The sequence below is a fragment of the Filicampus tigris genome, chromosome 9 (assembly GCF_054856515.1).
Source record: "Filicampus tigris isolate MCC_2025a chromosome 9, RoL_Ftig_1.0, whole genome shotgun sequence".
Lineage (NCBI taxonomy): Eukaryota > Metazoa > Chordata > Actinopteri > Syngnathiformes > Syngnathidae > Filicampus > Filicampus tigris.
Window position 1 is genome coordinate 14,452,496 of NC_141225.1, and position 1,144,855 is coordinate 15,597,350.

General features: G+C 40.8%; 67 protein-coding genes, 9 long non-coding RNA genes and 1 other non-coding gene across 140 annotated transcripts in view; 39 read left to right on the forward strand and 38 right to left on the reverse strand.

Moving 5' to 3' along the window:
* The first annotated feature begins 752 nt into the window (after window positions 1-752).
* On the forward strand, window positions 753-14,309 carry itih3b.2 (inter-alpha-trypsin inhibitor heavy chain 3b, tandem duplicate 2). Of its 3 annotated transcripts, XM_086041610.1 has the most exons (24): window positions 753-919; window positions 1,868-2,028; window positions 2,183-2,287; window positions 2,972-3,134; window positions 3,215-3,325; window positions 4,259-4,387; window positions 4,644-4,760; window positions 4,864-5,032; window positions 5,132-5,242; window positions 5,909-6,090; window positions 7,446-7,625; window positions 7,705-7,814; window positions 8,276-8,526; window positions 8,600-8,620; window positions 9,232-9,249; window positions 9,708-9,716; window positions 9,937-9,954; window positions 10,580-10,642; window positions 11,413-11,493; window positions 11,575-11,682; window positions 11,971-12,142; window positions 13,271-13,419; window positions 13,939-14,020; window positions 14,098-14,309. In XM_086041610.1, exons 1-24 carry the CDS (start codon window positions 851-853, stop codon window positions 14,210-14,212), a joined length of 2,694 nt encoding a protein of 897 aa, XP_085897736.1. In that variant the 5' UTR covers window positions 753-850; the 3' UTR covers window positions 14,213-14,309. The 3 variants fall into 3 exon arrangements, with proteins under 3 accessions (XP_085897736.1, XP_085897737.1, XP_085897738.1); XM_086041611.1 differs by lacking the exon at window positions 9,708-9,716; XM_086041612.1 differs by lacking the exons at window positions 9,232-9,249; window positions 9,708-9,716.
* Window positions 14,310-14,713: 404 nt separating this feature from the next.
* Window positions 14,714-24,131, forward strand: il17rc (interleukin 17 receptor C). Its single transcript, XM_086039938.1, has 15 exons — window positions 14,714-15,824; window positions 16,073-16,336; window positions 17,497-17,734; window positions 18,303-18,406; window positions 18,515-18,629; window positions 18,711-18,752; window positions 18,832-18,938; window positions 19,042-19,098; window positions 19,198-19,252; window positions 19,455-19,678; window positions 20,506-20,559; window positions 20,799-20,850; window positions 20,943-21,038; window positions 21,956-21,994; window positions 22,069-24,131. Exons 2-15 carry the CDS (start codon window positions 16,235-16,237, stop codon window positions 22,704-22,706), a joined length of 1,923 nt encoding a protein of 640 aa, XP_085896064.1. The 5' UTR covers window positions 14,714-15,824; window positions 16,073-16,234; the 3' UTR covers window positions 22,707-24,131.
* A 5,044-nt stretch (window positions 24,132-29,175) lies between these two features.
* Window positions 29,176-70,614, reverse strand: erc2 (ELKS/RAB6-interacting/CAST family member 2). Its single transcript, XM_086039937.1, has 21 exons — window positions 70,521-70,614; window positions 69,680-69,828; window positions 61,642-62,478; window positions 52,734-52,757; window positions 51,048-51,482; window positions 49,104-49,178; window positions 46,286-46,441; window positions 45,542-45,709; window positions 44,021-44,188; window positions 42,857-42,994; window positions 42,132-42,272; window positions 41,915-42,055; window positions 40,353-40,388; window positions 38,092-38,294; window positions 36,256-36,378; window positions 33,761-33,884; window positions 32,474-32,634; window positions 31,259-31,406; window positions 30,568-31,164; window positions 29,441-29,505; window positions 29,176-29,357 (listed from the first exon to the last, which is right to left on the reverse strand). Exons 3-20 carry the CDS (start codon window positions 62,320-62,322, stop codon window positions 29,479-29,481), a joined length of 3,546 nt encoding a protein of 1,181 aa, XP_085896063.1. The 5' UTR covers window positions 62,323-62,478; window positions 69,680-69,828; window positions 70,521-70,614; the 3' UTR covers window positions 29,176-29,357; window positions 29,441-29,478.
* Window positions 70,615-75,596: 4,982 nt separating this feature from the next.
* bsnb (bassoon (presynaptic cytomatrix protein) b) lies at window positions 75,597-137,495 on the reverse strand. 4 transcript variants are annotated; one of them, XM_086040376.1, is made up of 13 exons: window positions 137,183-137,495; window positions 130,576-130,966; window positions 116,086-116,865; window positions 97,724-97,933; window positions 88,827-95,057; window positions 84,840-86,928; window positions 83,640-84,481; window positions 82,641-82,752; window positions 82,410-82,556; window positions 82,219-82,274; window positions 81,594-81,718; window positions 80,816-80,930; window positions 75,597-78,385 (listed from the first exon to the last, which is right to left on the reverse strand). In XM_086040376.1, exons 1-10 carry the CDS (start codon window positions 137,362-137,364, stop codon window positions 82,234-82,236), a joined length of 11,025 nt encoding a protein of 3,674 aa, XP_085896502.1. In that variant the 5' UTR covers window positions 137,365-137,495; the 3' UTR covers window positions 75,597-78,385; window positions 80,816-80,930; window positions 81,594-81,718; window positions 82,219-82,233. The 4 variants fall into 4 exon arrangements, with proteins under 4 accessions (XP_085896502.1, XP_085896499.1, XP_085896498.1 ...); XM_086040373.1 differs by having other exon boundaries at window positions 84,840-86,925; window positions 97,139-97,933; XM_086040372.1 differs by having other exon boundaries at window positions 97,139-97,933.
* Window positions 137,496-138,789: 1,294 nt separating this feature from the next.
* Window positions 138,790-147,371, reverse strand: bap1 (BRCA1 associated deubiquitinase 1). Of its 4 annotated transcripts, XM_086040432.1 has the most exons (18): window positions 147,168-147,371; window positions 146,928-147,077; window positions 146,607-146,636; window positions 146,434-146,488; window positions 146,003-146,135; window positions 145,789-145,908; window positions 145,052-145,113; window positions 144,820-144,962; window positions 144,642-144,720; window positions 144,442-144,565; window positions 143,266-143,407; window positions 143,015-143,184; window positions 142,431-142,561; window positions 141,852-142,315; window positions 140,324-140,559; window positions 140,153-140,245; window positions 139,990-140,062; window positions 138,790-139,684 (listed from the first exon to the last, which is right to left on the reverse strand). In XM_086040432.1, exons 2-18 carry the CDS (start codon window positions 146,962-146,964, stop codon window positions 139,551-139,553), a joined length of 2,226 nt encoding a protein of 741 aa, XP_085896558.1. In that variant the 5' UTR covers window positions 146,965-147,077; window positions 147,168-147,371; the 3' UTR covers window positions 138,790-139,550. The 4 variants fall into 4 exon arrangements, with proteins under 4 accessions (XP_085896558.1, XP_085896561.1, XP_085896560.1 ...); XM_086040435.1 differs by lacking the exon at window positions 147,168-147,371 and having other exon boundaries at window positions 143,015-143,133; window positions 146,928-147,140; XM_086040434.1 differs by lacking the exon at window positions 147,168-147,371 and having other exon boundaries at window positions 140,324-140,556; window positions 146,928-147,140.
* rad54l2 (RAD54 like 2) lies at window positions 147,153-161,493 on the forward strand. Of its 2 annotated transcripts, none has more exons than XM_086040429.1 (22): window positions 147,153-147,500; window positions 148,368-148,593; window positions 148,732-149,041; window positions 149,697-149,833; window positions 149,931-150,071; window positions 150,292-150,527; window positions 150,626-150,808; window positions 151,711-151,844; window positions 151,927-152,123; window positions 152,224-152,566; window positions 152,656-152,833; window positions 152,945-153,142; window positions 153,252-153,370; window positions 154,018-154,133; window positions 154,358-154,457; window positions 154,562-154,767; window positions 154,836-155,008; window positions 155,092-155,288; window positions 155,399-155,583; window positions 156,571-156,660; window positions 156,737-156,829; window positions 158,800-161,493. In XM_086040429.1, exons 2-22 carry the CDS (start codon window positions 148,419-148,421, stop codon window positions 159,774-159,776), a joined length of 4,488 nt encoding a protein of 1,495 aa, XP_085896555.1. In that variant the 5' UTR covers window positions 147,153-147,500; window positions 148,368-148,418; the 3' UTR covers window positions 159,777-161,493. The 2 variants fall into 2 exon arrangements, with proteins under 2 accessions (XP_085896555.1, XP_085896556.1); XM_086040430.1 differs by lacking the exon at window positions 147,153-147,500 and adding an exon at window positions 147,774-147,819.
* On the reverse strand, window positions 161,494-164,801 carry cyb561d2 (cytochrome b561 family, member D2). The gene is made up of 3 exons (XM_086040436.1): window positions 164,439-164,801; window positions 164,329-164,366; window positions 161,494-163,656 (listed from the first exon to the last, which is right to left on the reverse strand). The coding sequence occupies exons 1-3, from the start codon at window positions 164,569-164,571 to the stop codon at window positions 163,153-163,155; spliced, it is 675 nt and encodes a 224-aa protein (XP_085896562.1). The 5' UTR covers window positions 164,572-164,801; the 3' UTR covers window positions 161,494-163,152.
* A 1,770-nt stretch (window positions 164,802-166,571) lies between these two features.
* rassf1 (Ras association domain family member 1) lies at window positions 166,572-172,788 on the forward strand. Its single transcript, XM_086040780.1, has 7 exons — window positions 166,572-166,768; window positions 167,659-168,149; window positions 169,261-169,385; window positions 170,779-170,883; window positions 171,585-171,867; window positions 171,945-172,060; window positions 172,285-172,788. Exons 2-7 carry the CDS (start codon window positions 167,882-167,884, stop codon window positions 172,432-172,434), a joined length of 1,047 nt encoding a protein of 348 aa, XP_085896906.1. The 5' UTR covers window positions 166,572-166,768; window positions 167,659-167,881; the 3' UTR covers window positions 172,435-172,788.
* A 212-nt stretch (window positions 172,789-173,000) lies between these two features.
* tusc2b (tumor suppressor 2, mitochondrial calcium regulator b) lies at window positions 173,001-178,431 on the forward strand. The gene is made up of 4 exons (XM_086041845.1): window positions 173,001-173,164; window positions 173,860-174,088; window positions 176,623-176,743; window positions 177,674-178,431. The coding sequence occupies exons 2-4, from the start codon at window positions 173,940-173,942 to the stop codon at window positions 177,737-177,739; spliced, it is 336 nt and encodes a 111-aa protein (XP_085897971.1). The 5' UTR covers window positions 173,001-173,164; window positions 173,860-173,939; the 3' UTR covers window positions 177,740-178,431.
* Window positions 178,432-179,672: 1,241 nt separating this feature from the next.
* hyal2b (hyaluronidase 2b) lies at window positions 179,673-185,543 on the forward strand. 2 transcript variants are annotated; one of them, XM_086041543.1, is made up of 3 exons: window positions 179,673-179,909; window positions 181,331-182,283; window positions 183,402-185,543. In XM_086041543.1, exons 2-3 carry the CDS (start codon window positions 181,360-181,362, stop codon window positions 183,876-183,878), a joined length of 1,401 nt encoding a protein of 466 aa, XP_085897669.1. In that variant the 5' UTR covers window positions 179,673-179,909; window positions 181,331-181,359; the 3' UTR covers window positions 183,879-185,543. The 2 variants fall into 2 exon arrangements, with proteins under 2 accessions (XP_085897669.1, XP_085897668.1); XM_086041542.1 differs by lacking the exon at window positions 179,673-179,909 and adding an exon at window positions 180,115-180,770.
* A 137-nt stretch (window positions 185,544-185,680) lies between these two features.
* abhd14a (abhydrolase domain containing 14A) lies at window positions 185,681-188,554 on the forward strand. 2 transcript variants are annotated; one of them, XM_086040810.1, is made up of 5 exons: window positions 185,681-186,059; window positions 186,600-186,880; window positions 186,943-187,058; window positions 187,399-187,634; window positions 187,836-188,554. In XM_086040810.1, the coding sequence occupies exons 2-5, from the start codon at window positions 186,618-186,620 to the stop codon at window positions 188,016-188,018; spliced, it is 798 nt and encodes a 265-aa protein (XP_085896936.1). In that variant the 5' UTR covers window positions 185,681-186,059; window positions 186,600-186,617; the 3' UTR covers window positions 188,019-188,554. The 2 variants fall into 2 exon arrangements, with proteins under 2 accessions (XP_085896936.1, XP_085896937.1); XM_086040811.1 differs by having other exon boundaries at window positions 185,681-186,052.
* Window positions 188,555-190,397: 1,843 nt separating this feature from the next.
* On the forward strand, window positions 190,398-198,733 carry LOC147142160 (aminoacylase-1A-like). 2 transcript variants are annotated; one of them, XM_086041777.1, is made up of 15 exons: window positions 190,398-190,560; window positions 190,732-190,878; window positions 192,155-192,219; window positions 192,759-192,863; window positions 193,251-193,345; window positions 193,475-193,551; window positions 194,525-194,614; window positions 195,598-195,654; window positions 195,750-195,823; window positions 195,898-195,947; window positions 196,446-196,590; window positions 196,672-196,740; window positions 196,817-196,896; window positions 197,731-197,791; window positions 197,891-198,733. In XM_086041777.1, exons 2-15 carry the CDS (start codon window positions 190,743-190,745, stop codon window positions 198,053-198,055), a joined length of 1,269 nt encoding a protein of 422 aa, XP_085897903.1. In that variant the 5' UTR covers window positions 190,398-190,560; window positions 190,732-190,742; the 3' UTR covers window positions 198,056-198,733. The 2 variants fall into 2 exon arrangements, with proteins under 2 accessions (XP_085897903.1, XP_085897904.1); XM_086041778.1 differs by lacking the exons at window positions 190,398-190,560; window positions 190,732-190,878 and having other exon boundaries at window positions 193,214-193,345.
* A 923-nt stretch (window positions 198,734-199,656) lies between these two features.
* On the reverse strand, window positions 199,657-203,257 carry LOC147142161 (uncharacterized). 2 transcript variants are annotated; one of them, XR_015088017.1, is made up of 4 exons: window positions 203,002-203,257; window positions 201,783-201,930; window positions 200,399-200,516; window positions 199,657-199,958 (listed from the first exon to the last, which is right to left on the reverse strand). It is a non-coding gene; the product is annotated as an uncharacterized LOC147142161 (long non-coding RNA). The 2 variants fall into 2 exon arrangements; XR_015088018.1 differs by having other exon boundaries at window positions 201,751-201,930.
* On the forward strand, window positions 202,715-232,547 carry cacna2d2b (calcium channel, voltage-dependent, alpha 2/delta subunit 2b). The gene is made up of 38 exons (XM_086039601.1): window positions 202,715-203,205; window positions 209,843-209,924; window positions 212,668-212,784; window positions 212,978-213,037; window positions 214,429-214,473; window positions 214,824-214,959; window positions 215,032-215,163; window positions 215,265-215,322; window positions 215,394-215,444; window positions 218,030-218,129; window positions 218,218-218,379; window positions 218,492-218,602; window positions 218,692-218,770; window positions 218,862-218,911; window positions 219,049-219,138; window positions 220,255-220,320; window positions 220,872-220,946; window positions 221,034-221,108; window positions 221,228-221,299; window positions 222,324-222,395; window positions 223,435-223,496; window positions 223,588-223,664; window positions 223,755-223,815; window positions 223,888-223,985; window positions 224,070-224,160; window positions 224,239-224,301; window positions 224,388-224,491; window positions 225,049-225,147; window positions 225,260-225,351; window positions 225,423-225,470; window positions 225,586-225,657; window positions 226,075-226,227; window positions 226,601-226,653; window positions 227,103-227,158; window positions 228,368-228,491; window positions 228,613-228,722; window positions 228,820-228,902; window positions 229,257-232,547. The coding sequence occupies exons 1-38, from the start codon at window positions 203,087-203,089 to the stop codon at window positions 229,350-229,352; spliced, it is 3,294 nt and encodes a 1,097-aa protein (XP_085895727.1). The 5' UTR covers window positions 202,715-203,086; the 3' UTR covers window positions 229,353-232,547.
* A 2,136-nt stretch (window positions 232,548-234,683) lies between these two features.
* On the forward strand, window positions 234,684-247,506 carry LOC147142163 (uncharacterized). The gene is made up of 3 exons (XR_015088019.1): window positions 234,684-235,088; window positions 243,957-244,034; window positions 245,056-247,506. It is a non-coding gene; the product is annotated as an uncharacterized LOC147142163 (long non-coding RNA).
* On the reverse strand, window positions 234,889-245,843 carry LOC147142164 (myosin heavy chain, fast skeletal muscle-like). 5 transcript variants are annotated; one of them, XM_086039598.1, is made up of 40 exons: window positions 245,823-245,843; window positions 245,071-245,286; window positions 244,514-244,657; window positions 244,282-244,438; window positions 244,149-244,176; window positions 243,916-244,027; window positions 243,663-243,755; window positions 243,524-243,587; window positions 243,359-243,457; window positions 243,176-243,279; window positions 242,945-243,083; window positions 242,716-242,834; window positions 242,487-242,636; window positions 242,207-242,377; window positions 241,828-242,134; window positions 241,690-241,763; window positions 241,198-241,285; window positions 240,943-241,060; window positions 240,742-240,865; window positions 240,521-240,657; window positions 240,191-240,446; window positions 239,863-240,105; window positions 239,606-239,782; window positions 239,387-239,532; window positions 239,212-239,302; window positions 238,744-239,133; window positions 238,540-238,666; window positions 238,244-238,362; window positions 237,951-238,147; window positions 237,702-237,885; window positions 237,438-237,603; window positions 237,226-237,350; window positions 236,791-237,099; window positions 236,522-236,725; window positions 236,310-236,435; window positions 236,069-236,239; window positions 235,882-235,986; window positions 235,702-235,797; window positions 235,421-235,552; window positions 234,889-235,083 (listed from the first exon to the last, which is right to left on the reverse strand). In XM_086039598.1, exons 2-40 carry the CDS (start codon window positions 245,272-245,274, stop codon window positions 235,060-235,062), a joined length of 5,820 nt encoding a protein of 1,939 aa, XP_085895724.1. In that variant the 5' UTR covers window positions 245,275-245,286; window positions 245,823-245,843; the 3' UTR covers window positions 234,889-235,059. The 5 variants fall into 5 exon arrangements, with proteins under 5 accessions (XP_085895724.1, XP_085895723.1, XP_085895720.1 ...); XM_086039599.1 differs by lacking the exon at window positions 234,889-235,083 and adding an exon at window positions 235,191-235,321; XM_086039597.1 differs by having other exon boundaries at window positions 235,702-235,986.
* Window positions 247,507-250,542: 3,036 nt separating the features above from the next.
* Window positions 250,543-265,533, reverse strand: LOC147142165 (myosin heavy chain, fast skeletal muscle-like). The gene is made up of 41 exons (XM_086039600.1): window positions 265,516-265,533; window positions 265,345-265,393; window positions 265,052-265,262; window positions 264,815-264,958; window positions 264,585-264,741; window positions 264,211-264,238; window positions 263,584-263,695; window positions 263,400-263,492; window positions 263,237-263,300; window positions 263,052-263,150; window positions 262,856-262,959; window positions 262,602-262,740; window positions 261,987-262,105; window positions 261,761-261,910; window positions 261,495-261,665; window positions 261,115-261,421; window positions 260,883-260,953; window positions 260,697-260,784; window positions 260,489-260,606; window positions 260,080-260,203; window positions 259,844-259,980; window positions 259,492-259,747; window positions 259,171-259,413; window positions 258,917-259,093; window positions 258,516-258,661; window positions 258,340-258,430; window positions 257,851-258,240; window positions 257,614-257,740; window positions 257,314-257,432; window positions 257,039-257,235; window positions 256,667-256,850; window positions 256,420-256,585; window positions 256,106-256,230; window positions 255,721-256,029; window positions 254,638-254,841; window positions 254,431-254,556; window positions 253,768-253,938; window positions 252,458-252,562; window positions 251,976-252,071; window positions 250,778-250,909; window positions 250,543-250,661 (listed from the first exon to the last, which is right to left on the reverse strand). Exons 3-41 carry the CDS (start codon window positions 265,253-265,255, stop codon window positions 250,641-250,643), a joined length of 5,814 nt encoding a protein of 1,937 aa, XP_085895726.1. The 5' UTR covers window positions 265,256-265,262; window positions 265,345-265,393; window positions 265,516-265,533; the 3' UTR covers window positions 250,543-250,640.
* Window positions 265,534-271,197: 5,664 nt separating this feature from the next.
* On the forward strand, window positions 271,198-281,676 carry LOC147142166 (myosin heavy chain, fast skeletal muscle-like). The gene is made up of 40 exons (XM_086039472.1): window positions 271,198-271,247; window positions 271,474-271,686; window positions 271,880-272,023; window positions 272,110-272,266; window positions 272,544-272,571; window positions 272,665-272,776; window positions 272,879-272,971; window positions 273,067-273,130; window positions 273,219-273,317; window positions 273,406-273,509; window positions 273,593-273,731; window positions 273,840-273,958; window positions 274,050-274,199; window positions 274,291-274,461; window positions 274,535-274,841; window positions 274,975-275,042; window positions 275,127-275,214; window positions 275,287-275,404; window positions 275,481-275,604; window positions 275,688-275,824; window positions 275,922-276,177; window positions 276,261-276,503; window positions 276,587-276,763; window positions 276,874-277,019; window positions 277,250-277,340; window positions 277,429-277,818; window positions 277,932-278,058; window positions 278,142-278,260; window positions 278,365-278,561; window positions 278,641-278,824; window positions 278,894-279,059; window positions 279,412-279,536; window positions 279,628-279,936; window positions 280,033-280,236; window positions 280,334-280,459; window positions 280,676-280,846; window positions 280,933-281,037; window positions 281,147-281,242; window positions 281,327-281,458; window positions 281,561-281,676. The coding sequence occupies exons 2-40, from the start codon at window positions 271,486-271,488 to the stop codon at window positions 281,579-281,581; spliced, it is 5,808 nt and encodes a 1,935-aa protein (XP_085895598.1). The 5' UTR covers window positions 271,198-271,247; window positions 271,474-271,485; the 3' UTR covers window positions 281,582-281,676.
* Window positions 281,677-284,597: 2,921 nt separating this feature from the next.
* p4htmb (prolyl 4-hydroxylase, transmembrane b) lies at window positions 284,598-290,120 on the forward strand. Of its 3 annotated transcripts, none has more exons than XM_086040880.1 (9): window positions 284,600-285,240; window positions 285,360-285,441; window positions 286,356-286,546; window positions 286,652-286,748; window positions 287,690-287,852; window positions 287,994-288,179; window positions 288,353-288,443; window positions 289,217-289,328; window positions 289,408-290,120. In XM_086040880.1, the coding sequence occupies exons 1-9, from the start codon at window positions 284,899-284,901 to the stop codon at window positions 289,608-289,610; spliced, it is 1,467 nt and encodes a 488-aa protein (XP_085897006.1). In that variant the 5' UTR covers window positions 284,600-284,898; the 3' UTR covers window positions 289,611-290,120. The 3 variants fall into 3 exon arrangements, with proteins under 3 accessions (XP_085897007.1, XP_085897006.1, XP_085897005.1); XM_086040879.1 differs by having other exon boundaries at window positions 284,603-285,240; window positions 289,205-289,328; XM_086040881.1 differs by lacking the exon at window positions 289,217-289,328 and having other exon boundaries at window positions 284,598-285,240; window positions 288,353-288,379; window positions 289,633-290,120.
* Window positions 290,121-290,227: 107 nt separating this feature from the next.
* On the reverse strand, window positions 290,228-295,726 carry slc26a6l1 (solute carrier family 26 member 6, like 1). The gene is made up of 17 exons (XM_086040878.1): window positions 295,641-295,726; window positions 295,388-295,563; window positions 295,135-295,299; window positions 294,502-294,654; window positions 294,122-294,204; window positions 293,875-294,022; window positions 293,670-293,783; window positions 293,289-293,366; window positions 293,116-293,211; window positions 292,931-293,037; window positions 292,651-292,720; window positions 292,489-292,581; window positions 292,253-292,363; window positions 291,737-292,132; window positions 290,771-290,825; window positions 290,560-290,687; window positions 290,228-290,464 (listed from the first exon to the last, which is right to left on the reverse strand). The coding sequence occupies exons 2-17, from the start codon at window positions 295,538-295,540 to the stop codon at window positions 290,438-290,440; spliced, it is 1,977 nt and encodes a 658-aa protein (XP_085897004.1). The 5' UTR covers window positions 295,541-295,563; window positions 295,641-295,726; the 3' UTR covers window positions 290,228-290,437.
* Window positions 295,727-297,209: 1,483 nt separating this feature from the next.
* kbtbd12 (kelch repeat and BTB (POZ) domain containing 12) lies at window positions 297,210-300,365 on the forward strand. Its single transcript, XM_086041003.1, has 6 exons — window positions 297,210-297,300; window positions 297,566-298,708; window positions 298,799-299,069; window positions 299,160-299,313; window positions 299,405-299,602; window positions 299,996-300,365. Exons 2-6 carry the CDS (start codon window positions 297,603-297,605, stop codon window positions 300,160-300,162), a joined length of 1,896 nt encoding a protein of 631 aa, XP_085897129.1. The 5' UTR covers window positions 297,210-297,300; window positions 297,566-297,602; the 3' UTR covers window positions 300,163-300,365.
* A 298-nt stretch (window positions 300,366-300,663) lies between these two features.
* Window positions 300,664-303,707, reverse strand: iho1 (interactor of HORMAD1 1). Its single transcript, XM_086040939.1, has 8 exons — window positions 303,560-303,707; window positions 303,323-303,392; window positions 302,971-303,097; window positions 302,307-302,434; window positions 302,164-302,212; window positions 302,013-302,097; window positions 301,722-301,834; window positions 300,664-301,637 (listed from the first exon to the last, which is right to left on the reverse strand). Exons 2-8 carry the CDS (start codon window positions 303,376-303,378, stop codon window positions 300,996-300,998), a joined length of 1,200 nt encoding a protein of 399 aa, XP_085897065.1. The 5' UTR covers window positions 303,379-303,392; window positions 303,560-303,707; the 3' UTR covers window positions 300,664-300,995.
* An 820-nt stretch (window positions 303,708-304,527) lies between these two features.
* c9h1orf159 (chromosome 9 C1orf159 homolog) lies at window positions 304,528-312,079 on the forward strand. 2 transcript variants are annotated; one of them, XM_086041836.1, is made up of 9 exons: window positions 304,533-304,740; window positions 306,116-306,196; window positions 306,276-306,360; window positions 306,933-307,028; window positions 307,123-307,179; window positions 308,553-308,687; window positions 309,861-309,886; window positions 309,978-310,002; window positions 310,123-310,375. In XM_086041836.1, exons 2-9 carry the CDS (start codon window positions 306,125-306,127, stop codon window positions 310,218-310,220), a joined length of 594 nt encoding a protein of 197 aa, XP_085897962.1. In that variant the 5' UTR covers window positions 304,533-304,740; window positions 306,116-306,124; the 3' UTR covers window positions 310,221-310,375. The 2 variants fall into 2 exon arrangements, with proteins under 2 accessions (XP_085897961.1, XP_085897962.1); XM_086041835.1 differs by lacking the exon at window positions 309,978-310,002 and having other exon boundaries at window positions 304,528-304,740; window positions 310,123-312,079.
* Window positions 312,080-313,447: 1,368 nt separating this feature from the next.
* Window positions 313,448-318,773, forward strand: perm1b (PPARGC1 and ESRR induced regulator, muscle 1b). Of its 2 annotated transcripts, XM_086040829.1 has the most exons (4): window positions 313,448-313,536; window positions 314,436-317,112; window positions 317,181-317,297; window positions 318,328-318,773. In XM_086040829.1, exons 2-4 carry the CDS (start codon window positions 314,457-314,459, stop codon window positions 318,384-318,386), a joined length of 2,832 nt encoding a protein of 943 aa, XP_085896955.1. In that variant the 5' UTR covers window positions 313,448-313,536; window positions 314,436-314,456; the 3' UTR covers window positions 318,387-318,773. The 2 variants fall into 2 exon arrangements, with proteins under 2 accessions (XP_085896955.1, XP_085896953.1); XM_086040827.1 differs by lacking the exon at window positions 318,328-318,773 and having other exon boundaries at window positions 317,181-317,422.
* rereb (arginine-glutamic acid dipeptide (RE) repeats b) lies at window positions 318,722-331,739 on the reverse strand. 5 transcript variants are annotated; one of them, XR_015088134.1, is made up of 18 exons: window positions 331,451-331,736; window positions 330,562-330,617; window positions 329,504-329,628; window positions 329,022-329,121; window positions 328,841-328,939; window positions 328,372-328,452; window positions 328,113-328,266; window positions 327,943-328,029; window positions 327,668-327,861; window positions 327,430-327,576; window positions 325,863-325,973; window positions 324,641-325,758; window positions 323,831-324,029; window positions 322,512-323,208; window positions 322,025-322,165; window positions 321,631-321,805; window positions 320,910-320,999; window positions 318,722-318,740 (listed from the first exon to the last, which is right to left on the reverse strand). XR_015088134.1 is itself a non-coding variant. In XM_086040826.1 (18 exons), the coding sequence occupies exons 1-18, from the start codon at window positions 331,476-331,478 to the stop codon at window positions 320,966-320,968; spliced, it is 3,300 nt and encodes a 1,099-aa protein (XP_085896952.1). In that variant the 5' UTR covers window positions 331,479-331,735; the 3' UTR covers window positions 320,054-320,965. The 5 variants fall into 5 exon arrangements, 4 of the variants coding, with proteins under 4 accessions (XP_085896952.1, XP_085896950.1, XP_085896949.1 ...); XM_086040826.1 differs by lacking the exon at window positions 318,722-318,740 and having other exon boundaries at window positions 320,054-320,999; window positions 324,641-325,029; window positions 325,276-325,758; window positions 331,451-331,735; XM_086040824.1 differs by lacking the exon at window positions 318,722-318,740 and having other exon boundaries at window positions 320,054-320,999; window positions 327,430-327,573; window positions 331,451-331,739.
* A 1,585-nt stretch (window positions 331,740-333,324) lies between these two features.
* On the reverse strand, window positions 333,325-343,007 carry eno1b (enolase 1b, (alpha)). Its single transcript, XM_086041584.1, has 12 exons — window positions 341,950-343,007; window positions 340,673-340,766; window positions 340,506-340,601; window positions 338,749-338,807; window positions 338,549-338,618; window positions 337,540-337,673; window positions 336,723-336,945; window positions 336,434-336,631; window positions 335,386-335,587; window positions 335,168-335,276; window positions 335,018-335,076; window positions 333,325-333,536 (listed from the first exon to the last, which is right to left on the reverse strand). The coding sequence occupies exons 2-12, from the start codon at window positions 340,755-340,757 to the stop codon at window positions 333,467-333,469; spliced, it is 1,305 nt and encodes a 434-aa protein (XP_085897710.1). The 5' UTR covers window positions 340,758-340,766; window positions 341,950-343,007; the 3' UTR covers window positions 333,325-333,466.
* Window positions 343,008-343,074: 67 nt separating this feature from the next.
* On the forward strand, window positions 343,075-344,694 carry ppil1 (peptidylprolyl isomerase (cyclophilin)-like 1). Its single transcript, XM_086041585.1, has 4 exons — window positions 343,075-343,245; window positions 343,443-343,597; window positions 343,733-343,801; window positions 344,390-344,694. The coding sequence occupies exons 1-4, from the start codon at window positions 343,190-343,192 to the stop codon at window positions 344,608-344,610; spliced, it is 501 nt and encodes a 166-aa protein (XP_085897711.1). The 5' UTR covers window positions 343,075-343,189; the 3' UTR covers window positions 344,611-344,694.
* A 5,377-nt stretch (window positions 344,695-350,071) lies between these two features.
* Window positions 350,072-363,275, reverse strand: slc6a11a (solute carrier family 6 member 11a). Its single transcript, XM_086041583.1, has 14 exons — window positions 362,972-363,275; window positions 359,888-360,022; window positions 359,668-359,808; window positions 359,462-359,543; window positions 359,010-359,142; window positions 356,469-356,603; window positions 356,288-356,391; window positions 355,084-355,208; window positions 354,892-355,004; window positions 354,657-354,794; window positions 353,164-353,266; window positions 352,376-352,476; window positions 352,126-352,296; window positions 350,072-352,049 (listed from the first exon to the last, which is right to left on the reverse strand). Exons 1-14 carry the CDS (start codon window positions 363,228-363,230, stop codon window positions 351,933-351,935), a joined length of 1,857 nt encoding a protein of 618 aa, XP_085897709.1. The 5' UTR covers window positions 363,231-363,275; the 3' UTR covers window positions 350,072-351,932.
* A 2,342-nt stretch (window positions 363,276-365,617) lies between these two features.
* LOC147142177 (sodium- and chloride-dependent GABA transporter 2-like) lies at window positions 365,618-405,622 on the reverse strand. Of its 2 annotated transcripts, XM_086041155.1 has the most exons (16): window positions 405,545-405,622; window positions 401,803-401,893; window positions 401,282-401,466; window positions 400,971-401,105; window positions 389,697-389,837; window positions 389,446-389,533; window positions 383,310-383,442; window positions 382,881-383,015; window positions 382,599-382,702; window positions 381,963-382,087; window positions 381,611-381,723; window positions 381,407-381,544; window positions 381,153-381,255; window positions 378,301-378,401; window positions 375,336-375,506; window positions 365,618-371,686 (listed from the first exon to the last, which is right to left on the reverse strand). In XM_086041155.1, the coding sequence occupies exons 2-16, from the start codon at window positions 401,808-401,810 to the stop codon at window positions 371,537-371,539; spliced, it is 1,830 nt and encodes a 609-aa protein (XP_085897281.1). In that variant the 5' UTR covers window positions 401,811-401,893; window positions 405,545-405,622; the 3' UTR covers window positions 365,618-371,536. The 2 variants fall into 2 exon arrangements, with proteins under 2 accessions (XP_085897281.1, XP_085897282.1); XM_086041156.1 differs by lacking the exons at window positions 401,803-401,893; window positions 405,545-405,622 and having other exon boundaries at window positions 401,282-401,474.
* LOC147142178 (uncharacterized) lies at window positions 379,649-424,497 on the forward strand. 3 transcript variants are annotated; one of them, XR_015088171.1, is made up of 5 exons: window positions 379,649-379,874; window positions 389,708-389,850; window positions 397,724-397,787; window positions 415,493-415,606; window positions 423,911-424,497. It is a non-coding gene; the product is annotated as an uncharacterized LOC147142178 (long non-coding RNA). The 3 variants fall into 3 exon arrangements; XR_015088173.1 differs by lacking the exon at window positions 415,493-415,606; XR_015088172.1 differs by lacking the exons at window positions 415,493-415,606; window positions 423,911-424,497 and adding an exon at window positions 398,023-398,115.
* On the reverse strand, window positions 409,522-423,890 carry frs3 (fibroblast growth factor receptor substrate 3). Of its 2 annotated transcripts, XM_086041154.1 has the most exons (8): window positions 423,718-423,890; window positions 422,439-422,567; window positions 422,246-422,334; window positions 420,306-420,492; window positions 419,901-420,062; window positions 419,161-419,282; window positions 418,174-419,076; window positions 417,855-418,078 (listed from the first exon to the last, which is right to left on the reverse strand). In XM_086041154.1, exons 3-8 carry the CDS (start codon window positions 422,309-422,311, stop codon window positions 417,995-417,997), a joined length of 1,524 nt encoding a protein of 507 aa, XP_085897280.1. In that variant the 5' UTR covers window positions 422,312-422,334; window positions 422,439-422,567; window positions 423,718-423,890; the 3' UTR covers window positions 417,855-417,994. The 2 variants fall into 2 exon arrangements, with proteins under 2 accessions (XP_085897279.1, XP_085897280.1); XM_086041153.1 differs by having other exon boundaries at window positions 409,522-419,076; window positions 423,718-423,884.
* Window positions 424,498-427,145: 2,648 nt separating the features above from the next.
* On the forward strand, window positions 427,146-430,422 carry tspo (translocator protein). The gene is made up of 4 exons (XM_086040689.1): window positions 427,146-427,457; window positions 428,480-428,653; window positions 429,528-429,666; window positions 429,730-430,422. Exons 2-4 carry the CDS (start codon window positions 428,481-428,483, stop codon window positions 429,901-429,903), a joined length of 486 nt encoding a protein of 161 aa, XP_085896815.1. The 5' UTR covers window positions 427,146-427,457; window position 428,480; the 3' UTR covers window positions 429,904-430,422.
* A 788-nt stretch (window positions 430,423-431,210) lies between these two features.
* On the reverse strand, window positions 431,211-432,970 carry uqcc2 (ubiquinol-cytochrome c reductase complex assembly factor 2). Its single transcript, XM_086040898.1, has 4 exons — window positions 432,719-432,970; window positions 431,978-432,052; window positions 431,478-431,544; window positions 431,211-431,378 (listed from the first exon to the last, which is right to left on the reverse strand). The coding sequence occupies exons 1-4, from the start codon at window positions 432,854-432,856 to the stop codon at window positions 431,266-431,268; spliced, it is 393 nt and encodes a 130-aa protein (XP_085897024.1). The 5' UTR covers window positions 432,857-432,970; the 3' UTR covers window positions 431,211-431,265.
* On the forward strand, window positions 432,663-433,960 carry tomm6 (translocase of outer mitochondrial membrane 6 homolog (yeast)). Its single transcript, XM_086040900.1, has 3 exons — window positions 432,663-433,106; window positions 433,591-433,708; window positions 433,811-433,960. The coding sequence occupies exons 1-2, from the start codon at window positions 433,003-433,005 to the stop codon at window positions 433,685-433,687; spliced, it is 201 nt and encodes a 66-aa protein (XP_085897026.1). The 5' UTR covers window positions 432,663-433,002; the 3' UTR covers window positions 433,688-433,708; window positions 433,811-433,960.
* A 47-nt stretch (window positions 433,961-434,007) lies between these two features.
* On the forward strand, window positions 434,008-434,855 carry c9h1orf74 (chromosome 9 C1orf74 homolog). The gene has a single exon (XM_086040897.1). The coding sequence runs from the start codon at window positions 434,016-434,018 to the stop codon at window positions 434,805-434,807; it is 792 nt and encodes a 263-aa protein (XP_085897023.1). The 5' UTR covers window positions 434,008-434,015; the 3' UTR covers window positions 434,808-434,855.
* Window positions 434,854-438,270, reverse strand: sirt4 (sirtuin 4). Of its 2 annotated transcripts, none has more exons than XM_086040895.1 (4): window positions 438,129-438,270; window positions 437,152-437,630; window positions 436,428-436,722; window positions 434,854-436,203 (listed from the first exon to the last, which is right to left on the reverse strand). In XM_086040895.1, exons 2-4 carry the CDS (start codon window positions 437,628-437,630, stop codon window positions 436,051-436,053), a joined length of 927 nt encoding a protein of 308 aa, XP_085897021.1. In that variant the 5' UTR covers window positions 438,129-438,270; the 3' UTR covers window positions 434,854-436,050. The 2 variants fall into 2 exon arrangements, with proteins under 2 accessions (XP_085897021.1, XP_085897022.1); XM_086040896.1 differs by lacking the exon at window positions 438,129-438,270 and adding an exon at window positions 438,049-438,103.
* A 946-nt stretch (window positions 438,271-439,216) lies between these two features.
* sxph (saxiphilin) lies at window positions 439,217-445,752 on the reverse strand. 2 transcript variants are annotated; one of them, XM_086040894.1, is made up of 17 exons: window positions 445,172-445,752; window positions 444,836-444,999; window positions 444,560-444,659; window positions 444,305-444,481; window positions 443,800-443,962; window positions 443,658-443,722; window positions 443,016-443,173; window positions 442,641-442,812; window positions 442,396-442,544; window positions 441,560-441,656; window positions 441,377-441,418; window positions 441,113-441,298; window positions 440,869-441,016; window positions 440,557-440,639; window positions 440,076-440,260; window positions 439,463-439,649; window positions 439,217-439,362 (listed from the first exon to the last, which is right to left on the reverse strand). In XM_086040894.1, the coding sequence occupies exons 1-17, from the start codon at window positions 445,224-445,226 to the stop codon at window positions 439,316-439,318; spliced, it is 2,178 nt and encodes a 725-aa protein (XP_085897020.1). In that variant the 5' UTR covers window positions 445,227-445,752; the 3' UTR covers window positions 439,217-439,315. The 2 variants fall into 2 exon arrangements, with proteins under 2 accessions (XP_085897020.1, XP_085897019.1); XM_086040893.1 differs by having other exon boundaries at window positions 442,626-442,812; window positions 445,172-445,749.
* Window positions 445,753-445,975: 223 nt separating this feature from the next.
* On the reverse strand, window positions 445,976-456,633 carry sfi1 (SFI1 centrin binding protein). 3 transcript variants are annotated; one of them, XM_086041780.1, is made up of 31 exons: window positions 456,273-456,633; window positions 456,129-456,200; window positions 455,915-456,025; window positions 455,749-455,843; window positions 455,555-455,672; window positions 455,389-455,479; window positions 454,934-455,045; window positions 454,699-454,860; window positions 454,582-454,619; window positions 454,383-454,475; window positions 454,079-454,176; window positions 453,898-453,964; window positions 453,587-453,717; window positions 452,876-452,957; window positions 452,575-452,750; window positions 451,824-451,893; window positions 451,626-451,697; window positions 451,189-451,263; window positions 451,020-451,091; window positions 450,821-450,917; window positions 449,812-449,933; window positions 449,647-449,721; window positions 449,216-449,290; window positions 448,983-449,156; window positions 448,750-448,910; window positions 448,594-448,674; window positions 448,082-448,304; window positions 447,415-447,484; window positions 447,223-447,343; window positions 447,051-447,150; window positions 445,976-446,974 (listed from the first exon to the last, which is right to left on the reverse strand). In XM_086041780.1, exons 1-31 carry the CDS (start codon window positions 456,431-456,433, stop codon window positions 446,831-446,833), a joined length of 3,339 nt encoding a protein of 1,112 aa, XP_085897906.1. In that variant the 5' UTR covers window positions 456,434-456,633; the 3' UTR covers window positions 445,976-446,830. The 3 variants fall into 3 exon arrangements, with proteins under 3 accessions (XP_085897906.1, XP_085897907.1, XP_085897905.1); XM_086041781.1 differs by having other exon boundaries at window positions 451,056-451,091; window positions 454,549-454,619; window positions 456,273-456,632; XM_086041779.1 differs by having other exon boundaries at window positions 454,549-454,619; window positions 456,273-456,631.
* Window positions 456,634-456,891: 258 nt separating this feature from the next.
* Window positions 456,892-469,930, forward strand: eif4enif1 (eukaryotic translation initiation factor 4E nuclear import factor 1). Of its 5 annotated transcripts, none has more exons than XM_086040174.1 (19): window positions 456,892-457,052; window positions 458,160-458,294; window positions 458,377-458,450; window positions 459,050-459,177; window positions 460,088-460,371; window positions 461,415-461,613; window positions 461,704-461,858; window positions 462,433-462,571; window positions 462,668-462,844; window positions 463,142-463,413; window positions 463,943-464,017; window positions 464,175-464,361; window positions 465,063-465,151; window positions 465,714-465,850; window positions 466,976-467,057; window positions 467,139-467,271; window positions 467,344-467,658; window positions 467,782-467,943; window positions 468,972-469,930. In XM_086040174.1, the coding sequence occupies exons 1-19, from the start codon at window positions 456,906-456,908 to the stop codon at window positions 469,154-469,156; spliced, it is 3,075 nt and encodes a 1,024-aa protein (XP_085896300.1). In that variant the 5' UTR covers window positions 456,892-456,905; the 3' UTR covers window positions 469,157-469,930. The 5 variants fall into 5 exon arrangements, with proteins under 5 accessions (XP_085896300.1, XP_085896301.1, XP_085896304.1 ...); XM_086040175.1 differs by having other exon boundaries at window positions 462,737-462,844; XM_086040176.1 differs by having other exon boundaries at window positions 456,970-457,286.
* Window positions 469,931-471,497: 1,567 nt separating this feature from the next.
* On the forward strand, window positions 471,498-485,265 carry patz1 (POZ/BTB and AT hook containing zinc finger 1). 2 transcript variants are annotated; one of them, XM_086040179.1, is made up of 6 exons: window positions 471,498-473,082; window positions 474,514-474,577; window positions 474,664-474,835; window positions 479,236-479,394; window positions 481,431-481,637; window positions 482,655-485,265. In XM_086040179.1, the coding sequence occupies exons 1-6, from the start codon at window positions 471,749-471,751 to the stop codon at window positions 483,116-483,118; spliced, it is 2,400 nt and encodes a 799-aa protein (XP_085896305.1). In that variant the 5' UTR covers window positions 471,498-471,748; the 3' UTR covers window positions 483,119-485,265. The 2 variants fall into 2 exon arrangements, with proteins under 2 accessions (XP_085896305.1, XP_085896306.1); XM_086040180.1 differs by lacking the exons at window positions 479,236-479,394; window positions 481,431-481,637 and having other exon boundaries at window positions 471,499-473,082.
* A 1,181-nt stretch (window positions 485,266-486,446) lies between these two features.
* LOC147142189 (solute carrier family 2, facilitated glucose transporter member 5-like) lies at window positions 486,447-494,093 on the reverse strand. Its single transcript, XM_086040324.1, has 12 exons — window positions 494,073-494,093; window positions 492,921-493,019; window positions 491,128-491,288; window positions 490,912-491,036; window positions 490,704-490,833; window positions 490,230-490,378; window positions 488,860-489,047; window positions 488,675-488,785; window positions 488,197-488,298; window positions 487,483-487,558; window positions 486,717-486,844; window positions 486,447-486,626 (listed from the first exon to the last, which is right to left on the reverse strand). Exons 1-12 carry the CDS (start codon window positions 494,091-494,093, stop codon window positions 486,453-486,455), a joined length of 1,464 nt encoding a protein of 487 aa, XP_085896450.1. The 3' UTR covers window positions 486,447-486,452.
* Window positions 494,094-494,596: 503 nt separating this feature from the next.
* Window positions 494,597-508,158, reverse strand: LOC147142190 (solute carrier family 2, facilitated glucose transporter member 11-like). 2 transcript variants are annotated; one of them, XM_086041351.1, is made up of 13 exons: window positions 508,118-508,150; window positions 503,712-503,872; window positions 503,250-503,348; window positions 502,143-502,303; window positions 500,555-500,679; window positions 500,355-500,484; window positions 500,033-500,181; window positions 499,564-499,751; window positions 498,307-498,417; window positions 498,021-498,122; window positions 497,132-497,207; window positions 496,770-496,897; window positions 494,597-496,289 (listed from the first exon to the last, which is right to left on the reverse strand). In XM_086041351.1, the coding sequence occupies exons 2-13, from the start codon at window positions 503,733-503,735 to the stop codon at window positions 496,077-496,079; spliced, it is 1,506 nt and encodes a 501-aa protein (XP_085897477.1). In that variant the 5' UTR covers window positions 503,736-503,872; window positions 508,118-508,150; the 3' UTR covers window positions 494,597-496,076. The 2 variants fall into 2 exon arrangements, with proteins under 2 accessions (XP_085897477.1, XP_085897478.1); XM_086041352.1 differs by lacking the exon at window positions 503,250-503,348 and having other exon boundaries at window positions 508,118-508,158.
* Window positions 506,224-514,072, forward strand: tgfa (transforming growth factor, alpha). Its single transcript, XM_086041353.1, has 7 exons — window positions 506,224-506,503; window positions 507,428-507,553; window positions 508,816-508,986; window positions 510,331-510,445; window positions 511,489-511,638; window positions 511,739-511,848; window positions 512,780-514,072. Exons 1-7 carry the CDS (start codon window positions 506,464-506,466, stop codon window positions 512,785-512,787), a joined length of 720 nt encoding a protein of 239 aa, XP_085897479.1. The 5' UTR covers window positions 506,224-506,463; the 3' UTR covers window positions 512,788-514,072.
* Window positions 514,073-515,590: 1,518 nt separating this feature from the next.
* On the reverse strand, window positions 515,591-520,915 carry hdhd3 (haloacid dehalogenase-like hydrolase domain containing 3). Of its 4 annotated transcripts, XM_086041523.1 has the most exons (4): window positions 517,944-518,427; window positions 516,823-516,913; window positions 516,380-516,714; window positions 515,591-516,101 (listed from the first exon to the last, which is right to left on the reverse strand). In XM_086041523.1, the coding sequence occupies exons 2-4, from the start codon at window positions 516,878-516,880 to the stop codon at window positions 515,697-515,699; spliced, it is 798 nt and encodes a 265-aa protein (XP_085897649.1). In that variant the 5' UTR covers window positions 516,881-516,913; window positions 517,944-518,427; the 3' UTR covers window positions 515,591-515,696. The 4 variants fall into 4 exon arrangements, with proteins under 4 accessions (XP_085897649.1, XP_085897650.1, XP_085897651.1 ...); XM_086041524.1 differs by lacking the exons at window positions 516,823-516,913; window positions 517,944-518,427 and adding an exon at window positions 518,435-520,915; XM_086041525.1 differs by lacking the exon at window positions 516,823-516,913.
* Window positions 517,896-521,732, forward strand: trub2 (TruB pseudouridine (psi) synthase family member 2). 2 transcript variants are annotated; one of them, XM_086041520.1, is made up of 8 exons: window positions 517,914-518,364; window positions 518,456-518,584; window positions 518,712-518,786; window positions 518,858-518,919; window positions 519,003-519,084; window positions 520,085-520,157; window positions 520,236-520,372; window positions 520,456-521,732. In XM_086041520.1, the coding sequence occupies exons 1-8, from the start codon at window positions 518,247-518,249 to the stop codon at window positions 520,752-520,754; spliced, it is 975 nt and encodes a 324-aa protein (XP_085897646.1). In that variant the 5' UTR covers window positions 517,914-518,246; the 3' UTR covers window positions 520,755-521,732. The 2 variants fall into 2 exon arrangements, with proteins under 2 accessions (XP_085897647.1, XP_085897646.1); XM_086041521.1 differs by lacking the exon at window positions 520,085-520,157 and having other exon boundaries at window positions 517,896-518,364; window positions 518,858-519,084; window positions 520,456-520,773.
* rab44 (RAB44, member RAS oncogene family) lies at window positions 521,032-531,731 on the reverse strand. Of its 2 annotated transcripts, none has more exons than XM_086041514.1 (10): window positions 531,565-531,731; window positions 525,206-528,181; window positions 524,642-524,691; window positions 524,485-524,567; window positions 524,143-524,271; window positions 523,974-524,055; window positions 522,976-523,090; window positions 522,181-522,279; window positions 522,033-522,109; window positions 521,032-521,956 (listed from the first exon to the last, which is right to left on the reverse strand). In XM_086041514.1, exons 1-10 carry the CDS (start codon window positions 531,583-531,585, stop codon window positions 521,872-521,874), a joined length of 3,717 nt encoding a protein of 1,238 aa, XP_085897640.1. In that variant the 5' UTR covers window positions 531,586-531,731; the 3' UTR covers window positions 521,032-521,871. The 2 variants fall into 2 exon arrangements, with proteins under 2 accessions (XP_085897640.1, XP_085897639.1); XM_086041513.1 differs by having other exon boundaries at window positions 525,206-531,414; window positions 531,565-531,640.
* A 43-nt stretch (window positions 531,732-531,774) lies between these two features.
* srsf3a (serine and arginine rich splicing factor 3a) lies at window positions 531,775-554,435 on the reverse strand. Of its 2 annotated transcripts, none has more exons than XM_086041528.1 (7): window positions 554,222-554,435; window positions 536,164-536,203; window positions 534,382-534,592; window positions 534,161-534,295; window positions 532,498-532,536; window positions 532,328-532,414; window positions 531,775-532,241 (listed from the first exon to the last, which is right to left on the reverse strand). In XM_086041528.1, the coding sequence occupies exons 2-7, from the start codon at window positions 536,168-536,170 to the stop codon at window positions 532,214-532,216; spliced, it is 507 nt and encodes a 168-aa protein (XP_085897654.1). In that variant the 5' UTR covers window positions 536,171-536,203; window positions 554,222-554,435; the 3' UTR covers window positions 531,775-532,213. The 2 variants fall into 2 exon arrangements, with proteins under 2 accessions (XP_085897654.1, XP_085897653.1); XM_086041527.1 differs by lacking the exon at window positions 554,222-554,435 and adding an exon at window positions 538,046-538,190.
* fkbp5 (FKBP prolyl isomerase 5) lies at window positions 547,902-563,123 on the forward strand. Of its 2 annotated transcripts, none has more exons than XM_086041519.1 (11): window positions 547,902-548,060; window positions 555,241-555,371; window positions 555,466-555,610; window positions 556,293-556,435; window positions 558,077-558,194; window positions 558,293-558,449; window positions 558,818-558,908; window positions 559,023-559,106; window positions 559,184-559,369; window positions 559,465-559,704; window positions 560,814-563,123. In XM_086041519.1, the coding sequence occupies exons 2-11, from the start codon at window positions 555,267-555,269 to the stop codon at window positions 560,916-560,918; spliced, it is 1,374 nt and encodes a 457-aa protein (XP_085897645.1). In that variant the 5' UTR covers window positions 547,902-548,060; window positions 555,241-555,266; the 3' UTR covers window positions 560,919-563,123. The 2 variants fall into 2 exon arrangements, with proteins under 2 accessions (XP_085897645.1, XP_085897644.1); XM_086041518.1 differs by lacking the exon at window positions 547,902-548,060 and adding an exon at window positions 548,273-548,501.
* A 1,978-nt stretch (window positions 563,124-565,101) lies between these two features.
* On the reverse strand, window positions 565,102-588,954 carry LOC147142197 (sodium- and chloride-dependent GABA transporter 2-like). The gene is made up of 15 exons (XM_086041515.1): window positions 588,753-588,954; window positions 579,372-579,562; window positions 578,778-578,912; window positions 577,190-577,330; window positions 576,226-576,310; window positions 575,461-575,593; window positions 574,966-575,100; window positions 573,772-573,875; window positions 571,400-571,524; window positions 571,191-571,303; window positions 570,024-570,161; window positions 569,837-569,939; window positions 569,661-569,761; window positions 567,707-567,877; window positions 565,102-567,590 (listed from the first exon to the last, which is right to left on the reverse strand). The coding sequence occupies exons 1-15, from the start codon at window positions 588,803-588,805 to the stop codon at window positions 567,483-567,485; spliced, it is 1,836 nt and encodes a 611-aa protein (XP_085897641.1). The 5' UTR covers window positions 588,806-588,954; the 3' UTR covers window positions 565,102-567,482.
* LOC147142198 (uncharacterized) lies at window positions 582,446-599,646 on the forward strand. Of its 2 annotated transcripts, XR_015088204.1 has the most exons (5): window positions 582,446-585,561; window positions 591,335-591,472; window positions 592,066-592,211; window positions 593,997-594,212; window positions 598,022-599,646. It is a non-coding gene; the product is annotated as an uncharacterized LOC147142198 (long non-coding RNA). The 2 variants fall into 2 exon arrangements; XR_015088205.1 differs by lacking the exons at window positions 582,446-585,561; window positions 591,335-591,472; window positions 592,066-592,211; window positions 593,997-594,212 and adding an exon at window positions 595,608-597,333.
* Window positions 597,194-599,526, reverse strand: LOC147142199 (uncharacterized). 2 transcript variants are annotated; one of them, XR_015088207.1, is made up of 4 exons: window positions 599,447-599,508; window positions 599,294-599,370; window positions 598,505-598,573; window positions 597,194-598,247 (listed from the first exon to the last, which is right to left on the reverse strand). It is a non-coding gene; the product is annotated as an uncharacterized LOC147142199 (long non-coding RNA). The 2 variants fall into 2 exon arrangements; XR_015088206.1 differs by having other exon boundaries at window positions 599,294-599,526.
* Window positions 599,647-602,908: 3,262 nt separating the features above from the next.
* On the forward strand, window positions 602,909-610,144 carry LOC147142200 (sodium- and chloride-dependent GABA transporter 2-like). The gene is made up of 14 exons (XM_086041516.1): window positions 602,909-603,086; window positions 603,206-603,340; window positions 603,519-603,659; window positions 604,087-604,165; window positions 604,235-604,367; window positions 605,717-605,851; window positions 605,945-606,048; window positions 607,101-607,225; window positions 607,305-607,417; window positions 607,519-607,656; window positions 607,750-607,852; window positions 607,964-608,064; window positions 608,805-608,975; window positions 609,911-610,144. Exons 1-14 carry the CDS (start codon window positions 602,909-602,911, stop codon window positions 610,013-610,015), a joined length of 1,761 nt encoding a protein of 586 aa, XP_085897642.1. The 3' UTR covers window positions 610,016-610,144.
* Window positions 610,145-613,536: 3,392 nt separating this feature from the next.
* On the reverse strand, window positions 613,537-625,873 carry LOC147142201 (sodium- and chloride-dependent GABA transporter 2-like). Its single transcript, XM_086040423.1, has 15 exons — window positions 625,762-625,873; window positions 622,303-622,493; window positions 621,536-621,670; window positions 620,298-620,438; window positions 620,092-620,176; window positions 619,647-619,779; window positions 618,520-618,654; window positions 618,210-618,313; window positions 617,270-617,394; window positions 617,061-617,173; window positions 616,178-616,315; window positions 615,988-616,090; window positions 615,809-615,909; window positions 615,102-615,272; window positions 613,537-614,991 (listed from the first exon to the last, which is right to left on the reverse strand). The coding sequence occupies exons 1-15, from the start codon at window positions 625,836-625,838 to the stop codon at window positions 614,902-614,904; spliced, it is 1,842 nt and encodes a 613-aa protein (XP_085896549.1). The 5' UTR covers window positions 625,839-625,873; the 3' UTR covers window positions 613,537-614,901.
* Window positions 625,874-636,628: 10,755 nt separating this feature from the next.
* On the forward strand, window positions 636,629-638,907 carry LOC147142202 (green-sensitive opsin-like). The gene is made up of 5 exons (XM_086040830.1): window positions 636,629-637,120; window positions 637,194-637,362; window positions 637,696-637,861; window positions 637,972-638,211; window positions 638,304-638,907. The coding sequence occupies exons 1-5, from the start codon at window positions 636,736-636,738 to the stop codon at window positions 638,400-638,402; spliced, it is 1,059 nt and encodes a 352-aa protein (XP_085896956.1). The 5' UTR covers window positions 636,629-636,735; the 3' UTR covers window positions 638,403-638,907.
* A 3,820-nt stretch (window positions 638,908-642,727) lies between these two features.
* On the reverse strand, window positions 642,728-651,705 carry synprb (synaptoporin b). The gene is made up of 6 exons (XM_086040831.1): window positions 651,626-651,705; window positions 647,880-647,962; window positions 647,246-647,370; window positions 644,973-645,171; window positions 644,692-644,883; window positions 642,728-643,422 (listed from the first exon to the last, which is right to left on the reverse strand). The coding sequence occupies exons 2-6, from the start codon at window positions 647,901-647,903 to the stop codon at window positions 643,084-643,086; spliced, it is 879 nt and encodes a 292-aa protein (XP_085896957.1). The 5' UTR covers window positions 647,904-647,962; window positions 651,626-651,705; the 3' UTR covers window positions 642,728-643,083.
* A 3,093-nt stretch (window positions 651,706-654,798) lies between these two features.
* cadpsb (Ca2+-dependent activator protein for secretion b) lies at window positions 654,799-726,871 on the forward strand. Of its 10 annotated transcripts, none has more exons than XM_086040721.1 (31): window positions 654,801-655,503; window positions 669,372-669,485; window positions 672,063-672,395; window positions 681,135-681,215; window positions 681,390-681,623; window positions 683,913-684,034; window positions 686,064-686,175; window positions 687,755-687,894; window positions 688,196-688,262; window positions 689,057-689,165; window positions 689,246-689,458; window positions 696,773-696,909; window positions 696,979-697,166; window positions 699,021-699,176; window positions 699,797-699,898; window positions 699,984-700,047; window positions 700,495-700,618; window positions 704,634-704,666; window positions 706,498-706,604; window positions 708,437-708,466; window positions 711,036-711,192; window positions 711,570-711,711; window positions 712,385-712,546; window positions 714,992-715,147; window positions 715,994-716,162; window positions 716,732-716,806; window positions 716,884-716,967; window positions 718,271-718,303; window positions 718,410-718,517; window positions 725,366-725,470; window positions 725,572-726,871. In XM_086040721.1, exons 1-31 carry the CDS (start codon window positions 655,171-655,173, stop codon window positions 725,746-725,748), a joined length of 4,167 nt encoding a protein of 1,388 aa, XP_085896847.1. In that variant the 5' UTR covers window positions 654,801-655,170; the 3' UTR covers window positions 725,749-726,871. The 10 variants fall into 10 exon arrangements, with proteins under 10 accessions (XP_085896855.1, XP_085896856.1, XP_085896849.1 ...); XM_086040725.1 differs by lacking the exons at window positions 699,021-699,176; window positions 704,634-704,666 and adding exons at window positions 703,781-703,849; window positions 709,006-709,014; XM_086040723.1 differs by lacking the exon at window positions 704,634-704,666 and having other exon boundaries at window positions 654,800-655,503.
* A 1,700-nt stretch (window positions 726,872-728,571) lies between these two features.
* On the reverse strand, window positions 728,572-833,001 carry LOC147142205 (receptor-type tyrosine-protein phosphatase gamma-like). 2 transcript variants are annotated; one of them, XM_086040719.1, is made up of 29 exons: window positions 832,307-833,001; window positions 798,334-798,438; window positions 775,058-775,237; window positions 770,403-770,551; window positions 764,370-764,465; window positions 761,409-761,475; window positions 758,883-759,040; window positions 757,161-757,353; window positions 752,681-752,865; window positions 749,844-749,952; window positions 749,438-749,487; window positions 748,273-749,011; window positions 747,348-747,486; window positions 744,520-744,611; window positions 742,761-742,852; window positions 739,167-739,263; window positions 738,955-739,037; window positions 738,744-738,878; window positions 737,857-737,991; window positions 737,599-737,771; window positions 737,361-737,496; window positions 736,421-736,567; window positions 734,831-734,924; window positions 734,411-734,487; window positions 734,171-734,299; window positions 733,142-733,288; window positions 732,908-733,050; window positions 732,166-732,301; window positions 728,572-730,102 (listed from the first exon to the last, which is right to left on the reverse strand). In XM_086040719.1, exons 1-29 carry the CDS (start codon window positions 832,392-832,394, stop codon window positions 729,962-729,964), a joined length of 4,215 nt encoding a protein of 1,404 aa, XP_085896845.1. In that variant the 5' UTR covers window positions 832,395-833,001; the 3' UTR covers window positions 728,572-729,961. The 2 variants fall into 2 exon arrangements, with proteins under 2 accessions (XP_085896845.1, XP_085896846.1); XM_086040720.1 differs by lacking the exons at window positions 775,058-775,237; window positions 798,334-798,438; window positions 832,307-833,001 and adding an exon at window positions 772,681-772,786.
* LOC147142206 (uncharacterized) lies at window positions 831,827-836,457 on the forward strand. The gene is made up of 3 exons (XR_015088129.1): window positions 831,827-831,970; window positions 835,436-835,537; window positions 835,630-836,457. It is a non-coding gene; the product is annotated as an uncharacterized LOC147142206 (long non-coding RNA).
* Window positions 836,458-874,058: 37,601 nt separating this feature from the next.
* On the reverse strand, window positions 874,059-921,000 carry LOC147142207 (uncharacterized). The gene is made up of 4 exons (XR_015088128.1): window positions 920,885-921,000; window positions 920,741-920,796; window positions 889,505-889,563; window positions 874,059-874,392 (listed from the first exon to the last, which is right to left on the reverse strand). It is a non-coding gene; the product is annotated as an uncharacterized LOC147142207 (long non-coding RNA).
* On the forward strand, window positions 920,856-947,786 carry cfap20dc (CFAP20 domain containing). Of its 2 annotated transcripts, none has more exons than XM_086040733.1 (17): window positions 920,856-921,201; window positions 921,300-921,389; window positions 921,650-921,743; window positions 922,356-922,428; window positions 923,017-923,131; window positions 923,224-923,377; window positions 924,095-924,241; window positions 927,228-927,400; window positions 927,491-927,575; window positions 929,043-929,162; window positions 929,244-929,375; window positions 931,132-931,457; window positions 936,918-937,277; window positions 938,346-938,582; window positions 940,816-940,877; window positions 945,672-945,783; window positions 947,135-947,786. In XM_086040733.1, exons 1-17 carry the CDS (start codon window positions 921,181-921,183, stop codon window positions 947,180-947,182), a joined length of 2,349 nt encoding a protein of 782 aa, XP_085896859.1. In that variant the 5' UTR covers window positions 920,856-921,180; the 3' UTR covers window positions 947,183-947,786. The 2 variants fall into 2 exon arrangements, with proteins under 2 accessions (XP_085896859.1, XP_085896858.1); XM_086040732.1 differs by having other exon boundaries at window positions 920,857-921,201; window positions 945,672-945,766.
* A 2,198-nt stretch (window positions 947,787-949,984) lies between these two features.
* Window positions 949,985-957,271, forward strand: LOC147142209 (uncharacterized). Its single transcript, XR_015088224.1, has 4 exons — window positions 949,985-950,126; window positions 951,788-951,894; window positions 951,968-952,088; window positions 955,831-957,271. It is a non-coding gene; the product is annotated as an uncharacterized LOC147142209 (long non-coding RNA).
* Window positions 957,272-962,280: 5,009 nt separating this feature from the next.
* On the forward strand, window positions 962,281-965,942 carry LOC147142210 (protein FAM3C). Its single transcript, XM_086041060.1, has 9 exons — window positions 962,281-962,437; window positions 962,519-962,614; window positions 962,892-962,930; window positions 963,453-963,570; window positions 963,653-963,711; window positions 964,873-964,923; window positions 965,010-965,094; window positions 965,190-965,316; window positions 965,408-965,942. The coding sequence occupies exons 1-9, from the start codon at window positions 962,425-962,427 to the stop codon at window positions 965,492-965,494; spliced, it is 675 nt and encodes a 224-aa protein (XP_085897186.1). The 5' UTR covers window positions 962,281-962,424; the 3' UTR covers window positions 965,495-965,942.
* Window positions 965,943-968,900: 2,958 nt separating this feature from the next.
* Window positions 968,901-987,850, reverse strand: camk1a (calcium/calmodulin-dependent protein kinase Ia). The gene is made up of 13 exons (XM_086039847.1): window positions 987,836-987,850; window positions 986,665-986,793; window positions 984,925-985,043; window positions 979,711-979,842; window positions 978,966-979,040; window positions 977,337-977,475; window positions 977,130-977,256; window positions 976,812-976,887; window positions 975,727-975,839; window positions 975,571-975,649; window positions 974,644-974,731; window positions 974,395-974,557; window positions 968,901-972,844 (listed from the first exon to the last, which is right to left on the reverse strand). Exons 3-13 carry the CDS (start codon window positions 985,008-985,010, stop codon window positions 972,741-972,743), a joined length of 1,182 nt encoding a protein of 393 aa, XP_085895973.1. The 5' UTR covers window positions 985,011-985,043; window positions 986,665-986,793; window positions 987,836-987,850; the 3' UTR covers window positions 968,901-972,740.
* Window positions 987,089-1,000,870, forward strand: pbrm1l (polybromo 1, like). Of its 2 annotated transcripts, XM_086039846.1 has the most exons (30): window positions 987,089-987,223; window positions 987,489-987,648; window positions 987,720-987,817; window positions 988,310-988,457; window positions 988,580-988,729; window positions 989,335-989,451; window positions 989,541-989,609; window positions 989,926-990,024; window positions 990,101-990,186; window positions 990,343-990,434; window positions 990,516-990,732; window positions 991,447-991,588; window positions 991,669-991,754; window positions 991,841-992,120; window positions 992,193-992,298; window positions 993,095-993,734; window positions 994,252-994,463; window positions 994,555-994,743; window positions 995,294-995,451; window positions 995,530-995,775; window positions 996,187-996,332; window positions 996,417-996,574; window positions 996,666-996,849; window positions 996,930-997,137; window positions 997,277-997,475; window positions 997,554-997,709; window positions 998,799-998,963; window positions 999,203-999,267; window positions 999,789-999,975; window positions 1,000,461-1,000,870. In XM_086039846.1, exons 2-30 carry the CDS (start codon window positions 987,514-987,516, stop codon window positions 1,000,622-1,000,624), a joined length of 4,902 nt encoding a protein of 1,633 aa, XP_085895972.1. In that variant the 5' UTR covers window positions 987,089-987,223; window positions 987,489-987,513; the 3' UTR covers window positions 1,000,625-1,000,870. The 2 variants fall into 2 exon arrangements, with proteins under 2 accessions (XP_085895972.1, XP_085895971.1); XM_086039845.1 differs by lacking the exons at window positions 987,089-987,223; window positions 987,489-987,648; window positions 987,720-987,817; ... (4 more) ...; window positions 989,926-990,024; window positions 990,101-990,186 and having other exon boundaries at window positions 990,327-990,434; window positions 997,554-997,625.
* An 846-nt stretch (window positions 1,000,871-1,001,716) lies between these two features.
* stau1 (staufen double-stranded RNA binding protein 1) lies at window positions 1,001,717-1,012,806 on the forward strand. 2 transcript variants are annotated; one of them, XM_086041416.1, is made up of 15 exons: window positions 1,001,719-1,001,920; window positions 1,004,921-1,005,190; window positions 1,006,240-1,006,361; window positions 1,006,455-1,006,611; window positions 1,006,733-1,006,883; window positions 1,006,992-1,007,163; window positions 1,007,348-1,007,443; window positions 1,007,527-1,007,739; window positions 1,008,663-1,008,806; window positions 1,009,134-1,009,280; window positions 1,009,370-1,009,445; window positions 1,009,537-1,009,847; window positions 1,009,935-1,010,057; window positions 1,011,926-1,012,005; window positions 1,012,105-1,012,806. In XM_086041416.1, the coding sequence occupies exons 2-15, from the start codon at window positions 1,004,992-1,004,994 to the stop codon at window positions 1,012,190-1,012,192; spliced, it is 2,079 nt and encodes a 692-aa protein (XP_085897542.1). In that variant the 5' UTR covers window positions 1,001,719-1,001,920; window positions 1,004,921-1,004,991; the 3' UTR covers window positions 1,012,193-1,012,806. The 2 variants fall into 2 exon arrangements, with proteins under 2 accessions (XP_085897541.1, XP_085897542.1); XM_086041415.1 differs by having other exon boundaries at window positions 1,001,717-1,001,920; window positions 1,006,240-1,006,611.
* An 819-nt stretch (window positions 1,012,807-1,013,625) lies between these two features.
* On the reverse strand, window positions 1,013,626-1,016,679 carry rdh20 (retinol dehydrogenase 20). The gene is made up of 5 exons (XM_086040652.1): window positions 1,015,962-1,016,679; window positions 1,014,802-1,014,900; window positions 1,014,546-1,014,691; window positions 1,014,087-1,014,218; window positions 1,013,626-1,013,998 (listed from the first exon to the last, which is right to left on the reverse strand). The coding sequence occupies exons 1-5, from the start codon at window positions 1,016,412-1,016,414 to the stop codon at window positions 1,013,878-1,013,880; spliced, it is 951 nt and encodes a 316-aa protein (XP_085896778.1). The 5' UTR covers window positions 1,016,415-1,016,679; the 3' UTR covers window positions 1,013,626-1,013,877.
* A 7,213-nt stretch (window positions 1,016,680-1,023,892) lies between these two features.
* On the forward strand, window positions 1,023,893-1,046,092 carry LOC147142215 (receptor tyrosine-protein kinase erbB-3-like). The gene is made up of 29 exons (XM_086040690.1): window positions 1,023,893-1,024,182; window positions 1,030,968-1,031,125; window positions 1,031,377-1,031,563; window positions 1,034,131-1,034,256; window positions 1,035,266-1,035,331; window positions 1,035,404-1,035,522; window positions 1,036,342-1,036,483; window positions 1,036,596-1,036,709; window positions 1,037,545-1,037,662; window positions 1,037,745-1,037,818; window positions 1,037,913-1,038,003; window positions 1,038,134-1,038,151; window positions 1,038,319-1,038,536; window positions 1,039,029-1,039,161; window positions 1,039,269-1,039,362; window positions 1,040,127-1,040,281; window positions 1,040,355-1,040,408; window positions 1,040,500-1,040,641; window positions 1,041,025-1,041,144; window positions 1,041,231-1,041,329; window positions 1,041,710-1,041,895; window positions 1,041,987-1,042,139; window positions 1,042,457-1,042,532; window positions 1,043,010-1,043,156; window positions 1,043,276-1,043,373; window positions 1,043,472-1,043,672; window positions 1,043,882-1,043,950; window positions 1,044,442-1,044,703; window positions 1,045,024-1,046,092. The coding sequence occupies exons 1-29, from the start codon at window positions 1,024,074-1,024,076 to the stop codon at window positions 1,045,809-1,045,811; spliced, it is 4,317 nt and encodes a 1,438-aa protein (XP_085896816.1). The 5' UTR covers window positions 1,023,893-1,024,073; the 3' UTR covers window positions 1,045,812-1,046,092.
* trnai-aau (transfer RNA isoleucine (anticodon AAU)) lies at window positions 1,033,427-1,033,500 on the reverse strand. The gene has a single exon. It is a non-coding gene; the product is annotated as a tRNA-Ile (tRNA).
* A 1,072-nt stretch (window positions 1,046,093-1,047,164) lies between the features above and the next one.
* stat2 (signal transducer and activator of transcription 2) lies at window positions 1,047,165-1,056,789 on the forward strand. 2 transcript variants are annotated; one of them, XM_086040640.1, is made up of 24 exons: window positions 1,047,165-1,047,364; window positions 1,047,969-1,048,100; window positions 1,048,492-1,048,636; window positions 1,048,833-1,048,928; window positions 1,050,308-1,050,400; window positions 1,050,495-1,050,573; window positions 1,050,691-1,050,770; window positions 1,050,854-1,051,005; window positions 1,051,852-1,052,010; window positions 1,052,108-1,052,197; window positions 1,052,454-1,052,513; window positions 1,052,619-1,052,639; window positions 1,052,741-1,052,834; window positions 1,053,109-1,053,156; window positions 1,053,250-1,053,333; window positions 1,053,454-1,053,552; window positions 1,053,651-1,053,786; window positions 1,054,093-1,054,145; window positions 1,054,352-1,054,437; window positions 1,054,521-1,054,657; window positions 1,054,736-1,054,918; window positions 1,055,018-1,055,072; window positions 1,055,708-1,055,799; window positions 1,056,442-1,056,789. In XM_086040640.1, the coding sequence occupies exons 2-24, from the start codon at window positions 1,047,970-1,047,972 to the stop codon at window positions 1,056,609-1,056,611; spliced, it is 2,343 nt and encodes a 780-aa protein (XP_085896766.1). In that variant the 5' UTR covers window positions 1,047,165-1,047,364; window position 1,047,969; the 3' UTR covers window positions 1,056,612-1,056,789. The 2 variants fall into 2 exon arrangements, with proteins under 2 accessions (XP_085896766.1, XP_085896767.1); XM_086040641.1 differs by lacking the exon at window positions 1,047,165-1,047,364 and having other exon boundaries at window positions 1,047,988-1,048,100; window positions 1,048,538-1,048,636.
* An 861-nt stretch (window positions 1,056,790-1,057,650) lies between these two features.
* LOC147142218 (uncharacterized) lies at window positions 1,057,651-1,109,005 on the forward strand. Of its 2 annotated transcripts, none has more exons than XR_015088230.1 (3): window positions 1,057,651-1,057,756; window positions 1,062,400-1,062,457; window positions 1,108,836-1,109,005. It is a non-coding gene; the product is annotated as an uncharacterized LOC147142218 (long non-coding RNA). The 2 variants fall into 2 exon arrangements; XR_015088231.1 differs by lacking the exon at window positions 1,108,836-1,109,005 and adding an exon at window positions 1,100,412-1,100,462.
* On the reverse strand, window positions 1,058,697-1,062,229 carry gpr84 (G protein-coupled receptor 84). The gene is made up of 2 exons (XM_086040997.1): window positions 1,062,091-1,062,229; window positions 1,058,697-1,060,559 (listed from the first exon to the last, which is right to left on the reverse strand). Exons 1-2 carry the CDS (start codon window positions 1,062,183-1,062,185, stop codon window positions 1,059,350-1,059,352), a joined length of 1,305 nt encoding a protein of 434 aa, XP_085897123.1. The 5' UTR covers window positions 1,062,186-1,062,229; the 3' UTR covers window positions 1,058,697-1,059,349.
* On the reverse strand, window positions 1,063,756-1,086,926 carry LOC147142220 (zinc finger protein 385A-like). Its single transcript, XM_086041541.1, has 8 exons — window positions 1,086,572-1,086,926; window positions 1,075,400-1,075,548; window positions 1,072,761-1,072,871; window positions 1,067,563-1,067,737; window positions 1,067,065-1,067,382; window positions 1,066,647-1,066,834; window positions 1,066,461-1,066,547; window positions 1,063,756-1,065,602 (listed from the first exon to the last, which is right to left on the reverse strand). The coding sequence occupies exons 1-8, from the start codon at window positions 1,086,579-1,086,581 to the stop codon at window positions 1,065,375-1,065,377; spliced, it is 1,266 nt and encodes a 421-aa protein (XP_085897667.1). The 5' UTR covers window positions 1,086,582-1,086,926; the 3' UTR covers window positions 1,063,756-1,065,374.
* Window positions 1,098,143-1,101,082, reverse strand: LOC147142221 (neurogenic differentiation factor 4-like). Its single transcript, XM_086041755.1, has 2 exons — window positions 1,100,921-1,101,082; window positions 1,098,143-1,099,736 (listed from the first exon to the last, which is right to left on the reverse strand). Exon 2 carries the CDS (start codon window positions 1,099,729-1,099,731, stop codon window positions 1,098,760-1,098,762), a length of 972 nt encoding a protein of 323 aa, XP_085897881.1. The 5' UTR covers window positions 1,099,732-1,099,736; window positions 1,100,921-1,101,082; the 3' UTR covers window positions 1,098,143-1,098,759.
* Window positions 1,107,547-1,111,986, reverse strand: endou (endonuclease, polyU-specific). The gene is made up of 9 exons (XM_086041754.1): window positions 1,111,840-1,111,986; window positions 1,111,606-1,111,728; window positions 1,111,120-1,111,242; window positions 1,109,009-1,109,168; window positions 1,108,705-1,108,910; window positions 1,108,514-1,108,627; window positions 1,108,136-1,108,242; window positions 1,107,907-1,108,049; window positions 1,107,547-1,107,830 (listed from the first exon to the last, which is right to left on the reverse strand). The coding sequence occupies exons 1-9, from the start codon at window positions 1,111,895-1,111,897 to the stop codon at window positions 1,107,710-1,107,712; spliced, it is 1,155 nt and encodes a 384-aa protein (XP_085897880.1). The 5' UTR covers window positions 1,111,898-1,111,986; the 3' UTR covers window positions 1,107,547-1,107,709.
* Window positions 1,111,987-1,114,193: 2,207 nt separating this feature from the next.
* tsfm (Ts translation elongation factor, mitochondrial) lies at window positions 1,114,194-1,116,647 on the forward strand. Its single transcript, XM_086040818.1, has 6 exons — window positions 1,114,194-1,114,324; window positions 1,114,561-1,114,704; window positions 1,114,773-1,114,901; window positions 1,115,087-1,115,209; window positions 1,115,494-1,115,575; window positions 1,116,069-1,116,647. Exons 1-6 carry the CDS (start codon window positions 1,114,277-1,114,279, stop codon window positions 1,116,464-1,116,466), a joined length of 924 nt encoding a protein of 307 aa, XP_085896944.1. The 5' UTR covers window positions 1,114,194-1,114,276; the 3' UTR covers window positions 1,116,467-1,116,647.
* A 1,020-nt stretch (window positions 1,116,648-1,117,667) lies between these two features.
* Window positions 1,117,668-1,129,967, reverse strand: smarcc2 (SWI/SNF related BAF chromatin remodeling complex subunit C2). Its single transcript, XM_086041191.1, has 26 exons — window positions 1,129,828-1,129,967; window positions 1,128,585-1,128,704; window positions 1,128,406-1,128,491; window positions 1,127,668-1,127,749; window positions 1,127,374-1,127,466; window positions 1,126,887-1,126,956; window positions 1,125,641-1,125,710; window positions 1,125,449-1,125,524; window positions 1,125,109-1,125,353; window positions 1,124,882-1,125,006; window positions 1,124,686-1,124,739; window positions 1,124,537-1,124,574; window positions 1,124,081-1,124,211; window positions 1,123,906-1,123,977; window positions 1,123,676-1,123,789; window positions 1,122,742-1,122,895; window positions 1,122,558-1,122,674; window positions 1,122,389-1,122,451; window positions 1,122,007-1,122,265; window positions 1,121,351-1,121,512; window positions 1,121,207-1,121,265; window positions 1,121,008-1,121,128; window positions 1,120,374-1,120,534; window positions 1,119,878-1,120,012; window positions 1,119,432-1,119,789; window positions 1,117,668-1,119,275 (listed from the first exon to the last, which is right to left on the reverse strand). Exons 1-26 carry the CDS (start codon window positions 1,129,936-1,129,938, stop codon window positions 1,119,211-1,119,213), a joined length of 3,141 nt encoding a protein of 1,046 aa, XP_085897317.1. The 5' UTR covers window positions 1,129,939-1,129,967; the 3' UTR covers window positions 1,117,668-1,119,210.
* A 3,938-nt stretch (window positions 1,129,968-1,133,905) lies between these two features.
* The window catches only part of c1ql4b (complement component 1, q subcomponent-like 4b), an 18,170-nt gene continuing 7,220 nt past the window's right edge, over window positions 1,133,906-1,144,855 (reverse strand). Inside the window, exon 2 of the mRNA XM_086041693.1 lies at window positions 1,133,906-1,134,744. Coding sequence (XP_085897819.1) covers window positions 1,134,565-1,134,744 — 180 coding nt within the window. The 3' untranslated portion in view covers window positions 1,133,906-1,134,564. The remainder of the gene's footprint in view (window positions 1,134,745-1,144,855) is intronic.

Here is a 1,144,855-nt window from a genome sequence, read left to right on the forward strand (position 1 = left end):
ATTTATCAGAATGTCGTGTTTCAACAAGTGAGCCTGCTGGGAACATATTCTTGAAAAAAATATGTTTGGCTTGATTTCCCCTATACCATTCAATCATCTACTCAAGAACATTAAAAAACAAAACCACTGTAATCCAGTTTTTGCTTGGGAGCAAACTACGTAGTGTTTTATCTTGAACGGCAAATTTCAAGCCTCTCGATAAAAAAAAGTAATTAACTGAGTCATAATTAAATCTATAACAAATAATACATGAATAAAGAATTCACTTTCTATGCCTGTAGCGGCCACGCTTAGTCTTTGGCAGGCTGTCATGTTAACACAGTTCAATTTCTGGTAAACTGTTTCTCTGTCATGCCGGGAATTGCACAATAGGTCAATGATATCTAGTACAAGAGCCGTATAACCATACCTTTATTTACAGAGATCCGCTCAGTTTTGTTTGACCCTGTCAGAGGGATATTAATTTATTTAATTTAACATATTTTCGTTTGTTTGTTTGTTTGTCTTATTGTGTTTGCAGTGCGGTGTTGCAGAGCTGTTTGTATCGGAGCTTTCCCTATATTTTGGTTACTCTATCAAATTTATACACAAATTTCAGTGTCGATCAAAATTGAGCTTTTAACATTTTTATATGTTGTAAAGACTCTTCCTGTGGATCTCATTCAATTTTTCAGTTGTTCATAATGTCGCATCTATTGTATGTGGGGGTGAGAGAGGGTTGTTTAAACAGGACCACGGAGAAAGCGGAGTTTGCCCTTCAGCTCGACATTATGTACACATGTTGCGCCGTGGCTCTGTCTGAGTATAAAAGGCAACTTTTGATGTCCTGGCTTCACTGATTGGCGCCACCATGGAGAGAACTGTGCTGCAAATCAGCATCTTTGGGCTACTTTTGGCTTTTGGCACCACGCAACCCAAGGTAGGATGATTGATGACACAAACCAATGTAAGGACACATACTGTGATTAAACAATTTTATGGGAAAAATTTGGCAGTTGGGTTGCCAGAATATTTTCAGAAAAAATATGGTAGAATTTAGTCATCTTATAGAATGCTAATATTAATAAAATGTTACAAAAAAAATTAGATTTCTGATGAAAATTGTTTTAGGTGGTAAATGAAACATCCATCTTCTGCTGAATTAACATGAGCATGTTGCTTATTAAATTTAATTTGTCAGTAAGATTTACATGTTGCATGCAGCTGTTGCTTCATAAGTGGCACCAGGTAAACATAAGTCGCATATTTCAATGGCGACCTAAAATGCTCTATGGTTTAATTGCCATGCCTGCACGTTTCACAAGCTAGCAGCTGTTGGGTCAACCTTGCAAAAAAAGTGAACATGGCCACAAAGTCATTATTATACCATCCAAATTCAGAGTTTCATGAGTTATCTGTCATTTCAACAGAAATGTGATTCTTTTAACCTATTTCTACCTAAAAGTAGTTAAGTAATTTCCAAAATATGAGTGAAAATTAAACACTGTTTCAAGTGTCTATTTTCAGGTCTTTTTCCCCGTCATGATTTTACAGCATTTCAATGTAAATTTCACCGCCATTTTTCACAGTTGAAGCTTGATCCTGTGTGCCCACTACCCAGTATTACGTGTTTAGCGTTTACAGTGTCTCAAGAACCGCAGACAGGAATCCGCTAAATATCCAACACTCTTTGATGTCTAACGTATTGACATGAAGGCATTGCTTCAGCCTTCACTGAGTTAAAAGTAAAGGAAATTAGGGTGTTTTCCCTTAGACCAATGAGATTTCATGTCCACCATTCCTGTTTTTCCACAACAATTTGATCTTTGCTCAGCTCATGGGCAGACCAATGAGGACTTTTTTTTTCTCTCCCCAACTGTTTGCTCAGGATGACTGGGAGATCTACAGCTTTCACATCAACTCCACGGTGACCAGTCGCTACGCCGCGACCATCATCACCAGCCGTGTGGTCAATCGTAAAGACGAGTCCCAAGAAATAGAGTTCCACGTCCGGATTCCCAAGAATGCCTTCATCAGCAAATTCAGAATGTGGGTGCAGTGAACAACTATTACATCTCAACTCAACTTTATTTATAGATCACTTTAAAAAAAAACATCATTTCATACAAAGTGCTGTACATGGAGTAAAAATTTGACATCCAAAAATAAAGAGGGTTAAAACCTTTTCCCTGATGGTCCCCAGGCTTATGGACAGCCAGGTGTATGATGGTGTCGTGAAGGCTAAAGAAGCAGCTCAGCAGCAGTACGCTGATGCCGTCTCCCGCGGCGAAAGTGCTGGCATCGTCAGGTAGTATACAGGGTTATTATAGAAATGAAAAGTAATATATGTATATGTACCGGTAAGTGGTTGTCTTTCCATCCATGCCCGGCGATTGATTGGTGACCAATTCGGGGTGTTATCTGCCTTTTGCTAAAAGTCAGCAGGGATACACTCTTAAAACTGCTGGGATAAAAGTAATCCAAATTGGTTGACTAACCCAGCGATGGGTCCAATAGGAAAAGAGCCAATGCTGGGTTATTTATACCCAGCATATTGGGTCAATATTTTGATCCAACAAACTGATGAGTAAAAATCATGTTATCTTATCAGTGTACAGTAACAATGCTTAAAAATACTAATTTTATTACCAACATTTTCTAAGAAGAGGAATGTAATGTAACGGATAAAAGTAAAAAGTATTCTAAAAATATATGCGACGTGACTTCCAAAGTACTGGGAAAACTACTCAAGTAATGAAATATTTGTACTTCGTTACTTCCCATCTCTGCCACCCAAATACAATAATCAACCCAATCTGCTGTGTTGAAATAATTAATCCAGTGGATAACGGTAACCCAATCTGCTTCAAATCTACTGCTACCCATTAAGTGGGATGGAAAAACAACCCAGCATTTTTTTTGTGTGGTGGCTCAACATTACAGAAAATAAATGAACGGCTGCCGATGTGTTCATTTTTTACCCCTTTCACAGCTCAGTTGGGAGGACTCTGGAGGAATTTAAGACCTCAGTGACAGTAGCCGCTCTAAAAAAGGTGACCTTTGAACTCACGTACGAGGAGCTGCTCAAACGCACTCTCGGAAAATACGAGCTGCAGATCCACGCTCGCCCCATGCAGCCTGTCAAAGACTTCAAGGTGTGTGTCCCCTATTTGCACCGTCGGCTCAATACTCCGCAATCACTGCGTTGACCCAACTTCTTTATCCCAAATTTAAGGTGGATGTACACATACAAGAAAATGCAGGAATCAGTTTCATCGATGTTAAAGGAGGACTTAGCACTGGCGCTCTGGCCAATGCTATCACCAAAACACATGAGGACAAACAGGTAAAAAGGGGCACATAAATACTGTGTTTTGCAGTTAATGCCATTTCTATCTTATTCTTCTAATATTGTGCAAGCTTCAGATACTTTGCCGAAAATCTAAAGTCATTGTACAGAAATAGCACTTTATAAAGCCTATTTCTTTACATTCTCTTAATTGTTTTTTTGCGTGTTTATTAGGGCTGTGAGTCGATTAAAAATTTTAATCGAAATTAATCGCATGATGTCCATAGTTAATCGCAAATGAATTTTCAAGCTTTTCATACTTTTGTTATGAAAGTGGACAAATATTTATACCTTATGCAAATATTGTTTTTTTTTAGTTCATTGAGACAGTAATTTTGTAGAAATTCCTAAAGTTATTTGAGGTATATCAAAATATACAGTTAAAAAGAATCTAAAATATTGAGTCATGATTTGTATTGAACTAAATATGCATATATTTACTCTGCCACTAGGTGGTTTTAGTGTTTCATGTTTCACTTTAATGAAGCAGGTGGAGGTCACAGGTGGTGATTCCTGTTCCCCTCCACTTATTTGTTGCTGTGTCTTGCTCTGACTGATACGTTCGGTGTGGCGTGATTTTTTAAAATCCTGCTCGATTACTGAAGAAGTGTAGGTACAGCTTTGGAAAAAGAGAGTTTGGAACTTGGAATATGTCTTATTATTATTGTCCACTTTTCTACATACAGTAAATTATCCCAGCCAGTGAACACAAATAATGATAATGACCATTTTACAATTAAATATAGAAAAATATAATGATATCAACTGGGATGGACTCCAGTTCATCTGGATAAGTGGATTATATTATAATAATATTATTATAAGTATTAAAAGAGACAATTATTATTATTTATTATTATATATATATTTTTTTAAAGTCAGTCTTTATCCATTCCTCTAAGCTCACAATTTTGCATTGAACCTTTGCAGGCCTGGGTTTATTTCTACCCGACAGTGGACCAACAAAAAATATGTGACAGCTGTGGAGAAGAGGGTATGAATGGGGATCTGGTTATAGTGTATGACGTCAACCGAGACAGGTCACTGGGGGACATCAAGGTAAAAGGAACCATCAATATACTCTACTGAATAGTCTCTATACACTTCATTAGTTACACCTCTACAACAAGGTGCAAACAAAAAAAAAGTTCAGTTATGACCGATGCTTCAGCGAGGTGCTGAATTGATAATATTTGTACGTCTGTTGTGGTTGCCGTTTTGTTTCTATTCAGCTTTTTCTGTTTTCTGTACTATTATGCAGTACACACTATACGCTGTCACAAAGGATTATGTTTCACTTTTGTTTTTTCACCAGACATCAAGTGGATATTTTGTCCATCACTTTGCGCCGTCACAACTTAACCGCATTCCAAAGAATGTTGTCTTTGTCATTGACAAAAGTGGTTCCATGCATGGCAAGAAAATAGAACAGGTACTGGCATTTGAGTCTTGTATGATGTTTTATTTTTGGTTGAAACTACTTCAGCAAAAGTTGTGATTTCATAATTGTCATAGTCAAAAGTGGTTGTTCTCAGACCCGCACAGCATTAATCCATATCCTGAATGACTTGTCGGAGGAAGACTTCTTTGGTCTCATCACTTTTGATAGCACCGTGTATTCCTGGAAGCAAGAACTTGTTCAGGCCAACTCAGAAAATGTGAAAAGCGCCAAAGAATTTGCAGGGAACATTCGAGAGCGTGGAGGTAGTTTAAACATTTCCTTTCAAATAAATAATACTTTGACTAATGTGACTGTTTGTCATACAAAGTAAAGTTGTGCTGATGTTGTTTTACATCTTTTAGGCACAAATATTAATGACGCCTTGCTGGATGGATCACGTATGCTGAATGAGAACCCAAGGAAAGGTTCAGCTTCTATCCTCATACTCCTCACTGATGGAGACCCAACCTCAGGTTAATGCAACACACACACACCCACACACACGCACATGCACCATACTTTTACATAAATATATGGAATAGATAACATATTATGTAATACAGGCTAATGAATAGCATCTATGTGGCAGTGTTGTAACACTTTAGCTGATATTTAAACACGAACGGTGCTGCACTACATGTAGACAGACACTATAACAATAAAGTGGACCCCAGCTATTCACGGGGGATAGGGACCAGGCTAGACTGCAAATAGTAAAAATCTGTGTATAATTGACATCTATTTTAAATGCACTGCAAAGATAAAAAACAACTGCAAAAATTCTTGAAAAAAACGTGGATAAACCTTCAATAAGCCCAGTCCACAAAATTGGCTTCACCTCTCAAAAAACAACAATTCCCCCTTCAAAAAAGTCTTTATCAATAAACTCCCCAACAAATATTACTGACAGTTGTTGTGAAACTCTTCTTCGTTTGTGTCTGCATAACTGTATTACTATACTGCCGCCTGGTGGCCAACTAGCACCAACCAGAGGGAGCGGCAATGAAGTCATCACGATGAGCAAACTGTTTATTTTGTTTTCTATTGAATTATGTTGTTACTATATGTTTTACGAAGTACAACATTATATAGGGATGATAAAAAAACATGTTTTTTTCACTTGGCTGCCCTTACTGCAGGTGTGACCAATGTCGAAGAAATATACGGAAATGTGATGGAGGCCATTCAAGACAAATTCCCACTCTACTGTCTTGGTTTTGGTTTTGACGTCAAATTTAATTTTCTTGAGAAGCTGTCCTTGCTGAACAACGGTGTGGCGCGACGTATTTATACTGACACTGATGCCGATTTGCAGCTCAAGGTACATTTTTGAAAGCGCATCCTTACTAATCATTTTTCTTCTCTTGCCAAAGCACGTGCAATGCAACATACAGTATGCTGCTTTGTTTTGTCTCTCGCTGTCACAAACCAGCACCAAAACACTTGATATTAGCATGCATACGACGGCTGTCTGTATGAGGGTTTTCGAGATTTATAATTGTTTGGTGAATATGTCGTTGTGTGAGGACACAGTGGTAATGTCAGAGGTCACAAAGCTCAACCACAAATCACCACAAAAACATATGACAAAAGGGACGTATGGATGGCTGTTCTTTTAGTAAGTATATGATAGCAGACAGGTGATATAAGGTGCCATAGTGACCCCAAAGATCAGTTGCATCTCCTACAAAGGTTTTTGGGTGTGTGTGTGTGTGCGTGAGGTTGTTATTTGGTCTGTGTGTGAGTATTGTTTTGTTGTTGTTGCCTTTTTGGAGTCAATGTGAGCGTTTGTGCATGCGTAAGTGTGAGTGCTGAGTGTGAGAGTTTTGTTGGTGTGCGTGAGAATTCCTGAGGTGCGCATGAGAGATTGTTTTTGTGACTGGTTTTGGTGACTGTGAGAATTTGTCTTTTGCGTGTGTGTGTTCAGGAGCGAGTGAATTTTTTTATTCGTGTGATAGTGTTTAGGGGTGAATGTGAGGTTTCTTTTGGTGAGTGTGAGAGTTTTTGTGAAGTGATTGTGACGTTTTGGATGTGTGAGGGCTTTTTTGTGAGTGAGAGAGCTGTAATTTGGGGCATGAGATTTTTTAGTTGTATAAGACAGTTTTGGGGGAGCATGAGAGGTTTATCTGGTGTGTGAGATGTTTTTTACATAAGCATGAGAGCATGTTTTTAGTGTGTGTGTGTGTGTGGGGGGGGGGGGGGTGTTTGTTCCTTTGAGAGTTTTTTGGGGCTGAGAGTGATTATTTTAATGATTGTCATAGGGTTTTTGTCCCTTGTATGAGCGTTTTTTTTGGGTGATCATGACAGATTTATTTGGTGAATGAGAAGTTATTTTATCATGTGTGAGAGTATTTTGTTTTTTTTTTGACGAGTGTGCTAGGTTTTTTAGTTGCACAAGTGAGCGAGCTTTCTGAGCAGGAGAATTTTAGTGCGCGTGAGTGGTTGTTTTTGGTGTCTGCGGAAGTTTTCATGTTGACTGTGAGAGTTTTTTTTTTGGTGAGTGTGAGTTTTTTTTCAATTTGTATTTTAGGAGAGAGCGAGAGTTTGGTATATGTTATTTTGGGCCGATGCGGCGCCTCATACTGTAAGTGCGACACGGCGTGTTGCTATGGGAAGGTACGAGTTGGTTTGATCGGTCACATGATGATGATAGTAAGAGTGTGTCTTTCCCAACAGGGCTTCTATGATGAGGTGGCCAATCCTCTTTTGACAGACGTGGTGATGATCTATAACGGCGGCAGCAATCTGACCCAAACCAACTTCAGTCAGTATTACAACGGTTCTGAGATTGTGGTGGCCGGTCAGATCACCGACAACAACATTGACACCTTCACCCCACGCGTTGTGGCCATTTCGGTGAGCGTCCATCTTCACTGCACATAAGCTGTGGTTTTCTTCAAACTACTTGTACCCTAAATTCATTTTCACTCTGCAGAGGAACGCCAGTATCGTTTTCTCTGAGAAAAACAGCACCACAAAGTCTACGGACAGCAACATCCAGAGGGTCTGGGCCTACCTGACTGTCAAACAACTCCTGCAGAAAGAGTGAGTTTTTTTTTAATAGGGGTGTGTCAAAAAACAACTGGAATCTGAAAATTGATTTTGGTTTAAAAGATGTGAGTGCATCAAATCAAAGCCAACCACAATGAATTGTTGTACTTTAAGATATACCGTCCTTGAATCGTACTGCACCATGTGTGTATATATATGTATGAGGTTTTGACCTGACACCAGTAATATTTACTGCATGTATCGTATATGTATATACTGCACATGTATATGCATATGTGTATACGTATATGTGTGTGTGTGTACATGTAAATGTATAGCATTAAATACAAACTGCATTATAGACAAACTGGTAAATTATTTACATTCCCTTTAATTAGGTTATCGGTTGCTAAACTGCTGGAAAAAGATCCTGCAGGAAATATCGTGCAGCCCTATTCATAGACTTCCTGTTTATAATACCTAGTGTGTTAACATGTTTACAATTTGCATCACAGGTTGCAGTATTCAGGAGAAGAGAAGGAGAAAATGAAGAATGAAACCTTGAGGCTGTCACTCAAGTACAACTTTGTGACCCCGCTCACATCCATGGTGGTCACCAAGCCAACAAAGAAGACGGAGGTGCTTCACAAACCCGTTGAGGAACGGCCACCGTCTCACCACAGGCCCACTCTTGGAATGAGTGTGGCAGAGTCTATGCCGCGGTTCTCTAAACCCAGAAACCAACCACGTGTTGGAGTTTCTTACAGTGAGTATCATTCATGTGAGCAACAGCAAAATACAATGCAACGCGTTCAACGAACTGTCTTCTCTAATTGCAGGGCAACGCAGGCCTACTTCAGGTAAATGACTCAAAATGTTTTAGGAGTGGGGTGTAGAAAGTCCGGGCACAGCGGGTGCCCGGTGCGAGCTCATGAGTATGATGCCCACGAAAAAAAAAATAAAAATAGGGGGGGGGAGTGCGGACGGAAGATTTTCAAATTTACTGTCAACATATATCCACCCCCTGTTAGGCTGGAAAGCTCCTGCTTTAATACGGATGCCCCCCCTCTGGCGTCCCCGCACACCGCTGAAGGGCCATCAGCGGTTCGTTGCCCATATTTGGTTTGCCGCATATTTTAATACAGCGAAGCCTTGAGATTCAAGCAACCCGACTTCCACGTTTTTCAAGATAGGGGCCATCACCCATCTCAGTTTTTGCTTTGACTATATATTGAATATATAAACATGCAGCGCTGGGCATATCGCCTATGTGACGGACCGGTCCGCCTATGATGACGACGCCCGTTTTGTAGGGGATAAACAATGAACGGGAAACTTATAAGAATAGTCGGACTAAGCAATGTCGGAAGCCCATTTTTTTCCGTCTATGTGCTATGTCCTCCACATATGACAATTTTTTTCTTTTAATTAAGCATGAATTAATTGCTTTTGTTTTTTGTTTTTCTCACAGGTCATCCAGTTTTTCATGGTAAGATGTCACAGCAAATGATAATGATAATGATAATAATAATAATAATAACAATAATAATAATAATATTTTGTAGTCGATAAACGATTAACGGGAAACTTATGAAAATGGTCAGACTAAGCATAGTCGGAAGCCCATTTTTTTCCGTCTATGTGCTTTGTCCTTTTCCAAATCATAGCATTAAGTCAATTGCATTTTTTGTTTGTTTATTTTTTTGACAGGGTCACCCCTTCCAAAATGTATGTACTGTTAATAAGAAAGCTACAAGTAAATGCATATTGAATTACAGTGTTTATGCACAAGTCTAATTGGGGTTCTGTTTGTAATGCTCTCAGTGAAAGCATGATTCCAGCAATGTTTTTATTTGTGTGATGCCAAATGACTCAGTTATTTAAAAACAAGCATTTCATTTCATTGAAGGGATGAATTGAATTTTGTTTGTTTCTTTTCTTTGACAGACATACCCGGTATGACATGAACAACAAGAGTTGACAGAACAAATGTTTTGTGACTTATTCAACATTTTCTGTAAAGGCACCAGTATACAAAGAAAGGCCTTAACATATTCTCCATACTTTTCCTCATTTTTTACAAACCTGACTGTAGTTACATTCACGCAACTCATATTACCATTTTTTTTCTTTTAAGCATGAATTAATTGCTTTCTGTTTTTTGTTTTTCTCTTAGGTCATCCAGGTTTTCATGGTAAGATGTCACAGCAAATGATAATAATAATAATAATAATAATAATAATAATAATAATAATAATAATAATAATAAAAATATGCCAATATTTGTTCCCACATTAAATTGAAAAGAAAGTATGACAAAAACGATTTAATTATTTTATGTAATTGTATTTTTAGGGTGACACTGTGTGTATTGTTATATTTTGCAGTGGTTTAAAACTGTATTATAGCTTCCTGACTGAGATGGTCCTAATATTTTGGCTACATTCCTTACATGCCAGGGTAAAATCATTAGATGGGAGCGTAATGTAGTGCAGTCCCACCGCATTTGTGTCACCCCCTCAAAATTTATTTATTTATTTTTTAAAAACCTGATAATTGTCACAACATTACAAGCATGAATTCAATTGTCTTTTGTTTTTTTTTTTGAGTGGAAGCCCATCTTTTCTATGTATGGCATCAATAAAGATGCTCAAATTACATCATTGAAATGATTAGAAAATAACAGTCAATTTAGCTAGAGAATGGTGTGCATCTTACTCCTCCACATGAGAGGGGATGAAATTGTTAATGTGTGCAGGTGATAATTTTATATTCGATTGTGGTTGGCATACATTCTAAATTTGATTGTTGATTTCCAGGTTTCCTTGCCCCAGATTTCATTCCAGAAAGGTCACGCGACATCGCACGTGGATATGGGCCAGGCAAGCAGCATGGGGTCACCTGGTTGAATGATCCATGATGTGATCAAATGCCATCAGTACATTGTGTTCTATTGTTGATACTATTTCCGGGTTGGAGATGATTAAACATACATCATTGTTTTTTTTAACCCATTAAAGCCTGAAGCCCCTCGTGAGACATCTCTCTACACCCTCGAAAACCTGACATTTTCGCCACCTCCAAAATAATTAATATCTCAGCCCCTGCAGCAGATAGAAACATAATTCCAAAAGAATTTGAGAGTTTCGACATGTGGCTTCCACGCAGGCACAAGTTTATTCATCTTTGCTGTTACAATCAAAGATGCAAGCAAGGGGCGTTACCAGGAGGGGGGCAGGGTGGACAGTGCCCACCCACGGACACTCTCGGCCCACCCAAAGAAAACTGGATGTAGTTCTGATGAATGGGAAATAAACGTGTCGTCTATATCACTGCCGTGACTTATATCAGAACTCCCGCGATCGATGGCGTCCGCCATTACTCCTCGAAAAAAATTCCGGATATGCTCAGACAACGCACGACACCGTCACATATATATTCTGATGCATTTCATTGGCTAAGAGATGAGAATTGGATTAAAAAAGGAAAATTATGTATATGCTCTCCGGCTTTAAAGGGAGAAACACGCAACAGCGCTCCCGGCTCTCATGGTAGAAACGCGGTTATGCGCTTCCGTCCTTAATGGGTTAAGTAAGATAAGTTGACCATATCAATTGTGGAATAAGCGCTGAATCACTGTATGTATTTGCAGTTCGTATACCCATGTTTCACGACTACCCTACCATTTCGTCAATCTTACCTTCCATTCCGACACCCTCAACACCTGATATGGGTATTTATTCATTGATTGATGCAATGGAGTCATTTAATGTTATGTTTGCACATCTCATCGTGTCTTTGTCTGCCATGACAGTTGAACCAAAAATACGCTTCTTGCTCCAAGCTGAGAATCAATCTCTTCCACTTTGTTTTGATATCCCTGCAAGAACACTACTTCGACTCCTTCACCTCCCCAACGCAGGTCAGTCCAACGTATGCTCTTCCATTTATTCATTTGGGTCATTCCATGTAAAACCAACCCAAATTTCTTCCCTTTCTTCAAATTTTTGAAGTGTGATAGGAAAAATATATTGGAAACTGCATTACTTAAAGAGGAAGTCAACCCAAACATGTTTTTTTTTTTTTCAAGAATATGTTCTATGCAGGGTCCCTGATGTTCTATGCAATGTCCCATTTCTTTAACATTAACATGCTATGTGTTTTATCATTGTTATGGGGGTTGAGTTGTTTGGCATCTCTTCTGCACTAGGACTCTCTGTGAATGGTGCACTGGATGGAATAGGAGGCTTCGACAGGATAGTTGTCCGCGTCAACCCTAACGTCATTATTACCGTTGACACGAGTGGTGTCTCCACTAATGATGGACAAAAAGGAAGCATGTTATCATGGCAGACGGGACAGGAGATCATAACCGCTGGAAGGTGATTTTGCATTGAGATGGTGGTGGCGTGTAGGTGGCGTCAATGGGCCACTTGTTTCAGCATTAATCAACCCTGACGCTTAAACAGGGTACCCAAATAACCATAATCGGGCCAAATCAAAACGTTGTTCACTTCCTTGTGATTCAATTCAGCAATTCTCAGATATCTCTCAATTGAGCGGTGAGAGGTGTGTGCAGCTCCCAATAGGTCACGATCAATATCTGCAAACAGAAAGCTAGCATACCGTAGAAGGTCAGTGCTCATAGAAGCTCATACTGTTCCCGGATGCAACTAGAGAAGCAAATGGCTGTGTTGAGTGTCGGTATAACATGTCTTCTAAGACATTCACTACAATTAAATGACGTGAAAAATCATTTGCAACCGGCATGTAGTTACCAGATATGAAAAGAGTTAGCCTAGCTTCTTCTATTTCTTCTACTACTACCACTCTTTCTTCTATGTATCTTTTTCAAATCGCACATATCTAACTTTATATTGAGGATTTTTTGCTATATTGTAGGATTTTGCATTGATCATTTCTCGACACGGACAGTTACTGCAGAGTCACGTAGCAATAAGCGCAAGCCAGGAGGATTGATTGCATAAAAGACAATGTCTTAAGTTTGGGATCATTTCGTTCTTACAAAAAAAAAAAAAAAAGGATAAAGTGAAGTGGGACTACTGCAAACCAGAACTGGTTTATGCAACTGAACGTCTACGGTTGTGTAAACAGGACACCGTTAGCTAATTTGAAGTAGCCTACCGCCACTAGTTAGAATGAATTTGAATCTCTCCACACGTGGTCAAGGCAGAGCCAGCCGCTGGTGCAATTTCAATCGTAATTGAACAAACAGTAATTAAATAAATACAAGCACATTCATAGAAGAGTTGTGTGTCTGTATGTACTGTATATGCTGTATGAACGCTATCCGTCCATCCGTCCTTCCATCTGCCCATCTGTCCGTCCATACAACTATTTATTAACTTCACAAAATGGTGTATTAAAAAGGAGCAATATGCGCTTGGATGCTCTTAGGTCACTTAAAGGTGCTAGCTAAAGTTCTTATCATTTCTTGTCACGATTGTATTGGAGTTACTAACTGAAAAAAAAAAAATGCGTTTCTATAGTGTGACAGTGATTAAACGGGACATGGAAGTTGACATCCAAGCTGGAGAAACACGCCTGATCATCTTGCTTCATGGGAACACAGGAGAAAAATTCCTCTGGCCAGTTTTAAGACAGCGATCTTCAGACAATAATGCTGAAGGGATTTTAGGTGAGTTTTTCTTTGGTATATACCGGTACTTTGTTCATCTATACTGCGTGGATACTGTATAAAATGTTTACACACCCCATGTTCAAATGCCAGTTTTTTTGTGATATCAAAACATTAGAACTGGAGAAATCATTTCAAAACTTTTGCCACCCTTAAGGTGACCTATAAAACTTTTCATCCTTCTGCTAGAAAGCAAGGGAAAAGAATAAATTAAAAAAAATGTCAGGAGAGGTCTACTTGAACATCTGAAACTAATTTGGGGGTAATCAGAGGGACTTAAAATGGTGGAAGGTGTGAGCTGACTCCCATTTTACATGAGTTTGAATATGATTGATTATTTTTAACACGGCCACATTCCATTCATAAAGAGAAGTGCTCACCTGTGAAACCACATTCTTACAGTTGTTTACTTTTCTTCCACTCTCATATGGTGAAAAAATATGTATAAAATTGTGTGTTTGATGTTTTAAGTTGTCCTATACCATTGATAGCTTTTATTGTCCCGTCTTCTGTTTTCAGCACAAAAGCCAGCAGTTTATGAAGAAGTGCACCAACATATTTCAAAGCTTAAAATCAAAGACCAGGAAATCATTGTTGCCAGGTACCTTGTTCTTACTATTATTTTTACCACTCCTACAGTCATTATGTAAGCTAGCAATGTTTTTCTTTCTTATTTAGATCCGTGGCTGCTGACAACAGTTTTTCCCCAGCTGTGATTATGTCCTGCTGGCTCGTGCCTGCAAGGTCAGCACTACAATCAGAGCTCAGTGATTTCACTCTCTTTAGTATTTAATGATGAGGCAGGTTTTTAGATATGTTTCACTGGAAGTACGGATGAGTGCAAAACATACATTCCTCATGTCAAAAATAATAAACGGTTGCCAAACAAATATGGGTTCATGTTCTTCTTTGAAATCATTGGGATTTACTTCTTCACTTCTTTGAGTTTCATTTTTGAAAAAAAAAGCTAAATAATCATTTATATGTAATTTTTTTTGGTCACAAAATCTCTGCAGAACCATCTGTTAGCCAAAATCGAATGTTTCCAATGTTTTTTGAGTAAAAAAAAAAAAAAAAGTGTGATTTGCCTAGTGACATTTTCTTACATGGTCATTAATTTGATTAAGATGACTAATTAAGATAAAGTTGATAATAACAATATAAACAAACACAAACAATAATAATAAGATAATAATGATAATGATAACAATAGCAGACCTTCAGTCGAATCAAGTCAAACATTGGTACTTAAAGTTTCAATTAGTGTGAGACATCAGACATGAAAGTGTCTTTGATGGCACACAGTGTGGACACTTTGTTTAATTATGACTCATTAAAAAATGATTACAAATGACATGCAAAGCAGACAGGTGAACAAATAATGCTTTTGGAACGTAGGTGGAACAGGACTACCCGAGACGGGATCAACCCAAGCGTGGGAGCAAGATGCAAATTCTACACAAGAAGGCCAGACTGGGAAGCTTGAACCTCTGAGTGTTGAGTCGGAAATGCTAGCCACATGCACAATCACTAAATGTTAAAAATAAATAAAAAAATAATAATACCAATGAAGTTGTAGTGGTAGACGAAGAAAAAAAAAGAGAATTATACTAGTCACCAGCAAATTTTAATCAGCGATGGCTTTAAGTGACCCCAATTGCATTTTTGACGCTGAGTTAGAAAATGTCTTAACAAAAAAGCAGAACAAAAAAGCAGAACTGTGGATAATTTCTTATACATTTCATATTGGGTCTCAATATATAATCTATTATCCATTCTGGGTCCAAGGTAATCAAGACCAGTGTTGCTCAATCATTTTTTAAGGTGGGGACATGGAGCTCTCTAGGTGATATTCATTCTACTAATTATAATTATTCAAATGGAAATTCAGTTTACACTCTGGTCTATATTCAGTGATGCAAAATCAACAAAATCAAACACATGCACGCATGGACGCTAGTTTCTATCACTATTTTTGTTGTTGTTGTCTGCAACAAGACTCAAACCATTACCCGCCAATTCTCATATTGCCGTCCATGTGAGTTCAACACATGTGCTCCAACAAAAAAAAAAGTGTCTCAGAATTGCTGAACTGGTTTGTCAGCTCCTTTTAACACTCACATGCCATTGCCTAATCAAGACTGTCAACTTGTTGCCAAGAAGTAAGGGAGGTGCTTTATGACTCTTAGTTAAAGGTGTTGTGCTATGCTTCAGAAATGTGGACTTTGAACCACCTCATGCTTACAGTATGTAAAAAAAAAAGAGAGAGAGCGAGAGAGAGAGACAGAGAGGGTGTGATATCATTTGTGTTAACGTTTTTTCCCATGACGAATCCGCCTAATTTGCGAAGTGTAGTAGCTGAATTTACTCCTCAGCCTGGATTATTTGACATGGATCATAAAAGGGTAAAATCACCTTACTTTTTAACTTTCTATATATTTTCAAATGTTGTGTTAGGACTGTATATACAATTCTGATCTCCGGTGTGCTCATCTGCTTTAATGCTTGAATGAAGATTTAAGATTTTTTTTAAGCACTGCAACTTGTTTTGGTTTAGTTTGCCTATTCTTTTTTTTCCTTTTTTTTAAACTGGAGTGCAAAATAGACACCAAATTCCTTTCCCGTGATTTTTGTGTCTGACCCTTTTCCCCAGATTGAAATGAAACCAAGCAGATCACGATTGTTCTGACTCTGCGCCAGCCTGCTGTTAATCTCTAACCTCAAGTCACGCAGTGGAAAACAACTTCTGACACTCCCAGCGCAATCACGCGTGAAGAAACATGCTTGAGAGTTTTCATGCTTACTCGTTGGCAAAATGTTTCTTTTTGGTTGGCCCGTCTGTTGTTTTTTACTAGCTTTTCATGAAACGGCCTGCGGTTGGGTGGGACATGATGTCTCGGAAGTCACATGTTCACAGGTAAGGCACCTTTTTAAACAGCATTTTGATTTCTTGTCACACATCAGGGTTGTTGAGGTCATTTACTATTGCAACGTTTTCCAACCTTTACTGAGCACATATTCTATACTAGAAAACTCACAGAACATCACAAAAGACAAATGATATGCAGTAATCCCCCGCTATATTGTGGTTCACCTACCACTACCCTGATATTGCAGATTTTATTAAATGTGGAATTGTTTCTGAACATAAGTACATCTACAATGTGTTTGAATAAGTTTCAGTGTGATTACAGCATGTGGGAGTGGTATTTTGATGCTTGAACAAATGTTTTTATTTGATTTCTGTTACATATTATCTGCATTTGTAGTATGGTGGTACATGCTGTTGCTTTTCATGCAGAGGATGTGATGTTTGAAATCCTGGTCACTAACCCAGTAGTCAGTACCTTACAAGTCCAAATAAGGAATGGGTGGGTTGCATCAGGAAAGGGCATCTGGAGTCAAAACTGTTTAATAAAATGAACGCACTCAAAAGATTTGACCGTCATACTTCTGTATGTTTGTCCTGCATGTCTTTCAAAATCTCCGACTTAATTGGCTGGCTCACTCAACTGTAAAACACAGCTCAGTATAGGGCAGTAAAGTTGGTTCTCGAGACCTTCCCTTGCCGTCCGTCACAACTTGTCCAATTAAGCCACCATATGCGTTTGTAACTGTAAAGCATTAAATGTAGCCATGATTTTGGAGCACACAAAATGCAGTAACTTCAAACGAACTGTCAACGGTTCTTGTGTACTTTTGAGATCGGTGTTGTAGTGTTGATTTGGGTTGAAACTAGGCAGATAGCTTTGTGGAATTTGCATGTTCTCATCGTACCTACGTGGGTTTTCTCCCGGTACTCCGGTTCTCTCACGCATTTTTTAAAACTTGCACGGTTGGTTAATTGAACACTCTAAATTCTCCATAAGTGTGGTTGCGAGTGTGAATGGTTGTTTGTCTATGTGTGCCTTTCGATTGGCTGGCAACCAGTTCAGGGTGTACCCCGCCTACTGCCTGAAAACAGCTGGGTTAGACTCCAGCATGCCCGTGACCATAATGATATCTATTAAGGTCATATTTTGCAGGCGAAGTCCGCAAGCTAGGGACTTAATATTCTTAACCAATGTATCTATTTAGGGCCTCTCTGAGTGCACAGTGTCGGCTGAGATGCCGCTCGCCATCCGGGAGAGCGATGTCGCAGATGTCCAGTTGGTGACGGCTAAAGTGGAGCTCTGCTGCAAGGACAACACGCCGTGCATGTTATGTCTACTGATAGACGCCGAACTCGCCATCCATGCGGGTGGAGACATGGCCAGAAGCCTTCTGTCAAGACACGGCACTGAGGAGGATGCAGAGGCGGCAAATGTTTCGACAGGTGGGAATCCGTTTCATCCCCTACTACTACAGCAGCTATTATATTTTTATATACGCTAGTTCAGTACCCCTGAGGACCCCCCTCTAGAGCCGCCATCATGTATACCCATATATCAGTATTATACTGCCCCTACACACACCAGAAGAAGCAGCCCAATGTCCATTGGATTGAAGCAAAAAAAACAAAAAACATTGTTTGATTGTATTTAACAATGTCACTCATTACCATAGAGTTTTATGAATTGCAAATCATAGAGAGCTATTTTTCTTTCAAATCCCTTTACAAAGTTTTTTTGTGTGTGCAGTCTGTAACGGATTAATAGCATTTACGTTACAGTAAAAGAAATCTAAAACGTTTTTTAATTATTTTACACTTGTGCTCATTTGAGTGCAAATTCACTCTCATTAGATTAAACGCCTATGTTCATTTTTTGAAGCACCTTGTTCATGTTTATGCCTAGGCTGTTTCATACATGAAACACATTCGACATATTTTTTTATTATTTTTTTAATTTATTCATTTTTTTAAGAGCGATTGCATTCCTTTTGTTGTTCTTGTCGCTGTGCAGCGGCATCTGTGACGTTATGTTACAAAACGCCACCGACTTTTCCAGCGTGCAAGAGAGTGGACTTCACAGTCAATCCTACAGACCTTAAGCAGAAAGTTCCAAAGGTAAAATATGACTCCTGGACTTTTTATTAAAGGAATAATAATATGTCCGATAAGTGCCCATTTGTAGTCATATATATTTGGACTTTTCTGCTATTTATGCCTGTGCAGGTATCCTTGGTGATTAGCAATCCAGCTGGGGTTTCCTTCACCAGCATTGTGTACGTGTATCCTTCAAAAGCACTGCATCTAATTGAGGAAGTAGTGGCTCCTTCTCTCAACGAAGGTATTACTTTGAACTACATGTTGAGCTTGTAGTAATGCCCACGGCAGGCAAAGGACAATAACTCTTCTCGCCTGTCTGCAGTGTGCTCCCATGACCTGCCGAAGCCCTTCAAAGAGTGTCACGGTTAGTGAGCGCACATATTATGTGTCACTTGACATTGTTTGTATCTTAAGGGAAATAAACAATGAACTCCTCCTTCCAGTGCCCACAGTCAATAGTGTAATTAACCACAAAATCAATCAAGTGGAGCTGAAGTTTGCTGGAAGGAACAAAGTGTGCATCCAATACGAAGCAGATGGAAGATGCCAGGTCTGTCTTGCATAGAGGAATGTGTGTTAAACATATTGATACAATTTATGGATGATGGAGCACAAATAAAACTGCTGATTTCTGACGGTATACGTCCCTTTAGAGTTGGGAAAGTAAAACCATCCCGCTGCACTCTGTGACCCCCTGCTTGTGCCTCCAGGTATTTAAATTTCAAACCTGTCCATGAAGCACTTGAATGATGAATTTAATTATTCTGTAGCAATTCACAGCACGTGTGATATAACGGATTTGCTGGCAGGTTTGGGACGATGACAAGCCGAGACGTTCTCAGAGCTGCCCTTTCAAAAACATGGGTATGTGAAAATCCTCTTGGTCTAACTCAACCTCACACTTGAACCATTTGGCGATGCTGCCCGGCCTCCAATGTATTTACATTTCAAAACTATTTTCCCAAAGGAAATAGTGGAAATACAGTAACTACCATCACTTTTTTAATGTCATGCAAGTGTAAAAAGAAGTAAACTTCCGTGTCGTCATTTTGGACCACCTCATCAGGGTTCCTTCAGAAGAACATATGGCAGAATTTGACCGCCTCTGTGGGTCACGGTCGAATGAACGACAAGGGCCAGATGCTGCTGTGGAACCTGACCGCTCCCTGTAGGCTGGAGGGGGAGGTGTGGCCCTGTCGCCGGACTTCGGGTCAAAATTGCACTGAGATTGAGGGCTTTCGGCAACAGCTGGAGAGTACAACATGGGAGCAAAACAGGAATATGCAATGGGTAAGAAAAAAAACAACATCATATTACATTATATTCTTCTTTTCTCATATGGTTTTATGCTGTGTGAATGTCACCGTGAATGGCTGTCTATCCATCTAGATGTACTGTTTATATGCATATTTGATTATTTCAAAAGTTTGATCAAAACCAAATTGTATGAAAACTAAAGAATCATTTTCCACTGGAAATAATGGACATCCAATGGAGTGATTTCAAACTCCCCCAAACAATTAGTAAATACTACATTTTACAGAGAATACCGAGGCAAGGCAAGGCAGATTTACTTATACAGCACATTTCATGCACAAGGCAACTCAATGTGCTTCACACGGGCCAAGGCACAACACCTACAAGCATTTACAAACATAACAGTTAACGACATTCAGAAGCAGAGAAAACAAAAAGTGGCTTAAAAAAATGACTAAAAGAACATACGTTGACAACATTCAAACCCATTAACAGAAAACTTTCAAAACATTTTCTATAATAAAATAATTACAAGAAAAGAAATAGTTTAAAAATGTTTAGAAGAACTTAATCAAAGGTATGTGCAAACAAAAAAAGAATACGTTTTTGACCTGGATTTAAAAGCATTTACACTTCTGTTGGCAGTGCAACAACGTATGGTTAAACATACAGAAAACAATGCGAAATGAATGAATGTGACATCGTTTTTAACTAACCTATGCCATCACAGTCTTAAAGCAGTAATTACAGGAAATATTAGTGTGAAAAATACTTCCTAATCATAAGTATATAAAAAAATAATTAGTACGGTGTAAGATTCACTTAACTGTACTAACATTTGTTTAATTGTGTCTCTGCAGGTGAAAATGGGAGTCTTTGAGGACATGAATCTGCAGCTGTCACCATGTGTGATGGTAAACAACATTCTCAAGCATTTTTTATTTTTAAAATCCATTGTATGCCTATTGAGGTTAAATTAATTTGGGATTTTTCTTCACAGTTAGTTTTTACTTCCCTTTGACATGTTTTTTTAGCTATCTTTTTTGAAGCGCACTCTCATTTTATTTTGTTAATTCATATCTTTTTTAAATTTTAGGATAGTAGTTAGTCGTTAGTTTTTGTTCACTGTAATAACCTTGATATTGATGCGCAGGTGCGTTTAAGGAGGGGGGGCCTGCACCTGGGACCTTTCTGCTATCATCACAGTAAGTTTGCAAAAGTTATGACACAAATGTCAAATTTGCAGCCTTCTTTTTTATGAGGGTGACATTTGTTGTTTTGGTTGTCATCATTTCAGCAGCCAGGTGGCACTGGAATCTGCTGGCTGTGGCAGTTTTGTTGGTGGTCGCCTTGACAGCGTTGATATCATGTATTCTCCATGACTTTGTCAAGAGTAAGTTCAAGCTATCCTAGATCTTTTTTTTTTTTTTTTTTTTAAATTATTACATGAAAGAGTGGGAAGAACTGTAGCTCCTCTGGCTCTGGCTTCCAATCTTAGTTCAGGCTTTCTTGCCTGAAGTTTGTTTGCTATCCCCATGCTCCAGCAATCCAAAAACTTGCATGCTAGGCTTGCCTGAAGGCTCACAATTGTCCATCGGTCTGAATGTGAGCGTGAATAGTTGTTTATACTATCTGTGCTCTGTGATTGACTGGCCAGACTCCGACTTACTTGCGGCCCAAATGGGAACAAGATGGATAGCATTTGCATTTCTTTCTTTTTTCAAAAATATGTTGTCTGTGCCACCACAAATCAAAACCAAGGTTAACATTGCATTCGCGTATTAAGAATTTTAAAGATGTATGGGTGTATGCTGTGGGTTAATAAGGTTATATTTGAACTTGAACTTCCTAAAATATTGCTTATATAATCACGATCGTCAACATGGCATATATCGTGGCCTATATTTGGAGTCTGGTCATTTTTGGGGTTTGGTCATGTGACGTTTGCAATGTTCGTGGGGTTGCCAGCAGAGTGTAATATTGTCCAACATGGCGGCCTCCTGAGATTGATGAAATATTGTATTTAATTTCTATCCCCGAGAATAAAAATATTATCCAGAATGCTGCATTTTGATGATTAATAGTGGCACATATAGTTCCAGAGTTCAGTTCCACTTCATGCTGTCCTCTCAAAGGCCCCGTTCATTTGTTTCAAATCCTGTCTGCTAAGTATGCAAAATTGTAATTCAATAAAATCTTTACTCCCATGCATTTGAAGACAGAAGTTGCAATGTTGACATGTCTTTATATGAGTGTACATTCCTGAAAATCCTGCGATTGTGCGTGATTATTATTCATCTTACTTCACAGAATGGGCAAGCCGATCTTTCCATAGAGGATGTGCAAAGAGTAAGCATTTATATTTTCTTTCATATTTGAAAAAAATGGAAATTTCCATTCAACTTTTTTTTTTCTTTTTTAAGTTGGCAGGAAAGGTCATGTAGTCCTCCTGAGTCCGCCAGATGCTCATAACGTTTCCGAGGTTTGTGGCCTGGGCTCCCTACTCAGGAGTCAGGGCTTCAGTGTGTCTGTGGACCAGTGGAGCAGGATGGAGCAGTGTAACCTGGGGCCCCTGCCGTGGCTTCACTCCCAGCTGCTGCACGTGAAGAACCTGGGAGGCCGCGCAGTGCTCGTCCTGACTCACAAAGCTATGGGACTGGTGCGCGAGTGGAGCCAGCAGCATCGGGAGGCACTCCACGAGGGGAGTGGAGAGAACGTATCTCCGTATTTGGATGTGTTCATGGCCTCGCTGTGCCTCATCTTCGGGGACAAGCAGCAAGGAAGGACTGGAGAACGTTTCCTCCTGGTCACATTTGAACAAGATGTGGCGCAGCCCGTTGGTAGCTTGCCAGAGCTGTTTCAGGGTCTTCATTTGTTCCAGCTTCCCTCCCAGATGAAAACTCTATTGTGTGAGCTCACTGGGGGAGGAAAAGAGAAGGCAGAAGGTGGAAGGACACATGCCGGCTGGAAATGGCCAACCTTGAACGGGTGGAAATTGAAGAAAGATGCAACATGCAGCCAAGGAACAATACACGTACAGTGTAAATATTCTGGAATTTAGAGACAATGCTTGACATTTGTTGCACTGTGCCATGAAGAGACAATGAAGCATATCGTCGCCGTCCTGTGAAAAACACTTATGTCCAATTTTGTAATTAGAAAAAAAAAAAATCACATGAATGCAGAAACCCAATTCACGTAAAAAAAATTTAAAATGGATACATCGGGTAAGTGTTGTTCACAGGACAGCAAGGATAAGTGAAGTAATTGGAATTTGACTGAATTTTTTATTTTATTTTAACAATATTACTAGTATTCGTGGTTCACTTATTATAGTTGAATGCTAAATGAATTGGTATGCTTAAGAAAAACAGCAGTTACCATAACATTGTAACAGTAGTGGACGGTGCATTTTGTTAGCCTAATAGCATAGCTGCCCAAATAATTTAAAACTTTCTGTCACAATACCAATTTTTAAAAAATGGGCCCGCTAAAATGTCTTGTTTTTTCTATTTATCTGTGTAGCTTATTAAAGTCATCTAGGAAAAAAAAACACACACAAAGGTTTATTAGCAACAAATTTTACCCAATACAACATCTAAATCATCTGGCTAAAAAAACAAAACCCTAACCCTGTTTCACGAAGTCAGGCGATCTATACAGGAATCTATATTGTTAGCCAAATAGCATAACTGCCCAAGTCATTTTTAATTTACATTCACCAAATCAAGAACAAAATACTTGATTACCAAACCAATAAAAATAGTATGAGCCCGTTAAAAATTGTTTTTGTTATAGTTTTCCGAAAACAAAGCTATGCTTTGAGGCTATGGACAATTCAGCAAACTCATGTCAAGAGTCAAGATGGCGGTCAAGTCGGTGAAAACAAACACTCCGCTCATTGAAAAGCATTAAACTTTGGGTCGTTGTCATTTGATTTGTGAGGATTATTTGGATTGCTAAAAACAAACACTGGGTTTCTTTTGGTTTTCTGAAAACATTCAGGTATGGCTTTGGTGCATGGCTTTTAGCATGCTGTTAAGCTAATTACATGCTACATTTGTACCATGCCACTCATTAAATTGATAAACAATGAATACTACAAAACAATGATAATTTTGCTTTATTATTATTGTGTGTTCTGTTTAATGAATTTAAATTAGATTAAATTAAATTACTAGATATGTTACTAGTTATGGTTTAAAAATAATGATGTCATGCTAACATTGAGTGATGTTATGTATTTAAAGAGGATACCTGAGTGCGTTGACAGAAAGAAAGTCACTTTTATTTGATGGATATAAACAAGCTGGCCAACACTCAATAGTAATATTCGGTTACAGCACATACAATAGCAAACCGGGGCACAGAGGACAGCCTCCTAGCTTTAAAAACAGGAAACATCACAGAGGATCCATGCGTCTGGCACCACTTTCTCCCCAGTTTTTCTTTATAGGTTCTTCCTTTAATAAATTGTTTTACATCACTTTTACTCTTATGTATTTCATCACACGCACTTACACACACACACATTCATTGCCATACAAATAATAAATGCCCACACACCCACCCACACGCTCTTTTCTGAGTAACATTTACACCAGCAACCCCAAAAACATGCTGCACTCTCACAAAACCGAACAGGCTGTCTACTAAGGAGGGAAGGGGACACAGTGAGACGCACATTACTCTCAAACACCAACATCACACTGCCACGATGCAAGAGTGAGGAATGATGCTCCACGTTCACACAAGAAATCATTCAGCATGCTGGACACTCACATTGAACTTGCTCCTATAGCTCAGCACTGTACAGCTCAGAACATTGACTTTTACAAATAGTACAGCCTCCAATCGGCGTCTGCGACAAGCGGAAACCATAGAAAAAAATAAAGCTAACTTAATGCAAAAATGAATAGAAAAACAATAAAATGTTTCTGGCATCGGTCACAGTGATTTGTTCAATAGAAGTTTTTTGTACAGTAAAAAAAGCAAAGTGAAAATGTTTTTAGGCTCTGTATTTCCCCCCCCCCCCGGCATTAGTCAAAGTTTGACCTTGCTGCGGAGGCATCTGGCTGCATAGAGAACAGCACACCATCCTTTCTTCCATCTCCACTCTCATTGGCACGTAATGTCAAAAATAAATAAATAAATAAACAGCACAAATGGGCACGTTTGAAATGCAAATGATATATTTCATGGTAGGAGAACCCCCTACTTCAAGTATTCAGTGGATAAGGACCTGAAAAGGGAGGGTTCATACTCAGCCCTCCTGATGGTAAAGTCAGAGGATTTCATTTATTGATTGATTTTTCTGTCTTTCTTTCTTCTTTTTTTTCTGCTCCTCTGTCTGTTTGCATTGTCTTCCCCTATAAAACACAACCTTGACATGAGTATTCATCTGATAATTGTAAACACAAACACAATCTGGAGATTCTTGGTCAGTGACAAGCGATGGAAGCTTCACGTTGGAAGCGGATGACGTCTTAAGAGTGGAAGATTGGAAAAATACAATTATATTTATATATTTATATATACACCAACCAACAATTGGCCAATACAGAGGAGACGCCATGTAAGGTGGGGGCGGGGGGAGGAGTTCAGTAACAGTCTAATTCAGTTTCCTATAAACTGTAACAACATGTCATATGTAACCACTTGCGTTTACGAGACCACAACACAAGAAAGTCACGAGAAAGAAAATGCAGATCCTGACAGAATCATTCAAGACATGTGTTCATTGTGACATCCTCACTCAAAAGTGAAAGTCCCAAACGGGCGGCACACATCATTTAATTCCAGCTTTAATGGAAGTTGCTGAAGTTCTGATTTGTTTCCTTGATCTGATTTGTCACCACAGGCCAACTTAGTGCGAACACGCGGTCTGAGATGGAGATTTTCAAAGTGTGGAACAGTGATCCTCCAATAGAACATACAGTAGAGATCTACAGTTGAGGCCAAAAGTATTCCGAGCATTTTTCTAGCTGGAACTGACACAAGGAAGTAATGCAAAACGGTAAGAGGTTGGAAAATATTGGCCATTTTCATTGTTGTTTACATCTTCATATAAACATCTTTTGAAGGAGTTGGCAATTTTCAAATACAAAAACATAAACAAAAACACATATTGCTGTATTTGTTAAAGGAAATGCTAGCAAACAGGCAACATTTCCACAGGTAAGTTTATCACCTCTTCTTTAGTTTTTAATTGTACATTCCAGAAAATAGAACCACCATAACACGTCGTTACGAGGAAGTCATGCTACCAACGTAGCAGCTGTGGCTAACGTCAGCTTGTTTTCAGCACGTCTCATGCATGATGGTGAGGGGCGTGGCTTTGGTCACAGACACAGGGGAACTGGGGGGTTAGAGATGAGAGGCTACAATGAAACTTGCTAGCAGTTTTAAAACTGCAAACTCCCTCTTGAAAGCAACCTCTTACAGTATTTGACTACTTTCTTGTGTCATCTCCAGCTAGGAGAGTCAACCCCAAAAAATCCCTCAAAATGTTGCCACTGTTTGGTAATTTTGGGCTTTACTGTGGATATAGACTCGCAATGTTACATTATTGTTCCATATTGTTTTTGTGGCTGCTATACTGTTTTCTTAGGCATGAAGCAGTCTCAAAAAATTAAAATTAAAATACAGTAAACTCCACATTAATTAATATTATTATTTAAAGGCATATTGTCAAACATCTCTGCTGGACAGAACTAAATTTAAGTATGTGTATCTCAAATTGAAAACACAATGTCTTGCGAGATTTAATAATTTCTTTAAACTTATCACCGTAATTCATCGATGCACATGCCGCATTTTTGGCATCCCAACATTGTAAATCATTTTAATGCCTACCATTATTAAGAAAGTGATTTTACTGGAGAAACTTTAGTTTTACATATATATATATATATAAATATATATATATATATATATATATATATATATATATATATATATATATATATATTTATATATATATATATATATATATCTATCTATCAATTCTCCCTCTAGCTGAAGCTAGATTCACGGGTTTAAAAATAGATTGTTTTTTTCCCCTTCTCAAGCTGTTGTATCTTCCCTGAAGTCCTCCGGCTCACACTTTGAAAACCTCTGTACTAAAACTTTGGAAGGAATGTAAACTAGGTAAAAGGAATGTAAAATTGGTTTCTGCAAAGATTTAGATGAGCATTTCTGCTCTCCTCCTTTTTCTGCTCTACTCCTTTTTTTTTTTTTTTTTTGCACTTTGTCTGTATTTTCAGACAGGGAATGTTCGTCGCCACACTTTTTTTTTTCTCCAGATGTACAAAAAACACTTAACACTCCTCTCAGCCCCCTATCCATTTAGAAAAAAATAAACATAAAGGGAAACCTTTTTTTTTTTAAAAACAATTTTCTGACCACATATAGACACACTCTATAGATTCTCTCTATGTATAATATATGCATATCTATCATATATGTGTACATTTTTTTTTTTTTTTTAAAGGAGGCCACCTTGTTGAGAGGGACTGAAACAGGTCACTATGTTTGGGGATGTGGCGCAGTCTACTTGTGGAAGAGATAAGTTCAGGAGGACTGGCGGCTAAAAAAAAAAAATCGACGACAGGAAGTCTTGGTAATTGTTGTATTCATAGGATTCTTGAGTCTCTTTGAGGGTTCTTCAATTGATCGCAAAGTGCCCCTTGTGACATATGTACAAAGTTATCTACTGCTAATGTTGATGTCGCCTACGCAGCTTTAGAAGAAGCGATAGACTCCCTTGACCCATTGACACCATTTATGTCAAGCACCTGCAGCAGGAGCACCATGAGTTTAAAAAAAGGAGAAAAAAAAAATCATCCCGCAACAAGAGGAGGTGCGTAGGTGCATAGTCTCTTTACATAATCTGTCAGATTCTTGCCACTTTCTTGTCCAGTCTGATTGGATGGGTAATTACACTTTGAATACGGATGGTGAGTTAAATTAATTCATGCAACACTGACGTCTGCATAGATTGATTTTTTTTTTGTTTGTTTTCACTTTGTTGGATTGAAATGAGGTAATATGAAGATGACGGCAGACTCAAGCCAAAACAAGCCGGAGGGCCCTCATGTTCATTTCAAGGCACCTCTTCCAAAAATGACCACACAAGTCTCCACGGGCGGGGACGCTCTATTCGTACGTTTTGGGACACCGCACGTTGAACATCAGCTCCTCTAAGAAGGTGACACCAGTAAAAAGGTACAAAAGAGGTCCGTGTGTGTGTGTGTGTGTGTGTGTGTGTGTGTTTGCTCAGATATTTAGGGCTCACAGTCGCTATGATGTGGATTTGGATGTCAGCGTGGGGGTGCCATCAAGATGAAGACATGGTGGAGGCAGCCAGATCCAAAAGGAGTCAAGTCAGGTTTGGGGGAAGCAGACAGCAAAGGCAGCCATGACCTTGAAGCAATCGTGAGAAGGAAGCTAGGATGGAAGAATTACAGGGCTTTGAGCAGGTGGAGAACAATCTCCTGAGGAGGCCTAGGGTTCATCCGGTGGCAAGTGAGGTGAAGATATATGTGAGGAAGAGGAGGCGGGAGTAGTGGGGTCTTTCCTTAGCTGCTCCTTGCCCTTAATGTAATACAGTATTTCTGTACTGGGGAAGCTGACAAGGTCTGCTCCAAGGTCACCTAGAGGCATAATAGGCATAGTGGCGCAGTTAGCAATGACCTCCAATTCAAAAGCCTAACATTGACAATTTACTCAGAAATGTATTTAGTGTGAAATCTAGGCCTGTTTAGTTGAAAACATAGCTATTATTCTGTATTAATGGCAGTAGCTCGGTCGATTTATCGGGCTAATTTGGGGAAGGGGTCATCCATTTTTTTTTTGTCGCCTAAAAATGCACTACAGTTCAAAATTATTGTAAATAAATATATTAAAAGCTTGAAACTGTCTGAAAAAGTTCATCCAAAGTTTCCTTGATGCTTGGGGGGAGAATAATAGCATGCATAATGGCCATATTAGCGCTTCCTTTTCTTTTTTTTATTTTTACCTCCGTTATGATTAGATGCCATAGATAAGGGCTTTACAAAAAAAACATAAAAATAACAGTGTACTGTAACAAAAATGACGTAAGCGTGGAACTGCCAATGTGGAGTAACTGCCAATGTGGCTGGCAAATAACGTTTGAACGCATTTGCAAGTACGTTCGAACATATTTGCACGTATGTTCAAACATATTTGCAAACACGCACTTTTAGGCTAAATGCTAATAACATAGCATATTGCCCCATAAGTCACATGCAACTGCGCATGCGCAAGTAAAAAAAAAGCTTATTATTAATGTTTATTATTAAGTGTACTGACTTGCACATGCGCATACCCCGTGGCATTATGGGAAAAAAATGTGAACAAAAGTCATGTACTGCAGACAGAATAATATATCACAAAAATTATGGATAATCAATGTTTAGGTACTTTTAGGTCATTTTTGAACGTATTGGTATGATGTAGGACAAACGCTAAAAAAATGACAGTCTTATTTATGGTGTAAACTTACCTGCTCGGCTGTCAGTCTCCCAGTGCCTGACTTGCACACCACAGGGCACCCCCGTTCCTCCAAAAAACAAACAAAAACAAAACAGAAACCCAAAGGTCTCTTTGCTGATTAAGGTAACAAATGTTTGTCAGTGTCCTCGTATTTCAACGTCTTCTGGCTGCTTCCCCTCAGTAGTGGCTGAGTCGTCTGAACAACAAAACGTTTACTTGGTCAACACTGAAACAGCAGCAAACAGTGGAACTATCTAAAAAAATAAAAATAAATCTCACCCCTCAAAACTTTTGAACTTTGGTTGTCATAGCAATGATTATGCCCATATGCCTTCCTCATCATCCTGTTGTTGGAGGCATAGATGGTATGCATTGGGGGGGGGGAAAGACAAAGAAAAGGTAATATTCTCTGGCAAGGCATGCACACAAACAAAAGATAATACTGTAATCATTTCGAGCAAACAAATACGTACAAACTATTTTGTCCTGAAATGATCAAATTATCAGTATAGTGTAACTCCCTGTAAAATGAAAACAAATGTGTTTGAAATTTGGCATAACATAGTGAAGATTGTTGTTAACGCAGGCATTCTCCCACGTTCTCTACGTGAGGTGCACACACTCACTGCCAACAATGAGCCGCTCTAAAGCAGCCACACTAACAGACTATCTGAAGAGAAGATGTATTTTTGGGGACCCAAAAATGTCCCCAAAAAATTGTTGATTTGAACAAAGGTGCTCAAGTTATTATACGGTGGCGGAGGGGCGATTCATGTGTCACTGGATACCCTTTTAACCATGTCCGAAAAATTCTGGAAATCTGAAATGGTTAAAAACAGTTTAACTATATTTTTCCAAAATTGAGTACTACACAGGTCATGTACAGTGTACTGTATTTAGAAACAAATCTCTGAATTGCCTTTAGAGTGACCTTAAGATAGAACATAGTATACAAAGGCAGAATATTTGACAAACAGTACAGCAGGGGTCACACAGCTGCAAATTGCGGTTCACTATTTCCGCATTTTTCTGTGGAACCTATCGTCGGCTATTCACTTAAAAATAAATCAATTTGCAGTTTTCGTGTGCCATAGTGTGCCAAAACATACCACCACAACCCAGTCTAAATCGGGATTGGTGTCAAGGAAGTATGTTAAAGTGGTACAGTACAGACTGAGGGACTAACATCTTTGAAGCTCTAAATTAACCCGGGTTGTTAGGGGAAGTTATGGAATGTTCGCCATTTTTGCAAGTACAGATCCATTTCCAGTACATTTTTTTTTCAAAATCAAATAATCTCGTAAGCTATTTACTTGCAATAATTTTGCTGCTAACTGCAATAATTAAAGTAGGTGAGTATATAAACATAGTCAGACAAGCACCTGATGACGTGAGAGACTTCTAACCTGGTCCGGGGAAGGGCGGTGCCCAGCATGTGGGGGTCCTCGGCCCGGACCACCACGATGGTGAGGCGACGGGTGGCGTGGGTGCTGCCCGTGGTGTTGGGGCTGAGGATGCTGAGGGTGTTGAGGGTGTTGAGGATGCTGAGGATGCTGGGGATGCGGGTGCTGAGGGTGTGGCCCCTGTTGGAGAGGGCCATGCGGGTGCTGGGGGTGCGGGTGCTGTGGTGGGAGATGCCCATGCGGATGCTGCGGGGGATGCTGGAGGTGCTGTTGGTGCGGATGTTGGGGCTGCGGGGGGCGCGGGTGCTGTGAGTGCTGCTGAGGGGGAGGTTGAGGGTGCTGCGGGTGCTGCTGCGGATGTTGAGCGTGAGGGTACTGGAGCTGCGGCTGCTGGGGGTGTGGGTGCTGCGGGGCGGCCTGCGGGTGCTGCATGTGAGGGGCGTGCGCGTACGGGACCTGCTGGGCGTGCGGAGGGTGGGCGTATTGGGGCTGAGGTTGTGGCTGAGGGTGGGGGGCCTGGGGCTGCGGGTGGTGCGGACCGTGCGGATGATATTGTTCGTCTTCGTAGTTGTCAGCAATCAGCTTCATTCTGCTTTGAGTCTACAGCATGAGAAGACAAATCACGAGGGGGGAGGGTTATCATTCAGGGCTATTTATTGGATTAGTCATTCAAGTTGTGTGTTGTGGTACGAACGTGCTGTTTAAGTTGGTGCATCAGTTTGTCCCGCTCCCGCTTCAGGGACATCACCTCCTCTTGGGTCTTCTTCTTGTTGGAGGCAGACAGTTCCAGAAGTGCAATATTAGCGTCCTTCTCACTAATCGCAGCCAGCAGAGCTTGTTGTCTGGAAAAAGTTCATACAACATGATCAGATAAGCACCCATCTTAAGTGGTCTTCGGCTTTCGGGTCAAATGGGGAAGCGCCCGAACAGATCGTCAGATGGCACTCTGATAAAAACAAGAATCAATTTCGAGACATTTTGTGTCATCCGTCCATCTATGTTCTGTATTACTTGTCGGTCACGGGTGAGCTGGAGCCAATCCCAGCTGACGTTCACTGTCCAATCACAGGGCATGTATAGAGGAACAACTATTCATACTCACACTCACACCTATGGACAATTTTGTCTTGAATAAACCTACCAACGAATGAAAACTGTTGTTTGTTGTAAATCAAAATGTACTACGATACTGAACGGATCATTTCATATGTTCTGATGACAAAGTATGGAGAGTCTCTTGTCGCCGGAATGCTCAATTGCAGTCAATGAATGGAGCAATCATTGCCAAGAGCATCTGAAATATCCACATGCTCTCTTCCTTCAGCCCATTTCCTCTTTGTCTTATTAAAACGTAGCTACAGCCGCCAGGCCAATCGGCTCCTTGATTGACAATGGCGCCATGTTTGTGGTTTAGTAAAATGATCATACGTGCTGCCTGAAAATGTTGTTCCCCAATTAGAACACCAGGGGTCACAGTTTTGCCCGTGAGTTGTACGACGTTGTTGCAAACCTGCCAAACGACCTCGCCACTGTGAAGCTGATGTGCCAAACACTCGTATACTGTCGCTGTCGGATTTCAAATCAATCCTCCTAAATAATGAATAATGGAATTCAGATTAATCTGCTCCTATGTAGTGACTTTCTGGCGCCTCTGTTGGTTGCCTGGCAACTAAGTATGTTCTCCGGAAATGTTTCTGCTGGTGAAACGAATGCTGACAGAGCACCGCTGTGAAGATATGAGCGAGATGTGGCACAGCAGTTCTTCTCTGTTTTTCTGTCAAATACGATCTGCATTCCGGGAAGACATTCAGTTGTTCTCAATCCAAACAGTCACGTGAGCAGAGTTCAAATTCACAAAACGCATCCCCCAACAGACGCAACGCAAAGAGTGCAAGGTGATGACGCTCACTTCATCTCTAGAATCTCCTCCAGCTGTTTCCTGCGCTCTTGCCTCATGTTGGTGAGGTGGCTGTCCCGCTCCTGCAGGGACTGCTGCGTGGACGAGAGACGCTGCTTGGTGGAATCCAGTTCTTGTCTTGTCCTCTCAAGTGTGTTCATCAGGTCCTCCAGCTGATTGGCGGACAGAACGAGTTCATCGCTGAGCACTAGACCATTAGTGTGAAGTGTGTGGTTTAAAAACAGGGGTCACGACTCACTAGCAAGGGGAAGGGTTGGGACATTGTCATTTCCTAGGAATGTTGTTTGAGTGATCACTTGAAACTGTAAACACTTGTCGATATTTATAGGAGTACAGTGTTATGTATTGATGTTGATCTTGAATCATTTTTGATTATTATTCCGAGAAATCATTAGCATGAGCCATGTTTTCATTCAAGGGAAGTCAACCCAAATGTATTTTTTTCACGAATATGTCTATGATGCAAGCCCACTGGTTGAAACAAAGCATACTGATAAATATTGCGTTTGTGGAATAAGAGTTAATCCACCTGTTTTTAGCCATCTCTGGGGGCGGCCATTTTGTCACTTCTGTTGACTGAAAATGACATCATAGTTGCTCAGGGCCCAGGTAACGACCAATCACGGCTCAGCTTCAGAAAACAGGTCAGCTGTGATTGGTCGTTACCTGGGCCCTGAGCAACTATGATGTCATTTTCAGTCAACAGAGGAGACAAAATGGCCGCCCCCTGAGATGGTTGAAAAGGGGTGGATTTTGCTGCTTAACTCATATATTTCACGCAACGCAACATTAATCAGAATGCCGTGTTTCAACTAGTGGGACTGCTGGGAACATATTCTTGAAAAAAATATGTTTGGGTTGACTTCCGCTTTAATGATAAATATCATTCATGGCTAATAATAGGATATAATTAATTTCAGAAGTCTGGCTCAAACTTGTTGCCTTTCAGATGATTTGGCACACGTGAAGTAGCTCTCATGTTTACAAAAAGTTGGTGATCCCATGCTATAAACAGCATAAAATGTACAGAAAATACAGTACTGTTCATATTGTAGTGTCTTGTGCTACAACAGATGCCTGTGTCTTTAAGAGGCGTGGCCTGATGGGACTGCGTGTAACGTTGGCAAGTCTATGTGTGAGTGTCTGGGTAAGAGCTGTGGCCAACACACTGTGCTTATTATTATGTTTTATTGTTAAACGTCTGAAAAGTGCATCAGTGACAGGACATTAGAGTAAGTAAGTCTATGTCAAGTAAGCTAATACAAGGAAGAAACTCACCTTGGAGTGGTGGCCGCCCTCCAAGGCGCTGTCCTTACGGGCATCCTGTCCCAAGCCTTTCTTGTCCCCTTGAGGTCCCAGTTTGATGTTTGTGCCTTTCTTGGTCGGGTCTTTGCCTCCTTGTCTGTAAAAGCACTTGTGATTAAGAGCAGCGCCGACAATCGCCGGCAACCAATCCATCCATTTGAATAACTTAAAAATGTATCTGTCCAGAAAAACATTCTTGAGGAGTTTGACAAAAAGGTAAGTAGATGTGGGAGGAGTGCTTGATATACTCACAGAACAAAACCATAGCACACGCCCAAGCAGTGTAGTGGAGGATTAGTTAGATTTGGAATCAAATTATGTTTCTGAATGGTGCCAGTCATGAAAGCACACGTCATACAGGACTTGATGGCTTCATGTTAGCAATGGGAGGAGACTTACAAGTTGGCGCAGCAGAGTTAGAACGGGTTAGGTGGAAGTGGCGGGCAAGAATGTTACCTACCTGGGAGCTAAACTGCAGACGGGGGAGGGAATGGTGGAAGAGAAGGGACGACAGGACAAGTGGAAAACACATTGGAAGCGGTAAAGGAAAATTTTAAAAAACAAAACAAAATGAAAGACAAGACATTAGACCAAGAACAATAATGAACACACTCAAGTCATGTTTCCACCCAGCAGTAACAATCCTCAATTTCACATTGCAACTGGATCTGACGCACTATTGACCAATCGCTGGACGCCAGTGAATCAAGCTCCACCCGTGAGTGCCACCGTTGCTATGGTTACATGAGTACATTTCCCAAGTTTTCACAATGGAAACAAAAATGCGTGAACTAAGCTTGTACTGCTTGGTAGAAAAGTTGCTTAAGTTCATCATCAAACACGGGAGGCCACCACGACGTCCGAGAGCGTCGTATTCGCAAACGGGCGAGGCCATCGCATGATGCACTTTCACTCCGGAACTCTGAACCGTGTGCATCTGCCGCCAAGGTAAGCAGACATGCAATCAGACAGCAAAGATCAGCCCGGTAAAAGAAGAGGGAAAGAGGAATTTGGGTGCAGAGGAACAGAACTCAACAAGAGAAACAGACTGGAGAGAGCTGGCGACAGAACCAGTTAGGGATGCAGGGTTGGGCGGACCCGACCGTTGAGGGACCGGGAGTTGAATCCGAACCGTACCTACAACAGCCCCCCCAATCATGAACGAGCATGTGGAGCTGGTGCACAGCAGCCCCATTGCATGCAGGCCACTGGGCCGAGCGTTTCCCTTAGAATCTGCTAGGGCAAGTTAGGCCGGGTGGGAGGAAGTGGGAAGTTGGACAGCACTTGGTGAACAGAGTGGGTGATGTTATGTTTATGGGGCGACAGAAGGGGGGGGGGGGGGGGGGGATTAGGGAAGCGAGGTGAACAGATGGGTGGCAGGTAATTAAAAGGAGGAGCATGCATAACAAAAGCCAACACACAGACACACTCACACAACACGTGTATAAGTGTGTGCTTGCATGTCAAACAAATGCACGCAAAACACTGAAAAACAGTCTGCTAAAACGCTTAAAAGTTGTACGACTTACTAAATAATATGCACACTAGAAAAATTACAAAATATCGTTGCACTAAACCTGATGTCGTTTGTTTTATTGAGATACTGTATCATAGCACTCCATCTATTCTAAATGTAGACGTAGATGACAATCTGAGCATAAGTAACACTTTACGGACAAAAGTACTGGGACACCTGGCTATTACACCCGCAGGAAGTGGGCTTTGTACCCCCTTTACAGCTCTAATAGTTTCCACTATTTTGGGTAATACTGATGTTGGCCGTGTCTCAAATTCTCTGTTTTAGTTCCAGAGGTGTTTGATGAGGTTAAAGGTCAAGCTCTTTTCCCCAAATCTAAAAATCTTAATCTTGCACCATTTGTTGTATTAGTAAATGTATTAAGATAATTTAATTTTTTATTTTTTACTTTGCTTTCAATTGTCTTTAACTCTTGTGAATGCTTTTAAATGTTGCACTTTTGATAATGCGAAGCACATTGAGTTACCTTGTGTATAAAATGCACTTTATAAATAAAGCTGCTTTGCCTTGCCTTTCACTCCAATCTCATTCGGTTGTGCCTCTGAAGATGTGTCCCAAGACTTTTGCACGTATGATGTATGTTCCTGTATCACAATGTACACAAACTGATTAAATGGTCAAAGTGGACCAATCTTTGGTGATTTGCAGATGCCACATGCAAAAAAAAAAAAAAAAAAAGCACAAAACAAACACGTATCACACATTGACTGGCCAATTTAGGATATGCATTAGATGGGAAACAAATAAATTAGCCTGTCCCAAACAATCAAAAATCAATACAAGGCAGCAAAGCAAGGACAGTATAGAAAAAAAATGAAAGCAAACAATAACGCAGTGATGTTTGCATCATGAGCGTCACTCTGACGCAAGCATCCGTCAACCGTTTCACAGACCGCACCGCCGAGCTCAAGTGCCAGGGCAGAGCACTCACTTTCCCAGGAAGTCCCACACCATGCCCCCTATCTGCTGGGGGGCAGCGGACATCGAGGGGAGCGGGTCAGGGGGGGCTCTGCCAGCGGGACGAAGGGTGGGGCGGGGGGCGGCGTGAGGGGGGCTGTGTTTGAAGGGGGCGGAGGTTTGGTGGCGACACAACACAGCGTTGTAAGGAAGATGGAATTAAAAAGGGAAATTATTGGATGGTGGCAAAGGGTCGAAAAGATGGAGGCCATCAATAGTGGAAGTGGGGTGAAGAAAGGGAGAGGGAAGTGTGGAGATAGAAAAGGGAGCAGGGCAGAAAAGTGGGTAAAGGTGGCAAAGAAGAACACTCAGTTAATCAAATGCCTCTAATAAATGAATGTGACAACTACAACAACAGCAAGTGAATATTCTCTCGCTGTCCGATAAATCACTCTGTTCTCATCAACAAGGCCATTAGAGAGTTGCTTCTCATTATTATGGACCACCAACAATATCCACCAATCAGGTGTATTACTGTAGAGTACAATATATAAAATCAAGATTAGAGTCACTGTGAAATATGCAACCGCGTTACATAATGTGTTATGCAGTCGGTAAGGCAAATGTGGATGAATTATGCAGCACACAGCACTTAACAAAGACTTTGACTGCAGCTCACCCTCCAATGGGAGAACTAGCTGCAACAATACACACACAAAAAACTGCAAGACTGGCGGCAGAAAATGTGGACACCGCCAGTGCAGTATTTACGACAGCAATGGTGGATTACATTTGTGCTGCGGAAGCTCCCGAGCATGATGTTGTGTTTATTGTACAGCTAAATATTCTGCTACTCATCATCAACAACAAATGGAGATGGAGAATAGTACAGTATAGAACAATAGAACAATTGTTCTGAAATCCACCGCATATAAAAAGACAGTTTCTGCATTGGCGTGACTGGGGACACATTTCTTGGAGAGAAACTTGGTTTCCAGGAAACTGCGTAGTTTTCTAAACCCACTTGCGGTGTAGCTGTGGATTTTGGCAGATTGGGTTATTTTGGGTTAATTACTTTGACCCATCTGGTTGGATTGAGGATTGAATTTGAGTGGGCTGAAGAGCTGAAGCAGGTCACCATTTTGTGTACTGAAGTTGAAGTAAATTTAATATAAGATTCTTGGAGCATGCTGGCACCGGCTGAAAAGGCAACTGTGCCAAACATACTGTATAATGCAATGACTTGTTGTGGTGAATCCTGACAGCAGAAGTTGCTACTTCTTTGAAAATGTTTGTGTGAATGTGACAATTAGTATTGCTTTTAACCACAGCCATATCGATTACCCGGTAACCTATTTCTTGGTAGCTTTAACTCATCACTATTGGTAGTTATATTTTTGGCAAATTCATTTATAACGGACAATAGTGTTGTATAGTTGTATAGTACACAACAATAGTATAGTACACAACAATAGTGTACTATACTATAGTTGTATATATTGTATAGTATAGTACATGATAATAGTGTACTATACTATACAATATACAATATATATAACTATACAATACTATTGTCTATTATAAATGAATCAGTCAAAATATACATAATACAGAAGACCAAATGTACTTAATATAACTACTATTGGTAGTTTTTACCCTTTTTTGGATCAAAATCTTCAAATCCTCAACCCAATGCATTGGGTACACTGTAAATAACCCATCTGGATTAGCTATTTCACTCAATTTGGGTTACTTTTGACTGAGCAATTTTAAGTGTGTATATAGAAAATGCAACTCTGTCAAAGATGATATGTTCCTATGTCATTAGCACACAAAACAGGAGGCAAGTGTAAATACGGCCGTATGTTACCTTTCCAACTCCGCGATCTTCTTGTCTTTGTCGTTCTTCTCAGTCTCCACCTCCCGCAGGATGTCCAGGAGCCTCTCCACCTCTGTCTGAGCCTTGCTGGCCTCGTCCTTGTAGTAGCCCACCTCCTTCTCCAGCAGCTTCACTCGGTCAACGTATTCCGGGTTGCCTCTAGAGCCCGACTGATGCTCCACTTCGTGCGCCTTCTGAATTGCACAAAAAACCCACACAGACACAAAAATGGACTCAGTCAACTGTGCGACGTTGACACAAACTCCCAAACATTGTTTACATGATCAAGTCTGCTTATTTCTTCCCTTCTATCTGTCTGCCTGAAAGCAAGTGGCAGAATAAATAACACGAGGGTGTCATTAGCGATGCCGGCTCATTAACTTGAACGGAGCAATCAACTAGAGCAACTTAACGTCCATAAGAGACTCCCAGTCACTTTGCACACACACATAGTATAAACACTGGAGTGGGTTTGTGTATTAATAAGCACACCAATACAAACAAAGCCGCATGACTCCTTACAGTACACGGGACGAGAGCAGCCACACGTCAACACAGCTTACACACGACAACAGCCTCCACCAAACCACTGCAGTGAAGGCCGACCACGCTCGAGGCTTCAGCTAACCACACTGACACAGTCGAGAAGCTTGGCAACACTCAGTGACAACATGCAACAAAGTCGACCGTGTCATGCAAACCCAAGAAAGCTACGCAACCTCTGCAGTGGCCGCTTGAAACAACACACTCCTTGTTTTTGTTAAGCATGAGGAATAAAACAAGATTTTACGGACAGACTGAGCGAATTGGAAAAAATAAAATCAATAAAATATTTAAAAAAAATGTCAAAAAGAACTCTTCAAAAAAACAAGCAGCGCTATTTTATGATCTCTTTTCCATTATTTTGTTCAACCGCTTTCTTTTTGCATCGCTTCAAGTAGGTACTATTATGTTTGTTGTCACCATTATGCTGTGGATATAAAAAGTCTGCACACCCCTGTTCAAGTTTTTGTGATATAAAAAACTTGGATCAATATAAGTATTTTTAAAACTTTTTCCACTTTTCATGTGAACTACAACCAGAGGTGGGAATTTTACTCAAATTTGCCAGTCCGTTTATCGCCATCCGTTTGCAGCCTGGGTTCTCTTCCGCCCTCCGTCTATCCGCCTTTTTGTCAAGCCCGATCAAATAGTAATCACCAATCGGCCGGTCCGTCTATCATTTTGAACGCGCTTCCGTCGACCAACTTCTCCCTCCAACAATGACTTTTTTGGCCATAAATCCCCCAAATATGTTAAGCACAAACACAAAACTGCTCGCCACTAAAGGAACACCTACAGAGAAGCACAGGAAATGTCTTTATGCCATAAAAAACATTTGAACAGGGGTGTGTAGACTTTTTATATACATTATGCATGTTTAAAAAAAAAAAAAAAACATTCTCCACAAACCTGGGGGAAAAGAGTGGCGTTTAAATAAAATGTCCACATGAACTTTTTTGCTGGTTGTCAGATGCAAAGCAACAGGTGGCACTATAATTCCCAACCATATGGCCAGTGGAGAAATTCCATCCATCAAACCATTTTCAAAAGTGCTTGTACTAATTAGCATCACAGCAATACCTGAAGCTTATCCTATCTGATTTCGGGTGAGGGCCGGGGTACACCCTGGACTGGTTGCCAGCCAACTACATTGGCACATCCAGTATAGACAAACAACAATTTACACTCACAGTCACACCGACGGACAATTTAGAATTCCCAATGAAACAAAAACACATATTTGGGGAATGTGACAGGAAGCTGGAGTACCCGGAAAAATCCCACACAAGTACGGTGAGAACATGCAAACTCCACATAGGATTGACCGAGCCTGGGTTTGAACCCACGGCCTCAGGAACTGTGAGTCAAATGTGCTAAGCGGTTCTCCCCTGTGCTGGAAACACCATGATATCAGAACCACACCATAAATCATAAGCAAAACAAAAAACAGTCGCTATACTAAATTCAATAGATTCAGCACAAATGTGACAAGCACAAACACTTGCAGAAGGCCGCCCAATGTAAAGCTCCTTTAATGCAATGTACAGTGCAATGATCGACATGCATCTGGGCGAGGGGGGGGGAAAGGGGGCGGGGTTGAAGCAGAGCCACGTGTGCTGAGAGGGCCAACATGAGCACCATGTGTCATATCCCAAAGTATTTCAGCGTCCTCATGCGTTCCATGTCGTGGCTCAACGAGAGGAACTTACAGGATTGTTCACGTGACTGAAAAGCTGCTCAGCTTGCTACGTTGCAACAGGAGGGAGCGGGGGAGGAGGGGCAATCAGGGATGGGAGAGTACGTGTTAGGAGTCAGTGTGAGACAACGGCAGCACTTAGTTATAGGTGGTTACATCTGAACACAGCGCAGACAAATGCAGACGATCAGACGCGGGGACAGTAGCGGGAGGCGGCGGGAAAGTAGCGATGCTGTCACTTACGGGAGGAGCATCAAGGTCCCAGTGACCTTCATTGTTTCTTTTGAAAGTCTGGTTAGCTTTGCCAAAAGTTGGTGTGGTTTGTGTGCAATTTCCTGTCTAGTTTTTTTTTGTATTATCATCACTGTATGTTCAAGATGCAGTAACATGAATACCAGGATTTGTTTCTAAATGCATTATTCATAATTGAATATAACTGCTGGAAATATGTAAAGGATGCAAACTGTGCAATTGCGGAGTTAGCTAGCTATGGCTACACGCTGAAAAAGAATCTTCTATTCGAATAGTGCGCTGGGGAGGGGTTTATTGTCGGCCATGAGTGTACGCGGCCATGAGTGTACGCGTATTATCCAAAGAAAGCTGGAAACGCAAAGATGGGGCATTTTTTTATTATTTATTTTTTTCACAAGTCCGATGTGAGCCAGCGTGTGCACCAAATCTTCGGGCTAGCGTGGTTACTGTAGAGCAATGTTTTTCAAACTCTGAGCCGCGAGATATTGTCAGGTGTGCCGTGGGAAATTATCTAATTTGTGCGGTCCAGCACCTGGCAGCGTAGTCATGTCTTTACTACGTTATAGTACTCTTCCATACCAGCAGGTGGCAGCAGCAGCAGGTAGCTAATTGTCTTTGTTTAGAGACAGGCGAATAGTGACGCATGTTTATCCAAACAGGCCCATGTTTCACACTAAGTATCAATATGAAACATAAAATACTTTTTTCTTTGTGTTTAATTAATTCCTATTCAAGACGTTATGATATAACGTCATTCTTCAATGTTAAAAAATGCTTATATAAACAATATAACACTTGTATTGTTAAAATAAGCTTTTTTTTTTACAATTTCAGATGGTGGTGTGCCGCGGGATTTTTTCAATGAAATAAATGTGCCTTGACTCCAAAAGGTTTGAAAAACACTGCTTTAGAGTGCCTCGTTGTCGACCGTGAGTGCATGCACATCACCAAGAGAAGGCAGAAGATCGAGGGGAAAAAAGTGACACATGACAGCCAATGTGCGGACAGTGGCTAGTGAAAGTATAGTCGGAACCGATAGGCGCCCGTTTAAAATTCGAGGCGGACCGGCCTATAGTACATACTATTTCTTAACCTCCGGAAAAAAAGCGAATGACGGATGACAAATAAAAGACGCTCAATTTGTAGTGAAATTTCTGTGATGTTTTCATTTATTGAGATGCACTTGTATATCTGAAACTGCCTGGAGCAGCTCAGGCTAGACTACGGAGAAGAAAGGCAATCTACATCACAACAGCTGAGACCTTTCGCAGAAGCCAAATGTGTACAAAGGGAATATTATCCCACTGAGAGAGTCGCACCTACCTTCTGTAATTGCGTCTCCAACTTACTGCACTCCTCTTTTTTCTGCTCGATGGCGATCTCCAGGGACTTGAGCTTCGAGTCCTTTTTAAGGCCAGAAGACGCCAGAGAGGATGCATGCTCCTTGAGATCGATGAGGCTGGACTAAAGGTGCACACACACAGGACAAGTGTTGAGACATAAAGACTCAATAGAAAACGCAAGTATGCGGTTCACAAACCTCTTTTTCGGTTAATTCGATCTGCAGGCTGTTGACTTTCTCCTTGAGATCCTTGTTCTCCTTCTTGTAGGCGTCTACTTCCTCCAGACGTTCTCTGTCTTCCCGCTCCCGTTGGTCCTTCAGACGCTCTATGATTCTCTCCTGATGACGCAAAAAAAGTTAAAGAGAATGAACTTAATAATCAGAGGCAATAGTCAGCAAACTGATTCCTTGTGCCAGTCCTATGACGCGCTTCGCATAAATAAGTAACCAGGTTTGTTGCAATAGTAACTTGGACGTTCATCACATGAATGTACAGTATAATGGTCCACCCAACTGAAAATATCAACATTTCTAGTCTTTTATAATATAATTTGCTTTTTTTATAAGACCTCAGTGATTGTGTGACTACAATAAACCCTCTGTCGCGGCTCAGATTCAGAAAAGAGGTCAGCCGTGATTGGTCGTTGTGAGCAGTTGTGATGTCACTTTCAGTCGACAGAAGACAAAATGGCCGCCACCAGAGATGGCTAAAAACGAGTGCATTTTGCTGCTTAACTTATATTCTACAAATGCAAAATTAATCAGAATGCCGTGTTTCAACTCGTGGGCCTGCTGGGAACATATTTTTCCCAAAAATATGTTTGGGTTGAGTCTTTAAGATCAGTTGTGATCATGTTCCAATCCAAATGATTGCTTATCTGTGTTCTTGTGAAACCGGCGGCCTCACATTGAGAACGCTTTACCTTCTCTGACAGCGCCTCCTCCAGGGTGGCCAGGGCAGTGTCGGTGTTGGTGGAGTCGGTCTGCAGAGACTTGACCCGGTCCTTCAGGTTGCTTAGTTGCTTGTCTTTGTCCCTCAGTTGCTCCTGCAGGTTCTCAATCTGGAGGAGGAGGAGGAGAAACACAAGGCACTCATTATAGGGATATTAAAATTTACAACAAATAATTTCAGCAGGAGGTGCTACTTTTAAAGTCAACACAGTCCAAGAAAAACAACAATAGATGAGAGGATGAGAGCAAGCACAAGAGAAGAAAACAATAGAGGACGCATGAGCAGGTCAGGCTGAGAGAAAGTGTATCACTGGGAGTATTTATAGCACACACACATACACACAATGGAGGCAGTGAGATAGAAATATCTCCTATGATTCTCTTTCTGTGGACATTCCTCCATGCACGAACCCGGGAGTTCTCACTCTGATAAATTGAACGGTTTTATTTTCAGATGTTAAGGCTTCTGTATCCATGATACATAAAACTGAATGGAAAATCAATTCATTTGGATTGAGAATGAACTGAAACTGTAAAGTGGACCAACAGATCCATCCACATCATTGAGCAACGCAATTTACTGCCTGTGGCTATATTTACTATTTGAATACTGTAATACACTTGTGTTAGTCGTGCAGATGTGAACAATCTAATTTATGTGGTTACATTTGCATATTGTCGCTTTCCTGTGGAAAACACTTATGTCCATTTTTAATTTTTTTTAATTTTTACATGAATGGGGGAAAAATAATTTTAAATATTACAAAATTGGACATACGTATTTTTCAGAGGACAGCCACAATATACACTATATGAAATATTTGTTACTATATAGCTTTTAGTCATTTAATTTTCATGTGTTTTCTGCTCCAAATCTCTTCTTTTCACTCTTCCACTCTTTTCTCAAGTTTTCTTTCTTACCTGCCACATGGACTGTAGATGAAAAATAGCTAGAAAGAAATAATCTGGTACATTGCATCTCTACTCTTGAGTTGAACGCCCCTTGACAAATAAATAAATAAAACTATACACAACTCACGAGGCTCTACAAAGAGTCACATATATATAGTTTAACCTGATAGCAATCACACGCGCTAATCTGCTAAACTCTTCACGGGGAATAAAAATATGAATACCTTCTTTTGTAGGACATTGATTTTTCTTTCTTTGACCTCTAGCATGTCCTTCATGTCCCTGATTTCTCCAGCAAGAGTGCCTTTCTCTTCGGTCAGGTCCTGCAGCTGCTTGGTTTTCTTGTTGAGGAAGGACTCTTTCTCCTCCAAACGCAAACGTAGAGCATCTACCTGAAGAATGACACAGCCCCAAAGGGAGGCATGTCAGATGACTCACACAGAAAAGTGCCATGCTCTCTTGAACTTATTCACTGCCAGACATTTTCAGACCCTCTTTTACCCTAATGTTTGAATTTTTTTTTTTATATATGTATATAAATAAATTCCTGGGATTGAATGGCTGGACTGTGAAAAGACAAATAAATATGTCCTTGACAATGAATGAGTTAAAAAGAGGCTTCATTGACGTCAATGACTTCAATTTCCCATTCTACCTCCAAGCCACAACATTAGGCACACTTGTGTAATCTAATGACATCTAATACAGAACTGCATCAATAATTCTGCCTTTACCGACACAGATAATGCAGTACTACTTAGTTTGCTATTAAGAATAGTATAGCTGCATGGGAATTTCTGTTACCACAACCAATAATTTTTTTTGCAAAGGACTTTATATCCACTACAGTGGATATAAAAAGTCTCCATACCACTGTTGCAATAGCTGGGGCTTGTGTGCACTGCGGATTATCAAGGGGCACGATTCTCACAAGAATTCAAATACCCTTCTGATATCAAAACAATGTTTGGGGGGTAATTGATAACAGAGGTTTTTCGTGTTCGTTTTTTAGAACAGTGATGAATTAAAGAAAAAAAAATGCTCGAGGTAAAGGGCACTTTCCTTATCCAGAGTTAGGTGATGGTGCTGGAGCACCACTAGGGCTCTATCTGTGCTAGGTTCCAGCTCTTTGCAACCCTGAACAGCACAAGCTGTCAAGAAAATGCCTTACAGTGGATATAAAAAGTCAACACACCCCAGTACAAATGGCAGGTTTTTGTGGCATAAAAAAGAAGACCAAGGTGAATCATTTCAAAACTTTTTCCGCCGTTAATATGACCTATAGCCTGTACAACTCAGTTGAACTAAAAAAAAAAAAAATCTTAAACATTTCTAGAGGGGAAATAAAAATAAAAAACTGAAATAATGTGGTTGCACAAGTGCACACACCCGCTTCTACTTTCTAGTAGAAGCCTGAAATTGTGTGTGTTAACAATGATTAGTATTTGGAACTGTTCATAATTCCCTCCACCTTGTCTAAGGCCACAACTGAGGAACATCATCCACCAAGCACGATGCAGCCACTACCATGCGTCACCATAGCTAAGGTGCTCTTTTTCTAAGGAACAGTGTTGCGTTTGTGCCAATCATGCCTTTATGGCCAAAACGTTCAACCTTGGTTTCATCAAAATCATAACATATTTTTGGGAGCTTTTGTAACAGTTGCTTACATCATTTTCCTCAGGCCCAAGGCAAGCCCATATATCTATGTTGTTGTTCTACTTCTTCTACAGGTTTCACATTACCTCCGTTTGCAGGATAGCCGCCCGTTGTTCTTTGGCAGTCAGAGACTCTTTAAGCACTTCAATGTGCTGTTTGCAGTCCGAGTTCTGGTTGTTGAGGGTCTCCAACTTCGTCTGCAGAGCCAGCAGCTCGGACTCCTTCTTTGACAACTCCTGCTTGAGTTGGTCAATCTGCACAAACACGCACGCACACACCCCGGAATCACAATGGCCAAGCAATTGAGTAGAGCTTTGATGCTATTTTCATCAACACAAGTTGCTATCATTAAAAATGCATTTGGGACTGACTCCCCACTGCATTCATCATGTATTATACATCATCCCTATTCATGATGGATGAAAAAAAGGTCTAAAAATAGCATAACAAAACTGTCGACTGGTCGGTGGCTAGTCCACCAGCAGAAGACGGAGTGTGTAAACAGAAAGTCAACGCTACAGGGAGACCCTGGAGAGAGACGTGCGCAAGTTGGCGTGATAAGGTGCAGAAGCTTCATACGGTTGAGAGCAGCTGAATTCAAGGAACTTATTTACGTTTATTTTTTTTGCCCGGTTAGTATTCTTATGCATACACATCCCTTAAAAAAAAAAACAGCACAAGTATCTCTAAGATTACATCCAATAAGACAGGTTGCTGATGGTGCTAAATGCTAAACAGTCTTGTTCGGTAGTCACCTCTCTGCATGGCTCAATTCCGTCCCGCTTTGGGGAGAGTGTCGAGCTTTGACAGGACGCAAGCATGCCGCCTACCTTGCTCTTCATAAACTTGGAGTGGTTCTTGTAGACCTCCATCTGCTTGATCTCCTCCTCACGGTCCTCCGTGTTCAGCAAGCCGTTTGCCTTCAACATTTGGATCTCATCCTCCAGGTCGCGAATGTTGCGCTCCAGGGAGGCAATTTTGGTGTCCTGTGCACACATGCAGACGAGTCACACTTCAGAATCCACACTGGCATGGTCACAAGTCGTAGGCAACGAATTAGAACTGAACTGGAGTCCACAAAGGTAGGCTGAAGGAGTGAGGATAACACCAAAAAAAAAACAGAAAAAGGGAGATTGTGGTAATAGGAGGAAAGCAGCAGTTCTTTGGATTGCATCCGAGCGACTGCATCTGTCAGAGATCTGAGAAGCTCGCTCGGCTGCTACAGCGCAGAGGACTAATCACCATTGGGAAATGTTGCACAAACATTCAGCACGGGCAGACTGGAGAGAAACGTGCGGCGGAAAAAGGAGGAAAAGTAACACGTTGCAGATTTTGCTGCTTGCAGATTACAGTCTCAAGACTGCGACTGTGAGTGCACCTCAGCTTTTTTTTCTTTTTTTAAAATAAATAATACAACATCTTAACATTAGTCAAGGTCCGGTCACCCCTCTCACGCAATCTTCTTCCCTTTTGGTCACTTCCGTTTTGCCCGAGGGGCTCTGAACTTATGAACTTGTTGAAAGGGTCATCCCTAAACGACTGAGGAGGAACAGTGGCAATGAACACTCACAGGATGCACCCTGATGAGCGTCGCACATGCACATTACAGCTCACCTCACATGGGCGTCCATCAACTAAGATTGCCGCAAAAGACGCAAGTCGTCGTCCCTTCAAGAGAGAGAGATTTTATTCCGTCCACATGTCATCACCGGCGCATCCATTTGATCACTAAATGTTTTCCCTCATGGCTCCATTTCGCTCTGGCTGCTTGCATGCTGGCTTCTCACTGTCATAAACAACCACACCTGTTTCCATGGCAGCATCGGGCAGGCTATACTCTGTGCACGCTCTCGGCTCGGCGAGGAGGAGAGGGCGTAAGCGAGAAGGGGAGGGAGGGTTACTGGCGCTTCCATCAGCATCACAGCACCGGAGAGGCAGCGGGAGCGGTAAAGAGGAGGGGAGCGGCAGCGGGGTCTTCCTGAACCCGGCGAGAGGAGGCGGGTCTTCCCCTCGCTGGCTGCGCTAATCGACAAGGCTAGCACAATTTGCACACCACGTGACGGCCGCGCCATCCGAGGCGTAGGGGTGGGGCGGGGGTTCGGCCCTGTCTGCTCAGCGATGATGTCATGATTTATTTTGAGGAAGTGATGTCAGGCCTCTGCAGTGAGGCTGCTGGCGTCTACGGAGATTCACTCGCTGCGTGGCCTGAATTTCTCCGCTTGTCACATCTAGTCTTCGGATCAGAGCAGATCTATTTGCTTTCAGATTTGTTTTGAGCACATCTCGCATATTTCGCATATAATGTAGCCACACTGTACTGCAATGATGGATTTATGTCGAGTACATGAAAGTGTGCACAATTTGTGGGCGTGGTCTCTGAGGATGCCTCATGAAAGTATTAAAGCCTGTTTGTCTTTAAATTGCCTTAAATCAGGAATGGGTAACTTAAAAGCGTAAGGGGGCCACAACTTTTCATCAGCGTTACTCACGGGGGCCACATAGAACCACACACTTCCGAACCAGATATATGACAAAAATACCACTTTAAATATGGACAAAATACATTTAAACATGGAAAATACATTAATTCTTAATACATTTAATTTTTGATTATACATTTTCAGTGCATTTATAAAAGACCCACTGTCCTAAACCAAAAACAAAGAGTTTGAAGCCAACAACAAAATAACCACATACTGTATTTTTTTTTTCCAGCGCGATGGGTTCTCTTGCATAAAAATTCGAATTCAAGGATGGCACAAAACTGCTGAACAAGAAACCGGCATTAAGTGCAACAACAAATTTCCTAAATTGTAATATTATTGAGGTGCTATGTTTGTAGCTGCATATCATTCCAAATCCGCCAAAATATATTAGGCCTACTTATGTTGTAATATGGTGCAGTATAAGACCTGGTGTAAGCGCAACTAAGACTTGTCTGCCATCTAGTGGCGATTGGTGATAATACAACTTAAAACTACAGTCAACCCCTGCATATTTGCAGTTTGGCAACCGTGGATTCACATATTTGCAGATTTTTTTGGGGTCTTTTTTTCCCCTCAGTATTTTTTTCATATTTTGTCTTTTTCAGGGATTTTTTTGCCATTTCAATTTTTGTGGAAAACGTATATTGAATGTTTATTCGTGTTTTATGAAGAATTTGGGGGGTTTGCAAAAAAAAAATATTATTATTATCATTATTTTAATCAATAGTCAACTCCAGATGCCCATCCCTGCCCTGGCATGCTTGGCTGCTTTATCCACCTATCCATTCAATACAGCAGTGATACAGGAAATGATGTATATATTAGTGTGGGCAGAACAATAAATTTGGAAAGGTGTTATTGAATTTTGGTGTTGAGACAACTGCTTTTGAAGCGGCCACACACAGACACACACACACGCGTGTACACGCATTCGAATGAATTTATGGACTACAGTCCAAACACAGGCTCACACAGATGTGTCTTCGTGGAAATCTGTTGCTGCTATTGTGATACTCTGCTGAGTCCTTACACTGACAGATTTTACTGTAACTGGTGATAAACAAGCAAATAAGTTCCTTTCTTTGTTTATTCCCTGTATTTATTTGCTCCGGTTGCTGATGTGGCATATGTGACTGACAGTCAGGCTGTCAATTGTACTTACTTTCATCTCTATGATGGTTTGCAGGGCCTTCGTTTTGCTTGGGTCCTGGTGCAGCTGATTTCTTCGGTGCAGCTCCTTTGAGAAGAAAACACGCAACATGTTGTGAAAGTGTATATTACACAAAACACGAACGCTACTATATACCATGTTTAACTTGAAATGACATGACAGCTGCAATGTCGCCCACCGAGCTATTACATGCACCATGAAAGTATGCTGTGCTGTACATGCAATCCAAAAATATATTTTTCAAAATAATGTACATATTTTTCATAGTGCTTTTCCTAATTTGGGTCACAGGTGAGCTACAATTTATCCCAGCTGACCTTTGGCTAGAGGCCGGGTACAGCCTACACTGGTTGCCAGCCAAACAAGACGACCATCCACGCTCACATTTAGAGTTACAATTTATGTAATGTTACATTTTCATGTAAAAAAGCAAAGCTTTAGAATTGCAGTATCTCTCTATGCAAGGGGACAAAAACAAGTAACAGTGTAGTTGCTCTGCCTAGTGGGCAACTTTGTGAATTACATTCTGACATTTCAATGGTAAGGTCCAAGCAAGGGCTGTCAAAACACACTAAACTTTGGTTTCCCTCAGTAGGCCATTATGAAGACCATAGACTGTGAATGTATAATTAGTTCACCATAGTATTAACATAAAACATACAGTGAGTGCCCCTTCACTAGATTGTTATTAGATATTATATAACAAGAAATCGACTTTAGAATTAATAGCAGTACACACATATTTTGTGTAGTATATAATGATTGTCCAGTTTATTCTCGCTGTTAAGTAGAGTCTAAGAGGCATGAGTCATGCAATAAAAAAACAAAAAAGGATGAGCTGACAGACACGGACATAATATAACGTAATAGACGGAAATTAATTGGCATGTAAATTTACCTTTGTGACTCATGCGCTTCCTTCTGCAATGACGCATTACAGCAATCTATTTTAACAAAACAAGCCTACTCAAATGGCAAACTCAAATTAAAAAAAAACATCCAGACTTTCAATCTTGAGGCGACATGATACTGCAAGGCTCCCAGATCAAGAATAGGAGAGACAATACGAAACTTCTCAGACGGTTGAAATGTTCCTAAAGATGGATAGCTAGATATTTTCAGCACTTTAGATTGGTTAACAACACTGGTCAACTGCAAATTTTAATCAGAGATGAATATATGTGTCCCGAAACCTATTTCTAAAGCTGAACTTTTGTTTTAGCACATCAAGTTTTTGAGATTTTTTTTTTTTTTAAGTTTGACCTATAAAAGTTATATAAAGGCCTATAAAATACGGACTTTACGATGCGTTGCAATTTATACAGTAGCTATTATATTTTATTTAAAAAATACATGTTGCCAAACCTCACCCTTAGTTAAAAAATATTATTAAATATATTAATATATTACAAATTATTATTATTATCGTTATTATTATTATTATCATTATTATGAAATCTGATGTGCAAGAGAAAAAAAGGCAGATTCCGAATCAGCACAAAAACTTCAAATAGAAAAGTTAATTTGCATCTCTCCTTACAAATTTAGAAAAAAAATGTTGACCAGTGTAATAGCAAAACAACTGAACGCGTGGGGAAAGACACAAAGTATTGATTCGTGAAAAATATGAAATCGACCATATTTGGACATACGAAGTATCCGCCCAACAGCAACGGTATGGTAAAATATTTGGTGAAAATTGATGCTGGTTAAAACTGGTCAAAGTGAAGAAAAGTTGTATTATGGATTTTCTGTCGGATTGAAAAGAACACAGTGAGCAAGAAACATGACGCACTATTTGATTTAGGGGGCTATATAAAATTCTGTGATGGACCAGATCAGGCCACCCTTCCTTGAGTTTGACGCTCATGGATGATTCTCAATAAAATGATGACAAATATTCTGTGCGTAAAAAAACCTCCAGTGATAGCATACCTCTCTTAGATGTATGTTTTCCTTCTCCTTCTGGTCTAGAATGACCTCCAAGTGTCCCAGCTGGGCCTCCGCCTCAGCAATGCGCCTGTTCCTCTCCTGCTCCTCTTCCTCGGACACCCTGCCGGGCCCTGAAGGCAGCCCTTTACTTTGCAGCATCTCCAGCAGCTTCTTAATGGACTCGTCGCGGGCTCCCAGCGTCTGCTTCTGCGTCTCGATCCTCAGCTCCATCTCCTCCAGGGTTTTCCTCAGCAGGAAGAGCTCCTTGGCCTGCCGGTCGTGCTCGGCCTGCAGCCGGCGGAAGTTCTCCTCGGTCAGCTCGATGGTGGTGAAGTGCTCGGCGCCGGAGCGGTTGCCGCTCTCCTGTTGCAGCAAGTGGTTGAGGTCGCGTTGCGTGCGCAGCTCGTCCTGGAGCGCCTGGATGGTCATCTGGAGATGCTGATGAGGTTCAGACACACACAGGCTCATGTGTTGGAAATAGTGTTTGAAGATGGTACAACGGACAGGAGGGTGACGCAGACTTGTGAAAGGTTGGAGAGAATGCTTTCATCGTGGGACAACCGTGGGTGGACAAACATGAGGAGCAGGTCTTACCTTCTTTACAAGCTAATACTTTCATCAATGATGTCAACATAGAAAGATGACGTACTTTGGAAAACGTGTGACATTATAAGGTGACCTGCTGGAGTCCCCCAAAAAATATGCAGGTAAAGGATCCCATCAAACCAGTATTCATGTGATGAGGTTCCTCTATTTTATCAACGTTAATGCATTTAATTCTATTAATCGGTCATTAAAGCAGGCCGCTACATAATGATGCCTGGCAACAGCCCGTTCACTCTGACAGAATACAAAAAATACTGCATCGTGTTTTAGACTCACTTCACTTATAGTTATAAAAAAAGACTGGGAACAGCAGGATTTAAATTCTAGAAAAATACTGTAGTGTATAGGATGTGATTGTGCATATATATAGAAAGAGGTGTCCAGCGAGAGAATATTACTGAGAGACCTTCTTAAATTCTAAAGAGCAGGATCTGTATGTCCAAAAATGTTGACAAAACACATCTGTGCCATCAATTTGAATTACGAAGACTAAAATTTTCCATCATCGAAAAATTCAGTATAGAATATTGAGTGTCAAAAATCAAAAATTCTGTGTCCAATTCATCTTAAAATTGTTTAAAAACTTACACAGTTGGGTAAAAAATAACCCAAATTGAGTCAAAAAGGGACTGACCAACTTTGCGGGTTATTTTTTTTCAACCCTAAAAGTTGGGTCATATAACTCAATAACTAATTTTGGAAAGAATATTGTTCGCAGATCTTTTTTTTTGATGGTTAAAAAAATGTAAAAAAGAAAAAAGTGGTAGTACTAATATTTCAAACTGATGTCACAGATATACCTGCACAGTAATCAGAGGTTGTGAGTTGTGGTGCCACATGGGGAAGACACATTTGGAGTTAAAGAATTAACAATGTGTAATTTACAGCATCTAGAAGAACATATTTTAGGGCAGCATGTGTCAAATGATATCGGTGGCCGTCACGGGAATCTTTTCAATTTCCTCTCGGGGTCACATAAGGAGAAGAGGTGTAAAGGGATTGCCAGGTTTCTGCAAGTACACATCACACTGAAGGTGACTCTATGTTGTGCACGCCACATTTGGTGCAAACATAGGGACAAACCTTGGTTCTCCTGGCATCCAGCAGCTGCACAGCATGGGCAGAATGAACAGAAAAAAAAAAACACAAATGTATGGTAAAACAGTCAGTGTCAGAGCATGACGTAACAGAGACGGATGAGAAACATAAACCTGACCAATTTTGGAAAAAAGAAGCCACTTGACACTCTGTCCAGCTGTTTATGATATCCACATTTTTAATCGCAAGATTCCTTCAGACGAAATAAAAATGTATTGACCTTTCTGGAGAGAGATGAACGGAAAGTTGCAAACAACATTCTCCCAAAGCTCAATCAAAAAATAACTGAAAATGTAACACTTCTAACATGAAAAATTAGTGCGGCCCGTTTAAAAAAAAAAAGTTGTGACAGTATATCTACATTTTTTGGTATTTTATACCAGATTGTCGATGCCGCTGTTTCTCAATGTGGTTGCGGGTGGAGCCTTTCTCATCTGATCTGGATTGATTGCTACATACAGACATACCAAACCGTTCATTCATAGTTGGAAAAAATTCAAAGTAGGAAATCAACCAGAGGGCCGTCATACACCGAACACGACAATTTTAGGACTACAAAGTACACAATTTACATTGTCACAGTATTCAGAAGCTGTTTGGAAACAGTGTGACTTGTTATGAACTGAGGGGAACTAATGTTCTCAAAAACACAAGACAAGGACTAACATAAAGCAAAGGTGTGTCCTGTTAGAGTTGTAAATTTGTGGAATCATTAGAAAATTATCTGGAAATGTGGTTCAATTACATCTTTTAAAAAACTACTGTACTGAATTCATTTATGAACCAACAATAAAAGAAAGTGTACCAATATTATACATTTTTATTGGCTTGGTCTACATTTTTTGTGCAGTTTCTTATTTATTTATTTTTACACACACTTTTGCACACTCTTAGTACATATTAAATTATAAAAACAGTTAAGTACTTGTGTAAAACACACAATATAAAATACTGACTTGACAACGGTCTGATTTCACTTCATACCATATTTTTTACTGCGAAAGCTCATGATTCGACACAACATTTTTAATTACCGTACATCTGTGATGTGATGACATTCACCCGCCATTCAAAATTCCAAATCGCAGCAAAACTAGTGACTGAAGTAATCATATGGGAGTAAGTAAAAGTGCTCTTAAATCATGAACTGAGGCGTCACTGACACGACTTTGGACTTCCGCTTTCGACTGAAATGTATTTCATCCTGTGTACCTGTCATCTTAGTGTCATCTCTGCCCTTGCCAGTTAAGTCCAGGTTAGCGCAGCGGTAAAGTCAAGTGATGGCCTGGACTCTTTAAGATTTGCCCTCATCAGCTCTTCTATTTAGATATGCAAGCCTTATCATGTCAGAGGGGTTTGTCAAGTCTATTTAGCGACCTCATCAAGTTTCCAACCGCCTGGATGACACATCAGTGCAGTTTCTGTTATGTACTTGTGGCTTTCATTTTCAACATTTTACATAATAAACTCAATAATGATTACGCTGAACATAAATGTCTACCGTTGATAAAAAACAATGCTGGATAAAACACTGCATTCCGGATTCTACTCACCAGTCGGCAAGAGCTGATATTACATTCTGACGGTATGATAAACGTAAGTAAATATATCACAGTATCAAAGTACTAAAATTACAATTATTTCCTTTTAAAAAATATTTGGGTAAATAAAAACAGCATTTTTTCCCCATTGAACACAATCTATTTATACAGTATCTTAAAACAAAACAGAATATTTGGTACATTAAGAAAGGGGTACAACATTAACTTTAAATAAATGTTAACATTCTTCCGTTTTAATTCTTCTCAGTAAGTCACAGTGTCCCATCACTGGTGAGCTATTTTTAGAACAGACCCGTGGGCGACTCTTGTTGTCCTTGTGGCTAACTGGTACCAGATGGCACAAATTTCTTTTGTTTAGGACAACGCACATTAATAAACAGAGCAAAAAGGTATCCATGTTTGCACAGTGTCTTTTTCGCCTTGCTCCCTCACTGCTCCGCCCTGCGTAACTGCTCACCCCTCCTCTCTCTGCTCACCGAGAGAAAAAAATGAGATTGATCTCCAATTAACTTAAAGAGGCGGCTCGTTTACTCAACTCTGAAAGCAGCCAGTCATCTAGTGCCCTGCTTAGAAAAAAAGAAAAGAAGAGCTCATTACTGCTGTCAGCATTAGCAGTAATTGAAACACCCTGACTTTTTAAAACCACAGTGAACTATCGGATTGGTAATCGGCCCATGCCTACTCACCAGTCATCTCATTTGTTATGCCTGCACAATCTAATAAGATCCAATATAAGCTCTTTTTTTTTTAAATTCTGCTTTTGAAAAGTTAACGATGTTCACTTTTGCTTGAGGAATCATTGTGATGGTGTATAATTGAACTGTATCATAGTGAGGGTTGTTCCTAATATTTTTGTGAGCTTCTTCAGAATATCTGCAGAATAGTTTTACACTACACAAACTCAAATCACCAATAATAAATGTATTGATTAATTAGTTGCAACTGGGTAGCTAGCTAGTAACCGTTGTGGAGGCAGAATTTTTAATACAGCTCTTGTATTGGATCTCATTAAATGGTCCAATGAATGTAAACTAAGTTTTTCATCCAACACAGGCTTTTTTTTTAAAATTCATATTTGTGTGTACCCTTTCTATATATTCACATCAACACAACACAGGTATAATCAGTAGAATTATCTTTGCATGACACGTCAGTGAGCAGTTTACCTAATGTCCTGGCTGTGTGTATTTACGACCACTAGACGGCAGTGTTTCTTCTGGCATAATCTGTGAAAGTTCCTGCTGAGTTGAGAGGCTGCAGCCATGTACCACAACTGAAGTCACACTCCGAGTGTGAGTCATTACCAGAATCTATCCTCCGCTCAAAGCCTCCATTTTGTGTCATTTTCCATTCAAGTCTTCTGTCTCAGTCATCATGGCGATTTCAGCAAGTAAAATGTAGCAATGGGGAATAGCAACTCACATGCCTACATGTTAACGTACAAACATATATTCCAATGTTGATTCGTCTATCAATAACGTCAAAAGAATGGTACATCTCCCCTCTCAGCATGTCCGTCTAGTATCTCAGCTTCCTCTTCCTCTCATGTTCTGCCCTGATCAATAGCCGTCCATCTTGGAGCTAAAGTGCTTAGTGCAGTCAATGAGTCCATTTGCATAATTGCACGACGGCTGAAAAAGACTGTGACCCACCCATCAATAGCAGGCGCGTACCACTTCCTGTGAGTCAGTCAAGACTCATCTTGAAACTGTCACGGTCACCGTGCCCGTGAGAAAAACACTTCTCCTCCTCTTTGCTTGTGCACTACACCTCAAAAAGGAGATGTTCCCTTTTTTTAATGCCACCTCTGGGAGGAAATCTGCATACCCGAAGAAACACACAAACACGGTGTGAACATGTTAACTCCACACAGGAAAGCTGGACCTGAGATCCAAACCATGAACTTCATCCAACTTCAACTCGACACACTTGCAATAGAACCTCTCAAATAATGCCCATGAAGTCGTACGATTTAAGCAGACCTCATCGGACCACAGTTCAATAAGTATCGAAAGATTGGCACTATGCATGTCTTTTGCTTATAATCTGGTTTATGGTAACATGCATTCCTAAAAAAGGTCATCCTGAACATCGGGAAATGGACAAAATAAACTGTACTTCTCAAACGTTTTTCATTTCAACACTATAAGAAAATGGGAACTGGAAAATTCCGATCACTAACAAGATTATTCGGATTTTGTTTGTCAGAAGGTGTTATTGGTGTACATACCTAAATATGTTTCGTTGTTGGGTCAAAGGTGGACTCGCAATGTTGTCAGGCTGTAAAGTTGTACAGTCATAACTGTGGCTAACAAAGATGGTCACACTAAGTAGGTTACCCAGGTGGCACGAGGAGTGTGTACGTGTTTGTTAGAGTGGGCGAGTGCAGCGCTGCGCTCATGCGGAGCAAAACAGTTGAATCACTGCTCTCTAAATTCCTCATTTCTATGTTGTAAATCACCTAAAAGAAATCCGAGGCACTATCATTTTGAAGTTCAAAAGAGTTTAATTAATCATTTATTTATCTTTAGGCTTTAGGGACATATGCTCTATTGTATTTGGCTTGATAAGCCATAGCTCAAATCTTGAGAAGTGATTAAAACTCACACATACACTAGTTATGCTGATACAAGATTTCAAAATGTATAATGACACATTCAACAATACAATGCATGAAAACAATGCTCCTTATCTCAAGATTTAACAGCTCAAATGGCGATGTTGACGATGAATCTTAATGCACGAGAGAAGTACATCATTAATTAAAACAATTGTTAGTGCACGCCATCAGATATGTCTGCAGATGGAGCATAATACGCCATTGGCAGTCTTGACCCAAGACCTCGGAGGACACTGTGTGACGGTCTCCAAGGTCCTATTCTTGTCTGGAAGTACATGACAGCAAATCACCTTCGACGGATGAGCCTCGTATTCATTTTGCACCCTCACCAACCACAGGGATTGAATTTATTGGTGGTGATCAAATGCAAATCGACTAGGGCTGCACAATTAATCAAATTGACGTTGCATTTAGCAGAATACAATTTTCAACTGCCAAGATTGCAATTTGGGGGAATACAACAGGTTCATTTTGCTCTGTCAGTAGTCTTAGTAGTATAAGCACTGTTAGTAGTATCGTTAACTTTTTTATTCACTTCCTGTGGCAGCTGACCTCTGCTCACTTTGTAGCCAGCCAAACCTATAGGAGAGTCACTGTGGCAAAGACGGACTTTTACATAGTTTTACTTTAAAAAGTTGCTCGATGACTCATTAGAGGATTCTAAAATAATAAAAAAAAGCTATTAGAACAGTCTTTGAATCAAAATATACATACAAAAAATTCCCACATTAATTCCAAGATTTTACTCAAGTAAATATCTGTTCCAAGCTTCGTAACAAAATACGATTAATTGCGATCAATTATGAAAAATTTTGCGATTCATTAATTAAAAAAATTGTAGTCGCTTTACAGCACTAATAGGGCTGTCAAAGTTCTAGCTTTAACTTAGATTTATTTATATATATATTTTTTTAAATAGCTACTTTTTTATGAGGTGCCTAGACACGTTCAGTGCTTATAGTCCACATGTAGAAATATCATTGTTTCATGAAACATGAACATTTGAAATGATAAAGCCACATATTTATTTGCATTATTGTTGTTATATGACTTATGGACAAAGCAAATTCTGCTTAGATAATATGGTTTCTCGTTAGCCCTTGCATTATAGGCAATGTCTTGCTCCTCATATACTGTACATAGAGTCATTTCATTGCTTGGCTAAAAGAGCACATCTGCAGCATAACACACACACACACGAGCATGCTTAATGCTGTGAAGTATGTAGCTCGGCCACCATTTTGGGGCTTGCGCTGATAAGAGCAGGACGTGTGAGCGTCACTGCTGGTCATGACTCAGTCACACGTAACTGGCTCCAGCTCGCATCTTTGCCGCCAGCAGATTCTGTCCAGCTTTAGCAGCTCAGAAAAATGCGCTGAAGTCAAACAGTCGCGTGTTGTTGGAATTGCCGAACGACTCTCACACAATAGTACTGTTTGGACGTGGTAAACACAGGCCCTTATTCCCTCACCTTATTAACCAGATGAATGATGCTCGATATTTGCTCAAACTCACAGACGCCTGAGGCACCTGATCTGAGATATGCTATAATGCATCTCTATAATGCAATATGCTATACTATGAGAGATGTTAAGCCAGCGCTTGCTTTCTTGTCTTAATCACGTTCTTCAAAGGAATCATTTTGACATAGCAAATCAGCAAATTGCAATAGGTTAGATTCATTAATGTTCCATTTTATTTAGTTTGATAGACGCAGCTTTCTTCAACTTGACATAGTTTTCCCCACTGCATTCTATACAAGTATAATTCCACTGTAAATATGTGAAAAATAAAAGCAGGGGAATGTTTATGATTCTGTTATTTTTTTGATAGAAGAGAGGTGAAATATGTATATCTATATTCTATGCCACTTCCTTTAGGTTTGCAGGTGTGTTGGGCCTATCCCAGCTACCACACTCACATTTGCGCCGATAAATACATCATTCTCATTTATTGTATAATTATACAACATATGGGCATTAAGGCATTAAAAAACAATAAGTTCAAGGGTGGCCCAAGACTCTTGCACAACAGTCTCGATTGTTTAACTACACGGTCGTTCTGTAGACAAGGTCTGACCAAGCGTGTTCATTTATGGAGTCCAGAAATCAAGATAGAAAAGAGCAATTATGGCAGCAAGCCACAACTGCCTGTGAACATAATTGAGTGCAGCATTTGCGATAACGCTGAGTGCAAGAAATGGTCTGCAGCCAGCAAGAAACCCAAAATGTGCACCTTTTTATATTTTGCTCTATGTAGTATAAATGCAACTAAGTTATACGTATGGAAAAGGATGTACATTAAGCAATTAGTAGCGCTGAACAATGGTGGACGTACATAGAATGAACGAATCGGAGTCCCCGTGGCTCTCGTCGAGGGATCTGCAGCAGGTGAAACCATCAAAGTGTGAGCGAGAGAGAAAGCTCCACAGTAACACGACGTCTCTTTAAACTCCAGGGAAGCCGCAGAGGCAGAAGCAACAGACGTTTTGGTTTGAAATTCAATGTGAGGTCTTCACAATCGGGCTTTAACACTAAAGGAAAGAGCTGTGTCTGCTGCTTTGGCTGATCGTAAAATCGACAAGAACAATAAAGGTAACATCTTTTACTTGGCTTGAGCATGTAGCTGCATCATGCCACAGTGTGGAAAACACCGTGGTATTCAAACTAGCAAAAATAACCAACTTAAGTGCAGAAGCTACTACACTTCTTCTGGCTACATTTTTATTAGCAATTTGCATAATGAGATGAAGATGACAAGCTACAAAATGAGCATGACTCAAGGCGGACTGGAAATTGGAACCTACATTATGTTCAGTCCGTAATGACTTTACTTATTTTAGAAACAAGTATATGAGGCTATAACCAAATAAAAGACATCTGCGCTTTGGGGGATTTTACGCATTTAGGAAAAGATCAACTTTTAGCAGTGGAGGCGGACAGATGATCAGAGGAATTAAAAGACGGGAAGCTTTTTAGCGTCGTCTGTCTCTGAGCGAGGTGCCCACTCTTGTCACAAGTTGATTTAACTGGGCCACGTCGACACCCCCGCACTCAGGATAGCCAATGAAGGACCCTACATGGACTTACTTTAATACATATTCTGCTTTAACAAGGAGAAAATGGCTAGCGTTGAAATGTACTGATTGCTATAGAGCGAAACTACGGAATATATGGTTCGACATTTGGCCCCCTGCGTTACTGTATCGTGGATTTATAAATGAACCTTTTTCATGGGTTTTTACCTTCTGCAAGCAAGTCCGAATTTAAAGTTGTAGTACCACATTGGGTCTGCTGGAAGAGATGCATTGTGATTAATCGAAAGAAGATGACGCCCACGTTTTGCTGTCGAATATTTGTTGTTCCGACAGAGCAGGGAAAAGATGTTTATGAGTATTGCTATATGCTCTGTTTGTTTATGAAGAAGCAGTTGTTTGAAGGCTTATGTTTACTGCAGCTGACTTTCATTAGATGCAATGATATGGAAGTTATATTGGAAATATGGTTCTCTTTTGTTTTACGAGTCAGTGAACCTCAACTGGGAGTGACGAACTTTCAGTTGGAAGCAAGCACTTTTTGTCTCTTATTTGGAGGGAGTGAGAACAGGCAGTAAGAAATGAGTGACCGGATTTAGACTTTTTTTGGGGGGGGGGATACGGGCCGTCATTTGACATATTTATTTTATTTTTTGCTTTTAATTGCGAGTAAAAAGGGGCTTTATGTTGGCAGTGAACTCAATTAAATTCACTTCTTAGCAGAGAGTAAAAGAAGGCTTCAAAAAAGAGGCGTCAAGCTGTTTAACTAAATTCCTGCCAGGCATTTTAAAGACCCTCTTTTTCCATAACGTTTGAAAAAAATTGGAAAAAAAGTAGAAATAAATTCCTGGGATTGAATGGCTGGACTGTGAAAAGACAAATACATTTGTCAATGGCAGTGAATGTTAATTCCACTCCCAGTTGAAGTTTACTGTCAAACTAAGCATAACACAAAGAGAATTACACATTGTGTGTTCGAAACACATTTTGCCTAAAGGTCTGCTAGTTTAACGCTCACACATAACAGCTAACGTCATACATGTGTTAATGAATAGCATCCATGCGGCTCATTTTTACACCTTAAACTGATATTTGAACACAAATAGTGCAGCAACACAGGTAGACATAAAATATAACAATACTCATAGTTTACAGGCAGATATTCTTTATCTTTGCAAAAAATGCTTAATATTAAAGCAGCTCATTGAGTCAATTAAAGTTTTTGTGAAACTGATTCATTTGCGTCTGCTTGACTGCCGCACAGTGAGCAAGTTGCACACACCGACCCTAGTTTGAATGAGTTTAAATGTGTTGAAAGTGTGTGTGAGCGGTAACAATTAAAAAAACGTAGTATATTGTGTATCTATATGGCAGATATTTACTGTACTACGTAGACATTTCTTATATTAAGGGTAAGTTTAAAAAATATACCGGTAATAATAACAAAAGAAGGGTGGTGCACACTGTGCAGATATGTTCAAATGAAACATGAAACGTTGTGAATATTGACATATAGGAGCACAGTAACTCTTTCCAGAAAGGTCTCAGAAACGTGGCAGTGGTCTACCGCAGAAAAGAAAGTGAGAAAAATAGCAGCCAGCAAAAGTTGAAGGACGAGAGACCGCCACGGATCCCTCCCTTGCAGTAAACGATGAAAGCCGGGCAGATGTGTCTCACCTGGTTCTCCTCATGAGTGACTCTCATCTGCTCCTTCAGGATGGACGTGCGCGCCGCCTCCTCCTTCCTCATGATGCGCTCCTTCTTCAGCTCGGGGCTCCAGAAGCTCTTGATGCTGTTGGTGGACGAGCCCAGCTTACTGTCCTTCAGGTCCAGCTCCCTGCGCAGCATCTCGTTCTCCCTCTGCATATCCCTGAACTGGGCCTGCATCTCCAGCAGTTCCCCCCCACTGCTCCGCACCGCCTGCCTCAGCAGGGCGGAGGGCACCCCCTGATGGTGGTGGTGGTGGTGGGCGTGCAGCATGGAGATGGAGCCCAGGTCACTGTAAGACAGAAGGTCAGCATGGGGCAGTCCCACCGAAGCAATGTTGGGACTACTGCCCATGGCTGTGACGCGGCCCCCGTACATGGCCCGGCTGGTGGCCCGACCCAGAGTGGTGGTGCCTTTGGGGTACGTGGCCGTGGAGCCCACGCCCTCGTGGTCGCTCAGGTACATGGGCCCTGAAGTGGCGTAGGCAGCGTTGAGAGACTGGATGTTCTCCATGGAGAGCGTCTTGCCCCCCGCGCCGCTCCCGCCCCCGCTGTTGGCTCTCCGATGGCCCAGTCTGGGGGACCGAGGCAGGCGCGGGGAGCGTGCGGGGCTGCTCTCTAAGTGACCTACAGCTCTGGCACTGCCGTACATGTCCCGTGAGTCGGCCGCACGGCCACCAGGGGGGTCCTTAACGGGGGCACGCTGCGATGATACTGCACAGGTTCGCTGAACCGCACATGGGTGACTTTATTGACGGCCTCGGGATGTGGAGCGCGTCAAACTCGGAGGGAACAACAGGGGAGGCGCCTGGAAGACGAAAAACAGTTGGGACTCGTCAGGTGAAAGACACAAATTTAAAAAGACAACCGGAAAGAAAAACAAAACGTTCTTTTGGCTGTGTTAAAAGTACATTGGTCTACCCCAGCAAAATCATTTACAATAAATTATGTGTAATATTTTTTAAAAGTGCATGCCTAAATACAGAAGAAGAAAAACATATTTTAACCAATACAAACGATAGGAGATTTTAAAAATATCCAAAATAAAACTAATATAAGTGCAAAAAAATTTAAGTAGAAGAACAGACGCAAAGCTTTGCTGTATAAAATAACCAACTGCATTTATTCACAACTGAATTCTTAACATTTTTTGTGAGGAGGATCCGAATTGTGACAATTAATTTATGTGGATATTTCATTGGTGATTGGGGTAGATATTTTTCCAGTAGGGATTTTTATGTAATTCTGGATTTTAAAAGTGGGTGTGATTTAATATTCTTAAAGCGGAAGCGAAAATTTTCTTCAGAGTAATTTGTTCTGTGCACCTCAACTAGTCTAATCACGGCCTTCTGATGAATATTGCGTTTGTGTTAATGAGTTAAGCAGCAAAATCCACCAGTTTTAATCCATCTCAGGGGGCAGCCATTTTACCACTTTTTATCAACTGAAAATGACATCATAGTTGCTCAGGGGAAATAATGGCTGGATTTGACTGCAGCTCATATTCCACAAATGCAATATTAATCAGAATACTGTGATTAGACTAGTGAAGGTGAACAGAACATATTATTGAAAAGAAAATGTTGGGGTTGGCTTCACCTTTTTACAAGTTCCTTTGTTAATTCACTCCACAATTTAGTGCATTTTATTGAGTTGTATCAAATATTTTGCCTTTGCGAGGATAATCAGATAATCAGTTTGGTCAAAGTAAAGAAGTGCTCTTCATCACACTTAATTGACATTTTCATTACATTTTCAGCTGAATGAGTACATAATGTCGCCATTTCACAAGTAATAGCTATAATCATTTTAAAATATTCGGCTCCTTCCATGTAGAATGAATAATTTTAAAAAAGCCTCTCAGCGTGATGCAGTGCAATTCTACACAAGTGCACACTACAACCACAATAATAATCAACACACGACCTACACAACCTAATTTTATTTGTATTGTCCGAATGTTTATCTCATTAGATTATGCAGGTGTTGGCAATGAAGCGGCCGGTGACCGTTTACAAAGTAGCTCACAGGCATCATGCCGGATTTACCTCTGGCTGACATTTGTCAAAATCCACTTAAAGCTCCTTGATACAGACAGAAGAGCTTTACAAGCGTCAGTACACCAGATAATTAATAGACAAACTGAAGCCCTGGATGCAGTCGTATCTTTTATCACACAACAGTCTGCGGCGCTCATAGCCACTAAGCGATTAATAAATGCATGAGATGTTTGTTTTGCCTTCCTAATAAGTCATCTGCAAAGTGCGCAATTGACCTATTCAGCAGTTTGCAGGTGAGTGCTTGATCAGGGATCACAGATATTGTGCACATCCAAGGTGGAATCAAACCGTATCGATCGCGTGACTGTGATGGTGAACGTCTTGCTGATCAGCTTCTCTACACATGCTGATTTTGACATCCAGGCTTTATTTAAAAAGTGCTTATCAAAGTGAAAGCCTAGCGCAACATTGTGTGCTTTCGTGGTGGAAGGGACACAAGCACACACACACCGGGCTTTTGGTGATACAATATCCAGATAGCGCAATGAAATTCAATATTGAACGACCGCTAACATATCCGAGACTAGCGCTAAGCAATTCTCTCCATGGGCGGTCCATGCACATGACACTTCATTAGGTACACCTCAAGCACAATTTATAGAGCTGCAACTGAGATGCAATGCATAGACAGTAATGCTTTGCTGTGATTGGAATTAATACCATTTTTATTCATGGGTTGTGGTTCTAATTTGCAGTGGTGCAGAACTACACTGCGTCACAGTGGAGATGTCAACTTTCGAAATGTTAGCAAGAGCGCTCACTGAGTGATCGCAAACTACAACCACAATAATAAATGTATTGTTGAGGGAGTTTGCGATTTAAAAAAAACAGCTGTCTCTGGCCCCATCTTGTACCTCTAATTATTTTTTTAAGGAAGCACCATGGCCAAAGAGAAACAACTTATCGGAGACAGAAGGTGTTTTTGCACGACAGTGTCACACCACTGAAGCTTGGGCTTCAGGAGCTTTTCTGAAACCATGGCGGAAGATCCACCTTTGTAAAATTTTACAATAAAATGTCAACAAGCGCGCATAAGACTAAACAGAAGTAGAGCAAAGGAACCACAGGCAGCTGAGCGGCTTCAGAAGGGACACACAATTTGATACATTTCTGCTAACAGCTGCTGTATGTTTATCACTTTAAATTTTAATTGATTCTTTGTTCCAAAAATTAAAACTTTAAACCGACAAAATTAGGGCTTTGTAATGTAACTCTTGGAGCACTTGGAGACCACCCCCCCGCCCCATAGCTGTGCTGCACGGTGGGATGATTTTAAAAATAGAATCCAAGGATTCAAATGGTTTGATGTCAGCTGTTCACATGTTTGTGAATGAAATAATTCTGACATCACCACACATGTGACCTGAGAATCTGTCTGCCTGTGCCCTGATCAAATTCACCAAAATTGTGTTAGACCAGCTGCGCCACTCTTTAGACATGGTCTGAGCAGGTGTAAGTTTAGACTGACTCATGCCACCACACCGTCATGCCACCAGGTGCATCATCAAGGACACACCTTTGCTGCGCCCAGCTTGCTGGAAACCATGCGGTCAAAGTGTCAAATATGCGCAGTGAGCCCTGCACTTGCACTAAAATGAAGGATACGTCAGCATTCATGTTAAAGTAACACTCCATTACAAATACAAAGTAAGTTAATGCTACTAATGCTAGCTGTGGCTAATGTCAGCTTGTTAACAGTGCTAATATGATCTTATTGTTGCTAGTGATGCTATTTTGTTGAACCTGGATACGTGATCTCTGTGACTATTTGACGATGAAGAATTAAGCGAGGCTGCATTCGAATCTTGCTGGCAGTCTCAACACTGCAAGCTTGCCTGTTAAATGAGTTATCCTTCTGACGGTGTCATTTTTTTCTACTTTATTCCTGTCTTAAAAGTTGATTACATTTTTAAATATTCTGTAAACAAAATCTGGGGTTGATTTCCTTTCCCAATATTCACAAAAAATGTTATCGTCGTATCATTCAATTCTTTGTTTATTGTGGACACTAAATTAAAAAGGTCACAGAGTTCACTACGTTTCATTTTCTGGACCCTAGAATTTGTTGACATATGTATAACTATTGTGGAATTTGTGCTGCTTTGAATCTTGAATTTCCCCATTGTGGAACAAATAAAGGCTAATAAAGGCTAATTCTATTCTAATCCATTCTATTTGATTCGTTTCTATTCTATTCAATTCTGTTGGCTAACAAGAAAAGCTAATATGTGTGATGCGTTTATTTACTATCTTCATGTAATGTCATTGTTAAGTACTAATTATCAATTAGTAACTGAATTATTTTGAAACTCACACTGGTGACCTGCTGGTCATAAGTGAAAGATTAAAATTTTATTTAAATTTTTTTTTTTATTTAATTTACTGCAGAAAACGTCAGGGAGCTATGGAACCGGTATTTGTCGACATTTTCATTTAACTTTATAAGACATGCTGCTTAGCCTGCAAGCTCTCTGCACTTTCTGTTATTGTTACTGTGGATTTTGAAACAGAGATGTCTATTTTCCAGGATTAAAAAAACTTTAACATGTTGCAAAGCTAAATAGCTACTTAATAAACATGTGCTTAAAGGCATTTAAACAAAGTGTCGTGAGTTTATTTTCGACAAAATTTTGGACGCCAATATTTCACCGCAAACGAATATCGACTCCAAATTTCGATTGTCGGCCTCCTTAACTCTAATAATTGGCATTGGCCCTGAAAAAAAAAAAGGAATGAGAAATAGTGGACCAACTGTGAGAAACACACCACAAAAATGGACACAAGGAGCTAAGGAGCTACAAAGGAGCTACGGTACTTTCTCTCCGGTGGCACTTGCTGCGCCGGCCAGTTTCCATGGTGATGACGTCTGGGCTAACAGAGATTAAGCACCTCAGTCGCCGGATGTCGTTTACCAAAGGTGACTGGGGTGGGAAAAGACGACGTGATGAAAGCGTTTTAATTCATGCTTGTCCTTGAGTTGTTGTTGGGTTTTCGGTGGACCGATCCCAAAACATCAGGTCTCAAGTGTTGAAGACATTTGCAAGGTCATTTCTGAGCAGAAGAGGTCAGAGAGGACACGCCTCTCTCCAAAACAAAGTTAGCATGCTGAAGTTAGAGACTCCAACTTCATCTGTCGAAAAACGGTAATTCTTCTGTGCATTCATTGGAGTCCCGCTGAGATGCAGCGGTAAATTAAATTCCAATTTAACACACTTGAGCCTGTACAACAAGCTGTTCTTATCTTCCCTGGTCAGCTTTCAACAGCTCAAGACAAATTGGCAGTGCAGACAAAATTGTCCCCACCTTGAATGAACTACAATAGCTTTGCCAGAAAAAGTGAGACTCATAATGTGCGTTGTCTTCAAGTGTCATTGAAATAAATTGTTTAACAGGCCAGTGAATGTCACTTCCTTGTCTGCTCCTTAAATGTCCTTGTTCGACTATGGGGAAAAAATGAACGATTATTTTGTCTAAAAAATGTTGCATCATGCTTTGTGAGCACTTCTTTCTGAATGTTCTGAACTGCTATTTCAGTGTTGCTCAAAGATCTAGCACAAATTTCCATAGGTGATATGTTCATCTTCAAATCATAAATTACCTTAAAGTCAATAGTAACTGCACTCCATTATGCCTCATTCACTTCAAGACACGAATAATCAATAATCAATTACATAGAATCGACCAAATTCAAGAAGAATCAATTGTTTATTTTGCCCAAACCATCAGGAAACGCTACATTACATTGCTTGAGAGGAAATGTGGAACATCCTCACTATTCTCACTTCAACAGATCACTCTTAATTAAGTATGATTTGCGTCTAAGTGTGCCCTTATTATGCACATTATATTTACAATGAAAGGTCAAATACAATTCTTTATTGTTTTAATAAATCTAATCCACTGTCTTTAGGTCAATCGGAAAATCATGCTTTTTTTTAAACTATTTTCTCTCGTGTGATAAGTCAATCTTCAGTTAACCAAATAAAGAGTTCAAACACAAAAACATTTTGACAAAAATAGAGCTACGCCCACTAGCAGACAGCCTATCACGGCATCGCTGGATGTTGCATTTCCTAACCATGCAAAACCAAACGACCATTGTGTAAAACTTGTCAGAAATAAAGGTCACATTTTAGAAATAACCAAGCACCATTTGGTGCAGTTAGCGATGTCTCCGTTTATGCCAATCACGAGCCCGTACCTATTTACATCATCGCAAACCCGTCACGTATGTCTTCAAACAATGCTTGCGAATATAATGATTGCTTCAAACAGTTCAAGAGAGATGACGAAAATATTTGACTTTGTTTTTTTTTGTTTTTTTTAACTAAATTATTTCCGTGTAGTTGTCTGGTTTTGCAATTAAATGGCCCCCAAAAAACGCCCTTTTTATAATTAGCATCTTAAATGCTTAATACATATTAACCTAGAATACCCTAAAGAAACATTGTCTTTAACCTGGAATATAAATACACATTTAAAAGAAATAAATACATTAATTAATTCATTAATTCATTAATTTACAAAAAATGGAAATGTTTTCTTTTCCTTTTGAACTCATGAAACACTCCATAGACTTGTATAAAAAAATCTGCCTTTATGAAAAAAATAATAAAGCTTGAGAACTACTGACATGTGCTGTATAATGTATTTGTGGTTGTATGTTTCAGTGATGAAAAACTACACTGTCACATCAGAAGACATTTAATAATTACTTGGCTCCCTGTGTAGCTAAAGAAAAAAAGCTCAATCAACACAGGAAATTATTATATTTGTAAAGGCAATTTTTCATACAGCTCTAACATTTAATTGTGCAAGGGCGCCTAATGAAGTGTCCTGGCAGGTGCATACATGCTTTTTCAAACGCAGATTTGAGTACCTTGATCTCTTGCTTCTATTTTGACCTTTACTCCAACATTATACATACCAACATTGCACAGGTACAATCAAGACTATATGATTCTGGTCTCTCTTAAAAAAGAGGTTCCTAATCTCAGTTGAACCAAACCGGTTAAATAAAATAATGATTCAATGATAGATCAGAACACCTCTCGATGAGTCAAGTTAGGGCCATGGGAGGAATCATCTCGGGCAATTTATTGAACATTGGAGCAGAGTGGACACAGATGGCATGCTACAACGATGTTGAGTGTCTGGGACTTTTTCGATAAAGGTGGGCCCCCTCCTCACATTTTGCCACATCCATTGTGTTCACACGAAACAGCAGCAAGGAGGGAGGGGAGACAAGTGGTCGAAAGGAGACGATGGCGCTCTCCTTTTGAGGTCAGAGCCTCAGAGTCTCAGGCAGACAAAGAAGGACATTTTTCTAAAAATAGCCCTCAATATGGGTTGATAAGAGTCATTTCACACGAGAAGGAGCACCAATCCCTTGGAGTGTGCTGCAACATGCAGCCTCCTCATCATGTATTCTACTACTGAGCCTCAACGCCCCAAATGCATCCCATTCAGAAAGGATTTTTTTTTTTTTAATATCAGGGTCAAAGCAACCAAATTAGACAGTTAGAAATGCCTTCATGTTAGAAATCCCACAATGAGGCTTTGACTATTCAAACACTGAGTAAATTCTGTGAATGTTGCACCAAGTGAATTACATGTGATGCAGCATAAGGAGCACGGACCTATACTGACAGCTCACTGGGCCTCCATGTTTGACGTCCCCGGCGTGGTGCGCGTCGAGCACCTGCACGCACCATTGTGGCACCAGAGAGGCGCCAAATAAAAGCTTTATTTTGAAACACTATTGCTGCTGTATTGTTTGAAGACGGCGTTAGGACGTAAATTGTCCGCTATCTAGTGATCAATGACCGGCTGGCCCGCCACCCGCCCGCAAAAAACACTCGAGGGAGAAAAAAAGGGCACTTCACGGACCGTGCGAGTGATTTCGAGACAAACGATGATCTTGGGATTAACGTGCAGAAACACACTCACCTTCTTCGATGTCAATTCCTCTCTTGTGCTGCTATACGGACGGTATCCCGTCGCCTCCATTCAACCAAGCAGCCTCCCTCAGCATCCTGCGCTGTCATTGGTCCTCCTCTGCACGCCAGCATCATCATCGTCACTACCGCAAGTGGCAGCTGCATGCACGGCGGGAGGAGGGAGGTGTGTGAGTGTGTGTATGTGTGTTTACGTACACTTACCTATTTGGGGTCTTAATGAAAGAAGATACATTTCAATAATCACAATGAATAATCACAATTTCGCAAGAAGCAAAATGTCCTGTAATTTTATTTGCCCTGAATTACGTCTCACAGGCAGCATTCCTCTCGTGCTGTGCAATCTACTATGCGCCGCCAACAACATGCCGTTTAAAGATGGCTAATGACATCTCTCTTCATACTACTAAGGCATGGAGGCTGCTAATCCTATAGTGAAGGAGGGATTTTCAAGCGTACTCCGCCTGACACACTAATCTAAATGTAATGGAGTACACTTTATAAAAGATGGTGGTCCTCAAACATTGTTCCACTTTATGCCTCATGGATTAGTACAAGGAAATGGGGAGATCAGACATTACTTGTGGGGCAGGGGATTAAAATTGTGTCCACACGTTTGCACACAATAATAGTTGTCATTAAGTAATGTGCACATACAAATGAATAATATCAATATCATTCTTGGAGTGATGAGTAAGCAAATGCAGCTCGCCATCTCTTCATGGCCACAATTTATTAATTTCGTGAGCACATTATACCGAAATTCATCATGTTTTGGGTTGTTTTTATGTTTGTATGTATGGAGTTGCAAGAGTCCCTAAAAATTACTTAACCTTCATCACCAAACTTTGTCAAGCAATGTGGTAGAGTCTGTTGCAGTCGATTTTGTTGCATGTAAAATCCAAGACGGAAGATGGCGGCCAAAAGCTTCTTGTCCTTTAGCTGTTTGGCAGTTGGCAGTCACATTACAATGTGCATGACTGCCACATAGTGGATTGGAATGCTATCAACAATTTAAGGTCCCTTAAAGTGAAAATAAAAATGCCTTTTATATTTAAAATACCACAGAGAAAACTGTAATTAACTAGACTATTTTAGCCACCGCTAAAAATCTGGGGAAATTAAATGGTCCTAATTATAACAATACATACCAACAATGATAGCATTTGAATGAAACTAGCTAGCTAACTGCTTTTTGTAAATACAGATAAATTTAAAAATAGTATAAGGCAAAGTTGGCATTAGAATGTTGGCTTGGCCCTCTGAAAGGGTTCCAGTTTCTCATGTGTCCTCTTTGCAAAATGAATTGCCCACCCCTGCTATATATGCTCATTAGCATTAGTATGAAGCTAACAGATTGAAAGGGTAAGAAGGATGACCAGACACCCTGGTTTAACCAGCCCCATTGTTTTGTCCCCCATTTACATTTTACATCCCGGGGTGACTTTTTTTTTTTTTTTTTTTTTTGTCCGCTCAGCAAGCCAATTGTTTGCACCATGTGTATGTCAATCACACAGTTGTCATAGTGGTTGATTTATATGATAAACCAATTAAAAGAGGAATTTAATTGTTAATTTCTGTCCTATTTACTTTCACAGCCACGTTTGCATTCTCATTGTCTATTGTGAGGTGAATTGGGTTCACTGCCATAATACACCATTATCTTCACATTTTGCTTGCAAGTCAAAGCAAAAAATCGGCAGAATGATAGCTCGAATCTCGAAAATTCTTAATTCGGGTCGCACGTATCTCAGGACATCACTGCTAACCTTTATTTTTTCGCTATCCATATATCAAAGTCTGAGCTTCCCAGCTTAAGCGGCTGCTCCTGTGACTTGACATCGGGATAAGCAGAAGAAAATTGATGGATTCGCCTATACTGCATATCAACACTATTCATTGTTTATTTGCAGTGAGGCATTTATTTATTCTATTGGACACACCTGGCATTACATTGGGGCACAGCATTAACAGGACCAGAGGCCACGATTGCACAAATCACACACATGAGTTTGAGCATGCCCTTCACAAGTGTTAACTAAAAGGTCCCCGTGGATCCGTGCTTCTCTCCTCCCAAATTACAGAGACTTTGTCCTATGTTGCATCCTATTCGCTGATGCTGAGCGTGCTTGACAGGGCCCAAAGGAGAAGCATCAGCAATTCTGAGTTGGGAGCTGCAAACACACGCACACACACAAACAGTGCGTCTCATGCACGCTTGTGTTATACTTTGTTAAATTCATGCTCAACGTAAGGCACTGAAGCAGCACACTCGTCTCACCACTACGCTTGGCATCGGGGGGCAAAGGTCACACAGAGTACTGTATTAACCTATTTACCTCTATGGTGTGTGGCTTGAGAGCTATTAAACATCCTGATTACTGAAAAGTGTCTGGAATGGTCACTTTTTTGTTATCAGTTCTATGGATGCTAAAAAATATAAAAAGATATAAAAGTCATTGTAGTTGATCAGATGTTTTATTTAAGGAAAATGTAGGAATGTACATTCCGTGACCTGAATGAGCATATTAGCAGTATAGAAAATGAATAGATGGGATTACATTTTAGCTTACTCATTTCCCTGTTGATGTTGCTGTTTAATCATTCAAGGCGTCATCCTTTAAAAAACTGTGTGTTATCATAATTGATTGATTGGAACATCTAAATGACTTACTAGTACAGCCAGTAAACATTTTGCACAGCAGTGTGATGCTTCTGGGAAATTATGTGGGTTGTGATCACTAATGCTCTCTGCTGGCCTCCAGTGGTGGTGTGATTCAACATTCATCTCGGGGAAATGGCTCCCTATTATTAAACTGAAATATTTCAGTGGCTATTTCAATGAGTTCCCAATAAAGGTTTTATTTAAAAATCTTTGTCATCATGATGGTAATCAGGTTCTAAATTGTCACGTTCAAAACGAGTCATTGCATAGTAGGCCGTTCATTGAAAATGCTTTTAGCCTTATCGAAACCGAGTAACAAATAAAGCCGAATAGTCCTCGCTTTCCTCTATGACGTCACATTTCCCATCACTAGTGGATGAGTCACACTTCCTGTGAGGTCATGGCTGTGGAAATGATGGGTTAATAATGTAGGCTCGAGGGGTGGGAGGTATACCTCCACCATGGTTTTCGGGAAACAAATGACTGCAGATTGCTGGTGGTTGCAGTTTATGAGTTGACAGTTTGTCCTTAATGGAAGGACATTCAGGTCAAGAGAGCGGCCCTTCAGACAAGCACTCATAAGAAAAGAGAGCTGATCTCCAAAAGGCGGCGTGCACTGTCATTAGCCATTTGAAATATTATTTGGATGGGTTTTTTGAAGTCTGCTGCTGCACCCATAAATCCATCTCTGATGGCTCGTATCAGTTAATAGGAACATTTTAGAGGCGTTTTAACCTGTGTAACCCTAAGCCATCTTTATTCCACACAAATGTTTCTTGCCTCATTCGAACAATCTTTTACGTGAGTTGGGTCTGTCTAGGGTAGATATCAGTGGCCAAAACGTAGAGGTTTCAAGCATTTCAAGAGATACAAGGCAACCCGTTAAATCTCAGTGGGCTTCTATTAGCAGCAGGCTATAGTGGGTCCATTGAAGAAAATGACTCAACATTGCTCAATTCTTTAACATTAAACTTAAGGTCAAGACACTAGAGGGGCTTTTATCGTATTATATTACAGCCTGAGTTTATTCCAGTAAGAAGAAATCTAATTTTAAGATATTAATATTGAGCCCTGCGATTGGTTGGTGACCAATTCGGGGGGTACCCCGCCCACTGCCCGAAGACTTCCAAAGGATAGGCTCTGGCACACCCGCAACCCTCGTGAGGATAAGTGGATCAGACAATGGATGGATTAATACTGATGTATACATTCTTTCATCAAACAAGGGACTATGCATTTTAAAGATTATTACAAAAAAAAAAAAACTCCACATTTTCCTTCTTTCTCTGCGTAATGTGCATATAATCACAGCCGACAATGAGGCGCTCTAAAGCAGCCACGCCAGAAGACGTGCTTTAGGGAAGATGCATTTTCAGGTTGTAGGGATAGCTAGCGAGCTCCAGTAACTGCATGTTGAGCTGAAGTACGTCAACTGGTACCGATTTAGCAACACCCACACTAAAATTGCAGGAAAACTGAAATGTTGAAAATGTTGATTAAAATATTTCCTGTACTGCTAAAAATAGTTTTATGAGGGCGACAGTTTGAACCGATGGATTCTGCTTAGTATTTCATACGGAATTTTCCCTTGAAATACACATAAATTGACCGTCGATCAGGGTTCTGAAAATCGTGTCTGAATAATAACATTGTAAATGTCACAATGTCGATCACAGTTAGTGGCTCAAATGTTGAATTTCAAGTAGGGTGAAAGGAAATATGGGTTATGAAGTGGGTCTCTAAGGATGATCAAAATGACAGATGCGGACGATGGTGATGCCAGCCTTAAATGGAACTGACTGCTGTGGTGAGGAGCAGGTGCGAACCACAGAGGTGCATTGATATTTAAAGGGCAGCAGGGAGACAGACTGAATGGCTCTCAGAATGATGGCAAGTAGATGATCGGACAAACAGAGGTGCCATCAGAAATATTAATAAAATCTTTTTTTTTTTGGCAGAAATTCCTACTAGGTACAACATCCACCACTTCAAAAAAAATAAAGACTTGAACCTAACAGTTTGTGACATTTTCCCTCCTGAGGCCCATTTCTTCCTTTGAGACACTTTTGGACTGCGAAATGTCTACATGAGCCTGAGGCTGAAGCGGACCAGTGGTAGCGACTCTGTGATAAGTGGGAGTGAAGCCAGATGAGGGCAGCCGACATCTGCAGACTCTTTATACAGAGCCGAGAGAATGTTCACAGTGGTTTGTGGTCTCATGGGAACTTGGAGGGAAATTTTACCTTGACAGTGCAGCTGTTCACTCTGTTGAAAAAAATCACACACTATAGTGACATTCATGAAGTGAGGTTACGTGCAAATAATGATAGCATTTTTAATACAAACCCCGCCTTCAACGTAGTTTTGAGTGAGAGAGGGCAGCAGATGGCACTGTAGTGAAAGGTTAGGTTTTTTTTCCCCCAATACCTAATTTATATTTAATACAGGGTAGTTACATAATTGTAAAATGCATGTACAACTGTCTCTTATAATAATTATAGAAGCATTTGTGAAGTAATTTTCTTGACCCCCCCCCCCCTCTCTTTTCTCTGCTATGTGGCCCAGCATTATTTTGCCCCTCACTGATGTTCTCCCAGCGAACACAATCAGTCAGCCATCCCTTTTCTATAGTTCCTCATTGAGGTTGCGGGTGAGCTTGAGCCCTTCCCAGCTGACTTTGGGCGAGAGCTAGTATTCAGCCTGGATGAACGTGATTGGGCGGCACGGTGGTCGACTGGTTAGCACGTCCGCCTCACAGTTCAGAGGTCGTGAGTTCGATCCCGGCTCCGGCCTCCCTGTGTGGAGTTTGCATGTTCTCCCCGTGCCTGCGTGGGTTTCCTCCGGGTACTCCGGTTTCCTCCCACATTCCAAAAACCATGCATGGTAAGTTGATTGGACTGTCTAAATTGCCCCTAGGTGTGATTGTGAGTGCGGATGTTTGTCTCTGTGTGCCCTGCGATTGGCTGGCAACCAATTCAGGGTGTCCCCCGCCTACTGCCCAAAGTCAGCTGGGATAGGCTCCAGCACGCCCGCGACCCTTGTGAGGATAAGCGGTATGTATAATGAATGAATGAATGAATGAACGTGATTGTTCTGCATTTTAGAAAACTACGTCAGTAAGCATGACCGATATGACTAACCCCCAACCCTGGTGAAAAGAAGAAAATAAAATCATACTGTCAATTAAAAAAAGAAAAGACCTGTAAAATTTTGCTAAGGGAATAAGGTGACTCGGAGGCCCATGTACAAGACAACATTATATTTCTTTAATTTTTATTCTTTTTCTCCGTTTGGAAATTGCAGGGTCAATATTTTCATTGAATCACATTACTGGACATGATGCACCAAAATGTACTAATCAATTTATCAGTTTACAGGAATACACTGAATAGAGAACAAGGTTTCACGATGGATACACGACTGACGTTTTCCCCATTGCACTTACAACAGTGAATGACATTTTCCAGATGTTTTGTTTCTTTCATTTTTTTTCCCCCTGCTTCTTCCGAAAATTCCGATCGCAGTCTAGATCGTAACCACTGAAACCTCCTGATTGTGGGACATTGAAGGCAACTTGTTGCCACGGAGGTTCTAAAATACAACAAGGATAGAATCTCCACAAAGACTGTATATGTTTCTGAGCAAGAATTTGTGTTCCATTTTTGTTCCACTGTTGTAAACAGTCAGTACAAGTTAGCCACATAGACTATGCTTAAGCAATGATCATAATCATCTTCCTTGTTACTGTTAATTAATAAATGTTCTTTTATGCACAAAAGTTGGCAGCAAATACGGCATGGGGAAGCACATGACAGCCGTACTCAAAACAAAAGCTGTACAGTCGAATGAACGTGTATTTACAGTAAGGATGAGGATGGCTGCACTGAAAGCTGCTGAGTCTGACGCGCCTCACATCAAGCAGATCTCCATCTCGCGTTTGGATGTAGATCTCGGAGGCACTGTGACATCACTTCCGCGTGTCTGCTTGTCTTCGAGCATCGACCACTACCAGCCAGGCTTGTGCTTTCAACTTAAAAAGACATGCCCTGATTTGTGAGTAACTGGCGGATTTTTTTTGCTCATCTTCTGCCCACCGGCCAGTTTGCCAACCTTGGTGAAAACATGCCAGGTTGTAGTCATCCAGGTATAACCAAGCATTTAAGCATATAAGATCGAATCATGCACCTTTCCCACCATGAAGGCTTGGCCGCTGAGTGATTCAATCAAAGGTGAATTATATCGAAAAGAAGCATTCCATTCACCCCCGCGGGGTTATAGTGACACCCAAATATGTACACAATTATACTGACACGGATGAAGTGCTGACCATGTGTTGTGTCACAGGTTCATCGCAACACAGACGGTCACTGCAAGCCCGGGGTCAGGCAAAACGCTCGAGGAACTAACAAACAGCCAAGGGAGCAGCCAAGCAAATCCATGCTACGAAGCGACATGATGGTGGACATTCAAAAACGGACAGTAGACACAGTTTACCCTTTGGCAACAAGTCCCTGCGGCGGGGCGGTGACAGCTCAAGAAACATGCGACGGAGAAAACAAAACAACTCTAGTTCAATAGTCAGATTCATAAAACAGTAAAAACATACGTATACCTTAAACTGCTTTACTCGGTAATTGTGTTGTTGTTTCGCTTGCGATGACGTCACTACCAGGTTCAAAATGAGTCTTTGCATAGAACATTTGAATTGCTCATCTACACTTCGTGTGTGCGCGCGTGGGTAATAAAGGCAGTGGGCCCAGCTTGTTCGAGAGATCGTTGATGACTTTATAACAGTAGAGCAGAAAGGAACTCTGGGATGGCAAATATGTGCGTCTGTATGTGTTCCTACCACTCTGCATGCTCGTATGCATCTGCACCTAACACACATGCACATCTGGACATCTGGTACGATGGTTGTAAACCGTTCGACAAACTGTACAACAAGAAGCGTTGGATAATTCCCCATCGCTAACATATACAACATTTATACCATTGTGCTATATACCGTTATCTGCATGCTATTGCTTTTTTTTTGTTTTTTTCAAGTCACCAAGCAAATTATTTTATGCGAGAAAACTGACAGTTAACAAAATAAAAAGCCTCAAATATAAAGTTGTACCAAATAAAACAACAAGGTAAAAATGTTATTCCATAAATACACAAATGACAAATTTACATAATGACATCTTGAAAGATTATGTACATACAGTAGTATACAGCTGCGTAAAAATAAATGCGTCATGATATGGACATTTGAAAACATACGAGGTATATAAGTTAAAAAAAAAAAGCAAAAAGTTCTGAATAAGGCCCGTCCAATCAGTGAATATGAGGCAAATTGAAAAGGAACTAAAAGATGAGACATGAAAGCTCCACACATACAATAACAATGGCTTTGTGATGGCAAGATAAAGAGCCACTGCCACTCTTTCATTTGGTCCTCTCATCTGTGTGAATCTCACACTTGTGGGCACACTGGCAGTAATTTCTTTCCGTAACAAAACAAAACAAAAATTAAGCTCATGACTAGTGGCTGCTGGAAAAGTACAGATATGGATTTCTTTTTCTTTTTTTCCCCCATATATTTGTGCGTGCATGTACACATTTACACAATGCATTCTGTAGAGACGCTGAAAAAAATAATGAGGAGAAGTAAGAACACATTCAAAGACAGGGTTACGTTCCCAACCTGGAATGTAGAAATCGGAGAAAACCGAGCACTCGGGTTTGTTGGTGGAGTCGTCTATGAGCGATATCTTTCTTTTGGTACCAGAAAAACCTATGATATGCTTTCAGAATCAGCATCAAAGTGGAATCAAATATCCTTGCCAGACGTGTAATCCTCAGACATGAACAATGTCCAGTAGAGGGCGCACTGAGGCTTTCCTCGTTTGGAGCACAGCCAGATTGCTCCATCAGTGGGCCTTGAACTTTCTTTTCCATCCCAGAAGGCTTTCTATGGAAGAGGAGAACAAGCAGAACACGAGTCCTCCTTTACCATCCCTCCTGCGCCTCACGCTCATTACTGTCCTCCTGAAATGAAGACAAATATATCTTGAAGATGAGTACATCCATACAAGATCAAATTGACCAGACTAAGAAGACAAACCAAATGAGGGGCTTATGTAAAAGCTAACTCATGCGGCCGGTGCTTTTAGATCCCCTGACATGGACCAAATCAATCCGAATGAAACCAATCGATACGTTTAAATCACATCTCTGCCGGGCAGCTCGCTGTAACTTGCAGCCAATCGCAGTCCTGTTGGTGTCTGCAGTAATCCAGTGGGACGATGAGCTGCTTGGCCTCAAAGATCTTCAATCTTCACATTCTCCTAATGAATCCTCGGACTGGCCACAGACTCACATTGACGGACTTGTCAGCGCAGCACTTGGGGCAGCCGAATGTAGGAGCCTATCAACGGCACTCTGTGAGAGTCCCAGCAGGTGCTTGGACAGAAGCAAAATCAAATGAATTCTAATTCACTTTATTCGCTCCTCAGTGGCTTTGCGCCATTGAGCGGAATTAGTCCATTAGTTCATTGCAGCATGTAATGAGGACTGCTAACCATGAGTCATGAATCTGTGTGCCTGCGTGCGCTCTTGTTCCCGTGCGTCTTTGCGTGTGTGACATTAAATCCAAGCCACAATTAGCTTTCTCAGGCTAATTTTAACCCTGTTTGCCTGGCCCAGATTATTGGAAGTGTGTGTGTGTCACAAAGTAAACTGTCTTAGCACTCAGCTCCTGTGCTCTTAGTTTTGCAGCAGAAAGTTCAAAACCTTAAAGTGGAAATCAACCCAAACATATTTTTTGGAAGAATATGTTCCCGGCACGCATTCTGACTAATATTGTGTTTGTGGAGTTAAGCAGCAAAACCCACCCCTTTTTAGCCATGTCACAGGGCGGCCATTTTGTCACTTCTGTCGACTGAAAATGACGTCACAACTGCTCAGGGCTCAGGTAACGACCAATCACGGCTCAGCTTCAGAAAAAAAGCTGTGATTGGTCGTTACCTGAGCCCTGAGGGTGTGTGATATCATTTTCAGTGGACAGAAGTGACAAAATGGCCGCCCCCAGAGATGGATAAAAACAGGTGGATGAACTCTTATTCCACAAATGCAATATTTATCAGAATGCCTTGTTTGAAAAAAAAAAACATGTTTGGGTTGACTTCTCTTTATTCATTCATTCATTCATTATCCATACCGCTTATCCTCACAAGGGTTGCGGGCGTGCTGGAGCCTATCCCAGCTGTCTTTGGGCAGTAGGCGGGGGACACCCTGAATTGATTGCCAGCCAATCGCAGGGCACACAGAGACAAACATCCGCACTCACAATCACACCTAGGGGCAATTTAGACAGTCCAATCAACTTACCATGCATGTTTTTGGATTGTGGGAGGAAACCGGAGTACCCGGAGGAAACCCACCCAGGCACGGGGAGAACATGCAAACTCCACACAGGGTGGCCGGAGCTGGGATCGAACCCACGACCTCTGAACTGTGAGGCGGACGTGCTAACCAGTCGACCACCGTGCCGCCTGACTTCTCTTTAATGATCTAAAAATGCTTATGAAACTGTGAAGCTTGGAAACTACAAAAATCAATAGACCATTTCATAGTGTTTGTAAACAATAGGGGGGATACTTCCGGGGGGCAGATTGATGACAAAAGGTTGCTGTGTTTGGGGTTGCGCCACCAGGTATACAAGTACCTCACAAGGTTTAATTGTTTTTTTTATTTCATTAAAAAAAAAAAAAAAAAAGATCTGGTTGAGGAGGATAAAGCAAGTCGATGTCATAAAATAGTTCCAGAAGATTTTTGATTCATTTAACTAAAAAAAAATGGCTAGCCTGCTATCTTAAAATCAGGTCTGCAGCAAGCTATCAGTTTAACTGTCAAAAGAGCACACAAAAAGTCAATTAATTAGCCAGTCCTTCAATGATGATGTGTCACCATGTCTGAATTTCCACCACGCCTATTTTCAGTGGTCTATCTCAGTGGTTCCCAACCTTTTTGCGCTTGTGTACTCCGGAACCTTTTTGTCATACACTCATATGTGCAGAGATGGGCACTTGACACTTTTTTGCGGGTCCGTCCTCCTCCCTCCGTCCGCAACCTGGGTACCCTTACACCCCCGTCCCTCCGTCCTTATTTATAAAAATTATCATCCTCCGACCCCGTCCGTCCTCGTCCTTTTAAAGCGCTTCCTTCCTTACATTCCATCGGTCCGCATGGAAAGGGGGGTTGCTGAGTCCACTGTACTACATAATTGTCGGTCTTTTCATGTTTTCAGCAATTACCTTCAAGCATATGTAATGTATTTAGAAACAAATCTCAGAATTTATATTCCAGGGTCTTTTTTTTTAATTGTATAATCCTACAAACACATGAAAATCCAAATCTAAAAATGACCTCCTAGAGGCCTGGATTTGATCCACCTGTATTTTAATGGCTTTTACTTACCTTCATTTCAAGGCATCCACTTGATTTTCAGGTCCCCCTCTCCATTCAGCTCCACTTCAATCACATGCACGTCTGGGGAATTCAGTGCTGACAAGGCTCTCCTTTGATTCTAACTCTGTTCGGTAATTTGAAGTAAAGTAAAGGCACCCGAGATCAGTCTTGAGTATTTCATGAGTCATCATTTATTGAGTCGTCTGCTTGTGCAGACTGTGCTAAACTACACTCACAAGTCACATCATTAGGTACACCTGTCCAAACTATGAGATTAAAAATATGTATCAAACATAATGCTAAGTTTTGATATTATTTTGGCTTTTTTATCATTAATATTTTGGAAGTGGCTTAAAATAGCACTTCATCATACTGAGGTGTTTCTAATTCCCCCATCACCACTCTCATGTGAAACTACATCATATCGCTAAATGAATAGCTTTCTGACACTGACAATCAAAAAGCAAGCCTTAGTATCTTTGTAAAGGCAGATTTTTTTTTTTATGATGCTGTTCTTGTATTGAGTCTCAGAGTATACAGGAAGTACCTGGCGGTAAAGATGTAAAAAGACACTAAATATTCACAATATTATTCTAGCAATGTCTTTGTGGTCATAAAAGAGCCCATGCAAGCGCTCAATAATCTCCTCCATGGTTGTATTTGTTTTTTGTGATGCAAGTGTTACCCAAAGTGGATCACAGTTCTTGACAGTGACTCAATGCTTGATCGAGCAGGTGACAGTGTATTCATCTCCAGAGACAAAGAAGAGTAAAAACAAGCCACTTACTGATGCTCCTAGGATCCCACTCTCTCGCTCAACATCCTCCGTGATGGTAAAATGTCATATATGTAGTTTCATAGGTTTTTCTGGTGCAAATCCTCTCATTTTATATTGTTGTGATTATGCAGACACTGAGGAGAAAGCCACATTTTCTTTGATGAGATAGTCATTAGTACTGGACATTTTCTATACATATGCATGCTATACGCTATATTAACATTACAAAGCATGTAAATTACAATTATTAATCAATTTTAGCAGAGCTGGGCATTTTACTAAAATTTCCCAGTCTGTTTATCGCCTTCCGCCTGCAGCCGGGGTACCCTTCCGCCGTCTGTCCGTCCGCCTTTTTTGTCCGGCCGGACCAAATAGTAATCGCCTATAGGCTGGTCTGCCTAGGATTTTAAACGGTCTTCCGTTAGCGTTTCCGACTACCAACTTTGACCAACTTCCACTAGTGACCGTCTTAGGCATCTGTCATAGGCGGGTAGACGGACCGGTCCATCACATAGGCGGAATGCCCAGCTCTGAATTTTAGTGGCAAGTGTCTTGCCATCTGCTGTCTCACATCCTAAAATAAATGCTATGTCTTGTCCTATGGAAAAAGTGGCTTGTCTAGGTTTTGACTCACCCGTTCCTCTTCAATTCAAAAGAATGAAGTGAATTTCTTCCCAAGGCCAGACAAAGCTGCGAGAATGAGTAAAATAACATTAAAAAAAAAAAAGATCAACACATCACCGCAACTCAATTGTTGTGCAATTTACTCCACGACACACAGAGAAAAACTGAAAACCATCATAATATATTTATCAGCGGCTGTACCATCTCCCAGTTTTCCCGCCTGCTCCGCTGCACCTCCTTGCAGAATTTTGGTCAGAACGTTTTCCCCTTCAGCGGGTGCCTGTCCAGCTGCAGCACTGCCGATACCACCGGCTTTACTACCGATCCCAACAGGGGCAGCTTTCGAGCCTGCAGACAGAAAAAAAATATGACCACCGTATACTATTTGTTTAAACCTGTTGACATTGTGTTGTTCAAAGTTCTGAGACCTACCAATGCCTGTTAGAGGGGGTGGAGTTGTTTTGGTTGTCTGAGGTATGGTTGGGACTGCCATTGTAGACTTCATTCCTATGGAAGTTGCTGACGGTGTGGCATCCGTTTTTACCTGGAAAAAGCAAGGCAATAACACAAACATTTACCCAATTTACAACACAGCTTACTCCACCACCATGGCAAAGTAGTTTAAATTAAATGTTCAAGTTGAGAAGAAATTATGGATCTCTTGATCCTAAGATTGTATCTTCATTGTTGTTTGAGTTGGACAACACTGGTTAAGTATTTTGTGTCTGGTTTTTGAATATGCTGTAATTGATCCTACATTTCTAATTATATAGTTAGCATTGTTTTGTAAGATTTTAAAGTCAGATCTATGTTGATACACTGAAAGAACCCATTGTGCAATTTCAAAAAGGTTTTTCCATTTTTTGTAGCGCATCAGTTTTTTTTTAGATAATTTCATTTTGGGTTTTTAATTTTGACCTAAAAAAGTTTGCGCCATACAGATTTTACCAAGTTAATCTATAGCTATAACATATTAGAAAAAAAAACATCTACCTGTTGCAGAAGCTAACCCTTAATTGATAATAATACTTAATATGTTACTAAATTACATATTATTATTGTTTTGTTAAATTATTATTATGAAAACCTGACGTGTTAGAGAAAGAAGAATGGCATAGTTGGAATCAGCATAAAAACAAAAGAATCCTGAAAAATTTACCTGCTTCGCTGATTAAAATTTTTTGTTGAAATGTGTTGACCAGTGTAATCGGCTGAAAGTGAACTGGCAATTTTGGCTCTCCTTTCCCACATGCGAAGGTATTACAGTTGTTACATTTTTTTTCTCCAATCAACTAGAGTGGCAACATATCCAAAGCATGTTCGTACCTAAAATTGTGTCTCTCTCATAAATTGGGTCAGCACTTATAACACAAGGTACCACTTAAAGTAACTAGAGCATAGTATTGTTGACTTATTTGTGTATTAACTTACTGCTGTAGTTGCTGGCTGCCCAGCTGGAGAGGCTCCTCCTGACGGGCGTCCCTGTGTCTGGCTTGGTTTGGGCAGCTGATGCTGCGGTGGTCCAGTTGCTGCACTAGTTGTTGGTTGGCAGCTAGGAGGGGGTTGCGCGTGCTGCTGCGGCTGCGGCTGCTGCGGCTGCTGCGGTTGATGTTGTTGTTGTTGTTGTTGTTGTTGTGCACTTAGCTGCTGCTGCTGTTGGGCTTGCTGAGTACCATCAAGAGCTTCTGAGCCTGGATGTCTCCCCGGCTGACTTTGACCACTGGAACGCTGTTGCCCAGCATGACCCTGCTGCTGCATTTTAGCGCCTGCAGCAGAGGGATCCTGCCTTCTTGTGCGATCTCCTGGTTGTTTCTGGCCCCTTCCCCCAGTGCCGTGGTGATGACCAGCAGCCGAGTCACGTGAGAAGTCTCCTGAGTTCCGGGGACTTCCTTGGGCAGAACGGGAGTCTGGGCCGCCCCTCCTCTGGGCAGAGGAAGTGCTCCTGCCATCAGATCGTCCTGAGGTGTCTTTCGGGTGTGTCCTAGTAGAACGGGAGGACCTGGGATCTTCTGAGGTGTGTCGAGAAGAGTTATGCCTCCCAGAACTGTTGCCATGATATCGCTGGTCCCGTGATGATGCCGAGGAGGGATGGCGTGGATGGTTGTCATCCTGGGGACCGTATTCCTCTGGCGGCTCATCATAGTCATGGTAGGTGTGCTTTGTGCGCCTACCTGTAGATGACTGACTTCCACCTCTGTGATGTCTTGAACGTTCTGAACGGGCCTCCCGAGGTTTTTCAAACCAGTCAGTCTCCTCTTGGCCCAAATGATAGGCTTTTTTTTAAAACCAGAAGAAACATTATCAGTCAGTGTTTTTTCCTTGCAAAGTTGTTGTGTAGATAGAAGCCATGCGATAAAATAAACTCCACTTCGTACAGCCATGCACATTTTAGGAAGCCAGCGAAAAAAGATAGGACACCAACTTACACAAAACAAAGCATGCAGAACACAAACATATAAAATAACTTATTTTATCAGAGGAGACGTTCCAGAAATCAAAGACAGCAAAAAGGACAACAAAAGCAATGGCATTCTTCTTCTCAACATTCTTCACTTGGCATGCAGTCTCTTTTTAGCACTTTAAAGGTGGAACAAACATGTAAGACAGCACAAATTATTCAGCACCAGTTACCTTCACTGTCAGAAACAGCACAGTGCATGTCGTCTACAAGGTAAGGGTCATCTGGTTTATACACATGACTCCTCGGAAGATCCTTCTTGTGGTGGTCCTGCACATCTGGAAGCGAATGACTTGACCCATACTGGTTCCTCACATCATGGGCATTCGACACAGCAGAGCTCCGTCCAATGCCTACAGGTTTACCGACAGGACTGATTGGACTCTCTTCCTCTGAATTCTGATTGCGTATGGGAGGCCTTCCACTGCGGCTGCTTCTCTGAGAACGTTCCATAGCATCCCTCTCGTAGGATTTACTTCTGTGACCTGAGGCATCTCGGGATGATATCTTATCCATGCCATATCCAGTAGATCTGGACCTACCAGAGCCGTACATGCGATCTTCTTCCTCAAGACCCTCGCGACTGGTACCATAATATTTCTGCTGGTCATAAGCATTCCTCTTCATTCCGTATGCCGTTTCATCCTGCTTCTTGGACCTGGACACCACAGTACAACTGCCTCCCGTCGAGGTTGTCATAGTGTAGGATGCCAAGTCTGCCTCAACATCTCGAGCTTCCTCAATAGGAGAAAACTTTGATATTTTTTGCTCCATTCCCTGTTTTCGGTGCTTACTACGCTTAGAAGAGACTACGGCAGGGGCAAGATTTTTGGGTGAGACTTTGTGGCTAGTGGAGTTGCTCCGTGATGTGTGTTTGTAGTCATCGTAATAATAAGATCCTCCACTAACTGTGGTGCTAGTACGACTGTCCACTGTGCTCTGGTAACCCATTGTACCAGTGGGTCTTCCATATGCATCGACTGCTTCATCTTCAGGTCTACCATAAGTGCTGCCACGTGCAGGGCCATTCTCGCTGCGATACCGCCCTCCTACCGGATGACCGAGGGCATCGGTGGGTTGACTGGTGTTGTCTTTTGTCAATTCGCTGATGTCATCAATCATTACATAGTTCCTTGGAATGTTCTGCTCTAAGTTAGAGGTGTAATGTTCATCTGAAACATAAGCAGATGTTGGGCTGTCACCGGCGTGTGTAAGGCCAGGCTCAGAGGGGCGATATTGTCCGTACGCATTGCTGTAGGCGGAGCCATATGTCGTATCTGGAGCTGATGTGGCTACAGAGACCGCTGGGTTGCTGATGACCTCATAGTTGGTGGGAAGTTTTTGCTCCAGGTCAGCCAAAGAGGTTTGTCTTGGTCTTTGGTGTACTGTGAGGATATCGGCCTGGGTCGGGTAAGACAGTCCAGGTTGGTAAGAGCTGTGGCTGGGATAAGGAAGGCTTTGGCCTGGCATAGACTGGCTTGGTGGATGGAAGGCCTGGTGACTATGCTGGTGCATGCCAAGGTCTGTCTGGTAAGAGGGTTGGCTATACATACGGGAAGAATAGTTTCCCTGGTTCTGATAGCCGGGGCCTGGAGTTGGGTGGGGCTGGAATGTCCCTGGCTGGGGAGCAGTGGATGAAGGGTACTGAGGAGTTTGGAAGCCAATCTGATGGTAAGGGGAGCCTGGCTGCTGTGTCGATGGTTGATTTTGAGGGTAATTATAATAGGCGGAGGTTGAGGAATATTGGGATGATGCATTGAGATCATTAGTAAACTGACTCAGTGGTGCAGTGCTGGGCCTTGTCAGCAAACCATTAGCATCAAAGGTTGCTGTTGCAGCTCCCATCCTGAGGTTATTGAGCTCGCTGTCTGACATGTAGTCTCGAGCGTCACCCATACAGCGCAAGTAAGCCAACTCTCGCCTCTCCCGCTCCTTCACCATGGTCTCCTTACGTTGAGTAATGCCTAATTCCAAGTAACGTAATTTGGCGTCAATCTCTTTCTCTTCTTCCTCCAGCTCGGCTTGCTGCTTCCTGAGCTTTGATGACTCTTGTTCCACAGCTTTCAGTTCACTCAGCAAGCCTGCCTTGGTGACTCCTTGTGCAGGTCTTGGCAAAACCCTCTGAGGCATGCCAGGAGAACTGTACATTTGTGCTGGAGTAACTATGGGGAGTGGAGTCTCTTCTGGAGGGGGGCTGGGAAGAGTCCTCTTTACCTTTCTCATGACAGCATTCTGCTGCTCCCGCTGCAGGGAGGCCATCTGCTAAGAGAGGCAGAGACACATCAGCAAAATGAGCTATAAACAGAATGTGTTTATGTAAATTAGGCTCATTAATGTACCTCAGTATGCACAAAGGGTCTGCGTACCCTAATTTAGGAACTATGTAGATTGATATGTAGTTAAATTAAGTACTTGATTTTAAATGACCTATTTACAGAGCCGGAGTTTTATTTACATCAGAATTTTAAATAAAATATTTAATTTTTGTTATAATGATTACAAATTACATTCTTATATTGGGCATTTGTGAAAAATAAAAGGGATACGTGCACATATAACTTTACAAAATGGACAATCATTGCAGTCAGATTATCAGACCTATACAGAATCACTATATGACAGGTCTATTACATTTTGAGTAGAAGAAAACAGATTAAATTCGGACATAGGTTAACTTACAAATGTCTGCAATAGTGTCATTCGTTAAATTGCAAATGTGTGCAGTGTTCCAATTTTTCATATTTCTCAAATTATTACCGGTAATGGTGGCATGCAGTAAGACGAGGAGAGCATTACTAAAAAAAAAAAAAAAAAACACCTTACAGTATGCCTGTCTATTACTTACAATTTAGTTGTAATGGGTAGATCCATGATGATGATTAAAAAGTAGAGATATAAATAAGATTTATGTTTGTCCCTCATATTAATCTGGATCATTTTCAAAGCAATATAAATATACTTTTCAAGGCTGATAAAAGTAAGAAAGGTAAGCATAACACTGATGTATCCATATTGTGTATCCTCCTGGCAACTCTTAAGCATTTGATAGCCAAAGAGAGCAAGAGAGTGAGAGAGGGAGAGAGAAAAGAGGAAAAGGGGGTGGAGATACCAAGTAGGGAAAAGTAGAGAAAAGGCTGAAGGGAAAAGCATTTCTGCCAAGGCATACATACTCTTTTGGAAACATTCTGCTCTAATGTTAGATTCGCGCGTAGATGCTTTAGATTTGATTAACTTTATTTTACGAGAGACTTTAATTTAGTTTATTTCTTACATGTATAAAACATAGAAACAACTGTTATTAAGTACACTTCTGAGAAAAGAAAACACACAAACATAGAAACAAAACAAAACATTGAATAAAAGCAATTAAAGAGAACTTTGGTAATAATTTACCCGCTTAATATGCGGCACTTATAGTACATGTTTGAAAATGAGTAGAAAGAAGTATAAACCTTTCTGTTCCTACCCCTTAAATCTCTATTACATCATCAATTCATCAAAACTTCTTTACATTGTTCATATAATATAATATCAAATGTACAACTTATTACAGGCAGTACAATTCCATGTCCTCTAACCATATCTAGAAATATGTTGAAAGGCATAGTACAGTATTAGACTGTATCCTATACTATTAGACTTACAGTAAAGTGGAAGTCAACTCAGACATTTTCTTTACAATATGCTTCATGCGCCCCCACTAGTCTAGAGGTAAACATGGTATTCAGATTAATATTGCGTTTGTGGAATAACAATTAAGCAGCAAATCACCCGCTTTTATCCATCTCAGGGGGCGGCCATTTTGCCACTTGCTGTTGGTCAGGGCTCATGAAACAGCTAATCACAAACGGAATATTAATCAGAATACCATGTTTAGATTAGTGGAGGAGCAAAGAACATATCATTGTAAAGACATTTTTTGAGTTGACTTCCCCTTTAACTATAATATAGTTGATATACTAACTATTATTAATAATAATTATCAGCAAAATTATTGTCATTGACCACATTATGTATATCTGTACAATTCAATAGGATCAATTTAAAGTTCAATCCAACATTTATTAAGTTAGTTCAGTTATTAGTGTAGAACAGCATTGTGTTTTTTCCCCCTGATGCAAAAAATGAATAAATAAATAAAATACAATGGTGTTTCCTACCTGACTGTTGGACACAGCTTGCTGATAATATGGAGAGAATCTGTTCTTGGCGGGGTCCTCTGATGTGGGGCTGAGAGGCTTTGGATCAGACATGGAGCGTTGTACACTTTTAATGGGTCTTGGTAGAGACTGGTGGCGTTGCGGTGATTCAGCAGTGAAAGCTTTTTGCTGGGGTGTCACATGGGCTTTATTAAGCTTTTCTTGTGAGGCAAATGTTGTCTCCAACATACGATGAGGAGACAATGGAGACACAGGGGAGTACAAAACTTGAGGGGATTTGGGGGGCTGGCGAGAAGATTCATTTGGTTGCTGCTGATAACCTATTTCCAGAGGGTCGGGTTTCCGTCTCTCAAACTTAGCAACTCCTTGAAGTCGCTGAGAGTTTGGGTCAGATGTATTTGCACCAACTATGTGCAGACTTGTAGAGTATGGACTAATTGTTGTAGGGACACTGAGCTGAGGAGCAACAACACCTTGAGACTGTGTTTCTGGCTCAGTCTGACAAGCCAGACTCTCTCCCGTGTGGGTCCTTTCCGGGGCTGCTATGTAATGTAACAGATCAACCTTCGAGCTCTCTGCCATAGTGATATGAATAGCTGGCGAAACCCTACCTAGTTGGTCAGACTCTGTCTGGCATGAGGAGTCATTTGAGGTTTGAATCGCTATACTTGCAGATACCGCTCTAGATGACCCATCTGATTTAGTCTCACCACTGGATTCAGAGTGCTTTGATGAACGTGAGCGCCGTCGCCTTACTGGCTGCTGGTCCCAGTCTGCCTGGTCCTCTTCATCAGTCTGCACACTGCAGTCTGCAATACGTCTTGTTCTTCTGCGCCGGTTTATGAATCGGTCCTCTCCATCTTCATCATCTGTTTGCACGCAACTGTCTGCTATCTTTTTTACAGAATCATCCTCTGTGCTGTCTCTAAGACGGGGCATAGAATTTTGCTTCTTCATAATCTTGGAATCGGCCTGTTTGTCAGTGATTCTCAAAGACATTTCAGACACAGAACTATGAATAGGTCTAGCAGCCACCACAGCTTGGACCACTTGTCCATCTTGCCAGAATTGAACAGTTTGCCCATCTTGTTGAATAACCCTTCCACTTTGATCACAAATAAGGAAGCCTTGAGGAGGCCCTCCTCCGACCACCACCCCTTGTATGGCACCCTGGGCAGATGTCGCAGCAGCAGCTGCCGATGCCGCGGCTGCTTCCGCTGCTGCAGCAGCTGCTGCTGCCTCCACTGCTGCTGTCTTTTGTCTTTTCTGCTCCTCCAGCTGCAGTTGGAGTTGCTGCTGCAGAGACTGGATTTGTTCAAGCTGCATTCTCTGCTGGGCCAGTTGCTCTCTTTGCATTATAAGTTGAGTCTCCCGCTCTGCTTGCTGTTGTTGTAGGACTTGTTGCTTGATGGTCTGCAATTCTTGAATTTCACGCTGAACAATTAGTTGTTCTTTTTCTCTGTGTCGCTGAAGCTCCATTCGATCTCGCTCAAGCTCCTCATGGAGGCGTAGCTGCCTAAGTTTTTCCAATTCAACACGTTCTCGTTCCAGCTGTAGCATGTGCTCTTGTTGCTGACTAAGCCTCTCATCTTCCTTACCTTTCTGAGTATCAATAGGAGATATTTTTGAAGTTGGGGTAGTGACGCTGGGTGTGATGTTACCATGTGTTAAAACTGGGGGTTGGGGTTGACTGATGGATTGAGCTTGAGGATGGGTTTGGGTTAATGACAAAGGTTCAGTTTGAGCAGGTAGTTGCTTTGGCTGCATCTGAGCTTGTACTGCCTTGACAGTTGGAGGCTGTCCTTGACCTGGAGAGATGGAGATCATCTGTGATGTTTGTTGAGTCTGATTAGCTTGTTGAAATGTAGTGGTTTGCATACCAGCTCCTAATGCACTTTTTGTTGTGCTGGCTACGGTCGGTGGGACGCTTGGAGCTGCAGTTGAAGGCTTTCCAAGATACATGGGAGTTTCATGTTGTGAGGTGCTTAGAGTAGGTATGCTGCCGGAGGTTGTGGCTGGAGCAGAATACTGGTTTGAGGGAGGATAAGCATATGTTCCTTGTGTGGCCAGTGGAGTTCTGGGACTCACTTGAGGCAACCTGGTAAGACTAGCTAATGGTACAGCGGTTACACCTGCAGGGTATGGCCTGTAAATGCCTCTAGGCATGGGGTGCAAAACAGGGCCTGGCTGGGTCGTAATTGGCAAGGTAGAGGCTATTGGAGTGTTTATGGTAGAATATATCATGCCATCACCTCCTCTTAAAGCAGCAGGATACAAGGCTCGTATACTTGCTTGTCTTGCATTTATAAGGTTTGTTAGGGATTGACCATTTGACAAGGCTCTTCCATCTGGGCCATACATCAGACTTGCTCTTATTGATGCTAAACTTTGATGGAGATTTAGCCTACCTAAATGTGTACCTCTTCCAATCCCATAAGGCATTAGTTCAGGATTATTTCCATACCGTGTTGAAAACTGATCTACTGTGTTAAGAGCAGCACACATCTGACTAATTTCCCTTGCAGTGGTTGCACTGAGTTGAGCTAGATTGGAGTCCTGTGGTCCTGTTAACTCCTTTGACCCACAGTAATAGTCAGAATTGATATTTGACATTGAGCCATAACGCCGAATGGGTAATGTGGGGCCTGCAATGTCTCCTTGGTGACGCAAGTCTGTGTATGAGCCATACTGAGCTCCTAAGCCGAGGTATCCACTATCATAAGTCTGATTCGTGTTGCTAAGATCTACTGCCACCCCACCCTTAATATTCCTCTGGTAGTGATCAGCATCAGTCATAGCTGGCAGATTAGTATCAGACATAGAGGGTTGTATTCTTCCTGATGGAACTATTGGAGTTTGGTATGGTTTATGTTCCTCCGTTACGCCTTGTGTCGCCTGAGATTGTTGCTGTTGACTGACATTGTAATGCAGAGGTTGGGGAGGAGGTGGTGGTTTTGAGGTCTCAGTGGTAGGTTTGTTATCTGGTGATACTGCCGTTGGCTTCTGAGTGAATGACCCTGCACATGAACCAGCAAATGGCAAATTGTATACAACATCACAACAAGCAACTTGGTTTTCTGGTTTGATCTGCCCAGTTAAATCCAAGACTTGAGGCACGGGAGGAGGATCTTCTTTCTTGAGTAACTGAGTCACTGCTCCTGCCTGTGACGTTTTACTCTCATCAAGCTGAACCATCATAACATGTGGCTTTCCTGAGGAAAGGTTCATTACTGTTGGCTTATTTTGTAGCTCTAGAGCAACTCCACCATAAATGTCATGCGGGGCATTACTAACAGGTTGGGAAGCCAGTGGAGCTACTCTTGCAGTAACTATAGGCTGGGAACTGGTTGTCTGACTAACTATGAGATCCTTTTTTATCACAAGTGGAGGGATTTGATTAGCTAAATTATAACGAGCAAAAGAAGAATGATGTTGATGCTGCTGGAGCTGCTGTTCCAGAAGTTGTTGCTGCTGCAGAAGCTTTTGTTGTTGTAGTTGCAGTTGTTGCTGTTGTATACCTAAGTTCTCAAGGCAGGCATCAATTTTGGGAATAGATGGATCTGAAACTGGTGTCTTACTCTGGGATAAACACACAGCTGATCCCACTCCCTGCCCCAAATCTACACGGTTATGCAAAGGATCTCCATAGATAATTGGTTGTTTAGGCTGAGAGATGAACATAGAACCTGCAATTGTCACACTTACTGTTGTTGGTGTTGATACGGATACATGTGGTTGCTCTTGCGCATTCAGGTTCATGATAAGTGGTTGCACAGCTGTGTGACGAACAGATGGCTGTTCTGCTCCCAAAGAGTACTTTCTTGAGTCAGAAGCTAAGGATGTTAGATCCATCCCTTGCTCTGTCATTATAATTGGGGCAGATCTCATTGGGGCTCTCAGATCCACAATATTCGCTGGATGGGTTTGGCTTTGGACCATGACCATTGAAGTGCCGGAAATATTTGAGATTTTACATAGAGATATATTCTCCATAGAAAGTGATCCATGACTCTTTGTGCTACTAGCAATATTTGTTTTTTCAACATTTTGAGCCATCTGTGAAGAATGTTTTGAGGGCGGTTGGAACGAATGTGTTTGTGGTGAATTTGGAGAACTTTCTGATGGATGCTGGGAGCTATACAAGGTTTTATAGCAAACCTGTGTTGGTGATGACAAAGGGGAAGTGGATGAATTTACAGTTATGGGTTTGGCAGGGTTAGGTGCTGTTGATCCGAGTGTTATTACCATTGCTGGTGAATCTTGAGAGGACTGTTGTCGTACAAGACGTGGTGAACTAGACCGTTGAGCTCCATGGGAAGCTACAGTTGATGATGGCCCGCCAGGCAGTGTTGGTAACTGCCTGCCACCACTTCCTGTGGGACGCATGGGGGTTGTACGTGTTGGGCTTTGTACAGGAGAAGTGGTGGGTGAGGCTTGTGGGCTAGGCCCTTTGAAAAGGGAGAAAACTTTGTAGCTTAGAGAGGATCCTGTAGAGTCGGGTGATGCCTGTGCTGGCCGTTGGGAGCCTGCACCAGCTGCATTTCGAGTTGTAGCAGTGTGACCTCCTTGCATTCTAGTTGTGGTAACTCCTCCAACAACACCTTCAATTTGGGCACTCTGTGAGACCATCCTATTTTGAGTTTCTTTTGAAAGATGTTGTGCTGCGTGAATTCCTGGAGTTCGTGGGTCATTTCCAGTTGTGGAGAAGGACATCGGTGCAGAAATCTGGGTTGGGCTTGAGCCAGGGGTTAAGGCAGAACCTGTTTGAAGGTTTGTATTGTCGGTAAACGATTGTTTCTGCTGCACAACATTTTTGCCTTGTTTCTGAAGGAGCTGAGCTTTCCTCATCATCTCCTCATAGACTTCCTCTGCACTTTTTAGTGTTTTATCAGCAGAAGACATAGATGGTGCCTTCTCTGTTGGGGAGTATAGAGATGTAAAAGTCGGAAGGTTATATTCATTCCCGGATTTGTAGAGCTTGCCACCTATTATCTCAAAGCCTTCTGCTTCAGAGTCCATTGAGGGTGAGTATTCGGAACATGATGACCTGTGGAGCTCTTCCATCTCTGCAGCCTGTCTCAGCTCCTCAGTTGGTGATGCATCCTCAATGGGAGAGAGATTACTGGGGGGAGTTTTGGACCTTTCCCGGCGTCTCTGTGCTCGTAGTTCCTCCTTATCCCTTTTTGTTTTTCGAGCAGTACTTCGAATCCTCTGCTGCTCAAGATCTCTCATTTGTTCCTGTTCTCTGAGCAACTCCTCTTCCTCTCTGAGCTCATCCTCCTCAGAGGAGTCCTCTATTGTGGGCAGCAATGGCCCATGTGAGCGATGTCTAGCTTTCCTCTGCTGCTTTGCTTCCTCTAGTCTTGCTCTTCGACTAGGGCTGCTGTCACTGTCATCTTCCATGGATGACACTGATGTTGGTGATGTTCCTGAAGTGTAGCTAGGAGTGGTAGCAGGTAGAGTGGATGAATATTCTCCTTTGGACCTCTCCTCTGGAGAACCAGTAAGACTCTCCATCTCTAGCTCTGGTTCTCGTAGGTCATGCTCAGCGCTGATTTCCATGTCTCTGTTATAACTGTTAGTGTTATTCAACTCGATTGTCTTAAAACGGCGAAGACCCCCAGCCATTACAACATCTTCCTCTTCTTCTGCCTTATACACACCTGCTGATTCTTTGGCTGCATCCTCAAAACTACTGGAATGGTGAGGGAGTCGTCGTCTCTCTTTGTTCAAATCTCCACTAATTTTATGCCCTTTTTTAGCCTTCTGTTCTCCGTATTCCTCCAACTCATCTTCATCTGCACTCATCTCCATAATTTGTCTCCTCATAAACTCTTCATCTGTTAAATCTTTATGTGACTTCTTTTGTCTCACTGGTAATGGCGAGAGACCACTTTCACTGCTGTCCTCTACATAATCATGACGAAGCTTACAGCTGAGCTCATCATCAGATTCATCTCTTGCTGCATCGTCATCCGGACTAATGTCCTGTCCCTGTCCAACAGATAATGAATGAGGCCTATGCTTCTGGTCTGATGCAGTTTTTGACTCCAATAGAGGCTTCATCGATGTCTCTAACTTAGTGATTTCAGAGGAAATGGGCACACCCCTCTCATTAAGCTTGATTGCGTCTTCATGAATCTGACCAATAATCTCCCCTGGATAGCTAGAGATTCCATCTGAGGAGTATCCAGTGTCACTTAAACTCTGTGTACTTGATTTGGTGTAATCCTAAAAGAAATAAACAGAGTTGAGTCAGAAGCAATGAAATACAATACGTTTTCTTCAATAAATTGGTTGCAAGGTCCATTACAAGCTTTAGTACAAAGCTTTTATCCCACTATTTCATCAAACTCCTCAGCATTTAAGTTTTGAGCAGTTCTCAATAATAAGGAATAAAATGCACCGTACCAAATACAGACGGTGTTTGTAATCGAACATATTAGAGCATATTACAGTACATGAACAACCACATCCTAGTGGTAACAATTTAGGATCAAATCAACCAAAATGCTATTGCTCATCAAATGTATTTCACGTAGATGTCGCCAGCAATGTTCAATAGGGCTCATGGGTTGGATCAGGTTGTCAAAATAATTTGATTTGTCATAGAATAAAGACTGTCATTTTGGTTGATTTTTCCTTTCAGTGTTGCATACAGACAAATGACAAATTCAAACACAGAGCTCATAAAAAACAGACTTTGAAACAAACATCAACATACACATGTCATTCTGTTACATGCTACCATGGTGCATTCTCGTATGCATTCTTCGAGAAGAATTATGATCATGCATTGAATGCTCAAAATATCACAAATTTCATAAAGTGTTACACTTAACAAAACGCTTCAGGGAACAAAAGAGGGAATATAAACGAAAAATTGTGACATAAACAAAAATTACAATTTAATTTCCAATGAGCATAATGTATATTTTGCTGAACATTAAAGAATGGATATGGTGATTATGATAAACAAATTAAATAAATTAACATTGTTAACCCATGTATAAACACAAAATACATTAAACAAAATGTGTGATAACTATTATTGTATAACAGAGCAACAATAATATGATAGGACGAATAACTTTGGTGGAGTTGTGACAAAAGAGGTTAATCGTGAGGACTGCTCGTTCGATAGACAGATCTATACAGTGTGTACAAAAAGTCTACACACCCCTGTTCAAATGCAAGGTTTCTGTGATGAATAAAAAGATGTGACCAAAATAAATCATTTCAAAACAATTTCCACCATTTAATGTGACCTATTCCCTGTATAAACTCAACAAAAAAATATATATATATATATTCAAGAGGGGAGGTAAAAATAAACAACTGAGATAATGTGGTTGCAAAAGTGTGCACACACTCACACTCTACTAGGGATGTGGCTGTGTTCAGAATTAACCAATTAGCCAGCACACATCTGACACTATTTAAAGTGATCCTAGTGTGCATCCGATTAACCCCAAGTCAAATTCAGATTTTCTTTTATGCTTTTCATGGCATATTTTAGAGACATTTTACAGCACAAGCCATGGTCCAATGAGAGCTTACGCAGCATCCGAGATATCTCATTGTTCAAGTTAGGAGAACGGTACAAAAGAATTTCCAAAGTTTTACACAGTGAATACAGTCATCATCAAGTGGGGAAGAATTACCAAGAACTGGAGGTCCTTGGAGACTCACAAGACAAGAGGCCAACAGAAATATTGAAGGAGCAGCAGAAATTTCCGGCAAATACTGGCCTTTTACTGTAGCGCTGTACATTGTTAGCCCAAAACCTTTGTATCTGGTAAAGCCTATTAGAAGAGCTGAATTTTATTTGGGGTGAATCAGAGACACTTTAAATGATCCCAGGTGTGTCTGTGCCTGGCATTTAAACACAGGTGTGTATAATTTATATCCGCTGTGGATTGGATAGATAGATAGATAGATAGATAGATAGATAGATAGATAGATAGATAGATAGATAGATAGATAGATAGATGGATAGATGGATAGATGGATAGATAGATAGATAGATAGATAGATAGACAGACAGACAGACAGACAGACTGACAGACAGACAGACAGACAGACAGACAGACAGATAGAAGTATAAAATAAGGCAAAAAATGTAAACTAAAGAATATGTACATGACCTACAGAAATTATTCAGTGATGACTGAATAATGATGATTGATAATAACAATATGTTGGTGAAGATGCTGAAAAAAATGGATACAAGCAAACAACCGAAACAAAAAAAGATATTCAAAATGATGAATTTGGAGAGTAAAGAGAAGGTGAAGATTCAAGCAGCTCACTTCTCGGTGTCTTGACTTCTGCACATCTTCTGTTATCTTCGAGTCTTTTGGTGAAGCGACAGTCTCTGACAATGCTTTCTTTGGTGAGGCCTTGACATCCTCCTTTAGAGATTTAGGTGGGACTTTTGTCTTCTCCTGGCTCGGTGTCTGTTTGCGTACCTGAGATGTACCTGTGGGTTTAGACTGGGTGGGTGCTGTTTTGGATGGGGTTGGAGAGGTCTTGGAAGAATTGGGTGCTGCTTTAGGGGTGGATACAACCTTGGCACTAGACAAAGGACCTTTAACCTGAGCGGTGGGCTGAGCAGATCCCTTTGTCAGAGTCTGCCCTTTAGCCTGGCTCTGACCTTTTGTTTGGTTACTAGACTGGGCAGGACCCTTACTTTGAGCAGGGCCTTTATTTTGAGATTGTCCTTTACTCTGGACTGGGGGTTGTGTTGGACCCTTGGTTTGAGAAACTGATTGAGAAGAACCCATGGCTGAAGCAACAGAGTGGGTAGAACCCTTAATTGGAGGGGAGGCTTGACGTATCCCCTTGGTTTGAGCGGAAGGCTCAGCCTGTTTCATAGCAGAGGCAGGGCCACTTACTTGGGTAGCCAGTGGTTTCTGTTGCTGCTGAGGACCTGGGGGCCTTGGCCCTGACCGCTGATCAGCCTCTTTCTGTTGAGGTGGTTGCTGATTAGATGCTGCAGGTGGCACGGTGGGACCCATAGATTGTGTGGCAGGGCCCGGAATATCGCCCAAACTTCCTGACAGAGCCCTCTGTGTCTGGCAGTTCAAACAGAGCCATTCTTTTTTCTAAAATACAAAAGACAACAAGAATCAGGAATATTGTTTAACAAAACAACCCCAAATTACTTTATACTGTAGATGATGATGAGCTTCTTCTATATTGAACCTGTCCAAACGTGGCCTTTGATCTGTTTGAAATGTTTCACTAATTTGACAATATTAAGTAAGCACTTTCAAACTGAGTACACAGATGAAAAGTGCCGCCTGAATACAAATTCAAACATCAGTCATGATAGACTGGCCATTAGAATTTATATGGAGCATACAGCATCTGCTATCAGCAAGACTACAACTTGTCCTCTGTTATTTGTACTGAACATTATCTATATGTAAATATAAATACTGACACAACTGAAAGGCTAGCAGAAAAACCTTCACAGAGAGCAAATTGAACATACACAGATTAGATGTCAGGTCAGTGTGGCAGATCGATGAGGCAGCTCAATGAAATGGGATGGTTATATTACAGGTTATGAAAGATGAAATGAGAGGCGGCAGCACCATGTTTGTAACCCTGCTCTCTGTTTCTAAAAGGATCATCTTTGCCCAAGGTCTGAAGAGGCAGGCTGTCAAGATCTTGCATAACAACACAAAACAAAGCCCTGCAACACATCTAATTAACCAGAAATTAAATTTAAATTTAATTAGGGTAATTGCTTTCTTAAATACAGTACTGTGGCATTTTCCTCACATGGTACCAAACCAGTATCATATATTCTGTGAGCTTTAGATGTTGAAGAAAAGTCTAAATTACAAGCAAGACAAAGAATGAGTCAAGGGTGACATATGGACATTAGCATGTTCATACTGATATGGTCATATTGAAATGGTCAATATGACCATTTCAGTATGGACACGCTAACTGCAACGATTGGCATCATCTTGTGACTCCTGGGACCCACCAGCAATATGGTCTTTTTGGTAATGAAATTTCTCTAAAAATTAAAGTCTGTAACGATGCAAAAACAGACATTGATTCTTCTGGTTGGCTGTTGAACGGAGATCAGAACCCGAAAAACATAATCTACTTTTTTGTAAGACTTTGCTCTGCAGTCATTAGCCTGAGAGTACATGAAGATCAAAGGACTGGTGCATGAACGCTCTATTAAAAGTTCAGAGTGGAGTGTCTGTATCAAACTCTGTTGCACCTAAAAACCGTTGTCTAGCTCACTTACTTTCATATGCATGTTTGATAAAGTTGCTAGTAGTACTTTGTAATAGTTCAAGTCTATATATTCTAATGATATTTGTAATGTGGCATATGTTTAGTTAGTTTAAAGAGTAGCCTATGTGCTGAAATGTCTGTCATGTAGTGTAAGCCACAGGCTGAATGATGCATGCAGCCATGTTAGATAAACGGTAAACTTTCACTTAAGTACCTCTGTTTTGTGGACCCACACACCAACACAACACCAAAGAGGTGACACCACGGATGAACCTGACGCAAGTCTGTCAGCCCAGAGGAGCTTCAGTACCTCTCAAGCTAGCTGGTGGCTAACGTCTGTCCTCACACTGTGGAAAACCCCGCAGCGAACCGGTGGTAAATATTCCAGCCTCATATTTTTGAAGCTCTAACATGTAGGGAAGTGTAGGCCTAGAAATGTGGCTATAGTATTTGATTGACATTTGACATTGACATTTGAGTGGATTATCACTCATCATCACATTAGGCGAACACGTCCACAGAGTTTGAAAGGGGAGCGAACTGCCTGATTTTTCAGCATTCTGAAACCTCATTTTACTCATTTTTAATCGTTCAAACTTGTCAGGGGTATTAGCAAGGCTCTTCTATATAGTGTGCCCAATTTACGAGACATTTATCTTCACTTTAAAGAGACAGGGAAGTCATTTTTTAAAATATTTTTCTTGCATACAAGCAAACACTTTCTTGGCTCTGCCAAATTCCATAGGAATTTGTTGTCTCAGCTAGGACCATAGTGTGATGCTGGAGCAACTGACAGGCCAAACAGATTGCTTTGTTTTCTTCGCTCTCAAGTGCTCTACTGAGAAGCTATATATAAACGTGCACTCTCAGAACCAACCATCTGTGCCAGTACTTTCTCACACGTGAAAAAAAAAAAATGCTGTGTAGAAATGCTGGTAAGTCACTGCTGCTTTGTGACCCACATATGATTAGTGATTTGTAATTAGTGAACATACAGTATGTCTTAATGTTTGATGACACACTCATACCCAAAACCACACCTCTTTCACAACTTTCCCACATTATCAAACCTGCTCTGACTTCTATTTTTTTTTAATTTGGGATGTTCAATACCACTTGGCTTCGGTCCGATAGCATTCCTAACGACATCCTATATGGTGAGAACTGTTGGCTGCCCCCAATTGCGTTTTGAGGATGTCTGCAAGCGCGATATGAAAGCCCTGGACATTAACACAGAGAGCTGGGAAGATGTAGCAGCTGACCGCAACAAATGGTGCAGTGTTCTCGAAGAAATCCAGACCACATTAAAATACTTTGACACAAAAGCATACATCACCTGAGATGCCAAATTTCCCTTTTGCTCCTAAGTCAGTAAAATGTGAAGTGGAGATATGACCATTTCAGTATGGACACGCTAACTGCAACGATTGGCATCATCTTGTGACTCCTGGGACCCACCAGCAATATGGTCTTTTTGGTAATGAAATTTCTCTAAAAATTAAAGTCTGTAACGATGCAAAAACAGACATTGATTCTTCTGGTTGGCTGTTGAACGGAGATCAGAACCCGAAAAACATAATCTACTTTTTTGTAAGACTTTGCTCTGCAGTCATTAGCCTGAGAGTACATGAAGATCAAAGGACTGGTGCATGAACGCTCTATTAAAAGTTCAGAGTGGAGTGTCTGTATCAAACTCTGTTGCACCTAAAAACCGTTGTCTAGCTCACTTACTTTCATATGCATGTTTGATAAAGTTGCTAGTAGTACTTTGTAATAGTTCAAGTCTATATATTCTAATGATAAGTGTAGTTTTACCAAGTCTGGCAGAAGCACTACATGCACATTTCATCGGTAAGAATGCAATTCTAAATGTTCTCCGAGTGCTACTCAAAGAGCCATCTGCATCGAAATGTAAACCTAACCTCTGCAAATTACGATTCAAGATACTGAGACAATATGCTCTGCATGGTGGATGCAAACAGTAAAGTTCCTTTTTTGAGAGGCTCTCATGACTACCATATGAGGCAGATTCTCAAGCTTCATCAAAGATGATAAGGCCCTCATATACTGCAGGGGACTTGATAATACATGATGTAACCGTATCCATCTCTAAAAAAAAATAACTAATTGAAAAAAAAAAAAAGAGGCCGCTATTTTGCCTGTATTTTCAACTCTGGTTAGTTTCGCATTGACCAATACTCTTATATGCTGTAAGTCTATACAAAGATGCAATGTCTTATATACTGCACATCAGTATATTGTCTGGGGTATTGTGAACCTTCTCTTGTATTTTTTCCACAGTCATAAGTCTGTGCTGCCGATAATACACCATATAACCAGAAAATGAGCTTAAACGCTGTAGGCAGACGCGGGCCAAGCTTAATTTATGACTTGAGTTGTGAAAACGAGCAGTATTTATTCTGCGGAGGCATTGTGATGCAATAGCAAATGTAAATTCAGTTGGAGGCTTTATGAAATTCAGTTGACAAAGCAGAACGTGGTTGCTGGCGTGAGAGACAAAAGTAGAAAGTGAACCACCACCAAAGAGGCGATGCTCCATCCAGGCGACTTGCAACCGGAAAAGCTGCCCTTTTATTCTCAAAATAATGAGAGATTGAACACTGCAGGTTACCGCAAGGAAAAGGTCAGAGAGATTGATCCCAGCTCCCAATGGATTCTGCAGAGACACAACAGCCCTGAGAAGTCACACACGCTGGTGTGCATCTGCGTCTGTCTTTGCATATGCGCTCCCATATAATTAGGTGCACAAATGCATTATGAGGTGTCTGCACATGTCAGTTCAGTTACATATTCATTGACATTAGGTAATGCATCACACTTTGACAGCCATGGAGGAAATCTATAACAAGAACTCAGATTGGACCCCCAGAAGGAAGAACAACTCCAAACACAGGTTTGAAAATGAACCATTAAATCTATAAAAATGATGTTTCTTACAAGCTAATCAAGCTAATTGCCTATTGTGTGGTGGCTTATTGTCTCAATATGTTATTGTCTCAACGTACACACATACTGCACATAAAAAAACAACAGTAGCAACATCATGGGTCGTATTGTTCAATGTTTTTTTGGGACTGCAGAAAAGAACACAAATAGCTGAACCACAAAACCTGCTGAGGGAGTGTGGAAAGCGTTTACATTTCCCGCCCATGGAGGGTGCCAGAGAGTGCAGAATGCCATTACGGGAGCACTGTGGGCGCACACACGCCCACACAGTTACATGAAAGCACAGTGCAGAATAACAAACTCATGGGTGCCTGAGCCAGATCTGAGCAACCTGCTAAATATTCCACTTGGGAGAGGGCTTCATTCATTCATACATCTTCCCCTTTTCCATACACAGTGCTTACAGTTATTCTTGCCGGGCCATTTTACAGCTACAGCACACATGGTAGTCGATGTTTTCTTATGTCTTGTGACAAACTGAGGTGGAAGCTGAAAAACCTCCTACTGTCAGTCAAGTCACAGCAGGAGTCAGGCCCCTGCATGGGCTTTCTGCCAGTAACCAGACTACAAAGTGTGAGCAAGAAATGTCAGCTGTCATTTAACATACTTGCGTACCTCAGTAAGAATGAGCATTTTAGCTGTTTACGAGAGCCGGAGAAGAAAACCTCTCAGCACTGGCAGAAACACATTTGCTGGTGTTTTGAAGAAATCTACAAGTGTAGCATCAGTGGAGGGTAAAACGTGACATTTAAAATAAGCACAGGTTCTAAAACTAAATTATAGGTGAAAACAAAAACAGTCATCACTGTAGAAGTGGCAAATGTTGTATGTTAGCAGAGACCATACCAACTATTTTTTGTTTCTTTTACTCTTTTTTTAGAAGCTATGGGAAATATAGGATTCAACTTGATCCTGTGCATTCAATCTCACTTCTATGTGCTTGTGAGAAGCACACAATAGGTTCAACTAGCCTTCAATTTTCTATACTCTTGACCTTGTTAGGGCCATGGATTAGCTGAAGCCTATCCCCGCTGACTTTGGTAAAAAGACAGTATACAGTTTGGTCTGTTTGCCGTCCAATTATAAGGTAAATCTAGACAAATAAGTACACTCACATTCGCACCATATAGGGACTGTACATATCAAGGAAACATGCAAAGTGAGGTATGCTAACGTCTTGAAACACATTTTCCATATTTGAAGACAATTGCTGAAAGTAGTACTCAGTTGTGGAGATATTGCGCTAAAACATCTTCCAACATTTTTCATCATTTCAGTCTTCCGGATTTTTTCTTTGCACGGCTAAAACAGTCCCCAGAGATGCACTTCCACATCGGGCATGAGCCCCCCCTCCCTCACCCAACTATATAAAAACATTGAGCATCTTTGGTGGCATCAGTGGTTATCCGACGCAGCGGCGAATTCCTTATTAGACCCAAGTCTGTTAGCTCCAAGCTAGCTGGTGGCTAGCGCCTCTTGTTGATGCATGGAAAGCCCTGCGACAACCAGGTGGGATGTATTTTATCCAGCGGAGGCTTTGTAGGGATGTGTAGGCATAAGAAAGATGCTAGATAGCATCCATTTTTCAGATCATAGTAGTATTTGATTGACAGTTGAGCGTGTAGTTGTTTGAGTGCATTCAGAAAACACGCCCACAGTGTTTGAGAGTACAGAGAACGGCTTGATTTTTCACAATCTTCAAGCGTCATTTTATATATACCGTACTTGCCGATTTATTGAAACATTTAAATTTGGCAGGGTTGTTAACACCATTCTTCTCTGTGGTGTGTCATATTGACAAGACGTTTATTTCCACTTTACAGTAAAGGCACTTTAAAGATATGATAATGGCACTCAATTAAGGACAGTAACAACATTTATAATAGCTGCAACTCAAAATAATTGTTCACATTTTGTGTACAAGAAAGAATAATGAGCCAATACCCATGCCATACAGGAAATCAGAATGAATTTAAAAAGGGAAGGTCAGGTGAGCAGGAGGTCAGTACTCAGTACAACTACCATATGGACACGGGCACATTTCCCATGGCAGGTGTAGAGAGTGTGAGTTCGGGATGAACTTAGAGTGTGTGTGGAAAGGTGTATGGCTCAGTCAGCACTCATCACATAAGCATTTGATACCACGAGCAGAGCACATACTGTAGTAACCCAGAAACACAACATACAAGAGCGCAGCAGATAAAGTTGCAATCTCGGCAGAAAATCGGAGCCCTTTTAAATCATTTGAGCTGCATGAAGCGCAGTCTGAATCAACAGCGGTTTACGACTAGCAAGTGCACAGTGTGAAGCGTGAGAGAGCACGTCACAGGAGTGTGCCAGGCTGTGCCACGCCACGACCACAGCTGTGACAGGTTGGCCAGAGTCAGCAGGTATATAGGTCAATCCCCCGCGACTCCTTCAATGGGGACACGTGCTCATGCCTGTGGATTAGAGCGGAAATGAAGGCTCATCCACAGAGCAAGCAGCACTCAAGCCCAGTCACAGTCACTTCTAGGCAGCGTGGCCAGGCTCATTAGAGGTGAATATGAAACAACATGCATTAATAAGTTTATAAAAAGCCTTGCTAAGAAAATATTCATTGACATTAACAGGTGCAGATATCTGAGAACCTTGCTGAGTACTAGCAACTGTCCTTGTGTGAATATGAGCATGAAAACAGAATTAATGATGATGTTTCAATAGTTCTAAATAGTGTTGCCGCAGTTTCCTTGAAAGAGTAACTGAGTTACTTTTCTGATTACACACTTTAAAAAGTGTCTTTGTTACTTCATTGATTACTGGTAATTGGCTTCAAAGTAACTAAGTAAGATTACAAGTTACTTTAGTAGTTACATTGAGCTGATACCAACAACCATGCTTTACATAAAAATGACACCCAGTTGTGTCACACATTTTGAAGTGCATTCTTAACAGTGACAACTATGAGTAAAGCTTGTTTTCATTGATAATATGAACAACATTTTTAACTTATCATAATTATTTTTATTTAAAAAAGAAATGAGTCTTTTCTAGATTTCACTTAACATACGTGAGCTACTTGTTTTTAAACATATATTTTGTAATAAAACAGTCTTTCTAGACTTCACTTAACATACAGTAAATGTACATTTTAATAAAATCTAAAATAAAAGCAGTCTTGTTTTACTTGCCATATATTAGTATTCATTTTTTTATAAATACAGATTAAATTTGGGGACCTCTTGTAGTCACACAATCTGGTGGGACTTTCTCTTTAAGCTGTTTTTTATTTTTTGGGGACATAGTGTTGTTGAAGCTTGAAGACACTCAGAGTGTGCGACAAACCTTAATGTTTTTGTTTTTAGCTGACACAAACAAAAAATAGTGACTGTATTTCCAGCTTGAAAACGCAACTCTCTCTCCATCCTACACACTTGTGAAATAACACATTTCCTGTACGGTAGTATTCATAATCAATTATATTGATCTATGGGAAGACACTGATCACGTCTTCTGACTGATCTGACTTCTCGCAATTTGTAGTGTTTACAATTTCAAATGATCACTTCTACAACATTCATAGCAAATCACAACATGTAGCAGGCACCATGTCGGTGAGCCCCGCCTAACAAAAGATACGATGAGATGAGATAAGGTCAGATAAAATGAGTTAAAATAAGATAAACTTTATTATCACTTTTCTGGAATGTCAGTAGGCTTGCTAATTTGCACAACATTTGTACAAGTATAAAAAGCCCTATGGCAACATTGCAGTGAAATGAATTATACATTTTCACCTGAAGTTAGGTTTATACATGAAGACCTATGGCAATAAAGTCTCATTGTATTCTCCTGATTTATTTATAATGACAGATTATACTAACATTAAAGCGCACAATTGTTTACGATGCTTTTTTTTCCTGAAATTGAGAAAATAGGACAAGGGAGTATTGGGGTTATTGTGATCATAAATCCTTTCTGACACAAATTAATTTATTCAGGTTGTCATATTACAATTTAGTAAAACAAAATGTTTCAAGTGCAGTTTCAATCTGCGCATGAGATGACCTTCTGAGACTAGAACTGATCTTTCGAACAGAGTGTGTGTGCGCAAGACAATGAGCAGTCAGTCATCTCTCATTAAGTGTGTGTGTGTGTTTCCTGTCCCTGCAGGGACTGAGCAACACAGGGTCGTGATTTTTTTTTCTAGTCTTTGTTTATTCACATCTATATCAGTTTGCTTCAGGAAGGGGCAACAGGTGCCTCGTTTTTGTATGCCACTCAGTCAGGGTGTTAAGGCTGTGCCACCTCGGCAGGGTGCTTGTATCATCATCACACACTGAGGAAAGTGTTTTTTTTTTTTTTTTTGCTTGTTTGATTTTAAATAAATACCATGCACTGCATATAGACTGAGCATGGCTTCATCTAGAGAAACACAATGTGATCTGGTGACTGTGAAGGTCAAAGTCAAATAATAAACAAATGTGTGCGCGAGTGCGTGCGTGTGTGATTATTCTTCTGCAGTCTATCTTTAAAAAGCAACTAGTACCCCAAGCATAGTATTCCGAATCTTATTGATCACACAGTCACATGTCTCATGAGTCATTCTCTGCTCTCCACCTTTGCAGCTTTAATTAGCATTCAGGCAAAATGGCAGTGTGATAAGAGAATGTGGCTGAATAAATGAGGCCTATGCACCTGTCAATAATTGTGTAGTTTGTCATTAGAGCACGGGTAGCTCTTACTCTCCCATGGCGACGCAATCAGATGAAAGGCTCAAATGTGCCTTTTCTGTATTCACGTAGGTCAAACCTCTATCCGCTTATCTCATTTTGAAAATGTTATTAAAGCTGAAAAACAATCTTATGCTGTGGTGGGCAGATGCATCCAAACGGGCGTGTCTTGGCGCATGTGTGTGTCCCCAGGACACATTCATCAGACTCTCTTGTACCCTTGTGTTATATTAGACGAGCTCCTAAAACTAACTTCCAGCTAACACAAGCCATGTACTATCATTCATATTTGAAGCTTGCAAACTAACAGCGGTGTGTCAGCTGACTCATTCGCTGCAACAACAATTTGGGTACTAATTTGACATGATCAAGCTAGCTTGTTATTGCTGCTGATCGCTGCATGCGTTTGACAACCACTGTAGTCTAGCGTGGTGGTTATTCATTGATCAAATCACTAAGAAAGTTTGAACTCTTCGTGTCTACTGTTGCAGTTCCACAATTGCTCGTGCTTGTTAAAAGCAAATCATTGTAAAGGTTATGCTGCCTATAACACGTTTTTTCTTCTACACATAGGAGACGGATTTCAGCCACTATCGTTTATTGTTTTAAAAACCTGTAGAACTAATGATAGGGTTATGCGAAAAACTCCTCCATAATAAATATTTATTGGATTCGAATATATTTTAGAGTTGCCGGCAACACGTAAAAAAAATGAACATCGGTCGTCACATTTCAAAACAATGCTGCTACTGTGAAATCCACAGTGTCTATCCGAAATAACCACAGTTGTTCTCACTCTGAGATGGAATTACGGGTTTCATAATTACAGGCAGTTTGGGGGTGAAATAGTATTAAAGAGCCTTAAAGGACAACAACCAATACTTGACAGGTGCTATTCCCTCAAGAAAGAGAACAAACAGTCCGACAATTGCCTAATACCCTGCCTACAAATACTCAATGGCCGTCTCAAGCAAGCAAATAAAGCCCAAAATGGCTTTGAGACAGACTCAGTAGCCAACATTCAAACACGCAACTGACAGTGACTCCATTTAAGTACATTGCACTTGCTTGCGGCAGTAAACTTTGCAGACAGTGAAGCTGAAGTGTTTCCGCTACATGGAGGCAGTGGGTTGGCAATCGCTAGCTGGGCAAACTGTCCTCATCTAACTTTTGCCTGCCATGTTATTGTTGTCAGTCCACAGCTCAAAGCGATGGTCGGCCCCTCGCTAACTGATCTGGTCAGATGCCCGACAGCTGCAGCACAGAGAGATTAGCAAGGGGTTAAATGTAATATGTGAGCGATCGGCGAGCTTTATCTCTTTCATTTTGTCTGTCAATCTCCTGACCCTTTCATCAGAGATCTCCCGCTGTCTGGCTATCCGCTGACATACAACCACGCACCTCCATTCCATAATCTCAAATTTGTGTCGCACGCCTTTTAGTGTTTGCCTCCTCCGAGCTAAGAGCACAGAAAACACTCAAAACGAACCCCCACTTCCTCCCTAATGCCCGCATTAGGGAGTAGTTGCTTGCCTGGGGTGCTGCAGAGAGGAGGGAGCGGGTACACCCATCAGGCGGGTGAAATGATGTGTTGAGACAGGAGGACCCAGAAGCAGGGGTGGGAGGAGCGCTCCAGCCCACCTCCGTGGCTCTGACAGCCAGAATAGACGCGGCGCTGCCAGGGGCCCCCGGAGCATCGCTAAAACTCGTTAGCATAGCCACCAGGCCTTGAAGATGATGAGTTTTGAAAAGGTGATTAAGCCAATGCTCAAGTCCCTCGTAGGCCTCACAGAGACACATTCAGTCATAAGGTAAGAGAAGGGTGGCAGAGGCATAAAACACCACTGCAAAAGGATGGGGGAGAGATTGGTAATTTAACTTCTATATGCTTCTTGGATAGCCATTCATCAAAAGAGCTGCTAGTGCAGCCGAAACTGGGAACAGGTGGAGGCTGACTTCAGAGACGTCTCGTGAAAAATGAACCGCGTGCCGCACTGAGGCTGAGCAGGATCAGGCACATAAAAATGCATTTGCTGTGTCAAAATGTGCTATTTGTGCATTTTCCTCTGACTTATCAATTTCCTCTCTCTCTCAAGTTTACAAGAAGGCAAAAACAATAGAGCCGCTAAAAATAGTTACAATTCTATACATTCTATATTCTATTCTATCATTTATATATTAGTATTACACTATCTTACTATTGTTCAGTTTAGTACCAAATGCGATGATTCCAGAAATGAGACTGGCCGTCATCTAAGCCACCAAACCAGCACTGCATCTGCGCTGGGTGCAACATAATCTCAACAGGAAACAGTCACTGCTGGACACCACGTCATGCCACTTCCTGTCTACATCTGAGGCACACAATGAATTCTATCATAGAGTTCTCTGTGGATTTAAGATCCTATGTGTAGACATTTAGAATTGTCCTGTTTAATCTGAAATGCAAGAGTTACACGTAGCATTTGTTTTGCTATTCCATTCTGCTCTCCTCAAAAATATTTACAAGCCTTTGCATTAGTGTAATCACACAACCGGGCACACTATTCTCAAATGGCATTTATTTGTGTAGGTGGAGCATTACAATGTTGTGTAGGGGGGTTAAGCACTGCACTTGAGGGGATCGCTGCGCTCCCGCAACACAGATTAGAAAGACTCGGCTATTAGCTCCTTCATCAAAAATCCCACCCTACTCACGCAACTCACACACGTACACATCCATTATCCTCACTGCCTCTGTTTTTTCTATTACTATATATCCAAATTACCTCCTGGAATGTTATCGTATTATGTGCAGAGGTTTTAAAATGCTCTCCCTGCTGTTGCTGCTGCTAAAAAAAAAATAAAAAAAAAAAAAGTACCGCACACAATAGAACAAGAAGGCTAAGCATCTATGTTGCAATGTCAACAGAGAGCAATCCAACCACAAGTAATTGCCAACTCAATCAATGTCATCTGAAAGTAGTCTTCAAGCAAGGAATGCATTTGGACGGAGAAGAGTGCTGACAAGAAGAGGATGTGAGTGCATGTGTACGTCGACAACTGAGAGAGACAAGGGGGAAAACCAACTAGCATCACAGTGAAAAATACAGTCAAAGGGAACGTTTTTGTCAACGTCTAAGTGGCTGAATGTTAATATAGGAAATTGTCCAAATTAGTGACTAAGCAGCAACTCAAAACAGTATAGAACAATGAAATATTAAATATAATTCTCTCAGCACAGCTATGGTGGATTGTTTTCCTACTTGCTGGGTAGCTGCAGATTTTGAACAGATTGGGTTACTTTTACCCGAGGTTGTGTTAATTATTTTGGCCTAAGAGATGGGTACGAAGATTGTGGTTTGGGTCTGCTGAAGAGCTGAAAATGAAATGATTCCAAATAACTCATTGACTCATTGTGACGACCTCTGCATGGGGAACGTTGCTTCTTCTGGAAATAAAATGTGTATTGTTTTTAACCACAGCTATACTGATACTGATAAATACGAGAATAGGTGTGTGATTTAAATTAATGCATGTAAACCGTTTCCTGCAGATTAACCATTACCATTCAAACACGGGAATAAAAACAGGAATATATTATTACAACGAGACTGATTCAATCATAAACAATGAAATCATGATCATCTTATTTACAGTATTACTGCGGCTACCTTGTTGTACTACTAAAGCGAAAATGAACCGATCGCCATTCTCATGTTGTGCTTCATGCAAACCGCCACTAGAATTTATTCGATTCAGACTGTAGGTATTCTTCAAATGCATGATGCCGCTTGCATAACAAGCAGCACAAAGGGATATCGAAGTATTAAAAGGCGTCAAGCAGCTGACCGAGGACGAATGGCTGTTTGAATCGCTGGTAGTGTACCATCGTCACTTTGGGAGCGGCCAGGCTGTGCACGGCAGGCTTGGATGCGAGATGCCGCCAGCCATCTGGCTTTGGAAGGAACTCCTGAGGGAGCTGCAGGCTGGTGCCAACCTTCAGAAAACACTTCCAGCATGTTTGAGAATTAGAATGACATGTTCATCAATACTTGCGCCTGTGTGAGTGACTGCTGCGTTCCTGCGGTGCTAATGTATTCATAAATATATGCCTTGCCTATACAGCATACAAGGCCACTGACGTCTGTGGATATTTCTAATCATGGATGGAGGAATTGATAAACGGAGAAAAAGATTTGGGTTGCTATGTTATAATATGGGTGTATATTATAGTGTTTGGAACAAACAAATCATCAGCTGAGAAAACAGCACAGATTGTCAGAGAAATGTCAAATCAAATAAATATCGTGTTTGATGGGTACATTTGTTCCACATAATGTTTTATATGCAATTCCTCTTTACATTTCATCACATACTAAACATTTACCGTGTTACTGCCTCCTGTTTTCAAGACACACAAAATGAGCTGAAGCGTAGTTCTTGCAGATGCTGTTGCAAATGATAAAAAGTGCCCTTGTGCAGACTATAATTGCTTTGTCACAGCTGAGCATATTAAAGAATGAGACTCTAAGAGAGCTCTTCAGTGAACTGGACTTACAAGAGAACATGGAAAGACCACAACTGAACGCCGTCACATCCGTATTAGTCAACCATGCTAAAAATGATAAAATGAGCCATTTGTGTGAGCATGCCAGCGAGTACTTAAAAATGATGAAAACATTTTTTTTTGTCAAGTTAGTATCTGTGACTGAATGGAGACCAGTCCAGAATATAGTTTGCCTTTTGCCCAAAGTCAGCTGGGATGGACTCCGGCTCCCAGCGACCTTGAACAGGATAAGCGGTATAGAAAATAGATGGATGTATAAATCCCCAATGTGCTGTCAGGGGAACAAATACGTATTTGAGGCTAACACCTAATAGGACGGAGCAAATATAAGTTATCAAACAGCAAAGAGACTTTTTGTATTATATACTGCTTGTCCTCATTAGGGTCGCGGATGTGCTTGATATGCAATCTCGTTTCTCAATTTTGATGTTTATACATATCAGAAGAGGAAATGATCAGCATCAATTCTCTTCTCATGCACGTGCGCGCACACAAACATATTGACCTTAAGTGGCACGAGAAATCAAACCCAGCTCTCTCGCTGCTCCACATTGCATGAACTATTTATAATATTCTCCCTCATTGAATAATTGATGGGCTATGTTTCTCTACATATTTTCTACTGCTCTGTGAAAAATTCCATATTTTTACCAATGATGTTTTAAGTGCATCAGCCTCCGGGTCTATATCTTAAAAGTTATGACCACATCGTATCTGAGTACAAATATGGACAAACAATACCATAGCGAAACAGTCGGGTCAACTTGAACATGATAAATTATGTCAACAACACATTTCCATGTATTTGACAATCCAGAAAGAAGCAAGGTTTAGAATTCACTTTGCTGCATCTGCTCCCTTTGCTTCCTGCGAGAGATGAAGATGCATGTAGTGCACTATAAACTCAAGGGAAAAGAAAAATGAGACAAGGTTGCTCTTAATCTCCTTGAGAGGCGTAATGGAGGAGGAGAGCGTTCCAATGCAAGGACATCTCATACATGAGCAGCACATGACTTTGGGCATTAATTGATGAGGAATATTTTGCAACACAACAAAGTTGGCGTCCGCGCACTCATTATCCCAGATTTTCACTCTCCTCCTCCATTTATCACCTCGATCGCGTCTCTCCTCCTTCGCTCGTTTTCACACAGACGCTGGCGCTCATTGTCTCATCACAGATTACAGAAGGCTGACAATAGCTATGTTTGAGGATGAATTATTCATGGTGTCACTTGTGAAGTAACTACAGAGGGTACGGAAAGTATTCAGACCCCTTGAAATGTTTCACTTTCTGTCATTGCAGCCATTTGCCCAAATCAAAAAAGTTCATTTTTCTTCTCATTCATGTACACTCAGCACCTCATCTTGACAGAAAAAAAAACTGAAATGTAGAAATGTTTGCAAATTTATGAAAAAAGAAAAACAGAAAATATCATATGGTCATAAGTGTTCAGACCCTGTGCTCAGAATTGAGTAATAAATTGGTGGCGGCACGCGGGCCTCACCTTAAGTGCCCCTTTGATTACTTCCATAACGCCCAACAACCCCCCGCCCCCCTCATATTTTTGGTTCTTCAGAAAGCATGGATAAACATACATTTTATGTTTCCTACGGGGGTAAATGTAGAAAAAAAACTCCCGTAAAATTCGTAAAATACTCAAATTCAATTACTCAGTCAATTATCTGGCCTAGCGCCTGTGGGGGCCAAGCATATACAGTATCAGGGGGGCCAGTGCTCCCAAACTTCGTCAGTGATGCCAGTAGCTGCAAATTTATATCAACTACTTTGGTCAAAACTGTATTCATCAAAAAACGGCCATACCGAATATTACAAACCGTTTATATGGCTGTCTATGCAGCTGTTTATAAAATGTCTTATCATCATACAAACACTGAAAAAAAATACCGATGGTAATCACATTTAGTTATAGTAAGTCTTGTGAAATTCCAATGTTCATCTCACGTTCAAATAATGAATAAACACATCTATGCTGGTGCATGTGCAAATGAATTTTGATGAGGTTTGGAAATATGAACTAGACAAGGTGCCCCTGGTGGAAGGGTGTGGTAATAAAGCACTTTCCAAATCCCTGGTGAGACAGGAAGCTGAATTCTACATGCGCCAAGACACGAAACAGTCAAGTTTGCAGCGTTTGGAAGAGGATGAGGACTGTGTCAAACACACTGTGGAAATCAAGCTGGATTCAAAATTCCAAACCTCATCTTACTCACACACTCCGGAACATCCTACCTGCCAGTTTGCTTGGAGCAGACACAAAACGTGTTCACAGCTCTGTAAAATAATGCACCTTTTGCCGCAATGAGTTTTGGAACGTGGCAAATGGAGCAGAAAAACAACCCACCTAATAACAGAGTGAAAGTCATCTAAAAGTTTGGTAGATTGTTAGCTCCATAAACAGTGAAGCATGAAAGGGACGTCTGGAAAAACAAACCATCTTGCTGTTTCCATAGCAATCTATGTATGGCCTGTACTGGAGCTTGTGACAACCAGACAGAAAGGAAGACAAGTTGTGGCCATGAAGAAAAAAAACAAAAAACAATGCCTTGCAGAATGCCTGTAATTATTTCTGTCATTCAGTTGGATTTCATTTGCATAATTAGACTTGTTGAAGCCCAGCTCTGGAAGTTTATGCACATCTCAGATGTTACCAATTGGACCCCGACCATGGAACTGGACTGGGAAAAAAAAAAACATTATTACTTTGGCAAAATGACGGGGTAACTTGGCTTTGTTTGCTCCCAGGTGCAAATTGTGTGCATTGTGAATAGTCACAACACTTTATAGGCAAAAGCATCGAAATTGGTGATTGGTGATTCTTTGATTAGCGCTAAAAGGCAGACAACTCCTGCCACGCCAACCACCATCTAATCTTGAGGCTAATGTTAAGCAAAGTCATTGCTGTTTTATCTGAAATAAGCCAAGCTGTCAACTATTCTGGGTCATTAAGTGAAACAGTCTCAGTTTTATTCCCGCTTCTCTTCACACACAGTTAGGCAGTGAGAGATGTTGGATTTATGTAGGGATGATCGATGTTTACGACGGCGTCCTCGTGTCGTGTCTATGCTATTGCAGCCAATGTTTCTCTATATTTTGTCAACTTTTTAGGCCTTGCCAAGCACATCTAAGGAAATTGGAACATATATAACCCATGTTCCCTCCAAGCTGTGCGCGTGAGCAATTGCGCACTGCTATCACCCTCTCATGATCTCACAGCGAATGTATGCAGCACATTAAAAAAAAAAAAAAATACAACTGGAGCTGTATTTGCATTTTGTATTTTTGTATTCTCCTCACGTGAAGAAATGGAAAAGTTTCTTTGCCACGTGTGGTTGACAGAGCGGGAAAGATAAATGCGGACATTGCTCTCCGCCGAAGCCACCCCTACGAGCAGACGCGCCGTTGTACGGCGTTCGCACTGTCCACTCGCCACCTCACCTCGCTCCGGTGAACGCTCATAACCGATCCATTTCTGAATGTCTATGCACAATTGAAGCATATTACCGCAACGCACTTTATGAAGCGTCGATGGTCATGTGTTGTGCAATTCACACTAGTTCTGGCTGCCCGAGCTGCCTTCGTCACCGATGCATGAGACGCAAATGATCACACTTTGGTTGACTCAGTCATCCATAGTCAGTGCCCCCTGCTTATCCTATTTCCTTAAAATCTTTCATTAAAAAAATTATTTAAAAATTCCCATTTACTTACATGGATTTCTGGATAAGTCAATTTGGGCCAATTCACAACATAAAAAGTAGCATAAAATACTTCACCTTTAACCAATTCTTACAAACTAGTGCTTAATTTTATTCGAGTCACAAATGTCTACTCAATGATATGCTCTATTTTGATATATATATATATTTCACTTCTTTGTAACATACCTATATCATGTAACGCAGGAGTCTTCAATCCTGTTCCTCGAGGGCCGGTGTCCTGCCTGTTTTCCATTTCTCCCTGTTACAGATATTCACCAAAGGTCTGCAGAAGCTGGATAACGATCGTGATCATTTGAATCAGGTGTGTGTTGCAGCAGGGACAAATGGAAAACAGGTAAGACACCGGCCCTCGGGGAACAGGATTGAAGACCCATGATGTAACGTGTTATAATCTTAGGTTTTGGATAGGTGTGATTCGAGGTGGCAAATCCAGGTCCAGAAAGTAAAAACCCATAGGCCACAGGTGCTTCTACTTAACCGGCAGATAAACAAGCACCAGAGCTCGTTTACCTGCCGGTAGAAGAACCTGTGGCTAAAGCTAAACTGTGGCAAAGTTTTTTTTTTTACATTCTGTAGCTGCATTTGCCACCTCTGGGTGTGATACCGGTTTGGCCGCATGTCTGACGTTGCTCACCGTGGTTCAAGAAATGCTCAAGGAGCTTGTGTGAATGCTCGTGTCGATTCAGACTGAAAAGGTGTGTCGCATCCTGAAACATGAATCAGCAGATTCCACAAAAGACCCCATGATGGAGCACCAAACCAACCGAAGCAAAGGGAGGTGAAAAGAAGCGATTGATGGCATTTTACGGCACCTGAAGCCAAACACTTCATCATCCGCACAGAATTTTGACATTTTCTCACTGACAACAGACAGCCACAAATTCATAACTACATGACCCTCTGAGCAATAATATGGCACAGCATTTCTCACAGAAGCTTATCTATAGATCATGGAATAGCCCAAAAAAAAAAAAAACATCAGCAGTGTGCTTGTCTCACAAACGCTTCCATTTCAGGACCTTACCTCGACTAGGTGCGGGGTGGGGTTGAATCCGCACATGTTGCACACTTTGGAGTGGCACTGTGTACAGGTGTTATAGTTGGGTTGTTCAGTTGTGTTGCCGACGTTAAGGTCAGTCTTGCAAAGAGGACAGCAAGCTTTGGGTTTGGAGGAATCTGGAGGAGGGGGTTGCTGCTGAGGTGGCGCTCGAGACCCTTGTTGTGCAGATGGAGGTCCTGAGTGTTTAGGTGTCCCAGGTCCCGGACCGTGAGGTCCACCTGGTTTGGGGGCCTGTTTTGGGGGCGGTTGTTGGGGTTGAGTGGTCTCAGAGATAAGTGTACTGGCTTGGTTAAGGAGAGAAGCACCAAAGCCAAATAATTTCCCAAATGTCTGTTCGGGAGGTGGAGGCTGTCGTGAAGGAGAGCTGCCTGCGCTGCGTGTCTGGTCCTGGCGGGGGTGTTGGGGTTGGTGGGCAGGGGAGTTTCGGGACAAATCAGGCTGGGATGGGGCTTTGGCCATGCCAGGGAGAGGCACTGCCCCTGGAGGCAACTTTGTCGGTTGCTGACCCGGGCCAAGTGGACCAGTCTGTTTCGAAGGGCCTGAAGCTGGATTTGTCTGTCCTGGCCGTGTCTGAGGAGTTGTCTTTGTCTGAGGGGCAGGCTGAGACGAAGCGTCGGGTTTGGGTTCTGGTTTGGCAGCATGAGAAGGAGAGTTTATCTGTTGTTGACTCTTGGAACGTGGTGTGGTCATATCCATGCCCAACGCTCTCTGCATCTGACAGTTCAGGCATAGCCACTCCTGCACCTGAAATGAACACAAGCCAAACATTTCATTAAATAAATATATATGGTGCGCTTTATTCTGTTGACTGTCCAAAGAAACAACTGGGGAAGTGTTAGACCCGACACGACCACAGGCATCCCCAAAATTTACTGATAGAGGTACTAAACAGCTGTAGTAAATCTCCACCCTGAATAAAAAGGTCAGAAACAGTTTATTGCATTTATAAATTGGATTGTTTTGTTTTTACATTTATATGCACGAATCATCCTCAACATTAGGACCGCAAAAATTCACAAGAGCCAACATAAGAGTAGTATCAATATGGTGCCTTTTAAAAATAATGATATACTGTCATCAATTAACAATAAATGTATGACTGTGGTTGTAGTTTTGCACTTATTATGGTGTAAAACTGTGTTGCATCATACAGAGCGCGGATTAAAAATTTGGGGTTAGACATGCCAGAGTTGAATTTTTTTTTAAATACACAGTAAACTGTATTTTTAAAATACAGAAAATTAAAACAAAAAAAAGGTCATCCTTTTCGAGATCTGTTTATGTGACATACATACAAGGTTTCTTTCCTACCCTTCATCCAATGCATGCAGGGACAGGCTCTAACACTCTCTGAATCGGAAACATTTTGTATGGAAGAGCTCCGACTTAAATAATGAGTGATGTTAAGTATTTAATTGAGTAAGGACTTAAGCTGCCCTTTGCCTCCGGGTGGGAATTTACTGGCAAACAGCATTTAGCTAGAAACAAACATGCAGGACATAAATTCAACAAGCGAAATGATTTCTGAGCCGTCACAATAGAACCCAGGTGGCCCCGGATTTTTTCATCTTCCTTTTCTGTACCTCATGTCTTTGTGCCGCTTTCAACATTACGTCTCACTACGTGTTGCCATCCTCATTAAAATCTTCCCACCCATTCAGTTCTTCTTTTCTTCTGCTGTGGTCATTTCCTTTACATCTTTGCGCAGAAACTTCTTGCTTTTTGCTTGGTTCCATTCAGGCACATAATAAGGTGACAGTCAGTAACAGTCCCTCCTCTGCCTGATGGCACATGGCCACGTAATAATTGAAATCCCGGAGACTTGATAGCTGCCTCACCATTGTAGCTGCCTTGGATTTATGGTCAATACATGTTCTATCCCTTTATCAGATAAGGGACCATATTAGGTAACTTGAGTGTTCAAAATGGACCTACCATAGCTGGACAGTTGAATCACACTTACCGGTATGTCCAGTTGCTTTGTGGTTTGAATTCTGCGTTTCTATATTGTAATGAGTGCCCAATAAAAGGTTAATGCCTCATAAATAGTGAAAGTTTGAGTCAGAGGCTTAAAGGGAAGTCAACCCCAAAATGTTCTTTACAATAATATGGTCTATGCAGCCCAACTAGTCTAAACACAACGTTCTGATTGATATTGTGTTTATGTAATATGAGTGAAGTAGTTGCGGCACGGTGGTTGACTGGTCAGCACGTCCGCCTCACAGTTCAGAGGTCGTGGGTTCAATCGCAGCCCCGGCCTCCCTGTGTGGAGTTTGCATGTTCTCCCCGTGCCTGCGTGGGTTTTCTCCGGGTACTCCAGTTTCTTCTCACATTCCAAAAACATGCATGGTAGGTTGATTGGACACTCTAAATTGCCCCTAGGTGTGATTGTGAGTGCGGATGTTTCTTTGTCTCTGTGTGCCCTGCCTAAAACCCACGCAGGCACGGGGAGAACATGCAAACTCCACACAGGAAGAGCGGGGCCGGGATCGAACCCACGACCTCCGAACTGTGAGGTGGACGTGCTAACCAGTCGACCACCGTGCCGCACTGCATTGAACATATTTTCAAAAAATATATGTTTGGGTTGACTTCCCTTTAAGGACATTTTCCCTCAAATATGCAAACATGCTCAACTCTTGCCCAAACTTTGACCCTCGAATCAAGGACAACTATGGACTCTGATACTTCCTGATGTGAGGACAAGCTGAAGCATCACGGCTCTACCGTCTGGTTCTCTAAATAATGCACCTAGGCTATTTTTGAAGCTAAGTTTGACAGAGCAATCAAGCATGGCAGTGAGTTTCATTAGCTTCTCTAGTATTTTATGTTAGAAGAGCTTTTAATGAAAGACACTCAAATTCTGCTGATGCCAACAAATCAAGCACATTAGAATACCGCTGCTGTTGTATTTTAGACATTTGACTCAGTGTGTCTGTCTATTTTTTAGTCACTAATGCTATTTCCTACTGTTCAGAAATAGTTACCCATTCAGAGTTGTTATCAATTTGGTATTAACAGCTGGTTCTCTTGAACAACAACATAAAATATCAAATGAAAATGGTGGCACTGGCTCTCAATCTGCCATGCTTCTCTAATCCTCATGAAACGCGATCCCTCCCGACTACTCCTAGAAACTCGGAATCGACTAAAATGACATTTGGCGCACTTGGGAGTGGCACTGTGTCAGATGCACTAATCACTTAAGCTACACACATAGTAAGGCTAACAGAATAAAGTCAATTGAAAAGGGAATCAGGCTGAAACAGCCAGGTGAGGAAAGTGGTGCGTCCCAGACAATGAAGTGACATGAGATGAGTGTAATATTTGAAACGCAAATGAGGACTGGCATGTTACAGTCATTCTCGCTCAGACATTCAGTAGGTCAGCACAGACAAAGTAAGTCATACACACAGCAGCATGTGAGCCCCTGTCTGGTCTCCTGCCAATCCTTAAATCAAAGAGTGATGAGGTCATGGTTCTCTCTGTCAGTCAACAAGGAAAACTGTGAAGTCTGGGAAGCAATGCCGACAGAATGTGGAGCAACAAAACATCATCCAATCAGAGATTCCCAAATAGAAAATCCTCTTTCTGTCATTGCCATTGTCTCTAATTTTCCCTTTTCAAATTACAGTTGGGATAATCAAATAAGTTAAGCTCATTGGAGCGGGTGAAAAAAAAACAAAAACAAAAAAACGGAAAAACAAAGAATGCCGCGACAAGGACAGCAAGCAACTATTTATCACTTTCATTGTGGCTCTGCCTTCCTCTCCGCATTTCATTTCTCTCTGCGTCCCCCTTGTTATGAGGCAATCATGTGGATCTTTATGAAATCTGATCTCCATCACAGAAAAAAACGAGCACTCCGCACACAACGGCTCTCTGTCCTCCGTCGCCGTCTCTTCTCTTCTACATTTGTCTGCCTTTTTGCTTCGCCATCGATAATTCTCTACCATATTTACATTTCTCACATAGCTCCTGACTTTCCTCCTGCAGTTTCATCTGCATATCTTTGGTACACGATAGCTCTAATTGTCTAATTGTCAACTCATGTTTGATTGTTGTCTATTACTGAATGAACAAGATTACGAAAAAAATACTAAAATTGTCAATTTCCCCAAAACTCTTCTGTTGTGGTTAATGTTGTTTTTTTGTTGTTGTTTTGTACTTTTTGGGGGGAGGGGGGCGGGATCTGGAAAAGTGTTCCTTAATTCACCATTGAATAGTAATCTAATTTTAATGTCAAAATTCCGCCTTATGTACAATTCGATACTGATCCAAATAAGGATTGTTTGGCCTTGTGGGTCTGGGAAAATAAATTGAATTACTGTGGACCATGAAATAGTGCCGCTATCTCTACTGTAAGTACAGTCAATCCTTTTAATATGTACCCTCTTCTCTGGAGCCCATTTTGTGTCTTTTTGCTTATCCCAGTCTGTGTCCTCTCTTAAAATAGGAACAAAAAATTATATAAATTTTCCTTATGCTGCTGCATCTCCACTGGTGCAGAGGAGGTGTGTCTCAAATCTTAAAAAGTACTGTCAGGCATGTTTTACATTTTTTGGTACAGTATTAATTAAAACATGATATAGTTTTTAAATGTAAAGCATGTCAAAAGCCTTATGTCTTAATTAAAACTTACACAAAAAAAACAACAACATTTTTTTAACTAAATCGGAGCAACATGTGAACACTGTTATCATAGGGTTTCTTGTTAGCAATTTGAGGGTTTGGCATTACTTCTTTCTAATATCTATGTCATAGTTTTATACTTTTAATTGTGTGCTATTACAAGTTTAAGATGTGAAAAACGTGAATAATATAATTCTGCTTAAAGTAGAAGTTAACCCAAAAATATTTGTTTCAATAATATGTTCTATGCAATCCCACTAGTTGGAACGAGGCATTCCGATGAATATTGCGTTTGTGGAATAAGAGTTAATCCACCCGTTTTTGGCCATCTCAGGGAGCAGCTATTTTGTCACTTCTGTCGACTGAAAATGACATCACACGCCCTCAGGGTTCAGGTAACGACCAATCACAGCTTTTTCCTGAAGCTGAGCCGTGATTGGTCGTTACCTGAGCCCTGAGTAGTTGTGATGCAATTTTCAGTCGACAGAAGTGACAAAATGACCAGCCACTGAGATGGCTAAAAAGGGGTGGATTTTGCTGCTTAACTCATATTCCACAAATGCAGTATTAATCAGACTGCCGTGTTTCAACTAGTGAGCCTACTAGGAACATATTCTGAAAAAAAATGTGCTTGGGTTGATTTCCACTTTAAGGAAGCTAGTTGGATAACAAACTGAAACAGACTCAAACCTCAAGAAGTAAAAAGACAAAGTCCCTCTCTGAGTTCACAATGAAATCAGAATACGGTACTTGTGATTCAACAGCCCATTAATCCCCCTCAAATTGGGCCAAAACACATTGCTATTCTTCCTGACGCTTCTTCACTCCCTGTGTGTGTTAATCTCTACTTTTCTGCTTAACTAAACTTGATATATGTGTGAAAATGGCCACCATGATTATGCAATCTGTGTGGTAATGAAATGACTCTGAGGTATGCCGGGGTCCTGATGGGACAGCAGAGGGCCAAGGTTTTACTCAGCATACTGCAGAACAGCACCGCCGTTTGTTTATGAGATTCATTTTGTGCTATATGCACACCTGTGCAATATAGCGTAATGCCTATTTCTGAAAAAGAAAAAAAGAAAAAAACTGCTGGCTCTGTTTACTCAATTCCCCTTGGCTCAATTTAGCATCATAGCACACATAACTTACTTTTAGAAATGAATGCATTTGCAATGCAAAAACAAATTCTATAAGGATAAAAACAAGGGGAAATTTTAATTAACTAGCAACATTGTCAATTCATTGTGTCTATTTGTAATATGGAAGCTAGGTCATTGTCAAAAATGTCAACAAATGTGAACGCTGTAAAAAGAAAAAAAGGAAGGAAATCATCAGATTAAAAACAAGAAATATGACATTTCAAAGATTTCTTGTTTGAGAGCCCCATACAACTTGATTGTACCATGAATGAATCTTTAAATGTAGCGAGTTAGCGGATAATAATTAAACCAGTGTCCCAGATTTACTTTCTGGCAGTTCTCCTTGCAACATATTTCAGTATATGCAAAATTCAGACTGTAGCGTCTCAGATGGATTCTTGACCCAGTTCACACTGTTTGTCCACTTAAAGCTGCAGCTTGACATTATAGGCAAATGTGCTTAACACTGACATTTACTACATAGCGCCGTATAACATGGACGGCTGGCGACAACGTATGAAGATATTCGCATTCAAGTTTCTTTTCTCACTTGCCATGAAATTATTCTCATTAAATTAGGGTGGCAAGTTAAAACATTCAGGACAAATAATCAAACTTGTAATTATGTTTCAATTTTAAATGTATTGTCTTCTGCTTGAACTACCCACAGAAGGAGAAAGAAAAACAGCGACAGTGCATAAACATTTCATTAGATGTAAAACTTAATTAATATGACAGCACACATATTAATCAGTATTCCATCAAGACAGAATGCGACTGGTTCTCATTGTGGACTCGAGACACGTGAACTTCAACATTTTAATGAATTTGAGGAAATGAGGTGCCCAACTACCCTGAGGCGCAATAGACTTAATTAAATAACATTTCTGAAATGCTTCCTGTGGCTTCAGCACAGTAACCAATTCCTTTCAAGTCACACACAGATTCATGTAAATAAAGATCCACCAAGACCACTTATAATAGCTATCGATAAGTATGTTAAAATGCATGGATCCATTCTGTCATCTTCTTATCCGGTCCATGTCACACAATCTTTCATGGAAATCACGAGAGGGGTTTTGAGTAAGGCTGGTAACGTGTCAGCGTACAATAAAAGTAGACGAAAGGTTGACATTGTTAGAAAACTATATGCTTTCATAAAATGCATTCAATGTTAATTATAACCTCATATGCAGATCTGTCCACAGGCGTCAGCCATAAGGGGCGGCACATGAAATGCATTATTAATGGCCCAATTATTATTAATACCCTATAAATAGTAGTTTTCTCCAGATTACTATGCTTTTTTTGTGAGTGGCAGCTCTGCCACTCTCAGTCAATAGTCTTGAATGGCGCCTTTTGTGACAACCGCTGACAAGTATTAGCATACACATTTCCAGTACATATAGTGTATATCAACCCCTACTTGAGTATGTCAACGCCGCAGCCGCATTGGATGTGGCAAAGTGAAGTGATTTGTGAAGATGCCTCGTTCACTTGGGCCTTCAGGATGTATCATCAAGCCGGAACTCATTGGGTTAATACTGAACCATTGCTTTTGATTGTCTATCTGTCACTCTAACTCAATCTTACAAATATCATTTGAGAATTTTATGCCAAATACAATGGCCACATCCGATATGAAGGACACGCTGACATATTGCTCGAAATGGGCCACCAAGCTCAAGGCGGTGTCGGCGGCAGAATTTAAGAGAAAAAAAGGAAAAGAAAATTGATTGTCCTTTTAGGCTGTCCAAAAGGTTTGTGGTTCCCGTACTTTTTATTTATTTATTTATTTTATTTTTATTTTATTTTTTTTATGAAATGGGTTTAAATGGCTCTTTGAGTTGTAATAGGTCCCTCCTCACTCACTGTGATTGTGCGAGGGACAGTTTTGAACGCATAATGTAATGCAACGTCACCTACTGTTCGCAAACTGCAATCTCTCGTCATATGTTGACATCTCTACTTATACTCACTTCAACCTGAAAATATTAGAACGATCGCCTCAATATTTCCGATTTTATGAACAATACATTTTCCTCTCCTTATAGGCACTCACTACATTTATGTCTCTTAATGAGGAAAATGCTTCATCCATAAAATATACATTTTTTTCCAATGGATTTCAATGTGTGTTAAAAAAAAAAGGAAATAAATAACGCCAGGTCCACTGTTGACCTGACCTAATGAGACATAGGCAGACACGTCTTAGAGGCAGCGTGTTGTAATTGAACTGTCACCTTTCAGGCGAGTTTTTGATTGCATCTCTGATTATTTTCAAAATGCTTGTCCTGTCTCTTGTCTCCTAAAGTTTTTTTTCCTTGACAACATACATTGTTGAATAACGCATAGTTATATAAAAACAAACTGCTGAACTGCTGATAAATTCAAAGTGCATTTTATTAGATGCACCAAGTTTGCTTGGGTTGTGCGTGTATAGCCAGTCCACTATGTGACCGCCTACTTGATTATTTTAGTCATAAGGGGAATTCATGCTGATAAAACATAGAGCTCTTCTGCAGTCGTTTTGTGTGGGAGCATTTGTTAAAACTGTTCCACAGCTTGTGGGATTGTTGGTTAAAAGAACTAGAAGAGACTACAAAAGGAGGCAAGTTCCAAGACAACCTTCAAGAAGACGCTTTAAAAAGTCATGACTGGATGACTTGTTCAAAGTATGTTGTGAATCCATTTTACAGAAAGCATGTGAGCTGCTGACACCATCCTCGAGGGAAATAACACCAAACCCCGTGGAGATTTTAGTTTTTAAGGGTGTCCATCAATTATTGCTTTATATGAGTGTTCAGATGAAAGAGCCGCGTCAATGTCGAATTGCATGCAGAGCATGAAGATTCATTCGGTCACCTTTTTCCATCCACGCATTTTTTAACTATGGTTCACTCTGTCTTTCCACTGTGGCACCTTTAAACCTAGCCACCATTGCAAGGTAGGAGCTATTAATAGAAGGTGGACCAATTATGAAGCACATGTTCCCCTGTATTATAGTGGGGAGAACATTGTCATTGGGGACCTCCTGCGCTACTTTATCTCTCTGAGCTTCGGTTTTCGATTGTTTTTTTTGTTTTTTTTTCTCTGTCTCATTTCTTCTCAGCTCCAAATTATGCTACCCGTCTGTAATGATGACCAACTCATTTCTAACCTGAAGGCACAATCTTCCCCATAGCTATGTGTATATATACACAGGCATATACTGTAAATATAGCCATGACTCACACATACACCTTCGTGTTATCTACGTAATACGTGGTCATTATCCACAGTCGAGTCTGCAGCCACATCACGGAAACCGTCACTAACAGACCTAAAACTGTCGGTGGTATACTGTAATCTAAATGTCTCTTGATTGTTTCTTATCAGATGATCTGTCTCCTCCTGCTTGAGCTGGCAATGTGCGCTACAGCGATGTGTTAAATGAAGAGGACATTTTGTTCATAAGCATGAAGAAAGTGGGACTTCAGAGAAAAATGATGGTTCCATGTTATCCTGATTAATGAGAATGTCGTTGTCACGTTTGACATGTTGATGAATATGAAAGAAGCTGCTCTTTTCTTTTTCATCATGAGACGGAAAAAGCCTCTGGGACTAGAACATCCAAATATGGAATGTCCCTTGGTTACCAGTACTGAAATTGGCAGTGCAATATTTCAGTAAATTGAAGGGAAATCCTCTTCAGCACAGATTGTGCACACAGTGTCTCTGTAATCTAAGTTGAAAACGTATCTGTAAATGACAATGGAACCTCTGAGAAAACTTCTGACCCAATATTCCAAGATGCTAATTGACCTCTGTTTTGTTTACATTTCAAGCAATTTTCCATAGGAAATAGTGGAAAATATAAAATTCCATGAAACTGATGCCATCAGAAAAATTCCATGGCAAATGTAGGCAAATTTTAAGCAATGTTATCCAAGTGATTGACCGTCCAGATAGGACTCCACTTCTGGTCCAAAGTTCAATGGGATAACTGTAGATGTAATGTAATATTATTTTAACACCATTGATATTAAAATGTAAAACCAATGAAACTAGTCTCAACTTGACACAATAACCATGTAACGGAAAGGTGATTTGCATTGCAGGTTTGCATCACTAGTTCTACTTTACAATCTTAGTATTACTTACACACAAGTGTAAAAAGATGTTATCTACTGCAAAATTTAAAGGAACGCCACTAACTTTGGCAACATGTGACAATGCACATGATCACACTGGACAAACATTTTTGGAAGGCCACAAGCAGAAAGGAGGTCACTGTAGTCTGACTGCTTTCTAACGTGAGTCTCCTTACTTCTGTTCTTCTTGACTGTACACACCTATTTGTTTTAATACACAGGTATTTGTTTTAGAATAAATGTTGCAAATGTCGAATGAGGTACAGTCTCCAGAAAAATGCAGTTTTACGTGATGCCATTCATTTCGGTGGTTTTTACTGCCAATTTTTCCGCTTTAGAGGCAATTTCTTCCCAAAGATGTTGGTCAACTTTTTAATTGGGCGACTTCATTACTGCGTCAACCCCCCCAGGGAATACACTGAGGGCCGAATTCAGTAGCGTAGCTTTTGCTTAGTGCTAACCGGTAAAAATGGAGAAAACAGACAGTGCCCAATTTACATAGCACGCGCAGGTCGTGAAATGTTTCACTAACTGCCATGGCAAGTAGAATGCATCTCAGTACGGCAGTGCTATTTTTTGGGTGGAGAAATTGCCCACCTCTATGCAAATGAGCCTCACTGATAAACAACGTCCAATTCACTAACACCAGCGCTGATAGCCACACGCATTTTGAGTGAATTAAATAAAATCTATCGAAAGCTGGTGTAAAATTGGCACTCCTTTGTGGAAGCCTGTTCATGGCAGCAGTAGCACGGAGAAGGCATCGTCATGCAAGGCAGTGCCACCTCTCCCTAAACGTAGATCAAGCATTGCGACCTGCGATATCTGACCAATGCGAGGGAACGCCCCGACATGTACGAGACATGTCATATTATAATTATGTATGCAAAAAACTAGGAAACGACATTCAAATGTTATTGGCTAATGGGCATTCCACAGGTACTTTGGGTTCTTTCCACATTGCAAAAATATGTGGTTATTAAAATGAGGAATCTGAATTGTCCATAGGTGTGAATGTGAGAGTGGTTGTTTGTCGAAATGTGCCCCGCAAATGGCTCTTGCCCGAATCACCTCGGATAGGCTCACCTGTGACCCTAATGAGGACAAAGTTGAAGAAAATGGATGGATGGATATGCCAGAAGGATTCATTTTAGTTTGACTTTCAAATGAATCTAATCTACAATGTCGATCTCAGTATTTTCTTCTTTAGAATTGATCAGTGAGAATGTGTCCATAATCAGTTTCATTGACAAATGATAAGGCTACTAAGATATGTTTCTGTGAGGGAAAAGTCAAATCCATTCAAAGTAAGTTAGGGTGGTAACTCTTCAGATCTCCAGAGGCAGGCCGCTTTCACTCTGTGTTGCTCTCTCAGCATCTGACAAGCTCACCGAGGCTGAGCCATAACATCCACCTCCGCAGTCCTCCATGCTGCCACGTTCTCCTCCTCTGCCTGCCATGAGCTATTCTTTACTGTCTCCCTCGGCCGTGCTCCACACTTTTCTGTCCAACTAATGCACACCGCCAACCCCTACACTTACTCGTACTACAAGAGCACACGGAGCGCAATCAACCTCCACTAAGGCTTAGACATTTGTCACCTGCAAAATCAATGCGCGAACAACAATGACACCTTCAGTCCTTGCATACACACATCGAAGTAAAAACTAGGTAATCTGTGGGTGTGGCGCTAGTAGAGATTTGTTCATTTATATGACACCATTAATTAAATGATTTCTACCTAAATCTTTAACTAAACCTAATCTTTACATCTATGGATGGATCCAAACGTATTTTTTCCAAGAATATGTTCTTTGCAAGCCCAGTAGTTGAAACAAGACATTCTGATAAGTATCTCTGGGGGGGGGGGGGGCGGCCATTTTGTCACTTCTGTCGACTGAAAATGACATCACAGTTGGTCAGGTAACGACCAATCACGGCTGACCTGTTTTCTGAAACTGAGCCGTGAGTGGTCGTTACCTGAGCCCTGAGCAGTTGTGATGTCATTTTCAGTCGACAGAAGTGACAAAATGGCCGCCCCCTGAGATAGCTTAAAAGGGGTGGATTTTGCTGCTTAACTCATGTTCCACAAACGCAAAATGTTTCAACTAGTGGGTATGCTGGGAACATATTCTTGAAAAATATTTGTTGGTCTTATTTTCCTCTTTAAACAAGTTAGTACAGTCAGGAGTTAGGGGCCAACCCCCTTTAAAATACTGTAGCTTGGATTTATATAGCGCATTTCAAACGTCCCGAGAATGCTGAACAATAATTAATGGGGTTAATTAAGGTTGGTAAACTCCACTTGATGATGCAGAGAAAGGTCAAGATCACTTTTGGCAATTGTGGAATTGAACAGCTGATCAGATGGTAATAGCTACTCAACGTAAGATTAAGTAAGTGCCGAACTAAAGATAAAGAGTCGTTTGTGATATAATAATGTATTTTCAAAAATGAAAGTATCAATGTATCACTGTGTCAAAAACATAATACAGTAGCTAAGAGGAAAGTAGTAATTACTAGTTGTCGATGTTGTAAAGCAGCAACATGCAGACAAACATCCTCGCACTTGTGGTGCATTTTTCAAATTGTATTTCTATGTTCTGTATTAGCAGTTTGGCTAATGTCTTATCAGTGAACACGCTAAAATAAAATAGTTTTCGGAATATTTTTGCAATCGACAGATGGGTGCGAATAAGTGTGTTTTTCAGGAAATTGTTTTAGTTATGTTCTAGCGGGGGGAAAAATATAAGCCCCGTAAATAATAAGTAAAATCGGTGAGGGTTGACTGTATATCAAAAACTGCACGTAGGAAGTTGCACAAAATGCACATGAATTCCCCCCAAAACAAACCCACTCTGATGTAAATGTGTCCTCAGACTTTTGCAATCACATTCATGCAAAGCTGCACGCTCACATATTAGTCATTACAATCGCATACTGTAAATCTACGGTTCGAAAACTCAACCTTTCACACCTCGCATCAAGTATTCATTCAACCTGCAGCTTCTCTACAAGCCTTCAGGTCAGCTTAAGTGACGGCGCATCTTGGCTGTAATTTTCAGCATGAATCACTGGAGATGATGTGAAACTTTGAGACAGATGACACAGCCAAACTTGACTCAGAGTCACAGTGAAGCATAGCCTAATTCAAATTAGGCGAGTGATTTATTTTCGGATGAAGGCAGAAGTCTTTCTCCTCTACCTGTTGACAGAAATGACGCTTAAGACGCATTTCAATGATGGCGAACTGCTTGGGAGCTGTCCAGCGGGGCTATAAAAAAGCTTTATTTGGGCAAAGCTCAGAATATCATTTGGATGCTCATTAGCGTCTCTCAAGAAGGACAGAGTGTTATATACCGTACATTTTCTTATATTGTAACATCACCTAATAACTAAGACATATGAGCCGATGAATTTGGAGGCTTGGAAGAAAAACAGAAGTCGAAATATATGCCCAATCAGACCTAACAAATGAAGATGCGAGATGCTTCACTACACAGATTACTGTCAATAGACTATACAGTAGGCTATTACATATGGTCAATCAATCTGAGGTGAGGCAATAGCCCTTAGTGCCAACTTAATCTTAATCCTCTTGACATTTTGGATAATGCTATGCTTCTGAGTGGAGAAAAAAAAAACATGTCACGCGCGCACTCTAACGTCTTATATAAAGTCTTTCCCAAAAGAGTAGAATCTGCAAAAAAAGGGGATGACTCCCCATGTTCTTCAGTTTTCTCTTATACAGGTATAATGGCCACATCCTATATATGTATATCTTTTTAAAGGAGCAGGAATGATGTAATTGCTCACATGTGACACAAACTGCCTCTTACACTATATGCTGTGAGTGTAGGGTTGTGATACAACTTGGGAGGAAACGAGCAAACATCTTCAAAAATGAAAGGATGTCTGGATCAACCCAGTGTGACGCATCGGACAGTGTGCTTACAGTATAAAAGGTGACTCATTACCAGTAGAAACAGTAAGTATGAAACACCACTGGGGATATGATATGACGTAAAATAAAGCACAAAGGCATCCTTTAGTATGTTTCATTTATCAGCCTGGCTTGTGACATAACACAGATAACAGACAATGGGATTATTTGAGTATTTCAATGAAAGAATTATGAAGTGCAGCTTTTTTCTTGTATTATGGTCTTTGCGGTAGTATGTGTGTAGGCTGGAAATCCCAGAACTGAGGCAGCCATTTTTACGAGAATTCAAGAAATTAGCTTTATTAGTCACTCAAATTCAGAGTAAAAAAATCAACAATATACCAAGTTGATGTATTTTTTTTTTTCCATTTTATGACTAGCTAGATGGCTGGATATGAAAAAAATAGGTGGCAATAGCGAGGCATGTAATGCAATCACAGTAAATAAATGTGTCAACACAAGGAAATAAGTGTCATTTTTTTTTCTAGGCTATTTTGAATCCGAATGCGCTGTGCTGGCAACGTATTGTATTTCGTAGACTGAGTGTCTATTGTTTCACTCTGTGACAACCTTCTAAACATAGAATGTGATGAGTAGTTCTTACCTCAGTGAGGTGAGGGTTGGGGTTGAAGCCACACTGGTTGCACACCATGGAGCGGCACAGTGTGCAGGTGTTGAAGCTTGGCCTGTCATCACCAGTGCCAGTCAGGTCGGCCGTTTTACAGACGGGGCACAGCTTGCTGCTGGGCATGGGCGCTATTTGAGGCACAGAATAAGGAGAGGTAGGGACGCTGCCTCGGTCCGGCGACACCGAAGGGGACCTCCCTGTCCGGCTGCTACCCACGTCCACATGCAGGTTCTTCCTGGACACGTGACCGTGGCCCTGCTCCCCGTAGGATGGGGCAGACTGTGGGGTGTCATGGGAGGCCAGTCTGTCCCCTGTCCCTTGACTGCTGTGGACTCCTGATTTAGGTCGCTGGTCTGATGCAGGTGGTCTGAAAGAGAACACACATAGAGCAGAGTGGGCTTCAAAACGGATCCATCCACCCATTTTATAGACCTCTTTAGTAGGGTTGCATGTGAGCTGGAGCTTATCCCAGTTGAATTTGGGCAAGAGGCGGGGTAAAATGCCAGCCAATCGCAGGACTTAAAAAGCCATTGTCAATCATTACCATAGCAACCATTTCAAATGATGAGGGAAAAAAGACGAGAGCAAGATGGAGTAATCGGTGGAAAGAATAAATTGTTGCGTTTAGGATAATTACTTTTGACAAATTGCTTCTACACTACTATTCCATTTTAAAATGCACAGCACATAAATTGATGCTGCATACACTGTGGCAAGCCGCATTTCTTGAATACACTTCCAATCAGCAGTTGTTTATGACAACGACGCTGCTTATTTTGACAGCAATTTGCGAAAAAAGAAGTTTCTGGAATGGGCTCACTAGTCTTTATTGATGATGTAACTCATGATGGTTAGAGCAGAATGGATTCTGTAGTCTACGAAACCATGTCAAGCAATTTACAGAAATTGCACCCAAACTAACTGGGAGAAGCCTCATCATGCGACAAGATTTAAACCAAAAACACAATGCCAACACAACAAAGGACTTCATCAGGGCCGGAAAAGGGAAGGTGTTGGACTAGCCAAATCAATCAGCGGACCTTAACCCAATTGAGCCTGCATTTTACCTCCTGGAGAGGAGACTAAATGGAGAAACCCCCCCAGAAACAAGCAAGAATCGAAAGAGGCTGCAGTAAAGGCCTGGAAAAATATTTCAAATGAAGAAAGCAACAGTCTGGTGAAACCAATGAGTCACATGCAGGCTTGATGCAGTTATTGCAAGTAAGGATTATGCCACCAAATATTACATATTATTCACATAAAGTTCATTAAAAATGTCCGTTAAAAATACTTTAGCTCACTTGAAAAGTGTGTTGCTTCAAACAAAAGGTGCTATCCTGAGCTGTTTAATACATCTAGATGTAAATACCATAAAATTCAAGTTGGAACTTTTTGGTCGTCTTTTGATCAGAATCCCAAATGTCTTAAGTTTACAACAAAAACAAAGGAATTGACCTTGCCTGCCAGTACTTTTGGAGGGGTAGCTTTTGCCATAATGTCGTACGCAGACAGGCAAGAGACAAACGCACTGCTTTTCTACGCTACAACGAGTTTTCAACCATATCCATACTCTGTCCTCAAGGGCCGGTGTCCTGCCAGTTTTCCATCTATCCCTGCTGCAACTCACCTGATTCAAAAGATCATGATCGTTATCAATCTTCTTCACAGCTTGCTGATGAGCTCATCATTTGAATCAGGTGAGTTGCCGCTGGGACAGATGGAAAACAGGCAAGAAAGCAGCCCTTGAGGACCGGAGCCGCCGGACGTGCCTGGGTTATATTTCCTCTATATGTTTAGTACATCTTGGGCTCGCTTGAACTCTTTGAACCTGTCCGGCCACGGTAGTGCAACAAAGGTAACATAAAAGGTAACAGTGAATGTTTGTTGACTTTCGCAGTCTGGCCTTCGGGCATTAGCGGAATTCTCAAACAAGGGTGCATTTTGCTTGTCATAACAACTTAGATATGATATTGTCATGGCCGTCATCTTCAAAGACATCCTCCGCATCAGTTCAGCCTCCGTGGTCAGAGTAGAGTGGAGATAAAGGCAGGAATAAAGGAATTAAAATGGAGCGTGTTAGCCACTGTGAGTCACTGTCACTGACTTGGGCCGCTGCACAACTGGAACTCTTTATAAACCATCACTGCTCTGTTACATTTCAAACTGACAGGGTGACCACCACTCTTGTCTGTGCTCTGAGCTAAACTGGACTGCAGAAAAAAAAGCTCCAACTCGTGACCAGGCAAATATTGTGAGAGAAAATGACATCTACATTTTGTATGGTCCCAAAATTGGGTGATTTATGTTTTTCATTAGTAGTTCCTCCTAACACATTTAATGATTTTTTACGTTGGTGCGATGTCTGGAACGCGGAAACACCATTCACGTAAAAATACGAAAATTGAAAAACATGGACATAAGTATTTTTCACAGGACAGCGACGATATGTGTCTGACGATAATCCAGGTTCCTTATCCCTAGGACCACTTCAAAAAAAAGAGAGGGACACTTTTAGTTCGGAAGTTAGCAATCAGACTGGATTGCAAAGGCACTTGACCAATAAAAATGAAAGAAGGGATAAATGGAAGGAAGCGATGAAAATATTTCTTCCATCCATCAGCAAATGGGAATCCACAGAGGAAAACATTCCATTTTATGTCTATAGTTTTATGTCTATGGTTTGACAAATTGCTTCATCACAACGTGCTTACTGAGAGGTTTGTAAAATGCCACTCTTGTAATGGGACTAGTTCGTGAAATGTTCTATTGTCTGGAAGCAGAGAGACATTTCTTTGCACTGTCTGACTAAGGTGACGGTAGGTTTTTGGGTATACAGCATCATACCTGTCAAGACTCATTAAAGCAGAAGTCAACCCAAACATATTATTTTCAAGAATATGTTCCCAGCAGGCCCACTAGTTCAAACATGGCATTCTGATTAATTTTGCGTTTGTGGAATATAGGTTAAGAAGCAAAATGCACTCGTTTTTAGCCATTTCTGGGGGCGGCCATTTTGTCTTCTGTCGACTGAAAATGACATCACAACTGCTCACAACGACCAATCACGGGTGACCTGTTTTCTGAATCTGAGCCGTGATTGGTCGTTATGAGCAATTGTGATGTCAGTTTCAGTCGACAGAACACAAATTAAATGTGACTCAAATGAACTGCATATTGCTATAAATCAGCACCGTATCACACTGGGATTTGTAGTAGGCCTATAAACAGTGCATGTGTTGTCGACCAACTTGCCAGTTGTGATAGACAAGAGGAAATAAAAATACAATACATTATAAATACAGTGCTACTTTTACTATATGTTTTTAAATTAGAGTTGATGTAAAATCCATTTTGAAATACAGTACCTGTCTAGCTTTTTTTACATCAATCCTGGAACATTTCTGACACGGGTTTTATAGGATGTGGTACTGACACAACTTAACATTGAACAGCAACAGTTTAAAACACATTTTCTGGCGTAGGTGGTTTTTAATTACACCATGTGACATGGTCATGTTTGGGTTTTTTTTTATCATGAATGCACTGGCATCGCTGATATGATTGGGAGCATGCTGTCGCGTCTGCTCACACAATTTGTCTCAGCACTGTTTAGTCAAAATTAGTCAAAACATTTGGCAGTGGACAGTTGGGCAAAACTCATCTTTGGCGAGGGCACAGTTTCTGTAACTATATTCGCAGAACCATCTGCAATCTAAAATTACAAAACACCTTTGGAAGAATGTGTTTTAAGCACAAAGTATTACTTTGAAATTTAAACACGGCTTCCACAGGCTTGTTTTGAAGGTATTACGTAATATTCTCGATCTCATTGCCATACAGCTATTCTCCGTCCCTACATTGTCATGAATAATAACTGCTTTTGCATTATTTCTTTGAGTTGTGACTACCATTTGGCTTGAAGACAGCGCTTTCATTCGATGAGTTAAATTAAATATGAGGCTGCACAGTTTGAACATTGTGTCTTGGAATATGACCACATCCATAATTGTCGTGCTTAAACTATAATGTTGCTTTTAATTTGTAATTAAAAATAACATCAGCATATGTTGACTTTGGTCAATGAAATAGTTTACAGTGCTTAAGGGTACCCCAATAATTTTGTGGTTTATTAAGTACTAAGTAGTATATTAGTATACTACTAATATAGCGCCAACAGGAGAGCAGTTAAAAAAAATTAACTTTACAAAGATGATAATGCCCAGTTGTGCTTGACACTGTCACAAAAGTTTTAATAAAACAGCATGTTTAATATTGTGGTTGTTCTTCGCAAAGAACTACCATTTGTCAAGCAAATAAAATTTAAATATTGGAAAGTGATGCCAAACTATAACCAAAACAGCAAACAAGTCGAGAGCACTGATCAGAACTCATGCAGCATTATTCATACTCGTTAAATATATCCATCCATTATCCATATTTATAATTTTAATAGATTTCCTCGAAAAGAGCCGGTGTATCTACGATATATGCGGACCGGTGGCACTGCTTGGCTTCCAATTTGTTCTTATTTCATATAAAGTATAATGTTCACTAAAAATATGTTACATGCTAAAACTGTGCATCAAGAAAACCTTTACCGATCTTATGTGTTACACAGGATTTTAACATTCCCAGTTGTCTGTGACGTTAACCACTGCATAGCCATAGCGTTTGTTCTCATTAGTGTCGCAATCCCAGCTGACTTTGGGTAGGAGGTAGGGTACACACTGGACTGGCCAATCACAGGGCACAACCATTCACACTCATATTGACACCTATGGAGTGCCATTGTATATTGCTGTGGACAATTCAGAGTCCTCTGTGAACCTAACATGAATGTGTGCAGGAAATGCAAGCACACAGAGAACATGCCAACCCCACACAGAAGGGCGTTAGCTGAAATTCGAACCCCAAACTGTGAGGTTTATGTTCTCTAGTTCCATGGTTATCATATCTGATATCTTCTTTATCCAACAGTGGTAAACACAATCTAAGTTATGGTTTTTGAGGCATCATTGACCTTCTACGTTTAAAATTTCTATCCATCCATCCATTATCTGTACCGCTTCTCCTCACAAGGGTCGCGGGGCGTGCTGGAGCCTATCCCAGCTGTCTTTGGGCAGTAGGCGGGGGACACCCTGAACTGGTTGCCGGCCAATCGCAGGGCACACAGAGACAAACATCCGCACTCACAATCACACCTAGGGGCAATTTAGAGTATCCAATCAACTTACCATGCATGTTTTTGGAATGTGGGAGGAAACCGGAGTGCCCGGAGAAAACCCACGCAGGCACGGGGAGAACATGCAAACTCCACACAGGGAGGCCGGAGCCGGGATCGAACCCACGACCTCTGAACTGTGAGGCGGACGTGCTAACCAGTCGACCACCGTGCCGCCTCTTAAAATTTCTAATTGCAGAAAATCTATAGTTGCCGACAGTTGGCCACTCATAAAACGTAAGTGCAGAAACCAGCACACTGTAGCCTAATTCAGTCACGTTCGGTGTCGCCCAGTGCGCGGCGGGCCTTGAACCATTTTTTTTTTTTTTTTGCAAAGCAACACATGTAAGCTGAGCTCCAAACATCATTAAATGTATCTCCCTTTCTCTGCACCTTAACATTATGCTACACCTCACTTTGTGTAATAACACCAATCAAGCCATTAATAGCTATGAAGGGGCAAGGGATTCCAAGCCATCTCAGATGAGATGCAAGTGTGTCGTTGCAGTCCTGTTGATGTGTGTTAGGTAATAGCAGATTGTGTAAGTAATGTTTATCTCTCCTGCACACCCACACAAACTAGGATACCATGCATGATGAAACATGAATAATAATGGATATGCTTAACGACCACTGTGTAGACATATGTGTCCTTATTTCATGAGGGGACATAAAACTATTCTTCCTTATTCATGCGCATTGGTGCTAAACAATTCCCACTGGATGCATAATGATTTGGAGTGTGATCTGATAGATTGGGCAGCCTTGGCATGTGCAAAGCAATGATGCTGTCAGACTTGTACATTTGTCATCTTACACAGCAGTGACACAAGGATCCAGACATTGCCTCACCGGCGAGGTAGAGTTCCCGGAATGACTTTGACGTTTAATGGAAATGATGCCGACGTGTGTTCGGGAAATGAAGGAAATTGAACGCTGGGTTTACTCGCAATTTCTTCACATCGTTGCCGAGGTCACCTGCACAAATGTCGCTCGTTCATTCATGATACTAGCGAAGCCCGAGGACAGGCGACGTGGAAAGGGGCGTACAAATGCCCGTATGACCGCCGTACTGTATTTACGTTGTACTGATGTTCAAATCGAAAGAGCCTGCATGCTAACACGTTAGCGATGGCTAATAAGCGTGTTGCAGAAAGAAAAGACAGCGAATTTGATGTCAGGCTGGCGAGTTGTGTTGACAAGGATATTGAAATAAATAATTAAGCACCCATTCAAGTCTATATCTCCACACGTAGTCGCTCAGTGCCTCATCTACAAGATACGTCTCCAGTCCACGCGAGCCACCCCACGCCACTCCACCTCCTTTGTATCTGGTCACACTTTTCTAGCTCGATCGGCTACCTGTTAATCCCCGAGCCCGGTCCAGTGCCACTTCCTCCGGCAGGCGCTCCATTGCTCGGTTTGATGAGCTGTCCAGAGTCCGCTGGTGCTGAAATGGAAGCCGGAGCACCCGCAGCAGGAACGGCGCATGGGCCGCCTTGTCCCGCTTGTCCCTCCCCTTCCATGCTCGTCTCGTTCCCCATCGTGTTGGGAAAGGTTCGGAGGGAGAGAAACGATGTCCTAGACGGTTCTTCAACCACGGGAAGAACTCGTATAAAAGTCAGTGGTGCTCCCCTTCCGCCATCATCGCCTACAATTCAGCATCCCACACGGAGCACGCGCGCTGGCGGACAGGGCGCGGGGGCGCGCTGACGCAATGGGTGGGAACGTGAGTGCCTCGTACGTGCGCGTTCACGAGACTGGCTTATTTTAGGCCACACGCAAATAGCTCTTGAGCTCTTGGTGGCACATGACCGGAGTCCACCAAGACCTCCGCGAGTCAGATTGCCCCTTTACGCACTATTTGTTCTTTCATGCAAATGCTTTAAATAAAGGATGTAGAACTATTTCGCGGGACACAGTGACTTTGAAACCATATACTTTCAATTTTATATATATATGTATGAATGTGTGTATCTCTCTCTCAACAGTTTCGTCATACTTATACACGGGTCTCTCGTCCTTCTCGCCGTCCACCCACTCCTCACTCGCACACCTCTCCCATACAGCGAGTCGCGTGATGCATTCAGGAACATCGGAAACAACACAACTTAGCAAAACACAAATGTCACCGATAGGCTTGTGCAAAGCCCGAACCCATCGTTCGATTAAGTGTGTTGGAACAGGGTTACATACATATAAACCAGGCTGCATGGGTAGAGGCTCACGAGGACCAGGCTTGGAGACCCCTGCAGTGAAGGGACCTTGAGTTTGACACCTGTGTTTAAATGTTACCATGCAATGTTTGGCAACGTGTGGCCAACCCATATGAGCAACCACAAGAAAAATCTTACCGTTATAATCCACCTATCTCTGCTTACTCTGTTTTATGATGATTATTATCACAAGCAAGTGATGTAACAGTATAACATAACTCTGGTTAGCACACACACATCTGTTCCACTGAAAATATCACACACGAGTTTAACTTTGCATGCAGCTGCCTGAGAGCCATTATGGAAGATTATTGTGTTAGTGCTCAAATTTGCTGGGGGGAATATGTGGAAGGGTTAGCAACAGTAGCATTAGTAAGCAATGAAACACTGTTCAGTCTGCATAAAACCTGGAATTTCAACACAAATTACATTTATGTTACTCAGAAATGTATTAAAAAATAAAACGTTAAGATGATTGTCAGGGATGGCAAATCTATAGTCCACATCCCACACAGTCCACAAGAACATTTGTTCTGGTATGCATCTCTAAAAATGAATAAAACCCCCAGAGGAATGGTTATTTTAAAAAAAGAAATCCCCCAACATGTTTAACAAAAACAATACTGTCAAGATCAACTGTGATCCTACTGAGGATAAGCACTATAGAAAACCTATCGATGGATAACAAAAAAATTAAGTACAATCCTCAGTCAACAGTTTCTGTCAGAGTAAAAAAAAATCTGGAAAAGAACACACTGTTTGAATTGACTTTATTGCAGTATGAAATGGAAAGCACAATGGCAATAATACTTGAGCTCAGGGAGTTCCAGCTGAGCAGAGTAACATATAAATATGTACAAGACACACACATACTGTACACACATGCAAATTAATTATTACTGCACTCTGAGAGCTTTTAGTTAAAAAAAACCCCAAGAGATTATTTAACTTTTCCAGAAGATTGAGGGGAAAAATATAGCGAGTAGAAAAAGTTTCATCAAAAGGTGTTACCTTAAATGATTAAAAATGTCCAAAAGGAATGACATTTTAAATATTGGTGTGTTTGATGGGTGGTATAGCATTTGGTTAGCAGATGTAATTTTATGATATATAGACACTGAATAATTCATAACTGGGGGGGCGAGGGGGGGTCAAACTATGCTGACCATGAGTCTGTGGAAGAAGTATCCAAAAACATCAAACTTTGCGTGACCAAAGAGCATTCAAGTTCACTAAATACATTTCCTTTGTTTCCATATTTACAAATTGTAAATATCAGTATACTATATCACTAAAAAGGTATTGCATTTATACACACATGATAAAAAAAAAAAAAACTGAGCAAACAATTTGGTCAGTTTCATGAAGAGGACGAGGCTGGCACTAAAACGCCACAATGAACCGGCGACATGGTGAAGTTCACGTCATGAACGTGGCGATTTCTGTTGAACCATAATGATTACGATTGATCCTTACAGCCAGACGTTACTTTACTGAGATAAGACTGTTTAAAATTACTGGCGTTTGGCCTTGTAAGGTCGGGAGCGTTTCCTGCGATCAGGCTTCCTCTGTTTGTGCAGGCGGCCGATACTCACTCCCTGCCGACGACGCACCGAAATGTTCTGCTCCACAAGGCTCGCTAGCATCCCTGCAGAGACCAACCAATTTAAAATTAAAATACACAGCACAAGGCCGCAATACAAGTCATGTTGTTTTTAGTATGCAAATTCTTTGCAAATTTAGTGCTGTTATTTTTGGGGATGTAACACTGTAAGACAAGTTAGTGTAGTATGATTCACATGAGAAGCTCTCTTATTTTGGGAGTACTACTGGTCTACATGCGTATTAACTTTGATATTGATCAGTTGCCTGTCAGCTGACAATACAAGGTGTGTCAAAGATTAAGAAAGGCAAGAGAGCGAGGCTAAGGACAAGTGAGAGGACAACATTTACCTTCTTGGGCCAGCATTGATATAAAGGTGCAAATGAACTCATCATAATTATGGGTCCTCCTCTGATCGTCAATCTGCATACAGGAAGACAAACATTTTGATGAGAATCCAATACAAACCGCCTGCCAAATTACACTAAGTGGTTGTGAGTATATTAAACCCACTTTGTATTTCTTTCTCTTTTCGACTTCCTCCTTTAGATACACTTCATAATTGGCAATGTCTGCCTCGACGCACTTGAGCAGTGCAAGCAACTCCTGCAATTGACAGAACAGTGTCTTAATTACGTTACTCTGCTCTACACACACGGCAGAAATTGTCATTTTTGGACTTACTTTGGGTGAGTACTTATCCCCTGGGGGCTTCCTGTCTGTAGCAGGCTCGAGAGCATCGAGCTTTTCCTTGCTCGGTTTCACATCTTCTCCATCTTTGTTCTCCTCCACCTCCTCTTTCTTGACCTCCGCAGATGGTCCCTTGTCCTTTTCGTCTGTCGTTTCCTTTTCCGTTTGATCTTTGTCCTTTACATTCTCAGGACTGCAAGGCGGCTTGACAGCATCTGCAGCCAATTCTGCTGCGAGGAGAAGAGACAGACCAGAGAAAATATATACGACTGTGAGTATTATTTTATGCTCTGTTTGCATGTGTTGCTGCTCCGTGTGTTAAATAGTAGTTGTTTGAAGGATTACAATTACCGTAGCATCAATGATCATTTCCATTATTTTAACAAAGAGTGACAGCCAGCATGAAGCAAGCACACTCTGCTTCTTATTTGGAGAAATGTGCAAGCAAGAGCTAGGAGGAGGGCATAAGTGGAGTCAGTGCACACCTGCCATAATTTAAAGTGCCTCTGATTAACCAGAAATGAAATTGAAGATGTTCTAGTAGGATTTTCCTGACATTTTTCTTCTTTCATGCAGAAGGCATAAGGCTTTCCCCTAACATGGACTACTATTGGGATCTGTTTCAAGTCCAAAAAAGTGATGCTACCACTACCTTGCACCACTGTAGGTATGGTGGTCTTTTGGTGATGAGCAGGGTTGTGTATGCGCCACAAATACGTTTTAGAATTCTGGTCAAAAAGTCAATCAAATTTCAAATTGTTCAAATGTGAGTTCTAATATGTTTTTACAAAATTTTAAACCCACGGTTGAACTTGTTAGCCTTAATTCCAAAAAGTATGATATGATACTCAGAGCAAACACAACAGTGCTCATCTAAAGAGAACACCATAGCTACAGTGAAATTTGGTGGTGGCATCATGCTTTGGGACCGTTTTTGTTCAGTTGCAACTGAGGAGGAAATTATGAACAGAATTAAACACCATTTAGTGTTATTACAAAACCTCTGGGTTTCTGTGAGAAAGGAAAAATAATATTGGGAAAACCATAACAGAACATATCACATTTATTTGGGGTTAATGGTGGCGGCACTGGCGGGTGTGTGCTGAATCTCATTTGACAAGAATTTGATCAGTTAATTCTGAACACAGTTATAAGATGGTGTGCACATTTGTGGAACCTCATTATCCAAGTTCTTTATTTTAATTTCTCCTCTCCAAAAGATTATTTTTTTTACTTCAACCGAACAGGTTATAGGTGACATTAACAGTGGAAAAACTTTTGAAATAATTTCTCCTGGGTCTCATTTTGGATATTACAAAAAAAAAATCGGGCATTTGGACAGGGAAGTGAAGACGTTTTATATCCACTGAAATCATGGATTTCCAGTCATTGCAAATGGGTTTAGAACATATTCACCGCAAGAAACAGACAGGAATGGCCGCATAACCATAAATGCCATTGACATGTATTATATGAGTAAATCTGTAGAACTTAAACCAGAGTGAGCGACTTGGATACTCACCAGATGGTGGAAGGGAATAGATGACTCCATCCTCCAGTAAGTGTAGCAAGGCCACGCTGACAGACGGACCCAGTTCTCTTACAGCACGATTATGTCGGGAGTCTAGTCGAAGCAACTCGTCTTCTCCGAACAGCACGCGCGACAGATGGGATGCTACGGGACTAGACGGACGTGTGGCGGCCTGCGAGCGTGCGGGTGAGCGAAGCGGCGAGTTGAAGGCGCTGCCAATCTCCGAGGCCGTGTCGGTGCTCTCGTTGCTGGGTGTGGGTGAGGGCTGCGAAGCGGAAGTGATGCAAATGCCGCCGGTGCGGCCTTCGGTGCGCACAGAAAGCGGTGTGTTGAGGGCATCTTTTTTTTGGGCCTCCTTCTTTAGTTTCTCAGCCAAGACACTGAGGGCAATCTGGCTCTCCATTCCAGTTACGACCCTTCCTGTTCGTGATCGCAGACTTGCTTTCCGTCTAAACCTAGAAAGAAGAACATTGAAAAAGTGAAATCATGCATCTACCAAGGCTGTAAATCGAGGGTACTCTTTGGTGTGTTCAGGAAGAAGAGGAAAAATAAATCAATCAGGAAACTAACCTCGTTGATGCTCCTGCAGATCCTGTGACTTCCTCCTCATCCTCATAGTCATCTTCATCCTCAGAGTATGCTGGCCGTGCAGGTCCCAGCACTCGAGAACGTCCAACACCGGCAGCAAGATCCTCCTCTTCCTGTCAATCAAAGTATCTTCATTTAGTGAAACGTTTGCAGCATCTGAAGTCCTTTGACTACACAGTATTTCCAAACAGGAGGGCTGAACTTTGTCATGACCTGTAGGTGGCAGTATAACTTAGTTTTTACCATTATCAGTTATCATTTTAAAAATAATTCATCTGCAGACTTACATCAAAATGTAATGATTTCATCACCGATACATTAAGATTGATGAAAAATAGATTGAGCACAGTGTTAGCTTCAAACATACAAACAAAGGCGGGGAATAATATAATCTCCCACTGAGCTTTCTCCTGAAGACGATAAAAGCTTAAAAGTGTTTAAAGTGTTTGCAGGACTACAGACAAAAATTCTTGCCATTTGTTGGTTCTTAATTATGCGTTGTTGTTGTTCCATACTGGATAAAGATGAGTGTGCATTAAAGATTCAAGAGCCTTGACCCCGCTCACCTGCATCGGTGACTTGGCATAGTTGTGATTGTCGAGGAAGGCAGGCAAACGTTGAACGATAGGGTTAGTGACTTGCTGTGAGCCTCCCCCGGGTGCTTTTCCTGTGGACTTAGTGTTTCCTGAAGGAATGGGGGCAGCTTTAGATTTCCCTCCTGACTCATCTACAGAATCTATAAAGGAGACAATATTTTATTTAAAGTGCATCTTTTTAGAATCCACAAAACTATTTGCAAGAATGGAGGAATAAGCACCAGGGGAAGCTTGATCAGCCCCTTGGGATGTTACTAGCTCCCCATCTGCTTCTTTCTTGATTGAATTGGTGCTGCCGTCAAGCGTGGACGAGTCCTGCTGCTTCTTGTCCTGGACAAGCTCAGGTTGGGTGAGTCGGATCATCTGCAGGCACAGCAAATTCATTATTTTCTGAAACAAAACATCAATTTCATAGCAAAGACTAAGAGGAGTGTACAATTTCAGAGTACGAAAAGAACAGCAAGGCCAGTACGTTTGAACAGTTGTAAAATGGGGGCAGGGACATAGTGCAGTGGTTCACATAGCTGACTAATGCAGCTGGGTAGGGTTCATTTCACACCCTTTAAAAATCACCAATGACTGGCAGTGAGTCCAGGGTGTAGTTTGTCTATCACCGTCACCATATGTCAAGTGGGTTAGGCTACAAGCTGCCGTGACCCTGAGTAAGGACATAAGATGGCTGCTACCAAACAAGTGATGGAAGAAAATTCATGTTATCAGTCAGATCAGAGTTTAATAATGATTCACAAAAATTATTCCCATGTTCATTGCATGTATGTGTACTGTGATTTTATACTATTGTTGGGCCTAGGGCAAGGACGATACGTCAATTTGAGTTTGCTTTATAAATAACTATCGTAAATATAACATCTTCATAAATCAATCAATACAATAACATATTATAAATATGTTTATTATGTTAATTTAGAATAATATATTGATTACATGTATAATGTATATAATTTATTAATATATACACTTTGCAGAGTAGACTGTGCCTGTGTTTTCTTCCATTGCCCCACTTAAATTATTTTGGGACGTGTCTTTGAAGCTGAATTAACATGGACGCCGTGACTTGAGGATGTTCTTTGAAGCCCCTTAACGAAATGCTCCCATATTGCTGACATAAATGAGCTCTCGGAGAAGGGGTGGCGGTTAGTGGGTCCTCAGTTTCAGGGCTGTTAGTTGTGCTAGTTACTTGCATGTTTCTTCCTCTCATCTGGTCTACTTCCCTCATGGAGTTCAACAAAACTAGCATTAGTGGTAGCTGCAGTTTTTCTCACTCCAGTCACATGACATTCATATGGAGGAGGATTACTGAGACTATCGCGATTTTCAGTTTTGATCCAGTAATTAGAGCCCAAGCTGGGCCCCAACTGTCTAACGGTATTTCGCACCTTCTGTAGACCTTCCAGAATAGTCTGTCGATTCTTCTTTAAAACCTCCAGTTTGGACTCGTACTTCATCCTACGGTCCGGCACCACTGCCATCAAGTTGAAGCGGATGTCATGATATGGCTCACTGAGAACGAGAGGGGCACAAGCGCTGACAGTGAAGCTAGGGAGACGCCATTAGCAATGACTGGTTCAACACTCACCCAGCAGTGGCCAGTCCAATCCTCTCCATGATGACCCGCCGAGCTTTATCCGTCCATTCCTCCTCCTCTCCCCATGGTCCTAAAAGAGTTCCGAAAACAATATTATTATATGTTCTTATTTACAACGTTCAAAGTACCAAAATTCTGCAAACACAAGTACTGCAGCATCCAATATTACCATGGTCAATAGGGTAGGCCTTGAGGCCATCAAGCTCAAAGAGGCGATCTTTGATAGGGACATAGCTCACAAAGTGGAAGGCCTCCATGGTTCGCACTGCACTAATCCCATTCTGTTTCTCTGGAAGGTGCCGAGGCTCCGGTCTCCATAGAAACAGAGAGGTAGAGGGATCTCAGGAAAAAATTATTCCAACATAGGATGAAATCATTTGCAAAATGTAATGGTAGCCTACCTGGCATGGCTGTTATGAGCTCTGGCCAGCTCAGGGGCATTTCCAATGGCATAACCTTTACTCTGCAAAATAGACGCCATTTTAGACTTGTACGTGACCTTAACGAGAGGAATCACACACATTTATGCTGCCCATTTTGTTCACAAGGTTTTCTGCCATTAGCCTTGGGGCCATGACTGAGGATTAATCGTGCTGTTAGGATTTCCCCAATCCCTTAAAAGTGTCTTATAGGAAAAGGAGACTCACAAAAGGGGGTAGGAGTGAAAAAAAAAGTAATAAACATATTCTACAGTGAAGCTTTAACCGAGAAGTAGTCTCTAATACACTAATCATGCCACTGATTTCATGTGGACCATTTTTAGCTGTTGCACACATGAACTCTTTCAATCACATAATCACATTATATGATGCCACGATAATTTCATGGCTGATGTTGGAAGGGCCGGATATTTGTCTTTTCAAATGCTACAGCAAAATTGGCTTTCAATTTTGACAGTTGTGATGCTGGGACAACATAAGAAATTGTATTCTTTAAAAAAGTAATAAGTGAGGATGTCACATATGGTAGATAAATAAAGCTCTGCCCTTCAACGGTGTCCTCTAAACTTTAAAACAAATCTGATCATTTCCATTCCCCAAGTGAACTGGTTTTACAGTCTCCCAAAACAAATCTAAGGAACTTATTAATTTAGTACAGTACATTTTTCTCAGACATACATATATCAGAAAACCCTTACCTCTGGGCTGAAGCCTTTTGTGAAAGCTTTCATGCGACTCAGGGTGGTGCCAAGCTCAACACCACTGCAATTCAGAAGCACACTCAGCAAGGCATGAGTGGCACACGAATTTGGTATCAGCTAAAGTGAAAAATTACAGCAAGTAAGCATTCAAATGTTATTTCACTAATATCATCTTGAATATTGTGTTTTTGATAGGTCCGTGATCCATTACCTGATGTGCAAAGAACATATCATTAACTATCTCTTCATCGATGACAGAGGTTTCATCCACCAAAGTATTAACTTTCCTCCTGGATCGACGCTCCTCAATCCACTTAAATAGAAAGATGAAGCCATAGACTGGGCTGGAAAAGAAAATTAAGGATTCCTCAATTCGATTTTACAGAATTTTAGGTATGAGTTTGCAGTGTACGAGGTGTGTCAGTGAGGTTCCAGGACTGGTGTCACAAAAGAGATAATTCAAGCCAAAACTAAAAACTATGACTCTTCCCCTGCGATGTGGGCCATATGATTAACCAGCATGTCTACAAAGAGATTCTGCAGCATTTGTTTCCTTCAGTGCGGGAGAAGAGTTGTGGAAGGGCAAATGTTTCACCGTGACAATGCGCCTGCTAAACATTGGTGGGAATACAGAACACGTACCTTTGACATTTGCTTTGAAGGTCATATATTTCCTCGACTTGTACGCCTTTAACACCTACAGGAAATGCAAAAGAACTTCTCATTAAATACATTTTCCAGTAAAGAATGAGATGGTTTTGTTGCAGTATTGTCTTTATTACAATTCAAAATAACATAAAGGTTGAACTACTCACCAAAATCTTCAACCAGCAAAGTGAACAATCCTAATAATGAGAAAAAAATATGCAGTTAACACAGCGTTTCGTAACGTCCATGTCAGGAGGCTAAAAATATCAATCATTTATATTGTGTGCTACAATGATGATGATTGAGCAACAGCAAGCTCGATTGCTCCCCAAATGCATGGTAAATAAACTGCACACAACAAGCTGTATATGGCTGATATATAAGCGTCTCCCTAGCATGATCATACGAATGGAGAGGAGCAACTTGAATGAAAAATTATTTAAAGCTAGCTGTCGTAACGTTACTGTGAATCTGTTGAAATAACTCACCTGGGTCGCTCTCGAGCTCCAGCCACCCTTTGTTCATGTTTGCGTTTGCATTCAGTGCACACTACCATTTAAGCGGTTTTATTGTCCATGTCCATCGGCGAAGAGGTAGTAATCTTGACCGCGCCTATCCATTCACCATACAAGTACGAGCTGAAGATAAACACAAAAGACAAGAATCGGCCGCCTCCAATTTGCGTCATCAACAATCGACGGGCTATCGCACACAAAAACAATACTAACCTCATTTTTATGGATTTGGAAGAGACAGAAACGAATTGTAAATGAAACACCATTGCCTTAAATAGAAGATTGTGTGGTTCCTTCAAGAAATATAGCGAACACATATAACTGAATACTTCAATTTCATTCAAGGGTTTAGGGTCCTGGAGGAACATTGCTTGGTTGGCTGCGACACCCGGAGGAAGGAATACACTGTAACACTGGGGAAAAAATTGGAAATGAGGAGAAACGTTTATCGTTGTATTTTTACAATTAGCCTGCAAATGAATTGATCGGTCGCTTTGTGCATTAACATCGACATTTGCCGAAGCGTGCTACGCATATGCTCCCACGGTATGTTGCTTAAATATAAATGATTGCGATAGTTAGCGCGTCTGGCTATGCGAGAATGTTAGCATGTAAGTAATGTCGACTAACGTTATCAGTCCGAGCGAAACACACAGCACAAATACATTTTCATTATCACAAGGAAAATGAACCCCATTGTTTAAGCAAATGGGTTTTCCTGCAAAATAAGGTTGGATTGTTGTACTGCTTAAATGAACGCGAATAGTCGGGGGCGGGGGTTTGCAATTACGTGTGTTGTTTTATAACTAGCTAGCGTATTGGTAAGGCAGGAAACAATTGTTCTGTAGTTGAATTATAGAAGCAGGTAGGTGCAACAATTGTGGTTGGTCCTCAGCGTTTTGAAAAGCTATAGATGTTGTAGATGTGTCTTTCAGCTAGCTGCTTATGCATCCATTATTCAAATGGATTCGCGAAAAATAGATTCGGTTGTCGTCAGTGACTAGTTCATCCACCTATAATTCTTATTAATTTGACGATCCGTGAGCTACAGTATGTATATATTTAAACATTATGGTATTATAGTTACGTTATGGTTCAGTTGTGTAATTTAACAATAGTTTAAACCAAATGAGTAACTTCTCACGTCAGGTAAAATACTGTAAACTTATATTATTAAATATGAAGCTACACAGATCTATTAACTAAACAATTCTGACTCTGATTCTTGACAGGTTTCTTCTTTTGAAGTTTTGTTGTTTGTGTATTGCGAGCTATGTCCTTTGATACTTTATGGGCAGCTATGTCATTTGAACCTTTAATATCCAATCACTAAGTATACATTCATGTTACATCAACTCTTCTTTAAAACGGTTTGTTTGTTTGTTTGTTTGTTTGTTTGTTTGTTTGTTTTAGGACCCCTGATGAAGGTGTGCAGGTAATAGTTTGAGAGCCCTGTAAGACGCCATGTCTGAAGAGGCCATTTCAGAAAGTGACCTGGAGGCTAGCCTTAACAGTGAAGAGGATTATCAGGAAAATGATGAAGAGGAAGACAATGGCGATACGGAGGAGGAGGATGAGGAGGAGGAGGAGGATGAGGACGAAGATGAAAACTGTGGAGATGATGAGGATCACAGTTTGGGTGAGTGTTTCTATTTCTCGTGACCTCATGGGTAGCATGAATGGAAGCAGATGTTCTCATTAATGAATGCACGTCACACAAAAACAGGTACTGTTTAAATCAGACTCAGTCAATGTAAAACTACTGTTCTCTTCAAAGGAAAACCTGCTAGTGCACAAAGCTGGAATGAAAAATCTCAAGAAAGTCGGGACTCCACCTCAGCTACCTCTGGAGATCCTTCCTCAGAGCCACCATCACGGCCTGAATCCCAGCCGTCCTCCAGGGCGCCCTCCAGACCAACCTCTCGCTCTCAACTTCCGAGCAGCCCTGGCAAATCAAGTCAGACCAAGACACATTCCAGAAAATCAAAGAAAGAAAAAGCTTCTAAACTAACCAAATCTTCCAAGCCTTCAAAACGGTCCAAACCCTCCAAGCCTGCCAAACCTGCACACATGAGGAAAAATATCAGGTGCGTATGTGTTTTACATTTCCTGTCCAATACAGCTTCTTGACATGTTATTGAATGATAATGCATGACACACTACAATAGATGAATCAAAAGATACCTTTGTAAATATAATGAGGATGATGAGATGACTTATACAGAAGTTGAAGCATACAAATATTTACACAAATGCAGTTGTTCGTCACCTTGTTAGCGGTACTGAACACTGAAAGTTTCATACGTTCACCAACCTCGTCGTAATTGGAAAAATCGAATGTCAGTGTACAAATGACCAATGATCAGTTGCACATAAAATCACCAAACCAACAAATCATGAATTTCACTAAAAAATTCAAAACAGAACTTGATGGATATTTAGTGCAAATCAATGTAACTTTTGCTGTTGCCTGACAGAAATACATTCAGGAATGTTTGACTTCACCATGGCAAGTGACACTCTCATATTACATATATACAAACTTAGGTTAAGAACCACTGCACTAACGCAATTAGTAAAATGTCATCTAAAATTAGTATTTTGATCATAGTACTTTTTAAACCAAAATTCCTTTACGTATGGTAGATTGCAGTACTCTGCCCCTTGTTTAAGGTGAACAAAATATTAGAAACTACTCACCATATCAGACTGTTTCCAGACATTATTGTTTGACTCCAACAGAAAGCTGCTGAAGGAGGACCAGCTGGAGGCTGGAACCAAGGCTGCTCAACAGGAGGAGATGGAGAGGCGGAAACGTCTGGAGCAACAGAGGAAAGACTTCCCTACACCAGCTCCAACTTTATTTGAATCCCAACTAGGTTCGTGCTTATTTTCCTGTCATCAAATAACAGTTTATCATTTTTCGGAGAACTAAAAATGAGACTAATTAAGACGATGAATTTTTTATTCCAACAGTGGACCCAACTTCCTTTTTGGGAGAGGTGTCTCACTTGGTCCCCGCTCTTCTCGGCAAGCAGGATGTGATCTGCCTGGACAGCAGCGGTGATGAAGATGAAAACATGGAACCAAAACTCCCTGAGCTAGCTATTAGAGATGGTAATGGAGATAATAGTTCTTGATGACGCTAATGCCCAATTAATCCCTGTGTGTGTTTTCTCAAATACACTAATTGACAAGTCTCTAGAAAAATTATAATACAATTATTTTTATTTTAATGACATTGTCTAAAACTGAATAAAAAAAATGCCCCCGGCCACTACAGGCAGAAATATGGTATGTGCGGCAAGCCCTTACGCTCTGTTTATTGATGGCACAGATATAATTGAACTCAGTTCTGGGGACGAGGACGCCCTGCAGATAAGCAGTGAGTCGGGCGATGAGGAGGACGATGGTAGCCCCGCCGGCACTGAGGAGAGCAGTGGAGCGCACATCAATGATGCTCTGAACTTGCCTGATGCCCAGGGCCGCGTGATGGTTAATATCAACCACCCTGCGGAGGAGAAGGACATTTATCTCGCACCACAGCTGGCCAGGGCTGTCAAACCTCACCAGGTATGTCTACAGTGTGCTTTATTTGTCATCTGCCAGAATGCTTTATACTTTTCCTCTCAGGGTGTCAGTGTGACATTTTCAACTCATCTTTTCCCTAGATTGGTGGTATCAGGTTTCTGTATGATAACCTGATTGAGTCTCTGGAGCGTTACAAGAGCAGCAGTGGTTTTGGTTGCATCCTGGCTCACAGCATGGGGCTTGGCAAGACACTGCAGGTCATTTCCTTCATTGACATCCTGCTGCGGAATACTGAGGCTCACACTGTCTTGGCCATTGTTCCTGTGAGTAATTGGAGTCGATATCATCTGTGCGCAGTTTATTTGTTTTCATTTCAACGTGTCTGCACTCTTTTATTCCTGTATATAGCTATTTATAAGTGCATACAATGCCACTCAAAAGTTTGGAAACAGCTTCAAATTGAAATGGTCTCAAACACATTAAGACAAAATTCAAGATATTAATTCCTGATAATACACAGTTGTGGATTTAAAGTCGTTACAGGTCATAAAGCATCATCCACAACATCATCCACATCATAAAGCTGACGGAAAATATAAAGCTGTGCAAAGCTGTTAGATGGCAAAATGTGTCGACTTTCAAGAATCAAATATATAAAGCATTCTGTTATGATTATCATGTGTTTGTTTGTCAAATAATTCCATCAATAGTTCTTCAAAATGTCGATTAAGGAAGAATCTACTATTCAGGAAATGTTTAAATAATGAAAGGAAAAAAACACTGAGTTAGGGTGTTTCCAAACTTTTGACTTGCACGGTATATAAATGACTTTCCAAATAATGATTTTGGATAAAATGTGAGGAGTAATGGGGCATGAATGGAGTAAAATAACTTGAAATTTTACTTTGAATTGTAACAAAGTACAAATCTAATATTTTCTTTCACTTTTGTCGACCTTACGGAGATTCTCATTCTCAACTGAATTTGCAACCTTATCCAGATCCGCACCAAAATAAAATGGTTTCTTCCTTGACCCGTGCCACAGCGCTCCACAATATGTAGTTGTCTGCATTGGTTAAGTTCTCTCACTTTCTTGCTGTTGCGTAACTCTGCTCTACACACCTCTCCGATCGCATATTTTTCTTACCGTCATCATAGTTAGACATTGCCTTAGTACTTATTTTGCTCCAACTCATCTCTGATCTCTTTGTTGCTCTCATTTTAGGTGAACACACTTCAGAACTGGCTCGCAGAATTTAATCTGTGGCTCCCACCACAGGAAGCGCTTTCCTCTGAGACTGACCCCACTTTGTTTACCGGACGTACATTCAAAGTTCAAATTCTGAATGATGAGCACAAGTACGTTGCACACCACAAAGCACAATTATTGTCCCGTGTCCACTGTTGAAAGTGTTGATCAACCTGGATGTTTGTCCTGCAGAACCACAATAGCCCGGGCCAAGGTTGTGGAGGACTGGAGCCAAAATGGAGGCGTGTTGCTAATGGGCTATGAGATGTACCGCCTCCTAACAATGAAGAAGAGTTTTGTTACGGGCAAAAAGAAAAAATCAAAGAAGCCTCTGGGGCCTGTTATCATTGATCTAGATGAGGAAGATAGACAACAAGAACTCATGAAAGGCGAGCAGAACTCATCAGTATATCATAATAGTACCGTCAATGTGTGATTAATATACAACTGCAAATAAATACACCCTTGTGTCATCATTTTTTTATTTAGGTATTGAAAAGTCCATTCTACGACCTGGTCCGGACGTGGTGATCTGTGATGAGGGCCATCGCATTAAGAACTATCATGCCAGCACGTCACAGGCTCTAAAGAATATCCGTTCGAGGCGCAGAGTGGTTCTGACAGGTTACCCCTTACAGAACAATCTCATTGAGTACTGGTGCATGGTGGATTTTGTTAGGCCGGACTTCTTAGGCACACGGCAGGAGTTCAGCAACATGTTTGAGCGGCCCATTCTGAACGGGCAATGTATGGACAGCACGCCTCAGGACGTTCGCTTGATGCGTTACCGTAGCCATGTGCTGCACAGCCTGTTGGAGGGCTTTGTCCAGAGGTGAGCAGGGTTCCTAAATTGTTTGTTTTTGGAAGAAAAATAGCTACAGCACGCGTTAATTGTGATATATTTTTTTTTCTGCTTTGTAGACGGGGCCATGATGTTCTGCAACACCAGCTTCCCATTAAGATGGAGCATGTAATCTTGGTGCGGCTATCTCCTATACAGAAAGCACTTTACACTGAGTTTATGAATCGCTTCAGAGAGGCGGGAAACAATGGGTGGCTTGGTCTAAACCCTCTGAAGGCCTTCTGTGTATGCTGCAAGGTAAGACTTTCGAATCAGAAGTTTCTCCTAATGTGACATGCAGGATTTCATCGTACACCTTTGGGCAATAAAACTTATTATTATTTTTTTTTTAAATCATCTTCACGCTAGATCTGGAATCACCCAGATGTGCTTTATGAAGCTGTACAAAAAGAGAATCAGGCAAACGAGCAGGATCTGGACCTTGACGACATCGCCGGCGGTCCCAAAGGCAAAGTGTCAGACTCCAGCAACAGCAAAGCCAATAACATTCCGCCGCTGCTCAATCCCTCCCAGGATCGAAGCAATCAAGTCATCACTTATGAATGGGTATGATGTCACCCTCATAACCATTCGCTGTAGAAGTGAGCGCTTTAAAAAAAAATACCCAGTGGTCATTTACAGGCTCTCGACTATATTTATCTTGTTTTTGTCACAGGCAAAGGAAATTATGTCAAACTACCAGATAGGACTTCTGGAACACTCTGCCAAAATGGTGCTGCTTTTTCATTTGATCGACGAGAGCGTCAGAAGAGGAGACAAGATTTTGGTCTTCAGGTAAGACGCTTAAGTGTCTGTTGCATCAAATGCAAATCCACCACTAAGCAGTTTATAGAAGAGTCCCGCTGACTTTACAGTGTTTTTAATTAATTCCCCTTTTGTTCCATTAGATTAGAAATAAATATGTTAATCCTACTACATGCCTTCAATCTTAAAGGGGAAGTCAACCCAAACATACTTTTTTCAAGAATATGTTCTATGCTAGCCCACTGGTTGAAACAAGGCATTCTGGTAAGGTGAATATTGCGTTTGTGGAATAAGAGTTAACCCACCTACTCAGCTTCAGAAAACAGGTTAGGCGTGATTGGTTGTTACCTGAGCCCTGAGCAGGTGTGGTGTCGTTTTCAGTTGACAGAAGTGACAAAATGAAACCCCCCCCCCCCCCCACCCAAGGGGGCTAAAAAGGGATGGATTTTGCTGCTTAACTCATATTCCACAAACATAATATTAATCAGAATGCCGTGTTTCAACTAGTAGGCCTGCATACAACATATTCTTGAAAAAAAAAAATGTTTGAGTAGATTTCAACTTTAAGAAAGCAGAAATTGTACAATAAGTTAACTGTGCTCGTTAGTCATGTATTGTATTCCTCAAATCGTGGCATCGGCACTCACTTCTCTGATAATCTCCTCTTGCATTGCCAGTCAAAGCTTGTCAACCCTGACAGTCATTGAGGACTTCTTAGCAAAGAGACCCATTCCATCGCAAGACGACACCAAGTATCAGAACCCCAACTGGGTTCGCAATCTCAATTATTATCGTAAGTTCTGTGCTCTTAGAATGTATTTTACATCAAATTTGAATTAAAAAATGGTTCTGTGCTCTTAGAATGTATTGTACATAAAATTTGAATAAAAGAAAAAATGTCCTTAAATGAATGTTTGAACACAACCATTTCTAAATGATTAACTGCAAATGTACTTAAATGTTAAATACAACTGAACAGCTCTTAGATTGTAAAAAAAAAAATGTGTCTCTGTGTAGGACTGGATGGGAGTACATCTTCCTCAGAAAGAGAGCGCCTAATCAATCAGTTTAATGACCCAGAGAACACCAAATCGTTGCTCTTCCTGCTGTCTACCAGGTGTGTGTCACAGATTTTCCCGCATCATTTCCTTAAACGTCCATCCACCCACTGACAGGCACTAAAACGTGTATGTTTTTGTATCAATTTTTTTCCTATCTCAGAGCGGGTTGCCTGGGTGTGAATCTAATCGGAGCGAACCGTGTTGTTGTGTTCGATGCCTCCTGGAACCCGTGCCATGACGCCCAGGCGGTGTGCCGGGTCTACCGCTATGGTCAGAAGAAACCCTGCTACATTTACCGCCTGGTTTGTGACTTTACCTTGGAGAAGAAGATCTATGATAGACAGGTCTCCAAACAGGGCATGTCAGGTAAGAAATTGAAATTGCTTTCCATGCTAGCCAAGTAACTTACTTGAAACGCATTGCTGTGATTGCAGACCGCGTAGTGGATGACCTGAACCCGGCGCTGAACTTTACTCGAAAGGAAGTGGAGTCACTGTTGCATTTTGTTGAGGAGGAACCTGAAGCGAGCAAGATCAATCTGAGGGCTTTGGAAAATGAGCCGGTCATATATGCAGCCTGTCAGCTTTACCCACATCTCATCACTAAAGTACAATGACTAATTTATTAATATTGAACTGACATACTACATGATGTTTTTGATGCAGTGAGGTCTGTCCTTTGTGCCTACAGCAACCTTTCCAACATGAATCCCTGTTAGTGGACCGGAAAGAATCCAAACTGACCAAAGCGGAGAAGCGGGCAGCCAAAAAAAGCTACGAGGATGAAAAACGAGCTTCTGTGCCCTACTCTCGACCGTCCTATGCCCCTTATTATCCAACCAGCAACCACGTGCTTGCTAACATACCCGCATTCAGTCAACGTGGTTGGTGAGTTTCAAGTCAGGCGTTCATTGTATTTAATGTGGTCTGACTAGCAGTTCACAAATGTCATCATAGTCAAATGGCCAGCTCATTCATTTATACGATTCTATTTCCAGGCGCCCTATGGTCCGGCCTGACGACAAGCCAGTAGCAAGTGTGAGGCCTATCCAGTCGACCCCGATCCCCATGATGCCTCGCCAGGTTGTCATGGGCATGGCGGGGGCCAGCTCCCCTGGCAGTTTACCTGTCAATTTCCTGCAAAAGGCTGGCGTTTATGTTCAGCGGATTGTCACCACAACTGGTACTTTGTGATGTTAATTATTATTATTATTATTATAATTTCTGATATTTTTACTCATTAAAATTAAGGTTACAGCTTTTGAATTGTTTTAGAATCAATTATTGTACTGATTTCCCCTTTTGATTAATCAAGTGATCACTAAAAAGGTCACGTGAGGCACAGGTATTATTGTGGTCCATCTTTGTCTTTGAGTGTGTGTGGCTTTAACTCATTCACTGCCATTGACAAATGTATGTCTTTTCGCAGTCCAGCCATTCGATCCAATGAACGTATTTATATTTTTTTCAAATTTTTTTCAAACGTTAGGGGATAAGAGGGTCTGAAAATGTCTGGCAGTCAATGAGGTAAAAAGTGATGACTGGCCTGGTGAGTGACGTGGGAGTCAACGAATGAGAGTATGGAGTTTGCTGTTTGCTGTGAGCTCAGGTTAGCAGCCTGCTGTTAAGTGGATAACCAATACCTAGTTTGCGTACTGTTAAGTGCCCGGGCATCACTTGTGGCTGTTGCAGCTTGTGTATGAATGTACTTATTATGTGTTTATTTTGTCCCATATAGCTTGGTCTATCCTTGACAGGGTTGTGGGAGCATTACAATATGTTCTAACTCGCAATAGTAGACTATATTAAATTTAGTTAACATCAATGTAGACATGCTGTTGTGGTGTGTTAATTAGTTCTGCTTTGCAGTGGACACATTTCACTTCATCTTCTTTTTTAAGTGTAAAATGATCCCAAATTTTGGATATTCCCTGTCTTTTACACTTTTGAGTTTCTTGGCTTGCCAGTTGCCACCATCGCGCCAACATAACACACACTGGTGCGTGAGTCTGCAGTAACCTGAATCTATGTGGAAAAATGATCACTGCCATGCTTTGAGGCATCTATTTTTCTTTGACCTTTTTAGTATTCAAAGTATTTGAATTACTCCATTCATTATTTCAGCCCTAATTAATGTGTATTTTCATGTTCTGTGTCTGTAAATCTGTAGACATTTTCATCCCAGGAGCAAACAGCACAACAGATGTCCAAGCTCGAATTCGCGCTGGCGAGAGCATCCATGTTATCAGAGGATCTAAAGGTAGATGCAACAACGTTCATTCTGTATTTCATTGCATGTGTACTGAGTCCATCATCAGGTGTTTTCATGTCCACAGGTACTTACATAAGGACGAATGATGGAAGAATTTTTGCAATTAGATCTGGAAAAATCAGTAGACCATCCGCCGGGGGCGCAACTGTTTCAAGAGGTACAAATGCATCTTGATTTATTATTGTAATTAAACAACGGGTTTCATCTGTCATAATTCTGTGTGGAGGGAGGCGAGTGGAGTTGTTGCGAGTGTTGTGTGCCAGTGGCTGAATAATATAGCGTCATATTATCAGACTGTAGCACATTTTCCTTATGTTTACTGATGGGATTGTTATTTTGCAAAATGTCGCCTTTGTAATGCACCATAGCCACAGTGATGCATGGTGGTGGCAGCATCATGCTTTGGGCATATTTTTTTTTCCTGTGGAATTGAAGCTTTAGCATGGAGGGACTTCCAAATGAACACTTGCAAAGTCATTTTGGCACCCAAACCTTCAGCATGACAATGACCCTCAGCATGCATACCAATCAACACAATATTAACTCATTCACTGCCAGACATTTTTAGACCCTCTTTTACCCTAACGTTTGAAAACAAAATATCAATAAGTTCCTGGGATTGAATGGCTGGATTGTGAAAAGACAAATAAATATGTCAATGGCAGTGAATGAGTTAGCATAAGAAAATAATGTAGGGTGACCGAAAGCGGGCTGTGCACTAAGATGCCCTTGCAACTTGACATTTGGAGCTTCATCACATCCTCATCATCATCATCATATTATTATTATTATTATATCTAATTACTATTGCAATAGATGGTTATAAATATATATTGTTAACAGCAATATTAATTTGAAATCAGAAGTATTGAAAGATTGTTGACAGCGTGAGGCAGCCGGGATGTGCCTGCTGTTAGTGTGCTTGCAAGTGCGCGACAAATGCTTGATGGCGTGTGCCGTGTGTGCGCGCTTTACAGACATACAGATATACTGTATATGGAGGCTGTCTCAGCTCTTCAGTATGGTAGTATTATTAATCGATCTTCGCAGAGGATAAAGCATATAAGCTTGTAAGTATTGTTACATTGGCTACATGTGTTGCACCACTATTTGTCTTCAAATAGCCTTTGGTTTGATCTTTAAAGCAAACCCTTTAAAGTTTAAAGGGCCATAACACTGTGTCACCGATTCTATATGTTATGTTAGGCCAGCTATGCCGTTTCCCATTATGTGTTAGCATTAAGCTAGCAGATCGTTCTTTGCACAGGATAAAGAATAAATGCCTGTACGCACTGTTACATTATCTGTCTACATTATCTGTCTACATTGGAACCCCGCTATTTGTGTATATAATTAAGCCCCAAAATTAAAAAAAAAAAAAATGACATTCAGTAAGTGTTCCGACACCACTTATGTTCAAATGAACATTGCTTAAAGGGTTTAAAACACTATGACACTGGTACTATTCTTTAGCCCGCCAATGCTGTTTCCCATCATGTATTATCATTATGCAAGTGGGGTCTAAGACAGTTATGTGGTTGTTTTTAATTCACATCATGTAATTCTCGTTTTTTTTTTTTTTTTGATAGTAATGTTTAACTGAGAGTAGCAACAAACAGCTTGAAGCCTCCTTTTTAAAGAGTTGTTTACCATCTGCCAAACTGCTGTGAAGCGTGTTGAATCAGGTTCACTGCCACATTACAGCATTTGTACGTAGTCGTTCTCATACCTTTTACACCAAGTACTGAGCACTTCAAGTACCAACATTATAATACAATAGTGTAGCAGGTGTAAATGTTCATGAAAGTAATTTTCTTACAAGTTAGTTACATTACGCAGTTTGAACATTAACACCGCGTCTAAATGTTGGACAATTGCACATAGTTAAATACGACTGAACTGTACTTGGGCAGTAATTCCTTCACGTACCACTAGAGTGTGCCCAAGTACCACACTTTGAGAATTGTTGCATTGCAAGTCAAAAGCAAAATGCAAAAGAACTGTATTAGCGACGGCTAATATCTCAAAAAAACTTGTTGGTTGGGATTACTAGTATCCCAATACTACATTATCTATTTTTAAAAAAAGTTTTATTTTTAATGGTTTGTATGTCCCTCCCCTCTACAGATAGCCAACGTTCTGTGATCCATCCACTCAGCAATGGCTGCGACTCCCCTGGGGAACAACTGCAGCACTCACCTGACATTGACGTGGAGCACCAGTCCTCATCTCCCTTGAGCTCCGAGATTCTCCGCGAGCTCAGCCGCTACACGGCATCCACGAGCGACGGCACCGGCGGCGCGGGAAACGAACTCTCCTCCCCGTTAGATGTGTCCGTCACGGCGGTGGGCGATGGAGGCAATCTGATTCCAGACCTCCGCCCACCACTTGACGACGACCTCTTGAGCTCAGGTTTAGAGGCCCGAGGGTTGAAACGCAAGCATACTGAAAGTCAAGGCGCCACGGCCAAACGGACTCCAGCTACATCACATTTCCCCGGATTGTCCCTGAACTCCAGTGGGCTTAGTTTTCCACCAGTGGGTTTGAACTCTTCCTCGCTATTGGGGAGCCTGGGGCATATGACTCACCCTCTTCTGATGGGTGGAAGCGGTGGATCTTCATTCCTTCAGACACCAGGACAGACTCTGGCAGACCTGCAGACCATGTTCCCTTCGGCCCCGGGCAACGGACAACTCCCTCCCCCCTCCTCATCAGCTCTATCCACCGCCCTCTCTTCGCCCTCCAACACCATCCCCATATCGTCGGCATCATCATCCGCGGCTACTTCCTCACTGGCACCGGGTTCTCTGCCCCCATATTTGATGAGCCCCAATGTGGCCGGCCTGCTTTCGTCAGGCTTCCCAATCAACTACAGTCAGTCCTTGCTCCCCGAACCCCGGATGTTCCCCGGCCCTCTTCTCTCCGGGTCAGCAGGTTTCCCCACAGCAAACTCTTCTTCAAATACGCCTGGCTTCCTCTCCCATTTCAACAATCCCACATCCAGCCTGTTGGGGGCGGCTCTGACCCAGCCGGACAGGTATCAGAGTGTGGAGAATGGAGGCGATAGTTCAGATGATGATGTCATTGAGGTGACGGGACACTGAAGAGTCACACGTGGGCAGTTGGACACAAAGGTTAATCATGGTTAGGCTGATGAGAATGGGATGCGATTTGACGAATAATAGTTTTTCTGCTAAAAACAACCCTGAGTCATTTTGCGTCATATTGTTTCTGATAAACAGTTCCATTTTAAAATTCCAGGATGTTTATTTTTAGCCATTCGGGTATTTAGTTCTTTCTGCATTCACTGTCCCAACAGCAACACAGCGACACATTTACCTGATCAACAAGAGAATCCTCTCGCATCTTTGAAAAAGTAACAAATCTTTATGCTGAATAAAACTGCCTTTTGTGTTGGATTTGCTGTGAAATGGAGCAAGTGTTTGTAGCAGCACTCACCGGACGAATTTCTGCTGATTTTATTGCACACCACCCTAAAATTCATTACACTCACTTTGGCCACAGACTGTTTTCACAGGCCAGACATTTAAACAAAAATAAACAACTAAAAAAAATCCATCCAAAACTGAAATATTTCAGTCTGCAGAAATGTGTAGCATCCGAGTTTGCGACGAGATTGTGGTTCCATGACTCATCACATCAATGTAGATATCTGTACATAGCAGTTATCCTCATTGTTTATATTTCAAGTTAAATACTTTTCAGTGTGTAGGGAGGTGTATAATTACAGCATCTATGAAAAATAACAGTTGCATTGTTTTGTTATGGTTTTCGGGAGGTGTCACTTTCCCCCCCCTGTTAACGCTCAAATGAATGTATCTTAACTTGCCCTCAGTACACACTCTGTGTTCTGTCATATTTAGCCTTAAATAACACAAAGAGGTCTTGAGTGTTCTGATTTTAACTTGATACTTGCTCTTTTTTAATCATTGTGATAACAAATGTGAACATGCTCTTGTTTTCTAAAACAAGAACCAATCAAGTTAAAGCAGCACTCATGTGACATTTGCGGAATGCAAACTTCTCCCATCACGGTCCGAGTGTTTATTCAATGTCAACGTCTGCATCAGAACATTCACACTCACGCCCACCAGTGACTGTGGCCGGCCGGGCCAGGTGGCGCTGTGGGCTTCACCAGCCAACAAGTTGCAAGGGCCTCCCGTGTAAGTAGTGTCTGTCAGTGGTGTGTTTAGGTCTCTGCTGCTCTCTAGCCTTGTCATTTATGTTGTGATGACGCCGGACTGGTGTTTAGATTTAGGAATCTGTTTGTAAACAGGCTGACACAGTGGTTTTATTAGCCTGTAGAAAAAACAAGGAGGGCATGAGACTAAACAGCATTAACATGTAAAGAGAGTTTTTACAGTAGACTGGTGGAGATTTTTCTTTTTTTTTTTTTTTTTCTTGCAATATGATTTTTCTTTAGCCTGTCTTGGAATCTTGTAAAGTTGCTCTAATAGGTGGATTATGGAAAAGATGCAGAGTCAATGTCTATATTTGTACCCTCGTTAGAATTTGAAGTTGGCTATCATCGCTTTATGTTGAAATCTGTTGTTTCATGTCTAGTTGGATCATTTTTATGGATTGGATATTTAATTTTTTAATTACTTTTTATAATTTCATAATGTGTTCTTTTAAAAGTAGATTCTCTCATTTCAGTGTGTTTAATGTCTGAAATGTATTTATTTTTTTTATTACCTTATGTTCCTATGTTAGATGGCTGATCCATGCCACGTAGACAAAAGCAGAAAATAACTGTGTTATCAATGTTATTTTAAAAATAAAACACTTCTATTGCGTGAATACTCAGTGTGCTTTTTAATAAACAACACAGCTTTGGCTGGTCAATAACATTCAGAGGTACAACTCAAGTCAATCTAAAAGCAGGACAGAATGACATCTGACAAAGTCAATTTTGGCCCACACACTTGACACCTCCTATTATGTAAACATTTGACAAAAAAATGATACATTATTGTCAAATTTTGGTCCACAAAGTCATAATCAAGAACCACCAAAAAACTCATTTGAGGTTCTTGTGGAATAAAAACGTAATATGGAAATAAATGACAGAAATGTATTCAGTTGCCATATTTGCTGTGAAAACAAATAGTTACTCATATAAATACTTCTGTGGCCTTTTATGCAAACCATAGTCCCTGCATTAGTGTCAGTAACAACATTATGAATTCATATTGCAGCCTTCATTTGGACTAGATGTGGCAAAAGTACTCACACACTACTTAAGTAAAAGTACTGATGCTTGTGCCAAAAAAAAAAAGACAGTTGAAAGTATAAAAAAACGATTCCTTACATAAAGCGGGAGTCAAGTCAAAAATTGGCGTTGCAATAATAATTGGCCGCAGTGGTCTAATAACATTATGATTAATATTGTGTTTGTGGAATATGAATTACCGGTAACCAAAAGAAATCCATCTGTTTTTATCCATCTCAGGGGGCAGCCATTTTTCCATTTGCTTTCGACTGATCATAGTGCCTAAGGGCTCAGGTAATTACCAAACACAGTGAACCTGTTTTTTGGGGGGGTTATCATGTGACATTCAACAGCAAATGGCAAAATGGCGGCCCCCTGAGATGAATAAAAGGAAGGGTTTTGCTGCAGAATTTTTGACTTGACTTCAACGTTAAGTAAAAGTCAAAAAGCACACTCTGAAACACACAAAATGAATTTTTACTGTCAATTACATACAATACTCGTTTTTGATAACACACAAGAATAAAATGTTTTATTTTCAAATCAAGAGATTGCTAGTGTTGGATTAGGCTTTTATGTTATCATAGTTTTGCTCACATTGTGAATTGACTGAAAAAAAGTCTAAATTAAGTAGTGACAACAACTAAATAAAAACATACCTTAGCTATGTGTTTCTTCAGCTTAGAATTTTTGAACAGCCAAAGTTGGCCGTTTCTAGGCTGGCACAAAAGGCATTTATGGCTCTTGTAGACACCCATGTCAAACAGTTTTCCTAAATAAAACCATAGATGGGTAAGTCCCCAAGAACTCAATCGTGGTTGATTTTACCTCACTCAATTCATGTCTTTTTTTTTTTTACATTGTGTTGTCATCCTCAGAGTTGGGGGGAAAAATGTAGAAAGTCTATTTTGTCAAAGTAAGGAGTTGAAAGTAGTAAAGTACACATATCCATGTTCAAATGGAGGGAGGAAAATGAAAAATGAGAAAAAATGTGAAAAATCAACTGAACACAGCTATGTATTTGGACTTCATTACTTCCCACCACCAGTGAGCAGAGCTGGGCATGGCCACTGCGTTCCGTTTGTATTTTTTCCTTACTCGGCCATGTGTCAGGAGTGTGGCACCTGCGTGTGACGTGGTACAGGCCAAGTCTGTTCTCGACGTCGTTTGGCTGACTCGGACCGACTGGGACCACGAGGGTCGTTGTAATATGCAGGCGGGAAATAGGCTACGCCAAGCTCTGCCAATTAGGCCTGGAAACGTTTCTTTGCCACATAAGCGCTGGTGACTTGATTCATGATGATGAGGGCACTAATAACAGGACAAAGTGCCACCAGGTACCAAATGGAATCACCAACCGACTTGGTGAACCACACAGATGTCAAGCCAAGGAGCAGGCTGGCACTACCAAGCAGGTAGGTGACCAGCCCTGATGTCGCGTGGTACCTCTTGAGTTTAGCCAGTGACCAGCCTTTGGCCAGAGAGTGGTAGATGAGGGGCACGGCAGCCAGCGACTGGACGGACGCCACGCAAACCGTGATCAGGCCCAGCAGGCCATGCCAGGAGGTGAAGTGAGGCTTGCCGTGCAGATGTTTGTTGTAAAAAATGGCTGCCAGGCCGAGCGCGGCACACGTCACGCAGGCACACTGTAGCATCCAGTGCACGCGACCTTTCACCTTGTGGGAAAACCTCCTCATCGGGGAGCCGTGGGGCGAGAAGAGGAGGATGGCTTCTGTCATGAAGAAGGAGAACTGGTGGAAAGGAAAACAATAACCAGCCCTGTATTCATCATTACACTCAGTGGCCACAACATTAGGTACACCTTCCCAATCTAACGAGAGCCAATAAAAGGCTCTAGCACACATTCCTCTGGTTACCTCGACTTAGTCTAGTCTTCCAACTTACAAATCGTTGCTTGGTCGATTATTTGCCTTGCGAGCCAAAATTTTAATTAGAAGCAAACTTCGAATTGGGCGCCACACTAAATAAGATTTCACTCTTGGCATTTATTATAATGACTATACAGGCTGTGCCAGTTCTGACAGGGCATGGCTCAAAACATGGCTCATGGTGGCCCAATAGGGCCACCACCTAAAAATTCTTAATGTAGAAACCTAGAAAGGAAATCATAGTCGAAAATATATGACACAAATATAAAAATATACATATAAATAAAACATGAAAACACTCGCAAGAAGCATATGCTACCCTGGAATTAACCGTGTGGTTAACAGCCAATCTCAGCAAGAATCAGAGCTCCTGACATCTCTGACTTGTTAACACACGAATACTACTCTGTGTGTGTGTGTGTGCGTGTAAAATGCAGTACGGCAGTAAACCTGCTGTATGTTCCGCATTGACCAATCACAGCAATGTAAACGTGTCAGGTGTTTCAAGCTTTATTTTGAAACTATCCAACTTACTGCTAGTGTCATGAGGAAAGGATGCCAGGAAAACCAACCTGTAAAAAGTTACATCAATTGGTCAAGTATAAGACATAAACTTGTGTGAGAATAATAAATAGCTCACTCACTTGTACCAGGTCGGGCTAGAACAGCGACGAAGCCCGTGAGGGTTATGCCGAGAAAGTGTGTCAGCACTGCGGAAACTACTCGGGCGAAAGCGAACAGTCGAGGTTCCGCTTCTGCCTCTTTGCTTTGGGCCATGTTCGACAAATACTAAATGAACAGTATTGACGGCTTTTGGCAATCCACACACGCCAACCGTTTCGAAAGAAACGAAGCGGGAACAAAGGTAACTCCGAAGGAAAACCACCGTAATTAAAAGCATCAAGTAGGTCATTCAAGAAAACCTACATGACCAAACAACGATCATATCACAGCGATATGAGGAATAATGGACATATTTGATGTGGCGTGTTGGCAGTGATATGCCGGGAAAACAATTAACTTCCGGTTACTTCCGGTTACCGTTTCATAATAAAACGATATGTTTTACGGCTTCTACAGGTTAGGTTTTACAGTATTTCAATTTTTTTACAATAGTGTCAGTGTTGATAATGCGCTTTGCTAGTCACCCAAAAAAAACAGTCAGATGTCTAATTTTATTTTTCCAATTCATTCAAAAGTGGCCTAAGGACTAATCTTGTATTTTCTGAACAATCACATCAGTTTGGGTTTTAATTTTATTTTATTTTATTTTATTCATCATAGCAATATTGCTACTACAGTATATGCTCAAAGATCAACATTAGGATGACAATTAGATGTAGGCCTATTGCTCATCATTTGTAATGAATTGCTGAAATCAATGAGTTAGCATTATTTTTTACATAGTTGATCTATCCATCTATCTATCTATCTATCTATCTATCTATCTATCTATCTATCTATCTATCTATCTATCTATCTATCTATCTATCTATCTATCCATCATCCATCCATCCATCCATCCATCCATCCATCCATCCATCCATCCATCTATCTATCTATCTATCTATCTATCTATCTATCTATCTATCTATCTATCTATCTATCTATCTATCTATCTATCTATCTATCTTTTACAGTGGTGACCTGGCCAAGATGAAAACCACTATAGAAAATGGATGGATGGGTAGTTCTATGAATATTCTCCCAATTTTTACTTCTACCAGGAAAGTCATAGCATTGACTATTAACATGTTTAACAACATCCTGTTTCCTATGTGCATGTTATATTAAATTAATTAATTATTAATTTATTGAATTACTTCATGGTAGATGGGCTGCATCCACAAAAAAATATCAATAAAATTCAGCTCCAGTGATTGTAGACAACTGCATGTTAGACTGGATGTACAACATTTTTCAGACTATTAGCACCCATTCCACAACCAACAACCCAATGGACCATCCCTGGTCAGTTGTCCTCTGGTTATTGTGCTCCAATTACTGTCAAATAAACTTGTGACTGTGCACCGCCTGCACACACTTGTAGACAGTCAACAGATTGCAATGTGGTGTGCAACTAGCGTTTTCTTCAACTCCAACGTTATTAATCTTTTGAAAATTTAGTCCAATACAAGCCCTAACTTGATCACAAAGGAATCTTATTATACCGTACATATTATTCCTATTACTGCCCCGTTGAAAAAAAAAATCTTGGTATGTGCTGAAGTATTAGCGGCACTAATTACTAATTGCATTGTATGTATTATTGATATGGTCACTGATTGTGTAGCACACAAATGAGTAAAAATTCTAATTGGCATAATAAATTGAATAAATTCCAAAGTAAATAAAATGAGAACATTACATTTTTTGTGTGCATGAAGTTGCTGAAGTATTAATGTACGTTGCTATAATAGTAGTATCATTAAACTAAAAATAATTTAGATATATTTTTAACTGATTTAAAAAAATAATAATAACATTTTAAAAACAGGCATTGTATTTGTTATACAGATCTGGTTCTCTGCATATAACATATAGTTATCTGATGTCCATATTGGAGCCTTGAGGGTTTTTTTCCTCTCCGAGTGATGTCCAAATGGGGCAAAATGAAATATTTAACAGACTTTTGATCTTTCCCTCCAGAATTTGAATTTTGCGCATTTGTTATTTAAAATATGAGAGCGATTATCATGGGCTGCACTGGTAGCTACAGATGATAAGTAGCAGAAGACAAGATGCTGTGTGTTTTCGACTGGGATTTCCGTCAACGGGGATTCCTCTCTACATTGGATGGTGGACAGACATGCGGGATTAGAAAGTAATCCCACATGCTCGCTTTGTGCATGCGCAAAGTGAGGTGAGTGAGTGTCGGAAGGGGACCATCTGCAGTTAACCCATCGACAAATTGCCTTCAGTCAGTCTCCTCTTCACTTCAATCCTCCAGGGATGAATTGATCATGTAATCAAGGTAACGTGGTTTTATTTAATTTGTCAGAGAATGTGGTTCTTGTGTGTTTCACTGTCTTTATCCTGTTTAAATCTTAATCCGGGTTGTTAAACCATTAATCGTTTGCAATCTATACGCGAAATGACAGCACATTATAAACTTTTTTCGATATGTATCAGGCTTTTAAACTCTCGATTGCATACAAAAAAAATGGAGTAGGACTACAATGTTCTCTTGTTGGTTGGTATAAATGCACCGTGCGGTGACCCACTTGGCACTAATAGATCCCGGGTTGTTCATATGCAACTCACAATGCAGCCCCACTGCAAAACTTTGCCACTAAATTTCACGTGTACAATGAGCAGATAGAGTACATCGAGTCTGGGAATGTAGGCAGTCGTTCAAATGGCGGTTACGTATCGTACAATCAACTTCTCTCTCTCTGTCTCTCCATTTGATGATCGAGTATACCTTAGCAATATGTGAACACTTTTGCATGGGGTCATATGATGACATAGGAGCTAAGTACTGTTTAAAATTTAGTCAATTAAGCCCTATAAATGGTCGCCAAATGTGCGAAGAAATGATTTGTTCTTTGACCTGCTTTTCTGGTGTTTTGTCATTGCACAGGATAGTATCGAGAGTCACGTTTAGAGGATTATCCTCATCATCTTGTCCCACTTTTTGATGTTTTCGTATGAATCCTGATATCAGATAACAGAAATTAATCTCTTGTTTTTGCATGTGTGAATCTTATGTTATAAATGACAAATGTCTCAACTGCATTGTTCTGTCACTGCAGTAAAAGCGTTTCAGTCTGTAAGACTGTGTTGTGGTTCATCCATTTAAGAGTGCACTCTAGCGTGAATTTATGTATGATTTCAAGCAGTTGCTTTGTTTCATCTCCTTAGGGCTGGTAGTGACCTGTGCTTCTCTGCAGTACATGAAGCTGGCAAGGCAGCCAAGACAAACCTTGTATTTTTTCCACCCAATTAAACACATGAACATGACATGCTGAGCTACATTCACAGAGTCCTCAAATACTGATGTGGTCTCAGTGGTGGATATCAAACCACACAAGTTTACGGACAGCAAGAGCCCACCTGAGATGTCCGTGACTGGGTCTCGAGCAGGATGTCTAAATGTGAGCTGATTGAGCTGAAGGACCTCAGTGTACATGATCCCATCGAGCTGGCGGCCCCTGGGCCACGCGCCATTCCTTGTCAAGCCAGTCACTTCCACATCGTCCGTCTGGTTGGGGAGACTGTCAGCATCGAGGCCCCGTCTGGAGAAGTCGGTGTGGGTCACGACTTCCAGCCCTACGGTCACACTCACCTCACCTGGTGTGACCTGTGTGGAGAATTCATCTGGGGTCTTTATAAGCAGGCGTTACGCTGCACTTGTGAGTACTCTCCATACATTATAGTGTAAACATGCTTCAATAGAGAAATTAAAGCTACTAAATTATGTTGAATTTTATTTTAGCATTTTAAATCTGGAGAGGCTCACTAAAGCAGCCTGTTAATGCATAATAGATTATAATAATCCAACCTAGAGATCACAAAAAGCATGCACTATTTTTGCATCACCAGCCTTAGACAGATGGGGTTTTTTTTTTTGTTTTTTCATTAAATATAAATATAAACACTGTTCCTGCCATTTGGTTTATGCATAGTTTCAGTATATGTCCAAGGTGAGGACTAAGGCAAGGATGGATATAATGAGGTGGTGGAACTGTTTCCTCAAGACAATCACTATAGGAAATCAATGCTGATAATGAAAAATGTTGTCTCCCAGGGTGTATCTCCAAAGCCTGGGAATCCATGTACTGATCACTGTTAGAAAGATTTGTGGGTAGAATAGATAACTGAAAATTATATCATAAAATACTGTTGAATTTATGAACGGTATAAAAATAGTCCAAAACAAGCCCAATTTGTTTTGGAGTTAAATTGAGAGCATTTTCAAAGTTTGTGTTTTGGTATGTTAGTGGGATTTTTCTTGATTAAAATAAATAAATAAAATCACCAGTATATGAGGTTGGTGTGTCAATAGTTAGCATGTTGTGCACTGGAGGCGATGACCTATAAAGCACAGAAGCACGAAATCTGCATCAAACTGGGCAGGATGACAGGCCTGTTTGTCAGCCTATGGTGAGTCATCATGTTCCTGCAAATGGGAGCCGTGTTGATGACGATGATGATGCATCATGAGAATACGTGTGAGCTGATTTGGAGCATGTAAAATATGAATTTAACACATTTCTATTATAGTGTAAAATGAAGCATTAGGATTCCACAGCTACAGTTGTGTTATCACTGAAATAGATGACGCGCGTGTTGTCACCAGTCCTCAAACCTGTGTTCGGTCTTGAAATATCCATCCTCTTGATCTGTCTGACATGTCTGTGCTGTGTTAGTCTGGAAACAAATCCACAAGCATTTGATTGAGACCCAGCGTGAGCCAAAATGTGAAAATGTGGAATTTCGTAAAAACATACATTCTCTCTGCAGATTGCAGCTACACTTGTCACCACAAATGCCGACCGCTCATCCAGCTGCACTGCAGCGCAGACAGACGTTTGCCAGCAGGGCAGGTGGATTTCTCAGTCGACTCCATCGAGACGGACACAAATGTGGTGAGGAGCAAAACGTTTTTTTAAATTGCATTTTGTTCAAATCAGATGAATTACACCTCTGTTTCTGTGTATGTCACTATAGATAAAAGTGCTTGTACCAGTGGCTCAGTGCAGCAAGCATGTCCTTTATGGTCCTCTTTTATGTCCTCTCATTCTTATGGCATCTATAGTGAATGTCATTAAGCAGGCTGCCGTTGAGAGGCAATGGCTTGTCTACACACCAATTAAAGCTGCTGTTCTATCGTTGAAAACTTGAAATAGACATGAATCCAGTATTGACATCTGATGGACAACCACACTTTATTATTAAATTAACGTTTGGAGAGCATTTCATGAAAAAAAAAAGTCACAACAACATAATTTGTATTTATTTTTTAAAAACTCAATCAATAAGAAAAAAAAAACAGGCTTCTGCTAGAAAGCAAAAGAAAAATGCCAGGAAAAGCCTACAAGAACCTAAGAATTTTTAGGTCAATCAGAGGCACTTTAAATGGTGGCAAGTCAGTGCTGAGTCCCATTTAGCACATGCTTGATTGTGATCGGTTTATTCTGAACAAAGTCACATTCCAGTTATAAGAGGGTGTGCAACCACATTATTTCCACTTTTTTTTTACTCACTCTCGAAAAGAAATAATTCAGTTGAGTTATACACATGAAGTCACGTTAATATTGGAAAAAGTTTGAGAATTATATTGGTCTGACTTTTTTTTTACATCACAAAAGCCTGACGTTCAAACGGGGGTGTGTAGACTTTTTATTTCCACTGTACAACCAAAGTAGTAACGATAGTGTTAAATGGACAATTTCAGCCAAGTATTATTCTCTTTTTAAAAGCAACATTTTTGATACAGCCATTGTATTTGATCATTAGATCAGATAATCCAGGTGTACCTGCCTAATGATCTGTATGCATACATTATTTGGGTCACAACAAAATGAAGTGCTCCTTTAGAATTAATACATCCATTAGCAGAAGCACGCTATCACTCTCCTCCCACGCAATGGACAATAACATGCTGTTTAACAGGCTGTTTTTACGGTGGCTTTTTATGGTCAGGGTGGAGCAAATGTAAATGTGGTATACAAATAAGACAGAAGAAAAACACTGAGCGCAGACTAGTTAGCGTCATCGCACTGTTGTACGGGAAATTACACATTTGAGATGACTTCGGGAAGCAGGGAAGCGGTCAGTGACTCTCAAGCAGAGCTGTATTTTACCTCATGTGAATCTTTCCATCACAAGATGAAAAGGAAAATGGTGAGATATTTTTTTCCAAACAAAAGTTTCTTTTGTTTTTTATTTACTCAGTTTGGTTGCCTTCTCCTGAACCTAAAAAAAAATCCAGACATGTTTTCTGTTGTCACTAAACTGGAGCTGCTGGTTTCTTGTTAGGATGAGCAGTCGGACTGGCGCAAACAGAAGTTAACTGTTGGCGAAGTTCATCAGAAGGTCAAGGAATACAATGCTCAGATTAACAGCAATCTCTACATGGTGGTGGTGAGATAATTTACCTCTTTTTCTCATGGCATCTCTCATTCTGTTTGGTGGGGTCTTTATATGAAAAAAAAATAAAGTTGGAACCCTTAATCACTAAAGTAGGCTACATACATACAAAAAAACACAGAAGTGTATTTTGCTAATGTGTGTTTTTAGTTTTATATTTACAGACAACAAATAATTCACAATTTATTATAAATCTTAATTTTTCCAGAAAAGATTTCCTGGTTATGTCAGTTTTGCTACCAAGCAGATTTTGTATGGCATATGCTGGGCACACTCACGACACACAACAGAATAACAGAAAATAACAGAATTCACTGTGCTTCATTCAATATTAAGATACACTACTCACAAAAAATTTGGGAAATTCAAATTTCGGGTTGAATCTCAGAATGAACCTTAAATACATTTTAACCGTCACAGGTGAATTTGATGTGGCCTTCTTTAAAATTTTGAATATCCAAGTGTTGAACATTTTAGTACTATCTGACTAGTACATGATGGATGTCCTCTCCTGCACTTTTCTGTGACTCAAATTTCTCTGTTGGAAACTGCATTGCCTCAGTACCTTTTGGACCCTACACTGGGTTACCTATTTCACCCAATTTGGGTTAGTTGTAACTCAGCAGTTTTAAGGGTCTATTGAATAGAAGAAAAATAATCTAAAAATAAATAATATCCATCTGTCCTCCTTTCAGAATAAAGATGGCTCCTACACTGGTTTCATCAAAGTCCACTTTCAGCTAGTCCGTCCCATCACCCTGCCTCCTCCCCGGAGCCCAACACAGGAGGAGCACGAGTACGTCCCGCGGCTGACACGACGGACATCATTCTACCTCCCCAAAGACGCTGCAAAGCACTTGCACATAAGCTCCCAAACACGGGTACGAGAAGTCATCGAGGCCTTGCTCAATAAATTCACAGTGGTGGACAACCCAGCCAAGTTTGCCCTGTTTGAACGCGCCGACAGACAAAACCAAGGTAGGCTCTTTCAATCAGAACAAAGAGCGCTCGACTATATGCTGACAATTTTTGTATGGTGTTGTTTGTTCTACTAGTGTCCATGCGGAAACTGAGCGACGATGAGCATCCCCTCCATTTGCGCTTGTGTGCGGGACCAAGTGAAAACGTCTTCAGTCTGATCCTCAAAGAAAATGAGACCGGCGATGTGAACGTAAGGTCATATGATAAACCTGACAACAGCAATAGGTAAAGGGACATGCATCAGTAGGGTTTTTCCTTCAGTATATCCGTCTGTCTGTCTTGCCCCAGGTGGCCAAGGTGGGCAGAAGCATAATGATGCACTCGCATCTTTTAAATCAAACCCTGTCTTCCAATTGAAATAGTTTGCTACACCCCTACTGTTGAGTATACCTTAATTTGTGTTCTCCTTCACAGTGGCATGCATTCAGTTTTCCTGAGCTGTGCAACTTCCTGCGGATTCTACAGCGTGAGGAAGAGGAACATGTCCGTCAGATAGTGAGGCGCTACGCTCGCACCAGGGACATGATGAAGCAGGCCATGGCGAAGATTACTGCTCCTGCTTGACATTTGGGGGGGGGGGGGGGGGGGGCATTTAGAAACAAAGGGAAATTTATCAGGTTTGGAAATGTAGTTTACTAAAAGGGCAGAGACACTGAATACTAAACAATGTGATCTATTGTTTCTTTGTCACACATGCCAGTGTGAATCGTTTAATTGGATTCCATTTTTTTTCAAAGAATAATGCTGCTTTTTAAAAAAATATGATTTATAGTTAGTTCAAAAGCACAATTAGTCTGTATATTATATTTCATTGTAGTTTTGTTTGGATTCTATACAACACTCCTCATAACTTGGCACTTTAGAGAACCTGTGGAAATGTGTGTTTTGTGTGTGTGTCTAATAAACTTATGATGATAATTAGTCTTCTGGTTATTGATCTTTTAGTTATTCATGATAGCCAGTTGTTTGATGGTTGGTGTGTTATGTCAGATAACTCACTATAAACACATTCATACGCGTTTTACTTTTATGAATTATTTATTAAAGTATGTATCCTTCATTAGTATACTGTATAGTGCATTGAGCAGTTTAGATCCTGTCCTACGGGGGGCGCTACGTTTTAATCAGGCGCCTTCACCAGCGGTCAAAGAGCGAAGAAGCACGTCCAATGGCTTTTCACGCTAGTTACCTCTCTTGCTAGGTCTAGTACAGTACACCCAAATTTAGTGACCTGTTAAGTTGAGTTTGTCAAGAAAAAACTCAATCTTTCAAAAACGACTGAAAGCCACTCTCGGTATGTTGTCGAAAAGGCTGAATTCCACAGCTGTCATCTTTTCTAAAACGTAGCGTTTGACAGTAGCGTCATTCTGTAAACCACCGAAGTGCAATCTGACCCGAGTTAATGTCATACGGTGCACTGGTGCTGTTGTGTAGTCGTGTTAGTGAGTAGAAAATGTGTCGTGTGATTATGTTGTCAATAGCGTTTGTAACATGAGGACAAGTTACTGTCAGTAATTTTAGTCAAGCCGAGCTAGCCTGGTTAGCTGCACCTTTCCTGCTGATAACACGGCTAATGATTTTGAGTTCTCCGCGTTACACCCACATGGATGATGCATTTTAAGCTCTTGTTCCTACAAATGCAAGGGTAGTTTTTTCTGCTGCCGATGGAGGTCCGTTTAGCTACAATGGTGCCTTGCTACTGTATGTAACGGTCCTGCCATATAGATAATATTTGAGAATTTCAGATTGAAGACTATAAGAAAACAGGACTTTACATCAGTCTGGAGTTTATATTTCAATATGTTATCATGCTTACCGTTCCCTTGTTTGTCAGTGTGACACATGGTGTTTCAGACTGTTTACCCTTCAATTTACCACCCTTTGATTTAGGTAATTAAGGATCAGGTGTATCCAGCTCAGTTTTTATGCAGAGAGAGCATCAAATCTACTGTATTACAATGACTAAACCTTCTCACTTTGGTCTGTTAGTTTTCCAGGTATCACATCCAGCGGTGTAACATTCAACTGATAAGAGCAACCTCCAAGTAAATTATGTGCTGTAGCTGAAGATGGGTGGTAGCGGCTCCAAATCCAAAGGATTTTGGCCTTTCTCTGGCTCAGGCAGTGGCGACGACCAAGCCAAAGATGCAAATGAGCAGTCACTGGCAAGAGCGCGAAGTTTCCCAGGCGCAACACCTTTTGTCTTTACCAGGCGGAGGTAAGTGACGTCCTGCGCAGCATTATCTCTCTATCACATGTACTGTACATGCGTTCAACATGTCCTAACCCTGCAAAAATGCACGACTGAGCCTGGATGGGACCATTTTGACAGCTAACGCAAGCTACAGCAATTAATTTCTTGTTCTTATGTTGGTTCAGAGAATATTCACACAAATACTTGGTCAATGTCATCTGATAATGCTTGCAATGGGCAAGTTGGGGTTAGTGTGCGTGTAAGCCTTGACCCTTTTTCAAATTTTCTCACAGTTCCCAAGTGTGAGCAGCTCTTCTTTTAGAAACCAGCGTCCTTAGCTTATTTGGTTCTTCAACGAGGCATTTGTCTTTTTATGTAGGGAAAAATATATAGGGTTGGCAACCATTCAAGTACGTACTAGCAAACAGTAGTTATCACTCATGTTGTTTGCCATACTGTTTACATTTTCAAATTGTCTTTGAAAGGTAAAGTTCTAAATGGCACGGACAACGCACATTATGAGTCATTAAAAGATGCAATAAGGTAGAGAACCAGACCATTCACAATTACACACATGGGCAAATTTGTTGGTACCCCTCTGTTAATGAAAGGGAAATTCACAATGGCCACTAAAATAACTTCAGGATGACAACATATTACTTTAATTTCCGGACTACAAAGTGCACCTGATTAAAAGCCGCAGCAGCTAGATTTGGCCATTAAAACAAATATGTACATATATTGGCCTCTTCACTTAGAGGCAGGTCTCCAAGTTATAACATGGAATGTTTGCAAAGAAAGAGTTCACACAGACAGATTTTTATAAACTTTTGATTACCTTGAAAATAGGTAAACATTATTTTTTTTTCCAAACTTTGAACCCTGCGGCTCCACTGCCAGATATTCTCAGACCCTCTTTTACCCTAACGTTTAAAGAACTGTGAAAAAAATATAAATGAATTCCTGGGATTGAATGGCTGGACTGTGAAAAGACAAATAAGTATATTCCTTGGCAGTGAATGATTAATGTGACGCAGTTTATGTATGGATTTTTACCAATGAGCAGTCAATAGATGCATTCATTCTTGTCTCATATGATCAGTGAAATTACCAAACACGTCACAGTGGATAAATGAAAGTGCCCGAGCCTGCCCTCATACTGAATACTCATCAGCTAGTTGCGGTTGGAACGACATGATTTACCGCTGAGGGAGGAGCGGGCTGGCTGAGAGAGAGAACGAGACAGTGAGACTCGAAGGGAACAAAAACACGGAAGCGGTACATGCGGCTGTGAAGAAGCAATTGAGAGCCAAAATAAAAGCATCTGAAGTTGTGTTTCATTTGAGCAAAGAGATGAAGTGCAATAAATACAGCAATCGCAACCCCAGTCCAAGCTCATCTGTGAATTTGCCTCGTGTGTCAACAAAAGTCTGAGAAAGGTTCCAATATGCTGTATAAAATAGCTGCGTAGAGCATCGCTTGGGGGATGAGGGAGAAAGTCTACCGGCGTTTATAATGTATGTAATACCCCATTTAATAATGTGGAGACCCACGGCGACTGTATGTACAAATTGGTTTTAATGGCTAAATTTAGCTGTTGCAGCTTTTAATCAATCGGCTTTTGTAGTCCGGAAATTACGGTACCCAATTGGGGTAGTTTGCTTTGTGTTTTACAATCACAATGGAGTAGTTCGCTTACAGCAAGTGGGCCAAAACATGTGTCGACAGGTTTAGAAGGCTCATTGACAGTTACAAAAATTGTGTAAGGTTGCATAATAAAATATTGAATGAAGGGTACCATCATTTTAATCCAGTCCTCTTTCCGTATTTAAAAAAAAAAAATCTGTTTCTATTTTCATGATCATTTTCATGTGTTATCCTATTTATCAATTTGAAGTTAATTCAGTGACCATTGTGGGGTTTTCTTCCATTAACAGAGTACCAACAACTTTGGGCATGTGTGTAGTAGCTGAGATGAAAAGGAAGTCACACACACTAATGAAAATTATTCCCAAAACAAACCCAAGAATTATGAGACACATTTATGCATGCAAAAATTTGAATTTGGGTCACTGCTCTTTATTGAATTAAAGAAAGAAAAACAGCATCATCCGACAGATCACAACTCCCCTGTCATTAGTGCTGAGTCACCACAGAATAAAGGTCAGTGTAGTTTGGATGTCTGAGTGAGAAATCAGCCACACTGTTCATTCTAATTCACACAATTTCCCACATTAATGAATGTTGGTAAAAGCAAATGAAGTAGCTAGTAATGACATCTAAAAGCCAAACTTCTCAGAGTCTATGGGTCCTACTCCCACTTTACATGGCAATATATTTTTAATAATAGTAAAGAAAGCTTTGGACCCCCAGCCACCTTGATCTTGGGCTCAAGAGGATCTTCTTCCTTGCTCATGCCGTCCAGGGGTCGAACTACCAAAGCTACTTGGGTCCACCTGCACCCCACACCCAAAGCCTTTAAATCTGCTCAATTTAGCAATGCTCAGAACCTCACGAAAGATTTAGTCCTGCTCTCTTGCTTCCCTCTCTCGCTGCAGCTCTTTGTTCTTGGACGAAGATGGCGACCTGGCCCACGAGTTCTACGAAGAGACTATTGTGACAAAAAATGGCCGGAAAAAAGCCAAACTGAGGAGGATTTACAAAAACTTGACACCTCAGGTGAGGAGGTTGTATGTTGAGATTAGCAATAAGCATTTGCCAAAATTCCCTAGTACGATTATGGGAGGACTTTATAATAACTTAATTGGTCTAAGTCAGCAAAAACGGAATCGGATGTTGATAAGACCCTGTACCCTCGGAAGCTAGTTTAAATTTATCCACAGAAGTTATTAATTACATTTTTATCAGGTCTACACAGAACTGGCATTTTGGAATCCTGAATTATGGCCATTTTTAAAACTGGCTCCCTGAATAAATACATTTGAAAACCTCTCTTGCTCACTTTGAATTTCCCGCTATTGTTCTGTTTACATTGCACATGTTGAGGCAGCCTTACAGCGCCCCTTCAGGCCTGGCATCTAAACTACAGCATTCCAGCTACTGCGTGGACACACATTTCTTGAAACGATTTTGTTTTTATAGAAACATATTTAAATTAAAAAAAAAAAAAAATAGATGGGCTGTGTTTTTTCTCTTGGTGACATGGCCTTATAGATTATCCTGAGCAATTACCCTGTGGTGTGAGATATGTTAAGAGGGATTTTTCTTCCCAATCTGCAGAATCTGTGACACAGATTGTAAATGTTAAACTTTCTCAACCTGTTGTAAGGTGTTTGTAATTTTACGTCATTGTGTTTTTGCATTGAAGATTACTGTGGAAGTAGACTCCATGCTTAATAGCGATGGTGTCTGCCAAAGCTAATGGAGATCCTCATAAATTAAACTAGATAGTTCCGATTGCAAATCCATATGTGTGTGGTCAAAAGAGTTTAGCTAAGCCATCAGTATGAGTGTACCCCACAATAGATGGGCCAGGTCACATAAATTGATAGTGAATCAGTTGATAGTGAATCAGTTGAAACACTGCCAGTTACAGCCAAGTAGTTTGTGCTATGTAAAGATTACACACACACTCTTTATATGTTGCAGGGAATCATAAAGCTGGACCTCCCGTGCATCCATGTAGATTTCCCCGTCGTCCTTTGCGAAGTCTGACGATGTCCAAGAAGCGTCTCTAGACAAACACGCTCGTGTCAGCTCCGTCCCGTGGTTTTCCCCCGCAACCTGGAGACCAGAAACTTTCAGTAACACGCCACACATCTCTTGATATATTTGAAGTGCATCTGTGGTCAAGATGATCTCATGTGAGCCGAGCCTCTGCATGTGATCTGTTGTTAGCGACGCTTTATAGATCACCTATGGGAGAGATGTAGGATGGTGCCAAGTTGGGAAAACATACTCGGTTTACATGGTGTGTATGCATGTAAGTGTGTTGTTGCAGAAATGGGACGTGTTAGACTCCTGAATTGATTGCTGCAGATTATTTTCAGGTATGGTTCACTGAAGTATTTAAGGGGATCATTATCAACTCCTCCCCACATGTCGTATTATCTAGACAAGGAAGGTAGTGGCACACTTAAGCATTGTTTATGCTTTCTTTTTCTTTTTAACTTTGCTCTGCATGGGAGAAGGATCAGATGATTGCTTGTAATTTTGACGGGAGTTGACAATCAGTAGCCCTCCGATTAAAAGTGAATTGCTTCAATGATTTTGGCTTGATGTCACAGAGGCGTTACAACATTAGGAGAGACGTCCGCCGTGAGATCTGTGTGTGCTTTGCTGCTTCCACATATGATATTTCACATTTAATTTATTATAACTTTTTTTTAAATACACTTTAAAATACCTCACTGTGTTTTGGCCTTTTTTCTTATACATTAAGGTTGTTTTACATAGTTTTCAGGACATCCAGTTCAAATGGATATTTATAATATTTTCAATTCCTACTTAGCATATTATGAGGAATATCTGAATTTAGTATTTATTCAATTTACATTCAGCAACATAAAAGGTGAACTTTAATTCTGCGTCATAAATATGTATAATTTACCATAACAAAAATTCCCATGCATCTTACCCAAGTGTCTTAAATGAGCTATTTGACGATAATCCAACCTAAACAGCATCAAATGGAACTGTACCTAACTTGTATGTTGTTGACCTCCACTGATGATTAAAACCTGATCCACCTGCAAAGGAAATTGCAAGGTCAAGCAATTTTCTTGATGACAGGGGTGAGTTTGTGCCAAAAGAGAGGAAGAGATCTGTGAAAGTCATTAATGTTGTTTCCATGGGAAAGTGCTTTCTGCAAAGCTCCTCAATATTGTTATCTTTAAAGGATAAAGAGATGAATAGGTGTACTAAAATCCAATCCCATTTTATTGCTTTTTTTTTTCTTTTCCCCAAAATGATTCTCAATTATTTGTGACTTTAACTTGTGGGCATGTCTGAATAGGTAGAACCACTACAATTACTAGGGATGGGAACAATATCATATCGTGATACTTTTTATGCCGATACCAAGTATCGATACGTTGATGAAGTATCAATACTTTCAATACCTAATGGTTTATGTTATGTTTTGCACATTCTATAACATTCTTTTGGAACATTTGAGGTCCTTAAAGTCGAGCTTTGTGAATGGAGTTTTATTCATTGCACTCCTGTGTATTAGGAACAGTTACTGGAAAAGTGTATGCCCTTTTCAATCGTGACACTTGAATAAATGCAACTTAAGTTAAAACTTTGGAAACACATCCCTTAGTTTTTTTAATCTATTTTTTTTTTAAATAATATTTAAGTATCGCAATACGCATCTGATCGCAACCGAAGTATCGGGATCTGTATCGGGTTGGGACAAAAGTGTATCCCCAGCCCTAACAATTACTGAGTCTTATGTCCACACTACTACAATTAGCAAGTCTCCCCTGTCCCAAATTTCTTATGACGATTATATAATTAATCCTGGCAGTTTTAGTCTACAAAGTGACCAGTTATCACAGTCAACATGTGTACATTCTGACGTTTAGTTCTATATGATGGGGAATAAAATGCTATGGTGAAGTGATGATTAATAAAGCCTTTGGGAATGGTCACTCTCAACTGGTGAGACCTTTCAAATCTGCATAGAAGTAGATACAAGTCAATCAGAGGTGGAGTCTGCTGGCTATTTAAACAAGAGCCAAAGGTGGATTACAATTCAGTCTCATACTCTCATTTCATCTCTTCAGTGAAGACGACTGCGCTTATTATATAAGAAAACCCTCAACTGCACAACAGCTGTATTGCAATTATCCAGATTTTTTTTTTTTTTTTTTACTGGGAGGTAAGATATACTTATCGTAAAATCACAGATTTGGATTTTTCAATTATGACAACGCAGTAATGTTTAATCCATCTGCTTGAGGAGTAATGATCTTACACCATGCATTAGTTTATATGATGTGTTATATACGTATATAGCATACTATGTAATGTTTAACTATTGAAAAAAAATTGATCACGTTTAAATGACGCTATAAAGTGCCTTTGGTGTTGGCATTAGGATCACCGAGCGACTAATGAAACAGAGGTGGCCGAACATTTGCACACGTACCAGAAGTCTCTTCATGTTTTCATTTGATAACTTTTCATTGGATGTACGCGATTTGGGCATGTCTCATACGCTGCTCTGCTAACTTACGCGAGTGTATTAAGTGATTAAACAAAAAAATATAAATCGCTGGTAAAGTCGGTGCATAGTAGGAACCATTCAATAGCTGCAAGTTGTTTCTGCGAGTCACTGTCCAGTCAGTACAGATTGAGGAACCAACGATTGGCTTTATCTTTAGGGGAGCTATTATCATCGTGGTATGAAAAATCGATAAATATTGACTTATCTGAATTGAAAAATATGCTTTAGCAGGAAAAACAACTGCATTAATTAACAAATTAAAGTTTTATCACCCGAAATGGAGATGAAAGTTCGCTTTGTATTTTTTTTTATCTGCCTTGGACACCCCTACAGTTTTTAGATCGAATATTTCGTCTGTTAATGAACAGTGTAGTAGTTCCCGTCATTTCTCCTGCTGCGGTCTACGTCTCCGGGTCCAAAGTGTGATTTTTCTTTTAATGGCCAGCATGCAGTGAAGAATTATGACGGGTGTCTTTCTCATGGCAGGCCCGTGGAAAAGCCATTTAGCGATCGGTGAGTAGAAGGAACTTGAACTGATCTGACGGTAAAAATCGGACGCTTCACGTTGAGCTAACTCAGCACATTTTAAAGATTCCGCTTGAAACTAAACGTAATAACTGTGGTCACTTCATTTAGAAATAATGATGTCAAAAATAATGTACATGTAATAAGGATATGTATCTGAAAGGATATATAGTTGTAAGGCGTTCAACATCCAACTGTTAAACCACAGCTAGTCTTCAAAATGCAAATTATGCGTTCGTGGACTGTTGATGATTAACATACAGAACATTTGGCACTTCCGTGAAATTGCGACAGGTTCTTTAAAATAGGGAAAAAAACATTTTTCCTTTATATTAAATTGATCGAACGGCTTCATAATTAAAATACACATTGTCAAAACAGCTCTTATTAAAAATAAATATTAATAAAATAACTACCCCGCTGTACACCCGAGTCTGCCATATAGCTAAAATCCGGGAATCATTGATTACTTAAAAGTGTCCACTGTACCCCCAATTAGATCTATACAAAAATAGAATTGTTGCATGATTGATATTCTTTTTTGGCAGAGTCACAGGAGAAAAGGTGAGCGTTGGCCATGGAGGCTGTCTGGTTTCACTGCTTCATCTTGACCCTGACGACAACATGGACGGGCGTGTGTGCGACACATGTAAAGCAAACAAGATGGCCTTTATATTCCCAGACACCGGTTCTCCTGGCTTGGAATGCCCCCACACAGGACTGTGCCCCGAGGCATGGTGTCACTTTACCCTTGAATCAGTTTGACATTGTGGCCTCGCCCAACGAGGGCTTTGTCCGACAAAACCTGACCATATTCTACAAGGAGCGCCTCGGCCTTTACCCTTATTACGAGCATGATGGCACTGCAGTTAACGGGGGCCTTCCGCAGCTTGCCAGCCTGGTTGAACACTATGAAAAGATGCCAGAAAATGTTCAGAAATACATACGGGAGCCAGGAGCCAAAGGTTTGGCTGTTATTGACTGGGAAGAATGGCGCCCGCTGTGGATCAGGAATTGGGATTCCAAAGACATCTATCGAAGCAAATCCAGGGAATTGGTCCTCAAAAAGAACCCAACATGGAGCCAGGAGCAAGCTGCAAAAGTGGCCCAGCAGGAGTTTGAGCTGTCCGCTCGTAAATTCATGCTGGAGACGCTGAAACTTGCAAAGCATTTGAGGCCCAATCAAGTGTGGGGCTTCTACTTATTTCCAGATTGCTACAACCACGACTACAGGAACGGCCTGAAGAACTACACGGGTCGCTGCCCCAAGCTGGAGGTGGGCCGTAATGACCAGCTCAACTGGCTGTGGATGGAGTGCACTGCGCTTTTCCCCTCCATATACATGGGATCCGTGCTGCGCTCCACACATTATGGGCGCCTCTTCGTACGCAACAGGGTGAAGGAGGCCATGCGCCTGGCCTCTGTTGGAGACGGCTTGGCGCGCCCGGTATTCGTCTACACCCGACCTACGTACATGAATCAGATGGCTCTCCTCACTGAGGTCAGTTGAGAGTCTGTTATATCACAGTCACGAGTACTAAAGACTTTGGCCATCATAAAATCTTGGTAAACTTGTAACATTTTTAAGCCATACATGGGAAAGTCTTTATCAATGTTTCAAACCTATGTTTTACATTAGAAAAATTTTAGTTATAGTCAAATCGTGTTGCTCTGATCTCAGTTTACCGCAAAAATTCACTTAGAACTGCTGCACAACAAACTGCGACCTGTATCTGTTTTGAGCTCCACAATATCCTGTACTATATTATTTTGCACTGAACCACAAAAACTTAGCATGATTGTCAAAGAAGAAGTAGCTTGCCACAAAGAGGAAATGGGCAACAATAAAAGTGTGTGGAAATTTTGTGAGGGTGTTGGCAGTGATCGGTCACGCCGTTCGCTTACTGCACCACCCACGCACTTATGCAACAGACTCCGGGCTTTGCTTTCTAGCCCCAGGTACCTATGAAATTATAAATGTAGTTATTGTAAAACACAAATTACAGCAAACTGGATTGGTATGGCCATTAGTCATTAAATTGTGTACATATCTTTAACTTAGAAAAGGAGCGAGGTGTGCCTGATTTGGTACTCTCTGTAAGAATTATAGTGGACTTGGCTGGTGGATATTACGTTCATCCTGTGTTGATAATACTTATTGTCACTTTATTGTTTTACCACCTTACATTGCAGTAACTTCCTGTTCTGTGGTTTTAACCATTCTGTGGCAACGTTACAAAAAGTCAATGAGAAAGTATGCTTGTATGCTCATCACAGACGACTGTTTAGCTTCCAAGTTTTTGCGTGACTATTTATTTATTTTTTTAAACCACCATGGTGAACGACTGCTTGGCACGTTTATCTTGACAGGTCTGGGGGTTTGTGTTCGAATCTCGGCTCAGGTCTTCTTGTGCAGAATTTGCATGTTGACCCACATTTCAAAAACATTTTTGAAAAATTACTGTTTTCATTGAGCGGTTTGCTCAAAAACATTCAATTTTTTCCGTTTTGGAATCATTGCATTACTTAAAGGAGTTTGCACTAATGTTCCGCTAGACTAGGTATCAGGTTGATAGTGGCCTTGTTGTTAAATAGCCGATCACTGGCTGCATTTTACAGATGGATCTGGTGTCCACCATCGGTGAGAGCGTTGCACTGGGAGCGGCGGGAGTCATCTTTTGGGGGGACTCGTCCTACTCGAGCGACAGCAGCTGCTCGGCCCTCAAAGACTATCTCAACGGAGCGCTGGGCCACTACCTGATCAACGTGTCCACGGCGGCGGAGCAGTGTAGTCGGGCACGGTGCAACCTGCACGGCCGCTGTCTGCGCAGTCAGCCGGACGACGACGTGTACTTGCACCTCAGCCCGTCCACGCACAGCATCATTCGGCAGGACGGCCGCCTGAAGGTGAGCGGCAAGCCTGGCGAGTCGGAGCTGGCGCTTTTCCGTCAACACTTCCAGTGCCAGTGCTACACTGGCTACCATGGGGAGGCCTGTGCTCTGAGAGCCAAAGGGCAGAATAAAGCCCCCTCTGTTTTCGGAACATGGTCGCTTTGCTTTTTACTCCCACTTGGACTCCTTGCTCTGTTACAGTGAGGAAATGAAGCAACTCAAAATATTCATTGCTTGTGCCAAACAAAAAGAAAACAATAGTTGGCCTGTTTGACATGAAATTGATCCAAGTTCCTGATCAATAATAATACTGCCGAATCACCAGTTGATCATTTGTACACTATAGCTGGATTTTTTTTAAAAATATGGTCCTATTCATTCATCCTCCCCAACATACTTTTAACAGAGTAACCTGAGTGTGAGTCAAGCAGAGCCCCACGAGAAGCTCTCCGAATGCTGGACCACATTCTGCAGCCATTTGTTTTTCTCCTCATAACTTTGTTCAAAATCCATGCATTTCTCTCAGGCTGCATTCTCCATGCTGCCCTTGACCTCCATATGGTGATACTCTTGTCTCGACCACAGTTTGTTTGTGAGGCTGACTTTTTAAGTTTGGGATTTTAATACTGGAAATGTGAGTGGAAACATTGTAAGAAAAAACTTTTTTTTTTTTTAACATGCTGCACAAACACATCGCAATTTATTGCTTAATCACTTTGACTTCATCTAAAATCTGAACATTTCATTATGCCAGAAGGTGCTGAATTATAGAAAGACAGAGAGATTTCTTCAGTATTATAAATATTTTTCAACATTTTTCATACCACATCTGCATTTTCATTTTGTCCTGTATGGAAACAAACACAACCCCCACCCATTTGTTCACCCAGAACTCTCAAACTTATTTTAGTGCTACAGCCAACATATCGAAAAATAATCTGTTTTTAATTCTACCTTTTGTTTGAAGAAAAAAATGATATCTTGACTATGACACGGCTGTATATGGGCTTTTTAATAATTATCCTAAACAATGTGGCTGGACCTGAATTGTTTGATTTTAATGCAGTGTTCATCTCAGCCTTTTATTGGTTTTCAGTGTCTTGTAACATTCCAAATGCCTTTCAGTTTTTCATAGGAAAATTGTACAAGTATTTTGAGGAGGAAAGGAATAGTAAACGTTATGTAGCCTTTTAATGATGAATATTTACTTCCATGTTTACTTGTAAGAATAATGCATCATCTAGTCCTGCCTATTTTGGGGGGGGGGGGACTCAGTATTTTATTTTTTTTAATTGACAAACCTGTTGTATTAACCTTAAATTTCACAGTATAGTTATTATTCGGGCTCGGTTTCAATTTTAAGTGCTTGCATGTTGTTTCCTGTCGGAGTTCCTGCTCATGCACAGCAACTACTGAAGCGACATTATTATACAACATACGGTATATTTGTTTAGTCATTGATAGCTGGCGCTATAATTGGTTCTGTATTTATTCATTGCAATGGGCAAAGAGTATTTAGCCACCTAAATGTGTTGAAAGTAAAAGGAATATCACAAATGCTATAATGCATTAGAATGTTTACATTGCTGCAAACTTTATCGAATACTGCACTTTAACATATTTTCTGTTGAACAAGAGGCTGCTGCATAAAGTTTGTACAGGGACGATGAACAGTGCATTGTTGTATGATCTTTTTCATTTGGTATTTACTTTGTTTTTGGGGAGTGTATGCAAGATTTTTGCTCACATATTTTGCTGTTATAGTTTGAAGAAACCAAACCAGAAAACGATTGTTTTTAATTCAGGATGTGACTATTTAATGTTCTCATTTTATCTTTTTTTTTTACATTAAAAATCATTTGAATGTAACCTTGAACTTGTACAGTATTTCTTTCTCTTAATGTAGAGTATTTTCTAAACAAAACTACATTTTATTAGGAAATCACGTGGATTTGGTGGTATAATTAACAGGAAATGACGTACATCGTTTCGCGTTTTGTTGTGTGCAGCGCAGAATGTCGTCCGCCAAGCAACAAGCGTTTAAAGGCCAGCGTTTTAACATGACGCATAATACAGTTTAGTTACGTTTTGTCAACATACGTGCATGACAGCAGTTGCAACAAATGCTTTTATCATTCATTTATAAACTAAACTCCTGCGCACGACCTAGTTTGGAAAGTTGTGAAGTACACGTTGAGTGTCACCTAGCTGCACTCATTTTCTATTTGTGGTCTAGCATTGAAAATACAAAGCTTTAACAGTGTTAACGTCAAGCATCGAATAAACAGCTTACGTTAACCCGACTAGTTTGAATCAGGAGACATGACGATAAAGAAGACAGTGTCTTTTCGTCAGTGACTGTCCTGCTGTGTCTTCTCGTGAGTGGTATGTTTTACTCAGATGCTACTATTTAATCTTCAGCATCCTATATGCATAGCATACTTAGCTAATATTGTTAGCTTTATTTCACGTTAGGATGGGATGAAGTATTCGTTTGACAATATGATTATTATTATAGTTGTAGTTGGCAGTGTTGTAGAAATGCACAGCATCATACTAGGGACTTGCTTTATTTTGCGTCTTGCTAGTAGTTCATTCAAATGCGGTTGCACACCACTGCAAACTACAACAAAGAGCATTCTTGTTTTTTAAAGGCGGAAGATTTGATGCACCACTTGTATAGAATCTCACCAGATTGTCCAAATAAATGATACCTAATGATACTCAGATGTCCAGTGTGTGTTAACCGCACTGCACCATTTTCATATTGGAAGTGTTCACTAGCTGTGGTCAGAACAAGTATATTCTTGGATGTTAACGTTCATTGAGAACATCATTTATTTCCTTAACAAATCATATATTTTTGGGGAAGTTCAGACATTTAATACAAATTGGTATTAATAAGATCCATATGGACTTTTCCAGGTCGTTCATCTCGTATAAATGAATTTCCTGCGTAATCGTATGGTGGTCCTGGGCATGGTGTTGTTGGCCACCTTACTGCTGTACCTGCTGCTGCCCTCCATACGTCATGGCAGCATGGAGCCATCTCTCAATGTACAAAGACTTGGGCTCTTAGCCACATCCCCGCCTCCACTTCCCAACGTCAATGTGTCAGTTCGCACAGGACACCTGCCCGGGGACCCACCGCTGTTTTTCCGAGAAGCTTTACCCATTGACGGAGCGGGACGACAGATATTGCCCAGGTGAGCTCACGATAATAGGAAGATTCTCAGATGAGAGATGCAATTCCGTTATCTCACTGCAGGTTACAAGTGGTACTTCTGCATGGCCAGGCCTTCACATCGAAAACATGGGAAGAACTTGGTACAATGGCCCTACTTGCGACTAATGGATATCAGGCTTTAGCCATGGACCTGCCAGGTAGAGTACGAATACAATAATTAAGTTTAGAGAAGGTTAATTGTGCTGTACATTCTGATTTTAACTGTGATGGCACACCACTAATTCCAAGAAAAGTGCATTGCAGCAGCCTTTCCAATATGTGTGATCATGACTATTACAGTAAAACCTGAGTAGTATTGTATTAGTGGTATGAGTTGTAATGCCTACATTGGCTCAGGATAGTGCAGTGTGCCCTCTTGTGGTTTAAAATAAGAAATATTTTGTATGACCGATGGGAATGGTCAGGCTCTTACTTCACTTTTCAATTATACTTATACAGTATGTCTGCAATCCCTCAATACTTTTTTCCCCCTTCCAGGATATGGTAAGTCACCCGACTCTGAGGCCCTGAAGACGGATCAGAGTCGAGTGGACCTGCTCTCCAGGTTCATGGAATCATTGGGTGTGAGGGCAGCAGTGCTTGTGAGTCCTTCAATGAGCGGACATTACTCCATCCCATTCCTCATGAAGAACAGCGCACAGCTGCGAGGCTTCGTTCCCATAGCGCCTGTCGGTACACGCAGTTACACGCCACAACAGTATCAGAATATCCAGGTGAGGAAAGGCACCAAAACACAATATAATGGGATCCAATTAGAAATTCTGCTGCAACAAATATAATAACATGCACTTTTGATTGACACTGTCAGGTAGGTATACACTTTTAAATAATTTTGTATTAAAATGTTTGCTATTAATCTTTATGCCAAGCTAACCAACTGCTGTCGTATTTTGACTATGTAATGTACTCTTTAGACACCCACCCTGATTGTGTTTGGTGTCCTTGACACTAATCTGGGCTCCCAGTCCCACAAGAACCTGGCCCAGCTTCCTCATCATGCTGTGCTCAAGCTGGAAGGTGCTCGCCACGCATGCTACATGGACAAACCCGGAGCATTTCACCAAGGGCTGATCGACTTTCTCGGCAAGCTTAAGTGAGATATGCTGCAGCGAAGATGGACAGGAAAAAAATGAGGAGGGACTTGAGGTTGCCTGGTATCAGTTTAGGGAGCTTGCTTTCGGCAAAATAGGATTACAAAAATGTTATTATTGTCATGAACAATAATTACAAACTACATGATATGGATAAAACTGAAGTACAGCAACATCAGTTTTCCGACTATAATTTATTCATCTTTTTCATGAAAAAAAAGTGTGCAATAAGCCCCCATTTGTACAGTCGCGTGACATTTCTCTTTGCATGGAAAAAAAAGTATTGTTTGCATTAGTGTTGCCATTTTTGTAGGTGACATGGGATTTGATTGCTGTAAATTATGCGAAATGTAGCAGCAGCAGGTGCATGTGCTCTGCAAAAAACTAGTAGTCACTATTCATTTCAGCCATTCGAGCGAGCGCAAAAAATGAAAAACTAAGCAAAACAGATGCTCTTTGCAATGGAAAATATGAGGAAGTTCATGTTTAAAAACATGTTTATGTATGTATATGATAATAAAGTATCATCTAATATACAGCAAGTGGACTCTTATTTTCAGGTAAGTACGTATATCAAGTGTGTTTTTTAATGTACACCTAAATACATAAACTTGTAGATGGTGTTTTATGCATGTTATTGAGCATTTGTCTTACATAGAATAAGGTCGAAGCCTTACACCTTACTATGTAGGACCCTTAGGCCCTAAGGAATTGCAACGTTTACGTTAACTCTCTCATGTTAGTCATGCAAAGTCACAAGTCTTGGTGGTGCGTCGTCTGCTATTACTGACTTCATCCAAGGTGTTTTTTTCTTCTTTCTCGAGAAGCAATACTGACATTTATGTTAAGGCGTCGATCACGTCCAAGACCTACTTTGGAGGGCCTGGAGCTTGCGTGGTTGTAAAAGACTGGATGAATAATTGACAGTAATTTTCCACCCAAAGAGCACTTTCTAATTACTCTACTTGTTATTCTGCTGGTGTCAGCCGAGACATTGCACAGCAAACTCTGTAACCATCAACGTATGATATGGGTTAAAGTTTGGTATTCCGTTGTGTAGCTTGTTTAGGGAACCAAAATATTAGAAACAACTCCAATTTACTTGCTGCAATAATCTGTTCTAGAGGTCATTTGCATCACACAGTATAATGGATTTGACTCATGATTTGTCAAATACAGTGTAATGTTATATAAGAGTTTTTACGACAGGCGCTGCTTGCGAAATACAGATTTGATGTCTCTTCTCCAGGAATATAAGGAATAAAGTGCTTTCAAAGATGCAAAGGGCAACATTAATGACCGTGGATTCGCGGGACCTAATATGTGTGAATACATATATAAGTGGGTATAAAAACTTTCGATTTTTCAAAATGTTCACGTCAAACCAATACAGTACTGTATTGTGGTACATTACAATCGGATATTACGGTAAAACGTCTGCGGCAATTTGGGATGGTTTCAAAGTAAAACATTTTATTTACAATCTACCGTCGCTACTGCAGGGGCGTGCAAAGATCTTTTAGGGGCAGGTGCTCACAGTTAAAATGGGGGGCGCATTTAAGTTATTTGTGTGTATATATAAATATAAATATAATGTGTGCACAAAATGCCAATTTGTGGCCATTCCATATAAATGGTTCTCAAACTTGCTTGCTTATCTTTCCAACACCAATATTAAAATACAGTAGTAATGTAATAGATTGCAGGGTTCACCAAAAACGGAGGCAGTGTGACACTGTAAAATTGTGCATAGTGTGAACATTAACACTGCTTTTAAATTTAGGGGGAAATGTACTTAATGATTCAATTAAAATGTGTTGCACATAAAAGTAGAAAAAAATATTGAAAAATGTTTGGATTCAAACAGTTTTTAAAGAATAAATTCATTTTTTTGGACAGTACTTCAAAGTTAATACAACTGAACTGTAATTAAAAAAAATTACAATACAGTGGTTGAAAAATGCACTGTACTTGATAAAAAAGTTTTTAACTGCAAATTTACTTTTAATGTTTGATTGTATTGCATATTTGAAATGTACATTTCATTTGTATTTAATTCAGTGATTCTTTGTGTACCAACGTACCACATTTGCAAATCACTGCTCTATCCAGGACAAACAGAACAATATCCCTAGCAACAAATTCCACTCTAAAAAATACAAATGTCTATTTACATTTGTATGGAATATATAAATTTAGGAAGAAAAAATTGCCTACAAACAATGTTGTGTTTCTGTATACTTATTTGCAGCTGAAATTAGTTAACTAAATCAGTGGGGTTCATTTTGAAATTCCACATCGGAACCACAATGATAAAATGTCTTGGATTTCGGCCAGAATGTAAGATTTTATTTTCTATTTAAATCGGAAATTATCACTAACGTCTGACTAAATTTTAATATTTGTTAGCTTTTATTTTGAAATCAATTTTCCGTCTGCCTTTACCGTACTGCCGAATGAAACGTGAGCCAAATTTTGAGTGCTAGTGTCTACAACTTGTTTTTGCCTGAAAAGCAGCTCGGCGGCTCATTGACAGCGAGGCAGCCCGGTGAGTGGTCGTGTTCACTTTCAAGTAACAATAAAATAAACCTATTTGGGGGTCACCCATGAAGTGCTTTACGAATAAAGTTGAGTTGAGTGTACTCGGCCTGTCAACTAAACGGCTAGCGGGTTTAGCTCGAACCAGGTGGTACCTTCCACATTGTACGTGTGTTATCAGAAGCCATCAGTATGCTGCCTGACAAAGAAGACGGCTCAGCAGGGGGAGCAGGTGAACAAATAATGTCTCCCGAGGGAGAAGACCCTTCTGTCAGTCTGTTCAGAGAGTACCTCCGCCTCAGGACGGTCCACCCAGAGCCAGACTATGGTGAGTTTTCAACTTGTTTAGTCATTTGACACGTGTCTGGAAACGTCATCCAGCAGACATAAGCGTTACACACACTGGCAGGCTGTTGGGTGGTTTAAGGACAGCCATTGCGATGCTTAGTTATGATGACACATTTACAGTATGTTTAATTAAAACTCAGTTTTAAATAAAAACTCAATGGGCTGAAATGTAGAGCAGACGTTTGTCAGCAACCCAAAAATACTGATTAGTACTATTAATGAAAAAAAAAAAAAAATTAACCTGTCACACAGGCACAAGTGGATGCAAAGTTTAGTTTTAGGGGCAGAATGCCACCATTTTTTTTACTAGGAGGACCACAGTGGCCCCTAACCTGAAAATTTTGGGGTGCAAGTAGAAGATTTACTAAATGTAATCGTTCAAGGGTAAATTCACCATATTTTGTTGCACACCACACGCACAACCAAATCTCACACATGCAAAACGACACGTCAGTGAAGGGGACACAAACATGATTGCAACTTCAGAGCTGCATCTCTCCATTTTTTTTTAGAGATGAGCTTCTGCATCCCTAGCCTAATTCATGTTTTATGCCTTCTTTCTTTGTTGTCAGAAGGACTTTGTGTTGTTTTTGGCTAAAGAACACCTGTTACCGTAATCCTTTTGTGATGTGTAAATAGTGAGAACCCTTTCTATCTAAACTTTGGAGACAAACAAAGTTTGTTTACGACTGTACACTGCTAGTGAATGTAGACTTTGTTTGCATGGCTTGTTTGTTTACAACTGTAAACTCTTAGTCGATAAATTTTAGGCATGGTGTTATCTGGTGGCTGATTGTTTCAGTGCAAAGTAATAAAAATATATAAAAATGGTGCCAGTAATTAACACCTCCCCCTTAAAGGTGTGCCCATATTAACACACAAAAATATAGCACTTTGATATCAAAACACTTGAATATTGTTTCAAACTCATCTTACAAAATTACCCTTAAAAATAAATGGCTGCCAACCCTGGCTAAACTTTGCTCCTCACTGACATACAGTACAAAGAACATAGTCTCTGTCATTTTGGATCACTTCAGTTCCTTCAGTCAATCATCAATTACTACTTTATGATGCACCGGGGCTTTGGCGTGAAACATGTCAAGATGTGTTTTTCAGCGAATAACTGAGAATAGGTTTCATACAAAAAACACAAAGTGAATTCAGAAATAGTGAGCAGCATGTGGGTGGGCATTCACTGTATCTTCAAACTTCTGTTTGACATCTTGTTCTCTCTTCTAATGGCTCATTTATAGATAGTGCGCTGAGGTTTCTGGACAGAATTGCAGGGGAACTTGGACTGCCTATCAAGAAGATAGAGGTGTGTTTCTAAGATTATACGTTCTTTCCATCCCCCAATTTCTCTATTTTTCTGTCTATAAGCCACTACATTTCTCCCACGCTTTGAAATGTGGCTTTTAATGTGACACGGTTTCTTTATAAATTTTTACCGATGGGCCGTCAGTCGGCACGCATCTTCCAGTGTTTCAGGTAAATAGAAGTTATTAGAGAATCCATCTTGTGTGCCTCCTCCTTTGCAAATATCCCATGTTATAACGCGGCGATCCGTGGCTATTAATAAAAAGCGGTCAATGTATGTGCAAATGTGTTTTTATGGCTAAATTTAGCTGTTGCCGCTTTTAATCAGGTGCATTTAGTGGTCCGGAAATTACGGGTTTTGTTATACTGATTTGCCATCACAGAATAGAAACAATGCGTAAACCGACTGAGCATGAGATTTTACATATATTTGAAATCAAGCAATGAATAAGTAAATGATTTGTAATTTTCACCAATTGTCAATCGTTTAAATTTTTTCAAATGCTTTTCACAAATTCCTTCGTTTGTTTCTCTTGGCAGGTTTGTCCAGGCAAAGTCGTGTCCATCTTGACCTGGCAAGGGACGAACCCCAACTTGAAATCCGTTTTATTGAATTCCCACACTGATGTTGTTCCAGTTTTCCAGGTACAACATCCCTCGCTGGGAGTTTATTACTGGCTTAGCACGAATGCCGCTCAATTTTTAGCATCACTGTTTGAACCTCGGCTCAGGCGTTCTTGTGGAATGTTCATGTTTTCCCTGTGCCAGGTTCTTTGGAGAGTCTAAATTGACTATACTATACTGTAGGTATGAATGTGAGTGTCAGTGGTTGTTTATCTGTATGACTCCTGTGATTGGCTGGCAAACAGTCCAGGCTCTACCTGGCCTCTTGCTCCAAGTCAGCTGGGATAGCAGCTCACCCGCAATCTTAATGAGAACGAGTTCTGTCGTAAATGGAAGGATGGAAGACCTTTTGCCCATTCCTTTTTTTTTAGACCTATCCAAATACAGATCTGTCATCCTCCTCTCCAGGAACATTGGAAATACGACGCTTTCAGTGCTTTCAAAGATGCAGAAGGCAACATTTATGGCCGTGGCTCGCAGGACATGAAATGTGTGACAATACAGTGGGTATAAAAAGCCTGGACACCTCTTGTACACACTACACAGACATTATACTCTTCTTGTGTTGTTGTAAAACTATGAGAACAATTCATCCTGCAGACTTCCTCTTCAGACTTGTCTTCTCTGTGCAGGTACATTCAGGCCGTGAGACGGCTGAAAGCCGAGGGGCAAAAATGTTTGCGTACTGTGCACTTAATGTTTGTCCCTGGTAAGTGATTCAATTACGGCTTTCCTCGGATTTAGTTTAAACCTCTCATTAAATCTCTTAGAACGTTGTGGGCATGATTGAGTCCACTCAGTTGACACTTTTCTCCCTATTGTGGAAGAGTATTGTCCTTCATGTCGCTCCAACTGAAACCTAAACACAGATAAATGCACATTTTAAATGGTTTGCTGAAGTTTACTTTTTTCTTTTTGTTTGTTTGCTGTTGTAATTGTTTTACCTACATTTTGCCTTTTCTCAAAATGGTTTGCCTCTTGTCAGGCCACAGTTGTAAATAAGAATTTTGTTCCTAATCTGTTTAGCCTGGAATAAAGATTTAAAAAAAATAAAAATAATTTAATGGTTTGAACATAAAAAAAAGTCAAAATGTGTGTCAACAGCTCTACCACAGTCAAATGATAGTTATGTTTTGATTGATACTTAAAACCAAAATATTATAATGTTTAAAACTGTGATAGTAGTTTCGGTACACGTAAGACACATACATTTGTAAAATATACATGAGATAAGAACTACTTTGCAGTAGGATTCAGGCCTTCACTCGAGGATCGTTTCGGTGAATGTAAGAGTTTGTCAAAGTACAAGCTGTGAAATTTGCTTAAAATGGCTGCTTCAAACCAAAATGGTCAACTTTCTTTTAAATTTCAGGCTTAGGAGACGTTTTCATACCCCCTGAGATGATAACCACTCCCACTGTATTTCGTGCCGATCTGTGAAATCGGCGTCTTTTTTTTTTTTTTTCAAATGGCACCACGGAGTAAATTTTAGGGGGTTCTGTTTGGTACCCCCCCAAATTATATATTTCTACCAAGAAAAACAGACCTTTTCTGCCATGTTGAGGCCCCCCAAAAGGCAAATAATTTGTCTAAATAATAAACCACCTGGACTCTGATAATATCCACAGAATATGAATTTTGTCTTTGACTCTTTTGATAGCTATTTTGTTTTTGTCTTGCAGATGAAGAAGTTGGAGGTGAAAAAGGCATGGAAACATTTGTGAGGCACCCTGAGTTCCAGAAATTAAACATTGGCTTTGCCCTGGATGAAGGTAAAAGGATAACACATCAAGTAAATAATCACAAGCTTAAACTCTGCTCAGTGCTCAGTTACTTATTTGAAATAAATTGGTTAATGTGTCACGATGGTATTGCTGGATTTCATCTTGTCAGCTCGTGCTGTCATATTTTCCCTGGTATTACCTTTGATCTTTAAGCATATTTTTATCTATCCTAATTGCAAGTGTAGTATTTGATCCCAATGATATGTTTCTGTTCTAATTGTGAGATCAATGGTTTCAGCACTCCTGCATACTTTGCGCTGTCAGTAGTGGAAAAAGTGAAATATAATGCTCTGCAGTTACAAAGAATATTATGATTATATGATGCAACTCACTGTGACCCAATTTGTAATACCCACTACTTTAGTACCGTTAAAATACTTGATTAAATGCTATATGATGAAGTGTGTATTATAGGAGACAATTGAAGCAACTTGTTTGCCTTAAGATACTGTACATAACCAATTTCAGTCTCCCATGAAGCTGAATGCCTTTATCACAAAAGGATTTAAATGTAAGTGATGTAATAATCATTAAAAAAAAAAAAAAAGAAGCTTCCTCACTATTATCGTTAGTTTCCAACTCATTTCCATTATCTCACTGTTATTGCTTTTCTTCTCAGATTTTTTTGTCAGCTAATTTAAAAATTTGCTGATGGTCTGATTGATGATAACATCCATCCCTATTGTTTTTTTTGTTTTTTGTTTTTTTAAAAACAAAAGTTTAAGAAAAGGAAGCTTTTATTAATCCCAAGTGTGTGTTTTTTTCTATAAGTAATACACATGCAATATTTAAATAGGGCAAAGGGTTGACAATGGACAGGTTCTATTTGTAAGGTAGCTGCACGCAAATGATATAGATGGATTTCAGTCATTAAATGAGTGGTTCTTCAGCCTGAGGAAGTGCTTAGTCCAGTTACGTCTATAGATCATACACTACTGGTTTATAGTTTATACTCCATATCTACTCCATAGGTCTGGCCAACCCTGGTAATGCCTTCACTGTCTTTTATGGAGAAAGGAATCCCTGGTGTGAGTACAAAATTCAACTTTTGGGGGGAAAATTGAACCATTTCAAGGTGTTCTAGTTGATGTTAAATCAAAACAGTTTGTCGTCATCTTTGCAGGGATTACCATCCACTGTCCAGGCAGTCCCGGTCATGGCTCGAGGTTTGTGGAGAACACAGCGGCTGAGAAGCTGGTAAGTTTGAGTTTCGTGTTGTCATTTGTCAAAACAGACGTGCACAATGCTGGTCCTTTGTCTCTCTTTCACAGCGTCACATTATCAACTCTTTCCTGGGTTTTAGAGAGAAGGAGAAACACAGGTAAGTGTGGAAGATTTGAAAAAGAATTATTAGGGTTGTACTTACTCATGGTTGCTCACGCTTCGTTTGTACTGTAAAGTGAACCCCTGTAAATCCGGTTTGATATGATCCAGCCCCACAGCTATCAACATGCAATACAGAGAGATCGCATAAAAACGTTTTTTTTTATTATTATTTATAGGCAGAGCTGGACATTTTACTAAAAATTTGCGGTCCATTTATCGTCTTCCGCCTACAGCCGGGGTACCCTTTTTTGTTTTATGTACCTTCCAGGACCAGCATCAAAAGTCAGGGTGTTCTAATTCTTCAAGCAATGGTTATTTGAACACAAAGAGTGAAGCAACACATGTAGATAGACAATAGCACAATATTAACAGGCCTATATTCTTTATTGTACTGCCCCCTGGTGGCGCACGACACCTAATTCAATGAAAGAAAAAATGAAGTGCGTTTTTGTGCGGTTTAAAATGTATCATCCTCATCATGTATCAATTCCAGGCTGAACACCAGTCAGTGTTTCACGCTCGGTGATGTCACCACAGTAAATATGACCATGGTGAAAGGGGGCGTGGCCTATAATGTCATTCCAGCTGAAATGGACGTCAGCTTTGACCTGAGGATCCCGCCAACAGTAAATCTACAGGTGCGTGTTTTTAGCTATGCTGGTGTGGGTGTGTGAGTCTCCCACTTCAAACTAACACACCTGTTGCCTTTTTCACATCAGGAATTTGAGAAGGTGATCCAGGGGTGGTGTAAAGAAGCAGGCGATGATGTCACGTATGACTTTGCTCAGGTTAGCGCGCTTCCTGCTCGGAATTCATTACTGCTGCTGTTGCTGCTGCTCAATCGGCTGCCGTTGTTGTGTGCAGAAACACATGAACCAGAACATTACATCCACACAAGAGAGTGATCCCTGGTGGAGTGCTTTTCATCAAGCCTGCAGAGCAATGTGAGTTTGATGTTCACCTGCCAGACTCACCTTTTGCACACACACAATATATGTACGACCAGTAGACACTATTATAACGCTTTGAAATTACTCATGTTAATGTCAGGCAAGATCAGCACTTTTAAAGGTCCGCCTAAGGAATTTTAATTACTTGAAAGTTCTCCTTTCCCTGAGACCTTTTATCTAATCGTTAATCTTGCAAAACACACCTGGAAATTCAAATATTTAGCCTCATTTGTCTGGATTAGATGACAATGTTGATAGATTTAACTTCACCTGTGTAATGTTCCTCTGTTTGCAATCTTTTTTTTTTTCCAAATGCATTTTTACATTTCATGTCATCCGTGTGTACTCGGAAATTTTAAGTCTTATCGGCCATACCTGAAATAAAGAACAGTGGAGACTCTAAAATTGAACACAATCTGTTCCCATTTGTTGGAAGTAATTGTTTCCATAAAAAAATGATGGAATTCAAATTTTATTAATCAATTTAATGGAATTGTACCATATTCAAGCATAAATATAATTTTGCCATAAGCAGACATCCATGCAAACTAGGAAGTTCTCCTTGCCTGCATGCGAGAGCATTACAGTGGCTTAATTGCCCCCCCCCCCCGACTTCACATTAGCGCAGATGCATCTTAAGATCACTCCTAAAATAGATACGGTGGATTGATAGATTCATTATTTATCACGAAAGGGAAATGAAATAGCCACACCACTGAAGTTGGTACCAAAAAGTGGTATACAGTAATATTTCGGCATCTCCATGAGATAACAAAAAAATGTTGACCCACGGTATGGTAAGAATATGTTGAAAATGTCGTGCTGCAGGGACGTGACTCTGCAGAAGGAGATATTCCCTGCTGCCACTGACAGCCGTTTCATCCGAGCTGTGAGTATTTATTTACCCTCCGTCTTTGACTGTTCTTCGACCAGTTATTTTTTTTCGTAGGTCACTTTTTGTCGACCCCATGTACTGTATGTCCTTTAGGTGGGGATTCCTGCCATTGGCTTCTCCCCAATGAACCACACGCCCATCCTGCTGCATGACCACAATGAATATCTGAACGAACGCGTCTTCCTGAAAGGCATCGACGTTTACAAGAAGCTCATCCCAGCTCTGGCCAACGTACCCGCCTCGCCAGATGAAGCCTAAACGCTCATTTTTCACAATTGCCAAAGAAAGATAATCACGTATGTATGGCAAGACCACAAATTAAGCCCTGTCAACGTTGATTGTTTTCATAATTCTCAGGTTGTATGTTTAATTAAAAAAAAAAAGAAAGACATTCTCACTGTTAATGTTTGTTTGCGTAAAAGACTTATCTGCAATGGAGATTTGGTTGTCTGACTGTAGTTAAAATCATTTGACACTGATGTAAACTGATATCTATAGATAATGGAAAACCACTTTTTGAATTAACTTTTCACCACTAGAATTTTATTTAATAAATTGCATTTTAATAAATATATAGTATATGATCACTACGATTAAATTTTCATCGTTTATTTTTCACACCGAGATGAACTTTGAGCAAGTTTCTTGATGGCTTGCAGCATAGATGTTTAACCTCCAGCCAGCCATCTGCTTTAAGGACAGGCAATAAATCTGACAGTTAGCAAATGTCATGTACACTACATTGTTTAAAACATCTGAATGCATGCCGGCAATTTTTCATTTGTGTGATCCTCTGTTAGCCAGAGTGTTATATAATTTGTTTCAATGATTTAATTTATTGATTTATTTAGGACATTTATTCCTAAAAAATAATTGAGAAAAAAGAAAATGATTATTTTATGTATGAAAAATATAAAATAAATGTATGAAACTATACATTTAAATGGTATTCATACAATTTCTTAATGTATTTAAAATACACTTTTTTAACAAATTAATACTTACAGTTCATTTGTATTTAACTTTAATACAGTACATTTGCATATAAACTTTAAGAACCATTTTTAAATTGAAGGTACAATTTTAGTTTCACTTATGTGCAAAACATTTTACTGTAATTGAATCATTTTGAGTACAGTTTTATTTTTCTATTATTTAATTGCAATGCTCAGCTCAATCTCATTTTTCAAGAACACTTGGGCCTACTACGCTGCTGTATTTTAATTTTGGTCATGATGGTGGTACTTGAGCAGTGAAGTATTTTTTTAGGCAATACTTGTGAAAAAAGTTTGAGAACAAGTGAACTACTGCATACAGTACGTTGGAATTTGGCCCTTTCCAACAATGACAAAATCAGCTAATCTGAAAAATAAGGTCATGGATAGTACTTCTGGGCTTACATTGCTAATGTTTAGAAATGTCCAAAATGTTTAAGACATTTTATCACCACCATGTTTTGCTAGTGTTTAGAAGGTGCGTTAATTGTAACCATCTCTTTCTTTGTTTCGCAAATTCATATTCATTCCTTCTAATTCATATTCACCCCAGTGGCTTTAAAACAAATGGCACTACACAGCTTTAGCTGCAAAATACGCGCATCCCATACAGCTATTTTATCACATGACCAAAGATAGTGACTGCTATAGCCTTTAAGGTTTTACATGACTGCACGCACCAAACACCAGGTACTTATTTCTAAGTTGGGTTCGAGACTCAGAGAGTGAAATTGAGATGGAATATGCGCATGAGAACTCCACTTATGTTTATTTGCAAGGCTGTTTACATGACATACTGTACATGTTCACATTCACAGTTCAGCTCCCTTTGGAGATCTCGTCCAATTAACGGTGTTTGCCTCTCCACGGGGAACTGGCAGGAAGCCAGCGCAGTCAGTAATTAGTCTTGGCTCTCCCCAGGACATGACAGCTGTATTAGCACATTGGGGGAGCCGCCAGAGACGCGATTTAAAGCTGAACCCACATCTGCCCTCCCCAAGCGAGCAAAAGATAGGTGCAGTTATCGGCTTTGTGATGAATGTATAAAAATAAAGGCACCTTTATTGTAACGCACACGAGCGAAGGACGGGGGGCACCAGTCTTGGAAAGTCAGCTGCTTCTTGGCCACTGATTAATGCCAAGGGCTTCCAGTTTCATACACGCTGCTGAAAAAAAACAAACATGCTCAAATGACCTTTATGTGTTATTAATAGTAATTAATGATATTCTTCTGTGTGAAGATACGGCTCATGTTTACTCATTCAGTGCCAAGGACATATTTATATGGCAAGACATATAAATATGTCTTGACATTCGGATTGAATGATTGAATCAGTATTTATTTAACTCATTCGCTGCCAAGGAGATATTTATTTGTCTTTTCACAGTCCGGCCATTCAATCCCATAACCTATTATATATTTTTAAATAGTTTTCAAACGTTAGGGTAAAATAGGGTCTGAAAATGTCTGGCGCCGTTTAATGATTTCTCACAATTAATAATGATTTAACATGGGGAAACCGAGAACACTATTTCACAGGTGTTCACATTTTCAAATGATCACTTGTAAAAAATTGTTTTTTTTTTCAATAGAGGCTTCACCTACCTCCTCCTCCGCCAGTCATGTCAGGTGAAGCTCAGGGGTCGCGTCAGGTCAACACCTCAGAGCTTTGTACTGGTGAAAATTAAGTAAGGTTCCCTAGTAGGAGTCAGGCAAAGCAATGCTACAAAAATCACAAAAAAATACACATTTTTGTTTAATTTCACCTTCGTTTTTAGTGAGCTAAGATATCTTTATTTTTGCACCTTAAATTGAAACATACTATTATAATAAAAGAGTTACAAAAAGATGCTATAAAACACAAGCGTGTTTTATTATGCTGTATGCATGAATGATTCTCGAATCCGCAGTACAAAAAAAAAAAATGAAGGCAAATGTTTTGGATTGTTTAACGGTGAAATTGCTTACATTTATTGAACATAATTTATAATAAAAGCTGCCTATAATTTCGATAAGCCAGAAGCAGAACTGAGCTACTGTGCATGCATCACTGATAACAACAATGTTACATCACAGCTACTAAGGGGACAAGAAGGAGTATTTCTTTTGTACTGCTAAGAGATTGGAAGACTATTACCAATGGTGCAGAAAATGTTACTATAATCATATTATTCCTGTTCCCTCCCTCGGCTAGAAAGTGTAAGCCCCATGTAAATGTTCTCGCATGGAAGCGTTTTGCATTTGATCATTTATTTCCCTTCATTTCTCTTGCTCATAAAAAAGAAGAAAATGTCAAATGTCTGGCCAATACTCGAAAGTGTTATATGACACTTCGGTGTTACACATACTAACATCATAGTGTTACATCATAGTGAGGTCTTGCAGGCTTATTTCCACGCTCTGTTTGTGCTGATTCTGCATGGTTAGAGAGATCCCAGCCTCTGCACCACAATATTTCACTCGTATACAAGTAATCAGGCAGCCGAACCGCTATCAGGCCAGCGATTGCTGCCGTCTAATCTATATTCATGAACACAGTGGAGACTTATAAATATACTTCTTTCGTTAGAAAATTCATGAATACAAGCAATGTGAAAACAGGCATTTTTCTATATTAGCTTTTTTTTTTTGCCCTTTGGCAGTCAACAAACGTGACAAAGCTGCTTTGAATTATTGAACACACTCATATATTTATATGTAATAGAACAACGATGGTTTGATGGGTAAACTGCCCTCTGTGTGCTTGAGTTCATTGCAACATGAAGACTTAAAAGACTCTCAATAGTAATACTTCAAATAAATTGTTCATTTTGAACAAACTGATGCTAAATATTTAAAGAACATCAAACCCCAGATCGCTAAGTACGAATTGCACAGAGATATTTTCGTCAGCAGTTTTAACACTTTTTTTTTCCACTTTACTAAAATCAATTATTTTTCTATGTGAGAGCACGAACCTTGCTTCTGTTCGATGGCAGCATGCACATACTTTATGATCCAAGAATCTTGATGTAGCCGAGGCCAAAGATCATCCTTGTAGGAGGGTGCCTTTTGTCAGTGCTCTAATGGTTGCAAGTTTTGCACTGATTTGGCTGTTAGTCAGTGTTTACTCCTCTGCCCCAGTCGCTGTGTTTTAACTGTTGAAAGCGAAACAGAAAGCCATTAAGTCAGTGTAGCCATTAAGTGCAGCACAATATACATCTGCGTCATTATGCAAAGTTTATATTGTATAAGACTATTCCACAAAGATAGGCAATGCTCATTTGGATTGACACAGTCAGAGGTATTAATAATTGTTTATTATTACTCTGACAAATTAATCAGGGATCTTAACTTGCCAGAAATGGGCTGACATGGCAACACATCGAGGCTGAAATCTGATTGGACACAAAATGATCAGCAGTGCAGCAAAAAGAAATGCAACAAAATGAGGAGAATATACTTGAAATGAACAATATCATGGATCAAATATTAGAATTTAGTTTATTTATTTTTTTTAGGTTAGTGCTTCTGATAGTGTTTAGGGTACAGTAGGGAACGCCTGGCTGGCCCCTGACAGCCCAGCACTGGAAATCGCTCTCATGATCGTATATGTATTGCTCCGTTTTTACCTGTCTTACAGTTGAGCTTTATTATGCTCTGTAAAGTTTTTTTTTTTTTTTTTACACAGCTCTTACATTGGATCTGATTGTGAACGTGGGAAGCATTGTTTCAGATTCCCCCACTACAGAATTTAATTGTGTTGCGTTAACTGACTTCTGGCACCCAGCTGCTCCTTGCAGTATGGGGAAAAAAAAGCTCAATTTATGCAAACCCCACGTGGCCCTGTAGTTATAAATAAAGCCTCAACTTAATGCTTCGCTGTTGCCTGGTGAACGTGAACGCGCTCTCGTCCGTCCAGTGAAGAGAGAGAGTGTCGTGGACGCGCCGGCCTGTGTGCGCGTGAGTGCGTGTGTGTTGGAGAAAGGAGGAGGAGGAGGTGGTGGAGTGTGTGTGTGTGTGTGTGTGTGTGTGTATGTGGGAGCGGGAGCAAAGACTCTGCAGTGTCTTGGCAGCTGCATTCTACTGTAGTGCATCTCCCACCGCCCGTGATGCCTTCACGGCCAAAGGCTTCCTCCTCCCCCGCGTCCACTCGCGAAGACGCGGAGATGAACTCGCCCGCAAACTGAGCCGGACACCGGTCAGCTCGACAGCTCGGACCTGCTCACCTCCTCTTTCCTTCCTCCCTTGCTTCCTTTTCGTTCTTGCTCGCATCCATTCACCCAGCCGTCGGCCCGCGCATTTGAATGGAAGATGGCGAGGGGTGGGAGGTGTTTCAGCGACGTCCGCTTGGTATCTCTGCAGATCATCTTGATGCTCAGCGGCGCGGCGTGGCCTGGTTCCGAGGGGCTCACTTTCCCACAGCAGTACACGTAAGTGGGTGACGCCGTGGAGCAACTTTGGAGCTCGTCCGCATGACTGACACAAAACATAAGGCTGGCGGTGTAATTAGGATGTTATGTAATGTGTTTTGGTGGTGATTACAGATATGTGTGTGTGTTTGTGAGCATCTTCCATTCGAAACATGGATACATTCAATCAGCCTTTAATTGCATTTCCACCATGTAATAAGCAGTAGTTCAAAGCATTACATTCATTTACATTTCGGGGCATGAAGTTTCACGTGTTATTACTTGACAGGCAAAGTACAAGTCAGGTGTTTTTCATTACTGTGCTTACTGTACTTGTTATTGTGTACCAGTTTTACAATTGAAGTAGAGAACCAGCCCAAGCCTTCATGGGGCAAAATTTCATTCACACACACACAAATGCTGGGTGGTTTTCCTAACCCACTCGCTGTGGCTGTGAATTTTGAGCAGATTGGGTTACTTTTACCCAAGGTTGGGTTGACTATTTTGAGATTATGATGAATGGATTTCGGCACGCTGAAGCTGGTTGCCATTTTGGATAATTTTGTTGTGTACTGAAGTTTAAGTGGTTAAAGGTGACGGCGCCCTTGGCCTCGGGGATCGGGGTTGAAATCCCAGTTAGGGTGGATTTCCCACGCATGAACAATGTGTGGGTTGCATCAGGTGTTTAAAAAAAAAAAAAGGCAGCAAAACTGCTGTGATGCCCCCTGAGAGAGCAAAGTTGCGTCTTAATAATTGTTGGTAGCAAAATCAGTATTATTTTGAACCACAGTTATAATGAAAACCGGATAACCCAGTTCTTGGTAGCTTTAACTAATCAGCGCGGGTGGTTTTTACCCTTTATTGGATCCAAATTTTGATCCTGGGTCAAATCCATACAGTCAGTTTATTTAAACCGAATTCTCTTGTTTTTTACTTTTCAATTACAGTGCATTCTTAGTGTACAGCTTATGGCATCTATTAGCGAGCATGCCGTTTTTTGGAGGCTCTACAGTATTTCTTTCAAAATGGCAAGCTGATCATTTGTTTGCGTAATAGGGAAGTACAATAAGACATCTATTCATCCATTTTCTGTAGCTCTTGTCCTCTTCAGGATGAGCAGGTGTTCATCGCAGATGACTTTGGGCGAGAGTCAAGATGAACCCTGGACTAGTCGCCAACCAATGTCAGATGTTAAGGCAAATCCACATGAATTGTAATTGAAAAAAAAAATCCATTTATCCTCCCTCTGCTTGTCGGTCTATGGCAGGCGTTGCTAACGTGGCCCATGAGGCACCTGGTAGGCCCCATGGACCACATGAGTCACCTGTTCCCAAAATAGCTCCATGAAATGCATCTAAATTTGTTTGTTGCTATTCTAAAAAAAAAAAGTGCCTCTTACCAGTGAACTGCATTTCCTTTTTGTTACAATTATTTTTTGAACCACACTTACAAGTGTGTATCAAACATAATCTGTACCCAAGAAGTAGCTCTCAGTTTCACAAAGTGTGCTGGAACCTGTTGTATGGCATACTACTAACTTGAATGTTCCAAGGTAACATAATGTCTTTTACAGCTGCAAGGTGCTGGAAAAGCACGACATTTCATCTCAAAAGTACTTGAAAAGGCCTTAAATGCGATCTTGGAAAATAGGTGTGTTCCTACACTATGTAAGCAGGATGACTCAAGCGTTAGCATTTTCCTTCACTCTTCACATCGATGCTGTGCTTTGAACTTGTAACCTTTTAACTCTCGCTGGTCCAGTACAGCTGGTCCTGAACTTGAGCATTAATGACCCCCTCCCCCCTCCAGTGGTCTGCAATCAGGCTCTTGTGTATGAGAAAAGCCAGATGGTCCACTCATCTCCTGACCTGTCGCAGTTGGAGAGCAGGGAAACATTTGTAATTCTAGCTTTGGAGCCTGGGGTGTGTGAGTGTGTAGATTTCATGATCAATTGAATTATTTCAAATAGATGCACTTCTTGTTCCTCCCCCTTCCTCATGAGCAATGATTTTTCTGCTGAGTGCTTGGAAAAAGCTCGCAGGGCCCTCTAGCCTTGATCTCTCCTTGCTTGTAAGCTCGATGAAGCAGAGTGGCCACGCTAAAGAACAGCATCCATTTCCAATGAAGAATGGATACTGCAGCATGGAGAATTAATCCTCCTTGTGAAATCCACCTCCTGTTTAGACAGATAGATAGATTGTCTCATAGAGAGAAAGACATCTTTGTAGCTTTTAAATTTGTATTTTAGTTTGGGTGGGGAGGAGGGGGGTGCGTTTCTGGGCAGTGGATATTCTCAGAAAAAAGGAACTTTAAATAGTGATTTCACCGAAACTATTTTCTATTTTTCCCAGTGATTTCTAAAGCTCATAATACTCTCTTAGTCTTAGTTAATAAGCAGGCAGTTGTGGAACAAGTAAAGTCCCTGTAAAATGAAACTGAAAATGTCTTGTGACTGACACACTACGGAGATGAGTGTTGTTAACAACGCTGCCAAATTTGAATGATTTAAAAAATTTGCCAATTCTATAAAATCCTGTTTAAAAATCATGCAAAACCCCAAGCTTTTCTCTCCACTCTCAAACGCTGTAGACGTATTTGACGAAACCCTAAAACCGCGACCCGATCACTTGTCAACTGTCAAATCAAATATCAGAACTTTGACCTGAAAAACGGACTGCTTTTAATGAATTTTTTCCCCTCCTCACTCTTCCACCTTTTTTTGCATGACATGCATGCACTTCGGGCCAATTATCAGGCACTCTAGAGTTGTGGTCCCCAACCTTTTTTCTACCACGAACCGGTTCATACAAGTCCATATCCATACCCTCCCTGTAACTATTCACTGTCCGGGGCGGGGTTCTGGGCGTTCGGGTGTCTGTGTGTGTGGGGGTGGGGGGGACGTTGATGAGTGCAACGCTACAATAATAAACACAGATCCACCGTTTTCTTTTTTTTCCCCACCAATATTGAATGACTTTTTAACCTTAGCAATGGGGTTAGCCATCAAGTATGACGCCCCCAAGGCGCTTACGTTTGTTGATGAATCAGTTTTGAAGTCTGCATTGACTCTGCGCATATTGGGTAGAGCGGGCTTACGTTGTGCGTGGGAATCACTTGTCGCCATGAATCCATATTTCAAGTAGGTCTTCTTGTATTCTCTGTGAAATGTACCTTTCTTTTTCTTCTCGAGCATAGACTGTTTTTGAATACTCAATGGGCCCCATTGCAAAGAAACTTTCCAAATATGTCTTTTTATTTTACTCATTTTACTAGCTTGTACATTTAATGTTAGCATTACACTGCAGACAACTTGATATGCATCAAGAGTCAATCATAGATGGATATAACAGAGAGAATCTGGTCACTTATCAAAATAAAATAGTTGCGGATGATAAATAAACCGGAAGTACTGCCCGCCGTGGCCCGGTCCAAAGTGGCATGTGGTGTGGTAGCAGTCCGCGGCCCAGTGGTTGGGGACCACTGCTCTAGAGCAACCACGCTAGCACGAAGCCCGGAGTCCACATACTGGCTGTCAAATCAGACTTTTTCATTTAAATTCCCCCCATCGGTGTTATTCTGCCTTTCTCTGCATTCGGCGCACTCGGCCGAGGCCAACAACTAGGCACTCTAACATGGCCACAACCAGCCCAAAGCCCCAGGCAACATGCTGGCTGTGAAGTCAAAAAATAAAAATAGAAAGAAATCCCCATGCTCGCTAATTTGCCTTTCTCTGCGTGATGTGTGTGCACTCGAGGCCGACAATGAGGCACTCTAAAGAGGCCACGCCAGTGGACTGTCCAAAAGACATACTGAGTTCTACATACTGTAGTTCTCACCCTTTGCACATGTTTTTCGGCAATTATCTTCAAACATGTATAATGTATTCACTTTACCGGGTTGTTATACATTTCCAGAGTGACTCATACAAACATAAACAACCGTTCTCTATTTCTCTGTTATGGTTACAATGACTGATTCTTCTTTTGTAGGCTGACACATTTACAGTTTGGAGACATAAATGCACCTTGGAAAAACTAGAAGAACTACAAATCGTTGCATTGGAGTCCAATAATTAGCCATAGTGAAAAATTACAGTACCCGAAGGGACGGAAAGGGATCTTTATTTGTTACAGTGCTGAATGGAGGAAGATGCAGCAGGGGATAATGATTTACACGGGACCAGAGCTTCACTTAATTAATGAATCACTGGGCAGTGATTAGTTCATCAATATCTGGCAATCGACTGCCGACTTTGCACTTCATCATTTATTCCTCATTAACGCTGTATCAGCTGCACTGAACAGTAACTAATCTTTTATTTATTTATGATTACATGAATATCAGCCACTCTTTTTGTGACCCCTCCCCACCATGATATTGATTGTTACGATTCTCACTCCACTTTTTAACCTTCGAGCAGAGCGTCCTAATAAACAGTGGTCCACAATTTAAAGTGATGAACCTCAAACAAAGCGAAGCTGTTCTAGTTGGCTTTTCCTGACAATTTTGTTGTTGTATCTCAGCACGAGTCAGAGAGATTGCACGATTGCATCAACGGGTTCTCAGTTTCAAAGGCATAAGTCAGGAGAAGAGTACAAAATAATTTATAAGTCATTAAATATACCAGGGGACACAGTAAAGACAGTCATCAAGTGGAGAAAATATGGCACAACAGTGACACTACCAAGAACTGGATGTCCCTTCCAAAATTAATGAAAAGATGAGAAGAAAGCTGGTCAGGGAGGCTGCCAAAAGGCCCACAGCAACGCTGAAGGATCTGCGGGGATTTTGCTGGCAATTTATGGCTGTTTATTCCACGTAACAAAAATAAAAAGACAAAACTTTATTTGGGGTTAATCAGAGACACTTTAGATGGTGGCAGGTGTGTGCAGACTCCCATTTAACACCGATTTTATTGTGATTAGTTGATTCTAACCACAGCCACATACCCATTTTATAAGAGGGTGTGCACACTTGTGCAACTATCTCAGTTGCAATGTTGTACCTTAAAGGGTTCAATGAACGAAAGTTCATGATGGGGGTTCACAGGAAGTCTCAAGTGTGTGTTTTACGGTAGCCTTAAGACGAACGGGGGGTTTCGTTCGAGTGTGTGTGCCAGCTCATTTCCTATCTCAGCCAACTTCCTACCTTAGATTGTATTTGTGACAACTTCCTGCCAATTTGGGTTCAAACAGCTGTCATTGATCCTGTGATTTGCTTTCCTGTTTTCTTCCTTTTTACCGTTCTAAAAATAAGCAATCAGGCAGAGAACCGACCTTTTTTTTTTTTTTTACTGTGGTGAATGATTCTATTTTGTGATCGGAGGCCCTTTTACTTAATGCACCCTCAGTTGAATTTCAAAAATGCCTTGACACTTGCGGGGGCTTATACATTTTTATGTGAACATTCAAGTAAAGAGATATTTTGATAAGCGTCTCTAATTTTAGAGTGACTGATGCCCTTGGATGCTCATTTGTTAAATAATGCCTTACATAAAGATCTTTCTTTTTTAAATAGTGTTTGTGTTGGCAGCCCTCCATTATCACATACAGAAGACTGGTTGTTCTCTCACAGCCTCTTTTGAGCTTATCACTGTTGTTCTCATAACACGCAGCTCCTGCAAAAATGGCATTTTGAAACCAAAAACAGAGACAAGAAGACAAAGTGAAAAACAAGCAGCTGTCTACTGTTTCTGGGGAATGAGTTTGTATTTCAAATTTGCATTTGTCTGGTCATACATTACAAGTGAAAAGCCACTTTTTCAAGTTTATTGAGGTAAAGCTTCGCAAGCATGTTCAGCAAAACAGCTTGAAATGTGATTGTGAGCAGCAAGCTTCAATGATCGGAAGCTAAACAACTACTCCAGAATGTCCTGCAACAGTAAAGATCTGTAAGATACATTTTAATTTCAATATGATACCAGTGGAGCTTTCCACACTGAGGACTCTATTTTCATGACGACCCAATGTTGGTAATTTTGCAGCTGAGCGCAGGCCGGTGAGAGGGTGGGCTGCGCCACTGTGGAAGTGGCCGTAGCCCACTTCAATCATCGCCAATAAAAGCAGCTCCTTTCATTCCCCTTGAATGCGACGCGCTGGTCGCATACTAGATTCTTGACACGGCGGAAGTACACGTGAACTTGGGGACCAACCACATCGTCAGGTTTGGATCGACTTTCTGCCACCAAATTCCAATTTCAAACTCTGCCACATGCATCTAAAAGAAATTCCTTCTGCTGCGCTGGCCTGCTCATCTTGGCAGAAACCGGTCTGTCAATTTGCAAATAAGCAGAAAGCTTTGCGCTGGTATGAAAATCAGGATCCGGCACTTGCGCCGCGGCGCAGATGCGCTGTCGATGAAAATAGAATCCTCCGAATTATATCGGCCCTCCCATCTGTTCCACATCTTCCATTAACCAGGAAGTAGCCTGCTAACTTACACACTTGGACTACTTAATGGCATTCTACTTTTTATGATCATTATGGCATTGCTAAACAACAAATGTAATGTCGGCCTCAAACTTTTGCACCGTATTACGAGCAATGTGCAAGCCAATTGTAGTGTATGAAAGCACTTTGGCGCATGCACAGGTAATGAAGTTCCAAGCATCGAGCGGAGATTTTGTGCGTTGCAGTCAGGCTGTGATGTTTACCTGCAGGATAATGCACTGGGCGAGGCGCATCGAGCAGGAGATTGACAGAGTCTTTCAGCACATCAGCGGCGCTCAGCAGCTGAAAGGGGTGAGTCTCATACTCTAGCTTTCTTTTCTTTTTATATTCGGCTCTTACTCATTCAGGATGCATTAAGTCCGCAAGACGTGCGCCGAGCAGCGTGCAAAATAAGTGCAAATCACAGGTGCATTTCACATGACAGCAACCTTTTAGTCCTTTTCCTTCAGATGTTCTTAGCAGAGCAATAAACATCCATTAGTATAATAACGTTGCACTTTGCTTGAACAGAAAAACATCCTTTGTAAAATCTGAAAAAGCTTCTGCTGTTTTAAAAATGCAATATTTGATCAATTTTGCATAGATGTTCCACCAAAGGAAAGGGCCGACGCAAGCACTACTGTATCTAATTACATATCGTAAAAAAATGTTTTTGAAGAAGCTTAAACTGTAGAGAATATCACAATTTTGGTTGTAATTGTTGTTTAATTTTCACAGCAAGTTGGACTTGTTGGACAATGCTTTCTGCATTTTCACATTTTAACTGACTTTTTAAATGTGGGAGATCCCACAAAAGTGTAACTACCGCTGAACAATATTTATTGTGTATGCATATTTGTTCCTAATATTTTCATTTCTCTTCTATAAATCCATTACAACAGTGATCCCCGATCTCACTTGGGTCCCCAAAGTTTATGTACTTTATTTTTATTTTATTTCATTTACCTTATTTTAATTTCATAAAGTCTTCCATGCTCTTTATTGTTATTGTTTTGTATTGTTATGTTATTATTTATTTATTTTATGTGTTGTAATTACCCTTTATTATCCAATTCCTTGATACAAATTAATACTTTTATAACATTTTTTGATAATAAATTATTGAATGAAATAAATTCATGAAAAATACATAAATATGAATCAATGTATTTCAAATTAATGTCACAATATTGTAGGACTCTTGACCATGTAAATGCATGAGTAATGAATGGAGCGGACCGCGTCTTGCCCACGGGCCGTAGTTTGCATACTGTTCTTTTAGATAAAATACGGTAATCTAGGCTTTGCTGACTTTGATCGCCGGTCGGGCATCAAGTTCAAATTCAGCCTGACTATCATTATATAAAGTATGTTACCGTTTTGAACAGCCTCCTTTGGGCCTTCTTTTGGAAGACAGTATGTGTCGCAATGAGACCGAAAATGCCAAAGAAAAAGCAAAACAGGCCCTGATGCAATCCATTGATGCCTGCTGATTGCTCATCTCGTGTGGTGGTCCATCTTCTGAAATAAGTGTTGCAGAAAGAAGCGCCAAACACCCAGCTATAAAATTTCAATTTTCAACGCTCACATGATTTCTTTCAGTGATTACAGTGTACGGCTAAGCCCCAAACAATTATTATATTTAGATTAAACGTTGGTGTCAGCCGAGCTGGAAGAGGCTACCGTCCTGGCAACATGGAGCACAGATCATGTGAGTGGGGGCAAGAGAGGCGTGCTCGGGGAAGATGTGTGGGAGCGTGGGCACATGTCCTCTCTGTTTGTGTCACAGCGAGCAGATGGTCAGCCTGCAGCCTGCAGCAAAGCCTGGATGCAAGATGCACTTGGTCATTTGAGCCACATTAATTCCTTCGTGCTCATGCTGCTGCAGACAATGATGAGGAGGAGGAAGTTTACGAAAAATTGCTGTGCCAAATTCCTATATTCTTTTACCCATCCAATGACAAACAAGGCTGTAAATCAGGGGTGTCAGACTTATTTGAGTGGAATTGCACATCCACTGCAGTAGGTGGCAGTGGTGCCCTCATTGTCAGAGTGTGCACAGGGAGCATTAGCACACACAACACAGAGCAGGAAATGTGAAGTGCAGTGAACCAACTGTTAAGAGAGACCATCCATCCATTATCGATACCGCTTATCCTCACAAGGGTCGCGGGCGTGCTGGAGCCTATCCCAGCTGTCTTCGGGCAGTAGGCGGGGGACACCCTGAATTGGTTGCCAGCCAATCGCAGGGCACACAGAGACAAACAAACAACCGCACTCACAATCACACCTAGGGGCAATTTAGAGTGTCCAATCAACTTACAATGCATGTTTTTGGAATGTGGGAGGAAACCGGAGCGCCCGGAGAAAACCCACGCAGGCACGGGGAGAACATGCAAACTCCACACAGGGAGGCCGGAGATCGAACCCACGACCTCTGAACTGTGAGGCGGACGGGCTAACCAGTCGCCCACCGTGCCGCCGATAAGAGAAACCGTGGAAAAATATTTAACAGAGATGAAGAGAAAGATGTAGACAGACTAAAAAACAATGTTATTAAAGTCACAGGTGTGTACTTATAACAAATTCATAGACACATGAGACTATTTGTCTTCTCCCTAGGGGGAGGAACAGAAAATGATTGAGAAGCACTGCCTTACAGAAAGTCCGCTTAGCTTAATGCTAGCAAACAATGCAAAACGCCATAGGCTCTAGTAGTAGAATGCAAAATGTTTACATTCGCAAAGAGTTAGCTTATGTGCTAGCGATACTTTGCTAGCACCAGACATGTAAGTTTTAAAATTCACATTATTTAGAGTTAAATGGTTAATGTAGAAAGAACAATCCTACATCTGACGATTGCCTCAAAGAATGTGTGTGAAGGGACTACATGAAAAGCAGCAACTTTCCCCTGTGCCCATTGAATTAAAAAATATAAAGAGGCTTTGTGATGCCAATCCTCAAGCTTCAATATTCAAGATGATCCATTTATAAAGAATGGAATGTACTATGTGCCAGCGTTGCTCTAATCCTATTCTGTGAAAATGCTTTGTAGATATACAATGAAGAAAGACGGCGCTTTAGTCTGGTGAAGAATCAACCTCGAAAGATCGTGGAGAAGGTGGCTTCAGATATCGAGAAACTTCTGGCTAAGAAGCGTAAAGCTCTTGAAGTAAGTCACTTTCTGACTCCTGCTCACTGACTTTTTGTTTTACCCCCTAAATAAATCATCATGACATATTGTTTGTAAAATAAAGTGGAGGATTTTCTTGCTAGTTTGAACTTCACATTTAATCATATACACTATCTCTATTGGAGATCAAGGTCCTCAACTGGTTCATCGTCATTTTTGTGTGTTTCCACAGAGGTTAGCCAGTGAGGCTGAACGGCTCCAGCAAGAGCATCCCTGGCAGGATGGCATCAAGGTAAACTGGATGTACTGTCTACAGTGTAGTGTGTGTGTGTGTGTGTGTGTGCGCATATTTTTTTTTTTTAACTTTCCCATTAGAGGGCAGAGGCACATTTGACCTTTATACAGTATTAACCTGTTGCCATCGCATCGAATACTATATATTTAAATTAAAAGAGACCACGATTTCACAACAAGTGTACAAATTAGTGAGTAAATTGAGACAAAAGTAATCATCATTTCGTTATTATTATTCATTATTTCATTGTTGTGTTGTAGTATTTTTCTAATGTTATATATTATGTGCTTTAGCACAAAGAAGGTTGGGAAACATTGAAGATGTAAAAGGTCCCTTGACCACAGAACTTGCTCCTTTGACTTGCAATTATTCGCATCCATTTTGGCTCCCGTTGCTTGCAAGCATTACATTCCAGAACTTTCGATGTAGATCATTTTTGCAGAATCAATTCATGTTCAGTATCTTTTATCTGTGACTGACACTTTGCGATGTTTCAGGCACTGCTGCTGCTAAAAGGCTCAGAACAAAAAAAAAAAAATGATCAGAAAAAAATCTTCAGAGCTCCAATGTGTTCTGAAAATAGAAACATATCAGCCTCTGAGAAGATGCCATGCTTATTCTAAAGTATGTTAGGGCTCAGAAATAAATGACACTAACAGATGGCAATGCTCTGCCTGAGCCTGATTTATCATGTGCAGCATTAAGCAGCAAACACTCACTGATTTGAAACACTTTGTTCTGAAGGCTTTTATCACTGCTCACAATGATTTATGTTTATCTGTTGATCTAAATGGAGGGATGAGCAAGTACCGATACAAGGTATCGTTATCGGGCCGATACCAGGCTTATTGCAAGGTATCGGGTACTCATAAAGGATAGCGTTATCATGCCAATACCAGTCACGGATACTAAAGCCAAAATATTTTTGCATTGAGCAAGTCCACCATGTATTTGGTGCTACACTGCGGTCGTTTGACACATTGGTGAATCATCCTTTGTTTTACTTAGTCCTACTTTTTCTCGAATATGTACACTCTAATTTCATTTAACATTTTGCGTGCATGCTAGTTTATTTTTTTTGGTCTGTTTAGTTGTTAATTTTTTTGTTATTTTCACCCATGTTGAAAATAATTCGTTCATCACGTGTGACAAAAAGACAGAAGGGTCTTTGTTCACAGTTATCTGTCATTGTGTTAATTGAAAATGTATTGTTTTTGAAAAGTATACTGGTCGAAAGTATACTGGATTGATGAGTGCTCAAGAGTGAATACTCTATTCACACTGGCATTGATCTGAAAAAAAAAGCGAACATCCCGATTTAAATGTTAGAATGATATTTGTTATATTTCGATTTAAAGTGACCTCCATACATCTTTGCGTGTTCCCAGGAACTGGACATGGCCTATTATGACTCTAAGGCAGAGCTGGATCATGTGAGTAATTGTGCACAAGATACGTGTGTATTGTGCAATATTGTGGTTGTAGTTTGCTGAGTGGTGTTTCTAATTTTTGGTGACCTTAGAGCAGTGGTTCTTGAAATTACATTTTTTTTTTTTTTTGTATTTGTATTTTTAAAGTACAGTTGCGTAGTCAGCCCAAGTGCTCATCATGAACGAGGCAGCGCTTTTATTCTCAAAAAGTATATTTATTATTGTCTTAAGCCACCGTTATTGCATAGTTTGAACACAAAACTTTAGTCTAACAACTTTTCCATTAGTTCGAGCAAATTGAAATTGGCCAGTATGCGGCTTGTAATACATGTTATCTTTTCAAATTGTCACAGTACTCCATGGATGGAGAGAGTGAAGTGGATAATCCTTCCCACATCAAATTGGAGTTTGTGTACGACCCCAATTTCAAAAACAATGTCAACTACTCCTACACGGCTGTTCAGATTCCCACAGACATTTATAAAGGAGGCAAGTGGAGTTCACGCTCCGGCTGTTAGCGTTACGTATCCGTTGTATTCCAAAGTGTGTCCCTCCCATCAGCTCCGGTCATTCTCAACGAGCTCAACTGGACGCAAGCGCTGGAGAAAGTGTTCATGGAGAACAGTCAGGAGGATCCGTCACTACTGTGGCAAGCGTTCGGTAGCGCCACCGGGGTGACGCGCTACTACCCCGGTAGATTTGTAACTAACAGTCAGCTGCACGCTGCCGTGATGTCACGCGTGTGAAATGTAGACAATTATTCAAGCTTTCTGTTTTTATTGTTTGGTTTGCAGCCACCCCATGGAAAGCCCCTGATAAAATTGACCTTTACGATGTCAGGAGGAGACCCTGGTAAATCGACTTAGACATTCAATACATTCGATGGAGCTTGGAGATTTATGCTTTCTTCTCTTCCACAACAGGTACATCCAGGGTGCTTCCTCCCCCAAAGACATGGTCATTCTTGTCGATGTGTAAGTTATGCAATCTATTCTAAAAACGGTAACCTTGAGATACAAGTTTAACTTGTTCCGTGACCATGTTGGTATTGTGTTGCAAATCATCTTTCCCCATTTAAATCAATGGAAATGCCATTAATCCATTCCTAAAAAAAAAAAAAAGTGTAATGTGTTTAAAAAAAAATCCATTTATAAGATTGTAATTTATAAAAACATATAAGTTATAACATAAATTACGTTACTAGCACAATTTTCAAAAATTCTGGAAAAACTATTTACACATAGACTTGACAATTTTATTGTAAAACACAATCTTTTAAGCGAAAACCAGTATGGTTTCAGAAAAAAAGGACCACATCTATGGCAGTAATGGAACTTGTGGAAGAAATCGCAACCAGTATAGATAAAAAAAAGAATTTACTGTTGGTGTTTTCATTGACCTAAAAAAAGCTTTTGATACAATAGATCACAATGTATTAATGGAAAAATTAGAGATGTATGGTATAAGAGGTTTTGCAAATAAATGGGTTCAAAGTTATCTAAATGACAGGACACCGTATGTACAGTTTAACAATTTAAACGAGTTGAAGATAACTCACGGGGTCCCTCAAGGGTCAGTGCTTGGCCCTAAACTATTCATACTCTATCAATAACATCTGCTGTGTTTCTAAAGTTTTTAAAAAACGTTCTAGATGCTGATGATACAACTTTGTACTGCTCCGGAGAAAACTTTGAGCAGCTTCTGGAGACTGTGGAAAAAGAATTAAATGTATTAAAAAACTGGTTTGACACTAATAAATTATCTCTAAATTCAAACAAAACAAAGTATATACCCTTTAGTACCAGACAAATTAAACAACAAGTCAAAATTATCCTCAATTCTATTGAAATAGAAAGAGTATATGAAACTACATTTCCTGGAGTTATTATACATGAAAAATTATGTTGGAAATCACACATAGAAAATGTTAAAATATTTTTTTCAAAAACTATAGGTATCCTTTAGAAAACCAAGGATATCCTAAATAAGGCATCTTTATATATATTATATTTCTCATTATTACTGCCACAATTGACATACGGTGTGGAGATATGGGGTCATACTTACAAAACAAACACTCGGTCTATCTTTAAGCTACAAAAAAAGAGCCACACGAATTACTAACCATTCATCTGATATGGACTCAACAAATCCATTATTATTCAAGTTAAACACTCTCAAATTCTATGACTTAGTTGAATTTAAAACAGCACAAATAATGTACAAATAATGTACCCAGAAGCTGTTCAAAATCAGACAAGGTTGTTATAGTCTAGGACAAGTGTCTTTAAAAAAATCAAGGACAAGAACAAACATAAAGCAAATGTGTGTTTCTTCAAAAGGTGTGAATTTATGGAACAATTATGAAATACAACTGAAAAGGTGTGACTCATTTTCAGTATTTAAAAGCAGGTTTAAAAATAGAGTATTACAAAAATATATAAATCAAGTATAGACGCAGGAAATGAAAGTGAATCTCTTAACTTACTGCCTTTAGTTTTTGGTTTATGAATATGACTATCCATACACGTGTAAAATAGGGGCATGTCCGTTTATATTTATACTTTTGTTTTTTGTTTCTATTTATAGCGTTTACTTTGTATATATATGTAAAAATAAGCGTTGTTTTTAGTTTAGTTTTTATTTGGGTTATGTTCGGGTATATGTGTGTATGTATTTATGAATAACCCACCTTCGTATTAAAGTAGAACATGATTTCTAATACTTTATAGTGAACAAGGTCGACAAGTTTTTTACTTCTTCCTACTCCCCTAGAACATATAAACTTTACTGTATTAAGATAAGTACTGTTGTTTTTTGTTTTTCTTCATGTCTTTCATGTTGTGTGTATATTTTCAATCAATCAATCAATCAATCAATACATAAAATGTAAATAATTAAACAGTTTGTGCATCATGATTAAGTCATGGCGGCTTATTCTGCTGTGCGTAACCTGGCCACCGGTAGGCATGACAAAACAAAGAAAAGTTTTACCACTACTGCAAGTGACTCACTCAGTAAACTGCAGTAATATTATTTGTTTTCTGCAGAGGATAATGAATATAAGCCTGTGACTATTGTTATATTGTCTGTCTACATGTGTTGCTGCATGCTTTGTATTATATATCAGTTGTTTTTTAAAACCTTGCAATAAAATGCTATTTGTTAGCCCATCTATGGTTTATCCCATTATGTGTTACCATTAAGATAGCGTACTTTACATTGAAGTTATGTAATTCTTTTTGTTTTATGTTTAGTTTAACAGTAAATGTTAACTTGGAGTGGCATTAAACAGCTTGAAGCCTTTAGAAAAAAAAAATCACTAAATTGTCCATTGGTGTGAATGAAACTAACAAGCCTATTTTGACAACGTAAGAAGTAAAAAGTACAGATATGTTTTCATGTAGGCACTAAAAGTAAGATGTCTTCAGAAAAGAATATAATCCAGTCAAGTAAAATCCCGCAAAAAAAATCTACAAATCTTTTTTTTTTACTTCTCACCACTGGCGTTTGCATGTATTTGGTCATGTGATCAGCTTTCATGTTCCTCCTCCTCCAGGAGCGGCAGTGTCAGTGGACTCACACTAAAGCTGATCAAGGCATCCGTGATGGAGATGCTGGACACTTTGTCTGATGATGACTACGTCAACGTGGCCCGGGTTGGTGTCTATTCATCATCATCATCGTCATCATTTCAGGTTCTCTCATCTTTTGACCATTTATGTCAACTGTGCTGCTGTGCTTTAGTTCAGTGAGAAGGCAGAGGCAGTGGTTCCTTGCTTCAAACATCTGGTCCAGGCCAACGTGCGCAACAAGAAGATCTTTAAAGAAGCAGTGCAGCAGATGCAAGCCAAGGGCACCACGGACTACAAGTCTGGATTTCATTTTGCCTTTAATCAGCTGTTAAATGCAAGTGACACCCTCTTTACCATCTGTCACCATCTTGCGAGTAGATGTTTCCATTTCATCTTCTAACTGGCTTCTGTAAATTGTCTTTTTTGTGTTCGAAATTGTCCTTCAGAAAACAAACGTGCCACGGGCCAACTGCAATAAAATCATCATGCTTTTCACTGATGGAGGCGAGGACCGAGCTCAGGACGTCTTCATGCAGTACAACTGGCCCAACAAAACGGTTGGTTGCTTCTCGTTATCGTTTCTCTGTCACGCTTCAATTTGAAGAGGTGAAACATCTAAATGAAAACACGTTTCATTTGCGTAAAGGTTCGAGTTTTCACCTTTTCAGTGGGCCAGCACAACTACGATGTCACACCCTTACAGTGGATCGCATGCACGAATAAAGGTGAGTTCACTCTTTTTTTTTTTAATTATTTTGAGTTAAACGTGATTGTCCTCAGCATCTCTTGCACACGTATTCCTTGCTCTGTCATCAGGTTACTATTTTGAGATCCGTTCCCTCTGTGCCATACGGATTAACACGCAGGTGGGTCCCCCGACGTGCCCCCCTCCTCCGCCTTGTGGCGCTCATGCACCTCGCGCGCACACATCTACATCGACTAGGCGTGTGCGTTCCTAAGATGCAGCCACTCACCTGAAAAATATTTGTTTGTGCTCTTTCAGGAATACCTGGATGTGTTGGGACGTCCCATGGTTCTTGCAGGCGATGAGGCCAAGCAGGTCCAGTGGACCAATGTGTACCAGGATGCTTTGGTGAGGCCGCATATAACCCCTCTACCAGAATATGTTGAACACTCACTGGGGTCTTTATTAGGTACAGCTGCATTGGAGATACAATGCAAACGCTGTGTCAAGAATTTAGGTTTTGATTGACATTGATAGTGATACACGAATCCGAAGAGTTCATGTGGATAGGGGCAGAGCCTTAACAGCCAAAAAAGGTTGTAATTGCCTGTAGATGCCAAAAGATGGCATCAAAGAGTTTTATTTCAGAAAAGGCTACAGCCTGACTAATGAGACTCCGCCCCTCACTTCAACATAGTTCTTTGGCTTGAAGATAAAACCAAATTTTGCAAATGGCAAACTACAGATCACTGTAGTGTGGAATTTAACGCAGTAAATGTGTGTTTAGTATTTTTCCCCTTCGGTGTAGCTAAAATGGTTGTTTGCCTGTACTGTATGTGTGCCAATATATGGAAGAATAGATTTAGGTATACCTAATATTATGAATGGTGAGTTTATCATACTGTGTTATATGCTCAAAATTCCACTCAGAAACAGGCCTTTAATCTCAGAAGAACAAAAAGGCAAGCAAACAAGGCAAGTGGAATCAATAAATACTAAATTAACAAAGTCCCCAAAAAACAAGACACAAAGGAGCAAACCAAAACTGTGAATACACTCGCAGATGGGACCATGACAGGGGACATCAACAGAAGCAATGATCCGACAAAGACTGAAAGGAAGCAGGGAACTCAATAAAAACAAACTGACAAGACAATGAGGAACACCTGGACAAGAGCGGGTGAGGGAGCTGATTGGTAGACGGGAGGGACCGGGCTGACGAGAGGGACTAGGTGGACACAAAAACCGAAGGAGACAGACAGTCATTTTCAGTCGACAAAAGTTTCAAAATGGCCGCCCCATGAGATGGCTAAAAAAAGGGGTGGATTTTGCTCCTTAATTTATATTCCACAAACGCACTCTTAATCAGAATGCCTTCTTTCAACTAGAGGGCCTGCTGGGAACATATTCTTGAAAAAAATGTGTTTGGGTTGATTTCTTCCTTAAGTAAATGTGTTTCTTTGTTTGAGTGTGATTCATCAAAATTTAAATACTTTGTGGGCTGTTGTCTTATGGTCTTTGCAGGGTCTTGGGATGGTAGTAACTGGGACTTTGCCTGTATTTAATCTCACCATGGATGGAAAACTGCAGGTAATAACATTGGAACGATGTTCACTCTTTTTATATTCGCACACACTAAAAAAACAAAAAACAAAAAAAAAAGAGAAAGGTGTGTCAACTCATAATTTCATGGCAACAAACTTTGATCATATTTGAAGTTTGGCAATTCAACAAAATATTTTAAGTTTTCCTGTTATGGAAATTGGCTCTTCTGCATTTCACAACAAAGAACTACGAGTTTACGGAAGTAATTGTTCCTTGTGTTGTCCCCCAACTTAAAGACCTAAATAAACACAACTAAGGAAATTGTTTTGGTGCAAACACCTTGCTTGCTTTGTTGTGTTAACAAAAATTGCTGTCATCAATGTCAATAATTTATGTTTTAAAGTTGTTCCAACTTAAATTACTGTTTCATCCCCCAAAAATACAAGTTATGTTTTTTACAGTGCAAAGCAGATTGACTGACTATACAGCACTGATTTAAATACGTTCTATTAAGAGACAATCTGTTGTATTTTTTTATGGCAAGTTATGTGCCATCACAAAAAATGTGGTTGGATTGATCTAACTTTCACTTTCAGAACCAGCTGATTTTAGGCGTCATGGGAGTGGACGTGCATCTAGATGAGATCAAGCGCCTGACGCCACAGTACAGTGTATGACCAGTTTATTTCAATCTTATTCGATTTATTTATTCACGATTCCTCCTTTTACTGGACTTAATGTTCTTGTTTTCCCATCAGCTGGGGGCCAATGGTTACATATTCGCAATTGACCCCAATGGATATCTTCTGCTTCATCCCAATCTGTTGCCCAAGGTGATGTAGAGCCCGCAAAATGTTTTTTACATACTGCATTGAGCAGGATGAGTAAGGCTTGGCAGACACACTATTTAATATTCTACAGTTTGTTAACATGCTATTTTTATGTCTCTCAGCTGGTGCATCTCCCAGAACCTGTGACGTTGGACTTCCTGGATGCAGAAGTGGAGGACAGCAATAAAGAGGAGGTGAGCACTTAGTGCACCCAAAAAAACATTTGTCACGTATCAGAATCAGATTTTTTGGCCAAGTAAAAAAACACACAACGAATTTCAAAGACACACACACAAAAAAAAAGACCCAACAGAGAGAGACAGAGCAGAAGCCTGTTTTTCACTTGAAGGGGAGCATGGCTTGAGCCTGGAAAAAAACCTCAGAACATGCAGCGTACATTTAAAAGACATGCCCAACAGATCTCAAGACTTTACACGTAGTCCATCTGAGCGCTCCGCAGGTCAGGTTTCATCATGGGGGAAATTCGGAATCTAACCAAGGCGGTGATAACAGGGATGTGTGTGTGCGTGATTATCGTGGATCCGTGTCAAAGCGTCTGCAGCTGCTTCGCCAAGCTTATCGTCTCATTTGTGGAGACGCCCTTGGCTTACCAGACTCGGACCCAGGAAGGAGGGGTGAGGGGCTGATCGCGTCCAAGCATATTTTTCTTCCAGGGGAAAGTCCAGATAACAGATTTTTTGAGGGGAGCAGGCCGGCAACAATTTCAGCCAGCCTTGGAAGGCTTTTAGCCTGTGACTCTCAGTGGCGTCCATTATCCGAATCCTCGATCAGTATTTCAAGGGCAGAAAAAACTCCCAAACCGCATCCACTTTGCAAGTGAGTTCGGTCATCGCATGAGTCTGAGTGTTGCCCGCGTCACACCATTAAAAAACACCGTCAGCCTCTTGCTTCCGGCGAAGCTGCTCCCGTCGGCTGAATGTTGCAATAGACCAGGAAACTGCTAACGCCAAACAGGAGGATATGTTATCATACGCCCAATAATATAGATGTCTTCCACATCCTCAATGGACAATATTGACAGGCACAAAATTCTACAAATCAAAACAAAGCAATGTTCTTTGCCCTCATTCAACTTGTGTCTTAAGATGTTACCGTGCAGCGTGGTTTGCCACAAAACGGCCCACTTTATGATGGCCCGGCTACCAAGCTTTTGCTGCACGATTGTGTTTGCAAAAACGTTGTGTTTTTGTGCTGTAGATTCGACGGCAGATGATTGATGGACGACCGGGTGACATGCAGATCAAAACTCTCATCAAGTCAGTTGATGAGGCAAGTAAAGTACCTGTAATGTTTTGTCTTCAAAGAGCAGTTTATTCGAATTATACACCCGTCACACACTGCAGGAGGTACACATGCACAATCTAATGGCAGCTAATACAAAAGTTGTAGTGTAGTTGAAGTTCTCCATTCTGAGTGAATTTAAAAATAGGCTTTTTAGTACCATATTTAGCTGCATAAGACAGACAAAATATTAGGAACACCTCTCAGAATGACTTTAATGTGGTTCTCCATCACTTCTTATACTGAACCTTATCAGGTTGTGCTGGTGTACCTGAAGTTGAGCCGCAAAAGACGATCAGAGAGGACATTTATTCAACTTTTTAACAGCCAGCTTTACTGAATTTTTCAAATTACTATTGTTGGTTATACATTGGTGCCTTGAGAAACCAATGTAATTTGTTCAGTGATCTTGCTCGTAGCGTAAATCAAACTACTCATATGTGAAATTGGCTTTTCCCGCTGAAATGAATGAACATTCATCTGTTCTACTCTCCCCCTAAAAAACAGCAAAAAATATTGTCACGTATATTTTAAGGAGGAAAAAATAGCACTCATAATATTGCACTTCATGAAAACATCCAGGAATGACAATAAAACAGATTTAGAAATAATGAAACCGTTTTTTTTCACACTGCTGCTCCTTCTGCTGTACCCGCCATGGCCACCTGGGGTCAGTATAAGACAGACAGACGATATGGAGGCGTTATAATGACTCAGTACTGCCTGGCTGCAGCAGCCAATCATATTGCAGGAGGGTGTATCCTGCCTAAAATTCAAGTGGGATTCATAATAACTCTTCATTGAGGCATCTCAACTCCACAGTACAGCACTAATATAAGCTGGTCTATGCAGGGGATAAAGAAAAGGACCACGTACCATTATGTCTTTCCACTGTTTTTGCTGCTCTGTTTATATTCAATATGTTGCTTAACAGGTTTTAATAATTCCTCTCGCTTTTACACATATTTCCATACAGTACATTTACCGTACAGGAAATAACAATGACATGCATGTGCTTTTATTGTAGCAATACATTGACGAGGTGTACAGAGGTTACACCTGGACTCCTGTCAATGGTACAGATTACAGGTGAGCTCGTCTAATGTATTTTATGTGATGAACTTCAAATTCAAATAATAAAATTTCGTGCCTGGTGACTCCTCCTCCACACCACCTGCAGTCTGGGGCTGGTACTACCTCCCTACAATGAGTATTACATCCAGGCAGACCTCAGTGACGTGATGCTACAACTTCAATGTACGTACATGAAGGCAACATCTTATATGGTTGCAATTAAAAGAGTTTTAATGCAAATACATTAAAAGTAACACAATTTGTGCGTTGCAGACATGCAGTCATTACTGCCAAGCTCCTTTGAATCTTCAGGACACGTCTTCCTTGCGCCAAGGTGAAATTTTACTTCTCATTTTTGCATTTTGTCTTAAATAAAAGATGCTAACATAGTCTGTCCTCCACACAGGGAATACTGCAAGCGTCTGCAGCTTTCAGACAACAACACGCAGTTTTTGCAGAACTTCCTCTCCCTCATGCTGGAAATTTCTCCTGAATCAGATGAGTGTACGTTGCATAATTTGTCGCAGGAACATCCGTCACTATTAAAGGGACATAGATGTTAAATTGTCGTTTTTTTTCCCCTTCTAGGTGACCAAGGGCTCATACACAACTTGATACTGGATTCTAGAATTATCGGGCAGCTAGCCTCACGCGTGTGGAAGAACAAGGATCTCAATTCGTGAGTGCATGCCAACCAGCGTGTGTGTGTGTGTGTGTGTGTGCGTGTGTTGTTGAGTTATGACATGCTGTGCTACAGGTATGGCTTCCTGGCTGTTTTTGCATCCACTGATGGAGGGATAACACGAGTGTTCCCCAACTTGTGAGTTAAACAGATGAAATTCAGAATAATATAATTTTTAAAAAACTTACATCATTGAATTAAATGAATGCTTTGTTTGTATGAAGAGCTGCTGAGTTATGGGAGGAGGACCCTGAACCCTTCAATTCAAACTACTACCGAAGGAGCCTTGACAACAAAGGTTACATGTTCCGAGCGCCGTCTAGAGACTGTAAGAGCATTTACAAATTCTTTTCATGTAGATGTTTATGACAGAAAACGCATTAATAGTTTGTAAAAGGCCGCATTCTGAGTTGAAGGAGCTGATTTGGTTTTCTTTGTGTCTACTGCCGTCTAGTGGACAAAATGTTAATTTAACTCGGAGTCGATCAAGTCAAGATTGTAAATTGAGCTTTTTGTAAGCGTTTGTGCTCATAAAACGTTAATTTGATGATCATTATGTTTTCCTGCCATAACATGATTCATAATTGTGTTGTTATCTAATCAACTTTTGAGTCATCAGCAATCCTTATTGGGTACTCCTGCAAAATAGAATGAGATTCAATATAAGATTTGTATCAGAATAAAGATAATATTCAGTCAGAGTGGTATGAATTATACATGTTTTTATTTACTATACTCGTGTTAGCTTGTGTAGCAACACAAGGGGGTTGAAATATTGCAAACAGTCCTCAGTATGATGCAGCGCAGTTTTACACCACATCAAACTGACCTAAAGTTATTGGCCTAATAATATATTTTGTGTTGTGTTTTTTGGTTTCTAAACAGCTTTGGATGACATGTTAGGACCAGAAAATGGCACAGTTGGAATACTGGTTAGTTCAGCTGTGGAGGTTAATTTAGGAGGCAAGCTTCTCAAACCTGCAGGTATAAAAAAAAAAAAAAAACAACAACAAGCAACGTTGGTTTCTCAAAAAGCTGTTTTCTGTTGCCCGTTTGTTGTTCCCTTTTGACCTCATTGGCTTGTTGTTGCTGTTAGTGGTGGGAGTGAAGCTGGACCTGGAAGCGTGGGTGGACAAGTTCAAGATCCTGGCCAGCAACGTGTCGGACAGCCGACAAGGCTCCCACAAGGTAAAACAGGTCAAACGTTATATACTTCACCATTACCGTCTGATTTTCTCATCGCACATGTTGTCACACAGTGCGGACCATCAAGGAGCTGTGAGATGGACTGCGAGGTCAACACTGACGTAAGCCACACCAAAACTTGAATGAAGGGTCTGATGAGTTGATATGATCACATAATTGGTCATTAGTTTTCTGACAATAAAGTGTGTCAAATGACAATGTGTCTGTTGTGTACAGGACCTCCTCTGCTACCTCATTGATGATGGTGGCTTTCTGGTTATGTCTAATCAAAGAGATCACTGGAAAAAGGTCAGTATCTCAGTGGCAAAGGTATGAAGAGAAAGTATTGCAAAAGCACCCAAAAAATAGATGAGCGCTCTAAAGGCTTACGTAAGGGTGATCAAATCTCTTTCAACTTACTGTAGGACAGTGATTGTCAAAGTGTGGCACCAGTACCATTTCTCACACGTAGAAGATACACATTGGCACTTACTGCTATATTGCTCTGTATATCCTCTATATTTCTTCTTTGCGGTTCATTTTGTTGTATCGTTATTGTATTTCCGACAATCCTGCTGCAAGCGGGCCTCATTAGGGAACTCTCCGGAATGCAACGTGTCGTTGCCGTGTCCCTTTACAGTTGTGGCGTTGATATGCACTGCTATGGATCCCCCATTGTTCAAATAAAGAGATCATTTTCATGGCCTAGTTTTCCTTTTCTTACAGATCGGACTATTTTTTGGAGATGTGGACCCTCACTTGATGCACGCGCTCTACAACAACTCCATCTTCACCCGCCGACAGACTTTTCACTTCCAGTCAGCATGCGAGCCAGTCAGCAGCAGCCACACCGGGGCAGCACCTCGATGCTTCTTTGTGGTAAGAGGAGGCCTTCTGCTTCTTTTGTAAGGAGCTTCATCCGGAAGGATGAGAAAAAGAAATACAGCATATTTCAGTATTATAATCGGTTTTTTTTCTGTGGAAACCAATCCTAGCTGTTCATGGAACAATTCATCTAGTCACATTTTTTGCGCATATACTGTAAAGGCCTAAAACGCCACAAGATGCCACCAAAGCTCTACCTAAATAGGAAAGTGCCAAGGAAGTGAAGTGAGTTATATATCTTGGCTTTATTTCTATGTAGGGGAGGAGTTAGGTTTAGCCGATAAGATAATGCCCGTGAGCCATTTATGTTTTACAGGTAAAGTGAATTTGAAATGATAAAGCGTTATCGCTTTGATGCTTTTTGCAGCCGTCCGTCGCCGACATCCTGAGCTTGGCTTGGTGGACGTCCACGGTGGCCTGGTGAGCCTTTTTTTTTTTTTAATTATATATTTTTTAATGTCATTGTAATCCATCAAAGGCTAAATTGAACACACACTCAGCTGGGAGGGGCGGCTTGCTCAAGTGCACCTCCAGCGCCGTGCGTTGCCATCTTGTCTGCAGAGCAGGGCAGGATTTCCGAAGCCCAAGTCCTTACAGATGAGCTAGCGCAACTCAATTAACTGCACTTCAAGTTCACATCAACTGACACGTCCTCATGCAGCTTGCCCTTTAAAGCTATCTCAACTCTCTCAAGACTTCAGTGCATGAAACTGCAAAGGCGTCAGCTGCCTCTCTGTGTCTCTGTCTGATTCTTATCTATTTTCAGCTCAACATTATGCTCAATTCTTTATTGAGGGCTTGAAATTCATTCTTTCTTTATGTCTTTATTTTTTACTTTTTAACAAGACGTAATGTGATCTTTTCTTCAGGTCTTTGATCCAGCAGCTATTATATGGATTGGCACACATGAGCTGGCTCCAACAAGGTGCGTGTGTTATTTTTTTTCAGTGGAATCCGATTGGCCACAAGAAAGCCATCCATCCATCCATTATCGATACCGCTTATCCTCACATGGGTCGCTGGAGCCTATCCCAGCTGTCTTCAGGCAGTAGGCGGGGGACACCCTTGAATTGGTCGCCAGCCAATCGCAGGGCACACAGAGACAAACAAACATCCGCACACACAATCACATCTAGGGGCAATTTAGAGTGTCCAATCAACCTACCATGCATGTTTTTGGAATGTGGGAGGAAACCGGAGTACCCGGAGAAAAGCCACGCAGGCACGGGGAGAACATGCAAACTCCACACAGGGAGGCAGGAGCCGGGATCGAACCCACTGTGAGGCGGACGTGCTAACCAGTCGACCACCGTGCCGCCCCACAAGAAAGCTAATAATCTAAAATATATTACTTTTCAAATGTTTGCTTCTAAAAGAACAAATCACAAGACAACACACATTTTCATAATGTATTTCTGTGTTAAATCCTGTTAACACTGAAACACTCTTTGATTCTTCACTCTAAAAACAGTTGGGTTAAATATAACACAATTTTAGGTCAAAAATGGACCGATCCACAACTTGGGTCAATTTGACCCAACTTTCTTGTTGGGTAGTTTTGTGAAAAACAACCCCCCAAAAATGGGCTATTTTGTACAAAACAACGCAAGAAAGTGGGTCAAATTGACCCAATTTGTGTATCCGTCCATTTTTGACCCCAAATTGTGTTATTTTTAACCCAACTGTTTTTAGAGTGTTCCGTCCAAATTGACCCCAAATTGTGTTATTTTTAACCCAACTGTTTTTCGAGTGTTCTGTTCACACCTACGGTGTCCATTTGTGCAACAATTTTTTACTGTGGTTGTAGTTTGCTGCTGTGCCCAACTGTATCATGCTGAGTCGCTGCCAACTGAAAACTGATGCACGTAGCTTAGTTAAAGGACCAACTTTACATTTCCTTTCAAATGAAATGTCATTGAGCAGGATACTGAACCCCCAGTTGCTCCCGACGCTTTGTCATCAGTGCGCTCTACACGCTGCACAATGAGTGGGTCAGGAAAACAACCTTGCACTTTTTAGCGTGCAGGCGAATGAGAAGACCGCTGTAAAGCACTTGGAAGTATCTTGATCGGAGAAAAGCGCTCCACAAATGAAAGGCCGTTGACCATCCTGTTAAGACGTGTTTTCCCTCCAGATGACATCTTCATAGAAGGCTTTGAGATAAAGACCAGCAGCTGTGTGACCATCCAAAGCCAGTTCTTCTTCAGCAACACCACCAACTCGTACAACGTGCTGCAGGATTGTGGCAACTGCTCGCGGTGTGTTTTTCATTTCACCTCACTGCAATGTTTGCTCCCACATCTCATGTACGGGCCACGCGTCGCGTGCAAGTGCCCCTCTCTCTCTCTCTCTCCCTCACTTTCTGTCGGGATGTCTCAGGCTGTTCCACGCCAAGCGGATTGAAAACACCAACCTCCTCTTTGTGGTCGCCGAGACGCTCCCCTGCAGCTCCTGCGAGATAGAGAGGCTGAGCCAAGTCAGGACGGAGTGTATCCTTTCTCACTCACACCGCACCCACACACACACACACACACACACACACACACATTAAGGTTACCATTGGTGTCCTCAACCAACAATGCTCAGTCCAGGAGGAGAATCCTTGCGAGGTACTGAGCAACGCACGATATCGGAGAGGTCCGACAACCTGCCTTGACTTCAGTGCCTTAGTGAGTAGAAACACAATACAAACATTTGAGGTTCACTTGCTCTATGTACCGTTTAGGAACGACCGATGTTTTGTGTAGAATGCGTGATGTCCATTATCAAGGGCTTGGAAGCATTTGGATTTTTGACATAATTGTAACTGATTTGCATTCCGCGCACTGCCATGCAATTCGCTTGCAAAAAGCATGCTCACGGGCCATGTGTAATTTTTTAAGATGATCCATTTCATTGCTGGATAAGGGGGAACAAAGGTTCAAAATGCGTGTGTAAAATATTTACAATCCAATATTTATGTAAACCCTGACTAAAATCAAGAGTGTGTGTACATTATTGGTCATCTATCTTGTTCATTGCAGGAAAATACTTCCGAGTGTGGACGGGCACATTTTGTGCGGCCATATGTGGGGGTCCTTCTTGTCCTTCAACTCATTCTGCCTTTCTTTCACCACTGACACTCGCTGCCATTCACTTACATGTCGACAGAAGGTCAGGTACCCAAAGCAAGTGTCCCGTCTTCTGGATTTTTTTTTTTTTTGGTCTCACTGATCAGTTGAAACGTTCCTTTAACGTGACAGCAACAAAAAAAAAACATGTCAATTTGGGGCCAAATGAGGTGATGTGGAATTCTTTATCATCTCTTCCTTTCTGGAGCGTTGCAGCGTATAACAGACGTGATTTGATGCTGGCTGTGCCCTGGCGCTGTAACAAGTACTCACGCTTCGGTGCAATGAATGCTGATGAGCTCAAATGAGTTCTGATGTTGGAAAAAGAGATTCTACATGAATGAAAATGGATATATCTCAACACGAGATTTTATAGCTCAATTCCGACAAACAACGCACTTTTCGTCGCATAAATGCTCTTTGACCAACCGGAAGTAAAAAATTGATCACTGGTCACATTATGACCTGTTTACAACCTCTCCGTGACCCTTACAATTTACAAAGCAAGCATTTTTTTTTTTTTTTTAGCAAAACAACCGCTTATTATTTTTTATGGGACCACACGTATATGTGACCAAATATTTGTGAAGTTCTTCCATTCAGAAAGTTACTAAAGCACATGACATCTGGCAAAGTCAAGACAATTAAAATTGAATATCGTGGTCATTAATGTAAATTCAAACAAATAGGAAGATGTAATAATACAGTGTTCAGTGCAATAAGGCTGTGATAGTTTGTGATTTTTTTTAATTTTTATTCCCAATACAGTTTGATTTAAGTGCAGTGATTGGTTGACTCTTTAATTTAAGTGTTTTGTAAAGATCCAAATTCATTTATAACAAAGCAACAGGACTTAGAATGAGTTGTTTGTTCAAAATTCCAAATCATGAATTCTTTATGCTATTCCACTCGGGTGAAGTGATGCGTTCATGTTTGCTTCTTGTATGGGGAATGTAGCTTCTGAGCAGCTTTCTGTGTTCTCGGTATATTATTATCAGTATGTGACGGCTTTTCATTTTTGAAAGTGACTCTTCACTGTGGCACAGCGTTTCATTATGACAGCAATATCTATTTTATATACGAGGCACAAGCAAGTTCCATTAAAAAAAAATACTGCAATAAATTACAACGTTGAATTAAACTGTTAGGGCCAATTATCACAGGCGTTTGCAGAACCCTCGTTATAAATTGCAGTATTTCTATTTTAGTCCTCTAGATGTTGCTGATGTACGGATCAGCTTGCACTTGCACACAAACCAAATGCAGCAGAAATATTTTCCTCATGCGCTGCCCGCCCTAGAATCTTCCTATGATGGCCTAACGTAACAGTTAAAGTGGAAAACGGCACAAACATATTTTTTTCAAGAATATGTTCCCAGCAGGCCCACTAGTTGAAACGTGACATTCTGATTAATATTACATTTGTGGAATATGAGATAAGCAGCAAAATCCCTCCGTTTATAGCCATCTCAGGGGGCGGCCATTTTGTCACTTCTGCCGACTGAACATGACATCACAACTGCTCAGGGCTCAGGTAACGACCAATCACGGCTCAGCTTCAGAAAACAGGTAAGCCGTGATTGGTCGTTAGCTGAGCCCTGGGCAGCTGTGATGTCATTTTCAGCCGACAGAGGTGAAAACAAAATGGCCGCCGCCCAGACATGGCTAAAAATGGGTGGATTAACTCTAATTCCCCAAACGCAATATTTAGCAGAATGCCTCGTTTCAAACAGTGGGCTTGCATGGAACATATTCTTGAAAAATGTTTGGGTTGACATCCCCTTTAAAGCAAATTCAAGTGTTTTCTGCGGCAACACTCAGCATGTTGCGTTGTTGAACGTCGCAACTCACCACCCGGTCGACCTTTGAGTGGCGAGATGACATCTTGTCCTCTTAGGTCCATTAAAGTCTTGCCAGTGAGTTGACGGAGTTAAACTTTGTACAAAGCGACCGTGATTCTTGTCCGTCAGCTGAAGTGGAGCCGTGTTATCTGTCTTTTTCCTCTGTCCGCCTGATTTTTCAGCCTGCAGTGCCTTGTGGCACTCACTTTGGATGTTACATTGACGTTCATCCCGCAGGCCGCAGGCCATGCGAAGGACTTCGCAGAACAAATGGTTGTGGGGACGTGACCCTCTGCCGCCGTCTGTGGTCGGGCCTCGAACGGAAGCACAGGCTTTGTCCGTTTTCGTACATTCCTACCACTTTTCTCCCGTTTTGCGTCTTTCCTGCCACGAATGACTGAAACAATTGAATGTTTATGTTTGCCTTGTCAGCCTACTGTTGTTGCATCTTTGCTGTCCCCCAGCATGGTCGGGAGAGATTTGCCAGGAGCATTGCTTTCAAAAGAAATAGAAACTGCTTTTACCCCGCGGCTTTGAACTTAGGTCTTAAAACAACACGGCTGTATATTGAGCAAAAGTGTTGATAAGCCACAACGTATTAATTAAGGTCTGTGTTGTAATTTTGTTTTCAATGACCTGTATTTATTTGCATGATGTTTTAGAACACTCGGAACGAGTTTTGTGTAAATATTTGAGTGGATATGAAACATTCCTCTTGGGTACATCTCGGGGAAATGAATGAGGAACAAAGTTTGACTTCAGTGAAGCCTATAACACTTTTATGTATTTGTTTGTTCAGCTGGAAGTTTTAAGCACAAAAGGTACAGGTGGTAAACAAACGGCCTGATTACACTGACATTTATTTAGAAGAAAAGTAAAGAACAAAACTAAAAAACAAATAAGGCAGGGGCACATATGGGATCTTATTAAAGAATTTCTTAATAAAATTGATGTATTTGCTGCTTACCTAATTTATAATGTGTATTTATTTATTTTACATTATTTGTATTATTTGTTTAAAGCAGAAAGGTGCTGAATGTGTATGATGCTTACGTGCGCACAGCAAGCATTTCACAAAAAGATCCAGAGATAAAAATGGCAATATATTGACAGTTTGAGTCTCGGAAAGAATGTTTCAATGTTTTTGCACTAACTTTGCTCTTTATTTGGCTTACATTGTCGTCGACTGGGGATCGTTGTTCCGCTCTTTGTGCCAGCCTCTCATCATGCCACCTCATTTTTGTATGCAAGGCGGTCTGCACAATACAACTAGCTTAACTTTGTAAACATTTTGTCAGTCACATTACAAATGGATATTTCAATGTTTATATCTTTGGTGATTAAATGCTCTTGATATTTTTCATTTTTCAGCTCTGCGTCATTATTATTCCTTCTATGGGGGGGATGAACTGAGCAAACAGACACACACAACGCACAGCAACTCGAACACCAGCACATGTGGAATTGGGATGGGGGGAGGATCGGGTGGGGAACGTTACAGCCAAGATTCACTGAGCAGTCCTATTTTCAAAAAGTTATCGATCATTTAAAATTTTAGGCATTCACGGTAAAGCCAATCCAATCTCCGCAGCATGATGTGACTTCAGGGCTCCTCTTCGTTCCCTTCGGTGGTCACTGCTGTGTCAGCTGTCAAGGGTTAAAAACAACAAAAATGCGGGCGATGTGGACCAGGCGACAAAACCATCAGTCAAGTGGCTTGTGCATTTGCTCACAGTGTCACTCAGTAAAGACACCAAGGAGAAACATGATTCTGACTCTGAACATTCTGCACACGCTTCTACTGCTAGTTGTGGCCTCTCTGTTGCAATAAAGACGCCCGCTATCATTAATCTGCTTGTGATGACTGATACCATTCATCCACTGGTGCCTTCTTACTCTTAACTGTTCTATAAGTGACTTCCACTGTCTCTGATGTTGAAGTCTGGCATAAGTGACTTCCACTGTCTCTGATGTTGAAGTCTGGCAAACTGGATGGATTTGTACTTTATGACAATCACCATGCAAGAGTTCAGAGGCTCATCTCTCATTTAGAACAGACAAGCACTATTGAGGACCCTTGAACTACAACTTTGCTGCTGAACTTCTTGTCATTTTGGGTAAAACCGTTTTATTTGGCTCTTTTTTTAAATTAAGTGGAGACAACTCATCTGTGGTGCTTAAAACAATTGGCTGACATGGAACCATAATAGAATATAAAAAGCCTTTAAAATCCTGATTTTATAGCTGCAAAGTGTGAAAGAGACTAAGAGCAGTTGTGAATAAAAAAAACACATCAACAATGACAGCTACACATGAATAATTAAGTAGCATATAAACATCTAGGAAATGTGTGAATAGATAAGTTACTTGTGCAGAGAACAAAAAAAAAAATACTAGAGGATTTAATCCAGACGAGACGAGTTCAAAGTTTAGACGCTAGAGCCATGGGAGGGCCTGGGTGTGCTCAGGCCCACCCAGATTGATAGACTGCCCACCCAGTGAGATTCATGAAAAAATATATACTTTTACATTTTTTGTAAATTATTATTAAATTATTTTCGAATTTGTGTTTTTTTATTTCATTGGATATTAAGAATGGCATAACTGTGGTTGTCTAAGGAAGATCTGAACTTCGTATAATTCGGTTTGTCATTTTATTTGCATATATGATGTGTCGGGACGGGAGGATTGTGTTCGATGAGAGAAATATTCAGGACCACCCTGATTTTTCCAGGCGCACCTATTAGCCGCGTTCCGGCTCCGCCCCTGCACTAAAACGGTGCTTCCTGCTCTGTGTGTGACTGTAATTCAGAATGAAGTGGGGTGGGGGCTGTTGTAATCCAAGATACCTCAGTATTCTGCAGTGAACAGGTGCCAAGTGGAGTGCAGGGTGCAGCCCTCATTTGTCACTATGTCAGTTGAACACACTCCCCAAAGAGGACGCGCATAGTGGCGGCCGCTCGCTATGTCTCCTGCTGTCAATCTGAGCATGTGTTGCACCTTCGGAACGACTGCACTCAATCTTGTTTGACAACTTGCCAGTTTGACACTTGTCTTTTACGAGCCTACACGTTTTCCTCCGTTCTACCCGTACAGACTGATGATGTGATTGGCCGGCACACAAAAAGATGTATGGCAAGCAAGCCCTTCAGACTTAACAGACTGCATTTATCTGAAAATCAGTATTGCTACTTGAGTTTGCGATATCTACAACATAATTTTGACTAGTCACAATTCCAATTCAAGATATCGACATGCACTTTTCAGATGTCTTAAATTAAGTTTTAACTAGTTAAAAATGACATTGTATCTCAAACTCGAGTTACATGTAATACGATTCAGATTGCAGATCCGTAATTTCCTAGAGGGTAGAATAACAGATCTCTTGAATAAAAATTCCAAGTATTCAAAATGTAATTATGAAGGCATGAAGACCTTGTTGATATCTACACTCAAAAAACGGTTGGGTTAAAAATACAATTTTGGGTAAATTTGACCCAATTTTCTGGGTTATTTTGCAGAAAACAACCCCAAAAATAGGGAGTTGTGCTTGTTGCACAGTTTCATAATGGATTCCAGTCCTAGATTTGATTACATTTAACAGTTCAATTTAATTAAACAATATTGTCTTATTTTGTGTCTTGGTTGTTTGTGTTAAAGATAGAAGAATTGATGCACACAGGTGGGTGACAGGCAACAGGGCATACAAGTAATACGTATTTATTCATTTCTTATCTTTTTAATATATTTTATCCATAAAAAAATGTAGACTGCTTCTTCAGCTCTCTCTTTCTCTATATATATATTTGCCTCCTAATTTTTCAACCCTTTCTTCAGGGGCAACAGGGACTTGGGTCGCCTTCTGGATTCCAATCTCAGCTTGTTCCAAACGCCTGAGCCTAAAGTAACCACACACACACACACACACACACACACACATACACACCCTTACTTCCTACATCAATCATCACAAACATTGGCATGTGAAAGAAAACGGAAGTCTTCAAACAGGCAAAATAGATTTATTGAACGTACATCTACAGGATATCATGGGAGAGTTTCAATGAAATATCATATTGTATGATTCTCATTTTAATCTCTAACTGAGCTTGCATCTTATTCTTCAGCATCCTTGGCCTATAATGCGAACACAAGAAAGATGTGGTGTTGGTTTGGTGTCACATGACAGCAGAGTGGCGTGACAGCAACTTTGCTTCTTTTGAATGTGGTACTCACCTTTCCAATTTCCCGACTTTTGGCTCTCAGCTTGTTGACTTGAGACTCTGCAATGTCTGCACGCTCCTGAGCCTCCTCCAGCTCGTGTTGAACCTTCCGCAGCCTGGACATGTGCGTGTTGGCCTGTTCCTCCTACGGGGCAGTTCGACAAGTGAGTTAACATCAAGTTAGCAGTTTTGATGTAGTGGCCAGTGAGGGTAGATTTGATTGACGACTACAGTATCAGATTACTACATGGCCTTTTATACAGTATGTGTAAAATAAGCAACTATGAGACTTACAGCCTCTTCTGACTGCCTTTTGTAGGCCTTGACCTTCAGTTGCAGCTTGTCGACCAAATCCTGAAGCCTGTTGACGTTTTTCTTGTCTTCCTCAGTCTGATAGTAGAGATGTGAGTCAATTCTATTATTTTGCACAGCTTTCAGAGAACAGTTGACAAGAGGCAGAGAACTAACACCGACCTGGTAGGAGAGCTCCTTCACTCTTCTTTCATATTTACGGACGCCTTTGACTGCGTCGGATCCTCGCCTCTGCTCCGCTTCTACCTCAGCTTCAAGATCCCGCACCTGAAACAAAATAGAGGTTTACCATGGTCTACAATATGATTGCCTTTCAGTAGTCCGGACCCGGGTGGAAGAAGATCTTTACCCGAGCCTCCAGTTTCTGGAGCTGCTTCTTGCCTCCTTTCATGGCCAGATTCTCAGCCTCGTCCAGGCGGTGCTGCAGGTCTTTGACTGTCACTTCCAGGTTCTTCTTCATCCTCTCCAAATGAGCGCTGGTGTCCTGCTCCTTCTTGAGCTCCTCTGCCATCATGGCAGCCTACAAGGCAACAATCATGAGCTCAACAATAGTTTTTACACCAAAGTGAATGACATGCGTTAAAACTCACATCAGTGATGGCCTTCTTGGCCTTGTCTTCAGCATTTCTTGATTCCTGCACAGCATCCTCCACTTCACTCTGGATCTGGACAAGGTCAGCTTCCAGCTTCTTCTTAGTGTTGATCAGGCTGGTGTTCTATTTTAAATGAAGCAAATGCTTACTTTCAAATTGTTGCAAGAAAGACAACTTGCTTTGCTCTGAAAAGCACATGTGCAGCGTACCTGAGAGTGCAGCAGCCCAACACGCTCACTGGCATCAACCAGCTCAGCTTCAGCCACTTTGCGGGCTCTCTCCGTCTGCTCCAGAGCAGCTCTGAGCTCCTCGATCTCAGCCAGCATCAGGTTGTTCCTGCGCTCCACCATGGCAACCTGCTCCTTCATGTCTTCTTGGCCTCTAATGGCTTCATCAAGATGAAGTTGGGCATCCTGTATGACGAAACATTAACACAAATCAGTGCCTCCTTTCTGTCAAGCTGTTCCAGTGTCTGTACCTTGAGCTGTCCCTGGACATTCCTCAGCTGTTTCTGGGCTTCAGCCGCCTGGCGGTTGGCATGGCTCAGCTGAATCTCCATCTCATTGAGGTCTCCCTCCATCTTCTTCTTGATTCTCAGAGCATCATTCCTGCTTCTGACCTCAGCATCCAAAGTGCTCTGCATGGACTCGATCACACGCTGACTGTTCCTCTTGATCTGCTCCATCTCTTCATCCTTCTCTGCAAGCTTTCTGTCGATCTCACCCTTGACCTGGGTCAGTTCGAGCTGAACACGAAGAATCTTGGACTCCTCGTGCTCCAGAGTAGCCTGTGGACAAGCACGACTTCTATTAACTAAAAAGCACGTGAAAGTCGCTTGACATAAAGTGGAGCCAAAATTCTCTTTACAACCTGCCCGGTCGGTATGATTTAAAATATGATGATTAATTGTTACCTCTGCCTCTTCCAGAGCTGTCTGAATTTCACTCTTCTCACTTTCCACTGCCTTCTTTCCCTTCTCAAGTTCATGGATTGTCTTTCCAGTCTCTCCAATTTGCTCGCTGAGGTCAGAAATCTCCTCTGTAAGGTGTAGGCGAAACAACAGAAGATGACAGTTTTGCTGTTTAAAATAATGGTCTTTGGGTAAAATCGGGGTACGGGTCTTACGTTGCAGGTTCTTGTTCTCCCTCTTCAGGGTCTCCAGGTGGTCCAGAGCTTCTTCATAGGAGTTCTTGAGTTTGAACATCTCAGTACTGAGTGAGCGGGCCTCCTTCAGAGCTCCCTCCAGTTCTGCCTGGCTCTCTTCGTATTTCTGCTTCCACTCAGCAAGAACCTGAACACAGACACAAACATAAGAGCATATTCGGTGATCTTATGTTAAACCTAAAAACTGATGTATGTTCACTTAAAAATAAACAATAAAAAACATACCTTGTCAAAGTTCCTCTGCTTCTTGTCAAGGTTGGCAGCCAGAGCGTTGGCTCGCTCCACATCGATCATCAGGTCTTCCACTTCACCCTGCAGCCTCTGCTTGGTCTTTTCCAGAGAGGCACACTTGGAGTTCACTGCCTCGATGGACTCCTCTGCATCCTGCAGACGCTGGGCAAGCTTTTTCCTGCAAAGGCACATCAGTTGGTTTAATGATGGGCAAGCGCTTTAATCTACATTGCCGTAGCTTACTTTGCCTCCTCGAGCTCCTCAGTACGTTGAATAGCATCCGTCTCGTACTTGGTTCTCCACTGAGCCACCTCTCCGTTGGCCTTGGACATGGCTCTCTGCAGCTCGGCTTTGGCCTCCTGCTCCTCCTCATACTGCTCTCGGAGAAGGTCACAGTCGTGACGGGAGGACTGAACAGCGTGAGCCAGGGCGTTCTTGGCCTGCCACCCAAAAGAAGACGAAGGTGAATACAGTATTCTCCGCTAATCATCAAGTCTTTTTTTTCCTTTTATGAGGCTGATTTTATGGACAGTTACCTTCACTTCCTCCTCAATGTGCCTCTTGAGCTCCTCAATCTGCTGGGTGTAGCCCTGCTTCCCTCTTGTGAGCTGAGACACCAGAGCTTCTTTTTCCTCCAGCTGACGTGTAAATTCACCTATTCAAAGATGGTATACTCAAGCCATTAAAATGAATATATAACCAGGACCAAGCTTAAAGGAAGAAGAATTTTTTTTTGTTCAGGTACCGCACCAACAAGTAGTCTGGTTGCTGTGCGAAGTGAATAAACAATGTGATACTCTTATGGTAGATTGTTTGACAAGGTGATGCCTACCATTCTCAGTGTGAAGTCTTGAGTTTTGAGCGCTTATGTCATTTAGTTGACGGACGTTCTCATCATTCCTGGACTTAAGCTCACTCAGTTGATCTTCTAGTGTCCTGCACATCTTTTCAAGGTTAGCCTGGTGGAAGAACATTTTCTTAAGCACAGAAACACCATTTGGTAATTCTTGGTTGAAAGAAGGTGATATGCTCTCACTTTGGATTTTGCAATTGTTTCCATATTGCAGCTGAGATCATCAATCTCCATCTTGTATTCACTCTTCTCCTTCTCCAGCTTCTGTTTGACCCGCTGAAGGTTATCAATCTGCTCCCCGAGCTCAGCCACGCTGTCAGCTTGCTTCTTGCGGAGAGCGGCGGCGGTGGCCTCGTGCTGCAGGGTGGACTCTTCCAGGTCGCGGCGCAGCTTCTGGAACTCGGCCTCGCGCTTTTTGTTCATCTCGATCTGAGCAGAGGTGGCACCCCCGGCCTCTTCAAGTCGCTCACTGATCTCCTCAAGTTCCCTGGCGAGATCAGACCTCTGCTTCTCCACCTTGGCGCGAGCAGCCCGCTCGGCTTCAATCTCCTCCTCAAGCTCCTCAATACGGGCCTGAAAGAAACAAATTTGAGTTGCTATTTTCTTAAGCTATTTCATTGTATTTATACGATGAATCTTGTCACCAAATACCTGAAGTTCTTTTATCTTTTTCTGTAATTGAACTCCGAGAGTTTGCTCATCTTCAATTTTACTCAGTAATTGGTTGACCTCAAAGTCCTTCCTGTAAGTGGTCATTGGCAGTGTTAAAGCTGTAGGTCCTTTTCAGCATATTAGATGAATACAGAAAATATATCAATATACATACTTCTTTATTTTTTCATCAGACTGCTGCTTGTCATTCTCAAGATCCATTATAGATTCCTGAGCCAGCTTTAGATCTCCCTCCAGCTTCCTTTTAACTCTTTCAAGATCCATACGAAGCTTCTTTTCTTGCTCCAGGGATCCTTCAAGCTGTGAGGAATAAACGTGTCAAACATGAAGTCCCATCTCGTTGGACGTTTGCTTCAACATATGGCTCACTCACATCATCCACTTGCTGCTCCAGCTTGGTCTTGGCCTTTGTCAGAATGTTGACTTTGTCTTCCTCTGCCTGAAGGTCATCCAGGGTCTGCTGATGGGCCTCTTGGAGGGCTTTCTTCTCTTTGGTCAATTTGGCAATGGTCTCGTCTTGAGAAGTCATCTCCTCCGTCAAGTTTTTGACCTGCACAAGTGAACGTACATTTGAGTGAAACAGTGTTCTGGATGAATGCTGATTTATCCCAAAAAAGCTAACTGTCTAACTTTGTTCTCAGTGGCATGTTTCTCCTTTTCTACTTTGGCCAGGGTAAGCTCCAAATCATCAATGTCTTTCTTCAACTCGGAGCACTCGTCCTCCAACTTCCTCTTCTTGGCTGTCAGCTCAGCATTGAGCTCCTCTTCGTCCTCCAACCTTTCAGTTGTCTCTTTGAGTTTGGCCTCAAGCTGGATTTTGGCTTTGATGAGCCCCTCACACCTTTCCTCCGCATCAGTAAGGTTCTCGCTGTCCTAGAAAGCAAATCAAGCAGGTCCATGTCACTTCTTGGTGCAAAATATTTAACAGGAAGGACACGTAAAGTGACATTGAACCTACAGATTGCACTTGCAACATGAGATCATTCTTCTCCTGCAGCAGAGAAACCATCTTCTCCTCCAGTTCCTTCTTCTTGGCCAATGCCTTTACAAGATCCTCCTTGGTTTTTTCAAAGTCCTCTTTCATTTGAGCCATCTCTTTTTCAGTCTCTGCACTTTTCAGCAGAGGCTTTATCTTGAAGTAAAGCTTCATCCATGGCCATGTTTTGACATTCATGAATGAGCGGACGTTGTACTGGATGGTGAAAATGGCTTCCCTGATAAAAATGTAAGCAATGTTGAGTTAAAGGAGTCAAGAGAATTTGCAGAGAAATCTTGACTGACACTGTACCTCCTCGCCATCATCTTGACAAACTCTCGTCTCATTAGGTAACCTCTGCAGAGAGCCTGAGTCATTGTGACCAGCTCAGCCAGTTTCTCATCTCTCATCTCTTCCAGTGTACCCAGTAGGCCGGCTTTGAAGAACACCTGAAAGTCATGACATTTACTGTCTTTTGACTTGTCTTAGACAACTGCTGTTTACCGTCATTAAAAAGTAATGATTTACTCTACCTTGGTATGGCCAAACTTGTACTGTGTGTGATCTACATCGATGGAGCCCAAAAGTTTCTCTGAGGCTTTCTTGTTGTCGATGAACTGACCCTCAGGGATGACGCTGGCGTTTAACACTTTGTATCTGAAAGTAAATGTTTCATTCATTTGGGATGCAATATTTTGAATGACTGAGTCACTGGTAACATTCGACTATGTTACCTTTGCTTGAAGTCACCATAGAGGATTCTACTGGGGAAGCCTTTCCTGCAGATCCTGATGCCCTCCAGCACGCCGTTGCAGCGCAGCTGGTGGATCACCAGATGGTTCTCCATCAGACCTAATATTTTTTGTTATGAATCAGAATTAAACATTTATCAGAATTTAATAAGTTCACAAGCATCATAAGAACATGTTATATTCATAGAGTACATTTTAAAGGAATAATGGGAATAAATAGAGTTAAAAGAATCACACCTGGCGTCTTGGATTCGTTAGGGATTAGGCAGCGCACAAAATGAGGATGCGTGCTCCTCAAGTTTGTCATCAGTTTGCCGAGATTCTCCTGAGGAATTGAAAAGACATCACATTGGCCTAGTTTGATAAATGGAACACAGTACATACATTCAATGAAATATGTACAGTACAGGCGGTATTCGGGTTACGCGGTACTCGACCTATGTTATTTCGACTTTACAACGGCCGAGTCTCATCCGCCATTTTGTCTCCAGCCTTCTCAATATGCTGATCCAGCCAAAAGGAAAGCCATTGCGATGGAAACAAAGCTGGATATCATCAAAAGGTCAGAGAAAGGCGAGACGCCGACGAACATCAGATATTTGTTCAGAGATTTGGGGGTTATCAAAGCGTTAATTCCGATTTACGCGGAAATTCGGTTTAAGTCGCCAGCGTAGGAACGGAACTAGTTCGTAACCAGAGGACCACCTGTATTCTGCTTCTTCAATTTACCCTGAACAAAGCAGACACCGTTTGGAAGGAGCCACCCTTCTTCTTGCCACCTTTCTTTCCACCTGCACCCTCAGCTGTTGGTGCAATCATCATCTTATCAGTAAGACTATGTATGGTTGTCAAATCGATACTTCCTACCTTCTGCTGAGGCGTGGGATGCATACAGGAATGACAACAGCTTGGTAGAGGACTTCTGGTAGAGCTGAACAACTGAGTCATTCAGGGGGTCCTTGTTCTTGTCCAGCCAGCCGAAAATGTTGTAGTCCACAGTCCCAGCGTAGTGCACCAAAGAGAAGTGGGCCTCAGCCTTGCCTTTGGTCGGCTTTGGCTTCTCAAAGGACTTGTTCTTACCAAGATGCTGGTCGTACAGCTTGTTCTTGAAGGTTACGTCCGAAGCCTTGGGGAACATGCACTCCTCTTCAAGGATGGAGAAGATGCCCATTGGCTGAAATGAAATTGCTCTATTACTACTGTATCAACATATATATTCGAACGTAAAGATGGTTTTCTTGTATACCTTCTCAATAAGCTCAATACAAGCAGCCAAGTCCATGCCGAAGTCAATAAACTCCCATTCGATTCCCTCTTTCTTGTACTCCTCTTGCTCCAGAACGAACATGTGGTGGTTGAAAAACTGTTGCAATTTTTCATTGGTAAAGTTGATGCAAAGCTGCTCCAAGCTGTTATACTGAAACACATCAACAAAAGTGAACATTATTGTGACTAATCTTGTGCTATACTGTATGCCCCTTAAACTGTTGTTTCAACATTTGGTACATTGATCAAAGTATACTCACATCAAAAATTTCAAATCCAGCAATGTCCAACACACCAATGAAGAAGCTTCTGGGCTGCTTGGTGTCCAGCATCTCATTGATTCTAACCACCATCCACAAGAACATTTTCTCATAGACTGATTTGCAGAGGGCAGAAACAGAGTTGTTCACCTGTTGACACAAATCAACATTAATTAAAGTTTCAAGAACTCCCATTTAACCAACATGGCTAATGAAGCCCTCGTTGTACCTGGGGCACAGTCTGACCCTTCGTCACAAACTCGTTTCCGACTTTGACCCTCGGGTAGCACAGAGCCTTCAAGAGGTCAGCGGAGTTCAGACCCATGAGGTAGGAGATTTTATCAGCGACTGAAATGCAATTATATTAAACACATGCTTGACTAAAGAATGACGGTTAGATAGATAGAAAAGCAATAGTGGATTCATGTTCGATGAAAGCAAAGCCATCTGCGACGCACCCTCAGTGCCATCAGGCTCGGCTTGCTCTTCACGCTGCTTCTGCTTGAACTTCATGTTTCCGTGTTGCATCACAGCTCCAGTTAGCTTGTACATGCTGACCTTCTCTTCAGCAGTAAAGCCCAGGATGTCAATGGCTGTCTGTAGTGGACATTTAAAGGTAACAAGTATAGCTTTGTGTACAGCACGTGAAACCGACCCGAGAACTGAAGTGGATGTGACGTTCATCGTACATCAGTGGCAATGAACTCCTCAACATCATTGATGCTCTTGACAGTAATTTCACCCTGACTGATCATGGGATAGTCGTACGGATTGGTGGTGATGAGCAGAGCCTCTGCGAAAACAAAATATGGGGTTAATCCTGGCTACCTGCCACAATACACCAAAGTTCAAAGGTCCAAATGTCTTCATACCGAGCAACTCCGGTTTGTGGCCTGTCATGAGCTGATAGAAGATGTGGTAGCTCCTCTCAGCAGACAGCTGGAAGGTCACACGAGACTTCTCAAGCAAGTCTGGAGATCACACGGAACAATGTTAGAAATGTCACAAAAGCAAGCTGTGTCATTTTTTTGGCTTACATGTTTCGATATCGGCAGAAGCCAGCTTTCCCGAGGTGCCAAAGTGGATTCTAATGAATTTACCCTGCATGTCAAACGAGAGGTAGTAAGTATTTTAACACTTTGGACAATCGTTGTGTGAGGAAACAAAGATACTTACAAAGCGGGATGAGTTGTCATTCCTCACAGTTTTGGCATTTCCATAAGCCTCCAGCAGGGGATTTGCTGCAATGATTTGATCCTCCAGTGATCCCTTCATGAAGAAAATAAATCAAAGCAAAAAAACGATTCAACGATTCAAATCAGATTATGTAGTACTGTACGTTAAATTTCAGTGTGTTTAACAAGCAGATTTACATGAGATGAATTAAGTTTAAGATTGCACCAGTGAAATTATTTTTATGCATTTCTACCTTTATTTTGCCTGAACATTGCTCTTGCTTTTTTCCTCCAGGCACTGCGATTGTCGCAAAGTACTGGATGACACGTTTGGTGTTCACAGTCTTTCCTGCACCGGATTCTCCACTGAAAGGCAAGAGAACAAACAAGCAATTAGCAATTACTTTCTTTCGTTTTTTTATTTATTTATTTATTTATTTTCCTATAGATTCAATAGTGCCAGATACAGTATAGGAGGCAAACGTACGTGATGAGAACGGACTGATTTTCCCTGTCTGTAAAAAAAACAACAAACAAACAAAAAACCCTATTATCTGTCAAATCCATATAATATATATATATATATATATATATATATATTCCAAAAGGCTAAATGATACCTTGGAGCATGAACTGATAGGCATTATCGGAGATGGAGAAAATGTGGGGAGGAGCCTCAATTCTCTTTTTGCCTCTGTATCCTGCTACGACCCCTGAGTCATACACCGGTAGCCACTTGTAGGGGTTCACAGTGACGCAGAACAACCCAGAATAGGTCTAAAAAAAGGAGGTCATAAATTCAAAAATGATGAATGTCAAGCTTTTTAATATCTCCTTCTGGAGGGAACTCACGTAGATCATCCATGCTGCATAACGCTCTTTGAGGTTATACAGCACAGAAGGCTCGCTGAGGTGGGTCATCATGGCCATGTCCTCAATCTTATCAAACTTGGGTGGATTCATTGGGAATATTTCATCCTCCTTTACAGTGAGAGTCTGACACAGAAGTACAAAAGTGAAAGAGTGGGCTTTTAAGAAACAATTGTGTGGGCGCACACATTTAAATCAGTCATTCAATCATCAGTGGTAGTCCATGCTTCCAATCATATGTAGAAAGTTTAGTCCTTTTTATTTTCCCATTGTGTAAAGCAAGGTCCACCTTTGCATGCTTGGGTTATATGTAAGAACTTGATCTGGACTCACTTTTAACCCCATCAAACACGAACAAAATGGGAAGTGGTGAATTGGACTAAATTTCAGCAAAACACACTTGTACAAAAGTACATCTCCAAGTACTTTTGTCCATTTACATTTACAAAAGTCAAAGACTTTGCCTTTATGTAACTTCCTCCGATCATTGATAACTTCACAAAGTTTTATTGTTTTCTTTGCAGCGTGGCGGTTCTCACCTTCCCACAAATTGTTTCCACGGTGGCTTTACCGCCATCTTTCTTTAACAATTTGCCCTTGAGGTACATCTCGCTGGCTTCGCTCACAAAGTAAGATGTCTTGGCGTCAAAGGGAGTGTTTTGGGCTTCGATACGTTCTTTTTCTGGCTTGCGGAGGTAAACCGCCGCCGCGCCGAAGCACTCCATTTCTGCGTCCCCACTCATGATGATGCTTGACTGCGAGAGGGAAAAAAAACAAGCCAGCCGACATTTGTTAGGGTCACGTGATAACCCGCTCTGTTCTGATATCTGGTGGAAATACAAATACCGGGAGATGGATAGATGAATAGATAGATAGATGGATGGATGGATGGATGGATGGATGGACGGATGGACGGACGGATGGACGGATGGACGGACGGACGGACGGATAGCTAGATAGCTAGATAGATAGATGGACGGATGATAGATAGATAGATAGATAGATAGATAGATAGATAGATAGATAGATAGATAGATAGATAGATAGATAGATAGATAGATAGATAGATGGATGGACGGATCATAGATAGATAGATAGATAGATAGATAGATAGATAGATAGATAGATAGACAGATAGATAGATAGATAGATAGATAGATAGATAGATAGATAGATAGATAGATAGATAGATAGATAGATAGATAGATAGATAGATAGATAAAGCACTGTCCCACATTCACTGACTGTTAATTAGAATGAATGATGGACATAGACAACAGAGACAACTTACTCTCTTCCCTCCCTCCGCAGAACAGTGAATGATGGTCGAGGATGAGGATTCTGAAAGATGGAGTAAACACAACACAAATAGTTTAAACAAATTCCTAATAAGTGTAATAAATAAAGAAGCCGGCGGTCCTTCCAAATCCTGGCCAAATTGTGTGGAGGCTTTGTGATCTCTGGCAGTGAGTGGCCATGCCCTGCATTGTTTTTTAAGCTGCTGTCTTGCCTTATTCTAATATAAGACTGAGAGCCACTCACCTTGACCAGTCGCCTGTCACTCCTTAAGGGCGTCCGGCCAGCCTTCTTATATAGAGCTGGGCCTTCACCGGACTTTGATGACTTGCTTATTTTGGTCATGTTCATTTACGCCTATTGTCTGGTATCATCTTTCAATGCCGATCGATAGCTGATCACAGACGCCGCTCCTGATCACTAATTTGATCCTTCAGGGGAAATTATGAAAGACACAGATGGGATCAGAGCAAAAACAATGTAGTTTGTATGACAGTAATGATAATTGTTCATTTAGTTCTACAAAGGCACTCCACCCTTGTCAGCAGCAGATTAAATTGGCTTGTGAGTGTTGATAGGATGGTTTTGTTCAGACATTCAAATAATTCCATTTGATGAATTAGTTTTAAATAGAAACTATTAGAACGCGACAAGCCATAGTAAATCGAAAATACATGACACACAGAGGTTGTAAATTTGACTTAAGGAAATAATGCCAGATAGAGGAAAAAAAGACTATACACATAGACGAGAACAAGACTTTAAAAACATTTTTTAACCGCTTGTAAATATTTTCCTGGCAGGCATGCTGTGTTACCAAAGTTCCGACATTGTTTGGGTCTTTACAATAATCTCTCTAATGCACCTTGGCACTGAGGAGCATCCAACTTTAGCTGCAGAGAAGCGCTCATATGTCACTGGTATTTTGTTACAGAAGCCTTGCAAGTCTTTCCTGTGACAAAGGAACAAAATGAAGAACTTGTGAAAACAATGATACCGTGCCATGGCCGCGTCTCGGCCTGATCAAATACCAAAAGTTAATGGGATTTGTAGGAAGACACAAAGAGAATGTAACAATGCTCGTATTAATAGCAGCGTATCCGGTCAATGGATTACAGGGCGGCATTATTAAACAAGGGCATTCTTCCAACACTGCATATGATAACAAAGCCTCCAGAGTTTCATTATATCAAAGTAAAGGGGTGAATCTGGGATTTTTTTTTTTTTTTTTTAGAAATATCTCAAAATGGTTGTACAGGATTTTGAAGGAATCGCACTAAGATGAATGAATAAGATGAAAGACAGACAATTACTCACTGAGGCAGTGTCAGCATGAAACAGCTGATGATTGTACATGTCCTCATTCTATTTTTATTGCTGTGCTGTACTAATTCGATCTAATAGAGCTCACATTTAAAGACTCTTTTGTTCCCGCATTGCTTTGAGCACTTTCACATTTATTCTCTTGTTTCCTGTTTCTGTCATTTTATGTAATAGTTTCTTTATTGACAGTAAAATGCCATGTTTATGTCGTTTGACCTCTAATGTTAGTTTTGAGGACTTCTTGGGAGATGCGTGGAATCGGAGCAGGAACAAGGTTCCATCAGTGGCCTGCTTGATTGAATGACTTCTGACACGCAATCTACAATAAAAAGCATAATGTATTTGTTTGCCCCGAATTCCTGGCTCACGTGTTTTTCTTGTGTTTTGGGCCGATTTGCTAACCTAAGCGCTCAGACACGCGACACCATCTTGAAATGTGTTAGCTGCATCCCAGGGCTGTCTCAGCATTCTTGCCATCATGAATGCTGAATATGTATGAATATATTTGCAACTACACACCGTTTTGATAAATGGGCTTTGCTTTGAAGACGTTTTTCTACCTCCAAGAAACACAAAGTAGATTAACACTGTCACATTGATCACTCAGTCACACAATGCTAAACAGTGAACATGATAGGAAAGGAAAAGCTCACACTGATGCGGGTATGTAAAGTACAAAAAACAAATAAATAAATATGCATTTATTCCAGAATCCAACATGTTTTAATGGCTGTTGATTGAACACTAAGCCTGTCTGGAGCACCGGAAAAATTCCCAGTGGGCTTCGAGTGGGCGCTATTTGAAACCGCAGGTTCGTTTCAAATACAGTAAAAAAAAAACTGCTTTTGGTAGACCGAGCCAGGGGGAATTTTGGTCAGCCTGCTTTATAGATCGTTCAGGCTGCCATTTTGTGCACACTGTCGATGAATCGAGCATTCACAAAGCAACTGTCCCTTTCTCTCTCCCTCTCTCTCTCTCTCTCTCTCTCTCTCTCTCTCTCTCTCTCGCTCTCCCCTCCTCCCCTCGCACCACTGCTCACTCACTGGCCATCAGACAATCTGTACGCTTAGTCGGGACTCGAGCAAAAGTCATCGAGCAAGAGTCATCGTTCTGTACTAAAATGTAAATTGATTAGCTTAGCTTCACACAGCCACGAAGGTGCAGTCAAAAATAAGGATGGATAATAGTAAGAGCAAGGGTAGTGTAAAAAGGCAATAATAAAGAAAAAGGAGAGCTAAAGAAGCTGACGCGGCCAAATATGCCAAACTCAAATGGTTTTTGAACTCATCACAGAGCCTTGCAGCGCATGCGTCCAATGGAAGCTATTTTAGCGAGCTATTTTAGATGGATTTTACACTAATAAGCGTAAAATTTTACATCCTTAAAAAATTCTGTGAGCTAAAGCGGGCTAGTCTGAGCCATGAAACTCTAAGGCTAAAATTGAGTCCCACTCCAGCCCTGGATGTAACCATCATAATGCTTTACGCATACTTTTATTGAGCGTAAACTTCAACCCGGAATGCTATCAAACAAATTGAAGCCTCTTTTTTTGAAGACTTACTCACTATCTGCCAAACTGCTGCTTGTTGTGAAATGAGCAGAGCACCATACAGCACTCTCATCTTAAATATTTGCTCACAAGTCAGAGCAACGAGATCATCCAAAGGCCAGTACATTGTGCCTCCGCATTGTCCGATGCGGAATCTGCAGTGAACAGGTGACTAGTTTCACATCTCTTGGATTTTCAAGAAAGGCACTTGGGTCATCTCTAGGGCACAGGTTTATTTTTAAACTCTTCCTCTAAATGGTCTTGTTGCACTGTGCACGCTGACAGATGAAGTGAAGACAAGGCCACACTCGCAGCTTGACCTTCTTCCAAGTCGAGTGTTTGTTCCCCATATGGGGCAAGGAGGGGATCATGTTATATGACGTTTGGTAGTTTGCATTCTTTCCTTGTTGAAAGATGACACTGAAGTGACAAAGTTGGGCTGAGGGGGCTTTGGGACTGAAGGCTGTGGGCTTCACACCCTACGAAATAGGCCAATATGTTAAATAAAATGTGACACTCGATCTGTTCTGCTGCCCGGGGGTGCTTATATGGAGGAAATACAAATATAGATGTCTCCTCAGCAATGCTCGCAGCCTTGAGCTCTCATCAGTGAGCTCAAACATTTGTTCCCGTCTCCGTCCCGGCTCTTTTTGTGGAAATGGCCTTCGTTATGGGACATCCACTTGGATCTCGTTTCATAAAAGGGCTTATGCTAAGACGGGAGTCCTGCTTCAGAAGTTATATATGTAATAGTAAACATCTCAATTCTTAATGACCTACATGTCCAAATTTCAATGAGGCGATATCAGTTTATAGATGCGGGGAGATACACACAACACTCAAAAGAGAATAAAGTAAAAAAATACGCTTCATTAAGTACAATCTAATGAAATCTAAAACGGGATCCAAAAAGCGCTGTTTAGAAAATGTATTCATTATATACGGTCTTATTTTTGTGGTTGTGGTTTGTACGAGTGTACAAGTGCACTGTTTATAGGATTTTTGAATACATTATTCCTCTGACAGTGTCAATCAAAAGTGAGCCTTCTTTACACATAAAGGCAGACACACCTGTTGTTTTTCACCTCATTAGAATGCGCCGTAAATGGAATGGACGTCAATGGAGGAGTAACCTTGTCATTATAGTAAACTAGATTTCATGAGCATAAGAAGACAATTTGTACACAATTTTACATTTACATTAGTTGCATTGGCCAAATTAAAAATAACTACATTTCTTCTATTATTTGCTGCTAATTATAGAAAGTCTGCCTTCTCCTTTCACTGAAATGAATTATTATCAATTTGACAAGTATATGCTGTTGTTGTTGTTGTTGTTGTTGTTGTTGTTGTTGTTGTTGACTAATGGGTCCATTTTCATCACTGGTCCTTGACGGAGCACACGTATGCACAAAGAAAATCTGTCAGGTCACTCGACTGTCACTAACATTAACACCAGGCGTGCAACATTTGCAGTTGCCTTAACCTGGGCGTCTTTCACGTCAACACTTGTGGGCCAGGTTATTTTGGAGGCTTGATGCATATAGCTGACACCTTGACACAATATTAATCACCTTCCAACTCTGGTGCTCAAATGGACAGAGAGCTCGATCTGTTGCTACACTTACAAATATGATTTAGAATTTTGATTTGAATGTTGATTTGATCACATTATTTAGTCTCACTCACGTAGTTAAATAAAGTAAGTAAAATGTTGTAAATATCTTGTCCATCCGGAGGTTTATTTATTAGTACTTCGTATACTATACGAAGTAGGAAATTGAATTAATCATCCGTATTGAAAGTGTTGTCCCAACAAACACAACAAGCATAACAAAGGTCATCGGATTGCTGACAAATTTATTTAGTTACACACTTAACACATCTGACAAAAAAGATCATATTTTATGATTTCTTGCAGTGTCTTATTGCGACTGATGTTCATTCTTCAGCATCCTTTCCCTTTGAAGCAACACAGAAGAGTTGATGAGAAATGGGCATTTAAGTCACACGTTGATGATGACGACGTAGCAACAGTTTGACGCAAGCTTCAGCTCGATGAAATGAAACAAACATACCCTGGCAAAGTCACGGCTCTTGGCCCTGAGCTTGTTGACCTGCGACTCGGCAATATCGGCGCGTTCCTGAGCCTCCTCCATCTCATGTTGAACCTTCCTGTACCTGGTCAGGTGGGAATTGGCCTGCTCCTCCTAGAGAACACGAAGTTCACAAGTTCAGTGATGTCAAAAGTGTGAGACTTATACACACAAACGGTCCTGTGTCTAAAACAGGGTTGGACAAAGCATGGCCCCACTCAGTTCTTTAATGCAACCCACTGATTTACATTATCAAGAGTCTATCCAGTTGGTTCTTTAAAATGTTTTTTTTTTACTTAGGCCTTCAAACATTTAACTTAATTTTTATTTTGTTTTAATGTATTGCTTTTATTATTTTGTAAATAGAAATATGTAAAATATTTTTTTATGGATACAGTTCACAATTTGTAAGGATTTTCATTGAAGAAATGGTTAATTTATTGCAAATAATACAATTTCTAAAATAAAAAATTTCCATGTACATTCATACATTTTTAAACACATTTTAAAGAATTGGTTAATTCATTTGTGGTAAATACATTTTTTTATAAAAACATTACATTTAACATATCGTCGCTGTCATGTGAAAAACATTTATCTCCATTTTGTTTTCATTTTCCTATTTTTACATGAATCATGTTTCTGCGTTACAGACATCGCAATAAAGTGAACATGCTTCCAAAATTGGAGATAGTTGGAGTTTTTCACAGGACAGCGACGATATATTTTATTATATAGATATATTTTATTATATATTTGGTTAATTATTTACAATTTAATTGATTATAAATACAATTTAAAAATGAGAATTCAAACTCCATCCATTCATCTTCTACTCCACTTGGGGCACTGGTTTGCTGGCGCCTATCCCAGCTGACGCCAGGCGAGATGCGGGTAGATCGCAAACTGGTCGTCACGGAGACCACCGACCAATCACACTCAAATTCACACCTACTATAAGGCCAATTTGGGGTCTTCAATGAAACTACCGTGTATGTTTTTGGAATGTGGGAGGAGTACTCGAAGTCACAGAATGACAAGGGTGTTAGATGCGCAAAAGCCCAGCCTAGACCCGTGAGGTGTGCTTATCCCATATTTCTGTTTTTAAAAAAATCAAATGTGACTCTTGAGAACAAACATTTGCCCACCCCTGCTCCGACATTTCAGCTCCAGCACTTACAGAGTCCTCGCATTGCCTCTTGTAGACCTTGACTTTCAGCTGCAGCTTGTCCACCAGATCCTGAAGTCTTGCAATGTTCTTCTTGTCCTCTTCAGTCTGAAGGTGGTAGACAAGGTGGTATGTTCAAGACGAAATTTAAACCCACGCAGGCTTGCAAGAGACGTTTTGCGAACGACACCTAAGCCACCGATAGAAGAATGTCGACTCAAAAATATTGAATGTATGCCCTGCTGAAGAACGGGACAGACATCCAGCATTATAGCTGGTCACCTAAGCGTTCTCACGGTGTATTTGCGTTTAATGTTTATCTAAATGTTACAAATGTAGCATACTAATAAACAGCATCTAGGCGGTTATTTATAGCGAATTTATTTTTATGTTATGCTTTTACAAGGGCCTTGTGACATGGAGGTGTTTTATGCCCTCTAGAGGTATAAAACATGTTCTACAACTAGCCCGTTGTACAGTTGGTATATCATTACCTGGTAAGTCAGCTCTTTCACTCGCCGTTCGTACTTGCGGACACCCTTGATGGCTTCAGCGCCTCTTTTCTGCTCAGCGTCCACCTCCGATTCCAGCTCCCTCACCTTCAGCACAAAAAGACCCGAATGTGGCAAGACTTTAGCACAACACTTGCTTAAACATTAACTGAGAGGCTATATAACATTTTTGCTTGCTATTACTTCACCCCTCCCACATGCTGAAAGACATTTAGACTTATTCAAACACACTCTTAAAAAACGTTAGCTGAACAACAACAAAAAAATGCAAGCATAAAATGAATCGGAAATACTCTACAATTATGATATCTCTGTTTTAGATATGTGCTTTTAAGAGGTGGGGCCTGGTGGGCTGGCAGATGTCGTTGTTGAGCTGGAGGGAAGTTGGCCAGTTGGCTCAAGCTGTGGGGAGTCTGCATATGAGTGTCTGGGCATAAAGTGCGGCTGACAGTAGCTCCTGCGTGAGTGTGCTTATTTTGGGTATGGGCGTGATTTACTAAAGGTTTACGCAAATTTGATTGTGCATACAAACGAATGTGGAATCTGATCCACTAACTGGGAGGAGTAAATGCAAATGAATTAGAATAGAATTTAGCCTCTCATTCACTGCCATTGACAAATTTGCTTGTCTTTTCACAGTCCAGCCATTCAATCAATCACCATCAATCACATTTTATTTATATAGCACTTTTCATACATAAAAATGCAACTCAAAGTGCTTTAAAACATTCAAAGCAAAACATAGAATTATCTTCAATCAAAAGAAGCCAGGCCCAAGAACCTATTTATATTTTTTTCCATTTTTTTTCAAACGTTAGCGTAAAAGAGGGTCTGAAACTGTCTATCAGTGAATGAGTTAATGTGATTTATCAAACTTGAGATGAATTGCACTAGCTGATTTTTGCTTCTTTAAATAGCGCGTCTGAAAGTGCAAACCAGCATGCAAAGCGGTGCCAGCGCAGCGCAGGCAAATCAGAGCCGGCGGGGAGAACGCTGCTTGGGTAAATATTTTTTGAAATGCTAACGCAAATTATTGCGACATATCATCAATTCAGCGATGCAATTTTGGACTTGTGTATGATTGAAGGGCTGATGTGGAGCCAGTCACAAGAGGGCGTCATGCCATTTTGCTCCTGAGCTGAGATACTGTGGGGATTTCCCTAATCAACGGGTACGCTCCACAAAAAAAACAGAATCTAGAAGGCAGCGGTAATTGAATAATTTACCCTATGGGCATGTTATGATGTCAGTCATTTGAAATTCAAGCTGAATATCAAGAGTACAGAACCTACCCGAGCCTCGAGCTTTTGGAGCTGCTTCTTGCCCCCCTTGAGAGCCAGAGTCTCAGCCTCGTCCAGGCGGTGCTGCAGGTCTTTGACTGTCACTTCCAGGTTCTTCTTCATCCTCTCCAAATGAGAGCTGGTGTCCTGCTCCTTCTTCAACTCCTCTGCCATCATGGCAGCCTACACATGGAATAGTCGTTTCAAGAAGAGTAATATGCAAATGAGCACCAACAAGGATTGGGTGAGGAAATAAAGACTTGATTGGCCATTTATTCAACTTTACTGTAGGTTTAAGGCCATTTAAGCACCAAACATTCACATTTATTTCCATTTTTAATTTCAGATTGGTTTGCGCACTGTATATCTGGTGCCACATTTTATTCAATGCATGGTTATCTTTTGGATGGCAAAAGTAGAAAATGACAAAGTAAGTTTAATTAAATCAGATAGTAATATATATTTTTTTAGCCTCTTACATTGTTTATTTACACTTTGACCATTATTCGTATCATTGCATTGGCATTTTTCAGAAAATCTTTTACACCATTCTAAAAGACAAAAGCTTCTAGCATAATCAAGAACAATGTAATCAACAATGGCAACATTGCAAAAAAATGATGTGCATTGTCATTTTTTATAGCCTTTTGTTTGTTTTGTATAGCCGCTGCTTACATCAGTGATGGCCTTCTTAGCCTTTTCTTCAGCATTCCTTGCTTCCTGTATAGAATCCTCCACTTCACCCTGAACTTGAACAAGGTCCGCTTCCAGCTTCCTTTTAGTGTTTATAAGATTTGTATTCTGGATGGATCGAAGCAAAGCTTGTCAGACTTGTTCGAAACGTATCTATGTGAACAATAAAGATGATGTTGCGCTTGGTACCTGAGAGTGCAGCAGCGTCACACGCTCACTGGCATCCGCCAGCTCCTGTTCGGCCACTTTGCGGCTTCGGTCCGTCTGCTCCAGAGCGGCTCGCAGCTCCTCGATCTCAGCCAGCATCAAGTTGTTCCTGCGCTCCACCATGGCAACCTGCTCCTTCATGTCCGCGTGAGCCCTCAGGGCCTCATCTAGGTGCAACTGAGCATCCTGGATTCAATCAAGACAATAAAGTTTTTGCTGAGGAAACAAAATGTATGGATACAACACTGTCTTTCAATGCGTGTCTTGTAAGTGTAACTCGGCAGTAGCTGTGAAAAAGACGGGGCCTCACTCAGGGAACTTGTTTTTTTTTTTAATAAGGAACGGGTGAACTTCCAGTCCCTGAACCAAGTCCTAACAGATTGAGCTTTATTGTTTCTGTATACAGGTCTCTGTATATACAGTAAATGCATATAACACACTGCATATATATTAGAAAGGCCCAAACAAGATCATTGCAGACATTGGCCTACATTCACAACAGAAATTCTAATACTGTATTTGTTCCATAATGTATTCTCTTCATTTCCTATCATTTCCCTTGGCGACATTGTTTATAGATGTAGATGTTGGATTTTTTTTTTTTTGTCCAATCATATTTCGGCCTCTAAGTGTTGCCATGTCAATTTAATCTGCTCAGGGCCTTCAGAATCAGTCATTCCGGCCCATGTAAATATAACTACTGTATATTAGCAATGGGACTGTTTCTATAGTCAAATTTGAGCTGGCCCTCGATGGCATCGGCATTTTTCTGTCCTCTGATTGTTTGGGCAGTGCAAAACTTGTGACGGCAAACTTCCACTAGCCAAACATATCTGAAGCAGTCTGCACATATGAGTAAATTCAATAATCATGTATTATGTGTTTTGTATACAATGTTTTTACAATTCGATCAATACTGATTCAGAACAGTTGTGAGCTGTTTTTGTATCGTATGGTTTGTATAATGGCGAGGTGAGAGAATGAAGAGGTGGATCAAGCAAGTCCCCACTGAAAGCAAGGTACCAAATGCAGCGCCAAATGCACAACATGTACTTTATGTTGTACCTTGAGTTGTCCCTGGACGTTTCTCAGCTGTTTCTGGGCTTCGGCCGCCTGGCGGTTGGCATGGCTCAGCTGAATCTCCATCTCATTCAGGTCTCCCTCCATCTTCTTCTTGATTCTCAGGGCATCATTCCTGCTGCGGATCTCAGCATCCAAAGTGGTCTGCATGGCTTCGATCACGCGCTGGCTGTTCCTCTTGATCTGCTCCATTTCCTCATCCTTCTCCGCAAGCTTTCTGTCGATCTCGCTCTTGACTTGGGTGAGCTCCAGCTGAATACGAATGATCTTCGATTCTTCGTGCTCCAGTGTGGCCTACGACGGTTTAAGAAATTGTTTACCACAGTCCAAATTTACGAGCATGCTCAAGCTCGCGTGTCATTTTGAGTACCTCTGCTTCCTCGAGAGCGGTTTGGATTTCAGCTCTTTCACTCTCAGCGAGCTTTTTGCCTTTTTCCAGCTCGTGAATTGTCTTTGATGACTCTCCAATTTGCTCGGTCAAATCAGTAATTTCCTCTGTTGGGATAAAGAAAGCAGGATCTGAACAAATTCCTTGCATATGTATTTTGTCAAATGCACTAGCAGTGTTATATACTATAAATAATAAATAAAAAGAAAAACAGCACAAACTCAGTAGCCTCCAAGCCCCCCCCCCCCCCCCCACTAAAAAATGGTCTTTGGGGAAAATCGGGGTACGGGTCTTACGTTGCAGGTTCTTGTTCTCCCTCTTCAGGGTCTCCAGCTGGTCCAGAGATTCTTCATAAGAGTTCTTCAGTTTGAACATCTCAGTACTGAGTGAGCGGGCCTCCTTCAGAGCTCCCTCCAGTTCGGCCTGGCTCTCTTCGTATTTCTGCTTCCACTCAGCAAGAATCTAGAGGCGTCAAAATCAAAGGAGCATCCTCAAGTAAAACATAAAAACTGCCATATGTTCTCTGATGAAATCTAAGCTGACCTTATCAAAGTTCCTCTGCTTCTTGTCAAGGGTGGCGGCAACAGCATTGGCTCTCTCCACATCGATCATCAGATCTTCCACTTCACCCAGCAGCCTCTGCTTGGTCTTTTCCAGAGAGGCACATTTGGAGTTCACAGCCTCGATGGACTCCTCTGCATCCTGCAGACGCTGGGCAAGCTTTTTCCTGACGAGACACGTCATGAGGATGAGGACTTACAAAGACAACTTAGTGTCTTCCGTGAACCTAACATGCATGTTTTGGGAATGTGGAAGGACTCAGAACTGTGGGGAGGAGGTGCCAAGCCACAAATATTTAACAATCCACCAAAATACTTTGAAGTTGTTCTATTAAGCGAAGTCGCCATGGCTTACTTGGCCTCCTCGAGCTCCTCGGTGCGCTGAATAGCATCCGTCTCATATTTGGTTCTCCACTGAGCCACCTCACTGTTGGCCTTGGACAACGCCCTCTGGAGCTCCGCCTTGGCCTCCAGTTCCTCCTCGTACTGCTCTCGCAGCAGGTCGCAGTCGTGACGGGAGGACTGGACAGCGTGGGCCAGGGCGTTCTTGGACTTTAAACAACATAAACCAGAATAGTCATGACCAAGTGGTACGCTACACTTTATGACACGTTCAAGGTAAAAGCTCACCTTTGTTTCTTCTTCGAGTGCCCTTTTAAGCTCTTCGATCTGATGAATGTAGGCCTGTTTGCCCCTCGTAAGCTGGGAAACAAGAGATTCCTTTTCCTCCAACTGACGACCAATTTCCCCTGAATGAAAAAAAAAGTTGGATCATTGAAAAAAAAACTTTGGATGGCTGTGTTTTGATTTTAAACTTCTGGTTGTTGTACTTTTTTTTATAATGATAGGCTGCTGAGCAGAGAGCTGCTAAAGTGCTTTTCATTTTTGCTGCAACACGGACACGGTGTATTTCATTCTATTGCGACTCACCGTTTTCAGTTGTCAGCCTTGCTCTTTGAACATTGATGTCATTAAATTGACGGATGTGCTCTTCATGCTTGCACTTGAATTCGCTTAATTGATCTTCCAGTGAACGGCACATTTTCTCCAGGTTTCCCTGCAAAAGCAAACCGAGCAAGTGAGTTTCAACTACACTGTGGAAATAAATGAATGGACAAGGACTGTTTATTTGATTTAGTTGTACGCTTAGCTATTTGTGAACTTTACTTTGGATTTTGCAATGGCCTCCATGTTGCTACTGAGGTCGTCAATCTCCATCTTGTATTCACTCTTCTCCTTCTCCAGCTTCTGTTTGACCCGCTGAAGGTTATCGATCTGCTCCCCGAGCTCAGCCACGCTGTCGGCCTGCTTCTTGCGGAGAGCGGCGGCGGTGGCCTCGTGCTGCAGGGTGGACTCTTCCAGGTCGCGACGCAGCTTCTGGAACTCGGCCTCGCGCTTTTTGTTCATCTCGATCTGGACCGAGGTGGCGCCGCCGGCCTCTTCCAGTCGCTCACTGATCTCCTCAAGTTCCCTGGCGAGATCAGACCTCTGCTTCTCCACCTTGGCGCGAGCAGCCCGCTCGGCTTCAATCTCCTCTTCCAACTCTTCAATACGGGCCTGTAATTGGATTGAATACATAATTGTGCGCGACAACATCATTAATTACAATGCAAGGCACCAAATCCTCCCCAATACTAATGTTACACTTCACTTTACCTGCAGTTCTTTTATTTTCTTATGAAGCTGAATGCTGACTGATTGTTCATCCTCAATCTTGCCAAGAAGCTGGCTCATCTCAAAGTCCCTCCTTAGGAATCAAAATATTTTAAAATTCGACCAAACACAGTATGAAACATGAGGATGAAGTCAATTCAGCGGTGATTCTCGCATACTTCTTGATTTTCTCATCGGACTGCTGCTTGTCATTCTCCAGATCCATGATGGTCTCATGGGCCAGCTTCAGATCTCCTTCCAGCTTCCTCTTGGATCGCTCAAGATCCATGCGGAGCTTCTTTTCTTGCTCCAGGGATCCTTCAAGCTAGGGAGTTCACATGTTGTGTAAAAAAGGAGCTTGCAGACAGTCTTGACACAACAACTTGAAACATACATTCTAATGCACATTTAACTCATTCGCTGCCATTGACGAATGTATTTGTCTTTTCGCAGTCCAGCAATTCGATACCAGGAACCTATTTCTATTTTTTTTCTATTTTTTTCAACTATTAGGGTAAAAGAGGGCTTGAAAAATGTCTGGCAGTGAATGAGTTAATATGGAAACATTTTCAAGTCTCACATCATCCACTTGCTGCTCCAGCTTGGCCTTGGCCTTCGTCAGAGTGTTGACTTTGTCTTCCTCCGCCTGAAGGTCATCCAGGGTCTGCTGATGGGCCTCTTGGAGGGCTTTCTTCTCTTTGGACAACTTGGCAATGGTCTCGTCTTGAGAAGTCATCTCCTCAACCAGGTTTTTAACCTATAATCACCATGTTTTATTGGGTTTTAGTTATTTGCAAAGAGCAGAGACTCCAGTTAAGATGGATTTACACCAACCTTGTTCTCGGTGGCATGCTTCTCCTTCTCAACTTTAGCCAGGGTAAGCTCCAAGTCATCGATGTCTTTCTTCAACTCGGAGCATTCGTCCTCCAGCTTCCTCTTCTTCGCTGTCAGCTCAGCGTTCACCTCTTCCTCATCCTCCAGCCTCTCAGAAGCCTCTTTGACTTTTGCCTCAAGCTGGATTTTGGCCTTGATGAGCCCCTCACACCTTTCCTCCGCATCGGCAAGGGTTTCACCCTCCTGCAGTCACAATGAAATCAAATGTAAACAATCTTCGTAGTAATACTCTATAAACACATTTCTACCTATTTCACATACAGACTGAATCTGGAGCTGCAAGTCATTCTTCTCCTGCAGGAGAGAAACCATCTTCTCCTCCAGTTCCTTCTTCTTGGCCAAGGCCTTTGCGAGGTCCTCCTTGGTTTTTTCAAAGTCCTCTTTCATTTGGGCCATCTCCTTTTCAGTCTCAGCACTCTTCAGCAGAGGCTTAATCTTGAAGTACAGCTTCATCCATGGCCAGTGTTTGACATTCATAAATGAGCGGATGTTGTACTGGATGGAGTAAATAGACTCCCTGCCATTGAAAAAAAGACGGTTAAATTGGGATTATGGGGGAATTCATGAACATCCATCCATCGAAATATTGATTCCAATCACCACCATCATATACCTCCTCTCCATCATCTTAGCAAATTCACGTCTCATGACGTAGCCTCTGCACAGAGCCTGAGTCATGGTCACCAGTTCAACCAGTTTCTCATCTCTCATCTCCTCCAGTGTACCCAGCAGTCCAGCCTTGAAGAACACCTGTTGAGTGGTGTATAGATTCAGATCTAAATCTTCTCGAGCTACAAAAACACGTCATTATACTACAATGTTCAGCAAATTGAGCATACTGTAGCTCACCTTGGTATGGCCAAACTTGTACTGTGAGTGATCAACATTGATGGAGCTCAAAAGTTTCTCTGAGGCCTTCTTGTTGTCGATGAAGTGTCCCTCTGGGATGACGCTAGCATTCAATACTTTGTATCTGAAAAAATGTAGTTTGGAGGATTTTCAAAACACAGCCAACATGGCCAAAATGTCGACAAAAACAACCCCCCCAAAAAATCAATGAAAAGCTGCGACATTTGAAACAACTATACAATTTAATGAGATCCATTCAGTTGTAGCTCGGGTCTGTAACATTTGACACTCTTAGATAGATAAATAAAGTCATCCATCCGTTAAAGTACCTCCCATAATGATCGAATTAAAGAAAATGAAAAAATGAAATGAGTATTTGAAGTGTTTTTGGTCCACTGAGCTACAGTACCTCTGCTTAAAGTCACCATAGAGGATTCTGCTGGGGAAACCTTTCCTGCAAATCCTGATGCCCTCCAGTACACCGTTACAGCGCAGCTGGTGGATGACCAGGTGATTCTCCATCAGACCTTAAACAGTAAACGTGACCGATATGAAGACCCAAGGACAAGTCAGTGCTGATGTGTTTGAGTTGAGAGATGGCGGAGGTTCCGACCCACCTGGTGTTTTGGTCTCATTTGGAATCAAACAGCGCACAAAATGAGGGTGAGTGCTCCTCAAGTTGGTCATCAACTTTCCTAAGTTTTCCTGAAATTGGGGAAATGATTCATTTCGCAATTTATGAACAATTGGATGAAATGATTTGATCTTTTGCAACAGCAGCATGTTTTTTTAATTGAGCTTACCCTAAAGAGAGCTGACACCGTCTGAAATGAACCTCCCTTCTTTTTGCCACCTTTCTTTGCACCTTTTGCATCTGTAAAGGATAGAAAACCCTGATATCATCATAATGCCGATCACCTTTTTATGATCTCATTGCACATTCGCCACTATAACCTCTTCTGACAAATAGTTCAATCCGACTGACATTTCAATACAAGCATGTGACTTCTGTACTATAGTATGAGAAATCTGTACCGTCTGTGGATGAATGAGACACAAACAGCAAGGCCAACAGTTTCATCGAGGATTTCTGGAAGAGCTGAACAACTGAGTCATTCAGGGGGTCCTTGTTCTTGTCCAGCCAGCCGTTGACATTGTAGTCAACAGTGCCAGCGTAGTGAACAAGGGCAAAGTGGGCCTCGGCTTTGCCTTTGGTTGGCTTTGGCTTCTGGAAGGGGGCACTTTTGCCAAGATGCTGATCATACAGCTTGTTCTTGAAGGTTATGTCCGTAGCCTTGGGGAACATGCACTCCTCTTCAAGGATGGAGAAGATGCCCATTGGCTGAAATCAAATTGGTCTTTTACTACTGGATCGAACATATTTATTCCAAAGTAAAGAGAGTTTTCTTGTATACCTTCTCAATAAGCTCAATGCAGGCAGCCAAGTCCATGCCGAAGTCAATGAACTCCCATTCGATTCCTTCCTTCTTGTACTCCTCTTGCTCCAGGACGAACATGTGGTGGTTGAAAAACTGTTGCAGTTTTTCATTGGTGAAGTTGATGCAAAGCTGCTCCAAGCTGTTGAACTTAAAAGGAGATGCAAGACAATGTTTTTATTTTTCCCCCCGCTTACTTTTTTTCCTGCAGCATGCTCTTCTCTGCTTCTCTGGTGTTAACTTACATCAAAGATTTCAAATCCAGCAATATCCAGCACGCCAATGAAAAAGTTTCGGGGCTGCTTAGTATCGAGCATCTCATTGATTCTGACCACCATCCACAAGAACATTTTCTCATAGACTGCTTTGCTGAGAGCCATAACAGCATTGTGAACCTAGAAGTCAAGAAACGTCATTATAAAGGCCGTTTGGAATCATTTATTGAATGCGTAGCACTCATCTTAAAATTACCTGAGGCACAGTTTGACCTTTAACCACCATTTCATTGCCGACCTTGACTCTTGGGTAACACAATGCCTTCAGCATATCAGCTGAGTTGAGGCCCATGAGGTAGGCGATTTTATCGGCCACTGACGAAAACAGAGAGCACAAAAGATTATCATATCAAGTGCCAAGGATCTGCTGGTAATATTTGGGTGCATGCCACGGGGCTTCAGACTATGCATCTGCTGAGAAAGATATCCCTTGTAATTCCATCAACATCACTTCATACACAATGTAACTGGAGAACATAACAGGAATGGATAAAAGCTCTTAACATACAGTAGCAGCCAAATGTGTGGACACACCCTTCAACACACTTTGCAATGACATGCTGCTCTTTTTAGGGCTCACAAACTACATTTTACCATCATCCGGAGGCAACTATGAAATAATTCCTTTATTGAATTTGTGGGTTTCTTTCTTTAACGTCAATACATGGAAGTGACCGATTAAAAACGCTACACAGTCCTGACAAGGAACCAAATTTTAACATTTGACTTGAGCTACCTAATGTTCCGGATATTCATGTTTTCATTTTTATTTTCATTTCAAGTAGATGTGTGGAAAGGCTCTAAGCTTTACCCTCAGTGCCATCAGGCTCGGCTTGCTCTTCACGCTGCTTCTGCTTGAACTTCATATTTCCGTGATGCATCACAGCTCCAGTTAGCTTGTAAATGCTTACTTTCTCCTCTGCAGTAAAGCCCAGGATATCAATGGCAGTCTGCAGCACAAATGACAAAAACACATGAGGGTTCTCTCTTGTGCATGCTAAAATGCAATTATGTCTCCCTCAAAATGGATGAATGTCAGGATTTTGCAATATTTATAGTACTCACGTCAGTGGCGATAAACTCCTCAACATCGTTGATACTCTTGACAGTAATTTCACCCTGACTGATCATGGGATAGTCGAACGGGTTGGTGGTGATGAGCAGAGCCTCTGAAAAATATTTGTAATTCGGTTGGAATGTGTACATGTTTGGACGGCAAAAGGGAACATGTTCAAAGAGCTAAAGTCCAAGTGCCGCAAACCTAACAACTCGGGTTTATGTCCTGTTGTGAGTTGGTAGAAGATGTGGTAACTCCTCTCAGCAGACAGCTGGAAAGTCACTCGAGACTTCTCCAGTAGGTCTGCGTAACAAGGCAAGAATAAAGTCAGTTCAAAATAGTTTACTCCAGTAATGAAACAATTTGGACGGCGCATCAAAGAACCTTACATGTTTCAATATCTGCAGAAGCCAACTTTCCAGTTGTTCCAAAATGGATTCTGATAAATTTACCCTAGAGCAGAATGACGGTACAATTTGGGAAGAGGACCACTAAAGCTTTTCAAAACAGTGTCTTTTCTGAAGAGGAATGAATTTGCAGAGAAAAACTTACAAAGCGGGATGAGTTGTCATTCCTCACAGTTTTGGCATTACCGTAAGCCTCTAGCAGGGGATTTGCTGCGATGATTTGATCTTCCAGTGAGCCCTGAAAATTGAATTTTATATATTGATATATTTTTCATACTGTACCAAGCATGTGGTATTTTGATTGTGTATGGACACACGCAATGTGTTACCTGCATTTTACTCGCAGTTGTCTCTTGCTTCTTTCCTCCAGCCACTGCAATTGTTGCAAAGTACTGGATGACACGTTTGGTGTTAACAGTCTTTCCTGCACCGGATTCTCCGCTGAAATAAGGGTGATGCGATGATGTTAAGTTATATGAACGGATGCAAGTCCGATACATACATAATGGACAAAAGAATCAAGACGCAATAAATGAATTAATTCGGGGCTTATTCCCCTATTATTGATGGTAACGCTACCATTTCAATTGCATTTTCCATGCGTGTTAGCATTAAGCTAGCAGGCCGCTCGCCACAACAAACTGCGTTTGTTTTAAATGCACACTGTATAATTATCGTTGTTTTATGTTGACAATAAAATTTCAACTGGGAATGGCATTAAAGCTTGAAACCACTTTTTTATGAAATGTTCACTGCCAAACTGCTGCTTATTGTGAAGTGAGTTGAATTGAATTTAGTGCCATCATAAATTGCTCATAACTCAAGTTTGTGCTTGCAAATCAAAGCAAAAAAATCAGCCAAATGACGGCTCATATGTTCAAAAATACTCATAAGTCGGGTCACTCGTATCTCAAGGCCCCACTGTATATCAAAACAATGTAGTAAAAGCCACTTACGTAATCAGAATGGACTGGTTCTCCCGATCTGTCGAGAGAATGGTTTTTCACAGGTTAATTCCTTTTTAATAAAAATGCTTCTGTTACATATTGTTGCTGTTGGGCGGAAACCTTCTATGTGCATCATTTGTCAAGGTCACGTTTTTTCACAAACAGAGACTACCAAATTGCTAACTAATTGTTGAAAATACTGTAGCTAGAGGACTTTAAACATACAATGTTTTAATAGCTCAAAAATATGTTTCTTTTTATATCCTGAAAACTAAATGTTATAGATATAAAAGGATTCTGCCTGACAGAGATGGGAGAGAAAGAGAGAGGGAGGGCAATTGTAGATGGTGGAGTAAATGGTACTAAATGATGCTAAATGATACCTTGGAGCATGAACTGATAGGCGTTGTCTGAGATGGAGAAGATGTGGGGTGGAGCCTCAATCCTCTTTTTGCCTCTGTATCCTGATACGACAACTGTGTCGTACACTGGGAGCCACTTGTAGGGGTTGACAGTTACGCAGAAGAGCCCGGAGTAGGTCTGTTGAAAGAGAAGGGCTTATTACCAACACACATCCTTCAGCAACGGACGGTGTCAAATAGTTCCGACTCACGTAGATCATCCATGCCGCATAGCGCTCTTTGAGGTTATACAGCACAGCGGGCTCGCTGAGGTGGGTCATCATCGCCATGTCCTCAATCTTGTCAAACTTGGGTGGATTCATTGGGAAGATGTCATCGTCTTTGACAGTGAGATTCTGTCACAAAACAAGACAAAAGAAAGCCTGAATGAAATCAACTAGGAGGATATGAAGACTGTACCGTTTTATTCGAGTCAAGCATCTCTTTACCTTCCCGCCCTTGATTTCAACAGTGGCTTTGCCCGCCTCCTTTTTCACCAGTTTTCCCTTCACATACATCTCGGTGGGCTCAGCCACAAAGTAGGCTGTTTTGGCGTCAAAGGGAGTGTTTTGAGCCTCAAGTCTCTCTCGTTCGGGCTTGCGGAGGTAGATGGCCGCCGCCCCAAAACACTCCATTTCTGGGTCCCCACTCATGGTGCCTCTTTGAGAAAGAAATACAAATGGATGAATGGCTTGAATATTTTCTGGTCTATTGCTTTAATAACAAATTGTTGCTAACGCACCTTTATCCTGCTTTGATGCAGCTGCTGTGTACTATAGATAGTAAAGTACCTAACAAAACATTGGATTGGATGAAGTTGCAAGCGTGAAATGAGTTTTTGGTAGTAAATATCCATGAAAATCTTTGCATCATCAGTCAAAATTCATGTGCAACAGAAGAACACAACACTCACCTTGGTTGGCAGCCTATCAGTCCAAACCTTTGGACGAGCCTGAGCGTTGGACTTTTATACTGTTATCTGTGGCCACCAAGGAGGAGCAGCTCTCCTGTTTAGGTCAATGAGCTTGTCTTGGAAGAATGGTATCGGATGGCTTCCCCACCTCATCATCTCAACAGTTGTGATGATGAGGTGGGGAAGCCATCCGAAAGAAAAACAAAACTACAAATTCCTGTCCGGAAAAAAATGCGCAGCAGTACGAACAGACTCTCTGCTCTAATGGTCACATTTTGCCATTTTTTTTTGCATGTTTTTGTCAACCAATTTGAACGATTTTACCTAACTTTGATATTTCAAATATGATGGGATTTAAGCGTAAAAGCAAATAGAATGTGATGGTGTTGCTTGAAATCTTTATGTATATACAGCAGACCATTACCATTGTTCACATTGCATTGTTGATTGTGGCCAACAAATGACAGTGCTATCTCATCAAACAGACATTTGGCAGTGACATTGTTTCAGACATCTCCTGCGCAGAGCAGCCAAGAGCTTGGTTGGGTCTAATTTAAGATCCCATTATGGTACTTTATGCTGTTGTGCTTTCTCTCCAAAAGAAAGATGACACCAAAAAGGCTTCACAAATATTGCCATGTGGTGCGATTAGGTTGCAATAAAATTTGATATTCTATATGTCTGGACTTTCTATACGGTCTTATTGGGATTTAACACAAATAGCGTCCACAAATCACAAATGCCCAAGAGGTTACTCTTCCAATTGTTTATAAATTCATTGAAGGCTTCTGCTAATTACACGCCAGCTGTATTTCAGCACCACAGTCCCCACGGGAAAAGTGTCCAGTCTGTGAAGCTTCCTATTCTAGGTTCAGGTTATCCATTTTGCGTCTCAGTCCTAACATCTTTAGGAGTAGATTTTTAGTAGTGGGAGTAAAAGTAGTCAAATTAGTGATGTTTTCTTCAGATCAGCACAATACCTGCATAGCCTCCTGCAGTTCTTTGGGGAAGATGCGAGACATGAAACAAGGTACGTTTCTGTCGTTTCTGTTATTTATGATCAGTGATTTATGCTTGGATAGACAACAATGTGCAGTTTTGATTGGTAAGAGGTATTCATTTCAAATATGTTGATTATTCTTGGGTGCAGTTTTGTAGAGATTCTTAACTTTTCTGTATCAATCAAGTAGAATGCTCAATAATACCATATTCTTGTGTATAGAATTGTGCATAATAATATTATTCAGGAAATGCTTCCTTGATTAACGCAGAGCAGCCACTATTAAGAAAGTGATGTGAAGTGAAGTAAAATCATTACAATAACCTTAATAACCTTAGAACAGAAAGTTCGGTAAGGTTTTTCCACGCACCCAAAGGATTGAACCAATATCCTGTGGTTTTGTCAAACACAATTGCAATTGCACATTTGCTTTTTCCTGTCTAACCTTTTTTTTTTTTTTTTTCCGTAACAGGGATGGAATTCCCAGCATTTTATGGTAAGAATTCGTGCTTTATTTGTAGTTACACTGACAATACTTGTCAGAATGAAATTTCCGCTGAAAAACAAAAGTCTATCTGTAGAAATTGTTTGGGGATTTTAACTGTTAAAGACCACAGGACAGTTGACTATTGTAGCCTAATTCCTTTAATAATATTACAACAACAAAAAGCTGAACAAAAGAACTATACACTGGACACAATTGGAAAAAAAACATTTTACAGACAAATTTGTTGAACAGTATATGCATGCTTTTCAACTGACTGAGTACAATGAAACACCACGTCCTCATATAGTGAGCTTGGTCCTCTTGAATTTAAAAAAAAAAAAAAAAAAAGAAAAAAGCTGCATCACTTGGAGCTTGTAATTATTTTTACTAGGGTGCTATATCTGACCACCATTTGTCACAGTGGACATCTTTACCACAACGCATAGTGTCTGCACAGCTCACAGGGCATCTGCAAAGTTCACGATGGACTTTACAAGTGCTGCTGTCTGCAGTGGGACGAACTAAAGAACAAAGAGAAGGATTGGAAAGAACAATCTGATCAATCTGGCAGTGCGATGCCAGGGTGTGGGGGGGGGGGCAGTTGGCGGGGCGTGTGAGCAGAGGAACATGCTTTTTTTTTGCCCTACAAGAATAAAAGCAGCTCTCCCATTTATTAATTTTTTGTCAGGCAAATTGATGCACTTAAAATCTTTTCTGTGACAGAAACATGTTTATGAAGTTATTCTTTGCTGTATGGTGGTCTATATATTTTTTTCCTTTTTTTAATGTTTATAAGGCAGTACTTAGAACAATTTTATAGACAAATTATACTATTTATCGTCGCCATGGAGAGTTGGGGGTGGCACAAACTGTTTTCTTCTTGCTTGAGTGGCGGTGCAACAGGAAATAAATGAGAAGCACTGACCTAAACACATAAAGAACATACTGTAATAAGAGAACGAAAACGAATGCAAAGAAAAACAGTTTTTCCTATATTTTTTGCTTCACTTCAATGGACACTGAGCTGCTCCTTCTGGTGTGTGCACCTTGGCCATCTTGGGGCAGTAGAATAGAGAATTTACATTTTCTCTGCGGTAACATTAGTTGCTCTTCACACAGGATATATGCCTGTGAGCATTGTAATATCATCCATCTACATGTGTCACTCCATTTTATGCGTTCAAATAGCCATCTCTTATAAGAGTCATCACGCCACAGCAACGATGCTATTGTTAGTCGATTTCCCATTATGCATTAGCGTTATGCCAGCGGACTTTAAGGCAAAGTTATGTGGTTGTTTTAAATACATGTAATTTTCTTTGTTTTGTGTTTAGTTTGATGGTAAATTAATTGGCAATAAACATCTTAAAGCCTCTTGTCTGAAGAATACTTCTGCCACACTGCTGCTTAATGTGAAGTGTGTTGAGTTGAGTTCATTGTCAACAAACACACAGCGCTCATATCGTAAGTTTTTGCTCGTAAGATAAAGCAAAATAATAAAAAAAGGAAAAACGGCCTACCGGCTTGTAACTCGAAAAATTCAAGTCACTTGTATCTCAAGGCATCACTGTATATAAAGAAATAGCATACATGCAAAATTGAATTTCAATTTAAGATTGCACAGATCCAGCAAGGATAGTCATCAAATGAACATCCACACGTTTGTCAATAATTAGTTAGTTAGTGATGCTCTGTCTCAGTTTGTTCTGAACAAGTTATTGAGGGAGCGACTGCAGCAGCCTTTTACGACCTCACTAAGAACAAACTACAAAATGGAAAGACATGATCCAACAGTCCTTAAAACATTATAGGGTTTGCTTTGGAAAAATTTCCTTACAGTAGCAAGTGTGACTGCCTAATACACAGTCGTACTGAGTGTTAAGGTGCTATGTTATGGCGCCGCAGCATTTTGATAACAGAAGCTGGTAACATTAGATGTGTGTTTGCACTTCTGCCATTTGACGCCCCTCTGATGTCGATAAAGATGCCACTGACCCGCAACTAAAAATCCTACGCACACACATCATTGAGACAGCTCGTCGGTGATTGACAGCAAAGCAAACCATCTGTTAGTATGATCATTAAGAGATGGTTTATTCTCAAGAATGAATTCAATTGACTGACTTGTTTGATCAAACTGTCATATGGGGCAATCTGTGTTATTTTAAACAAGCCAGTCTCACTATGCGGCCAGTTGTCATCTAAATCAAGCAGCAGCCTTCAAAATATCAAGTAAGACCACACCTCCTCACCCCTTAAGCTCCCGTCTTTTCACACACTAATCCCAAGAGAGCCGCCAGAAGATGGACATCTAGCCGGGGTCCATATCCAACAACTAACTTGTTGGACGCATAAGATACCGGTACTCTTAAACAAAATCTGAAGAATTATTAGCCCAAAACATGGATTGTCTGGTATGTTCATTCTTTTGAATAAATATTCTATAGTATCTCAATGATTGCCCAATGAAGACAATAATACAAATTCACCAAAAGGGGGTAACTGAATGACTAAAATGAATTGACAAAAAGGGATGCCCAAACATATTTCATGTAGAATCGACATTCAACATAAGAATATAGCTGGGTCATACAAACTCAACTCAAGAAGCACACCCCCCAAAAAACTTGTGTAGTTGAATTCAAAACTTTCAAATGGATGTCACTGGGTTACTTGTCAATTCAGACGGGAATGTTGCTCACCACTTACCTTGGTTAGTTATCCTTAAAGCAGTTGTTGCTCCTTGACAAATAAAGCAACTGTCAGACGAAGTTCAAAAGGCCATAAAAACACAATAAGCCTCTTGGGCATGTGGCTTTGGCCTGAGCATCAACACTGGCCTGGTGCTATATTTGAGTTTTGCCCTAATAAGACGCAAGATTTCAGAGCGGGTATCGTGTGACACATTTTTATTGGAGACAGAAGCTCAGTATATCTTGTGGGTAACCCCTTTAGAATTTCTTCTTGTTTTTCACTGCTGTAAGTTGATCCGTTTTCCAATGGCAGCAGTCCCTAGTTTGTCTCCACACCGTTTTCAATTGTGCTGGCCGAGTGCCACATTCTTGGCAAAAACCCTTGGCTTACTGAGACCATCTTCGACCGCGTCGCCTATACCTAGGGCATGTTGAAAGAAATGGGACGATAGAACAAAGTCGAACCCAAAACACTCGTCTTCAAGAAAGTGCAACTGGAATGCATCACTCGGCAAGGTACATTTAGGGATTGTCTGTGACCGCCCTGCGCGTCCCTTAAGAGGAAGAAACGAGAATAGCTGCTGGCACTGCTGTGAGAATGAATCCCTTGGCAATCCACCCTTTCTTCAAAGCTCCATGGCACTGATTCATTTTAATAATTTCTGACTTGTATGGACTCTGAAACAGTATATGGGTGAGATTTTATAGCTCCTCCAAAGCATAGCAAGGGACCGCTGCTGCGCCAGGGAGCATTACACAGAGCTATCAGTCACACCTTTGGCCTGTCTGCACCTGCTCACTTAACCTTCAGCAGAATCTACATACACTCCATATTCATGTAGTTGAGTTGCAGATACAGCAATTTTCACCAACAATAGACTATGGTTACACCATTTACATGCATTGCATTTTCAGATCAAAAATGAACAATTTTATACTTTAAATCACTGCCTCCTCTTAGCAAGACACAACTGCAACCAATTCTTGAGCAAGCTATATATTCATTATAGTCGATATAATCGAATTATATCATCTAATTACATCCTTTGGGGTGAACCCAATTGGCGTCATGAATACAACAAGGAAGATGTATAAATATTTCATATGGCAGCAAGACATAGGAACTACTTCTCAAGTAGCATGCCAAGCAACATGACCAAATAGAGCAAGGTACATGTGATGGCATCCTATCCTACAGTATAAAAGGCAGCGGAAGAATCCATCCATGACAGACATCCATCGAAGGTAGGTTGCTCAAAAGCTAAGCTAAAGCTACAGTCATTATGTTACAAGAGGCTGGTAAAACCTCCAGTTAACATTTGTGTCCACTAAATAATTCTGTTAAGTGGAGGAAGAATAAAAATGAGTTTAAGATAAAAGATTTTGAATGAATGATTTTTTTTTTTTTTTCATCCATTTGACTTTGAGTATTGTGAAGGTAAACGGTATATTGTAAAACGGCTCGGTGAGCCTCACTCTATGTCTATTTTTTTTTTCACAGTCTGCTCTGAAGCCTCCCAGAATTTCTTCATACGTGGTGGTGTCCTCAAAGGTAAATTAGCTATACATTTGGAGTATAAGGTAACATAATAATCAACTTACTATGCTTTAAAATGTTATACCGTAGTCATAACATGGAATTCATAGCTGTTATTTCGTGTGTTTAGCTAGAAGAAGATCCCTGCTGTGTTACATGAAAAGTAGAATTCATTGCTGAACATCTGGCCTGTCCAACTTTGTTGACAAAAATGAATGATTATTTGTTTTGTTGCTTGTAGTAAACGGTCATCATGAGCGACCCGGAAATGGAATGCTTCGGACCGGCGTCCGTTTTCCTCCGGAAGCCAGAACGTGAGCGAATTGAAGCTCAGAACACACCCTTTGATGCCAAAACAGCCTACTTTGTGACTGAAGCCACCGAGATGTACCTCAAGGGCAAACTGGTGAAGAAAGAAGGTGGTAAAGCTACCGTGGAGGCGGCCGGAGGGAAGGTGAGAGTCAAAGAAAAGAAAATGTCAACTAACGCTTTGAAAGTAAACTCTGATCTGAGGCAAAAATTGACTCGGTTACCTGCAAGTGAAGAAAACCCTTTCCATCCAAAATGCGTTTCATTCGGTACAATCTCTTTCATTTAGGCACACAGCTTAAGAGTTCATATCTGTGGCACTTGTGTCTCTTTGACAGAGTCTCACTGTAAAGGAGGATGAAATATTCCCAATGAATCCACCCAAGTTTGACAAGATTGAGGACATGGCCATGATGACCCACCTCAGCGAGCCTTCTGTGCTGTATAACCTCAAAGAGCGCTATGCAGCATGGATGATCTACGTGAGTTCCGTTCAAAAGAGACAATGGGCCCAAATTGCCTCATGATTCGACATGAATGATTTTTAACACACCATATGGTTTTCCAGACCTACTCCGGGCTGTTCTGCGTCACTGTCAACCCCTACAAGTGGCTCCCAGTGTACGACGCAGTTGTCGTATCAGGATACAGAGGCAAAAAGAGGATTGAGGCTCCACCCCACATCTTCTCCATCTCAGACAACGCCTATCAGTTCATGCTCCAAGGTAATTTGAAAAGAAAGCTTCTTTTGATGGTTTAGTGATCCAACAGTGTTCATTTCAAGAGACGGTTTTAAAAGCAGACATACATTTGACCATGGCTTGCGCAGTTAACTTAATGCGCTTAATGCAAACACAGTCGATGTGTATTCAACCACACTGCACTTCACAGCAGTAGAGGGAGATTGCTTACCAAAACAAAAAACTCTTACCTCATTATTACTTTAAAAGTCCATAAGAGCAGCCATACAAACTGGTGTAAACCGTTTTTGATGTCTTACAGATAAGGAAAACCAATCAATCCTGATTACGTAAGTGCAAACAAAGTTCTATATTTAGTTGCATTACACCTACTGTTACACTCTTTTTTAATGAACTGCCTTTGAATCCATTTTGTAACCCAGCGGAGAATCTGGTGCAGGAAAGACTGTGAACACCAAACGTGTCATCCAGTACTTTGCGACAATCGCAGTGGCTGGAGGAAAGAAGCAAGAGCAAGCTGCTGGCAAAATGCAGGTGAAGACTGATGACTATATTTCCTTTCAAACATGACACTCGGAATCAAAAGCAGTCACTGCATGTTTTGTGGGTGATTGGCAACTGTGCTGTCTTCTCTAGGGTTCACTGGAAGATCAAATCATTGCAGCTAACCCCTTGCTGGAAGCCTATGGTAATGCCAAGACTGTGAGGAATGACAATTCATCACGATTCGTAAGTTTTTGGAATATTCATTTCATAAAAAAAGATTTCATCAAATCACAATGATAATATTTGACTGAAAAAAATGTGAATTGGTTTCCGCATAGGGTAAATTCATCAGGATTCATTTTGGAACCACTGGCAAGCTGGCTTCAGCTGATATTGAAACATGTAAGCTCCGTTATTGAAAACTCCTTTTGCAGTATCAACTTCATGTGCTGGAGGGTTTAATTTTCTTTTTCAACATGAATCCGTACAGACCTGCTGGAGAAGTCTCGTGTGACTTTCCAACTGTCAGCTGAGAGGAGCTACCATATCTTCTATCAGCTCATGACTGGCCACAAACCCGATCTTATTGGTATGGATAAGTGGATAATATTGATACATTATTACAACTGAGTCTATTCCTGCATACACATATATGCTAATGTACATGATTATTGCAGAGGCACTCCTGATCACCACAAATCCATATGACTACCCAATGGTCAGTCAAGGTGAAATCACTGTCAAGAGTATCAATGACATTGAAGAATTCATCGCAACTGATGTGAGCGTTAACTATTCAGGCATAAGCACATTGTCAAACTAGTGGTTGCATTGGTGTTTTAATTGTATGCGATTTCTTTGCAGACTGCCATTGACATTTTGGGATTCACCGGAGATGAAAAGGCGGCAATGTACAAGCTGACTGGAGCTGTCATGCATCATGGCAACATGAAGTTCAAGCAGAAGCAAAGAGAGGAACAGGCCGAGCCTGACGGCACTGAGGGTAGGAAATATAAGCCGTTCAAAAGAAAATTCTATCAAAAGAAAATTCTATCACTTTTTCTTTCAATGTACGTTTTTTTTTTAAAATATTATTGCTTTTCACTTTCAGTGGCAGATAAAATCGCCTACCTCATGGGTCTGAACTCTGCTGACTTGCTCAAAGCTCTGTGCTATCCCAGAGTGAAGGTCGGGAATGAATATGTGACTAAGGGCCAGACTGTGCCACAGGTATACGGGGGAAAAATTTTCTCACAAATAAAATTGACATAACGCATTCAAATGACATCTTCACATGTGTACCCTTTCCTTGTCACTTAAGGTACATAATTCAGTCTCAGCCCTTAGCAAATCAGTCTATGAGAAAATGTTCTTGTGGATGGTGGTCAGAATCAACGAGATGTTGGACACCAAGCAGCCCAGAAGCTTCTTCATTGGTGTCTTGGACATTGCTGGTTTTGAAATCTTTGATGTAAGTACGCATACAGTATAAAATACATCCGGAACTCAGTCAAAATTTCGTTCACTTTAAAACTGGTGTTGATGTTTTCTTCATGTGTCAGTTCAACAGCTTGGAGCAGCTTTGCATCAACTTCACCAATGAAAAACTGCAACAGTTTTTCAACCACCACATGTTCGTCCTGGAGCAAGAGGAGTACAAGAAAGAGGGAATCGAATGGGAGTTCATTGACTTCGGCATGGACTTGGCTGCCTGCATTGAGCTTATTGAGAAGGTATACAAGAAAACTCTCTTTACTTTGGAATAAATATGTTCGATCCAGTAGTAAAAGACCAATTTGATTTCAGCCAATGGGCATCTTCTCCATCCTTGAAGAGGAGTGCATGTTCCCCAAGGCTTCAGACGTAACCTTCAAGAACAAGCTGTATGATCAGCATCTTGGCAAAAGTGCTCCCTTCCAGAAGCCCAAGCCTGCCAAAGGCAAAGCTGAGGCCCACTTCGCGCTTGTTCACTACGCTGGCACTGTTGACTACAATGTCACCGGCTGGCTGGACAAGAACAAGGACCCCCTGAATGACTCTGTTGTTCAGCTCTACCAGAAGTCCTCTGTGAAGCTTTTGGCTCACCTCTATGCCGCACATGCTGGAGCTGAAGGTAAAGTCATACAGTATGTCATCAAAATGTACATATTACAGTATGTTTCTGGCTTTTTACACTGCACTGGTAAACTTGTATGGGTTTTGAAAAAGGCTGCAACAAAAACATACATGCAATGTTCAATTTACAGCCGAGTCTGGTGGCAAAAAGGGCAAGAAGAAGGGTGGCTCTTTCCAGACTGTGTCTGCTCTTTTCAGAGTAAGCGTCACTCCAAAAAATATGTGCATCAAATACTATGGCCTCCACTAATTATGCATCAAAATTGCTTTTTTCACATTTCAGGAGAATTTGGGCAAGCTGATGACCAACTTAAGAAGCACCCATCCTCATTTCGTGCGTTGTTTGATTCCAAATGAAAGCAAGACCCCAGGTACAGTCTCTAATATTATGATTACAACAGTACAACAACAAAAACTCAACTGAATTTAACTCATTTTTCAAGGTTTGATGGAGAACCACCTGGTCATCCATCAGCTGAGATGTAATGGTGTGCTGGAGGGTATCAGAATTTGCAGAAAGGGTTTCCCTAGCAGAATCCTCTATGGTGACTTCAAGCAGAGGTAACGATTCATATCAGACAGCATTCACGTGAGTTCCTTAGTTACTAGAAATAACCATCAACCTCTCTCCAATCAGATACAAAGTGTTGAACGCCAGTGTGATTCCTGAGGGACAATTCATCGACAACAAAAAGGCTTCAGAGAAACTCTTGAGCTCTATTGACGTCGACCAGTCTCAGTACAAATTTGGACACACAAAGGTAATTTGTTTCTCTGGGATGAACGTGAACCTCTCAACGCAGTACTCCAACACATCCTTCATTGTATGACTGCTGTCTTTCAGGTGTTCTTCAAAGCCGGTCTGCTGGGTACACTTGAGGAGATGCGAGATGAAAAACTCGCAATCCTGGTGACCATGACACAGGCTCTCTGCAGAGGCTACGTCATGAGGAAGGAGTTTGTCAAGATGATGGAGAGGAGGTACGATGTTTAGATATTTTTATGGCATCGATAAGTAATTGACATTATTCCCTATTTTAATTCTAACTGTTGATTTGTGTTTGCTTGCTCTTCTCAGGGAGGCCATCTACTCCATCCAGTACAACATCCGCTCATTCACGAATGTCAAACACTGGCCATGGATGAAGCTGTACTTCAAGATTAAGCCTCTTCTGAAGAGTGCTGAAGCTGAAAAGGAGATGGCCACCATGAAAGAGGACTTTGAAAAAACCAAGGAGGACCTCGCAAAGGCATTGGCCAAGAAGAAGGAACTGGAGGAGAAGATGGTTTCTCTCCTGCAGGAGAAGAATGACTTGCAGCTCCAGATTCAGTCTGTATGTTGAACATGAAGTTATTTATGAATGTATTTACTTTATAAGGAATTATTTGTTAAAATTGTTTGTCATTGTGATACCAGGATGGTGAAACCCTTGCTGATGCAGAGGAAAGGTGTGAGGGTCTCATCAAGGCCAAAATCCAGCTTGAGGCAAAAGTCAAAGAGGCTTCTGAGAGGCTGGAGGATGAGGAAGAGGTGAACGCTGAGCTGACAGCGAAGAAGAGGAAGCTGGAGGACGAATGCTCCGAGTTGAAGAAAGACATCGATGACTTGGAGCTTACCCTGGCTAAGGTTGAGAAGGAGAAGCATGCCACCGAGAACAAGGTTTGCTCTTTGTAATCTTTTGAACTTGACAATTCATTCAGAATACTGTAATCACTTAAATTAACTTGAATTAACTTGTGCAGGTCAAAAACCTGACTGAGGAGATGGCCACTCTGGATGAGTCCATTGCCAAGTTGTCCAAAGAGAAGAAAGCCCTCCAAGAGGCCCATCAACAGACCCTGGATGACCTTCAGGCAGAGGAAGACAAAGTCAACACTCTGACAAAGGCCAAGACTAAGCTGGAGCAACAAGTGGATGATGTGAGTCATTACAGATTTATCCTGCATGAAAGATTACTTATCAATACAACAACAACAACAACAATGTTAATGATAATGACAACAATAACAATACACCATGCTCACAACAGCTTGAAGGTTCCCTGGAGCAAGAAAAGAAGCTCCGCATGGATCTTGAGCGATCCAAGAGGAAGCTGGAAGGAGATCTGAAGCTGGCCCATGAGACCATCATGGATCTGGAGAATGACAAGCAGCAGTCCGATGAGAAAATCAAGAAGTGAGGGAAAACTGACTCTCAGAGCCATAACAATGAATAAGAGTTGTATGTCTTCACTGTGAGTGAACTATAAGGCTTGTCATAGGTCACATCCCAGTGGCGACTAAACAGTATTTTAGATGGTCAGGAAATATCATACTTGTGATTATGACAATGCTCTACAATTGCTTTTGTGCTTCAACTAATTCAGGATTTTAAAAACATACTAATGAAGTTGTATCGTTACACAGGAAGGACTTTGAATCAAGCCAGCTTCTTAGCAAGATTGAGGATGAACAATCCCTCAGTGCTCAGCATCAAAAGAAGATCAAAGAACTTCAGGTTGGTTAACGGATGTTAAACTCCCCATTGTGGTGGCAACCCTGACTTCATTGCACTACTTTTGTCATTTTGTGATTGCAAACAACAGGCCCGTATTGAGGAGCTTGAGGAGGAGATTGAAGCCGAGCGGGCTGCTCGCGCCAAGGTGGAGAAGCAGAGGTCTGATCTCTCCAGGGAACTTGAGGAGATCAGTGAGCGACTGGAAGAGGCCGGTGGAGCCACCGCCGTTCAAATCGAGATGAACAAGAAGCGCGAGTCAGAGTTCCAGAAGCTGCGTCGCGACCTGGAAGAGTCCACCCTGCAGCACGAGGCCACCGCCGCCGCTCTCCGCAAGAAGCAGGCCGACAGCGTGGCTGAGCTCGGGGAACAGATCGATAACCTTCAGCGGGTCAAACAGAAGCTGGAGAAGGAGAAGAGTGAATACAAGATGGAGATTGACGACCTCAGCAGCAACATGGAGAATATCTCCAAGTCAAAGGTTAACCACTACCGTTTAGTTCATGGCAGTCAACACACAAAATACACAACTATTTCTTTTAGTGTGGCAATGGCTCCTCAATGTATAATGTTTCCTATAAAATCTCATTTTAGACTAACCTGGAGAAAATGTGCCGTTCACTTGAGGATCAACTGAGTGAGCTGAAGTCCAAAAATGATGAACATGTGAGACAGCTCAATGATGTTGGTGTCCATAGGGCTAGACTGCAAACAGAACATGGTGAGAGTCAACTACAGTGTCTTTGTCCATACTCATGTTTGCTTCAAGGATGTCAGGTAGGAAAAGCAATCTTTTTCTCTTAGGTGAAATCAGTCGCCAGCTGGAGGAGAAAGAGGCCCTCATCTCTCAGCTGACAAGGAGCAAGCAGGCTAACATTCAGCAGATTGAGGAGCTCAAGAGGCACGTTGAAGAGGAAGTTAAAGTATGTGATCATTTCAACGAAAGGTTTTCTGCTAAACCTCAGTTGAGTGAAACAGCACTTTCTGAGTTTTCTAACATTCCATAAAAATCTCTCCTTTTCAAAAGTCCAAGAACGCCCTGGCCCACGCTGTCCAGTCCTCCCGTCACGACTGCGACCTGCTGCGAGAGCAGTATGAGGAGGAACTAGAGGCCAAGGCAGAGCTCCAGAGGGCATTGTCCAAGGCCAACAGTGAGGTGGCTCAGTGGAGAACCAAATATGAGACTGATGCTATTCAGCGCACTGAGGAGCTGGAGGAGGCCAAGTAAGTCAGGACAACCACACCATTGGTCACACGAGTAATGTTTCATTATCATGATATTTACATAAAACACTTTGATTAGGAAAAAGCTTGCCCAGCGTCTCCAGGATGCAGAGGAGTCCATCGAGGCAGTGAACGCAAAATGCGCTTCTCTTGAAAAGACCAAACAGAGACTTCATTGTGAAGTGGAAGATCTGATGATTGATGTGGAGAGAGCCAATGCTCTGGCTGCCGCCCTCGACAAGAAGCAGAGGAACTTTGACAAGGTTTGTTTAGATTATGCTTGGTGCCATCCAAGCAAACGATTAATGAATGTGCCTTTTAAATGTTTTTAGATTCTTGCTGAGTGGAAGCAGAAATATGAAGAGAGCCAGGCCGAACTGGAGGGAGCTCTAAAGGAGGCCCGCTCTCTCAGCACTGAAATGTTCAAGATGAAGAATTCATATGAAGAAGCTCTGGACCATCTGGAGACCCTCAAGAGGGAGAACAAAAATCTGCAACGTGAGCCAAAATATTGTCCTGAATCATTAAAATACACATTTCTGTATTTTCTATACTTGGTTTTTTCTCATAAAACTGATCAAATTAAAAGAGGGTGTGCCCCCTCTGTAAACGTTACATAGTTAAGGTAATGTAACAGCTGCAGTGAAAACAATTGTATTCGCACATTACTCTGTTTCGCAGTATGCTTTGAAGCGTGACAGAATCTTGAATCACTGCTTTCCAACACTCACAGGGAATAAATGTAATTAATAATTTCGCAAAGTAGTACTATCACCATGGAGCAGGAATCATCATCGAGTAGAATTCAACAAATAAAATAAAAGTCCCCTATTGTGATGCTTTATTACAGAGGAGATCTCAGACCTAACGGAACAAATTGGTCAGACCGGAAAGACCATTCACGAACTGGAGAAAGGCAAAAAGATCGTGGAAACTGAGAAGTGTGAACTGCAGTCCTCTCTTGAAGAGGCAGAGGTATGGTTCAGGGAAAGAAAAACATGTATAGAATTTTCAAGAATGCGGGAACGACAGCAAAAACGTGCTTTGTTTGATTGATTTTGTCAAGGCGACACTTGAGCACGAGGAGTCCAAGATTCTCCGCATTCAGCTCGAACTGACCCAGGTCAAGGGTGAGATCGACAGAAAGCTTGCAGAGAAGGATGAGGAGATGGAGCAGATCAAGAGGAACAGTCAGCGTGTGATCGAGTCCATGCAGACCACTTTGGATGCTGAGGTCAGGAGCAGGAATGATGCTCTGAGGCTGAAGAAGAAGATGGAGGGAGACCTGAATGAGATGGAGATTCAGCTGAGCCATGCCAACCGCCAGGCGGCTGAAGCCCAGAAACAGCTGAGGAATGTCCAGGGACAACTCAAGGTACATCCTATTTTTTACTTTTTTTTAATTCATGGTTAAAGATGGAAGTCTTTGTGTTGCACCTAGTCCGAACCTGCTCTTTCAACCTTCATTTAGGATGCTCAACTGCACCTTGATGAAGCAATTAGAGGTCAGGAAGAAATGAGAGAGCAGGTTGCCATGGTGGAGCGTAGGAACAACCTGATGCTGGCTGAGATCGAGGAGCTGAGAGCTGCTCTGGAGCAGACTGAGAGAAGCCGCAAAGTGGCTGAAGCTGAGCTGGTTGATGCCAGCGAGCGTGTGACGCTGCTGCACTCTCAGGTAAACGCGTAAAACATATAAGCCAACACCGAAACAGTGACGGAGAGTATCAAATAGCTTGATACCGACTCTTACTCAACTGAAACTCTATTTTCAGAATACCAGCCTTATCAACACCAAGAAGAAGCTGGAAGCTGATCTTGTCCAAGTCCAAGGTGAAGTGGAGGATGCTGTGCAGGAATCAAGAAATGCTGAAGACAAGGCCAAGAAGGCCATCACTGATGTGAGTCACCTTGTTGCAATAGAATGAAACTAATCTTGGAATCTTTCAACTTCCATTATCATCGGGGTTGTACTACGACTCACTGTTAAGGTTTTAATTCAGAACACAAGAGAATGAGATAACCTGCCCTAACTATTTTTCAGATAGAGACTGAATGGTAAAATAAGTGAAATGAGTAAAGCCTGATACCCTCTCTCTTATTTCACAATACTTCAGGCTGCCATGATGGCAGAGGAGCTGAAGAAGGAGCAAGACACCAGCGCTCATTTGGAGAGGATGAAGAAGAACCTGGAGGTGACAGTCAAAGACCTGCAGCACCGCCTGGATGAGGCCGAGAGCCTGGCCCTGAAAGGTGGCAAGAAGCAGCTCCAGAAACTGGAGACTCGGGTAGGTTGTCCAGAAGAACAAAACATTTTCTTGTCCTATACTGGGAGATTTGTGGTTTGACAAGATTGAACCACTTTCGCCCAAAGGTTCGTGAACTGGAGAGTGAGGTTGATGCCGAGCAACGTCGTGGTGCTGAGGCAGTCAAGGGTGTACGCAAATATGAGAGAAGAGTTAAGGAGCTGACCTATCAGGTAGGTCGAAACATCATCAACTTATGCAAATGTCTGCACTATTGTGACCAATAGATCACGCCGAGGGGCAAAAGAGTGGTTTTAAGATGAGTATTGTAACTTACAATAGACCGAGGAGGACAAGAAGAATGTCTACAGACTCCAGGACCTGGTAGACAAGCTCCAGATGAAGGTGAAGGTCTACAAGAGGCAGTCAGAGGAGTCTGTAAGTATCCCGGATGATTCCACTATGGTGTTCTCTTTGGAACAATCGAGCAACGTTATAACCGAACTCTTGCCTCTGGTACAGGAGGAGCAGGCCAACTCTCACCTGACCAGGTACAGGAAGGTTCAGCATGAGATGGAGGAGGCTCAGGAGAGAGCCGACATCGCTGAGTCCCAGGTCAACAAGCTGAGGGCAAAAAGCCGAGAAATGGTTAAGGTAATAACAAATGGTCTTGTCAAAGTAAAACTCCCTAACCTGAGCACATCTCCAAATTTTGACCAATGTGGGTTTTTTCTCTCCACACCACTGTCATTGCAGAGCAAGGAAGCTGAAGAGTGAGCGGGGAATCAACGTGATGCAGCAAGAGTCATATAATATGATTTTCTTGTTGTTGAACATGTGACTCTGTCAATAAAGGTAGAGAGCTTGCAGCACTCAGTGTTATGCTCCTTCTTTTTGCTTCCTTACACAAGTTCCGGTGATGAGAGGAATCAGGCAGCGCAACTTAAGACATCACCAAAATACCAAAATTTGTCCATTTTATTCTTATTCTCTCACACATTTGCAAACTGTTTCTTGTGGAGTACAAAGACAAAGTCATTGGCCACAAAGGTACTGCTTGACGCACTTAAAGGGATAACTAAATAGACATATTATTTACCCATATGGGATACATTAATGTGCATTGTGAAAATCTCACTTTGAGCACCACCACTTCAATGCCCCTGTCAGTCATGGGCTCTTAGAATGTCATCACCTTTCTCCCCGTCGCAGAGGTAAAATAATTGATGAAGGCTTTACCCCAACTTCACACAGTGCATCAACAGGTACTGACCCAAACAGTTCAACAAAATAGATTCAGGAATAACTCTAATATGAGACCCCACCTGAGAGAACAGGTGTCTTAGCCAACAAAACCAAACATTAACAGCCACAAAGAAGTGGCCTTGGTATTAAGAAACAGAGGCGGAAGTAAGTGACAATATGTTTCAGTCAAAACTATGTCTCAAGTCTTAACCAAGTCTCAAAAAGTTCCAAATTACTGTGGCAAAAACCGAGCGAGTCAAGTCGAGTCCAAGCCTTTCATATTACCATTCTCTTTTCCCCGATTTTATCAAAAAGTAAATCATTGAATCAAAATACAATCTTCATCGGAGCTCCCTCCATGATACTTACTTCCTGAGGGAGGTTCTACACTTTGCATCATGGCATAGTGGTCAATTGCCATGCACTACACTAGAAACAAAAATCTTTCAAAAACTAAACAAATGCCAAATCAAACTTGTACCTTGAAACTGCTGATTTTCAAATGTGAACAGGCACAACTTGTCAAGTCATCTCATTCAAGTCAAGTCAAGTCTTGTGAATACCAAGTAAAAATCAGTATATCAAAAGTTTTAGCAAAGTAGGTCTAAAAGCTAAAATTAGTCTGACTCGACTCAAGTCATGTGAATTGAGTCCCACACCTTTGGTTAGGATGGCATTTAGTGACTAGTGCCCATTCACTACATAAAATGAACATTCCAGTTATTCATGAAGCATTCCAGGTGGGTAACCATGTTTGATTAGAACTTGCTTCCCGATTTGTGCCATTCACAATAAGTAAATAATTTGCACAGGCGCAGTACAATTCAAATATCAGCAACATAGTTAGAGCATCACCAACATCGTGTACTTTCTTTTTACATGACACATTTTTACAGCAACATTGTATTGCATTGATTTGCGTTTTACTGTTTTAGTTCTTTAAAATACAAACATTGCACAACAAAATGGAGACCTATCTGAGCTTCAAAACCAAATTAGACCAAACTACCATCTTAAAGCCGAACAACTTGGAAATCAAACTAGGCTATAGTGAAGCTCAATTGATGACTGAGCATAACTATTGAATTTTTTTGATGTGTTTCAAAAATTGCCAGAGACCTAACTAATTTCACAAGTTAATAAATTGTGTTGGACTCCAATAACAATAACCAAATACGTTTATTTGAAATGAGAGTTCAGCAGATATAGCTTCTCAATGAAAAAGCACTACAACGCCCAGGGTTTTTTACAACTTTTTTTTTGCAACAACTATTGAACGACAAATCTGGGTGATATATGACAAACAACTCTGCTGGCTACAAGTAGATGACTTTAATTTGTAAATTGGCCATTCCTTGTCAAAATAGCAGGTGATATGGCGGGGTGACATCGTCAAATGCAAAGCATAGCAAGTAGTCAAATGACAGCCTTCTGGGCGTTCTAGTGTGGGATAGTAGCATTTAATAAGGAGATGCTAATTTAGCTAAATATGTTATGCTAAAACATATTTTTCCCACCTACACGTGAATTCAGCCTATCGTTTCCTATTTGCTTCAAAATTCTCCTCCTTTTCACTGTATTTCTGTACTCCTTCTGATAATGCCCCCAAGATTACCACAAGACGGCGCCAAAGCCATATCAAATATAAAAATAATGCATTGGGGCCATCTTGTGGCAAGGCGAAAGCACTATCTACGTGGAGAGTAGTGATTTGGTGCCATCTTGTGGCATCTATATACAATTACTGTATACAACTTTTTGTGGGGTCGGTGGGGGGTAAATTATGCGTCGTTTTTTTGCTTTTGACAGCAGAGGTTTGTATAGCTTTCCTATGACGCAAAAAAATATATATATTGTGGTAATTGAATTATTTATGAATGTTAACGAAACGTACAGCTGAGATTTATGTGACAATTAAATAAAAATAAATTGCTTCCTATAGCCTTACAAACTAAATACGTATTAGTTCATACAGCTCACGCCCTGCACCTATCAACTGTTTAGTGATTGAATCACCTCACACTGATGTTACAAGATGACGCCACTGCAATATTTATCATAATTTAATACTGTTAAAAACTCTGACTGCTTTAAAATCCGAGGTAACACATTCGGACAGTTGAATTTTTCAACACAATTTTGGGACAGCTGTCAAAAATGGTGACCGCTTGGAGAATGCCTTTGAACCATAAACGCTCAGTGGGGACAGGTGAGCTGACGCGAGTAGCTGGGTACGCCCAGGGCTGGTAGTCTGCCACATATAAACGGGAATAATTGCATATATGAGCAATTTAAAGCCTTCGGTGAAGCTACCGATGCATGTTTCTGGTGTACCGGAGAGCAGCCTAAGCACGGGGAGAACATACAAATTCCACACAGGAACGCCGGAGCCCAGATTCGAATCCATGACCTCAAGGACAATGAAGTTCGAGGCGGCTATGAATGAATCTACAAAAAAAAAAAGTGTTTAATTTTCAGTTCACAAGAGGTCAGCATTGCATCGCGGGCAGGCTGTTGCTCTCAACATTGCAATGCAAATGTAAAAACATTCTGTGTTTGTAGTCCTGAAGTATTATTTGACAACTCAGTTGATGCTGGATCTGGTGCGTCGACGAGTTTTATTTGGTGGGGGAGGGATCATCCAACCATCGCAGCGCTGGATGCGCATTAGGCTTGCAGGCAAAGGGAATTGGTGCAGTGTAAACAAACCGACTGCGGTAGAAACTAGTGGCATAACTATGAACACTGGCTTTGAGATTAGTAAATGATTTTTGCCGTGAAAATGTCAATTTAATACGACAGATGGACCTCGCGGCTGACGGCTCGTTAACCACCACTTGAGTCCCGCGATGACCGACAAGAAGGAGGCGGAGGACACCACCACCCGCGCCGCGTCCGGCAGCGGGCCTTCGCGGCTCTGCCGGCCGCCCGGCGAGCGCCTCCCCGGCCCGAAGACCAGTGTGTGCTCCCGCTCATACTTCGTGGTGGTGATGGTGTTCTTCCACGTCTACATCATCAATGTGATCGCCCTCCTCTTCTACGTGCACTACAGCAGCGGACAAGAGGACGCCAGGCCGGGTCCTCCTCGCGATGCTCCGAGTAACGACAAGCAGAATCCACAGTCGCCGCGTCCGCCATCGAAGTCGCCGTTGCCGCGTGATATTTTTCTCCCACGCATCGAGGGCATCCGAGTGAGTACTCAGAGCTGTACTGCCGTGATGCGTCACGAGTATTTATTTACCATTAGCACACCGTTATTCTAACCGCACCACACAAACACGCGCATACATCATCTCCGTTTGTCTGTCAGGTGGGACATGTTCAGAAGGTGTCATTAGTGCCTGGTAAAGTCCACGAAATGAAAACTTTGAGTCTGAAACCCCTGCTCTTTGGTAAGTACTCTTTCAAATCACAAGAGGTGTGCCAAAAAAAAGTCTGCTGTCTTCAGAGACACAACAATGCTTGGCACTTCCATGTATTCATTTTGATTTAACAATATATTTATTATTGCGGTTGTAGTTTGCATTATACTGTGAGCTGTTCTGATGTTTTGGTTACTTTATTCCCAAACTTGAGCCACTGCACATATAAAAATATATATTTTTCTGCCCCCAAAAAATGAAAATGTTCTATTAATGTAAATAAAGCTTCCTATGTGCATGATCTGACCCGATTTAGTCTTAATGCTCCCAGGATGAAGTACAGATGACATAAGTGTATCTGTTGGAGGAACAGAAGCAGCAATGCATGAGCAAATTAAGTGGGTCAATTGTCCTGGAGCAAAGACGGTCCAGTGCATCTTTAGTTAGATAATTCTGTCCAGTGGAACCTTCAAAATGGAATTCCCCGTAATTCAAATTAAATATTCTGGAAAGATATCCTTTTAAGGGCAAGTTGAGTTAAACATTTTCTTTACAATATCTTCTATGCAACCCCACTAGTCTGAACATGATAATCAGATTAATATTGCATTTGTGCAATGTGAATTAAGCAGCAAAATCCCCCCGTTTTTATTCATCTCAGGGGGCGGCCATTTTGCCACTTGCTGTTGACTGAAAATGACATCACAGTGCCTCTCAGGCCTCAGCTTGTGAACGTCACATGATCAAACCAAGAAAACAGGTGAGCCATCATCTGTCATTACCTGAGCCCTGAGCAATTGTGATGTTATTCTAATTTGACAGCAAGTGGCAGTATAAGAAAAAAGAACAGTTGCTGGTGAAATAGATTCATTTTCAGTGTAAGAGCTGATTTTTTTTGGGGGTTGTTTTTTTGTAGCTACAATTACATGTATGTCATTGTGCAGAGATCCCTGGGTTCTTGTCAGAGGATGAGTGTCGTATTGTGATGCAGCTGGCACAGCTAAAGGGTCTAATGGAAAGTCAGTTGATGGTGCAGGACGGCCAGGAGGAGCTGGCCAAGGAGCTCAACCTCAGCCCAGAGGAGATCTTCAACCTTCTCGATATCAACCAGGACGGACAGCTGCAGCTCCATGAGGTGTATGTCACTGTATGGATTGTGAAAGCGACATGCCAAGAAAGTACACTACTGAGTGTCTTCGTACAGGCTTGATGAACTCATCCTTTCTTTTCCCTTTGACAGATACTGACTCATTCGCGAGTGAGGGATGGTATTTGGCTCACGCCAGAGAATTTGCAAGAGATCTATGCCGGGCTCAATGCAGACAAAGATGGGAATGGTACGAAGATATTCAGTAACTTTGAGATTCATTCAGCTAAAGCACGTTAGTTTAATGGAATGGTGTCAATGACCACATATGTGGCTGGAAGTGATGTATTATGAAACAAACCTTGCACTAAAATGCACTAACATTTACAGGCGAACTTCATTTGACCGTTTCTAAACTTTTGAATGCATGCCCAACTGTTCAATGTTTCCGTACTTTTTTGTGCAATTTGTATTGTTCTCTAAAGGTGCTAAACAGCAAAATTCGCAACAGGTGTTTTATTCATTAATCGACCAATACATGTCCACTTCAATGCCTTTCTGTTACTCTTCCAGTTTCTCTGCACCTCAGTTGCAACCCGATGGTGATACCTTCGCAAACTCAGTGGCTACTTCCGACTGACACCAGGAAAAAGAGTCTGGAGTCAGTGCAGTTTTGGTCGCAAACCATTTATTTTTTAAAAGCAGAGGAAGACATTTATAAGCATGTCTCGGGACAGACTGAAGCACATTGGACAAAACATAGACTTATTATAATGTCGTTTGGAACAATCCCTTTCCTCTGATTGGTGAATAATCCTGTCATTTATGTAGAAAAGCAGGTTGTGCGTGCGCCATGTGTCAACGCGCATTCAAAGGTTTATAGAAGGTCAAATTAAGTTCACCTGTAAATATTCAACTGAATTTTAGGTTAATCTTGAAATTTCACCTGGAAGCCGAATATCCTTGACTTTTCATAGTGTAGCGTACTGCCTGTTTAAATGCATTGCTCAATGTGATGTTCTACACCACTACAACCACAATACCAAATATATTGTTAAAGTAAAACTTATGACATGTCAATCAGAACTGAGAACTATCATCATTTTTTAAGCCCTCATATTAGATCTCATTACATTGTGCAAGTGCACCAAATGTAAGTCTTAAATGAGGTGTGTATTTTCTATGCTGAAGGTTTGCTGAGTTTAGAAGAGTTCAGGCTCCTAAGCGCTGATGCCTTCCAGCGCTTTCTGCTGCAACAGGGTGTTAAAAGGAGCCAACTGGTGAGGAACAGTCGGCACACGTGGCTATACCAGGGGAAAGGAGCCCATCAGGTCCTTCAAGATATTAAGACGAGGTGAGGAAGAAATGCGAAATTGCAATGGCGATTGGTCACAAGAGGTCACCGCTTTTGTTACACCCATTCGCATTCACACCTAATTTAGGTGTGTACTCTTTCGATCCAAGTTAGGAAATAAGTTAAATGTCAATGCCCAAGGGTGACTCGTCTCACGCGTCTGCCAACTACACTGGTGGACCTAAGTGAGCCGCTGCAGGTGGTCCGCTATGAGGAGGGCGGGCACTACCATGCCCATCACGACAGCGGGCCCTTCTACCCAGAAACCGCCTGCACTCACACGCGTCTCGCAGCCAACGCCTCCACCCCTTTCGAGACGTCCTGCAGGTGAGGCCGCTGGACTCGTGTCCATCCGTGTGATATCAGAAGTGTGCCTTTTTCTGTTGCATTGTATTGTTGGTTCGTCTCACTTCCCGCGTGTGCTCGCCACTCGTCTGCTAAACGTGTGTTTGGACCATCCGCGTGTGTGTGATTTTAAAACCTGTGTGTTGCGCACTCAGGTACATCACTGTTCTCTTCTACCTGAACTCTGTTGACGGGGGCGGGGAGACCGCATTCCCTGTGGCGGACAACAGGACCTTTGATGAAGTGGTGCGTAATGTCTCGTAGGTCTGCAAATGTGAATGCAGAGTCGTGTAAAATGAAAGCATGTGACTTTCATATTGGTGTTAGCTTGTTTGTTTGTCAGTGAATATATATGTGATGGAGATTTGGGGAAAGTGTCACCATGGCTAATTATGAGAGGCCCGTCATGGACATAATTCAGGGGTACCGCCCATACTCACCACCGAAACACTCTCACACATACACTTACGAAATGCTCTTGCACGCCGGTCAAATGCTGTCTCGCAAATTGTTTCCCACCTCATACCGAAATATGCGCATATACTGCACTCAAATATGCGTTTCGATGGTGCCTGCTTTTTTGGGTATTTTGAATGTTTATCAGCGTTTTGAGGTGAATTGTTAAGGTTTAATTATTATTTTTTCCCCAGTGCATTTGACTGTTCTTCAATTATATGCGAATTTTGGCAATTCATGGGCTGGGCCTGTCCCAATCCTCCGCAAACAGCAGGGCTGACTGTACAGTACTACATAAAGAAATTGTTTAAATAGATTGTTCCTTTTTGTGATCGGATCTGTGATAGGTTATCTTCTTTTTTTTTTTTTAACTCGCTGATCGGATCCAAAATCCTGAACGTGTAAAGCCTAAACACGAGAGCCTTCCTACAGTGTGTATGAGAGCATTTCAGTAGTGCGTGGGAGAGACTTTCAATCGTGTGTTTGAGAGGCAATCCTGAATTCCGTCCCCGATGGCCCCTCATAGTTCAGCATGTTTTGTTTTATTTAAGTCTCTCATTCAGAATGATGTCGATCTCATGGACACCAGGAGGAATTGCGACAAGAGTAACCTTAGGGTGAAACCTACCAAAGGGAAAGCTGTCTTCTGGTACAACTACCTTTCTGACGGAAGAGGTACAGTGCAGTAGTGTAGTGCTGCACTGAAGCATTTGGATATTTATATTTTTTCAGTATTGATATTTTTCCCCCACAGGGTGGGTTGGAGAGCAGGATGAATATGCTCTGCACGGAGGCTGCGTGGTCACCCATGGCACTAAGTGGGTCGCCAATAAATGGATCAATATTGATCCAGATTACCAGCGTCAGGCTCGCTACGAGCAGCTGGTGTCCCATCAGCCAGAGGATGAGGATGATGACGATCTGACATTGAATTCTGATATCCATCAAGAATTGTAGCTCAGAATCCAGCCCCCGCCCCCTCTGTCCTGCACACAACACGTTTGGTGACTGCAAGATGTATTCAGGGAATGAGGTCACGGTGGTTTTATGCAACTTCTAAGGCACTTTTGTCCAATTTTGCTTGTATTGTTATCCTGTTATTTATTGATTGACTGTGTAGGGTTAGACTTCCCTTTTTAGGAACGTTGCACTAAAAAGTCAGCCAAAGGACCTGTCAGATCCCTTTGCATGAAATAGCTATAGCCTACATGTTTTGCTGTTGCTATAAAATTGCACTTGATTGAGATTGCTAAAGAAAACATTTTAGTATAACTTCTTGCTGCCTGGACCAAAAAATATACACACTCAGTGTAACGCATGTTGCCTTGTCTTTTTCCCTTGAATCCTTTATTTTTGATTGTAACACGCAAGGTATTGTTCAGCTCTTCTATTTCAGTCATTATGTTTTTCTTTTTTTTATATAAACTGCGTTATGTACTTCCCATGTGTAATAAAATTAAATCAAGCCTTTGTGTCTTAATTTGTTCTACTGTACTGTAACACCATTATCGCGTGCAGCCATTAGCTGTAACATTGGGAGTCCCGATATTAATCGACCACTAGAGTGAGTGCGTGAGTCACATTAAGTGCCAGAGTTGAAGCATCTGGACCAGTCACAGTGTATGACAACAATGACATCATTTATAAAGACACTCTAAAACATCACACCAACCTAGATTTTGCCTCGAGAATCTAACAGACTAAATATATATGTTCTCTTAGTTGTTACAAGGTCTTTCCCACTTTCTTTGTTTCGAACCAGATGTCCCGATTGGCTCAGGTTGCTAAAGCTTGGTGTTGCTGTTCATAACCTAGAATGAGAGCTCATTTTACTGTTCCTGGAAACTGCAACTGCCCTCAAATGTCACTCTCCACTGAACGAAATCATTGCCCGGATCACACTCACCATTGATGACTCATATCTGTAATGGTCCAGACAGTAGAGCACAGCATCATGGACAGAGGCAAAAAGATGTCTCTTTGTAATCGACTCAGAGAAGAAGTGGCCAAGCTCCAGCTGTTGGACCACAGAAGCTGAAGACAAGAGAAGTTGACAGGTACAGTGGCAGTGCGGTTGATAGTCAAGTGCTATTAGTGACAGCGTGTGTTACACTTACCCTGACAACCTGCCAAGTAAACATCAATATCAATCTCACTGAAGTCTTGGAAAATCTGTCAATGGATATTAGGCTTGAATCAGTGATGAAGGGATTCTGGATAGCTGAAAATACAATGTATGGACAAAAGTATTGGGGCAGCTGGCTAGTTTCCTCAGGGTATAAAAATGGATGAAAAATAATTTGTTAAAATGGAGGCGTACCCGAAAAAAATTCAAGAATATGTTCTGTGCAGCCCCAATAGTCGAAACACAGCATTCCGATTAAAATTGCGTTTGTGAAATATGAGTTAAGCAGCAAAATCCACCTGTTTTTGTACATCTCTAGGGGGCGGCCATTTTGCCACTTGCTGTGGCTGCAAATGACATCACAGATGCTCGAGGCTCTGTTAACGACCAATCATGACTCAGCTTCAGAAAACAGGTGAGCCATGATTGGTCGTTTACCTGGGCCCTGAGTAACTGTGATGTCATTTTCAGTCGACAGCAAGTGACAAAATGGCCGCCCCCTGAGATGTACAAATACTAGTGGATTTTGCTGCACAATATTAATCAGAATGCCATGTTTCGACTAGTGAAGGCACATAGAACTTGTTATTGCAAAAAAAATTTATAAGTTATGCACAACTGTACATAATATAATTGGTAACAGCAGCTTCCACTCTTCTGGGAAGATCTTATGTGTGTCTGTGGGAAGGTTGTTTTTAGACAATGGTCAGCTGGCTAACAATGGCTGTTCTAGTTTTTTCCAAAGGTGTTTGATGGGATTGAGATCACATTCTCCACAAAACTCATAAGCATGCCTTGATGGACTTTTTTTTTTTCCTGCCCTTGGGCACCGTCATGCTGCTAAAGATAGGCTTGTGTATCAAAACATACCATATGTCCATATAGTGTATCAGGACCGCTGTGTGGCCTTTATTTACCATTTCTTAGTATGAGTTTCATTTTTTTTTTTCAAACCTACATTTTTCATGGTCTTCACAGCCACTGTGTCAATGAAGTTAGCCGTGGAGAGGTCAAGAATAATGGAGTGAGTGTCCCAAGTCCATTTGCCAAGAGACCCGAGAGAGATGCGCTCCACGTCTCGACTCGGGGTGTCTTCACCGCTGGAGCCCAGAGTGGTGGCATCGCCATCCATGTGCTCAGACATCCATCCTAAACTGGTGCTGTCTTGATCTCCTCCCTTCAAGTACTCCCATCTACACTGACCATCTGTTGTATTGGGTTTTACAAAGACTGTGCCAGCCTCCCTGCCGGCCCAGTTTTCTTCATCTTTTTCTGAGTCCTTCCTCACCATGCTTGTGTCTTTCCAGGTTTTGGCCTCTTCCTCCACAGAGAACACTACTGTCTGGTCGGCAAGCTTTTAAGGAGTGGGTAGGAAATACATTCTGTTAAATAAACTTTTGCAATGTATTTATTGAGTTCGATAAATCATGTACTGTAACTGTTATGCACAGTAAAGTACATTCAAGGATTTTACCTCTCTCTTAGCTTGTCTTTTAGTCCGTCTCTCTTCTTTCTTTTGTCTACGTTTGTCTTTGGCTTCCTTTCTCTTCTTATAGATGAGCATTTTATTGATGTCAAGTCCACTCTGAAAACACAAGGAAGAAGAAAAAAGAAAAAAAAGAAATGCTAGGAACACTAATGGTATTATATTATTCCGCTAGGTTAGAAGAATTCTGTAGTAAGTCATGAGTAGCAATAAAAAGTGCAAACCTTTTCTTTCAGGGCCTCTAGGTACAGTTCGGCATTCGCAAAATATACTGTAGCAGAAGTGTGGAATATTGTGATACCCGGAATTTCTCTTGCCTACAAAACAGAAACATGAATGACATATTTCGATGCGGGTACAGCGAGGCTTCATTTAGTCTGTTCTACCTCTTTGTGAATCGCTATATCCACATACAGTTCTGAACCTTCAACATTTCCCAGAAGAGAGTATGTTGGTCTAAAAATGGTAAAAAACAGGAATGAGTACTACAATATTTGGGCGCACCAAGAACATACATTCAAAGGTCACAACATTAGCCACACTGGCATAATAAAATGAGAGCCAATACAAGTTTCTGTCAGAGTAGACACAACTAGATCATGCATGTATTGCCTAAGTGTATGTAGTTGTTCACTGCATTGCAAGAAACAATTTCCAGAGTCTTACAGCTGGGTCCTGAAGATAACAGTAAGGAGTGCAAACAAAATGGCAGCTGCAAGGCCCAAATCCAGATTGAAGAGCAGAGTGGACACCCACGTGACCAACCACAACGCCTGAGGGACACGATATACCGTAATAGTTACAGATTCAACATCACAGGCAATTAAGTCCAACTGTTGTTGTCCCCTCACCAAATCTGTCTTGTTGCTCCTCCATAGAATGACGATGTCTGAGTATTGTTTGAACATACCCTTCAAGTTCACAAAGACAACACATGCCAGAACTGCCTAAAAGACAAAAGACAAAAATGTGGTCATAGAATTTTGAAAGGAGTATATTAAAAGCAAATAGTAGTGTAGGAAACCTTGGGTAATTCCTGGAAAAGTGGACCAAGTTTCAGTATTGTCACCAAGACAATGATAGCTGATGCTATTCCAGCCATCTGCGAGAGCACAAGGAAATGTGATTGATATGTGTGTGCAACTTACCGGGAACATACCGTATAACTGCAATCATAAGGAAGAAATATGTTAGCTGAATCTAAGCACTTAAATAATGAAAGCATGACCACGTGACAAAAACTAAATGTGTAAATAACATAAAATCTGTTATATACTTCCATTTTCAGATCTTTTTTCCCCCCAGAGTCTACTAAGGTCAAGCTGGACTGCAGCTTGATTACATGAAAGCCAACAAAAGATTTGATGTCACAACAAAGTTGGTGTTTCTACTCTTCGACACTCACTTGTGTTTTTCCACCAGTGCTCTCCTGAATGAGACTCCGAGACATGGATGCACATACAGCGTAACATTGGAAGAAACCGCCAACTGTATTGCTGAGACCCAGAGCCACCAGCTCCTGTAGCAGCGGCGCATCCACAATCACAATGAGAATGGGTGACGGGCAATACAAAAGAATTCATCGAACAACCGTTAAGAGTCTGTTTCACCTGGTTGCTGTCCACTTTGTAGCCATGTTTCAGCGCAAACGTTTTCCCGAGAGAAATTGATATGGCATAGGCTACAAGAGCCAGTGCAAAAGCATCACCAATAACTTCACTAAAAATGCTCACGTCTGGTACAACTGGGGAACTTAAACTGGGGAGCAGAAAATGACGAGAAAGAAGTGAGTCATCGAGAATCAAAAAGAGATCATGACAAAAAAAAAAAAATGATGATTGAAATAAAGTTGCTTACCCACTCGGGATTTCTCCAACAACTGGAACAATGTAGTTTCTATTTAAGTGACCATAGTTTGATATCAGAGTTGCTGCCAGAATCTGCAAACACACATAAGATTTTGATATTAATATTAACACTCTGGAAAAAATATCAGATTAGTGTGCGCAGCAGAATTCTTACGCATAACTCATTTAAACCCAGTGAATCATATTCTGAAAGAGGAGTTAATTATTAGATGTCCACAGGCTTTTTGCTGTCAAGTGTAGAGGACCTCATCCCTACCGCTGACTCTGCATGTTTCCACCGCCTTTTCAAGGCTGCAAAATCAGAGCTAGCCTAAACCGCTGATGTGCCAACATGAACACCGCAGAAAGTGTGTCCTCGTGTCAACTGACTGTGATGAGCTCCACTGGGATGGGAACTGGCAGCCTTGGGCTCAAGGAGGAGTTGAGCTCCTTTGCCGCAATCAGCAACACCAGGGATACGAGACTGACAATGAGAGTGGGCAGATGCGTCTGTGGCAGCAAGAGGCAAACATCCTTTAGAGTCTGATTATTAAAGAGAGAGAGAGAGAGAGAGAGAGAGAGAGAAAAAAAATGTTACTACACATTAAAAGACAATACGCAGAGTAACACACAAGTCAATTATTATTTTTAATATTAAAATATAATAAAATCCAGAGTACATTTTTATTATGAAAAAATATATATTAAGTCCAAATTAGAGTACAGTACTTCCATTTTTCTTAAAAGGCCTTTAATTTACGCTATTTGAATATATACTGTATTGTCTTCTTAGAGTTTATTTTTGTGTATGGATAATGAACAATATATACACTTCGAACAGCATAACATCGAAAGCACATAACACACTGAATGTGAAGTTCAGTTTAGGAAAACCTAAACTTTTGGCATCAAATGGAGAAGTCTCAAAGGCACCTTAGGGTGATATCAATTCACATAGTTTTCTTCATCATCCTTCATAGTAGTAAGCATTTATAAAGTAGATGCAGAGTACCTCTTACTTACATACACTAGTGACAACGGCCCATTAAAGCGTGCTGGTGACACCCCAAAGATGTATTTCAGTTGTGCGACCACAGCATGGAGTGCAGCAGCTGTTGTGTATGCACGCACCAGAGGTTCAGACAAGTACGTTCCCACAAATCCGAATTTAACCAAACCCAGTACAACCTGAGCACAAAAATACAATAGGTATGTACAGTATATGTATGCGAGTTCAGACCATTACATGGGAAATTGTGCATTCCGTTTTTCACACCTGAATAAGTCCTCCCAGAACAGTGGTAGCAGCAGCCACCTGCACCCTGTACGAATCCCGAGCAGCTATGTCCACCTCTGTTGTGACATTGGTCCCATTCACTTTCAGGAAATCAACATCTGGCGCAAGTCTCTCGGTAACACTGCCCACCATGATGCTAAGCACAGCAAATGTACCTGTATATATACGGTAACAACAAGGTGTTATTTCAAGCAGTACCGACCATTCTAGCATGTTACGTTTTTCGACTCACCTATTGAAATATGGCGTGACGTTCCGAAAAAGAGGTAAATTAATGCTGGATAGAGAGAAGTGTAGAGGCCAAATACCGGAGGAAGCGAGGCCAATAATGCATACGCCATACCTGGGATCAAAAATGTGGTTTTAAAGCATTCAAATGAAGAACAAAGTATGTGTCTAAAATGATCGATATGAACTAATATTCAACCTTGTGGCAGGTGCATTATTCCAACGCTAATGCCAGAGATGAGATCAGGCACGCCATAGTCCCAGACTGAGTATTTGGGCAGCCAATATAACACAGGAAAAGTGCTCAAAACACCCGCTTTAAGTTTGGGAACCGTACACCTGCAAGTTATATTTTTATTTAAGTGTACATTAACGGATGAAGCATCGAAGCATTTTTGATAAACACATGACAATGAAGGGTATACATTACAAAAAAAAAATTTTTAAACGTCATAAAATTGTCTTACCTGATGGAGTCTTTAAGCTGGTTAATTACAGATGTGTCAGCATATGGTTTTCTCTGTGCCAACTCTTCAAGTCTCTGCTCATCCAGTACTTCCCTTTCAATGATATATTTCCTGTATCTGTCTCTTGAGTCCATTTGGCCTCCAATGTGTGAAGCTGTCTTATTGACAACACAATATTCTAAAACAACTCCAAAGCCCCTTTATTACACCTAAACTGTCAGATGTAAATCTGATCCTGCGCTTCATCTTTATTTGTATATGCTCACCCGGTTGACTAATGGTTAACTCTGCCCAGGATGTTGTGGGAAGAACAGCAATTGGTAGACTCGCTTTCACACTGACATAATAAACAAAGGATGTGATTTTGTTTGTTAAGGAGAAAATATTAACTTACGGGAAGTTTTAATGGTTGGGTGCAAATTTTTATCCTGCTCTTTTTCCATTCAGAAGCAAAAGTGAGGCTAATGAACCGTGTAAATGTGATATTCAAGTTTAAACCACAACAATGGTAAACTATTTGTAGAGGACAGTGTTGCAGTTAATTTTCACAACCGGTAGTTTGCTTAACTCTGTAGTCTGCAACCAGGTTTGTATTGCAAATGGGAATCTGTTTTTAATTGCCTTGCGTGGATAAATAAAGATTAAATAAATACATCGTCAACAGGCAACATGTCTTGCCACTATATATTATTCGCTTCTAAAAGTTACAATAATATTGTGAAAGGTTTGTTTTCGTACGGATTCATACATACAATGTCATGGGTCCTTTAATAGAGTGCAACTGTGAAATTTGAGTCCGAGCTATGAGCTTTCCATTGCAGTCATTCCAGAGCTGAGTCCATGCGGCCGAGGCAAACAAACTTGTAATTTGAACGAATGACTCTAAAGAAAAATTAAACGTGTTCAAATTCTATTACAAATACCAGAGCGCATGAAATAACATTTTAAAACGCTAATCTAGACCCAACCAAACAAACTATAACCTTCATAAGATGTAGGCCACCGAAACACTGTCTATTTTGGGGTCAGTAGCTCAGAGGCCCAGGGCAGCGGAGGGGGTACATATCTTTGCCTCCTGCAGTGACTCAGACCCTCTCTCGAATGATAGCAATAACACATGTCGCCCGATTAAAAAAAAAAAAACAAGCTTTTTAATGTTCTTGAGATGGCAGGCAGCAAGGGAAGCTGATGAATTCGGTAAGGCTTTATTTCTTCTCACATGCTAATCGAAGAGTGCATGAAGTGGACGTGCATGTTATCTAAACCCGGTTAAAAAAAATCGTGTGATCTGCCAATTGAAATAATTGAGTATCAAGAGTATTGTCGCTGTAATACTATTGAAATAGTATTATTCTGAATCATGAGAATGCCTCACTCGTAACGTGCTGGTTTAATATGCAGTAATCAAGCTCACAAGCTAAACCGTCCAAAATGATTCTTTTGTTACCACTCTGTGTTTCAGTGAAATCCACCTCGCTAGATACAGTATTTACGCGTATATGAACTCTTCACCCTTCAACCTCGAAGCAAAAATGGATTTCACGGCCAAACATGGACAGGTTCTGCTTGAGCAGTTAAGGAAGATGAGGGAGAGCGAGCACCTGACAGATGTCGTGCTGGTTGCTGAGGGCAGAAGCTTTCCCTGTCACCGCCTTGTCCTGTCTGCCTTCAGCCCCTATTTTCGTGTGATGTTTACCTGCGGCCTCCGGGAGTGCAACAATAGAGAAATATTCCTGCGAGACACCCCTGCAGACAGCCTAGCTCTCCTCCTGAACTACATGTACAGCTCGGATCTTCCTCTCACCAACACCAACGTGCAAGGAATCTCCATTGCAGCTTTTCTCCTGCAAATGGATGATGTCTTCACTCAATGTCAGCAGCACATGACCGAGAACATGGATGCCTCCAACTGCCTCGGCGTCTTTTACTTTGCCCGAGATCTCGGTGTGGAGGAACTCGCTGAACGTGCTCAGCGCTTTCTGAGGCAGCATTTTGTCCGGGTGTGCCAGAATGAAGAGGTTTTAGATCTCGAGGCCCATCAACTAGGGACCTTGATCAGTTCAGATGACCTCAATATTTCAAGAGAAGAAACCATTTTGGATGTGGTTCTTCGCTGGGCCAAACACAGTTTTCTGATGGAAGGAGAGGTACGTAGCAAGCACCTCCCTGAGCTCCTCAGGAAAGTCCGCTTACCCTTGATTAACCCAGACTATTTAAAAGAGACAATGAAGAGGAATACGGCCTTGCTGGCTGACGCTGAATGTCTAGAGATAATGAGGCAAGCTTTGGACATTGCAGAGATGCATCCCGCCGCTGCGCCGCGCAAACTAAAGTTGCGGTATGGGATGGAAACCACGAATTTGCTGCTCTGTGTCGGTAATGACAGCAGTGGGATTAGGTCAAGATACGGCAACTACAGCGAACGCAGCTTTTGCTACGCCCCCGCAACCGGTCGAACTTACTACATCACTTCACCTCGATACGGAGATGCTCTAGGGTATGTATGTGCAGGGGTCGTGACCGAAGACAATAACATTATAGTGTCAGGAGAGGCCGGTGCCCGCAGGATGTCGCGACAAAAGGAAATGGATGTAGAGCTCTACAGGTGAGAGGGAGAATAGCTGTTGTCATACAAGACTGATTGTGACGATACAACGATGATTGGCCTTGACAGTATTGTCATTTGGTTTGCCAGGTACAAAGTCGAAGCCCAAGGCAGCTGGGAACGGCTGACATCGGCAGAGTACCGAGATTCTTACGGGTTAGGCTCCTTGGGTGATAACTTGTACCTGATTGGTGGTCTGATGAAGCTGAAGAACCAGCTTCTCATCACTAACTGTGTGGAGCGATGGTCTCTTCAGGGAGGACCTTGGCGCAGCGCAGCACCTCTACCAATGCCACTGGCCTATCACAGTGTGGTCAGGCTGAAGGATCGCCTGTATGTCATTGGTGGTAGAACTCCACAGGTAAAAAAAAACAACAAAAAAAAACATGAGTACGCATGAAACTCAAACTTGCCAGAAACAATCAAGCCCTCTCTTCTCCTCTCGACAAAGCAGTCATACCGAATGGATGATGAGCCTGACCGCCTTAGCAACCGCCTCCTTGAGTATGATCCAAACATAAATAAGTGGACGGAGCTGGGTCCGATGAAGTATTCAAAATACAGATGTAGTGCTGTTGCGCTCAACGGGGAAATTTTTGTAATGGGTAAGAATTACGAGAGGACAGTGAAGCGGCACAACAAATGAATGGTTCTTTGCCGGGTCAGAAAGACTCAGCTGTGATGTTGCTTGTGTAGGAGGCATTGGCTGTGAAGGTGTGGACCGAGGGCAGTCAAGGCACTGTCTTGATGCTGTGGAGATCTACAACCCAGATGGGGATTATTGGAGGGACGGACCTTCTCTACCATGCTCTCAACTGTCACTGCGCACTAACGCCTCAAATGCTGGCGTGGTGGAAGGAAAAATTTATGTGTGTGGGTACTACAAAGGAGCAGGTGAGATTACTTTCAATGTCCACACTCAAGGTGTGTCGGAAAAAGTTCCAGGACTGGTGTCACGAAACATATAAAACCTTAACGACTAAACTATGAGTTTTCCCCTTCAGTGTGGCCCAGCCAATCAACAAGCGTGCCTACAAAGAGACCTTATGGCGTTTGCTTCATTTAGGGCAATAAAAGAGGCGACAGTTTGGACAGGACAAGCAGTGGCCGCTTCAGCATGGTTGTAGAGTCCGATGACATTTCTTTGAAGTGGGGAAAATTTGCAATTTGGGTTTGAAATATTTCTTTAAGACACCCATCCTGGATCTTTTCTCAAACACTGCATATACTAAAAAGGGTGCACAATGTTTTGACATGACAGATTTTTTTCTGTTTTGTAACTCTCAGATCGTCATGATGATATAACAAAAGATATCTTGGAACTAGACGCCTGGGAGAACCGATGGACGGTCGTTGCTCGGCGCGCTTTGATGCATAACAACTATGATGTTTGCTTAGTGGCAAGTCTGAATCCAAGAGGACTAATATCTCCGCCTGTAGACCTATTGCCGTAAAAACAAGATTGGATTTTGTGACACAACTAGGAAATTATATATAAATAGGCCTGCACGAGATCTATGGAACCTTTCTGCAACACGATGGATACTGAAAATCTTGTCAAAACTATTTAGTTGAAAAGCTTTAAGAAAATTATTTTTGAGAGAAAAAAGTATTTTTTCATATGAATGATATTAATGTTCGCTTTAAGCATCTCTCTCTCTCTCTCTGCAAATTTTAGGCGATTCTTCTCATCCTTTTGTCAAACATCTAGGAATGCAGTGTAGTAAGAAATGTTGGCTATTAAACTATTTTTGTAATAAACATGCACCTTCTCTACATCACCAATTGTGTGTACCGTTTTTACTTATTGCATAAGAACAAAAAGGTACACAGTCTCTGACAAAACATACTGCAATTAATCCCCATGTTGAGTCATTTGAGGGAGTGTTACTGATGAATGAAAACAGTTGTTGAAATTCAGCGCAAACAATAACCTCAAGTATAAATTGCTATCATCACTTTTAGATCACTCATAAATCTGTGAGTGACACTTTATTTTCAACTGACCGGCCAACAGCACAAATACAGAATAACTTCAATTCAAATGTGAGCAGAGAAACTAAATCTTTTACTTGTTTCTTAACAATAGGATATTAATGACAAACTATAATCATGACAAAGCTGTTTGGAAATGTGTCAAGTATGCATTTATCCTCAGGCATTACTTCTCCGACCAACGTTCTTATCCAACCAAATAAATAACCATACCCAAAGGTCTTTGTTTTTGACAAAATAAAAGACAATACACATCAATGACCCATGGTCTGCACAAAACTGCATTTCACATCTAATCCATTTCAAACAGCTGCCAGAGGGCATCAGGAGGACTGGACTCAATCACCACTATCTCCGAGATGGGATTGACATTTATGGGGCTTTCAGGGTTGCTACTCTCGTGAGACCAGCAGCTGAGAGGTGTGATGAAACATCCTGCAGTTTTACTGGATCTGCTCTTTGTGTTCGGCTCTAGCGAACTCTCGGCACCGCGACTGCTTACTTTGCTCGGGCCAGGAGACTCTCCAAGAGGCGATGAAACATTTTGCTGTTTGCTGCAGTCAATTTGAGGTTGACTGTTTTCATCTGCAACAGTGATCTTAGATCTGTGGCGGACCAGGGGTCTCCTTCTGTACCTAATTGTGGGTTTCTTCTTTCTCTTTCTGGCAGCACAGTCCTGAGCAGAAACTTGAAGGTTCGGTGTATACTGTGTCGTTTGGACCCCTTTGTCCTGTCCTGGTGATGTCTGCATGGCTTTGTCGGTTACTTTAACAGGACAGAGCTTACCTGAGTGCTCTGAAACGAAGGAATTAAGCAGCTGCAAGGCCCCCTCAAGCATGCTTTCTTGCTTCAAACGGGCTTTTTCTTGTTCCTGTTTCAGGCACTCCACATCGTGTTGCATATTTGCACCAAGTTTTATGCTGCTGTCTCCATTCTGAAATCAAACAAAGAGCAATATCAGCTCATGTGACGCATACGCATTGACGATTGAAATGTAAACAAACAACATAGGAGTCACCTTTTGCACCCGTTCTCCCAATTCTGTCATTATCTCTTTCTGGGAGTTCACGGTGTTCAGTAATGTTTTAAAGTGCTGTGAAATGTCGCTCTGGGTACTGCTTACATTTTCCACTGAATGGATGAGAAGTATTGCTGAGTTTAGAGGACTGAAATATTTTGATTTTAAGAGTAATGTCAAATCTGTGAGCAGATAGCCCCATCTGTTGGTCAATAAAACACGGCTGCCTGTTGCGGCACACTTAACACACAAATGGTTTTCACTTTCACTCAAAACTCAAAGGCAACATACATGTTGAAGACAAATTGCTTAACTTTTGGAGGAGGGTTTGGCATACAGATGTGTTTTCTTCTGTGTTTGCAACGAGTTGCTGGATCTGAAATATATTGTTTATTTCACAAGAAAATTCAGCCAAATATTGGATCATAAATCATTTACTTACTTTGGTGAGGGTTTCGCGAATTTGAAGGCATTCTTTTGCAAGCATTTCACTGCAAAAAACAACATGCCAAAGGATGAGGATTTGAATCACACCACAATGATCAACTAAAGCCAAGCTCTTTGTTTCTAAAGAGGGGACCCTACCTGTCACGTTTTTCTTTTGCCTTTTTCTTTTCCTCCTCAAATGCATCCAAAAGTGTTTGATTGCCCTTTGGGTCTCCAAACAAAAGAGGTTTGGACTGATAACGGGTTGAAATCTTTGGGTCACTACACTAAAAGGAAAATTACAGTTACATTTAATATCAAGTTGTCAGATAGGTTTTTGTTTTCTTGCTTTGATAAATTCTATTTACATAACATTAACTCATTAACTGCCTTTGACATATCTATTTGTCTTTTCACAGTACAACCATTCAGCTCCCAGGAGTTTATTTCTATTTTTTTCAAATTTCTTCAAATTTTAGGGTAAAAGAGGGTCTGAAAATGTCTGGCAGTGAATGAGTTAACTAATATTGTTTTGTAAAAATGGCAAAATATGATATATTTTTTAATATTTGTTTTTAAATTAAATATTTTGTGTCATATTGTTAAATAATGATTCTGAGCCACTCCAGCTAATGTACACTGCGTAGCACAGTTCCGTAATGTTATACAGAACTGCGTTTAGAATCCCCACTGAAGGTCAGGCACCAAATGCACACTAAATCATCTACTTCTTCAGCAGTCAATCTACTATGGGTGGACCAGCCCAGACACCTCTCAAAGCTGTCTCATTCTGAATTTGTTTATAGTTACTGAATTATCTTACCTCTTGTGAACTTTGCTGGGAGTTCCTGGATGACAAACTCATATCCTGAGAAAGGCTTTGAGAATTTTCACGCCAAAACTGGGATCCAAAGAAAAACTGAGTATCTGTGATGTTGGAGGCTGTGTTTCTGTTGATTATACGATCATATCAAGAGAATAACTACCCAGTGTAGAAATGTTGTTGAAATACTGTACTGGTAATGGCACTTAAGTTCACTTTTAGTCATCTCAAGTGAGTAAGTAAAAGGGTGTTTTCAACATACACTGCATGAAATTAATCAAGTTATTTATATAAAAGAATCAACCAATATCAGGTAGGCAAGCTAGCTTTGGTTGTGTTAGCTTGTTATCACCTGCATCCTATTGACTGTGTGTTCAGCATTTCCTTTATGTTCGCCGTATGATTCATTGCTTCAGGCACTCCTAAGGACAAAATATAAAAAATTTTTAGGTTTAAGCTATTCAATAGAACATTAGTCATTCTGTGATTTAGCTAAGCATGTTGGTAGCATTAGCTTAACAAGCATTAATCAGTCCAGAGACTGTTTACAAGTAACAACCAGTTATGTTAACTTTATTCCCTTACGTACTTGACGAGAAAATGTAAACCAGCGATAAAGATATTCAAATCTGCCGCCCATAGAACGTCACAGACAATGCGAAGCTCAGGAGTATTCAGGTGCCCTCGTCGGCGTGGAAAGTAAAAAAAAAAATAATGTGACCATTCATCCACACGGACGAATACTGAGCCCTGATTAATCAAGTCCGTTTGAGAGCTAAAGGTTTTTATTATTTTTTCTTAATGTTTTAAAACCGTTCTACACAGAGATAATACATAGAATACCACGGTGGCAGTAACATTAAACCAAATTAAAATCTTAATTAATAAAAAGTAGAGTTGGCATAAAATAAAATAAACAAAAAATACAATAAAATAAAAGACTGCTAGTAGAATCAGGCTACTAATTCAACTCCTTCACTTAAGTAAAAGGAAAAAACTTACAAAAAGTACAAAAGTCAACATGAAAAACAATTTCACATCTGCCTCAAATTCTAGGAGTTTGACTCTGGGTTCCAGTGTTTGTGTGGGTTTTCCCATTAAAAAGTCATTTTAGGCTTATTGAAGACAACGCGTTCTTAGATGTGGTTTATTGCAGTATTTTAGTCAGGGAAAACATTTTAGTCGGAAAAATCTATTGACACTCAAATTTTGAAATAATGAGGATCTTGTCAAAATTTACTCACATATGTACTTAATCCGTGTCAAATTTCGGCCTTTTTAATTGAACATAAAGCAGTCGCAGGAAAAATGACTAATTCTGTTAACGACAACGTGTGTACATGGGCTACATTTTATTTATATAGAATTTCTCACAGAGAGTACTCCTTAAAGTTCTTTACACAAATAAAGTAGCTGCACAGCTACTCAAAGATATTGTAACGCATGATTATTTGATTTCTCAGTTTTTACTACTCCATGCTCTCCACTACGGTATGTCATTGATTGTGGCGCTTTTATTATGAAGGTTCTCCACGGGTGTTGACAATCAGTTCAGCAAGTGACTATCAAGCTTTTATTGTGAAAGCTTCTTACGGATGTTGACAAGCTGATTGAAAGCGAACAGCAAGGTGCTGCGTTTAATGGCAGACCTAACTACGGAGGTGTGTCGATGACAAATCTGACAACCTAAATTTTCCTGGACAGATGACGTCTGACGTCGGTTGATTCAAGCCCGTAGTTCGGTGCTGGCCAGATTATTCAGTTTCGCTGGTAAGTGAACTCCCCCTCCTCGAATTTAGCAAGCCACAGCTGATCTGTTTGTGCTTGGTTGCGATACAATACACAGGACATCGATAATAAGAGTTGCCTCACAACCGCAGTTTATTTGCATTAACTTTGCACAGCGACGGTGGCACAGGTTGATAAATTAAAACGCGAGTTTAGACGGGGAGATGATCGACTGAGTTATGCACCCCTAGCCGTTTCCGAACCATAGAGCTATCGGCACATATTTTACAGACGAAAAACCTCATGGCACACAACCAAACGGAAAATGTTGTGTAAAGTATTGTAAAATACTAGAATTACGATGATCTCGTCTAAATGTACTCCGAAATTGCCCCCTCTTAATGTGAAAATTGGGCCTGTTTAATTGCACATCTCGCATGACTTCTGTTGTATGAATGGCAACAGGTGGATACACAGGTTAGTTGGACAGTCTGCCACCTAGTGGAGAGTATTTAATCGTTCTGCTTGTAACTACAGTCGTCCCTCGCCATTTATCGCGGTTCACTTTTTGGCTTCACTGCATCGCAGATTTATTTTTATCGTTCCTGATATCGGAAGTATTCATGTTATCATGTGAGTTTGTGGTGGTTATTTTTGCACACGGGCTGTCATTCGCGTAGCAATAAGCGCAAGCCAGGAGGAAAATGTGCATAAAAGACAATGTCCAAAGTGTGTAATTTCACACTTACTAAAACAAGTTGAAGTGCAGTGTGCGTATTGCACAGTACAACTGGCTAAATTAAAGTTACTCAACCCTACGTCGATGGTAATGTTTTTTTTCACTAATAATGTTGCCTACCACCGAAGTTAGAATGAATTGTTATCCCTCTACATAGAAGGAGGACAGCCATGGATGCAATTAATTGCTTTATTGGAGAAAAGGTAACAAAATACAGTAAACACAAGCACAGCCACAATCTTAGGCTCGTGCTGATGGCCTCAACTGACACCGATACTCAACACACAGAATGGCTAATGTTTAGCCAGTTAACAGGCAGCCAAGTCTACATTCTCAATCGCGGACTTCCACATCTCTCAACAGGCCAGGCCCACTGTTTAAAGCCACACACACACACTAAATGTCACAGATACTACAGAGCAGAATGTCAGGATCATAAGCATGAAGCTTTCAAATATTCTGTATATAACAAAATAAATGGTTGGTCGCTGCTTCACTGATTTCGTCTTTTACGGGGGCGGTCTAAAACGTCTTGAAACAGTGTTGAATTGATGACTACAGAAGCATTTGACTTTTGAGAACCCACTGCATCTTTCGTTATCCATGCGGTTCTCATTATTGTAAGTTAAATAGGTGAATGCGCTAGCCTTGTTTGATTCTTCTTCCTTTTATTTAAAGGGCTCAAGCATGGCTCTGTCATTCCTTTTGGTCTTGGCGGCAACAGTGATTCTTATCAGACCGGAGTCACCCGTAACCAAGGTAGAAAATTAACCAGTCCGGTGTGCTTTGTTCAGCTTTGGCCAAGTTTCTCACAAGCGACCACATTGTCTGTCCACAGGCTCTACATCATAATTCACTTGAATGCTGCAGTGAGAAACAGAGGACAAATAGCTCGTGTTCAAACGACACTCGCTGCGAACCAGGTATCATGTTGTTGTTTGAAGGCGCCCAACATGTGTGTTGACATGTGTTTATGGTTTTATTGTTTTCCGGCCATTTGAAAAAAATGATTAAGGAAGAATTGATTAAAAAAAATAAATAAAATAAAACAAGTGGTGCACTCGTGCGGAAGTGTATAATAATATTGGATTCACATTAGCTTTTATGTATCAGTACATTTTTGGGGGATTTACTTTTAAGCCATTTTGGTTAAAAATAAGTCAAGGTGCAACCAACAAAGATAAGATAAGAAAGCTATAAAAATGCCAAGCCAATGACTGTACACGCAAAACACGAACTTGTGTGATTTTTAGTTTGTTCAAGCTCGGCACGTTATCACAACAGGAAAGGTGTCCTAGCTGGTACACCAATTTAAAAGACCACAAAGTAGGTCATTCAGTGTTGCTATGGCGATGACGGCTAACATGATTCCCCTTGTTAGAAGCCAGTGCATCATCTCAGTGACATTCAACATGTATATTAATGTCAAATGAATCCACATTGTTGTGTTATGTGGCCTTTTGTGGGCAAATGTCACATCATTTGATTTCTATAGGATGCTTCTTTCGTGTCCTCGAGAGCAGCAACACTGTTTGCATATTGTGTGAGCCTGCCGCCGTAGACGCGGAGAACATAACGACCTGCACCTACAGTAAGCAATTGGGGGTATTCATGTAGTTTTTGTAGATCAGTAAAACTATGGAATAGTGTTGTTTCATTTGCTGTACCTTTGTCTTCACCGTTAGACTACACTATGGACAGAAGAAACCATACAACAGTCACAACTGTAATGCCTAAAATTGGTAAGTTATGTATTCTTTTCTTGTACTGCCATTTCGTTTTGCTCAAAGAGGAAGTCAACCCAAACATAATTGTTTCCAGGATATGTTCTATGCAGGCCCAGTAGTTGAAACAAAGTATTCTGATTAATATCGTGTTTGTGTAATATGAGAAATCCATCCGTTTTTAGCTATCTCAGGGAAGCGGCCATTTTGTCTCCTCTGTCGACTGAAAATGACACCGCAGTTGCTCAGGGCTCAGGTAACGACCAATCACGGCTGGCCTGTTTTCTGAAGCTGGGCGATGATTTGTCTTTATCTGAGGCCTAAGCATCTGTTATGTTATTTTCAGTCGACAGAACTGACAAAATGGCCGCCCCATGAGATGGCTAAAAACGTGTGGATTTTGCTGCTTAACTCTTATTCCACAAACACAATATTTGTCAGAATGCCTTGTTTCAACTATTGGGCCTGCATAGAACATACTCTGAAAAAAAATGTTTGGGTTGACTTCCCTTTAAATGTGCAGGAAATACTGCTTATTCTTAATGTATTAAACAATAATTGAAGAATTGTGAAAGATACCAAATGTACTTTGTAATTCTAATCAAGTTGTTTGTCACACAGTCACCTTTAGGTGGCATCATTTCCCCTTTAACACTCTCAGCAGTTGCCAACTCAACAGCAAGCATTTTGTATTGCTTTCAAAAAGTAACCAATTAATTTAATAACGTTCATATATTTCATTTTGGAGGGTCTAAATAAAATGTGCTATTTTGCCAAGATGCTCATGTTAGCCCACCAAGTCAGCGCATTCAAACACACGGCAAAAGACAATAAGTGCCGGGCTTGAGAGTGAGTGACATACCATGAATGAAACTTTATATAAAGCCGTCCTTGAGGGACGTTTAGGACGATTGTGTTGGCAGCAACCAGCTGTGTGACTTTTGCATCCATACAAGCAGCCCAGCTCACAGAAATCACCAAGTACGTCTTAAGCATGTAACGATACAGTATCGAAACTGAGAATCTGCATACTTTAAGACAAATCTGTGTGGCCTTTAAAAAGGCAGAACTGTGACACGCCTCTTCCAACTACAAAAATATGTGCCTCCATTCTAGATGCAGCCATATGAGCTCACAGGGCTAACACATTTAATATAATTAATATTACCGGTATTATAATTATTCTTAAAAAAGGCAACCCTAGATTGAAGAAAATTTTCTTCAGTGAACCTCCTCCGACTGCCTGTCACGTAGTTACTTTAGCTAGCGATGGCCATATGTGGCTGCGAATACAAGTACAGTATTTTTTTTTTTTTTTCAGGCAACAGGCTGCATTGTACGAATTGTCTGCAGCCCGTTTGATTGTGCTTTTGTGTGCTGTCTGTGAGCAGGTGGCGCAGGCGTGGCCGCCTCGCTTCTTCTTGGAACGCTGTTGATCAGCCTGTTCTTGATCCTCTCCGTCGCCTCCTTCTTCTACCTCAAACGCTCTCATCGACTCCCAAATATCTTCTACCGCCGCAATAAGGGTAAGCCCGTCCGCACTACCACAGTCGCTTCCTGCGCACTTTAGCATTCCAGTTTCACAAAGGGTTCAGAATCACTCACTGCAACTGTTTGTCATTTAAAATGAGGGCGCTTTCATTTTTGCCACTGATGCCAAAAACGCTGTGATATGGAGTAGCCACGTACGATACAACACAAGCTCTATGTAGATGGAGAATGGAAAGCTTTTTATAAAAAGTCATCTTTCAATCCAGCATAAAATTACTTGCGCAAAAATACACGTTTGATACAAAGTTTACATTTATATACAACACAAACAACAGTCTTTCTTCTGAGATTCACATCTTAAAAAGGTCAAAATCATTTCTAAAATTGTTTTACAACACATTAAATCATATTTAAAGTGGGAAGTCAACCCAAACATTTTTTTTTCAAGAATATGTTCTACGCAGGCCCACTAGTTGACTGAAAAACGACATCACAGTTGCTCAGGGCTCAAGTAACGACCAATCACAGCTCACCTGTTTTCTGAAGCTGAGCCATGGTTGGTCGTTAATTGAGCCCTGAGCAACTGTGATGTCATTTTCAGTCGACAGAAGTGACAAAATGGCCGCCCCCAGAGATGGCTTGAAACAGGTGGCCTTTGCTATGTTTCTTAAACGCAATATTAATGACAACGCCCTGTTTCAACAAGTGGGCGTGCATAGAACATATTCTTGAAAAAAATATTTAATGGAGAACTAATATTAATCCGAATACAGTGTTTCGACTAGTGGGGGCACATACAACATATTCTTTGCCTTTTTTTTTCTTTTTTTTTCTTAGCCACCCACCTTCCTGGAGGGCTTCCATTGCGCCGTCGACGCAAAACCATCACAAGTGTTGATTTTTAAGCATTTTTTTAAGCAATGTCAAGTGCCACTAAGAGGTCGGGCTTAGTGGGGTAGCGCGTAACGTCATCAGATTCGTTCAATGAACGGCTGAATAGTCATTGGCAACTGTGGCTCTCCTTTCCCACATGCGAGGGCATTATACAGGAAGTATGCTGTGAAAACCCGGAAAAAAAATATTGCTTCAAGTTCTTATCAGCATTCATACCCATTTTAATGAGAATTTCAGCTTTTTTTTTTTTGATGTGACATACAGTAAAAGCAGAAGTTACATATCAATTGATCTTCCTTTCTGTCTTCTTACAGCTTTTATATTCCAACCAAGCGAGACGGTAAGTGTGCTTTTGTTTACGCAAAGCTAATTTAGACATTTTGATTCATATGCACACACAATGTGTCACCATGGCAACATTTTATTCTTAGGCTGTCATGATTCCTTCCTCTACAGGTAAGTTAACCGTTTTCTCAACAACATTGCCAAACAGGTTATACTGCACTGAATAATGACAATCTAGCCTTGTTGCAGCTCGTCGCAAATACTTTGTAATTGTCCTTTTCGTGTTTAAAGCGAGGAAGCAGCGCTACGTCAGACGGGCGCGCCCGTCCGCCGCAGCAAGTAGCAACATCACCCCCACCGCATCCACCACGAGGGTCTACAACGTGTAAGCGGAACGAGCCAAGGAGCCATGTGGGAGTTTGCCATCGAAAGATGTCATGTTTTGACTTCTTGGGAGCCAAATTTGAACTGCAACTGCTTTTATTCCATTTTGCCTCATTTATGAAAGAGTGTCCATTGTCACACTCCATCCGTGAAATGAGACACATACAACATGTAGTAGTAGTAAGTGGTCAGTTTACTGTATATAAGTGCTACTTTTTTTTTTTTATATATATATTTTTTTATCACACTTGAACTGGACATTTTTATTTGTAAACAAGCTCACCTGAAGTAATTGCTGCACTGACAGGTGTATGGGCTAATATTTAAGTATCTCCTTTTTTTGGGGGGGGGGGGGGGGGAGTTTAGTATTTGTATGTCATTAAAATACATGTATAATGCAGTAGTTGAAAAGCAAGACATCTCTATCATACCGAAACAACTGCTATCACGATCATCGTTATATGGGTCGCCTTTTTCATGATCGCAACGACATTGTGACATTGACGTTCGAGTAATCGCTTTCACGTGCCACAAATGAGGCGTCCCCCTCCACACAACCAAGCGACAGATTGGATTTGTGTGTATTCATCAGTTTGAGGGCTCATGTGCAGCGAGCCAGTGACCTAGTTGGCTGACTGTGACAAAGCATCATTATCATCAAAACAGCCCAGTGACATCTGGGCTATTCTTTAGTTGCATGTGTGTGTGTGTGTGTGTGTGTGTGTACACTATAGTTTGCAACGCTGCACTGTACTTTGCTATCTATGACCATACGAGTGACGTTTTTGTATTTATTATTTGTATCCCATCAGCCAAAGTGAATGTATTTCCCTCGTTAAAGCCAGACATCACTGTTGGGTGTGTATGTACAGTGTAGCAAAGAAAATATTTTAACCATGGTCTAATTTTGGACTGAGGGTATCTTTTAGCTGGAAATTAAACAAAGTGGCAAAAGACTGTGAGATAATGAATGAGTTATATGCCTTTTGAATCCAATTTTCTAAATAGTTACTTCAAATGCTTATACTAGGGTCCATTAAAAGGTTGCAAAGATGAGGAATCTTATTTTTAAAATGTAATGTCAATATCTGTTTTGCCGCTTTCTCGTGTTATTGTGCTGTTGAGAAGATAGACATTCAAAAGGTATTCAAAACAAGAATAGCTAACAAAAATAATTAGGCCAAGGTATGAACAATAGTGGGTTTGACTGTATGTGTGTTTAAAAAAAAAAACCTTCCCTTTCACTGAAGAAATTATGTTAACTGAGAGAATTAATCCTCTGTTACCCTAAAAAGAAAAACACCCCTAACGTAGAATGAAGAAACTGCTAAATGTAGATTAACAAGATGTTGGTGCACGTTATAAGCAAATGTCAGGCCAACTTTTTTTTTTTTTTTTTTTACTGAGATGCTTCAGGAGCTGTTGCTAACTTTTTAATGAAATGCTATTGTCGAAGATACTCTTCAATATTAAACACAGAATATATTTGTTTGCCAAAAGTTACCGAACAAGATGAATGTGATGACGACCGTGCCATGAAGAGCTTTAAATGTTGAATTCATAGTTGATGCATAATCCAGTGGCCTTTTAACTGTATGCACCCCTTTCCAAAATAAGGCTGCTCTGCAAGCTTCATTTATATTTTGACTACACTTGAGATTTGAATGAGTACATGTGGCGCGAGCAGAAGTAAATCTCTTTCTAAGCAAGAAGTGGTCACATGACTTTCCATGTTGCCTCCGTGTGTTTGATATTTGTGAGCGCAATACATGCACACGTTGTTTTATACAAATGATCTATTGTTTTGTAACTGTGTACTGATGAGATGAATGTTTGTGGGAAATAAAGAAACTTCCAGAGCGTTGTTTTTGGCCTACTGCTTGTTTACTCTTATTTGTTTACTGGTGGTGCAGAGATGAGTACAAGTTATTTAATTTTTTTGCATACTTTTATTCTCCACTGATTCTAATTGACTTGAGAGAAGTTGAAGTCAAACAGTCCTTATCTTACAAGGGAATCTTAAAAGTTATTTTTACAAATCAATGTGAAAATGCCAACATATTAAATACTTTTGTAGAGACGAGCACAGTTTGCACAATTGCAATAAAATGTTCATACTGATGATGCTGTTGTTGATGTGACAAAACATTGATTTTGTTGCTGCTTAAAATAAGATGGGGACATTTTCGATTGTGTAACTTGATATCATCAGTCCTCATTTTAATCAAGATGCATGTATAAATTTAGGGTTTAGTCTTGTAAAGTTATGCCTTTTCTTTCCAAATTATGTATTCTTAAAATAGTTTGAATTTATTCTCAGATATTGTTGATGGATTTGATGCTTGAAAAAAAAAGCAAACTGTTTTGATAGGGATGTTTGAATCGATACCGCTTATGTTTTCAGACTGATACCAATATGAGTACTCAACTCTTGAGTTCTCACTTACGATACAAGGTAACCGATACCATTAGTACTTTTGATGTATAAAATTTCTATTAATCCGATGACAAATCATTTTAAGGCCTTTCATTTATTGATGACAAAAGACAAAACTACACCACTCTGCCGTACAGAATTTAAGTTCAGAATAAAACTGAGAACTCCCTCTGATTTATTTGTAATAAATTAACAAAAGTGCAAAATAAAATTGACAACGCCCTTTGCTCAAAATAAATGCAAAATAGTACAGGTTAAACATGACACTATGAAGTTGTAAAATAGGGCTTGGCGTAGAGCTGAAAATTTATGGTATTTCATATCAGCCGATGGTGATGAATTTATTTTAATTTTTTTTTACCTATTCAAAATAAGAAAAAATATCAAATGGATTAAAGATTAAATACAACCATCCAGAGGAATAATACCATTCACACCAGCCATGGATGCCATTTACTTCCTGACAGTAGGACGGCCACAAGAGGGTACCAGTAACTGGTATCGGTGACCGTATATCTACAGCCTTCATGGGAACTCGTTACCTGAAAAATAAGTCTAGTATCGGCCTGATACCGATACCTGGTTCTCGACCATCCCTAGTTTTGGGGAAACTACGTAGTCGTGTCTTTGACTCAGCTCGTCATGTAAATAGTGAAGCATAATATTGCCACTCAATGTCATATGATTGAGGGTACTGAAATGTTACACCTCTGGTCGTAGAGGGCAGGACATGTTCACCAGCAGCAGCAGCTCCATGTGACTGAACGTAGTCTATTTATAGAGTAGTACAGGGTACACGTCTGACATACGTGAGGTCGCCAGACAACGGGACATTTTCCTGCAGGAGACTTCAGACTGGAACGTTTGTCCTTGTCTTCTTGCAGGTATGCGGCCTCAAATAGTATTGGTGAATTCAACCAATACAATACAATTTTTTTTTATATAGCGCATTTCATTACAAGCACAATTAGACAGATAGATAACTAACAGAGAAAGTGGTAAATGCTAACTAACTAATGTGCGCCTTAAGAAAATGAGTCACTAGTTGAGTACTTTGATATGATTTACGAACAGTACAACACTGACAAATACGGCTAAATGAAAATGTATATCTACCCAATTGGCTTTGTATCCACATGTGACTTTATTTTGTAAGCTGATATTGTGGAGTCATTTGATCTCACTTCAACAAGCATGACAGTCAAGTGTTTGGTGGTCTGCGAAGAGGGCTTTGATACTCATATGGGACTCCTATTGTCTCCATTTATCACATACATTTAGCCATAGTATGAAGTACATTTTCGATATATATAAGATTTGGTGAAAAAAAGGTGCATCAACAATTAAAACAGTCTAAAAGGTTTCATTGTGGTCCATGCAGTGCCGTAAATGTATCTAATATTATTTCCCTGTTGGTTTGCCTAATGTTGTGACTGGAATAAGCTCCATATCGTCGCTGTCCTGTGAAAACACTTTTGTCCAATTTTGTGGAAATTTTTTTTTTTTTTAAATCACAATGCGATGTCTGTAACGCGGAAACACTATTCACGTAAAAATTTGAAAATTGCAAAAAATGGACATGAGTGTTTTTCACATGACAGTGCCGATATACAAATCTTCACTTGGGACAATATAGCCTCCAAATGACAGCTATACAAGTGCCTTATATTTAGCACAAACATGTTGCTGCCTGGACGGTTCAAAGCTATCAAGGATACAAGAGGACAAATGGGCAACATAAACACTTGCACACTGACCTTAGTGTTGCCATTTCTGCTCCCAGGAAAGCATGTGAGCTGTCAGAATGGATGACTTGGAACACAGCATGCGCATTGCCGAGCGGGACTGGTCCAACTTCTACCAGGAGAGCGAGGAGTGCTGTGTGCCGCAACCTCTGCTCGCCTGCCCCGATGGCCTCCGTTGTCCATGCCGCTTAGTTGCAGCCACTAAGTCCCTGCAGAGCTTAGATGAAAATATTACAGCTTGTGTTAAGGTGGACCTCATTCAGGGTATCATAGGAACACGAGAAGGAGATACAGCTGAGGATGATAAGGCCCAAATATGTAACGATACAGGAATCCCTCTTCTCAGAAAGGAGGTACACGTGACAGAAGAACGCATCCCGGAAGAGACCAAAAAAAGCATCATACGGACACTGGAGGCCGTAGTCAATGACGTCGCTAGGTCACCGCCAACCGAGCGGGAAACAAAGGTGAGGCGTCAGGCTGAGGATGGCAACAAAGTTCCCCCGAGAGAGGAGAAAGAGCGCTGGTTTGTGACACTGTCGCTGAATGACAGACCAGGGCCACGCCGGGCCTGTGCAACTCCAAAGCAGAAGAAAACTCAACTAAGAACAAACTCGTGCAGGCCCAGGTGGGAACCTCAACACGATGAAAGCGAGGCAAATAAAAATATCAATGCGATACCAAATCAAAACAGAAGTAAAGAACAGATCGGGCTTAATTGTAAGAAAACCGGGCATGATGGTGATATAGAACAAAACCATGGACAAAGACCCCGGCGTGGTGAAGATCTAAAGCAAAACTGTGAAGAAGCAACAATGGGTGACGAAGATACAAAGCAAAACAACCAAGAAAGAACCCCGCATGTTGATATAGTGCAAAACGATAGAGGAGGAACCCTGTACGGTGGCGATAGAATGAAAACCCGACGTGATGGTGAAATGCAGCATGACGGGAGAGAAGTAAGACGGCGTGGTGATGATACAGTACTTAGCTATGGAGACGGAATCCTCCAGAACAATAGAGAAGGAACCGTACACGAAGGTGATACCATGTGGCAAGACAAAATAGCAGAAACCCTGAATGGCGATGATATAACGCGAAACAATAGCGAAGCAACCTCATATGAAGATCATACCGCACAAGATAACGTAGAAGAAACCCTAAACGGCGACGATGGAGTGCAAAACAACAGAAAAGGAACCTTACACGATGAGTGTACGATGCAAAACGATACTGAAGGAAACCCGCATATTGGTGATATAACGGAAGACGATAAAGAAGGCACCCAACATGAAATCTTTCACTTGGAGAGGGCGGACTCAGAAGAGTTTGAGGACAGTGTTGAGTCCTTCACACTTCATAGTTCCGGCTCCGAAACGTATCTCTTGGCTTTGGAATCATTGGCTCGGGATGTCTTTGAGGAGGATTCAGTTGAAAACCAACCAATAGAGTGCCCGTCCTACTCATCATCATCATTATCACGCAGCTGTGATCCATTTCAGAGTTCTGGTGATGGGAATTTGCAGGGCAGAGAATCAGATCCCAACTGTGAAGGTTCTGGTAACCAAGCTTTTGTTGAGCCCACGTGGGCATTTCCATCGACTGGCCAAAGAGGTGTCACACCTCCAGTTGTGAGCTCCACCCAGCAGAACGTGGATCTGCCCAGTGTCCAAACAGAACCTCACCTTACAACATGTGGTGTTGACGGTCCTCGGTCGGTTCCTGACGTCATTGTCACCCCAGTGGCCGACAGCCCGGAAGCGTACGCCCGGTCTGCGGGCCGAACGCCGTGCGTTTACGCCATCTCGGCCTTCTGGAATGAAATGGAAAAATTAACCATCAATGACATTTTACAGCTGAGGATGGCAAGAAGTCCACCTCCCGCGGAGATGTCCGACGCCCCGTCACAAAACAGCTCTCAAGTGGACGCAGAGGAGCATCATTTGACAGATGGAGGCCTCACGGATGTCTCTGACGCTGCTGACTCGGACTATTTCACGCAGCCGGACGACTCCAAGGCGGACAGATCCAGCTGGGATTTCTCTGTGAGTGACTTTGAAGAAGACTATTGGCAATTTTTGGGTATTAGTAGGAACCCCAGTCCTGATCTGAACAGCAAAACCCAGCAGGAAGAGGAAGAGGAAACCAGGAGCCAGACCCCGGTACCAGCCGAGGACTCCGTAGGACAAACCCCAATGCCCAGAAGGATGACGAAAAACAAAAGTGTGCAGAATGTACGAGCTCTCAACACGGAGGATTCATCTTTGGAGTCACATTTACACGAGGGCATCTCATCTGCTCCAGAATGTGACGATAACATTTTTACATGTGAACATAAAACATTATTACCAACCCAGAGCCACAAGTGGAAACCCATCCCGATCTTCTCCTGCTCACATCCGACCGTCAGAGAACTCACCCTCCCCGAACGGAATTATCCGTTTTTAAGTGTAGACTTCTTGGAAGAGGACGTCATTTCGCCTATCCGAATTGTCTCGCACGCTCTTCGGGTGGCTGAATCTCAAAGTGGGAAGACCTTACTGCCATTCGGTAAAATCCGCCTCCAAGACAAAAGCAGCATCTGGTGCAGAAGGTCTGATGGGTGGAAGCTCCCGGCCCAAAGTGAGGAGGACGGTATTGTTGTTCGCACGGTGGGAGGAGTCCCTCCTCAAGTACCCGAGCAGCAGAGGATTGTGGAAACGATACCGAGACCAGGTAATCCTAGCAGATGGGGAAATTAATGTGGCAAAATAAACAACATGAATAATAAATGCTTCCTCTAGTGAGAGTGGGCGTCTTGTCTGCGCTGCAGCAGTCTGACATGTGTATGGTCTGCATCGCGTTTGCCTCCTGGGTACTGACATCATCAGATCCAGAGTCTGCTGATGCCTGGAAAGCAGGTAGGAACCGTTCCTTCATTTTCTATTTGACTTCGCTACACCTGCTCAATCGAATGAGAGCTGTACTGTCCAGCTCGTTTTTTTGTGGAATCTGAATTAAGCAGTAAAATCCACTTTGTCGTCTGTTAGCCGTCAACTGAAAAGGACATCACAATTCCAAAGGTCTCACCTTGCGAACGTCACACGACCAAACCCAGAAAACAGATGAGCCGTGATCAGTCGTTACCTGATCTCTTAAACACTATGATGTTCTTTTCAAGTCGACAGCACGTGGCAAAATGGCCGCCCCCTGAGATGGACAAAAACGGGTGGGTTTTTATGCTTAATTGGTCTTCCACAAATGTACTTTTTAATTAGAATGCCGTGTCTCGACTAGTGGGGGTGCAAAGAACGTGTTATTGTAAAGATTTTTGACTTTGACTTCCCTTTTAACTCATTCACTGCCATTGACGAATTTACTTGTCTTTTCACAGTCTAGCCATTCAATCCCAGGAACTGCTTCATATATTTTTTTTTAAATGTTTTTAAACGTTAGTGTAAAAGAGGGTCTGAAAATGTCTGCCAGTGAATGAGTTAATGATTTGGCCCATGGGTGTGCATCTACAGTGCCCCCTTCCTGATTTCATTAAAAACAAAAACAAAAATCACACTAACTGATGCCGTGGCATCACATTGAGTATCACTTAAATAATAGCTGTCAGACAAAGTGAAGGCTCTGAGATCTCAAATAAATGCATCATGCCGCAAACCAAAGAAATTCAAGAACACAAAGTGATTGAAATCAGTTTTTACTGCCAAAGGTGGCACAACCAGTTATTTGGTTCGGGGCAAATTACTTGATCACCTAGGACCAGATCAATTTGGATTTTTTTTTCATTTTATATTTTCTTTGGTTGTCTTTGTGAGATATTGAAATTGGTTTGACGATATGAGACTTTAAGTGTGATTAATATGTAAAAGAAAATAAAAATTGAAATCAGGAAAGGTGCAAGTATTTTCAATATAATCAAATGTACAATCTCTTTTCTAGCTCTGCTTGCCAACGTGAGCGCACTATCAGCGATCCAGTACCTGCGACAGGTCAAGTGAAGATTTAGAATCCTCAACATACCATATGTAATTACAGTAAATGTCATTTCCAGTCAGTTACTCATGGGTCCATTCATAAAATATATTGATTACATTTAATTTACAATCAAAGCAGTGGTGATTTACGATTTGCGGAGTAAGTGCAAAAAATGGACTAATATACAATGTTTTTGTGTGCGTGTTGTTTCATGTGATGAAACCAAGTTTAGCCTGCAATTTGCACAATTCTATCCATTAGCCAAGTAAACTGTTAATACCTGGACCATTATTGAGCAGCTGTAGTTTAGCGATGGCTACGGTAGTTTTCCCGCCAAGCAGGATGGCTCAATCGAAGACGGACCGAACGATGAAAGCCTGAACGTGTGAAAGATACTGGTTAAGTAAGCGTGCAGCATATTTTTGAAAAATAAAAGGAAACTAATGCAACGGGAGTCTGTGTTCAATATTGTGATCACTTACCTTGAAATAGAAAAGGTACATACTGTTCTTAACGCAGCATATTTAAAAAGTTAATTTCTGTCTGTACATCCATTCTTCCAGCTGACTTTTGGCAAGAGGCAAGACTGACATTAACACCCTGCATGGTCACCAGTCAATCGCAATTGCGTAACGAGACAATCAACCATTCACCCAGATTATGGACAATTTTAGATTCTTCAGCATCCCCAAATTAATCTTTGGAACCTGGGAGGAAGCCGGAGTAACTGGAGGAAACACATGCAGGAACGCAGAGAACATGCAACCTGGGTAAATGTCACTCACGACGTCGGGTTTACGGAAGTAAATGTGGTCCAGCGTGGCGGGGCATTTCTACAGTGGTGCGCTTGGGAGGTTGGAGGTAGAAATACAGTATTTGGGGGAAATGATGAGGCAAGGACTTTCGATCTCATTTCATGGAGACGTCACTAAAGATGACATCACGTCATAACCGTGCGTAAAAAATTAACTTGATCTGAACCGTGGCTGAATTACTATCACCATAAATGTCCACTTTATGCTTCATGTTTCAAGTGGGATTAAATTAAAGACAAATATAAAGTCAATACTGTTACTCAAAACAACTTTGCAGATTCAGTCTCCCGCTACCAGCACTTTACCTCCACCCGCGCGTTGCGCATTTTGGGCTGAGGATAACGTCAATATCGGATACCGGTATATGTGACCTAGCGGTTCTGACTGCAGTCGCATTGCAAAAAATCCGATAAGTATCCGATCCAGGACCACATATGAAAGTGGCCCAGGTTGTATTTGAAAAGATTCTGAAATGAGATGCTCAGATTGTCATTAAAAAAATATGGGCAAAATGAAAACCCCCGATCTGGGTCGCGTTTTCCTGCGGTTTTCCTGCTGCCATTTTGTGACATCCAAGGAACTATGAATTGAGTTGACAATGCTCCATCTTGGTGGCAATAAGCAGAGTTATTTAAACTAAAGTGATGCTTTGCCACCAACTTCTAACATGTCGGCGCCAAGGATCCTTGTTGAAAAGAGTTAAAGGGCTTCATTTAGACAAAATGAATGTTTTGCGAGAGAATCTAATCTAATCCCAATGCAGTGGAGGGCTGCCTATGAAAGCATTTCATTGGACACAACTGGAGTTGAGTGATGTGTACTTAATTTGCCACAAGCGGTTCCATTTCCACGTGAAAGCACTTCAGAACGTAAGGTGTCATTGCAGAATATTTATTGAAATAAATATGCAATGAACAGAGTTTATAGGATACACATAAATATTAAATTTCAAGGCTTTTTTTTTTGTTTTTTTTTACTGTCAATATTTAGTTTGTCTCCAATTCTCTTATTTGTATCAAATAGATGTAAATGCATCAATCCACGAAAAACCTGTGGGCACAGATCCAGTTCCAATTAATAATTATATCACTTCTGATATTATATAGTGTTACAGTTTAAGGTTTCCTGTTTAAACAAGGGTTACACATCTACAACTAATGGTACTCATTCATATAGAATATTGTGAACATTCAATATTTACAGGCTCAAAAAGGAGTGAATAAAGCTTAGGTCATATTGTGAAAAGATATCTTGATATATAAAACTTTAGGATTTAGACAAATATTTCGCATAATTAGAGTAAAACCAACCTCTACTATTTGTTTAAAGTCTAAACAAGACAATGCCACTTGCTACTCTAGTTTGAGTCATGCTCGGTCGTTAACACTCATTCAATCACTGGTTTAAATGCAATTCTGTACAAGGAATCATCATCTATACACGATAATATATTTGAAGGTCACGCCAAAGTCTGTTTCCACATCTTCGAAGGGCTGTTTTAGCAAAGTTGCGTTGCATATGAAACTGTTAAACAGTTAAGTTGGTGAAAGTCCATCACTCTTGAAATCTCACGTGAATGTGTGAGATTGTACCGAAAACAAGTATAAAGTCTTGTGAAAAACATAGCCAGACTTTAGCAGGCCTGTGAAGTGCTGAAGAAGGAATGTGCATATTGATACACAAAAATGTTGTCAAATATATGAAAACAAAGACACACAAATACTCTCTTACAGTATTCTACTGGGTGTTAAGTACAGGCTTTTCAGACGAAGGCGCCACATGGGATCTCACGATGGCTTGTCACCTTCTTTCTTCAGACGGCTGTGCAGAAACAGGAAAATAATGTGGATGAATGTGAATCACTTGCTATAGAGTACACCGTGATTTACGGACTGCGACTTTTTTTGTGTGCTTTTATAGTTACGAGTCCTCACTTGCCAACATTTGATGTACAAGTACACTTCGGAAATGCTGCTGTCAAGTGAAGAGAAAAAAAAAAAAGAGCAAATCCGGCACTGTAATGTCATTTTGCTTGTGGGCAAGGAGAGCCACGGTGACCGATGCACGTTAGAACAGCCAAACAGTCACTCACACAAATACTAAATGAACACACTGGCAAAAACTGCCAGATGCTCACAATGAAATGTAAACATTTCAATTCATTTCAATTAATTGATGAAAATTCTAACTTACAGAAAATATTGTTCAGTCCACTCCTGTGCTGGGTGTTTTTAGACCCCCCAAAAAAGTACTTTCCATTTGACTGACAATCGCCTCTAAAGGATCCCCTGCCCCCAATTAGTCAGTTAAATCGAGGTTCCACGGTCCGATGAAATTGAATGACAATCTTGGTCACTGAACGACATTAAAGTCGTAACGTGAGGTACCACTGTATGACAGTTTGTCTTGGATTGACCATCGACAAGAGTTTTTCAGGATTTAAAGTCCTCACCTGTAGTAATCTTCCTGGCTGGGCAGGGGGCCTCCATGCAGGTGATGTCCGTGCAGCCACTGCTGCTCCATGGCCATCCTCTGCAGCTCTGCCGACTGAACATGCATGGCCTGGAGCTGGTGCGCGGCTGACATCTGTGGAATCGGACCTTGGAGCTCTCGGGGATATGCAGCCCCTACGGAGAGCACAAAGACCACATCGTGACCCACGATAAGGCAGCAGTCCAGTGTTTTGAACTTAGATTAGGTCCCAGAACCTCAGAACTGTGAGACAGACACGCTAACCACTATAACAATATGCTGTCCCATATTTAAATATGAATACAGAAACAAAAATGAACATTCGAGGGAATTCGATGCATGGAGCACTAAGACTGGCGATCCAAAAGACATACCGAACAAAGGGTGGCGCAGCATCTCGTGGTCATGTGGAAGGTCAGCCAGCAAAGGGTTAGGGATAGGGCCTCCGGGGAAGGGGAAGCGGGCCAGACGTGGTCCATTTGCCAATGGGTCCACCAGAGGGTGCGGGCCTGTACCTGGTGAATGAACATGAAATGTAAACCCATATCCTTACACCACTTGATGAAAGACTTTCCATCAAGTCTATGGATCTTTTCATAATGTTTGTAAACAATAGACACCAAGGAACTTTCAGGTTGAAGAAAAGGATTGACTACCGCTGCCCTGAACTACTTTGTAAAACCGATGTCAAAAACGTGCTGTTTGGGGTTCTCCCAAAGATTTTTTTTCCCCCCATTTCCTTAAAAAAAAAAAAAAAAGCCCAAATTACGCCGTTTAGCCTGTGAATGAGGAAGATAACATTGAATCTTCTTCCAGCTGGAAGTACGTTTGACATCATGGTGAAATGGTCCAAGCACTCACCTTGACCGAGGGGGTCCTGCTGGTGCAGGTGGAGGTGAGAGTGGATGTGCGAGTGTTGGTGATGATGCGGCGTCACGTTGAGCATCTGCAGCCTGGCTGCCTGATCCGGCGCCACGGACGCCATCCTCTCAGCGTGCAGTCGCTCGGCGGTGAGCCGCTCGGCGTAGCTCAGCTCCGGGCGCAGCTGAGTACCGGCCAGCACCATCCTCTCCCGCTCCAGATGGTTGAGCCCCGGGTGAAAGGGTGCGAAGTGGTGAGGAGGTCCGGGGATGTGGGGCAGAGCCAGGGCCCCGTGCCTGACGTAGTGCTCCATGGGGTTGGCCGAGGGGTGCAAGGTTTCCAGGTCAGGGGGCTTGACCTCGAAGCCCGGCTTCATCCTCTCGCGGAGCTCTCTCTCGCGGAGGTTCCGCAGCTCGCGCTCTCTCAGGCTGGGCTCGGCACTGTACAGGCCGGGCATGTGGTAGGCCAGCATGGGGTCGCCGGGACTCAGAGACACATAGAACGGGTGGTTGCGGTTGGTGGGGGACATGACATGGGGTCGGGCGTATTCGCTCAGGGTGCGGAGGGCTGGCGTATCGGGGCCGATGTAGGGCGGCACTGCAGCGACAGTGGTTGGCGGCTGCTCGTACACGGGGCGCCCGTGAGCGGCCACCTGGGCCTCGTTCATGCGACTGTCGTGCGAGGAGCTGCAGGCTCGCTGTAAACAAAAGATATTGTAAGCTAAATGTAGGGCCCGACTGCTAAGTATTTTTTGAGGCCGATGCCCATTTCGATATTTGTCATACCAAAATTCAGATAATTGCTTAATTGGCCTATTAATCAAATAAATAAATCATTAATGTCATATTTGTTGGGTGTCTATGGCTATGGATTTCAGGCAGAATAGTTAACTTGTTTTTCAATACTTTGCCCTTGGGTGTTAATTCAACTTCACAACAGAGAAAAAAAAATGCAAAAAAAATATATACAATAAACAAATCTGCCCATTTTTGTGGATGACTTAGGAACGTTTGAATGTCATTATCTGTCTTATGTTGCCAATTTTGGAAGCTTTTAATAGAGCTAATATCGGTCGATTAAATCGTCCAGCCAATTAAATCGTACAACTCTCTTAAATAAGGCCAGGGATGTGGAAATCTGTTGCTGTCAAAATCAGTGCTCTCTGGTTTACGTTCTTCCATGTTGCTGTTATCTGTTTTATTGTCTTTTGCTTTCAAATGAAGGGACAAAATGTAAAAATTTGTATTTCTACTTAGGTACTTTTCACCCGTGGTGACAGACAAACAGACGCTGAAGAATGAATGTACCATTTTACTTACAGCGTTTCTGTCTGCTTCCTTTTCTCGTTCCCGCTCCTTCTCCCGTTCGCGCTCTTGCCGAGTGCTGAGCTCCGCCTCTCTCCGAGACTTCTCCAGGGCCTCCTCCCTTTTCTTGGCCAGCTTGGAGGAGGACAGCGGTGTGAAGAACAGGTCTGTCCGAGCGCAGGAGTTGTAACCGCGATCCAGGTGTTTGATGAACCTGTTACCAACGAGAAAGGCGTACTCGTTAGTATTGGCGTGTTTTCTTTTGGTCCTACAGAATTGTATTGTTACTTTAGGCATTCTGGCTCTTGCTGCATTTGGGCAAACTGTGTACGCTCCTTTGGGTAGATCCATCTATCCATCCAAAAGCAAACTACACCCCGGAGCTGTCGCCAGTCAACATTTTCAGACATTTTGAATTGTGCATTCAGTAAGAATCGATCCGATGTCAACTGCATGAAAATGAAACACCCACACTATCAATTGTCCTCGTTTGCTACACAAAATACTGGATCAGAAAGTCGTCTAAGCTGTGTCATGAACTGTTTTAAGGCAGTTTTTGATACAGCACTTGCATTCGAACTCACTAGACTGTGCAAGTGTTCTTGATGCCATGTTGAGAGGATATACAGCATGCTCCCTGTGTAATAAGGCAATTGCTGCAAGCAAGACATTTTGCTTTTGTGTTTGACCTTTTTGTATGTGCGTAACACTCAATTAAAACTGTGTTGAGGTTCTTGAGAAACATTTTACGTATAAACATTCATTCAAAAGAGGAAACACATGTTCAGCCACATTTTACGGACCGTGGAGAAAGTAAAGACACACCGTGCAGACTGGCTGGCGTGGCTCGCCATGTTGATGACGGTGGGCTCTGGCGAAGGGCTGCGAACTGGAGACGGTGGGCTCGCCGCTTCCTCCATCTCATCCAGCGGCTCCTCTTTGATTTGGATTTGAGGCGCTCCCGCTGTGGCGCTGGGCGATGATCTCAGCCCGACAGGAGGGAAGGACGGCTGCAGGCTGGGGACGGGGCCAACTGAGGCTGAAGTGGCGGAGGGGAGAGCCTGCGAGGATGCGCCGGCCGGACGAGGGGAACTGGTACTCTTTCCAGGGTGAGAGTGCGCCTGAGAAATCACCGGAAGCTGGCCGGAAAGCGTCTGCACGGCCAAAGGCTGGGGCATGAGCTGAAGAGGTGGAGGGAGAGCGCCTGGAGGATGCTGATTGGGCAGAGAGTTGAGAGGTTTTAGAGCAGGTGGAGGAGGAAGGTTGGAGGGCATCTGGGGGAAGGGTGGAGCAGGCTGGTGTGGTATCTGTTTGTGGGAAGGTTGAATCGGGGTGGTGGGAGGAGGCTTGATTTGGGGGCCAGAAAGAGGAGGCTGGGGCAGCTGTGACTCCCTAAAGAAGGGTGGGGGTCTCTGGGTTGGTGGCAGCTGGGAGGACACCGAGCTGAGAGCAGGTGGCACCTGAAATGCAGACGCGAGAGGAGAGTCCTGCCCCACTGTGGGTGGAAGTGGCGGTGCACCACAGAGAGAATGCGGGGCAGGCGGTGGGCGGTTGCTCGCGCCCAAATTGGCAGAGGACTCCGCAGCAGCAGGCTGAGGCGGGTCTGGAGACGGAGGGGGCGGGCTAGGAGGTGAGCCAGAAGTGGCAGTGCTTTGCGGTGCAATGACAGCTGGGCCCTGAGAGGGAGGGGCCTGCGGGGCCGCTGCGTCAGCCTGGGCGGCCGGCGGGGCTGCGGGCTCCGGTGGGACAGCGCTCGGTTGGGCAGAAGAGTCGGAGTCGCTCTCGTTGCCCTGCTGAGGGCTGGGAATGCTGGGGGAGGAGCTGCGGTTGTCCTGATCGATGTCTTTGGTGTCACTGCTGCCGTCGTCCTGAGCACTGCGGCTTTCTGAGGAGCTCTCCTCCTCCACCTCGGCCTCCACCTCGGAACGGGAATCCTGCAGCTCCTAGGGCGACCCAAGAAAATGGATGTTTGACACACGTGACACGCAGCTAACAGCTACTACAGAAAGGGTTCAAGGTTTCCACCTGTTTGCTGATTTTTACTTACCTGAGTCTTTGGCCTTTTGGGTTTGACTTTCTCAGGCTCGTTAGGCTCCTGAGGAGGACACTCCCTGACCCGTTTCATTGTTTTTGGTGCGGCTGCCTCTTCTTTCACCTTCTGGAAAATGAATGGAATACTCATATCAGTTGTTTCAAGCTTTCAAATCAGAATCCGATCAAGCTGTGACTGTACAAACGTGCCTGTATTCTCTTCTGTGTATCGCAAAATAGCCACATGCTATTGAACAATGAACATGGAGTTTTGGTCTCATCTTTCATGAGCGAGTTTCATTAATGTAAAAAACCAGTGTGGTGGCATTGTAAACTTAGTAGACATGCTAACTTTGCTACCTGCCTTAAAAGCTTACCCGTATTTTCCGGGCTATAAGCCGCTCCGTTATATAAGCCGCACCCACTCTATTTTTAAAACATTTTGGAAAAAAAAAAAAAAAAAAAAAAAAAATATATATATATATATATATATATATATATACATATATATACATATATATATATATAAATAAATAAATAAAAAAGGGTTAATGGGAAATGTATTGTATTGAATTGTACTGTCGTTCCGGTTAGAGCGCCCAGAGTGGTGGAAGCAAAATCCACAGAATAGCCGCACCTGACTATAAGACGCTTGGCTCAAAATCTAGGAAAAAAGTCACGGCTTATAGTCGGGAAAATACGGTAATTACACCATTGACAATGTCAGAATAAAACACATCTAAAATCAGCACATACATATGAGTTATTTCAATAATGCCTACCAATAAATGAAATGGTAGTTGTGAGTCGCGACTACTTTAAGAGAATGCCCAGAAGCCTGTCATTTGACTTTTCTGCTTTACATTTGACTATGTCACATCGCCATACTCCCTGCTGCTTTGGCAGGTAATGGCCAATTTACAAGTGAAAGTTGCCTAATTTTAGCCAGCAGAGTTGTTTGTCAAATATCACTGAGATTCGTGGTTCAATAGTTGCTGTAAAAAAAAAAACCTGGCCGTTCTAGTGTTAAAAGAAACCTAAAACGAGAAGACAAAATGGATGCCATGGCATATGTATGTGTATTACTCAGGGTGATAATAGTTTTTGATAGTTACTTTTAATTCATTTTTATTTTATTTTAATTCAAATAGTTTTAATTCGTCTTTAGCGTGAGTATGATAGTAGACTTTACACAGTTCATATCGGATTGGCAGATATTCTGCATTGTATGCAAAATAGATGATCGTTGTAATGTCATAATTTTCCAATCAATCAATGATGTCATTGATTGGAAATGTAAAATAAGACAATCTCGTTTACTCCACATATGTTCTGTGCTGCTACTGTTAATAATCCAAGGTTTTTCATTTTTTTTCCCAAAAATATATATACTGTGTATGTATGTATATATATATATATATATATATATATATATATATATATATATATACATATTATTATTATTATTTTTTTTTTTTTTTAATATAAATGAACGAATCAAACTCGTAGCTCAAGGCACCCTCCTATACATTTCAGTGGCATGCTTATTAACTTTGACTGCTTCATTCCCAAGATGTATTTACCTTGTTATTCTTCTTCGTGGAGTCATTCTTATTGTCTATGGTAGATGCTCTAGTCGCAGTCTGGGAATTCTGGGTAGTGGACTGCTGATCCTCGGTAGTGGGTGAGCCAGTGAGTCTCCTGTGGCCGCTTCTTAAAGACGACAACTGCTGTATGTGCAACAAAAAAATTCTCTCAGGTTACGTTACTAAATGAGCAGTTTACTTCCACTGTCACCTGCATGTAAACGTTTATGCTTACAGGTGCTCTGCTTCGCCGTGTCCTCATGCCATGTTTACTGTTCCCCTCCTCTTCCCCTTTCACAGGTTTAAACATGAATGACGTGCCTGAAGACTTCTGTGCCGCGGGCAGAAAGCCGTGCTTGTTTTCATACGTGCGGCAGGTTGTACATAGCAAAGGGTTGTATCTTCCTCCTTGATGCCAATCCTTAGAACCTGTTTGTGGAAAATACACCCTTAACAAAAGTGAAAATGTAAATCAAGACTGCCCTCTTTCCAAACATAAGTCATACGCACGTGTTGTACCGCAATGGCTGCAGCTCTTAACTTCCTGTTCACTATCTTCACTGTCAAGTTCGTCCTCACTGGCTGAACTTGCATCCACTGGAGAAGAAAAGCTACAGTATGAGGCAAACTCCAACTTTTGCATGAATGGAGAAAGAGAGGGGTAACGCACACACGCTCACCAGAGTAATTTCGAGACGGGGCGCTCACGGGAGCAGCAGCAGAGCGAGTCTTTGCCTTTCGAGACGACGGCTGCCTGCGTTGTTGTCGATAAGCTCGCGTTCCTGCAGCCTCGGGAGTTTTCTTCCAGTGGTAATAGAAGGTGATCAGCTCTCCCTGGTGATTCAAATGCCAGATTTATTTTGTTTTTTGAGTAAGGATGCTATCAGCCAGACTGAATTTGTCTTAGAACTTGGGTGTTTTCTTAAAATGTTCACTTACAGTCTTTTTGCTAGGCAAGAAGTCTTTTCGAATCCGGAAAAAATTCTTTCCATACTGTCTGAGGCCTTTAATGAAGCGTTTCTGAAAAGTGAGATAATCATACTTAAATGAGATAACGAATATGATCTGTTTTAAAAAAGATTCTCTGCTACTTCTCCATTGTTGTTTTAAAAAAGTGCTACTTAAAAATTATGACAGCTTTGTAGTAGGTCTCATATGACCTCTTCATATCGTTGATGTCCTGTGGAAAAACAATTATATCCTTTTTTTTTTTTTCTATGTACATGAATAGGGTTTCTGCATTGGAGATATCCCATTAAGGTGAAAATTTAAAAAATTACCAAATTACAACAAGAAAAAAACAAATTTTTCACAAGATGCGACAATATGCGTTTTACCTTAAAGCTTACTTATATAAAAAGACATGACTGTAGCAAAATTATAGCGGTAGTAATCAGCTGTAACCCACCACATCATCTTCAGACCAGCACTTCTCAATAAGCCTTGGCAGAGGCTTCTTCACCAGACGCTGGAGAGCTTTTGCAGCATCATAATGACTTGCATGTAACTGGGAGGAATATGCAGTTCAACAGTAAGTCATCTGTAAGTAGTACATGATGATAACGATAAATACAAGTTGAGCTCTCTACCATGTTGAGAGCGTTGAGTGTTGTATCGTCACGAGAGGCGGCTAAGCATCCGTCCTCTGTGGAGCCTCCATCACACATACCCGCAAAGGCCGCCATGCTCCTTGGAAAACAAATATGATGCAGATGGTTGTCATTTTTGACCCAAGCTACTACAACAAGATTTTGGTTTTTTTACCTGTCCCACCAAGGATAAAATGTATGTTATTTAAAATACAGATGAGTTCCTCCTTGCGCTGGATTGGACTAACTTTCTGTATTACGGGATAACAGTGTGAAATGAGAGGATAAAAAATTCAAACAATTTTGAAATGGACTATTATGTACAGTAAGTGCGCGGTTTCTTTAGTATGAATGCCAGCCGTGGCCTCGCAGCTGAAAAAGATTAAGTATTTACAGGCAGTAAGAACTCTAGCATGAGCCTTGGGATGGCTCAAGTTCACTAAAGTAAGTTCATTATAATCAATAGTGTCGGTGACACTGACCTGGCAGCTCGCAGGTACATGAGAAGGTCGCAGTCATTCACGCCAGGCGTCCACATAAGCTCCTCACTCTCCGTCTGAGAATGGGAAGCTGGCGCAGGCCGAGGCTGCAGCTCAGGAAGCTTTGCCTGCAATACATCAGCAACAAAACAGAATAGAGTAAAAACCTGCTAACAGACCATACACTTGATGAATTGTGATGGACAAATGGACAAAAATGTTAAGGGTTGTAGAAAAATATTAACTATAACTAACATGAACTTGACATGTGCTGTATGTTTCAATAGTGGTATTAAAATCACTTTAACACTGTACTTCATTCGGTATGTGCACAATATAACCAGTGCTCGGTGGTGTGCCGTGAGATTTTTCTATCGCATAACCGCGTTTCTACCACTTGAGCCAGGAACGCTGTTGCGTCTTTCTACCTTTAAAGCCGGGAGAGAGGGCAAGTCTTAGTTAAGTCAATGTGATGTGTCGTCAAGGGGGATCCTTACAAGCAAAGCCAGCGACGCCATTTGTTGTCAACTATGAAAACATCAACTATGGCCAGCAAAGTCTCTTTTGGATGAGAGCACCATGAATCAAAAACAATGTGGATGCTTGTGAATATGGTGGACCTCTGGAATTTTGAACGTTACAAGCAGCCTGTGAGTGATCAAAGAGTTTGTCACGTTAAAAACTACTACAAAGCGTGTCACAAAAGAATGAAAAGATGATGGATATTATTTAACCACCTCGTTGCCTAACAACGTTCATGGTCAATGTGACCCGCTCTAATGTTTAATCATTCAAAAATATTACAGTAACTCAATGAAATGTTTTCAATATTAAACAACAAGCACGAAATACGCAGGCCAGCGCACTAAGTTTAATCCATGTTTTAAATTATAGAGTTTGATATGGACTATTATGTACAGTAAGTGCACAGTCGCTTAAAGCTTTTTTGGGGGGGGGGGGTCGGCAGAATAATACCATTACATTCATTTAAATGGGAAGAATGTATTGTGTCTCAAGGCACCACTGTATGTGGAGTTATTTCCAAAACAGCCATAGTTTACCTGATGACTTGGTCCCACTCTTATCTCGCCTTGAGTGCTGTTCAAGCTCCTAGAAGACATGTAAACAGAATAATAATAATAAATAAATACAATTTTAAAAATTGGGTGTAACTGTTAATCAATACGTTTGCATCACAGTGCCACATCTATTAAGAAGAGCAAGGAGAAATCACGGGAATTAATGTCGCACGGAGCGCGATCGCAGCTCTCAGCTGATTATCTCAGCTTCATCTGCTCGGTGATCTCGTTAAAACGCGGCGCCCCGCCCACACGTCGGTGTCAGCCAATGGTAGCCGCGCCCTGCTGACGTTCCCTGACATTAGGCCAGGCGAAACCTGACGCCAGCTGCCGCGAAGGCCTGTCAATCAATCACGCACACTGGCTGTTAATTCTCGCACTACAACTGGAGTCACCATTACACGAACAGAAGCTTGTTGTGTGCTTCCAAACGCGTCGGCCCTCAGCCCAAGTCAAGCGGGCGCTCAATATTGCTTCTCAACGTTAGCATGCACTTAACATGTCATGAATGTGTATGTGTGTGTGAGGCGACTCGCTTATGTAAATACACACCAACCACAAATTGTGTTTTAACAGCCGCGTCGTATCCGCAATCAACACACAACGCCATACAGCGCGGCTGACGTGAGCTAAATACTCTATGACGCCATTTGTATCGCATTGTAGCATAAAAAACGGTTGGCTAGCTGCTAGGGACCGTGACATTAGCGCCCAGGCTGTTATTTTGGCTAGCTCGTTAGCCACAACTTCGTGACTGCTGACACGCCGAGCGCTCCGTGCAAAGTGGCCGCTCGCCACCACAAAACCCGAAACCAATCCAGTCCACAACAAGGCAAAGAATACAGAGGGGGGTAACAAGAAGCAAGTATTTACCTCCGCGGGTTGAACAGGTCGTCCATGTCGACGGGTGTTTGGCTGTGGCTTGTTGACACTACGCAGCTCAGCGGGGCGACAGCCGCGCACACACACACATGCACTCACACCAACTATGCCAATCCCCTATTACATGGCTATTCAAAATGGAGGCGCTGTAGCGAAGGGAGTCTGTTTTTTTTCCTCCAGTGCAATGACCTCAGCCGCCACACAGCGCAGCCTTCAAACTTGTCGAGTGTATACAAACTGAGCCTGTGCGTGCAGCCTCGCTTGCACATTCGGACTGGATATAATGGCAATGGAAAGCGCTAATGCGATGCAGGCCATTTGCTTTCCAGGGACGCAAATGCATTTCGTTTTATGTGACGTCCATGTACAGAATTGGACATTGATAATAAAAGCTCAATGCAACATATTTTTTTATTTGTGTTATAAATATCAGTGATTCAGTGCAAATTGCACCATCATTTTAGAGAATATTGTATTCTTTCTATTAAAAGTGAACATTATCTTTTTAAATTCGGAATGCTGTGCTGTAACTGTTGGCTCTACTGGACAACAATCTGAATGTAATATATGGCTGGCATCAGGCCAAAACCTCCTAGGTCACAATTTGTTAAAAAAAAAAAATATTGGACTGTCCACGTTTGACAACTTATTGACCAATCTAAATTGTTGAAAATGGCTTGCTCTGTGACGACGCAATTGTCAATGGTCGAACAAACATGCTGTTTTGGGGTTCTCTTAAAAAGTGATGATTTTGGAGGTAGAAGGATTCCGCCCGACGCCTGCAATTTCCAATATGTAATCATTATTTGACTAGATGGGCATCGTCATTCCGTCACTAAGTTTTCGTCTGTATTTTCGGCCAACGCACGTGATCTCAGTCCGTCCCACCTCGGCGATAGCCAATCGTCATCGAGAACCTAATTTTACGTTACTGGCGTGCACCGCACAAGCAGACAGCTGCCAATTAAAGAAAAAATATCAAATAAAAACAGACACAACTGCAGACACAATTATTATTACGTATGTTATTATTTATATTAACCCTTATGTTCACTGAAGATAATATAAATGATGTGTAATGCTACCCTTTATCGTTCATAATGATGTTTTTGCAATAGAATATTAGGCTTTTAAGAAAAATAAGTAACGTGAGTACATTTAATGGCGGGTGATGTGTTTAGGTCACCATAGGAATGAGTTGTACTTCCTTTATGCTTCATAAAAGAATAACCGTCATCTCACAAGTCAGTACATGTTTATCAGGCCTGAGGAAAATTTGTTTGATTAAAGTGTTGCCTGCATTTTTGCTTTATTTACACAATTGCTTTTGGATGAGTTATATCTTTTCCTACATGCACCTACATTGTAGGCCTCGTACCGTTAATGCAGCCACCAACCCGATTTACACACTGTTCTGGGAACCTCAGTTGATGTGTAAATACAAAATAACAATGGGCCACAAAAACTCTTTGGGCCAGGAACTAATGGTAATTTTATCTTAAAATCTTAAATTTGATGTTTTTATGCACATTGCTTATGAAACAAATCTGTGAAATTTTAATTTTTAGTCCAGAATTGCTCAGGGACAAGTTTGCTCTTCAAAATTATTCTTTGTGTCTGGCATCAAATTTTTCTCAGTATTAAGGACACTGTTCACAACAAAATGCCAACAACCATTCTACAAGCAAATCTTATTTGGAATGAAAACACACTATAATTTTATTACCAGACCAGCCATAACAATTAATCCCGTCATTGTTGAAATATTTCATTAATGTAGCACAAATAATAAGTAAGTCGGCATGTGTGACACATGAATGAAAGTCAAATGAGCTCAACAGAGTTTAAGAAACACACAAAACATCTTGTCATTGAGTCTTTTATTGACCAGATTTCCAAGAGCAGTAACTAATTTACTAGTAGCTGTGAAGAAATCTTAATTAACTTCACATTTAATAAAACATACACATCATGATTTTGAGAGTGCGTCATTTTGGGCGTAAATTTACTCTGCCATTGGCTGTCTGAAGTTTTTCCCCGCAAAACAAGCTTCGTCTCCCAGCTCCTCTTCAATTCTATAATAATAACACTTCAAGTTAGTTTCACACACAGATTATTTATGCCCTTGAGCAAGACACAGAACCAGCAAATCTCAGGCATGCAACACCAGTGAGCTGAGACACTACTCTGACATCACTCCCCTTTTGGCATGCATGCCATTTAGTTCTTTGTTGTGTTAACGCATGAATGCATGAGGCGTTATATAACATGCCTTCTCCTCTGAGTGGTGCTCAGGAAAGATATACTGTACAGCAGAGAGATTAAATTTACCCTTGAAGGATTAGATTCAATACATTCAAATACATTTATTAAATCCAATGAAAATAATGTTAAGACCAAAATGATTCATGAATTGGTCAAATTTGCAGATAAAGCATGATTGTATTTGTTGTATGGGTATTTTTTAGCTATCGATGACACAAGAAAATGTCTTAGCTTGAATTACCGGTACAGTACTAAGATAAATTAAAACATGACAAAACGTTCTATGTAAAAAAATAATTCATACTCTTATTAATATATGCTCATTGCCCAATGTTCTAAATCTGTGATTTTGTGTAGTGTGAGTACCACTAGTGGTATGAGGGCTCTCTCTAGTGGTACACAAAATAATCACTGAAATACAAATAATATTTACAAAATTTAAAACATGAAATACAATCAAAAATATTAGAATGATAATGCTCATATATATGCATATAGCCTGTTTTATTTATCTAGTACAGTGAGTGCAGTTAAATTGTACTTAACTTCTAAGTAGAAGACATTTGCATTTAATCTTTAACTGTTTGTTTAAATATATATCTGGAAGTATTTTTTTATTTGTATTTCCTGTGCTATGCATTATTGATTGAGTTGCTCAAGTAGTTTTATTTATTTTCCTATACGAACGTAATGTTAATATTCAAACTGTCACTGGCAGGGGGGGACGCGTCGCCCCCAGATGGTTCAGTAGTTTTTAATACACGTTTTAGGGATAAAACCTCCATCTCGTTTTTTGATGATGAACGCATAAGCTTACTTCATGACTGTATGTTAATGTTAATGTTAATGTTAGTCATTATTGTGGTACTTGGGGAGAGAAGTATTTTTTGAGATGGTGCTTGATGTAAAACGTTTGACAACAATTATGGAAAATAACAGTTGAGTAGAATGCTCTAGATCAAGATTCAACATGGACCACATCAGTAGCCAACGGGCCTGTTTTTAAAATTCCTCACCAGTGATGGGAAATTGTGATTTCTTAGCAATGCTGTAGAAGTAATCATTTGAAAATGGTTAAAATAATGACCTGCAGAGATTTATAGATATAAGTTGTTGCATATTGATTATGTTTCCTACCTTATTAAATAATTGTTGATAATAATTGTGAGAAATCCATAACATGATCAGTGTCTTCACATAATGAATAGCATAATTACAATAATATATTGTTTTAATTTTTAAAAAATGATATAGAATAGGATGGATGGATGGATGTTTGCCTGAGACTCACCTGAGAATCTGATTATATTTGGCCAAACGCTCAGAGCGACAAGGTGCCCCAGTCTTGATCTGAAAGTGTACAAAATGTATGTCGTGTTGGGCGATTGGGTTTGTTCCTTAAGACTGTATTTTGGCTTTTCATTGCTCCCGGTGTCTCTACCTGTCCAGTGCACAGGCCAACCACCAAATCCGCGATGAAGGTGTCCTCGGTCTCTCCAGAGCGATGGCTCACCATCACTCCCCAGCCGCTCTCCTGGGCCATCTTGCACCTGAAGGACCAGGATGAGATCATTTATTCCCGCCAGATGAGACAGCCTATTAGATTGTTACCTTACATTCCCAAACCGGTAAGTTACATACAGGCTGACATCAACTCACGCTTGCATAGATTCTGTTACGGTGCCAATTTGGTTGACTTTAAGCAGCAGACAATTGCAGGCCTTCTCCTCCACTGCCTTGCAGATGCGAGTGGGGTTGGTCACAGTGAGATCGTCTCCGACAACCTGGATGTCGGTGCTGGCGGTAAAGTCACTCCACGCGGCCCAGTCGTCTTGGTCAAATGGGTCCTCGATGGACACCACTGTGAATTAAGAAATGTTCTTCTTTAATTTAAAGGGATCAAATTTGGTAACCTGACCCCATCTGTTTTTTTAATACCGTTTTGCAAGGATATTAATAGAAGTTCAGTCGAGTCTCGTATTTTTTAAACCAGTAGTGGGAAACCGTAACTTAATGGAATAATTATTCATTCTCATTTCATTTCACACTATGGAATAATTATTCATTCTCATTTCATTTCACACTATCATTTTTTTAAAAGATTGCAAAAAGCAACTTATAAAACTAATCGTTTAATGTCTCACTAACAGTACTGTAGTTGTGAAATTCTTCGTTTTTGTCTGCATGACTGTATTATACTGCTCCCCAGTGGCTAATTCATGCATATCTAAATGAGCCACAATGAAATAATCATAATGCATCAAATGTTTCATTCTTTAGATACTATTAAATTGTGTTATTACATATACATATTAGATATGTTTTTATAAAGTACCGGTACAATATTATAGAGTGCTATTATTTTCCTTCTTAAAAAACAGTACACAAACGTTTTGTTGTTTTTGGGGGGGAAGTCCGGAATTGCTTAATCATATTTCCATTCATTTTGGAGCGGGAAAAAAAGAATTTGAGATATTATTGAGATAGTTCAACAAATTTCTGATTCAATTACTCCACATATGAATCACTTTTGCTGAGTTATTATCTATCTAATGATTATCCTTGGTTATTAGCAACGGCACTACTGCTTTCTAACATAGCAATCGACATTTTTTAGACAAGTAACCACCTCTTATTCAGAGTGCTACTCCCAAAAACATGTGTGCTGTTGAATAGTGTCTAAACAAACATCGTGTTAAGAGGTGACCTGGATAATCCTTCACAAAGCTCTTGTAGAGGTCAGCCAGCTCTTCAGGAGTGATGTAGCGAGACGGATCGTCAGGAGACTTGAAATCCAGGTCGTATTTTCCCTCCCGGTAGAATTCAGAGGCTGCCACGTCCATGCCAATCACAACCTCGTCTGTGTATCCTGCTTTGGCAATCGCCTCCTTTATCAACTCCAGCGCTGCAGTGTCAAACATTGTATTCACATATGAAGCAAAAGGACAGGATATGATGTAAGGGGCTGCATGTAACATCGAGTCAAATGCAGTTACCTTCCTGGTTCTCCAGGATGTTTGGAGCAAAGCCTCCTTCATCCCCCACGTTGGTGGCATCCTGGCCGTACTTCTTCTTGATGACATTTTTGAGATTGTGGTAGACCTCGGCTCCAATGCGCATGGCGTCCCGGAAGGTGCTAGCACCGACCGGAAGGATCATGAACTCTTGCATGGCAAGCTTGTTGCCTGCATGGGAGCCGCCGTTGATCACATTGAAGGCCTGGTGGCGGTGAGGAATAAGGGCTGTATAAAGCAATAAATACATAAAAATACACCGTATCTCCTCATTCAGTGGAGAACAGCATGGAGTACCTAGCGTCGCTTAAGGCAGTGATTCTCAACCACTGTGCTGTGGGAAATTACTCAATTTCATTCCATTAGTCCCAGAATTATTCTGTATTTTTTCATCTGTCTAGGTCGGTGATATGGTGACAAGCAGAACAACATCAAAGATCCTCCACTAGTTGGCAGGAGGTACAATTAACATGTGTATCCACAATGTCATTCATTCATTCATTCATTCATCGAAAAAAGCCATGCCTCCTTTGAATTTTATTAGATTTTACACATCTCATTAAAAATTTGACCGAGAATGTTTTTAGACTATGTAATTACATGAAATGTTTCGGCCTTGGACAGCCACCTACACATTAATTGTTTCCGGAGGAGAAAAAAGAGGCATCTATTTGAGGTGCACTGTTGATTTATTCAAATGGAAGACACGCTGCGATTTATTGGGGCATAGTGTCTATTACTGCATGAGCCATTTTTCGGGAAAATACGGTGTGAGCAAATGTGCAGCACAAAGTCTCACCGGCACAGGCAAGATGACCTTAGGGTTTCCTGCAAGGTCAGCAATGTGACGATATAGAGGGACTCCTTTCTCCGCTGCACCTGCCTTGCAAACAGCCAGCGACACACCCAGAATGGCGTTGGCACCGAATTTAGCTGTTGGACGTAAGAATAAACAGTGAAACAAAAAACCAATCACAAACTGTGACAACAAATAAGGAAACAAGACATACATGTGAATTGGAATCCTGCATGTATACAGTACAGTACTGATTTATTCTGCGTAGCTAATTCTATCCATCCATCAATCCATCCATAATGGATATGAAAAAGTCTACACACCCCTGTTGAAAAAAGAACAATATAAATCATTCCCAAACCTATTCCAACATTAAATGTGGCCTATAAGATGTGTAGCACAACTGAAGAAAATAACATTTTTAGAGATGGGAAGTGCAAATAAACAACTGAGTTAATGTGGTTGCAAAAGTGTTTAAACCCTAATAGAACTGGGGATGTGGTTGTGTTCAGAAGTAACCAATCACATTCAAATTCAGTTTAAATGGGAGTCGCCAAACATCTGCCACTATTTACAGTGCCTCAGATTGAGCCAAAATAATTTTCAGCGGTTCGAGGCAATCTATCTATCTATCTATCTATCTATCTATCTAACTATCTGGCTAGCTCGCTAGCTATCTAGCTAGCTAGCTAGTTAGCTAACTAGCTACTAGCTAGCTTTGTTTGAGCTGTGTGAATGCGACTCTAATGCGATAGATAGCTTGCTAGCTAGACAAATAGCTAGCTAGATAGCTGGCTAGATAGCTAGGTATTTAGATAGATATCAAGCTATCGCATTAGAGTGGCATTTAGACAGCTCAAACAAAAGAAACAAGCTCTGTAGTAGACCGGGTCTTCCTTGTGTGACCTAAGTCTAACTTCATGGGTGTTTCAGACCATACTGAACGAAAAATAAAATGTAATTTAAAATAAATAAAAGTTGAGAAGAAACGACAGTAACGATCGCCACCTACATTTGTTCTCTGTGCCGTCCATGTCGATCATCATCTGGTCGATTTTTTCTTGCTCAACCACAGATACATCCTGAAAAGGAGTGAATGAAGAACAGATCAATACCATGCAAGTATGGTGACAATCAAAAGTTACCATGCAAGTATGGTGACAATCAAAAGTTTAGCAACCAAATTAAGTACATGAATGATGAATTTCTTACTTGGTCAATGAGTGCAGGTGCAATAGATGAGTTTATATGGTCGACTGCCTGTGAGACGCCTGTGGTAAGAAAGTGAAAATCAAATCTTAGCAAATAATACAGCCAAATATTCAGCATTACATTCACCTATGATATTTCAAATACACAGAGTTAAGATACTTGCATCATCTTTAATGGTAATTTGCAGTTTTTATTGTGCACAATTTGTACATTACTTCCTCGCACTGGCCTCACCAACTGGAACTTTTGTGCGCTGAGAACATTTACTGTTATAGTATTCAGAAAAGACCGAAAAGCATTAAAATGTCCTGCTTATCAATAATAATTGTTTAACTTTATTAAATATGGCAAGCACAATGTGATTGTGGTTATCACATCTGTCTCAGTCGGGAGAGTGGTTCGAGTCTTTGACAGCTGGAACATCTCTGTGTAGAGTTTCTGTGTTTCTGCATTTTTGCGCCAAATTTTCCAAAAGTGTGAATATGAGTTACAATGGCTATTTATCTATATTTGCCCTGTAATTGACTGGCGAACAGTCCAGGGTCCTCCACGCCTCTCCCTCAAAGTCAACTAGATAAGCTGTAGTACTTGTGTGAACCTAATGAGGACAAGCAGTATAGAAAATACAGTAGATTGGTGGATGTTTTTATTATCCGCTCATCAGACTGTGTCATAGTTCAGATATATAAAAAAAAAATGAAAAGCGTTGACATGGTGATAATGGAGAATGTACACAGTAAAGGCAACATTAAAACAGTATAACATATAATATTTCAAATCCGGAGAAGACTATCATTCAACTAGAAAACAGAGTGGTGCATCCATGCTTGCAGCCAAGATAACATGATTAAAATTGGATTGTCAATATCCTTCTGTCAATACAGTAAGAGGCAAACTAGTGGCGTCAATAATAAATGCTTATTTTTGTTTTATGGAAACTGCCGGTTCATTTGAGCAGCTGTGTAGGAACAATCAATAAAGTTACATCAGGCCGTAATGAAAATTGTGTTATTCATATCACATTGGTTTGAAAACTCATTTCACTGCTTTGCTGTTATTCCATATTATAGATGGTGTTAATCTTTTATATTGAATCGACTTGGTCTTTGTTGTGCTTGTGTTTGGTTCGTGTATGCTGTATGACCTTTGTGTGATCAGTAAGTCTGAAGCCCTTTGCTATGTTCTGTGGTCCATTCCATGTGCATAAATTAACAATGTAAATTTTCTGTTAATGAAAGGGAGATAAGTAGCACTGGTTCTCGAAGTGTGGTGAGTAGTGATACGCGAGCCCCCTTAACACATTTGGATTTAATCTTTAAGCATTGTTCGTTTTTAAATATTTAAAACGAACATTTTGGGAACACTTAGGTCCTGCTGTGTTTTAATGTCGGTCATGATTGTGGTACATGGAGGGGTTTTTTATATGGTGTTTGTTTGGTGTAAAAGGTTTGATTACCACTGCACTCGGAAGCTAAGTACTGAGTTCCTAGGCCTAGCTGATATGAAATAAGGACAACCACGTAGGGAAAATTTCCCTTTATAAGTAGTTAGTAAACAAATACGCATTGATATTTAGCAACACTATAAAACCCGACCCTTGACACATGCTTATTGTCATATGGCTGCATGAGTTATTCTGACCCATTCGCTAAAAGACAACAAATTTGTATAAAAGGTAAGTGATATTTGTTTCATAAATACATTTGGCAGCAGAAAAATGTATTTTTTTTGCCATGGTAGGACTAAAAAGCACAAACCTTTGCCAAGGTAGCGTGACTTGTCATTATCCCGCAGCTCCAACGCTTCATAGATTCCAGTGGATGCACCGCTTGGTACAGCTGCCCTGAACAAGCCTAAGAATGCCACAGACACAAACTATGAAGACGTAACACTCAACAAAAATCCCACCTTTCAGTCCCCTTACCTTTATCAGTATAAAGGTCAACCTCCACTGTGGGGTTCCCACGGGAGTCAAATATCTCTCTGGCATGAATTTTGAGAATGGACATAATGGAGCACTTTGAGATAGAAGAGAAACAGGAATGAGTTAATATATGCCTCGGGGCGCAGATGGCACTGGGGACGGGGAGAACACATCCCCCTTAATTTCATAAAGATCCAAGATCCGAGCCCCGCCGGGTTGATGCCGCGCGCAAACTGCGCTTTTGCCACATAAGGTGCCAAATTTTTCTGGTAAAACAGTATTCCCCTACCATTGGGACGGGCATGGAGGCTGCATAGCGTGTGTATGTTGTGCTACAGTGACTGATGTGGACTGTTGGAATTTATACCTCTAAGTCAGAATTTTTACCCACCCCCTTCCTGAAGTCGAATCTGCAACTCAATCTGCAACTCAGCAAGCCAGATGAATCACATACAAGCTAGACATACAATCGATGCTATCTTATACTCGTGTTAACATAAAGACTTACATTTGTAAGTCTGTGAAGTGCTGTAAACACGCAACTCAGGCATTAGCAGTGTGGCAACCTCTAAATTCCAACTCAGTCGAATTTGAACACACCGTCACGGTCTGTGTGAGTCCTCTCACAGGGTAAAAAAATTCTGTGTTTGCTAAACGTTAAAGCTAGAAGGAAAATTACCAATAGATGTTTGCAACTTATTTCTCCTTAGCTAGATATGTCTACACTACACTAGCTGAATTGAAATATTGTATACTTATAATGAAATGTCTGTGGAAATAGCTACATCTTTGATTTTTTTTTTCCCCCTTTGTTTTTTTTAGCCAACTCAGCGTTTTTTACAGTAGGTGTTTTGCGGCCAAGGTGAGGTCCTAAGTAACAGGAAGCCGTGCAGTGGCTGTTAGAGTGTACAGAAATAAGTAATAAAAAAAAAAATGAGGAAACAAAAAGTAATCACGGCATTTTCTCCCATAACAATGTAAGCAGACTATAATGGAAATCTGCAGAAAGAAAGAGTAAATGACATTTGCCCTTTCCTGAATTAAACTTAATGTAAGATACGTACATTTTCATGCTGTGTGCACTAACAAAATACCAATAACACTACTTATGCTATTGAAAATATACATTTCATGCCACCCCCATATCAAAATCCGAACTGCGCCCCTGTATCTAGTCGTCTCTTAACATGAACATACACACTATGTGATGTGCCAAGCAGAAACACAATAACTTCCTTAAATTCTATTTATTTCATTAGAAATTATGTTAGACTCACCTCTTATTTACTCCTTCCTATACGTGAGGCTTCCTCGAAAAAAATATCTTGACCTTTCTTCAAGCTTAACATGCTGCTCCTCACCTAATTGGATTTGATTTCCTCATCTGATTAGTCACATGACAGTTCAAGTGCACCAGCGCAGTAGCTGCATCTGCCTCAGCAAATGTAGGCAGTGCAGTACTGTAGTTGAAAACCTCAACTGTTTTTGTGGACTAATAAGTAAGTCAATAAGTTAAAGCAAGAGTTTCAGTTAGAACGTAGTGCTGTGAATCGTATTCCCAATAGACAGTCGACCTACAGTACAGTACAGTGTATTAAATATGCTGGTTTGTTGCAATTTTCATTTTCAAGATATTTTTATGTCTTTCTGTCGCTCCTCTTGAGTTTGGTTTAACACGACAGCAAACTACAATGACACATCGTTGAATCGAACGAAATAAAATGAATGTCATCGTTTCTGTTTTAGTTGCTTCATAGATGTAAATGAGTGTGCATTGCTGCCACCTGCAGGTCAAATAAGAAACAACACGTTAACTGAAGTGCTTCGTCCTCGCGGTCGCCTTTCTTTCTTCCTTCCTTTGGAAAAAGTGTTGAACGGTGTGAATTAAAAACGCAGCATTTTTCAAGGCAGTGTTTTGATACTGACTGCTTCAGTCGGATTCATCCCACTCAGATTGTACCAATTGCGACCTCGAAGCATTCCAGGCGAATGTAAACAAAAAACATCTCGATTATTTTTTAGTGTTTTGTTCCTCAAAACACATTATGACCTCCAGTAAATCTGCCTTGTTAATTTATTTATTTCTATAAATAATAGAATATCTTATCTCGTAAGCATTCCATCATGGCGATCGACACAGCGGCTACGCAGTCAGTACAAAACACATTGTGTAACGTCAAACGAAATTAATGTAATAATAAATATAGATACTTTTGGTGAGTGCAGATTGAAGCCGGTACTGGTGGTTTCATATATTATTAATGATGATTCATATAATAATTCATAAGTCGGTGTTTGGAGGTCGTAAAAGTCAGACTTTCCACTTTTAGGCAATGCAGCAAACATCCTATCGTCCAATAGGGGGCGGGACTCCATCCCTAAAGGCGAAATCAGGCGGAAATTACGTAAACACGGAAGCGGAAACACTTAAACCATTTGAATGAGCTCGCGACGCCTGTCGTTCAACCGAGTGTGCTTAAAATTGTGTGTGTGTTTTTAAATAAATTGGATAATATCATGTCAGGGATACCTCCGGACACATGGCAACCTCCCACTGTTATACTGGAGACAACGTATGTGTTTACGATAAATTTACGACAACACGTTATCTTGCAGCAGTCTGTGCTGATATGTTCTGTATTAATACTGCATTATATTTTCCTACATACTATTTATAAACTTTAGGTCTCAAGTGTTTATAACAATTTAGTTTGTCTTTTTGGGGAGGGCTTGCATAAACGTTAATTCATACATGCTCATTGCACTGCAGGATGGGGACAATCGTGTTGGAACTCTACTGGGGACATGCACCCAAGACCTGCAAAAACTTTGCTGAACTAGCTAGAAGAGGATACTACAATAACACAAAGTTCCACAGGATAATACAGAACTTCATGGTGCAGGGTGGTGACCCTACTGGCACAGGTTGGTTCATCTGTCTCGTAACACATACAGTATCTGGTATCTGCCCATTGGCAAACGCTGAAGTCATGAAACATATTGACGATTGCTCAATCAAAGCATATAATAACTAAAGTTGTATTAATATATATTTTCCAGGTCGGGGTGGTGCCTCCATATTTGGGAAACAGTTTGAAGATGAGCTCCACCCAGAGCTTAAATTCACTGGTAAGTAGCATCAGAGCAATCAGAGTGGACATTATTGCATGTTTTTGCCCTATGAAAATTTAACATTTCTAACCAGGCAGGTGATTGGGGCAGAAACTATAATAATAATAGTGCAGATGTCTTTAATGAGCTTCATATTGTTGTTTCTATTACAAGTTGTTGCGCACTTCCGTCATTATTGTGTGATGCTAAAAAGAGCTGAAGCATAGTAATTAGAAATACGTTTTTGTTTCAATTAGAATTTGTTGAGCACATCCGTCACTATTGTGTGATGTTAAAAAGATTTGAAGCATACTAATTAGAAATAGTTTTTTGTGACAAAATGGCATTAATATCAATTCTTGTGTCACAGTATTCACATAGAGATTTATTTTAACACACAATTGCTGCGTCACCAAACGCGCACTTGTTTAGTGTATGTTTAATTGAACACGTGTAAGATGTGGTGAACCGATGCAGTTTCGCTACTCTAACAATGTAAAATCTAAAGAGTGTTGAAATTAACATCCTTAGTTAAGATTGCACAGTATGTGTACTCTGACGCCATTAATTACAACTTTAAATCTTTTTTTTTTTTTTTTCCGTTAGGTGCTGGTATAATAGCTATGGCCAATGCAGGACCAGATTCGAATGGAAGCCAGTTTTTCCTCACGCTCAGACCCACTCAGTGGTTGGATGGGAAGCACAGCATTTTTGGAAGAGTGCACCAGGGGATGGGAGTGCTGAACCGCATTGGGCTGGTGGAAACCAAAGGGCAAGATCGACCTGTTGATGATGTAAAGATAATCTCAGCTTCTGTTCCCAACTAATTGTTTTTTTAATACATACTTTTTAAAGGATGAGGTGTTTTGAGTTATCTTTTCAGTTGCATAAATAAAGTTGACGGATGTAAACATCTTTGAACATTTGTTACTTTAAACTGGGATTAATTTACAAACAAAAACATATTTTGGGTCTTTTTTTGACTTTGAATTTTTAACACTAATAGTGAGGCGGGGGTATCAATTGTAAGTACACTGCTAAAACATAACTACAAAATGAAACCAATGTGTCATCAATAGTCCAAGTCAATCACACTTAAGGGATGTGAACCTGTCCACTAAGTAAGCAGTAATTGTCAATCAATTTCTCAACTGGGGAGCGCTCAAGGGAGGCATGTTCTTGTTCCCTACCTGTTGAGTACAGTACCTCTGAGACATTGTCATATGCTGGTGCAGTGGTCCCAATTGCGTCCTTCTGGTACATGTTAATGGCAACCTTGTGTGGTTGGATTGTGTTGGTAGTTTCTGGATGAAGGAGGCATTGTTGTTTCTGACTCGCCAGTCAATTCCTAACACTTGAATTCAACTGAATGACTCTGTGACATCATGGATTGTTCTGTCCACCAGCCCAACATAGCAACACACTCTGGCCAAGTGGGTCTAAAAAGTCTACGCACCATCTTCAAATGCAAGGTTTTTGTGATGTATTAAAAAAAAAAAAAAAGCAAGATAAATAATTTCAAAACTTTTTCCTCACCATTAATGTGAACTATAACCTGTACAAGTCACTGTATGTATTTATTTTAATCTTTTCTTTCTATAATTGGGATGTGGGTGTGTGTAGAATTCAAAGTCAATTAAAGGGTAGCAGATGTGTGCTGAGACTGACTCCCATTTAACATAAGTTTGAGTGTGATTGGTTAATCTTGAACAGCCACATCCCAACTAAAAGAGATTGTGCAGATTTAAGCAACCGCATTGTCTATTTTTATGTCCCATCTCGAAAAAGATTTTCAAAAAGTTGTATAGGTTATTGGTCACATTAGTGATGGCAAATGTTTTGCAATGATTTATCTGTGTCTCATTTTATACCACAAAACCTGGCATTTGAACAGGGGTGTGTACACTTTTTACATTCACTACAGGAGACCATCCATCGTCTGTCCAGATGTAAGGAGTGCATACAGGTGCTTGGAGACCAACTCGAAAACAAAATGTAATTGAATTAAGATAACAAACTACTCCAAAATGGATTTTACTACACAGATTCAAAGTCACACATAAAGACAAACAGTATACAAAAGAACAATAAATCCATCAATTCAACAATTCCAACAAACCTTTACCGAAATGATTATAGATACTATTCAAATAATAATACATAAATAAAATATATACCGTAGCCAAAACACTTGAGGCAGCCAAGAGTTGCCCCACTTGTTGAAACTTGATATTCTGATTACCGTAATATTTTGTTTGTGGAATACGAATTAAGCAGCAAAATCCACACGTTTTTGTCCCTCTCAGGGGGCGGCCATTTTGCCACTTCTGTCGACTGAAAATGATTTCACAGTTGCTCAGGTAACAACCAATCACGGCTCGTCTTCAGAAAGTAGGTGAGCCGTGACTGCTTTTTACATGAGTCCTGACCAACTGTGATGTCATTTTCAGTCAATAGGAAGTGACAAAATAGCCGCCCTTGAGATGGTTAAAAACAGGTGCATTTTGATGCTTAATTCGCTCAATTTAGGAGCGCCCATGCTCCTGCTTGTAGAATAACCAAATGTTACTAGTGAAGACAAAGAGCATACTAGGACACCTCAAGATGGATATGAAGGATATCGCATAAATGCTGAAACGGGTTTTTAACGTAGTACACTCTACTAGTGAGACAATTCAGCGCACTAGGGAATGAGTTGGACGCACTAGTAGTACAACTGTGTCTTACTAGTGGAACTCAAGGATATTGAATAAATAAACCGCTTCAAGGAAAGCCACTTGAGAATTTATTCATTATCTTTGTATCAACTTAAGGTCAGTGTACTTGTATACTCTTTGTCCCCACTAGTCAGCGCTACTAGCAAGCAGTTACAGACCCCAAGTGCTCGACTGCACGCAACTAGTAGGACATTTCTTTAACAACTTTGGGATTCTAGAGGGTGTAGTTATAAATTAAAAAAACTAGCACAAGGGACAACTGCATGTTACTAGGGACGCAAAACTGGGCACTAGTTGACAACTGCATGCTACTAGTACTACTAGTGACATTATATAATTCTACTAGTTAACGTGCTTCAGTGGTAGTTGTAGTGCGGAAAGAGATTATTAGTAAGACAGCCATTCTACTCGTCCCTTCCTAGTCATTCTACTAATGTTCTGAATTGTCTGACTGGAAAGGACATAGTGTACTAGTACATGAGTATCAACAAATGCCCACAGTTTTCCATTAGTCTGCAGGAACTTCCTGACTTGCACAAGTGAGGCGCTGTTTGTACCAAAGTAAAGGCTGAGCCACCACTCTGACTGCCCCCTGCTGCTCTGTGGATTCTTTTTCGTAGCAACAGCTCCTAAGACCCACGGCTGCATTACGAGTCTTTTGTCACCCCCTAAGTGACAGACCACCACAAACATCACAAAAGTCCATTTCCCTGATACAGAAAAAGTAGAGCTTCCAATACAAAATAAAGGAGAGAATGCTCATTTGATAGGAGACTTCTTTTATAGCAAAGTAGAAAATGTGCATAGGCTTGAACTTAGTAGTTAGTCTGCTTGTTTTGTAATGTGCTTCTGCATGCTTTTTGGCTCGCATTCTACAAAAGTGCAGGCAGCATGGGGAAGGTGCCAAAAGGGAAATGAAGTGGAAATGTCCAAACTGGCACTGTGACACCCAGCAGTGCGCACGTGGTCAAATGAGAGACGGCCTTAACTAACTAGATGGTGCAGGGAACTAAGCCAAGTGTTTGCTTTTAACCCCTATGGGTCCAATAAACAGGGAGCAAGTAGGAAAGAGAGACGCTCTGTTAAGGACAAACTCAGCTCCAAAAATGGCGGAGCTGTAGTGAAAATGCACACAAAAATATTGGACAGTATGCAAAACAACAACACAAGCATACCTTACATTCAAGCCTGCAAAAGATTCACACTGAAACAGAGATGGTGAAATGTAGGGTGGTAACAAACTTTGCTTTGAGGACAAAAATGTAAATTCTTTTTTTTTTTTTTTTTTTTTTTTCACACCACCTTAAGCAGGGTGCAGTACACACATACTGATTTTTAACATCTAAACCCAACACATAAGGAACACAACAGCAAGTGTGTTCTTACTGTCCTTACTGACGAACCGTAATCGTAACACACCTCTCGGTCCAGTGACTTTAACCCACCCATCCATTATCGAACCGCTCATCCACACGAGGGCTTGCTGGAGCCTATCCCAGCTGTCTTCGGGCAGTAGGCGGGGTACCCTAAACTGGTTTCCAGCCAATCACAGGTGACTTTAACCACAGCGGTGAAAGGGATGTCGTTATTGTTTGGTTATTCAACTGGGGCTTTGTTGCATCCCATTTTAAGCAGAAAACAGTTTTCTATGGCACATTTGTCCAAACTACTGTTGCCTTGTCTTTCGGGTTCTCACCTTGCGCCCACCCCCGCCAGTGCCCACGTCCCACATGCCACATGGGTAGCACTCCGCCTCTCAATAAAATAATAATAAGAATTAAAAACACAGACACACACACACCCAAAAGCACTCCGCCTCTCATTTGACGCACAAAACGTCAGTCAATTTAAAGACATGCTTATTGGTGCAGTGAAAGCATTTAAAGCCAGACTTTTTCATGAATTTATAAAAACCCCTTGGACGGCCGGACAGGGTGTAAAAATGTGGATATGTCCGGCCAAAAAAGGTTGTTTGGTCGTGCCGTGAGAGATGTTTGAATTGTGCTGGAATCGTAGTTGTTTATCATTTTGTCAACATGTGTCTTTGCCACTTTGTATAAAACGTCTCTCTACTCTCTCAACATTTTAGCACATGGAAAATGTATACCATGGCTAATGTTAACCAATTAGGGTTATACAGGAAAAATGAACACAAGTTGGTTTACTATTCTTCACGTTTCAAGCCTTGCTTATCCTCCCGATCTTGACCTCCAACATGGCGGACAAATAATACCCATCACATGATCTAAAACTATCCACACAAACACTTAGCACTTACTCCTTCACTTTATGTCCGGCAACATCATGAGCTTCGGGTCACGTCACAATCACGGAGTCCCTGGTTCGTCCAAACTCGTTGTTGACCGCACACATAAGGATTTGCGATCGTAAATATTGAACAGGTTTAACACTTCCAGGAAGAGAAAAAAAACACTCTTCACCATAGGATAACCTTCCAGAGACATCCAACAGTCAGGCCTTTGCTGATTTATGATCGAAAGGACAGAAAATGCTCCATTTAGGTCAGGTTATCGGTATGTGTGTACCCCACTTTACATGACACAAGAGTGTGTCAGTGTCTTTGGCAAAGGTAATTTCATTTGCATTTGTACAGTACAACACAGAGATTAAAAGATCAAAACAACATTTTGCCCCAAAAACAGACGGTCGTACAAAAACATTAAAATTCATAACATTGTTAAAATGAATGAAAATATACTATATTAATATTGTCACCATTAGATATAAATGTCAAAACAATAAAACACTCTTTTACTTGTAAAAACAATGAGGAGCGTGTAAGAGAATCCTCACAATTCTTATTTTTGTAACTGTCACACAGTAGTAAAATGACGCTAAGCACTAATGTAACACATTGTTAATCCTTTGGTATTGTATGAACAGAGACCTAGCAAGGTACAGTACATTGAACCCTTGCACAATATGCATGTGTCTGCAGTTTAACTTTTTTAGTGGGTGACTTCAAAAGCCTATTTTCCCAAGATTTTCAGTCCCTTTCCAAATTGTGCAACCGTAGTGGCTAGTAATGCTCAAACGGCTTTCCATAAAGCCATTTGAGTATTTATTCAATAATCCTAATATCAACCTTAAAGTAATAGCACACTAATTGACCTGACGAGTAAGACAATTCATTGTACGAGTAGAACGACTGTGTGTGCTGGTAACCTTTTTTTTTCCCACTATTGCATAACATTTCTGCACACTAGTATGACAACAATAGCATACTAGTAGGACAATTACATATTACTAGCGAGGCAAAACTGTGCACTAGTTGCCAACTTCCTCCTACTAGTACTACTAGTGACATTCTGTTGAAATCTAGCACTTCACTAGTAGTACTAGTAGCACACAGATGTCAACAGTTTTACCCTGGGCCGGAGTGGGACTCATTTTCAGCCCTGAAATTTCAGGGCTCAGATCAGCCCACTTTAGCTCACAATATTTAAATGAAAGTGAATCATTTTACCCTTATAAGTGTATCAATATAAAATTGATTACCATTCCCTCCAACATTGATATTTATACTGTATTTGATCAAAACGGAATGTGCTTACAAGATCACAATAAGTGTTTATTGAAACAAGTTTGAGAACATTAATAGTTAGAATTGACAAAAGGACAAAAATGGACCAATAGGCAAGTGTACATCACATGGGATAAGACACTTTACACTTAACAAGGCAGATTTATTTTTTAAGTCAGCAACATTTTGGCGGCTAACACAGCACTTCCTATTACATAGCTCTTTTCAATCCATCCATTATCCAAACCGCTTATCCTCACGAGGGTCGCGGGGGTACCGGAACCTATCCCAGCTCTCACAGGCAAGGCACACACAGGCAATTAAACATTCACACTCACAATCCTACCTATTTGAAACCAATCCATACCACTTCCGGTGCAGTATTTAGCCGACTAATGTTAACTTTCCGATGGCCACACAGCAGCAGGTATGTTGAAGAACGTCACACAAAACACTCATAACAAAATATTGTGGTGAAAACACACGATGGCTAATCCTAACAATGTGTTTGCATGCACATGAATTAGATTGCTAACTAGCCAATGACGCACACCGCCAAACGAACAAATGACAACACGCTACCATCAGACTTCTGACTGCGTCACACGTGCCACTATGCATGCGCACATTACATGAATGAACTTCTTACGCAAGAACATTACACAATTGCATGAAAATTAGTTAATGGTTAAGACACTTAATGAAGATTAACATATTTCTCTTAAAGAATAAATCACTGTGGTATTTTCTAGAGGATTAGTAGTTTTTGTGTTTTCGGCACTTCACAATTTGCCATTAGAGATTGCCATTACTAGGGCTACTGAAGGCACTTGCCAACCATGCTGGTTTCAAAACGGACCCAAGGGTGGCCCTACCAGCCTGGCCCACCGGGAATTCCTCCAGCGCTCCAGATTAACCACTCCAAACCTGGTTTTGCCTCACTAAGAACATGTAGTTGTCCTACTAGTGTGCAAACATACAGTAGTGGAAAACCATTAATGCTAAAATACAGAACACTCTCTTACCTTAAATAAGGAATGAGGAGGATGTAGTAGAAACCTCTCAAATATCTCAATCTGTCACATAATTGTAAAACGAAGTTAAGCACTAGTATAACTGAGTTAACGCTTTGGTGGTGTTTGAACTGAGGTCTAGTCATCAAGTACAAAGTACATTGAATTTGTGCGCAATACGCATATTGGCTGATCACTTCGATATGGTCACAAGGGCCGGGGATTGAACCCACAACCTCTGGGTTGGGAGACATTGAGCCATGTTGCCCTTGGCTGGCATTCAAATTGTGAGGTTCCAATAGATCTTTGTTACATATTACAGTGAACTATTTGCGGGCAAAGGGAACGATCCCTGCAGCGAATAGTGAAAACCCGTGAGTAATTGATACCCACACAAAAAGGTTTGTAATTGCGTATAGATGCCACAAGATGACAGCAAAGCGCTTTTCCCCCATTAGACATGGCTATGGCATGACTAAATGAAGCTCCTCCTCTTATTTCAACATAGTCCATTAGCCCAAGATGCCAAAATATGGCACCAATGCAATGTTTTGATATTAGACATGGCTTTGGCATGAGCACAAAACCAAGTAGGTGAGTTTTTCATCGACTACCTAAAGAAATCTGTGAATGTCAAATGCAAATAGGCGGAGGTTCACTGTTTTGTAGCGTAATAAGAACACTTTCGATAGACTGATTAGTAAAAATAAACAATAAAAAACTTTCCTAACGTGGGTCTTCTGTATACCCATATACTGCATAGAATATATTCTAATACTGTAAGTAGCATAATTTAAGTAAACAGCCTGATCTAGTTTCCATATACTGTATGTACAGTATATATGTATCGAGAATGACATTCTACGAATGCTATTTTACCGAATATTACTGTTTTTGCCATCATCGTGAACGTTCAGTGCAATGCGAAGAGTCGCCATTTCCTTTGCCATCATTGGGAGGTCGTCTGCACATTGGGTGCTTGTCTTCAGACGCTAGATTCACACAAGGACGTGACATTTGGTTAAGGACCAACAATGTAAGGTGATAGCGGCTTACTGAGACACAGACCTGCCAGAGAGTCCCCTTTCCTTTGGCCAGCCTGCAGATCATGGCAAAGGGGATCAGAAAGAGGGAAGACAAAGCAAGGAACCAGCCAATCCAATAGGCCCACCAAGGATACACGTATGTGTTGTTGAACTTGAGCGGCGTGTATCTCAGTAACAAAAACACAAGTGTGCCCTGCAAAAGAAAAACAAACAAGCATGAGAGGTGCTGAGATGAACACATACAAATATCATGTGTGCTTTGTTGCACTTACACTGCATATAACAGGCGTGGCATAGAGCCAGCAGTACTTAATCAGCGACAGAGGTTTGTATCCGATCATATCCTCAATGTTGTCACTGAAGCGTTCAGCACCTAAAAAGACAAACGCTTCTAATGAGCTGCCCCCAGCTGATACTACAACATATACTGTATAATCCAGAGGATGGGCTCTATTTTAAAATAGCTATACAAAGTTGAAATAGTGTAATAGATCCTGTGGATATTTTTATCAGACAGCATAGTCATCATCTGCATATAACCTACACCCAGCAAAACTTGTAATAAAATAATAATAATAATAATAATGTATTGGATTGGAAAATGCTATTTTTCACATAGTATTTGAATTTTATTTCAATGTCATTTTATTTTATTCTTAGTAGTAGTAGTATTGATACTTTTTACACAACTTATCACAAGCGCATGGAACTTTTTTTGTTTTGATTCCTGGAACTGTAATAAAGATTATTCCCAGGGTTTTTGGAGTGTTGCAAAAGGTGGAAAAAGTGAAAGGCTGTGAATACCTTCCGGATGGATGGCTTTTCAAAACCACTACTATATTTTTACAACACATGAAACAGTCATATAGTCATAAAGTTTACAGAATGCAGTAACGAGAGCCATTAACTTTAACTCATTCAATCCCAAAGACATATTCATCTGTCTTTTCACAGTCCAGCCATTCAATCCCAAGAATTTATCCATATTATCTTTTTTCCCAAATTTTTCAAACGTTACAGTAAAAGAGGGTCTGAAAATGTCTGGTATTGAGTGTCTGACCATAAATCCATCCAATAACCACTGACTGGAAGACTGCCATCAAAAGAAGAGTGGGACCACTGCAGACATAGTGATCAAAAATCTGCAGAATGTATGAGCCAGCCTACAATGGAAAGAAATAATTTATTATGAACCCATCCAAAAAGGTTGGAAATGATATTTCAGTCAATTTATTTCCCCCCTTTAATAATGCCAAATGATGCTGTTATACAGCTAGAAATCCCTTTCAGAAAAAGGGACGTGGAAGGATTGTGCATTTGAGGAATGACCAACACTGCTAAATGTGTGGGTAGAGCCCACCAAAATGTGCCAAAAATCATCAAGTCGGTATTCACTCTTGTGCCAGCCCGGTCACATGTCGCTGTGGGATGGTATCACATTCCTAAATCAGGAGCTGTCCTGTTGCACAGACCTTAATCGGACTGGTCAAACCTGGCATGTTGCTAGTCAGGCCGCATACAAACTCAGCAAAGTTGCACTACTCATGTACACAAGCGCCAATTGGGCAAATACCTGGCAACACTTGAAGCGCAAAACAAAATGCAATCCCAACAAGAAAATCTTGCTGTGGATTTTGGCAGTGTCTTGAATTACGAGTGACACGACACTCACGTTTTTTTTTTTTTCATATGAGCCGTTGTTCCAGCCAAAATTAGAGATGTGTGTATGGTGGCAGTAAACTCAACTCACTCCATAACAAGCAGTAGTTCGCCTGATAGTGAACAGTTCTTAAAAAAAAAAAAAAAAAATCTTTTCAATGTTAAATTGCCACTGCCAGTTGAAGTTTATTGTCCAACAAAACGAAGAATGAAGAAACTGAGAATGACACGTGTATTTAAAACAACCACATAGCTTCACCTTGCTACAGTCCCTTTAGCCTAATGCTAACAAACAATGCAAAACGTCAGAGCGTCTGTCACTGTGTTATAACACTTTAACGAAAACGGTAGACAGTACAGACAGCACAGCTCGGACTTCCACACAAAATCGCGTTTCACTATTTATGTTGACAGCAGTGAATGACTTTTGAAATTATTTGAAGGGGTTACTCACACACTTTTCTGGGAAAAAGAAAACCACATTCATTCAGTCCTTCCGTGACTCATTCAATCATTCATTCTCCGAACTTCTTATCATCCTATAGGGAAAAAATGAAAAATCCAGTTTGATCAAAATTATAAATGGAGTGCACTTATATAGCACTTTTTATTTTTTATTTTTTTTATATTGTATTTATAAAAAATGTAATTAAAAATTATATTTTCTCAAAATTCCCGATGGCCACCCCACCCGATTCACACTCAAATCCACACCATCAGTCAGTGAGAACAAAACCCAAGATGGCTGCACCCAAATTAGGCGGGTGTACCAAAACACCACTAGTCAATAATTAGGATTTTAAAGGTTCAAAATAATTGATGGAAATGCATTTTAGATCCTCAATATCATCATAGTTTACCATGTAAATAGTCCACTTAAAACTGAATTCTTACCTGTGACACCAACAAGTTGCCAAAGAGAAAGCAAAAAACACTGAGAAACAATAAAATAAGCTCTCTGCGGTATCCTTTTTGGATCTGGGAAGGGTACATATCCGTGATAGAGGTCATGATGCTTTCAAGTCCAGCAAACTGAGGCATGGTAAAAGGAAAAGCAGTCAGCTAACTTGAGAAGGCTCATGTCTGAATATACTTTATCTGCGGCAATATCACAGGGGCTTCAACTGACCTGACCGTCGATTCCCAACAGGATGATCATGGAGAAGAAACACACAGACCACACCTGAGGCCATGGCAGGAGGCTCACTGCTTGTGGGTACACGATGAAGACAAGACCTGGACCTGCGTAGGCAAAACAGCATGGCGTTCAAACAGAGCCTGACACTTTTGCACTTGTCATCCATGTCTGGTGAGGTCATACCCGACTCAGCTACCAAGGCGATGTCCACACCCTGTTTTTGGGACATATAGCCCAGAACTGAGAAAATAGCAAAGCCACTAACGAAGCTGGTCCCACTGTTCAGCAAGCAAAGGAAGTAGGAGTCTCTGGAAATCATAAAAAATGATAATTGAGAACCGCTAGCTATCTTATGACCAGAAAACCATATTTGGGAAAGACAAAATTTGAATCACTGACAAATAATTACATTCTCTAATCAAGTTTAAAACTAAAGTGCTGGACAAAACAATAGTGCCTAACACCATTGATGAAAATGATAACTAGAAACAGCCATGTGACCTTCAAGAAAGGAAACAAATTATTTAAAATGCAAAATCCATTTTTTTTGTGGATTGAGTAAAATGTTGTTGTTTTTTAATTTCAGGTTAAAAATACATATTTTTATTTAGGGTGTTCTGAGTTCATATAAATTAAGTAATTTGGATCTTATTGAAAAAAATCTAACATTTATTGAAAAATTCTTACATTTCATTTCATCCCAAAATCAAACAACTCCAAGAAAATAATTTGGTTAAAAAACTCAACATTTTTCACACTATGACATTACACTGAAATAATAAGTATTAAGATTTGTGAATAAAAACTCAAGTGAGTGTACAAGAACTACAGTCTCTTTTACTAACCCTTACCCTTAATTTAAAATAAGCCTTAAAGTGGTGGTCAAGTCCATACATTTCTTGAAAATAACATTTTTTATGCACCCCCACTAGTCTGAACATGGTACTTTGATTAATATGTGTTTGTGGAATAAGAATTAAGCAGCAAAAGCCACCTGTTTTTATCCATCTCAGGGGCCGGCCATTTTGCCACCTGCTGTCGACTAAAAATGACATACCAATTGTTAGGGCTGAGCTAACAACCAATGGCGGCTCACCTGTTTTCTGGGTTTGGCCATGGGACATTCATTCTTTTGTGTTTAATCAAAATAAGACATTTACAAACATCTCCTTTGACTTTGGAAAACAATGACCAGTAACTTAAATCAGATTAAAAAAAGTTTAGTGAATACAACATCAGTCCCTCTCCTGTGATATTGCGCAATTGTTTTGTTTTCAATCACTCAACATAATACCAAATCAACAACCGTAATTGGTCAAAAAATAATCCCTGGGGGGAAAATAGTTGTAAAATATTAATAGTAAAATAAAAATAGTAAAATGCTCACCTGTAGCAATTGTTGTTGTACTTGTTGTAGCTCCCAAGCGTGGTAAGACATCCCAAGCATATGGCGTAGGAATAGAATATTTGGGTTCCAGCATCCATCCACACCTATCCCATGTTCAGCAGCGTTTGTAAACAAAATGAGCGTATGCATTTTTGGGAGCGTAAACAAATGTATTTAATACCTGTGGGTCAGCGAGCCGTGCGGGATTGGGGTACAAGTAGTACTTGATGCCATGAAGGGCACCGGGAAGACTCATCCCTCTGACAAACAACACCACTAACATGACGAAGGGGAAGGTTGCTGTGAAGTAGGTAGCCTAAAATAGATGAAGGAAGATTATTTAAAAGCAACAACAACAAAAAGAATTGGTGCAAGTTGATAGTTGACTTTCAACAGCGAGGTGTTTTACTACTGTACATACATTATCAAGGACTAACAGGGTGGTGACAGAGCCCTTTTTTCAGATCACGTCTGCCTTTGTTTACCGTGTATGTTGCCGCTGATGTTGATACAGCTCAGGCCAGACAGTGAATGAGCAGCTCTAGTGTCTGCCATTCCTGTTTTGACAAGCAGACCGACGAACAAACTGTTCTCAAAGTACACAGATACTTCATCTAAAACAGACTCTATCCAACAATCCCTTTGGCACACAAAATGTAGCTTTCTGGAGGTGAAGCGTTGCCAATTAGATAATGTGTACGTAGTTGAGGTCGTCTGGTTCTGATCTGCAGTTCAAGTTACGTGGGAGCCGAGCCCCCCGTGGAGCGCAACTCTGGCCCGACAAAACAGCCCATATAAAGATGAAAAAAATCCCTAAATCACATGGGTCATTGTGAGAGGGACTGAAAAAGGTTTATCCATAAGTAACTCTCATTGCACAGTTCATATTTTGCATGATGATGTAGTCGTTCAGGGTCTTTTTTTTCCGCAGCCAAAACAATAGCCACTTTGCCAAAAGCAGACATTTTATGTCCTTGCCAGCTCAAGTGCGCTTATGGCTTCTTTAGGATACCGATACGGTTTGAAAAACGAAGCCACTGCGCATATTATTGTTTCCAAAAGCACAATAATAAAAAATGGGCGGGTGAAAGAAGTCATGCAGCGATGACCCCCAAACGTCTCACTGTTTAAATGAAAATCATGAACAATTGTGTAATGTACATCCAAGACTATTACAGTATATCCCGCCGTGCACATAAGTCATGTGCGACAGAGTCATTGAATTTTGAATATGTAACATCTGGCTTATAGCTACACAATTAATTTGATATTAAAGCTATCGGAGAGTTCTTAAGGCTGCACAGAGGAGCGCCCAGGGTGCCATTAAGCAGCAGGGGACGATTTTGAAATAGGCGGGACGTGCTATACGTACATAACTCCTCCACCACCCGTGGCCAGCATAGATACCTCCCGTCTCTAACCATACAATCATATCATCAAGTTACAACATTTTTTTTTCTTTAAAAAAAAAAGAGAGTGGAGAATTAATCACGGGTGTCAAACGCAAGGCTAGGGGGCCGGATCTGAGCGGCTGCATCACTTTATGTGGCCTGCCGAAGTAAATACAAGTCTTTTTATTTTCACAGAAAATTCAGATTTTTCTTTTTACGTTTTTACTTTTCACCAAGATTAAAAGCCTGTTTTTCACACCGAATCCCTTTTTAAAGACACAGCGCGTTGAATTTAGTGCCACCTAGTGGTGAACTAATAGAATGCAACAATCTAAGCTCGAAGTGTGTGCATTTTGAAGCACTACAGTGCCTCAGGGAGACCACACCCCGCAAAAGTAACACACATTTTTTTCAGCAGATGTACAAGCAAAACGTCATCATGAACTTCTCGTATTCCCTCAAGAGACAAAGGAAGTGCAATGCATTTGTTCTACATGTAGTCGTGATGTCGAAGAACTACGTTCGCTAAGTTCGTCTCCTTTGGCTATCCGTAGTAGAAAGATGGTGGCGAAGCATGGCAGCCTCCTGTAGGGGAAGCGCATCCTATGTAATATCATTAACGATGATTATATAATAATATACACATTGATGTGATAGAACAAATTTTTTTGCATGTTATTGAAATTAATAGTGGGTTTTGAAAATGAATGAACACTGAAAAAAAGTCAGCAATTTTTACACACTGTGTCTTTAACATAAATTGCACAACAGTTGTAAACTTAAATATATCCATGTCACAATTTCCCATGACTTGAAAGTTTGAGTGAAAGTTTAGTCGGAAGCGCCGTCGGAAGCCATTTTTAAAATTAGAGGCGGACCGGCCTATAGACAGGTACTACGATATTTTTTTTCCCCCCGGAAAAAAGGGGCGAATGACAGACGACGGAAGGGTGCCCACACTGCAGACGGATGACGAATAACGGACGCGAGTAAAATGCCCAGCTCTGATGATGACTATACATTTAAAGGGATTACCATCATGACGGCTAGGCCTGTCATGGTATTTACTGTATCTACTTATTGTGGTCCGTACTGAAAAAACAGCCGTTGACTTGTAGCTGCAAACAGTTTATGGCAGGCAGAGAGAATGATGAAAGCCAAATACATCAGCGTCTACTGTGCAAGGAGGAAAAATGTGTTTTGAATTTGGAACTACGTGGAAGTCAACTATCTCACAGAGGAGATTGTGGTCAACTTTGGAGGCTGCACAGTAAAAACACCAAGGGAATGAAAGTCCATCTTCAGTGTTTGTGGTGTTGTGTCTTTCTTACCTTCCCGGTGGATCGTACCCCCTTCCAGACACAAAAGTAGCAGATGATCCAAGCAAGAAGAAGGCACAAAGAAAGCTCCCATTGGATCTTTCCCAAGACCTCAATGCCAGGGGATATGTTTAGCACGCGTCGTCTGTAAGCACCAATGAAGTCTTAGGTAGGAATAGAATAATTTTCATTGGGAATAATACTCTGATAAAACTGCTGCTCTGCTCCCTAACCATGCTAATCTCGCTAATGGGGCCACACCATGATTGCAGCTCCTCCTTTTTCTATTCAATGTCTGTTGACTGGCTGAGTCATATTTTACAATAATAGCACTTTGAAGTTGTGATATGGATTTCCATGAAGGATCCAAGACTCCATGATTTTATTCCTCCAAATCTATCTGCCCTGCACTGTTATGTTATATATTGACGGCCAAAGAATAATATACGTGTTTAGACACTTACCGCCAAAACTCTACAACTGATGACGACATGTTCATATTGGAAGTCCAATTGGCACTATAGTTGCTCAATACGACGCAAGAGTCTGAAATATTAACGTATTGTTAGACACAGACACTCCATTTTTGTCAGCACTATAACGCAATGAAACAATGCAGACATTTGATACCCCTCCATCCACACCGCCTTAAAGAATGCAATTTCAGTACCTGTGTTCCATGTGTTACCACATGTTGCCCATGGCATCTCTCTGGAGAAAGAAGAGAACAGGTAGAGAAACGCCCAGGCTAAAATGACCATGTAGCTGATGCATCCATAGAAAAGGATGAGTTGACTAGCGTATCCAATGCCTGAAAATGACAACTCGTGTTAAAATGATTTCTTTAATGTTTCCTTCTAATGTTCTTTAGAGAGGAAAAAGTTCTTTGCCTTCAAACAAGGGGCAGATCTTCCTCCAGCACATGATTCCGCCCTGACTGGTGTATTGGCCCAGAGCTGTCTCCAGAACAAATAGAGGGATACCACAGGTCCCAAGGAACAGAACATATGGAATGAAGAATGCTCCTGCAAGCCAAGGTACAAGGGAGGCGGAGCCAGGGCACATTTGTTTAATGGTAGAAATAGCATGATTTCAAAATTCCACTGAGTTGCTCTAGGGTCAGGATCCTTGGGCTTGCAAATCTTATGCCTCATTTATATTCGATATATGTTTTTCTCGTGAGGAACGCTGATGTCTCGCCTGACGCATTGTGTTTAATGTTTTCTGCAACTTTTGTCTCGAAGATTTGGGACGATTTCCGAAACTCAGGGGATTACAGATCGAATCACAGAAACCAATCACAGCTCAGCTTCAGAAAACAGGTGAACCATGATTGGATGTTACCTGAGCCCTGAGCAACTGTGTCATTTTCAGCTGACAGCAAGTGACAAAATGGCCGCCTCCTGAGATGGATAAAAATGGGTGGATTTTGCTTCTTAACTCATATTCCACAAACGGAAAATTTTGGGGTTGACTTCCACTTTAAGCACTTTTCCTCTTACACGTGTCAGAGGCTGTATGAAGTCCCCGAGGAATTCATATTTTTTAAATCAATTATTAACCAATTAATCAATCTATTAATTAATCAATCACATTTTCAACCAATTAATACTAAGACAAATACTGACCCCATCAATAGAACAATGCTGAGTCAAAAGCCAATGAATACAAATGTTTCTGGTAACAATGCCAGCGGTCTTTTAGAATTTGAGTTTCATCATTTGTTTTTACCTCTGTATATGCTGGTCCATCAAAATATGTCTACTTTGAACCAGTGCTGTGGCGCTAGAACGGTTGGGGAGTGCTAATCTGCAGCACAGTAGCCACATCACCTTTTTTACTCATTCGCCGCTAAACATGCATTGAGTCACAAGCACAGCATTCTGATTGCATTACATTTATTGGCTCAATTTCATGCAGAGTAAAAAACATGCACTCCATCAAGGTGTAAGTGTAGCCAGAGCGCTCCATAGATCCCGCCTGGCCAACTATACAGCTGCTACATAAAGTATTTCCAAGTTTAAGGTGCGGTTTATATTTTTCACAAATTTAGTGGCAATTACAAGTCTCAGTGATTTCCACAAAGCCTCGGCTGTCAATGAATCGCTATAGTTTCTGTGTTCCTTCCCAACTTAGGCACAGTGGGTGCAGTACACTGTACTGGGTACACTGGATGCCCGGGAGCGGGGGGGGGGTTGAGTGCTTGATTATGATGCTTCCAAAATTAAATTTGTACACAGGGAGTATTTTGCCATTCCATGTTGATATAAATCCGCTAAATGTGTTTATGCCACTTCCTGTTGCAGGGTAGGCGCAGATGGAACATTTTTATGGTTGACATGCATCTATTGCCCTGCCTGGCATTTTGCTGCCCATTGAATTTTTTTTCTGTCATCTGGGGGGTGGGCTGTAGATGCCCCCCCCCCTCACTTGGGTGTCCGGGATCGCTGCCCCATCGGAACCCCACTTTGCGTGCCACCGGGTGAGTCTGGACGGGAAAAAATTTGTAGATGTAAAGTGAGGAACTCAGCCAAGGTGCGTCAAAAAGGATTTATGTCAAAACATAGAAATGAATGAGCTTGTGGGGGGGCAGTGAAATATGATAAATATGATTGGCGCCCCCAGGTGCAAGGCAAGATAATTGATTGGTGGGTAATTTCCAAATTTTGTTCCACATTTCCCCCGATTTCCATAGAGAGCAGATAATGAATGTCTATCAGCATTTTCTTAAGATTTTTAGGAATGTGTAAACATATGTTTTGTTTTGTTTTGCGGACCCCCTGAGATAGCCTTGGCGCCCCTAAGGTTAGTCTAGCACGCCACTGCCCAAACGCAATATTAGTCACAATACCCTGTTTAGACGAGTATTTCACATAGAACATACTATAATAAAGAAAATGTTTTACTTTGATTCCCTTTTAATATTTACATTTCCTCTCAATTTATCATAACTTAGCCACATCAACATGTAACAATTTTACTCGACTTACAATGTTGGCTAGGTCAAATTCATGCAAGGTTTTTTGCCAAATGCAAACTGGCATGTCCAACTTTTTTTCAGCATATCTCATCTTCTGTCTGTGCGATTTATTATCTGTGAAGCAACTGTTTGTAATGAATTCACCGGAAGCAACAACAATAAAAATGGGGTTCCGACATTAATGGCTGTAAATGTGAGGGCGGGGGCAGATTCCTAATCTGACTCCCCCTCCTCAACTCCACCACACAATTTAACAACCTGTTTGCTTCATAGGTAAATAATAACACTATATGATTGATTCCGCACAGGTGTCCATTTAAAATAAATATTTACTGGAAAAGTTTTAACATATAGAATGGCTGGGTGTCACATGACTGTGCTCTACAGTCTAAGAAAAAACAGTAACAGCGCGGTGCTTTTAAAATCCTCACCTCTTGGACATAAACTGAACGGGCTGTCAAGACAAAAAAAAGTTAAAATAGCTCAGTTTCCGTTTGATGGGCAACGTTTTGTGTGCGTGAAAAAACAAACATCTCGCGTTTAAGAAGATGCCAAATTATGGGATAAAAAAACACCAGGGGTGTTCAGCTAAGAATGTGATTTTGACACGTGCTGCACGTTATTTTCTTAGTCTTTTAGAACCTGTCAAATCCATTTGCATCAAATGCGAAACAAAGGGCACACAGGGGAGATTAGTATTGCAGGGGACGGTTTCCACGGACTTGGCAGCGGCTGTAGTTTACTTTTACACATTGGTCGGCTGACAAAAAAGCGATTTTGATTCGTGAACGTGATTCAACTTACCCATTGAGAAAAGCTCACGCCCCGTACGTCACAAGTAAATAAAACAAAGTGAAGTCAAAACAAGTGATGTGATTTTAAATTAGTTTGCATGAAGTGCAATAAGACGCACAGATTGGTTCTTAACGTGTTCTATCGAGGCGTTATAGCCCAGATAAAAACAAACACAAAACAAACAAACAATAAACCTTACCACCGCCGTTCTTGTAGCATAAATAAGGAAATCTCCAAACATTGCCAAGTCCAATAATTGCACCAGCCACTGACAGGATGAACTCGCTTTTGGTGGCCCACTTGCCACGCTCTTTAAGTCTTTGTGGAGACGTCTTTGTAGAGATGTAGCAAAGCCTTCCAAGCGAGTCTGCCATGCCGACTGCTGAGGGTGGGATGCAATTGACTCTTGGTTCTAGGTTGGACTGGATAGGGAACTGCCTCATAACAGAGCTATGCATGCGTGGCGATTTGGCCGCAAGGGGGACCTCTCGAAAGGTGTTCCAAAAAAAAAACAAACATCAGGACTGATATGCGCGCGAATGTGTGCGTGTGTGTGTGTGTGTGTGTGTGTGTGGGTGCGTGTGGGGGGGGGGGGGGGGGGTGCGCGTGCGTGCGTGCGTGCGCGTGTGTGTGGGGGGGGGTGGGATGTGTGTGGGTGTGTGTGTGTGTGTGTGTGTGCGCGTGCGTGTCAAGGTTATTACGAGCGAACGAACTAAAAAGGATCTAGGAAGAACCTAAGATAATCGAACCAACATTTTCTTTTTACAATATTAATTAAAACGAACTATATTAATTGGCATAAAAATATGTCTTTTGTTTTTGATATTGTCAATTAATTTTAGGACTGAACTTGGGAAATAAGCTTTCTAATTCTAAATCCTTGATCGTTTTAATTATTGGCAATTAATGATTCCCTTTGCATATGTTGCTGTACATAGTCATAAAAAAATATTGTTTATAATGATTTTATTTTAATATTGTAATGCTGCTTGGCAAAATCTCCAGAGAAGCGAGTGATGCAATGAGACAGATAAATAATGAATGTGAAAATAATAATAAATATAATAAATATATAATATAATAAATATTTTTTTTAATCTTACATGATTTTTGGGGGATGATTTTGATTTTATTTATTTCAGCCAATTTTACGACAGCTGTGCGGTTGTACGGCACATCGATGTTATAACAGTGGTGGTTTGGTTTGTATAACATCCCACAAACCACTGATATAAACGCCCCAAAGTTACGTCACCTAGCGCCTTTTTATTGGTCGCCGCCTTTTGTCACTCGACTCATTCATACGCTCTTAAAGCTGTAGTGTGTTTGAGACACCTCATTCATTCAACAATGACTTCTATATGTCTTTTTTATGGACATAGGCTATATATTAAAAAAAACTCGAATGTATGTTATAAGTGGCTTTACAGTACGTAACTTGTAAAGTCCATGTGTGGCCTGGATATTAAATACAGGTGCTGTGATGCAACTGGGTCCTGATTCCAGCTGTGGCCATGGGGAAACTGCCAAACTAACCCAGAAGTACATAAATGTGCATTAGAAAAAGAAAATGTGTTCCCTCGCAAAAACAAACGTTGCGTTATCTTGCAATCATTGTGAAGGAAGGTAAAGTCTTTTGCGGGGAAACGTAATTTTTTTTCTTTTAATTCCTGCATGTCACCTTAGGCCAGGGGCTACGTAAGATCCTCTTGGGATACAAGTTGCCATGGTTATTATCGGGTTGTTTTCAACAAAAGTGAATGAACGACACTCCCACAGAGTCACAGTGCACCAACATCAATAATGACATGTACAGTTATACATAAATGTAGACAAAATTGTTGTCAGAGTATAGATTAAACATGGTTGAAGCAAGGTCACTCACTGATAGTGCAGTGGTGTATTGGCCTCACTTTGGTGCAGGCAGCTTGTATTCAGTTCACTGATGGTGTGAATGTCAGTTTGAATGCTTCTCTTTCTCTCTATGTGCCCTACAACACTGGGGGCCAGTCAAGGGTGTGGTCTGCCTTTCGCCCAAAGTCGGCTGGGACAGGCTTCAGCTCACCCGTGACCCTGTTTGTATAGAGTGGACCTCATTTCTTCTAATTGCAACTCCATGCAGAAGTTGTTCTAATACTGCCATATTTAGTGTCTTAACTGTTTTTAATACACATCGAGGTGCAAAGATCAAGCTTCGAGGAGGCTGCACCCATTAGCTAAACTCAAGGATCCACTAATGAAATCTTTTAGCTCCTTGACAGTGATGTAGCCTATAAAAATATGCGTGTAACAGCTGGATTGTAAATGGAGAAAGATTTTAAATTAAAAAGTGAATCTGTTCTTGTATTTCCTTGATTATATTAGTTTGAATGTAGGTATTTTGCTGTGTGACAGTTCTACTTGGGTGAGTATTTAATTAAAAAAAAAAAAAACTCAATTCCTGTACCTGTCAGCCACATTTACAATTTCATACAGTAGGCCTATGTACTCATGGAAGAAATAGTGATGCTTGTGGTAAAAAAAAATAATGAGCGCCCCACACGGGTCGCCGGGTCCACTTGAACGGGAGGTCTCCAGATCTTCAAAAGGAGGGTGAAGCGCATCTCTTGGAACCTTCTGGTGGTCTTAACCCCGACGAAGATTTTCTCCAGCCGAAGCCTGGAGCCTTGGTGGCCGAACAGTGGTGGAACAGGAGTGAGGTTCATTGGTGAATCATTGCACAACGGTTGAAGAATGAAAATGAGTGTTGCTGAAATGATTTGCCCCAAGTCAACTAGCCCATGTGGTGTTCCAGATTACTATGTTGATATGATGAGTGCGATCGGGCAGACAAACAAAGTCAAAGTGTTGCCAACATAAAACCTTTATTAACTGTACAGCCAATGAAGTAACTTTTCAACATTTTTAATTGTCACACAAGGGTACAAAGAAGTTAAATACTGAATAACACAAAAAAAAAAATCTACTCACCCTTTCATGACGTGATGGATGCATAGCAATTAAGGAAGTTGGCAGTTTGTTGAATGCAAGTGAACTTTTCTTTTTTTTTATATGTTCTGTCATACAAGTGTAAAAAGAGGTGAACCACTGTATTGTAAAACTGAAAAGCAATAAATTGTGTACTCACCATTGACTCTGATGAGGCACGCCGGGGTGCATGGCGTTGCGATGAAAATTCTCAGATTGCTGGGAGGTGAGTCTCTTCACATTAAGATGGCAGGTTTCGTTTGTCTTTTATTATTGATGCTTGAGCAACAAGGACAAAGGGTGGAATGCTTTGCTACATGACTGCTTTGCCATGCGTTATGTTTCGGGTTTTATGTTTACCATCACACACTTCTGCGATGACTTCACAAAATACGGAAGACAGAAAAGCCAAAGAAAAAACAAATTCCAAAGGCACATTTTGTTCAGCCTTGGGGCGACCACTATCTAATTTTGAAAAGATGGATGTGTGATATGTAAAACGTCAAAGTAAATGCAGATAAGTCATCAGTGTACCTCAGGACAAAAACATGTTATCTGTGAACATTTTTTGACAAAATGAAGAACAGCAGTCTTTGACTCACACTGGAAGATCAAGCTAAACATCACCTAGGTGTTAAATATGCTCTGCATATATTGTGTGTGGAGATGATTTAATCACCTTCTTCTTGTCCTGCCTTACTGGCTTACTATAGTCACATTTCAAATACAGTAGCAGAAGAGCAGTAAAAATATAGTATTAAAATGAAAGCTGAAAACCTGATATAAATATCTAAGACTTGTTCATATATACTACAAACCCCAATACAGATGAAGTTGGGACATTATGTAACATATGAATAAAAATAGAATACAAAGATTTGCAATTGCTTTTCAACCTATATTCAATTGAATAAATTACAAATCCTAGTTATATAATGTTCCAACTAACAAGCTTCCCCCGATCCCTTCCCTCACTCAATTTGAATTTCATGCCTGCAACACATTAAAAAAAAAAAAAAAAAAAAAAAAAAAAAGCCGTGACAGGGACATGTTTACCAATTTTCTTTAAACAACATTCAAATCAGCATTTGGGAACTTAGGACTCGAATTGTTGAAGCTTAGTAGGTGGAATTTGTTCCTACTCTTATTTGATGCACACTTTCAGTTTCTCAACTGTCCGGGGTCTCCATTGTTATATTTTGAGATTCATAATGTGACATATATTTTCAAAGGGAGACAGGTTACACTGCTGGCAGGCCAGTCTAGTACTCATACTCTTTAACTCCAAAGCCGCGCTGTTGTAACACATGCAGAATCTAGCTTGGCGTTGGTTTGCTGAGATAAGCACGGAGGTCCCTGAAAAAGATGTTGCTTGGATATGCTGCCACAAAATCTGTCTGTACCTCTCAGCATTAATGGTGCCTTCACAAATGTGCAAGTTACCCATGCCATGGGCACTAACTTACCCCTATAACATCAGAGGCGCTGGATATTGAAATTTGCGCTTTTCCTCTTTGGCCCAGAGGACACGATCTGCATGATTTCCCAAAACTAATTTGAAATTTGGACTTGACAGACCACAGATTCCACTACACGTCAGTCCATCTTCGATGAGTTGTTGATACACAATAGCTTTCACTTTGCATGGCAGAGTTTTAACTTGTATATCCAATCACGGCTGACCTGTTTTCTGAATCTAAGCCGTGATTGGTCGTTGTGAGCAGTTGTGATGTCATTTTCAGTCGACAGAAGACAAAATGGCCGCCCCCAGAGATGGCAAAAAATGAGTGCATTTTTGCTGCTTAACTTATATTCCGCAGACGCTAAACTAACCAGAATGCCGTGTTTCAACTAGTGGACCTGCTGGGAAAATATTCTTGAAAAAAATATGTTTGGGTTGACTTCCGCTTTAAGTGTTTTTCACAGGAGAGCGACAATATGTACATTCTCTGAATCTTTTGATGACATTATGGATCATATATGATGAAATCCCTAAATTCCTTACAATTGTAAATGGAGAAACGTTAAATTGTTTGACTATTTGCTCATGCAGTTGTTCACAACTGAGTTGTAGGGGATTTCCTGGGGAGTCCCTGCATCGAGCTTTCAGGCTCCTCGGTATCAGAGATGTGCAGGAGAGGAAGGCCACCAAGGACATCAGTGAGGCTGCTAAGAATGCTTCCAAGTGGTTGTGGATCAAGAGAGGGGGATCCATGGTGTGTAGCATGCTACTTGGTCACAAGCCGGGGATTGATCACGCCCCGGCTGAGTTGGCCAGGCGAGGGTGTCTGAAGGTCAAAGCCCCGAAAGACCTTATGACCTTGGGTTCATCACTGAGGATGTGACCAAGCTACACCATTCACGTGGATGGTGTTTCTTCAAACAAAGTATTGATCATTGCCCGAGCAGTACTTGTGAACAACTTAGTCTTTTCGGGATGCTCCTTTTGTACTCAACCATGGCACCGCAGCAGGGCATGGCGCCTATGCGACGGACCAGTCCGCCTATGACGGACACCCATTTTGTAGGCGATTGACGATAGACAGAAACTTAAAAAAATTGGAAGCCCATTTTTTTCCATCTATGCAATCATCAATCGTCCCATCGGATGGGCGATATCTGAAACGAAAGACTCACCGTGGCATGTAAGTCTCACCTTGGCCAGACTAAATCCATCTCCTTTAAATGCAGTGAGGTTTCCGAGGTCCTGAAAGGTACATAAAAGTCCCAAAAAGGTTATAGAAGGTGCTGAAAGGAGACGCATTTAGTCCGGTTGCGGTGAGACTTCTATGTCACGGCGAGTCTTACGTTTCAAATACGCTAACGGAAGCACAATTAAAATGATCGTCAGAACGACCTATAGGCTATTACTATTTGGGCTGGCAGGACAAAATGGCAGATAGACGGATGGCGGAAGGGTATCCCGGCTGTAGGCGGAAGACGATAAACGGACCACACATTTTGAGTAAAATGCCCAGCTGTGCATGTCACCTCTTTCCAGTTAACCTATGCCGCGGAATGTTCCAAACAGGTGTTTTTTTTTTTGCATACCTCAAGTCTCCTAGCTTTTTTGGAACATATTGCAGTCATCAAATAATAAGTGAATATTTGCAAAAAAAGACAATAATGTTCAGCAGCAGAACATTAGTATATTTTTTCTAATCATTGTATTCGGTTTTTATTTACATTCTACATACACCCCAACTTCACTGGAAATGGGGTGTATACATTACTGTTCTTTATATGGCTTTCTTTCTGTCAAACAATCAGTATCAATACGTAAAATAGCCTACTCACAAAAACTTAGATACACTGTATTTGTCTTTTAGGTGGATTTCAGTTTAAATCTAAAATGCACTATAGCCTTTACAGGTGAACTTAATTGGACCTCCTGTACCTTTCAATGAACACTCAACAGCACATTATTTGATGTTTACACTTGATGTGTTACACTTTTTTTCTCCTCCAAAGCCCACACGTTTTCTAAAAATTTTATTCTTACAATACAGTTCAAAACGTTTTTTGGAGTCACTCTGTAATCTTGCCTTAAACTGTATATGTTTTGCAGCATTTAAGACATTTTTATGGACGAAAGATCAAATGATTGGCCAAAGGGTTTGAACTGCAGACAAGTCAGTGCAACACCCCACAACCTCTAAATCAACAACTTTTCTATTGTGTGCCCAACATTATTTTAATGGTTTTAGTATTCTCAAACTTCGCAGGTGTAAGCAAGTGATACATAAAATGTATTGTATGTATATTAAATGAGTATGTAATTGGACAGAAGCTGTTTCTAACACAATGGTAACCACACATCTACTCAGAGTGGACAGACAAACAATGACAAAACGTGAATGTTAAAATAACAAAATAAAGTTATGTTTAAAAAGAATTCAGTAACATAAGATGTCTTGTATTGCTGAAGGTGGCAATTAAGAGAGACTGACACTAAGTTCAGTCAGTAAACGTGAGTTGAAAGGCACAGAGATGTGGAGAATTAACGGGTTGGATTCATGATTAGAATCAAAAGATGTATATTTCAGTGATTCTTCTGCAACAAGCTATTTTAACATCGTGTTTCAACAATGGACCATATGCACGGTAACAAATTGAGCATTTGCAGGGGAAACACTAAAGCTTCATTCCTCTGCATGCTTCAAGCTACTGGGATGATGTACTGGGTATATTCAATAGTTCAGTGCTTCTGCTTTCAAGGTATAAATGTTATGAAAAGCTGTAACTTTTTAACAGACGAAGGCATTTCTCCTTCAGCCGATATGTTCAGCGATTCAGCTCAGCTTTATATTTGAATGTGTTAACCAGTGAGCCCATATTACAGAGGTGATGAAAAGTGAAAGAAAACCAATCGCCGATGGTTGAAGCTCCATCTTTCTCTGTATCAGGCGGTGCTTGGTGGTGCGAGGCGCTCCCGTCACGAGAAAATCGGAGAAATGGGACATTCTCATCCTGGCTTGCTTGTCACTATTATTATTTCATCATTGGTTGACAATTGTATTTTCTTAATCTCAATTTCATCATCCGCACCATGTAGCGACAAGAAAAACTTTCCATTCTATCCACGTTCACTCTTTATGTACAGCACATTGTTACAGTTCTGGTTGTTTTTGTGGTCTATAAACCAAGTTGAGTTAAGAGTTGAGCGTGTCAAGGATGAAGCCGTGCAAGTCTATGTACACATGGACCTGCATGTACTGTGAAACTACAAATGGCTCATTAAATCAGATATGTGTGCTTTTGTTTTATCCAATACTTGAGATAAGTGGAACAATTACAATGGTAATCCATCATTTACGGTACTTGGCGTCATTCCAGCAGACAACGAGTTGGACGCTGTCATTGTTATTGCTATGCGTTAGCCCTAAGTTAGCAAGGCAACCGTATCCCAAACGACAAAGTAGTATGTGCATAGAGTCCATTCCGCTAACATTTTGGTACCAAAAGACTACATTTGTGTATAAAAACGTATATTAAGAGATGAAAATTCCAACCAGCTGATATAGTCAATGCAAACTGTGCAAATTGCACTCTTACAGAACAAATTGGCAGTGATGACGCGTTGGATAAACAAAACAATCATTAGGGAGTTGAGTCTGTTATCACAAGAATTTTGTTAGTTGTTTTGTAAGGAGCCTGAATATCGCTGGCGTCAGTTTGAAATCTCCTGTCTCAATTTGGTAAATTTCAGATTTTTACACAAATCTATTCTATTGGGCAGTCCACAGGTGTGGATGTTACTTATACATATTATTGACCAATTTTTTTGTGTTGAAAATGGCTTGCTCTCTTTGACAAAGCAGCGTTAATACTAATAGTTGAACAAACATGCCGTTTTTGGATCTCCTGAAAAGTCATGATTTCGTAGGTAGATGGAGTCCCCACAACGCCAGCGATATCTTCTTTTTACGCCACACGCTGCCACAAAGCAGGCAAAATCTAGTTTTTGTTGCCAAATCTGGTGTTCCTCTTGCGCCGGTGCACATAGGCACATACAGTATGTTGCGGGATATAATACAGTGCTTCAATTTTTGGACAATTTCCTGATACATTCTTATGAGAACATTACTGCAGCACCCCTATGCTCACACCTAGCCAAGGAAAATGTTCCTGTCTGTTGGCATAATGACAAAATGAAAATGATTTAAGTGAACCTTGACTATTTAAATGCAATAACCACTAAGTAATAAATGGAGACGTATTAAGAGACGTCTCATCTAGTGGCACAAGAAGGTAAAACCACACAGCTTGCAAAACTTTCTTGAAAATGTTCATGGTCTCATACTTGCACCTCCATTTCAACTCCACCGCTTCCCTTGTACTCATTGGCAGCAGGAGCCAGGGATTTGCTGGGGTTCAGTGGATATTGCTCGGGTTGCTTTGCCGAGTTGTGGGCCTTGTTTTCCGGACGGCAAAGCTGTTTGACATTCTGTGAAGAGAAAGAGTCACAAAAATACACAAGTAGTGTCATAGGCATAGAATCAGTCGGTTATCAAACGCCAATGTGAAAATCAAAACAAGGAGAAGCCGGTGCGCTCCTTTCCCTGCAACCCCTGGTCCTTTTGGATGGGTTAACTATTCAACACAAAGGGGTTGAAAAGAATTCCAAGATCCAGCATTCTGTAGAATAATGTAGATGTAAAAAGCCCTAAAAATACAGATATTTTACATTTACACCATGGGCGGGAAAAAGGCAGTCCGGACTAACTAAATGTTATGTGACGTTTATCATTTCTTACTCTTAAGTTTCCAACTGAAATCAAATTTTAGAGCGACTTTAATTATTTTTCCTAACGACGTGTCACGTTTTACTTGCTTGATTTTGCTCGGCCGAAAGTGTGCCCCAAAACATAGAGGAACCTTTTGCCACTATGCATTTGTAGTTTACTAATGTGTAATCTTTGATAGGCCGCTTCATATTTTGCTGACTAAATAATTACTTGATTTTAGAACAGTATTTCACTAATGCAAAGAACGGTGGTGAGTGTTGGAGGGTTTCGGACAAGCATAAATTATTGGTGGAACACAAGATGTTTTGTGAAGCCACTTGCCTGTAGCCATCAAATAAATTCCAAAGCAGCTCTCACCTGCAACTCCTCACGTTTAAGTGTCATTAGCCAAGTGTCTTCTAGTGCCCTTGTCAGGCATAGTGCCAAATGTCTGCCAGGCTTTTACATTTACACGATATTCCTAGCGGCCATGGTTGGATCATTCCGCCGAAACGTACTGCAGTGTTGGATTTTGGCAATTTTTTCTTGCTATGCTTTCTCAGCTTTGCCTTCTGCAACACTCAAGGTTCCCAAGAGCAGAGTGGTCTCCATAATCCTTAAATGGAAGAAGTATGGGGCGACCACAACTCTTCCTAGACCTGGCCGTCCAGCCAAACCGAGGCAATCGTGGGAAAAGAGCCTCGGTGAGAGAGGTACAGAGGAACCCAAAGATCACTATGGCTGAGCTCCAGAAATGCAATAGGGAGATGGGAGAAAGGTCCACAAAGTCAACTATCACTGCAGCCCTCCACCAATCGGGACTTTATGGCCGAGTGGCCCGACGGAAGCCTCTCCTCAGTGCAAGACACATGAAAACCCACATAGTTTGCCAATAAAACACATGAAGGACTCCCAGACTATGAGAAATAAGATTCTCTGGTCTGATGAGACCAAGATTGAACTTTTTGGTGTTAATTCTAAGCGGTTTGTGTGGAGAAAAACAGGCACTGCTCATCACCTGCTCAATACAAGGTGAATACATGGTGGTGGGAGCATCATCTTGTGGGGGCGCATGCACAAGATTGTTTTTACGCTTGCTTGCATCTTCTCTCCGCTACGCGTACAATACGCTCATTCACGCTTGCGATACAGGCGTTATAATTGTGCCACAATTCTTAAACAATCAGGAGTCGGACAGTAGGGCTAATTCTGATTGGCTGTTAGCTATCCAATCGTATTTTACGGCAGTAAGTATGACATCCGGGAAGCCTCAACCTCAAACACAAACAGTCGATGGAAGGGTCGGTATTCTAACACACTTTGCGTTCTTATTGTTGTCGTAATAATTCAAAAACATATTTTTTCCAAGTATCTTTGTTTTGGTTTAGCGTTATTGTCCCTTGAGATACAGAAGTTAATTTTTTTTCCCTGGGTTCTCCGCACCTCTTTTAGTTACGGTTGGATAGTAAACAGCCAATCAGAATTAGCCCTACTGTCCGACTCCTGATTGGTTAACAATCGTGGCACAATTATCACGCCTGTATCGCATGTGTGAATCAGCGTATTGTGCGCGTAGCAGAGAGAAGACGTAAGTGTAAAAAAAAATCTTGTGCGTGCGAGTGGACGGTTTTGTACACGCGAAACACATTTTGGAACACGCAAAACCTGCCTTTGTCCGCGATATTTCACATTACATACACACGAAACACATTTTTGTACGCGGTATTTCACATTACACTGACGTAATTGTGGCATCAACACACTGCGCTTGCAGAACACCAAACTATACTCACGAAGCATCCAATCTGCTCGCTGCCACTAGGGGCCATACATTAACTTAACTTGTTGTCAATCCTCGATCCACTTATACGTTCTGGGCGGCATTGATTTCAGCTGAGTGAAAGCACTTTAGTGCAGTCATTTGCGATTCTAGGCTTACTCTATATATCTTTCCCTTTTCAAAAGTATCATTAATATATGTGAATGACACAGAAGCTGTCAACAACATCACATCAATCTTGAGAATAATAATTATATGTAGAATTTGCCTGCAGCTGTGAATTGGCTCATCACCATTTTGCAACTCCTGTCAGCACAGCACAATTTTGGCACGCAGCAACTATACTGTCAGCTTTGTCATGCAAATGTCAATTCACACAAGAACTTAATAAATGCTAAATTGGAGTGGAGAGGAGATGATACTTGTAGGTGGCGGGGGGTTTTAGTAGTCTGCTTTTTAAATGATGAAATCGAACAAAAATCATATTTGCTTTTTTTAACAAGTTTCCAATGATAGGAATTAGTACAAGTTGAACAAGTGCATCGGTTTGAACTAACGCAATGGAATTTAGGGTGGGCTATTTTTCTAGTAACCCGTTTGAGTTTTGGTGCTTTGTTTGGTTCCTGGCACTGTTCAGCAGTGGGACCGGAGCATTGCAGGTTCTTTGGTTTAGTCGTCAAGCTGGGCCACAAAAGGCCTGGTGGAGCTTTAATTATTCCTGTGTCACCAGTGGAGGTTGTGCCAAACCAGGGGAGTGTGGGGTCATTTTTGGCCAGCCTGCATGTTGCCAAGGAAACCGCCGCGTGCTGCCCATCCCAGGCTAACATTGGCACTGGCAGGCTTGCTGACAGTTATGACTAGACTAAGGAAGTATGCTGGTTAAGGCTGTGATTTCCAATTAGTGTGCTGAGAGATTATCTGATGTGCCATGGAAAATCCAGTGAATAACCTACACCGTTGTATAATATGCCCCCACAAAATCACACTTTATTTTTTATATGTGTATAATACATTCCATCGATTTGCTGATATCGTTTACTATCAGAGTGAATAATTTGAAGGATCAAAGTTTCAAAACATACCAATAAAATGTGAATGCATTTAAATCCAGGTTAAAAAACCATGCTCTTTTCCCGTACCTACGGTTAAGGACTTGAAAAGTATTTTTTAAATCATGTTTTTGAAAATCTTATACTTGCACTGTATGCTCTTTTAGTAATCTTATTTTGTATTGACTATTTTGTATTTCTTGAGCTTTCTTTTAAATCTATTTAACTCTGTTTGTAACTGCTTTTAAATGTTGTACTTTTAATCACAGTATCTGAAGCATAGTGAGTTACGTTGTGGATGAAATGAGCTATAAATGATTCAATATAATTTTTACAACCCATAGGCACTGCCTAGGTACTGGTAAATGTCTAAACAATGTGAAAAATGTTTATTTCTAATTAAGACCCCTCTATAATACCATACTCAATTTGGGATTAAGAAATATAGTGTTATTCACTGAATTTTAATATAATTCCCCCCTCAAAAAAAACATGATTCAAACACACATTTCTGTTAAGTGCTATATACCAGACACATACCTGCCACGCTGTGCCTTTCATCTGAGTCACTTTAAAGAGGATCCACAGTGGCACCAGCAGAACGCAGAACAGTCCCAGGCACCAGCCCAAAGCGTAGGCCCAGGTTGGGTAGACGTAGGTTTTGTTGAATTTGAGAGGCTTGTACCTCACCAGGGAGAAGACGAAGGTACCCTAGCAAGTAACAAAACAAAACACAGATAAAAATCTTAAGACATTCGGTGTGCTTTCAGCATCATGAAAGTCATGATTAGTAGGACCTCAGTAGAGGGCTGGAAATGTTCCTGTAAATTTCTGGAAACTTCCCAAGAAACTTTCGGGATAATAAGCAACAGAAATGTGAAGATATCTAGTCCGGCTGCATGGGAATCAGTGATGGTGTGTTGTCAATGGTTGGTGTGTTTAATATCACATATCAAATATGTGCAGAAGGCTATCATTTGAATTCAGCATGTTTGGCTTACCGCAATAAAGGACAATGATCAGCACATCATTTTAAAACTATTCATACTGTGTACATACGGTGTCTTGAAAAGTGTTTATTTTCGCTGCTGACACAACTCTATACTGCTCGGGAGAAAACCTCGAACAGCTTCTGACTACTGTGGAAAATGAATTAAATAACTTTAAAAAACAAAAAACAAATGGTGTGATACTATGATATTACACTGGGGAACAATTTGAAAAAAAAAATCTGTTGAGTTAGATTATGATGCTATTAAAACAAAAATTGACATCCTGATCCCAAAATTGCTTTTTGGAATTGCTTTTTTTTCTAGCATGTCAGGTTTTTTCTCCCCAGGTTACCCGATAAGTAAAATTCCATTGATTAGCTGTGGTAACACTTGCCGGCTGATTACATTTTGGACTCATCTAAAGCTACGTGACAACTTGATTTTGTCGTCATAAGTGAGACAGTGCAGTGAGAGGTGTGTGAGGCTCCCAATACGCCAATACTATCAATATCTGCAAACAGAAAGCAAGTTTGGCACTAGGCAAAACACCAAGTTGAAATCACTGTATAGAAAGAGTGAATTAAAATACAGTTCTTGTAGTAAAGTAGGCCTAATTGATGCATAACGTTTTACAAGTCACACAAAAATGTCAAAAGAAAAATGTCAAAACCTATTGGTATTCTCTACAAAACCAAGGATGTCCTAAATCATTTTTCGCATCGTATTGATCATTGTTACTTTACTGCCATACCTCACCTATAGTGTGGGGACATGGATAACACCCACACAACAAATACTGACTCCGTCTGTATTCAAGCTCCAAAAAGAGGAATTCTTCATTATTAATTGATCATATTTGACTATTCATCAAATTATGTACTCTCAAATTCTATGACCTAATTGAATTCAAAGCAGCACGATTAATACACACAAAAACCTATGTGCTTTGCCACAGTACTCAGTAGATGTTTGAAATCGGAGGGAATTAATATGGCCTGAGGGGTACACGTGTCTTTAAAAAATCTAAGACTTGAACAAACTTGAAGCGAATGTCTCTGAGGTGTTAATTTATACAACAGTTATGAAATTGAAATGCAGAGGTGTGAACCACTCATCGCGTCAAAAAGAGGTATTTCATATTTCACATAGAAAAGAATCAATATTATATTATACCGACAAACAGTATTATTATTATTATTATTATTATTATTATTATTATTATTATTATTATTATTATTATTATTATTATTATGAATAAAGGGGTTCTCGGTTTACGACAGTGCTGACATTCAATGTGTCTAAGCAAGAGAGACTGTGGAAAATCTCAATTCTAATAACTTTTGATCTGAAAGAGCTGAACCTTGGAGGCTTTGTCGATACACTTTTCACAATAATTTAAGAATCATTAATATGCTAACTCTTATGTTACCTATTAATTTGTCACAAATTGTCTACATTATAATATATAATAGTTTTATTCATAGTTCGTTTGGAAAAATGCATGCAATGAATAAATGTATCTTTTTTTCTTTTTTGCCTTTTGCAGACTGGTTTACTTAACATTTGATCAGCTTTGCCCTCAAAACCATCTTAATACTGAACTGTACAGTACTGTTATCCTTTTTATCTTCTATTGCTTGTGCATGTTTGCCACATCTCATAAAAGCGTGTAACGACGCGTTAAAAGAAATTTTTGTGTATTCAATGACTGGAAAGGCTATAAGACACATCTCGGCTCCACCATCCTGCTCGGGGCCCTAGGCAAATGCCTGTTTTGTCTGTCCTGTTATGCAGGCACTGGGTTCAATTATTGTGTTAAAATGATGCCAAAATCTCACAAAAACACAAGACATGACTCACACCCAGCAATTCACAAACAAAGTCAGTGTGAGTTGCAATTACAAAACCATTGATAGAGAGCCCTGATAGATAGACTCTGCGTTCTAACGTACACATTTAAGTGATGTTGTCGCCTGTAGGAACAGAACTCTGTCATAATCTGAGGACCCTTGTACAAACATGTTTGGAAATATAATTTTCTGGGATTAGATTTTCATTCCAACATCACACGCTCATATGCTGGGCAGCACATTAAAGACAATTCTTTGTTGGTTAGGATTTACTGTATGTCCAAATGTTCAACAATTACCACAGTCTACCACAAAAAGTGTACAATAAGAGTCACATGAGTCTTACCCACTTACAGTAGAAATGTATGAATATGTTTCTCTGTGTTCTCTTCATCCTAACCCGCCTGACCCTGAAACCAGCACCTTTCTCAAATTCCTCACGTCACAAAGTTTAAATCCTTAATTTCTTCTTATGCACCTCTTCTTTGTTCCTCTTCTCATGTTATTTCAAGCATGTCATTTCAAGCTTGAGAGAAGAACAACAAGATGAAGCTTTGTGAGAAATACATTACGTGAATTGGATTTGTGAGCGTGTCGTTAAGGCATTTGCCATACATTCATTCATTGTCGTTGTCACCGCACCTTCCTCGTGATTTCACTCACCAGACAAACAGCAGGGGTAATGTAAAGCCAGCAAATCTTCATTAGTGGCCATGGACGATACCCTATCATTTCTTCAATGTTGTCATAGAGACGATCTGCACCTGTTAATCAAATACAAAATGAGAAGTCTCTTTTGAAATTGGTACAATTCAAAAGACTTTACATAAAAATACACATAGTATTTCAGACTTTTTAAAATGTAATTTCATGTTGCATCAATGTGTCTCTTAAGTGAGTGGTTACATCTGCTTGAGGGAAATGAGAAATCTACTCGTTTGCATGTGGATTTTTATTATTACGTTTTACATAATGTAACCACAACCCAGGAAAGTAAAGACTGCTAACTTCTAATTACACTACATATCAGACGAGATTCTCACTCGAAAATGAAGTTTGTTTGTTTTTGATACAGCTTTAGCATTGGATCTCATTATGTGTACTCATCTAAGCAGCAGATGAGTGTGTTTGTGTTGTTTTGTATCCAGCTCCAAGCCTTAAACCCCTCTGAGTTTTTAACAAATCCCTGTTAACAAAAGTGTAGAACAAAGTATGCATGCATGTCAAATAAAGAGCGCAAACTCCTCCTTGGAATCTAATGGCCCCTCAGGCTTCGTTAAGCTTAACCAGGAGTGATGGGAAGAACAAAAGAGGAACAAAATATTTGGCAGATGAAGTGCGTAACACCTGCGGGACTGTGATACTTGTCCACGCCAAGATAAATTAAAGCAATGAAGTTGTCTAGGCCAAGATACATTAAAGGAATGTGTGCACTGTAAAGAGTCTTAGTGCCCTCTTCCAGTCACGATTCAACAATTAGTTTTTTTTTTTTTTTTTTTTTTTTTTAGTTAAGAATTATAATAAAGAGTAGTTACATAGATCTTATTTATTAGGTTATTATATTGGGGGTTACCTTACATAGATTAAGGTTAATTTTCTCATATTATACATTTAATAGAATTTTATCTTTTGTACCTTAAATAATATATATTAACTGTGCCATATATTTTATGGCACGTTTAATCAAAGTCACATATTCAGATCATAGGCTAATCTATTTGATAAGATGCATTGTTCAATGTTTTCCAGCAGGGGGCAGCAGGCCCACTCAAACGACAGCAAATCAAGCTCCCTCCTTTTCAATGTAGTTTTCCCACTCCAGAGTCACAAGTTTATACAAAGCCGTAAAGGGGAGATGGATAGAGGTTTAAAAATGCAACTTAATCTGAAAACAAATATTGATACGATTGTGAAACTGAAAATGCGCCCACCAAAACCGACTCCTCACTAACTAATCAGCGCCCTTAAAGAGGTCAACAAAGTACGGGCCAATCAGCATCCATCACGGAAGTAGAACAGGCAGGATTTTTTTTTTTCAGTAGAACAGGCAGGTGGGTCGTAAACAGTGAACACTAGAGTTCTCAAAAGAGAAAAGCACCGATGCTGCCATGGTAACAGTTTCATCATATAGGAACACCCCTTTTCATGAAAAGAAGAACAAAAGTAAAGTTTCTCTCGATGGGAAGGATCTGCGTGGTTTTGTCTCGACACACTGGCTGCTAATTAAGAAGTAAAGGGTATGTAACCTTTTTTTTCGGCAGCAATAAACCCCCCCAACACACACACACCTGTTGCTCCGATTTGCTCGTCGTCGACGTGCTCGTTAAACAGTACTTTTCCTACCCAAACCGATTGGCTATGAGCCCCGTTTTCTGCTTTTCCTTTTATTTGTGCACACACAGACTGTGCCAAAAGTAACAGCTCACACCAAAGTTCCTGTATATCGAATGAAAGAGCTGTAGCAAACTTGCCTGGTGTATTAATTAAATTCCCCTAAGCCAGTATCAAAGTTTTACATCACGTACAACCGTTAAAAAAACAAAACGTAGCTCTCGAGGTACCACCAACATAATGACCAACATAATTATACAGTAACGAAATGAACACGTGAGGCATGGGTTGTATTCCTAAAAGGTATATTTAGTACTACTGTAAGCCAATGTAACATAATGCACTGTTTGAACATTGACACTGGACAACACTGCGGAAAATAAAACGCTACTTAAAATGTGCACACTAGAGTTAGAGTTAAAAATTGTACTGAAATAAATGTTTAAATATCTGAAAAGGGACATGTAGAGGTGAATTAAAGCTATCTTTAACTGGAATTATGACTAGTCAGAATCAATTTGTAGTTATCGCAAACTGCAGTTACAATCAGTTACAATTCTGTTGCAAATATGTGTAATTTACATTGCCACAAATCTGTAATGGAAACCCCATACACATGAATGACAAATGATCATTTGTCCATGGCGAAATGATGTTGCTGATGTCTGAAATTGCTGCTGAGGATAGGAAGAATGTAATAACCATAGCTGGACATTCTGTCGATGTGACGGACTGGTCCGTCTATCCGTTGCTAATGGACGCACGTTTTTCTGACCGTTGACGAATGACGTGAAAATGTTTAAAATAGACGGATTAAGCATAGACGGAAACCCCTTTACTTAGTCGCCATCCGTCTGCAGTCCGTCATTAGTCTATTTTTTGCGGCGAGCGCAGGAGGAAAATACAACACAATAGTGAATTGTTGTTGCTTGGGGAACAGATTTGAGTGAGGGACCAGGCTGTGAAGAGGCTTCCAAAGCGCAATGAGTCACTCTTTCTGTTCAAACATCGTCCAGACGGACGGCCGTTTAAAATTAGAGACGGACCGGCCTATCGACGGGTATTATTTTTTCCCCCCTGGAAAAAAAGGCGAATGAGGGACGACGGAAGGGTGCCCACGCTGCAGACGGATGATGAATAACGGACGCTCAAAACATATGACTGACATGACTGAAAGGACTTACCATATATCCATCCAATTGCGATGGACTGACATACTGAAAGGAGGAGAAGATTGTTGCCACTGCAGACGTAATGGTCGAATAGCTGAAGGAAATACAAGCCCCCCTGAAAGAAGATAGTGTTGACAGATCATGACACAACATACTGTACATTTGAGAGTCATTAAACCAAATCAGTGAACCACAGTACCATCACTTGATAACTTAAATACGCTGCGCACAAAAACAACGCGATAAGAAAAGAGCTGTTCTCTCACCTCGGTGACGAGAAGAAGACCAAGGAAGAAGCAAACGGAGCAGAGACAAAGCAGCAGCAGCTCTCGCCGATAAGCCCTCCGGAAAACAGTCGGGAACATATCTGTCACGGAGGTCATCAGGCACTCCAAGCTCACAAACTACCAGAGGAAAGACACGTTAACACAAACCAGAAACCCAGCAGAAGTTCCACAAGCACAACTGACCTGTGTATCAGCACCCAGTAGGATGACCATGATAAAGAAGCATATGGCCCACAACTGAGGTAAAGGCATCATTGCTACGGCCCTTGGATATGCTATAAAAGCCAGGCCAGGTCCTATATTTAGACACATAAAAGTCAATATTCAAACGAGTCATGCAGGTGCAACCCAAGCAAGACCTCAATCACCACAGAAACATTTAAAGACACTTTACATATTGTCCATATTTATAAGATGCTTCAAACTGCTAGCATTTGTGTAGATTAAAAATATTGACATACATTTGGCATTGTTATCATCGGACACATGTTCTGTATGAATGAGAAGTAACCATGAGTTGTACTTGGATTCTTACCAGATGCAGCCACTTCAGATATTGGCAATCCTTGTTCGTAGGACATGAATCCCAAAACCGAAAAGATAGCAAAGCCTGCCACGAAGCTTGAGCCACCATTCACCAAACATAGAACGAATGTGTCCCTAAGGGAAAAACAAAGGAAGGAATTATTAGAGAGCAGACAAAAACACACTGTCCATAATGATCTATTTATCCATCCATCCATCTTAAACAGAGGCTGTACGTTGTAGTACAGATCTGTCACCACCAGACAGCAGACTCCACTCAGTTAACTTGGGTTGGAACAGCGAGGGGGCGGGGGGGATGAGAATGGCAGTTCCGTGATAAGAGCGATGAACCTTCTTCATACAGTTCATGTACAGCATAAAAGTCAAGTGCGGATCAACCCAAAACGTCCGCAACAAATTTCTCATTGCAGGGTTGTAAAAGGAAAAGAAGAAGTTTGAACAGAGCAGCTGGACTTTGTCTTCAAAGTCAGCATTGACCTTGAAAGGTCACATCCGGTCTTTTTATAAACAATTCGGAGCACAGAACTTCACGTGCTATGAATAAAAATATTGTTGAAGCAGAAAAGGCTAAACAAAAATAAAATGGTGGGCTGAGACAGGAAACCAATGGGGAAAGAGAACTTACTTGTAACAGTTATTATTAAACTCGTTGTAACTGCCAAGAGCTGTCAAACTTCCCTGACAAATCCCAAAAGAGAACAGGACTTGTGCACCTGCATCCATCCAAACCTGAGAGCATATGTCAGAAAATGAAATATTAACTTTCCTTTGGTTAAACAATTGAAACATAATCTGTGAATTTAAAATGCTATACAGGATTTAGCCTATGCAACTGATTGGGCATCCCGTCATGGTACTTAGTTGATTTAGGTATTTATTTATTTTGGCCTGGCGCTTTATTACTTACCTGAGGGTCCACCAACCTTGTCGGGTCAGGATAGAGGTAGAAAATTATGCCATTCATGGCACCGGGTAAGGTGAGTCCACGAGCCAACAGAACAACCAACATCACATAAGGGAAAGTGGCTGTAAAGTAAACTACCTGTCGACAAAAGACACGTGAGGGTTAACACTTGTAAAATACTTTGGAACCGCTATTTCTAATAAAAAAGGATCAGGGCTAAACTGTGCTCAAGGCAAACCCTTGCACAGTAATAATCCTTTTTTTTATACAGAGCATAACTAGGCCACTGTTGATTGCATCCAAATGTTTGAGGATTACCTCTCTGCCTTTACTGTTGTACCCATTTTGGCAGCTTTATTCTCTGAATGTAATCACGTGGCTTCTTCCGAAACTCATATGCGTGCATGTGTATACAAAAATAAAGGGTGTTACCTTTCCAGTGGATCTCACTCCTTTCCAAACACAGAAGTAGCACAGAATCCAAGCCAACAAGAGACACAGGGCCAGCTCCCACCTCAGACTGCCAATCTCTTCTATCCCCGTGGATATACCCAGAACTCGTCTCCTTGAAAGAAAAAACATCACAAACCGACACAGTCAAACATGTGACATGTCATGTTCCGCACCTAAGTCAAGACTTTCTCTCATTTCAGTTTAGACATTTTTTTTTAAAACAGCTTGGGAAATAAGTACTTTGTTCAGGACTACAATATGAGAGTGTTGCCCTCCGGCCAACCTGTCAACAAATGTTGACACACTATTTGAAGTTAGTTGTCCATCTGTTTGTTGACGCTACTAAAGTACAGGAAATTTGAAATGTCTGGCGATTCAAGAAATAAATATGTGGTGTCATGACTGCTTACATTTAAATGATCTTTCCACAGGCTAAACACATACTTGATTGAAAAGATGCAAGTGCATCGAATCCAACCGAATCGATTCATTCCACTATAAAATATATCAAGCTACTTATCGATTCGTCTTTTATTGGAAAGATATATCTTTGAGGGAAATGCCACATTTACCGCACTGACAAGTTCATTCATCGAAGGATAGCTCGATATATATCGTCACAGGCCTGAGGAAGGATCAGTTAAAAATTGATCATTGATTTATCACACACAGTCAATGGATGAAATACAGCCATATACCTAACTTCTAGTCATAGTCTATATCAAGTAGGGGTGTGGCAAAAAATAGATTTGCCAATATCGCGATTTTCGGCCGTCGAATATAATATCGATGATTCAGCTTCTAATATCGATTTAATGATGGCAGTGTGTAACACTCCATTTTCTTTTTTTTTCAGAGAAAATGTGCCAAAACACAAATAATAAATAGGATGTTTTGAAGCAAATAGTTTTGACTCAATCTGTCCTCTGATCTATATCTTCTGATTAACATATACAGCAACTTCATTTCTCATCTCTACATGTAATTTTGATATTATCTGGGTAGAACATCACAATATCGTGATATCGCAATATCGTGATTATATCGTATTGTGACCCAGGTATCGTGATACGTCTTGTATTGCAACATCCTTGCCAATATCAAGGGTGTCAAACTCATTTTTTGTCGGAGGCCACGTTGTAGTTATGGTGTCCCTCGGAGGGACGTTATGACTGTGAACCCATATAAATGTATAATCGCCTTACATGATCACATTTACACAACAAATTGATGGATAGCTAGTTTTGAACTTGGAAGACGGAAGTAATTGTTTGTTCAATTATTTTTCAATTTATTTTAGAGGGGAGGATTGGTACCAAATAACACGTTGCAGTATCTCATATCTCAGTATTGTTAAAAGAGAAAACAATTTTCAAGAAACATGAAGTTGATGCACATAATTTGCCTTCGCGGGTCACAAAAACTGAGGTTGCCGGCCGGATTTGGCCCCGGGGCCTTGACTTTGACATTTGTGGTCTATGATGAAGGGCAACGTCACGCTCACTAAATGTCACAAGGTTCTCAAGGACAATTTTGCCATTCCATTGCCTTTTATTTTACCTTGTCTCACATTCCGCTCAGCACACGCAAAATACTAAAGTGTTGACTGGATGATTGATGATTCATTTCCCAACACCCAAGGCACTCCTGAATAATGTAGTTAACTTAAACACAGCAGGTTTAACAGTGTACCCAAAAACAATTTCTGAACTGTGTTGATAGTTAGACCCAATTTTGGATTGTAAAATGCAAATTTGCTACATTTTCATTGGTGCATTTTTGCATCATTGAATGTAATTGAAAAATATAATTTTGTGTGTGCACAATGACAGTTCTTAATTTGCAATGAGGTTGAACATATGTAGTAGAATTTTGTCAAAGGATATACTAGAAAATATTGATTCTGAAAAGAAGTTTGAGATTTTCTCACAAATCTGTTGGGATTAGTGACGCCGGTAACGCGTTACTTTTAAGTGCTTACTCAATAACGTGTTACTACAAAATGTGCACGTTTTCCACGAATCTAACACATTACTTTTTCCAGTCAAGTAATCAGGCTACAGTTACTCTTCGCATACAGTATCAAAATACATTAAGTACGATATAGTTACTTCGCCTAGATTACATCAGTATTTCAACGAATAGCACCTTTCACTGCTAAAGAGTAAAGACACTTAGTTAACGCCCTCCACCTTGAAGCACTGAGAAAAAATTTACTTAAAGAAGTCGTAAATCTATCATCAGTACATACTTCTCAGCCATGGCGTCTCCCTCACACACGTATTGCGCATTCAACCGAACTAATAGTTAATGAAGAGTAAAATACAGACTGACTCCTGATTCCCTAACACCATAGTACTTCAGGAAAGGCGCTCAAATAACTGTACATTATGGAACATGTAAAAAAGAGAAACTCTAGTATTGACAGCTTGAGCGTTGTGAGGCATTGTGGACGACTTCAACATGACATTCCCATCTGAGGGAGTGACATCATGTGTGCGTCGTGTCACGTTTCCAGCGCGTTGACGACTCGCGGGTCCATACCGTACTACAGAATCAGTGATGTTGGAAGGAGAGAGATTTGCGTTTTCAAGCTGGAAATACAGTCACTATTTTAAATTTGTGTCAGCTAAACACAAAAATATTCAGGGTTGGACACTCTGCTGTCGACAGTGTTTTGTAGCTTAGTATGCATTCAAATTTGAAAGAAAAGATGATGTGACTGCAGGAATTGACCAAATTTGTTCTGTTTACAAACAGTGTACATTATAAATGTTGGATTTTCCCATTACGTTAATAGTTAAATATGTAGAGTAAAAAAAGACTACCTTTATTTTTGATTTTATTAAAAAATATGTAGTTCTGTCATAAATGAAGTCTAGAAAGACTCTTAGAAATATATATTTTGATAACAAGTAGCCCATTTATGATAAGTGAAATCAAGAGAATACTCATTATTTTTTGAAAGTAAAAATAATTACGGTAAGTCAAGAAGGTTGTCTTTATTTTACTTTGAATTAAAAAAAAAAAAAAACATTATTCGTAAATATCACTGTTAAGAATGCACTTCCCGATTAAGTGGCAAAACCGGGTGTCATTTTTATGTTAAGCAGGGTTGTCGCAACTTATCTACTGAATGCAACTATTAGAGTAACTTGTAATCTAACTTAGGTACTTACTTTTTTAAAGCAAGTAAACGCTCAAGTAATCAAGTTACTTTTTCAAGGTAACTGTGGCAACACTGGTTGGTATGATGCAATTTTCTTAATCCAGTGATCTGGGAAAAGTACTGGCATTACTCTTGAGTAAAAGTGCAATTACGTATATAAAAATGACTCTGGCAAAAGAAGTCATTCTAGTCAAGTAAAAGTAAAAAAAGCACAGGCTCTGAAATGTAATTCGTGAGTAAAAGTAAAAAGTATTTTTTCCGGATGTTTCCTCCTCGTGTCATATAACTTGAAGGGTATTGAATTTGAAAGGTCATCACTTAACACACCCTCTAAACTGGCTCGATTGTTTTTTTTACTGTGATGTGATGAATCATGCAGGTAGACCCACCTCTTGAAGTCAAGTTTTTATGAACGAACTGCTGTTTCATTCAAACAGTAACTAACGTCATTAACCAGGGCTAAGCGATAGGGTAATCATTTAGCTTTACCTCGAGATGTTTTCTCAGATTGGGCGGGGAATTCACAATGATTCACCAAGAATTGTTCTTCGAGCCGACAAACATTTCCCGCAGGTAAGGCATGGGTCGGCGTCAGCCGGCTGCTGACTCGCCGGCGCTGGCGTGCTCTGAGTCGAGCCCAGATCGTTGACAGTTTCAACGTCGAAAAACTCCACGTCGCCGATCGTCCAATTAAATTATCTTCTGTAGCGGGTAGCATGGCGGCATCTCGGGTGATGTCATAGCTTGGGATAAAGCTAGGAGCTGGAAAGTCTGGGACCGGGTGTAACCCTTCATATGATTTGCGGAGCCACAGACATTGGTTTGATTTTTTTTTTTTCATCGTCATGTTGTCATGTAAAACAAAAGTCACGACCCTGTTTTGAAAATGTATCGAGTAAAAAGTACAGATACTGGTGTTAAATTGCAACTGATAAAAGCAAAAACTTTTCTAAAAAAATTAATATTGTGTGAATTACAAGGTAAAAACCAATCACGGCTGACCTGTTTTCTGAATCTGAGCCGTGATTGGTCGTTGTGAGCAGTTGTGATGTCATTTTCAGTCGACAGAAGACAAAATGGCCGCCCCCAGAGATGGCTAAAAACGAGTGGATTAACACTTATTCCACAAACGCAATATTTATCAGAATGCCCTGTTTCTACTAGTGGGCTTGCATAGAACATATCCTTGAAAAAAAAATGTTTGCTTTGACTTCCACTTCAAGCAAGATACTAAACTCCTAGTTGCTCCTGATGCTGTATTATCAGTCCAAAGTAAAAACAGGTTATTGGAATTATATTACCAGTAAAATGCTCCAAATTTTTATTGTACTCGTAACAACTGAGGTACTACTACAAAAAATCCTCTTTGAGGTAACGTTTTTTGCAATGAGTGATTCTAACTTGTTTGTTTTTATGATATCCTGTTAGATTTTACATTGCAACAAGTGGACTTGGGATGTTGCAATGTCCAATACAACCAACGTTGCAACACTTTTCCTGACCCTGAATTGCTATTTGCACAAGTGTGTGGTATTTTGTTGTCCAGCACAGAGTGCACAGGTGGGAGGCGAGGTTACATTCAGGAGGGAGATTCTTTTGAAATGAAGCAGCCAAAGCAAGTTCCCGTATTCTGCTCGACAATAATCTTCTTGTGTTCATGATTCTGCATTATGGACACTGATCTCTCAATCAGCCCCTGGCACACTGCACTCGACCTTGCTCAATGTAAGATTGCTTCTCAGACAAAAGGATTTGCCAGCATTAGAGTCATGAGAGGATGCTCCATTTTCCGTCAGAAACAATGCAACACTTGTATTTCAAGTAGTCTTTCCCCAAGATGCTAAAACCACAATAATCAATAATAATTCTATTTTAATCTGTTGCGTTAAAATTGCCTACTGAAACTTTTCGTGGAAATGAACTACCCCGACCTACCATAAATTTCTGTATAGATTGTCATGACGGTGCAAATCTGACATTAAATATTTGGCATTAAATTGTAGCAGTTCATGAGTCTCCAGGATGCAGATTTCCGCAAGGGTTAATTCTTTCATCTAGTCTTTACACTGTCAATGGGGTTTTACTTTTTGCTTGATAGATATTGAATTACTTTTTAAATGTTGCCCTTAATGGGATGGTAGAATCCCTTTCTGAATGCTCTGCACTCCTGTTGTACCTGAAGCAGAATAATCTTGACCAGGGGGGTCATATAGCGTGGCTATATGTCACAGCTGATGACATTTTGCTCTTAAAAAATAGCTGAGGCGAAATCAGTGATGCAACTCAAGTTGCTTCAAGAAAGGATTAACAAGAAATTTTACACAGTCGAGCTAAAATAATCAATTAAAACCATTTTGTTTGTTTTTAAAATTGTGGTTTCTCGCACATGTTGTATTGCTTGGTTGCCAAATACTAACAATCCAATTTAATAGTGAGTACCATTGCTAAGGCATGATTCTGCAAACAGACTTTAATTTTACCCGTCACACTAATTCCGCAACCCATCCAAATCTTTTACCACTTTAAAAATGGCAACTATTGCCATGACCCGTTCACAGGTCTGCAAAGTGTAGCTTTGGCTGCAAGCAGTGTTTAATTTTTCCAGCATCATCGCGTGACATTCTGTTAATGCAAAAGCAATCAAATCTAACAAAGTTAGATCACAATTAAATTATATAAAAATTCATGTTAACATGATAAACAGGATCTAATTAAATTAAATTAAATGTAAGTCCAAGCATTTTTCTTGGAATGACAAATGAACACCTTCAATCTTAGAATACGCTTAAACCTGATGGAAAAGATTGAGTGAGCTTGTCCTGTTGTCCCTATTTTGCATTATTTGAGGTATGTTGTGCTGGAAAATTTGAAGCCGTACTTTTTTTCTTCAGTTCATCTTTTTGTGGCCCATCTTACAAACACCTACATATTTCAAAATGTACTTACTCCCAGAATTCCGTCGCAGGAGTTGTCGCGTTTGCAGCTGCTGTCCAATTGGATGACGCATTCTTTTTGTCAAATTCAACACAATGGTCTAAGGGAAGAATCACATAAACGTGTCAACAATATAACAGACACCAAAAAGCACGTATTCTTAGTTGGTCAGTTAGAGACAGACACTATTTGATACTAGCGCCATTATAGAATTTTGACAAAGTTCTTCACATAGCCTGCATGTGACGACAGGCGTGGTGTACCTGTGTTCCAGGGGTTCCTGCAGCTGGCCCACGGAACCTCAGCACTGAAGGACGAGAAGAGATAGAAAAAAGCCCAGGCCTGGATGACGATGTACGACACGGCAGCGTAGGCAATCACTACCTGGGTTGCATAACCAATCCCTGAGGAGACAAGGTCAGTCAATGTATGGCTGATACAAGCAGGTACATTATCCCCAAGCATGGATTGTGTTCCATGGGTCTTTAAATGCCATGCTGCTTTCTCTGTTGTTGTACCACCTGGTACACACTTGGCCATGTTAACTGAATGCCATAAGGTTAAAGTTCAGGATCTTCCTGGCACATGAGAAAATTCTCTCCAGAGAAAGAAACCATGTAAATACGTCATAGAGGAATATGGTTTCACTTGGCCTTCAGTTGCATGGACCACCTTGCTTTCTTTGTTCATTGGCGTAGTAGTTGTCAACAAATCCCATAGAAAACCCCAAATGGATGTGCATCTCAAATCCATTTTGTACTTCCTAATATACTTCCTTTCTGCCTGACTGTATGCATGATTGCAGAGTGGTCATAAACAGTTAGAAGCCCTGATTTATAGCTGTGTGGCATGTTTCTTTGTCAGAGTGCACATGGACACTGTGCTGTTTGGACACCGTCCATCATACACCATCTTGGAGCTGTAAATAACCTCCCAGAATCACATGTCACAAGCTGAAACCAGCTTCCAACAAGTGCACTATTTATGAGGGTGAACATCTTCTAAAAACGGGGCCAGCTAGTTTAGTTATTTCCATAATCTTGTCAGGTATTAATAGGCCATTAAAACCTTCATGTGTTCAGTTGGAAGGAATGAACTTGGGCGGCATGCCACAGATGGAAAAGTCAAAGGAGTGTTGACAGACTTGCACATTGTCAGCTTGTTAAGAATAGAAAAAAAAAAAACTGCTAATGCACCGCGGCCAAGACCAACAGCCTACTCTTTGCCCACTATTGTTTGATAAGCCACTTCCCATGTGAATTTCAAACAATGGAAAAGTGGATGAACTCTTCACAAAAGGTCACGAGGCCTACTAAATCCATCTACCACTTCAACTTTGTCTACCAATAAATATTAATGCCTAAACAAAATGTCATTATCAGAGTCATGTCAAATTTTACACTCTTTTAAGAACGCAAAACACAAAGACAAACTTTTGCCCCCCAAAATATGTTGATTTAATCACTATAGATATTTTTGTTTTAATCAGGGAACACAATCAGATATGTTAGATAAATTGAGAATTAAATGACCCCCAAAATATATCATGCTGAAGCCTGTGAAGCCACTAGGGCTTGGGACAGGGCAGGACAAGACACGGGCCTGTATTTGACTATAATAAGCAAACGAATGCAAGAAATAAGTATGCAATTCATTTTACCTGTAAAAATGAACAGGCACTGAGGGCTGACTATGGCTGAGAATTTTTTAAACAATAATGTTATTGACTTCTGGAAAGAAGTGAGAGTACCGTACTCAATAACTGTAAAATGACTTTACCTAGTACAGTTGATGGAATATCTGGATCAGATACTATTGTAGCACTCCGGCAAAAGCATTATAGCGACTAGTTTAGTTGCATTCCAAGTGAACCATATAGAGTAGATAATGATGACTATAACGTCCCTTTGTTGATTATGTCTCATGAAGTATGTGAGGCAATTATTAGTCTACTAAATGACAAAGTAAGTGGCATAGATCAGATCTCTGCTAAACATCTTACGTATGCTAGTATGAGGTTAGCTCCTCTCCTGGCTTTATGTTTTACAAGCCTCATGTTTCACGGTCTGCTCCCGGATTCAATGTTGTCTGTACTGTTGGTCCCCCTGTTATCAAGGATAAAGCCGGCGAAGTGGGCAGCTGTGACAATTATGCGGCAATAGCATTAGCTAGTGTACTGTCCAAAGTACTAAAAAGAAAAAATGTTGTTCAGACTAAACGATTTTATAAAGACGACAATCAATTTCGATTTAAAAGTAAACTTAGTACAGATGTGTGTTTATGCCCAGAAGGAAATGGTGAATCAATATAGAATCAAGAATTAATCTGTTTTCCTGTGTTTCATTGATGCTTCATAAGCATTTGATTGCATGAATCATAGGAAACTGTTGAAAAAGTTGATCTCAGAGAGACGTGCCTAAATACTTGATGAGAGTCCTGGTTTAGTGGTACACCCATGAAAAAATGCAAGTCAAATGGGGGGATAGTATCTCAGTCCCGTTTGGTGTTGGCAATGGGGTTACACAAGGAGGAATTTTGCCCCCACTATTATTTAATATATATATATATATATATATATATATAGGGATGAGCTCTCTGAACTGTTGAGAGCCTGTAGGTCTGGTTGCAGGTTGGGAATTATTTAGTGAACCACATCATGTATGCAGATGACCTGGTGATTCTCAGCCCTACTAGTGCAGGCCTCCAACAGATGCTGAACAAATGCTCAGAATACGGCATCCTTCGTGACATTAAATATAATGCTGCTAAGACTGTCATAATGATCTGCAGAACAAAAGAGGATAAATATCTTAATTTCCCGGTCCTTACATTGTTGAATAATAACCGTCCACCTTGTGATAAGGTTAAATACTTTGGTCATTTCATCTGTGATGAAATGATTGATGATGAAGACATTTATAGGCAGCACAATCAAACATGCTTGGACGCAAGTTTAATGCATGACCAATGAGGTAAAGCTGTCTTTGTTTAGAATTTACTGCACTCCACGTTATACAGCACATCTGTGGTTAAATTATAGCAAAACTAGCCTGCGGAAAATTAAGATCTCCTGTAATGATACATTAAGATCATCACTCAATCGGCTTAGATGGACCAGTGCAAGTGAAATTTTTGTGAGTGAAAGGGTCAATCAATACACGGCAAGCCCCTACTCAGAAATATGATGTATAAATTTATCTGCCGACTAAATGATTTAAATAATGACTCACTTATCAAACAGTGGCTTAAGTGCTACACGATACCAGTCTCACTTCTGGAAATATTGGTACTGTTGTCTTGTATATGATGCTTCTTAGTATTTTTATTTTATTTAGTTTTATTTTTTTACCGCGGTCTGTGTGTATATTTTTATATATTTGTTTTGTATTGTGTATCTGATTTGTTTGCGTCTGGACTCCCGAGTCTCTAATAAAGCAATTCAGTTCAATTCAAAAAATAGCGTTAATCTTTGACCCATGTTATACTCCTCCACCAATTTTGGTGACATTTGGCCTTGCAGCTTTTGCATCATCCCATCATCCCTTTGAAACACAAAGGCACACAAACAACCAGCAGTTACATAACCGACACGGGTAATGATTCCTTAGAGAGAAAGGTAGGAGCAATTGAACATCTTTCTAATGTGTCCCTGTTTGCCCACACTGCCCCACTGCACTCAACAGTGGCAGTGTTCTGCTAGTGTGCATCAAGCCAATGAAGGATTTACTTCTTAAGGTTCAAAAAAGGGTTGCTATGAATGCCTGCAGTTTTAATGGCAGTCACTTCGCTGTAACCTTTTCTTGCTGCCCCCAGTCTCCTGGCCATTAGCCACATGCTGAGAAGTAAATGGAGGAGAGGAGACTCATGTTTTCTTCTGACTGATGCGTTCAATCCGGTGTGGTTTTCACAGTCTCCAGCAGTACTATTTTAAAGTGGAAAAGCAACCACGTCTAACCGAGGCCAATAGTGCTGAGTTGAGCCTGCGCGGTGGAAAACAGCCAGAGCTGGGCATTCCACCTACGTGACCGACCGGCCTGTCCGCCTATGACGGAAGCCCATTTGTAGGCGATAAACCATGGACGGGAAATTTAAAAAAAAATAGCCAGATTAAGCAGAGTCGGAAGCCCATTTTTTTCCGTCTATGTAATCGTCTATCGCAGGTCCCAGAAACCGGGTCACTCCATAAGGTAAGTTTGACCAAATGGCATCTCCTAACCACAAAATTATTGGATGAGTTGCATTTTCTCCTCATTACGCTTTTTGGGGTTATGGTCAGGCCTTACACGCCAATAGCGTGGAATAACATTGAATGAACAAGGTTTTTGATAAACACATCAACAGAGGAAATGTTTTTTTTTAAAATTCAGTTATGGCTGTATTATTTTTTGCGATCCAAACACTTAGCAATTTTAAACCACTGAAACCAGGTCACTCTATAAGGTAAGGAAGACCAGATGGCATCTTCTAACCACTAAATTGTTGGACGATTTATTCGTTTATTAATTTAATTACTTGTTTTGTGGAGGTGCTGTCCCTCTCACCAATTGCGATAAACATCTTCTCATTGCTAATATGGAAGCCCATATGTAGGCATATAAGATGAGAACACATCTATAATAGGCCTAAACATTTTATTTAATGATATTATTACTACATATGCTTTTACAAAAGTACAATATTATAGAGGGCTATTTTACTTACTCAAAAAGATTTTTTGGGGGGGTGTGGGATTAATGACATTTCCATTCATTTCAGTGGAGAAGGACGCTTTGTGATTGTGTCGTGTGTTATGAATGTGATCGCGGAACGAATTAAACATGTATCTCAAGGCAACAGTGTATAATGATAGCAGAGATTAAGGGGATTTAAGTTTATATTTTATTTTATCCTTTTTTGAACAGATACATACAGTGGAACCGCTGTCGTCTGTCGTTTTCGTACAATTTGGTTTTCACCGTTTTTGTTTTGTTTTGTTGTTATGACATTTTGTCCCAGTTTTTGTACATCTCTGTTTTCAGTTAAAAGTGGCCCCCTCTGCCCCGTGCCTCGGCCACTCATTTCCTGGACTCTTCCCTCACACAAATCATCCAACGTGCATGTGCAACTGTTTGGAATGTTTTCAGTCAGTTTCACCCCGTGCATTCATCTGAAGCAATTTTCTTTTGGTACTTATAGTTTCAGTGTGACTGTTCAACAAACTACTAAGAAAGTTTGAAGACGATAACTAAGACAAGAAACTGCATAGCATTCAGGAACGAACTCGTGGCAAACTGTGCAAATGGTGGATTACCCTTCCAAACAATAACCGCTCCTCCGCCCTCTCCCCTCTTTCACCATGAAGTCATCAACAGTCTTTAATAAAGCTAAACTTGATGTTTAATGGTCATTTATACATTTCATCATTTACGTCATTTTAAAATCACGTTTTCTGTATGTTATGGATAATAACTCACAAATGTAGTTTTTATTAATGTTTTGAATATCTGGAACTGATTAATTGGATTGACATGATTTGCTATTAGCATTAGTGCCTCAGTTTCTGTACGATTTGGTTTTAATCATGAATACAGTGACCAATATCATTTTTTCGTGCAGTCATAATATACAGTACCTCAAATAAGTGCAAACAAATAAATCACTGATACACACAGCTGTGCATTGGAACAAGTTTTTATTTTAAAAACAGAAGCTACAAAAACAGCTACCGTATGTACAGCGGCAACCAAAATATGTTTTCATGCACCCCATGACAATGGGTATAAAAGTTATTAAGATTGCTGCGATATATTTAAATAACTACTTAAAAGCAAACTTTCATTGGTGTGGAATTTTGGGTGGTGGTCACGGGGATGAATGCCTTGTCATTTAAGACTCTCACTTCCTGGTGGCTGCATTCCCTGCAAGCAGGTCAGGGCATAGAACTATTCACACCACTCCATTTGCAGGCTTGTTGTAATCGAAATATGCCCGCACTTCTTCTTTTGTAAGTGAGAAAATAGTCAGCATCTGTTTTGCCTTCTGCCATGTTTTTGGCACCGTAGGCTTCTAATGTCTGACGTTTCCTTTTTCTTCTGAGTCATGATTAGGGTTGTCCCGATCATGTCTTGTCAGGTCCGAGTGCGAGCCTTTTGATTTCGAGATTTGTGATCTGCCGATACCCCGATCAGATACGTCGGCAATGCATTAAGAAAAAAAGTGTGCATCCGATTTTTCTGAATATAGAAAGATACATACATCGTGTATATGTTATGTGTTGTTGAATATAATTATATATTATGGACCATTCCACCAAATCAGTGCCCCTTTCTTTTTGTAATACTCAAAATAAACTCAAAGTTTGATATTTTTTGCCTCTTTTTTTTCTAAGCACAAAATTTGATAATACACATATTGAACAACTCAATGTGCATTGCTTCATCTCAGAACTTGTTTTATCATGTCAGTTTCTTGTACTGAAACTCTTAGTGGGTTTTAGCCATGACATTAACACTAATTAAATTGTAACTTTAAACACAATACATACCAATGTGCTGGACGCTTTATAAAAATATATTTTCATGTTATTGCCTGGGCATTCAAATGGCACCAATTTGGTTGAATGGCCCATATAAGCATTACCATAGAATGAGGGATTTCTCAGTTCGACACATTGATTTAATGGTAAACAATATGCTTACATCGGTAATCAAAGGCTTGTGCAGGCTAAAATGAATGGCCCACGCAGCTCCGTATGTTAAAGGTCAGGGTGCAAACATTTTTCAGAGTCTGTTAAAATTCATATTCTCATTGGTAATAGGTTTTATGATACAAGTAGGGGTGGGAGATCTGGCAAAAATATCACATCACGATTTTTTTTAAAATAAAATCACTATCACGATTTTATCATGATTCTTTTTTTTAAGACTAATTTGCATATTTTTGACCATTTTCCTCATGTTAAACATATTTAAAATGTGTATGAAACTCTAAAAGAAAAAAAATGCCATTTTAAGTCAGCTAAGGTTTCTGAACAGGTTTTAATTTGAATAGTGACAATTTTTATCAAAATGTGCAGTGAATGTAAACATAAAAGGTAACAATGTAAACATAAAAACACAGCTCGTAACACAGGTCTAGTATTTTGAAGAGTCTTTTAAAGCCCTCGTTTTCCACTGTTTCAATGGGAATCATGTCTTCAGCAAAGTAATAAGTCACTGCCTCAGTTACTTCTTTACGCTGTTTGCTTGTCGTTCATACGGAGTGCTCTTGTTAAATGACTGTTACCGTGGGTTGCGTTAGCTTGGAGCTAGCGGCTACCTCTGGCTACCATGTGTCCGTTTGCGCTTTCTCCTCCGAGGAAAAGCCAAAACAAATCGACACTGTGGATGTGGAGTTTGTTTTCTCTGCTTCGTGGTGACTTTCCGCTATAGCTCCCCGCTATACAAACAAACAAGGAGGCGGGGAGTGTCACGTACGGTGCACTGTGCGTGCTGTGATTGGTTGGCCGGGTATACGCATCAGGGGCTTTGCACCGCCATAGAGCTAAACTGTTTAGAATGTGCGATGTAGACGATCAAACAATCTTTTGGCTTTATGAGATCGTGAACACGTTAAACCACTTAACGATCTAATATCGTCATATCGCCCACCCCTTAGAAAATAGGTTTTACTTACTTATTCCCAGTGTTTCCGAACCTCATGGAAGTTCGAGGAATCCTGGCTGTAGCCACCGGAAGTGACGTACATATAGCTAAACCGCTCGCTACACCATAGACTGTACAATTTCCATGTGCTACAAACACAGCACATTCAATGGTCGAGCGATGTTTTGGAATGAGAGGATTTTGGAACACACGAGCCGACAGAAGGGGGCTTTTTTAGACCGTTCATGATTAGTAGTCACTGAATCCTTGGCTACTGTGACGTCACATCTCCGGAAAAAGCCGAAGATGAGGGGGCGCGAGATTGAAACGGCAGACGACACATTCTGAATTGTATTTAGTGATTAAACTACTAACGACCTAATCACATTTTAATGACAGTTATGCATTGTAAAGGGGGTTCTAGAGGGCTACAGAAAAGTTTTCAATGTTTGCACCCTGACCTTTAAACTTCTATTTGAATTGATTATTTTGATTATTTTGTAGCTTTGTGACCTTTTAAATGTTCAGAAAATAATAAAAACAGATCTTTCTCACCCGATACCGTATCAGCTGAAAATCACGTGATCGGCCCCGATTTCCGATCACGTGATCGGATCGGGACAGTCCTAGTCAGGATCTATTTTCATCTTGGTCTTCTTCTTCTACAGGAACAGTCTTCTTCTTTCTCCATTTCTTTGTTGTTACGGCACGCACCGGATGGCAGAAAAAAAGGTAACTGCACTACTCTCAGAGACGTTCAAATACGGTTGTAGCGATAGTTACAATTTGTAACATGTTTAAAATTTCAAAAAAATCAATGTTAAACTGTTTCAGCCATTTGAGTATTATGAATTTTTGTCCTAACATTAAGTCTAATCTCGTAACATAGTGTCTTATTAATTTACCTGTGTATTATGATTTTATGGTCATGTTTTTCTCATAATTTTATGATCCTTTTTATTTCCAGTATGACCCTAATGTTCCTTCGCACTCAATCATGACTGTGATGTAGGTCAATTAAAAAAAAAAATTAAAAAATCAATGGCCGAAGTTCAATTTTCTTATCGTTTTTACTTTTGATTATAAGGCAAGAAGGGCAAGGGTGGCTGCCCACATTCAGTGCACATATTATACAGTCCAAATCAGTGTATTGCAGGTATGCATTTCATATCCTTAAAAATTGAAAGTAACACGCAGAAATGACATCCATTTGAGTCACGACGCCGTGCGTCGCCGTCACAGTGGGTTATTCAAATGCCGGAGCAACTCTGTCCGCTCGTTCATGTAAACGGGATATTCAAAATGTATCAGAAATCGGAATTTTGACCTTAACCCGAATATTGACTGCATGTAAACGTAGTCACTATGGTGCTGGGGACAAAAGAGGAAGAGGCACGGGCGTAAGCTCGACACGTCGTAGGTCGCGTACGTCGTAGTTCGAAGACTTACTGTAGTTTTGTCCATCCATTTTGTCACCAATCACGGCTCACCTGTTTTCTGAAGCTGAGCCGTGACTGGGTTGTTACCTGAGCCCTGAGCAACTCTGATGTCATTTTCAGTCGACAGAACGTAGCAAAATGGCCGCCCCTTGAGATGGATACAAACAGGTGGATTTTGCTGCTTAACTCATATTCCACAAATCGCTGGCATGTGGCGGAATGATCAGATCTCTAATACCATCACTTTTCAGGAGACCCCCCCCCCCCAAAATGGCAAGTTTGTTCAGCCATTAACATTGCATCGTGAAAGACACCAAGCCATTTTCAACACTTAAGCTTGCTCAATAATTTGTACAAAAATAACACCCACATGTGTGGACTGACCAACAGTAGACATTTGTGAAAAAATATGTAATCCGCAAAAATGGGACTTATGAAGTTTCGGCCCGACGCCAGCAAAATGCAGTATCAATCACAATGCCGTGTTTAGACTAGTGGAGGCGCTTAGAACATATTATTGTAAAGAAAATGTTTGGGTTGACTTCGACTTTAAAATCTGCAAAAATCGGTAGATTTATTTTTCACATATTTTTGCCGACTTTTTTTTTTTTTTTACGCATTATCACATTACAACATAAGACAAAGATAATGACATCTTGACTCTGCCTAAGCTTAATTAATAACTTGTGGGAGAAGTGTGTAACCTTTCAGGTCAGGTGAAAAGCAATCTTGAACTTTTGAGTGAAATGACATACAGCACATCCCTTCAATGATAACTCCCAAGGCCAAGGCAATGTGAGCTTCAATGACTATGACACTTGATAGTGTGTTTCCCATTTGCTTGGGACAAAGTACTAAAACCTCATACTTTAGTCATTGAAAAATGGAGGTCAGCCATGTGAGGTTTACTAGTCTCATGGTCATCAAGGATTCTCTGATAAGTACAACAGCGCATAATAAGGACAGCAAACAAAGTTTAAGTGAAGAATCTGTTCCTATTCCAGTTTGTCTTCTAATGATGATGTCAAAAGCAAATCAAGGAGAGAAACTGTGAAGTACGTGCGGAAGTATGTTTCAATTTAAAGTTTTATGAAAGGAGATTATCTTTGTGAGGTACATGTATATAGAGGGATTTGAGTTTTAGGGAACTATATTATCTCCGCTCTACTTCCCAAGTCTGATGTGAACTCTGATTTCCAGTGTGGCCACCGCTTTGTATTCCTATTTGCCTTTTGTATTGACCATTTGCATGCAGTCTCGTCTCTGTGAAGAACTTAAGCTTCAAGTGGCCCACAGTGCATGTAAAGCGGTATTGTTGTTTGTAACTACCATGACGGTTTGGTGTGACATACACATGACTTTCAAATTTCTCCTTCGTGGGCGACAGAATGCGTGGCTCAAATTTTGGCGATAACAATGCCTCTGCTGTTAAAGCCGAGGTCAACGTATACATGAGTGGAACTTGACACCGGAGAGGCTGGAGTGAATTATAGTATTAAAATGTGCAGTGTGAACGGCACCGGGTGTGGTCAGTCACATGCGTTTCTCAGGTTTGATGTGCATCTGCAAGAACGCACAGGTGTTGGTTATGCGAGGTCATTTTCGCACACAATAGAGCTCTTTGAGTTTTGGAGCAGTTTTTGAAGGGTTCTCAGGCTACTGGACACTTTTAATCCATGACTGGGAGTTTTTTTTTTAATAGTTTGTTTCATTTTTGATTTTAGTCCATTCCATCTGCCCACACTGTTTGTACAAATTAAAGTTCGTTTTTTTTGTTTTTGTTTGTTTTGTTATTTTTTGGTTAATGTGCATTTTTAGTTAGTTTTGTTGCCAGGATCATTTTAAATGGTGGATACAGTTTAAAGAGGAAGTCAACTCCAAAAATGTATTTGCAAAAATATGTTCTCTGTGCCTTCACTAGTCCAAACACAGCATTCTGATTAATATTGTATTTGTGGAATATGAGTTAAGCATCAAAATCCACCCGTTTTTAGCCATCTCAGCGGGCGGACATTTTGTCACTTGCTGTCAATTGAAAATGACATCGCAGTCGCTCAGGTCTCCGGTAACGACCAATCACGGGTCACTTGTTTTCTGAAGCTGAAGAAGTGGCAAATTGGACAAAAATTGATGGATTTTGATGCTTAACTAATATTCCACAAACGCAATATTAATCAGAATGCCGTGTTTTGACTAGTGGGCTTGCATAGTACATATTCTTGTCAGGCATTTTTGGGGTTTGACTTCCACTTTATCTTCAAAATGTAAAATGTGATAAAAACGACTTCTCTAATATCTCTTCACACAACTTCTCCCGGCCACTTCAGTGTGTAATTGCCAGCCAAAAGATACCCATAAGAGGTGCAAATAATTTGGGTAATTGTGGAAATGAACGGGTCGCTATCGGGCTGTGGTGGACACCTGCTAAATTATGTAAGTTTGTGTTTAAAAATTCAGCACGTCTTACAATACTAACCTTCAAACAATGGGCAGAAGTGCCTCCAGCATGTAATGCATCCTTGAGATGTATACTGGCCCATGGCTGTCTCCAGGAGGAACATTGGGATACCACAGGCCAGCAGAAACAGAACATATGGAACCAAAAATGCCCCTGGGGAGGACAAAAACACAAATCTAAGCATATTCTCTACCATCTTGATTGTTTGGTTATTTCCTTTGACCTTGTTGTTCTCTCCTTATCATTCAAATTGATATTAAGACTAACTGCGTTTATTCAATGTGAAGCAGGAAACAGGAAATGAGAACGCGTGACTAGAAAAAGCTCACCTCCCCCATTTTTGTAGCACAAATAGGGAAACCTCCAGAGATTCCCCAAGCCCACCAGGGTCCCTGCCACGGCCAGCAGGAACTCCAATTTGTTTGCCCACTTTCCGCGGTCCAGCAGCTGAGCCTTCTTCACAGGACTGTTGCCTTGACCGGCCACTTCACGGCTGCTTCCTTTCAGGAATTCCCTTGGCATATTCAAAAGGAGATTAATTACAAATGGGGCGCAATCTGATCTCAAACATCCGTCTCTCTCCTTAAGATAAGGATGGACAAATATTTGAAACACGGATGTATGTATTCAAGACCAAATTACTCGGCTGACTAATATTTGGCACCACTGGTGCTCTTTGTTAATTTATTGGTTAAACTTGAGCTTGCCGGATTACCAGCAGTGGAAAGTTTCCACCGGCAACAAGTGTTTCTCTGAAAACCGCGGCAACCGATACAGAATAAGCACGTCCTAGAATTAAAAGTCAAACATGTAGCGGTGCGGAATTCAAGGAAATAGACTGAGTACTTACCCCTCCATCACAAAGCCCCCTCCCCCGAGAGTTGCTTACAGCAACAACAAAGTGATCAGTATTCCTCTCGGATGGATGCACCGCAGGCTCTCTATACAAACAAAAAGTCATGAGCGGAGCCAGAGTGAGAATCAAAGCTGCTATGGTTCCTCTCTCTGAGCTGCCTCGGTGCCAGAGGCTGCGCTCCACACCATGCGGCCGCACTTGAAAAAGTGTTTGGCTCTGACAAAGGTTCAAGGTATACGCCACTTCCCTGCTGTATTTTTCCACTGAGACAGGAGCAGCTCGAGTCACTGAGATTAGCACAGTTGCTAACAACTAAACCAAATCAGCTGAGCCGTCTCTGTTATGTGAGTGGCTGTAAACAGGCGGCATTTATCTGCCAACTGGGAATTTGCCATTTTGAGCCGTAAATTGTGAGAAAAGAAAATAATGGCAATGGCGTGGTCGGTCACTATGCAAACATCCTTTGCAGCAAATAGCAGATCTCTATCATCATTTGATGCATTGCACAGCCCCTTTCAGTCCATGGGATTTGTTCAGACGACATGCTATCTCATTATGAATAATTCAATTGTTTATCTTTTCATTTATCATGAACTATATTATCTTAAAGCTCACAGCCACTTCTTTCTTTTTATAACCTACCACATACTTCCTCTTTTCAGCTTTTATGGTCATGAACTTTTCCCCTCTACTGTGGCGCTGTGTCATTTGGCTCATCTTGTTCTGAACTGCTGATAAACTTGTTTTTAGGTTATAGTGTCATGTATTACTTACTAGCACCTCCAATTTCCTAGTTTAGGAAGTAGAACAGGCAATTTGTCATTGTTCAATAACTTTAAGTACAAAAATACATATGGGTGTATTTTTAGTTTGAATTCTTCTTGAACACTTATTGTGTAACACAACAGAAGTCTTTTGAATGTAATATATGGTGACTGCAAGCAGTTTTAGATCATTTTTAAATGTGAAACTACCAGAATAAAATAAAATTTGACCATTGATTTTTTTCTACAACTAAAAAAAGAATTCCAGAATATTTTTTGCTCTTAACAAAATAAGTTTCATTCATTTTAACTATAGTTTTCTTAAAATATGAATTATATTGCATGCACAACTATTGTTGGTAAACATTAACGTATTAAAACTTGACTATAGATGTATTGCAGTCGTAAATTAGGATTGGTTCCTTTTGAAGACTAGTGTCTTTGTTGGAATAATGATAACTGATCACTTAGTTCCTGTCTTTGTAGTTGAGTGATCATGGTCAATATGTCTGTCCGCCAGCAGAGGAATATGGGGCGGAAGTGCATTCAACTGTTTTCCTTCTTGCCAGAACTGTGCAACAGCTGAGCTTTGAGCATGGCTAAATTAAGAGAAGGCTATTAATTGACTATTTTGGTCCCAATGAGGGCACGTGCACGTTTAAGGCACGGTTGACTTGACATTCCTGCCTCGTTTTTTTCATTTAGTTATGGCGGTTTAAACACAGCACCACCTGTGTACAATATACAGTACATGTTCAGATCAAATTCCCAATAGACATCTACACAAGACAAGCTCCTCCTGTCCGACAGTGTTTATTACACAGGGCTGCGACAAATCTGTTTGGAGTGCAAACTCCACTTACTAACTGGAAATTTCAGATTATGATATTTACCGCAAATTGAGAGTGGCTCAGGTTCCTCACGAAATGGACAATGAATGGACATTTGCAGGTATTGTTCCATTCGGGCAAGACTGAAACGAGGCCAATGGAAGAAGCAGTTTCATCCATTCATCCATTCATCCATCCATCCGTCCATTATCCATTAAAGAAGAAATGGACAAAGCCTTTCTGACTTGACCTGACTTGCTTGAAATATTGACTGAGCAGTCAGTTTGTGGACATGGTACACAGAGGAGAGGGTGGGGCTATGGTGCTAAACATGGAGGTGTCTTGAACCTGACATTCTCAGTGATGGCAAAATCACTCACGCTCTTTACTCTGGTAAAAATAGAAGTGCTAATTCAACTACTTAAGTAAAAATGAAAAATGTATAGACTTTGAAAGTAAAGCGGAAGTCAACCCAAACATATTTTTTTCAAGAATATGTTCCCAGTAGGCCTACTAGTTGAACACGGAATTCTGATTAATTTTGCGTTTGTGGAATATAAGTTAAGCAACAAAATGCACTTGTTTTTAGCCGTCTCTGGGGGTGGCCATTTTGTCTTCTGTGGACTGAAAATGACAACTGCTCACAATGACCAATCACGGCTGACCTGTTTTCTGAATCTGAGCCGTGATTGGTCGTTGTGAGCAGTTGTGATGTCATTTTCAGTCAACAGAAGACAAAATGGTGGCCCCCGTAGGTGGCTAAAAACGAGTGCATTTTGCTGCTTAACTTATATAATTTATATTCCACAAACGCAAAATTAATCCGAATGCCGTGTTTCAACTAGTGGGCCTGCAGGGAACATATTCTTGAAAAAAATATGTTTGGGTTGACTTCCACTTTAAGTACAAATTCTTTAATGGATTTTCACTGTCTGTTTCACATCCTTTAGTCCGCATGCAATTTAAGGTAGTGATTCCCAACCGCTATGGGAAGTGATCCAGTGTCAATTCATCAAAAAAATGGTTAATTCGCGAAAAAAAATGTTTCATTGTTGAACTATCTATGCCGGCAACGTATAGTTACTGGTATTACAATTAAGTGCTCTTCCACGAGGTGTCAGAAGATACATAATTAACCTGTGTATCCACTTTTTGTGACATAGTTGTTTGGTGATGTGCCATCAGAATTTTCCCCCTAATGTATAACGTGCCTTGGCTCAAGAAAGGGTGAGAAACACTAATATAGGGAACCAGTTGACATTCAGGAAAAAAACATTTTATTAAATTTCAGTCAACGATACTGTAGTTGGCTTAGGAATGCGTATATGACTTTCAGTAGTCATATCAAATCAATGCCGGCCAGTCAGAGTGGAAGGTTGCATGCTCAAAGCAGACCAGGGGAAGCTTATCCATGCTTTTATCTTCAGTATATTTGATTATTGTAATGGTCTTCTGACTTGACTCCCTCAGAAGAGCATCAAACAGCTGCAGATCATTCAGAATGCCGCAGCAGGTTTTTGGACTAGAACAAAGGGATCGGAACATATTACTCCGGTTCGAAAGGCTTTACATTGGCTCCCATAGGCTGTTCTGAGACTGCTCTGTTACTGATTGGTTTAAGTACTTCATTACTTTCCACCACTGTCCATCCAACATGACATCCAAGTTCACACGTGCATGACCAGATACTGAAGGCCATCTTGGACTTGTCCATTGTCTGCTGACATACACACCTGTTCAAGTACCCAAATGGTGCTTCCGGTGTTCTGCCAAATTGTCCTACCCCGTCGAAACTTCCTACCGAAGGCTGATTTGAGAGCCTGCTCTGCCGAAATGTCCTACCCTTTGCGAAACTTCTTACCGAAAGCTAATTTGACAGCCAAAATACTACCGTGCGCTTTAAGCTCGTTTTGTTTGGATGCCGACCGGTAGGCGGAACTTTAAAAAATCCCTTAATTAAGAAAATAGTAGTATGTCATAATAATTGAGTGTAGTATACATACACTGCATGATGAATGTGCTCACTATGCTCAAAAGCTACGATGCTTATAAGCTATGACGGAAATCACACGCCAAAAGTATTTTTGAGTCAATGAAAAAGTCAAATAAGACTCAATAAAAACGAAAATAGTAAGTACTCACCGCTTTTAACCGAATGTACGACAGGTAGGATAAAAAATTATAAAATTCCTACGAAAACACTGGCATTGGTAGGACGTCTCGGTGAGCAGGAAGGAATGTCAGAACACCAGTTCTAAAAGGACCCGCGCACACACACACGCATGGATGCGCGGGCACACACACACACACACCCCCCCACACACACACACACGCACACAACCCCCCCCACACACACACACCTAGACTTGGATGATTCAACACATTGTCACAGCTGCGGTAGCATCATGCATCATGTGATAACAAGGAAGGTAATTTTGCAGTCAAACATGCTACCCCAAAGGGAGGAGTCACCGCATCTGGCCATTAGTGAGTTGAGCGAGTGCTGAGAGGAAAACAGCGACACCACCTTGAGATACAACTTTAATTTGTTTCATAACCAAAATCGTAATGCAAAAACATTCGCCTCTCAAATCATCTTTTCCCATTGAAATGTCTGGAAATGCTGTTAATCTGTTCCAGCCGCCCAACACCCACACCCCCCCAAAAAAACTACAAAAATGTGTATAATGTGTTTTTTTATTGAGAAAAATAGCACTCTCTAATATTGTTCTTTCTAAAAACATACAACATTTGCATAATTAAACAGTAATGGCATAATTAAATAGAGTGTAAAGAAATTAAACCATTTTTGCTACATTTTTTTGCTTCAACTCAATGGACATGTGTGGCTTCTTCTGGTATGCGCACCTTGGCCACTTGGGGGCAGTATAATACACACATACAGATATATGGAGATGGTCTCAGCCCCTCAGTAAACCCAGTAATATCAGTCATTCTTTGCAGAGGATAAAGAATGTGTGCATGTGTGATTATTGTTAATAGACAATTATTTTATTCATTTATATACTTAAGATTTTTTTTTCTTGATCAATCAACAAACTGCATTTAAAAGTTTAGAATATTTTAATCCCATTTTTCAAAAACAGGACATTGCTTCACATTGCCAGTTCAGAAAATGCACAAACAAATTAATTACGATTCACGCACTGGTTTGGGCCATAACATGTCAAATGGGAAAAAATGTTGACCATTGAAAAGTTGTACTTATCCTTTCAGCTTTTCCCCTCAGGGGTCGCCACAGCGAATCAAGTGCACGCTCGATTCGCATCATTGATTTGGCAAAGCATTTTTACGCCGGATGCCCTTCCTGACGCAACCCTATTAGCAGGGCACACACTCAGACACCATCAATGAGCGGGAATCGATCCCACGCTGCCCGCACACAACTCGGCCGCGTGTACCACTACACTATCAGTGATTGTGATCATTGCAAAGTAAAAGCAAATATTTTATTTTGATTCAACACAAAGATAATCAGTTAGCTTTCATGGAGGCCAACAAAAATCAGATACTGTTTACTGTTGAAAAGCTGATATTCTGAGCAGTTAGACAATTTTAAATTAAAAAAGGTACTCAAACGATTAATAGAATAAAAATATAATAAATAAAAAATATATTATTGATCAATTTGATCATTGATTAGTTGTTTGTTGTTAATGGTTATATTATCTGTCTACTTGTGTTCAGTTATCCACACAGATGCTATTAGTTAGACTTACCATGGCATTTCCAATTATGTGTTAGCATTCAGCTAGTGTAATTAAAAAGTCATGTGGTTGTTTTAAATAAAGAATGAGTAATTCTGTTTTGTTTTACGTTTAGTTTGACAGTAAACTGCAACTCAGGAGTGGCATCCAACATTCCTGAAGCCTCTTTTCACTTACTGCCAAACTGCTGCTTGTTGTCGAGTTGAGTTCTCTGCCACTGTGGAGTGCTCCTATCTCTCTTTTCTTTCAAGGTCTCGGTGTAGTTCTCTTGATACTGAACGGTAACCATAAGGAATGATGCAAAAATATTAAACAAAAAGTCACTACTACTACACTAGTGGCTCCCCCTTGAAATCACTGACCAAAGCCACATTCCTCATTAACATGCACGAGCGTTATTTTCAAACATGGCCATTCAAACTAGCATGCCGTTACAAAAGTGTGAAGTCATGGTAAAAACATTGTCACCTTAAAATAATGGCATCAGTCATATCTCATGATGCCGGCAACCTCTTAAACTCGGCTACATCCTTAATTGCTTAATAGCTCCAGAGGTGGGCATACAGTATTACTAAATTTTGCTGGTCCGTCATCCGTCAGCGGCCAGAGTACCTGTCCGTCATTCGTCAGTCCGTCATTTCTTGTGACGAACTGAATTGTAATCATCTGTCCGTCAGTCAGTCCCTCAGTTAAGTCCGTCAGAAGTCCGTTGGTCCGTCAGTCGGTCCTCCCCCCCAAAAAAAACGCCAGAAAATGGGCGTACGCGTCAGTCACTGACGGATGAAGACCCCCGTCCGTCATTCGTCAGTCCGTCTTTTTTTTAAAAGGTGTCCCGTCATTGGTCAGCAAAACGGGCGTCCGTCAGTGATGGACTGGTCTCAGTCTGATGGAATGCTCCCCTCTGAATAGCTCATTCTTAAACAGATAATCCAAAATGAAATTGTTAATAAATATAATATACTGAGTATTTCCTTAAGTTATTGGGTTGAAGTTTTATTTTTTAGAACGTACGGTCAAGTAAAAAAATCAAAGAGGCGTTAAATACTTACAGAGCAGTAATATTGCTAATTCATCGTTGTTTTTTCCTCTTCGTTGTGAGTGCCATTTACCTTCCACAAGGCAATTTATGCCCGCTATCTGTCTTATCCCATTCACAAGTCAAGATATCACTGTGCATTCGTGGTTTGAATGCCAAGCAATGAATATAAAGTTAGTTCAACATTTTCTTACATAAAGCAATTTAGAAATCAGATTGTTGCTTACAGCATATACATACCTGTTATCTATTTGATGAAAAGCTTGTACACTTGTTCCAGGCACCATAAAACATGGCACATGTATAAGCAAAAGACCAGATATTCCGGGCATATAAATCCGTAGTATACACAAGGACCAAGCTCTAGTCCAGCGGTCGGCAATTCCGGAGCCGCATGCCGCTTTTTCATCCTTATGTTGCGGCTCTGCGTGGCCTGGGTAAATAAATTATAAGGGTGTCCGATTGAAGTGCATGTTATCTGTCTCAAAAACGTGCATCATGTCTTCTTAGTGAGTCAAAGTTTTTGGCCACTTTCATATGTGGTCCTATATTGGATACTTATAGTCTGAACCTCCAGGCCACATACATCCGACAGTGCTCTTTTTTCGACTGTATTTTTAAATTCAGTCATTGTTGTATGCTAGATGGATCATTTAAGCTCAGGTTTTTAATTCATTTGAAAGAGACCGTCAACTCTGCGCTTTTTTATAAGAGTTCAAAATGTGGTCATTTAATAAAGAAAATGACATTTTCTGAAACATGGATGGACTACATGGATTTCATAAGCAACACACTATTGTACAAGTGTAAAGATAATCGGGTCGAAATGGCTCTTTGAGTGTAAAAGGTTGCCGAACCTGTTCAAGTCTGTACAGGAGCGAATTAAAGTAGTTTCCAGTTGCACTGGCAAACATTAAATGCATGCTTAAATGGATGTTCCGCTTAAAAATGTTGTGCTTTCAGCTACTTGGAAAATAAACACATTGGTTGTTGCTTGTCATTTTGCTTTAAGGGGTGCTCCTTTCACAGAGCCACCATTATTTACCTGCTCCGGACACAGAAAAAAAAACACAGAGCAACTTTTCTCAGCTGCTAGACGGATGGATGATTATCCACATGCGCACGTTGAAACTAGCCCGTCGGTCGGCTGTCCTCGATGTTTCCTCTGAAAACAATAAATAGACCAAAGCAAACGAAGCATTTCATCTCCAACTGTGATCTGGTGTGATTGTACAAACATTAACTTCCAAGACAAAATGTCTGAAACTGGTTAAGTTGCATTTCAGATGAGGAAAAAAAGGGGTTATTTGCCCTTGGAACCGGACAGTAGAGATTCACAGAAAAGGTATGGAAAGCAAAGTTGACACTGTTTAATGCACAATAAGATATTTTCATGGCATCATTTCAATATTGGAATTACATTGACTTGTACATCTTGGACAAATCCACACTCTATAAATAATAATAGTCCCCAAGTATCTGGCTCACTGTGTTCTGAGGAGATGATCAATCGAGAGAGAGCAGACAAGTAAAAGTCATCTGCGTGCGGAATGATTAAAGAGGGCAAAAATCACCCCGATGTCCATTTTGACAGTCCAACAAATGAAGCAAAGGGGCTTCTAATGGCTATATCAGACCGTCACCCATGGATGCACACAGACACATAAAACAAACACTTTTTTTTTTCCTCTTCTTTTCTTTTTTTAATTTGCAAACTTAGACAAAACATAAAGAACCTTTTCCCCAATGCATCGCAATGATTTCATGTCTGTGTTGCATTCGCGTCACCTGCCCCTATCCCAGTTCACCAGTTTTACATGCTCAAGCATATTTGGCACTCTTAAAATGCGGAAAATAAGCCCTCAAGTCGGAAAGCCTTCATGTACACACTCACGCACATGAATGTGTCACCCGTACATGTACATTACGTCACTCCCTGGTGGCGATGATACTCATATAAAAACAAACAAAAGGACAGATAGAGAATATTGATATATACTCTTATCTGATATTTATTTTGTAGCGTGACAATGAGGTTTTTGTGTTTTGCGAGTATGCCATGAAATGGTCAAAATGATGACATTGCCCCGATGAGGATGACATGTCGCTTTTTGGCGCAACCGTGTTGCTCTGCCTTTTTATCTGCTTTTCGTGCATGCTGACTTCACATTTCTACCAGTTCAAGGTAGGAAAAGTGCTTGGAAACAAAAATAACAAAAAGGCAAATCAAAGAAAAACTAGTAGTCACATTCTTCCTAAGTTTAGCTGATGAGGAATCAGGTTGGCACAGTCATCTTAAGACTCAATTTATTTAATGCTACAGTATGCTAATTTTCTTTATTCTGCAATGTAAGGCAGTGTTTCCCAACCAGTGTGCCGAGAGAATTTCACTTAATTGGTCTGAAAATTATTTATTTACCACAAATAATGTACCTTTGTTCAACACAATGCCAGTAACGTATTATGACAGGGAGAACAATTAAATGCTCTTCCACTAGATGGCAGAAGGTACACAATTAAGCACTTTTTGTGATATTTTAAAGAAGAAGTCGAGCCAAAAATGTCCTTTACAAGCATATGTTCTATGCAGTCCCACTAGTCTAAACATGATATTCCCGTTAATAGTGCGTTTGTGGAATATGAATTAAGCAGCAACATCCACACGCTTTTGTCCATCTCAGGACCAATCATAGCTCAGCTTTGGCAAACAAGTGAGTTATGATTGGTCGTTACCTGAGCCCTGAACAACTGTGATGTCATTTTCAGTCTACAGAAAATGACAAAATGGCCGCCCCCTGTGATGGCTAAAAACGGGTGGATTTTGCTGCTTAACACGTATTCCACGAACGCAATATTAATCAGAATGACATGTTTGGACTAGTGAAGGCGCATAGAACATATTATTGAAAATATTTTTTAGAATGTAAAATACTGGCCTTGGCTTAATAAAGGTTAGGAAACATTAATGAAAAGGACCAGTTGTCATTCATGAAAATTTCAAATTTAGACCAAGTCAGTTCGGCTCACAATTGGTTTTGTCAGGTGTTTTAGTAAGCTAATCATGTCAAATACTATCATCTTAGCCAAATATTTGTACATTTACTATTCTTAAATCAACACACAGGCAAACATGCTGATGTCAAATAAACCAAGTATATCCTTTGTGTTTATCTTTTCTTGTTTACACTTTCATAAACACAAGACAACCAGACTAGGATCAGACGAGCTTTTACAGTGCAGACGCGCCCGTTCAGTCTCCAAGCCACTCAATTAATCTGCTTTCAAAATCAACAATACAGGCATGAGGGTGGGATAATAAATGAGTAAATCCCCAAATGTCAGACTGTTACCTTTCCTTTTTTTTTTGACAACAGGCCGACCCCATAAACTGCGGCGGATGTGTTTCCCCTATCATCCATATGAAAGGCACAGTGAGAAAACTCTTGAAATGGATTTCTAGATTATACAATTTCATGTTTAAACGGTAAACAGAGCAAGCCCTTTTGGTTTAACAACCCGCTTGATAAATTGAGTTTGAGAAACTTTGCGAGGAGAGTTGTTATCTTGCCCTTCAGATAACACAGGCAGAAGCCATTGTGACCGCAGGGCCCCCGGGTGTTGGATGCCTGAGGCATAAACACCCAAGACTGAGACTGTGAAATGACACGCTTTGATGGCGTCAGCTGTCATTGGGAGAGCCACTTGGTGCATGCGCTTCAACTATTAATTCACATAGTCACTGGATTATGAGAGATGTAGCTGTGTGGGTGGTGGAGGTTGCTACGTTATGTGCACACTGACATCATGCATAACATTTTGAGAAAACAACTACTTCCTGATATCACTCAAGATTAATTCAGGCAATGGTGACCTAGTGCAGGGTTTCCACAAACATTTTCAGTTATAGCCCCAAATTACCCCAAAAAAAAAAAATGCCAGCATGTACTGTGGTGCCTTGAGATACAATTGAGCCTAGAGATTTTGTTTTGACGTGCGAGAAAAAAAATGAACTCAACGCTCTTCACAACAAGCAGCAGTTAGCAAAACTGACCAAGTCTTCAAAGAAGAAGCTTTTGGCTTTTTATTGCCACTCACAGTTAAAGTTTACTGTCAAAGTAAACATACAACAAAGAGAATTAAATGTGGATTTAAACAACCACATAGCTTAGCTTTAGAGGAGTCTGTAAAGTTTCACGCTAAAAAAAATAATGCAAAACGTCAACGACGGAGTAATGGAGAGCATCAGCATTGTGGTGTTTTATAACCCTTAAAGCCACAGATATCAAACTCAAGGCCTGGGGGCTAGATCTGGCCCGACACATGATTTTATGTGCCCTGCGAAAGCAAATCAAGCATGTCAACAAAATTACTAATTTTCTTGCGTACTAAATAGCGTTGAGATATTGCAAGCGCTTTCTTGTTACTAGGGCTGTTCGATTAAGCCATTTTGAACCGTAACCGAATTTTCGGGATAAAACGATGTTAAAAACGTTCAAATCGGCACGTTCGATTTTATTATTTTTGGTGTGTCTAAGTGTAGCCCAGTTGTACTTTCTGTATTGTGTTCCGTTTGTACATTCTCTTCGTATTTGTAATTTCTGTTATTCTTCTCTTCGTATTAAGATCTCTGTTTTCCGGTGGTTACTTCCGTGTTTGTCATGCACTCACGTGAGTAGCGCGTTGAATCCAATTGCTTAAATGCGGAAGCGATTGTCCGCTGGCCGAGGAGAAAGTGACACATGTGGGGGATTGGCCTGCAGGAGCCGACTATCTGAGCCGACTGCCGAGTGAATGAGGAAGTGAAGTGGAGCGTATGCTCAAATGACGGAATTGGCCAGGTCGATGGTGAGCTAGGAGCCCAGGATTGAAACTTGGAAATTGCCTGGAATAGAACTGAACCAAGTAAAATGCTGTTAATCCCAATGGATTGTTCTGTGTGTATTAAGTTAAATTGACTGCCATTTGAGTTCAAAGAAAGAAAAATTAAGTTTAAATAAAAGACATTCAAAATACTTCATTTTTCATTAATTTTTTATTTTCTAAAGAAATCATAATCGTAAAATCGGGTTTGAGAGAAATTAATCAGGACTTTCTTATTAGGCAAAATCGAACAGCCCTACTTCTTACCAAACCCGTTATTACAGTAACTTGAACAAACTATTATTCCTGGCTTCTTATTTCAAAACTAGTTATGTATTAATTTGTCGTGTACTGTATATGTAATATGAGGAGGTGATTAAACATTGATATGGTTTCACAGTCGTAATGTAATGGCCCTCTGAGGGAAACCGTAACTACAGTGTGACCTGCGACAAAAATGAGTTTGACATCTGCTTGAAGCAATAGACATTTGAACACAAGTAGAGCAACACACGTAGGAAGGTATAACAATGCTCACAGGAATATATTAATTATCCTCTACATGAACGACAAAGATTATAATTGTAATATGACAGTGGCCTAAGTGAAGTTTCAATCGGCTCCGTGTATAGCTATGTTTGTATTATACTGCCCCCAGGTGGCCAAGGTGTGCTTGCCAGAAGGAAAAGCACAATGTCATCTAAATGGAAGCAATACATGTATAAAAAAAAAAAAATGTAATTCCTTCCATTCTATATAATTGTCTTTACTGTGTGTTTTTATATTAAGTACAATATTGTAGATTGCTATTTTTCTTAAGAAAGAAAGAACACAAATTTTACAGTTTTTTGTGGGGAGGGGGCTGTATGCTGGAACTGATAAATGGTGTTTCCATTTTTTCAATCGGAAAAAATTACATGAAATACAAGTGTTCGTGGACGATTCAAACGCTTATCTCAAGACAAGACTGCACTGGACATTAAATGACTAAAAGCGGATTGCTGACCATACATTTGTGAAACCCTGAACTAGTTTATGGCACTGTAAATTACAATCTACATCATACAATCATGACAAATCATAATATGAAGGCTGAAATGTGAAACATAAAAACATCGGACTGAAGATTGACACAACCGGCAGGTCAGTAGATGACCTGGAGCTCACTGCTCTATAGACAATTAGTTCACACACATTGGTCCACTATGACCAAACAAGGACTCACTTATTGCAAATGTAAATATCTTTCCAATGGATCATGTTAAACAGTCCCAACTGAGAAAAGTTGGCTTTTAAAAACAAAAACAGCAATTGTAACTCCTGATTTGTGTTTTTAAGGCTTCTGTGTTGGGAATGTACAGCATGTATCTGAAACTACAATGTTCTCATGAGAATTTAGTAGAATATGTCCAAATAAATACCCATTGTAATTGGTTATGCATGGTTGGTTGGTAATTGGGGTCCTATATCCGTAGCATGCGCTAACTCTTAATCATTGGCATACAGTATATTTAAAAAATAAATAAAATTGAACAAGAATAAATGAATTCTCAACACCACATTATCTGTCTCTGTGTGTTTTCAAAATTCCTTGTAGTTTTCTTTTGAGTCATCTGACCTTGAACAACACAATGCTGACAGTTTGTGTAGTGACATAGCTTCTTTTTTCATTTGGCCTTTTGGGTTCTGCAAACCAGAACAATTGAACATTACCATATTAAAATGAATACAATAAATAAATATGTTTGGATGAGTTGTGTGGGTCACGTCTAAAAATACAGTGGAACCTCCAAAGTCGAACGCCGTGGAGGTGGTAAACTTATGACTCGTCATGTGACATGAAAGAAGTCTCACTCAGCAAATCTCATTGGAACTCAGAGACCATCTTGAGATTTTATTTGATAAAGTGTAATGAAAACAATAGGGCAGGAAATTGATGCAGAATGGGAACGCACTCACATTCCGTGCATGTGCTTGCTGCTTAAAAAAAAGAACTGAAAAGTGAGCTGCGTTTAATCGTTAAGGCAATGCTTTTTTTAAAAAATATAACGAAGCAAACAGGAAGGCAGCACAGTCGACTTGCTGGCTTGAAAAACTAGCCAGTAGCCTCGTACATTTTACCCATCGGTTGGTACGTGCGTCTCAAGCGTTAATTTTGTTATTTTCAGTGAATACCTTTTCGTTGTTGTTTTTTTTTTTTTTTTTTTTACAATTTATGACACTTGTGAACGCTAAAACGCAACTTAAAACATACCTGTACGCTTAATACAAGTTTAATGGTGACAGTTTGACTCAGGATTTTTTTAAATTTTTCAATTATACAGTGGATATCAAAAGTATTCACACCCCTATTCAAATGCATGTGGGAGCCAGCACACAAGTACCGTACCACCATTTAAAGTGTGTCTGATTAATCCAAGCAAAGATGTTCTACTATGCTTTTCCTGACATTTTGTCCCTGCACAGAGCTTCCACTTGATCAGAGGCATCTCAATGGTTAAAGGTGTAAGTAGAAGCAAACCGGTCAGGGAGGCCACCAAGAGGCCGCCAGCAACACTGAAGGAGCTGCAGACATTTCTGGCAAGTACATTTGACAATAATTTCGTGTCGTCTTCATATGTCTTGGTTTACAGGGTAGGGTGGTAAAACGCAAACCTCATGCTAACAAAAAGGAAACATTTCTAATCCTGGCTACATTTGACAAAAACACACTTTTTGGCTATAATTCGAAAAAAAAAATTGGTTCAGCACAGGTCAAATTAATGGTGGAACAAATTTTGAAATTATATAATAGATAGCAAGCATTTAAACAGGGGTGTGTAGACTTGTCATATCCACTGTAAATGTTCTGGTCACAGAACAGATTGTTTTCAACTTTTGAGGTTCCACTGTGTGCCGTTTTGATTTCTCCTGAACCAGCAAAAATGCAACAAGAACCTCATTTAAAAATTTTTTTAAAAAGGGAACATTTGTATTTGTAGAAAGCAAAAAAAGGCATTTCAAGGCTTATGAAGTTGACTCGCAAAGACGTGTCCTCTGTAAGATTTAAAGTTCCGCATCAGTGAGTATTAAATCAATACCGGCCAAAAGGAGATGAAAATACCTTCTCTAAACTGTTACACTTCCACTGTTGAGACACAAGAACATGACAATGCTACTTCGCGTACCAAACAATATATGACCAAAAGATGTACATGTAGCAGCAAACATTCCCATACATCACTCTGATATGGCGGTTGATGGATGGTTGAGGTGAAATGTGCATTTTTTTTTTTGCCCCGTTTGAATTCTTTGAAAAGAGATTCATTTCTCTTTCAACTTTGCTTTTCCTTACCAGTATTTGCTTTATTTCTAGAGCCCTACTTGTTTTCTACAGTTGGCACCTTTGATTTCATTACGTTCTTTTTTTTAAAATATTTTTATTATTTTTTTTTTTAACATTTTTGGCACTTCAAATAAAGTCTCTCTTTTGTTAACATAGAATCCCGCACGGACCTGTCATAAGTAAAACTTTGGTCTCCAGATTAACTGGATTACAGAAAAAAACTGCTGGTTGTCACATGGAACATAACAGTAGTACATTTAATTAAACGAGAAGAACTAATAAATAATGAAATAAATTAATAAATATCTCGCTAAACTCTGGATAACAGTGATTAGCAATACAAAATGAACGCTTTGATTACCTTTTATACCACCATTCATATCTGATGTTGGGCAGAGTGTAGAAACAGCACATTTTAGGCGAGGCTAATATTAATTCCACTGTCAGGTTACAGAGGATAATGTCTTGCAAACACTTGATCTACAAATGCTGGCTATGAAATACAGGATGTAGCCCCCTGTTTTTTTTTTTGTTTTGTTTTTTCGCTGTTGAAAATGAGAAACCTGTGGCTCAGGTGGAGGGGATGTTGAAATAAACAGTTTCCTCACTTGTCTGGGTTCAAAAGTGCATTATAGTACGCCGTGGATGGAGGTGTGATGGAGGGTGATATGCTACTTGGGAGAGGGACCAGGCTCACCAGATTCATTTTGTGCTACTTGTCCCTTCAGCTTTGTTGAATTCTCCAAAAACAACCTCTCAACCTCAGTTGTGAAAACTCTCCCTAAAACCCGAAGAATACAATTCCATCGAATTGTGTGCAAACTGTTCTACTGGCAAATAATAATAGATAACAACCATTTTCCACCGGCCACGAGGTACGGACGACGGCCAGAAACGTCTTCAAAATAAATGTTAGGCTACACCTCAGTATGGGTCTGGCCGCTCACGAGGAAGTGAGTAGCTGTCACGTGGATGTGCTAGCTGGGGAAGTACACGAACGCAATAGAGAGGAAATGGTTTTGGGGATCATAATTACACGATGGAAATGACTGCTTCCACTCCACACTGATGCCTCCGTTCTCATTGCTCAGCATATTGTCAATATGCTTTCTTGTTAGAAACCAAGCAAACAGTATTTGCACTTGAGGGTGAAATTCCGGAGAGAACGTCACGCCACAGCTAATAAATAACAGCATAAAATGGCAACATTCTCCTTAAGAGTTTCCCTTTCATACACACGGATACAGTAGGGTTCTAATCTGGTACCTGTACTGTCTCGGTCAGCGCCGCAGTCGAAATGGACGGATGACAGTGAAGGGTCCAGTGTGCTAAAATGAGGATGAGCCTTCCATCCGTCGTCGTCGTCGTCGTCGTCGTCGTCGTGGTGGTGGTGGTGTCTGCTCCTCATGGTCGACGTGGTTTACAGAGGCAGGTCTGTGCTGTTGTGGCGAGTCTTTCTGGAAGTGCCGTCATCCCTGGGCAGAGCTTTTTGCAGGTTGGACATGGCCGCCGTCTTCTTCAGGTCAATGACTGCGTAGCATTCGCTGCGGCGGGGTGCCTGCGGGCCACACTTTTGGGGCGGGAGGCGCTGGTGTGGCTGTCCGCCCCCGCCGGCGCCAAGAGCTTGGCAGGGAGGTTCTCCCTCAAGGTCCACCTGGATGTAGTTCAGTTGCCGTGACGGCGGCATGTGCCCGTGCTCGCAGACTCCGACCCCTGACCTCGAGCGTCTGCGGAAATCAAAGTTAAATATGCGCCCCCCTCTGTCGGGCTGACATGGTCGTGGATGTGGCGGGCAGCTGTGTCGCATTCTGGGCGGCTGCACCTGTTCAGTGTTGACGTAGTTCTGCAGGGCATCCCTGTGGATGCCCCGCCCGTCCGGGTGGTACCCGTTGTTCGTCTCGGGGCCTTCCGAGAACTCGTACTCGTCGAAGTCTTCCTCCTCCTCTTCGTATTCCTCCTCGTCCGCCTCGTCGTCGTCGTCGTCGTCTTCCTGCTCGTCGTCGCGCTGCAGGGCGCTGTACTCCCAAACGGGGGGAAGCGAGGGCAGGTTCTCGTAGTTGAGCAGGGCCGTCCTGCGGTGACCTCCGCCCACGGGCCTGTCGCAGCCGTAGCCCTGCGGGGGAAGCGAGGACGGGCCGTGCGGGTGCAGCAGGGTGTGGCAGTGACTGTCCCCGGTGCTGCTGCTGCTGCTCGAGCCCACCGACTGGGACACGCTGCTGGGACTCAGCCGCTGCTTCCTGCCGCTCCTCAGGCCGTTGATGTTCTCGTAGGTGAGTTCGGCGCCTCGGCAGCTGTCCGCGTGCTCGTGGCACGGGTGCCGGTGCGGGTGGTGATGGAAATGGTGATAGGAGAGGGGATTGCACAGGTGCACGGAGGGCTCGTCTCCGTCCGTCTCTGAGCCTGTTGCGCCCTCTGATGGTTGGAGGCTGTGGGGGCCGTGCGCGAGCCGCTCCCGCTCCCGCTCTCGCTCCCTTTGCAGTAGATGACGTTGAGCCGGAGTGGGACCCAGCATGAACTTGACCTCCTGCGAGGACGGTTGTAGGAACACCTGGGGATCTTGATGCTCTTCCAGGGGACAGCATCGCAGGTTCGACTGCGCGCTCCCTTGGCCCCCGACTCGTGTCGTTTCGGTGAAAGTGCTGGGCCGCACCTCAGGTAGGGAGTGCACGCAGTGACGCATGGCGAGATCCCCCTCCATGCTAACAGTGTTCACATAAGTGTGGGTCTGGTAAGAAACAAAGCGGGGTTAAAGTCAGCACAGATTAGAGAGCACAGGGCAGTCCGCGGCATGGTTACTTGTACATCTAACCTGGTCTTCCAAAGCCATCAGATTGTGTCCATGATCCTCGGCAAGGGAAGGCTGGGAGGAATCCCCTCTGATTGGATAACCAGGGTATCCATTGGGGAAAGTCGGCACGGGGAATGCTGGAGCTGCAAGCACATTTATGGGACAATTTGTTTTTAAGTGGCAGAAGCGGCTACCATGTGATGTTACACAGTATAAATGGTCTTTCGGGAGATACTCTAGACGAATGAGTCCAAAACACTGTACCACGGCACAGTGTGCTGTGGAGATATCAGGCAGGACAATTAAATGCTCTTCCACTTGATGGTACAGTTAATCTGTGTACATCTTCATACAGGACATACACAAATACATTTGTATTTGACTGCAGACCCAGATTTTACACTGTGTTAGTACTTTAAAAAATATATATATTATAAATCAAGCCAGGACACTCATTATTTAAATGAAGGACTATATATAGTTGTTGTGACAATTTTTGTTCGCTGGAGTAGGGCCCAGCATGAATTTAAGATCCTGAGATGATGGCTGGAATATATAAACACATATCTTTGAATTTTATGCTACATAAGAGGAGACAAGTGCAGCTGTTTTGTGGCCCGGGTGAGCATATAGCGTCCGGCTCATCTGTTGTGGGTTTGATGGTTTTGCTGCCGAGTCTACGAGAAGGCAATGTACTCCTCTACTACTATGGAAAGAGAACGTCGCTCTAACAGCGTGTGCACGGTGGCCGTGCGACTGACTGTTGGGCGTCTGTGGTGCACGAGACATCTCCATCTCTGGTGTGTGGCCGCTGCCGGACATCATCATGGACTCCTCCACCACATTGATGCTGTTGCATTGCATCAGCTCCTGGAGCAGGTTGAAGATCTCCTCAGCCCGAGAGCACTTGAAGGCAAATATTCCTAATCAGGTGAACACAACAACAACACGATTACACAAGATGATTTTGTCTAACCCTTACTGAAAAAAAAAAAAAAAAAAAAACAGCTTCCAATAGATGACGGGACCCGTGTTGGAAAATGGTGAGTGCATTGACTTGTTTACAGCTGTTGAACTGTCAACCAACATAGCATTTAGCATTAGCCAAAGTAATAACACAACCGGTCACCAGATTGACTAGCGATACCCCCCGAAGCATCGCTCACCCTGTCCGGTCTGACAACGACGCCCGCTCTCAAAAGAAAACAGGTTGGAGTCGTAGCCGTAGCGGCGCAGGCAGAGGTACGGCCACCTGATGGCGTCCCTCTTGCGTGTGTGAAGAATGAGCTCGGTCTGGGTGAGCTCCATGATGCCAGAGCCCAGCTCGTTGCCTTCATCGTCCACATTGATGACCTGGGAATCGCATTGTATGGCAAATGATTCAAAGCGTTTGTCAGTACGGGTATTTCGAATGTGAATTCAGAATTGATTATAGTGAACAGTTTGGCCATGGGGGCCAAGCCCTGTTTTGAACAATTTACAAGGTTTTGGTCGTGACTCATGACACCTTTTGGCAGAGAGTATCGGCATACTTGCGAGTGAAGTCATACACGATGTGATTGTGGGATTACAATTACAGAATCCTGCCGCACTCATACTAGTCATTGGAGAGTTCAACCATGTTCCTTTTTCTCATCGACAAAGAAATTCACACATAGAGACTGTGCAACAAGGAAGGGGTGGGGTGGTTTACCTACGCTCTGCCAAATGCCGGAGGGAGTGCTTCTTGCACAATCAATTAGACAATAATATTTTATTTATTTACTCAGTTATTATCATTACCATAATTTCCTGAATATAAGACACCCCCCCACCAAAATAACCCTAAATAAAGCTTTTTGTCCTCTGTACTCGTGTATAATGCGGTTACCAAGTTTGCTGGTATCCTTTATCATCAGAGTGAATAATATGACTGGTTAAAGACTCCAAACATTCCCCAAAAAAATTGTAAATGCTTTTAAATTCAGGTTAAAACTATGGTTTTCCCACTTTTCCCATTCCTATGATTAAGGTCTTTCAAAGCATTTTTAAAATCATATTTTCTCAAATTTGTTCTTCCATTGTAAGCTCCAAAAGTAATTTTAGTAATGTACTTTTTTTTTCTTAACTTTGCTTTTAAATGTCTTTAACGCTTTTGTTTGTAAATGCTTTTAGATGTCGTACTTTTGAGTATGTGAAGCACTTTGTGTATGTGCTGCCCAAAAACGCAAACAAAAGACTGCAATGACACCATCAAGTGGCCATAAGAAATAATTACACATAGTTATAATGCAACTAAGTTCTGATTTATCTCTAACATTAGAGATGAAATATCATTAATGAAAGTACTCCTTTTTAACAACACCTGGGCTCTGGTAAGCAATGTTTATTTTTTTCAACTGGACCCTTGTACAATACTCCTTTTTTCCCAAATTACTTAATTAAATAATTAGTGATTATTAGTCTTTCTTGTAGTTTATGATTTATGCTAAATCTTATGTACAGCACTTTGCTTCAGCTACAGTTGTTGTTAAAGTGCTATACAAAAAAAGTTGAGTTGAGTAATTGACACCCACCTAAAAAAAGTTTGTTAGAGTGATTACTTAGAGTCCACAAGATGGCAGCAAAGCACTTTTTTCAATGAGAAAAGGCTATGGCCTGACCAAATGAAGCTCCTCCCATCACTTCAGCATAGTTGTTGGTAGAAAGACGATGCCACAGTCATATTTCAAAATTAGACATTGCTTTTGCCTGAGCTCAAAAACAATTAATTTGAGTTTGTCCATAAATAATGGCAGATAGGTTCCTAAAATAAATCTGTGAACAGGCTAATCTGCAAATGCCGAACAGTGCATTTGCTAGTGAATCACTGTTCACAATTCGGGATTATGCTAGAAGTTAAAAGATGATCAATATAATGAGGGATATGACTCGTTTTAAAAATGATACAAAACAACACTTGTGAATATATTTCATGAAAATCTACCATTATGGCTTCTAATAGTCTTTTGTCCCTTTCCTCTGTCATTTCCAGCTAAAAGAAACTCATTCCACAAAGAAAAATTGAGTTTAGCGATGTTGGCCTTATCTGTATGTATGATGCAACAATGAGTGACAGAGCTTGAACCTTAAACTTGGTGAGATGGTTGTCTCGGATGGGGTCCCTGTACAGACAGCTCCAACAGCTCCCCATGGCTTCAGCGGGCCAGCTGAAACCTGCCACACATGACCCATGCACGCAACATTAGCGACATAAGTGTGTGTGTGTGTGTGTGTGTGTGTGTGTGCAACAAAGTTTTCACCCAACACGCTCATCTTACTCAGTCCAGGCCATCGGTGTGAAGGGACACGTTCTTCAGTCCCAGGATCTTGTGCTGGGCCTCGTCGTTGTCGCAAGCCACTTGCTTTGTTGGACGAACATCTTCATGAGAAGCTCCATGTTCTTGTTCCTGAAAGTGCAAAGAAAAAAAATGACATTCACTGAGAATCTGGATGCTCCACAATACGGCTTCACCTTAGAAGTTGATTTTATATGTGTTGCCCGTCTTTATTGAAAAATTCAATTTTTGGACAAATTCACTCTTTACACACCTAAGACCACAGAATAATCTTATAACACATAAAATAGTCTGACATTTGTCGTCCTTGGTTTGGAAGGGGCAAAATCAGGACAAAAACAGTTTGACTGACTGTCCTTATACCGAGCCTAACATGCATGAAAAGGAAAAAGAATTCATAGACAGGATTCATCTGACATGTATGTATTCACAGCTAAAATAATACAATAGCATTCCTGTCCAGTATTGTTAGCTGGGCATAGTTGCCATCTATGTCGAAAGGAATAAACTGTGGCTACTGGGATGGTCAGTGTGACTGTAAATGATCCTATATGGCTTACTTGGAACAGGATGTGACAAATGGCATTTGTTATTTCTTTTTGTATCATTAGTCCTTCCACTTAAGAAGGGCTGACTCAGTTCTTGACTCAGCAGCTAAAGTAAATGACTACAAACGTGTTGAGACATCAAGATTAACGGTAAATAGGCGGTCAAATCTCAAAAATCTACACTGTGCAAAACACAAAAAGCAAACTTCATGTGCATTAACAGCAGCTTGTGTATCACTATGTGAGCAGCCCAGCGACACAGTGCTGCACCTCTGAGACAACATCAAGCAAAGCCCACTCACATCTGCCCTGGTGGTCACGCTGCAGACTCCCACCGCCGTATATGTGCTCCTCGGCCCGGCCAGCAAAACACATGCACCCCCGCCGCAGTGTGAGCGCTCCGGGCCGGGCCTCCACATCTGACTGGGGCTGGAATCCACACACACACTCGAACCTCTGCGCGCTAGCCGACGTTACAGACGTGTCATCCAGCCAGAACCTCAATGGGATTTTCTCTCCATCCATCCATCCATCCATCCATGCATGCATCCACGGTAGCACTTCAACCACAGTCAGCTCGCTCCATTAGCCCCCACCGAGCTCCGAAAGCACGCCGCCCGCCCGTGACGCTAAACGGTGCAAATGAGAGTCCGTGCGAGGCTACAATAGCACCTAGCAGCACCGAAGAGGAGAAACGCCGCTCCGCTACTCACATGTCTGCCACCGTCGATTCGCTCTTTCCAAAGACGAGCGCGCGTGGACGCAGCGCGGCAGGTGTCGGCAGCGTCCGGTCGGCGGGGATGTGGAGCTCGGCCCGCTGGGACGTAGAGGCGAAATGCGGTGAAAGCCGTAATAATGTTGTTATTTTTCCTCCCACCCCCCCACCCCCCTACTCTCTCGCTCTAGCTCATTCCCCCCTTATGACGCCCCCCCACTACTGCAGCACGGGCCTCTGGCTGGCTGTGTGACATTTGCCAAGCAGCTGCGGGTCAAAGTTGACAGGCAGACAACGAGGTGGAGGAAACCGTCAAGAAGGTAAAGAGGCTGGAGAACCGCGGAGGTAGGAAAGGTGTGCCCGGCTGGAGGGGCGGGAGGAGGGGCCAAGCAGCCAGCCGCCGTTCCCACTGGAAATAGTCCTCTTTTCTCTTAAAAGTCCAGTCTACGTTTTAAGACACTGGTTCTCGAACTTTTTTGTACTCTCACCCAAGATAAAGTGTTTTTCGTTTAAGATTTCACGAGAAAAAAACAAAATCGATTATGTTACTAATGTCATGACACTGTATTACGAGGGGAGGGAAGATGTGACTGGAATTGTGTTGATGTGGAAAAAACACCCCCAAAGTTTTTCAGGAATAAAGACATGTTACGAGATTATGCAAGCCTATAGTCACACTAGTCCAGGAAAGAAGTACTATTCAAATACTTTATACTAACATTTGTCATTTATGAAAAAAAATATCAGAAAAATGGGTCATTTGTCAAAATTAGTCTAAGCAAATATTATTTTAACAGAACAAAGTTGGAATTTGACTGGAAATAAAACCACAAAATTCCTAGATGATAACGTTGCAATAAGAAAAACTCAGCATAATGTAAAATTTGGGGGGGGGGGGGGGGGGGGGTTGCATTATGAGGAAAAAAAGTGTGGCTAACTTTACAGGACTAAGTCTCTATCAGGGGATCCTAAACCTTTTTAAACCTGAAAGCTACTTCTTGGGTACTGATTAATGCAAAGGGCTACAAGTTTGATATACACTTCTTAAATAACACATTTTCTCACATTACCTTTGATTTGGATAATTAATGATATATATGTATCTGAAGACACTTATCGTGGTAATGATTTCTCACAATAATTAGGAGACATAACTATAAATTTTTCAACACTTTATTTTATTTTTTAATCTATAGCCGGTATTCACAGTGCGGGAGGGTAGGGGGCTGGTCAGTGTAGAATTTAGATTAGATAAATAAAGGAGTAGTCCGAAAACTTTTTACACTAAGTACAACTTCAAAAAAAATACAACACCATCAAAAATAAGTCAACAAAAAAGATATAGTAGACAATAAAGATTAAATTCAAGTATATATTATAAGTGAAGGGAAAAGCCGAAAGGGAAACAACAACTCGACGTTGGCAGCAGGCAGTGATTCTTTCACATACCACTAGAGAGAGCTTGCGTACCACTAGTCATATTCGCACGACACTGAGAATCACCGTTTTAAGCCATTTAGTGCAAAAAGCAACTGTTAAAAATAGTTTTATGAAAAATTTGTTTGTTTGTTTGTTCAAAAATGTCATGCATTAATTCTTATTTAAAGATTCTTTAGTTTTTCAGTGTTTCCCAACTTTTATTGAGCCAATGAAGGCAAGTACATCAGTAATGCCTTGACTTTGGCATTAAGTTTGTTCCGTGACCACGCTCTTTAGTTGTTTGATAAAAATAATGACTACCGTCAGGTCAATAAAAATACAATACAATACATGTACTTGCTAATTTTTTTTTTCTTTTATGTGTGTGTAGATTCTTAGTGATCCAGACCATGGTCAACTGCAAAGGTTAAGGCAACTGGACTATTCTTGTTTGTTGAAGTTGTGTCTTTTTCTTCTTAACCAAAAATGTTTAAAAAATTAGTTGGGCAATCGTGCTTTTGGGCTAACGATACAGTATGTTGCTACCACATACTGTTAAAATATAACACCAGTGTGTTAGCATTAAGCTAGTTGACCTTCGTAAGACAAAGGTCACGTGTTTTTGGTAAAAAAAAAAAAACAATTGTTCAACTTCAGCTGGAGTGTGACAAAAACAGCTTCAATGAAACACTCAACCTCTTAATTGAAGAGTTTTTCATTTTCCGCCAAACTGCTACTTGTGAAGTTTGCTGCCGCCCTAGCTCGCACTTGTAACTCAAAACAAATAAACAAACATTATACTTTGAAAAACTTGTACGTTGGGTCAATCGTAAGTCAAGGTACCACTGAACTTTACGTAAAAATAATGTTATGGCATTCCACCAAACAAAATGTCACAAATAGTCAACATACAGAAATAATGATAGATACACGGGCCCGGTGTAAAAATTACGGCCCGGGGGCCATTTGCTGGCTACCATCTGCTTTTTAGCAGCCTGCTGCTTTTACTAAAATTAACAATTGACACAGCCTGTGGCATTTTCCTGAATTGTACTACTTGCTTTCTACATTGGGTGGCAAGGCAGTAGAAGAGAAGATGAATAAAACATTGTTCTCATCCCTCACTTCCTTGTTTTCCTCCAGTTACACGTCATACGGAAAGAGGCACCTCAGAATGGGGATGGTTTGCCCCACTTTCTGCCTCGTGTCAAGGTCATCTTAGTACAGCTTGCTCTTGTTTTGGTTCTGAATGTGGAGATGGGATTCTTCTGCTGCTCAGTACGAGTTTCTGCTTTATCACCTAGGCGTTTTTGTAATATACATATAAAGAGACATTCTGATTACTGTATACACATTCTGTTATACATACAGAATGTAGTATAATTTGTTGTTTGTGTTATTACACAAAAGCAATATTACGATGTTAATGTCTACTTTCCAGTTAAACTTGAGGTCTTAACATGTTTGTAGTCATTTAGTTTAGCTTCAGAGTCAAGAATTGAGTCAGCCTCTCTCATGTGAAAAAAACAAACAAAACAAATGCCAGATTTGTCATGTACTATAATTTTTCAAACCACATTCCAAAAACGCCCATGTTATGTCCATTGACATTGAAGACTCTAAATTGTCGGGGTTTGACTGTGAGTGAGAATGGCTGCTTAAAACAACTTGTTTGTCTTTATGTGCAAAGTGATTTGGCTCATGTAGGCTGGTTTACCAAGTCATCTGTGATAGGTCAAACTCAATTTAAGTCGTGATCGCCGTAGTCAAGGTCTTATTGGTAAATCAGGACAAATTATAATTAGTACAAACAAGAAGTTATTTATTATTATACCGAAATACAGTTGTATTCTCGTAGAATGAACAAAATATGTGCGTGTGGGGGGGGGGGTGCGGGGGATGCGTGTTTGTGTGTAGGCGTGTGTTCGTGAGTCTGTGCGTGCGTGTGTCTGCAGGTGCGTTTACATTTTTAAAAGATATGTACAGGAAATCGAACTAAACCAGGGTGAACTTTCTTTACCATTTTACTCATCTTTGCTCTCTAAATTGTGAATGGATTAAACGTTAGCCAAACCGGAAGTAAAGACAATTTGACCAAACAGGAAGCACAGAGAGAGTATTCGGCGACCTGAGTGTTCGTCTTTGTACACATGCTAGCTAGGGAGTGACTTGGAGACAGTTGAGATAAAGCTGCCCTGCCCATTTAAGACATTTATATCACAGGACAACAGACTGACGCTTATAAAACTACTGTGCATGTAATTAAGCTACAGGGCTGCAACGTAACGATTTGCAAAAGACCGACAACACAAGCGAGAGGTAAGAGAAGCCTGACAAAAACTTTGCCTATTACCAAATGAATCTTGACTTACAACACGCACAAGGACGGAAGAATGCAGTTTGGGACTTTAAAAAAAGTACAATTTATGTAACACAGTTAGTTTGCATATAAAGTCCAACTCTGCAACAGCGATTTAATTTGAGTTACTCAGCATTGTTTTGCTGAAATACGACAGCTGGATTTGACAATGCACAGGTGCCATTAGAGTCTGTCGTATCAGCAGTAGCTACGCTTTTTTGATCATTAAACGATAAAAATAGAAATAAAAGGCGTGAAGTCAAACACCGTATCCTTTATTTGATCGTTTTTACGCCAAAATGTTGCGAAGCGCGTTCTGTGCTTGGTGCATTATTTCATGCCTAAGTTTTCAATATTAAAGTTTTTAAATAAATGGTGTGGTTGACTAAGACTTTATCTGTAACGTCACTGGAGAACTCTTTTTTCACGGAGTTACCTTACAATGTGTTTAGTCTTATTTTAATATTTTCCTTTTACCTGAAATATAATACAGTATTCATTTCTTATACGTCGTTTTTTGCCTTGTTTGAATGCGTGAGCTCGCTTCATCTTTTCTTCCATTGCCTCACATGCAGGGGCCCCTCTATTACGACATTCGAAGTTCCGAATTTAGCACAAGAAGACAGACTCAGTTAACGCTGTACCAAATTTTTTTTTTCTCTTGTGGGATTGTTTCATATCTTTGTGTTTGTATACAATGATTTAATGCAATCATTACATAAGTCTGTTGGGTTAGTATTATTTAGTTTGTACTTAATTCGGGTAACGTAACCGCTGTCGCGTAGGATTTGAGCAGCGTCGTAATTCGAGGACCACCTGCATGTGTAATCAAGGTAGTTTTCTTGTACTGTCCAGCAGAGGACAGCATTCGCTTCAAGACTCATCGTCCTCTTAAATAGATGGGATGAGGGTACTGGGGGGGAAATACCAATCTATTTACGTATATCCGTACATAATTTTTTTTTCTTTTTTTTTTTTTTAGAATGTGGCTGCCAATGGTTGGATTGACCGCCCTGCCACACCTCGGAGGGCTCTATGGCGGTTACATAACCCGAAACCAGGTGAAAACCTGGTACCCCACCCTGCAGAAACCATCATGGCGGCCCCCGAACGCAGCGTTCCCCGTGGTGTGGACCTGTCTGTATACAGGAATGGGGTGAGGATCACTCGCAAGCATCTCTGTACAGTGGAACCTCCAAAATCGACCACAGAAACGAGCGGAAAACCCACTCAAAACTCGCTTTTAAGAAGCAACACTTGGGTTCTGGCTGAAATGAGCTCGACTAATGCGAGGTGGTGCCTTGCTTGATATGCTGACATCATGCATTATCTTGGCGCTGGACTTTCTCCGAGGAGTTTGCATGTTCCCCCATGTTCCAAAAACATGCATGCTGGGTTAATTTAAGGAGGAAAGCAACCAAACATATTTTTTTCAAGAATATGTTCCCAGCAGGCCCACTAGTTGAAATACGGCATTCTGATTAATATTGTGTTTGTTGAGTATGAGTTTAAGCAGCAAAATCCACCCCTTTTTAACCATTTCAGGAGCAGCCATTTTGTCACTTCTGTCGACTGAAAATGACATCACAACTGCTCAGGGCTCAGGTAACGGCCCCCAAAGATGGCTAAAAACGGGTGGATTAACTCTTATTCAACAAACGCAATATTAATCAGAATGCCTTGTTTCAACTAGCATAGAACATATTATTGAAAAAAAATATGTTTGGGTTGACTTCCTCTTAAGACTCTAAATTGTCCATGGAGTGAATGCTGTACTGCAAATTTTTGTCATATTCCAAAAATGCCATAAGATGGAAGCAAAGCAATACTTTTGTTTAACTGAAGCTCCTCAAATTAACTTCAACGTAGCTCCTTGACCTTGGTACCAAGGTGCTGCCAAAGTAATAGATTGATGTAGTGTTTTAGCGAGAAGTGGAGGATAGGTCCGAAAACAAATCATTGGATCGGTATACACTTTACTGTCAATATTTTGTGTGTCTCATCATCTTAACTGGAATTCCGCAATACAGGTATGGCTCCTATCTGGTGTGGAAAGAACTTGGAGGTTTCACTGAAGACGCGGTGGTGCCACTGGGACTTTACGGGATGCAGCTGGCACTCAACTGGGCCTGGACACCCATCTTCTTCGGTGCACACAAGCTCAAATTGGTAAGCTCGACACACCCACGTGATTATTCTCATTGTTGTCTAACCTCGTACAACTGACGTCAGGCCTTCATGGAGATCGTGCTTTTAACCGGGACGGTCGGCGCCACCATGTGGTCTTGGTATCCCATCAGCCGACCAGCCACTGTGCTGATGGCGCCCTACCTGGCCTGGCTGTGTCTGGCCACCTCCCTCAGCTACTGCATATGGAGAGACAACCCAGAGAAAAAAGAAGAGTAGGGAAAAAAAAAAGGCAGGAGACGTTTACATGAGCCTCGAGCATAAAGCATCAATATTTCATATGTGAGCAATCTGTTAAGGGGCCTTTAAAATTGTATTTTTCTATTTAATACATTTTTATTTGCACTATGATTTTGGGTTCTGAGCCCAAACTGATTGGATTATGTCACTGGACTGGCTTGTTGATGACACGGTCATGAAGACACTTTGGATTTTTTTTTTTTTTTTTTTAAACCGCAGCCTTTTTACAGTTCTCTGCAGCACAGAATTTATCTTAATTTCCCAATGTAATCAGATGAATATTTGATAGTCTTGCATGACAATATTTAGTCAACCATATTTAATGGAGCCTCTCATTAACAGTTCTTCCAAATATTGAGCAAATATCAAAGTCAGTGCTGAAATGCAATATGGGTGAAGACAATGTTTGTTGTGTAAAAAAATGCAACATTTCTGCTTTTGTCTTAACAGTGCCATCTCTGCATAAATGAAGAATAAAATTATTCATGATCAAAAGCATGTCAGTTGGTTGTCCAGACGTCAAGATTTTTCTTTAGTTTACATGTAGTGCAAAGAAATAAGGTGGTAGTAAATGTGTCTGACTAACATACTACATAGCAATGCTCTTTGTTATCACATGAAATGATTTTACCTCTAAATTAAATGCAGCATAGTGGATGTTACTATCTATACACCCCTGTGATATGTGAAATGAGAAATGACACGAAGCTGCATCATTTGAAAACTTTCCACTATTAATGTGATCTATAACCTGTAAAAGAAAAATCTTTGAGAGTCAAAGTCAAAATAAACTGAAATAATGTAGTTTCAAGAGTGCACACCCTTACAACAGGGAGGTGGCTGTCTCGTTCAAATTCTTTTAATTCTCTCAGCACACACCTGCCACCAATTATAGTGCCTGTTTAATCCCAAATAAATGTCAGATGTTTTGGTAGGCTTATCTTTACTTTTTTAAAACTCTGTAGTAGCCAGAAGGTCTTATGCCAATATTGACTGCTACTGCTTGATTTTTCATAAAACCTTTTTTGTCTAATACTGAACTTCCAGCTGAAGAAAACACAGTAAGGTGTTCTGTTGATGAAAAATATTTTTGCACCAAAACATACATTTTGGATTTGTGCCCAAAAGGCTTAACCTTGGTTTAACTGGAACATGACTAAATCTTCTAACATGTGGAAACATATTTCTTTCAATTCTTTTGTAAAACAGTATTGTAAACTCCATGTATAATAATCATGATATTTTCACTTCAAATGTAAATTTAAAAAAATAAACAACAGCAAAGGTAGCAACAATATTTTTTTAATTCCATACAAATGAACAACATAAGTGCATAAAATGTTATTTTTCAGGAGCCTTCTCTGGAACGTCCTCTGGTGACTTGGAGGAAAACCTCTCTGTTAACGTTTTCCACAAACTCTTTTTTTCATCATCTGACTGCTGCTGCCCACTACCTGAACGGGGGGAAGGGGTTGGAGCGGGAATAGAGACAATCAAATGTTAGTGTGAGCGGCTCGCGTGAGAAAGCAATGATGACTGTAACGTGTACTTACCTGACCACATTAATCTACACTCTTCTGCTGTGACTCCAGTGAAGCTTGTGTCTCTCACGCGAGGAAACTGAGAGCAACCAAACCAACACTTTTGATTTTTGTCAATTTGTTGACATCACATTCTAAAGACATTTAATGATGATTTATAGAAAACCTCTGAAGCCGTTCAAGACAGTTCAAAATTAAAACAAAATTTGGAAGGTGATTGAAACAAGTTTGGTTTGCAGATTATGCATCATAAATGTTGCACATTTCAACCTCAGGCATGACAGAATATCCTGTTTTCATTGAGAGGTATTAATTTAACAATATGTTTATTATTTTGGCTGTAATTTGCAGTATGCTACATTACACGGCATTATATAGAGAGCACTTAATGTATGTTCTCCTTCTTCCATACAGCCAAAATTCAAATGAAATGAATATTCAATGTTATGATACAGTGCACTTGGAAACTTGACACGCAACTTAAAGCACACAGTCATCCGATATTTACTTACTCGCTGTTTGTACGTGTTTGCATTAATTCTTGCCAGGCTTTCGTAAGTCTGATCGCACTTCTCTGTGTCCGTAATCTGGAAACAGGCAAACAAACAAAATAACACATGAAGCCACAATATATCTGCAATTTATCTGCAGGAAATCAAAATACCCTTTCATTATCAGGGAACCATATTTATTTCAGACAGTAAAACAACAATTTACAATACAGTTGTTTAAAATGATATATCTAACAGATAAAATTGTCGTCCTGTTTATATAGTGTGTCATATGCTGCATAACTGTGATTTTCTTTAGGGGACAAAGTGGATTCCACTGTTTATTTGACCTTTTTAAGAATGATCATATTTACATCCATTTTTATACTTATAATAAACAGGAATATAAAACAAATAGAGGGAAATTGCACTATTAGAATTAAATCAGTGTTTATGCCTTTTAACAAAAAAAAAATGTTATGCATCGAAAAAAAAACAGTACACTGTAGACTAATACTAATTACGACGCTAATAAGTACAACAGAAACAACCATTACACTAATAATAGTAATGATACATTACTTAAGATATAGCCAATATTAAAACTGATTTTTTTAGCGTCATCGTGAATAAATTGCAACAATTAATAGGTATTACTTTAAGATGAGGGCGAGCAAGGTCGACCGACCGCTCAATGTTTCCAAGTTAGCTTAGCTTCGTGCTATGTAGCAGAGGAGCCGAGTCGCCGGTGTTTTCCCCTACCTGAGTGTTTTCACCCTCGCGGAACGCGGCTGCAACTCGCTGCCGGAGAAACGTTCCCAAATCTCGACCTTTTTTGCTCTCGTGACGTGGCCATTCCTCGCACAGCTTCAGGAAGCGACGGTAGCGTGTGGCAGACATCGTCACGCGTACGCGCGATTGAATAACGACGCAATGGGTGACTTTTGAGTCTCATCGCTCGCCGTAGTGAGCTAGTTAGCATGCTACATCCGGGTGTTCCGCCTCGTTGCTAAACTAGTTTCACCCGGGTGTAGTTGTTTAGCATCATGAGCGGAGTAGGAGGCAAAAAGAGCTCGTCCGGCTCGTCAAGCGTGACGGATTGGATTAGTTCGGCGTGTAAATTTGCAACAGACAGAAATGATTTCAGAAGGTGAGTTAAAATAGCGTGAAGCGAGTTAAAAATCATGTGTCTGTTAGCTTTTTCTTGCTAGCATTAGCATCTCGTCAGCAGATGTTTGTCCTTGGCAGTGGGTCCAACATTGGATATATTTTTTAAAAATGCTTTTGTGTCATCTAAACACTATTATGGTAATTAACAATATAAAGTTAACAGTATCGGATTTTGTTCGAAACTTCCTTCTAGTAGAAGAGCATTTAATTTTCCTGCCTGTCACTGCACACCTCTGACATAGATGAGCTATGATCAATTATGTTCAGACCAATTTAGCGAAATTTGATTACCTCTCACGGTATTGTTACAACACGTATTTTTATTTTTTTTTGGGTGTCTCACAGCCACAGTGAATCACTACAATGCTTAAGTATCATACTAGTGTAGTGTTAAAAGTTATGGATTTTTTTCTTTTTGGTCAGGCAAAACTCATGTGCCATGGTTTTAATTGTTTTGTTTCTAGGAATCTTCTTGTCAACCTGGGGTTGTTTGCAGCCGGTGTTTGGGTTGCAAGAAATCTCTCCGATTTTGACTTGATGGCCCCCCAGCCTGTCACATAACCCTGTCACATCCTGGACATGGTACTCAATTTGACGTTTTCCCAATGAAGTTATGTACACTGTCCAGTATATTGACATTTTGTAAGTATGTATTGTTTTTTTTTTTTTTTTTGTTTTTTTTAGGTGTCTTGGACTACAAAAGAAGAATCAAAGGATGTAAAGAAAAAAAAAATGTTAATCCTAATTTAAAACGTATTCTCTATTTGTTTTTATTTTTTGCTTTTTTTCATTGTCTACAGGCATGAGATCATTGTCTGCTGTTGTCTAGAAAGTACCTTAAAACTGTGCAGAAAGCGTATCATATTTCAATTGTCTGATTTGTCAAGCTATGCACAGTCGGGACCTCTTTGTTGCTGCGGCTCGTAAATGTTTGTCCACTGGAAGGAAATCTCTCTCTGTCCCTCAGAGTCTGGATGTGGCTGCTCAGCTATCAGCTGTTGATTTAGCTTTGAAACCCGCTCTGCTGTACGACGCCAACAGCGCCAGTGCAGAGCAGGTGCATCAGTATTTGCAGTCGTGTCAGTCATCCCAAGTCGTGTCGGACTCCCTTGTCACCTTGGACTTGAACGGTAACAGCCTCATTGTTAACCCAGTTGCGACCCGGTCCAATCTAGAGAGGATGCTTCACAGTAGCGGCCCAGTTGTGATTGACGTCCGCCACTCGCTGGAGAAGCCCACCATCATTGAGTCGGTCAGAGCAGGGCTGAAGAGCATTGCCCAAGATCTCCTTTTTCTTCTAAGAGGGTTCGATGCAGCAAAGAATGTTGACAAAGGCATTTGTGTGGCCGTGGGTTCAGATGAGTGGAACCTGAGCGCCGTTTTCGGACTGTTACTGGGTTATCCCGCCATCTACTGGTTTGACCAGACCGAGAGCTTTGAAAACTGCCTCGCTATGACTCCCTTAACGGTGACCACGGCAACTGCAACATGGCACCTGGGTGGCACCTGCCATAAATGTTGTCTGTACTCATTCAGCATTCCAGCCGTACTACAGAATGAGACGCTGGCCAGTATGGAGGAGTGGAAGCTTGGCCTTCAAGAGAGATTCCAGAAGCAAAATATCCTTAAAGAGCTCACTGTTTGTCAGTCCGCAGTCACTCTACCATCAGTCTGTTTGTGAGTCAACATCACATTGTATTCATGACTCCATTAAACTGTTAACAAAGCATTTTTCTCCTTGTTTATTAATACAGTAGGACTTCGTTTGCAACCATATTTAAAAATGGGATATGATCATCAGGAAACAGTGGGGGAGGACTATTTGATCCCAGTTTAAAGTCAACTTTAAAAGAGGACGTTGAAAATGATTCATACCTTGGGCAAAAGTTTGAGAAAATTAAGTACATTTTGACTGGAAATGAGCAGGGATGCGGAAATTCAGGTCCAGAACGTAAAAACCCTGCCAGTTTTTCCGTGCGTCACAGGTGTTTCTAATCAACTGAGCTCGTTTACCTGCCGGTTGAGTAGAAGCATCTGTGGCTAATGCCATGGCTATGAAACTTTTTAAAATCTAAAAAACAAAATAAAATCACTTACTCCATATTAGGCCAGTCTAGTACAAATTTTGGGCTTAACTGTATCTATACTTGCTGTTGTCTGAGGTACACCTGCAGGTGTGTGAAGATAGATGCTGTGTAGACTTACAAGTCATCAAATTGTCTCATATTACCTCAACAATTCAAATATGAATCATTTGCATTCTTTAAACTGATTACACACGTCACAGCTTGGGACTGCATTTTAATGAGCAGGGTCATTAAAGACAGTTCACTACTATTCATTACTGACAGCAAAAATAACCCATAATCAACAATGAGTCATTTTAGTACAGTTTGTGTGTAGCACAAACTCCCATCCATCTGGGGACATTCTACTGCATCCTGCCATTTGAGGTGAGAGTAGGCATGTGGTATATTAGCAGAAATGTGGATACTCACTGGTCAAAACATGAATCACTGCCATTGTCTTCTCACAGTCCAGCCATTCAATTCCAGGAACTTATTTACATATTATTTTTGAAAATGTCTGGCAGCGAATGACTTAAGTACACCTGCGCAATGAGATCCAAAACACAGGCTGCATCAATAATTCGTCCTTTAATGCTCAATTTTAATTGATCCTGTCAGGGAGGTATTCATTTAAAAATACAGTAGATTGTGTAGCAGCTACAACCACAAAAAGAAACTGATTTATTGCTAAACTGAATGGAAGATTATTGCCTCTGACAGGTAGATTTTTGGATATCACTCTTGAATTGGATCTCATTAAATTAAGTGTGATGTTGCATCCTGGTGACCCAGGTAGTGAAGTTGAGGTAGTTTTTCTCTTTGAAGACTGTGAATCCATGTTTTATAACATTACCGTCAGAGAGGTTGAATGATTGACAGCACTTCAGCACAGCGGCCTCTCACTTTCAGCTCGGCCAAATGGTCCGCCCTCGTAGGCCCAATGTTCAAGATGGCGACCGGTAGTTTTCTATCGCTGGCTGCCAGTAAAAATCTGTATCCCGAGTAGACCTTTGGAAGACCACAGATGAGCACATTTACACACCACACTATTAAACATGGACCAGAGCAGGCGAAGGAGAGATTTGTCTCAGGAGATTAGAAAGAAAATTATGCACAAACATTTGAACGGTAAAGGCTATAAGACAATCTCCAAGCAGATTGACTGGACAATTTTGTCCAAGTGTGTAATCACCAGAGAAACAGTCCTTTCTCTGCACCCGAGTTACACTCACCTGCAGCGATGTCCCGATGACGAGCACGGCGTCCGACTCGGCTAATTTGTTGTGAACAAACTGCACTGTGTCTTTGTTCACCGTGTCGCCAAAGAAGGTCACCTCAGGCTTCAGTATCCCTCCACAGACCACACAGGAGGGAATCCTGAAATGGAGAGCCAGCTCGTCTTCCAGGAAGACGTCCCCGTCTGGAGCCACAGCCCCAGCCTCAGCCCTCCAGTCTGGGTTGAGCTCGACGAAACGCCTCTGGAGCTCCTCCCTCGCCGAGATACTGCCACAGCCTAAGCATACTACCCTGAGGGGTAGAAACACATGTTAAGTTAAATCAATTTTATTTATTTATTTCCAAGCTGCTTGATGCTACTCCCAGCTCAAATTTAATGTTAAAGTAAACAAAGAGAATTTCCCCTTGTGTAGTAACCATGTAACTTTATTTTAGGAATGAACGTTTACTTAATGCTAAAAACATTCTAAAACACCGTAAATGGGCAAACAAATGCCATCGGTGTTGCTTTGTTGTAACCCTTCAAGCAATAAATTTATTCAGATTTCAGATAAGAGTACTTTGAGTTACTTCCATGGTCATGGAACGAGTTAGACTCGTGAGGGGAGGGACAAGAGAACAACGTGCACAATAACATCTGATTTGCTCCTTAATGGCAACTTGAATGGTCTCTCTTGAAAATTTTTAGAAACAAGCATTGTTTCTGAGATGCTTCTTCACCTGTGGGCACATCCGTGGAGTTCAGTGAGTCTTTTCTGTCCTGCCTTTGAATGGAGAGCGTCCACATTTTGGGTGACCAGCCAGTGCAGCTTGCCCCGCCCCTCCCAATGCTGCAGAGCCCTGTGAGCCGCATTGGGCTGATGCGAGGAGAACTGGGGCCACCCCAGAAAGTTTCTCGCCCAGTAACGCTGACGGGACTTGGCGCTGCGGACAAACTCGACATGCTGCATGGGACGTCTGTCAGTGCGGGCGTACAGGCCCACGCCTTCAGAGCGGTAATCTGGGATGCCCGACTCCGTGGAGAGACCAGCGCCGCTGATGGCAAACAGCCGTGTGGCCTGGGAGACAAAGTCCTGGAGCAGCTGCAGGGGCTGTGTTTCTATGGAGCCGCAGTCAGGGACAAACATCCCAGCGGGGGCTGAGGATGACCTCCTGGAAGATGTCATGTGCAGTGTTGTAACTCTGCATGGCAATCTCATCTGCATCACATTGGACATATAAGAAATAGTCACTTCATTGGTCCAAAAATTATATGTAATTACTATGGATAACGTACCGTGGTTCCTTTATCTATATGCCAGAGTTTATTTTCAATATAGGTTGAGATTTTTCTAAAGTATATTGTAATTATTACATTTTTTTGCCTTGCCATTAGAACAGTAGATGATACAACCACACAAAAACTTTTAAAATCTCATTCGTTTGTACAAGTGTCATCAGCGAGTGATACATTAAGTGACACAATGTTATGCAATTTAAGCATATCGTTTCATAAGATAACCATACATTTCATGGCTAGTCATACTCTTTTTTTGTATCTTGAACTACGTCGAAGTATTATTATTTTTACAATTTACGTGTAGTACACACTCGATGTAAGTAAAACTCAATACGTACAGATATGTAAACACAGGCTAGCTAGACTCTTCAGAAAATCAGCTAAACATTAAAGAAGTAGACACAACAAACTACATCACCTTACGACAGCAGTGCCAAGTGTTTTGAACGACTCAAAAGATGCGTGTTTGTAAATTATGTGACTTGTCAGCCGGCTGCAGGCAAAAAATAAATAAACCCGGAAATATTCTCGCATGACATTGAAGACAACCGGAAGTCAATTGAATGCAACAGCAAATAGTCTTCTGGGACATGTAGTCATAGTCGAACGTACAAAAAATGGCCAGATCTGTTTACCTAACTTTAAAAAGACGACAAATTGAACGTTTTACGCCAAACCGTAACCAGAAATATGCAAGTGAAGTAAATAGATCCTTTAGAAGATTGATAAAATGGAGATTAAATAATACGCATAGAATTGTGCATGTGTATCATTCGAAAATTAAAGCTGGCCAAATGACCCTTTGGTTCAAACTCAAAACAATACAATGGCCTGTGAACAGTTTTTAAGAACTGTAGAGTAACAACAACTGAACTGTGCACAACAAAGACGTCGTCTTGGAAAATTCAGAATGATAAAAAATGTTGGCATCGTATTATCCTCTTCTGAATTGTACAAATTGGGTGTAACTTTATTGCCTGACCTGAAATACATCAAAATTACATGAGATATGTCAAGCTACCTTTCAACACTTTTTGGGGTCAAAGATGAGCTATCCCGCCATGCTTGTGAGAAACGTACTGCATGAAAATCATCAGATTGAAACGAGACGATAGAGGGGATTCCACTGTAGTCATATCCAAGAATAGACATGTAAAACCCATTTTTAACCAGCCATAATGCACTTTTCTGAGAGGAGTTCAAACAGACCTGGCGTGATGTGATCACACAAAAATGGGGTCACGGGTAATGGCGGAATTGGGTCCTTTGTTGCATACTGGTACCTAAAAAATATTTTGCAGCGAGCTAGCATGTGCAGCATACATATGTCATATTATTATATGGGATTGGGTAGTCATTGTTTCACTTTTAGCAGCATACCGTCATCAGTCATCCAGATTTCAAAATAAAGTAAAAATCATCTTAAGTAGAGGAAAATACGTTGTATAAAAAATAAGAATGATCAATTTCTATAGCAATTGTTCTCATTAGGATTAGCCAGTGAGCTGGATTGCATCCCATCTGACTTTGGGTGAGAGGCAGAGTACATCCTGGGCTCGAAATATGGTGATTAAAAAAAAAAATTGGGTTGATTCTCAGTGTCCATTAGACTGTACTGCACACGTCCTGACTGCAGAACTGCAAGATGTGTGCTGAAAATAAAATAAAAGCATGTGCTAGTATTTGCATTCAGTCAAGTTGGTAGCATGCATTATAGTTGATAAATAAATATGTGTTTGACTGTAATTCTACCAGATGGGGTGCAGTTGAAAGCAGCTTCCACACGGTTGTAAAACTCCTCTCCCAGGATGGAGCGGCAATCCATGTGGCTTGTGTGGACAAAACACCGTGTCGCATCTTTGAACAGCAGATCACTTTCGCCATAGTGTCGAGACTCAAAGAGCTTAAACTGAGGGCTTGGATTGGCCGTCAGCATTTCCTGGACGTTTGAAACAAGCTTTATGTTAGATGATATTTGACACGGCTCTCAATATGGTCACCTTGTTAAAATAATGGCCAAAATCCTATTTTGACAAAAAATTATTATTTTTTTTCTCATGATGCTGGCCACCTCTATTAATAATGGCTGCATTCTTAGTTAAACAGATCATTCCATTCTACCGCTGGAACGAAATTATTAATGAATATAAAATAAAGAGTGTGTTTGGTTCAGGTTTTTAGTGTTTTCTGAAAAAAAAACGTCATAATTGCGGATTGTTTGATACAGCGCTTGTGCAGGTGTTCCTAATATTGAGGCTGGAGAGGTATGTCAGTACTCTTATCAACAGTCCTACATCTTATTTACCCAGACAGCACATTAGAAAACAATAAAAGAAAAACAGAAAATCGGTGCATGTGTGCTCACTTGAGACTTCATGAGGAAGTCGTGAATTCGTGCCGTGAGCACCGGGCGAGTCATGACTGTGTTAGGCGGGATGACGCCCAGATTACAACTCTCCCACTCAGACAATGAAGCCCGACGGCCATCACCGCACAGCAGCTCGAAATCCGATGCCGTCCGCCCTTCTGCCCAACCAGAGGAAGTTAAACCTGACGTGGAAAATGCCAGAACAGAGTAGAGCTAATGTCTGAAGTAACTTAAATCCCTATATCAAAATACTTATAAAACCATGCATTCTTTACAACTTTTGTGTGAAGGGTGACTATGTAAAATTATGTTTTAACCACAAAAGTTCCTGTTGTAATCAGTTCACGCTGTTGTGGTTCAGGAAGCTGGCAGCAAATTCTGGTAATAAACCTCACATATCAATTTGTTGTAAAGTATTTTAAAATAGGGAGCTACTATTCAATCAACCTGTACTTCATGATGTATTGAAGTATCTCACTAAGAATGTTGTCTTGAAGGTTGTACTGCTCAAGGAAGGCCACGTCGCCATAGCTTTTGCCACTCGGATCCCCAACCAGACACCTATGAACAGGAAACAGTTCATGAGTTCAATCAAGTGACACAAACATTTACAGTCAACTCCTGTAAATTCCCATACAAAGTTGCCACACACAACAAGCTTTTTTTAAAAAAAAAAATTTAAACCATAGTTCCATCTGCTTCCCCGAACGCATGTGGAATGACTAACTTAAAACTCATGCGAATGAATGAAAGGCACCTAATATTTGTCACATTAAGCGACATTGCTTACCTCAAAGCTCCCATGTTGCCATAGTAACGCTCATTGTGGTTGTCGGCGCAGCGTTTGGTTGTAGCCTCCCCCGTGCCTCCCAGACACACTTTACACAGATTCCCCTGCGAGCCAGGAAGACATCCTTTCCAAAACACGTCGCTGTACGCTGCCAAAATGGAAAGGATGGGGTTCAAAGTCGAACGGTTACGCGATAGAAAAACTTACCTTGACAGTGAGTGTCAGCTCATGAATCATACCTCACCTTTGTTTGGATCACAAGTTGCGCCGCTGCTGTTGTGCTCCCGGCTGAGTGTGTGCGCGTGCGGCAGAAGCCACCCTGCCGGGCTGTACATGTGACCGTGACAGGAGCGACGACCTGCAAGGTTGCCCATGGCGACGCTCCTGCTGGACCGCTTCGAGACTGCCACGCCGACAACTGAGGGCAACACTTAAGCACGGACATATGCAAGGGTTTTCCGTAAAATATGCCCAGTCTGCTTCGAGTTGGTCGGACTGTTGGTCTTACCCTGTGCTTTTCTCTCCGTAGATACATCAGTCGCTATGCATTCTTTAGCGAAAGAAAAAACACCCACAATCATTCTGACGTGAAGTGTGAAAGAGTCAGAGGCAACACATTTCTAGGACGCTTTGTAAATTAAAGCGTCGCTTATGGAGTTGAAAGTTATGGGGAAAAGGAATACCAGCATACCTTTAGCATAATATTCAGTTACTACTGGGACAAGGCCACATTTTGCTGCAATGAATACATGGGTAGCGTCGAGAGAGACAGCGTCCACTTCATCCTTCTGCACACAAAAGTAGAAAATATTCAATGGAATTTGCAGACAGAGAGCTCTCAACTGCTGTCACTCTAGGACCTGCGTTTTTCTATTGTCGCTATGTCACGGCCCCTTTTTGCAGAAGCAAAAGAAAATACATTTTTCAAAAAATATATGTGTACTTTTTAAAAACATGCTTGTATTTTAAAAGTGCCTTTCAGAGAACCTTATTAAGGAACAGTGGATGATCAATGACAACTATACGCACAAAAATGAATATATCTGAAATAAATTATTACAATCACACAAAATTTCCCTCAGAGTATCTTCCAAAAGTGGGTCCTGTACACTGCTCACATTCTCGTGAAGGGTTAATTACAGTATATTTCTTCGTGGTACAACATTGAAGAAATGACACTTTTTCCTTCAATGTAGTCAGTTTTCACCTTGTATGACCTTGTAAATTTACTGCCCCTAATTACAACTCAACAACACCATAAATGTCTAAATTGCTGGCAACAAAAGCGAGTAGTCCCCTAAGTGGAAATGTCCAAATTGTGCCAAAAGTGTCAACATTTTGTGTGGCCACAATTATTTTCCAACTATGTGTCCGACTCTCCAGCTGGATTCCTTCAAAGGGCAAAACCTTTCATTTGGATTCGAAATTTGTTTTTGCGACAACCAGTTCTGGAACTTTTTCTGACACACCTTGTATTCTATTACCTTACCTTATTCATTCATTCGTTCTCCGAACCGCTTAACTCACCTTCATTTTCTCCACACAGTCCCGCATGGAGGCCGCTCTGACGCACACCAGCGGGTCTGACTCTATACTCAGGGCCCATTGCTCACATTTTGTCTGTTCTGCGTGGCTGATGCAGCACCAGCGCACGACACTGTCCTCCAGCGAGCTTCCTGAACACAAACGAACGCATACACACAGGGGCAATCGAATCACGCAAATAGTCAACAAAGAACCACATCAACCAAAAGCACCTTCATGTCCAAGACCTTTCAGCAGTGCGATATAACCCAACCCCAAAACTTGGCTCACATCCACGCCATCTGGCAGAGCAGCTAGTTTGGCTGTGGCATCCTTGAAAAGAAGGTCGCTTTCCCCAAAAGAGGATGAGTTGAAGAGTTGGAAGCGATGCCGCTCTCTCCCTCGACGGCCAAACAGCGCCTAAGTAAGGGAGTGCAAAAATAGTGTTATTGTCAAACAAATGTTTGAATACACTTCACAACAATTAAGACTTTTTCCACATTAACACCTTTTGCGTACTGTTAAAAGTATGTAGCCTTTCTGCTATAGACCACTCTGGGGGCTAGCTGCCACATTCCAAAAAACATGTGAGGTTAATTGAAGACTCCAAAAATGTACCGTACCTGCAGCGTAAGTAGAAATTTGCGAGCCACCTTGCGAAAGCTCATTCGGGTGACCACAGCTGCTCCCGGACCGCGGCCCAGATGACATGTGTTGTAGTGGCTGAGTGGAGCTTGGGTGCCATCTGTGCACAGTAATCTCAACTTGTCCCTCTCACTGCCTGACAGACCAAAGAGAATACAAGTAAGCTTTTCTTTAGACAGTAATACGTAGAAGGAAATCAACCCAAACATTTTTTTTTCATGCCTGCTAGTTGAAACACGGCAGTCTGATGAATATTGCGTTTGTGGAATATGAGTTAAGCAGCAAAATCCAGCCCTTTTTAGCCATCTCAGGGGGCGGCCATTTTGTCACTTCTGTCGAGTGAAAAATGACATCACAACTGCTCGGTGCTCAGGTAACGACCAATCACGGCTGACCTGTTTTCTGAAGCTGACCCATGATTGGTCGTTATCCCTGTGTGTCATTTTCAATCGACAGAAGTGACAAAATGGCCGCCGCCTGAGATGGCTGGATTTTGCTGCTTAACTCATATTCCACAAACGCAATATTCATCAGAATGCCATGTTTCAACTAGCGGGCCTGCTGGGAACATATTCTTGAAAAAATATGTTTGGGTTGAGTTCCGCTTTAAGAAGACTTACTTTCAATAGTTTCAAGTGCTAAATGGTCCACAAATGCAACATCCCCTGCACCGCTCTTGAGACATCTATGGCACAGAAAAAAGTGTTACCTGTCTGGCTGCCTATCTCGAGACATCCAGATCTTCGCTGAAGTGATTTTGACCTGAGTGCACCATGGCTGTTGTAGAAGGGTTCACTGTGAGATGTCTCACAGTGGTAGTTCTTTTGTCGCACGTACGATTTCTGGCCTTGGCACAGAGCACACAGACGTGGCGCCATGGCCGCAGATCCGGGAACACAGCTGGCACTGAAAAAACTGCTCACATCTGCCCGTGCGGGGAAAAATAAGTCAAGGCATCAGTTAACAGCTTATCCCCGGTTATAAGCATGAATTGCGCAAATTGTCAAATGTTACAGGGGGCGCTAAGGAGTCAATCAATTAACACATTCACTGCTAGACATTTTCAGACCCTCTTTGACCCTAACGTTTGAAAAAAATAGAAAAAAAATACATAAATAAGTTCCTGGGATTGAATGGCTGGACTGTGAAAAGACAAATAAATACGTCAATGGCAGTGAATGAGTTAAGTGCACATCTGTGATTAAGCTTCAAGTAGCTCTCATCGTCACAAAAGTTGTCGCCCCCAGGTTTAAATCGTGTTCCTCACCCTGTGTTAGCGGCCTCTCCTTTGACCAGCTCAGGTAGTTGCGGGACAGCAGGAACCCAAGTGGAAGACTCCACCCGGCCGTCCATCGGAGCCCACTGTGACAGCTCCTGAGACCCCGCAGGGACCTTACGCCCGAGCTGCTGTTTCTCACCACAGCCACAGACAAAACACAACTTCCTGCAGGCCACGACACATCACGACTGAATCAAATGGTTGTACGATCAGGAAAAGTCACAAAATGTGGCATAAACTTACCATCGCTGTATATCTCCTTGGCGACGGCTGTGAGGCCAAATTGCTTTATCGCAGAGTAAACGTCTCCAGCGTCTAGTGTCACTATGTCTGCACGATTGGCCTGAAAAGACAAGTGGTTTGATTTGTATTTAAAACAGAATGTGGTTGACTTTAGTAGCTCAATTGTACAATGCGCACAACTCCAATTTCTGTAAATGACTTACAAAGACAGAACATTTGACTTCTTTTAAAATAGATACAAGACTCCAATATTTCCATGGTCTCATGGTGGCTCACCGTGACTTTGTTGATGCAGTCAGTCAGGCTGGATGCGCGGATGCAAGAAAGTCTCGCAAAAGCGTTGACGGGGGCTGGAGGCAGCACAGCCACCAAGGCTTTAGCCAACTCCGCACACTTCCTCTGTTCAGGATCCGACACTGTGCACCAGCGCATCTTCTTAGCTGTTACGCAAGGAAGACTTTGAGTCACAAAATATGAAAGTCAGATGTCGACCGACTATTGCGATCGGTTTTCATGACACCTAAATGGCTCTAAAATACGCAGTGTCGCACACTGAATAAACAACAACAGCCATGGTAGCCCCAAAACTATTGGAAAGACTTCAACACTTACTTGAGATGCAGCAGATAAAAATGAAACACAGGAAGAAGACGTAAATCCCTCTCATTGTGTCCTACGGTAGGCTGCTGCGCACAAGACTTCTTCCTAAACCGAAAACCTTGAGATTCCTGCATTGCATGCCCAAAGCATTACAGGCACAAAAGGCACAGGGTGTAACAGAGAAACAGAAACACAACTGTGCAACATCAGCCCCAGAGTAAATCCTTGAAAGGTTTTTTTTTTCGCACAGGTGGAAACATTTAGCAACGGTGGGAAACAAGACAACACCCATTTTGAAGCTTTGAGGGAATGCCATGAAATCGCTTGAAATTAATGTGCCACATTCTCCTTAAGTTGTTATGAGCAAAAATGTGAGTCGAGCTTGTAAACAACATTGTTGCATTCACCAATTTAGCACTGTGAGTTCCAGTAAACACTCAAAAGATTACACACATTGAGTGTGACATGGTTGTGGAACACCGAGATGGGAGCCTGTGAGGAGCATTCTGCTTATCTGCCCCTAAAATCAAGCAAAAATGATGACGTCCGTTGGCATTCAAATTATGACTACACCTTGGCATTTAAAGCAACATGTGATGTAATTTAGTTTCACAAAAATATGTTTTCATTCAACATGACTGTTAAGGAGGTCTGAGCGATGTGAAGCTCACAAGGAGTTAAAAAAATTGACTGATGGTAACGATAATTCTTCAATGAAAAAATAATATTTTTGTGCCCCAAAGAAAATTATTTGGGGATTTATTGATTAAAAAAAAAAATTTCAAAGACTGCAACAGAAGACACACACACACATCATAAGATGGCTGCTACTCAGCACTGTAAATGTGCTTTTATTCACTGTTACACAACAAGAAGACATTTTTAGCAAATCCATATCAATCACAATGGGAAAGAAACCTATTTGAGATATTGAAAGTGGAAGTCAACCCAAAAAAAATCTTGGGGATAATATGTTCTATGTGCTTTCACTAGTCTAAACATGGCATTCTGATTAATATTGTGTTTGTTGGAATATGAGTTAAGCAGCAAAATCCACCCGTTTTTAGCCATCTCCGGGGGCAGCCATTTTGTCACTTCTGTCGACTGAAAATGACATGGCCGTTGCTCAGTGCTCAAGTAACGACCAATCACAACTCACCTGTTTTCTGAAACTGAGCCGTGATTGGTCGTTAGCTGAGTCCTGAGCAACTGTGATGGCATTTTCAGTCAACAGGAGTGACAAAATGAGTTTTCCTGCTTAACTCATATTCCACAAACAAAATATTAATCAGAATGCCGTGTTTAGACTAGTGGGCCTGCAAAGAACACTTGTAAAGATTTTTTGAGGCTTGACTTCCTGTTTAAGAGACCGTTTTCTTTTGATCCTCAAAAAAGTACCGGTATATGCTGAAATGTAACTTTGTTCATGTTAATGATGTCCGGTACTGTATGTGTTGAACTACGTTTCAATTTTCAATGCGCTGATTCTACACGATCTATAGCTGCACATTAAAATGATAAAATCCCTGAGATTCCTGCACTGAGTGACCAAAAAAATCTTATTCACACAGTACACTGCGAAAGAAAGCAAACATAATGAATTGACCTAATGTTAAGAAGGACTGCTTGAGAAAACTAAACTGCTTCCAGCCATTGTGCAAAGTGTTCTGTTTACATCTGCACCTGCCGACAAAGAGAAGAAAATCCTGAGCAATCGAGGACAGCTTGTAAATGTTGGAGCCTTTCTGCATGAAAACGCATCGTCGGCCTTCGTGTCCCCAGCTCACGGGACAGTTTCTCGATGCGCTCCTCCAGCTGTCAACAGGCAAATTATTAACCGGGGAGGAACGTTTGGTAATTGTGTCTGCAATAACCAACAAGTCCTGCTTACCTCCTTCACCTGTTGACAAACTGCATTGTTATCCATTCCCTCATCTTTTCCACTGGTCTGCAGCCAACTCTGCAACACGTCTTTCACTCTCTGCCAGAGCCTGAGCAGCCAAGAAGCCTCCAGTAAACAAGAAAGCAGGAAAGCAAGACAAATGCTGTTCTTGTGCACTCACCTGAGCTTCTTCCTGTCCTGCTGGAAGCTCCTCATGTCCTGCTGGATGCTCATTAGCTCCTTCATCAGTGATGAAGTTGTATCATTTGCCAACTCTCCACTTGGTTCCCTCGGGTGGATGTCTTGAAGAGGCACCACAATATTTTTTCATTATTTATATATACCGGAGAGTGGAAAGTTCATGTAAATGTACCTGAAGGTGTTGATGAAAAATGTTCTGAGCTGGGTCCCGCTAATGGGCTGAAGTTGTTGCCAAGTACCACCTTGGACACAAACAACAAATAGATAAATTTGCGGCGAATTCAAGTATCAAAATTAGAGATGGACCGATATGCTTAGTAGTCAAGGAGGCCGATAGCCGATATTTGGAGACGATATTCATTTTCAGTAAAAAGGAAAATATTGGCATCAAAATCGTAAGAAAAATGTACTCTTAACTTTGTTGCAACGTCTTTAAGCATGTTTATTGAACAATGTTTCAGGTTTGCATAATGTTGATTTTTTTTCAATTATTATTACAATAATCTTTGGACAATATACATCTCTGTTGTAAAATTCTAACAAAAAGTTCAGGGAGCACCCAGGGTTGTCAGCATGTCTTAAAAAGTTAAATGAAAACATCAACGATAACTCCATGTAGTTTTCTACAGCAAATGAAGTCCTCCAAAAACGGCAGACATGTTAAACTTTCACATATCATTGTTTTGATTTCTACAGTTTTTAATTGATTTATTATCAGCCAGCAGTTTTAAAAAAGGCCGATGCCGATATTAGGGTTAGGGGGGATACTATCGGTGCCGATAATCGACTGGGCTGATAATCGGTTTATACCTAATCAAAATCTGCGTGATGATTCTTACCTTCTTTTCTGTGCTCATGAAAGCAGTGGGAGGTAAGAGCAGCGGCTCAACGATGAAGACTGGAGATTTCTGGGGTGACACATGACGCACGTCTCCGCTTGGACGCGCGGTATTGGAAGGGATCGAAGGATGATGGAGGGAGGAGGATGAGAGTGCAAGAGCTGTCTGTGAGGAAGAAATGCGCTGCCAGAGTTGTGCATCTACTCCAGCAGATGTTTGGCAGCTGAACAAAAGAACCAAAAGCATTGACTTGATGATGCCTAGTAAATAATTACATGGATCAAGCTATTTTCAGGATCTTGAGTATGATGGGGTTTTTTTTTCTTGGGGGGGTCATGTTACTGGATAGTTTTGTGACTGGATAAATATGAAATGCTCCAGGTGTACCTTGTTGAGTGCTGTTACATTGCGTTTTTAGGCATATTGGTGATTTCGACATGCACGTATTACTAAACTTGCACTTCAAAACATAAAATATCTGATGAGATAAATCAAAATGAAGTACATCCTACCCATCATATTGCAATGCTTTCAGTGAAGGCGCAAACAGTTCCTCGCAGCGACGAGGCTGGCGTCGCATTAAGGGACGGATTCTTGAGAGGAAAAGGCAACATGCATAAATGTAAAAGAAAAAAAAAATCATAATCACGTTGCTGCTATACACTCACAGCTCGCTGTTGCCTACGTCACGTTCTCCTGAATCAGATGGAGAATCAGGTTTCAAATCAGGATGACGGAAGGTCACCGTCTTTTTTAATGGTTTGCACAGAGCCCGCTGCTTCCACCTCATGGCACAACACGTCACCACCCTCTGAATACGGAGACTTTGCTAAAGAAAAGAAGCAGACTGGTCGAAAGGGGCACATTTGGTTGAAGAAAGCAAACATGAACAGAAACGCACTGGTTCTTCATCGCTCTGCGTTCCAGGCTCAGGCAGGCCACAGATGCTATTCATGCGTTCGCCGCTTGTCACACCCGCACTCTGCGACTCATCTCTGTCCACCCGAGCAGCTTCCAACGCCGCTGGCTCCTTTCGGCGCTGCGCTGTGACCCGCAGCCTCCATGCGTACAGCACCTGCATTAGGGCAAATCGCGTTTTAAAGCAAAAGGGGAAGAAAAAGGCAGAGGTGGTACCTTGGCTTGAAGACTGAGAGCCCAATGCCAGAGTGCCTGCTCTGTCTGCTCCGATGTCTTGACTTTTAACTGGAACTGTTGGCATGAAGGAAAATTAAATGTATGGATTAGATTCATATATGTACATCAGACACAAATTTAGGTACACTTGCGCAATCCAAATTTATGTGCTAACTATTGCAGTCTCAACTTTTTTATTTTTTTATTTTTTATTTTTTTTTCTACAAATCTTGTTCAGGATCAAACTGGAGGTGCAGGCCAAGTTGGTATTATTATTTTTTGTCCCCATAGGAAACAATTTTAAGGACATTTAATTTGGTGGAGTTACTGGTCTTGATTGTAGTGATCATAGTTAAAAAAAAAATACACAAATGTATTGACTATATGTGTAAAATTAATCCGCTACTGATATTAGTGTTTGAAAGGCAGACCTTCCTCCTCCAGAGTAAAAAGTAGGTCTGGTACTTCTTCAGTCTCAGCAACAAGATTCCTTGTCGTTTCATCACCTGTGTCATCGCCATATTGTCATGTGGCGATTTGACAGTGGATGATTTGTATTGTTTACTCGAATGGGCGGAAGTAGCTGGGAAATCTACCTTATATTTGAGGCATGTATGGTGATGCTTGTTCCACGCTCTCAGCGCTTTACACAGCAGTTTGGAATTGTAGTGCTTCCGGGCTTTTTCTGCGCCTATCGGTTCCTTCTGCAGCAGTTCCACTGGTGATAGAACAACAGCATAAGAGTAGTCGTGCATGCACTTTTTTTTTATTGCAATACGTTGGATACATTGTGATTTTTTTTTTTCAAATGGAGTATTTTAGTCGTCATCGGGCTTGAATCAATATTGTGATCGTGCCACTGGAATGGCCCTTTTTGTTGAAACAAATCCATCCAAATGCACACATCCACATTTGTGGACAATTTAGAGCCTGTGATGAATTCAACGTGTACGTTTTTGGAAGGCCAGCTCAGATTTGGAACCCAGGCCTCAGAATGTTGTGGCTCAAACCGTATGTCCCTCTGATGTGCTGACATTGCCCGCTGGTCACCCTTGGAAATTTTGGCATTCAGTTTTTATACATTATATTTATGAAACATTGCGTCTTTAATCTTCTCGCATTTTAAAGGGGAAGTCAACCCAAATATTTTCACAACAAGAATATGTTCTATGCAGGCCCACTAGTGTAAAAATCCACCCGTTTTTAGCCATATGATGGGACCGGCCATTTTGTCACTTCTGTCAACTGAAAATGAACGCGAATGGAAAAAATCACAGTTGCTTATGGCTTAAGTAAGAACCAATCACGGCTCACCTGTTTTCTGAAGCTGAGCCGTGATTGGTTGTTATCTGAGGAACTGTGACGTCATTTTCAGTCAACAGAAGTGACAAAATGGCCGCCCCGCTGAGATGGCTAAAAACGGGTGAATATTGCTGCTTAACTCATATTCCACAAACGCAATATTAATCAGCACGCCATGTTTAGACGATTGAAGGCGCATAGAACATATTCTTGCAAATAGTTTTGGGGGGTTGACTTCACCTTTAACTTTGTTGTTGTAATTTTATTATTTTTTTAATTTCTCCACATGTGCTTTATTCTTGCCTTGATTTAAAGAACTTTGAGCCCCGTTGAACGCTTTTCTCTTCTGATGATGGTCAGACATGGCGCACTTTGTTTCTTCTCTCCATGCCGGGAATACCTGCGTTGGGGCAGAGTAAGCCGACCGAGAGTCTTAGAAAAGTACCCCTGCCAAGCTACAAAGTTATCCTTAAAGAAAATCAAAGGGGTTGGCTTTGTTCACCAGAGCAGCTTCCGACGCCTCCGCCTTCTTCCTGTGCTGCTCTCTGACCCACAGCCTCCAGCCGTGCAGCACCTGCGGCAGGTTCCCGAAAACCACGTTAAGGCGACTGTCCCCCTGCATCCTGCACTCAGGTTTAGTGCAAGAAAGGGATGAAGCGGGTAGGTGATACCTTGGCTTGAAGAGTAAGGGCCCAATGCCAGAGCGCTCGTTCTGTTGGCTCAGCTGTTTGGAGTCTGCACTGGAGCTTTTGACAGGTAATATATACATCGCAGACACAACATTAGGTACACCAGTACACTCAAACTAGATCCGATACAAGAGCTGTATTAGAAATCTGCCCTTTGCAAATGTTATAATGCTCAATTGGCAGTAAGTTAACATTCTGTTCATTCTGCTTGTGTGTGTGTGTACAATTATTATCGTAGGATATGACGATACCGTTAAATGAATAGCTCTTTGTTCACTTTTGATTTAAACGGTGCAGTCTTATCTTTCAAAAGCAGAATTTGCATACCGTTCTTGCATTTGATCTCATTAGTGTACATACTGCCTTGTTGCTCAAATTGATTTATTCTTCTGTTAATATTATTTGTGTAATGCACGTACCTTCCAGGCCACGAAGCTGCGCTCGGCAATTTTTTTTTCATGGCATCGCTGCAATTTCTGTCCCTGGACAAACTGAAACAAAGAATAACAATTTGGACGCGTCATCATTTCACCGCAAGTATATCACACAGCTTGATATGTGCTGTTGAAAAAGAGAAACAGTTCTTTTGACACTATAAAAATGTAAAGGAGAGGCACCTTTTTCCAGCTATCCAATGCCCGTCTCATGCAGTGAAGATCTCCCTGACAAGCCCGCTGCTCATCGGTCCTGATATACAAATAAGAATAATTTGCAATCATTATTTATTTTATGTATTTATGTGATTTATTTAGAACAAGAAATTGTTTGTACAATGCTGATACTTCATTATCAAATGACGTGTGAACACAAATATTGGAACATATACATGTGTAGAATTAAATCAATGAATTTAAAAATGTTGGTTTATTATTGATTAGATATGTGCTCAATCACTCATGAATCCATCTATTCATCATTTGGCCGATATTGCGATTTTTATTTAACCAGGAAATATTCCTTTGAGACTAAACCTCATTTTCAAGGCAGTCCTGGCCAAGAGGCAGCAACAAACATAAAACACATATTGTCGCTGTCATGTGAAAAACACTTATCTCCATTTTTTTTCTCCACATTTTTATTTTTACATGAATGATGTTTCCGCGTTACAGACATCGCATTAATGTGAAAATTTTAAAAAAGTTTCCAAAATTGGAGATAAGTGTTTTTCACAGGACAGCACATTCCATGCATAAGGGAGCAGAATAAAGAAAAGCTCGTTAACTGAACTCCAAACGGGCATAGGGGACTGAAAGAAACAAATATAGGCTAACACCACACCATAAAAAAAAAAGAACAAATACGTAGATAAATGCACTGCAGGTAACAGAATAAAGAGGTCCCCCCTGCTTTTAGTCTACTTTGCCTCACCTGGCCTGTAACCCAGCACTGGTATCTTGTGCCAGCGATGCCTGAGCAAGCCTTTGCTGGTCATGATCTTCTGACGCCCGCTGCTTCTCCTTCTCTTCTCCCTTCTGCTGCTCTGTCCGTTGCCTCCATCGAGCCCAAGCTCTCTGCATGCAGCTTTGCTCTTCGTGAAGAACGGCCTGAGGAAAACATCGCTTGGCATCAGCGGCAACGTTTCACAGTAGCGTTCACATTCGACGACTCGCCGGTTCGTCGGGTCAGCGGCTTGGACTGGTTTATAAAATTAGACAAAGTGACAACATACTATTCGCAGCAAGAGCATCTCATCCTTGTGTTTGTCTGACCTTTCCCGCCAGGTGCGTAACACCCAAGTGCACAGGCGCTGCCTGAAGAAGACAAAGAGGGTGGCAAATCATTGCTGTGCTCTGGACAGGATTTATAATGTGAGAACAGGGCCAGTGAAGAGAGGGGAAACGTACTCACCAGAGCTGGGCAGTCCGTCCCTGGGCCGACCCGGCCGGATGCCCATTTTTGGGGCGGAGGGGTGACAAATTGTATTGTGGTTTGCTGGTACGCTTTTATTTTGAAGGCCGGGAAGGAGGGGAAGTGTGCAAAATAAATAACTAACTTGACTGCGATTTCTGGCTGTCTGTTGGACCCAAATAATTATACAATACGACAAATCCAATCCCGGGGCTCGCAATGCAAGTAAGTACGCAGTTGGGTAAGTACTACTGGCGCATTTGAAGCGTGTCCACAGCGGGTTCGAATAGTAAATTAGCCAGCTAATAATCTTTAAAAAGCCTATGCCGTTAGCGTCTCTCCCGCAGCGACGTCAATCACGGATGCTTTTTTTTTTTTTTTTTTTTTTTTTGGGGGGGTCGGAATGGGGCGGGGGCTGACAATGTTTACGAATATGGCGGGAGGGTCGCGGCCGGAAGGGTACCCAGGTCATGGGTGGAGGGTTGCGGCCGGACCGGCAAAAAATGGTCAAGAGCCGAGCTCTGGTACTCACTTATTATAGACATCTGCCTTGTGTCTCCTGTCTATCTTCACTCTTCTCAGCAGAATATATTCACACCAGGAGTTGAAATAATGAGCCAAACAGTGCTCCGTAAACCACACATCCGCTCGCCACTCCAGCTCCTGCGCAAAAGCACACAAACATCCGATAAACTGCCTCAACTACTCGGCACTACCCAGGAAAAAGACTAGAATTTCTCCAACATTCAGCTCTCTGTGACACTGAACAGGATATGCAGTATAGAAAATTGGTGGATTTGAAAAAGACTATTCTACGATATGTGTATGTTTAACATTAAAGACCTGCATGCGTCTTTGCTGTGCAAGTTTCCGCCTCCAGAGGTCAAAAGTGCGACTCAACAGGTACGTCCTGCAAAAGGTGGCGTTGGGGGTGGAGAGGGGCCAGAAAAAAAAGGAGTTCAGTTCAGGAATTCAGGACATGTTTACAGCAAATACACATGAAAAGGAGAGCAATTAAAAGTACCTGTAGTTTGTCAGCGCCACGTCTGTCAAGGCTTGGTGATGTTTGTCTTCAGCCTCCTCCAGTCTAGCTTTCCACAGTCTCCAATACTTATTTATGACCTATGTAAAAATGCAAATTATTATATCAGATATAATCATTTTTTTGACACTACAGACGTATTAATTCATTAATATTGTATGCTTATTATTGTGGTTTTTCTAATATTCTTAGTCACACATGTCAAATAAGAAGGGAAAATGGTATCTCACTAGGTTGTCCAAATACAGCCTAACTAATGGAGTGTCCGAAAGTGTCAAACACTTACAGTCAGGTTATGATGCTGCACTGCTGTATTTTCGTTCAGCCGTTTAGCTCTGTTCTGGGACACGTTTTGAGAGAGCCCCTGAAGTACAGCCCACTGAAAGTAGATCACAGAGTCATGGGTACAGTACATATATCCGATCACAATGGCCGGATGCTACTAATTTGACCTGCAGGCGATGGTGGTAGTGTTGACTTGCTACCTGGCCTTTGTCTGCTTTTTCTTTGCGCCATGTCACATCTGCTGAAGAGCTCAAGAATCTAAAAGTACCAGTAGGTTGGAGCTGGCATGAATGCAAATGCTAGTTTTCAGAGGATACATGACTTCCAGTGTAGCAGGGCTCTGCCCTGAGAAACCCGACTCGCCAGCTGCCCAGTGGCTTGCAAATGTTCTTCTTTGCTCTGTTTGCGATGCCACTCGCTCCTCCACTCTCTCCAGCTCAGCCTCATCAGGTGAAGACGGGCGACGTGCTCGGCGACAGCTGAATGATCAAGTGAGCGAAAGATGAGTGGGATTTGCTTTACGAAAACTGCACAAGATGTCTTCATGATAACCTTTCAAGGCGTTCTTGTGCTGACGAGAGGAGACAAAACTTTGCCACCCGCGCAATGATTTCTTTTTCAGCTTGTTGTCGAAGTGAAGAGAAGCTTTGGATTCTTTCTCTATCTGTTAGCAAGCAGTAGATTGCATTTTATTCCATTTAAGAAAATACTTGGAGAGAAGATAGTAGAGTTTATGTTACTACACACAAGTGAGTTTTGGTGATTTTTCCCTTTTTATCCAACCACAATGGATCTGAAATAAAATGCATAATTTCTCCACACAATGGTTGTAATTTCTGAATGAAAAAAGACATACTTATGTGAAATATTAAATTAATGCTTGAAGTCTACTCTTCAGTCACATCTTGGCTGTTTCACGTCATATCCATTGTGGTGGTGTTGTATGAAGGCAACATCCTACAAGTCTTTTAAGTGAAGAAATGGTGAATCTTCACCCTGCTTTGTACCTTCACTGCCCCGTGCTTCAAGACTTGGTCCTCCATAGTGCGAATGTTTTGATGCTGTTGAAGCCTTGCCTGCCACAAACACCATGCTGACCTTGAGTGAAAGAATATGTGTTATTAAAAATAAACCACCACATAGTAGTGCATCGGTAGATCAACTTTGACATACTGCAGACTTGTGCGCCTGTGTTGCTCTCGAGCTAACTGAAGTGCTTCACTTTTCAGTCGATGTGTTTGAATTAAAAGCTCCCACTGGTCCCAAATGTGACGCATCCGCCGCCTGTCAGCTGGTGAACACCAACACAGTGGTTACATTTGAGAATGCTCCACATCGAAAGATTCACCCATGTATCAAATAGATACCAAATGCTTGAGCTTTTTGGATTTTGCTCTTCTTTTCCACTTGCAGTGACATAAAGATTTGCCATCTTCGAAATGCCATGTAGAGCAAGTAATACCTTGAAGAAAGATACCATGTTAAAAGATGAGTTTGATTTATACATTTTAAGTAAATGTCTCAACAACCTACCTGTAATGACAGTCAGCACGTACTGAAAGAGTCCACTCCCTCCCAGATGCCCACCATTCCTCTTTCCATCCCTCAAATGTTTTTCTCAGCAGCACACTGTCATAATGACACCTGTAAATTAAAAAAAAACAACACAGTGCACAAATGACATGATTCCAAGAATGCCCATAATTTATTGCAACTGACGTGCATCTTAAATTGATAAAACTGGTACTTGGCTTTATGAGGAGGGATTCGACCAAAGGTGTTCTGCCGCCATATTTTTAGGAACTTCCTTGCCAAATGTCTGCAGACATTACACAAACAAACAATATAATATGAAGAAGTACAGTAAGGTGTTTTTTTTTTTTAAATTCACCTGATTCTGAGCTCGTTAATTCTTCCACTTTTGTCCCAGCTGTATCCAACACTTTTTGGAATATAACTGCTTTGAACTGCACATTCTTTGGTATCGACACTAAATCTGACGTTGTATAATTTGCGCTTTTGTAGTCTGTATTGTTTTTCCATTGTTGCCATGAATCTGATCCACGCGACTGCAAGTCCACGGTACGGCGTTTGAAAGAATAAAATGTAACATAAACACAGGTAGTTATTTAAACTGAGAATTCCATAGCAATTGTATCGAAAACAGTTCACTCCGCTACTTGCTTGTATCGTTTGGTTAACTACCGCGCGTTTGTTTTTCCGTGTCACGTGATAATGACCGAGGGTCCGGGGTTGGTTTAATTATATCCTCTCGGTGGCGGTGGTTCGATTTTGACTGTCTTGAGCAATACCGAAACGCCGAGCGGGGACGCCTGTGAGTGAAGTTAACAAATCGAACACACCCCAAAGCTATGAATGGCTGTCCAAATATTATGCCTTTTCACAAATCAATGGTTTGCATAAATTGTGACAACAGCTTCACAAAATAATTTTGATTTTTTTCCCTACCCAACCGTTGTATACTTATTATAAGTAAATTACTTCTGTAATATTAATTTTATCAATGATAGATAGCAAACCTACCAGTATCAGACTTTCAAATTCTACAAAGGCGCGAGGGGCACTGTGTCAGCTTTCTGAGGACCTTCTTAAAGCGGCGATCAGAGAAAAATTGGTGCTACGACTCAGAAAAGAGAGAACGTGTAGTCAAGTAAGATTACTATTTCAGAATATTCCAACTTTGTAGTTATTTCAAGTGACCCTAGTTCAGTCCGTTGTCATAAATCACTTTAACAAGTCGGCCGCAGTAAAATTTGGTGGGTGGGCATTATCCCATTCCCCCAGCTAGTTAGCTGGCTAGCTAGCTAAAGCGGCTAGATTAGCTAGCTAGCTGACATAACGTGAACTACGGGTCAACCACTTTCACATTCAGACGTCATACCGGGTAAGTCATTTATTTGTGATTGTGGTATATTTTCAGACAGCTGTGAATTGTGCACTTCGCGTTCGTTTTTTATTCAGTTACAGTTAAGAGTGTCGGACTCTTAAAAAAAATCATGCACCGCTCTCAGAGTGTGATATTGATTTGAAGTTTTATTAACTCTGCTTTCTACAAATTCAGGTTACGGTGCAGCTTCTATCAATTTGCCGGATTGCGGTTGTTACTACCCGCTGATGAGTCTTCAGGCTGTAATCAATTAACTCGTTAATTGGATAGCATCGTCAGGTGGATTTCAGTACCTGCAACGATTGGACAAACTTTTATTTTGCGGTCGTCTTGGTCTTTTTTCACCACTTCCTCGTAAATATTTTTTTGCATGTGTTGTTGATTGACTACTGACCACCAGTTTCACGGCTTTAAGGCAAGTTTATTCGTTGAGCACCATTCTCAAGGCGAGGGGGGAAATTAGTCCCAACATTTATATAGTCATGATAAATTAATGCATAGAACACAAGTAAAATGAAGTTTTTTTCCCCCCTCATACCTGTAAAAGCAGTCTAATTTACTGAAAATTAATATTTAAGCTAGCATTTCTGTGCCTATTGACATAAGATCTTTGAATTTTTAACGATACAGGGGGTATTAACTTGGTTAGATCTTTTAGGTGGCTTTCAAAATCCACTTCGACTCACCGACATCAAGATTTCTCAAGATACCTCTACTTATCCTATGTCGATGCCGGGCCAGTCAGTACCGATTATGGCATGGCCACCACAACTTGGCTCATAGTGGCCCCATATTTTATCAGGGTTATTTGATGCAGCCACTTGTGTCTTATTTTCTTTGAAAATAGCAAACCTTTTTCCCCCCCCCCAGCGGAGTTATCGCTTGCATCAAAGCTGTGTTTCTGCCATGGACGGTGACGCTTGTGTTGAAGAGAAGAATGGAGGTGATGCTGCCATAAAGCAGGTTAAAGAACCAGCAGCAACAACTCCACATAGATATACCAAGGTGATGCAGGGGGACAAGTAGTTTCCATTTTTGTTTGATGCATTCAAAAGTGTAGCAATACTTAATGTTTGTCAATATTTAGGAGGAGCTTCTTGATATAAAAGCACTACCTATCTCCAATGAAAGGCCAGACTGTCTGTCAGAGAAATACGACAGGTAAGCATGTATTGCAAGATGCACGTGAATCATGTGTTTTGGAGCGTAAAGCTTTGAGTTTTGGCAATAGAAGGCAACTATAGTGAATGGTGATGAATGTATTTGCTGTCAAAGGTCCTGGGATTTTGGGCTGGGCCCTTCCCTGGAGAATCAGTGTTTTCTCCAGTTAATCCGACTTCCTCCTGCATTCCCAAAACATCACTGTTAGGATTATGGCAGACTTTAATTGCCTGTAGGTGTGAATTGTTGTTGACGAGATGTGCAAGTCTCATCCAGTGATTCCCTGCAAGGGGGCTGTCACACACTAGTATGCCATGCAAGATTGTCAGGGGTGCCTCGAGAATTGATCTCATGTCACTTAATTTGTCTGAAAATGGTTTATTAATTGCAAAAACTGTTCTTTTTTTTATGTTTGCCAGTGGTGTATAGTGATAAGCAAATCAATGAAAAGCTGTGCTCTCCCATCAGGTGGAGGTAGAATAAATCTGTATCCACCTGTTGGCATTTATACAACAGAATAAGTTGTGGGTTCCTGTCATGTCATCTTGGTCTGTCAGTCAAGCATGTCTTTTATTCTCATTTCAAATGTTTTAATGCAGTGACGGCGTCTGGGACCCTGAGAAGTGGCACGCCTCACTGTATCCCACCTCAGGGCGTAATTCTCCGATGGAAGGCTTTAAGAAGGAGCATTTGGAGGATAGAATTCCACTGAAACGAAGAATCCCAGGTACTTTACAGGGGCATCAGTTAAGTAGACTTGACTTGGGTGGAGAAATCGAGAATTTGATTGTATTATTTGGCGATACATGCTTTTGTCTCTGATCTCAGTGAATGAAAATAATACTTTTACTGACAGCACTGTCTGCTCGTGGATACCATTATCTCTCCTGACAAGCCCTTGTTCAACTTAAATGAACAATTTGAAAGTAATATAAAAATTAACCACACCAAATGCATTCTATCAAGCCAAAAGTTGTGATTAAGATCCTTGTAAAATGAATTCGGGTATTTATTTCTAAATACTTTGTACATGTTTCAAGAGTTGCTAATAAGGTGCAAAGACTGAGAACTACGTGAAACTCAATTGCGGAGATAAAATGTTACTGTTAGACAGAAAAAATAAATTGCCATGACCAAAATGGCACCATGTGCCACACTTTAAACATGACTCTCTCCTCTCCCTCACTATACTGTATAAGAAGTCGAGTACCTTCAGTGGTTATCCTGTACAACTGAGACTGCATTTAACTAACTAGCTATGCCTACACCCTGAAAATGATTGTTGGATATTCCACTGGTGGGACTGCTTCAGAGCACACCATTGTTGGCCATGAGTACGCATACATTTTTTGGAGGTTGTTGTTTTCGTTTGATAGTTGTGTTAGGTGTAGTTTCAGTACATTTGGAGGATATGCCTACGCTGCAGTCAAAAGAATAGCTTTATTCCTCCAATCACCCAAATGATTTTGAAGCCTCATTTTATATACTTGGTGATTTTTTTTAATTTATTTATTTTTTTATCTTACTTTATTTATTTTTTCCCCCTGTTTGTTCAAATTTGTCAGGGTTGTTAAGTCCTCTGTGTTGTCAAATTTTCAAAACACTTGGAATAGTGTGTGCGGTTTATTTATATTCAGATCCTCGTGAGAGGTTAAAGGAGGACGACTTGGATGTCATACTGAGCCCACAGCGTCGCAGCTTTGGAGGTGGCTGCCAAGGCAATGCTGCACCTGCACTCCACTCCTCCCGACCAATCAGCCCACTTGAAAATAAGGAGAATGAGACTCTCCGTTTAGGAGGGTCGCGAAGAATTGGAAGTGGTCGCATCATTGCTGCCCGAGCCTTTGAAAGGGAAGCCCGCCTAGAGAAGGAAAGGGAAAGGGAACGGGATGTCAGAGACTTCAAAGACAAAAGATTCAGGGTTGGTTCATCTTGCTTTCATTCTAAATCAGGCTCACATAGGTGTTGATCATAGGTGTCAAAAGTATTCACGTTCATTTACTCAAGTAGAAGAATTGATATTAACATTTAAAAAGACAGCAAATCAATTCCAGCTTTTTACTCAAGTAAAAGTTTAAAATTAATGGTTTTAGAACGTCTTAAAGTAATGCAAGGAGGGAAAAAATGTGTGCAATCTTTGTGTACTATTGAGCATTAGGGTGTGTTTCATGGAGCGGAAGATATGACTACAATTAGTTACCTGAAGTATTGTAATGGGGCAAAAAGTCCAACCAATAGCGTGTCATCACTAACATTTGATAGGTAAATGTGCATCCAAATTTGGGATGTGTGAGGGCCACTGATGTAAGTTGTCAAAACTGGCAAGAAGTAATTAGTATTGCTTACAAATGTCCACTAAAAAGCTTTCAACATCGAATCACAGCCTGTTGCTTGCCAGACCACCATGGCATGTCTCGCTAAGTACTCAGCCATAGGAAATGGGGTATATTTAGCATTAGCTAGCTAGTACATTTATGTACTACATATAGGCTAGCAATGAATTAATAAACTCATGATATTTGAAATCTAATTGTATCACAGCCTCGACATCCCTTGATAAACTTTCATCTTACCTCAATATGCTTTTTCAAGTTTGACGGCAAGTTGGTGAAAGCCACGAGCTAGTGGCACTTCGGTTCGCAAAGTTTGCATCCCTGTCGAAATGAAATTTAGAAAAACTTCAAGTATGACTAGGGTTGTGCGACGGTTGGCTGGCCTTTCTTAGTATTAAATGCGCTGAGGTTAAATTGTAATTTACACAGCAGAAATATCAATTTGCCCTTTCTTGCAGGCCTTCGTACATCTCAGATATTATTTCATCTTGCGTTAGTATGCAGCAGTAACTAAAAATAGCCTTCATTGTCCCACTGCAGCTATCAAGTATCTTTGCCAATGTGGTCCCATCATGTGATTGATCGTTGCTTGCCTTTTTTTTTTTTTTTTTTTTTTTTTGGTCTCTTGCAGAGAGATTTTGGAGACAAACGCGTGTTTAGTGAACGGAGAAGGAATGACTCTTACGCAGAAGAGGAGCCAGAGTGGTTCTCCGCAGGTCCTACGAGCCAGTCAGAGACTATCGAGCTCATCGGATTTGATGATAAGATGTTGGAAGATGATAGACGTAAGTCCAGGCGCTCAAGAAAGAGGACAGAGTCTGTGAAAGAAGGCAAGTTTAAAATGGTTCTCAATTCTAACTTGTGAATGGGCCGCCGCGGTGCTGTTACTTAGGACTTGGTGTAATTATGTGAATCCGTAGAATGTAATGGACAGCCAGAGGAGCAAAACGTAAGTTTGCGGTCTTCAGCTGATCAGGAGGTTCCTCACCCTGATGTGCTGCCAGAGCAGTCCACTGGTGACTTTGACTTCAATGAATTTTTCAATCTGGAGAAGACCATGCCAGGACTGGCGTCTGTAAGTACTGGGTTGCACGGAGGTGTTTTGAAGGCCAAAGGTCAGGTGTGGATTTCACTAATGGGTTGTCACTGTTTAGTCATAGTACTCTTTGATTTAATAACTAAAGATTAAGACGCTTTCATATCACCTCTAAATTACACTTTCTGGTTTTTTTTTTTTTTTTCCCCCCTCTCTGGGGTCGAAGTGTCTATCCATGATAAATGATATGTAATCGTAAACATCCCTAGTAGATAATCTTGACTGTTCAGACTTGATATGAGGTGGTGGTTGCTTCATCACTGAATTGTATTTATTCCAAATTTATGCCCATCATGACAGCTACATCTCATTCATCAAATTGACAAAATGCTTCCAATAGTTTGGGCAAATTTTGGAGGGGTTTAGGACCTTACATTGTGAGTTGTGACTTGATGTATTGGACAATTGTCTTGGTGGTTTCGGGCACATTTTGTGCTAAATAAATGATGATGGAAAACAGCATAAATGTAAGTGCCACTATAGCATTCATATCCTTTGCCTCTGCTCGTGTTTGATGGTTTTCCACTGTCACAGTCTCTGTTTGTCTTTTTAGATGATAGAGGATGTTTTAGGGGAAGGGCCTGTATCAGCAAGCCGCTTCAGTCAGTGGTTCTCCAGCAACTTGAGCCCTTCAGGCAGCCACTCCAGCAGTCTGAGGTCCACTCCGCATGAGGAACTGGAAAAACTAGCAGGTAAATTCTTCCTTTTCCTTCCCCCAGCAACCGCTGACAAAAGTCAACGCTATACAAAATGTTGCAACATCGTCCCCCCACCCCACCTTTCTGTAGGACTTGAAGCCCTTGGCACATCCTCTGGCCAAGGTCCTGCTTCATTTTTCACACCCATTCAATCATCAGAGTCCAAGGAAAAGGTGGACATACTGGAGCTGCTGCACAAGGCCAAAGTAGACCTGAAGCCTCTTCTCTCCACCCTTTCTCTCAACAAGGCTCGCCTACGGGAAAACAGTGAGTGCCACTTCATAGTTCGGCCGTACAGTACGTTGATGCAATAGAAATAGTTTGTTTACACTGTATACTTAATAGAATTGTGGCATCACGTTTCATTTTTTTGTTGTAGTCCAAAAACAAAATTATTTTGTTCCTCTTGGATCCCAAACACAACCTCGTCATTAACTTTATACCAAAGTCTGCATTTTTTCATTTTATTTTTTTATGTACAGTAAAACTCTCCCCAATTATACGAGTTGGCTTATTGTGCATTTGTCAAGCTAAGTGAAGTGACCGGCATCATTCCAATCACAGCTCACTCTGGAGCAGTGCTGTCCCTGGAAGAGGTCGAGGGGGGAATGAAGGGCATGAAACTGGCCTCAGAACCACAAGTGCAAAAGGTAGCACCTCCGCGGAGAGGAAACGGGACGCCCTTCATGGCTGAGCACTTAGAGGAGGCTTTAACAGGTGGTCCCAGTGCTCGTCCACGCTCACGTGACACAGATATGTCAGCCTTTAATAAACTGGTCAGCAGCATGAAGGCAAGTGGAACTCTGCCAACTCATCCTAAAACCAACTCAAGCAATGTAAGTACTTATGTAACTGTTTGTATTAGACTAACAAGTAGCAGCTGAATGAATGGGTCACTGTTAGAGATGACAAAACCATTGTTTGGAAATAATATAAGTGATGGGCATAAATTTGCTTCTCAGCCTGAATTCTCATGGTGTGAACACTGCGCCACTCATTTATGCAAGTGAAGCTTGTGCTGATGTTTCGGACTATGCATGCATTTTTGACAATTGATTATGACTCGAGAATTGGCTTGCCCAAAGTTAAAACCAGATCCATCATAATAGTCTTGCATAAGGAACACTTGGCTTGTAACTGCGTAAACACGCACCTCGATGGGATACAGATTGAGGAAATTGTCAAGTAACTTGATGCCTTTCGGGCTTTTGACAAGACCCTTATTTGTGCTAATATTTGTCTGTCATACTCCAAACCTCTACCGCTCGCTTCACATTGCATGATGCTCATTGGGATTGATGTCTTTGAGAAAGCAAGGGTTCCTTTGCACATTCACAAATTCAATCTCCTTGGGTGTAATTGCAGCAATCTTCAGACCAATCTGTGGTGGCACTGACCGAAGTTCCGATGCCTCCTCAGCAATCGAAAAACATATTCCAGGTATTTGAGATGGAAGTGGGGTGTCAATTTCACAACAACCATCGTTAGATTTGAATTTAAGATTTAAAATTGTCAATTTTTTATGCTGATAAATATTAAGAGCAACACCTCTTTGATTTTGGTGTAATATTTCCTAAAAATGTGTTTTGCAACATAGGAGCTCTTGGGAGGGCCTGCTCGTAGTCGCTCCCCAGTGCTACTTGGCAACCTTTTGGGCAACTCTGAGGTCTCAGCTCCTCCCAGCTCTCTACATGGCCTGCTGCACAAGGGTCCCTCACCACCTCTCTTCCCTCAGAGGTCACCCTCACCCGACTATTTCAATAGTCGCTTGCAACATCCAGCAGGTAATAATAAAAGGTTCCATCATCCTGTTTGATAAAGAATTGTGAAATCATAGAATCACAATGCCTTTAAATCTTGTCCCGCGTCACCGGAGAGGACTTTTAATACTTACCATATTTGTCAGACTATAATTTGCTCCTTAGTATAAATTGGACCAGTCAAAAAATGCATCATTATGAAGAAGAAAAAAAAGTCACAGAGTAGAAATCACTTTTTGGGGGGAAATTTATATTGTTAAAACAAAGATCAAGAATAATAGAGTTCAGACTCGCACCCAAAATCCCTGTTCCCTAATCGTGGGTGCGTTCAAAAATATGCTCCGAGCTTACACTACTTCGAGTTGATAAACTTTGCTCAAGCATGAGCTGCTGATATTCATTATTCAAAGTCTGAGTCCGAGCACTAATTTTCTTATTACAAGTCACACCTAAATACCATAAATCGCGGGACCAGACAAATTATGGAAAAAAAAGTAGCATAGTATGAAAATTACAGTATTTTGACAGGTTTTTTTTTTTTAAACATCCTTTTCTGTGAACATTTGTTTTTAATGTTCCCTCTGGGGGATAATAAATGCATACATTTTACAACTAAGACTTTGAAGGGACAGTTTATGACTTCAGTGTTCCATGTAATTTTTGGGAGGTACCATCAAAACAAAACAGTTGATGGGTACTTTCTGGGTCTTCCTCTCTATCGCAAGGCTTTCCTGTTGGTGCTCAGTCCATCATGCCTGATCAATATGTTGACATGCACAGGTCGATCAGCCCTGCATCTGCAGCCCAGCATCAGGTAGCATGACTTTTTCCTTAGTGGGGGAATTTAATTCTTCGCTTGCATCTGCGCTTTTCTGTAAATTATAGGGCTGCACTGTATATTGAAAAAATATCTATCACGATATTGTCTCAAGCTATATGCATATCGCAAAGACATGCTATCATTTTCATATGGAATTGTATGGTTTTATCTGAATTTGACCAGTCAGACGTAAACTTTAATGTGCTTCGCCACCCAATAGTTGAACAGTATCTAGGATAATTACAATTAGCTCAGAATAAATTGAACTTGTTGAATTTGCTACATGACAAAAATGGATTTCTTTCATTAGGTAATGTTTTTTTTTTTTTTAGGAAAGTGAAATATAGCAATATCGATCGCTGTATTCAACAACCATATGGCATATCACACGTTTTTCCAATATCTTGCAGCCCTAGTAAATTACATTATGTACCATTTGTTAATAGATATACTGTAATCTCTGACCATCTTTTTTCTTTTGAAGTCTTTCTTTTGAGAGGTGGCATGAATCATTCACAATAGATTAGTGATCATTGAACTTTTACTTTTTTGCCAGATGAGGATGCTCTCAATGCCAGTGAATCATGCAGATCTTGAAGCATTAGCATTCCAACAGGATCTTGCACTGCATGCCCATCACCAGTTCCCATCTGGCTACAACAGGCTGCCTCAGGATAAATCTTTTCGGAATCGGTGAGTGATTTCTCATTTATCTTAAACTAAATACAGCGGTACCTCAACTTCCAAATGGCTTAGCTGCAATGAACTTCACGGGCAGCAGTTTGGCAGATATATTACAGTAATAATTCTTGAAAAATTAGGCCAATTTTTTTCCAGCTGTTTATTGCCACTTCAGCTAACGTTTACTAAAATATAATACAAAGAATTACACCCTTTTAACAAAAAAAACTTCATCAAAGGTCCCTAGCTTAATGCTAGCACACAATTAAACAAGCATAAATGCTGCAGTAATTATAAATGTTTAACATTTGAACACAAGCGGTAGCAGCACATGCAGACAAAACATGCGATACCCACAGGAACTGTATTGTGAAAAAAAATAGACTAGCATTATTGCAGCTTAGAGTCTTCTGTTTATCAAATCTTCGCATATGTATTCTGCCCCCTGGTGGCCAACGTGCACACCAGGATTGTGAGAAAAACATCACTTTTCTTCCACTTATCCGGGGTTGGGTCACGGAGGCAGAAGCTAAAGCTGGGCAGGGAAGCCCAGACTTGTCCTGCACTTCCGGGGAGGATCCCTAGGCATTCCTAGGCCAGCTGGGAGTTGGCCTCTCCAGCTTTTCAATCCATGACAAGCACATGAGTCCAATAATGGAACATCACTCGGGTCAGGGGGGTGGGGGGCACGTTCCTCCCAATGACACCCTTCCAGGTGTCACTCTCAAACATCCCTTCCAAGGACTACAAAAAGGGTGGAGTTTCAGAACTGTTGTTCTGTGCAAAAACAACCCACCCACCCGAAGGCGGAGGAAGGCTACCCTCTCATCCAACGGGGTGATCCCACCCCCTCTCTCAAGAGGACGGGTACCAGAGCCCAAGCTATGTGTCCAGACAAGCCTGACTGTCTAGTAGGAACTTCTTGACCTCTCACAACTGCTTGGGCTGCTTTCTCTGCCAGAGAGATGACATTCCACACCCTCAGAGCCAGCTTCAATAGCTGGAGATTGGACCGCTCAGCTCATTGCACTTGACCCCTATAGTCATAACTAAATTGCTGTGTATGGCATTTAACCAACTAAGTGGAAGACTAGGTTGGTTTTACTTGCTTGCTTAGATGTGGTGTGCTTGTTTCAGTCCACAGCGCCTTAACCGCTCCCCTGGTCCAGGCCCCCAGCCCGCTGGAAGAAACTCACCAGGCAGTGCTGTCACCAGTATGGTAAGCATAAGATTTGTCCTCCCTGCCCTGAAATGTTGTCCCATAGAAGCGCAACAGTATTTCTTTTTGCTCTTGCAACAGTTGTCTCCGTCATTTACGCCTACATCAGTTATCCGCAAAATGTATGCGACAAAAGAGAAAAGCAAAGACGAGTCGAATCGATTAGAGACCAAAGAAGGGGCACCACCAACAGCAGCAGCGCACTCTCAAGATGGTACAGAGCCTTCATTAGCCTTAAGTCTGAATTAGAGATGACTGAACTTGGGCATTCCTCTTTTGATTACAGAGAACAATTCCCCCAGTTTACACCTGGAAGCAATTGAAGGGAATGGTGCCCAGCCCGGTGGTGTGAAGTCATTCTCTCAAACATTGCCGAGCAAAGACCAGGAGCGACTCAGGCCACTTTCCTCTGGACATCATACGCCTACCACGGCACCGCCAGGACCACCCTCGACTTTCCCACGTTCCATCTACCCGGTACCGCTGCTGTCCCACGTACCAATGGTGCGCCCACCTCCCCAGCTCCACCCCAGTGTGGTTCAACGAATGCTGGCACAGGGAATCCAACCCCAGCAGCTTGCCCCAGCGCTGGTCCAAGCAGGTAAAGATTTGCCCAGAACATTCTTTTATTCCGTAACATGCTAATAAATAAGCCGTCCTTTTGAATTTGGCGGATTCTGCGCCTCATAATTTGAACAAGTCTGAGTCCTCTTGTCATTCTCAGGTATATACCCACCACATGTTGACCTTGCGCAACTTCAAGGCTTGCCCCCTACAATACTGGGCCAAACCCTGTACCCTCTCAGTGCAACGGGAGGGCATCCGCTTCTACCTCCCAGAGCAAACAGTCAGATGCAGCTGGCAGTGATGCAGCAGCAGAGACAAAGTGAGTCAAATCAAATGTTGTGATGCATTGTGGCCATCTCAATAGACCCATTCACAAGTACATGCTAGTCATTAAGAGAATAAAGGCCACAGTTGCAAGAATTGTAAATAACAGAGCAAGGCTTGTATATTTCGAACATTGTGCCTAGACAAATTTATTTGGGACAATAATTCAATCGACTGACAAACTTAAAATGCAGAATTAAACCACTGAACACGTGTATTTGTGGCTGAAAATGTCAATGTGCACCTGTCTGACAAACCAAGTGGTTTACAATCACCAAAGTCAACTAAGGAAGAGCTGATGCACACCATGTTTTTGAAATCCATGGCTTTATGGATACTTTAAGGTCAATTGTTGCATTTTCTATACTTATTCTCCAAATCCTATCTCAGCAGACTTTTGGCAAAAGGTGAACTATTCATCAATTGCAGGGCACACATAGAGACGGACAAACATTTACTCACATTCAGTCTCTAAGTGGAAACCCACACTGCCTGCCCCCGTAAGTCAGGTGTGTGCACCAGTACAGTCAGTGACATAATAGATCGTTCGGATTCCAAAATAACGCATGTCTGTATTCTCTCGCCACAGCATGCTTGTGCGTGAGCCAATGTGCTGGACACTTGTGTTTTTTTGTTTTTAACTGCATAAAGGAAGCAGGCATGGACACCCATGCTGTATGTATAATGTAACAAGGGGATGCATGGTGTACTTGTGCAATGTGTAGAAAGAGAACACACATGCAGATAATAAAGGGTGCAATTGTCATTTGAAATCCAAAGGCTCTCTTATACATATATAATGTCAGGAGTTGAGTACCGATTTCTGCCTTCTGGGTATTCTGGTAAATTGTGAGGACTGGCAAATCTGCCACTTTGATGTCTGGCAAGACGATCATTATAGTGCATTAGTTTCCCAAAGTAGCAGCACTCACCTCTGTGAGTAGCTCCCTGTTTTGATTTATCCATCATCCATTGTGTTTGAATACTTTGAGGATTTGTTTTAACTTTATTTTCCTCTCGCAGTGCACCAGAGCATCCCAGGACCACAGTCTCAGAGTCAAGGACCCCATCGGACAAATGGCCCCCAGCGACACACAAGTCCCCCTCCAGGCCTGGCCAAGTGGTTTGGATCTGATGTGCTGGATCAGCAACTCCCCTCCATGCCAGCCAAGGTCATAAGTGTAGATGAGTTGGAGTTCCGGCCCTAAGGGTCTTAATTCTGAGGTGGACTATGAAATATATTTTCTCTTTCTCCCACTGATTGATGCATTTAAATGTGAACTTTAATTTGAAGCCACGGCACAAACCTGTACAGTCTTCTTGGCTCTAACCATGAAGTCAAAGCTCATACAGAAAAATGTAAGCCGGGCAATGGAGATGTTACTGCAGCTGAGGGTTTTTTTTCGTTTTTTTTTTTTCAATTGTTTTTTTTTGTTTTTCCACCCCTTTCAGTTTGTTTCATCCCTCTCTTTTTGTATTGGAGTACTAGTAAATTTTGGAGTAAGTTATGTATATTCACGATTGTACAGATGATGGGAACTTATCTTATTCCCCCTGTATATAGCAATGGTTTCTTTTTCTAGGTATAGGGGAGGTGAAACTATGACATTTAAATGCTGTTAGACTGTCACTAAGAGCTCGTAGCACTCCTTGTAGACTTTGGTATTCCTCGTGAACTGCACTGAGAGCTACTGCAAGCGATGGATGGGGAGGTTTGGTGTCTACTCTTCCCTTGCTGGTGGCTCAGTTTGATAGATGTGGCAAGCAGGATCATTTCAAGACTACTCCAAGGGACTGCTGGTTGTGCCTTCTGTGTATTTGTTTTGTTTTCCTTTTTAAACTGTATCCTCTCCCATCCAAACTGCCACAAGAGGAGGCAGTCTCGCAATTTCTGGAGGTGTCTGGATTCAGTTTGTTGTGCTATTAAGTTATAAAGCACAGATAGAATTAATAAAAATTGTGACAAACAGTATGGAATATTACCTTTATGTACAGTTTATTTATTCCACCATTGTCAGTTTATGAAATGTGTATGGGTGGTCTGACAAATGTAAACGTGGCTTGAATGTGAAATTATTTTATCAAGGTCATTGTATTCTCAGGGAAATGAAACTACAAGAAGGCTACATAGGACCACTCAAACCTGAGTGTTGGTGTGGAAAGCAAAGTATTTATCTTAAGTTGGAAGCATGCCCCAATTTGTAATTGTATGACACTTTTGGAATGCAAAGGTTTATTACATGGGACAGGGGCCTCTGCCTGCCAATTAGTAGTTTTATTTGCAACTTCGTTAATTCAGGTAAAACAATGGTTGTGGAGGCACCCCAAAGTCAAAAAAAGCTCTTTGCTTTTTGTCAGAGGCTAAATTGTATTCACATTACAAATTAAGTCTAAAATGGCTACTGTTAGGCTGGATTTATGTAAAATGTTGATGCTAGCTTGGCTAATACTGTGGGACAGTCCTAAAACGTTTAATGTCCGAAAACCTCGATCAATCCACCAAAATTCATGTGCACATCTCTACTCACGCCCACTTCAACCTGTAAAAATATCAACGCTCACCACAATAGTTTGGATTGTGTGGCCATTTAAGCCTTTCCCTCCCCATAGGCACTCAGTACAAATTAATAGCTTCACATTACTGAATGTTTAAAAACTGACCAATTAACAAAATGCATGTGCACATCTGTACTCATGCCACTGCAAATTTAGAAAGATTACCCTAATATTGGTGATTTTATGGACATTAAAGTCTCCTTTCCGTAAGTGCTCACTAAAGCTTAATGGGGAAAACTCTTATCCATAAAATCCAACATACTGATATCGTTCTAATTTCATAGGTTGATGTTGGCATAAGTAAACCTGTCCACATATTGGGTGACGATTGATCAGTTTTCTGATAAGGTAAAGATTTTCTTTGTAGTGGGCGTCTATGGACAGGAAAAAGCTTAATGTGCATAAAATCCAAAATACCTGGGTGATATTTTCAGAGGTTGAAGTGGGCGTAAGTAGAGAAGTCCAGATAAATTCTGGTGACGATTGATCTTAGATTAGCTTTTTTTTTACCCTTGGGTTCAGCATTTTAGATTGCCTGCAAAATTTCCCTCAAAACATTGTGTAAAATATTCTGCCAATTTCCAACAGTAGTTATGTGGTTACTGGAAATGGGTTAATTGACCACGCATATACTGCACTGGTCTTACCTTTTAAATGATTATTTTCAACATAAGACTGGTCAACGTTTTAAGCAATTGCAGAATTATCTCCTTGTGCCCAACATAAACCAGTCTCATTTTGCTCTACATGTCCTTGCATGCTATGGTCTTCGTCTCCCTTACAGGGGATGAAACAATTAGCTTAATCATTGAAGTTTTGTGTCGCCATTGAACGTGATTTTTATTTGTGCTGGCGAACTTGAATAATGCTTTAAACTGACGGGTCACTGGAGATTCGTGACGTCGAATGGCGTCACCGCAACAGGAGCCGAGCGACCACGATGCCACTCAGGGCGACATGTCGATTGTCGAGCGGAAAAGGCTTTGAGGTCGACGTTCTGTGGGGGAGGGGTCTGTCACACAAACAGGAAGAGGAGACCTGCGCATTATCTGCCGACCGCGATTAAAAGAAGACCCCTGGAGCGCTTCGCATTGTCCTTATTGGGCGGCTTAAATGACTAAAAGCATAAACACGCACGTGAAAGCCTTATTTACAAAACAAATAGGAGCGCCCCCCCACCCGTCAAGAAACCCGGGTCAAAGTGCACAGGAAGCTGGGGGGCTGCCATCTTTAGCCTGCTGCTAATGCTAGCGTCCAAACGTTACAGACGCTACAACGACGGGGAGGAGCGGTCGGTTCGGGGGGATTTAATTGCTAGCTGCCCTCCGCGGCTCCACTGCAAAATTGCAAACTCCGTCCTTTCTCCTCCGATCCCGCCGCTGGATGCATTCGGCATGGAGAAGCTAGCGGAGCCGTCTTGGACTTCTTCATACACCTACCAGGTGAGCAAGCACAGCGCGGAGATGCTACACAACCTCGACGTCCAGAGGAAAGATGGAGGCAGGTTCTGCGACGTGATCCTGCGCGTCGGCGAGGAGAGCTTCCCCGCGCACAAGGCGGTGCTGGCGGCGTGCAGCGAGTACTTCGAATCGGTGTTCGAACGCCAGCCGGAAGACGGCGACGCCAGGGAGCTGGAGATGCACACCATCAGCCCCAAAGTTTTCAAAGACATCTTGGACTTCGCGTACACGTCGAGAATCGTCGTGCGGCTCGAGTGCTTTCCTGAGTTGATGACAGCTGCCAAGTTTCTCCTGATGCGTTCGATCATCGAGATCTGCCAGGAGGTCATTAAACAATCCAATGTGCAAATTCTCGTCCCGTCCTCGCGGGGAGGCAACGCCAGCCTTTTCCAGGCCGCCGGGTCGGGCGAGCTGGGCTTCGCGGTGGCCCAGCAGCAGGATTTGGTGAACGGGACGGCGCTGGTAGGCTTTGCTAACAATGGACATCAGGTGGATGGGAGTGAAGCCGCAGCCGCCGCCGCTGTGCTACTGGAGGACGCCGCCGAGGGATCGATGCCGATCCTGCAGCCCGTCGACGGGCTGCCCGTGTCGCCCGAAACAACAACGTTACATCACGACGCCGTTTCCAAGAGGGGCAGGGGGCGACCCAAGAAGGCTGGCGCCTCAGAGGACCCAGTTCACTTCAATCACCACGCGCAGAAAAACATCGTGCTCTTTCCGTGCGGCGCTTGCGGCAAAGCTTTTACGGAAGCCTCCCGTCTAAAGAACCACGAAGCCCAACATGGAGCCAACGTTGGTGGCCGCTCGACGCCGGGCGGACTGGCTCTGATGGGCCAGGAGAACGAGGCGCAGTTCCACGGGGGGATGTTGCTGGACCACGGCCGCAAGCGCGAGAGGACCCGGCGGCACGTCGGCTGTGACATCTGCGGCAAGGTGTTCCGCGACGTGTACCACCTGAATCGACACAAGCTGTCCCACTCCGGGGAGAAGCCGTACGCGTGTCACGTGTGCGGATTGCGCTTCAAACGCAAAGACAGGATGTCCTACCATGTGCGCTCCCACGACGGCTCCGTGGGCAAACCGTACGTCTGCCAAAGTTGTGGCAAAGGCTTTTCCAGGTGAGTTAAACTTCATCGGGTTGTTTAGTGAGTGTGGTGCCAAGACAGAAAACATCATTTCCCGTAGACGTAAATGTCATCTTGTTTTGACACCAGCATGTGATTTCTTGTCCCACAGTACATGTAAACATTTGAGTAGAATGCTGCTTTAGTGTTAATCCTTATTCTCATAGCCAGAGGCGGAGCCATGGGTGGATCTGGGTGTACAGGCCCACCCAAATTGACAGACTGCCCACCCATGAGATTCAGGAAAAGATATATATTTTTACATTTTTAATACATTATTATTAAATTATTTTTTAATTTGTTTTCCGTTGCGTTTTTTGTTTTATTGAATCTTAAGAATGGCCTAATTAGGGTTGTCTAACAAAGATCTGAACTTTATTATTCAGTTTGTCATTTTATTTGAATATACGATTTGTCGGAACAGGAGGACTGTGCTCGGTGAGAGAAATATTCAGGCCCATCCTGATTTTTCCAGGCCCACACATTAGTCAAGTTTGGGCTCCGCCCTCAGCTAATGGCTAAAGTTAGCTGTACCGGTACCGTGTGCAGTGACAGGCTGTGCATTTGCTCTTTTGACCATCGGTGGTCAACAGCAATTTTTAGTTAAAATTTTTTTTTATTTGCTAGTCAAACTTGACTGTTATCAGTTTTGCTCTGACTGACCAATCAGAGGACAAACAAATGCTGACCGTGAGGATGAATTAGAAATCTGATTGGTTCAGACAAAGAGTCCTGCTGGTAATGTACAAAGTAGCTGAAGTTAGACTGGCCAGCACTACTGTAGCTGTCCCTCGGTGCAACAGGTGGGGCGTTTCCTGACGGCTGCTTCACTTTATGTACAGATTTGTATCACCAGACACCAAGTGCCTCTGCCGTTCGAAGGCAATGGCCCACCAGCCTTTTCGAATTGTCTTTGTGTTCATCGTTCCGTTATTCTCCTTTCAATCTTCGAATCTTTCAATGGTAGCTGCAGAAAAAAGAAACAAGATGATATCTTGAATCTTAGATTAGAGCTCGCGGCAAGCAGAACAAAGTCATTTGTTTGTACATCTGTCTGCTTCGCTCTACATCTTGATCTTGGTGCTGATGTTGTGTTGATTTGGCCTCCGTTTTTACTGTGTTAAATGACTGCACTCTGTGTCTGTTGATACCAATCTACAAATAAAGTGAAGCACTCGTCTGGAAATGTCTCGTCTGTTGATACAAACTATACAAAGCATGAAATTCACATACTCACCAGAGATGCTGATTATTAAATGTATTAAATTGCTCAAGATGCATTTTGCTTGTCGAACTTTGCTGTAACAAACCAATCAGAAGACGGAAAAATTCTGGCTTTGGTGATTTATAATCTCAAGGGAGACGAAATGCTTAAATATGGCTCACAAAACACGCAGAATTAACATATATATTTTGACCCTCCAGACCAGACCACCTGAACGGACATATCAAACAAGTCCATACAACAGAGAGACCCCACAAGTGCCAGGTGATATGAAGAATGATTGAACCATTGTTGAATCAGTTGATAGTTTCAAAGCTGTACATTGACACCTTTTGTTTGGTCTGTTGCAGATTTGTAATGCTTCTTTTGCTACAAGAGATCGCCTCAGGTCACACCTCGCATGTCATGAGGACAAAATTCCCTGCAAAGTTTGCGGAAAGTTCCTCCGAGCGGCCTACATGACGGACCACCTCAAGAAACATAGCGAAGGAACACACAACTACTGCGGCATTTGCAACAAAGGTAAGTCATTCTGCCCAGCTGGAAACTCCTGACAAATGTTCAGAGTCATACCTGAATAGTTATTTAAGGAAAACAGGCCCTGACAAAAAGTGAACCCTCTCTATTCATGAAGGTTAGAGACCAAGGCTTGACGTGAAATAAAATAGCCTCATTAGAGCCGTAACAGAAAAAACAAGATTTATCCACTGTAACTTTTTACACAGCACCCAGCAAGGCAGGATATTGCCATAATGTTTTATGCTTTCATTTTGCATGTGGCGTCACATACCGGTACTTAGTTAAGCATATATGCAATGGTGTCAGCATCTGCTTTGTTGTTTAAATGAGTTGTAAGTAGGGCTGGGCAATTAATACAAACGTAATTGTGATTTTGATATTGGCCTCCCACGATTTTAAAAACATAATCAGGTCTCCCATGATTTTAAAAATATAATCAAAGAAAAATGACTAATGTGCTGAACGGCACACTGTATAGCATTTGCAAATTCCCAACTATGTGAAAGCCCCCTCAATGCACCGTGATGCTTGTGCAGCGCATACTGTATGTAATTCTGCTCTCCCCGAGGGTGCTATAAGATCTTTAATCAAACTCCAATTGGAGTTAACTGTTAAACAAAACACACAATAAAAAGAAATACACACTTTGTATATTAAAATACAAGATATGCTTCGTTTTAGAAACATTGGCAGTGCTAATGCTAAAGTCAAAGCAAGATCTAATTGACACGCTAGCATAAAATTAGCATCGCCTGCCAGGACTCCTCAGCTTTCTTCTTCTATTCATCTTGTCATTGTGTTGACTCAGTACATGCATGCATGGCACCACGCTGCCCCTAAGAGGCCAACGTGCACACAGCAGGAAAAGTCGATAATTATATTTTTAACAATTGTTTTTTATTGCTATTGCTGTAATGTATTCTTATGTTACATTATTACTAATTTATTTTCTTGTTTGTTCTGTCAAGTTAGATTTAAAATGGAATTTTCAAGGCTTCAAGAACTTTTTATTGTCGTACCAACACATGATATGGCATGAAATATGATACTCAAAAGACCCAGGTTAGCCCAGTATATCCGAAGACTTGTGAAAATTAAAACAGAACAACAAAATAAGATCAAATAAATGGATAAAGTGATAAGGGAGATGCTTATTCACGGTTTGAATTTGTGCAAAGATGCAGTGCAGCAAATGCGTGGTTGCAGCAGAATGAAAATGCAGGAGGCTTCAATTTCCCTGGATATTTGCAAGGTCATTGACTTGAAAAATAATAGAGTGTTAAACAATAAAGTGTTCAATGTGCAGGAATAAATAGGCATGAGGGTATGATAGTAATTTGGAGTAGTTGAGTTCAAGTTGTGGAATAGATGCGAAGTTTTGAAATCAACAAATACTCGTTTTTATTCATGATTTCTTTTTTAATCCAAAATAATCGTGATTATTATTTTTTTTTCCTGTAATCACCCAGCCCTAGTTGTGAAACAGCGCCAATCACTGTCAGCACAACAGTGTGGGATGCCAACGTTATTCACTCTACAGGTGCTACTGCTTTAGCATATTGATATTTTCAATTATCACGCCAGTGTAAAATGAAGTGAACCACTCTAAAGTGTAAGACAACAGATCAACACAATGTGTATGCTTACGTTGGACTCTAGCTGCTTTGAATGTGTTCTCTTTATATTAATTCTTCTTGTGTAAATTCTTTGCCCATTCATTTCACACCACTTGTTGAGGCTTCGCCTTCTTTCGGAATAAGCTGAAGAAGAAAAGAGTGTCCAATTATTCCTTTTGATGCTTAGCAAACTGAGGTATGCCAAGGTTATGTGCGATATGCAGAAGTCTCACATGACCCTCTCTCTCAGGAATGTATGTGGAGTCCCAAATTGTACAACCTCAGGGGCGTTTGACTTAACAGGTTTCACTTTAAATCATTTGTTTTATTCCTATACTGTTATTTTTATTTAAATGTACCAATAGTACAACACCATTTCCACTTCAACAGCCTGACACGTACCTTGCGGGTGGTAAACATGTCAGCCGTGACCTCGGATGACACCACTTTTAGCCAACTGTATCTTGTGCTCTGCTCGGATGGCGCTGGAGACGGCCATGCGCAGGATGTTGCAGTTGCAGTTGCTGTGGCAGGTCGTCCGGCAAGCACCGAATTTTCAGTTTCATCAGCGCGTCATGTGGAGTGAAGAGAATTACCGTAAGCAGTAGTGCGATAGAGTATCACTTCTGTTTTGCCACAGTTTAATTTTACACGTTGTGGTATTCTCGCAAAGCAGTGTCGCATTTCTTTTTCCTCACTATATTTTGTAGTTAATACACAACGGTAACGTGGCATCCATATTTCTACTTCGTTATATCCACCAGGCTCGTATGTTGTTTTTAATCCTTTTCTACGTACTCCTTTTTACATGGAGCACATAGTGTTCAGACTGAGACGCAATGTAACTGAAATGCCTTGTGTTACGGGAGGCATGTTAAGACTATTAGAAAAATAGGCAGTTGAATGTTAAAATGCCAATAATGAGTAACCATGGCTGGAGTACTGGTTTCATGGTTTACCACGGTTTTAAAAAGTGAAGGTTTCAATAACCGCTAAAAGTGTCTCACTGGAAATTAGCTTTTCTTTTCTTTTCTTTTTTTTTTGAGTGGCACTTAGCACTTCTTTGCACAGCACATTCTGGTGCAATATGATTGGCTAATTGCAGAGATGAGACTTCTCAAACTAAACCTTTTGAAGGTAATGACGAGAGGCCATACACTTTTTTTTTTAACCTTCTTGGCTGAGCAGAGAGGGGAGGGGTGAGCAGTTAGAAACACCCCACACATAGGCTGGAGGGAGACGAGAGAGATTCACTGGACTACTAACTGCTGATATTTTTGATAACTGTGTAATGTCCAAAAGGAAAATAAAAAATTGTCGGTCTTGGATAAAATAGGTAAGATAAGTATCTAAACTAAAAAAAGTTTTTGTATTCAATATTTAAACGGGACATTTTAGAGCTGTAATTTTACTGCCGTGATACCGCCGTAATGACAACTTGTTAGTCTATAACGTATTATCAGAGCTGGGCACTTTTTTGCCGGTCCGGCCGAGACCCCCCGCCCTTATTTATAAAAATCATTAGCTGGCTAATTTACTATTCGAACCCGCTGTGGACACGCTTCAAAATGCGCCACTAAGTACTTTACTACTTACCCAACTGCGTGTGCTTACTTCCATTGCGAGCCCCGGGGTTGGTTTTGTCGTATTGTATAATTATTTGGGTCCAACAGATGGCCAGAAGTCGCATTCAACAAGTTATTTATTTTCCACACTTCCCTTTGCTCACGTCCCTCAAAATAAAAGCATACCAGCAAACCACTATACACAGCAGGTTTGCTACGGCGTATTTTCTGGAAGTAGAAGACGCCAGAAGAAGTGCATGAACTCCACCTTGATGTGGCAGCGTCATACTTGAGTGCTGTGCGCAACTTGATATACTGCTGGACACAAGTTGTTTTGAAACAGTTACGTTCCAAGTCGGGGGTTGGGGGCGATTGTCACTTCAAAAAGACAGCGACACCAATGGATATCGTGCCTGCTACAACCATAAAGGGACCGAGATGACTAGACTGTGCATTTAATTTTATTGCCAAACTAGTTTGCAGCTCGTTGCTGCGTCCTGCATGCTCTCCTCCTCTCCGTGTGGGAAACTGTATGTCATCACAACACGTGACATAATGGACCGATCAGAGCAGCAACAATTCCTGATGGGTGCGTGGCATGTGTCGCAGACCTGTCGCCAACAGCACAATGCGTCGGTCACGTGAATCAGTCGAGTAGGCTGAGATGAAATTTGGCCGCCTCGCGACCACATCAAACGCATGAGGGCCGATTAGTGGGCCGGAGTATAATCCACTTCCGCCCATGCTTAGTCCAGCCATTTTAAAATAATTGTCACCCCACGCTCCCCCGCCCCAAAAATGGGCCCAGGGACGGACTGCTCAGCTCTGCGTATTATATTTGAGTCAGTGAAACATATTCAAGAAGCGTTTGTGTTTTTTAACAATATTTGGTTAAAATAGAACCCATTTTCATCACAATTGAAAGACAATGGCATTTCCAAGTATCGGCATGTGTAACCTGAACTTGTACTCATGCTCTGCCTCAAATTCAATGGCATTGGTGAATTTCTTCCGATTGATGAATGTGTGGTATCGTACAGATGATACATGAATGCCTTACGTTGCAACTTTCCTCAGAACGGTTCTGTCCGATCACTACTGCACTACTACCGCAACGGTCAAACCAATCCAGGTGATCTTGGGCTGGGCATAGCGCGTCGCGTCTCTGTCGAGGGCCCCGGTTTGCAAACGACTTCCTTGTTTGTGCTCTTCCCGGTCGCAGGTTTCTCCACTGCCTCTTACCTTAAGGTGCATACAAAGACACACCATGGCTCCTCACTGCCACCTTCTGCCGCGTTGCACACCTTCCCCGAGCCAAGCGGGGAACTACAGATGCACAACGGCGCTCCTTACCACATGGGACGTCAGTGCTCAGTGGAAGGCAAGCAGTCGCCGGGCCCATCCCGAAAAATCCATGTCTCTGCCTTTCAGCTGGCTGTGTTGCTATCTTTATTATTTTTCGATTATGAGCAAATGTGCTGCTGCATCTTTATGTTTTGCTCAAAACACAAGCGCACATCAGTCTATGCTGCTCCAAGCTTCTCACTCACTGTGTGTGTTGATTGACTATCTGTGCTACATCATTTTGATTTGTCACAGACCTAAACGAGCAGCTTTTTTTTTCTGCAAATAACCAATTCCTGTTGTCACAATCAGCGGTTAATGCAGTTGTGTGCACCTTGTTTTGGACATGGCTTATATAATAACCATGTGGGGAATTTGTGGGTCTGTGTGTGTCCGGCATGGCCATGGCTGCATATGGTTTGTTGCTTGGTTGGTCCATTAGCTTGTCCACAAGGCACGGTGTTGCATGTTTTGTGCGTTCTCCGTTTGCCCTGGTTTCATTGGACAAAACCTTGAAAATATAATGGCACAGACTACTGTACAGATTGTGACCTGGGAGCTAAAATGTGGCAAAAACGACTGTCGGCATATCCATTTGGCATTCAAGACAAATGAGCGACGCAACACAGCAATCCTGAAAGTGTTGCTGCTGGGCACGTTACTAACATAAGTTTATCCTCAAATAGTGGCCTGTCTCAATTAATAGCCCGTGTACTTCATCTGTCCACGTAATCGCCTTACCTCAAATAGACACTTTAGGCAAACATAACAGTTGATGACACAAGTCAGATGTTTTTCTCTCAAGTAGCGTAATTTGGATATGCCGTCATGGCAGCCTAAATAGAGAAAAAAATTATGTGTTTGAATATTTACAGATTGGGGATACAAATCTGATACCTTCCAATGGGAGTGTGGTTTAAACATACATTTTTTTTTTGTCTACATAAAAGTAGTGCTTTGCCTCCATCTTGTGGCCTGTGTAAGCAGTTATAAGCCTTGTCGCTATTTGTACCAGACTCGGTCCATATCCCCCCGAGAATAATGGAAGAACACTGTATACTAAATAAGTAGTACATATGTTAATTATTTACCTTCTGCCATGGAGCGATAAAGCCTTTTATTGTTCAGACTGTCACCGTATGTCGCTGGCATAGATAGATGAACAATGAAATATTATTTGTAGTAAAGGAATAATACTTTGTTGATCAGTTAAGTGAAATTGGATCATTTCCTGCTTCACACCTGATCACTTACGACACACTAATGGGCTGCGGTGCAGCCATTATAAATCACTGCTTTTTCTGGACTATAAGACGCACCTTCATATAAGCCGCACCCACTCTAGTTTTTTGTAAAAAAAAAAAAATAATAATGAAAAACGATATATAAGCCGCACCGGTTTATAAGCTGCACCAATGTTGAAAAATTAGATATTTACTGCATTTACAGAACGATTTTGAACTGTAAATGTACATGTATGTACCAGAACAGATTCTTTCCCAACAGTGCCTTTTAGCATGGCAGCAACTTTTCTGATTAAAACAGAACAGAACCAAGAGAAAATAACCAGCTGCTGGGTTTGAGATGATCTGTTTTGACTGCTGTTCAGGCAGGTGGTTTTTAGCATTTGGGATGATGCGGAAAATTAAGTCGGAAAGGAATTTCTTGCCCCTGGCCACTCTTTGGGAAAACACACTATTTATTTATTGACAGATGATGTGTGGTTGTTTGCTGCTGCTTCATTAAATGAGCATGTCCTCTAGCATGCTCCTGGCATGTGCATGTTCATTATGGGATGCGAATATTGCCACTGTTACATCCCAAGTGTGGCAAGTCGACTGTATTGCAGACTTAGGTTCAATGTTGTTTGATGATCCTAGGAACACGTTGTGTGGAATAGACTTTGGAGCGGTTTAGAGATTTTTTTATTTTCTTTTTTTTTGTGAGGGAAAACCTTTTAAATCCCTGTCAAGCATGTTCTATTTGCAGCACTTCAGAAGGTAATTCTGTCTCTGTGGTGTCTGCTGGCCTGTTACGTCTACTCTTCCTCTTCCTGGATGGGTGGTTTTGTAGACGCCAGTCGGCAGCTGGTACTCTCCTCGCCCGAGGCAGGGGCTCGCTTTCATGGGCTCTCTGGACATCAAGTTCTCCCCCAGCCTGGCCCTCCCGCCTTGGGCCCGCAGCCAGAGCCGCTTGTAGGGAAGCCAGGCGGGACTCCGTATTTCTGGGAGTGTCGCTCTGGTGGGGTGCCCGCTTTCCCAATCCATGGGCCTGCTGCAGGTCAGTAAAGTCCAGCAGGTAGTGAGTGGGGCAGGTGCATGATGCGCGAGTCGGGACTACTATAATCGTTGGCCGGGCGCCGCGAAACTCCCCCTCAAAAACAGACTTTTACATATGACAAGAAAGGAGCCTGGCAAAGGGCAATCGCAGAGTCAATCGTGCTGAACATACATACACACATAATACATACATAAAGTACCAGTCAAAGGTAGGCTATATTTATATTTGCATATGTACCTGTGACTAAAAAGTGAAGCTTGGAGACTTTCAATGGATATAATGGAGAGAATCCGGTCACTTTTCAAAATAAAATGTTTTTCACCCTCGAATAATAGATAAACCGGAAGTACTGTTGTTTTTTTTTAATTATTATTATTATTTTTTTTTTTCCATCGGTACGGCCCGGTCAAAGCGGCCTGCGGCCCGATACCGGTCCGCGGCCCGGTGGTTGGGGACCCCTGCTGTATTTGGTGACCCAAAACGTAATTTCCTAGTGAAAACACGAAGGGGCGGGGGTATTCTTTTGCAGCGAGTTGGTAAGTGTGTGAGGCTCATTCGCCAGGTGTGCGGGTGAGAATCACCGACTGTAATTTGTTTGCACTTGTTCTGTTCACGCGCGTTCGTTCGCATCGCTCGGTGTGCAGCGGCGGGCCTTGATTTCGAAACATATCAATATTTTGGTTTTATGTTTGTCTCCCCAAAGGGAAGCACTTTTCACATTTTCTGTTAACGGAAAAAAACAACAACTATTTCTTATGGGGGGAAAAATGCTATAATTTTTTTTTTAACAGCCAAGGAGGAAAAATCGTTTAAAATCTGAGACTTTATTTGATCATATCCACCAACCAGCCTTAATAAAATAAAAGAAGCCGAACGTTGGGTGGAAACTTCATAGGTTCTACCTGATATTTGATTGATTTCTCAATTAGTCTGTTTTATAAGCCAGTTGTCCTAACGCACTCCTCTCTTTCCCCCCATGGTCCCCCTCCTTCTCATCCTGCTTTCTTTCTACCTTAGACGGGCAGGAAAACGGCGAGAAATGTCCTCATCTGGAGTCGGAAGAATCAGATCCTTCATTTGGGGAACTTTCCAACTGTGAAGAAATGAAATCTCCACACAAATCAGACAGGCCGGAGCTGGAGATTCCCTCGCTGGCCTGCAACGGAACCTCCGCGGGGGCCCTGAGCTCTCCGGAGGGTCCCAAAGCCAAGACGGACCCTGAGAAGAAATTCAACTGCGGCATCTGCGGTCAGGCCTTCCGCACCAAGTCCTACCTCAGGAAGCACCAGCACAGAGTACACAAAACCCCCAGGGCCCAGGCGTGCCCCGGGTCCGGTTTGAGCGAGCTGGCCCCCTTCTCGCCCCAGCAGAGCATGTCCCTGCTGGAGTCGTTCGGCTTCCAGATCGTCCAGTCGGCCTTCGCCTCCTCGCTGGTGGACGCAGACGCAGGTCAGAGCGGGGTGGACTTTGGAGGGAAGTGACACGCACGCTCGGCTTCCCATGCAGGCCCGCCCAAGTTGCTCCGTGTTTGACAATAACTTTGCCTCAAGACTACTTCTCTTGCTTAATGTGTATATTTTTGCCAGACTGCCATATGATTCCTACTTTTTCTACTTTTTCAAGAGTTCGGAAAGCGCATATACGGTGTTGTAATTATCTTTATATCGAGAAGACGTGAAGGTGATCTCTCCTTTGTATCATTGTTTGAGAAACTTTTGGTTGTTTTCATTGTTCATAGAGCTTTCTTAGCTGCGCGCGTTCCCGGATGTGACGAATCAACGGATGCACCCGACTCGCCCCGCTAACTCTTCTGAAACCGACTTGGCCTTCAGAGCAGTGGGCGACGCTTAATTGTGTATTTTATGTTGCTCTGATTTTCCCCGGAGGGGGTTGTTTAATCAATCGCAGATTCGAGAATTGGAATCTGTTCAATGCAAGCTAACACATCATTGTTCACTGTTCACTCTCGCTTTAGTAAAGGAAAAAGAGAAAAAAAAAAAAAAAAAAAAGAAGCAAAGCACCGACAAGACGAAAGTCAAAAGGCACTTTTTAGTTTGCGTTTCACATTTGCGTTTAAATCCGAACGTCTTTTGCTTAAACAAATCAAGAATGAGGTTGTAGAAGAAGAACATTTGTTGTTGTTGTTGTTTTTTTTAAATAGGACAAAGGATCCAATCGATCACAATTTTCTGGCAGAGCACCATCCATGCTTAAGACGGAGAGTGGTCAGTCATCCTCGTGTACAAAAGTGACCAAGTTAAAACCCGAAACATGCCATGAGCCCGTTGGCAATTATGTACCCCCAAACAACGTTCCCAAAATCTTTTGTGTTCCATCCTTTGTGTGTTCACTGAACGGGGACCAAGGTCAGGTAGATTATTGTTTATATATTTTATTAAATGTAGATTCTATTTTATTAACTTATTTAAGCCCTTGCTTTTGGGTGCTGTTTTCTTTCATCGTGTGTGTAAATGTTCTGATTTGTCCATTTTGAAACGCTCGTGTAAGTTATGTTTCAGGAGACGTGCGAGTGTGTGTGTGTGCGCGTAAATCGTATGTGATCGAGCAGCGTCTGGACCAATCACAAACGAGTGAGCTGTCTTTTGTGTCTTTGCGTATAAAACATTCCTCTGAAACTAAAATGAGAGGTTTCTGCTGTATCGTCCGAGGGAATCTTGCTGAAGAAACATGACGGGAAGGAAGAAAATCTCCTCATTTGACAACGCGCATCGTTTCGAGTAATATTTTGGTTTTACGTTTGTCTGCATCGACCGACGTGTTTGTCTCACTAAGTGAAGCGCGCCCGTTCCGTCTCCCTGCTTTTTGTTTTGATTAGAGTGACTGTGTTTCTATATTATTTATGATGATATGGTGAATTGTAACAAGTGTATATACAGTACCATCCATATGCACATTCTATAAATATATATAAATATCCAACCAACCAATGAGGTTTGTTACTGGTGGACCTGTACATAAGCAGATTGTTTTGGTTTTGTCCGTTGTCCTGTTGTGCTAGACGCTTGTTAAGTTATGTTACGTTACACCTTTGGCTGAGTGTCAATCAACTACGTGCGAGCTGCAATGTCAGCCGCATGGCGCTTTTTCTTTGTCATTTTGTTGTGATCCACTCTGCCACGAAGGCATGTGTCGTTATTTGAAGACAAAGTGAATTTGCTTCACTCACATTGGTAATTAATTGTAAAAGATGTTTGTTTTCTCTTTAGCCCTCAGTGTTTGGCTTTCTTCTTGCGGTCTGTTGCAAAGTGCCTTCCACATACTGATTGTGCACAGCAGTGGATTTAAAGGTCGTCTTTCGGGGAATTGTACCGTGACTTGCATTGGAACTTCTTTTTATTTTTTACAAAATACAGAGAAAGTGTACAGTATCTCAACTTGGTATTCCTATATCGTCACACAAAACAAAACACGCGTAGAGAAAAAAAAAAAAAAAAAAAAAGCTTTTAAAACGTGCGCTACATGTTTTGTTATAACGTCTTTGGACATATTTCAGTATAAGCAGCATACTTTTCTACAGTATAAATCTTTGTTTTTGTACTCTGTTATTGAGTCTCTCTTGTTGCCAGAGAGATGAGGATCCAATAAATTGCAATGGAAAAGCCCTCGACATCTACGCTGTTATTGAGTTCTCCTTCTGTAATCCCACAAATACTATTAAAACACTGAATTGTTTGACTGATTGATTAGGAGACATTTAGTTTGTCCACATTTGGTGCAACGAGTCTCACTTGCTGCATACATGAAATAATAAACGGTGACAGACCACAAAACCCACCATGAATATGTTTTTTTTAAAAAGTGAGCTACACACATTTGATACTTTATAGGGTTTTATAATGTTACATGTTTACACACGCACACAAATAAGGGTGCGCTGATCGCAGTTTTCTGGCAGACCACCGATCCACGATCTTTGAAAAGCCTGATCTGCCGATCCCGATTTTTACCAACAGCATACACCTTCAGTGTTCCACTCTTGTTTTATTGTAAAACATTGTACTATACCTGTGGAACAATACAAACGGGTTGTTTAAACTGCATGGTCTCGCAAATGAAACCTCTATTATACACCTCACAGTAGAAGAGGACAAAGGCTGGGTTTTCCAGACCTCTGTGGAGGGTGATAAACTCGGTCAACAGGATTAGGTCACCGATTCCCCCAAATTAACACTCAGGGGCATGGTGGCCATTGGGAAATTTAGGACAGCTCCTGAATAGCTGACCCATTCCAGGCCGTCATAACCCAGCATTTTTTTTCTCAGTAGGCCCTAATTCCTCCTGTATAATTTCTAATACTCACAGCCATCTTTAGACAAAATGTAATTACAGCCTATTGTTCAACAAATAACAAATACAGGGTTAGCGTTCCAATGAAATTGTTAACCCTTTTCAATCAATGATAAAATTAAGTGTACATACAGAGCTGGGCATAGTCTATGCGTCTATAACTTCTAAGAAGTATTTTATAGTATTTTAGAATAATGCTCTCCAAAATCATGTTCCTGCGCTGTACATTCTGTTAGTAATTTTAGTAAACTATTCATATTTCTTTACTTTGCTTTTAAATGTCTGACAATTTTGTTTATAAATGCTTTTAAATGTACTTTTAATTACATGAAGTACATTGGGTTACCTTGTGCATGAAATGCGCTATCTGAAGCTGCCTTGCCTATATCTCAAGGTAAATTAAAACTATGAATAAAACATGTTTTTGTATTTCATATTAATATGTTACATATTAGCAAAACAATACACAGCTCCTACATGCCGCTGTCAATAAATACTTAGTCCACATTAAAACTTGGTGGCAAGTTCAGTGTCCCTATTCTTGTAATTAAGTTTGTTGAAGTCCTCCATAATCTCCAACATGGTCTTTCCTTTGGTCTCCGGCACTAAACAGATCACGAAGGCTCCACTGAAGATGCAATAGACCACAAAAATCAGGAAGCAGTACTGGCCCAGTCCGTTCTGCGTGGACACACATCACACACACACACCAATGTAAGATTGGATCAGTATGGAGACAGTATACGCGGAATGAGGCGTGGCACATCTCACCACTACGTAGCTGAAGCACATGCCCACGAGGAACATGCTGACCCATGTGATGCTCCCACTGATGACATATGAGGAGGGACGCCATGCTTGGAGGAAGAGATCAACGGGTAGGGCCAAAGACACACCACCTAAAAAAAAAAAATTGTTTTTTAAAAAGACAGGACTGTACTAATATACCACCATGCATCAAAGCAGGGAGATGGTGGGTGTTGAGAGGGTGTTTGGAAAATCATTGTACACGTTTGCTTTTTAATTAACGTGACAAGTTTCAATAGATCTTTTAATGGCTGCTAGCCTGCCAGCTAACGGCATGTTGACAGCTTGACACCATTTCCCCGTCAAAGTAGCACCATTCTGCCATTAATCCAAGCAACGGAAAAGACACTTAATTAGGCACTAAACTGTGAATTTTCACCACATCTATTTTTAAAAAAAAGCTCTTGAAAAGTCAATTACAGCCTTAGTTTTGTTTCCCTAAATAGCTATTTACCTCACTAACATCTTGTTTTCGACTGACGCTTCACGATTCAAACAACGGAGAGAAGTAAGGCTTACATCATCATTCAAGACATTTACTATGTTTTCACAATCATGAAATAGAAGGGTTTGTTCCCTACTGGTGCCTTCTGTGTTTCTGCCACCCGAGAGTATACGTCTGACGTTGTGGTGAAAATGTCTACTCTACTCATTGTACCTTAGATAGACCTGTTCAGTTACAAATAAAACTTTCCAAACACCCTGTATGTTTTTTTTAACCAGAACTCACAGGGTCCAAGTCCATAAATGAAGATGACACAAAAAATGAGACCAATGTTCACATATGGGATCCATGAATTCAGATCCTGCAAAAGAAGCGTATAATATAATACTTCAGAGTTTCATGCAAACACTTCACCACCTGCAACTAATACAGTAGAAGCATGTGTGGTGCAGATTTTATTTTAGTCCGGGATCGCTATCCACACATGATACACTTTATGACTGTGAATGTGTGTATGTCTTTAAAAGGTGGGTCTACTTTGTTGAGTGACATGGAAGAGAATGTTCGAGTATATACTGTAGGTGGCCTTTTTCCTGGCCATAGCATTAGCCACTGTGCTGACGATGTCAGTTGAGGCTTCCAGTAGCTGTCCTAAGAATGCTTTTGATAACTGTATTTGGTTGCCGTTTGTTTAATAAAGCAATTAAAGGAGCACCAGCGACTGTTTCCATCCTCCCTCGGTCTATTATGGATTTGTTCTAACTAGCTTAACTGATGAGTACCTGTACTGTGCTGTAGCCACCCGCAATGAGTGAACCACGATATAGTGAGTGGACGACTGTATTTCCATTGTTAAAAAATAACATTTCTGGTAGTATGAGCTGATACAGAATAGAAGTATGCAGGACATTATTATATCAGAATTTTTATGAACGTCAGTGTGTCCTCTGCATGAATGCGTCCCATGTAGTTTTATAATCAAAGCAGAGGAGTGGATACCTTGATGCACAGCATGACAGTGAGGAGAGACATGGTGGCAGCCATCAGTAAATAGCCATAGCCCATCAACTTCTTTCGGCCAGCACGGTCAATTATGAAGGACTGAAACACAAACGAAGAGAGTCTTTTAAAACGTTCTGTACAATACATGCTGTAAATCCCTAAATCATGACATCAATAGGGCTCTTGCTTTAACATAATAATAAAATACTAAAAGGTTGGAGTTATACTGTATAGCCTACATGTAGCCCCAGAAATTCTGTGTCACAACACACAGGAGTGAAACAACTTCACTCATCATTGACTGCATATTATTTATCCTGCTCAATAGATGTACGTATTTTTGGAATATTTTTGTCTTGGTTTGGTTTTGAATGAGATTTTAAAAAATTATAAACGTTTGTTGATCGAGCGAGAGAGATTGTTGAGTGAACATGAAACCTGGTCAAATATAGTTGTGATGTTATGGCTAACTTACACATAGCAAAACAGCGATAAACTCCATTGCTCCAATCCCAATCGTCAAGTACGGCCTCAGCTCATCTGGAATGCCTGACTCATGAAAGATGTCAAAGGCGTAGAAATAGAGCTGAGAGAGAGGATGGCGGATGAAAAGCAGGATTCAACACTATTTAAGGTACAACTGTCCTCAGGTGTTGCTACCGCATTGATGCCAGAGAACTGGATGCCAGCACAGGGGAAAATCAAAGTCAGCAGCTGCCATCGGACACAACGAGAAGTCAAGACGTCCTTCACCGTCTTGGCCTTCTCCCCTTGAGTGCTCTCTTTCTCCTTCTGCATGTCCTCCAAGTCCCTTTTCAAGTCGTCCTCCTGCCACAGCCACTGCATCGCTGTCACATGACAAACATACAACTTGTAACTCGATTACACTGTCAGAAAATGTGTTAAATTTGTACCTTTAAGAGCCCAATGATTTGGCACTGGGGCAGTGCCCTCATGGTACACCTTTCTACCCCTGAAATAGGGTACAGACTGGGACTCTTGCCGTTTTTACCTTTTGTAGGCAAATATGTACCTTTGGGTACCGTCTACGTCAGGAATTAGCCCAAAAAAAAGCTTCCCTTACTACACCTGTTCAAATTTAAGTTGCAATAACACCATTCACACGCTAGATGGCAGACATCACTTAGTAGCACTTCCACCTGTTCCATCAATCCTTCCATCTCCATTAGAAAAGAAGAAAAAGTTATGGACTGCTGAGATGCCAGAAAGTGAACACCTTCGCTTAGCATTTATTGGAACCATTTCGGATGTTCCCATTTGGCTAGCATTCGGTTACCATTTGGTTTCATGTAAACAACGTGTAACTTAAATTTAAAGTGGCAGTTAATAAAGATACACAATGAACAAACTACAGGAAAAATAAACACACTTAAATGATAATGATTAATGACCTTATGCTGGAAAAAGTTCAGCATTATATGCGACGATATATCCTGGGAATCAAAGATTGTCTGAAAAAGTACACAAACAATAGCGATTTTTTTTTCTCTTCTTAAGAACCGTTGACAGTTTGTTTAAATTGCATAAATTGCGTTAGGTTGCCCATCCCTGGTCTAGACACACAATGAACAAGCTATGGATAACATAGACACACCTAAACGATAATGATTAATGACCTGACGGCGGAAAGAGTTCAGCATTGCACGCTACAATAACCTGAAAAACAAAGAGTGGCCGAAAAGTACAAAAGTACACAAACAACAGCATCAAGTTGCCCATCCCTGGTCTAGATTTCTACTGCTACTGTTTATTCCTTTAAAATGCATTCCGTGCAAGTAAGTACATGTGAACAAAATTGTACAAACACGTTCCCTTTGCCAATTTGAACCATTTATGTACCTTTTCTAACCATAAACAGTACTTCTTTGTACTTAATGGTTCATTTGTAATCCCCGCAGTGTACATCAGAAAACGTTGTACCTTGGAGAACAAAAACGGATCTCTCTAGTAGCCTACCCTTTATCCATGACCTTGTGCGACGCCAAAGTCTTTGGGGTCTTTGCACTCACCTTTCTTGCTGCCTTCACTGTCTCCTTTGTCGATGTAAAGGTATCGGGGCGACTCGGGGAAGAAGAACAGCGTCATGAACTGCAGAACGGAGGGAACGCCGCTGATGGCCAGAAGAAAGGGCCACATTTCATCGGTGCCCATCATCTCCCTGGATAGCGTGCAGGATAGTCACTGGTGAGTGTTGTTTTATCGCTATTATTCTAATACTGGAAAAGTCAGCCAACATATTCATTGTTATGAGGAATGATTTAATGGTCAGCAATTCATCTGCAAAAACACATTTTCAACGACGCGCGACATCATCGTTACTCAGTGGAGTTTAACCTAACTAAGAACGAAATACAGTATTCTCAATCCAAGCATTTCCGAATATTTTGAAATGTTTCTAAAAGGGAATCAGCAATCAGGCTGCCGCGCCGCGCTGAGTGGTTAGCACATCTGTGTCATTTCTAGTGTTTGAAAACACTCCCTACTTGATGCCGAAGATTTGACCCGTCACTTTCCCCAAAGCAAGAAAGATGGAGCCGGTGAGGGTCAGGAAGCCTCTGAGTTGTTTTGGAGAACTTTCACCCAAGTACATGAGATGCACGCTCAAGCCGAGACCTGCCAGGAGGACGGAGCCAAAGAAGAGTGAGGGAAGGATGAAAAACATCCCAGCGGATATTTGTCATCAGTACATACCGGCATTATAGCCGAAGATTAACCGGCTGACCAAAATCATCTCAAAAGACTTGGCCATGCGACTGAAAATCATGAACAAAGCCGCCACCATGGACACGGTGCAGTTGAACAACATGGTTTTTTTTCTGCAAGAGAACACCACGCTTATGTTTGCTTTTGTGGTGTGACTTTGTCACTATACGACAGGCCAGTCGCATCGATTTGATGTGTTCCCACCGTCCGTATCTGACGGGGAGATGGCCGCTGTGCATGGCGCCGATCCACGACCCCAAACTCATCACGGAGATGATGAAGGACCAGATGAGTTGGTTGGTAGAGTCGTCCATGGGGGTTTGGTAGCGCCACATCCACGTGTAGTTGACGAATGTCTGAATGTGCTGCACGAACGACAGAAAGATCAGATGTGCTTCTTTTTTTTCTGGTACTAGTAGTAGGTACTAGTACTAGGCCAAATGCGTCCGTCCCATGTTCAAATTTTTACTGGCCCGCAGCCTCTCGCGTGAAATTAATAATGAGTGATAATGGATGGATGGATGGCCTGGCAGTAGTGTTGACCACAGTACAAAATACATGTGGAAAAAAAAGCTGTTTTATATTCAACCACCAGATGGTAGCAGACATGAGGCTCCACTCATTAGTGCTTTTGGAATACTCCGAGCACACGCTGCCTCTCCGAAAACGTCACCCTCAAAGTCATGTTAGGCGTCAGAGTGAACACCTTTTTGTGTGTCCCTTTGTGGTGAAGAAAAAGAAATTTGACCGAGTGGGTCGTTGCTGCCAGGTGGAGTGGAATTTGTCCTATTTTTTCACTAAAATACAAAACAACTGTGTCTGCCCAATTCGCTAAGAGACCGTGGCTGTTTTCAGTTAATTTAATATCAAGAGTCACTACCAGACGGAACGTGCAAACTACGACAAGGTGACTTGTAACAAATGCCATGAACATTTTTAAGCAACTTGAAGCTGAATGGTCGGCCCCCACACATCTTCACCTCACCAAATCTAGCCCTCTTTGCAAAATGTTTGGACACCCTGATCTATGGTCTCTCCATATCTATAAGTATGCGCTCCCTCTACAATGACAAATGTATGCTTTCCATACACAATGGCAGGCTCTCCCTGTAAATACAGTAAATAGTTCTTATAGTAAATAGTTCTTATCCGGTGACACAAGGATGCTCTCACCATCCAGTAATGAAATGTATGCACTTCCTATCTGTATATGCCCTCCCTATCCGACAACATTGTATGCTTGCCCTATACCATGACATACACATGCTCTCCCTGTACAATGACGCATGCAAGCATGTTTTCCTGAATACGCTAATATGCTTCCCCTATCCAATGACATAAGTATGCTCTCCATTTTAAATTATATAGTATGCTCTCTCTATCCAATCACATACTGTAAGTTTGCCCTCCCTATTCAATGACATAAGTATTCTGTCCCTATCTAATGATATCGTATGTTCTTCCTCTCTCCCTATCTGATGGCGCAAGTATGCTCTGCCTTCCCTATGCAGTATGTCCCAATTTGACAACACAAGTATAATCTTCCTGTCCAGTGATGCAAGTATGCACTCCATTTCTGATGACATAAGTCTACTCTCCGTTTGTAATGACGTGTCCAGTTCTTACCCAACGACATAAGCATGTACTCCCTAACCAATGGCATATGCACACACTTCCTAACCAATGACACGGATACGCTCTCTCTGTCCAGCAATATATCTGTATGCGTATCCAGCTTCTGTATTCAACTACCTAAACTAAACTAAACTTAACGAAACAAAACTATGTAACTGAACTCATTTCAGTCAAATATATGTATGGACATTGTATCTGACAATGATGTTACTACTATGAGAGGTTTGTCGATATGGACAGGAAATACATACAGTTGAATCATATTCGTGTGTTGTTTGGGGATGACTGTTTCTTTCCCGAATGATGGTCTCTACAGCATATTAAGAGTTAAATGTGTGTTGTTTAAGGAATGCACATATTACCACGGCTGGAGATGCAATAACGGACACTTGAATCCCATACTGAAAGGAGCCTCCGATTCCAAGCACCGCAGCCAATAGATAAAGTCTCCAGTACTTCAGCTGATGTGAGAAAGGATAAGACCGGTAATCAGCGTTTGGTGTTTACAATAGCTAGATATTGAATGTAATTACGCACCACTTTATCTTGTACTCATCCCTGTGAGGGCTCACTGAAGATTATTGATTATTTTATCTTTTAATCATATTATACACAGATTCTGATTACCAATTCATAGTATTTGTCTTAGGGGCTTTTCAATGAAACTGCATTTCATTTTTATGTGCATTCAACAAATTAACAGTGCTTTCAGGACATTATATACAGTGGTTCCTTGAGATATGAGTAATGTGCTTAATGATTACAATTAAACTTGAACTTTTTCCGTGTTCCATGTTCTACACTGTTCACCACAGTACATTTGATTCACCGGCGCAGTTTAATGAGAACCAATAGAAGAGTTGTATTTGTTATGTTCTATTGTATTTAAAGTTTTCTTACATGATGGTGCACTTCTGTGGTTTACAATAAAAGATTTGAGGATTGAATGATGATCTTGGTGGGCCGGCAGGGCCCCCATGGTCACTCTTGCCTATGGCCCCCAAGGTGACTAGAAACGCCCCTGATTGTCAGAGGGCAAAGTTGCGTGGTTGTTAAAAGTGTAATTTCTCTTTGTTTCATGTTTAGCTTTGAAATTGTACTTCAGCTATGAGTGTCATTACACTTTTGACGTTTCTTTCTTTTTAGAAAAAAAAGTATTCTTCATGGTCTGCCAAACTGCATCTTGTTGTCAAGTGAGTTAATTTTCACTGCCGCAGTATCTCAAATTTCTGCTTGCAAGTCAAAGCAAAAAAGGGCTGAACAACAGCTTGTGTCTCAAGACACCACTGTCCCGGAGAATACATACCGTACATTGTTTAAAGCCCCAAGCAAAAGTATTTGTTTTAATTTTTTATACGTACAGCAGAATGTTCCAAGTGGCTGTAATTAACAATGCAAATGTTGACGTATGCACTGTACATAAAGTCATTTCATAATGGATACTTAACGCAAAATTACAGTTGTATTTGTGTAGACACGTACTGAAAATTACTCAAATATATTTTACAACCCACCTTGTTTGATGTGCCCTCCATGATTTTGGCGATTCTGAGTACAGAACGGGCAGTAGCGCAGAATATATGGAGGATGAAGCCCTGAGTTACACATCAATAGGCTTGAGTTGTCCATTAATGTTGTTAGTGCAAGATTGTTGTGTTTTAATGGAAAGTGCTATATTGAACCAACCACTCTGGATCAAACCTGGTCTGTCTGGTAACAGCAATGCTCCAAGTTCAGCCCACATTTTAGTGGAACATTAGGTTAATCCAGAGGTCATGCGTCTACTCATCACAAAAAGCATTTCAGTCATACAAGCTTGAATTGGAACTTGACTAACAATATTTGAGAGCCCTCCCATGAGAAAGGAATGCGAAAACAAATCTGGAAAATCAGGACTCAAAGCAAAACCTAAACTTGGAGGACAACCCATCGTCATGGGTGACGAGGCTTGAAACCAAAGAGATGAACTTTTTTAAGGTCAGACTTCATATCTGTTGATATGAAAACACTTTTTTCATAGTTTGGCGTGGCAGATCATACCAATTTATTGCATGTCGATGTTTTAATATCCTGGAAAAGACTTGCTACCATAGGCTTCTCGTTCAGCGGCATACAAATACAAGTAGGCCTAAGAATGGCTTTTGTTTAAAACACAAAGCAGAACACTTAATGAAATAAATATATTTTAAAAAATAGGTGCAAACACAAGCTCATGATCTTCAGTCACCACTGTGTGGACATTTACAGTGTCATTTTTGATGGTGCACACAGTCTATCTAATCAGGTGTCCTGGGAAATCATACAATTTCACTCAATTGGTACATTCGGTATGTTATTATCTACAACAATTTATTGTACCGTATTGGCCCGAATATAAGACGGACCAGATTATAAGACGACCCCCTCTTTTTCAAGACTCAAGTTTGAAAAAAGTTTTTTTTGAACACCAAATTATTTTTTTCATACAGAAAATAATTACAGCACATCTGAAACAAATTACTATAACAATATATTTGAGAGAAAAAGCATATTATTTTGCCTCATTCAAATCTTAATATCTGAACATTTAAATATGCAAACTAAAGTGCAATCACATTCGTAAATGAATGGCTTCTGGTTTTTGAAATGTAAATAAACCAACCTATTGTGATCAAACAACAAAATTGCAATAACTGCATTAAGCATCAAAGTGAAGTCTAACTGTAACTGTAGTCTTGAAACAAATCTGAATAAGGAAAAACACTGCAATAAAATAATGCAAACTGATTTAACTTGAGAGTAGCTGAGATCTGTTATGACAGAACATTAGTCCTCACAAACAATTATCTGCCTCTGTGCTCAGTGTCGCTGTCAATCCCATCCTCTGGCTCCTCCCATAGCACGTCATCCTCACGTGACAGGGGTTCGCAGCGGCCTGGGGAGTCAAATTCAGCATTCGCTTCAATGATATCTGGCGCCATCAAGCGTCGTGAATGGGTATAATGTCTAGACCCCGAATATAAAACGACCCCCTCTTATTTCAATGCAAAAAACACCGTCTTATATTCGGGCCAATACAGTATTTTTGTTCATCTATCAATACCAGCGACGTATAGCGACAGGCAGAACAATTAAATGTTCTTCCACTAGATGGCAGAAGGTACGTTTAATAAATCCTCTTGTCATTCACACAACTGAATAAATGTTGTGTTCAACAAAACTGTCCCAGATTCATCATTAATTCAGTATACAGAATATACTTTTTGTGATTTTTTTTGTGTGTGGTTTGCCATGAACATTTTCCCATGTAATATCTGTGCCTTGAATCAACAAATGTTGGGAAACTGTTCTGTATGACAAGACCTGTCCTCCACACCACCATATAATATCATTTGGAGGTCTCAGTTGTACGTTTGCATACACACACAAATATATATTCCTGGAATATTTGTGGTATTTGAATCACGTATCAAAGTGCACATCAGTGAAAATACAAAAACAAGTTCTAGACGAAAGTTGGTTGCAGTGACAGCAGGCTTCTACAAGGTAGTGGATGTGCACACTTCGCCCAGCTGATACTGAATCGGACTGCTGTGCTCTCCCTTCTTGTTTTTGAAGTTGAGTTTGTGGAATTCACTGGTGATGGCTGACAACGACTTGCCCTTGGTCTCCGGCAGGACCAGGCCGACGTAAAGCGCAGAGAGCAGACACACTGTCGCGAAAGGCACAAAACAATACTGGCGCATCGCACTCTGCGAAACAAAACACAAAAGGGAAGATTTGAGTAAGTGTGTCTTTGAGCATACTGTATAATAAATCCAAGTGGGATCATTCCAAATGATTGTGTAATAATTCAGATTTTTTTTTAACTATTCAAACTCTACTAAAGGAACTGAAGTCTGTGCCAGTGGCAGTTGTCATACTTTGACTATGGAATTTAACACTTTAAGCGAATGGGAGCCGCAAATACTTTTTTTTTTTTTTAACTGGGGGAAATGGACTTTCTGCCTGCTAAAATAAAATAAAGAAAATAAAAATACCTCACACATGCTTCTGAATTGTGTGACATTATTAAAGATATTCCACAATATTTATCAGAACGCCTTGTTTCAACTAGTGGGCCTGCATAGAACATATTCTTGAAAAAAAAAAAATGTTTGGATTGACTTCCACTTTAAGGTTCTGGTATTACTACTGTATTGTACAATGAATGGTGAGTCACATGTACCCACCACTAGAAATGGAAAGATCATTCCCACAATGAAGAGGTTAAGCCACATCATAGAGCCGGCGATCATGTAGGCCGCCGGCCGAGCAGTTTGATTGAAGATCTCCGTGGGCAGGACTCCGGTCACACCAGCTATACGTGGACATATATTGTATGTTTACAAGGTACTATAAATATACATTCATACATAACATGAATCAAAAACGGTCATTTCCTCTCCATTACATTTATACCTCACAAAGTCATCCTAATAATTGCCTGGAGTTGAAATACTGAATTTAGTACGTCCAATATGAACTACCAGTATATCTATGAGTGGCCTACTGTAAAAGGCCTTAACATCTCTATTAGTGCATTTCCACTGACCTGGTCCCATGCCGAAGCTGAGGATGTAGGTGAAGATACAGGCCATGCTCAGGTAAGGCATCCAAGATATTAAGTGCTGTTTCAAAGTCACAGGTGTCCAGTCAAATTTCATTAATGCAAAGTAAACATTGCACGAGGACATAAAAACCAGCCTGGCTTGAACTGTTCTATTGAGTATGGTGAACTACGGTGGATAAAAAAACATCTCCACGCCCTTGCTCGAATGCCAGATTATTTTGTGATGTGAAAAATTTGATTAAGCAACTTTGTCTATTACTATTTTGATCTACAACCTGTACAATGCGAGTGAAAAAATATTTTGATCAAGTGGTTCAGTAGAAATAAATAACCAAAATCATGTGGTTGCACAAGTGTGCACACTCTTTTATAACTTCAGATGTGGCTGTGGCCAGAATGAAGCTATTTTCTATGACTATAATGCAGTACATTTTCCCCACATGCATTTGGGAGATTTCAAGTTTTGTTTTTTTTCGGGCAAAATTCTGAAACCAAGATTGTTTTTTTTGTGTTTTTTGACAAAATTGTAAAAGGAATGTTTGGCCCAAACAACACCATACTTATAGAGAGGTGTGGTGGTGGCAGCATCATGGGGCCTAACTGGGGCGTAAGTGGAGGGAATTATGAAAAGTTCCAAATACCAGCCAGTATTAGCACAACGACTTGAAGGGTGTGCACACTTGTGCAACCACATGATCTTAGTTATTTTCACTTCTTTTTGAGTTGACTGAGTTGCACAGGTTATAGGTCACATTTAATTCGAAAAACATTGGCATTTTAACAGGGGTGTGTAGACTTTTTAAATATCCACTGTTCATGTACTGCTACACACACTTGACTGTACAAGCCTTTTAAATGTGAAGATGAGTACCTCAAAAGACAAAGCAATGGTGAAGACAACAGCCCAGACGGTCATGAGGATGAAGCCTCCCATCAGCATGAACCTCCGACCTTTGCGCTCAATCAGCAGGTTCTGAAATCATGTCATATCAGGAGTACAATTTCCCCTCGCCTGCGTCTAAAATACACAACGGTTCTCAGCATGACGCTGTACAGTTCTACACCACCGAAACGCAAGAACAATAGTGAGGCGAATTCTGTATCGGAAAAATGCAGACATACCCCTCTTCTGTGCAGCTCTTATGTAAGCGACTTACACACATGATGCAGGCTGTGAATTCACACGTGCCCGTGCCAATTGTGACATACTGGATTTGGTCGGTCGATATTCCAGCCTCTTTAAAAACATAAGATGCATAAAAGTAGATCTGGTAGGGAGACAAGAACATGGGTTTAAGAAGGGGATGACATCAGCAGACACAAAAGTGTCGCTAATTAACAAAGGTATATACTTACCGTACTGTATACTGTGAAAACACTCACACAAATTAATAGTGTGAGTCTGAAATGCAAACAAAGGGTTCATGCCTTACAAAGTTCATTACATAATTCACTTAATACTCCTTCCTATAAATCCATCAAGCATGCAGTTAAACTGAAGGCAACTTGTGGCCAAGGAATTTAAACTCACTGACCATAACTTTAGCTACACCTCTATAATCTAATGACCCCAACACAAGAGGAGTATCGGAAAACTCAGTCTTGATTGACACTATCAGCAGAGACTTATTCATTTGCATCGTACTGGCAGCTGTTCTCATGTTTTGATTCTGTGATGTAGCTAAGGTAACCAAAATATTAGAAACATTGCAAACTTCACACAACTTTAAGGCCAGGGACCGTTTTTTTTTTTTTTTTCTCACAAGGCCAATTAAACATAACATGCGTGCCTCGTAGGAATTTATCATTTTGTGCATTTTTCAACCTAAATATTCATGACCTGATTAATACAATAGAAAGTAACCAAACTAAATGTTATTTAATAAAATATTCATATCCGTGCTAGCTAAAAATAGTAGCAGAACGATCAATCATGGCTCAGCTTCAGAAAACAGGTAAGCTGTTATTGGTCGTTACCTGAGCCCTGAGGAACTGTGATGTCATTTTCAGTTGACAGAAGTGACAAAATGGCCGCCCTCAGAGATGGGTAAAAACGGGGGTTTAACTTGTTTCAACTAGTGGGCCTGCACAGAACACATTCTTGAAAAAAAATGTTTTGATTGACTTCCTCTTTAATAAATGCAACATGTGATCGTTAATTCCGTCCCTTATTGGAGATCGTGCAAGTTAACCTCGTCAAATGTATTGGACGGCACCAAGCTGCCATTCACATCTTTATGCATCTTCACAAGCATTCATTTTTAATTTGGAAATGCAAAACCCGCCAGTGGATCGTCTCAAATTTCTAATCAACTTGCCACATTGCTTGTAAGGATACTGTGGCCACAACATCTGATCCGGCGTGCCGGTGTCAGTGACACGGCTACCCCAGACTTACAGTACAAAGGTCGTACCGAGTCGTTGCCACACAGCTGCATGGCGCTGCTGATCACCATGACGGAGACGAGCTGCCAGCGCACGGAGCGGTCGCGGAAAAGGTCCCAAGGCCGGCTGGGCCTCGCGCCTTTGATTTCGGCTTGTTCCTGCAGGATCTCAGCCAGTTCGCTGCTCTGGACCTCGCAGCCACGCAGCCGCCGTAGAGCTGAGGAGCAAGACCACCCGATTGCACGTTTTGTAACGGGCAATGTTGAACAGATGTCCGTTAAAAGCTACATGGGAAAGTTCAGTGATTTTCTATCCGCCACAAGCATCATTCATTCATAACATTTGTATTATTCTCTAATTGTCTTCAATTAGTTGGAGCTAGTATATTACCAAAAAGTTAAATAAGTAGGAGCAGAAGTAGAAGGACTGGGCATTTTCCACTATAGCTAAAAAGAATAAAACCGTAGCCTACAATGTTATTTTTGTGAGCGTACTGACCACTGATGCAGGCCTCCTTGTCCCCCCTGTCAATGAGTAAGTATCTGGGGCTTTCCGGGAACCAGGGCAGCGTCAGGAGCTGAATCAAGCCAGGTATGGCATTACTGGCAAGAAGATACTCCCAGCACGACTCACTGCCCAAAATCTCCCTGGAAGTGAAAGATCCAGTATTAGTATCTTGACATGATTCAAGATGTGCGACTGTTTTGTTTACACAAACATTCATTCGCTATCGCGCTTGAGGCAGACGTGCTAACCACTAGGTCATTGTGCTGCGTTTATCGTTATTATTGTTACTATTATTCGTGTTCATGATCCTCACCTGAGTCCCACCACTTGTCCTACCACGACTCCAAAGGATGTAAAAACAGCACAGGACAAGGACACAGCCCCCCTCAGATGCTTTGGTGCGCTTTCTCCAAAATACATAGGTTGCACGTTCATGCTGATTCCTGCAAAACAGACAGACGCCATTTGTGTATAATATTCTCTTCGCTGGAAGCGACTAACTAACTAACAAACCTGAATTTATGCCAATGAGGACACGTGACAGGATGATCATTTCAACAGACGCGGCGGCTCTACTTGTCAAAGCCAAGAGGGCACCGCTTAGGAGGAAAACGTTGTTGAGCAGCAGGCATTTTTTCCTTGCAAAAAGAAACGCAGAATAAATGACATGACAGGAGGCAGTAAGGTGCAGTGCAGTTGTGAACCTCTGCAAACTATAAAGTACAAACACAATCAACTGACAAAAATATTACTAACTATCTCAATCCAAAAAACAAGGGATGGAAATCTCCAAAAATAACCAGCTCCCTGTAATTTGATACCTAGGAATTGTTCGTTTGCTCCCCTGACGATTCCATTTGTCGATTCCTCTTGCGTCGCAAATGACTGATGATGATGACACAAAGATGAAAAAGTGTGTCTTGGTTCTGAACTTTTTCAACATGGGGCTCATTTTTCATGGCCAGTCTAGCACAAAGTGCAATTTAACTGTGCGTGTGGGTTGAGTTTCATTGATTTCAGTATTTTCGTAGACGTGCCCAATTAGAAATGGGCGTTTGCGCCGTCGTGGGAGTGAACACAGCTGACTCGATTCCCGGCCAATGGAAGTGGCTCCCTTCATTCCCTTTCATTCCAGCGCAAGACAGACACGCTGTCTATCTGTGCCAGTTTTTACGCAGAGTGGACATGCGCCTGTCTACGAAAACAAGGCCCATGGTGTCAAGGCATAAACACTTAAAAGTTTGGCTATATGTCACATAAAACGGTAATATCAAAGTTACTTGTAAATCTTTACTTTTATCAAAGGGGAGGTCATACTTCCAACATTTTTTTTCCCCGACCAACCAACCTCATATAAGATTTGCAACATATCTGGGCAAGGTTTATCATGTATATACTATGTTGATATATCATTTTAATATAAATGAATAACCTTTTTTTTTCCAGTTTTTTTTTCACTTGTGTTTCCTAATCATAACAACATACCATGGCTACACAACAGCTTATGAAACCAAAGCAAACTGACTGTTTTCTAAAAATACATCACATATTCATATTTAACACGATGGAGTTCGAAAAATTAATTGGCCACCTCGGACTTGCAGTGTCAGATGAGTGATCAGCTAGCTTAGCACACTTTAGCGGTCCAGTGCCCAATATTTTTTTTCCCCACGGACCGTGAGGAAATGTTTTTCATGGACCGTTGGAGCCGTGGCACAGCGACATGGAGATAACCGTTTCGCCTGTGTCGATCCTACGACCCGTTTGGCCACCGTCTGTCGTCATTATTGTTGTGGTGGCTGACTTGACTTCGAATTGAGGCTGCGTAGCCTGACCGTAGTCAAGATTGAGCTCCATTATGCTAGTGCGCAAAAGCACGGTGACAGACTTGAACCGGAGTGCATTATTCAATTTGCAGTGCTATAATCTTTGAATTTGAATTTTTGAGACTGCTCTCGCATTGCAACTCATTACATGTTTAATTGATTTTATTTTGTGGTCCCAGTGTGAAAGTGGAAGATAGGATTTCTTTATCGAGTGCAACACGTTGGTTAGCACCACTGCATCATAGTTCTGAAGTTCTGGGATCTGTAATTGTTACCTCCCAAAGCGAATGGACATGGGCCCCGCGATGATAGCCCCCACAAGGCCGCCTAACGAGAAGATGGAGACGATGATGGTCCACACCAGAGTCACCTGGAAGTTCTCCAGCTGGATGGCCCAGCGCTCCACGAAGGTCTCGTTGATGAAGGTCTGTATGAACTGCAAGAAGAAGGCGCCACTATCACTCATTTTTTTACCCCAAGACAACACGAGATGATTAAAGCTGACACCGATTAACCATTTGCTCTTCTTTATTTTAAAAAATGAAGACATTTATGAAGTGAGCCTTCAATTTAACCGCCACCAATGAAGTAAAACGGATTTCACATTTGTGTGTGCTTCAGTTGTTGCAGAAATAATAAGGTATAACTGACCGAATTTATGTTATATACATTAAGTATACTGGAGTAAACTGCACCTACATTTTATTATTTTATGTATTGTTTAAATTGAATTTCAAATCAGAAGTCACACAATATAGTGACAGTATTGTTCACTTTAAGAAGGAATTGCGTAAAATAAATAAATAAATAAATAAATACATTTATAAATCAATAAACAATCATAATAATAATAATAATAACAATAATAAATACAGTACAGTACTTATAATAACTATAAAAAATGAAAACGAAGTAGAGAAAGAAGAAAAATTGTAACATTGGCACACTTAATTTGCTTTTGTGGGCCACAGAAAACTTGCTTGACACGTGTAAACTAATGATTGACACTGGAAGCAGCAACAACAAAAAAATGTGAATGACCCATTTGAGTGACACAGTCACTGAGGAATTCATTGAACAGTATGTTTGTTGTGGTTGCTCTTTGTAGTACAGTATTTTAGAACTTGCATTGCATCATAGCACGTAACCAAAATTAGCTTTCATTATGATGCAATGCAAAACCGCAACTACGATACAACTACGTACTACTATATATCAAGCATACTAAAACACATAGGCCTACTTACAGTCAATATTGCAAATAAATGAAAACGCAGCTCTTGCAATGATGTAACTAATGTTGTGGCCAGTGTCTCTAACTACTCATAAATATCTTTGTGCGTTTTTTTCCCCCTTTAACAATCAAGACTTAATAAACTCACAGTAGTGGGTGCATTCATGATGGCCAGGTTGTATCCATACTGAAGAGTTCCTCCAACGGCTGCAGAAGCAACCATTAGCACCAGTGTCAAAGAACTGCTCTGTAATATACACAAACACACTTTCATATATTTTGGGGGGAAGTTGATGCACATTGGTCAAACGGTGTGCCATTAATGAAACAGAATGATCGTATACTTTTGAAATAAAATATTGAACTCGTCAAAAGGTTCTGATTGATTCTTGTGGAAACTAACTCCGCTAAACTAATAATGGAAATGCAAGAGCTGCAATACTGTAGTTGTATGATGACGTAATTCGAGTTTTTCAGACAGTGGTAGCTTGTCTTCGCGCACTTAAAAAATGCTTCACAACGAGACGTTTAACATGTAATTGATGCAGCAACAAACAGAATAATACCATAAATTGTGAAATAGATGACTGATTATTGTTACTTTATTTACCTTTTGCTGCGCATCGTGCGACATCTTGGTCAAGTCAAAAGTGGTCGCCGGTTAGTCGGTTCGGTTCCGGCAGGTCCAACTCCGACCATCAGGTGCCTCGCGAGGCTTTTTCTTCTTTGGGCGGTGACGTCATCATCAGGGCGGTGAACTAGTGAGCTGATCTGTCCGTGACAGAACCACGGATCCAACTCCAATCACTTTGGGCCCATGTGAGCAGGAGCGCTATGTTCTCCTACACATAAGCGCATCTCACTAATTTAGAACTGAAAAGGTGATTTAGTTCACTAGTTCAATTTAAAAACAAAAACAAAAACGTATTCGATTGGAATCGTATAGACTCCTAAAAATACATTTTCATCAGGCTAATTCTACCTGATTTCATGTTAAAAAAAAATGATTGTATCAAAATTCTAATAAATAAATAAAAAAAAATAATAATAATAATAATAAACCCAATCGTGAAATATTTCACTCACACGGTGTTTGTTTTTAGAGTTTCACTTTCTAAATTGACAGACAGCCATTTCCCCACGATTTACTGAGCAACATCATTCTGATGATGAGCATGCTTAGAATCACATCAAACTAAATTTGAAGTTAAGTAATAGTATAGAATATTATAGTATTCATAATATTATATAATTTAATAGGGTTGCACAATATTGAAAAACATGAATCGTGATATCGATATGCGAGGGTTAACATGTACCTTAGGGATGGTCAACTCTATTCCCTGACCACATACTGAGTGGCCCCTAGACTAATCCACCTACCACCAAAAATACATTTTCTTGCTTGTTTTACAAACCCCAAAATTTCTTCAGAAGACGCTGATTAACATCCAGCAGCACTGATTAAAAATTGGCATTCTCCAGCATTTAAGTTGCCTATCTCCGATGTTCATAAACAAATTACATTATCATGATCTAATGGTGTTGTTCATGCAGCAAAATAAACAGTCTCAAAGTATTCTCAGATAATTACTTGTTTAATAATTATTTAATTATGAACTAATGAATCTATCTACCTCTATTTCTACCCTATCTATCTACCTACCTACCTGCATCGATAATTCAATTCTTGCTGTGACAAAATTAATTTATATCGATATAAATGAATAACGTTCTTGATTTGATAGAAGTATAATCCAATAATGTTGAACAATTTGTGGTGTGTTCACAATATTGTCATCTCTAACTCAGGTGGAGGGGAAAAGGACAGGCAAAGTGGAGAGGACAGAACCATGGAAACATAAGCATGGGTAGAATATTCAAACTTCACAGAGGAGGCGGAACCCAAGACTCAAACCAAGGACCTCTTGACCATGAGGGAGACGTGCTAACCGCAAAGACACGTCTCATAAAATGAATTTGTTTTGATTCTGTTAAAATATTTCTTGTCAAAGGTCTTACCAGTACTTCTTTTGTTCCACCACTGTTTTTTGCGTGTTTTTTTTTAATGCAGCCCCATTGGATTTGAATTCAACATAAGAACACATTACAGTATTTCCACATTCATGGAAAAATAAGATATAATTACAAGCAGGCTACAAACTAACGTGACTTCAAATTCATTTACATACGGACTCTATACATTTGCATTTCACACACAATTATTTTGGATTCACTTTAGTGCAGATTATATCTGTAATAGTGGGGTCTGTCTTAAATCAGCAGTGCCATAAAAGATCCAACAGATGTCACTGTTTTCCTTTCTTTCCCTTCACACGTTTATATACTGAGCGATGGTTAAATTTCAAAAGGATTGCACATAGATTAACGTCAAATCTCAATTTCCAAAGTTAGCTGGGATAGGTTCCAACCAACATTTGACTCTAATCAGGACAATTAGCGAGAGAAAATGATTGTTTGTTGAAACAAAATCGGATACGCAGGCTCACTGAAACTACAGGATAATGTATGGAAGAACTGCGTCTGAAAACGTTGATAACAACTGAGTACAGTATATAGAAAAACTCTCATTAACAAATCTCATTTATTGCTTTTGTAAAAAAAAAAAAAATAATGAAAACAACTTAACTTAATTTTTGGAGCGCCCTGTATTATATTAGGCTCTTCATAGACGGATTGATAAATTTGCTTTTATTAATATTTATTTACTGTCGTTTTTTGCGTGTTTACGTGTTTCTTCTCCCGGTGTTATATTTTGTATGTCTTCAACTTTTTGCTTAATATGAAAAAAGACAATGAAAAAGTCCCAAACTAGGCACATGCTAGCAAGCTGAACAACCCCCCGATTATTTTCATGGTAAATTTTACAATTAATTTTTATACTGAATTCCATTGCAGAATCATTTTGTACATAGTCGCTGAAGAATAAATTATAAATTAAATTATACAAAATACCACCAACAATACCGAAGAAGGCGTGGCTTACTTGCACGCATAAGGTACAGCTGACAAAAAGGTGACAAAAAAGGAGTGACCAATGAGGTGCCACTATCTTAATGTCCTCGCCTCTGATTGGCCCGCCTCTGAGGGGCTTCCACTGGTTTCCTTCAATTGAACGCTCTTAGGTAGTAAGGTCCTGCACTAGAAAAGTTCGTGCGTATTTTTCCTCGAAAAACTTCCTCGCGTGATATATTTACTGTAGTGTGTGTCATAGTGTGTACGCACGTCATCGGCGAGTTTAAATGTTGATTTGCGGAAGACAAAGTGCGCCTTCTAAGCACACATTTCGCTCAAACTGGAAGACAAATTGCCTTAGTTGAGACCACAAGTGGTCAGTCACCATGACTTGGATATTATGGGATGCGATTTTCCTCATAAGTGGTGAGTGTGCAATTTTGTCCAATTGGCTTGTTATATTTACCATTGAATGTTTTTAAACCCACTAAATATCAACGTGCCAAATATACGCTCTGCAATTAGTTTAAAGAAATTAACTGTATATTAGTGAGAATATTAATGTGGCATTTTAATGTAAATACCTTAATTGATTGATTATTTGAACACCCACAGGAGATACTCTGGCCACAATAGTACATTTGCACTCTCTGAGATCCAGTACAGAGCTATATAACCAATTCTGCTTTTACTAACATAACGATGATTTGGAGTTTATTAATTTGACAATGTTTATTTTTGTGGTTGTCAAACTATAATATTCTTCCTCTCATGTCGAAAAAAAAGTAACCAAATATAACCAAACACCCCTCATAATAACAGTTAAAATAATACGTCGTGTCAATCAAAAATGAGCTTGATTACTACCTTTGTAAAGACATTGAAAAAAAACATCTTTTGCTGGATCTCATTAAATTATAGTTACGTTTAAGGCAAGAAAAAGACAATTACTGTACGATAATTAAAAATCCCTTTTCTAAATTTTCAGTTGTTTCCATGTGATGGTTTAGCTGAGATGGCGTGTGAGGTGCAAGTGTATTTTTAGTGCTTCAGTCTCATCCTTTTAGTGGATGCTTGACCCCGTTTGTTGTATTGATGGGCTCTGGCTACACCCTCCAAATAAAGTCTTATGTTCTTATGTTAGTTTGTTCTGTGTGGGGATACACACACATGCAATTTAGCTATCCAAACTTGTTATATTGCTTTAGGTACTTTTAGTATGTACATATGGTACTTAATGGTGAGGTTTTAGTGAACTTTCCATGGTACAGTATTGCTGTAGGGATCTGCTGTGATATCTGTCAGGTTTTCATATTATGGACTGTGTGTGTGTGTGTTCTTTCCCCAAAGGTTCGCTGTTTACAATAGGAGCAGTGCAAAGCACCTCGACAACCCTCGGAGGCAACATTGCCGTCAAAGCCAAGGCTGCACTCAACACCTCGGGAAGCGGCCACGCAGTCGCCTCGACGACTGCAAGTAGGTCTGGTTACACGATAGTGTGCTCATTATCCATTTGAGGTCAAATGTTGTCAGAGGTTTCCCTGCAGTGGATATAAAAAGTCTACACTCGCCTGTTCAAATGCCAAGTTTTTGTGACGTAAAAACCATGAGACCAAGATAAATGATTTCAATTTCTGCCAGAAAGAAACAAACTGTCAGGAAAAGCTTGCTAGAACACCTGAACTTTATTTGGTGGTAGTCAGAGGCGCTTTACATGGTGGCAGATATGTGCCGACTTCCATTTAACATGAGTTTGAATGTGATTGGTTAACTCTGAACACAGCCACGTCCACATATATGAGGTGTGCACACTTGTGCAACCACCATTATCTCAGTTTCTTTTTATTTCCCCTCCCGAGGAGGTTTATTGTTTTTCGCATTTGAAATTATTTATCTTGGTCTTATTTTTTTAATATCACTAAAACCTGTCATTTGAACAGGGGTGTGTAGACTTTTTATATCCATTGTAGGTTCCACTCCCAATGTGTGCAAGAATTGTCTCGTGATATTGCACAAAAACAAACAAAATATTTTGCTTACCTTTGTGGATGGATGAAAAAGTTTAGAGAAAACTGTCCAAATCCTCAACATCTCGTCCTCTCGACAGTTAATATTCTCCGATGTCTGTAGTCTTTCATAAAAGCAGATTAACATTGTGTTGAATCAAAATAAGACTTTTGCAAACATCCGCTTTTGCTTTGGGAAACAATGAGCAGCAGTTTTGCCTATTTTCTGACATGTTGCGGACCAAAACTGTGACCGAATCATAAACAAATTGTGTGCATTTTCTGCAACAAAGAAAAAGAAAGAATTTCCAACTTATTTTGCAAACTCACGCTGGGTAAATAAACTGCTGCACGTGATTGGCTTTTTCATATTGGCGTTTCTCTTACATACACTATTGCACTACCACTACCTGTTTGACTTTCTCTGTGGCTTTTTATGTTGCCACCACGTCTGGGTACTGGTGATAGCTATTGTGACTTTAGGTTATGGCATCGTGCAAGAAGGTGGAAAGAAAAAAAAAATCACAATGGGATTGAACTAATGAATTCATCTGTTAAAGAAATAAATTATAAAAAAAAAAAAAAAAAAACATTTATTCCAATGCTAATAAATGGGGTGAATTGTTGTTCAAATTCACAAGGAATATCCGTTACAGATGAGCGTGCTAAGAGATTGACACTTTTTTTTGTGGATGTTTTTCACCCCATCCTTTTCCCCCGCCCTCTCTGCAGGTTCATATTTTTCATTTGGAACAAAGCCGAGTCGGTCGGACACGACCATTTCCATCCCTACAAAGCCAGCGTTGGCTGTGTACGCCACCTCAGCCGGTAGCGTCATTACAAGAGTCTCTACTACAGCAGTGACTACTACCACGACCACCTCTAACATCCTCCCAGTGAAAAGTAAGTTTCAGGGGGCGGGGAGAGCATAGTTTCTAACCTGGATTTTCAAGCATTTATGCTTGGGGCCGATTTCAGTTCTGTTTGGTAACTTATTCCATTTGCATGCAGCATAATAGCCAAATGCTGCCGCACCACGTTTGCTTTGAACTCTGGGCTCCACTAATTGACCCTGAGTCTGCTGACCTCAGAACTCTACTGGGTTTATATTCCATGACCATTTCTTTGATGTATTCTGGACCTGAGCCATTCAAGTGATTTATAGACCAATAGGATCATTTCAAAATCTGTTCTACAGCTGACTAGGAGCCAGCGTAAAGTCTTAACGGTGGAGAAAGTTTCAACCCGATTTATCTTGGTCTCATTTTTCATATCAGAAAATCCTGGCATTTGAACAGGGGTGTGTAATTTCCCCCCCCCCCCCTCCCCCCCCCCCCCCCCCCACTGCAAGCAGACAATGTGTCACACGCTGATAGTTAATTGATCCTCTTAGCCTCATGGTGCATCAGCAATTATGGGGCATTAATATGAGCTGCTTTTTCAACACAAAAGCCGCTGCAAGATGATCCGGGTAACATCTCGCTTGCCCCAGAGGCTGGATGGATCCTGTCCCAGTGTGTCTCTTCTTGCTCTGTGAAAATGGTACGGAAGAGGAGAGGGGTGGGGAGGCCGGCGGCTCCCAGACAACAGAGGGCTTTCACGGAGAGCGACAGCAGAAGACAATGCACGTATGCTGCGCACCAAAAAAAACCCAACAACATTTCGTGTCAGAATGGAATGGAAGTGTGTTAGCAAAACTCAGCCAGAGCCTTAATGTGACACTGCTGCATCTGTTTGGCACCTCGCAGAACACTGATTTCAATCTGAGTCAGCTATGCCGGAATTTGTCTGACTGTACGGCTAACTTGTAAAAAAATAAAAAATAAAAAAAAAGTCAACCTTTCACCATTGCTGGGGCGTTCACGTAAGCGAACGTCTTTGTCCCATTGTTTGGGTGTAAAACTCTCCTGGCCTCACATGCAGTTTTTTTTTTTTTTTGTCGTCTGTGACTTGTCGCTACACTAATTGTTCCTCCCAGGTAGTGTGTTGGACGCAAGCAAATCCACACACAACTGGGGACAAAAGGCTACGGTCCCACAGTGGGTGGCGTGGGTGTCAGCTTTAGGATTTAGAACAGCGAGTACAATGCTTCAGGCCACAACCAACTCAGGCTTATTTGGCTATTTTTACATCGATGATAGTCACCTGGGTCACTGACTGTTGTCCGTCAAGGCACAATTAGACACGCTGATTTGATTTGTATCACAGACATTGTGCGTGTGTGTGTGTTGTTTAATCACCTGACAGAGTTTGTGGCGGCGGCTGTTCGCTCTCATTTCGATGACTGTCCAGACTCCCATCGTCACTTCTGTTTCCACGGAACGTGTCGCTTCCTGATATTGGAGGAGACGCCTGCATGCATGTAAGTAGATTCAAATAAAATGTTGTCAGATGCGAGAAAAAAAAAAAAAAGTCACTTTCAGTCCTACAGAAAGTACTGTCCATCCTTACCTTAATTCTGTTTCAAGTCAATCAAAAGGCTGTTAATAAAGACACATAAATTGGTTAAACCATTAAACCTAGCGAACATTGTTGGAACCCCAAGGACAATTTCTTTGTTTTTGTTGTACAGTATACTGAAGACATTTGGATTTCAGATCAAAAGAAAAGAAAAATGCATTAAACAGCTCCAGACAGAGCACCTTTTGCTTGAAGCCACCCGCTTTTCAAGTGTCTGTTCCAAAACTTTTATGGCTCAGCTCTGCACTTATTTGCAAAATCCAACCTGGCCTTCCGATTATTTTTGCTGATGACTGGTTTGTATCTTGTGGTGTGCCCTGTATATTTGTTCCTTCGAAGTCTTCTTTGAACAATGGATCGTGATACCTTCACTCCTGTTTGTGCATTAGGTGGCTAAAAAGGGGTGGAATTTGTTGCTTAACTCATATTCCACAAATGCAATATTAATTAGTTTCAACTAGTAGGCCCGCTGGGAACATAGTCTTGAAAAAAATGTGTTTGGGTTGATTTCCCGCTATAAGCAGTCAGCCTCAAAAGCAACACCTGAGCAACTGAAACACCCATCAGTCATATGTTCCAATACTTTAACTCACTTAAAACAAAAGCTGCTCTGTCCTGAGTTGTTCAATACATCTAGATGTAAATACCATGAATTAAAATGTGGAATTCTGAACTTTTGTGTCATATATATCTTTTGACCTGAACCCAAATGTCTTCAGTATACAACAAAAACAAAGGAATTCACCTTGCTGTTGGAATACTTTTGGGCCGGACTGTTGCTACACAACCGAGTATTGTAGAGCACTTCTAAGGGTTGTAGAAAATGTGAGCAGAAAACATTTTTGAGTTGAATACATTTGTAAGCCAGACATACCGTGTTGTATTTTATCCAAGTGAGATGAACGGAGATCATTCCAGTTGACGCTTCTTTCCTTCATGTCGCAGATGCCATCCCGGCTTTGTTGGGATGAGGTGCGAGCATGCAGACCTGCTCGCCGTTGTGGCCACCAACCACCGTCCGCAGACCCTCGCCACCGTGCTGGTGTTGTGTGTGATCGGCTGTGTCCTTATCATTGTGGTGTGCACGCTGTTAAAGTAAGCTGTGTGTTGGCTGTTGTCTATAAAACAAAAACAAGCATACAGTACATAGTGGTTGCATAGTGACTGTGCTTGTTTTCTTCGCTTCTTGCTACAGTTGTTGGTGGAGGCAGGAATGCCGTAAGAGGAGACACGCTCATCACTTCATCCCAGAAAAGTCTGTTTACTCACAGAAGCACAGAGCACCATGCTATCCTTCTGAGAGCGGTACCTCACTCCTCTTAGTCAACATCTTCATATTCACAGGATCAGAGAGCGCTGACTAATACTAGCAGTTAAGATGACTGACCACTTCATTACGACAGTCCCCTCTTCAATTCAGCATCAAGAGACTTGTGATATGTTACATTAATTAAACTGGAAGTCAACCCAAACATATTTTTTTTCAAGAATATGTTCTATGAAAGCCAACTCGTTGAAACAAGGCATTCTGATAAATATTGCGTTTCTGGAATAAGAGTTAATCCGCTCGTTTTTAGCCATCTCCGGGGGCGGCCATTTTGTCACTTCTGTCGACTGAAAATGACATCACAACTACTCAGGCGGACCTGTTTTCTGAAGCTGAGCCCACTCTTTCCCTGACTGGGCTCTGAGCGCGCTACCTGCACTCGGCAATGTGCTGCCTTGTTGTGATATGCAATCAGTACCTAGCTTAAACCACTCTACGTAGGACATTTATTTTTGCTGCATTTAATCAGAGCTAACTGTTTATTTTTCCAAGTAGGAGATAGCTGATTTTTTTTTCCTAGCTAGGACATGTTTCAGGTGGTCAAAGACAACAACACTATCCCTCTGTTTGAATTGGAATGAGAGAAGCTAGCTCTTGTGGCACGTGTATGAGTTAATATTAAAACCAGGGTGCTTCTGACAATTTAACTGACTGACTAGACGCAGAGAGAGGGAGGAGCAAAGAGAGAATTGTATTTATTAGTATTTGCAAAAGTCAATTTATATTTGTGTTTCAATTGCATTTCATATAAAAGTCCCCAAAAATAAGTCCTAGGTCTATTTTTGTTATTTTTAATGCTCACTATATGGGGCTGGTTCATCCAATCCATTACTATTTTTGCTGTGGCTCAACATTTAAATCGATTTTATGTCAAATTCATGAAACGGGACATGTTTGTTTGCCTTCCAGTGGTGTGAGAAGACAACAATGTGGACCCTGATCCTGGTGCTTCCAGACTGCCTCCAAAGAGGTACAAGCGAAGAAGCTGTGACTGAGGCAGGACTCAAATGAAACAAGGTAGGATCTTCCTTCACATGGATTTCCATCGACTTTGGACTTTTCTGCAATGCAGCAATATGGGAATTCCCTCTACTCTTGTGTGGATATCAACACTCAACTGTTTGGAGTTATGAGGACAAAGAGGCTGCCAAACTCTGATTACCGTTTCTTCACTAGAAGTCTTCTATGAAGACATGAATCAACCTGTGTGGATTTGGGGAAAAAAACGGAGAGGCCTTTGAGGCTACAAGACCATCCAAATTCATTGACTTAAACCTCCCAATTCCTATTTATGTCTTTTATTAACTTTATGCACTTTTCAGAACTACAAGCACAAAGGATGCTGACGCTTTAAACTACGTTTTTAGTGTCTTTTACTTTTAAAAGAGGAAACACATTTCACTTGACAAAATGGGGAATTGATGAACAGAATGGATGAAGACCCTTGGATGTCTGTCAGGCATAGAATGCATTTCTTCTGATGGGTAAAATTAGTCTGAGGGTAAAATTGGGTCGGTTTTATTTGTGGTTCCTGAGCTGAACTACATTGTGTCCTTTCATCACAAGTTTCACATAGAAAAGTTAAGAGAAAAAAATCCAAAACATACCACTTGTACACATATTAGGTGTTCATTTTATGGTACCTTTAATTCATTGGCACTTATCTGCAGTGCTGCGGATGCTTCCTAAAATTTCCACTTTATTGTTTTGGTGCACTTATTTAATTTAATACTCTACTTGAGTGGTGTGTTTTGGCATTGTCTCTAATTTAAATTTGAATACTTTTAAAGACACCAAAAAAAATCAATATAACCTTCAAAATCGGATAAAGGATTCCAAAATAATGAATGTTAAAATGACACCGATGATATTAAAAAAACAAAACAAACAAAAAAAACATTTCAGATGTGGCAGCTTCTATCGTGAAATGAAAGTTTTGGTCTAGAGAGTAAGGGGATGATACATTTGTTTCTGTTTACAGCGTCTGATGTTTGCAGAGTGTTTTTTGGTGTCTCCTATTGTGCGCAGCATTTATGTGTGAAAACATGTTCATATAAACACACATAATGTTATAGATTCATATGCATTTCCAATATAGAAGAGAGTCCTACTGATGCTTAACGCTTGGTTTGTCACATCTTTGGTGTCTCCGTTGCTTTGTTACCTGCATTTGTTTTCAAATGAATTAAATTTGCAAATGTCTTGACTGGCTTTTTATTTATTTTTTTCCGTAGTTGTTCTGAGCTCCTGTTTTGTGTAGAGCAGAAAAATGCTGCACCTGGAAGAGTTGTGCCATTGTGTATGTAGCTCAGCTTCTCATAGCTGACGTCCTTTAGATTGCAAACTAGTTCTGACTGACTCAACTGCTGATCGCTGCCATGTAGTACACTTTCACGTTGCCTCATTTGCATCAAAGACATGATTAATCGCTTGTCAATTTCTGATGCTCACAGGATCTAAAACTCCTCCTAGTGGGCATCTGATGTCAACTCAACATCGATTGAATGATTTTGATGTCATATTGATGTTGAATTGACATCACATGCGCTTCTTGTTCCCATATTAGTTCACAATACACATGCACGTGTTGTTAAAGTGCATATGCATTGACATGTTCTCTCATAGCAAAGTGGGTCCCTTCTTTCTGCACTCATGCGCTTTCCCCCTCTTTTTACAATCCCATTATTACACAATTGGATTTCTGCGGAGCCTTTTAGAGCCGTCTGGCTGAGCTTCTAAAGCAGCTTTGAAATAAGAAGCTCTTCCCCAGCGAGCTACAATATCCGTTAACATACAAATGTCAAGAGGTGAAATTACAGGTGAAAAAAAATTAACGTGAAGCGCAGACCGCGTCGGTCATCACATTTCAACGCTCGGCATCGAGTGTTGTTGGTAGTGAACCCTGACACAACTCCCTTGACCTCCTTAAATCTGATCTTGCATTTGGCAATCCTGATTCCTCGTAAGAGGCTCTGCTTTGAATCTTGCTGCCATTCTGGTCTTTTCCCTGGGATTCTCTTTGGGTCCCGTTTGATGCTCCCAGTCCGACTCTCGCACTATCTGCCTTGGACCAGATGGTTTAAAATAAGAGTATTTTCGAAGCTATTCGGGTTAAGAAACCGCCTCGCTCTCACTGCTATAGCGTAAAAGCGCGTTAGCTGCTCTGCCATGCGACAATATTTGCAATGCATCATTAAGAAGAAAACTGACAAATTATGACAAGTTTGACATTGGCTTCAGAACAAATGTGTGGATCAAGAAAAAACAAAATAAACAAACAGGCTCGATTCAATCTGTAGATGATCTGGATCACTGAGACTAGTTGTATGGCTGTAAATAAATTTTACCATCAAACATCTTTTCTCAGTCTTGATTTGTTCGAGTCAACGTCATCATTCTGCTCGAGATGGTTCTTGTCACAAAATGCTTGTTGTCCCTTTTTTTTGGGTCAGAAACATGTTTTTTTTTTGTGAAACCAATCTACTGTGTATCATTATTGACTACAGTGCTAAAAAAAGTTGGAAACCAGCTCTTTTTTTCTGGTGGGAGAAGCATCTATTCTTTCTTTTGGTAGGTTTAGTGTTTAAAATTGTCACAGAACAGAATATTAACAACATATTCTGTTGGTTGTGAAAGCTCAGTCAAAAGGTTCTAAAACAGCTGGCTGTGGCTGTGAATGGGTTTCAAATGCACGGTTTCAAAGAAGCATTAAATTGGACGAACTGTATAGTAGGGATTTATTTGTCCAGAATAACTGTCAAAGAACTGTATGACCATTATATGCCGTTGACATATTTACAAGGTAGTAAAACATAATCCAAAATAATCAGGAGCATTCATCCATTTGCTCCTTAAGTCGTGCTGGCAACTCATCCAACGATGAGAGCCTATGCTCTTTTGGAACATCACGTCTCTCAGAGTTATTTGTTCGGTCTAAAAGGAAGCCGTAGATTCCGGCCGAGCGAGACGCCAAGTAATCATTCACATAATGGTCCCCGATGTGAACAACGCTGGCAGGGGGCACGCCGCACTTCCGCAGAGCCTGCTCAAAGATGGCCGCATGGGGTTTCTCGACACCTGCTGCCTCTGACGTCAAGAGAAAATTGAAGTACGAAAGCAGCCCGCAACCTCGTAAAATGGCTTCTAGGCGGTTGTCAAAGTTGGAAACCACTCCCAATTGCAGTCCTAATGAGGAGCAGCTCTCCAGAGCTGACTTTGAGTCTAGGAATACCTAAAATATAAAAACATTATTCCACTTACATTACTTAAAACAAAAAGTTACAGATATTATGATTTGGGATGAAGAGAAATATTAAAAAGAAAATTGTAATTGAAACAGGAAATGTATTGTTCAATTCATGGCTTTTGAAGTTAAGCTCTCTGGAAGAGAACAGCAGTTTAACCCAAAAGGCAAATATCCCCAAGTTTTTCCAAGTAGCGTACATTGCATTTTTGCGCTCTCTAACCTGCTGACACAAAATATCAAAGCCCAAACATCACATCATTTACCTCCCAGTTCTCTGCACTGCGGAAGTTCTGGTAGAGGTTGAATGCCATTGTATTGAGCAGGGCTGGGTCACGCACTCTGCACTGAGAGAAGGTGTCCTTCACTACCGCCGTCCACCACGACTGTCCGTCCAGTCCCTGAGCGATGCCGTAGTTTGGGAATCGGCTGGAATGATGTCGATACGCCTGGCGGAAAGCAGCGTCCACCTCGGCAGGGGTCAGGCTCAGACCCATTCGTTTGGCCTCGGCGCAGTACTGCTCACCCACTGACGAACGCACCCTTAGCAGGGTGTCTTTCACGTCCCACAGCACCCACCGCAGAGGGGCGCGCATCGCACCTGCCGGGGTATGACACAAGACAATTTTAAGTTACAGAAACTGTATGGCCACCAGTCCTGCATCCTGAAACACTTCTCTTGACAATCCGATAGTGGGTAAAAGCTCACATTTTCTGCCATGACGTCTTGAAAAGTCAATATGAAAATAAAGGATGAGGGAGTACATTGTTTCTTGGAAATTCTTTAGTCTAGACAGTGACTAATGGGCAGAGAATGGTGGTATGAAGACTGAATCACGGAACTGGGCAAAGTGGGCAACTATCCGAGGGCCCGAAATTCTGAATGTATCTGTTATCTAGCGACAATTCAATTAAACTTGAGCGTGGGAACATGCAGGGCCAACGCACATCCTGAAGTGACATGATAATTTTGAGTATTTGAATACATTTGTAATGTCATTGAAATAAATCAAATAAATGGTTCGGATAATAGAAGTATAGATGATATAAGAGACCAGAAATTATTCTTAATTTAATACACAATTCTATTTGTACGGTAGGTGTCGCTGAATGCCGCTGCCCCCTCCTGGCCAAACAGCGGCATCACAAATTACCAAAAGAAAACAAAAAATGTTTATGAAACCCAGCAGCGAAAACAGATGCACTAATATCACCGATTAGCAGTACATTTAATTTAAAACACTCGAACCCGGACTATGACGCATACGTTACCAGTGTTATTGTTTAGGCTATAGTAAATTCAATAACCGAATGCCGACCGATACTAGTTTCCCAACTATTCGCATATTCGCCGTATCCTATAAACACGTGTTCTGTGGCTGGTTGTTGGATATAAATTAAGATACATTCCAAATTAATTGTTCATGTTTAAATATAGTCTTAAAACTTTCATGTAATAGCCTTATCAACACTGGTTAACGTTGAGGGTTTTCTTCAGAAGACCGGACGTCAATACGGCACTCGGTAAGTGTCGAATCTGCCAATCCAGTTATGAAGCTTGTCTTGGCTACAAATTGTAGTTCTAAATCCAGACTACAATGCTATGGTTATCGCCCTAAATAACAATATACGTGTACGCCACTGGCATTGATTGTGCATGTACTGTTAAAAAAATACGCGGTGTTGCAAAACGTTATGTCAGTAACAACCCAACGGTAGTGGTGCCTTCTTTCTGGCTAGCGGTCAGAGACTGAGATTGTACCCAAATCGAGACAAGGTCAAACACGTCTCACCGTACTTAGTGTTAAAAAAATTTATACGATATCTTACGTGGGCACGGTGACCTCGTTTCAAGTTGCTGTGTACGTTGTGTAAAAATATAGTTTATGTCCAGCGGACCAAAAACAAATATCGCGAGAAAACACCCGGTACGGAAAACATAAACGTGTTATTTACGTCAGTAGTGTAACATCCAGTACTACAGGGGGCGCTGTGCAAAAAAGCAGCTACGCCGCTCACGCCATACTGTAAACTCACATGCGCAGTCGTTCACCTACCATTCTCCGCTCTCAAGCTTCCGAGGCATGATTAGCCCTCTAAAATAAGAGATACTTCACGAATCTAAGATATACAATGTCAACTCCTGCGGTTCGACTTTTCCGAAGGTTAGAGGGTTTGTTTTGCGTCTACAAACCTCCTGGCGTCCCATGGAAACTCGTGAGGGACGACATCGAGACCAAGCTCCTTAAAGGTCAGATGTCCTCATCAAATCTCGCTTCTCCAAATACACATAATGCGAATACTAAAAAGTATTTACTCACATTTATATGTATACATTGCAGGTTTAGATGCTTTGCCATCGCCGCCTCTTCCTGAGCAGACCCGTTTTTTGGCACCACCAGGCGGTGACACTGAGACTCCGAAGGGGCTGTCAGCAGTCTGCGTCCCGGTCTTGTCCAAACACCCTTTGGGTATGTGGATTTACACCTCTGCCACTCCTAAATCCAATTATGTTTCTTCACAATGCAGTATTAGTACATGCATGTGTTATCACAAGTTTGAGTGGACTAACTCAAATCTATTCATAAAATGTTTCAGTGACTGGCCCTGAATTCCAGCATATTCGAGTTGGTGTTGGACATCGTTTGGATACATTTTCCTCTGGTGTAATGGGTATGGTCTTAATTCTGTTCAAACATTTGATCAAATCCCTGGTTTTATTTTAACTTCTGATTTCACATAAGTCCTTGGTGTTGGGAATGGAAACAAAGCTCTGAATGACCTCTACAACATTAAAGTCACAAGGGTAATTTCTGGTTCCAAGCTCAACAGCACTATGGTGTCATTTGCTCAAAATCCCCATGGACTGAATGGTCCCTGCTTTTTCAGGACTACACGGTGGAGGGTGAATTTGGGACCGCTACAGATGATTTCTCCCATGTGGGACGAGTTGTGGAAAGATCCACTTATGGTATGGCTTGTGCTTCACAGTATCCACTCACCAATGTTTTTTTTGTCATATCTACCTCATTTACACAAGAATAGTACTGTTAGATTAGTGTATTTGAACTATGCCATCCAACCAAATTCACTCAACACTATTGCATTTATATTTGCTCTCTTTGGTTGTTTTTACATTTTTTATTACAGCTCTTTTGATTTACTTTAGCTTTTGTCTGTGCACTGTGGTTCTATCAACAAGCACTTTTTTTCTCTGTATGTTTGGCACAGAGTACCACCCCAAAATATTTTCTTCTCCAAAATACTTCCAAATACAACCATCATGACCAACATCAAAATCTGGTTGCAAGATAGATCTAATTGTTAATCAAAAACGATACATGTTTTATTCCTAAAAGGTATGAATATATAATATTGTTGTAAGCCACCAACATTTTCAATATTAACACTGCCTAAAAGTTAAATGCCACTGATACAGTTCAGACAGTAATCTTTTGCTTACCGCTAGAGGGAGCCCACACACCACTGATGGTGAATGTACCACACTGAAAATAACTGGTTTGATATTGTCAAATAAGGAAAATCCTGCCACTTAAACCTTACTTGCTATGCACTTATGTTTTTGCACAACTACCTAAAATACCAAAATAGCTGCATTTGAATGTTTTCAAGGTTTAAATATTTAAGGGGCTTGAAAATGAAACAACACATTGCTCATTATTAAGTGAGTTTAGAAATTAAATGCAATTTGAAGGGCATGAGACATAACATGATAAAAACATGCTTTTTGTCAATTAATTTGACGTTTAAACGATGCATTTTTACTTTTTATGTATTTATTTTAAATACTGTGGTGTGGTCATTGGGAGGTTTGTTTAAAAACCTTCATAGTTGATGACTTTTTTGACTATTAAAACCAGAGAAAAATATTTGCATAATAATTTGGAACGAAGTGTAAGGCAGACTTGACTCAACCAGTCACCACTAAACATCACTTGTTTGCTCAACAGATCATGTCACGCAAGATAAGCTGGAAAAAGTTTTGGCAATGCTGCAGGGAGCAAATCAAAAAGCCTTGTTAACGTATGTCAATTTTGGCTCTTCTGACATTAACACATATCAAAACTGATTAATGGATGTCATTATGTTTATCCGTCGCAGGTATGCCAACGTAGACATGCGGTCACAGGAAGCCTACGACATGGCCGTGCAAGGTTTACTTGGTCCGGATGGAAAGTCCCCGCCCATTTTGACCGGTCTGCGGTGCATTCGCTTCCAGCCTCCCAACTTCACTCTGGGTAAACTGTCACTCGAAACACCACAGACTTGCCATTTTTAATGTTGTCGCCAACGAGTCTCGCTTGATATGTTCCGTTCTCAGAGGTACAGTGCCTGAACGAAACACAGAAGTACCTGCGCAAAGTGGTGCACGAGATTGGACTGGAGCTGCGCAGCACGGCCGTCTGCAAGGGAGTTCGGCGCACGAGAGACGGCACCTTCACGCTGCAGGATGCCCTCAGCCGCCATCAGTGGACGCCCGCTGAGGTCATGCGTGCCGTCCGACAGTACCACGCTGCTAAGAAAAACAGACTGTCCAGTCGATCAGAGACTTTGAGTGCTAACAACAGAAGCAAACAAGCACACGGCAACAGAGAAGTACATTCACGTGAAGGAACATGAAGCTTTGACCGCCTCAGTCTACCGTGAGCCCAGAAACGAGTTCCGTTGAGTTAAGCTCAGCTCTGAAAGAAACTTGAGTCCCTAAATCAAAATGTCCACTGTTATAGGAGGCAGTGTCAACATTTGCCTGTGACAAAAGTTTCCTTGTGATTAGGCAATCACATTGTTGTCATGCATACCTGCAAGGGACATTTTGTCCAAACTGAGAACAGCGCTGGCTTGTCAGTCAAAAAGAACACCCACACAGACTGAAATGCACTCGAAGGACAAGAAGCCATTTGTTGTCTGAAGCTTTATTACGCGGAGTTTTGCAATACAAATGGTTATTAAAAATAATTTTCTTTGAAAAGTATTCAGGATTGTAATAGATTTACAACCTAATAGACATGTTAAGTCATTATGCTTGTCAATCAAAGCACAGAAAGGCAAGGCAGCTCTATTTATATAGCGCATTTCATACACAAATTCGGTGCGCTTCACATCCTTAAAAAAAAACAAACATGAAAATTAAACAAATTTAAGCTTTTTAAAAAAGCGAAACATTCAAGACATTTAAAACTAAGAAAGTAGTTGACTAGAATTTCTAAAAGAAACAGCGCAAGAGCATGATTTTTGGCAAAATTGATCCCTTTGTCTAAAAAGTTTCCATTTGAGTAGAAAACCAAAATTTGACAATATTTAGGTGGGCCACTGTGTTTCTTAAGCATAATTTTTAACCTGGATTTAAAAGCATTTACACTTGCGGCCAACTTCAGTATTGGATTTATAGTCTTGTCATTATTCTTTGGCATAGTTTTACTCAGAAAACAATCGTTGTTACTAAACAGTATTTGTGATCTTTATTTTTCAACATTTCTTTAAAAAAATTCCCCAAAAAAATTCTTCACTAGGAGCAAATATACTCTTGTCATTTATTTAGCTGTTGCGAGATCCACAAAATGTCAACAGGCCATTGTGATTAAAGCTCTTGTATTTGGATCTTGCAGGTTTGTGCACACGCACTTAATCTTGTGACCAGATAATGCCTTAGATACTGTATATTATTGTTTTTTTTTAAGAGAAATCATTCCTCAGATGCACGATACCAACCAACTGCAATAATGCACCACTTCTCTGCTCAGCAACATCCTGCTTTCTTCTTTGGAGGTGCTTTATGTAACACCAGGTTTTCGTCTCTTCCGTCCTCATTATGACTCAACAATCTGACAACAACAACAACAGGCACCGTGACGCACTCTCTCAATATTACCTACACATACCTACAAGCAGGATAATTACCTGGCAACTGCTTCCAAAGACTGAATCACGTTGTCGCCGGAGACGGCGCTGCATTCCATGAAGTCTGCGTTTAATTTCTATTCAAAGATAAGTTAGCATTGGAGAAATGTGTTTCTTTCCTGGAAGCAGCGATAAGCCAGTTACATACCTGTGCAAGATTCTGACCCTCTTCAGTTGTAACATGACACTCGACGTGATCGCTTTTATTTCCAAGAAGTAAAACGGGAACATTTTCCCTGGCCCCTTCCTGAAAACGATTAGTTGGCACCATGTTTAAATAAGTTCTGATCATCAGAGGCCGATCTTCTGTGAAATTCGAGCTTCAGACTTCTATGAGTACAACGGAATCCATTTTGTTATGCCTATTTTGTTGTCAGATTGTCACGGATGGCTGTTATATTAAACTGCTCCAGGCACAGTAATGTCCATTTCATCTTGTTATGAGCTTTGGAGGGCAAAAAAAAAAGCAGGGGTACCTATTTTTTCTACAAAGGTCCATTTCAGTTTTTATGAAGTCCTCCAGTGCTAAATTAAATATATTACAAAATATGACATGACAACTGGTCAAATTGTTTTTGATCATTATTATATTTTATAAGTGTTAACAGTGGAGTCTAAGGTTTACATGTCCACGTTAACTCATTCACTGCCAATGACATTTATTTCTTTTCACAGTCCAGCCATTTAATCCCAGGAACTTATTTATATATATTTTTTCCATTTTTTTCAAACCTTGGGGTAAAATAAAGGCGGAACATGTCTGGCAGTGAATGAATTAAGCTGCATCAAATAATCTTAACTGATTCTCATAGGGGAAATAAGGTTGATTATTCTGCAAACTTTCCCTAAGAGTCCGGCAACACGACATTCAGCAGCAGATCAGTGGCATGACACACAACCAACTGAACAAAACTTGTTTGTAGTTTTAAAATGCAGAACTCACCTGAATGCATTTTGCCCAGTAGTGAACTGCGGTGAAGCTTTGAGAGGAAGTCATGTCATACATCAGGAGAAACGCATGCGCTCTATGGAATACCTGATTGGTGATACTGCGAAACCTTCGAAGGCCGTAAGAATGGGAAAGGATTAGGTGCGGTTGACACATTTTAAAGAAGCAACGCATTCAATTGCAAATTCCCATCAACTTTCCTCAAAGTCATTTTGTCAGCAAACAGACAAAGTAAACTAGTCCAACCGCCTGGGGAGACGACTGCGGCTTACCAAATTCCCAGAAAAGTCACCAAACATTCTTCCCTGGACAATCTGATCACGCAATCCCTTTGATTACACAAGATGACCACAAATAAGATAATCCTATTCGCAAAGTTACAAAATTGAGACTTGTGTGTGGAATAGTGTTTGAGCCATTGAACTGATCTCAACTTCATCATTTCAAGGTCATTATCAGCGTAGCATGTGCATATTGTCGCTAACATGAAACCTCCTAATGGCAGCTCAGCTCCTCTGCAACCGCAGCTTACACAATGGAGACAATTGTGCAAGTTAAAAGGATGTGTACTGCCAGAACCAAATGACAGATGAAAAGAAATTGGCCCAAATCTGAACTATTGTTTGGGAAGACGACTGTCATATGTAGAGGAATAAAGCAAGCTTCCATCCATCGTCTACCGTATGTACCATTCATCCTCAGTTAGGATTACGGTTGCGTCGGAGCCATCTATCGCAGCTGACTTTGAGCAAGACGTCGCCAGCTCAGTACGGAAACAGACAACCACGGGAGAGACGCTAACGGAAGAGGTTTATTTAAAGACAATTAGCTGGCTAACTGACTATTCTGTGGACACGCTTCAAACGCGCCACTTACTCACGTACTTACCCAGCTGCGTGTACTGTGCTTACTTCCATTGCGAGCCCGCCCTGGGGTTGGTTTTGTCGTATTGTATAATTATTTGGGTATAGAAGTAAATGTCTTACTCTTACCTTTCTTGACCTGCTGTATCCCACAGCTGGAGGACCACAGCTTTGCCATCCACGACCACAGTCCACAAGCACATATCAAGGCCTGCAAAACACGTTTGCTTGACATGATTCTATTTTGACCTTTTTTTTTTTTTTTTTTTTTTGGTGTGAGTAATAATAGGACTTTTACCAGCAGAGGCAGGCAAATCCGGAAAAAATTTCCCATTTTGTGCCCGTTTCATGAAAGAGGTCTTGCCCACGTTGCTGTCTCCAACCATGACCACGTTAAAGGGTTTCGCTTTCAAGTCGGCCGATTGACCTGCCAACATAATGTGGTACGAAATTACATGGCCAAATATTCGGAAAATCCATCAGAATTTTGGAATAAAGTTCCGAACTGCAAACTACAACTGCAACAGTTGATTCATCTTGTATTGATTCCCATTACATTATGCAGGTAGTGTTGTGGCCATTGGTTGTACGGTTCCCATATAAAAATGCCTGACCCAAGTTCGTTATTGTGCATTTATACCAAAAGAATCGCGAGTATCTTGACCCAGGTGGACTCTGTCTTGATGGGCTCGAGATGGAGTCACTTCCTCAGATGACTTGTTTCTGTGATAAATCAGTAGTAAAATCAAATTTTGTCAATATAATTGAATAATAAAAATTGGTGAAAGGACTCTTACCTCTCAGCCTTTGAAATATTGGATGCTGGTTTGGTATCACCTATATCGCTCTGAAAATGAGTCATTCGCAGGATTTATGTGAAGAAAAAGAAGAAATGAGAATTTTCTCTTTGAAAATACAGGGTTGACTTTCCCATTAAATGCACATCGCCAACCAATAGAAGAAGAGTATCTAGGGGTACTATTAACATGAAATAACTTAGAAGTTAGGACAATTAATTAGCCAACAATACATTAAGCGTGCTTATTTTGCCGCATGTTAAAAAAAATAGTTTCATTGGATAAAAAAAATAAATATTTCTTTTGGTACGTTAATATCGCTATATTCAATGCCCATATCGCATATTGAATGTTTTTCCATTATCATGCAGTCCAAATTCCAATAATTTTTTTGTTCTCATGGATGGACGGATGCTTTACACGCAAAACATTTACCAGATTTATCAGACTTGCATTCATGTTTTTATTTGTAATTACAAGTCCCATTTTCTTATTTACAATTTCCAACTGTAGATCAGTTTGAACATGTGAATGTACAATACAATTAAGTGTTTTGTCTCTTACCTGTGATTCTTCAGGTCCTTGAACGGTGTCGTCTGCTCGTTCGCGTGTGGTTGTTTTCAAAGCTCTCCCGGGTTGTTTTTGCATCGTGTTGTCTTCTTCACTTTGATTAACACGAGTTTGTTGTACTCTGGACTTCCGGTGAGATCCCAGCTTGCGCTTTCTCCCACCTAGCTCGAATTCTGAGAGCATATCAAGTTTGGCCGAGGTGGACTGTTTTTCCGTGATGTCAAGTGGAACTGGATGATGCTCCGAGGTTAGATGTTCTTCGCCTGTTTGATGAGCCTGGGCTGCGCTGGGAGGTTCGCCAATGTTGTCTCGGTTGGTTGGTTCAAAGCCCGAGCTCTCAGGCTTCGACTTTTTATCTTCGCTTTGACATGCATACTCTGTCACAACAAGTGTCGTGACCGGTTCCTCATTACTCAAATCCAACTTCAGCTCCAAGTCCCCCTTTGACTTGGTTCCCAGATTTCTGCGTGTAGAGCCCATCTTTCTTTTTTTATTTGTCAAGTTCAAACTGGGACTCTTCAAGGCTTTATCAGGAGCTCCGTCACTCTCTGTCTTTATCGCTTGTACATTTGATTGCTCATCCATGGGCTCATTAGCGGGTAGTTGAGTTACATCTGGGCTTTGCATTACATTTACATCATGTTGTGTGGCCTCACTATCTACATCACTTTTATTTGACAGCGGCTGCTGTTTTTTCTCACTATCACTGTCCACAGGCACAGAGACTGGAACATTATCGGGTACAAGTGTCTCCACGCAAGCAATCATGTCTCTGTCACTTGCGCCCACATCGGCTACCTGGGAAGTACAAAGATTAGCGCCTCTTTCATCATGGGAGGACATCTGCTCTGAAAAGACAGTCATGGGATTATTGGTGGCTGCTATCACGTTGCTTTCTTTGGTAATGTGAAGCTTCGGGTCAGCCTCAACCTTGAATTGCTGCTCGTCACACAATGATTTTGCCTTCTGACTCTGTAACGCTTCAGTCCGTGGTACATCACCCAGCGCGCCCTGATTTTCTAGGGCTCTCGTATCGTGTTCTCTGTTTATCATACGAGACATGCGAGAAGAGCCCATCTTTCTCTGCTTGGTAGGAGTCATAGACACATTTACCAGTCCTATTGGTGCTGAACCATCCGTTATTTCTTCCACAGCCTTTTCCTGGGCAGCTGTCTCAGCTTCTAGAACATTCTCAAGTGACTCGTCCTTTAAAGACACAGCCTCTATGTTTTTTATCTCCACGGTTTCTTCTGACTGTTGTACATTCAAGCTTGATGTAGAGCCCACATTTGTGTGTTGATGGGAGACGCACAGTGGGAATTCCCCATGAGAATTGACAATGTCATCTTTGTCGGAGTTTGGTGAGATGGAGTCTTCCGTTTGAATTATTTGGCTTTTAACAACTTCCACCACCATTTTCTCAGTGGTTTTGTTTATTGGTTTCATGTGATCTTGTGATGCTTGCTGCCCTGCTGTCTCCACCGGCAGTGTTTTACCACAGGAAGACTGTGTTTCTTCCGTCATTAATTCCACATAGGTTTCACAGTCCGCAGAAGCTTCCATGTGCGTGATTCCAGCAGGAGAGCAGATCTCCTTAACTGCGCAGTCAATATGATTTTGCTCATTAACTTCAATGGGATTTACTTTTTGTTTGAGCGTTTTACTGATATTGTTCTCTAAATGTTGGGTACTATAACCTTCCGAAATGCTGAAAAGCTCACCGTGTTCCTCCATTTCCTCTTTTGGTAACGTAATGGTGGCTTTTGTTGGCCCGTACTCAATGTCAGCATCTTCATTATGCCTACTTTTTGGGGTGTTTTCCATCTTACTAGTTTTGATTGTAAACTTCATGTCTTTAGGTACTGGTGGATCCTCTTTATCTCCGTCGCTTCCGGCAGCATCGCCTGTATGGGCAACAAAGTCTTTTACGTGAGTTCCTTTGTTCCGTCGACTAGACCCCAGTTTTCTCCTGTTCCTAGCAGGGCTCAAAATCTCACTGTCTTCATCTCGTTCCATCTCTGATGATTTAAGATCCTTAATGGAAACGAAGTCTGAATACTGAGCGTCTCTGACGTGAGAAAAGCTTAAGTGCTCATGTTGTTCATCTATGGCTGTTTCTGCTTTTGGTGAGGAAATTGTGGCTTTTTCTACGTTGCTCTCCATTTCTGCGTTTTCATTAAGGCTGCTTTTAAACATGCTTATCTCCGGTGTTGCAATAGACACCTCTGCATCTACAAGTGGTTGACTCATCAAATTATCTGCATGTACATTTTCATCCTGTGACGCGGTCTCCTTTTCCTCCTCCGCGTTTGTTTTGGATTGAACAATGGGAGGTTCTCGTTCCTTCTCTAATATCTGCCTAGAACTTGACAGTTGAGTTCGCAGTTGGGGTACAGTGGCGTTTGAATGTGGATTTGAAGCAATCAACTCAGAGAATCCTACATGTGCACTTCCTCTGACTAGATCAGTCATTTGTTCACCTTGAAAAGTGTCTGAATTGCCCATTTCTGATTGTCCTGACTTTTCCATCTCAGCTGTTTCTATTTTAAATATGTCTTTAATTTCTCCGCGGTGATTATCATCATCTCTAGTCTCTCCGACAGAATCATCTTTAAAGTCACTGTACGTTTCAGCAGCAAAGTCCTTGACCTTGCTCCGTTTGTTGCGTCGACTAGACCCCAGTTTTCTCCTGTTAATATCTTGGCTGAAGGAGTCTTTTTGTTCATCTGTGCCGGCAGGGTTGTGCTCACTTTGGGAGTCAAGAACAATCATTTTCTCTGGTTGCACACTTGGTGAAGACAATTTGCCTTCCGCTATTCTACCCAAGATTCCTTCAGCACTCTGCACCACATCAGACGTCCCTTGAACATCCCTGTTGTGTTCCTGACTTTGTGCGGGAAGAAGTGTTTTTTCTGGGTTGGTCCATGTCTCCGTGTTGTTCTCTTCCATACGGTGTTCTTCGGGGTTGTCCTGTGGATTTAAACCTGAATCAAGAAGGCTTTTTATACTTAAATCAGATACATGTGTTTCAAAATTTTCATTCACAAGGCTTTCAATATTTTTATCAACATCACCTGTAGGCCCATCTATCAAGATTTCTGAGTCTTTTGTTTGGTCCGTTTCGATTGACTTAGGCTCCTCAATTAAATCCTTCTCTGGATGTTGAGTGTCTCCGACTTGAGAAAAGCTCAAGTGCTCATGTCCGTCTATGGATGTTTCTGCTTTTGGTAAGGAAATTGTGGATTTTGCTACACTATACTCAATGTCTGCGTCATTATTAAGGCTGCTTTTATGCGTGCTCATCTCTAATGTTGTAATAGACACCTTTGCATCTACAAGTGGTTGACTCACTAAATAATCTGCAATTATATTTTCCTTCTGTGGTAAAGTCTCTTTTTCCTCCTCTTCCTTTGTTTGGGATTTTGCAATGGGAAGGTCTTCATCCTCTGACATCTCCCTGCCACTTGATTGTTCAGTTAGCAGTTGGGGTACAGTTGCGTTTGAATGTGTACTTGGCGTAATCAACTCAGAGAATACTCTGTGTGCACTTCCTCCCACTAGCTCAGTCGTGTCTTCAGCTTGAAAGGTGTCTGAATTGTCCGTTTCTTTTATCTCTGACTTTTCTCTCTCAACTGTTTCTATTTTAAATGTAATGTCTTTAATTTCTCTGGGATTATCATCATCATCATCTGTTGTCGCATCATTTTTAAAGTCACTGTATGTTTCTGCAGCAAAGACCTTTACTTGGCTTTTTTTGTTGCGTCGACTAGACCCCAGTTTTCTCCTGTTCATATCTTGGATGAAGCAGTCTTTTTGTTCATCTGTGCTGGCAGTATTGTCCTCACTTTGAGAGTCCAACACAAAACTTTTCTGTAGTTGCATATTTTGTGAAGATAATTTTCTCTCCGCCATTCCACTTAACATTCCTTCAGCACTTTGCTCCACATCAAATGCACCTTGAGCCTCACTGTCCCGTTCCTGACTTTGTGTGGCGTCCGTTTTTTCTGGGATGATCCATGTCTCCTTGGTGTTGAAGACATGATTATTTTCATCTCTCTGTTCCAAAACCTCATTATTCAATTCCATATTGTTTTCTTCCGGGTTGTCCTGTAGATTTAAACCTGCATCCAACGTGCTTTTTATACTTAATTCAGACAAATGCGTTTCAAAATTTTCATTGGCATGGTTTTTAAATGTATTATCATCACCTGTAGTTCTATCCATGAGTATTTTTGAGTCTTTTGTTTGGTCTGTTACTAACGACTTGTTTAATTGAGGAGGCTCTTTGTCTGGATGTTTAGCTCCTCTGACTTGAGAAAAGCCAAAGTGCTCATGTACATCTATGGATGTTTCTGGTCTAGGTGAAGAATTAGAGGCTATCACTACACTGTAATCTGTTTTTGTGTCTTCATTAGGGCTGCTTTTGGGCATGCTTATCCCCAGGATATTTCCATTCTGTGATAAAGTTTCATATTCCTCCCCTGCTTTTGTTTTGACTTTCTCGACGGGAAGTACCTCCTCAGGCATCTCCTCGCAATTTGATATCCGAGTTAGCAGTTGTGGTATAATTGAGTTTGAATGAGCGTTTCCTCTGACAAGATTATGCACGTCTTCACCGGGAAGCGTGTCTAAATTGTCAATTTCTTTCAGATGCATCTTTTTCTTCTCAGCTGTTTCTATTGTAAATGTCACTTCTTTCATTTTTGAGGGCTCATTACCATCATTATGTATCTTTCCAGCAGCATCATCTTTTGAATCACAGTATGCAGCATTGACTATTTCTTGGCTTTTCGGGCTCCAGCGTGTAGACCCCAGTTTTCTCCTGTTCCTAGCTGGGCTGAAGGATTCTCTCTGTTTGTCTGTGCATGCGTTGTTGTCCTGACTTTGGGAGTCAAAGACAAAACCGCTTTCTGGTTGTAAACTTTGTGACAAGCCACAGTGCATCATTGCACTCAAGGCTCCATCAGTACTTTGTTTGGAGTTCACTTGGTCATTGACATCTGTTTCCTGACAAGGTGTGGTTTCCATTTGTTCGATGTTGATTAATGCCTCGTCAGTATCAGGTTCCTGACAAATGTCTTTCTGGTACAAAACACCCGTTTTCTGTCTCAAAAGCTGCTCCTCTTGTTTGACCTGTGAATATGAACATGATTCTGTCGGACTTTTTCCACTCAGTGGAAGTATATCAAGTGGAGCCATTTCATCTGTCATAGCTTCAAGACATTTACCGATATCTTCTTTATCACCACATGTCACAATTTCTGGGTTGTCCTTTTGGTCAGATTCGGATGACTTGATCTCTTCAATTTTATTTTGATCTGGAAACTGATCACTTCTGACTTGTGAAAAGTCAAAAGGTTCATGTTCCTCATTTGAAGGCAGTTCCTCCATTGCTGGTTGCTCAACACTGTTTTTATTTTCTACATTTTCACAGCAGCTGCTTTTTTCAGGGGGCCTCTCTGGAAAATCTATTTCATTCAATTGGACATTTAAATCATCGCCCTGAAAAGCCACAGCAGGCTGTGGCAGTTCTTCATTTATAGCTTCCATTTCTGCATCAATAAAAGTATGTTGCACTGACATTGCTGTGAATTTTGACTGGTCATGTAGTTTTTTCGTTGCCGACCAATGTTTGCCAGTGTCTACCACTTGATTGGAGTGATCTTGTTTACAGTCACTCTCTGTGACATCTTGATCTAAATGCAATTTTTCACTTATGGTTTGATGTCTCTCCACGTGAGAATAGAGATCGCTGGCGTCCAAGGCATGACCAGGTGCGTAAGCTGAATACAAATGTGTTCCATACATGGAATTACAATCTGCTTCACTTAACTCTCTTTGCCCAAGTGCGTGTCCTGCAGGTGTCATTTCTGCTTGGAGTTTTTCTGCATGCACATTTTGCTCAACTTCCTTTGTAGGTTTGTGGTATGATTCTACAACAAACTTCTCAGAATTGTCTCTTTTGCTTTGTCTGTTTGAGCCAAGCTTTCTCCTGCTTGACTGTTGCTCCGATGAAACCATCCCATAGGTTTCCAAAGGGGTATCACGTTCATTTGGCAATACACGGAAAGTTTCACCACTCTCTTCTGGTTGTGATGACTGATCTGCTACACTCATACTCTCTGGCATTTCAACTTCTCTTGCCACCCTTCGACGAGAGCCAATTCTCTTTTTTCCACTAGGACCAGGCATTATTTGTCCTCCTATGTTGTAATCCAAGTACAGTACAAATACATAAATACATGCAGGCTAGATATGAAATTATGTTAAGCACTTTGTCAATATTCATTTCTGGGGTAAATGACTTCCAAAATATTTCATGGCTTGCACAAATTCACAGTAAATATGCTTACCCTGATGTGCGCCCGTGTCATTAGCTGGTCAGCATAGCAGTCACGACTGTAGGGGAAGTTAAGTCATACATGGGAGGTGTGTCCTTTACAGCAAGTGACTGGAAGTTTCCTGTGTGTGGCTTAAACGTTTAGCAAGATCGTGCTTGGTTTAGTTTTAGTGTTGTACTCTCATACAAGCATATCAAATCTTAAGTAAAGATCAACAATGTCTGACTTAGGAAAAAACATTTATTGATGAAATGTTTCACTATAAGCAAAGTTGTCAGAGCTCAAATAGGAAAAGGGGGTTGATTTGAAAATGTGATAATGAAAAACAGTAGCAGATCGTGCTATGGTTAACACCCCCCGGGCGAGTCTGTTTTCCATCACACACACATGAACAGCAAAATAAAAAACATTGGAATTAATTCGAGAACAGGAAGACAATTAGAACTTAAACCAGATAAAAATCAAAACCTGCAAGATACCAAATCAATCATGCTGAATTAACCAAAATACAGAGGAAAACATGTCCTTTATTGTTAACTGACTGTAATGACTGTTACTTGGACAACCCAAACACCACCTTGAGTTGTAAGTAACATCTAAAAAGAAAGCATGACTATAAAAAATTGGAGTTCCCACACGCATAAGCTATTCTGAGACGTCCTCATTTCCTGTCGTTAGAACGAGATCGGCTGCGGAGGAAAGGGCACAGACAATGGAAGGATAAAGCACCAAGTAGTAGTTCAGATATAACATACATGACAATTATGACACATACCTCCTTGACCGTGAGAATGATCTTGAGCGCTTACGGGTCTTGTCTCTGGAAGTAGACCGATATCTGCGTCTGTCTCGTGAAAGAGACCTGAAGGGAAAAATAAAGTTAATTGTTGCCTTAAAGGTTAAAAAAATAAATAAATAATAAAAAAAAGCTTCATATGCACGCACCTGCTGCGACTGCGGCTCAGGCTCCTCCTCCGAGGGGATCTAGAATGTAGGTGAAATCGGGGAAACATGTTTTTAGCAGGATTAAAGTGTTTAGGTACAATGGAAAACTCGTAGGATCATTTTGATGGAACTCCCCAATAATTGTTCAACATTTTTTTTAGTTAAATGTTTTTTAAACTCAAGGGAAAAAAAAGGGCCAGTTCAGATATCACTGACAAGATCAATCCTCAACCCTGGAACTCACTTGGGGGTGGGGGGGCGGTTGGGGCGGATAGTTCTCATCCTGGTAAGTTGTGCGTAAAAGGTCTATGCATATCTATAACTACACCATGCAATATTCTCTGAGTAAGTTTGTATTGTGTGAAAAAACATTACATACTGTATCCAGCTACACAGTACAAAAATAGGAAACAAAAAAGGGGACGCGTGTCGTTTTAAGCTGTTTGCTGGCTCAATAGAGGCGCTGCAGCAAACCAAATAGGTATTGATGAAATGTTTCGATGTTTGATCTATACAGGAGACAGTTGTACAGGTGAGAATCACTGACAGAGAAGGAAAAACAAGCAAAACTGCAAGGTCACCCTAAACGGCCAGCTGTTGAGCCATGAAACCTCTGAACATCACACAGGCAATTGATTGTAGTAAATGCAAACACCAGACCAGAGGGCCGTTCCAATGTTTTGACGCTCTACTGGGATGCGTTTAAATATTTAAACTAGACAACTGCCAAGTGCAAAATGTGAGTTTTGAAATAGAAAAACTCATACAACTATAAAGAGCATGATAAAAGCAACTTACTATTTTGGGGGGGTTTGGACAAGAAAGAAATGGCGCATGGTAGCCCTGGCGAGGGAGGTGAAATTGCAGAGAGGATCTGCCACATGCTGCAAATGTTGCCGATAAGTTGCTTGTTTGCTGGCTGCAGGGGACGGCTGTAGAGTTTTCCCTGTCTTTAGGGGGGAGGGATGTAAGCCAATGGCCGCTCCCGTTGATACTGTGGCGAATAGTACGAGTAAACACGCCGATTGGTTGATAAAGTGAGGTGGGCCGCTGTTGATTGGTTTAAGGTTGGAGCAGAGGAGGATGCCGTGAACTGCATGCTCAGGAACCAAAAGGTTGGTGGAACCTGACGACTGGCGCTGCGCCTGGGTCATGTGACAAAACCAGCCAAGCAGATCGCTGGTCAGCAGTCACATGATGCTGAAAGAGGGCTAGTTGACTGACTCAGATGTTGAGAAGCGTGGTGGTGACTCTGCAACGGGGTTCAGTTTATTAATAGATGGAAAACTGAACTCAGCAAAACAAAATTTATACCGACAGAACTGTATTCTAAAATAATTATGAATAGGTGTATGATTGATGACGTTTTAATTAAAGCAGTTCTAAGAGTTATGTATTTCAACAAAATGAGAAATTCTCATGTTCGGAGCAGACAAAAGCTGCTTGTGACAGTTGGTCTAATTTGGCACTGCCAAATATACTGTACATAGGAAATGCGTGAGGCAAACAGATCATTGTGAATAATCACAATGCTTTGGTTGGCAACAATTTATCAAGAAGTAATATTTTCAAATCAGTTTGCCGCTCACAGTTTGGGGAAATCAGCCATGTGTACATACCGAAAGTGACACATTAAAAGCACAGCGTGGACCTAGAAACATACCTGCGTCTCGCTGGAGAGCTACGGCGCCTTCCCTCATCCCTCGGGTATCGACTCCAGGACGGAGGAGGACCGCGGCTTCTAGAACGCTTTTCACCAGTGGACAATTCAACACGGACTTGACATCCACACATTGACCTTACAAAAAAGGAACTTTACAGTCAGTATAATTGCAAACAGTCACGACATTTGATGAATAATGAGAAAGAAAGAACAGGCGTTACCTTCCATCCAGTTCTCTCACAGCATCAGAGGCATCTCTTGGATCTTCAAACTCGACAAAGGCAAAGCCTGGTGGGTTCCTGGCAACCCACACACTTCTTAAAGGACCAAAATATCCAAAAGCCGATTCCAACTCTGCCTTATTGCCATTGTTTCCAAGATTCCCAACGTAAACTTTGCAGTCCAGGGGACAGTCTCTGTTGTAAGAAGGGTCTTGACGTGAAGAGAGAGAGAGAGGGAAAACAATGAGCAATATGTTTCCTCACTGGGTTGTGATACATTCTACAGTGGGTACGCAAAGTCTTCAGACCCCTTAAAATGTCGTAAGGCACCGAAGCTTCCGGTGGAGAGTAGACGCTGTAGCAGATCGCGCTGTTCATATGATGCAACTCTAACCCAAGTCCGTGACCGACAGGCACCGCTCCTTTAACACGAGGACCACCTGAATTCTAAAGCTACTTCGATCTCCCAGAGATCTTTTCTTTGATGGGACTGTTCAAAATGTTTAATGTGCGGATAAAAAAAAATTTTTTTTCATTAAGCCACATTAAGCTTTTTTGACGTGAAGTGTTTTAGATTGCCCCATTTTGACGGCTTGTGCTTTGGCAACAACGTAATCGCCTGAAATTATTAATACTCACCGTTTTGAGTAGCTATTAAAAGGTTTTTTTTTTTTTAATACAAGTCTGTTCTGAATATCTGTAAATGTAAATTTACTGAAGCTTCTCTCCTGGGACCACCAGTCCCATCTGTTACAGGTGGGATTGCTTACCACGGTATGGAGGTTGAGTGTCACTGCACTTTGTTATATTGACATTCCCCACGTCGATCGCTGAGCAAGCTTGATACCGTCACAAGTCGCTGCATTAAACTGACAACACGGAAGCTATTCTCATGTCCGTGTATTATTTATCACACTATGAGTTAGGTGGTGGTGCTTCAGGCAGACTGCCGTTGTCCCCTCTATCAGCCAATATTTTACTCTCAAGCTAATAATACCTTTAACTGTGTCACCGTCAGCAGCTCTTCACTGTACGGAGGGCTGCTCTTGCTCGGACTCGCTGTCTCAATCCTTAAGGCCTAGATAGACCAAACCGACGTCGGTGGTCGTGATTAGTGTAGTGACCACCGTCGCAGTGGCGTAACCCGTCAGGAAGCATCCGGTGGGCGTTTACGTATGTTGAATCGGCGTCGCCAGTCGTGACATTTGGTCACTCTGATTGTCTGTTAGCCTGCAAATCAGCTATCGGGAGCACCAACGGAAAGTGACAAATGCGGATAAACAGTGAGCACGCCTTCGCTGCCTTAATCTTCTTACAAGTAGAAGAGCAAGGGTTGACGATTTAAGTATTTCACAATACCGTGTCAAGAACGTGAGGGTTTGCTTCGCGTGGGAGCTCATCGTGAGCGAAGAATACAGCGGAATGCATTGTTTACGTTTTTATAATCCACCCGCGGCCAATAGCTTTCCGGTTGGATTTTTCTAACAACGAGAACTAGTGATTACCGCCGCCGATGGTATGGAATGGGATTTAATCTCACACATGCGCAGATGGTCCTTTAATGGTCAGTGGCGCTGTCTGTCGTTGTGGTATATTTTTCCAGCGTGATACCCACTCCATGCATATAGTCCATAATTTGGTGCATGCAATCTTGTTTCGTATATTAGGTAACATGTTACAACACAGTGTGCTTATGAATGCTTTTATATTTACAGAAAATTGCTATGTGTAATCCAATGGGGACAGTGTTATATCGTATTGCCAAGTAGGAACTCCTCATACCTCCCATTTCAGCAGGTCCAAGTCTACTGATGAAAAAGACCTGGAAAAAAAAAGTTGGGAAATTGTCACATGACCTACTTGTAAACGTAATACATTGCCCAAATATCCCAGTTGTTATAAATGAGCCAAGGAAACAGTGCTTGTCACGCACAGTTGTTATAAGCGAGTATTTTGATTTTAGCTGCAAGTTGTTAGACTGCAACATTTCTAATGGTAAATGTTGCATTTCTTCTATCATGTACATAAAATTAAAGTGGGAGTCAACGCCAAAATTTTCTTTCCAAGAATATGTTGCATGCACTAGTTGAAACATGGCATTCTGATTAATTTTGCATTTGTGGAATATGAGTTAAGCAGTTTAATCCACACATTTTGTACATCTCAGGGGGCGGCCATTTTGCCACTTGCCGTCGACTGAAAATGACACCACAGTTGCTCATGTAAAGACCAATCATGGCTCAGCTTCAGAAAACAGGTGAGCCGTGATTGGTTGTTACTGAGCAACTGTTATGTCATTTTCAGTCGAAAGCAAGTGACAAAATGGCTGCCCCCTGAGACGGATAAAAACGGGTGGATTTGACTACTTAAGTCATATTCCGCAAACGTAATTCTAATCAAAAAGAAGTGTTGGACTAGTGGGGGCATATATATCATTGTAAAGCAAATTGTCGGATTGACTTCCGCTGCCGACAGTCGGCCTGACGCCACAGGGGGTAAGCGTCAGTCACAGTTGGCCAACAAGGTCTATCTAGGCCTTTATGAGCCAACCGATTCATCTGCGGATATAAGCTCTTTTACAATAGGATTTTTTTACGCTGAAGGTCTTTTTTTTAAAAACACATTACAACATGACAAAACAGTCAACCTGCCCCCCCAAAACAGCCCATTTTGCCGATTTCTCCCTGTTGTAAATTTAAACAGATACTAAAGGACTATCCAATATTAAAACAGTCACTTGTTCTGCCTGTAATTCATGTCTTTATTCTTAAAGTACAAGTACAACGCATAATTCATTGAAAAATTCTTATTTTACAAGGGCTAACCCAGTATTCCGAATTTATTTCTGAGGTTCCAAACAATAAATTACCGTGTTTTACTTTGTGAAACACTTATGCTTGTGTTCGTTCGAGTCAGCATTTCTTTTAAAAAAAAAAGCTTTTTCAACTTCAAATTGGCTCCCTCTGTGTTATAGCCCCTTCATATCTCCCTGTGTTAAAGCCCCCTCGTAAGAGTTCCTGATCGCCTTTTGTATGTGCCAGTTTTGAAGAACAATGTGGACTCATTTTGAACTTTAGTCGAATTTTGATACATTCAACTTGTACATTAATAACAATATCAATACAATCGCGCATTAAATTACTTCTAACAAGGACATCTAGGAAATATTTTAAGACTATTGACGTAAATCGATTAAATGAGTCCAGCATTCTAATCAAATTGTTCTTTGAGGCACGGTCTTTGGACGCCACATTTGGAATACGAATGGAACGCGGCAATGCTGTTCGCTGAAAATCGTTGCGCTGACGCACGCTAGCAACATTTAGCACGCCAGTTTCCAAAATCATCTTCAAAGTAAACGTTTGTCGTCAACGATGCCTTTGAAATGCAGCGCTCAGACACCAAGTCACACAACCTCAACACTCTAAATTAACTCAACAAAGAAGACCAAGAGTAAAAATAGAGCAGGCTATGCTCCCCATCCCCCATCGAATCAAACACGCGAGCGCGGACGCTAATGCTAGCGAGCAACACTGGCATCGCGACGGTCGATCCTACACTTTTCCTAGGCCTCATGCATTTCGGCTGACCTAATTCGAAAACACAGTCGGGGCCGAAGAGTGCCGTTTTTAAACTTACAATGTGACTTTTGACTGAATCTTACCAATATTGAGACTGTTGCGCGGCTAAAACGATTCCCGTCGAGCTCAGTCCAACCACACAACTAGCTTAACTTGTTAACGCCGACAGGATACGCCAACGTGAAGGGATGACGTTCTTATTCGTTAAGTACGAGCCCACTTGGAAAACAGCGCCCTCTACTTTAATGGAAGAAACAGTGTCACGTTTCTTGTCATGTTCCCGTTCTGCGTGTCAGAAAAACGACTAAAATATGTTGTTCTCCAGCTTTATGGACATTTCATCAGGTTAAAAAAAAAGTTCATTACGCTACAAAATTATATGGATACCAAAACAGTTCATTATGCAAAATTATATGAATACCAACATTAATTAATTGCTTGCTGCTATTAATATCATAACGCTTGCATTTTAAATGTAATTTGTAAATAATAAGGGACTACACTACATTTGTATTACATTTGATGCAGGTAAATACCTGTACACTAAACAAACAAATTAGTTCATTAAAAAAATAAATATAAATATCAGGTCAAACATTTTTTGTTAATGTAGTTTATTATTATATTTATATTAATTTCTCTGCACATTAGTCATACAAATAATTATTATTATATAGTATCGCTTTATTTGTATATTATATATTATTTTGAAACTACTTATAATCCACGTTCTGAAGTCAGCCGAAATTCAACCACTGAAGGTAACAGTGCAGATGTTTGGTTCCCCTCAATATTTATGAAGCTTTGTTAGGTGTCTAAATAACAGAGGGAACATTCTCTACGTTCTGTGTTGCCAGGAAAGTTGTTAGCATATCTCTCTCTCACAGTTCTCATGTTCTGGGTTCAAATATTGGCTCCAACTTCCCTGTGTGGAATTCACATGTTCTCCCGATGCATGCGTCGGTTCCTCCCATTCCAAAAACACAGTAGACCCATTGAAAATCCTAAATTGACCATTTGTGTGAGCGCTTACTCATCTAAAGGAAGGCTGGATTAATTATTTTGATTAAAGCTCACAGTTAACCAAATCAAAATATACCATCTTAAGAAAAGAGAATGTTACGTAAGAGAACATCGTAATTCATTAAGTTGGAATTCTGCAAAATATTTTTGTGTTTAATGATTCGGTATAATATGAAGTCACTTCACCAAATAAACGAACTTTGCTAGAATATTCAAATTTATTGAGACACACGAGTACATAAATTTTATCTTGTGCGCAGTCGCGCCAAGAAACAAACACAAGCCATGCAGTACAACCTTAAATGCACAAACCATTTGCTGTGGTTTGCTTATTACTCAGCAGGGAATATGACTAAATCAACAAGCTGGTTATTGCTCAACAGGAGATGACTTGCCAAACATGCTCCTTCTACTATATGCTGCATGTACATGCCCAGAGCATAGTTTAGCTTTAAGACCTTGTGTTCACTTAGGGCAAGCTTTGTGTTTGGTGGAAGGATGTGCTGTGCATGGAAAGAAGGGTCCACCTTCAAAGATGAATATTTGTGCATGTTTGTGTTTTATTGAACATGACAGTTAAGTGATTTATTCCATTTTGACGTCCTTTTTTGAATCGCATTATCACTTAATACTGTATCTTGCTTGTGGTGATTGTGGAGTGGCGCCACGCCCGTCTATATTTAGATAAGGCTCCAACTGTCACTGTGAACATTTAACCTTGTTTTGGTGATATAATAACTCACACATCTCAACCAACCACTAATTGGCAAAGCATGATGGATGAAATTTCTTTTTGACAGATTTTCGTGCCTGTGTTTCCAGTTTTGAATACAGCTCACATTTTAGTTTCTGGAAATGATGTGGTCCCTGATGGAAGAAAGTTAATGTTGGATGTTTTGCATTAATTGTATTGATAGCCAAGGCTTTTTCATACATTTACATGATTACATTTGTGCTCCCTCATATTTAGCTGGGTCACAGGTTCTTATTGGTGTAAAAATCTGTTTGCCATAGCACTATGATCAATTACGGCTGTATCATGATGTAAACGGTTTCATTCAACCATTGATACTATAGAACTGATAGCTACTGTGCAGTTTCCATCTCTATTGAGCGGTACATACAATGGATGGGTGGATAGATAATGATATACCTTATCAATCACATGAAAGAATTTAAGGTAGCAGCAATATTGTCATACAACACAAATCAAACCAAAACAAGGCAAAGAAGCATTCCAAGGATTATATAAACAAGGCCTCGGATATTGAAGGTTTTACCCAGTACAGCAGATAGAATATTTGCATGTGTTCATGTAAATTCTGTTTTGTTCAAAGTTTGGCCTTGGCAGAAGTCGGCGCCTTTCCCATAATCCAAAGGGAAAAAAAAAGAAAGAAAGAAAGAAAGAAAGAGAAAGCCTGCATGCCAGGGATGGCTCTAGGATTTTTTTTCTCTCCTGGGGCTAAAGCAGGGCTTGGCCTTCATGGAGGGTTGGGGTATTGGGGGCTGAGAACATTATTTATACATATATTTTAGAATATCAAGTAAAATGCTGGAGGGGCTAAACTGGGGCTACACAGGTTTCTGACAGGGCTATAGCCCCCGCTAGCCCTGATGTAGCGCCATACTGCTGTATGCACACAAAAATGTAATGCTTACTTCCCTAAACCGTACTCTACAACGTCAACAGGTTTCGTGGAAACTGGTTGAGTACTTTTCACGTAATATGCACAGACCCTACATTCCCTGAGTAGATACAACACTAAAGTGGTTCTTGATGTTAGCTTAGTTTTTAAAAAACTTTTTGTCCATCCATCCATTTTAAACGATGCATTCATTAGCCCTATCTATGCTTTTTTGTTAGCATTGAGCTACATGAACATTTATAAAGTAAGGCTAGCTGGTTGGTTCAAATACAAATACTGTATATTCATTTTTGTTTTATCCTTAGTGAGACAGCTAACTTCAACTGTTTGTTAGCATTAAAGCTGATTGGTTAAAATACAATAGTACCAATTATGTTTATTGTGGCAGTGAACCTCAACTGCTTGTTAGCATTAAACTAAATGAATATATACAAAACACAAAGACAAAGTAAGACAAAGTAAAAATAGCTGGTTGGTTAAATACAAGTGCTTTGTATAATTATTTTTGTGCAATGTTTGTTCAGCTAAATTGATTTATCTAAAGTAAAGCTAGCTGCTTGGTTCAAATACAAGAATAATTCTTATTTTAATGTTTAGTGCGACAGTAAACTTCAACTGGGGGAGCATACACAGCTTGAAGTCTTGTTTTTAAAGAATTGTTTACTATCTCCCAAACCGCTGCTTGTTGTGAAGTGAATGGAGTACATGTAGCGTTCAAATAAAAAATGTTGTTCTCTCAAGTCAAAATTGCCCAAACAAATTCACATTTTTTCACTGCATCTTGTGCTACAAATACAAACTGTCTTAACAATTGATTTAAAAGTCAGGATATTTCCTTGATTTCGTGTCACTATGCATCAAAGTTAAACCTCGTGCAGTCAGAAGGCAACAAATTCATGCAAGTTTTTTTTCAATAGTGTTTTCCTGCTTCTGCTCGTGCACAGGGTAAAAGTTCAGAGATCAACAGATGCATACAGGAGATTACGCCATGTACGTAACAAGAGCATTATGTCTCTCTGCTAAGTTATGTCTCAGTATACACTCTTCTAACTTGATCTCCAGCCCCTTGTATTTTCTCTTCGCAAAATGAAGAGTTGAGCACAGTTTTTTTCTATTCTGCAAAGTGCCCAGCAGCCATGAACTGCTGTTGTGAATGAGTTGTCTTTTTTTCATGCATCCACTCAGGGTAGTGTTTTTCAGTACGATTAGTACAGCACATTCTGTTCTGTTTCACTTCCTGATGACTGTGCAGGCTGTATCCCTGAATGAACTCACCCGCGTGCTTCTGGTTACACCGAGACACAAGACAGACGGATTCCCGCAACTGCCTGTCAGTTGTTTTTTTAAAATAGACTTTTACAGCCTCAAAAGATAGGGCTAAGAAAGACACGCTGTTCAAGAAGGATTAAATAGTAGTGTAAGAGATAGCAAAGCAAGGTTACTTAAGATATTTAAGTATATGGCACGCATCAGTAATAAGACAAATCACAAATTACTTTTTAAATTATTGCACCACCATGAATTTTCTCTTTGAGATGTATCTCTTACATTCATTAATATAGAAATACATTTGTGACAGCAAAAAAATAGAAGATATTCTTTTGAGTGTTTTTGTAGAAGGATTTGGCCATAACAAATCCAGGATGGAAGATGGAACAAGCAGTGTGGTCTCACACAGTGCGTCAGTATAAACATTTATTCAAGCATTTCATTTCACATCAGGTCAGATGAGGTCATCGTGACTTCCACGTAAGCATAGCGAGCTGGAGAGCATGCCGCCACAATGCGCACATCAGCCTCTGTGAAAAACAACCTGGTGAGTACGAGATCATCTAAAGCTTTCCTATCAATAGGTGGGAGGCGGCGCACAATGAAAGGCTGTTTGTACTCTTTGATGGCAGTTGTTTGCTTGGTGTATTATCTTTGCTCTATTGAATAAAATGTTCCAACAGCATGCGAGAAACAGTCTTCATGGCGCCTCACTATATTACTCATCCGGGTGACAACCTCCCAGTGGACTTGCAATTCACTTGTGTTATGTCACCTTTGATATAACCAAGATCACCGTGTTCCCTTCCATTGGTGTCTGGCTGTATGCCAACAATGCGGCTAGACAGCGTTCTCAACGTCGATACAATGATGAGATGTAACATTTATGCTGCGGTACGCTCAGAAAACCTTAAATGCAAGCTAATTAAAGACAACAACTTGTGATCGGAGATGTTTTTGGCAAAGCCGCGGAAATAAGATGCAGGATGCAGTCTTTTTTTTTTTTTTACAAAAGAATGCAATCATTAAAAAATTAATTTCAAGGACAAGGCTGAAATTTGAAATGAATGAAGTGCCACATGAAAGTGGAAAAACACTTTAGAGTTCGATTGAGACATTAATAAAATTTTACGCTATTCTCATGGATTTTAAAATGTTGACAATTACTCCCTGATATGACAAATTGAGGAAATTGAATATGTTGTATAATAATTATTTAAAAAATTAATAAGAGCTTGGTGAAGTCTAACATCACAAATTGTAATCAGCAATATATTTAGAACATTGGATATACATTTTTAGGTGCTCATTTGTTTGACACCACATTTTTGTTGTAATTTACATAAAGTAACAAAAGTAGTAAACACAACACTCCAAACACAATGTCTTACAGACATTTTCTGTCAAAAGATATTAGTTGTTTTTTTTTTCTTTTTAATGGAGTCCCTTAATGTTTCCTTGTTAAGACTGACAATTTGTGCAAGGCGTGCATGAGTAGTCACTATCCAAAACAACAATGCTGGACAACATGTTGCAGTTGTGCTTATTATGCAACTGTGTAACACATTACTTGATGAAGTCAAATTCCATTCAAAGGTTGTACTGTACACAAAAGGACAAGCAGTTGGTGTGAAACTATTGGATGCAGTACTATGTTTTGTTTGTTTACAGTCATTGTTTTCAGTCATTTTTGCAGGTTCGGGTTTTTGAGCATGATTTTGACAAAGTTGCTTGTGGAAACATTTTAAAATACCAGTGGCAAAAGAGATTTTACTTCATTTTTTTTTTTTAATGCCGCCTTGACTTCATGTGTGTAAATGTCTCCCATGCTTAAATAGCCACTTAAATACCCACTTAAAGTCCTATTTTCAAATGGTGGAGGCCCACTGAAATACATTTCTTGCATAATAGTAAAGACAAAAGTGCATAATAGTACAGAGATAAAAAGCATAAAAATGGTAATAGTTGCACAATTTACATGTGTAGTCTGTCAAATTCAGCAGATAAAAGTGCATAATTAAATCAGTTACACTCTTGTCTTAGAGGTTTCCTCGTCCAACACACCTGATTCAAACGATCGGGATCAGGATCAGGCTCCTGCAGAACTTGCTTATGAGCTGATCATTTGAAACAGGTGTGTTGCAGCAGGGAGAGATGGAAAACAGGCAGGACAGCAGCCCTCGAGGACCGGAGTTCGACACTCCTGTTTAGACAAACTGATTTATTAAAAGTTGCAACACTCTAACAAATTCATGCATATCTCAGAAATAACACTATTTATTTTGCTCTCTCCTATTGTGTGAATGCAAAATGTCCAGATCACCCAGCGCTACGGCTCACAAATCGCTGTGGTGTACTGCAACAACATAATTAGGCTCTCAACAGTGACAGCTTGGCAGTTTGAGTGAAAAAAAGGTGGACTATTAGTGAAAGAACCCCAAAAAAGGAACTCTGAAGACACTATGATGCAGTTGTGTTAGGTTTTATGGGAAATACTTATTACTTTTAGGCTGATGCCAATTCCGATATTTACTGGAATAAAATTGCAATAACCGATTAATCAGACAGTCAGTTAAAAAAAATCTGTAATGAATAAAACAACTTTTTGGTCTCTTAATGAGTACAACTATAAAAATATTAATTAAAGCCAGAACATTTGACTGTTTTACAATACTTTGTTCTTTAGTTTTGTTTGAACTTTACAACAACAAGGGGAAAAATTTGACAATTTCTCATGATTTTTTTGATGGGGGCAATGTTTGAATGTCATTATATTTTCCTTATGTTGTAATGTGTTAAAAAATCTACAGAAAACAGCAGATTTTAGCAGAATTTAAAATCTTAAATTAAAAAATTAAATTGGCCATCTGAATAATGGGACAGGCCCTATTGATGCTATTAATCTATGTGAGGACACTGATCATATTTGAGTCCATCACTGGTGAGCTATTTTTAGATTCGGCCCGCAGGTTTTTGTTGTTGTTTTTGGTCAAAGCCTAATCGTTTCTTCACAAACATTCTTGTTTATTATGGTTATTAGTCATGGAGTGAAACTTGCATTTGCCAGTAGTCTCAAAGGCGGCATTAAGTCTGTGGTCTTGGCAGATGGCCACCCCACTGAGTCTTGGTCTCTGTTGAAGTTTTTCTATAGTTTGGGGAGTTTTTCTTCCATTCTCTAGCTAGTACTTGGTAATGTGGTGTTAAATTTCTAGTCATGGTCAAGTTTTTCCTTTGCTGATGTGCTAACTACTAATGTATACTAGTGTGCAATGTGGGCTCAAGATTAGACGTTTCATGCACGATTTATTCTTAAGATTCTTTCATTTAGGAGAAAGCAACTTTTGAATAGCTATCCACTGTAGTGACCACATTCCAGGAAACCTGGAGACTTTTTTTGTCCCAGAAAGCCCTAACAGAGGAGAAATTTTTCCAAGGGACAAACGGTCGAACTCACAAATACAAAATGAAAACACTCGCAAGGAGCATGGAATCAAAGCTCCTTGTCTCTCTCACTAGGCCATTGCCTTTAAATAAACAGATCAACATGCAAATACAATAAAACATTGGGTGTACAGTACTGTATATGTGTGTACATGTGAGTGTGTGTGTTGGGGATATTACTGTACAAATAAATTGAGCTATGAGCAAGGTCACGGAATGAATCAAACTTATAAGTCAAGGTACCACTGTGCATTACGATCACATCAGAGTCGGCCAAAAGCTAAGGTTGGGTGAAAGAGCTCGTTTAGTATGGGTTTTTTTTTGTGTTGTGTCAAACTCAAGGCCCCGGGGGGGAGATCCCGACCGCCACATATCTTGTGGCCCAGTAAAGTAACTCAAGTACGTCTTCTTCATATTTCTTGCTAAATGGATTTGTTCTGTTCGTTTTGTAAAATCTGCACAAAAATTGCAAACTTTCTTAATTTTTTACAGATATCACTAGGATTTTAACCAAATCAAGTTTGAATTTAAATTGAACCCTATTTTTTGCCATTATTTTCTGAAACTCAAATTTGTTGTTAGAGAATATAGTAACGATGAAATGGAAAAGCAGGTGCAATTGTGAAGGCTATATGTAATATGGTCATTTATCCATTTAAGGGAATCCAAAACTATTATGTGGCCATTGATGAAAATGAGTGTGACACCCCTGTTGCATTGGTGTGGTGATTTACTTTCAAATGAAAGAGAAAAAAAAACCATCAGAACTTGTTGCAAATCATTTTGTGGACATTAGTCAAATAAAACTTGTACCTAAATAAATGTTTGAAAACACTTCTAATATATTAAACAAATTTACTGTAGTTAAATACAACTGAACTGTACTTAAAAAAATGTACTGTACATTTATACAGTACATAAAAATTTGGTGACATCTACTCAATCATCCATCCATTAGCCAAAATTTGTTTACAAAGCAATTTTTATACAAAAGTAATGCAACTCAACGTGCTTAAATGGTTAAAATCAATCCCCGCTCGCCATGCATCCAGACACACCCGCACTCTCACAGGTTAAAAATGACAAATACCTATGGTGTATGGCTGGCTACCGATGATACAGGTGAGGGTAGTAACAGTACACTGTAAAGAATTCTTCCGAATTCTAACAGAAAATTATTGGCAGCAGTGACACCAGTATTTTACCGTTAATTTACAGTGCCACTACTGTAATGTATTTTAACAGTGTAATACAGTGCTTTGAATTACAGTATATTACCATAGGATAACAGTGACTGGTCTGGTTGTGTGATAATTGTACACCAGATCTACTATTATTTATTTTAACTAAATACTACTGGATTTTGAATTATCATACATATGTTTGTTTTATTGGTGGCATCACAAGCCTTTTTTTTTGTAAACGATAAGACATAATTAATTGCAAATTACACTGGTCAACAGCAAAATTCAATCAGAGAAGGCTTTTCGTGCCCCGTAACATATTTTTGAGTCTCAGTGTTTTTCTTCTAGCACATCAGGTATTTGAGATCGTTTTTTAATTTTTAGGTTTGCCCTATAAAAGCTTGCGCAATATGGACATTTATAGCTAATGACGTTTCAGAAAAAAAAAATCTACCTGTTGCTGAACCTAACCCTTAATTCATAAATATTATTAAATAGCTGGCACCCTGTTCAGGGTATACCCCGCCTATACTGCCTGAAGACATCTGGGATAGATTCCAGCACGCCCACGACCCTCATAAGGATAAGTGGTTCAGATGACGGATGGATGGATAATACTGTATTACATTTTATCTTGTTATGAAAACCTGATGTAGGAATGTAATCCTAATTTTTTGTTGCGGGACACATCGTAGTTATGGTTTCCTTCGTAGGGGCGTTATGACTGTTAACCCAAATGATCTCATGTTACACAACAAATTCATTAATAACTAGTTTTTCAAAATCAGAGACCAGTAAAAACAACTTATTCAAATATTACATTTATTTTAAATGAGGGACTGGTAACAAAAAGCTTTCAATATCAGAAAGTGTTTTAAAAGTGAAGACAATTTGCAATTTTGGCATTTTAGCAAGAAATGCGAAGTAGTTGCACATAATTTGCTTTTGCGGGGCACACAAAACGATGTGGCGGCCGGATCTGGCCCCTGGGCCTTGAGTCTGACACCTGTTTGCTAGAGAAAAAACGAGGGCAGAAAGGGAATCAGCAAAAAAAAAAAAAAAAAAAAAAAATGCTAGAAAAGTTGTTGCATTTCTGATAAAAAAAAAACCCAAAAACGTAACAGTGTGTTTATCAGTGTTATTTTGCTTGTCCCCGAACCCCAGCTCAGCTCATGGGCCCCTGGGGTTCAGCAGACTGCAGTTTGAGAACCACTGCTCTTAGAGGTACAAAACCAGATTCTGCCACCACCTACTTATGAATAATTTAACACCCCCCCAATATAACATTTCGTTGAAATCAGAAAACTAAATCTTCTTAAAAAGGCGCTTAAACTACCAGCGTGTCGTGGAACAACATCAAGCCCCCCCCCCCCCCCCTTCTCGGGCTGCCGAGAGCTTCTCTTGCCGCCATGGTGTCAGTTTGTCTCGGATGTGCTTGCATGGCGTTGTTGACTATCCGAGCTGTCAGCTGACCGTGGGTGGGAGGAGAACAGCCTGTTCCCGGCAGACCAAGTTCGGCACAGAACGGGTTACAGGTCAGTATGTCTATTTGGAACACAGTGTTCTCATCAGCAGCAGTGGCGGCGGTGCAGCCACAGTACAGCCGGAACATTGTGTTACTTTGTGGCTCCTTTCCAAGACCTGCCCTTAATTTCATACTAAACACCCTCCCGCCGCCCCACTCTCTTTCTCTGCTCGTTCCCTCCCCTCTGCGTATTTTCCGCCTTTGTACATCCCCCCCCCCCCCCCCCCCCCGGCTCATTTTGACGTGTGCACTCCATGTGGCCGCTAGGTTTTTTTTGCGTTCAAGCCGAGCACAGGTCGCAAATACGGTGCAAGAAGCTGGCAGCGCGTCGGAACATCTCGTACCCAGGACGTGACGTGCGACGCGCCGTAATCATTTTGCCAGGAACCGGCGCTCTTTAGTTTACTTTCACCCGGTGGATATTTATTTTAAACAAGAAGCAAAAGAAAATGTGAGTCTTATTTATTTTGCTCCCCTGCGACTTAATTGGAGTGTTTGTTAAGATCTTAAGTGATTTGGCTGTTCTCTGCTCATTGACTGATTGAGACCATTTTTATGCATTGTGAAGAATTAGTCCATTTTGAGGACCAAAATGGGGTTTATGTGATTTATACATGTGAATGAGAAGTTGGATGTGTGGAGGATATTACGTGTGGGGGCATTTGGGGTTGCAGGTGTAGCCCACTGTGCTGTGGAAAAAGGGGGATTAAGTGATTCTCTCTTGAGTCAGTGCTTTAAATTACTGTATCATCCTTTTTCATTATTTTTTAACAATATTAGGCACCGGGGCATTAATTCTAATTCTAATGTAAAGCCAGAAGACCCGACTGAGAAATGATTCTGAACATGTATTTACATTGAGATGACGTGATGCGAATGCAAGATTTCATATGAATGTTGCAGGAAAGTCTGACTCATTTTGTGGAATTATCAAAACCTTCCTGATGTACTTCGAAGAAAAAAAAAAACAAGAGGAAGAAGAGCACATGCAGCGACATCTGTTACATGCAAATCATGTACCGTACTGTGTCTGGATAAACATTTGGAAATATTTCATGTTTAAAATGTCTTTTTCCATGTAGACTTTCTGCTAGTACATACAAATTCTCTCAATCCATCATATATGTTTGGATGTATGATAACCGTTCACGTTTGAATTTTTTTCAAGAATGGTCAAGGAAATCAAATAAAAGAACCCCATGGGTGTAACACTTTGCACCAAGTTTTAAGATAATTACTCCAGTATTAATGTGCATGTAATAGAACATTCATGCGAAATCTTGCATTTGCATCACGTCTTATTCTAATCGTAATAGTTAATCAACAACAAAATAAGGTCGATTTATTTCCCCCAGAATTCTACATTTGTGCTATTCAGATGTTCTCACATTCCTGCGTAGGTTTTCTGAGTTTAGGTATAATCTTCACACCACTTCATATAATCGCTTGTTTTCCCCGCAGTTTGATACTTGAAAAGATACATAGTTACTGTCGCAAGGTTAATAGTTGGTTCATTACAATGTGATCAATCAAATGAAGGAGGTACAATATCATGAAAGATGACTCAAATGAAACAGGCTTCATAAGCTTGGGGTCTGAGATTGCTGAACACCATCAGGCTACACCGGTGAGGAACTGTGAATAGAAGGAACATTGTGTTCAGACACACACACGACACGTACACACATGCACGCGTACAGTACATATCAGTTGAGGGCACCGCATTGACTTGCAATTATTTCATGGGGCCTTAGCTCAACTTTAACCATCAGAATTATTCATTATGTAATGTACAAACAGAAGTACTGTACTGTTTGCAATTATACACGCTAAAAACAGTTGGGTTCAAAATAACACAATTTTGGGTCAAAAATGGACCAATCCACAAATTGGGTCAATTTGACCAAACTTTCTGGGTTGTTTTGTACAAAACGACCCATTTTTGCGGTTTTCTGCAAAGACAACCCAGAAAGTTTGGTCAAATTGACCCAAGTAGTGGATGGGTCCTTTTTTGACCCAAAATTGTGTTATTTTTAACCCAACTGTTTTTAGCGTCTAAGGAGTACCTGGAGTTTTGACATTTCCTATAACAATCAACAGACATTGCAATAATCTGAGGCTCGGTCTGAGGCTCCATCGATTGGCAGATCCATTTTGCCTTTGTAATCATGTCTCTCAAAAAGAGATGGGTTTTAAAAAACAGATTGAAATTAAGAAATGGGTTTTAAAAAAACAGATTGACATTAAGAACAAGGGTACACACTTTGGAGACATTTGAACAAAGGTGCCCAGATGGAGTTATGTACCGTAGTTCAACTGTAAAGCTAAATTTCGGTAAATTCTATTTAATTCAGGTGTTTGATCACGTTGTCAGCACTCTGGGCATTATAAAAACTCCTGCGAGAAAAAACAGGAGCACACGCCTTCTCCATCTCGTTTCCTCTGGGGGCTATTTTGTTCCTTCCCTTGGTTGAGCTCATTTTACTGAAGCACACAGTCTTCTTACAGGCTGTCCTGACAAGCTAAGTAGTTGTGAACATATTTTACTACTTCAACTCGTATGACCCTTGAACGTGAGGAGAACAATTTGCTTCCCTTGCTTTTTAAAGCCTGTCCAGTGTGACCTTAAAAGGATGAACACTAGCTTTCCAATTGGAAAGAAATCTGAAATTGAATACTGTGTGAAAACTATGGCCATCTTCTTAACTAACTTAACTTATATAAAATAAATCTACTAGTGTATGAGGAATTGGAGAGAGAAAGGTTTACTGACCAGGCAACTTTATGCGTTATCCCTATTTAACAAGTGTAGAAAAGTGAATTGCCTATGAAACATAAATACGTGCTTCCCCATTTAATGACAGATCTGCCGAGCGAGGATCACTGTTCATGCTCACTTTGCAGTGTACATTTCGTTCTTCATCTTTTATTCCTGACGTTGACGTTCGCTGTGTTGCACATGCTGCGCACGTGGAACTAAGCAGCCAGGATTTACGTTGCTAAGTTCAATTTTCTGTATGGACCACATCTCATCAGACTAGCCCTCTGTCATCTGTGGCACACAAGCAAAAAAGCCAAAGAAAGGCACCTGTGGAGCTCGAGTCCTGACATCATGCATGAGGGCAGTTTAACATTTTTGTGCAGCTTCAATTGTATATTTTCCAGATATTTTTGACAAAGATTCACTGTATGCTATTTCACCTTTCTGAGCCAAAGTCGCTTTTTGGTGTCTGAAGAAAAATAAGAATATCATCTTTTTGATTATGTCTTTCAGTGAACCTTAAATTCTACACTTGAACAAATCCACATCTTGTCAGCCATCACCATGGCAATCTGTAACTTCAGTTAGCTGTTTTTCTGATGCTGTTCCATCTCATTTCTATTAATGTTATTAGCACCATAGTTTCCCAGCCTTTACTGAGCCAAGGCATATATTTTACATTCGAAACATCTTTATAGCACACCACCAAATAAAAATATCACAATATTGAGGTACCACCGGTATAGTGAAATAATGTCTGAGATTACTCACAATTTTGAAATGGTTTAAGACAAAGATGATTTACTGACAGGAATTGTAGAAAAAGACTGACATAGCTCTTAAATACTCATTTCAAACCTAATTAAAGTGAAATTGCATAATTTCCAGTAGCACACCTGATGATCACGCTCTGCACAAAGTGGTTGGAAATCCCAGATTTAGATGATTAATGTAAACATAATGGATGTATGTATATAGCTTTTGGTACTGTGATAATATTTAAGTGATTCTTTATTTATGGCTGAAGATTCAACTCATGTCAGGCGTCACTTCTCTTTTTGGACTTCAATATGACGACTGAGTGAAGACTACGTTTTATATGCAAATGGGTGGCTAAAGGAGTGGAATTCAGGCCTGTGTATGTGTTTAGTTCTAAAAGATGACCTACAATTTGCATGACTTTATGAATATGGCCAAAAGAATGCGCTTGCACATTTCTTTGAAAGTATTCCCATTTTTAGCTCTGACTTTGTTTACACATAGTTTTGCATTTGGCCACTACCATATGCACTCATGTGTGCCTCGCGTGCACACACACATTTGCGCACACGCAGACATGGTTTGTGATTGTGAAGTATTGCGTCAGTGTTTGAAAAATACAAATGCAGCCTCAAAGAGTGATGAGATATGCAAAGCTTCCAACCAGTACCAAACTACATGAGCCATCAGGAATGTATCCCATTGTGCTTATCAATGCTTTTTATCAGCATCGCCACATATTTTGCTGACAGTTTTGCATTATTTCAAACAAACACGTGTTGACACTGCTGGGAACTCTGAAAGGTTTCACTTCACAAAGGAGGAGTGGTTGTTTTAATGGCAGCTTTGGCTGGGACTTAATGCTAAATTGCCTTTCAACGTGGTTCTAAATACAGGATGGAAAAAGGTAAGTATTCCAACCTGTATTCATAGTTTCAAAACTCAAATTTGAAAAACAAGTTGGTATTCATGATCATATTTTAATTATTTTTACATTATTTTTGTATGTCTTTGCATGTGCTTTAAAAGGAAAATCTTAAAATCGAATCTAAAAAGGACTTGAAGCCAATAAAATGATACTAAAATCGGGGTGGTATGTTGTTGCTTTAATGTGAGAAATCTAGCAGCTGTTGTATTCTGCACCATTTGGAGGCGAGAGTGCAATATTTGACTAGTACCAGAGAAGATTGAGTAGCAGTAACCTAACAACTGTCCTGCATATTTAATCGACCATGTGATCCCGGTCCAGCCATCGTCGGCGGCAGCCAATCGGCGTAGAGAACGTAACCTTTACGTCACAAACAGGTGCCACATGTGCAGACACGCCGCCAAACAAAGAAAAAAAAACGACGCACAGCGTGGTTATTGGTGAAATAAAAACAATATGAAGCTCGTGTCATTGCCTCTGTGTGACCACAAGGTACACAACACTGCTTTATTTTTTCCTTACTCGGCCGCGTGTCAGGAGTGCGGCACCTGCGTGTGACGTGGTGCAGGTTAGGTCCGTTCTCGACGTAGTTTGGCTGACTCGGACCAACTGGCGATACCCAGCTCTGGCAGTAGTATTGCGTCCGATTATTCTCAGGTTCAACAAATCGATAATATGTTGCTATATTGACCTCTGTCTCGTCTGACAGTGTGGAAGAAGTGAGAACTTTAATACAAAGTAATAAAAGAATCAAAGGAACATTGTTATGTAACAAACATACATGCAGTACAGTAGCAACACATTGCGAGCACCTATCTTTAACACCCCCACTTGCTCTCACATTATCTTGACCACACAAAACACATTTGGAAAAAATGTGATTTAAACAGTTTGTATATGAACAAACACATTAGCTCCCAAATGCCCTTGGAAAATGTATTCAACTCAATTTTTGTTGATGGTTTCAGAGCTGGGTATTCTGTCCCTCCATTCCGGACGCACACCCATTTTTGAAAAAATTCAGGCAGCCCTTTTAATACCATTGAGATGAGCAATCCGTCGCTCAATGTCTCACTGGCATTTCGAAGTGCTGTGATGGTGGTCCCTGCCCGTATAATATAATCAGTGACTCTCTCACTTCTAAGTCAACACCGTGTAGAGGCTAACAATGCGCGTCTTGCCAGCGCCTGCACAATAGTTCCTCAATATTTGCAGTGCCTTTCGTCCATCTGCTGACTCTTGCATCACCAGTGATAAACTTTTGTCATTCAAATATTGTAACAGCTCTGCATATGCTTCAGCATTTGTTTTGCTTCAATGTCGGCTGTTTCATTATCCTCATCATTTTCAGCAGGATCGTACAGAATCACATCTTTGAGCCCTTGCAGTCTTAAGTGACCCAAAAACTTTTTCGCCCACAGTTTGTAGTTTTTTTCCATCCATCCATTATCTGTACCGCTCATCCTCACAAGGGTCGCGGAGCGTGCTGGAGCCTATCCCAGCTGTCTTCGGGCAGTAGGCGGGGGACACTCTCAATTGGTTGCCAGCCAATCGCAGGGCACATAGAGACAAACATCCGCATTCACAATCACACAGGAGCAATTTAGAGTGTCTAATCATGTAGTTTTTCTCATCCCCGTCAAAATGGAGTCTACTCCAGCGGCTACTCGTATCAGTCGGCCGCCATTGCGCTAGCCATTGGCTTATTTGCAGTTATACTCACCAGATTCGCAGTACGTTGCAGTTTCTTTCTGGTGGTAAAGTCCCGGTATTCCTGTTCGGTCCTGGCTTCAGTCGGATTCTGGGCCCATAACCTGTTGGCAGAGTGGTACCACGCAGCAGTAGTATTGCGTCCGACCCAATTTCAGGATCAACACACCGATAATATATCTCTATATTGGCAGCTACACACAACCTTTCTCGTCTGACAGTGTGGAAGAAGTGAGAAGAGAACTTTTTATACAAAGCAATAAAGATTCAAAGGAACAATGTTATGTAACAAAAATACATGCAATACAGTAGCAACACATTAGCCGGCTTACATGGAGCTTATTTCAAAGTACTCCTAAGATGCTGCTTTAATGAATACTGTGCCAAATAGATGAATGAACTCCCATCTTGATAGATCATGTGATGTTTACATCGATCTCCGCGTGTCACACGGCTGTAACACGGCTGATCTGATTTACAGGGTGGCGCAAGTAAACGGACGATCGGAATAGATCACATCATACGTAAACAGGTGACCAGAGAGCTTCATTTGGAATGATTTCATTCGGAATGATTTCATTCCTAATGACAAAAAAGTCTCCATGTAAACCCACCTATTGAGAGCACATACCTTTAACGGGGCAGCATATAGATAAGAACATAAAATTGGGCCTAGAAGTGATCCCTGCGGTACACCACAGGCTACGGTAGCGGTGGATGAGAAACATAGTTGTTAATTTTTGTCATCACGGTGGTTGTTTCATGTGTATTGAGTAAACACAGTGACATCAGCAATGGTTCACTTGAAAATACTGATGTAATGTAAATATCTAATGTAATATAATGTACATAGAAAAAAATGGCGACTGTTTAGCTTTTGCTGTTGTGTCGTTGAATAGATGTGAGTTATGCCATACAAAGGTGAAAGAAGTACGTATTGGGACGATCTGGTATGGATGAAAGATTTGAAAGCACAGATAGATAAATTTGATTAATCCTTAACACAAGGTTTTTATCTGCACTATTTTCCAGCGTCACTGTGATGCCCACAAGAAGACATGACAACTGACCAGGATCTTTCTATGGACGGGCCCTCGGCACCTGCTGTGTTTGCGGCAAAGGGCACTGATGTAACGCCGAAAAAAGACGAAGGAATAATCAAGGTATCATTGTCATCCTTTTTAGTGTGAGATTGTCTTCAGGCTCACATGGCAATTGCTTTGTCAGCATGGCTTTTGTTTGTCTTCCTGCTTGCAGGTTGTCAAGCGTCACGGGCATGATGGAGAGCGCCCAATGATTGGGGACAGAGTGACAATCCATTACACTGGAAGTCTCCTCACTGGGAAGAAGTTTGACTGTAGTCGAAATCGTAAGGAGTCCTTTTCCTTCAATGTTGGCAAGGGTAGGTGACTCACCCCTCTTTCTTTTATTTCTCCTACGGTATGCAAAAAACACTTGACACAAAACTCTTTTTCTTGCTGTGAGGAGAACGTTGACTTATGCTGGTCTTCGGAGCATACATCTCTGTCGTTACCATGGTGACTAGCAATGGGCATAATGATTTATTATGTAAGAATCCTACCATTTGCGTGCAATTTTATGCCTTAAAGCATCCACAAGGGGTATGCATCTCTCCAAGAAAAGACAATTAGATACATATCTCAACACATGGGGTGCGATCTGATTCAAGGACGGTTTATTTTAAAGTGGAACGATTTGGTTCAATTGAGTGGGATTATGATTCGATTCGACATGGTACGGTTCAGTTCAAGAGGGTATGATGCAATGAATTTCTTCTAGTCATTTTATAATATGATTGAACCAGTCAGTACTAGAAGTGTGACATTTCCCTAGAGAGAAAGTCAACCCAAACATATTTTTTTCAAGAATATGTTCTATGCAAGCCCACTAGTTGAAACAAGGCATTCTGATAAATATTGCATTTGTGGAATACGAGTTAATCCACCCGTTTTTTGTCCTCTCTGGGGGCGGCCATTTTGTCACTTTTGTCGACTGAAAATGACATCGCAACTCAGGGCTTTAAACTGTATATTTTATAACTTATTTTCCTTGCTTACAAACAGGACAAGTCCTCAAAGCGTGGGATATCGGCGTGTTATCGATGCAAAGAGGAGAGGTGTGTACGTTGCTGTGTAAACCGGAGTACGCTTACGGCTCCGCTGGAAATCCAGACAAAATTCCTCCCAACTCATCAGTGCTTTTTGAGGTAGGCATGGCATGTCACCATTGACTTTTGGGCCTTGAATAGAGCGTGTATTCCACTGAGTGACCGTCTCTGGACAGAGCAGCCATAGTCCTCCACATTGCTGAAAATAAAATAAACAGTCAACAAATGAATGGCTTCATCAGGAGCAGATTCATTTTTGAGAATGTTACAGCCACAGCCCAGGCCTGAATCCTCTTTGAACTCAATTACAATTCGAAGTCGGACATGTTTGGAGCACTTTAGTGAGGAAGAGCCCTCAGATCGCATCAAGTCATGATGTGCCATGATGATCTGCTGTAAGTCAAAAAGACTGAATTATGTCATTTAATCAAAAGCTTCCTGGGGATTCTTGAAACATCATGTTTAAACATTTATTATTATTATTATTATTATTATTATTATTACTATTATTATTTTGTGAGCACATTCATGCAACATATAATTCCCAATTTTTTTTATTTTTATTACAGTATTGGTATTTTTTCTAACTTATAGCTTTTCATGATTTTGGTTTGATTTTCATTTATTAGAGCAGCCTGCTATTTTGCTGTGGTTGTGTTCACTTTGGCAAATTTATTTTCAAATTCCAAATATTAGTTGAAATTACAGACATTAAACAGAGTTTGCGGTGTTACAACTGCTAGCAAGATTTGAATGTAGCCTCACTTCACTAATCTCCCCATCATTTCTGACCAAACCTACACCGCTCCTTCACTAACAGACAGAAGTGTGACTTTCAAACACGACCATTCATATTGATGTGCAACTAGTAAAACATGCCGAGTAGTGACATACTGAATAGTCAGATAGAACATTTATCCAGCTTCAACAAAATATGTAGCTATGCTAGCAATATTAAGCTATCATTAGCACAGTAACAAAGCCACAGTTGCTACATTGGTAGCATGACTTGTTTGTAACGGATTTACTATAACACGAAATGGTGTCGGTTTGAAGTTTTACTTTTTGGAATGTACAATCAATTAAAAAAAAAAAAAAAATCAAGAATCCTTTCAGCTGCTTGAGGTCCCTCCACTCTGTTTTCACATCTGGATATTTCATCATAGTTTCAGCAAATTGCCTGAAGCAAAGGGTAACAGGTCAGCGCGAGGCTACAGGGATGCGCCTGCTATGAATGTGCCAGCAATTCCATGGCAAATGATTGACATTTTGTCAGACATGCCTTCTGTCTCTGACTTATTGTTTTTCTTAAGGTGTGTGTTTTTTAAGAATCAAATAGTTAGTAATTAGAGGTACAAGATGGTGTCAGGGACTGGTAATTTTTTTCACAGATCATTTCACTCATGTATCTATTGTCTTGTGCGCAACAGACACTGACAGTTCTAAATATGACAAATCGCAATTATTTTTTGCTAACCGCAAACTCCTTCTTTGATTAAATTTTGAAGAAAAATAAATAAAAATGGTGAATGTCATCTTAGCATTTTCAGGAAAAATCCCTACCTGTGACCAAATGTTGCAACTCCTACATGTTTTTTTGTTATGTATTTTCACCTCCCACACTAAACCTTCCGTTGCACACTGTTGCGTTTTTTGTTTTTGCTCAAATTGTACCTCTCACACCAGTATTTGTTAAAAAAAAAAAACCCCTCTGAAGGTTGTTTGTCTTTATTCAAACAGATAGAACTGCTCAAGTTCGAATTAGGAGAGACGCTCACAGATGATGGCGGCATCATACGAAGGATAAAGGTCAAAGGGGATAGCTACTTGAATCCCAATGATGGCTCAGCCGTGGATGGTAATCCCTTTCATGGATAATTACTCATTTTGCGTCCGTTACTGTTTTGATTATATTACAAAACACTACATGGAAACCTGTGTCATGTCACTCTTCAGTGCATTTGGAGGGGAGCTGTGACGGTCGACTGTTTGACATCAGGGACGTAAGCTTTGTTGTCAGTGAGTCGGAGGATAAATGTGTTCCTCTGGGAGTGGACCGTGCCTTAGACAAGATGCAGAAAGGAGAATGCTGTATACTCTACTTAACATCAAAGTAAGTCATTACTTACTGCTCGTCATGACAGATGAATTTGTTTTTTTCTAGAGTCAAAATGCTGCTCAAAAAACATGAATTCTGGTCTTAAAAACCTATTGCTTTTATTGAAAATTTCTGAAAATTACACTTCAGAAGATGGGGTCTCTCTCCTCTCTCGCTCTACCCCATCTCTCAAAATATTATATATTACATTTCTTTGTGGAGCACTTTTGCCAATCAACGACTTCATCTGAGAAGCAAATTTTGCAACCTGAAGAGTGAACATCAAATTTGCAAATATGTTTCTCCCCAATATGACATTTTACCATGAAGGAAGTGTCATTTTCTCTACGCGTCCACCTGATATGTTCCCCGTTACGTTGCAGGTATGGCTTCGGATGCAAAGGAAAACCAGAATTTAAAATTGGGCCCGACAAAGACATTGTATATGAGGTTACCCTCAAAGATTTTAAAAGGGTAAGCATGAGCCACGGCATCTTTTACTACCAAAATACTGAATGAAAGCAGTATTAGCTTTGATTGAAAGACAATTTTATGCCGATTGTATATGTCTGTGTATGTTCCATTAAGGCGAAAGAGCCCTGGGAAATGGATTTGCATGAAAAGCTGAGACTGGCCTTAGAAATAAAGCATAAAGGGAATCAGTATTATAAGGTAGAACTTTTCTATTGTAATGAATATCGAATATTGTGTTTTTGTCATTTACACAAAAATATTGTTTTGTTGTTTAGGCAGGACACTACTACCATGCTATCATCCAGTACCAGCGCATCGTTTCCTGGCTTGAGATGGAGTTCGGCAAAGTCTTGGAGCAGCAGAAACGAATTAATGACTTTCTGTTGTCAGCCCACCTCAATTTAGCTTTGTGTTTCCTGCGCATTCAAGATTTCTCTCTGGTGGTGGAGAACTGCAACAAGGTGTGCTGCGTTAAGACTGCGTTTGAATTGATGGTCGCAGTTCATATAAGGGTACAGTTAACGCGCGCGTCGTTGTTTTTGTCGTTGTATCCAAGGTGATCGATCTTGACGCTAGCAACGAGAAGGCCTTGTATCGCCGCGGCGAGGCCCGTCTCCTCCGAAACGAGTTCAGCTTGGCCATGGTGGATTTTCAACACGTGCTGCAAGTCAATCCCGCGAATCGAGCTGCTCGCAGTCAGATTTCGAACTGCCAAAGCAAGATGAAGGAACATCACGAGCTGGACAAGAAGACTTACGCCAACATGTTCCAGAAATTTGCAGAACGTGACACCAAGGTCTGTCAATGTATTCTTTTGTCCATATAATAGGAGTAACAATGTTAATTTTAAACCAATTTCAGACACACTTGTACAGTCTAATGAGATCCAGCACAAGAGTTGTATCAAAAATATTCTGCCTTTGTGAAGATGGTATTGCTCAGTTTTGATTGACACTGCCATTATTATAGAAGCAATTATAGCAGCAGTGTCAGCAAACCACAAAATTGAAGTTACCTTTGGCCGCGGTTGGTTGGTGGTTGCTCTCCATGGTTATACTGGCCTCTAGTGTTCGTCTGGTGAACCTTTGACGTTCGTGTTTGAACATGGGGACATTTGTTTCAAGGAGACAATGCATTCCCTCACGCCCCAATTTAAAACAGTTGCTAGTTTTAATAACACGTCTCTGATATGTTTTTTTAATTTGATTATTATTATTTTTTTTTAATAATCCAAGGATCAAGAAATATAGCATGTTTTGGGGGCGGCTCTGTCTCATGCAGCTGAGTGACTCCATACTGCACTCAATATTTTGAAGGCCATGCCGACCTGGGGGGCAAAAAAGCTAGCAGCGATAAAAACAATTAAGAAACATTTACCCGGCACAGCTTGGCCAAACTTTTAGAACTTGACAACTTGATGCTAATGCTAATTTGCGCGTCCAAAAAAGTCATTGTAGCTCTGCTTACCTTGGCTTTGATGTTCAAGCAGCAGGGGTGGAGGGATTATATACGTGGTGGATTTGGTGTTTCTGCATGATAGTGGGTGTCGCTTGGAAGTGGCTGTGGATCTATGGCCAGCTGAGCAGATCATGCCATGAGTGGAGAAACAAAGTGTGGGGTTGGTTAATTTACCCCTTTGCAATTCCACCTGGCATTTTTACCCGAACGCTTTAAAAGGTGCACCCAAAGTAAATTTGAAGCTGTAGTATCAGCATAGTTTGGGTCTCTTTTTGAAGATAGCGCTTCGAATTGTTCCCCTTAACTGTCAGAATCTGTTAAAAGTGCTACTGGCACTGAATTTGGCACGCTGCAATCGGAAAGGGGAACACTCAGCAAAAGCACGCTTTCCATGAAGATGTTTGTGTGAAATCAATAATCAAGCGTTATCTTATCTGACGGTAACAGGATGGGAGGACAAAGAGGAGGCGGGACGAGAGCGCGAGGAGCCGCATGAACGATGAACCGGGCATTAAACGGCGACGGAGTCAGGACCGCCTGACATGCCAGTGATGTCGGTGAAAAAAGACTTCTTCAGACAGGGTGCAGAGGGGCACATCCCAGCCTCCAATGCAAACTCCAATATTCCCATTCCAAAGCAGAGTACACATTTCTCTTTCACGGGAGAGGATAACTGCTAGAACATGCCTGAGAGTGGCTTCAGCACAGCTCATCTTTGCCTGTTTTTCAAGTTCAGACATTAGTTACCTTCATCTTATATGGTTCCTAGGATGAGATGAGATGTGCCTGGGCAGTTTATGTCCACATCTTCAAACATGGCTTTCCAGGGTCTGATTGCACATTGTCACCAATGGCTGTTTTGGACTGAGACTTGAATCCAACGTGAAATTTGTTCTGTGGATAACATCTGTAAGTATTTGTTTGCAAAGATGGCTTTAAACAAAACACAACAATAGTTTTCTTTTCAGCAAAATTCTTTGAAAATTGATGACTTGTGCCTCCTCGAAGCATCCAAAAATGCATCGCCTTGTTTCTAAATCAGTTAATAATAATTGGAAAAAAAAAAGCACAATGAAAGATGCCAAAAAGATATTCAGTAACCTCTCATTCGCAACCCCAGCAAACGTTTTTGGTCACGACTGAGGGTGTAACAAAAAACGATTGAATCGGAAAATTGGTTTCGATTGAAAATCGAACCAAATTGAATGGTTTCACTTTCAAATCGAACCGTCCTTGAATCGTATCGCGCCCCATATATCAAAATACGTATCGAATTACAGTATCTTCTATTGGTGAGATGCACACCCCTAGCCACTACAGTGAACAGTTGAATTAATTCACAAGATAACTAGAGGTGAAAAATGGTAAAACATTTCCATTATAAATGAATTTTCATTGGAAATGTAGGAATTTCTGTTAACACAAACATATGATATCTATTTAAACATGAAAACTTTATGAAAACTACTGAAAAAATACTTGTGAATAGTATGCTAAGTAAAGTTTTTTCATCCCCCCCCCCAAAATATCAGTGTTGAATAAAATAAATATTCCCTACTCAAATTGACTGAGGGAAGAACATGCTGCATAGGGTTGAATTTGCACTGTTTGTTCTAACTATATTTAAGGTCCCGAAAGAACACAGTGTATTCCTTTAATTCACCTCAATATATTTCTCATAACCCCTGTAATATCCCCGACATTTCTAAATAGAATTTTCAACTTCACAAATCCAGCCTGGGTATGATTCATTTAATGTATATATTAATCTAAGCATGGTATTTATGTTCTCCATTTGACACATACAATAGCTGTTGAATGGGAACGCGTTCCATCTGATGAATGACGTTGCACCTTCGAGACTGATAATGAGATCATAATATGACTTTGAAGCAATGACTACATTTTAAACTGGTGGCAGCTTTAACAAATGAGCACTGAACTTTAAACGTGCGTTTCTACGCAAATGTATTAGAATATTCTGAGTGTCCAGAAAACTGGAGTACCTAAACATGCCCATTGGCTACAATTATGAGAGCGTACATGCACACTGGCATGTGCCTTAGACCTAAACGATTTGCCTCATTTCTTTTCCTCCTGTTAAATATTTTATAGCGGTAACATGCCCTCAGCTCATCTTTCTTGAGAATATTTTTACGTTTTATAATGTGAGACTTGCGGCATCATCAAATGGTTGTTGTTTTTTATAACCTTATCAATATCGACAGATTGGCATTAGAAATCCCCTGAAGTCTAATGTCCATTTGTAGTCACTGCATGCTGACTGATTGCACCTTTGACATACAAAAAGAAAGGCTTAAGTGTGGTCTTTTAAAGGAAACATTTCATCATAAACATGGCAAATGTAAGTAGATGGAGGACAGCAATGAAGCCATTTCTGATAATAAGATCAAATCAAAATGGAATCATTGAGTGTAATCTTCATGCAACGAGTGCTCCTTTATGGATCTCTTTTTTTTTTATTGTGTGAATGTTAATAGGAGACAGTGATGCACTTTGGTCAGACGATTTTTTGACTAAATGTCTGGAAAAGTACCAGACAATGATCTTGAAATGTTTTATAAACATTGGCATGTTGATAATTCAAAAGTTTAGCTTTCTTGAATATGTTGCGTATCGCTGTGTGAGTGGTAATATTAATTCATTTCTAAATGTATTGCTATGGCTGTAATCATTTTGTACGGTGAATGTGAGCATGAAGTACTTTTCTATTATAAAGGATCATTCTGACTTTGATTTGATGTATTTTTACACCCCACTCAAACAAAAAAAATAATAATAATTTGAAAAATGAATAAAAACAAATGTTGAAAAAGAAGCACTCTCCCAATTGGGTTAGAACGGAAGCTACGGGTTTTTCCTTCATAGTGTTTACATGTAAACATCACACTTGTGTTTCATGTTTGAACCTGGCATCAAGGCAAAATACTGGCAGAAGTGATGCAAGGTACCATTCATGTGAGTGTTCCATTAACTGTCTATATATATATATATATATATATATATATATATATATATATATATATATATATAGTGTAAATATACGTTTATTTTTTTGCACATCAGCAACAATAAATATTTGCATTCACGACAATGTGTCTTTCTTTAAGGTTCAGCCAGGCATTGCTCTGTAATGTAAGCCATTGCCAAGAATACTTCAATTACGGTGGAAAGTTACAAATAATCTTTTCCGTGATGCAAATGATTGTTCTAATTTTCTAAAACACATTTTGTTCCATTCTATTAAGTGTCACTACTGGAAACCTATCATTGTACGGAAATGTTTTACATTTTAAGTAACATTTTCACATCCTTCACCACACTATAAAAACAGTTGGGTTAAAAATGACACCATTTTGGCTCAAAAAATGGACCGATCCACAACTTTCTTGGGTGTTTTGCAGAAAATAACCCTAAAAATTGGTCGTTCTGTACAAAACAACTCCAAAAATTGGCTGTACAAAACAATGCAGGAAAGTGGGTCAAATTGACCCAATTTGTGTATCAGTCCATTTTTGACCCAAAATTGTGTCATTTTTAACATAACTGTTTTTAGAGTGTATTATGCAACTCTAAAGAGAAGAAAACTACTCACCACTTGAAGATGCCTGACAGACAGGCAATGGAAAATCACAGTACAGACAGTATGCATGCAGTGGAAAAGACTGCTAGAACTTCTGAACTTTATTCAGGATTAATCAGGGCCACTTTAAATGGTGGCAGGTGTGAACTGGCTCTCAATTGAGTTTGAATGCGATTAGTTAATTCTGAACATGGCCACATCTCCAGTTCTAAGAGGGTGTGCACAACTCCATCCATCTTATCCAGGGTTCGGGTCGCGGGGACAGCAGCTTTAAAAGGTAAACCCAGACTACCATCTCCCTAGCCACTTCATTCAACTCTTCCGCAGGGATCCCAAGGCATTCCCAGGCCAGCCAGTAGACATATAGTCTCTCCTGTGTGTCCCGGGTCGGGAAACCTGCCAGTGCGACATGCCCAGAACATCTCACCAGGGAGGCATCCAGCGATACGAAAGCCCGCCTCAGAGTCCCCAGAACACGTGTAGGTGGAATTGAGGAGATTCTCGCAATATTCTCCCCACCCACACAATTTCTTCAGAGCTCTGCTGAAATCACTTTCCGTGGCCTCACCGAACTCTTCCCATGCTTGAGTGTTTGCTTCGGTGACCGCCAAAGCTGCATTCTGCATGGCCAGTACCTATCAGCTGCCTCCAGAGTCACACAAGCCAAAAAGGTCCGATAGGACTCCTTCTTCAGCTTGATGTCATTCTTAACTGTTGGTGATGGGGGCATTTCTCTCAATCACGCCCTTCTAGGTCTCACTGGTATTACCCACGTGAGCATTTAGGTTTCCCAAAAAAAAACGATTAAGTCCCCAGTACTAATAAGCACATTTCGTCTGAAAAGGTGTCAATTGACTCTTTATATTGACCATTTTATTTGAGTTTTTCATAAATGTGTTGAACTTATGGAATGTTAAGTATTATAAATCAAAATAAATTCCTTATTTTCAATTGTAAAAAAAAATCTATATATCGATATCCACGAATCTGAAATACTTATATCTTGATATATTTTCAGCCATATCGTCTAGTCCTGATAAATAAATAAATGCAAATTTTGGTCGAACTGAATTGTACGACTTCCAAAGTTTCACTCGATAATCAAAACAAATAATAAAAGAGACCACGGGATCGCCAACTCATATCAATATTTATTTAAAATTAGTCAAATTAATACAATTTAAGAATTTATTTGCCGTCATACATTGTGAAGATGAGTAACACTGTCAGTTAAATGCATCAATTCATATAATATCTGACACAAATGAAATAAGCTATACTTTGTTCCAGCCCTCTGATATATACATTTTTTATCACAGCACCATAGTGTTATACAAAGATCACACATATCAATTATACGGCATATAAAAATGACAAATTTACAAAATTCCAAGCAAATTAGTAACATCATTTTAACTTTAATAAAAACAAAAACCAGACTGTAACAATACTGTAACAATCAGAGTTGGGAGGGTTACTAGTCCGATAGAGTTAATGTAGCCAGTAATGTAATCCAAGTACCATAATATCAATGTACAATAACTTGATTACTTTCAATTACTTTCGGATAAATCAATACAAAATGTGCTGATGAAAACAAGAGAAATTCAACATCACTGACCCTGTATTTAGATACATTTGTGTGGTCTTTTCTGTCTTATTTTATAGTAAGCATGCTTTAAGAATGCAGGAGGAAGCCGGAGTTAGCGGGGTTCTAACCCCGAACTTCAGAACTGTGAGGCAGATGTGCTAACCACGAGTCCAATGTGGTAACTTCATAGCAGTGCTTTTAAAACATATCCACATGATCCAGTGTGTGTTATAAAGACTGAAAATAAGACCAATCAAGCTTATGAAGGCAGCTTGTGCATTTATCGGTAGCTTAAAGTAATTGAGCAAACGGCAGAAATAATCATCCGATTTGCTCACAACGGCGTGACTACAACAGCGCGAGTGGAGTCACGGTGGCCCATCGAGCAATTTTGTGACAATTCATCCACATGTTGCGTTGTTAACTCTAGAGACGGTTGTTCTGCTCACTTGGAAGTGGCCAAGGTCTCAAGTCAACAACAGGCCTCTCCCTGCATTAAAATTGTAATCCTGTAAAATAACCCCCGCCACCTTTTTTAAAAATGTACCTATAGTCTGATTACATGTATTTTTTCTGTAACTGTAGCAGAATACAGCCGCCTTTTTGGAATACTAATTACGACACGCTGTTACAAGTATTCCGTCACTCCTCAAGCCTGATAACGAAAGAACTTAAAAAAAAAAAAAAATCAGTATAGAATCCATTTAATGGTTACAAATGTATCCTCTCTGACAACCACCAGTACTTCCCCAGTGATGATGGACCATGTGCAATTTGGACAGTTGCTGGAGCCCTTCAGTATTTGGACCTCATATATTTTATAAAAGAGGATACGGCACACATTAGTTGGCAGACTTCCATATGGAAGAGAACGTTGAAATGTTATTTGCCGATCCACCGGATCTTTATTGCCGATCCACCGGATCTTTCTTTTGTATTGTTTGTGGACTTGACTTGAAAAATGTACAAATCAGGCATTTGCAAGAAGGTGTACATTTTAGCGCAGATCCAACAAAGGATTGGCCTTGTGTGCTATTCTACCTGTAGTTATCTCTGGCAAGGAGCCAAAGTTTTTGTGTTTAGTGTGTTAGCGTGATTCTGTTCAAAACAAATACATCCATTTTGATGAGGATTTGTGAAGTCCTAGGTATTTCTTTTGAAATAATAATCCAATAAAATAGAATTCAGCATGGCCCAAAATGTTTTGTCATAGAAATCATAGGTGTCAAATATTGGAACCATTTTCTGGTGATAATTTGGTGCAGTTCCATATTCTACTCGAGAACATCGTTTTGGGTAAAAATTTTAACGGGTTAAGGCACTTTTATAGAATCTGGAAAGGCTGTTGTTGGCTCACTTGGCTGAGGTACACACAAGGTCCATTTGTCAGAACTCAACGCTTCTTTTTTATTCTACTTTCAAGGTTGCACAGAACTGACAAACAGTTCATCTGTACGCCAGTGACACCTACTTTTCCACAAACACTTATTGCAAACAAAGAATCAGCCTCATAAATTTGACCCTTAATAATGCTTTTGATAGAAGAGTAATAAAAATGGATTTGTGATTATTGGACCCTCAGCCGGGTTCTATGTTCTTGTCCTGGGTAACTAAGCAGGAACAAGTATCCTATCAAAGCCCAAAAGTTTAAAAGCACTGCATATCATTTTAATTATAGCAGTTGCTTTTGGCAAAACTTTTTTTTAATTCCCTTTATGTAAACCATCAGTATTGGAGGATAGGAATGGACAAACAATGAGGCACTGACTCTGTGATTGGTTATTTTTCTAACCTGGTATAGCTTGGCTTGAAAGGAGAAAACCAAGTTGTGAATGTCAGCTTTAGTGTTGTAATGTATGTCATGTCTGTATGTCTATATAAGGTTGTGCCTCACAGTGTTCAATGGAAGTGCCCGATGTTTTCACAACATGACATCCGATTTGTGCGTCAAATTTTGCAGGGCAAGTACTTTCTTGTCCGATTTTGGCGACGGAAGATCTTCAGATGGAGTGCAAAGGATGGCCAACCGCTAGCAAGAAAGAATATTGACTGTTTAGTATTATTTTCAAAAACATTTTTGTGGGGACAGAATCCATTAAAGGGCTAAGATAATTACAATCAATACAACTCAAATCCAAATTTTACCTGACGAAGTGTCCCGGGAGTGGTAATCACATTGTACACCATCCATGCAGGAACGTTGAGTGTGGAAGACAGAGTGAACCACCAGCCCAGAGCATAACCCCACCATGGATACTCGATGGTGTTGTTGAACTTCAGAGGTTTGTATTTGACCAAGGAGAAGATAAATGTTCCCTGAAAACAGCCATGAAAAAGTGGCGAGCATAGCACATATTTCATTGAAGATACAGTGACTCTCATGGCTGCTGCTTGAACATGGAAAAAACAAAAACAGAATACTGCACATAAATATTCATCAAAGACTTTGTAACAATTCGTTAATTTTAATCTTCCTCTTGTCTTTCAAACACACAGCTAATCACATGGCTAAACACAGCAACCGCAACTGTTAGCTAGGCTAGCAAGGTCAACAAAAGGATACATTCAAACTTGAAAAATACTTTCGATTTCATTTTTAAAATGAACTCATTCACTGTCATAGACAAATTTACTTGTCTTTTCACAGTCCAGCCATTCAATCCCAGGAATTTATTTTACGTTTTTCATTTTTTTTTTCAAATGTTAGGGTAAAAGAGGGTCTGAAAATGTCTTATAATGAAATGATAAGGATATATAAGGATATTATGTATTTTACATACACAAACAAGTTCCCAACATTTAGTCAGCTATTATCCTCTAGGTGGCGATACAGTCCAGTCCATGCATCCATCCATTATCTATTCCGCTTTATCCCGACGAGAGTCGTGGGGGTGCAGGAGCCTATTCCAGCTATCTACGGGCAGTGGGCGGGGTACACTCTGAACTGGTAACCAGCCAATCGCAGGGCACACAGAGACAAACAAACATTCACACCTAGGGGCAATTTACAGTGTCCGATTAACCTACCGTGCATGCTTTTGGAATGTGGGAGGAAAACGGAGTACCCGGAAAAAACCCGCGCAGGCACGGGGAGAACATGCAAACTCCACAAAGGAACCCACGACCTCTGAACTGTGAGGCGGGCATGCTAACCAGTCGACCACCGTGCCACGCTAGCCCATGCATTCATTGCTATTAATTCATGAACTGGTCAACATGAATTAATATCTTTGTACATAGCAAACACACACATTTCTCCGAATATGAACACATTTGTTTGACAAAAATCATATTTGGAGGTATTGTAACGTACATGCTTTTCATTGAGCAAGGGAAGCTTATTGATCATTGCTTCGTATGCCAAGAACCTGCCTGCTATTAAATTTTATTTATCCAGGTAAGGCTAACCTGATCGAATCTAGTTAGAAATGGGCACAATAATTAAGTGCTGAAATTGGTTGATTGTTGATTCCCCCCATTTTCAAACAACTGAGGCAAAATGGAGCGCACTACAGTACTTGGCTGCAATCAGCCGATGCGCTGTTGATTCAGTCTCACCTACTTGTAATCTAATCTAGTTTCAGATATTCTCCATTCCTTTTCTGTAGTGTTTTTTCTCACTAGGGTTGCGTCTCATCTGATCCAATCTAATCTAAAATAATATAATATAATCTACTCTACTCTAATCTAATCCAATGTTTTAATGTCAATGAATCATGTTGATCAAATTTGTATCTAATGGGAATGTCTACATTTTTAAAAACCTTGTGTTTTTCTTACATTGGAAGTGAAGGAGGATCAACAAAGGTTAGGGTGACTGAATATTACGACCATTTTTTTAAGAGAACAGAAAAAAAAATGTTAAGAAAACACCAACTGGAGACATTCTTTACAACCCGCATAGCTGGTAGAGCTTGCTTCTCAAAACTTGCAAAACCTGCCAGAGGTTGTTGACAGGTTTTGGCTAGACGTGGCCAGGCTATTGTGGACCACTATCTTAAAATCAAGGTCGATGAAATGAGAGTAAAGTTAATCTTCAACAGAGTAAACTATTATATCCTGTTTTAGAACCGGCAAGTCAAAATGAATGTTTACTCACCATGCAGATTACTGGGGTGACATATTTCAAGAGGTGTTTAATCAGTGGTAAAGGTCTGTATCCAATCATGTCCTCAATGTTATCATAGAAACGATCTGCTCCTGTGGTCAAATGGTGAAATGATGGTGAGCACGTTTGAACTGTGCAGGAGCCATTCAAATGTGAAATCTACTGACCATAAACCCATCCAACACATATGGACTGAAGTATGGCAAAGAGAAGTAGAGTCATCCCGCTGCAGCAGTAGTAGTCAAACAACTGAAAGATGTACAATCCTCCCTGTGTGTGCAATAGGAGGCACTTTTAGAATGAACAAATCGAAGGAAAAGTCAACCCCAGAAAGTAAACTTAATTCTGCCTTACTTCAGTGACCATTATGAGGCCGATGAAGAAACACAAAACGCTGATGAGGAGAAGAAGTAGTTTGCGTCTATGGCCAATGTGGAAGAAGGAAGGCTTCAGGTCACAAATACCGGTTGCAAGTGCTTCCAGACCTACAAACTGAAGGAGAGACATTTATATTAGAATACTGTACACATTCACATACGCTTTGCCGATATCAATCTACGGTTATTACTTTTCTAACGTTTCACTTTTTAAACTTTTTAAACATTTTAAACACATTTTTTTCACATTTTTTGGGGTGTGTGGCTAAAACATCGTAATGTGACACGTTTTGGAGTCCAGCATGAATCGCCACTCCCTCACTATTTAAGAACTTGAATGCTTTCTTTCGCACAAGCGACGTGAAGTTAACCAGTTAGCTACCTATAGTATGTCTATTACGGCTGGGTTTAAAAAAGGGATTCAATGATTTCAATCGATTTTTCTTTTCATAGCCCGCCCGATTTCGACTCCTCAAACCATAAATCGATCTGTAACCCACATAAATAAACCTATGTATGCCATTTAGAGGTAATACCTCATTCCTCCAAAAGGTGGCGAATATCTTTAGTACATAGTCAAGAAGACCTCATCTGGTGAGCATCATGACCAAACGAAGCAATCTCCCGGTATGGAGTACAATGTGAAAGTCATATAAAACAATGATTAACTCACTCATATCAGTATCTAATGAGTTGCTTGCTTGTTAGGACAATGAACTGTACGCCTAAATTGACGTGAGGAGCTGTTTTCCATCCAATGAACCCTCATGTTGAGCTCCGGTAAGCAAGGCCTCTGATTGCTAGCTAGGTCTCAAAGCTAATGTACGGATGTGACAACAAAATTAAAATCGTTTTTTTTTTTTTTCCCCAGCAAGACCAATGCCAAGATGGAATAAAGGAACATAACAGGTGGGCATTCCGTCTGACCGACGGACCGGTCCGTCCGTCTATCCAGATCCAACACAAAAGCTGTGCCTTTACAATTATAAACTTACTCAATCTTGATTGTCATCGCCCACGAGCCTGTTACCGGTATTCAATAACAATATGCTTATTGTCGTGGTTTGAATGCACCAAATATGACCTGAGTTTTTTCCTCATTTGACCATTAGCATATGTGACAAGCAATAGAAAAGGGCACAACCTCACTGTCAAGTCCAAGCAGGATGATCATGATGAAAAAGAAAATAGCCCAAATCTGTGGAAACGGCATCATGGCCACGGCTCGAGGGTAAGCGATGAAGGCCAGCCCGGGACCTGGGCAAGAAAACAATCAATTTCTTTGAGTGTGTGGTCACTGGTCATGCATGCTGTGATCACATTACTGCACAGGTACAATGTGTGACATCTTACCTGATTCTGCTACTTTGGATATGTCTATGTTCTGCTCATAAGCCATGAATCCAAGAACCGAGAAGATGGCAAAACCGGCCACAAAACTGGTCCCGCTGTTCAGGAGGCACAAGTAGACGCAGTCTCTAAAAAGAGCAACAACAAAACACATGTTGAACATTGCTACTTATGTAGTGCCCCAAAAACTTGTACTATCATTAAGTGATGATGTTTTTGTGTTTAGGATTTATATCCCAATGGGCCACAGTGGGTTTGTCTCATGTGCGGACTCGTGTAATGTCAGAGTTTATTTTGATTGATAACTACAGTATGGGAACATCAACATGATCCAAAATTAGTATGTTCATCCTAAATTGTGACAAATCTCCATCCATCCATTTTTCTATATTCCTAAGGGTTGCGGTTGATCTCGGAGCAATCTTAGCTGACTTTGGGTGACTTGGGCGGGGTGCACCCTGGACTGGTGGCAGTGGTGGTACAGGGCACATGTAAAACGAACCAAGCTAGGCATTTTACGAAAAATTTGCGGTCTGTTTATCGCCTTCCGCCTACAGCCGTGGTAATTGCGCCGTCCGTTTATCCGCCATTTTGTCCGGACCAAATAGTTATCGCCTATAGGCCGGTCCGACTATCATTTTAAACACGTTTGGCTTCCGTTAGCGTTCTAGCAACTTTGCCCCTCCCCGCCCCCCCAAAAAACAACAAAACAAAACAAAAAACAAAACAAAAAAAATAGCCATTACGCCCCTCCCCCGGTGTGAGATCGACAAATGAGAGCATGGGTGGATTGTATCTCACCAGTCTAGTCCACGCTAATCAAGGAACAGCATTTGAACAACGTTCTGTTCGGAAACCCATCTTAAAAACATGCCGTTAAGTTAATCAGATTCGAGCCTTGTGAATAGACGGCGCTCAGCCACCCAAGCACGACGCATTCAGCACGAGGACGGCCAAACAACAAGCGTTTGTTAAAGTTTGTCGTAAAACAGCTTACCTTAACTAGAATCCCGTGTTGCATTTTATCCAAAGGTCCTTGTTGATGTCGAAATCGAAAGTTAACCTGCCATGATTACTTCCGGCGACAGAGTTTCTTCTTCTTCGTCGTCTTAAAAAAAGACAAGAAGAAGACGACAACGAAGAAGAAGAAAAAGAAGCCGCCGCCAACAACAAAGAAGCAGTCGCCACAAGAGCACAAGTATAGAGCGTTTTTAGGTATGTCCCACAATCACATGCGACCCCATGTGCTCGTCCGCGAAAATAGACGATTACATAAACGGGAAAGAAATGGGCTTCCGCCTATGCTTTAGTCCGAGTATTTTTTTAAGTTTCCCTTTTATCATTTATCGCCTACCAAATGGGCGTCCCGTCATAGGCGGACCGTTCCGTCACATAGGCGGAATGCCCAGCTCTCGTCAACAAAAAGTAGTCACAATCACATTCGCCTACGGACGACATATAGTCTTTAATGAACATGTGGAGTCTATTTTTGGAACTTGGGAAGAAGCCGGGCCACACACCGAAAATTCACAGAAGCTCAAGAAATCATAGAAACTTCACACAGCAAAGTTGGAACCGCGATTCGAACCTTAAACGTTCAAGTAATGCAGAGGTGCTCGCCATTAGCGTACACTTACATGCCGAGCCGTGTCTTATTGCTCCTTTTTGCTCAGAGCTGCTTAGTTTGGTTGATTCTTTTTCGTGGTTGTTTTCTTCTTTCTCATAGAACATCTGTTGCTCTCCTGCCCCCCACCCCCAGAAAAAACAAAAGAGCCATTCAAACTGAACTGCTTTTGATAGGCCATAAAAACAAATCGCGATTGTTTGAATTTCCTTAAATGACTATGTAAAACTGTTGTTACTGGTCTTTTTGTATTGTTTTCTATGGTTTCCTGTCGCTCTGCTGCTTGTTGTTTTTGGCTCTTTTTACCTTCTAAATTGCTATCATTTTCCTATTTCCTCGGTTTCCTCTGTGGCTTTGTGTTGCTTCGGGAGTCAGCCAACTTTGCAAAGTGGGTCACGTTCTGTGTGCAGTGCCCTACTCTTTTTGTTAAGGCTAAACATGTTCCTAAAACCTAACAGTGGCGTGGGGTTGCGCAATGCTGACTTGAACAAGAGAATGTTTATACATAAGGCTTTAAAAAGCCTTTGCGGCAGTAGTATGAGGGATTGACCCTCAAGTAAAATCTGTCACAATTGGCCTTAGAGGCCTTTCAAGAATGAGGAGTTTTCCTAGCAGCACTTTGAAAGAATGAACATAAATGCTACATGAGGCAGGAGATAAAAGGCAGATTGTTTGATGAAGCCCTTGTATTGGATCTCATTCGATTGTTTGGTTGGCATATATTGACACAACGGGTTTTATGTCAACTTACTTGTAGCAGTTATTGCTGTACTTGTTGTAACTGCCAAGCGCCATCAAACAGCCAATGCAAATTGCATAGGAATAAAATATTTGCGTGCCGGCGTCCATCCACACCTGCAAGACAAAGACAACACAAGCAAACACTCAACGATGGTGTCAGTGGAAAGTGATCGTTAGTTTATCTTATAGGTCAGAAGAACGTAAAGTATATTCCATTGTTTGGCTAGTATACAGCCTTGTCGATTTTTTTTTTTTACAACTTCCTCATCAACCTACTGCTCACCAACAGGGACAAAACAAATGCTGTTTGTTCCACAGAAGCTCGGTAAGAGGAAACAAAAGCGAAGTGAATAGAAGTACAGTACTGAAGGTTACAACAACGGTGTAAATTTGAACAAGTGATTCAGAAATCGTTCAGCCATTAGCATTGCGTCGTGAAAGAGAGCAAGCCATTTTCAACACTTTAGATTGGTCATTAAGGTGTAAAAGTAACACCCACACCATGGACCTATGGACCGATAGTATAGATTTTGGGAAAAAAAAAAAATGAAATCCAACAAAATGTGACTTGTGAGGTTTTCGACGCCAGTGATATACAGAACAGACCATTATAAAGTTCATATGGAAGATAGTGTGATCTTGTGTTGGCGTTTGTGAAACTTGTACGAAACTCCAACTCAGGGGTGTCCAAATTGGAGGCGTCAAGGGCCGGCGTCCTGCCTGTTTCCCAGCTATCCCTGATACAAAAGATCATGATCGTTATCAAGATTCTTCGGCGCTTGCTGATGAGCTGATCATTTGGGTCAGGTGTGTTGCAGCAGGGACTGATGGAAAACAGGCAGGAACCAGAGCTAGACATGTCTGCTCTAACTTGACAAGATCCTCAGAAGTCCTCATCTTAACGCAAGTCCATGTTTATGCTTTCATTATGACTACTCTATTCTTGTAAAATTATGTTGTTATTTTTCTCATATTCCCTCACCGCTGTTAGAAAAATGTATAAATTCTTTTATGAGACTCCCCTTGATCCACGGTCTTGCCTCTCTGCTTCCCTGCACGTGGGTCCTCCACACTCCACCATGCAAACCTCGAACCCTTACGCAGGGTCAACCATTTCAAAATTCACTTGTCGCTTGGCCATTTTGGGCTACTGTGTCTTGATGTTTGACGTCACACAAAGTTGAATGGATTCAGAGGCTCATACCTGCGGATCAGCGAGGCGAGATGGTTCCGGGTAGAGGTAAAACTTAATGCCATCTATGGCCCCGGGCAGCGTCAGTCCACGGACAAGCAGCACGGCCAACATCAAGTAAGGAAACGTGGCCGTGAAGTACACAACCTGTCAGAACAAGTGGGAATTCATATTCATTACAGCGCAGTTTTTTTTTTTTTTGGCGCTCAATGTTATCTCAATCAATAAAAACACAAAAACACATTTTCCCCTTTGGCGAATAACTACTGATTCATAGTGACGAGGTTTCAAATGTTTGTACAGCTGCTCCTATGCAGCAATATTTGCCAGTAAGGAAGTAAAACCAGATGATCACATGATAAAAACACATGATGAAATTGAAAGTAATCACAAGATTGAGTTCAGATGCAGTGCACTCCCCTGACTGGTGGCAGGCAGACAGACAGACACATCTGTAGATAGACCATGTGTGCGACAAAGAAGCAAACACATGTTAAAGACATCTACCTTTCCTGTGGACTTGACTCCTTTCCACACGCAAAAGTAACAGATGATCCAAGACAAAAGTAGACACAAAGCCAATTCCCAGCGAACACCGCCGATCTCATTGGGACCTGCTGTTACGTTCAGTATTCTTCTCCTGTAGATTGCATTCCCATTAACACCAGGTACTTTCCCAGCTTCGTCTTGTTCTTTTTAGCGATAGACCGATATGCTTTTTTCAGGGCCGATACCGATTATTAGTAATCAAGGAAGCCGATAACCGATATTTGGAGCCGATATTCATTTTCAGTGAAAAGGACAATTTTGGCATCAAAATCTAAAGAAAAATTCACTCTTAACTTTGTTGTAACGTCTTTAAGCATGTTTATTGAACAATGTTTCAAGTTTGCATAATGGTGATTTTTTAAAAAAAACACTATGACAAAAAAATTGTTGACAGTATACGCTGTTATAAAATTCTAAACAAAAGTTCAGCGAGCACCCAGGGTTGTCAGCAGGTCTTAAAAAGGAAAGAAAAACGTAAACAATAGCTCCATGTAGTTTTCTACAGTAAATGAAAATTAAAAAATTTTAAAATGACAGAAATGTTAAGCTTTCATATATCTTTGTTTTGATTTCCACTGTTTTAAATTGATTTATTATCGGCCATCAGAGTTTTAAAAAAGGCAGATGCCGATGTTCATCAAAAAGCCAAATATCGGTGCCGATAATCGGCCCGCCCGATAATCGGTCTATCCCTAATTCTTTTCATTAAACATTTGAACTTACTCCCAAAACTCCCTCACAGGGGATGTTGCATTTCCTGCCACAGTCCAGTTGAGAACACGTCTTTGATTGAACTCCACACACGTATCTGTTGCAAAGACAGTCAGCATACAACATATAAACTGATTAAACTCAATGTAGAGCAGTGGTCCCACACCACCGGTCCGTGGACCAGTACCGGGCCGCCGCCCATTTGATACCGGGCCGCAAAGAGACACACCAAAATTATTTATTTATTTGCATAGCCAACCTCCCACCCCGTCGATTACCTTCCAAAGGGCAATATAAGTAGGGCTGGATAATTATATGATTGGGAATGGTTATACGTGACCAGCTGCCAGCCGGGAGCATAATTACTCCATCAGATGTGGCGGAAATGTGCACGACCGCAGCCAAACAGAGTCCATCTTTTCCTTCTAACTTTAATTTGAAAGTTCAAGTAAACACAATCAGAAACAGAAAAAAGAAGAGGCAGTATGCAGAAAGTAATCAAAATGATCGAATGTGACGATAAACGCGCAGCTGATGGACAGCCATGACTTGAAAGTTATTTTGACAAGGAATCCTCCCCATCGCTTTTTTGGCGGTACCACCAGAACGACATGTCATTTATTTGAACAAAGTTAAATGACGCTTTCGTTTGACGTGCGTGCGCGTACGTTCATTCGGCGACTTCCTTCAGGGTTGGCGTACGAGCTCTCAGCGACTCGGCTCACGAGAACGGTTCTTGTGCGCTAAAAACACCCTTGTGCTCAAATTTTTTGGTACACAAATCTAACGCCATGTAGTAGCCTTTGCCTTCAGCCCACAGAATGACGCAATCGGGCTTTACTTCCTGATGTTTTTCTATTGGACATTTCATGAACATATTTTATTTTATTTATTTGATATCGATCATGTGTCTATCGCAATACACATTAACATATATCGATTAACTGCCCAGCCCAAATGTGTGCGTATCGCATACCTGAGTTCCAGCTGTTTCTGCAGCTTGCCCACGGAAGCTCAGAGCTGAAGGAAGAGAAGAGGTACAAGAATGCCCACGCCAATATGATGATGTAATAGATGCTGGAGTATAAAACTACCACCTGACTTCCATAACCCATTCCTAAGAGATTGGGGAAAAAAAACACAGAAAATATTGACATTCCAAATTGACAAATCAACTTTTAAAATCACAGTATCATACTGTCGAATGTAGTTGGGTTTGGGCTTTCACTTCTATAGCGCCTTTCCACCTTTAAGGCACTCCAAGCGCTACTGTCTCCTCATTCATCAATCGATGACTCATAATCCAGAGAAAATGGGTGTTCAGTATCTTACTCAAAGAAACTTTGGCATGACAGGGGCTCGCGATTAAACCCAACTTTTGGGTTGGGTGACGACCACACTATCGACTGAGCCATGCCGCCACCCGCTGGGGATAATACAAAAATATGGATGCGTATATTACCGGTATATTCAAAATGATTTGCCATGATGCACCCCCCCCCCCCAAACATACAACTAAACCTAATCCTAACAATAAATAAAAATGTTTTTTAGTGTGCATGACCACGCGCAAAGTCTTACAAGGGGTAGTTTTAGGGCGACCTAACGTCAAAGGTCAAACCGACATGAAAACTGGATTGCATTACTTGTTGATCATAAATGACACATCAGTGAATGTCATTACCAAATAAAATTCAGCTTTAGTGAATTCCTGGGAAAGTCTTGAAAATGAAAATAAACAAACAAACTCACGGAGAGAGACGAGAGAGCATCTTTGTAGATTGCACAGCTTGGGTCTCATTGACTTGCAATATGTAGAGAACAAGTGTGACAATGCTCTACTTCACAGACAACACTTTAGGCACTGGCTCACTTGTGAAATGCTTGTTTTGTACAACAAGAAAACGTGGCAAATAGGTACTGCTCTCGTACAAAAATATTTTTTTTTGCAACTATCTACTATAAATGCAGTGCACTCCCAAATTGAATGTCATGTGGCAAAATTTCAAAGACAGGATGCGACCGCATATCATAGATGACATGAACCTTTAAAGGGGAAGTCAACCCAAACATATTTTTTTCAAGAGTATATAGATAATTATTGCGTTTGTGGAATAAGAGTTAATCCGCCTGTTTTTAGCCATCTCTGGGGACGGCCATTTTGTCACTGCTGTCGACAGAAAATGACATCACAGTTGCTCAGGGCTCAGGTAATGACCAATCACGGCTCACCTCTTTTCTGAAGCTGAGCCATGATTGGTCGTTATCTGAGCCCTGAGCATCTGTGATGTCATTTTCAGTCCACAGATGTGACAAAATGGCTAAAAATGGGTGGATTTTGCTGCTTTAACTCATATTCCACAAACACAATATTAATCAGAATGCCGTGTTTCAACTAGTGGCCGTACAATGCAGTGAAGCAATGGCAACGGCGATAATAAACGCGTTAAATGAATACCTCTCAAAATATATGTCGAATGAAATTGTTTTTCCTCACACCTATTGTACAGGTTATTAGTTTATGCAGTTGTGCAAAACGTTGTGGCTGTCGAGTGAATATTTACCTCCGAAGAGGGGACAGATTTGCTTCCAGCAGGTAATGGCGCCCTGTTTAGTGTACTGGCCAAGTGCCGTCTCCAGCAGAAACAGAGGGATGCCACACGTAAAGAGGAAGAGTACATAAGGGATAAAGAACACCCCTGGTGGGAAAAAGGAGAAGCATAAGTTATTATATATTCAATACAAAAAGAACAACACAAATGGTAACTACACAAGAAACAGAAGCCACCCCTACAATGAAATGTGAAATAACCTGTAAAGTGAACACCTTTCTCACCACTGAGAAGATTGGCGCTAAAAACCCTGACAAATTAGAATGCTAAAGAAAAGATTACTCGTTTATAAAATGAGGCTTTGAAATTGTGAAAAATCAAGTCATTCTCTCTTCCTGAAATTTGCCACAGGAACCTACTGTAAATGTAAGAGTCAGACCAGCTAGTGATGATGACGATGGCCCATTCGGAATGGCTGTGCTTGATGTCCACAGCTGAGCACTCCGAATTAGCACGCAAGCTCATGATATTTAACCGTTGTTGTCATCCAGCTATTTTGGGCTTTGTTTTTTCTTTACTGACGATCAAGTTGTTTTTCCAACTCACCGCCTCCATTTTTGTAGCACAGGTAAGGAAAGCGCCACACGTTTCCAAGTCCGATGATTTGTCCCGCAACTGCAAGGAGGAACTCCATTTTGTTGGACCATTGTCCTCTGGCCACAAGGACGGGTCCAGGCGAGGCGGTTTCCTTGCTCCCCTTGAACTTGACCTCTGGGTCATATGGCTTTTCCATGGCACTGCAACAATAAAAATCTTAAAATTAGCAGAAGCATGGAACTCTTTAAATTGCATCAGGATATTAATGGGAAATATTAAACCCACATATGACAAAATAATCCCAGTGATATTTGGGGGGCTATTTTTAAAATTACGCAGTCATATTTTATGTCCTCTCCATCGAATATGTGGTAGCAGGCAAAAGGCCGACTAATCCAAGTCTGCAAATTGAGCAAACTCGGGTAATCTAAAACACCCAAATGGCCAAAGATGCGGGTAATGCCTAAGAGTGCAAGCAGGAAATAGTTACAGAAGAACAACGACAAACAAACACCGTAAGCAACTGATAGAACTCAACCTGGACGCATGACAGTAGAGCGTTATAAATACACTAGAGTACAGTGAGAGAAGTGGGGCCAGCTGAGCATGAGGACAGGAAACTCGAGGGACTGGGAATGATGGCAAACAGCAGCTGACTAATGGAAGCAAAAAAGTGTCCAGCAGCCAAGAAATTGTCACAGCGAGGCGAAAACGAAACAACAATTACAAAGTTATACTCATGAGAAGTAACGAACTACACCTAGTTAAATGCACTTCAAATACATTGGATGCGAAAAACACGATAAAAAGTTAATACGCTATATAAACCTCATGGAAAATATTTGCTGCGGGTGTTAAAATACTTGGCTGGTTGCTGAGTCCAATGTTTGCCATGTGATGATGTTCCCAGCTTGCATTTTAACAGCTCTGCTCCAGAATGAAAATATCGTCAAAAAAAGCCATCATGGTTTTGTTTTTTTTAGCAGACGGATGAAAGATGAAGGTAGATTTGTGAGGTGGTTTTGATACTTGCTTTTGGAGAAAAGTGATTTCTGTTGGACCATAGAAATGGAACTTTTCACACTGTGAACACAATGAGCGCAGTCTTGCTCGGGTGGGTCGCCAGTGGGTCAAAGCTGCTTGGCAACAGAGGGACTTTCTCCTCAATGTCGCTTTTGTGTAGCTGCTTTGGCGTTAGTGTGGGAGTGTGGCAAATTATCTTGCAAATATGTGCGCGACTACAGGGCACTAAATGATGTATCGGCCACAGTGACCTCATAAACTACAACAGTGAGGTCAGCGACGGCCTAATAAAGAATATGTGACATCGGAACAGACTTTGACCTAACTACACTTGCTGAGGGGTGGGCAGCAGCTTATTACTCTTCATACTCTCATTGTAATGGGGTTTTCATTTGAATCAAATGAGTTCAAACGACACATTAAGGTCAAAGGATCTTTCAGTCAACCCGACTGATGCAGCTTTGTCTTCCACTATCGAGACAAAATTCCACAGATAACAAAATGACAGATTTAAAAGTAAAGCCTTGACAGCGTAATGGCGCAAATATTCCAGTGGCATGCAATCAGGGCCTTCAAGGCCTTCTCTGCTGGCCCAATGTCAGAAGCACAGACGTGAAATGCTAATATTTTATTTCCAACAGTCTTTTGTCTTCATTTCAAAGCGTGTGTCTTGGGAGACTTCCAGTCGTTTCTGTGGGTTTTTTTTTTTTTAGTCCAATCAGATTTCAGCTTCGACGTGTTGCCGTACCATTTTAGATTCATTGCTTATTGCCTTCTGGAAGGCCCCGTGACGAACGAGTTCCTCCGTCCTCTCATTAGTTCAGCTACACATTTAATTGGTTGAGCACGATGTGCATCAAAGCTTGATTTACAATGGAGGACAATGTCACACCATGATTAAAAATTCTCTGCCGAGGCAAACTTTCCAAGAAAAGACTTTATGAGTCCAGCTTAACCAATACTGTTGCTGGCTGGTGTGGTGTATTTTATTTCAAGTTTTTATATTGAGAAACATAGCTGGGCATTCCGCCTATGTGACGGACCGGTCTGTCTATCCGCCTGTGACATTTTGTAGGCGATAAACGATAGACGGGAACCTTAAAAAAAGAAACTGATTAAGCATAGTCGGAAGCCCATTTTTTCTGTTTTATGTCAACGTTTATTGTCGATTTTCGTGGCGAGGTTTCGATCGCCGCAGCGAGGTGTCCGTTTCCCACTGGCCGCGGCCGAGGCTTCTGCGTCCTAGAAAGGGGTCGCAAGCCGACCAACATGTCAATATCTGTCTGTAAGGCTTATTTTAAAACTTCCGTGGCTTGAGGTGGAAACACGCACCTCGCCAAGCAGTTCAACACACACAAGCAACATTACGTTGAGTCATTATCAATTAAATGAACATATTTGGCATGGTGGTGGACTGGTTAGCATGTCCGCCTTACAGTGCAGAGGTCGAGGGTTCGAATCCGGCCCCGGCCTTCTGGTTTCCTCCCACATTCCAAAAACATGCACGGTAGGTTAATCGGACACTGTAAATTGCCCCTAGGTGTGAATGTTTGTTTGTCTCTGTGTGCCCTGCGATTGGCTGGTTACCAGTTACCCCTGGGGGATGTCATTAATACTTGTCAAATGTGGGCTTGTGAAGCATGTGATTAAGGGCTATATTAATACATCTGACTAGAGGTTTTGATGTTGTTGGAAGGTGATGTAGTGGAAGATAAAAGTAACTGTCTTTTTTGCTTTCGTAACAATGGGATCCATCCTCAAATACGTGATATGCCTCAGTCGCTTCTTTAATGCCACACATAGTTATATAGCATTTTTGGTACCTTATTTTGTGATGTGATGGTGTTATTAATTTATCAGACTGCCTTGTTTCAACTGGTGGGCCAGCATAGAACATATACCGGTACTTGAAAAAAATACGTTTGGGTTGACTTCCCCTTTAAGAGCTGGATTAGGTCACTTAAATATTATCCACTCAGGGCTCAGGTCCAAAACTCACCACCCACCACTGACAGACTCAAACATTACATCATCTTTAATACTGAGCAGGGAACTGGGCAGCCTATAGTTGAAAAAAAGTTGGTTTTTAATATCTTAACCCTATTAAATGTGTATGTGTGAGACTCCACACATGACTAGGTGTGTGTGTGTGTGTGTGTGTGTCTATCTTGTTTTCTATCTGTTACACTGGGGAACACATTTTTTGGTGAGTAAGGCATGACAGCCGTTTTTAACTATTTTTGGGGAGTGGAATCCAAAACTGATCTAAATGTTTCTCTTATCACGTCACGTTGTTGAGGAAAGGCAAGGCAAATGTATTTCTATAACACATTTCATGCACAATACAATTCAAAGTGCTTTACATAAAACATTAAAGGCGTTACAGGCAACAAAGGGACTTTCTCCTCGTTGCTTTTGTGTGGCTGCTTTTGCTTTAGTCCGGGAGTGTGGCCAATTTTCATGCAAATATGTGCAAGACGAGAGTGCACTAAATGATGTACAGACCACAGTCATGTTTTAAATTATAGGACCCCTGTACTTAAAAGAAATGTGAAATAAATGTGCATGGATGTATATAAAAGAAACAAGATGGAATATTTACAAACTTTGAAAACTAAAAAAAATTCTCGATTGTGACTGAGTCCAAACGTAATCAGCTTTTCTTACTACAGTCTGATAATTAGTGGAATCTTGCTTACCCTGAGCGTAAACTGTGGCAAAGAAACTTGACATGCCTGAAAAAAAAGATTTTTTTGTTCCTTATTGTTATCAGTATGTGTGTGCAGTGTCCAAAGCACTGCCGCGAATAGTGAAAATCCGAGAATAATTGATACAACTCAAAGGTTTTTAATTGCCAACAGGTGCCACGAGATGGCAGCAAATCACTTTTTTTATTAGACAAGGATATGGCCTAACAAAATGAACCTTTGACCCTAAGATGCCAAAAGATGGCGCCAAGGAAAGATTGTTTTATTAGACATGGCTTTGGCCTTAGCACTTAAAGAGAAAATACGTGAGTTTTTCAGTGAATAACAGAGGATGGTTTCCTTAAAAAAAATGTAATAAAATAAAATAAATCAATGAATAGGCGAATTTGCGAATGTGAGTATATGGTGGTTCATTGTACACTACTGGAGCACATGCTTAGCCCACAAAACCATACATTTCATTTTTTCATTTCATTTTTTCATGCCCTGGCAACCTCATGTTATGTATTGTTGTGATTACAGCCAGGAGTGACAAATATCACTTTGCCAAAATCACATTCTTAGCAGAACCCTCAACTAACTGACAACAATCTGTTGACGGCTGATTTAATAGTCAACATCATCATTACTATTATTTCAGCAGTTTCAGAATCAAAACTGCTAGTCTCCCGCTGTTCTTGCTGGCCATCTGACAGTGACTGTCGTGGTGTGTCACTTTATGGAATGTGAGGAGGGACATATTACATTAGTGTCAGCAACTACAGAACCATTTCATAAAACACTCCACGGGAGCCACAAACTATTTGGACAGCTGTAATTAAGATACATGTTCTTTTGCTTTTTCGGTTTTTAATCAGCAGCAGACGCCCGTAGAACCGGGTGGCCTGGTCGAAACAATAGTCATCACATCTGCCATACCGGATGTGGCTTTTGTAGTAGTCACAAACTGAACAAATAAATAATATTCGTAAAATTGAGTTAGAATGGCATAATGCAATCAAAAGCAATAAGTCAGTATTAATCCAGTGAGTTTGACAAAGTAAGTGCCGTCTGTTGGGTATTAATACTAATCAGGCCCCTCCCATGCATTTCATGGCTGCGCTCTGGTGACAGGTCTGCGGCTATCCCGTGCTAGCAAGAGAGTCTGAAAGTTAGGCCGCAAATTACACATACTAGTGAAGCAAAGCAAAACTTTTGGGATGAATAAAAATTCAATAAAACATAAACCAATACCAAGTGTTTACTTTAGTTTTCTTGAGCACGGCATTTTCCTAATTTTGCACATCTGATTTCACTGTCTTTTACATGAAAAAATTCTGCCTCGCAAGAGTGAAATATGTTTAGTTCTTTTCACAGTTTCATTGTACTCATAGTGCAGCTATGCATAGTGTATAGTTTTTGGTTCCACTTTAAAATGCACTGAACATGTACGGATAAAAGTGTTATCGCCTTCAAATTGAAGCTGCACCATCATTTATAAACATTATTAGGAATGCTGGTACAAGCTGCAAAGTTTCATTAAAGTTGAATGTGCTGTCATCTTCATTGTCTTTATTTTTAATTCGCACATACCTTAAAGGATTCAAACTGTAAGCTAATGCTAGCTACAAGAGTAGCTGCTTGCTGGTGCAATATGCTGCGATTTGCATATGATCTGATTAGTGGACTAGTCCCGATTACTATCAGCGTCTAGTTGTGGCAGCCCTAGCTAGTGTAAAACGTGTTAAAGAGGTCCCATGTGGACACAAATAATATCTGCACCTCTCATGCACGTATTGTATTGTTTGTTGGTGGTGAAGTCTATGCATGAAGCACTAAAATATTTATAAATAATACCATGGACTCTACTTCATGGATTACGTCTAATGCAGGGGTGGACATGAACGTAACCACTGCGATAAACGAGGGATTACTGTAACCCATTTGGTGCCAAAAAAATGGAAAAAAAATAAAAGGACTGAAGAAGAAAAGAATGTAATGAAACATATTAACTATGTACTGTAACTATGTAACTCACTGGCAAATTTTTATCAACTCTGGAATGTTTGTAATTTTGGTAAATCATTAAATGCATAAAGTTAGAATATCAAATGTTACAGTGTGTGGTTAACGTTAGTTTTCCCCTCAACACCACAGTACATTTGTTTATTGTATTTAACATGAGCTGTGGTGGAGTCGTCATTGGAGACAAAGCGCCATTTCTTTGCATTAAGATTTTTTTTCTCAACGGGCGGCACGTTGACCTTGTGGTTAAGCACATCCGCTTCACTGTTCTGACATTGGTGGTTTGAATCTGGCCTTCAACCTTCCTGTGTTAAATGTTCATATTCTCTGTGTGCTTGTGTGGAGTATAATCTCCATGACTTGAGTGAGGATGAAAGCTGATTAGAAGATGGATGAATTTGAAACAATTCCGACAGCAGCTAAAGATAACTCCGCTACTGGAGAAGATTCTGATATTATTGCAGGTAAGTTGACAACTTCTTGACAGTTCTATATGTATGTATGTATATTATAGCGATTTAACATCCATCCATCCATTATCTATACCGCTTAACCTCACAAGGGGATTTTTCCACTATAGGCTGGCCTAGTGGCAATTTAGAGTGGCCAATTAACCTACCAAGCATGTTTTTGGAATGTGGGAGGAAACCGGAGTACGCGGAGAAAACCCACGCAGGCACAGGTAGAACATGCAAACTCCACACAGGAAAGCCGGAGCCAGGACGAACCCACGACCTCTGAACTGTGAGGCGGACGTGCTAACCAGTCGACCACCGTGATATATATATATATATATATATATATATATATATATATATATATATATATATATATATATATATATATATATATATATCATTATGTTTTATTATCATTATATAATATCTCCTACTACAGGCTGCAATTCCAACTCTTTATTGCTGGGTAACCCCAGGGAAAAAAATGAAGTAAGTTCTTTTGGCACCGCTTCTGTCTCTTTTCGTTTTATTGTGCTGCAAAGTATTAACATATGTCCTCCAACCACTACCATGAGGTTTTGATCTGTAGCGCAGCCAGCAAGCTTAGGAATTTGCCTTCAGGCTCAACCAGTGCATGCATGTGAATCAGTAAATCTTTCTCACTTGTAACCATTAAAAACAACACCACCATTCACAGTTTCTCTGACCAAATTCTGTACACTTGCCACTGAGGATGACTACTCTACTCTCAGGAAAAAAAAATGCAACACGCGGTTCAATCCGTACTGTTAACCTGTCACTATTAAAGTAGAATTTCTAGTGTACATTTTCTAAACATTTACCACACTGGTAGGTACAGTCGATTGGTTTTACTTAGAACTAGGGTCTTTAATTCTGAGTAAAAAAAAAAGAAAAATTCAAAATCTGTGCTGTGCCTATGCCTATATATATTAAAGACCACTTTTATCCCCTCCTGACTTGCGATTAACTTCAAATTGTCGAGCTTTGTTGATGTATGCATATTTGTATTTGATTGTTTTACGGTGCATTGTAAAGGACTTTGGAACCCGGTCTCAAAAATGTTACAGAAATAAAGTGAATATTTTTAGACACTGCTGTGTCTTGCTAATGTCCCTCAGATGAACAGTAATCTGCACGGGTGTAGGTCACTATTGAAGGAAAAATTCAGTGAGGCTTTCATTTACTGTGCGTGTGCAAAATCACATACTGTACATTTATTGTGCACTGGTCCATGCAAACGAACATCATTCACTCATCATTGCTCTCTTGAAATAAAAATAGGGGTTTGTTTTTCAATGGAAAAATACAAATACACAACGCTGTCACATCTGGGCAATGCAGATGTTGCGATACCAAAGCGTACGTCACAGCATGTCACAGGGGCGCAGAGGCCACAGGTTGCCGCAGCTGTTATCCGAAAGGGCAGCTTGAAAACAACCTTCTCTGAGCAAGCTTTTTAATCAGCCGCCTATGTTGTTGACACTTGGCGAGAAGGAGGCAACTTCCCACTGTGCAGACCCTAAAAAGGACAGCGCACAACACTTTGAGATGAGAGATGAGTTTCTCCCCTTCCAGCCATCATATCCTTCAGATCACATTCACAGGCATCACATACAAAATCCATTTTTGGTATTGTGCTATCATCTTGGCGTAATCGGTACGACTGCAAGTCTATACTTCAACAAAGTGACTGAAAAGTCTATGATCAATGAACATTAACTTAATCAATTATTATGTAATAGTTTCAGATAAGGTTTGCCCAAGAAAGAAATGTGTCCTTGGCAACTGATAAAGTGTAACAAAAGACAACAACAGGTCAACTTAAAACACTTTATAATGAACATTAATAAACAACAACGCAGGAGTGAGACAAGTATGGTCCGCTGGCCACAGATTCTGCACAGTTCCTTAATCAGTCCCACAAGCAGTAACATTATCAAATGTCCTGTAATATTTATGCATTTAGCTGTTCCCCCTAAAACTGGTTAGTTAAAATCTAAATATTTTGTAATTTCTTCATTGAGTCTGTAAAATAAATGTTTACACATTGAGCGCAAAGGTTTGCCCACCTCCGCTCTAGTGTCTCTACAAGCTTCAGTATGACACTAGCCTTTCATGGTTAAAGATAATTAACTTCACCTTCTGCTAACCGAAACTCTGTTTTCTTCTGTTTACGACACTGACAATTGAATACTATCATTGAAAGGTTTTCTTAATAGCATTCAGTTAGTGGATGAAGGCCAGATACTGAAGAACAAAACTGTTAGGGTTGCATGGTTGCTGATGCTGCCCGTTATTTTCCTCAGAGTCTGTGCATCATCGGTTTACTTACAACAGTTTTGAAAGGCCTTAAAAATATTGTCGCAAATCGTATGCTATGTTTTTAACTGCAAAAACAAAATTCTACTGAATAACCCGAAGGATTAGCAAACCCGGGCGACTCACAATTTCGTACAAATGAGTAGTTAAGTTATGTGTCACTGTCCCTTGGTGATAAATGACACCTTTTTGTGTGGATCAGAAACAAGCCAAACAAGACTCAACACGGGCTTAAGAGTGTCAGTGTGACGTTCCATCAAGCATGTGATTCTGTCATCAGCCTGTGACTATTTCCGTTGACTCACGGACCAAACTTCATAAATTTGGCAGAGTCTTTATATTTTTACAAGCCTGACACAACTGGGAGGCAAAATGATCCCAAATTTCTTTGACTGTCAAATCACACACACTATGCACAACTGAGCAGCTGTTGATCATCTGAGAATAGCATCACTACATCAAATTCAAATTTAGCCTGTATAAAACATTTCCGACCACCAATTATTAGCGTAGCATTTTTAATCAGGACAACTATTTCTACAGAATAACTTTGTTACTTGCTGTTTGGCTACACTACTGTGCAACAGCGACCTAAAATGCATTTTTCCCCCCCAAAAGAATGCTCTGGCTGAGATGTTATTCTAAACAAGAGAAATAACCGCTCCCACTGCTGGGTAGCCTGTAACCTTTGGCCTACATAATGTGGCAACAAGCACCAAGAATAAGTGCACAAGCGCACAAAAGCCCAGCTGCTCTTCAAACGCCTGTGCTCCTAACCAAAAACATGAAAGCAGTGTATACACATCACTCGTAGGGGGAAAATGCATGTGGCTTGATTGAAAAGGCGTAGATCGTACCTGAGAAAGGCGGTCGCAACGTCAGCAGTCTGTAGTTGCGTGTGGCACTTCATTCATCCTGAGGTGACCCTCATCTGAGCCCAAGTAGGTGTAGCTGTGAAGGGCAAGCCCACGGGGCAAGCGTTGCACGTGTGATAAAGAGAGAAAGCACGATGGACTGGTCGGGAGACAAGAGGGGGCGATGGCGAGGTGGGGAGGAGGTGGGGGTTAGAAAGGGGGGACCGAGAGAGGGGCATGGTTATGTTTCAGAGGGTGGAAATGAAGGCGGGATCTATTCAACAAGGTCGCATGGGTACACACACCGGAGATGGTTAACTTGAGACTTTCTAAACAATGTATTTGGCAGAATACACGTATCAATAATTATTTCTATTTTCAATTGGCAGTCAAAAAAGGAAGGTAACTAACTCTCTTCCTGTGATATTGTACTTTATAGAAAAAACAGACAGCTATAACATAATTCAATAAAATGTAAACAGTGCGACTGCATATTTTTGATATCAATCCGATATCAAGTAAATATAGGGCCAGTATCGACATTACTTCCAAAATGTATTATTTTGCATATTACTAGTTTCTTGCATTTGAAGGTAATATGTTTCTGTACATACTTACCGTCTGTGTAATAAAATCATTACTTTTAAGTTACTTTTAAGTTCTCAGATCATTGTAATTCCTCATATAGTGGAGAGGGGGCGCACAAAATGAAAGTTTAATGAAGTCTATACTGTATTTCTATATTTGCAAACAGTGGTTACCATGAATATAACTGAAATACAATAATGTAATGATATAGGATAATTAAACAATCCAAACCTTTACACGACATGACACAAACTCGTTTTCTATGTCTCATCTAATTAACTACTAAGTTACAAAGTGCAGCCACAAAGATTTAACAAAAAAGGCTGTGAAATTGAACATGAACATGTTAACATCTTATACTATTTCAGTTATACAAATAAAAATGTACTCCAAGAATGAGATCTATCAGCAACGGGGCATGTTTTGTAACAAAAACCTTTGGAGTACTTAACTGTATTTTGGAACCAGTGCATATATACTGCCCTGAAATAACAGTAATATTACATTGAGCATTTCAAAATATGGCTTATTTAAGTCCCACAGAGACTGAGTATACCAACAACGTACCTTAATGCCTTCTTTAGCTGACACAAACTCAGAATAGTGACTGGATTTCCATCTTGAAAACGCGAATCTCTCTGCTTCCTCCATCGTTTTTTTTCACGTGGTGACATCGTACACACGTGACGTAATTTACCCCAAGTCCCAGATGTACTATGTAAAATATGTAAATTGGATTGCCTGAGGCGGCACGGTGGTCCACTGGGTAGCACGTCCGCCTCACAGTTCAGAGGTCGTGGATTCGATCCCGGCTCCGGCCTCCATGTGTGGAGTTTGCGTGTTCTTCCGTGCCTGTGTGGGTTTTCTCCGGGTACTCCGGTTTCCTCCCACATTCCAAAAACATGCATGGTAAGTTGATTGGACACTCTAAATTGCCTCTAGGTGTGATTGTGAGTGAGGATGTTTGTCTCTGTGTGCCCTACGATTGGCTGGCAACCAATTCAGGGTGTCCCCCGCCTACTGCCCGAAGACAGCTGGGATAGGCTCCAACACGCCCACGACCCTTGTGAGGATAATGGATGAATGAATGGATTGCCTGATGTTTGCATCATATATTTTGACAATGAAGAAAAAAAGTGAAGTCCCAGAATGCTTCACTTCGAGCTGTAAAAACGGTACACTTTTTTTGTGTATTCTGTAATTACCATTTGTTTGCTGTCTGTCTTTATTCAGAAATGGGGCCTCCTCTTGTATTTTTTATCTGTTAATTATTATTTTTCTTCCTAACATGAACGCATGAGGGACAGAACACCGTGAGTGAGAAATATGTCATTTTTATTCAAGTATTGTGAAATAACATTCACTTCTGCTGAATTAGTCATCCTGTAGTGACACGCAAGTGACCATGACTCAAATTGAAATTTATAACAATTTTCTTTGCAGTGCCGGTATGTATTAGTAGCAAGTTGTGATTTTGGGAAGGAGCTGAAAATTGATCATGGTGATAAATAATATGTTCGATCAGATATCACTGTCGAATATTTATTATTCGGGAAAGTTAGCATCACCGTGATAGCTGGGATGGAAATGGCATTCCTGGGTCCTGTAACTGTAAAATTACAAGAAATATAAAGGGTAACGCATTGTATTACCCGGTTAACACCCACACATAATTTACATTACCCCAACACTGATCAGCGATACAGATACCTTTCAATAATTAAGATAGATACATCATTAAATTGCTAAAGCTCAGTTAATTTTTATGATTTTAAGTGGTTTTGTGATATTAAAAGTCAGGACATAATTAGGACATAGTTAATCAGTGAATAGAAATGATAACTTTCCCATCATTAATTTCACGTCTGGAAATTTTTCTGAGATAAACAAAGTGCAAAATACCTAAAAATATTTTTAGGGACTGTTCAGAAACTACAATACAAAAGTTAGATAAAAATGATCCCTTCATTGCATTTCTTTTCTGGATTTTGTTCTAGATTATCACTCCACAAACACACAAACAAAGAAGAAAGTGTCTCTTCTTCATTGGACTATTCGCATTGTCACATTGTCAATGAGCTGCAATGATATTGGACTTTTTTGCAGAGGATAAAAAATACATCCCTGGGAGAATGGTAATATTGTCTGTCTACATGTGTTGCTTCACCTCTTGTGTTCAAATGTCCACTGCGGTTCTCAAACCGCTAGATAGATGCTAACGTTTAACATGTAAATGAACAGTCTCCTCCCAAAGTATTGGGACTGCAATGTTAATTATTTTGTTTCTGTAGGATTTTTGTATTGTATGATGATATTTTTTGTTTTGTATGATGTATTGTATGTTAACATTAAGCGTGCACTGCCTTTCTGCAGGTAGTTTAAAATACAGTGTGTAATTCTTTGTTTTATGTTTACTTTGACAGTAAATTTAAACTAGTGGCAAACAAACAGCTTGAAGCCTTTATTATATATTTTTAAAGCATTGTTGACTAATTGCCTAAGTGTTGCTTTTTGTGAAGTGAATTGAGTTGAGTTCACTACCACCATACAGTGCTCGTATCCAGAGATTGCACTTACAAGTTCGACCTAAAAATATCTCGAATGACGGCTCGTATAACGTACGTCAGGTCACTCGTATCTGAAGGCACTGTACATTATCTACTATCGACCCAGAAAACATTTTGGGGAGATAACCATAAACTCTGAACCTGTTCATTCTCTTCAACAGCAAATACTTATGCTTGACGTCAACACCAAGCTTGTCGGAGCCAGGGCAAAAACAGAGAAGCAACTGCTTCTGTTGAGTGTTAGTACAGTGTGCCATTCGCCCCAATAAAAATGTCCACTTCAATGCAGTTACCAGATAAGAAAACGGTTAGTCTTCTTTCATTTCCTCTTTCATCTTCCCCTATACAGTATACTAACTCTGCTGCTGCCTTTAACAGACATTAGTTAGAAGAAGAGACTCACAATTATCGGTGGAGGTATTGTTTATGTGTATGGTGTGCTGTGCAGGATTTTTCTCACAATTTAAAAGACAGTAAAAGACACTCAAAACCCTGTTTAAGGAACAGGGGTACTCAAATACAACTCTTAAGGGCAACAAGTTAATGTTTTCAATGAGTCAAAGTTCAATTTTATCATCACTGGTCACATGTGATAATACTGTACTATTAAGAAAATTCAATTTATTAAAAAACAAATTAACTCAAATAAAATGTCATTTCCTGTTTGATTAACAAAAAGAACCACAAGAAGGAAAAAAAATAATTGTATTGGCACTTCACGTTTTGAGTGTGTGCCAGTGTGCTTCAAGACAGGGCATTGGCTATTAGAGAGAGCTTTGCGTCATCTTGTGGAATGTTAGGGCATTTCAGAGAACAGGAAAAACTGCCAACAGGCACGCTTACCAGCACGGAGGTTCGTAATGTCAGCTCCAGGGGCGGAGCCAGAAAGTGGCTAATGGGTGGGCCTGGAAAAATCAGGGTGGGCCTGAATATTTCTCTCACTGAGCACAATCCTCCTGTCCCGACGTATATTCTAATAAAATGACAAATTGAATAATATGAAGTTCAGCTCTTCCTTAGACAACCACAGTTCTTAATATTCACGAAAATAAAAAAACATCAAAACACAAATCGAAAAATAATTCAATAATAATTTACGAAAAAATCACGGGGAGTTGGAGCTTATCCGAGCTGACTTCAGGTTACACCCTGGACTGTTCGCCAGTCAAACACATGGGCACATATACTGCACTTGTACTGTATTGTATACTGCAGAGAACTGACGGAGTTTGCTATAAGGGGTTCCGGGGGGCACTACCCACCTTGAAATATGCTTGAAGCCCCCAGGTGCCATTTCAGATAATTAACTTTTGGGTGTTTTCAGATTTTGATGGGAATTTTCCCCCATATTGTCGCCCTGTTTTCCGTGGATAGCACAATTGTTTTTCTATAGATATTGGGGTGTTTGTTTAAAAAAAATTTTTTTAAAGTGTGTGTGTGTGTGTTTATTAAAGGGAGCTGTTCAAATTACAAATTCTGCAAACAATTATGAACAGTGATAAAAGCACTGACGCTTCATCTTTAATCCTTGTGTTGATACAGAGACGAAAACAACAACACTCTATATACGTGGTTCCCAAACTTTTTTGTCTTGTGTACCCCAGGCCATTTTTTGTCATCATGAGTGCCCCCGAACGCATACGGGTTGATTTGATGCACAGAGACAAACATCCGCACTCACAATCACACCTAGGGTCAATTTAGATAGTCCAATCAACTTACCATGCATGTTTTTGGAATGTGGGAGGAAACCGGAGTACCCGGAGAAAACCCAAGCAGGCACGGGGAGAACATGCAAACTCCACACAGGGAGGTCGGGATCGAACCCACGACCTCTGAACTGTGAGGCGGACGTGCTAACCAGTCACCCACCGTGCCGCCCTGTGATTACATATACACAACAAATTGATGGATAGCTAGTTTTGAAATTACAAGCCGGATGTAATTCTTTGTTCAATTATTTTTCAATTTATTTTGAAGCTGAGGCTTGGTCACAAATAACACATTGCAGTATCTCATATCACAGTGTTGTTAAAAGTGAAAACAATTTTGCAAGAAACGTGAAGTTGACACACATGATTTGCCTTTGCAGGCCACATTAAATGAGGTCGCAGGCCGGATCTGTCTCCCGGGCCTTGACTTTGACACCTGTACTGTACAGAGTCGCGGGGAGGTGATGGAACCTATCTCAGCTGACAATGGGCGAAAGGTAGACTACACTACAAACTGGTCACCAGCCAGTCGCAGGGGATACACAGACACGGTCGCTGAGCGAGAACCGATCCCGCGCTGCCTGCACACAACTCAGGTGTGTGTACCACTACCACTGTAATTTATGTCTGTTGCTCCCTCTTGGCCAGGACTGCCTTGAAAATGAGTTTTTTAATCTCAGTGGCGTACTTACCGGCTAAATAAAGGTTAATTGCAAAAAAAAAAAAAATACTCAGTGGGCGAATTGGGAGGGATCAGTTCAATGGCTAAGACAGGTCAAAACATCTTCAATTGACACAACACAACCGTAGGTTATGTTTGCATTTGTTGAGATCTTAAATAAATACATATTGAAATAACTAAACAAATATTGAAATGTAAATATTAATATAAATAAATACACATTTAAATACCTATAAAATTCAAAATAAATACATATTGAAATAAATTAATAAATATTGAAATGCATAAAAGCGGCACAGTGGGCGACTGGTTAGCACGTCCGCCTCACGGTACAGAGGACGTGGGTTTGAATCTGGCCCCGGTCTTCCTGTGTAGTGTTTGCATGTTCTCCCCGTGTCTGTGTCGATTTTCTCCGGGTACTCCGGTTTCCTCCCACATTCCAAAAACATGCATGGTAGGTTAAATGAGCAATCTAAATTGTCCCTGGGTAGAGTGATTGGGAGTGGGAATGGTTGGTCGTCTGTGTGTGAACTGCGATTGGCTGAAAACCAGTTCAGCGTGTATCAAGCCTACTACCCGAAGATAGCTGCAATAGCCTCCAGCACAACCGCGACCCTCGTGAGGATAAGCGGTTCGGATAATGGATGGATGGGATGGATGAAAGACATAAATATGTATTGAAATAAATATAGAATTAAAATGACATTTTAATTACACTTTTAATTGTTACTTTAATGTTGTGTTCATTTATTTAAGCTTAGTACTCTTGGTCCTCCATATTGTCTAACGCATCTTTTGTCTAGGAGGTCTGCATTGGCTTATGGAGTCATTTCCTGCAAAAATCTGACTGGCAGAAAATTGAGCTCGGCAGTTATTAGTTATTATATGTGACGATATGGAATAAACTCATTTTAAAAACTGCAAAGGAACTCTTAATGGCATTTCACTGCAAGCAATTCAAATGGAGAAGGTTCAAATATCCATGGGGTGTTATTTTAAACATTGCCTAACCCAAATCATATGCATATATACTGTGGCCCAAGAACATGATTCACCTACTTTAAAACATAACACACAGTCAGCTACAGCAGTAAGCAAAAAGAAAATGGTCAAATCACATATTACCCTATTACCCCAAGGACAAACAAAATGGCAGCCTAACATGTCAGAGAAAAACAAAAGTCACATCAGCCTCAAACACTAACTACATCTGAAGGCATCGCATTGTCAAGCAGTATAATGGAAAAATACTGGAATGTCTAGACAAAGCAATGTTTTGAGGCGTTGAGGACGCAATGAACCTTCTGATATGAACTGTTTTAGAGATGTCTTGTAATGATTAGAAGACGTACTGTAAACGGTTCTTTATACAGTAGGTGCTGTTGAACATGGTACTGACTAGAACACAAAACGGACAGGCTTTGCTTTTGGGAGCAGTTCACCATGGGGCAAGCCAAAAAATTTGTTCAGGGCTACGAATGCATGGAGCAGGGGTGGGCAATTATTTTGCCCCGGGGGCCAAATGAGAAGCAGGAAATATTGTGGAGGGCCGGGCCAAAAGTTTGAAATCTACTCTGGTTATCGATGTTATTTCTTCGTTGAAATAATTAAATTACATATGTGTGTGTATGTGTTGGTATGAGATAATGAGAGAGTGCGGTTGTTTTTTTAAAAAAAAAAACATTTATTCAGTGACATTATGAAAAACAATGGTAATTGTGCAACATTTCTAACTCTTTTTCGGTAACAATTCAATGCTTTCTGTTTTTAACTTTCTATTACCCAGAGATGGGCAGTCCGTCCCTTGCAGCCCGGCCGGATGCCCATTTTTGGGGCGGGGGCTGACAAATGTTTAAAAATGACTGGACTAAGAATGGCTGGAAGTGGATTTTAGTCCGGCCCACTAATCGACCCTCATGCGTTTGACGTGGTCGCGCCTTTATGGTTTATAGCAGGCACAATATCCATTGTTGTCGCTGTCTTTTTGAAGCGAATCCCCCCGACTTGGAACTCAACTGTTTCAAAACAACTTGTGTCCGGGAGTATATTAAGCGGCGCGCAACACTCAAAGTATGACGCTGGAACATCAAGGTAGAGTTCATGAACTTCTTCTGGCGTCTTTCCTACTTCCGGAAATACGCCGTAGCAAACCTGCTGTGTATAGTGGTTTGCTGGTATGCTTTTATTTTGAAGGCCGTGAACGAAGGGAAGTATGGAAAATAAATAACTTGTTGAATGCGACTTCTGACCGTCTGTTGGACCCAAATAATTATACAATACGACAAAATCAACCCCGGGGCTCGCAATGGAAGTAAGCACACGCAGTTGGGTAAGTAGTAAAGTATTTAGTGGCGCATTTTGAAGCATGTCCACAGCGGGTTCGAATAGTAAATTATCCAGCTAATGATCCTTAAAAAGCTTCTGCCGTTAGCATCTCTCCCGCGGCGGCCTCAATCACGGACCCTCTTTTTTTGTTTCAGTGTTTTTTGTTTTGTTTTTTTCTTGTTCAATGAGACAAATCTAGCCTCTGTTGAGCTTCAACAAGTGCATCTACGTCAGGCTGAATGTTTTAGGTGGAGATATGAAGCACACATGACAGATGATCATCAGTAAGAGAGGATCTATAATTGGATTTGGTAAACTTCATTACTGAGAATGTTTGCTCACATCTATAGGTAGATCTAGGGGTGGGCGGTATGACGATAACAGATCGTTCAGCGGTTTAACGTGTTCACGATCTCATAAAGCCGAAAGATCGTTTGATCGTCTGCATGGCACATTCCAAACAGTTTAGCTCTATGGCGGCGCAAAGCCCCTGATGCGGATACCCGACCAACCAATCACAGCACACACAGTGAAAAAAACTCTACATCCACAGTGTCAATTTGGTTTGGCTTTTCCTCGGAGGAGAAAGCGCAAACCGGTTATTTGCAATGTTTGCAGGGACTCGGTTCGGACGTCAGCGCCAACAGCCAAAGCAAACGGACACATAATAGCCAGGGGCAGCCGCTAGCTCCAAGCTAACGCAACCCACGGTAACAGAGACATTTAACACGAGCACTCCATATGAAAAAACAAGCAAGCAGTGTAAAGAAGTAACTGAGGTGGTGACTTATAACCTTGCTGAAGACATGATTCCCATTAAAGCAGTGGAAAACGAGGGCTTTAAAAGACTCTTCAAAGTACTAGAACTGTGTTATGAGCTGTGTTTTTATGTTTACATTTTGTTACCTTTTATGTTTACATTCACTGCACATTTTGATAAAAATTGTCACGATTCAAATTAAAACCTGTTCAGAAAGCTTAGCTGTCTTAAAATGTCATTTTTTTTCTTTTAGAGTTTTAAACACATTTGGAATGTGTTTTATATGTTTAACATGAGGAAAATGGTCAGAGATGTGCAAATTAGTCTTAAAAAAACAATGTAAAAAAAGAATTATGATAAAATCGTGATCGTGATTTTATTTTTTTTTTAAATCATGATGTGATATTTTTGCGAAATCGCCCACCCCTAACATAAATACAATTTCACACAAAAAGTATTGCCTGTTCATAGTGTCGAATGATATAGAAAAATAAATGTTATGCCTACAAATAATATACTTGGTGAAATAATTGATGTCTATTATACTCTGATGTGTTGTATATTTATGCAATTTAGTGATTTTGTCAAGTATTTGAATTTCTATGTTGTCATTCTCTCGTGGCTGTTTCAATCCCCAGGTCATCATTGACATCGTCCCCAAAGTCAGGCGGTCCATCTGAGGGCATGTGTTCATCGTCGATCTAGATTGTCATCGGTGTTTGCCTCCATCTCCAACTCTGCTGTTTTGTCAGCCCACTCCGTCTGGATCCCAGCCGTCACCAGTGACTTGCAGTTACACTTCAAGTCAGCATGCAGGGTCAGAGTTGCGACCGTCACCAAAGAGATCATCCCGGACATGACTCTCTACAATTAAATGATAACGTCGCTAAATGTGGCTCTGAATTAAAAATGTATATTGTTAGCTGCATATCGTCGCTGTCATGTGAAAAACACTTATCTCCATTTTGTTCAATTTTCTTATTTTTACGTGAATAGTGGTTCCGCTTTACTGACATCGCATTAACATGATAATTAAACATTTTTAAAAAATTGGACATAAGTGTTTTTCACAGTACAGAGACGATATGCTGTATGTTGAAAAGAAAATGAATTAGTGTTACCCTCGTCTTTTTGATCGAATCAATACTGCTAACTGTTCTTCAGGCATGACATGAGCCATCTTGTTGCTACTACAATAAAAAAAACAAATAATTAAATTGAAACGAATACAGTATTTTCAATTAAAATGTGCACAACTTTGTTGGCTTGTGCATGAAACCTTCAAAATAGATATCCTGACAGTCAATAAGATTTTAGCAGTACAACATTGTAAACTGGGATTTTTGGGGAGTGTAACTCAAAATCCATTAAATACTTGGTTAATGTGTACTGATATATAATGATTTGCTCTTCTTGTTCATAAACAACCAACAAATATATAGATATACAAGTACCCTCACCTACAAGTTTGTACCAGAAAAACAAAAATGACAATCAATAATTTGTTAGAATATAATCGGCCTCAGTGACATGTTTAAAAACTAGTAACAAATTATGGGACATTTTGCTCAAGTATTTTTCTTTTACATTAAACACTACAATGTCCTTGTTTTTTGGAGTCCCGTGAGACTACTTAAATTAATAAAACGGAGCGACCAATTTAACAAGAGCTATTAACAGCATCCATACAAAACATACATTTTTGTTAACGTGCTTAATTGTGGGTACAAGTGACTAAACTACAGTATGGTGACAGATACGTTGAAAACAGAGCTACATTAGCCAAGTACCAATGCTAACAGTGAAACGCATCATTAGATTGCAATCTATCGTCCAAAGCTATTATTTGAGACGGAACGACTTTATGAAATACATATTAATAAATTGGATATACACGTTGCTGACTTTACCTGCTGTGAAGATGCGTCTTCTGAGCAGCTGGAAACGCCATCCGATCCGCTCGCATTCGCCATCTTTGTTTTCTTATCTACGCATGCGCGGGGAGAGGAATCGCGGATCGATTAGCTCCGCTTTAAATTGGATATACACGTTGCTGACTTTACTTGCTGTGAAAATGCGTCTCCTGAGCAGCTGGAAACGCCATCCGATCCGCTCGCATTCGCCATCTTTGTTTTCTTATCTACGCATGCGCGGGGAGAGGAATCGCGGATCGATTAGCTCCCCTTCGGACCTGCCTGTGTTCTGCCTGACGTCATCCTACGGGTCTTCTTTTTATGTTGTGTTTTGAATATTTTACAGCACTTTGAGTTGCATTTTTATGTATGAAAAGTGCTATAAAAATAAAATGTGATTGATTGATTGATTGATTGATTGATTGATCCTAATTTGCATGTTGTGCAGATTCGTCCTCTCACAAAGTGATTGTATCCTCAGCTGGCAATTCGTGCGTAGTGATGATTCGTAGTCGTAGAAGCGAGAGTTGTATTCACAAAACACTGGCACTCACAGTTTTTATTGGTACTCACAAAAAAAAATTAAAACCCTCACAATTTTGATTCGCCCTCTCAGGAAAAGAAGTCAAACCCTCACAATTTTAATTTGTACTCACAATTTATTACTATTACGGATACGAATCGTTAATCACGCATATGCCTTTTTGACAGCGATCTTACTCCACAAACACACGGCGGTTACCCTTGACTTCAGTAAATAAATATTTAGTAGTCCATATTTTTTTGAAACCACGGCATTCAGGATCCACTTTTCATTTTTTGGCACGGGCAAACATTTTGAAGGACTCGGACAGAGTACCTGTACATAAACGACGCACGCACATTATAAACAAGTTTCTAAATAAAAGCACTGCTGTTTTAGTCCACGCACTTTGTGAAATTTTGGAAGTAGGTTTTATTTTCTTATTTCCTATCAACCTTTCACGGGCCAGTAAGGGCCGAGCCGCGGCCAAAACACGTTTTGCAACATTGTAACAGTACTGTAGCTTTTATTTTTTGAATTCCCAGCAACTTTTTGCGGCCAGGTAAGATGCAGGCGGCTCGCGGCCCTTAAAATCCCCGCGTCTGGCATGGAGACTTTACGAGAATTGATGGAGGCCAAAAGGCTGCTACACAAACTTTATGACAATGACTTCCAATTTGCCAAAGACCAGTATGGTCGATGATTACTTTAACATAGGCCTTCCCCTTCAGAAAGAAGACGCTGAGTTCAACCAACCACTGCTGTGTAGAGCAGCAGGTCCTGGGTTAAAAAAGAAGCTAAGAAAGTCTCCTCGGTTTTAGTAGGACTACACTAGGTTGAGGTGTTTCAGTGCAACATCAAAAGGATCTAGTGCATTACAAATCAGGGTGTTTACCTTCCTAAAAACAAAACAAATTGGTGTTACGTTTGACTTGCAGGGTGCATCTTACTAGGATACCTTGTTGAACTCTGCGCTTGTACAAGGTCCAGACCTGTCGTCTGTCTCGTCGGTGTCTTTTCCCGATCTCCCCAAGAACTTGAGGCCTTTATAACAGCAATAAAGGCCGTCTTCTGCCAAGATCCCAGACAAAGATTCAAATCTGATGATTCCTTTGGTGGATAAATGCAAATCTGGATGGAGAGCTAGAAAATCATAAGATACTGGTTCTCATCTTTGGCACCACATTATCTTCAAGTTGTGCTAATTACTGTCTGTTGCGAGTATTGCAAAATGGATTACAGAGATCCACCTGAACAGTGCTTGTTTGAGGTCAAATGTGATCAAAATAATGGTAAAAGATGCATAGCCTTCTTTACTTGCTATAACATACAAGCCGTCTGCATTAGCAATCTGGAAAGACTACAAACCTAGCGATACAAGGTGAAATCAATGGTGACTTTAATTCCGTAGTCTGTATATTGCGTTTCGGGTGTTTAGTAGATGATTGTGTTAATTTCAACGCTACGGTCTACCACATTCCGCACCTCCTTTCACTATATCCTTCCAAGTAATTAACCTGACCAGGTGCTCCCTTCTCCCAGGTATTACCATACCAAATGGTTTTCAGCCACATTCACTGTGGTAGTTTTGTATGTATTGCAGATTGTTCATTGTTACACACCATTTTACATACCGTAGGGCTGTTTCCCCACGTCAGCTCTGATCCTTCTTTATTTGGTTTACACAATAGCTAGTTGGACTGCTTTATAACCTGAGAACGCAAAGTTGAATTGAGTCACAGCTAATCACCTGCCTCTATAATTGTCAAAAGCGTTGTTGGATGACAGCGGACGGACAACGTTTTGGTGCCGAGGGAGAGGTATGTGAAGTCTCTGTCTAATAATCAGAGATGGCTTGATTTGTCCCTCAAAATATTTTTGACTGAGATTTAAAAAAAAAATTCTTATTCCTAGCACATCGTGTTTTGGAATTTCTTTCACATTTTCTATTTAAGATTGGCCTAGCTTGCGCAATACTGATTTGACCATGCGTTGTAATTTACGCTATAACGTTTCAGGAAAAAAAATCCACCGTTACTGACCCGAACCCTTAATTCATACATCTTACGAAATATTGTATACTTCTATATTATATATTTTATTTTATTCTATTATTATGAAACTCCGATGTGCTGGAGAAGAGACCAGGGCAAATGGGGGGATGGGTGGGGGAATAGGCTGCTGGTAATGCTGGCCACTCCTAAATGCAACCCACTGCATACCATTCATAGAGGGAGAAACATTAGTGTCTTTCAGTGGACTCTTCTCAAGTAAATGGACTTGTGCTATTCAAGCGTGCATTCATCATATTTTATGATAATTTGAACTTTTGCTCTTTGATTGTAATGGAATGCCAGAATAACAACTTTACCGTCATTTACTGGGCTTCTCATGGATAAAAATGTAAAGATTTGACATTATAGGTCAACTTCATGTTGTGTTTTCCTAATGAATTTTTTTTTTAATAATGTCTACAATGTAGAATTATTGAAATACTTTACAAACTCAAGATTTCTATGTATTTTTTGAACTTTATAAGTGAAATTTTTAGTAACTAAGAAAAAATCAGCCTAAGAAATTGGTCATAATTATATTTAAAACAAATTAATTCACCTTTTCATATCCTAATCGACTCACTGAGCTTCTCTGAGAAATCAGAAATGAATGAAAGCCTCAAACTAACTAAAAGAAGAATTCAAGTAAATCCAGCAACTATAACTTGACAACTTAATTATAACACAATAAAGTTCTGTACTATTTTATCAGTCCATTTGAAAATTCATGGACAACATATGATATTGATGATGTGATGAAATGAATTAAATAAGAATAAAATTATATTTTAGCATTAGAAAATCATTTTCACAAAATACCTTCTACATACTGGTGATTAAACTCAAATCAACGATTTCTAGGCCTAATGTGTTTAAATTATTTTCATTGCATTGCTTTGTGGATTAGCTCTGAGATATCCCATATTTCTATTGCCTTTAAGTGACCCTTTTATTTAAGTTCCTTGCTCTGTAAAGGACTACCTTATGGTAGCCCCCTGGCTGATATGTCCAGATTGGTCCTAACTAAAGGTCAAAATGGAGCCAATGCAATTGAACACTTGGAACGATGGGACCAAAGCAGAGGATGCACCCAAAGGCCAGCCTAGAGAGCAGTGGTCCAGCAAAATTGAATTCGTCTTGGCAATGGCAGGAGGGATCATTGGCCTGGGAAATATCTGGAGATTCCCACACCTTTGTTACAAAAATGGAGGAGGTAAATACATAGGATCTAAAGTTGTTTTGAATACAAAAGGAAATGAAAAAGTGCTTTTTAAACACTGTCCCTCTTTTCATTGAAGCCCCAAACTTGTAAATGTCATTTTTGTTTTGAAGGAGTCTTCCTCATACCGTATTTGTTGTTCTTCTGCACCTGTGGTGTGCCGCTCTTCTTCCTGGAAACATCGTTGGGCCAGTACACCAGGCTGGGTGGAATGACATGTTGGAGAAAAGTCTGTCCTATTTTTGAAGGTCAATCAATCAATCAATCAATCAATCAATCAATCAATCAATCAATCAATCTGAAATGTGCTATGACATAAGTACGTGAACCCCATCCAGTGACATAAGTAGAGTGTGTGCTCCCTTTCATTGACATTTGCATGCCTACCCCATCCAATAACATCTACTCTTCATATATTGTCCACAGGCTTAGGATATGGAAGCCAGCTGGTTCTTTTCTACATGACGTTGTATTACATCATCATACTGGCTTGGGCCTTTCGCTACTTGTTCTCATCCTTCTCGTCTGAGCTCCCTTGGGCCAACTGTCTCAACAGCTGGAACACAGGTACCAAAACTTGGTTTTCTAAAACAAGTACTGATGTAAATTCAAAATTTCAAAATTATTTTTGCTATTGGTATTTTGCATATATTATTATTAATAGTAATGTTCTAAACTAAATTACTGCATTCATTTCTTTATTCTGTATAATTACATGTTCATATTCATTACGTGACTTTTATTGTGAAAGTTTACAACAGTAACCGGAAGAAGACGCACGAACCAAGTGAAAACCACCGTTTGTCTGTTTAGTTTTGTTTTAGCACCCGCCGAAGCGGCCCAATCTCTTACGGTGCTATTGTAAACGAAAAGGTTTTTTAAATAAAAGCAGAAAACCATCAGTTGAAGACTTGACCATCTATCGGTTGGGATGCTACAACTGATATCTGTTGTCCTAATTTCACTTTCTTATTCATTCACTTCACAAATACAGACACGTGTTTTCAGTACCAACTCAATCAAACACTGCACAAATTTGAAAATGGAACATCTTCAGTTGTAGAGTATTGGGAGTAAGTATAACATTGTATGAGGTCCAAGTGTGTCTTTTGGTGGATGTTTCTGATTGATCTCTGGACCAGGAGGAAAATTTTGGGACTATCAAGTGGAATCGAACATGTAGGACACATTCGATGGGACTTGGCCCTTTGTCTTCTTCTTGCCTGGATAGTGTGTGTCTTCTGTATTTGGAATGGAGTGAAGTCCACTGGGAAGGTACAGTGTAGTAATACAATATGTGTGTGTGTGTGTGTGTCGCATTTTGAAGTTGAATGAAGAAATTTTTGCCCAAGGTTCACAACGAATGTATTTTTTTCGCTAAAAGTAGCTATTGTGCCGCTTGTATAACATGGTAGATTTATAACTCAATACACAACCATTAATGACTAAACCACTGGCAACAAAAGAGAGAACATCCTTGGGTTACAATTTTCCCAATATACCCAAAGTGTGGCCACCATTATTGTTCAGCACTGTCTTGACCTTCTTGGAGCTCACAACAGCTTCAATTGCCACTGCAAGCCTCTTCCACTCCACCATGACAACATCACAGAGCTGGTGGATGTTAGGGACCTTTGATTGAGGATGCCCCACAGATGCTCAACGGAGTTTTGATCTGGAGACATGCTTTGCAAGTTAATCACCTTTGCTTTCCTTAGCAAGGCAGTGGTGGTCTTGCTTGTGTGGTGTGTTTTTCAGTTTGTTATCATACCAGAATACTGCCCTGCAGCTCAGTATCTGACGGGAAGGTATTATGTTCTGTTTCAGTCTGTTACAGTTCATGTTGGCAATCCTTCATGAACTGTAGCTTCCCAGTGCTAGCCTGAACTCATGCAGACCCAGACAATAGACATTTGTCTTTGTACTCCTCATCTGGTTGCCACAACACGATTGATTGACATCATCTGACCCAAACATATTTATTTGGGTCTCATCAGACCACAGGGCATGGTTCCAGCGATCCTTAGACTGCTAAATCTTTTGAAGGGCATTACTTCTGGAATGACAGTCATGCAGACCAAATTGAAGCAGTGCATATCATACGAGCACTGACAGGCGGGGCCCCCGGTGGTTTGGACGTGAATGGCTACGTGTTGAAATATATTGTAGAACAGTAAATGTATGCTGTTGTACATGAAGGCCAGCGCCCGGCATTAATAGGTCTCAACTTTTTTTTATTTTTATTTTTTTCCAGCTGACGACCACAACACTGGTAGATTAACTACATTAAAGTCATTAAGATGACCAACATAAAACTCCACTCTAAAAACATTGATTAGAAGTGTTAAATAATCTGGATAGTTCTTTTTTTTTAATCAATGTAAACTTTTATCTTATCGAGCAACAGGTCAATAGGTGATATTTTGGAATTAGCGCAAATAAAGAATGATGAACATTCATCTAGAACATTGTGACATGTTTCAGATCTGTATGTAAAGATATTAGAAGTTTTGTTTAAAAATGTAGCCGTTAAATATGGCATCTACCTAATTGTTTCTTAGCGGTAACCACAACACCGCACACAAATGATAAACAATGTTATGAGATTCCTTGTTGGTTTCTAGGCAGTCTACTTCACTGCCACATTTCCATATGTCATGCTGTTGGTGTTGCTTGTTCGTGGTCTGACATTACCGGGAGCCAAAGAAGGAATCAAGTTCTACCTCTACCCAGATGTATCTCGGCTCAGCGATCCGATGGTACGCTAAGCGTTGCTTTGTCCAAACTGTTGTCAGTCTATTTCTAAATAGCTAGGTTTGCTCACTTAAAACGTAAAAATACCTCTTTTTCAGGTTTGGCTGGATGCCGGCAGCCAGATCCTGTACTCCTATGCAGTCGCCGTTGGGGTTCTGACATCTTTAAGTAGCTACAACAAGTACTCTAACAACTGCTACAGGTATACATATCCCGTGTCATTAGCAATTTAGTATTATACTGTCACAAGTAGGATTAAAAAGGGAGAAATGTCCGGCTAAACCCCCCATATTTTTGTATACCTTATACCGGATGTTTAGCTGGAAAGTCTATAGAAAATTAACGGTATGGTGAATGACTGTTAGAACAGTTGCCTCACAATTCAGAAGTCGTAGGTTTGTATACGGGCGCTTGCCTTCCTGTGTGGAGTTATGTTCTCCACGTGCTTGCATGGGTTTTGTCCACCCATATTCCAAAAACATACGTTAGGTTAATTGAAGACTCTTATTTGTCCTTACGAATGTGAGTGTGCATGCTCGTTTCTCTATATGTACCCTGCAAATTAAGGATGCTTGATGGTACCACTTTTCTCCATAATTCTAGTATGACTACTCAAATCTTGACTACCATTTCCACTAGTACTTTTGTTACATTTCTATGAAACCACTGACAGATCATTTTAAAGAAAGACCACCGTATCCCAATGTAGCATTTTCCTAAAAAAAAAAATGACATTAACATGACATTAATGGCAAGTTTTATATTTTTTCCATTTGTTCATAAAGTAGTCATAGCGCACACAGTAAAATGAATTCAAATGAATCAAATAAATAAAATGGTACAATCCAAAGGCCAGAATAAAGTCCCAGTCAAAATATGTGGTTGTAGAACTTTTCAAGTTACTTTTCAAGCTCCTTTGCAGTGAAGTGCAGGGTTGAATTTAATACAACGGCACTTCAAGTAACATTTAGAATACCTACCATTTAACCAGAGTTTTAGCAAGACAAGTTTGGCAGTTAATTATTCTAAAGGCAGCATTTAATTCAACTCTGGAGTCTTAGTTTGAATCCTTTGTTGCACCCATGTACAGAGTTGTCAAATCCAGGTCCGGAAAGTAAAAAGCCTGCCACAGTCTGGCTTTAGCTTTAGCTTGATGGTTGAGTAGAAGCACCTGTGCCTGGCGCACATCACACACACACATTACATTTCTACACTCATGACATACTGACTGATTGTGTTGCATTTTCCCAATAGAGACTGTATTTATTTGTGCCTGCTGAACGGGCTGACCAGCTTTGTGGCCGGCTTTGTTATCTTTTCTGTGCTCGGCTTTATGGCCAAGGAGCACGGTGTGGACATATCCAAGGTGGCTGAATCAGGTATGGATGCTTGGCAATTCATTTAGAATGGAAATTTATTAGCTGTCAATTGACAATGACTGACTTTTGATCTTTTCAGGTCCGGGTCTGGCATTCATTGCTTACCCTCGTGCTGTGTCTATGATGCCTTTTCCTCAACTTTGGGCCGTTTTCTTCTTTTCCATGATCATCTTTTTAGGAATAGATTCCGAGGTAAGACACGCTTACACGAGAAGCAATTTGTTCCGTTGAAATCAAATGTACTATTACAATAACACGCGCACAAACAGAAAAAATGTGTCTTCTCACCACAGTTTGCAAATATAGAGGCACTGATCACAAACACAACTGACATGTTCCCTTCCATCTTTGGGAGTAAATGTCGACGTAAGCTCCTTCTTCTCGCAGTTTGTGTTGCAAACTACTTTGTAGGCCTTGTAATGGTTACAGAGGTGAGCAATCAACCTTCATGAAATACAATGGGGAGAAAAAAGGCTAAAATGACAGTATGTGACGGCAACATTGTTGTGTGTCTTCATTTGCAGGGAGGACTCTATGTTTTCCAGTTGTTTGACCATTACGGCTGCAGTGGGATGACTCTTCTCTTTTTTGCCATTCTTGAGTCCGTGTGCATCGGGTGGTTTTATGGTATGCATTCTTGATTTGGTTCAATTCACTGTGAGCATTAGCTGGAGTCAAATGGTTTTCTCCAGCAAATTTGTCAAGACACAATGCTAAAGCATGACATGTTTTCTTAAGGGGCAGATCGTTTTTATGATAACATAAAGGACATGATTGGCTATCATCCGTGGCCTTTTATGAAATATTGCTGGCGGTATCTGACACCAGCTATTTGCACTGTAAGTATTAGCAGGGAAGGTAAGCCTTGTTTGTTCTACTAACAAGTGACCAAGCAGACCTTTTTTGTTTTGTTTTGTTTTGTTTTGTTTTTGCTCTCTGGCTCGCCTGGCTGGTATGAAGTACTAGCAAACAGATTTAGAAAACATTTTCTGGACAATCCGAAACTTTGTGAAAGTGTGACAAGTTGAACCCTGAAAATGTAAACATGCAATTATTTGTTTTCACGTTTTTATTCTATTTTATTCACCGAATCTGTGAATATTTCTTTAATCTTCATGGAAAGGAGTTAGGCATCTCTGAAGGTGTACATTTGGGTACTCGTGCAAATCAAGCAAAATGAGTTTTATTTTTGTCCTGAGGCCAAAAAAAAGCTTTATAGTGGGGTGCCACACAGTGACTCCTCACCAGTGCGATCAGGTCACACTGTTCAACTTTCCTAGGACACAATTTCGACAGACATTCATGTTGTCAGTGGGCTTGATGTCAAGGCTATTACAGAATGGCAAGACCAAACAATCCTTCAAAACAGCTGGGTGGGTATGTGGCCCTTTGAGTCTCCATCTAGACCACACGACAATTACGTGTCCTTAGAAAGTGTGAACCTTGAGGTTGGAACAACGACATAGTGATTAATAAATGCAATCGGGACAATAACATGAGAAATATGCCATAATTACACGCTTAGAAATGTTCCCAGTCATACGTTGTTTCATATCTTTCATCTGCTGGTTTCTTTTAGTGCACTTTGCTATTTGCTATGGTGAAGTACACACCGCTCAAGTTCAACAACACGTACGAATACCCGTGGTGGGGATACACAATTGGAGGAGTCCTCTCTCTGTCGACACCCATCATGGTGTTGTTGAGGATGTTCTATCTTGTCAGTGTCACTCCTGGAACTCTGAGACAGGTAAGGCGCGATCCAGGAAAAAAAAATGGGTGTGATATTCTTGTTGAAGAAGAGAAGGCGGAAGAAGCCAAAAATGAAACCCTTCTTGTGCATTTTGGGGCCAATTGAGCCCAGGAAGAACAAAGTTAATCCGGCTACATGCATTGGCCAACCGATCGATACTCAGACCAGTTCCCCCTTTGTGATCAAAGTCAGCATAGGCCTGATTGTCGGACTACTCTAAAAGATTATCCTGCTGTGGGGTGTGTGAAACGTGTTGGATAACATCTCTCAAAAGTCAATCATCACAATAATAATGACTAGCAGAAGAGTTTGCAAACACAATGTATACTTTCAAGATACATTAATGATAGGTCAGGGTTCGCCATCATAGTGCCCGCCGATTTAAGGACTACATGAGTAACCTGAGTGCCTGTTCCAAAAATAGCTTTTCAGTAATGCGACATTGTGACTTCCTGGGATTGTTGTGGAAGTGATCATTTTCAAACAGATGTGATCATTCATAAACAATCGTGAGAAATGATGAACTGGATCAGTCCCTTTACATAGAGTATTATCATTAATGAAAACATATAATTAAATGTAATTTGAGGAAATTGGTTATTTTAAAAGTATGTATCAAACTGGTAGGCCTTCATGTCACTAAGTACTGACCTGAAGTTAGCTTCTATTTCTTTTGCTTTTGTTATTATTTTGTCTTCTTTGAATTTCTAACAGTCTGAATGCAAAGCGCTTTATGAATAAAGATGTGATGTGATGTGATGTATACTGTGGCACCAAGCTTCTCCTCACGGGACGGTTTTTCGTACTACACCTGAGATTTTATTAAAAAAAAAAAAAAAAGAAAAAAGAAAGAAAAATGACCTTTATTTGTCCAGGAAAGGCAATTGAGAACAGACAGTGAATTAGTACAGATGTTTCTTTTATCCCTGCAGAGACTGAAAGTTCTCTGCACACCAGCAAAAGACTTACCTTGTCCTGCATCGAGGAAAGCGTTGAATCAAGAGGAGGAGGTTCAGACGTTTATGCACGCCAAATGACAGAAAATCATCTTATCACAGGCAGAGCTCAGAGACTTAGTAAAGGCTTAATAAATGCTATAAAGACACTTTGTCCCTCCCGCTCACTCCTCAACGACCTGGCTTGTCGAGACAGGAGCTTTTTTATTCTTTTTTTTTTTTTTTTTTGCCTTTTAGGCTGATTGTATATGGAAATGTAAGTCTAATAAACAGTCATTATAGAAAGCACATACCGGTATATAACTGCCGATGTCACTTTTTGTTTATTGTCACAATGTAACTGAAAACACCCAACGTGCTTGCTACATATATATATATATATATATATATATATATATATATATATATATATATATATATATATATATATATATATATATATATATATATATATATATATATATTATTTTTTTTTTCAATATATGTTGACTTCAGTGACATATCCTGATCTTTTATTGCTGTCTCCAAGAAATGACATTTTCGAGAAATCGCCACAGTTCTCCAAACGTGCATCATTCCTCCTTGCACCTCCGTCTTCCAATCTCTTCGATGGGATCTCGGAGGACTGAAGTTGGTTGCAAATAAAGAAACGAGATTTGTCGATGAGTATTTTTAAAAACATGACACTCAGTTGCCTCTTTAACACGTCCTCCCTGTGCCTTGCTTTCTAGGCACACCTGTTACACTATTGTAAAGTGGTATGCCACATGTGAAGAACCATTGGTGGACACTTTCAAGCCGTGTCTACTGCCCATGTTAAAGAAAGGCCTAGTGTTGTTGCGGCTCCTAGCTCATTCCCTTTAAATTCCGCGCAGAGAAAGGCGCGCGAGATCGACGCCTAGAAGGTGTATGTACATCAAAGGAACTGCGAGATGATCTCCACTTGGAGGTGATGAATGGTTGGCCGTTTGTGGATGGGGCACTTGGAGATCACCTTATGATCGTGCGTCTGTGTGACAACCCTAACCCCGTTTTCAGGGGTTGGTCATGTGACGATCGGAAGCTGAGTCCATAGGCCAACATTTTTACCGTATTACTGTTAAGCGACACATCATCCACGTGGGCACTCATTAATTGCTCCCATCCCTCCCACTCACTTTCCAGCTTCCAGTTGCATGTTTTGACAAAACCCCACTTGCGCATATGGCTTTTTAGCTTGTGCAATGTTCCAAGCAAGTTGATACCAGTGCTTCGTACATTTTTGGGAACAAATGGGTCGACCTTTCTGCTTGAACGTTCAAAGAGAACAACTTGTGCTTTTGTAAAATATACCTCACTTTCAAAGTTCACTCCCCTCTGGAAAATTCCTAGTTGATGTTTGCATGGAGGGAACTGAAGTACCGGGGAAGAGTTGAAGCCTTGAAATGCTCAAATGATGCCGAATATATACGGGAGAATGACCCCGCTGAAGAGGCACGGTTGTCGACTGGTTAGCACGTCCGCCTCACAGTTCGGAGGTCGTGGGTTCGATTCCGGCTCCGGCCTCCCTGTGTGGAGTTTGCGTGTTCTCCCCGTGCCTGCGTGGGTTTTCTCCGGGTACTCCGGTTTCCTCCCACATTCCAAAAACATATACGGTAGGTTAATCGGACACTGTAAATTGCCCCTAGGTGTGAATGTTTGTTTGTCTCTGTGTGCCCTGCGATTGGCTGGCAACCAATTCAGGGTGTCCCCCGCCCACTGCCCAAAGACAGCTGGGATAGGCTCCGGCACGCCCCGCGACCCTTGTGAGGATAAGCGGTATCGATAATGGATGGATGGATGGACCCCGCTGAAAATACCCCAGCATGGACCGGCATATGCGCTCACAGTATATCGTCGCTGTCATGTGAAAAACACTTTTTTTAAATTTTCTTATTTTTACATGAATCATGTGTCCGCGTTACGGACATTGCATTAAAGTGAAAATTACAAAAGTTCCCAAAATTGGAGATGAGTGTTTTGCACAGGGCAGCAACGATGTGCTGGTTTTGTTGTGTTTTTGTGCTGGTCTTGCTGGTCCACTCGAAGAACTGCACAAAATCACAGCTAAAACATTTTTTTCCTTTTTCTTATATTCAGTAGGGTTGCTATCACATTCAACAAATACCGTGTTAAAATGTCCCGTATGCATCTTCATATCGTCGATGTCCTGTGAAAAACACGGATTTGGAATTTATTAATTTCTTGCCCAGTGCCACTTTAATGCAATGTCTGTAACGCGGAAGCACCATTCACGGTGAACGACAAAATTGACATTTTTTTTCACAGGACAGCGATGATATTTTTGCTTTGCTGTCAATTTTTCCTTCTCATTTTGAGAGTGAATTTAGGCAACGCTACGCAACGTTTTTCCCCTTCGTGTGATTTGCGTCAAAGCGCATGCACGTGAGATGCACGTCCCTCGATTGCCGAATGTAATCCGTTCCATCGTCTTGTTCCAACGAGCCCTTTTTCACACGTGCAACAGCGTACCCATATTTGGAAGTGTTGACATATCAGCCGATAAGGAAGAAAAACGTGAGGAATTTTCCACTAGTTTAGATGAGAAGACCGCACCTTGGCAAAACGTGAGGATTTTTCCACTGGTTTATATGAGAAGACCACACTTCTGCAAAACGTGAGGATTTTTCCACTGGTTTAGAAGATAAGACCGCACTTCTGCAAAACGAGGAGGATTTTTCCACTGGTTTATATGAGAAGACCGCACTTCTGTAAAACGTGAGGAGGATTTTTTCACTGGTTTACATGAGAAAACTGCACCTCGGCAAAATGTGTTTTTCATTGTTACAAAAGAAAGCCCAGTCTTTGCTCATTTTAAGAAGAAGAAGGAAGAGGTGATAAGATGTATCTTATCATTGTGAATACAGTAAATGCGCTGTACTTATCAAGGCTTCAATGCTGTTACGTGTCCAACAAAGTAACAGTAAACGTCTTGCCAGCCCCACTCTTATTGGAAATGCTTTATGACTACATGACGGTGATCCTCTGAAATATAATATGTACGAGGTGACACTTCTTTCTGTGGTGGCCTTCCTTCACCACATACACGATGTGGTTGACAAAGGCGCGCTGCAAGTTCAGAGTCCTTTAAGAGTTGCAAAGAGCCACATGCAGGTTGGCCAGGCTTGCCTTAGGCACTATGATGCCATTTTCAGTCAACAGCAAGTGGCAAAATGGCCGACCCCTGAGATGGATAAAAACAGGTGGATTTTATTGCTAAATTCACATTTTCACAAACACCATATTAATGAAAATATGGTGTTTAAACGAGTGGGGCAGCATATAACATATTATTGTAAAGAAAATACTTTTTTTTTCTATTTTTTTTTCCATTGTCTCTTATCCTAGCACAACATTAATGTTCAGAATGTGCGTAATTACAGCAGCTTACAACAATATTAAATATACGGTATATTTAGGAATAAAACCTAGGTCTTGTTTTTGATTAACACTTTGGCCTACGACACTACTGTATAATAATATATGGTGGTACTTGGAAAGCTAACTATATTTTGAGGTTGTTCTTGGTGTCAAAAGTTTGAAAACCAATGAAATAGAACATAAAATGTCCAACAATGTTTTATTGTAGAAATGAAAGGTGTAGATACATTGTGACAATTTGATTCAGATCCACATTCTACTGATGGACTGAAACATGTTTTATGTAATTCATTTAAAAGATTAAAGCACTCTTCTAGAATCTAGACTCAAGATCCATTTGTCAGGACTCAACACAATTGCTTTATTCTACTTTCAAGGTTGTACTAACAGTTTATCTGTATGGCGATGGAACCACATTTCCACAACTACTTCCATCAATGCAAACAAAGAATCACCCCAATAAATCTGACCTTAAATAATGTTTTGAGAGAAGAATAGTGCAAATTGATTTGTGATTAATGAACATTTCCACAAATATTTCCGGCAGTGCAAGCAAAGAATCGCTCTCATAAATTTGACCTTAATTCATGTTTTCATAGAAGAACACTACAAATTAATTTGTGATTAAATAACATTTCCACAAATACTTCCATCAATGCAAACAAAGAATCACCCCCATAAATCTGACCTTAAATAATGTTTTCACAGAAGAATACTACAAATTAATTTGTGATCAAACAACATTTCCACAAATACTTTAATCAATGCAAACAAAGAATCACCCCATAAATCTGACCTTAAATAACGTTTTGAGAGAAGAATAGTGCAAATTGATTTGTGATTAATTAACATTTCCACAAATACTTCTATCAATGCAAACAAAGAATCACCCTCATAAATTTGACCTTGTCTTCAATGTTTTTGATTAATGGACAAGGAGCTCTATGTTCTGTGTTCTTGTCCTTGGTAGCTAAGCAGAAATCAATTTTATACTATCAAAGCCCGAAAGTTTTAAAGCATCGCATGACATTTACCTAATTGAAGTTGCTTTTGGCAACACATTAAAATGCTCCCTTTTTTACTCCCTTTTTTTTAAGACATGTGTGTCGAACTCATTTTTGTTCCAGGCCACATGGTTGACATGATTTCCCTCAAATGGCTGTTATGACTGCATATGAAACAATATCCATGTTTCATTGCCTCATCATAACATGACATACACAAACCAAATTGATGGATACCTAGGGAGGTAGTCAAGGACAGTTGTTGTTTGTACAAGTTACTGTAAAAAGTTTTTTTTTTTTCTCCAAAAAAATGTTTGCAGTAGGGATGTGGCCCCTTAGCCTTGAGTTTGACCCCTGTGATGTAAACCGTCAAATAGTGGAGGATAGGAATGGACTAACAATTAGACATTGACTGTGATAGGTTATTTTCTAACCATGTATAGCCTGTCTTGAAAGGGTGAAAATCAGGTTGTGAATGTCATCTTTGGTGTTAAGATATTTAAAGTTTTTTGTAGTGCCTCACGGTGGAAGAGCCCGATGTTTTCACAGCATGGATTCTGATTGCTCAAGTACTTCATTGTCCGATTTGGGCGACGGAAGATCTTCAGATGGAGTGCAAAGGATGGCGAAACGCTAGCAAGAAAGAATGTTCATTGTTGTATTACTTCAAAAACATTATGTAAGGACAGAATCCATTTTAGGGTTGAGAATTTTAATGAATACAAATCAAATCAAAATGTTACCTGACGAATTGTCCCTGGAGTGGTAATCACGTTGTACACCATCCATACTGGAATGCTGAGTGTGGAAGACAGGATAAACCACCAGCCCAGAGCATAACCCCACCACGGATACTCAATGGTGTTGTTGAACTTCAGAGGTTTGTATTTGACCAAGGAGAAGATCAATGTTCCCTGAAAATCATAGAGATAAATAACCACTAGAGGGAGCCTCGGCCGGTTGATGACTGCAGACCTAGCAACCATTTTGAACCTCGGCTATCTCGACGTCATTTCTTGCATTTACTTGTATTGAAGTGACTTTGTTTGGCTCCAGTAAAGACTCATACCTCGTTGAATTCCTAACCAATTTTGACACCAAGTGGTTCGTTACAAACATCAGACACGCAGTTATGATAAAAGGCGTATGGGTAATTTTAGAAAAAAGTGTTGTATATTATTGCAGATCTGTTTCCTCATTATTGTGAGGACTCATTAACGTGTTCATGTATTCGTATAAGTGAATATCAGTAATTATTAATAATATAATATAGATGATGGATGGATGGATGGATGGATGGATAATATTATTGAAGGTAGTTTGATCAAATTTGCCATTGAAAGAATAATGCATCAAACTGGTAGACCTTCACATTACTCACTACCCAAGCTGCAGCTCTCAGTTTCAAAACGGTTAATACCAAACGGTATTGCCATGAATGTTTACTCACCATGCAGATGACAGGAGTGACATATTTCAAGAGGTTTTTAATCAATGGTAAAGGCCTGTATCCAATCATGTCCTCGATGTTGTCATAGAAACGATCTGCTCCTGTGGTCATGTGGAAAAAAGATGGTGAGGAAGGTAAATGAACAATGCAGGAGACATTACAATGTGAAATCTGCTAACCATAAGCCCATCCAGCACATACAGACTGCAGTATGGCAAAGAGAAGCAGAGTCATCCCACCGCAGGCGTAGTAGTCAAACAACTGAAAGATGTACAATCCTCCCTGGGTGTGTGACAGGAGGCACCTTTAGAATGAACACGTCTAAAAAAAAAAGGTCAGTCACAGAAAGTAACCTTAATCCTGACTTACTTCAGTGACCATTATGAGGCCCACCAAGAAAGAGATAGCCGAGATGAGGAGAAGAAGTAGTTTGCGTCTATGGCCAATGTAGAAGATGGAAGGTTTCAGGTCACAAATACCGGTTGCAAGAGCTTCCAGCAATACAAACTGAAGGAGAGACCTGTGTGTTATAAACTGTACACATTTGCATACACTTTGCTTCTGACAAGGTATTAAGCTATCACAGAAAAGAGTTTCAGATTGAGCAATGAGGCTGAAATTTGAAATCGAGAATGTTATGATTCATGTTTTTAGTGGCTATGCCCCACAGGTAGGATGTGAACTATATACGTTAAGAAAAATCCTCAAGTAGTTCTGATCATCCCAGACGGAGAGAGAGAGTCTTGATTGGTGCAGATTGTAACAATGGACATGTTGGTGAAACAGGGGGGATTAAGCAATGATGGGTACATTTGGTAGCCAGGAAAGGGACTCGAGGGACAGATGGTGATGGACTCGGCTGAAGGATAGTAATGGCTATACCGAACACTTTCTTCCAGATGAGCCTGGAACACAGGGTGAAGCGCGCTGGTGGATTACATCTTGTGCAGATGATGTCATTTAAAGGAGGTTATCGACTGTAAGGTAGTGGTTTAGGGTCCCTAAACCACCGCTTGCCACGGATGTATATCGTGTATTTTCATCCAACACATGAGTTACAACGCCACAGAGTAATGGCATCCAAACAAAGGCTGTGCCTTCGAAAAATTAGAATCAAACCATAAGATGATCGTTATTATCCATGCAATGTTTACTAGGAACAACGTGGTTGTTTAAATGCACCAAATCTGACCTGAGGTTTTTTTCCTCATCTGTCCATTAGCATGTGACAAGAAATAGAAAAGTGTACAACCTCACTGTCCAATCCAAGCAGGATGATCATGATGAAAAAGAAAACAGCCCAAATCTGTGGAAACGGCATCATGGCCACGGCTCGAGGGTAAGCGATGAAGGCCAGCCCGGGACCTGGGCCAGAAAACAATCAATTTCTTTGAGTGTGTGGTCACTGGTCATGCATGCTGTGATCACATAACTGCACAGGTACAATGTGTGACGTCTTACCTGATTCTGCTACTTTGGATATGTCCGTGTTCTGCTCATAAGCCATGAATCCAAGAACTGAGAAGATGGCAAAACCGGCCACAAAACTGGTCACGCTGTTCAGGATGCTCAAATAGATGCAATCTCTAAAAAGAACAACATCAAAATGTTAAACATTGCTACTTAAGTCATATTTAGTGTCCTAAAAACGCATGTGTGTGTTATCATTGTTAAATGATAATGTTTTTGTGTTTAGTATATCCCAGTGGGCCGCAGTGGTTTTGTAGTTGTTTATGTTGTGCCCAGACTATATTGTTTGACACATTTCCGTCCGTCCATTTTTCTACAGCACTTTTCGTCATCAGAGTTGCGGGTGAACTTGAGCCAATTTTAGCTAACTAATTGGATAGAGGCAGGACACCCCCTAGTGGCAGTAGTGGTGCAGGGCACATGTAGACAAACAAGGATTCAGTCACATTCACACTTATCGACATGATGGAGTCATGTTTTTGGAATCTGCGCAGAAGCCAGAACACTTACAGTATCTTATCTGATCTGGTGGGATATAATATGCTAATTTAAAACTACATAAATCTGCAATGTCATGTAACGTTCTACAATGCGCTACTCTTTTTGTAAGCTAAGTATGTTCCTGAAACTGAACAGTGGCATGGGTTTGCACAATGTTTACTTAAACATTTATGTGAATGTACAGGGCTTTAAAAATCGTTTGCAGCAGAAGTATGAGGTAGATTGACCTTCAATTAAAATCTGTTACAACTGGCCTCAGAGGCTTTTCTTAAGAATGGGTTTTCCTAACAGCACTTTGAAAGAGTGAACTTAAACGCTTCATGAGGCAGGCTATAGAGGCTGAATGTTTGATGAAGCCCGTTGCATTGGCTCTCATTAGATTGTTCAGGTTGCATCACATATAGACATAGCAGGTTTTATGTCAACTTACTTGTAGCAGTTGTTGTTGTACTTGTTATAACTGCCAAGCGCCATCAAACAGCCGATGCAAACAGCATAGGAATAAAATATTTGCGTGCCTGCGTCCACCCAGACCTGCAAGTCAAGGACATCATGAGTGTTGTGAGAGGTGTTGAAAAATGTTACGTTTGCTCGGTAATGTTTGACTGCAATGCAATAAATCATTTCAGTAGTGAAACACAACACAGTAAAAATTGAACATAAATAACCCACGAATCTTTGTGGTTTCTCATTGTGTCTTGATGTTTCACATGAAATTAAATGGGTTCAGCCGTTCATACCTGTGGATCAGCGAGGCGAGATGGTTCCGGGTAGAGGTAAAACTTAATCCCATCTATGGCCCCGGGCAGCGTCAGTCCACGAATAAGCAGCACGGCCAACATCACGTAAGGAAATGTGACCGTGAAGTACACAACCTGTCACACCAAGTGGGAATTCATATTCTTTACAGTGCATTTTTTTGTGTTCAATGTTATCCCAATCACAGGGCTCCTGTGGATCCTTAAAGTAGAAGTCAAACCCCCCAAAATCTCTGCAATAATATGTTCTATGCACCTTCACTAATCTAAACATGGCATTCTGATTAATATTGCGTTTGTGGAATATGAGTCAAGCAGCAAAATCCACCCGTTTTTAGCCATCTCTGGGGGTGGCCATTTTGTCACTTCTGTTGACTGAAAATGACATCACAACTGCTCAGGGCTCAGGTAACGACCAATCACGGCTGACCTGTTCTCTGAAGCTAAGATGTGATTGGTCATTACCTGAGCCCTGAGCAGTTGTGATGTCATTTTCAGTCAACAGAAGTGACAAAATGGCCATCCCCAGAGATGGCTAAAAACGGGTGGATTTTGCTGCTTAACTCATATTCCACAAACACAATATTAATCAGAATGCCATGTTTCAACTAATGGGCCTGCATAAAACACACATTTGGGTTGACTTGCCCTTTCAAAAGTCTTCAAAGGCATTGAATACATGAACCCAAAAACGAGGCCTTAATTAAAAATGTCTTAAATGAATCTTTGCAAAGTCTTAAAAATGTTAACATGTGTTAAGTAGGAATTTAGGATAGCCAATCTAGTACTCTCAAATTTCATAAAATATATGAATATTCTTTAAAAACAATTTCCTGAATGGCTGTTGTGGTAACATCGCACAATCACGAATCACAACAAAAAAGACAAATAACTGATTTATAGTGATTAAATTTCAAATATTTGTACGCCCGCTTCTATTTACCAATATTTGCCAGTGAGAAAGGAAAAAGAGATGCACACAAGGTGAAAGTGAAAGTAATCACTGTTCGGACACAATAGATATACAGACAGACAGACGGACAGACAGACAGACGCCTGTCGATAGATTGTGTGCAACGAAGAAGCAAACACATGTTAAAGACATCTACCTTTCCTGTGGACTTGACTCCTTTCCACACGCAAAAGTAACAGATGATCCAAGATAAAAGAAGAAACACAGCCAACTCCCATCGAACACCACCGATCTCATTGGGACTTGCTGTTACATTCAGTACTCTCCTCCTGTGGATCAAATTTCCATTAAAGCGGACTGTCGACTGAAAATGACATCACAGTTGCTCAGTGCTCAGGTAACAACCAATCACGGCTCATCTGTTTTCTGAGTGACAAAATGGCTGCCCACTGAGATGGCTAAAAGCAGGTGGATTTTGCTTTTTAACTCATATTCCACAAACACAATATTTATCAGAATGCCCTATTTAGACTAGTGAAGGCGCATCGAACATATTATTGCAAAGCATCTTTGGGGGGGTTGACTTCCACTTTAACATCAGGCTCTTTCCGAGCTTCTTATTAGTAAAAATTTGAACTTACTCCCAAAACTCCCTCACAGGGAACGTTGCATTTTCTGCCGCAGTCCAGTTGAGAACGCGGGTTTGATTGAACTCCAAACACGTCTCTGTTGCAAAGGCAGTCAGCATACAGTGCATAGATGCAGTACGGTTGTGCTCATGAGTTTACAGACCCAACGGCAGTGGTGCTCAAAATTCTCCAAACGATATATTTTTTACTTTACACACCTGTGTTCCAGCTGTTTCTGCAGCTTGCCCACGGAAGCTCAGAGCTGAAGGAAGAGAAGAGGTAGAAGAACGCCCACACGAATATGATGATGTAATAGATGCCGAAGTAGAAAACTACAATCAGAGATCCATAACCAATCCCTAAGAGATTGGAGAAAAAAAACCCAAAACGAAACAGAAAATATTGACATGTAAAATCGAAAAAGTCACATCATCATACTTTGGAAAGGAGTGCCTTTCCGCCTTTAAGGCTCTCCAAGCACTTCTGCCTCCTCATTCACCTACTGATGACACAGCATCAGGAGCAACTGGAGGTTTCGTGTCTTGCTCAAGGACACTTTGGCATGGTTACAGGGGCTCGGGATGAAACTTGCAACCTTTGGTTTGGGTCCCGACCACTCTACCACCTGAGCCATGCCACCCCCAGTTGGGGATGATACAAAAATGAATGCCTATATTATGTTCATAAAGATGGTATGCCATGATGCTCTCCAGAAAAACTAAAACTAACATACCGCATAAATAAAATGTCAAATCCTGCTGTGGCGCACTCCACAAAGATGACAGATGTATTATGCTGATCTTTTGACATGAAACCCTATACAGTTTATTTTAAAGTGGTTCGGGTTTGAGTGTAAACCCAGATAGGACCATAACATCAGCACAGGAACCCTCCTCTGCAAAACATAATTAGACTGAATATAAACATGATCATACTGAATATAGAATGTTTTTCTGTGTGTACGACCTTAGACAAAGCCACGGCCACATTTTTGGGATGTAACAATGTTGATAGCTCACAGTACAATATTCATTGCGATATTGTGTGAAACCTCACGGTCTATATATATAAATAAAACCAGGCTCAGATTCAGAAAACAGGTCAGCTGAGTCAGTTGTAAAGTCATTTTCAGTCGCCAGAAGACAAAATGGCCGCCCCCTGAGTTGGCTAAAAATGGGTGGATTTTGCTGCTTAACTCATATTTCATATTACTCATACTGCCTTGTTTCAACTAGTGGGCTTGCATAGAACATATTCTTGAAAAAAATAGGATTGGGTTGACTTCGTCTTTAAGAAAAACTGCTGGCTACAAAATGCAGTAAGGCAATGACAACACAAACATGTTAAATGTATTCCTCTCAAAATAGAGTGATATATTTTTCCCCCATATCTTGTATAAGGTGTTATTAGTTCATGCCGTTTCAAAAAATGATGTAGCTGGAGAGTGCATTTTTACCTCCAAACAGGGGACAGATTTGCTTCCAGCAGGTAATGGCGCCCTGTTTAGTGTACTGGCCAAGAGCGATCTCCAGCAGAAACAGAGGGATGCCACATGCAAAGAGGAAGACTACATACGGGATCAAGAACACCCCTGGTAGGAAAAAAAGAGTGCCATACGTTATTCTATACTTACGTTCAGAATGGATGATTATGGAAGAAATAATAACCACAAGTATTTTGATTGAGATTTAAATCACGATTATTAAAACGATTATTCATTGATTTCAAAGCTTATTTTTCTAAAACTCCACTACTCAAAACTATCACAGCCTCATGCAGAAACTTAAAGCATCTGTGTCAAAGTCAAGGCCCGGGGGGCCAGATCCGGCCCGCAACCTCATTTTGTTGAGCGGCAGCCCTCAATTTAATATTTCTTGTAAATTGTTTTCACTTTCAACAACACTGAGATATGAGATACTGCAATGTGTTGTTACCAATCCTCCCCTTCAATATAAATTGAAAAATAATTGAAGAAACAATTGCTTCTGGCTTCTAAATTTCCAAACTAGCTATCCATCAATTTGTTGTGTATATGTGCTCATATAAGGCTTTAAAAAAAACAATCTGGTTCATAAAATAATCATCTGCCCCCTTCTTGCTATATCCCATTTTTTCTGCATGACGTGTGCCGACAACAATCCACTCTAAAATGGCCACGCCAGCCCGAAGAACGGTCCACATGCTTTCTTTCTTCATGATCATCTTGTGTCTTTTCCAACTCACCTCCTCCATTTTTGTAGCACAGGTAAGGGAACCGCCACACATTTCCAAGTCCAATGATTTCTCCGGCAACTGCAAGGACAAACTCTCTTTTGTTGGACCACTGGCCTCTCGCGACAGTGATGGGTCCAGACGAGGCGCTTTCCTTGCTTGCCTTGAGCTTGACCTCTGGGTCATTTGACATTTCCATGGCACTGCAACAATGTCATCCAAGATTGGAAGAAGCATGGAAATCTTTAAAAGGCATCTACACACCACAGGGAAATATAAAACCGAAACCTATGATACAAAACAAAAGTTAAGAGCATTTTCATACACTTTGAGTCATAAAGTCAATTCAGATCCCTACGCTCTCAACCGGAATTAGTAGAGTTTAGCAGTAATTCGCCTGAAAAAAATTGCCTTAAACCACTTTAGTTTTGGCACAAGGTAAAATTTAACATGTTAAGTACCAAAATCAAAATGTACAGTTGAAGATTTTTAATTTACATTCATCAGTTCAGCCCACTGGCTTTTCTCAGAAATACCTTCACAGTACTCAGACTCTGTCTTCACACTTCACTGTCACTTCACCGCAGAAACAATAATCGCTTGCTTTTGTCAAAAATATATTCACAAATAAAGGTAAGTCAACCCCCCAAAAATGTTTACAACAATGTGTTCTATGCACCTTCACTAGTCCAAACGTGGCATTCTGATTATTATTGCGTTTGTGGAATATAAGTTAAGCAGCAAAATCCACCCGTTTATAGCCATCTCAGGGGGGAGCCACTTAGTTACTTTCTGTGTGTATGTGTGTGTCATCTTCCACACCGCTTATCCTGTACAGGGTCACGGTGAGGTGCTGGAGCCTATCCCAGCTGACTATGGGGGCACACATACAGACAAAGTCACTGAGTGGGAAATGATTCCACGCTGCCCGCACACAACTCAGGCAAGTGTACCTCAACACCATCAGCGACCATTGGTCACTTTCTATCGGCTCACCTCTGAAGCTGGGCCATGATGGGTCATTTCCTGAGCCCTGAGCAACTGTGATGTCATTTTCAATTGACAGAAAGTAGCAAAATGGCCGCCCACAGAGATGGACAAAAACGGATGGAACTCATATTCCACAAATGCAATATTAATCAGAATGCCGCGTTGCGACTATTCCTGGCCAAACAAATATTGCATTACATTATTGCATGTTGAAACAATGGACATTTATGAGTTAAGCAAATCCATACATCGATTTACAGAGCGCTTCATCATAGACTAAATCACTTATATTGTGAAATGTAGGCGACATAGACTAAAGTATTACACATCAAAGCATCATCAACAGCAAAAAAAGATCATTTTTCCTCATGGAGTATTTAAAAAAAAAAAATTGTTTTATCCAAATGGCATTTCATCAACAATTTTCCCCCGACCTGTTCGCATACTAACAAACCGGATCAGCAGTAAATTTAAAAAGACATGTTTTAATAAATTGACTTGAGGGGAAAAAACGCAAACCACATAACCATAACAACAAAGCAAATACAAATACCTGTTTAACTACACAAATTAGCTATATAAGTATGAAACCAAACACAAACATCCTTTCCCAGTATCTCTTTGCTCTTGATGGAATCTGGTTCTGAACCAGGAGCGGTGTATTTTCTTCTTCTTCTTCTTCTTGTCCTCGACTCCATTAAAAAAAAAAGCAAACAAACACCACCACTCAGAAAATGCAACATCTCCGATTGGTGGCGCTGGTTGTTGCCATGACCATCTTGCGCTGCAATGGTTTATGGCAGCGTCCCTCAACCTTTATTGAGCCAAGGCACATCTTTCACATCGGAAAAAAATTCATGGCACACCACTTAGGAAAATGATTCACAAAAGTGTATAAAAAGGTCAATTATGTAACTTCGGTCATTTAGCAGAGGAGCATTTCATTGTTTTGCCTGTTACTATACGTGGTTGGCATGGATACATTTAAAAAAAGTTAAGGAAAATATTTTTTTTTTTCAATAAAATAATTGACATTGGGTAATTTTCCGCGGCACACCTGGAGATCTCTCACGGCACACTAATGTGAGAATCACCGGTTTATCGGACAGTAGAATCTGTCAAGTTGGATGCTTTCGGCATAATCTGTATAGGTGGAAACTCCTTTTCAAACATGTACACCGTACATCACAAATATGTATGGCAAATTCTTTCAATTTTATCATGTTTTTTTAATGGAGTTGTACTTCGAACTGGTTGCCAGCCAATCGCAGGGCACACAGAGACAAACATCCGCACTCACAATCACACCTAGGGGCAATTTAGAGAATCCAATCAACCTACCAAGCATGTTTTTGGAATGTAGGAGGAAACCGGAGTTCCCGGAGAAAAGCCACGCAGGCAAGGGGAGAACATGCAAACTCCACACAGGGAGGCCGGAGCCGGGATCGAACCCACGACCTCTGAACTGTGAGGCGGACGTGCTAACCAGTCGGCCACCGTGCCGCCTATTTCTGGCACAATCGTTTAAAAACATTCTCTCACTGGTGATTGTCTTTTGTCTTTATTCCTTTGTTTTTCTTTCCTTCTTAGATTTATGGATTTATATATTGCTAAGTCATTTTAAATGCTAAGAGTAACACACACAATCGGACTGAAATGTGCGCAATAGCGAAACAGATAAACAGCTTTGACACTCTTTTAGAAAAAAAGCGATCTGGTAGGATCAAACTTTGCCAGAATTCAAATGGATCTTCTGGTGGAACTTTAAAACTCATTCACTTGCCAAAGACACATTTATTTGTCTTTCCACAGGCCAGCCATTTTTTTCCACATTTTTGTCAAACGTTAGGGTAAAAGAGGGTTTGAAAATATCTGGCAGTGAATGAGTTAAAATCCCAGCACCTATTCTCCTCCCATGACCCTAAGGGTTTGACAAAATATGTGCTTTGGTTAGTCAAATAATGTGTCTTCTGAAGTATTACGCACTGAAAAAAATTACCGGATTTTCGGTTGCACACGATTAAAATGTATTCAACACTTATCATTTGTATATTTTTCCAGAAAACATGGCAAAATGACATTGGTTTACCACATTTTAATCATGTGCAACTGATGTACATTTTCAAATTCAATAAATACAAAGGGTCTTTTTTTTTCTCTGCGAGTGATAAAAAAAAAATACACACCCTCAGCAAGTTTTATGCATCTGGCATCAATACATTCAAAGTTACTACGAAAAATATGACAGTGCTTGCCTCCTCCCCTCATAGTGATGTTGACAGGCTGAAATGGGGGTGGGGGGTTCCCACATTTATTTAACCCAGTTCACGCCCGTTAAAAAATGAACATCATTAAGATGTGCTTTTATATAAGTGGCAATATTAAACCCAATCAAGTGCCTCTTTAAGGGTGGGAAAGGAAAAGTGGTTTTAAAATGAAGAAACAACTTGGTTAGAAAAAAGAAATAATTCTTTTACTCACCTTTCCATTCGGTGTAGTTGTTGTCTTGATTCGAGCAGCGTGAAGAATAAAAGCTGCCAGAAAGAGAACTGCCTCATCAGATGATCACCTGTGGCAGTGCCCCACCTCTTCTTGCAAAAATATTTCCTATTATCCCTGCTTAACATCATAGTTACAATTAGGGTTGGGATTCGAAAACCAGTTCTTGTTGAGAACTGGTTCCCGGTGCTTCAATTTCTTTGCATCATTTCCCTATCTTTTAATAATGGCATAATAATTTTGCCAAGAGAAAGGAAGTCATCCCCAAGTATCAACGTTTTTAAATGCAGGTTTTTTTTTCCTTCATACCTGTCATTATTTTTATCTTTTTAACCATTTTTAAAATGTCAGGTTTATCAGATAGACATTTATGAAAACCACAGAAAACAAGGGGATGAAGACACTCTTTTTGAATGTTATGCTTGCCAAGAAAACGGAGAAGAACTGTACAATACAATTCTTGAGTACGTTCTAAAACAGTCTCTCCGGCTTCTTTCTTTTTATTCTTTCTGACTTCCCTAGTGACATGGGCGTTCCAACTCGAAAGGATGGGGTGAGCAAAAGGGCAGTTGGAATGTCTTGTATTTGTTTGTCTATGTGGACGCATGTAGGTGGAAAATTACTTTGTACATGTGTGGTAAGACATGAAGAAATCTTTAGTAGAGAAATCAACAACGTGACAGGAAATTTCAGCAATCATCTTCATCTTGGCAACCGACACTGTGGCTCCATCTGGTCTTCTCGCAGTTAGTTGTGCAAAGCATCACTATAGCAGCAAATATATGATTACTATATTTACAATGATTCTTACATTTCCTTCCTGTTTATTCTACATTTGGTCCATAACTTATCATCAAAAAGAACTTCCCCAAAAGGCTTTATTCAGTCGAATTATAAACACGGCAACAAAAGTAAAATCCTTTAGAAATCATGACTCTTTCCATAGACGTGTGGGGGATCACGACGAGATCACCAACGCCATCGGTGCCGTGTTGGCCAACAAGCAAAGGGTATATTTCATGAATTTTATGTGTGACGGGTTTTCCCGTGGATGTTATCATACCTCTATTTTTCCAATATTCCTGGAAATATATGACAATATAAAAAGGCATACTGACTGTCGGTATAATTTATAACAGCCTTTCCTTTCATTACTTTGCACACCTCTGTTAACGCGACTAGCTCAGCTGCCTGAGCTGGATAATGGGAAGGAAGTGGTTAAGCTTTTAACACGGCTGTCTGTGAGACGACCGCAAAGCCTGTCTGTGTTTTGCCGAAATCATTTTTTCTTTGATGAACCATCTACAAAGAGGACAATTCCAGTTTGTGAGGGTTGATCTTTTAAATCTGATCTGCATTTTGTTGTTTGCTCTGCCAATTCTTGACAATCGTGCCTGGTAACCATCCTCAGGAAGTGGCAACAGTGTGGCTGGATATTTTAGCAATCATCTTCATCTTCATCGTCAGTGTGGCTCCATCTGGTCTTCTCGCAGTTAGTTGTGCAAAGCATCATTATAGCAGCAAATGTATGATTACTATGTTTACAATTATTCTTACAAGAATCAACCAATTATATGGTCTTTTAATGCATTTCTTTCCCTTGCTTTTGAATTTCCGTCAATCTTTTGTTTGCAAATTCTGTTTACATGTTGTCAATGTTATGTTCTTTTAAGCAATTTTAATAAGCTATTTTTGTTCACTTTGCTTTGCTAAAATATTCAGCTGCTCTGTTATAAATGCTTTTACGTGCTGTGCTTTTCACTATGTAAAGCGCATTTTGTTGCCCTGTGTATGAAATGTGCTATATACTGTAAACAAAGTTGCCTTGCGCTGCCTTTGTAAACATGGACTTAGTTCTTAGGCCTACACGTAGCTGGGTATTTTGCAAACTGAACCCTGTCATCCTCACGTCCCCAGAGTTTTCCTCATTAAAAACGAAGGCATGAAGTTCTTGAAGTTCATTTGACTCCAGAGCACCATTGCTGCATCAGAATGCGCATCAAATAGCAGAGGGCCTGACAGAGTGATTTCAGAGTGCTAACAGCAATAGGCCAACAAACGGGAAAAGCCTCCCTGTTACTTCCTGGTAGGCTGCTCAGCAAAAACTTTCAAATATGGACAAGCTAGCACTGGCGGCTGTCATCCTTAAAAAAACAAACTTCGTCCTCCGTCCTCCGAATGAGCGTCCGTCTGGGACATACAGGTCACAACCTAAATAACGATGAACGGTAAATCTGAGATGGCTTTATGTGTCACCAAATATATTTTTGATGCTGATTTCAAAAACATCTTTACTTTTTTTTTCCAGCACATCAGGTTTTTGTGATATTTTTAGTTTTTGTTTTTAAGTTTGACCAAAAAAAAGCTTGTGCAGTATAGATTTTAGTGTGTTGTAATTTATAGCTATGTTGTTTCAGAAAAACATTCCAGCTGTTGCTGAACTCAACCCTTAATTCTTTAATATATACATACAGTGCAGTGGTGTATTATTGTTATATTATGAAAACCTGATGTATAAGGGCAGAAAAGAAAAGTTTATTTGCACCTCTGATTAAAAAAAAAAAAGTTTACGAGTGTTATATTTGTTCTATGAAATTTTATTAATTAGTTTCCAACAGGAGGGGCACTTGGTCGACTGGTTAGCATGTCCGCCTCACAGTGCAGAGGTTGTGGGTTTGAATCCGGCCTTGGCCTTCCTGTGTGGAGTTTGCATGTTCTCCCCGTGCCTGCGTGGGTTTTCTCCGGGTACTCTGTTTTCCTCCCACATTATAAAAACATGCATGGTAGGTTAATTGGACACTCTAAATTTCCTCTAGGTGTGATTGTAAGTGTCAATGTTTGTTTGTCTCTGTGTTCCCTGCAATTGGATGAAAACCAGTTCAGGGTGTGCGAGGATAAGTGGTTCAGAAAACGGATGGATGGAATAAAGCAGTAAGATCCACTTGGTTTTTCTTGGGGGGCCATTTTGCCAATTTCTGTCGACTGATGGTGTGTGAAATTACATCACAGTGCCCAAGGGATCCGGTAATGACCAATCACAGCTCACCTGTTTCTGCTGCCTAACTCAGATTCATTCCACAGACGCAATATTAATCAGCACGGTTGTTTATCGCCTGCAAAATGGGTGTCCGTCATAGGCGGATAGACAGACCGGTCTGTCGGTCCGTCGTTGATTAGAAGCACCTGTGGCTCAAGCCAAACTGTGGCAGGGTTTTTACTTTCCTGACCTGAATTTCTCATCTCTGGTAGGAAGGAATTTCAGGAGACCGGTATTGTATCTGCTTGATATTTCAATCTTGGCCCCTTGGAGGTGCTGCAATTCCTTGTCATTCGCCATCCTGCTTGGTCTACTGGACTCAGTAACAAGACACTTCCATCCATCCATTAAAGACAAGGACATAGTTCCTTAACCCTTGAACACTGACGTAATTAGTCAAGCCATCACTATCGGCGGGCACATTTACCCCGATATAAAAGACAGTTTTCATCAATTAATGTAAAAGTACAAATGTGTATGCCAAAATGGAAGCAGTCTTCTTAAATTTCCCAATACTAAATATCACATTAAAAAAAATGAAAATCACAAAATCACAAAAAAGAATCATCCGGCGTTAGTGTTGCCGTTACAAATAACACTTGTGACTGTGGTTTGCCTCTTTAACATGTTATTTTTGTACAGACTGGGTGTAATATAGTTACTGTATTATTGATTACAGTTGTGTATTAAATGTTTGCTATTTTTGGTTTTACAATGTAAATTATTGTGATCTGCGGGCCAGAAGGAATTAACTTGTGGGCTGAAATAGTGGCCAAATAATGCATATTGCAGAGGGTTATCCCTAACTGTAACCCCTTCCCCCTTCCCCTAATCACAGCGCTGACACATACACTAGTGACAGGAGACCATTCACACTTTTTTTGGTTTAGTTTTGTTTTGATTTACCTCACCAAATAATTGGTATATTTCATTATTGCAAAGAATGTAATTTAAAATTGAAATATCATATTTACATTGAACATTTATCGATTTTATTAAGCTGCAATCCAATGTGTGATCTTGAGTATCAATGGGCTGCATGACAGGAGAAGGAGAGGAAGTATTATAGGTGAATTTGTCTGGGCCATTTGGGATTAGAGCACAGATCCTGTCAGGTTTTAAAGAGGATCTGTCAAGACTAGCCAGAGGGAAAGTCTTCACTTATTTAACGTTTACATCAGTGCGACACACTGACATACAAAGCATTTTAATGTGCCATCCTAGCCTTATTAAAAAATGCCTCTTTCCCACTGTTAGTTGTCACAGTTGATCAAGTCGTATGTTCTGGATAAGATGGGAGCAGCTCATGTACACGTCACTGAAAGTCGGAATGTGGATGCAAAAATATTCTAAACTCTGCTTCATGGTGTCTGGATTACTAAAAGAATACATACATTCAGCATCGCCATAAAATTCTCTACAGAACTAGAATAAAAAAGCTTTTCATATGATGGAAATATATCATAGTTAGCATTCAATAGGTATTTCCATTGAAAATTTCCATTGAATTGCCATCAACAAACGCGGTTAATTGTTCATATTTCAGGTCAGTTATATGACACCTCTTCCTGACCTACTGAATACTTATGTCCACTTTCTGTTTGCTGTTGGTACACTACATCCTGCCGCAGTTTACATCCGCCCGAGTGTGCTCACCACTCGCGTTGCTGTTAAGTGGCCAGCTAATCTCATTTAAGTGTTGTAATTTAACGTGTGACTTCTCACCTGCTGCAAGCTTATGAGCAGCTCAAAGCTTGTCTATCAATCTCCTTTACAGCTCAGATACTGTAAATTGATGGCCCACTTACCCAAATCATTAGTATAATGGATGCATGTGTGTAGATATGTACTGTATATCAACATGTATGTATGCATGTATATACTGTATGTATACGTATGTAGCTATGTAGGCCAGGCGTGGGTAATTCCGGTCCTCGAGGGCCGGTGTCCTCCATGTTTCATATGTCACCCTGCTGCAGCCCACTGATTCAAATGGTCAGTATCGCTATCCAGCTTCTGCAGACCTTGCTGATTACATGATCATTTAAATCAGGTGCGTTGCAGCAGGGAGACATAGAAAACATGCTGGCCCTCAAGGACTGGAATTGCCCACCCCTGATGTAGGCCTATGCCTGCCGTATGCATACATGTAGGCACAGTGCTTACCAAATTTATTAAACTACCTGTCAAAGAGACCAGCCAACATCAATGAATTATTTAATAAAGACTCTTTTAATATTTGTGCTGATCTCTTCTAAAATGGGGCATTGATGTGATCTACTGGTGGCTGTGCATCAGTAAAGTTGTTTCCAAGATTTATATTGGAGCAGCATCAGACACTCCCCCACTCATCCCCGTTGAAAAAACATATATGAGCTGCATACTTGTCAATGGCAGTGAATTTAAAGAGGAATAAGGAATTTCATACTGAATTTTAATTTGTATAACTAAATAATGCCATATTGATTATAGTAATTGATTGCAATATGGAAGATGGTTTCGGTATAACAGCCTATAATGTATCCTAATCTACATGTTGTAACAACCTGTTTATCCTCGCCGGTGACGAATAAACAATTTAGCAATTAATTACTTAATAATTCAGTTTCGTTCAAACCTTTTAATGACAGTTTTTGTGTCTCTTGATGATTTCCTGACTGCGGATGCGAATGTGCGGATCCTCTCCTCTGACTGACTAATCCTTGCCCCCGCAACGGTGGATATTCTACACTCGTGACAAGTATCATAATCTCTAAGGGAGGGCAAGTAGTAGCTAAGCGTGCGACACATCGAGCACGAAGACGGAACGGGAGAAACTGGAGAAGCCAGGCTAACTGCTAATGTGAAATGTAGAGAAGTGAAACACCTGAATAAATGATTAGGTGGTGAAGTACTTGTACACTTTAAACGGGGGTCTTCAGGGGAGAGTTATCAACCAGGAAAAGCAAATTAGTAAGGATTTTATTAAATGTCTAAAGAGAAAATAATGTAACAGCTACACAGCAAGCGCACATGCAAAAAAAAAAAAAAAACAACAACCCCATAATGAATCATTATGCTACCACATGCGTCACCCTGGACGGTGACCCAATAAGATCAAAAGTCAAATCAAATCAAATCAAATCATATTTGATTTGAAGATCAAAATTATATGAATACATTAAATATTTATAGCATCGGCAATGTTATTTGTGTTTGTTTTAATACCATAGAGTGCTGAGTTTTAATTTTGAGTTTTCAAAGCTGCACAATAAATGACATATTACTTATCGTATCAATTCAGCTTTGCTAAGGGGCTATATTACCCATTTAGGAATGACTTCCATTTTAATTTTTACAAACTACAATTTACAAGTGTCTTTTCCCATTCTGTTCCCGTCAACGGCCTACAATGGCTTGTCTTTGTAGCTTACCCCCAGCCTAAAATACAAATCAATCATACTACCGCATCCCTCTCCCTTCTCTTTAGCCTCGATGCCCACCTTCACGTGCCCCATTTAACCTTTGACCCTCCAAAGGTCTCTGCACGGCCCTGCTCTTTGTCGTCACAGGCAAGCGGATATCTTTGACCTGTGACCTTCTATGTAGCTGCTGTAATCACATTTGAAGACTATGCCAATTGAGGTGGACAGGAGTCACCTCTAATGTGTGCACAGACGCACAGTAACGCACAGACACCGTACTAAACGCCTCGCAATTGCGTAGAAGGTGTGAATCCAATTTGCGAGGATTGAAGATTAGGAAAGCTTGCTCGTGACAATTTCTGGACACTAAGCAGATAAACGCAAGCTCCTTGCTCTGGAAATCCTGCTTGTGGGTATTGTCATACTTATGGAATCTGGGTGACAGCTGGCTTCCTGTTTGTATGAGTGGCTTCTCAATCTATCATTTATGCAGTGAAATGTGATTTCAGAAGGCTTTGATTTGACCATAATAGCTACCTTGATGCGACACACGTTTGCATCAAAAGTCAAAAGTAATAGCGTGTAGCAGTTGTGTGATCACCAAGGGTATTGTAGTTAACGAACACTAACAAAATAACAAAAACGAGCATTGAAAGGACATTTTCGTAAACTAAATCAAATTGAAAAAATATTTCGGTTAACTAGAGAAAATAAAAAACAAAAATGCCCTTAAAGAACAAAAGCTAACTGAAACTACACTTTACGTACATTAAAACTAATTAAAACAAACTATAATTACAGTGAAAAATAGCCTTCGTTTTCGCCAATTAATATTATCCATGAGGTTTGTGGATACATTTTAAATGTATTTATTTTATTAAAACTGACTACAATGAAAAATCCCAAACTATTATAACCCTACTGATCTCAGATTTAATTCTATAAACGAACATAGTGTATAACAGAAGACTTAAAAATTGTATGCAATGACTTTTGATAATGTGTCAGAGCTTCTTACTGTAGCAACTGTTATTAAGAGTACAAAAGCATAACAGGCCCTTATAAAAGTGTGAGTTATTCAAGAAAAATGTACACTACGTGCAAAAGATGGAATCAAATCACACGCGCAGGTCAAAAGAAAGTCAAGAATCATAACTTTTAAGTCTCTAGCAAGTCATTTATTTTTCAAGTAGAGTCACTGGTTACCTCAAGTTAAGTCAAATCCTGTAATGTCAATTCAAGTCCCAAGCCAAGTCATGAACCTTATTAATACAGGGATACGTGCATTATCTGGTGTGCTAGCAAAAGACCAATAGATAGATTTCGATCACGTGTTTGGCCGCCATTTTGGAGGTTGAGATCGAGGGGATAAGCGAGGCTTGAAATAAAAAAATAGTAGGCCAAATCATGTCCATTGTCACCCATCCATCCATCCATCCATCCATTCTCTACTCCGGTTATCCTGTCCAGGGTCACGGGGTGCTGGAGCTCGTCAAAGCCGATTTCAGGTGAAAGGTGGACTACGAAACTGAAACAAACTGAAATCTCCATAGCAGCGCCTCCAAGGATGCGATCAGCCTCCGATCTTGTAGCAGTCAGTTGCTGTTGGATCGAAACAGCTCTCTATCCATCTATCTATCTATCTATCTATCTATCTATCTATCTATCTATCTATCTATCTATCTATCTATCTATCTATCTATCTATCTATGGGAGTCAATGTATCTTTAATCACGGGATTGGGACAGTACAGGATAAAAAGTTAATGGGAGCAGACGGGAGCGGGAGATTCCATAAGGAAGAAAGAATGATATTTTTTTTTTTCTAATGTACCTGACCTCCAAAATGGGAGCAGCACGGGAGTTGGAGTCATTCTAAATGGCAGTAGGACAGGATAGGAGTCGGGATGGGACAGGATGGGATGGGACAGGATTTTATTTTTTTTACTATAGTCCGGGACGGGACGATACAGGATTTTTTTTCTGTGGTCGTGGGATATGAATGAAAATCCACTCATGCCCTCTAATACAACATAAAAATACATATACAGTACATATGCATTAACTTATACACATCATGCCACCTCCTTTGCACATTGTCATCTTATTGTAAGTGTTTCATTGAGGCGACTCTTGAATGTTGTAGTCCTCATCCAACCATTGCACCATCAAGGCACTGAACTAACATCAGATGTCCATGTCCATGGTATGTCCCTGGTAAAATTGATGTCTTGCGCTTTGTTGTCTATCAGAGAAACAAACGTGTAGCAACTACATTGTTGAATTCTAGTACACATGTGTCTGCAAAATAGAGTTGGCTTGTAATAAACTAAATAAACAATCCAAAGAAAGATCCCGCACTGGTGATGGCTGCGCCATGTTTGACTTGAGACATCATGCAGCAGAGGCTTGTTGTGTGGCGATGTTAAAGTGACAATGACCAGACTAATGTTGAGTATTTGAGGCGTTTCTAGTTATCGTTTTTTCCCAATATCGGTCCGATCGGCATCTGACCGATAGTTATCGTGCATCCCTAATCTGTATATATGCATACGTATATATTTAGCATTTCAATTCATAACTTTGACTATTCTGTGCAGATCCATCAAATACATTTCAGCCAAATTAATCATTTAAATTAGAGGTTGCGATGTAACGGTTATAAGCGTTAGGGGTGAATGTTTGCAAGGCACTGTACATCAGCCTTGTGCTCAATTAAAACAGGCCCAGATTTTACAAAAAGTAAACTGATATGTGACAATCATTATTTCTCTATATATAGTTTCCCTGTGCGAAATACTCCACGTGCCTTGGCTCAATAAAAGTTGGGAAACACAGGCGTAGACCCATAAGTGGATTAACCTGATCACACTTCCTGTTCAAGTCACTGATAGACAGCCAACAGTGTCTTCTGATGCCAAGCTGTGGAAGTGATAAACTGTAATCAATAGGAAGCTCGAGCTTCTCTTTGAGCTTGCTTCAATCCCCTCTATTTTGATTAACATATGTAACATACGAAAAAAACACATATTTGATACAATGCTTGCACTGGCTCAGGTTAGGTTGTGCAACTTTACCTTATGTTGTGCCCTGAATATCCATGAGCTATTCATTGCTTAACAAGTTATATACCTTGGATTTAAATGCGTAAATGAATACAGTGCGTATCACACACAAACATAAGGAAAGCAGAGATTACAGTAGTCCGATTGTGTGAAGTTCCATATGGTGAAAGTGGCATATGGCGTCCATGCTACTGTACAAGTCAGTGGGGGCGAGTGAATAGCGGGGACTAGGACACTGCCCCACCAGGCACAGTGGTCAGTCACCACATTACTTTCCTTGAAGATAAAAAAAAAAAAACCCTAAACACAAACATATACAGTAAAATACGAATATTTGTAAATATATGTATGTATATTCATTTTCAGATGAGTAGGATAAATCAGTGGTCCTCAACCATCGGTCCATGGCCTGGTACCAGTTCATAGGCCGTTTGGCACTGGTCCGTACAGACAGAATGATTCAAAATATATAGGTATCTATGTGTAGCTTTGGACATAAGTCCCAATCGGAATCAGGAAAACCACAATAATTTTAATTAACCTGCATATACATTTATACTAAACATGCATCCCTCTCTACCTTACATTCCTGCGGATGCAATTAAACATTCAATCTGTAAAGGTAAAGCATTTGACATTGAATGTCAAAGCTGAGGAGTTCAGCTATCAGAAAGGTGACTATAGGAAGAGAGAAACATTGGTGTTTAACATTTAGTAGGACAAGTTGCAGTCAATCATTCGCGAGCCTCGCGGTTTGCACTCTGATCTGATCTCTCACATTAAGCTTCCACAAAAGCAAAGCCTTAAACTGGCCGTTAGTGACGGACATTCCCTCATAACTAGCGTACCGGTATTTGATTTTATAGTGATCGTGTAAATTGCATGAAAACTCTTGAAGTAGGATTCATCATAAAAGAAATGAAGAGCCATAAACACTTTCGACTAATACCGTTATTATTGTGGTTGCTGTTTGGTGCACGAGTATCACACTCTCTAATTCAGTATTTGGGTTTCAATTATATGAGCGGGGCAGCATACTGTTAAAAATGATGTGCGCGTAAGAATTATATACGGAATCAATGAAATGGAACGTCAGAGGAGAGTGATGGGTCACTGAGAGCTCGGAGAGGATATGCTGTTGATTTGTTTCCCACATGGGTCACAGTAAATGAAATAATGCCCTCGTTAACTGTAAAAGTGTGTGATGGTTGGTGACCCGCATTGCCTTCATGCTTTGGCAAAGTCAATAATTGGTCAGACTTGAGCTGTACACTGCCTCTCAATCCTCCTGTAATCTAATTTGGCCAATTTGAGGATCACCACAAGGAGGTATAAAACAACACCCAGGGCGCCATAAGCCGCTGGAGTGGGTTTGGCTTTCAACACCAATCGAGACGACAGGCTATCCAAGTTTGGGCGGACTGAAGCTCCCACGAACCAACTTAACGACTATGGGTTGGGATGGACAATTTGAGCCTAATGGCACCGAGGGCAAAAACTTCTACATCCCCATGTCCAACAGGACTGGGATTGTTAGAAGTCCCTTTGAATACCAGCAGTATTACATGGTGGACCCCATCTGGTACAGGCTTCTGGCTTGTTACATGTTCTTCCTGATCTGCACCGGAACCCCCATCAACGGGCTGACATTGTTGGTCACAGCTCAGAACAAGAAGCTTCGGCAACCTCTCAATTACATCCTGGTCAACTTGGCTGTGGCCGGTCTCATCATGTGCGCCTTTGGGTTCACCATCACGATCACATCCGCTATCAACGGCTACTTCATTCTGGGAGCAACCGCCTGTGCGGTCGAGGGATTCATGGCCACGCTCGGAGGTAAGATCCGTTTGGGAGTAAAGTGCTTGAAGTGGTGGTAAAAAGATCCATTTCTAACCACGCTTTCCTGCAGGTGAAGTTGCTCTCTGGTCTCTGGTTGTGTTGGCTGTGGAGAGATACATTGTCGTGTGCAAACCTATGGGAAGCTTCAAGTTCACTGGGACCCATGCTGCAGCTGGAGTTTTCTTCACCTGGGTCATGGCCCTTGCGTGTGCCGCACCCCCACTGGCTGGCTGGTCCCGGTAGGCTTTTTTTTTTTTAATGCAATCCAACCTGTTTCTAACTCAGTTCAAATGCATCTTTGACATATAACTGTCAATGTCACTGAATGGCTGTTGACGGTCAACAGGCTTGGTCCACCCTGGCTTGTTACTTTTGACTCAAAGAGAGCTGCAAACTGAAGAGCGTTTGATAAACCTCGCATGCATGTTTTTGGGCTGTGGAAGCAATATGAGAGCATTAAACACCACACGGATTGTGTCAAAATTGCAATCTTCTTGCATCGCTAACCACTTGGTACAAAAGAAGATGATTACTTCTAAGTAGTCAAAGGCAATATGTTCACTCTTACACAGATACCTCCCTGAGGGCATGCAGTGCTCCTGCGGACCCGACTACTACACTCTGGCTCCAGGCTTCAACAATGAATCCTACGTCATCTACATGTTTGTGGTCCATTTCTTCGTTCCCGTCTTCCTTATTTTCTTCACTTACGGCAGCCTCGTGCTTACAGTCAAAGCTGTAAGTAGTGCAACACATTTAATCTCCCCATCTGTTACTAAAAAAAAACAACAGCCCAACAGCACACTGTTGAATTTGGGTCTTTAACGACATCTCTGGTTCGCTTCAAGGCTGCAGCCCAGCAGCAGGACTCTGCCTCCACCCAAAAAGCTGAGAAGGAAGTGACACGTATGTGCGTCCTGATGGTCTTTGGCTTCCTGATCGCTTGGACCCCATATGCCACCTTCGCCGGCTGGATCTTCATGAACAAGGGAGCTTACTTCTCCGCTCTGACCGCCGCTCTCCCCGCCTTCTTTGCAAAGAGCTCTGCCCTGTACAACCCAGTCATCTATGTGCTGATGAACAAACAGGTCGGTGCGGCATATTGTCTCGGCGTCTTGATTGGTTGTTGGAAATATTGCTACTTCATTTCTGAAATTGCTCCCTTTGCTCTTTTTTCCAGTTCCGTAACTGCATGCTGAGCACTATTGGAATGGGCGGCATGGTGGAGGATGAGACTTCAGTGTCCACCAGCAAGACAGAAGTGTCTTCTGTGTCTTAAATATGATGACACCTCAAAATCCATGGACATTTTCCTTATTGATTGCATCCAGATTTTTAAACGATCCCACGAAAAAAAACAAAAAAAACCCCAACATCTTGGACTTTTGCCAAATGGAATTAAGGAAAATCAATGGACTCTGGACAAAACACAAACGAATATCAACTCAACTGTCAATATGTATATACAAAAAGCAGTGCAAGAGAGATACCAGAATGCTGCAGAAGTCGTGCATTGTGCCGTCCGTCTGTGTGTGCATCAGTGTGCGAGTGTGAATGAACAGTGACTCACTACAGAGTTTGATGGCACTCAAAAACGCTCGATTATCAAGTTTGAACCTGCTGCAGCATGGCAACGCTTGGCCCATGTGCAATCACGTGTGAGGCTATTTTCATATAATTATGTGATTGTTTCACTGGGCTACCAGTGTGATTGTTTTTATGTATTTCACAAAAAAATGAGAAAAAAACATAGGATGGAGTAAATAAATGCATGCATGAAAAGATTTGTGTGCTCCTTTGACTCTTGATTTGTGTGTATTGTTTTTCTTTTTATTCTTACAATGAGCAGAAACGTACCAAACGTGACTCCATTTGGGCTTAGGTTCAAGTTTGAATGTGTGTCTGCGCACATCCTAAAGGCCAGTTTGAAAATTACAAAGACAATGGCACGGTCGGCAGGATGTGACTACTTTTACCCTAACAAGTATACAGTCTCAATGTTAGTCTACTCGTCGTCATGTGTCTTTTACTAATGGTGGTCCAATTTTGAGTATAATAGACAACAGACATAAGGATGTGTTGATAATTACATGATGGATTAGCCTAAAACACTAAAACAATCGATGAGAGTAAACTCTGCAGCCAGAGTACACCTACATAAAATAATTTCTGCAGTGGCTTTATTTTGGAATCTGCTTGACCTTTTTCCCACTGAGCAAAATACATGAATAAATTGTGAAATAACAGCAATGTGGCTGTGACACCACCGTTCTATACTTGTTGCATGTTGTCACAGTCAGGTTTTGTCCGTATAGGCACACTCCCATCATCTGGAATACACTCACAATTCCGTCAAAGGGTTGCCAGGAGATCATACAGTTTTATCACAGATGCACTCCTTAACACCCAATGGTAGTTAAGCTGTGTGCTAATCCGGCAAGTGTGTCAACAGCTGCAAGTGCCTTCAAGCAATCTGTTGGGAATCGTCTAATGTAGCCATAAGGCATTCCAGAAATGGATGCTAAAACAATTTCTTGCCTTGGATTCCATCAGCGGATTATCTTATTTTAGCTTGTCATCTATAATTTAAGTGATCAGCTATAACCATGTTGCTGTTGAATTGTTTTCATTCAAAAAGATTTGCTGTTTGGACAGAACTTACTGTAAATGGCCGAACTGTATAAAGTATTCCACCTTATAAGATAAAATGTTGATTCAAAAATGTTCATTATTATTATTATTATTATTACTATTATTATTGTTATTATGAGGATGATGATAATGATGATGGTTGTAGTTTGCAGTATCGTAGAAGTGTGGCATATTGTTTAATGCTATACTGCTCTCTGGAGGCAATCCTTAGTATCACCTGGACCATGTGAGAGCATTTTTTTTTTACAACCAACAGATAGCGACACTTGGATGAGCTTAACATTGGCACTTAGATAATAAGTTTGCATGTAAAAATGACATCAGTACTAAAATGTCCCCCCAACTGCAAAAAAAAAAAAAAAAACCCTGTAGTGATTTAAGGGCTTTTTTGTGATTACACTTACAACAAATTGGCCCACCCCCTTTTGGAGCTGGCTTGTTATTTTTTCGGTCTCAGCGGTCTACTCACTGGAGGGAGGCAAGGTAAGACCTCATCGAACAAGGATCAATGTTCAGCGAGGTTACGTTCCAAATTTTTGTAGGTCGAAAAACTGGGGCCATTCCTCATCCAAATAAATGTGCACGTCTACTCATTTTCACTTAAGTCTCTGTAAGTATCCTGACTTGTGTTTACTGCCTCGATCGTCCTAAACGTGCTCAGCAAAGAAGCAGTGCTTTTTTTTTTTACTGTTTTGCTTGTTTTTTTTATAGCAAAGAAGCGTCCCATCATAAATCTATGTAGCTCTGCTCACTTCCACATTTCCTCATTCTCATATAAATTAGCCATGGAGAGGTTAATCCTTTTCATACGTTGAAGTGGGTATTAGTAGGGATGTTCACATAAATTTTGGTGCCAATTGATCACCGTTTTTGGATGTTATAAGCAATGAAAGTACAATGATTTCCAATGGAGAGTTTGTAATCAGTCCCCCCAGTTACAACGACCAAACAAGGATAGAACGGTAGGGGCCATTTTCCTCATTAACAAGAGGCGTTATTCATGGGGTCACTTATTTCCTAATTTCTCCCATATTTATTGATAAAATAGAAAATGACAACTCTTTTCATTTTCAGGATCAAAAAATATATCAAATAAACTTGTAAGTGAAAACATGGCCATCCCGGCCCAACCATCCCTTTTTTAGTTTTCGATCCAAATACACCCGTAAAAAATGTGACACACAAGTCTGTAACACATTAGCTCAACTAGGATCATTGTACTATACAAAATACAATGTGACATCTATCCCGTGATGCAACCCTTTATTTCCTTCACGCATACTGATCCTAATTGTCAAGCTGAGAGCACATGCACTGTAATTTACTAGTGCGGGGAGGCGGCTACGGACACCTGCATGCCATTAGCATCTGCGTGAGGGGCAGCACCCGCAGAGAGGAGCCTCACTTCTCCTTGCCATTTACAGTAATTACTTGGACCAGATAGAGGACCGCTGCAAACTGAGGCCTTAATAACAAAGTGCATGTAATTCCAGGCTGATGTGTGTGTGTGTGTGTGTGTGTGTGTGTATATATATATATATATATATATGACAAATGATTTTCTAAGGTCTTTCACACAGTGTCATAGAAAGCATAATAAAACAACCTCCATCCATTTTCTATAGTGCTTGTCCTCTTTAGGCTTGCAGGCAAAATGAAGCTTATCCCCACTGTCTGAGAGGCGGGGTACAGCTGCAGGTTGAAAGCCAATTGCAGGACAAATACAGGCAAATATAAACTTATACTCACAGTCTCACTTTATGGACAATTTTGAGCAGGCACGTCAAACTCATTTTTATCACAGGCCACATCGTAGTAATGGGTACCTTCTGAGGGTCGGCATGATGGTATCGCCTCATCATATTATTCCAAATTCACAATTGCCCCTCCATTTCATTGTTACATTGTTTATAAAAGGTTCTAAAAAAAACATAAAATAAAATAAATCAGAAGTCATGTAAAATATCGACAACCAAATTTGAATAATCTACTAACAATGAATTTATGCTAAGAGATCTGGAGAAAACAATGCATGTAATCTTGTAAAAACTGAAGAAACAAACCTACTCTGAGGTGTTTAACAACAATAATGTAAGCAGTGTTGACTTTATGCAACACATGGACTGTCCAAACAGCAGGATATTGTTAGTTTACTTTATGGATGAGCAATAAGGGCCTTGGGCGTACAATTTAATTGAAACAGAAACGGTTCTTTGTCTTGGCTTTGTCAAAAGAAAGATAATTGACAAGGCATTAGTGGGACTTTTAAGTATGACTAGGTATTACGTTAATTGACTGAAAGGGATGAAACAGCCACCAGGAGGAATTATCTCGCTGGCCTTTGCAATGGAGATAATCCAGGCACGCCGCATGGCGCACACTTTAATGTTCTCTGCAAGAAGCTTTATTCATTTAGCATTCTCTCTTTTACTTTCTACCTGCTGACTTTGAATCACCGCTGACATTTTTTCTTTTTCCATGGACGCAAGGATAAAGGCAATTTAGAGTGTTCAATTAACCTACCATTCATGTTTTTGGAATGTGGGAGGAAACCGCAGTATCCGGTCGAAAACCCACGCAGGCACGGGAAGAACATGCAAACTCCACACAGGCAGGCCGGAGCCCTAATCGAACCCGTGACCTCTGAACTATGAGGCGGACATGCTAACCAGTCGACCACCATGCCACCCTCAGCAAAATATGTATCGCAAAATGGAGTGAAACAGTATTTTGCATCAGGATTCAACATATGGGGTTTCAGATTTTTAATTTTACTTTTAACACAAATCCAATCAAGCCAATATTGCGAAATTAAATTACACGGTACCACTCTTTATTTGAAATGAATAACTTATATGAAGACATTCAAATTTAAAAGCAGTATCAACAAAGTTTTTTGTATTATCTTCAAGTGATCATTTTGCGACGGTTTTGCAGTCACAGCAATAATGTACTTGCACACAATACCGTTTGCTCTGTTATTTATTCTTCCATATGTTTGTTTTACATCTATAGCAATCGATAGATAACACATTTTGATACCAGACATTTATAACAGACCATTCGGACAATTAGTCAACAAAAAGTGAGCTATGTACAGTAGCTGACCCACAGTACCACCACATACATTTCCAACTTATTCAAACCTCTTTTAGTTTTTGGGTGTTCTGTTTAGATTGAAATTATGTGGTCAGTTAGATGACATCAAAAACTTTAGCTGTATGATACACACAATTTTACTGTAATACAAGTGTCACATGTATCCAATAAAATAAACATGGGGCAAAATTACTTGCCATTGATAATGATCACGGGGCCCCTCCTTTACTGTCATAAATGACTGGCTGGCCAAGATAGGTTTGCGGGAGGCCATGGCTCATTTGTGATTGGTTGAAGCTGCCTTGTCGGTACACTTGCATCCCTAAATCCCCTTTCGTCTGGTTGAGGTTGTTGTGTTTGGACGGCTGAGGACCAAAGCTTTCCTCTTGAAGGTCGAAGCTGCTCTCGCTGTAGAGATGCTGGCGCATTTCACGTTTTCCTGAAATGCTCCTGGTGGGATATCTCTGGCCCATCTTATACCAGCCTGTCTCTTTAAAGACAAACCAAATGTTTCCAGCCCAAAGGATGACATTGACGAAACCAAAAACCTGGAGGGGGAAAATAAAATGAATTAGGGCTGCACAAAACATTAAAAAATGTTGATATCGCAATATGGCCCATGCAATATGCACATTGCAAAGACATGCAATCATTTTCTTGTGGAATTGTATGCTTTTATCTGAATTTGCCCAGTCGGATGCACATTTAAATGTGCATAGCCATCCAATAGTTTAACATTATCCAGGGTAATTACAATTAATTAGCTAAGAAGACATTTAGCATACTTATTTTGCTGCATGAAAACATTTTCATTCTTTCATTACATAGTAAAAATGTCATTTCTTCAGGTACATGTTAAATATCGCAATAATGTCGGCATCGCTATATTCAACATCCAGATCACATATCGCATGTTTTTCGAACATTGTGCAGCCCTAAAAAGAATGTATGTTACAGTTGGGTTAATACTGAGAATCCAAAATATGTATGTATGCTGTATCGTGTTAATCCTTATAGTTGTGTTTTGGAGTAATTTCCTTTGTGCGTGTCCGTCTGCACAGGGGCATAGCTTTACCCATCAGTAGTTCGTCATTCAAAAGGCATAGCGGCAGAAGTATTTTTTTTTTCATTGTTATGATTGAAACCCATGAGCTCAGCCTAGTGATAGCCAGCGCAAACATGGCATAGGAAAAAAAAAAAAAAAAAAAGGAATTTTTGTTACTGCTGCTGGACTGTTTATTCATTGCTTCAGAAAAATAAGGTTTGCTTTATCCATTGTAAAGTTGTAGCTATAATGAGCAAAAGTGGAAAAAGAGAGAACACATTAAGTTGATGAGGGCAAACTGGGCAACATTTGCAGCAGCCCACTTTTCTTTGCAGCATTGTTTAAGATCAATCAAACTTTCAGTCAGTACGTTCCCAACAGTGGATACCGGTCACCACTTACTCCTTTCTTGCTTTTTAAACCGGCTGCGTTTGGAGGGCACAACCCGGCCAGTTTCCCCATCATCCCCCAAATGACAGTACATTACGCCTATTAGCTCACAATATCGACCGACTGAGTGGAGTCACTGCAGCTCATTGACCACTTGTAGCGCAGCTAACAAGGTTGGTCCCGCCACTTGAATCCCACACTGGCCCAGCTCAAATAAACAACCAGTTGGTTTTGCTCTGTCCTCAAGGAAATTATAATCCTGCTAACTAATCCCAATTTTTAACAAATGTGCCTGGCATGTGTTTATGTGGGGTTTTTTTGTAACTAAAACAGACTAAATTGCATATATTTAAATTGCTGTAGATGACGTATATGAACCCACCACAGAAGTGTTAAGCCGAGACCAGTGAGGTTCCTGGGCAGCCGCGCATTTGTTCTCCTGGGCCGAGCAGGCAGCGATGAGCATTAGCACCTTGGTAGGCCTCGTAGCCATCTTGATATCAGAGAGAGCCTTGGCCCAACAACAACTACTGATGAGCCACATGAGGGAGAAGACCAACGTAACCACAAAGTCCTGCACGCCAGAAGGAAAAGAACAAAACACGCGTGAGTTAATATAACAAGTCCAAGTCTTGCTACATGAGAGGACGAACAGTCACTGACCACAAGTGGGCCTCTGTTGTTTTTCAAGTATTTGTTCTGGTAAAAGATGTAGACCACAGTTGCCAGTAGGGAGTAGAGGAACGTGATCACGCCCACGGTGACAAAAAACTGAGCAGCGGAGGAAAAGTCGCCATCCAGGAAGAGAATTTCCTCCCTCTTTGTTTCACATAGCGGAGCCCTGAAATGCACTTGTTGTAACCTGCAGAGGAAAATTCTCTGTAATCTCTCAGTTTTTGTTAAGAGAAAATACAGATTGTGAAAGTATGGTCAGTTAATTTTACAGGTGTGACATTATAGTTTGATGACTTAATTTTAACTTTACCCCAACACAGTCTACATGTAGGATGGACTGGGTTTTCTTCGGCTATTCCGGCTTTTTCCCACATTCCGAAAACATGCCTGTTAAGTTATTTAAAGAGGAAATCAACCCAAAATTTTTCAAGAATATGTTCCCAGTAGGCCCACTAGTTGAAACGCAGCATTCTTATTAATATTGTGTCTGTGGAATATGAGTTAAGCAGCAAAATCCCCCCGTTTTTAGCCATCTCAGGGGGCGGCCATTTTGTCACTTCTGTCAAACGAAAATGACATCACAACTGCTCGGGGCTCAAGTAACGACCAATCACGGATTAGCTTCAGAAAACAGGTCACCCGTGAATGGTCGTTATCTGAGCCCTGAGTAGTTGTGATGTCATTTTCAGTCGACAGAAGTGACAAAATGGCCACCCCTAGAGATGGCTAAAAACGAGTGGATTAACTCTTATTCCACAAACGCAATATTTATCAGAATGCCTTGTTTCAACTAATGGGTTTGAATAGAATATTTTCTTGAAAAATATATGTTTGGGTTGACTTTCCACTTTCAGGTTGTTTAAACTGTGAATGATTTTCTGTGCTCACTGAGTGACTAGCAACCATCCTGCCTAATCAGTTGGGATAGGCTCAAGCTCACCCGTGACCCAAATGTGGACAAGCGCTATAGAAAAGGGATGGATGGATGGATGTTTTAACTATACTTAAAGCTCAGCAACCTTTGAATGTCAGAAAGTCACTGACCGAAAAGTGATGGCTTTGCTTTTCCCGCAAGCTGAGCTGTTAATTAGAATCTTGGCTCAAAGTGTCAGTGATCGACAGTGAGATGTTCATTGTCACTACACCACAAAAAAACACCAGCCTCCAATTATATTGCACGTCTGGAGCTGCAATGATGACTGGGCCATGTTCTAAACCTTGTTTAAGTCAATACGTGTGATGTTTTAGATCATTTTAACTTGTTTAACATCTGCTTTTACATCAGTGGATTCCTTGTTGGAAAAAATAAAAATAAAAAGAACGGTTATAGGAAAGATTTCTTCAGATTTTCATAACGGAAATCCAAAAGTATTTGTGTGCTCATGCTCATCATAGACATTGTATTTCACTTTTGTCAAAATGAGCTTACCGTACCTCATTTGTAATGTGGAGGCAGGAAGCCAGTCCAATTTAAAGGGCCCTTTGCCTGAGATCTTTCACTGCATCATTAGACCAAAATGCACTCGGAGCCAGATCAGTCAAGATTGTAACCTTAAGTGGTCCCTTTTGACGCGCCAGAATGTTTCCACTATTGATCTTGTCTAGCGGTAAGCACCCACAATTCCTTGGGCCTGCTTGCTCAGAGACCGCTTCGTTTAGTGACAGGATACACAGATCATCTTTTTTTCATGCCACTTATGCGAGGTGTGTCTTTCTCATGAAAAAAAAAGTATCTCATTGAATCTACTCTTCAAGTTTGAAACATCAAATGAACAAATTGTGTCATTCATATAGCATACTTGAAGCAAATACATGTGCAATGGAGCCACTGATGTTTGCATGGACGTACTTCTTCAATTTATGAATAATGTAACACTTTCCCATCCACAATTCTTTAATGGCAACAAGTTGTTCTGAAACATAAATAGCTCAGCAACCTATTTAAAGGGGTAATCGAGAGAAAGACAAGACACTATGAAATATCGACTTATAGTATATGAAAATGTTGACCTTTGAAAAAACATACTGGCTGTATCCATGATAACACTGTTGACATTGAAGTGGAACTTATTCAAATGCCCTATTTGATAAGAATGAAATATTTATGTGTGCGTGTATCGGTTAACCTTTCGTGTATTTCTTTTTGTCCAATACTCAACTCAAAAAGTACATGCAACACATGCCGATATATGAATTTGTTCATGTGAATATTATTCTTTGGGTCAAAAGTTTGTCGGTCGTAGTACGGAGTTGTGGTGTACCTGAATGGATAGCCAAATTCAATGTTGATGCTCCTGTTACTCTGTCTACTGTCTGCACAGTCCACCTTAATCCGGAGGTGCCCATAGTAGCCGCCGCAGGTTGCAAACGCACAAATGGCAAAAATCTGAGGGAGAGAATATGATCGCAGTCATGTGAGGACAAAAGCGTTCACTGGCATGAGTGAAAGGATTATCAGGGGACATGTCAGAGTGAGTGTGGCTTATTGCAGAATGTATTCCCATCAATAAATCACAGGGACTGATTATTACAATTACTAATTGGTTTGAAAACAAAAGCTGAATAATTTAAAGGTGGGAAGTGCTGCTCACTGCGCACTAGAGGGTGGCCGCAGCAGTGCAGGCTGATTCATTTTCGCATCAAAGGTTTCTACAGCTGTGCCTTCACAATATCGCTCGCTTCTACAAGATTCAAAGCAGCGAATACAACATGCACTCTAAAATGAGTATGTTTGTGTATCCGTACACTGGAAACAAATATTTAAATACATATTCACACTCTTGCTACAGTATTACTTCAATTTTAAGTGCATTGAACCTACTGTAGAGGTCAAATAATACAATTGATTCACTTGCGGAAAAAAAAATGAAAAAAAATAAAGAAGAAGACACTTACCGGGGCAAATATAACCATACACATTTAAGAATCCCAGAGATGTGTGGCCCAAGTCCACTCGGTGTGCAGCGTTTGTCATCAGGCTGAGATGTGGACAATAAGAGGAGAGAATCGAGCAGAGGGGAGGGCTCACATGAGGTACACTAACTTCCCAAAGGAGGAGTCAGATATACAATATTTCGTGTGTGTATTCAGTTTCATTTAAATATAAAGCATTGCACACATTGCCAGCATATTCAACTCAGCAGGATCTTATTCATAAACAGTTGCGAGAGTAAATATTCCAGTTTATTACAGGCAGAGCATTTAGAAGTTGTGTCCTGTTGATGTTTACATTTTCTTATCTCTCAATTGCAAGTTTAGAGGGTGTAGAAGTTTGGAAATTGATCAATTATGGCAGCAAAAATTTGCATTAAGCGGCTTCAGACCGGCATGTAACAGATTTTGTAGACAGGACTGATATTTTTCATACATAACCTCCTTCATGTACGAAAATAAATGAGTGCTGTTTAATGGTTGCAGCAGATCAAAGAATACAATGTACAGTACACTGTTCCAAAAACTGAATTGTTTTGATGACACCTTCTGGTTACAAATGTGCATTACATGTTTGACTTGCTCTTACTGTATGTTTTTTCCGTTTTTTTCCATACTTACAGTATTTTATATCCCTTATCATCGATGCTGCTACTTGCGTAACTTCAGCTACTAATTGGATTTTTAAAAAATAAATTAAAATAAAATAAAATAAAATACACAAATGTATGCTGGAGGCAGTACAATCAAGAGAAATGCTACAAAATGAATAGAATGGACAATTGGGAATAAGTTAATACAATTAGGATTTGAATGTTGTTAAAGTGCTTCTGACAATGTTCATGCCAGCAGTGGAGGACTTGAGGGTCCACCCTTGCTAAAAAGTCATTTCCAAAACAATTTTCCTCCACCAGCCTCCATGACGGGGTAGATCCAAAAGAGGGCAGCACCATATCATACTATATGAGCCCTTCCACAGTTACCATTTTTCCACCCAGAATGCAGGTGACAATTGTGCCCTCATGAAGTAAAACATGCACATTATGCTACATTTTAACTTACTAACTCATGGTTGCACTCAACCACGAGTGTCCAGATGTTGCGTTGCTGCATCAAGAATTGTTGGGGGGTGGGGGGAAGGGGGGGGCGATCCGCCATGGTGAAGTGGCAATGCTTTATCCTCTCGTTGCATTATTAATGAATCTTTTTCTGGCATCATCTTTCTGCTCCAGCTTGAAAATTGTGAGAGGAAAGAGACAAGCATAAATCTGGTGTTTTTTGTGTGGTTTTTTTTTTTGCCAGGCCCCAACGAATCTAAGCTACATTTCCTGCAGACATGTGCCGCCTCTGTAGTTTAAAGCGTCGTCTCCTGAACTTAATCTTAAAAGCATTATGCTATTAAATCGTAGATGGGTAACTGATAGAGTTCAACTCACATTTATTGCTGTTAAATGCAGGAAGTGAGGTCAAAGTTAGAAGGAATAGTGAAAAGGAATCACAGGCACTGAAAGTGCTCTTCTTCAACTAAGATCGGTGGCAAATGTTCAAATCACTTTTTCTATTTTGGGAGCAAAATGTGGAGGACTGTGTTATGTAAAAGGTTTTGTCTGGAAAATGGGCTCCTCCTTGCACCAACAAGCCAATTACTGCTGTTGAAGGCACTGCCTGCAGCCTCATCCTAGCTAAGCCTCAGCCTACATACTTATATATACACGCACACACACGCGCGCACGCACCCCCACGCGAATACGTGTGTTAGTTTTGCAAGTGTGTGGCATCATGTTGCTGTGTGAGAAGTGCAAGGGGCTGCAACACTGACACTGACCTTATTCCATCAATCTCACATTTAAAAAAACTCTCAGCATTTAAATATTTCAAAGAGCTCCTCCTGAGAAGCGCTGAGCCTCTCTGTTTGTCTAAGGGTGTGTGCGTATTTGTATATACTGTATTGCCGAGATGGGCATTCCGTCCTAAGGACGAAACAATCCGTCCGGAATGCGCATGTTGGGGACTGAGGACATGAGGTTTTCAAAAAAGGATGGACTAAGCAAGGATGGAAGTGGGTTTTCGTCTGTCCCTATCTGGTGTGTTGTGTTGGGCTCTTTTAAAAAGAAAGACCACTGTTCACTGCTACTGACGGAAGGGTTCCCGGGCCGCGACGGAGGACGGACAGGCTTCTTAGGCTTTCTATTCTCTTCATTTCATAGAATCTCTCTTGGTTTCACTGCTTCCAATACGTGTATGTGGATGTTCGATTTTTATCCAGATTTGAGATTTGATAAACTATACAGTATCAGCAATATGAATATAATGTTTTTATGTTATCGTGGGATGTTTATTTATGTACCCTGCGCCAGTGTGTGCAGTTGCGTTTGTGTCTGAAAGTGAGTGGGAGCATGTCATGTTTTAATAAAACCGCATGTGTGTGCAAGCGTGGTAATTTGTGTGCGTTTATGTGTGTGCATGTGCTTGTGAGTGCATGTGTGTGGTTGTGAATTTATGTGCATGAAAGTGCGTTTTTTGAGTGTGGACATTTAGTCTCATTCTCACTTCCTCAAACAGCATTTTCGGGGCAGTGTATCAACAATGATCCACTCACACTCTTTCTTGACTCTAAAGACAAAGCATTTCACGTCTCTCTCTCTCTCTCTCTTAGGCTGTCATTCAATAAAAAAATGTTCAATGTCAAAAAAAATGTCGACAGCTGAGGCAAGTCATGAATATATTAATATGCAGTTATTGTGTGATATTTTAGTCCTGCCGCAGTGTCTGCCTTGTCACATATGTATACAGCCTGTGTCAACGCTCCAAGGACGCGAGCACATCAATACACAAAATCCAACCCTGTGCTTGACATAATCCGCCATTGTTGCTTTGATAAATTCCCTATTGTTGTTCATTTATCTCTTTCTGGATAAAATCACTCAGAGATACTGTCATGGAGGAACTCAAGTGAATACTAGGCCAGGCAAGTCTCTGCGACGGTTATTAATAATTGATTTATAGTGTAGGGGTGAAAGAAAGTTCAAACCTTTGATATGGTCTCGGCCCATTAATATTAGCGCAAATCACAAGAAGCAGCCAAATTAGTATCCATCTTAATCTTTGCTGCCACTGCTGTTTTTTTCCATACATTAACATTTATTTGACAGATGTTCTGTATCTAGGAGACGGAACCAGCATCTCTCTGGATTAATTAAATAATTCTCAGATTTGTAAAGTTGAAGCGCTTTCTCAACCTTAAAAGACCTACAACTGCAGAGTTCGATGCAAGCATCACTCACAACTTGGACACAATCAAAATAGCTAATAAATGGATCTCGGCATAATTGTTTAGTGAGACTTTGAGGGCCAGGGAAGTCTAAATGTTCATCTCAGGCAAAATTGTGTGTTGTCCTACCATAAAGGACATCAACATTTAATGTGTACACACACTCTCGTTGACGTATAGGCATTGCATTGAGAACGTCACTTAATTATTCATGTTTAAAAGGTTTGGAGAATGCCAGATCTACCCCTGGGAATTCAATAGTGTGCAGCTGTACAAGACCAAAGGGGATAAGTCCCACCCTGCAGGAAAAGACAACTTATGAAGCTGAAAACCATGGAGCAGGAAAGGAAACAGAAAATCAACCAGAAAGAGCCTGGATGAAGCACAGACAGGCGACTGAATTAAGAACAGCGGAAGCGTTTCTTGAAAGTGGAGTTACCTCCAGGGAATCCACTGGTCAGATGTGCAAAGAACATGTGGAGCAGCAGCCAGCCAATCCAGCTGTCACCTTCACTTGAGTCTCAACGGAGAAGTGCGCTGGTCTTCGGTGCATGCTGAGTTTACACTTGAGTCGTGCGCGTGGGTGTGTGTGTGTGTATGTGTGAGCGTGTATGTTTGCCATCCTGGGCCTAGTGGGGGAGAACACACACAGTGGTCTGAGATCATCATCATCAATACTAATGTTATCATCGTTGTACAAAAGGATGTAAAGTTTTTTATTGTCAGCTACTGTATAGGTTTATTGAATTTACGCGATTTTCTTTTGTCAAGTGGTTACACAAAATATAATCATCTGGAGCAAGATACATATTTGAAAAGTAGAACATCCAAAATATAACTCAATCTGTTCAGTCACACTGATTAATTTGAAAACATTTTTTTTTCTATTTCGTGTCATGTAAATCAATTTGCTCAAGGACCACAAACTGTCACCGACTCAAAACATTTATAGACCCTGTCAAGTCGTTTTCCTGATTTGTTTGTGAATATATTAAATTGTAAAAAGTTGTTGCGCTATAGCATTGAACTCTATTTCAACTTCTCAGGTGACTGAATTTTGGTGCATGGCAGCCTAGAGACGCATTTGCGCAAGTGGGTTAGCTAGCTAGCGGCTGGCCCACTAGCTAGCTAGCCACTATCTCACTGCACGTGGGTCTACAAGACAGACAATTCAGGGAAAGTTAACTGCTTATTAGGCTAGCTGGTGGCTAGTTCACAGGGCTAACAGGCTGGTATTAGAGTTGTCCAATATGTCACGTTTGTGTTGTTGTGTGGATACACTTCAGGGAAAAGTTAACTGTTTATTAAACACAAGGGCACACATTCAGATTGTGAGTCACACTACAGACATACAGTATTCTATGTGATGATAGACATTTGAGCACAAACTGAGAGAACGTGTTAATGTGAGTGTCACGTGAAAGAATTGAGTGGGGAGTGTTTACAATATTTGATATTTTTATTCTTTTAAATTTGACAGGCTTGGTGATGTGTCAATTTTTTTGTCTGTACTTTTTTCACTTTACATGTTCTTTAACAGTACAGGCAGTGGTTTCCATTGTTGTTAACTACAGGTAAATACAATTCAAAGTAAATTTATGCACACTTTGAAAACACTTGACATATGAGGGAATTTAATATTTGCAGAGCAATACTGTTACCTAAATTATATATAAAAAATGTTTTTAAAAAAGCAAAGCACAACTGGGGGTAATCTTCCAGATGCTCATTGAGCTAAGATAAGACATCATTCGTGATGTCAAGCATGATGATGGTTTGAACTACAAGCTTTGTTTGACTAATGTGACATATTCCAGAAAATGTTATTTGAACTCCAAATTGTACCACTTTTGTGGCATTGACTTAGGAGGTTCTTAATGGTCCCCATTCTAGGAGGTTCTTAATGGTCCCCATTCATGCACTCTACACCATAGGGAGACCAGTTGAACACTTCTGTCACTTAGCCCACGCAGGCTGACACGTTGTCACTTTAATCATCTCATCTGGGCCACATGTTGTGTCAGGAAGTGAGACAGCGAAGGTACGACGGGTTTGCTCTATTGAAATAAGATCACCCTTTGTTGGCTCATCTTTAGCTGATTCACAGTGTTTCCGGAGTTGCAATGTGACATCAGCGCACAAGCCCTTTGGTCTGAATATGTACAAATATGTAGGCCTTTTAAAACATTTGACTGAATGCTGGGACACATTTAATGAACTTTGTATCCATCCATCAATTTTCATATATACGTTGATATAGAGCTTCTACTTTTGGCGAAAGCTGGGGTACATGTGAGGAGCAGAATTTGGACCATTTCTTCTTGTGCTTGCGTGGGCTTTCTCAGGGTGCTCTGGCTTCCTCCCACATCCCCAAAAACATGCTTGGGTGATTATTGTAAATCAACCACAGGTGTGAATGCTTGTTTGTCAAACGTGAACTGCAATTGGCTGGCCATACTTCACCTCTCACCAAAAGTCGACTGCCATATATATATATATATATATATATATATATATATATATATAGGTTCCAGCTCCCTACAACTCTGAACAGGAACATGGAACATGGATAGACAGATGCATGGAGATACAATCTACTTATGCACACTAGGGTCTGGGTTGAGCTGCAGCCTATCGTTGTTGACTTTGGACTGGTCAATCACTGCACACATATGGAGTAAGTTGAACTGAAGCCATGCATTCTGCACCAAACTCAGGCAAGTGTACCACTCCAACATCATGGAATATTTCCGTATAAAAATAATTAAAATCTCATTCTGACCGAGTATAACCATAATTAAGACAACACAAGGTTATTTTAGATTGGATCAGTGATTCCCACGGGTGCTGGGGCACCCTACTGCGGCATGAGAAATCATCAGGTGTGTGATGGGAAATTACCCGATTTCACTGAATTGGACCAAAAAATATGATTTGATTACAAAGGTATTTTTGTCTATCTAATGTATGACAGCAACAGATAATGACAGGTGGAACAGTCAAATGTGCATCCTTTAGATGGTATGAGGTGAAATAAATCTGTATCCTTTTATAGAAAGAATAAGTCATGGCTTCCCATGAACATATCAACTTTGTGTTCAATTAAACAGGCCGGGATTTTAGCCAAAGTAAGTACATATGTAAGTAAATTGAGACAAGATCAGCTTTAACTCATACTTCATACTTTTGTGTTTGGTGGTGTAAAATGTCTACGTAAAATAGAGGTTGGAGAACACCGTTTTAGTTTGTACTCAATTCACCTCGGGGACTTTTTTACAGTGACTGATCATGTCATATGTAATGAAAGGAGCAGTTAGGTCTGTGCAGCTTGTGTGGCTGCATTAAGATTCTATCTGTCAGGCGATGTCAGAGGCGCTCAAATAGTTTGCCTTATCTGAGCTTTTTTATGGACACTCTACTGCCCTCTGAATAGGCCTCTGCTGCCGTACATGCGGTACTCTGCTCCGACTGCTTTATAGCCGGCCTCATCATCAAAGCATTTCCTGCACGGCAGCCATTTTAGGTGTACCGCTGCTGCCTCCAGGAAGCCGAGACGAGCATCCTTCTCCACTCTGTTCAGGACCAGGGACAGCTTTGCAATGCGCATGCGCGGAGTAGAAAGCGTGGAGGCACATTGCCTGCTTTCTTTTTCCCCCTCATCACCCTCCTTCCCTCTCGTTTGTGCCCCTCCCCTCCCTCCCCTTGCATCCGCAGCAGGCACTGGCCAATAAAAGAGAGAAAACACGTAAGCATCGACGCGGGCTCGGCGCAAGCGGAGGATGCTCAGTGGGAAGCGGCAATCATCTCTCAGCACCGCTCGCACTGCTCACTTCTTGCCAAGCCACCGAGTGCAACCTGGGCCTCTCCACCGACCCGACCCCGACTCTCATTCACACTGCGGCCGCACTCGAGGTGAGGAGGGAGGGGGGACCTAATTTGGAAGGTCAGGTTCCATAGTAGGAAGGTCATCGCTTCAAGAGCAAGATGTTGGATCCGTCGTCCAGCGAGGAGGAGTCTGACGGGATAGTGGAAGAGGAGAGCAAAGAAGTGATGGCCCCCCAGGCCGGATCCCGCATCTCCCCGAGCAGGACCAGCGAGAGCTCCGGCGGACTGGCGCCCAGCAGCGGCCGCAGCAGCGCCCGGCCGACCAGCCCGAGCCCGTCGGCCGCCAGCGAAGAGAAAGACGACCTGGAGAAGCTGCAGAGGGAGGAAGAGGAGCGCAAGAAGAAGCTGCAGCTCTATGTGTTTGTCATGCGATGCATCGCTTATCCGTTCAACGCCAAGCAGCCCACAGACATGGCGAGGCGACAACAGAAGGTAAGCTCCCCCCACGCCGCCTTCTCGCGCTCCTCGTCTTCCGCCTATTCCCTTTTCCTCGGCGCAAGGGCATCGTTAATAAGCACATGCTGCTGAGACGCCTCCTCTTTCACATCGCAGATGTTGTCATTGATGACCTACATAAGATACAGTACGAACGGGGGGTGACGACGGGAGGGATGGGCCTACCGGGTAGCAGCAGGGAATACAGCACCCCTCCAGGTTGTTTTTGGTGCAAGAAAAAAAAAAAAAATCACGGAGCATGAGTCGGAGCATGATGAAGTACAGACAAAAGTGTTGCACATGCACAAAGCTCCCGTGTGAGATCAATTGTGTAGCCCAGAATGCAAATTCAGTGTGCAAGGCCAAGCAGAAGAAAGCATTTTGGACTGAGACTTGTTGCCCTCAGCAAATGTAGATGAAGAATGCAATGAATGAAGCCCTCCTCTTCATCAGTTTGGCCTCCCAAGGTGACTTTTAGGCTCAGACCTTTTGAGGTAGCCTTAATGAGCTTCCTTGCTCTCAGATGGTGAGTTACTCTACATTCATTTCATTGCAAAATGTTCCACTACCCCTTAATGTGCCTTTTAAAAATCCATATATTTGTACGTATCACTCACGTGGATTCAGGTTGCTGCTGTGCCTGTGATGCTGACTGAAGCCAGAATTAGGTCAGGACGTCCTTACGCTATTATATTAAAGGTCACCACAGATAAACCTATAGTACATAGTTATTTTTTTTTTTTTAATCTTGCGCTGACATTCACACTCAATGTGGAATTTAAACTACTGAATGTGAATGTATCAATCTACAGGAAAAGCATTTACCAGTCCCCAGGTCTTTTCCACACTGTAAACAACATTACAGAAATTATACTTGTGGCTCTTGTTTGTATTTAACCTGTTGTCTTTTTTCAGAAAGTGTATGGTCGACATTTTCTGCTGACTCATGTACAAGTGCGTGTGGGAGGCTAAACCACAGCGTTTCCATTTATTTATTTGTTTGTAGTCCCATTTGGCAGAGGTTACCGACAGTCTAATGCATGCTTAGTAATGCACTTTTATATCTGGCAGTTCAGGCAGCCACAATCCTTTGGACCGTGGGTGAGTGAATACCTGAACAAACAATCCAATGTGCAGCGCAACCAGACCAGAAAGTCTGTCGACAGTAAGGTTGCACAAATTCCTTTGGTCCACATTTCAAGGAATAGATTATTTTTTAGGACTAAATATATATAGCCCTTTTGCAAGAATGAATGGAATAAGGCTTGCAAAGTTTCTGAAAATGTCAAAAATATGAAAGGAGAATAATTGCACGGAGACCAATGCAGGGTATTAAAATATGAGCCAATTATGTGTCATGTCATTGTTAAGCAGTCATTTCAACGCAACTCAGTATTTGTCTAAAAGTATATTCTTAAACGCGCATTCCTCACAGCGCAGTCCATGCAGCATACTACATTAAGGCTATTATGGATTAGTCACAGAAATATGATGAAGCAATTAGTTTGTAATGAAACGACTGAAAGCCAAAGCAAAACATATGGAGCGGCTCTGTGGTAATCTGTTATTAGAGGGTCTGGCACGCAGGCAGGAGTCAGTGATGGACTATCACAGAGGAACAGGCCGGGCTTCAAAGTACGTCAGCCCCACTTGTGCGTCTTCAACATGCCGCCGTAACCTTGTGAAAGGGCGACGCGAAAAGGAGAAATGGGCTTTTGAAGGGCGGCGGAAATATGTTTCCTCCTGGTAACCCAGTGGCGTCTTCTTGTAAACGGCAGCGTGCCACTGCTGCCGTTCAAATGCTCATATTTTATCTGGGAACTCGTGCTTACGTTCAAGCCTAATTGTCTTGGGACGCGCTTAAACTAATTGCACAATTTACATTAAAGGATTTGCTGGGAGCAAAGGATTGAGGTTATACATAGATTGTGTTGGTGATGAATGTGATTGTGTCGCCATTATTTGATTCCTTCCTCCATTTTTCATTAACATTAGGAAGCCCGGTGGAATTGGACAGTGTCTAATAATAAAAAAAGTATTGTTCATGACTGGACACGTGATGCATCTTAATAACTACATCATTACATTAGCGTGCCTTGCAAAGCTTATTGTTTGCGTGCATCATGATGAGTACGGAACCAGCTTTGCTCTTAAAGAACATTGTTGTGATGTCACTATAAATAGAACTTGTAAATCTCTCAATGAACAGCGGGTTAGTAAAGTCGGAATCAAATCGGTCAAGAGCAAGATAAGAAATCATTTTTGGGGACTGCTGAGCAGCGCATAAAACACGGTTTACAATTGAACAATATTTATGAGTGTCGTGGGTGATGGATGACAGTGAGGGTCAAGTGATGAGTCAGGCTACTTCTTTAATCTGAAATACCTCAATATCATATGCATTGAGAATGAATATTATTGAATCATGTTTTTTAGATATTATTACATATATATACATCGACAGACTTCGCCGTGCTTTATTTATTTTTGGGAAGTAGTAGAACATTATGAAAATGTCATATCACTATTGTAGCGATTACAATGATCAGTATTGTTACGATGTTGCAAAGGGAAATTACAGACATGCGCCAAAATGCAGCAAGTTTTATTTGGTAAACAAAGAATATTAAATCAGAAATCCTATAGTAATTTTATAGTTTCATCACCACCGCAGATACTATTTGTTATTGTGTGTTAGCAAAAAATGTAGTGGAAGACAAAGTTGCTGGGTTGTTTTCAATACACAAGGTGTTATACCCTTTTTTTTTTTAACTGGTTTGGTCCAAACTGATGTGATGGCCTCAGACTGATAAGCTTATGACAGTCGAAGATCACAGTGTAAAGCGGGGGTGCCCACACTTTTTCAGCCCGAGAGCTGCTTATGACATGACCGAGTCAAAATGATCTGCCGCCTTCAAAAAAAAATACAAAACACATTATTTATATATATGTATATATATATTGAGAATTATTATGTACCGTACATGCTGGTGTACCTTGCATGACTGCATCACCCTATATAGCACAATACAACAACAAAAAATGTTTTGCAATTACCTTACTCTGATGACTTGCACTGAATGGAATCAGCCAGGGACGCATAGTCCGGACAGTAGCTGCTGATAGCCAGCCTCAAGCAGATTTGCAGCAACAACAATCCGCCCATTCGCTCCCTTCGGCGCGTATAAAACAAGTCAACTTTTTTGCACACTATGCTAATACTACCAATATCGCTGTCTTGGTAAAGTTCAAGAACTGTTTAAAAAAAAAAAAAGCCGCAGAGTGAACAGGACGCTGTGTGGCTGTGCGTGACGCAGTATGCCGGAATGGCAAAAAAGTTGACTTGTTTACGGATTTTACGGTGCTTCGCTCCGCGTCCCTTTCAAATGCATCATTCGCGCCACCCCGCACGCAACGGCGCCCGCCCCCGCGAACTACATTGACTCCAATTGAAACGCACCGCCAGAAACGTTCCCAACGCAGTTGGTGTGAACGTAGCGATACAGTAGTGAGGACGGATGATAGGCTGGTGATCTTCCCACGATGCCTTTGCGATCGACCGGTCGATCGCGATCGACGTAATGGGCACCCCTGGTGTACAGCATGAATAGATCACAAATAAGTTTGGGATTTTCATTCCTCTCCCAAGTATGATTTGTTATTCCCGTAAGTTAGCCTGACCCAATCATCTCCTAATAGAGCGCCTCTTGGCTCAGCACTTTCTAAAAAGCATCCAGCCTCTCTGAGCAAGGGAGACTCTGTGATGTGAATGTGAAGTAGAGTGAATTCAAATCAGTGCTACTTGGATGAAGGTTGCCTCCGCGGTGCTGCGCATGGAGAAAAAAGACTTTGGAACTTCTTTCATGTCAACATTTGTCTTGCTGTCATTAAGGTACAGCACGAGTGGTGCGCTCTCATTTTGTTAATTAAAAAAAAAGAGAGAAGTTTTCACTTGTCTTTGTGAATTTTCGACTATTCTGGAGGAAATATTTCACAAACCTTTTCGGCAATCCTTTTACCGGTAGTCTTGTTAACAACTCAAATCTCATCTGCCACAACATGAGGTATACCTTGACCCTTAAGTAACTCAATATCATGCCATGCACCATTCCCTGACAGTGGCAGCCAAAAATTGATAATCAAGTTATCTTTGCAAAAGTAATTTCATTTCAAATCACCTTTGTTTTACAATCACATTCGTTTGTCAAAGTGGACCTAATATTGTTGTGTAGCTCAAACTGAGCCTTATGGTCCATCTTTTGACCCATCCGATAGAGACGAGACTCTTCAGTGAAAGATCTTGCAGGAGTGTTTCCTTTTAATAAATGCGTCAAAGGGAAATTCACCCGCCGACATAATGGATTCATCTTTGCTGATACATTTATCCCGTTTATGTGATGTGATATATGAATCAAGTTAAGCATGGCATTTCGGCTAATGGATGAACGACAGCTAATATAGTAAAAGATTGGAACTAAGTGAGACGGGAGATAAAATGGCAAAACAGAGAGAGGCAATGTATAATTCAATTCAATTAGCAATGATTGTGTGAGTGAAACTGCTGCAGAAACAAAGATAATTGCATGAAAATGCAATAATGTTCCTTTCTGCCTCGTTTGGATCTTGGCTCAGAACTCCCTGCGCTTGTGAGGATACTCCAGCTTTCTACTACATTCCTAAAACGTAGGTTAACTTAATAGTCTTCGATCTTAATACTGTTGATGTGAGTGATTGCTTGTCTTTTTTGCCCTGCCTGTGATTAGCTGGCAACCAGTCCAGGGTGTATTTGGCCTCCTGCTCACATAATTACAATATCAACTTATCATTCGATAAATAAAATGGACACAAGGCCTGGGGGCCAGATCTGGCCCGCCACATCATTTTACATGGCCCGCAAAAAGAAATCGCGAGTGTCAACTTCGGTGATCCTCGCAAAAAAATTCTAATTGTCATGCATAATAAACTTTCAATTTTTGCAAGAACATTTTGTTACCCATTTTACAGTACTTGAACAAACGATTCTCCTTGATTTCTGATTCCAAAACTAGCAACCCATGAATTGGTTGTGTGTACGTATTAATACAATGAGACGATTTCACCGTCATAATGGCCCTCTGCGGGAAGCCGTAACTGCAAAGTGGCCAGCATCAAAAATTAGTTTGACACCACTGGTTTAGATACTTTATTAACATTCAGTCGTGGTGCTTCTTTCCCTCTCCTGTCAGCCAATTTGATCACTGATGAGGGAGGCGGGACACGCACACTTGAGCCAGAGACAGATGGCACTAAGCACAGTGAGTTAGCGTACTCAAAGCTAGGTTTTCCAACGGCTGGACTTGCACAATCACAGAAAGTTGAGTGGCATAAATGGAATTACTTCCCAAGCCTAACGGTATGGCAATGTGGGAACGTTTTGGATTCAAGCCAGATGAACGCAGAGTGCTTGCTAACATAAATAAGCTGGCATGTCGCATTTGCAATGAAGAAAGTCACAACGCAACAAACCTCAAAGTCCATTTAAAACACTTGTCATCCAGTTTCTCCGGCTGGGAACAAAAAAACTCCATTATATTTATAACTAGCTTATTTGTCAAACGACGTATGTCGTCACCACAATGAGAGCGCAATGCACAACACTCCATTTTGACAAACTGTGAAAAAAAATGTCCATTCCTTTGCAATACTCTGCCACAAGAATGTTCATTTAAATGTAAGCCCCCGCCCCCCTTCCAAAATGGTTACAAATTTGCATTCCCATTGGTCGTAAGTCAGAAATGGACCAAACCTTAGAGACTTTATTTTGAAGTCAGACGTCACGTTAGCATACCACGCAAGACTTCTGCAACTCTTGCGAGCCTGCAGCATACCTTACAAAAGCTCACTTTAGCAAGCATCAACAATCAACACGGCACCAATTTCTAAATAATAATATATAAAATATAATATAATATAATAAAATATCTAACAGACTAATTCAACTCACTAGGTTCAAGTGCAATTACATTGTGTTGCTTTTTGCATAAAAACACACAACACTCTCACAAGTTGTTTCGCACAACATTCTTCATTGTCCAGGCACGTCTATTAGTCTTCCTGAAGAGACGAAAGTGAGCAAGATTACATTGGAACAAGTAGATGGACCTCATAAAGAGTCACATGAGAGACAGTGTCAGTAAACGGGAGCTCATGTGGAATGATTTGCATTATTAGGTAAGAGCTTTAAATTGAGTTCTGCTTACAAAAGGCCATCCGTTGACAATAAAAGAGGCTTTCCAGTCAAGGTCAAAAGTGGGTTTCGTATGATTTAGCATCATTAGCGACACAGATTGTTCATCTGTGCTTCAGATATGGATGTGGTTCAGGAAGACGGTAAGCCTAAAAGCAGCAGAGGTTAATCCTTTACCTCCAGTCTGCGCAGGCGTGTCTCATCTTATCTCGGAAAAATAATATAGGGATTCTACTATTTATTGTGTAACAACATTTCCCCAAATATTTTGCTTCCAATTCTGCCAATGTTAGATGCACTTTTGCCTTCATTATTCAGATGATAAAGCAGCAGTGGCTGATGAATTGAACACACCGGGACACTGTTGTTAGTAGAAAAACAGCAATCGAAATGAAAATGTCGCCCCGAGGAGCTTTTGCAGGACAATTTAGGATTTGCTGTTTCTCTTTTCATCCCTCACACAACGTGCGAGTGCATCTGTGCGCCGGCCGGCTTGAAAGCTGCATCTCACATTCTGACGTTCGCCCCGCACCGGTTGATTTCTATTTCCGTTGCGCACGTGTTAATTAAACCTTTATGTCCCAGCAGAGCCCACGTGATCCCCAATGTTAGATGTCGACTGCAATGTTTTTTTTTTTTTTTTCCTGCCCAACCTTGAAACGCTGACCAGAATAAAACACCGTTTCACGATTGAGTAAATCCATGAATCTTAAAAGGAGCTTAAGGTTAGTTAGTGTGTCCGTCCTGGCTGATAAATCTGCACTCCTCTGTCAATCCTCCTTTAGAAATTGTGACCGTATACAAAATCGAATTGCACATTCTTAGTATATATCATAAACAAAGAGAGGAAACCATGCACCGTGATGAATCAATGATGTCAAGGCAACGTGCTGCTTGAAATGTGTCGCATGTGTTGTACAAGCCCACAAGCATTTCACGCACTCTTTTAAGGCAAATAACAATAACTACATTGTCTTGTGAATTTAGAGGCAGACAGGTTCATAATAAGGCTCGTGGCTTCTGAGTTTCTATTACTGCTGAGAACCATTTGGATGTTGCTGATACAAAATACAGTACCGTGTTGATATAATACTCGCAAATGTTGTCATCAAGTACTTTAATTGATTATAATACATTTTCTTGAATGATTTATGCAAGAGGGCATTTGTTTTCATTGGTGTTTGTTTATTAACAGGATTATGCAATAATTCATTTCTCCGAAATGCTGTGGAAGGCTGGCTCATGGCCAAAGGAGGAGTGTCGTGGATGTTTGATTCAGAATCTGCATAAAGAGGATTGTTCTCTGGATTTCCAATTTATTTCTATTCACTTTTTGGAAACTTTCCTTGAATTCTTTAAATAAGTCCCATACAGAAGTTGGGTATCTGCGAAATAATTAAGTGCTGCTGCTCATTAGGATTGGCCTTGGTTGAAGTCTGCCCTTGACTCGAAGGCCTTCTGGCAATTAGAACGACGTGCAAATGATAAAACATGAAAGTCATCATTAAGATGCAACCTGTCAAAGTACATCCTTTATCAATGCCATCTTTCCTCTTATGATTCTCTGTAAATGTTAAAAATTGACTGCAGTTGGCACACAACTATAAGAGAAAGAAATTGAATTTGTAAACCAGATGTTTGTACTGCTAATTGATCGATGACATAAATGTATAAAATCAATGTGAGATTATGAACAGGGCCAGAGAAGTGGCCATCCTTCCTGCTTGAAATGATTTTTTTGTCTCACTGCAGTAATTGCTTCGATAAGAATAACTTTTTTTTTTCCTTGCGAATGTGTCTGCACAATGCTGAGAGCGTTCTTCATTCTTTTGTGTATTTTGTCTCAAACTGGACTCGTCTTTTCAACTGCTGCCTACTTTTCCTTAGAATCGATGGCATCTCAGAATAAGATGTTTTTGCACTTCTTGATGACGCAAATGGCCATTATCATGAGCGGAGAGATATCCTCTCCCTGTCCCTCCCTGAATCATTTCTATGCTGTCCTGTTGCACGAAACATTGCTTTAGTTGGAAAAAAAAAAAAAAAAACAGGCCATGAAAGGACTTGTGGAGAGATGCCCGAGCTGTGCAGAAATCATTACTGCAGTCCTCGGCTCCCTGGCTCGGGCCTCAAGACGGCAAAGAGCCACCTGGGGGGGCAGCATCAGCCTGCATCTCTGGTACAAACTCCGGTTCACTTTTTTTCCCCTCCTGCTTTGCCAAAAAGTGATCACACACTCCTCTGCAGACTATTTGAACTGAATGCACACAATCATCTTGTTGTAACTGCTGGTGTTTGTTCTGTATGCAGAAAGAAACTTTGATAGTGCTTAGGCGATGCTATATTATCCATTTATCCATCCATCTTAAAGCGCTTACTGCTATCCTATCACAATGGCGTACGTATGAAGTGTCAACGTGTTGTACAATTCACATTGCTTTCTTCGTCAATGCCGCTAATCACACTTTGAGTATGTCAGCCGGCTTGTGACGTCACTGGCTCGGCGTAGGGCCGGAGCTAATCATTTGGGGGCTAAAGTAAATAGAAAAGAAAACGCCCCCTCCCCTCTACTTTGTTCCACTAAAGGTGAGTTATGTAATTTTGTCCACTTTGTCCTGCCTTTGCAATCAGTTATCAGAGCTGGGCATGTCAAGCACAAACCTTGCATTTGAATAAATCCTCTGTATATATTTTTCAAATATGGATCTAAAATATGTCCTTCAATAGGAATAGATGTCAGATGTTAACAAACGCCGCATGAGGGGGTTCTAATTTCCTCTAAATATTTGAAATGACTTCATTTTAGCCAGTTGTATAAACTAATGTGCAACATGTAATTATAAACCTCTTGATCTCCTTCCCCAGACGTCTTTGATAGCTTTGTTTTGCCATGACCTTTTCAGAGAGCCCTGCCGATTTCAGCCTGTAAACCACGGGAAGTTCACATGTCCGTGCCATTTATGTCATAGTTGTGTAAGGGCTCATTTTCTGCTCGGTAACCGCGTGACTGAAGACCGGCGCCGAGCAGGATGGGTGCTGTGAGGGAGTGGGTGGTGTGATGATGGATGTCTGTTACGAGAATCGGTTTAGATGGTGGCGAACGCGGCGATCTCCTGTGAGCTTCGCCAGTGCCGCGACTTGTAGCATGACAGCGCAGCGGAGGATGCAGACACGCGACGCGTTTGCCGTGTGTGTGCAGAACCCACACCTGGCTGTTTGCTGACCCTGACGAGTGCCTTTTACTCACACGATGCTGCCTTTGTGTGCCTTTTGCTGCAAATGAACGTGGCTGTGTCTCCCCGTGGGGAGAAATAGCCCGAGCACCTGCCTTTGCGTTTCTGTAGTTGTGTTGCCACGGTGGTTTCGTGGCATTGGGTTTGCTGTGTTTGACTTTGTGCAGCTGTCGTGTACTCGTGCTGTTTGCTCACGTGATGTATGGATTGTGACTCAGGTGCTTTGTGTTAAAAATCAAGAAAGGAATCAAAAGGCAGCTACCTTGGGAGCAATAATTGTTGTCCTCGTGCATGAAGAAATGTTACCCAAATTGAGCTCCCACAAACGTTATTCTCTTGAAGACTAAAGCAGGAAACACACATACCAACATGTGGGCATAATCTGAGAATTTTTCTCCCCTTTTTTTTCTCCGTCTTTGGACGGTTATGCTGAGTGATTATCCTGTGCTGTGGTTACTTCATAACTGGAGACTTCTCTGACCAAACAAAGCTTTATTGAAGACGCATTTCTTTTCTCTGGCTTTTGATCGGACCTGAATTTTTCGGCTCTTTTCCGGTGTCAATTGTATATAGTGTTTTATGTCAATTTATTGGCTTTATTTATTCATATTTTATTCATATTTTATATATTATTCATGTCTATATTCATTAATACATGTACCACAGCCTTTTATTGTTGTTGTTTTATTTATTGTATTGTAACGTGCTTTGTTACAGCCCTAGCTGTTATGAAATGCGCTATATAAATAAAATTGTATTGTATTGTACAATCCAAACACAGAAAACGCTACTTTTATCTTAACTTTGTTAACCCTGCAAACATTTCAATACAACTCTTGTTTTAAATCTCATTCTGGCAAATTGAATGTTGTGGTGAATGATTAATCTCGTTGTGGATATTGACTTTTATCTTCAGTATATTTTATGTAGCAGTGGTTTTAGATGAAGTTGCTTGGGTATTTTTGTTGAGTTTTCTAGAAAGATTTATGGTTGCATTTCCCGTCTACGGTTCTGCTATCTTGTAGGAAATTAATTCATTTGATTGTTTAATTAAATTTATTCCTACTTCTGTGAAACACCTCACAAATAAATGATAGTTTATGTACAGGCTTAGCCTATACAAACTAAACTGCAGCCTCCTAATTTAGGAAAGCACCATCAAATTTCAATGTGATGTAACTTCAACAGGAAGCTTGCTGTGAGTATGATTCAGCACACTACACCCAGGCTGCGTTATACACTTTACTCATTTAGATAATTTATCCACCCGTCAAAGTGCTGCAAGGACAACCGTGTCACGTAGCCTATAAGCTGTGGGGAGTAAAATTCGAAAGGGATAAATTGATAAGCGCGCAGGGCTGGATTAAGGTGCACGGGAGAGTGCACCATTCAATTTGATTCACTTTTGCCCCTTTCAAAGAATCAGATGCAGATGTTTAACTAGACCAAGCACAACCTTTGGCTGCTTACCCTTCTGCTTAAGGTATGGGCTGAAATAACACGAACGCACGTGATCTGCTGCAGCTGCTTATAATTGAATTAAGATATAACTAAATGTTCGAAATAGGTCATGGTGACTCACCTAATCACAGGAGCATCCGGTTTAAGGCATACAGTCAAGTAGTTCTGAACGGTAATAAAGTTTTCCATGCATAATGCCCTTGCCTGGCTCCCCTATTGATACGCGGGGGTGATTAATGTTTGCTTCACTGCCGCAAATGAATCACTGGGCCCTGCTGCAATCTTGATAACAGCCATAGAGAGAGAATCAATATGCGCCAAGTCGGAAAAATATGTCTCGGGAATGTGGAATCAGATGAAAATGTAGGCACTTTCCCTCGCCCATCAATATGGTCACTAATCAGTACAGTTTCCAATCAGCAGTCTCTCGCTTTTGTACACGCGATGTTTGATCATGTTGATGAAGAGATTAATAGTCTGTCACCGGCCAAGCCACAGAAGGGCCAAACCTAATGATTACATTAAACATTTCCATATTTTAAGGATTTATTTTAATGTCGTTCACACACCCTGGGGAGAAAGTGAAAGCAACTAACCAGTTCAAATGACCGCTGAACGACTCCGTTGACTCACATTAGGTCGCTTTCATAATTGTTTTGCACAAAAAATGTTAATTTGGTAGTTAATAGTTAATAATTAACCAGCGTTCTGCTGCCTCACAAAGATGTCTCCTATTACTAAGACTAAAAGCAACATTTCTCATACATTGAGGCCTTTAAAACAGTGGAGATTGGCATTTATCATGCCGGTTTCAGATCCGAAGTCTTAAGGTAGTTATGGATTAGCCAGATAAGTATGATTTAAAACCCTAACTTTAATCTAATCTTGTTTGTGATTACACTGCGGTGTGTTTAGTTGGGAAACCGTCACCTGCATTATACTTTAATAATGAAGCTGCGGGACACAGTCTGAATTTACAGTACATATTAACTAGGGCCCAACTGTTCAACTCAGCCGATATTAGCTCTTTTATAATGGGCAAAAATCGGTCTACTTTTGTTTATTTGACGATTTTAGCCATTATTGTTTTTTTTTCCATATTAACACATCACAAGATTATACAAGGATAATGACACACACGTATTCCACCCCAGCAAAAACAAATTCTCTGTTATAAAGTTAAACAGGGCGGCACGGTGATCGACTGGTTAGCGCATCTGCCTCACAGTAGCCTTCAGAGGTCGTGGGTTCCAATCCGACCCTGGCCTTCCTGTGTGGAGTTCCCACGTTCTCCCCGTGCCTGCGTGGATTTTCTCCGGGTACTCTGGTTTTCTCCCACATTCCAAAAACATGCACGGCAGGTTGATTGAACACTCTAAATTGTCCCTTGGTATAATGGTGTGCGCGGATGGCTGTTTGTCTTCGCCTGCCCTGCAATAGGCTGGCAATCAGTTCAGAGTGTCCCCCGCCCACTGCCCAAACACAGCTGGGATAGGCTCCAGCATGCCTTGTGAGGCTAATGGATGGATAATGGATTTTATACATTTGTATGATTCAATGTGATTATACAGTTATATGATGTTTTTACAGTCATAGTGCCTTAAGAGTATCCAGCAGTGAGTGACCATCTTGCTTTTGATTAAAGGATTAAAGACTTACCTGTGACTGACTGGCCACCAGTCTAGGGTGCCCCTCTCGCCCAAAAAAATTAGCTGGGCTAGGCTCCAGCTCACCCGTGACAATAATGGCGATAAGCTGTATGGAAAATGAATGAATGGAGAGTTGCTTGTATTATGCACAGCATCTCCCAAAAAAATCAACCCTTTGGTTATCTTTGGCGCTGACAGATTCTAGTTAATTCTCATTTATTTTAACCAGATTGAATGAGTTTGAGGTGTTGGGGCGACGACAGGCACGCAGATGTTATCGAGATTGCCTCACAGGCACATGATCTGAAATACTTTTCCATCTTCCTCCCACACCAAAGTCTGTCACTTGCTAACACATGCACACATATATATACACACACACCCCCACACGCACACACGCACACGCACGCACACACACTCCCGGCTGGTCCTTGTGCTTGTATGATATATAGAACAGCTTGAAGTGTAGACAGCATTTGTCACAGGGAGGTGGCTGCTCTATTGACTTTCAGGTCACTGACTCTGTTAGCATGTGTTAAATCAATTCAAGGACATTTCAACCTGAGTGAGGTGAAACAACGAGAAGAGATCAGAGGCGCATATTATTTTAATTAGGTTCTTTATGTGCATATAAAATATCTCAACATTGAAGCAAATGAGTTAAGAGTTAAGTGGCTGCTTCATTTGACCACCCTTTAAATTATATGGTAGGATTTCAGAAACTAAATTATGTAGCATGGTCCTAAGGTCCAATATGCAAAACTGTTTTTACTGCAAGCAATCCAACATATCGTCGCCGCCGTGTAAAAAAAAACACTTATGTCCATTCGTTTTCATTTTTTAAATGTTTACGTGAATGGCGTTTCCGCGTTAAAGACATCGCAAGAAGGTGAAATAAAAAAAAACATCCCAAATTGGACAATTAGTTTTTCCCAGGACAGCGACGATATTTTGAGTCAAGGCACGTTGTCTTTGGATGGAGAGAGATTTGGGAGCGTGTCATTGAGCCTTTTTCTACTTTAGCTGCCTCTTGGTGTATTTTGAGGGCCCAGAATAGCTCCTGTCTTGAAAGCCGCAGACCGGGAGAACTTGTCAGGCCAAATGAGGATGGTGGACTGCATCTCCCAGATGGCCTGGGAGCGCTTAGCCTCCCTGAGACTAAGTTCTGGACTGACAAGAAGGTTTCAAAAGGGGCTGGAGAGCATTGTTTCAGCTAATGTGCACCCATTTGGACGAGAGTGTTGTCTAATCTCGCTTTAATGCTGCCTTGTCCTTTGTGCGCCCTTGCCCCGACAGATAACAAAGCAGCAGCTTCAGCAGACCAAGGATCGCTTCCAGGCCTTCCTGAACGGAGACACGCAAATTGTGGCAGATGAAGCCTTCATCAACGCTGTGCAGAGCTACCATGAGGTACCAGCGCATCATAATCACAGCAGCACACGCTCAATCACAGCAATTTTTCCACCGAATAGAGGCCGGATGACTTTCTGAATTTATCACTGACTGAAAGCGCGTCCGCGTACATTTCTGCTGATTGTCGAAGTGCAAAAATGTGGCTGGCTGCAGCAATTTCGCCTTTCTACGTGCGGAGTCGAGTCGCGGGGTTTTCGGGCCATAAATCCAAGCCCCCACGCAGAACTGCTCCAGTTTCCATGTCAAAATGCTGAAATCTATGCAGCTGAGTGATAAAATGGTGGCTGAGGCTTCTCACTGTGCAGATTATGAGTCAGACCGTGTGGCTGACACAGCCGTCTTTCCAAGCTCACCCTCTTCAATCCACATAATGAAGCAAGTCATTATTACCGTGCATGCTAGAGACATGACAGATAGCGGATATTAAAGGTCAATTCTTTAATGGAAAAAAAAAAACAAGCAAAGGCATAATGGAAAAACTGCAGATAAATCCTTACACAGTCTGTAGATGGCTATAGAGGTTAATTAGAGCTTCACCTACATGTGAAGGATGGATGTAATATGCGACACTGTATGTTCATGTAAATGAGGGTGAGGGATAGATAGTTATCATATATACATGAAAGGGTGAAAAAATGAGCTGACAGATCAGTGTCTTTCTAAAGTCTCCAATGTCATTCAGCCAATCGTGGTACCGATATAAATACAAAAGGGGAATAATTGTTGCGTTTGGTTAAAGCAGAAGTCAACCCAAACATATTTTTTTCAAAAATATGTTCCCAGCAGGCCCACTAGTTGAAACGCGGAATTCTGATTAATTTTGCGTTTGTGGAATATAACTTAAGTAGCAAAATGCACTTGTTTTTAGCCATGTCTGCGGGTGGCCATTTTTTCGTCTGTTGACTGAAAATGACATCACAACTTCTCACAACGACCAATCACGGCTGACCTGTTTTCTGAATCTGAGCCGTGATTGGTCGTTGTGAGCAGTTGTGATGTCACGTTCAGTCGACAGAAGACAAAATGGCCGCCCTCCAGAGATGGCTAAAAACGAGTGGATTAGCACTTGTTCCACAAACTCAATATTTATCAGAATGCCCTGTTTCAACTAGTGAGCTTGAATCCTCTTTAAGTAGACAACGGTCAGAATAAAATGCAATACTTAATGCTTGGGAAGCTTCTGTGTCCGAGCGTCCTGAGAAGCACCGTTGACAGGAAAATATGCTTCACTGTAAAGAAACAAAATGTCCACCTTTAGGTAGTAAGTAAGTAAATTTACTACAACAATTAACCTGACAATTGGCAACATACCTGACAGTAAATTGCACAATGACCAGTCAAAATGATCCTGGTTGACTTCTTCTTCCTCCTTCCTGTGCCACAAACCAAAGGTTCCCCAAAAAGTATAGTGCCATCAAAATAGCAGTTATTTGTACAATCACGTTTACTCCCACTGAGTTTAGATGAACAAATAGCTGTACATTAGTTTGCTTTGGTCGAGAACTGCAATGCAGTTGAGGTATTTTAAAATGGTGTTAACCTTATTCAGCTACACGAGACTGGCAAAAGATTACAAACACGCTCTCTTTATGATTCAGCATAGTTCGGCACCTTTGCAAAATATTGCCACCGTAAAAGACTGAATTTTTTATGAACTTTTTGCATGGGATCGTAATGGACTGTGCAGGTGCACTTACTCGTGTGCTGTTACTGCGTACAAAAAGGATGTGGGGTACAGTCATATGTTATGTTGCGCAAGACCTTTTTTAATCACAAATTAAATTGCTCCTGGTACTTGACAAAATTATTTAAATGGGTGTTGGTGTTCTTTTTTACCGCCAGAATGAGTGGGAGACACAATAATTAATTAAATCATTGATTTTCCTAAAGACTTCTGTGCTTTTAAAAGCCTCTTTAGGCAGGAATCGATGGTGCCAAAGCTTTGTTGTTTGTATATGTACACTGCTTACCAAATGGCCTGCGCAGTTGCTTTTTTAGCCACATTTGATGCTGAGAACAAAATGTGACTGTCTTAATGACAAAGTCGTGGGCTTCATTGTTTGGTTGATGCTGTCATCTTGTCTGTCACTGTCAGTCTGTCATTAGCAGGCGGTCGTGGTCCCGAAAGTGCCTGCATGCAGTCTATAAAATTGTGGTTCTTGTTAACAGCTAGAATTACCGCTAGACGTGCAATGTAGAGTCAAGGGATGTCAAACTTCTTATTGTCGTGAGCCACGTCGTGGATATGATTTGAAACGTTCCAAATACGTCCTTTTATTTTACTCATTTGCCAGCTCATGCATTTAATATTACCGTTACATGAGGGAGACAACTTGACATGCGTTAAGAGTCAATCATAGTCACTTTTCAAAATGAAATGTTTTCAGCCTCGCATAGTAAATAAAACGAAAGCCTGTTTGATGAGAAAGCCTGACCCTAATGGACAAAAATGATACAGTGGAAAAAAAGAATATATGTCCCAGCTGAGGAGCAACGGAACTGTACACTCCAGTATTCAGCTCGCTGCAGTACCCATTAATCCTGCATCCTTATCTGCTGTCTCTTACAACAAAGGTTTTCTTAAAGAGCGACCGCGTGGCTAAAATGGTCCAGAGCGGCGGCTTCTCGGCGAGTGACTTCAGGGATGTGTTCAAGAGGCACATCGAGAAGCGCGTCCGCAGCCTCCCGGAGATCGACGGCCTGAGCAAGGAGACGGTGCTCAGCTCCTGGATGGCCAAGTTTGACACCATCTACCGCGGCGACGAGGATCCGCGCAAGGCGCAGCAGCGTATGACGGCCAGCGCCGCCTCCGAGCTCATCCTGAGCAAGGACCAGCTGTACGAGATGTTCCAGAATATCCTGGGCATCAAAAAGTTTGAGCACCAGCTGCTTTACCAAGCTTGCCAGGTACGTTTGAGCTCCAATTTTACAAGAAGCTACGTAATTTCACCACAGGGCATTTATAAACCCGTTGTGGAATAACTTGGGAATACTGATCGCAACCCCATCGAACGTCTTTTTGAATAACGGTGAGGCGTCAGGCCTTATTTCAATCACCGGCACACTCCGGTAGTAGAAGCCTACAGAGAATAGTGGAAGTTCTTGTACCGTAGTTGCAAAAGGGGACCAACGCCATAATTGATTCCGTTTTACTCAGCTTCCACATCCATAAAGTACTTATACTTGTTTAAACACAATTTGCTTTTTGCTGTCCTCGCTGTCGACTACGCGCATTTCCCACGGTGAAAAAGGTTGTAACTCATTTGTAGTTTTGATTAAAAAAAAAAAAGGATTTCATTTCATTTTACTTTATTTTCTCTTTTGCTCCTCAAGTCAACTAGTTTGTTTTCCCTGAATCAAGTCTGCACATGTGCAGTAAGATGGAGTAGTTCACTGTATGAAAAAGGAAGCGGGAACAATGTAAAAAAAAGAAAAAAAAAATCATGTTCGATTAGCATTTGAATGTTTATTTAAGCATGTGAATTAAGATTAAAACATTAACAAGGACTTTAAATGGAAGTTTTCATGAGAGGTTTTGGAGGCTCCTGTAAGTCTCGGGGGCCCCAGGCAATTAATTAATTAACTGCCTTTGCGGAAACCTTGGAAAGCCAAATACAGTCAATTTAATTGCTTTTCTCAAATCGATAGTATTGGTCTGTCCCTGCGCTGAATGTTATTTTTACAGGAACCAATATACAGAGTTGAAAATATCTTGAGAACAAATGTATTAACTCTCCTGAACCTAAACTGTTTGAGCTGTGTCATCGAATTAATGTGTCCACTCACGCATTGCCTTTATAGCGCACAATATCTAAAAATGTGTCCTTGCTTCAAACCCAACTAAACTCGTTTGATAATTAGAATAGCAGATGGCAACCATGGCTCACTACAATAAATCTCTCCGAACCACTTTGGTGATCTATAACATTGGTAGACCAACCAGGACAGCTTTCGTGTTGTGTTAGCTTAAGTGCTAACTTAAATAGTGTTTGATGCAATGCTCGTACAAACTTTGCCACACATTAAAAAGGATTGTATTGTTTATTTCAAGACATGATGTTATAACACACTCTTAGCATTTACCACCAACATTTATTAGTTTGGCTTCTTTAGCTTCTGGCCGTGTCTTTGTGACACACACATGCTCGTTTACGACTGTTGATTTGCATTTGCCTGGGTGCATTCAAAGTAGATTACAAATCACTTTCGCGGGAGCCATGAAGCAAATTAAAAAAAAAAAAAAAAATCCCTGACTCTTGCTTTAACTTGTCAGCTATCTGTATCTGGTAATGTCCAATGCTTCACTCGGGGGTAGATATGTTGAGATTACAGACTGGGGGCTTGTGTCATATATAACTCGCTTATCCTTCTGTCGTTCCTGCTTTACTGCTCTCTGTGGGAATGTTAAAAGCAGCACTAATGTATTCCTTTTTCAGCAACACGATTAAAAGTCTTATCACGGCTGTATTTGGAGGAAACCTCTGGCGCTCTTGCACGTGTTTATTTAACACATCAAAACCTACCACTTGATAACACCAGGAGGTCAATGAGGCTTAAAAGTTAATAAATCAATCCGAGTATTCTTCTGTGAATTACGGTGTTGCTTGAAGAAATCAAACAAATGGCTCAGAATTGTCCTCAGAAACGCCTTGTTTGGATTAGATCAATACGGGGCTGCGTTCCTCAGTGGGGTTCATTAACTTGATGTTTCTAATGCTGTGCTCTGAGACATTTTCATAGCCTCCTTTCTAATGCCTTTGATGATGCTTAACCTAGTTTGGAGGAGCTACCAGCAAAGTTGATGGTATGAGGTCGCAAATCTGCATTCAGAACATCCGCAGAGGCTCCGCAGAGTAACACCACAGGGCCAGTCAACAGCAGAAAGTTGAAGTAGTAGGCACAGCTAATCCACACTTGGAAGTCTTGCACATCTCCAATTGTGAATATCGATAAATAGAACAGCATTTGCATAAAAACAATTTGAAATGTCTCTTTCTGGATGCTTACCCCAGCCTTTTTAGGTGCCTATTCTTATTCCATTTGCAGCCGTAATGAATATATTAGACCCGTCTAATGATGACTTTCAGCATCTCCTCAGTAAGCAACCAGTCGCTATCAATTGTCCCCCGCTTGCTAAATGATAAAATCCTCACTCAGAGGCAATTCCGTCAGCGGGGCTCACAGCTGCTGGGATTTAATGGAACGTTTTGGTAAATTGTATGGGATTCAGAGGCCATCAGAGGTTTATTATCACTGGGGATTTACATTTTTTTTGCACCCAAATAGCAGAGAGGAAGGAGCCGTCTGGATTTCTGCAGGATGCTGAAAATCACTGGACTGGTGTGATCACTGACTGTGACACTATGTGTGCCCCGATTTTCTTTTCCTGTGCTGCAATGCCACCAAGGACAACTAAACAGACTGGAATAGACATTATGCTCACTGGACATTCCACACAGTGTGTTTATTATCATGCTGTAGTTTGCAGCGATTTAGAATCTCACTGCATCTATAGGCACCGAGAAACGTTTCTAATATTAGCCCCTTCAAGGCTAAACTCAAATATTACTCACAATAAGAAGCCTCCAATCAAAAATACATCTGACGGTGTCAATTAAAACTGAGTTGATTATAATCTTTATCACGGAAAAAAAAAAAAAGAATGGCAGATGTTTTCTTTTCCATGACATTTTCCAAAATAACGATATTTGCTGATATCACAAATCACACCAATGTTGCTCGACTAAGGCAAATTATGTTGGTGCGTGAATTGCAATACATGAAATAAACCTGGAATAGAAAATCTAATTGTATTGATACAGCTCACGATAATACTGATAATGCTCGTTTTTCCTCTGTTTTGTATATTTTCACATGCAAACTTTCTAATCAGCCTCTTTAAGTGTTTTAATAATCCATATTTATGCCCACCGTTCCATAGCAGAATGTTTCCCCACACTTAGGATGATGATTAAATGAGTCAGACCTGAGAGTCCTCGTGAGGCTCCGGCTCGTTAAAATGAGCCATTTCCCCCTACACAGCTGTATTTCACTTTCCTCTTTAGACTAGTGGAGAAATGTCAGAGAAAGGAATTAGTGGCTTTGAATCCCGCAATGTAACAGCACAGGTAGCATTGATGCTATAATAAAACAAATGAAAACCAACTCAAATGAAGAGAATAGAAATAGCCTCTGATTGTGAAGTGACATTTTTTGGGCACCAATTTCCTCGTCTTTCTTGTCACTTCACAAGAGAAGCTCATTTTTCCATCACAGGCTCACGCACACACAAATTGCAGCGCGCGGGTCTAAATATAGAGCAGATGCTTGAACTCCTCCTGGTGCCATTCAGCTCTCAATCTGCCCGCTCCATCCTTTGTTGTGCACATGAAAACGCCTGTGGCTGTCCTGGCTGTCTGCTGCTAATGTCCATGTATTCATCTGGGGCGGGGTTGTGTGGGTTTGTGGGGGTCGCTAACATCGTTCCAGCCCCTGCTCCCGTGCCTCCGCTTCCTCACCTTTAACCTGCCGTTCGCCGGGCCTGCTACTGCAGCGCCGTCGCCGACTGCCGCCGCTAGCTTGGCTGTCGGCCGACGGACGTACCTTTTGGTGGCTCTGATTTGTCATGAAATTGCCTGTCGGATTACGTTACGCCGGCGAGCGTGCTGACATCAATGACCTTTTAGGAGTTGGCGGTCTGCAAAGATTGGGGTGTTGAGGGGTCAGCAGCGGGTGCTTGTTGCGTCACGCAGGCACTAACCTCCAGCTTGACCTGCTGCTTCACTTTCATCATCTGCCAGGATCGTTTTTCTGCTTTTCACAGTCGCGCTAAAAGAAGTGTCACACTTATTTATTACCTCCACCAAGCAAGATGCATCGTTCTGATGGCTGTTTGTTGGTTTGTTAAGCGGGGTTCAGACATACCAATTAGTGCTGACCGCCCTTTGGCTCGTTACACACCAAGCGACTGTACTGTCTCGCTTATCTTACCCACAGTTGGCCACTGTTCAATGTACATATTGTTTGTTTTATAACACAATATAATACACAATATTTATAATTTCATATGTACCTGTGTCTTGACGAGGGCAGTGTGCAACAATAATAAATGCAAATCCACATTTTTTTTTCACCAATATTGAATGATATTTAGCCTTAGCCATGCGGTTAGCCACCAAGTATCACACTCTCAGGGCACTTCAGTTCAGAATCAGTTTTAAAGTCTGCATTGATTCTGCACATATTGTGCAGAGCGGGCTTTATGCGTGGGAATAATTTGTCGCCGTAAATCCATATCTCAAGTAGGTCTTTTGGAATTATTTTTGTTCTTACTCATTTTGCTGGCTTGTGCGTTGAATATTAGCGTTACGCAACGGAGACAACTAGACATGTGTTCCCACCTGGTTCAAAGTGTGGGCCATGGCCCAGTGGTGGGGGACCACTGTTCTACAGTAATGGAGTATCTGTGGCTACTTGTGACTTACCGGTAATATTTGTGGCTTTAAAAGGTGGGGCCTGGCCTGTTGAGTGGGACTGACTGTCAGTCAGAGGGTAGAGTTGGCTAACTGTTAACTGGCTAATCCGTTAGCCACTCTGCATGTCGGGTGACTCAACGTCAGTTGTGGTAAATAAACGGCAGGTCACGTGTGAAAATTTGCTTGTGTTTATTTTGTTACCCTTGTTCAATAAAGCGATTGAAAGTGCACCTGCGGCTGTGTCCGTCCTTGACCACTTGCGGGGGGATTATAATATGGTCTAACTAATGATTATAGGCTATATTAAATTTGTTAACAGCGTTACCTCGTTTTGCCGATCATTATCCAGCTGTTTGTGGTACACATTGCACTTTAGCTCCTTTTATTAGGTATGAAATTATCCCAAACTTGCAATATTCTCTCTTTTACACTCTCTATACTCCTGGCTCTCGATTGTTGTAAATAATACAGCACACTAGGCTAGATGTGGGGCCTTTAAAACGGAGTCAGTAGATTTCCGGTGTTTGCTTTGTGTACGGAAAAGAGCGGCCTACTGTAAATTTTGCCAAGTTGAGCCTGTTTATCCATATGTGTGCTAACCGTCTGCCTATAGAACTGCAGACAAAGTAATTCATCTTTTTTTTTCTTTTGTCATTCTACATGAACTAGAAATTAGCTTGCTAAATACAACAGGATAAAGTAAAGACAAAGTAAGAAGCAAAAATAGGCCACTCATCCTATATATTTTTACTTTTGGTAGAGAGATTTATTTTCTCTTTTTGTAGTTTGGGTCACAGTAGAAACATTCCCCTCACCCCAGAAGGCAAATGATAGAGTCCCATCCGTGTCTTCTTGGCACCTAAGCCATGCTTCATGAAGCACAAGTAGCATGCGGACAGACTAAAAAAATAAGGTGCTCCATGTTTTGTTCTTTTCTCCAGTTTTTGCTTTCTTTTCTTTCTTTTGACATTTGAATCAAGACGAGACGTTCTTCCCCCCTTGTGGTAGTACTGTATGTTCTTAAGCCGTTCTCCACAAACAGCCTGCCGGTAAAATACTGAAGGGCAGACACAAATAGTTATTTCCTTTTTCTGCATCACATTGTTTCCCCCCCTATTTTTTTAATAGATTATTTCTGTTTTTGCTATTTGAGTCAGGCCATTCTTTCGTGCTCCATAAACAAATGGTTCACAAAAGTCTAATTCTAGCACATACGTCATTCTCCATAAAGAGCAAAGTATCCCGCTCACTCACAATGAGAAAAACAAACAGGCCATTTTTTTGCCCACTATTCTTTTTTTTGCGCTTTGAGTTACAGTAGACCCGTCCCCCCTAAAATCGGTAATGGTTGTTCTTGATGTTCTTGATATCTCACGTCATCCATGTTAAACCAGAAAGTGGACAAAAGAAAACCAATTAACATAATCTGATATTCCACTAAACCCTTGGACATAAGAGCCATCCATTTTCAGATGTAGGGCTTAAAAGAAAAAAGTAATCAGAAAAAGAAATACTCAAGTAAAGCACAGTTACCTGAAATATCGACCTAAGTACAGCAACAAAGTATTTGTACTTTATTACTTTCCACCACTGTCCATATTTTGCTGAAGGATGGTTACCGAATGAACTTTAACATTTTAAGTTAAGCGATGACTCATCATCATGCTGTCCATCCATCCATTCATCCATCCATCCATCCATCCAAAGAATTTAGTTGAAGAGGAATAGCATTCAGACATTTGAGTCAAACTGCAGCGTCAGACCATCCTAGTACACTTTTGCTGTCGCTTTTCCCCATGCGTGGCACGAGCAGTTCATTTGGCAACGCCAGGGTCGGATGTGTGCCGCGCCCCACTCGTGAGAGTGTTTTGACAGGCGATGCAGGATGGCCTGCAGAGAGGAAGGGAGACACTCACTCAGGCAGAAAAGCGGCGGCTCAGGTTGAGTGTGTTTTTTTTTTGTTTTTTTTTGATAACGGACATGACAAAGAAGACACTCCTCGGCAGGATGGTCGGCCTCTTGTCCAACAGCACTCAACGCTGCAAGTGCAGACATTTTCCTGCAGCTGGTGGCAGCGTCTGATTACGTGCTCTACTAAACAACAACTCTGGGTTATGCAGCAGTGTGCTCGGTCGCTGGCCTGCGCTGTCAACACACTCGACAGTTGACACTCACTCTGCTCCGTTGGACATGCCACCTGGCAGACATGATGTCAATATGAGCACATGTGGACAGTCTCTATTTGATGTGCGTCGCGGAGCAGAAAAAAACAGCAACTTAGATGGCACTTAGTGGCTAAACAATCCAAATTGTACAATAGCGCAGCCATATTTGAATTTGATACCTGGAAATTTAATTTTTCATTTTGCTTCAGTAATACGTTAAATACTGGTTTTGGGGATTCAGAATTTGCATCACTGTTGCACAGTATCTAACCTTTGCAGGTTAAAACTAATTAACATAAACAACACCCGTCCTTTTGGGGGCAGTAATGAGCACAATTTATTTGACAAAGGACTGGACAACTGCAAAACAACAGAAGAAGAAAAGGACATGCTTGATGTCTTCTCTGGACCTGGCTCTTGTCTAAGATCAAATTTAAACCACCCTGGTGCCTGGAAGAGTTGGAAAAAACAACAACAACTAAAGTCTAGTGGTCCCCCTGGAAAGGATTGCTGGAGGAATCAAGTCAATGTAGTGAAGCCCGAGAGACAAGTCCAGTTACAATCCAGGATTTTTCAAATGTGGCACCAAGGTAACTGAAGGTGAAGTTGTTGTCTTTTACTTAAAGCCACACTACGCTGGTTCGTAGAAATGTTTTTGCCGCTGCCTTGATGCCGCAAGATTTGTTTCTCTGAGCCTTGTGCCCCCCTGGACGCAATAGTGTCTGCTCACAATCACATTTGGCAAGAGCGACAAGAAGTGAAGCATGAAAACGTACAGATTCAGGCAGTGAGAAAGACATCAAACCTCCCCTCTATTTCCCCGTGTCAGCTAATTCAAGAATCCATTCATTATTGATGAGCGGGAGGCATGAATTTATCTGCTTTTCATTCCTCCAGGGCCAAAACTTGCAGCTTCTCTTAACCTTGTTTAGTCATTGAGTGCCACCGCTCTGTTTTTCATTTGAGTCAAAACATCTTTTTGTTGTCTGAGCTTTACTCTCATGATCGTATTTTATGCCAGCCGCCTCTCAAATCAACAAGAAATATAACAATTCACACAGTGCTGCCTTTCATTGGTCTCTATGGCGATGGGAGCACGGTGCCTGTGAGACAGTGATGGGTTTTCCTTTCATTCTCATCTGTTCAAGTTAAGCTGGCTATCTCAACTTGCTGCTATAACGACAACCTCTTGCAACAATCTAGTCAGATATATAATCAGTCATTACTGTTTCCATGGCCGCATTTGTTCCAATCACTCGCGAGCGTCGTCAATTTGGTAACTGCAGCCCTCGAATGGGTTGTAATAGGACACTTTATCTTGAGTCATCTTGGGGATAAAATTACTTTATGCTTTAACTATATTTGCATACACTCGTGTCACATGCCGTTAGGTAGATTAGTATTTTCTTTTGGAGAATTGTCATCATCGCTTTGGCAACCAAGTTCCTATCAATGTTTACTGTTCTCAGTTGTGGGTAGTGATAGTTTGTGTAAACTTGCCATGCGTAGTGTATGATGATGATGATGTCGTGATGGAACTTTCCACGTGACAGTGAAATTTAATTTAAACGTAGCCATTAAATGTACATTTGGCTGGATATGGTGCTAGCTTGTGTAGAGCGACACCTGTAGACAGATAAATAACTATACTCAGTGGCATATATTCTTTATCCTCTGTGAGAAATGTTACGTCATCTTACTATGTCACATACAGAAGTAGCAGTAGTTTTATTATTCTTGGTTTGTGTCCGCCTGACTGTATTACACTGCCTCCTGGTGGCCGAGGCCGACACAAGAGAAGGAGCAACACCATGAGTTGAAATGCAGCATTACAGCATGATGCTCTAGCTATTTCATTTTCTAAATTCTATTCCATGTAGATACCCTGTATTGTTTTATCAAGTACTATACTATAGAGGTTTTTTTTTCCGAACTGACCTTCTGACCACATGGCATATTTCTCAAATGTGACCTCATGGAGTTTTGCCGTATGTTTGTCTCGATAGCTGGACAACTTGGACGAGCAGGCCGCACAGATTAGAAGAGAGCTGGATGGTCGTCTTCAGATGGCCGACCAGATTGCACGGGTGAGTTTGACGCTGTGGGGGGCTTTGCCTTTGTTACATAGCTACTATATTTGTTGAAAGGGTGTTATCCTACCACCCGCAGAAAGCAGCACTGTACTCTTAAGATAAAAAAATGTATATACAAGCACTTCCTCCACTGTTGCCGGTAATAAGACATTTTCTGACTCTCTACAGGGAGGGAGGTTCCCCAAATTTGTGTCTAAAGACATGGAAGCCATGTACATCGAGGAGCTCAAGTCTTCAGTGAACCAGCTGATGGCCAATCTGGAGAGCATGCCCGTGTCCAAGGGTGGCGAGTTCAAGCTCCAGAAGCTGAAGCGAGGCCACAACACCTCCATCATCGACATGGGGCAGGAGGATGAAAACACGCTGTCCAAGTCCGATGTCGTCCTGTCCTTCACTTTAGAGGTAAAGTCCGTTGAGTCACTCAACTAACATGATCTATGGAGGTGAAGCATTTCATGGCACCTCCAAAAACTGCAATTACAACTTTGAATCGGTAGAACAGTGCTATAGCAGCACTCCATTAAGAATCAGTCACGCTACTAACGTAGCAGCCGTGGCTAAGGTCCGCTTGTATGCAGTGCATATTACATGTAGTGCACGTCTAGTGAGTGGCGTGGCTTTGGTCAGAGACTCTATGGGGGAGTGATTAGTGAAGTTAATCTACATTTGAATCTTGGTAACGATTTAAAACACTGTCAACTCCACATTTCTGAAACTTCTGAGGATTACGATTGAAACACTTGCATTTCAGAAAGAAATATACTGCTGTATATCGAAATATTTTGGTGTGCAAAGAATCTTGGGATATGGATGGCCTCCAAATAATGTAAAAAAAATAAATAAAAGTGCTGAATTTGTGGGCATCGGAAGCAGCCTTCAAACTGGGGGTAGCCTTCAGTGAATGTGTTGTAATGTTATCGGCCTTCAAATGCAGCCTCCGACGGATGCAGCCTTTGAACTGGTCCACACATTTATGTATACATTCTATTCATCCACCTATCAGCCATCCCTGCTGACTCAGGGCGGAAGGCAAGGTCCACCCAGGACGGACCGCCAGTCAATATTAGGTCCAAAAAAATGTGTAAACGTTTTTTTTTGTTTGTTTTTTTTTTTGCATGGAGCAGAAGTGCAGTTGTCTGAATCAGACGCAATGAAGACTCCTTATCTGCTCCAGACTAAGTTTAGAAACAGACAGCAGACTTTTTCAGACAGCTGAACAGACGCCGCGTGAATAACAGGCTGACACTCGACATAAATCCCCCTTTACCTGCTCTTTAACGGCAAGTATGAGTCATCTTGTTATCAGCTTGTCTGAGACCGAGCTACTGACTCGAAACGGGGAGTCGTCACAGCTCAGTCCTCGAGATGCAGAGCTATTTCAGCTCTGAGTGCGCCATGTGCGAGATGCAACACTTTTTTTTTTTTTCTGCAGCTCAATGCCGAAGTCGCCGCATCATTGTGATAAATGCTGCAAGAAATGAAAGCGGATTTGGCAATTTGGACGGTTGCATATGTGTGCGTGTAAACATGCATGTTTGTGTGTGGGAGGGAGGGTGACAGCTCCATAGGGGCCAATTATGCTGCATGTTTACCGTCTAACTGGCTCCACAACCTCCGGAAATCTGCCGAGAACAACTTCAACACATCAATCTGAAATGTGGTTTGATGTCTAGTGATCCCTTTGATATGTGCGTCACAGACTTTTGTATTTGTAGATTTGATTTCATTTCTTCCAAAGTCCTTCAAGAGAAAACAACAAAATGTGGGTGGTAGTCATCTTAATGTTTTTGCAAAAGTATAAAGAGTTATTCAAACGAGTATTTATCTCGGAGGCGTCTTTCACCAGGGATTTTAATAATATTCGTTGCCAAACTTTGCACTGTCGTAGATAACCACCTCCTGCATATGTATGGATTGCTGTACTGTATTGTCATTAAGATTCATTGTTTATTCACTGAAGAGTTGAATAAAATGTAAAAAAAAAAATAAAAAAAAAGGCAGCAAAACTCCTTGTTAGACATAAAATATACTGGTTGGGAACCAAATGTGAATAAGAAAAAAACACTTAGAAGACTTTATGACTCCAGCAGGAGAGGCTAGCAAGTGTCTTTATTTACTCTTTACTTGGTGTATCTTTGTCCCAGATGACCTGTCGCACTCACTTTCTGTCTCTCGCTGCAATAACTCTCTCCTTGGTTTCAGGTATGCCTTAGCTCTGTGCCTGTGCATAATACTGCTCGTAAACAAACAAAGCCAATGATGAAAACCTCCTTTGAGAAGGTCATAAATTCCAAATTTTGGTCATAATCGTATTTCCAGTTAACAGGCCTGCTTAGAATGTGCGCTGCATACAAACAGTGCTTAAAACAAAGAGAATACATTGGTGGCAGGAGGTGGTGTGATTAAAATCTGGAAAGCCTTTTTGGCTCTAATTGTCCCTTTTTAACATAGGCCCTTGCTATTTTTAACAACATAATCTCAGAGCCGTTAAAAAACAGCAATATTTTTAATTCCCTGTATTACTCCTAAAATCTGTTGCGACGTGCTCATGCAATGATATGCGTGTTCGTTTTTAGAGGAATTTCCTGTTCTAATTCTGGCTGGTGTTTTAAGTACAGTCGATTCTCCCTGTCCCATTTGTCTTAATTGACGTTAGTGATGTGAAGTGTCACATGGAGTGTGTGCTTACAGGTGGTGATCATGGAGGTGCAGGGGCTGAAGTCTCTGGCTCCCAACAGGATTGTCTACTGCACTATGGAAGTGGAGGGAGGAGAGAAGCTCCAGACTGACCAAGCGGAAGCATCCAAGCCAACGTAAGACACACGCACACACACACACAGCGCTTATACTCAACAATATAAAGTTGTGTAGTCTCCACAATTGAATAATATCCAACCCCCAAATGACTGAAAGACCGTGTAAAGTGAATTCAGACGTTATGCATGATTGAAGATAATTGCCGAAAACGTGCAAAAGACTGAGAACAATGTAGAGCCGAATTGTGGAGATAGAGTATTTTGTGAAGTGTTCCTGTTATTTGTTTTTTTTTTTTTAGGGGGGGGGTGATGGCGTAGCTAAAACGGCACCGCATGATGTACTTTGGAGAGCTCGCATGAGTCACTTCAAGCGCTTGCGAAGCCAGGAAATGCATTTTGCTTAGCATAGTCAGCTGGCGTGGCCTCTTTAGAGTGCCTTGTTGTCGGCTGTCCGTGCACGCATGTCATGCAGAGAAAGCCGGGGAGAGCAGGGTTGATTTTTTTAAAAATTCTATTTATTTATTTTTTTATTCTGACATGAGAGCCAGCATTGTGTTGGCGTGGCCTCGTTGTCGCGGCGTGGAACAGACCGGCATTGAGGTGTTACGTAGGTATATTAGCAAACATTAATCCAAAAATTATAATCATGTTTAGGCATAAGAACGACTAGACAAAGCAGCATGAATTTTTCCAGGTCGTAGCAGTGGTCTTTGACAGTTGACAGATGAGCGGGGCGTGTTTTCAGCAAATTCAAAAGCTATGAGTTGCAATGCGCTCTTCAAACTGTCAGTTGAACGTGTCCCAAATTGACACTTCAAACATGTTTATGTGAGAAAGTAAAAAAATATGTTCACCTGGCGTCCGATAATGAAAGCCTTTTCTTCCCTCGATTTGGTCTTGAGCGTCTCATGGTTTTTACCTGTCGGGAGAACGAGAGACACTGTGGGAGCGGGTCATCCATTAATGAACCTCAGATTGAGCCACAAGGTCACCTTCACACTACGCGTGGCGCCATTCAAGATCATCGCTGGCTTCTCAGCAGCATCTCTGCTCTCGGACACGAGCCTCAACTATCCATTCTTTGTTGATGTGAAACAACTTAGATGTACAAACGGATACAATTTAGAAAACAAACATAGGGTGCTCTCTGTCCATCTTTCATGGTCGTGAAGGTGCAACCAACCACAATAATATTTTGTTAAATTCATAACTCTCTGACATTGTCAATCAAATCAGTGCATTATTATCTTTGTCAATGCAGATTATTTTCATACAGCTGTTCGATTGGATCTCATTATGCACTTGCGCCTGGTGGTTAGGGTATTATGCGTTTGTGTTATGTGAGGTAATGCGCTGCTGGCAGGTGTTAAAATTCACATTTTCTCAAGTCTGTCTCAAGCTGGTCACACCTGCTGAGAATCAGTTTTTCTGTCAATGATGCATGACAGAATGAGCTTCGCAAAAAAAAAAAAAAAACGATTTGCAGCATCAAGAGCAATAAGATGTTGTCAAAAGTTTGTCCTGCCCACTAAAAAAATGTGCACGGTAAAAACTGCCGTGCGTCCTATCAGCATTGATTCCGAACTGCACCATTGACACTTTAAACCGAAATGGAGATGATCTGATTTGAGCACATCTTTGGCATCTTCCTCTTGTACAGCCACTAAGTCACTTTGTGTGACAAGGTGGGTGTTGATTGTGATCGTCAAATCTTGCCAAGTTCAGCTTTTAAGGTGTCTGGCGTACAAACAGCAGAATACATTTAGCGCACGCATCAGGAAGATGGAGCATTAGGGTTTGTGTGCGTCTATAAACAATGAGCTGTCTGATCTTTTTTTCATTGTGCAATTATGTTGCAGATTGATGGCAACGGTGTCAAAAAATAGAGTGTGCCTTTTTATTATTTTGATTGCCATAAAACTGATTTCCTTTCCTATTTGATTTACACGATAAAAGGTACAGGAAGGAAAAGTGAAACCTTCTCCCATACAGCAGTAAATAACATTCCAAGGTGATGATGTCGCTAGTGTTGTCGTGGGATGTCGTGGAAGCTGACCTCTGGAGTCATCTGCGTTGTGTCTTTCAGCTGGGGGACCCAAGGAGACTTCACCACCACACACCCTCTGCCTGCTGTAAAGGTGAAACTGTTCACTGAGAGCACCGGCGTGCTGGCACTGGAGGACAAAGAGCTGGGCAGGGTAATGCGTTTACCTCTCTTAAAACAAAACATTCCTTCAAATCATGTAGAAAAATGGACCTGTAAATGTCTTTGTTGCTTGCTTTTGTCATCCTTAAAACTGCGAAAAGCTCACTATGCATTCACCAGATACGCATTACAATGCTGTACATATAGAAGAGTTTTCAAACTTTTTGGCATCCAGAGACAACAGATAATTCATTTTTTTCCCCCCCAAGGACACGCGTATAACATCAATTAAACATGACTACCATATGTACCCCTAAATGCCAGAGGAATGAAAAAATTATATTTTCAAGAAAAACTTCATATACCGTCGCTTATGTCCGTTTTTCGTTCATTTGGGGCCTACAGCCACAATAACAAAATTACCGAATTGTAAAATGAAAATATCTAGATAAGATTCACCAACCTTTTTGAAACTGAGAGCTGCTTGTATGTGAAGGAAATTGTTCAAGTAAATGATTTCTCACAATAATTATCTACAGTTTTTTAACAAGGTAGGAACCGGATACATACCAGAAAGTGTTTACATTTTCAAATGGTCACTCCTACAAATGTTCCTATGAAATCACAATGTCCCATCAACGGTGAGCTATTTTTAGAACAGGCTTGCCAGGCGACTCATGTGATGGCCTGGAGGCACCAGGTCGGTGACCCCTGATCCAGGTAAATGTCAATAAAAGCCGAGCAATATTCCCTATGTACCTCTTTCTTTACCTTGTCATATTACGTGGGGGTACATACTCAAGTTCATACTGAGCAAATGGTTGGTAAGCACCTCTTCGGATGAGGTCACTACCTTCTAGCATTAAAATGCTGAACGGTTCAAATCCAAGTCTTATCCCCTCCTCATCTTGAGGAACCTTGCAGACTTCAGAGGTTAGCTTATCACTCACTGACTGTTATGCGAGCAAATTGAGTTTTTTGTGTCATGAAGTGTAATTTACCTTCAAGCCCAAAATACAAATTATCAGTACTAATCATCTTTTTGAAGTCATAGAAGTTCAAGAAGCCACCAAATGTTTGCACTTTTGCAAAATCATACCGGCTTCAAATTGGATCCTTTAAATGTGCGTTACAGTTTATACAAGCCTCCAAAGGTACCGTAAGTGCGATAGACTACTAAAGTAGGTTGTCCAAGGTTGCCCTGGCAATGACACAGATGCTCTTGTGCTTCTTTCAAGCCGCTACAACCTATCTTTGAAGGGTAAATTAGTATGTAGTGGTCCTTTGGGGAAGGTAGAAAAGTGGTGATATATCGCCGATTACTCTACGGTCCCAGAAGTAGAGGTGACCTTGGCTGTAACAAGGCCTTGTGATCGCTCACTGCAGCAGCACTGGCAGGAAGTCAGACTTCCTCAAAGCTTTTTAATGCACCAAAGAGAGATTAGACAGAGGCAGCGGGAAGCATTGGACTGTTTCTCTGCCTCCATTCCTTTTATTCATTCACTTGCAGAACAAGTCATCGCTCACTCTGTTAGAAACTACCGGCAAAAAAAAAAAAAAAAAAAAATCAAAACTAAAAAAAAAACAAAAAAAACATTCACCTCTTGGTTTTTGGTGTGCTTGAAATGCAGGTTGTCCTCCACCCGACTCCCAACAGCCCCAAGCAGTCTGAGCTCCATAAGATGACTTTGACCAAGGCTTGCCCTGACCAAGACCTCAGGATCAAACTGGCCATTCGCATGGACAAACCCCAAAATATGAAACACTGCGGGTAAGTAAGCAGCTGGGTGGCTGTCGGCCTGTGGGTTCGCCATGCCTTTTTGTTAGACTTCTTAGCTCTTTGGCCTCGTTTCTAGTCACGTACTGCGGACAAATACTGGGAAGTACACAACACCCTCTGGTGGACACCAGGATGAACTTTTTTTTTTTTTTTTTTACTTTAATGTTGACACAGTACAACACAAATGTGCCATGTGATGCAAAGCCAGCACCTTAGCGCGATTAAAAAAATAAAAAATAATGAGGCCCTTCTTTTGCTTTTGTGTCTTTGTGTGTGCTGAATAATTTGGCAGGTATCTGTGGGCTTTTGGGAAGAATGTCTGGAAGCGCTGGAAGAAACGTTTCTTTGTTCTTGTGCAAGTGAGTTCTTCCTTTATATTTTTACCATTGGCCACAATAATGATTCAAAAGATTTTTTAAAAATAAAATTCAAACCTTTTATCCCTATCCAAATATTTCGTGGAATACAAAAAAACTTCTGTTTTGTGCATTTTGTGTGTAGTGAATCTGTTTATGAAATTCACTTTTTTAATTTCAAATAGTAAAAGAAATGAAGCCTACCATGATATTGTAATTTATTGAGATGCACCTGATTTTGATTTTCCTTTACAAAGACAGCAAAGATCATTTTAACTTAAATCAGCACGATGCACTTCTAGTTGTCAGAACTGCATCATAGCGAGAGCCGAGTGTTTATTGTATTGTCTCTTCATGGAGGACAATACAGTACCAAATGTTCTCTCAATCCACTTATAAAGCACTTACATTTTACTACTGACTCCAAATCTTAGGTCACAGATAGGTTATTTTAATTACTTCACTTTTTTAATGCAGAGAAATAAATAGGACATAGATAGGTGTTATCATTGGCATTTGAGTTTCATTGATGTATTTACTTAATTCAAATTCAAAAAACGTTCATACTAAATTTAGAACTTAAACTGATAAAAGCGTATATAAAACGTGTTTGATCTTTTTTGTGCACTGCTGGTTATAGTTTAATATTTTACAGTATACGGCCAAGAAAGCGTTGCCGAGGAGAACATTTTAGTAGACTTTTTCACAGAAGAATCACTAAGAATCATTGGTCCATGTGTGAATTCAGCCGCACGCTTGTGTAATTTTGAAGTGACGCCTCGCGCTTTGTTTCATAGGTGAGTCAGTACACGTTTGCCATGTGCAGCTACAGAGAGAAGAAGTCAGAACCTCAAGAGCTTCTCCAGCTGGACGGCTACACTGTGGACTACAGTGACCCGCAGCCGGGTGAGTTGGTACCCGCCCCCAAAAAGCTTCTTTTTTTTTAATTAGGAAGCCAAACGCATGAATTGTTGCTCCTGTGTCAGGCTTGGACGGCGGAAGGGCTTTCTTCAACGCAGTGAAGGAGGGCGACACTGTGATCTTCGCCAGCGATGACGAGCAGGACCGCATCCTGTGGGTCCAGGCCATGTATCGCGCCACCGGCCAGTCCCACAAGCCCGTCCCACCCACTCAGGTCCAGAAACTTAACTCCAAAGGGGGTGCCTCGGCCCAAATGGACGCTCCCATCTCTCAGTTCTGTAAGTAGGCCGAAGCGCGCCACGCTCATGTAGACCGTAGGTAGTTTCCATCCACGACGCAGTCAGTCACGGCTCATGAATGTCTCACACTCATGCGCGCCCACATTTGCGCTCACGGACGTGCTGGTAGAACTAACACACAAGCACGCGCACACACTTACACAAACACATGCTTTGACCTGTCACGGATTGGATCAGCACTCATTCACTCCGCCCACTCCCAAAGGTGCCAACCCAACGGGCTATCGCATCAGCTCACAAGCAACGACCAACTTAGGAAAGATGTGATCATAGTTGTGTGAAACCACAACAGCCATCTCACATGAAATCTGAACATTCAAGCCTGCTGGGGTGGAATTCAAGCTGACGTCGGCGTGTCCTGCTCAGGTTCCGAACCGTAGGCATGTTTTATTCACTGAATGGTGGCCCGATGTGTTTTAGACACCGCACCGCGACACTCTAAGCACCCCACGTCAGGTAGAAAAGTGAAGGTAAGACTGCAGTCGTGTGGCATCTGTCCCTAATTCTGTTTTTACTGTCTCGTTTTCCCCAAACGGCTCTTTTAAAATGAATCCACATTTACTGCAAATTGTATTCATTAAAACAATTACAATCATGTCATTTTCAATTGGCTAAGCAATTATAATAATACTTCATATTCCCCCCTAGTAATAGATCCTGCTATTCAGACTAAAATAACGATTTTCATTGTGCATCTTTTGAGCATATTGTGTAAAAAAAAGAAAAAATCTTCAAAAAAAAAAAAGACAGAAACCTTTCATTCTTTAAACCCAACTGCCAGACAACAACAGAAATTCACAATAAGAAAAACCCCTCTCGTGTATTCTTCTCTTTTAAGCGCATCATTGCCTTCAGATTGCATTCAAATGAACGTAAATTGGCTCAGCTCCTCCGAACCCTATCACATATATTCTCTGTTGTTCCTCCATTGGTTTCTTTGTCCAGTATGTGATCGTTCTTGTGGTTAGTTGACTCCTCTGACGCCAGCTGTCGCCATTCAAAGCTTCGCCGCGGCGACACGACCTCACCAGTCCCTCGACCCCTCCCCTGAAACATTTGTGGCACACTGCGCAAACATGTTTCACCCCCTGGTGGTCTTGAATGGCACTGGGATCATAACGTACATCGCCCTCCTGACTCCGCTGCAGTGCTAAACAACAGTCCCGGGAAGGTCCCGATTGGACTTTGGAAATGAAATTCTGATCCCCTTATCCTTGAGATATGCTGTACGAGCAATGTAAGGAATAGTCACAAATAAACAAGGCCATAGACAATACCGAAAGCGAAAAAAATAAACAGCAAAACCAAACAAGGAAACAGCAGAGCATCAACATAAGAGCAAAAAGTAACCGCAGCAAAAATAGATAAATGGGATCATTTTTACCAGAATATTTTTACATTTAATGGAAAACGCTGTCATTTTAACATTATACTGTATTGCCTATAACGTTACCAATGAACTTATTTCGAGATCTACTGTCAAAGTTGCACATGAGAGATACGGTATATAGTTTTGATTCTAGATTTCTGTGTTAAAAGGACACGTACGGTACAGTGGGTATAAAAAGTCAACACACCCCTGTCTAAATGCCAGGTTTTTATGATATAAAAAATGACAAGAAGATACATTTATTTCAAAACTTTTTCCATCATTCATGTGAAAATTCAATAAAATAGAAAGTAGAGAACGAAAAACTGCAATAATGTGGTTGCACAAGTGTGCACACCCTCGTATGCATATTGCATATAGCCCATATTTTAGAGTTTAACTCATCACAGCAAATGTTCCCATGCTAGCTTGAACCAGATTTATTTTCAAACGGGGAAGTAAGAGAGACTGAAGCAGAAGAGGATGAAGGGGGGTTCTTTAGTTTGAAACCCTTTGCAGCGACTGTCTGCACACATTTCAGATCTATTGATAAGCACGTTAGCAACATTTTATGTAATGTTTTTAAAAGCGTCGGAGGATTCCCTTTAAGGGCTTGTTTACACCTTTATTCTTGCGGCTGTTAATTACTGTGTTTTGCAGCATGAAAAATGTGAAAACAGGTCTCAAAGGGAATTTTCTATACTTTTCACAATTCCTGCTAAAAATGGTCATCTGTGAAAACAGACAGTGCGTGTGTGTGTGTGTGTGTTAAGTTTAACCATGTGTCAGCGTGTCACATCCAAAGCAAACAATGATAGCAGACCACTCGGTGTTATTTCTTTTGTACTTATGACACATGTCCAATACTTCTGCGGCCACTGGAGACACGTTACGTCAGGCTAAATTTCAAAAACACATTCCACACACAATTTCAAATTTTGTGAACAATGAAATGTCCCTTTTTTTTTTTTTTTTTTTTGTAAAGGGAAGCACAAGTGTGTATCTACAAAAACTACATACAAATGTGTTTTTTTCAATGAAGGTAACCATTAAAAAAAGCAACATTTAAAGGTGACTCACAAACGTTTGCACAGCAGTTCTATAGAAATGGTGTGGTTACATGGATAGCACAAAGTGTCTGGGTGACCCCAAACATTTGAACAGAAGCACTCATTAATGATGCACATTCAAAAATATGCTTAGACTAGAAGTTTCTTACAACCACCACCTAGTCACTAGGTCCCAGTGTCTTGGCAAATTTAAAATTCCTATCTTACAAGGTCTTTGTCGTGTAAATGCACCCTAAGATATTATGAAAGGCTCTAATGTGCAATATCTATAAACCAGTGGTGGGTCGCTGTGCATTTGGTATTTAGGCCTTCATTGGATACTGAATTAATCCACCTCTTAATGCTATCACCATCATGTCGTAAATATACTATTCAAAAAGTCAATATAAGAAGACACAACTATGTCACGTCCATCATCTGGAGCAGTTCAGAATCAATATTCTCGTAATAACATGGAAAAACATAAAACATTTCAAGAAAAAAAAACATCATACTCACCACAGATGCTAATTATGGTAAATGTATTACAGTGGGCATATCACGATAGACGTGTTCCGCTCGTCAAACTCGGCTTGCTCTGACCAACCAATCAAAGGAGAGGAAAATGCTGAATCGAAAACAAATTGAAACCGCTAAATAAATAGTCCGATGGCTAATGTTGTTGCAGTTACATCAGACAGCACAGCAGATTAGACTGACCTGCCCCCCCCCCCACCCCCCCCACAAAAAAAAAAGAAAAATCTAACATCCGCTAGGAGCAGTGCAGCCAGAAAGACAGAAAATAGATTGTTGTTTTTGCTCACGTTTAGGCCGGCAGACAATATAAGCATAGTAGCACCTTTTAAACTCCTTGACCTTTCCACGACATTCCTCTTCACAGTTACGTGTTGTGACTTTTGAGGGAAAAAAAAAAAAAATGGGCGGTACCTAATAAGTAGCTCTCTACTCCTTAAGTACTGAACACCAAGACACTACAGTGGAGTGACGGGGATGCTAAACGCTCTCTTCCTCTCTCCTCCTCTATCGCCTCAGCGTCCTTTGTCACACGTCGTCCTCACATGTACTCACAAGCCACGAGGTCTCGTGTCGATATCGGTTGTTGTTTTGTCGTTGTTGTTGTTGTTGTTGTTGTTGTTATTGTTGTTGTTGTTTTCTTCTCAGTTGTGTTTTCTTCTTCATGCTTTGCCTGTCTACCCTTCTTCAGTAATGCCGCTAGCTGCTCGGTCAGTCAGGGTCTCTCGTGATTGCTCTCCTCCAGCCTTGTTGCTAGTCTTTATGTTATTCTGGTTTGTCCCTTCTTACCCTGCTGTCTTCTAGCTGGACTCAAGGGTAAGTGCTTCCCTGTAGCCGGCACAGCTCAGATAATCCCCGCCGATTATCTGACAAATGCAACGCTCTTTCTTTCTGCCCCTCTCTCTCTTCTTCTTCCTGCTCTTTCTCCTCCCTCAGCTCCTTCTCCATGTCTCGCTTCATGTCTTTAGATCTTAGTTGAGAACTTTTTCTCTTTTTGTTTCTCTCCCCTTTTTTGACAACCTCCACTTGAGGATCAAATTATAGAAGCATCCATTCGTGCCAGTGTAGGATGCATGTCTATTCAAAGAACGTTTTTTTTTTTTCTCTTTTATTTGTGTTTTTTTTGGCTTAGTATTTGGTTAAAGTGGATACAATAGTTGTTCCTGCATAATTGCCTTCTCTCTTTGCACACATTGGTAACCCGATCCCTCAAGAGTAAAGCAATTTGAAGACTAGAATGAAGACGGATTGGCCTGAAATATGAAATATCCACATGCATTAATAATGAGATATTAAAGAGATGGAAACAAATCTTTAATATTAGCTGGATGGCACATGTATAATTCATTCGATGTTAGCTAGTGAGTGGAGTCAATGTGTGACATTGCTGACGTGCTTTACTATAGAGGGCTCAATTTGCTCATCGACGTTCATGTTTTGCTTCTTCTTGCCTTGACGAGAGTTGGCAAATATGTATGCGGAGTATTCTGAATGCCAAAGACAAGGAGTAGCTAATGCCGCCCCTTCTTACGATGAAATACTCCGGAACTCCCCCCTTCTCCCCCCCTTCTCCCGCCTCCTCCCGCAGGAGACGGGCCTGTAGACGTCAAGGCAAGTCCAGTGGTCCACCTCCAGAAAGCCGAGATCCCAAATAGCATTTGGTTTGCCTGAATAGGAGGACGCTTCTGTCGTGTGTCCCGTTAGTTTCTGTCAATACAAGGAGGTTCCATTCATTACCCCCCCTCCCCCTCCCCCATCCCCCAGAGAATGATACAGTTCTGCCTATGTTGGCTTCATGCTATTTACCCATACTTGCACCGAACTGCTACCCTGTTCGACTTCTTTGGTAGTGACATGCCTGTTAGTCTGCTCGGTAGATGACCATGAACACACTGCAACACATTCAAGTATTGTCAACTTGCAAATGCGTAGAGAGAGAAAGAGAATTCCAAAAATGAAGGGAACCCATTTCAAAAGATCAAATCTGAACGCAGGACTGCATGACGTTTAAAATGCACACGGTCCGTTCTCCAAGCATGTGCTCGTTTGATGGCGAACGCTTCTATTTTTCCCTGTTACTCTTTGTAAGCTGGAATTGTGCCGTGGTGTTGAGCGAGCCCAGTGACCTTGCTCATTATGGCCTCACTTATTCCAAACAAAGGACGTACGGGCCAGACACCTTCTGCTCACACTTTGGAATGTTGTCTCACTCGCCCAACACCCTGCAGCATTGCCTCTTGGTAACCGGGCCATGAGTCACTCTTTCATTGTGGTCTTCCTTTTTCCTCAGTTTTGTCTTATTGTCCACTTCCTGGTTGTCTTTTCAACCCTAACTTCTGTCCGCCGTCCTCCATCTTCACTTTGTGTTGTCACACTCCACGCGTCCTCTCCTTTCACATTAGCGCACTTGTCCTCACACGCTTACGTCCTCGTGCACATTTTGACTTGTCGCCTCGCAGGTTTTTCCCTCCTCGGGTTAGGGGCCAACTGTAAACCTTCTGTAGTCTCCCTCGTTAGAGAGTGTCCCAGAATGCTAATCGCCCACATCGCACTCTTTCCCCCATCAGCCTTTCCACCCGGAGGTTGACAGATGTCACCTGTGCCCTCTCCAGGCCTGGCCCGGCCCCAAAAATCAGGCCAGCGGCGCATTCCACCCCACGCCCCTCCCGAGCCATCATCACCTTGTCTGTGTGTCACGGACCCGACACCTTTCACTCACACAGAGGACATGACCGCATCGCTTATATGCGCTCACGGCCACTTCATTAAGTACACCTGCACAATCTAATGAGTTAAGATGCGAGAGTTGTATCCGTACAAGATACAAGAATGGCTCTCACAAGAGAAAAATTTATCTATGTGAATTAGCACCAAATTGAAATATTTTTTTTTTTAAAAAAGGATAATGTAAATAAGTACCCTCTTGTAATGCCAACAAAAGAGGAAAAATAAATAATGATGACATGTCATCTGTTCTTTCTTGGCCGATGCCCACAAGATTTGGTGGGAATTGCTGAGGTTCAGGTTATGAATCTCATTCTGTCCCTCCTATGTGGAGTTTGCATGTTTTCGTCCCTCCAGGTACTCCATCTTCCTCAACATGCACATTATTGAAGACTAGAAATATTCCATAGGTGTGCATTGTTGTCTATATGTACCCTGCGACTGGCTGACCACCAGAACGAGGTACGCCCTGGCTCTCGTCCAGAGTCGGCTCGGATAGGCTCCAACTCACCCGCAATCCTAATGACTGGGTGAAGATGAATTTATCCTGAGAAATGATGGCTAACAAAAAAATGCCGCCTCACAATGCTCACAAAAGAGAAACGAGAAGAGTACGTGCCAAAATGTACTGGATTGTCTCGTGGCCCATGCGCAAAAGCGATTTATGGAAATTGCTCACGCATTGTTTTCTTTGTTTTTCCATCCACTTTTTAATTGGCCCGCTACTTCCTCACTCGTAAGGCAAACAACCTTTCCGAGACATTCGTAGTGAATTTAATGACTTTGTCATTGTTTTCATTCTAGAGCGGACTGCTCCTTTAACGACGTAGTGACTCAGATGGAGAAAAGTCTAACTATAGTTCTCGATCCACATCTTTCCATCCCCTCCTGCAAAGACTTGACAAAAGTACTACTGCCGGTACCACTGGTATTTGCTCTACAGACCTTGTATTTGAACTCATTAGATTGTGCAAGTCCACCAAATGTTGCGCTGAGATCTTTCACAGACGTGAGAGCATGAGGAATGTAGCAGGATTCCAATGAAAGATTTAATACTCTGTCATCCGCCGTCTTCATTTCAGTTTTCCTCAAACAATCTTCTCATTGACTTTGACACCGAAGCGATTGCTAGCAAAAGTAAAACCACGCTGCTGCTTCGGCGGCATACAGGGATACCTTTTGATATAGCAAAGTCGGATAGCGCTTGTATAGCGCACGACTGGGTGGGTGGCAAGCAACTAATAGGGATGGCAGAATCTAATGAATACACGGATGGGAAGATGTTTTTTTTCTTTTTTTAGGACAAACCATCAGGGGCGATGACACTGCAAAGACACGTGCATGCACAAACACTGGAAGCGCCTGTCGCTCCTAGCTTAGCTTGAGCTCTCCCACCGATAACGTCAGATCTCTTTACGCTGTCTGACACAATGCAAGTTGACAATGTAAGCTGTTAATGTTTATAATTTGCCCTTAGAAGAACCCCCCCCCTTCACCAGCAAGAAAAATTCAGATATCCCCCTGATGTTTCTGTGTTATGAGCAAGACTTGGCGTGCGGCTCACTGACATCCTCTCCTCTGAACCGTGTGCTTCTTCCTGTGCTGTTGGCCGGATAGATGCTGACAGAGCTCAGAAACATGGCATGGATGAGTTTATCTCGGCCAACCCCTGTAGCTTTGACCACGCCTCGCTTTTTGAGATGGTGCAGCGGCTCACCTTGGACCACAGGCTCAACGACACCTTCTGCTGCTTGGTGAGCTCCTCGCCGAATTGACTCCGGGGCTTGTGTTGCGGCTTACTGACTGCCGTTTGTGTCACGCAGGGATGGTTCAGCCCGGGCCAGGTGTTTGTCTTGGACGAATACTGTGCCAGGAACGGCGTCCGAGGTTGCCACAGGCATCTGTGTTACCTGCGCGACTTGCTGGAGCGGGCGGAGAGTGGTGCCATTATCGACCCCACTCTTCTGCACTACAGCTTTGCGTTTTGTGCCTCCCACGTGCACGGGAACAGGTGTGCACAATCCTCTGTTTTTCATTATTCCACTGCTTTACAAGCACACAGTTTGCTTAAAAAAACAACAACAAAAAACATTAGATGTTCACATGCTGTACCGCTAAAATGGGGAAAGCATTCATTGCATCAGTTGTTTTATGTCTTTACACATCTATTTTTTTTTTTTGTATGTGTTTTTTGATTTTAATGTTGTCCTTCTATTTTGATTTATACATTGGCTATATTGACAACACTGCAATGTGTTTTTTGTGGGTTATTTTGACATTTGTGGTGTGAAAAACGTCCTTTTCGCCAAGCTTCTCTCAATTAGGTCCTTTTCACACTGCACTTAGCGGGGCGCAGCGTGCCATCGACAAAACCCATTCATGTGTATGTGGTGCGATAGGGGAGGGCTGCCACGCCGGCAAGGCGCCTTACGTTAAAAAATGCTTTGAGAGTGGCGACGCCATGACGTCGGGCAAGCGTCTCCGATAGGAGAGGGACTGGCGCAGTGATGTCGTGCTATTTTAGTGGACTTAGAATATTGGCAGGTAACGGCATGAGGACAATTGAGGAAGCCTTCATAACTGCTGTGTCCCAGCATCCCGAGCTTTGGGACACATGAGAAATGACATACAGTGATTTGTTTAAGAATACACTGCTCCCTACTCGGCCTGAAATATACCTCGAAGCGGACTTGGTGGAACTGTCGCTCACGGGCAAGATTAAACTCTCAACGTTTCCACTGAGCCATTAGTAAAGGATGGACCATTCCCCTTTTTTCTTGCTGTTCGTCCTCCTTGAAATGAGCCATTGCTTTGCTTTCAAACAATGTAAGCTTGTCAAATGAGCTCAGAATGGGGTTTTAAGTTTTGCCTTGCGCGGTTGCGGGGTTTAGATCAGCGGATGACTCTTTTGTGATTAAGGGATGTACAAGTTCTCGACATGCACTCCTATTCCTTGTCCGAACCTTCTTGTGGCCAAAGTTTTTACTTCCTGGTAGGCTGCTAGGGCATCACTTCCGGTCAATCCGGCAACTGGGGCGAGTGCCCTGTGAAATCGACTTAAGCTTACCCACCTTATGCTCTCCACCTCCACTGCCCGGGCTTGTCAAATTCATTTTTGTTGTGGGCCAAATTGTAGTTACAATTTCCCTTAGCGGACCATTGTGACTGTGATGAATGTTTAATATTACGTACACGCAGCAAATTGATGAAAAACGACTTTTGAAGTCAGAAGTCAGTAACAATGGTTTGTTCAACTATTCAAGTTACTGTGAAAAGGGTTTTAATAAGAAGAAATGTTTGCAAAATCGTCACTGCGTGTCGGGTCTGTATGTGACGATAAATACGTAGTGTGTATGGGATGGAAAGCAATTCAACCTAATCCTCCATTCCCCCACCCGTTTACTGTATCCGAGCAATGAAGCATATCTTTTTTGAAGTAGCCATTACTACGAAGCAGTCCAGCTGTATGATCAATGAAGAAAGATTACAATACATGTAATCTCTAGTGTAGAATAAGAACAATCATATATTATTATAAAAACACTGCCTAAGGATAATCATTTTTTTTTTAACTCAAGATGTCACAAGAGTACTATAAATGTTCAGGGTTGAAATTTATGCCGTGCTGGTAGTCAGTAAATCAAGCTTCTCTTTTTCCCCCACAGTCCTAACGATAACCCACAGAAAACACATTACAGCTCCATAAATGCAGTCGCTGTATTTGCTTTAAATTTGTGTTGTTAACCATTTGCATATCTCCACGTGTTTCCTTGTTTTTTCTTTGTGTTCTTTTCTTTCTGTCCTCTGCTGCCGTAGTTTCTTACTGTCCATATTATTCATCCTCCTATGCGTCCATTAAAGTCAGAGAGGGCCGCAGTTACTGGGGGCCGCTGGGCTACGAGGCCCTAATGAGCCCAAAGAGCTCCCAAAGGCCAAATCCTGACACTGGCTCTAAACGAGCACACCTCATATTCAAGTTTAGAAAGAGAAAGGATTCCAAAGTCTCTCAAGAATCCAACAGGTGAGACATTGTCCTCAGAGGTGCGTGGAGCCGTACTCCAGTAAGAGTATTATTAGAATCATATGACTCAGGTAAAAGTAAAGAGTGGTCCTCCAAGTAATTATTTGTGTAAGAGTAAGTAGGTATTTAATTAAAAAACACTCAAGTATTTAGTAACTACTGAGCAATATCTGTTAGTCATCCTTTTAATTAGGTCACATGGACAAAAAATATAATACAGGAATGTGCCACTTTAGATATTGCCCTATAAAAAAAAGGCAAATAAGTATAAAAAATAGTAGTGAGCAGAATGTAGCTTAATGTAATTGAGTAAAAGTAGTGTTCCTTCTTTAAAAAGGACTGAAATAAAACTACATTACATTAAAACATTAAAACTACTCAATTTATCCAAGAAGAAGATTTCACTTGTTGTATTATGGCTATTTTGTTGTTTATATGTGAAGTGCTTTGTTACAGCTCGAGCTGTTGTGAAATACAAATAAAATTGTATTGTATTTGTATTGTTTATCATGTTGTTTTACGTGTAAGCTGAAGTGAGCTGGTTCACCCGGGGAAGACCTGAGGGCTTTCATTTATACAGCGCCGCGTGCCCTTCAAATGTGTTTGTGTGATCCTCACAGGCCAGACGGGTTGAGCACCGTCAAAGTGGACGAGAAGGAGCGATTTGAAGACATCAAAGAGCGGTTGCGTGTGATATTGGAAAACCAGATTGTAAATTTCAGGTGACACGCACACTAATACACACACGTCGCACTTAACCCCACTTTCAAATCGATATGAACATCTCTCCTCATCCCCTCCGTGTAGATATTGTTTCCCCTTTGGCCGTCCAGAAGGTGCGCTGAAGGCCACTCTATCTTTGCTGGAGAGGGTTTGTACACATTTGAAATACTCGCTCGTAATTATTTGGTACTTCTTACCGGCTACAACATTAGATACACTTACACAATTTGAATCAGACATCTTGCAGATTAATTCTGTATTAAATCCATTAATTCTCACTGTGAGTATAGTACCAGTAGTGACACACGGATTCCCTCTCGACTTGGTACTGTTTAGTTGCATTCAACTTTTAAGTTCAATACATTGCATTTAATTCGTTGTTGAGGTAAAAAAAAAAAAAAAAAGATATTAACCAATAAGGTATGTATTATTGAGCAGGCCATATGTGACCCCGACGCCATACTTTGCCCACACCTACATTTGATAATGTAAGCGTACCTAATAGAGTGCCCTGTGAGTGTTGACGTGGATATTATACCTACTGAGCAGACATCCACACGCAGGTCACACGCTTCTCGTGAACTGTGACCCTCAGGTGCTGATGAAGGACATTGTGACACCGGTCCCTCCAGAAGAAGTTAAAGGAGTGATCCGCAGATGTTTGGAGCAGGCTGCTAACCTCAACTACCAACGCATTAAAGAGTATGCTAAAATTGAAGGTAACCAAAATAACTTCTCTTTGGGGGAGTATGACAGTAAATGTGTCCAGAATGGCACATTTAATTGACACACTGAATTGAAATGACCTGACAATCCTAGTTTGAATCAGGACCATATTGTTGACTTTCATAGTTACCCATTTCAAATGAGTTATAGGGCTGAATTATGTCATTCAGATTTATGCGTTGTTCATTGAAGATTTGGAAAATAGAAATGCTGACTTGCTATTTTTATGTCATATATCCCACACTAAGTTGATCCAACATTTAATTGTTTTTGTCTCTCATTGAACTCACAGAATATGTATTTTGCAAATTAATCTCAATTAAATGGTATATTTTAAGTAAACAGAGTTATTAAGTTGAATGTGTTGAACAGTGTATTTTTTTTACCTAAAGACAAACTAATTCAACAAATTTGGTTTGTTGTTGATTAACCATTAAACTGACCTATGTTGGATCAACTCAATCTTTCTTTATTATGTTGGTTTGGTAATTGGTTTGTGTTTAATAAAATGAAATTGCATGTGTGGAAATTGATGTGGGGATTCAGAATATGCACTTTTATCCATGTCTGCACCAAAATGTAAAAGCATTTTTCTTTGTGCATTCAGTTTGTTAATATGTACGTAGTTCTTCTAGGGCTCCACCCGATGACCTGGTTGTTTTAATCGGCTGATATTAGCTCTTCTAAAATCGGTAAAAATCGGCTTACTTGTGTCATTTTTAAATACACGTTAACACATTACAACATTAGTCAAATATAATGACATTCAAATATGACCCCTACCCAAAAAAAGAATCCGTCGATTTTTGCCAATTTTCCCTCTGTTGTAAAGTTAAACAAATACTAAAGGACAAAGTATTGAAAAATAGTCAAATGTTCTGCCTGCACTTCATATCTTTATTGTTGTAAGTACAAAGGGACCAAAAATAAGTTATTTTATTCATTGGATATATTTTCTAATTAATCAGCCAATTAATTGGTTATCAGAATTTTATTCAGCAAAATATTGGAATCGAATTCTGTCTCAAAAAAATCCATATTGGTCGGGCCCTAAGTTCTTCTATGTGAAACAAACTGCAATGCAAACAGCCTGCTTGTCCTGGTTAATACGAACACGAAAAGACAGCAAGAGACTCGACTTGTCTTTACGCCCTCTTTTGTCCCAGATGATGTGTCTCTCACTCGCTGTCTCTCAGTGCAATAACTCTCTCCTTTGTTTCAGGCCCGCTTTAACTCTGTGCTGTTCTGTAGCTCAACTTGCCCTTTGTGTAGAGGTGTGTGTGAGTAAAAATGCATTCAACTCCCAAAAAAAAGCCCCGAAATCTGTCCAAGCTGATCTGTCGTTGTGGTGACTCCTCGACAATGTGGACTTGGCGGTCCTCTCTGAGTCACAGCTTCCAAAGGACTCACACTGTTGTGACCTCTACTAACAACTAATGCTGGGCGTCGCCTATTTCCCGTCTGCATATTCCCACGTGGTCCCAATCAGTCCGAGTCAGCCAAACGACGTCGAGAACGGACTTAACGTGTACTACGTCACACGCAGGTGCCGCACGTCTGACACGCGGCCGAGTAAGGAAAAAAAAAAGTAAAATAAAACAGTGTTGTGTACCTTGCAGTCCCACGATGTGTGTGTTTGTTGTTTTTCGTTTGATATTTTTTCTTTGTTTGGCGGCGCCTGCTTGTGACGTGAATATTACGTTCTCGACGCCGATTGGCTGTCGCCGACGTGGGACGGACCGATTAAATGTGGAGGTTAGGCGATTGCCCACCTATGCTAACCACACCCCCGAATTTCCCTCCACCCTCCCTTACCACCCCTTGCCTCGAGATACCAGCAGCTCTCCTGTCACCTCTGTCTCTCGCTAGCCTCCCCTGTCGACTCCTGCTTACTTCTCCTCTCCCACACGATTGCTTTACGCTCTATCGGGTGACGTTTGGTAAAGTGGCTTCCCCAGCAAAGAGATGCTGGGATTGATAGGCTACAAGCCAGCATCCGCCACCTTGCATGTGCTTTGAGACGTCATCTCGATTCACTCGCAGGCACTTTGCGTGGCATAGAATCGCAATGACACCGGCGCAGTGTGTGGCAGCGGGCGTAGTTGCGCGCATGTCAACCGCCCAATGGCTCCATGAACTGTGAGTGAAAATCCAGTCTCCCCACATGTCAAGATATGCTATAGAAAATAAATGAATGAATCTTACATGCAGGCTTTCAATAGAATCAGATAAAGGTAAAAGCCAGTGGCGGGAAGTCATTTTGTGACTGTACGTGTGACTAGATTTTTTAGTTACAGGTGTGTACTTTAATTTAGCATTTAAAAAAAATAATTGCACGACATAAGTAAAGCAATCGGAACATGTGATAGCATAAAAGTTGAGTCAACTTTAGCTGTCAGGGGTTCAATCAAGTTAACTAATTATCAAGCGAAATGTACTACTGTAGATTGATGTTACAACCTTCAAATTAATCGCCAATCACGTCTTTTTGGCACCTCGTCTCCCGGTCAACAAATATACTTTTGGACTCGTACGCCTAATGTGTCGCCGGACTGTAACACGGCGGAGTGGCGAAATGTCCCGCAAACAAGGCGACATAGTCTTCATACATTCGTGCCGGTCTGAGAATATGAAAATAAGGTGGCAGCGAATGAGAGTAGCAGTTAGTCTCGCTGGCTCGGCTATTCCAATGGCTTGAAATATTCATACCAGCGATACCACAGGACCGGTTGGCGAGGCACAAAGTAAAACTTGACGCAGTACGGCAAACGTCCGCACTATGCCACAAGCGAATCGAAACAACGTACAGAGTGTGAGTACTTTTGCCACCTCTTTTTCCCCCAGGAGCCTACTTGTCTTGCCCCACCCGCTATCAGCCCTCGCTACACCACTGCACACTGATGCTGCTTTATGCCTCGAAAAGTACCGCTCAGTGTGCTCAAAAGATATTAAGGAGACAGACAGCCTTAGTATCTTGCTCTGCCATGTCAGTTGACCTCCGGCTGTCCTCGTGAGGCGCCTCTTTTTTTTTGCAATTACCCCGAGAACATTTGACTCCCAGTCTCACCCGGACAGCCATCCTCCCATCAGCTTCCCGCCTCTAGCGTTCCCCCGTCTGACCCCAGCCTCTTGCATGCCACGCTCCTTTTTTGTAGGGAAAAAGAGGGAAATGTTTGAGCACCCTGTCTTCTGCTTGGCGTCTCAAGTGATGGATTTAACCATCCGTGAGTACCTTCATCCAAAACCCTCCTCTCATCTCGCACCCTGCTTGGCCTTTCCTCTTTCTGCCATGCTTATTTTTTTTAATTTATTTTAGTTTTTACTACCTGTGCCTTTATGTGTGAGACTGACTGAGCGTCCAAAAAAAAAAAAAAGCAGTCGGGAGATCCAAGCAGCACCACAGAATCAGCCGGGGTCCATTTTGTTTTGATTAGAACCATCTGCTTGGGGTGGATATGAATGAGCAGTCTGGTCTGTGAGCTTCTTTCTTTTGGTTTCAATGCACATTCCTTTGACTTGAATGCATTTTTACATTGCTTACATTGATATCTCCTCCAGTCATGTGGTCTGATCATGTGTCAGTGATGTGCCATGCCCAACAGGTAGGCTTGGGACAACTAGGGTAGTCCTAATGGTAGGACATGATAAGTTGTTTTCAATGGAAGCGCTTTAAACATTGTTTGTCCTAACTTGACCTTTCGCCAGTCGTTCAGTGTGTCCTGTCTGATCCTGCCCGATGTCTGTGTGTCTTTACTGAGCTTTTGTCTGTTTGTTAACAAGCATCTTACCACTTTTTTTTCATTCACAGGTCACGTTACGTTACAGCGTCTCTGTTTTGATTATGTGTTTGTGACATGTCTGTTGCGTAGAGCCTCACTTGCTGGGGCCGAACGCCTCATTATCAGATGGGGGCCAAGAGCATCGTTTAACAGCTTTGAAAACAAGCTTCAAAAGCGCTCTAATTCTAAACAATTGTTTATCTTCTCTCTCCCCCTTTTCGCGCTCAAGTTGAGAAAGGTCAAAAGGATCAGAAGGATCCAGGTGAACTCATGTTTAGTTTCTGGTTTGGACACGCACATTTAGATATGAACACATTTCCAACACATGTAAATGTTTATACTTAAAACACATATAAAACACATCTTAAGTGCACCCCCGCTATTCGCAGGGGGTTGGGATCGATCTAGCCCACAAATAGCGAAGAGCCACATATAACTATTGAATTGGGGAACAAAAAAAAATAATAACCAAAGTTCCCTGTAAAAAAAAAAAAAATATATATATATATTTATATATATATACATGTACAGCATACACACTAATACATGCACATATAGAGTGTATACACACACAAACCATATACAGTATACTATACATGTATTTAATTACATATACGCACGTTACCTCTCATTCTCTCAAACAGATACTTTATACAGTATACTGAATTTTATATATATATATATATATATATATATATATATATATATATATATATATATATATATATGCATGCATGCCTTGAGTGATTAATATATATGTAGCACATCTTCCATAAAGTATATTATAAAAAGGGATAATATACTATATTATATCGTCGCTGTCCTGTGAAAAACACTTATCTACATTTTTTTCAGTTTTCTTGTTTTTTTCATGAATGGTGTTTCTGCGTTACAGACATCGCATTAATTTTAAAATTTAAAAACATTCCAAAATTGGAGATTTTTCACAGGACAGCGACGATATGCATGTTGTTAAGTAGCATCTTTTTTATGGAATGAACACTCAAACTGGTCCTAAACAATTAACATTTAATGACTTAATATCTCATTTTACTATTACTAATGCATTCTATATAATAATTCTGCTCATAATAATACATATATAATATATATACTATAATAATGCAAAAATAAAGTGAAATAGCGACGTTTAGTGTTAAAGCAGTGAAGTAATCACTAAGTTGTTTTTTTTACAGGATTATTTTCAGTGTAATCACAACAAATATAAATACGTGTATTTCTACTTTATATGATTCATTATTTTTCTGTATTTTAATGCGATGATGATGATTTGAAGTGGAGGCATAGCGAAAATTTGGTTTAGGTACACATTGGATCTAGATATATAATATACTGTAAATGACAATAAATCAGTTCCCCTAAATCAGGTGTTCTTACGGGGCCATTTACAAATATTGTCGAAGTTGTAGTATGTGTGTGTGTTTTCATTTGAGTTACATGTGAGCATTCAAAATAATGTTCAGCATTCCACTGTTTGAGTGTCATGCCATACACCTGTTCAGCAAGGAATAAGCACATGATTTGGGAGCTGTTGGCAACATATGAACCCACTCGGGAAAAAAAAAGCAGAAAAAGCTTCCATGGAGAAGATGTACAAATTTACCTTTTTGGTCTTTATGCTGAAAAATAAATATTGATTTACATGATTACTTATACAATCTAGGTCAAATGATGTCTGTTATGTTTTGTTTTCTGAAATTGACACGGCTAGTTATCTGAAGCAGCTCCAAATACAGATGCTTCTTCGTTGCACCTGCTCCGTGTGCATTTCTTTCTCTGTCACGTTGCACTTCCATCTGCGTGTGGACTTCACATGTGCCTGACTTCCTGTCAACATCACATGTTGCTTGATGTCCTGCGGCCCTACATGCACTGAAAGTGACAACAGCCTGTTATTTGGAATAACTATCACGGTGCAAGCGCTTAGTTTATTGTCCTTAAAAAGTCTGAACAGAAAAAAAAAAAAAAAAAAATCATAGTCACAGAACCCCCATTCCCCCTCCATTTTGCCTTGGTATTCTTTTCTATGCTTGACTAACCACCCTTCCCTCGCCCTCGTCGTTTTGTCTCAGAGAATGTAGGCCGCTTAGTCACCCCTGCAAAAAAGCTGGAGGAAACCATTCGCCTGGCAGAGTTAGTCATTGAGGTCCTTCAACAGAACCAGGAGCACCACGCCGAGGTGGGTGATCAACCGCTCCTTCTCCAAGCACACACGGCTCTAATCTCCCAACGCTTATCTCCCCGAGTGGGGGTCTTAGATGTAGCACTAGTCTGCTGTAGATAAAACTGCTCCCATCTGTGCGGTGCCACAAAAAAAAAAGTCATTCTCTGAGATGAATTAAAGATAAGAAAGTGAAGAAGGATTGCAGCAGAATCCAAGCCAAAGTCTGCCATATGGACCATTTGCAACCACCTGCACGTTTTTGTTGGCCTTCCACACAGGGTTACAATTGATTAGAATTTGTCATTATTGCTATAGTTTTTGTTTCTTTTTGACTTTCTCTGTTTTGTTTTCATTTGGAAAGTTTTCATTTGTTTTTAGAGCAGGTTTGTTGGTTTCTACTTTTTCCAAAATGCTTAGTTTGAGTTGATTTTCTAAACACAATTGAAAAAGACATATATATATATGTGTATATATATATATATATATACATGTATGTATATATATATGTATATATATGTATATATATGTATATATATATATATGTGTATATATATATGTATATATATATGTATATATGTATATATATATATGTGTATATATATAAATATATATATGTATATATATATATATATGTGTATATATATGTATATATGCATATATATATATATATATATATATATATATATGTGTATGTGCGTGTGTGTGTGTATTTTTACAGTGCAAGACAAAAAATACAAAAGGTCACTAAGTACTAAGTACAGTAAACTACAATTCCCAGACGAGTGTTCGACCTTCCTTCTTCCGTACGGACGCGCAGTTACACTTAAATAAATACAATTGAAATTAACCGCCGGAAGCTCATGTCTGAAATGAATTGACAGAGACGAAAATTAAGGACCTTTTCGCTATAATCAGAGTTAGTTTTAGTTAGTTACAATATTTAAATGTGAAATGGAGTTTCCGTTATTTATTTGTTTTTTTAAAAGCACTCTCGTTTTTTTATTTTATTTTGCTAACAATTTTTTATTATTATAGAACAATTTATTTGTAGTTACTTTGACAGTGTTCATTAACGTCCTTGCTCCCACATAATCTCAAAATTTAACCCTACACACATCAAGCGGTTACGAGAAAAAGTTAAAATGGTGACGAAACGAAAATATACACAATTTTGGTGCACAATATAAAAATAAGATTGCAAGACTTATTTTTTTAGGTATTTAAAAGTGTTGCAAACTACCAATAAGATAAGACAAAACTACGGCATTTTTCTTATAAAGGGAAAATGAGATAACAATGTCACATTCATGTTAATAACTTTTTGCTTTGTCACTGATAAAACCAAAGCTGTTTTTTCCCCTCTTTAAAGATCGATAAAGCAGCATCTCAAGAGAACCCGAGGAAATTTCAAATTTAATCAAAGCAGCAGACAGAAATTAAGATGTTGCCTGTTGGCCTGTGGCAAGTAGCAAATAATAAAAGTAATAAATGCAGTCCAATTATTCCGCACGCGGCTAATGCAAACGGAACGTACCGAATGTATTTTTTAGAATCCCTCCGTCCAATTTTTTCTGTACGTGGCACCTAGTGGCAAAAGTTTGGACATCCCACATCCAAACGCAATGACGGCAATGAGATATAGGCTGCGCGATCGTATTTTATCATCCAGAGGGCGGGAAGGAAATTACTGGCATTTACTCATTTTGCGACACTTCCGCAAGCTCTTAAAAAGACGCTTGCTTCCCTGGCAACGGCTGCAACAGGAAAAAGCATGATGATCCAGTGTGATCCTCGAGCACTATGCCGATCTAGCAGATTTATTGTATCTCTCTGAATATGCTTGACAGGCGGCAGTCACGAGCTCTGCGGATCAATCGGTACAGTATTTTGATTTCTTTCCCACCCCTCCCCTTCAGTCCCTGTCACGCACAAACCCAAAACCCGCCAACCCAACCCCGACCCTTCCCCCCCCCCCCTCCCCCCCTTTTGTATGGCATGCGTGCGTGCCCACCATGGCAAGAAAAGCAGCTTCTCTGTAGCTGAGGCTGTAGCGACGCGTGGGCTCGGTAACCAAGCGAATAAGAGGAGCTTGCACAACATGACTGTGATCATAACGCATGTTCATCGGGTCATAAGGAGCTTTTCCTTGCTACCCAACCCCCCACCCCCCCACCCCCAACAGCATGCTGAACCGGTATGAACGAGTCTGCTCCATGTGAACCTCCGACTTTGATGTGTTCCTTCTCCATCCGGCGATTAATGTCCACTCTTGTCCAAGCATTTATTCCCCACTAAGCTCCTCCTCCTCCATCACCCCACTGCTGTCTTAAGTGAACCGCGCACCAGAAACCCCCTCAAAAATACAATCTTTTTCATTTTCCTCTGTTCTCACTGTGATTGATGCCTGTCCGCGCAGGGAAAAGAGGTATGTAACGACACTGAATGAGTCATGTGCATGTCCCCTCTGGACTGATTGCATTGACAGAGCACTGTAGAGAGGCTGGTGCTGCCATAAACCTCGAGGGCCGCTACTCACTCCTGAACCATGTTAGCCAAGGTTTGGTGGGGGCTCTGAACTATTTCCCACTTTCGGAACCTTGAGTCCCCCCTCTTATTTCTCCTTAAAACGTGGTGGAGGAGTACTTTTGTTTGCCGCCTTGTTTCTCCTGCTAGCGCTTGTTTTAGCCCTGGGTGGGGAGTAAGTAGACAGGTAAGTAGGACGGCCACATGGGGACGCCTCAAAGAAGCATTCCAACCCATTTTGGAAAGATTTCAAGGGATCTCGGGGGCCCGAAACGGAAGGTCCGCCTTTGCTAAACGGAAATGCGACGGATCCGAGGATGACGACGTGCATGCGATGAGCGACATTCACATGGAGGGGGCTTCCGGGGTCCCGTTTGTGGCCGATGTGAATGGTCGCACAGCTCGTCTTTTCTTAGCCTGGCAGAAAAGCATGCAGGGAAGTGGCACATCTGCATGAGTGGAAGCGCCAAATCTGCGAGACACTCACAAGGGGAGGAAGGCGCCGACGTGCAGTCCTGCTTATCATTGTGCAACGCAAGCACACGGTGTGACTAAGCATGTTGTTTTCCAAGCATGGAGCATCTCACTAACAATGTCCTACTGAGAGGCGTTCCGATTGTTTTGTCCCATCACTGCTCACTACGTGTATAACACCTCTTAGTATGACCCAATGCTGCAGTTACGCTACTGTAAATTACAAACACGATAAGAGACCACAAATTCACCTATTCAGATTTCATTTCGTTTTTTGGAACTTAGCTTTGGTTATTTGCTTGAAAACTCACCTATTTGGCTGTTTTTATGTTCAGGGCGAAGCCTTGTCTAATGTAAAATGATTGCAGTGGAATATTGTAGTGCTGAGGACCTTGTGGGGGGGGGGGGGTGGGTCGGGATGGAAATATCTTTCTCACTAAAACGAGAAACGTTCTCGTTTGGACGAGAAAAGTTTCTTCTCTTAATTAGAAACTTTCTTGTCCTAACCAGAAACGTTCTCGCTCTAATGGGAACGTTTCTCTTTCGAACGAGAAACATTCCCCTCGACGGGAAAGTTTCTTTTTAGGACGAGAAAGATTGTACGAAAAGGTTTCTCGTAATGACAAACAAATTTTGATTTGTTTCACTTTAGGGCAGGGGTGGCCAAGTCCGGTCCTCAGGAACCACAATCCAGCCTGTTTTAGGTTTATCCCTACGGCAACACACCTGATTCAAATCATCAGGCTCATTGTCCCTGATCGGGCTCATTATCCCTGATGATTTGAATCAGGTGTGTTGCCGTAGGATCAACCTAAAACAGGCTGGATTGTGGCTCCTGAGGACCGGATTTGACCACCCCTACTTTAGGGGCTCCGTATTTAAAAAAAAAAAAAGTGGCATGTACATCAACAACTTCCACTAACAACCCTGGCTAAACTTAGCTCTTAACAAACATGCTGGTCCCTCACTCGAAATGTATCACTTCAGCAAAATTCTTTGACATGATTTTTAATTTTTTAATCTCTGGCGCCATCTTGTGGAGCCCAAGAGTGTGTAGAAAGAACGCAAAATATGAATTGGTGAGTTTTTCAGTGAATTCCTGAAGATAGGTCCCACTGCACAAACAACAAAAATGGTGAGTTTGTGAAGAGCAAACTGTGATTTGGCAGCAGTTTCACTGTACACCAAATGCAAAATGTCCTTTGTATTCATACTTTTTAGCTTTTGTGGGTTCCTTTTGAATTTGCAAATGCATCGCATCAAAAACGACATAAATCTAAGTTGTGAACAGTTGACAGCAGGAAAATGAAATAATATCGAATAATATATTGAATAGGATGCAGGAGTTTTCCTTGTTGACAAGCAGTGCGCCTGATTGCCTCTCTCCCTTGCCCGCCCTCCCTGTTTCCCGTTTCACCTGCTTCCCGTTTCCTCTGGCTCTGCCTGCAGGCGTTCGCATGGTGGACTGACCTCATGGTGGAGCACGCTGAAAACTTCCTGGCCCTCTACGCCATAGACATGGACGCCGCTCTGGAGATCCAGTCGCCCGAGAGCTGGGACAGTTTCCCTCTCTTCCAGCTTCTCAACGATTTCCTCCGAACAGACTGTAAGATTTTGGAGTTGGATAGTCATTGACTAATGTTTGCGTCTATGTGTCTTAGCCATTTCCACCAGGTTGACGCCTAAATATTTCTCTTTTGTTGTGTGTTTTGTGTACGCTATAATCACTTTATGTTTGTGCATTTTCTGCATTGTCAATTTGAAATAATAACCTGTTTTTTAAATACAGGGATGGACATAAGCATTTTTTTTTTTTTGCGATCCAATTAATCAATGAATCGAAAAATAATCGACACATTAAACAATTATTAAAATAATCCTTAGTTGCATCCTGACTAAGGACCAGAGTGAATGAAAATGTTCCCAGGCATCTTTTGGAAATGTATGGCCAATTTTTCTTTTTCCATGTCCTTCACTATGTAGATCATCTGTGCAACGGAAAATTCCACAAGCACCTTCAGGATCTGTATGCTCCTCTGGTGGTGCGATATGTGGATCTGATGGAGTCCTCCATCGCACAGTCAATTCACAAGGGCTTTGAGCGGGAGTCCTGGGAGCCTGTAAAGTAAGGAGCTTCTGTCTTTGTAGCTGCTCTCTAGGAGTACTTTTTTTTTTTTAAATCGGGGACAGACGGCCATTTGGGAGAGCATCTGTAAAGTTCACCCAGGCTTCCTTCGAACTTCACCAACAAGGCATGCGTGGGCTCAAGAAGCTTTTTTTTTTTTTTTTTTTTTTTTTAATATAACAGAGGAACACGTTATTTACTGTGGAAATAGTTTGTCACCTCTGACTAATGTATGTATCTTAGCCATTTCTCTGCAGCAAGTTGGAGCCCGGCTGATGCCTAATATTTCTTTTTTTGGTTTGTTTGTTTTTGTGTACACTAACCTTCATAATTTGTGCTTTTGACATGTTGCCAGAAACAAAAAGGCCTCCAGTCCCGTTGCTCTTGTTTCACATTTGTTGTGGCTTTCACGGTTTCACTCCTGTGTCTTGATTATATAAAAGTAGTATTGCGAAAAGTGATTTTTGTTTTTTGACAGTAAGACGTTTGCTTCTTTTTCTATGTGAGTCCAGCTGTAGCTCTTTTTTTCATACAGCGTGCATTTGTTTACATGTGTTGTTTTCAAATCTTTACGTTGAGTAATGAGTGTCACATGGCTTTCTGCTGCTCCCACACCACTGTTATGTTTTTTTTTTTTGTTCTTGTTGTATCTTTTTGTCTGTCTCTTCTGCAGGAGTTTAACAAGTAATCTGCCCAATGTGAATCTACCAAATGTCAACCTCCAAATTCCCAAAGTACCAAATCTGCCAGTTCCAGTAGCGGGACTGTCAGTTAACCTTCCACAAATGCCTAGCTTTTCAACCCCGTCGTGGATGGCTGCTATATATGACTCTGAGTGTGTATTCAACTAGTTCACTCTAGCTTTCCTGAGCAAAACGGAGAATGCCTTGGTACGAAGATGCACACATTCAGGAATTCATACGGGAATATTATGATTTCCTTTTTATGCAGCACTAAGGACCCATTGCTTTTCAATTTTTATCCGTCCAGGACTCGACATGATGGTGTAAAATGATTTGAAATTGAATTCATATAAATTGACTGCATTTGTTAAGCACGATGACAATCCGGAGATACAGAAGTTATAAATATACATTCTAAAAACTAGCAAAAAATGTCTAGGCAATGTGCATGTCTGATCAGCAGTGCTGCCAGTACCGCATTGCTAAGTAGCTCATTACTTTTAAATATGCACATTTTTGTGTCACGGCCAATCTAATGCATTCATTTTCCCCACACATGTAATCAGATTACAGTTACTCTTCTAACACTACTTATCGTCACTTTTTAAATTATAGTTGCTTCTGGATGCAAGTAACATCACTATTCGAAAGAGTTGCATCTTTTTCTTCCACAGGCAGTTCAATGTTCAATAAAATCAATCAATCAAAAATCATTCAGTTGCCACTATATATTGTAACTATACATTATGGAACATGTAAGAAAGGGCAAACTTTTTCACGGTTTTGAGTTTGTGTCAGCTAAAAACTAAAATATCGTCGCTGTCCTGTGAAAAACTCCAATCTCCAATTTTGGAAACTTTTTTAATCTTCACTTTAATGCGATGTCCATAACATGGAAACATGTTTCATATAAAAATAAGAAAATGAAAAAAAAATGGAGATAAGTGTTTTTCACATGAGAGCAACGATATGCAGGTTTATTGCACACTCTGAGTGTCACTTTTGTAGCTTCAATAACACTATGTCAAAAAACAAAAAAATGTAACGTGAAGTTTATAAATACTACCTTTTTATTATTGTTTTTTAATTAAAAACAAGTAGCAAATTTATGTTAGCTGAAATCGCGAAAAGACTCATTTTTTAAATAATTATGATAAGCCAAAAACTTTATTTTATTTTTGATTCTTTTTTTTTCATGTATTTATTTTTTAATTTTGAATTCGATTTATTCTTAAATGTCACTGTTAAAAATGCACTTCCAATTAAATGGCAAAACCATTTTTTTATCTTAAGCAGGGTTGTCGATATCTGTTGAATGTACCAATTAAAGTAACTTGTAATCGAACTTGGTTACTTTTCAAAGCAAGTCATCATGAAAGTAACTAAGTTACTTTCTCAAGGTAACCGTGGCAACACTGCTGATCCGTAACGTTAGCTACCACGACCGGTGCTACCGCCACCTGCGCGATGTCCTGGCTGGTCGGTCATTTAGGTTTACGAAGGCACCAGAATAGACGCTACTGTATTCTCCTTCCTACAGATTTTGAAGCTGTTGTCGTCAGGTTCAATTCCTACCACCATCTCCGCTTTAATCGTGTCACATGATTTGAATATCTCTCGTCCGACTTGTGTCAAAAACAGTTCATGTTCATGCCAAGGACTCTCTGAGAATAGATGAGGTCATTTGTCTCAACATGCATGTCGTTGAGCTCAAGATGTGATGATGCAGTCGCAGGCCCCGCCCCCTCCCCCCAGAAAGAAGCCATGTATATACTGAACATTTCTACGTGCAGTATATACACGCTGGATGTTTCCCTGAGGCTGTCTAGTGATTTATGAGGCAGAAAACAAAACCAAAAAAAAAAAAAAAACGCATTTGAAATCATTTCCAAGACCAGACATCGCCATGCGGCGTTCGCAGACGTTCGTTTTAGTGGTTTGACGACCTTGACCGCCTCGCCGGGAGTCTGATTGGGTGCTGGGATGGCGGCCCGGGTGGAGGATGGGGTGGGGATGACGGTCAAAAGGGCGATGGCCGGCTGTTTTATCACCGTCCAGCCCGGCAGCACTTGCCCAACAGACTCCGGTGGGGCTGGTTCAAGAAGGTCTGCATGGTGTGTCTGGTCGTTCTTCCGGGGGCCCCAGCAGCTTGGGGGCATGGATGCTGAGAGGGGACGTGACCATTTGGGAGACTCAGAGCACAAACCGCCATCTCAGATGTCCTCTCTCATGCCGCCATTCCCTTTGTGACTCGATGCTGTAGCTGCAGTAATTTGAACCCGCATGTGGCCACCTCACACCCCCGATCAATAATCATACCGGAGAGCATGATTATTGATTTGTTACTGTATAGTACCCGCTCCTCCCCACCCCTGCACTTGACTGTCCACACATGCAACAATTTGGACGGACTTGTCAGTGTATGTCCAAATCGTCAAATGACGTCTCAGGTGGCGAGGAGCAACATCCTTTAACACCTCCCTCCCTCCCTCCCTCCCTCACTCCCTCCCTCCCTCCCTCCCTCCCTCCCTCACCTTTCACCCCTCGTTTCACCCTCTGGCAATGATCTTTGACGTGTGCATTTGGTTCAATGGCAGCAACGGCTCCGGCACATCCGAGGATCTGTTCTGGAAGCTGGACGCCCTGCAAACCTTCATCCGAGACCTCCACTGGCCAGAGGAGGAGTTCGCCAAACACCTGGAAAGTCGCATCAAGCTCATGTCGAGCAACATGATCGAAAACTGCGTCAAGCGGTATGTGGCGTTGCTCCGACACCCATTGAGGTTGTCAATGGTGGCTACACCAGGGTTAAAATAGATTTTTTTATTATAGTTAGTTATATTTCGTTTTGACTTTTTTACCTAAAATTCTCGTGCGGCTAATCCGTTCAAGATAACTCAATCAACGATCAAAAATATGTAAAAAAAACAAAAAAAAAACAAATGTGTATCTGATGGAAATTTGTCACGTTTCCAGCAACATATAACGTGGTTGTATTTATGTAAGGCTTGATGTGGACTAACTATTTTACTGGAATATTTTACTGGACCCTTGTTGGTGTAATAGGACCATTATTGATGGATGACATTGTTTTGATTTTTTTTTTTTGCTGGCACGTTCATGGGCTACATTCAGTTAGTTTTAATTCGTTTTTTAGTTTATATTTTTTTTTTAAATGCGTCATTTTATTTTAGTTTTAGTATCCGTTTTATTTTTGGAATACATGGAATGTTTGTTGAGATTAAGCTCAAGATTAAATAAAAGGTCACAGAGTATTGCGTAATAAAGTATTGCGTAATAAAGTGAACCATAATTCTCAAACGACGGTTTGACCGTCCCCCTTCTGTATGGACAATACTGCAATAAATGCACTTAAAATGAAGCCCGAAAGATCATCTATGGTATTAATGTTTTTCGTACTAGCGGTCAATGGCTCATTCGTTCAAATCAAATCTCAGTAGCACAGCAGATTGTATTATTAAGAGCAATATTCAAGGATGCCATGTTGAAGACTGATCAATGAATAATCTTCTTGAGTCAATATGCAAAGTATGTAATGTTGTGCATTGGCTTCAATGTCCTGCTTGCCTTCCAAACAGCACCAGGATGGCATTCGAGTCCAAATTGGCAAAGAGCAGCAAGTCGACGGATTTCCGTATTTCCCCGACATTGTGCACCATGTTCAATGTGATGGTGGACGCAAAAGACCAGTCGGCCAAACTGTGTGCGATGGAGATGGGTCAGGAGGTGAACAAAGACAAAAACAAAGTAATTCGATATTTTTCCTTCAGCGGGGTACACATTTATTATACTGATTTTGAACATCTTGACCAAGACTTAAGAAGAAATAGAAGGAGCTAGGCTAACTGTTATTTCTTAACTTTTAATATTTATATAGTGATTTGAAAACTAATTTCCTGTTGCAAACTCTTCTCATCAATTTTATTAATGACTTGTGAGACATGTTATACAAACGCTGCTTTATTTGCATCTGGCAACAGCATGGGCTTCGGGTCATTTCCTAATTGACTATTACGCTTTAATGTCGGATTCTCAGAGTCTGTGGCTTGGCCGACGTTGGTGTTGACCACATGAGGATTTGAGATTGTAAATATTTAACACGTTTAATATTTAACATTGCAGGCCCCGAAGGTTTTCCGAGTAGTTCGGGAAGAATAACTCGCTCTTAGCTTGCTAACAAATTGACTAACTTGGAGGGAAAAATGTGCAAATTAGTACTACCGATCATTGGTATGTGTGTACCCCACTTTCATTTCAATATTCTAAATCACAAACTGATAACTTTGACCATGATTGACGGATTTCTCCCTTTGCAGAAACAGTTCCACTCGCAAATAGATGAACTGATTGAGGAAAGTGTGCGGGACATGATTCAGCTCCTGGTTGCAAAGGTGCGAGGTCACATGTTGCATTGCTGCCATTGATACGTTGCATTGATCAAATCATTTCTTTGTCGTCTTTTGCTTAGTTTGTTGCCATTCTGGAGGGAGTGTTGGCAAAGATATCCAGATACGACGAAGGCACGCTGTTCTCCTCGTTCCTGTCATTCACGGTGAGATGAAGCCTCACTGACATTTTTCACCAACAACAAGTAATCAGTCGACAGAAGTGACAAAATGGCCGCCCCCTGAGATGGCTAAAAACGAGTGGATTTTTTTGCTTAACTCATATTCCACAAACACAATATGAATCAGAAAGCTGTGTTTCAACTATAGTGGGCCTGAATATAACATATTGTTGGAAAAAAAAAAACGTTTGGGTTGACTTCCGCTTTAACCCATTAAGGCCTAAAGCGCCTGACTCAACAGCTCCCCAAAACCTAAGGTCGTCTTTGGAATTACCCTTGAAAACCTGACGTTTTCCCAGAAATTCAACACCTACAAAATAATTAATATCTCAGCCCCTGTAGCAGACAGAAACATCGTTCCAAAAGATTTTGAGACCTTAGACATGTGGCTTGCACACAGGCCCGCGTTTATTCATCTTTACTGTTTCAATGTAAAAATAAAGTGTCAGTGTAAGAGAAACACTATTTTTAATTTTAAAAATCGAGTGGTAATTACCATCCTCTATTTTGTTACAAAGACGTCGCTATTGTCATTGTCTACAAACATATATCTTAACCATATATCACGTTCGACTGGTTCTACCGGTTCAAAGTCCACAAGCTCATCGTCTATATCACTGCCGTTACTCATTTGAAAGCTATGACTCGAACGAATTCGAGAACATCCTCTGCGGGCTCACGACACCGTCACTTGTATATTCTGATGCATTTCATTGGTTAAGAGAACAAAAATTGGATTAAAAAAAAAAAAAAAGAAAATGACGTATATGCTCTCCAGGCTTTAAAGCGGAAGTCAACTCAAACATATTTTTTTCAAGAATATGTTTCCAGCAGGCCCACTAGTTGAAACACTGCATTCTGTTTAATTTTGAGTTTATGGAATATAAGTTAAGCAGCAAAATGCGCTCCCGGCTCAGATTCAGAAAACAGGTCAGCCGTGATTGGTCGCTGTGAGCATTTGTGATGTCATTTTCAGTCGACAGAAGACAAAATGGCCGCCCCCAGAGATGGCTAAAAACGAGTGCATTTTGCTGCTTAACTTATATTCCACGAACTCAAAATGAATCGGAATGCCTTTGTTTCAACTAGTGGGCCTGCTGGGAACATATTCTTGAAAAAAAAAATAGGTTTGGGTTGACTTCCGCTTTAAGGGTAGAAAGACGTTTATGCACTCCCATCCTTAATGGCTTAAATGGGACTGAACAAAACTGTCCATTTTCCTTCATGCTTTCAAATCACCCCGCTGTCCTGAAATTAGCCTCTTTGATTTCTTTGCTTGCATTTGCAGGTGAAAGCTGCCTCAAAGTATGTGGACGTACCTGTAAGTGACACCCTCCCTTTACACAATGCCCACACACCGACTTCTTTGCCGACTCGCTCCTCCGCTTTACCACAGTAAGTCAGCCAGCCGTGTGTTTGTGTTGCAGAAACCCGGCATGGACGTGGCCGACGGCTACGTGACCTTTGTCCGCCACTCTCAGGACATGCTGCGTGATAAGGTCAATGAGGAGGTGTATATAGAAAGGTTATTTGATGTAAGTAAGATGCCATCTCCTCCGCTCAAGCAGGGAGGGGGCCCTACAGAATGTGGCAAAACAACGGGGCAGAGGGGGATAAGTCCCATTTTGTTTTCTCTGAGAGCAGGAAAAGTGTTTCTTCCTGTCCTTTCTGTCCTCTTCTCTCTTTTGCCTGTCAAGCTCAGCTGCTGCCCTCTGCATTCCGGTCTGCATTGCCACAGTGCTTTTGGGCCTTTGTCTATTATAAAAAAAAAAAAAACAACAATGACAACAACAAGCTTTTATTTACAAAGAGTCCATAAAAGCATCACTCTACCCCCCCCCTCCCCCTCCCGCCCCACAAAAAAAAAAAAAAAAAAAAAAAAAAAAAGGATTATATGAAGCAGTGCTCTCTGGAAAGAACATAGTGCATGCTTAGTGAACAACACATAAAGCGCTCCTCAGGAAGACACATGAGGAGCCTTTAGCGGAAATGCAAATTTGTAAAGGCGGTGGGCTCACAGGCAGGTTTTCATGTGTTGGAGGGCGAAAGAGAGCACTGACTTAGCCCGACATAATCCTGACGGGATACATTGACAGCAATGTGTCCTCCATGTGTGGTTTCGACGACACATAACGCCGTGTTGTGTGTGCTTCCACGTCATTGCGAAATCTGTCCCCCGCCGCGGCGCGGCGCGGCGGCCCTTGTGAGGAAGTGAGTTGGGTTGACACGCAGACGTTTTGTGCAGGAGCCGCGTGTCAGATGAATCTGTTTGTTTGTGTTTGATTTGTTTATGTTTGTTATTCTTTTTTTTTTTTTTCTTTTGTGTTGTTGTTTGGAGTGGCTCTGCTTTTGTGTGCGAGGAGGCTCACGCTGGGCTCTTTCCTTGTCTGTGTCCTCACTTCCTCCCGGTGTCCTCCGTGTGCCCCCCCCCAAAAGAGTCATGTTCAACTTTCTCTGGTGACTTCTCAAGTCGAAGACGCGTTTTTTTAAGTGACTTTCGGATGTCATTTTTTTTTTTTTTTTGGGGGTTACTTTTACTTTTCGCTTGTCATCGGAATGCATTTCCATCCATCAACTTTTGCATGCATGTCAAAGCCGTCCTTCGATGTTGCGCTGGCTCTTCTCGATCTCTCTTATTTCAACCCTTTTGGTCTCTTCTTATTAACACCATTCCTGCTGCCTCCTCTAGTGGAAAAAAAAAACTGCAGTGGCTTTATTTACGGGATATAAATCTATTTTATTCATGCTATTTTTACAGCAGTTCCAACTTTTTTTTTACGAGCGTGCTTTATGTCCATTCTTACACAAGCGATTTGTATCCTCTGCAATGTCAAAATAGGTGCTGTTTGAAAAAATGAATCAAAACGACCTTTAAAGGCTGCCAAGTGCATGCCAGAGCAACAGGGGGCGCCCACCGTGTAGCTGTAATCACTGGCTCCATTTTAGCTAATCAGAAGCCAGAATAAAGTCATAGGTGGAAAAGTCTCATTAACAACATTGGTTGATGTAAGAAAAAAGGCTGGAACTTCTACGTACCACTCTAAGAATAAGTATTGTATATTGCAAATGTTACGCCCCCCCCCCCCAAAAAAAAAAAAAAAAGAGAGAAAAAAATAAGAGATCATATATATATTGCTGGCATCGGGCCAAAACCTCCTAAGTCACATTTTGGTGAATTTCATATTTCTTCAAAAACACGCGTGGGTGTTAATTTCCACATTGCTGACCCATTTAAAGCGTTGAAAATGGCTTTCTTGCTTTCACGATGCATTGACGATGCTTGAACAAACTTGCTATTTTTGGGGTCATCTGAAAAGTTACTGTTCCGGAGGTACAAGGTTTGGGCCCGACGCCAATGATGCAGTATGCTAATATAGAATGATAGGAAATCATGTGCCTAAAACAGTTTTCGGTGCATAGTAAAACTTCATGAAACTTTGATGATGACAAAAAAAAAAAAAATACAATTAAAGTGTAGACAAAGGCTGTTGATCACTTTCAAGGTCTTTTGTTCTTACCAGGATGCGTCTCATCCCCAATTTTGGCTGTACTTTCTTTTCTCGACATGACTTGACCACTGAATGACTTTCGACTTCCGACGCAGGGTGCGCTTGGCTGTTATTAAAGCTGCTTAATAAAGCCTCAACCATGCCTTTCGCCCTGTTGGTTGTCTGACAACAGATTGACAACTCTCTTGATTAGATATGCAGCAGAGCCTGCCTTTTAAATGTTAATTTGCCAACAATTAGGTTGATTTAATCGCGGAAGCCCAAAATCGCGATAAAATTCTATTAATTGTGCAGCTCTAATCCGACAGTGTACTATGTATGTCTAAAAGTTTGGAAACACCTTCAACTTCAAATGGTCTCCAAAAACATTAAGAGGTCAAGAAATTCCAGCCATGAACTTTTGCTAATGCACAATTAAAAGTCATTCCAGAACTTAAAGAATCATCCACATCATAAAATTGACTGAGAAAGATGCGCAAAGGGACAAAAGGGCCAAAGGGGTTCCTACTTTGAAGAATCGAACATTAACATTGATGAACATTATTCCAATCAATATTTCTTCATCATGTCGATGACTTAAGTATTAATCAACAATTCAGGATATTTTTAAATAATTAAAAAAACACTGTTACAATACAAACACACATATGTATATATGTGTATATATATATATATTTATTCATTGAAGTTGGTCATTTAAGGGGTCACAACATTTAAAAAGAATCATTAAAAAAAAATAAAAAATTAAAGTGTGCAGGCGGAACTGCTGTGAAAATGTCTCAGGGTCACGTCAATACAGCCACTGGGAAAAGTGGCACTTATCTCTAGTGTTGCGTTGTTTTCTCACATTATGTTGGTTGGCATGTTTTTTTTGGAGTCAAATAATCTTCCTGTGTACATCTTCTAGCATGACCCTCTTCCTCAGACTTGTGGCTCGTTTTTGCACACATACGACCGTAGAGCAGTCTCTTCCTCAGCACGCACACACCTGCCAGGTCTGCATGCGCTGCACGCTCGACTCGACTGTCAAGTGGACAGGCATCTGCATAAACCCGGAACACCCCCCCCCCCCCCCCCTCCTCGAGTCCAAAAACCCTCCATCCATTCACCTTAGCAAAATCAGGTGAAAGCTGACCGGCGGACACGACGATCCCTTTTTTGATTTGGACCCAACGAAAGCGTTCAAAGCTCTTGTAGGTCTGATTTCAACTGGCCGCGAGTGCTGTTCTCTTGTAGCCTTCGATGCAAACCGAGTGCGGGACAAAGCAGAGAGAAGGTACACGACAATAGCACTGCTTCAACCACGCCTGCGCGCCATTTGCTCACTCTCATTCCGACTTTTCTTTTGCCAGTAAAAGCTCACCTTGCAGTTGTTTTACCTCCCAACTCAGAGGCCTCATTTCTACCACAACTGACGCAGCGTTTATGTGGCGCAATCAGCACATCCCCCTTATTGCCGCACCCCCACCCCCCGCCGCCCGGCCGCTTGATTTGCAGTTTTTTGTGCACGTCCATCTTCAGCGTCTGGGAAGTGAATCGACCACTTTGCACGATTAATTCTTGAATATGTCCCAAAGTCGGGAATGCCAAGTAAGCATCCTTTTTTTAATTCATCGAAAGGCCCAATTTGCTTATTACGAGTATGACTGCGTGCTGCTCACACCGAGCGATGCAGACTGAATACTCATGCCGGCACACTAAGTGAATGGCCCTCGCACACGTAACTTGGTGCAACTAGAATATTGCTTTCATCGAGAAACGTTTTGAGGTGCCGCATTTAATGAAACACAAACATTATCGTAAATGCTGGAAGGGCCGCAATTTTTCATCGGCATTACTGGCGAGCCGCATAGGACCACGCAATATTTATTTGATTTTTGTGTGTGTGTGTGTGTGTGTGTGTGTGGGGCCAGTTTGCCATCAATTCACAATATTCTATTGATTTAAAGGAGAAAAGAAATGGGTGAGAAAAAGGACGAGAGTGATGATATTTGAGAGGCTTGAATTTTGATTCCAGCCACAGATGCGTATGAAATTCTAAATATGGTTCTGTATTATTGTAAAACACAACATACCGCCCATGGGCCATTTCACTGAAATAGTGCTATTAGCTTGTTGCAACTCTCTCAACTTCAATTTCTTCAATTTCTCCACTCTTAATTAATAGACATGTTGAACTACTCCAAATGTGTATTGGCTCATCTGAGGCCATGATTGTATCATTGCACTAAAGTCCTCCAGAAATGAGGGACTTTCTAGCATAGAATTTGCAAATCCATGAACAATAGCCCCATGGCATTTGTGTAACAGTACGCTGACGCACAACACAAATAATTTAGTGTTCCAAGACTATCAGTCAACTCTCCAGAAAAACACAGAAACGTGTGAACTTAGTTTTGGCCTTCTCATGGCCTACTGATGATCTGAATGATGCAACTTTCTGTGGACCAGTGTGGAATATTCCCCTTTTTTCCGAGTGGGTAAGAGGACTGAGTGAAAACCCAGGGAAACAACCCAAGTGTCTTTTTTTATTTTTATTTATTTTTTTATTATTTTTAAAAGAAAATAGCCTTATTTTATAGTTGTGATAAAAAGTAAGCACAAATTTTGTTGGCGTCAAAATTGGGTAAATACAATTTTTGTATCATAAACGTATACAATTGGTCGGCAGGGCCGTGCAAAATTCAGAATTTCATAATTCACTTCAATTCAATGGATGAATTTGAATTGAGTTCACCCCACAAGATGTTGAATTTAATTTTAATTTGAAATACAGCACGTCGAATTGACTTCAATACAAAATCATTCTCATCACATATCAGGTGTGCACCAAAACAAAATGTACAAAATGTTTAGGCAGCATTTTTGAAACACTTAAGAAAGCAATATGTAAAAAATAAATATATCAATAAATAAACAAAAAAAAATAAGATAAACTTTTTATTTCCCGTGGATGGAAATCGTACCAATCCGGTGGCACACATTTACAGTCTATTCTGGATTTCAACTGGATTTTGCTTCTTACCTGTAAAGATTTTGCTTTTGTTGTGAAAGTTCATAAGAAACAACAACCGTTACATCTGTGACGTTGCTTCACTGTTTACCTGCGATTCAAATGTCGAAAGGCAACAAAAGAGTTGGCGGGCCTCACTCGATTATGGACCGTCAAGCCACTTTTAGAAAGTTGCCTTACAGCATCTCTGGAACGACTCGTTGAGATGTACTCCGGGCAAAATGCGCTCATACATAAAAAAACATGACGTGAATTTCAGTGTTTATGGGCCATAAAAACACTCAATGAAGTCGTTGCCGCATAATAAAACGCAAGCAAAGTGCTTCTTGTTGCAGCTGTTGGGACCCATTGTAGTCCCCGCTAAAACAATCATCCAGCACATTATAATAAGATGGTTATCCTCTTTTGTTTGTGGGATGACACGCTAACCGAGGATGAGGTCAAAGATAAATTGTGTCATGTTTATTCTAAGTTGTTGTTTTTTTTATTTAGATTTAGGGTTATTAGGAGTTTATTGAGGTAGTAATTCTACCCCCCCCCCACAAAAATACAACTTTATTCTTGCAACCTTGCTTTCCTTTTTGTGTGATGATGTAATTGTAGTGCTACAAATTTATTCTCAAGCATTTACATCATTTAACCCTAACCCTAACCCTAACCCCTAACCCTAACCCTAACCCTAACCCTAACCCTAACCCTAACCCTAACCCTAACCCCAACCCCAACCCCAACCCCAACCCCAACCCCAACCCCAACCCCAACCCCAACCCCAACCCCAACCCCAACCCCAACCCCAACCCCAACCCCAACCCCAACCCCAACCCCAACCCCAACCCCAACCCCAACCCCAACCCCAACCCCAACCCCAACCCTAACCCTAACCCCTAACCCCTAACCCTAACCTGAATTAAGATTTTGTTCATGAAATTATGACCATTCTCATTTTAAAATGGCACATGATTCACTACTTTTATAATTGTAATAACAGAACCTCATTTTTTTTGTGTTTCCTGATATGGTTTTATCTTAATGTTCATCCTTTTTTTTTCTTATAAATCAAAACTAAATTTCTTGTCAGTTACTTAGTTCGTATTGTATTTCGAAAATTATCTTAATATTTCATTTTTTTCTTACAAAGAAACGTTATTTCTGTAAAATGATTACTTATCTCTCGTACATTAACAACTTAATCTGCATAATATTTCACCTTTTATTTATGACCTTATTTGTGTAATTCTTGGACTTTTTTCTAGCTACAGCTTTATTTTTGAATAATTATTTATTTTCCTTATATAATGACTTTTTAACCGTGCGATCACAACAGGGTCATTATAATATTTAGACATCATTCTTAAATAATTGGCTAAATATAATTGTAAAAAAATGTTTTTTCAATTTTTTTTAGTTAAAGAACATTTTTTTTATTTTATGACTATTCTGGTAATAATAATAATAATATAAAGTTTGAGTTTTTTTGTCATATAATTACACCGTCATTCTTGTCAACAAATCTTTACAACTTTAGTCTTAGTCTTCTTTTTGCATACTTAATATTACAACTTTGTTTTCTCCTTTTTACTGTCATAATAGATAACCCATAATCTTGTCAAATCAAGACCTTATTGTTGTAAGTTAATATTTTTTCATGTTGTGGTATAATGTCATTATTCTTAACAGTCTGACTTCATTCTCGCAAGTTGCACCTTTCCACGTCGAAATCTGATTGAATCCTCCTCCTCAGTGTGGCTAATAAGACTCCATTGTCAGTGGCGGCTGACTCTTGCTGTTTTTCCTGGCGTCTTGTGCACGTGTGCGATGTGTGTGTGTTCTTGCTGGAGAGTGTTGCGTTTATGTCTTTCAGCAATGGTACACTGCCACCATGAACCTGCTGGGCACTTGGCTCACCGAGCGCATGGACCAGCAGCTGCACGTCTACCAGCTCAAGATCCTCATCAGGATCACCAAGGTGACTGGGGAGAGGGGCCGCGGGCGAAATAGACACCGCCGGCCGATAATGGCGTGCCGTCCTTATACTGACATTTGCCCGCCATGATCCCCCCCTCGCAGAAAAAGTACCGTGACTTCCGCCTGCAGGGCGTCCTGGACTCGACCCTGAACAGCAAGATGTACGACACGGTGCGCAACAGGCTGACTTTGGAGGAGGCCACGGCCTCGGTGAGGGAAGGAGGCATGCAGGGCATCTCCATGAAGGACAGCGACGAAGAGGACGAGGAGGACGACTAGAGGCCACGCACCGGCAAACCCCTCCCTGCCCTCTTAATCACACTTTTGACTTTAGCCTGGTTAACCGATGCATGTACCAACTCAGATAGCCACTCTAGGACCTCTTTGTCAGCTCGAAATGCCTATGAAGGAACTATAAACTAATAATAATGGAAAAAAAAAAATAGTGCTTATACTGAGGAAACACGGTAAAAGTGTTTAAAAAAAAATAACCATTGATTGGCAGTTTAGCTGTGTCATAATAAAGATAGCACCGATTCATTCATTTCGAAATTCATTTCTATGTGTTACTAAGCAATATGGAGAAGCACTTGTTTGAGTGAGATTAAATAGTGTGTGTCCCCCCCCCCCCGCCCCCGTCCAATGCAAACTACGTACGTATATGGCGCTTCTTTGTCGTACTCTCCATTCATTCATGGTACATTGTCGTGACGATGAGTGTGTATGTGCGTGAGTGTGTGTGTGTGGAGCCTTTCTTTATCTGTTTTCAAGTGAACGCCAACTGCTTCGGGAGTGACAAGACCCCCCTCTGTGTTTTGTTGACGGCTCGTCTTAGACACGCTTTTGACCTTCAACCTCCAGCCTCAGCACGAGGGAATTCTAGAGATGCAATACTCTCCGTTCTCGCTCCGTTTTGATAACTCGGGAGATTCTATTTTTATTTCCACATTCAAAGAGAAAAAAAAAAAAAAGATGTCTTGACAACAGGTTTTTAATTGAGTTGCACTTTTACAGAGAAGAAGAGCAAACTTTTTTTTTTTTTATGAATGACAAAAAAAAGTTGGTCCGTCTTTGTTGTGTAACTGTGTGGAATGAGATGTCTGGCTTGGGTCTCACTGTTGTTCTGTATATATGATATAAATATATATATAAATATAAAATGCTGTACATTGCATTCTGAGCCATCGCTGCATGCCTGTGGGTTCCAACCCTTCCCAAACACTTTTTTTCTTCTCTCTCTCTCTCCCTCCCTCCAGTTTTCTGTGTCATTTAGCTGGTGGATTCATTCTTGCTTTTTCGGTTTATTTTTATTTCATTTTTTTTTTTTTTTGCCTTCTGAACGCCAACAGTTGTAATATGCAAGAGCTGTGGCCTCTGAATAAAAATTATTGTACATGTGTCACCTACGCCTGCTTATTTGATGGATTGTGGCTAAATGATAATGGATGGAAGGAAGGATGATCAATGGATGAAAGATAGATGAATAAATGGATGAATATACTCAAATTGCTCAGGAGTAAGCCAATTCGATAGTGGCCAAGGAACTGCAGTGGATATAAAGTCTACACACCCCTTGCCAAATGCCAGCATTTTGTAAGATTAAAAAAAAAAAAAAATGAGACAAAGATAAATCATTAAAATTTTTCATTTTCCACCATTAGTGTGGTCATTAAACGGTATGACTAAAAAATAAATTAAAAAAACATAATTGCTAATATTGTTGCTCAAACGTGCACCCCCTCATAACTATGGATGTGGCTGTTCAAAGATAACCAATCACATTCAAACTCATGTTAAATAGGAGTCAGCACACAGGTGCAAACATTTAAAGTGCACCTGATTTCCCTTCAAGGTTCAACTGGTCTTGTAGGTGGTACTTTTTTTTTTGCATTCTAGCAGAAGCCTGAATCTTTTGAGCCAATTGACTCTTATTTGGAACTGGCCATAATTCACTACAAAGACCATCATGCTTTACTGTATGTATGGTGTTTCATTTTTTTTTTGGTGATGAGCAGTGTTGTCCGTGCCAAATATACATCAGACCATTACATATTTTCCCACATGCTTGGGAGATTTTATGACATTATGATGCAACTTCTACAGTAGTAGAAAATGGATGTTGAAACCTCCCCACATCCGCCCAAATTTGAACATGTATCAATTTTTTTATTAATATTAACGTAAGTTACAGCAATCTTCAAAATATGATGTACTTCAGCAAACAGGTAATTTTAAAGAAATAAAAAAAAGTGAGAATGAGTTAAGTTTTGTCGGTGAGAATGAGTTTAGATTTATCTATATTTTCACCTATGGATGGATTCTACTCAACAAAATATATTGTTAAATGGGAAGTCAGCCCAAACATTTTTTCTTTAGAATCATATGTTCAATGCGCCCATCTGATCAAGGCATTCTGATTAATATTGTGTTTGTGGAATATGAGTTAATATGAGTAACGTCATTAAACCCATTTTTATCCATCTCAGGGGGTGGCCATTTTGTCACTTGCTGTCGACTGAAAGCTACATCACAGTTGCTCAGGTAACAACCAATCACAGCTCACCTCTTTTCTGAAGCTGAGCCATGATTGGTCATTACCTGAGCCCTGAGCTACTGTGATGTCATTTTCAGTCGACAGCAACTGACAAAATGGCCACCTCCTTAGATGGACAAAAAAGGGTGGATTTTACTACTTAACTCAAACACATTATTAATCAGATTGTCGAGTTTAGACTAGCGGGACTGCATATAACATGTTATTGTAAATAAAATTTGGGGGTTGACTTGAAAATCTGGAAAATTAACATGTATGAATTAAAAGCACATCTCTGGTGACTAAATTGCAAAAACTCGAAAGGTTGCAAACCACTATTTTTCAGACTGTTACCAGTATGAGTACTCACCGATACGAATAGATACATAAAATTTCAATTAACACAATGACAGGTGTGTAAACCAAAACCTTTCTGATGCACATTAAGATTCACTGATGTGTCAAACAGCCACAGGATAGCACCAACTACTGACAAGAAGGGCTTACTCAATGTACCGATAATTGGTATCAGTATTCGCCCATGATTGGTAAAAACAAAAAGCCAGAAAGACGCTAAAGCGTGGACCATTTAATGTTGGATATATTTAAGAAGGCTGAGTCACAGTAGACGAGGTGAACCAACAATAGTGATCAACAGAACAAAAAAGTGCCAAAGTGAAGTCATTATCCATCAACACAAATTAAGAACGAACAAACCATCCGTTAAGACATTCAATCGATGTAGAAATAAAAAAAAGAAAACGTTGAGAGATGATGGATAAAAAGACTGCTGAACATCTTCATCAGTCTAAAAATGGTTCAAAGTTGTGAGACAGGAGAGGAGGTCCTTTAAGAAAGAAGAATATAGCCACTGTTGAGGTTACCTGTTGACCGAAGTGGCAAAACAAAGGTTTTATTTCCACTGGAGACAAAACACAATTCACAGGGAAGTAGTTAAAAAACAAACAAACAATCTCTTAAACGGCCAATTTGAGCGCTGACCTCAAACCATTAAAAAGTACAACAGCTTCACAATCCTCATGCATTTCTTAACAACCTTTTATTTTGTATATTCATCTGCATATAGTTGAGGAAATGTATCTGCACTTTGCGACAATTGAAACTTTTTTTTTTTTGAACTTTTTTTTTTTTGTTAGTTTTTGGCTGATCAGCGTCCCTTTGTTTAATGTTTCACAATAATAACATTTGGCAAAGCTGTGCGAACATGATCCAAACCCACAGCACTAAAACAGCCAGTCCACAAATAGGCAAAGAGTGATTGGCTATTAAGGATATAATATATAGAGATATATATTACAAAACAGTATAACAATATAAATCCCTGTAAAAAGCATAAATGTTCACATTGGATGCCGTGACGAGCAAAAGAAGCCATTTTGTTTTGTTTACATGAGCTATTGACGTGGATGGGGGAAGTGTTGCCACACGGGGGGGTCATGTGACCAGCAGCCTCAGAGTTTGCTGACAAACAGGATGCAAAAAAAAAAAAGGACGTCGGGATGTCGAATGGAAGCGGGTCGCCCCGGCCCCACGTCCCCCGTCTTCATGCGTCGCTTCGACATTCCAGCGGTGCGCTCGGGTCCGAGTTGAACGCACGACGTCCTTGGATGGAGTTAGGCAGTAACACTGATAGTTGAGTGCAAATTGGACAAGAGCTGCTTTGTTTTTTTTTGTTGTTTTTTTTTTTTCCCCTTCCTTCCTCACGTTAACGGGGACGCAAACGCTCAGCAGGATTTGAAGACAAGAAATGAATAAAAACAAAAAGGGGGGGGGGGGCGAGGGGGCGAAAACATAAATATCCCAAAATGTTTGTCAGTATAAAAAAGTAATAGTATGTTTTTTTTCTAAATTATTTAATCAATAGTCTGGCAAAAAAAGGCCTCTCGGGGGGGAGAAGAAAGAAGTTCTTGTAGAAACGAATTGCCTGGACGCCGCTCCTCAAACGAGCGACTCCATGCTCTCGGCAGGGTCACACTGGTCCGCCATCACCGCCACCCCGTTAATGTCCGTGTGCATAGGGCCGCACTCTCCGCTAGCCGCCAGGCTCAGCATGGCTTTGTAAAGGTACTGGTACTGATCCTGCGCCGAGCACACACACGCGCACACACACACAGCACACGTGAAACAGGACTTGAAGCAAAAGTACAGTGAACGCACTGAAAGCAATCTGACAAAAAGGTGCTAATATTGCAAATATATTCACATTCAGCACACCTTTTCTAGAGTACAATAAAATGTGTTGCAAATACTAATTTATTCCTTAGAAAAGATGCTTAACCACACAGTTCAGATGACGTCACTGCTAAAAACATCTCTGGTCCCTAAAACAGATTATTTGCTTTCTAAAGATGCTTTCTGATTGGTCAAACGGGTAAATCAAAAGGTTCATGATTTATTTATGTATGTATTTATTGTAGATGTGGATGAGTTATAGTGGATTCTACAATCGTAAATACTAGTCCAGTCCAGTTTGGAGTAGGACAGTCTCTCATTTAGTATAGCACAGTACCAGTACCATATTGTAGAGTGCAGTACAGGAGGGTGAAGAACAGCATTGATTAATACTGCACAAATAAACATTTGATTGCCCTCTGGTGGACAAAACGTGTACTTAATGAGCAGAAATGAAGTGTATCCATTAAAAATAAAAAATCCACATTAATGTTAATTCAGTTTATGTCATGTTGCCTCTAATTTTTCCATGCGTCTGAGCATTCACAGAAAATCCCGGATTATTCCTTGGACCGGGGTGACCAGCATCAGACATGCACAGGCCGGCCAAAACAGTATCACACCTGGCCAAAATCTCAGATCAGAACATGCTACATGATGTAGATATGTTACAGAAAAATGAAAACGCCCTATCCATCAAAATAGAACATATCATTGAATAGAGCTATACGACATGGATAAAATCAGCCCTAGTTTAGTTTTATTTTAGCACACAGGTCATTTTCAGCATAATTAAGTCTCAATAGAATCTGTATGAATGTGGGTCCACTCAGAAAAGTACTCGCGGAAGATAAAGTAGTTGCCATGGAAAGGAATGTTTGACGTATCACTAGTTTTGCATGCAGCTTTCTTATGCCATTTGCATCACCAAAAGGTGAACAAAAAACCCCCCAACCAGGATTCTACTTTTGTCACGAAGAAAACCTTTTCCGTAGTTAGAAGTGGAAGTTTCGCCCAACCGTAACTTGTTTGCTGCTGTCCACAAGTGGTGCGTTTGGAAACTCACTCTTGACGTCCTAACAGAACTCAGAGTGAGCGTGTTCGGCCAGGCAGAGTGTGCTCTGCTCTTTCTCATTTCTGGAAGCAGCCTTGTTATAAAGCAATTGGCAGCTTGTGCTTGAACTGTTTCCATGTGTACTTCCTGACACACTGGGCTCCAGCACTCCTTTTTTTGAAAAACCGAACGACGCATTTAAAAAATGCTGAGTTTCCGAACAGTCAGAGTGAAGCAGCGCATGCTCGGAGTGTATTTCCAAACGCATCCACCATTAGGGAACGAGTATTTTGGGTGTGAGTCTGAACTCTACTGCTCCTGGTCTCGCTTTTTTTTTCTTCCTAAAAATAAATAAATACATAATGAATAAATCCTCCAAAAATGCGATTTATACGCTTTAATCTATACAAGAACGGTGTTCTATTTAATGTTTAACCGTTGTAATAGAGGCTAATTGATGACCACCCTAAACATTGCGTTGCTATCCTTTCAAACTCATTTTACAACCTTACTCTTAACATAAACAGCCAACAGATTTTTTTTTTTTTTTCTTTTAAAAGGCAACTGTGGCGAATATGCTCCTAACTTCCACTTACAACCCAGGCTAAAATTTGCTCCTCGCCAAGCTCATCTCTGTGGAGCTGTACCACCATTTCAATTCAAAACTTTTTTTTCCTATTTAGATTCATCTTATGGCATCGTAGAGCATTAAAGAGCAGAAAAAATAAACATGACGAAGCAAAGCAAAGGGTTTAAAAAAAGAAAAAAAAGAAAAGTGAATTCACAATTAGCCAACTGCGAATAGGCAGGTGATTACTGGAGCAAATGACATTAAAACCTGATTAGCTTCACTAAACAGTCAGTTAAACTCATTAAGATCATTAAAAGTATTATTACAATTTCACGCTCCACTCACAATATCGGTGAAGACTCCCGGCCTCATGAGGTTGATCATCTTGGCCACCTGATAGATGTCGACGACGCCTTCGTTTTCCAGCTGCTGCGACAGCGTGGTGAGAGCGCACAGCATCCCCGCTGACACGGCGCCGTACCTGCGAGGAGCCGGAACAATCAATCACACGCAGCTTCGGGAGACGTATTCACTTGGGAGGAAGGTGATGTTTGAAATGGTGCAGTAAGAAGCAGTCTTGTATGAAGCACCTGAAAGCGATACTTAAAGCGGAAGTCAACCCAAACAAAGTTTTTTCAAGAATATGTTCTATGCAGACCCACTAGTTGAAACACCGCATTCTGATTAATGGAATAAGAGTTAATCCACCCGTTTTTAGCCATCTCCGGGGGCGGCCATTTTGTCACTTCTGTCGACTGAAAATGACATCACAACTGCTCAGGTAACGACCAATCGCGTCTAAACCATTTTCTGTACTTGAGTATCAAAAGTATTTACATACAATTCATTTAAGTACTGGAAGTAAGCATGTTTTTAAAAAGTGACTTGTTTTGTCATAAAGATGGTCAGAGAAAATGCATTAGCGTAAACGTATATTTTTAATCAAGTAAATGCATTGGAATACAAGTTAGCATAAACAAAAATAAAGTAAAAATGTGAACATTCTACTTCAGTACCGCCATGGCTAATGTGAAATCCATCGCATTATAAATTGTTAAAAAGCAAACGCGTATTTTGGGGAACGTACTCGTCGTGCACGATTGTGGGGCCGTCTCGCGTCATGGCCTCCTCCTTGATGACCCTGATGAGCTCGAAGGTGCTGCTGAGCGGCGCGTCCGGGTTGGGCCACTTGGGGCACTGGAAGTGTCTCACCTCCAGAACGTAGTCGTCCTGACGCGCACGAGACGAGAGTTATGCGCACGGCAGGGGGCGGCGGCACATCGCAAGGGAACCTTTGAAAGCAGATGAACGATGCACGTACCTGCGTGGCTTCCAAGATGAAGTCGTGGATGATGATCTGCTCCTCATTGGAGAGGCACAGTCTGTCCTTACTTATGAGCGTGACGGTGAAGGCAATGCAGTTCATGGCCTCTTCGCGACTCGGCCAGTAAACAAACTCATCCTCAGCCTGCGCAGAAAGGAGCGAAAAAATGCCAATAAAGAAAGGACACGGCAAAAGCTAGGCTTGAAAAAATAGTCTGCTAGTCTAAATTGTCCAAAAGTGTGAAAGTAGTTAAGTCAATTATGACCCCTACATGGATGGATGGCTAGTTGCGTTGTCCTCATTTTCATTTTCTTCCTCTTTGTCTTATCAGAGGAAGAAAGTATGGACTGGGAAAATGTTTTAAAAATTATTTTTGAAAACAACAGTGTTGTCATTGCTAGTTTTGTTCAAAGACAAAATACCTGCATAATAATTTATTCAAGAGTCTGTAACTGCAACTCCATGAAAGGGGAAGCCAACCCCTCAAATTTTCTTTACAATATGTTCTATGCAGCCCCACTAGTCTAAACACAGCTTTTTGATTAATATTGCATTTGTGGAATATGAGTTAAGCAGCAAAATCCATGCATTTTTAGCCATCTCAGGGGCGGCCATTTTGTCACTTCTGTCGACTGAAAATGACAACACAGTTGCTCAGGGCTTAGGTAACAACCAATTCTGGCTCAACTTCAAAAACCGGTGAGCTGCGATTGGTTGTTATCTGAGCCCTGAGCATCTGTGTTGTCATTTTCAGTCGACAAAAAGGAACAAAATGGCCGCCCCCTGAGATGGCTAAAAAGGCATGGATTTTACTGCTTAACTCATATTCCACGAATGCAATATCAATCAAAATGCTGTGTTTAGACTAGTGCGGGCGCATACAACATATTACTGTCAAAAAGTTTGGGGGTTGACTTTCACTATAATTTTGTTGTTAAGACATTAGATTCCTGTTTTGACTTGATTGCAATGTCCCTGTAAAACAAGCGACGAGGATGTATTTGATTAGGTTTACAGGCTGCTTACCAGGCTCTGGTTGTCAGGCAACATGACAATAATTTGTGCATTATGGTCCCAAATCATCCGCCAAAAGTCAGTGGTGGTGTGGGGCAAAGGATGCTGGGTAATGATGAACTCATTACTCCTGTAGTAACCCTGAGGAGACAAACGAGCACGCTTTTTAAGGCTCATACGAGTACGGCGCGCATTTGGACAGCCAACGTGCAAATGGCATGGGCGTAGCTGAAAAGGGCTGCGAGGCTGTACCATTATGTAGGACGCATTAATGTAATCGGTTCCTTTCATGCCAGGAAGAGTGGTGAGACCCACCCTCGCTCGCTCGGCTGTAGAGGCAGAAACACACACTTGAGTCAGAACCCGGACCACTATAATCACACTGGCTGATAGCACACGTTCATTACCATTCCTCACTGTTGCTATGGCAACAACAACCTCCATTTTCCCCTGGCCGGGCGCCACGAATGTATTGAGCGATTAACTTATGGGATTATGGAAATAGATTCTAATTTGGGACGATGAATTGTCTTTAATAACGTACAGCCAGGATACATAGACGAGGAAATGCTACAGCGGTGTTTATTCATGCAAGGCGGTCATTTTTTTCCTTTTTTTTTTTTTATGCTTTATGAACAAAACAAGCAGCGCAAGAACGGACGAGACGCTCACATGGAACCACCGAGGAGTTGCGGTTCTTCTCCTTGTTGCAGTCTTTGTGAGCACTGAAACACTCCACAAAGCGAGTGTTGCATTGAGTCAGCAGCTGGTGACAGAGAAGGGAAAAGTCAATCACATGCTGTTAAAAATCAATCAAACACACAGACTGTGAAAGCCACACTGGCCCTTTTTAATTAGTACAATAGACGCGCTCCCTTCGGAGTAAGTGCAGCAACGGACAACAATAGAGAACAGCGCACCCTCGGTCAAAACGCTCCATTACGGGATGCTGCTTAACCTCTGAGTCAATCGAATTTGGAAAGAAGTAATTGTTTTTGTTTAGTTTGGTATTTTCTTTGTTTGTCATGTGTTGGTTGCTATTGTAAAAAGAAAATAACGGAAAAGGTTCTCCCTGTGAAGCATCCAGACCCCTCAGGTCATCTGGGACAGGTCTATTGTGTGTTCCCGGAAGCAGAACATAAAGTGATGCAGCATGCAGTTTTTATGCTTCTCACCTGTCGAACAAGCTCTGCGAATACCTGAGGTCTGCTCAATCTGTCAGTTCACTTCAATCGGGCTGAAAACATTTTTTTTTTTTTTTACAGCAGCATTCTCATGTATCTATATTTTAACCTCTTGTTTGAGTCCCCATTTGCACGCGATTGCTCCATTGATCAAGACTGCTGTTTAGTTGTAATCGTTTAAATCTAATTATTTTAGATGATTTTTATTATGGTTTTTGTAATGTCTTATTAATATTGTGTGCTTTGTTAAAGCGGAAGTCAAAATATTTTTTTCAAGAATATGTACCCAGCAGTTGAAACACGGCATTCTCATTAATTTTGCTTTTGTGGAATATAAATTAAGCAGCAAAATGCATTCGTTTTTAGCCATCTCCAGGGGCGGCCATTTTGTCTACTGTCAACTGAAAATGACATCACAATTGCTCACCGCGAGCAATCACGGCTGACCTGTTTTCTAAATCTGAGCCGTGATTGGTCGTGGCGAGCAGTTGTGAAGTCATTTTCAGTCGACAGAAGACAAAATGGCCGCCCCCAGAGATGGCTAAAAACTAGTGGATTAACACTTATTCCACAAACACATATTTATCAGAATGCCCTGTTTCAACTAGTGGACTGCATAGAATAATATTCTTGAAAAAAAAATGTTTGCATTGACTTCCCCTTTAAGTCACTCATTTTAGCCTGGGTTGTTAAAGGAAGAGGTCAGGACTGTATTTTTTCAAAATCTGTTTTCAGGGGTGTACATTCTAAGATGGCTTTCAAATGATATTAAACTATCATTTTTATTATTATTATTATTATTATTATACTATGTTGAGGGTCATAGTTTTAGGTATATTTACAGTTGAAACTATTAATATAGTCTTTGACAAAACAGGACCATCGACTACTGTACTGTATTCGCAGTTGTTCGCTCTTACGTGGCACGGCTTGGTCTCTATCCCCAGCGAATAAAATGGGATTACTGCTGTTCCCGCACACGGTTTTAGCAAGCTTCCGATCAAGAGACCTCCTCCTTTCCAAAGGATGATGATGTCATTAGGGATCGAGTGACAACACCACAAGGTTGTAAACTCACCCTGAACTGCTTCTCCAGACGGGTGCGGCCCGCCGAGTTGGGTGTGAGGATGCTGTTGACGTAGCTGTGCAGCTGCCAGGCGGGCACCTCTGTCTCTCTGCTGAAAATGGCCTCCATAAGAGCGTCGTGAATGAACACATACTGCTCCTAAAAGATGACAGGAATGTGAACGCGGGAAAAATAATCCGTTGAGCACCTAATACAATTGAAAAATGTTCATGAATTTCAATACATGACAGGGATAGAAAAACAGTGATGCGACAAGAGTTGATGGAAAATGTTCCTCCCCAAAAAAATATCCAACAAGCTAAAATGTTTGATATAGCTTGATGGTGGCGGAGGGCAGACTGGTTGGATCTGGCAGAAAAACATCAGCTTCACCTCAAATAAGTTGATGCTGCATCAAAGGTGAAATTGAGGTTACAGTGTGCACGGGTTTACAAAATTGCACATTTGAAGATTAGAAATACACGCCTACTCCGATGAGTTTGCTTTTGGCTGACATTTTGATGGTAGTGTCACAATTTAGTCTTCATTCTGCCTTGCATCAATATCTATGTATGCTAGTGCTGAAGAAAAAATGCGTGGGGGATCATTTATGAAAAGCCTTTAGGCCACTTAATAGCAAATGAGGCCGCCGTGTCAAAAAAGCTCTAATAATTATTTTCAAACTGACTTCTCAAAACAGACTTGACAGAGTTGCATACTTTGAAACAACATGAACATCTAATCCAATATTACATTGTACAAAGCAACACAGACCAAAATGCAAAATAACTCATCCCTTCCGCTCGCCTAAAATAAGACTCAGCTCAAAGTGTGATGATCTCAGTAAATATTAAGTATTTAAGCTTTCTCTCCGTAAGCATTTCAAACCATGGATGACCTTTGTCATCTAGACATTTTTTTTTTTAGGGGCGCGGGGGTTGGGGGGTCTTACCTCAGTCTGGACCAGGTAGTTGCGCTGTGTGCGAATATGTTTAAGAAAGTCCAGGATGCTGACTGTGCTTTTGTCCTTGATTTGTTGCAGCATGCTGTCAATGACAATGTACGTTCCTGTGCGCCCAACCCCTGCACTGAGGCCAGCACAAAGCAATATGAGCGCGCTGGTCGGCCCGTCAGCACATTTCCAACGTCTAACGGTCATAATTAATGTTCATTTAAGTAATGGATGGTACCTGCAGTGCACCAGGACCGGGCCCATGTCTGCAGTGCGGGCCGCTGATGAGCGGTTGATGAAGGTGAGGACAGGGAGGGTGTACTCTGGCACGCCCATGTCAGGCCACTGAGTGTAGTGGTACTGGATTACGATGCGCTCATTTAGCTTCCCCTTTGGATTGCCCTTCTGACCCTGAAAAAGCAAACACATCTTAAAACACAGCGCAGCGTATTGTATCGTCGATCAGATAATTAACAATATGGCTTGATTTATTGACCTTTTTGACTTTTGTGTTCCGTATGAGAAAACGGCGAAGGGTGTAGCAGGCGTGCACTTTGGTGCTTTTCAGCGTCACAATGACATTTCCGTACTGCTCGCTGTTCTCTGTAGGCCAGTACTGGTCACATTTCCTCTGTAAGACACAGCAATTGATACTTGACCATTCCTGATGTTTCCAACAAAGGCATACGCTGGCTATAAAAAGGTCCTACACTGCAAAAACCGGCCTTTAAAACAAGTCAAAAATAAAAACGTATTACTACTTTAGGAAAAAAATACCTGAAAGAAGTTGAAAATTGTACTTTCTTAAAACAAGTAAACAGATTGGACTAGCCTAGTAGCACAGCGCCAAAGTCTTAAAACTAATGTATGGACCCCTTTAAGATGTTTAACTTAAATTTACTGCGGCTGTAACAAAGTGCACCTAATAAAGATCAAACATAAAAAACAACACACAAAACTTTAGCCTTACTGAAGCTCCTCAGCTAACTTCAACGTAGTGCCCTGGTACCAAGATGTCACAAGATACAGCCAAAGCTACACCTATACCTTTTAAATTAATTATTATTAATTAAAATAAAAAAATCTTTGAAACTTATTTTTAAAATTATTTATTTAAAAAAAAAATATATTTCAACCTTTTTTTTTGTAAATGCTGAACCGCGAATAAAGTTATTCTTACGGGTTTCTTTCTCCCCTTCATGGATCTGATTTATTTCTACCGATACCAAACTCATTTTTAACCCCCCCCAGAATCAACAAAAAAACACATACTCATAAATAGAGGAATAATATAATAAATATCTTGGAAGTCAAACAAGAAGCATGAGGTATTAATGTCGGTTAGACGATCGTTTTCGTTTTTTTGATCGTGCGTTGGCCCACCCGTCCTTTCTCCACGAGATTTGTAATCATGACAATGATTGCGGTGTTCTGCTCCCACACCATCCTCCAAAAGTCTTCAAAGGTGGACTTCAGTGGACCCTGGGCAGCGATGTATGCTCTGGGCCGGTTATATCCCTGACACAAGTCAAATGGGTCATAATTAAGGTGACGCCGAGAAGACATAGGCGTAACATGAAGCGCTTGAACTCACGTCCACATAGTTGGCATTGATGTAATCGGAATGTTTGGCATCTTTCCCAGCCAGCGCTCGTAATTTAACCCGGCTGTGGTCATCTGCGGGGCGAAAACCATCGATATATTTGAGCAAATTATTGTTAAAGGGAAGAAAAGTAGGTTAGGAAAATATAAGAGGATTCCTCCGCAGTAGACATCCTCTCTAATCCCATTTCACAGCAGACTCACAAGCCACAATGTTGATGTATCTGTTTTTGTGCTTGTTGTCAGGATGATTGGAGTGTTCCGCAGTGATTTTCAGGTCGGCCGTGGAGCGTTGGACCTCCTGGGGAGGGAGAGCGAGAAAAACAAAACAAACAACAACAAAAAATGCGATTGAATTATTCTCTATTATTATTATTACTACTATTTAACCAAACTGTATGATTTCATTTACTGCACAATGCGTGTTGGTGTTACTACTGGTCATTAAAGGTACATTTGATCCTCCTATTGATTGAAATACCGAGGTAATTATTTTTAATTGCATGAGAAAACAGGAGACAGGCAAATATGAGCATGTCATTATGTGAAAATATCCAGACAATGTAGCAGCTAAAAAAAATGCTCCAAATGTGTGGGTATGGATTGATGTGGTGATTTTTTTCCATCCTGGAAACCTCATTCTATTCACCTTACAATAGGCTGTATAGTATGGCGCGGTATTATGTACAGCAAACATCCGTTTTAAAATGATCCCGCGGTGAACTTCACTCATTTCCAGTATACTTTATGTTTCAATTTCTAACTAGTTTTCATTAATAGTGCTCTCTGCTGGCCTACAGCAAAGTGCTAAAACCCATCACGCCTCCACAGGTTCGAGACATACACAGCATAAACTCAACTCACTGATAAGAAAAAAAAAAGTCTCAGATCCCCGAATCTCTCCTGTGTTTACAGCAAAGGAAAAAGTGCAAAGTAAAAAAAAAAAAAAATCAAGCAGCGATTTGGTTCATGTATCAGCACAGCCAATGCTATTAGTGCTTCGACTCAAACAACCTTCTTTTCCTCCTTCCCCGTGTCGTATTTACACGACAAATGAGCGTATGAGCTTGACGCCAAACGACCCAATTAAAGAGCACCCTTCAGGAGTGAAGCTTTCGTCTTGTTTCTTAACCTGCTTTCACCCTAATTAACTCTGCGTCTGCCTGTGTCTCTTTCACCCCCAAATATCTATCCAAAAAGAGCAAAGTTGAAGTTAAACATGGCACCATGCTGAATAGTCTGCTTCACTCAGGAAAAAAAAAAAATAAAAAAAGGGGTGGGAGGTTTTGTGGCAATGTTCGGTTCAGGCTGAATGCTCTGATGCAGTAAAGCTTGTTTCGGTTTGTTGGAGCTGCAGTGAAAGCTCCAGTTCGGACACACCCAGACCTTTTAGTGTATTTGTGGAAAACAAAACGAAATCAGCAAACTGCGAGAACAGATACTGGATTTTAATGAAGATAACGTGTTAACATTTTTGGGATAATTGTGTTGGATCGTTTCCCTGTAACCTCACACAATGCTCTGTTGGAGGTCGATGTGTAGTTTTGTTCTGGTGCTTATTGAGTGTTTCAATCGAGAATACTCAACTGCTGACTTGAGCACAGAGGGCAAAGAGATACTGATCATGTGATCATAAACCATCTAAAACAGGGTTCCCCAACCTCCGGGCCGGCGACCGGTACCGGTAATATTTTATTTTGAAAAGTGACCGGATTCTCTCCGTTAAACCCATCTATCGCTGACTCTTGACGCATGTCCAAGTTGTCTCCATCGCGCTCTGCACAACAATACGCGCAGTCAATGCAGACTTCAAAACTGATTTGTCAACAAATGCAAGTGCCTTGAGAGCGTCATACTTGGTGGCTAACAGCTTCGCTAAGGCTAACAAGTCATTTAATATTCTTCTTTTCCTTTTCGGCTTTTCCCTTTCAGGGGTCGCCACAGCGAATCAATTGCCTAAATCTAACCCTGTCCTCTGCATCCTCTTCTCTCACACCAACTACCTTCATGTCCTCCCTCATTACATCCATAAACCTCTTCCTTGGTCTTCCCCTAGGCCTCCTGCCTGGCAAATTCAAAACTATTCAAAACTCAGCATCCTTCTACCAACATATTCACTCTCTCTCCTCTGGACATGTCCAAACCATCTCAGTCTGGCCTCTCCGACCTTATTTCCAAAACCTCTAACAAGTGCTGTCCCTCTGATGTACTCATTCCTGATCCTATCCTCCCTGGTCGCTCCCAGAGAGAACCTCAGCATCTTCATCTCTGCCACCTGTCTTTTCCTCAGTGACACTGTGGAAAAGACCAAACAACATCGCTGGTCTCACCACAGTTTTGTACAAGTTTCATTTTAGCCGAAACTCTTCTATCACACCTGACACTTTTCTCCACACGTTCCAACCTGCCTGTACACGTTTCTTCACCTCTTTTCCACACTCTCCATTGCTCTGGACTGTTCACCCCAAGTACTTACAATCCTCCACCTTCTTGATCTCTTCTCCCCATCACCTCACTCTTCCACTTGGGTCCCTCTCATTCACACACATGTATTGTGTCTTACTGCGGCTAACCTTCGTTCCGGGACAAACCTCCACCTCTCTAGCTTCTCCTCTACCTGTTCCCTGCTCTCACTGCAGATCACAATGTCATCTGCAAACACCATAGTCCACGGAGATTCCTGTCTGACCTCGTCTGTCAGCCTGTCCATCACCATAGCAAACAAGAAGGGGCTCAGAGCTGATCCCTGATGCAGTCCCACCTCCACCTTGAACTCCTCTGTCACACCTCACCACTGTCTTACAGTCCTCATACATGTCCTGCACCGCTCTCACATACTTCTCTGCCACTCCAGAACCTCCTCATGCAATACCACAGCTCCTCTCTGGGCACCCTGTCATAAGCTTTCTCCAGATCTACAAAAACACAATGCAGCTCCGTTTGGCCTTCTCTGTACTTCTCTAATCAACATCCTCAAAGCAAATACTGCATCTGTAGTACTCTTTCTTGGCACGCACTGTATTAATAGGCAAGGTGCTACTTGTGCTTCAATGTCACTTCCAGTCTGCAGCTGAAAATGATTTCGCCCAACATGGTGCTACCTAACATTGATGAATTATTCTGTTGAATTCTTACTCCGCGAATGCAATATTAATCAGAGTATCATGTTGTCTTAGTGCTGGCACACACGCTGTATGGTATTCTTGCTTTCTAAATTTTTTTTGGGGGGGGGTTAGTTCCTCTTTAATCATTGGCATTCGTATGAGCAATTTGCACCCCCTTGTGGAGCTGCTCTCTGTAAGAAAGATGCATGGCGGCGCACTATTTCCCATCACGTGCATGAATTGCAGAATGAATGCGAGTCCGAGAGCTGACACTGAGTCATGCGCAATTCAAATCTTGATGATGAAATGATTCTAGTCAGACAGTAACTGTCATTGCGCACCATACTTGGTGAAAATGACCACCGTGGTCACTCAACAAAATACCAACCATAAAACCTTACAGGCAAATGATAACAACTACTTTAACAATAAACATGTGACTAACCCTATTTACATATGCAGGGATGCCCAGCATGCCTAGCAGCAGTTTGTAAAGGTTCAACTTGATAACGTATTGGTAAACAAAGTAAATAAATAAATAACATCCTCGCAATAAGGTACCTTATGTTTGTTTTGTTTTTAAACACATTAGCATTATGGAATGATTTGTGGGGGGGCGTGGGGGGGGGTCTCACACAGGGTGTCGTTCAAGTTAGGACAGCCACTGAGTGTGCTGTACAGTATGTGAGTTTACCTCAAACTCCTCAGAAAAGCCTTGTAGATTGTTCTTGTAGAGCTCCATGATGTGTTTGACAAACTGCTTGACAGGAATGGCCTCCATGTCATCTGCGGAGCGAAAAACAGTAAGAAATAATTATTTGTTAAACTCAGAAAAAAAAACCCCATACCATTTAAAGTCGCTGTAAAGTGAAATTAAAGATGTCTTGTAAATCTGACACACCACAGAGAAGAGTGTTGTTAACAAGCCTATTAAATTTAATTGGAAAAATAAATAAATATGAGATCAGTCTTCAAAATGGAAAATCAAGACGCACTTAGATTTCAGCGGCTGTGGGCGGAGCTGGAGGCTTAGATTGCTGGTTAACTCCATCCTGCAGAGGTTAAAACGAGCCTAATAGTAAAAATGAATGAACTCAAAAACTGTGCAGGAAAACCACTGATGTGAAAAGGCGTTGAAGTATTTATCTAGTGGGGGAGGGCCGACTCATGCCAGAAGGCCAAAGTGCATCAATGGGCTTTGTATTAGCCACGCCTCAAAAATCCGCCCAACCAAAATGGTGAAAAAGAATTTAATGCTGTATCTTCTCCACAATTCTATCGTTCTCGGTCTCTGCCCATTACTTTCACCAATTTACCTTCAAACAAATCTCGGAATTCACTTTACAAGGTCTTTGCCTTTTAAAAAGAGGCAAGTGACAAAAGAACAGGGAAGAAGTGCTACAAGCGCTGTCACAAATCTCACTTATTTTGAGCATTTATGGTGGGAGCATCTGCCTCAGTGGAGTCCTATCATCTGGAGGTCACACACGAGGGATCTTTGATAAGGCTGGTGGAGCAGCCGCACGGGGACAATAGAGCCGGGGCCCCAGCTGTCATGGCTTCTGATGCTGGCTAATGTTTAAACGAACACACCATTGCACCTGGGACCTAAAGGGACCAACCTGGTCACATTGTAAAAGGCTAATATACCCATTTATCAAACTGTCCTTCAGCCTACAGGATGGCTATGGCCGAAAAGTGTTAAACCACTAGAACCTTGAATGAATTAAGGCTAATTAGGCCTTGAAAGCATTTAAGCGCTTCTTCGTCTGTTTCTTAACATATCGTAAACATTTAAAGATGTTTCTATTACAAGTTTTAAGGGCCCATTTCGGTCACAGCTCTGCGAGTTTCCCTTTCCTTGAATTTAGTTGACTCAATCCCAACGCCTGTTCAGTTATTCTGACAATATATGCTGCGGGAACATTACAATGCAAATAAAAGGAAGAAAGGAGGCGACAAGCAATGAAAGTGGAATTTTAATGCGGAGTCGATGGCGACATCAGCTGCGCTTTGTGACTACGATATCGGCGCCTTCAAATGTCACAGAGCTTTGTGACAGAGAAACTTAAGCCTGATATCAACTAGCAGCCAGCCAGTGCTCGGCTGCCGGGAACATTAAAGGCAAGAAGAAGAAGACGAAAAAGAAAAAAAGCCAGCCAGCCCAAGTGCTCAGCTGCAAAGGGACTCCCAGAGTCATTTCACATGTAAATGAACTTAAATTGTGCAAATATGTACATCAAGGTAACAGAGAGAAAGCCATTTGAGAAATGTTTATGGTGATTTGAGAATACCTCCGGAATTAGCAGTGTTATATTGAATTAGTTTCCTACCTAAATAATGCCATTTAAACATGCTAACTCATCAGAATATATTAACAAAAACACTGAAAAAATAAGAGAAGGCTGGCGGTCTCAAGTGTACTTTTTGCTGCAGAGAACCATGCCGTTTACCTGGTATGGGGATAAAGGGGATGCTCTCATTGGCCACCACCCGAGGAGAACTGCTCTCCTCAACATAGAAGTGAGCTGTCTGGAAAAATCTCCTGCAGAGACAAAAGAGATGTCGAGAGGGGTGCAATCAAAAACGCGAGCATCTAAATATTGTCTCGAATGACGCACAAATGCATCACGTCGGACATGACATGACAATTTTGCCAAACAGACTACAGGTAAACATGTAAAACCGCTACAGACTATCTGGAACACCTTCTCCTCTGGGACAAAAGCATCCACTATGCTTTGAAACCAACATAATAGGAGCGTACTGGAGAATAAAGTGCACGTGTTGAAAACAGCCATGCTGCGAAAAAGTTATTTAATATTCGAGTCTGCAAGCTCATCCATTTAGCTAACATACATCCAATTTTCCAAAGCATCTCGTAAAAAATGATACATGTGTTAATTATATTTGGAGCGTCACCAAATTAATCTCCTACAATGAATTGTGCACGCATTCAAAATGTCCTGCACAATGGATGGAAATGAATGGATGGCGCCGGGGAAAACAATTATAATTTATGGAAGCCCTTAAAAGACATGGAGACAAAGTAGAGTCTTAGAAGTCCTCATCAGCCACAATGGAATCGCTCCCACTGTCACACACAGATTTGACTAATGACTAAACATACTAAGAGCCAATCTCGGTGCCGTTGCCGCTAAAAGGGTGTCCCAGGTGTGATCCTACCTGTACTTGCAGAGAAGGGTGCAGATGCTAGTCATTCTTTAGGATGGACAGACAACCAAAACAAAAAGGCTGGAATGAATGACAAAGGTATGGAAAGAGAGAGGTAGAGCGATGGAATGGTGAGGGGAGGGTGGGCTAACAAATAGTGAGGGTGAGGGTGAGGAGGGCGCCTTCCTGGCTTGCGTCACAGCCTCTAAATTCCAATCAATCTCCCAGTAGGCGCAGATGCGTTGCGGCTAACTAACCAGCGAGGTCCGCGCGTCCTCCACACCTTGTCTCCCAAACAGCTTGCTTTGAGGGAATACAAACGGAGATGAACATGGCTTTTCAGAAAGGATGACAGTTTGGAGGAAAAAAAAAAAAAAAAAAAAAAAAAAAAAAAATGGAGCGAAGCATCAACGCGGACACGCTGAGGTGCCGGCACCGTACGGGATTTGTTCGGGCCTCAAACATCTGTGAGCTTTCAACAAACAGCTCAAGCCTCAAAGGCGTCCAGATGTGTGCTGCAATTAAGCCCATTGGAGTTCTGTTCGTGACCTTAACGTTGACAAGTGAGGAGAAGCAAGCGTCAGACAAATGCTCCCACAGACGTTGATTACATCTTTTTCACTAAAAGGATCATGTATGAATTAAAGGCATCGCAGTATTTTGTTGCTAAAGAGCACGGAAAGCTAACGAGCAGGGATCGGCTCAAACAGAAAGAGTGCGAATGGTTTTATTTCATCTTTCATCATGGCCACTTCCCCCGGGGAGCTGACATTGACTGAACTGTGAGAGTTGTCATAACAACCGCTGGGATGGTCAGACCGGCCGTCTCTTCCTGCTCTGACATCAAAGTCTTCTGCTGCCAAAACCTGTGACCAGTTGATGCACCTCGACGGAAACAAGACTTCAACAGAAATCAATTTAGCTTCAACGTCTCATTTCAACGGATGTCAGGTAAAAGAAACACAACGATTGATTCTAATCAATTAAGAACGTTACACAAACCTAAGAGCTGCCGGTTCTCACAAAGTCTTCATGCCTAATGCCGTACTTCATTCCATAACTTATTTTTACAAAGTTGGTTCGGAGTATAGAGCCATTCCAAACCATCCAATGCATTCATGAAATTGTGAAACTCCAAACTCCACAATGGAAAGCAGACATGGCTTTCCCTTGAACAATATTTGGCATTTGAGTTGTACTACGTGTTACCTTTGTTTTGGCTGTCTACCACACACTAGGGTATTTGCATTTAAATAGTGTTTCATTGTTCTTTAATTAAAGAAGGCTGTCCCATTTGAGATCTCAAGATCTATTATACATACCCCAAAAGCGAACATAAATAAATAAAACCTGTGACCTGTGCACCGCATATCAAAAAAAAGCAGCAGACAAATGTATTCAAATCCACAGAGAACTTTCTCCTCTACATATTCATTACAACTCTTTAATTGGGCAAAAGTCATTTTGATTACCAGATTAATCAATAGAATAATTATGAGAACAGCTAATTAAAATACTACAGATAAAATAATAATGCAAACTCTTTAGGGGAATAAATAAATATGCATGAGACAGCTGAGGAAATAGCCAGTAGTGCTATTTGTAACTCATTAACTATCCCACATGTGCCAGTGGCTTGGCCTGGGTAATTACTGGAACTTCACTTGCGTGGCTGGAAATTAGCCGAGCAGATGAAAACACAGCTGGGGCCGCCGTTGGTACTGCGGGGCCTTCAGGTCTCCTGCCTCAAGCCTTGCACGGTCGGCGATGGCCTTCATTGTGCAGCAAGAAGGCACACAAAGGAAGCATCACATAAATGAAAGCACTAATGATAGATGGGTAGTTTCGAACAAGAAAGGTCAGAATGTGTCTGACTGAGGAGAAAATCAAGAACGACAGGGCGTGTGGTGCTCGGGGGTGGCAGCGTGTGATCATATCCCCCAAAATGGTGAGCGTGAATAAATGGATGACTCCGAAGAGGGCGAAAAGCCTGTTATTCCTGCAGGAGGTGAGGCTGTGCATAATGGCACCTGCATGCAACGCCGTCTTTGTTCAAACTGTCACTGTCACGTCTAAAATCTGGCCCTTCATATTGTACAAGTCTCACCTCCAGTAGACCATTACGATGAGCAGCATGATGAGGCAGAGCAGGGTCAGAGCAGACACTACCACCAATGGGACAATCCACACCATCCTGCCCATGCCGGGGTGAGGCGTTCGAGTCATGTTAGACAAGGTGGTCCTTTCTGGAACAAGGGACAAATACAAATTCAATACTGACAAGTGTGCAGTATGAACCATTTGTTACAGTGTTCCAGTCATTTGGGGAGGAAAATTGAAAGAAAAAAAAAAAAAAAAAAAAAAGATCTACCAAAGGTAGTACGGACTTCAGGAATGAAAAGGTAATTGCTCCAATAGAGAGCGCGGGCGGTGGCATGCATGGTGAGCAGAGAGCATAATTATGAGCGGGGTTTTATACCAGTGAAAAAGATCTGAATATGAATATGAAAAACATCATCCAGTGACAATACACTCATTATTTTGTTGGAACATACTTTTCTTCTTCTTCGCACATCAGGACTTTATTCGCATACTATGACTTCATTTTCCTAACTATACAGTTTTTCCTCTCAATTTGACATTTTTTCTACAGTGCAGAGAGATTCAAGTGACAATACACAAATGCATTTTTAAAGCTAGATATGCTTACCTCTAACGCTGTAAGATAAAAAAAAATATATATATATATATATATAAATAAAAACATCTAAATCAGCTTTCTCTTGAAGGAAACTCTTTAAAAAACAGCCCCACAGGAAAACCTTGAGGCACAACACCTCTCGCAGGCGTCTGCCCTCAGGCTGTTGTTGCTCTGATACAAAAGCCCACAGTACTGTAGAGCTTAGTCGTTGATTGACACGGGCCTTGAATCAAGATTTGTTATGCTAAACCAGTTGGTGAAGCCACCAAGCATGTTCACAATTTGCGATCCGAACAGAAATAGTTGTGTGACGCGCGAAAGGTATCCTCACCAGTATGGATAGAGAACGGCCAAAGGCTCTTCCCATCACTGCTGATCTTTGGTGCGAGTGTGGAGCTCTGTGGAATCTGCATCTCGGCGCTGTCGTTTCGTGGCTCCTGAGTGGTGACTGCACTGATGTCCGTGAGGTTCTCCTGCGGGGGGGTCGGGCGGCCGTCCGCCGTGCCCGCAGGCACTGTGCTGCTGCCTTGGACTGTGGCCTTCTCTTTGGCTGTGGATGGAGGTGTGGGGAGGACGGACTCTTTGGCCACGGTGCTGTTGGCTTGTGTTTCCTCGTAGGTGGGTGCCGTCTTGTTCTTTTTCTTCTTCTCCGCGCCCCTGTCGTCCTGCTCTCCCTCTCCGTCGCCCTCGTCATCTTCCTCCTCCTCACCCTTGGGTGCAGCCTGGCCCTCCTCAGCGGGAGACTCGGTCTCCGCGGCCTGTGGCACCACCTGCTCCGTGCTGGGCTTCGCGGGTGGGGTGGATGAGTGAGGGGGGCTGCGGGTGGCCTGAGGTACCTGCGTTGGCCAAACAGAACTGGGCAAAGAGGAGATGACGCCGCCACTGACACCCAAGCCCGCCAGGAAGGTGCTCGTAACCACTGATGCTACCGTGGCCTGGCTGCCACTAGAGGAGGGGCCCAGTCCTGTTGCCATGGAGACAATGGAGAAGTGGATGCCAGAGGATGTCCATGTTGAGGAGCCTGAGCTTATGGGAGCCATGTCAGCTGATGATACTGGAGATACTGTAGGCTGAGAGAGGCAGAGTATGTGAGGTTACTGTCATGCTGTTAAGACACCTGCACTCAGGGGCGGAGCCATGGGTGGGCTTGGGCGTGCACCGGCCCACCCAGATTGACGACTGCCCACCCAAGTGAAATTCATGAAAAAATATATACTTTTACATTTTTTGTAAATTATGATTTTTTTTTTGGAATTTGTGTTTCGTTGTGTTTTTTATTTCATTGAATATTAAGAATGACAATTATGGTTGTCTCAGGAAGATCTGAACTTCTTATTATTTAGTTTGCCATTTGATTTGAATATGCATTGTGTCGGGACAGGAGGATTGTGCTCGGTGCGAGAAATATTCAGGCCCACCCTGATTTTTCCAGGCCCACCCACTAGCCACGTTCTGGCTCCGCCCCTGCCTGCACTATCATCTACTGGTCAACTTACCATCCCAGTCTTGACGATACGAGAACCTTCAAATATTCTTGTGGTATTTGCTGGAACACAAGGGGGGGCGGGGTGGAAATGCCAAACGTTATCAACAGTATACTGTGATGAAATATAAGTCATGATATACAAATGGTACTAATTAAACACATTATAATAAAAATATTTAAATAATGTACATTTCACAGTTAATGTTGCAAATGGATAAAAAAAACTCAAGTAATTGATTGAATTTGAAAATAAATGGCTAACATGAATTGATTTAGAAAAAAACCCAGACGGAATTACCACTTCAACGATTACTGTACTCCTTTCTTATTTAGCTTTGACAGCGTCTTCTGTCAAATGCAATGCATAAGTGAATTTATGAAATGTGAACTGTGACTATGCAGGGGGATTGTCGTACCTCTGAAGAGTAGCGTTTGGCTGAAGTCGCTGCGCAGGTCATGCTGACATACCGCCTGCACTCTGAACAGGTACAGGACATCTGGGGACACATTAGTGATAACTGCTTTCTGCAAAAAAAAAACAACAACAAAAAAACACATTTAAGGCTGATGATCATATTGGATATCCAATTGACTAAATGTGCATCAATACATTTATCGCTTCACATAGTGTATCTGCTCAATTAGTTTGACTTGCATGCCTGCAACTCGGGAGCTGGAGGCACTTTAAAAAGACAGCTGCTTGTATTTCTCGAAGACAATTCAGATAAAAGGTGTACAGATATAGAAACTGAGACTTGAAATGGATATTAAGAAAGTATAATAAGAAGGACTGACAGCCGAGGGGGAACTTGAGAGACTGCTCTCAGTAAAGTGACAGCATTAATGTATCAGCGGCGTGTGACAACGCTGACAGCCGAATTAAGTGTCTGTGCTATAAATGTACAATCACATGAAATTAATTAAAGCGAATGAAAGCAAAGAGACAATCCACTGAAATCCTTTTTTAAAAAAAAAAAAACAGTCAACAGAAAACTCTGAGGTTGTTCTGCAGGCAAAGTTACAGAGAAAGTTCAATACAAGTTTTGAAAAATAATAAATCACATCAAGAAACTGTGCTCCTCAAAATGAGGACAGCTCCAGTTTATCTAAGTATTCATCACAATCTGTGCTGTATTCTCTCTCTTCCAAGTTCCGGGAAACTAGTGTCCCATGTGTTTTCTCAACATAAAAAAAAAACAGTTTAATTCTGTACATTTCATTCAAGTTATGATATGAACAAAGCTGAGTTGTTTGGTAGTTTCTATAATCCTATTTGCTCAGTGGAAAGAATCCATACCTGCAATATAGTTAATTTACAACAAACTATTTGTCACGAAATGTTTCCTGTGAAAGTTCAAGTTCAGTGTGTTTGCACTTGAAGCTTCCGCGTTTCACTCCATCTGCACTTAGTGTGGCAACAGCCACCGGAGAGCAGATCGGAGGCTTCTAAACTAGTGGGCAAGTCATAAAAAAAAAATCTGTACTGTTCCTGTGTAAAAAAAAAAAAAAAAGCAGTGGTGCACTCTGTGAACATGCTGGGGGGGTGTGGGGTGGGGTGGGGTCAGCGGGCTTTAAAGGAAGGCGCAGCTGGCTGTTGGATTCCCACAAACAGAAGACGGCTTGAGCCGAGAGCGGAATATTTAGTGTGTGGAAGAACATGCCTGTAGGTATAAGCCCTGCAGGATAGATTTCTGGAGAGACGCTGAATGTTGGAAAGACAAAAGAACGATCTGAAGTTAAGAGTGAACATGATGACTGGAGTCTGAAGTTAAGAGTGAACATGATGACTGGAGCCAAAAGCTGTACTGGGGGCTTGGAAATTATAGTCAAAGCAAAAACGCTGCACTTAAGACAGAAACTGAGTGGATGGGTTTTACTAATTTGACACCACTTTTGTCAGATTTTGTTTTTACTTTTCCGTCAAGCTTTTATAATAATTGTAGATGATGTACTGTTCTTTCATTATATTTAAGTACTCTTTCCATCATTACTATTTCCTTCAACCAATGACACGAATAAATCACATGGTTCTTCAGCCTTTTTAATTAGGTCAAGTTGTGCCGTTCCCTCTAAATGGCAGGGTTTTTTTTAATATATAAAAAAAGAGACAAAGAAAAAATTATTTCAAAACTTTTTCCACCATTAGTGTGAACTATAACCTGAACAACTCAATTGAAAAAAATGAAATCTTTGAGCGAGGCAAAGTAGAAATAAACAAACTATCGAGATAATGTGGTTACATAAGTGTACCCATTTCTTTTTTTTTTTTTTTAATAAACGTGGCTGTGGCTGTGTTCACCAGTCACATTCACATGCCTCAAATTAATCCCAGGGTCAGCGTAATCTGATCTAGTCGGCCTTTCCCAACATTTTTGTTTGGCGCAATCACAACACTGCTCATCATCAAATGAACACCACACCTACAGTGAAGCACGGTAGTGGCAGCACAACGCTTTGGGGCTGTTTTACTTCAGATGGAAATGGGTGAAATCTGTGTGCAGGAAATACCCTCCCAATCTGACAGAATTGGAACATTTTTGCAGACAAGTGTGGGCCAATATCACCACATCCAGATGAGCCACAATGACAAACTTCTACCCCAAAAGGCTGAGTGCTGTAATACAAGCCAAAGGTGCTACAACTGAGTATTAGCTTGAGGGTGTGCATTTTTATGCAACCGGGTCATTGTACCTTTTTTCTTATATATATATATATACTTGGGGATCAACTAAAACATAGATTGTGTTAGAACACAGAATACCTTGGATGAGTGGACCAAAACAATCGCACAGGCATTTTCTGCCATCTTGTAGAAAGTCATTCCAGAGTAGAAGTTGACATAAGGGAGAATCCACGGTATCTTCCATTTTTTTCCCTTCATTGGCCAGGTAACTTGTCTGTGTACCAGTCTAAATGTTAAACACGACTGATGGAAATGTAATAGATCATAGTAAAAGGGAGACCCCAGGTGGACATAAGACATGCATTATGGATAACTCTGTCAGCGAATGTGACAGGCCTGTGTGTCTCCTCACCCAAACTTGAGTGACAAGGTGGGAGGCATGGGAGACGGGTGGGTGATGGTCTGGGCTTTGATATCAACCACCAGCTACATCCAGAGTTCTTCATAAGCTGTCACCTCTTACATTCACACTGACTGATCCTGTTAGTAACATCCATGTTGCAAAAATCCATCCAGATGACTTTATTCTCTTGTGGAGATGTCGGTTGTGTGTTATGGAAGGGCGCTCACCATGCTTTGATCCCCCGTCTTGGTGAAGGTCTCTTCATCAGCGACATCGCGCTTCACCCAGCTGTAGGACACCATGTAGCTGGTGATGGGCGGGTGGTACACGGTCAGGGGGCGTTCCCAGCTCACCATCAGGGCTGTCTGGTTCAGCGGTTGGATCTTCATGCTCACTGGGGCACTGCTGCACACTGCATGAGAAAGAAAGCTTTCAGCATTTCAATGCAGAGTAAAGATGAAAGGCAATAATTATGAACCGTGGGCATCCAAATAACAACTGTATCCCCCTTTCATATGCACCAAGAACACAAGAGATGCATTGTTACCATGAAAAATCTCTCACAGGATTCAGGTAGGGGAGGGGCACATGTAGAGCGACCTGAAGGTGGCAGTACAGGCTGCACCGTGGATACTAAGAGAGCGGGCTGCCACTCACAATCTCGAAATTCTCCCCAAGCACAATGGTGCAACAGCAATCAGGAAACAATGTCAACTAATCATGTGCACACACGATTTGTGACAAATTGAGATTGTCACAATCACTTACACAGAGGTAACTGCAAAAAAAGAATACACATGAGGCGTATTTATTCACACACAGAATACACATATATATATACATATATATGTATACATATATATACATACATATATATATATATATATACATACACATATATACATATACATATATGTATATGTATGTATATATGAATATACACATATACATATATATATGCATATATATACACATATGCATATATATACATACATATACATATATACATACACACACATATACATACACACACATATACATATACATATATATACACACACATATATATACACACACATATATATACACACACATATATACACACACACACACACATATACATATATATACACACACACACACACATATACATATATATACACACACACATATACATATATATACACACACACACACCTACATATATATACACACACACACACATATACATATACATATATATATATATATATATATACATATACACACACACACACATTTATATATACATATATATATATACACACACACACACACATTTATATATACATGTATATATATATATATATATATATCTACACACACATTTATATATACATATACATATATATATACACACATTTATATATACATACATACATACATACACATAAATGTGTCCATAAATAGAGAGTGACTGGGGGGGGGGGAACAGGGACAGTGTTGATGAAGTGTGACGGTGTGTGAATTGTTTTTGAACCTGTCAGATGTTGGGTGTCAGAAGCTTAATGTTTAATGAAAGACCTCGCCACGTCTTGAAGTCCTTGGCTCTCTGGAATGATGTTCATTATTTAGCGTATCTGCTGCAGAATGTTTCAAGACACCTGTGTTTTGATTGTAATTTGTTTAAGAGTGTGGGAATACCCATTTTAAATCATTTTAGAATTGTCAGATATGGACTTAATATTAGGCCCTAAATAATACAATCTTGCATAACTCTCAGTGAAATTGTACCTCACGAAAGGCAACTTTAACAGCGTTCTTGGCTTTAAAAGTGGAAGTGATTTAGCCAAGGTGTGCTTTGCCAATCAGCATTGTCAACCACACACGACTGACTCCAGATAAATACACCACAACAACATCCCCCCCGCCAAACACACATACACACACACACACACACATAGAACCTTGACAGCTGTCACAGCTGATGATAAAACATTCACATTGTTGACTCTCAATATGCATTTTTTCCTTGCAGTCAAAAGAAAAAGGAAATCGGGGCAAGCTAACCAGAAAATAAGTCAGCTGGAGCTTCTGGAATGGCAGCAGTGGAGGGTGGGGGCGAAGTTTTGGGTTTTGGTAGAAAATGAAAGGACGCTGGGCCACATTCATTCTGCACACCGACCAAACGCCACAAAAGCAATTTCACAACTTAATTTGTATGCCTCTATTTTAGCTGTGCCACATATTAACGATGAAGGCTGATTGGCCTCGTTAGAGAGCTCCAACTTCATCACGACCATTCCCAATCAATTTTCTCCGACAACACCGCTTTACAGTGTTTCTCATTAATCTCCATCGGTGCTGCTCAAGGCGGCTTCTTCCTATTTTCGGTTAACTCAGATGTAAAAAAAAAAAAAAAAAAAAAATGGTTTACAAATGCCAGACGTACAGTACAGGGAGTTGGAGAAGGGGAGGTGATCGTACAGAAAAAATATATAGTGTGATAAACAAGACTGCCTCAGGGCGTGCATGCTCACAAATAACGGAAAGCCTCCCCCCCCCCCCCCCAAGGCTTTCAGGCGATGGCCAATCGGAAGAAAGTGGGCTTCGGGGATGGAAGCCTTACTGAGACAGAGGCCAAAAGGGTGAACTGGTTGAACTTAAAATGATTTTTAAAGTGACAGCCGAGTCCCTGGATGTAAATCCAGAGCTGGAAGTGAGTACCGTCGTTTTAAGTAGGTACTGCTCAGTGAATACCTACAACGTTGTGCAATAGAAACATGGAGATACACAATGCAACTTCTGAAAGAAATATGGACAATAACACAGTTACCAAGCCTTCCAGTGCTGCGCTTGATATTATTAACGTCTGTGGTATAAAGTACTAGTGATGTATGAGTTCTCCATATGAGACAACATCATTCACATGAAGCCCATATTGATTTGATGTAATAATATATGACACTGTTAATAGTTTTTACTTTAACAAAGAAGTGATATATACTACTGATCGATTTCTCTCCTGACCATACCCTATGGTTAGCTAACAAGCTTTTTAATAACTCAATTTTTAAGTTAAGTTAAGTCCAAAATTATTCATACGCAGGCCTAATTTTGAGTTTTGTGGGTTTTTTTTTTTACTATTTACTTGTTAAATAAGTAGAATTTAGCCGGAAATACAATAATAAAGAAGTGCGTCTTTCTGTGCAAACATTCCCCCTGTTCTAAATGTATTGCTGAGTAGAATATTCTAGATTCTACCAGAAGGATCTGTTAGGAAGGTTACAAAGATTGTCTTTCGCCCCCCACAAAAAAACAAACTTATAACTATAATTGTGACAGTAGCTCATGTGGGTAATCCAAAGGATATTTGAAGGACAACTTGAAAATACGTACTGCAAAACACTTCCAAACCTCAAACGATGTAATTTTGACACGTTCATTCTACATTCACACATGCACGGAGGCACACAGCAGTCATTCTGACACATTAATGCAGCGTACACACACACACACACACGTGTAATTAATGACATTAAATATGGCCTTGTTGTTCCATTTAGGTGGGCCAGGACTGTAATTGTGCATTGGGGAGTGCGCAGAAATGGCAGTGACACATTGAATGGATGAGAACCCTTCTGAATTTGATCAATTACGCCTGTGTTTACCCTGCCATTATACTGCATGTCAAAAATGGGTGTTGAAAAATGGCCTATTAGGATAACCTTTAAGCGTAAATTTGCAGTAATTTATGATAGTCTCGTGATCAGCAGCATCCGTTTTCTAATTTTGTTTAGCTTTTGGATCTTTTTGATTTGCTTATCTTCGTAGGACATATAGAAGCAGCATGAATAACCACAATGCTTGCATGTACTGACAGCAGTCATTATTATAATAATCGATTCAATGAAGAATTCGGTCGATCGTGGGGAAGTGACTGTTGATTAATAGTGGTTACGGTTCATTTATTCTGTACCTGATCAGAATAAAAATGCTCCACACACCCCATTTGGAATATTCTGATCCGATCAAGCCTATTCCGATTTGGATTTTATTCCAAACGAGAGGGGTGGTTTACCGTCTACTGATAATCCGATCGGCGCGCATGAAAAACCACTTATTCCAAAATTCCGGAACAAACCGTCTTTACCGCGCATTCCTGTGACATCAGGACCGTATACGCGATTCTCTTATTCCCGAAAGCTATTAGAAGCAGAGTGAGCGAAAGACATAACTAAACTGGTCTATATCGTCATTAGGAGGTGTTAACTCGTGAGCATTATTTTCAGAGCTTTATTCTTTGTTGGGTTCAAAAACATTTACAATATGTTTAGTGTGTTTTAGTTAAAGGTGAAACAAATGATTTGCAATTTTTGTTTGATAATAGGTTCATCATTTACAGACCTTGTTAAATATAAAACTGTCCTAAAATGATTGATCGTTGCAAGCCTAGTTTTAATTATGTTTAAAGCTTGTGTACGAGGTACAGTAAAAGTGTATCTTCTTCTCATTGGGTTCACTGTGTGGCAATTCGTCTGTGCAGAGAGACTGACCAAGCTCATCAAATATAATCGATGGAAATTAAAGAAAAAAAGTTAAAAATTGCCATTAAGTTTCCCCACAGTTGATCAAGTGGGGCCATCCTTAGTTTAAATCTTAATAAATGACATAGCTAAGGGCAATATAGATACTGCTAATGCTGGTGTACAGTAGATCGTAGCTCACCTCTTGATGCCTCGGTGCCATGACTGCTCCCGTGAATGTCAGTCAAGTCTTTCTGCCAGGCATCTGTCACTGCAGACTTGAACACTTTCCTGTTCTCAAGGTCCTGCAGGGGACGGAAGTTGTTCCTCAGATACTCCACAGACTTGACGTGGTCCTGTTGCTCTGTTGTAAATATGGAGTAGAAGGCCTCCAGCTGCATGGAGGAAAACAATATGAATATTTTTCTCCTGTGTGCCTGCGGAGCACATATGCAACTTGCTCGCCATTAGTTGACTATTCACAACTGGAGCACAATACTAGCCAGAAACATTAACACCCTGAGCAACATCAGGCGCACGCCTTAATTATTATCATCACCACCTATGGAGTTGTAACTTCTCAATAGGCTAAATTTGCAGCCATTGATTGGCATGACGGATCTGTTAGCACATGCAATAATGACTACACCGCAGAGGTAGTGTGGAATCAATGTGCCCGATGCATGCTTGCAGAGGTGAATTACAGGTTCATAAAAAGACTGCGTGTGGCGCCACAAACATTGTAGCCGTGGTCAATACTGCTGCTGGAGAACAAAATTCCACTGAGCCCGGCACATTTCTACAGTGCAGAGGACTCTAGAGGATATTAGGCTGGCTAACACAGGAATTATAGCAAAATGCCCGCACAGGGGATCAGTAAAAAGTGCAAAACATGATTTGGAATGCATTACCTCTCAAAATAAAAACAAGGCAAAAGTAGCCTGAGGTATGTGCAGAAAGAAGAACACTTTATGGGCACCCATAGGATGACAAAAAAATAATACCATTTTAAAAGCACCTTTAATAATACAGTGATATATTTGAACACAAACAGTGCAGCAACACATGTAGGCAGGCAATAAAACCATACTCCGAGGCATATATTTGTTATCCTTTGAGAAAAATAACCAGTATGCCTGCTGCTTGGTTATAACTGTTTTCTGTATGTAACACTATCAAATCTAAGTGTAGTACAGCTATGTCTGTATTATACTGTCCTCTGGTGGCCAAAGTGCACACGTCAAAAGAAGACCCATTGAATGACAACACATGATGCAAAATTGCTTGCTCTTTACATTCCATTTGATTACAACTGGCACAAGACTAGCATTCCAGTTATTACTGTATGTCTTTATGAAGTAAAATACTGTAGAGTGCTATATTTCTTATCAATTAATATGCTACAATTTTCTCTGGGGGTGTTTTGTGAGTGCTGGAATATATTAATGGCACGTCCACACGTTTCAACGGGGAAAGATGCTTTGAGATGAGTGTTATGAGTTACGAGCACGGCCACGGAATGAATTAGACTCTAGAGTCGAGGCACCACTGTATCTATTAAGGTGCGCAAGGAGGTATAATGTGCACATGAGTGCAGCAAAACGGTACACTTTAAAAGGCAGGTAAATGAACTAAATGTTTACCATATAAAGACAACCCTCAGAATGATAAGGGGACTTAAGAGCCATTTCCCAGCATGAGCACAGTTCTAAATTGTGACTAAAGTTGTCCCCCAAGGACCGCGACAGTAAAAGCCTCGGTTTCCTATGCAAAAGACTTGCGGGAGGGACAGACAAAGAGGCGGAAAGATGAGAGGAAGTGCTGCGTGTGCCTTCAACGGCATCCACTGGCAGTGTGCAAATGGGATCTGACCGTGCGTGGAGAATAATCTGTCTGGGCATGCGAGTGTGTGCGCTGAACGAACCTGCGAGTGGGACAAATATACGGGCCTGGAGAAGATGATCCACTCCACCACCTTGCTGCAAGGCGGCATGGTCAGAGAGCCGGTATATCGGTAATAGCTATCCACTGATGACGGCAGCAGGTCCCTCAGGACGAACGACCTGAGGTTGGTCTCCTTTTCTGGGTAGAACACAAGAAGAGCACCGAGTTGTTTAGCAGCCAAAAGACCTTTATCTTTAATACCACGCATGTCTAGAGTTAAACGTATGCCTATTTTCAGCTGATTTCATCTCACTCGCCCTCATTTGAAAGCAGCTCCATCACCAGAGAGCTGTGTGCTCAGATGGCTGAGGGAGATGAGCAGAGGGAGCTCAGTCAGGTAAAATTGTACGCTCTGGCACTGATCTGAGGCTGGGTGCTAGCCTGTTCTGCACCACGGAACAACTGTGGACACGGGGATTAGGAGGGATACGAATGATTTCTAGATGGGCTCTATCTGATCAGAACCAGGCTAGGCAAACCAAACAAACAAGAATCGCTTTGTGACACACGGGGAGATCCCTTTATCTCGCGCAAATACGATGTGCGGGGCTATGCCAGTGGGCTTGTCCTAACCTCTGAAACCATATAAGGAGCGTGTTTATGTCACATCTATTTGCCCATGACCTTATCTTAACAGCAGTTTGGGGTGCGGTGGGTTGCATTTGATAGGAGGTGCTGGAAGCGTGGAATCAAATTCAGTATTTGCCGTTTCCCCCACCACCCCCCCACCCCTGTGTTCTGGCAGCGTACGTGCCCTATCGCTCATGGGCCACTCCGATGCTGATAGACGGATGACTGTGGGATAATGAGCAACTGGAAAGTTGCCTTAGCAGGGGAGCAGGCAAGGAGTGCTCAGTCGCCAGCAGGAAGTAAGCCGAAAAAACGCCACACCCTCACTTTGAGGACAAACACTGCGGAGTAATACACGAACATCCATTGTTGAGCTAAATAAGCTGGCGAAAATTATAACGAGACTTTACCTACAGCCATGCAAGTGTCTCTGTGATGCTCGTATTGAGTTGCATTCTGATTGCAGTATACAGTCAGAAAACAAACATGTTTAGTAAAATCATTTGTTGACATGCAGCAGAACTTTAAAGGAGTACAAAAAAAAAACATTTCAAACCGATTCAATTTTTGTTATGGTAACACTCCATTAAGAAAAAAAAAATCATGCTAGCAGCGTAGCAGCCATGTATAATGTCAGCTTGCCTACAGTGCGCGTTATGTATTGTCTTTGTCTTGTGTATGTTAGTATCTGGTCAGAGAGCAAAAGGTGAGTCAAACTCTAACTTCAAACTTTCATAAACTAGGATAAATAACAAATCAATATCAAAGTTAAAAGAAAAGATTATGTCATCCTTCCTGCCAGGACTATTGCACTACAATTATTAAACATGAAAAAGAAAAAAACCCCACACAAAAAAAACCCAACCTTTTCACAGTGTTATTCTACTCCAACGGTCAATTGTTGTTGTCTGAAATTGTAGTGTCCCAATCATCTAACCATGAAATGGTGCAGCAACTTCACAAGTCTGAATTGATGTATTTTTGCAATCAGGGTTAAAAAGAACAACAAAAACCTGACAAAAATTACAAGTGTGAACGGTAATTGATAGGCATAGCCAAAGCATCCGGGGAGGATGGAGCATCTTCCATCCTTTGTGATTACTTAGAAGGAGTCTTAAGTGCTAAAATTTCATTGGAACAAATGGAACCATTTCTGATTCTGAAGTCAACTCGCTCAAGCTTTTATAAAAGTTATTGCGCGCGCGTTTGGTGTGAGCTTGTTTATTCCAAGAATACAACTCGAGGTGCATTTCGTTGTTAACAACTGCACCCAAAGTCCTTTGGCGAGTGGAAAAATACATTTAGAAGAGACTTAACTACTCTAGCGACAATTAATGTGCGCGTGCTCGTCCGTGTCCATGCCTCCTCGTTGGCGTACGATATACCGACACAGAGACAATCAGCAGCGGGTTGTAGAACAAGTCATATGTGTCAATGTAAACAAATCAGCCGTGCACCCCGCAGCTGCGGTGAAGAACATGCAATGCTAACACATCTGCTCGTCTTCAGAATTCATGCATACAGTAAAGCTGACAGGGAAGCAATAATTTAAGAGTACCTTCAAGGCAACACAAGCCTTGAATCGTTAACTGTGAACATGAGCCTTTACAGGACGCACCGCGTACATGAGAGCCCATTAATTGAAGCCCATACGTAATAAATACTTCCGCCGCTGCATGAGGAGCTCCGAGGAGGACACCATCGGTGGTAGGCACGACAGCCAAGGCAGAGGCGGCATTTTTTTTGCCTCCTTTTGATGTTAATCGCTTGCTCAAATCTTGTCTTCACAGTCTAATTTGGGACTCAAAGTATGTGGGGAAACGTCTGAGCTGCTGGAAATAAGGCCAGCATCCGTTGTTTCTCTGGAGGTGAACGAGTGTTGCGCACAAGGCACAATTTATTTATTTATTTCATTATTTTACTCTTAATTACTTACCATGATGTACTACGCCTTTCAAGCCCTGGATGATAGGCTCTACAGCTGGGTTATCTTTATGCCCGAGCTGCAAGAAACGTTGAGACACAAGAGATTACAAATGATAGCAACACTGGGACAATAACTGATGGTTGGGGTTTCATGACAACATTTGTTAAAAAAAAAAAAAAAAAAAAAAAAAATCACACTTAAGATTATTCAGTATATATTGTTCCCTTGGACGATATCATTAGAAAACAACCCAAAACTTTCATTGTCGTGTCAAAGACAACCAATTTGCTGCCTAACGGTTTATGGATGAGTGACATTTTGCAAATGTCTGATATCGCTGATGATGGGAAAATGCACTACTTGCATCACTCTAAATCATTCGTTTTCAATTGTTGTCACACAGGGACCCAAATTATAGGTTTTTTTTTTTCTGAAAAAACAAAACTACATTGCATTGCCTTTTAGAGTCACGTATTAAGAAAATGAAGATTAACCTCACCACTGCATGTACATAGATTAAAATTAAATAGCACAATTGCGCAAAATTTCACTTGTATCTTGGCACTGATCTCTTCTTTTTATTAAAACACTTTACCGAATAGGTTGCATGTTTGTTTCTTTTCATACTAATGCCTGTTCAAATAATCTTATTTTCCAAATTCAAGGCAAATCCAAGCTTTCAAGTTAAATGTTACATTGCACGCGGGGTCCTTAGTTTACAAAATAGTCCCGCTCGTACACATTGGCACATAGGTTGGAACATGTCAGAGTCTATTATAAGTATCACTATATTACTGACGGTACTTAGACTTACACAGCAGTAAAGGAAGGAACAGTGAGTCGCATGTCAGTACTGTCATCATAAACCTTATGATTTGTTTTTACTGGATGCCCACGACCCAGTTTGGGGTCCAGATTTTTAGTTGAGACTAAAAGTATCCTTAGCAACTTCAGAGTCTTACGCCACTTTCTTATGCCATCAATAAAAATTCAGTTCAACTCAAGGGTATGACCATTTCTGAATTTAGAAATGAATGAATGTATCCTTGGAGACATCTGATTATTTTACGTGTTTTATGAGGCTGCTTTGGTTGCCGTTACTCAATGTGACTTTTGTAATTTAACAACCATGTAGGAATAGAAAATCTCAAGAGGAAAAATATCATTTGTCCTCTCTTTATGGTCACAAAATCTGGCCGTAAGTGCTCGGATTCACTTTGTGCAACATTATCTATGTCCTACATAGGGGGATGAGAACAGACCACAAAAAAAAAAGTATTGTGAAGCAGGGACTGATCTTCCCATGCTTAACATTAATTCAGGTCAGTCTGAAGAGAATAATTACGTGGAAGTGAATGCTGAATGTGGATAATGCACACACCTTAGAGGCCATTAATAGGCCTTTGGGGAGCTCAGGAAGACTCCTCTCATTGATTGGAAATGGTAAATCTGAGCCAATGTGTATGTACGTGCGTGTACATGTACTTCAACCCCTCGCTGTGTAAAATGCTACTCAGCGGATTGTGTATGGGGGTGCTAATTGCAGTAAGCAATAGGGCTGTCAGGGCCCAACAGAGGCATTTAGGTGCTGCTACATAACACGGTCCATCACTGTCTGATGGTAGACCCACATTCAGAACACCTGTGTTCCCGTTAAAGCCCCTTAACCCCCCTCGCCCCATCCCACTCCACTAGATCATTGACCCTTGTCTGTGTGCCATTAAGCAGAACGTTAGTGCACATTGATCACCTACCATCAATTGCACAAATACCGCTAATAGAAATTAGTGTGTAACACCGCTGTAGACCCTGAAGCTGTCAGTCCTTGTGAATGCTTTTCCAAGGTACATAAATCTCGAGGGTGTTCTTACAGTAAGTAGAAATTAGGACCGCTGTTATATATCAAGAGCCGGTGTGCTCAGACCTGGCAGGAACAATTTATAGCGTCTCTGTAAATAAGCAACAAACTGGTGGGAGCGACATTTTTTTTTGGGGGGGGGGGGGGGGGGGGGGGGCACAGTGCAGCATTTTAATTGATGTAACGAGTTTTCTTTTGTCTGTTAATTGATTCCATGTTTACTCACTATCTAAAAAAATATGGACTACCTTGTTTCCACCAATGGGTAAAGTTAAATTAAGCCGCAGTGCAGTTTGGGTGGCAAACCCTGAACATGCATCTACTACAGCAGTGAAATATTATTTATGAATTTCCAATATCTTTTTTCACCTATCAAGGGCAGCGACATATAGTGACAGTCAGAACAACTAAATGCTCTTCCATTAGCTGGCATTCAACAGAATACTCTCAAGTCGTCGCCTCTTGTGAGTATATCAGCTTTGTCTTCAATTAAACAGGCTCAAATGTGACACTAAGGCGACTTGTGAGGAGTAACTTGAGACAAGATCAGCGCTATTTCAGTATTCATACTCAGGGGCATTCTCGTTTGTTGGAACTGTGAGATTGTCTCTCACGTAAAATGGATGCCACGGCTCAATAAAAGTTGGGAAACACTGCACTACAGCCCATGTAGATGTGATGGCGAGAGCTGCGGCAACTAAAATGTGTCACCACCAATAAATTTAACAAAGAAGAATGTGATACCATAAACAGATGCGTGAGGCGATCCCAATTCATGGGATGCAGCCTTCGGAGGACCCAACCAATGCAATTTACGGAGGTACTTCTTAAAGCTATGCCAACCCTTGTTAAATGGGAGTGCCTAATGTATCACATTGGCACACTTACCCTTATGCTACTATGTTACGGAAAAGAAGGGCACATTCGAAGCAGCCTTTGAATTGGGAGAGACTCTGCACTGTGCTGACATCCACCGGCGCTGCGCCGAATGATGCAGTCCCAAAATTGGAACACGGCTTTTTGTGCGCTTTCCTCTCAGCGCAGGGTTGTTTATTACAAGGCGACGACAAGCGCTTTGTGTCGTGCGCGTTGTGGTCTTGTTGGTACTTTACCTCAAAGAAGACCGACATGGCGGCAACGATGCGTCTCTCCTTGATGGCCGCGCTGAGGCTGTCAAAGTCATCGGAATTGTAAAGGTAGATCTGCATCTGGGATGGGAGACAGAGCATACATCGCTTTGAGGAGTGGACAAGGAGAGCTAACTGTCCTCTCATAAATCCCTCCTCACACACACACCGCACACTGCTGGGAAGCTGATGAAAGGCTTTTTTTTTTTTTTTTTTTTTTAAAGGTGTATAAAGGAGGGTGTATTTATCACTCCCATAAATCTCCTATAATGTGTGCCATTCCTTTTTGTGTTCTGCCACCGCTGGAGGATGCTTCAGAAATACCATGTCCCGTTCCTCAGGGCTACAGTGCTTACAGAGACAGGCAAGACTGTAGGAATGTGCTCTTTTCCTGCAGGGAGATCTAAGAGAATAAAAACGCTTCTCATCAGTGCTCCCAATTACCTTAAATCACCCGCAACACTGTTTCTGGTTCCACAACAAAGCTTAAAATGTGTGGCTGTAAATGTGAAAACCATCATAGAAAGAGTACAGAACACCTGTCAAGCCTCCATTTGCTATCAAAAAGAATTTGATTGCTTTCATTTCCAAGCAGACACATAATGACACGTGGTGATGATCAAAATCAGCAAATGATTGTAAAGGTAGTAATTGGACCTATCCATCATCACAGTCTAGAGACTCTTTAATTTGAAGAAGCCTTTCATGTCACTGAACCAAGTTAATTGCCAATAAGAAAAAGGTCCTAGATGTTGATTTAATTTAAGAGCACAGCTTTCAAAGGAAAAACTTTGAGAGCGCTGCAAGTGGCCCTGCTGACAATATGCAAGAAGCAGGAGACTTGAGTATAAAACTAAGTTTGGATCCACGGTTGTGTAAATGAGACAGAATAAGAAGAGAGTAACCAAAATCAGATGATTTACACCAGTTGCTTTAACCACAGCCTTAAAAGTGCAACTAATTTGTTGTCTGGGACCGGCAGCAAGAAGGAGAGCTCGCCATTCTTTGGCTGTCACATGGTATTAACTACATCACACAATTAAATGGGCCCCCCTTGGGTTTTCCATTTAGCCACAGAGATGGGCTTTTGTGACCTGCACTTGTTAACAGTGTACTTTGGAAAACACGGTATTCAATTACAAAACACTTTCATAGCGGGCCCTAAAAGTAAATGTTGCTGAAAGCACGCCACTTGACGTGCACGACTGCATGCTTCATTTCGTCTTCTTCGGATCTGATGCTAATCCCCTGTTCAACTTGTTGATTTTTAAGATGCACAGGTGGTCTAACCAAACTCACGCATTTTCCCATGGTGCTTCCATCAGCGCGTACACAGCGCCCAGCAGTGAGAATAATATGCATCTTTACAAGAGTTATAACAAATTGTAAGTGCAAACTGAAAGGCGAAAAAGAAAAAAAAAAAAAAAAGAGAAAAACATTTGAGCTCAATTATTTACCTCTAGTCCTCCTTTCACTCCATGGAGCACTTCGTGATGTCCACATTTATTAAGTTATTCTTTGGTCTAAATTTGGCCAAAAACACACATCCTTTCCTCAGCTCAAAGTGTGTGCACAGCCAGATTCTACATTCCAATTTAAGTGGGAATGGATGAAAAGCTTCTCATGCTTGGCATCATTTCCCATGATGGCGAGGTGTTGAGGCGCGATAAGAAGACAATAAGAAATAAGTGTGTGGGAGGCAAGGTCTTACATTCTTTGTAACTCCTGCTACCAGAGCTGTTTGTTGGTAAATGTTTTGTCTTAAACACAGTATGATTCTCTCACTTCAATCCCACGCAAGTATCCTACCCCGCGTCCAACTGGCCAGTGCAGTGGCTTCACTTTTCACCAAGAATTGAGTGTCACATATAATCGCTCTACTGTACGTACGGCTACACCAACGTGAAATGATTTTGAGTCGTTTAAAAAAGGCACGCCGGCATTAAAAGAATAAAATGCTCATACGTCTGTATTACGCAGTAGGTATGGGTATAATAAGCAAATGATAATTGGGCCACATTTGACCATCAATTGTGAGACGTTACAAATATAAATACACAAATATAAATATTTGGGACTGTCTTATCGAATGATACGAAATGATAAAAAGTAATCTGGATTGAAAAAAAATATGATTGCAGCTACAGCCTGTTTTGCCAGATGTACAATATGGGTAGAATAAGATGGTACTATATGTCATGTACAAGTACATTTTGGAAATATGCATAGCTTTGCACTTATAAAATGTTAACTATAACCTCATAATCTTTTGCTCTGTGTTCTGTGAAAAAGCCGACTATTCGCTCTAATAGTGTGTTATCACTTTGCTGTGAGACAAAGCAAGATGTCTGTGGTTGGGGGGGGGGGGGGGGGGTTCGGGGTGGTGGGGGGGCAGTTGCAGGAGGCACATGATAACTGCCTATTCATGTGTGTGTTAACCTTGCCTAAGGAGAAATAGACAAAACACTTATTAGGGCAGCCATCAGGTTGTATTTGAACAATCTCCTAGCATGCAAGTTTTTATGAAATTATATCTCTCATTTAATTCCAAGCGCTTGTCCTGTCTCTTGTCTATTGAGGGGTTAATAGTCGGTTAAACAGTGGTGATTTGCGCAATTGTCTGAAAAATATGGGTTACCCAACACTGGCATAGAAACAGGAGTTCAGAACACTGAGAGATTCTTTTACACACCAGGTTTACCCAGCAGTACTAATTAGCGTAAAATAAAATAACTACCATAGTCAATCAATGACATTGTCAAATGTCCATAATATCCTGCATGCAAAATCACCTCAAGTATGAGTAGCACAATAACAATAACAACACAATTCTACTTCACACGTTCGCTTGTGTGTCGACGGAGCTGAATGGCTGTTATAGTTGGGCTACAAGCAACATAATCCAAATGCAAAACATCCTACTCATATAAACATAAGACACGATCAGTCTTGTCCTACAGTGATGAATGTTGATGTAGTGTCAAAGACACAGACTTATTGTAATTCCATTTCCACTCATAATGCATGACTTTCCAAATATATTCACAGTAGTTCACATTACACGTATGATATACAAACAGCATATATGTGCATGCCAGCACATTTCCAAGGTGCAGCTTGCAATGTAAAATTCTTCTAAGCTGCGCGACACGCTAATACAGTATATTATATGAAAAGATCTCCCAATGGAACCCTCCGGGAAAAACAAATCAACCGATTCATTTTTCATCGTGCTGTTTGCGCAAACAGGTGGGCCGCCTATCGATTTGTCCACTCCACTCTCATGTAAGAGCCTGTGTGTTTGTATTAATGTCAAGCTCGGGAGCCACCGACCAAGCAGCCCCTTTGTTTATTTTACTACATGACCATGTTACAAAAGCCAGCAGGGTCCATATAGTACTGTGACACAATTTGTCTTTCCAGCAGAACCCGATGGATAAATGTACATGTGGTCTAATGCTCGAGGCTGGCAGGTGGGAGAAACATCGGAATGCTTTTTACAGTATGAGCTACGCCTCTCGGAGCTGGAGGTGGCTGCGGATTGGAGCGCTGAAACTCAACATCCGAGGTCATATAAGCTGAGAAATACAAAACAAATGCAAGGCGTGATAAAATTAAGCTTGAAGCGGAAGCCAACCCAAACATATTTGGGTTGACTTCCGCTTGGGTTGACCTACTGCCCGAAGACAACTTTACATATGTGTTGGGATGCATGTGGCCCTTTCTGAGAATCCAGGTGTCTATATGGCAGTTTTCCATTTTTCCAATTCTGTGCGGGAGCTAATATGCACCTACGCATGTTAATGTGGTTTTAGGGAGAAATGCACCGAAATGTCTCATCAACTACTTTAAATGGGATATATACTAATGAAACTTTTTGTTCTGTTGCCGTTTGTGTATGTAATTGGATGGTTTTTGGTCACGTTAACTGCCATAACAACATGTCCAGCCAACTACTGTGTTTTATGGACATGAAATACATGTTAACAAAATTAATGAGGTATTTTAAGTACGCACTCATTATGAACCTGATAGAGGATAAAATATGAGCTTCACATTAAACACGCATCATTCTTTCAAGCCCGTCCCTATCAAGCAAAAATGCTCCTCTAAGCGAAACCACCATGTGCCAAAAACTGTATATTTGAAATTAATTATCAAATTTATGATCGTTTTTTAGCTTTTTCTAACAGCTGTGTATCTACTTATTTGGAGGCACATGATCAAAAGAGCTGCGCTGTATACAACCTCAAGACGCTGAATGCAAAATGGCAATGCAAAAACTCATCTAATTATAGAGACATTCAGGATCAAAAGCTGTGTGTGCGGAGACGCCAACGAAAGACGCACACAAGGACTCGAGCAATGCAGCTGCAGACGAAAGGGCCACAGAGTAACCACAGCTTTCACGCCCTCTTATTTATGACCAATTACTGAAGCAATATTTTGGTAAGAACTGTAAAATACTCAATATTTAAAACACAATTGAACACATTTGAGTAGGAAAGAGGTAGTGAATGCAAAAAAAGTACATTTTGTTCATAATCCATCCGAAATAGTTTCAGACTGAAAACATTACTGTTCATTCCACTGCAGTACTTCTTTTGTGTCCTCTCCTTTTGTCCCTTTGTTTCTGTCGTCTTAAGAGTATATTGTGACCTTCAATGAAAAACAACAAAAGACATTTCCAGAGTGGGAATCAATGTCCCTTTCAACCTATTCGGTTTCCGCACAAAACCTCTACCTCCAACAACTCGATGAAATAATAATGAAGTGGAATTTGTGCTATTTAATTAAAATCAGTAGATAGGCTGTAAGGTAGAGTGCAAACCTCCACAAAGGCTAAATGAAGCTTATCAGGATTAACACACTACAATTTTTATAGCCTTTAATAAATAGTCGTATGCCGAGTATATGTTACGTTTGACATCCATATTCATGCATTATTGTAAACAACGCGATGTTTACATCGCTTAAACACGTTCCCAGATTTCCTGGAATTGGCTCTTCCTCAGTACACGCACTCTTTGAAGTTGTATCCAATAGACAAACGACAAAAAGGAGATGTGCTTGGGAGAGGAGATAAGAGCCAGAGAATCTCATTGTAGCTGAGACACTGAGCAATCGCTTACAAGTGAAAATAAAATGTAAACTGATCTGTATAGGAACTGCTTATTTTGATGCCAGTGTTTTGTTGTGCAGAACAATGCTGCCCAGCACTTGTGCTTTAGTGTTGGCCTCCTTGCATGTAGTCTCAGCTGACGCCATATTGAGACACAATCATCAGCACCTTGGCTGGATGCACTCAATTAGTGCACTTCAATTTGCCTAAATGGCAACAAGGCAGGATTAGTCAACAATCAATCGACATAATTTTCAATTAACATAGCCATTAGCAAAAAAAAAGACAACAACAAAAAAAAATGCACCCCCTCACACATAGCTTTTTAGTTTATCATTTTTTTACTTGCCAATATTAATAGTTTGAACCATGAATATACTCCACACTACACTCTAAAAACAGTTGGGTTCAAAATAACACAATTTTGGGTCAAAAATGGACCGATCCCCACTTGGGTCAATCTAACCCAACTATCTTGTTTTTTTTTGTGTTTTTTTTTTTTTTTTTGCAGAAATCAACCCAAAAAACAGGTACTTTTGTACAAAACAATGCAAGAAATTGTCAATTTGACCCAATTTGTGTATCGGTCCATTTTCGACCCAAAATTGTGTTATTTTCAACCCAACTGTTTTAGAGTGTATACTTGCAAAACACTAATATAATTTCAAACTCATCCGACATTACTCTTGAAAATAAAGGGTTTACAGATGACTCCTTGTAAGTTCTACTAACAACCCAGGCTAAAGCCTGAGCACAAAAAACACAAACAGGTGAATTTGGGGGTTACTGTGCGTCGTGTCTATTAGAAGGGTAATTTATTGAGTCTCCTTGTTCACTTGACTCTTCCTCATGGCGTTGTATATTTGTCACGGTAGTATGTTGACAGGATGCTTTACCTCAACGGGAAAGCGTCTGCCGTTGATGCTGTGCTCTGAACCCGCTGATGCATTACTCTGGCCCCAGTGAAATTCGATCTTCTCGGCCTTAAAGCGGCCTGGTAACCCAGCACCTCGCACAAAGTAGTCATCCTTCAGGAGAACAGCAACTAAGGACAACAAAGACACCAGCAAATTGAAAGATTATTAATGAAAAATGAAGCAGTGAAAGGACATATTTTGCCTGGTAAAGTTATTTTGCAAAATCTTGGAAAGATAGAATTAATTTTGGCAGATCCTTATTAATGCTCTACATTTATCGCAAAATACCATCTTAAATGACTAGAGAAATACATAAAGACGCCACAGAAAATACAAAAGAACAAATGACAACAATATTTAAGTTGCTATAGTAGTTGTTTTATTTCAAATCTACAAGCCAAAATGTGTTTTTAGAGCATACTATTAACTATTGAGTGAACATTTTACAATATTGAAAAATTATAACATGCTTGTTTGTCTAGAGCACTGTGTTTGGAAACAAAGTGGGCGGCTGATTATTTAATTGTACTAGCATCATTTATTTTATTGTGTTAAGTGTCAGAACGAAATGCCACTGTGTTGATGTTCTAGCAAACACAAAAACTGTATTTATCGGCAAATTGCTTCAGTACGTTTGTAGAAAATTCATCTTTTTTGTGTACTTTAGCATTAGTACAAACAGAAACTTCAGTGTTGAGTTTAAGAAAAAAAACAACCTTTACTGTAACTAAAAACTGTACAATTTTTGTGAAATCATTCACAAGGAATGAAAGGGGGATTCACTTTGCTTTTAATTCACAATATTGGAGGCGAGCGGAGTTAGCATGACAATTGATCGATGCTGTCTGATTTGAGGGAATAAAATACAAGAATAAAAAAAAAAATCCTTTGTGGTTTTATTGCGACGGTAATAAAAGCATTTCTGTATCTAAAGCCTTTTAGTTTGTCTGCACTTGATATCATTAGCCAGATTAGGCCTTGTGTTGTGTCGGCTGATCCCCCGTTACAGGGGGATTTAGACAGCTTCTCGGCCCACTTGTAATCATATCACAAAGGCACACACAGACCTCAAGTCAATACAGAAGACAGGAAGAACACGCTGCGCACAGAGACTAGGTGAAATCATGATAAATGAAACGGATCACCCTGTGATGGAAAGCAGGGAGGCATTTGAAAAACGGTGACATTCAGGGAAAATAGGAGTGAAGAGCAGAGAAGAGCATCAGGTGATGAAGGATGAGCTGAGCCCCTGTCGCGAGGCTCCAAAGAAATCTGCCGGCAGCATTAACATGCCAGTGCTGCTTAAGATTATGGCACAGCTCGCAAAGAAATAGGGTTTTAGATGTGGGAGATTTTCCAAGAATCAAAGCATGGGGGTCAGGCTGCAAGGGGAGGGGCCGCCAATCACACTGGCGTAATTGTGCAGCTCATTTGCAAAGATGCATAAATATTGACAGAGATGATAAATCCCTTCTACTGTTGCTGTCGAAGCACTGTAATCCTGTGCTCAACACTAGGAAAGTCAAGGAGCGGCAGAGCTAGCTGGCCCTGGGAGTTTCATTAGAAATGCGCTACCGGGTGTATTTGAACCCTCCAACAGCAGAGCGGGAATTAGAAGCTAAGCCAAAAAGACCTTGAATCACAGCCTGCGAAAGGAGGGGAGAGTGTGTGAAAGTAAATCCTTGATCAATGCAAATGTCTCTGGGGCCATCTGATCCGCTGTGAATTTGGTGCAAAGTTGTTTGAAATTTGACTCAGAAATGTTTTTGTTGAGGAGCGCTTCGACTGGCGGCCAATCAGTTTGATCTCAAAGCCGGCACATGGGAGCATCGGGAAATCAATGGCAGGGAACTTTTAAGACTGACTTCTTGATTACTGTATTGACTTTTGAAATTGCATGGCGTCTTAAGGCCTGTATGTGTCGTCTACTTTATAATGAACAGTAGTATTTTTGCAACGGGCCAACCAATATGTAAAATAAAGTAGTTGATATTCAGAGGTGGGCATTTTACTAAAGTTTGCCGGTCCATCATTCGTCATCTGTCGGCAGCCTGGGTACCCGTCCGTCATCTGTCTGTTTTTCAATCCTGACCAAACTAATCGTCTGTCGGTCAGTCCGTCGTGTTATTTTAACTGAGCTTCCGTCAGTAAAGATCAAAGGTCCGCGGGTCTATCATCTATCATTAATCTGGAAAAATGGTCCAACTCTTGATCCATCCATTATCTGAACAGATTTGATTAAAATGGTTTTGCTTACCTTAACTAGAATCCCATATCAACTTGTTGCCAAAGGTACAATCCTGGTGGATTAAAATGTTTGCAAATCAGAATAAAGCAGAAATTACAATTAATGAATGTTTTCTTTCTTTGAATTCTTCTTCTTCATCTTCTTTCATCTTTTGGCAGTTGTCAAACAACTTTTGGTGCATTACTGCCACCTTGTGAAATGGAGTGTGGGCCTGAAAAATACTGTTTCACAACCTCCTAAACCCACTCTTACCAAAAAAATATATATATATAAATGTAAATCTTAACTCACAAGAACTTCTGTGAAATTATGTCTGTATTCAAACCTATCAGTACTTTATTACTTCTTAGATAAGCAGTTGGATAATGGATGGTCAGCCTATCTCTTTGGTGCATACCGCCACCTGCTGTACAAAGAGTCAATGCAGTCTGGGTCGCATTTCCGTCTCTCTTCAGCAAAACGCACCTCTGTCAATAATGCACTGTGAGGTCCATTCGGACTTGTCCAGGTTAGTTATGATTTCACAGACGGAAGAAAATCTACTTCCGTCTATGCTTAGTTCGTCTTTTTTTTCCCTTTAAAATTTCTCGTCAGCAAAACAGGCGTCCCTCAGAGACGGATGACAGACTGGTCCGTCTGTCAGACGGAATGCCCACTTCTGGTGATATTAGGAGTATTTGTTTTTGCCACATCCACAGATCCGCACACTAATTGAGATTGCAAAGTGGCGGCTTTGTAATAAAATGCTGCCTCCTCAATTGAAAATACAATTGATGCATTTACACTCTTTACGGGGCCTCGGGTGCGCTTTACAGGGGCTCAGAACATCTGAAGCTTGAGATGAAGAAGGAACCATCCTCTAACTTCCCAGCTGGTCGCCATGGTAAATGGGCTTTCACTTGAATAGCGCTTTCCTACCTTCGGGGCACTCAAAGTGCTTTAACACTGTCTCCTCACCTACTGATGATGTAGAATTAGGAGCAACTCGGAGTGTCTTGTTAAGCCAAATCATTTCAACCGAAATACTGTATTTTCTCGCAAAACTATTTACAGAATTCACAGTGCAAAGCAGTCTAAAAATCCCTCAGCAAGGCAAGTGTTAAAAAGCTGTTATTTCCATCTGTGTAAATAAGCAGCCCAAAGCATTGCTCAGCTGTCCCAGTGGCCTTGGTTGTCATGGAGGCTAACAACTCTCATTATGATCAAATGCAAAATATGACACCACTTTCAGAGAGACACTGCCAAAAGCACAAGATATCAATTCAGGTCAGGGTTTTCACACCACTGGTCCACGGATTTAGCGAAGCAGAGGGGGGAAAAAATGCGGCGGTGGTGTCTTGAAGTTGTATTGGGGTAAGCTTCAAAATGCGTCTGTACATGACTCGTGGAGGCTGTAAAAGGACGGCGTGAGAGGCTGGACTTGTGTTTATAAAGGGATTTACAAGAATAACAAGGGATTACAGTTGGAGGTGATTGTTTCTCGCTTCACTGAAACAAGTAAATGTTTCAAATTTTGGCGTGAGAGGCTCACAAAAGCAGTCTGGCTATGTTTATAGGACAGACATTTATATGTAATACCTATCCTGATTTTTTTTTTCTTGCATATTGAAATGTAATTGTGTGTCATGTCACTTTGTTGATATATCGTATATCGTACATCTGATGTAGTTAAAACATTTTCTTTACCGCATAATATGAAAGAATGACTCAAAGAAGAATTCAGTCTATGTGTGCAATTGCTCATTAATGAAAAGCATCTTAAAGTAATTAATCAGTGTAGTTATAGCTACAACTATCAAGGGCACTCTTGATCCAGCCTCAACTAGCAGAACTTTAAAAAAAAACGACCACGGCTGGAAAAAAATGCGTACAAAGATTGACATTAGAATCAATAATAAATAATATTAACATAACAAAAGATTTGAAAAAATTAAAAACTTAAAAACCAGTCTTTGACATGTTAACATTCCTGCAGCGCCTCATTTGTCTTTAGACCAAACCATCACACGTTGGCCACCTACTGCTCTGCCAACAGCCTGCTGGTGGTCTCAAGGTGAATGTAGTTTTGGAGGGAGAGAAGAACATTCATACGCAACATTCACTTTGACATACAGAAAATGCAGTTTTTTCCTTGCGTTGGCATCTGCTTCAGGTTGAATTTAAACACCTGCCGTTTTCTAATGTCTGTTGGCCAGTAACAAAACAGACTGGAAAAAGGTAAATATTTAGAAAACCAAAACTAGTTTATGCGCAAATGTCCCCATGGTTGATCAGCGTATCGATTAAAATACCAATCTCTAGAAAGGAATGTTTTTGTTCCCATTCTCTCCTTTTATGATGATGAATTTGAGGTGTAGACTTAAGAAAGCTATTTCAAGGTGCCGACCTGTTTTTCCAGTGTTTTTCATAGTGGTCTGGTTGGAGGATTCCATATTGAATTTGTCAAGCTCCAGCTCCTGGTATTCATCCGAAACCAGAGCTTGTTCATCCGCGATGTCCACAGGCGATTGGTTCTTCGCAGCACATTCCGGGTAGAGAGTCGACCAGCCTCGTGGTCCATGGCTTCCTATGGAAACACAAATATCAAGAGCTTGTGAAAACTGCTGATATAGTCACCACAATCTGTCTTTGTCTAATGATGTTGGATGACACGGCATTTCAAACGACACAGCGATATTCCTGCTAACAGACAGCTGGGGTTTTCAATATGCCCTTAAAATAACCTGCGGAAAGTAGAACAATGCTATTTCATTTATGCAGCTGTAAGGTCCTTCAATGAAAAAACATTAAAGTCATCATCTACAAGGAGCCCTTGTGTTATTTTCCTGTAGGACCGCATCTAGTTGAAGCAAACACAGAACACACAATTGAGCCCATTCACAGCTCTACTAAGAGAAACTAAAAGAAAAGACTCCACTTAAACAATTCAGTGAGTACAGCAAACTAACTTCCTGTAGAATCCCTATCCACTGTCTGCTCTTTTAATCCTCTATCCCCTACAGTGGCACTTTTACAAAGAAATAATCCAAAACCGACAGGGGTCCCCTTGATCTCTTCTCGGATACAATGGGCCAATGCAACAATAAAAGCTGAAGGATCAGGGGAACAAGGAAGCATGCACGGATTGTAACTTTTTCTGGGTTAACACAATATTCATGATCCCATTCCCTACAGATATAGGGCAACTTTGCTGCTGTCTCGTGGAAAAGACATGAGAATCCCTCTCGATCCGGAATGGATTTACTTCTTGCTAAGTATAAACACCTTACAGCCAGAGACCTTGTCCTTGGGTCTCCCAAAACAACAGCATGATCCAGGATTATTTGGGAATTATCAATTGTTTAACCAACCAGAACAATCCCACCCATCTCGATGTCAGTTGTTCTCACGCATAATAGGAACAATTCTTTTCCAATTATCTTGGCTCCAGGTGTGAGAATGAGGAAAGAAAAAACACATGACAACTATTCATTATTTTGATTGAAGCAGGCTTCTCGGACACAGGTTGTGTGTGTGCCGGAACCAGGCTACAAAACCCCTTGCAACGCAAGACAAAAATTAATACAGGCTGAATTTACATTGTTGATTTTTTTTCTAAGCAAATACACACAGTCTAATATTTATATAATTCTAGAAATCAAATTTTTGCTCATTTTATAAATATGCAATCAATATTTTACTAGACATGTTCCCACCGCAGCCAACAAGGGAAGCTCTTCGAGTGGCCTGAATTTTGACAAAAGCGACCAGGAAGGAAATATTCAAGGCCTTAGGTGAATATACTGTATGTTTAGTAAACTTGGCATGTTGTCATCACATTGACTGGCCACCTATCTGGAGTCATCACACGCATGCAGTGGATGTTGAACTTTACTATGACCATATTCTTTCTGGAAAACAGACTGAGGGCTCACATTTACGGCGGGTCAGTGTTTCAATTAATGTAATATATTTACATGACAGTATATAACATTAGGATGAGGTCTGGAGAACCCTTATCTTGGAGGTTTGACATTTACAAACCGTTCAATTTACTCAAAAAGGTTTGGACGTTTTGATTGAAGTGGAGGGAAACTATCATGCAAACCTGGGAAATCCTGGTCAGGACTGCAGCAGACATAAATCATGCCTGCATTAGTGACAAGCATTTGTTATTCATGGATTTATGGAAAATTTTGAGACTGTATCAATACAAGTCAAAGCTCCCACAGGTCATATAACTGCACAGCTCATTTCAATTTCATACTAAAAGTAAGAAAAAGCTGCCCACCAAACATATCTATACACGATGGATTTCTAAAAAAAAAAAAAACGGAGTGATTGTTTATTCAAATATATTTTTTCTAAGGAAAATTTTACTTGGTTGTTCCAACACAATGTAGTAGCAGAAAACCACCGTTTTAAGAGCTGATATTAAACATCTTTATATTTAAAAAAAAAAAAAAAAAAAAAAAAAAAAAGTCAATATCAAGCAGACACAAACATAACATATTGATTTTCTTGTATAAGCAGAAAATGTGCTTTTACATTTTGGACTTCATGTTTCTAGGCCAAGGACCGGGGCAGATCGAACCTCGATGAAGTAGCTTCACAGTTGTTTATAGAAGTAGTTAACATTTAAGGACGTTTGAGTTATGCCATACTTCCATGTGATTTGTGCTTCAAGAACATACGAAAAAGCTCAACAAAAGCCAAAATTCTCTTTGGCTGTCTGACTATAATGCCTCCAGTCGCTTTGAACACGCACCATTCTCTGAACCAACAAAGTGTTCAATGTGGGCTGCAAGAACAAAAAGACTATTCTATTTCTTGTCTATTTTCTCCATTCAACAATGCTAAACTACAATAAATAAATAAATTAGAAGAAGAACGAGAGATAAAGGACCAACTTAGACATTTGAGAAAAGATAGGTCAGGCTAAAATAATACACGAGGTAAAACTGACAAACAAATAGTCTTATATAAAGCAGAAACATGACCGACCAACTTTGTGTCAGAGATTAAAATGTAACAAGATAGAAGAGTAATCATTTGACTAATTTGCTATCCAAACATACATTAGATGCCAATGACTGCTGGAGAGATAATTCTGCCTTCACAATGCAAAAGGGAGGAGCAGCACAACAATCAGATAATAGAGGGCTGCATTGCACTCAATTCATCTCTCTCTTTGCAATCCATCAGCATGGCTAGAATAAAGCCTGTGGACACATCACCCTCTGAGGTTACTGTGAGAAAATTTTACATAATGCAATTTAACATACTGATTTTTCCGTAACACCTCATCTTGGCCGGCATCCTAACACATCAACATGGAGATCAGATGACACATGGGATGATTCAACACTTGTATGAACACACAATATTGATAAAATATGCAAACTCACACTATCATCAAGCTATTTACCCAGATGCTCACAGGTAACACTGCATGGCATTATTTTTTTTAAGAGGATTATGATTTAAAAAGCAGATTAATGATTTGAATCCGAAAGTAGAATTTGTTTATCTGTTAGCCTTTAGAGAGTAAACTAATCCACATTTTGTTGTGCCGCCACAAAGCTACTGAACATGTAACACATCAATAAAACTACAATACAAGAAAAACACCCTGAAATAAATACTGCCTTTGTGTACCGATTTAGTTTCAACTAAATGAAAGTGGAACCTCAAACTATAGTCATCATAAAATTTTAAATGCAACATTTGAACAGTCAAAGAGTTGTGTTAAAAAAAAAGAAAAAAAAAAGGAAACTTTATATTAAGAAATCACAACAGGAGAGAGAAAATCACAACTTTTAATTTAAGAAACAAAACAAAACAAAAAAACAATTGTGTTAAACGTGCGGCATGGCTCAGCTGGTAGAGTGGCCGTCCTACAAGCACGAAGGTTGAGGTTTTAATCCTGAGCCTGTGACCATGTTGAAGTGTCCTTAACCCATTAAAGCCTGAAGCGCCTGGCTCAACAGCTCCCCAAAACCTAAGGTCATCTTTGGAATTACCCTTGAAAACCTGAAGTTCTCCCAGAAATTAAACACTTACAAAATGATTAATATCCGAGCCCCTGTAGCAGATAGAAATATCATTCCAAATATTGAGAATTTAAGACCTTAGACATGTGGCTTGCACACAGGCCCGCTTTTATTCATCTTTACTGTTTCAATCGAAGATGTAAAAATAAAGTGTCAGTGCAAGAGAAGCACTATTTTTATTCTAAAAAAAAATAAAGTGGTAATTACCATCCTCTATTCTGTTACGAAGATCGCTATTGTCATTGTCTACAAACATATATCTTAACCATATATCACGTTCAACTTGTTCTACTGGTTCAAAGTCCACAAGCGCGTGATCTATATCACCTCCGTTACGCATTTTAGAGCTCCGGCGATCGACGCCGGCCGCCATTATGACTCGGAAGAATTCCGGAATATCGTCCGCGGGCTCACGACACCGTCACTTGTATATTCTGATGCATTTCATTGGTTAAGAGACAGGGAATTTGATAAAAAAAAACAAAGAAAATGACGTATATGCTCTCCAGGCTTTAAGGGTAGAAAGATGCAACAGCGCTCCCCGCTCTAGTGGTAGAAACACGGTTATGCCCCGGTCTTAATGGGTTACGCAATATGCTGAACCACCAGTTCCTCCTGATGCTGCATCATCAGTAGTTGAATGAGGAGACAGCGTTAAAGCACTTTAAGCGCTTTAAAGGTAGGAAAGGACTAAACAAGTGAGAGCCATTTATCATTTACGGAAAATACAGGAACTGCAAGTTCCATTTTTACATTTTGGTCATCAAATTGGATTCTCTATAGTGTTTTATATATGCCTAACAAATCAACACTCCAACTTGTCATCACTATCTGGGTTTACATTATCTTGTTCAGTGTAGTAAATCCCTGTCAACATTCAGTTGAGCTGATGGAACTGTTCAGTTCTGGCCACATTTTTCTCCTTGACATGACACAACATTGTTGAACAAGACGCCTGCTGTCAGGTACAAAACGCTGACCCGACAACAGATGGTGGACGCACAGTTTGCAACAATGAGAGGTGTCAAATGCCTGTGTTGGACAAACAATGATGACAACCGCATTTGTCTTCACTCACTCAATGACTTATGGGATGGTCTAATTTTAGAAACAACAGACTGCAATGAAAAAATAGGCTGTTTGTTAGGTCGAAAAAATAAAAATAAAAAAACACATTTGGATTGTTACCACAACATCTAAGTACAACATTCTGTTTACAGTCTGCATCCAGTTTGAAAGCTTTGGTATCATTTTGTAATCCCGAGATTAAATTTGATACTATTTTTTCAGTAAACATCTCCAGTTATGCTACAAACAAACTAATGTGATTCAACACAAGACCACCTGCTTCCCTTACCAACAGTTCTAACTATTTACCGAATACTTGTACACTATTTGTCAATGTATACATAGTTTCTTCGATTGAAACTTCTTCTTCTATACATTCTTGTGGCTACCAGGGATCAATTAATTTGTTGTCACGCACTGGGCGCTCCAAGGGTCAATTTTAGGTCCATTTTGTTTTTTTAATCTATATATGCTTCCACTTGGGGACGCATCAGGAGGCATGGCATCAGCTTCCAAAGTTACATAGATGAAACCTGTCTGCTGATGACAAAGAGACAGTTGATACCCTTCTTAACCGTATTTTAGATATTAAGTCATGGATGGCAGTGAACTTCCTACAGTTCAGCCAGGACAAAAAAACTAGAAGACTTTGAAAAACGCAATGTGAAAAGAACATGGGTGACATTTTCGACTCTGACCTTAATTCTATTCCACACATCAGGAACGTAACCAAATAGGTTGTTAGAATCTTAAGAATATAGCCTGTATCCTCTTAAGGTAACACGGAGGTACTGATTCATGCTTATAGTTCCTGTCATTTAGATTATTGCAATGCCCTGCTCTCTGGTCTTCCTAAAAAGAGAATTTTGAACCTACAAAGACTCCAGAAATCGGCATCTCGTGTGCTGACAAAGACCGGAGGGTGGGAGCACATTACCCTCGTTTTAAGATCACTGCAATGGCTCCCTGTGTGTTTCAGGAACAATAATTTGAGGGTAACGGAGCAAATAAGACATTAGATCTTTTTGCCATTGTAGTCAACAAAATTGTGGTGTAGAGTGTATTTTATTTATCAAGTCTTCCTCCCTTGTCCTCATGCCGTGACTTTATAAGTCCGTCAAAACAGCAGTAAATCAATTGCCAGCCCCTCTCCTATCATGATGACGCTGCCGTAAAGTCGAATATGTTTCAATCCGAGGGGATTTGCTGTCGTGGCGGACGTCCGAGTACGCGCAGCGCTGCCCAGCAACTCTCCATTCCGTTGTGCCGCCCCTCACCACATACACAATGACAACGGCCCGCTGCAAGTTCAGAGCGAAAAGGGCATGAGTGAGATAGATGATACACCCTACCTTTTGTTTTTCTTCAACTCTTTGGGATCAGAAAAGGTGAACCATGAGTGCGAAAGAGACATTTAATTTATTAGCTAATAAGTGTAAATCACGGAAACAAATATACATATTACAAACTTCTTCTTCTAGTGTAACATACAAAAATCAATAAGGAAGGTCTAGTTTGGATGACCTAAACTCAAAGAACAGTGTAGCACACTGAAAGAGATGCAAATCAAACATGTTCACGATGATACCCACTTCATCAAGTATAACACACAACTCTTGAAATTTGCCCGCAGAGTCAACACTGAGATAAACCTACAAAAGTGGGAATCTTTAAAAGAGCAGTGACTAAAGTGGCGTTGCTTCGAATTACAGCTGGCAAACGAATTACAGCTGGTTGACTACCGTTATTGCTTTCCGAGACTGCATTGAAGAAGAATCATAGTGAAGAAAATCACCCTGGCAAAATGGGGACAGACAATTTTGATGAGTGACTGTAACCGAGTCTAAATAGGGTCACGCTGCCAAAACGACACACCGTCATAAAATCAAAGCAGAGTTAAAAATGTGACACCACCACTGCGCCGTCTTTTGAGACAACTGCGCGGCTGCATTACTGACCTAAAATAGCGAACATGCTTGCGAGTCCTTCAAACATTAAAAGGATGTGAAAGTATCGATTGCAACAATATGTCAAGTCAAGTGTGTTTTAATATTCCTATAGAACTTCCAAAAGAGCTTCTTAGCAAATTATTTTTACCAGGCTGCCGGGAATGACATAACACTCCCAGTGGGTGTCAGTGGGCTTCAAAGGCAGTGATGTAATTTTGAAGTACAGTAATCTATAAAGCTTTTAAAGCAACAGAACTGTTACTTTCATGCTTTAGATTTCATTTTTAAACTGTGTAGGATATTTGTGGAAACAGATACACAATATAGCAGGGCCCACCAGTGCGGTCGAAAAAGGTAAACGATTATGCCAGTGTATATCATGTCAGCAATAATGTTGGTACTGACTAACTACTGTAGAAGCCTCCGAAGGAATTAGACTGTCAAAGCAAGATTACACATTTGTTAAATAGCCCAGCTAAATAACTCAAGTAGCCGAGCCAGAAAAATGGTGCCTCTTTTTTTTACTCTTTATATAGCCATCTTAAGAAATTGATATAATCATGAAGCACTTTAACATGGATTGTTTCCATTTCATTTATCACTTTTTTTTTTGTTTTATTACCCAAATTTGCGGCAGTTTATGGGTGTCTTTGAGAACTTAGAAAATTAAACACATTTTTTGGTTCAGGAATGTAAGTAAATTACACCAATTTTACACCTTAATTATCAGTCAACTTTTTTGGGGGGAAACTGTGCACTTGAATATTAATGAATAATAGTGATTACATTTTAGCATGACAGTAAAACCCCATCCATCGGGGGATCCAAGTTTGCAGTCCCAGTATTACGGAGATTATTTCGTGTGTTATTAATTTTGTATTTTTGCTGTTTGTGGTCGGTTTGCAGCATTGTTTTGAGTTTAAATCCCACGCGTCAAGAGAAAATACACATATCGACTGACTCAGCCAATCACAGCGTCGCTGTCATTTTGTCAGTTGCTGATTGGCGGTTGTGTTCTGTCAGTAGACTCAGAGTGCTGGTCGCCTTGCTGATCATTTTTTCCCTTTTCTGTAAGGAATGCAATGTTAGCGGAGAGGCATCCTGACACAGAGAGCGAGCAACTGCCCATAACCATGTTCATAAAACAAAAAAAAATAGTAATAAAGGTCACTGATGTACAACGGCTGAGACCATGTTAATGCGCAGTTTTAATATGTGATCATGCAGGTGGAGCATTATCGACGGTAAGTTTCAATACGTGACAAGTTTGTCCATTTTTTAAAAAGAGCACACCTTTATTCTGGCGTTAAAATGGGAATGTACTGTAATACGACAACTTCCTCATCATCATCATTGCATTGTTTGTGCAATATTGATGTGTTATTCATTGGTCTTGTTCTCAGAATATTATACATGTTTAAAAATGTTTACCTCATTTTAGTAGTGTGTTTAAAGACCTTAAGTGCTGTAAATGCTATAATAATACGACTAGGATCAGTAGGGTGTATTTCTATGTCGCAGATTTCACTTTATGTGGGGGTGTTCTGGAACACAATACCCGTGATTGGGATTTAAACATATTGTTTCAGTTAAAAAGATTCTTCTGTATACGCTGCTTAATCAACCATTACAGAAACTAGTTTAGTGATTGCCAATTATGTGCACTAAGGGACACGTTTATTTGGACAATAAAGATAATTCTAACTCTAAATTGAAACGTTCCAAACTGTACAAGAGAACTCTGGTTACTTATATAGATATAATTAATACCCAAAAATGAGAATAAATGCAGAAGACTAACTACTGTACACATGACCAAAAAAAAAAAAAAACAACTTTCTATGAATTCTCTCAGTATGACATGTTGCTATATAACACTGCAACATGCAAAAACAACGACGAGAAAAGTGTGCACTATACAGTATACCATGCACATTTTGTTGATGTATTTTTTCTTCATCAAATTTTCATGTAAACTAAGTAACTCCTATTGTTTTAATACAAACATTAAAAAGAACATAATTTCCTAAAGATGAATGAAAATACAAAGTTTTGTTCCTGGCCGCATTTGTAGCACAAAAGATACATTCTACAAAGCGAGTAAATTGAGGAAATAGAGGGCTTTGATGGGAAACATGAAATACTAAAATAAAACATCTTTCAAAAGTACAAAGAGATAAGAGACCTGTTTAAAAAAAGTATCTTTATCTTTGGTCTCCTGCACACGAGTTGAGCCTCCCAACACCCACATTTGATCTTCAAATATTCCCAGCCAACATAAAAGCAGCAAGAAGGCAGCGTCTAAAGCGAAAAGCAGTTTAATTTCCAACTGCTGAAGAAAAGAGCGGAACAATGACCACCTCAGAGGACCAAACCATTAAGACAAAGTAATCAAATTCCGTTCAGACATACCAGTTACATAAGCATCTCTTGGAGGCGTTACTTAACCCCGACTTATTCCATTACACAATTTAACACTATGACCTAATAGCACTCACTCGGCCTTTTCAAGATCCGGCCACCACTTCCAGCTAATGTCTCCAGGACGGGGTGGAGCAAAAGATAAACAATCCATTTGTCTAATGTCTCGAAACAATCCTTAAAACAAAAAAGGCCAATGTTTTTTTTTAGCGACTTAACTCTTTACTGCACTGTACACTGGCAAGTGAACTGTCCACTCGTCTCACATTACTTATTGAGTCACTTTTAAAAACTCTAACTCTTAGCTAGTTTGAATTTCTAGACACATTTTGGCATTCATGAGAGAACGATGCAATAAATCACCTTGGGTATGACTGACATTTTCCTCACAAAAATCTAAATATTTTTGCCGCCTGAGCGAACGTTATACCGGATACAACCATTGATTTCAAGTTGCGTTGCTGTGTCCTGAGAAGTAGGCATCTGATAAGAATGGCGCCGAGGCTGTCTCCGAGTGCGAGCTCAATCTTTAATCAGGGGTCATTGTGTTCCACACAGCAGCCCCCGACACATAAAAGCAAGCAGAGGAAGTGCTAAATCATACAGGCCTCAGAGTCTAATTGGCCAGCAGAATGAGCGCTAGCCAAAATATTGTTTTCCCTCTGTGCTATCTGCTTCCATCTCGTGGACTTTCATAGAAACTGTGGCTTCCTGTTCAAGGGTGTTGGCTGCTGCATAAGTACAACATCCCTTGGTCTGTAAAAATAATCTCCAGGACCTTGTGTGAAGAAAGGAGAGGGACAGAAATAAATGCTGTCCCAAAAGGAAGCGCTTCCCTACAACTGAAAAATGTTAACAGTTTCCCCTTGAACATGGCAGCGGGCCAATGTGTCGAAACCAAACAGTAACTCCACTGCTTAGCATGAGTGCATAACCTTGTCAAGTGAACTTCAAGAGGAAAGTTTCTGCTCCAAAGTTGTGCGTCAGTGAGATGAAACGGGACAGTTCGTTGTTATTTAAATATCGTAACACTCGGGCAGAATAATGCAATACCCTCAGGAGCCCTTAGACTTTTTCTGAACTTTGTCTTTCTTTAACCATTTGGATGTTACTCAAGCAACTCGGATGCGCACGCTTTGTGCGCCCTCACCAGCGACATGTCCTGGTTTGTTCCGCTCCACAGCACAGCTGCTGCTGTGCCGCTGACGCGTAATGCAGGTGATCAGAGAAGAAGCGGAGGCAGGTGGACGGCTCGCTCTGTCAGATCCAACGGTAGTAAACTGTACTCTGTCTCAAAAGAAATTATACACAACCCGACATCAACTTGAATGCTCAACAACTAGAATTCTATTTGTCTTAAAAAAAAACATTTTTTTCCTCTAGCCTTTCTTTTTTTTTCCTTTATTGGAAAAAAAGAGCAATTATTTCAGTGGATTTGAGATTCCTCAGCCCACAAATGAAGCAATTATTTATGCATATTAAATGATTTATTTATTTTTTTCTGTGCTTGAAGCAGAATTAAGGAAGACAAAAATGGCCTTTGTTGTCACTGGTTATTTGGAGGTAGCTTCTCATAAGTCCACGATGAATTCCAATCATTGTTGAGAATGCCAGGCAATTTCAAGTTTGTTATGGTAATTGCGGTGTTACGCAGACAAATGCGCTCATTATTTTTGTGCATCCACTGTGCCTAAAGATGGGCCCCACACATCTAGCTAAACATCTCCAAAAGCACACAGTTAAATCAAAGATTCAATTATATAATCACATTATCAAGTGTAGCAGGGTAAAACTGACCTGTAATTGCACTGGGCCAAAAGTAAGATGCATGAATATTGCATGCGTTGTGGGAGAACAACACGGAAAAGTTAACATGGCATTTTTTTTTTTTCTAGTTATGTAAGTCACCTGAATTATCAAAATGACAATGGTAAGCCTGTGTGGAGTTATCTTCTGTTATCTTCTCCGGTTACTCCAGCTTCCGAAAAACACGCATGCTAGTAGGTCAGCCACAAACAAATCTTTTTGAAATCGTTTATGCTATCGATTATTCCATCGATTACTTGGGGAAGGCGCCAGCTCGCCCGCGTCCGTAACGATGCGCTAGAGAAAATGGAAAGATGGACGACAAAGTCAAGCTAGTTTTCAATATCAACTAAAAGCAGCCTTGGGCCTTGATCTGTAAATTCGTCCTGAAGATTTTTTTGTGTGTTTTTTTTAAGTTTCAAAAATCCCTCATAAAATGTACTTTAAAACGTTTAAAAAGAAGAAACATGTCTGATCAGTAATTCAGATCCTCAGGCAAGGTCACTTTCTTAACCTTTTTTCTGCTTTCATGGAAATATTTCAGACTCATGACTATTTTTGTAGCGGCTTAAAGAACATAACTACATAATATACAGAATATATTTATAAACATTTTTCACCTGTACTAAACCTAATCTAATCAAACAATACAACACCGCAATCACTAAAAGAGATCCGTTGCATTTGTCAAATAGACGGTGAAAACAGCATTATTATTTTTTTAAACAACCAATTGCTAAAACAAAGGAATCATAACGGCTGCGAGGCTGGTACTGGGTAGCACAACTTGCGTCCATCAGGAAAGTCATTTCAATAAGACCTTCATTATTCCAGTCTGAAGCAAATGATCATCCAAGAGCCATCCCTTGAGCCACCATGCCAAATTGCTCAAAGTGGCAAAAATATCCCCACCGCGAGAGTGCAGATGTATAAGCCACACATAACCGGTTGGAGAGGTAATGTTGATCACTGGAAGTACTGCAGATTTAACAGAGGGAAATGTACGGCAGAAACTGTCTCTGTGTGCATTAGTCTTTTCATGGTGTCATCATTTTTCTCATACAGCTGATCACTAGAAACGGAGTGCAGCGGTGGATACCTGCAGGGGAGCCCTCATTTCCAAAACGGAGGGAATTCACTGTATCCTAGAGACCGGCAGGAGAGGTATATAGAGAAAGGCTTTCTGCTGTCATCTGGGGGACAGAGGTTGGCACAAGGTTATCTCTTATGGTGCTCCCACAGAAGAAGGTCGCCACTAAGCAGACCATTAGCCACAGCCAGCACGACTGAAAAATGTACTCTTCTTCCATTATCATTATTTGGCATTTTATTTCACTAGCTTCAACATGAGAGTTTGCAAAAACTGATATTTTGGGCAAACTACAACCCAAAAAAAAACAACTGCCACAACATTTCGCCCTAAATGTACGTTCCACAGAGCCCTAAAGGTCTAAAAGCGAATATATCTTGGAACAAATGGTCTCCTCCAGATTTCCTCCAAAAAATAAAATAAAATGATGTGGGGAAAAAAACACTAACTGCATACAAAGAAAATTGACATGAGTTGCCATGTACTGCACAGAAGCAACGTAGCTAGGTGTCAAGTGGGCACGGTTCAAAGTGTGGCATCTGAATTGCTCCGTTAGTCCTAGCAATCTCTTTCATAAACAAAAGCCTCCGGCTATCTTAGGACACTGTCTGAATGGTGCTCACTGCAGAGGGGACAAATAAAACCTTCACCGATGATTTTAAAGGGAAATCTTTTGTCGTGGATTGAAAAAGAGCTCAAAACTCCATATGAAGTGTATGTTATCACTGAATACTTTTCTCGGTGCTCTCATGCACAATGACTTGAGTTTATCAGGCGTACATTTTTTCAGCCTCACCTTACATCACCTGCACTGTCAAAACGCGCTGCAAATCAAAGTCATGTTGTTGTTAGTGTTACAGTTCCCTGTTCAGTTCATTGTGTTGCTGTACCCCAAAAGCCCCACTTAGTCCAGAGCCAGAGGATAATACACGACTCTAGCTCCAGATGAGCAGCGAGCTGAGCGCTTCGAGCGGCCATTTTAAATCAGGTCTTAATGCAATTGGTGTCTTGCCGTCTTCACTACCCCCATAGCGTCCACATCCAATGCTCAGAATTGAGATGCAGCCAGCATTAAGAAAGATAAATGAGGAGGAAACATGGAGAGGGAGAGAGGGAGGGAGGAGGGAGAGGGGAGCTCACACAGAGAAAATGTATTCAAAAGTGAAGTTAATGTCGGTCTGTTAAATTCATATTATAATTAAAGTTGCTGTAGGCCAGTCTCAACGATGCGGGCATAAAATTCAAAATAAAACTTCCATGAAAAACAGAATTGTAAACTCCTCCACTGACTCCCTTGGTCACACGTCTGCACCGCCTACATACAGACACATGCACATCCGCTGTGTAAGTGAACTAAATTAAGCGATTATATGAGCTTGGCGATGTTAACAAGGCAGCAAACTGACTGAAATGGCGGAGGTGTAGCAAGAAAAGAATCATATGGGCTTTATGAAGGAGCACTGACGAATGGCTTTATTGATTTTCCTAGCGATTCGCTAACTATTATCATTTTGAGGTATTTCATGACAAAACCATGCCATATTCTATAGTGGGAAGTGTATATGCAGTAGATAGAAAAAAATCGGTTCAAATGACTGTTTCTTGTGGTATACAAACATGAGACTAAGAGAAAATATTTTGAAACTTTTTTGCACTATCAGTATGCCCCATAACTGACACAACTCAACTGAGTGAAAGAAAAAAACAATAAAACAACAGGTAATGCCGTGACGTGTGGGCACTCTCATAACTCAGCACCTACAGTGTTCAAAATTGTCACATTCAAAACCGTGCCAGATTACAAAAAACAAAACACCCAAATAATCTCACAAATGCATGAGGGACAATGTTTTATGGGCCACTGAAAACAAAGTTGCATTTTTTTGCCAAAATTCCAAAAGGTATGTATGGCACAAATGCGTCACGGTTCATCAAGAAAAGGCCGCGGGTTGATTTTCTGTAAGTGGAACAGGGGGCGAACCACTCCAAATACTAGTCAGTGCTTGCATGACACTTCACACTTCTGCTAGAAAGCAAAATGAACATTTAAAAAGTCTATCACAATAGCTGACCTTTATTTGAGATGAATCAGAGGCACTTTAAATGGTGCCCGTTGTGTGTTGATTCCAATTTAACATGAATTTGAATGTGATTAATTCTGAACACAGACATATTTCCCAGTCTGCACTCTTGAAACCATCTCAGTTGTTTATTTGTTACTTACCCTCGCTAAAAGAATAAATACTTCCCATTTTAGTTGCTCAGGTTATATGTAACATTAATGGAGCAAACAGCTTTGAAATGATTTATCTTGGTCTCATTTTTTAGACCCCCCCGACCGTCCCAAAAACAAAAACAAACAAACAAAAAAAAAAAAATCGAACAGGGATGTGTGGACTTTTTACAACCCACTAAATGTAGTGAGCTACAGCACATTCGCTTGAAAATAATTGTTCGTGCATTTAATAAATGTACATACATTATGAATTACGGTATCTTATTTTGTCATGTGGCTACGGAGAATTTATTTGCTGAAATTTCAGAGAGTACCGGGCATAAGGTGTTGTGTAGTGCAAAGAGCACAAATTAGTTTGATAATTTCTGCCCAATAACGATCCGAGTTTATATTACAATAACCAGTTCATAAAATAAAATCAATATTATAAATTTGACTATGGTTTCTGTCACTCATTGGTAAGGTAAAAATCGACACTTCTAAAAACCTTCACTCAAGGATACTTGCCTCTGAATCAATACTATTGCCCCACTCAGAACTACAGCTTCCACTTTACCCCCCTCCCCCAGCTCAGTTCACCCCTCAGAAGCCATTACTTTTCCGCGTTGTAGTCATTCTGCAAGCTAAGCAGGGACAACAATGGCCAACACCAATGTTTACACAGCAAGTGTCCAAATAATTTAGAATCTAGACAGAAATCGATAGTTAGCAGTGTAATTCAGTAAACTCCAGATAGTAGCGAAGGATAAACGACCTAACAAGCGGGGAATGTGTATGAACTGGAAGTGATGTAGTGCTAAATACATTCAATTGCTTCTAGTTGCACATGTCGAGGCTTTCCAGTTTTCCACTTTTTTTTTTTTGATGTCAACTTGGTCTCATCCATCAAACGCTGCTTTGGAATTAAAGCAAGGCCTCGCCCATCTTCCAACATAGTCACAGTTTGCCACCATCCAAGCCTCGGCCCCTGTAGTTAACACTACCTCTGGGCTGATATGTACTCGTTGCAGACTAAATTATTATGATTATGAGTTTAAAAATTTGCTGAGCCGCTCGCCAGATCATCACCATAACCACATTACTGAGGAAACTGGTGCACTGGCAATCTAACACTTCCTCTATATTACAATCCCAGGAGGCAAAGCTTGTCCACATCTATTAAGATGAACCTGAGCCACCAACGAGGCCTAATATCCCATCCTCAAGGCACAACGGCACCATGTGATACCTGGAATTAAATTATGTTTACATAGCAAACCTGTGCGCCCAACACATCAATCCGGTCTAAATGGGGAAAGCAAAAACATCACGGTGTGCTTTGGGCGCTGGCTTTATGTTTCCTTGAGGCACGAGGGCATGCCAATGTGACAATACAAGCAATCAACTTCAATAAAAACTCACTGATACACTTTCAGCTCAAGGCTCAGTAACCCCTAATTTATTTCCATCCTTAATATATTTACCTCATCGAGAGAAAGGAAACAGATTGCCAGAGGCAGTGGGAAGTAAGATGATTTGGAACTCAATTCTGTTCATTGCTTGCTGCCAGCATGATACATCATGGAGAATTAAGATGCCTCTCCCCCCAATGCTGAACTTCGGTAGCCATATTGGCACATCTGTCAAGGGCCCATCTCCGACAGAGACAAATGGATCCATTCTGGCACACGTAGGCTGAGCCAAACGGGTAGCAATAACCACGATGAATAATGAGTCAACATGGACCCCCGCTAAATTCATTTTTAACAATTAGTGCTGCCACAGCTCTCATTTTTCTTTGGGAATATGTGCTGATACAATTAGTCTGATGAAAAAAACAAAACAAAAAAAAAAAACACTCACATCAGCAAAAGTAGAAGAAATACAGACGCTATGTGTTGCAGCATTTCATCAACAGGTAGAGGTAGGCAAACTGCAAAATAATATACATTTTACATTTGCTACTTTGAAGGAAATATCAGGAGCTGGTTGACAGAGATAAGCAGTATATTGTAGTTTCTGGGTCAAGTTCAAATAAACCGCCGAGTGCTCGATTAAGGGGCTTTGGCTTTGCCTCTATAAACTGCTGCTGGCAATTAAAACCTCCACTTGCTCATAAGAAAATATGCCTCACATTTGTTTCTTCCGTTTTTGTTCATTGTGGTGGTTTTCTGTTTATGTATGGCATAATGTTACTTATTATATTTAATGCAAGGACTCATCATCTGACTGCATGTGTTCATTTCACTTCAACCAAAATTATTTGGAAAACAATGCCTCAAAATATGCAGCAATAGCTTGGAGGTCAAACAGAATCATACCTGAAACTTTAGCTCAGTGACACGCCATCTAACGGAAGCATTTTGCTTTTTTTTTTTAGGGTACAGGTAATGACAAATAGGAAATAGGTGATGATGAACAGAATCAAAAATGAAACTTATTGCTATGTATGAAACCTGTACAAGTGTCTGTCCTGACTGCAGAGCTTTCTCCGGACGATGCGTCATCTGCGTAAATGACAAGGTAGGCGAGCTGTAATTGCCCTTGATGAGCTGGTTGACACCTTGCATGGCAGCAAGAGACATTGATGTATTTCCCCCCCCTTTCTTCCTTGCGGATTCCATAAAAAGTCGCTTTTGTGAAGATGACGTTAATATATACGTTTGACTTTATCTTCCTTGTCAGACATGCTGTGAAAAAAAAAATAAATAAAAAAAAAAAAGAAGAAAAATGGACTCAGAGGATATTTAGACGCTGGATATCCTTATCCCTGAGGAGCATCTCCCAGGTTCCTTGTAAAGAATGCCACACAGTAGGTCACTTTTGCTTTAAAGTCAAGTGCTACTAAATACACAAGGGTCTACCGGGAGCAATTTTTCTCTCAATGCATTCACTTCCAAACGCAGCGATGCCTCTGTCGGGCACCATGGCGACATGGCATTGCTCTTTTGCCTTTGTCGAGGGTATCAAACCACAAGAGGCTAAGTACGTTGGCTTCACATACGGCCAGCCATGTGAAGGTTCAAATTCAAGTGAATGATGTGAAAGGCAGAGACGCAGTTGAAGAAATGAAATGACGCAGTTGAGAATTTAGGGCTGGGTGATTTTTTTTTGTTTTAAAGAAAAACTATATTTTTTCTCCTTAGTGGCTTCTGTGGAGTGATGACACTGGAGACCTGGCAGGCGAATAGAGACGAGCTAGTTTACTCTCAACCGAGGCACCGTTTCGTCAGTTAAATGGAGTTGGTTCGAGTTTGCTACGACAGAAAATGAGCAACAAATAGTCTGCTGGAAAGTCTGTTTGAAAGACTGTTGAAACCAAAATGAGTAGCACGACCACATTATTTCCAAATTTCAAACAGAGACAGGCAGTCGCAAATGTGTCTGACAAGGAAGTGTGAGCAGAATTGTTTTTACATTCTTATACATATGACAAGAAAGGGACTCAGTGGAAGGCAATCACTGAGTCGATTCTGCTCATCATTGTCAAATACATGTCACCTGTTCATACTGTACCTTTCAAAAGCAGTCTTTATCCACATGCTGATTGATACTGATCCACTTCAATGGTGGTTGCAGTTGTTGTAGTAAATAAGACGTATTGCAAGCATTTTTGTTGTCAATCCCTTCTTTCAAATTTATTGAAAAATTGTTGAACATTTACTGGTTTCTGTTTTCAAAATGAGTTGTCCACCAATTTCTTGTATGTATGTGATGATACAAGGCATCAAATAAAAGCCTCGTGTTGTAGATTGGCTTTTTTTCCCCTTGCCAACAAAGTGGCTAGTAAAAGTAGGAAACCTACCTGGCATGTACCTGGAGTGCTCGACATTGGATGCAGGTTGTTGTTTACATTTTCAGGGACAAAGGTCAATTTTGTTTGGAAGTAGCACCTTTTATTCATGTTATATTAAGTTTTGCTACAGTATTACATATTAATGCCAACGGGAATACTTTTGTTTATTGATGCTATATTGTCAAACATTTAAAATGTCTATCTAGCTGGTTTTTTTTTTGAAGGGGGAAAAAAAATGATATTTTGTGGGAGATCATTTGATCAAAATATCCAAATCAGGATGCAAATCTAATAGACTGGCACAGAAAAGCAAAGAAGCAAATGAGATGCAGCCATGAAACGGCAGGTTCATTCAAAGCCAAAACAAACAATCCTGGCAGTGGAGAGCAGCAGGTTAGCTAATCTTGCTTTGTATCCTCTAAAGTACTAATTAAGTTGGATCAACACTGCGATTGATTGAAAATGGCATTCACTTCATTATGTGAGTCATGAGTGTAAAGATTGCGAATGATCATGAGCTACCTGAGTGAAGTGGAATAAAACAGCCAGACCAAGGGAAATAGAATCCACACGTCTCCCACAATTACAGACTCTCAGCAGCCCAAACAGCTTGTCAAAGTGGCTTCAATCCAAACATCTATAAATGATGCTTTGCAAACATACTGACACTTGGAGCGCGGCGGATAAGCAGCTCTGAGCTCACAGTCATTTACAAGTGAGATGAGTGCTTTAATCAATAGTTATTTTATTCATCTCGTTGTGAACACTGAAGGAACACAATCTTACTGAGCATCAATATGCGTGACTTCTATCTGTTATGGATGACATGATTTGGATTTAGGGGACAGTCAAAATGTCATATAATGTAGTCAGTGACTCAACTGCAGGGTTAGGTTTGGACAGATGCGTTAACCAGAAGTGGGAATGGCAGTCCGTCAGTCATTCTTCCGTCATTATTTCAGGCCAATCCAATTCGTTGACGATAGCCAATTGGTGTTACTTACCGGTACTAATTAACACACACGGCAAAAAAAAAACCCCAAAAACAAATATACATGCAGTGCGGTGATTGGGAAAAAAAACAAAATGGGACAATGTCATTGCGGTCTGTGGGACTGAAAGGTATACAACTCAATTTTTTTTTTTTTTTTCCTTGCTTTCTTGACATAGTAAGCTTGTTCTCGACACTGATTGGCTGTCGCTGCCACCGATGTATAGACTGGAGCAGCATGAAATAGTGACTGATGGACTGACATGCCACCTCTGGTGTTAACCACAAAAGCATTGTGCTGCAACAGTAAAACATAATCCAATCCCACAGTTGAATCGAGGCAACTGGAAACTGTGATTGCGAAAGATGCTTAAAAATGAATGTAATTAAACTCAAAAATAATACATAGAGTGGGCCACTGCATATTTGTGGTTGGGCATTGACAGATTCACCTATTTGAGGATTTTATTTATGGAATATAAGTTATGAGCATGTTGTTGTTGCTTTTAACCTGCCCCACTATACTCTGTATATAGCAGCACTTTCCATTATACCACATATCCATTTTACAGATGCTACAGTATGTCTGTTATGCATTGCCCAAAGAAAAGTTAAATAAAGCCAACACATGAGGGGCGGAAAAAGGGCAGAATTTACGTGTTGCATTTTTTTCTTCAAGTAGGACATGGTGTCTATTAGAGGAGGCCACAATTTGACAAAAGAGCAGTAACTGTATACATACAGTGCTATACATTTTGCGGTCAATGCCACAGCATGGGAAATAAGGCACAAGGGCACAGCAAACAATCCATTGTCCTTGTGTAAATAATATAAAACAAATGTGCAGGGTTAAAAATGAAACCATTGCTGAAACATTAAACAAATCAAAGACGGGAGAAATGACTAACAGGGAAGACGTAAAAGCTGCAGAGATAAAAGGAAAAAATGATGCATAGCTTTGTTCCTGTGGGAGTCTTTTGGTGAGTATGATATCATCCCTCTTATGAAAAATGCTTCTATCCCACACTCGCACACACGCGTGCGCACACCCGCACACACAGACATGCCTTAAATAACTTTTAATCAAATTTCATAGTGTGGGTTTTGAGGCTACTTACATCAAGGTTCATAACCAATGCACACAGGAAAGTGACATGTTAGATAAGCGCTCTCATTGCAATCATTGCCTCATTCTCTGAGGGAGGACGGAATCACTTTTAATAACTCGATATTTTTTGCCTCCATGAACATTGTATTTATTTATATAGCTCAGCTTGAATACATGATTGCATTGCAGCGTCCCGGTAGCACCTGCAAACGTGCGCTTGCGGTCGACACTGTTCGCACGCTCGGCTGCAACAACGTGGACATATTTGGATATCGACGAGGATGTCGGGCTGAAAAGACATTTAATAATATCTTGCTGGAAACAACCCTAGATCCTTGAATAGACGCTGTCTTAATTCATTATCACATGCTCAAAGGATGGTGGATGTGAAACCTAGTGGGACCCTCTGCATGTTTGTGTGCACAGCTCAGTGTTGAAGTCTTGTCTTGTCCTCACTACCTTCCAGCTTCAGGCTCAGCCAGCTGTCTGCATTTCTTTTTCCACTCACTTGCACAGAGCAAATGCCCTTAATAACCATTTAGCTGCTGAGGCACGCTTGTCGGTCCTCCATTCACAGCCTTAGCTGCTAATTACCTTTTCAAGGCAATGGGCATTTCTACGCTGCCTCAATGCCTTCCTTTTCTTTGACCGAGCGGTCAAGCCAGCTGACTGGTGGAGGATTAGCGGACTGTACAATTCCACACAAACATGGTCTTTGTTCCTATTGCGCAATTATTTGCATAAAAAACAATTCCGTTATCAGTAAGGTGTCAAGAGGATCATTCCCGATCATGATTTGGTCTTCATTAAGATGGATTGAAATATAAATCAGAGAATCAACCATCCACACACACACAATTGAAATATGCCAAATGGGGTTGCTGCTGCTACAAATATAGAAGTTCCTGCACAGCTGAGGCGGGCTGAAATTATTCTCATCATTAAAAATTAATGACATTTTATTGCATATAACATTAACTTTTATAGAGGAGATGCGTGATTTCACACAGTAATTCCTACAGAGGCGGTCATCCACTAATTAATTTGATGTTACCGCGTCAGTTATATTGAAACAAAGCCTTCTAATCTATGCTCCATAATTGTACGTGTATTTAAAAAGCTTTAAATCATCACGCTTTTTGTTTTCACACCCACCCACCTCACGTCTATACAAAAAGCTAAAGTTGATTTAAAATAATCCTGTGTTTAATGATTTACGCACTCTTAAGGGAGGTGGCTCGGAAAAACAAGGTCATGTTTCAGGCGATTACGGCCCCCTCCAAGGCGTTACATATTGTAAGGAGTGAAGTAGCAGACATGCTTGGATAGTCATTCACTTCCTGTGCTGGTCAATTGGGAGACCAAGACCTGTAACTGAGGAGACATGCATGCATACCGAGCACACGTGCACCGTTGCTCCATTTCCCGCATATGAACCTAGGCTTCTTCTCCAATTGTTTTATCAAATACAAACTGCCACCCCAATCCAATCATACACAGAAATGCATTCGGTTCCGAGAGCAAGTTAGTTATTTTTCCGTAAGCTGTTTTTGGACCTTGGAAGCTGTAAATACAATTTAACAGAGTGCTTCTCGCCTCCTGGGCCCATCTAGTGAGGTGCCCTTTACCAAAGCACATAACCTCTATTTCCCGCTGGACAGCTTTGTTTGCACAAGGCCTCAGGTGTCCGCTGCAAATGTGTATGGCTGAACATGAAGCAGTACTTCGCAGAAAAAGGAAAAAAAAAAAAAGAAAAAAAAAAGCTAAACGTGCTTAGCAGCAGTGTTCTGTGCCATTAAATGTATTCCAAGTATTCCGGGCGTATAAGGGGAAAAAAAAAAAAAAAAAAAGTCCATGGTCTTGCACAAGCATTTGTAAGCTAGTAAACCAGTGAGGTCAATCACTAACTGATGTTCAGTTTCACAGTTTCATGAGGAACCTTAAAAATGTGGGACCGGTGGGTGGATGACTTCTAAATAGTTCACGTCATGAATGGAGCATGTTTCTAATGGTGACACAAATTAAGAACAATAGTTGCTGTGTTTACGCACACACACACAGTTTGCACCGTGACACTTTTTGTTAATATAGTCTCATATCTATGCTGTTGGTGTTTTTCTAAGCCTTTGAACTCAACATCAGTTGTTGTCCTTTAAATTAAAGGATGTGCAGAGTCACATTTCAACTTCGAGCGTTGCCACCTTGAAGCCCGGGTAAAAAAAAAAAGTGCCTTAAATGTCATACACGCGTTGAACTATCCTAAAATGTGAGCGCTCATTTCAGCCGGCATCAAACTGTTAAATCTGTGTGTGGCTGTTTTGGTTTTTCATCCATGCTACAGTGAACTAAGCAGAAACCTTCAAAGCAGAAATACTACTGCAGTGCTCAAGTACTTATGTCCAGCCTCGTGTTTTAGTGTCATGATAGTTGGAGACGAATGCTGGCAGCCATGTGGGTGACTAAGCACGAGCGTTAGTTCCGTTCAGCAATGTTAAGCCTAGTTACTGGCTTGATCTTTGATAAGTTTCCACCCCCTACTTTGGCCTGATAATGTTAATATTGCCTGTAGAGTAAATAAAGGTTGGATTACCATTTTTACAGGTAGTTTGGACTCTGAAATCAATGATTCCAAATGGATAGATCTACAGACATATGGGAAATGGTTTTAAAGGTTGACCGAATCGAAGGCCGACCACTGAACAGATTGTGGTCGACCGTTGTGGTAGCATTGTACAATTTCTACAAAAAACAACTACCTGGACTCAAACGTGCTTCCATCAGTGGTCACTTTGGGCTGCAGTTTTTTTTGTAGTGGCGGGGAAATATGGAGTAGGCAAGTCTTGATTTCCCAAAAGCAGTTTGTTTGGCATTAAAAGCATGTATGCTAACAATAATGAGAAGCAGGAGGGAGGCCAAGAAATACAGCTGTTTTCGCATCTGGGCCAACTGTTGCCGTGCGTGTTTGATGAAAACATTGCCAGGAACGCAGATAAATCTTAAAGAGTTATATCTTAGTGTAGTGGCTTTGACTTCCTGTTAAAAAATAGGGGAGTTCAGGAGGAGATGGAATGCATTAAAAAAAAAAACAAAGCAAAAAAACCACACTCGTACAAATCATGCAATTTCCCTCACAGGGACCAATAAAGTGAGAAAGACAAACAACTGTGATTCTGAAATGAGATTTACCTGAGTAGGACCAGTAGGAGTCCCCAGCTGCCCTCCTCTCCCTCATTAGACCTGTGTTCCCATGATGCCTTGCTCCAGCATGGTGAGGCTGGCCATCTGATGCAACTGTGAGGAGAAGAGAACATTTAGGGAAACTGCCAAAATGAGATTGCCAAATGTTAATGTTGTGCTAGGCCAGTGGGTTGTAAATATGACACATTCATAGAATTTCCACGCTTGGAATTTTATATTACTGCGTAAGTATCTTATAAGATTGAAGTTGCTGCAACTCCCAGCGTGGCGCTACCCCCTCCAGAGGTAGATGATCAAAATACACTCCAGCAGTATCTACCACCCCAATGTCTTATCCTGAGAAGCAATAGCAAGAAACATGTGCCAACAAAAACCTTTCACTTCCAGTCCAATAAGCATCGTTTGACACAAAGCCTGAACGGCTGGCAATGATCATCACCATCAAGACCTGCAGACAACAAGATTTGCCAGCCTGCAGAGCCTGTGATGTGTTGTGCACTCCAACAGTTACCAACAATTACATCCATTTCTGCAGCAGCTGGCCTGGAACTCAACTGCACCACTGATGCGCTTCAGTGTGGCTGCCACAAGCAGTGACACTGTCAACTGCACAGGATTAAATCACACATTTTCTTGTTGTACTTTGACAACCATCAAACGGATTTTGTGGCGCCCCAGACTTCAAAAACCAAACACACTCCTCCATATGGAATATAGTGGAACCTCTACAATTTTTATGCCACTGAATCATACCTTTCAATTAAAAAATAAATAAATCTATAGCTATATAAAACCATATTTTTCCCCCACATACATACAGTACATATATGTGGGAAAAATATGGTCCTAAAGTCGTACAAACCTTCCATGTTCCGACATAGGGTGCCTCAATGTACCCCTCAAGACCACAGTTCAGCAAGCAAAGGACTGCGTGCTTTTTTGTGGCTTTTCTGCATCACATCAACCGCCTCGACAAAGGGCATTAAAAGAACTTGCGACGAGAATATAGACTTAAGTTACACCAAGTGGGCGAACTCTCATTCAAAGCCACAAGACTCCAACTTAAGGATAAAAACTGACTCTCGTTGGATTTTGTCTTTTATTTCTTACAGTGGTTTTTATGCACTTGTGTGACAAGAAATGGCAAAACAAGAAGCAATTCAATATTGCATACACAAATAGATTTCACAAAGCAAATAAATTGCATGTTGCTGAAAAACTTAACAGCAAATGGCTATTAAACGAGAGGCATTCCCATCACAGTTTTTTACAGCTCTAAACTGTATTGTTTTAAAATATTTAGGTAAATAACTTTTCCACTGAACGCACTCTGTAGAAACATTGACAAAAGGGAAAAAGAAAATCAACCCGCCCCAAAAAAAAATCTGCTTTTGTGAAATAAAGGAACATTTGTGAAGTAAGGTCAGAGCGGAAACAAGGTGCCTAGTTTGTAGATATGCTAACTCGTAGATACTTGCAAGCATTTATTTCAAGACGCAGATTTGTTAGTATATCAATGTTACTTTGAATTTGTCAAAGAGCGTTGTGTCATTTTGCCTGCACTGGTGAGTTAAAAACAGCTCATACCGCTGATGGGAAATTTTTGCGGTTATGAAAATGACTTTTTAAAACCACGGTATACCTTGAAATCGGAAAGCAGCCCATTAGAAAACGTATTGTGTTCAATTTAGCAGATAATGTGTGTTTCATCGCACATAATAATAAAAACACATGCCGCAATAATATATGGCGGTAACTTAACCAAGAAGTCAATGAGTGAAAAGTCATTGACTTGTATCTCTTGTGTATCCAAGCACCCATACCCACTCTCTCACCCCTCCAGCCACTTCAAATAATCTTGGCTGTTACTAATAGTTGCATCATTACTGGGGATTAATTAAACAGCGCTGCATCACGCCAAGTTCTCCCTTGCACTTTAAGTCAGCACATTGATGCCTCCAAAAATGGCATTCACTACGACGTGAGTGCATTCCAAATCGAATGCAACGTACTCAAAGGAAGGTCATCGAGGCTACAGTGGAAACGTCATAAATAGCCGCTTTGTGATCACATCTATCAACTCGCGGTGGATTAAAATGATGCGAGAGAAACAGAGAGGGAGGCTGCATCTGCGGCAGGCACTCGGAGCATATTTGAAGGCAGGTTGTGAAACAGGAGGGCCACGCAGGCTTTGATCACAGAGCATAGGAGACAGCTCCATGTCAACAGTTTACTCTCATCCATGTCAGTTGTCCCCCGAGGGCAAAGGATTAAAGCCACAGCATCGCTGATTGAGCCAACCAGAAAATGCATTTTGTGCTGGGCCTGAGACGGAGGAGAGCCATGCTGCGCTTAAAATCTTCCTATATGTTAAATCCAGGACACTCGGGCAAATTACTATTGTATCTAATGTTTTAACACTGAATCGTGGTGCCTTTATTTATTTATTTTTTTTATTTTGGGGGTTTTACCTGCTATTATTTTTAGGAAGAAACAAGTGTTCAAAGGCCCTATGGATCAAGAGCATGTAATGTCTCGGCATACAAACTGCTTTCCCCCTTTTCGTCGCCCTGAGGGCAATCTCCTCTGCTGCACTACTGAGCTATTTGTTCCATAATATCCCACTCAACAACAAGCCAAGAAACCCCAGAGAGCCTTGGAAAAAAAACAACAACAGCCTAACAACCACCACAGGAGCGGTTCACCTGCATTAGACATCCGGGAGTCAAGTTAAAATATCATTGCATCAAGTATGTAGTGGACAAGTGTGTTAGGTTCCTCAGCCGCAAAGGACCAGGACTGCTAGTAAAAAGGGCATTTATTAGCGAGGGGGGGGGGCTTTTTTTGAACAAACAATATTAATAATGTTAATTTATATATCATAATATACCGCTATATCCTATGACAACTCAATGTGGTGTCAAAACAATGAAATGACTAGCATCCCTGAAACATAAAATTAACACTGCGGAGTGTTAATTACTGGAAAAGACATCGTCGCAACATAATGTACATTTACCACGTAGTGTATTGAGTGGCAGCCAGTAAACTCCTATTCATATGAGAGGAAAACATACATGTGTAGTATGTTTGAGGAGAGGAACTTCTTTGTCTCAAGTCAACGACGCACTCCGCAAGTGTTTGCCAAACAAGAAGGTCAGAGGTCATTATTGAATGAAATATGTTATTTGGGGAATGATTACTTACCCCTTAATTGAGCCATCTCCTTGTCGTCGTGGAAAGGTTTGTGTGTCCCAATGAAGCTAAATCGTAAGGGATTTTATACACCTGGTAGGGTAACCCTGGGCAAACAGGTCTTAGTTGAGTGATCGGATTAAGCTCCTTTGAGGAATAACTATTACAGTAGATTACGTTTTCCCTCGCATAGACTGAGGTCACTAAGGTCCCCCTCTGGAGTTTGGCCTTGAGGTGAGTTGATGGCAAGCACTTTGTGGCCGGGGCATACGTAGGGCACAGCTCAAAGAGACAATGTGGGTCCCCTTCCCCATGGGCTCAAGACCTGTAGGCAGCTGAAGGTGCTGACCTTGGCAGTCTGATCCCCAACGACAGAAATTGTTACTTGAACTAGATATAGTCGGGTTTGCCTCGACACACAGCTTGGGCTCTGGTCCCAGAGGGAGCGGTTAGACTCTGTTCCGCTCTGGAGTTGGCCATGGAGAGAGGACACTGATATGGGCTTTTCCGTCCCTGTACAACCGGTGTCAGAATTTGGTCCGCATTGCCAGCAGTAAATCCCATTTGTTTCCGGTGAAGAATCGACTCTGCCAAGGCCTTTGTCTTTTATGGACAGAAATTCTCAGCGCAGCAGAGGCCGGTTCTGATTTGGAGGCCTGAGTATTGCATCCCTGCTTTTAGTAGACAATGAGGTCCCGTTGGCTTCATCAGGTTGAGGCATTTTAACTTTCGCTGGAGCAGCTCACAGCAGAGTGTGACGCAGTTGGGATGAAAATCTGCACCACCAAATCTGAGACCGTGGGCCTCCTCGGCCAGAAGAGGGTGGTTCAAGTATTTATTTATTTTTTTTCCCCACATGTGAGGGAAGAATGGAGAAGGATATTGACAGGCGGATTGGTGCAGCACCTGCAGTCACGCAGGCTCTACATCGGCCGATCGTGGTGAAGAAGGAGCTGAGCCAAAATGTGACATCTTCGATTCGCTGGTCGATCCACGTTCCCACCATTGCCCATGGCCACATGCTGATAGTCATAACCGACAGAACTAGGTCACAGACACAATCGGCTGAAAGGTGTTTCCTCCGCAATGGTGTCTGTCCGGGCTGTCCCTTCCTTAGGCTGCTGACCCTGGAACCTGACCTCAGAATAACCGGAAGAAATTGGACGGACAGCTGCTAAAATATATTCTATTATGCCATTATAGTACACAGCACTCAGGTTGCTTCAGATGTCAGTTCCATATGAGAATACAGTGTCAATGCTAATTCAGGACGCATCTTAGTATGCCATCAGTTTATTCTAAATATGCTTGGAGTGACTTATGTCATACAAAAAGTCAAACTGAGCATCACGTTTGTCACGTACATTATACTGCATCCAGCAACAACAAAAAAAACCCTAATAAAATAAGTGGGCTTGTTTTTGTTGATGCCCTAGCTTTGAATAATAACCAGAGCCACATGCTCATGCGGGCAGTCAAATGCACACAACTTTCGCTTTGCTTTTTCTGCTGCTGCTGCTGCTGCAACGGCATGAAAGTTCACCGCACCCCCCAAGGCTCACCACAGGTCCCAAGAGCAGATAAGTCATTGCAGCTCCAAACACTGTGGACTAACTGATTCAGTAGAGCAAGTAAGATGCCACGTTGGGCAACAAACAGACTTGCTAATATGACTGTTTGAACTAATGTGGGATTTAATAGCAAATGGAAACAAAAAAAAGAACAAAAACAAAAGGAAATTAATATTCCTGTGGCCAGGAGGGATTTTTATCTTTGTTGCTGTAATTTACATTGGGAAATTTTTAAGAGGCACACTGGTACTGACTGAACCCCCGCCGCCCCCCCCCCCCCCCCCCCCCCCCCCACACACACACACAAACTAATGACTACAAATCAATTGCTTGCTAAATAATAGTCGCTCTAAAGAAGAAATGTGTAATTTCCTTGATGTCTCAATGTCCATGTTCCAATTCCAAATTAATGTGACACCTGCCATTTCACAATCCTTTTCATCCAAAGATTGGAGCTTCTCGTCCTTGAGATGATGATGTCATTTGGACCGGCGAAATGCGACCACTAAAAACTTGGCCACACAAACTCAACCTGAACAAGATAGATCAGTCCACTATCACAGTTCACATTAAGACAACATTCATTTTTTGGCCAGTCATCAAGTTGGGGATTCACGTTAATTAGCGGAAGCAGTTTATGAACTCCCACCTTGAAAGCTTCTACCTGAATGCCATTGCCGCTAATTACTATAATAATTAGTAACACAGCAAGGTGAATCTGTGCCAGCATGACTGTTGGAAACAAGAGACGCTCGCCCAAAATCATTTTCACATTAGCTAACTTGAGACCATTTCCAGGCACAAATTGTGTGAGTAATTATAACTGGATGATGATGCGAGAGTGAGATGATGCCAGCCTTGTGGCTTAATGATGCATAATGTGAAATGGCCACAAATTTAAAGTGTCAACTTTTGCAACTTACAGATATTAACTGCATCAAGCAGTTGCTGGTTTCGCTACATTAAAAGGATGTCAACATTCAATGACCTGGCTTTACGTCGCAGCTTCAAAATTAAAAAGCCGCAATGGTCGTACAATTTGTAAACCTCTCTTTCATCGTACAAAATGTTCAGCTCAGTTTAAAACAATGGGCCCCATCCACTGGTCCGCAAAGAGACAGACGCAGGAAAAAAAAAAAAAAAAAATCCCCCTACCCCACGGAGCATATACAGTACATCAGCCCCAAAATACCCCCCACTCGGTCAATTACCTTTCAAAGGGCAATATAAAGATGGCTCATTGATTACATGATATAAGAATTGTGAAATTACGGTGACAAGCTGTGAGCATCATCGCAGCGCAAATGTGCGTGACAGCAGCCAATCAGAGCCCGGCTTTTCACGGACTTGGCATTTTCTTACCAAGATTAAACCATTTGAACAAGATTGTTCTTAACCGTTGCTTGGGTGGTGGCATCTCCACAGCGACGTGGAGTAAATGAAGCCTTCGAGTGAGGAAAAAATCAGTTTCCGGAATAACTCATTCCACAAATACAATATTAATCATAATGCCATGTTTAGACGAATAGAACATATTGGAAAAAAAGGTTTTGCGTTGACTTCCGCTTTACAGATTTCTCCATGATTTTCATTGGTTGTTGCCTTTTTCCTCCCCTAAATAACTCAAAAAGCTAAGCTTGTCTTGTCTTATTTCAGTCGACAGGTACACATAATCTCTATAAATTGCGAGACATTAACGGCAAGTAAAAAAAAACTTGCCATTTTAGAAGAAAATCGCCTCCGTCCAGCTCTCGGTGTGCAAAAGCGTGATGTATGGCGTCTTTCACCTTGGCAGCAGCATGAATGAAATCACTGCAGAAATGCTACAATCATGTCTTACTGCCATTGCTGTATGATGTCACCACCCATTATCTTGAGAGCACTCACAGCATTTCACTTTCCTTTACAGAGCAAAATTTACTTGTGGCAATATAGCATGTGACCCCCCCCCCCGCCACGGCCCCCCACATCATTTCACCTTGTTAGGTGAACACCTTCACTCCCAAATGGTGGAAATTAACACACACTTTTAACAGCCCTGTGTGTGCATTTCATGCAGCACTTGTCCCGCATTTGCCTAAAAAGGGTGATATCAGATGTAGCATCTGGAAGAAATGTAATATTTCCTCGCATGTCAATCAGTCTTTGGCATTTCTGCCCAACAGCCTGCTTTACATTCATCAGCTAGCACACACTTTGGACACTTTGAACCGAATGGGAAGTAAACCTCCGCTTCAAACGATTTCCACATTTTAGGCAGAGAGAAGGCCTACCATTAAACTGACTAATTAAGACCAAAAAAATAAATAAATAAAATAGAAGCAATATTTTGTCTGAATTTTCACCAAACAAAAGTGAGCTCGGGGGTGGTTTCACAGCCATCAGAAGTGTGTAACAGCTCCTGATTTAAATTGCTTTGCATATGAAGCATAAAAAAAAAAAAGAAAAAAAGAAAAAAATGCCCACAGAGACAGCTGCTGTCTGTACAATCTCATCAGCAAAGCATTGAGGCAACTGTCAAATGACATCTGCTTCTCGAACTGTTTTGTAGTGAAGCGCTAAAACACGCAAGTTTTTGACAAATGCTCAACGCAGGCTTTATGGTGATTCTATTCACTTTCAATTAGGAATTTGTGGGCCTCCGTTTTTACATGTGAAAGTGGGCCTACGCTGCGCGAAGGAAGCCAGATTCCAAGTTAAGCGACTTGCTTTTGAGCGAGGGGCAATTTCAAGTCCGGTCGGCCGTCGCACGTCATGGAGTGTTGCGGAGTAATGAGAAATGATTGGCTGCTGCCGAGCAGTCGTACGGCATTTGGATGAATTTCTAGCGCGTCTGAAATTTGGTCGGCTGCAACTGTGATCACGCACGGATGAATCAGAGTGAGATTTACCAATTCTCAAGTCTTGCAAAGTGGATGAAGAGCCAGCTTAGTTGGGATGGATGTTGTTTCATGTGTTGATTGTATGTGCCTGTGTCTTGTTCTATGAGTTCTCAGCGCGGATAAAAAAAAAACCTCACAGTTAGCGAAGGCATATTCATTTGAGGTAGGAATGGATATTTAAACATCATCAGCGAGAGTCCACATACATTGGATATGTCTTCTTGATCAATTTCGACACTTGCCAGTCAAATTTGCACTGTTCTGATGCCTACAAGACTCAAGCATAGCAGCTAGAATCCGATCGCACACAGAGAGCACCTCAACCGTGCGGTATGAGTTGGAATATACGACTTCTAAAATCTAACAGTGTATGCCAAGATGAAGGGAATATGTTTAAAAAAAAAAAAAAAAAAAAAAAGAGGATCTTGGAATGGGAAGCGCATGTGTTTCTCATTCCTGGGTAAGTGGGCGATGTGGCTCGATATCCCCCGAAAGTGTTCAAGTCACTCCAGGGAACCCGCCAACATGAGAAATGCCAAGATCAGCCAAAGATCAGGCACGGGGAGACTTGCCTTTGGGGCTGGAACGTCAAGCTCACAAATACTAAAACAACTATTCAAATCCCAATGAAGAGAATTTGGCCTACACAGCTAAAAGCAAACAAGCCCGTTCAGCAAAGAGTACACAGGCACCCCTAGGCCAGAGAAATGAAGCCATATTCCGTACAATTAAGCTCAGTAGTCTGGCATTAAAACAGATCCTTGGGGGGAAACAATCCAATAGTTAATTTAGAAATTTACCTTAACAGCTTGTTATGTATTTTCCAAGTCTGATGGCCTATTGAGGCCAGTCTGGCTTTTTAGTCATCATGTTAATTGACAGGTGGTGCTACTGCAAAAAGTGGGGGGGATGGGTTTTTTTTTTTTTGTTTTTTTTTTTCAACTCCTTGCTTGGCGCTGGGAACCTCAAACACAACTTCCTGGACAGACACTGAGAAAATAAGTAGAAATAGTGCCAGAATGAGCGGCACCAACTTTGAAATAAGTCCAGAACACGCACACACCCTCTTGGGCATTGTGTGTATTCCGGCCTTGGACTGCCGTCCAAATAGAAAACAATTTAGCTTGAGATTCATCAGGGAACTTGAACAACAAAGCAAGCAAAATGGGAGGAAGGGCAAATAAGGCACACTCATCTTGCTCGTTAGGCTGCACTTAGACTGCAGTCTGTTCGGGTAAGAAGTGGATAAGGTCTTCTAATTAAAATCTCGTCCAAGCGTGTCCTCAACTGACAACCTGACAAAAATCACAATTTCTGGCAAGGTATTATCCATCCATCCATTATCTGAACCGCTTCTCCTCACAAGGGTCGCGGGCATGCTGGAGCCTATCCCAGCTGTCATCGGGGCAGTAGGCGGGGTACACCCTGAACTGGTTGCCAGCCAATCACAGAGACAAACAAAAATTCACAGTCACAATCACACCTAGGGGCAATTTACAACCTACCGTTAGAGGTGGGCGATATATATCGGTATGGATACCATCGTCAATCTTGCTTTCACGATGTGTTATTTGACATTATCGAGTATTAATACTGCCTCTAAAAGCAAAACGACTCGAGTCAGTCGACGGACACAAAGTATGAGGAAATGCTGAAAATCACGGGACGGCTGTTTCAAACATGGAGGAGTGGCGGGCGGGGATTCATACCCAGATAGCAAAATATGGGTGAATCAATGTTGGAATATGGTTCGGCTTAAGTGTTGAATCTACGTTGGAACCTCACAACATCAATGTTGATTCAACCATCATCTAAATGTTAAGCTAAGTTAAATATATTTATTAGACATGTCGGCTGACCAGAGTGAAGTGTCCGCAGGGATGGGCAAAAAGATTCACTCAATGTTTAGAATTTTGTGTGGAGCCGATTGGTGATAAGTCATACACATACATATATATATACATATATATACATATACATATACATATACATATACATATACATATACATATACATATACATATACATATACATATATATATATATATATATATATATATATATATATATATATATATATTCATTCTTTGGATAATTAATTGCTAGTCACAAATCAGTTTTTGTAATAGCATTACTTTACCTTATCTTAAGCACCTTGACTGAGTATGAAAGCTCTCAATTAGTCATAGGAATGGGAAAGCAATTATGTCTAAAAGGAAGCCAAATTATAAAAATGGAGAAGTGGAGGTGTTGGTACTGTGTGTCAAAAGGCACCATGCAGTTTTTTTTTTTTTTTTGTCAGGGAGCACTGAAGGCTGACTCTTGCCAAAAGGCCAATGGCCAAAATTGCCCAGGATGTCACTGCCGTGGGGAGGTGTACGCGGACTGCCAGGGAGCTGAAGCACAAATGGAGAGACCTACGGATCACCGTGAAAAACAAAATCTGCAAGTACCACGGGCACGCAAAAGGGACTCGGAGGTGGCCCACGAGCGCCTCATCTTAATTTAACTGCACTGGAGGAAGAAGTGGCATCCACGCGTTTCGACAGTGGACGTGCTCAGAGAGCAAAGGGGAGTGGTGGAGTAGATACAAAAGAAGGTAAATAACTATGGCGACGATTGCTTTTCAAATTAGAGTAGAAAATGTGTGACAACCTTAATAAAAAATTGAAACAATCTGTTTCAGAAATGTTTACTGTACATTTTCCATTTGAAACAGGAGCACAATGAATACATTTGATAGGTTTCGGGAAGTCTCTTTTTAGAATATTATTAGTACATAATGTGCCAACTAACTGCATCCAAACTTTGAGTGCAAGGATGTCTCATCTTCCTTGAGTGCTTCACTTAATAAAGGGCTTATGTCCATGGGAGAATATGCGAAAGGCCAGATTTGACAGGGAACGCCTTCATTTCAGCATTGCTTACACCATTAAATTGATGGGATTACTGTATTACCGTACAGTATTTAGATGCTCATAATTTAGTGGTAGGTGCAAATAATAGGGCTGCAACTAACAATTATTTTAATATTCAATGAATCTGGTTTCTATCTTTTTTATTTTTTTTTTAATTCAAAACAAAGGTACTCAGTCTCCGTTTATGGGAGTATATACTGTACACTGTTGAGAGGCTGTAATCCTAAATTTTTGGAGAACTTTAAATTAAACAAGGTCGCTATATGATTAATCTATTAACAAAGGGGTTGTATATTTAACCATCGATTAATCGTTGCACCGCTACCAAATAACCTAACAGACAAGATCTACTGGATTTAGAAAATGTGTAACCCATTTTGTGGAAGGTGCATCATATTGTATCAGTAGAAGTTATAGTCTGTCCAACACAAAATATAGACAAAAGGTGATGTCCAAGTGGACACAGACAAAATTCATGTGTGAGACCAGAAAAAAAAAAAAAACAACCGCCTTACTCGATTGCGGCCGCTCATCAGGTTCGCTCGCACCTCCTCTACCTGCCTGCTGGCTTCTAGCTGAAAATCAATTAATCGGAGTGTCAATCGTTCCCAGACAGTCCTGCGCGACTTGCTCATCGACCCACGGGATCTCCGGATTACAGCGACCCATAAACACCATATGATGCTAGGCTAGATATGTGTGTGTCTGTGTTTGAGTGTGCGTGTACAGCTTGCGGGCTAGTTAACATTGTGGAAGCTGAAGTCCCTTATGGATCAAGCATCAAGCATTTACCGTACATCCATTCATTTCACTCTGGACACGGTACCAAATATGTTATCTGGCCACTTCAACACTTCAAGAGTGTTCAAACTCTTCCCTGTGGACTTTGACCAGATAAAGCATGTCAACCATTGGGGTCCTGTCCACGTTGGCAAAGGTATTCTTAGAATCGTGTAACATTTTCATTGTTTGTTTGTTTGCGTTTGTTCATATTCAGAGAGTGTAGGTTAAGTCATGCTTGAAAAGATTTTTCTGAATATTTTTGACCAAGGTGAATATTTTTTTTTTTTTATATATATATATATATATATATATCTCAGATTTTATTATATTTAGGTCAATAGATGAATTGTCTCATTTAATACATATTGTTATTGTGTTAAAAATAAAGCTGACAAAACAGAAAAAGTACATTTCACTATCAGTCCATGCATAGAGTATGATTCCCCTTTTCCTTGATTAGCACTTTCCATTTGGCGTTTTCCTAAAACGCTCTCTCTTAGGGCTTGCGTATGGCTAAACAAAAGAAAAAAAAAATACAGTAAAGGTATATAGCAATACCCTTACAATGTTATTTTTTTAATCAAAACCTTGGTGGGCAGTGCATTTGCTTATATAGCAATAATCATGCTCAATCACACTCGTGCTGTATTTGATTATAGGTGATGAGGCCCGAACAACATCCCATGTGTTGCGCTGCATGAAGTATGTGAGAAGCACAGATCAAAGTCGTTTGTGTACTCAATCACGCTTGAATGTTTAAAAAAAATATTTTAAAAAAAAATGAGGTGGAGGAGGTGGGGCACATCCTGGTATTTAGTCTATATTGATAAGATGTGGATAAAGAACCATTGTTCTATTGTCCGACTCAAACCAAGTCTTATGAATGAAAATGTCCCCACTTCCTGTTAGGAAGGAGAACATTTGCAAAAGTGACTGAATTTCCAGTGTAGGAACACTCCTCAAGAATGGGTGAAATGATTCAGTAAATCTAAATTGTGTCAATCTGCTGTCGACTGCACTTCAAGGGCAACACTCCTACAGTGAATTAAGTGCATTAAATAGCCGCAGTGCCTGCTGATTAAGTGCATCAGGGGCTCTGATGAAAACCATTAACAAGATTAAACAAATTCAAGGGTATCGACCTCTTTAGTAGACCTGTTCCTTTCAGGGAACACAATAAAGAATCTTGAACTTGTCTCAACACACTGGCATATCTAACCATCCGGCCGCAATTTCTATTACCCTTTTCACCATGGAATGGTGATCCGTTGCAAGGACAGTATCAACAACTCTGACTTTACAAAGATGATCATTCTCAGTTGTGATTGACAGCATCAGAGAGGTGTTAATATATTGTAAGTAGGGTGTGGAACTTCACTGTAGCAGACTGGCGGTTTCTCCGGTAGTCATTGGATGACTGAAGTAGCGCACGCCCACAAGGTCATTCCTCTGAACACAATGGTTATTGGATTAAAAGAAATGCACCCATCTGGTAGTCAATTACACCTCCAGATTTTACTTGATAGATAACATATAAATCTTACTCCATCTGACTTAATGCTCATTTGTGCTCTCCATTAGATATGCATTAAGTTAAAGTCCCTGTAAAATGAAAACAAATGTGTGTTCTACGCTTGGCACACCACAGAGAAGAGTGTTGTTTACAACACTGCCTAATTTTAATGTTCCTTTAAAGTGTATAAAATGAGGCTTCAAAACGAAGAAAAATTAAGCCATTCTCGCCGCTCTCAATCACTTTGGCTGTGTTTGCTGATTGTGATGACACCACACCATGCTCACCCGTCAACCAAATACCGCACATCTTATGCTTAAATATACATAAATGTCTGCGCTGTGACAACGTATCCGCTTAAAGCCTCAGATGGCTGGGATATATCCCACCGAGTCATTGCAGGGATTTCTATACCACAACGCTAGCAACCAGCTAGCTCGCAAGCTAACGCCGCCCCGCTTTGTGTTGGTTTGGTGTGTGAGCCCACACATCAGAGACACTTACGGACAATTAACCGGTTATTAAACACGGCAGCACATGTAATTCAGCCACTACATAGCAAACATTCGAGAGCATACTTCCTGCTAGTTTTACGTCTACCCACAATGCTTTGCGTTACAACACATTACAGTAGCCTGAATGACAAAATACATGACGCTTGAGTATTTAAATAACACTGAGTTGCTCTGGTAATTGTAGCATCCAGGCAAGATGCTTTTTCCGGGTGAAGACATAGCTAGCTAGGTAGCTGCTGTAGTGGTAGAAATGGAACTAGAAGTCATTATAAAAAATTTAAAAAAGCAATTCGTAAATGTGTCGGCTAGCTGCTGATGTGAACGAAGGCGCTCAGTTATAATATAGTGGGGGAGGATATAGTTCCACACTGGACTCCAAATTGCACCACCTCACTGTCTTGCCATACCTAAATAGTTTTAAAAACAGGAAAACTCAAATGGTGGAAAACACGTTTAAATGCTACATCTCCACGATTAACTACGTACATAGTTCTCAGTCTTTGCACATTCGCTACTAGATCCTTCCCTCCTGTCCTCTGCTGTCATTCTGTTAGTATTTCTGTGCAAGCAGACCTGGACTACACGTTACCGTAGCACCGCAATCCACTAAGGCCGTGTTGACATACCGAAAGTACTGGAAGTGTTGTTCTCTCAATTTCTCTCATTGGTAATGCCAATTAAAACAATAAATTGTGTTTTTACCATTCAAAACACATTTATTTCGGCGCGCAAGGTGAGCACAAACGAGCCACAGCAGCTGGCACATGACAGACAAGCATACAAATGTTCCATTTATCATTGGAAAGCATCGAAGAAGCTTTCTAACATCAGGTTATAGCCGACTGTGAACACGTTAGGTTTTTAATACTCGCCAAGTTGCTGCGAAAAAATAAAATAAACATGTATAAATATATCTAACCTGAAGCTCACTGGCCAAATGACTCAGCGTTAGCCATAAATAATAATGGGTGCTCTAGGACTTCTTTGCATGCATCACTTCCAAACAGGATCTTCACGCCTGCCTAGGGCCATACAAGCAGTCAGAACTCTTTGCTTCCTCTTTAAGTGCTCTTTGATGCTGCTCTCTGATCAATACTTGAAGGCTGCATTTAGAAATGATAAATAAAACCGGGGCAAGAAATGTGATACTCTAGCCACATAATTGCAACAATTGTACACTGTTCAGTGTTGGGACTGGATTGTACACGCTTTATTTGCTTCGGTTTCATTGACATAAGGACAAAAACATTGTAAACGTCACAAAAGATGTGAGTGGAAAGGAGCCATTAGTATTGACATCTGAGCTTACTGAGTTGACGATCAACAATACAATGCAAAGTTGACATGTCATACCACACATTATGATTCCTTCAGTGTGTTTGTTTGTATTTTTTTGAAGGTCATACCGAGCCTGTGCATGCATTCCTTCCCTTTCTTTTACTGCCACTGCCTGGAAATGTGAAGAATGGAATAAATTCTTTTCTCCAACTGGCAATGCTTTCTAAATAACTGTTTTGCACTCTAAAAACTACTTTCCCCCTTCTTCTTACCATTTAGACAACATTATTATGATGTCCTTTTGTTAGTCTTCATATAGTGGCCAGGGACGTTTATTTACACTTATACACACACTGTACCAAATTTTTGTTACAGATACATTCATGGATGCGAATGCCTTTTTAAAAGTAAAACACGGTATTTTTGCATTTCCACCAGAAATTAAATTTTATGTTGCTTGTCATGTTTGCTGGACAAAGAAAACAAAACAGAAAAAGCACTTTGATGGCTGCTGACCCGTTGACAGTTGCTATTTTTTCTAAGGATTTCGACATTCAAACTCCCAGTTCACGGACCACAGCCAGTTAAGCAATTAGACCTGGCCCGTGGAGCTATTTGTTAAATAGCATGGAAACAACCCGTACAGCAAGCTTGAGTGAATAAAGACCGTCTCTCCTGTTCACAGTGACACCTACTTTTTATCTGTCACTGACACAACACAAACGTGTTTCGCTTAAGCTGCTCGAGACCAGAATGTCATTAATTGGCCTTGCATTGTAAATCGGGTTGTCAGATTCACCACCACCACCACCACCAAACATAGCAATAAATTTAACTGCTACAGGAAATTCAATTTGTTGAAAAAAGTATGACAGGAATAATGCCAGAAACATTGGATGACAGACAGAACAATGAAATGCTCTTCCTTTAGATGGCAGAATGTACTAAATTTTCTTCCTTTTTCCTTCCACCTGTTGATATTCAGACAACAGAAAAGGTCACGGCTCCATGCGAGTATATCAGCTTTGTGTTCAATTAAACAGGCCCCGGGTTTGACACTGACTACCGGTAAGTAATTTTGTGAGTAAACTGAGACAAGGTCATCATTACTTCAGTAGTCATACATTTTTGTTTGGTGTTGTGCCATGACATGTTTATTTTTTTGTGTGAATTCGGTGCTTTGGCTCAATTAATGTTGGAACAAACTTGCACATACAGTTGTTGTTCTCTATGATGAAATTGTACAAAAGAGCACATATGAATCACCTCACTAATGGACTTCTGCAGTCCATCCTGAGAATTTGAGCTGCCAAGTATCCAGCTCTGACAACATAAGAGCAAAGAAAATTTTATGTTTTGATATATTACCACTTTACCTTGTAGTTAAAACCAGCATTTAATTTATATTTGATGTTTTATACAACACATTCATATTTTTAATGTTTATAATTTTTAGATAATTTTCATTTCAAGATGAGTTACTTTGGAATATTATTGCATCATGTTTCAATTCATATTCATGCTTAAAAATGCTTTGTTTTAGTCTGTTCAATAAATGTTTACTTCGAGTTTTGTTGCGCTGCATGAAAATCCGAAATGCGTACGTGCATAAGATTCAATTGAGGGGTGCAAGGGCTGCGTATCGATTCAGATTTTAAAAATTGTTTCGATTTGATTCATAAGGGACCGATTCTATATGATTCACGATTCACTTTGATTTTCAATTCAGTTGAGGGGAAATCAACCCAAACATTTTTTTTTTCCAAGAATATTTTCTATGCAAGCCCACTAGTTGAAACAAGCCATTTATTGCGTTTGTGGAATAAGAGTTAATCCACTTCCTTTTAGCCATTTCTGGGGGCGGCCATTTTGTCACTTCAGTCGACTGAAAATGACATCACAACTACCTAGGGCTAAGGTAACGACCAATCACGGCTCAGCTTTAGAAAACAGATGAGCTGTGATTGGTCGTTCCCTGAGCCCTGGGTAGTTGTGATGTCATTTTCAGTCAACAGAAATGACAAAATGGCCACCCCCAGAGATGGCTAAAAACGACTGGATTAACTCTTATTCCACAAACGCAATATTTATCAGAATGTCGTGTTTCAACAAGTGAGCCTGCTGGGAACATATTCTTGAAAAAAATATGTTTGGGTTGATTCCCGCTTTAAGGATTTCATGCAGTAACAATTTTACTCTCATATGGAAGACATTAGAACCAATGCTGCAATATAGTCAAAACCTCTTGCTCTAACTTGCTGCATCTGTAAAAATATGAATATTTACATTAAGAATTGAACCCAATGCATTTACATTAATACTGTACTGTACGTTATTGAACATGTCCTGATCAAAACATTAATCATTTAAATCATTTCCAACCACAAGGCAGGCAGTGTTAAAAAAAAAAAAAAAAAGTGCCAAAAACACACTGTAAACTCATGACATAAAAGGATCTGTGGCACCCTTAGTGGTACTCAAAACTAATGACACTTATACTCTTCTAGGTTCAGAGAGAGATGGATACACTTAATTATCAATATGACTCACAAGAAGAGCATAATGGGAAGGTAAGCAGTATTGCCTTCACAACACAATGTGGCAAACAAATTATATGAAAAGGAAACTTATTTAGAACTCTTCTTTGAACAGCTAAAAACTGAAAACTGTTGGATAAGTGTGTGTTGTACGCACAGTTCCAAATGTTCTGCTACTTAGTACCCATGTAGTTTTTTGCATTCTTATCTGTGTGACTTTAAAATATCAATTGAAATTATACATCTACATGTGATAAACTTCGTAATAATCGAATATTTACACTTGAAGAGACATTTTTTTTTCAGCACAGGTACAGGAATTCCACCGAATGTCATCAGATTCCCGCTATTATGGTCAAATCCGCAATGAGTTGTGGGTAATATGCTTCGGCTTAGGGCCCATGGATGCGGGCTCAACCGAAGTGCAGAAAAGGGTTCAAAGGGGGCGGGGCGACAGAGCACTTTGTCTATAGCATACACAGGTTTTCCAACCATAGGTTTTATGTGGGTTATATATCGATTCATGGTTTTATGAATATATATCGATTCATGGTTTTATGAATCGATATGGGCTATGAAAAGGAAAATCGATAAATCGCTTTTTTAAAATCAGCTCTAAGGAGTGCTGCTAATTATTTAAGTCATGCAACACCACAACAAAGCAGAACGTCAAAGCGCAAGGTGCTATTAGCAGGTGTCAACAAAAGCTTCTTTACTGTATTTGTACTACCGTATTTTCCGGACTATAAGCCGCACCTTTATATTAGCCGCACCTATCTATGTTGAAAAATTAAATATTTACTGAATTTACAGAACGACTTTGAACTGTGCATGTACGTACTTGAACAGATTCTTTCCTAACAGTGCCTTTTAACACAGCAGCAACTTTGCTTATTAAAACAGAACAGAACCAAGAGAAAATAAAGTACTTATCTTCACTGCCCGCTGCCACTCCAGTTTGTCAGCTCTACTTCCCCATACCACGTAATTCATAACCTAGTGCATAGCGCCCTCGCCTGTTGAACTCTTCCACTGCAGTCACATCCTGTTAATGGCAATTGTATTGTATTTTATTGTAATTACAGTTAGAGCGCCCTTAGCGGTGGAAGAAAAATCCACAGAACAGCCACACCTTTGTATAAGCCTCATGGTTCAAAACCTAGGGAAAAAGTAGCGGTTTATAGTCCGGAAAGTACAATAAATGCAAAAATGTCTGATACTCCTCTGATCAACGCAACCAGTCTTAATATCTAGTTCTACTTCTACGACAAAGGCTCGAAAGGCAGAGGCAGCTGTGACCTTTCAGAGACGCCGTGGACTGTTTTTCAAAAAGGTTCCGCAGTCTAAACAAAAGTTAGCCACGGTGTCTGTTGTGTTTGCCCACCAGCACTCCCACTCAACTCCACCAAAGCTCTTCTTTTGTGTGTGCAAATGTGGAAGCACAGAGCAAAGCAAAAAAATAAAATAAAATAAAAAATCCCCAAAAGATCATTCGAGTAGAGTCATTTTCTGCACAATGCTTGGTAATTATTCACGTTTTATATTCGTGTCGGTTCTTCTTAAGCCTCCACAAGCAGGCTTTACATTTTTTTGTGGTTGGAAATGTTCACCTTGGATATGGGATGAAAAGGGGAAAAATCATTTCATATGACCAGACATTTATAATACCTCATCTATCCTATCACATGAGTCACAGAGATTTAGCCCAAAACTAATTTTATCCTGTTTATTGCTTTCTGTCTTTTTCATTTTCTAGAAATGTATGTACAGTATTTGTTTTAGTATTAGTAGCATCAGCAGGGAATTTACTGTCATTTCCATTTGCTGTAATCTGTTGATCTACAATTCTACTTTGGTCAACATCCACCGTAGACAGCATTCATAAAGTATACACAGAAAAAGCTTAGAGACCAAATATGCAATTGTGCAAGACGTTCTAAGGAAAAAGACAAGCGAAAGGTTGGCCACACGAGCGACAGGCATGAGAAAGAATGGCAGCAATCAAAAGTGAGCAAGTATGGAGTGACGCCATCTCTCAACTTTTAGGTGAGGTGAGATGATTGGCAAGTGATTAAAATGTGTACAAGAGTTTTGACTGTGTGACTCAGAACTGCCAAATAAGAGAAACATGGGTGCTTTGATTGTTAATTTATATACTTCCATTAATAAAGCGATTAACTGATCACAGCTGGAATCCGTAGTCACACTTGAGACAAGACACAGCGAGACTGGCTCCTTTTTGTAGAAATTGTAAATTTATCTCTGGGCATGAGGAATGACATGTCATAGAGTGCCCAGTAGTCTGCACCTGTTGTGCTATTCAAAGCACAATTGCACAAAAATACGCTTTATCTCAAAGTAGCGGATATGCTAAATGATTGTCTCATTTTGTCAGGAATGGCACTATAGTGTCAACAGTGTCATCAAATCAACCAAAACCTTTTAATTGGACCAATCGAGCATAACATTGAGTTGTCTTGAGAGCCGTGTGGCCATTCAGGCAGAGCTGCTGCTTTCTACCGCCTGTTCCATGCCGACTATTAAGCGTGGGACAGATGATGTGTTGAATCCCTGAGTGATTAGCCGTTACCTGGGGATAGGTCTCCTCGCTCTGGTAAACACTTGGGTTGGGGTTTAAATTGGCTGTGACAATAACATGCAGCAGCTGTCACAGCTTCAGTGTGCAATAGTGTTTGACAGATGAGAAAATGCGCAGGTATTGCGATGACATTTGTAAAAAAAAAATAAATAAATAAATAAATAAATAAAAAAAACAGGGATCAGGATTTTTCTTGACAATTAGAAAATTCAACAGTTGAGACTGCGGTCACACTATCTCTTGTCACAGCGGCTTACAAATAGAAGGGTGGTCATTGTTCAGCAAGTGTGAAACTATTTGTTTCTGGAAAATTAAATTGCCAGAGGAAAAGGCCGTGGTATTCAAATCCCTAGATAATTAAGGTTCTCCTACCAGGGGGATTTGGATGTGTGTAAAGGAAGTGAAACATTTGCATTCCCCAAGGGGGAACATGCCAACAGGATCGATAGGGCAGTCTTTAAACTCCCTCCTAAAACCATCCAACTCAGCACATTTCCCTCCACTCTTGAAATCCTCTGAAATTAACTCGCACCAGACTTCCTCTGTAGCCGCACCATTTTGCATCAAGCAATCAGCCCACTCCGCTGCTGTACAACGCTCCACGTCACTTAAAGTTCTTTGATTGCTTCATCAAAGCACCGTTAAAAAAAAAAAAAAAAAAAAAAAAAAAAGAACAATGACCCCCTTGCTATTGCCGCTTTACCCCTTTTCTTTTGTCTGTCAGAGTGCGAAGCATGTGGGAGAAACAAACAAAATGTCAGTCTCTGAGAAAGCTAAGAGAGCATCTGCATATTTGCTTCTGGAAGAAAAAAAACAAACAAAAAAAAAAAACAATACAACATACTTCCACAGTAAATGAATTTAAAGGATTTAGTGCTCAGCGACCACTGAAAACCGCAATCATTTGTCAAGCTGCTTTGAAACAATTAATCAACTTGACTTTTTTTTCTGATTGCTTTTGCCAAGGGAACGACGGTGTATAATTTACCATTTTTCCAGAAAGTCTGAAATAGCTTTTCAACTTTCAATAGCTTTAAAACTTATATCAAACTACCACTGCGGGCATTCCATCAGTACTGACGGAAGGTATGTCAGACAATCACTGATGGATGCATGTTTTGCTGACAAATGATGAGGGGAAAAAAAAAAAAAAAAATGGACGGACTAAGCCCTGACGGAATTGGGTTTCCGTCCGTCAGCCTAATCATCACTACCCGAACCTTGTAAATGGACCTCTGAGTCCGTCACTGACAGACACCCGTTTCACTGACGACTGACGGTAACGCTCCCGCCTTTCTCACGTGCTTGAACTCCAAAAAACTCCAAACTGAAAGAGTGTTTTTTTAAGCACATGCCGTGCCCGTCGCTACATGATCAGTTTGCCACGCAGTTCAAATGAAATCATAGTTGCATTTCAATAACCTGCGCCCGTATAAGTAAACAGACTCATTTTGAAACTTGAGATCCCAGTGGTCCCCGCTCTCTGCGGACCTGTGCCACACCTAACAGCTAGCAACCATACTTTTTTTTTTACCATATGCACAGCCTTCTGTTTGGAGTCTACATAAACTGTATCCGTGGGGTGTTTCGGTTTTATAAAATGAACATATTGGATGCGTTTTAAGCGCAACCACGGTGCACGGGCGTGTTACGTTTCCATCCCTGCCAATCAGTGGTGAAGATGATAAACAGCCAGCTGTGACTACTGCAGAGTGACTTCTCCCCAAAGACAATAGCCAGGTGTTAGCAGTACTTCGCTTCTGTGTTTCTTTGCAGGTTACAGTAAAACGTGAAGGAAAATGTCTCAGCATGAGCACGTTCAACGCGCTTTTTGCCTCAAACTCAGAAACCGCTTTAGAATGTTTTATGTATTTGTTTGTTGCATCTTGGCAGGATGACAGCGAAAGCCAAAAGATCTGAGGATTAACAACTGCGCGGCATCATTTCCAAGTTCATTTTGTATTCCGTAAACACAACAGCTGTCTGTCCTGACGCCGGAGTACCGTTTTTGTTTTGTTTTGCTTTGTTTAATCAAAACAGTGGTAAGAAAATTTGCAACTTGCAGTAAATTAAACTCATAACTCAACTCAAATGAGAGCAAGGGTGCATTTTCGACATTTTCTACAGCTGCTCAAAATAATCTAATGTATGCAAAGGTTAAAATTCAATTCATCAAACGCTACTGAAAGCGTTGTCAACATTTGTTGCCAACAGAGCCGGCCGGCCGACTACATCATGTGTGGCCCACGAAAGCAAGTTAAGTCTACTTTTTATTTCTTGCTAAAGTGATTTGTTCCTTTCATTTTGGCAGAAAAATCTGTACCAATATATAGTTTTTAAATGTCTCTCACCAAATTAATTCCCCCCCAAAAAAGACAAAAATATGGTAGTTGTGTTTAAATACTTTGGATTTGGCTGTCACTATTTTCCAATGACTTCTGATTTCAAATTGAATGGCTCAAAATCTGTCTAAGCCCTCCTTCATCGGTCAACCAATTCCTTTATCTAAGCACATGAGGATCACTGAGATCAAAACGTTTTTATTTTTTTACAAGCTATCAGACTGTGTTGCACTGGCCGAGGAATAAAGATCAAATCAACCAAAATTCAATCGTAATGGGACATTACTTTTATGACTTCTGAGTCGAAATTCAATTTGTTGTTAAAAGTATAAATACTAAAAATCGACCGCCGGGCCACATGTGCGTAACAATACGATGCGGTAATGCGATTTCACACTAATAATACACTAACTACAACGTGGCCCGCCCCAAAAATGACTTTGACACCCGTGACCTAGTCATATGCATTTAGGGACCGTGGTTATAATTCCACAGTCCACGACAGGGGAAATTAGCCTCATGGATGGGGACGTCTACTGTCAGGCCATTGTGAGTGTAGCCCGAAAGAAAGAAAACAACAATGAGCACAAAGCAAACACATGCTCTGTTGATGCACAACAACACAATGCAGGAAGAAGGAGCCTGAAGGTTCCATTGTTTCCACTCTCCATGGGGCAACGCTGACTGACAGCTCCGCTGTAAGCACAGCTGACACAGTATCGCATCACAGCAAGATTGTTTAAGGGGAAAGAGGATGTGGGGACTGAAGGACACAGGACATTTATTGATATGGCCAAGTCCTTGAGTGCAGCAGTATATGTCCTTTAGTGACACTGCCTCACAGCCTGGACATTCATCACATTTGTCAAGAAGCTAAGGAAATAAGTGCATTTGATTCCCCAGCAGTGTTTTCCCTTTGTTTTAGAGCAGCCTTGTCCAATTCAGATCGAGTGTGTGTGTGTGTGTGTGTGTGCGTGTGTGCGGGTGTGTGTGTGTGTCGCTCTGTGTCTTTTGTGGCTAGGGCAGATGAAATGATTTGGAGTGAAGTGGCAGTGAGTCATTTCTAATTGATTAAAAAGCTACTGTGACCAGCAGTCTCTTGGCTAAAACACAGAGTGAGATTCAGCACACAGATTGCCTCGAGTTTTCGGCAAGCTAAACAACGTCAAAAATCACGAGTGATGTACAGCTACTCAAATGACACAAAATTTGCATTTTGTTTTTTAATTAAACTCATCTGATGTGCCACTTTGCCACAGATGGCAAACTCCCCACTTGTGTCCACTGGCCATTTCGGCCATTTGTCACATTAAACCAGAAATAGTGCACTGCCATGCAAGCCAATTTGATTTTGATCAAATCTACTGGCCTCTGGCACATTTCTGTAATGCCTTCTTTTTTTTTTTTTTTTTTTTTTTTTTGATCCATTAAGCCGATGTGCTGTATGGATGGGAATCGAGCAACGCTTCCAATTTGTCCGATCTAACCGGACTTGTGTGCCTCCAAGCTTATCGATTGCTATTATCAACAGCGGCCAGATTTTTCTGACAGTCGCACGGTGAAAAACAGAAACTGGTAAATTTGTATTTGCACTGTAGAAAGATGAAAAACAGAAGCAGCTCGAAGGTGACAATATGAAATACCACATTTTCCTAACATAATAGTTGCTGCATTTACCCGACTGCAGAGAGGACAAGGACATTTCTATAATATTAAATATGATATATACGGTACTTAACACGTTTATTAGACCACCGCTTAATGAAAGGTTTATATCACAGCTGCCCAAAGTTAATAGCTTTGCTAATTACCAAAATCACATAATTTCGGTATGTACAGAAGTATGAAGAAGATGCTGAACCAAAATGATATTTTTATGCTAAAATATATTCGATTGTGAGCCATGATTTTTCAAAATGATTGTTTCACAATCAAACTGAATAAATAGTAAGGCAAATTATATATATTTTTTAATTGCATTAAAAACGTTTTTTTGTTTTTTTTTTAAGCGTGGTTGCATGTGTTTGATTCATTTGAGGATAAAATTCATTTTGGAACTCATTCTTGGTCACAATGGTAAAACAACAAGAGCTCATTGAAAATAGAAGAGTTCGCATTATAGCACTTCATTGTGTTGGATGGACTCTTCTCATTTTCACGACTGCTCTAATAAATGTATTAAACAATGTGCCTGTACAGCACCAGTCAAAAGTCCAGGCACACCATTCATAGCAGGAAGAAACGTGCCCCAATTTTGGACTGGTACTGCAGTGTTTTGTTTTTTGTTTTTTTTTCCCGCAAATGCATAATGACTAGGCTAACCTAGGCGGGCTGGGCAGCGGCAGACGAGGCGAGACTAATCTCAGGGCGTGCGGCTCCCAAGAACATAAACAATACATGTACACAACAACACCAGAGGAGGCGACTGTAATGTTAAATGTAGAAGACACCAACATCCCTGGGGTAGGGAATGTTTATGTGCTTCAGTAGAGGCTGTGTTTTTGGTTAGCAACGGAGGAGCTAAGTCATTAATGCCTATGTTTACGGAGGAAAATCGGAAGGGTCTAATTGGGGAGAGGAGCTAATTTGTTTCAAGTGGATGAAACACCAAGAGATTAATTGAGACACGTCTATTACAGCAGAGGTCACTGAAATCTGGTATACAGTTTTTGTTTTTTTGCAAGCAAAGCAAGCACTAAGAACACTTATAGCTGTTGCACAAAACCTGAAATAATATTCAGGCAGTAGAATTGTCAATTTTGTTTGCATTATTATAGTTTCTACCATGAGAGTCCGGACACATTTTTTTTCCCCCTCCGTCTAATGGACCAGCTATATGGTCATTGCAAGCATATAAGCAAACTAAAAAATGAGTGCAAGTGAAAAGTGCTCAAAGTTGCAATGTTTCTCCCAATTGACCATTTTGCAGCTGGTCGAGAGACACCGCACAAAGTGCTGAGTCTAGATGGAGACTTACAGCATATGGTCCTAATGCCATTTTTATCATCACGAGGCAGCAAGATGTGCTGTCCTACATTATACATATTGGACCAATTATAGAGAGGAATTCCAGAAGGAGCTTTTAACCAAGCAACTGCAAACATCATAAATGTACTATTGACGTCAAATCCAAACCTCACGAATGACATTAGGATTTATTTTATTTTATGTCTTTTTTTGCGCTTAAAACAGGCACCCTCGAACTGAGAGCGCGGTTCACATCCTCCAAACACCCTCAGAGTGGTCAGCGCAATGTACTGACATGGCCTCAACAACCGTCAGCGAGCGGGATAAAAAAATAAATTTAAAAAAATCGCTGCAAGTACGGTTGAATGAAATGAAATGAGGCTTTTTGGCAAAACGCGTGCGGATAAATTATACCATTGATATTGATGACACGCTCACGAGTCCACTGAATGATTTTACTGAGATTCTCTTTGTTCTCCCCCATACCCTGTTGAAACTGAAAAAATGTGTCAAAAAGTGTCTCCGACGGTCGCCAGAACTGTCTTTCAAAACAAGGACTGCTTGCTACTCCACAACACCTCGCCCACTCGCTTTGATGTGAAGAGAAGCGAAGAGTTATTCAATCAAGACTGGAGATTTTGATGGCAAGAACCAATTGCTCATGCTTTCTATTAATAAGCATAATTGATAAGGAACGTACATTTCTGAGCAGACAATACACAATTAAGCTATTGATGTATATTTCAACGTACATAGCGCAATGATGATTGTTTCATCATGCTAGCTATCTTTACAAACTGAGGAGAACATGATCATAAGACTCCAGGCTCATATGTATTCATTCAAAACAAGAAACCGATTACATTTACACATCTAATCCTTGTTCAGACTAGAGGTTGCACGACTTCAGACTAAGTCGACACTAATGTGATGAAAGTCAATTCAATGTCGACTAGTAGCTGATGACATTGATACAAGAGGAGGCAATAATAGATAATAACCCAAAAAATGGAAAGCTCACACACTGAATTTGTGCAAAACATACAAGAGCATCAACATGGGCTAGCAGAAGGCTTTCCTGCAGTTGCATGATTGTATTCTACGGAAGCGTATTGCTGCCATACCAGGAAAAAAAAACACACAAACCTTATCATGTAAAAATGTGAAAATTATCATGTAAAAACGGGAAAATTATCATGTAATAACGTGAAAATTATCATGTAAAAACGTGAAAATTATCATGTAAACACGTGAAAATTATCATGTAAACACGTGAAAATTATCATGTAAACGCGTGAAATGTACATTTGAGCTCAAATGTTAAGTTGGCCTCGAGAGTTTTCCAATTTTCACGTCATGATAATTTTCATGTGATTACATGATAAATTTCACGTTTTTACATGATAATTTTCATGCTTTTACATGATAATTTTCATGCTTTTACATGATAATTTTCGCGTTTTTACAGAAGTATGTTTTTACACCATAAATTTCACATTTTTACAAGATAAGTTTCACGTTTTTACATGATAAGGTTTGTGGGGTTTTTTTTTTTTCCCTGGTGTGGCACCAATACGCTTCCGTAGTATTCCTAGCCTGAAAGAAAAAAAAAAGAAAAGAAAATCTCTGCCAGTATGCTTGCCACTGGGACAGCCAGGTAACATTTGCACAACTTGTCCAAATGGGGGAAACCTGTCGTCATTCGGGGCCTACCAAATGTGAAGTTTTTGCAAATAATCACAGAGTTCTTCGTGTGTGGTGGAATGATACTCTTCTCGCCTTTTTTTTCTTGCTTCCTAAGAAAATCCAAAATGTGTCAACAACATGTTGTATTTGCAAAAGGATATAAATAAGAACAACCCATACACTGAAAAAAATGCTGTGCATTATTTACTCAATTTTATTTCTTCAAGTGCTTGCACAAAGTATAATCATCTGAATCTAGATACCTTATTTAAGTAAAATACACATTTAAAAAAATTAAAAATGTAAAATGTGAATCGGGATTATTTTATTTTGTGCAACCACCTGATGAAATATAATTGAGTCAATTCAACATTTTTTTTCAGTGTACCTGTAGACTATGGATGGGAATTTGACATAATTGAGTTGATCGACTATGGAGTAACAATAACTTTTTCTTTTCTTTTTGATTCTGGCGGTATGATAATCACAAGCAAAATGATCAAAGTTTCATAATATTGCTGGTCCATTTTAGAAATGTACTATATTGAAATGGTTGTGTTAATAACAGCAACTTTCTTCCCTTGCTCACGCAGGTAAATCAGTAAAAAAATAAAAAATAAAAAAAATAGACAATTACATTTTTCTAAATAAAATCCAAAAGCAGCAAAACAGTAAAAGTAGTTATTTGTCGAAAAATGAGCGGCTACTTATTTGCTTTGTGTAACATCAAACAGGAAAAACTGATGTTAGACATGCCAGTTAGCTAGTCTGTGTAGCAAGTCTATGATGTCGTAACATCGGACCCCAATGGGAAGCGCCTGGTACGTTTCAGCATGTCGAATCAGTGTCGTAAGTCGTGACATTTAGTCGCCGTGATTGGCTGTTAGCTAGCGAATCAGCGCATGGGGCAAGAACAGGAAGTGACGAATGCGATGTAACTTTGCTGATGTAATCTTGAAGATGTATTCAGTCAAAAAAGCAAAGAGGACTCGAGCGTGGAGCACAGCAAGTGAGCAAATGTAAATTGACGTAGCAGCTATACCTGCAGGCAAGGTAAGAAGATATAGGATTAATGGGCCCATTAGGATTGATTAAATCTCAATGTTAAATAGCGCAATTTAAGTGGCTACCGGCTAGAGTGAAGAACAGCCATGACTGACAGATAAAACGAAGCGCATACCGTTACCTCGGTGACAAGCGTTCAGTATTTATCAGAGCAACCAAACGACAAAAGACAGAGAGGGGTAGCGAAATGGATTCTCCATTTACTGTATTCCCTTTTCAAAAAAAAAAAAAAAAATGCTGGTAATGAACAGAAAAGCCTCGCTCACCACGCTGGCTGAGCACCATTACGTGAACAGAGTACAGTTCAACTAGATTTTTCGACCAGCGACCTTTCGTTCGTCCGGCAGTCAGCCTTTCTGCTGCGTGTCAGAGGTCCACTGAGGTATGCAATATGAAATAAGTCTGCTGTGTTCACAGCTTGTAAGGCGACGAGTCAATAAAACGGCAGGCTGAGGGCATGGAAGCAGGGAACTTGGGAGCATTGGGGGCAGTGAGGGTTGTGATTAAGACAGAAGCATTCTTCTGTTGCATCACTGCTACTGATATGGAGGATAATTGGTGCCACACGCGAGTAGCAACAACATCAATCTGGGATAGAACTGCATTTAACGTTCTACCAACGCTATCAACAGTGAAGGATGACATTTGAGAATTTTAATTATATGGCTGAATAATAAATTGAGGGGGTGGCACTAATTTCAGGCTATTCCAGTTCACGACAAGTACAATCATTCACTTATATCCTCACTGTGTTGCGAGATGAAACAGAATGTGCATGTTTAGCTCTCTGCTCTTGATGAAGTGGCATTGCACGCAAGGTGATGGATTGTGATGGGGGGGAAAAAAAATAAAATAAAAAAACTGTTCAAAAAATTACATTTAAAAACAATTCTCAGCCAATCCTCAAACTCACAGAGCTTACTGTCCTATTTCTAAGCAATAACCCGATTTGTTTCGAATGATGTCCGGACACCAGATAGTCGGATTTATAAAAGTCACCATTCTTAAATTTTCATTTGCTGAACTTTAATAACAGAAAGATACATAGTCATATTTTCCATTTGAAATTGGTGACATTCCGACTATTGTCCTCCACGTTAGCAGACGGATTACCTTTGAGTTGAAAATAATAACAGCTTTTTTATGATTCATTGATTATGTGACAAAATAATCGAGATATAATCGATTTGTTACATAATCGTTAGTTGCACCAATAGTTCATACTGCAACTCAATTTTTCTTTTTTTCTGCACAATGTGACATGTATTTGACTTTTTCATGTCAATGTGAAGAGTACAATGTGCATCTGATGCGATTGCTGTCTGGATATTCAAGTCACGGCTCATCCGATCTGTATGCCATCAAACGGCGACAAATGTCACAACGGTTCGACAAAACAGACGGTGCAAAAAAACAACAGCAGGCGAAGGAGCACAAAACAGTCAGTTGTGAAAAGAAGATGCTTTAGAACTGACAAATACATTGGGGGAACCGGTTACCTTAAGCACAAAATCCTTGAAAATGCCACAAATGCAGGATTGAAACCTACACGAGGGGCCGTATTCACTTCAGTACGCATAATGTGCCATGTGACCTCATGTTTTGTCCGCATCACTTCACGGACACATTCCGTTCGAATTAGAAGTTGCATTTGGTTTTGTAACTTAAACACCTACACAAACGGTTGAATTCAAAAATTCCAAATTGGGCATAATTCCCTGCAGTGTGAACGAAGCATTTGTGCGACCACCAGAGAAGATGACAACAGAACCAGAAATGTTCTTAGTACAGCACAATAGCTTAAAGCGGAAGTCAACCCAAACATTTTTATTTCAAGAACATGTTCTGCGCAAGCCCACTAGTTGAAACAAGGCATTCTGATAAATATTGCATTTGTGGAATAAGAGTTAATCCACTCGTTTTTAGCCATCTCTGAAGCGGCCATTTTGTCACTCTGTCAACTGAAAACGACATCATCAGGTGGCGACCAATCGCGGCTCAGGAACGGAAAACAGGTCAGCCGTGATTGGTCGACAGAAGTAACAAAATGGCCGCCCCCTGAGAAGGCTAAAAATTTTGTTGCTTAACTCATATTCCACAAACGCAATAGAATGCCGTGTTTCAACCAGTGGGCCTGCTGGGAGCATATTCTTGAAAAAAAAATGTTAGTTTCCCCTTTAAGGGTGGTATCTCACTGAAATTCGAATGAAAATGAATGCCACAAACACATTTTGAACATGTTCAAAATTTGATGGCGACCAGAACAACTGTTTGCAAATTTCTGGCGAACGTCTTTGCAACCTATTGAAACGTTTAAACGAACCCTGACAAAAAAAAGCAACATTCGCTATATTCGCTAACACAAGCAAAGCCTTCCCCGCTCAGTGAGACACAATCATAAGTGACAATAAATCAACACAACTAACATGGACGGACTGTACACCACAAAGAAAGCATAAGCAGTAATCCTTCCACCATTAGTCACAAGTATTTATGTCCGGCAATCAAAGTTAAACTTCTCTTATGATTGTGACGATGGAAAAATGTTACCTTGAAAAAATGACTTTTCAGTAAACAAACATTTTGTGACGGTGACCCTTCCTAATAATAGCAAGATTCTTGAGGTTGCTGAGGTCTAAGGTCATTTTGACAGCACTCTGGTTGCATTTTTTTTTTCTTTTGGGCAACTAATTGTCCTAACCAACTGTTTTCTCCGTTAGTGCCAACAATATGTACATTAATGTACATTACTTAATTGAACTCTAGTTCCCTCGTGTTACGCTTGGCCTGACTGAAAGCAAATTAAATCAATTAGAGAATAACACATTTTCAGCCAGACATAAGAAAATAAAGCCTATTTAAAACACAGTACCGTACATGAATAAATCCAGTGTGAACAGTAACGGATACAAATCAAAGAACAGTATGCACTTTTTTTTTTTTTTTTGGAAGCGAGGACAAGCAACAGCGATTAGAGCCGATAAAGTTGGGAAAAATAAATGAGCGCATCTTAGGCCACACAGTGACAACACCAACAAATAATTATACTCTCTGAATTATGTTCCAACTGGAAAATGTTGTTTGGCTGTTGCAATGCATCACTGCTTTTAACTTTCATATAAATATGGAGATTAGACTATGGGAGAACAAATTTGTCAGTAATGACTGAAAACTACTGCCAGTTGGTTATCTTTTCGATTATTCTTGCTGATTTGATGGTTGTTGTCATCCAATTATATGAAATGTTTTTATAAAAAAAAAAAAAAAAAATGGTAAGGAATATCAGAACAAAAATGAACGCTTTCTAAAAATCTGCCAGATTTCTGACCTCTGATCAAAACTATAGACGAGGCTGCCCATTATAATAATACAACAGTTTACAACGTTGGTCAAATGCTGTTTGGTTTTCCACAAACTGTGCCAACATTAAAATTTCCCTCAGCTATTGAGAACTACATATGAGCAGCTTAGACACCCGTGTGGGGCAGCATTTCACCCGCTAATAAAAATAAAAATTGCACCATCAATAGGACAAAAGGTCGCACCATCAATAGGTCTTAAGTTTTGATTGGAAAATTAGGTTTTGGTTGTCTCGTTCATGTTGACCGCTGCCTGAAATATATGACAAAATGAAATGAAATGAAAGGTTCATTTTCTATACTGCTTATCATGTTCAAGATTGTGGGGAATTGGAGACCAAGGTCGATCCCAGCTGACATTCAGGCAGAAGGTGGGGTACACTTTGGAAGAATCTTGTGCAGTACATACAAAATTGTATTTCCCAAAGTATTATTTTTCCTTACAATAACATAAAACCGATAACTATTTTCTCTTATCTTTTCCTTTTATACATAAAATGTATCATACAGAAAACACAATCAAATGAATAAAAAAAAAAATCATGAAAATGGGTTAAAATAAAATACAAATATCCAGTAGCCAAATGCAATACATTTCAAAATACCTGGTAGTACAACTAGTTTAAAAATAATGTGAAAAAAATGCTAATAATGAAAATAAAATACAGTAAAGTCCTTCAAGTGACATTCAAGTATGTGTGCCATATATAAAAGTAAATGTGAAGTGAGTTTCAAACAAGTTTGTCATTTTGTGCTGCAGAACACTGGATGTTCGATACCACTTTTTATATTCACTCTGAGTACTTACAAATAGTGATACCTTTAGTACTTAAAATATCATTGAACACGACACAAACTTGTGAACAAACACCGTTCTTTCTGACTGCCGCAGTATAGCGGCAAATATTGTCGAGGAGGACTTAGTCAAGGTCAGAATTTTTTTTGTCTTAAGTATCGGTGGTTGGTATCAGCAGCCTCCGCAAGAACCCGCTATCTGAAACTAAGGCTGGTGTCGGTACTTGCCCATCCCTATGAAGAATCTGGTTCAACCCACTTTTGTGTCTCACCCTAAAATATAGAGGCACTATTTAAATGTAGATTAGAGACCTGACATAAGAGACGCTGAAGAAAGTAGTTGTGTCGATATGCAACTACTGTAGCTACTATATACAGATACCATGTTAGTTCTGTGTGCTTAGCTGAAAATCAAACGAACAGAAACGAAACACAAGGCTGCTTCTCGAGAATACCGCACCGACCGGCTCGCGCGGCGGTGAAGAATGCAATGCAGCTAGCTCCGAGCACTAATGTGAATCGCAGGATACATTGATCATCGACACTTCGGACGCAGCTCTACGGCTCTTGGCGGAGGCTTCTCCCCGCTCGGCGTAAGCATATCACTAAGTGGAGGAAAAGAAACTACAGGAAAATCTAAAATAATATCGTACAGTTGACGTTTTTATAATACAGTACTGTAATTTATTTCATTATAATCGCACAGAGAATGGTCGCCACTTAATGCAGGGCACTGTTCCTGAGTGGAAATTGAACCCGCGCTGGCTGCATGGATGTCAGTTGAGTGAACAGCTACATCATCAGTGCGCTCACATAATAAAGTTGCAGACAAAAATCTGTCAAAAAAAAAAAAAAAAATCAGCGAAGACGATGAACACTGTCAGAGGGTTTTTTTTTTTTTTTTTAATGAACAATACTGCTGATTTGGAACATCACCGAATGGGAACTGAACCTACACTGCTTGCATGATCAGCATCTGAATGAACCACTACACAGTCAGTGACCCCATAATCTAATCACATCCAAACAAGATCTGGGAAAAAAAAATCTGCAAAAGACAATACCGCTCAGTTTTGAGTGACACTGTCAGAGAGGTATTTATTCAACAATACTGCAGACTACAACCACAGCTCTTGTACTGCACTCAATGTGTTTTTTGCACAATTAAATATAGATTGAATGTATTTTATAAAATAATACTAAGGACATTTTCACACTCACTATAATGTCAAGTGCATCAAGGAATCTAGATTTCCATATTTTTTGATTGACGCTGTCACAGAACTATTCACCCAACAATGCTTATTTATGTGTCGAACTGACTGATACACATATTTGGTATTCTGTCTTTTTGCAAATGCAGACACAGCTCCTAAGTGTACCTAATAAACTGTCCGGTAGGTGTAAAATGAGTCACAGTCTTACACTGGCTGTCCAGCGTACAGGGGGGGCAGGTGTCGCCCTCATCATGACTAGCAGCCATGCACACACAGACATATTGACACACAAACACGTTAAATTATGTTTAATTTAAACTTTGGCTCCAATTAAAAAGAAAGACGACACGAGAGATGCCATAAAAGTGGCGACTGGAACACAACGCTACATTTCGCATTCACAGTAAGTGAGATCCAAAGGGTGGTAAAAGAGCGTTTTAAAAAGTTACATTTTAAAAAGTGCGAATTTTGTGTTAGTGTGCCGTATATTTTGCGCCATAGTGCAGCTGGATGATAATGACCGTGCACACTAATAAGCAAAGGAGCTTCAAGACGTGTCGTTTTGAACGTCACCTTTTTTAGCACGTTTAATGTCGACATTACAAGAGTCGTGTACTGCGATATGATTAGGGGGGGATAAAACAAGAAAGAGAGCAATTCGAATGCGCAGCTATCCAGAGTCGGGGCTTATAAACATGAAAGCTAGCTGGTGTGCCGCAAAGTAAGCGCCGCTACTTACCAGGATGACAGTCGCCGTGTTCGGGCAAGGTTAGAAGAAGCATTACGGATAAAATCCACCAGCAATTCGGTTCCCGTCTCCTCTGCATGTTAAACTACTCATGGAGAGCAATGAGAAGGCGATGGGTGACAAAGTTTCTGGGTGTTTTTTCAGTCTTTCGGCTTGTTATACGAAAAGAGTGGGGGAGAAAATCCCACGCGTGCGAGCGAAGCCTCCCCCCCCCAAAAAATGAAGTTGACGCCGCGGCCACGCAAGCATCAAAAAGAAAATGTCTTGTATCCCCCCCTTAGAAAATAGTCCGCGTTGGTCCAAGCTGGTGCTCCTTGGGCTTCGAGGAATAACACGCCACGGCTGTGTGGAAACACTTCCAAGCAGGGCTCTTATGACTCCACGACGGGCTTCCGCGGAGCCACATTCCCGGAGAGTGGAAGGGGGTCAGGCGGCGATCAATGGCTGTCTTTAACTACACACGAGAGGGTGGGAGGAAAAGTGGTCCGATAATATCGATTTGAAGTCGCGATCAGATCACTCGGCGTTTATCCGTGACTGGGAGCGACGCGCAATGCGAAGGAAAACTGCTGCTGGAATTGTCCCGTTCTTCCATCCAGGAAGTGGACTAGCGGTCATGCATGCATGGATATCAGGCGGCTGCTGGTCCCATCCTGGCGGACAGGCTGCCTGCGCGCGGGGCGGAGGGAGGGACGGACGGGGAGGCGGTGCTCGGATTTGTTGAATGCAACAAGGAAGAAAAAAAAAAAAAAAAAAAAAGATTTGGAGCTGAGACGCGGGTCTGTTCCTGTGAGCAGTGGCGGTCCGAGCTTGAATGGCATCCTGTGCAGACACCCCGTTTGCGCCCTCCACCCCACCAACTCACACATAGATGGAAACAACGAAATTTTCTTTCAACATTCAATTAAAAATACATGTACCAAAAATGACAAATAACACTGGTCCACAGCAAATTTTAATCAGAGATGGCCTTGTGTTGCCAAGTGTATTATTAACGCTCATATAAAAATGTCCTTACTTACTACCCATTGGGTTTTTAATATATGAAATAATATCCCGTTTTTGTATAAAGAGATAGGAAAAAAAGTTTCTTATTAAATTCATTGATTAATAGGAACTAACCAGATTAGTTGTTCATTGAAATAATCATTAGTTGGGGGCAAGTTACGTGACACATTTGCCACTTTTGTTACCAGGCAGATTTCATTGGGCTAAACGGGAAATGCCCCATATACCTTTTTTAATGTCAGATGCAAGACATACCTACTAGGCTGCTTAAATTACAAACTGGCAGTGAAGAAGAGGAAGTGAGACACACTTAAGTATATTACACTAAATGATAAACCTGTATTTTATTTTCATCCATTGACTAGATGCCGTGCCCCAAATTGGTTGTGTGCAAATCCACTAAAGACAAAAGGACTACTTCAAATAGATGCCTCCTTTTTCCCCCATCAATCAATCACATTTTATTTCTATAGCACTTTTCATACATCAAAATGCAACTCAAAGTGCTGTAAAACATCCAAAACACAACGTAAAAAGAAGATCCGCTCACACCCTCCCTCCCAACAAACCCAAAGACATATATCCACCACTACATCAGCACTCACTCACACACACCCACACAAAGTCCACAACCTGATAAAATGTGTTGAAAAGACATGACAAGGCACAGAGAAACCATATGAGGAAAGGGTACCCAACTGGGGAAACACAGCCCACGGCCACAGGGGTGCCACCACCACAGAGACCCCCGGCCCGGATTAGACAGGCAGACCCCCACACAAAGAGTAGAGGCCGCCGGCCACCCGAATCCAAGGAGTCCCTGCAATGACAGCCCCCGCGGGAAGGGCATAATATCCCCCCCCCCCACTGCGGAGGCCCCCCCATGAGGAAACACTGGCGCTAAAAGCTAACAACAGCAGACAACAACAAAACTAAAAGACAAAACAGTAGTATAGTCTAAGGACTAAAATCAGTAAGATAAGATCAAAATAATCTTCAATCAAAAGAAAAGATAAATTACATAAGATTTGTTAAAAGCCAAACTAAAAAGGTGTGTCTTGAGCTTCCTCTTAAAAATATCAACAGTCTCTGCTGACCTGACGTCCTCTGACAGGCTATTCCAAAGGTGAGGAGCAAAATGGCTGAATGCAGCCTCGCCATGCGTTTTGGTCCTGACCCTAGGAATAATTAAAAGGCCGGCGCCAGAAGACCTCAGGATCCGCGAGGGTTGGTATGATAAACGCAAATCAGATAAATAAGATGGCCCAAGACCATTAACACATCAGAAAAATCAGAAAAAATAACATTTCATAGACAATAGCGCACATGAAATCACTATTTTGCTAACCAAAACAGCAGCACCGACTACTACTACTGCTTTGAAACTACTTCAAAAGACCAACGATGTTCTAGTAGGCTTTTATACATATACATTTTTCATATTTTCTTGCCAGGCAGTTTTCATTGGTCTTATTCATCCTCTCAAAGGCCATTTTCCTATAACAAATACAAGCCACACCCACTCGCCTGTTTTAAGTTCATACAAGAAGTGAGGCGCACACTAAATGAGTCCGAATGATATATCTTAAATAGTGGTTGTTCGTCTAATAGGCAGCCTGCCCCAATTTGTTGCCAGGTGCACCATAAAGGTCTCCCTCAAATAGATTGCCCCCCTTTTTCCCACCATCAGAAAAAAAAAGATGTGATTACATCTGGTATGAATGCATTGTTGTACTGGCAAGACTTAATTTGTTGCACCCAGTCTGCCTGTCTTCTTGCTGCATTTTGCATTGTTTTAGCGTTTGTGTGACAGTTACACAGTTCCGGGTTCAAATCCTAGCCATCCAGTGTGTAGTTTGCTTCCAGACACATGTTATTAAAGACTCCAAATTGTCCAAAGGTGTGAAGGTGCTGTGAATGGTTGTCAGTCCAAAGTGCCCTGGCAACCTGCAGTCATTCCCCTGATGGATCGAGTGGGGCAGTGCAACCTAGTGTCCCTAAAGCAAGAATAGAAATCAAGCCTCCACTGTTTAGTCACTTCCTCTCAGGTCCTATTATGCAAATGAGTCTCCTGTGGCCGCACACCAATGCCCCTTTGCCTCCTGCCGGCAGAACTGTGAATGGAATGCTTTAGCAGTAATCATCACCTACACTCATCACGTGTGAGGGTGGACTGATTGGAGGATTGTGCCCGCACCAGAGTCCGTCCCTCAGGTAAGTGTGTAGTCGCTGGTGTTCTTTGCAAAGCTATCCAGCTGGACATTTAATTTGAGGAATTTGATTAAATTTCTCATTTAATTATCCAGTTCTCTGCAGGGCTATTGAGGACTGTCACAAGGGCCCTTTGCTTTTTAATGCAGGCCATCTGCTTCCTCTCCAAAATGGGCTACCTTTTCCAAAGTGCCCGTCGCCTCCTGGGCATCCTCTCAGGATCCTCCAGCCTTGCAGTGCCTGTGAGCACGCAGCACTACGCCGTGCTTGACAATACTACAGACCTGTATCGGACTGATCAAGTGCAATTAACCTGAACCGCTCTTTCTGAGCTCTTTGAGCCCGACGGGGTGGATGACTGATTCCTAACTTCTAAATGTTTTTTTTTGTTGTTTTTTTTCACCCAGCCAAATTCAGCAACACGTTAAGTGGACGGAATTAGCTGCGAAGCGCTGACCTCAAGCCTATTAAGTCTTACTAGAATCTCGCAAAGTAATGTAAAACCACCGGCCGTAAATGCCATGTGAATCCTAGTGTTAAGTTTTTTGCCTTTTGACCTTTTTTTTTTGTTTTTGTTTTTATTACCGTGATGTGGTATGCTGCGCTGTGTCTCTGTGTCCTTGTTTGACTGGCGACTAACGGCGTCGTCTGCCTTTCACCTGAAGTCAGCTGGAATAGGCTCCAGCATTCCTTGACCCTGAAAGGGATAAGCAGGATAGAAAAAAAAAATGTGGTACGCTTTGGATCATAAGCAGTGCCTTCCCTTCTCTCTACTTTTCTCTTACCATCTTCTTAATACAAGGTGACATTGTTATTGTCCGTCCAAAGTATCTCATTCTAATGACGCTTTCTGAAAAAGTTTCTTCCGAATTTCTTGTTCTTCAATGTCACCCGCTGTTGTCGAGCCTCATGAGCTACTGTCACTGAACATTCGCAGGTTTTGTAAATGACTTTCAAAGGTGATGGTTTGATTTTTACAACCGCTGTCTGGCTGTTGCAATAATTTGTTTGAATTGCCAATATGACTGAGCATGTAAAAAGAATGAATAGTAGATAAAAAGGAAACAACTGAATACAAGACGTGTATGCGTGTTAACTATTTTAAAAAGACACAACAATGCCACATTTCCGCCAACAAAATAAAGAGATGTTTGGCCAGATTACATGTGTGCATCAATTAATAAACACCTCACCCTGAATTGACGCCTCCTTTCCCCTCGCATTTGTGGAAAATAACCGCCGGGCATACCGCTTATGTGATGGACCAGTCTGCCAATGACGGACGCCCATTTTGTAGGCGATAAACGATAGACGGGAAACTTAAATAGTCAGACTAAGCATAGTCGGATGCCCATTTTTTCCCGTCTGTGCAATCGTCTATTTTGGCCCCCGTAGTTTGTAGATTTATTTATTTATTTTTAGTTTATCCAAGTTGGTAGTCGGAAACGCTAACGGAAGCCCATTTAAAATGATAGTCGGACCAGCCTATAGGCGATTATTATTTGGTCCGGCCGGACAAAATGGCGGATAAACAAAAGCACGTTTTATCAGAATGCCTTCTTTCAACTAGTGGGCTTGGAAAAAAATGTTTGCGTTGACTTCCCATTAAATTTTTTAAACACACTAAAATCAAGCAAGCAATAAGACTTAGGCTTCACTTTATTGATCCCTTGGGATGACTCCCTCAGGGACATTAAAAAAATAATATATGGTTTATATTTTTTGTAGTTATTTTTGAAAAACCGCTACATACAGCTTTCTGTTAAAGGTGATAAGGCGAATACTTTTGAATTTTCAATATTTTGCAGCAGCCTCGGCGTGAACGTGAGTATGAATGGATGGTTGTCTATAAGTGCCCTGCGACTTATCGGTGACCAATCCAGGTCGTAGCTCACCTCCAGGCCAAAATCAGCTTGGATAGACTCCATCTCACCGTGGATATCATAAGCACGAGAAATTAGATGAGAGTACAACATTATTGTAAAAGTAAAAGACTTCCACTAATAAGTACCTTGCCCCTAACATCCTATCTTTAGATGTAAAACCTTGATTGTTATGTACGATTCAACTTTATTGTAATTACACAACAAGGTGTACAAGGTGACAAAATGAAGACTGTCTCTAATCAGAAGTGCAAAAGCAGTAATCAAATATATATAGAGTGGACAGCATGTAAGTAATAAGATGCTGTATAAATATATGTCACAATGTATGCACGGGCTATCAAGAGACAGTGATAATAATTGTAATACAGCGATAATCTACATGTGTACTGCAATTGCAATTATTAAAAGAGGAAAAAAAAAAAGATAAAGAAAGGTTTAGACATATCAAAATGAAACATGTAATAAGCATTCAAAATCGAAAATTATGCTTCCCTTCTCTCGACCGCCAAGTAGGTAATGTTTGTTTTTTCTTCCTGGCATCAGTGTGAGTCTGTTTGCAAGATGATGCCAATAGATGCAAAAGGCCAGCGGAGGTGTGTAGCTAGTGTGGGGTCAAGAAGGAGCCCATGAAATAAACATTGCTTCAAAAAAAAAAAAAAAAAAAAAAAAATTAAAAAAAAAAAACAGTTTTTTTTTAAAAACTAATAACTTGGTCTGCCCTGTCACTCAACAAGATGATGGAGATCGCGAGGCAACCGGTTTACTCACTGTGACTGCAGCTGCTTCCCGGCAGGTTCATGAAGCCATTGTAACGTGTGCTGTTGCATTTGACATTCTAATCTTTTTCACCCTTTGGGAGTTGAAGCCCTTAAGGCATCCTAACACTTTCTCTGACAGTTAAATTGTGTTGCTGAGTTGGGAAAAAAATAACAGTAAGTTAAAAAAAAAAAAAAAAAGGTGAAATATGTATGATTCATCTGAGTCCAGCCATGACACTGACATTGTCCCACAGGCATCTCCTTCCTCTTTGCCCTTAAGTGGTTTGAGAATCACACTTGTATTATTTTTTCAAACACATTTCACATGTTGACAGTCGGTGCATAATGTATGACCGCATGCATCAATTATGTAATGCAATTCAGGCTATGACTATATATAATTTATTTGATTCTCAATCTCATACATTATTAATTCAAAAGCTATTTTTGCCATTATTACTCTCCCCAAATAGTTTCATCTTTTGTTGCCTTCTCCTTTGCTGTTGCTCCTCATTATTGTGAGATGCTCTGGCACTGCTTCGACTGCGTTGCTTGTTTGTGGGTCTTGGTGCCTTCACTAATGTCTTGAGTCAGTGAAAGCTTGCTCTATTGAATTGAAATCAGGCCTCCGACTACGCCACTTGATGATATTCCATTGCTTCGCCTTCAAAAAGCGGGCAGGGATGGGCAACTTTGATGACACAAAATGTTTTATCCATACCCCCCGAGGGCCACACTGTGAAAATGCTCCCCTCCCGCCGTCATGCGAGGGTTATGACTATTATCTTTTTATGAAAAGCAAAACCATGTTGGAAATAATTAATAACAGAAATGTATTATGGGCCGCATGGCGGCATAAAGGCAACATGAATGTTAGGTTCATTGATTTTGAATTAGGGCTGGGCAATTAATCAAAATTTAATCGTGATTTCGATTTTGGCTTCTCGCGACCATTAAAAATATTAGAATCGAAGAAAAACAATTACCGTGCCACACGTCGTGGTGGATGTTTCGAAGTTCCTATGTTGTGAAAGCACCCTGAATGCACCTGTGTTGCTTGTGTAGCAAGCGTGTGGCATACAGTATGTACTATATGTTGTGCTTCAAGCTTTTTAATGACACCCCAGTTGGAGTTAAACAAACAATAAAAAGAATTACACACATTGTATATTTAAGCACAAGAAATACTTGTAGTTTTATAAACACCACCAGTGGTAATGCTAGCAATCAATGTAAAAGGCCATTGATAGGCTAATAGAAAATTAGCATCGCGTTACGGGAGTGATATTGCTTCAAATAAGGAAAATTCATACACTGTAGGGACAAATACAGACAGACAGGCAGTATAACAATACTCAAAGGCATATCGTCTTCTGAACATGTGAAAAATGAGTTATATTAATAATGTTCAGTTGCCACTTTTTTCTTCTACTCTCATTATCTCAATGCAAGCATATACTCTACGCATGCACGGCACCACACTGCCCTGTGCACAGCAGGAACAGCCGGTATTTATTTACTATTTTACTTTTTTAAAACATACCCGTTTTTTTTATTGTTGTTCATTCGAGTTATTCATAAAGTGAATTTTTGAAAGTTTAATAAATACTCATTCTTGAAATAACTGAATAATTGAGTTTATTAACTGTAATTTCAATATCTAGCACGGGTCACATGGCAAACAGCCATTCACACTCGCATTCACAACTATTGGCAATTTAAAGTCAGACGGAGAACATGGAGAAAACCCACACAAGCACGGGAATAAGTCCTAACAGAGAGAGAAATCTATTTATTTCTCTGTTTGCTTTTCTCTTCCCATTGTTCTAATCCAAAATAACCCTTGGTTTACTGTTTTCAAAGTATATAAAATCTGCATCCATCCATCCCCTCATCCCTTTGAGCCATATAAAGTTTGAAACTGATGTCTCAAAATACATGTATGAAGTATTTGAGTGTACTTTTTGCAGTACAGTACCACTGTCTGTTTCTCTATAAAACGTTTAAAGTAACATAGCTGTGTCTTTGAATCTTAATCACAAAATGTAGCGATAATTCCAATTCTGACGTGGTGTTTCTTCACCCTCACCCGTGACACGACCCGGTATTATTCCATTTCATTTGGGAGTGAAATGGTGCAAACAGCTATGACGAACAACGTCTCGAATCAAGTTCATTTTAGCGTTGTGGAGAAAGGCATGAAAAATATCTGCGTGTGATACATTCTCGGCGCAATTCTGGAATGCATGTATAATTAATGCTGAAAGAAAACCATGAAATGGTCAATAAGCCTATGGGCAGAAGTTGCAAAGGAGAACTGTGTTGTCAGGCTACTAGCGCTTGTACTGAATATTTGTCTAATTCCTCTGACGGATTTAAGCCTCCGCATATTTCTCGTTTTTTGTTACTTTCTTGAAGTTTGCACGTAAACTTGCATACACCTAAGAATATAAGAAGGCCCACAATAATAAAAGTAACAATGCAAATAATCCCAAACAAGTAAAACAAATAGTAGCTTGAGACAAGAAACTATAACTCCTGCGGCACTATCCTGTCTCTTATTGCATTATTTTTTTTCTCATATGCGTCCCTCACTGCGAACCCGAGTGTTTTTTTACAGTTAAGTCATACTGTTGCGCAAATGATGTCATTCATCAAAGTAATGATGTTGCGCTCACATTGCGAGCGCCTTCACTGCGGTATCGCATGTTGATGCAGCGGTGCTAATGTTCGACGGTGGGTAATAATGTTGTGTGATGCTAAGATCATGAGAGAAACATGGGCGACTTTCCATGTGGGGGGTCCGCAATCGATTAAATAAATGCGAGAAACAAAAAAAAAAAAAAAAAAAAAAAAGAGTAATGACCGGGCTCATGACATTGTTGTATGGCTGCCTCTTGAAGACTGTTGAGGATGTCTGCCGAATTCATGTTGCCATAAATCTCCCAGGCCTTACAGATACATTCATCAGAGCGCAAACAGCATCGATCGATCCTGTGAAAGCAAAGAAATCAAAATTGTCAATATTTCATTTGATGCCACTGTGTTGCTCCATCATCGTAACCACAGAAAACACTGGCGTGTAAAGATAAATAGAGTAGTTAGTGATATTGCCATTAGTGATAGTGAGCTGTTCCTGCTGGCCCCCACACTAAAAAAAACAAACACTTTGTATTTTTTTGGGGGGGCCAAATAGTAATTTAAGTTGGAACAACTCCAAAATATAAATGATTGATATTTATGGACAAAATGTGAGTTAGCACAACAAAGCAAGCAATTTGTTTGCTCCCAAACATGTTTTTTTTTTTACTTTACTATTTACATTTAAACTGAGGGACAATACAAGGGACAATTAGTTCTGTGAACTCTTATTTCTTTGTTGTGAAATGCAAGAAAGCCAATTTTCACAGTAGCAAAACTGAAAATATTTTGTTGAATTGATGAACCTTTTATCAGCTTTTTTTTTACAGTGCAGAAATGACACATGTGATGCCACTTCCATCCATCCATCCATATGAATAAAGTAAATACAGTTGTATTGTGTTGTATTGTATTCTTCTTTTTCTCTTAGTTTATTGACGGATTACAGCTGTGGTGCATGCCGCCACCTGTACAGGAACTGCAAAGGTACTTGCAAACACTTTGATTATTACAGTAAATACATTTTTCTGTAGTTTTCTCAAGTACTTTTACTCCTGCCATTGCATATTGTCAACAAAAAACAAACAAAGAACTTTTCTTACTACTGCTTCCTTTGCTCATTACATTTTTCAACTGACACAGATGATGACTCCCTCAAAAAATATTCAGGTAAATAAGGAGCTGTAAAATCAACCACGGTTGAGGTCTTGATTGATTGTCTGATTCATTGATTTGAATCTTGGAGACTAATCAGGCTGAAAAAGGAGGGACATGAACCAGCGAGCATCAACAACAACGATGCAACAGATTTGAAAAATCGAGACACTGCATTCAACATCCATGACTTTAATAATTTTTTCATTTTGTCGGCTGCAAGAATCATTTGTGGTGTTGTCTTGAGCCAGCCGAAACACTGTGAACTTATGACATCCCAAAATTCTCCATCTAATCTGACAAACGCATACAGGATAGATGTTTTTTTTTTTCCAGTTGTTGTCAGAAGCGAATTGAGCATTTTTTATGTTGTTTTATTTTGCTCGTGCAAGACCTGTCGGCAGTTCGGTCGTGATTATCCTGTCAGAGCTTAGCTTGCAGCAAAGATGTGTCCAGTTATTTTTTATTTTTTTATTCTCACAACAAGAGGTTGCAAAGTTATTGGGGAAATTATTATGTGTGCAGAAATGTTTTTGGGTTTTTTTCAGACTGCCAAGTTATCAAAATGGGTATTGTATATAAATGCCAGTAAAACATGTATTTTACTATTGTACTTAAGTTCTGTTCATTGTTCATTCCAAGCTCAGCACTATTTTACTTTACTAAATGAGATGAATCACCAATTCTACTTTTGGCAGAATGGGTCACACACGAGCAGGAGTTTAACTCAGCTGACTTTGGGCAAGAGATGGGGTACACCCTGGACGAGCCGCCAACCAATCCCAGCGCAATATATGATATGTTTTGGTCTGTTTAGATCCGTTTAGAACCGGAGGAATTTTAGTTCTAATTAGAATCAGGGACAGGAAAAAAAAAAGTGTTGAAAACGCTGCACTACTGTAAGTAAAACTCACATTTTAATGGATCTTTGTTAATTAAATGTGGAATGTATTCAATTTGATGTCTCAGATGTTTCAACTGGTAATATTTTGTAGCTACAAAAGGATGGTTGGAAATTGTGAAGGTTGTTTGAGAAATACTGAGGGAGTGATTGTCAGAGACCTTACGCCAGAGTGATGTGGCAATGGAACCCTTGTTTACTTTTAAGTTGTTTGGTTTTTGGTTTAAGCTGTGCAGCTGCAATAAAAGTGAGGAATTAAAACGAGAGAGAGAGAGAGAGTCATAACATGAATCCCGGTTCTTGAAAATAAATAAAGCAGAACGAGAAGCAAGCCTAAACAGCATCATGAGTGGATTATATGCCTTCCTTTTAGGTAAGAATGTTTTATTTATTCCCTGCTTGAGAGGTGGCGTGACGACTTCTCGGCAGGCTCTTTTGACAGTCGCCCCCAAAACGTCTGCTCCGAGACGTCATCATTTTCTGCATCTGCGCTCACAAAGAGCCAGTCAAGGGTCAGAACAGGTGGCGCTTGATAAAAGACGTGTACGGTGAGCCAAGAGTGGGCCGCGACACTGCCATCTCTTTGCAACCAGGTGGCCGCATTCTGTGCCGCTTGAGGGACTGATGCAAGTCAACATCAGAACAAACTCTGAATGACAGCATCTGGATCACAAACCACCGGGGGGATACGTAATGTGGGATAAGTGCTGGGACACCTGGCCTTTGCACCGACAGGATGTCAAAGTGTAAGTAAAATGCAGGGTTCATTCTCGCTTTTGTGGTGATAACATTTTTCACTCTTCCAGGCAGACTTTGGAATGTCTCTGAGAAGTTTTGTCGGATGAGGTCAGTGTTTGATAAGGTTGAGGTTAAATTCGCCCATCGTGCCTTTCCGGGCCTTGCTTTGTGAACTGGAACAGAAGAAGGAAGGCCTAAACTGTCCCCACAAAGTTGAAAGCACAGAACTGGAAAGTTGGAAGCATAAGCCCCTTACTCTTTTCAAACGGCACCAAAACGAAATTAGGGTAAGAAGGCGACCAAGCAATTTCCTGGCTTTGAAGGGAATGTCAGAACCATTTCAGAGACGACCCTAATATGTCAGAGATACAGTAGTGAGAAGCCAGGACAAAGGTGGTTTGGACAAATTATGAATCTTTGAATTTGAGAGCAGTTATCATATGTATTAAGTGGTCAAAATATCCCAAGGATCAATAATTATGGCGTGGTACACACATTTTTTTGTCTTTCTGAAATTAGGGGCCTGTCTAATGCAAGTGAGCCAGAACAGAGCCCCGTGCGCTACTGTGCTTATCTATCTATCCATCCATCCATCCATCTATCTATCCCCCCCTCGACCCCCCCCTCTCTCTCTCTCTCTCGACTGTCACAAATAAAATAAAGTGACTTGTAATGAAATAAACATATACTTATCGTGACTTTTTTTTTTAAATCTTGTACTCAATAAATACTGTACTTCATATTGAAAAACAAAGTAACACATGTAAAAAATAAAAGTAAAAAATAAAAGTAAAACAAGGTACAACCCCCCCCAACAAACCCACTCTAAAAATCAATTAAAACTAAGTGAGTCACAAAACAAAAGTCAAAACAAAATAAATATTAACAACACAGAAAAATCCCAAACTAAATTGAACCTGGTCCCAATACTTTTGCGTAACTTGTGTTTAATTCACGATTCCTTGCACTTCCATCAGAGCTGCGTGCAGAACTGCAATAGGCACGGATCTGTTGCTCAGCACTACACTCACAGCATCTTTCACACTTGATTTCCCCTTCCCAGATGCTGTCAAATTGCAGGGAGCTCAGAGGGTTGAAATCGAATTTGACCCGATGATGCAGAAATTGCTCTACCATGTCTTGGGTACGGATCCTCCTTAAAAGTTAGCACCGCAGTCCGTTTCGGAGAGGTTTGAGCACGGCTCCTCGCCACAAACTGCCTGAAGCCATAAAGCGAGGAAGTCGGTAGAGGCTTCCATCTCGCTCTCACAGAACAGAATAATATCACCCAGAAGAAATCCTGGGAAGATTCACGTATGAATGTTATTCCTGGTGCTCTTCTGCCTGACTTTTGAACTCCATATTGATCCTCTGGTCATCGCAGAATTGCGGTTGGTTAGAGGAGCAGCATCATTACTGAAATGCTCATGAAAACGCTTTGGCATGGGGTGCCCAAATTAATTGTATGCGTCTAGGTCAACCCTTTTTTAAAAATGATTATGGATAGGTCTTCTTTCAAGGACTTTTTGTTTTTATTTTGGAGAGAATCCATGACACAAAATTATAACATTGCGAAACATTTTAAAATATCAGCAAATACACCCATCCAATTTCTTATTATGATCAAGGGTGAGCGCAGCAACCAATTGCACTTCACACTATTGTATTTTATTATTTATTATTTATATTTATTGTATTCACACCTATGGACAACTTTAAGTCTTCAATTAACCCAAGACGTCCGGACTCAAACCCCCAACCACAAAACTGTTCGTCGAAAGTGCTTTCCACTTGGATCCCATGCCACCCCGTCAAAACGCTGATGATTTAAAAGAGCAAATATTGGAATTTTCGATTAAAAGCTCATGAATGTTTAATCAGTCTTAAGCTACAATGTCAAACCATGTTTGATCTTCCACATTTGGAACCAATAGAATTTTGTAGTAGCGGCTTGTTCACTCGCTTAGATTGCCAAACAGGGTTGCCATTTGTGTTGTTTATGTAGAGATTCCTTGAATTCAGAAGAAATTCTGGATCTGGATAAAGCCTCCTAGATTGCAGTCTTTGACGTGCAGGTGACAAACGTCCGTGCCTTCAGGGTGTCCTTATGAAAAGAGTGCCTCAGACTCCACTACCTCACAAGTCAAAAAGGGGCCACGGAGTGCACCAAGTTGTGGAGTTCACTCCTATTTCCTGGCATGACGAAAGGCTGACTTTTCCAGTCCGGGTTGAAAGGCGCAGCTCTCACTTTAACAACTGACTGATTTTCCTCCCCTCATTTGTCTCAAAGTAAGAAGGAGCTAACGCAGCTACAAACAGCCAAAATGAGTTTTCTCTGTAGCGTGACGGCGCTCGGCAGCTCTTCCCTCCTGTGTTGCAGCCGCTGCGGAGCGACAAGCGCAGGAAGGAGATGCGGGGACATGTTTGGCTCTGTCGTGCCACACTGACTCACGGTGATCTCTTGAGGGCCCAAGTGGTATCACCAGAAGGGACTGGAGTAAGCTTGTTTGGATGTTTGGACAAATTGTGCCTATAAATAAGATGATGCATTCGTGTCCTCAGTCCCACCAAAACCCCTGACAGTCCCCGCAGTCCCCTTTGTATTGGAGTCATTAAAATGGAGACTTTTGTCAATAATTCAGACGTCGCTGTATTCGCCGCCCTCCTGGTAGTAGCTGGTGTCGTTTAAGGCAAAGGGAGTCTCAGATCTGACAGATGTTAGGACACATGGCCACACTGTGCAGCAGAAACGAAAGAAAAGGCAACTTGAAAGCAGCCTGCATCCTTCCTGGGAGCGCATCACATGCATTATTACACCTTAGCTAAGTCACGCACACTGGATCCACTGAAGTGAGACACCTATGAGGTCCTACATTGTAAAATTCAACATATTTTATATTTATAATAGGACTGCTTTTGCTGTATGTCAGAAGAGAAAAAGGCCAACAGCAAGTTCCAGACTTGAAAAGACCACGCAAGACTCCTGTGTCGCCATTCCCATAAAACGTTGTTTTAATATTTTATTATTAAGAGTGCAGAACTTATTTACACTACTGACACTTAAAGACCCAGCAAAGTGAATCCAGAGATTTGTTTCTGACTATGTTCGACGAACCGGTTGTGGGGCGTGGCTAAAACAGCGGCAAGCTAGCTATGCCCGCACCTTGAAAATCTCTCTTCTCTGGATGCCACATTTTCTAGAACAGCATTCAGGTGTCGTTATTTAAAATCTCAAGCAAGGAAGCCATGCAGGGATGACCTGCTGCCCACCTGCCAGCCGTGAGGGACCCCGGAAATCTGTTAACGAGCTATCTGGTGGCTTTAAAATAGTGAAAAAACGTATAACATGTCTCTGTTTTAGTAACGTTTTAGGGCTATAGATAACTAGGACAAACGAGAAACTGAATTGAAATCATGACTCCTGTTTGACCTCATTTTTTTTTTGTTTAGCTCAAGTGTCAGCACCATTCCACGACAGCTAATATTTGTCTCCAATTCAATCTGCATTCAAATAAAAATCCCACCAAAAACCTGGCTGGTGAATGGTGATGCGTATCTGCTTTATGTGCTTCGTGAGTTTAAAGTCAACCCCACTGCGTTCTGCTTGGCGTGTGCGCTCACATCAAGCTACGTTTGATGGCAATCACAGCAGTAACCTACATAGTGGAAGTAGTCACATTACATATCTATCATCGATGACACCTGTATGTAACACCATTGCATGCCATTTAATGAGATGTTCCTTATGCAGCTAGTGAATATTAGACTTTGCGGCTTGCTCAACCTCTATTGTGCTTGTGAAAAATGACTGTAAGGAATAGGAATGCAGCCGAATGCAGGGGAGAGAGCACAAAGCAGCAGTAGCCAAGCAGCGCTGCTGGGCAGGTGCCTGTAGATCCATTTGAGCAAATCTATTATGAAAAATGAAATATGCAGATGGAAAAAACGATTGCTAACAGGAAATCTGTCCCTGTCCTCGTATGCACCGTAATAGAATGTATTATGTTCACACTATTACATTAGTAGCTCAAGTTTAAGGCTTTCACACATGACGTCTTAGATGTCTGTGATAAGTGTTCTCTCGAGAATATTGTAAGAAATAGTACAAAAGTTCAACTTTTAATTAAGTTTACTTCCCACTGACATGCTCCCACAGCAGCGTCTTAAAAATTGAGAGCCCTGTCAGAAAACACGAGTGCCCTCGAAGTGGTTACTGTTGTATGTGTATGTTGTGGTTCGACAAAATCATTGTCATCAATTTATTATTGATAAAGTGAAGCGGAACCGCCAAGGTTAGTAACATTGTATCGTTCTTTATTGCTATAAAAGTGTAAAAAGAAGTTGGCCACAGTAATAATACAAAATTGAACTGTCATTTAACTGGTTAGTTAGCCACAAATGTAACATAAAAATTTCCCTGAGAGGCATTCAAAGTTGAAGGTTGCACTGTAATAATCAAAGTTTTTTTTTTCTTCCTACTAATTAGATTGCATTACTTTTCAGACAAACTCCAATTCCATTTCCATGACAATAGACTTAAGTGTGCTTCGAGGCAGTGTTTAACAGTGCTTGACAATGTTTGGACATTAAATGAACAAGGTAGCAAAGAAAAGTCAAGAGGCTTAAAGGACTGATTTGGCGCAATGAGATTTCTCTTCTCATGTGGAAGGGCTTTCTTAAGTTAAAGAAAACTTTTGAAAGACCCACTTCACCATTCAGCTGGCAAACTAGTACAACATGAAACCAACTACCAGTACTGTAAAAGTAATCCAAGATTATAGATTCTAATTTAATGATTTGCACATGGGCAGCTAGCAAGAGAAGCTAACGAAGCAGCCTAGCAAACAAACGTCTTCATTTAATGGCCCTTGTCAAACAGCACAAACAGAAGAGAATTAAATGCACAACACCAGTCACAATAGTCCCAAGAAGCTACTTTGTTCAGTACCTGGAATGAGAACGAACAGTGTGAAGTATAAACCTACCAAAACAAAGTCAGTAACAGCTAAATGTGACATGACAGAAGCAACACTTGTGCTCAGTCATCCACGTAACAACTGGTGAGCACCTCCGACTACCAGGACACCGAAACACTCAGTAGAATTAGACTAAGGTACTTGCACAGTGACCCACAATGTTAGTCAGTTCACATAAGAAAGCTAGGGGAAAAAAAAGGAAAAAGGACAAGCAGTGTATCCTTCTTAATACCACCTCCATCACATGCACTTAAAGAAACCATCAATAATATGCCAAATTAGCAACATATCAGCACACAATGTGCCAGTTAAATCATCTGGAACAGTTCACAATCCATGTTTGTTTGATAACATAACAGAATTCATTATTATTATTATTACATATTGTAATGTGTGCAGATCGCTTCGGAGGTTTTCTGCTAAAAATACTAATTACTAATCAGAGGACAGGAAAAACTCAGACGTCATCGAGGGCCAGCATTCTGGCCATGTGAGGATGAATTTGAAATCTGATTGGTTAACCTATTATTGTTAAAAGGAACTATGGACGTTGGTCTATTATTCATTCAGAGAATGAGGAAATTACTAAATGGAGTGATTACCATTTTTTCTCACGCAGAACAGTTTTCCTCTCATAATAATAATAATAATAATAGAGATTTATATAGTGCTCTACAAGACATCAGGGATGCTTTAGCGTTGAAAAAAGAAGAAGAAAAAAAACAAAAAACGTCAGGACAGGAGTAGCAGCATTGCCGGTGGCCACAAGAAGCTCCAGCCCGTGGTGAAATGAAGCCAATGAGGTTAGGACCTGGAAGCTAACTGTTGTCTGTGACACGTAGTCTGAGCTCCAGCTGGAAAGAAGCCAGTGTTCGTCCTGTTAGCTTCGGTTACATTAGCAGCTAGTAGTTCACTGCTATCAGCGACGCCGCGCGCCAGCTCCAAAAGTTCAATCTTAGTAGCCTTGCTACAAAGACGACAATGTCCTCACAATGGAGGTTTCCAGTGATAACCAAGATAATGACCAATCATGGCTCAGCTTCAGAAAACAGGTGAGCTGTGATTGGCCGTTGCCTGAGCCCTGAGTCATTTTCAGTCGACAGAAGTAACAAAATGGCCGCCCTCTGAGATGGTGTACAAACGGGTGGATTTTGCTGCCAAACTCTTATTGCACAAATGCAATATCAATCAGAATTCCTTGTTTCAACTAGTGGGCCTGCATAGAACATATTCTTGAAAAAATATGTTTGGGTTGAGCTAAAAAATTAGAGCCAAAGTTTTTATCATTCCTGGCTTCCTGTAAACTACACTGGCTGATAATAATGATTCTGTAGCTTGTGGGCAGATACGATTCACATGGCAGCCTATAGAAGCTGAAACCTGTTTCAATAAAAAAATCTAACATCCACATATAATTGAAGCAGTATAGCTCAGAGAAACACAACAAACTGAAGAGAATCGACAGCTGGGAGTAAATCAAGACTATTTCATGGAACGCAAATATTGGAAAGAAGGATGTAAATATGGGTCAGCGCTTCTGATGGACAAACACAACTATCATGTTCCCTTTATGTTGTTAAATTTCTCCCTTATCACTAACCAACTGAAATCTTTGGTGAACTTAATGCTACATTAAGTTTGTTTTTGTTTTGTATATACTTGAAATAAATATATTTCTTTCCATCCAGTAGGTCTGCCCACAAAAAAGAATACATTTAAACCTCCGCTGCTGTCATTATAATATGTATGTCGCTCGCCTTCAAGACACGCTTTGTGAATTTGTACACAGGACTGTGTTGAAAACATGGGAGTTAAAAAGCGAGATTGCCGCATGATGTTATATTTCTGTATATGTGAAAATTAGACGGTAGATAGAAGACAAAAATCAATTTGACATCAGCATATAAATGACTTCTCTGTGCTCTCAATTGGCTGGGTTTTTCAATGCCTCACTGTACCGTTGACATTATTGCGTTATTGACTTGGAGGATTAAAGACATCTTCGCTCATACAGTAGGCACCTCAGTGCAAATTCAGTCTGAAATATGTGCATCACTATCACACAGTAAAAACGGCTCAAGCATATTCACTGCTCCAATTTGGGCTGCAAACTATCCAGACGTCTGAATCTGCTCTGCAATGAAAACATTTGAGAGGAGCTGCAGCCAGTCTCCCCGGCACCTGAATCACTACTGCATTGATGCTCAGTACGATCATTTTCTGTGCTACTCATCTGTGTAGTGGCTCACGTCCAACTCGCCGCTTTGTTTCACATCCAAGAGAAAAAAAGATGGAAGCACATCAAGAGTAGACAGAAGTGTTCCTTACCTTCAGTATGTGCCAGGATCAAGTCTTGAATCACGTTCAACAACATTTTTGCCCGCGCGCAGTTGAATGAAAATAACCCAATCTATGTTGTTTGGAGGAGGTAGACTGATTCCATGGCAGGAAAGCTAAAACCAAAATTGAGAACCTGGAAATATTACAATCCCAGCAGTAAATAAAACCTTACCCCATGAGTTTGACAAATGTGCCGACAATCATGCAGTGACGTTTCATTAATGAACTTGAATGTGTCTACAATGTCAAAACAACAATTATCTTAAAAGCATAATTTCGATTGAAATGGCCAACCTGTCCACTGCATTAAATTGACATTTTTTGGCGTATGCGTGTGTGTGTGTGCGTGTCGGTTTCCGTCTTTAACCCATTAGGGCTGTTGCGTCTTTCTACCCTTAAAGCCAGGAGAGCGTTTACGTCATTTTATTTTATTTTTTCAATTTTTAATTTTTTAATCCAATTCTCGGTCTAGCCAATGAAATGCACCGTGACATTAATCTAAAAAATATATTTATATTTTAAATAATAACATTATGATTAAATTATAATTAATGCATGAAAGGGTTAAAAACATTTTTTTAAATTTAGATTCATTAATATAGGCGAAAGCAACTTTTGAATAGCTGTCCACTGCAGTGACCACTATGCATGAAAGGGTTAATTGAGTGATTGCGGGGTGCAGTGTGAAAGTGCACACACAGTTGAGTGTAAAAGGCGGACAAATGCTGGGTCCTCTCTTGCGGCTCTCATATGACAACAAGTTGATGAGCTTTGAAAGCATCTACCCCAAAACGCCTGGAACAAAGTATCATTCAAATCCAGCAATGAAGATCCCTTATGATTAGAATGAAGTGAATATACTTTTTGTCAGTACATCTGCAGTCAGATGACACCAAACCTCTTTAGACAAGGCATCACTTTGCAGGGACAAACCCTGGCAAATTCAGTTGAAAAATATGTCAGGCAGAGCGGTGAGGAAAATTGCACTGACTTGACTTTGACCCCTGTCTCACAGCATTGCGGGACTACAATAAAGCAAGCAAATACATGTTGTTTTGTATTATTTGCTCGCTCCTTTCCGAACAGAAAAAGTGGCCATTATGCCTACAGCGGCGCGTCACTATGCAGATCGACCACTACCCCAACCCCCAATGCAGTCCTTGCAGAGTCCATAATAAAAATGCATCAGATGGATCTCCCTGTCCTCAGCAGTACGTCACTCAAGGAGGGAGGGGGAGGGGGAGGGGTGTTGGGGGGGGGGGGGGGCACCATGTAGACCTTTATGAGAGCTAATGACCCACAGCTTTTACAGTCTCTCAACCATCAGCATAATTAGATTCAGATGCTGCTAGCGTCAAGCAGCCATTTACGTGCCCTTGAAAGTAAAACATGAGCGCTACTGTCTGCCTCACAGTTCTGAGGTTCGCGGTTCGTATCTTGGGTCCGGCCTTCCCACAGTATGTGAAGTTTGCATGTTATCCTTGTGCTTGCGTGGGTTTTTTTTCCAGGTACCCTGGCTTCCTCTCACAATCCAAAAGCAAGCATGTTAGGTTAATTGAAGACTTTAAATTGTCTATTAGTGTATGTGAGTGTGTATGGTTGTTTGTGTGTACGTGCCCTACAGTCCAGTGTGTATGCCTCTTCTGGCCCAAAGTCAGTTGGGATCGCTGTGCCTAATGAGAAAAAGTGGAATAGAAAACACCCAAATGTTTTAGCATGAGCTTCCTGTACCATTAATTTTCTTTAGCCTTTAGGCCAATGATTCACTTTAATTCATTTCTTAAGAGCTACCCTCTTCAATTTGTGTTTGTGCACTAATGATCCTCAAGCCTCATTTCCAGAGATCAACTCTCTTTTCAGCTTTTGAATACGGCATTCTTCATTTGTTTGGAAACCAAGCAAATCTTTCAAGGGGAAAGTCAACCCCAACATTTTCTTTGTTTCGTAGTTAAGCCCACCCGTTTTTGTCCATCTCAGAAGGTGGCCATTTTGTCACTCTCACAGTCAACTGCAAATGACATCACAGATGCTCAGATAACGACAAGTTATGGCTCAGCTTCAGAAAACAGGTGAGCCATGATTGCTCGTTATCTGAGCCCTGAGCAACTGTGGTGTTATTTTCGGTCGATAGTGAGTGACAAAATGGCCGCCCCCTGAGGTGAGTGGATTTTGCTGGTTAACTCATATTCTACAAACACAATATCAATCAGAATGTTTAGACTACTTGAGGCGCACAGAACATATTATTGTAAAAAGAATTGGGGGGTTGACCTCCGCTTCAAAAATTGTAGCTCAGGCCTATTGATTTTATGCCTATACTTTAAAAAAATATATTAAGAGTATGATACTGATATTTATCTTATGTAGAGCATAAATAAGGCAGTGTTGGTACTGTAGTGCTCCACTAAGGTAACTGTCAATTCTTACTCAAGCACAATTGTACAGACTGCGCTGCTTTCTATGACTGCGAACAGGATAAGTAGCATAGACACAGCATGGATGAAAAGGAAATTGCTTTAACAAATGCTTTTAGTGTATCAATGCATTGTTTCACTTAACTTGAAAAGTGCAGAAAAGGATTTAAATGAGCGGTGACTTAAAATGTAGCAATGTCATTAAAGTTGCACTTGTGTTTGTTTAATTACAAACTGTTTATCTGTTTATGACTTCTGAGAATTGACATCCCTGCTATCATTAAATTAATCTTAGACCAGTTTACACTTCTTTTAATTTCTCTTGCATCAAAAAGAAATCTCTTTTCAGTTGCTAAGTGTCTCCAAATGAGCCCAGCCCAAATAAGATAAGCCCAACCCCCATAATAACAAATCGGATGGCGCGCATAGCAATGAAACCGCCGCCGAGGGAAGATAATGTGAAAAGCCAGCATTTATGCACAAAAACAGCTTGTGTATATTTTAAGAAATGAATCAAACTTGAAGTCTCCCTCTATCCAGCATGCAAGCGTGAGGCCCAGCGATTGCTAATGCAATGAAAAGCAACATCACGCTAACTGCAGAGGATGGAGATGACTAAGTGTGTGTACACGAGTGTCTATTTCCCAACTCATTAGCGGTGAACTTCTCTCCATCCAGCATTGAGAAAATATTCTCAGTGAAGCTGTCAGTGGTGATAGAACTTGGGCAGAAAGTTCTAAACCGGACACACACGCATGCACACACACACTGACAGTAACTCGAAGTAATAGAGCTTCACGCTGATGAAACCCACTGCCAAAACCAATCTCACACGTTTTTCCTTAAGAGACAATAGCTGCTATCTTTTCTTTCACAGGATATTGTAAACAGTTGTATCACGGTACTATTTATAGCCTACATTTGAGATCATTGTGCAGCGGATTGTCACAGTCGTACATTTAGACATTATCATATTCATTGTGAAGTAACTGACACAGCCTCGCCGAATCTCTCACCGCCAGGATGGGGGCTGATACGAATGGAACTTAAATTCAAATCATCACATTCTGATGGCACAAAACAAATGATAAGAATCTAAAAAGCAGACTGGGGCGCTTGCGTATGGCTATATAAAGTAAGCAAAATACCTCGCATATTAGATGCCATGCAGTTCGAGCTTATGAGGGTCAGTGGAGCCGAGCCTCCGCTCCCTGCACACTGTACACTGGCATGAAATGTTAAAAACATGAAATAAAATGAAATAAACTCAGAGGAGGCCACCTAACTCACTTCCCTTTGGGAAAACCAAAGCTTCACAACCTTCCTAGCATCATAATCAGGGCCCTGGACGCTGCTTTGGATTAGGTCCTCCAAAGGAGTGTTTCCCAACCAGGGTAATGTGCAAAGTAAATTTCGTAGGGTACATTTTACTCTAAAAAGACTATATTTGATCCCAATCTAAACAGAGTAAAAAATACATTTGGAAGAGAATAATATTCAGAGTAAATGTTACACAGAAAAACATTTGGGATGTTATTTACTTAAAAAAAAAATATATATATATATATATATATATATAAACATTTTTTCACTCAGGAATTCAAAGTAAATTCTACAAGGAGAGTTTTTGAGTCAATTTTACTTGCATAGTAAGAGTTGATTTAAAAAAAGTCTCTCAAGGATTGTGGAACAAACCCACAAACTTCAGTTTGGAAGACGGCCACCCTACCACCTGAGACATTGCACTCCTAATGTGACTTTTACTTGTATACTTGAATACTTGTACCTCCAAAAGGAGACAATTTGGGGGGTCTCTTCGAAGACACCAATAATTTACTACCTCACAGTAGTTGTGACATGGCTCATGTGGTAGAGCGGCTGTTTCCCAAACTGAAGGTTGATGGTACGTTGCTCAACGGAAATTCTAACGGAAGCCCATTAAAATGATAGTGGACCGACCTGGAGGCGATTACTATTTGATCCGGCTTGATAAAAAGGTGGATGGACGGACGGCATAAGGGTACCCACGCTGCAGACGGAAGACGATAAGCGGACTAGCAAATTTGAGTAAAATGCCCAGCTCTGGTATTTAACCGCTTGACTTCTGCGCCACCAGGATTGATTCAATTCCCACTCAGTGACAGCGTGGGTGTGAATGTTCGTCTGTCTCTACCTGTTCCCTGTGATTGACTGGCTACCAGTCCAGGGTGTAGTCCGCCAAAGTCAGATGCTACCTGGTGATATCTCACTTTCAGCCCCCTGCGACCTGAATCGGATACTGTATGCGGTATGAAAAAAAGAATAACAATACAATGGTAGGTTAAGGTTATCCATCGGTATCTAATGATTCTCATTATGTTTTCATCTATTTTACCCATTGCAGTTACTTCAGCCAACGGAAATTTCCAATAAATAACATTAGAAACTGACCCAACCAATTAATTTTAGCCAGAACATAACACAGCGTGGCAAACAGTCCAACAATAGCGGCGCACCAATTAGAATCTACAGCACCAAATCCAGACTGATGAGCCTTCTGCTTCACCTCTGACGTCTCATGGAGATTTTGCAGCTACTCGGATCCTGACTGTGCAGGTCTGAAGCCTGCCGGTGTTTTCACACTCACAGCTGCTGCTGATGTGCAAGTGCAGGTGAACATTATTTCCACACTTACACTCTCTGTAGCCAACAGCACTAATGATGCAAAGGTTATTGGATTTTCATCTTGCATAACGTGACATGACTGCACTGAGGTAGTAAGAAGGTCAAACTGTTCCTTCGCACGTTGTTAGTACGAGGTTTTGCCTGCATGTCTCAATGACCATACAGTATCTCTCACGGAGAAGGCTAAGGAAAGCAAAATCTTACAAAAGGGGTGATGCAGTGTGATTTTTACATCACCCCAAAAAAACAACCACAATAATAAACATATTGTTAAATGAGAATTTAACAACATATTGTGGACTGTGGATACTACAATTTGTTTACAATGTTTGGTCTCGGGTTCTGTCCAACTCCTTTTGTTACTTCTTTGCTCTGTTTCCAGTTGTTGGCAGGAATGGGAATTGTGTTATTGTTGGGGGATATTCCGCCAGCAAAGCTTCTAAAGCCCAATATAACAGGTCATAGTGAGGCCACTATGCGTGTGACCGCGAGTGCACGCCAAATGATTGACACCTCGTTGGTCACACCTTTTCTCTCCGATTGGTTGTTGTTTTTTTTTTCCCCCCTCTGGTGCTTTGGTTTCTTGAAAATGTAATTAGAGGTACAAGATGGGCCCATAGAGAGATTTATTTTTTTCACAGATCATGTTACTAAGGTACTGGACTACTGTCAGGTCATACTGACAGTTTCAACAAATATGAACAAAAAGGATTTGTTTTCTTTTAAATTGCAGACGCCCTTTAATAATATTTTTTCTTTGTTTCTTGTAAAGGTGTGTGCTGTCTTTATGTATGTTTGATCTATCTATCTATCTATCTATCTATCTATCTATCTATCTATCTATCTATCTATCTATCTATCTATCTATCTATCTATCTATCTATCTATCTATCTATCTATCTATCTATCTATCTATCCAAGCATGATAACAACAAGGGACATATGAACGGCAAATGGCTTGCAGTAAAATAAAACATTTTTACAGTGCTATTTTTTTTCAACCAACAAATTACAAAATGCACCAACGAAGAAACCACAAAGCTCAAGATGTGTTCTTTTATGCCGCCTGAGCACAGACACATACAAGATGTATCAATTCAACTATGCATACAAAACACCCCGAGATGAGCACGAACCTTCCCTTACGTGTCGGTCAGGCATTTTTAAAGGGTGAGTATTTATACTTTATTTTAGTTTATACGTAAGTTTACTTCTCTTGATACCGTTATGATACGATACGACGCTTCAGGATGCTAAACTGTTACAATAAAACATTGTCGCTACAGTTAATTCAGATTTTATGCTGGCGTCACTTTAAGCCTAGAACAAATTAAGCCACCTTATATTATTTCCTATGGGAAAGCTTTAAGGTCCCACACTGTATTATCTTTTCATTTTAAGTTACAGTAGGAGGAAAAGGCCTAGTCATAAAACCTTTTGATGCAGCTCAGGTACAGGATATGGTAAATAGCGGCTGCAGGTTGACAAAGAAGCATTGCTGAAGTAACAAAAGGTCCTGTCAGTGTATCTTCTTTTTCATGCTATAAGTGAAACATAGCACTAGATGAAACCTCACCAAGGATAATACACATACAGCTTCCTTGGACGCAATTATGTCTGATTTTAGCACATCCACCTATCCCTTTTCTCCACACTTTATCTTCATTATGGTTATGGGTGAGTCGGAGCCAATCCCAACTCACTCTGGATGAGAAGCGTGGTACCCCCCGGGGATGGGTCATCTACGCCAAAGGACAATTTCGAGTCTTTAATGACCCTAACATGAATGTTTTTGGAATGTGCAAGAAAGAAACCCCACGCAAAGCACGGGGAGAAACATGCAAACTCAACCAAGTAAGGCCAGGATTGAAGTTGAACCCTGAACCTCAGAAGGGAAAGAATGATGTGCCGCTGTTACACTGTGCTGCCCAACTTCAATACAATAATGCTAAAAAAATAAAACAATAATTACTGTGTACAGATGTGTCATAAAAGCGAGTGGAAACGCGGATGGGTCTCCTGCTGCCGCGTGATGATCACAAAAGGGCTCAAAGTGTCTTCTTGAGCAGCATTAATGTGGTCGTCACGGCGACTGCGACCTCTGAGTGCGCCTATTAGCATAGCTAATGAGGTTGGTTTGGTATTTACAGGATTCTGATGTATAGCGATGTTTTATTTCATGGTGTTATTCTCTTCAATGAAAATGGTATTGCACAATTTCACACACAGCAATACTTATTATGCAGGGGGTGTATGTGTGTGTGTGTGTGTGTGTGTGTGTGTGTGTGTGTGTGTTGACTATCCCCCAATGAAAGCTGATAATGCTGAAACGAACACAATTTTCAATAGAATTCCTTTAGATGGATGGTCCTTTCTTTTTGGCATATGTTTCATCTCCCTGTTTGCCTCTAACAGCAAAACCTTCATCTCAATGTAATTTCCCTTTTGTGTGAAAGAGGTTTTGCAAGTCAAATTTCTGCCCTTGAATTCAATTAAAAGCCTCTACATACAGCGCGCAGTGTACATTTGCATCCAGATAATCAAATTCGTCAGCGTCAATGCTTGTTTGTCTTGTCCTTTTTTAGGAACAAATTATACATCTTGACTGGAGTTGGACAAGCCAACTGGAAACTGTAGCAAGCATAACATGAAATAACAATATGGAGTGAATTAAAGTGAACTTATGGATGCAAATGTTCAGTGTGGAGTGATGCATTTTGATGTTGCAGGGTACTTCCTGGTTGATGTTATGAATGTATGATTACTGCTTCTACTGTTTCTGAGTTTCACATCTCTTCTACAAAGGGCGGCACCACATAGGGGCGCGCATTTAGCATTAGCCAAAGTAATAACACAACCACTAGCTAGACTAGTGACCGACTCAAATGATCAAGATCGTTTCAGACTTCTACCGAGCATGCTGATGAGCCGATGCATTTGAGTCAGGTGTGAACCGGAGTTCCCTACCCCTGCTTTAAGCAATGGATATTTTAACACAAACAGTACAGCAACACAGATGGACAGACATAACAACATAACAACACTCACAGGCATATACTCTTTATCCTCTGCGAAAAACTAATATTAGCCCTAATATTAGGGTGGGTTACTGAAAACTTACAGTAGTTGTGAAACACTTCTTTGTGTATATTCGTCTCCTTTAAACTCAAACTGGTTGGTTTCAATGGTATACGAAGTTGAGGAGTTTTTACGATTTTGCCAAAGCTACTATAAAAAATGGTCATGGTTGAGATCGATGCTACAATGAGCAAGCAACCGACACTGGCAGTCATACGGAAGCACATCCAATCTCTAAATCATGGGTCTTCAATCCTGTTCCTCGAGGGTCGGTGTCCTACCTGTTTTCCATTTCTCCCTGCTGCCACACACCTGAATCAAATGACCAAATAATCAGCAAGGTCTGCAGAAGCTGGATAATGACCCCGCTCGTTTGAACCAGGTGTGGACCGCAGCAGAGAGGGATGGAAAACAGGCAGGACACCGGCCCTCGAGGAACAGGATTGGAGACCCGTACTCTCTAAATCAATGCCAAGACCAGACGTCTGAAAGTAGACTCAAACGCGTTTGCTCCGTTTAAGATGTACAAACAGTTTAATTTGTTATTTTGTGCTTTACACACGCTATGTGCGGCTGACAAAGCCTGAACCAGCTCATTTAGAACCGCAGCTTGACACCCACATCTTAATTATCTCTGGCAGTATCATCAGCAATTCTGAGTGTTTTTTTTTTTTTTTTTGCTGCATCTTTTTTTATGCTTGATTGAAAGAAACGTTTCTCTGTAATTTACTTGCCTACTAATCTAATCATTGCAATAACTCGGATGTATTTTCTCACTCTGGTGGGAGGTTACATGTGATCTGACGGAATATCTTAAAGCCCTTGCTGTTACCGCATGACACGGAGTGACAAGTATGGCCACTAATTGAGCGTACGAGTAACAAGCAAAAGTCAAATTACATCCTTCACTCAACATGATTGCACAAAACTGTTGTGACAAAAGATTTTTTTTTCCCTCCTTTGCTCTCTTCATAGACAAAGTCTCAGTAGATAAAGTCAATGGTATTATTTGCCTGTTTAAGCCTAATAAATAGCTCCCGCTAATTAAGAACATGCTTTTTTTTTTTAGGGCTCGGAAATCAATGGCATCGTACACACTTCGTTCCTTCGAGCTATTTTAAGTCGTTTTAACTCTGTAACAGTTCCATACATTTTGCAAGACTATAAATGCATAATTTATTGACATGATATATTAATATTCATTCATTATTCATCGCCAGTACCGCTGATCCTGCGCAAGGGTCACAGGAAGCGAGATAGACTGCCAGTCAATCGCCACTGGAACACACTCACTCGACAACCATTCACACTCACGTTGACTCCTACAATTTTAGTAAGTATATATCTGAGGGGGAGTCAAGGGCGTCGGTTAGGATAGGAACTATTATTTTAAAACAGATTTGCTTTTGCAGAAATACTCTATTGTGGAACAGGAAATAATATGCAGAAAGAAATATTACTTTAAGATGAACCGTTGTCTTGTATTGATTTAACTTCCAGCAGATAAATTAGAGCTAGCTTCCAAGCAAAGCTGTACAGTAATGTTGTCACAAAGCAACATGAACATGAATAAGGACTGTATGTAGGATTACAAAATTTTACTACGAGAATTAAGAATAAACTTCCAAAGTAAGACGGAGGCCTCTATTTTCGTAGACAGCAAATGCCAGTGGATCCAGATTTTCGTATCACGTGTTTGGCAGACCAGTCTCAGCAAGCATAAGGAGGCGTGTCTTGGAGAAGCTTCAGGCGGAGTTACAATTTGGTGGGAGAAAGTCAACCTAAATATTTGACCTACTCAGATGACAATACAATACAATTTTGTTCATATAGCACATTTCACAACAGCTACAGCGATAACAAAGCACTTTACATACAACAACAAAATAGCAATATTACAACAAATGAAAGCAATCAATTAACACAAAATACTATAGACAGTAGACATCGGAAAACATCTGAAAACTGGTCTAACGCAATGCACTTCATTCATAGAAATGTGAACAGTGGGCGTCAAACCCTCTGAATCATTGTATTATATTTTTGAATCATTTTTGTACTACCGCCATGTTGAGACTCTGGTGCTCCACTAGTGTGCCATAATCAAAGGAAATGAAAGGCGGCGCTTTAATTGGCCATGACTGAAATCATTTGTGACCACTCCCACAGTGGCGCAGCACTCCCTCAGGCAGATCCACAGGCCTGCACTCATCTGCCGAATTACCAACATCCGCCCAGTTACGCCTTGCACCACACAGGATTTACGCGAGCCACAAAATACAGCCCTGAATAATAACAGAACATTTGAGAAAAAATTTATCATTTTAAATGGATAAGGTTATCAGATTACAGTACTTAGTGTACTGTAGACCTGATGAGGAATGATAATATAAAAATACTGTCTTATCAAAATATAAACACCTTTTAACAATGAAACCACTTTTTTCTCTTAAAATTTTGGCTTTTGTTTTTACTGCTCCTTACTTTTTTAACTGGCCACCTCAACGTTATTTCGAGCACTCCTAACTCAGTTTGAGCCAGAAAAAAATCTTGGTACTATTTATTTTATTTTCAATAGGGCTCCAACAGATCTTCAGGACTGTGATGTGAAAAGTTGAAAAGCTTTTTTTTTTTTCCAATTTCATTTTTACTTGTGCTGGGGTGCTAGTGTCGTGCCGCCGCAAACTCTAAAACCTCTGACATCATGAAGACTTTTTTATCTGACCAACGTTGCACTAGTTGTTTGGTTTTTTTTTAAATTTGCGGTGTTAGTGAATAGTGGCAGTGTGAGTGATGTATGCAAAGGATAAGAATGGTAGCAACCCTGAATCAATTTGAGCCAGGAAAACCCCTGATACTACTTATTTGATTTGATTTTCAGACCTGGCTCAAATAGTCATTTGTAGAACTGTGATGTGAAAAGTTGAAAAGCATAAATATTTTTTTTCCAATTTCATTTCCACATGAACCAGAGCTGGAGCACTAATGTCAAATATTTTTTTTTTTTGAAAAAGATATAAGTCATCATATTTTTCTTCGGATGGCTTGTTTTCTTATTTGAACTTTGCAGACTGAGTTGTGATAAAAGCACGAAGAATGAAACCTATAAAAACTGTCTTCAAGAGAGTAGAGAAGGAATACATTTATGTTCAATATTTTCACAAAATAGTAAATATGAGCTTTCTTCATTTATTCTGTGTGTTGTTTCCTTTGGTTTTAAGTGAGGGAAGGCTCATAAATATTTATGAGGAATGTTTATCTTGACTGCTTTGTACCGCGCTAAATCTTCTTTAGTCTTCGCCGCAGTGTCACAGTCTACCTGTTCCTTTGTAGCATCAGTGGCGGATTTGTTTTAGCTCGTCTATGCTATAGGCTAATAATGCGTCATATTTTTCTCTGCATTTGATTATGCAGACTGGAAACATTCCCAGGCTCATTAGCTGGTTGAGATAAATCCTCCTAAGCATGTTTTGGTATTAATGTGATTCTCATTTCCTTTATCTCACATCAAAGCTGTAGCATTGGCCTGATGATAAAGGTTTCCCTGAAGAAACTTATTCTATTGACTTTTAAAGAGATAATAACTCTCATTCGCTCACAATCTGCTCTAAAGCACAAAAGCATATAGAGAATGTGTGCTTTATCAAAGCAAATTTCAGCCTCCCTCATGCGTCGTGATGAATATGAATGACAGTTGGAATAAGTCGCAAATGTTTTTGCAAAGATGGACACATGGGACGCCCCGCTCCCTGTTGGCATTTTGCTTTTCTTAATCACGGAAAGAAAAGGCGCCATGATAATCTGCTTGCCAGATCACATCACACATGAATACGCTTGCACAAAGAAACACGTCGCACCTTCACATATTCCATTTTTAATTGAAACTCTGGCAAGGCGTCTGCTGTGCGTTCGCTTCAATCACAGTGACGAACTGGGCAGATCAATGCAATTAGCTAGAAAATGAAAAGAAAAAAAGAGATATTAACAACAAGGCCAGAAAAGGAAAATTATGTTTTTCTCTGCTGGAACTGTCATGCTTCTGACACCTTCCTTAACTAATAATCGTCTGCATGTATATTAGGGGTGTAACGGTACACGTGGGAGTATTAATACGTTTCGGTATGGCATGTTCGGTTCGGTCCACTTGCGTTCGGTTTCGGTCCGCTTATTAGCGCGAGTTTACGCACAGGCGCTTCTGACAGCTGCACGCGGGAGAGGAGGGTAGCGGCACAAAAGAGAGAGCCAGAAAAGAGCCAGAGCTGGAAGGTCCCGCCGTACACTGCGGTCTCCTGTTTGGGAACATTCTGGCTTTCCTGTTAAAATCGCCGATGGTGAAAGGTACGTGGAGGAGTCCCAAAGTTGTGTGCCGACATTGCTACATGAGATTGGCGGCTATGTTGCAGATACTGTAGCACGTCCAACACGCACGGCATCATCCGGCTGTGAATGTTTCTTAGACGAGGGAGCAAAAACATTCAACTTAAACAGCGACATTTATCATATTGTAGCGTCTTCCAGGAACACGCCAAAAATAACGTTTTTATTAATCCAAGTACAACTGCTCGCGCTCTTCTTTCTCCGCTGCTCCACTCGCTTGCCGTACGATGCATTCATGAACCTCGGAAACGTGACAACTCAGCAACACACAAATCCGACCATAACACAGATAATATGTATGTATTTTTTTTCATCACAAAAAGTGTATACATGTACTGTAATGACAACTTGTCTTTAACTTGAATACTTAGATGTGTCATAGTCATAGGCTGTTGCTGCTGAGTATTTAAAGATTGGTTCGCTTCAATTTATTTTTTCAAAAAATTGTACCATTTACTTGTCATCTTTTCAAAATAAACATATATAAAAAAAATTTTAAAAATTGTTTTTTCGTATAAAAAATATACCGAACCGAAGTTTCCAAAAAAACGAACCGAAATGTGATTTAGCGTACCGTTACACCCCTACTGTATATTAAGGTATGTAGTTACTGTCACGGCTTAATTGTACTGTAATATGAAGAAGCACAGAAGGGAACTCTCTTTTGAAACTAATTTGGAACAATTAAAATGAGACCTCTTAATCGCACGTTCATTGCCCATTTCTGCATAAAATATCTCACTTAACTGTGACTGTGCTTCGCGCCTTTGGTTGGAAGGACAAGCAGTTCTCCTTTTTTAAAGTTGGTAATACGTGTTATCCCAATACCAAAATAAGAGAATGTTATAAGAGAATGAGTAATTGTCATTATTGTTTAGTCAAGATTTTTGTAATGTGGAAGACAATCCATGATGTAATGGAATAATTACCTCGAAATGTATAATAATAAATGGCCACAATGTATCCAAATGAGCATCTGTACCTTATAGGATGTTGAAAAATATGAACAGATTCTAATAATACGGTCAGCAACAGTTTCAACTTATTTGATTGCATGCATCACTTTCTCATGGTAAACCATCCACATTTGGTACCTCATAATAATAATGCACACTTTTGACTGACACTCAGAGAGGTATGACCCTCTCGTATAAGTAAAAATGGTCAACAAAACAATCTTGCTCAGTATGATGCAACGCAGTCCGACGCCACTGCAAACTACAAGCTCGGATTCAATACACTTTTATGTATTTATATAGCGCCAGAACCTTAAGGCACTTTTTCTATCGAGCAGGCGTAAGGCCACGCTCCTTATACATTAAATATCTCACACAGAAGGAAGGCAAGAGGAAAACTATGGTCTTGAGAGTGATCAAGCAACATGAGAGTTTCAATCAACAGCGATACGAGGAATGAGGAAGGAATCCCCTTAAATTGTCCTACATTAGCCCAAAATCTATAATGGGAGTTTCGTCCCTTTGTTCTACAATATGCTTGCATGCCGGTTTAAATGTCAGCGCTTCAAAATAACCGCAACGTGCACGAGGGGAAGGAAGTTGCAAAACAGCCTGCTTGTTAGACCCTTTAGCCAGCTCATTTAACACCCACAGCTTAATTAGCTCTGTCATCATCATCATCTGCATGTCTCAACATTTCCAGTGCAGCCTGCAAGGATGAGAAACATTTTCTCCACAGTGTCGTCAGGTAATGCCGAACGAACTATTGAAGGCTTTAGATCAAGCCGACCGCCTCTCCACTCAGTCGCTGTTGGCTAGACTTTATCCTGCTACCATACCCCACTTTGGCACGTTTTTCTTTTACCTGAAAAGTGATTATATTACAGTAGAATGAATGTGTTACATGCGGTGAGAAGTCATACAGTGTGGAAGCTTGTCATATGAGAAGTTGGCAGACTCAGCTCAGTAAATGCAAAAAAGATTAACTCAACTGAGTGGGTTTTGCTATTTTTTGGGGCTGTTTTGTATTATTGGTGATGTCAGTGTACCGGTAATTTTTTTTCACCCATCGATACTACTGGCCTGCCGCAATTTCGTCTGTTATTTTCATACTGAATTAACCAATTTAAAGTGCTTTAAATAGCTTGAAAACAAACATTAACTCTCTTTAGAAGGAATAGTGTCAGTCATGAGGGTAAGTGCATGCAGATCAGGGTAATAATTCAGGATTTTTCATGATAGTTTATTTTTTTTTATTTTGTTTTGACTTTTCTTTAATAAATTCTGGTTAGTTTTCATTAACTTTTAGAGCGGGTTTGGTATTAATTTTTTGGGGGAGGGAGCTTTATTTTAGTTTAACTATGTTTTTTATATGGAGTATTTGTTGAGGGGAACATTGAAAAAAAATGGTATACTACAATTCTCAAACGACTGTTCTAACTTCTACACACAGCCAAATAAAGTTTGAAAAATTATGTTCAGTAAAGTTTTTGGTGATACACCTCCTGCGTCGCCTTTTCTTCTATAACCCAAAGGGACAATGTCATTGCGGTTTGTGGGACCGAAAGGTGTATGTACACACAACACTGCCAGATTTCGTTACAGGCCGGGAAACGGAGCAGGCTTGGAGAATGGGAACGGAAATTTAGTTTGCGGCCAACACAACAAAAGAAAGGGGACGAGATTGACTAGAGATATCCAACCTTTTTTTTCTGTCAGAGGACGAGGAGACCCTTCTCCGCTCCACTTGAAGCCCGGTGTATTCACCCTCGCAAATCAACATATGCGAGACATGCGCCACATGTTTCCATTAGTCGTAATCAGCAAAATGGGAGTCTGCTTAGTCATCGTTTTTTTAAAGTTTTCCGTCATTAGTCATTCGCCAGCAAAAAGGTCGTCCGTCAGTGACGGACTGACGGACCTTCTATCAGTACTGACGGAATGCCCATCTCTTATAATAACATTGGCGCAGATACAGTTCTGCCTGATACATTACTGAGTCAGCTCATAGTTAATTAATTGCATCACCTAAGTCCTTTAAAAAAAAAGAGCGTGGGAAGATGATGCAGCCACAGCCGAAAAACATCAAACTCAGCCAGCCTTGATAAATAAATTGTTTCCCAAGGCAAATGACAACAAATGCATCAATAATACAACCTGTATCAGGTAATGTTTGCAGGTACAAATATGTCAGAGTTGCCTCATGCGGTTCAGTGTGTCGACAATGGAATTATTTGTGGCGCTAATATTAAAAGCCTTTGCTTTACGTCGTATCCATGGGAACTCAGCTGGAGAAAATGGCAGAAAGTTTATTGGCGACACATTGTAAATGACAAGTTATTCCCTTTAAAGGTCAGCGCCACTTTGAATCACGCTAGCATGACGGAGTGGAGCCGCGCTACTTAGTAAACTTGATGAAGGCGATTGGATTTAGCGGAGGCAGTGGGAAGCTAACTCATGGCGCGGCGAGAGCTGCCAACGGGAGCCGCCGTCTATCTGCCGCTAACAGGTGCCCGAGATAGACGCGTGTGAGCTTCAAGCAGCTTGTGTTCCTTCACCGCCACAGCAGATGGAGCGTGGCTTACTCCGAGTGTGCCTGCTCATAAGCAAGCGCCATTATACGAAAGTGCGAGAGTGGCGGATGGGCGGAACCTCGCTCTAAGCCCATTATGTATGAACGTGTTTATCGACGTGATTTAAACCTGAGCACGGCCACGATGAGTCACACGGGGGATACGTTTTTCAGCTTTCGATCATTACGTTAAGTTATGGTGCGCTGCTGTAGTGGTAATTGCAGTATAATGGCTCATTAATGTAAATGCAGATGTTGATAATTGTAGCTGTCTGGCAGGAAACACACAACAACCAAACTCATTTTATATTACTGGTAATAAAAATGTAAATGTAACTTTTTCCTCCAGCGGTTGACATTCTGTTGCTCCGCAAGTTATTAATTACATGTAATTACTCAGATTGCTCCAATTAATCGCGGCGACAAGCTGAAGGGTTGCGCTGAGATGAATGGGACCGAGCGGCGACGCGGTGGCAAGTGCGCCGCCTTTGATTGCGTGTTTGCGATTCATTAGGACAGGCCCGCTCTCTCTAGGCCCAGTCTAATCAGGGGGAAAGGCACCGTGCGTCTCAGTTAGGAGCCAAACAGTCCATTTACATGAGCGTCAACACAAGCCCTAAGACAAATACGCTAAAAGTGATCCGCGTGAGTGAAAGGGCATTGCAACAACACCGCCCCCTCCGACTCTAACTATCTGATTGGTATGCATAAAATAAGACACGGGCCCTGCCAGGATCCTCTTCATCACCTTAGCAGCAATTGTTACCTACAGTAATGACTTTAACCTTCGCCGGAGTCTTTGCGCTCGCACTGGTTCTGCATCAAGAACTACTTGTCAACACTAAACTCTGCAGTAAACACCGTCCTCATTACAATTTCCCAAAGTCTCTGGGGTCCACACACTTTGGTTTTACAGCGACATTGAACAACAATGTGCTCAGAGTCTACCACGGTGGAACGGCGGAAGTCAAACGGGCTCAAGGTTGCACAATTCGGAAATCCATCCATCCATTTTCAATAGCGCTCGTCCTCGTTAAGGTCGCGGTTGTGCTGGAGCCGATCCCAGCTGGCAGGGCGGGATGCACCCCGGACTGGTCGGCGGCCAAGTTGCAGGGCACATATGGACAAAACCATTCACACTCCCACTCACACATAGGAGCCATTTACGCTGAGAAAATCCATGCAAGCACGGGAAAGACATGCAAACTCCACACAGGAAGGCCGGAGCCAAGATTGGAACCCAAACCTCATAAATATGAGGCAGAAAATCGAACCACTAAGTCACATGCCGCTATCAGTATTCCAAAAAAAAAAAATCAAAACTGTCAGGGGAGAGCATGTTGCAGAAAACCAGTATCCTGGGATGAATTTTGTGAGCTGTGCTTTTTCTGTGGCTTTTTTTGTGTGGAAGCTATTGTAAATAAAGGACCAGCCTCGATGAGGAGAAGACAATGCCTAATTGGCAGGGTTATAATAATTTGGGATTTTTCCTTACAGGTTGGTTTTCTTTTGTTTCGTCTTGTTTTTTTCAGTTCACTTACTTTTACTTTGATTTAGGCCAGGTTTGCTAGTTTTCACTCATTTTATTTTTGCTTTGTTTTAGTTTAGTTATAGGTTTTTTTGATATAATTATGGAATATTTGTGGAGTGCAAATATTCAGTGAGCTAATTAACATAATAACCAACCACACACTGAGCTCCTCAGCCCATGACAACTAGACTGAAGAAAATATCCAGAGCAAGAGAACCACTTGGACACAGAAGCACTATCCTTCAAAAACGAAAAGGTAAGCAGAGCTGCAGTGTTAGCATGGATTAGCATGATATGAAAGTGTTACCAGCACTAGCTTCTGGGGCATATCTGTACGTTACACTCATTTTTTGACAAAATAGATGATGCTGTTAATACACCCGGAGCTGATAAACTGCGAAGAAAATGCAAAATATAATTTCTTTAAGTTTATCAGCATTCTTTTATCATGAAACATAATGTTACCTAAGATTGTCCTGTGCAGTTGATAAATGTGTACAACAATTTGACTGTGGAACTGATTACTTATTTCCAACCAATGAATACACTGGTCACCAGCAAATTTGAATCAGACATGGTTTTATGTGTACCTAAACCTATTTTTGACAGATTTAAAAAAAGGTCTGTACTTTTTTCTAGTACCTAAGGTTTTTGAGATGCTTTCATTTTTTGTTTTTAAGTTTGACCTATAAAAGCTTGCGCAATTCAGATTTGTTTGTAATTTATAGCTATGACCTTTTAGGAAAAAAAATCCACCTGCTGCTCAACCTAACCCTTAATTCATATATATTACTAACTATATTACTATACTCTATTATGTATTTGTTATTATTAAGAAAACCTGGTGAGGTAGAGAAAAAAAATGAGGGCAGATTCGGAATCAGCACAAAAAAAAAATCCTCTAGAAAAGCTTACTTGCACTTCTGACTAAAACATTTATTAAACATTTGTTGACCAGTATTGATCAAAAATTCACCGCGACCTAAACATGTTTCTTTACTGAAACACAAGCCGGGGCCTTCCTCGCTCGGAATGTTGTCCTTTCGCACAATCAGCTCCCATGAATGTTATTTAATATCTTCCTCTCCAGAAAAAAATGCCAAGAATTACTGCCACCTTGTTTTGTAGACACATTTATAGGGGATCAATGGCAGTCTGCGCCCATCAAAATGACAAATAAACTACAAGAGGGGAGCCTCTGCCAAAGAAAGTAGCTGCTCCTCTTCCTGTTTGCATTAGGGTAACAGTAGATTTCGGTTAATGTGACGTTGAATGGCTTTTACCGCAAGGATAACCTTACAAAAATGGGCTTTATTTTTGTGTTCATCAGATGAGACCACAGAAATGAGTCGTAAACCGCTGATTAGATCTTTGTCTAACATTGTGCCTAATAATCACACAGATGAAATATTCAGCCAATTTGGCCTGGAGCAGCATGTTTTTAAATTAAATGAAGAAAAAAAAAACAAGATTCATTGTATGTGTTTTGGGTGCCAAATGAACCCAATGACAATCCATAATGAGGCACACACAATATCAAATGTAATGCATTTTCTTTTCTTCTGAATTGCTAATTTGGTTCACATTTACTCCCTACGCTTTCATACATTTGCATGGGAGCAGAGTGCAAAGCATTGGGAGGTTTTGGCGAGCTGCACAGGTGTATTGAATAAAAATGCTCATTTGCAGACATCATTCAGAGCGCGATATAGGAGGGGTGGGGGGGTGGGGGCGGTTTATCGAGGCTATATAGCCCTTAAGTGAATAAGCCAGCCTGGATCTGCAGGATTTTCTGTGACAAATCGGTTATTCAGCAAATCATCACATAAACTGCTTTGCCTGGTCCGCCGTGTGACCATTCAAAAGAAAAAAAAAAAAACATGCGACCGGTGTTGTTGGGTTTTTTTGTGTTTTTTTTTTTTTTTTCTTTTTCTTCTACCTCAGCCGCATTATCAACCCGCTTAGCAGGATGAGAGATTGGGCTTTCTGTCACGGTGCATTCAGGTGCGGCAGCAGCTCAGTGACGGAAATAAATTCAACAATCATCAGATAGCACAAGTCACTCTTGCCCCTTCACGGGTGTGTCAACGCAGCCTCTCCAAGATGGTGGCGATTAGTATGTCGCTACGCATGACGCCCTCGTCGCTAACGACATTTCAGCACGGGCAACAACGACAATGCTCTCATTAATAATCCATGCACGCTGGGCCGCAGGCTCGTCAAGTCCTCTCGTTTATCGGTATAGAACTTTTCACACATCAACAGGCACAAAGTTAAAGTCAGTATGACAGAAATGTTCAAAACCGGCTGTAACATACAGCGGACGATTGAAAATAGAACATAATCTGCTGCAGTAGTTTATTCCATCTTCAATTTGTTTGGTTTCCCCACGATGTTTTTTTTTAATACTGTACGAGTAATTTTTAGAAGTGCAAAGATAATTTAAATACATGTTTTAACACTGCCAGCAAGGTTTGAATGTCAACTTTACACCGATCTAATTGGATCGGATGATAGTTTGCATTTTAGCAAAATCTGTGATCGGCTGTAATGTCATTATTTGCAGATTGATCAATGACATCATAGATCCGTGTAATTGGACATTAAAGCAAACACAACCTCATTTCGCTTCGAGGACATCTTGTGCTGCCTTCATGGATGTGTGAGCCAAAACACAAATTTTTAATGTTAGCAGTTCAGTCTTGTCAGAATTTAGCTTGCAGCAAAGCTGGACGACTAGGGAATTTTAGTACGTGATAAAAGTCAAGTGAAACTTGATTAATTGAAGACTACTTTAATATAAGGTATAAGTAAAGCAGTCCCCAACCATTTCTGCTTTTTCACAAAGACATTTTGACGGACCCACATGATGAAAAATACAACTCACCATTGCGCTGAATCAAATTTTGTAATTAGTGGAATCCTGCATGTCTCTCTTAAATGAGCCGGCCGGTTTCATCTTGTGTTGGATTGCGTATTAAAGGCGGGACATGGTAGTCAGGCTTCCAAAAAGTTTAGCATTTCTCCAGCTCACTGTATTTCATTCAAGGCCAACGTTTTCTTTACCATGAAGGACAAGGGGTGAAGCTACGTGTTAACTCCATCCATCCATTATCCATACCGCTTATCCTCACAAGGGTTGGCGAAAGTGCTGGAGCCTATCCCAGCTGTCAATGGGCAGTAGGCGGGGGACACCCCGAATTGGTTGCCAGCCAATCGCAGGGCACACAGAGACAAACATCCGCACTCACAATCACACCTAGGGGCAATTTAGAGTGTCCAATCAACCTAACATGCATGTATTTGGGAGGCTGGGGCCGGATTCAAACTCACAACCTCTGCACTGTGAGGCGGACGTGCTAACCAGTCGACCTCCGTGCCGCCCCTACTTGTTAACTCCATAGCTAAAAAAAAGAAATAATAATGATACTACTACAACTACTACTACTAATGATGATAATAATAATAAATAAAAGCATTGATTGTATTTTTACTCATGAAACAGAAATGTATCCCCGAGTTGTCGAATCACACAATTAGGGTGCGGATCTGTGTAAATGGCAAGTGCAGCCGACATTGCCAAACACAAATATAATGTCACAATGTGTAAACATTCAGAATGGCTTGCTCAGGGACTAATTTGTGGCAATTGTCAGCTCGTTAAATACGTTACTTAATTATGTAATTTCACATTCGATGGGTGGAGCAATTAAAAAATGAATTGTCCATACAGCATGTCCCCTTTAACATTTTAGGTCTCTCCAAGTGTTTTGAGCAGCAAAACGTTTCACGTTTCTGAGAGGTCAGTGAATCGATGTGAACAATTGTGTCACACCGAAGGCGTGGCATTAAATCAGGAGGTAAAACTTTCCATAATAAGAGGCCCACGGTTGGAAAGGCTTTCTCACCTTTACTTTTAAATGTGTTGCCACGGACATTGACTAAGTCCTGCTTTAGGGCCCTCCGAGGCCCGCCGGTGACACGAGGGCACAGCATATCACTAATATAAGCAGGTGCTTCAACGCGAATGTCAGTGTAAGTGATGATAAGGGTCTTAAATTGGATCCTGTAGGAGGAAGCCAACGTATAGCGGCCAAGACAGGAGTGATGTGAGAAGACTGCTTAAGAGCCCAGCAGCATTTTGGAGCAGTTGGAGGCAGTCAAATGATGATTTGTTGATGCAAGTGAAGGGAGAATTATTGTGTGGGGAGATACAATCATTTCAAGTTGTGTACGCTTATGTGGGGTTTTACATCTTCTCTTTGTGCTGGTACGGATTCTCTCAGGGCATTCACACTGTTTTCAGAGTCCATAAACATTAGGGCTGTAACGGTACGCGTGGGTGTATTATTAAGTTTCGGTATGGCATGTTCGGTTCGGTCCACTTGCGTTCGGTTCGGTCCACTTATAAGCGCGAGCTTACTCACGGGCGCTATTGACTGTTGCATGCGGGAGAGGAGAGTGGCGGCACAACAGTGAGAGCCAGAAAAGAGCCAGAGCTCGAAGGTCCCCCCCTCCGTACACTGAGGTCTCCTGTTTGGGAACATTCTGTCTGTCCTGTTAAAATCGCCCATGGGGGAAGGTGCGTGGTTAAGTCCGAAAGTTGTATGCCGACATTGCTTCATGAGATGGGCGGCAGGTAGCACGTCTCGCGCTCTTCTTTCTCCGCTGCTCAACTCGCTTTGCCGTACGATGCATTCATGAACCTCGGAAACATCACAACTCAGCAACACACAAATCCGACCACAACACAGATAACCCAATTCGTGACAATATGCTGTTGAACATGCAAAGATTTCAATGCCTAAAAAGTGTATACAATTTCATAACGATTTTAAAGTTACTGTATTTTTTTTCATTATAAAAATAGTTTTAATATAGTTAGCAATAACTGTAACTGTTATTGTATGTATTTTTTTTCACCACAAAAAGTGTATATATGTACTGTAATGACAACTTGGCTTAACTAATAATAACTAATAATTTTTCCAAAAAAAAGTACAGTTTACTTGACATCTTTTCAAAATAAAAATATTTAAAAAAAAAAATCTGTTTTTTGTACCGAAAATATACCGAAACGAAGTTTCCAAAAAAACAAACTGAACCGAAACGTGATTTAGCGTACCGTTACACCCCTAATAAACATGCATGCAAGCTTCATAGAAGACTAAAGCTAAAACCAGGGCTGGACTTGACTACAAGATACTTTGTTGATTAAGATGGAGATTTCATTCAAAAACGTGCCTTTGCACTTATAAATGTATTTTGTTAATTATAACCTTTGTGTGTGTGTGTGCGTGTGTGTGTGAGGATAAGAAAGTATATCATCCTCTCTCTCTCCCTCTCTGTTGGGGGGGGCAGTTGCATGAGGCAGATGATGACTGTCTGTTCATGTGTGTCTATATGGCTTCGCCTAAGGAGAAATAGGCAGACACTGCTGAGAATCAGCCGTCAGATTTTATTTGAACTCTCCTTGCATGCACGTTTTTATCAAATTGTATACGTCGTAATTCTCAAACTGCTTGTCCTGTCTGTTGTTTATTTAAGGGTTAACATTTTTACCTTGACATGATTCACATTTTCAATTTGATAGGAATTGAACTACAATTGCTTGCTAAAATGTAGGACAAACGCATATGCAATTAATATTTGAATGTTCTGTTCTGTTATTTCGATGTCATTGCCAGAATGAAGCATGGTCTTACTTAAATTTATCCTCGATGTCATGTTGTTGTTCTTTAGACAAGTTGATTCTCAGCTGGTGGGTCCCTAAAAGTGAGCCGCGGAGCGATTTTGGATGGTCACAGACAGGTAGTCACAACTTCTAGGGGGGTCCTTGGTTTAAGAAGACAAACTATTGATGTTGCACTTTCTGAAAAAGAAGAGATCAATGGCAAATGTTTGTTTTTGTAAATGCAGTTGTCATGCTGATCCTCACTTTAACATGTAAGCACGTGTGGTAACCTCAAAACACGTGTCCACTGTGCTGCCCTAATCCACAATGAATTCCACACAAGCTATGTACCGGTAGATATTAAAGATCAATTCATAATTCACTATGCCCACCCACAACTTTCATGACACCAACTTGATGAAAAAATATATATTGTCAAAATAAATCCTCTTCATAGGACATTCATTTAAGATGCTAATCAGACATCCCACACTTTTGAATACCCCTTTGTTGGTTTAAATGTGATTTAGGTGAGTATAACACTTTTGGTGAAAAAAAAAAATAATGTTTGCATTTTTGGCTCCATTATCATGTAAGGTAGGTGTCACCAACATGAGGCCTACTGGCCCCCCTAGAAGCACATGAGAAGCCCCGCACCTTTTCCTGAAAATAGCTCAACACGGTCTGCCAAATTCCCAAGCACGCTAAAGAAACAAGATGTGGCATTTTTTTTTACATCCGAGTGCACCTGTGCTGTCTACGAAAATAGAGCCCTCGGTTTCAAAAAGGTTAGTGAACCCTGATGTAAAGGAATGACTATAGTGATAGCTTTTATCCATTTTTAGTGACCAACGTGTGTGCGAATGGGTGTCCATTTCCATGTGTCACCTCTGTGATGGACTGGTGAGCGGTCTAGGGCCTACCCCGCCTCCCGCCCTAATTCAGATAAATAGTTCTCACCGAGCCACCCTAAAAAGAAAAGTGGCGTTGAAAATGGAAGAGATGCATCACACCGAGTTTGGCAGCGTTCAAGAGGGCGGACTGACCACTTTCTGAAAACCCCCGACGGACACACCCTCCGAGTGTCGCCCGCTGCTGACTCACCCACTGCGTGCGCTATCGCAAAAACACTGTGATGGATGATGAGTGAGTCAGCTGGCAGGTCCCTTCTCTGCTCTGAGTTATTTCTCTGTAGACACAAAGAAGATGTGTGCCCGCACCGAGGAACAAATGATCTAAGTGGAAGGGACAGCAATGCAGCAATATGCAGCTCTTAAAAGTAGTTTCTCATGCTGCAACCGCTGCCGGAGAAAACAAGAAATGATTGCAGAACGAGAGAGGGGCTGATCACAGGGTCCATTTTAGTCCGAGAAGAATGAAGCGCTTCCTTTTGATGTAAGAATACAACGGGAATAAAAGATGGAGGAAATCTGCGAGTGACACATTTAAAGAAAGGAACCCGCTTTCGCTTCATCTTCATGTCGAATCTTAATTTTTTTTTTTTCCCCTCTTTTATTTTTATGGAAGTAATGATAATTGTCGAGCGCTCACAGATGTTGGCAGGCAGGTTGACAGATGGCTTTTTGAAGTCCACAGAGCGACCGTATATAACAAACAAAAATGAATAATAAATACAACATCGTCAAGTTAGATGCTACTTTGGGCGAACTCACTCCAAGCTGAATTTCATCAAAGCATTTTCAGGGGAAAAAAAAAAAATCCAACGTGAGTGCTAATGTTTGAGTCGTAAAGATGAGCAACCACCACCTACACGATGTAGCCTGCTTAAATATGAACGCTGCAAAGTGATCCTTTAACATTGACCCTGAGTACACAGCTGTTCATGGGGGTGTGATAGGAGGGGGCTGATCCTCCAAATGGTAATGGCCGAATCACTGCATGTATAATGAACCACAGCGAGGGAGGCATTTTCATTTTTTTTTTTACATTTTTTATATGCATCTTGCCTCTATTCTGCTTGCAGGTGTTATGCTGCTGACTTTACTTGAATTAATTACAGAAGAACAAAATGTGGATTGTTGTTGAATGTTTGATAACATATTTTGCCTGCTGAGTCCATCGAGGATCCTCATTAGAGCGTGACTGGGACAAATTATTGTCCGTTTTATTTCCAATGGATCTTACTTTATTACAAAGAGCATAATAAGATGAGCCAATACGATATACGTTGTGCTTGCCACCTGTATACCAAATCCACCATTGATGAGATATTTCCTATTTTTTGCTAACCATTTTCCATCAGCCATCCTCAGAACCGCAGTAATGCATTACCTGCTAGCACACAGTCCGATTAAGCAGAGCCTAATTTAATCATCTTCAATTAAGATCGTAATTATCGCTGTCTCTTTGGAAGTTATGACCGGGATGTCTTGATTTAGGTACCTACTTTGCTCGGCTTGCAAGTCCACAAGCAAAAGTGTGGCGGTATAGCCGGCTTCACATTCTGCCAGACAGTTTTCTGCAGAAATCACTGGGGTGAGTTTGTTTAAAAGAAGAGGTTTTCTTTTACTGCAGGGGACTTTTCTCTTCTGATGATCTATTCTGTTTAATGGAAGTGATATTTTCTTGCATTTCTTTTGCTTTGCGTTTTCTTTGTCTTGTGCTGAAAAAAGTCCCCAAAGCCATGGGACCGCAACTGATTCATTATTATTTCATGCCAAGAAAGGATTTATTTATTGTCATGTACATATGTCACATGCGCCTTTGTGTTTTGGCAAACACCTAATTCGTAAGTGTAACCAACCAACTTAAAAATAACAATTATTTCACTTCTTGAGGGGGTCTTATCTTTCCATTTGACATGCAACATTTTCTTTGTTTTCTAAATGCTCATTAAAAGTGCGCCTTGGGTTGTGTGCGCAGGTAGACGGAGTTGCATCGAGAAACTTTCGCGCTCGTGAACGCTGGCGAGGCGCGGCACAACATAATCCCAAAAGCATTCCGCTCCAAGCGAGGTGTCTTCCGTTACGAGCAGCCACGATAACATCCAGGGAAGATGAGATGGAGAGTGCGGCAAATACAACACACTAGATCCATAACAATTAAAGCACAAACACCCGTAGGGCAAATCAATGAGGGAACAGCTGCGATCTCGGTAGAATGAGGCAAAGTTTCAACCAGATTCACAATTGTCTTCCGGGTGCAAGGAAAGAACTCCAAGATCCTACATAAGCACAATCAATTACAGCCTGATCTGATGAGATTTGACAGAGATTTTTGTTCATTAACATTTTAAATGGGATTGTCTGTGTTAAGTTTTAGCCAAATAGGCTGCGTTACATCCAGATTGATTTGACATAACAACTTCTGACCTTGAATGAAGTTCATACAAAAAATATGCAGCTTTTGACTTTAGCTACAATGCATTTTTGTGCCAAATATCATAGAAAATAACTATTTTTATTCGGGCTGTCAAAGTTAAAGCGTAAACATTGAAGATGAATTTAAATCTTATAAAGCATTAAAACATTTTTAACTCAGTTAACTCCGTTTTATTTACATCCCGTGGCAGGTGACCTCTGCTCACTTTGCAGCCAAACTTAGAGGAGAGTCACTGGCGCAAAGACAAACAAAGATGGACTTTTACGTAGTTTTACTTTAAAAAGTTGCTCGACAGCTCATTGGAGAAATTTGCGCACTCTGCAAAGCCTTTGGTGTACCGTTAAACAGTTGGATTTTACAAGACAAGAATTGTATTCAAGGATCACAGAAAGCTATTAGAGCAGTCTTTGAATCGAAATATACTTTGAATTTTTTCCCCACATCAATTCCAAGATTTTACTCAGTGTAGAATCTGTTCCAAGCTTTGTAGAAAATTGTAATTGAAAAATGCGATTAATCGCGATCAATTATGCAAAATTGTTAGATTGATTAGTTTTAAAAATTGAATCGCTTGACAACACTAATTTTATTCTCATACTATACCGTGCTTTTTTTTAAATTAATATCGACAATAAGGAAAATGGCTGATTTTAAATTGAGTTTTAAACCAATTTTTCCAAACCTTTGAGCCAAACATTTCGAGGCACAAAATGTATGACTACTGAAACAATTAAACAGTCTCACTTGACTCACAATTGACTTACTTAGTGTGAAATGTGGGCCTGTTTATATTGAACACAAAGCTGATTACACTCACTCAAGACAAGACTTACTTTTCTGTATCAATGGCAACAGGTTTATTGTAGTCTGCAATGTACTGGTCGAGCATTTAATCGTCCAACCTGTCACTAGACATCACTGGCGAAGATAGATGAACAAACATTTTTTTTCATTTACCTCTGTATCTTTTGTTAAAATTTCAGGCAAATTATGTGAATTTGGATCATTTCCAGCCACCTCACTGAAAATCTTGCGGGCATCGGCAACCTGGTTGGGAAGTGGTGCTTTAGACAACAAACTAGTTGAGACTGAATCAAAAGTGCAACAGTAATGTCAGCATTCCAGTTTGCCTCACTTGCTGAACACACAAATAATCAATAAGCACTTTAACAAAAACAAAAAAAAAGAAGAAAAAAAACCACCTGTGATTCCATTGTCCATCATAACTTGGGAGGCACCATCAATTCGCAGAATGTCCCTCATGAAAGCATGCAGAAAAATGTCCGCCCATGTACAGTACATCCATAATGAAGGCATTTCAAAGTGACCATATTATTGGTCAACAACAACAAAAACCGATGATGGAGGATTGCCACTACCTTCATCGGCACATGTAAAAATCAAAAAGCAATTCCTCCTATATGCATCATGACATGAAGGTATTATGGATCTTTCATGTGAGGAGCTCAGCAGAAATGATCGCTTTTGAAGGCCTTTATATTTTGGCCAAAGCACTTTAATGTTTTTTATCATGCATGCAGCTAGTGAATATTCGGCGAGTCACCGCACCAGGGACCTGGACAAAACCTACTTTAATGAGGTATCCTGCAGGGGCTCCCACAGGGGTGTCCCTGCATAAATATGTGCTCCATACAAAGACAAAAAGAAAAAGCGGGTTCGTCACCCAACACTCAGAATTGCTCTGCAAACGTTACTGGATTCATATTGAAATGTTTCGCACCTGATATGAGACGAGTCTCGCTACCCGATGTTGATTATTGTTATTTTAGGCACAGACGGGCCATTTGGGGCCCACCGTCTTTATTGTAGCGGCCCTCGGCTTATTTAAAACTAACTTCTGACACGGCCTTGTAACCCTATTGGTGGGGGTGTTGAAAAAATTGTGTGTGTGTGTGTGTGGGGGGGGGGTTCACCCACGTCCCCCATGCATGCGACTCACCTGACAAATATCAATACTAATAAATTTGACTTATACAGCTATTCTCGATACGCAAAGAAACTATTTACAATTAAAATGTAGTGTTTCTCTTTATAGTGACTCATGAATTCAGATAGTTCAGCTTCGGAAGCAAAAATGTTTTTCTCCTCTTTCAGCTGTCTGTGCCAAGGTCTGATTTGTGACCATATCAAATGAATAATTACCTAAAATCCTCAAGTAAAGACTTGATTAAAAAAAAATCTCCTTCAACTACATATTACTCTTGCTTTGGTTCAGAATGTGGAGATCTGCTCACGGCAGGGGCGCATCTAGTGTAAAAAAAAAAAAATCAAAAATCAATTTAAAAAACTGCTAAACTAACTATAATACATAATAGCTTGATCGATTGGTTTTCGCATTTTAATAAAGTCGGGCTATGTCAAAGTGACAATTGCACCCTTAGATTTTTCTGCATGCGACTCTCGAAGGAAAAAGTTTGGACACCCCTGCTCTAAATTGTCTATTAATCTGAATGTGAGCGTGAATGGTTACTTGATTGGCTGGTAAGTGGCAAACAGTCTGAGGTTCACACCGCCTCTCACTCAAAGTCAGCTGGGGTAGGCTCAAGCTCACAAGCGACCCAAATCAGGAAAATCGGTATAGAAGAAGCATGGATGGATGGATGCTTTGTGATGGAAGAAAAATAACTGCAGACCGAGCGGCAGATAGAACGACACTCAAACCTCCATTTCGCTTGCTTAAGATGCACTTAATCAACATTCAATTCCACACTGTGGACAGAATTCTTAACAATCAATCAACTCATCGACTATTTTGCCCATCTATACTACAAAGCACCGGCTTGACAAGCAGTCATTTTGATAAATTATTTTCGGTTTTGTAAGCTTGCCAATATCCACCAGAGGTAAGTTGGCGGTGTCAAACAGCAACTGCGCTAATGTCTTTGAATGCCCTTCATTGCTTACAAGCGCCCAGTCACGTCTCGTTTTGGGCACAACTAAATCACGCCGTTGGCTCCGCCTCCATCTCATCCAAAGATGCTGATAGGTCATTTTTTGACAGCCACAATCACTTCACAAGGAGGCGAGATGGATTTGTGAGATTACGCGCTGCTATTCTTCTGATTTTATCTACCGCACAAGCTTAATATAACACACACAACACACAAACGCTTGCTCAATAGAAGATGGGGGGGGAGTACAAAAATAAAACCATTTTCGTATTTCCCACATGCATATTGATTGTTGTCTGATGGACTGTAAGGCGGCAAGGGCTACTCAAGGCTCACATGCTCAATGCTAATGTCATGATAAAAAGATGAGGTCAGCAAGGCACCGGCGTCACCAAAGTAGAATTGATTCCAGATCAGATCTCACTTACATGAGAAACATGGGTGTAAAGGAATTGATTATGAGTGCTGAGAAATGGACGCTGCCTGTGGCGAGATGAAAGCTGGAGGTGGGATCAGCAATGTCCTTCTCCTTTGGCCTCCCGTCCTTCTCTGTCAAGATCACCATCATTAAGGATTTAACGCCGTCAGCTGTTCCCACCATTAAACCCACGTTCTGTTTTAAGTTTTCATTATTATGAAGCTCACATTCACCCGGGTTGTTTCAGAACTACTGCTTTCTGGAATAATCCGCTTTTTCCTCTTAGAAAAAGATCACTTTTACTGCATGTACATTAAAATGAAGCACATACTTAAATAGCGGAGCTAAAATGTCATTTATCTGGTTCTCATTTTCAAACAAGAGCCGGTTCAAAATGTCTGCTTTCACACACATACCAATGTTCAGTTTAAGTGAACACATTTCCATGATATCGTATTTGAGTGAGGCTGGATCTCATTAAATTGTGCAGGTGTAGCTAATGTGGTTTCGGGTGAATGTAAAATGAGTATTTGAACACAGTAACACAAACAGTAATAAGCCTTATAGATATGATATCTTTAGTTTTGTCCCATTTACAATGACGACAGTTAAGAAAGCGTATGTTCACCATATTTGTGCTTTGTGGTGGTCACTGCCCATGATTGGATTAGTAGAATTCGCATTTGCCTATTCTGAGTTTTATGGGGGGGGGGGAACCTATCTTCCATCAAAGCAATGTCTCGTAAAAATATGTATTCGGTGTTATTTGTGTAGTCAGGCCATAGCGGTCATCTTGAGGCATTGACTGGCAATCGCAGACCTTTGGGCGTCAATTAGTCAGGGTGTTCTCAAGTTCACAGTACCTCAAAAATGTTTCCCTGTATTCACTTGATTTTTTTTTTTTCCATTGGAAGGATTTGCCATTTAATGAGAAATTCCCAAACATCTTGTGAATTGATGTTACATGACATGAAAGGAGATTAAGGTCAGGGCAAAAAACAACCATCAGAAAGCAACAGTCTCTCTTCAGCCAAGGCCACCCCGGGCCAATTTGCGCCCGTGAAAAAAAAAACAAGCTTTTTAATTCAATGATTTGGACTAAGAAGACAAAAGTTCCTCTCGGCAAGCCCCCGAGCTAAATGCCCTCGGCCACAAGGCTGTCACCGCAGTTGTGTTGCCGGCTGCAGTTTGAGCGAGCGTCAAGCGCCACAATGCCAGCAAAGTGGTCACTTGAAATGCAAGGGAGCGCACCGTAAACAAGAGGTGATGTCATAATTCATCAAACGGTGTCCTAAAATGGCACGGTATCAAAATTCCTCATAAATGTATTATACTGCTGTTTTGTGAAACCATTGGTAAAACATTGTTGAAATACCCCGAAGCAAGTATTTCCGATTGCCACCTAGTGTAAATGTCATGATGCAAATCTGATGAAAATTAATTAATCCAACGATGACAGCCACACGGGGAAAAGCAGTTCCTGTACACACTTCGAATCATTGAGAAGGTGACACCGGCGCAGCCCGGAGGCAGCCCTCCTTCACAAGTCTCACTGATAATCTGAATTTACTTATGTCATTGATTAGGTCTGCAAGACAAAAGTCCACCAGGGCATTCAATCGTGCCAGTTTTGCAGAGACAGAGAAACACGGGACAAACAAGATTAATAATAGCCTGCACTTCTCGTCCCCGGGGCCAGGCGGCTAACAACTCTTGACAAAACAGGCCTTCAAACGGCAGATGGATTGTTTGCGGAGATGAAGGGATGCTGTATTGGGAGCATAATTAAGAGAGCGAGAGAGAGCGAGAGCAGGAGATGCCTGGGTGCCTTCCTTTCCCAGAATCCCTTTGAGTGAGCCTTTGCGAAATTAAATCAGCCGGCGACGGTTGCCATCGAGAGATTCCACCTGGGAACAGTGACCGCCGACGTGAATATACACTAATCAGACTTTGTATCTTCTGAAGAAAAGATTGCGTTTAATAAATGTGAACAATACTCCTGTGGTTCAATAAATAAGGCGTCCAGACCTTGGGAGAGTTAATACAGAGTTGAGTAAGGTATTGAACACAGGCAACAACATCTGTGCTGCTTGTGATGTCAGACGTGAGCTGAATGGCTTTATGAGAATGGGCTGGATGTGAAAGGAGAATTATTCGAGAAATCATCTTCAACATCAAAGCTTTCATCCACATTCAAGTTAATTACGGCCCAGGGCAGCAAAATCACATTTATCACTGTCTAAAGATCAGATAAGCTATAATAAATGCTTCTTACTTGACGGTAAAAGTAAAGTTCAGTCAATTAAAACCCAGCTCGACATCATTACGTACTAACCCACGTTAGTCAAACTTGCGCGAAAATATCATTTGGAATTCTGTGTGTTGCAAACATCTATTAATGCGAGAAAGCATTCTGTCCTACATTCAGCTCGCTCAAGGGATTCATGGATGCTGCTCGGTAAAAGCTATATATTTTTTTCACATTCGGAAAGCGTTCAATTCTCCCTTCCTGCGCCGTCTGTGCTTGTCAGACATTAGAAATAATCTCACTTATGGTTCATGGCCAAAGTCATTTAGAAAAGATGCATTCTCGCGAAGCGTATGTACCCCTCTAACATCACACAGAATGCGAACGCTGGCCTTCCAATATGCACATAATTCTTACCAGGTACTAGAATATCAGATTGCCTAAGATTTACTGGGCAGCCATTTGGCTGAACACATTATTTGGAGGTGTAACCGATCATATAAATGCAACATTTCGACAAGAAAGTCTTAAAGCTCTTAAAGCCGCTGGGAGCTGTGTACAGACATGTCCAGAAAATGAGGTCATGTAAATTCAATTTCAATGTAAATATGCAGTAAATTCCCCTTACTGTAAAATGACCGTCTTCAAACGATTTTGATGATACACTGTCTTATAATAAGAACAACGCGGCAATCACAAATCTCACCAGTCAGAGACCACAGACAACAGGTTGCAAACAAGCTCTGAATTCACCTTACAGGGTCTTCAGCAGGTTTTGTGTTCATCACGTCAAGGATCTTTTAGTGTAGACGTCGCTATAAAGTGCAGTAGACTATTTGCTTTGCTTGTGTATTGCAACCTGGTGGGCGCTCCAGGTAATTACTGAAGTTTGCAGAGAGAACCAACATTCTGCCGTTTTACTGACTAGTCCATACAGCTAAGTTTCTTTCTGCTTACATTCTTGTAATCAATAATAGAAGAAAGCAATCCCTTGCAGTTTGTGGGAATGCTTTTTACTGTGTGAAAAGAAATTGAACCAGGGAAGAGAGGAACAACTTTCCAAACCCATCAAATGACCCAAAAAATAAATGTTAAAGCACCTTTAGTTAGTTCTGTGCTGTTTGTACAAACATTGCTGCACACTAAAATAATATAGTTTATTGAGTCCTCACATTCTGGGCTTTAGCTTCCAATCATTGTTTTTGCCATTGTATTTACAAAAGCATTTTTTACAACTGTCAAATATACTTTGCACAATAGTTTAGAATTAAATTACATTTCCCAACAGCGTGGGAGCCCAGAAATCCAATACTTGAAGAACGACGGTAATCTTCGGCTCTTGATTGCAGTTTATATCGTTATTACACTGACCACGTTAGAAAACTCAAAACCCAAATGACAGGAACAATAGCTGTATTATTTGGATTGTTATTTACCACACATGTCGGAGCAGAGAAAGACAGTGACACAGCCTATAGATTTTAGCACAATCCCTGCATAAGCTTAAGGGGTTCATATAAAGTGCTAATTTGATAGACAAAGCCCCCGACAAAGCGTCTGGATGTGACAAGTTTGAAAGCAAGAGCAGGTTTTTCCTTTAAGAATCCTGCCGCTACAGTACAATAATGCAAATGTAGAGCTCATGGCCATGAAAAAGTGGATCAGGCAGCTGTCACCAATCTAAAGCCAAGACGGAAGCCTTGCGGCGGCGCTAACACCTGACACATTTAATCAAGGGAGAGGGTCAACATTCAGGCCACCACCGTCTGCAGGGTAGCTGCTGAATGTCCTCACAAGTAAATAAGAAATTGGTGGAAGATCACCTTTTATTCAAGCCTGACTTATTCTTCCCCGTCTTGAAATTGTATTCGGCGAGCCCCAAACTGTATTTATATTCGTAAGGAATTGATAAAAAAACGGACTTGTTCAAATTGACTAACCCTTGCAGGGGCGCACGCTAAGTCAACTTTTGAAGTAAATATTCAGTCCACTCATTTTCACTATATTACTGACAAATTGGATGAAGGACGGAGCAGAGGTTTGTCAGCAACAAAAAATATTCAAGAATATTAATGTTAAAAAACAAAAAATTAAAACTAATTTACTGGTCGCACCGTGCGGGCAAGAGTACACTGAAAAAAATGGTGTGTTTCCCACTCACGTAATACTCGTGTGTGCCTATGGGCAATAAACTTAAGAAATATGTTTTGGAAATAGGAAAGGACGCCGGACTCTTAACCCACATTACTAAAGCAATTACTGTATGTTCAAGATAATTGGATCATCTCTAGAAATATATAATGTCTCAATCAATTCCACGTAATTCAAACTAAATTCTTAATCAGCTAGTATGCCGTAATATGATTTGAAAATGCAGCTTTTAGGAATACAACATAAATTATGGAGAGCATCACAGCACCATTAATTCACCAGTGGTGTTTCCAATCCAATATTTGGCTCATCTCAAGTTAAATAAGGTTGCCAATATACTAGAAACAGCTCTCAGTTTGATGCAGTGCAGTAATACAGTCACATTAATGGAGTGTGTACCTAATGACGTGTAGTAAGTGCACGCGCAAGTTGGTTCCTTTATAAAGCTGCCATCGCCTCCAACCACAAGAACTTCTGAGGGTTTCTAGATTGTTTGAACATGTTTAAAGACGGACATCAAATAGATCGCGTTTCATATTGGCCTTTTAATTAATTGAGGAATATTTCGGCAGCTTGCATCACTCGGGAGAAGGAGACTACACTAAATGGCTCAGGTGTTATCACTTTTGCCTGCGTGTTCATCAGGATGGCGATCGACAGATGAACAAAGACGCACCCCTTCGTAACACGCACGTCTCACTATGTACAGAACTAACATTAACAAGTGGTTCTGTGATTGCAGGGGCACAGGATCACCTGCTTTAATTTGCTCCTGTGAAAATAGCAGGATATTAACGATAAAGCGCATGAACGGTACCATCTTTTGCTAAATCATCGTTTGACCTTAATGATTCCACAAAGGCAAGTCTTTACAAAATTCCCTGTGTACAGACTTTTTATTTTTGGGACTTGTAAGAATACAGTATGTAGCTAGTTTGGAAGTTTCCATAAATATGCAGTCTATTGTACAAAGTATTTATAGGTTTGAGAGGTGTGTCAGAAAGATTTTGTGATTTATGTCACATAAAATACATTTCATATCCACAATACAAACTAGACGTTTTCCCCTTTGAAATAATCATGGAGTCAAACGCACTTTCCCAGACAACTTCTCCTACACCATGAGAAATAATCATATTTGTAAACGACTGATTGATTGCTAGTTTTCGTCATAGTCTGCCAAGCCATCCCTTGTTTGTCTTTACAGTATATGGCTGCTACACCCAGGACAATTATTGAAATACCGTACAAATGTAGCAAAAGTGAAAACTTAAGATCATGGGTAAAAGATGACGCATGACAAATCTATTGACGTTTTGCAAATAGAAGCGAGAAAATAAAAGCGAGGTACTTATTAGATTCAGTGTTCTGACCAAAGACACTTCGGCAGCAGACAGTCGCAGCCGGGATTCGGCCCTCCAATCCTTTAGTCATCGAATGATCCACTTACTACCAACTGAGACACAGGTGCCGGAATTGAAACATATTTAACCTGATACAAAAATAAAATAAAAATACTACATGCTAACTATGCTGCCATAGTGACATTCTGAACTGCCCTATACTGCAACATGAGCTGGCTGAGTGGGATGGAATTCCATAGAGTACAGTAAGGATTTGATTTTGATCCGCTTAATTTGAGCTGATACTGATCCCTTTAAATATGTCCATATCTGCCTGGCTCCTATAGGTATGATGGCATTACTATAAAATTGTAGAGATTCAAGGACAGTGCTAGGTGAATATCGCAATCAGGGAAGTGTTTTACTTTTGTGAAAATTTAACGCTGTTCCAGAGGAGCAAGATTAATTCATTTCCAGCATTAATTGATGAATCACAGGTTGTGTTGATTCAGTTATTATCAGGAATACGGCACTATTTCCCCTTTAAGGACATACCTTTAATTACTGTGGCTTAATAAATTCATTCAGGACACTCCATTGGGAGTATAAAGGGTACTGAGCCTCAAGAAATGAGCAACAAATTAAAGTTCTGTTTTAAATGGCTTAAACTGAATCAAACTGCCTGATGTCAGCAGGAAGATCCAATAAGGAAAAGATCCTGCGGGCTTTTGACCTTTGCAACTCTCTGGACAGACACGAGCGCTGTATTCTGAAATCACTAGACGGTATATGCTGTAAGATATGAATGTTAAGAATGGAGGGGGATGTTTATTCAGGACATCAACAATTCTAAAAGATGAGACGATGCAGGAAGGCAAGACTAACTGTGGGCCTCAAAAAACAAAGCACTCCACGAATCAATCCTACTTGAAACAAAAGCAAGGTTTTGCATCAACAAAGAGAGGAGACCATATTTTGGTTGGTGTAAAAACAACACATCTTTGATCTCTGATCAAACGTGATGCTCAAAAGTAACATCTCTTGGCTTGAGTAACTACTGCTAGATCAAACTAGCAGGCGGTAGAAAGTTAACCAAAGCTAAGGTCTAGACACAACTATAGGGAGGGAAACATTGGCTCTCATTTACTTGTGAATGCATAGTTATGTTCGTACTCTGCGCACAAGTTGAGCACGTATGCAGAACCACCGTCGGATTCACGACACATGCGTACCAGCCCATTTTCTCTGCACTACTGTGCGTATGTTGATAAATCAGAATTCAAAGCACTGTTATTACTATTATTATTACTAGCAACAAGCGTGTTGCTAGTAAAGGTACATACAAATATACAGTGGATTCGCATTTGTTGTTGTATCATATTATTAATTAGCCAACCCCACTCCCCGACTACCTTCCGAAAGGCAATATTAGTAGGCCTGGGTGATTATATGATTGAGAATCGTGATTTTACGCGAGCTCTATCAGATGCGGCAGAAATGTGCGCGCGTGCAGCAAATCAGAGTCCAGCTTTTCCTTCGAACTTTGGTTTGCAAGTTGAAGTAAACAAAATCTGCCCATAAGTCAAAGAAGAAGCAGTAAACAGAAAGTAAACATTAGCGGTTTAGCCGCTAATAAGTAGCCGGCAACCACCGGACGAAAGCAGCGAAGAGTCGCGTCAGCTTTTGATCATGCACATTTACAAGAAGCAATGATGCTAACGACCTATGTAGGATCATAACTTTTAAATAAATTATGTTTGCATTTTAAGGTGTATTCATTATTCCAGAGGGGTCCATTTTTAGTACTGTAGTTCACTGTGTTATTTTACAGAGTTCTACATGTTTTTGTTGTCAACCAATGCTTTAAAACGGGCAATTTCAAAGCAATGAATAAAATCGATTTTTATAGCGCAACACCCAAAACTCACCTAAAACCACCTCCACCTCTCCAACCGCAAACCACCCACAGGATCATAGCTTGAACTAGTAATGTGGGACTTTTTATTGTACTTTTCAGGCATACTTTTCCAGAAGAGTTTGGTTCAACTCTAAATTGCACAACTTTTGGGGACTTTGAAGGCTCCACTGTACTCAGTTTGAACCTCAGCAGACGCTCTTGTGTATGCCTATCTATCAGGTACCTAAAAGTAGCTAATAATAAGGATCGCAAGCATTGAGGAGGCAGAAACTGGAACGAGATATTCTTAAAAATATTTTGCTTCCAAGTGTGAAAATTCCGTTTCTCACCTCATTTATTTGATTTACTAGGATGTCTTTATCGCTGGAGGAGCACCAGTGACACATTTTTCCTTGTTTGTTTACCATTCCCTTGTGTCTCCTTCTTCCCTAACTTTTTTTGTATACACTATGCTTGCATGTGTGTGGTGGCAATGGCACTGCTCTCGCACTCCCACCTTGCACACCTGCCATCCGACAACAGTACCTATTTTTGAGTGTCACACAAGCCTTCAACATTCTTTGTACTCGTTGCTTTACTCTACCGAAAACATTTTGTGGCCTCACAGTCCACTGAATTAACACTGTGACCACTCCACACCCGTTTTGCAGTCTCCTGAAACACTTACCATCCAGCCTGTAGTCCCCGCTGTGCTCTGTTTTGTTTACGCTCATCACCCACGCCTACATTTACATCCATTCGGTGCTGTTGGTCCTATCAACAAGCATCTGTTGGTTTGTGTCATTACGGAGGTGTGCGGGCATGTAGCGCAAATGATGGCACTGAACTATTTCCGCCATTGGATGACTCCCCGCGAGCTAATTTGGGGAGGTTATATGGCAGCGGGGTGATGTTTTAAGACACCATTTGTGACCGGAGAGTCATTAGTGAGTCAATTCAATGGATTACTCTGCTTTTCGGTGACTTTTACTCACTCACATTGGGTAGTTGCAGCCTGACTGTGACGGTACTCGTCTCTGGTTGACACACAAACGGGCCTGCAAAATAACAATGAGAATCAATTGCCACAAAAACGGTTTAGGAGAGTGCACGCCTCATGTCAAAAACGAATGCCTGGAAATAAAACAAAATAATAAAGACTCAACTTCCATTTATCCATCCACTTTCTATAGCACTTTTCCTCATTAGGGTAGCGGAAGGCGGGGTACACAACGCACCAGGGGGATGCATTTGACAGTTTCGGATGTGCAGTTTTTGTAAGGAGTAATGACTCGCCAATTGACATTGGAGCATTGTTGCAAAATTCCCGCCTGGCAAGAAGTTTTTCTGCCACTGACTGCAGCCCAGTGCCAGTTTCAGGAGCTTTATGGCCGTCACACTGCACCATAGGATAGTAAAATTGACACTTATCCAAAGCAGAGTGCTTAAAACAGGATATGTTCCGTTGACAAATACTGCAGCAGAAGTCCACCACTCATCAAAACATTGAACTCCTAGAGCAGGCGTGTGCAAAGACAGGGAAAGTCTATTCGGATGGGTGAATCACTTTTCAACTTTTCACGAGTCTTATTAGTCTCTCTAGTTGGGTGAACTGACACAACTGTCAAATTCGGGGGGAAAAAAACAGTAGGGATTCTTGAATACGAACAAGACTCTCCAAGGCTGGTCGCCTGGCATGCCATGTTTAGAATCTGGCTCACTGGACCATTTTTCTTCTGCAGTGCATCCGGTAAGCTGATGACCATTACAGCAAAAAATTACCTGAAGATGTTGCTGGATTTTGCTGTCCCAAAACCTCGAGAGACAACTAACCTTACTAACATGTTATTCTTCCTCCAAAACAGTTTTTGCCATGTCAGTGAGTGACTCCCTCAACATCAAGTTTCCTGACTGATGGATCGGTCAAAGAGTTCCCCTCGAATGGGCTCTCCACTCCTCTGACCTCACACCTTGAGATTTTTTTTTGTGACAGTATGCCACTAAACCCCATGACCTGTCACAATTAGAGGAAAGAAGCTTTACGGAATGCAATGAGGTTGGGGAAGAGATGCTCCAAAACATCAGAGAGGCCTACGTGCGAAGGTGGGTGAAGGTTGTCGAAAATAGAGGTGCTCACGTGGAGGTATACAGCTAGCCTTTAAGACGCTGGAACGTGAAGCCGAGCAAGTAAAGGTCATTGCAAGTAAAACTGCAATGACTCTTTTGTTGATACTAAAAATATGAATTTGTTTCTTGTATACATTTTAGGAATTTATTAGACATGTATAATGAATTTTGGAATAACCTGTACATTTGTAGTCACTGTACAAAGCACTGTGCTACAGTGCTGATGTAACCAAAGCTCCAATGTAGTCCATAGTACACCCAAATTTGACCCTGCACATCACTGCACTATATTCATATTTTCCCACTGCACCTGTGCAAATGATATGCTCCTGAAAAAGGTACACATGAAAACAAATTAAATCCGCATTTGGCATTTAAGTCACAAGAACACATTTACATTTTTAATATGGAATTGACTGCGAGTGGCGGGCAAACACTCCAAGGCATACCCCGCCTATCACCCAAAGTCAGCTGGGAAAGGCTCACACTAATTAGGACGAGCGGTGTGGAAAATGAATGAAGGGTTACGGAATCTAGCCCAACAAAAATACATTTCCTCAAAGTACTTCAATGGTACTCGTGAAATTATCGCTTCATTAGCAATCATATTCAAATTATCCAAACTTGGTGTTATTAAAAAAAAATGCACTCATAGTTGTCCTTTTCTTCCTGTATTTATCTCTGAAGAAATTGAGTAAATGTGTGTATACACTAATGGGCCGAACATCAAAACAACAGCCATCCTCTGGAAGCATCTCCCGCTGCACTAACACATCCATTAGCAGCTTTAAATCGGAATTAATGAAGCTAAGTGCTAGAGTTATCATTAAACTGAAGCTACAGTATACAAACACCTGAAATTCAGTCAGAGCTGTCGCATGCATTACAATATTATTTCAAAACTATGGCCATATCTATGAACTTCATACGTGCAAAACAGGAAATATCAATATCAAATGGAAATGAATTGAGAATAAAGCAGAGAAGCTACTACGTTTACGCTCAACAATCACGTGTGACACTTCTCAAGGCTTAAACTGTAGATACCACATCGCACTCAGTAGTAGGTAATGTATTTTGGGCATTTCAAACCATTTTTAGATCATTTATTTGCCATATCAAAATGATCTCCTACTCTTGAATAAATTATGAATGGCAACTTTACGCAGAAAATCACAGTTTCATCCTTTTTCTAAAAACACAATGTCAATGTTAATGTGGTGTATAAGAACATAACACATTCAATACACTGACGATAATCCCGGCGAAACTATTAATGTTACTGTAGTATGATGTTATTTTGATGCGGTTAGGGCATAACATTTTTAGGACGTTCACAAACAACACTCATTCACTCTGGCATCTCCTTACATGCATGCATGTGCATGATTTGGTGTGTGCAACACAAACATATACGGAAAAGTGTGACTTTACATTTACCCTTAAGGGATGAGGAATTATGGACTGTACATATATGTGTGTATGTACTATATTTAACAATCAATATATAATATACACTAGTTAGTATATATACTGTAGATGCGTGTACAGTATATACACAAATACTATAAGAGGTGTTTCAGAAAAGTTACAGGACTGATGCCATACTTAATATTTAGTAAGTAAATATTTCAAAGTCTAACACACTTTTCCAGCATTGCCTTGCCATGCCTTCAAGCACTCCTTGAAAGGTTTTTACAGGATCCTCCGCAGCTGCCGGTACTTCGTCATACATGTTGTCCACATCTTCAAAACATGTCCCCTTGAAAACCCCATTGAGCGTGTGAAAAAAAACAACAACAAAAAACATACGGAGCCAGGTCAGGTGAGGTAGAGAGGTTGTTCCAGCAAGCCAATGACGATGTTGTTCTCGCCCAGGGACTGCCAGTTGCTTAGGGACTTGAGAGCAGGTTTATTGTCATAGCCACAATTTGTTCTTGCCTCTTTTTGCGCATTGAGCGAAGCAAATACAGCAGGCTCTCTTTGTCGACATGCTGGTTCTAGTTTGGGGTTTGGAGTATTTTTTCAGACACTCCTCTTACATATATGTATATGAATTAGGGATGTTTGATAACACTTTTTTTTTCAGCCCAATATAAGTATGATTATTCGCTCTGAGTACTCACCGATACCAAGCACCGATACCTCAAGTACATTTCATTTAGCACAATGACAGGGACTTAAAACAAAGACTTTTCTTTCTGACACAGATGATGATTCGCTGATGTGTCCAACTCCCGCAGTATAGCGCCAACAACTGTGGAGGGGACTTTTTGCTTTTAGTATCGGTGGCAGATATCGGCGGCTTCCATGACAACCTGATATCAATACTCGCCCATCCCTAATATGATACATCCATACAAGCATGCATTCATACATATAATACTGTACATTTATACGACCAGAGCTGGGCATCGCCTAACAGTCACCGAATTCCCGTCTGCCCGAGTCAGCCAAACGAAGTCGAGAACGGACTTAACCGGTACCACATCACACGCAGGTGCTGCACTCATGACAAGCAGCCAAATAAAATAATAATAAATAATAAAACAGCGTTGTATATCTTTCGGTCCCACAGACGCAATGACATTTTTATTTTACCAATCACCACACTGCGCGCGTGTGTGACAGTTGTTTTCGTTTGATATGCTTTCTTCGTTTGGCGGCATGTCTGTCTGCTCATGCGGTGCCTGCGTGTGACGTGAAGATTACCTCCTCGATGTCGATTGGCTGTCGCCGACGAGGGACGGACTGGGACCACGTGGGTCGTTTAAATATGCAGACGGGAACTTGGTGACGGTTAAGCGATGTCCGGCTCTGTATACAGCTACTATATAGGTACGCACACTGCGTGGGAAGAATCAGATAGAAAGAAAAAATCATTACTGACAAATGTTAACTGCAGAGGATGAATTATGCAGATAGAAATCATGCAGCAGAACAAAAGTGAGGAACTGATCAGGAAGTGGAGCAATGCTGATGAGAAAGTCTGGAAGCATAATGGTCTTAATTTTAGCATCGACTGCATATGTGTTTAAATTAGTATCCCTGGGGAGTCACCTGTCAACCTGTCATTACATCTCATGCATTTAATTGCCAAGGAAATAAATAATAGTTCTGTTGGTGAGCACAGCCTGCTGTCAGTGAGGGCACCGATATTAATATCATGGAATAACGCATTTCTATAAAGATATGACCTCAAACTAATTGTATATGTATAAACATTTTCACTTAACTAAATCTGGATGTGTAATTAAAGTCAAGATAATACTCTTGTTAATACTGCAGAGAGAACATCTCTTTAGTGACACCTATAGAAAAATAGGTCACATGGTCCTCATCGGGCCAAAATGAATTTCTGAAAATATATGACGCGTTGGTGGAACAAATGTTTGTCAGAGGCAGTATTATGAGCCTGGTAAATGTTTCGCGGGCATTTTATATCAGATGCACTTGCGAACTGTTTTACCCACAGGCCATTTTCTGCACCCCTCGTTGTAGAGGTTCAATATCATGCCATAACTCAACATAATAAATAAACATAAATGTCCCCGTGATTCATGTTCGGTTAGAAATCCAATAATAAAAAATAAACAAAAAATGGCCTACAGTCGTCCAAAAGTAATATTTAAAAGGCTGAGCTCATTTAGGTTAGCTGACTTCAACTTCTGTGCAAGCCAGATGGTCTAAAATGTCTCCATGGACAGGTGTGGATTCTATTTTTTGTCTTGAGAGAGTAGGAGTGACAGAGAAAGATAGAGAGTGAGAGAGGATAAGGATGGGTAAAAAGATGGGGGGGGTAAAAAAAGTACCACGGGTCAAACATTGCAGTTCATCTTCTGCCGCATATTATTTAAAGGAAATGGCATGTTTGTGGTGCCGCTGTAGCAATGAGGCATCGACAGCATCCGCTGCTGATGGGCTTCTTCATCACCCACACACTGTGGCGTGTGAGGTAGATGAACATATGGAGAGCGCTATGATGGTCTCTTAAGTGGTTTTCTCATTACAAGAGATATCATTTGAAGCTAGAATTCAGCTAAGCAAATCTCACATAATATACCTTCCCATTAACTTGTTTGTGAAAAGGTCATTCCCTACTGTCATTACGTTTGCCCTTCAGGTATAGCTCGCAGGTCATGTTTATTGATCACTTCTGTGGGAGAGAGAAAAAAAAAAAAAGTTGGACTTTTACTTCTCATGTTGCCAGACGCTAGTAGAAGCTCACTAATGTTGGCCCACGGAAGTATGATGATAACCACAGAACAGAAAATGATGACTTACTCTGACATAAGATAGTGTCTGGCCGCTCAGCACAGTATTAGCAATAATATTAGTTCAATTACAAAAAACACAAATATGTTTTATCAAGCAGATGCTAATACAAATAGCATGGAGGGAAAAGCAAAATGGCTGATTAAGTGATGACTAGCATGGAACTGACTAGAGAAGCCTGCTAACAATTGTAATCAAATGAGTATTTTTTTATTTTAGTTTTATAGCACAAATAAGGACCAGAAAAGTTGGGCGATCACTGCATGATGTGATTGTTTTGTTCATGAAAAAAATTTAAAATTGCTCCTAGGTGTCTTCTTAAAAGCTCTCTGACATTTTTTGCTCAAAATAAAGAAACATCTCATATCCATTTGTCACACTGGTTGAAATTACTTCTGTCTCATACAAAGAGGACAGCTTTTGTTACCATGCCAACTTATACCGCACTATATTTTGTGACTTTGATGTTGACATCTCTACCTACTTATATTTCAAAAAAGTGAGTAGAAACAAATCTTTCCATTTTTTTATGGTGCTATTGAAGACTTCTAATGATGTTGAGACCCCCTCCAGAGGACATGTCCACCCCTCCCTGTCAAGAGTGTACCAGACTCCAACCGAATGAAGGCTCTTTGGGAAAAACTAGCTGCCAAGTCATGGGTGGAGAAACTCCGGTGTGTGGGGACGTATTATGTAAATTAGCATAACTGTTATGTAACAGACTGGCTCACTCATAGACACATGTTTAAAAATAGGCAGATCTTTAAAGATGTATTGTATCTGGTGGTTGCGGAATTTCACACTTGATGAGTGGGCAGGCACCCGAGAGACCCAACTCTTAGTATGCAAGCAATTAAAAAGTTCATCCATCCACACATCCATTTTCTATCATTGTTGCTCTCATTAGGGTCATGGGCGAGCTCGAGCCTATCCCAGTTGACTCTGGGTGAGAGGCGGGATTCCCCCTGCATTGGTCGCTAACCAATCGCGCAATCAAAATGTAAAATTTCTTTAAATCATTCACTGTAAGTCGTTTACCAAACAGAGTTCCACATATTGTCCGCCACTTATGACCCACGTAATATTGTGTTCCACAGCAATAAATTTGCCATTCACTCCATCTTTTCTCACGCTCATGATTCACACTTCCAAGTAAGCTAACTACTGCAACACATACAGTTTATAACATACATATATACACACTCTGTTCGAGTGTGAGGTGCCTAAACTTGCCCGACTTCCAATGTTGCCGTTTCCCTCCCTTGTAATCGACATGACAAACTGAGATGTACCCCCTAATCTTAATCTTCAATTCAAACTTGTGCCGATCTCAAAACACCACTTACAGGGATCTGACCTGTTAGTCATTAACAGTGTCTTACAAACCTGAATTTTATATACAAGCTAGGCAAAGACACTCTTCCACGCCTACCCGTTGTCAAACGTACTTGACGAATATGCAGTATTTGTCTGTGGCGGTAAACTTTTTCATTCCAGTTACCAAATGTACGGTAAACATTCACAGCAGTGAATGAGTTCCTATGTCCCCTTTAAATTGTAACTTACACATTTTCAAGGTTACACTTTCACCCACTAGGTTTTAATAACACAAATGTCAAATTGTAACTAACCATTACACAAATAAGTCTGTGAACTTAGCATGTAAGAACAACACTAACAAGAATTTAAAAAAAAGACTTGCGACTTCCCCTATCATCTCTGATTAAGACGGTATGAAAACTCAATGAAAAGAAGACAGGCGCAAAGCTACACCCGTTATAACATGATTTCAGCATGCTGTAGTGTTTCCACCTTTGTACTGGCACAGTGTGGGGGGGGGGGGGCTTCATCTGTGCTACAATTGTCACGAAATTTCTCAATTGCCAGAAATCCATCAAAAATCCATTGCTGCACGTCCTATTAGGAGCTGCCAATTGCTGGTGATTTCCCACGTTTACTGTACCAATAATGCCAATTGAAATCAGGCCCAATTCAAAAGTGAGTAAGGCTAACCTACTTTACCCACAAAAAGGACAGTCTTTAGAAGTATTTTAATGACACAGTTTAAACTTTTTTTTTCCCTTTATATACACCATCGAACAATCAAGATGTGATTGGAAAAGTACAATGGCAACTACCACTCAAAAACTTTCACAAAACTGGTGGTATTTGCCATTGAGGCAAGGCAATTTTACGGCACCATTGATATACAAGGCAAATCCATAGTGCTCCACAGAGGCAAAGAAATAATAATTACAAACAAGATTACATGAAAAGAAGCCACTCAATATAAAAGCAGAATAATGAAGAAAACAGTCAATTGCAAAACATAGTTAAAGTCACAAAATAAAAGCAAGATAATGAAAGCAATACTGTAAATAATATTTATCATTTATGAAAAAGCCGCAGTAACGATTTCATTCCACAATTGAGGAGAATCGACACAGAATGCTGCTTCACTTTGTTTGGTTCTGCACTCAATAAGCATGCACCCGACAACTTGAAGGGTCTGGAAGTCTTGTAGGGAACTAAAAGGGGTTGAAAATATTAAGATTTAATACCACTCACAGTTGTGTGAAACGATTAAATGAATGAGATTTTAGTATGTATTATTTGGCAGACAGGAAGCCAGTGTACAGATTTTGGGACCCGCGTGATGTTGTCCAGAATAAACTTGAGCAGCAGCCTTTTGGACAAGTTGCAGCTGTTTTTGTTGTTGTTGTTTTGTGTTTTTCAGACCAGATTCCTCACTTTATTTGTGGCAGATTTTGAACTCTGAACTTGCAAAACAAATCCAGGTATTTGTCGTTTGACTTAAATACATTTAACTTATCGTTTGTTTTCTCACAATATTACCGGGCCTTCTCTTGCTGCTTGTTCTTGCCTCGTCGCCTTCACTTTTGTCTTCAATAACAATCTATCGAATTGAGATCAACCCCTCTGGCTACTTTCATTAATGAATCTTCCATTTCTTAGTCTTCAAAAAGTCTTGAGCTTGCTTTGCCAGTATGTTTACACTCATTATCCGTCCAGCTTTTCAGCATTTGTCAGAACGTGAGAAGAGAGCACTGTATAACCCGCTAACATCTCACAAGCTTGTTACTTCTGTCAGCAGACACATCATCAATAAACACCAGTGGGCCTGTTCCATTAGCAGCCATATAACGCATGTGACACATGATAGCTGTGCTTTAGATTGAGAGTTTCCTTTCATTCACCGTTATTCATTTTTGATCCAAGTTGAGGCCAATCTGCTTTTCCTGCTTGTAACTCGTGCCGTTACATAGGCACCGAATTTACGTTCATAAAATAGTTTGCCTATTTTCATTTTCCAAAGACCTTTGAACCTAATGTACTGCCCACCTGAAGACTGAAGAGAAGAGCAAGTGCAAGGTCCGCCAAACCCTCACCGGGACTGGTTATAATGGTGAACATGTTACAAGCCTCCTCCATGTGATGAAAATTTGACGCTAACAGAGGCTACTGCTGTGTAAAAGCCTCTTGGCTCCATCTGTGTACAGCTGTTATTTTGTGAGCCGCGTCTTGAAAGGTCAGAAGCAACCAAAGCCAAAATTTGAAAGAGTTTGAACTCGCTGTGCAGCCTTCCATGGCAATTCCGCCCGCTGCAGCACGCAGGCCAAAGGTAGGGCCAATTCCGAGCGAGGCTACACGAGAAGTGATGGAGTGACGAATGACTGCAGGAAGGGCCTGAATTGAAAGTAGTCTGCGTGTTGAAATTCGCCTCACAGTGTGAAAGAATAGAGGAGCAGATGGCAGCAATGTCTCTAGCTGGTGAAAGAACAGAATCTGATGATGGAGTCAGAAAGGATGGAAGTACATGAAAACAAGAGTAATGGTATAAAAACCGGGACCATATGGGAGGAGATGCAAAACACTCTGCGTGGTGACAGACATGTCACAAATATAATGGGACTGTGCCTCCAAAATGTGCTGCACAAAAGAGATCGTGTGTGTGAACACTGTTGAGGTAGACAAAGCGAGCTTGCATTTATTGTATTTGACGCCGAAATGTCAGCAGTGATTAACTTTCCTGTGGGGGAGTAGATATGAAAATGTCAGAAAATTCTGCAAGGGGTTGGCTGAGGGGGAAAGGTACAGTATACGGGGAGACCAAAAGTAGAAACGATAAGGAGCCATTCATTTGTGCAACGAGAACGGAGGATTTTAAAGCCATAATGGTGCACTCAGTCACTGCCATTCAAGGGCGGCTGGGGGAGGGGAGGGTGCTGGGGTTGGTATTTGGGATTAAGTGTGAAATCACAGTTGGGGACTGGACTGATCAGGCAAGAGTTCATTGTGATTAAAGGAAGCATGAAAGTATAAGTGCAGAAAAGAAGTCTCGCTTATTACATTTGCTAAACGCGATGAGAACAGATAGAGAAAGGCCACAGAGGCAATTTTGAGGTAACTGCACTAAAGTGGACATGAAATACTCCCAAGGCCTAAATGGCTCAGCTATATTTAGTAAGCTGGGCCAGGAATGGGCCATTATCAATTAGAGCGGGACACAGCTACGGGGGCTACGGCATTAGCAGACACAGCACATGTGTACATGATAGTCTTTCCTGTGAACACGGAATTGATGATTGTAGTTTCTATTGAACCACCAAAACAATAACAAATTGAAATAGCTCAATACAATTAGTATTATGAGTGATAACTGATAGTAAATGTTGCTAATAAACGTAGTTAAAATGGGGGGTGAATGATTTTGAGTGCAACTGGAAAGTGGCCGTGCTTCAGACCATGGAACACATAAACACATGAGCAATAGCAAAGATTAGTAGTTTGGTACTGATTGTGGCTTCAAATTTAACATGATCAGATCTATGACAACAAATCCAAGTCAACAGTAAATTGAAAACTGCCCTTGGGGAAAATGGCTGCAACAGCATGTCAGTGGACAGTATACTATGAAGAAGCAACTGTCATTGCCATGGTGACACTAGATTTGCCATTTTAGTAGTCGGGTTAAGGGTGGAACAGACAGGACATTATGTGCTACTCGACTTAATGTTCAAGAAAATCTCAGGTTGTTTTTCTCACCTATAAGTATTAGCTTAAAATCAACATTTTAATGAAATGAAGACATAAAGTCACAATATGAGAATTAACGTGAACTATCAAAAAAGCTGTATTTTTTGTTCAGATTTTTTTTTTCCAACAAAAAAAGTTCTAATCTTACAAGAGTATGGATGAGAAATTTGCTGTAAATTCTCAAGATAAAAGTCAGAATCTTACAAGAATAAAGGTATTCATCATCGTCACCTCAGGGCTGAATGCGGAACATTTCCGAGTTGAATTCTTCCCCGTGTCTGGTCAGTGCTTATAATACGGAACTGCAATCCGTGAAAAAAAGCAGAAAATCTCACATGGTGATATAGTTGGCGTGAGAAGGCAGTGCTGAACCCTGTAGGGAAGGGACTTGACAAATAGCAAATAGGACAGGACGAGACAGGCCAGGACCAGATAGGACAGGACAGGATAGGATAGGCGTTTGTGAGCCAGCCGGCGTTACCGTGTGCGGTGCGAGTGGCTTTGCAGTAACAGTCGATCATGTAAACAAGTTGAGTGAAAATCAAAGGACAGTCCACAAAGAGAAGTAATTACAAGGGCTTTGTGTCCACACACAAAGCAATAGACAGTACATACCCGGGGGTTGAACCGATTAGTCGATTAGTTACCTTTACTAGTCCACATCGACATGAAGACTCGAAGTGGATCAATAATGCAACACCGGTGTGATAACAAAAACATTAGTCCTTATAATAATATTGTGTGATACAACACACGCCCACATTGCGACACTTGGGTCGCTTTACAACATTGACGTCAGTGCCTGTAATATTTGACTAAAAAATAGAAGCGGAACAAGTTTAACTTTAAGTACAACAAAAGCACAAGTGAAGTAGGGAATCCGTGTCACATTCCACAACACACTATGTTGTGGCACACAAGATGAGACTATGCGATTTGTTGAAGAGAAACATGCACACGACTCCCACCAACTACAATTAGCGTAATAGTTAGTTTTTGTTTTGTTTTTTTCATTTGTTTTGATTTGTTTCTACGTGTGTCGTTGGTATACGTCTTTACGTTTGACTCGTCCCCCATCACATTAGTGAGAGAAATCCTGAGTAGTTCAACTTCTAGTACACGCTGTAAATGACTCATTTTATCTGACGGATAGACTTTCCCGATTGGAACGACACCTCTGCAGTCTTGCAACAGTCCAAGTTAGTTCAAGGCAGAGTGGAACTAAATAAAACAAAGTAACTTCCTGGTCAGACCTTCAGGCAGCATTGTATGGATTGAACACACTATTGCATGACCCATGGGGAAATGCTATTGCAGCAAATGTGCACTTAAAGGAAGAATATTTAATGTACAAGAACACTCTAGAGCTTTGGAGCTTTTATATGCGAAGACTTTTAATTAGGTCATATTTTTACTTTATTTTGTAGTCCGGGTTTCTTCTCATTTCGGAGCCAGGGCTTGTAGCCAGTTCTAGTCGCCGTGGCTCACTCGTGTTTTGTCGCTTCTACTTTACCTTTCCGCACATGAGCCCTTGTTTGTGTGCCAATTAATCCTTGCGCCTGCAGGTCATCATGTTGCACACTCTCCTCGCGGTTGTGTACACACTTTGTCTTTTTCTTGCCTGTCTACTCAATTCGGCAAGAGTCAGTCAATCAAATATTGCCTCAACCAAGTGTAGACATAGGTTATTTCAAGACTGCTCTCGCTTTGGGGTCCCCTTTTTTTCGGGCTCTTTGGTCATTTTCCAGTGGTTACACTCTATTCCTAGAGGAAGCGTTGGTATGAGAAGCGTCTGCCAGGCTCGCGGCCTGACGAGTCACTTTGAGGTATACGTGAAAATACTGTCATGGCTGAAGGCGCCGGCAAATTGTCAGTCGTGCGGTCTTTAACCTTAAGAGCTGCAGGAAGGTGTCTTCACCTCTTTCAAATTAAATGACAGTGCATACATCACTTTTATTGTGCCGCTGATTTATTCAGGTCTCGAGTTAGTGAATCATTACCGTCATATTTAACACCGAGCAGCATGTGGAGGTATGTTTGAAAAGCTATAAGAACATCACGATTGATAAATGCATGCATAGGTATGATTAGGGCCACTCATGAAATCATATGAGACAAAACAGTCTTATCTTGGGAGAATAAAGTCATAAATAAGGTTTGGGAATATAATGTAATATACTGAAAAAAAAATGTAAACACAACACTTTTGTTTTCATTTTCAATGTTTAAGAGTGCGTGCATAAAAGGACTATTTTCTCTCAAATATTTTTCACAAATCTACGTAAATCTGTAGTAGGGCGCACTTCTCCTTGGCCAAGATCATCACGTTTGAAGACATCATTTTCTAAATGAATCTAATCAACTCGATTTTCAATTAATTGAAATGATTAATCAGGTCGTATCGCGTTTAAATCAATTTTCGATTAATTGTTACATCCCTATTCTTAAATCTTATGAGAGTAAGGCTCTAATTTTACAAGCGTAAAGTCATAATAGTAGAGAATGTGATAAAAACAATTCTCACAAGAATCAAGTATTTTAGAAAACATACCTTACCTAACTAAGGATTACCGGTAGGGCCCGACCGATTAATCACATGCCCGATTAAATCAGCCGATTATGGTCCTTCAAACATCAGCCAAAACAATCGGCAAAATGGCCGATATTTGCCGATTATTTTTAACTTTACGTGCTCCAACCATTAACGGCAGTTGAACACAAGTAACACTGGTTTCAATATTTACTACATACAAATCTATACCGCAGCCTTGCATCCTTAAATAAATATAAAGACATTTGTTGATGATGTCATTCTATGGACTTGTCATTCAGAACAAAGGAAATCTTAATTTTTACAAGCAATGCTTATAGGTGAGCAATGCACGTTGTGCAAGGAATTGACCTGTATGTCACTATTTTACATGCATAAGGTCAGTTTGTTTAAAAAACAATACACAATAAAATAAAAACATAGTGCAACTTAAATCAAACACAAATGTGTTAAATATGGCACAAAAACTACTGGTAACACAAACACACATATGACAAGGATTTATATCCTTAAAACGTCATTAAATAAATGCATTGGGCCACGCAATGCATTCGGGGAACCGAAAAGGAAAGTTATTTTTTTCAACCAAATATTAACGCTACTCGCAGTGAATAGGGACCAGGTTGGCCCGCGAATAGCGAAAATCCACATATATTTGTATTCATTGCATTTTAAATGTTTTAATTAATCATCTGATTAATTGGTAATCTGTTTTTTTGAATGTGAAAAATCATAATTGGTATCAGCCTAAAATAAACTGGTTGGGCCCTAATTACTGCTAATTTTACAATTATAAGCATAAACATTTACCGCTGTTAACAGAGGACTGTTGAGAATGTTATCACTTAATACACTGTTTTTCCTCTTTTTATTGTGCCTCTAATGCTCATTCATAGCTGACTCAGTGATAACAATAAATATTTGAGGTGTTAAATGTCTCCAAGCAGAAAATGAAAGGGTTACTGTTGGGTCTTATCTTTCTGTGGAAGAAATTACTTTTTTTTTTTTCTATCATGGAGAGTAGAAACTGATGAACTAAATGCAGTGCAGAAGGTCTTCTAAGCAGAGCGAAAGATTACCTTCCTCGATTATGCAGTCATTTCAGAGAGAGGTAAAGGTTAATGATGAAAGGAGGGCCGCCGTCTGTGGTCTAAGGTCTCCTACTGGCAGAGAGGGGATCGCTCACTAATGTTTTACAGGAATAACTCGACACCCGAAACCGTCTCTCTGCTTTCTGGACCTTGGTTGCTCGGGTCTTCTCGCACAATTAAAAAGAAGCTAATGGACCGGAAGGCCCGCTCTGCTAGCCAGGCCATAATTGGTCTTTTCATTACCAGTCCTAAAGCTGTTTTTGCTTCTACCACTCACCTATTGCTCTTACTGCCTGCCCTCTTGTGTTTCAAAGCTTCAAACCTAATATTAGCTGACCTTCTTCATGTTGCCAATCTGTTATCAACGTTAATGCTTTCACAGTAGCGTCTTTCTCTTATGCCTGTCCTCTGATATATTGTATTGTTTTTTATATTGTACAATTTGAGATATGTATTTGTCTTCTTTTTGTTTCTCTTCTTGAGGCGTCTCTTTTGAACAAGTGCCACAAAAAGTCTTTAATGTGCACTGAAACTGAGGTCTACTGAGGTACGCTGAGATTTTGCATGACGTCATCTATGGCAGTGGTTTCAAATGTTGTGCAAGGGTATCTAAGGGAAGCAAATGAAAGCCTTTTAAAAGAGAAGTCAAACCAAACATATTTTTTCTCTAAAATATGTTCCCAGCAGGCCCACTAGTTGAAACATGGCATTCTGATTAATATTGCTTTCGTGGAATATGAGTTAAGCAGCAAAATCCACCCGTTTTTAGCCATCTCATGGGGCGGCCATTTTGTCACTTCTGTCGATTGAAAATGACATCACACAGCCTCAGGGCTCAGATAACGACCAATCACGGCCCACCTGTTTTCTGAAGCGAGCCACGATTGGTCGTTATCTGAGCCCTGAGGCTGTGTGATGTCATTTTCAGTCGACAGAAGTGACAAAATGGCCACCCCCGGAGATGGCTAAAAACGGGTGGATTTTGCTGTTTAACTCATATTCCACAAAAGCAACATTAATCAGAATGCCATGTTTCAACTAGTGGGCCTGCTGGGAACATATTCTAGAAAAAAAATATCTTTGGGTTGATTTCCACTTTAAGTACCCTCCAGAGCCTGCAGCCTTTGTTTAGAAATGGTATACTAGTTTTTCAAAATCCTTTTCTACTATAATCAATGTGACTGTCTGAGTGTACTGTGTAACCAGACAACAAATCAAAAGAAAACATCATGAAGGCAACAAGATGAGTGCACATGTACATCTGAGCAGGCAAAGTGTCAACACAGGCATGCATTTGTAAGAATTAAATCTGCCAGTGATAAGTTCAAGCTTTTATTTAGTCGATGCACTAGAAAAAGTTCAATAATTAACATAATATTTTTTCTTTTTATGGTTAGCTCGCTTAAAAATTATGTTAAGTACCGTTACGGAACGGTATACCATGTAGGATTAACGGTATTACAACAAACATTTGGGACAGTGCAAGCCTATTAGGTGAAGAAATCCCTTTATGGACAGGACAATTACCCTGTGTGTAACCTGTATGTGTGTAGTTGCGTGTGCGTGTGTGGTCAAGAAGTAGCTTATAAAAGTGCCAGTCTTTCCTACTTAGGATGTGAGTACCCCCATTGGATATTGTGGACATGAGACATATTTCAGAAAAACACAAAATGCAAAACACAAATGCAGAATAACTCATTTATTTTGCTGGCCGAAAAATAAAATCTAGTGAGAGACGAGGAGATGATGGTTTGAACTAGAGCTTGGTGATATGACTTCAAAATACAATATGAGATTTTTTTTTTTTTTTCATCACAACAATCCACTTTCCAATTTTAGACCGATCTCTCCCATCACGTATAGAAAATTACGATGACATTATTCAAAACACATCTTGCTCCTTTTAGAAGAAAATGTATGTATTTAAAACTCGTGTACTTTACGATCATTAACTCTGCCACTGACAGCCATTGAAAGAAAAAGAGAACCAAATGAGTGCCATCCAATTTAGAGAAATCCGACTGATCGTTCAAGGCTTGCAGGATATTTTATGACTACGTTAACATAGAAACTACTCATTTGAAGGTTAGACTCTCTTCTTTCATCACAAAAAAAGATTGTTTACCTTATTCCATTTTTAGTCATCAGCAGTAGAACATGGGTTGGTTTAACCCAAATCACCTGAATTGGACCAAATAATGCAGAAAACAATTTTTTTTTGTTTTTTTTTTAATATACAACAGTGAGTTTATGCTACTTATTTTTACTTTAGTGACAACTCAGACATCTAAACATGTTCCTGTTCTTCTATAAAATACCAACAACAATGAAACTGTGGTTTGAAATACTGTATATCAACTTGTGTATTTGTTTTGAGCTGTCTTGTTATAATGTTTATTGTTTTACTTGTATTGCTGATTTTATTTTATTATTTGTTTCAGTTTGTTGTTTTGTTTTTAATTACGTATTGTCCTTTTCTCAAGAGGCCTTGCCTCTTGTCAGGCCACAGTTGTAAATAAGAATTTTGTTCTTAATCTGTTTTGCCTGGCTAAATAAAGGTTAAAGAAAACTTTTTTAAAAAGCATTTACAAATATTCATTCCCAGTGTAACAATTTTACATTTGACAAACTTTACACACAATTTACATGCTGTTTGGTAGTAGTAGTATTTAGTAGTGTGTGCGTGTGTGTGCATGCATCGTGGAAGGTGTGTACGTGTGTACAATATGTCATCGCTTCTTCTAAATGTAAATCATTTCCATCATCTTTTCTCTCTTTTGTGACACTATTTGTAGTAGATTTAATGTGACATTTAACATCAACGGCGCTCAAGGAGTCAATGAATTATATATGCAGTGGTACCTCGATTTAGGACTGACCCGATGTTTTTTGAAAAATGAGCAGATTTATTTTTTTTGTGAAAATTCATAAGTCATACAACAAAAAACAATAAAACAAATCATTATCAAATTATTATCACCACACAATATACAATGAGATGGAAAGCAGCTCCTTCTCTGTGAAAAACGACTACTACTGCAGATTAGAAGCTACTGTCTTCTGTTTCATCAAATCTAATCTTGTCAATGTGATCTATGTCTGTAAATATTCTACTGCCCCCCGATGGTCAAGGTATACAGTCCAGAAATAGTGAGCAGCATAATGAATTACAGTGTAGCATGAAAATGTTGATCAGTGGATCAAGTTAGCTCCACTTGAATAAGTTCTAGACGGTCACTTTTCCACATCAAAACAATACAGCGGTAATCTGCGGAAGCCATGCATCACTGAACGCATCAGTCATAAAATGACGCTAATGAGGCTCTCCTTTATTTACTTCTCAGCGTGTAGCTGTCGACCACAGAAACCCGTTTGATTCAAGAGGAGACTGAGGACAGCGTAAAAAAGCAGAGATTGGAGTGTAACGTTTTCAGAATGAGACCACAGCAGCACGGTAAACCAATACAAGCATGTACGGTATGAATATATTTTTGTATTTCTAAATGTTACACGGCGATGTCGAAACTGCTCGACCAAACAGTGGTTTCCATCAACCATATGACATCACCTCAGCACACATGACTACAAAGATTATCTAATATCTGCTTTGGTCAATGGAAAATCGTCGTTAATGGGGTTAATGGGTAGACGGTATCGAGTCAAAAAGCTGAAGAGGTAACAGTGCTTAAACCTCAAGTGTGAATTAATTTCATAAAATGCCAAATTAAGTCTAAGTAAAGCAATTAAACACTACACAAAAAATAAAGCATGAAACGAAAATCATTTCTATTTCCTATATTCACCAAAGTATTTGTTTTTCCCAAGTGAAACCTCACATCAAGAAGACGACGGCACTGCGCAACATGGAAAGTGTACAAAGCCAGTCAAAAATCGATTCGGAAATATTTTAAACTTATCTGAGGCGATCCAGGTGTTTGATGTGTTGGAGGAGGAAGAGGTTGTTGTCATGACTTATGCTGGACCATACATGTACGCGCCAGATGCTCAGGCGGGCAAAGTGTTGTGCCCGAACGACCGGATATGAAGTGAAGACGAGACTCGGATTAATATTCTGATTAATTTTGTGTCGTCGCATGTAATCGTCAGATCGGAATATATCATGTCACAAAAAAAACTGCTGACCGAATGACAAAAAAAAAGTTGTTTTATACACTAGTCCCCAAGATCTCAATCAATTAATCAGTTAATCACGATCCCAATCACAGTTCTCTATTAGCCTCTTTTTTACATCATATAACATATAATAATAATCTATAAAGGCTGGAAAAAGTAACAACTGCATTGTACTGTATTTACAAATACTTGAATAACTTAGTATAACTAAGTACAGTATTTGTCACGTACTCAGTTCCTTCAAAGCAAATCAATAGCGTGAAGCAGACTCCATATGATACAAGATACTTTGTCTAAATAGCACAAAGCGTGTCTTTGAATCGGCACACTTGTCCAAACTTCTCCCTAATGACTTTAGACAATTGTTTGTGGTCCAGACTTCCTTTAGGGGAGATCACTGTCTGCCATCAGCCCGCCCCCCTCTGACCCGTGGCCCATCCGGCCCGGCAGGCCCAGCAGGACAGTCTGGACCTTGGTGCAGCATGTCGGCGCTGGCCCTGCAGGGAGTGACCGGGCGCGCTTCAGGTCCTGTCGTGCAGCCACAGAGAGAGCCGGTTGCAGCTTCTCCATGTCGGGGCCAGACTCTCTTCCTGGTTTGACGGATGACCCACTGCTCCAGGCAACGGCGCCTCCTCTTGCTCCTATTCTTCCTCCTCCTCATATCCTCCGCCGTTCGCAGGTCAAACATGGCCTGGTGTGGTGGTCACTATTGCTGTATTGTTTTTCATAGCGGTCTGACATTTGTAGGCTGTTGTTCAATGAACTCTATGCGCTTTCGTGTTCGGTGTTAGGTGACGTGCTAACTTCGGATCAGCATGTACATGCTTAATGGTGAGATGGGAAATTGTTCAAACTCAAAACCGAGCTGATGCTAAACATAGCGGAACACCGCAGTGATGGCTGGAGAGGTCATCTCCATGTCTTTGAAAAGTACAACTTTTGATGCCATTTCGACCTTGAAAAGTATCAAGCAGGAACAAACTATTGGTTATATCTTTTACCTGGGTGTCACTAATTAATTGGCCGGCAGATATTAGCTCTTTAAAAACGAACAACAAAAACAAGGAAAGAAATGTTTTCGCATATATTGGAGCAGCAAAATTGGGTTTGAAAACTGCGACGTAAGACTGATGTCTGAGGCAGAAGGCAAGCCTATTTTGTCAGAGTAGTACCGTATTTTCCGGCTTTAAGCCACACCTTTATATAAGACGCACCTATCTATGTTGAAAACTTTTATATTTACTGCATTTACAAAACGATTATGAACTGTAAATGTACATGTATGTACCTGAGCAGATTCTTTCCTAACAGTGCCTTTTAACACTGCAGCAATGTTGCTGATTAAAACGGAACAGAACCAAGAGAAAATAAACAGTACTTATCATCATTTCACTGCCGGCTGCTGCTCCAGTTTGTCAGCTAATGTCCACCAGGCTCCACCATCTATTGTTCTACTACATTCTACATATGCACCTGTCTTGTGTTATGTTAATAAAGTCACCCAATCTAACACACGACGTGCTGCCAACTGTACTACATCAACACTAGCATTTCACATCGAAACAACAGAACATACGTAACATCAGCCAATCGCATTCATGTGCACTTCAGGGACCTCTCGGAAAACATAAAATCAAATAATTACAGCACCTAATGCAGTAACCTAGTGCATAGCGCCCTCGCCTGTTGAACTCCTCCACCTGCAGTCACATCCAGTTAATGGCAACTGTATTGTATTGAACTGTACTGTATGTAGAGCGGCCCCGAGCGGTGGAAGAAAAATCCACAGAATCGCCGCACCGGACTATAAACCGCACGGCTCAAAATCTAGGAAAAAAGTCGCGGCTAATAGTCCGGGAAATACGGTACGTATGTCTGTCCCCACTTCAGCTGTTATTTTTACACAATATTATTGATTTAAGATGGTGAAAATACCTTGGGAACAAATCTACAGTACAAATGCTCGTGGAACGCTGAAAACATCTGAGATAGTCCGCACATTTCCTCGCTCTGTGGAAGAAAGCCATATAATGTAATTTCCGCCTAAACCTGAACATTTAGAAGTTTGTTTTCGATAATAACGAGTTAAAATAGAGAGGATGGATACATTTGAGTAGACTTGTTTAGTTAAAATTGGTCACTGTAACAAATAAAGAGTAAAATTCTATATGTACGAGGACCGAGCCACAGCGCTGATGTATCCGCTCTGAGGATGAATTCGCTGGCTAAAAGTAGCATCAGACATCATCAGGTGAGTTTGTCCTTATTGATTTCTACTTATATAAGCAGGTTTAGTGAGCTCATTGTTGTATGTATTGTAGCGCTCATGGCTTTGAAGAGGCTGTTGCTGAGATGTACACCAAGACATGGGAGCGTATCGATTTTGGTGATTAAAAAGGGGTGTCCCAGGGGCAATTATTTATTTACAGACTACTCCACAACGGATTGATATCATTGATTTCATGTTCCTGAGCAAAAAATACGTATAGTGAGCTTGTTAGTGAAAAATGGACCATCTTAAAGCCATAGATCCTTTAAGGCAAAAGCATTTATCCTTGGTTGGATCTCAAACTGTGCAGGTGTACCAAATATTGTGGCCACGGAGTCTAAATACAATATGTGAGCGTTGCCAGGGTTTGAGTTAAATGTACGCCAGGTGGAGTCAAGTCCCCAGCAAGTGCACCTCAACGAAATTACAAACACTTGAAGTGACAAAAAACAATTAAACATGCGACCATGAATTTGATTGTTCACAAAGACGCTAGCGAGAGACTGCCAACAATGAAATGTGGCAAAAACACTTGTAATTCTTCCATTTGTCTGTTGTTTACCAAAACATTAGGTCCTGACATATTGCCAACACAATCCTTTGGCGGTTGCCAGCGCTTGTCATGTTGAGCGAGTTTTGGGAAGCCATGAGTACGATTAGATCTGTTTTTTGTTGTTGTTTTTGTTTTTTGTAAACCCAAACACTACAAGGTGGGATACACCACTTTCAGCATAAGGGAGCCGATTTTCTCTCTTCAGCAGCTTCCTTGAAATGTTTCCCACCCCTTTCCTTGGTGTAAAAAGCTGTGCCAATCAATATACAGTAGGATGTAATAAAAAAAATTTTTAAAAATGAAAATTCCATAATTATTTCCTAAACGGCATGTTTCAAGGTTTCAAATACTATGAATTAAATATTTTTATTCCATTACTCTTGGTTTTATTGGATTGTAAAATCACAATTTTATGAGAATGAAGTTGTATTACAGACAAAAATGTATACAGGAATGAGAAAAATATTCTGTTACGTAAAAGTGCAGCTGTTATTTCTTTGCTTAAAAACACAGTAATGTTGCAAAAAAAAAAGTTGTATCACAAGAAAAAGACAGTGAAAAATAGAATGATATGAGGATAAAGTCATATTAAGAAGTCCTAGAGTTGCAATATAACAATAAAAAAGTCAAAAATTGTGTACGGTTATTTGCAATGAATTGTATAGGCAGAAGGCATTAGCCAGTATTAATAATTACATTCTAATGGCCCAGAATTGAAATGTAAACGTGAGACTCCATGTGGACAAAGTAAACGCATCATTTGTGTTTTCACTCGTGGAGGCAACACTTCATCACCAACCCAAGCAATTGCACATTTTCCATGTTGACACGTTTGCCATCTATATGTGCCGGCTGTTAGAAGTTATTGCCGACAATGCTGTCGGCTAATTATAATCTCTGCAAACACTGCAGCTCTGCTTATCTTTTGGCTCTGACATTATAGTGCCGCTGTGAAGTCCAGCGGCCAGAATACAAGTCACTGGCGGAAGAACTCGGTATAGGGGCGGTAGCATGTAAATTAGCTGAACTTGTAAGACGCAATCTGCTCAGAACGGCTTGTAGACATCTTCAAAAATAAGCTAACAAAAGATGTACTCTGGTGTTTAATTTCACACTTGGTGGAATGGGCAAGCACACCGGAGACCAAACTATTTGTATACAAGAAATTAAAAAGTCAATTTTCCATAATATGTTCCCTTCGATGTCTGAATTAAGATGCATGCCTTGCTCAAAAGCACCTCAGCCGTAAACGCAGGGGGAAAACTTTAATCAGATCAATCTTTAATCTGCTACCATAATATATTGGAAATGGTTCTGAATTTCAAATCAGACAGCAAAATGATTATATTCCCTCTACAGGCCTTGTCTGAGCTGAGGGCGTGTGTGCACACACTGTAACATGTGTGACTTTTGCTATTTTCAATTCCCGCCTGGTAGAAAATGATATCAGATTAGTTTTCTAAGTTGTTGAGCATTGGTGACATGATATGGCTTAGTCCATTTTTTTCCCCCCATCATTTCCTTTCTGGAGCCCTGCCATTGCAACCTGCTACACAGCTCTCAAGCTATCTTTACACATATCAGACAGGCAATATCCAGCATTTTCCTCGCGCTTGCTGTGGTCCACGCCATTCTGCAAATTACCCATTTACCAGCGGAGCCTCTGTGCCTCCAACCATGTATTGGAATTATAACATGTCACGTTTCAGAGATGCAACATTTTGGGGTGGAGGTTGTGATCCACTGTATTGGACGTGGTGGCCATGCTGATTTTTATTTATTTATTTTGTCCTACTTTTGGACAAGCTAAGGCATACACTGGATGGAAAATGTCTTCACACCTAAGTTGAAGTGCCACATTTTTACGATATAAGAAAGTTAGATTGAGATAAATCATTTTAAGATTTATTCATTCACTAAGTGTAGCCTATAACCTTTATACATCTATTTGTTATGTTTGAGTTGTATTTCCCTGGTTATTACTGTGTGTTTTCATACAGTACAAAACTGTTGAGTTTGGATGGGCGAGTGCCGATACTGGTATCGGAATGATATCGGCCTTATTTTAAGGTATAAGATTCTCACGGAGACTGACGATACAAGCCAACGATAAATAAGGCAAAAAAATAAATAAAATATGAATAGAAGAGTGAATACTTGTACGGTCTGAAAAAAGTAGTATCGAACATCCCTACTGTTGAGTGCAATTTTTCCTGGTTTTTTTTTGTTTTTGTTTTTTAGAGGGGCGGGAAAATATTAATTCCATTTAATTTCACTTAAACGGGGAAAAATGATCTGAGATAGAACGTGGTCACAGAACGAATAAAACTCATATCTGAGGGCGATACAGTTTATCAAAAAAATCACTTGTGTTTCCAAGATGTTTAGGTTCACCGTCGGAGTTGGTGTATTACGTCATCACGGCCTAAAAAAAAGCCATAACTGGCTGAAGGAAGACAGATCATTAGAATCATTCAACAAAAGCCTTGGGAACCTCTTGAAAATGAGATGCAACTCTATCAGGAGAAGGTCTGGCAGACCCAGCACCGGAACACAATCCCAGGATAACGTTCTGACAGTCGACAGCTGACAGGCGGCTCGCAGGGCAACAGGGTCCATGTCAGAACATATCAGTTTCAAACTGACGGGTCGGGCAAGAAAGAGCTTGCTAAAGTGGCCCAGTAAGAACAAAGAGAGAAATACAATGAAGTAATATAGTATGTTTAAATGACACTAAAGAAAAAAAAGTATTCTATTTGAAACCAGACCGTGAGAAATACATCCAGACTAACTCCAAAACGTTAGCATTACTGCACAGGCTAACCATTACACAGACTTATTTTTTAAAGTATTTAACCACACAAATTAAACAAACAACACAAAAATATTGTACACTACAGTGTAACAGTGTACCAATCCCTCTTTGTTTACAGAGTTGTAAACAATCCCATTTTTTCCAAACTAAAGTACGTAATTTATCATCTCATAATGTAGCAGTACATCAATAATCTTATCCAAAGATGAACATTAAAAAATTAACATTCTGGCATTGCTTTCTGTAGAAATTTAAAAACAGGATTACAGAAGATTTTAAAGAATAGAATTACACCGAGAATATACGAGATTTACAACAATGTGAGATTTACTAACCGAACAGAAAAAAAAAGGCTGCGAAATAGTGGGACTGCTAAATCGGAATCTGGAATGATGGGAGATTTACTGTATTAGCTAATGTCAGATATTATTTTTTTTAACATTTCAATAAAAGTTAAGGAAGAAGAAATTTGAATATTGAGCCCGAAATCTTTCCCACAATTGGAATAATTTGGGGCTAATTGGTTATAGGGTTACCTAAAGGTTAACTCATTCACTGACAAGCATTTTCAGTCCCTCTTTTACCCTAGTGTTTGAAAAATGTTTAAACAAATATAAATAAATTCCTGGGATTGAATGGCTGGACTGTGAAAAGACAACTAAATTCGTCAATGGCAGTAAATTAGTTAAATGCAATATTTGAACCAGTTTTGGTTATGTGTAAACTACATTTTCATTAAAAGTTGAGTATATACCAGCTGAATGTCTGTTGGGGTTTAGTTATTTTACTGGCGCTACCTTGGTGATAATTGTGAGACATGAATAGAGTGCTTGGGTCAGAGACCTTATCCAATAAATAAGGACTTGTGGGGGCAAATTAGTGAATGTAATGAATGAGGACCTTTTGTGCAAAACTTCATTTAAAGTAAGGATAGAGACTTTGTGGAATTCAAAAGGAGGTCAGAGTAGTTAAAAGTTTGTCCCACAGGCCGCTGGTCGAGAGAAAGAGAGGCGCTAATGACCCCGATTACAACCAAGTGTCTTTGTGAACTTTACACTCTTCTCGTGTCTACACTCCAGAAATAGATGACGCACATTCAAGGTTGGGCTTTTCATATTTCCAGATAGCGTTAAGGTGACTCCAAATGGCAAATGTTCCATCTTAAGTGCGCTCAGGGAAGTCATGCATGTAAATGTGAAAAGAGCATGAACGATGAAATTGATTTAGTTAATGGGTTTGTAAGTCAAGCATTTCCGCGTCCCAAATTGGACAACAAATACTGTGTATGTACAGTATAAATAGAGATATGTATTTTTTTTTCTTGCGTTTCATGATCAAAACTAGAAATGTAATTCGTGGCAACAAATGAATGGCTATGGCTGCTGACTACAATGAATTACTATCAATTGCGCGTATTCTCAGTTTAGCAAGCAGAAGCTAACTAGCTAAATGCGGCTTATCCCATCAGAGGTTGCTACAGCAAGTCACTTGCATGATTTGTTTGGCACAGTTTCTTGCTGAATGCATTTCCTGCCACAACCCACCCATTTTTCATCCAGAGTGTGGATCGACAAGGCACTCAAACCCGCGCTGTCTCCACAAAAGGCAGCAGCATGTGCTACGGCAGTACCAGTGCTAACTGAATAGCAAAATAACATAGCCCAAAACATACTTCCTAATGACTAGCCTGAAACTGAGCAGTCATCAATGAGCATATTTCACAACATGATACAACTATTTCTTGAACAGTTCAGTTCATTGTCAGGTGACTTCATGTCTTCATGAGTTGTTTTTAACCCTTTCATGCACAGTGGTCACTACAGTGGACAGCTATTTAAAAGTTGCTTTCGCCTATATCAATTAATCTAAAAAATATATTTATATTTTAAATAATTACATCAAATCATAATTAATGCATGAAAGGGTTAACATATTTTTAATAATTTACATTAATTAATACAGGCAAAAGCAACTTTTATATAGCTGTCCACTGTAGTGACCACTGTGCATGAAAGGGTTAAAATTTTGTTTTATTATGCACTGGTTCCTCTAGTCCTTACACTTGTGTGACAGTTGGAAATATTACAAACCTTCATTCAAAGACTGAATGTACAGTATGAAAAAAGCTTTATCAATCTGGAACTAATTAAATGAACTAACTTTACATGATCTCCAATAGGAAATTTATAGGGATGTCATGATATCAAATATAGGGATGTCATGATATCAAATCATATCACGGTATGAACCTCACGATACGGTAATTATCACGATATTGTGGTGAGGTTGGCGGTATATAAAAAGCTCACAGTATATTATAAAAGCTCATGATATTGTAACAAAAAAGAGCTCATATTAAAAAAAAACCCATCACAATAATCTGTTTTTGTTCATAACAGCATTCACAAAGAAATAGGCTAGGCCAGCCATGCATCAATTTAAACGGCACTAATAACCTAACCACCAGAAGGTGCTGTAACTGCACAAATGGAAAACTTGGGATTTTCAACATATTTGCTGCTATTATCATGTGACATGACAACGACGATATATCGTGGCAACTTTAATATTGCGATATTGCAGATATTGTGACATCCCCAGAAATGTTGTTTTGAATTAAGAACCTGGAAGTCAACTGGCAAGATGCAAACACATTTGTCTTTCACTGAGAATTCACTGTTCAAGATGGTTAGAAATCGATTGGAAAGAAATAAATGAAAGCCTTTACCGCTTCATGCAAGTGGCTTGGCTTATGTTTGGCCTTTCGGGAAATGGTTTAAAGTGCAGCTTTGTGGTGTGTGATTTGTTTTTCACTCTGAAGGAGGCGTGCAGTGATCTCTGACACTTTAGAGGAGAGTAAAGACTAAATAAATAGGAAAAGGTTGATAATAGATGGAGGAGATCACGTGAGATGCATAAAAATAAACGTTTCCCTGCAATACTACTCCTTCTTTCCCAATAATGACAACAATGCTATTCAAACAAAAAGCAAAGTAGTTGAACATATTTAAATTGGCTGATTATAGCAGGTCCAATTATGCAAATGTCATCACGGCATGCAAAGTTTCATTAATGGAAAGTAAAATCTGGGTTTTTGTCAATTTACATTGTACGAGAAATCCAAATTGCCTTTGCTAATTGATGTGTTTTGATAGATGCAAATGAACAGATTATTTTGAAAATAATGAATTATTAATCACAATCAAGTGCGCTAACAAGCCTGAGTTATTAACTGATTTCTCCATACCACATTTGTCAGTGCTCGTTGCACGCCAAGCTGTATTTTAATGATGCTGTCTGTCCCAATCAGTGTCAAACCATTCCTATAGAGGGAAAAAAAAAGTCACTAATGAACCTTTCATTGTGCCGTGCTATGTCTTACAAAATCTGCATTCAAGTTCCATAATAAATCAGTGATACAGTGGCCAATCTTCATTATCGGGCACAAGGCAAGAAAGGCTGGTATCGAGTTAAAATTGTCTCAAAAGTTGTGGATAAAGCCCATTCTGCAACATTTCCAGCAACTAAAGCCACAACGGTTTCACAATCGAGTGCACAAGTACATTGTGTTCGCGTGCTGAGAATGGTTTTTTATTCCCCATGTAATTACAGTTAACAAGGATAAAGTTTTAACTAAATGCAGACTCACTGGATCCCCAGTGTGTGGTTATCTACAGACATTTGAAATAAGTCAAACCACAACGTGACATTAGTGAACCGTCTAATTAGACAAGCTACAAACTCTCCCATGCACAGGGAAGAGGAACAATGCAAGTTAAGGTACGATGACCCTGGCCAGCCACAAACATTTGTTGATCAAATACCATTTAGAGGGTTTATCCATTGACATGCCCTGAAAAATGGAAATGTATTTATTTATTGATTTATTAATTAGGGGTCTGCATCACCAATCGAAAAACCCCCAGAAACTATTCTTTTCAAATGTTTGCTAAAAGACCTTACAACTTCAGAACTACTTAGTTGAAACTGAAATTTACATTTGTTTGAAATTGCACCACTGAAAATGTTCCTAGACAAGAAAATATAGTTTGCTGCTATGCACAATTTGAAATTAAGAAACAAAAACTGTGTTTACATATTGTTTTGAAATGTTCATTTTTATACTCATTGCTTAATAAAATGCTTGCTGCAGGTCTCTGGGATGAACCTGTGCAAAATTGCTCCTAAAAATTAGAAAGTTGCTCCTCAAATGATTGATAAGGAAAACTGCTCCTCTAAGAAAAAATGTTGGATAGATAGATAGATAGATAGATAGATAGATAGATAGATAGATAGATAGATAGATAGATAGATAGATAGATAGATAGATAGATAGATAGATAGATAGATAGATAGATAGATAGATAGATAGATAGATAGATAGATAGATCAATACTGTATTTTTGCTAGTTAGCTGGCTACTTTCTTTTCCATTGTAAGTCAATCAATGAAGACAAATTATATTCAGATTTGCCAAGTTTCATCCAGCTTTCCACATTTCACAGTAATCAAGTGTGGTTCTTGTGTAACAAACAGCTATCAAAACAATACCTCTAGCCTTCACACTTTCACAAATGGCAGAGGTAAAAAGCAATAAAAGGAGATGGCGACAAGGTTGGTAGATGCGAAAAGAAGTTCAGACTCATTTGAGCAAAATGAAAAATACAAGTGAGTGGCAGTGACCTACATAGACAGGATAGACAGTACATTTAGTCCAACCATTACTGAGCGCCTTTTCTAGTGTGAGAATGGCAGACATGTCAATGTCAGGAAGCAGTAAAAGCCTGTCAGTCTACATGTGAGATGCTGAAATTCAATAAAAAAAAAAGTAAAATATGTGTACACTTGAAAAAGATGGAGCAGACATTTAGCTGCACCTTTACACACTGACAGTCTAGCTATCGCAATAGAATACAGACAAGATTTTTGGTTTGAGAGTCATTCTTTTTTTTCCACAAAACATTGTGGGTCGGTTCAATTTGGGTGAAGATCTGGATAGTATGATTCTAGTCCTTTGACCTAAATTTCACAACTATTTTGATGATTTTATGACATACAAAAAATCCCACCATTATTTCTTCATATTTTTAATGTCTTAGTGGTGAACAACTCAACATTAATATTTCACTATGCAAAAATAGCTACTGTGATAAAATAACATAAAATAAAATTTGAATTGAATTGGGGAAAAAAAGTTTATTTTTAGAGATTCATCCCTCAAGTGGCGGGGGCACAAGTACCTTGGTAGGCAGGCATGACATTCTCTTATTATATAAAAAAGGACATTATTTCAAATTGACAGTGCAGGAAATGCACAAACATATGTCATGATTAAGTTACTGGGTTTGGTCTGTAACGTGTAGCGTTAAGGAAAGGGGTGAGGGGAAACTACACTTCACACAGGCTGGTCTCTAGTTGACTGCAGGCTGGGGGTGAACGTTTTTGTGATCGGCAATGAAAGGCATTGATCGACATACGCCGATTAGAGGCCGATTGATGGAGCACCACAAATGTTAACAAACATTAAAAAAAAAAAATCCACTTTTGTTATTGTAATTATACTACTTTTCTGCAGTCTATATCACAATTGACCCTCCATCTTAGAATAAAATGATATTAATTCAGGAGTCTTAAGTTGGTCACCATGAACTAGAAAGTTGAATAACAAATGGACAAAAAAATAAACGCGGCTCTCCATATTCTAGATTTATTTTCTCTTTTTGCTATTTGAGTACGGATGGAACCTCTCGATCTCAGAATAAAAAATTGCATGTTCCTTTAGTTTTATGTCTTCTTCCAGAAACCAGGAAGTGGCAATTTGATTTTTAGCAGGACAAATTCCAATTGCTTCCACGAAAGGGTCAACCTGAGATAACCTACTATCTTCAGCGTCACTCTACTTATTTTTGTACTCACAGTTCTAAGGTGTACAATTAATGTTTAATTTTAACCACCCGCATGTTTCTGCATTTGAAAAGCTTTTTTTGATGTTAGCTCCAATGAGTGACATCAAACATGTAGCAACGCAAAGAACAACAAAAGTCACTTTATTTGCGGGCATAACGGGACAGTGTTTGTGGTTTCTTTTGTTTTGATCGCAATAAATAATTAAGACCACGTCGTGTTTCAAGTGTGATGGCTTCAAACATGCAAATGATTGTTATGCCATGCGGCCGTCCTCAAGCTAATTAAACCCAACACAAGACACCTTCTTGATCCCATAATAGCTCGCCTGTTTAAGTAAACAAAACATCCACGATGACACCTTGCTTTTTGAAAAAAGACACAACTTACTTTATTTCTATTTAAAACTAAACATCTGTGGGTAAGATAACTACTTGGACACTTTGAGAGATGATTAAAAACATTCACCACCACTTATCACTATGGTGACTTTTAACACAAATTAACATACTCATTTGCTTCCAGGATTAAGGATGACTTCAATTTTCCTCATCCTTATTGATATGCAAATTTACCTTTGACTGACCACTACATAAACTGCGAATTGTTAAATTAGCAAACATAACTATTTACAATGTGTTAACCTAGCAAATCAAATTTACTCGAGGTTGTCTGACTGTATGCATTAAAATCTCTAAAGTTCAACATTTTCTTTGTGCCTTCTCCCCTGCTAGTTGCTCTTCACTTTTATGGATTCCAAGTTTAAAGCTCTTTATTAGATTACTCCTTTAAAACATCTAGTCATAAATCGAAAGCACCTTTCAATATACTGTAATGCACTCCGGCATACAACACCAGCGTACCCGCGTTCAATAATGAACATAAAGTATTGATATTACCTTCCTGACTGACTCAAAAAAAAATGCAGTGGCTTTGGAAAAGTAAGGATCTCATTACATTACTCAGAGTTTTCCAAGCAGAAGTTGTTCAGCCTGGATGAAGATCACTTTTGAATTGATGGCTTGCTGTGTGCTTTATTCAGTGTAGAAATACAGCATTACACTCATCGGACTCAGTACTAAAGGAAGTTATTTCTGGGTCACATTTTGGGACTCCTGCAAGCAACATTTTGTACATGACATGACATGACATCCATCCATCCTCTAGCATTTGTTCTTATTTGGGGTACTTGGCAATTGTATGGCACATACATCCGGAAACCGCAATAACAGAATCTCCACATATGGAGGAGAGATTCGAACCCGAATCTCTAAACGGTTATGCAAATGATAACCACTACTGTACCATGCTGCCAAGACAGGTAAAGTGAGAGAGGATTGTAAATTTAGTAATATAATTTAAATTTAGATGTCATACTTGTTTGTACATAGAAATGAACGTGCCCATGATGGGCCTACTCAAAAAAAAAAAGTACTACGACGTACTCAAAAGACTCACGTGTGTTGACGTCATGTCACCACGCAAACTGATGTCACGCTCACACGTTCTTCGCCCTTTACCGTTTGCCAGATGACAAATAAAACAATCTTAGTTCATCTGCCGTTGAACAAATGATGCTTAAAGGCGCATAAATAAATTTACCAGTGCGTGTTTGCTAGCTCCAAAACGACGTAGCTCCTGGTCATTGTACACGGTCACTGATTGGTGCAATCTCACCTGTCACAACATTTCTGATTGGCGGTGAGCAGCTCTTGCTCATTGGTTGGCGCTTGCGTTTTTCCCCCTCGCCTCACCACCGGTTTGAAGTAACCATGGCGACGAATACTGCGTAGCCATCAACGGATGTTTATTTGCTTGTTCTTTACTAATGTGAAGTTGATAGAAATAAAGTTAATTGACCAGATATCTTTTGTCCACTCAGCTGCCAGGAAGGGGAAATGTTTAAGCACAATTATCAGGTAAACGTGCTCTGTGTAAAAGATACTGTTGTATCGGAGTTCTGCTTACCTAACACAACCGCAAGCTAAATGGTGGACACAATTTGCCTGTTTTTCAGGGTGGAGCCGGGGTGGAGGTGTTCAGTGGACAAGGGAAAGATCCCGTGGCCAAGTGGAAACTTTGTGGGGGTCAGTCTGCCATACGGAAAGTGAGAGAACATAATACTTTCTTAACAGGTGCAATTACTTTAGCCAAGTATAATTCTAAGGTAACTGACAAACTACTGAAGGAGTCTGTGATTTCAATACTGGAGATGCATTACCGCCAAGTATCACACTGTTATTAAATTATTGACTAAAACGGACCCAGAACATAAACATGCTTTAAGGATAGAGTGCTGTGTGCCAATTTAAGCTGTCAATGACTCTAAAAAAGCTTTCCATGAACTCATCTGACACCTTTCTTCAGGAGTACGACAAAGAAGTCAAAGGATTTGTTTACTGTCTGGAGGGTAGCAGCAAGACTGTGAAGATGCAAATGCCAGAGAATGGGAAAATGTCATGTAAGCTGACAATAACAACATGCACCTGAAAAGTAGGGAGTAGCCTTTAGAGTTACATTCTCTGTTGAAACATGCAAACAACAACAAACATCAAGCTAGACGCCATTCAAGTATAAATCAAAATCCGCTCACCGCTCATTATTTTTTCTCTTTTTATATCGTTGATGTTGTTGTCATTTTGTGATGCCATTGCAGAAGGTAACCAGCAAGTAAGCCGAACCAGATGTGGATAATAGGACAAGATCTGGCTGCTCACTACACTATGAGCATGACTACAATCCATTAAATATCAACAGACACACATAAATGTTGTGTTAAATCTTGCACAGTGCCACCACATTATTTGCAACAATATCTATTAAACACCAATTTACTCTACTGACCGAGTAGGGGCAGGAAAAGGATGAGAGCTATAATTATAATAATTGATATATGGAATAAAGATCTCTGAAAATGATTGTACATAATATGTTAATGTGTTTTATTATAATTAATGAGAACAATTTGGAAGTCTAGAATCCCATGAAACTTTGGAGGTTTCACACAATATATTTTTCATTATTTGGAATTCCATGCTGCTAACATAGTACGTTCTTTATTTCATTTCTTTAGTGGGACTTCTCCAAAGGTTCTTGGCCATCCAAGTGAATATTCCTCAAGGCAAAGACTTTTCTATGGAGCTTGTGTAAGTTAGTCATGTTTTCTATGGTAAAGATTTACACAACATTCTTGGCAAATACAACCTACATGGATACACCATGAACAGATTTTCAACAACTTTTAGTTAAATAGTCAAAAATAGCAAAATAACCCCTGAAAAATCTGTGATTAATAATGATGTCATGGCAAAAACAGTTCATTGCATTGAAGTTCACCATATGTGCAAATGTAGGAAACATTTTGTTTCCACAAACTGTTTACTGTAGGTAAACAAAAGAACTCATAAACAATAATAGCATATTGGGTTTGTTGTTTGTTCTGGAAAAGCAAACTAGCAATACATGAAAATACTTCATGAATACAGCTTGCTTATTTTGATATTTCTCATACATTATATTTTTGGACTGCAATGTTCTTGTTCTTTTTCACGTATGCATGTGTGTGCATTTGTGTCAATGTGCGTGCGGTGCACGTGTGCGCATATGCGTGTTTGTATGTGTTCCGCATTGATTTCACAGCACTAACAACTGCCTCTATGGTCACGGCATCGTACTTTGTATATTGCACCACTCTCTGGTAATTCACAACGTTCCCTGTCGTGCCTCTGCCACAGAATAACTGATGTCGGCCACCTGAAACGACGACTCTACTTATCGACCGTGCATAAAGAGTTGTCCGCCACACTCTGGCATGCAAAACTACCTCTGGCAGGAGTGAAACGCAATATTGTGAGTGTCTGACTCATCCCGGACTTGCTGTCATTATTTTTAGGTGATCTCTGTGTCCCTTACCATATGAAATCCTTTCGCTCCTGTCTCAGTGGACCACGTTGTTTGTTGACCTTGTGTCCTTCACCGGAGAGTTGTTCAAGGCTGCCGGATTTTTGTCCCTGGATGGCATCACCCTGTTTGCCAGCTGTAAAGTGCGGAGAATATTCACTGTGAAAACAGAGCCAACTATACTGACAAGTGATGGTAAATTGATTGTTACATGCTGTTCATTCTAAATTCCTGCCGGCTGCTGTCAATCTGTACAATCCAGAGTCGAACACACATTGTTCTGTGGAGCTGGTTGATTTCTTAAATTGTTATCATTTCAATACAAAGGCAATAATATAAAGTGATATGATTTTTCTTATCACAAAATGTCGCCATCATAAAGTTTGTATTAAATATACAGGTATACAGGACATATAAAATCACATGAGGAGGTTCACCTTCAAAATGGAGAAGTTACTGCGAACTATAATTATAACCAACAAAAAACACACAATTAGGCATATTTGCATATGTCAACTATGTCAAAAATCAAGAAAAAAGAAATGGTGAAAAACAGCCTAATGCTGTATTTCCACAATTCTTTACTGCATGGCTCCAGTCTTTGCACATGCTTTCAGACATTATCTTCAAATATGTAAAATATATTTTTTAAAAATACGATTTCACTTGACAGGGACTTAAAAATATAAGTATTCGGCTTTTGAAGACAACTGACACTTGAGAAGAGGAAGGTGTTTACAGATCAATACTGTCACCTACTGTATAGTGTACTGATACAGTACATAACATGGCTTCACACATGATGATGGTGTGAACTCAGGTTTTGTTGGGCTTTAAGATGTATTATTTCAGAAAATGTTACGTAAACTATTAGGGGAGTTTTTCTATTATCATATTCTTGTTTGAATCTAGATGTGTTTCTCAGTGGGACCAGGGTTATGGATGAGATCCCTCGTAACTGCCAGTTCCCACCAAACGTTTGCCACGTGTGTCAGCTTCTGAACATGGCAGTCTTGCAGAAGGCCAATTTGAGGACAACTCATGCGAATGCCGACTGTGGTAAGCTCTAATGGTCTGATTCTGAATGAATGCAAAGAACATGTCTTCTGTAAATTGGCAGATTGGAAGATGAAATGCCAAAACACATGATTAGAAATTTTAAATCCACTTCAAGTCGACTGACCCGTTAAACACTTAATGAAATCAATACAAAGTCAAACGATGCATAAATGTAAGGTAATAAGTTGAAACGTCAACTTACATGTGAGCCTTGTAAAAGTAAAATACCAAACAGTCGTGGCATGGGAACTTGCCCTAACAATAGCCAGAGATGGGCATTCCGCTCCGGGGACCGAATGGTCCGTCCGTCCGTCCCGGACGAACTCCCATTGAGGGGACGGAGGCCAAAAGGTTTTCTAAAAAGGACTAAGCAAGGTCAGAATTGGGTTTTTGTCCATCCATCATCCCTGACCAAGTCAAGTCTGACGTGTTGTGTTGGGTTCTTTTAAAAGGAAAGACCACTGTTCTCTTCTGCGATACCACAGAGCCGCCTTTATTAACTGCCTGCACAACACTGTAGTCCTTTTTTTTTCTTTTTCATGTGCGTTCCCTGCAGTAACAATGTACTCACAGGCATAGTCTGCCCTCTAGTGGTTCAACACATGTAAGACCCTGGATTACGCCCCAGGAAGCCCATTTCACTGACGAGAAAGAAGCTGGATAGCAATTTTGTTTTGTTAACTCACTGTTAACATTTAGTAAATACCTTATCCCTTTTTATTCGAACTATGTCCTTGTCTGGGACATCTCTAGACCGTAAAAATCTCTCCAAACTGTCATTTATGATCGTATCGGCGTCGCTGTACACTTAAAAGGTACAACCCGGAAGTGGAAGTGATTTGTTCTACTCCTAAAGTAACATTTTGTGATTTTGCAATAATTATTTTTATTGCGAAATAACGCAATAAAAGCTGAAAACTAATTGCGTTATCATGCAAAAGTTTAGCAATAAAATGCAATAGTATTGCGTTATGACGCAATCTTAGATATTCTCGTGATGTCCTCTGTAGTCTGGTGACCAACGGTGATTGTGTTGGCAGCTAAATGCTATCTTGGATGACACGTGAACAATTCAATCCACTCACAATACCCCTAACTGAGAAGTGGATGTGAATAGGAAATTAGCCAGCTAATGAGCTTTACATAATGTTTATGAATTATGAAACCTCTGCCGTTAGCATCTTTTCCATTTCTCCGTCATGCATGGATGCCTATTTTTTTGGGTGGGGGGTGGGACGGACTGGCGAAATGTAAGCACGAGGACGGACATGATCGGAGGATGATTCGTTTTATGAATAAGGACGGTGGGACAATGACGGAAGGGGGCCCAGGTCGTGGACGGAGTACGGCAATATAGGGTAAAGTGCTCATCTCTGACAATAATAACTATAACTGCAATATAGCCCTACCACTTAGAATTACGCGTAGCAGAGGGGGAAGGAAGAAGCAGCACGTCATCCTGGGCCAAGCATCTATTAGGATGGAAGGAGTCTAAACAGGGCCAGGCGGTTTTAGCAGCAGCCAGAGGATGATACTGCACCTCAAGATTACTTCACAATCCGGCGTTATTTCCTCAAAGTGATTTGCAGCGTTGCTGATGTGCTTTTTAAGGAAAGAAAAGTTACTTAATGCAGCAATGAGGGCAAATGTTTATTGTATTCTCTCATTGTGGCTGGATGTCTGGATTTTATCACCCTAGAAAAGAACAGAAAGTAAGCATATATGGGCAGGTCTTTTACACACAAAGAGGTTTACTGGCTGGTCCGCCAGTATTGAAGATCACTATAGTAGTGTAGGGGATTTGGAGTCGCCAGAGCAATGGCCAAACTCCTATTCTTTGCTAGTCCAGCTCTTACTTGGAAGAGTTTTACTGTTGTTGTTTTTTTACTTTGATATTGCAGTTTTCAGGACACCGATAGATGTTTTTATGTTTTTGCTTGAAGTGCATAATTACACTACTTGTACGTAGGACGCATATGGAGAAGTGTTTCCACATCGAGTGCACTTTGTTTCCCTACAGTTAAATGGGTGCATCATTTGTACTTCCATTTGCACTGAGTCACTTGTACTTTATTTCCTCCTCATATACAAAGATACGCACCAGTAATCCAGTCCTGCAGCCTCTGTGGCCTCTTTTATCGGCATATATTTATTTGGTCTGACAGCCGTTTCAGTGGTGTTGACTCAAGCGGCGGCGCCCGTAAAAGACAGCAGCGACCACCTACAAGAATGTTCTTATCGTGATTAGCATCATTAGCATACCGTTCCCTCATCACAATTAAAAAGGATTTCTATTAAAGAAGACATCCAGTTAAACGGCGACAGCTTAGCCTGCTTACCCCAGTGCCTTGTCAAGAACTGTTATGTATTAAATCGCAATAAACAACTCAAACATCTCAGTCCTGTGCAAAATACATTTGATTCAAGGTCGCAGATTGTTTTTATTTACACCTCCAGGATTTAGGCGTCTGTCACTGCAAGTTTATTTTGCACACGTTCTTTCATGAGATCTTGCAGACTGCTGCTTCGCCGCGCGTCTGTTTGTATCGCTGCGCTTTTTTCGAAATCGCTACACAAACATCAGACAAGTTTGTACCTTTTGTTAGAAGACTGAAACACGCTGCCAAAGTAAATGAATCCCCGTGTAGAAGCCGATGCTCCTGTGTTGTCAATATGATGTCCACTTCAACTGTTCTTGTGGAACTGTTCTTCCGTTAGAATTGAATAGGCCAGTCTGAATCCCGCATGATACAAGGCTGGAAAATTGCCACCGGCAGCTTTTTGCCCCCCTTTTTTAGAACCCGTCCGTGCTTTTCACAGCTTTACCAGATTGATCATACAACTCCCAAGTGTTATCATCATTGATCATCATCATGTCTGGCATTAGATAAAGTGCTGATTATTTTCAGACCCACTTTAAGCCTGAGCACGCTTGCTATTGTTGAAGATCAATAGCCGTCAATAAGTAATGTGGCTGTCTGTGAAGGACCTGACCAGCATCCTGCCGCCAGATCAGCCACTTCTCACAGAAGCAAGCCTCAGGCAGCTCCACACACGGCCTCAGGCTCAAGAGCCGTAGCACCGGCAACACATGCTGGAAGAAAAGGTGGCCCAGCCACAAATGGGATGGAAAAGGGGGAACCCTGTCACGAGAAAATGGTAAAAACACAAATTCCATCATAACACGTTCCTGTTTACGATTCGGGCAAAGATGTCATGTATGACTAATTATTTTTGTCTTTGCGATAGGTCCCACAGGCATACTTAAACCCGACACACCAGCAATTTACAGCACACACTGGAGATGTAGAATCATCACACCTTCATCAAGCGGGTAATGATTAGTTTTGACATCTGGTTTGGCAGTTATACGGTATGTACATCACACTGTATCATGTCACCTTGATGTACAGCAGTTCAAATGACAACTGGATTGTACATCCATCAGCTTCTATGATTAGGTATACTCCATAAGAGCTGTATAAGCATAAATAATTTCAGCCGATACAAGTTTAATAATGCGGTTTTGACAGTTTTCTCTGTCAGAGAAGTGTTAAAGTATTATGCATTTTTTCCACATTACAAAACAGTTCCTAGGTGTCTTGATAACATGTTTGCAGCACGCTTTAGTGAAAATATCAGAAGGATCAATAATTATCGACATGTTTTTATAGTATATTTCTTGCCTTGGTGAAATCCGCTCATTTAAGGGGCAGGCCTGTCTCATGTGGTGAGGCAGCCCTCATCCTGCCCGACATACTGCTGGGCCAATGGCAAGCAGGGCTTTTGTTGGAATAACAACTTGTGGGCTGAAACTCGCTGCCATGTTCCTGCAGTAGGCTATTGGTCGTCATCTCTTCTTTCTCGCTCGCAGGCGAGCGTCCATTAATTTCACACTTGATGGGTTGAGAGGCACTCCAGAGACCCAACTATTTGTATACAAATATAAAAAAGTCAATTTTCCATAATACAGTATGTCCCCTTTCAAAATAAGTGTTTGTTATTCTGGTTGTTACTTGCAGTCTGTAGAACTGCATTGCAGCATATGAGACGTGATTCTAATATTTAGGCCCTTTTGATGCAGCTTCCCAAGAACAGCTTTCAGTATTATATTTCAATGCCATCTTACTCTATTGTAGGAGTGAATCTTGGTCCTCCTTAGCGGAGTTTGCATAATCCCACCCTGTTTGCATGCGTTTTCTCCAGTCCAGCAACCTCCCACATAAAAAAATAAAATAAAAACACATATGGTAGGTTAGTTGAAGATTCCAGATTGTCCGTAGGTGCGAAAGGTGAGGTGAACGGTTGTTTATTTAAATGTGCCGTGCGATTAGCTGACGAGTCCAGGGTGTACCGGACCTCTTGCCAAATGTCAACTGCGATGGGCCCCAGCTCACCCGTGATCCTAATGAAAACATGTGCTACAGAAATTATATGGATGGATTTCACGTAATATCCCTCCACGTACTGAAGAATATTATTTTGAATTAACCCACTATTCTGCTACCTCATAATGAATTTTTAGGGTCTTTTTTTTAAAAATCCACCTTACCAAGTTCAAATGTGGTTCACTGATATCACACTCATACTGAATCCCAGTCGATTGTGCAAGTGTAGCTTATGCTTTGGTCCCATTGATTGTCATTTTAGCAGAAAACGCACTCGGGTCAAAATAAGTAGAATCCGTAAAACTCCTAATAAAGCCTTTGCTGCGAATTAATACAAGACCCGCGTTGTTGCTGTGCTGTGATTTCTTTGTGAATGGTTTATTTCACGGTCTACTGGCATTTATTGTACATAGGAGCACCCTCCAGCCTGCAGCCACATCCTCCAAGAGGCAAAGTACTCAACAAGCAAGCATCTGAGAGGAGAAAGTTACGAGTCCAAAGCGCAATGCCAGAGAGGCTCCAAGCACTGCTGGGTACACTGCAAAGGCTAGGATGCATGTATAAAAGGACAAACCCACTTGTGCTTTAAAATTGTGCTTTTTTTTTTTCTGCAGGTGAAGAGCCTGCTCATGTTGGCCACAGCAGGAGAAATGAGACCAGAGAGAAATACAGTCCTCCATCAAGTGGACTGGAGAGCAGACAAGAACCTTTGACCCCAAAAGAAACGACAGAGGTCCTAAGAGCAGGTGAGGCTCACATCTGCTGGGAATGTTGAAGCAGCATGATGGCACTTTCAGGCAGAATAATGGCTACTTTTCCTCTAATTATTCAAAAGATATGTTGAGCTGTCACCAGCGTAGCATTGAATCCAGGCTGCTGTTATTCTTTTCAAATTTCAGTTTGCTTCAAAATGTTGTCGGAATTTTAATGAGCCTCATTCTAGGTTGCATACATCACTGCTTTTGTTCCACCTTTTTAAATTTTGCATCACCCACGTCGAGGCCCTTTGCTGCGGATTTTTCAGCCGAGCTATTCCTAGTCTTCCGTCACGCACGCAACAAAAACAAGTGCACTGGGAAGGTCGTTGTGCGAACACTGGGAGAGGCACGCATTCTCACTAATGTGATTCTCCAAAGTAAAAATGCTTATCGGATAGCTTCTGATTCAAACACAGTCACACAACAGAATGTGATGCACATTAGGAAAAGGTAATTGTACTTTTTCTTGGTTCAAGTAATAACAACCAGACACTGAGTAAGTCCATTTTCATCATTTCAGTATTTGTTTTGTAACAGTTTTTGTTTGTTGGTGTGCCCTGGCCGTGAGATTTTTCTGAGGTAAAATGGGTGCCTTGGCTGAGTAGAGGTTGGGAAACACTGAATTCTAGTGTTGCGCATGGACGTTTGGTGTTCAAATCTCAGCTGTGGCTTTCCAACAACATATCACTCTCCTGTCCTTTTACCTCAAAGGATGAATAGTTTGACTTTATTTTCATAAATAATAGTCTGGGTAGCTCAGTCGCTCAGTGTTTATAACGGCTGCCTCACAGTTATGGGGTTTGAATCCGGATTGCAGCCTTTGTGTAGTATTTATGTTCTCCCCGTGCTTGCGTGGGATTTCTCTGCATACTTAGATATTCCAAAAACATGTACTGTATGTTACGTACGTTCTTTGAAGACTCTAAATTGTCCATAGATGTGAACGTGAGTGAATGCTTGTTTGTAAATCTGATAGGCTGACGAACAGTCCAGGCCAGGGTGTACCCCGCCTCTCAGCCCACCAGACCCGAATGAGGACAAGCGCTATAGAAAATGCATGGATGGAGTTGATAAAAGTTTTATGCCAAGAAAGGATTATTCTCGTCACATTATTCATTTTACTCTGTGGAGTTTTTGATATGATGTGCTGCATTAACTACTATTGCAGTCCTCAATTAATTTATTTCTTTGGCCATTTTCGCTTGGCATCTTTCATTATTCGTATACGCTATGTATGTAGGGAAGCACAATTTCTATCCTAAAGATGTTCCTCTGGAGCTGCAAGCTCCTTTGGCTAGCCGTGCTCACAGTAGTTAGTTCATTAATGGTAATGTGGCACGTTAAATAAAAGTCAGAGTGACATCTCCCGGGTCCAGGGATTGCCACACAGTGGGCAATTAGAGGAAGCGATTATACTGACGAGAGGTTGAAACGTGCTTGCTCATTCATATCGAGAGGTGCCCCCATGTTTGAGCTCAGGCCCGCTGTGGAGTTTGAGCGCTCAGCGTCTCTCATGTGCACACATGAATGCTTGCAGCTTTTTCTTAAGGTTGGACTTAATTAAATAATACGCTCCCATTTTTCTCAGTCGATCTAGCGGTGAAGACTATGTGTTGTAATAGATTGAATCCTCTATTCTAGACCCTGGGAGTCTTATAACATGAATATACCCTCTTTACATTTTTTGGTGTTACATTCCAGCATTTCGATCTTTTCTCCCTTGTCTAATAATCTTTTATCCTAGACGAATGCAGTTTAAATTCACCGGGCACAAGTTCCATATCGCCCCCACCCACACCGACAGAGCCTTTCCCCGGTTCGACCCGGCCCGCTTCGTCTCCTGACCCGCAGGTCCGGAGCTGCTGGGAGAGTAATGACGAGGAGCCCGAGCTGCAGCTCGCTCTGCGGGAGGATGTGTTCACTTTCGCATCCCCGCCCCACTCACCCAAACGAGGCCAAGGCCGGGGTGAGCAGAAGATGGAGATGAGAGGCGATCAGGTTCAAAGCCCAAATGGGACACGCAGTGAGGCCCAGCCCGAAGATGATTTCATTGGCAGTGAAAGTGATGAGGTACGCTCACTCTGGGGGGGGACAAAGGCACCCTCTTCAATTAGATACATTGCTCACTATTGCTTTGACATAAATGACCAGCTGCCTTGAGCTGCACGGTTTGTAGCGTGGCGCTTTCATTTTAGTGGCGTAACTATGTGCAATGGAACGTCAAAGTCAAGCACAATCCCTTCCATGATGCTGGTGGACTCCCTAATTGTAATTTCAAAGCTACAATATTTTTCGGACCATAAGGCGCACCGGATTGTTAGGCGCAATATCAATGAACAGGTCTATTCTCATACATTTTCATTAGGGCTGTGAAAGGTAAAGCAGTAACGTTGGAGATAAATTTCAATTTTATCCAGCGTTAAAAAAAAATGAACTCCGTTAACTCAGTTTTATTTACTTCCTGTGGCAGCTGACGTCTGCACTTTGTAGCCAAACGCAGAGGAGAGTTACTGGCGCAAAGACAAAGACGGAATTTTACATAGTTTTATGTTAAAAAGTTATTTGGCGGCTCATTGGAGAAATCCCAAATAATTTGTAAATTAACTTTGCAAAGCCGAATTCAAATACAATATTAGTGGTACGTCTTTGGTGATTCGCATTCAAGGATCAAAGAAAGCTATTAGAACGTTCTTCGAATTGAAATATACTTTGTTTTTTTCCCCACATTAATTCCAAGATTTTATTGAAGTAAATATTTGTTACAAGCTTTATAGAAAATCTGAGTTGAAAAATGTGATTAATCGCGATCAAATATGGAAAATGTTGCGATTAATTAGGTTTAAAATTTTAATCGCCTGACAGCACAAATTTTCATACATGAGGCGCACCGTATTATAAAGCACACTGTCGATTTTCGATAAACTTAATAAAGACAACAGTATAAAAGGCGAGTATGGTGGTGTAATGGTTAGCATGTATGCTACACATTTGTGAGGTTCATGGTTTGAATCTCTGAAAGATGGTTTTGAGATACGAGCGTTCTGAGTTACAAGCATTGTCACAGAACGGATGAAACTCATATCTTAAGGCCCCGCTGTCACTGTTTTTACTTAATTAATAGTGCTCTCTGCTGGCCTACTGCAAAGTACTAAAACCCATCACGCCTCCTCAGGTTCAAGACATACACAACAGAAACTGAACTCACTGATAAGAACAAAAAGTCTCAGATCCCTGGGTCCCTCCTGTGTTTACAGCTAAGGAAAACGTGCAATGTAAAAAAAATCAAGCAGCGATTTGCTTCATGTATCAGCACAGCCAACGCTATTCGTGCTTCAACTCAAACGACCTTCTTTCTCTCCTTTCCCGTGTTTTATTCACACGACAAATGAGCATATGACTCTGACGCCAAACGACCCAATTAAAGAACACCTTTCAAGAGTGAACCTTTCATCTTGTTTCTCGAGTTATCATCACAGGTATACTTGCATACTAGCAGCAACCGAAATCTCGCGCAGCACCACACATGATGAAGGTTGGAATTTTTGTTTGACGTTTGAGGCATAGTTTTCCAGACATTTTTGGGTTGAACTCCAAATATTTACACTTTGGAGATTCCACTATAATGCTACAGTTCAATGAGAAATGACATCTCCCGCAGTGTGCATTGGTGTCATTGTCACAATGCACATTACCTCTCAGAGAGCTGTTTCATACTGCACATTTCACAGTGGGGAATATACTTAAACGTAAAATGTCAATGGGGTTATTATGGGTTTATTATAATCAGATAATATATTAATGGTTCCAAAATTTATAGAGTAATTTTCTTTATGCTGAGCAGGGAAATCAAACCGTGTTGAGTTTAAAGCCTCCTGCCTTCAAAGAAATGCTAATTGCTTTTACTTATTCAAAACTCTATAATAAGTCTTATAATTCCAATTTAATGGGAAATGATTTCCAACTGGCTTACAGTCATTACATTGTAGGGTGTAAAAGCAAATGAACAATGTTTTAACTTCCCTCCATGTTGCTTGCACACGTAGCGCCGTGTTCATTTGCGCCTTTCAAATCAAACATTACAACATTATGGCAAAATGGCGATCATTGTTGCGATGAAGAAGAATGGCGTGTTTGGAAGGTTTGTTTGGCAGTTAGCAGCATTAGCCCAACTGCTTTGTGGAGGTGCATCTCATTTGTAAATATTGCATGACATTTGGGTTCTTCTCCTTAATTCGGAGGAGAACAAAATAGTATTTATGAAGGTGTACAGTTAGTATGGTGGCACTGAAACAAATTGGGTGGTCCAGCCTGGGCTGCACTTCCTGGGAGCCACTCTCTTTGTGTTTTAGTGTTTTCCAATCAAGTTAAGCCAAATTAATACATGTCTGCCAATCATTAACTGTGCCAAACTCAAGGATATCTTTTGATAGAGACAATACCATAAAGCATCAAAACCTTGTCTATTGGCATCTAATAACTTTCTAAAACAAAAGCTATATTCATGCACTGGCCACAGCATTAAATACAGCTGAACAATTTAATCAAATCCAGTACAAGAGTCGAAGGAAAATGTGTACACCCTCATACATTAATATAAATTGCTGAGAAATTTGTTGGTAATTGTGATATAAACTCTTTTCTATTTATGAATACGCAGTACAACACTTTTTAACAATTAGTCTGTTCACTCTATTGGACAACCACCAGGTGCTGGCACACTTTCGATACCAGTACAAAGTGGCAAAAGGGCATTTTACTATAAAGTATTATAATATTTAATAAAGATTTATACATTCATAAACCGCAAAGGAGCAAACAGTAGCGCTAAGTGAGCGCTTATTGTTTGGCAAGCATTATATAACCCTCGCTACTCCTACCAAATGGCAGCAAGCGCTATGCGGGCTCCCTCTCGTGTTTTATGAAAGAATCACGAAGCGCAGTTCAGTTGTGTCGAACTTTTTAATTTGCATTTAATCATTAAAAATGTTTTTTTTATATATATAAATATATATATAAAAATATCTAATTAAATCACTACTCAAGCTCAGTTTTTTTTAACATAGGATAACAGATGTTTGTGGAACCAATTTGCAGCACATGACTTAATCATTGCAATGCTAAGATCTTTTCTTGTTATTGAGCCGCCAACATGTTAGAGAAAGCTCACACGACTCATCTGACACATATGCTTGATTTAGATTTTCACTCATTTCTGACAGCTTGCTCATTTCTTCAGTCATCTTTCAAGGTGTTGCATCAGGTTCATGCAATTCTTTTGAGCCATTTGTTCTTAAACACAGAGAAATATTAAAAGCGCTGATCATTTTTGCTTGTGATCAAGAGAGGTATACGGTGGTTCTAGAAAAAAAATAGCCTAAGATATAACTGGAAAGCAAGTGTGGAAAAGAAGAAAAAAGTCTGAACAATAACGTATTTTAATACGCCTACAACATTGGAACAGACTGCAAAGCAATATGGCCACAATAATACTCATTAATAGTTGTTTACTGGCTTGCGCTTGAAGTAGAATGATGAAGGATCGAAAGAAGGAGAAAGCAAATAACATATGGCGCTGATAAGCTTAAGCCTCAAAGGGCTTATTATAACCTTTCACCTCGGAATAAAGCTCGCCGCAAATGGAGCCAGCTGAGAGAAGCAATGGAGACAAGACAGACTCTCCGTGCTCTGGGAGCTTTGTTTTTGTTTCGGGAGAAGGAAACGACTGCATTTAACGACTTTACGTCTCTGGATTCGCTGCTTGCGATTCTCACTTTTTCACTCAAAACTGTCACAGACTAGTCTAGAGGGATTCTGCTTATTATGGTGTATTCTTAACATTTCAGTGGAATACCCCGTCTGTCAACAGTACGGCACCATTATGCTTAATGTATTAGTCAATGTGAGAAACTGCATACACCCAAGAGCTGATCTCAGCACTTTTGCCGAATAATCACTTGTGCCTTCGTCACTTAACTATGTGCTGTATACTCACGCATACACCAGCCCGCCACACAAGTATGGCCACTTGCACAATCTAATGAGCTCCAATACAAGATCTGTATCAATAATTGTGCTTTCACAAAATGATAATGCCCAATTTTGATTGACACATTCAGAGAGGTAGGAACCGCGATCTAGCATTTACTATTGTTGCTTATTTTGCAGCGGTGCAGAATTGTACTGCATCATACTGAGAGCGGTTTCCATTATTTTGATTAGCACATTTAGCTACATGACAGAATCAAAATAGACACAGCCCTCTATAAGCTGCAGTGCAATTCCACACCACTTCAAACTACACAGGCCCAAACAAACATTCAATTAATACTTCTTTGGCGGTTTCAAAAGAAGAGTTTTGTAAACAGTCCTCGTGTTGGTTCGTCTCGTGCTGCACAGGTTTTCATAATGTTGTTATGCAATTGTCTACAGTTTAACTGCACTGAATTGTATGTTGCTGGGAGGTTGTAATTACACTCAACTAAGTCAGTTTATAATGAGATAAAATTGAATATGAATACTCCCAGCATAGAAAGGTACCCGAGATAGTCAAAGCAGAAGTCAACCTAAAAATTTGCTTTACAATAATATGTTCTACACGGCCCCACTAGTCGAAACATGACATTCTGATTGCAATTGTGTGTGGTATATAAGGTACAGTATATTAAGGAGCAAAATCCACCCGTTTTTATCCATCTCATGGGGCGGCCATTTTGTCGCTTGCTGTCGACTGAAAATGGCATCACAGTTGCTCTGTGCTCAGGTAAGAACCAATCACGGCTCACCTGTTTTCTCAATCTGAGCCATGATTGGTTACATGGTTACCCTGAGCAACTGTGATCTCATTTTCAATTGACAGCAAGTGACAAAATGGACACCCCCCCCCCCGAGATGGCTCAAAACAGGTGGATTTTGCCGCTTATTTCGTATTCCACAAACACAACATTAATCAGACTGTCAAGTTTAGACTAGTGAGGTTGCACTAGTAGAACTTCCTCTTTAAAAGGAAACATGCTTTGATGACCATAAAACCGATGTCATTGTAGGAAATCAGCACAAGGCTGCTCACTAAGTCAACATTGCAAATAAAAGGACTGAATTTACACTGTGAATCCAGTTGTGTTCAGTATTGAATGAGAAGCGACTCACCTCCGGCGCAAGCGTAGTCCACAACATCCTGTAATGGATTGTGTTTGACATCAGTGTTGTTATAAGTCGTATTATGGCAGATACATTTGTGTTTGAATAGCCGTGAACATTTTTCCCCCCTTGGCTCAGCCTACAGCCGTATAGTCTATTTACTTTTACGCCACTGTGTTAAATAAAAATCAACAGCAGTCAATGTGCATTTGTTACGCAGGGAAAGAAATGTTCTTATTATCTAAAACCATAAATGTATTATATTCACACTGACAAAAAAAAACGTCTGTGTTGTGTCCGAAGGCAGCTAGGAAAAGCGCCAGCTCAACAGCGACCTTGAACACGATAAACCGCACAACTTTATTAACCTAATAATTCCTGTTCTTCTACCAGGAAAAGAGCTACACTGCATTTCCACACCTCACTTTAAATGCAGACTCCACCCCTGATACTTCCCAATGCCTGCATCCAAATTCGGAACTTGAAGTCCAGCCCGAGGATCAAAACACTGAGCAAACATCAGTAGAAGATCTTTGTCCAGCTGCCAGTGAAATGCACCTGCGGTCTTCATACAGCAAGCCGGCTGAAAACGATCGGATGGCTTCCGGACGCTGTCATTCACCCTTTGCTCCCGGTCAGGACGAGAGGTGCGGGTCAGGTGAAGCGGGAGGACACCAGGCTGTGGACTGGAGCGGCAGCGTATCGCTATCAAGGAGTCGTCTTCAAGAAGTCTCGACGGATGATCCGCTCAAGGTAAGGTCTGCCTGACGGATCAACGCTCATCCGAACAGTTAAAATGTGGCTGACAGAGGCACATCTTGACACAAAGATGGCAATGCAAAGAAAACAATATGTTGCAGATTTACAAGTGTTTTTAGCTTTTATTCCCGGCTAACTTTGATTTGTAGCCCTGGAAATCGTGCTCCATTGCCGAGCATAAATCGAACTCACCGCGCAGATAAAAAATAAACGGCCTGATAGTAAAGCGAACAGTGTAAGTATTTCAATATTTTACATTCCATTCCAAACAGGATATTCACAGGGTTAGCTGATATGATGCTATAAACCATGGAACACAATGTATCCCCCGTCTTTTTTCCGTGGCCATTTTAGCCTGATCTTGTGAATTTATATTGGCACATTATTTGGGCTTAAACTGAGGAGAGTGTTTATGGAAAGACAAAAGCAGTCGCAGGCTCGTAAAGCAATGAGAGTAGGATAATGTGTTGATTTTATTTTGAGGATTGTAAAGTCATGAAGAAAGGGATCAGACTATGCGGTGTGATCACGAGCTAGAGGCAGGAATCCATGATATCAGCGCAGTCGGCTCGAGTGATGGTGAGGCCTGTAGGGAGATGTGTTTTCACGGCTGTTTTCTCCCCGAGTTTACACAACGCTCTCGCGACACATCCTCGCATCCCCGCGTCATGGCTGTAGCGCCTGACTGCTGATTTGTGGCAGCTCCTGACAGGCAGCGTGCATTGACGCCTCTGACTGAAAGGTTGTCATAGACATATGACGTGTTTGAATTTCTTTCTCCCCGGGCCTCGGTTCATTATTTATGAGAATTAATTCCGCAACCCACCACTCGCACCGGGGCAAAGCCCGGCTCATTTTGCACTACTCTCCCAAGTGAATAGATGGCCTTATGAAAAGAAAACATTTGCCTTTGATATTTGAGTATTTGCAGTCTGCTGTTGTGAGAGACCCATACAACATTGGAGGCTTTTCAGAATGAGGTTGACAGAATGCAAGGCCATTTCATTTGGACTGAGTCAGTCTGAATAAGTGATTTGTTTTGGGGGGGAAATTATTTCAAAGGAAGAAGACAATACAATGCAGCCTGGTGATTCTGGTGATTGGCACTTAAACCCAGCCAACAGTCTACAATCGCACGGCGGGGATGATGTTGAGCTCCAGATGCTTGCGAGCCTAAAAAGGGAGCAGGAGGAAGACGAATACAAAGCCTCGGGCCTCAGCGCATCTCAGATCCACCAGTGTAACGTCAGCATGAGCCTGAGCAGTGAGGACGCGTCTACCTGGACGCACATCTCCACGGTTTGTGCAAAATTCTACTCAGATACTTTAATCCCAGTAAGCATTGTGCACATGTGCGCTTGCCATTGGTAATGACGACTACACTGACCCTCTAGCTGCCATCTAGAATAATTTCACTGACCGTGGCTGACCCGCACGTTTGCTCATTTCCATTTCAAGCTCCTCATCCACAGCACGGCGAAGTACTAACACACCTCTTTTTCTGGTGTGTTTCCTGCATTACAAAAGATTATGGAGATAGAAACGCATTAATTGGCCTCTTACTGCTTTAAAAGATACACTGGCACAATAGCCACCATTTCCCCGCACGACTAGAAATTATTTAGGTCATTTGAAATGATCCCCGATGGTCTTTTTAGAATTCAAAGATGGTATAGAGGCTGTTGAAGGTCATTTGGATCTATTGTCCATTAGCATAAGCACATTGTACTTAGGAAGGAAGAGCGCAGCCCCGTCTAGCCCCAAATGGCTCCTCTGTATGATCCCCAGTGAATGTGGTCATTATAGATGCTAATTTTATGAGCCTGTTACCATTTCGCTATGTACTGCTGGTATCTTGATAGTGGTTGAGATCCAGGTAGAGCATATTGCATAGCCGTATTAGCACTGGGATTGACCTTGTTTCGGGAAGCCACCGTTAAAATGTATTTGAGGCCGATTCCCATGCGAACCAGATATGATTTTGACTGCCACGTTGATGGATTCTGGGCCACCGACTAGGGATCCAGACAACAGTGAAGTGTGCCGTTCCATAACTCAGTAAAGACAACATACACGTACGTGTCACGGCTTAAGTAAATATGTCTGCCAATAGTAATGTCTTCATTTGGAACCCTGACAGCGCACCCGGTACTACAGGTATACACGCAAGAGCAAATGCTCAAGGTCCAATTTCAGATGCAGACTTGGCTTACATCCACAAGGCTGAGCTCATGACACTTCATAAAACAAGGGGAGGAAACAATATGCTCCTCCACGATGTGGAAATCACTGCTGGAATGAATGAAAATGTTTTTTTTCCAAGATGTGGAAGCAGATGGCAATTTAAAACTGACCGGATCAACATGGCGCTGCAGGTGTGGCTTCAAGTGGGCACGGCACAAAATATGATTTATTTCCTCTCATGGTACAGTATGAAGACAAAATATCAAATGTCGATATTGCCGCATGTCAGTGCAAGTACTGCATGCACAAAACATTACACGCGCGAAATAGATTACATTTCCGGTAATAATGGAGAATAACAGTTTTCTTTTAATGGATATCAATTGTCATGCAGTTGATTCTTATCCCTGGCTAAATATTGCTGGTACATTCCCACAAGCTTCAAAGAAACTTTTTTTCTTCAGAACTGGCCAACCAAGGTCTTTATTTTGTTCTAATTTGTCTACTAACTTTTTCTGTCCTTTTTTAAAATGTTGTTATTATTATTATTATTATTATTATTATTATTATTATTATTATTATTATATTATTATTATTAGCGTCTTCCCTTTTTACAAAAAGGCCTTCTCGAGGTAGCTCTTCGAAACAAACCATCTGGCATGTCAGATTACCCGCATCCCATCTCCCAAAAATAATTGTCTCCATGCATCCCCTTTACAGGGCACTCATCTTCATCAGTACGTGATACCGGCAGAATTCCAGAGGGTGCCATTTTAGAACAGTACACACAGTTAAATAAGGCACCGGAGTACGCTGATAACTTAAATAGACTCAAGCGTTGTGAGGACTCCGACCTCAGTATGACTGCTTTTACATCACAGTTGTCCAATATAAGAGCCTTTACACAACCACGAGGCTTAAATAGCCTCCCGGGGTAATGATACGCTCCTTTGCTTGGCCAAGATGAAGAAGGTAATGTGTTATTGTTTCTTGTAGGGGATGAGGATGTCTGATACTGGAATAGATTTTTTTTTTTTTTTTTTACAATCCACATCAAAATTTCCCCCCTTGTCAAGCATATCCATTTGTCTCATCTGTGGTACAGGATGTAACCTCGCACACAAAGATTGCATTGCATCCAATATACCAGTATGAGAATATTTTTTTTGTGGTTGGTGTTTTTGGTTGTTGTCGCAACGTTGCCATCTTCTTGTTTTTCTTTCCACCTCTTCCTAATAACATACATGTCATAATACTACTGTATGTTTTTAACTTATTTGGCTCATTAGCAGAATTTCAGCAGAATTTGGGGGGAAATTTTAAGCACCCTGTCTTCTTTCTGATCCAGCCAGAAAATCAGGGTCACCACTACCAGAAGGAAATGAACCCAGTCCAGTGTTCGAACCCAAGGTAAGCAAGCTCTAAATGTGTGATGAGGTCCTACTGGCATCACTGTAAAGATGTATTCTTAGTGTGACATGTGTACTCTATGACACAATTTTCTATTGATATTCAGATTTTGTCTGTTAACACTTCTTAAAATTTGACACTTATATGACATCTATCAGTAATGTGCCAATCCCCACCTGTGCAACAACTGCAACAAAAGTATAGTTTTGTTTCTGAATTTATAAAACCCACATCTACTTGTGGAACAATATTGCGGAGAAAATTACAATTCATGCAGATAAATCGATTTCCCTGCCTTTGATGGGGTCTGTCTTTGTGTTTCATCGCATCCACATGAAACAATGAAATGAAACACATGATAACCGACTGCAGAATTAAGGCTAAATGTCAGCTGTCAGATGCAGACGGGAGCCTCATCTCCCTCACAGATGAGTGCAAATAAATGCCTTTTGTGTGTGTTTTCTTCTCCCTTAACTGCTGTTTGTCTTTTTTCACAAGTGCACATTATTTCCCTTCCATTTTCTTTCGTGCCTGTCAGACCAGATCGCTGGCAGCTATAATGTCATTTAAATAATGATAGAAATCACATTCTGATATTCAGAGCTCTACACAATCCAAAAGTTTGAGTTACACTTTGGATATAAGGTTAGAATTGCAGGCTTACTCAATCTTTGAGAAGGGGAAGGCCAATTTCTTGTAGCTACTAGACACATTTCACCTTGTTTAGATTTTCACATGCTTCAAGCCAAATGCTAACACGAACAAAAATCTATTGACCGGAGGACAAAAGTTTATCTAGTGTACACTTGAGGCAAACCCAGTGCCATGAAGAATCTAATTTATTTATTTTTTGATAGGACTGAAAAAGCAGCAGGTTGAAAATACAGAGTGGGTATTTTACTAAGTTTCCGTGATTGACATCGGGGAAATGAATTCAATTGTTACATTTTTATGAATCTAGGATGGAAAACAACCTGGTTGCCTTGAGATACGAGTGACCCAACCTATAAGTTTTTCGAGGTGTCGTCATTTGGCCGTTTTGTTTTTTTTTACTCTGACTCCGAAGATGCAAAAATTCAAGATACCAGCCCTGTCTGGTGGCAGTGAACTCAACTCACTTAACAACAAGCAGCAGTTTGGTAGATAGTGCCAGTGACGCGGAGATAACCATCTCGTCAGCAGCTCTCCTGCACGCATTCGACCACCATCTGAAATGTTAGCAGGACGCCGGCCTACGAGCACAAGCGAAACAAGTAATCCAGTATATGACAACCAGCACACCTGATGCAAATGATCAGGATCATTATCAGGCTCCTGCAGAGCTTGCTGATGAGCTGACCATTTGAATCAGGTGTGTCGGAGGAGGGAAACATCTAAATCATGCAGCATAATGGCCCTCCAAGGACCGGAGTTTGACATCTGTGCTGCACATGGATGGCAATGCCTTACCTAGGTTTTGTTTTGAAGTTGGCCCTCAGAAGCAATCCTTGCGGCAGCTGACTTGACTTTGAATTGAGGCTGGACTGACCTATTCTTAGTGCGCTAAAGCGTGATGACAGACTTGAGCTGGAGCGCAATTTTCAATTTCCAGTGCTCATACGCACCGGCGCACTGCTTATGTGCACCCCTGGTTATGACGCTTTAAGTAAAAGATCAAGACAGACAACACTCACGGGCATGTATTATTTATCCTCTGCATAAAATGACATAACGTTACGGCAGTTTACTGAGTCACTTACAGTCGCTGTGAAACTCTTTAGTTATATCGTTATGAATTATGATGCGCAAACTGTGTAATTGTTTTCCCATTGAATTTAGTTATGTTACATTCATGTTGTTTTTTTTTTGTGCGGGGGGTGGGGGGGCTGGAATAGATGTATGGCATTTCCATTCATTTCAATAGGGAAAGATGATTTCATATATGAGTGATTGTAGTTTACAAGCATGGTCACACAACAAATGAAACTCCTATACCAAGGCACCAGTGTAGTATATTCAAACAATCAAGGGATAAAAGAAGCTTTCTCTTGTTTGTTCTGAGCTTCTGTTTCCACGCCAGTGCCCCACGAACAGTATAATGATACCCAGAAGATGTAGCGGAGCCTTAGAGGCCTGACGGTTTGTAGCTCACCTTCTCATACAAATGACAGTTGGAATGGAATCACATGCTGGTTGCTGGCGATTAACCAACAATCAAATCCAGTAACCACAAGCTAATCAATCAATATGTCCATCCTTAATTGTGAAAGCAGAATGGAATAGCATGACGTTGACTGTAACCTTCATTAAAATTCAAGTGTGTTTGAGACATCCTCCTGAAAGAATAATTAACGTCATTAGAGTGAAGTACCTCTTGGAGAAGAGGAGACTAAAATATTGATTTTAGACAAAGTCTGTCCAGCAATGCGCTCAAAGCTACCATTAATCCCGCACGTTACGGGTTAACAATGGCAGCAGATTAGTAGTGCAAGAATGGATGGAGAGCCTGCTTAGTGCTTTTGTCCCTCGTCCTATCTGGCCACATCTCATGGCACAGGCGTGTGTTGCATGTTACAAAAGAACACAAAGGGATTGCATCATGGACAAATTCAACCTCCTTCACGGGAACACTTTTGATTTATTGATGAAAAGCAATGCGATGATGTATAGGCTTACTGCTTTCGATAGTTTTCTCAGTATGTTTCCTTGCTCATTCGTCCCTGGGTTGTTTCAATACCCAGTGGGGCTGGGATTCTCCTCGCCGGATTGAATATTTGCTATTGACAAGTACCTCAAACACCTTCCAGTCTCGAGCTTGTTGTTTTTCTTTTACTTTGAAGCAGGCCTTGATTTACATATTGATGAAAAGCTTCCGTGGCTGGTTTTCATTCCTCTCCTTTTAGGTGTTGAATGCTGACACTGCTACTGTTGAGATCCGTCATGCGGGGTTTTTGGAGCGTCCTGCAAGGCATCCTCTCTGAGGAGAACAGTTTTTCAGACATTTGAAGCGCTTCTGTTGCCGTGTTTAGTGTTGCCAGAGATTTTTTTTTTTTTTTTTTTTTTCAATACATTCCTAAAATGCCTCTTCAACATTCTCTTCTTGTGTCTGATTTTTTAAAGTAATTGCCAGGGTGATAAAGAGAGCGGCCTTGATGCAGTTTCACTTGGAGAGATTTGGAAGAGCTTAATGTCAATAATCACCGCCAAGTCCCACAGGACAATTTGAAGTCCAATTTTCGGTTTTGCCGATGACACCGCTGAGTTAGGCGCAGACATATTCAGAGCATAATTACACACATGGAGAGATGTATTCTCATTGGACACGTCATTAGGTACACAAATACAATCTATTACAGACAGGGTTTGCCAAACCTTCAGCTCAAGTCATAGTAACAATTGCTTACTCCCCTAGGATAAAGAACATAACACGTTCATTTAATTTTTGAATAACTGTTGTCTGTGTTTCGGCCACTAGAATAACTTCTAATTTCATATACTTACAATCAATTTCTGATCCTTTTTTATTTTGAAACTGTAAACTCCTCCTTTGAAAAGATAAATCGTTCATTAGTATTGCACGGTAAATCCTAAACAGATCCATAAATTACCATTCTGTGTGATGCATTTCCATTACAGGCCTGTAGATGGTGGTAGTTACCATTATGAAGAAAATTCATACTTACGAACTCTGTTGGGGTCAATGTCACGGCCCCAATGCAAGCAGACTGTGATAGGGAAAAGCGATTATTTATTCCTCACATACAAACCAAAAAGTGGCATTAAGAACATCAAATCAAAGCGCTTGATAGAGGTAATAATTTGATTGACAGCAGTATGTTTATTACTCTAGCTGGAGTTCTCAGTGGTGTATGAGAGATGTTATTTTCTTTTTAGATTCTCGGCGCATTGAATTGATCGCAACTGGAATGTTCTGGCGTGGAGAATGAAATGATCTGGATGAATGAGAATCATTTCGGGCACTTTTCATCGAGGCATTGGTCATAAACACAAGTAAAGAAATAAACATAGTGTTGAACTAACGTCAATCCAAGCATTATTATCTACAGCTACAGCTCTTGTATTGGATCTCATTAGATTGGAATATTGAGGCCGGCAGGTTAAGATCTGGTGTCAATAAGTTGTTGTACTCACTTTTCCCACCCTCTTTTAAGTTTATGGCAACAACGCTTAGATCAAAATGAGTGGCACCACCCATCTTCGCTGTTGTTGCTGATGAGATGGATGTTTGATTTGCCTGCAGCCAGATGAATATTAAAACATACAGAGGTTATCGTTTCCTCATTAAAGATGCTATGATGTGCTTTTATGAGATGCTTTGTCCAGAGGCAAAAGATGTAAATGGGTGATTATGCAACTGATGTGAATTATGTTTCAAAAGATTAATCTCTGCCGCGCTGCCAAGTCACATTTCCTCTGGAGACGCCTTGTGTTGAAACACTGCGCAGTGACTTATGTATAATTGAAACCTGGGAGAGTACGCTCGCGCGGAGAAAGAACTCGCAGAAGACGGGCAAGGTTGAGAGGAGCTATCTGGGTCAGAATATTGTCAGCTTAAAAGTCGCAGCGCCGGTCGGGACGGAATAAATGATAGTTGGGCTAACGCGGCGAGGCTAAGCGTGTGCGGGGCCCAAGGACACTGGACCGCCGGTTAGGCCCGGGACTGCGCACGGCGATGGGGCCTTCATTGTTAACATATCATAAGAGGCAATTCGGATCTGACGGGCACTGCGGTGGAATGAAGAGTATGATGACACGTGTTGTCATGGCTGTATTCCTTTATGGTCTTTTTCCCAGAGACTGGATGGATGTGCTCAGCCCCCACATTCTGCCTCCGAGCAGCGAGAGAAGGTCAGACAACCCAAGTAACCGCCGTGAGGATCTAATCAGAGGTACAGTAAACCTTAAGGTTGGTCGTTCTGCACTCGTCACTCCTTTATGTCTGTCGGGGTCAGGGGGACGACGCATCATACATCCCCCCGTCACGTTAGCGCGCGCGCACACCCAACTAATGGAAACACTCAAAACACTAAACAGTGCAGCAAAGCATGATGGGAACGCACACACAACTGTAATTAGGAGTAAAAACCCCGCGAGAGTGAAGCTCTCTGTCCTGTGTAGGTCAAAACAGACGGGGCTCATTACAGGTCTTTACCCGCAACCCCCCCCCCCCCCCAGACACACCGACAAGGTTAATTGATGAAACCTTTCCAGTTTACAACATCGTTTTTTTAAACCTCTTACACAATGTGTCTCATAATTAGTTTTCATTATCGTCGCCCAACTTCTGATAAGATAAAATGTTCCACCCGGAGCCTTCCATAACCTTTTTAGCATTTAACTGCCTGTCAATTTAACAGCCAAATTGGTGTGCTTTAAAGTAGCGAGGATTACAGTGGGGGGCTCTTTACGGCTTCGTAAGGTGCTCGTCACTCGACGCGTCTCAACTCTTGATTGATGAGGGGCCGGAAAATGGCAGAAAAGTTTTAAATCCACCTGAGTCTCAAGGTCACCCCACACGACTCTCCCTTTATTCCACCTGGGAGAGTCTACTCGCCTCGCCTTATCACCTAAACGTGCCTGGAAAATATAACGTACATTTATACACTCAACGCGGGCTTTGAGTACGACTGCACTTAATTGTTCCAACGCTTCACACCCAGCTATATTACATTTTTTTTTTTTTTTTTTTTTTACCGTATACGTACCGCCATGCCCTTCCATGTAGAAATTTAGAGCCACACTAATGTACTTTTCAGCAATTTATGGAGCGCTGGTATAACAGTAAAGAGAACAGTTGATTATGTTCCCCCACACATCATCCTTGCTAATTCCTTTCATGTCGACGTCGAAATGTTTTGCTACAGCTTTTCAGATGCCACATCCATCACAATACATTCATATCAGTCGTATTACACCACCTGATCTTGTTTTCCGGCAGGAAAAGATGGAGGTGTCTATTTGAGGTGCTGTTTTATTCATCCGGTTGGGCGACGCACACTTATGCTATTTGGCTACATGAGAGAGACTAAATAATACAGTAGAAGCATCTCAGTATGATGCCGTGCTGTTCGACACCACAGCAAACTCAATAATACATTGTTAAATTTCAGCGTCTGTGTTTCGGGCATTATCGTTGCGCAGGCTAATGTTGCAGACAGTTGGCATCTTGACTATATTGTTAAGCATGCTGTTTTTATTCATTACTATGTGAATTGCATCTAAAAAACTTGCCGAGTGATGTTCTTGCTTCACCGCAGGAGGGGACGAGTCTGAAAACGAAGAGGAGGTGGAAGACGAGTATTTAAATCTGCTCTATGATCCTTGCCTCAACTGCTATTTTGATCCAGAGACGGGGAAGTACTATGAACTAGCTTGACGCAAAGCTTGCGAGATTCTAAGTCAATAAATCAGAGGACATTGACAGCGAGTGAATGGCAGGAGAGTTTTGTTATTGATCAGCAATGAATACCCTGCTGGCAAGGAGCTTTTCATGTTGCCGCATTTGGTTTTTGTGCTGCTAACTAACGACGTCACCGCTGGTCTTGTTAGCATGTAAAGGGAGTAAAACGCAAGCTTTTTTGGGGGGCGGCAGCTGCTCAATTTATTAGCACATCTGCTGTAAAATCACTTTTTGAGAAACCTTGGCTAGTGGATAAATGGTAAGCTATCTGAAAGAACATCCTGCAACCTCTTTTTTTTAATTCAAATTCTGATTTGGATTTGACTGTGTTCCTTTTAGTCCTCATTTTTGTAAAATAGTCAAAAGAGCTGAACGTGTATATTGGCTGAATTCATTTCCACTAGTGAAATGCAACTCACGTGGCTTTTCCAAATATAAAAAACACATCTGTGAAATAATTAACAAATGTTGAATAATAAAAGATTTGTGAAAGATTATAAGATGATCCTCTGTACTAATTGCATTTACTGAATATGCAGAATTTTTTTTCTTTCATACGAGTAATAAAACCATCAACAATGAATTTTCATGGGAGCTTTTTTCATTATGACTGAAATGATGCACAAATGTGGAAAGCATATCTGTCTCACAGGTGTGACATTGTGGTTTCAAATCTCCTCTGCCCAAACTCAGCTGCGATAGGCTCCAGCTCACATATGACTCAAATGAGGAAAAGCGCTATCGAAAATGGATAGATGGATGGAAGTTAATGTCGAGATACATTTGAATGAGATTCGGAATAATACAAAACGTGAACCCAGAACCTTGGAGCTGTGAGGCAAATGTGCTAACCAGTTTTCACTGTGCTGCCCAGGAACTTCACACCAACACCTGGTGCTGAGCATCCTGCAACGTCTTTTCTATGATGTTGAATTAATGATTAAGTTACCCTAAAAGTGAAGAACCTAGTAGAGATAACACTATTCCTGAAGAATCTTCACTCTTAATAGAGCTTCTACACTCTAAAAACAGCTGAGTAAAAAATAACACAATATTGGGTCAAAAATGGACCGATCCACAAATCGACAATTTGACCCACCTTCTTGCATTGTTTTGTACAAAACATCCTACATTTTGGGGTTTTATACAAAACTGCCAATTTTGGGGGTTTTCTGCAACCCATAAAGTTGGATCAAATTGACCCAAGGATCGATCCTTTTTTGACCCAAAATTGTGTTATTTTACCTTTTTTTAAATTTATTTTTACTTTTAAAGCGACTTAGGTGTTCCCTAAACAGACGACAAAATGGTGGACAGAAGAGACAGGCGAGATTCTTCAAACACTAGATGACAGTGACTTCATGAAATGAGACATTTTACCCTATGCCAAAATTGAGTTTAAGTGTTGAAAGTGCCAGCATGACAATTTAAGCAAAGAAATAAAACTGTAACGGAACGAATAACGTGCAAGTGCGCCTAAAGGTAGTATTTGACTGAGCGGCGAAGGCTTGTGTTGCAAACATTAACGAACCCTGACATAAACCAACAGTCGCTACATTCGCAAACACTTCCAAGCCTTCGGCACCCAGTGACATGCTACCTTAAGTTTTCACACATTTTGTTGGATAAATTTAAAGTATAGCTCACTATTTATTTAACAGGTATTTCTTTTATGTGAAATGTGATTTACAATGCCACAATTTCCTTAAGATTGATTCTGTGGTTAAGTTTATCGATTTTAGGGTCCATTCTTTGCCCATTATCACCAAAAGTGGATTTTTTTATAGCGTTTAGGATCTACCAATCACAGCTTTTGAAATGATCACTCATTCCGAGCAACAATGGTCAAGCACACCTCCTGACTAATAAGTTTCTGTCCAGTGTGATGGGCCTTGTGCTGGATATGTGTAGATTTTACTTCCTGAAAACCTGACTGGATGGTATGATAAAGCATAACAGATGCACGCCACAGCCACCCCTCGCTCAAGTATTGTGTCACCCTGGCCTCCCAAAAAATAGTTATTTTGGGGTTGTTGTTTAAATTGAATAAAACCTCAAGTAAAAAAATGTTTGAGTGGGTGTAAAAATCACACCCATTAGAAAGAAAGTGAATAAGCCTTACAACATGAATTAATACTGAAATACAACAGGAACAGGAAGGTTGAAACCGAGATTTGAACCCACAAATATGAAGCAAACTTGCCAACCACCGCTGTGAAGACAAAAAAAACCCAATTTGGGATTTTGCAATACAACTCGCTGCAATTTATCTCTTGTGTTTCATCTCATTAAAAGTTTTTGTTGAGGTCACTCAGAAGGCAGTAAATGCGCTACTTTTTTCTGTTTTAAGATGAATTTTTGTCTCATTTATAATTACAGATAGATGCGAGGTTCATAATCTGTTTGGGTCGTGTGGATCTAAAGGGGTTGTATTCCGCGGCGTGTTTACCAGCTCGAAGTGTGTCTCATCACGAGCAGTTTGTCTGAGCGGTAAGCGACATAATGAGAGCAGCCGGGGCCAAGCAAACTAGTCATTTTATTGTTTGTGTGCAAGACGTTTCTCCGACGGGGATGAACTTCACGCCGCCTCCTATATTTATTTATTTGTTTATTTATTTATTTGCTTAATATTTTAGTCTTAAGGGAGGAAAAAAAGAAAAAACGCCGAGGTGGGCGTGGCTAAGCATGCCGACGGGTGAACGCGATCTGGAAGTGACCACCCATCGCTAAACAAACCAACATGGCGTCCGAGCAAAACCATCGCTTAAAGTCATTAAACTTTAACTTGCTTTTCCAGCTTGATTGACGGTGCTCCTTTTTTTTTTCTGCTTGAAGGCGTCATCACGCAGGTACATGAACGCATCGAATCATGCATTGACTGCGCTTTTGCACAAAGTATTTAACCTTTGTAGCGTGTTGACTTTAAAGTGCTTTGATCCGCCTTCGTCATAAAGATCAACTTCACGACAGGTGGGAGCTTGTAAGAAAAATATGCAGGATTAAAGCAACTAAATCCAATTCTGTGGTCATAAATATTTATACTTCTGATTATCCTACTATGCGTAAGTAGTGTGAAAATTACCCGCAGAAGCCAATACAAAGAAATTGATTCTCTAACAAATTTGTTTGTTTGTTGCTTACATAAAAAAAAAGATGGCGTACTGGTGAAGACGGTCTGAAACGCTTAATGTTGGTTAATATCAGAAAACTATGACCAATTGTTATCCAAATTCACATGCACATCTCTACTCATGGCCTCTTCAACCTCTGAAAATATCAATACGTTACCGTATTTTGTATTTTATAAGCATTGAGCCTTTTTCATTCCATAGATGTTCCGTACAGAGAAAACGCTTAATGTTGCGATCAGTCTTTGCCCAAATGTATATCGACATCTCTACCAATACCCACATCACTCTATAAAAATATCAAAACGATCACATCAATATTTAGGATTTTATGGACCTTAACGTCTTCCTCTCAATAGGCGCTCACTACATCTTAATGAGCAAATCCATAAAATCCTAAATAATTAAACGATCGTTTGGAAATTTTCAGAGACTGAGTTGGGCGTAGGTAGAGATGTGCTTGTGAATTTTGGATCGGTCAACATTTTCTAACATTAAAGCGACATTAAGCATTTTCTCCCCAGTGAACGACATGTGGAGAAAAAAGCTTAATGCCTGTAAAATCCCAAATACTGTGGTGATTGTTTTGACATTTTCAGAAGTTGAAGTGGGCATGAGTAAAGATGTGCATGTCAATTTTTATTGATTTGATTCATAGCTGTTTTCTGACACCAACATTAAGCGTTTTTACACATACATTAAACATTTCAGACTGTACCCTAGGATGATGACTAATGGGATAAGCCGAAAGGAAGAGAAGAATTTAAGGCTATTGGAAAATTAAGTCCCAGTACGGTAGAAATACTGTGGTGCCCTCAGATATGAGTGTAATTCACTCTGTTGTGTCTGAGTTATTTCCCTGCTCTAGGACAAGACCTCTGTTTTAAACCCCTGTGTTTACTATCCACGCATTTAGAATCAATATCACGAACCCTGTGTGGGTTCATGGGCATCAGCTGACACTGGGTAAAAGTGGAACAGCTCGGGAAGAAATTTACACATTTTTTTTTAATTAGGATTCAGGTCTTCACATCACCACATCTGTCAGGCTTTGATATGACAAGGGCTACCATAGTTTACTTGAGGCTATCCGATGTCTTCCTTGGGGAGCTAAAAATGGCTTCAAGGATATCCTAGAAACCTCCTTTAGGAATTCTGGGATTTAGGCTGAAACGCTGTGAAAGCGTGTTTGAGGTGCAAACTGCCTGGAGAAGAAAGTGCGGCTCTCTGTTGGCCTTTTTACGTTTCACACGTGTGTGTGAATCACTAACATCGTCATAATTTTCTTTTTATCTGAGCCACAAGCCATGAAGCGAGCGGTTGGCTTTACAGGCTCTTAAAATACCCCATGGTTAAAAGTGATTGGATTCATTTGTCCTTAGGTTGGGATGAGCCTTCACCCTGTAATCTTCGCTTTGGTGGTCTTTGTCTCACTGACAACATTGGCAGCTTTTGTCTTGGTTGTCTGGACATACTGCTTCCCAGCTAAGTAAGCATGTTGAACTCGTGTGTATTCCGTTTTTTAGCTCTTCACCACCTTCACTCTAGTGCATTATGTCTAGTTTTTCCAGTGGGACCAACCCTCAATACCTCTCACTCAGACATCTGGATGAGGGAAGTCCAGTGATGACAGAGGAAGCCGGCGACGCAGGGACGACAACGGTGCAATACGATTCAGATGAGGTGTGTTCATTTTGTGGCTATAGGAAGCTAAAAATGCATAAAACAATTCCTATGGAATTGAATCACATCTATAGTAATTACAGCACTTTTTTTAAAGTATTTAAACAGTTATAGAATAACACAAACACTGTTAAATACATATGCTTAGAGAGAGAGAGAGAGAGAGAGCAATGGATAACACCAAAATACCGCACAATGTATAAAATTGTACACGCGACAATATGCTATGATTCATTCTCACTTGAATCTGAAAATTCAGATTCGGCATACGTTTTTAATGGCTAGTTCGCATCAATTTCAGTCACCACAGATTAGTGCACGGCCATAAGTGTTTAGAATAAACAAAACAAATGTTTTTATCCAAACTTACATAGGCTACTTCTCATTTCACAGTATATAATAATCAATCAATCATCATGTCCAAAGAGCAACATTACAAAATGAACCTACATTATTTGTTTTATTTACATCTGGCTAGCCAACTTGTTTCCTGTTTTGAATAGTCAGTCAAATGGTATTCCTTGTTTTCTCCTTGGTGTATGCTTATATTCAGTTGTTCATTGTTTTGCAGTACAAATTGTTTAAATCAGGTTCATTGTTTGGAATTTAACACACATCGTCATTATTATTAATACTTTACTGCATCTCCTAATCAATGTTTCTCAGTAATGATAATAAACGTGTAACTGACGGTAATGCATATCAAAAAATACATACATACAAACTAGGTGACTGATAACTTATGAATTAAAGAAATGTACAGTTCCTTTGTAACCCTATGTAAATCGGCGATGGAGTGGAGTGCCATTGAAAATCTCGCCTAGGCTACCACATTGGGTAGGGCCTATGTCCACATGCGACACCGTAAATATTCCTCACTCGACACTATTGGACACACACATTTTCAGGGTTCCCTCGGGGGCTGGTGCAAGGCATGGGGAAGAGACAGGCTGACCGGGCGTCAGCACAATTGTGCTGTTCCCTGGCCCAGCTGTTCCGCTCCTCTTCCCTGCCCACCCTCTTGTTTAAATGTGACACACTCATCTCCTATCTCCCGATTGTTTTTAATGCACCACATACATGCACGCTTTGTGGTGCTGTATGGGGGCAGGCTGCAGGTCAGCAATGCCCGGTAGCCTTCCGACTTTATCCCCACCGGCCTTTCCAGATTTTAATGTACCACACCACACTGAGGGCCACACGGACACGGTGCAAGGACAATGATTTGAAAGTCAGGGACCTGCTGATCATTGAGGGAGGGAGGTGCGTAGTCACTACTCAATTCAACTCATCTCAATTCAACTTCATTTATAGAGCACCTTAAAAAAAAACATCGTTGCATGCAAAGTGCTGTACATGGAGTAAAAAATCTGACATATAAAAACAAAGACAGTAAAAGAATAAATTAATAACATAAAAGCGGTAAACACCATAAAACGCTAAAACAAAACCGAGTCTCATGCTAAGTCAAAAGCCACAGACTAAAAATGTGTTTCAAGATAAGTTTTGATAATGGACACAGAGGGGGCTTGCCTAAAGTTTAGTCAGAGGTCATTCCAAACAGGGACCGGCAAAAAGCTTGAGCCCCCGTGAGCCTTCACTTAGTCCTCGGTACCTCCAGTAGCATTTGCTCCGCTGACCTGAGGCACCGGGCAGGTGCGCAGGAGTGGAGCAATGCAGGGAGGTAAGGTTGAGCGAGACCATTTAAAGATTTGAAAACAAATAAAATCATTTGTTAAATTTGTAAAAATGAACTCGAAAATGTACAGCGAGTCAGTGAAGAGAGACTAGAACTGGAGTATTTTGTGCCCTCCTCTGACTTCCAGTTAGTAGGTGAGCTACAGCATTTTGGAATAGAGATGGTTGAAGGAGGACTGGCTGACTCCTCCAGTAATCCATCAAAGATGTAATGAAGGCATTGTTTACTCTTAAGTGCTGTTGCGAAAGGAGGGGCTTTACCTTTGCCAGCTGCCTAAAATGAAAAAAGGTGGATTAACAACAGCAACAATTTAAAATCACTGTTCAGATTAAAACCCAAGTTTGAGAAGGTTGGCTTTAGATAGTCAACAGGGTGGGATGAAGAAGTGCCACACGGACCAAACACCACTACTTCTGTTTTCTTTTTATTGAAATTCAAGAAGTTCAGTGCCACCCAGGCCTTGATTTCCTCCACGCATGATAAAAGTGGCCTTAAGGATAACGCGTCCATTTTGTCTGCAGTACATAGATGTGTCATCCGCATAGCAGTGGAAGGAAATATGCAGGGGCCCCAAAATTGAACCCTGTGGAACACCATACGACAGTGGTGCAGAGCAGGACACCGAGCAAGCAAAGCTAACACAAAAAATTCTGTCTTCCAACTAGGATCTAAACCACACTAGAGCATTACCACTAATGCCCACCTGGTTCTGCAAACTAGAGCCAACAGAATACTGTGGTCCACCGTATCATAAGCTGCAGTCAGGTCCAACAAAACAAGACGCTAGACATAAGATACTAGGCTGATGGCTTCGCAATTGCAGGCTGTTTGCCTCCCACGGGGTAAGTAGCTGGCCCCGTTGCTATCGTAGGAGCCTCTTGAAACTGTCGGTCGGGGGTTGGCGGTGGCCTGCTGTGTTTACAGGGGATGATGAGTGAAGGGCGGCAGTGTGGTCCTTGCAACATCCTCCTGGGTGTCGGTCATGACTGCCCTGGGTCCCTCAGCGTGATTGGTGTCCTATTGGGTAGGTTCCCCCCTGGGTTGGACACCTTGACTTGTGCTTCCCTATTGAGTGTGCCCGTCCTTACAATGCCCGCACAGCAACTTCAGAACACTCCTGATGACTAACGTGCTTGCGTGACGATCTCAATTTTCACTACATAGCCACTCCCACCTAACACAAAAAGTTCTGTCTGACACACGGCATAACAAGGTACAGTGATACCTCTACTTATGAAATTAATTGATTCTGGAAGAAATTTCTTAAGTAGAAAATGTTGTAAGTAGAGACGCGTTTTCCATGTAAATGCCCTAATCCGTCGCTCTAAACCCCCCAATATTCAGACATAAATGTTTTATAAAGCATAAAAATGCATCAAAACGTGTAACAAATACATGTTACAATTAGTATGTTACAATCGTAACGAGGCAATATTTTCTTGTTGAGGCGTTTCATAACTTGAAAATTTCGTATTAAGAGACGTTAGTAAGTAGATCGTAGCTGTACACGGATTCTCCATTCAGACATGACCAAGCAGCCGAACAGGACATATTGAAGAAAAAACATCACGCTTTTTCAGAAATGGGCAGATATCAAATGATTTACTTGTTTAATTTCACCCTTTAGTGCTATTTAGGCACTCCAGATACCCAACTATTTGTATATAAGACATTAAAACGATAATCTCGTGTATAGCCAGTAGCGCCTGGCTGCCGCCGTCCTTGTGCCAGTTGAACACCACAAAAACCAAGTGCAGTATGAAAAGGGCTTAACTAATTGGCTTTGACTTTCCAATTACATGCGTGCGTTTGAATTGAAAAACAACACTTCTAAAATCATACAGTTTAGCCCCACCCTTAAGACACTGATTGGTCTGGTCATTTTTTTAGACTACCACTACGATCGTATCATTTTGAAGCTTAATGACATGGACTGGTTAGATTACATGTCTGTATTCTCCCGAGTCCATTTGACATAATGCAAGATAATGCAGCCACTGTTCCCATATCAAATGTAATTGGCTTTTTTTTTGTTCTTGACAGGATCTGCTGGAATAAATCAATGGCTACTCTGCAGCCCAATGATTCCTGGAAGTGACCATACCATGACCGATAGAGCACTCTCAAAACGCACTGACAGTTTAGCCAAATCAACTTCAACAAGTGTAAAACCTCAAGTCTTTTCAAGGCAGTATCTTATTCTCGTCGGTGACTTCCAAAGGTCTTGACAAAATAACCCAGGTTTTTTATTTTTTTATTTTTTTTATTCTGTGTGTATTGGGGAGACGATAACAACACTGACAGTCCATGTTACAAATTGTTCCTGACAGAGCTGCCTTGAAACACGCACATGCAAAAAAAAAAAGAAAGATGTGAAAAAGTGGCTTCTATCTGATGCAGTATCCCCTCACGGCTCAATTCTGAATTCTTAGTGGCACTTCGATGCACACACAATACATTAAACCTCAAGCGACAAATAAGATAAAATAAAAAAGAAAAAAGGAACTTAATTACACTTTTCAACTCATGAAAGGTCACTAATTGGCACATGTGCATTTTCATTTCTTGCGGTGGCCTGAAAATGGTCTCTTTATCATTGAATATATAACATTATCCTGTTATGAAATAAGTGGCGTCACGTGGTGATTTGACATTTTGGATGTCTCAAACGCCATAATTGACTTCTAAAAATAGTCCGCCTCTGTCTGCGAGCGGCCAGCTTCACTTTTCAAGCCTTACTTTCCTTTTCTTCGTGCTAACATTAGCCGACTTGAAGGGAACTTGATGCTCTTTGACTGCACCACATCATACGAGGACAAGGAAAATCTATGACTATGACTGTGTGACTGCAGGATTTTCCCCGTCAGAAGCTAGAATGTGCTAATCATTTAGCATATGTTGCAAAATTAAAATAATATTCTGTGTCTAGTTACTGGTGATGCTTGAACTTCTATATACCGTATCCACCTATAGCCATTGTCCTCATTAGAGAACAGCAGACATTTTGTCATAATACCTTATAAATTATACATTAAATAACGAATACGTGTCATATACCCAGCATTGTATAAAAATGACTGATGCGTCCGTGAACACAAACCTGACAATGCAAATACCGTTGAGGCCAGGTATGCCCAAGAGTGGTTGCCAAGGCAGCTATAGACAACCATTCACACTCATATTCGCAATTAGTCTTCAATGACCTAACATGCATGTTTTGGGAATGTGTGAGACAGCTGGAGAAAGCCCAATGAAGCACGGGGAGAGCATTCAAACTCCATACAGGAGGACTCGAGCTGAGGGTCGAACCCAGAACATAGCTATGACCATAACCATTAGTTCACTGTGCTGCTTATTTGAACAAAAAAATGTGATTGTGTTGTTTTAGTCTGCCTTTTTAGAGCCAAAATACATATTTATATATTTAATACCTTTTTAAAGCCAAAATACATATTTATATATTTAAAAAAAAAACATTTTGTTTTCATTCAACTATAGAGATATATTATGCACATTATTGATAGTTTGAAAGACTGTTTCTTAGCCACTTGATGTAAAAATCCTAATATTCATTTGAATGTGTAAATGGCAGTGCAAAGACGCCCCATGCTGGCCATGGGCAGTATTACATCACCTGACCTTGTTCAAACCTCTCCACTCACAGTTTAAGACACACATTATATGTACGGTTTTGTATTATGCCACCTTGTGCGTTCTTGTTTTAATGGCCTTTTTTCTCATGTACCCATTAGTGTTTGTGTGTGTGCTTTACAAATATGTATGTGACCAATAAAAATGTGTTAGGGTAGGTCACACTAAATACTTCAGCGTTTTATCTTTTTGTGTTTTTTTTTCCCCTTTTCTTTTGTCCTCTAATAGTGACTGTAAAATACTGACATATTTACGGTGATTATAGCAATGCTTGAAGAGTAAAACGTCATTCTTGTACAGTACATTCTAGCTGGAGCCTATTCCAGTTGATTTTGAGTAGACTGATTGTCACTCAGTCCCAGGTCACTTCCAGATAAACAACACATTCACAACTATGAGCAATTTAGAGTCTTTATTGTTGTTTTTTTTTAATTAAAATTTTTCTTGTTAAAACATGTAAGCAAGACAGAGTGCATGACAATTTCACATAGAAAGCCAAGTTTCTAGACGGGTTAACTATTATTCCACCATGCCGCCCCACTGTCAACTCAATAATAGTAACTTTCTGTTTTTAAGAGCCTTTGAAGGGACCCAGTGACGCTTGACTGAATTTAATGAAGTAATTAAAAGTCAAAGTCACTCAAAGTCAAATGGGATAGGCTCCAGCTCACCCATGACCCTAATGAGGACAAGCGCCAATGAAAATGGATGGATGGATGATATTTCTTGTTAACTTAGGTTGTATGCTTCAGTATTCAGAGGCATCTGTTATTTGTATAACATTTTGGGTGTCACATACTGTTTACTACAAACCTGAATTCCAGTGATGTTAGGGCGTTGTGTGAAACAAAAATAAATACAGAATACATGTTCAAACGGATAAACTGTTTTTTTTTTATCGGGGGGGGGGGGGATTAAATTATTTGAATTTGATGCCTGCATCACATTCAAAAGCATGTTTACCACTCTGGTACATCTCTTTTGAACAAAACTTGAGTAACCATTTGCGAACTGGTGACGTTAATTGTTGCAGCTCTGTGAGTGATGTAGGTAATTGCTTGATGTACAATTTAAACAATCCGGGGTCTCCGTTGTCATATTTTGCACTTTATGAATATGCCACATTCAATGGGAGACAGGTCTGGATTGCTGGCAGGCCAGTCTAGTACTCACACTGTTTTACTACACAGTTCTACTGTTGTGACGCGTGCAGAATGTGGCTTTGCAATGTCTCGTTGAAAAAGACATTTGCTTGGATGGCAGCATAAGTTGCTCCAAAAACCTGGAATGTGTTGGATGGTCAGTATTTATGGTACCTTCGCAGAATCGCAAGTTAGTCATGCGGTGCGCACTAACACACCGCCATGCCATCACTGATGGTGGCTCTTGAATTTTGCGCTGAGAACATTCCGGATGATCCTTCACTTTTCCTCCCGGAGGACACCGCGTCCTTGATTTCCAAAAACAATTTGAAATGTGGACTGGTCAGACCACAGCACACTTTTCCCGCTTTGCTTCATTCCATATCAGATGTGCTCGGCCCCAGAAAATTCAGTGGCATTTCTGGGTGTTGTTGATATACAGTTATGTATGGAATTTTAACTGCATTTGTTGATGTCTTAACTGACAGTGGTTTTCTAAAGTGTTCCTGAATCAACATGGCAATATCCTTTACACCATGGGTCTCCAAGCCTGTTCCTCGACGGCCGGTGTCCTGCCTGTTTTCCATCCCTCCCTGCTGCTGTCCACACCTGGTTCAAACGAGCGGGGTCATTATCCAGCTTCTGCAGTCCTTGCTGATTATATGGTCATTTGATTCAGGTGTGTGGCTGCAGGGAGAAATGGAAAACAGGTAGGACACCGGCCCTCGAGAAACAGGATTGAAGACCCTTGCTTTACACAGTGATGCCGGTTGTTATTTGAGGGGTCGAATGTCACGGGGATTCACAGTTTGTTTTCGGCCTTGCCGCTTACTGCAGAGTTTTTCCAGGTTCTCGGAATCTTTTGATGCTATTATGGACCGTTGATGATGACATCCCGAAATGCTTTGAAACTACGCTAAGAAATGTTCTTCAATCTGTTGGGCTTTTGCTCACGTGGTTGTTCACAAAGTTGTGAACCTCACCCCATTCTTGCTTGTGAACAACTGAATCTTTTTACCTCAACCATTTTGAGCATTCCTTTTGTTGCGCCTGTCCCAGGTTTTTTTGAAAGCGTTCCAGGCATCAAATTCAAAATGAGAAAATATGTGCAACGAAACAAAACCGTAAGGTTCACGAATTTGAACATTAAATGTCTTGTCTTTGTTGTGTATTCGTTTGACAATAGGTTGAAAAGGATTTTCAAATTATTGGATTCAGTTTTGATTTACATTTTACACAATGTCTCAAATTCATTGGAATTGGGGTTGGTTTTATTGTCAGAAAGTCTGCTTGCTGCAGGCAAATGTTACTTGGTGAGCACACGGATGTTTCAAAGTTTGATGCCTTAACTCATGACAAAATATTTAACGATATAATACAACCTTGTATCCATGATATTACTTACCCTGTCTTCTCAAGCCATCACAGATGAATGTCCCTTTTACAGATAATCCCATTGATTTTTTTTTTTTTTTTTTTTTTTTTTTTTTTTTATAACATTAACTGACTCACACCGAGGAAGGTCAGTATCAAAAGTCTGAAAATTGTGGAGGATTATTGTTATATGTCAAGTAAACAATCTTTTGAAACTCAATGTGAGAATTTTCTGTCAAGGCAAGAACCATATTCATTTTGTGCAAGGGCATATGAGGGCCACACTGAAAGAGAAACAACCTTTGTTGTATTATGAACTGGAATTCTCCCCCACCCCTGTAAAACGACATGCCGTGCGAGGTATGACAATAAAAGAAACCATTCTAACTCTAGCTTCTTTATCAGGTTGTTGTATAGCACACTGCTCGCTGGTATGTCTTGTAGAATTTGAAACAAAAAAAAAGAATTGTGCCTCTTGTAAGATTCCATCTTTTCCCTTTTTGTTTTGGTGAACTCTATTCTCATAAAAAAAAAAAAAAAAGCTTTATGCAATATACCACAGCTTTATTCTGGTCAAACGTATTTTGTAAGATTTCACTGATGGTGTAAATCGTGATCGAGATGTTGTTTTTCTAAAAAGGTTACAGCTTCTTGCTCAAAAATGACTTCTCACTTTCAGTTTATTCTGGTAAAGTTGTGATTTATATATATATATATATTTTTTGCAATTTTTAGTAATTATTTTTTGTCATAATATTTGATCTTGTAATGACATTTCTCAGCAGCATGTGGTTGACTGGTTTGCACATAATTAATTTGATCACAAAATGATAAATATATAGCCTATTCCCACTAACCACGTAGCTGGTACACCCTGGACTGGTTGTCAATAACAGTCTGAACTCTTTTTTTTTTTGTTCTTTTTTTTTTTCCCAAGTTTGGTTTTGTAGAGGTAAGCGTTTGCAAAGGGAAGGAGAACGCGCACAGTCTTGCTTGAATGAGAGTAGTGTATTCAATCTGCCTCTGTATCCAGATGTCCAGGAACAACAACAGACTTACAAAAGCAGAATTCAGAGACAGTTCCATTCACCATTATTCCTCCCAAACAGTCCTTGGGTTTATTATATTTTTTTATGACACATGCAACCTTTCGGTCTGGATATGTTTTTCAGATGGTAAAAGGCTGATTTAGTGATTGATTTGAAAGTATATGATTGCTGAAAGTCAGGTCTAACTATCAGCATCCCAAGATTTCAGACTTGGTCTCTGGTTTCTAAAGACAGTGACTCCAATTGTTTTTTTGTTTTTTTTAACAGCAATTCTCTTTTATTTAAACAATTACCTCTGTTTATTTTGGTTTAGCTGGAGGAACATTTGGTTCATCCAGTTGTTAATTCACTCTTGGCAATAAATGACACAATATATTGATTGAACTGCTGTTGGGAACATTGATTGGTATAGCTGTGTGTCATCTGCATAGCTGTGATAGCCAACATTGGTGTTCTGAAGTATTTGATCCAAAGTTAACATGTACAGACTGAAAAAAGGGGACCAAGGACTGACCCTTGAGGTACCCCACATGTCATGGCCATTTGATCTGATTCAAAACTTCCAATGGTCGCAAAGGAATTCCTTTTCTCTAAGTAAGACCACGTCCATTTTACGACTGTTCCAATTAATCCCACCCAAGTTTCCAACCTGTTCAACAGTTTATGGTCAATTGTATAAATAAGTCATCAGACACCTGGTATGAAATGGAGTGCCTCTGATTAACTCGAAATAAAGTTAAGATGTCTTAGTAGGCTTTTCCTGACATTTTGTAATCATGTTTTACAGCACAAACTATGGTCCGTAGAAAGCTTCCACAGTATCAGAGGTGTCTTATTTTCGCAAATGCGTTCAAACATTTGCAAATACGGTTGAACGTACTTCCAAATACGTTCAAACATATTTAAATATGTTCTAACGTACTTACAAATACGTTGGAACGTACTCGCCGGTACATTCGAACATATTTGCCAGTCAAATTTTTATTACCGCTCATTGGCAGTTCCGTGCTCCCGTATAACGCAACCCAAAGACAGAAATGTACACAGTAAAGAAGTATTTTATTGTCTCAACGTTTTGTTTTATGACCGTGGATTGTGACTTTTCTATGAGTAGCCAAACAAGACACAGGCTATTGTTTGCTTTAAGCTCTATCAGTGACCCGTGAATGGATGCTGTCCCATATTTGACATTGTGAGTGGGAGAAACTTGATCGTTGTGTTCACTGTGGGTGTGTGCACATACAAGGTCACATCCTGCTTACTCTCCCAACACAAGGACGAGCGCTGTTGCATATCCAAAGGTCCTTCCCATGCATATGCGTGTGGCAAGGCAGCCTGAACGGATGACATGACACCCAACCAGCTGTGTTGCTGACAGCAAATAATACATCAGGAGCAGAATAGACTCATTTGTCGGAGACATGAAGCATCGAGGTGAGGTTTTGCTTGGTGATGTACATTTCACGGCCCGCATGCTGCATTTACTTAAGTCCTTTTTCTCTTTGTGGTTGACAGTTGCTCCCTATGCTGCTGTAATTGTTGTTCTTGTGGTCACATGGGCCATCTCGCACGACTACGTACGCATACGGCAGAGAGCAAGAGACCTTTGGGGTGAGCTTCATGTTTTCAGTCACATTAGAGGCAATATCTTTTTTTTTTTTTACTTTATCAAGCACACCCAAATAAGTAAATCAAGCAATTGCTTCTATAATGTATTTTCTGGACTATAAGACGCACCTTTATATTAGCCACATCCACTCTATTAAAGAAAAAGAAAGATTAGAAAGACTAAGTGATGAGGACACCAAAGGCATTTTATAGTGATATTGATGCACATCATATTGTCGTCACACCTTATTTTGTGGTTTTTGTCGTCTTGCTGTTGTAGGGCTGAAAAGCGAGGCACAATTCAAATCAGTCCAACCAAGTGAGTAGTATGAAGTTAAAGTTATTTTTGACTGACTTTTTACTCTTTCATTAAAATCACACACTTTTCTCACAAAATGTTTTTTTTTTTTTCTTGTAAAAAAAGAAAAGAAATGAATTCATGCAATATTTCAGCTTTATTCTCATAAAACTGATTTCATTTTTTGTAAAACTGGAACTTTATTCTTGTAGCATTGCACCTTTGCTGGAAAAAAACAAAAGATAAAATTACGAAATTACAACTGTAATTTTTTCTACAAACTTTTTTGTAAATTAACCTTTCTCACAAAATCTGTATATGTAATAGGCCTATTTCATCTTTTTTAAGAAAATTTAGATTTTTTTTAACAATAAATTGACTAAACTATTCTAATAATTTTGACTCTTCTCATAAATCCCCGATATTTTCCCAAAAATGAGTCTAACATACTGTAATATAATGTTTTCCCATAAAATTGTAACTTTTATCATGAAAAAAAAATAAAAGTAATTTTTTGTCACAATGAATACAATCATTTTGCAGTAACTCCTTCACCCAAGTGCAACCTCTCCAGAAGGTGCCCACCTGATCACTTTGCAATACACGTGCACAGTGGAACAGCTAATGTTGTCGGGCCAAAGATCTGTTTCGATGGCAAAATGTAAGTTACCAGTTTGCAAAAAAAACGTTTAAGGAAAATGTACTGTGAAACGTAATGTTCTTTATGTACTGTATATCTGCAGCATCATGAGCCACGTACTAAACAACGTGGGACCAGGGCTCAACATTGTTGTTGTAAACAGTAAGTAGAAAAATAAATAGCTGTCTATTTTTAAAATTACTCTTAAACTCATAATGCACTGCAATCTATGTCATATCTTGAGTTTCACAATTTACCCTTGAGCTTGTGGGCATACAGGCTAAATTGTCCCTGAAAAGAAATGCTGGACATGACCGCCACATCTAGATTTAACACTCTGTACAAGCAGTGTGTGTATAAGCAATCAATGGATTTTGAATTTTAATCACAACAAATTTTCTGCTCACAACAAAAAATGTTTAATGTGTATTACTTATCAATTATTGTTCATTTTCATGTTGTTTTGTTGATGTGATATTGATGTTCAATTTGTGTTTCTGTGCATGTGGGTTGTTTCATTGTGTTCTATCAGTGTAAACAAACATATCAGATGTGTCACTCGAAATGTAGACAGAATTAGACCAGATGAAAAAAAAATTCTGATAAACGGTAGGCATTAATTCAGAAATGGGCACTTGGAGCTGCAGTTTAAATACAGCCTTGGTTGTTGAAGATGTTTCGTCTTCTATCCCAAAAGTTCAAAATCTTACATGTCAAGTTCTTCGACTTGCTGTGTGTTTAGGAATTTATGATTAAAGACGGCGAAATGTCTTGAACAACAAAAGAGTCCAGTGTACTAAATTCAAGACTTTTACCATGACCCGCATGTCAGAAAATCTACACATATTTACTGTTATTTTTTTATCTTATTTTTTTTTGATGCATCTGACCCTAGAGGTTTAAATGAGCTGAAGTCAGAGGTTCAAATTATGCACAGGCTTCCCATCAGGGTTACACTGGCCTGTATTTTCAGACAGTCTTCATATTTTGTTTTTATCTTGTCAGACAAAGAGCCCTAGTGACGTTGGATGTTCGTGTGGGTTGATGTTTTTTTTTTTTAGTGCTTTACTGGTTCGACTTCCCATATATTTTCCTCAGTGATTTCCACGTTGTTAACTGACTTCTAAAGACATTTATTCTTCATCAGCAAAGCGGCTTTTGATGCGGAGAAGTAACAGCTGACATATATGGGACGGAAAATGAGAAAAAGTAAAACATGCTCATTTTTATTGGGCCAACAGATTGTATATAGATGATATGATGAATGCAAGCTGCCAAAGATGATTAACATGCATGCATGTTTGTTTGTTTGTTTCATCTCAGGTGAGAGCGGGGTTGTGAACAGATGTGGCTATCTGAATATGAAAGATGGAGGTAGGGACGTGTTTTATAAATGTTTTTTACAAAGCCGATTTATTTACATTTTTCAAAATTTAATACAACTTCCTCGGCTGCCAAAGTCCCAGAGGACATCTTGGCGTACCTGAAAGAGATTAAACCCGGAGAGATTGTCATTGTGGCCTCCTTTGACGACGTGACAACAAAGTAGGTCCAATTCCCAGACGCTCATCCTCTAAAACGATTTCCCGCTCCGCAAAAATCACCTTTCATTTTCTTTCCCCTTCACTTCACGGGGGCAGGATGACAAAAGAAATGAGGGAGATTTTTGTCGGGATGGGCAGCGCTTTGATCGAGTCCGTAAGTTACCGTGACAACTGGGTGTTTGCGGGAAGAGGCGGGACAGCAAGCAGAAGCTCCTTTGAGAAGGTCAGTGCCCCTGCACTCATTCGTTCTATTTATGCACGTGGAAAGACGCGGCTCTGACAACTGAACGTCTTGTCGGCTGTTCACCCGTCAGCGAGCCGTTAATGACGACACAAGCAACGTTTATGACGGATGGCCCGTGGCGGTGGAGGTGGGCGGCTGTTTCCCCAGAAGCCCTTAAAGGACATTTCTCATAAACAGGATGATAGGAATAAATTTTATTACAAAAGTGAGAATGTAATGTTCTCGTGTTTTGCTCTTTCCATTTACTGTCTTAAAACATGTACAGTATAGCCTTACGTTTTTTGGGGGGAGTTATTTAAAACCTTTCCCATGTTTTTTAATAAGTCTGGGTCAATATCACTATAAAGTGCCTTTTACATCCTCATCAGAATCACATAGTCATCTTGCAAATGGAGCAGAATAATGAAACAGTGATTGTCTTATTAAAGTGGCCAGATATTTACACGCGTACCAGTACAATGATAAGACCTTTAAAATGAGTTCCCTTTATTTCATACCATTTATTTATCCCACACTTGCTATCTACATTTTGTGTAATAAGTGGTTAAATGATCATCATTTTTGTACATGGTTTCATTCTCCTGAACAAGTTATTTGATGAAAGCAGTCATATTGTATTTTCACCATCAGACAGAAATTTGGGCATTTCTGAAATTGTTGTCCATCCTGTCATTACAGGGTAACTTCCCCTCTAAAAACAAAACACAGATGCGTTACACCCGTCGCAAACCGTTTTTATTGTTGCTAAGAAATTTTGAAAATGTTCAAAATTTGATGGTGACAACAAAAACTGTTTACGACCAGTCGAACTGTATGCGAATGTCTGGCGAACAACTTTGCACCCTTGAACACAGCAGGGGCGGAGCCAGAACGTGGCTAATGGGTGGGCCTGGTAAGATCAGGGTGGGCCTGAATATTTCTCTCGCTGAGCACAATCCTCCTATCCCGACACATCGTATATTAAAATAAAATGACAAACTGAATAATATGAAGTTCAGAACTTCCTTAGGCAACCACAATTATGCCATTCTTAATGTTCAATAAAAAATTTAAAAAAAAAACACAACAAAACACAAATTCAAAAATAATTTAATAATAATTTACTAAAAATTTCAAAGCATATATTTTTTTCATGAATCTCACTGGGTGGGCAGTCTGTCAATCTGGGTGGGCCTGTGCACACCCAGGCCCCCCCGTGGCTCCGCCCCTGGAACAAAGTAACAGCAAAAAAACAACATTCGCTACCGTGTGCGAGCACTCGCTAATGTTCTCCGCTCAGTGAGACACGGGCTTAACTGAATCATGTTACTAAATGGAGGACCACCATGTGCTTATTAACATTAGCCACAATGTCCACCCTGTCAGCAAGCTCACATATTTTGCTGTTTGTATATACATTGTCTGCTTGCAGATCATTTAATGGATATTTTTTTTAAAGTGTGGTAACTTGACCATAGGCATTTCTAACAGCATAACGTCTACTTAATACAATGAATACTAAATTAAATGCAAAACATCTGCCACCTCTTTTTTTTTTTTTTTACTAGGATGAACATGCATGCTAAAGTGGTGAGTTTTTTTTCTGACCATATTAATTGTTTCAAATCAATTCTGTACCCTCAATTAATATTCTTTTTCTCATACCTTGGTGACAAGGGGCCGCTCTGTAGAAAATTCACAAAGTAATTTTCCTATTAAAAAAAGGTTGCCCACTATTATCACAAAGCAGAAGTGACATCCTCTTGATTTGAGTTCTACTAAACATTTTGCGCCACAGCAATTCTTCAACTGACAAAAAATAAAAGGTGTCAGTTTGCCAAGTGCAAGATTATCAACTTTCCCCACACCTTTAAATGTTTTTTTCCCCATTGCCTTTTTACACACTTGTAGATGAGCTATCAGCTTGAGACAAAATGTGAGTTCTCATTTGAACAATAGAATAACTACAATGATCTGAAAATTCCCTCTTGCAAGCAGTGTGAAAAAAAGTGTCAGAGTGCAAATGAGCCAACATAAGACGCACTTGTGTAAATTAGCCTGCTACACATTTAACCCTCGCCAAAGTATTTATACCCCTTTCATTTTCCGTGTTATATGACAAAAAAAAGTCTAAGTAATCAGGTATACCTGATCACTTTACTCTGACGCACCTAAATAAAATCCAATGCAAACCAATTGCCTTCAGATGTCACCCAAGTCCACCTGTGCCTAGTCTGTGCTTGCTACGAGTGGAAAATCATTTGTTGGTCATAATTTCTTTTAGTTAATTAGGGTTTTTTTTCTATTGAATTCAACCTGAAAGTGTGGACTTTGCACTACCATTTCTTAATATCACAAAGTAGTCTCGTTACCTGTTGCGACTATTTTCATCATTTACACTCATTCTTTCATCACACCGTCAAATTAACTTGCAGGCTATCTAACTAGCTGTGATTGTACACCATGTGAGCTTTCGAACTGTGAGGCAGCAAGGTGTCGACCATTAAGCCCCGTTGCAATCCAGAAAGTGTTTTATTATTGTTGTTGTTGTTGTCATCATTACCATAACGAGGCAGGTGACATTTTCTTCTCGTGGTGTGTTTGTGTGTCTCATGGAGAAAACAGGCGGGTATGACATAAAAGTTCTAGAACTTACATCACCAAAGATGTATTTAAAATGCAAACTACAAGTCTTATTAACTACAATAAAGTAGTTGCATTTTGTTTATTTAATAAATGTAGTACAAAATGCTCGCCATCTACTATTCTGAACAGCAGTTATATTGGATGATGAGCATCATGTTATTCCGTAGTTGGCCAACAGACAGCAGTGCAGGCACTTATTTAGAAAGCATATTCTAACCTTTTGTAACTTTTTTTTTTTTTTTTTATTAATGACGTTTGTTCTTACGTCATATGAGGGTCCTGTCTTTTCCCTGTCTGTGTTTCCGTAGTTTCCTTGGTCGTCATTGGTGAGCGGAATCTCCTATTTTTTTCATTTAAATTTTTTAATGTGTAGTGGCTAATCGCTTTGCCTTCCTATGTCCTGATATTATAACTAGTCCTTACCTGTATATTGACAGTCTGTTTCCGTTGTCTACGGCATGTCTGTCTGTTTTTGTGAAATTGTAAGTGCAAGTTTGCTTTGGCTTACAAGTTGAATTTGTTCCATGACCATGCTCGCAACTCAAAACACTAAATCCTCTTGACTGGAAATGCCATTATTTGACATATGGTTGTACATCAAAGAGATGGTCACCACTACTCAGTCAGCTGCAGTAATATGAGTCACTTTTTATAGAGGATAAATAAAATGTGCCCGTTCAATGTTCTAGTCTTTTGTTTGAGTTTGCTTTGTGGTCCAGGATTTGGCAGTACGCCACCTCGTTGTGTCATACTGGCACTCACAGGCTAAAATTTAATACACTTGTAGGCTTTCATTTAACTTTCTTTTATGTTGTTGGGTCAAATCAAGCCATTGTTTAAAAAAAAAAAAAAAAAAATGAAAACTTTCTTTTACTCAGCACACATCTTAAAGTTGTATTTGTCAATTCAACACAGTGACAGCACACACACACACAATGCATAGACAAGGAAGATTTATTCCATTTCCTGCTCTCCGTGGGTACAAATCATTGTATTCTCCTACATCTCGTTCAATAACCCATGATGCATTGCATCCATACATTTGTAGCTCAAAACAGCTTTACAAAAAAGGATATACAATATATACTTATATATATTTATATGTATTTATATTTACAGTGCTTCTTTTTATGCATTTGGACGCGTTTGGATGGGTAAAACTAGCATAAACAACATGTATCAATATTGTATACCAAAGTGGTCCAAAGATGGCTATTTGACATTGAATGAAGCCCTTCACACACGGTTTGCATATTTTCCACAAGTTGTAGAAATACAGAGTGATTGCTTTCTTTTTTGTTACTGCACAATATGGTGAACCTGTTTGAAGCATGGGTCAACACAAAAAAACATGACTCAACACAGCCTAATTTGATGATTGTGTGACTCAAGGAAAGATTCATTTCAGCATCCCCAAGTTGCCGTCCTCTTTTTTTCTGTCTGAGAATCACATCCATACACCTTTTTCTCAGTCACATACTAAAAGATGAACGTGCACTCAAGTATTTCTACTTCATGAGTATGGCTTTGGGACCGTAGTCCAAGTGATTTTTCCCTTTTATCCCTTTTTTTTTTTTTTTTTTTTTGACTCACTTGTTTTGTTGTTGGCACTTCTGTCCAACTAGGATATGTATTTTTTTTCATCGCTACACACATCGTGGGACTTTGAGATGAATAAGACACGGACAAAAGTATGGAGACACACATCTGAGTTAAGGAGTACTCAGCAGATGGTTATGTAATTGTTCATTTTTTATCATCTCATTTGAGCATTAATCTCAACCTAGAATATATTTTGAGTCAGACCCTCTTTTCATAGCCCTCCAACTTCACAATTAGCCAGAATTCCTACCAAAAAAGAAAATATTGTAAGTTTTACACTGACTGTAAAAAAAGATAAGCTTTTATTGTGTGTTTTTTTTTTTTTTTTCAAATCAAAGTGAACCGCTCTGCATTTTTCTGCTTTTTGAGGTGGTATCGAAACCGTAACAGCGCTGAATGTCAGAGAATGCCAGAATGTGGGGCGTAGGTATGAAGTTTCACACACTGCTGCGTTGCACACAATTGTCGCTCTCCGAAACATTTTAAACGGTACATGAGGCCCTTGTCACAATTCCAATACAGTGGTGCCTTGAGCACCTACGGGTTTAATTATTTCCATGATCACGGTTGTAGCTTGAAACAGTCACATCTCAAATCATGTTTGCCCATAGAAATGAATGGAAATCTTATTAATCTGTTCTCACCCAAAAGTGTTTGCAATTGTAAAATTTGTAATGCTTTTCATACGAAAAATAGCACTCTATTATTGTACTTTTTAAAACATATGGCAATGACATATAACTAAATAAAACGTAAGAGAAATAGAGTTCTTGGCACACTTTTGACAACTTGTTTTATGTTTAGTTTGACAGTAAACCCCAACTGGGAGTGGCAATAAACAATTTGAAGCCTCTTTTTTGAAGAGTTGTTTACGAGCTACCAAACTGCTGGTTGTTGTGACGTGAATTGAGTTCCCCGAGTCCAAACAGCATGGCGGCTCATATCTTGAAAAACTCCCATGTTGGGTCACTTGTATCTCAGGACACCACTGTATACTATTTTTCTGACATCTGTGTAGAAGTTTAAGGCGATAAAAATCTGTAACAGCTTTGATGCAGAAATTTTGCAGGATCTGTGTGAAAGAGGATTATTAACGTTGCAAAGGGGGACCAGCTCCATATTTTCTTCCATTTTCACTTCTTGTATGTGTAATGTCCCAATACTTTGACCCATCTAGTCGTTTACACATGAATAGACATAAAAAAAAAAAAAGACAACAATTTGCGCGAAATGTCAAACAATACGTCCACTGTGCTGTGTTTTTGTACTTTGTCAACATTACTTTTGGTGTTACTCACTTCACATTATATAGCTCAAAAGAATTACAGAAGTACATCATTGTCAATACAACAGAGTAATAATAATAATAATAATAATAATCAAAGTCATCATCATCGTCAAGTGTGTATACTAATTGATCATTATTCATGTAAACATATTGAATTAACCAGGTCATGCAAACAGTAGACCAACTTCCACTAGAGGTTGCACAGCACAGAGCAGGCAAAGCGCCCACACTGAGATCCTGGACAGTAACGATCGAACATCATATTTTATATGATGAGAATTTGTGGGTAAACATTTTGGAGGGGACGGTCACTGATGATAGTTCACTCGCCTGACTTGTGTTTAAACTCAGTGGCGCGTCCCATTACAACAAATCATGTCGGATGATCTCATGGGGGATCTCAGTGTGTGCCTCTAATAACAGAACAGCCATAAAACAAAAAAAAAGAGAGAATCTTTTCATTTCTTTAAGTTTTCATGTTGTCGTTCCCCCCCGCAAACCCCCTGCCCTCCCAACATGCATATACTTTCAGGTCAGAACCGCTTATCACCAACCCAGTCTGAGCCAGAGCAAAGAGAGAGTTCATAACAATCCTTTAACTTTAAAGGTGTGTGTGAATGCACCACTAAGACCAGTTAATTCCCAACCATGAGTGTGTCATGAGTGTGTCATGAGTGTGTCATGAAAGCTCATCTGCGGTGCTTCCAGAAATTATCCAGTTTCACTCAATTAGTCCGAAAAGTATTATTTATTTACTACAATTTAGGGCCCGTCCAATATGGATATTTTTTAGGCCAATGCCGATTTTTGGTGGAAAAATAAATACTAATTACCGATTCATCGGCTGATTCATTAAAAAATAAATAATGCATGAAATACCTTTTTTTTTCCACCCCCAATGCATCTCAATGGGCGTCAATTATACGCAGATTTCCGCCAATTAAATAGACTGTATGTTCAAAAAAATAACTTTGCTTCTCGGTTCCCAGAATGCACTGCGTGGCACAATGTATTTAATTGATACATTTGTAAAGACGTTAATCATTGCACAATGTGTGTTTGTGTTACCAGTAGTTTGTGTGTCATATTTAACACATTTGTGTTTAATTTATGTTGCACTATGTTTCATCATTACTCCACTATACTGTGCTGTATAAATATTTAGTGCCTCTTTTGTTTGATGGTGTGCCGGTATTTTTTTTTTTTTTAATATATACAGGTAAAATACACTACAACCTTTACAAGTAAACATTTTACTTTTTGAATGCATATATCCAACTGTTCAATGTGGCAGTACATTTTGCACCACTTGCTGATCTCTAAGGAGCTCAATGCCAAAATTCACAACAGGTGATGGATCCATGAATGGACCTATACATTTCAGGATCTTCGCTGCTAAACCTTTCTGTAAGTCTTTCAGTCCCTCTGTATCTCTGTTGCAACTTTCTGATGACTCTGACAATCTAAGCTCAGTGGCCACTTCCCAGTTGTGGTGGTTTCTGGTACATGCGATACAAGTGGCAGCACAGGGCCGAGCACCCTGATGGGCCTCCAAGCATGCATTCGATCATTCGCACCCCCTTGTGGAGACAAAAGGGAAACCATGGCTTTTGGGTTGGGAATGGAATGAAGGCAAAAACAAGCAGATGGTTCTTGAATTAAACTAGATAGATCTGACAACTAATCCAAGGACAAATATGATGATGTCTGTCATTAGGCGACTGTCGCAGGACAATGATCGACACACTGGATGCCTTTTGATCGCTACTCTGCATTCCTGGCCAGACTGGGTGGGCAGCAGCTCTCTGTGCACTCCAGAGTGTCTCAATATCATTTAGGGGGGGGGGGGGGGGGGATTACAAATAAACACACGACAGCGAGGTTGTGTTCAGATGCGACTGGCCGGCCTGCAGCAGTAAGTGCAGCTCCTCAGGCTGTCTCGGTCCGTGCTGCCCTCTGCGCTTCCACGGCGGTCGTCGCTGTAGTGGGACACTGAACGTGACAGATGCCAGATACACACGCACTTCATTTCAATTCAATTCATTCCAGCAGTTCCTACAAAATGGCAGTAGATGGCAGTATCACGCTTCAAACGTTCAAACGTACGTTGTCGCTTCTTTATTTGCCAAAGGGCAGTGTTACACCAGAAGCAGTGACCTACATTCACACCTCAAACGCTAGTATTTGTTCCATGAACTTGTCTTAATTCATTCCCAACTGTCTGTTCTCTTTATTTCATATTGTTTCCCTTGGCTGCACTGCTTCCAGTACATGAATGTGGATGTTAGAATTTTTTGTTCAATCAGAATTTCAGCCTTTATTTGTTGCCATGTCAATCTAATCTGCCCGAGACCTTCAGAAAAAATAGAACTGTCTGACGTCACTAAAACTTTGATCAACGATGGGACTATTTCTTTTGCCAGTCAGATCGCAAAATCGCTTTCGTATGCACAATAACGTCAGCAATTTTCCGCCCTCTGATTGGTTGGTCAGAGCAAGCCCAAGTTTGACTAGCAAAATACATTTGTATCGATCTAAACACATTAATGCCTTTACTAGCACTGTTCAACAAATGTTAATATTTGATATGAAATCTGTATTGCGCAGGCTTTTAGGGATCAAAGTTAAAAACAAAAAAAGGGGAAATATCTCAAAAACCTGATGCGCTCAAAAGTAAAAGTAAAGACAGTTTGAAATCAGCACGAAAAATCCGTTGAGGGACACATAAGGCCATCTCTGATTAAAGTTTACCGTTGACCAGTGTAATCAACATCTCTGGTGAGAATGTTGTTTTTGTTTTTTAATGTTTTTGTCATGTTATTTGATCAATTGTGATACTGAACTCCACCAGGTGATAGTAGTGGATTGGATTAAAGTGGATTAAGACTGCTAAATCCCCACTCATAGCCTGGGTACCACACGTTTTATTTTACAGCGATGTATTGTATGCCAGAAATGTTCAAATAACAGCTAAAACATTGAATAGTTAACACATTGGCTGTACAATTTTTTGATGGTCTGGAATGAATGGATTCACTAAAAATCATTTCCTATGGGGCAAAAAAAAAGTGTTTCAAAATTAGAACTCCTTGGAAGCCAACCAGCCTCACACAACAAACTGTGTTTGACTGTGAAGGTGCAGCTCTACAAATTAATCCAGTGAGGACAATTGAGCAGGGTAAACAGAATAAAGTACATAATTATAAAATAGATTACCATGTTAATGACCCTTGATCCGTCATATCCCATCAGCTTTGAATTATTGAGTTGTTTCGGGTTTAGAGTGACAATATTGTGAGCTGACAGCTCATAGCTGTGCGTTCATTAATTTTGTGTTTTACCGCGGTAAGCAATGGCTTTCCTGTCACATTCAATGAAGCGTTCTGTAATTACAAAGAGGCAAGTCGGGCTTTTTTATTTAGTGCCACTCGAAGGTGAGTTCATCTTCCGATTTTCATGATTGAAAACCATGTGTCAAGGTGCTTATGTTGCAAAAAGATGATCAATTATTTTCAAAAATATGAAGTGCTTTGCAAACTCACAACTCTCATTCTCGCCATTGCCCAACTCATCTTCCTCTTCCTCCTCAGGCAGCAGGAGTCCGTGGCAGGGGCTGGTGGGAGTGATCTGACTGGGTCCCTCCACGCTGGTCCCCAGCTGCAACCTGCGCATGTGGCGCACCACCGCTGTGGCGTTGAACGCTTGCTGCGTTGGGCAGAGAAAGATTGTAAAGCAAGGAAAAGCGGACAAACTGGGCTCTAATCATTTTGCCCTTCTGCCATATCACCAACCTTCCACTTGCTTTTGGCAAAGTTCTTCTTGATTTGAGCACTAACAGATTCATGGATGTTCTTGTCCAGAGCGGTGTCTCCGCAGATCCTGGGTAAATGACACACATCACAAACTGTGTTTTAAGCGGGGTAATGCGCTGTCTTCTTTAAAATTATTTATCCTTGTATTAATCTGTTGTATTTTGCAGAAATGTTGAAACTCATTCATGTGTATTTAAAAATATATTCAGAAGTATCCTGAATTCCAATATAATGAAATGAGCATCAGGTGAACCTCGAGGGCATAGTGACACCATTTGAGACAAACACAGACACAGACAAGTCACGGATATTAAAGTACCTCTAAATATAAGTGACCCACACAAAGCCAGACGATTGGGATCATATTTATGACACCATTTAAAAAGCCAGTATATGGTCAGTTCTATGAAAAAAATAAAGTAAAAATAAAAAGAAAATAATAATAATTATATATATATATATATATATATATATATATATATATATATTTTTTTTTTTTTTTTTTTTTTTTTTTTTGTCATAGAACGTTTCACTACAATTGTGTACTGAGACTTGATCCTACTTCATGTATGTTGAGCAACTTCTGACTACGCATTGTATCTCATGAAACCCTGACTGTGGATGGTATGATAAACAATGACGTCTCAGTTACGACGGAGGTCACAAGAATGTGAATGTACATGCATGCGTGACTACGGCCACCCCTCATTGCTATATTTTTTTAGTTGTTGAACCAACTAGTCAATAATGAGGCAGACCCACTGTCAGGCAATGGCCAGGAATACTTTTGTCCATATAGTGTGCATCATCAATAGTTTCTTATTATGTATATTTTTCTACTTTTCCATACTTATCTGCTTTTCCAATGAGCGTGTAATTATGTGCAGTATGAGAATCGGTTCCTACCATGGGTGCTGGAGGGCCTGTTCACATGTGTATCTTTTCGAAGGATCTTTCTCCATCATGTGGCAGATGAAATCTTTGGCTACACAAGAAAGTTACGGTTATGATAATGACGTGTTTTCTGATTTTGTGTGCTGCCGATATTAACTCTAAGGCCACCTGAATCGGAGATGTCGTCCCAGTACGGAGAGTCAAATTCATACTCGGCTTTCAGGATTTGCTCGAACAACTTTGCGTCGTTCTCGTCGTAAAATGGAGGATACCCGCAAAGTCTAAAGGTATATAGAATACACCAACACATTAGGTACAATAAACTAGATGCATAGTCTCACAATTCTTTCTTTACAAAGACAATAATGCTGAGGTTTTATTTACACTATCCGAAAGGTATGAACTCTTTGTTATTCTGCGCTAAAATGTTTTAAGGGTATAACAAAAAAACAATTCAAATCGGAAAATCGGTTTTGATTTGACAAACCCAATCAAATCATTACGTTGTAAAATCATTACATCCATGAATCGTATCGCATCCCATGTATCAAGATACTGTACTTATCGAATGTGCACCAGATATAAATCGGTTTGACATTGCTGACAATTTGTTTGTATGAATTTAATTAAATTTGATCATTTGGGCTTTAGAAAGCTTTTTACATGTCCCCCTTTTCACAAGATTCTGCATTTTACATAATAAAATTCCCAGATTAATGGACACATTTTATTGACACATTCCTCAACCAATTGTAACTAGTCAAGAATCAAACTGTTCCGCTCAATCAGAACATTTGCTCTTTATCTACTCAGCTCACTATTTTGCCATATGTTAGCATACCACCATGTTAGCATTTATTCAATTCTCATTAGAAATCGTACCAGAATAGAGGGAGAGATGTAAAAACCTTATCAATTGGCCTCAGCATGTTGTCTGTTCATGTTGTTAGCATCCCAATTGATAGCATGTTAGCATTTGATCACTTCTGATTAGAAATTGCACCTGAATAAAGGGCAAGATGTATGCCTTATCAATATGCCTTAGCACTTGTTGTTCTCATGCTGCTCTCTCGCTGTATGATAGCATTTCATCAACATTTATCATCGCACAATTTCTACACAAAGCGTATTTTGGAGCTATGGTAGTGTTTTGCAAGAGTGTGGTGATGTTTGGGCCTCTTTACAAATGAGCACATTTGGACCTTTCTAAAGGTGGATTTTATTGCAACCAATGGAAAAAATTTCCAACTCACAAAATATAAGAAATGACTCCTATGGACCAGCAATCGACTGCTTTGCTGTACGGCTTCTGGGCGAGCACCTCGGGAGCTATGCAACACACGCAAACGCAAAGCACTGGTGAGGGTAGCATTCAAAGTCAACTTGACCTTGGCGAGCTGCCGGGTCACGTTGAACAGAGTAGAGAGTACTTATGGATCGCTTGTACTTGACTTAGTAGTGGATGAGAGAGCCTCTCATAAGGCAATGTGTACAAGAGGGTGTCAGCTGAGCCAGCCAGTGCTGAGCATACAAAAGTGAGGAGTGGCTCACCCAGGAAATAAATGCCTCACCCACATATCCGGGAGTCCCGCAGGCTGTGGACATAACGCTGCCTGCTCCCTCAATTTTAGACAGGCCGAAGTCACTGATCATGATCTTAGAGTCTTCGTCCATGCTGTAATACAACAGATTCTCCGGCTGCAAATACAGATATTGTTCAAGCGAATTCCACAGAATTCAGACGAATTCGAATTTGGCGCCAGATTTTTCCCTCCTACCTTCAGGTCTCTGTGCACAATCCCCATATCGTGAAGATATTTGACCGCATCCAAGATCTGGTGGATGAGCTGGCTGGCGTCTCTCTCTGTGTAGAAGCCCTTCTCCACAATCCTGTCAAACAGCTCGCCGCCTGACACACTGCACGATAACAGTGAAGCCGATTTTAATCGTAACTGAGTGACAGGCCGTGGTTTGTATTGATGCTGAAGGCAAAAATGACAAGTTGACAAGTTGGAACGCAGATGGCTCCCGAAGAGCCTGGAGGAATTTCACTTCATTGCAGCATGTACGTAATTGGTAAAGCATCGCCAAACATCTGCTTGGTATTGATGTTCAAGATGACAAATTTGGTGCTGTTCTCGAGACACTTTTGTTACACTTTTCTTAAACATGATGCTCGAGAACTATGCCTTGAGGCTGTACGCTTATGCCAACAAAAAACTTGTGTTCGGAGCCTTTACATAAAAAAGTCAAACCTTTCCTCAAGGCTCTGTTTTGTCATTTGAGTTAAACGTGTGTTAATAAAGCCAAGGAAGCCTCTTTGCCACTTTTGTTGTTCGAGGCTCGAGTGGCTTGGGAGCAGAGCTTTGAGGAACTCCTGTGTAAGGTTTAGACATCAACAATATTAAAGTTAGTGTTCATGTTGAAAAAAAAAAAAGTGTACGTCCTCAAGGCTCTCCTCTGAAGCCTCTGCTAAAGAGTCGAAAACATAGCTCTGCTTTCCAGCACCATGTAGAATTGTAGATGGGTTAAACGTCTTCAAACAACAGTTCTAGCTGGCATTGACGATCAAAGCAAAATGACAGATCGAGTTCCCCAAAACTTTGTTTTTGTTTTAACGCGGGTTTAACCTTAAAGTGACACTGACTGAAGCTTTGAGGAACTCCACTTCAAGCTATCACGGAACAATAACACAAGTGGCTTGCGAAGAGAGCCTTGAGGGTCTCCGCTTGCGTATCTTTTTCTGTTCCTGAAATTGTCTGTTCTCCAGTTGTTTCAAAAAAAGCGACTCAAAAACAAAGTTGGTATATGTTCCAGACAAAAATAATGACCCACAGAGTTCCTCAAGGCTCTGTTCTCCATGATAAAAATGTGTTAAAACAAATGTCTCAAGAGCAGAGCCTTGAGCAAGTCCACTTGTCATCATTATTTTCAAACAAAACAAACAAAATAATGGTATCATTACATGTTTAAATACATATATTAGTGGAATCTCAGTGAATCACTTTGATATAGCACAAACGTTCCTTCTTGATTTTGAACCATGAGACATTTACCTCACTTACACTGAAATTCTGGTTGGATATTAAATGAGGCACTTTGTTCCTACCAATTAGTCAAGCGTGTCCAACAACTGGAACAGGATCTGTTTCCATACATTGATAAATTAAAAAAAAAAAAACTGCTACTGCTGCTGAAAGGTTTGAATATTTCATTCGGAACAAACAGTATGCTGCATGTACAGTATGCCATGAGAGCGGAGCATCATTTTTCAAGAATGGGTACAGGTTTGTAGACTGTAATAAAACGGCACAGATAAAATGGCATTTGCATTTTGTTCTTAAAAAGCCCCTCCCCCGACCCCCAATTCTAATTCCACAGCTCCCGAAATTGAAAGGAGAACTCACAGCTGCATGACGAGGTACAGATGAGACGTGCTTTCGAAGATGTCCTCCAGGGAGACGATGTTAGGGTGCTTGATTCTGAAAAAGTCGTGAAAGCATAATTACTGTTTAGAACGCTCCCCCTTGCGCTTGCTGTAAAGCGGTCACCAGATGGCATTATTGTTGTGTTATGTCACTATTACAACGCCTCGCAAGTGTAAGATAATGCAAGGACACAGTAGCTTTCTGCTGATGAATGCGCTACTCGGAGGAGATTCTTAAATGACGGAAGTGTAAAATATGCAGTGTGAAGCACCCAGCAGGGCATTCGCTTGTCAACATGTGAGAATATGTCACTTTAACACTCTGGCAGATGATGGAAGATATTGCAGGGTGAGTAACTGCGCTCATTTCCAGATTGTTTCCCCCCCCCACGTAATGCTCTTTTATTGGCTTAATAGTGACTTCAAATTTCAATCCATACCACCCACCCTCTCTTCTTCTCCACCCCTTATGTCTCCTTCTTTTCAATACATTGCTGCAGGGAACTCCACACCATCTCCGCCTCTGTGTGCTGTTGCCCCGGCAACAGGGACACTAAAAATAGGTCTATCTTCTTTACTCCTGACATTTCCGGTGCACAATCCTACTGTTTCTACTGACACCGTGCATTCGGTGGCCCATTCACTTGACCTTCTGCATATGATCTGCCTGGGGTTAAACTCTTCCACTGGACAAGAGGAGGCACTTTTGGGGGTGGTCAGATCACCTGTGCAGTACTGCGATCTCATTCTCTATGTTGTTCTCTTTGCCTTCCAGAGCTTTCTTGGGGATGCACTTGACAGCCACCAGCCTCTGTGTCCTCTTCTCCTCGGCGAGAAGCACCTCAGAGAAAGCTCCCCTGGGCAAAAATAAGCAGTGGACACACAAAGAAAGAAGCAATTCCAGAGACGTTCATTCTGGTAATACTGCATGAGATCACAAACACAAAAAGAGTGTCAGGAAAAGCCTACTAGAATATCTAAAATTGTATATGGTTGCAGTTGTGCTTACTCAATTCAACGTGAGTTTGAATGTCTTTGGTTAATTCATTTGTTGTTTTTAAGTTTGACTTAAAAAATGCTATAAAATACAGATTTTACCATGCGGTGTAATTATAGCTGTGACGTTTCCGAAAAAAAATCCACTTTTTGCTGAACCTAACCCTTAGTTCAAAAATATATGATTATATTATTAATCCAGATAGGTTTACTTGCATTTCAGTTTTTTTCTAAATATTATAAAAACTTGTTGACCAGCGCAGAGGTGGGCATTTTATTAAATTTGCTGGTCCGTCATTCGTCAGTCCGTCGTTTTTCGTGACAAACTGAATTGTAATTGTCAGTCCGTCAGTTAGTTTGTCAGTTAAGTCCGTCAGAAGTCTTATTTTATGGACTTATGGACGCGGTTATCTATACAAACCTATACATCACCTCTTCAATTTGACCACATTGGTTCTTTGGTTCGAGAGTGTTACATGTGTGTAAAAGTCTATGTTAAACATCTAAGCAACATCAATTGTGTCAAACATGCAAAAAAAATATATCCTATCCTCTCCAATATTGTTGGACATAAAAATATCAAGCCATACGTCAAATTAAAGGTCTAGATCAGTTCTTTCTAGAAGCATATCTCCAATAAAAGACGATGCGATATGTATTTCGACGCGATACGATTCAAGGACAATTTGAATCGGTTCGATTCGGTGGAATTATGAATTGATACATTATGGTATGGCGTAGTTTGAGAGTGTATCATGCAATTAGTTTCTTGTCATTTTACAGGCATAAATTGTGAACTGAACTTGTCAGTATTGTAAAAGTGACTTTTCCTGCAAAGATATCTCTCCAATAAAATACACTTCAATATGTATCGAAATATATTTTGAAGTAAAACGGTTTTGATTCGGACTCGCATCAAAACCAATTTTTACGATTCAAATCATTTTTTGTTACACCGATGCTAGATACAAACCGGTAACTGTTTTGTCAAAAAAACACACCTAAGTCACTCATCTGTAATTGTTTTGTCATTATGTCAGACTTCACAATGTACCTCTTAGAGACAAGGCATATCAAGTGACATGATGGTGCACATCAGCAGGATATCGTCAGCTGAATTGGATTAATTTAGAGGCGACTAATGTGATGATTCAACAAATAACCAGCACCCTTTGCCGATAAGCACTTTTTTGTAAGTGGCGTGTGTGGTAGTCACTGGATGAATAATTCAAAGCGGTAACATTCCTGAGAAGGGGGGGGGGGTGTAATAAAAGTTCAAAAGATGAGTCCACCACAACACGCACGCACAGACATTTACAGCATCCGGTTTAAAAAACAAGGGAAAAAGATACTATCTTTAACCTGTTCAATAATAGATACTGCAAATGTAGCGTGGCTGTTTTCCAAAAGAGACTAGACTGCATTATGGATTATGGTGAGAGGGAGAATGGCATGTATTTACACAGAAGCGTGGGGGGGGCACAGAAGGAGGCCACGAACATTGTTAGCGACCACAGGGATGCTGTGAGGCGAGAAAGGGGACCGACCGTATGGCCATCGGGAGTATGTTCAGGTTACAGGAGCAAAAACCCCCCAAATTCTTTTCTTTATTCCACCCAAATAACATTTTAAGGTCCTCGAGCACCAGTGAATTAATCCCAGAATTACATCTCTTGCACACAAAACCTAATATTTGTCAGTGACTCGCAAATGGGAGCCTAGAGAGAGCGCACAGTCACACATTGTTACTGTTGCTGTGAGACACATGTAATTAAGCATCCACTTGCTCATTCCTCCTTGGAGACATCACTCTCTGCGGGTTTGCTGCTGAGCACCACATAGGTACTGTTATTTAGGATGGCTGAGAATTGCCTAAGAGCCTGCTGTAGATCTTTTCAATGCATGGCTAAAGAGAAGAATGAATAATGTTTATTATCTATCCATGTATACTCGATCAATGTCATCCTGACCCGCACCATACATCACAGGGATGATTGTAGACATATTCATGTATTGATATGTCCATCATCTTTTTTTAGTCTCCTTATGGCTACTGTATAGTATGATGTGTACGATATCTAGTCCCCACCAAGCACACTATTAAATGTGTTTTGTTGGTACTGGGAAATTCAGATATTTTTTCTTATATTTTAATTTTAATGAAAACATCAACTTTCTTAAAACAGTCAGAGAATTTTCCGGATTTAGACAAACTATGCTAGCAATCTTAACTAACTAACTGACTGACTATGACAATTGACAACAATGGCAATTAACTTACTAACTGTGCTAATAGGCTGCCAGTAGACTACGAACGATGCTAACTAAGCAACAAACCAACTACCTGACACATTTTGCTCACTGAGTTTATGGCTATGCTAACTGTGCTGATTGAATTGTTACCTAAGTCTACTAATTAGGCTGTGCTAACTACCATTCTAACTATGCTAATTTTCTACCAAATTAACTTTGGTAACTGACTGACTATGCTAATAATGGTAAATGACCAGTAACTAACTGAAAAACGGGCCAACATAACAGATTGATGATCCAAATTGTACAAATTGACAAGCTAACAAATCTGTGACATCTGCTGACTGATCGACTGTGCTTGTTGACTGTTTAAAGTGGAAGTCAACCCAAACATTCTTTGTCCAAGAATATGTTCTATGTAGGCCCACTAGTTGAAACAAGGAATTCTGATTAATATTGCGTTTGTGGAATATGAGTTAAGCAGCGAAATCCAGCCGTATAGCCATCTCAGGGTGCGGCCATTTTGCCACTTCTATTGACTGAAAATGACAGTTGCTCAGGGCTCAGATAACGACCAATCGTGGCTCAGCTTCAGAAAACAGGTGAGCCGTGAATATATTCTTGAAATAAAATATTTGGGTTGACTTCCTCTTTAACTAACCATTTAACTAAGATCACTAAGTACTATCCGGACCACGCTAATTGACAAGCTAACAACCTGTCTAACTATTCTAAATGACTTTTCATCCCGTTTAACTAACCAACGGTTTATGCTAACAAATTGAGTGACTCTTTCAACTACAGTTGAAACTACAGTACTCTTTCAACTACTAACTGTACAACTGTATGTCAATCACTCAAAGGGCCCCAATTTAGCCAAAGTGAGACATGAGCAGTGCAGCAACACTTACGATTATGCATTATGTCTTTTCACTGCTGTGTGCTTGTGTGACGAAGAACACATTTAACACACGACACAAGCGTCTTCCTGTCTCATCCGCTTGAATGGGGACACTTTGTCCTGACACCCGACTGAGCCTCAAACTGTGAGGATTAGCCAGAATTGAATATAATATTTCAACATAAATCAATTAACCTCATGCGCTGAATTCCTGTAAGAGCCTCTCTGTAATCGTCTCTCGTAAGGAGCTTTTCATCGACGCGTTAATGCCAGGTCCGGCAACACTGACAGTTTGACTACAAATACAATCTGTATTATATAACCTACAATAATGTTACTGTAAATTGCACCGCTTTAAGTTTTTGTAGAATTTAAGTGGAATTGCAATATCATGTGTCATTAAATAACAAAGTCCAATGGCACTCAGTAGACACAAGATGTTTTGAATGGACGGACTGTGCCATTTTGATTATTGGGTAGAGTGTTCCATTCATGTTTCGGTGGCTCAAAGGGAAAAAATATTGTTTCATGCTAAAACTTACCACCTGGTAACCTGAATGTACTGACAGGCAAAAAGTTTTTGCTAGGGCCCTGCCAGGAGCTGGTGATAGCTGTTGACCAGCTGGTCTTGCTGGTGTCACCACCTACCATCAGGTCAACAACAGAATGTTGGTCTTGCTGGGTGGCAGTGGCTCAGTTGGTAGAGAGGGTTTCCCAGTGACTGAAGGTTTGGCTGTTCAAATCTTGGCTGCTTTTGTTGCTGGTCTTACTATAGTGACACCAGCAAGACCAGCATTCTGCTGTTGCCCTGCTAATAGCTGGTCACACCAGCAAGACCTTTATGAAAACAAAACAAAACAAAACCATGGTGGTCTAATCAATAATTTAAACGGACTATGTTAACTAACCAACTAATTGCGCTACCTTACTGAGTGTTCTCTGACTGACTATAGTGACTAACTGAATGATTATCCTACTTTCGCTAATTGACTAACTAACTGACAAATGAACTGACATACTATGGAAAAAGATTGACTAATCAGCGAACTGTAACTGACTATCCCACCTACTGTATGCTGAGTGACTAGCTAACTTATCAATTCACTGAGAAACGATCCTAACACACAAACCAACTGCCCAACTAACTATGCTTACTGATTGACTGCTAGTTGATGGTTTGACTAACCGACTAACTTAGTGACTATTTTACCAATGCTAAGTAACAAGCCAACTTACAATGCTAAGAGATGTATAAACTAACCGATTGACCAAACTGACTGCTAGTTAACTACTTAACTGACAGACTAAGTATGCTAACTAAGTGAGTGACTATGTACCCATGAATACTTGTATTCATCCAGGTCATTTCATTCTCATGGCATTGACTCTACTGCTATTAGACTGTTCTGGTTCTCTTTTTAGAAGATGTTTCGCCGCTTATCCGAACATGCCTCATCAGTTCATGCAACAGGCTAGTTAGGCGCTAGTAGCCAGAATATTTGTGGGAAACCCAACTATTTATCCTCCAAGCTAGGGGTTAGGGTTAGGGGCACACCGTAAAAAACAAGAATGTTATTAAAACGCCTTATCAAACATCGCAAACAGCATAACACCTGTCACTGAATATTTACATCATGGTCCTTTGCCCCAAAAAGTTTGTCAGCGTCGTCTGAGAGTCCCATAAATAGTCAATATCAAAACTAAAGCCAGCGTTAGACATGTTTTAAGCAACGCTTCCCCCAGGATCCCACTTTGCGGCCTTTGCTGTGACAAGGATGCTCCAACTTACGTCCCCAGCACTTCTTTGAAGTCATAATGCTCTTTAATGTCGCACGTCTTCTTCTTCCATCCATTGCCGTCCTCTCCTAGGGGCATCCTGTCGCGCTGATGGGATTCGCCACACTACAGCTGCGAGGGGACGAGACAAGCAGCATGCACAATTCATTTGTTAGCCCTCACCAAAACAAAGCACATGCTGAAAAGATGACTTTTTGTCACAAACACCGCAAAAGTATTGCGGCACAAGTTGGAATAAATAGTGCTGTGGCATATAATGGCCAATAATTATATTTGGACTGGAGGGAGCTGCCTGCGCAGTCTGTAAAAATAGATCCACTACTTTACTTAGCCTGATGTGATTAATGCTTAGTGCAGCTCATGTTTGACTCCACTGAATGACAATGAGACAATGCCATCCATCTAGTTTCTATATAGCCTCATTACAGGTAAGCCCGAGCCTATCCCAGCTGACTTTGGGCAAAAAGCGAGGTACACTCTGGACTGGTCTTAACTCCGGCCAATCGCACGTGTACACAACCAATCACACTGACATTCACATACCATTGGCGATTTCCTGTAAGTCTTCAATTAACCTAACATGGGGATTGTGGGAAAGGTTTGAGTATACAAGCATGGGGAGAACATGCAAACTCTTCACAGGGAGGCCTGAGCTCGGATTCTAACACTGTGGCAGACGCATGGCATGCATTGCTGGTCCGCACAGGATGACCACCAATACACTTGGACCTCATGGCAAATCCTGGAAATGATTATCTAACATTTCTATAACAACAATAGATGTTTCTCATTGGGGGTCATTTGACCTCTTTCCCTAGGAGTTTGACAAACTGCGAGGACCGGAATTCAACCAAAGAGGCTCATGCCTCCAACCAAAATAGCTAACGTCCTGTTGCATTTCAGACTTTGATCTTGACTTTTCCACGAATCTTGGTAATACAGCCCACCAAATTTCGTGTTCTTTGGTGAAACTGCTGTCAGTAGGGGCATTTCCCCCCCCCCAAAAAAAAATTCCAGCAGTGTTCAGGACCCCTAATATACTGTACATACATTTTCACGAGAGCCGAAAGGATAACAACAACATACATACACTTGTAAAAATTGGTGATTTTTCCCTCTGTTGAAGCCTAGAAGGGCATGCAACAATTCCATAAAAGCGGGCCCAAATAACTAATCATTTGGATTCATAAAGCACATTTGAAGGGACTCAAGGACGCTAACAATATGTTAAGCCCTCTGGACGTAACTGTACCTTTCATTGAAAAAAAACAAAAACAATGTACAATATCTTTTGCTGACAGGCTGCCTCTATAAAAAGGGACTAACCACTTGGAAGTAGGGCAAACGGGGCCAGTTACAAAAAGGAAGCATAGAATAAGAGGCACAAAAAATGAATAACACATGCATGGTCAGCAGAGGGGATGATGGCAGCATTTGAAGCTTTTTAGATAAAGATCAACTCTAATAAGTCAATTCAAAATTTTTAATTAAAAACAAATGCATTGAGATCTCCATCAAAAATGAGTTTCAAGCCGATGGACTGCTTAAAATTTAAATTGTGCTTGCGAGCGTGCAGAAAGCATTGTGGGTGTACTGCAGCACTCAAGGATGTGACACGCAAAGCTAGACCGCATTGTTAAAGGTTCATTCGCACGGGTGTCATGCACGGACACTTGATATATTTTATATTCATGAAAACATGGAAATCAATTCGTAGGGGAGTAAAACGTACCTAAATGGCGATCTGTGCCCGGGGTTGTGCGCTCCTTGCCTCCGGGAGAGATGATGCTACTGCTGGCCGGGCTTGTGCGCAGCGCTGCCGCTCGGCTTGTGCTCCTCCTGACGTCAAACACACGCACGTCTGTGGACGTAGTGCAGCATGAAATCACTTTAGGGTGGGGGGGAAAAGGGGATATAATGCGGTGTCAATCAAAAATGAGCCATCTTCGCGAATGCAGAAACTGGGGATTTGGTTTGGAAATAAAATCACGGAATAAAATATTTTTCAAGCGTGAATCATTCAATAAAGTTGTTGTTTTATGTTACAAAAAGTTTGTTTGTACGCGGTTGTATTTATTGTACATATTTTTGTCACGCAATTTTTGTGTGGCTTGAATGCGGTTGCAGTACTGTTCCGAGTCTGTAGATGGAGACAGTGTTCGTTTGCGGCGCCTTTTTTCCCATCATACAAACAACACGAGCTCAACTTCCGGGCTGGAGTTTTTAAACACTGGCTAGCTAGCTGCTATATCTTAGCTCAGGGAATTACGACTGTCTTCTCCATATTAGCGGTGAGTTCGGTTTTTGATGACCGGGTTATGACATACTTTCATTGTGCTTTATTTTACAATGATACACAGTTGGCCGATTTGTTCTCTAATTAGGGCCAACGGGAATAAACATGCTAACAAGCTCCTTGCTTTGTTTCATATATCCAAGTGATGCTCATGCTAAGAGACTAAGTTTGGAGTCGAACCACCATTATTGTACTGTTTTTCAATGAAAATACTGTGGTATACTATTAAGAAAATGTGCGGGCTTTCTATGTTTTTGTAGCCTGCCGCTATAAAGCAGCGCATCAATGTCGAGCGCGAAGAGGAGAAGAGCGACCTCACCCTCTAGCAGCGTGAGCGGAGGAGGAGACCTCGACGACGTTTCCACTCCTGGAAGTGGTCGCAAAAGAAAATGGGCTTCCAGTGTTCCACCTGTGGACACGGTGAGTACTCGAGTTTGGTGATAAGGTATTTGGATAATCTCACAGTGCTAACAACCCTAATTCATGTGTAGATTGCTGTATGCCACGAGCTGTTCAACGCAGTCAGGGACTACAAGGATGATCAAGGGAGAAATCTCAGTGAACTTTTTCTAAGGGTACCAAAGAGAAGGTATTGAACTATAGTTACTTGGAAAATTGACTTTCGTTGTACCGCGCTTTTCCACGTTGACACATTATCAGAAGCTACTGGGGGGGCCAATATCTTGCTTGAAGGACACTTTGACATGGTCTCCTGGTAGTATTGTACCTAAACCTTCAGCATCAGAGATGGCCACTCAACCTCTTGAACCATGCTAGTCTAAAATGGCAACCACCAACCAATGACCGCAAAGTGATTCATACACTTGGTAATGATGATCATTTTAAAGTGACTCTGTCAGAGCTATGTCAGGCGCACCGAGCGCAAAGCCGAACCGGACTGAACTGTCGCGCATTGTATTTAGTGCCTGAACGATATTAATTTCTTGAGGGTGATGACGATTTGCAAAAGGAAAAAAAATACAGATTACCAAATAATTGGCTGTTTGATTTTAAAAATATTGAATGCATAAAATAAAATGAGTGTTGACCATTTTAATGATGTGCTTATTGAATTCTCCAGAAACCTGCCCGATTACTATGAGGTGGTGTCCCAGCCGATAGACATGACAAAAATTCAGCATAAACTGAAGGCGGAAGATTATCAAGAGGTGGAGCAGCTCACCGCAGATTTCCAGCTCATGTTCAACAATACCAAATCCTTTTACAAGGTACTAAATGTTGAAACTCTCTTTTCATCTTTTGGTATCCCTAATTATTTCATGTCCAGTGGATGTCGTTTGCGTTGTTTTGATTCTTAAAATGTATATTATGATTCTTGTTATCAATCTAGAGGGACAGCGAGGAGTATCAAGCTGCCAGCAAGCTGTGGGTCATGTATTTGCAGACTAGGAATGACTTTTTGCAGAGCGGAGAGGGCGAAGATGATGACGACGATGGGGACGACATGATGGATAACCCAGGGGTGTCAACAGAAGATGAGGTCAGTCTGGTGACACATTGTAATGACCTTTTCACCATGATATCACATGCATATATTCATGGTCAAAGATGAAAGCGAACATACATTTCTCATTGGGATATGCAGAGCTGGGCGATTTACCCTTTTTTGCTGGTTTGTCCTCCATCCGCGACCTGGGTACCCTTCCGTCCTCGTCCCTCCGTCCTTTTTCATAAAAATTATCGTCCTCCGACCCCATCCGTCCTCGTCCTTCTAAAGTGCTTTCGTTCTTGTATTATGTCGGCCCACTTACCGGCTGGGAGTATCGTGAGTGGATTGAATTGTTCACAACTGTTCACTGCCAGCAGCCACCGTCAATGTGATGATGAAGATGATGATGAAGCGCGGACCGGAACAAGCCAGGGGACATAAGAAAATATTTAAGATTGCGTAACACAATACTATTGGGTTTTCACTTTTTATTGCGTTATTTCGCAATTGAAATAGTTATTGCCAAAATAAGGCAATGTTATTTTAGGAGGAAGGACGTTATGCCCACCTCTGGGAATATGTACGTGTGTCATATAAAAACAGAGCAACAAACAAGCCATTGGCAGTGACGTTTATTTTTTATTGTGGTCACTCAGGCATCCTCCAGCAGCTTAAAGGAAGTGTTAGAGCAACTCCTAGCCGCGGTGGTTTTGTACACTGATCCCTCAGGTCACGTGGTCAGTAAACTCTTTGAGAAATTGCCTTCCAAATTGGTAAGTATTGATGAACTCCTCAAATGTTACCTCTGTTACTCACTCAATGTAACTGCACTACCTCATGACATTTTCTGTTTCTTTGATAGCATTACCCAGACTACTATGCTGTTATAAAGGATCCCATTGATCTGAGAACAATTGCTCAAAGAATACAGGTAGGTGCATTTACCCTGTTTTCCCAAAAGGTTGGTGCCTTCGGCTTTAATGCTCATTTTTAATCAATTAATGCCAGAATTCGGAAAGAAAATGACAAAAATCTACCCGACAAGCTACAGGAGGTCGTAGCTTTATGACAGTATCCCGTTCATACAGCAGTGACATAACCTGAGTATAGGAACCTAACTAATCTGTTGCACAGTTTTCATGAGATGGGGGGGGGGGGGGGGGAGTGAAGGCTGGCTCTCTCTCCTGTTCAAAATAGAAATAAAATGATCTATTTATTACACGTCATATTTTTTCTCGCTTGCTCAGATGGGACACTACAAAAGTGTCAATGCCATGGGCAAGGACATCGACCTCATGGCAAAAAATGCCAAAACCTACAATGAACCCGGATCTCAGGTTTTTAAGGTTTGTCCTTTTTTTCATGTATTTATTTAAACCTGGGGCCACATAACAGTCCAGTTGTTGTAACAATTTGTTGTAGGATGCAAACACCATAAAGAAAGTGTTCATCCAGAAGAAAACTGACCTGGAACACGCTGAACCCACTAAATCCAGTCTTCGCATCAGGTAATTTATTTGTCCATAAACAATAACAACAAAATAGTCTAAAAAAAAAAATAAAAGCCTAAAAGTTGCTCTAGTATGTTAAATACAAGTCAAGAACGCACAGCATGTATTTAGTGTCCCCAAAAAATTAAAGATAAGAACTTTTCCCTTATCAAGAAATCGCAGATCTGGTCAGGGAGACCGAATTTCTGGCGTCAGCGTAGCTCTCCAGTACGGCTCGGAGAGCGAGGATGACCCTGTGCTCTCCGGTAAGTGTTGCTGGGCAGCACCGAAAAAAGAAAAGAAAAAATCCTTCAACAAAAGCTTCCAACCATTTCATTTTTCCGCAGGCTCTGTGTGCTACGACGAAGGCGAGTCGGAGGCTGAGAGTCAGAGTTCTAGCATGGAGATGAACAACCCCATCTTCCAGCTGTATGAAGCTGTGCGAGGCGCAAGGAATAGCCAGGGCCAGCTGTTTTCCGAACCCTTCCAGAATCTGCCCTCTCGCAGGGAATATCCCGACTATTACCAGCAAATAAAACAGACCATTTGTCTGCAGCAAATCAGGTAGAGATTGTCGATGCATTTAGATGCTCATACAACGGGGCTTCGGTTGATAACATATTTCACATGAGATGTTTCACTGGTACAAATGGCGTGCCATGAACTACAATGGTTCCTTGAGTCACTCTTGCGCACACACAGAGAGACACACTCCAGCACTTTTGTGATGTGCCTTGAAATGACGTGGCCTGCCTACCTAGAGTGTGCCTCGTAGCTCTTTCTTTCGCTCCTCCTGCACGACAGGTTCCCACAGCGGGGACTGGGGAGGTTCTTACTTAACTAGCAAGAGCTTAGCGGATGCGGTACACACTTTACAGGGTTTCTTAAAAGCACAATCACTTGAATGTGTCTCGTTCTTGGGTGCCATATTAAAGATTACCTAGTTTTCAGCAACAACAAAAAAAAAAAATCAAAAATATACCTGGAATATGTGACGCATGACATGAAGGAATTTTCCAGTACACTGTGAGCGAAAGCGCAATTAAGTGGATGTTAAGATGTTAGTGAACTGCAATTCGGGACCCTCAGAAATTGAGGCACCGTGATGGTTTGCTTCAGCGTAAGGACAGGTGGTCACATGGCACAAGCACAGTTACACAGTTTTTCATGTCTTTTTAAAATTTGTTCAAGATTACTGGCAGAACTCCGCCGTAAACCAAGGACACACTGTATAGAGTTACTTGTCAGTTTTTAGTGGCATTTCTTCCTTCATTGTAGGACAAAGATGAAGAATGGTGAATATGAAAATATGGAACAAATGGATGCTGATCTCACTTTGATGTTTGAGAATGCGAAGCGATACAACATGCCCAACTCAAGCATTTATAAACGAGCCCTCAGGCTTCAGCAGATTTTGCAGGTAATAATTGATTTTATCTTCCCTTGTGCTGCATTTAGTTTTGCACAAGATCGGAATCATTCGGTGTTGCCCTTTTTCAGGCAAAAAAGAGGGAGCTTCTGAGAAGAGATGAGGAGGATGGTGACAGTCTGCTGTCGTCTGACGCAGGCAGCACCAAGAGGAAAAGGTATCGAGTCATTTTCTCCCCAGCTCTACCGTTTAATCTTTGATGCGTGTTGCTGTTTTCTCATTTGATTCCCTTCCGTCTGGCAGCCACAAGAAAAATGTTAAAAAGAACCGAATGAAAGCCCTGTACGCTGCAGTGACGGACGCCAGGGAGGTGGGCACCAGTCGCCGCCTTTGCGATCTGTTTATGGTCAAGCCATCCAAGAAGGACTACCCCGACTACTATAAAGTTATCCTGGAGCCTATGGACCTGAAGACCATCGAGCACAACGTTCGCACCGAGCGCTACGCCTCAGAGGACGCGCTGATGGATGACATGAGGCTGATGTTCCGCAATGCCCGTCATTATAACGAGGAAGGCTCTCAGGTAGGATGTGTGAAGGATACGCAAATATCAGTGTCGTCTTTGCTATCACTAAATTTTCTTTTCGTCTGTCAGGTGTACAACGATGCCGACATCCTGGAGAAGATACTTAAAGATAAGCGCAAGGAGTTGGGACAGCCACTTGAAGAAGAGGATGTGGGCTCTCCCAAACTAAAACTCAGTGGGTTTTATTTGTTTATTTGTATTATTTTTTTGTAGTGTTTTTTTTATTTTTTATTTTTTAATCCGTTTATAAACATGTTAAATGACTCTTACCAGTTGTGGGAGTAGTATGGCTTAATAACATACCGCTAATAATATTGTTTTTGTTTAATGTAAGGTAAGATAATCCTTTTGTTGGTTTCAGTTTTCAATGTTTCAGTGTGAAATGTTATGTAAACAGATCAATTAAATTTACATTCCTATCGCAGTATAAAAATAGCAAATTTATGGTTCCCGTTATGTACCGTTAATATTTAGTGCAACCAATTATGTTGCATTAATCTGTATTATTTTTAATAATGGTGAAATATTCCTCCGGTTGTTGCTATTCAGTTTTGACAATGGACACCCGATGATATGATTCAGTTTAAAAAAAAACACTGTGATGTTATGAATGCAAAGCCAGGATCTAATGTGAAATTGACAGAAATTTAGGTTTAACCTATCTATGATCCGACACAAAAATTTGTGTAAAATCTTGTGAAATCAGGTTGCAAATTAAGGTATGATGTTTAATCTTATTCCCAGAACACAAATGTCAATATCATAGTCCAGAGTTAAACAGACTTGAATTTGCAGAAAGATTTTTATCGCACGATGGCCAGGATACAATACAGTAAGCTCTTATTGATTGTCGAACAGGCACAAAGTGTCTCCACAAATGGCGTTTTGATTTTTGTTGTAACAATTTTATGTTTGTATGTCTATAACTTCAATATTTTTTGACTCTACATGCATTTATTTGTTTCTTCCAGGAAAGAGTGGCGTCTCTCCAAAGAAGACCAAATACCTCACCCCACTGCAGCAGAAGTTAAATGAGCTCTACGACGCCGTGCGGAACTTCACTGACCGGCGTGGCCGCCGCCTGAGCACCATCTTCCTACGTCTGCCGTCTCGCGCTGAGCTGCCCGACTACTACGCTACCATCAAACGACCCATTGACATGGAGCGCCTGCGCAGTCACATGGCGGCCGGACGCTACCAGGACGTCGAGTCCCTTGCGGAGGACTTCACTGTCATGTTCAACAATGCCTGCATGTACAATGAGCCCGAATCGCTAATTTACCGGGATGCTCTCGTGCTGCACCGGGTGCTTCTGGAGACACGCAAGCAGCAGGAGGGAGGAGAGGATTCCGGGCCTCCTCCTGTAGGAAATCTGGTACGTGAGATGATTAGGAACCTGCTGGTATCAGTGCTTGGCCACCAGGATGAAGAGGGCCGATGCTACGGTGACTCGCTGGCCGAAATACCCGCCATGGACACAGACACCCCAGAGAAGCCTCCGCTAAACTTTGACATAATCAGAGTGAATGTGGAGCGTGGCCGCTACAGGAGACTGGATGTCTTCCAGGAGCATGTGTTTGAAGTGCTGCAGAAGGCCAGGAGGCTACACAGGTACGAACAGAATATTCTCGAACTGTCTTCTAGCCAAGTTAGGAATCGTCAAAAAAAAAAAAAAAAAACACACACACACAAAAAAACGAGCTGTTAACCCTTCATCATGGAGCTCATGATGAAGAAAATTCATGAACAGTAAATGTGTTATGATAAAGAAAATTCATGTACAGTAAATGTGATTTTGATGAGTTAAAGAGAAGCTATAACTAGACAAGATCGGGAAAGATACACAATTAGGTTCAAGATGCAGGAGTGAAAGCTGGGGGAAAAGCTGCATTTTATAGTCCAACTTTTACAGTGTATATCTATTCAATAAATATCTCTGTTCCCCAGTTCCAAATGAGGCTTAAAAATGAATTGAAATAGTTTAATGTAGTGTTCTTCCGAAATATTGCAGATGAAGCTACCTAATTGATGGTGAAAGAAATAATATAAAAACATCTATTTGTGTTCTGTAAGGGGAAATCTATTGATATGGTACGTCTTGTGCGATTTGCTTCTTTGCCTTTTACAGGACCGACTCGGAGGTATTCGATGACGCAGTGGAGCTGCAGCAGTTTTTCATCAAGATCCGGGACGAGCTGTGCAAGAATGGAGAAATTCTTCAGACCACCGCGCTCAACTACACCTTGAAACACTTGCACAACGACGTGGAGCAGGAGAAGAGGGAGAAAATACCCAAAGAAATTGAGGAGGATAAGAACAAGGAGGACGAGCCGAGCAATAGTATATGAGACGTTCAACATAATGGCAGCAATTACATGTTGATTTGGTCCTTGAACGAAAATGTCTTTCTTCATTCTCGCCAAAAAAAAAGGTCCAAAGGAGAAGAACCTGCCAAGTGAAGTATGGCGGCCCGAGTCGCATGCAGACCTCGTGTTCCAGCAACAATGCACCTTCGGAAACACCACCTACCAGGTGGGGGAGTATGTCTATGTGCAGCCATCAGAGGCCAACCTGAAGCCTCACATCGTCTTGATTGAGCGTCTTTGGGAGGATGACCAAGGTTACTGAACTAACTTTTTAATCAATCTCTTTTGGACCATAACTCACCAAATAGGAGAATGTATTTTGTTTATGAACCGAAAAATGAACATGATTGAAATACAATGGCTATGAAAAGTCTACACACCGCTGTTCATATGCTTGTTTTTTTCTGATGAGACCAAGATAATTTCAAACTTTGTCCACCATTAATTAACCGCCAGACATTTCCAGACAATCTTTTACACTAACGTTTGATAAAAATATAAAATATATAGATAAATTCCTGGGATTGAATGGCTGGACTGTGAAAAGACATAAAAAACATTTTTGTCAGTGAATGAGTTAACGTGGCATACAATCTACATCTCAAATTATTCATTAAAAATTTGGGGGGAGAAACTGGTCAGATATGTTCTGAAACCAAGGTTAAGATTTGTGGCTACATTTTTACACCTTTTTTGGGGGGGGGGTCTTTTTAATTATCACAAAAAAAAACCCCAACATTTGAACATAAGTGTGTAGACTTTTTATATCCACTAGCTAATCTCGTTTTGTTTGTGTGTACAAAGGTGAGAAGTGGCTCTACGGCTGCTGGTTTTACAGGCCGAGAGAAACCTTCCACATGGCCACTCGCAAGTTCCTGGAAAATGAGGCCTTCAAGAGTGACTACTACAACAGAGTGTCCTTTAGTAAAGTCTTGGGCAAATGTGTGGTCATGTTTGTGAAGGTAAGCCGGAAAGACGCTAAGGTAATTGCCTCTTGGTTTCCAATGACGCAGCTCATGAGGTCTGTTTGACAAATGTAGGATTATTTCAAACTCCAACCGGAGGGCTTCAAAGCCGAGGATGTGTATGTATGCGAATCCCGATACACTGCCAGGTGCAAACTGTTCAAGAAGATCAAGATATGGGCCGTCCCTCCGAGCCCCGTCAGATTTGTCCCTCGAGACGTGCCCCTGCCCGTCGTCCGCTTTGCGTCCATGTTTGCCAAGCCTGACCTGGAGAAACTTGAGAAAATCTCATTTGTGGACAGCAGCAGTTTCGTAGACAAGGTGAGCTTTTCACTTTGGTGATTCTGAACACGTTTTGTTGTTTAGGCTATCCCAGCTAAATCAAAAGGTAATTATTATTCTTATCCCTTTTGTTCCGTAGTATACTGCAAGTCTTGATATTCCCTCTATGCTGCAGGCTTAGAGCATTAGTGCTTATTATCCGCCATTAGCCTATCCGTGGGGTTGTAAAGGGACACTACAGAAATATATTTTAAATACATTGATTTGCTCCCATTTATGTACAAACAATATGAGTGTAAAAGAGAGTGGGGGCCATATAAATATTTAAAGACAAATGTTAATTGGACCGAATGAAGTGGCGTTATGTGTTTGGCAAGCTGTGAGGTATTTAACCTGAGGTATGAAAGAGTCACACTATTAAATCATGAGTGTGTTTATCGAATATTTTAGGAGAGGGAGGAAGTCCCCATGGAGGTGAGCGGTGCAGAGCCAGGCTGGCACTACTATGAACAGTTGCGCTATAACGACATGTGGTTCAAAGTGGGGGACTGCGTTTACATCCAGTCGCATGGTCTCTCCAAGCCTCGGGTTGCCAGGTAAAAGTCATTCAATCGTTTTGTTTTTATTGATCTGCGTCTACGTGCCATTTTTGACCATTGCGCCCTTTGACTGGGTTGCAGGTTGGAGAAGCTTTGGGTGCAAAATGGAACCATTTCCTTCTTTGGGCCCATCTTCATTCACCCAGAAGAGACTGCGCACGAGCCCACTAAGATGTTTTACAAGAGAGAGGTCTTTCTGAGCCACCTGGAAGAGACCTTGCCCATGACGTGTGTCATAGGTACTATGCGCATTCCCGACAAGGCCAGTAAATCATTCACGTCCCCATCGTCACTTTTCATTTGTTACCGTCATTGTGTTTGTTCTCTCAGGCAAATGCATGGTGTCCTCCTTCAAAGACTACCTGTCGTGCAGACCTACCGAGGTTGCAGAAGAGGATAATCTTCTTTGTGAGAGCCGCTATATAGACTCTGAGAAACAGGTGAAAAAGTTCAAGGGACTGAAGCGCTTCTCCTACTCTACTAAAGTGGCGGAGGATGAGGTCTATTATTTCAGGTCAGTCCGTTTGTACAAAACACTTGTGATTCAAAGCACAACCGGTGCAAGGTTGAATTTCTTTTTGTTGTCGTCCGCAGGAAATTAATAGTTCCGCAGAAGGAAGCGTCTCCTTTTTTGGATAAGAAGATAGACGAGCTTGAGGTGAAACTCGCCGATGTAGAGGACGGAGATGATGACATGGATGACATGGACGATGACGATGAGGGCATGGAAACGCCTTCAATACCTCAGATGCAAACCTCTCTCACTAGCGATATGGACGGCATGCCTTACACACCTTCTCAGGTACGCGTTCACAGACCTCAGAAAACGGAATCTCATAAATATTTGTCTTTCCTCATATCGAGATGTACACTCTAAATTGCCTAAGCCATTTTTTTGAAAAATGACATCCATCCATTGTCCATACCGCTTATCCTTGCAGTCCACACCAAAGATTAAAGGCTTGTCAAAGAAGGAAGGCGCCAAGCGGAAGATCAACATGAGCGGCTACATCCTGTTCAGCAGCGAGATGCGGGCCGTCATCAAGGCCCGACACCCGGACTTTTCCTTCGGTGAACTGAGTCGTCTGGTGGGCACTGAGTGGAGGAACCTCGAGGCTGTCAAGAAGGCAGACTATGAAGGTGAACCTGCAGAAGATGGTGTAAACTCCTGATCCCAAATTGTGGTCACGATGTGACCATTTTTTTTTTTTTTTGTAGAACGGGCAGCCAAAATTGTGGAGCAACAGGAGCGGGATAGGCCAGCCCTGAAGCAAGCGTCCCCAAGATCAGGTACCCCCGTAGGGTCACTGATGGGGGTCGTGCCTTCGCCTAGCACTATGGGCATGATAAACCAGACCATGACACCTATGTCAGGTAACCCCTCTCAGACACAGCACGAGTGTTTGACTACATGGCAGCAAGGAAATGAGGCAGGACTATTTCAAAACTCTTTCACCGTTACAAACAATGTAACCATGCTAAAGCCTCTTTTTTAAAATGATTAATATTTTGTTGCCTTGTGTTTTATGCTCGTCACCTTTATTATCGCTATCTTCTTGTTTAAAACTGCATGACCATGACATTGCATGAATAACCATTTTAACTGTAAATCTTCCATTCTCGTTTTGCCTGCTAACACTCATATATTACTCCGGTCTCTTTCACACGCACAGTCTGTGGTTTTTCAGTAGGAGTCCCTTGATGATTTTCTTTTTTAATGTGTTAATATCACAAGCTTAATGTTTTCAAAATCCTTCTTTTTAATACTTGACCCCAAGCCCTCATTGTCACATGATCGCCGGTTATGAGGATTTTCTCTTTGATAAAATGCTTATCAAAGTGCAAATAAGCCTTTAAGAGAAAGGTAGTGATTATAGATGGCGAATGTTCAATGCAACCTTCAAAGTCAAACTCCCCAAACATTATTCTTTAGAGTTCAACCAAAGTGTTCTGGAAAAAAATATGCCTCAAAGGATTAATAAAAAAACTAAAAAAAAAAAAACTCAAGCTCTCCATTCGAACGAAAATGGAACTAACTGCGACATAGGAAAGTGTCTGACTGCTCAGAACAATAGGAGCAGTCCAATTAATGATCAATAACACACACAAATTTGTTTTGTTAAGCAAAAGCTAACGTAAATGAAAATGACCATGAAAATGACCAAAGAAATGACTGTTTGTTTCCTCTCCTAAACGTTAATGGATTTTACTTCATTTCAACCTACCAATTTTACCGATACATCTATCATTGATTGTTAATATATGTGATTATAAATAATGAAATTCAAAAATGAGCTCAAGAGTTTGCCCGTCTCTGCTCAAGAGCTATGCATTTGCGTTCATGGGGCCTTTGTGTGAAAGAGGCCAAGTGTGTGCGACGCTAGTGCATGTCATATCATAGTCAGCTGCATGTCACTTATGCATGAATATGTTGTCATCCCCTCCTCGCCCTCTTCCCCTAAGGCATGATGGGAGCTTACGGGCCACCTTACATGCCCATGCAGGGCCCCCATGAGGGTTTGTTGAGTGTGGCCCCAATGTCACCTTACCAAGCAGGGGGCCCCCACCTACCTCCTCACCATCTCCAACAAGGTGGTATGCCTGGGTACCCGGGCATGCTTCATCATGGTAAGGGTTTACTGTGGCAGCCACACCTGATCAGTTGTGGTCTTCGTCTGCCCCACGCGGCGGGGCGGGGGCACATACAGGCTCAGCATTCACACTACTGACGCATGTGATAACACTGGTACCCAACTACTAACATTGAGCTGAAGTCACCACACGTACAATAATTCTTTTCTTTGCATTTAAAAGTTACACGTGCTGTGTTAGTTGTTGGACATAGAATAATGATTCCTCTTTAATAGGCATGATGGCCGGTGCTGTGAACGGCATGTCAGGAAGTCCTGCTCAAGGAGGCTTCATGCAGCAGGTGAGCCACAAAGAATTGTCCATTTTACACTGCCCCTAAGACCTGGCATTTAAAGAAGGACGAGCAAAGACTTTGAGGCTTTATTTGTAGACAAGTAATTTGCACAACAATTAAGTGAGAATTTCCCATGGCACATCTGATGATCTCTCACAACACTTATCTGTATCTGCCTACCACAGTGGTTGGGAATCAGTGGCATATGACACAGCAGACAATGGCACAGATGTTGTTATGCATCACATTATCTGATCGCTGTGTTGTTGCGTCAGTGGGTTCTACAGAAAAAAAAAGATACTGGCGGATAAATGTCGGCTCTTATGTGATACAGCAATTTTTATGGGATCTCTATGTAAAAGAGGTTGATTGCCCCACAGCATTCAGTCACACTGTCCAAATGTTGTTGATACTCACAATGCTTTAACTATTCTTCATATGTGTGTTTATACAATACAGTATGATATAGTATTCATCCCTTGACTGACATTTTCTAATATATATGTATATATCTCTTTCCATTTCAGCCAGGGATGTTCAGCCCAGGACAGCATGCTCCCCCACCCTACCCAGGACAGGGCCAGACACCGCCCATGTTTGTAGCTCCACCGCCAAAGACTCAGAGGGTCCTGCACTCGGAGGCCTACCTGAAGTATATCGAGGGCTTGAATTCAGACTCCAGCACGGTCAGCAAGTGGGACCAGACACTGAAAGGTTCGAAAGTAGGCGGCTTTTACCCCTATGACGACTTATTTCAAATGATTTTGACTACTTCTATGTACCTTTCAATCGACGCACATCTGGTATGTGTTTACTGACTGTTTTAATACATTGAAATCTTTTAACAAGTTTGTAGCGTGTGGGAAGGGTAAAGCTATACAACAACGAAAAAATGAACCTACTGTGTGTAGATCTGGAATGCATCCCCTGTAATAATTGGGGAGGGGTGTCACTGTCTCTCCATGACATCAAGCTCGCCCTGATGTGGTAGTTCCAGTTTGTGCGTTTACATTGTACTTGCATATTTGATATGCATCTGATTTTGATCCACATTTGGGAGAGACCTGATTCCTATCTAACTATACCCGATTCCATGTGGGTTTTTTTCTCCCCATTACACAGCATCGAACCATATCCCAGTTGTGACACTTGAATCATGCTGTGAAAATCATGCTGTGCAAAACTTGTCTCCACAACAGCTCAAAGGCGAGACGCTCACATGACCAAAGAGCAAGAGAGCCGGCTGCCGGCTCACTGGCTGAAGAGCAAAGGAGCCCACTCCACAATGGCGGACGCGCTGTGGCGCCTGCGTGACCTGATGCTGAGGGACTCGTTGAACATTTGTCAGGCGTACAATGTGTGATGTGTAGGACTCACACTATTTTTAACCACACTTCTCACAGCCCTTACTCTCAAACTTGGAAAGGAACTGTAGACCCTAGAAGCAATATTTTATAGCAATTGCTAACCAATTTTATATTTATTAGTAACTATGATGAGCTAAATAGTTGTTTGTGCATTTTCATTTTTTTTACTCTGCTGATTAATTTTGCTGCAAAACAAGTCTTTTGGCTTATTGGTACTATTAAAATAAACCTTATAAATACTATCTAATTATGAGTACCCGCAGTTGTTATTGTGGTGAATAGAACCGAAATGTACCATATTTCATGCCTTACCCCAGTTGAATAAATATGACGCCTCCTTAGAACAGGAAAGTAACAGGTGGTTCCACCATAGGTGCTATATTATATTTCCTTTTACATCTTTCACCGTGTGTCATGGTTGTTGTCTTTTCCACTGCAGACATGCCATCTGTAAAGCTGACAATTCATTTGTCTAGCAAAAGTGTTGCAATGTTCAGTCCGGGGAAAAAGCCCCACATGTTGTCATTTCCACAACACCCATGACATTGGATTGGAGTTTAAAGAAAATGTGCTTGTGTCCACACAATGGAATATTCTGAAACAAAATGTGTGAAGTGATCCAACATTAAACTGAAAATAATTTGAGTTGGAAAAAACAAAAGCCTCATGTGTTGTTTCTATAGCAAATGTGACACCTGTAAAGCTGACAGTGGAGTTTAAAACAAAATTACAACTTCATACAGAAAAACTTGCTAAACGTTCCAACAATGAATTGAAAAGAATTTGGGGTTGGAAAAAGCAAAAGCGTCATGTCATGGTGGTTTTCCTTTCCACAGGAGACATGGCATTTGTAAAGCTGATAGTGGAACAAAAGTGCGGAGCATTTCATAAAGAAACTGCTTAAATTTCTGTCAATGAACTAAATTTAATTTTGGATTGGAAATAGATATGTATAATTTATCATATTTGCTGGATTTTTTTTACCTACTTCTAGTAAAAAATAATAATATATTAGCAGAAACCCCCGACACTTGTTGTAGCTCGCCACGCACGGTTGCTTTATTTTGGGAACATTTCCTCTTACAGTGACGTCACTTCCTAAAACCTGATTTAACATTGAGCCATTCTCTTTAGTGTTTGCCCTGTATCCCCCATGTCCACTTCTCCACCGACCACGATTTGATTTAAAATTTGCATAAATGAGCCATTGAAAGTGGCACTTCAGTAACTTAGACGACACCGAACCAGTGTGTCCTATTGAGCAGCTTCAAACCTGACAGGAGAAGGCAAAGGTGAGGCTTGGCATTGTGCAGACTTTTTCGAGGCTAACGTAGCAAAGCTAGCACTTTCATCGGCTGCTCCGGTGAGCGAGAAAAAGGAAAATATTCTCTTTTACCTGTGTGAAAAAAAACCTGTCAGCTGTTTTAACTTTTGGGTTGGATGTTCGTCTTTGCGTTTTAACAATTGATGCGCAATATATTGTAGTAAATTGGATTTGAAACAAAGGGTTTGAAGTGGTTACCTGTATTAGCAAAGGACGCTATGTATCTCGGACGTGGTCTGGAGAGCAGTACTCACCCGCCGGCCTCATTTCAACACAAACTCTATATGTGTTTATTGTCGTGTAAGCAGGGCATGCATGTTTGAAATGACGAGTGTATGCAATTAATCAAACACCATTTGAATGCTTTCTGGATAGCTCACCGTCTAGCCCTCCCACTTAATGAGTTAATTAAAAAGCCTATGATTTTTTGTTCTAACACACATGAAGGGTTTGTCGTGTATTACTAATGGAGCTTTTTTGAAAACAAATTAGACCGAACTCCTCCCATTTGTGCACCTCTGCTGAGAAAAAGAATTAGGTCTTTGTTGCAGGGTAAACACTTGAGTGTGTGTGTCTGGATGACATGACTGCTTAAAGAGGAAGTCAACCCAAACACATTTTTTTTTTCCAGAATATGTTCTATGCAGGCCCACTAGTTGAAACAAGGCATTCTATTGTGTTTGTGGAATATGAGTTAAGCAGCAAAATGCCCCCGCTTTTAGCCATCTCCGGATGCAGCCATTTTGTCACTTTCTGTCGACTGAAAATGACATCACAGTTGCTCCGGGCTCTGCTAACGGCTAATCATGGCTCAGCTTCAGAAGACAGGTGAGCTGTGGTTGGTCGTTACCTGAGCCCTGAGCAACTGTGATGTCGTTTTCAGTCGACAGAAGTGACAAAAGTAGCCGCCCCCTGAGAAGGCTAAAAACGGGTGCATTTCTCATATTCCACAAACGTAATATTAATCAGAATGCCTTGTTTCAACTAGCGGGCCTGCATAGAACATTTATACTTTGTCATAGTTTGGGTTGACTTCCACTTTAGAAACAGTGTTGAGTTCCATTTGTTCTCTCTTAGTGCGTGTTAATATGTTGTATTACAATGGTGCAAAATCGTTCAAATGTCAAGATTCGAAAAGGCTACCCGATTTAGTTGGATTGTCAGGCTGTACACTCATTTTAGTAGGTACTGGTGTAGCAGCTGTGCCACTTCAGTACTGCTGATTGAAAATACAATTTTCCAGCCCCCATGTCGTCCACATTGCATGACATTTTATCTCCCAAATAATTTTGTTGCATCTCTCAACTTTTTACAATGCGATGCCCTCTTATGTGGTCACGCCGTCACGGTTGACAAAGTTCTTTTACTCCCTCGAGCAGTAACAGAATGCACATTCATTCCATAGATGCTATCGGCTACAACACACAACTAGTCACTTGAGCCAACACGCAAGCCGAATTGTCCCTTTGCTCATTCATCTTTGCTGATGTGACACCCGGCAGTCATCAGACCTGACCCTAATAGCCGGCCCTCATTAACTTACAGATATTACTATGCAGAGCCAGACACCGTTAAGATCTGAGGATTTTTTTTTTTTTTCTTCAACCCCTTCGCAGCATGGGGGCTTCATAAGATTTGGATTGTTTGCTCTTCTAGGCAGGGCTGATGATTGGCGGTTGTGACATCAGAAAAGAAGAATGAGCAAAGGCACATTTCATCTTGCATGTTGGTGGGGCGGCAAACGGCTGCTGGTGGCCATAATGGCCAACACCGGTCTGGAAATGCACCAGCCGTTCGGGAATGTTAAAAATATTTTCCCGACATTCCTGATGGCCACCCCGCCCCTGGTGTGGAGTGGCCGAGTGTGAGTTTTAGCCGATAGCCGCTCTGGAAATTATATGCACTCTGTTACCATTCGTGGGAATAAAATGACTAAAGTGCATCAATTACTGTCATCCTAGACCACTTATGATGGCATCACACAAGTTTTGAAACAGTTTTTTTTTTTTTTCGAGCATTAACTTGCACCAACCCATGCAGGTAAGTAGTAGTGTTACAATACCAAAATTGTGACTCCAATAGTATGTCTGCATAAAGTAACTTGATACCACGGCAAAAATTAAACAGTCAAAGCAGTGGAATAATAGCTGAGAAAACAACTTCACATTATCTTGTTATTAATTCAATTTAATACGGTATTAGGCTTTGCCATGTTTGTAGGCTTGGCTGTCGGCCATGGAGGCAAAATATTTCCAGATGACACTTTGTCTGGAAGGTTGCCAGGAGTGAGAGAGTTTGTAGACATTTCAAGTCAATTATTTCTCCATCTTCCACATATGCCGAGAAAAGGTGCCGCCCAGTTCAGAAAACATTTGGAGAGCATTGTTGCTGCATTACCGGTACTTTATTTTTTAAAGGAAGCGGTGATTAAAAAAAAAAAGGGTGGGGGGGGGGGCATTTTATTGTCCTTTTTAGTACTGTCACATCGTGCTGCCCTACAGGTGAGGCAAGGTGACCTCAGCAAAGTAGTTGTGACTTGGAAGGAAGCGCATACCTCGGGTCATCGTTTTACTAAAATGCCGCCAAATCACAGTTTTTGCAGCAATGTAATAAGCAGCCAGTGTTCATCTCCTTTGGCGCCGTTATTGCCAGATTGACTCCTTCCTTGTCATATTGATTCCATTCATCTTGTCTGTTTCCTAGCAGCAGTTGAAGTCGCTGCTCCTGACAGCGCTACCAAGGGCCGTACAAAGTTTTATCATTTTATTTATTATATATTACGAGTGTTATTGGATGAATTCTTTTGGGGGCTTTCGTCACAATCCCACTAAGGTTTAAGGTTGTGTTCGTTCTAAGAATCAAATACTCTCTAGGACCTAGTTTTCCAAATTTTGTGCGAGAGGTTCCTACCATGATCTCATTTCTCATTTGTACAACAGTGCTTATCTGTCCTCTTTTCTGTCAACAGTTCCCTTATCATTGCTACACTGACAAGTTCCCTACCAAAACTTCCCCTTGACAAACTCCCGAGTAGCAAGGATGTCCCAACTCCAGTTCCAGTGTCCGGCCAGTCCCATGCCCGCTGCCCCTGCCCCACCGCAACTGGGGCAGCCTCAGCTGAGGCCAACTTTCAGCATCCCCTGTGCCGCGAGCACGTTGGCGTCAGAGAGCGCCGGCCAGCCCGTCAGGAGCTCCGCGCTCCCTGCGGGCTCAGCCACTCCCTACACGACCATCACAGGTTTGTTTGTTTGTTTGTTTGTTCAAATTGTCTCCGTAATGAAGCCGTTAGGCCCACAGCATAAAGATTTGAACATTCCTGGTAATATGACAAGTGTACACGTGTTAACATTAAGATACAATAAAACACTCGGATAAATGCTGATTATGTAATGGGGTTACAGGAAAGAAAGAATCAAAAAATTTTTATAACAAGTGACGGTGGGCATGACAAAAGCATTATGTTAAGATAAGAAGGCTTTTATTGATCCAGCAGTGGGGAAATTTTCAATGTTACAGCAGCAAAGATGTTGTCACTGCTGTAGTTTTACTGCTGTGAATTTAAGTCAATTTACTTCAAGTAGCTCTTTATTAGCTTCGTCATAGTATGTGCGTATGTAAAGTCTTTGCGATGGAAGAGCAAAGGAACAGAATCAAGGGGTCAAAGGAACTTTAAGGGTGGGAGTGCCGTGTAAGATTGAAGGTTGGCTTCAGCAGGCAGGCAGTGTGTCGGGTGACCGGGTGTGAGCTGTGGCCGATAGTAGCGCCGGAATAAATGTGCATTCCGTTACAGCTTGTGGGAATAAAGCAACCGAAGAGCGTCAGCAACTATGTCATCCGTTAAACACAAGCCAGGGCGTTACAGTGTAGTCTTCACTTGGCATTACTAATTGAGGATGGTTCTCCCTTTTGGAATTTCTATCATGAAAAATCCGAAGAAAAAAAATACAGCGTAGGCCCAGAAGCCTTTGATCCTCACCAATCTAAGATCTTGTGAGACGTCCTTTAATGCAGGCTTCCCAAAATAGCTCAAATATTGTAAATTTCATTTATTGATTTGATGCCTCGTGCAGTTCTGATACCTTATATGATGGCAGAATAAATTCCGGAATTTGGGGGTATACGGTACTTTCAATTCCCCAAAACTCCAATTTCAAATTTGCTTCAAAACTGAATTGGACAAATTCAAGGACATTGGACTTGGAAGGTTCCACTGTGTGTCACGTTTGTATTTGATGTTTTGACCATTTATGGCGTTTTCTATCTATGTGTTTTTTTTTATTTTACCAGTATCTAACATGGCAAACCCTAAAGAGAAGACCCCCATGTGTTTGGTGAATGAGTTAGCCCGTTTCAACAAACTCCAACCTGAGTATAAGCTACTGAGTGAGCAAGGCCCGGCTCACTCCAAAGTACGTCGGGAGAATCTTTCACAAACAAACGTAATTATTTACGAAATCAAAAATAAACTAAAGGGAGCTTACGCTGCTTTTTGTCCCCATCAGATTTTCTCAGTGCGGCTAACACTGGGCGATCAGCACTGGGACGCCGAGGGGACCAGCATCAAGAAGGCCCAGCATTCCGCTGCTACATCTGCCCTGGCTGAGACTGTACTTCCGAAGCCCACCATCAGGACACCACGCAACACAGGCAAGAACGCAGGTCGGTGCCTCCCACTTCTCTCGTGATAAATAAATCGGGGGGTTTTTTTGTTGGTTTTTTGGCTTTTCCCTCTAATGTGTGATTAGTATTGGTTGCTTTTGTGTGTGTTTACCTCTGGCAGATGCTATGATTCAAATCATGGAGTTGAACGCATTGTGCTCAAAACTTAGTAGAAAGCCCATATACAAACCCATCGACCAATACCCGATGAGACCAGCACACATGAGTTACGGTGTCCGTGTCGCGGCGCCCTATCAGCGCTCTATGCAACAGTAAGTTTGGCCCATTTCTCGTCCACTTTTTGTCTTTCGTTAAACTGTCGGTTGTTTGATTTTTTTTTTTTTTTTTTTTTTTAAATGCATTGTTAATTGCGTGTCCAGTTACTACTACCCATTTGCCCCCATGGGACCAATGATCTACCACATGGAACTATCCATCGGAGGCCAGCATTTTGTCGGGAAGGGACGCACGCGGCAGCTCGCCAAGCAGGACGCCGCCGTGAAGGCCCTCAAAGTGCTGCAGAGGGAGCCCATATTGCAGCAAATGCCAGAGGTGAGAGGCCTGCGCTCAGCTTTCCTGTTGAACTCATTCACTGCCACACATTTTCAGACCCTCTTTCACCCTAACGTTTGAAAAATTCAAAATAAAAAGTTCCGGGCATTGAATGTCTGGACTGAAAAATCGGTATTCATTGGATTTGTTTTGTTTTTTCTCTCTCTCTCTCTCTCTCTCTCAGGTGAACGAAGAGCCCGAAGAAGAGAACCTCAACAAGTCCGAAATTAGTCAAGTGTTTGAGATTGCACTGAAGCGCAACCTACCTGTAAATTTTGAGGTATCACACATTTGAATTGGAGGCTCATTACCGCCACCTTGTCCGGGCGCTTCCCAACTGTCGACATCATTGGCGTGATCCAGGTGTTAAAAGAAGAAGGCCCGCCGCACATCAAGAGCTTTGTGGTGCGCGTTGCAGTGGGAGAGTTCACCGGCGAGGGCGAGGGTAAGAGTAAAAAGATTGCGAAGAAGCTGGCGGCTGCCGCTGTGCTCGGAGACTTGAAGAGGCTACCTCACATACCCAGCGTGGAGAAGACGCTGCCGCGCATCAAGAAGAAAACCAAATCCATCATTAAGGTACTTCGAAAATGTTGCACATGAAACAGTTTAAATAGGACATTTGGAAAATTTTTATGTAATCTAATTTGTGGGGTTTTTTTTTTTTTTGCACAAGATGCCTACTTTAAGTATGGCCTAATCGTGGCAAATCTCCCTGATCGATTATTAACGTTGATATATTTTTTTTCGTCATTTATTTGACATGGCCCAAAAATTAAAAAGAAAGCGTGTAGACAAACAAGGCAAAAGAAACGGCGGCATGACAGCAGCACGCAACGACTCGAGGCGAAATGGCCTCACATTCAAGTGCGCAAGCCAAGTGTAATAGAATAAAGTCACTAGAGCATACTGATTCTTGATGAGATGGCAACACTTGAAATAAAGCAGCCAAGTGACAAGCAGTCTCGCACCCACTCCGTTTGTGCTGTAGATGTATGCGTTTATATTTACGATTTTATGAAAAAAAAAAAAATTGTTAAAAATGACCCTCAATGGTTAATTTGAGGCAAGGGGACTTTTCTTGCTTGAAGAGGTTTCACATTTAGTCCAAAAGTAAAAAAAAAAAAAAAAGACCCGGTATCTCTTTTCTTTTTGCATCACATGTCATAGGAAATACGACATGCACTTCAAGTTACATTTCAGAAGACCGGCAATCTGCAATTTTCCTACCTTAGACTGAGAAAATTGTTTTGTGGTCAGACCTCCTAAGCTCCAAATGTTATATTTCCCACTTCCAGAAAGTCTTAAAACACAGCTTTCCTGTTTCATTTCTTCTGCAATTCAAGCAGCAAATTAGTTGATCCTGAGTGACTGGCTTCCTCTGCCAAGTAGTAGAGTTACTGTAGACTTGCAATGCTTCAAGACTGTGACGACATTCTTAAAGATCCAAAGTGTTGGATTGAAACGAATCCACGTCAGAATCTTACCCGTGTTGCCCGCAGCTGCAGACCAGCCCGGAATATGGCCAGGGAATGAATCCCATCAGCCGTCTGGCTCAGATCCAGCAGGCCAAGAAGGAGAAGGAGCCTGAATACAGCATGGTGACGGAAAGAGGGCTGCCGCGGCGTCGGGAGTTTGTCATGCAAGTGAGTCCGCTCCGCGGCTACCCAAACGATCGTCAATCCTCCCTTGATGAGTCCTTTTCGCACTGCACTTGGGACTGCGCCACACACAAAATGTCTGGCCGTTAGCATTCGGAAGTGCAGCATTGGACATTTTTCAATTCAAGGCACAGCGCCACGAACGGCAAACAACCCGCCCTGCGCAGAATTGGCGCGACGCGGTTTCGTTCCGTCGTCGCAGCACAATAATAAATGGGTTTGTTGACAGCGCTGTGCTAAGTGCAGTGTGAAAAGGTTTTTGGCGTGTTGGCCTTTCTTGAATGCGTTCTGCCTCGCATGCGTTTGTTCCAGGTGAGAGTGTGTGGCCAGTCTGCAGAGGGCATGGGGCCGAGCAAAAAGGTGGCCAAGAAGAACGCGGCGGAGAAGATGTTGGAGATGCTGGGATATAAAGTGCCTCAGCCTCAGCCCCCTAAGCCGGCACTTAAAACTGAAGAGAGGGTATTTGTTTGACCTTTTTAGGTAATGCAAAAGCATGACCCTGTTTGTATGTTTCATCTGAAACGTCTGTCATCTGTGGAAATGTTCAGACCCCCGTGAAAAAGCCTGGCGATGGACGCAAGGTCACATTCTTTGAGCCCGGCTCTGCGGAGGAGGTGCCGCTGGGTGAGTCCGAGCGGTTGGAATGTACAAATTGTCGACCCCCCCCCCCGCCCCCCTTCCTGTTTTCGTCACATCCTCCCACTTTATCTTACAGGTTCCAAGGAGGAGTTCCGCCTGCCTTACTTGAGCCACCAGCAGCTTCCTGCGGGCATCTTGCCCATGGTGCCCGAGGTGGCTCAAGCGGTCGGCGCCTGCCAAGGGCCCCAGGCCAAGGACTACGCCCGAGCAACACCAAACCCAGGAAAGGCCTCCGTCACTGCCGTAATTGCCAACGAGCTGCTGTACGCCGGCACGTCCCACACGGCTGAAGCTATCCTAAAGAACAAAAACATCCAGACGCCCCACGGGCCCCTCACCAGGCCCTCAGAACAGCTCGCTTACCTTGCGTCTGTGCAAGGACTGCAGGTAGGCGTTTTCTTCACTGCCGTCAGCCACTCAATCAGCTCAGCATTGCGTGCTTAAGAGTAAACGCATTATTTGTTTTGCTTGCAGGTGGAGTACAAAGATTTCCCTAAAAATAATAAGAACGAGTTTGTATCGCTGATAAACTGTTCCTCCCAGCCACCGCTCATCAGCCATGGAATGGGAAAAGATGTAGAATCCTGTCATGATATGGTAGGACGATTAATGCATGATCTCTTTTCTATTTCTTACAAGTAGGACACAAGCCATTTTGTCATGCTGGATGACTTCAAGCCATGATTTAAAAAAAAAAAAAAAAAAAAAAAAAAATTCCCATGAAGAATAAAATAAGATGAATTCCAGACTCAAACTTGCACCATCATAAACTTTCATTAACTCTACACACAATAAGTAACCTTTAATATTCATGGGCAAGTTGAAGAATTTACTGTATAATAAAATTAACCTTAAGAAAAACTCATGTTTTGAGGATCTCGGCAGACACATTATGAGAAGGGAACAGAAAAGTTAAGTGCTACTGTCACTTTTTTAAATTGGGTATACCGTATTGCTAGTGTTGTACAGTGCATAACAAATATGTTTTGTTAGCATCACCTTGGTAAAATATTTAAATAGTTTATCCCCACTACTGTACATCAAAGTTCATCATTCATAAAAACTAGGGGTGTCGCAATATTGTAATATCGCATATTAAAATAGCCACGATATATTGTCTTTGTCATGTCACGAAATTAACAGCAGCAAATCTGTTTAAAAGTCCAAGTTGTTTTCCATTTGTGCAGTTCCAGCACCCTCTGGTGGTTAGTTTATTAGTGCAATTTGATTTAATTCAAGCCTATTTCTTTGTGAATTCTGTCATGTCCAAAAACAGAATATTGTGATGTTTTTAAATATGAGCTTTTTTTCTTCAATATCGTGAGATTTGATACAGTACCGTGAGCTTTTTATATATCGCCAACCTCTTCACATTATCGTGATAATTATCGTGTTGTGAAATTTGTACGGTGATATTGTCGTATCGTGACATTTGAATATCGTGACTTTAAAATTGGTGTAAAGTGAACATTTTTTCAATATAGGTCTTTTTACAATATACTTTAATATTTCAATGTGGGAAAGGAGAGCCACATTCGCCTTGCACTTTTCAACCACTTATTGAACACATCTTTGAAAGAGGTTCCATAATTACCAAGGGAAGTGGTGTTTTTAATTTTGCGATGATTTTACGTTTTGCGTTACATTCTTCATCTGCTATTATTAACAGCATTATATTTTTTGTAACAAGGTTCATTCTGTCATAGACTGTTTAAATGCCAAGACGCTCGGGCCACACTCGTGCAAAAACTGCTGTCGATCACAGCTCACACCCAGACACTCACGCTCAGACTCGCCGATGTTACACACCTCCCCACCAGGCCCCGCCTCTTAACCGTTAGGCACGACACTATATATTAATTGTACAGGTGTGGTGTTATTCCTGCGGGGCAACTTTGCCTGACGCGCCACATCCAGCGCCTCGGGGCCAGCTGCAGGGTCATCAGCCGGGGACCGCCGCTCATTGGAGTTTCGCTCACTGTAACCTCGGAACGCCTCCTGGTGTCGGAGCGTTGGCAGCGACGTCTCCCTGCCACCCCCTGCAGCTGACCACCTGACATTTACACTGTTTACAATGTGTTTTAAAAACGTGTTTAAGTACGTTGCAGTGTGTTTAAATCGTCTCTGTATCGTCGACCTTCAGTTATTGCGGGTGGGTGTAAACAGTATCCCCGCGATTAACAACTGTTATTGTAGTGCATTGTTTTAAAGTTGTCATCAGAGCCGTTTAGTGTCGCAGTAAGTTCCGTTTGTGGTTCTATGGTTATCAGCATATTTATAAAAAAAAGGGAAAATGACAACACCCTTAATGAGTTACTCCTTTTAGATGCTCGCCTAGCGTGTCGCGAAATACGTTGACGTCACATGGTATAGACATACAGTATTTTTGTTTTTCTGTCCTGTAACCAACAGCATCATCTAAGCTCCTAGAAAAAAATGTAAATGACTCTTCTTCACCTCTGCAGGCTGCACTTAATATATTGAAACTGCTTTCGGAGTACGACCAGCTGTTATACGAGCGGACAGGAAATGGAACAGCCTCTGGGTAAGCTTGATTTCTCTATTGCGTGTGTGTCAGACTATGTGCAACATGTCCACGCAAAGCACCACCGCCGATTTCATGAACTGGGCCCGTTTCCGACAGATGTGCGAAACAGGAGGTTGAGGGCGAGCTGCATCCCAAACCGGCCAACTCAAGCACACTGGCCCCGCCCCTGGACGGCAGCGTTTAGCCCATCAGGCTGGCGTGACTGTAAAAGCACTCGAGAAAACTTGAAGACACTGTGTTCCAAGTCGCTGCGGGACGTTTTGGGCGGCTGTCAGTCATGTTCAACAATTGCACCGTGTTCACAGTTAAACAAGATTGAACTGAACAATTTGGTTTTGCTTTCCTTGATGTTGTTTAATTGTACATTCTTTTGTTGTTCGCTAGTGGGGGTAGCTGCATCCTAGCCAGTGATTTTTGGGGCTTCACTTGGAGAAACAAACTGTGAATTATGTCCTGTTAACGCTTGTTTTTAAGTATTATGTTTTTATTACTCCCTTTAGGTTGTTCATTAAAAAAAAAAAAAGTCCCATTTGTTTTTTTCCATTCATGTCTAGGGTGCAGCTGTCAATGTTTCTGCAGTGTTTTCGCTCAAAACCCACAAGTGACGCGTTACCGACATTTACGGTGCAGGGCCAGGAAGAAAGAGTGTGTTACTATAAATGTAGTGTGTTATGTAACGTGATGTCTCCACTGTGCGTGGCGGGGCAGTCTTAACTCCCTTTACCTCCTTTATGTCGGTCTCCCGTCTCTTATTGCTCCTTGTGGAAATAAACCAGTGTGTTCGTACGCACAAACCAAGTATCTGCGTTATCTTGTCTTTGTTTCAAAGTCATTGACTGCTGTACTCAAAATGTTTTTTTGGGTCGTCCTACATTGGAGACATTACAGCGAGCGGTGTGATTGACCGCAGCAGTGACAAACTATCCATCCATCCATTATCTGTACCGCTTCTCCTCACAAGGGTCGCGGGGCGTGCTGGAGCCTATCCCAGCTGTCTTTGGGCAGTAGGCGGGGGACACCCTGAACTGGTTGCCAGCCAATCGCAGGGCACACAGAGACAAACAGCCGCACTCACAATCACACCTAGGGGCAATTTAGAGTATCCAATCAACTTACCATGCATGTTTTTGGAATGTGGGAGGAAACCGGAGTGCCCGGAGAAAACCCACGCAGGCACGGGGAGAACGTGACAAACTATGACCGAAGTAATTTCCATACGATGACAAGCTATCCAAAATAAACAAACCAAATGTTATGCTAATAAATGACTAACCTGAAAATCAATAGATTTGCACAAACGCTACTACTGCATTCCAACGCTCTCTAGAGATTCAGGAAGTGACGTCAGTTTTCTCAGTGTTATCAGAGGACAGGAGGCCAAATTCACATGCAATACAGTGTTTAACATGAAGATGGCTCCACACAGACGTTTTTTGCGACAAATTCAAGATTTCTTGACACGCGCTAAAATGATCATGAAAATGTCAAAATAATGATCAGGACACCTGTTTATGCAGTTTATCAGCATAAAAATGTTTCAGGCTCAGTGGTGTCCTTTGATTTTTTTTTAAGGTAAAATATGTGCTTTAACTCAAAGGTCGACGAAGGACACACTGATTTCGACAATGTAGGTCACTCCTTTAATTGTATGAACACATACAATACAGTAGTTACGGAGATGCATCATTTCATGAACATTTTTTGTTTGATTGAAGATAACTGCAGAGCTGATAACCACTTGTCTGAGTCGCCATTTCGCCTTCTGCATTTGTTTTTCTGTTCTGACGTTCTGTATGCGAGTGAATCCTGGCAGCAGCCCAGTTTTGTTGAATGAAATGCATTATGGTTTAACATGCAAAGATTGAAAACTTATGCAAGCGAGTTAAGACCGTTTAGCATTTGTTTCTTCTTGGCCTCAATGAAGGGATACATGCACTTGTCGGAGCCCATGAAACGATACGTAACCACATTGGATTCCCATGGCAGTAACCTGAAAGACAGACCCAAAAAAAAAAAAAAAAACCAAAACGTATTAGCTGGCTTCGGTCGGTGTGAGTGGAGCGAGACGTGATACTGACGCTCTGCAGAGGACGGGCAGGTAGGTGAGACGTGGAATGCACACTAGCGGTTGGTCTATGAGGATGGCGTTCATGGCCTGCTCCACGCAGTACTGAGGCTCCAGAGGGGGCAAGACGAGCTCCATCTCCTCTCTGTTGGCAGTCACCAGAAGTTGAGAAAGAAATCATATGAAATGGGTATATAGATTCACCTATTTGCGTTGTTTATTACACGCCCAGCCCCCCCCGTTCCCCTCTCCAGCCCATTGTTTGTTTTATTTATTCTTTGTTATTTTTTCTTTGCGGGGTGAGGGCATTCCCTGTTTTTCGTGGAGAACGCTGACTGGTGGTTTATCTGTTGTTGTTTTTTTCTCAGAATTTCTTTGGTTCAAAAATGTATTTTTTCTCTAATGCATTTAAAATGGGTATCAATTACGTCAAGGCACCACTTATACTGGTATGGAATTAACGCTGACACACCTTATCTTGCAGCCCTCAAACATGCCCGTGTCCACAATGTACGGGCACACCAGAGTGGTTTTCACGCCTTCCATTCCTTCAGCCAGCAGCTCGTGAGCCAGAGACTCATGGAAACCCACCGCAGCAAACTTGCTGGCGCAGTAGTCCTGTCTCGGGTGGAATAAACACATCCGTTTATGAAGGATTTGTCTGGAAAAGCATCTGAGATTGCTTCATTTTTGATCAATATTGCAAATATGTTCCAAACCAGATTCACCTCTACGCAGCCTGTGCTGAAGAGGCCCAGCACGCTGGCGATGGTCACGATGTGGCCGTGATCTTGGGCCTTCATCTGAGGCAGGAAGGCCTTCACTGTCTGACACACACACACACACACACACACGGAGTGACGTAGACACACAAACGCACAGAGTGATGTAAAGGTACGCAATGTTCAAGAGTGATTTAACGGTATTTTGCTCAACCTGAAGGACGCTTTTGTTGCATGAGCAGCTTCGCATTAAGAGGATTGTGAGCGATGCTGTGAAGGGGATCGTGTTTGTGTGCTTTATTTTTAGCAACAATAACCTGCTGTGTGCCAGCAGCTGAGGATGAAAATGCATTTCGCAATTCAAATTTTTTTCTTTGTTACGAAAAATCTAATAATAAATACCATAATTTTTTTGCCAAAGATTTTCATGATTACTTAATACGTACGTGGAAGCAACAATGTGTGATTTAATTTGACGGCATCATTTCAATTGTAAGAACAATAGTATTCCGTAGAATACCTTCCTAATTTAGTATTGGTGGACCAGCCTGAACAGAGCATTACTGATATTGGTACTGTTGAACAAACATTTATCACTGTTTATTTGTATAAGACACCAAAGCCTAAATGTAAATTATACTTGAGAACTATACGGGGAGTCCCAAAGCTTTAAAAAAAAATCATAGTGTTTTGAAAAACAATATTGAATCATAGTGTTTTGAAAAAGAAATCCACAAATGTTGGTGGTTCTTCACAGAGGATAAAGAATATCACCAGCCTCTTAAAATAAAGTCCTAAGTCAAATTTTGGTCAAAAATATTTTTGGGCCTTAAACATCTCCTCGGATGCTTGGCCACCTCTGCTAAAATCGGCTAGTTCTTTAGTGAAAAGGTAATTCATTTCTACTCCTGAAATGACATTCGTAATACATATAATCTAATCAGAATTTGTTCGGTTGTTCATGTTTTTCGGAAAAGATGACTCATGCCATTTCTATGAAAGGAGGACTTATGCCTGTGAGTTGCCATATTGTCTGTCGATATGTTTCTCCACCATTTGTATTCATATAGCCATTCCCTTAATAGTACTGCCCTTTTATGGCATTTTGCATTGTTTTGTTAGTATGATTCAGTCAAACGGACTTGTATACGTTTGGTTTGCCTCACCCAGAAGAGTGCAAGACAGTTGACACTAATGGTCTTCTCAATGAGCTCATCCGGACAGTCCAGCACTCGTTGGCCAGCCACCACTCCGGCGTTGTTCACCAGCATGGTGACATCCCGGCCCAGGTCCTTCCGCACCACATCCGCGTAGCGATACACGTCCTCTCTTTTGGTGACATCCACAGTGTAGGCGTGCACCTTGCCCCCCAAGTCGCGCACCAGTTTGGCCGTGCGCTCGTTGGCCGCGCCGTCCACGTCCCACAGCACCACCTCGGCGCCTCGCTTGGTGAACTCCTGGGCGAAGAGCCGACCCAGGCCTCCTCCCGAGCCGGTGATCAGCACCAGCTCGCCGTCGATGGGCTTGATGCGCGGCCGCAGCACGGCCCGCACGGTGTTGCGCAGGATGAAGTAAATCATGTCCAGCAGCATCATCTGCAGGTCCATGAGGAAAATCATGCTTGCTCGGCTTGACTCTGGCTGACTTTCACAAACGGCTGAGTGAGTCCGTGCAAACGGCCGAGCTGCTGTTTGAGCCGTCTGTGGCCCTCAGCCTCCATCCTGCTGGTTTTAAACACCCTCCTCCCAGATTAGAAGAAATACTTTGAGCTCCTCATTACTACTGCTCTAAGCCGTATACATTTGCAGCAATGGCGAGGAAGATAACTTAGAAGTGCATAGAATGTAAGTCTTTGTAAGGAGCATGTACACGTGAAAGACAAATAGTACTCACTAACCAGTTTATTAGGGACCCCACATCACAGTCATAACAGAAAATCTACGTTTGCCTTTTGTACAGAACCCAACGAAGCAGGAAATAATTACTGAATTTCTTCAAGTAGAGCCCAGGGCGGGGGGTGATTTAGTCAACTGCAGATGGGGAGGGGGGGGGGGGGGGGATTACTATTAATTTTCATTTGTTATACGTTTTGGGGCTTGTTCCCGGCATTCATAAATTCATCTTTACATGTTTTGTTTCAGTGTAACCTAATACACATTATAATAATAATAATAACAAAAAAAGCTATCTTGTTTTCCTAACCCACTCACTGTGTAGCTATGAATTTTCAACAGATTGGGGTACTTTTTTAAAAAAGATTTTAGCAAATGCCCATATAAAATCTGTATTATTTTTAACCAGAGCTATATTGATAAGTGATAACCTGGTCATCCATTTCTTGGTAGCTTTAAGAGTGAAGTAAAGTAGTAATTGGTGAGAAGAAATTCTGTTGAAGTGATACATTATTACTGAGGGACTAAGATTTTTGCATGTCTGTAAGGCGTTAAGTTTTGCCAGGGTAGGTAATGGAGAGTTTATGACGCAAGTTTGTTTTTGCTGAGTGGCTGTTAAAAATCTCAAGCATCTGTATGCTGTGTAACCATCGCTGTAAAGTGCTGTCTACTATTACTACCCTTTTTTTTTTGGGTGGGGTTTCAAAAATTGTTTTCAACACAACAGAGCGGGAGTGTCAGATGTTTTATTTCACAACTCCCTTGCGGAATTGCCCTACACGAAGATGGAAAATTGACAGGTCATGCCATTGATACAAAACAGTAGGGCAGTTATACTAAAACTTTTTCACTCCAAATCTTGTATTGGACAATTGAATTCCGGAATTAAATGGCTGTCCAGTAGCCCCGGTGGAATATTAAAAGTACCAGAAAAGCATAATAGGCCAGATTAATGCTTTATATTTGGTTCCTTCATGTAATCCGAAATGTAATGCACCATTGATTTGGCGCAAAAAAAAAAAAAAAAAAAATCCACATAATGTTTGGTTGGTTGGCTTTAACTTCATATTCCCGCATATAATTTTTGCAATCAGTTAAAATTTAAATTTGGATGTAAAAACTGACACGTTTTATTAGCAGTTTGAGGGCATAAGAAGATTATGTTTTTGAACTATAAACCTCTGTGGTATTACACCTCAAGAAGGATTGCTTTCTCTCTCAACACTGGCGCCCTTGTTGTGCTTGCAGTGTTTGGCATGTGAGTCATGTACGTATGGAATGAGTCTTTATTTAGTAGTCATAAAGATGGCCACACTATTTACCAAGTGCTGTTCTTTTTTTCCTCCCTTTTGACATAATAGCAGTACCCCCATCAAATGTACTCTTTCTTTAAATTTGTCTGACAGGTTAAATTACTATATTACTTATATTATTATTATTATATTAAAGATAATTTATGGAATAAATTAAAACAGTCTGAGCACAAATATATATGCAGTGGGCAGTATTTTTTTGGGGGGGGGGGCATGTTGTCTAATGTTTATATATCTTGACTATTTTTGCAATTGAAAAATATTAGCATGAATTTATAATCATATTTATCCAATATTAATTCAATATCACTGTTATATTTAAATAAGATATTCATATATTATGTCAAAAAACAATAGAACACATTACATGGGAGCATTAACAGATAGAATAAAGTAATCAGCACAGAAAATAAGCAAGAAAAGTTTACTTCCGTCGATGATTAAAAAAAAAAAAAAAACAGTACAAATTTGTTGACCAGTATTCTTTTTCCTGATCACGTGCACTGCCCCTTTAAGGGGTGAATAAAGAAAATCACAGTACAACCAGATAACCGCAAACAATGTTCAAATTTTAACCACTCATTATAAAATTTGAACCACGATAGTTGTGACTCTAACCAACAGAACGTCCTTAATTTTAGTCCAGCCTGGATAAAGAGCAGGCCTAACTGTGCCACGTCACTTTTAGCCCGCCACAACCCTGTACTGAAAAGATTAAGAATACTGTAAGTGACACTGCAATTGATAAGAACAGTAATAAAAATTTACTGCGGTTTGCCAATTTATCTCCCACTGACAGCAGTGCTACTGCAATTGGCTAGAGCGTCTGGCTCTTGTGACTGTCGATTACGTATATTCGTTGACACCGCATGTGAAACCTTTGGTACTCTTAGTAAAAAAGTTTTTCCTCTTCTCCTCTCTGCTCAGCTCCATTGCGATTACTTGGCTTCATTTTCCTCACAATGCGCCAACAGCTTTGTTTCACTAATTCCTAGCCTCTTCCGGAATCAATTTTACGTACCTCTGTGCCTCTGTATTACCATTGTGTTACTGTGACAGACTCCTACCCTTAGAGGGCAGTCTAACACAACAACAACAACAACAACAACAACAACAACAACAACAACAACAACAACAACAACAACAACAACAACAACAACAACAACAACAACAACAACAACAAGCTATAAAAGCCTACAACCTAATAATATCGAAAAATAAATGTTATATTATTATTATTTTTCGGATAATTTGAATTTAGTTTTAAATGCTGCATTAATAAATATGAGAATTAAAAAAAAAGGCTTATGATGGATCAGTTTTACATCCAAAAATGAAATAAGATATTTATAGTGGCTGTCTAATGAAAAGCATGCAGTCAGGTAGTGTATATGTAAGAATTTGGACCATGACTGCATTTTTTAAGTGACAGGAAGATTTATTACATTTCAAGAGCGATTCAACATAACTCTTACATTATTAGGGTCTTAAAGTTATTTTCACATCATTGTACATTTTGGGGAAAGTCTTCAATTGGAGCTAAAGGTCAATAGACAATAGACGGCATCATAATAATAAAGTCATACATGCAATGTATCCTTGTCCTTTTTTTTAAATCTGAAATATCATGAAAAAAATTTTGTACGTTTTTTTAATTACATTTTTGATTTAATGTTTTTCTTCATTTTATTATTGTCTTTAGTTTAAATTGAACTCAAGAAATACGTATTAGAAAACTTGACATCATTTTGCACGCAGATTATTAATTTTTTCATTTGTCAGCGGGTCAGTTAAAAAAAAAAAAAAAAGGCCCAATGTGTGTGCTTTGCTTTCACGCCTATTTTTTCTCTGATGAAAAAGACAAAGCGGGGGAAAAAAGCATTTTAGCATAACTTCCTGGTTGCGGTGAAATATTAACCATTAGTCTGTATCACTTCTACTTTTGAGGTGGACCCGTGAGCGTACTGCACCACGTTTCATTCTCTGTTAAAGTTGAGAAATGTTGCTTGAGTGTGAGCGAGTTGTTATGAAGCACGAAGAAGAAGAGCAAGAGACTGGATCTTCAGGCCGAGCGGGTTTCCACAAAGCAGTTTGGCTGGCTCGCCCTCTCTCACGGCAACAAGTTGTTTGCAGGACGTTTGGATGGCAAAACAACAAGAGGCTTTCCAAATAACATGTTATGAAGGTTACAGAGTTCAGGAAGGCAACTTTCAGGCCATGCTCCCTGGTTTTTATTACTTCGACAAACTTCCTCCTGCTGCCTGTTTACTTCAGCCAGAATGCTTTTGTTTTGAAATCATCTGTGTAATCATTTACACAGGCAATAATAGATCATCATAAGACAATGGCACAAACATTATTTGGATTTCTTTAATTTTAACACGGGAGAAACTGAAAATTGATCACTGGGCCACTTACAGTGTGGTCACCAATTTCCCATCCCTGTTGTAGTGCTTCACTAGCACTATTAGCATAACTGGTACGCAGTTTGCCTCACTCGTAACATGTAGTTGTTCTACGAATGTGCTCAAGTCATTTTACTTGTACCCGGTCATCGGGGAGTCCAGGGCAATGAGGAGTTGCAAAACGGGGATCTGAGCGCCTCATCGAGGGCCCAGTACCCTTCGTTCCCGTCCCGTATGCTAGCGCTGTCTTTGCTTTCCAGGACTGGAGCATAAAAGTGTGGGAAAAACCTACCGACTGCGAAAGAACAAAGGAAAACGTTGGATGGCCTTCGATTCGGCTGTGCAACCGCGTCCTAAGTTTGAGTAGAAATCAACTGAATCCGGTGGAACAACTCCTTACGGGATAATTGTAATCTCCAGAAACACAAAAACACCATAGGCCAGGCTACGTGCCCAAAATGTGGTATAGAAGACGAAACACCTAACCGCCAAGTGGGAAGGTGTGCTGCCTACCGGAAACGATAACTGCGGAATGAATTCCTCACAATTAAGTCAGTTGTTGAGAAAATTAATATTAAAACACTGGCCGCGTACCTGACACAAACTGAAATTCTTGCTGAGTACGACATGAGAAAATAACGCAGTGTTGTCGCAATGAGCCTACTAATGGCCTGAGCGGTGTACCCGATTGGATCATCCTACGGTCTCGATAGCTGAACGGCCGGACACCACTGACTTCATAATAATAATAATGAAAGGATGATCAATGAAAGGATCTATGCAGAGGTGGGCAGCCCGGCCGGATGCCCATTTTTGGGGCGGAGGGGTGGCGGGTGACAAATTTTAAAAAATGGCTGGACTAAGCATGACCGGAAGTGGATTTTAGTCCGGCTCACTAATTGGCCCTCATGCGTTTGACGTGCTCGCGAGGCGGCCAAATTTCATCTCTGCCTACTCGGTGAAAGGCTTCTTTTTAGGCTTCTTTCAAAACAACTTGTGTCCGGGAGTATATTCAAGCTGCGCGCAGCACTCAAGTATGGCACATCATGCACTTTCCTACTTCCGGAAATACGCCGTAGCAAAACTGCTGTGTAGTGGTTTGCTGGCATGCTTTTATTTTGAAGGCTGGGAAGTGTGAAGGAAGGGAAGTTGGGAAAATAAGTATCTTGTTGAATGCTTGCAGACTTGTCATCTGTTGGACCCAAATAATTGTACAATACGACAAAACCGACCCCAGAGCTCGCAATGGAAGTAAGCGCAGTACACGCAGCTGGGTAAGTACGTGAGTAAGTGGCGCGTTTGAAGCGTGTCCACAGCGGGTTTGAATAGTAAGCTAGCCAGCTAATTATCTTTAAATAAACCTCCTCCGTTAGCATCTCTCCCGCGGGGGCATCATGCACGTTTTATTATTTTTTTAGGGGGGTGGGCGATGGCCAACAATGTTTATGAATATGTCCAGGGGGTCGCGGTAGAAAAGGGTCAAGTGCCCAGCTCTGGATCTATGGAAATGACGTTATTCTTATGCTGAAATTTGTACTCTCAGCGTGCTGCATCTGCCAACACAAACCAGTGCTTTATACAGCCCAAGTGCAAAGAGGTGAAGTCACAGCACAAGTAATCTTGAGGCCATCTGTGTGAAGGAGTGGAAGGTTCAAAGTCTAACCAAAGCACCTTAAATAAAGATCAAATAAAGATTAGGATCTGTGTGCTAGTTGCAGTGCTAGTTGAGTGCAGGTCTTATTGTGTATAAACACACTAGGTAAACTTTTCACTTTTGCCTTGGAGGTTTTCAGTTGATGATATGTAATAAAGACTGGCTCACTTGGTGTGATGGAGACAATTAAACAAACAAAATCGACAATACAGTATTCTCTGGCGTCGCGTGACATGAGGTTCCTCGTATATCAACTTTTAAACCACAGTCAAATGAATGAGAATAGGATCACACCATTGACTTGCTGTGGTTTGTACGACGTGTGCAGCCTCAAGACTAACACTTCTGTGTGTCATTGTTAGTCACCTTCGACAAAAGCCGGAATGCGCTACCAAACCCTTTTTAATTGCGACTTTTATAATCATTGTAATAACCTTTATCTTGATTTGGGAATACAGGACATGCAACACGTCATATGTGCCAAGCAGATTTTGCTTGGAAAACAGATTGCAAATCATTGTGTGGGTTGTCAACAAGTTTGGCCGGACCAATGGACTGATTGATGAATCGTGACATGAAACTTAGCAATAGCCAGTTAAGAAGCCGCCTGTAGCTTGTGCTACACTTGTATAGCGCTTTTCTACCTTTGGTATTCAAAGCGCTTCACACTGTACCTCAGTTACTTGCGCAACTGAGATGTCATTTTCAGTCGACAGAAAGTGGCAAAATGGCTGCCCCCTGAGAAGGCTAAAAATGGGTGGATTTTGCTGCTTAACTCATATTCCACAAACATAATATTAATCACAATGCCGCGTTTCAACAAGTGGGCCTGCATAGAACATATTATTGAAAAAAAATGTGTTTAGGTTGATTTCCACTTTAATATTGCCATTTGTGGAATATGAGTTAAGCAGCAAAATCCACCCATTTTTAGCTATCTCAGGGGACGGCCATTTTGTCACTTCTGTCGACTGAAAATGACATCACAGTTGTTCAGGGCTCTGTTAATGGCCAATCGTGGCTCAGCTTCAGAAAACAGGTGAGCTGTGATTGGTCGTTACCTGAGACCTGAGCAGTTGTGATGTCATTTCAGTCGACAGACGTGACAAAATGGGCGCCCCCTGAGATGGTTAAAATGGGTTGATTTAGCAGTTTAACTCAAACGTAATATCAATCAGAATGACTTGTTTCAACTAGTGGGCCTGCATAGAACATATTCTTGAAAAAAATATGTTTGGCTCAGCTTCCCCGTTAAGTCATCCCATGTATACCATGTGTTAAGAAATGCAATACTGAGTTTGGCTTGTTGTTTATGTCAGTGTAGATGACAGCAGGTTCAACAATCCTGCAGTAAATCCTGCATGATGTAAACCAAGTAAGGTTAAAAGGTTGCCACACACCTCACTGCAGGATGTATATACTGTAATAGATGGCTATGTTTTGTTAAGTACTCTTTTTCTATCCATCCGTCCATCCATTTTCTCTAATTGGGTCACAGGTGAACTTGAGCCAAGGTGACATTAGGCGGAGGGGAAGGGTACACCCTGGACACATTTCCAAGTGTAGTTAACAGAGTTAACTAGGAGGTAATAATAAGACTAATATACATGAATCAAATAAATACAAATGAATGAATTACTGTAATAACTTATAATGCACAACAACGTTCAAATGCTCCACTCCTCTTCCTGTCATTCATTCCTGTCTTCCGAGGTGTTTTCAAGTTTACAATCTGTTGTATGCTTGCGTGTGTGTGCTCTGTTCACACTGGTCCCTCCCATTCAAATCAGAGCGAGGGAGTAAAAAAGCGCTCCAGTCTCTGATTGGCCTCCAGCGACACTCCAATCACTGCTGGGCTCATTTCAACTTCATACTACGAGCTGGAGTCAGCACGACAAGGGCTGGATCTGCTAGCGGTGCTTTTGGATTTACTTCCATTGAGAGTCTAAATGAAGTTTTGGGCCCTTTTCTTCGCGGGATGGTAATGTTGCTTCGGAACAGCGTGACGCTTTGAATGAGGATGACCGCGCTTGTGAGGAAGGGCCAACAGGTGTGTTGCGTCCTACTGCTGTTGCTGCTGCCCTGCTTAGTTCTGCAACTCTGCAGTGCTCAGACACAAGGAGGTAAGGTCGCACACACATACGAGAAGAAATAGTCAGCAGATGACCACGTTTTTTTGTCTTATCTTAGCTTCGTGCTCCGAAGTAGAAAAGAAAAAAAAACACAAAAAAAACCCACATCTGTCCGACTTCACAATCACAACCTGCTCCGCAAACTTCAAAACCTGTTTGCACTGAGTCACCTGCACCTCTCCCACGACTCTGTGGGGCGACGCTTATCTCACCTGTCATTCTTTCAAGGTTCTGGAACGCATTGAGTCGCTCAACTCATTTCAACACACTCTGAAACCACACGTTTTACACGTTTAGTTTTACTCTGCACACTTTGGGAATTAAAACAAATTACACTGATATTAATTCATTTGTGTATAATTGAGTAATAGGCCAGGTAACAGATAGATACAGGTAAGTTCAAATAGATGGATAGATAATAGAGCTGGGACAGTACACTTTTGTCCCAATCCAATACAGATTCCGATACTTGGGTTGCGATCTGATACTTATTGCAATACTTGAATATCATAAAGATATATATTTGAAAAAAAACTGAGGCATGTGTTTCCAAAGTTTTTACTTAAGTGCCATTTGACATTTATTCAAGTGTCATGATTGAAAAGTGCAGAAACGGTTCCAGTAATGGTTCCTAATACACAGGAGCGCAATAAATAAAAGTCCATTCACAAAGCTCAACTTTAAGGACCCCAACTGTTCCAAAATTATGTCATAGAATGTGCAAAACATAACATAACACAAGGTATCGAAAGTATTGATACTTCATCAACGTATCGATACTTGGTATTGGCATAAAAAGTATCACGATACATTGCGATACAATGTTTTTCCCAGCCTTAATGGATAGATGGATGGATGGATGGAAAAATCCATATCAAGTCACACATTTATATTAAGTATTATACAGTTCTTAAATGTACTTATTTTTGATCCATCCATCCATCCATTATCTGTACCGCTTCTCCTCACAAGGGTCGCGGGGCGTACTGGAGCCTATCCCAGCTGTCTTTGGGCAGTAGGCGGGGGACACCCTGAACTGGTTGCCAGCCAATCGCAGGGCACACAGAGACAAACATCCGCACTCACAATCACACCTAAGGGCAATTTAGAGTATCCAATCAACTTACCATGCATGTTTTTTGGAATGTGGGAGGAAACCGGAATGCCCGGAGAAAACCCACGCAGGCACGGGGAGAACATGCAAACTCCACACAGGGAGGCCGGAGCCGGGATCGAACCCACGACCTCTGAACTGTGAGGCGGACGTGCTAACCAGTCGACCACCGTGCCGCCCTTATTTTTGATCAAATTTGTAAAAAAAAACGTCTATTTGCATTTATATTTGAAAATTTTCTTATTGCTCATCTATAATTATGTTGATATTAAGTTTAAATGTGTATTTCCTGACTAAATGAACCAACCTTTATAGAATACATAATGTCATAAATTATATATATATATTAAAAAAAATCTAGCTAGAAGAAAAATAAGAAAAACTCAATGCTATATGTCAAGACAAAAAACTAAATCCAATCACTTTTGCAATTAGTGTACGTGGAGCAACTTTACGTGCGATATAAAACGTTTGTTTCTCACTTGACACCTTTGAACTTACCGTCACTTGCTTTACAAAGAACAATACAAAGAACCCAAATAGCACAAATGTGACATTGTATTACACGGAATCAAACCCAAAGGAAGTGCGCGGGCGGCATCACGTCAGTGTCGCTGAGAAGGGTGTTTTGATTTGAATCCAAGAGTTGACTCTGTCTACCTTGACCCCACCTACTTGCTACTGTCACCTGCTGCTCCAGACACGGGTGGTGCCTGGGACTGACAAAAGCACTGTGGTCAAAACAGCCATCATAATCACATCATCAGACTGTGGAAGCTCATGTTCAAATGTCAAGGAACAACAACAACAATACGATTTGCATGTGCCCGCTCCTTAATGTTAAGAAAACAACAACAGAGGAACCCACATCTGAAGGTCAATGTCATTGAGGCTGCTGCTTTCTTGTCCTGTTGTTAAACAGAGAATTTACTGCGCAGTAAACAGGCCTGCTGTGAAAGAGCTGTCAATTGTTTGTTTAATCATTATTTTGAACCCGTGGAACGGCACAGTTAGTCTGCCGTGTGTTTATGAGAAGGCTTGGGCAGTTAGTTTCATTTCTCATAATCTTGCTTTATCACATCACGGTGTCCTAGTAGTTAACAGGCGTGCCCCACAATTCTGAGATACTGGGTTGAATCTCTGCTCCGCCCTGAGTTTTCGCTTAATTGAAGACTCTAAATTGCTCCTAATTGTGAATGGTTGTTGATTATTATGTGCCCTGTGATTGGCTGGCGACCAGTCCAGGGTGTACCCCGCCTCTGGCCCAAAGACACCTGGAATAGGCTCCAGCTCACCTGCAATGTGAGGATGAGCAGGATAATCGCTGTAGACTAAACTAAATCATTACTTAATTCCATATATATATATATATATATATATATATATATATATATATATATACACCTAACACACATTTGGCTTTGTAGTTTTTGTTGTTGAGTTCACTGGCAAATGACCCGTTTGTTGTATGTTGCCATGCTGCACAACACTAGGCAAACAGATCAGGCTGTAGTTTAGCGAGCTGACATCTCCTTTGTGCACAGGTGTCAAATTCAAGGCACTGCATAATTTTGTATGGCCAATAAGCAAATGTTTCTTGCTAAATGTATTCTTTTAATTTGGAAAGAAAATCTAAATCAATAACACGTATTTTTCATTATTTTCTTTGTTAAGTAGGCCTATATGCAGCACAGTAATAATCAAATGCAGGGGAAAATGTGAATATCAAATAACATGATGAGGTGATTAAAATGTATTAGTTTGACATCCCTGCTTTAGTGGAAACTATAGTAAAGGGAATTAATGTTACCTAGTGGCGCTATCCAAGGCTCGTAATATGTATTTTTTTCTTCTAGGAACAGTTTTATAAATCAATGACTTAATTTGAGGAGCAACTTTCTAATTTTGTGGAGCTTTTTTTTTCCCGGTTAATCTCAAAGACCCGAAGCAAGGGTTTTATTCAACACTAAGAATATGGCAATATAACAAATGAACAATTGTTTTTCCTTTTTATTATATAAAAGAGGTTTATTTCCGTACCAATGTGTGTCTAACAGCAAAATGTATTTTGGGCTAGAAGAAAAGCTTAATTGGTAAAATGGTAAGATCAACTGTAATGTAATTTGAGAATATTTATTGTGCGGCCCTCAAAAGTCAAAATCAAAACTCAGGACTCTATTGTGAAAATAAAAATGTCTAAGCTGTAATTCATTTCCCGTTGCGTTTAGTGAGTCGATTTTCTCTGTGGAGTATGGAAACGTATTATTTTGCCAGTTAAGTCGGATGTTCTCCACTTTAACTCAGTTCCAGCCAGACGTCTGTAAAAAGTGGATCGATCACCCCAATCACTTTACGGTGTTAAACACGCCAGCCGTGTTAGTCTACGATTAGCTTAGCAACTAGCATGGCTTCTCCGTTGACCTAACCAGGATTTGTAAGATCATGTAGTCTATTAATAACACTAACGCGGTATTTAAGTAATATTTCCAGGAAATCATTGGATAAAAACACTTCTAATCCATAAATCTAAAACAAAGAGATGAAACCAGCCCTGGAATCTTTCTGACACACCTCGTAGATTATATTGTCTTTATTTGAAGCTTTTACATTAAGCACAGGCTAGCGTACGTTCATTCACGTCAAGAATGATTAATGTTGCCAAAGTTTGTGCAGCTTAGTAACTCCCACTGTCTACGTTGATTGACCAACTACAAGTCCTGATCATCGCTGATCATTTGTACTTGTTTGTGCACACGGTGTGACGCCACGGCACGAAACGGCACCTGCGCTCAGGTGTCTGTGCATGTGAGCTTGCTCATCTTGAAGTAATCTCTCACAGCTCCGTGCCAAGTTTCTGTTTACCTCACTTATTGTCTCAAGTGCTTTAACCACGCTGTCAACACCTTCTCCACTATGTAGCCCTACTCCTTCCTGCTTTTCTCTCAAAACTGAAATCTTGGCAACGACAATGCGCAAACCTGATCTGCATTGTGTTGGTTTGCAGCGTAACTCCGAGGACAATGACGCCCCTTTTTCGGGCTGCCCATAGGCCGACTAAGGTTAGTGATGGGATGATCCAACACAGAGTTGAGTGTAAGCACCGACGCACAGAGGTCGGCTGTGCGACACCGATGCGCTACAATTTGTACATCTCTCAAAAAGGAGGCCATTGTTTATCTGTGTGCGTGTTGGTTCTATTCCCTCCGCCCCGTTCCTTTTTTTCTCGCCCGCCATCCATCTGCCAGCGCTGAAAGTCGTCCTTTGATAGAAAACCCACTCAGCCTGTTGACATTCTCAGCCTCCCCCAGCAGCAGCCTGTGCATTGTTTGCATTGCGCCCATTGCATTTATCTGCCACGCTGCTACAACTTACATGTACATCCTTTTGCAGTAGTGGGAAGTAATAAACTACAAATACTTCATTACTGTGCTTTTTTTTTTTTTACATTTTTTTAAAATATATTTTACTTGAGTAAAGTATACACAAAAAAAAAATGCTGTTTTTTCTGGGTTGGCTATTTCACCCAATTTGGCATACTTTTAACAAAGCAGTTTTACAGTTTTTGACTTGTACACCAGCTATGAAAAAAGAACCTGTTGCAAACGAGAATACCTGAAATAAATACAAAGTACTTGAAAAGTAACTTGCGCAGTTTATTATCTCCGCAAAGAGGTCAAACAATTCGACATGGAGACATGTAGCTACTTGAAAGTTGGTTTGTTTCAAACATTGTAAATAGTTCAAATGCGGAAAGACACAGACAATTGGTTCCTCAAGGGAAAAATGCATACAGTTGGTTTCACGTTTCCACCTTTCGCTATTGTTCTTGATCAGACAAACTGGAGTCTCCCTTCAATGATCTAATTATAGTCACAAGTGTTGAGATCCACTCCTTTTTTAACCAGTCTTTTTTTAAGTGCAAGCATCTATTTGCTACCTCTGTCAATTAGTCAACCCGCTCCATCTCCTTTGCATTCTAAACATACCGTAGCATGCATGTTTGCATGTAGGCATTCTCGAATGTGTCACAATATGCACTTGAAGCTGTGTTCAGTCCATATTGTTCAAATTTCATGCAATTTTATTATTTGGGATCATTTCTGAATACACATGACTCTGCTATTTTTCCCCTGCAGTATATTTTTTATTTTCCATCCCTACTTCCTGATCTGATGACAACAAACATGTTCGGTCATTACTTCTGAATGTACACAACAAACCTTTCAAGTAATTCAGTCGATGCATCCCAGAACAATTATCTGTTTGTCCTTGTCAAGACATTACGATTTTTTTTTAATTTATTTATTTATTTATTTATTTATTTATTTATTTATTTATTTATTTATTTATTTTATTTATTTGTTTGTTTATGTTGGCTAACACATTATTTCTTGGAACTAAGTACATTGTTTGGTGATTTTAGGGGAAAACAATATATCTGATTTCATGTGACAAACTTTAGAAAAACTCAATTAATGTACAATTATCACAACTTTACGGGAATAATCATTTTAATCATTAGCCTGTTTATTTCCTTTTTGTTCTATTTTGACACCAATGCAATGTGTTTCTGAGTGCATTTAACTTATTGCTACTTAAAGACTTTTGTACCTTACCATGGAGTCTAATAATTAGCCCAGTGTTGATTGAATTCCTACTTTCAAGTTGTTCTTTCAAAAAAATTTCTAGGAAATAATGTCAAGTGAACAAATACGTTACAGGCTCACATACAATAAAAAGCAAACAGGGAAGTGCTTGCAGAGTGACGCTACAGTACATTAGCATCTGCTGCTGTTAGCATCCACTGCTGTTAGCATCTGCCGCTGTTAGCCTCTGCTGCTGTTAGCATCTGCTGTTTTCCATGTCATTCTGGATCACCGCAGAATCTTCTCGAGAAAACTGATTCACATTAACTGATGTCATATACTGTACATAGAGGCCCCAAATGATGAGTTTCATCAGACTGTTAGTGTCTTCTGTGCTGCCTTACATTTGAATAGCAAATCAGACACGTGGTGCTACTCAATGAATGAATGAACTCGCCCCAGCACATAGGCAAGGCCTTGTGTAATGTTTTCTTCTCAGAGCTACACCCCGTATATACAGTCCTTGTTGCAGAAAATCCATTCACATGCGTGCAACTTCTGCTCTTGTTTCTCTGATTTGGAATTAGTTACTGATGTACTAGAATTGTCTTTTTCATACATTGTCAACCTGGCATTTCAGCATAGGATTTGCATTTTTTTTAAGCATGGACCTTGACGACTGACATTGGAGCAGGATTATAAAATACACGCCTATTTTTTTTTTCCCTAATTGCAGTTCGGTGCCAGTTTGAGAAGCTTTATGTCCATCACTGTGCTCCAACACGAAGTATAATTAACAGTATACTGTACATGGCCATAAAGTTGCTCAAACTGGTGCAGAATGGGGACAGACAAATTACTTGCTAGGTGACAAGTTTGCAGCACCTCTCCAATGTCACTTAGTGAGCCATGGGCAAGTGAATGATATACCTCACACTTTTGGCATTGGTCCTTTGTTTCTCTAATAAAGAAAATAGTAGCCTTTGGCCAAAAGTGCAACCTGTAATGACGTTATTGTTTGTCGAATTGGAGAGAACATTTGTCATGTTTAGCCTTCATTATTTATTCCTCCCCAGTGGTAGTATGTAGCGGCACCCAAAATGCTCTGAGTACGACGGGAAACTCCGAGATCCAGTACAACTTGATGCGGGAGAGGTACGCTGGCTGCGAGATCGTCATGGGCAACCTTGAGATCACCATGATGGAACACACCAGAGATTTCTCCTTCCTGCAGGTGAGCCGCTGAAAATGCAAAACGCTCTGTGGACACGTGATTAGGTACACCTGCGCAATACGTGAACGTCTGTAAACCAAAATAACATTGACAAAGATGATAATGCTCAGTTGTGAATGGCACTGTCAGAGAGGTATAATTTAGAGGTATAGTTTATAGTTTATTTTTATGTAAGACACATATACATATACTTCAGAGTGCAATGCCAACCAAATCCACAAATACTGTATCTCCCGTTAAATCCCATGCAGTCAATCAGGGAGGTGACTGGCTACATCCTGTTTGCCATCAACGAGTTCAGCCGCTTGCCGCTGGACCACCTGCGTGTCATCAGGGGCACCACCTTGTACGAGGACCAGTACGCCTTGGCTGTGATGGTCAACTACCAGAAGGATGGCCAGCACGGCCTGCAGGAACTGGGCCTGACACACCTCACAGGTACAAAAGAAATTTACTTGGTCATTAGGCGGGGAACCATATGTTCACCTCCATAAGGGCCATATATGGAGTTTGAAGGAAATGGGAGAGCCAGCTGCAGAGTTATTACATCTACACAGTTCATATTGTTGGGTCATGTCATGTCATCTTCCAAACCGCTTATCCTATATAGGGTCGCGGGGAGTTGCTGGAGCCTATCCCAGCCGTCAATGGGCGAAGGCAGACTACACCCCGAACTGGTCGCCAGCCAGTCGCAGGGCACACATAGACACTGTCACTGAGCGGGAATCGATCCCACGCTGCCCGCACACAACTCAGGCGTGTGTACCACTACACTATCAGGGACCACCATATTGTTGGGTGTGCCTAATTATCTCTTCAGGGCATGGCCTTCATCACACAGAAACGTTAGGCTCATGTTACAGTTGACATGTTTCAGTGTACTGTATGTCAGTGTATATGTTGACGTGTAAACAGTATTTTAGAGTGGATGTTTAGGTGTGTGTTTTGACTTTGTTAGAAGGGACAGTTTATGTTTGAGGTTATAGTATACGTTTGAGTGCATTTAGTATCGCAAGCAAGATTTGAATGTAGCCTCACTTCACTAATTCCTCCCACCCTCGATTCAAAAGCCGAGCCCCTCACTACCGTGCACGAGCGCAATTCTCTAACATGGCTGCTCATAATGGAATGCAGTTATGAAGGTGCACAGGTGTGATAATGAGTCACAGAGGGCGCTGTCCAGCTTCACCAAAAAAGCAGCGATGGCAGTTAGCTACGGCTGTTACCTTGGTAGCATGACTTATTCGTAACAGAGTGTCATTATAACTTTAAATGGTATTGGTTTTATTTTTTATAAATGTAAAATTAAGTGTAGTGGTCCCACTTGCCTGACATGTGTGCGGACAGTGTGGGATCGATTCTTGCTCAGTGACTGTGTGTGTTATTTGCACTGAGACTGGCTGGTGACCAATTCAGGGCGTAGTCTCCCTTTTGCCCAAAAATCAGCTAGGATTTGCGAGTCTTATACCCTGTTCGCAAATGAGGGATGGCCATTTCTTTTTATTTTCCAGAAGTTTCCAACACTTCCATGAGTTGCTTGTTCTTCGGGTGCGGTGGTTCCTTAAAAATCAAATTAGTGATACAAGTTGATTTTTTTTCTAACTTTCTGTAGTACTGGCAGGTTTATACTGCCAGATTTTTAACAAATATGAAAAAAAGTTGTTGTTTTTTTTTTTAACTGCAAACTCACACTTTGTGCATCGGTGCATATATTTGCCTGCATATGGTATTTTAGAGAATACAGTATATGTTTGAATGCATGTTTGTTTGTATATGTTCGAATGCACAGGACACTACACAGTATGTATGAGCGTGTATGATAGTGTAGACACTATTTGTTTCAACGTGTACTTTATAGTGTATATGTTTTAGTGGATGAGTTTAAGTCTATACATTAAGATTCTATTCAAGAGTACGTGGGAGTGTACAGTATATTTTCAAGTGTATATGTATACGCGTTTATATTAGGGCTGTCAAAATGAAAGCATTAACTATGGAGATTCATTTAAATTTCATAATGCACAAAAAAAAAATTAACTCAGTTAACTCTGTTTTATTTGCTTCTGTCACAGCCAAACCTGGACGAGAGTCACCGTCGTAAAGACGGACTTTTACGTATTTTTACTTTAAAAAGTTGCATGACGGCTCATTGGAGAAACCCAAAATAATTAGCCTACTCTGCACAGCCAAATTCAAATACAATATTAGTTGTACATCTTTGGTGTATCGTTCAACTGTTGTATTTTAAGATAAGATAAGAATGCCTTTATTGATCCCACAGTGGGGACATTTTCAGGGTACTGGCCTGTACGGGGATCGAACCCACGACCTTGGCGTTATTAGCACCACGCTCTAACCAACTGAGCTAACCGGCCATATTTACTGGAAAAGAATCGTATTCAAGGATCAAAGAAAGCTATTAGAACAGCCGAAATACTTTTTTTTTTTTTTTCCACATTAATTCCAAGATTTTGCTCAAGTAAATAAAGGTTCCAAGCTTCGTAAAAGATTGTAGTTGAAAAATACGATTAATCGTGATTAATCATGGAAAATTTTGCGATTAGTTAGTTAATTTTTAACCGTTTGACAGCACTAGTTTAAATATTAGGGAATATACGTTTTAGTGTAAAGTAAATGTAAGAGTATATGTGCTTAAGTGTATACGTTCCAGTACATCCGTTAAAATGTAGTATGTTTAAGTGTGGGAGGCTGTGCAGATAAGAGGCAGCTTGTTGGAGGAGCTCCCACACTGCCACGCCTTCTGCATACCTGTCGTTGAACAGCACTAGTGCGTGTGTGTGGTGCGTATTGTATTTGGTGACGTCACAGCAATTCCTCGTGTAATCCTTTCAACCGCCAGTGAAACATGAGCCCTTGCCCCACGATGGTGTGTTCTCCGCTGCTGCAATATCTAGTAATGTCTGAGATTGATATGATGAATCATGTGCAAGTTGCGGCTCGTTATTTGCGTCTCAGGATTTACATGCAGTGTCTGCCACCCACAGAGATTCTGGAGGGCGGAGTCAAGATCATCCAAAATAAGTACCTGAGCTACGCCCCACAGGTCATATGGCAGGACATCGTAAAGGACGGGACAGCGCCTATTATATTGGAAGACAATGGACCTGAAAGTGAGTGAAAATACACCCAAATCCAATCATTTGCTGTTTAGAAGAGGTTTGTCATGAGGGTGATGAAATAAGATGATGCGCTGATGCCTGCAGAAAAGTCTGTTCCTCAATTTTTGTTAATCACACAAGGGGTTAACTTCCCTGGTGGGCTAAGCAAGATTGCAGGGCAATACAGAAGCTTGAGCAAAAAAAAAAAAATTTAAATGAGCTAAATGAATTTCAGCTACAGTGGATATTAAAAAAAACCTACACATTCCTGTTCAAATGCTTTGGTGATATACAACGTTTCGTGATATACGTTTCGTAAATGAACAGCTGAACTTTATTTGGCATTAATCAGAGGCACTTTAAATGGTGGTAGGTGTGTTCTCATTCCCATTTAACATGAGTTTGAATGTATTTGGTGATATTATAAACACAGCCACACCTCCATTTTGAGAGGGTATGCAAGCTTTTTTTTTCTCCCCCATTTGAAAAGATTACATTTCTTTTCAGTTGAGTTGTAAAAGCTACAGGTCAAATTAATATTGGAAAGTCTTATGAAATCATCTTTCAAATCTTGGTCTATCTTAAAGGAAGTCAACCCCCCAAAAATATGAAAGTATTGTGTTTGTGCAATATGGATTAAGCAGCAAAATCCACCCATTTTTAGCCATCTCAGGGGGCAACCATTTTAACAACCAATCACGGCTCACCTGTTTTCTGAAGCTGAGCCATGATTAGTCGTTATCTGACGCCCTGAGCAACTGTGATGTCATTTTCAGTTGACAGCAAGTGGCAAAATGGCCGCCCCTTGAGATAGACAAAAATGGATTTTACTGCTTAACTCATATTCCACAAATGCAATATTAATCAGCATGCCATCTTTCGACTAGCGGGTCTGCATATGACATATTCTTGTCAAGAAAATTTTGGGGTTGACTTCACCTTCAAAGATCCTGTATGATATTCTTATATTAGCCATTTGACTTTCCATCATGTCTCACTATCTCTGTACTGTATTTGCCAGAGCCTTGCAGTGAAGCATGTGAGGACGTTCCATGTTGGGGTCCCGGAAACAACACGTGTCAGATCTGTGAGTGACATCGGCGTCTCGTTACTTTGGGTCTGTTTGTTTAACTGACATGTCCTCTCACATGCGCTCCAGTGACAAAGACGGTGTGCGCCCCCCAGTGCAATGGCCGCTGTTTTGGCCGGAACCCAAGCGAGTGTTGTCACAATGAGTGTGCTGGAGGCTGCACTGGACCCCTCGACACTGACTGCTTTGTAAGTCGTTATGGTCAATGTCAAACCAGACAAAAACTATTGTTGCGTGTCCCCAGGGGCGGATTTATAAGACAAACCCAAGATTTTGAGGGCCCTCCAAATGTCTCATAAAAACAACGAATATTAAGGGATTAGCAATGAGCAAAACAAACTTGTTAGCTTGTTGTATGAAAATTAAAAAGGAAGTCAGGTCCAAACATATTTTTTCCAAGAATATGTTCTATTTTAGGCCCACTAGTTGAAACACGGCATTCTCATTAATATTGCGTTTGTGGAATATGAGTTAAGCAGCAAAATCCACCCATTTTTAGCCATCTCAGGGGCGGCCATTTTGTCACTTCTGTCGATGGAAAATGACATCACAGATGCTCAGGGCTCAGATAACACCCAATCATGGCTCAGCTTCAGAAAACAGGCAAGCTGCAATTGGTTGTTACCTGAGCCCTGAGCAACTGCGATGTCATTATCAGGCGACAGAAGTGACAAAATGGCCGCCCCCTGAGATGGACAAAAACAGGTGGATTTTACTGCTTAACTCATATTGCACAGAAGCAATATTAATCAGAATGCCTTGTTTCAACTAGTGGGCTTGCATAGAATATATTCTTGAAAAAATATATTTTGGTTGACTTCCTCTATAAGTGGAATTATCCAGTGAAATGGAGAAGAGGAGAAAGCGTCAGGAAAGCAGTTTTTAATCAACTCTACCAAAGGCTTCCACCTTTATTTACGGTGACATGGAATGTGTGTAACTGACAACAGCAAGAGCCAAGAACACCACTGGGCACCCAAATGACAACCACGGGTCCCATTTTGCAGGCTTGCAGGAACTTCAACAACTCGGGGTCCTGCGTCCCTCAGTGTCCTCAGACGGTGATCTACAACAAGCACACCTTCAAACTGGAGCCCAACCCCGATGCCAAGTACCAGTATGGCTCCATCTGTGTGTCCCAGTGTCCCAGTGAGTCTCAAACAATCTTTGTTGTACTACTCACAATGCGTCAGTGCCGTTTGTGTCTCATGTATGTGTGTATGTATGACATGACGTGTATGTTGTTGTTTTTTTTCCATAGCAAACTTTGTGGTGGATGGCAGCTCATGCGTGAGCAATTGTCCCACGCATAAAATGGAGGTGGAGAAAAACGGGGTGAAAAGGTGTGAGCTCTGCGGAGGCCTCTGTCCTAAAGGTATGCAACGTGTGATAGCCCATGGCTTACTGAAATGATTCTGATATCAATAAAACTTTGAATTTTGCATTCAAAAGTTTAGTGTTATACTTATTGAGTGTCCAATAATAGATCCAATGTAACAGCTGTACCACAATTTTCTTTTGTTTGTAAATATACTGTGTTTGATTGGCAGTGTCACAGTCATTCATGTCACCGTTTCATGAATTCGTTTGGCCCACCAAGCATTTACGTTGTCAAAAATTTGTTGCATTTATTTTGCCATTTCCACCTGCTAAAACTTAGATATAACTATTTAGATGACTTCTTACATTTTTTTAACGTGTATTATTAAAAAAACATTTATTACATTAAATAACTGCTAAACAAATATATACATTTGACATTTTTAATTGATTACATTGAATGAAATACAAATGAGTGTGACATTTAATTCTTAACTGTAACTTTTTAAAATAAAATACAAAATTAGTCAAATAAACAATTTTACATGTTTATATAATTGCAGTTGATAAAATAAATGAGCATTTTCAGTTTCACATGCACTTTTAACTTTTTTTTTTTTTTCCCAGTCCCTATTTAAAACACTTTTAATGAATGTGGTTGAACGCAGCAATAGTTTGTAGAACTGCACTATATCACACTGAGAACCGTTTCTAATATTTTGGTTACTTTAAGGACAAATGTCTGCTCACAATCAGACATTGTGAGATAAGTAGCTTTCATCTATTATGCCTTTGTTGTGAGGTTCTGTTGAGTAAATCATCAGAATTGCAAGTGCTTATTGCATTACTTCCCTAAAAATGGATTCCTAAATTGAAATTGTTCTTCGCAGTTTGCCGCGGTACAGGAACTCTCAACCAACAGACCGTGGACGCTCTGAACATTGACAGTTTCATTAACTGCACAAAGATCCAGGGCAGTCTTCACTTCCTGGTGACTGGGATCCATGGGTAAGACTCTCTGCGAAGATGGTTGTGTCCTTGCTATCTGCGTCATTTGAAATGACATTTGTGCCTTTTCTGTCAATAAAAGTGACGATTACAACAACATCCCAGCCCTTGATCCAGAAAAACTGAAGATTTTCAACACAGTGCGAGAGATTACAGGTTCGTGTTAGTTCGGATCGTACGTTTTTTTTTTCTGCGATTGTGGTCATTTTTGTTCGGTCTGACCACTGAACACACAATGCGACGTTTTCAGACATTCTCAGTATCCAGTCGTGGCCTGAGAACATGACTGACCTATCCGTCTTCTCCAACCTGAAAACCATTCAAGGCAGAACACTTTACAGGTGATTTTTTTTTTTTTTTTCAGCACTGGTTTTATTCCCTCAGTGTAAGATAAGTTTAACTGACATATCAAGTGACACGCATTCTAATCACATTGTGTCTTCTTTTTTCCATCCCTTTAAAACCCTTTAGAGGAGTGAGCTCGAGAAGGTATAGTAATATTTTCATGTGCCCACCTTTTTCAAATTCGTCATCTCCCTCTCTTTGTTTTTGTTTATTTTTTGCACGGTTTTTCAGGTGTCAAACATTTGGCCTCAGAATCACCAAATCTTGCAGTGTTTTCCCCTCCCTGCCATCAAGTTGTCATTATTTTTCAGAGGCTACTCTCTGTTGGTGATGAAGATCCCATCCTTGACCTCTCTGGGCTTACGCTCACTTCAAAGAATAAATGACGGAAGCATCTACATCACAGGAAACAAGAAGCTGTGCTACCATGACACCGTCAACTGGACGCGCATCTTGAACAGCAGTTCGCGCCCGCAGCGACGCCAAAAGTACATCGACATTAAGGAAAACCGGCCAAGAAATGAGTGCGGTGAGTTGGTTTGGGTCAGCGTTGGGCAATATATGGCTCCAGGTCCACCTATGTCCTGCTGCATTCTTTAAACCGTCTTACTGAATATTTACATTAATAGTGCTGTAATACTTTTTGTATTCATTTAGATTTTTTTGGTTTTGTTTTTCATAAAATTAAACATTAAGAAAATTTAATTTGAATTAATTATTTTTTTAAATTTTAAAATGTACAATATTTTCCTTTTAGCTTCATACTCATTTTAGGACACTATTGGATATTTATATTGCAGATTTTTCACTCCCTTATTTTTAAGTCTGCTTGTTTAAATCAATCAATAAATCAACTTTTTTTTCCCCACCTCATGTACATTTTGGCCCATCTGCCCATTTTAAAAATGTAAATGTGACAGAAGCTCGTATGGTTTGGAATTTCCGAGTGCACCCCATTGGCACATGATGCGGTTTCGATGGCATTTACTGTATGTATGTTTATGTTTATGTTTATGTGTAGTTGAGCTAGGCCACGTGTGCGACCCGCTGTGCTCCTCGGAGGGCTGCTGGGGTCCGGGGCCGGATCAGTGTCTCTCCTGCAAAAAGTACAGCAGAGGAGGAACTTGTGTGCCAGAGTGCATGTTCTTGACAGGGTAAGTTTTCATTGTTGTTTGCTGGGATCGTGCCCACCCGACGTTGCTTCTTTTGTTATCTGCAGTCCGTGGAAATATTTTGAAAGATTATTTCCATCTGGATGTAGGGAGACACGCGAGTTCGCAGATCCATCAGGAGAATGTATGCCCTGCCACTCCGAGTGTAAAGTCCAGGAGGGAAAGGAGACCTGCACAGGCCTGGTAAAAATGCTGACAAAACTTAAGTGTGGTACCCAGGCTCCCCCTACAAGAAAAAAAAAAATCACTAAATCAAATTTTTAAAATGTGCAATGTTACCATGGCTTAACTGATTTTTTCTTTCAGTCCATTTTTCTTTTAGATCTGTTTGTTGTAAAACATTGATTTAGGTGTAATGTTTTATTTGACTTTTATGTGTAATACTTTTTGATCGAATCATTATCAAGGTACATTTCTTTTTATATTTCCAAAGTTAAAGTGGAAATCAACCCAAACACATTTTTTTCCAAAATATGTTCCCAGCAGGCCCACTAGTTGAAACATTCTAATTAATATTGCGTTTGTGGAATATGAATTAAGCAGAAAAATCCACTCCTTTTTAGCTATCTCAGGGGGTGGTCATTTTGTCATTTCTGTCGACTGAAAATGACATCACAACTGTTCAGGGCTCAGGGAACGACCAATCACGGCTCAGTTTCAGAAAACAGGTCAGCCGTGATTGGTTGTTACTTGAGCCATGAGCAGTTCTGATGTCATGTTCAGTCGACAGCAGTGACAAAATGGCCGCCCCCCAGAGATGGCTAAAAAGGAGTGGATTAACACTTATTCCACTAATATTATAGTCAATATTATGCAATATTTATCAGATTGCCCTGTTTCAACTAGTGGGCTTGCATAGAACATATTCTTGAAAAAAATATGCTTGGGTTGACTTTTCCCTCTAAGTAATGTTCAAACTGAGTCCATCCATTCTCTCATATGTGCAGGGAGCAGATGAGTGTGTAGCGTGTGCCAACCGGCAGGACGGCCCACATTGTGTCTCCTCGTGTCCGGAGGGTGTGATGGGAGGCGAGGGGATCATCTTTAAGTACCCGAACAAGCAAGGCCGCTGTGAACCCTGTCACATTAACTGTACTCAAGGGTAAGGCAAACCTCAGGGGCTGTGTGAGCTCTCCGTGTTGTCTGCATTTCGCTGAAATATGACTGCCCTCTAGGTGCTTTGGTCCAGGAACTGGAGGCTGTATTGGGTCTTCCAGATACATTTCTGGGTAGGAGTCTCCTCTCATTCAACAGCATTTACGTTTATGCCTGAAGTTTCCGTAATGTGAAATCTCTCTTTCTCTGTTTTTGTGTTACTAGTCAAGCAACCACGGGCATCGTACTGGGAGTCATTGCCCTTCTGTTTGCTAGCTTTTCTATTTTCGTGCTGAGCGTTTTGTACCGCAGAGGCCTGGCCATCCGCCGCAAACGAGCTATGAGGAGATACATGGCCAATGGAGAGGTGAGACTTTACTTTGAGATAGGAGCCCTGATGGGTTTATTATATGGGAATATATTTAATCTATAGTTGTTAGTTGTTCTTGTTCCTTGTAAGCGAACATCAAATTGCGCAAAAAGTATTGAATCTTTGAACAGTTAGACATCAAGTCATATTAAGTTCACCTGTACTGTAAAGGTAATGTTGCCTTTGACGTTTATCCTGAAATTTAACCTGAAAGCCAAATATCCCTACATTTTGTTAGTAGTGTACATCTTTCTTGAATTTTTATTTGACCATCATTTATTCTTTTCTTTAAAAACATTTGGAGGATGTCCGGTGGGATGCAATGGAGACGTCTCCAACTAAGCCCTTCTAGGTTTAAAATAGGCTTTGTGTGATCTCAGGGTTTTGATCTGCTGGATCCTGGTGAGAAGGGGCCCAAAGCCCGCGCTCGGATCTTGACGGCTGCTGAGCTGCGTAAGATCAAGCTGCTGGGTAACGGCGTGTTTGGATCAGTTCATAAGGTAGTGAAGATTGTGCCAGTGCGAACAACATTCTCCCACGCTTGCTAGTGATTGAAAGCACACTGAAATCTGTCTGCATTTCACAGGGCATTTGGATCCCCGAAGGAGACACAGTCAAGCTTCCGGTTGCCATAAAAACGATTCACGATCATACTGGGCGGCAGACGTTTTTCGAAGTGACAGATGTGAGAATGCAAAACACTCTGATAAGAAAAAATATTGATTTCTATTGTTTCTGTGGAATTTGCAAGTTCGTGCTGGGGGAAATTTTGCTGGAAAAAAATGGTATTAGGAGAGAGAAATGACGAGACAAAAAAATATATATATATATAGAGACAACATTTTGAAAAATGCCGTTGTTATTTGCTTTTTATGAGCAAACTGGAAACCTGAGTTAAAATCACAATGTGTATTTTTGTGAAAATATCAGAGCTCACATAGGCTTAGGAAGGCTATTGCTGTTCTGTTATATTCAAAGCAGAATGGCCATGGCCAATGTATAAATGTGCTGTTCTAACTTCATTAACCGTCAGCAATGGTGATGAGTTCTCAATGTCGACCGCAGCACATGATGGTGATGGGAAGCTTGAACCACATCAACGTAGTCAGGATCCTCGGTATCTGTCCCGGTGCCAACCTGCAGCTCGTCAGCCAGCTCAACAACCATGGCTCCCTGCTGGAACACGTCAGGAACAACAAGAATAAGCTCGGTCCACAGAGGCTCCTCAACTGGTGTGTGCAGATCGCTAAGGTAAAAGTCAAGCGGCCTGATTGAGCAACACTTCTCGATGCAGGGCGAGGCAGGGCGGCGTATTCCATTCGCCGTATTCTTCTCTGCTCAGGGTATGTATTACCTGGAGGAGAACAGGATGGTCCACAGGAACCTGGCTGCCAGAAATGTGCTCTTGAAGAATAACTACACCGCCCAGATCTCCGACTACGGCATTGCAGACCTATACCCCGATGACAAAAAATACTTTTACAATGAAGCCAAGGTTTGTATATTGGCTGAAACATTGACATTAAGTAAAAAAAAAAAAAAAAAGATAATTAACCCTTTCATGCACAGTGGTCACTACAGTGGACAGCTATTTAAAAGTTGCTTTCGCCTATATTAATTCAGCTAAATTTTTCCAAATATTTCAACCCTTTCATGCATTAATTATGATTTGATGATTTAAAATGTAAATATATTTTTTAGATTACTAAATATAGGCGAAAGCAACTTTTAAATAGCTGTCCACTGTAGTGACCACTGTGCATGAAAGGGTTAATGTGCATTTTTAATTGAATATTTAAAATTTGTATTTAGACACCAATCAAGTGGATGGCCCTGGAGAGCATCCTGTTTCGCAGATACACTCATCAAAGTGATGTCTGGAGTTATGGTGAATCATTTTTTCATTGCCATATACTGTAACAATACAATCTAGTATATACTGTCTTCTACAATAATACCCAAAATTTCATACGTACGTGAGACTTTTTTTTATTGTGGCGTTTCCTCTCTTTTGGAGCAAATCGCTTCTTCTCTGACAATCACACCATGTTTTTGTGGTTCAAAAAATAAGAACACAGTAAAGCATATTGTCCGCCGCAGTGCTCTGGTCGACATGCAGTACTCAATTGTCAACTTTCATTTGCCTACCGCTGTTCTGCCGTAGGAGAATGACCTAAAACCATTGGATTAAATGGACGGGCATGTACCATTTGCATTTTAGAGTGAGGGAATGTTTAATTGTGACTCATACGACAAGGGCAATAATATATTGTTCTCTATCCTACAATATATGTTGGATGTTGTTGAGAGCACCCTTGTGCTATGCTTTTTGACGCCCCGTTAAATATGTGTCATTCATTGCTAGGCGTAACAATATGGGAGATGATGTCATACGGAATGGAGCCGTACTCAACCATGCACCCGCAGGAAGTTCCTGATCTCCTGGAAAAGGGGGAGCGACTGTCCCAGCCCCCAATTTGCACAATTGACGTGTACATGGTCATGGTCAAGTGTGAGTTTTTGATCTTCAACTTTTGTTTCTGTTCATATTTAGAACCTAATCAATATGATTAGATTGTATTTTAGAGGGAATTGTGCTTTATGTGGTGAAATGTGACAACAAACTTCCAGGTTGGATGATTGACGAGAATGTCCGTCCCACATTCAAAGAGCTCGCCAATGAATTTACCAGAATGGCGCGAGATCCTCCTCGCTACCTGGTGATAAAGGTAAGACAGCACATCATCTGTGTTACCAGACTCAGTAACAGCACACGGGTGTTGTGTTTCTGTTGAAATGTGTCAGTATTTGGATTTACCGTCAACAGGAGGATTGCAGCCAGCCCGACGGCCCCCCTGACGAGTTAACCCAACGTAGTGCAGACCTAGATGACCTGGAGGATCTTGACTTTGAGCTGGAGGACCAGATGGAAGAAATATCAACAGATGACCTCAACCCGCCCTCCCACTACATGTCTCCCACTACGTCTAGAAGCCTCAGTGGCCTCTCCAGGCTGGATTCACACAGAGTAATGCCCATCTATTTTGAAAATACAGGGCATTCGGAAAGTCATTGTGCACTCGTATTTTTTCTTAAAAGACATGTACTTGTATTTAAATACAATTTGGCGTCCCTCCTGTTTTAAAGGAAAAAATAGATATAAATGCTTGACTTTCTGAACACCCTGCACATATTCTTATAACCTCCTGTATCTAAATACAACTTCTGTCTGTTAAGGTGGTTTTGAGTTCACCGGGTGGTGCTGGTTATCTGCCAATGACATCAGGTGTAGACAACCCAGGACAGGTATGAGCATATGACACCACTGCACCTTTTTAATCAAACACAAAAGGTATACTGCCCTCTAGTGGAAGTGCATTTAATTGCTCTGCGGCTCACTAAACGTCTTGTGGAGTTGGCATAAACAGATGAATGAAGATACATTGTTTTAATTAAGTAAATAAAACATTCTGTGAAAAACATCCTGTGATTATCTCTCACAGCATACTAATAACGCAGCACAGTGGTTGGCTGCTATAGAAGAACTAAAAGGGAAACGGCACTCAGTACAATGCAAGGCACATCTTCAATCATATTAATAAACATATTGTTAAATACCTCATTGCAGTCTCAAAACTGAGCATTATGATGCAAGTGTTACCACTACATATTAAAACACTTAAAAACAAAAACAGTAAACCCTGGAAAACCCTGGAAGTATACTGTATAATTCTCATCCTCAAACTATAAAAGCTGTCCAATGACCTTGTAATATTGCATTGATCACAATATTTCAGGCTCCGTGGCAGTCACGTTCTCGACTCAACTCTGCTCGCACTATGTCCGAGAGTTCGGAGGGCTGCGGCACCGCCACTGAACTGGAGATGATCGAGGACCTATCTCTGACTGGGAGCCCAAAACGTGGACGTCAACGGCAAGACAGCGCTTATATGTCCCAGAGAGACAGCTTGTCTGGTGGGCCGCCTGAGACGCCATCCCCAGAAATGGATGAAGAGGACCAAAATGGTTATGTGCTGCCTGGAGACAGCCCGGAGAGAGGTGATATATTTGATAATATTGTAGTCATGAGAGAAAGGATTTTACAACAGTAACAATAAATTGGTACTTTCAAATGCCATTTTAAGGGAACGGTTGAATTTCTGGTAGCACGTCTGCCTCAGTTCTGAGGTTCGGATTTTGATATCCAGCCTTGGCCTTCCAGTGTGTTATACACTTGGGGACCAGTCCACCGCTCACCCAAAGTCCGCTAAGATAAGCTACATCAAATGAGGATAAGCAGTCGAGAAAATAGAGAGATGGCTTATTGAGCCAAGTGAGAAATTGTGACAAAGTGAATAACTGTACCTCTTTCTTCCCAGAAACCTTGCTATGCCCGTCTCGAGTCATCCCCGGCGGGATGGGCAAGTCGCACTCGTCCGGGCTCTTGTACAACCTGAACGACGAGGAGTACGAGTACATGAACAAGCAGCCGCGCCTCTCCCCCCGAATCAACAGCCACCTTAAGGACAACGGCCAGTGGCTAAAGAGCAACAAGAAGCGAAGATCCTCCCTATCGTCGCAGGTGACGGCCAGCTCGGGAGATGTCACGCCGTCCGTCAGGAACAATCGCAGCTCCCAACAGCTTGGTTCCCAAGAGGTTAAATACGAATACATGGATATCAGGTGTAGTGAGAAGGATGAAGACCCTCCGGCACATGACCCTCCTCCTCCTCCTCCTCCTCATCCTCCTCCTCCTCCTCTTCCTCTTCCCATAGCTGTTGGGATGGCAGAAGGAGAGGAGGAAGAGGAGTACGTGGAAGACAGTAATTATCATTACAATAACAGGCAGCCAAAGCTGAGAAAAGCCCTTCTGGAAAACAAGGCGCCAAAGATCCAGGATAGGGACGAGGGCAAGGCTTATGAATATGAGGACATGGACTGCTTCACCGCCATGAAGCCTGCTGATGCAGCGGTGTACCAGAACATGCAAATAGGCAGCGAGGGAGAGAAAAAAGGCGCCACGGCTCGTCAGTTGGGCGTCGACCCTTACGTAAAAGTGCGAGCTGGAGTTGAGGTCGGAGATCCCGTAAGTGGGGACAGATCCTTTGACAATCCCGACTACTGGCACAGCAGGATGTTCCTCAAGCCTAAAGCAGTGCCCACATGAAGAAGGCTCGTCTGCTCCTTGCTTATTTCTATTCATGAAGGACTTGACAGAACATTACATCAAAAGCTAAAATGTAGCCCACTTCAGCTGATGGAGGAATATTAATAACCACACACGACTGTATTCAGGATTACCAGCGGGGCATTTCTAGATGAGCACTGAAGAAGAAAAAAAAAGTAACACATAACAAGCTATATCCAGTATTTTTGTTTACAATTTGACATGAACAAAATTGTTTTTGTTTCTGTATTTTCTACTTAAAATAAAATGTTTTCAATATATTGTCTGAGTCATGTTGAATTAATTTTAAACTATAACGCTAACTCAGTCCATCTGCTGCTTAAATGAAGGAGTTAATTGAATACAATAAAAATACAAAAAAATTGATGTAGCATGAATAAGTAAGTACAGCAAAGAAGTTTAGATAATACTGTATTATATGTTTGTCTTATTTAGAAATATAGACAAAAAGCAATGGAAGCAATTGAATAACACAATAGGCACATTTACTGTTCTGCCATTTGTCAGAACTAAATGAAAGGTCTATGTCATTGGCATAATAGAAAGTTTACGTAACAAAAGTATTGGTTACTTGGTATCGTATCAGTGAGTTCTATCTCTCTCATATATATAGATACATACAGATATATACATACACACTGTGTATACAGCACATATACACATATATATACATATATGTCTATATATATATATATATATATATATATATATATATATATATATATATATATATATATATATATATATATATATATATATATATATATATATATACACATACATATACGCACACACACACACATATATATATATATATATATATATATATATATATATATATATATATACTGTATACTGTATATCACATACACGCACACGTTTAACTTGCATAGTAATCGAACAATTCGTTTTCTGGAAAATGAAACGTTAAGTAGTTCACGTCTGTTAACAAACAAACGAAAGTGGAAATTTAAAAGAAAAAGAAAAACGTTTTTTTTTTTTTTTAAATAAAAAAATTGCAAAATAATAATACATCGGTGCAGAGGTGGGGTAAATGTATTTTTTCCTATTCAAGATAGCCGGGCATGCTTTCCGCGAGGTCACTTTCATGATCAATTTCCTCGGAAATGTTCTACTCGAGTTAAGTTTCGATTTTTAAAATCACTCTTCTGATTGACGCGCTGCTCGACCAACCACATGCGCTGCTTTGACTGCATATTCACCAATCAACGGTTTGATTTGGCTCTGTGACGGAAACTGTGGCATCGCAGCAGTCCATTGTGGCTCCTACTGGCGCTTTACTTTAATATTTCAGAACCAAAATGGCTTCTCAGAGTTTAAGAGGTGTGGGAGGAACCCATTCGACGAAACGAGACCCAAGGAAATACAGTCCATAACATTGTCACGCCTGCGTTATATTATCAGTCTGATGGTGACCACTGGTTACATTCGGGCTGCTTATTACGGCGATACATCTAATATTAAATACATCATTATCGTGAAAACCCGTGGACATCACCCCACGAAGCAAGGTATGGACATGTTTTTGTAGGCGCACATTTTACAGATACAACAGCGTTATTACTTACCGTTCAATTTTGCACTTTCACCGTTTAGCTGCTGCCTCTGATTTTTTTTTAGGGTTTAATTCAGATTACTGCTGTCATTTAAGTTTTATCAATAAAACCGCCTGCGTTTTTCGGTCATGTGATTGGTCAGAGCTTTTCCAAAATCGACTAGCGATCTGCACCGTTTATTTGGCCTACTTTAACCAATCAAAATTAAGTAATTGTTTTGTATATATTTTTTTGTTGTATGTTTATGTCATGTTATTAGATACATATTGATTCTGAAGTGCTCCATAATTACGTGTCATAGTTGAAGTTGAAGTATATACCGTAGTATTGAGGCTTCTATATCTGTGACGTATTAGTGGTCGCAGGTGAATTCAGTTGGGTAAATCCCCACTGAAAGCCCAGGTATCAAATGCACGACTCACCACTATCATTTATACAAGTGTTTTTGAATGATGTGTGGGATTTTACGCCTGACCTCTTTAGTGCCACAAATAAAAAAATTCTACAGTATTTTCTAAAGGCGCCTTAACACCCCGTGTAACTTTTCTCCTGGCCTCAGGATGGCTCAGTGGGCGAGGCTGATGAAGATGCCTGCTCCGTTCACTCAACAATTACACGACCTGTATGACAGGGAGGCTCTCCCCATGGATGTCCGTCATTACCTGTCTGTGTGGATAGAATCACAGCAGTGGTAAGCTTGGACTACTTCAAACAACACATACAATATAGTAAAGTTAGATAAGTTAGCGAAACGCAGGCTCACATAGAGACAATGTCTGTGGTATGCTAAGGAAACAAATCCAATGTTATTGATACTTCAAAACATATCACAACAATCACCACATATTGGATGATGAAAATATGCCCCATTGTGGCTGTGACAATTGTTCACGTGATTACTGCACCACTTGCACGGATCTGCACACAAATTGCCAAGTGCAATTTGACGGCTTGGTGACGAAGCTGCTTCCATGAGTCAAATTACTACTCGTGCTTTTACACGGTCTCTTTAAACGCCAATATATATTGAGTTCTCCCTGCTTGTTATACACTGTTTTGTTATCATATGTGCTTCTGTCTAGGGAGCGAGCAGTGAACGACTACGATTTGGCAATGGTATTGTTCCAGGTCTTGTTGGAGAATCTCGACATCCAGTACAGTCACTTTGTACAAGAGGAGTCCTTCTTAATGCAGCACAACATTCGGCGCTATAAACAGAACTTTCAGGTCTGGACTAGATGTTTGGAAAATATAGTCAGAATACATTCTTTTATAGAAACACAGTCTTGACCAATAGTAGTTGAGAGCTACGCATTTCCACTATTTAAAAGCATAATGAATGACTTCATGATATGTTGTTCTGTTCCAGACTGAAAGTGATCATTTATTTCCATTGTTTCTGATCCGTGCTAATTTCTCACAGAGGTACCTGGAGAACCCATGTGTCTTGGCAAACACAGTCTATTGGTTCCTGAAAAAAGAGAACGATATCTTGCAGACTGCAGATCTGGCTGAGCAGGTTGGAGCAAATGTTTTTTTTTTTTAGGAAAACAAAAAGACAATTTAAATCACAGTTTTGCCATGTAGCACCCTTGGCAAGATTTTATATAGCGACCTCCCTCCATTGGTGGTTTGTATTTACTTTCAAAAGGAATCTTGTAGCATTGTATTTAGTATAATAATTAATTTATAAGATAACATGTTTGCCAATGTTAAATCTAAAATAAGAAAATAATTCATAACAATTTTCCTTACTGCAAAACATACTGTGATGGGACAAACCAAAAGTCACAACAACTTATCCTATTTTCCTCCAATTTTCCCTCTCCTATTTTTTCTTCCTGGAGCTAGCAAAGTTCTCTTGGGGGTCACATCAATAAATTCACTGCTGCTCCCACAAAGCATGAGCAGGTTCTTATCAGCCAGGGAAAGAGCGGGTGGGGTGGAATTGGTATCATCATTTATAACTGTCCTGAAGTAAATTATTAAATTATTACTTTGCATCTGAGTCCATGTTAAATTTATATATACGTGCAGTTTCGCAAATTAAAAGTGATTGATTCATCCACTGTAGATTTCATCTGGATTTCACTCAGTGACTGAGCAACGTGTTCCTTTTTTTCTCTTTTTATTTTGGCATTCATTAGTTTCAGTTTCAGTAGTTTAGTTTGCCAGTTCATCAAGACGTTTTATTTCTTTTGTTAGTTACTGGCCATAAGATGCATTACCATAATTTCTTGTGAATAACAATTGTTGCAAAAAAAAAAAAAAAAAAACCCCAACAACAACTAAAACATCCATAATCGAGGGGGGTATTATAAATGGGTTTTAGCAAAAACATTAAAATGTGCCACATTGTATATACATTTACTTCTAACCAGGGGTTGCAAAAAAATAAGTCTTATTTTATTTTATATGATATTGAATATCAAATATGGTATTTACTGTCCAATGTTATACATTTTTACATAATAATGTGGTGATTTTAACATAATTCTCCCATGGAACCGAAGGACCAATTAGTATGTTCCACTTGTGCTTGTTTTGGCTGCCGGCCTTTCAATTTACTTCCTTGTTTATCTCAGAGTGACTCGTAAATTTTTAATCCCATTGAGAAACACTGATCTGAAGTCTTGATTTGGTTCCTTCTCACATTATGATGGTTCGAACTCCAACACGTTTTGTTTAACATTTGAGGAACATTTTCCCAGAACATTTTGGTTGAAATCAAATGGGCCAAATCATACAACCTTTGCTGCATTTGATTTCACTCTTCTTGAATACAGTCAACGTATAAATACTTTTTTTTACTGTGTCTACAAGGTCAACTGTTCATATATCATCTCCTCCTCCTCCCCCTCCTCCTCCTCCTCGATTTCCTCCTTTGCGTCTTATCAGGTGCGGGATTTGCAAGTAGAACAAGGAGGCTTTGAGACCAGCAGTCAACGCGACCTTGACCGGAGAATGGCCAGCCTTAAAAATGAAGTGCAGGTGTAGATATCGTTAATTTAGCATTTTGAATATGTGAATGAAATAAGTGACACGTCTTTGAGTGTGTTTTTTACTGTATGTGTGGGTATTACAGTGTATGCAACATACGATCATGTGTCTGGAGGAGCAGCAAGATGAGTTTGATTTTAAATACAAGACATATTTGTTAGAAGGTAAGCAAAGAGCAATGTGCTCTTATCTTTCAAAGTTCTTTGAGGACGAGTCACATTATGCTCTTATCTTGTTGTGCTTGTCTTGTGTGGAAACTGCGTGATCCCACTGTGGAAAAGCCACCGCGACAGATAACTCCGCAAGCCCACAGCAGTCAAAATTTCAGTTACTCATAAACAAACTCAACGACTCCAGAAAGGTTAGAGACGACGGATCCGTCGAACGATATCAGTGAATGCTATTCGTATTATTTCCTTTCTCATGTTTGCATTTTGGATTTAGGACACGCTATTTTGCCTTAGTAAGATCCTGGACAGAGCTGAGGACCTGATAGATGCTTTGGTGGGAAAAGAGATGGTGCAATGGCAAAGGAAGCAGCAAAAATCCTGCATTGGAGCCCCAGACAGTGTTTGTCTGGATCAGCTTGAAAAATGGTACGCCGAATTGTTCGGCTGCACATAAGATTTATTTGAAGATTTATTAAAAACAACGTTCATTTAAATCTGAAAATCCAGTTTATTGTAATCTCGTGACCAAGCTTAAAACTGGCACTTTTTTTTTTTTTTGGTCATATCTGATCCATTGCTGAAACATGCCGCAAACACGGTTGCAAGTTAAAGATTTCGGAAAATTTTATATCAATATTTGATATTTATTTCTAATATTTTGTTGCATGCTCACTTAATATTAGTGGTCATCTCACTTGAGAAATTGCTTTCGCAAAAAATTAGGGATGTCACGATATCCAAATGTCATGATACGATAATATCACGATATGAACCTCACTATACGATATTTAGCACGATATTGTGGGGAGGTTGGTGATCTATAAAAAGATCACGATACTGTATAAAAGTTCACGATATTGTAAAGAAAAAAAATCTCAAATAAAAAAATAAAATAAATCACAATATTCTGTTTTTGTGCTTAATAACAGCATTCTTGAAGAAATAGGCTTGGCCAGTCATGAGCTCCTGTTGTTGTTAAACATAGGTGCATCAAATTCAACTGCATTAATAAACCAACCACCAGAGGGTGCTGGAACTGCGCAAATGGAAAACAACTTGGGCTTTTAAGCAGATGTGCTGCTATTAATATCGTGACATGACGACGAGGATATATTGTGGCACTTTTAATATCGCGATTTTGCCAATATTGTAACATCCCTACTAAAAATGAATCCGATAGGCAGACGCTCACAGAGCACATTTGGTTGTGATTCATGATTTTTTTTTTTTTTCTACTGTCTGACACTTGTGTGGACATTATCTTCCCTGTAGGTTTACCTGTGTTGCAGAATGTCTCTTCCAAGTGCGTGAGTTCCTCAGTAAGTTGGAGGAGCTGGCTGGAAAGGTTAGTTATGACCAGGACCCTGTGAAGGCCCAGAAACCATTTCTGCAAAGGAGGACCGAGAGATACCTGACAGACTTGCTGAAGCGGTATCAACTTTCCTCAGTGTTTGTTGTGCTACATTTCCCTCCTATGGTTTCCTTTTTCAAATGCTTATATTATTGTTTTTGTTTTCATTTTCTGAAGTTCGTTTGTGGTTGAGACTCAGCCGTCCATGCCTCAGGGGAAAGGTCCACTGGTTCTCCGCACGGGTGTGCAGTTCTTTGTTAAGACCAGGTCCGTGCCTCTGGTTTTCCACACAAGTGTACAGTTCTGTGTTCAGACCAGGTCAATTTCCAATTCTGGTAAATGCTGTGATATTTAAAACTATGTATGCATGCGCTCAAAATCCAACACAACCTACCTTTAAGGACCTTTATGGACCTTAAAAGTCTTGCCCAATAATACTCAGAGAATTTTCATGTGAAAAAAAAATCATTAAGTCAATGTCTTGCTTGTTTTTGAACAATTTTAAAATTCTAAAATTTTCCAGACTTCTCGTCAAGTTTCTTGAGCTGAATCATTCCATGAAAGTCAACATATCCATGGACCGGTAAAATAGTTCTTAATTTGTCAGCGAACGCGTGTATGATGTTTTGTGTCTCTTGTGTGTCTAATGCTTTTCTGTTTTCTCTCCTCTGACTTTTTTTTACATCAGGGAGGCCCCTCAGATAAAAGGGTAAATGTTTTTCTTTGATTCTTCGACTCCAAGTGACGTGGTAATTTCATTGTGAATTGTTTCTAGCTTGTTTATGTTGATCATGCCCGTTATGCTTGCAGATATCGTCATTTCAATGTCCTCGGCACCACAAGCAAAGCCCTGAAAATGTCAGAGAATCAGAGTGGCGGCATGGTGGCAGACTTCAGGCATCTCGTGAGCGACCTTGATTCTTAATGGAATCCTCATGTGGCGGTGATCGAAATTTGGGATTTTCATGATACACTGTGCGGAGAAATAATCAGATATAACAGTAATGTATGTACAATGTATTTTTTTAAAGACAGCTTTTTAGTTGCAATGACAATTTGATGAGCTACAGTATGGTTTCTCCTGAGGTCTTTCGGTGCTTTTTTTTTTTTTGCATAAGAAGTGTTTTAAATCATTGCCAATTGTCCAGCCATTGCTGAATATATTTCTTCCTCTGTAGAATTTGAAGGAGCAGAAGTCAGGAGGTGGTGGGAAAGGAGCCAATGATGTGAGTTGACCTGCACAACTTGACGAGCACACGCACGGCACGTTTCATTTAAGAGTGTTCCTAACTGTGTCGTGTGTGGTACGTTGATCAAAGATTTCACTGTGCGTGACAGAGGAGTTGCACATCATCTACTTCAACACTTTATTTGAGCTGAAAGGACTGTCTGTTGAGTTACAGGTAAGGTGTGTACTCATTCCATACATGACAAAAAGCATTCACCCAAACCGATGTGGTTAGAGAATGGATATAGCATGTTGGAGTTGTGAATAAAAAGTGAATTCCTTGCACGCTACCAAGGCCACCTCTCTACCAGTGGTTATCATCTCCAACTCCAGTCAGCAGCAGAGTGCCTGGGCATCCGTGCTCTGGTTCAACATGCTCAGCCAGAAAACAAACGTGAGATATGCCAAACAAGACTATTGTAAGCTGTTCCAAGCCACCGGAAAAATTCTAATTTTTTTTTTTTTTTTTTTTTTTTTTTTAATTTCCCACAGGATGTGATGTTCTTTGCTAACCCTCCGCCAGCCCCTTGGCCACAGTTTGGAAAGATGCTTAGTTGGCAGTTTCTCGCCGCCACCCAACGTGGTCTGAATGACACTCAGCTGGAAATGATCGCACACAGAATTTTTGGTAAGTTGATGTTCATGGCAAAAAAGAGTTTGCAATTTCACATGTTGATTAGGATATTGTCTGCCGTCTCCTGCGATATGACGTGATTCCCTCACACGATTTTGCATAGCTTTGATTTGTTTCCGCTGGTAAAGGTGAGAATCGACAACCTTAGAAACAGCTATCTGTGACATATCTATTTTTTTAGATGACTTCATTTGTAAGTCTGTTGACAGCAGACATGTGATATAGGATACAGTATAGACTACAGATACAGAGATAGAAAATATTTCTTCCCCCTTGATCATTTTTTTTTTGTCCATCCAGGAAAGAAACAGAGCTACGACATCTGCAGTGTAGCTTGGTCCAAATTTTTAAAGGTAAGAATTTACCAAGTTTCACACAAATAATGCGAGAAACATATAAGGAGAGAATAGCAATAACTTGCATCGTTAAATGACAACCTATAATGAGTCTCATGTCTCCTTTTCCGACAATCCTTACACCTGAATCAATGTGTTGCATTTTTGCATGTGTGCACATTAAAGATGCAAGTTTATGACCTGTTTCGTCTGCCCTGGTATAGGAAAACAGTCCTGACACATTCTGGGTGTGGTTTGACAGCATTGTGGTGATGGTGAAAACATATCTTGAAAACTTGTGGAGGGATGGGTATGTATAAGGACCCTAAATGCTTGATTCAAATTTGAGGCCTTCGTTTTTTTCAATTAGTTTCCCCTCATGTGTATCGCAAGCCTCATCATGGGCTTTGTGACCAAATGCAAAGAGAAGACCCTCCTGAAGAAAAAGCAGAAGGGCACCTTCTTGATACGTTTTAGTGAAAGTGTCATCGGAGGGATCACTTTCTCCTGGGTGGAACTCGGCATAACTGGTGAGCGTGGTGCATTTGGCAACCATGAATTGTACTATGTCGTACTAACTTTTGTCCATATGCCATCTATATCTATAGGCGAACCGGAAGTCAAGACAATCCAGCCATTCACCAAAACGGACCTCTCCCAGATTCCCTTCCATGAAATCATCAGGCATTTCCTCATCTTAAAAGAGGTCCCACAAAATCCTTTACTTTATTTATACCCCAACACTCCCAAAGATGAGGCTTTTGGAAAATACTATGCTGACACGAGTGGAAGTAAGAAAAACAATGTACCTTTTCTTGTAACTGTATTGGCAGTCAGACTTAAAAATAATCTACAATTTACAATGATAACCGTCTTATTTTTTTTTTCAGATGACTCCCCTTACATTAAGTACATCAAAACCAGACTGGTGTTTGTTTTAAAAGGGTAAGTTTAATCCACTATTTACCTTTTGCTGAATGTACATGTTATTACCTATCTGAACCAACAGGGAGCAGCATTGCACCACAAACATTACAAGCACATACTTCGGATGGTGACTGACACAATGTCACCACATACTAACGGTTTTAGTAAAAATAGCGTCTTTGTTCTGGCACTGCGTTAACGTTAAGATTATGTGGGAAGAGATTTGGTTCTCATTTGGTTGAATGAGAGAAGGCGTACCTCACCAGCGACTTAGCATTGTCTTTTCTGAAACAAAGTGCTCATTACATGCCGTGGCCCTAAATTATGGGGTTTTTTTTTTTTTGGGGTTTTTTTTCACAATTTATAAAAGTTCCCAGATGTCTTCAACATGAATGCTCAAAGGCTCAAGAAGGTTAGCATACTTTACACACCTGATTTATTTTCTCTGAAATGAACTCATTCTAAGGGTCAGCCCTGTCTCATGCAAGTGAGCGACTTCAGACATGATCCCATTTAGAGAGTGCATTGAGGAAAAGAAAGCACCCATAAAGACATTTAAAAACATGTTCATTCATGGTGGAAGCACTTCATTATAATAATTGAATAATCATTCGTCCTCATTATGTTGTGACACTTTGTCAATGGTCATGTAGGGACACACTGGAGGCTGTGGCACCCTTGACCACAGACGTGACAGAGGGTGAAGACCTGCAGCCAATGAATGGTCCATGTGAAGAGGCTGCTGGTGCGTGATCGCTCGCTTTGTTGTCACAACTACAGTAATCCCCTGCCTATTCACACTTCACTCTTCAGATATTTACCTAGTCACCTTTTTTTCTGTGGAACCTATCCCCAGCTATTTACTGAAAGACTCACCTATTCGAGGGTTTTGTGCTCTTTCTGAAATGCCACAAGATGCCGCCAAAGCCCTCTCTAAATAGCAATTCTTCTTTACACGCACCCACCATGCATATTAAGGCCACTATTCTGTAGAACTTAAAAGATGTTTGGAGCCATTGGGTTAAAAGAAATAATGACAAAAAGTGCATTGGATATATATGCAGTAAGGACAGGTCCGCAGGCACACTTTTGCAACAAAAATATTGCATGGGTATTGCCTTAACTCCTAACTTCAACTATATGCTGTACTTTCATTGATGCTGCAACACGTTGCTTCATGTATTTATTCAAATATGTTTTAAGACCACAATCGAAATATGTTGTGGTCATGCGTAAAACAATATCATGAGGAATTAATGTGGAATGCGGTTACATTTTTTCTTTTTTTTCTTTATGTCACAGAGCAAGTAAATGAAATATTTATCCTAGCAGCATCAGTGTAACTTTGCCTTTCTTCAGTTAATTTCTCTTCATTTCTTGCTTTCAGGGCAAAACGGAGATTCTCTGGATCCTCATCTTTTTAGTTTTTGTCTTGACCCCATGCTGTGTAACTCTGTCGCAATCTCAGGAGAGGATATAATGTATCCCAGCAACTTGAATGACTTTTTAGACTCTGAAATTTTTATAGATGAAACCTTGTCGCCTACCAATCCATGAAAAGTTATGTCATCCTGCCAAGATGTTCAAACATCACTTCATTTTCAGTTTTGGGTTCCTCTACAACTCACCACTCACTGTTTATTGTTAATAGAAAAACTCATTAACACGTGTATCCAACTGTTGTTTGTGGTTTTACAAATCAAGACATCCAAGAAATAAATGGTACATCTGGAAATGGTGTTTGTAGTCGAGCCATACGCCGAATACTGTATTGTTTGGACTACCGCTTTTAATTGTGAGTTAAATGCCAAATGTTGAAAATGACACATTGCAGGCGCTCTCAGTGATTTACTGAAAAGGTTTGTGGTGGAACCACAATATTATATAGTAACACACTGGGAATTCAGCACTGACCTCCTAATTGAGGCCACAATAGGCTATACTGTAGTGCACAAAATGTTAGGGATATTTAGCTTTTGGGTGAAATTTCAGGACGAGCCTAAAATGCATTCAAACCTTTACAGGTGAACTTAATGTGACCTTCTTTAAGCTTTTAAATGCACATCTCCAACTGTTAAATATTTCAGTACTTTTTGCAGAAGTTGCTGTTTTCTAACGAGGAGCTTAACGGCAAAATTCACAACAGGCGCTTGATCCTTCAATCGACCAATAAATATCCTGTCCAATCATTTTTGTAATCTTTAACGTACCATCTGTACAAAATGTCTATGTAAAATGAGCAGAAAATAAGCAGGAGTATCAAAGAAAATTTTGTTGCACGCCACATCGTGCTGAGGTCCTAAATGACTCTGAACCCATGTAAATGTACGTTCGCCTCATATTATGTCAATGATATTAAATGTGAAGACAATTTGCAATTTTGGTACTTTGCCAAGGAACAACAATGATGTGCCTTGATTTTGACACCAATACCCAAAATGTAATTAACCTAGTGAAGATTTTCCAGCCTCTGTTAGTTTACCCATTTAAGTTTAGCAGTGTATAGGTTTCAGTAAGGATCTATCATTGTTTAAAATGTAATGCATAGGAACCAATATTAGGGGGACACGTTTTGACGATCCACAGCCTCAGACAAGGTAGCACGCCACCCAATTGTCGATTGACTGTCAGCGGCTGAAGTTAAACTCATTCCATGGACGTGAACGGCAGTTACCTCTTGAATACTGGACATCCAATTGCAAGTACGTACTGTATACGAAACACGATACCAAAGATGTACAACAATACAAAATTTAGTTCAATATACAAGTACAATGTGTAGTAGCAGGGATGGTCTTAAATGACGAAAAATGGAGCTCAGATTCAGGGTAAAATAGTCACTTCGAATTTCATGAATTGGTGCTACAGTGTTTGCGCTAGTACGTAATTATTTGTCACCCTTGACAGGGAACTACAGTTCAACTCGCCCGCATGGTTTCCATATCAATCAGTTCCTCATTCTACAGTACAAAATGTGTCGCCTTGCACCAAATGGGAAATTCCTGCTGATTCTGCAACCTTTTGGTGGGGTTTCATTCATAACGTGACACACAACGTAACAATGGAATATGAATGACAACGTAAGCGTTTGTTACATCCTTAACAAACATTAAAAGCAATCACCTCACAGTAAACATCTCGAATCTGTCTGACCAATGAATAAAAGCACATGTAGCATATATGGAAGGAAGTTAAGTTTCTTTACAGGAGGCGTCACCAACAGTTTCGAAACTGAGAACTACATATTGGGTAGTGGTTCATGGAAAGGACAATTAGTTTGATACACACTTATGAATAAATTGGCTTGAATTAACTTTAATTATACAAGATATGTCAGAAAAGTTCAGGACTAGTGTCACGAAAAATATATTTCAAAATCCAAACTTTACTACAAGTTGTCCCTTTGTGACTCGAGCCCTGGAATTCTTTCTGACACATTTGATATGTTTCATCAATGATTCATGATAATTATCTATGTGAAGATAATGATCATGCTAAAGTTTTTTTCATTTAAAAAAATATACTGCTCGACACGTTTATACAAAATGTTTAAATCAAAGAAGCAAGCAAATTTTGAGTTGATTTTTGGCATTGATTCCACAACAGACCACGTTTTTCTCGATCACATCAGGTTTTAATAATAATAATAAATATTGTAATATAGAATTACATTTAGAAATGTGAATTAAGGGTTGGGTTCAGCAACAGGTGGAATTTATTTTTCAAATGTCATAGATATAAATTACAACGCATGGCAAATTCCATTTTGTGCAAGCTTTGTAGGTCAAACTTGAAAAAATAAAATATCTAAAAAAAAAAAAACCTGGCTGGAAAAAAAGTCAACTTTTTAAAAATCAGCATAAAAATACATTGAGAGAAACATAAAGCCACCTCACCTCTGATATATATATATATATATATATATATATATATATATATATATATATATATATATAGATAGATAGATAGATAGATAGATAGATAGATATAGCTGTTGGCCAGTGTTATCAACAATTATTTAATAAGTTAGGAAACAGATATCAATTTTCGTCAAAGAGAAGATATCAAAGACAACACTTGGTTAAATCAAGTGTTCACATTCAAACGATTACTTTTAAAGCATTCCTAGGAAATCACTATGTCCCATTACTCCTGGGCTTTTTCTTTAGAATGGGCCTGCGGGCTACTCATGGTCTTTGGGGGCCAACTGATGCCCGCGGGCACTATGTTGGTGACCCCTGCTTTACAGTGTACATAATATATTAGTCGCCTCTGTTTCAGAACCTGGTAAAGTTTTACATTGTGGCGATTTCGACTCTCTTAATCCAGAGGCATGTAAAGGGTGTCACCGCCCTGGTGAGCAGCAATTGGTAGGCCTTTCGGAATTGCCTGTTCATGACAGCGTAGAGCACTGGGTTGATGCAGCTGTTGAGCCAGGTAAGGTTTGCGCAGAACATGTGCAGGACCCGCGGGGCACGGCCTTGCTTATCCACAATGTTGAGTATCAGGAAGGGGGCAAAGCAACATACAAAACACAGGAAGACTGTAAAACACATGCGCGTCACACGCTTGAATTCTGTGTCATCTCCTGAGCTTGCTGTGTGGGATGCTGCAGCGGTGGGCGCAGGTGGGCTTGAATGTGGCTTACTGACAATGTCAGCTTTTGGCTTGCTTTCTCCCATTTGATTTGTTGGTTCAGCTTGTGTTTTGGGGGACGTACTGTCACTGTTGGCATCCTCCTTACTCAGCTCAGTACTCAAAGTGGCCATCGCGCTCTCCACACCGCTGTCGTCGGTGACTGGTGCCGAAGGGGCTGGCTTCCTCTTGGAAGACCGCCGGCTGAGCCTGTAGCGGAGCAGGGCCTTTGACGCAACCCTTACGCGAAGGTAAATGAGGAGGTAGAACGTGCCGACGCAGCTCAGTCCCACGAAGAAGTAGAAAAAGAGCAGGATGGTGGTGTAGGGGCGGCCCCTGGTTCGATGGAAGCTGCACGTGCACACCTGAGGCACAAACACAAAAACCGTCCAGAGCTGGCCGAAGCTGGCCAGTCCGAGCGCCCATGTCGACAGCAGGAGGGAAACGAGCCCCCGGTCTGAGAAAACACGGTCAAACAAGGCCCTTTTTGCAACCAGGAGGTATCGACTTATCGCCACCAGGCAGAGGGTAATGATGGAGACGGAGTTAGACAGGAAGAGAAGCAGGCCGAAGGTCCTGCACCAGAGCTCGCCGCTGCGCCACCTGAGATGCAGATAGGAATCGACGGAGATGGGCTGCAGTATGGTGCAGTAGAGAAGATCAGCTAGAGCCAGGTTGACGATGAGCACGTTGAAGCGGGTCCTCAGTTGTGAGTCCGAGGCAAATGCTAAAATGGTCATCAGGTTCCCAACCGTGCCAGTGATGGTGACTGCGCATCCCCACAGCACGGCAAAGTAGCGGTACCCTTCGACTGAAGCGCTGTAGCAGGAGAAGTCGTCCTCTGTTTGGTTGGTTACGTTCAGCGACATCCTGTCAAATGTTTGTAGGTCAGATTTTGGAATGTCATAGAAAGCGCAATGCTCGCAAATTCCCAGAGTGAAGAAAAGTGGGGTTTCTTAAATAGGAAATCAACCCAAACATATTTTTTTCAAGAATATGTTCCCAGCAGGCCCACTAGTTGAAACGCGGCATTCCGATTGATATTGCGCTTGTGGAATATGAGTTAAGTAGCAAGATCCACCCGTTTTTAGCCATCTCGGGGGGCGGCCATTTTGTCACTTCCGTCGACCGTCGCAGTTGCTCAGGGCTCCGGTAACAGCCAATCATGGCTCACCTGTTTTCTGAAGCTGAGCCGTGATTGGGTGTAACCTGAGCCCCGAGCAACTGTGATGTCATTTTCAGTCGAAAGCAAGTGACAAAATGCCCCCCGCCCCCTTGAAATGGATTCCACAAACTCAATCAGAATGCTGTGTTTAGACTTGTGGGGCTGCAAAGAAAATGTAAAGAAAATGTTTTGGTTGACTTCCTCTTTAAACATGGAACACCACTGAACAAAAATGTCACAATAAGTGTTAATAAAAAAAAAAAAAAGACAAAATCCGGTGTATTCATATCTTCTGTTATTTAGTGCAAGAGCATTTAATTATTCTGCATGTCACTATGCATCACTGGCAAAGCGAGATGAGCAAATATATATTATTTGTTGTAAATAAATGATTTTTGGACTAATAAGTGAAATGAGAGAAATATTATCTTGGTTTACATTACTGGTTAGGAATCACAGAGGTTACACATTTTACCGATAGCAGAGTCTTAAGTGTTAATTGTTTGTGGTCAAATGACAAATTTCATGTGCATTCTCTGGTGAGATTCTCAAGTTTGAGATGTTAATTTCTTCCCCCGCTGTTTTTTGTATTTTTACTTTTTTTTCCCTTAGTTAGCAAATCATACCGAAAGAGCAACACATTTACAGGACAGCATAAACTAAAAATAGCAGATGACAAATGACTTTCACTTGTGTTGGATTTCAACTAGTTAATTTGCCAAATCAAACTATATATATATTGTATTACAGTGTGTGTATATGTACATATATATGTATATATATAGTGTGTGTATATATATAGTGTGTGTATATATATATATATATATATATATATATATATATATATATATATATATATATATATATATATATATATATATATACACGGTAATTTTATATATAAATTGTGTTTGTAATAGTTCTATAAGCATAAGCATTGACTCAATACACAATATGCATATGTATGTGAAAAGTAGATACATTGTGTCTTATCAAACATCGGCTAGTTGTTCTTAAAAATATAAAATAGATATGTAAAAATATAGAAAGCTAGTGAGTATAAGCGATACAGATAGTTGATGGATAAGAATTAAGGTACTTAGATACTGAAATAAGTCAAAGACTCATATGTCTGATGACTATAGACACAGGCTGTATTAAAATACCTGTACAAAACAAGAGTTGGAGCTGAAACACAACATTAAAGCGGAAGGCGATTTTTAAACATTTTCTTACCTCAAAGCCAAATATTTCTGCAGGTTGTGTGAAAAGGCGACACAGAGCTCTTTCTGGTAACCGACCTGCTCCTCTGCTTGGCTTCCTGTCACCATTTTAATTTATGCATGTTTAGTGTGTTGCTAAAGTGCCCTTGGCATTATGCAATAGTTTGAGGTTGGGTTTTTTTCACCCCGTCATGACAAATTCGGGAAGAGAACAAAATTGCGAATACCCTCTTAGCTTCAAAGTATGTATCGAGTGTATTTTTTTCCTGCTATTTTAGGAAATGGTGACTATTTCCTCATTAGATCTTGTTGTCTCTTTCAGACCCAGACGGGTTTTACCTCAGTGACCAGAGGGAAGAGCTGTTGCACACCACATTCAGGTATTGTCTCAAACACAAAAGAAAATCCAATCACATTTTGTAGCTACTTTCCAAAGCACAAAATGATCCTCGGCTCATAAATTGAATGTGAAATTAAGTGATCATAGTGCTGCATTAAAAAGACAAGCACATTCAGTGATGATAATAACTATGGTTAATTTTTATCATGTCGGCACGGTGGGCGACTTGGTTAGCACGTCCGCCTCACAGTGCAGAGGTCGTGGGTTCGATCCCGGTCCTGGCCTTCCTGTGTGGAGTTTGCATGTTCTCCCCGTGCCTGCGTGGGTTTTCTCCGGGTACTCCGGTTTCCTCCCACATTCCAAAAACATGCATGGTAGGTTAATTGGACACTCTAAATTGCCCCTAGGTGTGATTGTGTGTGCGGATGTTCGTCTCTGTGTGCCCTGCGATTGGCTGGCAACCAATTTGGGGTGTCCCCTGCCTACTGCCCGAATACTGCTGGGAAAGGCTCCAGCACTTACCGCGACCCTCGTGGGGATAAGCGGTATAGATAAAGGATGGATGGATAATTGTTAACATCTAAGCATATCAAAGCTAGAGATGGACCGATATGTTTTTTTCAGGGCCGATACCGATTATTGGTAGTAAAGGAGGCCGATAACCGATATTTGGAGCCGATATTCATTTTCAGCAAAAAGATAAGTATTGGTGTCAAAATAAAAAAAAAAAAAGAAAAGTATTAACTTTGTTGGAACGTCTTTAAGCAAATCTTTATTGAATATTTTTTCAGATTTTTTGGGGGTATTTTTATTATTATTAATGTTAGCATATTATTACATCTTACAAAAAAAAGGGGCGGGGGGGGGGGGCTCCCAGGTTCATCAGCATGTATTCAAAAGTTAAATGAAAACTTAAACAATTGCTCCATATAGTTTTCTATAGTAAATAAAGTCATCCAAAAAGACAGAAATGTTAAAAATTTGTTTTGATTTTAAACGAAAAGTGCAGAGTGATTCCCAGGGTAAGTAGAATCTTCCCCTGGGGGTTGACTTCCCCTTTAAATGTTCGAGGTGAAAGATGCGCAGGGATCTTCTGGGGTTTCTCAGCGACCACCGGCGGTCTGCAGAATGAAATGAAATCAAACTGGAATGGCATTTTTGCCAAACCAAATCCAAGACTGCAAAACCGTTTTGCAGGTTTGGATTTGATTTGCTTAATTATCTGTTTACTATTCTAACCATGTTTTGAAGCCTTATTCACAGATGTTGTCCAGTCTCCTAGCATTAAAATACAATGAAATATCAGCTGTGGTAAAACTAATTCAAATAAAAAGTCTGTTCACTTTCAGTAAAATCATAAACTGAGTTTAATGAATATTGGGTACAATTCTATTAGAATTCAACAATTTGGAAGCCTCCCACATTTGCCATTTGTCATATTTTTTTAAATAATCTACATTGACAGCAATGTTTCTACACATCACTTCTAAAAACAATGAATATATCTTTTGACACAATTATTATTATTATTTCTTTTTTTTTATTGCGTTTCTTGCATTTCACATAAAAAATAGAGCCGAAAGTATTGCTAGTTTCTGTTTGCTGAAGTTTCCCACTAATGTGTGACATGCTGCCGTGACAGTCATGTTGGGTCACGAAGCAGAACAAACAAACCATTGCTTTATCCTACCGTACACCTGCAAAGCTTTCTAAAAGAATGTTTTTGCTACTCGTGTCGTCTATGTGTGTGTGTGCTTGTGTTTCTCACGTATATATACCGCAATGCTGGTGTCTTTTTTATATTATTAGAACATATTCTTACAATATGCATATTGTTATCATATTTTGCTTTTTATTTGTGTTTATGTGTGTGTGTGTGTGTTTGTGAGCTGCATATGCCCATAGCTGCTACTATATTACTCGCCCATTGTCCTGCTGTGCTCACAGTGTTGAAAGTCTTTCTCTGAGATACTGAAACTTTCCCCTTTTGTGCAGTGAAACGTAAATCAAAGCATTTAAAATGACTTGCATGCAGTTTACCCCAGTGCCTAGACACACTTTTTAGCACATATTACCAGGGAAATATCAGGGGAATCAAATCTGGGGGGGGTTTATCTGACAATTAACATGTAGACCTAAAGCTAAAATTACTTGCCTAGTCTTCTTCCCTGATGTTCTTTTAACTTTTTTTTCTTTTTCTTTTCTTTTCTCCAACATCTAATCAGACCACAAATATAAACACTGATAGCTGCATAGTACTTCTTCACCACAACTACAACTTTGCCAACCCATTGACAGGGTTAAGGTGCTTCATTGACTATCTTCTTTAAGACGTATTGGATATTGTGTTCCTCTTTTAACCCCCGCCCACCCCCCGTTTGTGTCCCACAGAGGTACGTACAGACCCCCTAAGCCAGCTGGGAAGATCTAAACATACAGTACAGAGAAATGTTGCAGGAGACTCCAGCATCAACACAAATTCATAGACCACAAAAGAAGTGGGGGACCCATTACACAGTGATTGCTAACATCTAACATCAGAGGAGACCACAATATAGAACCCAGTCGGCTTCTTTTTTTTTTTTTTTTTTTTTTTTTTTTTCTTCTCAGGAAATTGATGCATCGGATGTGAAGAAGATTCGAATTGTTGAAGAGGTAGGGATTGGAATACAGATGTTAAGCCAGCTGCAAAGTGGGAGTCCGTGTAATAGTCCACTTCTTCTTCACAGGGTTATGACCGATGATTAGTTGGTGTTTTTATTGATACGGGGCAAGTGGGGAAGATGAAAATGTACGCTGTCTCTTTAAAATGCCTTTGAGTCGTCAGATGCTTCCGCTTCTCCCTGTTAGCATAACAGCAGCGGCAGTCACAAGTTTGACTCGAATGAAACACCGCCTGGGTTCGGCTCTGGGCTTCACAGTGTGCTTCTGCCTGACTCCTCCTCGTGCTCACGCTATCAGTACGGAGTGAAGAGAATTGGCCCGTGCGTCGTGCGAATGGGCCCCGGGGCGGGCCTCAGCAGGCTGAGGGGTGCCCCCTGTAGCAGGTGGTGATGGGGGTGAGGGTGCGTGGGCGGGCCAGGAGGTCGCAGTGCCAGCTGATTTGAGGATGCCGCAGCGGCCATGGCTGCCGCGACAGCCAGAGGATTTGGTAAAAGTCCCGCCCCCAGAGTTTTTGGAAGTTCCTTTGAGAGAGACAAGGAAAATGTCACGTGACTCATCGAGATCGGCGGATAAAACACACATGGACAAAAGTACTGGGACGCTGGCCATTGCTCCTACGAGATGCGAAAATGTCTTCCGGGAAGACTTTCTGCACCGGCGGTCGACAGTCCTGTTCCCCGAGGTCTACTGTCCCGCCTGTTTTCCATCTCCCCCCGCTGCAACACATCTCATTCAAATGATCAGATAATTAGTAAGGTCTGAAGAAGCCGGATAACGATCCTGGTCATTTCAATCAGGTGGGTTGCAGCAGGGAGAAATGGAAAACAGGCACGACCTTGAGGAACAGGATTGAAGATCCCTGTTCTACGAGAAGATTCAGTGTGTCAGTGGGAATTTGTGTTGGCTCTGTCTAGTTCATCCCAAAGGTGTTCGATTGGGTTGAGGTCAGGGTTATCCACGTCTTTCCAGACCGGAGGCTGACATTTTTTCGGGAATCCTGCGGGTGCCGTGAATGCCGCGGGATTCCTGCAGGATGGGAGTCAACTTTATCTTTAATCATGGGATTGGGACGGTACAAGAGAAAAAGTTCACAGTAGCAGACCGGATCAGGATTATCAGTAACCATGGAGAGTCCATGAGTAAGAGGGGGCAAAACACTGTTTTTTTTTAATGTGGCTGACCTCCAAAATGGGAGCGGTACGGGAGTGGGAGCCATTCTGAACAGGAGTTGTTTTCACCGGTACAGGATGGGACAGGATTGGTTTTTTTTTTTCTTTTTTCTTTTACTAAGGTCCAGGAGGGGACCGAACGTACAGGATTTTTTTTCTGTGGGAGTGGGACATACCACAGGCCAGAAACGAAAAATGTGAATGGTATACCATGAAGTCTGCACGCTTCTTGTGGCGACTAAGTAGAGGATTAGGTTTCCCCGCAACTCCATCTCGATGCCTCCGGCTGGAAATATGCTGCAGTGTGAAATCAAGCAGGCCAGATAATAGAAATGGATTGCTTTTCTTTGTGCTTGTGTTTTTCCTTCTTTTTTTTTTAAAAAAAAAATGTCTCACCTGTTTAAGCTGCAGCTCAGAGTTGACTCTGACATTGCAGATCTCACAGTGGAAGGTTTGTTCCTGAGTGTTGGGGTCAGACGACAGCTCCCCGCCCTGCTCGGGGCTGCTTTTCAGACCTAGACGTGGGTAGGCTTTAATGGGCCCCAGTCCACTGCGGGCCTCCAAAATTGTTTTGTGTTTTGTACCTAGGGTGATTAAAAAGTGTTTTGGAATCCAAGTCATATTCACATTTCGTTGTTTGAAATGTGAAAAAAAAAAAAGGCTATTTGCAATTTTCCTTTTACACCACTGAATGGCAGTAGTGCTCCTGCTCGATTTTTTTTTTTTTTTTTCATACAAACTTGAGATTCATAGCAGCCATGATCCACCCGTTCCAACCTTGCAAATGTCTCATTTGTGCATATGTACCACTTACCTTTGTTATGGGCCTCCAGCTGTGAGAGGGAATTAACCGCAACTTTGCATGAGGAGCAGTAGAGAAGCTTCTTGGCTTTCTCTTCCTCAGACTCTCCAGAGGGAGGGCTGGGAGCTGGAGACGGGTTGTCAGGAAGGACCGCCCCTGCTGAGTCCGCAGGTGGTGTGCTGTCCATGGCCGCCGGCGAAGGGGAGGGTGGCAACGGTTCACCCGCCGACTCTAAGAAGGGGCACTCCGCTTCCGCTGAGCTCACTGTGGGTGTTGAGAGGTGGCTCGGGGTCAAAGGTGAGTCTGAGTTGGCACAGGATTGGGTGTCGTCTGGGGGGAAAAAAAAAAAAAATGCTCTGCTGTCAGGACAAAAGGGTGTGTCCACATTTGTGAAATAGCAGGATAATATGAGAGAATAATATGTGAGATGTGTTGAGCGTCTGGGTCCTTTTATGACGGATTTTGTGTCTGTACGTGTGCAGGGCGTCACATGTCACAGGTGATGCTCACCCTGCTGATTGGGGTCGGGCTCCAGGTTGGATGGTGAGGGTCCCGATGGTGAGGGTGAAGTGGTGGGGGGAGGGGGCTGCTTGTCGCCGTCCTGAAGACGGCCTGTCTTGGACGTCTCAATGCCCTTAACTCTGCGAGCGTGTCGGTTGCCCTTATAGTGAGCCTCTGCCTGACTCTGGAAGAAAACACAATTTGATGGATGTGAAGATTTGTGAGTATGTTGGCTTCACTTCCATCATCTTCGCTCTTAATCTGCCCGCTGACGTCCAAGTGAGTCAGAGAGCCAGCGGGGGCTGTGTGTCTGTCACATTAAAGGCGTTCTAGTTAAATCACCTAAAGAGGTTGCCTTTTTGTTGGGCCATTTATTAAATCTCACAGAAAAACTACTCTGACATGGACATTCGGTGCACGTTAAAATCCCTTCATTTTAGATGATTAGATTAGTTTATTTGAAAGGGGATAATTTCACATAACACATGAAAAATCATGGTTAAAAAAAAAAAGAAAGCCATAATTATCCAAAAGGCTATTTTTCATCTGTAGTGCCCTGGCTGGCCATAGTGTAAAAAAAAAAAAACACCGTAGACTAAATCATTGAACTTCCACTGTGTCTGCTGTGTTTTCTGATGACTTTCTGGTTCAAATGTGAAATAGTGCAGTACGAACTCACTTGTACGGAGGTACTTTTATTTGTCTTAGTGTGTGTGAGAGAGATGATTTTAGAGCTTGTAGTATTCTTTTTGTTTATAATTATATATTATTAAGGCACATGAAGTTTGTAGTATTCTTAATAAGCAGTCTTATATTTATTTTTACTCAATTTATTTATTTATTTATTTATTTATTTTTTTTCCAAATCTGCTGAGCTCCTCCCTTACATGAGCATAGTTTGGGCCAGTTTTTTTTCCCCCCCTCCCGTGCGTAAACACAAGATAAGACAATTGAAAATTATGCCAATTTAAGTTAGAGGAAGCCCATAAGGCGCCTGACGGTTGCGCGGCTGGGGCTTGATGGACCACTGGGTGGTTTTCAAGATGCCTATGTAAGCCTCGTGTATCAGCTGGTGGTGATAGTTACCCACATAGCGCTCATCCTGATCGGTGATGACGGAATGGCATCCATAGCTTGCTGCTTGTGTAACTCAAACCCAGTGGCTGCTGCTTTCCAAAGCCTCCAATTAGACAAGGGGATGATTGCTTTACAAGCCCACAAACAACTGCTAGAAGAGCGCATGTCCGTCTAATTTTTTTCCCCCAGTTCTGCTGGAATTTGAATACTTTCACTCTTTGTCACCTTCAAGTACATGTCCTAAGAAATCAATGAAGGTCTGCCTTTAATCAAACACAGAATCTGGACGGCCTTCGGAGATTGGCGCGAGGATGCGCTAAATAGCCATGAGGACAGAAAACAAATTCGGCCGTGAGATTATTGATGTTAGTGAGGGGTAAAGTGAATAGTGATCAAATATGAATGAAGTGCTGTAGAGTAAGATGAGAAAAGGAATGACCATCCTATGTGGAAGGGATTAGGATGATTGTGGAGGCATGGACGGGATTTTAAAAGGGAGAAAATGGGAGCGAGTGAATGTCCCTGAAATCCTTTTCTCTCTAAGCAGGATATGCTTTGATGTTTTATCTATAAAGTGACAAAGGCACAGAAAATGGAGCGAGCTGGTCTCAGACAAATCAGGGTACAGGCAGCAGCGACAGGCATGTTGGCGGGGGGGTGGGGGTGATTGGGAAGAAGCTGGCGAGAAGGCGACAGAACAGTAAACCCCACGGAGGATAAAAGAGAAACATTATAAACAGGAGCAGAAAATGGGTCGAGAAGGAAGTTGTCGACAAGGAAGGTGAAGGGAACGAGTGCGTCGCCGCGAGGCCGAATGGAATTCTGGGGATCGAACGGTGCGCGGCGTGTGCCCGCTGTCGTTCTGCCCCCGCTGTCGTTCTGCCCCCGCCGTCGTTCTGCCCCCGCTGTCCTTCAGCCCCGCTGTCGTTCTGCAGTGGTGACGACGGCTAATGCAGCATGGCGTGACGTCAGCCTTGCAGCAGGACCGGTGCTGAGCACTGGCAGGCTAATATGTCCTCTGTGGCCTGAGATGAATTGGCAATGTTATAATTACAACATGTAGTGCAAGAGGGGAGCCGTGAGAGGCACTTGATTCTGAGCGGTCACATCAATCACGTCGTCACTTCTAGTCTGACTTCGGTTTCGCAACGCCTTCCCTCGGACGTAAACAAGAAAAACGCGGAGGTGAGCTTTGCTACTAAAACGCAAAAGCGGCCGCGGGAACGCTTGAAAAACTTGGCGCCGTTTGCCCGCCGACCACCTGCAGAAACTCTACTCCAAGCAGATTATTCCTTCATTATTAAAGTGCGTTCACGAAGTTCCCATCCTCTCCGGTTACGCTGGGAAGTTCTGCTCCATGCTGCAGAGCAGAGGTACAGGGTGTCCACTCGGACAAGACAAACAGGTGGCGGGGAACGGACGGCAGCATGACGGCGACCAGACGTTGCATGCGAGCATCTTATGTAAATGAAACGTCGGGATATATATTCATAGAGCAGAAGACGTTTCCTTTGCCCCCGGCGCATCTGAAAATTTGGTGGCTAAAATTAGAACCATGTCTAACTATTAGTAGTTGTCGTGATTTTGGTTAATTTGATTGGGATGCAGGCAGACATATCCCGGCTTTCATAAATATGACAACGACATGCATCAAACCCTCTGAATCGTTATAGAAACAGATCGTTATCACCTTTATTGTACAGTATTTTGAAAATCCCCCCCTGGCCGACCTTTACATCATCCGGTCTATAAACGCACTTTGTGCGCTTTGGCCCGCCGCCGGATAGAAGCCAATCACATTCTTCTTCTGCCTTGTTACTTACTCGCTGATTTTAAATGCCATGAGCGGAGTCGCTTTGACTGTTGGCAAATCGAGTCTGCTGTGTTCATGCCCACAACATCGCAAACACCCATTTTTTAAAAATTGTGTCAAGCTGAACCTATCTACAAAAATACCAGCATCCAGTCCAGCCCGCCCCTGCGCAGATTCAGACCGTGCCTCTCGCTGGACTTGAACACACGCACGAAAATAGAGCCCTTCCTGTCTATGCTATGTAAATGAAGTCATATGCTAGTCAACAAAACGCTCACATCTCCTGCTCTTGTGGATCATGTGAGAACACTAGTGGGGGATATAATTAAGCGGCCCCTCACGGAGAACAGGGCAGTGTTACACAAGTTTCAGATGACTCCTCTGCCTGTGTCCTTTATACGCTGCTGCATTTAGAGGACAAATATTTAGCACCTAATTGTCACGATGTATTTATATTTCAGGCTCTGCTTGTCGAGAGTTTTGTTGTAATCCTATTTATGTTATGGTTTGTGATAACTTGAAATGATTTTCCGTCACTAAAATTTGCAGGCTGGTTTAGGTCATCCATGTTCTTTGCATGTCTGTTTTTTGGGTTTTTTTTTAACTGTTAATGGAGGAGATGTAAGTTTTTTTCTGTGTAGCCCAGACAATATCAGCATGGATTTGATTTGAGATCATTGTCATTTTGCTCTTTTTGTTTAGAAGATAGTGGTAGTTTGTCACCTGTAAACATTTGAAATGTAGTCTCCTCGTCTAAAGTGAAAAGGGTCTTCTGTGAAAACATACAATATAGGCATGTACGTACAAGTACTTCACACCCGTAATGACGGCACAACACAGTGCTGTTGTAAGCACATTTTATCTGCGTGAAAGGACATTGTTCATCATTCAACATTGGTTCGTAAAGATTTTCAAGTATGTCATTTTCCATCGTATTTTTCAGTAGATTTTTGTCTTGACGGAAGAATTGATATTCTCTGTCAAATGATGAATGTATCAGTGAAGCAAGTAGGTCTAAAAAATCACTTCTGACATTTGCCCGAATTACTCAAACACACACGGCCACATTTTTTTGATAATCCTTCTGAGGACAGTAATACCTTCAGTGAAATGCACACAGTTTGCAAAAAAACCCATTTATCTTACAAGGTTTATGTCTTAAAGAGGTTTGCCCAGAGACAGATGTACAAGGGCTCTCTCGATGTAAATGTCAAGCGGCCAACACATAAATCCTCTTCTTGGATGTTCACATTAAAACCTCATCTCCATCAAGAAATACAGCTCACTTGAACTCACTATGATGCAAATTGGGAGTGGGACAGTATACCTAATGTTACTAGTTTTTCAATCACAGGGTGGCGTGATAAGATGACTTTGTATAACCTATGCACACTAATAAATTCATGAATTAAAAACAACACACAAGGTAAAGGACAACAATGAACAACATCTAGAAATTTCTTTTCCTTGGTATGTGGCTGTAGAACACAAAATTTGAGGTTTTTTCTTGTATCTTTGCTGTTATCATAAGTGAGGAGTCATTCCACACACTGCAGTGTGTGTGCATGGCTCCGCTCTTTGAGCACCATGACATACACAAACAGAACCGAGCCTAAAAAGAAATGAACTGAATTGCTTTCTGAAACATGATTTTCTAGTTATCGTTTTTGAACCGGTAAAGTTGCGACTTTGTCCTCTTAGTGAGAACATTAAATTCTTCTATTTTTTTTTATTTTTTGCCTTTAGACGCATTGCTTCAGGCTGGCAGTGCACCGTCTCTCCAAAAATGCTAAATCAGCTTCAATGTAACTTTAAAAAGACACACTGCACTGCTGTCCACTTTACTTCTTGGCCTTGTGTCCTGTCTCACACCCCTTCCATTAAATTCTCATCAGAGTAAATCTAATAGTCTCCTGTACCCTGACACTTGCTGAGCTATGATGACCAAGCAAATCAACCAAGAGTCTGTGCTGTTCAGGACATGATGCAGCCTAATTAATTTGAATAGACACAGTTGAACCTACAGCATATTAAACAGGTCGATTTGCACACTGGAATTATGAGGAATACTTTCTACAAGGCCATTTAAGCCCGCCGCACACAAGTGGGCCAAACTTCGAGCACGGCAACTTCATGAGTGGCTGACGGTCGACCACTGGTGCTGCTGCGATTCGAAATTTTTATTGCCATAACCGGGGGGCGGAGCCATGGGTGGGCCTGGGTGTGTGCAGGCCCCCCAAAATTGACAGGTTGAAAAAAAAAAAAAAAAAAATTGTGAACAATCGAGGTCATGCGGGTCAGGTGTGTCATTTCCTACCTCCGAGTTGAACCGAATTTGACAGACATTGCAGGAGATTATTGGTCGCTTTGTCTTCACCATGGGATGCCCGAAGGTGTGCGTCATTACGGCTTTCTGGACGGGGTCCATCTGAAAAGGGCACGCACAAAGGTTACTTGACGGATTCAACAACGCAGGATGCGATCAGGGGTGCCGATGGGGAAACTGCTAAAAAGAGAGATGTAAACAAGAAGCTTGAATTTGGGGAGAGGTGATAAATGTGGACAGCAGGGGGGTGCGGGCACTTTCTCAGCAGCTGTTGTTGTCCGAGCCTTACTTCCTGGGCGCGGTTCAAATGCTTTAATTCACATCGGGACTTGACGAGCCTAATTACAGACTCCCTCCATCTAAAAAAAGACTGCATATATGTTTTTGGGTAAATGCTCTATTACATAGATTAAATAGAAATTCTTCAATGGATGACTGTAGAAAGAGTTGTTTCGAATGAATATCAAAGATTAAGAATGTATACTTTGGGTATTAGGGGAAGTACCACCGTGTTCTGGTATTCATGGGCGACATATTGTTGACAACGTCATTTTGTTGGAATTACTGCGCAGTCCAGCGTTTATACTGTTGACTCTGTGGGTCGAACCAATCCATCAAACTGAATTCAAAATGCCCCCCCAAAAAAAAGGTCAGTACCAAAAAATCAGCCACGCTTATCATTGCCGGAGCTCGGCTGCGGGCCGTTTTATTACACGTGAAGTCGCCGGTGCTTCCTGTTAGTATTCAGAAACACACAGACAGTGCGGGTGTTGCCCTCAGCAACCACCAAAAGTTCTCTGTGGTTTTACTCAGCCTATCATCTGCTGCCTCCACTCTGGACGCACGCGGCCAAAATGAAAGAGTGTTTACGCTCCACAGCTGCAGACACCCGAGGAAAAATGTTTTGGTCTGAAAGACCTGAATGCTGTTGGAATGCATTGTTGGCATATTCATGTTTTCTGTTTATTTTGGGCTTTTTTTTTTTTCTTTTCTTCCTGTCCTTCTTTTCGGTTTGTGTAAGAAAGTGTTTGTCAGTCAACAAGCTGAATGCGTAATCAATGTTGGTGTAATCTGAATAATTGAGACAAACCAAAACAGCCCTGGTCCCATGCCGCTATTCAATTCATAATCAGCTAAATTTCAGTCAGTTCTCAACAGCTAGTCAGAGTTCATTCAAAATTAAATTAGGTCACACAAATGCAGACTGAACATTGATTGGCATCGGTTAAAAGGAGGGATGCCAATACTATTTGTCTGTAATTATACTTGGGTATAAAAATGCTCCGATACTACTTCAACAACTTGACGTAGACAGTATATTCTATAAGCCATGTCAGCCATGTGGCAATACTTTAAACATGAAAGACAACATTTTTAGTTGACTGCAAATTATGCCCTGCAAAATGGGTGATTGACGGCTCGGGTGGCGACGGAGTGGATCTCCCCGTGAGTTGCGGCAGAGGGCCAGGCGGGGTCCGCACCACGGGCCCCGGACGCTAGTGGGTTGATAACGCCAGTAGCATGTGCATATACCGTATTTTCCGGACTATAAGCCGCTACCTTTTTCCCAGGTTTTGAACCATGCGGCTTAGAATAAGGTGCGGCTATTCTGTGGATTTTTCGTCAACCACTAGGGGCGCTCTAACCGGAATTACAAGACAAAACAATGCAATTGCCATTAAGAGGATGTGAGTGCAGGTGAAGAAGTTCAACAGGCGAGGGCACTATGCATTAGGTTATGAATTAGGTGGTATGCGGAAGTAGAGCAATGTGGACGTTAAATGACAAACAGGAGTGACAGCGGGCAGTGAAATGAAGATACGTACTTCATTTTCTCTTGGTTCCGTTCCGTTTTAATCAGCAAAGTTGCCGCCGTGTTAAAAGGCACCGTTAGAAAAGAATCTGTTCAGGTACATGTACATTTACAGTTCAAAATCGTTCTGTAAATGCAGTAAATATCACATTTTTCAACATAGATAGGTGCGGTTTATAGTCCGGAAATTACGGTAATCTCAGAAATGAAGGCATGCAAATCCAAGTACGCACGGAGCTGTACATTGAAACTGGCAGTGGCTCGTTAAATCAAAAGTTCCTTGGATCTCTTTGCCGTTACTTGCATAACTGTGGACATTTTTGAGCTAGTACTTATCACTCACCTTTTAAAAAAAAACACTTTTTGTGATTTGTCTTATGAGATTGGTGGCCACACTCCATGTCCTCAATAACACAGGATGACTAATAACCTCACGCAAGGTTCCTTTCGCCCGAGCGCATGCAGATGACCGAGACGATGTTGCGTGTATGTGTGTGGCCACGCTGACCTTCACGTGAAACCCAATCTGGAAATGAGAACCAGGAAATGCTGACTGCGGACAACTCCGCCCGGGCCTCTTATACAATTGATTAGCTGTAAGTCATTCCGGTGCTGTAGAACACTCACCAAGGCTTTTGTTTTTCAAATGAGTAAAAATGTAAATAGCTGTCACTTTGTAGCAAAATGTGTTCATCATCTGTACTTGGTGCTGGAGGCAAAGATCCAAAACTAGCAAACCCCACCTTGTTGTGATCATCTCAGATTCTGCTCAAGCACGTTAGCATGCATGCTTGGTGACACGACTTGGACCACTTACTGTATTAAAGTTGGGGAAGAGACCCAGAGTTGCAGGGTGTGGCGACTCCAGGGGGAATTGTAGGAAGGGCTTCATGTCCAGGGGGGACGGTGGGAGGACGGCTGGGCTCCTGAGGAAGGCAGGAACCGGCCCCGCTCGGTTTACACTTCCTGTGCAAAGAGGGAATTGGAGATTAAAATAAAGACGCGCTCTCATAGATTATTCTCACTCTCTACCGGAATTACCTTTGACCCCAGTGACTTGCGGTGTCTTGGCTCACGTATCCTTTAAAATCAATGCAATTCTTCCTCTGACTCAGACCAGGATTGTGTTCAAGTCTAAAGTGGTTGTTCGGCTGACATTGGCAGTAAAGCTTTTGCATCGACATTTAATAAATAATAACACCTTCAACTGAAAAGGAAGCCAAAGACACAATGGGGTTCGTCTTTAATTTCAGAAGAGTACTTGAGAATTTCGATCTGATCAATAGCATTAAACTTTAGAGGGCCATTAATAAAACTAATATGGTGCAAAATGTCTTGCTAAAATGAAGGAGAGGAACAGTAGATGCGCATGCCAATTGAGAACAAAGTCGAACGATTTTGAAGAATAATCTAATTGCAATTTTTGTCCGCTCAATATTGCAATTGCAAATTAATATTCACATTTTTTTTCAAGGTCCTCTTCCCATGTTTTTTTTAATTTATTTTTTTAACAAACAGGCAATAAACGAATCTGTATTACAATAAATAATACCAGATTTATTATTCAACAACGACAAATCACAGCTCGCCTGTTTTCTAAAGCTTAGCCATGATTGGTTGTAACCCGAGCCCTGGGCCGTTGTGATGTCATTTTCAGTCGACAGAAGTGACAAAATGGCCGCCCCCGCAGATGGCTAAAAACTGGTCGATTACCTCTTATTCCACAAAAGCAATATTTGTCAGAATGCTTTTGTTTCAACTAGTGGACTTGCATAGAACATATTCTTGAAAAAAATATGTTTGGGTTGATTTCCCCTTTGGGTGTTGACTACGACAACATCACAAAATACTGCCAAACAAGTGCCGCGCACACATAAAATCCGTATGTAATAAATCAGATACAACAGCAATGCTAACAAGTCTGTGGCTTATTACTCCAACTTTTCATGTTTCATGACACAAATTAGATGTGGACTGCACTTCTTAAGCTCTCGGTTTATCTCAACACTAAATCAATAAATTACTAAAATCTAAATATACTGTCTATAAAACTGAAGCCTACCAACCCACCCAAATGAGCAGTTTTTTTTTTCTTTCCCAAATCGCATGCGATTAGAAAATTGCATTCTACTACACTGCGATGTCGATCTGAATTCGGTTAATTGTTCGGCCCTAATTGAGAGCATTTACTTTTGTTCATGTAATGTATATTTTTTTGGACATAAAAGCATACATTGAATGAAAACGCCGATCCATTTGCTTCCTGCACCTCTCCTCCCACGGCATCTCTTGCTCACTTTCCTCTCACTTGCAGCTCAGCCACAGCGGATGCCTGTACTTAAGGACTCTTGTGTGATGGGCGGGGGGGGCAAAGCTTCTTAAGCCTCACAACTGGGGTGCTGCAGATATCTGCCTCCTCTCAGTTTCTCTGCTGCTTCTTTCTGACACCAGACGTTGCTTTCTGTCCTCATTTCATGGGCTGTTATTCTGCCTGCCTGCAATCCACGCTTTCTCACTTCCGCAGCAGTCCAACCTACTGCTTGGTTTGTTTCCCCTCTTTATCTCCGCCGTTATTTTGCAGGTTCTTCCCACTTTCAAGGCGTTTGGCGGGGAAACGCGCTCAGGGCCCAATCACACAGCACAAGAAACAATTTGTATGCCTTTTTTTTTTTTTTTTTTCCTCCCGAGATTATACGCAATCACCATCTTTTATTGCTACTGCTTTGTGATGACTGCTTATTTAACGCTGTTCCATATGCAAAGAGAAAAAAAGCGGTTCAGGGGAAACAGAAAGAATTGCTACTTTGGTGATTCCAGACAGGTTCCTAGCTTTCACTGGTGGGTACGGCTATGCGAAGAATGCACTGTCAGAAGTAGATGAAGGGGAAATGATTCCTCTTTAGATTGTTTGAATGCTTGCAGCACGGCGGCAGTTGGACGCTACACTACAAGCAGAAGGTTTCTTTTTTGGGGGGGGGGATGACAGGCAAATTCCTCAATTCCTCCTGATGTGCAATTCAACTGTCAAATTCAAATTCTTTAACCACTGTCATGCAAGACATTAGCGTATCATGTTAAACCTCAGTGTACCTGACAATAGGTCAGTAAATTTTACTTGTACCTCAAAATTAAGTGTACACTTAATCAACAAGGATGTGTTACCAGAAAAAGAAGAATATGTATCAGAAGTTCCGTGAAGTCGACTCATGTTTAAAATAGTAAGGCATCAATGTTGCATATTGATTTCCGTGCAGGTGCAAGGCTTGCTGCACCAACACCCGGTCTAACACGCCTCCATGCAGTTTTAGATAAAAAAGCCTTGCCGGATTCGCGCCAGTCACAAAAATAGAGCCCTCAGTGTTTCATTTGCCACTGTGTAACAGTTCTTTTTTTTTTTTTTTTTTTTTTTAATACGTGCATTGTGTTTTTACAAATGTTACTTACAATTTCGGCTTTACACTTAATAAATGTTTTATATTGCTGAGAGTATGACACTGGAATTAAATTTTTCCATTATCCTATAAGGGGAAAAATAGTTTTAAAAATGTTGTTGTCACACCGGCATTTTTCTAATTGTTTGCCTGCCTACGGATTTCAGGTAGAAATGAGCTATAACTGAATTTAGCTCTGACGGGTACATGCGGTAGGGTGGACAATTAATTAATTAGCACGTCAGTGTCAGAATTCTGAGGTTTGCCCTGGTTTTCTTTGGGTACTCTTGCTTCCTGCCACATTCCAAAACACATTAATTAAAGACTTGAAATTGTCCTTACCGTAGGTGTGAATGTGAATGGTTGTTTATCTATATGTTCTATATCTATATGACTGGCAACCAATCCACCTAGTACCCTGCCTCTTGCCGATTTAAATTACCATATTTTCCGGACTATAAGCCGCTACTTTTTTTCCTAGGTTATGAACCATGCATCTTATACAAAGGTGTGGCTATTCTGTGGATTTTTCTTCCACCGCTAGGGGCGCTCTAACCGAAATTAGGATGAAACCTAAGAAAAAAATCAATGCAAAGAAGAATACTCTTTTTTTTTTTCTTTAGTAGATAAAACACGGACGGCAAATTACAGTTAATCGCCCTTTCATCATGGTACCCACAGGAAGAAGTTCGTATGATGCAAGTTTTAAGTTGAAGGCCATCGATCTCGCTATCCAGTAAGCAACCCGCGCTGCTGCATGCAAGCTTAGCGTCAATGAATCTATTGTGAGACGGACGCAATAATGAACAATCAGGCCTAGAATTCAAGGTTACCGTAATATTTTGCTTGCCTTCGTCGAGTTATTGGATTTAAAAAAAAAAAAAATCAAAACAGGCTGGAAACTGTGATGTAAACAATTGCTTGAAAAATGCAAAGAAAGTTAGGACGACCTCTCAAGCATTATGGACTTAGGCGGGAGGTGTAATGTTTCCTCTTTGCCCAGCGAAGCGTACTCCCGCTGCTCATTTTACGCCACATTGAGGTTTAAAAGTCAAATCACTTCTGCTGTTTCTTCATTAACGTCGCAGCGTGCCACAATAGAATCACATATTTAAAATTAGCACGCTGCCTTCCTAGAGTCACATTCTGTGCCATCTCCAAGCAGCTTGTGTTCCACGACCTATACGCTCTTCCCGAGTGATTTACAATGACATCAGATAACTGAATGCGGCGCCCCTTCAATAGCGACCACGTAGGACGACTGGCATTGATTGGACACATTCACGGGAGGGTAAAACTGGTAAAGTGCTGTCAAACTCCATAAATCCAGACCGCACCATCTATTGGGCATTCACTCAAAAAAAAAAAAAGGGAACAGCTCACCTCCCCCAGCGCGTCATCGCAACTGCCTTTTGTTTTCTCATGCAAATGTTTGACTGTGAAAAAGATCAATGCCCATGTAATAGCTTATTGAATTTTTGCGTAGATTTGTGCGAGCCAGCCTGAAATGAAGAGATGCAGACGGAAGGCGGGCGGGGGGGGGGGGGGGGGGGAGCGGTTCGGAGAATGACAACCACGGGCAAGTAGCTTATCACCACAAAGCACGGCGTGCACGCGCAAACACGTGCGCACCAACGTGCTGTGCCTAAGGCCTCTCAAATTGGCAATTCATTTGGCCAATTTCGCTTTAATGATCACAGAGGTAATGTCAATGTCAGCGACGACGGTGCAGCCTTTCAGTATTCCCTGCCTGACTGCATCGCTGTGCTTCGCCGTGGGACCAAGACAGGGAGTGGGAGGGACTGTAAAGAGGTGGGCTGGAAGTCGGGCTGCCAAAATACATTTAAAAAAAAAAAAAAGAAATGCGGCCATCTTTCCTTCCCGGCTCGGCACAGAATGCCAGGCGCCTCGCATCTGCATCTAAATGGGCTGCTGTGCACGGATACCTCTCGAAGCCTCCCACCGCCTCCCCTGACAACGCTGGTGCGCAGAGCTTCCAATGCGGTGCCTGCAGGTCTGTCTTGACCCACTCTGCTTGTGTTTATTCTCCCCCCCCCCCCCCCAGTTTATGTGGCGGCGTCACACGTCCTCAAGTTGATTCGGTGGTAAATGACACCATAAAGTGCAGATGATCATTTATGAGCACCATTTAGCTCTCCTGCTGGCAGAGATTTGATTTGATCATCATTTCTCTGTAAAATAATTCAAAGGGCTGCTGTGTTTAACGGCGTCCATCTCGGCTTCTGAAGAAACGCAGCAAACTTTGTTGCGACTGCGGGGTGACTCTGCTGCTACTATGAAGGACTAAGCGTGAAATCCAATTTACTGCAGCTCAGCTTACCCCCAAAGTCATCCGCAGCTATTGCTACCTAAGCAAGGGACGGACGACAAAGCGCACAGACCACCGCAGTGTAACTTCTGGACTCGGCCCTGATGAATGTCGCGTCAGTGTGTGTGAGATCTGGACGGAGCCGGTTGATTTAGGTTTGCACTTTTGTTTTAATGATAGATGTTGTGCGCTCCAGTGGCTAGGCTTAAATGCTGCCTGCCACTCCCATAAGTCCTTTCACTGGAAGAGTGAATGTGCGTGCGTCAGCTTGTCTCCCTGCAGTTCATTTCTCTGACTTCTCGCAGTTTTTGCAATTAACAACCACTTGTTTTTTGGGGGTTTTTTTCTCACCACTCACACGAATTAAGACGATTATACACGTAAGCGCGCTGTCAAATTGCTCGAGTCAACATTGTCACAGACCGACAAGACAATTGTGCACAAGTCTGCCGTTTCGACATTTTGTGGGATTACGGTAGAGGCAAACGTCCTCTGATTAGCAAGGAGATTAGCTTGTGGAGGAATAACAGCAGCTGAGGGGGATGGAGTCGATCAAGCGCGAGTAAAAAAAAAAAAAAAAAAAGAAAGAAAAAGCACTGGAATAAGAAGGGGGAAGCGAGGGAAGGCATCTGAGGTTGGGGAGGGGGATGGGGGGTGAGCCGCATGCTTTAAGGTGAGTCCAAGGTGAACAGAGGATGTAAAGAGCTGCGTAACCTGCGGGTTAATGTACAGGAGTAACATCACGAGCGGTTGTAGCAGAATGTGACTCGCGTTGGTTCACAGTTATTACCAAACAGCCTCCAACACACAGCCATACCTGCCCCCAAGGCTTAACTTTTGGCTGTCACATGCAAAATGTCACACGCGCATGAGAAATTTTGGATTATTTTGCATCTCGCCTCACAGCGTGGATATGTCTTGTCTCGTTTTAGCCATAAAACACCCTGAGCTCTGTAGCCCTTCAGCGTTCCCTGCCAATATTCACCAATTGGAACATATACGCGTAGTGTAAAACGACACAAAACAGCACGTTGGCCCAAGTGCATGACGAATGCCTTTAAAAGTCACACAAAGCCGCCATTATGGAGGTTGTGTGAAACTATGCACAATCTTCACATGACCTTATTCCTTGGAACCTAATCTTCTGTTACGTGCACAAAAACTCACCTATTTGCTGTTTTTTGTGATCAGGTCAAAGCCCCGTTCAATAGAAAAGTAGCACTTTGCTCACATCTTGTGCATTGACATTTGACAGTATAGGCCAGTGTGCCTCAATTTTTATTGAGCCAAGGCACATCTTTCACATCGGGAAAAAAAAAAAATCACGGCGCGCTCCTTAACAAAATAATTCACAAAACAAAAAGTATATCAAAACGATAATTATGTAACTTCAGTCATTTAGTGAAAGAGCATTTCATTGTTCTGCCTGTTACTATACGTGGTTGGCATAGATAAATGAACCCCCAAAAAGTTATTCGAATTTTTTTTCGGGAGGGGTGGTCAAAATAATTGACATTGGGTAATTTTCCGCGGCACACCTGAAGATCTCTCTCGGCACACTGATGCGCCACGGCACACTGGTGGAGAATAATGGTATAGGCAATTCGCAGGAAGATTTTAGGAAGGGCATCAATTCGGGCTGGGCAATATGGCCTAAAATTCATATCACAGTATAAATTTGCGATAACGGTGTATATCCTAGTATAAACGTAAGTGTAACATTCTGAATAGAATTTGATTGTGCAGAACTCAAAACTCAAACTTGAAACACCGCATGGTTAAAAATAATGTAAATGAACACAAACACCATTGCTGATATTATAAATATTTAATAAACTAAAATACTTTTGACCTTATGGGCTTCTTGTCCTGGCCGACTTATGCAGCAAGATTGATTTCCACTTTTCGGACATGTGCGAACTGTGTAGCCGTTATAGTATTTACTCTCTTAGACACTCACTAGCGTTAGAGGAAGTTGGTTGACGGAAACGCTAACGGAAGCCCATTTAAAATGACAGGCGATTACTATTTAGTCCGGCCGGACAAAAAGGCGGATAAACAGACGGCGGAAGTGTACCCCAGCTGCAGGCGGAAGGCGATAAACGGACTGGGGAATTTTAGTAAAATTCCCAGCTCTGCCCAATAGTTCCTGATCACCTGGGAAAGCAGAGAGGTTGGGTGACTGTTTGACGTGGACGTACGGTACGGTTTCTTTTACCCGGGCCGGAGCTGGTTGAAAAAAAACAAAAAAACAAAAAAAAAACAGTAGTGGCAGCCAGGCTGCATCTCCTCCAGCTCTATGGTCAGACAAGCTCAAATCAATTTTCACGATGTGCTAGATACAATGACATCATCAACAGGCGCTATCGGGATTGGTCAGTAGATTCCAAATTTGTACAGTAGGCCAAATTTATATCTTCTATTGCATATACCGCATAGATACACCAAAGCATCAATTACTCACGGGTTTTTGCTATTCACGGCCCCGGGGCATATGAACCAAGTCCTGCCGCAAATAGCAGGGGGAAAACTGCATTGAGTTCAATAAACAGTGATTCACCCTTTTTTTAGATGGGGGGGGGGGGAAACAAGACAAATGAGAAACGCATCTCTAAAATATGAAAATATACATTCGAATACTGTCAAATGGAAACCTTGCATACATCCACAAAGCCTTTATTTCACACCCTCTTCTTTATAACTGCTCTTGACATAAGACAGATCATTGTGAGTTAGCGCCAACCAAAGTATACAACATATGATCAGAGAAGATAAAATCACATCACAACTCTATTCAAGGAAGGTTCTTAACAGCTCTTTAACCTCCTCTCTGGCTCCAGTCCTTTGGGGAGATGTTGGAACATCCCACACCTGGTTGCAGAGTCTATTTTCATTATACTGAGGTCACTGTTTTGCGCAGTTTGAGGCTAACAGAGGAGCGTATGGCATGAAACCACACCGAGGGAAACCAAGGTCATCAAGAAATCCACTGTGTCAACACGACCTCCACATTTATTATCATCCTTTTATTTGAGCATTTACACACCTGCTGTACCTTGACTAATAGGGCTCGCGCTGACCCAGAGCAGTGCAACCTGAGTGTGCGAGGAACCCAAGGAAAAATATACGCAAGAGTCAACATACAATGATAACAATGGTGCCCGCAGGTGCGTCCTCCACTGGCTTTTTTCAAGGGGAGAAGACAAAGGATGGATGTTCAGGTGACAGACAATATCCAAGTAGCATGTCATTTTCTCCGGGAGCAATAATTACAGGTTATATTTTGAGGGCCTGTGTGGTTTGATGCAAGAGCGTGGTCTTGAAGCAAAGCACAAAGATAATGACGGGTAGGCGCCAGGCTCGCAGCCCTCAGACCTTATTTGGCAACCTTGAAACCAGTAAATGACAGATCTACACATTTCGGCCTTTGTGTCCAAGCCCTTCTTATTATATATATGGTCAGCAGACATTTGGCTCAGCAAAAGCCTTTGTATGTGCCTTAGCAGACATTTGAACCAGCTCAAGAAATATCAAGTGGCTTATTTTCGCGACAAAAAAAACAGTAACATTTCTGCCAATATATACAGTCCTACGGTATTATTTCTAGTATAATACAGTTTTACCATCATAATACCTTTATGAACTGTACAGGAAATCTTTTAAGTAACGTTTCAACCGGTCAGTCATACAAGTGAAATGTCCTTAATTTGGTTGCAGCCCTCGTGCTATAACTGATGTGTTTACCTTGGCCACCAGGTGGCAGTATAAAAGAGACAGAGATACACACAATGAAGAGTTTCACAACTGACTCAGTAGTCATTTTTTGCCGAGTATAAAGAAAATATGACTGTGGGTATGATATTGTCTGGGATTCACTCTTTGTGTTCTATTATCTTAAAGGATTATAACGCCACGGCCATCGATGTTATTTGTTAGCCCGTCAAAGGTGTTATGCATTGTGTGTTAGCATTAAGCTAGTGGAGATGTTTAATGCAAAGTTGTGTGGTTGTTTTAAATACACGATGTGTAATTATCTTTGTTTTATGTTTAGAATGTAAACTACAACTGACAGTGGCAATAAATTGATTGGAGACCTTTTTTTAAAATAAATCTTGTAGGCTGCTGCTTGTTGTAAAGTGAGTTGTGTTGAGTTTGTTGCCTCTATCTAGTGCGCGTTGTGATCTATTGCACATTTATAAAGTTTAAAACTAAATACTGTAATAGTACAAAGTCCTCCGTGAGTGACTGTCTGAGGATTCTAAAGGTGTCATACATCATAAAAAGCTCCAAAACTCAAAATAAACAACACAGGTACGCATGCCATCTCAAGCTAAAAGCACCATTATTACTTTTGTAAAAATATTTTAGTCCACAACTACAATACAGTATTAATCATGTTCCTGACAATGTTCTACACCCTTGGCATCTCATGCTGTGCTTATTCATTAATTCTCCTGTGTGTTATCATCTTTCCTTTCCAGTGTTTTAATGTAAAGTCGAGAAGCTGAACTAACACAATGCACAGAACTGTGAACCGTAACATATCACTGACAGTGCAAACACATGTTATCCAGGCTGGTCGACTAATATTATGGTCCACTGAAGTCGCTTTTCAAGGTTGTCAGGGCAATGATGGAGATGCTCTTCTTCTAAGCCAGCGTACTAGCGCAATGATTTCAGAGCTTTTATTTTAAGGACACCTTACTTGTTGCTTTAAGAAATGTGCTACTTAGGTGAGGCTTCTGTTTCCGATTCAGTCAAATTAGACTAGAGGCTCATGACGCTAGACTCAGGCTGTGTCATTTTGTCAAGCATACGTTTCAAATGTCAATACTGGTCATCCTTCGATGAGTTGCCTTGATTTAAAGGTCATGTTGTTTATAAAAGGCAACATATCCCTGTGATTCTTTTTGGAGGCATTGATAAGTGGAAGGAGACATGTGCCACACACACACACACACTGCTGTAGTAGGTCTGTGTGAGAGTAAAAAAAAAAAGCGTTGGTCCTTTATTTTAAATAAGTAAAGACCTCAAACCTCTGGATGTGAAATATTTATTGTTAAAAAAAACACGAAAGAGTCACCGAACGCTGCTCTGCACTGAGGGAGATGAGTCATATTTAGCACATGCTTAGAATGTGTGAATCTTTGCTCTCCAGTGTTCAAATGGTGGCTGGCCAGAGAAAATATGTTGACGTGATTGTAAACTGATGATGACACGCGAGTGTGTTGAGGGACTTCCAGTACTGTATGTGCCTGTTAAAATCTGATTATGCTTGTTCTAGCTCAGGGGTTTTGAGCATGAAAGCTGAAATAGATTCTAATAAAATATTCAGTCACATAATCTACACAGACAGCACTATCATTGCAATTTGTGTTTACTCTTGAAATGAAATGAATGCACCTTCCTGCGTGTAGAAATTGATCTTCACGGCAAAAAACAATTATGGGTTTGGAGGTGTAAAAAAAAACAACCCTGTTGTTCATTCAAGTACATTAGAGGGGGAAACTGTATATTGCTCTCTCACCCCTCCCTTTTTGAGCAAGGAGAGGAAATGAAGATGACCTTCAAGCATTGTCATAGTGCAACATTCATTGCATCATGACATCAGAAATAACTGACTGAGCACTTCAACATCATAAGATCCCATGTTTCAAATGTTGACAAAAGCGCTGTTTGACTGATAACAAACATCGTCTGTATTTGTGCATTCAGGGCTACTGTAGAAAAATGGCGCTGCAAGATGGCGGATTATGTTACAAAAAAAAAGCCTGCTAAGATGCTAAAACAAAAAGTTTTTTTAAATCTTATAACATTGGAATATTATTTGGGGATTTCAGGCTTGTCCCAATTTTGAATAATATTAACAAGTAATCTAAGATCAGTTATTCTTTTTAATCTAATCTTATCCCCCCAATTTGATTTTTTTTTTTTTTTAGATAAAAAAGTTGACATCTTTCTGGCACCCTAATTCTGTGCTGACACAAATTAGCCTTTTAAAAAAGTCAGACCTATCTAAACAATTCTCTAACCTTTACACATCCTCAGTGCCCTGTCAACAACATCCCTGTATAGCCAACTATGATAACTCAATATTAAAATGTAGCAAATGTAAAGAGCAAAGACAACTGTTTGTTTATTTGCATGTGACTGAGTGACTACCTGCATCAAAGTTGTGTTCACGATGCACCAAAAAAAGTTTGCGGGATAACATCAACATAAGACTCACCTAAGATCATCCTGAATGCTTCCACAGTGAACTTCTTCTTATCCACAATGTCGTCCTTCTCGTCTCCTCTGAAGTGTGCTAAAGCTCGAGCGCGCTTCTCTCAAAACTCAGCATCAATGCGTAAGAAGCCTCCGACATCACAAGCTTTACTTTGCATCCCGCTGTCGTCGCTCCTCTCGGATGTGGATTTCGCGTCGTAGGACGAGCACGCCGGTCCTGCTGCAACACGCGCTCGGATTCTACTGCATGCCAGCCGCTAATGTATTCACCGGGAGACGTTCAGTTCAGCGGCAAGAACAACAGCGAATGGAGCTGAGGTGAAGCTTCGCTAGAGGAACCGCTGCACTACTCTCTCTCTCCCTCCCTCTCTCACATATTTTGGGTTTGGGTATAACCTAAAGGCACCTTGCACTCCCAGGCTGTGATTGGCTGCAGGATCAGCCAATGAGAGCAGTCCATGCACTGTATTTTCTTGGGGTGTTTGAATCAGGAGGCAGGGGTTATGTTGCTCTCCTTCCTTTTTACCAGCCTGCTGTTTTCGCACCCCGGCACGAGCATATTCCGGTGTTTTCATTTGCTCCCATCCGCCTGTGGTGTGGTTTTTTTTCCCCCCCCATAATGCATAGAAAATAGCTGGCGGAGAGGAGAGGCAGAAGTGTGACAAGAGACTGACAGCCTGAGAGAATGGATTAGAACGTTTGAGGAAGTGGATGAGAGATTGAGTTTAATGCACACTGACTGGGGATGAAAGAGTGCTGACAGCTGTTTTGGCACTGCTGTTGGGGTCCCAGAATGTAGGCGTTTCCCACAATGGGAAGGCAAGGCCTCTTAACTCGGTCCTGCATGTTTCATCTGATAGACTTCACATGGTGTGTCCATGTGTGTGCGCATGTGAGATTAGGTTTCCTCATTAGTGGGCCCGGTCTTAATAATGCAGGTAGGTGTATTGTTGTAACCAATGGGCCAGGTGCTAATGTGTGCTGTCTGAGAGTGGGGGAGGGCTAGGGGGGCAGTCATAGCACGACTTTAATGGTTGTCACTAAAGTCAACTGAAACCAGACCTGGAGACTCAGGTGACACGTTATCCAGTGTGTGTGTGTAATTTGTCCGTCTATATCAGGCAACTCTGATTGTTACAAGAACCACTGTTTTACCCTTACCCATTGAGGGCCAGACCAAACATTTACTCCATTATATATATATATATATTTTTTTTTAACAATAAAACTTAAAATAATAAAACTATTGGGTGGTTTTATTGACGACAGCAATTTGATTAACTCATCCAGCACTTCAAAAGACCGGTCACTCAATAGCGCCCACACATGCTCGTTGACCCCCTCTTTATCTGAGAAGTCATTGTTTATCATACCATCCACGGTTAGGGTTTCATGAAATAAAATGCACGCATATCCAGAACCTTGCCCAACAAACAGGATCAAGTCTAAATAAAAAGCAACATGAGCTGAGGTTAATTTACAAGATGCCATTTTATTTGCCGTTGCTTTGCTTTTGTGTGCTTTCTCATAGTCTACAGTGTATCAGCCACTGTTTTGCATACTGCGATTGATGGCCCATTCATTCAAATCATATATAAAGGGGAAATCAACCCAAATGTATTTTTTTGTCAAGAATATGTTGCCAGCAGGCCCACTAGTTGAAACTTTGGATCTAAGAAAACTGCATCCATGCGTGAATGACAGCAATATCAGAAGTATCAAAATGTTCCCTAAGATGTGAGGTGGCTTGGGCCCCCCCTTGGCCACCACGTTGCTCTGCCCCTGGTCATAAGGATTATTTACAGTATTTACTTATTTACATATTCATTTATTACATTGTGCTGCCAACAAAACACATTTTGCATTTATGTGACATTGGACAAAGATTAAAATGTTACTTAATACATGTACAGTCGACCACCGCCTACTCAGAATTCAGATTTATTTCCCAGTTATTCAAATATTTTCAAATATTTGTTGTTGTTATTGTTTTGTCCCATCCCGTCAGTTACACGAAGACAGAAGACAAATGTGAGCTTAGGCTCCTCTTACTCACAAAGACTCAGGAAAAAGTTATCAAATATGTACAGTACATGTAATGGTTGAATGACCAAGTGCTTGAGCGAAGAGTATTCAGTAGTCTGTGTATGTGTGCGTGTGTGCGTCACATCTCAGAGACAGCAGGCCACACTTACCGTATTCTAATTTTAGCTGCGATCATTATCAGCGAGTTCTCAAGAGGCCCGCCGGTGTTTGATAAAGTTGTCATTGGCTTACAAATGTGTCACCTTTAGGTCAAACGCAGATATAGTATGAGCAAACCATTTAACGCTCCACCCACCTCAATTGCGACACGAGTGATTATAGGCGCTAGAGAAAATTGATGGATATTTAAGACTCCGTTTATGCCGCTTCTTTCACATTAAAAAAAAAAAAAAAAAAAGCTTTTGGAAGCAAAATCCGTCTCATGGACAGTCTAGTCTATAGCTCTGAGATAGCATTTCATACGCAGTGGGCGGCCATGTGTTTTGAGTGGTATATCTGTCACGTGTGAGGTGACTAACAGCTTGTTTGTCCTCCGGTGGTGGAGTGAGAGGCCAGTCCAGGTAGAATAGAGCAGCTGTTTACTGCAACTCACAGGCAACGGAGGTGTCGTCAGAATTAATGACTGCCAAGCAACGTGAAACACACGCACGCACGCAGACACGCAAAGCTTAATGACTACAAACCATTATCTTTGTAATGGCAGAATATTAGTGACAGCTCTTGTATTTACAGGGGAAATCAACCCAAACACATATTTTTTTTTTCAAGAATATGTTCCCATCAGGCCCACTAGTTGAGACACGGCATTCTGATTAATATTGCGTTTGTGTAATATGAGTTAGGCAGCAATAGCCACCCGTTTTTAGCCATCACGGCTCAGTTTCAGAAAACAGGTCAGCTTGGTCGTTACCTGAGCCCTGAGCCGTTGTGATGTCATTTTCAGTCGACGGAAGTGACAAAATGGCCGCCCCCGGAGATGGCTAAAAACGACTGGATTAACTCTTATTCCACAAATGCAATATTTATCAGAATTTTAAAGTGTCTAGAAAACTCTCTGCCATTCTGTCAAAATACACTGGTTCAAATCACTCAGTTGTTTATTTTAAATGAAGCAATGGGCACGAAATGTTTCTTTTATTGGTACACCTAACGGTAGTATCACTGTTAGCTCCCGTAGTCTTACCTTTTGGCTTTGATATGAGGTTCTTCTTAGTAGTTTGTCTTGACAGTGGCGAATCTAGGAGCCTAGATGCCCAAACATGCATGGAGACACTTAATGCAGGGCAGTCATTTTGTAAATTCTAAATTCCACCAAATAAACATGGCCAAAGAATAGGGTTCGTCAATCTAGTATGCACTGTAGCAGACTGTCAACATCCTTTTGAAATGTGCTTTAGTCAGCCATCCTGCATCCGACAAAAAATGCTTTTCTATATTTTAGCCTCCTGTTTAGCTCTCCTTCCTCCTCCCTTCATACATTCCTTCACTGGTCAGGGGTCGGACCAGGCTGATGTCCTGATTTTGGCACATAAGTGGGGAGTTTCATCAAAGAGCCAGTATTACTATCATATGTCCGTCAAGTTGAATAATTGGGGCATCCGGTCTTTTCTCTCTGTTCATTTTAAAGTGATCAAAGGAAGAATTGAGCATGTCGCGGTTGGTATTATTAGACAAGATCCATCCTGCATTCCACAATGAGGCTCCAAGTCCGAAACTTAAATCAATTCAGAGATCCTCTTTCACTGGAATGAATGAATGGACTGTTGTGTTGAGAATAATAGCGGTGTGTAAAAATCGAGGATCTACTCCAATCATACGAGGCCAAAATTGATGTTCCAATGCAGATTTGAACTCCTGATCTCCTGAATGTGAGGCAGATGTGCTAACCGCTACGCATCATGCTGCCAAATAAACGTGTATACAGTATGCTATCTAATGGACTGACTCTTTGACTTCGAATTATGCAGATATTCTTGTTTGGACTAGTGTTTTTTTATGTCCTTAAATTGTCTTCCATTTAATGGTATTCTTATGAATGCAACAATTTAGACTATATGTCAATAAATGCCTAAATCAAAAATGACAAACTGTATATGAGCATTGTTCATGTGAAGTCAGGGGTCACAAATGTATCTTTTCTACTTCATCCCAAATGTGTTTGATAAAGTTGAATTCAAGGCTCTTGAGATGTTCTGCTCCAAACTCACCATGTGGATTTTTCAGTGTGCACCAGCCCACAGTCACTGTGGAAGAGAAAAAAGAATTCCCCAAACCGTTCCCACACAATTTCCCGCAATGTCTTAACAAGGTAAATAATGAAAAGTTGGTCATACTTGTGCGAAGTGCTGCTTTTCTTCTGTCACAGCGCATAGCCGCAGACATCGTCGGCTAAATATTCCAGTAGGTTTCCACCTTTAAAATGCTGATGCACTCAAAATTCCAAAGCGCTCTCAGCATCTCTGTCGCTCCTCGCGATTGAGTTTGTCATGCAGCGAGACACATTGGCTGAAGTGCTGGCTGCAAACGCAGAGGAATTCAATTCGGACTGCTGTGAGACGAACGCAGTCACACAAATCAAACACGATACTGCAGCACTGCAACTGCACCTACATTTCTCGCCATTAGCAGTTAAGGTGTAAAATCAGATCAGATGTCATTTATGTGCTTACAAGTGATGTTTTGGACATATAGGGGGTCATTGAGTGGACGAGCAGGAGCCAAGGGCCGCGACTGACATATGGCACAATGTCGAATAAATGTCAATCTAATTCTGATAGGATCAAATATCAGTTTAGGAGACAGCTCCACTCCCTCACACCTCTCACTGAATGAGTTAGAGTCTATGTGAACAACCTGATGACCTTTAGTGCCTTATGACAGCAAACTGGAATGTCCACTCATGTTTTTAAATAACAAGACATTGGTATGGCCCATTAAAATACCATTCTAACATATTGTCATGACACAAATTGACTGAGTTAATCATCTGCGAATGAAATCCAAAGCTCACAAATGACATTGAGTCATTGCTGCTCTTGTGTAGTTGGCCGTGTACTTTTAGACTGTTGCTGACTGTCAAAACAAATCAAGAAGAATGCATTTTCATCATCCGCGGATAAGGCTAATACTAAAAACAATACGACAAAGCAGTGTGTTTCGCTTTAATGGGAAAAACAAATAATCTCCTGTACCTGTGGCTAGAAAGCAAAGTGCCGAGCGTTTGTTGCTGTCAGTGAATAGAGTGATCAACCATTCCAAAAACCTCTTATTGTAGCCACACTCTCTTCTTCATTGTCACGTGTTGCGCCCAACTTTGTGGTAATCTGCTTCTCCCTTGACAATCGCACCATGCTTTTGTAGTTTTTATATATATATATGTAAATATATATGTATATATGTGTGTGTGTGTGTATGTATATATATGTATGTATATATATATGTGTATATATTTGTATATATGTATATGTATGTATATATGTATGTATGTATATGTATGTATATGTATGTATATGTATGTATATGTATATGTATATATATATGTATATGTATATATATATGTATATGTGTATATGTACCTGTATATATATATGTATATGTGTATATGTACCTGTATATATATATGTATATGTGTATATGTACCTGTATATATATATGTATATGTGTATATGTACCTGTATATATATATGTATATGTGTATATGTACCTGTATATATATATGTATATGTGTATATGTACCTGTATATATATATGTATATGTGTATATGTACCTGTATATATATATGTATATGTGTATATGTACCTATATGTATATGTGTATATGTACCTGTATATATATATGTGTATATGTACCTGTATATATATATGTGTATATGTACCTGTATATATATGTGTATATGTACCTGTATATATATATGTGTATATGTACCTGTATATATATATGTGTATATGTACCTGTATATATATATGTGTATATGTACCTGTATATGTATATGTGTATATGTACCTGTATATGTATATGTGTATATGTACCTGTATATATATATGTATATGTATATGTGTATATGTACCTGTATATATATATGTATGTGTATATGTGTATATGTACCTGTATATATATATATGTATGTGTATATGTGTATATGTACCTGTATATATGTATATGTATGCATATGTATATATATATATATATATGTATATGTATATATATATATGTATATATATATATATATGTATATGTGTATATGTACCTGTATATATATATGTATATGTGTATATGTACCTGTATATATATATGTATATGTGTATATGTACCTGTATACATATATGTATATGTGTATATGTACCTGTATATATATATGTATATGTGTATATGTACCTGTATATATATATGTATATGTACCTGTGTATATATATATGTATATGTGTATATATACCTGTGTATATATATATGTATATGTATATGTGTATATGTACCTGTGTATATATATATGTATGTGTATATATGTATATATATGTATATGTATGAATGTTAGGCGTTCAATCATTAGGTGTGCAACAATTGAACTGGCAGCTGAAACTATTTCACGATGGTGTACTTCAGTGTTCAGTCACTTTCAACTGCGTTGCTCGTAGTGCGACGGGTTTAACAAAATGGTCACGATTATTTTTCTGAACTGGCCTTTGTTACTTGACAGAATTCATGGGGCCCCACAAACCGTTAAAACATGTAATGTTATAAATTATGACAGGTCCAATGGCAAACGCAGTGAATGCACACTCCTAAAACAACACCAGAATGATTATGAAACATGGACATACTCTATATCGCAGCTGAGTTCTATATTCATTATGAATTTAGAAAGAAAGAAAGCTGTGCCACCAGGTGGGATTTCCCCACCTTCCCCAATTTCTTAGTCAACTAGGATGGCTGTACTGTAAGTAGAGCTCCTTGTTTGAATCAACACTAAATACTATGAAATATGTGTTCTTCTTTGGCCACCACTTCAAAGGTCTGTCGATCAGGTCGCTTCGTGTGATGCTGCAGAGATGGAAACAAATGCTCAATAAAGTATAACCTCCTTAGCCATGTTTTCCAACTACAAAACTGTAGGGAGAGGCTGGGAGCAAAACGACCCAATTAGTCGTCCATGTTGCTTTAACTCTGGTTTATTTTTATTTCATTTGCATGACACACGAGCACCTTCTGTCAACATGCCACGGAGGGGTTAGGCAAGGGGACAGCGGCAAGGGCAGACAAAGTGGAGCAGTGAGCACGTTTCAGCAGGGGGATACTCTTACATGCAAACGGTTCTATCTAGGCCCCCCCCTTCGGTACGCCACCTCCCACCATATCCCCTCCCTCCCTCCCTCCCTCCCTCCCTCCCTCCCTCGCTCCCTCACTCAGAGGGCTGCACTCTTCTCTCAAAAGCTGCTCTTTCTCTCCTCCGCAATAAAACTTTCACAAGACGGCTCAGCATCACATCTGGCCGAGGAGTGCAGGAAGTCATATTCTCCTCTCTGATCTATTTATGGCTCATCAGCGTTTATACATTCGTGCATTCTGCTCCATGTGTGGGGCCTTTTGAACTGATGTAACAGCTCATTCTAGCTCGAAAGCCACACCAACGACCACGAGACACAAGCGAGGCTGCTACATTTTTCAGGATGCTCACTTGACATCGTTTTCGACCGACTTGGAATTCTGAGCACTTCATGTCCACAGAAGGTCGTTTGAGGTCAATTGTTTTAGTCCTGCGCAGTAACAGCCTGCTTTAATGGTGTATGTTTATTTATTGAAATATGCTCAATTCAAAAATAAGAAATCTGTATATGTTATAAACATTTACGTTAACACTACTCGACACCTAATCGATTATGACATTAATGGATGAATATTTTGACAATGGAGATGTATTTAATGGTGTCTAAATCCTCTGAATTGCAGATAGTACTCATTTGATGTCAAAACATATTTTCCTCATTAAATGTGGCTGATAAATGCTCCAAATGCAACAAAAGCAAGTACAATATTTTTATACATAGTTATATACGCTTTTGTCATTGCAGGCGTCAAGCAATTAATCCAACAGTTATTTCAAATGGTGCCAGTCTTGCATTTGTTTCTGGCTCCCCTTCATATAATTTTCCTGCAGCGCTGCTTTTGTTCGCCACTATCCGTGTGCACCTCCAGGATAAAAGCGCACATCACATTCCTCTTTCCCATTAGGCCGAGGTCCTCAGTTCTTGCTTTGAAGATTTAATCAGGCAAATTTCCTTGATTAATTCTCTCCATGTCCTTTCACGGTACATAATCACAGAGTTTGATATGAACCCTGGTTGGATGCACACTTTTGATTGAGCACATTCCCCCAGGTACCTTCATTAGCCTGATTATGCACATCCAAACAAACTCCATCCACCAGTTTGCACATAATTAGGTTAATTCTATTCCACCATCTTCTCCTCCTCTGCTGGCATGTGCAGAACTGCGGATCTCAACAAATGTGCACTAACATGTATGACCCAATATACGGAGACTACAGCGGATCAATCCGAATATGATACCCCCGCACCCCCTCTTTAATAGCATCACAGCAATGAAGAAACGTGACCGTTTTGTTATCAGAGAGGCCAGCCAAGTCGTCACATTGTTTAATACTGACATCTAGTGGCCAAATGCTCCAATTTCATCCAGTTAATTTCGTATCAGTAATGTCACCAGTTGAACACTTGGCGGTGCTGCAAACCCGTAGTTATTTCACGAATCTGCTTTGTGGCCATAACGAAAGGACAGTGAATGTGTCACTCAATCTTTATTGAGCACACCTGGAAAATCTCACGACACACCACCAAAGAAAAAAACTCATAACACTTAAAAACGTGATCTCGAGTCTATATCCTCACACATTTGGGTGTGTGTTTGTGATTCGACTGAAAATGACATCACAGTTTTCGTCACCTGCTTTCTTAAGATGAGCCATGATTGGTTGTTACCTGAGCGCTGAGCAACTATGATCTCATTTCTTTTAGGCTGGGGAAAAAGCTTCAAAGACATTCTCAAAAAACTCACAATTAAATTGTAGGCTATTGACGAGAACAGAATACAAAATGACACTTGCTTTTAAGTGCACTGGTCAGCGCCGTTTCCAGCAAAGGTGCACGCCATGATTATTTTGTCCACCAGCTAAATCTAGTTTATAGTCAAAAATTATCATTTCGTGTCCATGTTCCATGCGATCACAGGTAAAAAAAAAAAAAAAAATCCATGTAATGTCTGGGGCTCTGTAGATGTTTGTGGATCTATTCTCTTGATGTTTTGTTTTGTTTCTCAATAAAACACACAATTGAGGAAGCCTGATGTTGCAATAATGCCTGGTATAATACGAGGTTGAGTGACGCACTCGTTTTGTTGTGTAGCAGAGGATACAAAAATAATAGTGTTTAGGCTTGATTGACACTGTCAGATAGGTTCATTATTGTGGTCGTAGTTTGCAGTGGTGTACGGGGGCACCGCATCATATTTTGTCCCTCGCAAAGCTTTTGAGGTCTTACACCAGATTTCATTCGGTTCATATATGAAAAGAGTTTAAAAAAAAAGTTTCAAACAAGTCCAGAGCAAAGAGAAGTGAGGCTGTGATGTTCACCAATGAAGTGTAAAGCGAGTGTATCTTGGAGAGTTGAAAGCTACTTCATCCAGTGTTGCTCAAACTAAAAGAGCTAAAAGAGCAGCAGCTTCCTTTGAAACCTCTTCCACATCAGAGTGCAGTTTCAGGGGTCAAGGGGTCAAATGCGGTCAGGTCAACAGCAATCCTTCGATTGATGCTTAAACTGCAAACATTCCTGTGGGCTTTGGACTTCTTTCCATATTCATAAACAGAAATACCTTTCATGTTCCACTGTCACATGTGTTTCTCACAGAGATTCGATCGTTTTGTTATTCATCGTGCACCACACACTTAGTGTGCCTGGTCAGTATAGTGCAAATACACTGCAAATACACACGCGGGCTTATGCTAATCCCTGGGAAAACAAGGCGATAGGTTTCTCCCTAGCATGGGATGTTCGTCAGGATTATCATCGGCAATGTAACCGCCAACACTCATATTTAGATCACAGCATATTTAGCCGGTGTGCTTTGCAAGCGTCTCAGTCACAACTGTTGACATACTCATATTCGGCCATATTGGGGATTTGGAGAGGCAAAGTGTGATGGTGCCACTGTTGACCGTGATGCTTTTAAGACCGTTCCCACCAATGAGCTCTGACCCGCAATGACCTTGTCACCCCTGGCCAAGTGACCTCTCAGTGGGTGGCCTCCACATTGACCAGCATGAAGCATGAATCACTTCAACTGGATGCTCTCAGATAGATGGACAGATAGATGGATAGATGGATAGATGGATAGATAGATAGATAGATAGATAGATAGATTTCCTTATCAGGCTATCTATCTATCTACTTCCTGGTTCATGGAGGATGAAGAGCAGGTGGGAGGTGACATCGTGAGGGTGGATGGTTCAGTTGATGCCATAAGGCCTTTTTGCACCAAAATGACCATATGACCTTAAAGCGTAATTCACGTCAATTTTTTTCTTTGTCATAATATGTTCTATGTGCCCCCATTAGTCTAAACACGGTATTCTGATTAATATTGCATTTTGTGGAATAAGCGTTAAGAAGACGAATCCACCTGTCTCCAGCCATCCAAGGAGGCTAACATTCGACATAGCAACGCCAGCTAATGTGGACTCAAATTGTCGTCGAAGTGCCCACAGGCTCAGCTCGTGAACATTGTTGCGCAACTGTTTTCTGGGTGCCATGCCATTGCCAGGCTTTAAACAAGATGTTCTCGGAGGGAAGTGGCCAGGAGCTTAACGGTATCTCCAGCAGGGCACAACAGTGATACAGAGAGAGACAGGAAAAGTCCCAGAAAGGAATAGGAGTATAAATACTATAAAAACATAGGCCACAGTGGAATGAAGTGTTTAAACAAAAACAAAACAAAAAAAAATAACACACACACACACATTCCTGTATCTGCATTCTGACTGGGTCTTCATCACCCCTCAACAGATTTTTGTGGGATTTTGTTTTGTATTTCTTGTGTATTCCTGCCACCTGTGGATCGTGTACTACTATCTAATGTTTAAAAGGGATCATTATAAAAAGGTACAGAATTTTGCACAGTATTTTAGCTAATGTAGATGATGGATGGATGGATGGATGGATGGATGGATAGATGGATAGATAGATGGATAGATAGATAGATAGATAGATAGATAGCAATGTGCGTGTCAAATTGCAGTGGAGGATTATTCCATCCTGGTGTTTGTGAAAAGGGATGTGGAAACTTAAGCCATAATCACACATTTCTATCTTTCAATCCTACGTTGTACGTCAGCGCTTTCATTAAAAGATGGCGGCAGGATTAGTGCGGATAAAGCACAAAATCTGTTGAAAAAGAAAAACAAGTGAAATAAAGTCGGGCATCAACAAGAAAGCTCGGTACTGTTGGACACGATATACATTCAGTTGATCATTCAGCTTTTAATGTCAACATCCAAAAGAAACAAATACAAGTCCAAAAGCAACATCTTCATTGTAGTCACATCCATCTTAAAACCATTTCTAACCTGAGAGTAACTTTTTTTCTTGCGAACAAGTCATTCTTTTTTTTTTTTCTCCTTATATTTTTCCATTTTGCCCTTCTCCCCCCCCCCCAAAGCTCTACAACACAGTGCTAGAAAAAGGAATATTTACAGGCCTTCAAAATTAGGCAACACACAGCAAGGACAACTATGCACAAAAGAAAAAATGGCAAGGAATGACACCACAAATACGACACCAATCATAAAAACACATATACAGCAGATCAAATATTGTATGTATTAAATTAGGCAATAAATAAAAATACATTACATTTATGTAGAATATTTGTTGCTAACAAACAAAAACAAAAAGAGCTCAAATAGAAGTGCTTGTATGAATCGGACATTAAAGATGATCCATGATGAGAATTCCCACTGGGATGCATTTGGTAATCAGTTTGGAAGGACAACTTACAGTATGTGTCAAGTATCTTCTAACGTATTCACCACACACCTGATCAAATAGTTTGAGTTTACACTTTGCAGGAAGTCTCCGCTAGTCCCTGTAGACGGGGGTTATCTGTCGGGGGGTCATGTGAGGCGCATGATAGGAGTCATATGACGCCTGCACGCCATAGCCGCTCTGAGGCGGGTACAGGCCTTGGTCCACGGGGGACGGGGAGTAGTGCGACGGGGCTAAGTAGTGCGGTGACGGTTCCTGTTTGCTGACCAGGTTGCTGCTGATGCTCAGGGGTGGAGTCGGAGGGCCCTCGTAGGGGGGCGTCCCCACCCCGCCCGCGTTGTATTCGTTTGGCGAGTGGCTCTCGTACGCCCCGCCTTTGACGGCCCTCAGGTGGAGCAGGTGAGCGGAGTCGAAGCTGCCGTAGGGCGGACTCGGCAGGCCCGGCGAGGCGTAGCTCGCCGGGCCGCCGAGAGGCACGGGGGGCGGCCGCACTCTGTCGTCGGGCCTCCCGCCCGCGCCGGGCGTCGGGCCCAGCTGCAGACACCCGGCGACCAGATTGGTGGTGGGTTGCGAGAGGCCCTTGCACAGGGTCTCCATGAAAGCCCGACTCTCCATGGAAAGACCCCCCTCCAAGGCAGCGGAGAGAGCGCAGATGTAGTTGCGGGCTAGTCGCAGGGTCTCGATTTTGGACAGTTTTTGGGTTTTGGAGTGACAGGGCATGATGCTGCGCAGGTTCTCCAGCGCGTCGTTGAGGCCGTGCATGCGCGAGCGCTCCCTGGCGTTGGCCTTGACGCGGCGGGCGCGGAAGCGCTCCTGCCTGGCCTTGGTCACCCGCTTCCTCTTGGGGCCGCATTGCTTGGATTCGTTTTCACCCCCCCGGCCTCCCTCTCCTTCCTCGTCGTCTTCCTCGACCTCCTCGCTGCCCTCCTCCCTGAGCTGGTGGCTGCAGCGGTGCGAGGTCAAAGGTGCGTCGCCGTCGGGCGAGCTCATGTCACCCTCCATCCACTGCACGGGGCTGACGTCTTCCTCGCCCTCCCCTTGTCTCGCGTAGGGCTTAATCATCATGGTCTCTGCAAACGACACGATCATGAATGTGAGCTGTAATGCAACACTTCCTTTGCTTCATTACACAAAATATTGAGATGGAATGTATCGAAGATAATATTGCGGAGTTTGCGGCAACATTGTGAGAAAGGTATGAATGTAACAGAACAGGAGTTGTATGTAAAGTTTGGGGTACCTATGAGAAGGGGAAATGCGGATACAGCAAATACAAATATATTTTTTACTCATACCTATAGTGATTATTATCGTCCTTATAAATTTAGTATGCATTCAAGTCTCTCATGGTCCGGTTGCTCGGATCAACATTTGGATCCCGATGTTTTTATTTATTTTTACATTATATGCTACTTTCTACCATTTGCATTTTTAATGGAGGCTGTGACCAGCGTGTTTAATCATTCAAGTAGACGTTACAAGAGAATTTTTCTGCAATGTCCCTTAATTGAGTGAAAGCAGGTTTAGATGTGTACAACCCTAACAATTTACACAACTTTGATGGATCATAACAATCTAAAACAATGACTTTGATAACAAAACAACTTTAAATTAATGCAAATACTTTAACTGGGTTTTGGTAAGTATTGTACTTTTTCCAATACTGTATAGCTTTCAGCACTGGACAGTTCTCCTTCTCCTGCAGTTGCTTATTGGCTCCAACTTTTTTTTTTTTTTTTTACAAGCTTTCAGAAGACAAATTCTTGAGGGTCCTTTTCATCCACCCATCTATGCAATCCTATTCCTTGTCTCTCTGCCTCCCTTGGTTGTAATCCCAGTCAACGTCTGAACTGGTAAAGCCCCGGGAGGATAAAGTCCCTGACAGGTTGAGACTCCAATCTGGGCCATCGTAGGATTTTCTCCGCGGATGAAGCGGCGACCACGGGATTAAAATGGAACCCTGGCGACCCCAGATCAGACGCAGAGAACTCTGGATGAATTGAAACGCATTTCCAATTGCACAAATATTATGTCCCGCTTTCGTTCCTTCCATTTGTTTAATAGCACTTGAGGCCTCTCTTTTATTTGGATATGTTGGCATGTCACAAATTGCGTTTATTTTCCAACGAGCCTCTTAGCTGTGTTATTGACTTTTTAGAGGTTACTCAAAAGTCGTCAGTAAATCACTAAATTCATTCAAAATAAAGACAAATAAGGCAACAAGAAGAAAAAAAAACACTCATGAGAGACGTACCTGTCCTCTGTCACACTTTGACTCGTCTGTCCATCAATCAGAGATGCGCGGCTGTGTGCCTCTGCAGAGCTGCAGCGCAGTCTCACTGAGGGTCACCCTGCAGGGGCTCCGGCTTTAACCTCCACTGACAAGCTCCTCCTCCCGCCGGCCAAGTTGCGCGTGGCCGGCCCGTGGCTTGAGGCCCACACGGCGCCCCCGTGCGTGTCTGCGTGTGTGTGTGTGTGTGTGTGTGTGTGCGCGCTGTGGGGGGAGACCCTTTGTTGCAGTGAGCCAGCACGTTTGGGGAGACGCGCTCAGCGGCCTGAGCTTAACTGTATGTGACAGCTTGAAGTTGCATGTGAGCAGGTGTTTGCTGCATGCCCTCTCGCAGCCTGCCGTCCCTCAGCGGCGGCCCGCTAAACTGTTGCGCAAGTTCATCTCACCCAAGAGGCAACTCCGACCACATGAGGTGTGCGATTCGGTCGTTTAGAGTCGTCCGATGTATGGGAAAAGCACCAAAAGCCCCGATGTACGCGGGAGCAGGACACTAAATAACTTTTAATGGCGATTTTTTTTTCTAAACAAAATCCTGACCCAAAGCATGACAGATGGAAACAGAAACAATATTTGGTGGCAATATTAAATTAGTCTTGAGTATATTGTTTACGGTATATAGAGCTAAACTTGCCTGTAAGCATAATAACATTTTTTTTTTTTTTTTAATGTAGAGGCTGAGGGTGCAAGTGCACATTCTTTCAGCTGCAGAGAGTGATGTTAAAGGGAGTGCGTTTATTAGATTGGTCATAGTGTGTTTTTATAGTTCATTTTCACTGTATTTATTCACAGCATTTTTCCCACAAAAGGGTATGCGTAATATATTTATCTAGTTATTATTTTTGTAATTGTTCTGGTAAATTGTATTATCATTAAATGTATAGTATTTGTGATGGGGTCAGAATGAAGCATCATGTTTATTTGGTAATTACCGGTATATCATCTTAAAGATACAGCCACCCAGTGGTGCCTTTCTTTTCATAAGGAAAACATTTGGCATTTATTGGAGATTACATTTTTATATGCGCAAGTGGGCATCTCTTGAAATTCATTGAACTGTGGTGTCAATTAGGGTAGAGGACACAAAGACAGAATATGTTTTTATTAGGCTCTAAATAAATGCAATCATTTAGTTGTTAGTTTCTATTATCAAGGCTTGTGTCAATTATGTCCATTCTAAATATCAACCGTTGACTATGAATTGCCTCATATATTAAAGATTCTAAAAAATGAAGACGTATCATTTGATGATTAAAATCGCTAATTTTATTTGAAAAATCTATCTTGTCAGTTCACACGTGTTGGTATTATTGTTGCAAATTATTGAACAATCTATAAGGTTGAAAATGGCTTACAGTGTTTGATGATGCAATGTCAACGCTTGAACAAACAGGCCGCTTTTGGGGTCTCCTGAAAAGTCATGATGAAGGAGTCTGCGATATGTTTTTAAAGCACTCAAAGAAGTTCCTCACCAAAGTAGCGCTTGTGCAAGTAACCAGTCGGAAGGATCATGCGTCACACACGAATGATGCATAAAACAACAAACTGAATATGAGGAGTTTCAAAATATAAAATGCATGCTGGCATTAAACCATCACATGACAATTTGGGCTTGGTTGAGTAAGAGGTCAGAATCTGGACGAGATGAGGATTGAGTCTTCCCCCCCTTGGTATTTACCCTGACAAAAAGTGCAAAGTGGATAAAGTGCAAACCCAGAGTGTGAGTTTCTCAGTCCCTGTTCATCCCCCGGCCTCTCCTATTCCACACCTGCAGCCTGAATTGGGAATTGCAATGTTGGGCCTACTGCCTCCCTGGAGAGACGCGAGCTAGCTGAGACCTTGTGTCCTCCTCACCGTGTTCACTACGATGACCCACTACATAAATTTGGTTGGCGTTTTATTGCATGCTGCACTTTTGGGGGTTCGGGGTGGTGGATGGGATCTGCTCCCTTTTTTTGGCCTACTTATTTTAAACATATGTTCGAAAATGTACTATGTTTGGTCATTCACAGGCCATTTCATTAGGTACACTTGCACAATTTCAAAGTAAAAGATTTTCCTTGACTACGGTAACGCCCCTCGGTTATGACATAAATAGTGGTAAAAATTTTGAGATATGACGCGTTTGTGGAAGCAGTGAACTCAACTCACTTCACAACAAGCAAGTTTGGCGGATGGAATTCTTCCAAAAAAAAGATGCTTCAAGCTATTTGTTGCCACTCCCAAATGAAGTTTACTGCGGAAACCAACCGTAAAAGTAAGAGAAGTACACATGATGTATTTAATAAAACCTCATTCCTTTGCCTTGAGAAAGTCAGTTTATCTTAATGCTAGCAAACAATGTAAAACACTATAGATGGGCTAACTAATAGCCTTTTAAGTGGTGTTTAAATACAAACGATGGCACAACGCATGTAGACAGACAAATTTAACCTCTATCTCACAGCGCCACCATATTAATTGACCTTTTTTCCCCCCAGTTGCTTGTCGTAGTACAGGTGTATTGCATCGTACTTTACTTATCTACTTGAACGGATCATTTTTGTCAATAGATGGATGATGGCAGTGTTTTGGGTGTGTATGTCATCACATAACGACGTCCTCTAAGCGTTCATGTTTTCCTGTACATCTGATATTCAGATGTTCATCCATTCTCAGCTGGTGTCTCAGCATGAACACGTTGCACAGAAAACATTATCATGTCTTTCCAAGACACGTCTTTGAGCTGTACAGTTTGTCTAAAGTTTTTTTTTTTTTTTTTTTCCAAATGAACCCATCCAACTTCACTTCAGTAGACACAGGCAGGCACAAACCCCAACTCCCTCTGAATCCCTTGTGCTTCAATGTGTGTGACTGTGGGGGAAAAAGGCTTCTGTCCATCTGTTGTACTCAAAGTCCAACGAGCGTCATCACCTCCACAGCGTGAGGAGTGCAAACATGTACGGTGAATGTGCACGTGTGTTCATTTGTGAGGTCGCCAGGGGCTTCAGCTGATTGCATGTGACGCCATAAACTTCCTGCACTAAAAAAAAAAAAAAAAAAAAATGTCCAGTAACCCAAATCCATCAGTCTGCACCTTTTCTTTGTGTCCAATATGTATTTGATATTGAACTCAACAAGAGTTATTCTTTTGCTTTGGCTTTGTGATACATATTTTAAACGCCACAGCATAAAGTTACTCATAATTGCAAAGAGGAAAAGAGATATACAGTAGAAAAGGAATTTATCACAATGTGGGATGGTCGCCCACTTTGCAAGGGCCAGTATCCTGAATATAACGGAAATGAGGGGAGCAGCTTTGTTTTGACTGGGACTCAAGTTGGATGTGTTCACTCCCACAATGGCGCAAAGGCCCATTTCTAACTGCAGCCATCTAGGAAAATACCAAATGAAAGAAAACTACACCCATGCGCACAGATAGACTTCCCTTTACGCCGGACTGGAGGTTGGGTACGGAAATAGGGCCCATTGTGTATTTAAATGACCACGTAGCTTCCGCTTCGCCTGAGATGTCAGTTTAGCTTAATGCTAACAAACAATGCAAAACTCCATAGATGGGCTAACGAATAGCATCTGTGTTGCTGTGTTTTAACCCTTTTAAACAACTATTTAATCACAACACATGATGACAGACAACATAGGAATAGTCAGGAATATATTCTTTATCCTCTGCGAAGAACAAATAATATTACCGCAACTTACTGAAGACCATCTCCGTTTATTCGCATGTCTATTGTACTGCCCCCAGGTGGCCAAGGCTCACACACCCGAAGGAACATTTTATGGAGTACAATATTAACAAATGCTATATCTCTTATTAAAAACACTTTTTTTTTCAGAGGCTAGCTGTAAAGATGATTTGAGGTGCGGTGTGTTTTGAGTTGCAGAATTAATTAAATGTGTATGTCAAGGCCGCAATATTTGAACTCTTTCACTGCTATACACAACTATCCACTTTGCAGCACACTTTTGTGTTAAAGTGTTCAAATGTTACTTCAAATTGCTTGTAATGTTAATCACGGTGTTATGATGGCTCAAGTTTGGCCTCTGGAACAAATGATTTCTGTTTCCATTTTTTTCTACTGTCAGTGCAGTGCGTAATCTATACAAGTAAAGTAACCGATTTGGAGTCCAGGCTGGGCTACAATACCGACAGTGTGCGATTCAACCGTTTAACACGTCCAACTCAGCCGAGAGTGTGACTCTCCATATGTGTGCGTTGGCTTCAAAAATTATAATATGCTAATAGCGGCGACAATATGGAGAGTATACAAAAAAAAGAGAATGCAGAGAATGAACGTTGCTCCGAGTTTCATGGTCCCCCATCAACTTTTGAATTGACCCACATCCATGCCACACTTGAACCTCCCTCCAGCCCAGCACCGACCCGGGGGAAGACTGGGGTGATGTTGACCATGTGTCCCCCTACTAACCATCTCATTGATGGACCCCACGACTGGATAAAATAGTCCCCTCGACCCCACCCCCTCGCCTCACTAAACCCCCTTAACCCTCCTCCAAAGCCGCTGTTGGCCCCCCGTTGAGCGTGCTCATTGGCTGACCGCCTTCAGGCGTCCCTTTTTCACGAGCCTATTGTCTGGGCCCGTAAGCAGCTTTGTTTCTGCATGTGCAGCTGGGCTAGCCCGCGCTGCCATTAGCCGCAACACGCTACACACAGAGCGGGATAATATAATTACAAAACAAAAGTCAGGTGGCTCACGAGATCTGCCAGGAGAAGCCAATTTGGGGGAGATGCAAGGACACGCTGGCGGGTGGCCAGCTATAATTCGATTATGAAGTTGTGTGAATGACAAAAGAAACAATTGAATCTTTTTTCTTTTATTTGCCCCACTGTGATTTAATTGAATTCCATTTGGGGCTGCAAAAATGGCAGCGTGAAAAGAAAGAAGATTTACTCTTCCAATTTAGTGGCGCACCCGCTCAGCAAATTCGATATTCCGCCACAAAATTGCGGGGGAAATTGTCGGCCTCCAACGCGCCGACTGCATGTGAGGCCCGGAGCAGATGAATGGCCGAGGCTCGGAGTTTTGCCGCAAACGGACGCCTCTTGTGCTCTTATTGTGCATGAATGCGCACAGACGAGTGGACAATGGGATCAGTGGCAGATCCATCTCCTGTAATGCTTTCTTTAAACACGGCTGCAAGTGTGACCCCCTGTTCTGTCGGCAGACCAGAATTTATCCTGTTAGTCACCCTAGATGAGTGAAAAAGACTAAAATCAACCCCCATCCCAGCTGGACACACACACACACACACACACACCCATAAACGCTGCAGCTTTATAGACAGCTGATATGAGCAGGTTTAGCTGGTGACTACTGTTTGGAGCAGGTCAAGCATAACAGCATCGGTTAATGTCTTTTTGTCTCCGCGGTCCGTACCGCAAAAACTGTTTTTTGGGGCTTTCGCACAAGACAATAAGCAATTGTGTCAAATGGACACATGCTCGTTCTACTCAAGGGTTGGTGTCAGTATTGTACCCGCTCGGGGTGTGTAAATGGCCATTTTGTGGCCCATTAGGCGCAGTTGAATCCAGCCCCTGCCAGAGCGCCACATTCTCATGCTCTGTGTGTCTCCTCAGAAATGTTTTAGCACAGTTTGATGTGCCGTTGACTTTTTATTTATGCCCTTAATGACACAAATGTTGAGAAACTGTTGCGTGAACGAATCAACCACGATTCATTGGGAACAATTTACAGATGGCAAAAAGCAAAGTACATCAGGTGTTATTGGATGAGTTTGGTGGGGAAGAAGTATAATCCCATCAAATATGTTTGAGATGAACTAGAACAGAGATTGGGAGGCAACATCAGAGACCTCTGACCTCATAAATGTTCTTCTGGATGAAGGGGCAAAAATTCCCACAGACGCAACAACAACTTGAAGGAAGACTTAAAGTGGAAAATCAACCCAAACATATTTTTTTCCAGAATATATTGCCAGCAGGACCACTAGTTGAAACGCGGCATTCAGATTAATGTTGCGCTTGTGGATTAGGAGTTAAGCAGCAAAATCCACCCGTTTTTAGCCATCTCAGGGGGCGGCCATTTTGTCATTTCTTTTGACTGAGAATGACATCACAACAACTCAGGGCTCAGGTAACGACCAATCATGGCTCCGCTTCAGAAAACAGGTCAGCCATGATTGGTCGTTGCCTGAGCCCTGAGTAGTTGTGATGTCATTTTCAGTTCGACAGAAGTGACAAAATGGCCGCCTCCAGAGATGGCTAAAAACAAGTGTATTAACTCTTATTGCACAAAAGCAATTTTTATCAGAATGCCTTGTTTCAACTAGTGGGCTTGCATAGAACATATTCTTGAAAAAAATGTTTGGGTTGACTTCCCTTTTAAATCCGCAAAGGGGGACGGACTTCATATTTTCTTGATAAGATAAGAATGCCTTTATTGATCCCACAGTGGGGAAATTTTTATTGTTACAGCAGCAAAGATATAGGTCACACAGGGACGGCGGCATAATGTGGCCATTAATGTATAACATTGACGGCATGTCCATGTAATAAGCAGGTGTCCCACTACTTTTGTCAATATAGTTTAGCCACTTCCAGGATCACATCACTTGTGAATTGCTTTATTGAAACATTTTTGAGTCAAATCCTTCAACTTTCACAAGACAGCGTTTCCTCAATATTCCTTATCAGTTAATATGATGTATACAACGTGTTGTCCGTGCGGCAGTGTCTCAACATAGAGTACTGTAGACTCCTGCATGGCTCGTTCAGGTCCTGGGTGTTGCGGGATAAGCAGTGCCAATATATTTCTTCCCATCGCCATAGTGGGAGTTATCCCACGTGTATGTTTGGATCATCAGCTCCTTTCCGCCAAGACTCAAACGACATCTGACAAAGGGAAACAAAAATATCGTGAATCAAATCCAGCAAGTCGGGGCTGACCAGGCAGGACGACGGCGCTCACAGTTTTCCGGGCCTGGTGATGTAACACAGGCTGAAAATGGCCAAGTCAAATTCGGGGCTGCAGCCAATGACTGCAGAGCCCACCTGCTTGAAGTAGCCGTCCCACTCGAACTGCATTCCCAGCACGTCCGGGAAGGTTGTCCACTGCGAGTAGGAAGACGAGACAGATGCTGAAGGAAGCGCAATATGCAGGATAGAGCATGAAAAACGACGTAAGGGTTTGTGTTTACGGGCCCGTTGAAGCTGTGGCTGTAGTAATTCAGGAGCCCTTTTTTCTCAAGAAGGTAAAACTGGATCCAGTTGTGGAAGCCTGACACCTTCCCTCCCTTGATCTCACCTGGAACACAACAAAATGTCCATTCTTTATATTCTTACATGTGAGACTTCTTAGACGTAGACTTCTTAAATGCATTTTTTGTTTGCTTTGTAACAGCATTTTTTTTTTCTTTAAATATATTGAAGTGGTCATCATATCTTAACCTACATTGGATTAGTTTCACCATATTGAATAAACAAAAAGTGTCGCGAATCAAAGCGTTTCCTTCATCCTTCAATTTTTCTGTGTGCAGCCCTTAGTGTAAATGCGTTGCTATTACTTTGGTTCAAACCTGCAAAAATGTGCTCAAAACCACTGGAATCCAACTTCCTGTTGTTTCGAGAGTACAGGCCGAACCACATCATCTTCAAGTCGTATATAAACTCTTCCTCTGACTTGTAGATGCCTTCAAGGGCAGAGCAGAACACATATTTGATGAAACAAAACAGGTGTGTGTGTGCGTGCGTGTGCGTAGTCACCTACCCTTGGTGTACAAGAAGGCAAAGAGTTCTCGACCCAGCTCGGTGTTGGACATGGTCTCCCTGAGGAAGACATCCTGCTCAGCCGTCTCCTGGGAGCTAACGTCCTCCGTGTGTCCGGTCATTCTGTTGTAGTTGTCCAACAGAGCCAGGAGAGCCGCATAAGTGGGCCTGGAGAACAAACCCTGCTCATCCAGAAAGCGGAAAAAGCTGAGAAAAACAAAAAAAGAAAAGAAAGAAGTGACCTGATGTGAAACTGGCGAGGAATACGTTTGAAAGCGGCATAAAGCGATGAGGCGTTGCCTCACGGGCGATAGGAGAGGTCTTCCTGGGAGCCGCTCTGAGATCCTGAGATCAAAACCTGGGGGTCAATCTCCAACTGTGAGGCCGAAGCCCGGTTTGAGTCCAGAGCGTAAAGCGCTTCAGAGACAGACTTGATCTCAGCATCGGTGATCACGGAATTGCCACCTGCGCATGAACAGCATCATTATAACGTGACAGACGTCACTCTAGAACTGCATACAGACATACATTGAAGCTCATGTTTTCTGTAGAACTACTACACTGACACCTGCTGGTTGCATATAATAATTGATTCCTGATCAGTTTTCTTGGACGCTTGCGATGATTGTTATTATTTTGTGGCCCATCCCTCTGTACCGTTTATTTTAAATGTATTTATTTCTGTATAACTTTACAGCCAAAAAGAAGAAGGAAGGTTGAACATTCATTTTGTACTTTCAACAATTACAAATGTACTTTCTTTGACTTTATTAAGCAATACTTAGTGACCATTTTTTAAACTTGCATTCAACAATATTAAAAAAAATCAAAATAAAATAAAAGCGGTGTTGGGCATGTCAGTCCATCAGTCATCATTCCATCATTACTTCAAGACAGCCCAGTCTGGCGGCAACAGTGACAGCCAATTGGCATCGAGAACGTACCAACTATGGCACACGCATACAGACGGAAAAAACAAACAAACAAAAAAAAAAACCACAACAGACACGGCAAAAAAGGACAAAAAAAAAGAAGGAGATTAAAAAAATAAAAACGTTAATTCGAAATTAAACCGAATTTATTCAAAACTACTGTAGTGATTACATACCATCCAGTCTAGATAAACAACTACAGTATTGACACCAATGGGCTTTAGTGAAACTAACATTAACCGAACATGCATATTCTTGGAATGCCAAGCGGAAGCTGGAGTATTCTGAGAAATCCCACACAAGCATGTGGCGACCATATAAACACCATGAGAAGGACATAGCCAAGATTTGAACTTAGGACCTCTGGAGTGTGAGGCTGAAGTGCTAACCACTGAAAAGTGACACATGAGTGTGCCGCGAGAGATCATCAGGTTAATTAATTCACTACATATCTTTGTTCACTTATATATTCCGGCAACATACATATTGACAGGCTGAACAATGAAATGATCCTCCACTAGATGGCATAATACCTGCATCCTCCTGCTGACAACCGACTAATAAAATTGTGTTCTAACTAAAAAGGCCCAGATTTCACACTGAGATGGTCATACACTTAGGTTATACACTGTATACTTTTTTTTGTGAGATTTTTTTTGGGGGGGGGGTTGTTTTGTGTTGTGGTATTTTTCTAATGTAAAATAACTGCCTTTGCAGAAACACTTGGCTATAGGAAACCCTACTTTCCTACAGCCAGTGTAATTAAATGTATTCAATTGAAAGCAATGAAGTGTCATATGTCAGTTTTTGTTGATTATGGCGGCGTCATGTGGACAAAAGTGGTAGTGTTTTGACCACGTCAACCACATTTCCCATGCGCGCTAGTGCCTGGTGTCGTGAAATCCTGAGCTCTCGTTGGCCTGCAAGTTGGACTGACTTACATTTCTATTTCCAGTGGCTGTGTGGAAAAATGAATAGCGATGAGGTAATGAATCTAATTTTGTTCAAACAATACTTTTTTTTTTGTTTGTTTTGGGGCTTCTGCCATGACACCAGTAATAGTGCGTAGACGTTCGAATCGACTTCCGTCCTTATAGCGAAAGGAGGAAGTGAATATGCCGTAAAGCAATTCAGGACATTTGTATTTATTTGTGTGCTAGGGTTGCTCCCATCCTCCTCAAAGTTGCTTAGTGCCAGTAAAAACGATCCAGAAAAAAGTCCCATTCAACTACTAAGTCAATGCCTCATCAAAAGAGTTGTAAACATTTTTTATTAAGGTCGAATTCTTGCCCAGTACTGCTTTAATTCAAGTCAATTCAGAGTACTCAATGTACTTATTTTTTGCTTTAACTGTTTAATTTCTACCTTTTGTCCATTATACTGTGACTTAAGGGTCACGGTCTATTGTGGAAAGTTGAACAGTTGTTCTTCATGAGACAATAGAGCAACACACTTGAGTGAGCTTGTTTTCTTCTCTGGCTTACCGTTGCATACGTCTGCATGGTCGTTGCAGCAGTTGTTGTACTGCGTGCACTTTGAGTTGCAGTGGCACTTATTTTGGGAGTTGTATTTTTCATTGCATCGGCCTTTACATGAAGTGGAGCTAGCTAAAAAAAAAAAAAAAGAGAGAGAGAGAGAAAGGAGAACACATCCAATGGTAATGTATCAGTGGTAATGCATTGTATTATAGGACAGTCTAATTGGTCCGAAAATCTTCACTTAATACAAAAATTTTATTTTTGTTCATCTGTGTATGCCAGCGACATATAGTGACAGAAAACTGTTTTCGTTCCACTGTCATATTTGTATTTAAAAGTAAGCCAAGGCATTTTTTCTCATGTAAAATAATGCACCTTGGCTCGCTAAAGCTTGCATGGGCCAGGGAAGAGCACATTATATGATTAGAATCTGGATAAAACTTCTGATCAATGACTTATTTTTTTTTACAGGTTTAGACAGCAAGTACTTACCTTTACAAAGTTCTTCATAGTCAGAACAGCAGTCTCTATAGCGCTCGCAGGATGGATTACACTGACAGGAGAAATCGCTGTCAGTTCCAAAACCACAGCGACCCTGACATGAGTCAAGGGAGTCTAAAAGGCAACAGAACACATTACTCTTAGTGACCCACTAACAACCTCTGCTACAGTCGTTATACATAAACTTATACTGCAGGGACAATACAGAAGGAAATAGCATCTTACTACTATGTGCCCGACAGAGCAGAGTGACCCAAAGTCCAAAGACAGCAATGAGCTTCATCCTGGCTCAAAGGGAACAAGGTGAGCGGATCCTTGCTGTGGTCTTCCTTTTATAGAGCACAGCCCATGCCACACGTCGCCCAGTCCACATGGCAGGATTCACCTCACAACTTCACAAGAGGTCTAAAATGCCCTTTGTACAGGATTCACTCAGGTATTTGTATTGGTTTAATAATTGTTGACCCCCAGATGTATTTTCTTAATGTGCAAATAAACTTGATATCTTTTCTCTGTGAAACCAAACACCTGCTTTGCACACCAACACTTCTTCAATGTATTAAGAAAGAGATATGGAAGTTTATCAAGCTTTGATCCGTGGTAACTTTTGCCGTTTGCATTTAATTTCCATATATGAAAGTAGACATCGTAATGGATGAATGTCAAATTGTGACAAAATACTTTTATTATAGGGTTGTCCTTGTGTCAGATGTTGTGTTTCACAGGGTTTTTTTTTTCAAGGCAGCTCTGACTGAACAGATTCGAATGAGTTAACATAAGTTGTGTGACACCTGCAGTGATCGTTTTACCGCAAATATTACATTTCACAACATTTAGACATTGAGATTTGCTAACTTCATGTCTGCATATTTACATGTGAGTGTTTTCTAACAATCAAGTTATATTTGACTCCCAATATTCTAGGGTTGCGCAATATACTGATTTAATTGAGACAATATACTGATTTAATTGAGACAGTGAAAGAGTCTGCGCGTGTCTCTTCTCTACACAAGGTCTGGGCTCACACTCCCATCATCTACTTCGTGTGTCTCTTAAAGGTAGATCCATAAGTAATTACACAGGCACACAAGTAATACTCGAGCTATGGAAATAAATGAATGAATTATGACTGATTATAATGTGTTTATTTTATTTTTTTTCAAAGGTATAGCCAATTTATTATTTTTGCGCTACATCTGCAGCCACAAACACTCTCCCAACTTTTCGTTGTCTGCAGAGGGCGACGCCTTTGTAACTCCATTCAGTGAAGGTGTGTGGAAGATGGAGAGAGAGATAGAGATAAATAAGTCACCTAACTTTTCCGAGATATTTCAGGTACAACTTAGGAGCCAGCCTCAAGACAAGCAATTTGGTTAAAGCATCCAGTTCATGGCAGTCACTGTGCAAGTGAATCCTGGGAATATAATAATAAATGCAACTATTTTACCTCCTGACAGTGAATATGACATGAAAGCAAAAATGAGAAATCGGTGTTGGACACAATATTTAAGAACAGTCTTGTTCCCCGGAGCAAGAAGTGAATTAGGCAATACACGAAACTAATTGAGCTCCACCACAGCCAGAATTGCAGGTTGGAGCAGCAGAGCAAGAACACCAGGAACTGGTGCTGGCACTTTAAAATTTGTATTTAAAGTTCCTTATTTGTTTATTTCCTGATGTTTATTTGTAGTGGCATTTCTTTCTTTTTTTTTTTTTTTTGGAAATTATTTTGTTTTATTTACTTGAGTATTTGGTGCCATTGTTAGTGTTTTATAAAGAATTAATTATTATTATTATTTATCTGTTATTTTTGTGAAAGTTGTTGAAACATTAATATTGACAAGTTATTTTGTAAAATAAATCTAAACTGACAAATACTCAGATATTCTTCATTTCTGTCAGGGGCGGGGCAGCAAAGAATTTATGCTTAGGGCACCATAATGGCTTGCGCCGGCCCTGATTGTCAGGTATAGGACACAATAGACTGACTGAGGAGAACATTGGCACACTTGTTTTCTTGGCAAGGTGCCTCAAACCGGCCAAAGAACTGTCCAAGCAACAAGCTGAACAGAGAAAAATAGCTCTTTTAAACGAGGCTTCAAATCTCAGCAACAACGAGAGAATAATTTTACTTTTGTTTAAAAACGTCCAATTGGTTTCTGTGTCAAAATACTATTCTATTCGAAATGATATCTTAATATTATTCTGGATTTCTGAATGTACATTGAAGGTCCATGTTTTGCCATATATTATTTCACTGGATTTCATGATTTAGGTTATGGTCAAATTTTTAAGGTTTATGCATTGACTTTATGCAGGTATAATATTGACGTCATGATTTTGGCATGTGCTATAAAATTTGAGTCTATATTATGTATGGCGCTGTAGGATTGTTTTCTCCCAAGTTAGTTCAAAGTTAAAAAGGGAGAATGGACATTTTTTTTGAAAGCGACATACAATTCCTATGTCCACTGTCAAAATGACTTCGATTAAATTTATGTGCATTTGCAGTTAGCCTCCTTAACGCTAAAGGGCGTTATGGGGCATGAATAGCTGTATAACGCGCACAAGTCTGACTCTCCTCGGCTTCCATAGACGGCGTTGAAGTCAATGACATTCACTATAGAGCTTTCGTAAGTACCCACGCGTGGATTCTAGTAAGATGTCATTAAGCTTTTTATTCAGGACTCTCACTAAAGATGTGGCAAAGGTGAGCCGACTGAGATCGATGATTGTTTGGATTTGCTACCTTAAGCTTTTGACGAGGTGGTTTGTTCGTCCGCATAGCGACATATTAAATGATTGTTTTCCCGAAAGGTGAATTGGTGTACTATTTCATATTGTATTCGTACAAAATGAATGGATGATTGTGTTATGTCCGCTTGTTTACGATGAGGACAGAAGATGCTGTTAACGCCTTTGCGCGATCCGAATTGTCACCTTCAGGTCAGCAGGCACACTTTGCACACAACATGTCATCGTCTTCTGGCAGCTGACAAGAGCCTCCTGGTCAAACTGAGAAAAAACACCGGCTACACCTTTATTAACTGCAAGAAAGCGCTGGAGAAGTTCGACAATGACATAGCACAGGTTTGCCTTTGGATTTCTTGACCCCACGCGATGCTCTTGAGTGGGCTGATCATGTGTCCAACTATCAGGCGGAGACTTGGCTGCACGAGCAGGCCCAGAAGGAAGGATGGAGCAAAGCAAATAAACTGGAGGGTCGCAAAGCCAAAGAGGGCCTCATTGGTCTCTTTGTGGGAGATCAAGTTGCAGTCATGGTGGAGGTACTGTAATCCATTGCACTTTGACATTTCACTATTCATAAATGTAACCATTTGCATTTTTTTCCCCTGGGGAAACCCATCCCTAGCTCTTTTTTGAAAATCTCACTATGCTATGTGCCTGCTAATATTACTGCAAAAGTTGCTATATTCCATTTGATTTGTTTTCAATGTTGTCTATGATGCAGGTCAACTGCGAGACAGACTTTGTCGCCCGCAACGAGAAGTTTCAGCAGCTGGTGAAAGACGTCACCTTCTCCACCTTGGCTCACCACCAAAATAAAAGCCAAAGTCGGACAGGATACATGAAGGTAGGGCCATGTGTGAGATTGTTGTTCCCGTGGCAACTGCCTCGCTTCTGCTTAAGTGCTGTCATCAACTAAAACTACAAAGGAGTATTGAAATTAATACAGTTAAAATCTGTATGCGAGGCCCACATTTTAAATTGAACAATTTAAATAAATCAAGTAATCTCATGTTTTTCTTTACACAATTGCACAATTTTCAACAAGATCTGTAGCTTCCGATCAATGCTAATCTATAGTACAGCTTTTTTTCTGGTATTTACACTATATTGTTATTGTGTGTGTTCTAGAGTGTTATGGCATCTGAGGAACTGAGCAAACTGAGCGTGTCGGATGGCGCCACCCTCGCTGATCAGGTGGCTTTAAGCATAGGTCAGTACAATGATAAAAATTTCATTTGACATACTCACTGTATACTGTGCTGCTTTGTTACAAGAATATTGGACTGTTTTATCAGTAAGTTTGTCTACACTTAATAGCACAACAATGATTGTAAAATTATTGACTAAATCAATTGAATTTATACGTGTTGCAAAAGGGGTTTATGGTCAGTTTAGGAATAATTTCCATTGGAGGGTTAGTTGACAAAATGTAAATGTGCCACAAAGACTATCAGGAACTGAATGGCACGCATGCCCGGCAGAACTTTTTTCAAGAGAAACATATCCATGTCAATCCTCTCATATATGAAAATCGGTTGAGAAATGAACAAGTTATGACTTATTTTCAATGCACACTTTAAAATGATCAGTCATTGGTTTAATAGGAACTGTATCTATCAAAAGTAGTATTGGGATCGGTTATTGGTGTTGGTATCCATCTTTAGAAATACTGTGACCGTAAATTGTGTGTCCTGTCCTATCAGGTCGCCTGGGTGAGAACATGTCAGTGAGGCGGGCGGTCACAATAAGCATCCCCGCCGAGTGGAACATCGGCTCGTACGTTCACGGCGGCGTGGCGGGCCAGACCGAGTTGGCCATGGGACGCTACGGCGCCTTGGTTGTGTTCCAGGGCGGAAAAGAAGAAGAACGGCAAAGTTTGGGACGCAAACTGGGACAGCACATTGTGGGAGAGGCGCCCGCGTCGCTTGGAAACATGGATGACCTGCCTTGCGGTGAAAGCGAGACGCGGCTCCTGCCTCAGACCTTCCTGGGAGACCCCAGCAGGACTGTGGCCCAGTTTCTCAAGGGTAAGCAGGCTCAAGTGCTGGACTTTGTCAGGTTTCAGTGCGGAGAGAGCACTGGCGAGGAAACTAAGTCATGAAATTCTTTGTGTCACAATAAAATGCTCATTTCTTCTTTTTTTTTTTTTTTTTTAATTTGAGACTTCATGAATTCCTCTGTTAATCATTTCTCATTGTCCATCCTCCTCAAACGGAATATACAGTAAATGGTAAATGGCTGTCACTTGTATAGAGAAACTATTAAATCCAATTTTTACCGTCTACCTGTATTTGGAAACATTTGTCATTGCATTACCTTTCATTTGTTAATCAGTCAATATACAATATATTGATTATTGTATACATGTGTATTAGTTTTCTGAAGCTTTACAATGCTAAACAGCCATGTCACCAAATGCAATCTACAGAAATCCTTTGCTTTCCAATTTCAGGGCAGCTAATGAAAACGTCATATTCCTATTTAAAAATAAAATCAAAATACAAAAATGTATATTACATTGATGTTTTTTCTTGAAGAAATATCTGTATTACACTATTTATCAGATAATACATTTAAGTAGAAAACAACAGCAATTTAAGAAAATACTTGAACAAAATGCAGACTGATAATTTTGTTGTATTCTGTTGTATTGGAATTGTATTTAAATATCTTAAAAACAACGTCTTGTTGAATAATTAACAAACATCGAGCAGTAGCAGCAGACCTTGAAAATTATGTCAGAATCCACTGAATTCTAGAACAATTGATTTGAGTAGATAACCTGGCACGACCTGGGTGTCGTAGCCAAATATTTTACCAAAGAGTACTGTTGCTCTGAAATAATGAGTCAAGTAAAAATTAGTCAAATAATTACTTGAGTAAGAGGTTGGAGACTGGACACTCAAGTACTGAGCAACTTCTATTTTTTTTTTTTTTTAATAGCACTTGAATGTTAAATATAAAATATATATACCGGTATATATAATAGGAATATGAAAATTCACATATTGTATAATATTACTTTAACATGAAATATAAAGTAAGGCGGATTGCTTTTTCCCTTTCTACAGCAAGGAAAAGCGCTCCAACGGCTATGATTTGGCCAGACGAAATGCAATTTGCTTTCATTTGTTGGTTTTCGCAAGGCAGCTCCTTTGTATTTTTGTTTCTCAAGTTTCAAGTGGAGTTCTTGTAGGCTGAAATCCCAATACATTAGATTGATGATACAACTATGAAAACCAATAAAGCAATGATGAAACAAGGAGCTTCTTGTTCAGTGCATTCGAAAATAACTCAATACATGGTGTTTTCCACATTCTTTTATTTTTTTTTCCTCAACATTATGGAATTAAAACCTATTCAGATTTGGGAATCCAAACGGCCAGATTGAGCACGCACTGAAGTGATGAGTCACTGAGGACATTTGGACATTTTGTAAGAATCAATGCAAGAGCTGCTTCCTTCAGCAGGTAAAACATACAGGAAGTGAACACACACACACACATAAACGCTGTATTTCTTTTCACAACGTCCACGCAATGTGGTCATAACACAGACACCGGTAACTTTACTCACAGCTCAGGTGAGATGTTAAATACTGACAAAACAAGTTCACCCGTTGACGGGGTTACGCGTCATGACGCGCACACATACACAGAATGGCACTGGAAATAAAACTGCATGGTAGTAAGAAAGTTTACAGATTTTCAAGGCATGCCTTCACACACATCCTCACAATCACACAAAGGGTAAATAGAGGCTACAAAGTTAACAATATTCCATTATTACTATGTTGATATCAAAGAAAGACGATGGAAAAACAGTAAAAAATATAAAAATCGATAGGCTAAAAAGTGAGGATATTGTTGCAGATATCAAAGGACACAACTCTCCTTTGTCTTTTTTTTTTTTTTCCCTCCTTCATTTTGCAACTTCAAATGAACCGGCCAATCCTCTTCATCTCCACAAACAACAACAGTAAAACTCACTGAGTAAGTGTGAGATAACATGATTTAAAAAAACAAAACATTTTGGTTTAGCAATAGACACGAATGATGACGAAATTTGCGGTTGCTGCTTCAGTCATTCCTTTCAAACAGCACTACAGTACATTCCTCACAACATCGCAAGCTCCTCACTATGTCATGTTTACTCTCCAAGTGCTGGAACGTTATTATTTAAGTACTTAAAAAGTGTTTTTATTGTCTCCACGAACAACTGGCGGACACGCTGTCGGTATTTGCAATCAGTTCTCATACATGGGAATTGTAACAGAAGATCCAGTTTACAGTACATTGTTTGAAATGGCATCCAGACTGTGGTCAGGTAGCATATTGATGAAAATGTGTCCTTCAGAGTGTTCACGCAATTGACAGGAGAGCATAAATCAATCCTTCAGTATGAAACGGTATTTAAGACAGCAAAAGGCTTATATAAGTGCTTAAGTTCAATTTCGTGGATGCTTCAAGTCTTAAAATGAGACCCAAGGAAAGATTAAAAGTGCATTTTTTTTCTTACATCCTGTAAATGTCAATTAGTACCGACGGGGAACTCAAAGAGACGTCCAAAAGATTTGAGACTGAATTAGCTGCTATGGACTCTTAAGGGAAATAAAAGTAACAAGATGACTCCTGGTTTCGTCCAGCACAAACATGTCAAGACCCTCATAGTTCACCAGAAATGCAAAATCATGTAGTGTGATAACCAACCGTAAACTCTTCATTGGAATTTTCTTGATCCAAATTAAACGGGTCGTCTTTCCTCACATCAAATGTCCAGTTGGATAAGAAAAATTCAAATGTTTTTTTTTTCTTTTCTTTTTTCTTAATGGCAATACTTCATCTCTTACTGCGGAGGTGGAACCGGAGCAGAGGGGTGAAGTGTTTCGGCGGGTAGAGGAGTGTTGGATTCTGTGAGTGGTGTGATGGGAACAGGAGAAAACATTGGATTGACTGTGGTCACACAGCTTCGGTGAATTAGAACAAAATAGCACGCGGCTCAATTCAAAGGATTCAATGGCAGTTAAGTCAGTTAGCCGCTGCTATGTGATTTTGCTTCTCACTGACCGTGGTGTGCAGGGGCGCCGGCGGAGCCCGAGTGGCCGGTCACGGGCTGGCCCGGGGGGCACGGGGGCGACACGTGGGCACCCGGAGGCGGGTGGGACTCTGGGGCTAAACTCGCGGGGGCCGACGGCGCGGGGCTGGGGGCCGGCTGCGGCGCCGGCGTGCTGGCGGATTGCTGAGCCGAGGCCGAGCCTTGGGAGCCCGAAGCGCTCTGCGGGGGATGAGGACCCCCGGCTTGGCTGTGCTGCTGATGCTGGATCTGCTGGAAGTGCTGCTGGCGAGCTCTCATCTCGGCGTACTTGAGCTGCTCCATGTGGAACGACTGACGGTCGGCCAGAAGCTGCTGCCGCTGGTACTCCAGCTAAGAAGCGCGGAGACAGAGAACACGTTCAAACGCTTACGACTGCTGTCTTAGAAAACCACACTTCGTCCCGCGCTCCACCACTCACAGCCTCCCTCTCTCGATCCATGATGGTTTCCAGTTCCTCAAAGTGTCGCAGTTTGATCTCCAGTTTCTTCATTTGGGTCTCCACCAACAGTGCCACCAGAGATTTAATCTTCCTCTCCTCCACTGCAGCCAAGTGCTGGAAATGACATAAATGACAATTACAGTCAAAGTAGATTCTACAATTGACTATGGAAAAAAATAATAATAATGGAGCTCAAAACTCAGTATTTATTCAACTATCAAAACTTTAAATGTAACTTGAAAGAACAACCAGAAAATAAATGAGGCTCGCGTCACACGCTTTTGCTGCCCATGCAACACGATGCATTCAGCGTGCTTCCACAACGTAGGAACTTGCAAACGCACCGCGCCATTCATCACAATCACCTTTCTTGAATTCTAATGTTTTTATGATCGTGACAAGCAAAAATCGAAATCATCTCATTTCCCAGCACTAAATTGAGTCATAAGATTTTGTGCCCTGTTAATGTCCGTACCTTGGCTTTGACGGCGGCCGCCGCCAGCGCGGATGCGGCGGCGGTGGCCAGGTTGCCCTCGCCCACGTCCCGCTCCACCTTGGCCTTCTTATCGCCCTCACTCTCAGATTCTCGTTGTCCTTCCTCACCTTCTTTTCCATCCTTCTCCTTCTCAATCTCACCTGAAGAAAAAAAACCCAACTAATCTTCCACCTTTAGTGACAACCCGATTTTCTGTACATGTGACAGAAAACAATATTTATGAGGTGCTGTCTAGGCACAAAATAACATTTACCTCATATATATATATATACATATATATACACCCCCCCCCCACACACACACACACACACTCGCCTTTGGGTGTGTTTTATTTTTTGGGTGTGAGTGAAAGATGTTTTGGTGTGTGTGAAAGTTTTTATTTTGTGTTTTTCTTACTTTATGGAAGAACTTTTTTGGGCGTGTGTGAGAATTTTGTGTGTGTAGAGTTTCCTTAGTACAGTCTTGGATAAGTGTCAATTTTTTCGGGTGAATGTTCATTTTTTTTTGGTAAGCATCACTTTTTTGGACGAGGTTGAGTGTGACTTTTTTTCTGCCTTTATGTCTGTGCGAGGTTATTTTTGACCTATTTGACACCCAAGAGCCTTTTTCCTACCCATTTCCGACTCGGCTTTGTCCGCCTCCCTCCCGCCTTCGTCTTCTCTTCTTCTCTCCTCTTCTTTCTTCCCATTCTCTGCCACCTTCTCTTCTTCCTCATTTGCTCCATCTTTGCTGTCCTGTGGGAGGAGCTTCAAAGCGTGAGTCTACCAACCTTCAAGTAAGAAAAACAAAAGCGTGACAAGAGCGCATCATACCTTTGCATCCTTCTTCTCATTTGACTGACTGTCACTCTTACTTTCGTCATTGTTCTCATCTGAGCCGGAAACCGCGAAGACCTCCGTTAACATTTTCAATTTGCCTTGTTGGATGATTGTGTTGTAAACGCACGTCAGCCTTACCCGGTCTCTCGCCTTCCTCCAGGCCGGTGCCTGCGATGCCGCTACCCTCAAGGCCGTACATGGGGTCCTGTCGCCCGCTGACCCTCGCCGCCTCCTCCACCCGCCGCACGTGAGCCTCCACCAGGGCTGCAGGAACTTCCTCTTTCATACGAGAGAACTCCTCTGAGGAGAGAGGAGAAGAGGTTAAGTTACTGCCGACTTAGGGCTGGTGCTACCCAGTATTTTTCGAACCGATTCTGCTACCGATTATCCTGTCCATGAATCGGATAAAAGTCAATTTTGCATTGTTTTAAAAAAATAAAAATAAATAAATCTAACTGTGCATGTTTGGTGCAGGAATTTCTGTTGTCCACTTGGGGTCGCCATCGTCACTTTCCACACTAAAATATCTGTGAGTGTGGCCCGGTGAGTGACGTGGGAGTCAGCGAATCAGAGTGTAGAGTTGGCTGTTGTGCGCTGAGGTTAGTGGCTGTTAGCCAGTCCGTGTGTTCAATTTTGCTTCAAATTATGGTCATTGAATTATTCAAACTTGCCGAATCATTTCAGCCCTACTACTAATGTGATAATGGTCATCAGTAGAGCTGAATGCAATGGTTTTGTTATGAAGATTCAGTCTCACTCTTTAAAGCGACATATGAAAATGAGCAACAGCTCACCCAGAGCAGACTTCGCCGCTGCCGAGGCCACGCGGGGGTCCACTACCGAGGCGAGGAACGCCACGGTGCTCATTACGGGGTTTCCTGCTTGGCTGAAAGGCACCGGCTGGTAGGCCAGCGGTCCCAGGGACGAGTAGCTTTCCTCCAGATAGGGGTCTTCGATGGGCAGGCGAAGGAAGTGCAGGATGCACTCATCCTGCGTGCGGCTGCCGACGTGCTCTGACACCTTGTTCCAGTCATCCTTGTACATCTCCAATCCCTGAAAACAGCAAGGGTTTGAACTCTAATTCTAATATCCAGCATTTTTTTTTTGCTGCTAATGCTAATCGCTAATGATATTGTGATACTGAAAACAGGTTCATGTCACAGTAGTTTGATGTACCTCAAGTAGTAATAGTGTTTCCTGCTCTGTCCAATCCCTCATAGAGCTTGCTGCACTCTTGCTCTGTGCACAATGAATGGTTTTATCATAAATATGGAGGCTCAACCCAAGTTTGGACACTTTCATGCTACTGACTGTAAATCACATCTGTCTTGTCTTGGATGAATACCTTTGAGGAGCCCATCTTCTTGCTGTACATGTCAGTCCGAAGTCCGAAGTTCTGAAGGTCTGCTGGTTTATCTTTCACTTTATCTGGGAAGGACATCATCTGCTGGGGTGCAGGAGTCTACAACAACACACACACGTGTTAAATAAGGCTTATGTATGTTGTGTTTTTCCATACATGCACAGACCTGGGACGTCTTGGGCTGTAAGGGCACCAGACTCGACGGCGTGTCTGCAAGGACATGGAAGTGTGAAGTGGGCGGGGGGCCCATTGGGGTGGGCCGGCTCTCGGAGTCCACTTGGTAGTTGATGAGTCCCCACTGCTCCAGGAAGGCGTGGACTCTGCGAGTTCGCGTGTATTGATTTAATTCATCACGATGAGAAAGAGGCACACTGAATTCTACTGCTGGAGAAGTAACACATCCACACTATGGCATCATTTCAGTTTAAAAACAAAAAAAAAAAAGTAAATCTAAATCTGAAATAGTGACCTACGTAGTACTCGAAAATTTGATTCTGATTAGTTAGTATCATAACCTAAACCACAAAATAACATTGCCAGCTGTCTTTACTTCTCATAGCCAAAATTCATCTAAAAAAAATAAATAAATTACAGTAATCCTCGCCTTCTTGCGAAATCACCTATTTGTATTTTTGGGGGGGAACCTACTGTATACTACGTTATTTGTTGAACAACTCTCCTATTTGCGCTTTATGTGTTCTTTCTGTAACACTCGACCATTGTCGCCAAAGCTCTGTCTAAATAGGAATTGGTCTCAAGGAGGTATGTTGAAGAGATACATCTCCACTGAAAGACAAGCTTTGTATGTGAGGGAGGAGCTAAGATGAGCTTGCGTTGTTACTGGAAGTTACGAGAGTCTCCACCACATGTGCATGCTCGTGTACACTTTAGATGCATTTTTTTTTTTTTTAAATCAAATCATCTGTAAGCAATTTCCTTTGAAGAGTAATGTTGCAAGACGGGGATCGTAGTTTGTGATATATTTATGCTTTGAAGTAATAATACTGTATGAGGTTTTTTTTTAATTGTGGAGGTGTCAATTCCTTCATATCCCTGGGAAACACTTTAGTGATAATGACATTTTCTACTTTCTCACATACCTCATGATTGCACAGACATCCCCAGCCAGGTTCCTGCGGCAGGCGGTGGAGGTGAGGTACTCCTGAGGGTTTAGTCGGTACGTGTCAATCATGAAGTTCCTGTATGCCAAGTAGCTGATGATGGACGGGAGCAGAAAGAAAACTTCAAATACAAAACATATGACTTGTTATCGAATGCACATACCAATAATCCTAACCAAAGACGAGTAATAAATACAACTTGAACTTACATTTCCGGGGTTTTGGATTTATTCTTCCCATTGAAGAACTCCGGAAGGGCTCTGCGCTCGATAGCATGGACACTGAGGGAAGACACAATGAGTCGTGTCCACTTGTAGGTGAGCTCACAACAAGGAAGAGAGCGGCCGAGGATACTGTATGTGACCTTCTTGAATTTGGCATTACCTGTTGTAATCAAACCAGGCAGCGTAGCTTGGGATGATGATGTGATGCGTCTGCTCCGTCACGTTGTCTTCGTGCAGATCCGCGCCTTTGACCGGTTCCCCCTTAACACTTGGGGAGCCCTCCTCCTCCTCCTACGTGGACATAAAACAATCATTTATTGGCCACAAATTTAGCTACGCCTGAACAATCTGATGAGAAGATTTTATACGATCAGAAATGTTCATTTTAAAATTCAACAAATTCAAATTCAAACCTCAAATTCAGGTTACTTACATAGGGAGCAAAATATTAGGAACACCAGAAAAATTTCATCAAATTAGACAGTGTCAAAAAGAGGCAAGAATTTTTGGCACATCTGTTGCCTCTCCCATTAAATTTCGCAAGTATACCAAATCTGGTGGCCAATGATCGTAAATGTAGTAGCATGTTTGGATCCCACTTTGCACACCAGCTTACCTTTCCCGTTACTTCCATGGACTCATCCTCTTGCTCATCTGTTAAAAAATGCAGAATAACCACATCCAGATATATACAAACAAAAATTGGAAAGTTGTTTTTTTTTTCTACAAATACACATTTAGACAATTCATCTGTTTCATTCTCACCCATATCTGTTCCTCCCTTGACTGGTGTTGAATCAGAATCCTTCTTGGTGCTATCTAAAAAAGAAAAAGACAAAAGGGGATCAGTTGGTTGACAGTGGACAAATATAACAAGCAAAACGTTTTGTTTTTTTTAAATTAAAATGCATAACTAAAGGGCAGTTTTGCTTGAATGTTGAACATATAACATGCTGCGCACTTGTTTTGGCTGCATTTCCGTCTTCAGATGCTGGAACGGGTGATGCTTCATCCAAATCCTTACTGAGATCCTCTTGTTCCTCTTCCCTTTGGCCCCGTTTGGATTTAGTGTACGGGGTCGTCGGCCTGTCACATCACACACACACACACACACCCACACACACACATTTAATTTGACATGTCAAATGGCAATTCACTTTTCAACTAACAATGGCAACGGTCACGGACCCTTTTTTAGCATTCTTCTTCTTGTTCTCCTGCGGTGGTGGAGTGGGAGACGGTGACGGCGAGCGCTTCCTCTTCTTGGCACCGGCGGGTTTCTTGTCTCTCCTCTCATCCGGAGTGGTCACCTCGTCCGTAAGAGTCTTGGCCGAAATCCTCTTCCTCTTGGGGTGGCCATCTCCCACTTCGTAGTCCTCCTCATTCATCCACTCGTTATACTGGTCCAGGTCTAAAATCCACTTCGCGTGGACCTGCAGACCAAGACTATGCCATCAGCATCAAGGATTTTGAAAGCAAAAGGTGGGTTCAAAAGTTCCGGTATGGAAAATTCTCACACTCAACCTACCTTCCTCGGCTTCTCCGGGCTGGGAGCATCTTCCACAGAGGCCTCAATCTCACTAGCTGGGATCCAGGTGTCATAACTACAAGTTGAGAAAAGACAAAACAAAGGTTCTCTCTAGGAATGGTACTTGGAAAGCTTCTTCTCTCCTCCAAAATGTGCACCATCCATGATATGCAGCCACAACTGGGAACAAACCTGTCAGGAAAATATCCCCAGTGAAGGAGAACTTGCTTGTCCCTCTTCATCACAGGGCGCACCCACTCCTCTGGAAAAACAAACAAACGGGATATAACCATAAATTCAGAATTTAAAGCGTGACTTTTCCGCTTTGACCAAAACGGCCTGAAAAAATCAAGTGGCTTATCGGCAGATTTTCACAATTCCAGGAGAATCCGGAGGTCGCCTATTTTAAGTTCCTCGTTAACTCAACAATATCTCGCAGCATCTTGAAAATGTTAACTATTGTTTTGAAATCCAATATGCATACATTTAAGCATTCAAAATCGATATTCAGATTTGCCTTCCTCATTCTCATCGTGCCGAAAATGTGATGTAATGACTACGATGCAGCCTTCAAGTTGCAGGTAACCAACCTGGCCACTGAAAAAGTCAATAGAGCCACTGCAAATGAGCTTAAGGTAAATTAATCGATGACACAACATTGGAGGAAGCAACACGTGTAATATGTGCGGCTTATTAACCCATTAAGCCCGGGAGCGCATAACCGTGTTTCTACCACTAGAGCCGGGAGCGCTGTTGCGTCTCTCTAACCTTTCAAACCGGGGGAGCGGATACGTCACCGTCCTTTTTTAATCCAATTCTCCGTCTCTTAGCCCACTTAATGCATCAGAATATACACGTGACGGTGTCGCGAGACCACGGAGGATGTCGCGGAATTTCCCGAGCCGTAGGTAGGCTAATGGCGGACCCCGTCGATCGCCGGGAGCTCTGATTAAAGTAAGTACCGGCAGTGATATATACCGGTAGACGACGTGCACGACCAGTGGAACCAGTCGAACGTGATATGATATGGTTCGTAGACAATTACGATATTGACGTCTTTGTAACAGAATAGGGGATGGTAATTACCACTCGATTTTTCTTTAAATTAAAATAGTGCTTCTCTTGCACTGACACGTTATTTTTACATCTTTCATTCTTTTGGAATTATGTTTCTGTCTGCTACTGGGGCTGAGATATTAATTATTTTGTAAGTGTTGAATTTCTGGGAGAACTTCAGGTTTTCAAAGGTAATTCCAAAGGTGACCTTAGGTTTTGGGGAGCTGTTGAGAAAGGCGCTTTAGACTTTAATGGGTTAAAGTAGATATGTGAAAAAAAAAAAGTTCCGATTTTTTTTTTTGTGGGTGTGCTTAGACCTAATTTTAATAAAAAGTTGAAAAGACAAAGTCAGTCCCTTTCCCCAAAACATTTGAAGCCTCACCTTCTTCCAAGCTGCTGGGAATTGGAACGACAATGTGAGAGCTGGAGCTTTTGTCCTCAGTCACTGAGCCCTGCAAGAGAGTCCATCCATAGAAGGAAATATGATAAAAGCCTTAATCTTAATGATAATCTTAATAGATTATTCTTTATGTAAAGCAAACCATTTGTGTGCTGTTATAAAATGAGCCATGTAAACCTTTATTGATATTTTACTTTAGAAAACTCGAGGCACGCCACCAAACAAAAATTGGATGCACGGGTTAATTATGAGCTTTCTGCCATCTGGTAAAATTGATTTTAGTTGTTCTGCCAGCCACTAGACATCACAGGCATAGACAGACGAATTAACACACGTTATTTGTAGTGAGTAAATAATTATTTTCAGACCAAGTGAAATTTGATCATTGCCGCCCAGCAGTACACCTGAAGATCTCTTACAACACAGTGGTTGGGAATTACTGTCATAAACAATGTGGTTGAAGACACACCTGATGTCTCTTGATGATGTCTTTCAGCTTCCCCAGCAGTTTTGGCTCGATGTCAGAGCTCAAGTAGATGACTGGTCGACTCAAGCAGTTATTCTGAAGTACAAAATAACAAGCATGCTTCAAATCATTTCCAACTTCATTATTTCCATCTTTATGACTCAGGGTGACACAAGACAGACCTTCAGTGCTAAAAGAGTCCAAAAAAATGTTCAGCAAGAAGAGTTTAATGAATTATCAAAACATTTTGCAATGCTGGTTTGTGTGCAATGAAATATGCAGGATAGGAAGACTCACCTGCACTAAGGACTTCTCAATCGTCATGAACATCTCCACATTTCGGTCCATCCTAGATGGATTCTGGAAGTCAAACCTGCGCCTACCAGGAAATTAGACTGGAGTTACACACGAAACTGCATCGTGGCCAACATCCATACGTGCGACGTCGTGTTCACACCTAATCTGTTATTTGAAACCGCACCACTGAGTTTTTTTTCAGTATACAGGCAAGTCTGAATTTAGAGTTGCCCACGGTGTAGTACCAGGTTGTGCTCCAACATGCTAGGCAGACCTGAGGGCAACTGGAACTCTTATTATATATAACATTTTCATTTGTCTTTTGTTTTATGTGTTAGTTTTACCGTAAACTTCAACTGGTAGTAACAAATAAACAGCTTGACGCAAGCAACTGGAACTCTTATTATATATACAATTTTTATTTGTCTATTGTTTTTTATGTGTTAGCTTGACAGTAAACTTCAACTGGGAGTAACAAATAAACAGCTTGAAGCAAGCACGCTCTACCTCTTATTTGGAGAACAGCGCATCTGCAATACTTGCATGTTTTAAAACGTTTAAATGTGTTTAAAGCGTGGCTGTGAGTCAGTGGGTAAAACTATAAAAAAAACACTTTATCAAATGGTGCACCTATTGTGGATTTCTATATCTAGTGTTTGGGTCTGGAATATATTCCCTGACAATAAAATGGGGGTTCACTATATACTGAAGTGATTCCAGCTGGAAAGAAAGTCTTACCATCCTTGGTCACTCTTGAACTTGTATGCAGCTGCCAGGATGTGGCAAAGTGCACCTCCAGCCTTGAAGTCCAGAAAAGATTTCATCTGGAGACAAATATTACAATTAGGATTATTTTTAGTAGTGAGGGCTTTTTGGGGTTTAGTTACAAGTTCATAGAGTGTGTGGCGAAGACATACAGTCAGTTTGGTGAGCGGGGGGTTGCTGACATGTCGACCAAACACCTCCTCTTGGAATTGGAGCAGCTGGACCACAAGACTGGACAGAGACTTGTTGGTTGGGGGCTCTGCTTGGATGTACTGAGAGAGGAAACATATTTCCTTCAGGGGTACTTGAAAATTGAAATGGTGCTTGGTTAGCAGCTTTTGGCAAGTTGTTTAAGCATGTGAAGTGAGTAGTTGAGTTTCATTGAATGAACCTAAGCTTTGATTACATTTTGTGGCATCTATAGGCAATTAGAAACCTTCTGGGGGTTGTCAATAACACACATCTTTTCGTGGCAGGCCTCTGTCCCTTTCCCTGTGAATATCAGGGAAACATTACAGTGCAAACTACTAGTATATGGACCTTAAGCTAGATATCAAATAAATGCTCGAACGGTTTGCCATAAAGATGCTTGAGCATTCATTAGTAGCGCATTAGTTTTCATTCCTAATTCATCGCACTGGTTGGATCAAATTAATTTTCAAAGGGCTAAAATCAAGATACTATGCCAAGTCGTGAGGGCATTTTCAATATCCTTGCATCTTGGGGTCTACGTACTATTGTGGTGTTTGTTTTGACGAGTAAAGCAACTAAGTGTACTAGTTGTATATTTAGAGTAGAAGGTTTACTACTAGTACTATACAATTTTACTAGTTAACATCCACTTGGACATTTGAAAAAAAAATTCTCAATCGTCTAGCCACAGCAGTTCGATGTTTAAGCATCAGAGCTACTGGAGAACATTGAAGGTGAACTAAGGACTTGGCTTTGTAGCCTTTTATTGGAATGGCTCAAATAATGAAGCTTTTATTCGTGAATTGTAGTCAAGCAGCGTGGACATGGTGCAGCCCCGGATCCAGTTGGCGCGCGCCACATCCAGCCAACATCTGGATCTGCTCCTCCTGCACCGTTAGCCGATTAGCAACCTAGCTAGCTAGCGTCCGAGCCCGGTGCGTGAAGCCCTGGCTCAGAAGCCAGTGCGCGCGCCGCTTCTTTCGTCATTTCCATCGCATTAACACGCGAGGATAAAGACACGGGCGACCGCATCTGGCGCCGCTACGAGCTCAGCATCCTTTTGTATCCTGACTCGAGTGAAGCGAGCGAGCAGCTGGACGCTGAGCACCCTCCCTCCTCTTTGTCACTGCCTCTAAAGCCCGTGGCTCAGTGTCCACGTCTTCGGCGTGAAGAATGGAAGTCTAAAAACCATGCTGCCAGTACCTTTTTGTAATTCTTTCCCAGCCAGACGCGCACATTATCAAACTGAGAGACTGTATCGGACGCTTCGAAATATTTGACATTTGGGCCGCCGTCTTTCTTCCGTACCGCCATCTTTGCCTGCAGACAACTGGACGACGTGGGCCGCCACCCAGAGGCACCGCGGTGGTACTACAACACATTTGCTGTAATATGCCTGAATGTCCAACACGAGTCGCTGTTGTAGTTCAGAAAATTGTGTTTAAAATTGTTTTTACGCGTGCCATCAGAGAATAAATTAAAAAAAAAAAATCAACCTATACCCCTAAATGACAAAACACATTCAAAATCGCAATTAAAAGCAACATGGTAAAATGATATTTTTGATTTATGAAAAAGCAGTAGTGAACAATATATTTTTTGGACAGATTTGCAAGATTAATTCACTTCGTTTGTTTTTGTAAGTGAATTTACTTGTAGGCCTATAACAAATTAATTTACCCCATTGAAATTCCATAAATCCGTTCCACCACGCCCTCCCCCCAAATCACCATATATTTGTGATTTGTTTTAATGATAATAATAATATAATAATAATAATAATAATAATAATAATAATAATAATAAGAAGAAGAAGAAGAAGAAGAAGAAAGTACTGCTTTTTATATTTATATATATATACATATATATATATATATATATATATATATATATATATATATATATATATATATATATATATATATATATATATATATATATATATATATATATATATATATATATATCCATATATCCATATATATATATATATATATATATATATATATATACCGGTAAAAGACTTCACGACTGTGGCTTTGCCATCTTCTCAAATTGTAAGAAACACGTGTGACACAATTGGGCCACAGATTGGGATGGCTGGCTGAGGTGAAGTCCAAAGAATACTAACTCAAGCATGATGGTGTTTTTTTTCTTTTTCTTGAAAATAGTGTTTTGTTTTAACTGTAAGGATTTTGCCTGTCAGCGACAGAAATATATGAGAATTTATGGAGAATAGCTGGTTTAGGAAATGTAATTACTGTACATTAGGACAAGCTGAAAGTCACGACAATAACAACTGTAGTGTTGTTTTTGTGCCATTAAGGGGCGTGTCCTAGTAAGTGACGTCAGGAGGTGAATTAATTCAGGGTAGCCCAACTTGGTCTGTGCAAGAGCTTCTTGGTGTGAGTTTTGGCCTACTGTAGCTCCTTGTGGGATATGTAACTTAAGGTGATTTTATTATATATCCTAAAAGAACATAATAAATTATGATGGACTTAATGCCAATGCTATAAATCAGGGGTGGCGAATTTAGGGCCTATTGGGCATATTCGGCCCTCAGGAGCATCATCTGATCTAACCTGTCATGCATTTTGAAAGGTAAATATAAACTCTGACGACCAGTTATAAAACGCAAACATTTTAGCCGACAAAAGCTCGTATCCTACTGTATAATAGTAAATGTTTGATCATTGCAGCATATATTTATTTATTTTCACAAATGTACTATGGCCTGTAGTCTAGTAACTGTCCAAAAGCACTCAGCTATAAATTATTAGAAATGTTCTTAACATGAAATATGGAATAAAAGGAAATGTAGACAGCACATAGACAAGTCTGATTGCTTTCATCTCACTGACCTTTTACTTGTTCTCATTTATTCAAGGCTTAAATTAACTCTGTGTGTGTGACCGTGGGTGTGAGCATGTGCCCGCGTGTGTGTGCGAGTTCGTATATTAGTGTGACAAAAGCTAATTTGCAAAAGTCCAAAGTCAACACTGAAAAGTGGAGTGCAACTGGTATTCCTCAGATTGCATGTGTATGTGTGTGTGAGTGTGTTTGAGAGAGAGAGCAAGAGCGATAGCGAGGCCTATTGATTATTTTAATCCGTCTATTTGTGAGTCTGTGATCCTCTCGGATCGGCCTGCCACAGAGGGATTGCTAATGGGGCTGAACGCTTCCCTCCTCAACCCTCACTCCCTGTCCAATTAACTTAACGCTGGAATCTGCAAGGGGGAGCATTGGGATTCACGGAGAGGTGAGGAGAGGGTGGGCGATGACAACCCCCACACCCCCATGTCCAACAGCTCAAAAAGCTCTCATCTACACCACATTCAAAACCTCCTGCCAAGAATGGTACTCACTCTCAACTTTGATTAAAGGTCCATCTCATTGTTTTCATTTTTCTTTGTTTTATTTCTTTTCCAAGCAGGCAGAAGCATCAGAAAGGACAAAACTCAAACAGTGCAAAAAGGCAATTCAAAAAGGCAAAGAAAGATGTGATGTAATCTTGAACCAAGCTAGCTAGCTAGCAAGATAGCTAGATAGATAGCTAGATAGATAGATAGATAGATAGATAGATAGATAGATAGATAGATAGATAGATAGATAGATAGATAGATAGATAGATAGATAGATAGATAGATAGATAGATAGATAGATAGATAAATAGATAGATAGATAGATAGATAGATAGATAGATAGATAGATTTTGCTGTCAGCACGATTTATAACATTTTTTTCATATAAAAATGCAGCTGCAACTTGGTCGTAATACTTTGTTTTTATGGATGGCCCCTCCACACATAAAATGTGGGAACGTCTTGACTCTATACTTTAATACTTCAATTTCAAACAGATAAAAAACAAAAACAATGTACAGTATATTTCAAGGAGTAGGACGCGGCTGTTTTTACTTTGTTTTGTTCTTTGGTAAATGTGGCAAGTGCTTTTCTCTTTTTCAGAACTAAAATGAAAAAAAGCCAAATGAGTGACAAACAAATAAGCCTTACTTTGTAGCATGCAAAAAAGGAAAACAGCTGTTTAGTTTTTTTTTTTTATTCTTCTTCTTATTGTGTTTCATGTTTTTCAAGTGTAGAGAATGCCAAGTACAACCGAGCTTACAAAGTACAGTGACAACAATGGCTACACACACAGGTGACAGCGGCGTAAAACACCGTTGGATGCAGCATGGCACGAAAGAGGAATGTCTGTGTACCATCGTGTCACACCGGCCGACAATGGTGACTTTCATCAGAACAGATTCACATCAACAGTCATGCTATTATTAAGCATCACTCACAGGGCCCCAAAAGTCTCTGGCACACGTCAAGCGCTACATGTGTTGCAATGATACTTTGTTTTAATAGTTACATATAATCATTTGGATACATTGGCATATTATATTTCTTGATGAAAATTTTCAATATGTCATGTTTTCTTGTTCTGCTATCACACAGTTAGAACCTCCATTCCCTTTTCATCAAGTTTATAGACACGAATGACATCCATATACATTCAAGGATCCACAGTCCCTGGTTAGTGTCGGAAAACACTGGCACAGACTGCACCCTGGAAAATCCCTGTCGGATTGCTGTTTGTATCACGTGGATCAGCTTGCCCGCACAGCTCGGATGTGAGAAGTCTCATGCATGAAAAATGAAAGGGAAACAGAGCGCGTAAGGCACAGAAACCCACGTGTATGCTTGAAACACCTGCATTTGAAAAACACCTTTACTAAAGTACATTCACAAGTAAAATGAATGAAATAGGTAGTCAGTCAAGTGTTCACTTCGCTTGATTTTGATGAGAAGACAGATGCTGCTACTGTGATTGATGGATCTCTTAGCTTAGCATAAAGCAACGTATCATAAGTTCTGCTCAAAGCTACAGAAGAACTACAATAAAACACAATTTTGAATCTTTAATCTTCTGTTTTCTGCTGATTTTTTTCAATGAAACTTTAATACACCACTTGAACCTCACTTGAGATGTGAGGTCATGTTACCCTCTTTGAAAGGTAGCCGTCGTTGCTGAAATTGTGGAGAAGGCACGCAAACCATTCACAAACTTAGGGTACAGATTCACTACAAGACCCTGATAAAAACTGGAATGTTTTTTTTGTTTGTTTTTCATATTTCCTTTAGAAAAAACAACAATCTCAATCCAAGCAATCCCTTTTCCATGGCAACTGAAAAAAATATCCATTCTACCATTTTGTTCTCTGCTTCATTCTTTGTGGAGAAATATCAAACCAAAAACAATCAAGAGACATGGCGAACATGTTGCATCATATTTATATTTTCATATTTTGCACAAAACATTTTTTTTTAACCATGATTTCAGTGCGGTTGGGGCATATTTTGATAACCAACCCCCTCTCCCCAGCGAAATATTTAACATTGAATTATCTATTACTTTATATTTGCAAGACAACCAGCTTTTACCTGTGTAATGCGATGTGTGATTGTGTATGCCAAACTAAAACTTTAACATAGGATTGAAATGTACTTGGACTTTGAACATATAGACATACAACACATACATACTTTTTCTTTTTTTTGGGCAACGGAGTCAGACACATTATCAGCTACAATCAATATATTTATGAGGTTTTTTTTTTCCAATGCGGTGAGTGTGACTATGCTGAAAATGTTCTGAGGCTGCTAACATACACACTTATGATGAGTTATATTATTCATCCGTGTAACTGGCATGTAAGTGTGTGCGTGTAAGTGTGTGTGTCCGAGCAAATGTTAAAGACACTGCACATGGCACAGAATTACAACTAACCAGGTGTTTGTCCGAGGTAAATGTTAACTGGTGAAAATACAATTATATATTCATTTGCTAGAAATTCTCTTTTGAGTTGGCATGATCAATGGCATGATGAAACGGCAGCAGGTTAGACGCAGGAGAGGGATGAAGTAAAGTAGCGCGTCAGTCAGGGTAGATGAGGAAGCCAGAGAAGGTGCTGTATTTGTTGGTGTTGCCGCCGTGAACTTTGCCGCCATCCAGCTGCACGCACACCTCGTCGCCCACATCCAGGTGCAGGATGACACTGTTGGAGGCGTAGTCGTAATTCTGGTCTGCATCTTGGGCAATGGCACTGGCCCTCACCTGAGGAAACGAGGGGGTGGGGGGAATGGGAAAGGGAGTTTGATAAAACCGTTGAAAAAAATAACACAGACGAAAATGGTGCTCGCTTGTAGTGTCACAATAAACAGAAACGAGTGACCAAAACAACTTTACTACATACAAGGTGTAAAACATTTATGCTTAAGTGTTTTCCAATTTCTCCAGCCATTGAATACCTGTCTCTTCCATCTATATCAAGGCAACAATGCCATTTTAAATCCGCATTGAAATCCGTCCTGTGTTTAAAAAAAAAAAATACAAATACATTGGTGGAGTCAGGCCACAGAAGAGTTTACTTCTGGACAGCGTACACCCACCACAGCCACAACATTAGATACACCTGTACTGCAATTGAATATGATCCAATGCAATGTTGTAGAAAAAAAAAGCTGCATTTCCAAATATGGTTACGCTCAATACTGAATGAAACAGTCCAAGATTTTACTTTAACAATGTGTGGAATTATTATGAATCCTACACTGTCAAGTGTCCAAAATGTGGCACAATTTGAAATTCAACACTGAAAAAAGGACTTCGTATTCTGTTGCACATGTTTAAAATGTGGTAAACTGATGTAATTTTCCCCTGTTCTCCTTGAAAATAACTGAGTAATGCACGCTAGTTTTACACATTTTGATCATGTGCAATCAATGTACATGTTCGGATTACGTATATTCAAATCATTTTCTTCAAATATTGCAACCTATTAAGCGGCTTGTTGCTCAGTACGATATGAACGATACAATTGATTAAACCTCAATTACATACGCAAAGGAATTTCCCCAAGCAGATACCAGATACCATATTAAACATACGTGTAGTAGTAGTATACTACTCCTTATACTACTATTTACACCCCCTTTCTCAGGACAAATGTTATTGTCCAAAGCTGTCACAAACAAACAAACTTTTTCCCCTGAAAAGGGGTGCTTCTGTGCACTAAGCAATTATTCAGCGGAATAATAATGTGCTTAAATTTGTATAGGTATTCTGTATGTGCTTCAGAGAACATTGGTGAACGCCATATTGTTCTTAAAAATGATCCATGAATGAGGCGTGTTTATCTTAACAATTTTGTGATATCAGTCAGGAGGACCAGAGAAGGTTCATCCGTTCATTTTCTACACCGCTTACCCAGCTGAGGTTGCAGTAAACTGGGGCCTATCCCATCTGACTTCGGGCAATAGGCAGGCTAACCCTTATCTGGCCCTGAGTGGCACCTGCACCCCACCCTCGCTGCACAGAAGTCAGACGAGTTAAAATAACCAATCAGTTGTGAGGCTTCATTTATCCTGTTGCGAGCTCACACACCAAAGAAGTGTCAACAATTGATGATCACGGCACGTGTTAACACAACTGCTAACAAATGGAATCTAATGATGTCTCAACAGAGTATAATGGCCCAACACGCCAGAAAAGCTTTCATTAAGGCCTGCGTGAAGGCACCTGAATCCACCAACGCAGCTGCTAAATGTATTGTCATGTTCATTCCAACCTCTCAGAATCAGACACATTTCCTCCAAGGATTTATTTGAACACAAGGAGGGAAAATTGTCAGCGTGATCGCAGATAGGACAGCTGTATTCATTATCCTGATGGGCGGTCCTTACTCGGTAAGGGAATCTGTTTATAATGAATTGCACCATTATTGGGTGAGCAACCAGCCCCCCCAAGTACACAACTGTCGAGGAAAATAAAAGACAAATACATATTGATGACTGCAATTATGATAGTTTGACCACTACTACAGGTACTTTATTCCTATCTTCTGCTCCATTGTGTGGACTATTGCTGCATTCTGGAAAACCGGTAAACGAAATAGTAATAGTAAATGGTAGGTGACTTACAGTACTATATTTGGGGAAAAAAGACTCGTAATAGTAGAATTATTGATTCAACTGCTGTACGGACTCTAAAATGTACAAAAGTGAATTTTTTAAATCAATTATATACAATACAGACTATAACGAGGCATAACAAAACTTATTTTCACACAAAATAGTTTCCTTCTTTTATTAACTTATGTTGTATTCATATTGAGAAGAAGAAAAACAAAAAAACACGTGTGCAAGAGTGTGTATGAGCTAGCTAGCGTTGGTTCATTCTTTTATGCTATGAAAACCAAATGTGCTCCCATAGCTTTGGTAACATTGTGAAGAGAGGGAAAAAAATAAAATAGAAATTATTTTTTAGTAACGACTGAAAGAATTTTCATAATTTCATATTAGACAGACAATTTTTCAACAACAGAAGGTAGTGGGGTTTTTTAGACTGGCATGCTGTTGCTGTTGTATAATGCTCCCTGGTTCGCATTCTTCCGTATTGTACCTTATATACGACACCAAAACCTAAATCAAACCTGAAGATCATTCTGAATCACCACTTATTGTATTACCACTCTCTAGTATGTCTTTTTTTACATCTTGTCACAAATGTTGACAAAAACTAAACGCATGCTTGTTTTTCTGGCGTTTTTGGGGGGGACTGACTGATGGACCAACGGACTTCATTGAAGGACTGACTGACTGACGATTACAATTCAGTTCAATCACGAAAAAGTATGGACTGATGAACGATGTACGGGTACCCTGGCCATTGACGGGTGACGGACCTGCAAACTGTCGTAAAATGCCAATCTTTGCAAATAGGGTTTTCGTTTTCAAATGTAGGGAGTAAAAGTAAGAAGCCCCGAAAGTGGTTTCCATCACTTTTTTTTTTTTTTTCTGGAGGTCATAAATGTCAGATCTCCCGTTTTTCTGTAATGTAGAGAAACGTAAGCTCATCTCCAACATTCATTAAGCTTTTCCGTCTTCCATGTGATTACAAAGAAAAATCAAATCAGTCCTCCATTTAATGATTAGCTTCCTCTTCTCATTTCATCATTTTAACTCATTACACAATCGATTTCTCTGAGGGGACAATTGCTCTACTTAAAAAACGTGAGTAATTTCATTCAAATCAATACATCACCTTTGTTTTCATTCAATGTACACCACCCCGCTAATTGTTGCCTGTTCGTCCGCACATCACGGCCCCCCCATCATCCCTCACCCGTTCCCACCGCCGCCGCCGCCGCTCCCTCTTCATTCTGGGTCCATCTATCCATCTTTTTGTGTCCTTACACTTCAGTGGGATGCCGGTCACGCACACATTTTCTCTCCTCACCATGGCGGTGTTGGCGGGAGCAGCGACTAAGCATGTCCCTGTCCGGTCTAAATCGGATTGATTAACGGCGTGCTGCTGTGGCAGGTCTCCTGGGGACCACAGCACACACACACACACCCTCACACCACTCCCCACACACACAACCCACTCCTCCTTACATCCAGATGCACCAGGGTAGGCTATACACACTTGCAGGCTGCGGTAATTGGTAGTCGGACAGCCATGGCAGCTCAGCGACTAATAGGTCCAACCCCTCAATAACGCTACACAATCACAATAAATGTGGGATAGGCTGCAATGGTCAAATGGAGCCATGAAATACTAGCAGGAGGTACAAAAAAAAAAAAAAAAAAAAAAAAAGAACACATTCCCCATAGTTCTATAGGAACTGCTCTCAACCATCCTATTCTTTACAATGAAGTGTGCTGCAGCACATATTGTAGCTTTTTTTATTTTATTTGGGAGACTATTTTGCTAGGAAGGGACACAACAATTCCCCGGAGGAGGCCTAATGGGTTTTTGGAGAACTATAGAAGGAAAGCGATTCTGACATCTTGTACTTCCAACATCTGTCTATATGGTTGAACGATAGCATTCCCCTGATACTCTTCTCAGTTGAGTTGCAGGCTGACAGGCGGCTGCAACTTACTGCAAATAAAGACTATGTCATTTCAATTTGAACTTCATTTTCTCTGCGTTGACACTTAGTCCATAAGATGTAACTTTTGATCACATAGATTATTATACATCCTACAATACAAAATGAAATGCGCTGAGACCTGTTCTTATGCTGTAAAATTAAACCTCAATTTATTCATTGCAGGTCAAATTTAGAGTTAAAGGTTTTTCGTTTTTTTTTTATTGTTGAATGTGAATCTTTTAGGTGAAAATGACAAGAATAATAAACAATAAACGATTGTAAGATAAGAATATTACTAACACAAAATAGCCTTTTCTCCATTTTCTATATTTTGAAAAAAGTTCTCGGTTATTTGTTAAATTGTCTCTTCAATGAATAAATTAATTGAGAGAAGCTGCAGAGAATAGTTGGATGGATGGAATGTTATCTATTTTTTATTCTGTCACATTAAAAAAAAAAAGTAAGAAATTGATTCATCCATTCCCAACGCAGGCATAGCCAACCTTGTATTAAAATTAAAATAAGAATTAAAATTAAAATGTTCTAGATTAAGGGTGATCAAACCTTGAAACCGAGAATTACTTCTTAATGCGAAGGGCTACAAGTTTGATAAACACATTTAAAATAACACATTTGCTCAAATGACTTTTATTATGATATTATTCATAGCAAATAATTTGTTAATGTGTTCTCCCAATAATAATCAACAATTATTTTAACAAGGTTAAGTATGAGTTGAACATCAATACGCTATCATTTATTTAGTGTATACAAATCTCTGCAAGTATTTACATTCTCAAATGATCACTTCGACAACTTTCCTAGGAAATCACAATTTCCCAACACTGGTGAGCTATTTTTAGTTCAAGCTACTCATGTGGTCCTTGGGGGCTACCTGGTTACTGCACTCAAAACTTTTGACCCTTGCTCTAGATTATGCATCATGAAATTAGCATGAGTCTTTAGAATAGCATAAAAGTGTTTCCTTTTAAGGTAATGTCAGTGAGTCATTTTCAAAATGTAAAAAAAACAAACACATTAGACAGGGCAAGTATTTTTGAGTTAATATCTCTAACACAAAATACAAACACATACAAACAAAGTCACTTGTAAGAATATTTTTGGGCTTTACTGGAGGTAGTTATTATCTTTTGTGAGCACGCATAAGTTTAAGTAACTAAATCAGGTAACTCAAATTTCAAAAATTTTAGAAACACTTCACACATTTTGCTACAGCTCAGATTATATACATAGTATTTCACCAGATTGTTCAAGCATATCTAATGAAGTGCTCGGTGATTATTGTGTGATTGCGTTTCACTGTACTTCTTTCAAAAACACAGTTTTAAGAAACGAACATGTTTTAATTTATAAATTCAAGTCTATTTGTTTCTATTTTTCTTTATCTATCTAGACTATCGTGCTATTTTAATGTAATAAAGACAAAATTATTATTGCATGCTGGCCTGAATGGTCCGTGTGTAACAGCCAAGCCAAGCAATTATATTAATGGCGGCTTATTAAAATGGCCTTTTAAAAAATATGAACATCATCTAATTATATTAGCTAGCCTAAAAGGACACTTTGTTATTTATGGATTTTTATGGTTGACCGTCTATCCGATAACATGTGTGTTAGTTAGCCTCGACTCGGTCAGTGGAGATGCTGACATTTAGTGTGTTTTTGTCTCTACTCTATGATTAATTCATGGCTGCTTTCTGACTAGGGGAAATGCTCACTATTCTATATATTTCATGCACTTATTTTGTCCGATTACAATCAATTTCCATCCATTTATAATTATTTCTTTATGAAGTATTTAAGGTGTTACTGCATTTGAAGTTTTAATACTGATTTGGGATTTGTTGGTAGCAGACTAAGAGTTGTGATGGTTTTACTATATCTATATCTATATCTATATCTCTATATCTAAATGATGACTTGAATAAGTAAAAGATCTTTTTCAAATGTTATATAGTGTACATGATTCTCTGGATTCAGGTTCATAATTTAGTTCAGACCTTTAAAAATGTTCATTCACGTGTGGAGGAAGCTGACCTCTGAAGACTTTTTCTTAAATCGTTTCAGTAGTTTTCATTTATTAAATGAATCGGACACTTTTTTTTCCTACGACTTTAGCAGAGAATCGTGAGCCCGTGTGCAGCACGGATGAATCTAAACCTCGTCTGTCACTTAGGATCACAGTTAAAATGTTTGTTTCCTTAAAGTGGGCAGGAGAGGCTGAGACTTAGGGAGTGAAAACAAGCGAGGAAAAGCAAATGTGGATTATTGTCAACAACGGAGTAGAGTGATAGTGACAAGGAAGTGGATTTCTGTCGGTGGGTCCGAAGTTGTTGTGCTTGATCCTTTGCCGCCGGGAAGAAGAGGGACCCCAAGGGACAATAGAGGAGATTACACTCCCTCCACTTTTCATGTAAGAGGAAAGTGGATGGCAACTCACAATAGCATTTACACCAGTGGCGTGCAAAGCACAGCGGATGCTTGTGGTAACTGGATGATTTTGATGCCCCCCAAAAATAATTTGTCAACAGGGGGGTGCGGACGTACTTTGAGGCCCCTCAATCCCAGCCGGATGCCCCTTCTGTATAATTGTCGATGACTAATACTTGGAAAATGTTGTTGACCTGGGGGAGGAGTTTCAAAATGTATGCCCATCGATCACAGCAGGATGCCACTTCAGATACGATCTGCAACGGACATGTACCTCAAAATTTTCATCGAGGGGAGGGCAGTAGATGCCCCCTCAAGTGGGTTACTGTGACCACCGCCCAATTGGCCCCAAGAGGAGACAGGCAAAATAGTCTGAAGGATACAACAGGACGTTATTGAATTTTCAGTTATCAGCTAACTTTGTAGTTCCTTTGGCATCTGGGCTGAGTTATACATTTTCTGGGATTGTGGTCATTATGCTGACTGCTGGCCTTGCCTATGTGCAAGATCATTGGAAGAAGGTTGCATAGGCTTATTAGTTAGTCTTCCCTTAGTTTTTTTTTTTGTTTTACCCAATGACCCCAATACAAAATATCACATTAAAAAAAATTGTGTAGGTGAAAATCACCACGTGTTAGTGTTCTAGGGTTAAGTGCTGTTTATCATATGCCAATGATGATAATGGGATTAACTAACATTAATCTGTGGCTCTAACAACACTGAAGCTCTTCTTAACATTTTTGCAGTTTGCTTCGCTTAAAAAAAAATTAAAAAAAAAAAAAAAAAAGAAAAGAAAATGGCGGATTTTCCCCCAGCCTAGCTACCAAATTGTGAGTGCAGAAACTTGGTATGAGAGCCGCAAAAGTTCCTATGGGAGTGCTTTCACCTATTTAGGCGAATGTGGATTGACTGGATTAAACCAAATCACCAAAATTTACTGGTTGTGTAATTTCACATTTGAAGGGAGGGCAGGCACTCCAGATACCGAATATTTGTATACAAGCAATTTAAAAGCAGTTCAGGTCACCTCACACACTTTCGATTGGATTTAAGTCCGGCCACTGGCTGAGGCAAAACAAAACTTCAATTTTATTCTACTGAAGTCATTATTTTGTTGATTTGTGTTTATGTTTAAGCACCTTTCATTCACATCCGAATTGACTCCGATTTGGAGTGCTTCATAAACAGATGAATTTTTGTATGGTAAAATTAAAACAAGAATTAAATGCTGCTATATCAGAATAATCCTTTAAAACCTGGGTTTCCTCTATGAGGCTGACGAGAACGCCCCTCAAAGAATAGTGTTTTCTTCACTTGTGTTTTGTTTCACAGTGCTTCTTAATCCTCCAGTAATAAAACTGACAGGATTCATTCGCTGTGATGTACGGATCTTTCACAGTGGAGCGAGGCCATTGAGACGGCGGTCTCTTAAACTCACCACAGAGAGTGCTGAGGGTGAACTGGATGAGAAGGGCATTGAAGAGGTTCTTTTTTTCCATCTGGTTAAAGGTGCCATGTTCTTCTTGCCTCTCTCTACATGTACCAGTCACAGGTTTCCTGTTTCCATTATGCAGGTTGACAAGGAGACTTTCCTGGACCGACTAATTGGCATATAAATGCTAATAGTTTTCCCTGACACTCAAGACCCTTGGTGTCAAGATTTTGATTAGAAAGTCTCTAATTGGCAGGAGTTGGACACCTTTGAGGGTAAAGGATAAAAATTAATCACATGAAATGAAGAAAGTCAACACTTAAATTAATAAATGTACTTTTATATTATACTACATCGTTTTTGCCATACTATGTACACATTTTTTGGAGAAAAAGCATCATTAAGTGCTTTAATGTAGACTCTTCCAATTTCAGTGAGTTCTTGACGGTCGACCAATTTGAACAGGACTTTTTTTTTTTTTTTTTTACACCCAAATTTGATCCGGCTCAGTAGGCTTTTCTGAAAATTCAGTTAAGCAAGCAATTTATTAGCATAACGTTCTACCACTAAAACTAATATTTCTGTCAGGACTGTAAATGCATAACTTTGATTTTACATCTTAATCAAATAAAAATATTGAGTTATCAATTACCGTAAATTAGAAATGTATGGATAATAATTATATAGTAACATAATATAATAATATATATGTTTCTTCAGTACAGTCTTCGCATTGATTGTTCTGAAACCTCAGAACTCTGTGATTCACAGGTTAATTGTACCTTCTGTCATTTAATGGAAGAAAAGCATTTCATTGCCAGAGACGCCAGAGATGTAGAGTGACAGGCATTCTGCCTGTCACTCTACATCTGTCTATGCCAGAGACGTATCTCTGGCATCGACACAGGTCGATGAACAAAAAATACATTATTTATTACAACTGAATAAAACATTTCAAAGCAGTTAAGTGAAACTGAATAATATTCCAGTGGCACACTAGTGCATGCGACGAGCAAAGTGGTTGGGGATCACTGTCTTGGACAGTGTAATTAGTAGCTACCACCTTCCACATGCCACATCTTCATGGTGTGAGCACTACCTATTCAAGTTCACACTCATCCAATCAGAGACCTGTAACATTTAATGCTCATTTAGATTGACTATCTGAGAAGTATTGATTTGAATCTTTTTCACCATCTTGGTCATACTAGAGCATTAATAATATTTATGTTAGCTTATTTAGCAAAATGACAGAGAAAAGCCAACTCCCCGTATGAAGCAGCACAGTTTTATATTACAATAACAAAAAGAGACCATTTCTGGTGGCTGAAAAACTGGTCTTAATTCATGTTATTTTATTAATATTACATTTAGTATTTTTAGTGGGAGGGATCTTGTTGGGCAATATCTGGAGATTAACATTCCAATATAATATTTTTGTCCATTTCACAATCATACTATGATTGAAAAAAAAATAAGTCACTCAGCAGTTACTTTTTTATTTACATTTACTCTTATTTGGAGGACTACTTTTTCATTTTACCTGAGTCATTATTCTTAGGTAACAGTACTCTTCCTTGAGTATAACTTTTGGCAACTCAACTCACCTCGGAAATCATTTGTTATTTTATATGTATATTTTCATATTTGTTTTAGCTAAAGTAAAGGGGTGTTATTCCACATGGATATCTTCATTCCAACAATATTCACAATGTCAGTTGTCACAGGTGTTAGAGGCTATGTAATAAATAGCACAGCTCATCATGTAAGATGTTTTCAGCCAGTTCGTGCACTTCATTTTGCCTCGAGACGAGATTAATCTACAATTAATTCCACACAACTGATTGTTAAATTCTTAATGACCAATTAACAGTAAAACCTAGCGTTATCTTATTATTTTTCCATTTACTTACCATCTATCTAATTCACAGAAATTGTTACACCCACTGATAAAGTTCAGTGGAAATCATTAAAATGTTGTTTCTTTTGCCATACCAGTTATCGTTGACTTTTGAAGGCAACCCTTTACATACACGGCCTCACTAGGAATAATGAGTCTTTCAAAACAAAGGCACCTGCAGCAGACACGGCAAATATATTATCCTCACCCACACACCCAATATTTTCCTTTCCCTCCAACTTTTACACCTTGCATTGTTATGGCCGAGTCTCCACGGAGCGCGTGTCAGAGCATTTTGTCGTCTTTAATAAGGCCGCTGCCTTATTAAAGGCGAGGTTTATCCAGCAGTCTCCTTGTGCTGTACATGTTTGATTCAACCTGTTGCCACAGTCACATAATGAGGTCACTCAATGTCAACAGCAGAGATGCATTTTTGGCCACGATATAGAAAAGTTCTGACTGGTGATGTCATCCAGAGACGTGAGCGCGTGGGCACTACGGGAAA

Bases quoted from the DNA above. Each gene is read 5' to 3' on its own strand.
- LOC147142165 (XM_086039600.1), bottom strand. From the start codon at position 265,255: ATGAGTGGGGACCCAGAAATGGAGTGTTTTGGGGCGGCGGCCATCTAC. The intron at 263,151-263,236 runs GTAAGGTTCTTT...CTTGTTACGCAG, and splicing joins TTCTGCAGATATTGAAACAT to ACCTACTGGAGAAGTCTCGA. The intron at 259,981-260,079 runs GTGAGCTACAGT...ACCACTCAACAG, and splicing joins ACAAGTTTGGCCATACCAAG to GTGTTCTTCAAGGCTGGACT.
- trub2 (XM_086041520.1), top strand. From the start codon at position 518,247: ATGTCAACTCCTGCGGTTCGACTTTTCCGAAGGTTAGAGGGTTTGTTT. The intron at 518,787-518,857 runs GTATGGTCTTAA...ATTTCACATAAG, and splicing joins ATTTTCCTCTGGTGTAATGG to TCCTTGGTGTTGGGAATGGA. The intron at 519,085-520,084 runs GTATGGCTTGTG...TTTGCTCAACAG, and splicing joins TGTGGAAAGATCCACTTATG to ATCATGTCACGCAAGATAAG.
- frs3 (XM_086041153.1), bottom strand. From the start codon at position 422,311: ATGGGGAGCTGTTGGAGCTGTCTGTACAGGGACCCCATCCGAGACAAC. The intron at 420,493-422,245 runs GTTCAAGCTCTG...TGCGATTCCCAG, and splicing joins ACCATCTCACCAAGTTTAAG to GTCATCAATGTGGACGATGA. The intron at 419,283-419,900 runs GTCAGTCGCACG...ATGTGCTTGCAG, and splicing joins TGCACCACAGACGCCCAACA to CTCCAGCATTCCCCGTGCCG.
- LOC147142201 (XM_086040423.1), bottom strand. From the start codon at position 625,838: ATGAGGCAGTTCTCTTTCTGGCAGCTTTTATTCTTCACGCTGCTCGAA. The intron at 621,671-622,302 runs GTGAGTTGGAAA...TTTTCCTACCAG, and splicing joins GTGCTACAAAAATGGAGGAG to GGGTGTTCTTGATCCCGTAT. The intron at 620,439-621,535 runs GTAAAAATGCAC...CCAATCTCTTAG, and splicing joins AATCTGTCCCCTGTTTGGAG to GGATTGGTTATGGATCTCTG.
- LOC147142220 (XM_086041541.1), bottom strand. The intron at 1,072,872-1,075,399 runs GTAAGTGGTCCA...TGCCCTTTTCAG, and splicing joins TCTTCCCCAACTTTAATACA to ATGGACCCCGTCCAGAAAGC. The intron at 1,065,603-1,066,460 runs GTATACCATTCA...TCTCTCTCAAAG, and splicing joins AGAAGCGTGCAGACTTCATG to GAACTTCCAAAAACTCTGGG.
- sirt4 (XM_086040895.1), bottom strand. From the start codon at position 437,630: ATGAGATTGCCATGCAGAGTTACAACACTGCACATGACATCTTCCAGG. The intron at 436,723-437,151 runs GTGAAGAAGCAT...TCTACCCCTCAG, and splicing joins CTCCACGGATGTGCCCACAG to GGTAGTATGCTTAGGCTGTG. The intron at 436,204-436,427 runs GTGAGTGTAACT...GGTCTTCCAAAG, and splicing joins TCATCGGGACATCGCTGCAG to GTCTACTCGGGATACAGATT.
- c9h1orf74 (XM_086040897.1), top strand. From the start codon at position 434,016: ATGCACAGTCGGGACCTCTTTGTTGCTGCGGCTCGTAAATGTTTGTCC.
- cadpsb (XM_086040721.1), top strand. From the start codon at position 655,171: ATGTTGGATCCGTCGTCCAGCGAGGAGGAGTCTGACGGGATAGTGGAA. The intron at 681,216-681,389 runs GTGAGTTTGACG...GACTCTCTACAG, and splicing joins TGGCCGACCAGATTGCACGG to GGAGGGAGGTTCCCCAAATT. The intron at 700,619-704,633 runs GTAACCAAAATA...TTCGCGCTCAAG, and splicing joins AGAGTATGCTAAAATTGAAG to TTGAGAAAGGTCAAAAGGAT.
- camk1a (XM_086039847.1), bottom strand. From the start codon at position 985,010: ATGCCCCTAGGAGAGGACGGCAATGGATGGAAGAAGAAGACGTGCGAC. The intron at 977,257-977,336 runs GTAGGAGGGAAA...CTGTATTTGCAG, and splicing joins TTGTGCACAGAGACCTGAAG to CCGGAGAATCTGTTGTATTA. The intron at 972,845-974,394 runs GTGAGTTTGCAA...TGTCACGTTCAG, and splicing joins CAATGGCGAGAATGAGAGTT to TGTCCCACTACAGCGACGAC.
- LOC147142197 (XM_086041515.1), bottom strand. From the start codon at position 588,805: ATGAAGTGCCACACGCAACTACAGACTGCTGACGTTGCGACCGCCTTT. The intron at 573,876-574,965 runs GTATGAGCCTCT...TTTGTCTTGCAG, and splicing joins CTCGCCTCGCTGATCCGCAG to GTGTGGATGGACGCCGGCAC. The intron at 567,878-569,660 runs GTGAGTAAACAT...GGCTGTTTTCAG, and splicing joins TCACCCCAGTAATCTGCATG to GGAACATTTATCTTCTCCTT.
- bsnb (XM_086040372.1), bottom strand. From the start codon at position 137,364: ATGGGGAACGAGACGAGCATGGAAGGGGAGGGACAAGCGGGACAAGGC. The intron at 84,482-84,839 runs GTAACTGGTGCT...TTTAAAAAAAAG, and splicing joins TGCTGTTTCTGACAGTGAAG to CCTATCATTTGGGCCAAGAG. The intron at 82,275-82,409 runs GTACAGCCGCTG...TCATTCTCGCAG, and splicing joins GGCGGGAAAACTGGGAGATG to CTTTGTCTGGCCTTGGGAAG.
- tspo (XM_086040689.1), top strand. From the start codon at position 428,481: ATGTGGCTGCCAATGGTTGGATTGACCGCCCTGCCACACCTCGGAGGG. The intron at 428,654-429,527 runs GTGAGGATCACT...TCCGCAATACAG, and splicing joins TGTCTGTATACAGGAATGGG to GTATGGCTCCTATCTGGTGT. The intron at 429,667-429,729 runs GTAAGCTCGACA...AACTGACGTCAG, and splicing joins GTGCACACAAGCTCAAATTG to GCCTTCATGGAGATCGTGCT.
- cfap20dc (XM_086040732.1), top strand. From the start codon at position 921,181: ATGTTTAAGCACAATTATCAG. The intron at 927,576-929,042 runs GTAATGATTAGT...TATTGTACATAG, and splicing joins ATCACACCTTCATCAAGCGG to GAGCACCCTCCAGCCTGCAG. The intron at 940,878-945,671 runs GTAAGCAAGCTC...TCTTTTTCCCAG, and splicing joins GTCCAGTGTTCGAACCCAAG to AGACTGGATGGATGTGCTCA.
- bap1 (XM_086040432.1), bottom strand. From the start codon at position 146,964: ATGAACAAAGGGTGGCTGGAGCTCGAGAGCGACCCAG. The intron at 146,136-146,433 runs GTACGTGTTCTG...TTTCTTTTCCAG, and splicing joins CTTCAAAGCAAATGTCAAAG to CCCAGTCTATGGCTTCATCT. The intron at 144,963-145,051 runs GTAGGCTACCAT...GTTTCTATGGAG, and splicing joins GCTCATAACAGCCATGCCAG to ACCGGAGCCTCGGCACCTTC.
- sfi1 (XM_086041779.1), bottom strand. From the start codon at position 456,433: ATGGCAACAATGGAAAAACAATACAGACTACAAAAGCGCAAATTATAC. The intron at 456,201-456,272 runs GTGAATTTAAAA...TAATGTCTGCAG, and splicing joins ATTAACGAGCTCAGAATCAG to ACATTTGGCAAGGAAGTTCC. The intron at 449,934-450,820 runs GCAAGAATAAAG...TTCTATCACCAG, and splicing joins TCAAAGTTCTTTAAATCAAG to TGGAACTGCTGCAGAAGGAA.
- smarcc2 (XM_086041191.1), bottom strand. From the start codon at position 1,129,938: ATGGCGGTACGGAAGAAAGACGGCGGCCCAAATGTCAAATATTTCGAA. The intron at 1,126,957-1,127,373 runs GTGTGTCTTCAA...ACTCTCTTGCAG, and splicing joins ACATCATCAAGAGACATCAG to GGCTCAGTGACTGAGGACAA. The intron at 1,122,452-1,122,557 runs GTATTCATCCAA...CATTGTGCACAG, and splicing joins AGAAGATGGGCTCCTCAAAG to AGCAAGAGTGCAGCAAGCTC.
- sxph (XM_086040893.1), bottom strand. From the start codon at position 445,226: ATGAGAGGGATTTACGTCTTCTTCCTGTGTTTCATTTTTATCTGCTGC. The intron at 443,174-443,657 runs GTAAGTCTTCTT...TTGGTCTGTCAG, and splicing joins AGCACTTGAAACTATTGAAA to GCAGTGAGAGGGACAAGTTG. The intron at 440,640-440,868 runs GTAAGCAATGTC...TCCTGTTCATAG, and splicing joins GGCAACATGGGAGCTTTGAG to GTGTCTGGTTGGGGATCCGA.
- perm1b (XM_086040827.1), top strand. From the start codon at position 314,457: ATGGATGACTTGGAACACAGCATGCGCATTGCCGAGCGGGACTGGTCC. The intron at 317,113-317,180 runs GTAATCCTAGCA...TGCTTCCTCTAG, and splicing joins GGAAACGATACCGAGACCAG to TGAGAGTGGGCGTCTTGTCT.
- LOC147142202 (XM_086040830.1), top strand. From the start codon at position 636,736: ATGGGTTGGGATGGACAATTTGAGCCTAATGGCACCGAGGGCAAAAAC. The intron at 637,121-637,193 runs GTAAGATCCGTT...GCTTTCCTGCAG, and splicing joins ATTCATGGCCACGCTCGGAG to GTGAAGTTGCTCTCTGGTCT. The intron at 637,862-637,971 runs GTAAGTAGTGCA...GTTCGCTTCAAG, and splicing joins TCGTGCTTACAGTCAAAGCT to GCTGCAGCCCAGCAGCAGGA.
- slc26a6l1 (XM_086040878.1), bottom strand. From the start codon at position 295,540: ATGGTGGGCAGTGTTACCGAGAGACTTGCGCCAGATGTTGATTTCCTG. The intron at 292,582-292,650 runs GTAGAACAGACT...TCTGTTTTGTAG, and splicing joins ATATAGCGATTCACAAAGAG to GCAAGAGAAATTCCGGGTAT. The intron at 292,133-292,252 runs GTAAAATCCTTG...ACTCCTTAAAAG, and splicing joins AAAGACAAGCTAAGAGAGAG to CTTGCCGACCAGACAGTAGT.
- LOC147142189 (XM_086040324.1), bottom strand. From the start codon at position 494,093: ATGGAGGGCACATCAAACAAG. The intron at 491,289-492,920 runs GTAATATGTGCA...TCGTTCGTGCAG, and splicing joins TTATTGCATCTCCAGCCGTG to CACATTCAGACATTCGTCAA. The intron at 490,379-490,703 runs GTAGGGAGTGTT...CACGCTATCCAG, and splicing joins GGTCAAATCTTCGGCATCAA to GGAGATGATGGGCACCGATG.
- c9h1orf159 (XM_086041835.1), top strand. From the start codon at position 306,125: ATGGCTCTGTCATTCCTTTTGGTCTTGGCGGCAACAGTGATTCTTATC. The intron at 306,197-306,275 runs GTAGAAAATTAA...GTCTGTCCACAG, and splicing joins CGGAGTCACCCGTAACCAAG to GCTCTACATCATAATTCACT. The intron at 306,361-306,932 runs GTATCATGTTGT...TGATTTCTATAG, and splicing joins CGACACTCGCTGCGAACCAG to GATGCTTCTTTCGTGTCCTC.
- tusc2b (XM_086041845.1), top strand. From the start codon at position 173,940: ATGGGTGGTAGCGGCTCCAAATCCAAAGGATTTTGGCCTTTCTCTGGC. The intron at 174,089-176,622 runs GTAAGTGACGTC...CTCTCGCTGCAG, and splicing joins TTTGTCTTTACCAGGCGGAG to CTCTTTGTTCTTGGACGAAG. The intron at 176,744-177,673 runs GTGAGGAGGTTG...TATATGTTGCAG, and splicing joins ACAAAAACTTGACACCTCAG to GGAATCATAAAGCTGGACCT.
- endou (XM_086041754.1), bottom strand. From the start codon at position 1,111,897: ATGAAGCTCATTGCTGTCTTTGGACTTTGGGTCACTCTGCTCTGTCGG. The intron at 1,108,911-1,109,008 runs GTGAGGCAACGC...TGTTTTTCTCAG, and splicing joins GAAGACCTCTCCTATCGCCC to CTTTTTCCGCTTTCTGGATG. The intron at 1,108,050-1,108,135 runs GTAAACACAAAC...TCCTACTCGCAG, and splicing joins GCCACAGCTTCAACGGGCCC to TGGACAACCTTCCCGGACGT.
- hdhd3 (XM_086041523.1), bottom strand. From the start codon at position 516,880: ATGTACTCCCTCATCCTTTATTTTCATATTGACTTTTCAAGACGTCAT. The intron at 516,715-516,822 runs GTGAGCTTTTAC...ATACCCCGGCAG, and splicing joins AAGACGTCATGGCAGAAAAT to GTGCGATGCGCGCCCCTCTG. The intron at 516,102-516,379 runs GTAAATGATGTG...TTTATATTTTAG, and splicing joins GCAGTGCAGAGAACTGGGAG to GTATTCCTAGACTCAAAGTC.
- ppil1 (XM_086041585.1), top strand. From the start codon at position 343,190: ATGTCAGGGATACCTCCGGACACATGGCAACCTCCCACTGTTATACTG. The intron at 343,246-343,442 runs GTATGTGTTTAC...ATTGCACTGCAG, and splicing joins ACTGTTATACTGGAGACAAC to GATGGGGACAATCGTGTTGG. The intron at 343,802-344,389 runs GTAAGTAGCATC...TTTTTCCGTTAG, and splicing joins CCCAGAGCTTAAATTCACTG to GTGCTGGTATAATAGCTATG.
- rab44 (XM_086041513.1), bottom strand. From the start codon at position 531,403: ATGCCTGGTCCTAGTGGAAAAAAGAGAATTGGCTCTCGTCGAAGGGTG. The intron at 523,091-523,973 runs GTAAGAGTAAGA...CGGCCTTCGAAG, and splicing joins GATACAGCAGGTCAAGAAAG to GTTTCGCAGTATCACCAATC. The intron at 521,957-522,032 runs GTAATTATCCTG...TGTTGTTGTCAG, and splicing joins TCTTTGGAAGCAGTTGCCAG to ATTGTTGAGTCATAATGAGG.
- iho1 (XM_086040939.1), bottom strand. From the start codon at position 303,378: ATGAATCATACGGCGAACATAAAGGAAATGCTGAACACACAGTCAATA. The intron at 303,098-303,322 runs GTGATAACAAGC...TATAATCAACAG, and splicing joins ACACAGTCAATAGGATGCAG to AAACACAGCCTCCAACATCA. The intron at 302,098-302,163 runs GTAAGTAAATGA...AATATATTTCAG, and splicing joins TTCGCGAAACCCTCACCAAA to ATCCAGCAACTCGTTGCAAA.
- kbtbd12 (XM_086041003.1), top strand. From the start codon at position 297,603: ATGAACTCTTCACCCTTCAACCTCGAAGCAAAAATGGATTTCACGGCC. The intron at 299,070-299,159 runs GTAAAAAAAAAC...CTCTCGACAAAG, and splicing joins TTGGTGGTAGAACTCCACAG to CAGTCATACCGAATGGATGA. The intron at 299,603-299,995 runs GTGAGATTACTT...TGTAACTCTCAG, and splicing joins TGGGTACTACAAAGGAGCAG to ATCGTCATGATGATATAACA.
- LOC147142166 (XM_086039472.1), top strand. From the start codon at position 271,486: ATGAGCGACCCGGAAATGGAATGCTTCGGACCGGCGTCCGTTTTCCTC. The intron at 278,261-278,364 runs GTATGTGATCAT...CCTTTTCAAAAG, and splicing joins ACGTTGAAGAGGAAGTTAAA to TCCAAGAACGCCCTGGCCCA. The intron at 279,937-280,032 runs GTACATCCTATT...ACCTTCATTTAG, and splicing joins ATGTCCAGGGACAACTCAAG to GATGCTCAACTGCACCTTGA.
- gpr84 (XM_086040997.1), bottom strand. From the start codon at position 1,062,185: ATGGTGACAGGAAGCCAAGCAGAGGAGCAGGTCGGTTACCAGAAAGAG. The intron at 1,060,560-1,062,090 runs GTAAGAAAATGT...AACATTTGACAG, and splicing joins CAGAAATATTTGGCTTTGAG to GATGTCGCTGAACGTAACCA.
- rassf1 (XM_086040780.1), top strand. From the start codon at position 167,882: ATGTCTAAATGTGAGCTGATTGAGCTGAAGGACCTCAGTGTACATGAT. The intron at 169,386-170,778 runs GTGAGGAGCAAA...GTTTCTTGTTAG, and splicing joins TCGAGACGGACACAAATGTG to GATGAGCAGTCGGACTGGCG. The intron at 171,868-171,944 runs GTAGGCTCTTTC...TTGTTCTACTAG, and splicing joins CGCCGACAGACAAAACCAAG to TGTCCATGCGGAAACTGAGC.
- LOC147142160 (XM_086041777.1), top strand. From the start codon at position 190,743: ATGCTGCCTGACAAAGAAGACGGCTCAGCAGGGGGAGCAGGTGAACAA. The intron at 192,220-192,758 runs GTGTGTTTCTAA...TTCTCTTGGCAG, and splicing joins TGCCTATCAAGAAGATAGAG to GTTTGTCCAGGCAAAGTCGT. The intron at 195,655-195,749 runs GTGAGTACAAAA...TCATCTTTGCAG, and splicing joins TGGAGAAAGGAATCCCTGGT to GGATTACCATCCACTGTCCA.
- LOC147142205 (XM_086040719.1), bottom strand. From the start codon at position 832,394: ATGCAGAGGAGACGGGAACCGAATTGCTGGTGGATTTTATCCGTAATG. The intron at 739,038-739,166 runs GTGAGTCTGCTG...TTCGCCCCGCAG, and splicing joins ATACATCAACATTGTGGCTT to ATGACCACAGCCGGGTTAAA. The intron at 732,302-732,907 runs GTACGTTCCCCA...GGCTCCTCGCAG, and splicing joins CCCACAATCGTGCACGACGA to GTACGGCGCCGTGTCAGCGG.
- stat2 (XM_086040640.1), top strand. From the start codon at position 1,047,970: ATGGCTCAGTGGGCGAGGCTGATGAAGATGCCTGCTCCGTTCACTCAA. The intron at 1,052,640-1,052,740 runs GTAAATGTTTTT...TTATGCTTGCAG, and splicing joins GAGGCCCCTCAGATAAAAGG to ATATCGTCATTTCAATGTCC. The intron at 1,054,658-1,054,735 runs GTGAGCGTGGTG...CTATATCTATAG, and splicing joins GGTGGAACTCGGCATAACTG to GCGAACCGGAAGTCAAGACA.
- rdh20 (XM_086040652.1), bottom strand. From the start codon at position 1,016,414: ATGATTTTCCTCATGGACCTGCAGATGATGCTGCTGGACATGATTTAC. The intron at 1,014,692-1,014,801 runs GTGAATCTGGTT...CACCCGAGACAG, and splicing joins TCAGCACAGGCTGCGTAGAG to GACTACTGCGCCAGCAAGTT. The intron at 1,013,999-1,014,086 runs GTCAGTATCACG...TCTGTCTTTCAG, and splicing joins CTGCCCGTCCTCTGCAGAGC to GTTACTGCCATGGGAATCCA.
- cyb561d2 (XM_086040436.1), bottom strand. From the start codon at position 164,571: ATGGCCCAAAGCAAAGAGGCAGAAGCGGAACCTCGACTGTTCGCTTTC. The intron at 164,367-164,438 runs GTGAGTGAGCTA...AACTTTTTACAG, and splicing joins TCTAGCCCGACCTGGTACAA to GTTGGTTTTCCTGGCATCCT. The intron at 163,657-164,328 runs GTAAGTTGGATA...CCTTTCCACCAG, and splicing joins CTTTCCTCATGACACTAGCA to TTCTCCTTCTTCATGACAGA.
- rad54l2 (XM_086040429.1), top strand. From the start codon at position 148,419: ATGTCTGAAGAGGCCATTTCAGAAAGTGACCTGGAGGCTAGCCTTAAC. The intron at 150,072-150,291 runs GTAATGGAGATA...TTGATGGCACAG, and splicing joins TGAGCTAGCTATTAGAGATG to ATATAATTGAACTCAGTTCT. The intron at 152,567-152,655 runs GTGAGCAGGGTT...TCTGCTTTGTAG, and splicing joins TTGGAGGGCTTTGTCCAGAG to ACGGGGCCATGATGTTCTGC.
- pbrm1l (XM_086039846.1), top strand. From the start codon at position 987,514: ATGTCGAGCGCGAAGAGGAGAAGAGCGACCTCACCCTCTAGCAGCGTG. The intron at 987,818-988,309 runs GTATTGAACTAT...TGAATTCTCCAG, and splicing joins CTAAGGGTACCAAAGAGAAG to AAACCTGCCCGATTACTATG. The intron at 989,452-989,540 runs GTAAGTATTGAT...TTTCTTTGATAG, and splicing joins AGAAATTGCCTTCCAAATTG to CATTACCCAGACTACTATGC.
- tgfa (XM_086041353.1), top strand. From the start codon at position 506,464: ATGACTTGGATATTATGGGATGCGATTTTCCTCATAAGTG. The intron at 506,504-507,427 runs GTGAGTGTGCAA...CTTTCCCCAAAG, and splicing joins TGCGATTTTCCTCATAAGTG to GTTCGCTGTTTACAATAGGA. The intron at 511,639-511,738 runs GTAAGCTGTGTG...TTCTTGCTACAG, and splicing joins GTGGTGTGCACGCTGTTAAA to TTGTTGGTGGAGGCAGGAAT.
- p4htmb (XM_086040879.1), top strand. From the start codon at position 284,899: ATGACCGACAAGAAGGAGGCGGAGGACACCACCACCCGCGCCGCGTCC. The intron at 285,442-286,355 runs GTAAGTACTCTT...GTCATTGTGCAG, and splicing joins TCTGAAACCCCTGCTCTTTG to AGATCCCTGGGTTCTTGTCA. The intron at 286,547-286,651 runs GTGTATGTCACT...TCCCTTTGACAG, and splicing joins GACAGCTGCAGCTCCATGAG to ATACTGACTCATTCGCGAGT.
- LOC147142177 (XM_086041155.1), bottom strand. The intron at 389,838-400,970 runs GTTAGTATTGTA...TTGTCTCCTCAG, and splicing joins CTTCTGCCCATTGTTTGAAG to GGATTGGTTATGCAACCCAG. The intron at 382,703-382,880 runs GTAAGTAATAAA...ATATGCTCTCAG, and splicing joins CAAGGTTGGTGGACCCTCAG to GTTTGGATGGATGCAGGTGC.
- eif4enif1 (XM_086040174.1), top strand. From the start codon at position 456,906: ATGATAGATAGCAAACCTACCAGTATCAGACTTTCAAATTCTACAAAG. The intron at 465,152-465,713 runs GTAGCATGACTT...CTTTTTTGCCAG, and splicing joins CATCTGCAGCCCAGCATCAG to ATGAGGATGCTCTCAATGCC. The intron at 467,058-467,138 runs GTAAGCATAAGA...CTCTTGCAACAG, and splicing joins GCAGTGCTGTCACCAGTATG to TTGTCTCCGTCATTTACGCC.
- srsf3a (XM_086041528.1), bottom strand. The intron at 534,296-534,381 runs GTAACGCCTGTT...CTTTTTTGTAAG, and splicing joins GTGAGAGAACTGGATGGAAG to GTCAATGTGTGGATGTCAAG. The intron at 532,537-534,160 runs GTATGTTTCTAG...CCTACATTCTAG, and splicing joins AGCTCTCCAGCGAGACGCAG to ATCCCCTCGGAGGAGGAGCC.
- slc6a11a (XM_086041583.1), bottom strand. From the start codon at position 363,230: ATGCATAGCTCTGTTATGAGGCAGTTCCCTATCCAGTCCAACCTAGAA. The intron at 359,143-359,461 runs GTAAGTGTCTAA...TGGTGCTTACAG, and splicing joins TCAGTTGTAGAGTTTTGGCG to ACGACGCGTGCTAAACATAT. The intron at 352,477-353,163 runs GTCAGACACTCA...TTGTCTTTTTAG, and splicing joins GGTTATTGGATGGATTTATG to GTGCTGAACGCTTCAGTGAC.
- abhd14a (XM_086040810.1), top strand. From the start codon at position 186,618: ATGAATTTCCTGCGTAATCGTATGGTGGTCCTGGGCATGGTGTTGTTG. The intron at 187,059-187,398 runs GTAGAGTACGAA...TCCCCCTTCCAG, and splicing joins TTTAGCCATGGACCTGCCAG to GATATGGTAAGTCACCCGAC. The intron at 187,635-187,835 runs GTGAGGAAAGGC...TGTACTCTTTAG, and splicing joins AACAGTATCAGAATATCCAG to ACACCCACCCTGATTGTGTT.
- patz1 (XM_086040179.1), top strand. From the start codon at position 471,749: ATGCTAGCGTCCAAACGTTACAGACGCTACAACGACGGGGAGGAGCGG. The intron at 473,083-474,513 runs GTGAGTTAAACT...TTGACCCTCCAG, and splicing joins TGTGGCAAAGGCTTTTCCAG to ACCAGACCACCTGAACGGAC. The intron at 479,395-481,430 runs GCAAGCAGTCGC...GTGGTTTTGTAG, and splicing joins ACGTCAGTGCTCAGTGGAAG to ACGCCAGTCGGCAGCTGGTA.
- LOC147142190 (XM_086041351.1), bottom strand. From the start codon at position 503,735: ATGTCGCACGATGCGCAGCAAAAG. The intron at 502,304-503,249 runs GTGAGTTTATTA...TTCTTCTTGCAG, and splicing joins TCATGAATGCACCCACTACT to TTCATACAGACCTTCATCAA. The intron at 499,752-500,032 runs GTCAGTACGCTC...CTTGCTCCTCAG, and splicing joins CAAGGAGGCCTGCATCAGTG to CTCTACGGCGGCTGCGTGGC.
- cacna2d2b (XM_086039601.1), top strand. From the start codon at position 203,087: ATGGCGAGGGGTGGGAGGTGTTTCAGCGACGTCCGCTTGGTATCTCTG. The intron at 212,785-212,977 runs GTAAGTCACTTT...GTGTTTCCACAG, and splicing joins AGAAGCGTAAAGCTCTTGAA to AGGTTAGCCAGTGAGGCTGA. The intron at 224,161-224,238 runs GTGAGTGCATGC...GCTGTGCTACAG, and splicing joins AAGAACAAGGATCTCAATTC to GTATGGCTTCCTGGCTGTTT.
- tsfm (XM_086040818.1), top strand. From the start codon at position 1,114,277: ATGTCATTAAGCTTTTTATTCAGGACTCTCACTAAAGATGTGGCAAAG. The intron at 1,114,902-1,115,086 runs GTACTGTAATCC...TCTATGATGCAG, and splicing joins AAGTTGCAGTCATGGTGGAG to GTCAACTGCGAGACAGACTT. The intron at 1,115,576-1,116,068 runs GTCAGTACAATG...CTGTCCTATCAG, and splicing joins TCAGGTGGCTTTAAGCATAG to GTCGCCTGGGTGAGAACATG.
- uqcc2 (XM_086040898.1), bottom strand. From the start codon at position 432,856: ATGTCTGCCACACGCTACCGTCGCTTCCTGAAGCTGTGCGAGGAATGG. The intron at 431,545-431,977 runs GTAAGTAAATAT...GGTTGCTCTCAG, and splicing joins CAAACACGTACAAACAGCGA to TTTCCTCGCGTGAGAGACAC. The intron at 431,379-431,477 runs GTAAGTACACGT...CCCCCCGTTCAG, and splicing joins GTGTAGATTAATGTGGTCAG to GTAGTGGGCAGCAGCAGTCA.
- tomm6 (XM_086040900.1), top strand. From the start codon at position 433,003: ATGAGCGGAGTAGGAGGCAAAAAGAGCTCGTCCGGCTCGTCAAGCGTG. The intron at 433,107-433,590 runs GTGAGTTAAAAT...TTTTGTTTCTAG, and splicing joins GACAGAAATGATTTCAGAAG to GAATCTTCTTGTCAACCTGG.
- erc2 (XM_086039937.1), bottom strand. From the start codon at position 62,322: ATGTACGGCAGTGCCAGAGCTGTAGGTCACTTAGAGAGCAGCCCCGCA. The intron at 51,483-52,733 runs GTTTGTCCCTAT...GAACCTCATCAG, and splicing joins TGGATGCCAGGAGAACCAAG to CATCTCCAGATGACCATCCA. The intron at 46,442-49,103 runs GTAAGTACAATT...ATGTGTGCACAG, and splicing joins AAACCATCATAGAGATGAAA to GACACCAAAATTGCCTCCCT.
- eno1b (XM_086041584.1), bottom strand. From the start codon at position 340,757: ATGTCCATTCTCAAAATTCATGCCAGAGAGATATTTGACTCCCGTGGG. The intron at 337,674-338,548 runs GTAGGTGGCGAT...TACGTCCAACAG, and splicing joins GGACGGCACAGAGAACAAAT to CTAAATTCGGTGCCAACGCC. The intron at 333,537-335,017 runs GTGAGTCTCAGG...TTATTATTATAG, and splicing joins AAATATAATCAGATTCTCAG to AATTGAAGAGGAGCTGGGAG.
- itih3b.2 (XM_086041610.1), top strand. From the start codon at position 851: ATGGAGAGAACTGTGCTGCAAATCAGCATCTTTGGGCTACTTTTGGCT. The intron at 5,033-5,131 runs GTAGTTTAAACA...TACATCTTTTAG, and splicing joins GAACATTCGAGAGCGTGGAG to GCACAAATATTAATGACGCC. The intron at 6,091-7,445 runs GTACATTTTTGA...CTTTCCCAACAG, and splicing joins ATGCCGATTTGCAGCTCAAG to GGCTTCTATGATGAGGTGGC.
- LOC147142215 (XM_086040690.1), top strand. From the start codon at position 1,024,074: ATGAGGATGACCGCGCTTGTGAGGAAGGGCCAACAGGTGTGTTGCGTC. The intron at 1,040,282-1,040,354 runs GTAAGGCAAACC...ACTGCCCTCTAG, and splicing joins CACATTAACTGTACTCAAGG to GTGCTTTGGTCCAGGAACTG. The intron at 1,042,533-1,043,009 runs GTGAATCATTTT...ATTCATTGCTAG, and splicing joins AAGTGATGTCTGGAGTTATG to GCGTAACAATATGGGAGATG.
- LOC147142200 (XM_086041516.1), top strand. From the start codon at position 602,909: ATGGAGCCAATGCAATTGAACACTTGGAACGATGGGACCAAAGCAGAG. The intron at 604,166-604,234 runs GTAAGTATAACA...TCTCTGGACCAG, and splicing joins TCAGTTGTAGAGTATTGGGA to GAGGAAAATTTTGGGACTAT. The intron at 607,657-607,749 runs GTGAGCAATCAA...CTTCATTTGCAG, and splicing joins GCCTTGTAATGGTTACAGAG to GGAGGACTCTATGTTTTCCA.
- rereb (XM_086040823.1), bottom strand. From the start codon at position 331,478: ATGGACGACCTGTTCAACCCGCGGAGGT. The intron at 330,618-331,450 runs AAATACTTGCTT...CTGTTTACATGT, and splicing joins CCTGTTCAACCCGCGGAGGT to CTTCTAGGAGCTTGAACAGC. The intron at 321,806-322,024 runs GTATGTCTTTTG...TGCTCTCCGTAG, and splicing joins GCTGCGCCACCCTTTGTTCG to GGGCTGCATATCCCCGAGAG.
- LOC147142210 (XM_086041060.1), top strand. The intron at 962,615-962,891 runs GTGAGCTTCATG...TTGCTGTTGTAG, and splicing joins GAGAGCAAGAGACCTTTGGG to GGCTGAAAAGCGAGGCACAA. The intron at 965,317-965,407 runs GTCAGTGCCCCT...TTCACCCGTCAG, and splicing joins GCAGAAGCTCCTTTGAGAAG to CGAGCCGTTAATGACGACAC.
- LOC147142221 (XM_086041755.1), bottom strand. From the start codon at position 1,099,731: ATGATGATTAAGCCCTACGCGAGACAAGGGGAGGGCGAGGAAGACGTC.
- fkbp5 (XM_086041519.1), top strand. From the start codon at position 555,267: ATGACAACTGACCAGGATCTTTCTATGGACGGGCCCTCGGCACCTGCT. The intron at 558,195-558,292 runs GTAATCCCTTTC...GTCACTCTTCAG, and splicing joins TGATGGCTCAGCCGTGGATG to TGCATTTGGAGGGGAGCTGT. The intron at 558,450-558,817 runs GTAAGTCATTAC...GTTACGTTGCAG, and splicing joins ATACTCTACTTAACATCAAA to GTATGGCTTCGGATGCAAAG.
- il17rc (XM_086039938.1), top strand. From the start codon at position 16,235: ATGTTTCTTTTTGGTTGGCCCGTCTGTTGTTTTTTACTAGCTTTTCAT. The intron at 18,753-18,831 runs GTTAGTGAGCGC...TCCTCCTTCCAG, and splicing joins GCCCTTCAAAGAGTGTCACG to TGCCCACAGTCAATAGTGTA. The intron at 18,939-19,041 runs GTCTGTCTTGCA...ACGTCCCTTTAG, and splicing joins AAGCAGATGGAAGATGCCAG to AGTTGGGAAAGTAAAACCAT.
- LOC147142164 (XM_086039594.1), bottom strand. From the start codon at position 245,274: ATGAGTGGGGACGCAGAAATGGAGTGCTTCGGCGCGGCGGCGGTTTAC. The intron at 243,084-243,175 runs GTACGATGAACG...TGTCCACTACAG, and splicing joins AGGAGTTCATTGCCACTGAT to ACAGCCATTGACATCCTGGG. The intron at 236,726-236,790 runs GTACAGACACTG...TTCGTCATACAG, and splicing joins ATGTCCAGGGACAGCTCAAG to GATGCCCAACTTCATCTTGA.
- stau1 (XM_086041415.1), top strand. From the start codon at position 1,004,992: ATGTCCCAACTCCAGTTCCAGTGTCCGGCCAGTCCCATGCCCGCTGCC. The intron at 1,006,612-1,006,732 runs GTCGGTGCCTCC...TACCTCTGGCAG, and splicing joins CAACACAGGCAAGAACGCAG to ATGCTATGATTCAAATCATG. The intron at 1,007,740-1,008,662 runs GTACTTCGAAAA...TGTTGCCCGCAG, and splicing joins AAACCAAATCCATCATTAAG to CTGCAGACCAGCCCGGAATA.
- hyal2b (XM_086041543.1), top strand. From the start codon at position 181,360: ATGGAGGCTGTCTGGTTTCACTGCTTCATCTTGACCCTGACGACAACA. The intron at 182,284-183,401 runs GTCAGTTGAGAG...TGCATTTTACAG, and splicing joins AGATGGCTCTCCTCACTGAG to ATGGATCTGGTGTCCACCAT.
- synprb (XM_086040831.1), bottom strand. From the start codon at position 647,903: ATGTGTATGGTTATATTTGCCCCG. The intron at 645,172-647,245 runs GTACACCACAAC...TTTCCTCTGCAG, and splicing joins GAATTTGGCTATCCATTCAG to GTTACAACAAGTGCATTTCA. The intron at 643,423-644,691 runs GTGGGTTCATAT...TTCCCCCTCCAG, and splicing joins CTCGGCTTAACACTTCTGTG to GTTTTTGGTTTCGTCAATGT.